Raw genomic sequence first — 1,107,050 nt, 5'->3', positions numbered from 1 at the left:
ATCTCCAAATAAGTTTACAGAATTTCTGTCCTTTCCCAGTACTTGTTGCTGCGTCCCCCATCCTCTTAATATCCTGGGCCTTCATTGTTAAGACATTAAAGTTGAAGAAGGAAAAATAACAGTCTTGCTTATGAGTTTACTCTGAAAAAAAGTCATCTGGGTCATGACATGTCCTTCATAGAATTAAAATTAATCTAAAAAAGTGAAATTCCACCAGAAAATAGACACATCTGCATTATAACTAGCAAATCAATAGTCATTTTTTATTGTAAAAGAGGAATTTAGTTTATTCATCATACCGTGTTCATACTTAAGATTGAGTTTTAATTGCAAATTGACTAAATCCTTTATCTTCAATATGCAAAATAATATTTAAGTCAATTTTTTTCTTTCCTAAGATTATCAAAATATTCCATGATGTTTCCCATTGGAAGATAAAGTCATTTCCAATTCAAAACTAAAAGGTCTCAGCTAAATATATGAAATATTTTGTTTGAATAGTACTTTATAATGAAATATAATAGTATAATACACTAAAGGCTTCTACACATCAGTATAAATAAATGCCAAATAAATAAGGACACATATTAGGATCTGATAAATTCAATTAGGAAAAGGGAAAAACTGACAGCACATCTCAGTTAATATAAAGAAATATATCTAAAGGAAAACCTTCCAAATAATACTTTTAATATGACCACTCTACCAAAATTCATGTTTGTCTCTTCTTGGCCATATGACCTACTTACATTTCTTGATCTTCCTTAAAATTAACACATGGCTGTGTGACTTGAGTTCAACCAATGGGATGTGAGCAGAAGGTGATGTACACTGGTTTCAAGGAGGCTTTTTAAGAAATAACGTTGTGCTCTCCATGCCATCAGTCCCTTTCCACTGAAGACAGAAGGAAATGAAAAACGAGAGATGGCAGAACCACGAGTTGGGAGGATCCTGGGTCACTGACTCACCTCACAGAAAAACGACGACCGGATACATATGGCTTGGAACGTTAGTGTTAGGTAGTTAGAATAGGAAAAAGGGGTCCAAATGGCGGTGGCTAAAAGACAAAGAAGGGAAAAGCCCGCGAAAATAGAACAAAGGAAGGTCCGAGGACCGGAGTGAGAACCGCAGGTAAAACAAACAGCCCTCCTGGCTCGCCCAATTTACTTAGAGCAGGCTCACGGGGGAGGAGACAAATGTATAAAAGGAGGAAGCCTAGAAGGATTGGGACTGCTCTTCTCTTCGTCTTTTGGGTCAGCCCACCTCCTCGAGGGTGTACTGTCCTTTGTTTTTCCTAATGGGACTGAGCTGTGGCACCAATTCCGTCGTTTCAAGTTTTTGCGACAGTGAGACAGAATCGAGGAAATGACACTCTCCCCCGACATTAGCATAAATGAGAAGCAAAACTTCTGTTGTATTTGAGCCATTACACATTTTGGACTCATTTGTGACTGCAAACAATTGAAGCTAAAATATTGGGATCTTCCAGTGGGGTTCTGGGAGGATGAAAACCTACAATATGGTACATTGGTTTAGCAGCCAAGCAGCCAGAAGAGAGGAAATAGATACAAAGGGCTGACAGACTAACTCATGTTATGCCAGGGCAAAACATTTTTACTTGGAAGGGGGTCCCTGTGACTACTGAACTTGTAACGTGGGGGAAATGGATACAGGAGTCAGAGTAAACATGTGCTTGAGATGTTTTTTTGCTAAAAGATACTCCAAGAAGGCAAGAAATAAATGGTCTTTCAGCAGAGATTGAGGGGAATGGAGAGGGCCCAGAGATTAAGTGCTTTAAGCATTTGAAAAGCCCACTGCTTCTGAACCCCAAATATTAAGATTATACTAAAATGGGTTTTGAGTTTAAAAGGCCTATGAAGACTGTGTAAGAAAGCAAAGGGACTCAACTATGTCGCAAAGATAATTTTGAATGTGTTGCCTCTTACTTTAGAGGAACGCAAGGTAAACCTGTGTGCTCATGGAGCAAACTGAGTTGTATAGCTCACAAGAAGGAAATAATTCTCAGCACCTACTTGCAATGAAATCATAGCACATACGGGAAACAGAAAACCTTCCTAGAAGTCAGAGCAGGGAACCATTGAGAATAATGGATAAGGCAGTTTCTCTAAGAGAAGAAATGCAGAGCAAACCAGAACTCCTCTACTAAGAAAGAAGTAGGGGGTTTCACTGCGATGAATCAACTTCTGCTGTATGTTTCTCATTCTCATTTTTTTCAAATGAGAATTCTAATTGCATTTATCCACTTCCTGTTCCACATTGTATATGTGGTGGAGGTCAGGGGTGGATGACTTGTCTTTAAATCCTGAGGTCACTGAATTATCAAAGTCAAACCATCAGGTAAGGAGAGTACATCACCAGAGATAAAACTTTGAAAGGATTGCAGGAGCTGAATGTGACTTGAGGTTGTCTTCCTTAGGGAAAATGTAAGCTATTTAATAAAATCTTTGTTCTCCTTTTCCTAGACACACATGACTACCTTTTCTGCTCTCTTGCAAATATTTGTGGCTACGTGACTGAGTTCTAGCCACCTGGATGTGAGAGGAAGTGACACATGTCATTTCTAGGTCAAATGCCTGCTTCACTGTCTCTTTCCCCATTCATTAGCTGACGGCGGATGCCCAAAGGGATGGTGAGTGCAGGATGAAAGGAGCCTTGGTTTCTGAATCACTGCTTCGAGATCGTCTTACCACCATCTTCCCATGTTACATGAGCAAGAAACAAATATCTGTGTGTTGGGATGTTATACATTTTAGGCTCCTTTTGTTTTCACAGCACCTACCTTACAATAATAGGTAAGTTCACAGATTCCAAGTTAGCAACTGAGAGAAGTCTGATGTCACCATTGTCAAAAAAATAAAACTTTTGTACGATGTGAGGAAGGACAGCCTCTGACCCCTGATTGTTTAGCGGCCAAAACCAAAGAATGAGGTAAGTCTCAGGAAGACTGCCTGAAGCATTACCTCAAGAAGTTATTTTTAGGAGCAGGTTTTAAGGGTATTAGAGCGATTCAAATTGCTTGTCTGTCCAACTTGACCAGAGAAGCAGGTTTGACTGTGACCCAAGAGACGTGATGAGGTGATGGGTGGAAAGCCTAAAACCTAGACATCAAACCCAGAGACAGAACTGAAGCAGTAAGAACGTTGGAGGAATACAGCGTGAAGAGAGGAGGAAACCCAGCTGGAACAGATAATTCAGCAGAAAACATTATGAGAGACAAGGTGACAGATTGTTTAAAAAATAAAAACACCTTGAATCCCGTCCAGAGACTTATGGACTTAGGATTTAGAGCGCATGAGTGAGTTTAAGAAGGGTAGGCTAATAGGGGATCAATTAGGAAGCTATTCTTAAAATCCAGATGTTTTACAAATATGAAGTAACTAGTTATGAAGGGGTACCAGCAGTTTAGCTTAGATGGGTAGAGAAAGTCTTTTAGAAATGAGATTGGTGAGGGGATTTCCTGGTGATCCAGTGGTTAGGACTGTGTGCTTTCACCACCAAGGGTCTGGTTTCAATCCCTGACTGGGAAACTAAGATTCTACAAGGCACAAGGTGTGGTCAAAAAAAACCAAAATGAGACTGGTAAGACACTGTTAAGGGAAAGTTTCTGGAACTTGAGTAGTTGAAAGGGCTGGTGAGGACACTGCATGAGAGAGGATGGGATTGAATAGCATGATTTTTGAGGAGCAGGTAAGTAAGGAGTAGGGCCATTGATAACAGAGTCCGGAAAAGAAGCTGGGTTTAGAAGGGTTGGTTTCAGCTGTGTTGACTTCCAAATGACATTTTGTGGAAAACGTCCATGAATTGGAAATGAAGGACTGGAATTTAGGAAAAAGATACAGGCTAAAATGAGTTTGGGGACTGGTGCAAAGCTGTAAGTCACAGGAGCCAAGAGCCAACCCATCATCTTGCTAGAATGTGAGTCTTCTGATGACAGGAACTGTTTATCTGTTTTGTTCACAATTGCATTCCAGTGCCTAGAACAGAGTCCAGGGCATAACAGATATTGATTAATTTCTGTTTCTGACTGAGTTTGAGATCTTGAGAAGTGTGGGTGAGAGGATTTTTTGGTGGGTCTTTTTTTTGGGGGGGGGCAGGGTTCTTTGGTTTTGGGGTTTTTTTTTGTTTTGGGGTTTTTTTTTTGTAATTATTTATTTCAGTTGAAGAGAATTACCCAGAAAGGCTCTATTTAATGTGCGTTATTTACCAAGGCAAGAAAAATATATGAATACATTTTAGAAACCTAGTACCTGAAATGAAAAAAATTTCTTGTCTAACCATGAAATTTGATTTATGAAGCCCCATGACATATACGATTTCTGGTTCATTTAATTGATAAAAATTCCATTCCTGACATAGTTATAATTGTTAATAGGAAATAGCATTGTTATTAAGCTAATATTAGTGCCTAACAACTAACTAAAGGTTGCTAATATTTTTGTTTTGTTTTGTTTTGCTAATATTTTAACTAAATTTTATTTTAGAACAGTTTTATGAGGGGAGGATAAATTAGTAGTTTGGGATTAATATATACACACCACTATATATATAAAATAATCAACAAGGCCCTACTGTATAGCCCAGTATATTACTCAATATTCTGGGAAACTTGAATATTTTCAAGGAAACTACTCAATATTCTGTAATAACCTATATGGGAAAAGAATCTAAAAAAGAATGGTTATATGTGTGTGTATAACTGAATCAGCTGTACGCCGTAAAACAACACTGTAAATCAACTATACTACAATATAAAAGTTAAAAAAAGAAAAATCGACAACCAAAAAAAATCAGATTTACAGAAAAAGAATAGCAAAATGAGTCCCTGTATATCCTGTACCCTGTTTTTCCTATTATTACCATTTTTTATTTGTTACAATTAATGAACCCGTATTGACACATTCTGATTAACGAGAGTTCATCCTCAGTTTCCACTTAATGGCCTTTTTCTGTTCCAGGACATCACACTACATTTAGCTGTCATGTCTGCTTAGGCTCCTCTTGACTGACAGTTCTCTGACTTTCCTTAATTTTGATGACCTTGACAGTTTCAAGTAGTTACTGGTGAGGTACTTTGTAGAGTGTCCCTCAATTGAGCTTTTGTCTAATGTTTTTCTCGTGAATAGACTGAGGCTAGGGGTTTGGGGAAGAAGACCAGAGAGGTGAAGTGCCGTTTTCAGTACATCTTATTGAAGGTGCATACTATCCACATGCATTATCACAGTTTATGCTAACTTTTGATTGTTAGATTTCTCCACTGCGAAGTTTTCCTTTTTTCTCTTTGTATACCGTACCACTTGGGAGGAAGTCACCCTGCACTGACCTAAGGACTGATGCTCCACCTTCTTGAAGGCAGAGTATCTGTGAAAATTACTTGAGGTTCTACACAGGAGATTTGTCTCTTTTCCCATTCCCTCCTCTCTTTCTTTCATCCTCTCTTTCTAGAGCCTCCTTACTTTCTGGCAATATGAGATGCCCCAGCTCAGATCACCTTGTATATTTCTGGCCCCAGTTCTGAATCAGCCCTTTCTCCAAGAAGTCCTTGTTCCTGCTATTAGGGAAAGGTATCAGAAACCACTATCTGAGCACTAGATATGCTTTTTGCTATTGGGATATCATTGGGCCCAGGCCTTCTCAGCTGAGAGGAAATAGTGTGTATAATAACCTATATATACACATATCTATAAATATGTGTTTTACAGTCTGTGTCTGTATTAAGCTAAACATGAGTTCATACTGTCTTCAGCTCTAACCGTTACCACATGGATCATTCTAGCCTCCTCTCCTCACTTGTCTGTAAAATCCCACTGCGTCAGTGACCTTTCTCCACCCCTTTGCTATAGTGAGAGAGTGAAAGTCGCTCAGTCGTGTCCGACTCTTTGCAACCCCATGGGCTCTTGATGGATCTGTTCAATTCCAGTATACACGTGTAGCATATCACAGCTGTTACCCATACCCCGTGAATAACAACGGTATCGACTAGGGAATGGTGCAGCTTCTTTTCTTTACTCTTCCTTACAAGGTCCTCTCATTTTCAAAGCTACTTAAGTGAGCACCTTCCCCTACTCCCTTCAGTGAGGTTGGCTTATACATTCCTATACGGTTATTTTATCACATCCTGCATCCCACCCTGGGATTCCTTGACCACCTGAATGATTTTTAAATTTTTTCATACATTAAATTTCACTCATCATGTGATAAACTTCTACAGGTTTTAACAGACTCATAGTGTCGTGTATGGGCTTCCCCAGTGACTCAGAGGTAAAGAATCTGCCTGCAATGCAGGAGTTAGTTGCAGGAGATGGGAGTTTGACCCCTGAGTCGAGAAGATCTTCTGGAGGAGGGCATGGCAAGCCTCTCCAGTATTCTTCCCTAGAGAATTCCATGGACAGAGGAGCCCAGTGGGCTACAGTCCCTAGGGTGGCAAAGAGTCAGACACAACTGAAGCGACTTAGCACGCAGTGTCATGTATCTATTATCACAATATATGGAATAGTTTCATCCTGAAAAAAAGAATTCTGTTTAACTATTCAACCCTCTTCTTCTCACCTCAAGCCTCAAGCATTTACTTTTTACTATCATTTTTGGCCTTGTTTAGAAGGCCATATAATTGGAATAATATTGTGTATAGCCTTTTCAAACTGGCTTCTTTCACTTAGCAATATGTATTAAAAAATCACCCATGTATAGTTTATCCATTGTTCATACTCTCACCTACTGAAACACTTCTTGGTTGCTTCCAGTTTTTGTCAACTCTGAATAGGGCTGCTACAAACATTTGTGTGCAGGTTTTTATATAGACATACATTTTCAAACAAAAATTGGGTAAATATCTGCCTGCAATTGCTGGATTGTATGTTAACATTGTGTTTAGCCTTGTAAGAAGCTGCCAAACTCTTCCAAAGTGGCTGCAGCATTTTGCGTTCCCACCAGCATGAATGAGAATTCCTGTTGCTCCACACCCTTGTGAGCAATTGGTAGTTTTTTGGATTTCAGTCACTGTAATAGGTACATATCTCACTGTTGTTTTAATTTGCAGTTCCCTACAGATGGGATATATGGTTTCCATCTGTACATTTTCTTGACTGAAGTATATATTCAGATCGTTGCTCATTTTTAAATTGGTTTGTTTGTTTTCTGAATGCTGAATTTTAAGGGTTTTTTTGTGTATTTCACATTCAAATCCTTTATCAGATAATATGTTGTACAAATATTTTCTCCCAATCTGTGGCTTGTCTTTTCATTCTCTTAACATTGTCTTTCACAGGGCAGAAGTATTTAATTTTAATAAAGTTAATCTTATCTGTGCTTTTCTTCATGGGTTATACTTTTGGTTTTCTATCTAAAAACTTTTGACCGAATCCATGGTTACCTGATTTTCTCCTTTATTTTCTATTAAAATTTTTATTGTTTTTGCATTTGATTGTCCAATTATCCCACCACCATTTGTTGAAAACACTATCTTTTCTCCATTGAATGGCCTTTCTCCTTTTTAAATATGAGTTGACTGTATTTGCATAGGCCTATTTCTGGGCCCTCTGTTCTTTTCCATTGAACTGCAAGTCCATTCTTTGACAAATACCATGCTGTCTTAATTAGTGTAGCCTTACAATAAGTCTTGATAATCGAGTGCTGTACATACTCTTATCTTCGTTCTTCTTCAGGATCATGTTGGTTATTCTAGATCTTTTGCCTTTCTGTACAAACTTTAATATCAGTTTGTCAATACCTACAAAACAGTTCATTGCAATTTTACTTGGAATTGGGTTGGATTTTAAGATCAAGTTGGAAAAAACTGACATCTTCATAACACTGATCTTTTTTTTTGTTGTTGTTGAAATAGGTGTTTTGTTTTTTTTTTTTTCTAATTTTATTTTATTTTTAAAGTTTACATAATTGTATTAGTTTTGCCAAATATCAAAATGAATCCGCCACAGGTATACATGTGTTCCCCATCCCGAACCCTCCTCCCTCCTCCCTCCCCATACCATCCCTCTGGGCCGTCCCAGTGCACCAGCCCCAAGCATCCAGCATCATGCATCGAACCTGGACTGGCAACTCGTTTCCTACATGATATTTTACATGTTTCATTGCCATTCTCCCAAATCTTCCCACCCTCTCCCTCTCCCACAGAGTCCATAAGACTGTTCTATACATCAGTGTCTCTTTTGCTGTCTCGTACACCGGGTTATTGTTACCATCTTTCTAAATTCCATATATATGCGTTAGTATACTGTATTTATGTTTTTCCTTCTGGCTTACTTCACTCTGTATAATAGGCTCCAGTTTCATCCACCTCATTAGAACTGATTCAAATGTATTCTTTTTAATGGTTGAGTAATACTCCATTGTGTATATGTACCACAGCTTTCTTATCCATTCATCTGCTGATGGGCATCTAGGTTGCTTCCATGTCTTGGCTATTATAAACAGTGCTGCGATGAACATTGGGGTACACGTGTCTCTTTCCCTTCTGGTTTCCTCAATGTGTATGCCCAGCAGTGGGGTTGCTGGATCATAAGGCAGTTCTATTTCCAGTTTTTTAAGGAATCTCCACACTGTTCTCCATAGTGGCTGTACTAGTTTGCATTCCCACCAACAGTGTAAGAGGGTTCCCTTTTCTCCACACCCTCTCCAGCATTTATTATTTGTAGACTTTTGGATCGCAGCCATTCTGACTGGTGTGAAATGGTACCTCATAGTGGTTTTGATTTGCATGTCTCTGATAATGAGTGATGTTGAGCATCTTTTCATGTGTTTGTTAGCCATCTGTATGTCTTCTTTGGAGAGATGTCTATTTAGTTCTTTGGCCCATTTTTTGATTGGGTCGTTTATTTTTCTGGAGTTGAGCTGTAGGAGTTGCTTGTATATTTTTGAGATTAGTTGTTTCTCGGTTGCTTCATTTGCTATTATTTTCTCCCATTCTGAAGGCTGTCTTTTCACCTTGCTAATAGTTTCCTTTGATGTGCAGAAGCTTTTAAGGTTAATTAGGTCCCATTTGTTTATTTTTGCTTTTATTTCCAATATTCTGGGAGGTGGGTCATAGAGGATCCTGCTGTGATGTATGTCGGAGAGTGTTTTGCCTATGTTCTCCTCTAGGAGTTTTATAGTTTCTGGTCTTACGTTTAGATCTTTAATCCATTTTGAGTTTATTTTTGTGTATGGTGTTAGAAAGTGGTCCAGTTTCATTCTTTTACAAGTGGTTGACCAGATTTCCCAGCACCACTTGTTAAAGAGATTGTCTTTAATCCATTGTATATTCTTGCCTCCTTTGTCAAAGATAAGGTGTCCATATGTGCGTGGATTTATCTCTGGGCTTTCTATTTTATTCCATTGATCAATATTTCTGTCTTTGTGCCAGTACCATACTGTCTTGATAACTGTGGCTTTGTAGTAGAGCCTGAAGTCAGGTAGGTTGATTCCTCCAGTTCCATTCTTCTTTCTCAAGATCGCTTTGGCTATAAAATCAACACACAGAAATCCCTTGCATTCCTATACACTAATAATGAGAAAACAGAAAGAGAAATTAAGGAAACAATTCCATTCACCATTGCAACGGAAAGAATAAAATACTTAGGAATATATCTACCTAAAGAAACTAAAGACCTATATATAGAAAACTATAAAACACTGGTGAAAGAAATCAAAGAGGACACTAATAGATGGAGAAATATACCATGTTCATGGATTGGAAGAATCAATATAGTGAAAATGAGTATACTACCCAAAGCAATTTATAGATTCAACGCAATCCCTATCAAGCTACCAACAGTATTCTTCACAGAGCTAGAACAAATAATTTCACAATTTGTATGGAAATACAAAAAACACTGATCTTTTAATTCAGGAACACAAAATATTTCTTCTTTTATTTAGATTTTTAGATGATTCTTTCATCAGATCTTTATAATTTTCCACATATAGCTCCTATACATACTTTGGTAGACTCATATCTAATATTTCTTTCTTTTTTGTTTTCTTCATCCACCTTACCACACAGCAGCAAGAATCTTAGTTCTCCAACCAGGGATCGAACCCCTGCCCCCAGCAGTATAGAAGTGTGAATTCTTAACCACTTAACTGCTAGGGACATCCCTAATATTTCTTTTCTTTCAATTGTTGTGTTGTTCAGTCACTAAGTTATATCCGACTCGTTGTGACCCCATGGAGTGTAGCACACCAGGCGCTATCTCCTCAATTCAGCTCAGTTGCTCAGTCATGTCCAACTCTTTACGACCCCATGGACGGCAACATACCAGGCTTCCCTGTCCATCACCAACTCCCAGAGCTTGCTCAAACTCATGTCCATTGCGTTGGTGATGCCATCCAACCTTCTCTTCCTCTGTCGTCCCCTTCTCCTCAGGCCTTCAATCTTTCCCAGCATCAGGGTGTTTTCTAATGAGTCAGTTCTTCCCATCAGATGGCCAAAGTATTGGAGCTTCAGTTTCAGCATCAGCCCTTCCAATGAATATTCAGGACTGATTTCCTGTAGGATGGACTGGTTGGACCTCCTTGAAGTCCAAGAGATTCTCAAAAGTCTTCTCCAATACTATATTCAAAAGTATCAGTTCTTTGGCAGTCAGCTTTCTTTATGGTCCAACTCTCACATCCATACATGACTACTGGAAAAACCACAGCTTTGACTAGATGGACCTTTGTTGGTAAAGTAATGTCTCTGCTTTTTAATATGCTGTCTAGGTTGGTCATAGCTTTTCTTCCAAGGAGCAAGCCTCTTTTAATTTCATGGCTGCAGTTACCATCTTCAGTGATTTTGGAGCCCCCCAAAAATAAGTCTGTCACTGTTTTCATTATTTCCCCATCTATTTGCCATGAAGTGATGGAACTGGATGCCATGATCTTAGTTTTCTGAATGTTGAGTTTTAAGCCAACTTTTTCACTCTCCTCTCACTTTCATCAAAAGGCTCTTTAGTTCTTTACTTTCTGCCATAAGGTTGGTGTCATCTGTTTATCTGAGGTTATTGATATTTCTCCTGGCAATCTTGATTCCAGCTTCTGCTTCATCCAGCCCAGCATTTCGCTGATGTACTCTGCATCTAAGTTAAATAAGCAGGGTGACAATATACAGCCTTGATATACACTCCTTTCCCAATTTGGAATCAGTCTGTTGTTTCATGTCCATTTCTAACTGTTAGCTTCTTGACCTGCATACAGGTTTCTCAGGAGACAGGTAAGGTGGTCTGGTATTCCCATCTCTTGAAGAATTTTCCACAGTTTATTGTGATCCACACAGTCAAACGCTTTGGTGTAGTCAATAAAGCAAAAATAGATGTTTTTCTGGAACTCTCTTGCTTTTTCCATGATCCATTGGATGTTGGCAATTTGATCTCTGGTTCCTCTCCCTTTTCTAAATCCAGCTTGAACATCTGGAAGTTCATGTTCTGTTGAAGCCTGGCTTGGAGAATTTTGAGCATTACTTTGCTAGTGTGTGAGATGAGTGCAATTGTGCGGTAGTTTGAACATTCTTTGTCATTGCCTTTCTTTGGGATTGGAATGAAAACTAATCTTTTCCAGTCCTGTGGCCCCTGCTGATTTGTCCAAATTTGCTGGCATATTGAGTGCAGCACTTTCACAGCATCATCTTTTAGGATTTGAAATAGCTCAACTGGAATTCCACCACCTCCACTAGCTTTGTTTGTAGTGATGCTTCCTAAGGCCCACTTGACTTCACATTCTAGGATATCTGGCTCTAGGTGGATATCTGGCTCTATCCATGGAATTCTCTAGGCCAGGATACTACAGTGGGTAGTCATTCCCTTCTCCAGGGTATCTTCCCAACCCAGGTATTGAACCCAGGTCTCCTGCATTGCAGGCAGATTCTTTACCAGCTGAGCCACTAGCAGGAAGCCCTGCTAACTCCTGGGTTTGCTTAAATTCATGTCCATTGAGTCAGTGTTGCTATCTAACCATCTCATTCTCTGCTGCCCCTCTTCTTTTGCCTTCAATCTTTCTAGCATCAGGTTCTTTCTTTTCTTTTTAGTCCTATTATGAATTGCATTGTCTTTAATTCAATTAATTTCATATTCCAGTTTTCATTATTCATATGTTGGAAAACCACTGATTTGTATATTAATCTTGTGTCCTGTGACCTTTCTACACTCACTTAGTAGTTTAAGAGTATTTATTGTTAGTTCTTTGGGATTTTCTACATAAACAGTCAAGTCATCTGCAAACAAAGATAGTCTTATTTCTCCTTTCTCCTATGTATATCTTATTTCCTTTTCTTTCCATACTGCACTATCTGATACTCCCAGTAAAATATTGAGGGATGGTATGGGGAGGGAGGAGGGAGGAGGGTTCAGGATGGATTTTCTTTTAAAAATTAAAAAAAAAAAAATATTGAAAAGGAGTGTTGACAGAGGACATCACTGCCTTGTTCCCAATCTTGGGGGGAGTTTGTCTAGTCTCTCAGCATAAGGATGTCAGACTGTAGAGTTTTTGTGGATATTCTTTCAGTTTGAGGAAGTTATCCATTGCTACTAGTTTACTGAGAGTTTTTATCATGAATAGGTTTTAAATTTTGTCAAATGCTTTTTCTTCATTAATTGATACTGATCATATGATTCTGCTTTAGCGTACTGAAATAGTAGATTATGTTGGTTAATTTTCTAATGTTGATCCAGCCTTGCATATCTGGAGCAAATATCACTTGGTCATGGTGTATAATTCTTGTTATATATTGTTGTACTCAATTTGCTGATATTTTGTTGAGCATTTTGCGTCTGTGTTATGACAAATATTGGTCCGTAGATTCGTTCTTTGTAATGTCTATCTCGGAGAATGCAATGGCACCCCACTCCAGTACTCTTGCCTGGAAAATCCCATGGACGGAGGAGCCTGGTAGGCTCCAGTCCATGGGGTCGCTAAGAGTCGGGCACGACTGAGTGACTTCACTTTCACTTTTCACTTTCATGCATTGGAGAAGGAAATGGCAACCCACTCCAGTAGTCTTACCTGGAGAATCCCAGGGACAGAGGAGCCTAGTGGGCTGCTGTCTGTGGGGTCGCACAGTCGGACATGACTAAAGCGACTTAGCAGCAATGTCTATCTGGTTTTTGTACTGAGGTAATTCAGCTTCATAAATGTTTGTTAAAGTTCATCTGTAAAACCATCTGGGCATGGTTCTTTATTTTTTTGAAGGTTTTAAGTTACTGGTTCAATTTTTTAATAGGCTAAGCCCTATTCAGATCATCTGTTTCTTTTTGTGTGTTTTGGTACTTTGTGTCTTTCAAGAAATTTGCCCATTTCATCTAAGTTATCACATTTGTGGGCACAGAGTCATTATATTTATATAGCTATATTCCATTATTATCCATTCAATGTACATGGGACTTACAGGGCTGTTCCTTCTTTCATTTCTGATATTAGTATCTTCCTTTTTGTTTTTCCTATGCCTAGAGGTTTATTAATTTCATAAACATTTTTGTGAGCCCATCTTCTGGTTTTGTTGATTTTCTCTATTGATTTCTTATTTTGTTTCATAGGTTTCAGCTCAGTTTTTATTATTTATTTTATTCTTCTTGCTTTACTTTTAAATTGGTCTTTTTTTCCCCCTAGTTTCCTAAGGTGGAAATTTAGATGATTGGTTTTAGAACTTTCTTCTTTTCTAGTATATACATTTAAAGCTGCAAATTTTCCCTTTAAGCACTGCTTTCACTGTACCTCACAAATTTTGATAAGTTGTATTTTGGGGTGTTTTTTAGTTTTTGGCCACCCCAAGCAGCATGTGGGGCCTTGGCTCACTGACCAAGCATTGAACCCTCACCCCCTGTATCGAAGCATGGAGTCTTAACCACTGGACCACCAAGGAAGTTCTGATAAACTGTTATTTTTTATTTTCATTTAGTTTAAATATTTTTTAAAATTCTTTTGAGATGTCTCACCTGTCATATGTATCATTTAGAAGCATGTTATTTAATTTCCAAATCAAGAAAAGTAGTTGATTTCCACTTTGTTCATTTATTTCTTATTTTAAGGATATAAGTGACAGTTTCCAAGCTCTATATTTTGGAACTGAAACCAGAAGTCCTTGGAAAGGTTTTAAACCTTTGAACTTATTTTCTCATCTGGAGATATGACTTAACTGTTGGGCTGCATCACACAGGCTTACGAGGCATGGGCTTGCCCAGCTTCAAGACTGAAGAAAGTGCCTGGAGTCAGCAACAGAGATATCAGTGGTTTAATGAATGGGGTAGCCTGGCGAGGGGCAGGACATGGTGGCAGGCTTTGCTCCTGGGGGGTGGGGGGTGGACAGATTACCAGTTACAGGGGAGTTGTCATTGATGTCAGGTGGGCTTATTAGTTATTAGGGAAAGCTCAGTCAGGTGCTGGTCAGGCAGGGGATGGACAGAGAGCAAGAGAACAGCCATCTTGAGAGGCCTGACCATACCCTTACTCAGCAGAGTTATGAGTTTTAAATGACTTGGCTGAGATTATCTAGCACTTACTTCTTAAATGTTTATGCACTTTCATTTATTTCCATTTATTCAGGCTTAATGGAAGGAAACTCATGAGCTTTAGCATAGTAACTTCATGTGCTTGAGAGACATTATTAAATCAATGATTTTTATTCTAAAACTACTAATACCTTCCAAAAATCCTATTTTACATCTTTTCCATTCTCTAGATCTTTTGGAACTACCTTAATATCATCATAACTTGTGAGATCAAAACCATTACTTAATCATTTATTATGGGTCATAACATGATAAGGGCTTACTTTATGACTCTACATTTTATACCACTCATCTTATTTTCCTTATTTTTGAATCACAAAATGATTATGAGGATTCAATTTTAATTATTTAAGAAATTCTGAGCTAAAGTTTTATTTAAATAAACCAAAAATTTTGAGAATTATTTTTAACCACTGGGCAGTATTTTGCTATAGCTGTCCTTAAACTATGCAGTACAGATGTTCACCCAAATTAGTGTCACATTCTGTTAACTGGAAGTTGCCATATACTGCATACCATACATGCATATAGATATCCAGAGAATTCAAAAGCAAAAAAAACTATGTTAAACTTCAGTGGAGATTTTGTTAATGAATCAGAAACAGTATTCTAGAATATTTATTTTGAATATCAGCTTTATAAGTGATAGGATTTCAGACTACATGCGTGCGTATGTGAGAGAGATTGAAGTGTGCAAAATTTTCTTTGTAGAAACACTCATCCTGTCAAAGGACTTTAACCATTATCTGAATCTATACTGTAGATTCTATGATATCAATTTTTTCTTATTATTTGATAAAAGTGAAATATTTTTAAAAACCCACTTTTTTACTTAGGCCTGAAAACCAACAAGGCAAAAAATTGTTAAGGTGCAAGGCTGTAAGTCTGTAAATGGTATCCAGGCTTACAAAAGCTATAATAGTTGGTTCTTCTTTGGGATTAGGGAGCGGGGACGGCAGGGTAGAGTTTTCAACAAGTATCTAACACGTGAGTACAATCTGGAAAGAGAAGTACATGTTGTCTAGGGATTTGCGATGAAGAAGTAGCAGATTGAACACAGGCATGAAGACATAGGCAGCATGCTTCTTTTTGATTACCACGCGTCCTTGATCATGGCTGGAACATAACATGTGAGGACGTAGGATGAAAGATAATGCTGGAGAGACGGGCCAGGACTGGATCATAGAGGACTGTGTTTGCCTCTCTGAGAGTTTCATTTACCAATGGGCAGAGGAGGGTTCCTGAAGAGTGAAAAATTAGATAGCAATAGGATGAGATTTTCATTTTCTTAAGACCATCCTTGCAGCAATTTGAAGGATGCATTCAAGCAAAGGGAAAAACTAGAAGCAAAACCTCCTATACTTAGGTCATTGTAGTAATCTAGGTAAGAAATGTTTGGACTTGGACTAGGATAATAGCAGGGGAGGGGGAGGAGAAAATATTCAAAAAGACAACAGGCCTTGGTGAGTGACTAGATGTGGAGGATTAGACAGGGAGAGGTAGGGGAAGATACTCCATTTCTGGTTTGGACAGATGGATAGAGGATGTTGCTGACTACTGAAGGAGGGAGAATGGGGTGAGCCTCTCTGAAGGTAAGTTTGTTTCAGATGTCTGTGGGGATAGCCCAGAGATTTCCAACAGATTGTTGCATATGTAGGTCCAAAGTCTGGAAGAAAACTCTGAACTGAAGAAATGAATTTGTGGCTCATCAAATTGCAAATTATCTGAAGTCTAGATAAATGGGGTTTGTTACATGCCAATAGTATATAGGACAAGCAATATATGTTACATGGGTGAACATTTAAAAAACATTTGCTGCTGCTGCTGTTAAGTCGCTTCAGTCGTGTCCATCTCTGTGCGACCCCATAGACGGTGGCCCACCAGGCTCCCCTGTCCCTGGGATTCTCCAGGCAAGAACACTGGAGTGGGTTGCTATTTCCTTCTCCAATGCATGAAAGGGAAAAGTGAAAGTGAAGTCGCTCAGTCGTGTCTGACTCTTCGCAACCCCATGGTCTGCAGCCTACCAGGCTCCTCCGTCCATGGGGTTTTCCAAGCAAGAGTACTGGAGTGGGGTGCCATTGCCTTAGGTAACACTAAACCCAATGGGAAGATGGCGTAGTGTCTAACCAACACTCCTGCGTGCGAGCATGCTTAGTCGCTTCAATCACGTCTGACTCTGTGTGACCCCATGGACTGGAGCCCGCCAGGCTCCTCTGTCCATGGAATTGTCCAGGCAAGAATACTGGAGTGGGTTGTCATGCCCTCCTCCAGTACCAACACTCTTACCACTCACTGAAGAGGACTATTATAAAATAATTAGAAGAGACTTCAAATAAATTAAATGACAACAAAATTTTTGCACTAGAATATAAAGAGCCACCATAATTAATGTTGTGCTTACTTAAACTGCTGTTGTCCTTCTTCCAGTTAACATCATTATCAGGAACTAGTTCTTTTTGTTTATTTTTATTTTGTTTGTGTTTTTAATTCTGTTTGGAACTAGTTTCTACCATTACTGTTCTATAAATGTTTGGTGGATGGACAGTAACTACTAAATAAATAATGAAAATTGTATGGGCTGATTAAAGTAACATGTTGAACAATATAAAATAATAAAACTGATTTTAAAAACAAAAGCATTTACACATTACATCAAGTGTTGTGCTTTGGTAGTCTTGAAACATAGTGTGCTACTCATCCATCTGAATAATACAGCCTTATTCAAAACATTTTAAAAACATATTCTTTCAATATTTTCAGAGCTTCCCTAGCAACCATACAAGAAAAAGACTTCATTGTTTTATAGTCAAATTTCATTGTTTAGAAAAATCAGACTGTTTTTCCTTTTTAAATGTTTTATTATGGGAAATTTAAAACAAATACAAAGTAAACAGGAAAAAAATGAACTTTTATGTACAGATTTACTACTTATCAAAATTTTGTTGTTCTTGTAGCATCTATACATTCATATACATGTCCCACTCTCCCTTAATTTTTATTTATTATTTTTAGTTTTTTAAGGTAAATTTTTGCATACATTGAAATGCATGAGTGTTAGCAGTAATTTAGACAAATAGATGCATCTTTGGAACCCCACACCTCTATCGTGATATAGACAGTTTTCATCCACCAAGAATGTCCCCTGATGTCCCTTAATCAGGTATACCTAAAAGCAACCACTACTGCCATAAATTTCTCTTATACTAATTTTACCTATTCTGGAATCAGTCTGTACTTCATGTCCAGCTTCTGCTGAGCACAAGAGCTATGAGATTCATCTGTGTTGTTACATGTATCAGTGCGTCATTCCTGTTTATGGCTGGATAACATTCCATTGGATGGAGAGCCCACAATCTGTTTATCCATTCTCCTTGTCCCCTATCCTATGGCTGCATAACAAACCACTTAAAATGAAAAGTAGCTTAACAACTGACCACCCTGTATTTCACTCATGAATCTGCACTTTGTGAGTGGCAAGGAAGGGACAGCTTCTCCCTGTTCTACATGGTGTCAACCGGGGTGCCTCAGAGGCTGGAGGTCACTTGAAGGCTAGAGGCTGGAATCCTCTGAAGGCTCATTCCCATGCCTGACGGTGGATGCTGGCTGTCATCTGGGAACTCAGCCAGGCCCTTGGCTTCCCCACAGCCGGGCAGCTGGGCTCTGAGAACAAGCATCCCAAGAGAGCAAGGCAGAAGTGTAGCATTTTTAGGACCTAACCTCAGAAATCACAGAGCATCGCCCTCTTCATGCTCTGTTGGCCATCACAGTCATAAAGTTCTATCTGTTCAGTAGAAAAGCACATAGACTTCATGACTCGGAAGAGTCGATGTCACACTGTAAAATGTGTGAGATACATGTCATGATGGCCTTCTTTGGATAGTGCTATCTGCCACAGTTGCTATTCTGGCCACAAGAGTTTACATCCCTTCCACATACAAAGTACATGCAACCCCTCTTCCACGAGTCCTAAGCCTCTTACCACTACGGTATTCACTGACAGTCTGAGACTCATCATATCATTCAGGTCTAAGCATGGTTGAGGGCTTGGGAGCAGTTCCTCAAATTCAGCTCCTTGAGTAGAGTTCTGAAGAACTATGAACTAAAGAGACAAGTTAGATACTCAGTATAGACTCCCCATATAATGATGGTTCAGGCAGAGGATAACCACTCTAAACCCTGCTGTTCAAAAGAGAGTTCTGCTCTCTGAGTAGTCCTTTCTTTGCCATTTAATGTAGAAGGGCTTTTCTTAAAAGCCCTTCTCGACCTAGGAATCTCTGTGGGGCTGCTATGAGACAAGGCCCTCAAGATCTTTAGAAAGATTTTTTTGTCTATTTGAAAAGGTCCATAAAACACCATCTTGTCTCTCTGAGGTCTTAACAAAGAAATTTCCAGTCATGTCCTTGGTTTCATATTTAGCCCACATTTTTCTGCAGCACCATTGATTTTCCTAGAAGCCATTTCTTAATTTGAGTGTCATTTACCATCTGGAGAGGCTGAAAATGAGAAAGTTCAATTTTTGTACCCAGAAATTGCTGGTTTCTTCTAAGTTTAAACTGTTCTTTCTCTTATCCCTTTTCTAATGCACAGCCAAGCGAGAGGTCAAGTGGCGTGTTCACTACCCTACCTGCAGATCTCCTTAATTAAATTATTGACTACGTTAGGTATATTTCCTACTTTCTGTTACTGCAGGTGACTTTGAGGACAACTCTCCACCACTACAAAACAAAGGACTTTTCCCCCAGCCCCCAATAACATTTTCCTTAATTTCTTTTCAGTTGATAATGAGCTGTCAGCTAGGACGCTTATGCATGAATTTGTCTTGTTTCCCAGTACCATAGTATCTGGGTTCGAAGAGCCAGTGTCCCAGGAGAACTGGCATTTGTATGACCTAGCCTGAGAAGTCACAGAGTGTCACTACCTCCATTTTCTGCATGTTGACACAGTTGCAAAGGTCTATCCAGGTAAGAGCGGAGGGAATATGGGAGGTGTGAAGTGGCAGGCATCTCTGGGAAAGAAAATCTGCCACACTACTATTGAGAGATGTTACTTAGTTTTCCTGATGGCTCAGACAGTGAAGAACCTGCCCACAATGCGGGCGATCCCTGGGTCAGGAAGATCCCCTGGAGGAGGGAATGGCAACCACTTCAGTATTCTTGCCTGGAGAATCCCATGGACAGAGAAAGGAGCCTGGTGGGCTACAGTCCATGGGGTCACAAAGAGTTGGAAACAACTGAATGACTAACATTTTCACTTTTACAGTTTTAACTTGTATCTTATTCACAAGTCTGGGTCCCAAATGATATTTTTATATTTCTGAAGATCAAACCCATTTTCAAGGAACTATAACTAAGGTAGTGGGAAGAATTCAGTGGAGGCTTTCAAATACCAAGAGCTTTTATAAATATTTTGAACAAAGATATTGGAAAGACTGTCTGACTGTCTATAGTTAGACTATATTTAATTCTAACTCAACCCTTTAAAATAGAGTGTTTATCCATGTAATTGACTGCACTGTCTACTTTGACGATAAAGATGAGATTATCACTATCAAGGAGAGAATTAAATTTTCCTGGCAAGGGACAGACTAGTTAATTTCCCAAGCTCCCTTGTGCTGAGTCACTGAGTTGTGTCTGACTCTTTGTGACCCCATGAACAGTAGCCCACCAGGCTCCTCTGTCTATGGGATTCTCCAGGCAAGAATACTGGGGTGGGTTGCCATTTCCTTCTCCAAGCTTCCTCCCTAAAACCTACCAATAATTTTATGAGACCTTTGATATTGTTAATTATTAGCATGCTTGATTTTTCTTTCCCACTAGCATATTTCTACGAGGAAAGTCAACTAATACATACATTCCATGAATAGAGCCCAAGAGTATGTAACAATCTAATTGTATGCTTAATTCTTCCAAGAAGTAGCTTTTTAAAATTTGGTTGTAGGGTCTGTTGCTAAACTCTGTATCCAGAGGAGGATGTAACTGATGCAGACTTTTAGGGCATCCCTGAGAAGTATTTAATATATAATCCTTTCTGCTATATTTGAGACTCTCAATGCATGGAGAATATTCTATAGATATACGGAAGAGGCCTCTCCTCTTGAAAACTTCTAGCTATAAATAAGCTATCATTGGGGAATATATACATTCTTGTCACCCCTCTGTCACCATAGGGAGAAAAGCAAGGGGAAAAATGGAAATGTCAGGTATAATCATTTAGTCTTATTAGTTGGGACCAGTCAGAAAAGAATAATCATACTTACTAAAAGAGTGACAGCCCCTCTGGCTACAAAAGAAAAATAAGCACAGGATATAGATGCTTGGAGTGGCCACAGATATTCTGGATCATTGCAGTCACCCTGAACAGGATTTTTGACTTAAAAGTAAGAGAAACAGAATGAGTAATTAAAAAAAAAGTTTCTTACTCAAAGTTGATTAATGAGGTATATTTTAGTGAAAATTAGCAGGTTTTACTTGGGCGTTTTTCTTTATATACTTGCTCTTAGGTATAACAGTTGAAATCTTGTTAGTAATAGTTACAAGTTCCAACTTTTAAAACACCTGAAACTAACACAGCATTGTAAATCAACTACAATCCAATAATTTAAAAAAACAGATTTTAAAAGAAAAGGTTGCATATTTACAATATCAAATAAGCATGCTTGAAATGACAGCCTTCACTTGGGACCATGTAACTGTTACCAAGACCTCAATGCCATTTACTGTTGCTCTATTCTAATTGCACAAGGAAGGAAACACCTAACCTTTTGAGTATCAGATTTGCAAAGACAGCCATAGAAAGGCTCAGATGGTAATATGATTTTAGAAAATAGTGTAAGTAAGTCTTTAGAGAAACTGACAGATTTTTATCCTAGCTACATTATGTGAGCCATCCTTAGGAGGGTTGCTATGGCTCCTCAGCTTTCTCTTCTAGATTTAAGCATCAACCTATTTTTTCCAAGTCATTTGACCTTCTCTTTCATTGATTCTTCAATTGACTCTACTTTGTCATTGAGAACAAGGAGAGAGAGCCTTATGGAGATGGTGGGAGTTGAAATACTTCTTAAAGGATAAGATGTTTAGAAATATAATTTAAATCAATTTTATTTTGAGTCATTGTAGTATCTTGATTAATGAATTGTTCTATAAGCCAAAGAAGGCTGAGTGCCAAAGAATTGACACTTTCAAACTGTGGTGCTGGAGAAGACTCCCGAGAGCCCCTTGGACCGCAAGGAGATCAAACCAGTCAATCCTGAAGGAAATCAACCCTGAATATTCAGTGAAAGGACTAATGCTGAAGCTGAAGCTCCAATACTTCGGCCGCCTGATGCAAAGTGCTGACTCACTGGAAGAGATCCTGATGCTGGGAAAAATTGAGGGCAAGAGGAGAAGGGGGCGACAAAGGATGAGATGGTTGGATGGCATCACTGACTCAATGGACATGAGTTTGAGCAAACAGGAAGATAGTGATGGACAAAGAAGCCTGGTGTGCTGTGGTCCATGGGGTCGCAAAGAGTCAGACACAACTTAGCGACTGAACAACAACAAAGTAAACTTAAACTAGTCATACTAGTTAGTAATAAATACATACTGATTTTGCTAAAATATACTAGTATATTTAATGGTAATAGACTAGTAATACTAGTATACTAATAGGGTACTATTACTAATAGTAATACTAATAATAGTAAAATATACTAGTATATTTTACTAAAATATACTAAATATATATAAGTATACGATATATTTATATATATAAATATACTAAAATATTACTAAACCAGTAAATCAGTATAATCACTATTATACAGAGCGAAGTAAGTCAGAAAAAGAAAGATAAATACCGTATTCTAACACATATATATGGACTCTAGAAAAATGGTACTGAAGAATTTATTTTCAGGGCAGCAATGGAGAAATAGACATAGAGAATAGACTTATGGACATGGGGAGAGGGGAGGAGAGGGTGAGATGTATGGAGAGAGTAACGTGGAAACTTACACTACCGTATACAAAATAGATAGCCAATGGGAATTCGCTGTATGGCTCAGGAAACTCAAACAGGGCTCTGTATCAGCCTAGAGGGGTGGGATGGGTGGGAGATGGGAGGGAGATTCAAAAGGGAGGGGATATATGTATACCTATGGCTGATGCATGTTGAGGTTTGACAGAAACCAACAAAATTCTGTAAAGCAACTATCCTTCAATAAAAATATAAATAAATTTTAAAAAATTAAAAATCTTTGTTCTTTTGAATCATTATTAAATATAGATAGATAATAGGTAATAAACCTTCTTTAACGTTGTATTGGTAGGGGATAAGGAATCTTAAAATGTAAAAATGAATTTGGTTATTCATATTATTCAAGGTATGTTCAAGATTTTTGAGTCCGTATTTTCTGAAAACTTTTAGTGAGGTTTGTTATTGCCTTCTCAATGCCACTATAAACACAATCACTTTGTTCCCAATAAAGTTATTTCTGATTCTCTCCTTCATTTTGATTTTGATTTTGCTCTAAATGGATCTCTCTTTGACAGCAATGGAGTAAAATTTCTTGAAGGGGAAATTGCTCCGTATGATAGTTTTGAAATAAAATACCTGCCAAATTGGATTGATTGGGGCTCTGAATGCAGCAATATTAAGTGAAGAAGTTATCTTCCATAAAAACCTTTGGGTGAAATAATATGTGAGTTACAGGGTTATATTTCAAGATGTCAAATTGGGGTTCACGGTATGAAAATGAAATGCTAGCTGAAGTAATGCCAAATGCACTAGAAACTAGAGACATGTGCCTAGGGCTTGAGACGTAGAAAAGAAAGAAAAGTCATTTGGATTATTCAAGGCTTTTTAGTCTCTTTTTCTTGAAACCCATTAGTGGATGGTCACCTACCTACTCATTACCACTACAAATCTAATCACTTTGTTCCCAATAAAGGTGTTTCCGATTCTCTCCTTGCTTTTGATTTTGTTCTAAAGGAGTCTCTCTGTGACAGCAACAGAATGAAATGTCTCAAAGGTCATTTGAGACATCAGGTAGTAGATGAGGGGCATACAGAAAAAGAAAAACAGGCATCACAGTTCTTAAATCAGCCGCTCTCCGACTTCCACGTGCTTGAGAATCACCCTGGGTAGGGGGGAGCGGGGAGGAGTGTTAAACATACAGATCCTCCAGCCTCATCCTCGTAGATGCATCCCAAGACACCGCAAAGGTCAATGAGATTTACCTCTAAGGCCGACTGAGTAACTCTTGGCTGTATCTAGGCATCAATTCCTCTCAAGGAAAATTACCTTTCTGGTTCCTTCCTCTGAAAACACTTTATATGTTTCTTCTGACATAGCCTGAATCTGGGGCTGAATCCTGATATCGTCTAGAAAAACTTCAGGTGCAGCATTTACTCTTAAGCATCTTTAGGGTTTGAATGAGTGTGTATACTCTGGAGTTCTAAAAATATTACCTGGCTTAAATGTTGACTGTGAAACTAAAATATACTTATTATACATTAAATATTGTTTTTAATCACTACAGTCCATGTATGTGTTCATTAAATATGTTTGCTCTTAGCAGGCCGCTTTATTTGGGCAGGAGCTTCTCTTTAACTCTTGTCACCACTAGAATATTTTTTGAGCTGAGCCGAGTTCATAGGTACTAAAGTGTAGATTCAGTCAGCTTGACTTCCATTGAATTGCCTCAAATCCATTGATATGCGCATAGGCTGAGGCTCCATTTCACAGGGGAAGGGGCAAGAATGAACTGCCATGCAGTGCAGTTTAAGGATAAAACAACATTTCTGATGAACTGAGGTAGGACCAAACCAGGTCCAGATCACGAAATGGCTATGGGATCCCTGAGAACAAGGGGGGATGTTTTAATTATTGTTAAATAAAAAGCAACCCTCAAATTATATGCCTTGTTGGAAAAAAAAATCACATATTTTGCTCATAAATCTGTAGGTCAGGAATTGAGACAAGGTGCAAAGCTCATGTGTGCTCAGTGATTCTGAAGGTCTTAGCTGGGATGATCCTAAAGTTTGGAGGCCCCACAACCTGCCCCAGCCCTGTCTCTCTCTCTGCACCCAGCCTGTCCCAGCTTGAGCATCCTCAAAGCATCACAGCCTCTGCATTTTCAGACTTTTTACATGGCAGTCAGGGCTCTAAAACAAGTGTCGTCAGAGGCCTGGCAGAAAGCTGCAAGTCTTCTTATGAACTAGCCTCAGAATGTCCCAAAACATCATTTCTACCACCTTCTATTTGTTAAGTAAGTCTCTAAAACCAGGCCAGATTCAAGAAGAAGGAAGTAGACTCCGCCTATCAGTGGTCAGAGTAGCAAGGAATTCACAGCCATCTTCAGTCTTCCATAGTTTGTCCTCTGGCCACATTATTTATATTTATTGAAAGTGCAAAATACGCTTACCCCCTCTTAAGAATCCCAAAAGTCTCATCCTGTTTCAGCACTGACCCAAAGTCCAGCATCTCATCATGTATATCAGAATGAAGTGCTTTAATTCCACTGCTTACATGCAATTGCTACCCATCTGAAGACCTGGGAAATAAAGATACAAGCTATCTGCCGTAAGGTAACTCCAATAAACACTGCCATTCAAAATAAAGAAGTCTGGAAGAAAAGGCTCATAATAGTCACTGGTTCACAATGATCATGAGATCCATCCAGAGCCATATCAAGAGTTCATTTGCTCTGAAGCCATTTCTTACACTGAGAATCTTCTGCTGAAAGAACCTGGGGATAAGACAGTTTTATTTTCAAACCTAAAAAAGTCCTGCTCCTTAACAGGTTTCTCTAGATTCTCAAAAATTAAACAGTTCCTTCTTTAATTTTTTCCCCTCACTCCTCATATTTTGTAACAGGCAACTAGGAAAAGCCAAGTGGCATTTTGAGGATTCTGCTTGGAAATCTATACAGCCAGAGGCTCGAGATCTCTCTCCCACATTACCACAGGCCACAGTTTGGCTACCAGGAGAGAACGTGTGTGCCCTTTCTTCCTGCCTCTGGTAGCAATCCCCCACCATTATTCAAGGCCTTATGAAGAGTCTCCTGAGCCCATTCCAGTTCCCACCTACCACCTCGTCCCAAACCAGCATCCCATTCTTGACACCAAATTCTGTTCAGTTATCCATGCTGTGCAACTACTCAAAATAACGATCATTTGTTCTGCTCATGAATCCGTGGGTTGGAATTCAGACATTAAACAGTGGGGAGGGTTCATTTCTCCTCTGGATGTCTGGGGCTTCAGCAGGTAGAACTTGAAGGGCTGGCTGGAAGCTAAAATAGAGTAGGAGCTGACTTGGGTATCCTTACAGCGTGGTGGCCTCAAGGTAGTCGGACTTAAAATTAGAAGCTCAGGGGTCCAAGAATGAGTGTCCTGGGGCCCAGGAGGAAGCTCCAAGGCTTCTCTTGACACAGCCTCAAAGGTCCCTGAATGTCACTTTTGCCTGATTGTATTTGCCAAGTAAGTCACTGTGGCCAGACCAGGTTTAAGGGGAGTAAAATTAGATTCCACCTGTTAAGGGGAAGAGTAGCGGAGAATTTGCGCCCATATTTGTTTGAAAGAGATCTATTTTTATAATATGATTTCATTACTTGGAACATGAACATTTGTATAAATTGCGATATCAAATGATAGAAAATGGAAGGTAAATAGGTGATTGACCATAATCAAGAAAAATTTAGACCAATGGATTGATGAAGCAGATACTGCTATGCTTCATCATGCTATCCAATCATATTTGGATTCTTTTAACTTTGCAAACTTCTCTCAAATTTATTTAGACACAAGGTGTCAGCACAACCTTGAACCTTTAATTCTCATCAAAATATCTGGGTAACTGAGTAAGGAAGAGTTGGTCTAAAGAAGGCGATGTAGTTTAGTTTCTCTATTTTGTCTGTCATTCTACTTAGTTATTTAGTACTGATAATTTCTAAATGCTATAACATAAACTCAAAGGGGTGCTCAAAAATGATATTAAGAAAAAGCACAAAACTGTAGGATGGCAATAAAATGTATCCAGCAGGATTATAAATCATATGAATTTTACAGAAACAATTTATATGGTATAAACCCTTAATATGATTATGAACAATGTGTAAAGTTTACTTTTGTTTGTTCTGTGACTAATGTCAGAAGTTATGCCTCTCAGACTACTGATAATAGGAAGCTAACTCTACAAATATATGCTTTTACTAACAGGTACCTGCTCTTGTTTAAGCAGAATTCATGCAACTCTTTTTAGTAATAAGTTAAAGAACATATTTGTCCAGGCTTTCACTTGTTATAACAGGAATTGACTTATTTATATCCCTCCACTGATTGACAGAATTTTACTTCATCCACAGCCTTTAGAAATAAAGCTGGACCTTACCTACTGATAAAAGGGTCAATTTAACAACAACAAAAAAGCTAACAATCCCAAATGTATATGCACTAAAACCTGAATGTTTGCATTCATCCTCAGTTATTTTCTTAGGATGAGTTGCCAGATCTAGGTATACACAATTTTTAACCTTCTGATAAATCATGCCCTATTGCTCTCCAGAAAGGTTGTACGAACTTTCACTCTTAGCCAGAATTATATGAAAAATGCCTGCCTCTCTTCATTTTCACCAAAATCAGATGGCCATTCCATCTAAAATAGTTTTAAATGTGGTTTCATTACTCTTAATTTCTCCAATGATAGTGACGGCAAAAGTCTAGGAATATTTTTATAAACAGATTTGTATCTGCTTTCAAAAAACAATGAGAATGGTGTTATTTGTATGTAAACCTAGTCCTTTGAAAATGCTTCAGAGTGGCTCAAAATTTTTCTTTAAAGTTTGATATGGAATGGTCATGTCACATAAACGTGTGTGTGTGTGAGAGAGAGAGAGAGAGAGAGTGAATGCCAAGGTAAGTAAATTCACCCCTCACAGCCTATATATCTATTTCTATCACTAAACTGTTACATCATTTTATATTAATAATAATCAAATTGTATGTTTTGTCTGATAGATTGTGACCTTCTTAAAGTGACAGATTTTTGTTTTATATGTTTTTGAATTGTCTCAAAATTACAGAATCTGGTATGATAACCATTCAATGCATATTTGGAGGAAAAAGGCTGGAATGAAAGAAGAAATGAAGGAGAGAGATGTGAATTTCAACTTGGTCCTTGTCCACAGAATCACAGATTTCATTTAGCACAATCCTACTAAGGAGGTTAACTATATTCTTTTAAAAATTAATGTGTTGAGCTCTAAATTAATCAGTTATAATAAAATCCACAAAGAATGCCTAGAGCCCATCTGAAAGTTCTCTTTTGTCTGATTTTTTTCATAAACACTAGCCAATAATCAGTAATTACACTAGCTAGTAATCCAAGTCTATGCGCCAACCACTAATGCCAAAGAAGCTGAAGTTGAACGGTTCTATGAAGACCTACAAGACCTTCTAGAACTAATACCCAAAAAAGATGACATTTTCATCACAGGGGACTGGAATGCAAAAGTAGGAAGTCAAGAGATACCCGGAGTAACTGGCAAGTTTGGCCTTGGAATACAAAATGAAGCCAAGAAAACACACTGATCATAGCAAACACCCTCTTCAAACAATACAAGAGACGACTCTACACATGGACATTACCAGATGGTCAATACCAAAATCAGATTGATTATATTCTTTGCAGCTGAAGATGGAGAAGCTTTATACAGTCAGCAAAAACAAGACCAGGAACTGACTGTGGCTCAGATCATGAACTCCTTATTGAAAAATTCAGATTTATATTGAATAAAGTAGGGAAACCCACTAGACCATTCAAGTATGACCTAAATTAAATCCCTTATGATTATGCAGTGGAAGTGGCAAATATTCAAGGGATTAGCTCTGATAGACAGAGTGCCTGAAGAACTATGGACAGAAGATCATAACATTGTACATAAGTTTGTGATCAAAACCATTCCCAAGAAATGCAAAAGGCAAAATGGTTGTCTGAGGAGGCCTTACAAATAGCTGAGAAAAGAAGAGAAGTTAAAGGCAAAGGAGAAAAGGAAAGATATATCCATCTGAATGCAGAGTTCCAAAGAATAGCAAGGAGAGATAAAAAAGGCTTCCTCAGTGATCAGTGCAAAGAAAGAGAGGAAAAAAATAGAATGGGAAAGACTAGAGATCTCTTCAAGAAAATTAGAGATACCAAGGAAACATTTCATGCAAAGATGGGCACAATAAAGGGAAGAAACAGTACGGACCTAACAGAAGCAGAAGATATTAAGAAGAGGTGGCAAGAATACACAGGAGAAATATACAAAAAAGATCCTCGTGACCCAGATAATCATGATGGTGTGATCACTCACTTAGAGCCACATATCCTGGAATGTGAAGTCAAGTGGGCCTTAGGAAGCATCACTACAAACAAAGCTAGTGGAGGTGATGGAATTCCAGCTGAGCTATTTCAAATCCTAAAAGATGATGCTATGAAAGTGCTGTACTCAATATGCCAGCAAATTTGGAAAACTCAGCAGTGGCTACAGGACTGGACAAGGTCAGTTTTCATTCCAATTAAAAAGAAAGGCAATGCCAAAGAATGTTCAAACTACTGCACAATTGCACTCATCTCACACAATAGCAAAGCAATGCTCAAAATTCTCCAAGCCAGGCTTTGACAGTACGTGAACCAGAACTTCCAAATGTTCAAGCTGGATTTAGAAAAGGCAGAGGAACAAGAGATCAAATTGCCAACATCCATTGGATCATTGAAAAAGCAAGAGAATTCCAGAAAAACATCTACTTCTGCTTCATTGACTACACTAAAGCCTTTGACTGTGTGGATCACATCAAACTGTGGAAAATTCTTCAAGAGATGGGACTACTAGACCACCTTACCTGCCTCCTGAGAAACCTGTATGCAGGTCAAGAAGCAACAGTTAGAACCAGACATGGAACAATGGACTGGTTCCAAATTGGGAAAGGAGTACGTCAAGGCTGTATATTGTCACCTTGCTTATTCAACTTATGTACAGAGTACATCATGCAAAATGCTGGGCTGGATGAAGCAGAAGCTGGAATCAAGATTTCCAGAAGAAATATCAATAACCTCAGATATGCAGATGACACCACCCTGATGGCAGAGAGTGAAGAGGAGCTAAACAGCCTCTTGATGAAAGTAAAAGAGGAGAGTGAAAAAGTTCAACATTCAAAAAACTAAGATCATGGCATCCAGTCCCATCACTTCATGGCAAGTATATGGGGAAACAATAGAAACAGTGGCAGATTTTATTTTCTTGGGCTCCAAAATCACTGCAGATGGTGACTGTGCCACAAGATTAAAAGAGGCTTGCTCCTTGAAAGAAAAGCTATGACAAACCTAGACAAAGGTTCATATAGTCAAAGCTATGGATTTTCTCTTGAGAGTCCCTTGGACTGCAAGGAGATCCAACCAGTCCATCCTAAAGGAGATCAGTCCTGGGTGTTCATTGGAAGGACTGATGCTGAGGCTGAACCTCCAATACTTTGGCCACCTCATATGAAGAGTTGACTCATTGGAAAAGACCCTGATGCTGGGAGGGATTGGGGGCAGGAGGAGAAAGGGACAACAGAGGATGAGATGGCTGGATGGCATCACCGACTCGATGGACATGAGTTTGAGTGAACTCCGGGAGTTGGTGATGGACAGGGAGGTCTGGCGTGCTGAGATTCATGGGGTCACAAAGAGTCGGACACGACTGAGTGATTGAAATGAACCAAACTGATGGTTTTTCCAGTAGTCATGTATGGATGTGAGAGTTGGACCATAAAGAAAGCTGAGCGCTGAATAATTGATGCTTTTGAACTGTGGTGTTGGAGAAGACTCTTGAGAGTCCCTTGGACTGCAAGGAGATCTAACCAGTCAATCCTAAAGGAAATTAGTCTTGAATATTCATTGGAAAGACTGATGTTGAAGTTGAAGCTCCGATACTTTGGCCACCTGATGCAAAGAACTGACACATTGGAAAAGACCCTGATGTGGCAAAGTTTGAAAGTGGGAGAAGGGGATGACAGAGGATGAGATGGTTGGATGGCATCACCAACTCGATGGACATGAGGTTGAGCAAGCTCCGGGAACTGGTGATGGACAGGGAAGCCTGGCGTGCTACAGTCTATGGGGCTGCGAAAAGTCGGACATGATTGAGAGATGAACTGAACTGAAGCCAATAATCTGCCTTTCACACTAGTGAGAGACTTTGAACTGGAATGTTCGAGTGCTGTTTTTCCTTGTCAGAATGTTATTTGCAAACTTCCTCAACCCACATATAGGGGATTTACACCCCTTTCTTTCCTGGTTAATTTTAAAATTTGGCTTTGTTTTATTGAAATGAGGGTAAATTTCTCATTACAATTAGAATTTTGTGTAAAAACTTGTAAAAGCCAATATAATGAGGATTTCACTAGTCTGAAACCTGTTTAACCAGAATTTTGCTAGGCATTCATAGTGATAACACTGTGCATTGTTTTGAAATGCATTCTGAATTACCAAGGACTTAATTATATTTAATACAGGCTTATACATCATATTCATTTGAAAACTGATGTTGCATGCAGAATCAGGAATAATTTTAGAGCAGTAGTTTATTTTAAAGATTATCAAACTGCATCATTGTACACATGAGAGAACAGAGGCCCCAGATAAGTGAAGTCATTTGTCTAAAGTCACACAGCTTCTCAGGGTCACAGTGGAGCTGGATCCCAAGTCTATTGGATTTGAGTCAATTACTGTATCCATTGATTTTGCTAGGTTGACTAACAGAACTCTTCTCTCTTCAACTGATCATATTCCTTACTTAGAGAATAGTGAGATTTTTCTGTAATAATAATACAGAAGAATTATAGGCCAAATGGCCAAACAAAATATATTAGATCTCCACAATAAAGAAAAGTTAATTGCCTTAGGTCTGAATATTTTTAAATGGAACATCTCAGAATTACTTCTTCAGCCTGCTGCTAAGTCACTTCAGTCGTGTCCAACTCTGTGTGACCCCATAGACGGCAGCCCACCAGGCTCCCCCATCCCTGGGATTCTCCAGGCAAGAACACTGGAGTGGGTTGCCATTTCCTTCTCCATCTTCAGCCTAAATTCCCCCAATTTTTTTTTATAACTATAGTTTGGGCACAATGATAAGCATCTGGTAGCTACTTGTTAGCTAACAATGAAAAATAGTAAGAATTAACAAGAAGTAACTTCATCCTTATTTTTCTTCCCCTTAATGATCAAGCTGAGCATCTTTATCTCTGATGAGAGATATTAATGAATATCTGACTGTGAAATCCCTTGACACCTGAAAAGACTAGCAATTTATTTATTACTGATAGTATATGGTACCTGATTGTGAACCTTTCTGCTGGCAGAGGTTTTTTTTTTTCAAAGATTCATCTTTCTCCTGGAGTAAATATCATATTTTTAATTATTCATAATGTTTTTCCTGTTTTACCACAAGCTTCCTCAGAGGACAGAGTGCATTAAGGCTCTTCTGTTACTATAAGAGTGTGAAGTGTGAATAGGCAATATATATATATATATCTGTATTAGCATTTCATTGTTATTCTGGGCAAACAAAATTAAACATGATTTGCAAATGCTGCAGTCAGAAACAACAAAAGGTGTAAAGCGAAGCAACAAAATTTATACTGCATCCACACCAGAAAAAGTAAATGAAAAATTCTCGTAGCTGAAGTGGAAACTAGGAAGATTTCACATCCTTAACATCTATATTAGGGAAGTAAAAATGTGAGCTTGCCTATAAATATGAACAATATAGCATTATTTAGATTCATGCTACAGACTTACTCTACAATTGTGGGCATCTTCTATTCAAGCTAACTTTGGTAACCTTCTTTTTCTCATATTGAATATTGCTGCTCATATTGAATATTGCTAAGTCATGTCTGACTCTTTGCAACCCCATGGACTACAGCGTGCCAGGCTTCCCTGTCCTTCACATCTCCTAGAGTTTGCTCAAACTCATGTCCATTGAGTCGGTGATGCCATCTAACTGTCTCCTCCTCCTCTGCTGCCCCATTCTCCTCCTGCTCTCAATCTTTCCCAGCATCAGGGTCTTTCGCAATGAGTCAGCTCTTCGCATCAGGTGGCCAAAGTATTGGAGCTTCAGCTTCAGCATTAGTCCTTCCAACGAATATTCAGGGTTGATTTCCTTTAGGACTGATCAGTTTATCTCCTTGCTGTTCAAGGGACTCTCAAGAATCTTCTCCATCACCACAGTTTGAAAGTATCTCTTCTTCAGCACTCAGCTTTCTTTATGGTCCAACTCTCGCATCCATACATGACTACTGGAAAAACTATAGCTCTGACTATACGGACCTTTGTCGGCAAAGTAATGTCTCTACTTTTTAATATACTGTCTAGGTCTGCCATGGCTTTTCTTCTAAGGAGCAAGCATCTTTTAATTTCCTGACTGCAATCACCATCCACAATGATTTTGGAGCCCAAGAAAATAAAATCTGTCGCTGTTTTGATTGTTTCGCCATGTATTTGCCATGAAGTGATGGGATCAAATGCTATGATCTTAGTTTTTTAAATACTGAGTTTCAAGCCAACTTTTTCACTCTCTTCTTTCACCCTCAAAAGGCTCTTTGGTTTCTCTTCACTTTCTCCCATTCTCATTGCCTTTCTTGGCTTATGTCTTTTAGGAAATGGCTTTATTTCATGTTGTGAGGTCCCAGAAAGAAGTGGAGGTAAACATATGTCCTTAATCTGTCATGTAATTTGATCATAAGTCTCTTTTGCTTCTTAAAGTTTCATTCTAAGAGATATGGAATAGGAAAAAGATTCTCCCATTAGGCCTGTAGGGCGGTATCATTTGCATATCTGAGGTTGTTGATATTTCTCTGGGAAATCTTGAATCCAGCTTGTGATTCATCCAGTCCAGCCCATAAAAAAAGCTTTTATAATTACCTGTTATTGTTGTTATTAAAATAGCAGTTTCTGTATAGGAAACCAAGCTGCCAGGAGCCACTCACTTGCAGACGGTGTTCCTTATTTATTCTCAAGTGGGAAGAGATTAAGCTTTATCCTTCATGACCCAGAGTGCAAGCCGAGACATAACCAGAGTCTCCTTCAATCCATCTGAAGTTTCTCTCATCTAGTGTGCACACCCTCACCCTTAAGCCCAGGAGTATGATTGCTGGATCCTGTCTCAGGAATCTCTGGTGTCTCCACGCTCATTTTGCACCTCCTGAATCTTCCTCCTTCCTCTTACTCCATCCTTCAGCTGGAAATGCCATCCACTTCCTCTCCAGGCAAGGAGACATTGCTTCATTTCATATTCCAAGTTCTGTTATGCTGAACTTTATGTTCAGATCTCTGAGCTTTGGTTTTGGTACGTGAAGGGAAGCTTTGACACTTTCTCTCTCAACCACGCCTGGCTTTTAAGATGTTTCTCTCATTCAAATGCAAAAAATGACAGTCAGAACTGAACAATAACTTTGTTTTTCTAGCTATATCTGCCCTCTCCCTAAAACAATGAAATATTGATTTAGTGAGCTCAGACATCATCCAGTGAGCTTCTCATTTGAAGAGAAATTTAAAACTGCATTAAACTCTTCAAAATTATTATATCTATTACAAATGTACCCAAAAAAGCCATTTCAAATACCAAATATCAGGGAATTTAAAACTGTTTTAGATTGTCGATTGTCGATGAGAGTGAGGAGAAGCAGACATTTTCATACACTGTTTTCACACATTTCTGGTGGCCGATGAGTATAAATTTACTAATGAATGAATCTATAGGTCCAAGCAATTGCCTCTACGGTTCGAAACTGGCTCCTCCCTGCTCATCTCTACCTCACCCTTTTCTCTCTTCTCTGAAATTTTAGATAAGTGACAATAGAAAATCTCTAAACATGGAGAATATTAAGGAAGTAATTAATTGGCTAATTTTCTCTTTTATAAATAATTTAGATTGCAAACAGATTTAGATACATGAAGGGCATAACTTTCTGTTTCTAATTATGTTTTGAGATTGGGGACAGATTATCTAGTCCATTCACGTCAAGAAGCATGTTATTTTGAAATGTATAGATTCCTTTTCATTTGGCCATCTTGATTGTATTTTTTAATCTATTAGTTTAGCAAATTTCTAATTTGCTAGAGATGTTGATGCTTAAGGCCTTAAAAGATTACATTCGTGTAGGATATCTTGATTCAAATGTTCTGTTCTCTAAGTAGTAAGCTCTGCATTTCCATCTAGATCCACCCTATAGGCCTAATGGGAGAAATTTTTTTCCTTTTCCATATCTCTTAGAATGAAACTTTAAGAAGCAAAAGGGACTTATGATCAAATTACATGACAGATTAAGCACATATGTTTACCTCCACTTCCTTCCAGAACCTCACAACATGAAACAAAGCCATTTCCTAAAAGACATAAGCCAAGAAAGGCAATGAGAAAGAGATAGGAGATAGCATAACATGTTAGAATTTAGAAAGTAGATAGATGAGTGGCAAATGACTTATTAGATAAAAGAATGCTGAAACTTAAACCAACAGTGAGGCAAAGTAGGGTTCAGTTCATTTCAGTCGCTCGGTCATGTCTGACTCTTTGCGACCCCATAGACACAGCACGCCAGGCTTCCCTGTCCACCACCAACTCCCGGAGCTTACTCAGACTCATGTCCATCGAGTCAGTGATGCCATCCAGCCATCTCATCCTCTGTCGTCCCCTTCTCCTCCTGCCTTCAATCTTTCCCGGCATCAGGGTCTTTTCCAATGAGTCAGTTCTTTGCATCAGATGGCCAAAGTATTGGAGTTTCAGCTTCAGCATCAGTCCTCCTATGAATATTCAGGACTTATTTCTTCTAGGATGGACTGGTTGGATCTCCTTGCAGTCCAAGGGACTCTCAAGAGTCTTCTCCAACACCACAGTTCAAAAGCATCAATTCTTCAGTGCTCAGCTTTCTTTATGGTCCAACCCTCACATCCATACATGACCACTGGGAAACCATAGCTTTGACTATATGAACCATTGTCTAGGTTTGTCACAGCTTTTCTTCCAAGGAGCAAGTGTCTTTTAATCTTGTGGCACAGTCACCATCTGCAGTGATTTTGGAGCCCCCAAAAATAAAGTCTGTCACTGTTTCCATTGTTTCCCTATCTACTTGCCTTGAAGTGATGGGACCAGACACCATGATCTTAGTTTTCTGAATGTTGAGTTTTAAGCCAGCTTTTCCACTCTCCTGTTTCACTTTCATCAAGAGGCTCTTTAGTTCTTCTTCACTTTCTGCCATAAGGGTAGTATCATCTGCATATCTGAGATTATTGATATTTCTCCCAGCAATCTTGATTCCAGCTTGTGTTCCATCCAGTCCAGCATTTTGCATGATGTACTCTGCATTTAAGTTAAATAAGCAGGGTGAAAATATACAGCTTTGACCCAGAAGCAAGACAATGAACTCCACAGAACCTCAAAAATACTCAGAAATTATGGGTATCATATACCTCAAAGTATTGGTTAGGTGGGGCTAAAAACAGGACAGGGTAAATCCATATCAGAAGCAGTTACAGCACTCAGATTCCTTCTTCCCCTCAAATAGTGACTACTTGTGAATCATCCCAGTGGAAGACTGATCTGCTCTCTGAAGGAGGTGCACTAGGTCATTCAGGATATAGGACATTGGGAAGCCAGAGAAGGGATACCCCGCTGGTAATGAAAGTCTATATATGAAAGATGAGAATCTCATTGCCTTTCTTTATTCTGAGGCCCAAGAATGCTGGCATCCAGGCTGATGCCCTGAAGCAGAAGACGGGAAATTTGACCAACCCAAGAGACTTGATACTGATTACAGAGGGCACTTATACTACCGTACACCCTGAGCACCCTGTGTATCCCTGTCTTTGGCTTCCCAATGTCCCATGTCCTGAACCCTAGGATGAAGATCACCATTCTAGAAGTACCACCAGCACTCACACAAAGACTTGAATACAGTCTGGCAGTGCCTCACTATTAAGTACACACAATAACAGAGAAAGATTGAGAGATGGAGTTGGCTTAATGTTGCAGAAGGGGAAAAAAAGGTGAGATGGAAAATGAGAGGGGAAAATTAGAAGAACGATGTGGAATAACAATCCATGTAATAGGAATTCTAGAAGGAATAAGTAGGGAAAATGAAGAGGAGAGTGTTATTACAGAAATAATCCAAGACAATGTCCTAGAGTTCAATGACATGAGTTTTCAGATTATTCCCAACACTTACCCATGCCAGGATACATCATAAAACAGCAGAACCCTGGTAATAAAGAAAAGATCCTAAAAGCTTCCAAAGATTTTAAAAAATATATATACAACAGATGAGGAGCCAGCATAGCATCACATTTCTCCATAATAATAATGGAAAGTAGAAAAATGTAATAGTATTCAAAATCCTAAGGAAAATTACTTTTGACCCTTATTGAAAGTTATTTTCTACCTACCTTGGTTAGATCGAATTCTCTAACTAAACCAAGGATTCAAATAAGAGAATAAAGACATTTTCAGATGTGCAAAGTTGGTATTCTGACTGAGACAAGGAAAATTTATTATGAAGAATTATTTTTTGTAGATGATTAACTATTTAATGTGATTTAAAAAAAAAGAATCCTGGGGAGGAAGGATAAATTAGGAGTTTGGGATTAATATATATACATTCCTATTTAGCATGGGAAACTCTACTCAATATCTCAATATTTTGTAGTAACCAATAAAGGAGAAGAATCTGAAAAAGATTCACATAACTGAATCACTATACTTGAAACTAACACAACATTGTGAACCAACTATACTTCAATTAAAAAAAAATAAAAACAGATCCCTTAAAAAAAAAAAAACTAAAGCACACAGGAATACCAAGTTATTTCTTCTAGGGCTGAGGCACTGTAGCCCAAACCAAGGAAGCAATAAACTCAGAAAAGTCTCCTCTCCCTAAGGCTGAGATTCAGACCTCATCACAGAGGGCGCTGCTGAGGCCCATTTGCTGGTGGCGATGTTCACCAGGGTACCGCAGGGCAAAGCTGGTCCATAGGAAGCTGCCCACTGGGATGTGGTGAACTACAGCCAGCATGTAGGTGGCCACCCACTGGAACAAATTGGAACTGGCTCACTAGATGTCACCTGTTGGAAAACTGAAGGAACTCACTGGAAGTGAGTGGAGAAAATTGTTAGAGGGCTAACTATGAACTATTGAAGGGAAGTTTCTGCTCCGGCAGTGAGTTTGGAGGTGAATTAACAATAGATGGATAAAAAACAAAGCAAAAGAAAGAAAGGAAGGAAAGAAGAAATTGAACCTTGACAATTACTAATATAAAAGGAAAAAAACCTTCTTTTATAAAAAAGGTTCACTACATGGCTACTTGTGGAAAGTTTTTGCATAATCATAAAGATCTAAATAAATATTCAACTAACCAAAAATAATGACATTACTATATTAGGAAGATGAAGAGAGAAAAACGAAGACATATGTGAGCTCTGAAGCCTCATCTTACACAGAAATCAATAATAAATGATATTCAAAGTGAAAAATATGAAGAAGAAACATTATAAAGTGTTATTTAGAAAGAAGATAAATACCAAAAGAAAGACATAAAAGTGTTAAAAAGTGGTTGTTTCTGGGTAGGGAATGGGTGGGATTGGGACTATTGATTTTAATCAATTGGGACTTATAGAATATTGACATTTTGAACCATGTATATGAGTATCCTCATATACATGGGGAAAAACAAGCAGTTAAAGCAAGTTCTTCTTTAAGTTTGCTCAGAGCTTAAGTCTGGGTTAAGCATATTCCTTCAAATTATTTTAATCAAAGACTGATCCCGGGGTCTGTTTCCCTGCTTTGGACACATTCTCAGAAGAATAAAGTCTTTAGGCAGTAAGGACACCCTCCTCCAATTGTGTGATAGTCAAAACCAATATATTCTAGAGGGAATAAGAAACTGCAAGATAAGCAGATCCATCTTTACAGTAGAGAGTCAAGATTACCCAAGTGTAACCCATGGAAAGCTTTGCATGTGTTAGAAAACATACCTATGTTATGGAGGATGGCAGAACATTCATATACGTTTTCAGATAAAACCCCATGAAATGTGTTCATTCTTTGGTGTTACAGATACTGCAGAATAAATATAAAGAACAGCTGCTAGAAGTTACTCTAAGGAAGGATAGAGATTTGTAACACTTCAGCTGCTAAGATATATACATGGTTACACTGTCTTCAGAACTTCTGGGGAGTCTCTCCTTCCATACACATGACCCTCTAGCTCTGCAGATGGTGATTGCAGCCATGAAGTTAAAAGATGCTTACTCCTTGGAAGGAAAGTTATGACCAACCTAGACAGCATACTAAAAAGCAGAGACATTACTTTGTCCACAAAGGTCCATCTAATCAAGGCTATGGTTTTCCCAGTGGTCATGTATGGATGTGAGAATTGGACTACAAAGAAAGCTGAGCACCGAAGAATTGATGCTTTTGAACTGTGGTGTTGGAGAAGACTCTTGAGAGTCCCTTGGACTGCAAGGAGATCCAACCAGTCCATCCTAAAGGAGATCAGTCCTGGGTGTTCATTGGAAGGACTAATGTTGAAGCTGAAACTCCAATACTTTGGCCACCTGATGTGGAGAGCTGACTCATCTGAAAAGACCCTGATGTGGGAAAGATTGAGGGCAGGAGGAAAAGGGGACAACAGAGAATGAGATGGTTGGATGGCATCACCAACTCAATGGACATGGGTTTGGGTAGACTCCGGGAGTTGGTGATGGACAGGGAGGCCTGGCGTGCTGTGGTTCATGGGGTTGCAAAGAGTCGGACATGACTGAGCGACTGAACTGAACTAGCTCTTCAGAAGTACATTACTTTTCAATTCAGTGTGTCAGATGTATACTGAACACTTGATTGTGTGTTACGGGTTGAACTGTGTCCCCTTCGCCACCAACATTCATAGGTCGAAGTTTTAACACCCAGTATCTCAGAATTCAGCCTTATTTGAAAATAAAGTCACTGCTAATGACTAATAAGGTCATTAGTTACCATGAGGTCATTAGAGTAGGCCCTAATCCATATAACTGGTGTCCTTATTAAAAATGGAAATTTGAACATAGAGACACACACAGGGAGAATGCCTTGTGAAGATGAAGGCTGAGATCTTGGTGATGCTTCTACAAGCCAAGGAATGCCAACTATTGCCAGCCAACCATCAGAAGCTAAGGGCCTGGCATGGAACAGATTCTTCCTCACAGACCTCAGATGGAATCAACCCTGCCAACAGCTTGCTTTAGACATCTAGCCTCCAGAACTGTAAGAAAATAAATTTCTGTTGCTTAAGTCACCCAATTGGTGGCAGTTCATTATGGCAGCCCTCATGAACCAACACAGTATGTAATATGCTTTCTCTATTAAGTGAAGGTCTAATTCCCAGATGATCTTTTTGTTGCAAATCTTTTCCAGAGAGTTAATATAGGTATGGTGTATCTTCTCAACATAAATGCATCATCAATTGAGTTAAATTCCTTTTTAGAGTTACATTTGTATAGTTGTGCACGAAAGGTTGGAAGGGAGGGAGGTTGGGAGAAAGCAGAGAAGGAAAATGTAATTACAGATTTCTTTAGACTGAATGAATACATTTATTTTTACACCAGGGAAGGGAGGGATCAGATTCATTAAGACTTTCGATCGCATTCTTTATTTGATTGTCTACCTAATCCAAGCCCTTTCAGTTTACATTTCGTTTGTAAGTTTTCTTCAAAGATGACTGCACATAGTTCTGTGTAGAATGCTTAATATCTATACATTGCAAGGCAAGAGTAAGCCTACCTTTCCATTTAAAATACTCTCTGATACCAAAATAGTGAGCATCCAACTAGACAACACTGTCCTGAGACACTTGTGTTACAAAGAAGTTCAAGTGGCTTAGGGATCTGTGAGAGCAGATGAAGCTGTTGCCTAACAGAAGAATCTCCTAATTAATGACATGTATGTTTCAGGGCTGAGTCAACCACGGATGTCTTTCGAACACATGGTCTATCTCAGTGCACACATCCAGAGCATCTCTGGAATAAAAGGTCTGAAAACACTCATTCCTCTTAGTATGGAAAACTTCACTGCTGGCACTTCAGTCTATGCATTCAAAGTGGAGTTGAGAATTGTGATACAGCTATGCTGATAATTCAAGTCAAAATCACATTTTATTTGATTGTCTGGGTGTTACAGGCAAACATAGGAAACTATTAACATGAATTATTATCCAGAGAATTGATTCAGTTTTTCATTTCACTTTATTCATGTAAGCATGGTCTAAATCATTGAGTGAGAAATATTCCTAGCAATGAACTGCATTGCAAACCTTGGTAAAAAGTCATTTTTTTATCAAATGGTCAAACATAACAATAATAACAGTGATTCCTTACACAAACATGGTTTTGCAATTTACAAGCATCTCCCTGCTGCTGCTGCTGCTAAGCCACTTCAGTCGTGTCCGACTCTGTGCGTCCCATAGACAGCAGCCCACCAGGCCCCCCGTCCCTGGGATTCTCCAGCCAAGAACACTGGAGTGGGTTGCCATTTCCTTCTCCAATGCATGAAAGTGAAAAGTGAAACTGAAGTCGCTCAGTCGTATCCGACTCTTAGCGACCCCATGGACTGCAACCCACCAGGCTCCTCCATCCATGGGATTTTCCAGGCAAGAGTACTGGAGTGGGGTGCCATTGCCTTCTCCGAAGCATCTCCCTATGTGTTACCAAATTTGATCTGTTCAATTTTTCCCCCAAGGTGGGAACTGGTCAGAAAAATGAGGAAACTAGGGGTCAAAGGATTGGATAGAAACTGGTGGCTCAAATGGTAAAGAATCTGCCTGCAATGCAGGAGACCCAGGTTGGATCCCTGGGTTGGGAAGATCCCCTGGAGAAGGTCATGGCTATCTACTCCAGTATTCTTGCCTGGAGAGCCCCATGGACAGAGGAGACTGGCAGGCTACAGTCTATGGGGTCACAAAGAGTCAGATGCAACTGACACTTTCACTTTCCACACAATTTAGGACTTATGAGTGTTTATTCCACTACACCAAGTATTCTAACTTTTTTGTACCACGAGCCTCTTAAGAAATTTGCAGAAGTCTTTAGACCCCCTTCTCATAAAAATGTTTTTAATTGTATATTAGAAGCACCATATGATTACAAAGGAAATCAATTAGATTAAAATACAATTACCAAAATATTTTAAAATGATTCAGTGATATATGTGCTTCTTTATTAATGTATTAAATATCAATTTACAGTAGCCAACCTCATAATTATCAAGATTTCAAAGACATTGGAATTGATATATCTCCAACAACTGCCCTGTGATATGCAAGTACCTGTAACTCCTACTGGTGACCACATAACTGGCACTGCTACATATGAGACCTTGGGAGTCCCAAATAAATAGTAAACCAAACAGGATGTGATATTAGGGTTTTGAATGGAAATAATTATTTGATCAGTTTCTGGAGTGGTTCAGGAACTCTAGCTGGGTTGCGAAGAATATAGTAGCTCTCAGTAGCTTCATGTTAGACCAAGGTGCAGGGTACCATCCCTGGAAATTCTGGAACCCAAACTGAGTTATACGCATCCTAGAGCCAGAAAGTCTCCTTCAGTGTATGTGGTGGTGGCATTTTTTCTTTCAACAAGGATTATTTACTGGGAACCAGGAACTAAGTAGACCCTTCCTCCATATCTCAATCCTATCTTCAGTTATTCAAAAGCCAGTTAAAAATCCAGAGATTAACAGGAAACATTTATCTTGATAATTGGGTTAGACTTTCAAGAGAGGGACATATATTCTACTCAAACCATTGCTTCTTCCAATAATCTTGATCAATTCACCTGAGAGAGGAACATATATTCTACTCATACCATTGTTTCTTCCAATAATCTTGATCAATTTACCTGTGTGCCTGTGTGTGAAAATATTTTTATAGATTTTTTTGTTAGAAGTCATAGATTTACCAAAGGAAATTGAGAAGATAGTACGAAGGGTTCCCATATACCCCATTCTTGGTTTCCTCTATCATTGACATCGTATACTTGTCTGGTTGTTCTTGTTGTTCAGTCGCTAAGTTGTACCTGACTCTTTGCAACCCCATGGACTGCAGCATGCCTCTGTTTTCCACTATCTCCTGGACTCTGCTCAAATGCATGTCCATTAAGTCAGTGAAGCTATGTAACCATCTCATCTTCTGCTCCCCCGACCTTTTGCCTTCAATCTTTCCCAGCATCAGGGTCCTTTCCAATAAGTTGGCTCTTCACATCAGGTGCCCAGAGTATTGGAGCTTCAGCATCAAGCCAAGACACTACGACTACAGGATGTCTGGCTCTAGGTGAGTGACCACACCATCCTGGTTATCCAGGTCATTAAGACCTTTTTTGTATAGTTCTGTGTATTCTTGCCACCTCTTCTTAACCTCCTTCTGATAGGTTCTTACCATTTCTGTCCTTCATTGTGCCTATTCTTGCATGAAATGTTCCCTTGATATCTCCAGTTTTCTTGAAGAGATCTCTAGTCTTTCCCATTCTATTATTTTCCTGTATTTCTTTGTATTGTTTATTTAAGAAGGCCATCTAATCTCTCTTTGCTATTCTCTGGAACTCTGAATTCATTTGGGTATATCTTTCCCTTTCTCCCTTGCCTTTCACTTTTTTTCTTTCCTCAGCTATTTGTAAAGCCTCCACAGATAACCACTATGCCTTTTTGCATTTCTATTTTAGAGGGATGGGTTTGGCCATGTTACAAATCTCTGTCCATAATTCTTCAGGCACTCTGTACCAGATCTAATCCCTTAAATCTATTTGTCACTTCCACTGTATAATCAAAAGGGATTTGATTTAGGTTATACCTGAATGTCCTAGTGGTTTTCCCTACTTTGTTCAATTTAAGCCTGAATTTTGCAACAAGGAGCTCATGATCTGAGCCACAGTCATCTCCAGGTCTTATTTTTACTGACTATATAGAGCTTCTCCATCTTTGGCTACAAAAAACATAATCTGATTTTGTTATTGACCATCTGGTGATGTTCATAGGTAGAGTCGTCTCTAGGGTTGTTGGAAAAGGCTGCTTGCTATGACCAACGTGCTCTCTTGACAAAACTCTGTTAGCTTTTGCTCTGCTTCATTTTGTACTCCAAGGCCACCCCTGCCTGTTATTCAGGGTATCTCTTGACTTCCTACTTTTGCATTCTGACCCCCTATGATGAAAAGGACATCTTTTTTATTATTATTTTAGTTCTAGAAGGTATTGTAGGTGTTCATAGAACTGGTCAACTTCAGCTTTTTCCACATCTGTGGTTGGGTCATAGACTTGGATTACTATGATGTTGAATGGCTTTCCTTGAAAACAAATGGAGATCATTCATTACCATTATCATCATCATTAGTTTGGTACATTTTACAATGAACGAACTTACATTGATACATTAAAATTAATTGAAGTCCATCATTTAATCAGATTTCCTTAGTTTCCGCTTAATGTCTTTTGGGGTTCCACGATACCACACTTCATTTAGTCATTCTATCTCTTTAGGCTCCTCTTGACTGTGATAGTTTTTCAGACTGTCCTTGTTTTTGATGACCTTGACAGTTGAAAGGGATACTGGTGAGGCATTTTTAGTCCCTCTGTTGGGGTTTGTCTGATTTTTTTCATGATTAGATTGTAGCTATGAGTTTGGGGGCGGAAGGCTGCAGAGATAAGGTACTGTCTTCATCACATCATATCAAGAGTATATACTAGCAGTGTGATTTACCACTGTTGACGTTGACCTTGATCGCCTGGCTGAAGTAGTTGTTGTCAGGTTACACTATGGTCATGTTACTTTTTTTTCCTCTTGACAATTCAACTTTTACATTTCTGTAATTAATTAGGAAAGGAAAAATGACTCCAGTACAGCATGTTAATCTAGTCCTTTATAGAAGCATAGACGTAGATGAGATTTGGGGAGATTAGTTAGTTCAGTCTTTGGGCCCAAGCCATCCTGCACAGATGGGTTTCTGGCTGGCCTACTTTTAAAGATAAAAAAGGAAGGGAACTCCACAGCGAAAGAAATCTGAACTCTTGACAGTTGACATTCTACAGCTCAATCAACAAATAAGTAGAATGTCCTCACATGTGCGAGCTGCCTGGATAGGTGAGGAGCTCCAAGGCCTTTATACTATCTTAGATCTTTTCTGGAACAAGTTGGTGTATATGTAAATAAATATATGAGTAGAGAGAGAAATGACTGAATAAAATACAATGCAGTATATAACACAGTGGGAGTCAGGACGAAAAAATTGTACTGAGCAGTTTTAGACTCACAAAATCTAAATTTATGTTCTGGGCCCACCAGATTGAGGTATACAATTGTAGACAAGTCATTTAGCCTTTTTAAACCTCAGTGTCCTTAACTGTAAGATGGAGATAATAATACCTGCTGTTAAAAATCTGTACAAGCCAGATAACGTACGGAAAGCATCAGGTATGAAGGAGGCACTCAGTGCACCATGGCCTTTGTTGCTGCACAAGGAATAAGTTGGTGATCCCACTTTAGAGTCATTCTAAATTAAGTGGAATCTGTTTTAGGGGCATTTTCCTCTACTGAAACATGAGTTTAGGAGATGCACACTGTACATTCTTCTTAGTTCTCGTCCTGATTTCCACTTTTCTCTGCTCCTTTCTTTCTCCCCTCCCCTCTTTTTTTTTCTCTCCCCTCCCTTTTTTGCTGTATTTTATTATCTCCTTGCTGTTCCCTTCGAGTTGCTGATGCCATCAGTGACTCAGTGGACATGAGTTTGAGTAAGCTCTGGGATTTGGTGATGGGCAGGGAAGCCAGGCGTGCTGCAGTCCATGGGGTCACAAAGAGTCAGACACGACTGAGCGACTAAACTGAACTGCTGCTCCTTTAGACTGCTGGAGTCTTCACATCATCTCCCACTGCCAAGCCCCCATCACAGGGGAATCTCTGAAGCAGCAGAGTTTCTTAGTGCCGGGTAGAGAGAGGCAGAGAGCTAGAGGTGGGGGGCGGGGGAGGAGGGGAACGTTTCTGTGCCTTGGATTCCTGTGTGTGTTTGTTTTGTTTGAAGTGGTTGCTTTGCTGATCCTATTACTGTAAAGGGTAATGATATTTGGGAATAAAAGTCTATGAATAAGTAATGATAATAGAAGTAAGAACCAGAACTGTGGGATACAAAGCGTGTGTTAAAAATAGTCTGTCATTTTCAACTCTGCCTACTAAGCCTTTTCCTAGATGGAAAGACACAGAGCTTTTGGGAGAAGAACAGGCTGCCTGGGAGCCAGACCACAACCAAAGGCAACCGCAGCTCCACAGCAAACCAACTTCTCTATTGTGGTCAAACTCTATCTCCACCAACACACTGGGGTTCTCTGATGCAGGCAAGGCAAGTTTTTGTTTGTTTGTTTGTTTTGTCAAAGCTAAGTAACCAGAACAACAAATGTAAAATGTGTTGATTTAAGAATAGCATTGAAACATGTGTATTACCACGTGTGAAACAGATTGCCAATCCAGGTTTGATGTATGAGACAGGGCGCTCAGGGCCGGTGCATCGGGATGACGCTGAGGGATGGGATGGGGAGGGAGGTGGGAGGGGGGGTTCAGGATGGGGGACACATGTACACCCATGGCTGATTCATGTCAATGTATGGCAAAAACACTACAATATTGTAAAGTAATTAGCCTCCAATTAAAATAAGTAAATCTATTTTAAAAAGAAGAATGGAAACTGCAACATGAGAACATTTTAAGGTCCACCTTGAGAACCCGATATTTCTTGGGCACAGTTATTCTTGCAGAGCATCCGTGGTTGTGTACATTGCTGTAACAGGAAGGCCACCCAGGGATCCAATTAAAGTGCAGACATGAGCCAGGCTGAACCATGAGGAAATATGAGGAAAAGAGACTGTGGCTCAGGGTGAGAATTCAAACCCTAGCATATGAGACATCATGCATTTCATTATCCAGAAGACTGGTCAAACCAGAGCCCTGAAACTCAGCACAAAGGGCAGCCAAGTCCCGGTTCCAGTGAACCAAGAAGAAACAGCCAACTGTACAAGAAGCAAGGACTGTGTGCTCAGAACACCCAGCCCATGGTCCACGAAGGCCAGATCCTCAGGCAGCAAGCCAAGACACTACAACCGATGTGAGCAATTGCTCTGGTGCCAATGGTGACCTCAGATTTATTGCTTTAGAGGCTAAGGTCACAGGCTAAGGCATTCTCCAGATTGAGCACAGACATGCCACCCCTCCTGCCTTCCCCCCATCAAACACCGGGAGTCTGTTAGGGCAGAACTGCACAAATGGGAAACACCCATCAAATGCGGCAGGAATATTAACTTCACTGGGAAGCCTTTATATGCCATTACTTTAGAAAGGATTCCTTGTTAGTCCTACCATTAAACAATTAAATTGTCAGAGATGAATTCTGTGCATGTGTGTGCAGAGCGGGCGTGTGTGTGCGGGATGTGTAATTTCCGACTCAGGTGATGTCTGCGGCAGGTCTGTCTCTCTCTCTCCACCTCAATTGTATGCTTTCCCCTTTACATTGTTGAAAATAAATACATCTTCCTGGTGGCATAAGCAGTTTTTGTTATGAACTTTGATATGCCTACGCATTTTATACCACTCAGAAACTAGGAGTACAAAATGAAATGCTCAAAGAGGAATCTGTCTTCAACTAGCCCCCTGCTGAAACATGATTCCTTATTCCCCTTTCCTGACACTAGTTATTGATACAGTCGGTTTACTCCACTGGCATTGTATACACGGATGTTGTATGAGATGATGTAAATCAAACTGATGCCCACAGATGGGCAGAGGGATGACCATGTGCCATAATTCCCTCACACTCTCATCCTCATTAGAGCTGTATGCCCTCACAATACCGATTCCTTTCTCCTTGTCTCTGTTATAAAATGTTTGATCTGTGGAAATCAAACAGGCTTGTGAAAAGCACACACATTCTGCTTAAATCCACTGTTGATTTGTTCAGTAAAGAGAGAGCATATCACAACAAATTGGGTAACATTTAATAAATAGAATTAAGGTCACAGTTTAATCTCTATAGTTTTATATAGCTTAAAAGTTTACTTAATTAGATTATATCCTTGCCTTTATTGGCTACCAAAATGCTTCTTTAAGGCTTTAATATTTTAAAAATGGCAAAAAAAAATAGAATACACCAAGATGAAAAGACCCCTGGAAATAGCACATATATAAGGCAAAAAGGCGGGCCAAGAAAATAAAGCAATTTCTATAAATCCTCAAGCTTCTGAAATAGCCATGTTGGATAATTCTCTATATGCCAATGGAATTATTAGTCACTTAATAAATGCTTCTTGGTATTGATGGCATAGCCAATATCAAAATATATCCTGTTGTTCTAATATTCAGCATCATAAAATGTGTAGCTTATCTGTTTTATAACAATGTGAAAGTCAAAGTGTTAGTTGTTCAGTCATGTTGGACTCTTTGCATCCCCATGGAGCCTGCCAGGTTCCTCTGTCCATGGGATTCTCCAGGAATGAATACTCCAGAAGGGAATACAGCCATTCCCTTCTCCAGGGGATCTTCTCAACCCAGGGATCGAACCTGGGTCTCCTGCATTGGAGGTCAATTCTTTACTGTCTGAGCCACCAGGGAAACCCTTATAACAATGTACTTATTTGGAAATAAGTAAAGGGATTTTGAAACCAAAATATAAATAGCTACACTTTCTCCACAGACTACTCTTCTTTGGGGTCTCATTCCTCCCTGGCTTATGTGGTTTTTTTTTTAAAGGATGACAAAATTATGAATTTTGGATCCTATCCTTGTTTATATGGTGAGATTTCTATTTAGGCTTTAGATGAACTGGAGTCCACTCTGCTGGCCAGCTCTGGATCCCCTCACATGACCCTGCCAGCCTCTCTCTGACCTCACCAAAATCTGTCTTCAAGTTATAGATGGAACATTGCACCTCTTCATTCAGAAATTCAGACTTCTGAACTAGAGCTCTGGCACACGTGGACCTGTGTGTTTAAGTTTTTGGTCAAGAAAAAACATTTTGGTCAAGAAAAAAATCAATATGCCATTGATCCCAAAGGAATGAAAGGAATGAAAGTGAAAGAGATGATAGTTGCTCAGTTGTGTCTGACTCTTTGAGACCCCATGGACTGTAGCCTACCAGGCTCCTCTGTCCATGGACTTCTCCAGGCGAGAATACTGGAGTGGCTTGCCATTCCCTTCTCCAGGGGATCTTCCCAACCCAGGGATCGAAGCTTAGTCTCTTGCACCTCCTGCGTTACAGGAAGATTCTTTTCCATCTGAGCCACCAGGGGAAGGAATATGGGTAGCGAAATCTCTTTGGAAGAAGAAAAAAGAAAACAGAACAGAAAAAAGTGAATACCCAGAAAGTATTCATGTCACCATTTTTCATTTATTTACTATCTCAGTTCAAATGTAAAACATTAAAATCACCCCGCCCCCGACATACACATACTTTGACCATTTCCTGCTCACATAATTCTGCCTTCTGACGATAGCACTGCCGTCTTTCCACATATAAAGATTTAAACCTTAGAGCTAGTTTCAATCAATCCAGTCCCTTATCCCTTGACCACACCATCTAAGCACTTGCTGTTAAACCTCACGGGGGTGGGGAGGGTCCTCCCTCCCTGTCTCTGCTCTCTGGTTATCCAAGTTCCACCCAACTTTCATGCCTCACATGACCCATCTTTTCCCTGAAGACTTGGGAAGAATAGGCGGGGTGATATACACCCAAATACCACACTCTTGTATCTAATATAAGATTAACTGGGGGGCAGTAGATGCTGCTGGTGGCGCGCGGGAGCTGGGCGCAAGCAGAGCGCAGCCGCCAGGGAGGCGCGGGGGTGAAAAAAACTTTAAAAAAAAAAAAAAAGATTAACCGCATTAAAAGTGTTTTAACAGAAAATTTTGAGAGGCAAAAATTATCAAGTTTGTTGAAAAAACATCTCTTTACAAATTCCTACCTATTCACTATTATAGGTACCCATAAAGAGTACCCCGAACAAGGGATCATATATGTTGTGTGATTTCCATTCAGAAATAATACTTATTGGCTTGTATTATATCTGAAATAATGTCATTAATTATTAATTACTTTGATTAAAATTTGTGTGGAGATTTAGGATATTTAGATATTTTTAGATATTTTAGATAAATATGTTTAGATATTTAGGAGATTCCTATTACAGGACAAATATCCCTGAGAGAGAGAACACTCCAAGCTCATTATCAACGATTTACTTCTTTTCAGGGATTTTCTCAGGATTCTTTGATGAAATATCAAATCCCTTTCCACCTGTGATGGCAAACCAGTAGATTCAGTCAACTGAGAAAACACAGCATGTAAGCACTTCTGTACTGGGATATTGGGACAGCGGGAAAGACTGGCTGCTACCCCACATCCACCACCCCCATTCCAAATTTCTTCTTTAAATTTACTCCAAAGGAGACTTAGTACACCATTAAATACAAATATCCCTAAGAGAGGTCACACATTAGGCCAAAACATTATTTTCACCTCTGAATAAATGCACTTATCAAATTCTTCAGGTGTTGACTCAAGCTTTTTAGTCTTAAATTCTCTCTAATGTCTTCAATTACTTCATCAAGTTCTAAGACTTCAACCTCCACAGTTATTGAAATCATCCTAAATTTTTATAATTTCCTCTCAAATTCTATCCTCGGCCACCCCAGAATATTCAGATGTCTGTCTGTCGGATATCTCTGTCTGTTCCATGAACATTTCATACTCAATAGAAGCAAAAGCCACACACTCTATTCCTTTCCAACTTTCCTCTTCTCAATTGCTGTGGGTTCACTGAACTACTTGGTACCTCTAGTAGAAACCTCAGTTACCTTTCACGCTTCCCTTCCCTACAACCAATGAATAATAATATCCTAAAGATTCTAACACTGCAACATCTCATATCTGTCTCCTTCTTCCACCTCAGGAACCACCACTGTAACACAGACCTCCATTTCCCCTCACCTGGACTGCTGAAACACCACTCTGCACTACCCGCTACTCTTTCTAAAGCTGGACTTTGGCTATGTCATTCTCCAATTCAAAATCCTTTATTGTTCCCCATGGCTTTTTAAATTAAAATCAAACTCATCTTGGCTTTCAGTATTTATTATCCTATGACCTCATCTATCTTCTACTTTCACGTGCTTTTTTTACCCCTCCAGTAAAACTGCAATACTCCCTGTTGTCTGAATATGGCTTTTGTTTTCCAACCTATGTGCCTCAAATGGCTTCCTCCATTTGAAATACTTTCATCCATTTTCCATTTCCACTCATTAAGAGCCTATCCTTCAAGATCAACTTCAAATTTTACTTGCTTCAATAAGTCCACCTGAAGCTTCCCACCACTGATCTTCTATGCCCTGAATTACTAAACAACACCATTATTTTATGTCTGCCTTGTGCTATTCATTATGTTGACAACTCCCTAAGTCTGGGAAGTGTCTTTTTCATCTCTACCTCACCTGCAGTACCTAGATCAATGCTCACATATAAAATGCACATAATTATTGAAAGTTTCTGAGCAAGTTTGGATGGAAGATGAGAAAGACAATAGAGAAGTTCCTGGCTTCTGAAAGGGCGGCTATGTGAAGAAGTGACTCTACAGGGTCCTGGAGAACACCTTTACACACAGTTTGTAAGCTGAAGACTATAGCTTAGGACAAATATCTCGGCAATGGGTGGAAATCTGTACTGGGGGGAAAGGTGGGCCGGTCCAGAGCACTGGACCCACTTGGATGAAAACACGGTACTGGGAATTTTCAAGGAAGATGGCAGCATGAAACAGTTTGGGTGCTTGGGGGTCTTGGGAGTGTCTTCAAGTCCTCACATGCTCCAGGGCAGATAAGAGCACTGGATCAGAGAATTCTAGAATAGGCAAAAGAGTTGGTGGTAAAATGAACTGCCTGTTTCACATTCTACATACTCTAAAGTATGTATGTTGTATGTTGTATGTAAACAGTAGCTCTGTTTTAGCCTTGTTTGGGTCTCTGTACACATGTGAAACTGTCAGTCAATTGCTCAATTAATCAGTAAATACTTCCTGAGTGCTTTCAGTATGCCAAGCATCGTGCTAGGTACTGGAGACAGGTGAATAAAACAGACAAAACGCCCTGCCCTCAAGGACCTTTTTAGTGAGAAGTGATAAATAGAAAAAATGCATAAAATATAGAGCTTATTAGAAGGCAATAAATTCTCTGGATAAAAATAAGATGTGGAGATGAAATATTAGAATTTTGAGCAGAGTGGTCAGGCTTTGTTAAGGTGGTATCTGAGCAAAGACCTGGAAAAGGTAGAGCCCTGATCCGTGCATCTCTCTGGGGAAGGATTATCCCAGACAGAGGGGACAGCCAGTGCAAGCGTCCTGAGGTAAGCGCAGGCCTGGCATCATGGAGCCAAAGTGGCTGGAGCAAGTGGGCTCAGAGAAGCAAATGGAGACTTTCAGCCTGTGTAGGTCACCGTAAAGATGTGGTTTTTACATTGAGTGAAATGGAGAGCATTTAGGAAGAGTCTGAGCAAAAACTGACATCATCGGCTATTGGGCTGGGATTGAATATAGAAATGACAAAAGACTAAAGCAGGGAGACCAGGTAGGAAGCTATTGGAATCTCCCAGGCAAGAGTGACGATGGTGGCTTGGCCCGGGATGGTGGCAGCAGAGATAATGAGAAGTCATCAGAGACTGTGTGTGTGTGCTCAGTCACTCAGTCATGTCTGACTCGTTTACGACCCATAGACTGTGGCCCACCAGGCTCCTCTGTGCATGAAATTTTCCAGGCAAAAATACTGGAGTGGGTTGCCATTTCCTACTCCAGAGGATCTTCCCAACCCAGCAAGATCCCAACTCAATATCTCTTGTGTCTCCTGCGTTAGCAGGCAGAGTCTTTACCACTCCGCCACCTGGGAAACCTCTAGAAAAACATTAAAGCTAGAGCCTTAAGAATTTGGGGGTATATCAGATATAGGGTGTGAAGGAGAACAATGTCAAGGATGACTCCAAAGTATAGTATGGTTTATTAACTGGAGTGGAGATTATTAAGGAAGGTGTAATTGGGGGAACAGAGACAATTAGGGATTTTGTTTTGGATTTGTAAATCTTCTGATGTCTTTAAACATCTAAGTGGAGTCTGGAGATCAAGCGAAAGATCTCAACTAGAGATCTAAATTTGTGAGTCATTAGAATGTAGACAGTATTTGAAACCTCGAGACTGAGGGTTTTCCACACAAGAGTGGTTTCAAGAAGAGACAAGGTTCAATGACTGGGCTTTCAGAGGTCACAGAGAATCAGTAAAGGAGACTGAGAAGGAAGAGGTGAGGTGGGAGGAAAACCAGGTGTGTATGTTGTCCTGGAAACAGAACAAAAGTCTTGAAGGAAGACAGAGTGATCAACTTGTTCAAATGCTGTTGACAGGTCAAGAAAGATGAGAACCAAGAAAAGCCCTTTGGATTCAGCAATGTGGAGGTCACTGGTGTCATTGACACTGATAGCTTCAGTGGAGCAATGGGATAAGAAAGCCTAACTAGAAAGGGTTTGAGAATAAGAAAAGAGGAATTGGAGAGATTTAATATTAGATATCTCTTTTTGTAGTTACAAAAAATTGTACTTAAAAAAAATGCCAGTAATTCATACTTCTTATAACCCAAGTGGGCACTGTGTCCATGGTAATCTGAATATGTCAGATTTTACTTGAGAAATTCCCCTTTCAAATGACAAGTTTTTGAGAAATGAATTTCAGCAGTTTTAAGTCTGGCACTCTCTTTGTTCACTGAGAAAAAACAATCACTGTCTTCAGTGAATTTGCAGCTCAAGATATTTTAAGTTTCATAATCAAACTTCTGTCTTGGAACTTCATACACACACACACACACACCCATCCAAGAATGATGACATCATAGCTCTCAGGTTGAATATTTCAACTCATAAATTACATTCACTCATTCCAAATATTTCATTATTGATTTATAGCAAGTCCTTTCCTTGTGCCATAGCCACCACTCACTTGAAATTTTTAAATGATGTTTCTCGTTCCATGGACATTTGACTGCCTCCTCTACTTGTAGACACTAGTTCATGTTGTCAACAGTTGAGCACCAAATCTCGACTAACATTAAGCCTGAGATTGAAAGGAGACCAGGGAAAGCTTTCAGTAAAACGTGCTAACCTAACATATCTGAACAAGACAGGGTCAAGTTCATACTCAGAACCACAAGGGTACTGTGAAGTAAAATGATATCATACTTCTGTTATGACGTCATTTTTTATAACATTAAAGTCAAGAGTCCTCCCCACCCAAGGGCAATGCCAGTTTCCCAGAAGGCTCATTTCTCAGAGCCAAGGCTCCAAAGATGCCAGTGCAACCTGTGCTGATTCTTAGGTCTCGTGTTATTTCTCAATTTTATGCTTAATTTGCTCCTTTTGGTTTTATGCATTTTGACGCAGCCAAGGGTATGTGAGGATTTCCCCATAGTCCTTTAAATGCTATAAAACTTTAATATAGCAAGATAAAAACAATAATAAGCCATGCCTCCAAGCCCTCACATTTAGTTCTTTGAGTTAGACACTGATTTAGATTTTCAAGTACTTGCACTGCTTTAAATGCTCTTGTGTCTTTCCTTACCCTCTATCCCCTCTGAAATGAAAATTATATTTTTACCCATAGAATGTTTACAATTCTTAAATTATCATCATAATGGCCTTTACATGCATCACCCAATGCAATTTAATCTGGTTCAGGATAAAGCCAAGATGGATGCCCAATTCCCAGTTTTAGGCTTGCAACTCTGAAACATCTTTTGGAAAAAAATGAAATAGTGCTCCTGAAAGTCTGTTGAGTTAGTCTGTTTTCAGCATAATTGCCTTCTCTCAGCTTCCTAATACCCTTAAAACCTCTGAGAGTCTTTAATGTACAAAGTTCAACAAAAATACCTTCAAAGCAGATTAGTTCTAATTATGTTTAATATTTGTTTGCTGCTTTATTGAATAAACTACATTTGCTTTAAGAAAAAAAAATTCACTTAACTGCACGTCAGTCACCCAAATTTTAAGCATAGGAATGAAATGGAAAACATTTATTACACAAATTTAATTACAATTCTAAGAAATAAACATGCAAATTAGATAGGGTTCAATTTGCAGATGCTAATCCTCATCCTTGATCTTGTTCCTTTCCTCCCTGATTTTCAGTCTGTGCCTCTTCTTGATTCCTAGGGAGCCAGGCAGCAAGAGGTTTGGTTTTTCACAGTCGGAGGATCACTGTTTTAAAGAAGTGTTATATTTAGCACATCTGGCATAGTAGCAGTAAACAAACATTATAGTCTTTGTAACACTTTTGCGCAGGTGCCTTCCCCCCCATTTTATTAGGTCTCTGCCTTCCAAGCCTCTGCGTTCATTGCACCTGAAATGACCCATCTCGACTATGGAGGGGTCCCTAGACAGAAGTTATGAATTAATGTTTCAAAAAAACAAACTCCAGTGGAGCCCAATATAGAGGAAAATTACTATTTGCAAAATAATGTGATTCCAGGGCTTATTCTCTTGACCAAGAACAACCTCCTTTATTACTTTTTTTAAAAATTTATTTCCTGGAGGTTTTCCCTGGAGGCTCACCCACCCAGTAAGAGTTGCCAATTCCAGTTGCAGTCCGACCAAGGTTGCTTTTTTGATACACTACACACACACAGCTCCAGCGGGGAACGGGCGGGGGCGGGCGGCGAGGGGAGAAGAACTGCTCGGGTCCTGCAAACACAGCTGTTTCTCATCTCCGTTTGCTGTGGCAAAGGAGAAGAAAGTCTTTTGCAAAGGGTGGGAAAGGCGCAGAATCTTTTTTTTTTTTTTAATCACACGCATACACAACAACAACAAAAGTAAACCAAATTTTTTAAAAAGAGAGAAGACGTCTCAGAAGGTTGCAGGGTGAATATATTCTTCGGCTGCAGCCGAACCCCCCAGGGCGAAGGGGCCGGAGCCCGGGAGCGCGTGGGGTCGGGGCTGCGGGCTGGAGCTGGGCCCGCGTGTCCCCGGGCACCGGGAGGGGAGGGGAGGGGAGGGGAGGGGAGGGGAGGGCGGGAAGGAGGGAAGGAGGCAGGGGGCGGGCTGGGGTGGGGGCGAGGGGAGGGCGCCCCGTGTGCTGCCTGAGGAGCAGCGGCGGCGGCGGCGGCGGCGGCGGCGGCGGCGGGAGGGAGGGAAGGAGGGAGGCGAGCGGGCGCGCTTGTCATGTTGCCTCGCTCACCCTGGGGGCATCGTGCAGAACCTCTCCTCGGAAATCCACGGGGAAATGGCAAACAGGATTGACGGGTTTCACACGCTCCTCGCTAGACAGAGCCGCTCATTACCATAACCGTCTGCAGCGACGGCGGCGCGGCGCCCCAGTCGCGGCGGCGGGACCTGCCGGGACCCTCGCCCGCCGCGTACCCGCGGCCGCCACCAGCACCAGCACCCGCACCCGCGCCTCCCTGGACCGGGCCGGGCCCCGCACGCGCGGAGTGTGCACCGGCGGCCGGGCTGGCGCCGAGCCCGGAGCGGGCCAGCAGCAGCTCGAGCGCCGCGGCCGCCGCCGCCTCCCGGCTGACCCCGCGGTAAGAGCCGGGCTGGGCGCGGGCGGCGGGCGGCGGCCGGGGGCGGAGAGGCCGGGCCGGGTTGGAGGGCGACGGCCGGTCCCCTCCGGCGTCTGCGGTCGTGGACCGGCTCCCCCGCGCCCCGCGCCGGCCCGGCGATCGCCGAGTGGGCGCGCACCGGCCGGAGCGGGACCCGGGCGGTCGGTGGAGGGGGTGGAGGGGTGGAAGAAGGGGAGAAGCCGGGGAGCCTCTCCGCGCGGAGGCGGCGCGGGCTTTTCTCCGCGGGGCTGGCGTGCGCCGCGGAGCCTGTACCCGGGCGGGAGCGGCCGCCGCCCGCGCGCGCACCGAGCCGACTCTAGGGGCCGGTGGGGACCGCGCCTCCGATGACACCCTGGGGTCCTCAGTAGCCGCTTAGTCGCCTATCCCCGGGTGCAGAGTCAGTAGGAGGCATGCCCCACCACCACCATCCCCAAGGTCTGGATAACGCCGCGGCGGTTGGCAGGTGGGGAGGGAAGGACGGTGGATGTCAAGAGCGCGCGTTTGCAAAAAAAAGGAAGAGCTGTAAGAGCTGACACCTTCTGTCCCCCCACCCCCCGCCACCTCCGCCCCCGCACCCTCCCCGGCAGCCGGGCCGCGCTGCGGGCGGCGGCGGCGGCTCCTCTGTCCTCAGCTCACCTCCCTGGCGGGCCCGGTTGCTGCCCGCCTGGTCCACGCCTCCGCCTCTCTCCTCCCTTCCTCCCCTCCCGCCTCCGCGGCCCTAGCAACTTTCCGGAGTGTGCCCGGCCGGGACCGCAGAGGCGGCGGGGCGGGAGGAGGAGGGGGGAGAGGCGGCCGCGCGAGCCGAGGGTGGTGCGGGCCGGGCGGGAGGCGCGGGCCGAGTCCCGGCCGCTCGGGTCCCGCGGAGGCGGAGGGCGCTCCCGCAGCCCCGGGGCTCCGGGCGGGTTTGGCCGGCGAGGGAAGGGAGGGCCGGGCAGGCATCTGCTGCGGGCTGGAGCGCGGGCCGGGGCCAGCCTCGTCAGAGCCCTGCCAACCGCCGTGAGTCATTTCCTTGGAATCCTACCTTTGGTGTTTATTTCCCTTAGAAGGAAACTTGGTTTAAAAAAAAAAAAAAAGAAAAGAAGAAAGAGTAATCATAGCTCTTATTCTTCAGGAGAGGCGCACGGCTCCAGCACCGCGGAAAGACAACTTGCCTTTGTTCCCAGACACTTGGGGTGGTGTTTACTTTCTCCCGCGGCCGAGGGCCGGCGGAGCTCTGCCGGCTTTCCCCCGAGGGGGGCTCAGGCTGGGGCCCCCGACCCCCGGGGGTGTGTCACTGTGGGGACTCGGACATCGGCTGCTGCCCGCCTGCAGGGGGTGGGTCTCCAAACCTCAGACCCCAGTCTTGGGAGTGGGATGGGGAGACCTGGCACCCCGGGCTGGGCTTGGACCCCCGGATCCCCCAACCTCATCCCCCTCTGGTTTGGCACCCCATTCCCAGCCGCAGGATCAGACCTAAATCTTTTGGCCTTTCAAAGCAGCAGCTGAAAAATGTATTTCCCAGGGCAGACAGGTGTACTGCAGAGACTGGTAGAAAAGCGACATCTGCCTATTTGGAAGGGTTGAAAGATTTTTATTCCACTCACCCAGACCCTGCCACCACCAACCCAAGCTGTTGATAGCTTGTTAGGGACAATGGCAGATCAAGGGCTTGATTCCACCTGGGCAGGATATCTAAGACTGACAACCTCAAGATGTATTGAAAATATCAGCTCTTTTATTTCTGTGCTTTTCAGTATTGGAGTTAGACCTCTGAACTGCTCTAATGCTCTTAATAAAATGTTTTCCAATGATGGATGAGAGGGATGGGGTGGGCAAAGAATGACTGAGATCCCCTGTTGGATGGCAGGCATCACTGAATCTGCAGCTATCCTGTCCTCTGTGCCAGCCACTCCTATTAGCATCATAATGGCTCCAAGGAGAGAAGAAGCCCAAATCATCTGGAAGAACCATAGTGTGTAAAACCGCCTGGTAACTTTACTGTGAACATTTGCTGGCAAAACTTGACACTTTAGCCCTGGGCCTTTGGGGAATGCTTGAGCTGTCATTCTGCTACCTTGGCTGACAAAGCAGACATGCAGGAGCCTGAGGAGAAAAGATTAAGGGCTTTCTAGTTTTTATTTTTTAAACCCTCTTATAGACAAAACACACTTTAACACCTTTCTTTTGCATCCACTCACCTCTGATGTTAAAAAAAAAAAAAAAAAACTACCATAAATGTGCATCTCTGTGACTTTATCTAGTATTCACAGCTCATACATTTGTGAATTTCAACTTCTGAACTCAGTAGCAGAATTACAATGTAAATCTCACTGAGAAAAAAATGACAGTTCGGATGTGTACACAAAATACAAATAAAACGATCATGTGATATCATGGCTTACTGCCCCATTCTCCCAATTCTTCATGAACATTGAACTTGCCTCCTTAATTTGCTAACATCCCAGTGTAAGTTCTAAATCGACTAGGAAGACTCAATTGCAAAATTTCCTCCCCGCTCCAAATAATTCCAACTCATTTATATTTTATTCAGACTTTAATATAAAGTACTTGTGGAACTCAGCCTCTCCAGTTGAGGATTTTGTGTGTAAAAGTTTCCCATTCAAAAAAAAAAAAAAAAAAAACTTACTGAAACTAGATAGTATAAAAGAAAGAAACAAATAGCCAAGATAAAAACTATTATGCCATGATTCAAGCTCAGATGCATAAGAGTAGAATTTCATGTGCTGGAAACAATACTAACAAATAGAAACACTGAAATCCTTAACCAAAAAACTATACAAGGATAAGTCATTAAAATATAAACACACTCTTACTAACATAAAACAGCACAGGGCCCATATAATGTCCTATTAAACAAAGGTAATTGCTGCTAGGGGCCTGCAAATGTTTCTCTTGTCTTACGGGGTATGGATTTGTCAACCTGCTTTAGTTTATATGTAATAAAATTTCCACATAGGCAAAAAACATGGATCTTATTCCCAGAGTCCAACACAAAAGTAAGTGTAAATTTCAAGCGAGAAAATAACTTGCAGTCAATGAGACAGGGCTATGGACTCTGAGAAAAAGCTCTATAATTGTTGTGCTCCTGGCAGTGGCATTTCCTGATAACAATTGTCTCTTAGAATAAGGTAAGAAATTGGACCATTTCATGAGAGTCTTCCAGGGAACAGATTATCATGAGGCTTGAAACCTTGTTTGGATGCTGAGTTTGAGCATCCATTCTATTGGGTGATAGAATGGCTTAGTTTGTGAAATCAGTGTGATCTAAATTTCTTGATTGATGACTCAAAGAACAGAATAAATGGTGTGTCTGACCATTTCTTTTTATAGAACTTTTTTTTTTTTCTTGAAATAAGGTTTTCCAACAAGTCCTTGCTGCCACTTTTAAAAGAAAAGGTAGGTAGTTCAGACAGGGAGGCCTGGCTTGCTGCAGTCCATGGGTCGAAAAAGTTGGACACGACTTGGCGACTGAACAGCAAAGGTGGTTTAGTGGCCTAAATCAGCTGGGTCCTCTGACCCAGCCACTGACCTGGACATGTCCCCTGTATGTCAGAAGGCCGGGCTTCCTTCTTCACTGAGGTTGGGAAAGAATTTCGGGTCTCAGGGAGAAACCTGGGTGGTGGATGGAGTCACTGCTGCCAAGAGCTTCTCGCGTAGCCAGAAGGACATTTCCACTCAAGCCATTTCCCTTTCGCCTGGTGCCTTTCCTCCTTTACCTGGAAGTGGCCCCTTGTTTTAACATGTAGGTAATAATAGTCTCCTGAAAGACGACAGTAGATTACCCTTAGCCCCCAAACATTACAGGCTGTATAATTTGGAGAAGAAAGCAAGAACTAGACCCTTAGCGTCTTTCAAAGACAAATCAGTCTTCAAGAAAGCAGACTTGACATCACTCTTTGTGACCGTTCTTTAAACGGCACAGTGAGATAGTGGAGGTTTGGGCCTCAAAGGAATCGGGCGGTTAATAAGGCACTGAGGCTGCTGGCTGTCACCACTGATCTATGGCCCCGAGGCCTTTTGGTTTCTTCCGCCTTGCACTCACTCTGGACCCCACCTCAAGCCCTACTTAGGACCAGGTAAAGACACTGAGCCCCCAGGGGAACAGCCCCACCACCCCAGGTGCAGAGCAGCCCAGGGCACGTCTTAAGAGCAGAGAGGTCTCCCAGTCTCCCCGCAGACCCTGGGGAAGGGTGTGAACTGCCCGGGAGGGCAGTGCTGCGCTGCCTCTTGGAAAGTTTCTGCCTTGCATCTGAGCTTTGCGGTGTAGAGTTGTCGGCTGCCTCTGGCCCTGAAGCCCTGGCTCCTGTTTAATATTCCGCCTGCTCCGTTGATGTTGTGCTTGGCTCCTGTGGGACTGCAACTCACGGCTGGAAACTGGAGCCAATTTTCTGTCTTCATCTCTCAGTGTTTTGACTGGAGGCAGATCCAGTTCAGGCCGATCAGGGCTGGTGGAAACAACGACCAAGTGTGTCTCTGTCTGCTTCGCTTTGGGAGAAGAAAGTGGAGGGAGCCCCAACATGTTGTAGAGGAACTGGCCCTGCGGAAACCGAGGAAGAGGGGGCCACGGGCAAGTGGAACAGACCAAACCTGAGAGCATCAGATGGAATTCCGCTGAAGATTCCTGCCTCCCCCAGCCTTTTCTTTTGATTGATTAGTGGATTTCATCAAAGGAGACTCTCGGGGGACTTGACTAGAAAATTGATTTTGCCTTATTAATAGAAAGGAAGCGGCAAGGGTTTTGGCCTTGCCTCTTAGGGGTACATTTTCTGTGGGAAGGTCAGGAGGAAAATGTGTTTAGAAGGCAAGGCAGCTGTCTGGAAGAGGGCTGAGGGGAATCTGAGAACAATAAGAAATGGGGTTTTAAAGATCCGCCCATGAAATGCAGATTGCTGAACACAGAGGCTGAGCTAATAGCTGCAAGAGAGTTTACTGAGATTTTTCTTTGAAAAAAAAAAAAAATGTTTCAGGACAAAGAGGAGGAGCAAGAAGTAAAAGTTTCCCAAAGCAAAGGAAGGAAGATGCCAAGGCCATGCTCTGGCTTGCTCTTGATTAGGGCTCTTTTCTTTTTTTTTCTTTTTTCAGATCTGAGGCTGTCAGAGATGACTCTGGTTCTGTCCATGAATAGATTCTGCGAGCCCATTGTCTCGGAAGGAGCTGCTGAAATTGCTGGGTACCAGACACTATGGGAGGCTGACAGCTACGGAGGCCTGAGCCCCCCGGGGCCGGCTCAGGCTCCCCTGCAGGGAGACCGGGGAGCCGGTCCCCCCCTGGCAGGTACTGCCTTTGACCTTTCCCTGCTGCCCTCTGTGGCCAGACTGGTAGATGAGGGTGGTGTCTGGGGTGCCCTCCTGAGCTGAGAGTGCTCCAGGGACTCCAAGGTCCCAAGGAAAGGACCAGGAGTGATGTTAATTGCATGCAGACCTGAGTTTCCCTGTGCTGCTGCTTCAGGTAAAAGTCAGGCATTTGTATTTTTAAGAGACCCAAAGCAGATCTTGAAACTCTTCAGTCTGAGTTTCAATTTTCTACCCTCTGGAACTGTATGGATCTCTCTGTGCTACACAAGCCCTGGGTGGGCTTGACAATGAAATCTTTATCCCATGAGACATAAAGGAATGTGCCCTTTGGGCCAGCAGCTATGTGGCTCTTCTTTTTATTAAGCACACAATTGCCTTTGGTATTATAGGTAAAAAAATTTGTAAGCCCAGAAAAAAATATGTTCTCCCTGATTCATTATTCCTATGCTCTAAGGTGAGTTCCTTTGGATTTTTGTGTGCTACTAGGTTGGAAAAAAAGCCAAAACCTAAAATGAAAACAAGTACTTGGTGATGTCCGATTTGCTAAAAAGGAGTAAAAGCTTGGTCTTTGAAAATTAGACCCTATTTTTATTCATGGTTGATATGTTGGATTTTTGAGAGCAAAGAGGACTTTTGTTACCCTGAAGTTTAATTTTAAATGAAAAAATTTGAATTTCATATTTTGAAAGAAGGGATATTATAACTCCAGTGTGCAGATAATCATTTGTTTACTTACTGAGAGCCAGTAATATTTAAAAGTTGTTCAGTGATTAGTGCTTACAGTTAAATAATAGATACATACATTTGAAAAATGGTGTTATCATGAATTTAAGTAAATAATCTGAATAAATACCAGTATTATTTAGTTATTACAATACTTCCCTTTTTGAATTTTGCTGTTTGCCTGTGCATAGAATTACGATTCTGAATATTTTGTAAATGCTAAAATATGTCATTTTCCTCTATAATTGTCTAGAAATCCTTTCCTGGCCTGGGTCACAGGATTCCTCATGATAGCAACTATTAAGACTAATGTTTATTTTTAATCACCACATGTACAGACAAATACGTAGCCAAGTTATCTTCTAGAAGGCAAGGAAAGAAAAGCATTTTGTTTGGAGAACCTCTGGCAAACCGCATGTCATTTGTCATATCTGATTTATTACCACAGGATCACATTACAGGGGAATTTCAAATCCTATAACAACATCCAAGATCACATACTTTAAGAGGAAGTATGTGGAAGAAGAGGATTTTCACCCACCACTCAGCAGCTGTAGCCATAAAGTATGTTTTTTTAATAGTCATTATTTTTATTAAGAGTTTAAGATACTTAGTAACAGTTGCTTGATCCATTTCCAGAAATTAAATTGTTCCACCCAAGCAATGAAAATGAGCCACTTCTCAGCAGAGCCAGATTAATCGTTGTCACTTTTTGGGGTCCTGGGTTATTTTTCACAAGTATTTGAAGAAAGAGCCAGCAAGAACTCCTTTGTCCAGAAATAACAGAATTATATAATCCAAGAAATGCCTTTTTTTTTTTTTTCACTAATGATTTCATTTTTCTCAAGTTGCGTTCAGGGTTCATGGTAACTGGCGCTTTCACATGTGCAGAAATGCACTTGTTCTTCCCAGACCTGCTCCCCGTCTCTGAGCTCAGGCTCCCGTGGCCAGGGCCACCTGTGTGCCCACCTGGGGATAGTCACCCAGGGCTTTCCTGACCTCTCAGAGGTGGACTCTCTGTCCTTTGAATGTGTGCATGAAAGTAGAAGTGTCCTTCATGGTACGTTTATTACATATGTTTTGTTTGTGAAAATATATAATTTATTCCCAAGAGAAAAACCAAAGCTAACTTTTTTTGCATGAATAAGAAGGAAATGACAGGATCGGGAAAGCACACAGAAGTCTAAAACTGGCTAAGCTTTTGAAATACCAATGCCTTTTCCTATGGTTACCTTCTTTCAGAAACTATCTGCTAACTTAGTGGAGGAGAGGATAACCCAGGCCATAGTTGTTTGAAATGCAGAGAGGATGTTTAATTTTTTTCTAATTCATCTTCCTGTCTTCTCACTCCATCGCCCCCCCTCCCCCCCAGCCTTTAGACGTTGCTCTGACCCTGCTCATAAAAGGACATCAGCATGCCTTGGCAGGTGCTGGGCTTTTCCGTGTATGTGTAGTTCCTGCCTTTGGTCAGCTTGGGCTGGTTTAATTCACAGCTCCTGAGGTTAGCTTTTTTTTTTTTTAATGACCTGGAAGAGCTGGGCCCCAGGACAGAAGCATTTTATGTCCATTTTGGTTTCTCTGTTGTGGCTGTAGCAGTTTTCCAAACTGCTGCCAGTTTGTGCCAACCATCACACAGTAATGGCATCACACAACCTGGGAGTGAGTCCTCTGAGTTCCGTTCTGCATCTCTCCTGCCCAATTCCAGAAAAAGCCTACTGTGGCCCTGCAACCAGCAGTTCCCTTTAGGGTTTGAGCCTCTTTCATTATTTTCGTCCCTCTATCAGGCAAAGATAATTGCAAGAATGAAACCCAGAAAAACAGCACAGGCAGAGTGAGCTCATTCTCCTTGATGTCTCTCCCAGGGTTTGAAATATACTTAGGATGACCTGCAACTTGGCATCTTCTAAAAAACATTTATTGACATAGAATAAATGAGTATGTGTGTGTGCATGTATATTTGTATACACACACATAAAGGCCCAGAGTTTCCCAGGTGGCGCTAGTAGTAAAGAACCCACTTGCCCATGCAGGAGACATAAGAGACTCAGGTTCGATCCCTGGGTCAGGAAGATCCCCTGGAGGAGGGCATGGCAACCCACCCCAGTATTCTTGCCTGGAGAATCCCATGGACAGAGGAGCCTGGTGGGCTATGATCCAGAGGGTTGCAAAGAGTCCATAGGGATGCCCAGAGTCAGACAGGACTAAAGTGAGTTAGCACGCACATTAAGGCCCAAGTGTCATAAGAGTCCAGCTTGATAAATTTCACAAAGTGTGAAATAGCCATGTAACTGGCATCCAGATTAAGAAACAATGTAATGAGCAACTTAGAGCCTCCCCAGTGTCCCTCTCTAGTCACCATTTCTCAGCTCTCCAAAGAAACTCCTCCTCACTTCTAACAGCATAGGTTAGTTTGGTGCATTTCGCCATCCCCCTCACTGCATCATTAAAGAGCGGACATCCTGACCTGTCCCTGCCGAGGTCTGAGTTGTGGCTGGATTCCCCAGTGCTCAACATCACCAGTCAGTCTGCTGGGAAGGGGAGACGTTAGCAGCCCCCAGGAGAGCATTGCTAAATGAACCCGAGGGAAACCAGACCATAGCATCCCCAGGCCCAGAAACTGCCAAGAGAGAAATGTGCTGGGATGATATTTTAATAAAGCCCACTTCCTAAGCTTTCTCTTCCCTTTTTGATTTTTAGACCATCTCAATCTTTGAGGAGCGAGCCCACATCCTTTATATGTCCTTAGAAAAGCTAAAGTTTATCGATGATCCTGAAGTGTACCTCCGAAGATCTGTCCTTATAAACAATCTGATGAAAAGGATCCATGGAGAAATTATCATGCAGAATAACTGGTGCTTTCCTGCCTGCTCTTTCAATGGCGCCTCTGCCCAGGAGTGGTTTATGGCTCAAGACTGTCCTTACCGGAAACGACCTCGGATGGCCAAAGAGGAGTGTGAAAAGTTTCACGCCTGCTGCTTGTACCAGGAATGTGGTGGTCACTACCTAAATTTACCCCTTTCGGTCAATGCTAATGTCGGAAGTGCCTCCACCACTGCCTCCTCTTCCTCCCCCTCCTCGTCTCCCTCCTCCTCTCCCCCTCTGCCTTTACCGAGCTGTTCCCAGCAGGTGGATTTTGATATAGGCAGCGCACCTGTTTACAAGGGTGATGGCCAGATACCTGCCAGTGAAATCTTTGTTACTAACGTCCGGTCACTTGGTGTTCAGGAAAAGGCCAAATTAAATGATGAGAAAGTAAATGATGATACCAACAGGGATGGTGGTCCTCTGAGCCATGGACCTGTGGGCAACGACCTTGCTTTTGAGGGCAAAGGCCAATTTTATGATTATTTTGAGACTGGATATAACGAAAAAAGCAATGTAAGTGAGTCTTGGAAAAAGTCCTTAAGGAAAAAGGAGCCTTCACCGAGTAACAAACTGTGCTGCAGCAAAGGCAGTAAAATATGAGCCATCTTCTCCCGCAAACTTTGAAGCATGCACAGCATGATCAATTAGCTCTCATAAATTTTATTTTGAATGGATTTTATAGTTTTGTACAACTGACAATTATGCCATGAACATGCCATGTCGTTTAAATGCCTGGAGAGCAGATTGCATAAAACATCTGTATTGTAGGCATCGGCAAGCTACTCATAAATGTGGTGACGTTACCGAGAAGACAGTTGACTTAACACTTAAACGTATATCTTAGTTTTCTTACCGAGAAGATCAGCAGATCAGACTGGGGGACAGTGTGCCCTTGCGCTATTTCCACGACCCGCAAGGAGCCTGTCACTAGCGAGGAGCCTTCCACCTGTTTGCCAGTTAATTAGGTAGTTATTTGGTAAGCAAATCAATATAACCAGCAAAGGATGTCTGCTTCTTCTCTATGATACAGTATTTTTTTCTGAATAAAAGACTGAGGACAGGGAGCTAGAAGAAACGGCTTCCTGGTGCTGTTAAATATTTGGATTCAACCGTCTTGTGTGACAGAGGGAAATAGGATAGGAGGAAATGAAACACCTGACCAGGGGCAACAATCAAGGATATGAGTAGAGGGTGATCCCTGCAAGTTCCTGGCTTGCCTGTGATGGGTGATGAGGCTTTTAGAAAGGTGTTATACAGGGCGATTTTTGGTGCCTTACTTTATCTTAATTTTTGCCAATGTGAAAATTAAGGATAAATCAAGAGTACAGCAGGGATTTAACAAACAGGAAAAAAAATACAAACACAGGGTGGATCAATATTGTTTGGAAATCTTTAACGTCGAACTATTGTGTTCAACTTTTGATTCAACATCTCTATTCTTCCTTTATTTTTTGATGCCCAATTGCTTTTGGATTTGGCCTTTTTAGAAAGGGATGGAGGAAACAATAGAGAGAGCTGTTAGAGACCAGCACTAGCTGCTCAAGCTTTTCTATGGCAACGGTCTGTTGCTGGGGTTTGGGTTTTCTGGGTTTTGGGTTGTTTTGTTTTCTTGTCCAATGAAGTTCATGAACCAGTAGCATGCATCATACTTTAATCTGTTTTGCATCATTTCACTCGTTTAGATTATAAAAGCATGTGGTTTTTTATATATGACTTTTGCTGTTGATTACGAAGCACAATGTTAATACACGATGTGGTGATCAATAAGTTTTAAAGAATGTAAAGGTTTTCGTTTGGGGAAAGTTATTTTGGAGAAATGGGACTCATGTCGGCAAAAGCTCCTATGTAGTTGGCCAACATTTTTCTCAGTCGTTTTTTTTCATGTGTACATTGGCCAGAGTGTTCAGAGGGGCCCCTCTGACCATCCTTCCTTCCATGCCAGCTACTCCTCCTGCTAAACTCTATTTCCATTTCCGAGGTTACTGACTGACTTGGGCCTCCTTACACAATACTTCACGGGAACCAAATTCCAAATGGAGGAAATAAGTTAAGTCCTCCCCGTTTCTCCAAGATAAAGCTTTTTTTATTATTGCTATTAATATTAAATATAGGTCTCATTCATACAGTGTATGAGTAGGATCGTCATTTGGACAATGTCCACAAGGACCAATTTTTAAAACCTGTTCTTGTGTTATGGCTGAATAGTCTAGTGATGTTTTGTCCTTTATTTTCAATATATGATAAACATTTGATGTTGAAAACTTAGATGATAGATGCTTGTATATGAATGTGTTGTAATAAAGTGAGGTTTTCTTGATATATATTTATTAAAATGATCAAAATTCATTCAGATGTTCGTATTTTAATGACTGTTGGCTGTTTCTCTTTTCCGTTGCTCGTTCTCCTTTAAAAGAAAAACTCAAAGTCACTAGAAACGGTCATGGACAGTGGCCACACAGGCATTTTCAGAGTGAGAGAGCGCTTTTTGAGAGGCCCATCCAACAGGTGTTTTAGAATGGTCCTAGTTTGTAGGTTTACATTTCTGTTGATTTAAGAGCATAGTGTTAATATACGACGTGCTTGGTGATGGATAAGGTTTTATCTTAAAGGATCTGAAGACTTTTTGGCTTTTGTGAAGTTTCTGAAAAAAATAGCATAATGTGAAGTCATAAATATTGAATCCTAACGGATTCCTTTTGAATTGTCAGATTGTCAATTGACAGTTGTCATCTATAAGTGGTTCAAACAGCTGTGGAGGTATTCCATTTAATTCTGTATTATTGTTATTCTTAGAGGCCAGTATTGCACTTGATGCAAGAGGCGAGCTTGGAACTTCCCAGGTGGTCCAGTGGTTAAGACTGTGCTTCCATTGCAGGGGTGAGGACTCAGTCCCTGGTGGGGAAACTAAGACCCTGCACGCCACCTGGAGCGGCCAAAAATCTTTTTAAAGGGAGTGGGCAAGCTAGTTGGAAAGTAATTTGCCAAAAGCAGCATTCTTATGAGCATACCACATCTTGGAAATTTGAATATGAAAGAAAGGACTTTGTTTTTAAACTGCGCCCCCGCCTCCAGCGTTACCGGATAATGGTGGCCAAAGCTGTGAAATGATGGAGTTGGTGATTTTCTAGAGAATGCACCAGTGCTTCTCTGAAGGATGAGACCTGCTTTTGAATCCAGTAGCATTAAAATGCATCATAGTTTGTAATCAAGTTCTTGAGTGTAGGACAGTTCCAGCATACTTAAAAGAACACATTTTCTTTAAAGAAAAAAAATCATCCCTAAACATCCATCCAAATATCAAAAATGTTCCTAGTGTTGTTACGAAAGCATTATGGCCTCCTGTGTGATATCTACTCAAGAGATATTAAGTTAGATTTTCCTGAGTGGACAAGGCTCCCCTTCATTGTAAGTTAAGCCTCTGAATTGGGTTCTGTAGTTATATCCTCAGAGATGGGAAAAGTTAAGACCGCGCTCCACACCACACTACTGTCTCTCTATCTGGAAATAATACTCTGCTTTCTTTGCTTTAAGGAAAATCTCATAGGGCCAGAATCCAGACTTTTACAATTTAAATGAGGGGAAATCTTCACTCCAGAAAATGGCCCAGCTCCCCGAAGTTTGCCTTTAATTGCTACTCCCCTAGGCACCCAGGTGCGTGTCTTTAACCAAATCATTAACCTCCGTCTCTGGTCCTTCCTCTCTTCAAGTGGGTGATTTGTAGATGAGAGCCTGGCAAAGGCTCTTTAAAAGGGTAAAGGTATCATCATGTTATGCTTCGATTCTTAAATCCTATTATTCTATAGTTCACCTTGAAGAGGTCCTAGGGATAAGACAGTAAGGACATGAACCTGGGGGGAAAGTAGGAAAAACTTAAGCCAGGTGAAAATAAATGACTAGTTGACAGCAATCAATAATTAGGGTCAAGCATCTTTGGCCTGATATTTGAAGACAATGGAAATGTTGAACATCTTAACTGCTACTTTGTTACATAGATGCTGAAGCAAGTGCATGTAAGGTCTTTGCTTTTAGAGCTCATGGATAACTTCATCAAAGCATGGCTACCCGCCCCTCCAAATGTGAACTTGTATTACAGCTTTCCTTGAGTACTTCCTTTCTGTATCCAGAGCAAAGAACAACTTGCAGAAAACATGGGTGTTAAGAGGTGTCAAACTCACAATAAATATCAGGCAGGGATATGAGGACGTTTGCAATGCAGCTAAGCTTTTATATCCCTCAAACAAACTATGAGCAAAAAACGTTTCTGAAAATAATTAGCTGTTCAAATCCATTTTTATGACAGCCCCTGAAATTTGTAGTCATTGTATTTGTAGTGCAATCACATTGCTGCCAGTTTTACTAGGCCTTTTCAAAAACAAGGATTTGGCATGGCATTAATAATGATGGTTTAAACTAGATGCAGAAATGTCCCGTGAAGATAAGAATGAAATCAATATTTAAATAATAAAAGAGACAATATATGTTTTCTAGGAATTCATTTTAAGATTGTTGTGTTTTGATTCTGTGGTTTAAAATAAATGCATTAAGGATCTTTTAAATGAACTACATGATGCCTTCGGTGCTTTCTTAGAGTTATATAGTATAGCGAATAAGCAAGGTCTAATCTCTTCCCTTGGCTAAAACTTCTCCATTTTATGTGATGTAGCTACATAACCTGAGGTGAAACAGTTACTAGTTTAGAGATTGTTTCCAGCCCTGTGTACTTGCCATATTTTAGCTGGGAGAATTCACTTAGGAAAAGCACTTGCAAAGATGTAAGTTATGAACACTTGAATCTCGCATCCTGCCATAAAGTGCATCAGCAAGTGAGTTTAATAAAACATGCTGTTTAAAATAGTCTGTAATTTCCTGTTTCTGCATTTCCCTTCACTATCTGTGACAGGCTGAAGAGCGATGACTAAACGAAGGGAATTTACACAAGCTAGTCTGGTGGTGTTTGCAAACCATCACCATGAGATTCTTCTTCTTTGGTAAACAATTCTCTGGTGGGCTGTCTATGGCTGTTTTTTTCCCCTTGGTGTTGGTCCAATTTGTTAATTTTTAAAATGCAAACCACTTATTCACAGCCTGGAAACACCTGCTTTTGACCGCAATGAAACTGATGGAACGTACGGAGATGAAATTAGTCATTTCTCATGAAATTTCCCATATTTCTCAACGCCTTTTGAGGCAACTATTGCCTTGATTTGAAATTATGAAACCTTATAAAATGCCGTATCTTGGGGAGAGAACACACACAGAAAAGAACTTGCAGAGATGCAAGTTGCGACCTTGCTTCCTGCTGAGATCCCGAGACAGTGGGTAAATAGCAGAACCCTGGGGACGGGGGCTGGCTTTCAACAGACATTACCACCATCCAGGTCATTCCATGGGAGCAGCTGAGTCCAGGCATCAGGTGTGGTTCTCCATGACACTGTCCGATTGGTCTGCTCGCACTGAAACTCAGCCTGGATATTTCTAGACAGGGTGCTTTTTTTGCAGATGTCTTCTGAGGCAACTGCAATGTGCTAAGCTCAGTTCAGTTCAGATGTGACATAGCCCTTGTATTCTAGCCATCTAGAAGTGAGCAGATCTCTGAAATGCACCTGGCACAGCGCCCTGGCATCTATACCATCCTCAAAACTCATACCACCCGTTGTCTGCATAATAAGGAAAAGATGGAGAATGACAGGCAGCAAGGCAAGGGATTTCAGCAACAGGTTGGGGAGTTGATCTCTGATGGAGTGGAGGGGACGAAGTCTGAGGAGTGCCGCCCTCTGCATGCACTGAGTGTACTTTCTTTAAGGAGCAAGATTAAAAAGGAAAGAAGGCGATTTGGGGGGGAGGGGTCAAACCTGTTTATAAAGACAGGAAAAACCATTTCAGGAACTAAAGGATTTCCTTAATGTTTTTTTCAAGAAGAGAGAAATGGCTTGTCTGTCCTTTCAGGGAGCTGGGAGGGGTTCTCATTGTTGTTCTTCAAGCCTGTAGATGCTGTGCTTTTCAAACAACCCACCAAACTGTCTTTGTGAGTAGGTAAAGGCATTAGCTCATCTCTCCTGTTCCGTTCGGGCACAGGGGTTGTGGGTTTCTCATGAAGCTAGAATGTAGCACAGAGTTAATAGAGTGGGATTTGGAGTCAAACTCCCGAACACAAATTCCAGCTCTGCTAATGTAGTGTGGAAACTTGGCCTTGGCCAGCAAGCCATTTTACTTCCTAGTGCCTCACTTTTCTTGTCTGTAAAATGGGGTGGCATTGCTGTACCCACCTTGTCAGGTTGTCAGGATTCAAGACTTTAATATTAGGGAAGTGACTTGACTTTGCCTGGATGTACACATTATGGATGTAAAATAGTGAGCCTCCATAACTTCTCCACTAATGTGCCTGGATCCTTTGAAGGCTGGAGGTGACAGTACCAGATCCTCTCTTTGGGGAAAGTATTCTGCCTCCTGGATTTGAAATTAAATAGGGGGATGGTGTCAAACCTTCGAACCCAGTCAAACCTGTGAACCCAGGACCCTTAGACAGCTATGAAAATAGTCATTGGTGTTTCTGAGATATTTTTAATATTTCAAAAGCTTATTGGAAATCATAATGTTTCTAATCAATTGTGCAGGAAATAGTCACATTTCTGTACCTGGTCATATTTCTTTACCTTTGGTTAGAATTAAATCATCTCTGAGTTAACACAGATCAGACTAAGAAGAAACTCAAAACATGAAGGCATTATCTTTAATAAATGCAATTTATTTTGAGGATAGACTTTTTTGGAACACTGGCTATGGGAAAGGAGTAAGAGGTATCCTTTACAAATGAAAAGATTAAAAACCACTAACCTCTGACTCAACCCTAGGATTTGCCAAAGATCAAGTTTATCCAATCACTATATTGAATGATTCTCTTAGACCTGATTTTTACTCAGGAAAAAAAATACAGTTTTGAGTAAATAGATTTATTAATCAGATCAGTCGCTCAGTCGTGTCCGACTCTTTGTGACCCCATGAATCGCAGCACGCCAGGCCTCCCTGTCCATCACCAACTCCCGGAGTTCACTCAGACTCAACATCCATCGAGTCAGTGATGCCATCCAGCCATCTCATCCTCTGTCGTCCCCTTCTCCTCTTGCTCCCAATCCCTCCCAGCATCAGTCTTTTCCAATGAGTCAACTCTTCACATGAGGTGGCCAAAGTACTGGAGTTTCAGCTTCAGCATCATTCCCTCCAAGTAAATCCCAGGGCTGATCTCCTTCAGAATGGACTGGTTGGATCTCCTTGCAGTCCAAGGGACTCTCAAGAGTCTTCTCCAACACCACAGTTCAAAAGCATCAATTCTTCAGCGCTCAGCCTTCTTCACAGTCCAACTCTCACATCCATACATGACCACAGGAGAAACTATAGCCTTGACTAGACAGACCTTTGTTGGCAAAGTAATGTCTCTGCTTTTGAATATGCTATCTAGGTTGGTCATAACTTTCCTTCCAAGGAGTAAGCGTCTTTTAATTTCATGGCTGCAGTCACCATCTGCAGTGATTTTGGAGCCCAGAAAAATAAAGTCTGACACTGTTTCCACTGTTTCCCCATCTATTTCCTATGAAGTGATGGGACTGGATGCCATGATCTTCGTTTTCTGAATGTTGAGCTTTAAGCCAACTTTTTCACTCTCCACTTTCACTTTCATCAAGAGGCCTTTTAGTTCCTCTTCACTTTCTGCCATAAGGGTGGTGTCATCTGCATATCTGAGGTTATTGATATTTCTCCTGGCAATCTTGATTCCAGCTTGTGTTTCTTCCAGTCTAGCGTTTCTCATGATGTACTTTGCATATAAGTTAAATAAACAGGGTGACAACATACAGCCTTGACGAACTCCTTTTCCTATTTGGAATCAGTCAGCATTATTCTTCATGGTTCTATATCTAATCATGGAGGCCAAAGCAGAATTTTCTGTATAATTATAACATTGAGGATGTGGCCTCAAAGTAGTTACAAAAAAACTATGAAAGTTTCCACTTACGAGACCTAAGTTTAAAAAGTTCAGCTAAGGAGTGCTTGTCCCTACTTCAAAATCTTGTATTTTCCCTATGTTGTCTATAAACTCAGAGTCTTAACTGATGACTTAAATGCAAATAGGGTTTCATATTAAAAAATTACATTTCTATCTCTCTCAATGTTCCAAGAGTATATATTTTCCCAAAAGGTCAGGTATACCTGTAGTGATGCTCGTTGATTGTTAGGACTGAAATGACCACAAAAACTGAACCATATGGTTTGAGAAACAAATTGGTGCCAGAATGAGAGAAAATGCAGTGTTGTGCTATGATGGCTCCAGAACTTCTCTGGGACAGATTCTTCTACCCAACTGGGCTCTAGGATCTCATGGGTGACACCAGTAACTATCATTTGTGCCAACAAACAGCTGAGAGGGGCATGGGGTGGGGGTGGGAGAGGCAGGACACCTCAACCTGCCCAGGGAGATCCAGGCTGGCCAGCTCCAGACTCTTGTTCTCCACAGCAGCTGGAGTAGATTTTTGGTTTCAGTTAGTAGGATTCCTACCAATAAGGACAGTCAATCAGAATTCTTAACTAGTCCAGCCTTAACCTAGTTGCTTTTAGCCCAGATGACAGCATGCAAGGGACATGAAGCATGGGGTTGGGGGGCATGTATCTTTCTATCTGGAAATGGTACCAGTCCTGCACAGGAAGGACCCACAAGGAAATCTTGGGGCCATAGGTCCACCCGGGTGTTGTAATAGATGGTGAATGAATAGATAAAGGCTTGGAAGAACCCTGGGATGGAATTTGCAAGAATTGATTGATTTCCAGTTCTTACTGTCGTTATAGAGCAGTCAAGGTTTAACTCATTCTAAAATGGTGTAACTTCTTGTTTTCTTACAGTCCCTTGCATTGGTTTCTGATCAAATGACTGCTGTTTCTTAACCATAAAATTATAACCAACTTAATGTTGAGAGCTCTAGATTAGGAGTTAGGGGACAGGTTCTTGCCTGGCTTTAACTACTCCCTCTGCTACCCACTAGCTGTCTAACCATCTATAATACCCTAACTTTTCTGGGTCTTAATTTCCCATCTGTCAAATGATGAGGCTGCCCTCAAAGGACCTCTAAGATGGGTCTCCTCTGGCCTTAACATCAGGGACTCAAAACAACCAGAGAGCTTTCCGAAGATTTTCACTAGAATTTTGTACCGGCTCACTCCATCCTTTCCTTCCCCAGGATGCCCTTATTATTCGCCTCCCCGCCCGGTGAACCCAAGACATTGCTTTGGGATGTTTCTTAAAGAATAAATCTCTTGAGTTTTCCGGTCCAGATGATTGTTTTCTGCATATGGCTGCTAACCAATTGCCTGAAATACATTCCTGCAGATACGCCACGCTCCCCCGCGGTGTCTCAGTACATGTACCCTCCCCCTTCCCGGAGAGGTCTCTCCCCCACCCCAACCTATTAGCTCCACACATTCGCAGCCAGCCAGGCACAGCGCCGCTCCGCCTGATGCAAAGATTGTCCTTCCCTTCAAGCAACCAGCCTGGCTGCACTACGCAGGCAGGAGATCCGAGAACCCTCTTCTCTCTCGTGTTTACGAGTAATAAAATAGCGGACTTGCCCCCTTCTTTTTATGAAGACAGTCCTTGCAGCTGTGACTGTAACTGTTGTTGGGTTGTTGTTTTTTTTTTTTTGCATATGAGCCAAGATTATGGTCCCATAACCCAATTAGTGTCATTTGGTGGTGGTCCAAGTGCTTCCCCTGCTCGAGTTTTAATTTGGGGATCCCCGGAGGCTCCACATCTGTAGCCGGCCTGTTCTTCCTCTCCCCTTATTTGCTCGAGGTTTATGGGTGGATTAGCTGTGTGGTCTGGGAGGCGGCTGCTTCCCTTTCATCCACACGGCTCTCGAGCCGCCGAGGAGCCTTTTACTTTTCATCCAGCCCTGGCACCTGGAGGCGGCAGCCTGGGCGACTGGAATGAATCAGTGGATGCCCGGCAGGCCCCGAGGGGCGCGGCCCTGCAAGCGTGGGGGAGGGGAGGACGCGAGGGAGGGGGGAGCCGCTCAGGAGTCGGGGTGGGGTGGGCGGGGGGCGGCTCACCGCCCCACCAGGCTGGGCCAAGCTGGGATCCAGAGCGCAGGTCGCCGAGCATACGCCCCCCCCCCACCCCCGCCACACACACACACACACACACACACACACAGCACACACACCCCGCCCCCACTCCCTGGCTGGCGAGGACTGGCGAGGGCTCGGGGCGCTCATTGTGCAGGCAGCTGGCACCAGCTGGGAAGGGGAATTAGCATAACAAAGAGCCGGAGCGAGCGCCGCGCGGCCCGGCGGGGGCTCTGCACAGCGCCCCAGGCTCGGAGGAGCCGCGCTGTCACCCAGCAGCCGCGCGCCCCGGGCCGCCGGGGGCCAGAGACCCTCGGGGTTGCGGGGCGGGACCCCACTGCCGGCATCCGCGCCCCCTCGCCAGGTCGGCCAGAGCCCCGGCCGCCAGGGGAGGCAGCGGGGGTGGGTGTGAGTGTCGGCGAACGCGAGAGCAGGCGCGCGCGTTTGTGTGTGTGTTCGCGCGCGCGGGCACGGATGCTGCGGGCCCCCCTGAGTGTGCGTGTGCGCGTGGGCGTGCCTGTGACTCCGTCCGAGACCACCTGCAACCCAGAGGGGACCCACTCGCTCCCTCCCTACCTAGGCCTCTTTGGGTTTTGCTTCCCTGGGGCGGAAAGGAGTCGCTGGTTCCCAACTTTGGCGGACCCGTGGAACCCTCTGGGGACCTTTTACAATCCCACCCACCACCACCACCCCCCGGCCACTGCACCCCAGACTCGCTAATAACAGGCCCTCGGGGCTCTCCAGCGCGGTCTCCCACCCGTCCTAAGGTGAGAGTCGGACAGAAGCCGCGACCTGGCCCCCAGCCAGCGCCCGAGGAGGCGAAGGCCGCCGAGCCCAGCGTTTGGGGCCTCGGAGCTTCGCCCTCGCCGGCTGAGGTCAAGTGCACAGTCCTCCCACACTACCGCTCGGGTCTCCTCAAGCTTCCGACTGGGCAACTTTATCGCCGAGTTTGCATAGCATCCTTAGAGCTGCCCGTGGGAAGAAAAGTATCGGAAACTAGGCCTCTGTTGAGTCACGAAAGGTCAACAAAGCAGCAAATTCGGCCGACCGAACTGGAGCCCAGGACCGGGGGACTCGAGGCCCACGGTCTTGCCACTGTGACATTAGAAACAAACACCGCTGTTTCATGCGCAGCAGACGTCAGACTGAACCAGCCGGGTCGGGTCCCTGGAAGGACCCTGGGAGGACCGTGGGGAAGAGTGGACCCACGGCCCGAGATGGCTGACACAGACCGGAAGGCATCCCTAGAGCATGCCCGCGGCCTCTCCTCCAGGCGGGATGACTGCGCCACCTTTGACCTGACCGCCGCCTCCTCCGCTCGGCCCCGCCCGCAGTCCAGCCCCCTGCAGACCCCGGCTCCCAGCCCACTTCCTACAGGAAGGAAAAAGGACTGCACAAGCCGTTCGCCGCCACCCAGGAGCTGTCGGCAGCTGCGCCGCCGGGGGCGGGGCGAGCGGGGTGGGGTGGGGTGGGATGGGGAGCGCCGCAGCTCCCACCCAGGGACCCCGGAGCTCCATCTCCGCGCCTCGGGGCCAGCTCCTGGGTCGCGCCTCGCTGCCCCGCGCACGCTCCTTGCTTGCGGGCGCCGGGCGTCTTTGAGGTTTCTTACGAGTTCCGTGATTGCAGTCCCTGGCCTAGGCTGTCTGCACAACCCCCCAGGAGAGGGAGAGGAGAACTGTAATGAGCTGCGGGGGGCTGTATCAGTCCCAGGCTCCCTCGCCACCCGGAGGTGTGCGTTTCCAGGAGTGCAGCCTCCATCAGGCGCTTAGCACCAGCATCCTCTGCAGCGGAAGGGACCTCCGTCTCAGGCTTTCACGCGCCCTTCTCGCAGTCCGGGGGACCAAGGTGCAGGGAGGTGAAGGAAATCTCCAGGTTTCACAGCTCTCTGACTGCCCGCTCTTCTTCGCTCAGCTGCACACCAAGGCTCTTTGATAGGCCAACCCGGGTGCTTATTACTAGGCCCCTATTCCACAGTCAGAGCCCCAGCGCCCAGGAAAGGAGCGGCCCTAGGAATGCAGGCGGCAGCTGCCCTTGGAGGTGCCCTGGAGAGGAGCAGTGTAGAAACCCTGGGCCCCTGGCCTGAGCGCCGGCCCTGAGTGTGGCAGGTGAACTGGTGGTCTGAAGGGGCTGGTGGTGTCTGATGTTATTATTATTAAGAGTTTAGAATTCTCCTAGGTTCTAACAACTGCATTCATTCTCAATAAATGGTTTCTTAATAATCATTTTAATTAGCAAAAAGGCTGTCTTATTAAAGCTAATTAAAGGCAATTTGGGAACCTTATTTTCATACAATCATAAAATTAGAGAAACAAGAGGCTGGAGAAAAGGGGAATGTCTCAGTCTTTCTGCAGAGGGGGCAGGGAGGAGCTGGCAAGGGAGACCCTACCCCCAAGCCAGGCCTGCAGGCCTGGAGTGCCCCGGGGGATGGGCAGGGACCCTCAGTCTTGCAGAGGCTCCTGATGTGCTGGGGACAGCTTCTGGGAGCGAACCTGTGTCCACATTCTCCAGCTGGAGTCTGGGTCCCCTAACCCTCTCCCTCTGTCCGGTAATTGGCTAGTTTTCTCCCTCTAGGTATCTCTCAATGGGAATGAACTGCCATTACAGCCCTAACTGACCCCAGACCTCACTCCTTCTCAAAAGCTCCCCTTCTGTTGCCACGCATTCCTTCCGGTCCATTCTGTGTCTGACTGTTCAGAATCACCAGGCTACCAGTTTTCTCCCCTTCTCAGGCCTTTCAATGCCCTCCAGATCTCAGCTCAGGCCGTTTGCCCAACCCCACCTTCTGCCCAGCCACTTTGTCTCCTCAGTATTCTCCCCTGCTGACCTGCTCCTTCTCATCTCACAGCCATCACCCCAGCTTCTCCCTTGGCCTGGGGTAACCTTGCTCCGTATCCTCACTTATGCAAAGAGTAACTTCCCCTCAAGGCCAATTCAAGGTCCGCATTTTGTATGAAATCTTTCCAAGCTATTACAGGCTGGTCCGCGATATATGAAATGTAACATCCCCTCCCCTATCTATAATGACTTTTCAACTAGAATGTTTTTAAATTATAAAGTAGGAATTAAACATGGGTTTTAGCATTAGTGACCTCAGTTAAAATCCTGGCTTTCCATAAATATGGGAAGTGGTTTACAGGCATATCCTCGCTATAAGTACCTTGTGTCTAGTAGATGCCTTGACTTTCCTGAGCTCTGGTTTCCTCGTGAGGAAATGTGTGTATGTGCTAATTCACTTTATTCGTGTCTGACTCCTTGCGACCCTATGGACTGTAGCCCACCGGGCTCCTCTGTCCATGGGATTCTCCAGGCAAGAATCCTGCAGTGGGTTGCCGTGCCCTCCTCCAGCATGAGTAAATGAGGCTGATAGTAATACCTACACAACCAGGTTGCGTGTGTTAGTCGCTCAGTTGTGTACGACTCTTTGCGACCCCATGGACTATATAGCCCACCAGGGTCCTCTGTCCATGGAATTTTCCAGGCAAGGATACTGGAATGGGTTGCCATTTCCTTCTCCAGGGGATCTTCCCGACCAGGGATTGAACCTGGGTCTCCTGCATTGCAGGTGGATGCTTTACCATCTGAGCTACTAGGGAAGTCTGTACCAGTCTGTGGGATATGTAAGTAGATAAGGGTGTAAGTCAGTTTATACAATGTAGGCGTATGATGCTAATAGCTCTGTGATCATTGTCCTTGTTGATGTGGGACACAATTCAGGGGGTATGAACAAGGGATTCCCTGGCTGCCTGAACTCCTGCCAGCCTCGTCTCTAGGGGTTTCAGTGCCTCAGAGCCTCCCTTTCATCCCTTCTCTCCAGGGTTCCTTCCAAACCTTGGAATAGTATTCTTCTCTGGGGACCACAGGACAGCTGTTTGTGGGCACATACTTACTCCCAGCGTCTAGTGTCAGAACTCAGCACAAGAAAGACGCTGGACCAAAGGTCACCTCCTTGCTTTCTTGCTTTAAGTTGCTCAGCCACCATCTTCAGCAATCCTTTCTACAAATGAACTCATTCTGACAGTTAAAAAGAGCTCTCCAGTAAATGCTACTGTAACACAGACAGTTCTTGCCTGTGCTTGAAAACGTAGCTTGGGATATCTGCAGATTTTGCGCAGCAGACCTTGCACTTGTCCTTATCTGTTGCTTAGGCTGCAGGACAGGGAGTGGCTGTGCAGCAGCCAGAGCCTCCCTGGCTGTTCACCCCTGAGCATCCTTTCCATGAAGTCTTAACCGTGGCAGACCTGACCACAGAGGATGGACAATGAGCAGATCACAACGTGCGAGTGTTTAGCCGCCTGTTCTCCAAATAACTGTCTAAGTAGGACCTCTGCCTTGATAATAACTATTATCCCCAGACCTTATGTTTATTAGTGTCTCCTTAACCAGAAGGAAGCACGAACCTATGACACTCTCATTCTGATCAGCTGCACACTTTCACCTACCAGGGTCTGTACTCAAAGCCGCCGAAGCAGCACACAAATTAGCCAGCAGTCCGCAGCATATCAGACACACTATATGTTTTCTTCATCTCAGCCAAGAAAGGGACTCATTTCCCATCCCCGAGCATCAGTGGCTGTGTGAGCCCCACCACAGCTTCCGATGGGGCTGGGACTAGCCTGACATGGATGATTAAAGCTCTGTGTTATACAGCAGTGGCTGTGTTTGCAAGGAGATGGAGGAAACCTCACAGGACCCCTGGGGCAGGACACAACACTGCTCCTCGGAAAATTCCCTTTAAAAAAGTTGTCATGAAATCCAATTAACCAGCTGGAAGGCCGGCATGGGCAGCCCTCCTCAGGGTTAATAAATAATAGAACATGCCCTGCATTGGAAGGGGTATCTCTCTTCTCTGAGCTCAAAGGCTGTGACAAGCCCTCCCAGCAGGAAGAAACGGGTACCACCCCTACCAACACCCCCCTCCCCCAGTCCTTGAAACCCCAATGGGTCCAGCAGGGAGGGTCCCCTAGACAGAGGCCCCAGCATCCCCGGAGTGGGGAGGGGGCATCTCCTTCCTCTCCCTACACGACAAGCTGCAAGTTCATCAATCCAGCCCTGAGAGTGAGGGAATAAGGGCGCTTGTCTTGAGAGGATCCAGCATAGGAATGGGTGTCCCGAGCTCTGGTGCTGGTTCAGGTCGGGCCCATTCTCAGTTCTGAGGAGGCTCCTAACCCCGGCTGAACGTCATAATGAGGCCTGTCAAGGGGCCATACCAGGCCCTTCCTTGCTGGTCCTCTCTGCAAAGCTGACCGCCCTGGATGGGATCTTTGCTTCACTTTGGCTGGACCAACACTCTTCCATAGAAATATAATGCGAACCAGGTGCGTGATGTTAAATTTTCTAGTGGCCACATTAGAAAAATTGTTTTCAAAGAAGTGAGGAAGTGAAGTGAAGTCAGTCAGTCATGTCCGACTCTTTTCAACCCTGTGGACTGTAGCCTACCAGGCTGCTCCATCCATGGGATCCTCCAGGCAAGAATACTTGAGTGGGTCACCATTTCCTTCTCCAGGGGATCTTCCTGACCCAGGAATCGAACCTGGGTCTCCCGCATTGCAGGCAGATGCTTTATCCTCTGAGCCACCAGGGAAGCCCTCAAAGAAATGGGTGACACTAATTTTAATAATATAGTTTATTTAACCCAACATGTACAGTATCACTTCAACATATGCTCTGACTCTTTGCAACCCTGTGGACTGTAGCCCACCAGGCTCCTCTGTCCATGGAGTTTTTCAGGCATGAATACTGGAGTGGGTTGCCATTTCCTTCTTCCTGACCCATGAATCCAACCCCGGTCCCCTGCCTTGTAGGAGGATTCATTACCACTAGCGCCACCTGGGAAGCCCTCAAGATGTAATCATATAAAAATAATAAATGAGATATTGCATATTCTTTTCTGTTGTGTATTAAGTCTTTGAAGTCTGGTGCGTATTTTACACATCACATACCACTTGGGACAAGACACATTTCAGGTGCTCAATATTCACATTTGTCTAGTGGCTACCAGCAGTTCAGTTCAGTCGCTCAGTCGTCTCCAACTCTTTGCGACCCCATGGACTGTAGCACACCAGGCCTCCCTGTCCATCACCAACTCCCAGAGCTTACTCAAACTTATGTCCATTGAGTCGGTGATGCCATCCAACCATCTCATCCTTTGTCATCCCCTTTTCCTCCCACCTTCAATCTTTCCCAGCATCAAGGTCTTTTCAAATGAATCAGTTCTTCACATCAGGTGGCCAAAGTATTGGAGTTTCAGCTTCACCATCAGTCCTTCCAATGAATATTCAGGACTTGATTTCCTTTAGGGTGGACTGGTTGGATCTCCTTGCAGTCCAAGGGACTCTCAAGAGTCTTCTCCAACATCACAGGTCAAAAGCATCAATTCTTCGGCACTCAGCTTTCTTTATGGTCCAAGTCTCACATCCATACATGACTACTGGAAAACCATAGCTTTGACTAGATGGACCTTTGTTGGTGAGGTAATGCCTCTGTTTTTTAATATGCTGTCTAGGTTTGTCATAACTTTTCTTCCAAGGAGGAAGCACCTTTTAATTTCACGCTGCGGTCACCATCTGCAGAGATTTTGGAGCCCACATTGTGACCACCATATTGGACTATAACACTGGTACCCTTGGGCCAAGGCCTAGCTCTGGGTCTAAGCCTGGATTCTGCTGATCTCTTATACAAGGAATTATGAAGCTCCCACCTGGCTCCCATTACATCCCTTTTCCTCCGTGCTGTCCTGGCACCATATTCATGCTTCCTGGGGACCTCCAGCCCCGCTCTCTAGTTCAAGGCCATGGGACCACAAAGTGAACTCTGCCACTCTCAGCAATTTCCAATGAAAACTCCCAGCACTGGAGGGTTAATGTCTTGGGGTAGCCTGGCTCTGCTCCATTCCCTCCTGCCATCATCCTCACTCCCCAGGCTGGGACAAATGGGCCACCCTAGCATGAGTAGAGCCAGGACTGGGCAGGCAAGGGATGGGAAGGGGCTGCAGACAGCTGTGTTCACGGGGTGGCAAGGGCCCCTATCAGGAACCGAGTGGTATTTAATCCTCTGTGCTACCAGAGAGGCAGGATGTGGGTGGCAAGTAAAGTCTTGTCAGGGAAAATACTGGCAGGAAGGTAAGCCACATGCCCGAGTGACTGCCAACTCTACCACACCCCTCCTTTGAAGTCGTGCCTTAGTGCCATGCAGGCCAGGTCAAGCCTGTGACAGACAGCCCTCCCTGGGTGAGTCTAACTGGGTAAGAATGTGTGTATCCTAACTTCTAATCAGGGTGCATGTGCCTGTCTCTGCATCTCCCCCAGACTGTGAAGATCCCAGGGAAACGAGTCCTGGGTTCAGATGTTCTGAGCCCCAAATTTCAACATGAAGTCTGAGAAATAGGAATGTGACGGAGAGGACCACAGGGCTGGGACAGATGGCACTGTACTCACCAAGTCTGCCCTCCCTCCCGACTGCTCTCTGCCACCTTGGGGAACAGAACTGGGTGGGTGACCATGTGACGGACTGTGCCCGTGGTTGATGTGTTGAGTGGAGGGACGTGAGGATTACAAGGAGAAGACAGCTTTGATGGAAATGATATTCACAGGCCTGGACTGTGGGACATGACGCAGCCTCGCTGAAACCCCAGGGGTGGGGAGAGGACCACCGGTCAGTAAGGAACACAGGCAGGGTTCATCTCTCATACCAGGAATTCAGTGAGTTCTGGCTGGAGGTCGCAATCCAGCCCCTAGATGTTAGGAAAGGAAAAAGTAAGCCTGTTAATTGAGCTCTCACATTTATAAAACATTTTATGGTTTATAAAACCTTTTACTTTAATTATGGTATGACTCTCCTAACAATCCTATAAGGTTGCTAGGGCAGGTATTACTATCTTTATTTTACAGATAAGAAAACTGTGGCTCAGTGGAGCAAAGACTCCTTCTAGGGGCAATGCCAAGATAAACAGGCAGACAGGCCTTTCCAGCATCGAATTCTCCAAAATCATCACCCATTGAGATCTTAGAGCAGGGTTCTTAAAATTTGAGGGTTTTAGTTTGGGGCAGGAATCTGGTTAAAACTTTGAATCTCCTCACTGAAAATATGGACTTTAAGTGGTCCACAACCCCCTTGAAATTTTACAGAACATGTTATATGTCTGTTACGGGGCAGGAGGGACTAGAGGCCAGGAGAAACAGGATCAGAGTTTTAACAGAGTCTATGATGTCCAAAAGGTTAAGAATTAGAGAGCTATTCCAATGCCTTTATTTAGCAGATAAGGCAACTGAAGCTCAAAGAGGGTCAGTGAGGTACCTGGGATGACTCCACCTCGGGGCAGAGGTGGAACATCTGAGTCAGGCTGCTCTTTTCACTGTTCACCAAGCTAATGAGGTGTACAGGGACCCTGAGCTGCTCGTGCATCCAGGAAATCCCAGCTTGGGAAGCAATACAAAGGCTAAGAATGCATGTGTCATCCCAGCTCTACCCTGGGCCGCTGCTACACACCCGGGGCCACGACTCTACCTCTCTGGACCTCATTTTCCCTTCTGAACCACAGAGAGAAGGTTCAGAAAGGAGAGCCATCCCTACACTCTTTACTTCTGAGGATCCGTGTGAAGATACAAATGCAGGAAACAAGATGGAGCTCCTGACTTGTGGGATGGCAGAGGGAAGGACAGAGGTAAGCGAGTGGATGTGGACCCCAGTTGAAGAGGCCAGGGCTGGGCCCTGGATAAATGAGGTGGGCTTGCTTTAGAGTCCCACTTCATTCCCTGGCTTCCCTGGTGGCTCAGACGGTAAAGAATCTACCTGCCAGTGCAGGAGACCTGGGTTTGATCCCTGGGTCGGGAACATCCCTGGAGAAGGGAATGGCAACCCACTCCAGGATTCTTGCCTAGATAATCCCATGGACAGAGGAGCCTGGCAGGGCTACAGTCCATGAATTCACAAAGAATTGGACACAACTGAACAACTAACACTTTCATTCCCTGGAGCTAAATTTCCCCCAGGATGAGCCCTTTTCCTCATACTGTGAAGCCACAGTCTCCTCAAACTTTGCCCCTGTATCATCTGAAATAACAGACTCCTTTGTAAAATTAAAAAAAAAAAAAACCTGAAATTTTCTCCATCTGGTTTAAGTATAATGAGATTTATTATGGACATTGGGAGGACTGAAAAAATAGACTCCAGCTGAGTTTCTAGGACAACTCCCAGAGCCACGCTGCAGATCTGGCGGTCACGGGAGCCACTGCCCATGTCAGAAGCAGGCGGGGGCTGACGCCAACCCGCAGTGGGCCTGCCCCAATCTGGTACCAGCAAAAAGGAGGACCCCTGCGACATCCCGTCTTTAGGTAACACTGTCCACAAGAAAAAGTGCATCTGACTGGTGGAACTTAAATCCCTTACCTGCCTTCTCAGAGCAAGGGAAACTGGAAAACAAGAGCAGTTCCATTTTGTTTTGCTTCCCTTGGGAAGGTGGGGTGTATACCCTGAAGAACTGTTAGAATATCGAAAGGGTGTCTTAAAGATCTGAGCAACCACAAATACCATACATCTATGATAGTGCCCCTTGGGAAGCAGAGGACACAGTCCCAAGAGGTTTGTTACAAGAATTACGTTTTTTGAGGTCTCTCATTTTAATTTAAATATTTTTTGAAAATTCATGAAACTTCTGTATTATATGTGTATATATCTCAATCTATCTACTGATACAGACATAAGTACGTATATATGTTGACAGAGCACACATATATACTCCTAAGCATATACACACACACTACCCTTATAGCTCAGTTGGTAAAGAATCTGTCTGCAATGCAGGAGACCCGGGTTCGATTACTGGGTCAGGAAGATCCCCTGGATAAGGAAATGGCACCCCACTTCAGTATTCTTGCCTGGAGAATCCCATGGACAGAGGAGTCTGGTGGGCTACAGTCCATAGGGTTCAGTTCAGTTGCCCAGTCGTGTCTGACTCTTTGCGACCCCATGAACCGCAGCACGCCAGGCCTCCCTGTCCATCACCAACTCCCAGAGTTTACCCAAACTCATGTCCATTGAGTCAGTCATGCCATCCAACCATCTCATCCTCTGTCATCCCCTTCTCCTCCTGCCTTCAATCTCTCCCAACATCAGGGTCTTTTCAAATGAGTCAGCTCTTCACATCAGGTGGCCAAAATATTGGAGTTTCAGCTTCAACATCAGTCCTTCCAATGAACATCTAAGACTGATTTCCTTTAGGATGGACTGGTTGGATCTCCTTGCAGTCCAAGGGACTCTCAAGAGTCTTCTCCAACACCACAGTTCAAAAGCATCAATTCTGCACTCAGCTTTCTTTATAGTCCAGCTCTCACATCCATATATGACTACTGGAAAGAGTCAGACACAACTCGAGTGAGTTAACACACATACACACTATATATCTATATATAGTAATGTTTCTGTAAAAATCGTCGGATAGAATTAAGGTGCTGAGGAGGATATTTGAAACTAATCTGGTTTTCTTAAAACCTCAATTGTGCACACACCTAGAGCCTTAGAGATTTTAGGAAGGGATAGTAGCAAAATGTCCTGATTTATCTGGAACAGGCCTGGTTCATGCTTGTGGGCCCAGCATAACCTTTAGTAACCTCCCTTCCCCTCTCCACAGCGGCCCCATTTCGATGAGCATTGATGAGTCATCTGATTCTTGGGGGACACTGGACAGGTCTCTGGCCTCTAGGATGTGCTCACAGAGACGTACGTCACTGCAGCCTGCCCCCGAGATCCCAGCGGCTGGCTTTGAATCCCTTGGGGAAAGCTTGTCGGTCAGTCAATTCATCTTCTTTCTCAAGCTGTCAGGTATTGGACCCCCAGGCCCTGCCTCACCACCCCGAACCAGTCAACTGGAGACCTCCGGGGATGTGGGCTTCTGACTCCCACTCCCTAAGAACTAAGGCTGCAGCTGGCACTCACACTCAGCCTGTTGTTCTATTGTCCTCGCCAAGCCATGGCCATTCAGCTGCTCAAAACTGCCTTTCTGTAGGAGCCACCCCTAACCCCATCCCACTGTAAGTGTAATTCCTTTACATAGTATTACTAAATGTAATTCCTTTAGCATGGCCTCACTTCGCGCAAAATTCACTGGAGCCTGTTTTCATGCTAGTCTGATATGAGTTTCAAATGTGTTTCATTTGCTACAGTCCTGCCTCCCCAATCAGACTGGAGACTCGGTCAGGAGCTGTCTACTGGGAGATCCCTGCATTCAAGAATTGAGTTTTTTCCAGTGAAACTGAGGTTCCCTGAGGGCAACAAACAGTCTTTTCTATCAGATGGGTGCTCCCAAAGACCCGAATCCTATAATCTGGAAGATAAAGATTTCATCTCCTCCTGGTACAGCCTTCTATGTCTGAAGTTAGCTCCCAAGATTCTGGGGGCAGTTATAGCTCCTTCTCCTAACTCCTCACCCACTTGGGCTGGGTGCAGGGGTGAGATTTGTCCCTGTGACTCGTGCTCAAAGCAGTTCTGATTTTTCCAGCCTGCCTGGGCCTCCAGGCTGCAGAGGGGACTCCTTGCTTAATGAAGCGCATTCTCCATCTGTGGTCTGGCCCTCCTGGCAGCCCCAGCTGCCTGGGGCCTGGCTTTGGGGAAAGCAGTAAAGAAGTCCCCTCATCCCCACCCCACCCCCCACCCCCAAGTACACACCAGGGGATGCACTCCTTCTCAAGCCAGCACTACCCCACCCATTTTAGGCTAATGAGATTCAGAGCCCACACCAGGGCTGCTCTGACTGGTTTGACCTATTTAATGAAAACAGCAGCTTCCAAAAATGGAGGCTATGCTCCAAGGCTCTGCCCAGGGCCACAGAGACAGACTCAGGCGTCTCTGGCCAAGCTTGGACTTTGGCATTCCTTCTCAGTCCCTGACTTTCTTCTCTCCCCTCCCTCCTTCCCTCTCCTCTGTTTTCCAACATCTGTGTCCAGAAAGGAAGAAAAACCCTGTTTGGACTGGCTTCCTTCCATCTGTCATTTTTTTTCCCCTCTTTCAAACGTCTTGTCTAAAGCAGAGTCAGTTACATAAACATTCCACCTCTTTCCATAAATTGGCCGCAGTTTCTGAACAATAGAGTTACTGTGAAGGGGAAGAGAGAGCCCAAGGCCACACCCCACAAGGGCTGGTCCCCCAGCCAAATAGAACCAGAGACTTATTCTTTGAAAGAACCAAAGAGGAAATCCAGAATCTTCAGGCGAGAGCTCTTCTGTTGTGCTTGGAACCGTTTCTTCACCAAACCCCCTCTTGCCCTGCCCCTCCCTCTGCCATCCTTCCATCTCTTTAGCTACAAGCTGTTTGAGCGGCTGCCCGATTTCTGTTTTTTCCCTCAACGGCCTGACAGCGTGTGTCAGTGTGCATCCCTGTCCTTAGGGCAGAGTGTGCGGATGATGGACTTGGTGGCGGTGTGTGTGTGTGTTTTCTGGCATGATTTTTGGAGGCACGCCCTGAAGATTTTGTTGCCTTTTTCTTTAAATAGAAACAGTTGGACCTCACTAATTCAGACCAGTTGGAGAACAGTCTGGAGGGGAAGGAAAAAAAGTCTGACTCCAACATAACACGTTGAAATGTAGGCCTTCTTATTTCTCCCAAGTTCATGGAGTTACTGGAACTGGACTAGCCACACTGGCAGATATGGCCCTGACAGAACTGCTTCATGTATCGATGGAGTTTGTTATCAGCATCCTCTTGAATACGTAATTAAATCTGAGGGTTGCTCAGAGTGTGAAAACACAGTGTTTCGTAATAGGTCAAATATCTTCAACATGAGTAGCACTTCTCATTGGCTTAGAAAACTGTCTTTTTAGCCAGGCTGTGTGCTCTTTAAGGACAAGTTCCATATCTTATCCATTTGATGAAGTCACTCAGTCATGTCCGACTCTTTCCCACCCCATGGACTGTAGCCTACCAGGCTCCTCCGTCTGTGCGATTTTCCAGGCAAGAGAACTGGAGTGGGTTGCCATTTCCTTCTCCAGGAGATCTTCCCAACCCAGGGATTGAACCTGGGTCTCCCGCATTGGAGAAGGCAATGGCAATCCACTCCAACACTCTTGCCTGGAAAATCCCATGGACGGAGGAACCTGATAGGCTACAGTCCATGGGGTCGCAAAGAGTCCGACATGACTGAGCAACTTCACTTTCACTTTTCTCCCGCATTGTAGGCAGATGCTTTACCGTCTGAGCCACCAGGGAAATCCATTTGGTACCTGGGGCCTATTGCAGCTCCCACTAAGTGTGCAAAATATGTATTGAATAGTGGATGGATGAATGGGTGGATGGAGGGGTAGACTGATAAGACGAATGAGGCAGGAATGGGGGCCTTGGTAGGAAGGTCCGTAGGAAACTTAGAGGCCTCACAGATGTGTGGGAGAAGTGGCAGAGATCTATGTCTGAACAAAAGTGAGTAACTGAGAGCCTCCCCATCAGCTCCTGCAGCAAGTGGCAAGAGATGACGAAGGCAGAGATAGTCGGGGACGCAGCTGTGGCCATGAGTGAATTCTGAGAGTTCAGGGGAAGCAGAGGTAAGGAAGGCTAGGATGGAAGGCGATGGGTGGGCACAGTGTAATCACGCGAACTGGATCTGTGATTATAGAGCAGGTCTGGGGCTGGAGGAAGACGTGGGTGGCAAAGGTGAAAAGAGATTAGTCTGTTTTGAGTAAACAAAGTTTGGGGGATGCTGTATCACTTGAGATGCTTTTTGACTACAAGTAGCAGTTAAGCTCAGCTGGCTTACATCAGTGGTTCTCAACAGGGGATGATTTGATCCCCTAGGGAACATTTGGCACTGTTTGGAGACGTCTTTGGTTTTCACAGCTGGGACTGGGGCAGGGTGGGGGCTGCTACTAGAATCTAGAAGGTGGAAGCTGGGGGTGCTGCTCAATATTCTGCAGTGTATAAGGATGGCCACCCACAATGAAGGATTATGTGGCCCAAAATGTCAGTAGTGTCATTGATGAGAAACTCTGGCTTAAACCATTTGTTGTCCCATATCACAAGCAGTTCTAGGTCAGTTATTCTGTTCTCTCCATCCATTGGCTTTGCCTCTGCCACTTATGGGGCCTGTGTTCTCCCTGGACCACAAGAGCCTACAATGACTCCAACGTTACATCTTCACCCAAGAGCATCCTCCTGTCCCCTTTTAAAGCTCACCTTCCCGTCTTGTCTCACAAGCCTTGTACCCCATGCTGACTCCTGTCTCAGTCCTGGGCAAGGGGATGCCCATGATTGGTTTTAAATTAACTGTGATTCGTCACCCCTATCCCCCTCCCCCACACACTGGTGCTGGGGTCTGAAACCCAAAGGCAATTTATCTTTTAGAAAATATTATGTCTTCCAGAGAGGAGAAAGTGTGCTGAATAGTTCATGACAAAATCTCCCTGGTTTACTGGGCTCCTAAAACTGAGAAGGCTGTCCGTGATAGCTCAGTTGGTAAAGAATCCGCCTGTAATGCAAGAGATCCCAGTTCGATTCCTGGGTCGGGAAGATCCCCTGGATAAGGGATAGCCTACCTGCTCCAGTATTCTTGGGCTTCCCTGGTGGCTCAGCTGGTAAAGAATCCACCTGCATTGTGGGAGACCTGACTTCCATCCCTGGATTGGCTGGCCTGGAGAATTCCATGGACTGTATAGTCCATTGGGGTCACAAAGAGTCTGACACAACGAGCGACTTTCACTTTTCTACTTTCACTTTCTAAAACTGAGAAATGTGCTCCTGGCCCTCAAGGCTATAGCTTGCCACTCACCTATCCACTTTGTATCCTCCACTCCCTAAATCATTCATTCCATAAGGGGTAGATGTTACAGAACGCCTTCTCCCTGTGCTAGGGGTGAAACAGATATGGTTGCTACTGGCCCAGGGCCTTTGCTCTTGTAGGGGAGATATTGATCAAGCGATCTCATGGAGGACGTGCAATTACAGCCAGAGATATGCTATGGTTTAAGTCCTTGGAAGGAAAGTTATGACCAACCTAGATAGCATATTCAAGCAGAGACATTACTTTGCCAACAAAGGTCTGTCTAGTCAAGGCTATGGTTTTTCCAGTACTTATGTATGGATGTGAGAGTTGGACTGTGAAGAAAGCTGAATGCTGAAGAATTGATGCTTTTGAACGGTGGTGTTGGAGAAGACTCTTGAGAGTCCCTTGGACTGCAAGGAGATCCAACCAGTCCATTCTGAAGGAGATCAGCCCTGGGATTTCTTTGGAAGGAATGATGCTAAAGCTGAAACTCCAGTACTTTGGCCACCTCATGTGAAGAGTTGACTCATTGGAAAAGACTCTGATGCTGGGAGGGATTGGGGGCAGGAGGAGAAGGGGACAACAGAGGATGAGATGGCTGGATGGCATCACCGACTCTATGGACGTGAGTCTGAGTGAACTCCGGGAGTTGGTGATGGACAGGGAGGCCTGGCGTGCTGCGATTCATGGGGTCGCAAAGAGTCGGACACGACTGAGTGACTGAACTGAACTGAAGAGTATCTGGAGCTGTGACAGCATTTGACAGAAGATCTTACAGGGAGGATGGGGGAGAGTCACATCTGAAGAATGAATAAAAATTGATTAGGTGAAAGATGGGGAACAGAGGAGATTTTCCTGGCAAGATGAGCACATGAGATTTTCCTGGGAAGATGAGTGTATGTCCCTCTGTCGGGAAGAGCACAGCTCAGTCCCAGAACTGACGAATGGCAGCGGGAGAGATCCAGGGGAGGATGGCCCAGATTTTGAGAGGTTAGGCAAGGGCTAGATCTCCTACGGTCTTGTATTACATGCTAAGTATTCTAGTCTTGATCTTAAGGACGTAGAAATGTCATTTGAGTGCTCTACTGTGCTGATGTCAGTCTGAAGAATGAACTGGAGAGAATCAGGTGAGATTTGGGAAGATGGGGAACAGCAGGTCTGAAGGCAGGTGAGGAGTGTTGGTAGCTTGAGCCAGGCTGGTAATGAGGGCGAAGAAAAGTTGTTAGATTAGGGAGATATTTAAGAGCGAAAATTGACAGAATTTGTTGTGGATCGGGGGAGAGAAGAAAGGGTTACAGATGAGTTCTAAGTTTCTGGATTGTGAAAATGGTAAGAAGATGGAGCCATTTGCTGAGAAAGAAAACACTGGAAAAGGAGCACTCTTGTGGGAAAATTAGAGTTCAGCTCTGGACATGGTGGGATGGCAGTTCCCTTGAGACCTCCAAGCGGCGATGATGAGTAGGCATTTGGAATATGGCTCCAGAGATCAAAGGAGAAGACTGGGATGGAAATATACGCGTAGGAGATATCAGCATACAGATGGTGTAGTGGTTGTCTATTAATGAGTAACAAATTACCTCAACTCTTAGTGACTTAGAACAACAACAGTCATCTATTATCTCTTATGGTTTGGGTCTGTTGGGACTTTGGACAGGGTACAGAGGGGATGACTTAACTCTGTTCTACAATGTCTGAGGTCTCAGCTGGAATTCTCCATGGCTGGGAGCTGGGAGCTGGAATTATCTGATGTTGATGTTGGCTCTTGGCTGAGACCTTAGCTTAGCTGTTGGCTGTAACACCCACATGTGGCTTTCTCCATGTGGCCTGGGCTTCCTCACAAGGGGGTGGATTGGTCCTAAAAGCAAAAATCCCAAGAGAGAGAGCCAGGTGGAAACTGTATCATTTACATGACCTAACCTTAGGAGTCACACATACTGTCACTCCCACCATACTTCATTAGCCCAGGAAGGCATAAGCTGCCCCACCTGGATTCAAGGGGAGGGAACTCAGATCCCACTTTTTGGTGAAAGAGTGTCAGTTACATTGTAAGAAGAGTATGTGGGATGGGATAAATATAAAAATGTGTCTATCCTTGGATTATATACGATCTGTCACAGATGAGAACTGAAGGTAATGAATAAGATGTCCCGAGCAAAGAGAATCTACATGAGAAAAGAGCCTAGAATGGAGGCTTAGAGTCATCCCCCCCCATGTCAGTATGCAGGAGATGAGTCTACAAGAGAGACAGAGAAAGAGCAGACAAGGAGGTAGGAGGAGACTATGGCATCACAGAAGCCAGTGGAAGACAGTTCATTCACTCATGCATCAGACTTCATCAAGTATCTTCTATGCCAGCCTGTTCTGGGTGCTGGGACTACAGTAGTGAATGCAGAATTCTCTAACTTCATGATGATTACGGTCTACGAGAGAAATATCCAGTTAATTGAGGACTGAGAAAAATGTGCCTGGATGTAGTGAAGATCAATGGTGACTCTTTTGAATATGATGTTATTTGGAAGCCAGATTGGGAAGGTGAAGGTAGCTCCAGGCTTCTGGAGGTAAATATGGCTGCCGCAAAGCCCCAGCTGGGCATAGCATCCTCCCTATAGCCTGTCCTGCTGTCAGCCTGGGATCTCTATTGGCTCTTTACGCCCAGGGACTCAGAAGGTGGAAGGCATTGAAGCCCCACTGAAACTGGTAAGGAACCTGGATGAATTTTTCCTGGGTTCCACACTGTTGTTTGGGAGGAAACTAAGAGAACGCACTGCCTTCTGCACCCCCTGCCGCCAAACCTTAGCCAGCAGCTCTGTTATCTTGCTTCCTGTCACGGGGTTTTCCCTGGATGCTCTTTGGGTACTGCCTGGCCCCATTCAGAACCCGCAGCCCAGACTCCAGCCCTGCTGGTTTCCTCGAAGGCTATGCCTGGTCATTCCTTTGATGTCTGGACTCCCTTCTTCCCTCCCTCCCTCCTTCCTTCTTTCTACCCCTCCCCCCATGAGGCCCAGTTCAATACTCCTTCTCTATGGAGAGGCACCCGCTCCAGCCTTCAGGGATCCCCTTACCCACTGCCCTGAAGCTTGGCCCTGCACCTGGTGTGGTTCTCAACAGCCCATGTCGTGTGTGTCCTGTTATTTAGTCTCCCCAGACTACATGCAACCTCCTTGAAGAGATGTTCCCCATGTCTTCACAGAGACCCTGAGCAGAGCTCAGCACTGTCATCCGAGGACCAATATGTGTTGCATCCATTGAATCAATCAGTGCAGAGCCCCCCTGTGGCCTCCCACACTTGCCCAGAGTACACATCCTTCGAGCTTGTAGCAATAACTGAATCCAGGAAAGGGATCTGGGTGATTTTTCAGAAATATGCTTCCAGAACTCCTGGGGAATAAGCAGCCAAAGAGACCCTTTTTATACCTATGAAGCTTCTATCTGGGAACAGGGGATGGAGTATGTGGTTCCCCAACCCCCAGAAGTGTTCTTAAATCAGGTGGGCAAAATACGTGAACTCACAGCAACAGCTGAGCAAATCTGTTTAGGTGCAGTGAACAAATACAGACCAAAGGTTCAGCCAAAGCCTTGGACTGTGTGTATCACAATAAACTGTGGGAAATTCTGAAAGAGATGGGAATACCAGACCACGTGACCTGCCTCTTGAGAAACCTATATGCAGGTCAGGAAGCAGCAGTTAGAACTGGACATGGAACAACAGACTGGTTCCAAATAGGATAAGGAATACATCAAGGCTGTATATTGTCATCCTGCTTATTTAACTTATATGCAGAGTACATCATGAGAAACGCTGGGCTGGAAGAAACACAAGCTGGAATCAAGATTGCTGGGAGAAATATCAATAACCTCAGATATGCAGATGACACCACCGTTATGGCAGAAAGTGAAGAGGAACTAAAAAGCCTCTTGATGAAAGTGAACAAGGAGAGTGAAAAGGTTGGTTTAAAGCTCAACATTTAGAAAACTAAGATCATGGAGATGGTGATTGCAGCCATGAAATTAAAAGACGCTTACTCCTTGGAAGGAAAGTTATGACCAACCTAGATAGCATATTCAAAAGCAGAGACATTGCTTTGCCAACAAAGGTCCATCTAGTCAAGGCTATGGTTTTTCCTGTGGTCATGTATGGATGTGAGAGTTGGACTGTGAAGAAGGCTGAGCGCTGAAGAATTGATGCTTTTGAACTGTGGTGTTGGAGAAGACTCTTGAGAGTCCCTTGGACTGCAAGGAGATCTAACCGGTCCATCCTAAAGGAGATCAGTCCTGGGTGTTCATTGGAAGGACTGATGCTGAAGCTGAAACTCCAATACTTTGGCCACCTCATGCTAAGAGCTGAGTCATTGGAAAAGACCCTGATGCTGAGAGGGATTGGGGGCAGGAGGAGAAGGGGACAACAGAGGATGAGATGGCTGGATGGCATCACCGACTCGATGGACATGAGTTTGGGTAGACTCCGGGAGTTGGTGATAGACAGAGAGGCCTGGTGTGCTGCAATTCATGGGGTCGCAAAGAGTCGGACACAACTGAGCGACTGAACTGAACTCAAAGGTTTAGCTGAGGCAGGGTAGTCCTCTCTAGTGGTATTTTTCCCAAGTGACATGTCTTAAATGTGATGTGGGTGAAATACAAAGCGTCACCGGCTAGCTGTATTGCATTGTGCAAATTGCACAACCTTTCTGAGCTTCAGTTTTCCGATCTTTAAAATGGAATAATAATTCCCACCACAAGGGATTGTTAGAAAAAGTGAATGAGATAATGAATGGTCAATTTTCATTATTTGTGTGGTTCTATCTTTGCAAATCCAACCTACTCACTCAAATTTGTAAACCTAAAGTCAATATTTGCTGTGTATTCAAGATCATTCCTGGACATGCATAAAGATGCAGAAATTTTGAGTCAGCTGATATGCACGTATCCAGCTGAGGTCAAATAAGGCACACTCTGCCTTCTTTTTCCTCTCATACTATAAACAAGTGTCTGCTTTGTGGTTTATTTAGTGCCATGTGTTTGGCATTTTTGTGCTTTTTGTTGACAATTTCTCTGTTTAAAATGGCCCCCAAGCACGGCGCTGAAGTGCTGCCTCCAGCACAAGACGGCTGTGACGTGCCTCACGAAGAAAAGACATGGGTTAGACGAACTTCACTCAGGCGTGAGTTATAGCGCTGTTGGCTGTGCGTCCAATGTTAATGAATCAAAAATACATATTAAATAAACATATCAAACAAGGTTGTGTGTTGATTGGTCGATGAAAATGTTGTAGCCAGAGACCCACAGGAACCTACCGCCGTATTTCCCCCAAGAGTGATGGTTCAGTGTTTGCTAATTCGAGGTTCACAGCAGCTTTACAAATGAAATGACCACAACACTGAGAATGGACAATGGAGAAGCTCCGGAACAGCGTCTAGTGTAGACAAACGTTCTGGAAGCGTGGACTCCGAGCCTCAGTAAGAGGAGGGCAGGAAGCACTCCAAGTAGTTCATTGCCAAAGTTGTTCATGCCTTGCCAAGAAGTTGGTTGCTGCTGCTGCTGCTGTTGCTGCTAAGTCGCTTCAGTCGTGTCCGACTCTGTGCGACCCCATAGACGGCAGGCAGCCCACCAGGCTCCCCGGCCCTGGGATTCTCCAGGCAAGACCACTGGAGTGGGTTGCCATGTCCTTCTCCAATGCATGAAAGTGAAAAGGGAAAGTGAAGTTGCTCAGTCGTGTCTGACTCTTAGCGATCCCATGGACTGCAGCCCACCAGGCTCCTCCATCCGTGGGAGTTTCTAAGAGGGTCAAAGAAATGTTTTTGCCTGTCCCTGCCCTTCTCTCCTGGCAGAGGCAGTATTACAACAGTGGGATATAACCAGCCCTTATAGCTCTGTCTGGTGCTACACACTGTGTTCTTGTTCATAGGTTTCTGTCTTATTCCTCTTCTAGCGTTGGATGCCTCATGTTTCTGTCCCCAGACAAGGACCTCTGGGCAAGGGCTATGTAGTCGCAGCCTGGGAGCGTGAGGCTCTTTGGTGTGTTTTTTCTGCTCTCCTTTCCTCTCTGTCCCAACTCTCTTGTATTTTGTTGCTTCCACTTTTGTTGTTCTTCCCAGAGGAAATAAAAAAAGAAACAAAAGCCTTGTCTCCATCCAGGTTTTTCGTGCAGGGCGAGGACCTCTCTAAACTCCAGCCCTGGAGCAGGATGTTGAAGAGTGGGGGAGGGGAGGGACTCCGGCCACCAGGCTTCCCCCAGAGGAAGCCCCCAACCCTGATCGGGCCACTCTTGTCTCCTCCCAGGCCCGGTGGAAGCAGTAAGAACAAGGGGAAGGGACGTGAGGTTTTCTCCACACCTGGATCTCATTAGACTCCCATTCCTGAGACTCTGGGCTTGCACACTTTCTCTCCAGGCAGCCAGTTGCAGAAAATCTGTAAACCTGTGCGGAGGCCAGGCTTCGGGAGGCAGCCCTGGCTGAAATGCGAGGGCTGTGGGTACTTGATCTTTATCAGAGCCTCTCTGCCTTCCCGGCCTCCTGCCAGCTCCCCGTCGCCCCCAGCCAGGATCCTCAAGGAATTCAGAGCCTGGGGATTGTATTACCTTCTGAATTCTATTAGCACAGTCTGGCTGGGGTGGGGATGGGGGGCATCCAGCAGCCTTTGGTGCCAAGCAGGCGCCTTTGGTTGCTTGTCTCTGTTTCTCCAGCTTCCACTCCTCCCTGCCCCCATCTCTCAGGCTCTCTGCAGGGAAGGATGTGGATTATGTATATATAAACTAAGATATGGGTTTTCAGATGTTCACAGTAGAACAGAAACTGACAATGATAGTAATAATAGCAAAACTGTGTGCCAGGCACTAGTTTAATTGCTTTGTATATATTAGCACATTTAATTCCCAAAATATCCCTATTTTACATGAAGAAACAGATAGACCTATATGACCTCCAGGACATCAACAAATCCCTGTTTTGAACTGCAGTTTCGTCATAACTCTAAAGAGGAGTTAGATGAGATAAAGCTAAGGCACCTTTCATCACCAATTTCTCTTTTTTTTTCTTTCTCTTTGTTGGTATCTTAGTAACATAGAGGAGGAAAAGGAAGGAGAAAGAAGAACTGAGTTCTTGCTACAGAGTTCTTGTAACAGAACAGGCAAATACTTTTGTGAAGAGCCAGACAATAAGTATTTCAGACCTTGAAGTCAGTGCCGTCTTTGTCCTCTGTTGTCACAAATACTCGGCTCTTTTCATGGCGTGAAAGCAGCCACTGGCAATATGTGAGTCAGTGAGCATAGCTGTGCGTCAAAAAACTTAACCAAATAGGAAGAGGGCTGGATTTGCCCCTCTGGCCAGGTTGCTCTCTAAGTCTGATTACCCAGGCAGGGGCCCTGCCGGCAGAAAGCTTACACTCTGCTCCAGGCTTCGTCACGGGATGCATGCAGGTAACAGACAGATTCCGTTTGTTAACATGTAAATTACGTAAATGTGTAGCCATACATACACACACACACAGTTCCTCAGGTTTATGTCCATTTACACAAACTAAGCTCCCTTTTACACATTGTTTGGCAGTTTCCATTTTCAGCTGACATTTGAACATGAGTTTGAACTGCCCGAATGCGCTTATACATGGATATTTTTCACTAAGTGCATACTACAGTACCAGGTGACCCGTGGCTGGTTGAAACTGAGGATGCAGAATTGTGGGTACGGAGGGTTGACCGCACAGTCACGGGTGAATCTTCTACTGCTCTGAGGCGGGTGCCTGTAACCCCCTCGTTCTTCAAGGGTCAACGTAGTATGAAGCTGCCAGTTACTGCTCGCTCTGTGTGCCAGCCGCTGCCCTCAGTGCTTTTCATACACTATCTCAGTTCAGCCTCCCGACCGCTCCATCGACAGGAATTAGGATCCCTTGTCAGTTTGCCAGGGCTACCATAACCAAGGACTACAGATAGGCTGACTTCGACAACAGAAATTTATTTACTTTCTCACAGTTCTGGAGGCTAGAAGTCCACGACTAATGTGTTGGCTTCTTCTAAGGCCTCTCCCCTTGGCTTATAGATGGTCATTTTCTCCCTGAGTCTTCACATAGCTGTCATTTTGGGCCTGTCTCTCCTGGTCTCCTCTTCCTTATAAGGATATCGGTCATAACGGATTCAGGCCCACCCATATAACCTCATTTTATCTTAATTACCTCTTTAAGGACTCTTCCCTCATAGTTCAGTCGGTAAAGAATCTGCCTGCAATGAAGGAGACCCAGGTTCGATTCCTGGGTCGGGAAGATCCCCTGGAGAAGGAAATGGCAACTCACTCCAGTATTCTTGCCTGGAGAATACTATGGACGGAGGAGACTGGCAGGCTACATACAGTCCATGGGGTTGCAAGAGTTGGACACAACTTAGTGACTAATCCACCACACCACCACCTCTTTAAGGGCTTCCCTGGTGGCTGAGCTGGTAAAGAATCCACCTGCAGGGTAGGAGACCTAGGTTCGATCCCTGGGTTGGGAAGATCCCCTGGAGAAGGGAATGGCTACCCATTCCAGTATTCTGGCCTGGAGAATTCCATGGACTGTGTAGTCCATGGGGTCGAAAAGAGTCGGACACAACTGAGTGACCACCCTATCTGCAAATACTCACATTCCGAGTACTAGGATCAAGACTCCAAGGTGTGAATTTCAGGGATTAGGGTTTACAGCTCAGCCCTCAACAATCCCTGTCTATAGACAAGGTAATAGATAACCTGGGGGACAGGGTATCTGCCTAAAGGTCACACAGTTACTTGAATACTTTACTCCAAAACCCATATTCTTAATCTCTTGAAGGTCGTCACAGGAAAATCACAGCATTTTTGGAAATCAGAGATTATCGTTGCAGAGAGCTTTATGATTGAAGGCTTCTCTATGAAGAACCCTTAGAGTAATAAACACCAACTTGGCCCTTTCTGATACTAGACATATGGTCACTTTCAAGAGAAAGAAACTATCCCCTCCCCTGACCCCTCACCCATTAGGAATTGGCCTGGAGCCCACCGCATACCCTCCTGTTCCTTTCTCTCCCACTCCCTCCTTGTCCTCCCCCACTCCCCTGACACCCTCCCAGGGGGAGAGATTTCATTCTACAGGCCCAATGAAAGGCACCAGGTCTCAAGAGAAATATCCCTGAGACAGATTAGGGCTTTCCTAGGAACACTTTAACTATAGCCCCACAGGGATGCATCCTGCCATGTGAAGCCCAAGTGACCACCGAGCTGTAGGGCTACAGTGGCCACAGGGCAAATTCAGGGCGATTGTTCACTAAGGTAAATAAACAAGGGCTTGCGTGGGCTAAACATATTTCTTGGATGAGATAGAATCACTCACAACTCCTTGATGCCTAATAAGTTTTCCAGGAGATTCTTTGGGGGTTCTCTATACACCATCCAATCCATACCCTGACCCCTTCTCCTCCTTCCTTGAAAAATAACAGACTTCCTCTTATCATGGTCTTTTCTTTTTTTTTCCTTGTAAGTTCATGTCCTTTCTTTACCTGTTTGTACACATTCATCCTACTGACATGGGTGTCTGTCCTGGTCTGTCTTTTCTGCCATTCTCCATGTCTGACTCAGGATTCCCTGCATTATGTCTTGTGTTTGTGTTTTATTTTTCTAAAGTTGGCATAATTTATATTCAATGAAACACACAAATCTAAAGAATTAAATTTCTCTGAATTCTGACATACACTGGCCTAAGCCACTCCTTTCAAGACACAGAACCTTCCATCACCCTAGAAAGTTCTCTCACATGTCCTTTCCTAGCCAGTCTTTCTTTTCAGCTACACTCCCATCCCCAGGCAACTGCTATCTTGATTTCTTTCACCACTGATTAATTTTGCCTCTTCTAGAACTTCATAGAAAAGGAACATAGAGTATGTATTCGGTTTGTTTGGTTTCTTTGGTTCAGCATAATGTTTTGGGGATTTATCCATGCTTATTGCTTTCTATCCCAGCAGTGTACTCCTTTCTATTCCACTGAATACATATATCACTGTTTTCTTATCCATATTTTTCTCTGATGGGTATTTGTGTTGTTTATAGGCTGTTACAAATAAAGTCACTTTATTTATGAACATTCTTACATAAGTCTTTTTGTGGTGTGGTGGTGTTTAGTCGCTCAGTTGTGTCCGACTCTTTGTGACCCTATGAACTATATAGGCCGCCAGGCTCCTCTGCCCATAGGATTCTCCAGGCAAGAATACTGGAGTGGGTTGCCATTTCCTTCCCCAGGGGATCTTCCTAATCCAGGGATCAAACCTGTGTTGCAGGCAGATTCTTTACCGCTGAGCCACCAGGGAAGCCCCATTAGTCATTAGGGAAGTACTAAACAAGATCAGCCAGTAGGATGCAAGAACCAGAAAGTCACGCCTGTGCGTCTGAACTTTTACCGACAGCCTTCAAATGCTAGGTACTTGTCTTCAGAACACAAGTGATTATGCCTCTGAGAAAGAGTTTGGGCAGATTTTGCAGCAACTTCGACTGCTTTTGGCAAACCTCTTAGCTTAAACAGCCTGAATAGTTGAAACCTGGGTGTGGTTTTTTTTAAGGGAGTTAATAATCTAAACATAGGAAGCAACCAAGGAAGTCTTTCATCTGGGCTCTACAGACCTCCAAAGGAGTCCACGAGTACAGCTCGTTCTTAATATGAGACAGGCTGGGACCTGGGACCTGAGACCCTTTGCTACAGTGCTTGCACCTGGACAAACATCTCCTCTAGTCAACAAAATATTACAAAGACACTATGAAGGACTAAAAATAGCTGTGTGCATGTGCAGTTGGGGCAAATTGTGAGCAACAGGATACAAAAAAAACAAAAACCCAACTGCCACTTCTGAAAAACCAGGAGCAAAAGCAAGCTACATTCATAACCCCTGCACTCACCACCACCAAAGGGGTGAGCAAACTACCTAAGCTGCCCTCCAGCCCGGCCCCTGGACAGCTCCTACCCTCAGCTCATGCAAGGAGCCAGCTTGATCCCACCCACAGGGAGCGAGCCTGCAAGGGAAACTTCTTACTTATTCTCACTCCCCCACACTGCAGCAGGGGCCCCAATAGAGTTTTGCCTCAATCTTGTCTGGCCTCTTATCAATGCCTATTGATTAAGGAGGCCAAGCACCCTGCTCAGTAACAAATCCAGCTGGTTTCCTGGGTAATCCCATGTATTTATCTGACATATTTGAGAACTATTGGCAGAAGGGGTCCCGAGGCTTCACTAGTCTGTCACAGTGGACCATAGTACCAACAAAGATCAAAAGGTTAAGAATCCTGGGGCCTCTCTCCCTCTCGTCTCTCTTTTCTTTTCTCTCCTCTTTCCTTTGTCAGTTTTTCTAGCAGCGCAACCACAGGACAAAAAAATGCCCTTGGACACTAATAGTGATCCCTTCTCAGAGCGTACATTTGATACGTTTGTTTAAAAATGAAACATCCCTATCAGGGGAGAATGGGGAAAAACAAAGGTGCTGATCCCCCTCTCACTATTTAATGGGGAAGAATTTGTATCCCAGGCTTATTTGTAATTGATGGCTTATTTGTATCCCAGCTCCCTCCAGAAAGAACTTGCAGCAAATAAAAATATTTCAACATAAGCAAACCAACGTCTCGGGCATTGGACAGCAGGAGAGAGAATGCAGAACTGATCCTGGAATATGCTGGCACAGACCTGCTCAGCTGTTGAAATCAGCATTAGCATTTGGCTCTGTTCCAAAAAGTTCCTTCCTCATCTTCAGAGCGTATCTCAGAATCTAATAATAATCTATGTGAGTTATTTTTTGCCAAACTTAAAAAGCTTGGCATGTTCTGTCCTTTAATAATCCTTTCTCAGAAAAGGTAAAAGTTGCTTAATAAATCTTAGGAGTAACGGATGGGATCAGTCAAGAGGAAGAAAGTTTACTTAACAGTCATTTGAGTTAATCAGTCTTCAAAATATTTTTCCTGGAGAGAAATTGGACACTTCAAGACATTTTCTATCATAACAGTGAGAAGTGGCTTTGGTACTTAAGTAGTAGTGGGATCATTGTAGGAAGCTTCCAGCTTCCAACTCTGGGTATAGTTTGGCCTTTTGAATGCTAGTCACAAACAACACAGTACAACTTTGCCAGGTATTATCAGAAATCGTCAAGAATAAAAATTCTACTTGGTCCCCCAAATATGCATTAGTCCTCTAGAATATTGGTTTGCCCCCAATATCCATTTCCCTTCCTTTCTATAGTATAGGATCACCCAGATTTATCTGAGATGGGCACTTCCCTGGTGATCCCAGGGTTAGGGTTCTGCACTTCCTTCCACTGCAGGGGGCTCAGATTCAGTCTGTGGTCTTGTGTGTGTACAGTGTCGTGTCTGACTCTTTAAGACCCCATGGACTGTAGCCCACCCGGCTCCTCTGTCCATGGGATTTCCTAGGCAAGAATACTGGAGTGGGTTTCCATTTCCTTCTTCAGGAGATCTTCCCAACTCCGGGATCGAATCTGCATGTCTCTGGTCTCTTGCATTAGCAAGCAGGTACTTTACCACTAGCACCATTTCAGTTTCTGGTCAGGGATCTAAAATCCTACATGCTGCCCCTGCAGCGAGGCAAAAAGAAGAAGAAGGAAGAAAGAAAAAAGAAAAAAAGATTATCTGGACACATTATTACTCAGCTAAAGATCGCATTTCTAGCCTCTTCTGCAGCTCAATAGTTGGTAAAGAATCCACCTGCAATGAGAGAGACCTGGGTTCCATTCCTGGGTTAGGAAGATCCCCTGGAGGAGGGCATGGCAACCCACTCCACTATTCTTGCCTGGAGAATCCCATGGACAGAGGAGCCTTTCGGATACAGTCAATGGGGTCACAGAGTTGGACACAACTGAGCAGCTAAACACAGCGCAGCAGCATGGATGTGTGACTGGGCCTTGGTCAATGAGAAATAAGCAGAAGTGATATATGCATCTTCCATATCATTCTTTTAGGAAAAAGCTGGAGCCATCATTACCTCTTATCACGTTCCCACTGGCTGGAAGATAGAAGTTATGGCAGGAGCTAAAGCAGCCATCTTAGACCAGGAGGTAGCATCATAACCAGCAAGATGGAAGAAACCTGGCTCTCCAGGAAGTAGAAAAAGCCTAATTACCAACAGAAAACCACCCTCCCAGCCCTGAACCATCTACCCTGATCTTTATGTAAGAGAAATATACCTTGTTAGAGACACCATTATTTTGGCCTTTAGCATAGTAGCCAAATCTCTATTCTATCCCATCTTGGCCTCAACCACATTTCTTCCTGCTCCTAGTTACTTTTATGCTCTTCTAGGCTCCATTTCATCTGGGTGGGCAGCATCTGACATGTTGCCACCACGATCCATTACCAGTGTTTCCCCTCCCTCACTCACTGCAGTTTGTATCACTTCCCCATCCGATCAGTTCTCCACCAAGGCCTGTCTCTAGACAATCTGTGATCTCCAACTTCTGAAAAGAATCCATTGATATAAAAGAACAAATGCTGACAATATTTATTCAGCGCTTACCATATGCCAGTTTCTGTTTTAATTACTCATTAAAGTAATATCTAAGCTAATTACATTTTAACCTTTCAACAACCCTTTGAGGTAACCATGTTTCATTCCATTTTGGAAATGAGGAATCTGAGGCACCACATGATGCCACAGATCATACGAGGATCCTGATTCCAGAAATCTGAAACAGAGATACGCAAGGAGAAAGTCCTTGAGGTCACTGGAGAGTATGAGAGCCAGGCTATATAGGACCAGGGAGGTCTTGGAGCAGCTGTAGCTTCTTTGATGGCCCTGAAACCCACCTGCTGAAGGCAGAGTCTTCCTGCCCAAGTCACTGCAGGTGACCAGCAGAGCCTGGAGGAGCTGGCTCTTGTTACTCCAGGCTGTCGAGTTTTGCAGGACAAACTGAAGGGAATCCCCAGGAAGACCTTCCTAAATGTGTAATTCCATATACTGTGCCCCCTTCCCATCCTCCAACACTGTCTCCATAGCTCCTCTCCCTAGATCTAGTTTGCTCATTGACCAAATCAGTCTTCCTCCCTGTGGACCACCGGGCCAGAGTTCCCAAGCAGGTCTTAACCTTAGCAGGGGATTCACCACTAGTACTAGAGATGGTTCTGGGAAGAACCCTAATAGGGATGTAGAGATAAGCTGAGAAATTGTGGGGCCTCCTCCTGCACCTCTGGTTCTCAGGAAGCTGCTCTGCTGCTCTCAGGGTTCTCCCTGCTCTGCCTTCCCCTCCTTGCTCCCCGCACAACTTAGTCCCACGGTTGTTATAAATGGGGTTCTCCCCCAGGGCCCCTAAGAATCCTCCAACTCCTACCCTCAGGCCCTCTCATTATATCTAATTATTTTTTCCTTTGTCAAGCTTTGTGTTTAATTAGAACCACATTCTAGCAGAGAGTAGCTCCCCAAGCCAGACCCCCAGAGGGCCCTAGGAGGAGGAACTGGTTTTCTTCTCTCGGCCTGGGGACAGCTGGGTCCTTTCCCCACCCCATACAATGACCAGCTGAAAGATGCCTGGTACAGGCACGGAGTAATCAATCTGCAGTAAAACATGCCTACTCAAAACGGAGACTCCTTCTCCCTGTCTCATCCTTCCTCTTAACACCTAGAACATCTGTTTCTTGCTCCCCCTTGCAGCTGAGGCAAGGACGGTGTGTGTCCCCAAGTTAACACAGTGTGGTTCCTCCTCTAATTAAAGCGGGGAGTTGTTTGTCCATGGGGGAATTTAATGCTCTCCTACTAGGGGTGCCACAGCTTGTTCCTTCTGCTTTAAACTACCATAGAGTCAATGAGACATGTGGGCTCTATTATTGTCGTTCTGCCAAAATGGCTCAAAGGACGGCAATGACGATGGTCGACGGTTACTCAGCATTTATTCCACCTTTCCAAGTATGACTTCCTGGATTACGGGGTCTGATCAACTAAACTCTGTTTCTCAGACTGCCCTGAAGCAGGGATTCTGGATGAGGATTTGGTTCTGCCAATCTGATGCACCTGATGCAAGAAGGCAAAGGCCCTCTTCCGGCAGCTTTGGCTGTTAAGCATCTACCTGAGAAATCCACCCAAGAACCAGGCATTCCAGCTCGTCCGACCTCATGGTCTTGCCCAGAGTAATCCTGGAACGTGCAGTGAGCGTGGCTATGTAGACACCATGGGTTCTGCAGCAGCCCTCCAGCGTTTTGTCACCAGTCTAGTAGGTATCAAGAGGCAGCAGCTGTGCTGGTGGTGACAGATTCTTGATCCCTGCATCCAGCTATAGCCATGGCCATGTGGGTGTTTTAATTCATCAGCTTCAGATTCAACCACCTGGATGTCATCTCCCCTGCTGGGGCAGTTCTGGGGTGCTGTTCTGGGAACTATTACAGAGACATCATCTAGACCTCCTGCTTCAGCCCTTTCAACAATTTTTTGAGCACCTAACTTCCAACAGAGGATGGCGGAGGATGAGATGGTTGGATAGCATCATCGACTCAACGGACATGAGTTTGAGTAAGCTCTGGGAATTGGTGATGGACAGGGAGGCCTGGTGTGTTGGAGTCCATGGGGTCGCACTGTCGGACATGACTGAGCGACTGAACTGAACTCCCAACAGTAAATCCTATTCCTGTTTAAGTAGTTATAATGGTTTCTGTTACCGATATAACTGAACTCTTTTGAAGTAGGAAGCTTTGAAAGAAAAGAGAATTAAGAACTATGGGGAAAAAAATTTTAAATTTGCCTGTGGAAAGGGGAAGTCATAATACTCTTCTTGCTGAAATGCCCATAAAAAAGCTAGAAAGGTATTTCTTTATGCCATTTTTGGAAAAAGGATTTAGATTTCAAGATTGCCCAAGGAAAGTTTAGTTCATTCATTCAACACTTATTTTATGCCGAGTCTAGTTCATGCCATGGAGTCAAATGAAGAATAAACCATGATCTTCGCCCTCCAAGTACTTGGGGAAAACATCCAAAGTTAGGAAAAAAAAAAAAAGGTAACTTGGAAAGAGGATTCTAATCAAACTTTGGGAATAAGACCAAGCTTAAATTGTGATTGATGACTGTTAAAATTAACTGGTTCTGTATAGCTATTTCCCTGAAATCCTTTTTGGAACTGACATGAGTCAGTAGATAGATGTCCTTGCCTATGTTTTTTTTTTTTTTTTCATTGAAAAGCTTGCTTCCTGAGCATTTTATGTAAATAATTCAAATTCACAGCAAAGAATTATAAATTTCATTTTTAAAGTATCTAGAATTTTTATCATTCCAAGCTAGACCTTAGGTATAACACACACACTGTAGTTTGGAATGTGATGGCAAAGTATGTACCACCAGCTGGGTGCACAGCATTCCAATTCTGGGGAAAACAGAGCATCCTGAGAGCTATATTTGTAAAACTGAAGTTTTAAAGGGACAGCAATAAAGGGCTACTGGTTAATGTTCCATCTACATAGCCAAACATTTTTTTATAATATTGACCAATTAAACCAATTGGTTTATAGCAAGTTCCCACTAGCTAGCTGTTTCACATATGGCAGTATATATATGTCAGTCCTAATCTCCCAGTTCATCCCGCCCTTCCCTTCTCCCAGCCACTTCCACAGATCTGTTCTCTACATCTGCGTCTCTATTCCTCCCCTCGAAATAGGCTCATCTGTACCATGGGTGGGATGGAGGTAGGTGGGAGGGAGGTCCACGAGGGAGGGTGTATATGTATACACACAGCTCATTCACTACATTGTACAGCAGAAACTAACACAACATTGGAAAGAAATTATACTCCAATGGGAAAAAAAAAAAAGCCAATTGCTTTTTGTAATAGGTACAAAAAAAACCCTTCTTCATTTTCTTCTCCAAACTTTTCCCTTCCACAGGGCAGGGACCTTATCTATTGTATTCAGTGCTGAATCCCTAGCAACTAAAATAGACATACGTGTGTGTTAGTTGCTCAGTCGTGTCTGACTCTTTGCAATTCCATGGATTGGGGCCTACCAGGATCCTCCGTCCATGGGATTTTCCAGGCAAAAATACTGGAGTGGGTTGCTGTTCCCTTCTCCAGGGGATCTTCCTGACCCAGGGATCAAACCCAGGTCTCCTGCATGACAGGCAGACTCTACCATCTGAGCCAGTAGACATAGCTGGGCTCAATAAATACTTTTATAAATGGTGAATAAATGTTTTAAAAGGATCCTCCTGGTTACTGGGTGAAGAAGGAAAGGCTGTGAGGAGCAAGATGGGAAGCGAGGTGGCCATTTCGTGGGCTTCAGGCGTGGATGGTGGTGACTTGGGTTAGGGTTGCTGATGGAGATAATAAGTAGTCTGATTGGGGATCTCTTTAGAATGTAAACCTGTCAGGACTTGCTAATGGACTGGCTGTGGAGTGTGGGAAAAGAAAAGGAGTCAGGGATGACTCTTAGACCCACGGGCCGGAGCAACTGTATGAATCATAGGTTCACTGATGAGAACTGCAGGCCTAGGCAGGTGTGCGCTCTGCCTGTTCAAGGAAGAACAAGGAGGCCAGTGAGTGAGCTAAGGGGAGGGTGGTGAGCTGAGGTCACAGAATGGCTGGAACCAGATCCCAGGAAGCTTGGCGGCCAAGGGGGACGCTGAGTGTTGTTCTAAGTGATGGCAAGGTCTTGGAGGATTTTGCAGGTTGTTGTAACATGACCTGATTTACATTTTAAAAGGATCACTCAAGCTGCAAGTGTAGAAAATCAACCATAGAAAACAAGAAACAGAAATTGGGGAGACTAGCTCCAGGTTATGGTAGTGAGCCAGGTGGGAGAGCGGGAGAGCTGGACCAGGCTGGCAGCCTTGGTGGGGGTGAGACAAACGTGACTGGGTCTCCCCTGTGATGAAAACTTGCTTCTTCTCAAGCACACCGAACCCACTCTCTCATTTGGGTCCAGACTGTGCTTCGCTCTCTCATTTCATGCAGGTCTCTGCCCAAATACCACCTCCTTGGAGGTATTCTCTCAATCCTTCTTTTTTTAATTGAAATACAGTTGCTTTACAAGGTTGTATTAATTTCTACTGTACAGAAAAGTGATTCAGTTATGCATATATATTCTTTTTCACATTCTTTTCCATTATGGTAGGATATTGAATATAGTTCCCTGTGCTGTACATTAGGATCTTATTGTTTATCCATCTGCGTTTTGATGCCTTCTTGAATTTGGTGCCAGATACCCTCTTCTCTTTCACTCCCTTTCCCGGCTTTGTTTGTTTGTTGTTGTTGTTGTTTTCTGTTTGTTTCTTTTGTCCATGCGATGTGGCTGGTGGGATCTTAGTTCTGTGACCAGATATTGAACCTGGACCTTTGGCAGTGTAAGTGAGGAGTCCTGACTGCTGGACTGCTAGGGAATTCCCTCCCTGCTTCATTTTTATTCACCCTTGTTCTTATTTCATTTCCTTGCTTTCATCATCTGTCTTCCCCCACTAGAAGGTAAGTTCCATGAGGGCAAGGTCTTGGTTTTTGCCTTTAGGCCAGTAGCTATAAACAGACTCTCCACAGTTCAGTTCAGTTCCTCAGTCGTGTCCAGCTCTTTGCGACCCCATGGACTGCAGCACGCCAGGCCTCCCTGTCCATCGCCAACTCCCGGAGTTTACTCAAACTCATGTCCATTGAGTCGGTGATGCCACCCAACCATCTCACCCTCTGTCGTCCCCTTCTCCTCCTGCCTTCAATCTTTCCCAGCATCAGGGTCTTTTCAAATGAGTCAGCTCTTCGAATCAGGTGGCCAAAGTATTGGAGTTTCAGCTTCTGCACCAGTCCTTCCAATGAGTATTCAGGACTGATTTCCTTTAGTATGGACTGGTTGTATCTCCCAGTAGCTATAAACAGACCCTCCACGGGTCTTTGATAAACAAAATGAAGCACTTGTGTAGGAGCTGGGAGGGTTTTCTTTATATAAGAACAGGGTTTCATATGCAAATGTATAGTGGAAACATGCTTTAAGGGCAGGGGAATATTCAAACCATCTTAGGGAAATTTGTTTTAAATACTTGTTGACACACAGCTAACTTACAATGGGAGCACCAGTTGGTTCTCACAAGCATGTGAGCAATTTCTTGCATCTCAACACAGGTTTAAATGAAAGGATTATTTATTTATTTTAAATAACTTATGACTGATGTATCATCTAAAAAATAGCACATATCCACAATACATATCTTTATATAAATGCACATGTCAAATGTGTACATGCTATTTTATTATTTTTTTTAATGCTGTCTTACTTTTCATTTCCTTTTTGTATGGTCAGCCCTAGCCCCATTTTCTACCCACCTTCCCTGGTGGCTCAGAGGGGTAAAGCACCTGACTACAATGCAGGAGACCTGGGTTCGATCCTGGGTCAGGAAAATCCCCTGGAGGAGGAAATGGCAACCCACTCCAGTACTCTTGCCTGGAAAATCCCATGGACAAAGGAGCCTGGTAGACTACAGTCCATGGGGTTGCAAAGAGTCGGACACAACGGAGTGACTTCACTTTTGCTTTCATAATGCCTTTAAGATAGAGTATGCTTTTCCATGTTTTCTCTAGGCTCAGATATTTTACATAGAAAATATACATATACACATACTGAGGAGAGGCTGTTCCTTGGTTCACAAATGTGGGATCATATATACACCTTTTCTCCCCACACCTTACTTTTCTCCCTCAGTGATATCTCATAGAAATTCCTTTATGTAACCTGGCATAGCTCTGATTTTTCATGTCCATTGGTTACATATGGTTGATATTTCATGGTGTGGATGTACAGTAATTCGTTCAGCTATTCCCTTTTGGAAGGCATTATGTTTTCTGTTTTTGCTCCTTTGAACTATACTACAACACACATCCTTGAAATGTGCGGTTAGTTTCAGAGCCAGAGGTGAAGCTACCTATTCTTTCATTCAATCCCATAGCTTTTTTACAACTGAGGCAATGAAGATCAGAAAGGGAAAGGAACATGCCCAAGATCACACAGCTCTTTAATATTTCACAAAAATTCAAATGACCATTATTTCACAGAATCTTCACAAGCAAGGAAACTATTATCATGTCAACCTTAAAGTTATAAAAACTGAAGCCAAAGAGACTAATTGCTTTGATTTCATGGTCAGTGAGGGCAAAAGCCAGGGCTGATAGCCAGGACTTTTGATTCCTGATTCCCAGTAGATTCTTCCACTTCTAGTTTTATGGATGCCACTAACACAGACTGTCTACTGGGTGGTTTTTGTTAATTTATTCTGGACGTTAACGGGGCACCCTGCCTGCATAAAAGTTTTGCTAAAAGAATGACACAGTTTGCGTTCAGAACACATTTTCCTTAACTATTCAGGTTGAAGTCATGGTTGAAGTTGTTAAAAAACAGACTTTGGAATCAGGCTGATTTCATTTTGAGTGCTGGCTTTGCCACTAACTTTCAGCAGATGAGTCAGCATCCCTAAAACCCAGTTTCCTCATCTGTAAACTAGGGATATGATTGTACAGCTCCCACCTTATCAGACGTTGTTAGGATTAGATAACACAAGATGCTGCTGCTAAGTCACTTCAGTCGTGTCCGACTCTGTGCGACCCCATAGACGGCAGCCCACCAGGCTCCCCAGTCCCTGGGATGCTCCAGGCAAGAACACTGGAGTGGGTTGCCACTTCCTTCTCCAATGCATGAAAGTGAAAAATGAAAGTGAAGTCGCTCAGTTGTGTCCGACTCTTAGCGACCCCATGGACAGCAGCCTACCAAGCTCCTCCATCTATGGGATTTTCCAGGAAGAGTACTGGAGTGGGGTGTCATTTCCTTCTCCAATGCATGAAAGTGAATTTTCCAGGCAAGAGTATTGGAGTAGGATGCCATTGCCTTCTCTGAACACAAGATGTGTGGGCAGATAGGACAGTGCCTGGCCATAATAAGTTCTTGATAAATATGAGCTATTATTTTGGATGTTTGGCGCCACCCAACTGACTGGTAGATATCTATGCTTCCTAACTGTTCTTTATCTGAGGTAGGAAAAGCCTTTCTCATCGCAGGGCTAGGATAGGATGTCTTTGATGGTTGCCCTCTGGCTTCTTCATAGGTAGAAGGTTAGAGAGAAAGACCAGGAAAGAGTTTTCCCTTTTTGCATTGCTCTAACCCTAAAGTGCCATAAAGTGGAGGGGAATCTGTCTCTTAAAAAGGAAAGTAGGAACATTCTGACCTTCCTGAGTGTGCCTGCCTGTGTGAGACACTGCGAGTGCAGACATTCTTTAGCAACAGAGCATTAACTGTCAATGGATGTGTTACAGCTACTTGAGTGCCTTCTCCTTTCCAGGAGAAAAGCCATTTTCAAGCCAGTTGCTTGCAATGCATCAAGTGATGAAATACAGATAACAAATTGTGCATTTGTTTGGCTTCATGCTTATTACACCCCCGCTTCTGGAAAGCATTGCACTTAGCCCCTTAATAATCCCTCTCCGGAGATCAATTACCAGGATTTATCTGGTTCCTCGAGCATAAAAGTGTTTTATTGTTTTTACTTTTGCTCCAAGCGAAGTGTGAGGCGGTAGGCCAGGTTTAAAGGGACTGTCCCAGGCAAGATTGTGAAGCTGGGATGATCGTCCTTGCTTTCCTGTCTACTAAATCCTCAACAGGAAAGTAGGGAACACTTGGAGGCATCTCCCTGAGGAGGGACCAGGCCCAGATGTTCTCATCTCTGATTATTTGCTCACAGATCGTAAGCTTGCAGGTGCCTGGAAAGGTGGGTGCCACTTGAGGGGAGAAGCTGGAAAGTGGAGCTAAGTCACCATTTCAGACCAAATCATTTTTCCTCTAAAGTTTCGCTGTAATCCAAACCAGTTGAGCATTTGAGAAGAAGTAGGTACCATGAAAAGGGGTAATGGAATTAGCTTTCATGTTTTTCCAGGACTCTAAACCATATTTCCTGTCACAACTGTACATTATTAATACAAGGCATCTGTTAGCACAGAACTGCCCGAAAATGTGCACCCAAAACCTTACATCTGGTTTCGATAATTTATTTCTGACATTTGTAGTTGGTGGGGAAGGTGGGGGGAGGATGGGAAAAAGGGGGGGAATTAAACCAAGATGTTGCCTTTAACCCATCAGAAGCTCCTAGTCTGAGCCAAAAGCCTGAGTTCTTAACGTGGTTTTTGCATTAGGTAATATAATTATATTAATTTAGCAGCAAATAGCGTGACTCCAGGCCTGGTGGGTGTGGGTCCACGCTCGCTTTTATCCTGCCTGCTCGGGCTGCAGCAATTAGCTTCCTCTCGCGAAGGGGATTAGCAGGACCACCCCCCGGCGGCGGGGGTGGGAAGGGGGGTCTCGCTCAGAGCCGTCAGGTGTCCCTCGGCCTTCCCCGGCCCCCTCCCCCGCCCCGCCCCTGCAATTAATTCCCTCTCCTGCTTTGCGCGAGACAAAGCGGTCTGATCCCGAGGTGTCCGACCTCCCGCCCCCTCGTCGCGCCCCAGTCCGGGTTCCTCCAGCAGGAATCGCCCCAGGCGCTGGGAGCCCGAGCCGACCGGCCGGGTCTGAGACCCGCCCCAGACTTTCCACGATCAGATTTCAGCTCGACTAACGAGGAGAAAAGAAAGAAAGAACGCGCGACTTCCGCGAGCCGGAGCCGCTGGGGCCCCGGGGAGGGGAGGGAAACGCGGCCGGGGCGGGAGGAGACGCGGGGAGGCCCCGGCCCCGGCGGGAGGATGGGTCGGTCGGGCACAGGTGCCCGAGGCGAGCCGCCCTTGACCCGACGCGGGCGGGCCCTCTGAGCCTCCAGCTCAACCATCGTCTCCCCAGAAATCCCCCCTGCTTCTGCCGGGGCGTCAAGGTCGCTGATGCTCGTGTGCGACGAATGTCCGCTTAAACCTGCGGTCCTCAGTCACCCCGCCGGGGCTGCGGGGCAGCGCCCAGATTGTCCTCAATAGAACACTCACAAAACGGAGGCTTAGTGGCCTTTGCGGGGGGGTGTCTTTTTTAAAGGAAAGAGACTTTCTCTAGATTCTTTAGCCTAGAAAGACAGGTTTTCCATTTGTTTAATATCAGGACCTCAAAGATCAAGTCCAGCGGCCTTCTCCTTTACCAGATGAGGGAACTGGAAACCAAGAGAGAGAGTTTGCGTTCTGCTCAAAATCACATAGGTCAAGTTTGTGGTTGGGCTGAGACCAGAGGAACCAAGTCTGTTGAGCCCAGCTCAGTGCTTTCTGCAACTATGATGAAAAAAAAAAAAAAGCTTGGCTTTGTGGGGAGGAAGGGGGAGACATCCAGGCCTGACTTGGACAGCCAGGACTGAGGCTTAGTCCGGGGTTCAGATTTTCCTGGAGCCAGTCCACCAGCGGTCAGGCCACATGTGAGTAATAAAGGATTGAGTGTTGTATACTTTAGACTGGTTCCCCTCTTCTTGGCCCCCTTCCCCGGCCTTAACTTCCTTTTGGAGTCCCTACTGACTTCTGGGTGTCCACCATGGGCCCTGTTGGAAAATTTTCAGCTCCATCTCAGAATAAAAGGAATGAAAACCTGGGGAAAGCAGCCAAGGAGGAAAGCCACAAATACGCATCTGGCTGCAGCAGACGGAGCAGCTCTGAGTGTGCAGCGATGCACCATGACAGCGCACTGCAGACGTGGAAGCTGCTCCCCCAGGACCGTCCCTGAGACGTGAGAGCCGCCCTGGGCGCAGTCCTCCTGCTGCCCACCCAGGCCCTGCCAAGTTTCGGCAGACCGTGCGGAACAGCAAGAGCCATGGGAGTCAGCCAGCCATGAGCTGGTATTCTGACTCCACAGCCCACTGGCTGGGGCCTTGAGCAAGTTGACTTAGCTTCTCTGAGCCTCAGTTTCTTTACTGTTTACAAGGGTAACAGTAGGACTGCTGTTGTGCAGTCGCTCAGTCGTGTCTGACTCTTTTCGACCCCAAGGACTGCAGCACGCCAGGCTCCTCTGTCCTGTACTATCTCCTGGAGTTTGCTCAAACCCATATCCATTGAGTTGGTGATGCCATCCAACCATCTCATCCTCTGCCGCCCCCTGCTCCTTTTGCTTTCAACCTTTCCCAGCATCAGTCTTTTCCGGTGGGTAGGCTCTTTGCATCGGTGGCAAAGTATTGGAGCTTCAGCTTCAGCAGTCCTTCCAATGAATATTCAGGATTGATTTCCTCTAGGACATAGGACTGTGGGAACCCACGGCCATATTGTGACTTTCATGGGTCCTAGCCACTTTTTTGCCCTTGTGGCTGTGGGCCCGCACTTCGAAGTTTTTATTTTTTAATAAAAATATATTTTATGATTGCATGAGAATAAAGATGAGTGTACTCACGTATTCAAATATTTTTAAAATCTAAAGCTTTACTGTTTCTACAAAGAAAACATTTTCATAGGCCTCCAAAAGTACTGTGGACCTTCTGCATGGATAATCCTAATGGTGAATGGGCCCTGTTTGTACCCGTCAGCTCAGAGTCTGTTTTGGGGGCAGCCCAGACTAAGACATACTAGGTTAGAGGAACTCCAGCAAAGAGGCTGTTGAGAAGGGAGTGTGTGGGGTTGGGGTTGGAGGAAAGAAAGGAGCAGCTTCATAAACTCATCACCCATCTCCCTCTCCCGTCCAGTCTCCACCCCGTAGAGTCTGTCATGCCACTTCGCTGAAGGATGGGTCAGACCATGCTTCCTTTACCCAAGGTGTGCCCTCTGCACATCCACCCCTTCATCTCCACTCCTTCTGCTCATACCAGGCAAACAGTGAGGCCCACCCACTCCTGTAGCCCTATCTCCTCCGTCTCTTTTCAGGGACAGGCCTCTATCCTGCCCCTGCTGCCGGGGGAGATAGGGGCCCTACGTTTCTCAGAAGGCTCCCTCATTGCCTTCCTCCTGAGGCCCAAGTCTGGCGTATCTGGCCATGCCCTCCGCACCCCCCGACCCTTCCTGGAGCAGGCCCCCTCCTCAGCTTCTGAGAGCCTCAGGAAGAGAGTAGACAGGAGGGAAAAAAGCAGCTCTTGTACGAGATTAGCCTTTCGCCTGTCTGAGGCTGGATCCTGCCCTCCCTGGGGGGCTCAAAGCTCTTAGGCTTCTCTTCGAGCTACCAGGCAACTGGCAGGGACTAAAGAGCTTATGTTTCTTAAGTGGGAGTGGCTGGTGTTTATCAAAGACTCATGTGCGGGCTCCAGAGGCCCCTCTAGACGGTGGTGGAGGCCTGTCCCGAGCTCTGTGGAGGCAGGAAGTTCCCGGCTGGGCTAGGGCTTGCTGGCTTTGCTGGAACACTGGCAGGATCTGAGGGAAGCATTCCTCACGAATGTCTCCTTCAGAGGCTGCTGGATTCCTTTAACAGCTAATTAGTGAGAAGTCGCTACTGTGATGGGGGCTGACCCAGGCCTTCCTCCACCTCCTCCTAGGGGTCAAGGCCCCCGGGGAGGCTGGCCATGCTTTACTACGGCCATATTTCCTCCCCGACGTCAGCTGTTTCTTCAGGAGTCATCTCTCCAGCTTTCAGCCTTTTTTTTTTTTTTTTTCCCCCTTCAGAAACAGGCTTTTCCCTGACAAGTTTGCAGCTCAAAAGGAGCCGGCTCCTCTTAACTGTTGAAATCAGGCGCATCTGGAAGCAGTAAACTTTTCAACAGGCTGAGAGGAAGAAAAGACATATTGTAGGGGATGGATTCACCTCTGGGACTAATTATTCTTTATATTTCACCCGTCACATTTACAATCTTCGTCAGAGCAAAGAGACAATAAATGATCTCATTAAAACCCAGAAAGATGCTTCTCCCTGTTGAGAAGAACCTTGTCTCAACGCCCTGATCTCTGACGAGAGGGTCGTGTCAAGGAGGCTGGCGTGGGGCCTGGGGACCAGGGATGGGAGGGGCAGGGCTCTGCCAAATGTTTTCCCTTGTTTGAATACAGTATCTTATTTTTTCCATCACTGGAAATATCCTTGTGAGTCTGAAATCAAAATCTTCTCCAGCCACAATTTTCCCCCAGAGGCAGAATCCTGTTGGGGGTGGAGGGGGGTGGGGAGCACAGTGACCCAGAGAGAGAATGGGATTGTGAGGTTTAAAAAAGTATCTACACCAAGAGAAAAAGCAAGAAAGGGAGGAAGAAAAAAAAAATTATCTCAATCATCTCTCTTCCCTATCAAAAACCCATCCCGGTGGAAAGATTCCCAAGGAGAAAGACACTGCATGAGAGTCTTCCAGGGCTGGGGGGACTCCCACAGAGCCATCTCCCTTTTCCAACTGTATGCAGGGGTGCCCAGAAGGGGCCACCACCCCCTAGAGTCCTCCCAGTCCACAACTCCTTATCCTCCACCAGCCCCAGTGGCTTTAGGGCAACTTAGAAGCGATTCCCCCGCTCCTACTCGAATCCCCAGTCCCGGGGATGTGCGCAGGAGGAGAAATTCTCTCTCCTGGCAATCTTCCCAGGCGTTGGCCCCGAGGTGGCCATGCTGCTGGGAACTCCTGCTGAAGGGGGCTGATGGGGTCCAGGGCCTTGCTATTTAAAGTGTGATCAGAAGCATTAACATCACTTGGGGAGCCCCTTCCACTCCCACGTCTGGGACATTTTAACAAAACCTCCAGGTGATCTGTATGAATACTAGAGCTTGAGAGGTAATGCCCGAGGCCAGAGTTTCTCAATTTTTCTCTTAGCTCAGCTCACCTGGAGGGCTCTTTAAACCTCAGGATGCAGACCCTTAACCGCAGAGATTCTGACTCAGCTGGTTGGAGAGGCTGCAAATTTGTGTTCAGATACATCTGCAGGTGGTATGGTTGCTGCTGGTCCAGGGACCACACCAAGCTGATTCTCAAGCATTCCTAGGTGCCACTTGAAGAAATGCAGATTCAAAGGTCTTGTCATCTAGTAACAGGGTCGATAGAACAACAGGCATCTAACACAGCTGACGGTATTCTACTGACTCTTGGGGAATAAGACACTTCTTCCAAGGGATGAGGCAGTTCCGGCTCTGCGAGCTTGTGTGAATTACCTAATGTTTTTTTAGGCACTGAGTGAATGAGCCAAGATTTGAACCCAGATATGCCAGACCTATGCTTTCTCACCTCATCACAACTTGCCTTAAGAAAATCATTTTCAAGATGGTGAGTCCATTTCAATTATTTTAGCTTCATGATCATAGTTGAGTCAGCTGTTCATAGGGTTTCCCAGAGGTGATTTTATGGGTCTCTGGAGCCTGGTTAATGAAAAGATAAGACTGTTTGGTGCTGAACAGCATCCACCGCCATGCTGGTAATATCCTACTTAGAAGCACACCAAATAAAGTCAGTGTGCTTTCTCTGACCTTGCCTATCCTTTCACTTTACCCTTATGAACAGTTTTGTTTTTGTTTTTTTTTTTAAGAAAAAGCTAAAAGACCCAACCCTTTCTTTGAAGGTCAGAATGATCAGCTTTTGATTTAGCTTGTCTGAATTGATGAGTTCACTGTGTATCCACCTCCAATGCTGATCACTGCTATAATGCCCAGTGAAGCTTTTTTTTTTTAAAGGCATTTGCTTGCTTTGTAAGAACTAGCTGTTGACGGAAAAAACAAACAACCCACACAACATTGTATGCCGAGGGCCATATTTATGGGAAAAAAAAAATCTTCCCCTGAATCTGTCCTCAGATCTTTTTAAAAGTTCAAGTTGAGACGAGGTTTCCAAGCTGGCTCCAAAGGAGAACAATGCCCTCTGGGTGTGGGTGTGGGATTGGGTGCAGCTTGTCTTCCGGCAGCTTTTGAACAGGTGTCCAAAAAAAAGGCCAGTTTGAAATAAAGGCTCTTTTTGCCTCAAAGAGAGCCATGCCTAGGTCAGAAATGTCCAGAGGTGTCTTTGAAGGAAACAGACAAACAAACGAACAAACCAGCTTTTCTGCTCCCTGGTGTCTGGACGGGAGCAGAGCCGGTATTTTCCCATTGCCTTGGCACTTTCTCCCACAGGTGTTTCTGGAAGCGCCAAGATCAAATTACTAAGCCATTTTCTGCCTCACAATTACTTAGTTGAGTTTTTAACTTGTAAAACTTTCTTCTTTCAAAGTCTAGTGTTACATTTATTTTCCCTCTCCGCCCTCGCCCCACAGGGGTGAGAATCAAGGTGTCATTAGCCATCCCCAGAAAGGGAGCCAAGGGTGCCTCTGAGATGTTGTAGCCAGGAAGTATTTTTAGAAATTGAAAAGAAAAAAAAAAAAAAAATCTCCTGGGCAAATGGTGTCGATCTTGTGCTGTTTGGGGAAAGTGGCTCATCAGAGTAAATGCCTCTTTCTCTTATGCCTTAAGTATCCTCCTGCCTCAGATGAGCGGGTTATTAAGGTAATGTTACCCTTTATTGCTGAAAAGCAGTGTAAATAGATACCCAGACTACAGAGATTACCTGCTTTCAAACAGCAGAAATGAGACACTTTCTCTTACAATTTCCTTTTCCACCAAATAGCATACCCTGTTTACTTGGGAGAATAGTCACTTTCTTGTAATGACCACACCCATTCACTCAGACAGCAAAAGCTGGCGAAGTAAGTGTAGCTATTATGTGGGCAAATCTGTGTGTGTCTTCCTCCTCCTGTGTGCTCTGCTGAGTGCTCACTGCCCTCTGTTCACTCATGTACAGAAAGTACTTTGTCTTTTCTGCCGAGCACTCCTCCACAAGGCTCAGAGAACTCCCCGTCCTAGGACAGAGGATGCAGCTTGACTGATGGGGGAAGCAAGCAGCGCATGACCCGGGAAACTCTGAGACTCGGGGAGAGGCACAGCCACCTGCAGTTGGAGAGCCCCTAGTTTGAGGAAGAAGGCACAAACCTGCAATGAGGAAACTCGCATATACACACATATACACCTAGGCACACATATGCATACGTATCCACATCATTGTTTAGTTGCTAACTTGTATCTGACTCTTGTGACCCGATGGACTGTAGCCCAACAGGCTCTTCTGTGCGTGAGATTTCCCAGGTAACAATGCTGGAATGGGTTGCCATTTCCTTCCCCGGGGGATTTTCCGACCCAGGGATTGAACCTGCGTCTCCAGCACTGGCAGGTGGATTCTTTGCCACTGAGCCACCAAGGAAGCCCCATACGTGTATGTGTGGCTTCACATACATATGTGCACAACCGTATATGTTACATATTTCCACTAAACATTATATTTATTAATAAAAATTTTTTTTCCTTAGAATGCATATAGAAAAGTGACACTGATAAATAACGTTGAGACTTGAAAACAAGGACATATTAGTATCAATTGACCTAAACGCTGGAGTTACTGCTAGGGGAATAGGTCTTAAAGGGAGAGAGCAAAGCCTGGGGATGCGCTGAGGGCTTAATCTCAGGCTAGGAAAGAATGGCAGAAACCCCGCCTGCTCCTTCCCAACAGAGATATCTTCATCACCAAAGCACAATAGCTTCACCCAGCCCACTGTAACAGGATAAACAAGTTTGATGTAACTTCCAAATCTATTTTCTATTGTAAGTTCCGTTTATTGAATAAAATAGCAATTCAACATGTTTGCAAATCATGGCACTGTTAGATGCCAACGCTGGCAGAGATTCATGTGTTTACTGTACGGCTCGCCCGGATAGGCTCTGAGACGCAGCAGAGCATTATTGTGGAATTCCAAACAGCTGCAAGGAATAAGTTGAAAGCAATTTCAGCTAATCTTTCAGGGGGCTGTGTGGCATGGTGGAAACTGGTTCCAGATAGCAGATCAGATCAGATCAGTTGCTCAGTCATGTCCAACTCTTTGCGACCCCATGAATCGCAGCACGCCAGGCCTCCCTGTCCATCACCAACTCCCGGAGTTCACTCAGACTCACGTCCATCGAGTCACTGATGTCATCCAGCCATCTCATCCTCTGTCATCCCCTTCTCCTCTTGCCCCCAATCCCTCCCAGCATCAGAGTCTTTTCCAACGAGTCAACTCTTCGCATGAGGTGGCCAAAGTACTGGAGTTTCAGCTTTAGCATCATTCCTTCCAAAGAAATCCCAGGGCTGATCTCCTTCAGAATGGACTGGTTGGATCTCCTTGCAGTCCAAGGGACTCTCAAGAGCCTTCTCCAACACCACAGTTCAAAAGCATCAATTCTTTGGCACTCAGCCTTCTTCACAGTCCAACTCTCACATCCATACATGACCACAGGAAAAACCATAGCCTTGACTAGACGGACCTTTGTTGGCAAAGTAATGTCTCTGCTTTTGAATATGCTATCTAGGTTGGTCATAACTTTCCTTCCAAGGAGTAAGTGTCTTTTAATTTCATGGCTGCAGTCACCATCTGCAGTGATTTTGGAGCCCAGAAAAATAAAGTCTGACACTGTTTCCACTGTTTCCCCGTCTATTTCCCATGAAGTGATGGGACCAGATGCCATGATCTTCGTTTTCTGAATGTTGAGCTTTAAGCCAACTTTTTCACTCTCCACTTTGGTACTTGTTTTTAGTCTTAAGACTCAGAACAGCTTCTGGACACTTGGTTTTTGGACTGATGAAAACAAGAGCGAGACTGTGACATGGTACCTTGCATTTAATATTGTCTAAACGGGAACCTGGAGCTTTCCAGGTGGTGCTAGTGGTAAAGAACCTGCCTGCCAAGGAGGGAGACGTAAGAGACGCAGGTTCCATCCCTGGGTCTGGAAGATTTCCTGGGGGAGTGCATGGCAACCCACTCCAGTATCCTTGCTTGGAGAATCTCATGGACAGATGAGCCTGGTGGGCTATACAGTCCATGGGGTCTCAAAGAGGCGGACACGACTGAAGTGACTTAGCACGCATGCACGCAGACATGAACCAGAGTTTGCTTTATGTTCGAAAACTTCTTTTCAACATTCTTTGGGCCTGGTTCCCAGGCTCTGGGAAAATATATAAAAAGTAAAGATGTGATCCACTGATGGAGGGGAATGGGAAAGCTAACACTACCTCCTCAAGCTTGTCCAAAGGATTCCAGAATTCTGCAGAGACCTTGTCGCAGAGCCAGGTTGAATGTACTCCATAGAGTTTACCTGCACGTATTGGCCAGAGAAAGGTTGATCTTGCTTTCCTGGTCAAAGCACGTTTTCAAGATGGAGACACAGACTTTGGTGGTGTTCCACCAAGAAGTCCAAGTTTGGCCACAGTAAAACCAGGACAGTTACGCCGTCCTGTTACGTAACAGGCCCCCTGTTACGGGCCTGCAGGACTCGGCAGCCCCGATGCTTGAGTACTGTGTTTTGCAATGGTTCCCAGCCCCATCCCGCCACCACGTCTTGCCTATAGCTCATGGAAGCTCAGCCTAGAGGCCGCGTTTCAGTCCCATCGAGACAAGGATGGGACCCTCTGCTGCTGCCTTTTGCCAGTAGCTGGAGCACAGTGAACACAGCCTTGAAACTCACTGTAAAATAGAAAAAAAATAGAAGCACACAAGTAGCCAGGCTGTCTGCCTCTTCCCTTCTGCCCCGGTCTTTGGCATTGAGGTAGGCGTAGCCTGTGTTCCCGCCGCCTGGCTGCTTGCTGCCAGTTCAGTTTCCCAGGACTTGGGTCTGATCCCAGTCTCACGCCTCACATGGAGCTGGCTGGTTCCTGTTAGCGTTTCAGTCTACCCCTAACAGTGAGCATCGAGGCTGCCAGGACCTCATGAAACTGGATTCCCATTTGGCCCCTTCTGATCAGACCCTGCTGGATCACTCTGCCTGCCTAGAAACAGACGGTGGCTGCGCCACGTCTCTTGGACCAGTCTGTTACAGCACAGGGAAGGCTGCATCTGGTCCATATATTCTGATTCAAGTTACCTCCTGTCCCTCAGCTTGTGGTGAACAGGCTCTGACCTGGAACTCTGTGTAATGCTAGCGCCCTTTCAGAATAGTTCCTGAGAGCTATAACCTGTGCTAAACAAAACAATTTCAAGTGAGGAGACTTGCAGGAAACTTTTATCTATTTTTCGAAGTCTTCCACAGAAAGTTCCCAAGAACATTCTAGAAGATAACATGGTTTTATTTGCTCAGCACCTTAGCTCAAGTCAGAGGTGATTTATGACAAGGCCTTTTTCAAACGCGTCGATCTGGTGTTCTGGCTAGCTTTGACCTGCCCTCAAAAGAATGTTCTGCCCTGAAGCAGGCCCATCTGGTCAGACATAGTTACACAAATGTGTAGGTTCTTGCAAATGGTCCATCAGCTTCCAGAGAGAAAAACAACCAGCTGAGTCGTTAGTTGTGTCTCAGAGTGCTGCTATTTTCAAAGCTATTTTCATTGAGACCTTCTGCCTGGAGGAAAACACTTGTTAAATCTGTGTGTTATGAAGTGTTAGGCTAGTGACATTCAAAACTGTTAACACTTAAGACAGTTTTTAATTTATTAATGGACTTTTCATCTTTTTAAACTGGCTTTTTCAAATCAATAATAATCTCTGTTAATCAAAATGCATACAGAAACATAGTTTATGAGTTGGTCATTATTCTTTCTTGCTATGGAAAATTAGCCAACAACTGTTCAACAGACCCACACAAGCAGCAATAACTTTGAAATATAGTTAATAACAAACATATTCATGATTTTTCACTATCTTCCTTGTTCTCAGTGATAAGAATCAATATAAATGTCTTGCATTAAGATTTGTGTTTGTTCATTTCTGGTGTGTACAAAAGAAATAAAACAGTATTCCCAACAGTTAATATTTTAATTGCTTTGTTCTTTTCAGTGTATTTTAGAAATAAATCACTCTGGTCTTATCCATTAATAAAAAGTTATTATGACTTCAAATCCTCTTTTGGCTAGATTGTGCATACAAATAAATATAGAATCCTTTGAAAATCTACTACATACAAGTCATTTAAAACAGAACTGTTTTCAAGACCTTTCTACTAAGCTGTGGAGACCTTTTGGTTAATTTACGAAGCCTTTCCTACTACAGGGAAAGCAGATGAAATAGTGACAATCATGGTTGAACTGGTGGTGAAAGGCCCAGAGCCTGCCAGGAACTACTCCCGGAATCTCAAGGTCTCTCTCAAGGGTCACCTCCAAGTATTCAGGCTACTGTGTAGCACAGTAAAAAGGCTATAGCCTGACAGGCAAAGTGTAATTTCAACCCTAGTTCTTCTTGGGTACCAAGGAGAGGGGGTCACCTTAACAGCATCAAGCCAAATTGTACTGACTCTTCTTGCCACATGTTTAATGAGGACATTGGACCTATTTCAACAGAGTCCTACCCAGACTCCACAGAGATGTCTGACCTGTCCTTATGAAGAGTGACCATGTTATCACAGGCAATAGGCAGAGTCTCCCAGGTACATCCCCTGGCCCTGGCCCTATCCAAGGTCCTCTGGCCACAAAGCCTCTTGAGGGTGCCTCCCCATACCCCAACTTCTGGCAAGCTCAGTCAGAATTTCAACATTCAAGCCAAAGCAACTAAATATAGAGTCCAAAACTGGCAATCCATAAGGGCTAGAAAGGGCTGTGTTCTGGCCCATCTGTCCAGCAGCCTGTGTCATGCTGGTCCCTTGGGGATATAAGAATGATACTCTTGGGACTTGCCCAGGGCAGCGGTTAAGAATCTGCCTTCCAATGCAAGAGGTGTGGGTTCAATCCCTGGTTGGGGAACTAAGATCCTACATGGCTTGGGCACCTAAGCCTGCGTGCCACGACTACTGATCTTGTGGGTGGCAAACTACAGAGCACATGTGCTCTGGAGCCCTCGCACAGCAACAAAAGGGACACGTGCATGCCACGGTGAAGAGCCTGCCTCCAACACAAAAGATCCCACAGGCTACAACCAAGGCCTGACATGGCCAAGATAAAATAAATAAATAAATATTTTTAAAAAATGCTACTTTTCAGACTTCTCTGTCTGTCTTGTGGTTAAGACTTTCTGCTTCCACTGCAAGGGGCACAGGTCTGATCCCCGGTTGGGGAACGAAGATCCCACATGCCACGTGGTGCGGCCAAAAAATAATAAAAGATAAATAAATAGAGTGCTACTCTTGCCTCAGGCCTCACAGCGTCCTTCCTGAAGACCAATCTTACAGCTTTGGCTCAGGCTCTCTTCTACAGGGCTCAAACACCAGGCTCAAACACTAAGGAGGAAACACATCCCATCCTGGCCTTGCCTTTTCACTCCACCCGTCATCACTAAACTTCCTCCCTTCTCTTTCAACCCCATACAACAAAACTATGAACAGACTACTCTCATCCACTCAGCAATCTGGTATATTCTGCAACACGTATGCACCTCGGTTTGGGCTCAAGGTGGAATTCATCTGACTATGTTACTTGGAACCAAGGGTGATATCAGCTGTCCTGCTTTTCTTAGAATGAGACCATTGACTTGTTCAAGCCATGGCTCTGAGCCCAGCCTCCGAGGTGCCATGAGCTCAGACAGGGACAAGTGCTCAGGACAAGAGGCAGTTTCAGCAAACACGTCAATCCCCTTGGACCTCGGAACGAACGTGCAACCCAAAGGGCAGCTACTGTCTTGATTATGTTTCCCGGAAAATTACGAAGAAAAACAAACAAACTAGGCAACCACAAAAGCTATTTCCTGGCTCTCCCAGCAACTCTGACTTAGTCCTGAGTGGTTGTTGTTTTGTTTTTTTATTATCCCTTCCTTTGGGGAACAAATTAAAGTTGTGTGTTTATTTCTACAACACTGAGAAACACAGAGAGAAAGCCTCCCAAAAGAATGATCCCGTTTCCCGTTTCAGAGATTTGCCAACAACACATGAAAAGGAAAAATAAACTTGGAGGTGTTGCCTTATGAAATAGATCTGCCCTTTCATATTCCTTACAAATCCATTTCTATTTTAAATTCACTCAAGTTATGACTGTCACCAACCTCCCCCATTCCCTTCCCTGCAAAAAGACATAGACAATAAAGTGAATGATCACTATATACCTAGTATATGTGTTATGTAGTAGTTCCCATTCTCGGATTCCTCAAAATGTGGCATAAATGTGTTTTTCCTGATGTCTACATGAGTCAGTCCAAACTTTAGGGATTTTTTAAATGACAATTTATATTCCAACAATGTCATGGTCTCACCCATGTCTTCGAGATTAGGTGCGATACAGATCAAACTGAAATATTACCACACGCACTAGACTGTCAGGGAGAGATATCCTTACTGTGGCCTCCTTGGCCGGTCTAGGCTAGTCCTGATCTTTGCGTCCCAATACACAAGTCACATATGTAGACTTACCCCAGTCAGTGGGGGTTTCCTACTCAGTCCCTGCTCCTGAGGTCTAGAGGTTAGATTGCATGAGTGGATAGGAGGCAACAAACCTGGGCTATCAATGCAACAGGTCTTTGAGCCTTTCCTGTGCCACCCAGTTGCAGATTCCTGCCCTATTTTTCCTGGTGGGCGGCCCCTGGGATTTCCAGGGGATAGACCACAGCCCGGATGGTAACAGAAGCCACTTAGCCCACATGTTTCCCCAGACGAAGGGAGATCTGCTCCCAGTGAGGATGCACTGGCTGATCCAAGATCTCCTTGGGAGGAAAGGACGTTCTAAAGAAAGCAGCAAGAGGGCATAGGAGCTTGAAGGTAGCAAGCCCCACCGGCCTGGAAGAACTTAAGTGTCAGTTTCCTAGGGTGGGAGAAAAGTTGGAAGGACCCTGAAAGTTCTCTTCAGGGAGAGACCCCGCTTCTTGAGGACTTGTCTGGGTTGGTTACAGTTAGTGGCTACTTATAGTCCAGCATTTTCAGATTCTTCCAAGAACAACACTCTAAAGCAGTCTTTCTTCCATCAATAGCAGTGGCCTCTCATAATGTGTTAAAAGTTATGAGAAAGTTACATGTTAAAAGTTCTTTTATGGTGGTAAAAGGACTCCTTTCCAAGGTGAGGGAGGGATGGAACAAAGACAGTAGAAGGAATTGAGAGATACACATGTGCTAGGTTGCTATAGCAACTGTAACAAATTATCCTAAACTTGGTAGCTTAAAACAATAGTTTATTCTTTCACAGGTCTGGAGGTCAGAAGTCCAAGGTCAAGGTTCTTTCTGGTAGCCCTGAGGGAAAAAATCTGGTCCACACCTCTGTCCTAGCTTCTGGTGGCTGCTGCAATTCTAGGCATTCCTTGGCCTGCAGAAGCAACACTATAATCTCTTCACAGCACTTTCTTTACTGAGTGTCTTCTCTCCTGTGACAAGACATTTGCCATTGGATTCAGGGTATATGCTAATTAAGATCCTTATTTAATGACATCTGCAAAGCCTGTTTTTCCAAATCAGGTCGCCTTCACAGGATCTAGGTAGACATCTCTTTGGGGGGAGATACAATACATAAAGGAAAAGCAAATAAATTCAAATAAGAAAGGTAACCAACATCGCAATAACAATTGTAGAACAGATAAAACAGATTGGAGTTATGAACTGGGAGTGACAATATTGAGTTATAGTCCTAGTGAAGAGTCATTAATGACCCACTCTAATATTCTTGCCTGGAGAATCCAATGGACAGAGGAGCCCAGTGGGCTACAGTCCATAGGGTTGCAAAGGGTCAGATACAACTGAAGAGACTTAGCAAGCCCGTACACACAGTAGTGATTCTGCGATCTTGGGCAAGATCCTCCCTTTTACAGACTCAATTGCTGCATCTTGAAAATGAGAAAATAGATTAAATGAGCTCTTCCAGCTCTGCTGTCCTACGGTTCCATTTGACAGTCTTCTGTCTCTCACCTGTTCATATATGTGTGTACACATGCACACACACACACATGCATGCAAAGCACACACCTCCCTACTGCAGATCAAGCTAGACACCTTGCAGACATCCAACTGACTCTAGGATTTATACTTTCTTATGTGGGGAGTCTGGAATCTCACTTCCATTGTGTCATGTTTGACTTGGCCAGAGGAATTTATTTGGCAGTGCTTAAAAATGCCACACCTTTACATGCTGAGTTTTTCCACAATCTTCTTGTCCTGGATTTCGGAACACTTCCTTTCCTCTTTTCCATTTAAGGATTTCAGTCTCTGGTCTTCAGCGTGTCCACTGTTCTCTCTGCTCCAGGAGTGGTCACGTCTCAGATGGTGTGTCTTGGCTCTGGCAGATCACTCAAAAAGAGGGTGATGGATAAAGAAGAAAGGCTTGGAAATTCCACAGCTTTGTTTCTTCAGGGAATTCCTGATGGTATAATGATCAAGCACTGGAATTTATATCACAACCCTACTCCAGAAAACATGCATCTAACTGTGGGGAATTAATGTGTCTTACTATCCCACACAGCTACATGTGAGGGCTGGGCAAAGGAAGAGTGTAGTCATGGAACACAGGACAAGAGCTGGAGAAACCGTGTGCAATTGTTTCTATGTGTATGAATGCTTAGAAAATGTAAGTTTTGTGAGAGGACAGGGGTTACTATCTTGCTCACACCTGTACCCTCAGCACTAGCCGGAGGTGTGGCACATAGTAGGCACTCTTTACATTTCTGAGTATGAATGAAAATGAATATACGGCTTTCTGGCCTCGGCCCTCCGTGGGGATGTTCCTTTTGCTAGAGGTTCGGATGGCTCGGGTCGTCCCGCAGCCAGCCCTCTGAGGGCCCAGGTGCTGGGCAGGACCCTGCGGCCTCCCTGAATCTTGAGAGGCTGCTGCCGCAACCGGGCCAGGCAAGATGTTCCCGGCACCTGAACGTGTGGAGGGCAGTGGCCTGCTTTGGCTTCCGCCAATTGTTGAGACCTCAGGAGGCACCAAGCGGCCCCAAGTGGCCCCAAGTCTGCTTTTCCATGCCAGTAGACGGGGCAATGGGGGTGGGGGCTTTTGAGTTCATCGACTGTGTGTCAGGGAATTTCTAATGAGGGGATTTTGTGTGTGTGAAAGGGAAAGGCTTCACTGTGTAACAGCACGTATGCCGACCATGTGGTGGTGTGAAATCAGGTTAACGCGAGAGTGCCATTTCAGGTGTAGATCTTGATAACTATGTCATGGTGCAAAATTTGGTGGAAATGAGTATCACCATCCTTGCAGGTGAAAGATGGACGCTGGAAGCATAGACTGCTGCCAACTGAATACTTAACTATCTGGAAGCGTGAAGATGACCTAAGGCTGTCCTTGGTGAGGAATTTGACAACTTGATCTTCAGGAGCTGCTTAGAGTATTTAAAATTTCCAGGAATGCTTAAAAAAAGAAGTGCTTTTGGACAGCCCATAAATGTACATATAAAACAGTGGGACTGTAAATAAAATAATGTGCTTCTTGGGGAAAAAAAAAGAAAATGAATATACGGATCAGACTCTTAGAGGAGTACAGATCCCATGCAATGCCTTCATTTCTGATTCATTTTCTGTAGATAGAAGGGTTAATAGGCTGACACTTATCTACTAAATAACTGATGATCTCAAAATGATTAAAGGTATTAAGGGAATACCTTCTGTTCCTTATTAGGTCTGGTGGTGGTTGTTTAGTCACTCAGTCGTTGTCCCACTCTTTGCGACCTCATGGACTGTAGCCCACCTCTGCCCACGGGATTCTCCAGGCAAGAATACTGGAGTGAATTGTCATTTCCTCCTCCAGGGGATCTTCCTGACCCAGGGATCAAACCCGGGTTTTTATGTGCTGCAGGCAGTCTCCTGCATTGGAGGCAGATTCTTCATTGACTGAGCCACCAGGGCTCACCATCAGCTCTTGAGTCATTTCAGCTCAGTCGGTCAGTCGTGTCCGGCTCTTTGCGACTCCGTGGACTGCAGCACGCCAGGCTTCCCTGTCCATCACCAACTCCTGGAGCTTGCTCAAACTCATGTCCATAGAGTCGGTGATGCCATTAGCTCTGAGGTCCTTCCATTAATAGGTTATTAAGAAAAATAACCCTCTGTTTTATGCATTTAGGTATTTCGATGTTGATTTTTCTTAAACTTCTATCTTTGCCTCCTCGTCCTCCTCACTGGGCACGCTCCTAAACACACACAAACACACACATCACACACAGTAGTAGCAGCGAAGGGTCGGGTCTCTGCCACCAGCTTGTCCGCAAAAGAAACAAACAGGTGGTCTGTGTGGCCACCTAGTGGAGCCTCTTCATCCCTGCAGTTCCTCAGAGCTTCTGAAGGCTCTGAGGGAAACTGAAGGCGCGAGGTTCTCTGAAGATTCCCCCCGACGTGCTTGGTGGGTGGGGGTGGGGGGATGTTTGCCTGAGGAGAAAGGAGGCTGAGACAGAAGGCGTGCCCGGCTCGGGTGGGGCCGCCCCACTTCCTCAGGGATGGGTGGCCAAAGGCTGCCGCGCGCGCGAGGCTGGGTGAGCCTGACCCAGACGGCGGAAGTGACGTCATGGCCCCCTCAGAGAAACCTTTGAAACGGAGGGTGGGGGTGGGGACCGTGCAATGGGTGCCAGGGTGAGACAGAAAGTCCTTGTTTCCTGGGAAAGGTCAGCCTTTGAGAGACTTTTGAGCAAAGATTACTCGCCTCAATTTTCAACTTTCCATTCTAGTTCCTTTAGAGAACTGTTGTTCGGGGACTGAGAAACCGCAGTGATGGTGGAGGACAGAGAAGGAGCACGAAGTTGTGCTCGGAGAACAAGGCCGGCAAAACTCAGCAGCTGCTGGGAAGTGGAGTTTGAATGAAGAGTTAAGGCCATGAACGAGGCTCCTAGGAGAAGGCGCTCTAGAACCTTCCCACAGAGTCCTCAATTTGCATAGATCCCTGAGTTCTTTGCTGTTTAGTCGCCGAGTCTTGTCCGACTCTTTGTGACCCCAATGGACTGCGCAGCACGCCAGGCTCCCTTTTCCTTCAGTGTCTCCCAGGGTTTGTGCAGATTCATGTTTATTGAGTCGGGGATACTATCTAACCATCTCATCCTCTGTAACCCCCGCTTCTCCTTCTGCCTTCAATCTTTCCCAGCATGAGGGTCTTTTCCAGTAAGTCGGCTGTTATCAGATGGCTGAAGTATTGGACTATAAAGAAAGCTGAATGCTGAAGAATTGATGCTTTTGAAATGTGATGGAGAAGACTCTTGAGAGCCCCTTGGACTGCAAGGAGATCAAACCAGTCCATCCTAAAGGAAATCAGTCCTGAATATTCATTGGAATAACTGATGCTGAAGCTGAAACTCCAGTATTTTGGCCACCTATGCGAAGAACTGACTCCTTGGAAAATACCCTGATGCTGGGAACAATTGAAGGCAGGAGGAGAAGGGGACAACAGAGGATGAGATGGTTGGATGGCATCACCGACTTGATGGACATGAATTTGAGCAAGCTCTGGGAGTTGGTAATGGACAGGGAAATCTGGTGTGCTGCAGTCCATGGGGTTGCAGAGAGTTGGACATGACTTAGCGACTGAACTGAACCCCTTGCCCCTGCCTCTGGCAACCACAATCTGTTCTCTGATTCTATGAGCTTGGTTTTTGGTTTTGTTTTGTTTTTTAGATTCTACATATAAGCAAGATCTTACAGTATTTGTCTTTCTGTGTCTGACTTATTTCATTTAGCATAATGACATCACCAACTCGACGGATGTGAGTTTGAGCAAGCTCCAGGAGTTGGTGATGGACAGGGAAGCCTGGCGTCTGCAGTCCATGGTTGCAAAGCGTCAGACATGACTGAGCAACTGAACTGAACTGAATGGCCTCAAGGTCCATCCGTGTTATTGCAAATGGCAAGATTGCATTTATTTTTTAAAAATTGGTGTATAGTTGATTTTTTATTAGTTTCAGGTGTGCAACATAGTGCTATGATATTTTTATAGATTATACTCCATTTAAGGTTATTATAAAATATTGGTTATACTCCCTGTGCTTATATTACATGTTTGTATCCTATTTATTTTATTATTTTTAAAGATAATTTTATTTTTATATATTTACTTATTTTTGTCTGTGCTGGGTCTTTGCTGCTGCATGGGCTTTTCTCTAGTTGCAGCAAGCAGGGGCTACTCTCTAGTTGCAGTACTTGGGCTTCTCGTTGCGGGGGCTTCTCCTGTTGCAGACCATGGGCTCTAGGGAGCTCGGGCTTAAGTAGTTGTGGGTCCTGGGCTCTAGAGCACAGTCTCAGTAGTTTGGTACCTGGGCTTAGTTACTCCGTGGCATATGGGATCCTCCTGTGTCGGGTTGAACCCGTGTCCCCTGCACTGGCAAACAGATTGCTCACCACTAAGCCACCAAGGCAGAGAAGGCAATGGCACCCCACTCCAGTACTCTTGCCTGGGAAATCCCATGGACGGAGGAGCCTGGTAGGCTGCAGTCCATGGGGTCGCTAGGAGTCGGACACGACTGAGCGACTTCACTTTCACTTTTCACTTTCATGCATTAGAGAAGGAAATGGCAACCCACTCCAGTGTTCTTGCCTGGGGAATCCCAGGGACAGAGGAGCCTGGTGGGCTGCCGTCTATGGGGTCGCACAGACTCGGACACGACTGACGCGACTTAGCAGCAGCAGCAAGCCACCAAGAAAGCCCCTCTATTCATTTTATACCTAATGGTTTGTACTTCTTAATTCCCTTCCCCTATCTTGCCTCTCTCTTTTGTTTTTTATATCTCTGTGTCTGTTTCTGTTTTGTTATGTTCATTTGTTTTATTTTTAAGATTTCACATATAAGTGAAAACATACAGTATTTGTCTTTCTCCATGGGATTTACTTAACTAAGCTTAATACCATCCAGGCCCATCCATGTTGTTAGAAATGGGAAGTTTTCATTCCTTTTTATGGTTGAGTAACGTTCCATTGTACATATATGCCACATCTTCTTTTTCCCTTCGTGTGTTGATGGATACTTAGATTGCTTTCATATCTTGGCTATTGTAAATAATACTGCTGTGAACATTGGGATGCAGGTGTCTTTCTGAATTAGTGTTTTTGTTTTCTTCAGTGTATACCCAGGAGTGGAATTGCTGGATTGCATGATAGTTCTGTTTTTAGTTTTTTGAGGAACCTCCATACTGTTCCCCATAGTAACTATAGCAATTTACATTCCCATCAGCAGTTCACTAGAATTCCCTTTTCTCTACATCCTCACCATCTATTGTCTGTTATTTTTGATAGTAGCCATTCTGACAGATGTAAGGTGGTATCTCTTTGTGGTTTTGATTTACATGTCCTTGGTAATTAATGACGTTGAACATGTTTTCATGTGCCTGTTGGCCATCTGCATGTCTTCTCTGCAAAAATGTTTATTCAAGTCTTCCGCCCATTTTGTAGTGAGGCTGTTTGCTCTTTTCATATTGAGTTGTATGAGCTCTTTATACATATTGATGCAAATGTCTTCTCTCATTCAGTAGGCTGTCTTTTCATTTTACTGATGGTTCCCTTTGCTGTGCAAAAACTTTAAAATTTAATTAGGCCCCCTTTGTTTATTTCTGTTTTTCCCTTGCCTGAGGATACAGATAAAAAAATAATTATCATTAGGACTTATGTCAAAGAGTGTCCTGCCATGTTTTCTTCTAAGAGTTTTTATGGTTTCTAGTGTTACACTGAGGCCTTTAATCTATTTTGAGTTTTTTTGTGTATGGTGTGAGAAAGTGTTGTAATATTTTTTACATGGAGCTGTCCAGTTTTCCTAACACCATTTATTGAATAGCCTCTTTTCCCCATGGTATATTTTTGCCTCCTTTGTTGTAGGTTAATTGACCATATGTGCGTGGGTTTTTCTGGGCTTTCCATTCTTTTCTGTTGCTGTGTGTCTGTTTTTGTGCCAGCACCAAATTGTTTCGATTACTGTAGCTTTGTAGCATAGTCTGAACTTAGGTAGTGTGATACCTTCAGATTTGTTCTTTTTTCTCTAGATAGCTTTGACTATTTGGTGTCTTTTGTGGTTCTAAGGAGAGTTTAGTATTATTTGTTCCAATCCTGTGAAAAATGTCATGGGTATTTTGATAGAAATTGCACTAAATCTGTAGATTGCTTTGGTTAGTATGGGCATTTTAACAATAGTAATTCTTCCAATCCATGAACACAGGGTAACTTTTCATTTATTTGTATTGTCTTTGATTTCCTTCATCAGTGTCTTATAGTTTCCCACGTATAGGTCTTTCGCTTCCTTGGTTAAGGTTATTCATAGATATTTTATTCTTTTTGATGCAATTTTGAATGGTATTGTTTTCTTGCTTTCTCTTTCTGACAGTTTATTACTAGTGTACAGAAAAGCACAGATTTCTGTATAGCAATCTGTATCCTGAAACTTTACTGAAATCGTTTATTAGTACTAATAGTTTTGTGGTGGAGACTTAAGGGGTTTCTATCAATATATATGCTATCATGTCATCTACAAATAGTACAGTTATACTTCTTCCTTTTCAGTTTGATGCCTTGTATTTCTTTTTATTCCTTGATTGTTGTGGCTAGGACTTCCAATACTATGTTAAATAGAAATGGCACAAGTGAGCATCCTTGTCTTGTTCCTGATTTTAGAGGAAAATCTTTTTTTTTTTTTTTAACCACCGAGTATGATGTTAACTGTGGCTTTGTCATAAAAGGTCTTTATTATGTTGAAATATGTTCCCTCTATACCAACTTTGATGTGAAGTTTTAAAATCATGAATGGGTGCTGGATTTTGTCAAATGTTTTTTCTGCATCTATTGAGATTACTATGTGATTTTTATCCTTCATTTTGTTAATGTGGTATCTCACATTGATTGATTTGCAGATATTGAAGCATCTGCATCTCTTGAATAAATCTTACTTGATCATGGTGTATGATCCTTTTTATATATTGTTGAATTTGGTTTGCTAATAATTTGTTGAGGATTTTTGCATATATTTCATTTTGTGATTGAATTTTATATATATATATATATATATATATATATATATATATATATATACACTTAAGTAATTTATATATATATAATGTATTCTTTATCCATTCATCCATAGATGGACACTTTGTTTCCATATCTTCAGTTCATTTCATTTCAGTTGCTCAGTCATGTCCGACTCTTTGTGACCCCATGAACCGCAGCATGCCAGGCCTCCCAATTATCACCAACTGCTGGAGTTTACCCAAATCTATGTCCATTGAGTCGGTGATGGCATCTAACCATCTCATCCTCTGTTATCCCCTTCTCCTCCTGCCCTCAATCATTCCCAGCATCAGGGTCTTTTCAAATGAATCTGCTCTTCGCATGAGGTGGCCAAAGTATTGGAGTTTCAGCTTCAACATCAGTCCTTCCAATGAATACCCAGGACTGATCTCCTTTAGTATGGACTGGTTGGATCTCCTTGCAGTCCAAGTGGCTCTCAAGAGTCTTCTCCAACACCACAGTTCAAAAGCATCAATTCTTCGGTGCTCAGCTTTCTTCACAGTCCAACTCTTACATCCATACTGACCACTGGAAAAACCATAGCCTTGACTAGATGGATTTGTGTTGGCAAAATAATGTCTCTGCTTTTTAATATGCTGTCTAGGTTGGTCATAACTTTCCTTCCAAGGAGTAAGCGTCTTTTAATTTCATGGCTGCAGTCACCATCTGCAGGCTGTTGTAAATGATGTTGCAATGAACATGGGGGTACATATATCTTTTTGAGTTAAACTTTTCATTTTCTTCAGATAAATAGCCAGAAGTGGAATTGCTGAATTATGATACTTCTATTTTTATTTTTTTGAGGTATCTGCATACTGTTTTTTGTTTGTTTGCTTGTTTTGAAGACTTTTCTTTTATTTATTTACTTTTGGCTCCACTGAGTCTTTGTAGCTGCATGGAGGCTTTCTTTAGTTGCGGTGAGCGGGGGCTACTCTTTGTTGTGGTGTGCGGGCTTCTCATTGCAGTGGTTTCTCTCGTGGCCGAGCATGGGCTCTAGAATGTGGGCTCAGTAGTTGTGGTCCCGGACTTAGTTGCCCTTCAGCACGTGGAATCTTCCTGGACCAGCGTTCGAACACGTGTCCCGTGCGTTGGCAGGTGAATTCTTAACCACTGGACCACCAGGGAAGTTCCTTCCATGCTGTTTTCTAATTCTGTTTTAAAACAGGATTAAAACATAATCTCTTTTGGGTAGCTTATTTGGGAGTTTTCTTCTCTTTAGTCCTCCTCCTTCTTTCAGTCTTTGTAGCTGTAGAGGACATCTGTCTGGGGAGTAGAGCTTATGTCTACCCTGTTTGGGGGAGGAAAGCAATGTCTGGCTCACCATGATGCTCTGTCCACTGATGGCAAATCTTCCCACATGGCCCCATTGTTCTGAGCCAGTATCAGTTCCTAAGTCCAAGTTTTCATCATTGCTTCTCCTTGCCTATTTCATCCTAGTCTAGACTCTGGGTTTTTCATGTCTATTTGGCTCACTCAGGGTCTCATATTCCTTTCTCATGGTGGCCACAACAAATTTTCACATCTTTTCCCACCTTGGCAAGATGCCTAGAACTCTGTGTAACCATCTAGGCTACCGTTTTTGTGTTCTCCTAGCACCATTCTGGATGTAGCGGTTCTTCCGGGAGCTGCTGTTCTTCCTGGGACATTCTGGGAGGACAGACACATGTGCCCTCTGCTATGGCACTCCTGGCATGTGCAAACTTCATTGACTATGGCTACAGTAGGGAACACATTTCATATTATGACCGACTACATGCATACAACAGCTTAATGAAACAATATTTACCATTACTCCTTGCAATGTACTCTGGTATTTTCTATTCCATTCCATTCATTCTGGTTTTAGCCCAATACATCAGTTTTATTATCCAAGAGTAGGTCTCAACCCACAGTTTGAAAAACATTGCCCTAACAGTGAGTTTCTCTCAGTCATTAGTCCTGGGATTTGGTTCGTGGGGTGTTCACTGGGCCCCATGCCAAAAATCAGGAAATAGTTTCACACTTGTTTTGTTCTTTCTCAAAACGCACAGCTTTTGGAATAAAAGAATGTCCTGCTTTTCAAGATGTTGACTCTACTACGAGTTTAAAATAAATCCATTCAGACCTTCAACAGACTTTTTATTTTCAGCTTTTTCCACTCCTTGATAGAGAACAGTATGCATAGAATATGACAGAATGATAGAGGAAAGAGAAGAGGAAAGAAGCAGAAAGAAATCAAACCTCAGTTAATATTTCCAAACATCTTACATTCTATTGCTCATGGTAATAATAATAGTTGATAATGATTGAGTGCATATTATCGGTCAGGCACTGTGCTTAGCATTTCACATTTATTATTTCAGTTAATCCTCATACCATCTCAATGATACGGTATGAATATTATCCCCATTTTAAGTATTAAAAAAATGAAGGCCAACCTAAATTTGACTCTGTTTCTTCCCTCAGCATCTAAAGACCATTTCTCATTTCTATTTCCCACTTTAGGCTTATTCCACCTCCATAAGATGAAGGATGGGGACTAGACTGTCTCAGCTAAAAAAGAGCTCAACAACCCTACACAAGGCACAGCTGCTTTCTATGAAGTCTGAAAAGTAATGGTCTGTTGTAAGCTTGCAGTTTGACCTGCACACAATCTCTCCTGTTCTCTCAGCCACTTCCCATCCAGTGCTTCCTATGGTCTAGAACTCAAGGTCATCTACAGTTCCCTCCCAAACTAAGAAGGGAGCCCTTCCTGGTTCTTATCAACCTGGAGGCCCTCATAGGAAATGACTCTTGCAGCTTTTCTTTATCTTTTCTAAAACTCACATCTGTCAAAGGGAGAAAGATGTCTGGATAATGCAAACGAGATAAATCACAAACTGTTAATTCTTGCCCTTCCAAATTAGCTAGTTCACGTATTCATGTTTGTTGACTGTGTCCTACACACTATGCTATGTACTTCTGGAGATTTGGTGGTGAACAGGACAGGTCAAACTCCTGCCCTTCTGGAGTTTATGTTCTAGAGGCAGGGGTCTCCAACCTCTGGGCCGAGGACCCGTACCTCCCTGTCAGATCATCAGCAGCATTAGATTAGAAATAAAGGGCACAAATAATGCAATGCACTTGAATCATCCCCAAACCATCCCCTCCCCTTACTCAGTCTGTGGAAAAACTGTCTTCCATGAAACTGGTACCTGGTGCCAAAAAGGTTGGGGACAACTGCATAGGGGTTGGTTTCAGGGCAGGGTAGACACTGACAGGTCAGGTGCTTTTTGACCTTCTCTCAAATGACACCTCCCAGGAAGAATGCTTTTTGCATAACATAGAAGTTTATTCCTTCTCTTCTCTTTTCCCCACCCAACAAAATAAAAAAGTTTTGTAAAATAACACTTTTACTATGTTAAAAAATGTAAAATTAATATTATCTTATTAATACTTGAATGCAGTATAGAAAAATATGCCCAAATAAGCAATACAAAATCAAAAATTAGGCAAGATTTTATTTAATGCACTTGGTGCTTGTAAGCCTCTCAGTTCATTCCTGTCCAGATTTTTGACACACAATTCTCTGTGTGTCAATGCACAAGCCTGTTTCTCTCCTTTGTTTTAATCAGTTTTAAAGTTTGAAAATCCTGGTTCATACCATAATGGTAATAGTGATGCATTCTTTTTATCTGGCAATGGGGAGTCTTCTTTAATCCCACCCTAAAAGTGGTAACAAAGTTAATGCCTTATGATCATCCTTTAGTAAAAATGAAGAACTAAGCTGCAATAATTCATCTGCCTTTTTGGGGCACCAAGTTTAGGTCAATGATTCAGAATTTTCAAAAAGAAAATAGTTGTTTCATCTGAAGGAATTTTCCTAGTATTTATCATTTCTCTTCTGGAAAGTAATGATTACAAATTTGAAACTGAGACATGGAATGTAACAATACCCCTACCCAGACTGGTTCCAAATCGGGAAAGGAGTACGTCAAGGCTATATATTGTCACCCTGCTTATTTAACTTATATGCAGAGTACATCTTATAAAATGCTGGGCTGGATGAAGCACAAGCTGGAGTCAAGATTGCTAGGAGAAATATGAATAACCTCAGATATGCAGATGACACCACCCTTATGGCAGAAAGCAAAGAGAAACTAAAGAGCCTCTTGATGAAAGTAAAAGAGGAGATTGAAAAAGCTGGCTTAAAACTCAACATTCAAAAAACTAAGATCATTGGCATCCAGTCCCATCACTTCATGGCAAATAGATGGGGAATCAGTGGAAACAGTGAGAGACTTTATTTTCTTGGGCTCCAAAATCACTGCATATGGAGACTGCAAGCCATGAAGTTAGAAGACTCTTGCTCCTTGGAAGAAAAGTTATGACCAACCTGCTGCTGCTGCTGCTAAGTCGCTTCAGTCGTGTCCGACTCCGTGCGACCCCATAGATGGCAGTCCACCAGGCTCCCCCGTCCCTGGGATTCTCCAGGCAAGAACACTGGAGTGGGTTGCCATTTCCTTCTCCAATGCATGAAAGTGAAAAGTGAAAGTGAAGTCGCTCAGTCGTGTCCGACTCCTAGCGACCCCATGGACTGCAGCCTACCAGGCTCCTCCATCCGTGGGATTTTCCAGGCAACAGTACTGGAGTGGGTTGCCATTGCCTTCTCTGATGACCAACCTAGGCAGCATATTAAAAAGCAGAGACATTACTGACAAAGCTATGGCTTTTCCAGTAGTCATGTATGGATGTGAGAATTGGACTATAAAGTAAGCTGAGCACTGAAGAATTGATGCCCTTGAACTGTGTTGTTGGAGAAGACTCTTGAGAGCCCCTTGGATAGCAAGGAGATCAAACCAGTCAATCCTAAAGGAAATCAGTCCTGAATATTCATTGGAAGGACTGATGCTGAAGCTGAAGTTCCAATACTTTGGCCACCTGATGCGAAGAACTGACTCCTTGGAAAGGACCCTGATGCTGGGAAAGATTGAAGGCAGGAGGAGAAGGGGATGACAGAGGATGAGATGGTTGGATGGTATCACTGACTCGATGGATGTGAGTTTGAGCAAGCTCTGGGAGTTGGTGATGGACATGGAAGCCTGGTGTGCTGCAGTCCATAGGGTTGCAAAAAGTCAGACATGACTGAGCAGCTGAACTGAATTTGATTTCAGTCTCTGTCCTTACTGTCCTTTTCAATATGTTGCAACAATACTGGGAACAAAAAGGAGCTAGGGTGATTGCTTTCATGTCTTACTTGCCATAACAACATGTCACTTGGAATCCTGGACATGTTTCGCTTGTTGAATTATCGTGTTGTTTTCTCCCTGAAGTTATAAATTTCAGTTCATTAAAAATATCAATATCAGTTAAATATACTAATTCTGAATCCCAAACATCATCTCTAAAAATGAGATTGCTTGCCAAATGAGATTGCTTTTTCACTAGAAAAATGTGACTGTCATTTCTGAGTTTACTTATTATGCTTAACGCTTCCCTCTGGGCTCCTGTAGGACAATCAATGAACTTTATTCAGTATGCTTCAGCAGGAGGGTCTGGCTAACTCCAATCTGAAGAAAACACATCAATATTTTGGCTAGTCCATGAGCTGTCTTTAATATATATAACAACCTTCATCATGTTTTTTTTTTTTTTAACACTTCCATGAGATCCAGCAGAATAATTTCTAGATATAAGTAGAATTCCTATGATGCTGATTTCTAAGCACAAGTATTATTAGTAGATTTAACAATATTCAAATAACTTTTTGTTTTCTAGCCATTTCTGCTGGTTCTATTTCTCATACTTTCTTTATTATTTTTCCAGTTTAATAGATATTGATCAATGAGGCATTTTTTCCAGTTTTGTTAATATATCTGATCCAATTGAAGGCAATGGCACCCCACTCCAGTACTCTTGCCTGGAAAATCCTATGGATGGAGGAGCCTGGTGGGCTGCCGTCTATGGGGTCGCCCAGAATCGGACACGACTGAAGCGACTTAGCAAAAAAAAAAAAAAAAAAAATGTGTGTGAAGTTAAATTTAAACTCACATAGACACACACACACACACATACATCCCTTGTCATCTTGTATAAACTAGAAGAGCTGAATAACTTACATAACAAAATAGCATCCATGCTATTTTGGGGATGGATCTCAGACTCAATACTGGATTTTAACCGCATGAGGAGCATGGCTTTGGAAGATTCTGCAATAATGTAGACCCAACTAGAAACAGTATTATCCCAAAGAGTTGTAAATTTTAATTTATCAGCTGGTTTAGCATTAAAAAATCACACGCATCATTTCTATTCACGTTAATGTTTTAACATCTATATGAGCCATTTTCTCTTTTGCCAAACCATATGCAACAGAAATCGTATTAACGATCTGTAAAACAACTAAGAAATTGTGCCAATACTTACTTGTCTTTTGTTTTCATTTAAAAGTGTTTGAGAGGCTTGTTGACAAGTTCAGTATGCTGTGCTTCAGAGTCCTCTTAGTTCTGAAGGCGTCATTACAAATCATATATTGGGATTTGTCACTTGTTGGATTTTACTCACCGAAAAAAATACTGTAAATAATCTGCCTCACAAAATCTTCCAATCTTCTTTTCTTTTTAGCATGCATCTTCAACGAAGTTGAAGCTTACAATTAGAGCTGATATTTTTCTCAAGATTGTCTACAGTTCTAGATATTTGGAGGTTGAACTGGCCTCCAATTTTCCCTTCAACATTCTTTTCTCTTATAATGATAGGGAGAAATCCCATTAAAGGAAAATCAGGCTAATTTAATTAAATGTACATTTGGTGCACACCTGAAACATATCCTATTTGATAATGTCCTTTCAGAAAAATGTTTTACAGTGAAGTCTGCATAATATAAAATATATTTTGTTAATTGTCCTGTAATAATGGTCATACTCATATCATATACCAAAAACTCAAATGAGATATTTATTAGTAGAAGACAGAATAACTTGTACTAGTCAACTGAAATTCATCATAACCTTCCATTATTTCTCTTAATTCTGCTCATAGCAACCGGATTCAGTATTTCCGACAAGTTCACAATTCTTAATAAAAACCCAATGATGTATTCCTTCTATTCTACTCTATTCTATTGCACTTTGTTAAAAAAAATTAAGTCTGGTTATAACCCATTAGCTGTATTTTACCATCTACAAATGTATTATGTCTTGCCATTAGTCTGAATAATACTGGCATAGATGATAAACGTGAAAAAAACAAGAGAAGTGAGAGAGTGGTAGTGCTGCAGGAAAATATAAAAGAATGATGTGCTAGAATAGCGAATGACTGGGTAAGGAGGAATTTTGCCAGGATGGTCAGGAAAGGTTTCTTGGAGGAAGTGACATTAAATTATGTTCTGTAGAATTTAGGCTACTGATATGAGCCCATTCTCAGTATTTATGGATAGTTTGAACCCCAGCTACACTACAACCTCCTGCAGGACAAGACTTTTTTCCACTTAAAAAAAAAACCTCCCCCAGCATTCAGTCTGTGCTGTGTGTGAAGTAGATGCTGGACAATTGCTAGGTCAATGCTAACTATTGCAAATCACCATCTAGCGGAGCTGACATCCCTGCACGTGGAGCAGATGAGAGCCTGTGCCAGGTGGTGAGGGTTGAGAAGGCCCTTGAATCTTCCCCATTATGGCCTGTGCCTGAAATTTCATAATTAGAAATTCACTCCTTTGTCTTCAAGCCTTTATCAATTAAGTCTTAACAACCATTTGTGCCTCTGTGGAATCAGTATAATTTCTATGAGTCATAGTTGAATTTACAAAGAAGAGTTGGCTGGTTAATCCCTCCTAAGCACCAGTCCTGCAGGCTGGAGAGTGGCTCCCAGGTGCTCAGGGTTGCCTGTCTAGACAGGAGGCCCCACCAGACTACTCAGGCCCCACTAACTAAGAGGTCCAGAGAGAAACAGACTCAGTGAAGGCACCTGATTAATGACTTCAGGATTAAAATAATGGTATAAAGAGTGACTGACCATTAATTACCCACATTTACATGCTAATTTTGATATTTTTGCTTTAAAGAGACATAATACCAAGTCAGAAATTAGTTTCCTCTTTGAAATCTCAATTATCATCAATTTTGGGCAATTTACTCTAGCCTTGGTTTGCTTCTTAACTCCAGGGAGGAATCTCTCTGGCTTTACTTGAGTGGTCAGAACAGAAGTCTTCCAAGGCAAGGCAGCTCGGGCAATATCTGGGCCCTGGAGTGGCCCTTCAGCTGGGAATCAGGGAGCGCCAGAACCCTGATGCTTTGCTCTGAGACAGGCACAGATCACTGAAGGTCAGATAATCACACCTGTGTATAAAGCATTGCGTGTGTGGGGGGCAGTCCTCTTCTCTTCTCTCAACTTTTCTCCTGGTGCCTAGATCTATCTTACCTCTCACTTCCAACAGGAACTGAATATCCAACCATCCATTCTTTCCCCTCTACATACTCTGGTGTTTCAACAAATGGTGTTGAGAAAACTGGAAATTCACATGCAAAAGAATGAATCTGGACCCTAACTTTACATCATGTACAAAAATTAACACAAAATGGGTCAAACATCTACTCTAAAGACCACAAACTATAAATTATTAGAAGAAAACAGGGAAACATTAGGGGGAAAAGTTTCATAGCATTGGATTTGGCAATAATTTTCTGGGTATGACACCTAAAGAGCTGACAAAGTAAAAAATAGATAAATTGGACTTTATCAAAATTTAAAAGTCATAAAGTTGGGACTTCCCTGGTGGTCTAGTGGCTAAGACTCCTCGCTCTGAAATGCAGGGGGTCTGGATTCGATCCCTGGCCAGGGAACTAGATCTCATATTCTGCAAGTAAAGATCCTGCATGCTACAACTAAGACCCAGTGCAGCCAAGTAAATAAATACAAATACATATATTTTTTAAGCCATAACATTAAAATTTCTGTTGACACAATCAACAGAGGGAAAGGGCAACCCACAAATGGGGAGAAAATAATATATTTGACAAATCATATACTTGCAAATCATGTATCCATCATGTATCCGATATCGAGAATATATAAAGATCTCCTCCAACAGTTCAACAAAAAGACAACCTGATTAAATAATAGGCCAAAGAGTTGAATACACACTTCTCCAAAGAAGACTTGTAAATGGTCAATAAGCCATGAAAAATGGTCAGTATCATCATTGCTATTGTTCAGTCTCTAAGTCCTGTCTGATTGCAGCACAACAGGCTTCCCTGTCCTGTATCTCCCGGAGTTTGCTCACACTTCTATCCATTGAATTGGTGATGCCATCCAACCATCTCATCCTCTGTTACGCCCTACTCCTTTTGCCTTCAATCTTTCCCAGCGTTGAGGTCTTTTCCATTGAGTTGGCTCTTTGCATCAGGTGGCCAAAGTATTGGAGCTTCAGTTTCAGCGTCAGTCCTTCCAATGAATATTCAGGACTGATTTCCTTTAGGATGGACTAGTTGGATCTCCTTGTTGTCAAAGGGACTCTCAAGAGTCTTCTCCAGCACCACAGTTCAAAAGCATCAATTTTTCAGTGCTCAGCCTTCTTTATGGTCCAACTCTCACATCTATACACAACTACTGGAAAAACCATAGCTTTGACTCTACAGATATTTTTCAGTAAAGTGATGTCTCTGCTTTTTAATACGCTGTCTAGATTTGTCATAGCTTTTCTTCCAAGGAGCAACCTTCTTTTAATTTCATGCCTGCAGTCACCACCTGCAGTGATTTTGGAATCCCCCCCGCCCCCCGCCCCAAATAAAGTCTCTCACTGTTTCCATTGTTTCCCCATCTATTTGCCATGAAGTGATGGGACCAGATGCCATGATCTTCATTTTTTGAATGTTGAGTTTTAAGCTAGCCCTTTTCCACTCTCCTTTCACCCTCATCAAGAGGCTTTTTAGTTCCTCTTCACTTTCTGACATTAGAGTGGTGTCATCTGCATATCTGAGGTTGTTGATATTTCTCCCTGTAATCTTGATTCTAGTTTGTGATTCATCCAGCCTGGCATTTCACATGATGTACTCTGCATGTAAGTTAAACAAGCAGGGTGACAATATACAGCCTTGACGTACTCTTTTCCCAATTTTGAACCAGTCTGTTGTTCCATGTCTGGTCTAACTGTTGTTTCTTGTCCTGCATACAGGTTTCTTAGGAGGCAGGTAAGGTGGTCTGGTATTCCCATCTCTTTAAGAATTTTCCATAGTTTATTGTGATCCACACAATCAAAGGCTTTAGTGTAGTCAATGAAGCATTAAGTAAATGTTCGTTGTTTTTTTTTTTTTTGAATCCCCTTGCTTTTTCTATGATCCAATAGATGTTGGCAATTCGATCTCTGGCTCCTCTGCCTTTTCTAAATCCAGCTTGTACATCTGGAAGTTCTCAGTTCATATACATTTAAGCCTAGCTTGAAAGATTTTGAGCATTACCTTGGTAACTTGTGAAATGAGTGCAACTGTACAGTAGTTAGAACATTTTTTGGCATTGCCTTTCTGACTGGAATGAAAACTGACCTTTTCCAGTACTGCGGCCTCTGCTGAGTTTTCCAGATTTGCTAGTATATTGACTATAGAGCTTTAATACTATCATCTTTTAGGATTTTAAATAGCTCAACTGGAATTCCATCACCTCCACCAGCTTTGTTCATAGCAATGCTTCCTAACGCTTTGACGTCACATTCCAGGATGTCTGACTCTAGGTGAGTGACCACACCACCATGGTTATCTAGGCCATTAAGACCTTTTTTGTGTAGTTCTTCTGTGTATTCTTGACATCTCTTCTGGTTCTGTTAGGTCCTTGCTGTTTCTGTCCTTTATTGTGCCCATCTTTGCATGAATTGTTCCCTTAGTATATCCAGTTTTCTTGAAGAGATCTCTAGTCTTTCCTATTCTATTGTTTTCCTTTATTTCTTTACATTGTTCACTTAAGAAGGCTTCTTCCCTTCCTTGATATTCTCTGGAACTCTGCATTCAGTTGGTTATGTCTTTCTCTTTCGCCTTTCAATTTTCTTCTCTTCTCAGCTATTTGTAAGGCCTCCTCAGACAACCACTTTGCCTTCTTGCATTTTTTTTCCTTGGGGATGGTTCATTAATTATTAGAGAAATGTAAATCAGAATCACAATTATGGGATCATCTCATACCCATTAGGATGGTTGCTATCAAAAATCAAAGAAACAAAAAAACCAAATAAATTCCAATAAAACAGCACTGGTGAGGATGCAGAGAACTTGTAATCCTTGTGTACACCGGTGGGAAAATAAAATGTAAAAGAGTGCAGTGGCTGTGGAAAACAGTATGACTGTTCCACAAAAATATGAAAAAAATAGAATTACTGTGTGATCCAGCAATTCCGCTTCTCCCTATAAACCCAGAAGAATTGGAAGCAGAGTCTGGAGGAGGTATTTGTATACCCATGCGCATAGCAGCATTATTCATAATGGCCAAAAGGCAGAAGCAACCCAAGTGTCCACTGACAGAGAATGGATAACAATTGTATATACATACAACGGAGTAGTATCCAGCCTTAAAAAGGAAGGAAATTCTGACACATGCTACAATAAAGCTAAGCCCTGAAGGCATCATGCTAAGTTAAACAAACCACGCCCAGAGGACAAATGCTGTATGATTCCACTTACAAAAGTGACCTAGGTAGTCAAATTCACTGACAGAAAGTAGAATGGCGCATTGCCAGGGACTAGGGTACTGGGGAGTTTAATGGGTACAGAGTTTCAGTGCTGCAAGAGGAAGAGTCTGGAGTGGTATAACAAAGGGTACGTACTTAACATTTCTGGACTGTATGCTTAACAATAGGAGAAGGCAATGGCACCCCACTCCAGTACTCTTGCCTGGAAAATCCTGTGGATGAAGGAGCCTGGTAGGCTGCAGTCCATGGGGTCACCAAGAGTCAAACATGACTGAGCGACTTCACTTTGACTTTTCACTTTCCTGCATTGGAGAAGGAAATAGCAACCCACTCCAGTGTTCTTGCTTGGAGAATCCCAGGGACGGGGGAGCCTGGTGGGCTGCCGTCTATGGGGTCGCACAGAGTCGGACACGACTGAAGCGACTTAGCAACAGCAACAACAGCAACAAAATGATGGTAAACATTGTGGTATTTTACGACACAATTTTTAAAAAGTCCATGCAATTAAGCTTGCCCTCGTTGAGAATGTAATTTGATGGGACAAAAACCCAAGGCTTCATATAATTTGCTAAATTTAAAAAATACTTAAGGCACTTTAATTACTATATGGTTATGTAAATGACTAAGTTGATAAATTAAGCATAGAACAATTTGCTAAAATAGATCCTAGGTTAACAAATAATGTGCAGAATTGGTTAAGGTGTTTCTATGTTTATATTTAGGGAAAATGTTTTTTTTTTTTTTTTTTTTTCACATTTCCAAGTCAACTAGACCTTTATTTTGAAATAAAGAAGGATTTTAGGAAATTTTGATAATGGATTCCTTGTTGAGATATTTTGTACAAATGTTTACAAAGAAAAGAGATAGCATCAAAAGCAAGGTGTGGGAACTTCTCAGTTATTTTTAGTAGGATCTGACATATGAGTGTCATAGAAGAAAACGCATATTTTGGCTTCAGTTTCTGCCATAAAAACTTATGACTGAAATAGTATTTTCTTCTGGAAATCAGTATTTGGTTCTCAGGGCTCAAGCAGTCATTTTGTTTGATCTTTTCATGCTTACAGCGAGGACAGAACTCTGCAAAAGTGCCACACCATGCCAACAAGCACCGATCAAGTTTTTACTGTATTCCCACACTGCTCACATTTGGTAAATTCATATATATAAAACTACCTCCAAAGAGATAACGAGTAAAGGCTTTAAGACATTATCCATGCAACAAATAGTAAACTCTAAAGTTGATCCATCCAAGAATTAAGAAATTTAGCTCAGAGATTTGAATGGTGCTCAAATGTTTTAGAAAGCAATTTGGATGCAAATTAACCCTTAAAATATCCTCAGAATACTCTTTGTTTTTTTTCAGTATTGGAATATTATACTTTATTATTTTTAAAATAAAAATTCAGATTCCTTTTAGAAACCTTCCTTGAGAAATAGGTCAAGTTCAAAAGTATTAAAAGTTTACTGACATGGTTTCAGATTTCACATGACAACTTGTCTTAAACTTTTACTTGTTGAGATTTGATGTAATATTAAAAAGAATATCCAGAACTATCTGGAAAAGTTATTAAAATTGTCCTCCCTTTCCAACTACATATTTGCATGAAGTCAACTTTTCTTCATATATGTCAACTTAAATACTATAATGCAACAAACTGAATGCAGAAGCAGATTGTAAGAGTCCGGCGGTCTATTAAGATATATATTCAAGACGGTTTCCTGAATGTAAAACAGTGTCACTCTTCTCACTACTTCTTGTTGTTCTGAAAAATCTATATTATGTATTTTAACATGTGAAGTGGTTGTTTAGTCGCTGTCATGCCTCTTTTGCCACTTCATGGACTGTAGCCCGTCAGGCTCCTCTGTCCACGGGATTCTCCAGGCAAGAATACTGGAGTGGGTTGCCGTTTCCTTCTCCAGTAGGGAAAATGTTTTAACTATTAGATAGCTTCAGCATTTAATGCATGAGTGTACAAAGGTGAGATTTTAGAGTTTTTAAAACTGATAAGACAAGTCCTTTGTTTTTTAGGTGGCACCACGTTGAGATTTATCTATTATCAAATTAATCTCAACAAAAATGTAAAAAAATAAGAATAAAGTTCTGCCACCCAGATTTAACTTTATTTCCTTTCCAGTCATTTTTTTCCATGCATAGATTTAAAAAGCACTTAGTTACGATCATATTACATATGAATAGTTACCATTATTTTTAAAAGGTTGCAAATATAATAGATCACAGAACATGTAAATTTTTAGTTTCCACTTCTTTATGTCTGGAAAATTACAGAATTTCAGGATATTCCCCCTCTTCTCTAGTATATTTTGGTACATTATAATATTTTCCTTATTATGATAAAATTGAAATGATGTAATTTAAAATTGAGGGACTTCCCTGGAAGTCCAGTGATGAAGACTCTGTGCTGCCACCGCAAGGAGCACAGGTTCGATACCTGGTCAGGGAATTAAGATCCTGAATCCTGCGGCCCAAAAAATAAATAAAATTAAAACTGTAAAGAGCATTTTCTAAGTTATGGATTATTTCCTTAGAATCTATTCCTATAAACAAAGTTCAAAATCAAGATTTAAACATTAAGGGTTTTCATAATTGTAAGGGTTTTGATACTGCCAAGTTGTTTACCAACCTAAAAAATGTCCGACTGCTATCACACAGCACTCTTGCCAGCCTTTAAAATTATTATTTTTTGTTAATTTTTTTGGTGGAAAATTGTTATTTTACTTTGCACTACTTTGAACTTTTTGCAATATGTTTTTTTCCTAATTGTACATCCTATGTTTTTCTTTCTCTCTTTTTTTTTTAGTATTTACTCATGTGTCTTGCTCATCTACAACTGGCTTCTATTTTTTGTGATTGTATTTAATCTATTCTTAGTAAGTAATAACACTTTGTATCATAGCTTCTGCAAATACTTTTCCCAGTCTATTGCTTACTTTTAAAATTTGACTATTTTAATTTAATTGACTTTTTAATTTACCTATGATGAAATCAGCTCTTATTTTCATTTTGTGTTTTCCAGGGAATATGTTGTGTGTGCAGAATGGGGTTAAAGGTAAATGATAATGAACCTACATTACTATCCAATAGTGTCATTTAGAAATAACACAGGAGCTGTTATATCATTCCTGACCCTGAGTCTGACACTTGCTCTGCTGAGTTCTTACTCCATCTCTCAGTCTGCCAAACCCTTTGGGTGAGGGTTGCCATATCAAATACAGGATGCCCAATCAAATCTGAATTTCAGATAAACAACAAATTAAAAAAAAATCAGCATGTCTTAAATATTTCATGGGCTATACTGATATTTTGAAAAATCATTCTTTGTTCATTTGAGATTCAACTGTAATTAGGCAGGCTGAATTTTTGCTATACCTGGCACTCCTACTTGGGCTAGTTTATTAACACTCGTGTCCTTAACATCATCCTGTATTATGGTTGAGGGTGGGGATGGTGGGAGCTTACAGAAGCTAGTATCTGTTCTCAGAGTTTGTACTCTGGTTTCCCACAGAATTTTTGCAGTCAGAAACATAATCTGGACTATTTCAATGACTCCTAGAAGAAAGAGCACTGTGTTTTCCTGCTACCTAATGCAGAGTTTTTTTTTCCTGTGGTCATGTATGGATGTGAGAGTTGGACTGTGAAGAAGGCTGAGCGCCGAAGAATTGATGCTTTTGAACTGTGGTGTTGGAGAAGGCTCTTGAGAGTCCCTTGGACTCCAAGGAGATCCAACCAGTCCATTCTGAAGGAGATCAGCCCTGGGATTTCTTTGGAAGGAATGATGCTAAAGCTGAAACTCCAGTACTTTGTCCACCTCATACGAAGAGTTGACTCATTGGAAAAGACTCTGATGCTGGGAGGGATTGGGGGCAAGAGAAGGGGACGACAGAGGATGAGATGGCTGGATGGCATCACTGACTCGAAGGACGTGAGTCTGAGTGAACTCCGGGAGTTGGTGATGGACAGGGAGGCCTGGCGTGCTGCGATTCATGGGGTCGCAAAGAGTCGGACACGACTGAGCGACTGACCTAATGCAGAGTTATCCACATGTATCTGATCACAGAACCACCTGAGGCTCTCTTCCCCTGGGGAGTCTGATTCTTTCAGCGTGAAGAAGGATCCAAGTGCCAGCAGTTTTCACAAGAGCCCAGGTGGGATTCTCCTGGTCAGATAAGTCTGTGGAACTCTGGCAGCCCTGGCATTGGAGGCCTCTGAGTAACACCTGGCAGGAAGTCACGGTCCAAGACAGATTCAGATCTCCCACTCTTAACAACCTACTCAAAATCACTGACACAACATTCCGCAGTGCTGATCATCCTTGTAAGTTGCTTTGCCGTTCACGAAGTTCATCCCTTTTGGTCTTCATTCTTAATTCTTCAGGAAAGCAGGGAAGCTTATTTCCGCTTTACAGAGGAGGACAGGGAGGCTCACAGGGGCTAAGATCACACGTCAAGTTCTAGAAGCCGCCTGAGCAGCAAAGCCCGCCTTCTTTCCACCCCACCAAGCTACCTCTTTTAGCCTGCAAAACGTCCGTGGGGACCGCTAAAGCCGGATTTCAGGTGACTTCCGTTCTTAAATCTGCTGGCAGCCGCAGGCCTGCAATTAACAAACGAGGTGCAGCTATCGGTGCCTGCAATTATAAACAGAGGTGGAGGAGCGATCGGTGCCTGCAATTAACAAGGGGTGCAGAGATCGGTGTCTGCTATTAACAAACAGGGGTGGAGAGATCTGCGCGCTGCTAAGCGCAGGCACCCGGGCCCGCGGGCGAGCGGGGGCTGGACCCCGGTGGGCCGGCTCCGGGCGCTCCCGGTGCGGAGGGGCGGGCCGCCTTCCCACTGGTCCGCTCCAGCCGCGCGGCCTGCTGGCCACAGTTCCCAGCGGGCACCACCCGCTCGCGAGCCCGGCAGCCCGGAGCGGCGCGCGCCGGCCCGAGGGCGGGGACGTGCTCCGAGGACGCGCGCGGGGCTGGGCCTCCAACCGCCGCTCGCGGGGAAGAGGGCGGCTTCCCGCGAAGCCCGCCGCCGCCGCCGCCGACTCGGAGGTGCCGAGGGTTGTGGGGGAGCTTGGGGCGCGTGGGGGACATCGCCGCCGCCCGGCGCGGCCCGGAGGTTGGTAGCTGGTGACCGTAGAGAGTCCTCGGGAAGTTAGGTGTTGACTTTTTGCTTAAGGTTGGAAGACAAAAAGAAACGCACCAGACGCTTTCCGTTTCCCATTCCCCTGCCTACGTGCGCGCCCGGAGGCGGGGCAGAGGACGCGCCGGCTCCCGCGCTGGAGACAAAGGCGGCGGCGGCGGCGGCGACAGTGGCCGTGCGCCCGGATCAGTGGCCGGCCGAGTCCGTGCGCGCCCCTGCCAGCGCCCCCTCTCCCTGGCCTCGTCCCAAGTTGGCATTGTTGCGGGAAGTGTGGACGCTGAACCCCTTGGCGGTCTTAGAAATGCGCCAGCCTGACTTTCTGCGGCTCCAGGGACAACGCTCCCCCTCACCCCCCCAAAGTTAGAGACTTCTTGCTTTTTACTCTCCGGACTCAAGTTTCCCTCTTTTCTTTTACGCCTGACCTTTAGGTGGCATCAGTCTTTACGTGGGAAGGCCCTCCTCCCCGCAGTTCCTACCAAAGCGGGCGGGAGACGTACTAGGATGGATGGCATTGGCGTTAAGAAATGTACCGCTTGATTGGTTCGTGGCTCTTGGATCAGGGCGGTCAGGCCATTGAGTTGGCACCCCGGGTAGTTTGTATCATATGGGGTGAAACTTATTGTTTCTGTCCTTACTGTTTTGTGTTCCTCCTTCATTCATTCGCAGAGCTAGGTGTTTACTGCCCCGTGGTAAATGCTGTGGGAACACTAGGAGAGGAGGGGGAAAGCTTTCCTGAGGAGGGGGCTTTATACTGGACTTTGAAGAATAAGTATGATTTTTTTTTCCTTCCGGTGTTCATGGTCCATCTTTTCTGTATTTTTTTTTTCCCTCTTGTTCAGTGACAGACCGTAATTGTCATTAAGTGTTGGATCTGAGCTCTGACCTGAAAGATTTAACTAATAGTAACTGGGATGATGTGCTTGTTAGGTGCTTTAAATCCAGTATTTCTAAATCTTGCAGTAACCGGGAAGGATAGTATTAACCCTCGTCACAGCAGAAGAAAGAAAGGCTTAGAGGAGATGCCAGAGCCACAGGGAGTAGGTGTTGGGGTCGGGGTTTGCACTTCTCTTTCTGGATCAAAGCCTATGCTTTATTTATTGTTTATTTTGCCCCTCCTTGGGAAGTAGGTTATATAGACTAAGGGTGAAGGTCAGGTCTCTGGAGATAGCAGTCATTTTTGTGGGTGGCTCTATGTTGGTGTTAACTCTAGGTAATGTCAGGACCTAGCCAGGGTGATGGGCTTCTCTGGTGGCTCAGACAGTAAAGGATCCACCTGCAATCCTGGAGGTCCAGGTTTGATCCATGGGTGGGGTCTCCTCTCTTCCCCGGAGAAGGAAATGGCAACTCACTCCAGTATTCTTGCCTGGAGAATTCCATGGGCAGAGGAGCCTGGCAGGCTACAGTCCATGGGGTCACAAAGAGGTGGACAGAAGACTGAGCGACTAATGCTTTCAGCCAGGGTGAACCTTACTCATCTGGGCTCCTTCCAGGGCAGGGCCTAGCCGAGGGGGGCGCTCCTTAACTGTTGCCTGGGAGCTCCCTGGCATGGGTGAGGTCCTTGATGCCTTGTCGGGTGCTTTACCCTTTTTCTTTGTTGCCATGGACTTCTTTCAAGTCTGGGGAAGCCAATTTTTAAAAGGCGTTTAAAAATACATAGTTACAAATTCTATTGAAACAGCAATCAAAGTAGTACAAAACCCCCACATATAATGTATGTCTTTAAAAAAATCAATCCATTAAGTATCAAAACTCAGTGCTGTATCAGACAAGGTCTCAGGATTTCAAAGCAGGGATGCCTATGTAAATGATATTTTGCAGTATTTGCAACAGCTGCACTGTGGCATGACAGAATCTGTGACTCTCACTGGTGACAGAGTCACTGGAAATGCTCTTGCTCTCTGCATATATAATCCAATGCATTCCTGAATTTCAGAGGTTCGTGAAAATAAAGATGTATGAGAAAAGGCATTGAAGTTCATGGGTGGAATTTAGGAGGCCATGAACACCTTGTGGATAGAGGGCTGGGTGTCTAGGTTACAATTCTGGCTTGGCGGTTTTCTTCCTGCACTGTCTTGCTGGCCACCCTATAGCATTACAGTTTGTTTCCTTCTCCTCCAGTTCCTGTCTCCTTTCCCTCAGGTTCACAGCTGTTTTGATGGTCAAAGCTGTTGAAAGAGAATTGCTGGATTGTTTGTCTGCTCCATCTGCGCTGGTCTTGCTCTGCATAATTCTGCTGGAGAATATTCCCACAACAGTGGTTTTGTTATCTAAAGCATGACTATCTTCCCTTCTTTCCTTCCCTCCAATGATGTATGGTGTTACCAGTGTCAGGAAAGAAGGGAGTTATCACGACATGTCCTACAGATGTTTTAAATCTTCAGATGTTATTGTCAACAATTTGATGGTAGTACATTTAAATATTCAGGTGACATGGACAGGTTTTTTGAATAAAATACCTCATAAGACACAAGAACTAGAAAATTTGTGTAGTTCCGTATCTGTAAAGAAATTAAATTTGTATTTAAAAACCTTTTCAGAGTAGAATTTCCAGGCCCAGATGGCCTCACTAGTGCAACATCACAAACATTTAAAAAAATAAAAAAGAAGAAATACTCCCTGACTGCTTTTATGAGGCCAGCATAGCCTTGTTACTAAAGCTTGATAAGGAGGTTACAAGAAACTCTAGGTCAGACTCTCATGGAAAAGACACAAAAGCCCTAAAAGGAAGTATTGGTAAACCAGATCTAGTGACCTATACCTGTATTTATGGGACCCTGCTTATTTAACCTATATGCAGAGGACATCATGAGAAACGCTGGGCTGGAAGAAGCACAAGCTGGAATCAAGATTGCCGGGAGAAATATCAATAACCTCAGATATGCAGATGACACCACCCTTATGGCAGAAAGTGAAGAGGAACTAAAGAGCCTCTTGATGAAAGTGAAAGAGGAGAGTGAAAAAGTTAGCCTAAAGCTCAACATTCAGAAAACTAAGATCATGGCATTTGGTCCCATCACTTCATGGCAAATAGATGGGGAAACAGTGTCAAACTTTATTTTTTGGGGGCTCCAAAATCACTGCGGATGGTGATTGCAGCCATGAAATTAAAAGACGCTTACTCCTTGGAAGGAAAGTTATGACCAACCTAGATAGCATATTCAAAAGCAGAGACATTACTTTGCCAACAAAGGTCCGTCTAGTCAAGGCTATGGTTTTTCCTGTGGTCATGTATGGATGTGAGAGTTGGACTGTGAAGAAAGCTGAGCGCCAAAGAATTGATGCTTTTGAACTGTGGTGCTGGAGAAGATTCTTGAGAGTCCCTTGGACTGCAAGGAGATCCAACCAGTCCATCCTAAAGGAGATCAGTCCTGGGTGTTCATTGGAAGGACTGATGTTGAAGCTGAAACTCCAATACTTTGGCCACCTCATGCAGAGTTGACTCATTGAAAAAAACCCTGATGCTGGAGGGATTAGGGGCAGGAGGAGAAGGGGACGACAGAGGATGAGATGGCTGGATGGCACCACCAACTCGATGGACATGAGTTTGGGTGAATTCCGGGAGTTGGTGATGGACAGGGAGGCCTGGCGTGCTGCGATTCATGGGGTTGCAAAGAGTCGGACACGACTGAGTGACTGAACTGAACTGGAGCCGTGACCAAGTTGGATTTACTCCGGGAATGTAAACTTTGTCTAACATTAGAAAATCAATAATTGTAATTTAGCCACAGAATAAAGGAGAAAAACTACTTAATAAAATTCACCCATTTGTGATAAAAATTCTTTGTAAGCTAAAACATTAAGAGATTTAAAACACTTAAAATAATAGATGGTAAATCACTGCTCCACAGATAACTCTGTGGTTTCATTATAAGCCCAATTGAAATCCCAACAGATTTTTTTCAAAAATAGCCAATAAGCTAATTTTAAAATATATATGGAAATTCTAGACGATCTTAGTAAAGGAGCAAAGTTGGAAGATTTAAGCTGCTGGATGAGTATGTAGTTTGTCAGTGTGGTGTGGATACAATGCCAGATAGACCATGGAACCGGGTAGAGAATCCATAAACAGGCTCACATATCTGAGATCTCTTGATTTATAACAGAAGTGGCTCTGCAGTGCTCTAGAGAAAGGACAGTCTTTTCAGTCAGTGTTCCTGGGCCAATTGGATATCCAAATGGACAAGGTAAATTTTGATCATCTACCTCACCCTGTATACAAAAATTAATCGATATGTCATACAGCTAAGTGGGAGATCTGAAACAAAAAAGCTTCTGGAAGAAAGCAAAGTAGAACACCTTTATGACAAGGTTTATTGAATAGGACACAAAAAGTGCTAATTATAGAAGAAAATATTGGTAAGAACTACTGTTCATGGCAAGATTCCGTAGAGAGAAAAGGCAACTTGCATGATGGGTGAAGGTATTTGTAAGGGCTATATCCAATAAAGGACTCATACCCAGAATGTAGAAACAGTTTTTCACAAATCATTGAGAAAAAGATAGCCCAGCAGAAAAATGGGCAGGTCACTTCCCAAAAAGGATTTTCAGATACACAATAAACATGAAAAAGGGATTAACCTCATTAGTAATTGCTGCTGCTGCTAAGTCGCTTCAGTCCTGTCCAACTCTGTGCGACCCCATAGACAGCAGCCCACCAGGCTCTGCCGTCCCTGGGATTCTCCAGGCAAGAACACTGGAGTGCATTAGTAATTAGGGAAATACAAATTAAAACTATAATGGGATATCACTCTATACTCACCGGAATGGCTAAAAAACACAAAACCCTGTCAATGCTGAGTACTGGGTAGAATATGGAAAACTGGACCTTTTATACATGATGGTTGATGGGTATGGAAGTTAGTATAACTGTTTTGGAAATTGTTTTGCAGTATTGCAGTATCATTACTAAAACTGGGCAGATGCATCTCCTGTGACTGAGCTACTCTGTTCTTGATAAACTCTGAACAGTAAGGCAGATACATTTGCACCGAAAGACATGTAATAGTATGTGCAGAGCAGTATTATTCCTAATAGCTTGAAGTCGGAAACAACTCACGTGTTCATCAGTAGTAGAATGGACAAAAGTGTAAGCAAATTGCTTATGCAATGGAATTCGCCACAGTAATGAGAATGAACAAATCTGCTTAACACACAACGTGGATGAGCCTTGCAAAGGTAGAACTGAAAAAAGGTGGACACAGCAAGAGTTAGTGCTTTGTGAATCCCTTTTTTTGGGGGAAGTTCAAAAATGGACAAAACTAAATAAACTAGGGTGTTAGGAGTCGTGCTAGTGGTCACCTTTAGTGGAAGTGAAAGGACAGAGAGGGGATTCCGTTTTTTATCTAAGTAGTAATTACTGGAATGAGTTTGCTTTTTTGAAAGCCTTATACTTAAAAAAAAAAAATTAAGCATACTTTAATACAAAATTCACTTAAAATATATTATTAAAATTTTTGATTCATTCAGCTGCCCCTAATCTGGGGAGTGTAAGATGTGGTGAGCATGATTCTGGTGATTAAAAAGGCTTCAAATAGGTTGAGAATTTTCCAGGGAAGGGATACAATATCACATCAGTAACTTTTCTGAACTAGGGGCTTATGCATCTGCCTGCTTTTCTTCCAATCTTTAACAGCAGAGATCTGGCTCAAGGGCAGTTCATATAAAAGGACTTAGAGTTATGTTGGATATTAAGATTGACAGCAGTGTGAGATGGAAGCTGAAAAATGCTAAGTTGAGAACTGAATACAAAATTTTGTTTTCAGGTTTCATTTTCTTGCAGCTTAAGTTTTTAGTTTATAACAATTAGATTAAAATATTCTGATATTTTATATAAACCCTTTTAATGAAGTACTTTCCTCCCACTTGACCATGAACTAATTGAGGATAGGGATGGCATATTAGTTTCCTATTGTTTCTGTAACGAATTATCATAAACTTAGTGGCTTAAAACAGCAGAAATTGGTTATTTTATAGTTTTGGAGATCAGAAGTCCAAACTGGGTTGTCGGGGTAGTGTTCCTTCTAGAGACTCCGTGTGGTGGGGCGGGGGAGGGGGGGCGAGGGGGAGGCGTCTTTTTTTCTTTGCTAATGTTCTCTGTCGCTTACATTCTTTTATTCTTGGCCCCTTCCTCCATCTTCAGAGTGTATCCCTCTGACCTCTGCTTCCATCATCCTCTCTCCTGTCTGTCCCTGACCTGCCTTCTTCCCTCTTAGCAGGACTCTGTGCTTACATCAGGCCCATGTCAATTATCAGGGATAATGTCCCCATCTTGACATTTTTAACTGAATCACATCTGCAGAGTCAATTTGCCATGTAAGGTAACATATTTACATGTTCGGGAATTAGGGCATGGACATTTTTCTAGGGGAGCCATATCTGGCAGATCTTCCAGATAGAATCTTTCTATTTTGTCTTCACGAATAGCACAGTTCCTGATTCTCTGTAGGAGCTCATTGATGTTTGTCGAATGAAGGACTGAGTCCCAGTTTTCACTGTTTGAAGTCTAGTTTCCCAAGAGGAGAAATGATGGTCTTGTCCTACTCTGGCTCTGCACACCTGGAATTTTGTGTTCAGCTCCAGGTACCTGTACTGTAAAGAGACAACTGACAGCTGATAAAGGGTCTGGGAACCCAGCCATGGAAGAAATGATTGAAGGCAGCCTGGGGGTTTGTCCTGGAAGAGGGCTTGGGGTGGAGCGGATAGCATTAATTATCTTTCAGTGTTTATGAGTATGATTGGCAAGAATAATGAACTATTCTTTCAGTATACTTAATAATAGTGGGAATAATACTAAAGACAACAAAAATAAGCATTTTAGAGCCTACTATGGTCAATGTAATGTTCTGTCTCTTTGTAAACGCATTTAGTCGTCATGGCAACTCTCAGAAGATAGTTACCATCTCCATTTTATAAGTAAGGGCATTGAAGCACAGAGAGGTCATGCAACTTGTACTAGGTCACACAGCTAGAAAGTAGCAAAGCTGGGATTCAGCCTTTGGCGTTCTGACTCCAGAGCCATGCTTTAAACTATCACACTATCCTGCCTCTGTGCTTTTAGTTTCTCCAGGTACAGTAAGTCTAGTAGCAGAGTGCTTCTGAGAAATGGAGGGGCAGATTTTGACTCAGTTTAAAAAAAAAGAGCTAACAATAAGAACTTCTTTGAAATAGTTTCCCTGCTTTGCAGTGTTACTGGACATGGTCAGGTAGGGTATTGTACTGAGTTGGCCAAAAAGTTTATTTGGGCTTTTTGTACCATCTTATGGAAAAACCCGAACAAACATATTGGCCAACCCAACAAAAGAAATTCCCAAACTGGCTCCATCAGACCAGGCGACAGTACTGATTTTGAAATTGGTTTGGGAAGGTAATTCTTTAAAATATATGTCTCTCTCAGCCTTTAGGACATTTTACTTAATAAAGATCTCCAGTGAGATGTAGTTTTCCCACTGCCTCTCCAGAGTTTACTTATTAGCAATTCTAACATCCTGGTGAGGTAAGCCATGTCTCTGCCCCTTTTTAAGATACTCCCAGCTGGCGCTAAAGAACCTGCCTGCCTGTGCAGCAGACAAGAGATGTGGGTCAGTCCCTGGGTGGAGAAGATCCCCTGGAGGAGGGCATGGCAGCCCAGTCCAGTATCCTTGCCTGGAGAATCCCATGGACAGAGGACCCTGGTGGGCTACAGTCCATGGGGTCGCAAAGAGTGGGACACAACTGAAGCGGCTTCACATATACACACTCCTCCAGTAAAGAGGTGGAAGCTGTTCCCTCTTCCCCCTTGAGTCTGGACTGAGCTTTTGACCATAAAACGTTCTGTGAATTCTGGAGCCTGGTCCTTAAGAGACCTTGCCCCTCTTGCTTTTGTCTTTTAAGACCCTGGAGCCACCGTGCTATGAAGGCCAGCCTCCTAGAGGACACATGCCCACGTGGAGGAGAAGTGAGGCGTCTAGGTGACGGCTGGCACCAAGTGCCAGCCGTGTGGGTGAGGTCATTGTCCCCTCCAGCTGCCTTGAGCCAGGGCAGTGACAGTCATGTGAGTTGATGCCAGGTGAGATCTGCAGAAGCATTGCCCAGATTGCCACCCCCCAGAATCACAGGAGAGAATACAGCTTGTTATTTTAAGCTTCTGTGTTTTGGAGTGATTTATTGCACAGTGACACATAGCTGATACATAATATTTTGGTGCATATTTGGATGTCGTGATAACGTATTTTTAAATATTCAGTAATTAGACTTTTGCCCAGCCCCGTGGACCTCTCCAATCACAGCTGATCATTCCAATGTATTGGTGAAGCCTTTCTGGGTTTAGGAAAGTGTTTCTCTTTAGAAGGATGTGGGTAGAAGAATGAGACTCTTAAGCAAGGTTGGGAGAACACTGTACTGTGAGAAGACACCATGAATCTGGGCTTGATTTTTCTGGTAGAAGTCATGTAATTTATATTCTGCAAAATAGGTCTCTGTTTCAACAAGTTGGACCTGGAAAAGAGTAAAAGTCTCCTAACATTTTTTTCCAAATGTGCTAGAATATTGCTCTGCTATGGCATTTTCTTTTCTGTAATGCCTTTGTCATTTCAGTGGGCATGAGTTTCTTTTGCTTTATTACTTTGTGGTTTCCAGAGTGCTCATTTGTTCCTAAATGTGGAACTATTTCAAGTTTACTCAACCCTTATCTCTATATAACTGCTGACTTTCCCCTCATATCCGAGGTACATTAGTTTGGTTTAGTTCGTCTTCTTCAGTAAATCTCTTAAGAAATGTGTGAGTTAGATGTTTCCTGTGTATTTGGATTACATCTAGTTGATTTTCTTCCTGGGAGTATCTATACTATACGTAACTTTAAATTCTTTTGCATGTGTATAGCTTGTTATCTTCTAGCTTTCCTGATGAATTGATTTCATCGTAGATGTTGAAAAAAATGAATCGGGTGAACTTGAACAATAGGGAGGTGGGTGAAGGAAGGCTCTGGAATTAGACTTGGTGAGTATGAATCTAAGCTCTGCTCCTTAGATTTGTGTGATTTGGGGCAGATTTCTTGATCCTTCTGGGCTTTGGTGGTCTTTTGTGTTAATGAGGGTACCAGAAGTACCAAGCTCAGAGCTGTTATGGAGATGAAGTGAAAGAATACTTTTAAAGTGCTTTATCAGAGAAGGTAATCTGTCAATACTACTTATTAGAGTACATTTTAGTTCCGTCGCTCAGTCGTGTCCGACTCTTTGTGACCCCATGGACTGCAGCACGCCAGGCTTCCCTGTCCATCACCAACTCCCGGAGCTTGCTCAAACTCATGTCATCAAGTCAGGGATGCCATCCAACCATCTCATCCTCTGTCGTCCTCTTCTCCTCCTGCCTTCAGTCTTTCCTGGCATCATGGTCTTTCCCAATGAGTCAGTATTAGAGTACAGCTGTTACTTAACTCTGGGTAAACTCAGTATCGGACAAGGCAATGGCACCCCACTCCAGTACTCTTGCCTGGAAAATCCCATGGACGGAGGAGCCTGGTAGGCTGCAGTCCATGGGGTCGCTAAGAGTCTGGCACGACTGAGCAACTTCACTTTGACTTTTCACTTTCATGCATTGGAGAAGGAAATGGCAACCCACTCCAGTGTTCTTGCCTCGAGAATCCCAGGGACGGGGTAGCCTGGTGGGCTGCCGTCTGTGGGGTCCCACAGAGTCGGACACGACTGAAGCGACTTAGCAGCAGCAGCAAACTCAGTAGAGAAATATTTCAGTTTAGTTAGTTGGGCATAGTGATGGTGATGGTGCTGGAGATTGTTAGCTTCATGTTGAGGTTGCTGTTTTAAAGTCATCTGGTGCATGGGAATATTTGGCTCCTCTGTCCGTGGAATTCTCCTGGCAAGAACACTGGAATGGGTTGCCAGTCCCTTCTCCAGGGGATGTTCCTGACCCAGGGATTGAATCCAGGTCTCTTGAATTGCAGGTGGATTCTTTGCTGTTTGAGCCACCATGGAAGCCCAGGTGCTATTTAGACCCCATTTAGTGCTAAATACCAAGGGTGAGGAGCAGGAAAGAATTTAAAGAGGAAGTGTTGGAATCCATTTGTTGTACTTAGCAACAGTAAAGATAAAGGACTTTTGAAAAGATGTTGGAAATCGCTGGGGAAAAGCATCTTACAGAAGTTGTGTGCATGTACACTTCAGGCTTTGGCACAGTGAACTGTCCTTTTCTGCCAAGAGTAAGGAACAGGATTTCTGCCTAAGAGAGTGGGCGTTGAGAACTTAGGTTCTGTTTTTTTCTCCTTTGCTGGCTTCTCTGGATCCTTGGGCAGATTGTGTCTTTTCTCTGAGCAGGACTCTGATCCCTGAAAAACGAGCTAACTGTTAGTCCTCCTGGTGGGAATGAGAGTGGATGGCATCTTTGAAAGCAGGTGGAGTGTTAAATTACAACGTGAAAGCAAAGGTACATTGCTTCAGTATAGAAAACCTTCTCTTCGTGGAGGAAGCCTTGCCATTTTCCAGCTAAGGTTTTATTATGTGGGCCCCATGAGTTCTATAGTTCCCAGATAAATATAGTACTTTTTGGAACTACTCAGCCTGGGGCTCTTATACCCAATACAAGGTAGAGAAATCTTGTTCATCCAGTCGGACTTCTTTCCTTTAATCCCAGGAAAACCTTTGCCATGGTTTTCTTCCAAGGCCTAATCTTAAATGCATTTTCTCTCTTAGTCTTCACTTTGTGCCAGTTCCCTACTCTCATCAGTAACACCAACTTTGAGACAATATAGTCTTAACAGCTTTGGAGATGCTGTTTTAGGTCCCTTATTCCCCCTCCACCCCACTGCCTCCTGGACTAGTTTGGTGCCATGTGCAACTTGATTTTTCCTACTGTGTTGCATGGTTCTAGAACTTTCTCTCCACTTGCTACCAAGGGCCTGAATCGCTGACCTCCCTGCCTCTTGACGCTACCACCATGTCAAAGGTCTTCCTGAAGCTTCACACAAAAATTAAAAGTCATATATGTTTAAGACCCTTTGCCACTTGGCTCCTAAACTACCCACATTTTTTCTTATCATCCTGACCAGTATTCCCTCTGAAGTGGAAGTGTTCTCAGACACATCTTTACCATCAGATCTCCCTGTAACCCTCCTTAGCTCTCACATCAGTAATGTAACCTCCTTTATATAGATTTATCAGGTAGATTCCTACTTTAAAACAGGCTGTGTTGTTGTAGGTTGGCTGTTTCCTATAGAAATCATGATGTAAATGGTGATGAGTTTCTAGAGTATTGAATGTGTGAGTGTTAAGTCACTCAGTCATGTCTGATTCTTTGCAACCTCGTGGACTGTAGCCTGCCAGGCTCCTCTGTCCATGGAATTCTCCAGGCAAGAATACTGGAGTAGGTTGCCATTCCCTTCTTCTCCATGAAATCTTCCTGACCCAAGGATTGAACCTGGGTCTCCTGCATTGCAGGTGGATTCTTTACCGTGTGAACCACAGGGGAAGTCCAGGCTGTTGCATGGATGCGCACTTAACTGATAATGTTGCTGCAGCCCTGAATCTATGCATGAAAAACAGAAAAAAGGCATCACTTACACATTTGAGTAAGGATTTCTTTAATTTCATTGTGGTAGCTTGTGCCTAAAGAAGAGCGTAATTGTATTTAGAAGATTGAAACATTAGAAACTTGAGTATTTTCTGAGTCTTTAGGAACATATATGAGTTTGGACATTAAAAAAAAAAATTCTAGTTATATTCCCAAAGGTGCAGCTTTCTTTTCTTTGATACTGTTGTGTCATTAAATCCCTTAAAACATGCCTACCCTGATTGGCTCTCTGCACAGCTGAAATGAACAGAGATGGGGAGAGCACTGGAGAGAGCAATCTTCCTGAGATAAGTGGACAAGAGTTGAAAAGAATTATTAAGGAAGAAAGATCTGTTAAGGACAAGTGGGTGCATGTGTGGTGGTGGTGTTTTGAGGTTACATTCCTGGGATTGTGAATGGTGAGGCAAGAAGAGTGAGTACTGCATATAATTCCTCTTGGGGCTAAGAAAAGAGATGGTGAGAAGAGACACTGTGCAGAAAGCTCTCCAGAGGCCCCCAAGGACACGTTGTTGCTGTCTGGGGTGGCCTTGGGCTGGATGTGGGGACAGGAGGAGGATGAGACATTGGAGAGAGCTCTTGGGGTGCTGATGGGCGGAAGAAGGCCCTGCAGCAGGTGGGATGCTCAGTCCCTCCCCCCATGGAAGGTCAATTAGAGGTCATCAATTCAGAAGGAAACCCAGGGCTCTGGCAAGGTAAGTTCTGTGGCATCCTGGATGGCATGGGGGTTTGGGGGGAGAATGGATACATGTATATGTATGGCTGAGTCCCTTTGCTGTTCACCTGAAACGATCATAATATTGTTTATCAGCTGTTCAGTTCAGTTCAGTCGCTCAGTCGTGTCCGACTCTTTTCGACCCCGTGAATTGCAGCACGCCAGGCCTCCCTGTCCATCACCAACTCGCGGAGTTCACTCAAACTCATGTCCATTGATCTCATCCTCTGTCATCCCCTTTTCCTCCTGCCTCCAATCCTTCCCAGCATCAGAGTCTTTTCCAAGGAGTCAACTCTTCTCATGAGGTGGCCACAGTACTGGAGTTTCAGCTTTAGCATCATTCCTTCCAAAGAACACCCAGGACTGATCTCCTTTAGAATGGACTGGTTGGATCTCCTTGTAGTCCAAGGGACTCTCAAGAGTCTTCTCCAACACCACAGTTCAAAAGCATCAATTCTTCAGCACTCAGCTTTCTTCACAGTCCAACTCTCACATCCATACGTGACTACTGGAAAAACCATAGCCTTGACTAGATGGACCTTTGTTGACAAAGTAATGTCTCTGCTTTTGAATATGCTATCTAGGTTGGTCATAATTTTCCTTCCAAGGAGTAAGCGGTTTTTAATTTCATGGCTGCAATCACCATCTGCAGTGATTTTGGAGCCCCCCAAAATAAAGTGTGACACTGTTTCCACTGTTTCCCCATCTATTTGCCATGAAGTGATGGGACCAGATGCCATGATCTTCGTTTTCTGAATGTTGAGCTTTAGGCTAACTTTTTCACTCTCCTCTTTCACTTTCATCAAGAGGCTCTTTAGTTCCTCTTCACTTTCTGCCATAAGGATGGTGTCATCTGCATATCTGAGGTTATTGATATTTCTCCCGGCAATCTTGATTCCAGCTTGTGCTTCTTCCAGCCCAGAGTTTCTCATGATGTATTCTGCATATAAGTTAAATAAGCAGGGTGACAGTATACAGCCCTGACGTACTCCTTTTCCTATTTGGAACCAGTCTGTTGTTCCATGTCCAGTTCTAACTGTTGCTTCCTGACCTGCATATAGGTTTCTCAAGAGGCAGGTCAGGTGATCTGGTATTCCCATCTCTTTCAGAATTTTCCACAGTTTATTGTGATCCACACAGTCAAAGGCTTTGGCATAGTCAATAAAGCAGAAATAGATGTTTTTCTGGAACTCTCTTGCGTTTTCCATGATGACAAAACAAAAAGTTAAAAAAAAAAAAGCCCAGAGGTTAAAATTTACTTACCACTAAATGGAAAATTGCAATGGCACCCCACTCCAGTACTCTTGCCTGGAAAATCCCATGGGCAGAGGAGCCAGGTAGGCTGTAGTCCATGGGGTCGCAAAGAGTCGGACTCGACTGAACGACTTCACTTTCACTTTTCCCTTTCATGCATTGGAGAAGGAAATGGCAACCCACTCCAGTGTTCTTGCCTGGAGAATCCCAGGGACGGTGGAGCCTGGTGGGCTGCCGTCTATGGGGTCGCACAGAGTCGGACACAACTGAAGCGACTTAGCAGCAGTAGCAGCAAATGGAAAATTACTATATCCTACAAAGTCCCCCAAAGAAATCTTAACATATTCTGGGAGATGCCAGGTATTTAAAAATAAAGGGTTGTTGTTGTTGTTAAGTCATTTCAGTCGTGTCCAACTCTGTGCGATCCCATAGACGGCAGCCCACCAGGCTCCTCTGTCCCTGGGATTCTCCAGGCAAGAACACTGGAGTGGGTTGCCATTTCCTTCTCCAATGCATGAAAGTGAAAAGTGAAAGTGAAGTCGCTCAGTCGTGTCCGACTCTTTGCGACCCCATGGACTGCAGCCCACCAGGCTCCTCCATCCATGGGATTTTCCAGGCAAGAGTACTGGAGTGGGGTGCCATGGCCTTCTCCGAAAACAAAGGGTAGTGGTTCTGAAAAGTACTAGGGGATCCTGCGAAGGTGTTGTTGAAATTCCAGGGCTTAGAGAGATTGGCCGTGGAAGTACTAGTGGCGGATTGTGGGTCTTCTAGGAGCTCTGCGGGAGAAACTCATGTCTCAGCAACTTGTAGGTAATTACCAGGGGACCGTCTGGTTGGAGGACCACTAATTTCTGACCTCATATTTTATGAAAGGGAAAGTTTATATCCATTCTTGCTCTGATTCCCTGAAGAAAGGGGTTTGTGAGTAGTAGGTTCTGAGCTAGACTCTGAAGGCAAGTAACTCCGTGAACTGGTACTAAAGGGGCTCCTTCCCTGAGGGGTGAGGTGGGGGCCCAAGGGTCTCAAAACCTGGATTTGAGCCCTGGCACCATTATTTCTGGTTGAATGACCTCACCATGTTCACATTCATCATCTATAAATGCCTGCCTCCGTTGCTGCACATACTTCACCCAACTCTTGTGAAAATACAGTGAGCTCACGGGTGAGATCTAAGTTTTGGCATTACTGTCACGTATTAGACGTGCTTGCTGGGGGCTTAACTTTTTGCGCTTGTTTTAATTTGACTTTGACATATGTGAGAGGTTTAAGTAAAGCAATGACAGCCATAGAGGGGTTTACATTTAGCTAACTCTATGTCATTTGGGAACTGATCATTTAATTTGCAGAATTTTAGGACTTCCTGTTACCTGCTTTATTAAGAGTATAGACATGGCTGCCGTAACAGAGAGCTTTAGAATGGCACAGCCTTAAACAACCTGGGAATGCGTTTCTCTTTCATGTAACAGTCCAGAGATGTAAGAGGTCCAGGGCAGTTTTGGGGGTGGGGTGGGGTGGGCGGGGTGGTACGTGCGGTCAGGAACTGAGGCGCCTCTGTCTTGCTTTTCTCTGCGGCTTTCCCCTCTTGGTCTAAAGGTGGCTGTTCCAACTCCACCCAACAGGAAGAGGATGACCACAGCCTCAGCGCCAGAACTATTCCAATATCCACCCTTGGAGACACTGTATGTGCTCAGCATCCTTGTGTCCAGATAAAACTTCAGTTCCTGTGCAAGAAGGGAGACTGCATGTGCAGAGTGGGCAGCTCACAGCCTGTCAGTGGGATCGTGCTGTTAGCTTCCCTTTAAGAAGCACCTGGAAGATGGAAGACACGGTGGTTTTGTTAATCAAGTCTTAAAAACCACGGTGGAATGGCATTGGAAGGGGAGAGCGAGGAGGATGAGACTGTTGGGTTAGAGGAGGCTTGGAGATGGTTTGTGCTTTTAATTTTTTAATGTATGTATGTATTCGGCTGCCGGCAGGATCTTTAGTTGCGGCGTGTGAACTCTTAGCTGCAGCGTGTGGAATCCGGTGCTCTGAGCATGGAGTCCTGGCCACTGAACCCCCAGGGAAGTCCCTTGGGGCTCCCTTCTCTTCAGGCTTTTGCACAGTAATCCGCTATTCCTGGAGCCTGTGGTGGTCCCGTCCTGCTGCGCTTGGTGCCCGTGCTGGGTTCTGTGGACTCACATCGTGGTCCCTGCTCTCTAAAGGTCCGCTCTGCGGGGAGACGGGTGTGGCAGGAGTGAGGACAGACGTGGCTGGTGTACACTGTGCTGGAGGCAGGCGGGCGGCGTGGGCTCAAGGGAAAGACCTGCCCACCCTGGGCAGGCAGGGTGTGTGTGTGTGTGTGTGGTGTGGTGTGTGTGATGTGTGTGTGGTGTGTGTGATGTGTGTGTGTATGTGTGTGATGTGCGTGAGTGTGTGATGTATGTGTGTCTGTGATGTGTGTGTGATGTATGTATGATATGTGTGTGATGTATGTGTGTGTGATGTGTGTGAGTGATGTGTGTGTATGTGTGTGATGTGAGTGTGTAATATGTGTATGTGTGTGATGTGTGTGTGTGAGATATGTGTTTGATGTGTGTGTATGTGTGTGATGTGTGGGTGTGATGTGTGTGATGTGTGTGCAGTGTGTGATGTGTTTGAGTGTGATGTGTGTGCAGTGTGTGATGTGTTTGAGTGTGATGTGTGTGTATGTGTGAGATGTGTATGTGTGATATGTGTGTGTGATGTGTGTGTGATATGTGTGTGTATGATATGTGTGTGATATGTGTTTGTATGTGTGTGATGTGTGCGTGTGGATGTGTGATATGTGTATGATGTGTGTGAGTGATGTGTGTGTATGTGTATGATGTGTGTGATGTGTGTGCGGTGTGTGATGTGTTTGAGTGTGATGTGTGTGTATGTGTGAGATGTGTATGTGTGATATGTGTGTGTGATGTGTGTGTGATATGTGTGTGTGTGATGTGTGTGTGTGATGGGTGTGTGATATGTGTGTGTATGATATGTGTGTGATATGTGTTTGTATGTGTGTGATGTGTGCGTGTATATGTGTGATATGTGTATGATGTGTGTGTGGTATGCATGTGTGTGTGTATGTGTGTGATGTGTGTGAGTGTGTGATGTATGTGTGTCTGTGATGTGTGTGTGATGTATGTATGATATGTGTGTGATGTATGTGTGTGTGATGTGTGTGTGATGTGTGTGTGATGTGTGTGTGTGATATGTGTGTGTGTGGTATGAGTGATGTGTGTGTGATGTGTACATGATGTGTGTGTGATTTGTGTGTATGTGCATGTGATAGGTGTGTGATGTTTGTGATGTGTGTGTGTGATGTGTACATGATGTGTGTGTGTGATTTGTGTGTATGTCGTGTGATAGGTGTGTGATGTTTGTGATGTGTGTGTGTGATGTGTGTGAGTGATGTGTGTGTATGTGTGTGATGTGAGTGTGTAATATGTGTATGTGTGTGATGTGTGTGTGTGAGATATGTGTTTGATGTGTGGGTGTGATGTGTGTGATGTGTGTGCAGTGTGTGATGTGTTTGAGTGTGATGTGTGTGATGTGTGTGCAGTGTGTGATGTGTTTGAGTGTGATGTGTGTGTATGTGTGAGATGTGTATGTGTGATATGTGTGTATGATGTGTGTGATATGTGTGTGTATGATATGTGTGTGATATGTGTTTGTATGTGTGTGATGTGTGCGTGTGGATGTGTGATATGTGTATGATGTGTGTGTGTGATATGTGTGTGTGTGGTATGAGTGATGTGTGTGTGATGCGTACGTGATATGTGTGTGTGTGATTTGTGTGTATGTGCGTGTGATAGGTGTGTGATGTTTGTGATGTGTGTGTATGATGTGTGTGTATGTGTGTGATGTGAGTGTGTAATATGTGTATGTGTGTGATGTGTGTGTGATATGTGTTTGATGTGTGTGTGTGTGATGTGTGTGTATGTGTGTGATGTGTGGGTGTGATGTGTGTGATGTGTGTGCGGTGTGTGATGTGTTTGAGTGTGATGTGTGTGTATGTGTGAGATGTGTATGTGTGATACGTGTGTGTGATATGTGTGTGTGTGATGTGTGTGTGTGATGGGTGTGTGATATGTGTGTGTATGATATGTGTGTGATATGTGTTTGTATGTGTGTGATGTGTGCATGTATATGTGTGATATGTGTATGATGTGTGTGTGGTATGCATGTGTGTGTGGTGTGTGTGATGTGTGTGTATGTGATGTGCGTGATGTGTATGTGATATGTGTGTGAGTGATGTGTGTGTATGTGTGTTATGTATGTGTGTGTGTGTGGTGTGTGTGTGATGTGTGTGATACGTGTGTGTATGATATGTGTGTGTGATTGTGTGTAACGTGTGTATGTGTGTGATGTGTATGTGTGTTTGTGTGATGTGTTTGTGTGTGATGTGTATGTGTGATGTGTGTGTGATGTGTATGTGTATGTATGATATATGTGTGTGTGTGATGTGTGTATGTGTGTGTGGGGGGTGTGTGTGAGATGTGACCAGGTGGGTGAGGTCGTGGCACAGGAGGTGTCACTGGGAGGAGGGTTGTGTCTTAAGTGATGGTCCCTGGGGGAACAAGGGAACTAGCTGGCGATGGTGACGAGGCGTTGTCCTCTACTGTACGTTTTTGGCTTATGGTTTTATTTCTGTTTTTCTTCCTAGAAACTCTCAGCTTGGGCCGCAGGACCCTTTGTCACAGGAGCAATGCTGCCCCGGTGGGAACTGTCCTTGTACCTGTTAGCTTCCATAGGCTTCCACTTCTATTCTTTCTATGAAGTCTACAAAGTCTCCAGAGGTAAGGTCCCAATTTTTCTAAATTTGTGTCAGGAAAGCAAGGTGGAGGCGGAAGTGCTCAGAGGTGGAAGGTTCAGGAAGACGGCCTCGTGGGCGCAGGGTGGCTTGAGCTCTGCTTTGCTTTCCCCTTGTCGTGGACAGTTTGAATTGATGACCCGAGTCAGTGGGGGTTTCCACCGTAATCTTGGATCTTCTAGATGACCCCGTGGCTGGTCCTCTGAAGCAGGAAGGTTCGGTTCAGTGGCCACTGAAAGCCGTGGAGGTGCTTTGCATTGATAAGTAGTAGTAACCGCTTAAATTTCTCCCTCGCCACTGGTCCTCTCGGCCACGTGGAGGCTGCCCACGGTGTCAGAGGCCCGGACCACCTTCCTCTTCTTGTCCTGCTGTCTGCCGTGCTTTTGTGCACATGTTGAAGAGGAACTGTTAGCAAGCCCTTGGAAAGGGACGGACCCTCCTTTCCTTTAAGGGCATCTTGGAATAAACATCGCCATGTCACTTCTGCTCACACCAGTTGACCAGTGCCAATTCCCGTGGCCCCAGCTAGTCGGCTGGGAAATACTATGGTTCACTCGGTGGCCGTGTGCCACATAAAACTTTCCATACTGGGGAGGAACGGAAGAGAGAATTTTAACGGGTCCACGAGTGGTCTCTTCCATAGCCAAGGACAGTTTCCTAGAGGTGATGGTGAGCCTTGTCTTAAGGAAGAATAGAAGTCAGCCAAGGAGAGAAGAGGGCAGAGGCTCTGTGGACAGAGGTGGGTTTGCAGGCAAACGGACAAATGTGTGCCATGCCGCTGGGGTGTGAGGAAACACAGCATGACCTGGGAACTCCGCTGGTGCTTGGAGGGGGGCGCCAAGGGTTGAGCTTAGATCAAGGAGTGGGGATAGGTTGTGAAGGACTCTGTGTATTCCTTTGGCTGAGGCTGCTGCTGCTGCTAAGTCACTTCAGTCATGTCCAACTCTCTGCGACCCCATAGATGGCAACCCATCAGGCTCCTCTGTCCCTGGGATTCTCCAGGCAAGAATCCTGGAGTGGGTTGCCATTTCCTTCTCCAATGCATGCATGCAGGCTAAGTCACTTCAGTTGTGTCCAACTCTGTGACCCTATGGACAGCAGCCCACCAGGCTCCTCTGTCCATGGGATTTTTCTAGGCAAGAATACTGGAGTGGGTCACCATTTCCTTCTCCTTTCACTGAGGAGTCTGGACTTTATCTTGAAGGTAGGAGAGTTTGCTGAAAGTAATTGTGCTTACTGAAAATGGCAAAGGTGGGTTTGGGGCAGCATGGTTGGCAGTGCTGAGCTCTGGGTGTCTGCCTCCACATGGATCCCTGGGATTGGTTTGCATCGGCGGGATCAGCCTCGCTCCCATTGTACACGTGTCCCGCTCAGAGCTGTGGGCTTGGTCGCAGAGACTGGCTGTTGAAAGTAGATGAAGATGGTTGGGTCAAGGCCATCCGAATAGCTGCATTCCTCTGCTGGAGGCTCTCAGCTCTCAGGGCCCACATTCACAGAGCTCACCTGCTCTGTGTCAGGCACCCTGTTAGGTTCATTCTGTACCTGTCTTATTCCATCTTTAGGGTGGCCCTGAGATGTGGTGTATTACTTGGGAGACGGGCTTGGCTGCAGAAACACAGCCTCTGCAATGACTGTAGTCAGGGATGGTATGGTGTCTGGAGAGCACCCACGACCTTGGCTCCTTCTGCCACGTTCCCCTGCTGTCCTTGACATATGGTTCCTCTCTCATGACATGAGGTGGCTGCTCCAGCTCAAATGCCATCTTCACTTCTTTTCCCAGCAGGAAGCATGGAAGGGATGGGGAGGACCGATCCTCTTTTCTAGAGCATAACCCTGAAATTTCCCTTTATCGTGTTCATCCAGGTACTGTTCCCTAGATCCCAGCTCTGTGGACACATCAACTGTGAGGGAAGCTAGTAAATGTAATCTTTGGTTGGGAGGCCATTTCCCCCCTCCCCCCGCCCCCCAGTGGAACTGAAGGATTCTATTATAGAAGAGGAAAGAAAGAATGGGTGTTAGCAGTTAGTCATCAGGCTTCTCCATAAATGGGGTGTCTTTGTTATCTGTTGTTACATAACAGATCGCCCTGAAGCTTTGTGATTTAAAACAACCACCGCCGTTTGCTATCACTCACTATTCTGTGAGGTTTTTTCCCCTTTTAAATAGACTGTTTTTTTAGAGCAGTTTTAGGTTCACAGCAAAATTGGGCAGGAAATACAAAGAGCTCCTATGGACTTGGTGTCCCAGACAAGCACAGCCTCCCTAACTACCAGCGTCCTGCACCAGATTTGTTACAGGTAACAACCTGTGTTGATATATCATTATCGCCCGAAGTCTATAGTTTACTGCAGGGTTCATTCTTGGTGTTATTCATTCTGTGAATTTTGAGAAATGTAAGTTACGTGTTTGCATCATTATATCAATAATATACAGAGGAGTTTCACTGCCCTAAAAATCTTCTGTGCTCTGTCTGTTCATCCCTCCCTCCTCTTTAACCACTGGCAACCACTTATCCTTTTACCATCTTCATAGTTTCACCTATTTTCATTTAAAAAAAAAAAACACATTTTTTTTTTTGCCACACCATGCAGCTTGTGGGATCCTAGTTCCCTGACCAGGGATCAGAACCTGGGTCCCCTGCAAAGTCTTAACCACTGGCCTGCCAGGGAATTCCCCAATTTGACCTATTTCAAAACATCATATAGTTGGAATCTGAAATTGTGTCTTTCACTTAATATGCATTTAAGTTCCTCCTTGACTTTTCACAGCTTGAGAGCTTATTTCTTTTTAGTGATGAACAGTATTCCATTGTCTGAGTATAGTTGATGAACAATATTCCATTGTCTGAATACTCATTCACTGATTTAAAGGCATCTTGTGGCCTCCTAATTTTGGCAATTCTGAATAAAGCTGCTGTTAAATCCGTATGAAGGTGTTTGTATGGACATTACAACACCCATTACTCCCTTTGGGTAAATACCGAGGAGCAGTGGCTGAATTGTACGTTAAGAGTATGTTTATTTTTTATAAGAAACTGCCAGTTTTCTTTCAAAGTAGCTATATATCATTTTGCATTCTCACCAAAAACGGGTTCCTGTTGTTCCACATCCTTGTAAGCATTTGGTGTTGTTAATGTTTTAGATTTCGGCCATTGTGGTGTGTGTGTAGTGATATCTCATGATTGTTTTAATTTGCATTTTCCTGACGATGTGTACTGTGGAGCATATCTTCATACGCTTCTGTATAGTCCGTTGGTGAGCTGTCAGGTCAGGACTTCTACCCATTTTAAAATCAAATTGTTCATTTTCTTATTGTTGATTTTCAGCAGTTTTTTTATATCTTTTAGATAATAATCCTTTATCAGATATCTCTTTTGCAGGTATTTTCTCCCAGTCTGTGGCTTATCTTCTCATTCCCTTGACTGTGTCTTTCACAGAGCAAAAGTTTTTAACTTTAATGAGCCCAACTTACCAAGTTTTCCTTTCATGGATTATGGTGTTGTATCTAAAAAGTGTATCTATGGTGTTTTATCTAAAAAGTCATTGCATACTCTGATACTATCCTTTAGGTGTTTGTAATTTTGTGTTTTACATTTAGATCTATGCTATCCATTTGTGATATCCACTTGTGTGTGTCTGGATTCTTTTTTGTACGTGGATGTTCATTTGTTCCAGCACCACTTGCTGAAGAGACACTCCATTGTATTACCTTGGCTCATTTGTCACAAAGACTGCCTGAGCAGACTTATGTGGGTCTGTTTCTGGGCAGTCTATTCTGTTGCGTGGATCTCTCTGTTCTTTTACCAATACCAAACTGTCTTGCGTATCACAGCTTTATAGTAAAGTCTTGAGGTTGGATTCTATTGGTCATTCAATTTTATTTTTCTCTTTCAATATCATGTTGTATATTCTAAGTCTTTTGCCTCTCTGTGTAAACTTTAGAATCTGTACCAAGAAGACACCAAGTTTGCTGGTATCTACAAAATAACTTGCTAGAATTTTGATTTGGATTGCATTGGCTATATGTAGGTCAAGTATGGCAGAACAGACACCTAGACAGTATTGAGTCTTTCTACCCATGAGCATGCAATACATATATCTCTATTTATTTTGTTATTTGACTTCATTTGTCAGAGTTTTGTTATTTTCCTCATCTAAGACACATATTTTGTTACTTAAATATCACATTTTTGAGGGTGCTGTTTTTAATTTCAGATTTTGTTCATTGCTGATATATAGTAAAGCGATTGACTTTTGTGTATTAACCTTGAATCCTACAACCTTGTTACAATTGCTTATTAGTTCCAGAAGTTTTTAGGTGGATTCTTTGTTTTTTCTAGATAGACAATCATGTTAACTGCATACAAAGACAATTTTATTTCTTCTTGACATTCTGCTTACCTTCTATTTCATGTTCTTCTCCTTATTGCATTAGCAAGATTTCCAGTACAGTGGTGAGAAGGAACAGCCTTACCTTTTTCCTGATCTGGGCAGGAAAGCTTCTAGCTACTCACCATTAAGTATGATGTTAGTAGGTTTTTGTAAATTTCTTTACCCAGTTAAGAAGGGTCCTCTCTTAGTTCTAGTTTGCTTGGAGTTTTAAGTCGTAAATGGATATTGCATTTTTTTTCCAGTGCTTTTTGTGCATCTACTGATATGATCATGTGGTTTTTCTTCAGCCTGTTGTGATGGACTGCATAGACTGATTTTCATGTCCTGTGAGACTTTGTTTTTAATAAATCTGGATTGGACCTAGCTGGACAGCTCTTCTGCTTTGTGTGTTGTTTGCTGGGCTGCAGTCATCTGGTGGCTGAGCTAGGCTGAAATGTCCAAGAAGGCTCACTCACATGATTGGGTATCAGTCAAGAGCTCCGCTGGAGGCTGTACAGTTCTCTGTACATGGTTCTCCACATGGCTTTCAAGAAGGAGCATTGCATATGTATAAAACCAGAAGCTGCAGATCTCTTAGAATACAACCTAGAAAGTTGTATATGTCACTTCTGCCTCATTTATTGGTCAAAGGAAATCTTAGGGCCAGTTTGGATTCAAGCAGAAAAAAGAGATGGCTTTTTATGGCTGGAGCCATAGACCGGGAGAGAAGGGATTGATGGTGGTCATCTTTAGGAGCCTCTACCACAACGAGTATTACAGTTCTTTACGCAAACAGGGATACCAAAGTTGAAAAATATCACTTGTCCAAGGCCACACATCTGAAAAATGATGGAACAGGTTTGTCCAACACTAGACCCAATGTTTTATTCTGTTCTGCCACTCATGTTTGTTGATAACTTAATTTCCTAAAGTGGCTTGCATTACAGGGGAAGCTCTTTTATCCATTGTGTGGTAAAACTTCAAACCTTAAGATTTCAACTCACTGGAATAAAACTTTTCCTTTCTCTGTGGTGAAAGGTACTGGGACGGAGGTGGGAGAGGACCCTTCTGTGGAGGGTACAAAACTATTCTGCACCTCGGTTGATCCAGAGGCTGTCATCCTGTTTGACTTCTTACTGACCACACCCTAGCCTGGGGCTTCTTTTATCTTTCATGCTTTTGTCTTTTAATGTCAGTGCCAAAGTGTTTGGCCACTCCCAAGAAACGTCTTCTTCCTCTAATGCCTTTGCCAGAAACCAGATGCCCCTGCCAAAGTGTGTTCAGTGGTGCGATGTTGAGTCTTCTTGGCTCCGTGTCTTACTGTCTAATTCAGGAAAAAGTGCTGCTTAACCCACATTATGGAAATAGGTCCACTGGGAAAACTCGTCTTCTATGAAATTTTTTGCAGTGTTTGTCTCTGAAGCAAATTCAGGGCCTAGAACATATTAAAAGTTCAAAGCTTATTTGTTAAGTGAAATGCCACCAGGGGGCATTTGCATGGCTGACTTCTCTGGGCACAGAGGTGGTGTCTAATTTACTAATTTCTTCCTCATCAGCAGTAGCAGGGTTGTCCAACTATGAGGGACAGCAGACTGATTTTAACAGCCCTAGTCAAATGGGATCTCTTGGTAAATCCACAGCAGGGACTGAGCAGAACACACACATACCTCCTTCCTCCCAACTCTACCAAAAGTCTGCTTAGGGCATCTCAAGGTCAAATGCAAGTGCCTGGGGGTGCTGGTGGTTGGGGAGGTGGTGATGATCTGTGCGGGGTGACCTCTCCCCTGGTATTCTGGAGAATGGGGGCTCGTCCAGACCTGCTGCATTACATTCGTGTCTTATGGTTTAGAATATGTAGAAATTACTTTTATGTCTCTCTGATTGCGCTTAATTTGAGGAAAGCTACAGTGAGCCACGCACTAACCTTGAAAGAATGAATGCCTCTGCCTAAGAGAGGGCCCTGAAGTTTTGCTGTCCGTATCAGCTTAATGCAGTTCTTGAGATGAAAACAGTTGAGTTCTCATCAGAGAAAAACCATTGGTGATAGGAGATCACCTGGAAAGGCATCTGGAAGGGAAAGTCTTAGCCTGCTATTTCAATTTACTACCGATTGGTTTATACTCAAATTTTCTATTTCTTCTTGTGCCCCTTTTTTGACATTTTGTAGCTTTCTAGAGATCTGTGCATTTTATGGAGGTTTTCAACTTGATTAGTATATAGTGGTTCATAACACTCATTAAATTTTTGTTTGTTTCTCTAGTTGGCTTTTATCTCTTTATATATTTTATTTATTTGCATCTTCTCCTTCACTCCATCCCTCCCTTCCTCTCTTGTTCTTCTCCCTCCCTCCTATTTTGTTTTCCTTTGATCACTTGTGTTAGAGATCTTATTAGTCTTTTCAGCTTTGGCTTTGTTAGGTTTGTTAATTCTTTCTTTTTGTTCTCCAGCCCATTGATTTCTGCCCTTATCTGATTATTCCCTTCCTTATTGTTTCTTTGGATTTGCTCTGCTCCTTCTCATTTCAACTTCATGAGTTGAATGCTTGTTTATTTTCTGAGAAATCTGTTTGTACTCTTGTGTCTGATTGTTTTTCTCAGAAGGATTTCCAGAAGAGGAATTATAGAGTCAAACTACATGAAAAAGATTTTAAGGTTCTTGATAGATATACCCAGATTATTCCCCAGGAATTCTTTGTCAGTTAACACTCTTTCTGTTGGAGAATGTCTATCTTATTGTAGTCTCAGCCTTTATTCTTCAGTCCATCTCACATGTATTTGATATATGGTATGAAGTGAAGAGTTGAATTATTTATTTTCCCACCTAGATAACTGAACACTATAAACTACGTCTTTCTTTACTGAATTTTAATGCAATCTTGAGCATGTACTAAATTCTTATATCTATTAAATTCTTTTATGTATACACACACACATATATGCACACACACAATTTGGGGGCTGTCTTTTCCGGGGGCTGTCTCTTCTGTTTCATTGATTTTTCAATCAGTTCTTACATCAGCACTGTGCTGTTTTAATTATTTTTGCTTTTTGAATGTCTGAGTATCTGGTGGAGTAAGTTACCACTCTTTTTTCTTTATTTCCATTCTTTTCTTAGCTATTCTTACTGGTTTATTCTTCGAGATATGTGTTTGAAATGGTCAAGTTTGAAAAAAATGTCATTAGGGTTTTAATTGGATTACAGTAAACCTAGAAATTAATTTTTAAGTAATTAAAAATCTTATAATATTGTGTGTTTTCATCAAGGAGTATGGTATTTTTTTCTCAAGGTTTCTCTTATTTCCCTTAGTAAAAGTTCATGGTGTCTTCATAATAGGGCCTGTTAAAATTCCTGTTAAGATTGTTTCTAAGTCTTTTTTTCCTTTTGTAATTGGGATGTTTTCTAGTTGTATTTTCTGTAATTTCTAGCTGATTATGTCTGGTCTGTAGTAAAGGTGTTTGTTTTGGTTTCTCTATTTTATGTTACAATTATTTAATTCTCTTAGTGTTTGACATTTATCATTTGCTTCTCCTGGTTTTTGTATTTAGATAATATCATCCATACATAATGATAATGGGTCTGCTTCATCTGGGCTTCCCTGATGGCTCAGTTGATAAAGAATCTGCCTGCAATGCAGGAGACCCTGATTTGATTCCTGGGTTGGGAAGATCCACTGGAGAAGGAATAGGCTACCCACTCCAGTATTCTGGCCTGGAGAACTCCATAGTCCATGGGGTCGCAAAGAGTCTGACACCACTGAGCAACTTTCACTTTTTGCTTCATCTGTTATTACTTAACCAGGACTACTAGAACAATGTGGTAGTTGGAAAAGAATGCTATCCTTATTTTAATCCTTGCTTTAATGGAAATCCCTGTATTGCTTTACTGTTAGTGATAACTGAATAAGCTTTGCTCTGGGGGGAAAAATCATGTTAAGGTATACTTCTAGCTCCCTTTTACTAAAATTTTAAGATAAGCAATATATGTTGAATTTTATCCATTTTTTAAAGTATCTATTCAGATGATCACATAGTTTTCCTTTCTCAACCTATTGATATCACTTAAAGATTTTTCCAGTATGGTTTATATGGATTCCTACAACAAACCTACTGTGACTAGGGTATTCTTAAATACACTGCTTGTTTCCTTGTTTAAAAAATATTAATAATTTTGAAATGAGATTAGTTGGCCTACAGTTTTGTTGTTTCATCTGCAGATTTCAATATCAGCATTTTGTTAACTTTCTGAAATGAATGAGGAAGCTCCCCCTCTCATAATATGGGACAGCTTAAACAGTATCAGATTTTGATGTTATTCGCTTGTAAATTTGTCTAGCCATGAAGTCTCTTTTTAAGTAGATTCATTAAAAACTTTTCAGTATCTTTCAGGATTCTTGGTATATTTAGGTTTTCTTCTCAAGTCGGTGGCATTAATATTTTTCAATTTCATTGATGTTTTCAAATGTACTAACATATGATTATATATCATATTCTTAGAATGTTTGGAATCTCACGTGTCTCATTTCTCCTGTTTTAGGAAATTTACTAAGGTTTTGTCTATTTGATAGGTTGATTCTCTTTTTGAAGAACAAGCTCTTGGATTTATTCATAAATTCTACCATTTTTCTGTTATCGGTGATTACTTTCTCATGAATAGCAGCTATCTTAGGTCATTTGGCTTTATAGAGCCCAGGTTCACCTCTCATGGGATAGCTGTCTTCCTGAAAAGCTGCAGTTAGAGACATTTTATAAAAGGAACTGTGCTTTTTATTGAGTTATTTCACAGATATTTTATTTTCATTTCTTTAATCTTCAGGGACAAGCAATTAACGTTTTTCCAGATAAACTCTGTGATACCAGGGAGCCCTGATATTTAAGCAAATATGGAGCAAATTATTTGAATTACTGCCTCCAGTTTCTTTTCTTTCTTTTATATATATGTGGTAGGTGGTCTTAAATTGGGATGCAAATGTAGTCGAGCATATTCATGTTGGGGCTTTAGTTTGTTCCTTTTGCACGCCTGGTCTTATCACTTGTCACTAATCCCAGCTTATGAGAAAAGGATACAGCAGCTCATTTATAGATGAATTTTTTCATGTTGTTCATTTAACACACGGACCTCTCGTGAAGGATGGGCTTTGCCAATCTGGAAGTAATTTTTGCCACTTACTTTTGTGATTAGAGGAGTTTGGTTGCAAGATGGCTGGTTAGTTATCTGGGGCCCAGTTCAGGATGGGGATGAAGGCTACCAATCCTGTGTTTGAACAGGTGGCTTTGCCCTTGGAACCAGGGAGCTCGCTGCTCATGGAGAGGGCTGCTAGGGGCCTTGCAGTTAGTACAGCCTTGTGGAAGGACCCAAGTGCCTAGGCCCTGCAGGAGGCAAGCCTGTCTAGATAGCCAGCAAGGACAGTGGGTGTCATGACACAGCTGAGGCTCCGAATGTGCAGCCTGGTGGGGCTGCATTTATCCTTGATCTTTGTTTTCTATGTGGCTTCCCTGGTGGCTCAGTGGTAAAAGAATCTGCCTGCAATGCAGGAGACCCAGGTTCAATCCCTCGGTTGGGAAGATCTTCTGAAGATCTTGCATGGCAACCCACTCCAATATTCTTGCCTGGAGAATCCCATGGACAGAGGAGCCTGGTGGGCTACAGTCCATGGTGGTCACAAAGAGTCGGACACGACTGGGCAGCTAACATTTTCCTATGTTACTCGTGGCCAGGGTCGTAGCAGATCGCTGACTCCCTGCCTTCCTCCTGGATTCTGGGTCTCCTGGCCCACTCCTTCCTCTCAGGCTTACACCAGTGTTTTCTTCCTAAGCTGATACTGTGGGGAGGGGCTCGTGGGGGCCTGCAGAGAGTCTGCTTTCTTAGTGCCTGAGATAAACCTCTCAGTGATTCTGGACAGGGCGGGGCTGGAGGGCTTTTGAAGGCACCCCTCAGGGTTAGACTCCACAGCGTCTCACTCCTCCGGCCCCCTGCTTCCTCAGCTGTTGCTCCGTGTTGGATCAAACACAAGGACATAGCTTATGCATTGCTCTTTGCTGGAGCGTCTCCATCTCGGGCGGGGGCTTCTGCCTCTCCGGGAAGCCCTACGGATTCCCATGCAAATGGTGTGCCTGGTGCCTGTCTGGATAGACCCCAGAATTCCTCAGGAGCTGTAGATGAGCTGCTCTGTCTGTAATGGAGGTTTGAGGGTCATTTTTGTCCTGTGTTGCTTTGCACTCTATTTACATATATGATACGTGTTTACTTGGGCTATTTTTAAACCACTTGTTTTGTTCCCTGAGCGGGAACTGGAAGAGAGGAGAGGAGGCCCTTGGAGCATCTCATGGGAAAACCAGCACTTCGTCTCTTGCCTGTGGTCACGTCCGTGTGCACATTTGAGAGCTGCTTACTGTTAAATTCTCTTATCTTTAGAAGCCCATCTTTTCTGCTCCCTCTCCACTCTCATTCACTACCACAGTCTTCTAAAGCCACCAGCTTCCTAGAGAAAGAAAGAATCCCTAGGAGCTGATTGGAATTCCTCAAATGCTAGAAGCGTTTGAAGGACAGATAAGCCACAATCGGGTGTGCTAGTCTCTAGCAGTGGCTGGTGTCAGATGAGGGTGTGTATTTCCCTGCCTTTTACAACAATTAGAGAGTGCAGTCTCTAATTACCCCTGCCCCACCCCAGAATTGATTTCCCATCACCCAGTTGACGGTAAAAGGGGTAGTTTAGTTAGAGGCTTTAAGTGAACAGTTTACACTGGCCCTTAAAATGCAGATCTTCTCAGCAGGTGGAATGGGGCTTCCGTGGATCCTTTTGTTGGGGGTGGTTGGTGGCGGAGGGCTGGGGGAGAATCAACAGCAGACTTAATATTGAGCGCTCATCTGTCGAAACTGCTTCATTTCTATGCTCTCAGGCAGTTCTGTACAGCACTGAACTTTGGGAAATGGAACCAGGGCGTCTAGAAGAAAGGGCTGGCTCTGCTCACAGTCAGGCCTGTGTGGTGTGGAGAAAAATTGCTCAGCCAAAGAAAGCTGGTTTCTGTTTGCAGTGTACTTTTGCTTAAAAGTGTGAGAAAGGGTTAGTTGCTCAGTTGTGTCTGACTCTTTGCGACCCCATGGACTGTAACCCGCCAGGCTCCTCTATCCATGGAATTCTCCAGGCAAGAATACTGGAGCAGGTTGCTGTGCCCTCCTCCAGAAGATCTTCCCAACCCAAGGATTGAACCCAGGTCGCCTACATTGCAGGCAGATTCTTTAGCATCTGAGCCACTAGGGAAGCCCTGAAGAGTGTGTGAGTTACGATGAAATCACTTGCCCAGTGCGTGAGGATGTGGAGGTCCCTCACCCAAGAAGGTAGAATCAGAGAAGTTCTAAGGGCCATCACTGTTTTCCAGAAAGAGCTCCAGCTGCAGCTTGTCAGCTTCCATCCTCCTAGGTCAGCTGAATTCTATAGCAATGCATTTCAGCTGAATCAAGACAGTCTGGAGACAGTGATCACCAAAGTATCACGGATGGATTTACGTTGTAAGGTATGTCATACAGTGTTTGTTTCTGTTGAGAAATCAGACAAGGGTGACTATAGGGTAAGGGAGTTAGAGAAGGAGAGGTTCAGAAAAAGAACTAGACCAGTACTTTGTAGGAACTGATCACCTTTAATGAGGCGAGAAGGGGCAGCAGTCAGATTTGTGAATACTAATCAGTATTAGAGCTGCTGCACTAACCCAAGAAAAGAGTGAGTATATATAGGCATATATGAGGAACTCTGCTGTCTTAAGGGGGCCTGTTCTTCTCCAAGGTGGTTTGGAGTAGTTATCTCTTAAACGGCTGGGGCAAGGAATTCTGGAGATGGGCCAGAGGCTGGACCGGCTGGGAGCTGGGCGTAATCAACCTTAATGTCCATTTTTTTCTTCGGGTGAGAGAGTTCTTTGTTTTTCATAGAATGGTGGGGAGGACCCGGAGGGGAGTTTTAACTCCAGGCTATTTTGAGTCTCATTTCCTTCAGTGACTGGTAGGAATTCTCCAAAAGCTGAGGATTTTGGTCTAGGACGATACTGTCGTGGCCTAGCCACAGGAGAGCTCCTGGGATGTGGCTGCTTCAGATTGAGATGTGCTTTAAGGATAATGTGTCCATGGAGTTTTGAAGAATTAGGAAGAAAAAGGAATATGTGTAATTGTTTAGCGTTGATTCCATGTTGAAATAATGTTTGGATATATTGGGATAAATAAGATATATTGAAATTAATTTCACCTTAAATTTTTGTCTTTTTTTTTCTTTTTACGGTGTGGTTACTAAAAACGTTAAAATTATAAATATGTCTCACGTAGTATTTCAGTTGGACAGTGGCAGGACAGGGTTTCATCTTGATTGTCCTGTCCGCATACGATTCCTTTTTTCCCCACTAGAGGGCGATGTGTCCTAACCGGGGGGCGTCTGGTGCTTTGCACGGACACTTCAAGGCTTTGGAATGTACCCTTCAGTTCAGTTCAGTTCAGTCGCTCAGTCGTGCCCGACTCTTTGCGACCCCATGAATCACAGCACGCCAGGCCTCCCTGTCCATCACCAACTCCCAGAGTTCACCCAGACTCACGTCCATCGAGTCAGTGAATGTACCCTTAGGAGATAAGAACTCCAGTTTTTCGCTTTGTTTCAATTCTGCGTAATTCTGATGTTTCTGGAGGTTGCACTTTGTAGGAAAGTGAAACCAAACGAGAAGAGACAAGAAAGCAGAGGGGCTTTCCTCCTTCTTATTGATAGCGTTCAGAGGGATCTGCTGCTGTATTGGGTTGTCGCAGCTTGCTGGCGGATCTGGGTTTTCTTGGGACTTGAGTCTGTGTACACCACCACACACATATATGTACCCAGTGTGGCACGTGTGCAACTGTAACAGAAAGGACCGGGGTAACCACACACTGCCACGCCACCTCCCGCACCTCGCGGAATTCAGTGTGAGTTGTCCTAGAGGCGGGGCCTGTGGGTCCCTGGGCCCAGTGCTCGTGCGCCTCCCTTTTCTGTCTCCCTGGAGGCAGTGTTGCCTGCCGTTGGAGGCTGGAGCTGCTGTTCGCTTCGAGTGTGTGTGCACATCTGCCCTTTGACCCTACTCCTAAACAATCATCATTTCAGGGAAGTCAGGTTTCCCTTGATCTTTCTTGGTTCTCCCTTGTGCTCGTCTGTGTTTTTTGTTTGTTGGTCTGATAAGAACTGGATTTTTCTTTTTTCTTGTCTGTGTAGTCTGTGCCATTTTGGTCGATCTCAGCCATCTCTGGAGGCTTCATCACTGCCCTTATACCGAGGACTTTTCTAAGTCTTTCCCTCCAGCTGAGGCACTCTTTTGAGCTCCTCCATGCCCATCCAGCTGCCTATTAGATATCACGTGTGTGTGTGTGTGTGTGTGTGTGTGGTAGTTGCTCAGTCGTGTCTGATTCTGTGACCCATGGATTGTAGCCCACCAGGCTCCTCTGTCCCTGGGATTCTTCAGTGAAGAGTACTGGAGTGGGTTACCATTCCCTTCTCCAAGGGGATCTTTCAACCCAGGGGTCGAACCCAGGTCTTCTGCCCTGCAGGCAGACCCTTTACCATCTGAGCCACCAGGGAAGCCCACATAGACACCCAGAGAGATCAGTCACTTAGACACCCCACATCCAGCCCCGCAGCTGAATACCCTTACCTCCCATGTCATGGCATTCATCAGCGTCACTGTAATTTCTTACTACTTGTTTGTCTCTCTTACCCAGGATACGGTAAGTCCCAGGAGGGCAATAGCCATGCCGGTCATGTTCTGCTTCCTTCCTACTATTTCACACTGTACCTGGTTATTGTTCATTTTTAAACGTTATTTGAATGAAAGTTTTAAAATATTTTTTGTTTTAAACAAATTGTATTGTTCACTTATAAGCATATGTATTGCTGCTGCTAAGTCACTTCAGTCGTGTCCGATATGTGTTACCATCATATAATTCCATCAGTGATCTTGTTAGCATTATGCGAGGCTGTGATCACCATCATTTTGTGCCGCGGTCTGTTCAAAACCTTTTTTCCACCATTTGTGCAAGTGAGGCGTTTGCTCTCCTCCCTCCTGTGGTCCCCTGTACCGGGAACTTCCACTCTCGATCCCTCTCCTTTTGTGACCCTTACGGCAAGTTAAAGGGCCGTTGCCATCAGCCCCTCGTTTTTCCAGGAACCGAGGTCACAGAAATGAAGGAGTGTGACACGTCTCCATGCCTGTAGCTCAGTCCAGAGGCAGCTTTTCCAGGCTGTATGCCAGTTTCTTTTAGTGCTTCTCCTAATAAACCAACCCAGTTTTATTTAGATTTGTTGACTAACAGACCCTGTTTTTCTTGTCAGAACATGAAGAGGAACTGGACCGAGAATTTGACCTGGAGACTGGCACTTTATTCAGAGGATTAAAGAAGGTACAAAGTGGATCAGTGATAAAACCTTTTGTTTTCAAACCTGATCTCAATATTCTGCATCACTTTTGTATTTGGTGCTGGCCCAGGCATGGTACTCAGCAGCGACTGGAAATTAAATACCTTTCTTGTTGAAAAAGGTATGAGCACACCATGTGGAGTGTGGGCATTCCGCACGCTCTGTCTTTATGTTGTCTCATGTTCTCCCAGAATACTAGACATGTGGATCAGTAACCTTAGCAGTTTGTGCAAATTTCCCTTTTGTAAAGATCAGAAAGTTCCTTTCTGATCTAGGCATACAGTAAGTCCCCTACATATGACCCTTCAAGCTGCAAACTTTGAAGATGCCAGCTTGTGTTGGCATGTCCAATCACGCAAGTTAGTGCACATGTCTGTAAGAATCCTGTAAGATTAAAAAAATGTTTTCTCTATTTGTGTTTGTTTTTTAATATATTATTTGTGTGAAAAGTATTATAAACCTATTATAATGCAGTAGTGTATAGCCAGTTGTGTGTTAGTGCCCAGGCTAGCTTTGTTGGGCTTGTGAACAAATTGTATTCATGTGCACACTCTCGGAATGGAACTTGTTCGCGTGTAGGGGCCTGCACACTCCCTGTGCCAACTGTGGGCAACTACAGACCTGCTTCCTTCCCGCCTCTAGTGGCCCTGGCTATCCTGCAGGGCGTGCTGGGCATCGCCCACCCCTCTGGCCCCTGGTTTCATGGCAGCAGTGGGCTGGCTCACTTCCCCTCCTCTGCAGCTCACTGTGCCTGCTTAGACAGCAGGCAGGGTAGCTGCCGTTGCTTTCCTAGAGGTGACAGGTAGCGCTTCTGCTGGTGGCGAGGCAAGCAAGAGTCAACATCATCAATCTTCTGGTTCCAGCTGGTCTGGGGTCTCTGTGCTTGCGGGCAGCACGCAGTTACCTTCTTCCACCCGGTGGGGGTTTCAGTATCTGCAAAACAGCTAGAAAGATACGGCTCAGACTATCTATAGACTTTGTGAAGAAACAGGAGGTCCTTGACTTTGCCTAGTGGGTAAACTATGATTGTTTTGCTTTGTTTGACTTTCCTTTGTTTTTTTTTTGCATTTTTCTCACGTCTTTGATTAGACTTATTCTCTGGCTAAAGCTTTCCTACATACAAGAGGCAGGTGGAGGACGTGGGATGCAGGGAGGGGTCTGTCCTGGGAAGGCCCCACAGGGTCCTGCTCCGGTTACAGTGGGAGCTAGTCCTCGTGAGCATCTTGAATCCACTCTTTAGAAATATGCTGCTTTTGGGTTTCTTGCAACAGAAAAAAATGGTGACATTTTTTTCTTCCTTAAATTTTAGAGTCATCATTCAGACATTTCAGATAATAACAAATTGTTTGCCGGGGGCACAAATAAGTAAACTCATTTTAGACTAAGAGACTTTTCCTATGAGAAGCTGAAGGAGGATCAGGCCCCACGGATTTCACTGTTGCATGCTCAGCCCCCCTGGGTGTCGCTGTTGGTATCCCTGGACAAAGGGCCCTTGTCTGCACTGACTTCCCAGCTCCCGCCACTCCCACCACTCCGTCACATTCAGCTGCTTGACTTCCTGCCCAGGCTTTAGAGTCCTGGGTGACCTCTTCGTGGATTCTTTGTGACAGGCCCCTGTGATGGGCATGGTCAGTGGGTGTCAGTGTTCAGACCGACTCTGCCTTTGGGGAAATGTGCGCAAGGCACAGAGAAAAGCTTCAAGTTCAGTCCAGCCGCTCAGTCGAGTCCGACTCTCTGTGACCCCATGGACCGCGGCATGCCAGGCCTCCCTGTCCATTGCCAACTCCCGGAGCTTGCTCAAACTCGTGTCCATCAAGTTGGTGATGCCATCCAACCGTCTCATCCTCTATTGTTCCCTTCTCCTCCTGCCCTCAATCTTTTCCAGCATCAGGGTCTTTTCCAATGAGTCGGTTCTTTGCACCAGGTGGCCAAAGTATTGGAGTTCTAGCTTTTCAATGAACCTAAAAAGTTCCAAGGTTCCAAAGTTCTATTCTGAAAGGTCTCTGTCCGGCTGGCCATCCGTCTGTCCGTTCATTTGATGCTGTTGAGCCCCTCTTAGCCTCGTATTTCTGTGTCTCATTACCCTGCATAGGGGGTGGGTAGTTTGGGGTCCTAGAATGTAGAGGGAAAGTGATGAGTCAGGGTGGGTCGCCAACAGACAAAGGAAATTGATTCCATGTGCTTGGTGAAGACCATGAAATAGACCCGGGGTCATATGTAGCAATAGGAGGTCCACTGGTGTCTGCTAAAAGTCTCATTTCAGCTAAAATAAAGGCCCACTTGGCTCTGAGTATTTCCTTTGGAGGTTATGGGAGGGGACAAGCAAATGCTATTCTGATCCAAATTCTAATAAAAAGACAGTAGTAGGTGTGAGTAGAAATGGTGAACTTTGGGAGTTTTCATGTCCTTTAAGTATCGCCAGACCTCAGCACTGCTGGCATCCACTGTTGTAGGTGGTGGTCAGGGCAGGCGCTGGGGAGCTGTTCTGTAACTTGTAGGGTGTTGAGCCGCATCCCTGGATTCTGGATGCCCAGAGTCCCTGCTGCTCCAAGTCATGACAGTTGCTAGTGGCTTCAGGCATTGCCACATGTCCCCTAAGGACAAAACTGCCTTTGTTTGCGAACAGCCAGCCGCGGTAACAGTGAAGGGCTCTGTCATGCTGATTCGGCCCTTTCTTCCCTTTTCTCCTCCTGCTTCCTCCTCTGGCTTGGGCCTCACCTCTTCCCTTTCAGGTCCGCACTCTTGCTTCACATCTGAGCTCCGGTGTCTCCTGTCCTGGAATTTTTACCTGGACCTCTAAACTGGGCTTCATGCTCATAGTTCCTGGCACTTCTCTGCCTCAGTTTGTATCACCTTCCACAAATGCTGCTTTTAATGAATGTGTTTCTGTGCACAAGCCCATACAGAGTGCTGGGGACACAGCAGTGAGCTAGACAGACAAGGCTCCGGTCCCAGGGTCTCCTACTGGGGACAGACCGACCGTAAGTAAAGAAATAACATGACAGCCACAGATTGAGCTAAATGATATGAAGGAAATGAGCAGGGTGATGTGTACTAATGCCTTGGATCGCATCTTGTGCACTATTATGATAAGTATATTTGTACAACTTTTGTCTTGTATTATCTATCCTCTGCCAGACTGTGAGTCCCACAGGGCAGGGCTGGGATTTAATTAGTCCTGTATCTTCAGTACCTGGAACAGAGTTGGTGAGTATTTTACTGAATTTAACTGAAGGAATGAGTGAGGAACACCGTGCCAGAATGCACCCTTGGAGTAAAATGCATCAGTCCTGAGGGCACCTAGACAGACGCGTAGGTAAACGCTAGGTGGGACAGTGTTGACAGTCAGAACAGGGGGGCACCCCTGCGGGCACAGGCGGCCCCCCGCCGCCCCCCGCTTCTGGGAGAGGAGGGCGACCTTCAGCTGAGTGCCTCAGAACTGGTGGGCTTGGCAAGGTCCCCAGTAGCGAAGACGTTCTTCCAGAGGAAGAACTGTGGTTGGAAAGGGGATGAGTGTGTTAGGGTGATGGTGACTCAAAGTGGAGCTTTGGGACAGTGAAATGGTGTTGGGCCTGACCACAGTCCCCCCAGTTGTTGCTTAATGGTGGAGTCTGGAGGATTGATTGTAGCCCAAACCAGGAATACCACTGGGTTTATTCCATCAGAGTAAAGCTGCTTGCTTTCGCCAAGAGGCCAGGGGCAGTGGCTGCAGCTCTCAAGGACTGTTGAGATTCCATATGCTGTGGTGTGTGCCTCCTGTTTTGTGACGTCTCTCCTTCCAGGCTTGGCAGTGCCTGCCTGCACGGGCTCCAGTGGCTTCCTGGAGCGGTCGTACGCAGGAGCCTGTGTGTGGTCAGAGAGGAGTTGAGCTCAACGCCTTTCCAGTTCTGGCCATCTGTCTTGGTGTTTGCTGGTTCCTTTCTCGCCGCCACCGCCACCCCCCCCACACCTAACATTCTTGCTCGATGGCCGAAGAATGTAAAGAAGACGTTTTAGTGGCTGTGTTTCTTGCTTGATATCTCCAGATAGTAGGCTCTGAATCAACTGATCATTCGTGAATGAAGCTCTGTGTTGGACTGTGTTGTCGTGAATTTTTTCCCCTTTATATTTATTTCTGATTCAAGATAGTTGGCATAATGGAAAGAGCACAGGTTTGGGGTTGGATGGACTTGAGTCTAAACTGCAGTTTGCTCCATTTTGGAAAATCATTTACCCCATTTGAGCCTTAGTTTTCTTTTTTGGAATATGGGCATGGGAGGTCTTGTTGTAGAGAAAGATAATGGATATAAAACACCCAGCATGGGGACTTCCCTGGTGGGCTCTAAGACTCTGCTGTCAATGTAGGGGGCCCAGGTTCAATCCCTGGTTGGGGAACTAGATTCCACATGCCACAGTGAAGATCAAATATCCTGAGTGCTACAACTAAGACCTAACAGCCAAATGAAATATATATATATATATAAACCCCATCCAGCATGTATGTGCTTGGTACAGAATGGACCCCAGTCCGTGCTGTGGTCATCATTTTGTCCTTCCATGGTTGATGACACCCTTGCTTTAGAGCTAGGATTTGTTGATTTCCCCCTCTCTGGCAAGGAGATAATGTTCTACAGAGGAACATTTCAGTCTAGAAGGAGTTGGTTGCTACTGAAAGGAGCTCTCCAAAGCCTGATATATTATGAAGAATTTTGCATGTAATCAATTACAATTCTTGCATGTAATCAATTACTTATTTCTTTCCCGAGGACACTCTTCCTGACAGTTCTGAAACTGGGGCCCTCTTGTAAGTCAGTTCTTTCAGAAGTAGAATCAGAGGAATTTTCAGTGCCTGCCAGAAGGTTAGAAATAAAAGACAAATCAGAGAAGGAAGCTTGACCACTAATGTCTTTGAATGTTAAGAGAGAAAAGGTTGTTTCTGAAGTAAAGATACAGTTTTTAGCTACTCAAGTTTTATCCATCAAAATTTTAATATTCAGTTACTTATAAATTATATTTTGATACCAAAAACAAAAAAAAACAAAAAAACCCCAGAAAGCTCTGTGCTGAATCATTTAACAAATATTCCTTGAGTGGCTACTGTGTAAGAGGCTTCCAGGCTGGGTACTGGGAGGCTGTGACCTTCCAGGCTCTGTCTCTGTCCTCACTGGGCCTTAAATTTGGGGGGCAGTGATGCTGAGGCAGTGAGGTAAGTGATGTAACCACCCGCCGGGCATGGAGAAACAGAAGCTGCCTGCCACCCAAACGCACAGGGATCAGAGGTGAGGTATTGGGGAAAGATGGGAAAGAAGGGAATAGCAGGCATACAGACTGGATTTCAGAGAGTCAATCAGCCTGGCTGGGAGGTCACGTGTGAGAGGAAGAGATGATACAAGATAGAGGCTGGAGCATAAAGGCCATCGGGTCCCACATGTGGAGTCTGGACTGTATTCAGAAGCAGAGGATGGTTACTAAAGGGGACGAGGGCATTGGTGTTTCTTCTGAGGCCTCTCTCAGGAGCCTTGTGCGTTCCCTGCCTTGCCTGTCTCTCCTGATCTATCCCACTCAGAGTTTGCATATTCCTGGAGTTAACATTCTGGAATGTAGATCTCAGGCATGTGTGCTAAGCTGCTTCAGTCATGTCTGACTCTTTACGACCCTGTGGTCTTAACCCTCCAGGCTCCTCTGTCCATGGGATTCTTCAGGCAAGAATACTGGAGTGGGTAGCCATACCTTCCTCCAGGGGGATCTTCCTGATCCAGGGATCGAACCTGCCACTCTTAAATCTCCTGTATTGGCAGGCGGGGTCTTTACCACTAGCCCCAATGTTGCTCAGAACCCACGCATGGCTCCCCATTTCTTACCATGTCAAGCCCATGCTCCAAGGCTGACATTCAGCCCCTTTCCATTTGTCCACTGGTCCGGCCTTGTTCCAGCAGCCTCAGCTCCTGTGTGGTCCCTCTGAGCTTCCAAGTAACAGGATCATCTGACATTCCCCAGGGACATCTTGATGTTCCTCCCTGTGATCTTCATGCAGACTGGTGGGCGCCTCCCTCCTGCTCGAGGAGCAGCCCTCGTGGAACCTTTCCTGATGCTGCTTCCTGGCTCATCCCCCTGCTGGCGTGGGTTTCTCCCTCCCACGAGCTCCATTCCTACAACTCCTTCCTGAGCCGGTGTTACATATTTATTTATGTGACTGCACCGGGTCTTCGTTGCGGGGCATGTGGGTCTGTAGTTGCCGCATGTGAACCCTTGCGGGATCCAGCTCCCTGGTGAGGGATTGAACGCAGGCCGCCTGCACTGGGAGTGCAGAGTCTTAGCCGCTGGACCACCAGGGAAGTCCCAGGAGTTACTTCTTTTAGACAAAAGAGGATCTTTCATCTCTGCCTGACACAGAGTAGGTATTCAGGAGTGGCTGTTGGAAGGTGGACATGTCTGGCTGGTTGGAGACTTGGTGTGAAGGAACACTGGTCCCTTGGCAATGCTTGCCAGGTTCCATGTGTCTAACATCTGGCAGGTTTAGACAATGTAGGCCTTCCCTCATTTTTCCTTAAGCTGTAGCTCCTCAAAGACAATTCTGGTGTGCTGGTTATATCTCTGCCTCCCTCCATCTGATGGGGACAGATTAATAAGTGGTTTGGCTGTGTGTGTGAATTTTCAGCCTGTCCTTAGTATCATAAAATTGGATTTTACGCAGCTTTGCCCTTTCACAGAGGGGCTACTCAGCAGAGGCAGAGTCCTGTGTCCTGTGCCAGCCCAGGAAGAGAGAGAGGGGGCTGAGGGGTCTCCAAATGGTGGGGGAAGAAGCCCATGGACTAGTGATGGGAGGAAGGGCCCCGAGCACATGTTGGGCTTGATTCCCCCTCGTCAACACAAAGAGCTCCTGCCCTTAACCTGCCAGTGCATCATTTCTTGTCTAGTCTCACCCCCACCCGCTGCTGGATGTCCTTGATGTGTCAGAGATTTGCAGCCAGGAGGGGGAAAAAGTGAGGCAGCAGCAATTTCCTGGGGAGGACAGGAAAGGGGGCTCTGCCTTGTGTACAAATAGGGTCTGCAGTGCAGACGGAGAAACATCAGGTTTGCGTATTAGCTCAGCTGCTAAGTTCCCTGCTCAGCCCTCCTCTCTTTTTTTATATCTTCTAGCTCATGGAAAATATGATTTATTTCATTCAAAGGTTCTTGAAGGAGCCAGGAGAAGATAAGGTGAAGTTAGAACCAAGGGTTTAGCCCTGCAGAACTAAAAGATCAGATGTGTGTGTGTGTGTGTGTGTGTGTGTGAGAGAGAGAGAGAGAGAGAAAGAGAGAGAGGTTCTCCATGAATTCTTAGTAACATCTTGAGGTGGTGATACAGATTTGGAGTGGTGAGAAATTTCTCAACCACAAACCAGTCAGTTTACGAGTAATTCTTTGCTAAGCAGCTGCTTTGCAGTAGGTTCTATGGGCTGAGGGAAGTGAGAAGCATGGTTCCTCTCCTCAGGAAGCTTATACTCCACCCAAGAATGCTAGGCTGCCGTGTTATTTTTGTAAGGATGATGTTCTGGTTGTTTAACCAAGGGCAGCAGCGTCAGGCAAGCTGCGGAGACGGCAGGTGCACACAGTGAGGATGACTGGCCCTATTTGTCTGTCCTGCCTGAAAATTAGCACTTGCTGTAACTTTACCACAGTGTTTCCATTTGTATGAGGGTCTCCGTTTGGTATGTTCCTGTGTGCTGAGTCGCTTCACTAGTGTCTGACCGTTTGCGACCCTGTGGACCGTAGCTCACCACCCTCCTCTGTCCATGGGATTCTCCAGGCAAGGATACTGGAGTGGGTTGCCCTTCTCCAGGGGACCTTCCTGACCTAGGGGTTGAACCTGTGTCTCTTACGTCTCCTGCATTGGCATATGGGTTCTGTACCACTGGCGCCACCTGGGAAGTGTACTGGTTGGTATAGCCAAAAGTTTCTGGGAGAATTTCTAACCTTGGAATGGCTGGGAGGGTTTCCTGGAGGAGGTGGATCTGACCTGAACCTTGAACAGAAGGATCGTGTGTGTCTCAACCCGAGTCTGTCACGTTCTTTGGTTTGACTCTTTGTAGCTCCTGGTAATTGGAGGTGGGTGAATTAAAATCTCTTCCGCTCCTACAGGCTCGCTGCCAAATGATACATCGGAAGGAAAGAGTCCAGATCTGAATTCTGCCACGTGTGCAAACATTTATTTAGTGGCAGGTAAAAAATCTGCCACTGAACCTGTTCTCTGTCTTAAGGTTCTCCAACAAGTACCTTGTAGGAAGGATTCATCTGAGCTTTGGCAGTTCTACTCTGTGGGCTGGAGCAGACACCCTGCTAGTCTGATGGAGGGACAGAACTTCAAAGTGAAGTGACAGAGAAGCACGGGAGTGTTAGGAGGAGGGTGAGCTAGTAAACTCTCACATGCAGCTTTAGATACCAGTATTGAAATTGTTTGAATTGTGGCCATGTCTGGAACTGAATTTCTGACTGGGACCATTCAGATGCTAGCTCAGACTTTGTGGAATGTGGATTCTGCATTTGGGCACTGTTAGCTTTAAGAACTGGGTGTTGTTTTTCAAATCCTAAAAGATGATGCCAAATGCCTCCTGAGAAATCTGTATACTGGTCAAGAAGCAACAGCTAGAACCTGACATGGAACAACGGACTAGTTCCAAATCGAGAAAGGAGCGTCAAGGTTATATATTGTCACCCTGCTTATTTAACTTATATGCAAAGTACATCATGAGAAATGCCAGGCTGGATGAAGCACAAGCTGGAATCAAGATTGCTGGGAGAAACATCAATAACCTCAGATATGCAGATGACACCACCCTTATGGATGAAAGCAAAGAGGAACTAAAGGGCCTCTTGATGAAAGTAAAAAGAGGAGAGTGAAAAAGCTGGCTTAAAATTCAGTATGCTAAAAACGAAGCTCATGGCATCTGGTCCCATCACTTCATGGCAAATAGATGGGGAAACAATGGAAACAGGGACAGCCTTTATTTTCTTGGGTTCCAGAATCACTGTAGATGGTGACTGCAGCCATGAAATTAAAAGATGCTTGCTCCTTGGAAGAAAAGCTATGAGCAACCTAGATAGCATATTAAAAAGCAGAGACATTACTTTGCTGACAAAGGTCCGTCTAGTCAAGGCTGTGGTTTTTCCAGTAGTCATGTATGGATGTAAGAGTTGGACTATAAAGAAAGCTGAGTGCTGAAAAACTGATGCTTTTGAACTGTGGTGTTGGAGAAGATTCTTGAGAGTCCCTTGAACTGCAAGGAGATCCAACCAGTCCATCCTAAAGGAAATCAGTCCTGAATATTCATTGGAAGGACTGATGCTAAATCTAAAGCTCCAATACTTTGGCTACTAGATGTGAACTGACTCATTGGAAAAGACCCTGATGCTGGAAAAGATTGAAGGCAGGAGGAGAAGGGGACGACAGAGGATGAGATGGTTGGATGGCACCACCGACTCGATGGATGTGAGTTTGAGTAAACTCTGGGAGTTGGTGATGGACAGGGAGGCCTGGCATGCTGCAGTCCATGGGGTCACAAAGAATCACACAACTGAGTGACTGAACTAACTCATCTTTAAGAATAGTCCCTTGGGGTAGGTGAGGTTGTTTACATAACACATCCTATGTAAGTATTCCAACAGATGGGATTCTGAGGGTAGGAGAAGCAGAGTTCAGCGTGGCTTGGAGCTGAAATCTGGGGAGAGATGTGGGGGAGTGGGGAGAAGTGGAAACACTTCTTTCTCCCAGTATATCCCCTAAAAGTGGTACCTGTCACCATTCTTAAGAAGGTTACTACCCTTTAAAATCATGACATGACAGATGATAAGTCTGTTAAAAAAGAAATTAGAACGAGCCTCAGGATAACAGTGAGATCATGGGCCTGTGGGAGATGTGAAGGGTGGCATCTCTGTGTGTGGAACTGACTGAAACTACTTTGAGGATCACAGTGGCTGCTGAAAAATTCAAGATAAGTGAGGATTATTCCATCATAATTTTGCTCCTGGGTTTCAAGAAGGCAGTTCTCCGGCTAAATTCAGTCACACGTGTAGACATTTGTTAGGCAGGCAGTGGAAACCGGTTCATACCTGTCCGTCTCATGGGCCCAATGAAGTCTTTTTAGGGGCTCCTTTTCCTTTAGGAGCCACTACCACGCATGGAGTGTTACTTCCACGGATATTTTTACTGAGTCTAAGCTCAACAGAGGATGAGATGGTTGGATGGCATCACCGACTCAATGGGCATGAGTTTGGGTAAACTCTGGGAGTTAGTGATGAACAGAGAGGCCTGGTGTGCTGCCTTCCATGGGGTTGCAAAGAGTTGGACACAACTGAGCTACTGAACTGAGCTGAAGCTCGCTTTGCTTGCAACACGACAGGCCAATAAATCAGATGAGGTGTTGAGGCAAGGAATACAACTTTATTCAGAAAGCTGGCAGACTGAGAAGAGGGCAGCCTAAGGTCTCCAAGTAACCATCTTATCAGCCGCTGGAGGAGGTGAGGAAGTACAAAGGCCATTAATCCTGTAAATCTCTCGGAATGGCCATCCTGGGGGAGGAAATGTGTTTCTTATTTCTTGCAGCCTTTCATAGGTGTAGAGAGGGCCAGGGTGTTGCCCTGAATAAAAGAAAGGCACTTTGGTTTAACATTCAGGCAGAGGGGCAAGGTCCGGAGGCACAGGCACACCATTTTGTACAGACAGGATGCTTTCAGTAAACAAAAGCAACAGGAAGTAAAGGTTAAAGTAAACACATGAAGTCAGATCTTATTCTTCCTGTAACACCGTGACATGATGGACAGAGAAACGATTTGTTTGATGTCAGGTGCCCTGAAATTCTCCAACTTGTAGATTCATACAGGGCCTTTGAAGGGGTCCTCAGGGCCATCACTGAGAGTGTGTATGTATGTGTGTGTGTGTGTATATATATATATATATATAGAATTATTTTTTAAAATTAATTTCATTTTTAATTTAAAGATAATTGCTTTATAGAATTATGTTGGTTTCTGCCAAACATCAACATGAATCAGCCATAGGTATACATATATCCCCTCCCTCTTGAAACCCCTGGTGTGGGGAGTGTATGATTTCCTCCCTCATGTCTCACTGCAGCTAAGATTTGAAATGTCGGACCAGTGTTACAGCTTGGTTACAGCTCTGTTTTATTGGAAAAAACATAGTACCCTTGAGGTGTGAGGGCAGGCCAACCTCAAAAAAGGAGAGGCTCAGTCTTGGCTCCTCTTTTCATATGTTTTGTCTCCTCCCCCGGAGCCTACCCTGTGTAAATTGGTCTGGCCAGGAGGGCTGTTTGTTTCATCTGAGGTTCTCCTGGGCCAGAATCTTCTTAGGCTTTTTTTTCTTTGTCTTTTGGCCACCGCCATTTTAAACTCCTTTTTCCTATTCTAGCCGGCCCCGCCCCGCCCCGCCAATTTTTAATTGAAAGATAATCACTTTATAGAATTGTGTTCAGTTGCTCAGTCGTGTCCGACTCTTTGTGTTGGTTTCTGCCAAGCAACAACATGAAATCAGCCATAGGTATACATATGTCCCCTATAAAACCCCCTGGGTAGAAGTTCCCTGAGTCATACAGCCAATACCCCTTGGCTGTACATTTTACATATGATAATGTAAGTTTCCATGTTAACCTCTCCATATCCCCCTGTGCTTGCACTTGACTTTGTATAGGGTAGAGAAGTTTTAGTGTGTCTGATAGGAGTCACCAATAACTGGCAAGTCCAGACTTTACCTGGTATAACTTACGTGACTTAAACCTGTGATATTTTTAGTTTTACAGATATTTTTACAGGACTTCCCTGGTGGCTCAGATGGTAAAGCATCTGCCACTGCGGGAGACCCGGGTTTGATCCCTGGGTTGGGAAGATCCTCTGGAGAAGAAAATAGCAACCCATTCCAGTACTCTGCGATTCATGGGGTCGCAGAGTTGGACACGACTGAGTGACTAAACTGAACTGAACCAGTACTCTTGCCTGGAATATCCCACGGACTGAGGAGCCTGGATCATGGGGTTGCCAAGTGTCAGACACGACTGAACGACTTTACTTCACTTCTGCCAAACAAAAAAAAACCCAACGGAGCCTTACCTAGTAAAGTTCACACTTAAAAATGATTAGTTCAGTTGCTCAGTCCTGTCCGACTTTTTGCAACCCCATGAATTGCAGCACGCCCGGCCTCCATGTCCATCACCAAACCCCGGAGTTCACTCACCGAGAAGTGCTTAGCTATTTATATACTCGGCCACCTATCCTTCTCTAGAGTATTTTTCTGGCCCGGTTAGATTGTTATTTCCTTCTTTGGGGGAATCTTTCTGCCCCTGTGCCCCGAGAATTGAACCCGGGTCTTTCCTGCATTGTAGATAGACATTTCACCGTCTGAACCACCAGAAAATCTCCAGCTACACTGACTACAATACAATATTGAAAAACCCAAATCACAATGCTGTGTTTACAAAAGTAAGTCTTTTTTTTGTACCGTCAAAGATCAGCTTTGCCGAAGCAAAGCCTCCAAAAATTAGTTTTGACAACTCAAGGTTGTTTCTCTACACGGAAATCTTTAGTAAAAGCCGAAAGATTGAAGCAATATGAAGAGAAACCAGAGAATGCTGATAGCGGGGAGCGTGCACCTCCCAGTAACTGCAACTCCTACTTCACTGATGGTGGTTCTGTATCCAAGGGTTACTTCCTGCCTAAAGTTTAAACAAGGAATTGTGTAAGCAAACTTCTCATAGTTAGAAATGTTGAGCTGAAAAAATATATTATTTTAAGCCTGAAAAGATTGTACTCTGCAGGGTACGATGGGTATGCAAATGAGAAGTCGGAGTCATCCACTTCCCTGCAGCACCTTCATCTTCATAGCTGTACCGCTGGAGCCGCCACTAGGGGGCGAAGCAGAGGTCCACGTGGCTGGGCTCTCAACCTCGTGGTGGTTCAAGCACGGAAACCGCAGATTTTCTAAATTGTGTATTGTGACTTCGAATGTGCTTCTTTTTCTTTCGCTAACCACAAGCACAGTTAAAATATAGAACCAGGAAGAACTCCCTTGTTGCCTCTTTCTAGTCATACCCATCCTGTTCTCCCTAGCCTTAACCCATGGAAGCCACTGTTTTGTTTTCCATCCCATGATTTTGTCTTTTGAGAATGTTCTATAAAGAGAATCATACGGTATGTCACCTTTTGCGACTGGCTCTCTTCCTGCCCCCCGCCCCCCTGTTTAATGTCCTTGAGATTCATACTTCTTGTGTGTCAAGAGTTTGTTGCTTTTCTTTGCAGAAAAGGGGTGGACTGCAGTTTGTTTAACCATTTGATCCTTGCAGCATATTTTGTTTGTTTCCAGCTTTTGACTATTATAAACCTGATGTGAATATTTGTGTACAGGTCTTTCTGTGGACTTAAGTTGTATTTTCTCAGGGATAAATACCCAGGTATTTGATAGCTGGATTGTATGATAAGTTTATGTTTGATTTTATAAGAAAACTGTACAAACTTTTTTCCAAATGGCTCTGCCATGTTATATTCCCACCAAAAAAATGTATGAGATACTTAGTTTCTCTGCATATTTGCCAGTACCTGGCATTATTAACAATTTAAATTTCAGTTATCCTGATAGGTATGTAGTGATATGTCGTCATGGTTTTAATTTGCATTTCCCTAATGGTTAAAAGAGGTTGAACATATTTTCATGTGCTTATTTGTCATCTCTATATCCTCTTTGGTGAAATTCTATGCATATCTTTTGCCAATTTTAACTTGGATTTGTTTGCTTTATTTTTACTGTTCAGTTCAGAGTTCTCTATGTAGTCTAAATACTAGTCCTTTGTCAGATGAATGGCTTGCAAATATAATTTCTCAGTCATTACTTTGATTTTTTTATTCTCTTAGTAGGTCTTTCACAGATGTCCAATTTATCTTTTTTTTTCTCTTGCAGACTATGCTTCTGGTGGCATGTCTAAGTGTTCTTGGCCTAGTTGTATGACCCAAAGATTTTCTCTTTTTTTCTCAAAAGTTTCCTAGTTTTGCATTTTACCTTTAAATCTCAATCTTTAAATCCTTGAAATCTGTGATCCCTCTTGGATTAATTATTATATTAATTTAGGTAGAGATTTCTGTCCAGTTGCTACTGTACCTTTTATTGAAAAGACAAATTCCTCTATTGAGTTCTTTTGGACCTGTGTCATAAATCAATTGGCCACATTTGTATGGCTGTATTTCTGGGTTCTCATTTCTGTTCCATTGATCTGTGTATCTGTCTTTATACTAACAGCACATTTCCTTAATTACTGGTAAGTCTTAAATAATATAATTTACCTTTATGCTTTTTTCTCAAAGATTTTTTTAGCTCATTTTGTTCCTTTTTGTCTTTCCAAATATGAAATAGAAGAATAAGCTTTTCTGTATCTACAAAACATCTTGCTTGGATTTTGATAGAATTCTGTTAAACTTATAGATATATTTGGAAAACTGATGTCTTCCTTATATTGAATTTTCCAATCTGTGGACACAGTATATTTGTAGATTTATTTACATCTTTTTTAGATTTACTTCATTAGTATTTTGTAGTTTTTAGCATCTAAATTCTATGCATTTTTAGGGGGTTAGATTTATACCCAAGTATTTCTATTTTTTAGTTTTTATAAATGGTTTACATTTTAAATTTCAATTTCCACATGTTCTTTGCTAGTATATAGATGTACAATTGTCTTTTATTGAGTTGGCCAAAAAGTTCGTTTTGGTTTTTTCATAAGATGTTATTAACATGTTGATCTTATATTCTATAAGATCATAACTTTATATTCTGTAAGATGGTAACTGGTCCTTAACTTTTCTGGACTCATTTAGTCCTAATTATTATTATTTTTTATTTCTTTTTGGCACACTTGTTGAGTTTTTCTAAATAAACAATCATGACATCTACAAATCAGGATATTTTCACGTCTTCCTTTTCGATCTATGTAACTCTTATTTTCTTATTGTGCTGGCTAGGACTTCCTGGACAATGTTGAAATACGAGTTATGAGAGTGTATGGCTTTGTTTTTTTCCCCAGTCTTAATCATTCAGTCTTTCCCCATTAAGTATGATGTCTCTAAAGGTTTTTTGGTAGATGTTCATCTATCAAGCTGAGGAAGTTTCCCTTTATTCCTAGTTTTCTGAGAATTTTTATGAATTAGTGTTGAATTTTGTCCAATGTTTTTTCTGCATCAATTGATATGATCATGTGATTTTTCTTCTTTAATTAAGAATATGTTAATATGTTAGATTACTTTGATTGATTTTTGAATATTGAACCAGCTTTGTATCCCTGGGATTAAACTCCACTTGGTCTTGCTGTGGGCTTTCCTAATAGCTCAGTTGATAAAGAATCTGCCTGCAATGCAGGAAACCCCAGTTCGATTCCTGGGTCGGGAAGATCCTCTGGAGAAGGGATAGGCTACCTACTCCAGTATTCTTGGGCTTCCCTTGTGGCTCGACTGCTAAAGAATCCGCCTGCAATGTGGGAGACCTGAGTTCAGTCCCTGGGTTGGGAAAATCCCCTGGAGAAGGGAAAGGCTATTCACAGTCCATGGGGTCGCAAAGAGACAGACATGAGTGAATGACTTTCATTGGTCCTGGTGCATAGTTTTTTAGTATATGTGGCTGGACTACATATATAAAGATCTTTGATTTTTGTTGTGGCATGCGGGGTTTTTAATTGAGGTGTGCAGCACCTTTGCTGGCAGCATGCAAGCTCTTATTTACAGCATAGTTCCCTGACCAGGCATCAAACCTGGCCCCTGCATTGGGAGCTTGGAGTCTTAGCCACTGGGCCACCAGGCAATTCCTGACAATTTTCTTGTCTGTGTTCATGTGTTCAGTGTCTGAATTTGACTGATTATATATGATCTTGTATTTTTGCTTTGAGATTTCATGTGTTTATTGTTATGCTCATAAAAGGAGTTGGGGAGTATTTCCCCTTTTAAAAGAGAGCATCTTTAGATGTCAGGTAGATTTCTTCAGTGAAACCACATTGGACTGGAGTTTTCTTTTTGTGGATTTTAAAACTATGAATTCCGTTTATTTGGTTAAAATAATGTGTTCTTATTGGGTGAGTTTTGTTAGTTTGTGCTTTTTGAGGAATTAGGCCATTTATTCTAGGTGGTCAAATTTATGTATATAGAGGTTTTCTTAGTATGCCTTATCCTCATAAGATCTGTGGAGTTTGTAGTGGTATCCTTTTTATTCCTGATTTTGGTAATTTGGGTCATCTTTTTTATTTTTCGTTTTTTTTTTAGAAGTTTGTGAACTTAACTGACTTTTACAGAGAACCAGCTTTTTGTTTCATGAGGTTTTTCTGTTTTGGATTTCATTGATTTCTGCTCTTTATTTCCTTCTTCTTGCTTGCTCTGTGTTTGTTTTGTTCCTTATTTTCTAGTTTCTTAGAGTTTTGATATTTTTACTCTAATATAACTGTTTAGTGTTTTGTATTTTCTAAGCAGTACTTTAGCTAATATTTTGATAAAGTCTTTTTAGTTTTATTCAGTTCTAATTATTTTTTATTTCCCTCAAGACTTCCTCTCTGACTTGTGTTGTTTAGAAAAGCATTTGGAGATTTTCCTGTTATCTTTTTGATATGGATTTCTAGTTTGATTCCACTGGTGTCAGAGAGTACACTCTGTATGTTGAAATTCTTTTAAATTTGTTGGCCTTTGTTTTTTGGCCCAGAATATCATCTGTTGTGGTTGAATGTTCCATGGGAGCTTGAATAGAATGTGTATTCTGATGTTGTTGAATGGCATATTCTATAAATGTTGATTAGATCCAGTTGGTTGGTAGTGGCAAGTGTCTTTGTATCCTTAATGATTAATGTGGTATGATTAATGGTTAATCTTAATGATCTGTTTGGTAGTTTTATCAGTTGCTGTGAGAGAAATGTTAAAATCTCCAACTATAGTTGTGGATTTCTCTGTTTCTATCTGTTCTATCAGCTTTTGCCTCATATATTTCATAGCTGTGTTATTTGGTGCATACATGTTCAGGGTTGTTATGTCTTCTTGATGGATTGATTCTTTTGTCTTACTTAATGATCCTTTTTGACTCTGGTGGTTTTCTTTCACTGAAATCTACTTCATCTGATATTAATGTAGTCACTACTGCTGTCTTTTGATTAATATTTGTAGTTCAGTTCGGTTCACTCGCTCAGTTGTGTCTGACTCTTGGGGCAGCCACCTAGTGGAAAAGGGGACAGAGTGAAAAGATACATGGGAGACTCCTCCCACCTACTCATTTTCCTGGTCTTTTATGCAGTATGTAAAATTCAAAGAGAGAAATGGTAAGTGAGATTATGAGAAGCTCCCATCCTTCCCGCTGGACAGATGATGGCAATGATGTCAGTTTTTCCTTTTTCTCTCTTTTATTATTCTTATCTTTCTTCATTGATCTGCCCCAGGGCCCTTCAACATTTTGGGATTCCATCTGGAGTTCCAGTTTGTTGGTATTTGCCCACCACAGAGACGTTACATATTAATGAGCTTTCTTGACTGTATGAAGACTCTCTAAAAAGAAAGCAAATTCTTTGAGTGTGGGGGGCGTTTTAGGGGGCATGGCTCCCAAAGGGCTGCGTGCATGCGTGCTCAGTTGTGCCCAACTCTTTACGACTCCATGGACTGTAGCCCACCAGGCTCCTCTGCCCATGGGATTCTCCAGGCAAAAGAATACTGGAGTGGATTGTCATGTCCTCCTCCTGGGATCTTCCACCTCAGGGATCGGACCTGTGTCTCCTGCACTGGCAGGCGATTCTTTACTGCTGTGCCACTTAAGGGCTGGGACCATTTTTTTCTCCATGTTACTGTGACTTTGTCTTTTTGTTATTCTGGAGAAGTGACACTAATGAGATGCACGATTTATTAGCATAGTTTGTAGCTGGGAAATCTTGTGAGCTTATATAATTTGCTGTCTAGTGATTCTATTCTATTGCTTTTTTTTTGGTCTTGATCCCTAACTTATTTATCAGCTTTATTACTTATTTACAACTATTTCTCCACATGCCTTATAGAAAATATGGTGTTTTTCCAGTTTGAGAGACATGGGGAATATAATATAGATTTTGTGTTTTTGATGATTTCATACTAGAATTTAATATTTCTTTAAAAGAAATTGGTTCTTTGTTAGCTTTAGGAAGAAAGGGAGAAATATGGACTAGATAGATAAAGTGGGGAGAGAGAATCTGTAGATGTTTCATCACATATGTTCATGTGTCTTGAATAATCTGGAGCAACTTCTAGAAAGGAGGAAATGGAGGAGTAGCCAGAGTTTGGGTTGGCACCTAGGTTGAAGAGATCCAAATAATACATCCACATTAATTAGGACCCCTTGATGAATGAAGTGTGGAAGACCTTGTGTGGAAGACCTCCCTCCCCCATTACACCCTGGCCCCATGTCCCAGGCTTAGATCCTGAGGGCCAGTTAAGAGACTGGATGGTACCTGGTAAACAGTACAGTTTGTGTTGGTCCTATTGTCCTCACCCTTATGAGCATCTGCATCTCCTGGGCGGATGGTAAAGACATTTAAGCAGAGATTTGTTATTTATAGGAGGAGAAAAAGTTTTGTTAGTGGAAACATTTTATCTTTCAGGAGATGTTGGTTGGGGAAAGAGTGTTGTCTCTGGGAACTGTGGGCAGTAAAATGATTCAGTTCAGATTATTTTAGAAATAGCAAATCATCCTTTGGAAGATAAAGAAAACTCTTCGAATAATTGCTAGATTAATCTCCACCCATGCTCCCTTCAAGACCCCAAAGAGTGGAGAAATCAACGTCAGATGTAACTCTGTTGAGTCAGCGGAAGTAGTTGCACATTTTAGCTAGGCTGCCAGTGTTTCCCTAACCCCGAGGAATTGAATCTTGCAATTCTAGGGTCCTGAAGCCTCCTCCTGTAGGCACTGAGCCAAGACTGGCTGTACCTGGGAGATCTCTGCCAAGTCCTCTCAGTTCTTGATCGCATTTTTGGACGGTAGTCAATCGCCAGTCAGGCCTGATGTCCTCATTAAGTAAATGGCCATGTTGGCCTTGAGTTCAGACAAACTGAAAGAATTACTGAATTAAAAAAAAAGATTCAGATGCAGAGTCCTGCAGACAGGATTAACTTTCCAGAGCACTTTGTATCATAAGATATTTTCCAAGGCTGATTCTCACCCCCTTATTTCTAGCCGTTTCTGATGTTTGCCCCCGGGATGAAATTGGCACGTTACAAGCAGCAGATCTCTAAAGGGTCTGTCTTAGGAGGCAGGCAGACTCAAGGCAGGAAAAGGCCTTGCTGAAACACCCAAGTTCTCTGTGATGCTAGTAACTCCCTGTGGGCAGAGGGTCAGTTTATGAAGCCTTTTGTTTTTGGCCTTCTCAAACTTGGTGTAGATGCTGTGGAAAACATGGAGACATTAAACATAGAATCATGAGATGCCCCAACAGTTCTACTCCTAGGTATATACCCAGAAGAATTGAAAATGGGTATTTAAACCAACACTTGTACACACATGTTCACAGCATTATTCACAGTGGACAAAAGCGGGAAACAGCTGAAGCATCGGTTAATGAATGAGTAAACAGAGTGTGGCATATCCCTACAATGAGATGTGATTCAGCCATAGAAAGGGGTGGTGTACTCACATGAGTCACAATGTGGATCAACCTTAGCAACACTGTGCCAGGTAAAAGAAGCCAAGTCACACACTGTAGAACTCCATTTATATGAAATTCCTAGTGTAGCCAAGTTCACAGGGGCAGAAGGCATATTTGTGATTATCAGAGCCTGCAGAAGAAGGGGGATGGGAGTAACTGATTAATGGGCACAGAGCTTCCTTTTGGGGTGAGGAAAATGTTCTGGAACTAGATAGGGGTGGTTGTTGCATGACGTTGGGAGTGTAAATGCCACTGGGTTGAGTTTAATCTGGTTCATCCTGTTATGTGAATTTTACCTTAAAACAACAATAACAACAAACTGCCCAACTCAAGTGTTTTCAGAACCCCTAGGTTATGGAGTTTCAGTTCGATTAAATCCTGGCAAATAAGCTTCTAATATTTGAGTTAGTTTCAGCTACTGCCAAGAGCAGTGATTTACTGAAAAGCAGGCAAAGTCCTGGGAGAGTCTGGGCTAAAAAGCCACTGGTGGACTTGGAGTAACTGCATTTATCTCTGGGATGATTTTCTCCGCTTCTCTTGGGGTGTCTTGGTAGGCGCCTTGGGGCTTTCCTTGGCACTGGGTGCTTAAACATTTCAGTCCAGTGGCCTGGCCTTATTAGCCATGGGATTGTGTTATGTTCAGCCAGTGTTAATTCAGCATGGTCTGAGGAATGCAAGAAAAAGCACAGAAAGAGAGTTTTGGCCATCCCCCTGTGATAATAGTGCAGGACTTCAGCTAAGAGGCCAGGAGTGAGTCCTGTCATCTGGTGAGCTTCAGGGCTGATGAGAATTTATGGCTAGAATAAGGCAAACTTTGCTCAGTGGTGAGTTGGCAGTATAAGATCTTCATTTGCCAGGTATTTTTCTCTTTTAACTTGTTGTGCTTGAAGTACCAGATGATTTTGAAAGCGACTTGAACTGCCAGATACAAGTACACATGTCAGTTGGCAACATTAGGGAATCACTGAAAATTCAAAACATCAAAGAGTAAACATTTAGTACACCCACATTCATTATCCGTAACTGCCAAGAGGTAGTAGCAACCCAACTGTCCATCGACAGGTGAATGGATAAACAAGATGCGGTGTGCCCACGCGATGGTGGAGAATTACTCAGCCTTGGAAGGGAGGGGAATTCTGCAGTAAGCTACAATGTGGACGAACCTTGAGGACATTATGCATGTGGAACAAGCCAGACACAAAAGGTCAAATACAGTATGATTCTACTTATACGAGGTGCCTAGGGTAGTCACATTCATAGAGGCAGAAAGTAGGATGGTGTGGTCAGGAGCCGGGGTCAGGAGGAATGGGGAGTTACTATTTAATGGGCACAGAGTTCCAGTTTTCAAGACAAAAGGAGTTCTGGTGATGGATGGTGGTGATGGTTGTATAGTAATGCGAATGTTCTTCAGGCCATTAAACTGTACACTTAAAAACGGTTAAGATGGTAAACTTTACGTTATATTTATTTGATCACATGAAACACAGGGTTTGCAGCCTGAGGACCTGGGTCTTTAAAGTTGGGCTCTGTCATAAATTAGCTGTGGGACCTTGGACGTGATATTTAAGCTCTCTGAGGATAGTTTTCCTTTTCTTATGTTATGCAGTATGATTCTGCAGTATGATTCTGCCCACAGCACAGTCAGTCTGTATGCTGTAGTAGTTTCTTCCCAATCTGCAGAAGAGGCTGGACGAGTGGGAACTTTCTGGAGCAGGGCAGGCTGGCAGTGTGGATGTGGAAGTTGGGGGCCTGGATTGGCCCCGTGGGCATGTGAGGGGAAATCACCTCCCCACTCCCGAAGACGGGCACTCAGTCAGGATGCTGTGTGTAGGTGCGTCACGAGCTGTTCTCTTAGCATTTCTTTCCTTTAGCCTGGAAAATAGCTGCTTTTTCCACTCTCTGAAAGCCATCTGAGGCGTCTGTGTGTTCTGCCCTTCATTTTACACACAGAAAAGCTCAGGGTCAGGTAGTTTAAACGTGACTCATTCAAGTCTACAGAGGGGGAGAACAGAGGTCACGTGATTTCACACCCCCACCGTTGCGAAGGCTCATTGAGTGTCGGGCATTCATGGTACAAATTTGTGCTTAAGTCAAGGTTCTTGCTCTCAGGAGCTTACCGTTTTTCTTCCCCTCTAGACAGAAAATACATGAAATAGCTAGAATAAAGAGGGCTAGAATAAATGTGCTGTACTAAAACGTGCTGGGATTGAGATGACAGAGAAGGGGATGCAGCGAGGTCCACCAGGAAGGGCAGAGGAAGCTTCACACCTGAGCTGGCGTGTCTGTGGTTATGGGGCATTAAGGAGGTGACTGACCCTGGTGTTGGGAAGAGTTTGGTCAGATGGCGGGGGGTGTGTGTGTGTGTGTGTGTGTCTGGGTGAGGCAGAGGAATCCAGGTGGAGGGCTTAAGACAAGTAGAGATGCATCGTGGGAAAGGACTGGATTTGAAACCCAGCCCTGCCCTCTCTAGTTGTGGGCAAATAATTTGCCTGCTCTGACCACCAGTTGACTCATCTGTAACATGGATTAAAAAAGCAACAAGAAGCTACCGTAAGCGATACCCAGAATGTTAATTAGGGATTTGCATGAGCGGGAGGTCTCAGTTGTGTCTCTAGGATATGTAGATGGATGACACCACTGGTCCCTGTCTTGCTTTGCAGTGGTTTTCAGAGTGTGGAGAGTTAGTGTTGGTATCATGACCTCCTCAAGGCTGAGGAATTCATATTTCCCCACACCACCTACTGTGGAACTCTGCTCTCTGTAGGAGGAGAGGCTCAGATCCTTTTCCTTGTTGAGTGTAGGAGAGACAGTGTTTCACCAGGAGGTTATAGTCACTATTGAAGAGATGCAGAATCATCACATCTTTGTGCTTAGATTTCTCTGTTCTTGCCTTGTTGCAGATGAAAGCCTCAGAATGAATAACGGTGCTGAATTCACTCAGTGGATTAAATGCTTGAATCTAGGTGCTTTCCATGGTGAGCAGGATGGTGCTTGCTCTGTTTGTGAATATTAGGTGGTCAACTCTAGCATGTCCTTGCCTGGGAATGGTGTGGGGTGGGGTGAGCTGTTAAGGATTCTCTGGGCTTATAAACAACGTAGGGAATCTTTGATGATGTCGATCTCTGCTATTGGAAATGTGGTCCCCGGGCCAGCAGCGTGGCGTCACCTGAGAGCTTGTACCACAGAATCCCAGGCCCCATTCCGGACTTCCTGGACCATAATCCACATTTTAGCAACACCTGTAGGTGGTTTGTATAGCCACTGAGGTTTGGGAAGGACTAATGTTGAAGATTGGACGTGAATCTTAGAGTTCAGGCTCCCCTTTCTCCATGGAGGAGCCTTAATAGTTCTGTCTGGATAGAATTTATCCCTGGTTTATATCTGACTCCCTTACAGACCTGAGGAAGAGGTTTCTTCTTCTTCTTCTTTTTAGTTTTTATTTTATTATTTTGGCCACACAGCATGTGGGATCTTAGTTCCCTGACCAGGGTTTGAACCTGTGCCCCCCTGCTTTGGAAGCATGGGGTCTTAACCACTGGACCACCAGGGACGTCCTAAGAAGAGGTTTCTAATTGACTAAGAACTGTGCGATCGAGATAGGAAATGGGGAAGGAACAGAATATGAAAAAATTGTTCCTGACTTGACACTTTTAAGATTTACCTTAAATTAGTGATTGAGCTCAGGGTCTGTAAGACTTTGCTTATGGAATTGTCAGGCGAGTGTATGTTTCTCGGTTTTTGTCTCATCACAACAAAGACTCGGAGTGACGGACATTAAAGCCCCCTCGGCGTTTCACAGCTCTCGGGTCTCGGACAGACCGTGTTATATGGCTCTTAGACAAATCAGTGTTACAGCTCAGTGTTATAGCTCTATTTTATTTAGAAGATAGCAGGAAAATCCATCTTCAAGGCATGAGGGCACATCGATCCAAAGACGTGAAGAGAAGAGCCCCCCAGCACGTGGGAGAGAGAGCGAGCTTTGGCTCCTCTTTTTATTTGTTTTTCTCTCCCTGGGCCTGTCCTGTGTAAATTGGGCCAGCCAGGAGTGTAGTTTGTTTTACCTGAGGTCCTCACTCTGGTCCTCGGACCTTTTCTCTTCCTTATCGTTTAGCCACTGCCATCCTGGACTCCTTTTCCCTATTGTAACTACCTAATAGAATCAAGTGAGTCAGATTCTTCTTACCTGAATCATTAACTGCTACTTATTGGCCATCTTGTTCTGTTCATTAACTTGGCTTTTCTGTCTCGTTATTTCCTTTAGGTAAATATATTTTAAATAGATGTTAAGAGGACCATTTTTATTTCCTTTAAATGGCCATTTTCTGAAATAACTAATGATGAAAGACTGTGTCATTTTATTGATGGGATTTTACCAGCTCAATGTTTTCAGTAGTCCTGGGCCTTAGGATAAAGCATAAAGAGTTTTTTTTTGTTTGTTTCCTTTCTAAAAATATTTTTAATGTTTTTAAAATTAATTTTTATTGGGATAGAGTTGCTTTACAATGTTTAGTTTCTACTGTCGAGCACAGTGACTCAGCTATATGTATATATGTGCCCCCTCTGTTTTGGATTTGAATGTTGGTTTTTTAGTGTCTTTTTTCCTGCATCCCTGTTACAAAGGGGCATGTTGCTAGCATGGCCTCATCACATGACCTTTGTGCCTTTAATCAGTTGATTGACTCTCCACTGATTTGACATTTTTGAGATGAGGCACTGAGCTGTGGACCAGGGATGAAGCCGGGCTAATGCTTTGAGTTCTTTGCTCTGTGCTGCCTGGGTGGGCAGTGTGGATCTCCCAGGCTCTGATGCAGCCAGTCTTTAAATGGAAGGAATTGGACCGAATTTATGATTTTCATGGGATACGGGCTGAAAGGTTGTTGCTGAGCTGTGAAAGACGCTGGGATTCTCAGCCTCCAGAAGAGAAGAATTCACTCTGGGGCTAGTGACGAGGCTTGATAGCTCAGAGCTTTTGTGTAATAAAGTTTTATTAAAATATAAGAGAGATAGAGAAAGCTTGTGATATAGACATCAGAAGGGGGCAGAAAGAGTGCCCCCCTGCTAGTCTTTAGCCAGATGTTATATAGCTACTAGCAGTCTGTTAATTAGAGAAAGGAAATGTCTCAAAACTCAGAGACTTGCACCAGACCCCTCACCCACAACATGCATTTTGAGATAACACTGGCACAAGGTGAGTTGTCCCAGGCCATAAAATGATTGACATGAATCTTGAAGAAAGGCAGATTTCCAAGCAAGTACAGTCTCATTAACATAGCTGAAGAGAACATTTGCATGAGTAAACCATACTGGTTTGTCAAGTAGGTTCTGAGTCTTAGGCAGAACCACTTGAAGACAGAGATTAGGGTAACATTAACATAGCTCAAGACAAACATTTCCATAAGGAAAATACATTGGTTAGCTCAGGGTTTGAGAAAAGTTCAGTTCAGGTGGAACCAGGTGTTGTCACGGCAACCCAGAATTTTAAAAGAAACCTCTTTTTAAATTTGTATAAAGAAAAGGAAAAAATCTAACACTTGTAGTTTGCTTCCTCCTGCGGCTTAAGAGAGAGATTAAAAAAAAGTCTGACACTGGCAGCCTATTCCTCCGTTTGGAGACCCCTGGCCTTCCTGCCTGTTACTCTCTCAGGGCTGTATGAGCAGGTTGTGTGTGGATCAGGATCTTGGGTGTGGGGAACACATGTTGTTTCAGAAGCACAGTACCGTTGTCTTTATTTGGAAAATAAAAAAAACCTTTTTTTTTTTTTTTTTTAAAACGAGAGGCAGAATGTAAAAGCACGATTCGATGTTAGGGGGTTCACGTGCGATGGAAAGCACGTGGGACCCCCAGTTAGCAGCAAGTAACAACATTTTTAGTGACCACAGAGTGCCAGGTATTGTTTTAAATTATCGATATGCATGTACTTTCACTTAAACCTCACGGGTCCCTAGACTGTCAGTCCTGATAGCATATATACAGGCAGACAGGTGAAGTGTCTTGCTCAAGGTCATCACAGCCAGTGTGTGGGTGGATGTGGGATCCAAACCCAAGCTGAGTCGGCAGCTTGACTGTGTATCTGCTACCTCTGCATCCATAGTCTGATATGAATCAAGATCACTTTAATCTGTGCTTTACCTTCTGAAAAAGAGAGTTTTGTAATGTATGTAACTTGTATGAAATTGCCCCTCAGTCCTCACGTGCAGGAAAGAAAACAAACAAAAATCCTGTTTTCCTCTAAATCCAATTAAAAAATTGGTTCAGGGACTTCCTTGGTTGTTCAGTGGTTATGTTGTAGCCATGCGTTCCGGGAAACAAACTGACTCAGAAGGACAATGTAGATGGTGGAGTGCAATTTATTATACCGGTGGGCCCAAGGCAGAGTCTCCTCTTAGCCAAGGACCCCGAACAGTTTTTGTGAAAACCTTATGTACCCTAAGTGTATGTGCTCAAACCCACCTCCCCCAATTCCCTGAAGCTAGTCTGAACAAAGGAAAAGAAAGATACAATCAAAGTTAACCTGTGATTCGTATACCTTAAGCCTAGATAGGTAACAGTGGATGATTATCAATAGGCCTGTGGTCATACCCCAATAAGCATAATAGAATTTATGATTCTATTCAGTTACATAGATAATTAGGATATTCTTTTAGGTGACGGAGAGTCTAGGTATGAGCCCTGGGGCTCTTCCACCCAGGGGATCTGGTTTTCCAGTTGGTGTGTCATTTCCATAGATATTGGGCATAGCTCAAAGTCCACAGTCCAGCCCAAGATGGAGTCCTGCTTTCAAGATGGAGCCTGTTCTGTTTCCTCCTTCAGTTAAGACTGTACTTCTACTGCAGGGGGCACTGGTTCTATCCCTGGTCAGGGAACTAAGATGCCACACACCCTGTGGCTTGACCAAAAAAAAAAAAAAAGAATTGACTTAAAGTCCCACATCTAGGGAGGTGTTTAGTATCAGTGGATCAATAATCAGTGGAGGATTCCTTCCCCACTGATCCAATTGGCTAGAAATTTCGGAGGGCCTCCAGTCCTCATTCCTGCTCGTGGGCCAAGCCAGCACTGCTCATTTGAGAGTGGCCAGCACAGTGTTTTCTCCCTCCACGCTCAGCTTGGCCGTCATGATCTCCCTGGGGCTCCTGAGGCCAAGGCTCTTGGTTGTGAGTCCCCAGGTATCCACGAGTCCACTCTCACCAGAGGTTTTCAGCTGCCCCTGCCCAGGAGCTGGGAAGACAGAGCCTAGAAATGGGTACAGACATGGGATGCTGGTGGACACAGAGCTTCCTGAGGGGAAGGGAGTGTATCTTTCATTCTTTCCTCATATAAGCTTGTAGGGGATGGGTTAATTTCTTTATAAAATTATCCTCCAGCCTGTAAATGACAGCAAGATTTAACATGACTGATCTTATACAATTTTATTAGTATCCAGTGTGCATTTCTCTTGTTGGTAAAAGCAGCTAAGTGACCAAACTGAGATAACCTCATTAATTATTTGTCCTATCCGCATGACACTGAGGAAATAAAGGGAATTCTTTAAGTCTCTGTTACATCTTTTATAACATAGGGTTAGTAATAGTTTCTGTCCCGCAGAGGGTCCTGGGGTAGGGGTGGGGATCAGCTTTAACAAAGGCCTTTGAGACTAGCCAAGCTGGAGGGAAGCGTACAAGTAGGTGTGTGTGTGTGTGTGTGTGTGTGTGTGTGTGATGGGGTAGAGACTGGAAATGTTGTGTCAATGCCGTTTTATGGTGTTTGAACTCACGTTGTCCTTTTCTTGCAGTTGTTTTATTAATTGGAGTTTGTGTTCTGCTTCAAATATGTCCTAAGACCTCTCTGATAAACTACTGTTTTGGCCTGTTTAGGACCCAACCGACTTTGAGTGGAGCTTCTGGATGGAGTGGGGGAAGGAGCGGCTGGTGTGGTTGTTCCTTGGCCACATGAGCGTGTCTCAAGTCGCCAACCTGATTTCGAGGAAGGTACGGTCATGTGCATCATTTCCATTTCAGCTTCTTTCTTCTTTGCTTTTTGTCAAGAAGGAACCCTGAGCTAGGAAGTCATGGGGCATGGATATTGGCCTTTGAAGCCTGGAAAAGGTGAGAAAGGTTTGTTACTGGTCAATAGAGGAATTACCAGATAAAAAAAAAAAATCAAAACATAAAAATAAAAGATAAAGATGTGATAAATTGTTACTGTTGGATAGATACTGCATAATGACTTACATATGTTGTGAAAAGATTACCACGATAAGCTTAGTTAACACCCATCATATAGGTACAAAAAAAAGAGAAGAAAGAGTGTTTTTTCCTGTGATGAGAACTTTTAGGATCTCCTTGCTCAGTGGCTTTCAAGTATACCTTATTGCAGTAGCCACAGTTGACACGGTGTACACTAGAACTTACTTTTCCAATCATTGAAAGTTTGTAACTTTTTACCACCTTCATCTAACTTTAAAGAAGCTTCCAAGCAAACCTAATAATAAAGAATACATGATTTTGCATTCCTAAACTAATAATGAATATACCTACCTCAACCTTCATTAATGGGTTTCTTTTCTTCCACAAGTTGTTTTGGTGTTTTGTTATGACAACAACCTTTCTAGAAATCTAACATTTTTATTTCTAACACAAAGCTTCTCTGCCCATACATGGGTGACTTACTACCCCTAGGTCTCAGCTTTCCCATTAGTAAAATGAATAGCTCAGTATCTGTATTTTCTTTCCCTTTTGGGGGAAGATGAACTATCTTGGGGAGGATCTGTGAAATGAAGCTGTTATCATTACGGCTGCTGTCGGAAAGGGCCAGCTGTTGTGGAGTGGAAGAGTCCTGGATGATGGATTAGTTCCTGGACTTGCTCACTCGTTAGCTTTCTGACCATGGAGAGGCATTTCACCACTGAATCGTAATTCATCATTTTCTATAAAGTAAGGTTAATGACATAATAATTTTTTTTTTCCTTTTAAAACAACGGTGGGCTTCTCTCTATTCACAATAACCAAGACATGGGAGAAATCTTAATGTCCATTGACAGATGAATGGATATAGATGTGGAAATGGAATATCATGTTAGTCGCTCAATCGTGTTCAACACTTTGCACTCCCATGGCTCCTCTGTCCATTGAATTCTCCAGGCAAGAATACTGGAGTGGGTTGCCACTTCCTTCTCCAACAATAGAATAGTACTCAGCCATAAAAAGAATGAAATAATGCTAGTTGTAGCAACAAAGACGAATCATTCAGTGTCACAGTAATCCAAGTCTGTGCCCTAACCACTGATGCCAAACAAGCTGAGGTTGACCAGTTCTATGAAGACAACACCTAGAACTAACACCAAGAAAGGTGTTCTTTTTACCACAGGGGATTGGAATGCAGAAGTGGAAACTCAAGAGATACCAGGAGTTTAGCCTTGGAGTACAAAATGAAGCAGGGCAAAGGTTAACAGAGTTTTGTCAAAGAGAACAGGCTGGTCATAGCAAACACCCATTTCCAACAACCCAAGATATGACTCTACACATGGACATCACCAGATGGTCAAAACTGAAATCAGATTGATTATGTTCTTTGCAGCTGAAGATGGAAAAGCTCTATACAGTCAGCAAAAACAAGACCTGGAGCTGACTGTGGCTTAGATCATGACCTCCTTATTGCCAAATTCAGGCTTAAATTGAAGAAATTAGGGAAAACCACTAGGCCATTCAGGTATGACCTAAATCAAAGCCCTTATGATTGTACAGTGGAGGTGATGATTAGATTCAAAGGATTAGATGTGGTAGACAGGTGCCTGAAGAACTATGGACTGAGGTTCATAACATTGGACAACAGAGGGTGACTAAAACCATCTCCAAGAAAAAGAAATGCAAGAAGCCTAAATGGTTGTCTGAGGAGGCTTTACAAATAGCTGAGGAACTAAGAAAAGCAAAAGGCAAGGGAGAAAGGGAGAGACATTCTACTGAATGCAGATTTTCAGAGAATAGCAAGGAGAGAGAAGAAGGGCTTCTTCAGTTAACAGTGCAAAGAAATAGAGGAAAACAATAGAATGGGAAAGACTAGTGATCTCTTCAAAGAAATTGGAGATAGGAAGGGAACATTTCATGCAAAAATGGCCACGATAAAGGACAGAAACGGTAAAAACCTAATACAAGCAGAAGAGATTAAGAAGAGGTGGCAGGAATACACAGAAGACCTATGCAAAAAAGGTTTTGATAACCTGGATAACCACAGTGGTGTGGTCACTCACCTAGAGACAGACATCCTGGAATGTGAGGTCAGGTGGGCCTTAGGAAGCATCACTATGAACAAAACTAGTGGAGGTGATGGAATTCCAGCTGAGCTATTTCAAATCCTAAAAGATGATACTGTTGAAGTGCTACATTCATTATGCCAGCAAATTTGGAAAACTCAGCAGTGGCCACAGGACTGGAAAAGGTCAGTTTTCATTCCAATCCGAAAGAAGGACAATGCCAAAGAATGTTTAAACTATAGAACAATTGCAGTCATTTCACACACTAGCAAGGTAATGCCCAAAATCCTTCAAGCTAGGCTTCAACAGTACATAAAGTGAGAATTTCCAGATATACAAGCTATATGTAGAAAAGGTAGAGGAATCAGAGATCAAATTGCCAACAGCTGAAGGATCATAGAGAAAGCAAGGGAATTCCAGGAAAACATCTACTTCTGCTTCATTAACTATGCTTAATCCTTTGACTGTGTGGATAACAGCAAACTGTGGAAAGTTCTTCAAGAGATGAGATTACCAGACCACCTTACCTGTCTCTTGAGAAACCTGTGTGCGGGTCAAGAAGCAACAGTTAGAACAACTGGATGTGAATGGTTTAAATGGTAAACAGCCATTTGACTGGTTCACATGGCTCAGACGGTAAAGACTCTGCCTGCAGTGCAGGAGACCTGGGTTCTATCCCTGAGTTGAAATGATCCCCTGGAGAAGGGAATGGCTACCCACTCCAGTATTCTTGCCTGGAAATTTCCATGGACAGAGGAGCCTGACGGTCGCAGAGTTGGAGACGACTGAGAATTAATACTTTGACTTTTTTTCAGTTCAGACAGCGTGAGATGCAGATGAACCGCCTGTTTGTGGCCGGATCGGCCTCCTCCTCTCCAAATTCGCTCCATTTTCAGCTCCTGTTTTGTACTCACCACCATCAGAAAACTACCTAGTTTAGGATGTAGATGTTCCTCTGGTTAATTTGCTTGTGGCTCTTACTGTTAGGAGGCCCTATTCAGGATGGCTCAGAGCTCCTGGCTGAAACCCAGCTTTGTCACTTTCAAGCAATGCAATCTTAAAAGCCAGTTAGTTAATATCTCGGAGTCTTTCGCCTCATTTTGTGCATCTGGGATGGTACCGCTTGCTTCCTGGGGTAGTGGTGAGGGTCTAATAGGTCTCAAGGTTGTGCTAGCATATGACGACAGGCAGTGAAGAGGTGGCTGCCGCGGGGGCCTGCTGGCGTTCGCTGTGTGCCGTGACTGCGGTCTGCGTGGGCTCCTGGGAGCAGTTCCCTCTGCGGTGTTTAGAAAGGAGGCATCTGTCTGAGATTCTGAAACCCCAGAGGGCAGAGGCTGTCTCTTCAGCCGTACCTGTGTTCCTCTCCCGCGTGGCTTTCTCTGACCCTGTTTCAGGCTTGTGCTGGCTTGTGGGAAAAAGGACAGGGGGACACAGACCAGGAGCTGAGAAGTGACACCGGAGATGCCTCCTGGGAGGAGTGGGCCACATCTACCTGGGGATGTCAGGTGGTGGCTTGAAGAGGGTGGAGCCATCTGCTTAGTTCAGCCTCCTGCATCTCCTTACAGGCCTGGGAGGACAGGTGGGCTTGTCCTTTTATCTGCAGCGCACATCTTAGGCAAACTCAGTAGGCGGTTTTGTTTGCAGTTTTCTTGGAATGAGGCAGAGTTCGCACTGAGTCATCTGTGTGTGTGTATGTGTCTGTCCCATCCCTCTGTGACCACAGGTTTGATTTGTGTGACAGCTGGTGGGCAGGGTTCTGTGAGGCTGGAGGACACTGCTCTCTTTGTCCGTGTCCGCTTGGTCCTTATGTAATATGAACCTCAGCTCTGGCCCCACCACCTGGACTGAGCGTCCCAGATGGCCTTAATTTGCGTGGCTGTTTTTGGTACTTATCCAGGGTGGAAGATTTGGGCTGCACTTATCTTTTGTCTCCTCTTCTCAGGGGCATCATGAACTGTGGATGATGCTATAGAGACAGGCATTACCACTACTCGTGGTTCCGACCCTAAAGGATGCTTCTGGGCTCCGTCTGCTGTCTTGTCCCATCTCTCTTTTTGCTGGCCTCAAAGAAGAGATTATTTTCAAAAGCATGATTTTCTTTTTCTTCTTCTTCTTTTTTTTTTTGCCATGACAAGTAATAAAAACTTTCCACTGAGCTCCCCGGCCAAGGTTAAACGCCTTTTCTCTGGGTCGGGCTCTCTCGTTGGGTTTTGGCAAGACTGGCTCAGGGACAGCGCGCTGGGAGGGGAGGCTGAGAAACGGCTCTGAGCTTTGGCCGTGGGTTTGTTATGCTTGGAGCGTGTGTAGGGTGGGCCAGACAGTGGCCTCCTTTCTTGAACACCCTCACCACCTGAGGCATAGTGTTCTCTGCTCTCAGAGCCAAAAATACCCCTGCATGAGCTTTTGGAGAAGGCTGGGTGCCCTGGCTGACCACAGGGTGCCTTCTCACTCGACCTCTGACCTGCAGAACCCACGTCGTTAGTGCTGGGCCCCGACCAGCTGAGCTCATCAGCTTCAGGCCTGAAGAGCGTGGTCCTGTGCCGTTGGCCTAGATGAGGAAGCTCACCTCTGGAAAGCTGTGGTGCTCCTTTCCAGCATATTGTCAAAACCACACACCTAATAGGAATCTCACACACTAATGGGTTTCTTGGAGCCAGACTGCTCCTCCTCCATCAGGGCCTCTCTTAGGAGGGGTGAGATTGACTTGGTTTGGGCCCACTGGCCTTTGCCCTCAGGAAAAGCAGGCTAGAATGCAGTTATCTGGACTCTGGGATGGCTTTGGGTTTTTTTCCTGTTTGTGTGGGTGTACACACACACACACACACACATATTCATATGAGGATATATCTCATATATTGACATATATATATTGGTAGCATCTGCAGTTGATTATGTAGTGTGTAATAAATTATGCTGTGCATAAGCAATGTTGAGTGACTTCTGTTATTTATTTCTCAAACAATGCCCACTGAGTGGTTTCTGGGCAGATGTACAAAGAGAATTAGTGCACAGCAAAGTCTGGTCCAGTTGCCAACAGGAGTCTTCACCACGGCTTTCCTATTTCGTTCCTCCCCGTGGAGGTGAGCTAATGAGGGAAACCACTCAGGCACACCCTGCCTGAGTGCCCCCAGCTGAGAGCAAGCTAAAGCAGGCAGGAAGGAGAGATGGCATGAGGGGGGCACGGCCAGCCCAGCTCTTTCTGTGGCTGAGTCCTGGCTCCCCACGAGGAAGATTTGGAGACTAGATTTGCAAAGCAAAGGCCACAAGCCCGTGGTCTTTTCTCAGGTGCTGATTTCGGCCTTTGAAATGTGCCAGTTGAATTTGTCTGTCTCTCTGAAGCCTTCCCTGGCGTGCGAGGACTCAGGTTCTATCAACGAGTCTGCATTCATAGGTGGGTGCCTGTGCTCTCTCAGCTGAGCGCTATTTGAGGCTTCCCCCAACACATGATTTGTAAGAGACCTTGGTAAGTGAAAACTGGAAGTAGGCAGCGAGATGTGGAACAACCCCTTTGTACCTTATTTGCAACAGCAAAGTGGTCTTGGTTCATAAGGGGTTAAGTGATACAAGCAGACACTTTGGCAATCAGCCAGTTTTCACATTAGTGACTAAAAAGCCCTCAGCCAGTTTTCACATTAGTGACTAAAAAGCCCCGCAGTTTGGTGCTTATTTCTTGTTCTCAGTCATAACTGCCAGGTTAATTCCCAGTACTTGCAGAAGCATGTCCATCTTTCCATCTACCCATCCATCCATCTACCCACCTATCCAGCTATTCTAACCATTCATTTGTCTAGCATTTCTGAAACACTTGCTGTCAACTAGGTACCCTGTTAGATTCTAGGCTAATACTATAGTATGATGAACAAGACAGGAAATTACTTTGTTAAGGGAACCTATGCAGAGAGAATCACTTGTGCCCCATTTTAAGAAGTGGTTCGGTGTTAACACAAGGAGCGGTAGGAGCAGAGGGCGGGTTTGCTCCCCGATTTCAGTCTGGCCCAGTTCCATCAGAATGTGCCATAGTGGTTAGTCTTGCTTTATCCAAACTGCCACAAAAATAGAGTGCAGTTTCCTTCTTATCGTTTGTTAGACTTCAAAAAAGTTTCTTCTCTTTCTGCCTTCCTTTTGTCTTTTACCAGGAACTGAAGAACCTGGAATAAAGAGTGTTAGAGGGGTCAGGATAGTTCTGGTGGGCTGGCATTCTATGCTCCAGCAAAGTTCACTCAACCCATCTTATTGATGCAAGTTTCAGGTCACTCACACTTTGATCCCCTTTAAAAGAGCATGGTAAATGCAAGTTAAAGCCACTACCAGAATGATTCAGACATAAAACAGTAACACCACCAAATGCTGGTGAGGAAATGGCATAAACTGGATCGCAAGCATGTTGCTGGTTTTTGTTCAGTTGGTCATTCGTGTGTCCGACTCTTTGCAACCCCGTGGACTACAGCACGCCAGACTCCCCTGTTCATCACCAACTCCCTGAGCTTGCTCAAATTCATATCAATTGAGTCAGTGATGCCATCCAACCATCTTGTCCTCTGTCATCCCCTTCTCCTCTGGCTTTCCATCTTTCCCAGCATCAGGGTCTTTTCCAGTGAGTCGGCTCTTCTCATCAAGTGGCCAAAGTATTGGAGGTTCGGCTTCAGCATCAGTCCTTCCAATGAATATTCAGGATTGATTTTCCTTAGGACTGACTGGTTTGATCTCCTTGCAGTCCAAGGGAAACCCAGGATTGAACCAGGGACCTTTAGATTTTCAGTCTAATGTTCTCCCAACTGAGCTATTTCAGCTCTATGTTGCTGGTAGGACTGTAAGATGGCCACTCTTGGAAATTGTTGGACAGTTTCTTACAGGACTAAACTTGTAACAACCATGCAGCCCAGCAAGCTCACTCTTGGGCATTTATCCTGGAGGCATGAACACTTGGTTTTACACCAAACCCTGCACATGTATGTTCATTTCAGTTTTATTCACAATAGCCCCAAACGGGAACACAGCCCAGATGTCCTACCACAGGTGAATGGTTAAAGAAACTATGGTTCATACACCCCATGGAAACTGCACAGCAATAAAAGGGGCAAGCCTTTGATACTCACTGCAACTTGGGTGGATTTCAGGGAATTATGCTGAATGGAAAAAGCTAGTCCCAAAGGTTACATACTGTGACTTGAAATGACAATATTTTAGAAATGGAGACGATATTAGTGGCTTCCAAGGGTTGGGGATGTCGGGGAAAGGGAGCAGGAACAATGTGGGTGTGGTTATAAGGGGGCAGTGCAAGAGATGCTTGAGGGGATGGCATGGTTTGGTGTCTTTCCTATGGTGGATGGTGAATCTATTTGTGATGAAACTGTATGGAATTAAACATACACACTCGAATGAAAGTGAAACTGGGAAAACCAGAATGCTTGTGGGTTATAGCAATGTCAACGTCCTGGTTGTGATATACTTTGGTTTTGCAAAGTGTTACCATAGGGGGAGATTGGGTAAAGTATCCATGGGATCTCTCTGTATTATTTCTTTTAACTGCAGGTGAATCTGCACCTATCTCAGTAAAAATCTCAGTTAAAGAAAAGCATCGTGTATAAGTAATATTTGATTAGAATTTAATCTCTTAGTTAGGAACGTCACATTTCAGTTCAATGCAATTCAGTCGCTCAGTCGACCTTTTGCAACCCCATGGACTGCAGCACGCCAGGCCTCCCTGTCCATCACCAACTCCTGGAGCTTACTCAAACTCATGTCCATTGAGTCAGTGGTGCCATCCAACCATCTCATCCTCTGTTGTCCACTTCTCCTCCTGCCTTCAATCTTTCCCAGCATCGGGGTCTTTTCCAGTGAGTCAGTTCTTCGCATGGGGTGGCCAAAGTATTGGAGTTTCAGCTTCAGCATCTATCCTCCCAATGAATATTCAAGGTTGATTTCCTTTAGGATTGACTAGTTTGATCTCCTTGGAGTCCAAGGGACTCTCAAGAGTCTTAATACCACAGTTCAAAAGCATCAATTCTTGGGCACTCAGCTTTCTTTTGGAGAAGGCAGTGGCACCCCACTCCAGTACTCTTGCCTGGAAAATCCCATGGATGGAGGAGCCTGGTAGGCTGCAGTCCATGGGGTCGCTAAGAGTCGGACACGACTGAGTGACTTCACTTTCACTTTTCACTTTCATGCATTGGAGAAGGAAATGGCAACCCATACCAGTGTTCTTGCCTGGAGAATCCCAGGGACAGGGAAGCCTGATGGGCTGCCGTCTATGCGGTTGCACAGAGTCGGATGCGACTGAAGCGACTTAGCAGCAGCAGCAGCAACAGCTTTCTTTATTGTCCAACTCTCACATCCATATATGACTACTGGAAAAACCATAGCTTTGATTAGATGGACCTTTATTGGCATTAAATTAAGATTGTGTTTTATTTGTACATGTTACTTGATCAGCATGATTCTTTGTGCCTCATTTTAAGTTCTCAATCATAATTGTCATTTGAACCTCTTAAATGGATTGGTTTGTTTTGACTTTTAGGCAGATTTTTAATTAATTAGTTAATTGTTTTGGCTGCACTGCACGACTCATGGGATCTTAGTTTCCTGACCAGGGATTGAACCAGGGCTCTTGTCAGGGAAAGTGTGGGTTCCTAACCTCTGGATTGCCAGGGAATTCTCTAGGCAGACTTTAAAACCTTGAGCTTGACATAAAGTACATGTGTGACCAAACCTGTGTGTACCTGCCCAGATTGCCCTGGGAACCTGGGAAAAATGTCTTTAAAGTCCTTCTAGAAGGAGATGAATCAGAAGTATTGTTTTGGAATAAAACATAGCAGACTTTCTTCTTTAGTTTTAAAGAGTTAGAAGTTTCCTAGTATATTTGATGTCAGAGGCTCAAAATCTAATATTTAAGCATTTTCACTTATGAGGTGGACACAGGTTTGATAAATACGTAAGAACTTTTGGAGTAGAAATAGGTAGGGCAGGGCTGTCTTTAGGCCTTTGAGTATGTACAGGGTCTTCGAAACCCTTGGAAGAAGCCCTCCTCCTCCTCAGAGCAGCAGACCCACCATGCTGCTGCCTCACTGCTGGGCAAGGGTTTGTGTCCATTTCTTGCCCTCTCTGCCCTGCTTCTTGCACGTGTGTGTGTGTGTTGCTGGGGGTGGGGGATAGGGCTGCAGGAAGTGTGCCTTAAGGCAGCAGTCCCCAACCTTTTCGGCACCAGGGACCGGATTCATGGAAGACAGTTTTTCCACAGATGGGAGTGGGAGGAGGGGGGATGGTTTTGGGATGATTCAAGTGCATTATTACTTTACTGTGTACTTTACTTCTACTGTTATTATTGCATTGTGATATATAATGCAATAATTATGCTACTGGCCGTTAACACAGAGTCAGTGGGAGCCCTGAACTTGTTTTCCTGCAGCTCGATGGTCCCATCTGGGGGTGACGGTAGGATCGCCTGCCGCTCACCTCCTGCTGTGTGAGGTGAGCTTTTCAAGTCAGTGCATTCATGGAATTCCTATCTATCTGTGGCCCAGATATCAGTGCATTCATGGAAATCCTATCTATCTGTGGCCCAGTTTCTATCAGGTCACGGACCGGTACTGGCCGGTTGGGGACCCCCACTTTGAGACTGCATTGATGGTGGGGACTGTCCTGCACTGGTGACAGAGAGCAAGGCATGAAAGTCTAGTCATGCTGTATCAGCATTTTAGTGGTGGTTTGGAATTCTCATTGCAGTTGTGTAGATTCCAGTTGCATTCACTTTACAGCGTGAAAAATCAATATTTCCATGAAGTTCTAATTTATGTAAGGGCTTCTCAAGTGGCACAGTGATAAAGAATCTGCCTGCTAATGTGGGAGGCACAGGACGTGTGGGTTCAGTTCCTGGGTTTGGAAGATCCCCTGGAGAAGGGAATGGCAACCCAGTATCTCCAGAATTCTTGCCTAGAGAATCCCATGGACAAAAGAGACTGGCGGGCCACAGTACATGGGGTTGCAAAGAGTTGGACCTATCTGAGTGAGCACACACAATTTATATACATTTGTAAAAAAATATTTTATTTTTTTATTTATTACTTATGGCTGTTGCTGTGTGTGGGCTTTCTCTAGTTGCAGAGGGCGGGGCTACTTTGCACTTGCAGTGCGTGGGCTTCTCATTACAGTGGCATCTGCCTAGAACACAGACTCTAGGCAGGCGGGCTTCCCGGACCAGGGATCGAACCTGTGTCCCCTGCAGTGGCAGACAGATTCTTTACCACTGAGCCACCAGGGAAGCCCTATATAGGTTTTGGCTGGATGGCATCACTGACTCGATGGACGTGAGTCTGAGCGAACTCTGGGAGTTGGTGATGGACAGGGAGGCCTGGTGTGCTGCGATTCATGGGGTCGCAAAGAGTCAGACACGACTGAGCGGCTGAACTGAATTCTTTTTAGATTTTTCACATTGTTCTGTTTCATCACCTGACCACTGTGAATGTATATAGTGGAGTTGCCTTTGCCCATTGGGGTCAATGAGTGGGTAATAGGGGTATCAGAGAAGGTAAAGTTCACATGAGCGCATTTGCTGTGATGTCTTAGAGAGAATGGTGCTGAATGTTGCCTGCCTGTACTCTGACAGGAAGAAGATGGGAATATAGGATGACCTTGTGAGCCCTCAAAGTAGCGTTTGTGAGCTCAGGTGAATTCATCAGACTCTTTGGAGCAGATGGAGTTTGCACAGCCCTGCTAGTAGTTCCTGAAGGTTCCTGCAGCTTTTCCAAGTTGAAACAGCTTAAGTCTGTGGTTAAGTTCCCAAATGAATCCCAACAAACAGGCTTTTTCCAAATGGATCAAATAGCACTTAATAAAACGTAGCTGTGTTACAGGTGTGTGCGAAGCCACGCACTCATGGGAATGGATTCCAAGCGGTGAATGTTGTAGATCCTGATTAAAAAGACACCCCCGCTTTTTCTTAATTTGTTAAAGCTACTTAAAATACAGTTGGCAACCTTATTCCTTATAATTGAACTCTGTCCAGAGCTGAGTTTTTAGGGGAAAGTTGGAAGCAAACTTATGTGCTATTTAATGTGGGTAGTAGGATGGAAAAATAGTAAAAATGAACTGTAGATTTCTCTGATTTTCTTGGAACTTCAAAGTGGCTGACCCAGTTGTTCATTTAAAATGTTCTCTCTTGGGCTGGAGTATAGATTTGGGAGATAATTCTACTTCGGCAATATTTTGGAAGCATTACCATTGAAAGATGGAATTTATAATTTGCAGTCCACATCTGTCTTTCCCTTAAATAAATCATTTTTTCCATAAGAAGACCCAATTTTAAGTAGTCCTCACTTATGCATTCATGGAAATCCTATCTATCTGTGTATGTGTGTGTTTGTGTGTGTGTGTGTGTGTGTATATATATGTATATATATATATAATTTTTAAAGTGTTTATTGAATTTGTTACAATATTGCTTATGTTTGATGTTTTGCTTTTTCGGCTACGAGGCATGTGAGATTTTAGCTCCCCGACCTGGGATCGAACCCACAGCCTCTGCATTGGAAGTCGAAGTCTTAACCACTGGACTACCAGGGAAGTCTCTGGAAATCCTGTTTTCGAATGCCCATCAAACAGACACATCATGTTTCCTATAGGACTAGCTGCTAGCATTTGCAGTGTACGCAGACATTGCTGTGAGCATTTTACACTGTTAACTTAATTCTCACGACAGCCTCATGAAGTGGATGCCATTATTCAAATTTTATATGTGATTTAAAAGAGAGAGATTTAGTAACGTATCTAGGGTCAAACAGCTAGTTAATGGGGACATCAGAATTTATTTAGGCAATTAGACAGCAAAACTTGATAATTCTACTACTAAGATATATTGCCTCTCAAACAATGTTAAAACATTATTGTGGTTTTTTTAAAGTAAGGATTTACCAGCCAGATATGACCAAGAGTATAGTGTAAAAGCAAAGACATGTTAATTTTTTAAAACTTTTTATTTTGTATTGGGATATAGCCAATTACCCACCTGCAATAAAGGAGACCCTGGTTTGATTCCTGGGTTGGGAAGATCCACTGAAGAAGGGATAGGCTACCCCCTCCAGTATTCTGGCCTGGAGAACTATACAGTCCATGGGGTCGCCAAGAGTCGGACACGACTGAGTGACTTTCACTTTCGTAGCCAGTTAAGTGTTAACGATAGTGTCAGGTGAACAGTGAAGGGAGTCAGCCGTACATGTACATGTATCCATTCTCCTCCAAACTCCCCTCCCATCCAGCCTGCCTCATAACACCGAACACAGTACCATTTGCTATACAGTAGGTCCTTGTTGGTTATCTGTTTAAAATACAGCAGTGTGTCCATCCCAAACTCCCCATCTATCCCTTTCCCCATCCTCCCCCTCACCATAAGTTCAATCTCTGAGGGAAAAAAAAAAAAAAAAACCATGTTAATTTATCTAGTTATTCAATGTCAATAACTATAAAACTTGAAATAGAAAAATTCTCTCCTAAGGTAGTAATAGATGTATCAATCAGATTTACTAGACAAAGGCCTCAATCTCACCCACTGAAAGCAGGTACTTTTTCTGTGACCTAAATTTGACTGAATAATATGCTAATGAAAAAAATGTAATTAGATATTTACTTTTAAGTCTGTGGTTTAGACTTTAGGAAACCTTTTGTGGTTTGGATGGCCCAGTTTCTAAATAAGACTCCGAAGAAATGCACACCAGTGCTTCCTCTCACCTTCACTTTCGCAGAATAGTGTGGGTAGTGGCTGGTGTGCCAGGCTGGCAGCTTTTCCGGCTGTCTTCTGGCTTCCATAATATCTGTTGGACTGTCAGCTATGTGTCTTATTGTTGTGGGATCCACTGGCCTGCGGCTGTGGCTGAAGGCAGGAAAGCAGCTCCTTGCTTCTGGGTGAATCTGGTGAAGTTCTGAGGACCTGGGGGTGGGCAGCCATCACTTTGGGGCAGGGGTCCCCAGCCTCCAGGATCTAATGCCTGATGGTCTGTGGTAGAGCTGATGTGATTGACGGAAATAAAGTGTACAATACATGTAACGTGCATGAATCATCCTGAAACCACCCACACACCCCAACTCTGGTCCATGGAAAAATTGTCTCCACTGGTGGCCAAAAGGTTGGGGACTGCTATCTGGGGTTAATGTGGAAGGTCCTTCTGAATCCTCTTCATCCGTGTTAACACTAAATCCCCAGGACAATGAGTTTGGTTAAAGGGTCACAAAACAGAACCTTCAATGGCAAAGGCTGTTAGCTTACTTTCTCTTTTCTCTCTCTCTCTCTCTCTGGGTCCTTCTCTGTCTGCAGCACAAACCCTGGATCCTCGCAGTCTACGGGATGTGGGCCTGCCGCTGTGTGCTGGGGACCCAGGGCACCGCCATGGTTCTTATTCACGCCACTATCTCCTTCTGTGTTGCTCAGTTCCGGTCTCAGTTCCTATCATGGCTGTGTTCTCTCTCTCTGCTCTCTACACTGAGACTGCAAGATGTGGAGGAAGTTAAGGTAAGAGTCTCTGTTTTTTTTTAATACCAATGGGAAGGAGAAAACCTGTTTTGCAATGCCAATATCCAGGTAGATGCCTTTGTTTTCAGATAAGAGTCGATCCAAGAACTGGGATGGGTCTCCCCCTCGTGGCAGCAGAGGGTGTTGCATCCTGCGATCCTTTGTATCTGACTTTGTCTTAGCCCTCCAGACTGAGGGACTAACACACTTCAGCCCTGGGAGGCTGTCCAGGCCCACCCTGTACCTTTTCTCCCAGTTTGGGTCAGCATGGATGGTGCCAGACATCACAGGAACAAAAGCAAAAGAAAGCAATAATCCCCATGTTGTTTAGTTGCTAAGTCACGACCGACTGTTTCTTGACCCCATGGACTGTAGCCCATCAGGCTCCTCTGTCCGTGGGATTTCCCAGGCAAGAATACTGGAGTGGGTTGCCATTTTCTCCTCCAGGAATAATCCCCTATGCTTTTAATAAAAAATCATCTGTAAACTGCTGCACAGTTTATAGGGAATTCTCACATCTTTACTTCATCAGAAGCCCACGGTGGTCCCTGAAACAGATAAGGTTTAAGTATTTTCCTTGCACAGAAAATCTTGGGGAGCTTCTGATATTCTTCCTTTAACCATGTGTTCCTGTGGCATTTTAACTTCTGTCCATTTGTTTACTCATTCACTCATTTATTGATTCATATGATGGCAGTTAGAACTGGTGAGCCCTGCACTGGCACAGACATGGGGAAGGACACACCAGGAAGAATGAGCGGGTGGTTTTCTAATCTCTTCTATTCACTGTGTGTCCTCTTGAAACCGGAGGCAGTATTTAACCTGAGTCTCAATTTCATCGTTTGGAAAATGAAGGTACGAGCTGCTCTGCCTTCCTCATGGAGTTGTTCTGAGGACCTAACAAGATAATGTGTTAAGCAATTTTGTAAAAATGGTAGCATTTTGAAAATTCAAGATGTTTTTTTTTTTTTTGCTGCTGTTGCTGCTACTGCTGCTAAGTCGCTTCAGTCGTGTCCGACTCTGTGCGACCCCACAGACGACAGCCCACCAGGCTCCCCCGTCCCTGGGATTCTCCAGGCAAGAATACTGGAGTGGGTTGGCATTTGCTGTTGTTAGGCTCTCTTAATTTTTTTTCACTCTCACCAGTGGACTGGCGTGAGTAGGTCAGGTGGCAGCTCTCTCCTAACAAAAGATACTTAACTTCCCAGAATGATTAAGCTACCTGATTATTTAAATAAGTGTGCTTAAAATTAGATTTGCAATAAAAATAAAAACAAATCCACATCTAACTTTTGGGGGATCTGGCAAGTATTCAAAACAGTCTCCGATTGTAGTGATCGTTTATTTGGGGCCACTAGCATCAGTTATGGGCGTCAGTGGTGAATAAATTATGTATGTTGGTGATGTGAAAACTGTTGCCAAAGAGGAGGGAGCGAATGACCAGCAACTAGTTGCGCTGGGTTTCCATACTTTCACACGTGCAGTTTTCTTGATTTTTCTTGGTGTCTGCTGAAGTCCTGGACATGGAGTAGAAACTCTGTTCAGTGCTTAATTTTTCTGTGTAAAGCCTTGAAAGGCTCTCATGGGTCAAATGAACTACTCTGTCCTTTGTCCCAATTCTATTTTTTGTATCTATTTTCATCACCTGGTTTTCTCATTAAAAAACAATACGTATATATTTTAGAAAATATGGAAAATGTAGAAAAGTAGATTATAAAATGATCCATAATTTTACTCCCTTAGTAGTATCAAGATTTCATCACAGTTGCTTTTAGTCTTTCGTTCTTCACCTAGTTTTGTACATACTTGTTATTTCATGCTGTCTTGTATACCTGTTTCCTGTGTGAGAATTCAGGTTCATTGAGGGCAGGGACTATTTCTTTTGATGATGTGTCTCTAAAGCTTGTTTGGAAAATAGTCCTCCGCTACATGTGAAGCCAAATTAATGACAGACAGCCAGAGGAAAAATCTGTTGAAGACATAAATCCCACGTGACATTTACAGACACACATCATTTTATTGTGCTTCGTGGGGATTACTCTTCTAACAAATTGATTTCCCGGCACACCATTCTTGTGTACTTTATTCCTGCGCACTCCCCAGCACTGGCGTCACCAGCTCAGCTCCACCTCAGATCATCGGGCGTCAGATTCTCACGAGGAGTGTGCAGCCTCGGACCCTGGCACGCACACTTCGCAGTAGGGCTCGCGCTCCTGTGATTACCTAATGCCGCTGGTCTGACAGCAGGCGGGGCTCAGGTGGTAACAGGAGCCGTGGGAAGTGGCTTTAAATACACGTGAAGCTTCGCTAGCTCACCTGCCCTTCCCCTCCTGCTGTGGGCCCGGTTCCTGCCCACGGACCAACAGTGGGCTGTGGCCTAGGGGTTGGGGACCCCTGTAGTAAGCTGTAATATAGTGTAAACCTAGCTTTTATGTACAAATGGGAAACCAAGCAAACTGTGCGACTCATTTTATAGCAAGGTTCCCTTTATTGCGGGGATCTGGAGCTGAGCCCCCAGAGTCCCAAGATCTGTCTGGATAGGTCTCTCCGTGTCTTCAGAGCTGTGGAGGGGGCCAGAGTACCCCTTGGATGTAGCTAATCTCCGTGCTATGCACTGGTGTGTCCCACGGATGCGTATCTGGGAAAACCCTCGTCCTCTGTTGCATCAGGCTTAACGCGAAGCCGATGGCCGATGTTAGGGACACTCTTCTGCTCGTTGCTCGTTAACTGCTTTCTCTGATGATGCATGACGTTAACCAGCTGCTCGGTGGTTCTCGGCTCCCGGGGTGGGACAGCCGCTCTGCCTGTGGAAGAGATCTCCTCCCCCGGAGATTGAATGGTGTCTGTGCTTGACACTCAAGGGTTGTTCTCTCCTTGTGACTTCGCAGAGAGGGTGGTACAAGACCGAGAACGAGTACTACTTGCTGCAGTTCACGCTGACCGTGCGCTGTCTGTACTACACCAGCTTCAGCCTGGAGCTGTGCTGGCAGCCCCCGCTGGCCGAGCGGCCCTTCTACTCCCTCCCCTGGATGCTCGCCTACGTCTTCTACTACCCAGTCTTCCACAACGGGCCCGTCCTCAGCTTCCCGGAGTTCATCGCGCAGGTAGAGCCTTTCGAGGATTGCATGGGCGTTCCTGCCCGTGATGCTTCTGTCCTTGTTTATGTGATCACTCGTGAGTCTTTTCATACTGTTTTTGTTGAGTCGCTCAGTCGTGTCTGACTCTTTGCAACCCCATGGACGGTAGCCCACCAGGCTCCTCTGTCCGTGGGATTCTCCCGGCAAGAATCCTGGAGTGGGTTGCCATTTCCTTCTCCAGAGGATCTTCTGACCCAGGGATTGAACCCATGTCTTCTGCATTGGCAGGTGGATTCTTTACCGTGGAGCCACCAGGAAGCCCATACTTGGTATTCTGATAAGAAGTGAAATACTGTGCGGAAATAAGCCTTCGAATGAAGGTCACCGTGTCTCTTGTGTATGTGGGCTGTAGGGCCCCCCACCCAGATTCCCAGTGGACTGTGGCAGCCAGAAGTAATTACTGGGCACCGCCAGGAACCTGGGGTGGGCATCCCAGGCAGGCCAGCCCCAGAGAAAGAAAACCGGGTTTTCATGGACTTACTGGGAAAATGGAAGGAGACACTGACTAAGCGGTTGGTTGGCAAATAGTTGGTGCCCTTTTATTTTCACAGACTCCTTATGAAGTAGCTCTTCCGTGGCTGAGGGATTGTTCAGGGGAACCTGGGTGGGATGACAGAGTGGGGTTGAAGGGGGTTTGAAGGCCGTGCAGTGGTGTGTCTTCAGGTCTGGGTGTCTCTTTCTGCCCAGGACCGCGCCTGCCTCCTGGACAGCAGTCTTGTCCGAGGCTCACAGCAAGCTGCCTTCATCATTCCCACCTCATTTCCCCTCCTGCTTTGGATTCCTTCCCTCGTTCCGCAGCCAGCCTCGTGGAAGCTGTGTACTAGGTTAATGCACCCAAAGTATGAGTAATCAGTGATGCCTAAAAACAGGGTTTCTCCAAGAATATTCCTGCCCCCACCCCCCAACGAAAGAATCCTCATGGAGGTGAGAATAGTAAGTGCTTGCACGTGTGTGTGTAGGCACACACATGTGTACACATGCACACACGGGGGGCCTGGACACGTTGAAGAGCAGGGCCAGCAGCACTGTTTCACACTTCTGGAGGGGACACCCTACAAGGTGCCCCCTGCACAAATAGGAGGGTGCTTAGAAATCCCTTATTTTGCCTTAAAAATTTCACATTGTATTCAAAACATTACATTTCTGCATTAAACAATAACTTAATGCTTAAAAATTGCCAGTTAAATCATTAAACTTTTTCCCTCTCCGCAAATGTTTAAGGGAAATTGATATTCTAGGTGGATGTATTGATATGTTTAGCATATGGTTTCTCATACTTCAATTTGGGTTACCTGGGAGCATTCTTTTGCCATGGAGGAATTTAAAATCCATGTTTGAAAATCACGGTTAAAGTTGTTGTGTAAAAGCCAGAGGTGGTTTAGTGATGGCAGCTGATCTTCCAACTCAGTGATTCTTTTTTTTTTCAAACTTTAAACTTTTTATTTTGTTTTGGGGTATAGCTGATTAACAATGCTCTGGTAGTTTTAGGTAGACAGTGAAGAGACTCAGCCATGCACACACATGCCATTCTCCCCACATCCGTCTCCCATCCAGGCTGCCGTGCAACACTGAGCAGCATTTCATGTGCTATGCAACAGGCCCTGGCTGGTTATCCATTTTGAATACAGCAGTGTGTACATGACCTTCCCAAAGTTCCCAACTATTCCTTTTCCCCCAGCAACCGTAAGTTTGTTTTCTAAGTCTGTGAGTCTCTTTCTGTTTTGTAAGTTCATTTGTATCATATCTTTTTAGATTCCACATGGAAGGGATGTCATATGATAATTTTCCTTCTCTGTCTGACTTACTTCACTCTGTGTGACCGTCTCTAGGCCCATCCGTGTCGCTGCACGTGGTCTATTTCACTCTTTTCAATGGCTACCGACTCAGTGACTCTTAAAGTGGGGTCCCTGGACCCGTGGCTGCAGCCTCACGTGGGAACTCATCAGACGTGCAGATTCTCAGGCCCTGCCCCAGACCTACTGAATCAGAACCCTGGGAGTGGGGCTCCAGAGTGTGGTCCTGATGCTGCGAGGTGGAGAATCACTTTCCTAAGTTTTTTCAGAAGAGGAACTTCTTCTCTGGAGGTGGAGACCCTCCTTAGAGGATCGGGGTGGGGTAGGCCCAGTGTAGGGTGGGTTCAGTTCATCCACATTATGTCTCTTTAACAACCTCCTTGTTGGAGAAGGAAACAGCAACCCACTCCAGGATTCTTGCCTGGGAAATCCCACAGACAGAGGAGCCTGGGGGCTGCAGTATATGGGGTCACAGAGAGTCAGAAGCAACTGAGTGCGCATGCACGGCACGGCCATTGTAAGTTTTAAATTTTAACATTGCAGTCAATAGCTTTTGGACTAAATACCCACAGCACACCCCCACCCTTCCTTGAAGACAGATAATCTTTCTCAGAGAAACATAGACTAAACCCATTAAGAGGAAACAAATTATTTTCCAAACCGCCTCTTATCCATTAAGGAGCTTATCCCTGTGGGATCCGTACTTCACTGTTTGGCAGATCACCATTCTTTTTAGTTCTTGTCTCCTCCTTTCTGACTGTCCCCTGTAGAGTCTTGAGGGAATTTGAGAGGTGGGTTGCAGGGTCCTGAATCTGTCACATAGAGACGAGCTCTGAGAGCATCGCTCACCTGAATCCTTAGCCACAGGCTCTCATTCTCTCGAGTTTCTGCCAATAGGGACTCAGGTATGGAGACTCTGGGCTGCACCTCTGTCTATTCTTTCTCTTTTTTTTACCCCTTTCTAAATGCTAGCAGTTGCAGAAAGCAGAAACGAAAGAGGCAAATTGAAGCCTTTCTTTGTAATCTGGGAGGATTCCTGGAAAAGTCAGCTTAGAAATGGCAAGATGTTTAATAAGCTACAGAGCAATAAAAAGACAAGTGATTTCTGTGGTTGCTGGGGGTGTTTATGGGCACTCAACTCCTATGAGAAAAACGGGTCTAAAAGGAGAGCAGTTAAACTACTAAGGAGCTGACCTCATAGAGTGAAGGGATTCCATCAGAGACGCCGGGAGGGGAAAGACTGGGAGGGGATGGAGAAAAGCTGGCCGGCAGAGCTTGTAATCAAGGTATGCTCTGAACAAGTACTCGCGCGAATGAGTGAACGTCACAGGAGACGGTAGAGTTGAAATTTTGGTCCTTAGCCTCTCAGGCCAGCGTGCCCAGACTCTGAAGAACAGGAGGAGACTTGCCACCAGGGGGCAGCAGAGCCTCACTGTGGAAACCCACCCAGCCCAGCAAACCACAGTGGTTAAAATGAGAGCCCTAGGTCCACCCGAGACTTCTTTCGGAGAAGGCGATGACACCCCTCTCCAGTACTCTTCCCTGGAAAATCCCATGGACGGAGGAGCCTGGTAGGCTGCAGTCCATGGGGTCGCTAAGAGTCAGACACGACTGAGCGACTTCACTTTCACTTTTCACTTTCATGCATTGGAGAAGGAAATGGCAACCCACTCCAGTGTTCTGGAGAATCCCAGGGACGGGGGAGCCTGGTGGGCTGCCGTCTATGGGGTCGCACAGAGTCGGACATGACTGAAGCGACTTAGCAGCAGTAGCAGTAGGTCCACCCGAGACTTCTTTCGCTCAGTTTTTTTTTTTTTTTTTTCCTTTAGTGTGTAAATTTACATACCCAAGATGAAGCAAGCATAGAAGAGGAGCCTCTGTAATACATGGCATGTGATATATGTACACATCAATCACCAACAGGGAAAACTGGGCCTGTCAACAGGCCCCAGTGTTAACTCAAAGGTCATCTCTGATGGCGTTTGGAGTTGGAGAAATATGGGCCTCGTTTGTGTTTCTCCCAGGGGTCTGTGGAACTCAGAAAACGAGCCAGGGGTGAGGTGGGGGACAGTGTGGGGGAGGTCTAGGGAAAGGCAGGAAATGCTGTTTATTTGCTGAGCTTGGAGCCTGGGGCCACCCCATCCTACTCTGAGCAGGCTGACTCGTGCTGTGAGGAGCTGCTGTGTGTGTTGGGGGGCCCTGGGGGGGACTTGTGCTCCTGCCCCAAGGGGAAGAAAGTGAAAGTGAAAGTCACTCAGTCGTGTCTGACTCTTTGCGAGCCCGTGGACTATACAGTCCATGGAATTCTCCAGGCAAGAATACTGGAGTGGGTAGCCTTTCCCTTCTCCAGGGGATCTTTCCAACCCAGGGATTGAGCCCAGGTCTCCTACAGTACAGGTGGATTCTTCACTAGCTGAGCTACCAGGGAAGCCCAAGATTACTGGAGTGGGTAGCCTATCCCTTCTCCAGAGGATTGTCCCAACCCAGGAATCGAACCAGGATCTCCTGTGTTGCAGGCGGATTCTTTACCAACTGAGCTATGAGGGAAGCCCTGAGGGGAAGACAGTGCTTAAATAGGGAACGTGGTTGATGGTTAAGAGCAAAACTCCTGAGCCCAGCCCTTTAGTTACAGGGTTTGAATCCCTGCTGTGCTTTGGCTTGAGAGCATTTGGTGAGTTACTCACCTTATTTGTGACTGCATTTCCTTTTATCAGTATGATGGAAAAAATAATAATACCCCCTAGATAGGATTGTTGTAAGGACTAAATGATTTCGTCTAGATAATGTGGCTTGACGTGTTGTACACCCTGTTATTGTCATTACTGTTATCCAAAACTGAGCGTCATTTCTGGAGTATGTTGTTGGAGGAGGTCACTGAAAGGCTGGGATGACTGGTTGACCCTCAGTCTGGACCTGGGCAGTCAGAGGCTCCTCACCCCTCCCCTGCCCTTGGAATGTACTTTCTGCCCACCATTCTCAGGCTGGGAGCCATTTCTGGGGCATAGGTTTGACCTTGAGAGAGGAAGGTGTCATTCAGACCAGCTGAACTCCCTACGTGACTAAACACAGAACAGGCCTCTGTTTCAACTTTAAAATTCTGCTGGTGGATGCAGAGATCTGCTGGTGTTGTGACACCCACTACGAGGCCTGTCTGTCAGCTCCCTGGGTTATTAATCCTGCCCTGCCGGTCCAAGCAGCCCACTTGTTTCTTCGGTCTATCCTTATAAATGCTGGGCTGGAGGAAGCACAAGCTGAAATCAAGATTGCCGGGAGAAAGATCAATAACCTCAGATATGCAGATGACACCACCCTTATGGCAGAAAGTGAAGGGGAACTAAAGAGCCTCTTGATGAAAGTGAAAGAGGAGAGTGAAAAAGTTGGCTTAAAGCTCAACATTCAGAAAACGAAGATCATGGCATCCGATCCCATCACTTTATGGGAAATGAGGTGGGGAAACAGTGGAAACAGTGGCTGACTGTATTTTTCTGGGCTCCCAAATCACTGCAGATGGTGATTGCAGCCATGAAATTAAAAGACACTTACTCCTTGGAAGGAAAGTTATGACCAACCTAGATAGCATATTAAAAAGCAGAGACGTTACTTTGCTGACAAAGGTCCGTCTAGTCAAGGCTTTGATTTTTCCAGTGGTCATGTATGGATGTGAGAGTTGGACTGTAAAGAAAGCTAAGCACCGAAGAATTGAAGCTTTTGACCTGTGGTGTTGGAGAAGACTCTTGAGAGTCCCTTGGACTGCAAGGAGATCCAACCAGTCCATCCTAAAGGAGATCAGTCCTGGGTGCGCATTGGAAGGACTGAAGTTGAAGCTGAAACTGCAATACTTTGGCCACCTGATGCGAAGAGCTGACTTACTGGAAAAGACCCTGATGCTGGCAAAGATTGAGGGCAGGAGAAGGGGACAACAGAGGATGAGATGGCTGGATGGCATCATCAACTCGATGGACGTGAGTTTGAGTGAACTCCGGGAGTTGGTGATGGACAGGGAGGCCTGGCGTGCTGCGGTTCATGGGGTTGCAGGGAGTCGGACACGACCGAGTGACTGAACTGAACTGGACTGTCCTCTGGGAACCAGGGGCCGGTTTCAGGTCTCACCTGGGGAGGCTCCCACGGGTGAGAACTAACATCTGTTTATGTCAGACCCGAGGCCCTGGGGTCCGGGCTGGTAGGTGAGGGCGGCAGTGGGGGCCATTCTGGGCACGATTCTGGGCAGGGGCCATCCCAGGCCTCAGAAGAGGTCAGCGGAGGATAGATGCAGGCCGTGGCTGCAGGGGTGGGCTCAGTCCCTGAGCGACCAGCGCTGGCAGTCACTGTCCCAGTCAGACCACTCAGGGTTTGGGGTAGGCTCCAGAAGGCACCTGCGGTGATGCTGACCCTGAGGAATACTCACTGAGTACTCACCCCAACCAGGCTTTCCATGTTCTAACATGTTTTATCCTAGCAACAGCCCAAGGAGTAAGACATTGTTATTCCCACTTCACAGACAGTAACACGGAGGCAAAGAGAGGCTAATAGAGTGCATGTTGGGGTAGGGGGATGAAGACTGGAGCCTTGTTGCCAGCTCGGTGACCCTCACAGGAATTAGAGTGAGGATGCAGTGTGACATGGTGGACGTGTGGGTCTGGACACTCAGGCTGGCCAGGCCAGGTCCCAGTCCTGCGGCCGCTACTCTGACTTCAGGCTCCATTTGCTGTTCTGGCAGACACCAGTGGGTACCACCTGCCTTGGTCTGGATGCAGTGAGGGTCTGACTAGGGAATCATTTATTGGGGAAGGTGTATGGCCTGAGACTGTGGGCTGGAGAGAAATGCCCTCGTTATAAAGCAACAAGACTTGGGCCGCAGTGCCCTGGAGCCAAGTGCGGAGGCTGGAGCGGAGGTGACTCGGTTGAACAGCTGTGTCTGGGGAAGGCTTCTCTGGTGCTCTCCAATGTGGGTATTATTCACGTGTGAAAGAACCTTTCAGCTTTGAGAACTGTCACCTTGAATCATTAGAATATCTCTGAAAGGCTTTGATATTCCTTTTTATGCAATTTGCATGAAATGAGGTTTTAAAAGATAATGTGTTTTACAATGCACTTTGCAGATGAGTTAATGTGTGTTTTTTCGTGGAGTCTTGACTAAAAATTCCCATTGGCGGCAGTTTCCAGTGGTCTTAAGGTTGGCACTGACCTCGGTTTAAAACATCTCTGGTGAAATGCTTTGCATGCCGAGGTTGAATAATGAGCAGCCCTGCTCGTTAGGCGAGCTGTGTGTGGTGCGTCTTTTCTTCCTGCCGGATCGACAAGGGACAGATGCAGTTTTTTAAATAAAAGGGAGACAACTCGATGGAAGGTATACAGGGATTGTGATAATGACACGACTCTAAAGAAAAGCTGATATCCATTCTTTTTAAAGTAAAAACAAATAGAGTGAAAAACTGGGTTGTTTTCCTTCTGCGTTTGCTGGTGCAATTAAGGAACAGACATTTCTCATACTCTGACTGGTGAGGCACCCAGCATCAAAACGGCAGCACTGCAGAGAAAAGCCCAGCCCTTCTGGTCCTGGGGTGCCGCACAATTATGCCTTTTTCAGCCTGGGGAGGAAGCTGGGCCCTGGGGAACGTAGGTAAGTCATTAGCTGGAAGCCAGTCAGGCACACAACGCACCTTGTGTTTCTTCCTAATTACAGATCTTCGGGTCCCTCTAGATGGTGCCTTGTTTGGGGAAGGAAAGGAGGGCCTCTGGGCTGTCCGTGGCACGTGGTCGCCTGAGCTGCAGGCGATTGGCCAGACTTTCCCGATCGCCTGGCGGGGTCCTTTGTCCTGATCCGGCAGAGGCTCTCCTGTCTCTTCTCTGCTCCCGGGAACAGGGCTGCACAGCCAGTGGTGCCCCGAGACCACAGGTGCAGCTCTGGTCCTCAGGGGGACCTGAGCTGGGGGGTTAGCTGTCTGCTCATGGGCCTGCAGGGCATGTGCACCGTTGCTTATTTAGAAGCCGGAGACAGTTGTGCAAAGATGGTCTTCGGTCAGTTCTGCTTGTGAGTTGTTATCACGTTCAATCAGGGAAGCTGCTTTCCTCCGAAAGTCTGGCACCAAGAAAGGCCCTGCGCACTGGCCTAGAGTGGAGTTAGGGGCCTCTTGGGTCTTGGCTCAGCTGATTGCCTTGGTGTGAACTGTTCTAGCTGCCACAGACTGATGGATACTCTGTTCGTCATTATTTCTTCATTTGCTGACGCTCATTAAGTCCAAATGAATTTGCTTTGTTAGACGGTATTTGTTTTCCTCTTTCTTACTCCACTCTGTATGATAGTCTCTAGGTCCATCTGTATCTCTTCAAAGGACCCAAATTTGTTCTTTTTAATGGCCAAATAATATTCCACTGTGTAATATATGTGCCATATCTTTTTTTATCCATCCATCTGTTGATGGATATCTAGATTGCTTCCATGTCCTGGCTATTGTAGATAGTGCTGCAATGAATATTGGGGTGTATGTGTCTTTTTGAATTTTGAGCTAGAAAAGGATTGATTATGAACAAAGGGGAACTTAGCGTATAGCTAAGAAAATCTCTGAGTGAGGTGGGAAGGTAGTTGTTGTTTTTCACTAAGTTGTATCTGACTCTTTGCAATCCCATGGACAGTAGCCCACCAGGCTCCTCTTTCCGTGGGTTTTTCCAGGCAAGAATACTGGAGTAGGTTGTTATTTCCTTCTGCAGGGGATCTTCCCAACCTAGGGATTGAACCTGAGTCTCCTGAATGGCAAGCGGGTTCTTTACCACTGAGCCGCCAGGGAAGCCCCAAAGTGGGACGGTAAGGAGAAATAAAGATGGGGCTGGCGCAGAAGAGAGAGAGAGGCAGGCCTGCTTGTTGAGGATGCCGTGCTCCCCAAAGCATTTTTGACAAGAAGGGTGCGGAAGCAGAGCGCTTGTCTCTCTAGTGGAGAGGACCAATGCCTTTACGCTATTATAAACTTGCATTACTCCCCCCAGTTACAGAAATAGTAACAGTTTAAAATAACTGAAGACCCTTACCATCCAAAGATTACCATCACTGCTGCCATTTTGGTGTCTCTCTCTCTCTCTCTCCAGCCTTTCATGATTTATGCACATAGGTATCTAACAGTAGTGTTTTGTGACTATGTACGATTGAGGTGCGCTTGTGCACGTAACCAAGCCCCAAGCCCCTCCTGTTGGACCTTTCGTGATTGCCTTTTTCTGCTCAAGTAATGCAGACACGAGGGATCAGGCAGCTCGGGGGTCTCTTAACTGAGGATTTTGCCATTCACTGGCTCACTGATGCTCTGCTGTGGACTTTGTAGGGTCTCGCAGAGCAGGCACGCTTGAGGTAAGGATTCAGATGAAAACCACCCTCAGTTATTCCTGGAGAAGAAAAGCGGCGGGGTATTGCATTGGATGTGGCTGTAATTACAGTGAACTGTGATCCGTGCCAGGCTGCAAGCTGAGGCTTAGCTCCCTGGATAACCTCGCCAGCCAGCACTTCCCTTGGCAAACCTGGTGGCATGGGTCTTTCAAAGCCGTTATTAATACTTTGTTTCCTAACACGTTATCTTTCTCAGGTGAGCTAAGAAAATGAAAGGAAAAAGGAAATTCCTGTAGTTTGATCGTCTTACATTAAAAAAGTTAAACCAGCAGCTCTCCTGGGTGTAGCTAACCCAGTGGATGACAAAAGGGGGAAAGCCATCCACGCAGGTGATTGCAGTTTCACTGTGCCAGCCCGAATTTCTTGGTCTGGCTTCTTGCTGGAAGAGGACAGTTTGAGACCTCAAGCTAGCCCAACGCCGAGGCCCAAGAAGGGATCCTGCACCCTCCACCCCAGCAGCAGCCCTGCAAAAATCCAGGGCAGAGGGCAATTCCTGATGTATCATGTATATGCTCAAGAATGGAATAAAAATGAATTCCTGGGAGTGTAGGTCACCCGTCACCTCTCAGGGCTGTCCCTGCAGCCCCTCCTGGCTGCAGTGGGACCCAGCGCACCCTGATGGTTAGAGGAGAGGAGAAGTCAGAGAAGCACGCCCAGGTCACTTTCCCCAGGGGCACCTCCCTTGTTTCTGCGGTGTCTGGAGCTGTACTTGTCAAAGGCTGAATTGAGTCCATATCCTCTGCCCGCCAATGTGTGCAGCTGCAAGTTCGCAATTAAGGCATCCACGTCCCCTCTGCATTTCAAGGCAGCCTTCAGCCTAATAAAATCATGTCAGTGTAACATCCAGAAAACTTATGTATGCTCCCTTGGTTTTTTGTTTGTTTGCTTTGGCTTGTTTTTTGATTGCACCGGGTCTTCATTGCAGCATGCAGGATCTAAATTCCCTGATTGTGGATCACACTAGGGCCCCCGGCACTGGGAGTGCAGAGTCTTAGCCACTCAACTACCAAGGAAGTCTCTCTGTTGTTTTTGTGTGTTGGTCTAGGATACATCAGGAATTGCCCTCTGCCCTGGATTTTTGCAGGGCTGCTGCTGGGGTGGAGGGTGCAGAATCCCTTCTTGGGCCTTGGCGTTGGTCTAGCTTGCGGCCCCCACAAGCTATATTCTTACTCTGGGATAGAGTATTCTAACTCGGATGTGACTTTTAAAAGACTTTAATTGAAACATAATTTGATTTACAGTGTTTGCAGTAGTTTCAGGTATACAGCAAATGATTCAGTTACATGTGCTCAGTCACTTCAGTCGTGTCTGACTCTTTGCGACCCTGTGGACTGTAGCCTGCCAGGCTCCTCTGTCCGTGGGATTCTCCAGGCAAGAACACTGGAGTGGGTTGCCATTCCCTCCTGCAGGGGGCCTTCCCCCCTTCCAGGGATCAAACCCACGTCTCTATGTCTCCTGTACTGGCAGGTGGGTTCTTTACCACTAGCTGTCTATTTGTTTACTCTTTTTAAGATTCTTTTCCTTTATAGGTTATTACAACATACTGAATATAGTTCTCTGTGCTATACAGTAGGTCCTTGTCTATTATCTATTTTATATATAGTAGTGTGTGTCTGTTAATCCCAAACTGTTAATTTATCCACCACCCCCCGCCCCCCTTTCCCCTTTGGTAACCATGAGCTTGGTTTCTATGTCTGGGAGTCTGTTTCTGTGTTCTAAATAAGTTCATTTGTATCATTTCTTAAGATGCCACGTATATGTGATATCATATGAGATTTATCGGACATAATTCTTTTCATCCAAGAGCACAGAGTGTTTCCAAGGCAAACTAAACCAACCCTCCATTCGGAGATAACAGTGATAATGAGAACTTATAAAAAAAGTTGCCTGGGGGACTCTGAAAGGTTTTAAAAACGGTGGCGCCATCCGATGACTTCTTTCGTTTCCCCTTTAGATGCAGCAGCAGGAGCAGAGCTCGCCGAAGACCAGCCTCTCCATCCTTGCCTTGGGGCTGGGCCGTCTCCTCTTCTACTGGTGGCTGGCAGAGCTGATGGTTCATCTCATGTACATGCACGCCATCTACAGCAGTGCCTCCCTCCTGAGGGCCGTCTCGAGCTGGACCTTAGGTAACTGGAGAGATCGCCGGCGGTAGAACAAGCGTCAGGAGCGAGCTTCACGGGGAAGCTGGTCAGAGAGCAGACAGGGGTGTGGTTGCCTTCAGCAAACCCTGTATTTTTTAACCATATTCCTCTTGTGGCCAAGATGACGCATGCGTGAAGTGGCTGACAGAGGTGAGGGCCAGGTTTGTGGGCTGGGAGCCGAGGATGGTAGCAGCCCCTCTTCCTGATGGAATTCCTGCTAAGCTCAGCTGGGTCTGCATCTTCCTGGTGTGGCCAGCACTGCACTTGACAGGAGTCCCTGCTAAGAGCTGGTGCTGTAAGACCGAGTTCTATAGTCATCCTTGTTTTCGTGCACGATGTAAAGCAGAGTGTAAAGCTTTAGAGTCAGACAGATACAGGCTTTATTTTCACATTGAAGTGTAGTTGATTTACGTTGTATTAGTTTCAGGTGTATAGCAAAGTGATTTGGTTGTACATGTACGTGTGTGTGTGTGTGTGTGTGTGTGTGCACGTGAGCACGTGCGCTCTGTGCTTAGTTGCTCAGTCATGTCCGACTGTTTGTGACCCCATGGACTGCAGCCCTCCAGGCTCCTCTGTCCATGGGGATTCCCCAGGCAAGAATACTCGAGGAGGTTGCCATGCTCTCCTCCAGGGGATCTTCCTGACCCAGGAATCAAACCCAGGTCTCCCGCATTGCAGGCAGATTCTTTAGCCACCAGGGAAGCCCATATGTGTTTCACTTATAGGTTATTACAAATATTGGGTATAGTTCCCAGTAGATTCTTGTTGGTCATCTACTTTATGTGTAGTAGTGTGTGTCTGTTAATCCTAAACCGCTAATTTATTCTTCCCCCCAATTTTCCCCTTGGTAACTGTAAGTTTGTTTTCTTTGTCTGTGAATGTATCCCTATTTTGTCAAAAGTTCATTGGCATCATTTTTTAGACTCCACATATAGGTGATATCGGGCTTCCCTGATAGGTCAGTTGAAAAGGAATCCGCCTGCAATGCAGGAGACCCCAGTTCAGTTCCTGGGTCAGGAAGATCCCCTGGAGAAGGGATAGGCTACCCACTCCAGTATTCTTGGGCTTCCCTGGTGGCTTAGCTGGTAAAGAATCTGCCTGCAATGCGGGAGACCTGGGTTCAGTCCCTGGGTTGGGAAGATCCCCTGGAGAAGGAAAAGGCTACCCACTCCAGTACTCTGGCCTGGAGAATTCCAGGCACTGTATAGTCCATGGGGTTACAAAGAGTCGGACATGACTGAGTGACTTTAACTTCACATAGGTGATATCATATTTGTCTTTCTCAGGCTGACTTCACTTAGTATGATAATCTTTAAGTCCATCCATGTTGCTGCAGATGGCAACATTTCATTCTTTTTTATGGCTGAGTAATATTCCAACTGTGTGTGTGTGTGTGTGTGTGTGTGTGTGTGTGTGAGTGTGTGTATGTATGCATGTGTGTGTGTATGTATGTATTTGTATAAACTATATATACCACATCTTCTTTATCCGTTCACAGTCAGCTGTAGGTTTGAACCTTGGCTCCATCAGCCGCTAGTGGGCAGCCTTTGACAGTTTGCCGCAACTCTCTGCATCTTCACCTGTTCAGTGAGCAGACTCACCTTTGCAGGATTGTCTGGAAGGTTAAGTGAAACCATGTCTGGTAGGTAGAATTAATGATACATGCTCATGTAGGCCCCTCTGTTGGCCCTTATTTCTTATCTACCCATTTCTTTTGGAGGAGGGCATGGCAACCCATTCCAGTATTCTTGCCTGGAGAACCCCCAAGGACAGAGGAGCCTGGCAGGCTACAGTCCATGGGGTTGCAAAGAGTTGGACATGACCGAGCAGCTAAGCACAGCACCCATTTCTTTATATCTGCTCATAGGTGGGGTGGAGGTCTTATTTCCTCAGCAGGACACCCTATTAAGTCTCTAGTATAAGACTTCTCTGTATATGCCACTGTTCTTTATTCCTCTGGCAAAAACAGCAGAGAACATGCTCCTTTCTGAACAAAATCTCCCGTTTCTTTGTTTGTGTTCCTTTCAAGAGCTTCCGTGGTGGCTGAATTCAGCTGTGTGGTCTGACCTCCAGCCTGGGGCTCCGATGGGAAATGGGTGATCTTCCGGTCAGATTAAGCTGCTCTCTGCCGGGGGCAAGAGTAATGGCCTGACTCCTTATCTATTTGGTGATTTATAGATTTTTTTTTTTTTTTAAAGAGAAGTCTTGATTGCCCTTGTTATCACATAGGCTTAATCAGAATGTTTTCAAGGAAGATGCCTTTCAGGATTGGGAGAATGCTGAGTTGTTTTAATGAGAGTCTCTTCTTCCCAAAGAAAATCCTTTTTTTTCATAGTTGAAAGTAACTAATAATCTAAGGCTTTAATGATATACTTAGGCAAACAAAATAGGATTAAATGATGGCTGTGCTAAATCAGATCCTGATTGTACTGCATCCAAATTAGGAGATTATCCATTTGGATGATTTTAACTATGAAAACTGGATAGCAAAACTCGAAATGGTGCTTAAACAGTAAGGAAGAGCTGTTGTCTCAGACAGCTGGTATCTTAAGGTCAACGCTAAGGGTGGTAACTCCAGTGACTAAGAAAAGTCATCAGTGATCCATTTGGGCACCTATCACTCAACTGAAGAACTAACCAGAATCCTAGAAGTCATTAGTTTGTACCCACAATGCCATCACTTTCACCCCCCTCCACAAAGTAACCTGATCTTGGGGTTTATCATTCCCTTTCTTTTTTTTTTTAAATAAAAAAAATTTATTCTTAGAGCCAGTTTAGGGTTAGAGCAAAACTGATAGCTCAGTTCAGGGATTTCCCATCTGTCCCCTGACCCGCACGTGCAGAGCCTCCCGCAGTACCAGTGTTCCCACCAGAGTACACGTTACCGGAGATGAGCGTACCGCGACATGCCATCACCCAGAGCCCCTCTGTGTATTAGAACTGACTCAGTGTCATACAGTCCGCGGGCTGTGCCAGATGTGTGACGACGTGTCCTCCGCTGTGATACACGCAGAGGAGTTTCACAGCCCTGACAGTCCCCAGCGCTCTGTTCATCGCTCCCTCCCCTTTAATCCTGGCAACCACTGGTCTTGTTAATGTCTCCATACTTTTATCTTTTCCAGAATGTTGTGTGGTTGGAATCATAGTATGTAGCTTTTCAGGTTGACATCTCTCACGTAGTAATATGCAACTCAGGGCTCCTCCATGGCTTTTTATGGTTTGATAGCTCATTTAATGTTAGTGCTGAATAATATTGCATTATCTGGATGTAACAGCGTTTATCTGTTTGTCTACTGAAGTATGTCTCAGTTGATTCTAAGCGTCGCGGTTATGAATAAATTTGCTACAAGCATCCACATGCAGGTTTTTATGTGCCTGTACGTTTTCAAGTCCTTTGAGTAAATACCAATAAATAACTGCAATGGCTTGGTTTTATGGTAAGAATATGTTTATTTTTGTAAGAAACTGACAAACTGGCGGTTTTTTCCCCAAACTAGCTTTTTTTTTTTTTTTAGTTTTCCAAAGTGGTTGTATCATTTTGTGTTCTTACCAACAATGCACGAGAGCCGGTTTCACATATTTGTCAGTATTTGGTGTTGTCAGTATTTTGGATTGTGGCCATTCTAATAGCTGTGTAGCAGTATCTCATTGTTGCTTTAATTTGCAATTCTCTAGTAACATAATGTAGAACATCTTCTTGTATGCTTATTTGCTCTCTGCGTATCTTCTTTGGTGGGCTGTCTGTTCAGGTCTTTGCCCATTTTTAAATTGGATTGTTCCTTTTTTAACTGTTGAGTTTTAATGGTTCTTTGTATATTTTAGAGGCCAATCCTTTACCAGATGTCTCTTTTCAAATATTTTCTCCCAGTCTGTGGCTTATCTTCTCATTTTCTTGACAGTGTCTTTAACAGAGCAAAAGTTTTAATTTTTATAAAGTCTAGCTTATCAGTTATCCTTCATCGATCTTGCATTTGGCGTTATATCTTAAAAAGCCACCACCTTGTCTGAGGTCACCTAGGCTTCCTCCTGTGTTATCATCTAAGAGTTTGGTGTTACGTCTTAAAAAGCCGCCGCCATGTCTGCGGTCACCTAGGCTTCCTCCTGTGTTATCGTCTAAGGGTTTTAGAGTTGTGTGCTTTATGTTTAGGTCTATGGGCTATTTCAAGTTAACTTTTGTGAAGGTGTAAGAAATTAGACGTGAATTTCTTCCAGCATCATTTGTTAAAAACACTGTCTTTGCCCCGTTGTATTGTCTTTGCTCCTTTGTCAAAGATCGATCGACTGTGTTTATATTGATGAGTCTATTTCTGGGCTCTCTGTTTGGTTCCATTGATCTTTTTGTTTATTCTTTCACCAGTATCACACTGTCTTGATGAATGTAGCTTTAAAGGAAGTCTTGAAAGTAAAGTAAGTCTTGAAAGTGAGGCAGATAGGGGCAGGCCTTCACCTCTCGTCTTTCCTTCCAGTGCAGGTAGATTATTCTGGGTCTTTTGCCTCTGCATATAAACTTTAGAATCAGTTTGTTGATATCCAGAAAATAACTTGCTAGGATTTTTATTTGGATTGCATTGCATCTATAGATGGAGTATGGAGGAATTAATATCTTGATATCGTGAGCTTTTCCTTCCACAAACTGGCTGTCTATTTATTTAGTTTTTCTTCAATTTCTTTTTCTTCAGACTTCAGTTTTTCTTCAGAATTTTATAGTTTTCCTCATATATAACTTGCATATATTTTCTCATATTTATACCTAAATATTTTTTGGTATTAATGTAAATAGTACTATGTTTTTAGTTTCAAATTCTATTTGTTTATTGTCAGTAAATAGGAAAGTGATTGACTTTAATATATTAACTTTGTCTTCTGTAACCTTTCTACAATTTTTATTCCAGGAGATTTTGTTGTTGTTGTAATTGTTTCTTTGGGATTTTCTACATTGACACTCATGTCATCTTTAAGCAAGAGTAATTTCTTCCTTCCAAAAATATATAGGACTTCCAGTATTATATGGAAAAGGAATGGTGAGAAGGGGCAGCCTTGGCTTCTTCCTTTCACCATCAAGTATGATGTTTTTAATTTAGTCTCAAACTAGAAAGCTTCTATTTTCTTGCCGTTAAGTATTATGTTACCTGTAGGTTTTTTGTAGATGCTTTTTTACTAAGTTGAGGAAGTTCCTTTCTATTCCTAGTTTGCTGAGAGTTTTTCTTTTTTGTCATGAATGGGTGTTGGATTTTGTCAAATGCTTCTTTCTTGCATATATTGATATTAGCCATTTTTTCTTCTCTAGCTTGTTGATGTGATGGATTGCATGAACTGATTTTCAGATGTTGAATCAGTCTTGCATACTTGGATAAATCTCATATTTCATGGTGTTTAATTGTTTTTATATATTGATGGATTGATTTGCTAATATTTTGTTGAATTTTTGTGTGTATGTTCATGAGAGATATCGACATGTAGTTTTCTTGTAATATTCAGTTCAGTTCAGTCGCTCAGTCATGTCCAACTCTTTGAGACCCCAGTGTATCCTTAAGAGTTATCCTAAGTGAAATGAAGGAGACAGGCCTTTAGGCCCACGTGTCCTTTAGTCACTGGATGTGGGCCGTGTCAGAAAGGGGTGTGACCTTGGATGAGGCAGCTTTCTCGAGGAGGCGGTCCCCAAAGCAGCTAACAGCTGAGAGTTTTTCTGGTCACATTTCCGTCGACTGGGATAATAAGCCATTCCTTCCTGGAGGAAGATTTGATTAGGATAGCATGGTTTCCATCACAGCAGTTTTCTGTGGAAGTGTCCCCTTGGTCGCTCAGAGCCTTGCTTTCAATAGCTGCTTCGTTCTAGGTGATTACACACAATTATGATTTGATTAGCAGTTTCAACACGGTGCGTGGAACTTCCAGAGTCTCGCTGATTATTACTAGCTGGATTTTTACTGCCTTAAGGCTCCAGGAATCCAGATAATCAAGATTTCCTAGCTTTCCCCTCTAATATCTGCTTGTTAATCAGTCAGTTTCTTCCTTGGAAGTAGTAAAAAAACAACTTTGGATGATTGATGCAGAAAATCAAATGCCTTCAAAGGAAATTGGGTAGGTAGGTAGTTCACAGAATCACAGGGAGGGCTGGACACCTGAATTCGGGGCAGGCAGCCAGGAATCCAAGCCCAGATTATGCCACTGAGCTCCTCTGCGAGGGGGCCACTGCCCTCAGGACAGCTGCTGCTGGCACCGTTCTCTGTACCCCGAACTGTCCACATCGGCACTGGCCTTGGGGTGCCATTGTTAGTGGCAGTGCCACCAGAGTGTCCCTGTCTAAAGGGCAGAGCCTAAGTGGAGTGGAGGGGAGTCTGGGGAGGCTAGTGTCCAGCAGAGTCTACTTTTCTAGTAGAAGGAAGACTGCACCCATGACAAAGACAAAGATGGGGAATTCCCTGAACACAGCAGGATAGATGCTGGACATCTTTAAGCCTTCCCGGGAGCCTTCTGTCCTGTCTCCATCTGGGTTTGTTGATTTCCAGGCCTGCTTCTTAACTGCTGTCCAGGGAAATTCCTTTCTTCGTTATCCTGGGGATTCCTTTTGCTTCTTGTGTGTGTCGGAGGCTTGTTTCCTGGCATACACTTATTCTTTTAGTTGCTCCCCCCGTTTTGACAAAGTATATCCCCCAGTAACCTTTCTGAAAGAAGATGCAGGGGAGGTCAGTTTGGGATTTCTTACATATCTGAGATGATTTTATTCTGCTCTCTTCATGTTCTTTAAACGGTGATGAGGTGTGGTCCTCATGGTTGGAAATCATTTTCCCTCCCCAGCTTTTTGAGTACATTGCCCTATTATCTTCCGGCTTGTGGTGATGCAGTTGAGTCTGATGTCATTCATTTTCTGGATCTTTTGTATGAATTGACTCTTGAGCCTCCTTTCTGGGAGCTTTTAAAGTCTTCTCTTTGTCCAGGTGTTCTTAGTCACCCAGTTGTGTCCGACTCTCTGCAACCCCATGGACTGTAGCCTGCCAGGCTCCCCTCTCCATGGGATTCTCCAGGCAAGAGTACTGGAGCGGGTTGCCATGTACTCCTCCAGGTTCTTCCCCACCCAGGGATTGAACTCATGTCTCTTGTGTCTGCTGCATTGCACATGAACTCTTTACCTGCTGAGCCATCAGGGTTGCCCTCTGTTTGTCTGGAATGCTCTAAAATTTCATAATGTTATGTCCTGGTTTGGGACTGTTATATTTTCATCATTTGAACTAGATAGAGGTTCTTTTGAAAAAAGAAGGTGATTTTCTTTGATCTGGCTAGTATTCTTGAATTATTTTGCTAAGGCATTCCTTACTTCCATATTTTAATTTTAATTTTTTAGCTCTTTCTTTGATGCCTCTCATTCAGTTACTGGACCATTAATTTTCTAATACTTTTTCTTTTATTGTTTTCATCTTTTTTTTTTTTTACCCCAACTCTGTTCTATGGGCTATTTTCTCAACTGTCTCCTCTTAATCCATCTATTTGTTTTTCTTTCTTTTTTTTTAATTTTTGGTTTTTAGCAGTTTTAATTTTCATGAGCTCTTTTCGTTCTTCCAGTGTTGGTCTTTCCCGCCTTCTGTTTTCATGGATCCTGGCACCTTTTCTTAATTCCCTGATGATGTTACTTATGTGTTTGAAGGGGGCAGTTCTCCTCTGCATTGCTCCTCCTCCCAGGTTCCTGTTTTCTCCTTCGTTTCCTTGGCCTTTCATGTTAATGAATGAGTGGTGACTCTTGGCCCTTTCTTTTTGAGAGTGAGGCTCTTAGAGGTAGGGACAGAGTTTCTTTCTTCAGTTCAGTTCAGTCGCTCAGACGTGTCTGACTCTCTGCAACCCCATGGACTGCAGCATGCCAGGCTTCCCTGTCCATCACCAGCTCCTGGAACTGGTGATGCCATCCGATCATCTCATCCTCTGTCGTCCCCTTCTCCTGCCTTCAGTCTTTCCCAGCATCAGGGTCTGTTCCAGTGAGTCAGTTCTTCGCATGAAGTGGCCGGAGTGTTGGGTCAGATTTCTCTCTAACTGACTGTCGTAACCCCAGTTAGGCTGCACATGATGGAAACCTGACTGCAGCAGTAGCACAACCATGTAGGCAATTGTTTTTCTCACATAACAAGAGGTGGGAGGATGGGCAGGTCAGCGCTGGTGCAGCTTCTCAGTGGGTTGCTGTGCCCTTCTCCAGGGGATCTTCCCAACCCAGGGATCGAACCTGGGTCTCCCGCATTGCAGGCAGATTCTGTACCATCTGAGCCACTAGGGAAGTGTAGCTTCTTTAGGGAGTTACAAGTGACCCAGGCTCCTTCTAGCTCTCTGTAGCTTGTGGTCTCGCAATGTCTTAGGCATTATAAGAAGAAAAAAGTTGGAAGACACAGAGGTTAAAGGTGAGTTTCAAATCATGCTTTACCTTTTATTGGAAAAGCAGTAGTTTTCCCAGAAGCCTGATGGAGTAGAAAGTTGCTTATTACGCACATGCCAAGAAACCAAGACATTTAAAAACGGGCATGTGAGGTTAGCTGTGAGATAACACTGTGAGAGCCGGTCTTTCTGTGACTTTTTATTCTCATTATTCCAAATCGTCATTCCCAGCTATGTGCTTTCTTGCCCATTCTCCACTCCTGAACGTAACTTCTCCATGATTTTATGGTCCTTTGCTTCCTCACAAGTTGAAGAGAGTGTATATGAGTGTGTGTGTGTGCGTGTGTGTGCATTCACGCTGTATTTGTATGAATGTGTGTATGTATGTACTCTTTGAATATCTCATACTTGTATGCTTGTCCCAGTGTATCTGTTTTTAAAATTTTTATTGCAGTGCAGTTACTGTACAATACTGTGTTAATTTGTATTATACAGTGAAGTGAATCAGCTATACACATACCCCCTCTTTTTTGGATTTCCTTCCCATTTAGATCAGTGAGTCTGTTTTGAGTGAACCTGTGAGAAGCTGAGAACACTGCTGCTTTGTCCTGAATGTGGTGCCATGTGAACTGTGCATCTGCCCGAGGCTCCCTGTTGGGGACAGGAGAGAACGGCAGTAAAATAAATTTCCTTTTGTTAGGAAAAGATCTCTTCTCATTTTCTGAGGCGATTTCTTTTTGGCAGCCCCCTTTGCTTGGGGCTTCACTTTCTTTTAGGACCCAGACTTTTGAGAAAAAGGAAAGAAAAAGGCTTTTGAGTGGCTACTGAAACATGGAGGCCAGATGTTCATTGTCAAGTTTTGAGGGGGCTGGGGTGGGGAGCTTATTTTTCTGACAGACACCACCTGAGAACGTTTCCCCAGCGGCAGACACTTCTGTGTACATATTTGTCAGATGTTGATGCCTCTGAAGCCAGAGCAAGATGCAAAGATTAGAGTCGCTTGTTCTGTAAAAATTTCTTATGCAGCCTGGAGGATAGGTAGCTGGGACCACTCAAGCAGCAGACCCCTAGAGCAAGGCATCTGAGACTGTCTCTTGTAGCCTCTGTGGTTATGCTTGCCTCTCTGATTATCCCACCTCCTGTGGCATTCCTTTTAGGTTCTCGGTCATTCTCTGTGGCCAACAGTCCTCCATGGTTATAGTCTGAACTTGGGTTGATATCCCTAGGGGAAAAACGATTAGGTTAGGTGTGTTAACATTTCTAGTCCGCTGCACTGTTTGATTTGTGGGAAGTGAGACCTTACTTCTGGATATTTTTGGGTAGTTAAAATTCACTAAGAAAATGTACTCAGCCTTCAGAAGCGTGGATGATGAATTATTTCCTTCCAGCATTTCTTAGCAGGATCTCAGGCTCACTCAGTGTCCTTACAAATAACTCAAAAAAAAAAAAAAAAAAAAAATCAAGACACGAGATCTTATCATGCTAACAAATCTCTTTCCTGGTCTGCAGACCTATGAACAAGAACATAAATACCATTTACTCTTGTGCTCTTTACCCTTGAGTCTGTCTCCAGCCATGTTCCTGGCAGTTCTGCTGCAAAAATTATGAACATTAGAATCTTAGGGATGGAAACTAGAAATTTCATAGAGCTTCAGTTTAAGACCTTCTTATAGCGTCCATGGCTAAAGGTATAGATCCAAGGCTGAAAGATGGATTGGCCTAATACAGCTAGTCCCAAATTATTGTCCAAGACAGGAGAATAGAAGCCAGGGGTAGAAAGTCCAGTAGGTTTTGAGTTGGGTGACCAGGGTCATGAGAACTAGGAGGCTGTCCTGAATTGCTGAGAAGGAGCTCTGCAGGCGAAGATGGGGTTTTAGAAACAATACTGACTAAACGAGATGATGAGTTTAAAGCTACAGTTACAAAAAAAAAAAAAAAAAAAAGCTACAGTTACAAGACTTATTAGTTATCTAATAATAGCTTATTAGAAGTTATCAAACTGGGACTACATAGAAATTATAAATACACAGAATCCCTCGGATTTCTACCTGTAAGGGGCTCCAGGGGTTCCATAGCTGATCAAGGAAAAAGACTTGGGCCGGAGGTGGAAAGGACTTGGGCAGGAGGTGGAAAGGACTTGGGCAGGAGGTGGAAAAGCCTTGGGCACGGAGGTGGAAAGGACTTGGGCAGGAGGTGGAAAGGACTTGGGCAGGAGGTGGAAAGGACTTGGGCAGGAGGTGGCAGTAGTGTAGCAGCTTTATCTGGGTGATGCTCTGGCAGGTTGAGCTCAGGGGAAATCCCTCACAGTGTGAGGGACTGTATTGTGGAGGTCCAGAGGCTGTATTGTGAGGAGTGTCCCCATTTGGAAAGGGAGGAGGGCAAGGGAGCCTGGGGAGAGTGGAGTCAGGGAGGAGGGGGCGTCTAGGTGATGTGGCTAAATACCATGGCCCCGAGGCTTTGAGTCAGAGCACCGAAGGGCTGCCGTGGCATGCAGTCTTTTGTCGCCCTGAGATGTATCTGTCTGCGGCTAGTAGATCTCAGACGCAGTTTCACAGGGTGTGCAAAGCAGGCACACTGTAGGTGGCAAAAGTGTCTGCTTGTTTGCACTATGTTGAAAATAACTGGATGTATAAAAGTTTGAGTTTGGCGCTAGTGGGGATTTGAACTAATGGGCCTCAGCCAATGTGAAGAAAGAAATGATGTTTAGGAGTCAGTACACAGAAGCCAGTGTCAGCTCACTTATGTAACACTGCCTCCTCTCAAGGTGGTGCTATCGATTTGTTGGCGTTCTGGATAGGTCCAGCGGAGGAGACGGACTGAAAGCAGGTCACAACACACCTTGGGTCAGAGAGTATGGCCAGGAGGTGGAGCCTTGTGTCACAGGAACTGTGCTGTCATTATTCACAAGTGAGCTAAGTGATTCTCACCTTTTTTGGTTACATAACAAGGATGTCAGGGTGAACAAGGCAAGTTCAGCCCCTGTCCTGGCATAATGCATGGTTTAAAGAGTTGTTTTAAAAAATTAAGGGAAAAAACCAAACAATTCAGGGTGATAGGTCCTGTGCTAGCGGGAGTCCAAGGTGCTGTGGAAGCAAAGAGAAGTACATAGCTCAGTCTAGGGGAGTCTGGAAAGGTTTCTCAGAGAAAGTGATGTCTATGAGGAAACCTGTAGGATGATTAGGAATTAAACAGATAATAGAGGAGGGAAGAAGGATTGGGAGAGGGATGCTCTAGGCAGAGGGGCCAGCACATTCAGAAGTCTGAAGATGAAAGATCTAAGGGCGTATTTGAGAGACAGAGAAGGAAGTTCAGCATGGCTAGAAGCTCTTGTGATATGTCCGTGTGTGCATTTTGATGGAAAGCAAGATTGAAGTGAAGGCAGGCAGACAAGAGGTGATGGAAAGTTTCACGGTCTGTGATAATGAATATAAAAGCAAATTTGGGAGATTCATGGGGTAGAATTGACTGGCATTGCTAAACAGTTAGCTATAGGGGGTGAGAGAGACAGGGTGAAGTCAGGGGGAAGGCTGGAATTCTGCCTTGGGCATCTACCATCAACCTTTTAATCCACATATACTGAGACTCTCTACCCGGACACCCTTGCAATTAAACACATCTCCCCAACTCTCCTGGGACCCGCTGATAATTACAAGCAACCACTATCAGCTTCTCTCGGGGTGGTGCACTGCATGGATGTATGTGCTGGTTTTTAAAGACAAGTCTGAAGTTAAACCAGCCGTTGCCTGTGTTGCCTTGAATATGTAGAGAATTTCTGAAAACTCAATGAAGGTACTTAGTTTTCTTTTGTTCCCAGTTCTAAGGTTTCTCAGCATTTGAGATTGGGTGTGAGCGCTCAGTTACTCTGGTTCGTCTGAATTCTAGCTGATTCTAAGGGGTGGGTGGGTACGGTTAATTAATCACAGGCAATAAGACGGCTTCCTTTCTGGCTTCTGGCTTCAGACATTCTTATCCTTTGGTCTTTGAATCTTTTTGAAAATTTCAGGTCAGTTTCATAAATTTTGTTAGTTGCTCTGAAGGGTCACGAGAAAGACACAATGTCTATTGTCTGTGAATTTGCAATGTTTTGGAAGGGACAAGCAGGTGGATATCCTGCTAATACTCATATTTTTCTGTGTTTTTAAGGGTGAAATACTGTTTTAACTTTTATTATAGGTAACCAGAATAGAACCTGTCTGGGAAATATGTTTGTTAAATCCTTTCGCTAATATCTGTTAATGAAGAGCGGATATAGATCGTGACCTCCATGTGACTGGGTCTCTCTTTCATCACTGTTTGCCTGTCATGGAATAAGTGCTCCGTACATATTTGTTAAAAGGATCAGCAGTGAACAAATGGATTCTTTTGTTGACTTTTCTGTTGTCAGCCATATGTTTTGCTTTTTAGTTGATGTCTTCTTCAAGGCATTAATGATGCAGGGAAATTAATGGAGGGTGATGGTTCAATGCTAAAATGAGATTTTTCTTACTCATAATGGCTTTTGTTGAATACTTGCAAAAATTCCTCTGTGTGTGTGTTTTATGGGTTGTAAAAAAACCTTGCCAAACTAAGAGCACCTAATGGGACAGGATGAAGGAAAGCACTTTTAACTAAGGACAAAAGTGTCTTGGAGGCAACTCAAGGAATCCGTTGTTGGTGATCTGCAGATGCTTTTGGTTTGAGCAGCAGTGTGTGTACAAGTCAAAAAAGTGTTATATTTTGTTCTGATGCCGAGTGCAGAGGGTGTCTGGCGGGGCAGGCAAACTGAAAAGAGAGTATGCTGAGAGATAGAATGACCAGCTGACCTGGTTTGTCAGGGACGGTCCTGGGTTTGGCACTGAGAATCTCCTCTTGGAAAACTCCCCAGCCCTGGACAAACTGGAATGATCAGTTTCCCTGTATGAGAACTCAGAGTTGAATAGAGAGCAGATGGAAGTGGTACTTGTGCACACTCAGGCCAATGCGTGTTTAAAGGAGAAGGGTTGTCAAGAATGGCTTCCTCAAGAGGCCCATAGAAGAGGCACCCAAGCTGGTCCTGCAGAGTGCAGTTTTACACAGTGAGAATTACTGTAAAATGGAATGGTTTGCGAAGACCCCCTGGGCGCCTGGTACATTGGGCCATCGTACCCCCGCGGTCCAGGAATTTCTTTGGAGGTGAAATAGTTGGAAGATTTTGACCTCTGAAACTTTAGAGCCTAGTTTGACCTACAGATTGCCTAACACTAATTCAAGAAACTCAGTGGCCTTTTCGGGGTCACCAGGGGTTCGTGGTCAAGCGTAGGTCGGAGCCAAGTCTATTGATTTTCAGGCCTCTGTTCTTTCTGCTCACCAGCGCTTGAGGGTTGCCAGCCAGGGCTGATACAGGTGTCCTCCTGTGAAAGAGGTGAGACTGTGAACCGGTGCTTTCTCTGCCTTTGTGACGAGGATGGATGGTAAGGAATGAGGACTAGGAGGGGGCCTGTGGCCACGTTTTGCGAGTGCAGTGCTGATTTTAGACAACAGCAGCTTGTTGAATGGCCTGAGAATCTTAAGAGCTGCTCCGGGAGGCCCCGGGAGGTAGGGGTTGGTTACTAGGCAATCTCATGACTGCTGGGCCTTCCCAGGCAGGCAGCTCTGTGGCAGTTTTCACAGAAATGCAGGTCCAAAGGTCTTCGCCAAAAGAGGCCTTGCTTGCTTCTCTGGTTGATCTTTCTCTGCACCCTCCTGAGGCCAGTATCTTATGGAAGTGCGTTTCTAACAGCTGCATGCTCACCAGTGAGTCTGCTAGCGGGGCAGAGAGTTCTGCCAGTTGCCTTCCACTTTCCCTATTTCTCTTTTGTTTCTCATCCAGATTATTTGCAGAGATTTGCGTGTTGCCCTGTTTTCCTTCCAGCCTACTTTTTAACTGAATATATTCTGAATTTTTCCACATGTGGTGAAATAGTCTTTTAAATTCTACGCCCTCAGAGGATGACTTTTGCTAGTTTGATCGCACTCCTTCCTACAATTTTACTGTAATCGAGTTGACCAATCCTCTGTTGTGGATCTTTGTGTACTTCTGCGAGCATATTTGCGTAAGCCTTTCTGAGCTCATCCCTCCTGACGGTCCTGAGGGAGGCGTCCTAGGTCAAAGGTTTTGGCTCCTGTTGCCAAACTGGTCTTTGGAAAGAGAGGGCTGTTTTTCTTCCCCCAGGTCAGCAGTGTTTAAGTGTGAGCGTGGAGGGCAGTGATTTTTTTGTGCCATTTGTATGTAGAAGGCGTATATCCTCTCTGCCTTCCCCCCTTCCCTCCTCACGCCCCCCCCCCCTTCCTTTCCCCCTCATCCTCTTTTCTTGACTTCCTCCCCTGCCTTCTTTGTGGCGGCGGGGCAGGGTGGGGGTTGAACATCTCTTTGCCATAGTACAGCTGTTACAGGTTTTATCTTAGAGTTCTGGAAGAAGTAGCTGTCAGGCTGCCATCCGAGCAGTGAACTGTGGCAAAGCAGAATGGCCGTGGGCCTCGGGAAGATGCGTTGTCAGGGGAGGGGAGGAGTCAGACAGTTTCTCCCCGCGTTTCTGAAGTGGGCTCTCCTAAAAGACAGCGCTCGCCTCATGGGAGGTTTGCTGGATATCCTGGAGCTCCACTTACCTGACCGTGGAGGTCATGAACCCATCACTTATCTGTACGGATTTTCATAGATAGGATTCCCACCGAAAATAATCCATAAACAGTCTATAATGGGAAGAGCAAAGAGTTTTATTTGAGCCAAGCCGAGGACTATAACCCAGAAGACAGTCTTTCAGATTACTTGAAACAGCTGCCCCAGAGAAGTGTGGTTTTCAACATAGTTTGATATCTTGTCAGAATAAAGAACATCAAATAAGTCAGGGATACATGTCTTCAAGGTTAAAAAATAAATGAAAGATCATGTACACAGTGAGTCAGCACGGCTTTGGCACCTGGGAACGTAGTCTGATCTTTGAGGGAGGGCCAGTATTAGCATCCCAGGACAGGGATGCATCAGTCTTTATTTTTAACATGATATTCTTTACTACTAGTCAGCATGTCCTTTTCTTTAATAATTAAAGCAGATGGGCAATGTATGTTTGATAGGCTACAAACAGGCTGTTTTAGTTAGCATAAAATTCAAGTTAATACCTGTACAAGCCAGAATGACTTCCCCAGACCTCACTATATGAAAATTTCTTTTATCACAACCAACTTTCCTCCTTCTCCCCAGATAACCTGTGTTCCAGGCTTTTCACATACCTCTTACCTGTTTATGGAAAGCATTGTAAGTTCATCAGAACCTTGAATCGCCGGGCACTAGGAATAGAGAGCGAATTGAGACTTTGAAATTCTGGGGTGTAAAACCTGTTCTAGAACCCTGCGACTTCTGTGAAAAGCGACACCTTTCCATAGTGGAGTGATAGATTTCCACTGTGCTTGAATAAAATCAGACTGATCTCTTCAACAAAGGCCATGTGACTTGGCTCCTCCCCACCTTCCGAGGAGCCTCTTACTACCCTGTGGTTGCCCCCTCTTCCCCACCAGGCTGAGCTCCTTGTTCTTTTTCAGACATCACCAGCATCGTCTGATCTCAGGGCACCATGTTGGGCTCTTCGCTGGCTCTTCCGGTTAGAGCGTTCTTTCCTTTCATCATTGTGTATCTTCTTGTCATTTGTACCTCAGCTTAAACGTCCTTTCCCAGAGAAGCGTTCCTTGGTGACCCAAATGGAAATAGCCAGGCAGCGGTTTACATCACCTGATTTTATTCTCCGCTCGGGGCTTATCGCCGTCTGAATTTTCCCTTGTTTGTCTCTCACCACTGAACGTATGTTCCATGGAATAGAAACCTTATTTAAATTCGTCATCCTTAACCTGTATGAGAAAAGAATCTGAGAAAGAATGCATATTTGTATATGAATAACGGAATCACTTTGCTGTATGCCTGAAACCAACATAGCATTGTAAATCAACTATACTCCAATAAAATTTTTTAAAACGTGAAATATAAATCTTAGATCAAAAGATTCATCCACACTGTAGCATGGAAAAAAAAATTGTCATCCTGGTGTTCCCAGTGCCTACAGCTATAAGTTGCTGATAATTGACATTCTGTGACTAGTTGTTATATAGGAATAGGGCCGTTGGTCAGGCAAAATTCCTTTATGTTTACTGCTAAGAGTTGGCTTCCTTGGTAGACTGACTTTGGGTTCGGAGAGATGAGTTTTAGTCATAACCCTGAATGTGTGACAAGTCCCTTCAGTCATGTCTGACTCTTTGGGACCCCATGGACTATAGCCCACCAGGCTCCTCTGTCCGTGGGATTTTCCAGCCAAGAATACTGGAGTAGGGTGCCATTTCCTCCTCCAGGGGATCTTCCCAACTCAGGGATCAAATCTGCATCTCTTATATCTCCTGCGTTGGCAGGTGGGTTCTTTACTAGTAGTGCCATGTGTAGTCACTAATTCTGCGATCTTAGAAAAACCACTTGCCATCTCTGAATCTCAGTGTCGTTATCTGTAAAGTGAGACTCATAGTATTTACCCAAAGAACCCCAAAGGATGCTTGAGAGGAGGAGCCATGGTAAGGGATGTGCAGACTCCGTGTAAACGTCTAATCATTCAACAAATGGGAAGTATCATCATTTATTTATTGGAAGGACATGGAACTACCATGATGCCTCTAGAAACTTGGGAAAAAGGATGGTGGAGCCTGTTACAAACAGCAGGGCATGGTGTCAGCGCACCGTGGAGAAGAGATGTGGGTCTCGGTCAGCACTGGTCTAATGGGAGCTTCACTGGAGGATTTATCCTCCCCGTGAAAACCTTCTGCCAGCAGAAAGGGAGGTGGTTTGGCCAGAACTGGCCTGGAAAGTATCCAAAGTCTTGATAATACTCATTTAGCAGTTGACTGGGGAGGGATGATCCACCGTTCCAGAGATTCGCGTTGTCCCATCCAGCAGCAGAATATTCCAGTTGTGGGCAGACGATGCCATCTCTCAGAGCCGGATGCATTAAAAGTGCCCTGGTTTCTTCTCACTAAGCAATTCTTAGTGCCTGATAGATTTCCTGTGTGGCTGACCAGAGAGAAAAGTGGCTCTCTTAGGGAGAATAATGAGGGCAAAGTTACCTTGCATGCATGCTATGCATGCTAAGTCGCTTCAGTCATGTCCAACTCTTTGCGACCCTATGGACTGTAGCCCGCCAGCCTCCTCTGTCCATGGGATTCTCCAGGCAAGAGCACCGGAGTGGGCAGGTGATGGTTCTCACCCTACCTTGGTACGCTGGTGTTCGAGTATTAGAGTCTGTCTCTGTGAGCTTGGTGGATATGCATCTGCCCTCAGGGAGCTGACAGATGGGGGTCGTGTGGAACAGCCTGGCTGGGGTGACCTTCTCTGGGTACAGCTGCCTTGTCCAAGGGCACCCACTCGGTATCTCAGCTTTATATTTGCAGTGTGATCTTGGTTTAAACTGATGTTCTTTCTAGCTGGAGATTGCTGAATGTGGTAATAGATTTGTGTGTGTGGCGGGGGGTTACCTGCATCACTAGTTCAGGTGGATGTACTCAAAGGGGCCAGGAGGTGGCAGTAAAAGCTAGGCAGTCATTTGAGCAGTTCCAAGTAGACCGCAGTTTCTTAGCCTAATTTCAGCCTCTCCTGGGCAGATTTACAAGGTCTGGAAGTGGGGGTAGAGTGGTGGTGCCTGGGAAATCCTGTGGACAGAGGAGCCTGGCCGTCTGCAGTCCATGGGGTTGCAAAAGAGTCAGATATAATTTAGCGATTAAACCAGCATGGCAAAAAGGGTGGTGGTGTTGCTGCTGGACCGGAGAGAGGTAGTCTTATCAAAGTGGCCATTCTTATCCCATCATCACAGCGTCCGTGAGTCTTACCGCTCTCAAGTTCTTTTCATGAAACTCTGTAAAATAATAATAAAAAATCTTAACATACTCTAATATTCAGATTTTTTTGTAGAACATGTGTATATAGGGTGTCGATCAGATTTCACTGGATTTTAGCTGTGAGTGTCTCCTAGCCCCTTAGCTTCTAGAGAACATGAACTTGACTTCTCATCTCATGGACTGAGCAGAGCCCAGTGCTCTTCTGAGACTTCCAGTTCATGGCCTCCCCTGTCTCTCGTCTTTTGCTTTGGTGGAGTCTGTTCTGTGTATTGAATTTATTTATTTACTCAATAGTAGTGATCATTATCTACTCTGACAGCCATTTCGTGTATATTATTTTTATATTTATTTTTAATTTCGTGGCTGCACTGCACACCACGTGGGATCTTAGTTCCAGTTCCCCTACCCAGGGGTGGAGTCTGCACCCCCTCACATTGGAAGCGTGGCATCTCAGCTCGTGGACTGCCCGGGAGGTCCCAAGTGTGTTGTTTAGGGATCATCTGCTGTCCCCCTGTGCATTGCCTTCATTATCACTGGGTACTCGGTTCTTTTTCTTAGTTAGTGCATACGTGCGCGTGCAAACACACACAGTCAGACAGATGCACACACAGACACCCCCCCCACACCCCGAACTCAAATCTCTTCAGGTAAAGCATTGGTGCGTATTAGAGGATTTTAGTAACGGTTTGGCAGAGGGTCACATGAACAACTTGAAATGGACAGCTGGAGCTCCCTGGCTCCTCTGCCGGGTCTGGAACTCAGGCTGTGGTCCTGGCCATGCTGCTCCGTCCTTCTCTCTGCCCTCCTCCTCCTCCTCTTTCTGCCCTTCTCCTCTTGGGAACAAAACGAGCTCCCATTCTCGCATAGGCAGATCTTTCTGAAATGAAGCAGACACCTCACTTCCTGCTTGGTTTCTCAGGTCTTTTTACTGTGCAGCTGTGTTTCCTAGCTGACGGATGACCCTCTCTGACCCTGCCTCTCCGGTCCCTGAAGCTGCAGCGCCATTCCTGCCAGTGCTTCTCCTCCTGGCAGATTGGAACATTTAAAAATTTTTATTTTCTTGAAATATAGTTGGTTTGCAGTGTTGTGATAATTTCTACTGTAGAGCACAGTGATTTGGTTATACGTATGTATACATTCTTTTTCATACTCTTTGCCATTATGGTTTATTCCAGGATATTGAATGTAGTTCCGGTGCTATCCAGTAGGACCTAGTTGTTGATCCATCCTGTATGTGATAGTCCGCATCTGCTAACCCCACACTCCCGGTCCATCGCTCATGCACAGCCTTCCCCTCTTGGCAGCCACAGGTCTGATCTCCATGTCTGTGAGTGTGTTTCTGTTTTGTAGATTCATTTCTTGGACCATTACATATCCTCACGCTTTGTGCATGTTGTTTCTTGACATTTCCTTCATCTGACTAACTCCTCTCTCAAAGCAGCTCACTTTCTGGACTACTTCCCCAATGGGTTAGATTCCGATGATGGCTCCTTCCAGCCCCAATGACTGGGATGAATGACTTTTGATTAGGAGAGCGAAGTTGAGTGTTCTGATCCTGAATTGTCACCAACTTTTAACTTTGCGCATATAATGGGAGTTGAGAAGGGCTCACTGATTGTGAAATGTCGTTAAAGTGTGAACCTTCCTCAAATCGGGTTGTGGTCAATGAAAAAGTAATGGTCATTTCATTCAAGTCAGTTCAGCAAGGTTTCATTAAGGCTCCAGAAGGGAATTGCTGCCCCTCATTCATTCTCCAGACCTGCATTAGGCACATATTGGATGCCAGCTACTGTGTAGGGGCCAGAAGTACAGAGATGAAGTAGAGGTGTCCTGGGCCAATTGCATCTATAGTTTTCGAATTCAAGAGAAATATCGGTGTTAGAGTTACGTGTTTGGAGTTCAGAGTGAATGGGTGGCCATTAAAGCTGTGGGAGCAGATGATACCAGGTGCGGAAAATGCAATCCATGTAGATCGCTGGGGTGTTGGGCACAGCCTGCTTTTCAGATATTTTTTTCCAGTGAAAGGAAAGGTGCCCAGAGTGAAACTTTTGTTTTCTGAAAGATTAAAAGAAATCATTTTATATCTTTTATCATTGGTACCTTTTAAATCATGTTCACATACTCTTAAGGACTATCACGATAGCAGAGGGAACATACTGTAATGAATCTATAGGTTAAATAAACACATTGGTAAGATCTATAAACATTTTTTCCTGAATGTTAACAGATTTGATAATTACCTGAGGATTTACTATTTGAAGAGGCTTTGATAATTTGCAGTGACTCCTTACACTATGAAATAGAATGGTGTTAAGTTTTAGTAAGCCATTTGAGCACGACTTAAATTTCTTTGTTATATATTTTTTTTATTGAAGTACAGTTGATTTACAGTGTTGTGTTAGTTTCAGGTATATAGCAAAGTGATTCAGTTATATGCACATATATGTATATATTCTTTTTCAGATTTTTCCATTATATGTTATTTAAAGATTACAAGACATTGATATATAGTTCTCTGTGCTATACAGTAGGTCCTGTTGTTTATCTATTTTACGCGTATGTTCATCCCAAACTCCTAGTTTATCCCTTCACCCATCTGGTCCCATCACTTCATGGCAAATAGTTAGGGAAACAGTGGCTGACTTTATTTTTCTGGGCTCCAAAATCACTGCAGATGGTGATTGCAGCCATGAAATTAAAAGATGCTTACTCCTTGGAAGGAAAGTTATGACCAGCCTAGACAGCATATTGAAAAGTGGAGACATTACTTTCTCAACAAAGGTCTGTCTAGTCAAGGCTATGGTTTTTCCAGTGATCATGTATGGATGTGAGAGTTGGACTATAAAGAAAGCTGAGTGCTGAAGAATCGATGCTTTTGAACTGTGGTGTTGGAAGAGACTCTTGAGAGTCCCTTGGAGACTCAAGGGACTCAAGGAGATCTCAAGGGACGCAAGGAGATCCAACCAGTCCATCCTGAAGGAGATCAGTCCTGGGTGTTCATTGGAAGGACTGATGCTGAAGCTGAAACTCCAATGCTTTGGCCACCTCAAGCGAAGAGCTGACGCATTTGAAAAGACTCTGATGGTGGGACGGATTGAGGGCAGGAGGAGAAGGGGACGACAGAGGATGAGATGGCTGGCTGGCGTCACCGACTCAATGCACGTGAGTTTGGGTGAACTCCGGGAGTTGGTGATGGACCGGGAGGCCTGGCGTGCTGTGGTTCATGGGGTCATAGAGTCAGACATGACTGAGCGACTAAACTGAACTGAACTGAACCATAAGTTTGTTTTCTATGTCTGTGGTCTCTTTCTGTTTTGTGTACAGATTCATTTGTGTCGTTTTTTAAGTATCCACATATAAATAATATCATATGGTATTTGTCTTCTGTCTGACTTAATTCACTTAATATGATAATCTGTAAGTCCATCTACGTTGCTGCAAATGGCATTATTTCATTCTTTTTTATGGCTGAGCAATATTCCATTGTGTATATACACCATATCTTTATCCATTCATCTGTGGATGGCCACTTAGGTTGCACTTCCACGCCTTGGCTACTGTAACTTGGCTATAGAGTAATATAACTTTTTGAGGAGGTGTTTATTTTACTAGAGCTCTTTGCAGAGAAACCTGGGGCTTCCTTTGAAGATGGAAGATGAGAACTTCCATCCTTTGGAACTTCCATTCATGTCCATCGAGTTGGTGATGCCATCCACCCATCTCATCCTCTGTCGTCCACTTCTGCCTTCGATCTTTCCCAGCATCAGGGTCTTTTCCAATGAGTCAGTTCTTTGCATCAGGTGGCCAAAGTGTTGGAGTTTCAGCTTCAGCATCAGTCCTTCCAATAAATATTCAGGACTGATTTCCTTTAGGATTGATTGGTTTGATCTCCTTGATTGTCCAAGGAACTCTCAAGAATCTCCAACACCACAGTTCAAAAGCATCAGTACTTCAGCACTCAGCTTTCTTTATAGTCCAACTTTCATATCCATACATGACTACTGGAAAAACCATAGCTTTGACTAGATGGACCTTTGTCAGTAAATAAATGTCTCTGCTTTTTAATACGCTCTCTAGGTTGGTCATGGCTTTTCTTCCAAGGAGCAAGCGTCTTTTAATTTCATGGCTGCAGTCAACATCTGCAGTGATTTTGAGCCCAAGAAAATAAGGTCTGTCATTATTTCTATTGTTTCCCCATCTATTTGCCATGAAGTGATAGGACCGGATGCCATGAACTTAGTTTTTTGAATGTTGAGTTTTACGCCAGCTTTTTAACTCTCCTCTTTCACCTTCATCAAGAGGCTCTTTAGTTCCTCTTCACTTTCTGCCATAAGGGTAGTGCCATCTGCATATCTGAGGTTATTTGATTTTTCTCCTGGCAGTCTTAATTCTAGCTTGTGCTTCATCCAGCCTGGCATTTCGTATGATGTACTCTGCGTATAAATTAAATAAGCAGGGTGATAATATACAGCCTTGACATACTCCTTTCCCAATTTGGAACCAGTCTGTTGTTCCATGTCTAGTTCTAACTGTTGATTCTTGACCTGCATACAGATTTCTCAGGAGGCAGGTCAGGTGGTCTGGTATTCCCATCTCTTTCAGAATTTTCCACAGTTTATTGTGATCCACTCAGTCAAGGGCTTTGCTGTAGTCAATAAAGTAGAAGTAGATATTTTTCTGGAACTCTCTTGCTTTTTTGATGATCCAATGGATGTTGCCATTTTGATCTCTGGTTCCTTTCTAAATCCAGCTTAAACATCTGAAGTTCATGGTTCATGTACTGTTGGAGCCTGGCTTGGAGAATTTTGAGCATTACTTTGCTAGCGTGTGAGATAAGTGCAGTTGTGCGGTAGTTTGAGCATTCTTTGGCATTGCCTTTCTTTGGGATTGAAATGAAAACTGACCTTTTCCAGTTCTGTGGCCACTGCTGAGTTTTCCAAATTTGCTAGCATATTGGGTGCAACACTTTCACAGCATCATCTTTTAGGATTTGAAATAGCTCAACTGATATTCCATCACCTCCACTAGCTTTGTTTGTAGTGATGCTTCCTAAGGCCCACTTGACTTTGGACTTGATCACACTATCGTGGTTATCTGGGTCATGAAGATCTTTTTTGTATAGTTCTTCTGTGTATTCTTGCCACCTCTTCTCAACATCTTCTGCTTCTGTTAGGTCCATACCATTTCTGTTCTATATTGTGCCTATTTTTGCATGAAATGTTCCCTTGGTATCTCTAATTTTCATGAAGAGATCTCTAGTTTTTCCCATTCTATTGTTTTCTTCTCTTTCTTTACATTGATCACTGAGGAAGGCTTTCTTATCTCTCCTTGCTGTTCTTTGGAACTCTGTATTCAGATAGGTGTATCTTTCCTTTTGTGGCACAAGATTTTCCTTTGAAATTCCCTGCATATTCTCTTCTTGGATAACTTGGCCATGAGTGTGAGAATGAGTCTGGAATGTTACCTTTGAAGTTCTACCTTAGAAACAAGAGATTGAGCAAGAGAGGTGTCTTTTTTCTACACTTGAAAATCAGAAAATAGGAGTGAACAGCAACAGAAAGGTAACCTCACTTTCCCCAGGAAAATTGCTTTTGACTGTTTGATATTTGTTTTTAAACATGGAGAAAAAGAGTAGGAGGTGGATCTTCTGACTTAGAATATCTCAAACTTGATCAGACATAACCTCCCAGGACTTGTTTTGCATTTAGATTTCAGGGCTTTAACCCAAATCTACTGAACCACAATCTGAAAGGAGAGGCCTGGGAATCTCTGGGATTAACAGTTTTCTCACATGATATTTCGGACCAAATAAACTTGATAAATACTGTTATTAATGAAGATAGTGGCAGGGCGTCTTCTTATATGGAGACATACTTCTTAGGCTGCCAGTTCCTAGTGATTCCAGGACCGATAAGCATGTTCATTATTCTGCCTCATGTCATTCTCTCTCTCCTCCTTCTTATAATTGGCTCTCTCGATTTTTCCCCTTTCAGACTTTCTGTGCTCACAGGATAAGAAGGAGTTGGAATTGTGCTGGTGTTAGTCCGTCTTGTTCACTGTGCCCTGCTAATGCATTTGGTTGGTGGGTGAAGAGGAAGTTGAGTATTTCTGGCTAAAATTCAGGGTTCTAATGGGGGCTCTTACTGCCTCTATTTTAAATTAGCTCATACTTTGGAAAAATAAAAAGCATAAACATATAATTAACCCCTATATATTCATCACCCAGGTTCAACAATTATCAACTGGTGGCTATTTTTCTTTAACCTGTCTTCTCTCCCTTACTGTTTTGAAGCAAATCACAGATGTATTATCATTATCCATAAGCGTCTCAGTAGTATCACTAAAAGATAGTAACTCAGCTTCCCTTTTCTTCTGTTGTTTATTAAAAAGACTTTTTTTTTTTTTTTTTTTAAATAGCGTTTTCAGGTATACAGCAAAATTGAGAGGAAAGCACAGAGATTTCCCATATAACCCCTGTTCCTCCAGCCCATCCACTATAAACATCCCCTATCAGAGAGGGTAGCTACACTTGATGAACCTACAGTGATACATCATTATCACCCTAAGTCCATAGTTTTCAATAAGGGTTCATTCTTGGTGTTTTATATTCTAAGGGTTTGCATAAATATATGATGAGATATATCCTCACTTTCTTTTGAACATCAGAATCCCCTAAGAAGACAAAATATGGCAACCTGAGACTATCCCTGAATTTGAGTTTAGGAGTTTAGGATCAAGAAGGGCAAAGTCAGTGACTTATGGCTTTTCTTTGAAAGACCTCAAGAAGATCACATTTCTCGAGTACATTATTGAATTATGGTTCACCATGGTAAATCCAGGTATATGAGGTTATGGGGATAAAAGAGAGCTTTGGCAAGGGGTTTGGGAGTGATTGAAGGGATGGTGTGGTGAAAACAATGGCAAATGAGTTGTTCCTACCTTAAAGGTAAAGATACAATGGAGCTCTGTGAAATGTACATTAGAGTCTTTTTTGAAACCTTAACTCTTCGCTGGTTGGACTTTAGAGACCCGTCTCTTAGGTGCAGGCAGTCAGAAGGTTGTGTAGCTCAGTGTTTAAGCACCAGCTGTTGTTGAAATAATGTCCGTGCACCTATCTAAATGCTAATGAAATGCTAACAAAGCCATCCATCGGCTTTTTCTCTTTCTACAACATCACAATGAGGGAAGAGGGATCAGACAGATGACATCTGATGTCTGGCTTGAAAGTGGGGGACACAAACATGTGTCAAGTAGCCTAAGGATTTCTTCATTTTTTTACCCTTTGGAGGCATGAGATATTCCAAAGTTTGTTAAGATACACCAGAAAAAAAAATAGTTTTTATAAATCCTCTCCTTGGATTAGAACCCTGAAGTTATTTGAAATTAATGCAGTGTGAATCCGAAGCTACACTGGGATTTACTACTGTGGGACTTGGTTCAATTACAGATGCTCCATGTGGTGTGAGGATAATTTCATGGTGCATGCTTGAAGAATGGGTGAGATGCCTGCTCTGTGCGGTATCGTAATGGGTAGCAAGTTGCACCACAGTTACTTAAAACACTAAGTATCCTTTGCTTTCCCTCTCTCCCCAATATTCCTCAGAATACTCTGGTCTTTGCTGATCCCTACCTAGCCCATTATTGTGCCCAGGTAGCTGGATAACTTCTTACATAACGTAAGCATATTTTTCTTTTAAGCAAAGTTGAGGTATGGAAACCTGAACTTGCTTGATACTTTGGGGAGGCAATTATTTGCTTCCTAAAGGGATTTTTTGACTCCTGGAGGGTTTGCAATAGAATAGTTTAAATAGTAGTTAATTTTCAATTCTTTTTGCACGTAGATTTTTGCAGAGCACTTCTTTTGGGCAAAGTGAGTCACATTGAGGTATAAAAATTCAAACAGTAATCTACACCTGGTCTCTACCTGCAAATTTGCTTTTCAGAGTTTTCAGGTCACTCAGCTCCATGAAAATTTCCCTTGTTTTCCCACATGACTTCATTAAATCTTACAGAGCTGTATGTGTGGTTGGACTTTGCTTTTGCTGCATAGGGTCTTCTTCCCTCACAGGTTTTGGATGGAGAAGGGCTTTTGTAGACTTAAATTCTTAATTCAGTATGTCTATTCTGTTACATGACAATGATCATTTTGCAAAGATTTTAAATTCATTTTACCATTTAAAAATGCTTCTGGAACACCTTGATATTTGTTAAAGATTTATTTTGTGATGTTTAAGATTTATTTTGCTTTTGTGCTTTATTGTGGTTTATAGGTTTTCCCCTAAAGATATTAACATTTTACAGTTAAAGAGGACAGGCAGGGACTTCCCTGGTGGTCCAGTGGTTAAGAATGTGCCTTCCAATGTAGGGGGTATGGGTTTGATCCCTGGTCAGGGATCTAAGATCCCACATGCCACGGGGCAACTAAGCCCGTGCGTTGCAAGTACTGAGCCCTCGCACTGCATCCAGAGAGAAAGCCTCATGCCGAGGTGAAGATCTGGCATGCTGCAACTGCGACCCAATGAAGCCAAAACAAAATGAAACAACAGCAAAAGGAGAATGGGCAAATAGGATTTGGTATTCTATCCAGATAACCTTTTTTCCTCTAGCAACAAACCCTTTCTTTGAGGAGAGGCATTGTGGGGGTTTGTACTCTAACAAGAAGAAAGTTTTGAAAACTAGCTTTTGAGTTAACTTATATGCCCAAAGATTAAGCATTTTGGAAGGTAAACTCTCTGAGTTTCTGAGTTAATAACTACTTATTTTGATGCTAAGAGGATCAGGATTCTCAAACCTGTGAACCCAGATCTGCTCAGTGCAGTGCATTTGTTTCTTGCATATCTTTGCTTACAGTGTGCTCCTTGAGGCTGGCTTTTCTGAGGATCTTCAAAGCTCTGTCTCTGCTTGTTTTTGTTTTTTTTTTCCCCCTGCTCAGAATATCTCCTTCAGCTCCTTGTAACTGTGCCCTTGTTATCCTGTCATCTGGTCTGCCTCTAGACTCTGCTCTGGGTCTAGTCTCAGTTGGATGTGAGTCCAGTCCACGTGGTGACTTGGAGGCAGCAGATCCAGGTTCATGTGCTGACTCTGCTCTGACTCGTATTCGTGTGTGCTCTTAGGCGAGTTTTGTAACCTTTTTTGCTGCTCAGTTTCCTATCTATAAAATGTGGGTCATAATAATACCCATGCCCACCGAGAGGTATGTTGTGAGAATTAAAAATGATGTCGCATACTGCTTGACATATAGAAAGAGTGAGTACTTCGTAATCAGTAGCTGCTATTATTATGCCAGAATGTATTTTCAGAAACTAGTTTGTTGGTAAACTTGCCCTGACAGTGAGGCTGTATTTTACATGCATACACACACTCACGTGTGAGCTATTTAAACGGTCATTAAAATACAGTGAATGTGTGTTTACCCACCACTTAGTTGGTAAAGTCTTACCGACAGAGTTGAGGCCCCCATGGAGATCCCTCCTGATTGCCTTTCCCTCCCTCCTTCTAAATGGTAACCGTCGTCCCGAGTTGGGTGATTTTCACGCTCATGTGTTTCCTTACATGCTCACTGCATGTGTGACTTTGTTTTAAAAACAGCTGTTGGTAATGAATACTGCCCCTGGAAGAGACCCTGAGTCGTTTGGGGAGCCACATGTGAAGGGTGCGGGAGGTCCTGTCATCACTGTTGTAGGGGGAGCGAAAAGGGCAGAGCTCTGACTCAGCCCCTGTCAGCAGGGCCCCGATCTTCATCCCCTTGCTTGGCTGCTCCCTATCCTGGAGTGAGGACCAACCTGAAGACTATATCCTGGCCTGTATGTTGCTCAGAAAGAAATTGTGTGGCCAGAATGTTCCATCTTCAAGATGACTCTTGAATGACTTGAGTGTGTTCTTGCTTCATTTGTCACTCACTCTTTTGGCTCATCTCCCTTTGAGGGTTTGGGCACTTTGATAACTGCTCCTCTAGCCTCTCTGACTAACTGCCTTCTTGCCTTCTCCAAGCTCCTTGGTTTGGCATTACTTGCACTGAATACTCAGTATTTGCGTTTCTAAGAAGCAGGATTCTGTGAACTGCTCTTGGGAGAAATGCATTGGGACTACCCTCCTTTTTGAGCCTTGGAGGGTCAGTCGCTGGGTGTGGGTGGCCTTGTCATTCTCAAGCACAGCCCGTTATTTAATGCATATTATCACTGTATGAGCAGGGAATCTCGTTATACAAACCATGCCCAGGTAGGTAAATGAGAAGTGTTAACGTTAGAGATTCTGCTCAGGATGGTGTCGTGGGTGAAGTCTGAACTCATTCAGTTCACTTCAGTCGCTCAGTCGTGTCCGACTCTTTGGAACTCATTACGGGGTTCCAGCTGGTTTCTCCTGTAGCAGCTCAGTTATCCATTGAGCCCAGGAGGTGAGACACTGGCACCTGCCTGGGGGGGGGCTACAGGTTCAACTTGTAATCCTTAGGTTTAGGTTGAAACTATAGAATTAGCTGTAGTCATTTATTCCCGGAGCTCAGTGCCCAGGCATAATCGAAATTTCTTTCCTCTCCTCGGCCTCGGCAAGCTGGGCAAGGCTCGCGAGTACTGTTGGCATCTCTCACCAGCATGCTGTTCTTTCCTTCTTGACTTGAGTGCTTGGTCTTCTGGAGCTCCTGGTAGCAATTCCTCAGTTTTGTTATCTCATCCCTTCCCCATCAGTCACATTTACTGACTTGGTTTCTCAGCCCCAATCCATCCCCCTGACAAAGAACATTATAGAACCACTGCGAGGCAATAGCGATCTTTTTTTTTTTTGACTACATGCTGAATGATCCTATTGACATAAAAGACAAAAACAGGCAAAACTATTGGATACTATGAGAAGCCAGGACGGTAGTTGTCCTTGGACGAGTGGAGTGGCAGCTGCGAGAAGGGGTTTCTCGGGCGCCAGTAATGTGTTTTTCAGAGGTCCTGGGCCACAGGGTGTGTTCAGTTGGGGAAAGTTCACCGAGCTGTACCTTTATGCTTTATGAAATTTGCAATAGCTCTCTCTTCTTCAGTGTCTCTGTGGGGACCTGTGAACATCACAGTAATTCTGACCACTGGTGTTGACCTTCCCAGCATGTGAGCTTCCCTTCCTCCCAATATTCCCAGCGCAGAGGCAAAAATCTTACAGTTCTATATGATTCTACTTCCTCTACGTTGTGGTTCCTGGTCTGTATTCTGGTTGACTTTATCCTTGTACTTCTGATACTTAACCCAGCTTTCATATATGAAAGGTTCTGTTTTGATTATTGTGGTAAGAACACTTAGCATGAGATCTACGCTCTTACCCATTTTTAAGTGTAAAATACAGTACTGTTCACTGTAGGCATGAAACATTCTTATAAAGAACTTTATGTGAGAAGAAACGTTTATAAAATATCTAGGCCTTCTAATCTGAGCAGAATAGTTCACAGAATAGTTGTTCACAGAATAGTTGAACAATCACAGAATAGTTCACAAAATCTAGAATAGGTTAGAGGTGGGCAAGATGAAAGTGACTGGAGTCACTGGCTTTGGAGCAGAAAAGTCTAGGGGGGAGGTCAGGGCATGGACTGACGCAGGAGCCCAGGACAGGTGGGAGTGGTGGGTCAGGGTGGCGCAAGCTGGTTGGGATGGGTACGACTGTGTGTCGGTGCAGAGACCACACGCCTCCTGAAAGGGAGTGAAGCTGGAGCCAGTGCCTTTCACCGATGGTGGGCATCCCAAGGACAAGGGTCAGACAGGCAAAGATGGCCAGCGGAGCCAAAGGGTGTCTCTCTCCAATCCTTGGCAAACCATGGCATAAGACATGACTTGATCCATTCTCTGGTTTGTGAAGGCTTTTCACTAGGCAGATGCTAAATTATTCTTCAGGTGTAAGAGATCTAACAATTCAAAGAGGGATCTAGTACCACTGAGACTCTCTTGTTTACCCCCAGGAAGAACTTCCAATGCTTAGCAACATTCAGTGGATACGTGATTCTGTATCGAGGACCTGCTTCTTAAAGGTCCTCATGGTCAGCCATGTGGGCATGGGCTTTGAGCATCTGGTCTGCTTGCAGACAATATGAGCAAGTTCAGAAATGCCCAGAAGGTAACATGCAATGCACGTGTTAATGCCACTTCTTCATGTATGCTACAGGTGATAGGGTACTAGATAGATAATTATTTCATAACTGCTGCTACTGCTAAGTTGCTTCAGTCATGTCCAACTCTGTGCGACCCCATAGACGGCAGCCCACCAGGCTCCCCATCCCTGGGATTCTCCAGGCAAGAACACTGGAGTGGGTTGCCATTTCCTTCTCCAATATTCTATATATAAGGTATATAGAATACATATATTATTATATATAATATAATTATATATACAATCTATTATATATTATAATAATATATATAATATAACATATAATAATATAATATATAATATATATAATTATACAATAATATATATAATATATATAAGATATATAATTATTGCATAACTAGAAATTGTGAAATATTTAAATGAAATATATTTTTTTAATCTAAGAATTTATATAAAATCATCTTATATATTACAGGAAGAAAAACTTACATGCTTATAATAAAGATGAATAGAGAGAGTTTACTTTGGAAGCATGGCCTTTGGAGTGGGAGAGGTCATTGATTTTAGAAACAAGAGACCTGGGTTTTAAGATCCAGTGTTGATGACCCCTGATACTTGAGGAGGTCGTATGTCTCATAAATGTTTGTGGTTTTACTCTGACATACGGGCGTAGTACTTATGACCCAGGGTTGAGTAAAAATAGCAGTGGGATAATATGTGTGAAAGTGCATGTATTTTTTCAGTCCATTCCTTCACTCAGCCAATAGCCACTGATCCTGTCCACGCGGTGCCAGGCACTGCTTGGGACTAAGGGGCTGGAGGTAGAGAGGACAGCTGTGGCCCCTGCCCCATGGAGCTTATAGTGACCAGACAGAAAGCTGCCCCATGCTATAAACTTGCACGGACGCATGTGACTGTTTTGACTGGAGCTTTTAGGAAAACTTTGTGAAATAACGGCATTAGGTGGGTCCTTGAAGGTTACAGTTTGTGCAGACAAAATGTAGAGAGGAGGACTTCTAGGAAGAGGAATGACTGTGAGCAAAGAGAAAGTAAAGGGTGCAAGTGGGTAAAATGAGTAGTTCCAGGAGGAAAAGTGAGTTGGGCCTGACTCATTTTCCCTTCACACCCTCCCCTGCCCCAATATTAGATTCTTCAGCCTCTTGTTTGAGGACCAGAACTGAGAAAAGGGGAAACCCACATGGGAGACAGTCACCAGCTGCTTTGTATAAATTCAGATTATGGGAGGTCGTATCGCATGCAGAAAGAGTACGGATGGCTGGGTAGGTAGGGTGTCAGTGGAGGAGGGGCTGAGCACGGGAGAACCACCACATTTGGGGCCTTTTCTCAATCTCCTTCTAGAGCTCTTTGTAGAATTAATCTCCTCCTATCTCAAAAGTCTGCTTTCTTTCTAGTTTTGAGGGAGAGAAAACCTCATTCTCTTTTGGTGTGAGTTTTTTTTTTTAATTCCTGATTTTATTATTTATTACTGTTTTCGGCTGTGCCGGATCTTTGTTGCTGCATGGGGTTTGCTCTAGTTGTGGCCAGTGGGGGCTACTCTCCAGCTGTGCTGCACGGGCTTCTCACTGAAGTGGCTTCTCTTGCTGCAGAGCACAGGCTGTAGGCACACAGACTTCAGTAGCTGTGTCTCCCAGGCTTTGGAGCTCAGGCTCAGTAGTTGTGGCCACAGACTTAGTTGCTCTGTGGCATGTGGGATTTTCCTGGACCAGAGATTGAACCCATGTTCCCTGCATTGGCAGGCGGATTCTTTACCACTGAGCCACCAGGGAAGCCCTCTTCATTCTCTTCTGGCCAAGTTGAATTTGAGGCCCTTCCAGTTGGAGGTGGCCCATGGGTGGTAGAATTCACCACACAGTCACTTTGAGGCAGTCACAGGCAGGCAGCTAGGACTTTTCTTTCTTTCTCCCCTTCCCAGCTTTGTTCTTGATGCTGGGAGATCCCATACCTGTGAAAGATTCTTTATTTTTTTAAAAAAATAACCTTGTTTTTTCGTTTTTGGCCTTGCCATGCAGCTTATGGGATCTTAGTTCCTTGACCAGGGATTGAACCTGGGCCCTTGGCAGTGAAAGCATGGAGTCTTAACCACTGGACCACCAAGAAATTCCCATCACAGAAGATTATTTTACTTGGTGGCAGGTCTGAATTTCAGTAGTGACTTAATCCTCAGAATACAGGAAAGGTTTTAGAATATCAGTCTACCTCCCAGAAAAACTCTGATAACAAGGCAAGTTTTCATATGACAGGGTGAATTATCAATTTAGTTACTTTACATGGAAACATTTATTAAGCATTGGTTATAGCGGTGGTTTAGTTCCTAAGTCGTGTCCAACTCTTTGCAACCCCATGGACTATATCCTGCCAGGCTCCTCTGTCCATGGGGTTCTCCAGGCAAGAATACTGGAATGGGTTGCCATTTCCTTCTCCAGGGGATCTTCCTGACCCAGGGATCAACCCTGGGTCTCCTGCATGGCAGGTGGATTCTTTACCCACTGAGCCACCAAGGAAGCAAAAATGAAAGTGAGAGTCACTCAGTCCTGTCCGACTCTTTGCAACCTCATGGACTATAGAGTCCAGGGGGTTCTCCAGGCCAGAATACTGGGGTGGGTAGCATTTTTGCTTCTCCAGTGGATCTTCTCAACTCAGGATTCGATCCAGGGTCTCCTGATTCTTTACCAACTGAGTTATCAGGGGAGCCCCCAAAGTGAAAGTGAATGAAAGTCACTCAGTTGTGTCTGACTCTTTGCAACCCCAAGGACTATGCAGTTCATGGAATTCTCCAGGCCAGAATACTGAAGTGGGGAGCCTTTCCCTTCTCCAGGGGAGCTTCCCACCCCAGGGATCTTAACCCAGGTCTCCCGCATTGCAGGTAGATTCTTTACCAGCTGAGCCATAAGGGAAGGCCAGATATTAATTAGGTGCCGAATACAAGAGGTGTAAGATATAATTCCTGACTTTGAGAAGCTTGTGGTCTCTCAGGACAGGTACAATTGTGGTCTGGTGTGATAATTATATGGGGCTTCCCAGTTGGTTCAGATGGTAGAGAATCTGCCTACAATGCAGGAGACCCGGGTTCAATCCCTGGGTCAGGAAGATCCCTTGGAGAAGGGATAGGCTACCCACTCCAGTATTCTTGGGCTTTCCTGGTGGCTCAGATAGTAGAGAATCTGCCTGCAATGCAGGAGACTTGGGTTCGATCCCTGGGTCGGGAAAATCCCCTGGAAAAGGGAATGGCAACCCACTCCAGAATTCTTGCCTGGAGGATTCCAGGGACAGAGGAGCCTGGCGGGCTACAGTCCATGAGGGCAGCACAGACCATGAGAACATAGTTTGGTGAGAGCCTGGACAGAGCAGAGGCCTGCATGGCTCACCCCCTCATCTTCATGTTTTTGTGTAAATGTCCTCTTTTCGGTGAGGACATTTTAAGGTGTTTTAAGGACATTTTAAGGACATTGTTTAAAGGTGACTCCCCTTTAAACAATAGCAACACTCACCACTTCTGAATTCTGAGTTCCCTTATCCTGTTCTTTTTTTTTTCTTTTTCCATTGCATTTGTCACCCTCTGTCTCAGTTGGCTGTTGCTGAATAACAAAGCATCCTCAAACTTGGTTGAAAACAGTGATTTCCTGTCTCGCTGTTCTGTTGGTTGATGGAAATTGGTTGGGTGGTTCTTGCTTGGGTGGTTGGTGGTTCTTGCTTGGTGGTTCTTTCCTTCTCCTGTGGTTGCTGCCAGATGTCAGCTGATGCTTCAGGCATCTGAAGGTTCTACTGGGCAGGACATCCAAAGTGGCCCCTCACTTCGTTGCAGCTGAGGGTGACTTGATGGGGAGCTCAGCTGGTGCTGTCCTCCATAGCATCTTGACGTGGCCTGGCTACGTGGCTCAGGTATCTTGCAGCCTGGCAACTGGATCCAAGGGTGAGCATTCCAAGGGGCAGGAAGCAGAAGCCACTAGGCCAATGGCAGGCTACATTTGGAATTAGAACAGCATCACTTTTTCTGTCTCTCTGGGTCCTAGGATCTGCCTGGATTTACTTTTGATGGGGGAGTGAAAAGATTACATTATAGAAGGGCATGTGGGAGAGAAAATACCATTGCAGCCACTGTTGGAGAATACATTCTGCCATGCTTTCTTAGTATTCATATAGAATTTGCTTATTTTTATGTCTGCTTTTTGTTGACTCCTGTGAGGGTGGAAGCCCTATGAAGGCTGGAATATCCACTGAATAATATGTACCAAGCATCTACACCCTAACTTGGCACAAGGAATAGTTATTAAATGTTCTAAGAAATGTGTCTAATCCATTGTGTTCAGATTGTCACTTGTTGTAGAGGTGTGGGTTTTTTTTTAACCCTGCTTCTGGTTTACATTCTTTGCTGTCACTTTTAACTGACCCTAATAGAGCCAGACATCCTGGAATGTGAAGTCAAGTGGGCCTTAGAAAGCATCACTATGAACAAAGCTAGTGGAGGTGATGGAATTCCAGTTGAGCTATTTCAAATCCTGAAAGATGATGCTGTAAAAGTACTGCACTCAATATGCCAGCAAATTTGGAAAACTCAGCAGTGGCCACAGGACTGGAAAAGGGCAGTTTTCATTCCAATCCCAAAGAAAGGCAATGCCAAAGAATGCTCAAACTACCGCACAATTGCACTCATCTCACATGCTAGTAAAGTAATGCTCAAAATTCTCCAAGCCAGGCTTCAGCAATATGTGAACCGTGAACTTCCTGATGTTCAAGCTGGTTTTAGAAAAGGCAGAGGAACCGGAGATCAAATTGCCAACATCCACTGGATCATCGAAAAAGCAAGAGAGTTCCAGAAAAACATCTATTTCTGCTTTATTGACTATGCCAAAGCCTTTGACTGTGTGGATCACAATAAACTGTGGAAAATTCTTCAAGAGATGGGAATACCAGACCACCCGATCTGCCTCTTGAGAAATTTGTATGCAGGTCAGGAAGCAACAGTTAGAACTGGACATGGAACAACAGAGTGGTTCCAAATAGGAAAAGGAGTTCGTCAAGGCTGTATATTGTCACCCTGTTTATTTAACTTCTATGAAGAGTACATCATGAGAAACGCTGGACTGGAAGAAACACAAGCTGGAATCAAGATTGCCGGGAGAAATATCAATAACCTCAGATATGCAGATGACACCACCCTTATGGCAGAAAGTGAAGAGGAACTCAAGAGCCTCTTGATGAAACTGGAGAGTGAAAAAGTTGGCTTAAAACTCAACATTCAGAAAACGAAGATCATGGCATCCGGTCCCACCACTTCATGGGAAGTAGATGGGGAAACAGTGGAAACAGTGTCAGACTTTATTTTGCTGGGCTCCGAAATCACTACAGATGGTGACTGCAGCCATGAAATTAAAAGACGCTTACTCCTTGGAAGGAAATTTATGACCAACCTAGATAGCCTATTCAAAAGCAGAGACATTACTTTGCCATCAAGGGTTCGTCTAATCAAGGCTATGGTTTTTCCTGTGGTCATGTATGGATGTGAGAGCTGGACTGTGAAGAAAGCTGAGTGCCGAAGAATTGATGCTTTTGAACTGTGGTGTTGGAGAAGACTCTTGAGAGTCCCTTGGACTGCAAGGAGATCCAACCAGTCCATTCTGAAGGAGATCAGCCCTGGGATTTCTTTGGAAGGAATGATGCTAAAGCTGAAACTCCAGTACTTTGGCCACCTCATGCGAAGAGTTGACTCATTGGAAAAGACTCTGATGCTGGGAGGGATTGAGGGCAGGAGGAGAAGGGGACGATAGAGGATGAGATGGCTGGATGGCATCACTGACTCGATGGACGTGAGTCTGAGTGAACTCTAGGAGTTGGTGATGGACAGGGAGGCCTGGCGTGCTGCGATTCATGGGGTCGCAAAGAGTCAGACATGACTGAGTGACTGATATGATCTGATCTGATAAATCAGGGACCTCATCTCTTTATTCAACACTGTATTGCTCAGTATCTGGTAAGTGGTTGGTGCTCAGTAACTATATATTAAATTAATGCATAAGTTATTGATTCTGCTTGAAACAGAGAAGTTATGAAGAATAAACTATGTTTGAACTGGGATCTGAAGGGTACATGGGATTGTTCCAAGAGAAGGGGGAATAGGGAAGAAAGGGAGAAGAAAACATTGAGAGCCAAAGGGAAGGATAAATGGGACTGTAATGAAACTGACCTGTGAGTCTCCTGAGGCCTGGGTTCTCCACATGATATGGCCCCCAGGCTGCCTTTTATAACATGTAGCTAGTGATTCAGCTGTCAGGCGCTTGGGGCAGGCATGCTTGTTGAATGAATGAGCATAGCATATGAACTCGTCTATAAATTTTTTGACAGAAAGGTGTTAGGTTAGGCAGAAACTAATCTTAACTCCTGGTAGTGAGGGGTCTTTTAAATATAAACTCAGAAAAAAATATTTTAAAGTATTTTAAAATAGCTAAGTTTTGCATTTTTGAATATAACAAAAGTGAGCTCTATTTATAAATGTCAAATAACCTTTCATCAGACTACACTCACTTGTCTTGTTTCTTTTAAAATTTTTATTGGAGTGTAGTTGATTTACAATGTTGTGTTCAGTTCAGTTCAGTCACTCAGTTGTGTCTGACTCTTTGCGACCCCATGAACCACAGCACACCAGGCCTGCCTGTCCATCACCAATTCCCGGAGTTTACCCAAACTCATGTCCATTGAGTCAGTGGTGCCATCCAACCATCTCATCCTCTGTTGTCCCCTTCTCCTCCTGCTCTCAATCTTTCTAGCATCAGGGTCTTTTCCAGTGAGTCAGCTCTTTGCATCATGTGGCCAAATTATTGGAGTTTCAGCTTCAACATCAGTCTTTCCAATGAACACCCAGGACTGATCTCCCTTAGGATGGACTGGTTGGATCTCCTTGCAGTCCAAGGGACTCTCAAGAGTCTTCTCCAACACCACAGTTCAAAAGCATTGATTCTTGGTGCTCAGCTTTCTTCACAGTCCGACTCTCACATCCATACATGACCACTGGAAAAACCATAGCCTTGATTAAATGGACCTTTGTTGGCAAATTAATGTCTCTGCTTTTTAATATGCTGTCTAGGTTGGTCATAACTTTTCTTCCAAGGAGCAAGCATCTTTTTATTTCATGGCTGCAGTCACCATCTGCAGTGATTTTGGAGTTCCCCCAAAAAAGTCAGCCACTGTTTCCACTGTTTGCCCATCTATTTGCCACGAAGTGACAGGACCAGATGCCATGATCTTAGTTTTCTGAATGTTGATCTTTAATCCAACTTTTTCACGCTCCTCTTTCACTTTCATCAAGAGGCTCTTTAGGTCTTCTTCACTTTCTGCCATAGTTAGTTTCAGGTATATAGCAAAGTGAATTGTACTTACACACATATCCACTCTTTTTTAGATTCTTTTCCTATGTACATCATTACAGAGTATTGCGTAAATTTCCCTGTGCCACACAGTAGGTCCTTGTTTGTTATCTATTTTACATACAGTAGTGTGTGTATGTCAATCCCAGTCTCCCAATTTATCCCTCTCCGCTATCCCCCTGGGTAACGATAAGTTTGTTTTTTACATCTGTGATTTTGTTTCTGTTTTGTAAACAAGTTCATTTGTACCATTTTAGGGGCTTCCCGGTAGCTCAGACAGTAAAGAATACACCTATAATGCAGGAGACCAGGTTTGATCCATGGGTTGGGAAGATCCCCTGGAGAAGGGAATGGCTACCCACTCCAGTAATCTTGCTTAGAGAGTTCCATGGACAGAGGAACCTGGCAGGCTACCATCCATGGGGTCTCAAAGAGTCTGACACAACTGATTAGGATTCCACATATAAGCAATATCATAGGATATTTGTCTTTCTTATGTTGCCTTCTAACAGATCATATGCCTAGTGGGAGATTGCTAACCCTTAGGCTTAACCCTGAAACCTTAGACCAAATCGTACACAGGAAAGACTAATCTTTAGGTCAAGGGGAAAGACGAATGAGCCACGCGTCTTTCATATGATGATGCAAATCAATAGCAAGGAGGCAGAATTGTTAAATTCATGAGTATAAACACATTTTTTTCCTGAAAGACTAAACAATGCAGAAATTACAGTTATAATGCTTTTACAACCACTATTCACATTTCTTTTTCTATGAGCTTATGAAGCAGTTACTAAACTGTCAAGAAAAAAAATAAGCCTTTTGTATATTAATCCGTAAAAAATAATCAATATCAGATAAATAGGGCACTTGTTTCATATTGCTAAATATATGATTTCTTATGCTTTCCGTCCGTATTGAGGAAAAAGTCCCCAGTAATCTTATCTTCAATTAGGTCTAGCCATAGAATGCTATTAAACATCTGTACAAAATTAACCCTTCCCTCATAGCCCATTTCCGTATGACGTGAAGTCGCTCAATTGTGTCCGACTCTTCGCAACCCCATGGACTGTAGCCCGCCATGCTCCTCTTCCATGGGGATCCTCCAGGCAAGAATACTGGAGTGGGTTGCCATTTCCTTCTTCAGGGGATCTTCTCCACCCAGGGATGGAACTTGGGCCTCTCGCATTGCAGGCGGTAAAGACTGTTTCCAAATGGTGAAGACTGTTTGCAAATGGTGATCCATAAAAATGTTGATTCAGCTATGGATTGTAATTCATTTGCCTCATGTATAACAACTGTACAAAAATAATGTCAAATTAAAGGCAGTATTTGAGACAAGGAGTAGCCCATTCTCCCTGATCTTTCACCCTGTTAACAAGGAAAAGAGACATCTGATGCTTCATCTATAAAAGACCCCTGGGTGGCCTTAGCCTCCCTGAGCTTCGGTAGATAGAGTCTTCCACAGGCCCTTTGATGTCTTCAGTTCTTCAGGCTGATCGTTGTCAGCTCTGGAAGCTTTGTGCCTTTCAATTAGTCTTTCTCACTCATGTCTTGCCTTTTGGTAGCTCTGGGATTTTTCTGACTAGAGCCTGGGGGTTCATATTGGAATAGTTTATAGTTTCCCTCACTGCCATACTAGACAGTGCAACTGATATCTTCACCATTCAGTATATGCCTGTGGCACTCCCCCTGCCCAGAAGCTTTTAAGATGGTGTTAACACACATCTCCCGTTTCTTGTGTATATATACACACACACACACACATATTCACACACACACACATCAGCTTTTTTCTTATCTCTTATCATACATCCAAGAAGGCTACCATTTTATAGCAGCTCTTGCAACAAATAAGACCATAATCTGGTTTCCAAAAAGAACATTTTTGCCAACTCCTGAATGTGACGGACACGTGGTGATTGCTGGGGTTTCCTCCTTGTGGGACAGGTAGCTCTCGGATTTGAACCACTGTTAACTCCTGAATGTGACTGACACGTGGTGATTCCTGGGGTTTCCTCCTTGTGGGACATGTAGCTCTCGGATTTGAACTGCTGTTAACTCCTGAATGTGACGGACACGTGGTGATTGCTGGGGTTTCCTCCTTGTGGGACAGGTAGCTCTCGGATTTGAACTGCTGTTTACCTTTGCTCAAACTGTTTATTTCGGCTTCCCAGCTGGCACTGATGGCAAGAACCCACTTGCCAGTGCAGGAGACATAAGAGACATGGGTTCAATCTCTGGGTCGGGAAGAGATTACACTCCATTATTCTTGTCTGTAAAATCCCACGGACAGAGGAGCCTGGTGGGCTACAGTCCGCAGGGTTGCGAAGAGTTAGATACAACTGAAGTGACTTAGCATGCAGGCATGCACACTGTGTATTTAGAAAATGGCTAATGTATTTTCTTCTGGCTCAGAGTTACTATTTACAGCCACACGTTTCGTGGCAGTGATTGCCATGTAACATCAAAAGGACCAGGCAGTAGTATCTCCTGCTACTACTAGTTTAAGGCTTAGTTATTTCCTTCAGGTTATCCCATGGATAAGCCGATCAGCCCTGTCACTATGGCTGGCCTGCATCATTTCCCTGCACACCGGGGAAGGTGAGTTTGGAGGCTGGACAACACGTGGTCACAGGGTCATCTACTCCAGGGTTTCCTTGGGCACTTTGCCCTTGTTCTCCTGGCTTCACCTCCTCACCCCGCTACTGAGGCCAGCAGCTTGCCCAGGTTCACGGTTCCCTACAGACCGATAGCTTAGGTTCCCACTTTCCTCCCAGGGTGAAGAGGTGGGGTCAGCTGGCTCAGAAGCCCACAAAGATGTGTCGATCAGGGGAGCATCTTGAGCTCTAGCTGGAGACGTGGGTCCCGCTCTCAGTGGGGCAGGTGGATGCCCGTGGGAGCAGAGCGTGTGTCTCCACCTCAGATCTCACTCTGTGCCCACACTTGGTGTTCCTTTCCTTCCAGAAAGACACGATTCTGGCCAGGAAGATGCTGGTTTTTGAAGCTTGGGGCCCTCATCTTTTTTTTTTTTTTAAGTAGCTTTATTGTGATACAGTTCACGTATCATGCAGTTCATCCATTCAAAGTGTACAACTCACTGGCTTTGTTATATCGTGGATATACTGTCTATCCGTATATGGCAACTATCATCACCATAATTTTTAGAACATTTTCATCACCTCAAAAATAAGCCCTAAGGACTTCTCTGGTGGTCCAGTGGCTACGACTCCGAGCTCCCAATCAATGCAAGAGGCCCAGGTCAGGGAACTAGATCCCACGTGCTGAAATTAAGAGTTGGCATGCTGCAACTAAAGACCCCACCTGCCGCATCTGAGACTGGTGCAGCAGAATAAAAGGAAGCCCTACTGTTTAGCTGCCACCCCCCACAGTCTCATTTCCCAGCCCCTCAGTGGTAAGGAACCAGTAATCACCTTTCTGTCTCTATTTCTGTCTTTTCTTTTCCTCTTCTGGAGTTTCATATGAATGGAATCTTACAATATGTGGTCTTTTATGGCTTACTTCTCTTAGCATGATGTTTTCAACATTCATGTTGCAGTGTGAATCTTCATTTTTTTTTATGGCTGAATAATATTCTCCTGTATGTCTTACTATGTTTTGTTTATCCGTTTGTCCATCAGTGGACATTTGGGTTGTCCAACATTTGGGCTGTTGTGAATTATGCTACTGTGCACGTTTGGGTGCAAGTTGCTGTGTAGACATCTGTTTTCATTTCTCTTGGGTGTATGCCCAAGAGTGGAATTGCTGGGTCAGATGGTAACTGTGGGTTCCCCAGGCAGCACTAATGGTAAAGTTCCCACCTGCCAATCCAGGATATATAAGAGACGCGGGTTCCATCCCTGGCTGGGGAAGATCCCCTGGAGGAGAGCAAGGCAACCCACTCCAGTAATCTTGCCTGGACAATCTATGGAGAGAAGAGCCTGGTGGGCTACAGTCCATAGGGTCGTTAAGAGCTGGACATGACTGATGCGACTTAGCATGCATGCATGGTAACTGTATGTTTAATTATTTAAAGAATTGCCAAATATTTTCTAAAGTGGCTGCATCATTTCACTTTCCTGCCAACACAGTGTATGACGGTTCCAATTTCTCCATATTTTTGCCACCCTTGTTGATCTGACTTTACACTTCTCGCCATCCTAGTGGGTGTGACTTCATGTGAGGTTTTGAAAGGATTGGGGAAGGATTTTTTTTTCCTTTCTAATAGTTTTTAGTGCCCTGTATGTGTGTATACACACAACATATTTATGACTTCAAAGTGTGCCCTTTGCTAGCGTCTGTAAAAGCATAGATGCTAAGGGGTCCTGTTGCCTGTTACAATAATAAAGCAGATTTCAGTGTTTATTAATCCAAAAATCTCACCACCCAGACCATTGTGGGAGACAGTGAAACGTGTGCATTGAGAGGAGGAAGAGGAGTGGTGGGAGACGCGGGAGCAGGTGTTGTGTTTCCTGGAACGAGCATCCTTCCCAGGAGATGGCCCCACTTCTTGTCTGTGTCTCACGGGTCCCTCTGTCTTTCAGGAGGCCTGGCGCTGGCCCAAGTGCTCTTCTTCTATGTGAAGTACTTGGTGCTCTTCGGTGTCCCGGCTCTGCTCATGCGCCTGGATGGACTCAGGCCGCCGCCGCTCCCTCGCTGTGTGAGCACCATGTTCAGCTTCACGGGGATGTGGAGGTCAGTCTGTCAGGGTCCTTCGGGGATGTCCAGTGGGAGGAACCACCATCCTTTCTCTGCCCTTCACTCAAGTTTCCTTTGGCACTTAGGTTTTTTTAATCTAACAGATTGACAATCCATATTTTCTGAACCTCTCAAACATATTGTCAGGCTATGAAAAATTGGGAGATAAAGTTTCTCACCCAGTCTGTGTAAAGATGCACAAAGGGCTGTGCCTAAAGTGGTCTCTTACTAACTTGGGACATAATACATATACTGATGATTTTATTGCTATCTGTTTTTCTTGAAAATGATGTCTTTGTATGTGAGACTATAGATTAAAAAAATAGACTTAATTTTATTTTTCTTAATACCAAAAACGTAAAAAAAAAAAAGAAAAAATATATAGACTTAGTTAATAGTACAGGGCAGGCATTTACTAGCTCTCAGATCCAGAGCAACAGACTTCAAATGTGCGTTTCAGTTTTTTTGTCTTTTACATGGTAATAAAAATGATAATGGTACTGATAATATTCGTCTCTAAAAGTCGTTTGGAAGATTAAAAAAGCTAATACATACATATAAAGCATCTGGCACACAGTAGGTGTCTACGAATGTTAGCTTTTATCCTTCTGTTACTCCTGTACTCACGCACTGTGGATAGGCGGGTGCTTTTTCTGAGTGTTCTTAGTCTTCTTGATTTAGCCCCATGGATGTACAGTCAGCTTGGAGTCTCTGTTCTAAAAGATCCCTCGGCCCCGCTGCCGTTTCTGGCTATTGCTCTCCAGATGGGCTCGCTTGCTGCTGGGTTTTATTATTGCTTCCAGTGTGGAACCAGTGGCAGGCTGGCTCTTGCAATTGCAAGCCTAATGTAAGAACCTGAGGGTGGGAACTCGCACATCTGTGGGAGGCAGTATCTACTTGAATTGTGTTCTTTAGAAGCCTCCATTTGCCACCCTCTTGGTCCTGGCCCTGCTCAGAAAATCCATTCTGGCTCATCCAGTCTTATATTTCATCTCTGAGCTCAGTGAGTATTGCTGTCTCTAATGTTGCTTTTGCAAAAGGCGGGTAGTTAACAGGCAATATCCTAGTTTTCCATCATAATTTATTACAGGGACTGAATTGATCTAAGCCTCCATGAACGCAGTTTATTTTTGCTGCCGTCTGCTTCTTTGGATTGGAAATACCATCTGATTATTGTAAAGAATGTAAGTAATTTCTCTGATTTGTCTTTAATTACTTCATCGAATATCATAGGTTGCCCAGCTGTAATGGCAAATTTAGGAAAAGGAGCTCTCTCTAGCCAGGAGGCCAGGAAGTGGTTTTGTTTGGAAGGTGAGCCTGATGGGAAGGCTTTATTCATTTTGACCTGTTCATGAAAGTAATTTACTGAATAAATGGGTTGGGACCTAAGCATGACCTGGGGGTATGTCACGAGTCCCTTGTGGGCACCCAACATGGTTCCTCGGCCTCCTTGATGTGAATGCTTGCGCTGAAGCATTTCTTGGTAAGCACGTTCTCCTAAAGAGCTTCTCCAGTGTTGGTTGGGGTAATAAATAATCTTGACTCTTGGCAGCCATGCTGGCTCTAGGCTAATTAATTATTTTTTGTCCAAGATCCTCTGTTGTGTACAAACCACTGAGGTGCAGAAAACATGTCTGCTGAGACCTTTGTCATTCTTGTTAGAAACTAGACTTGAATAGTGTGGACCCTGGGTTGTTGAAACCTCTCCTCTGTATCAGTCACCGTGAGCAAGAGAGTGATCATGAAAAGTTTCTCTGAGGTACTCCTTGGAGTGACGTGCGTCTGAAGCGAGCTGGATACAAGGGAATGTGCTGAAATGGCACACACGGTCCTTCCTGGGAGTGACCTCAACGTGTGTCCTGGCTTCTTTCAGCTTGCGTGGGTGTGGATTTCCCCCGTCATGTTTGCTTTAGCTTCTTAAGGGTTTTCTGATTTGCCACTTGTATTTAGAGACACTCAGGGCTTCTCTCTTGGTATACAATAACTATTCCACATGAAGTTGTTGAATTTAGGAAGGGAGATGAACTCTCTCTGAGGAATTCCATGCACAGTGTAAGGCTCAGAAGAAGCAGTTTTTAACTGAGAAAAGAAGGAATAAAACTCAGAGATTCTCCTTTGCACTCTTTCCTCCATTCTTAGTCTACCATGTTCATAGTCAGGATCTGGTCGCATAACCCTCCAGTGGTCCTGGTCCCCATTTTCTCTGACTTTTCTCCTTAAGAAGACATGTCAAGGGAAGATAAAAATTTCAATTTGTAGTTTCTATTTACATCTAATATCTCTGGGCCATCACTGAGGCATTGCTGCAGACTGGGCATTGCTCCAGCCCCTTCCTGGGTTTAGGTTCAAGTCGAATTGAGTCATGAGCAGCTGTGAAAGCTGGTGATGCAAATTATTCTGCTGCATTGTGGCCACCACTCTTACAGTGACACAAAGGGCATGGTGGATGGGAAGTGGAGGGAAGAGGTTTAAAAACCATCTTCAGAGATTGTTTAATGGCTACCTAAGCTACTAGAAAATCCACACTGAATGAGGTTTAGAGCTGAGGATGAGAGATGGATTTTTAGCCCCCCATTTGAAAGGAGCCATACACATCTGGACACCATGCTGATGGACTGCACTATCAGTCCACTTAGCAGTGAGAGAAGACTTGAAGCCGGCAGCCTGCTGTAGCAGAGGAATCTGAGCTCTACATCACACAATGGATGAAATTGGCCATCAGCTGAGAGATAATGTTCCTTGACATGATAGTTCAAATTGATCATGAAAAATTGCTATTTGCAGAGACGGCTCAAACCTGAAAGTTAGGACCTGACTGAAAGATTTATTATATATATATATTTTTCCTATTTGCTCTTCTGTTTTGTGTAATTCTTGCTCAAATATTTTCAGGTAGAACAAACCGCTAAGGGGTCTGTGTTTTCCCACTTGTGTGATTTTTCTGTGGCTGTACAGACATGAGAAATTGAGAATTTTCTGCTTAATTTTGGGGCTTCATGTTTTAATTTAGGTAGGCTGAGGTCTGTAATGAACATCTTTTGCCAGAAGTCATTAAAGATGACACTGCGTGTCTGAGGTTCCAAATTAGAAATCTGATCATCTTCCTCTGATTTGATTTCTGACTGTGGAAGCAAAGTGTGCAAAGTGATAGAATTTCCCGTGGTGGCTGGTGAGTTACAGGTCAATTTCAATTATCCTCGGAATTTCTCACAGCTTGCCCTCTGAATTTCCTGAATTGTGATGCTCTCTGGTCTTCACAGGCACACTCATCACTACTTATTCCAGAGGGATCTGGGCACTGTTGGTGGCTAGTAGGCCTTAATATATGGGGACATCTATGAGCTGGGATGGCAGGAACACAAGTCCCCCTTTTCAGTGGGGCTTTGAGTTGGGGCTTTCAGTGGGTCAGTGGAAGAATTTAAGTCCCGATAGCTCAGTTGTTAAAGAATCTGCCTGCAATGCAGGAGACCATAGTTTGATTCCTGGGTCAGGAAGATCCCCTGGAAAAGGGATAGGCTACCCACTCCAGTATTCTTGGGTTTCCCTTGTGGCTCAGCTGGTAAAGAATCTGCCTGCAATGCGGGAGACCTGGATTTGGTCCCTGGGTTGGGAAGATCCCCTGGAGAAGGGAAAAGCTACCCACTCCGGTATTCTGGCCTGGAGAATTCCATGGACTGTATAGTCCATGGGGTCGCAAAGAGTCAGACACGACTGAGGGAAAGTTCACATCAGCATCAGATAGAGAGTTGGTTCAGGCCGACAGTAGGTGATAAAACCAGCCACACCAACTACTGGCTTTGCTTGAGTCCTGCCTCTGAATCATGTTTAACCTCGGGTTGCAGGGCAGGATGGCAGACATGGACTTTGTGAAACACTATCTACTGTCATGGTTGGGTGGAAAGCAGGGGAAGTGTGAACATAAAGGAGGAAAAGATGCTTATTAACAGGTGCTGTTAAGAGAGGCTCACTTTTTTTTGAAGGTAACATAGTAACTAAGTGCTTGCTATGCCAGGTACTAGCTATGTGATTTGGGCAAATAATTAAAATTCTCCAGGTGAATCTTTGTTTCTAAAATAGAGATAAGAATAGCACTTGCCTCACAGCAGTGAGGTGAGGGGTGATCAAGCCTGGGGTATAGTCAGTCCTCAGGAGGTGGTAGCTTCTTACTGTTTTGCGCTGGAAAATGTAGCAAAGCCAGAGGTGCCTGAGAGATGGGCTGGGCTGGGGAAGCAGCAGGCAGGGATGGGACTGGCTGGGGAGAGGCTCTGGTCCAGCTCCGAGCCTGAGACACAACAGTTCAGAGAGGCAGAGTATGGTGGACAAGAGACAGGCTCTGCCCTCAGTGGGTAGCTTGATCCAATCACTTTTGCCTCGGTTTCCCCAGCTGTTAAATGAGAGCCAGACTCTTTCACTAGGTGATGGCTATGATCCCTTGCAGTTCTGTATTAGCCCCACACTGGATGGATATGGGACCGCTAGTATCCTGGTGCTGAAGTACTCCCAGCCCCCTTCCCCATATGTGGTTGGACTCGTGATTTAACCTCCTTATGCTTGTGTTTTCTGGGGTATTAAAATGGGGCAAACCATAGTGCTTGTCTCATTGGGGAAGTCCGAGGATTAAGTGAGTTCATGTACTAAAGCAGTGAACACAGGCAGTGTAGACACTGACATATGAGCTGATAATCGTAATCGCAGCCGTGAGGGTGATGGTGGCGCTGTTTGTTTTCTAATTTCCGAGAAAACAAAGGCCTGGGAGGCTGAGTGGTTGAGGAGGTGGACGGTGATGGCGGCAGGGTGGTGATAATGTATGGAAGGTGTGGGTTCCAAAATGGAAGCATGGGGTCCCCAGCATCTAGACCATTGCAACCTCCCTCTCACCCTTGAGGAGTTCTCTTTGCAAATAGTTTCCACTACTGGGCATTTGCAGGAGTCTCTGGCGGCTTAGTTGTAAAGCCTCTGCCTGCCAGTGCAGGAGATGTGGGTTTGATTCCTGGGTGGGAAGGATCCCCTGGAGAAGGAAATGGCAACCCCTCCAGTATTCTTGCCTGGAGAACCCCATGGACAGAGGAGCCCAGTGGGCTACAGTCCACAGGGTCGCAAAGAGACACATCTGAGCTATTAACAACAGCTGGGCATTTGTACTACGTCATGCTTTGGGTACCTCTGTTAGTCTACCCTTCTGTCTTCTGAGTCCCATCTCCACAGACTCAGAAGACTTGTTTTCTTTCTTCTTACTTTCATACTTCAATCCCTTCACCTTTTTCTCCAAATACAGACTTCTGTAAATCAAATCAGGAAGGGGACCTCAGGTTGAGGCAGATTTTAGGAACGGTCATTAGGTTTTAATTCCTGGATTTACTTTGACTTCAGAGACAGTTTCTCTGCACTTCGCGCTATTTTCTTCCTGTGTGGGTAGTATTTTCAGTCCACATATTACGGAGCGACCCTCAGACTTTTTAGAGTAAGGAGCACTTTGATGCAGGAAACTCCAGAGCATCTTCAGATAGAAGGCTTTCATTGGTCACTGGTCACCAGAGCCTAGACGTGGAGCCTGGCTGCCTGCATTTGAATCCTGGCTCTGTTCCCTGTTACCCAGTGACCCCTCCGTGCCTTAGCTTCCTTTTCTGGAAAGCGGAGATGTTATAATACTCACCTCTGGGAACGGACACCCCGTGCTTGTCACAGCAGCAGCCATGTTCCACGCAGTAGCTGTCTCTTTACTTGCTCACTTTCCAGCAGACAATGAGCTTTTGAGAGCAATGATCAAATCTTGCTTTGTTTCACATTATGTCCCCAGGTCCCTCCGGGGTATCCAGCCTGTAGTGGGCACTCAGGAAATATGTGCTTGTCTGTAATTTCGGACAGTGGGTCTGAAGAGCCAGATTTTCAGATAGTTTGATCTGAACTCGGGATGGTTGCTCTGTGTTACATGTCCTGCAGGTGTTGCTCTGTGTTACCTGCAGGACATGTCCTTGCTCAGGTGCATACGCGTACCGTGGCCACTGTCGGTACCCCACCTTCTCGATCTCTGTTTTTCTCATAAAATGTGTGTACATGGCATGTCAAAATATTGTGTCTGCTTGCAGTTTTCCTGAGAGTGAATCTGCCGTGTGAGGGATGAGGGACGCATGCCTTTCTTACTTAATTACTATCATTATTTTATCAGAACTTTTGCCACATCCTTGATACCAGGTGACGGGGAAAGGCTGCAAAACTTACAGGAAGAAAAGAGATTCCGTTCAGATGTGGATATGAGAGAGGAGTTTGACAGCTGTTTGTCTTGAGAGATGGGATTCTTCCAAGGCAGGGGCTTACCGTGGCAGATGAGGACTGTGGAAGCAGGACGGGGAGGGAAGTGCTTTGAAAACATGCCCTCCCAGTGAACACGGTTGACCCGTGAACAGTGCAGGGCTTGGGGCACTGGCCCTCCTGATGGTTGGAAGTCCACGTATAATTTATAGTCAGCTGTCTGTGATTCTGCGTCTTTGGAATCAGTCACCCTTGGACCACAGGACTGCAGTATATTCTGCTGAAAGAAATCGAGTGTAAGTGGACCCACACAGTTCAAACCTATGTTGTTCAAGGGTCAGCTATAATAGTAGGAGGAATAATAATGGTATTAATAGCAGTAATGGCAGCTGCAGCAGCAAACTCTTAGTGCATACGTCATGCCAGGCACATTTCTAAGTGCTTTTATGTATTTATTTAATCCTCACAAAACACGTATGGTGTAGGTTCTCTCATCCCCGTCATTCACAAATGATGAAACTGATGGAATCACACAGCTGAAATCCTTGAATGACACCGCTGGTAAGTGGTCGGGCTGGGATTTGAACCTAACCATGTGGCTGTAGCGTCTGTGACCGTGATCTCTGCCTTTCACTGTCCATAGTGAGATGGAGCTGGGGTGGGTCTGGAGTGAAAGGCTTGTGTGGCAGGTTCTGGGACTCAGGGCTACCTGAGGATGATGGTGCTTCTTTACTGACTCCCTGGGAAGGGAAGGACTCCAGATTCCCCAGAGCCCTGCCTGATCTGGCCCCTGCTACTGGCTCTCATTCTCTGTATTTTGAGCGCCTGCCATGGGTCAGTCTAATGAGGACGAGGATGTGAATTTAAAGATGAATAGAATTGCATTGTGACAGATGCTATAAAGATCCCTGGTGCTCTTAGAACCTGTGTAGAGGGATTTGTTCTCATTAGAAAAGCTCCTCTGCTGAGATGTGGATTGACCCGAGATCTGAAGGTTGAGGGGAAGGGGAAAGAGTATTCCAGGAGGAGGGAACGGCACGTCCAAAGGCCCTGTGGTGGGTGGCCATGGCGGTTCTCCAGCCTGAAGAAGGCCATCCCCCTGGACTCTGCAGGGGGTGAGTTGAGGGGGCAGTCGGGCAGTGGCTGACCTCCTTGCACCAAAGGGGAGAGGAGACAGGGAGTCGCCATTTAACCCTGGGAAACTGCCTGAGGGACTGGCGTGGAGTCTCTGGGGCTTCTGCTCGTACGTTCCGTTCCTCGTGTTGCAAAGGGCAATCCCGAAGCAGCTGTCTCAGTGGGAGTTCGGGGGCTTCGCCTGTGGCCTCATAGAGACTGGCTCTGTCTCCCCCATTGTCCCCTCCTGTGTCTCCCGGCCCCTGGCCGCCCTGCCGGCTGTCCTCCGCCTGTGTTTGTTTACCTTACGTCAGGCTGGGTCATGTCCTCTTTGCCGACAAGGATGGAAAATTGCCCCGTATCTGCTGATCTTTAACCTTCTGGGCCCTCAGTATGATCTTATTTCTTTTTCATACCCTCCCTTCAGCTAACTAGTGTTGCTTTTTGCCCCACCTCAGTTCTGAGGATTAAATTCAAAGTGCAATTAAATTCAAAGGGCAACCTACTATTTCTCTGACACGTTTATAGGTATTTTGATATTTCAGTTTTACATTTGTTTGTGGTCAAGTCTCTTACTCTTTTCCTGTATAGTTCCTACCTCTGGTGATAATTGAAGAAAGTCCCGTTGACATTTATTTATTTTTGTGTAAGGCAAGAAGCCTTCATTTGGGGATCCACAAGCTACTGAAAGCGTTTTTCTGTAGATTCTCAGAAACCTGCTGTCTGTAGTCTCTTCATCGTGTAACACTGGACCTTGGCACATAGTAGGCCCTCAACATCTGATATTTCCTAAATGTAAGGTGATCCCCCATGCCCCCCACTCCTTTCAAAGATAAAAGGGAAATTGGCTTACATGTGAAGTGTGGGTCAAATTTCAGTTATTCCCAATGGCTAACCTGCCATCCTGATGGCATTTATGTGCTTTTATATTAATAAAATGCTGTCTATTCCCAGGTAATCTATTGCCTGTGTGGTACCTGAGGTTCTTTTTGGTGTGCCACCCACAGCATATCTTGAAAATGTCAACATTTCTATCTTTTCTGTATCGAATGACTTACCATTAGAATCCAAGAGGGAATTTGTGTTTCTTTATTGGGTCTGGTGCAGAAAAGAAAAGAGGGTGTGAGTAAAGATAACAGCTCTTTCATTCCTCCTCATTAGAAGCTAAAAACCAGCAAACCAATCAGCCACCATCACCACCACCACCACAACACGAAAAGAAAAACTGAAAGGACTTTCGTTATTTCTGGGACAACAGAATTGAGAGAGGCTGTCCTCTTGCTTGCAGTGGGTGGGAAGGAGAGTAAAACTCTTATTGTGAACCGTCAGTGGTGTTTGTGTGAAAGCAAAGGATAAGGCTCGAATTTGGAGCCTCTGAGGACAAGAAAGGGGCTGAGTAGGCATCATCTGGGATGGGAAGATTATGCCCACGGGGGTCTGAGTCACTGAACCTCAGATTCTCATCGCGGGACCCCCTGGAGCTGTCCCTGCATTGCTTCTCCTCTCTGTCCTCACTGCCCATTTTGTACAATATATGCGTCCTGCCTATGGCCTGGGCTTGGGAGGAGTGGGACCAGCTTCCTTAGCTATCAGTTGAGGGGAAACCAGGCTCTTGCTTCTTTGCCTTGAGTGAAGATTGCTCCTGGCATCTCAGATCGCCCCCCGCCCCCCTCCCCCTCCACCCCAGTGCATGTTCCCTGGGAAAATTGGTCTAAACTGCGGTCAGATTCCACATTTCTCTTGCTAGTGGACTGCAGAACAGGCCTCAGATGATCGTGTGTATCAGAATCATTCACAGGGCTTGACAGAGTAGGAGGTCACATCTAGATTCTGTTTGAGTAATTTGGGGTAGGGCCCACAAATCTGAATTTTGTCAAGCAACTAAGGAGCTTGTGTGGTGCCCAGACTATACTTTGAGAAGCAGCCATCACCCTTAGCCTTAGGAAGGAGTCCAGTTTCTTGCAAAGTCCTGCCTGGTCTGGCCCCGGCTACTGTCTCTCATTCTCTATATTTTGACCACTTGCCATGTGACAGTCTAATGGGGAAAAGGGAGGTGAATTTAAAGACAAAGAGCATTGTGCTGTGACATGGTGTGAAGGGGATGTCCGTGGTGCTCTTTAGAACCTCATCACAGAAAGCTCCTCTGCTGAGATGTGGATTGACTTGAGATCTGAAGGTTGAGAAGGAGGGGAAAGAGTATTCCAGGAGGAGGGAACGGCATGTCCAAAGGCCCCATGGTAGGAGAATGTGACAGTTCCCTCGTGTGCATCTGGTCTGCAGACAGCATGTGTGTGGGTATCATTGGAGATGAGGTTGGATACAGGTGGCGCCTCTGACCAAGGATGACCTTGTTGGCTCAGGGAGGAGTTTAGAATTTAAACAAGGACTGAGATTTTAGGACTTCAGCACTTTCAGCCTGGTTGAAGAGGTTTGAGCCTGTAAGGGGATTAAAAAAGGATTGGCTAGAGAAGGTCAACTTATCTTGCTAAAAACTAGAGAGCATATTTTACGAAGAAGAACCAAGAGAACTAGAGAGCATATTTTACAAAGAAGAACCAAGAGAATGTTTTGAGAAAAGAGGAAGTAGTCCCCAGAGCCCAGTGCTTCTGAGAGGCTGAGGTTGATAAAGCCTTTGGGGTTTGTCAACTGGAGATGATTACTAGCTTTATCAAGAAAGCTTGTTTCAGTGGAGTAAAGGGGCTGGAGGCTGGATATGAAGGGTTTCAGTGTGAGTAGGGAGGGAACCCTTGTCTGCTTACAGTCCCTCCCTCAATTCCATGTTCTGGCTCTACTGGACTATTTGCTGCCCTCCAAGGCTGTCTGAATGCAGAGTGCCAAAGAATAGCAAGGTGAGATAAGAAAGCCTTTTAAAGTGAACAGTGCAGAGAAATAGAGGGAAACAGCGTACTGGGAAAGACTAGAGATCTCTTCAAAAAAATTGGAGATACCAAGGGAACATTTCATGCAAAGATGGCCTCAATAAAGGACAGAAACGTAAGGATTTAATGGAAGCAGAAGAGATTAAGAAGAGGTGGCAAGAATACACAGAAGAGCTATATAAAAAAGATCGTAATGACCTGAATAACATGATGGTGTGGTCATTTACCTAGAGCCAGACATCCTGAAATGTGAAGTCCAGTGGGCCTTAGGAAGCATTACTGCAAACAAAGCTAATGGAGGTGATGGAATTCCAGCTGAGCTATTTCAAGTCCTAAAAGATGATGCTGTTCAGGTGCTGCATTCAGTATGCCAGCAAATTTGGAAAACTCAGCAGTGGCCACAGGACTGGAAAAGGTCAGTTTTCATTCCAATCCCAAAGAAGGACAATGCCAAAGAATGCTCAAACTACTGCACAATTGTGCTCTTTTCACATGCTGGCAAGATAATGCTCAAAATCCTTCAAGCTAGGCTTCAACAGTACACAAACCGAGAATTTCCAGGTATACAAGCTATATTTAGAAAAGGTAGAGGAATCACTCCAGTATTCTTGCCTGGAGAATCCCAGGGACAGGGGAGCCTAGTGGGCTGCCATCTATGGAGTCGCACAGAGTCGGACACGACAGAAGCGACTTAGCAGCAGCCAGAGGAATCAGAGATCAAATTGCTAACAGCCGAAGGATCATAGAGAAAGCAAGGAAATTCCAGAAAAACATCTACTTCTCCTTTGTTAACTGTGCTAAATTCTTTGACTGTGTGGATCACAACAAACTGTGGAAATTCTTCAAGAGATAAGAATACCAGACCACCTTACCTGCCTCCTGCGAAACCTGAATGCATGTCAGGAAGCACCAGTTAGAACGAGGCATGGAACAATGGACTGGTTCCAAATTGGGGAAGGAGTATGTCAAGCCTCTATATTGTCACCCTGCTTATTTAACGTATATGCAGAGTAAATCATACTAAATTCTGGGCTGGATGAATCACAGTGTTTGAGCAAACTCCAGGAGATACTGAAGGATAGGGTAACGTGGTGTGTTGTAGTCCATGGGGTTGCAAAGAGTTGGACACAGCTTAGTGACTGAACAACAACAACAATATATATGAGTGTGTGTGTGGTAAGTCACTTCAGTTGTGTCCAGCTCTGTGCGACCCTATGGATTCTAGCCTGCCAGGCTCCTCTGTCCATGGGATTCTCCAGGTAAGAATACTGGAATGGGTTGCCATTCCCTCCTCCAGGGGATCTTGCTGACTTAGGGATCAAACCCGCCTCTCTTCTGTCTAACCTGCATTGGCAGTTAGGTCTTTACTACTGGTGTCACCTGGGAGTGTACGCACATATGTGTATGTGTGTAAATGTGTGTGTCTATATATATAAAATTATGCACATACACGCAATTATAAAATATGTATGTGTGTGTATGTATGTGTATATGTGTCAGCTAGGGCTGTGTAAGCTATTATGCATTTTATCCGAGTCAGATAGCTTACTATTTATGATTCTCCAGAGAAACAGAACCAGTAATATGTGTAGTTGATCCTTGAACGGTGAGGTCTGTTTATATAAATACGGTTTTCAATAGTAAATACTAGAGTTGTAGTAAATACTACACTATCAATAGTAAATAGTACAGTGTCCACAGTCGGTTGAATTCATGGATTTGGAGGGCAGACTTTAAGCTATGTGTGCATTTTTGATGGGGGCAGTGGGCTGGAGCCCCTACCCCCACAGTGTTCAAAGGTCAACTGTATATATGAGGAGATTTATTTTTTTTAGGAACTGGCTCATGTGACTGTGGAGGCTCAGAAGCCTCACCGTCTGCCACCTGCATGCTGGCGGCCCAGGAAAGCTGGTGGTGCGATTTAGTCTGAGTACAAAGGCCTGCTAACCAGGAGAACTAATGGTGTAAGTCCTGGTCCAAAGGCCCGAGAATCCGGGGCTGATGTAAGAAGTTTTGAGAATCCGTAGTATGTCTGTGTCTGAGGGAAAGAGATATATGTCTCAGCTCCAGGAGACAGCGGATTCCCCCTTCCTCTGCACTTTTGTTCTATTCAGAGCCTCCATGGGGAGGAGGAATGGGATCCCCCCATTCCCCTCGCCCACCCTTGGTGGGATTAGCTGCTGTTGAGTTGCTCAGTTGTGTCCGACTCTTTGCGACCCCATGGACTGCAGCATGCCAGGCTCCTCTGTCCTTCACTATTTCCCAAAGCTTGCTCAAGCTCATGTCCATTGAGTTGATGATGCCATCCAACCATCTCATCCTCTGAGGGCGTATCTTCTTTACTCAGCTTACTGATTCAAGTGCTAATCTCTTGGAAACACTCTCAGGAACACACCCAGAAATAACATCTTACCAGTTATCTGGGCATCCTTTAACTCAGCCATGTTGACACAAAGTGAACCATCCCTGATAGGCAGTCATGGAAAGGATTTGAGCTGGAAGTGACACTGTGCTATGTTAGGAGACTAGTCCTTAGGGGTCAGGGCAGGAGCAGTGAGCAGGTAAGAGGGTGTGGTAGTCACTCAGAGCCAGGCCTTGTCATGGTGATGCTCACAGCTTACTTTCCAGCCCCTCCTCTGCCCCTAAACCACTCCCACTTTAGGGAGCGCGGCCTCAGGAGGAACTGAGAGAGAGCTGAACCGCAGGATTGTTGCACCCAGTGCTATGGTGCCCATCTAGATAGAGGTGGGCTCCAGGTTGAAATTGAACTAACTGAAGCTTTAGTTTCTGTGAAACAGTTTGGCAATCTGCACTGTTGGGCTTGCACATTCAAATTACTTTAAATCCAGGGCGCCAAGTAATTAGAAAAGGACTCACTTCATTGTATTTCTTAATGGAAGGTACGTACGTATTCTTACTCTTTTGACTTAACTTTTCACAGCCACGATCACAGCCCTTGAGAACCACATCTCATTCCCCTTGACAGGGAAGGGGAACGTGGCCAGATAGATTGCTTGCGTGGAGGTATTTGCAGCCAGAATAGAGCATAGAAAGAATTCATGTCACGTTGCTGCAACGCTCATGTGAATACAGGGAAGACTTAAGGCATGCGTGGCCTTGTATACAATTTAAGTGTGAACTTATTAGCATTTCAGGTTGATGCCTCTTTTAGATTTAATTAGGTTTCAGGCTTCAATCGATTTATTAAATGAATTTCTCACTGCTTAAAAGGTGTAATATGTTCACAACAGTAGCCTTTCATCACTCTCTCCTCATTTCTTCATGGACTCAAGCATATCTTGACATCCCATCTTGGATTTAGAGCCTGGGGTTATTTTCCAAAGAGACCGTGTTGTTTTGTGGCTCCTCTGCATTGTCAGACATGAATGCACCTCTTCTAGATTTACCACCGGTAAATTTAACTAATGCACAAATAATAGCACTGTTTTCTGTCTCAGTGGCCGTTTGTCACTGTGAGTCTTCCTACTGTTAGGTTGGCACTGAGTCCATGGACCTTTATTTCAACTCCTATGAGAAAAGCATTGAGACTGTTCAAATAGTGGAAAATTAAATGTAATGAATCAAACCATATTAGTGATTCTCAAGATGGGCTGGAGAACTAGACCACACAATGCAGTCATTTACACTGATGGTCCACATTTGTGTGGAAGAGTACAATGAATGCCTCTCTGAGCCTCTGGAGGGTCCTAACCCCATTGGTAGTGTTGCCTGCCTGCCTGAACTTAAGGCAGCTATTGGGCCACTGAGCTGGGACTGCCTCATCTCTGAAGTAGGGCTCCTGATACTTTAGCATCCTACGGCAGGGAGGGGTCTACTTGATTTCTAATGGTTCCTTCCAGCGTTTTGGCTTCCTTGGTGGCTCAGTGGTAAAGAATCCGCCTGCAATGCAGGAGACCTTGGTTTGATCCCTGGGTTGGTAAGATCCCCTAGAGAAGGGAAAGGCTACCCACTCCAGTATTCTAGCCTAGAGAATTCCTGGACTGTATAGTCCATGGGGTCGCAAAGAGTCGGACATGACTGAGCCACATTCACTTTCACTTCCAGCTTTAGGTTTTTTGTGTGTGTGTGTGTGTGTGTATGTACACACCTTAGTATGGGGGCAGGGGAAATGGTATTAAAAATAGGTAAGTTTCTGGTTGTGTTTAATAACCATGATCTAGACAAATAATATCTGTAATACAAAGTAGAAGAAGTAATGTATTTTAGATTTCTAACAAACTAGGACCTCAGCTCCCAGAAGAAAGTTGTTTGTATTACATGTACTCTATATCTTCAAATGTATTGCATTTTGAAAGTTCAGTCGGAAAGCGGATTAAGAGACAGCAACCAAAGTAGGATAAGTATAAATACACATTTCTATAGTATAAATCTCTTTCTGTAGTATAAAGATAAATCCCTTTTTACCACAGAGCAAAAGTCGTGTTCAGAATGCTGTGAATTCACAATACAGGAAAAAAAAAAATGAGTAAAGAAGTAAAGCCCAGAGGCAAAATAGGCTGATAGGCAGGCCCATCTTTGAAGAGAGGGCTTATTTATTTTTTGCAAAACTCAGCATGGGGGATAGGTTATATAAGAGGTCTGTGAATTAAAAAAAATAAACTTCTGATTTTCCACCTGTTTATTGTTCATATAGGAATGATAAACCCTATCATTAACTCCACTCCTGATGTCTTCCAGAGGAGATAGAGAAGTGCTGGGCTGCCCTGGAGCTGTAGTTGTAGGGTTTCCTATGATCTGGAAGATTTCCACAGCCTTTCTATCTTTTATGACTTTAAAGAGTTTGATTCTTCCTTATTTCATAGGACATTCACCATTTAAAATTTGTCTGCTGTTTCCTCGTGAGTAGATTTAGATTGTATCCGATTTGGACATCGCGTATGGAGACAGATCACGTGCAGCTGTGTTACTGGTAACGTTAGTTTCCTTCATCCTGGGAGAGTAGACTGAACACATCAGTAGATAATGATTAATATCCTGTATGTTATTGTTTAGTCGCTAAGTTGTGTCCGACTCTTTTGCGACCCCATGGACTGTAGCCTGCCAGGCTGCCAGGCTTCTCTGTCCATAGGATTTCCCAGGCAAGAATACTGGAGTAGGTAGCCATTTTCTCCTCCAGGAAATCTTCCCAACCCAGGGATCAAACCTGCATCTCCTGCATTGGCAGGAGGGTTCTTTACCCTTAAGCCACCAGGAAAACCGCAATCTACTATGCAGTTACTACTATATGCATGCTAAGTTACTTCAGTTGTGTCCAGCTCTTCCAACCCTATGGACTGTAGCTGGCTTGGCTCCTCTGTCCATGGGATTCTCCCAGCCAGAATACTGGAACGGGTTGCCATGCCCTCTTCCAGGGGATTTCCAGACCCAGGGATTGAACCTCGCTTTGGCAGGCAGGCTCTTTACCACTGGCATCACCTGGGAGATGGAATTACCACTATAGTTACCACACTTTTTGCCCTTGTAACTCATAAACATTCTGTGGGAGACACGTTAGTATCATACCAATATTCCACTCTTCTTCAAGACTTTCCCCCACACTTAGCATTATGTGTGATCCTTGCCCAAGCCAGCCTTTACGTGGTGGTTGTAAAAAGCTGATTTTCCAACTTTGGCACTAATTAGTTAGCACTCGGCCTTCTATCGGAAACAGCAGCCTCTCCCGCATTTGTTTAACTCAGTATTATCTGTATCTGTGTGGTTGCAGCACTTTCTGTTTTCCAGAGGTTTATTACTGTACTTAATTTTTTAGTGCTCACATTGTTGCAGTCTTAGCTGGTGGGGGCCCCATCCTCCTGCCATGGACATGCTCAAATGTTTGGGCACGATACTTCCTGTGTGCAAACCCTGCCTGCCATCACCTCTCCCTCTCTGGTCCCAGAAGTGTCTACTAGAACCTCAGTGTCTTGCCTCAGGTCTGGTGGCTTTGAGAAGAACAGGGAGGGAAGCAGGTATGTGAGGATGTGAGTTAGGAAAGAGAGAGAACGAAGCGGCCGGACCTCCCCCGTGCAAGAGGGGACCCAGGACGTGGAAGAGAGTGGGAATGAGGGACACACCTGTGTGCTTGACCGTTAATGCAGGAACTCCTCCCTGTCGTACACGAGGCACAGCCAGGGTCCCGGAAGATGACCACTCTGAGACTAGTTCTCTGTGGGTTCAGGATCTATAGACTTCACCAGTTGCCTCTGCTCAGAGCTATGGCCTCATCCTTGCGATCACAGATGTTTAAGAACTGGGCCTATTTAATCGCCTCCTTGGGTGCCCCCACCTGAACTGACGTGTGGACGTCTTCCACCAGCCGCTCTTCACGTCCCAGGCCCGCTTGGTCCATGAGATCCAGGGCTGCATGCCGTGTGTTGTTTTGTGTTTCCGGGGCCATCTCATAAACTGTGATGTTGGGCCTTAGTTTCTTTTAATGCTGCGAGAGGGAATAGAATTATGATCTTCAGAATCCCTCCAGCCTTAGAAGTCTCTAATTCTGAAAACCGAGGTAGGAATTTTATATGCTTGAATTGATGTTGTCACATATCTGTCCTTCTCCCTCAGCCCTACAGATTCTGCTCTTGGGTCAAGCGAAATACACACTTCACAAGGTTGCCGCCTTTCGTAATGTCTTATTCTCCAAATTATCCCTGATGATAGAAGCATAATCAGGATGTTAATTAATGCATTTGCAGTCTGTAACGTAGATATGTATAGGCACAAAGTATTCTCGTAAGAAGGGAAATGGATTTCCGTAACAGTCTGTGAAAGGGCACATTTCTGAATTCCTCTGAAGGCTACATTAAGTTAACATTTACCGTAATGAAGCCACTCCAATCAACATCTCATTTCTTCTTCGCTCATTTTGAAGGATTGTTCTGGAGATGCTGAAAGTGCTATTCATGTTACTAATAATCAGAGCTTTTGTCTGGAGATTGGGTGCTCTTCCTGGTTCTCTGACCATCTGCAGCCCTGTGTCCTGATCTGCTAGATGATGGGAGAGCTGGCAGAGGGTGTGTCCATTCAGGGGACAGTCAGGGTCCACCCACAGACCCTCAGTGTGGGACAGGAACAGCAGTATATCAGTGTCATACACCCATATATCACACCTGCTTCTGAGGCAGTTGAAGATAGCAGATTTGTCCCAGCACTCTTTCTGTAGTTTGTGTTCTTAAGAAGTTAGGGACTTCTGCAAACTCAGGAGCCAAGAGTATCCAGCTCAGGAGTCAGTGTCATCTAAGAGCAAGCCTCTTGGTTCTCTTCTTGTTGGCGTCAGTGACAAGACAGCAAGTGTCCCCTCCTCCATGTCATTAAATCCTGCACCGGCTGCTGGCCTAAAGGAAACCTTGATTTACTCTTCATACTGTGGCTTTGAAAACCTCATCAGCTCTTTTTCAAAAGGAGGGGGAAATCTGCCTCTGAAGAAGATGAAAAGGAGCAGTAACAAAGCCCCCCAGTCCCTCTTAACCTAGAGCCATGTAATTATTTTACATTGTTTTCATTGACTGTGCTTCGTGCCTGTGATGGGATCTTTCAGGTTTCACTCCCAAGAAGTCCAGACCTTGGGGCAAAGGGTGGGAGAAATCAGAACAGAATGGAGGCTGCCGTGCATCTGAGTGGCTGTAGGAGAGCCTGAGACTCAGCTAGATGGCAGCGCAGCAGGTATGGATGGCAGGAGGAGCTCAGGACCAAGGACGAGAGACCCAGGCTTTGCAAAACTGGGAGGGTGTGGTGCTGGCTACGTATGCCCAGGATCAGTATAGACTCAAAAATAATGGAAAGCAACCAAGAAGGCTTTTTCCCAAGGTAGACACGGTTTCCTGCAGAGCCACACAACACCTCTTTGAGTTTCTTCCTGGACTTCAAAGGGAGTAATCTGTCGGGCATCCAGGGGAAAGACAGGGATCAGGAGCGTTCTGAAGAAAGGTTTGTGGAGGTCACCCAGAGCACCGTCCTCCTCCATGCTTGTTTTGATGACTGGGAAGGATGGATGTGTTTCATTGTGATGAGCTACAAGGGATGGGTTGTAATCAGTTTGGAACAGGGGTGCAGAGTTGCTAGTGAAGTGGACATTGCAGGAGTTCGTAATCCAGAGGGACACCTGTAAAAGTCACCGGGCTCTTCCTTCCTTTCTTCTGGGCTTCCTCTAAACCTTCTGTATCACACACTGCCTCATCTCCTTCAGGTCTTGACTCAGGGGTCATCTTCAAAGTGAGACTCACCCTGCCTATCCCCACCCATCTCCCTTACCCGCCTTCACTCTTTCTGTTGCTCCAGTGTCCACTAGCCCCTAACATGCTGTAGTTACCTGTAATGTGTGTTGATTATTGTGTCTCTCTCTCCTTGATGGAACAGAAGCTCCATGCTTGTCTGTGTTGTTCACCGATGCCTTCCATGGGCCCAAGCAATGCCTGGCAACTAGTAGGTGTTCATTTATTACTTGTTCAATGGGTGAATGAAATGACTAAGATAGAAAACATTCACAGAGAGCCAAGAAGCTGAATAAGATCCTGGTTTGTGTTGTTGTTTATTTGCTCAGTTGTGTCTGAGTCTTTGCAGCCCTGTGGACTGTAGCCTGCCAGGCTCCTCTGTCCATGGGATTTTCCAGGCAAGAATACTGGAGTGGGTTGCCATTTCCTTTTCCAGGGGATCTTCCTGATGCGGGGATCAAACCTTTGTCTCTTGCATTGGAGGCAGATTATTTACTGCTGAGCCACTTGGGAAGCCCAAGGATCCTCCTGCTGCTGCTGTTAAGTCACTTCAGTCGTGTCCAACTCTGTGCAACCCCATAGACGGCAGCCCACCAGGCTCCCCCGTCCCTGGGATTCTCCAGGCAAGAATACTGGAGTGGGTTGCCTTTTCCTTCTTCAGTGCATGAAAGTGAAAAGTGAAAGTGAAGTCGCTCAGTCATGTCCAACTCGTCGCAACCCCATGGACTGCAGCCTACCAGGCTCCTCCATCCATGGGATTTTCCAGGCAAGAGTACTGGAGGGGGGTGCCATTGCCTTCTCCGCCAAGGATCCTGGAGGAATACTATTATCAAGATTGGTTTAAGACTGGTATAAGAAGGAAAGGGAATTTCCATAAACAAAGATGGACAACAAAAACAATGCTTTCATGAATGGTTTACCATAAATTCTAGCGACTGTTTTCCACCAGTGGGTGCTTGTTCACTCAAGACCCAATCTCTTTGATTTAAAAAAGGCATTACTTTGATTTTATTCATTTCTGGTACAACTGAACTTGAATACGTTATTTCTTTCAAATATGACAGTTTTGCAAAAAGGTTGTGTTACTGCTGGAAATAGTTTTCTGCTGGCCCTAAAAAGGCAAATGGAGGAAGTGGGGAGGTTGGTGAAGCTGGAGGGAAGGTAGTGGAGGAGCAGAGAAGGAGCCCAGGCCTCGGGCTGCGCTGGGATTCTTTAGAAGGAACCACCGAGGAGTTGCTCGGAGGCCCTGTCAATGTACCTGCATAATTGCTCTCCATAATTAAATGCAGACATGCTGTGTAAACACTGATTAAGGGCTTCGTGAGAGGGAAGCAGGCCTGATTTGAGGATCTGATTTTGTGCTCCTTGACTGGTGTTTGTAATTGTCCCCATAACATGATTTCATTTGTTCTCAGCCTCCTCAAGGTTGTTGTTGTTGTTGTTGTTTTTGGCAGTTCTTCTTGGCCAGGGTCTCTTTTTGTAATGTTCTTTGTCTACGCCATCGCAGTTGGTGTTCAGTATAGTCCTGGTGACTGTCAGCTGCTGTGTTTCATTTTTATTTAGAGCTGATAAAGCTGAGGTTATAGATCAGGTGTCCTACATGCTGACTAATCTGGAAAGTCCAGGAAAACTGCCCCTGACCGTACTAATCAGAGCACATACCTCTTGAATGCATGCCTTGAGTTAAAGAGGGGCTCAGTGGAAAGTTCTGGATGCTTATCCCACTTCAGGGGCTTCCCAGGTGGCTATCCCACTCCCAAGGATTTGCCCCCACTGGTCTGTAGTGCTCCCTTTGGGAAGGTCATTATATCACACACTGTTATTTCAAATGAACTGAGTGGGCTTATCTGTAGGAGGCATAGTCCTTAAACATTTTTCCACATCCTAGCATAAAGCTATGAACCACTAACGACTGAGATAAGGAAACAAAGAATCTTTGTTTTTATTTATGAGCCCGTTTTATTTATTTCTTTTTATTTTTGAAATTCGATTGCAGTTGATTTCCAGTGTGGTGTTCCTTTCTGCTGTACAGCAGAGTGGCTCAGTTATGCATGTGTGTGTTCTTTGTCGTGCTGTTTTCCATCGTGGTTTATTACAGGGTGTTGAATATAGTTCCCTGTTCTGCTCAGTGGGACCTTGTTGATTATCCATCCTGTATATTCTAATTTGCATCTGCTAATCCCAAACTCCAAGTCCTTCTCTCCTCCTCCCCATCTTCCCCTTGGCAACCCCAAGTCTGTTCCTTATGAACCTATTTTAGAAAGAACAGTAACTTGACAAAAGTCCATGATGTACCTGAAACACACCATTCTGAGATCTGGTGATCAGTCAAGAGGCCCCTAAATCAGCCCAGGTTTGGCATCTGAGCTTGGAGTCCTGAATTCTGATAAGGAAGTGGACGCTGGGCTCAGAGACTATCAGGCCTTCAAGTTACACTGTGCCTCAATGAAGTGATGAGCCAAGTAATGTTTTAGAAGAAGGGGAGACAAATAGATTTGTTAAATTAGAAGAGAAGTAGGCTTTAACATATTCTAAAGAATGAAAAATGGTAAAGAATCTGCTCACAATGCAGGAAACTTGTATGAGACATGGGTTTGATTCCTTGGTCAGGAAGATCCCCTGGAGGAGGAAATGGCAACCCACTCCAGTACTGTTGCCTGGGAGATCCCATGGACAGAGGAGCCTGGTGGGCTATAGTCCATGGGTGTTAGGTCTTTTAATGGACTGGAACCTGGTGATCTGGAGTCGACCGATAAGAAAGTAAAGGAGAAAGAAAGAGGCTGATATTCCTTGGCTTATGCAGAAAGCCAATAAAGCCCCTGGCATGGGGTTTGCTTTGTTCACGGAGGCCTCAGGAGCCCTCTCAAGGGGGTGAAGGCGCAGAGCACCTTCTCGAGAGGGTCTTAGAAGCCTGGGCAGGAAAGTGAACCAAGAGGACCTCTGTGCTCCAGGGGATCAGCCTGAAAAAGAGAGAGAGAGAGAAAGAGAGAGAGAAAGAGAGAAAGCAAGACACAGGGACCAAAGCTCTGATGGAGCAGAGGTGTTTTACTCAGCATGGTGTAGGTATTTATACTGTCTTACAAGATAGCTATTTTCAGCAGAGATAAAATCAAAACTTACAAGGAAACATGAGGTCATCAATATGAAAGAGAGAGGGTTGTAAATAATCACTTTTACCATAAGATTCATAAAAAAGAAGAGGGTACTTATCACCGTATAGAAAAACTAATGGAGGAAATGCCTGAATCCCTCAGCCCCAGGAGAGGCTTGCCTCTCCTCTTAATTCCTGAATATTCAGGAATTAATAAGGAACAGAGGATTCCGGACAGATCCAAAACAGCACACAGGAAGCCTCCTGTTAAATGCTTCCTGACACATGGGGTTGCAAACAGTCAGACATGACTGAGCAACTAAACAGCAACAATAACAACAGCAAAGAGAGAAAAATGTATCTCTGAGCATCTCAGAGAAATTTCAGTCACCTGCCGATACTCTGCCAGAAGTAAGGACCACAAATTTAAGTGACGAGGATGTGTCTTTACTGATTTTCTCGAGCCACCTTCATTTGGTCTTGAGACACCCTTACTTAGTCTCAGCTCCCAGGAGAATTTGCTAGAAGAGATCCGCTCTGGTCATGAAAAATGAGACTCAAATACCAAATCTGAGAATGTTCATGTTCACCCAAGAGGTGGTATTCTAGCTGAATCAGATGCCTCATAAAAGTTCCCAGGTTTGACATGCCTCTGTGTCCTCAGGCAAAAGTCTGTAATGAGATTATTAGTCAGAACTCGTCTTCTCACAAAAGGGATGAAACAGGACCCTCAGACCTGACGGTGGCATTCTCCTAGAAATTGAAGTTGCGGTCTGTGGCATTTAGCCTGGGCGTCATGTTTTAATTTTTGTCAAGTTCAAGCTCAGAAATAGGCAAAGATGGTGAAGACGTTGATCTCCTAAGAAAAACATTCCACAGGAGAGATTTTTTTTACTTTCAATTTAGAAGAATACTTAAATTTTTTCACACCAGAGACAAAAACAAAACAAAAGCACATTGCAAGGAGCACCAGGCAAAACCCAGAAATTGCCTAAAGAAAAAGTTGAGAAGAGCCAACGTGTGTTTAAGTTTCTCCATTATGTAACCATCTCATGTAACCTGCCCAAAGACACCAGTTTTTTATGAGGTTAAATGAAGCCCTTGGTTGGACGTGGGAAGCGATGGAAGAGGGTGTTTTCTTTATGCGCTGCCAAGCCTGGCCCAGCCCCCTCAGGCCGTTCCCAGCAGGACCACCACCATCCCTCAGAACTGGCCTCCCCACCACCTCTGTTCCCTCATGGAGGCCAGGGTGGGATCTTCATAGAAAGGGAATCACTGGTCGGTCATTCCTTTGCTTAACCATATTTAATGGCTGCCTCACGCCCTTAGGATCAACCGCAAACTCTGATGTGCAGACTTGTTGAGAGGCAGTGTAAAGGTGAGGTTACCGCTGTGGGCTCTGAGCCTCCTGGCCTAGGATTTGCCTCTGTTGCTTCCCAGCTGAGACCCCTCAGGCCAGCTGTTTGTCTCCTGCAGCTTCTACTGCCTCAACTGTAAAATGGAGAAGATAGTAATAATAGAATCCTTCAGGGCTGTAGTGAAGACTAAATTAGTTTTAACACATGCCGATCACACAATAAACAGTATCATGATGCCTGTTTATACTCTATTCTCAGTTTGCCTGTGCCCCTCGTTTGTACCAAGGAAGCAGATTCCTTCCCCACCTCCATTCACCTACTGGGACATATTTCCCTTGGTCTTTTGATTCTGTAAACTGCTTCCTTTTTCTGGAATGTCACCACACGCACACTCTCGTACACATTTATCTACATCCTCTGCGTTCACCTACTACATCCTCTGGCTAACTCTTCAACCTCCAAAGCTCGGCTCTTTTACTCTGATCAGCCCACCTAGATACTGCTTGCATCTTCTTGACTCCACTGCTCCAGGTTTTCCGTTAAATGTACCATTTATCACATAATACAGTGAGGGCCTATTCACAGTGAGGTCTTACTGCTCTTATCTTTGTGAAAGAGGGATTTGTCTTGCTCACGTCTACATACTCACTGTCTGAACACTGTTTGCTCATAAAGGCTGGCTGGCTGGATGGTTGGTTGGAGGTTACCATTGGAATCTGATCTGGTGATAGGAAAGTTCCCAGGGCAGCCCATTTCAGTTCAGTTCAGTTCAGTTGCTCAGTCGTGTCTGACTCTTTGCAACCCCATGAATCGCAGCACGCCAGGCCTCCCTGTCCATCACCAACTCCCAGAGTTTACTTAAATTCATGTCCATCAAGTTGGTGATGCCATCCAGCCATCTCATCCTCTGTCGTCCCCTTCTCCTCCTGCCCCCCGTCCCTCCCACCATCAGAGTCTTTCCAATACATCAACTCTTCACATGAGGTGGCCCAAGTATTGGAGTTTCAGCTTTAGCATGAGTCCTTCCAATGAACACCCAGGACTGATCTCCAGAATGGACTGGTTGGATCTCCTTGCAGTCCAAGGAACTCTCAAGAGTCCTCTCCAACACCACAGTTCAAAAGCATCAATTCTTTGGTGCTCAGCTTCCTTCACAGTCCAACTCTCACATCCATACATGACCACTGGAAAAACCATAGCCTTGACTAGACGGACCTTTGTCAGCAAAGTAATGTCTTTGCTTTTGAATATGCTATCTAGGTTGGTCATAACTTTACTTCCAAGGAGTAAGCATCTTTTAATTTCATGGCTGCAATCACCATCTGCAGTGATTTTGGAGCCCAGCAAAATAAAGTCTGACACTGTTTCCACTGTTTCCCCATCTATTTGCCATGAAGGGATGGGACGGGATGCCATGATCTTAGTTTTCTGAATGTTGAGCTTTAAGCCAACTTTTCCACTCTCCATCCACTTTCATCAAGAGGCTCTTGAGTTCCTCTTCACTTTCTGCCATAAGGGTGGTGTCATCTGCATATCTGAGGTTATTGATCTTTCTCCTGGCAATCTTGATTCCAGCTTGTGTTTCTTCCAGCCCAGCGTTTCTCATGATGTACTCTGCATATAAGTTAAATAAGCTGCTGCTGCTGCTAAGTCACTTCAGTCGTGTCCGACTCTGTGTGACCCCATAGATGGCAGCCCACTAGGCTCCCCCGTCCCTGGGATTCTCTAGGCAAGAACACTGGAGTGGGTTGCCATTTCCTCTCCAATGCATGAAAGTGAAAAGTGAAAGTGAAGTTGCTCAGTTGTGTCCGACTCTTCGCGACCCCTTGGACTGCAGCCTACCAGGCTCCTCCGTCCATGGGATTTTCTAGGCAAGAGTACTGGAGTGGGGTGCCATTGCCTTCTCCGAAGTTAAATAAGCAGGGTGACAATATACAGCCTTGACCTACTCCCTTTCCTATTTGGAACCAGTCTGTTGTTCCATGTCCAATTCTAACTGTTGCTTCCTGAATGTTAGGTCCATGAATCAAGGCAAATTGGAAGTAGTCTAACAGGAGATGGCAAGAGTGAATGTCGACATTCTAGGAGTCAGCGAACTAAAATGGACTGGAATGGGTGAATTTACCTCAGATGACCATTATATCTACTACTATGGGCAGGAATCCCTTAGAAGAAATGGAGTAGCCATCATGGTCAACAAAAGAGTCCAAAATGCAGTACTTGGATGCAATCTCAAAAACGACAGAATGATTTCTGTTCGTTTCCAAGGCAAACCATTCAATATCATAGTAATCCAAGCCTATGCCCCAACCAGTAACACTGAAGAAGCTGAAGTTGAACGGTTCTATGAAGACCTACAAGGCCTTTTAGAACTAACACCCAAAAAAGATGACCTTTTCATTATAAGGGACTGGAATGCAAAAGTAGGAAGTCAAGAAACACCTGGAGTAACAGGAAAATTTGGCCTTGGAATATGGAATGAAGCAGGGCAAAGGCTAATAGAGTTTTGCCAAGAGAATGCACTGGTCATAGCAAACACCCTCTTCCAACAACACAAGAGAAGATCTACACATGGACATCACCAGATGGTCAACACCGAAATCAGATTGATTATATTCTTTGCAGCCAAAGATGGAGAAGCTCTATACAGTCAGCAAAAACAAGACTGGGAGCTGACTGTGGCTCAGATCATGAACTCCTTATTGCCAAATTCAGACTTAAATTGAAGAACATAGGGAAAACCTATGTTTTCCTAGACCATTCAGGTATGACCTAAATTAAATCCCTTATGATTATACAGTGGAAGTGAGAAATAGATTTAAGGGACTAGATCTGATAGATATAGTGCCTGATGAACTATGGATGGAGGTTTATGACATTGTACAGGAGACAGGGATCAAGACCATCCCCACGGAAAAGAAATGCAAAAAAGCAAAATGGCTGTCTGGGGAGGCCTTACAAATAGCTGTGAAAAGAAGAGAAGCGAAAAGCAAAGGAGAAAAGGAAAGATATAAGCATCTGAATGCAGAGTTCCAAAGAATAGCAAGGAGAGATAAGAAAGCCTTCCTCAGCGATCAGTGCAAAGAAATAGAGGAAAACAACAGAATGGGAAAGACTAGGGATCTCTTCAAGAAAATTAAAGATACCAAGGGAACATTTCATGCAAAGATGGGCTCAATAAAGGACAGAAATGGCATGGACCTAACAGAAGCAGTAGATATTAAGAAGAGGTGGCAAGAATACACAGAAGAACTGTACAAAAAAGATCTTCCTGACACAGATAATCATGATGGTGTGATCACTGACCTAGAGCCAGACATCCTGGAATGTGAAGTCAAGTGGGCCTTAGAAAGCATCACTATGAACAAAGCTAGTAGAGGTGATGGAATTCCAGTTGAGCTGTTACTAATCTGTAGTAAACTTACCTGGTTTTCTGTGTCTTCCATCCTCTCATTCTGGCTGGTACCCTCTAAATATGCTCCTCTGTTATCAATCTTTCTTTAAAGTAAGCATTTGAAATTGAGGGTGACCTTCCTGGTGTGGTCTAGTGAGCACAAAGATGCATTATCCGTTCTTTTGTTCTTCTATTAAAGTGGACAAATGCTAGCATTATTATTATTTTTTGCTTCACAACTTTGATGATTATTGAGCTCACTGTTAAGTAAACTCCCCAAATCTTAACGTGCCTCTGTGATACCACTTTGCCTGCATGTAGTACGTGCAGGGCTTTATGGGCCACAGTGAAGACCTGGCTGCTCTTCTGAGTAAAATGGGAAGCCGTTGTTGGGTTTAAGTAGAGAGATGTGTCCTGCGTTTTTAAGAGTTCATTCTGACTGTACTATTGATAATGGCCTTTAGGAGAGCAAAGGGAGCCCATTATAAGGCTATTAATGAAATAGAGGTGAAAAATTTTCAAATTCTGAATTTAATTTAGAAAGTAGAGCTAACGGGATTTGCTGATGGATTGGATGTGGGGATTAGAGGGTCAAGGATGACTGCAAGGATTGTGGCAGTGGCATCTAGAAGGATAAATTACAATCAATCGAGATGGGGAAGTCTAAGGGAGGAGAAGATGCAAAAGGAAGACCAAGAGTTTAGTTTTGGATATGCTAAGTTTCAAACTTCCTTTAGACATCCAAGTAGAGATGTTAAAAAAAGGAGGGAGATATATGGGTGTGGGATGTAGGAAAGAGGTTTGGGTTGGAAATGACAATTTGGGAGTTTCTAGCATATAGGTAGCATTTAAAATTTGGACATAGGGAAAAAAATTGTATATAGGATTGTGAGATTGCCAAGAGAATGAATATATAGGGGAGAGATGAGGACCGAGAACCGGTGAGCTCAAGCTCTCTGATCTGTCAGGTTGGAGTTGGCAAAGACACCTGAGAAGTAGCAGCCAGTGAGTTATGAGGAGTGACTAAATGAAGGTCAGGGAAGATAATTATGTAATAGATTACAAATTTAATATTAGCATGCATCATATATAACAGTTAAGATGAATATGTAATAAACGCTTCATATAAACATATGTTTATATAAGTACAAATATATACTTCCCTGATGGCTCAGTTGGTAAAGAATCCCACTGCAATTCAGGAGACCCTGGTTCGATTCCTGGGTTGGGAAGATCCGCTGGAGACAGGACAGGCTACCCACTCCAGTATTCTTGGGCTTCCCTGGTGGCTTAGCTGGTAAAGAATCTGCCTGCAATGAGGGGGACCTGGGTTCGATCCCCGGGTTGGGAAGATCCCCTGAAGAAGGGAAAGGCTACCCACTCTAGTACTCTAGCCTGGAGAATTCCATGGACTCTATAGTTGATGGGGTCGCAAAGAGCCAGACATGACTGAGTGACTTTCACTTTCACTTTCTTTCATAGGTACAAATAGATTAGAAAGTGTATGTAATGGATTACTTCTGGGGAAATAACCAAGAATCAGAATGCCTGGGTATTGTGCTCAGTTCTGCTGTTCTTAGTACTTAGACTTTAGGCAATTTAAATAACTTTTTTTTAGCAACATTTTTAATTCATCTGGAAAGTGGGGATTTTAATTCTGTTCTTACTATCAGAGTTATTGTGAGAATCTGTTGAAGTAATGGACAAATATATTTTCTAGCACATGCCTCCTCTCTCATCTATTTTGTATGTATCCATATACACACATACATGTATGTATACTTGTATGTGTATATGTGTATTTATGAGTATATGTGTATTTATGAGATTCCACATATTTAGTATATTGTTAATGTGTCATGAATCACTCAGATTATGACCTTTGGGTGGGTTATAATCATTTTAGTAGGTAGAAGACAGTGTTTTGAAAAATACAATAGAGAACATCACTACGAATTGCTCAGAGTAAAGGTAAGTCAGATTTCTGGAAACTGTTTCTGTTACATATCCGTACTCATTATCTATTCCAGACTGTCCCAAAAGTTAGCAGTTTAAAGTAATAAGCACTTATTATTTCTGAGAGTCGGCGACTGCCCAGTTGATGGTGACGCAGATTGAAGGCAAGCTGTCCTCCGGGTCTTCGGTCAGAGACTTGATGAGGTTGGAGGAACCATTTCCAAGCTCGCTCTTGCGCGCATTGGCTGGAGGCTCAGTTCCTGGTCAGGTGGGTCTTTTCTTAGGGCTACTCATAGCTGGCTTCCACCAGAGCACATAATCTGAGTGAGAGAACAAGAGAACATCCCCCAGACAGAAGCTACAGTTGATAACCTACTCTCATTACTTCCGCCATGATTCTCTTCTATTCTGCTAGTCACACAGACCAGTCCTGGCACAGTGGGGACTCCGCAAGGCTGTGATAGCCAGGAGGCAAAGACCATTGAGGACCATGTTGGAGAGGACTACCGCAACCTCTCCGTATATTTGTGAATACTGGGTTGAGATAAAAATTTATTTCTTAATGTGGATCATGTGAAAAAATGTTTTAAGAAACATTGCTCTACAGTGTCTTATACTGTGCGCCATTGAAAGAGGCGTATGTTAGCTGGTAGAAGCCCATTTCAGCAGCTCTGCTTTTGATACTGTTTTATACCCATGGTTAGTTACTAGTGACTCTGATCATGAACCAGTGATTTTTTTTTAACAATGAAACAATGCAAATAAAGTCTAAATGGACTATTTCTCTTTAACCGAAATGAACCTGCGCTTGTGTCGTGTGTCCTCTCCTAGACCCCCTGTCAGATTTCTGTAGTGGTATGTCATTTACCCATCCGGTCATCTGCCATCCTGGGCTGTTTATGGATTCTCACTTCAAATCTTTGGCCATATTTTGTGCAGGCCGTGTGTCTTGTTTCATGTATCTTGTGGAATATGATAGCTGGGTTTGTGATAGTAATTATACTTTCTGCTTTTTTTTTTTTTTCTGTTTACTTATTGGCCTGTGGGTGTGGTTTGAATTATGAGGTTGTAGGAAATTTTACGTGTAGATAAAGGGGTTTCAGCTCAGTTCAGTCGCTCAGTCATGTCCGACTCTGTGACCCCATGGACTGCATGCCAGGCCTCCCTGTCCATCATTAACTCTTGGAGTTTACTCAAACTCATGTCCATTGAGTTGGTAATGCCATCCAACCATCTCATCCTCTGTGGTACCCTTCTCCTCCCGCCTTCAGTCTTTCCCAGCATCAGGGTCTTTTCCAATGAGTTAGTTCTTCGCATCAGGTGGCCAAAGTATTGGAGTTTCAGTTTCAGCATCAGCCATTCCAATGAATCAGTGATTTCCTTTAGGATGGACTGGTTGGATCTCCTTGTAGTCCAAGGGACTCTCCAGAGTCTTCTCCAACACCACAGTTCCAAAGCATCAATTCTTCAGTTCTCAGCTTTCTTTATAGTCCAATTCTCACATCCATACATGACTACTGGAAAAACCATAGCTTTGACTAGATGGACCTTTGTAGGCAAAGGGCACTTGTAGCTAAAGAGAGAAGTTTATACCTAAACTTCTATTTTGTGAAGAAGGCTTATTACATACATAACAATGTGCCTGATTTAAAGGACTCTTATGGAATAATTGTAGCTATGACTTATAATGTAGCCTGCTATGAAAAGCAAATCTGTTTTAGCTTTCTTGGTTGATTAAAAAAAAAAGCGTTAAATGACAGACAAAGAACAACCTTTGAAGCACTAATAGACTGTAAGCAGGCTAGGAAGTCTCTAGGTAAACAGTTCGGAGCCCAGTGGAAGCACAGCACTAAGTAAAAACATACAGCCACTGGCTTTAACTAAAACTGGGGGGGTTTCAAGATGGAGTTGCTTCTTAGTGGGCAAAGGGAGTGCTATCAATTTACTGGAAAGTGGCTGTTTTGCAAGAAGCCTCCTGGTTTGCTCTCTGCTGTGTGTGCTTTGAAATGCTTATGCTGCTTTTCAGCCCTGCAGCCACTGGTCTCTTCTGACTTGCTGAGATCGCATGACTGAGGACTTCTCTCCATCACCAGTCACAGGGGATGGACAGATGAGGACTGTTATTGTCAGCAGGCTCCCAGGGACAGAGGCCCCTTAGTTCTTAAAATTCCCCTAGCATCTTGGGTTTACTGTGATTTTCTACGTATCAGTTGCCTCCCTAAGCTGTAAACTCTCATAAGTGGACATGCTCCCCAGCACCTGCCAGTCATTGGCCAAAGGCGGGGACTAGACACATACTTGTTGAAGAGAGGAAGTTCAATTCTTTATTCTCTTGAATGGGTTTATGTTCAGAAAAAACAGGTTTATGGTGGTAATATGCACATGATGCTGCTTGTTCTCAGTGATCCTGTTAAGTGTAGTAAAATTTAACTTTCCTTGAAATATGTGAACTTAAAAGTGTTGAAGACTATTTATAATACCACCTCTGTTTCTTTTTAAAAGTGTTTATTTCTTGATTTTTGACTACGTTGGGTCTCAGCTGTGGTGCGCGAGATCTTCCTTGTAGGGTAGGTTTCTCTCTAGTTTCAGCCCACGGGCTCCAGAGGGCCTGGGCTCTATAGTTGCAGCACTCGGGCTCTCTAGCTGTGGTTGTGGGTTAGTTGCCCCCATGGCATGTGGGATCTTTGATCAGGGATCGAACCCGCCTCCCCCGCATTAACAGGCAGATTCCTACCCCCTGGACCACCAGGAAAGTCCCTCATTGCTGTTTCTTGAAGTAAGATTTTTTTCCCCCCTTTGAAGCCTATCTCATTTTCAGTAACGTGCAACGGGAGGAGGACTTAATTTTCATAACAAGAGATGTGGCCCACTGACAGCATGAATGAGCCGGTCGAGGACTGCTGAGCTAGAGAACTGAAGATCTCTTGAGGTTAAGAGATCTCTGTGCGCATCCCTCAAGGCCAGAGTCCTTGTAGACCAGGCAGCATCATCGGTCAGCTCTACGAAGTGCCTTCCTCTCCATGTTACAGAACCAAGCTTGGGTCCTCTCACGCACGTGCAGTAAAGCCAGTCTACTGAGGCTGGGTTGTGGTGAAGGGAAGTGCAGTGTTTATTGCAAGGGGCTGACAAGGAGTCCCAGAAAGCCAGTGCTCAGAAAGTCCCGACTCTGCGAAGAGTTCCAGCAAAGCATTTTTTTTTAAATCCAATTCAGTTTTTAAAGCTTATCTATTTATTCACTTTTGGCTGTGCTGGGTCTTCGTTGCTGTGTGGGCTTTCTCTGGTTGCGGAGAGCGAGGGCTCCTCTCTAGTCACAGTGCGCGGGCTTCTCATTGCCGTGGCTTCTCTTGTTGCTGAGCACTCTAGTGGGGTGCGCTCGGGCTTGAGCAGTTGGGGCTCCGGGCCCTAGAGCACAGGCTCAGTAGTTGTGGCGCACAGACTTGGGTGCTCCCCGGCGTGTGGGATCTTTCCTGACCTGGGACTGGAGCCATGTCTCCTGAGTTGGCAGGTGGATTCTTTATCACTGAGCCACCAGGGAAGTCCTTAGCAAAGCATTTTTAAAGGCCAGCTGAGGGTAGGGGAGTTCTAGGTCCTGTGATGAGCTCCTGCACAATTCTCTGATTGGTTAATGGTGAGGTGACAGGGCAGTGTCACAGGGGTTAATAACATTATCAGTCTTGAGGCTCCAGTAGACCTGGAGGCTCTATGCTCATGGTCATCAAGTATTTAGTTTCCGTTCTGTGGGGCTTTTACATGTCTGTAAAACAGCTCAGGAAATGTGCGCCAGATATAGTTACCTAGGTGCTTCAGAGAGGAACTAAAGCAGAGGATATGAGGCAGGGAGGCTCTGTCCCTGGAAGCTTCCATAGGGTCCTGCTTGGTTACCTCCAGAACGCTAAACAAAGGACCGCCAATGAAGTTGCTGTCGGTTTGGCCCATGGACCTGGCTTTGGCATTATAACTTTGGGAAGCAAAAGCAAATGTTTGCATGATGGTCTATGGAAAGTCCAGAGCTTTGGTGTGCATGGGCGCTCTGCCTTGCTGTCTCTTGACTTTTCCTTGCTGGCTCTGCAGGGCTGGTCAGCCCCAGGCAGTGTGTCCTGTCTGGTTTGGGTGAGACATCTGTGTCCCGCTGCTTCAAGCCTCAAGCCTTGCACTGTGATGCAGCCCTGCAACGCGCCCTCCTCGCCTGTGCGTGTCTGCGCTCCGCTCCCCACTGCCTACACAGCACTCCCTCCACCTGTGTCTGCTGGCTTCCCTTTGACAGATGCTGCTTTGTAGCCTCTTTTTTTTTTCCTTCTGAATTTCAATGAAGAGAATTTGTTAGAAAGTTACAGAAGGAAAAATAGCCGTGCTCTCTTTGATTAGTTAGAGCCATGTAGGTAAAAGAGATGCCTAAGGAGAGGCTATGAAATTTGCTAGTCATTAACATGAGAGAGGCTGCAGAGACTTGGGGACCCATTGTTTTAAAACCCTGGTTTTATATTGGACAGTCAAGGAGGAAATAAATGCCAAAGGGGCATTCGTATCCAAGTTCCCATATGTAATTAGTATGAAAATAAGACTGAAGAGGGAAAGGGTACAAAGTAGTGAGAATGACACTAATATCAAATTTATCAAACATCATTTTTAGGTATAATGACCAGTTTCTTTGAAATTCCAATTATGATAATGAATCTTCTGTTTTGGTATAAAGGAGAACCTGTGTCCCTCACCCCACCAAACACACTTGGGTCTTACTTCTTTTCAGACCTATTGGCCTTAGATTACTAAGAGTGGCAGAACCAAATGGGTGACTGTCCCAAGCAGTGAAACGAGATCGTTGACAATCATGTGATGCAGTTTTTCATTATGCAGCCATAATGAACAGCTTCATCAAGCACGTGGCATGAGTAATCACTCATTGTAACGTTGTATCCACAAGAGAAATGCTGTGTGGTGGAAGGAGATTTCAATCAGATGTACACGTACACATACAGAGAAGACTTCAGCTTTTAAGACTGTGTTAACATTTGCTCTGTGTTAAATTCCTGTGTTTTGGTGGCATTTAGGGGATAAGTATTGACTTTTTAAATTGTCTAGTTCCCAATCCCAACCTTCTGAGGCCTGACCTACTTTATCAAGGTTCCTAAAACACTGAGTATCTTGGGTCCAGTTTACTTTACAAATTGGAAGCTGAGGCCCCTGTCTCTGTATAATCTTTCCTAATGGGGAATAAAAGGCAAAGGTCAGAGGTTCTCATTCTCTTTTTGGAGATAATTCAGTAGTTGTGTTGTCAGGGGCAGCCTGGGCAGAAAGATCAGTTGAGCTGTATCAGCAGGGATATTCCATCAGGGATATGATTTCTCTCCTTTATCTTGCTGCTTCTTGTTGCGTTCTGGGCATCATCACTGCATGTGCTGCCTTGCAGAAAGAAGAGTACAATTATCATCATCTCCAGTGGCTCTGGAGCCAGCTCTCTTCTTACTCAGCAATATTTTAGATTCCAATCCATAGTGATATCCTGTGAGGGTTCTAGCAACTGGCTTCCAGGGAGAGGAGTCTAAATACTTTGGAATTGACATGCTCCCTAGAGAGCACTTCCCACCCCTACTAGCCAATTTCTATTTATCCTACAAAACCCAGCTAGAATATTACCTCCTCTGGGAAGCCCTTCCTGGCCTCACCTGCTGTCATAATGTAAACACTTCTTTCCTGAGCTGCTAGACACTGTGTTTTGTTGTTGTTTTTTTTTTTCCACAAGGCCCTGTGCATCCCATCAGTAGGTGCTTTACCCTTATTAATGTGAGGGGACTCCCTCGTCCATAGTCCTGCCTCAGAACTAATATCCGCTATTAAAGCACTCACGCATTACTGTGTTTCAGGTTCCCAAAGCCTATATTGTATTTTTCTTAAGAATAAAAACAAAATTTGTCCTAGTCTAGAAATTACAAACATAATCTTTTGATAGGCGTATCTCATATGATTTACAATATGTGTTACTTAGAAAGCTCTGAGTTTTTAATGAGATCTGAGTTCAAGTTGAAATTGGATCCCTTCCTAATTAAGTCATTGTAAGCAAGTCTTTTAACCTTCATCCTTGTATTTGTTTATTCGTTCACGTATTTATTGAGCCTGTGGCATAGGTCCTGTTAGATACCCTGTGTTGGCTTCCTTAACTAGAAAATGGGCCTAATTTACAAGCTCTACTTTCCTTGCAGTTTGTTAAGAATTGTCTGACAGTGCTTTGTAAATGTAAATCTCTATTGAGACATTATTTATGATTATTTTGATAGACAAGGACTTGTGTGCAAAAAATAGAATAGAACAAAGCAGCAGATATTTGCTTTTTTGACAGAATTTGTTATAGCCACATCAAAAAAGTGTTATGGACATATCAGACAGCACCATCTGGGGTGAATCAGCCTCAATTCTTTTTTCTTTCCTTCTTGCTACCTACATTTGAAATATAATCCTGAAAATAGGAATCCTACTGGCTTAGTTTGGGTGTCCTTCTTATCCTTCTCAGGAAAGTGGGAACAGGGACTAACTGTCTCACTAGCACCGGACACAGTGGGTGAGAGGTGAGTCCCCGAGGGATGTCAGACCTCCCCTCAAAATAAACAGGCAAGCAAACAGAAGCAGCAAACGTCTACCACGTAACTCTTACCCATTTTTTTTCTCAGCAGATGCCTTTGTCTCATACTCTGGTAAAAGGCCTCCCTCTACTAACTCTGCAGGCTTCTGCACACATCACCTGTCACAGTGGAAAATTTACCCCTGGAGAAACAAACAAAACCACCTCATTTGTCTCATCTTTCTAAAGCTACTCTCCTATCTCCTCTCCTTCAGAACCACACTGTGTACACAACATCAGAGTTAATTGTACCCACTGTCCCTGCTTCCTCTCCTTCCCATTCATTCTTCACTCTGGCTTGACTTCCACTTCAGTCACTTAGTGAGACTACACTGGTCCAAGCTGCCGAGGACCTTCACGCTGGCAAATGTGTCTCATAGGTATTTTTACGTGAAGACGTGAAAAGCACGATGAGCTTAGATCCCTACCTCACGCCATGTGCAAAAGTTAACTTTCAGATACCTTAGAGACTAACACTGAAAGCATGATCCGTAAAAGAAACATTGATGAGCTGGACTTTGAAGAAGAATTCAAAACTTTTGGGCTTCAATAGACAATTTTAAGAAAATAAAAAGACAAGCTACAGACTGTGAGAAAATGTTTTCAAGTCACACATTGGATAAAGGCCCTGCTTCTAGTATGTACACTGGGGTAGGAACTTAGCTTTCTTGTTCACTGTTGTATCCTAAGCATCTGTTGCAGTTCATGACATTTGGAACGGGCTCTGTAAATATTTGTGGGATAAATGAATGACTATAGCATTAATGCAGTTCGGGGAAGAGTTTTTAGGAACATAATAAAGTCGGAGGAGGAGAGAAAATAATCTTGAACATTTGTAGGATGTCTGTGAACCACTTGTAACCGCTGGGTTTGTTCCTTTTTGGATCTCCGTGCCACAGGGAAGGAAACTGAGACCTGCAAGGATGATTTATTTTTTTGCCCAAGATCAAATACCACTAAGTGGGAGAACTAGAGTTCACACCTTGGTTTCTAGTTCCACATCTAGTGGGCTATGGTTTCTACTCTAGTTTAGGAAAGGTCTTCACTCCTGAATCATCTTGGCCTGGCACTGTGCCTTCTCTCTTTGTCTTTCTCTACCAGTGTGAGATGTCCAAATCTCCAGGCTTTGGGGCTATTTCCCCAGAATTTGCTCCCTGATAATCTGATGGTGAACACACATGTCTGATGCAATGAAGAGCTGTCGTGTGAAAACCCAGCAGCAGCTTTCACTCTGTTTGTTTTGGAGAATATGTCCTCCCAAGACTACAGTTCTCATGTTCTACCTTGCCATCAAACTGTATTTCAGCAAATATGTTTTGGCTGCCAACTGGGGTCTGACTGGTTCACTTTTACTTTTTCCTGTTTTCCCTGCAACACTTTTTATTCTTGACTGTGCAGGCTCTGAATCTCAGATTGATAGGCAGGCTAGATCCAGATGGGACCAGACTATGGAAAAACATGAGAAAGTCAGGGAATGGCATGCTGCAGACTATATACGTGGCTTTTACAGATGGCGATGGAGATGGCATGACCTGATGCCAGTTATTATATGATGTCAGCAAGAAACCTGTTCTAAGTATTGTGTCCTGGGCATTCTCAGAAAACAAAGACATTGATTGAGGCTGAGAGGAAGGCAGTATTGTGACATTTGGATAAAGAACTGGGTCTCTAGGAGACCTGGACTGTTAGACTCAGCTCTGCTGCTAGTTGTATAGTTGCGGTTCAAATTATTTCATCTTCCTTATCCTGTCTTTCCGAATCTGTCAAGTGAGGAGGTTAGAGCAGATAAACTTTAAGGCCTTTTCCACTCTTTGACATTAAATTAGATAGCCCAGCCAGAACTAACCAGGGCTTCCTGAGCATAGGTATAAACTTTATTCTCCTGGTGATTTGATTTAATGTTTACCTCCAACTCTCTACATCAGTCTTCAGACTTCCCAGATAGGAATGTGACAGCTATATTTTGGCAGTCCACTTAGAGGATAAACAAGTCTGGAGGTGAAAAACCATAAGGGTTGTACATTGAAGAAAACAAGGGAAGGATTGAGATCTGAACATGGTACCTCACCAAATACTGCCCTGCCTGTGTCATGCTAACTGGCCACGACAACAGAGATTCTAAAACATACCTCGCTGATTATGGACAAAGGACATTTGCAGCTTCTGGCCACAGTTCACTGCTTTTTTTTTTTTTTTTTTTTAATTCCTAGATCCTAAACAGTCAGGATCAGCCTGGGAGGAAGGACCAGGCCCCCTCAAGGCAGACAGCCTGTCAGAGTAGAATCGATTCTGGATCTAACTGTGGGCTCTGGCCTGAGTTCTGCCACGGACATGCTGTGAAGGCCCGACGCCTCCTTTCTCAGAGCGGGTGCTCTGTGAGTAAGCGTGAGGGCACCACCACTCTGGCAGGTTGTTGTTGCTGCTGTTCAGTTGCTAAGTCATGTCTGACTACACCATGCCAGCCTCCTCTGTCCTTCACAGTCTCCCGGAGTTTGCTCACATTCATGGCCATTGAGTCAGTGATGTTCTCCAACCATCTCATCCTCTGCTGCCCCCTTCTGCTTTAGCCTTCAGTCTTTCCCAGCATCAGGGTCTTTTCCAGTGAGTCAGCTCTTCACATCAGGTGGCCAAAGTAATGAGGCTTCAGCTTCAGCATCAGTCCTTCCAATGAATATTCAGGGTTGATTTCCTTTAGGATGGACTGGTTGGATCTCCTTGCAGTCCAAGGGACTCTCAGGAGTCTTCTCCAACACCACAGTTCAAAAGCACGAATTCTTGGGTGCTCATCCTTCTTCATGGTCCAACTCTCACATCCGTACTTGACTGATGAAACAACATAGCTTTGACTAGATGGACCTTTGTCAGCAAAGTAATATCTCAGCTTTTTAATATGCTGTCTAGGTTGGTCATACCTTTCCTTCCAAGGAGCAAGTGTCTTTTAATTTCATGGCTGCAGTCACCATCTGCAGTGATTTTGGAGCCCAAGAAAATAAAGTCTCTCACTGTTTCCATTGTTTCCCCATCTATTTCCCATGAAGTGATGGAACCAGATGCCATGATCTTAGTTTTCTGAATGTTCAGTTTTAAGCCAACTTATTCACTCTCCTCTTTTACTTTCATAAGAGGCTCTTTAGTTCTTCACTTTCTGCCATAAGGGTGGTGTCATCTGCATATCTGAGGTTATTGATATTTCTCCCGGCAATCTTGATTCCAGCTTGTGTTTCTTCCAGCCCAGTGTTTCTCATGATGTACTCATGCATATAAGTTAAATAAGCAGGGTGACAATATACGCCTTGATGTACCCTTTCCTGATTTGAAACAGTCTGTTGTTCCATGTCCATTTCTAACTGTTGCTTCCTGACCCGCATACAGATTTCTCAAAAGTCAGGTCATATGGTTTGGTATTCCCGTGTCTTTAAGAATTTTCCACAGTTTGTTGTGATCCACACAGTCAAAGGCTTTGGCATAGCCAATAAAGCAGAAATAGATGTTTTTCTGGAACTCTCTTGCTTTTTCCATGATCCAGTGGATGTTGGCAATTTGATCTCCGGTTCCTCTGCCTTTTCTAAATCCAGCTTGAACATCTGGAAGTTCATGGTTCACGTACTGTTGAAGCCTGGCTTGGAGAATTTTGAGCATTACTTTACTAGTGTGTGAGATGAGTGCAGTTCTGTGGTAGTTTGAGCACTCTTTGGCATTGCCTTTCTTTGGGATTGGAATGAAAATTGACCTTTTCCAGTCCTGTGGCCACTGCTGAGTTTTCCAAATTTGCTGGCATATTGAGTGCAGCACTTTCACAGCATCATCTTTCAGGATTTGAAATAGCTCAACTGGAATTCCATCACCTCCACTAGCTTTGTTCATAGTGATGCTTTCTAAGGCCTATGTGACTTCAAATTCCAGGATGTCTGGCTCTAGGTGAGTGATCACACCATCATGGTTATCTGGGTCATGAGGACCTTTTTGTACAGTTCTTCTGTGTATTCTTGCCACCTCTTCTTAATATCTTCTGTCAGGTCCATACCATTTCTGTCATTTATCGAGCCCATCTTTGCATGAAATGTTCCCTTGGTATCTCTAATTTTCTTGAAGAAGTCTCTAGTCTTTCCCATTCTATTATTCTCCTCTATTTCTTTGCATTGATCACTGAGGAAGGCTTTCTTATCTCTCCTTGCTATTCTTTGAAAGTCTGCTTTCAAATGAGTACATCTTTCCTTTTCTCCTTTGCCTTTCGCTTCTCTTCTTTTCACAGCTATTTGTAAGGCCTCTTCAGACAACGATTTTACCTTTTTGGATTTCTTTTTCTTGGGGATGGTCTTGATCACTGCCTCCTGGAGGCATTAGCCCAAGCTCAGTCTGATTCGCTGATGGTTATCAGACATGAGCTGCTGCTATGGATGTGACTGAATACTTAGAGATGCTTCTTGAAAGTGACTGAAACAAGGAGTCAAAAGCCTGAGGCTAGGTGGCAGCTTTAAGTTCATTCATTCCGGTTTTCTATCTGATGGTTCAGTCTCCTCTGCACACCCTCTGAGTCCATCCTTGAACTCACCTTGTAATGAGGAACTCCCGCCTTGCTAGGATATTGTAGCTTGCTCCACAGTTCCCTTTCCTCTCTCAAGCTGCTCCTGCTGTCCATTGGAGTTCAGACAACAAGAATGTCCACATCGCACACACAGAAGATTTCCTGTTTTTACTTTCCAGAAAGAATCAAGAATAATATGCGCAGGATCACTGCTTCTTATGTACCCTCATAAAGAAGTCTTGGTTTATTGTGAGGAGGTAGCTGTGAGAGATTACTTTCTCCAAAGGAGATCAGAATAATTGTACTACAGTTTGGTAGGTATCTTATTTCAAGAGAGAAGCCCCACTTCTATCCGTGGGTATTTATTTTACGTATTTACAGGTTATACTTGGTGTGTTAAATAATTACTTTTGAGCATCTGCTATCTGCAGTGTCATGTACTAAGAGCCAGGGCAGAGACAGAGGCGTTGGTGCCTTATTACAGCATGTCAGTCACAGGTTGATTTGTTACCCACCCGGATTCTTGGACTCTAATGAATAGAAATTGAAGAGGCCAGATTAGAAATTCGGAAAGGGTGTTGTTTCGACTCCTGCTGCATCATGATGGAAGGAAAACAAGTAACAGGTTCGCTTGCTTACTCCCAAGGAGGGGCCAGCTGGTCCCTTAAATGGAGTGAGCGTTGGGGTGGATCCATGGTTCGGGCTGGAGGAGTGGCTTGGATGGTCTGCCCAGCCCCCTGTGATGCTCTGTGCAGGGGATCATGCACAGGACCCTCCTTTTGCTCCAGGCACCTCAGAAGGGACAATTGGGTTTTGGCCTTTTTCTATCTTTTTCATAATCGGTCCCAACTGGCCATGCACACATTTATTTTAAATCCGTTATAGCATCTTTGTATCCTGTTGCTCAAGGAGACGTTTGTCCAGGTGCAAGCACTGCAGTAAAGGGTCCCAGGTGCCAGCTTGTCTCCGATTCACCAACAGTTATTTGTTGAGAATCTGCTTTGTGGCTGCCTTGGGTTCTTGCCCTTACAGAGTTTGCCATCCGCCGAGGGAGGCGGTGTTTGATGTCGATCACACTGTATTGAATCATTGTTGACTCTGCCACCTCTTCACGAGGCTCCGCTCTCCTTGAAGCAAGGTTATGTGCCGTGCATTACTAAATTTCCACCACCTGGCACACTGTAGGCAGAAGGTAAATATTTGTTAAATGAGTCAGTGGCTGGATACATGAAGGGAAAAACACGCACTTTGGCATCTGGTGCTTTAAGCTAGGTCTCGACTCAGCAGTTTGCCAGCTAGGTGGCTGGGGATAAGGACAGGCAGTTTTACAAAATAGGGACCTCTTTTGCAGTGTGGTTGTAAAGATTAAAAGAGGGAATGCACAGAGTGCTGCTTATGCCTGCATGCTAAGTCGCTTCAGTCATGTCCAACTCTTTGCAACCCCATGGACTGTAGCCTGCCGGGCTCCTCTGTCCATGTGGTTCTCCAGGCAAGAGTACTGGAGGGGGTTGCCATTTCCTTTTATGTCCATTTTTAATTTGACTTCTCCTGCCGAGTTATTGGGAATGGGGCTTCCATTAAAACAACTCTAAAAAATTGGAGGGAAGGAGAGTACTATTCATTGAGTACTCTTGATGCATCAGGCACTGTGCTCAGCCCTGTATCTGTTTTATCACTGAATTCTCATAACCTCCCGATGAGTAAGTGTTAGTTGCTCAGACGTGTCCGACTCTGCGACCCCATGGATTGTAGCCTGCCAGACTCCTCTGTCCATGGGATTCTCCGGGCAAGAATATTGGATTGGGTTGCCACTCCCTTCTCCATCCCTGTGATAAAGGACCTCTGTTCTCCCCAGTGGGGAAGCTGGAGTCTGGAGCATTGACATAACTTTCCAGAGCCTGGCTGACTCTAAGACCCAAGCAGGTAGACAGTGCCTGCAGAGCTAAAGGGAGCAAGGCAGGTGGGCTTACTTGGGGTAGGGCAGCCACGTTGGGAGAAACTGAAATCAGGTGGAGGTGGAAAAGGAGCAGTTACTTCAAATCAACAGCCCTTTTCAATTAGTAATCATGAGAGGCAGCGAGAGCCCGTGATTTTAGTGGGAGGAGCAAGTAACTCCAGGCTTTTAGGGCTCAGTTTGACTCTCAGCTTCATCCTCTCCTAGCTGTGAGCTTTGCACCAGTTACTTAGCCTCTGAACTGTAGTTCCTTCGCCAGAAATAGAGACGCCAGTACCTACCTCCCTGACAACCACATGTGTCTGTGAGCAATGAACACAGTAGTTGCCACCTTCTAGATAAATGATAATTCCTATGAATATTATTAGGTTTTTCATTCCTTCGGGGGCTTCTCCCCTCCCCCAGCTCTGTTCTGGGGGTCTCTGGGATTCCTTCTGTGTCTGTTCCATTCTCTGCTTCCTGCAGCACAGTCCATTGCTTTCTGTAGGTGGTATAATTGAAAAACCAAAATCTTTGTTTTAATGCATACACACTACTACCTCGCAGTTCTGGCAAATTTACAATCACTGTCCATCATGTCAAGATTTTACCTACGTGGCTGAACACCGTAGCCTTGGTTTTGGTTGAGAGGAGGGAGCATTTCTGTTTGTTATTGTTGTTAAATCTATGTTAAATATAATTATAGGAATTGATCTCATCCAGGTCAGTATAAAATCAGCTGAAACAAATCAGCTCTCTCTGCAGGTATATCTCCCTCTAGAGCTCTGTTCAGAGACTTATGAGTAAATGGAATTTAGGTATCTTGACTTTGATTTTCTCTGAATTATAGAAATATTTCCGGTGAGTCACACAGTAACTGAAGTATCTGATCTTTTGGCTTTGTTTCTCTCTCCTCACCTACCCCGTGTCTTTGGTCTGTAAACAGATGCTGGAAAGCATCTTGTCATTTAAAGGTATCCCACAAGAAATTGTATTTAGTATTATATGTCAGGGGGGTGAGCTGAGATGTTTTAGGGTCAGGGCTAGGGTAGACCCGGATGCTAGGGGGACAGTCCCCGGGCCTGCTGGATGCCGGTGTGAGGCCCAAGCACAGTGGCCAGCATGGACACACGTTCTCCCTTCCCTGCTAGAGCAGACCCGGATGGGGCCGGGTGGTGCTCTCCTATGAAGAAGCTCCAGGGACTCGGGCTGGGCGGAGATGGAGGCCTAGAATTGACCATTCCCCACCCCTGTCTTCCCTTTGGCCAGGGGGGGTTTGCTGTTTTTAAACCATAACTTTATTAATTTTTGAGTAAATGAGACAGCTAGTATTATAAAAGAACTCCTTTTTTTTTTTTGGAAAAGTGGTGAAATCCACTCTTCTGGACTCTTAAGAGGAGGAGGTTAGCCCTGTCCTGACCGTTTTGCTATGGTAGAGCAGTGAGCGACTGCATTAGAATCACCTGGCAGGCTCAATAAATCTGATTGCTGGGCCTCATCCCCAGAACTTCACAGTTGGTGTGTGGGGGTGGGCTGAGAATTTGCATTTTCAGCAAGTTCCCAGAGCCTGAGGCCATGGCTGCCCCAGAGGACATACCCTGGGAAGAATCACTATCATGGAGTAACCCGTGTGTTCCCCATGCTGCGAATGTAAATGATGGCTATTTCGTCAACTCCACCACTGCTGTGACTATCTCCTATTGATATGCTTCTCTTTGTCTTCCTTCCACAGGCATTTTGACGTTGGACTACATGATTTCTTGGTTAGGTAAGCCAATAATTTTAATTTTAGATATCATTGGCATAGCCTGTCTATTATGGAATCCTGAGATGAAAATAAAGCCCTTGTTAAATATCTTGGTGAATAATGGCAACTGTGTAGTTGTCAGGAAAACACTGCCAGCACTGTTATTTGTGTGTGTGTGTGTGTGCATGCCTCCCAGAGTCACACAAGAGTAGCCAGCCTCTTTAAACAATCAAAGGGATTTATATCTGAAACGGTAGTTACCTAACTATTGCGCTGCTGCAAAGACAAATAGAAAAGTGAAGAGAGCCAGCCTGCATTCATACATTAAACAACTGTCTTGACCAGTCTTCCCTCCACTGAATTTAAGCTTTTTAAAAACGGAATCTACTGGTTCTTTTGAGCTTCCCAGGTGGCTCAGTGGTAAATAACTCACCCACCAATGCAGGAGATGTGGATTCAGTCCCTGGGTCAGGAAGACCTCGTGGAGGAGGAAATGGCAACTCACTCTAGTTTTCGTGTTTGGAGAATTCCATGGCCAGAGGAGCCTGGCGGGCTACAGTCCATGGGGTTGCCAAGAGTAGGATGTGACCAAACAGCAGCTGGTTCTTCTACAGTCATTAAGACACCAACTTTATTCATAATTCACAGAGATTACACATAGCAGTTTATATCCTAGTATACTGGTGATTTGTTAGCTGAGTTGACTTATGGGGTGTGTTAATTCCAAATAGTTATTAAACAGAGGCTAAGTGGAAACATACCAGAATATTAACAGAGTTGCTAAGAATATGCATCATATTTTTCCTGCTATAAACTTTGTTATACTTTCTAGATTTTCATTATACTGAGCATGTATTTATTATTCTAATAATGCTGGGAAATGATCATTAAATGTACCTATCAAAAATATATGTGGAAAGCAATAATGGTTGCGGAAGGACTATAAGCTGAAGATTACAAGGAAACCAGGAATCATGTAGAGTGATTTCCTTTCTGCAACTGTTTGGCTCTAAATGCTAATTAATTCTTAGAGTCCACTAATAAACAGTCTTGTAAATCACACGTGATTATTTCTGGGTAGATGTTAACAGTGGTTCAGTTCTCTGTGAGGCACGGCCATCTCCTTGTGGGTAAGATGCTCTCTGAGGAGAAATATACATCTTTGGCATCACCTGGATCCTAAAACAGCAGCATTTCCTCTGTGCTAGATTGCATATGGTGGTGTCCCAAGAGGGGCCATGGCTACCTTGTCCTTTCTCTACGTCCTTATCCAAGGCTGTGCAGTGAAATTGCACAGTGAAATTCCTTGGCCTGGGGAATATGGATTATCCTGGCTTTCTCCAGGCTCTCATACATGGAAGGTTGTGTGTAAACGCTTACCCATGATACATCAAGGGTAAATGTGTTTTAGCAGGAGGGATAAAGGGTCAGTGGTCAGGAAAGGCAGGCATGAGAATTCTGCATCTAAACCCATCATAAAAGCTGCCTGAACGAACTTCAGGGAGTAGACTGGATCTTTTGAGTCAATGCCTTTGGTGCTCCGCGTTACTCCCATACTACTGTTCACACGAGTGCTGTGGTGCCTGCAAGTTTGTACTCGGCAACTTTCTTGAGGGCTGGGAACACATCTTAATCCCCTTTTCATAATTCAGTTATATAGAGAATCGACCCTTCAATTTGTGTAGGGGTGACTGAAGGAGTAAATGCATGAAATGAAGCAGAAAGGACTGGAAGGTGAGGATTGCAAGAAGCTGTTTATTTAACGAATAATTATTAAGCCTACCACGTGCCACTTGGTTATTTCTGGGAATACCATGGTGAGAAAGGGAGACATTTGATTTAAAGCTTTCCCTCAGCTCATTGCTTGCCAGCCTTGTGGTTTGAGCAACCCGAAGTGAGGAGGAGGGGTGGTCCGCTTCTGGGACCCCTCCTCTCTGTCCTTTTTCTGGGCGCCAACCATATCTCCCGTGTTAGGGGAGGAGGCAGAGGGAGTGGTTAAGTGACTCTAATGTAATTGGCGTTGGGATCCCCTGACTTTGGCAGAAGGCCCTTTTGTGTGAGTGCTAGTAAGATGCTCAATGAGTCACCTTAATCCGTTGTTCTGAGAACCAAGCAGAACTGGGGCTTCTTTCTGCCCTGCCGTCTTCCTGCAGTTTTCCTTTCCTTTCCTCTGGCCTGGGCAGAACAAACCAACACACCTGTGGTTATCCACTTGGCGAGTAAGAGGTCAGTCTCTCCTTCTGGGAGGCCTGCCCAGTCTCTGGATGAAGTCTCTTCATCACCTCAGCCACCTCCCAGCACGTGTCAGCACTCCCCACTAAGCCAAGAGCCTAAGGATTCTAAATCTCTTCCTGTCTTGCTGTATCTCACGTTCACAGAACCCAGGGTGGCAAGGCTTGAGCTGGGAAGCCGGAAGAAAACTCAAGGGGTGGTAGGAACTGCAGACAAGTTTATTCTCTAATGGTGGTACGGCAGCAAAAGGGCCTTCTCAGATGGGGCTTATACACGTTTACAGAGCAAAAGTGGTCCATGGCCGAGCGGGTACATCGTGAGAGACATGCGTGGTGCTCTAAGTGGTCTCAGCCGTCACGTGACCGTGTATTTACAAAACGTGGAGCGAGAGGCCTTGGGGGTGAGAGAGCCTGACCACCGCCATCTTGGCTCATTTGCTGTTTCCCTGGACTTCCTCTGGCCTCCTCCCAGCTTGGGGATGGGGTGGGACAGGGTGTGGGTGGGGGAGCTGGTTGAGGGAAATAGTCATTTCTCCATCTCCTAGGAATTCCAGGATGGTGTGGGGGGTGTTACCCCTTTATTTCCAGCTGTCTTTAGAAAGTGGATCCTTTCTGCTCCCATGTTGCAGGTGAGGGTGGGGTGCAGATCGCAGACCTGCTGGGGACTTAGAACTTGGGGACTTGGGCCCTTTAGTGAGAACTGTTTCATCAGCATGTCAGTGTGGAAGCTGGGTTGAAGAGATGAAAGCAGGAGGTGGGGGAATGGCAGCCACAACCCTTTTTAAAGGTTAAGCTGTGATGGGGAGGACAGAAAGACCAGGCAGCTGGTGGAGAGGGTGGTTTGCAGGGGGATTTTGTTTTTCCTTTTTAATTGGAAGAACATTTAGCCAGCAGAAGGTCTTAAGTGCCCTTTAGACTTAAGAAAGTGGTTTCAGTTGGGTGGAGAGGAGCAGTACATAATTGCCAGGGCAATGAGGAAGGGAAGCCTTGAATGGTGATTTAGTGACCTCAGAGGGCCTTGGCATATCAATGGAGAGATTGATGTATCAATAGAGAGATCCCTAGAGGATTAGAAGAATAAGGGGGATGGGGGTGGTTAATACTCCAGGAATCCTTCTCAGTCTGTGATGACCAAGAGAAGAAAATATATTTCCATTTCTAAAAAGAGGACATGTTGGAGAAATTGGCATAGACTTTTTTTTTTTTAATTAACTGCAATTATTGACTCCAAGTAACTCTTAACATGTACTCTGGGTTGTCAGGCTGTATTGAATGCTTAGGGTTTGGCAGGAAAGAAACTGCAGCATGCCTGAAATTAATCAGCTTCATCTTTTACGTTGATGGAAGCAATGTCAGCTTCTCTGGAATGACATCAATTTCCACAAAGCCAAGAGCCCTATCTGTGATCTCAACCTAGGCAACTGCAGGGAAGGATATGTTTCCTTTTAAGTTGTTGGCGTGTTTCACTGGGCTGTGGGGCAGGAAGGAGCTGTCACAGTTAATGAAATGTGAGCATTTCTGGTGTTGGCGTTTTATGATGACTGTGGGAAAATTCTGTGCACTCAATCCTTCTGCATCTTATAGAAACCAAAGGGAAGACTTCCTGGAAACAGTAGTCACAAATCACCGAAGAATATTCTCAGAAGAGCATTAGCTAGGGTTCTTAATGTGATGCTACCAAAGAAAAAGGGGAAAAGTGGCCAATCTAGGAAAAGAAACACAGAAGAAAGTTGCTCTTTGATTTTAAATAGGTAACAGGATGACTTGTTTAAATTTAGCTTAGTTAAGTTTTGGCAAGAAAGTAGAATTGATTAGTGATGTTTGGTTTGATTCTTGCTGTTTCATTTTACCCATAACTGTAGCCAGCCCCACCCCTTTTATGAAAGATATACTGTATTTGCTTTGTATCTACCCACCACCCCCCTTCTAAGTACCTCAGATCGGGGAATCATTTTAAGTGACACAAGACACTCTCATGACTTTTAAAGGAAAATCTCAAAACATCCTTCTTACATATTGTCTGAAAGATGAAATTTGTCAGGGGTTTTGTTTTTTAAACAATTACTCCTATGCTTGTGCATGTAAAAAGGAGAAAAATGTTCACCGTGTTTTCTTCTTGCTTTCTGTATTATTTAGCTATTTAACCCATTTTAATACATATTTCAAATAAGAGTCTAACTTAAATACTGGGACTTCCCCGGTGATCCAGTGGTTATGATTTGATGCTTTCACTGCTGTGGGCCCAGGTTCAGTCCCTGTTTGGGGGACTAAGATCCCACAAGCTGTGAGATACAGGCAAAAAAAAAAAAAAAGGCAAAATATGTTTTCTTTACCATCACTTTCCCTTTTTGTTCTAAAGTGCACGTGTGAGCACTTCAGAGCCACTACTTTTGTCCTTAGGAGGATTTTTTTTTCATTGAGTGTATTTTTATTGGAGGATGGTTGCTTTACAATGTTGTGTTAGTTTCTTCTGCTTAGGAGACTGTTTTGATATCCTGTCAGGACCATCAGAAATGCCAAGTGTGGCGGAGATGCCAGGGGTACATGTTAGGCAAATAGAAAAAGGCAGTGGGCCTCAGGCATGGCCCTGAAGCTGCTCGAGAAGCTCTCTGGAGCTGACACAGTCATTGGAAGATAAATTTCTTTACATAAGCAAGCAGATTCTGCTTAGAGATCCTTCAACATAGTGCAGATTCAGTCCTGTACAAGCTCTAATGTTTCTATGAAACAGCTCCGCTGTGCGCTTTTGAAGTGTGATTTTGTTCCGGCAAAATGGGCCAGCCGCTCACTTCTGTAGTGTCCTTTTCCCCTGGAGGTTGATCCTGGGGCCCACTTGTCAGAGGGCAGCACACTTCAGTGATGTGTCAATGAATGGTTCACTGAATTCTGAAATGAGCAAAACTGGTTTGGGTTTTCTCTTGGTGACAACCTCTACCTGACCCAGTCACAAAACCAGCCCCACAGCAGAACAGAAGTGTTGTTTGGGCTGAAAACATTGATGTTTTGAGCTTCATGAATCATAGGGTAGTCTGTAACCTCCTTTATTTTGAGCACCCTGAAGTCCACCGCCACATTTGCTGTAGTTTAACAGTAGCAGTCATAGAGTTGATAAAGAAGTCTGCTCACCATCATTTGAAATTATGTTTTGGGTCATGTGATGCCTGCCTCGCATCTTTAAGAAGCCTAGTAGTCAGATGACTAGTCAGTTCAGTCGCTCAGTCGTGTCTGACTCTTTGCGACCCCATGGACTGCAGCACACCAAGCTTCCCTGTCCATCACCAACTCCCAGAGCTTACTCAAACTCATGTCCATCTCGTCGGTGACGCCATCCACCCATCTCATCCTCTGTCATCCCCTTCTCCTCCCACCTTCAATCTTTCCCAGCATCAGGATCTTTCCCAATGAGTCAGTTCTTCGCATCACGTGGCCATAGTATTGGAGTTTCAGCTTCAGCATCAGTCCTTCCAATGGATACACAGGACTGATTTCCTTTAGGATGGACTGGTTTGATCTCCTTGCAGTCCAAGGGACTCTCAAGAGTCTGGTTGAATCTGATCCCTTGCCATCTCTCACATCACATTTTCCTTTCTGCTTCTGGAGAAGGGATATTCACCTTTGTCTGTACTTTGGGCTTCTTACCTCACAGAGTTGTAGTGGGGTATATAATATATGCCACACAGTCAGCTCATGCCTGGAAACAGTGAGGACTTAGTAGGGCTTAGTTTTTTCCTTCCCCCACCCCCACTTCACCTCTGGAATCAGGGTAACAGGTTTGAGTCCTGGCCCCCCTCCCACCTTGGGGTCACTCACTAACCCTTTCTGAGTTTTTGACAACTTCTCTGACGCTGTCTCTCCCTACTCAGAAGTAGTCAGTGATTCTCTTTTCCCGGGTCAAAACCAGACTAATCCACCCTGTCCGGGGCCCACAGCAGTAGGTCTTCAGGTTCGTTTGTTCCCTGGCCTCCTCCAGGAGATCTTCCAAGCCTAGGGATTGAACCCAGGTCTCTCGCAATGCAGGTGGATTCTTTTACCGTCTGAGCCACTGGGGAAGCCCTTTTCCATCTCATCTCACCTTTAATCTTTCGTGTCACTGCCAAATGGGTCCTCGTGCTATTTTCCATCTTTCTTCCCACTCCTGGCTGCTTTTCCTGGCTCATGTGTTCCCCGTGTGTGAAGTGCCCACCTGGCCCCCATATTCAAGTCCGCTCCTTTCAACTCCGTCTCAAATGCTGCTTCCTCCGTTCTTAGCACGTGTCTCCATCTTGGACCTATTGTCTTTTTTTTTTAACATGTTACACATCAATTATCTCAGCTTTTAAATAATGCAGGGATTGCCAGTTCATTGCTTTACTCTTTTTTAAATGGGAACAAAGTTCATTTGCTTGGTGATAGGGCTGAAACCAGTGTCCCTTGTCTGTAACCCAGGGATGCAGAGCGTAGGGAAGGTGCTGAGCATTTGACACCATGAATTAAAAGAAAAAAAAAGTTTGAATGAATACATCTTATTTTTCAAAAATGGAACAGAACTTAGTTACTGTCTCCTTTTCATTTAATCCATTTATTTATGCAACCAATTAAGTGGTCTAAGCACTATTTCAGAAACTGGGATGAAAGCAGTGATGGGCTAGACAAGGTCTCTGCCCTCCCTTGCCTGCACTGCAGTGGGTGAAGCCAGAGAGTAAATGAGCACGGCATTGCCTGTGATGTGATGGAAGGGCAAGGCGGGGAACCCCCTTCGATGGTGTGGGCAGGAAGGGCCTCTTGGAGGCAGTAGGTGACACCGGTGAGAGGTGGGTGAGCTGAAGGAGGCAGTGGGGGAGATCTGAGGCCAGGCTGCTCCAGGCACCAGGGCCCTGAGACCAGAAGGAGCCCACTGAGAAATGGAAGGAGGGGGAAGCTCGTGGGGCAGGAGGGTGTGGAGCAAGGAGCCAGGAGTCCAAGATGAGTCTGGAGGAAGAGGTGACAGCCAGGCTGTGAAGAAGAATGGGTTCTGTTTTCGATGCAGTTGGTGCCACAGGAGGGTTTTAAGTAGGGGAGTAACAGGATGGATCTGTGACAGGCTGAGCTAGGAATTTAGTGACATTAGCCATTACCATGCTGTTCCCCTGCAAGCTGGAGCTTGGTGACCCAAGAAAAGTCTCTTTGACAGCCAGCTTCTGTGAAAGCCACTCTGTGCTGAGTAACAATAGCCCCAGACGATCCTTTAATTTCTTTGTGCTTTTGTTTGCTTGGTGTGTTGTAAAGGCATCATGATACACATGGCCGAGAAACTGGAGGCAGTGGGATGGTGGTGGAACCCGGCAGTACGCCTTTGGAGAGAGTGGGCTGGCTCTGGAAAGCCCACTGGGATGGGGTTTGCAGCTTTCTCGTGGGCACGCATAGCCATCTTGTCACTTGAGCACCCTCCCTGTGGGGTCTCTGAAGGCCCGGGTCTTAGCCCTCAGCTCCTGTCTCAGGGCTGCTGCTCTTGGATGTCAGCCACCCTCATGACAGGAGACCTCCGTCTAGAGCACCGATCCCCGCTCTGGGCAGCCGGAAGGAGAACACCATCTGGTTTGCACATGAAAGCTGCTGCACAATGAGTCGGGATATTCTTCCCTCATATTCTCTGTTGGTATATTCTCAGTTTTTGTTGAGAACGCAGCCGCTTCCTGGCTTCCCCCATCACGACTCCTGTCAAAGACAGCGTTTCTCTTTCCCTAGACTCGAACACCTGGAAGGATCTGTGGTCCTTTCCTTTGGAGAATTTTAGGGTAGAAGAGCCTTGATGACTGTGCCCCACATTACAATACTTTTCAGTTCTTAGATGATTTCTCAGATCCACTCTTGCTTCCTTCCTACCCCTACCACTTCTGAGGAAAAACTTTGCAGAATTATTCATCTTCATGGCTGTGCTATATCGAGTTGTAATTTAGAAAATCTAGATTAAAAAAGAAACTCTTTATCCTCCAAGAGTTGAAATGCATAATTCACTTCCCACCATACATAGCCTTTATCAATATAGATTTTCCAGTGAATACATGTATCCTTTAAAGAAGTTGAAAAGAGCCCCTGGTGAATTAATTGAAAAAATCTGCAACATCGCCACATAATTTTAAGTGCACAAAGCTCTGGGTCAAGGATGCTGCTGAGCAGGATGGACTGTAAGATCTATGGTCCACACCAGTGAAGGCAGAGTATTTATTCAACAGGACATTTGGTAAGCGGTGGTGGTGGTGTTTTTTGTTGCTGTTTTTTTTTTTAACTCTTTTCCTGATTCCTGGGGATTGTTCTGACTTGTCAGATTTCTGCACTGAATAGAAGCCAGAAACTTGCTTTCCTTTCCAATAAAAGTATCAGATTCCTTCTCCCCTCTATTTATTTTAATTTTACTTATTTTTTAATTGGTGGAAAATTGCTTTACAATTTTATGTTGGTTTCTACCATACAACATTGGAAATCAGTCATAATTATATATATATATATATATATATACACACACACACGCGCACACACACACACCTTCCCTCCAGAGTCTCCCTCGCCTCCCCCATCCCACCCCTCTAAGTCATCACAGAGTGCCAGGCTGGGTTCCCTGTGTTATTTAGCAACTTCCCACTACCTATTTCACACATGGTAGTGTATATACGGTCAGTGCTACTTTCTCAATTCGTCCCACCCTCACCTTCCTCTGCTGTGTCCACAGGTCGGTTCTCCACTAGGTTCTTCAGTATCATTCTTCTAGATTCCATATGTATTTGTTCATATGTGATACTTGTTTTTCTTGTTCTGCTTAGCTTCTGCTGGGAATGACACATAAAGGGAGGGGCATGTGGAATGCGTTCTGGTGAGCCGGGTGGCAGTGCTGTCCAGCAGGTGTCTGGGAGGAGCCGCTCGCCTGAGCCCAGTGGCAGGCACAGCAGAGTCCCCATCAGAGCGGTGGTGGTGGGATTTGTCAACAGTGCCTGACTGCCCAGCCCCAAGCCTGGCTTCCAGACCCTCTCTCAGAGGTTGTGCAAGCTGCTGATCCTTCCTTACAAAGTTCCTTTCCTGTTAAAACTAACTAGAGTGGGTTCTGTTATTTGTGGTGAAATATCTGCTGTAGTTACTTAGCAAGTGATGTTTGGGATGTCTCGCTCAGCAGGGGGAGTCCGTGATCTTCACTTGGCTTTGCCCGCCAGCTTCTTCGATTCCACGCACCAGAATTGAGCAAAATTGCAGCTATTTTTGCATAACAGAAGCAGCCTGTGGAATGGAGAGGGCAGTGGGTCAGATACTGAAGGCTGTGGCTCTCGTCTGCTTTACCACTCTCTGGCTGCAGTGATTCTGTGCAAGTCACGTCTCCCCTTGGGGCCTTAGTTTTCTTATTTGTAAAATGAGAAAATAATATACCAAATGAACTCTAAGGTCCCTTCCAATATCAGCAGCCTCTGAGCAGCTTTGGTGTTTTTATTATTACAGAGCTGCTTCTGTTGTCCTGACCTGCACTATTTAATACAGTAGCTACTAGCCACTTGTGGCTATTTAAGTGTAAATGGTTTAAAATCCAACAAAATTACAAATGTAGTTCCTTAGCTGCACTAGCCACATTTTAAGTGCTCCATAGCCACATGTAGCTACTGACTGTCATCTTGGACAAGGCAGATAATAGAACATTTCCATCATCATAGACATTCTCCTGATGAAACACTGGTCTACATGATAATGACATTTGTCTACTTCCTTTGTAGAGATGCTGGCCGTTCTGTTGTATTTCTGCCTGCTTGCTTGAACAATCAACATCCATTTTACTTGCCATTCATGATTCTTTCCATGGGTGTGCGCGCGTGCTCAGTTGTGTCTGACTCTTTGCCACTCTGTGGGTTGCAAGCCACCAGCCCTCTGTCCCTGGGAATCTCCAGGCAAGAATACTGGGGTGGGTTGCCATTGCCTTCATTCAGATTGCCCCAGATAGAATTCCTTATCTACTCTTCCCCTATCCCAACCCCACACTTTGTCCCATCCCTATTCTCCCCGTCGTCTTAAAGAGTGGCTCCTCACCCATGTTAACTAAGACAGAAACCTTGGGGTTGGGTTGGAAAGGCTCTTCATCATACCCCCATATCCCCCATTTTGGTCCCTAAATTCCATCAGTTCCTCCTGTTAAATATTAACTGACCATGCCTTGTTGTCCCCGTTCATATTGTATGCACTGTGATTGAGCCTCTCCTCGTCTACTTCCCTTCTACTGTGAACCTCATCTTTGCTTTCTTCCTCATTCCAGCCTGTCCCCTCAGCCCACCCCCAAAGGAACTGAATCAAAGTACAGTTTACAGAAAACCCAGAAAAAGGCAGTTTTAATCAGCCATTCTCCTCCCTCCACAGCCATATGTTCAGCTGCCTTTTCCAGACTTAACCATTAGCCTCATGAGCAGCTGTGTTAAACTTCTTTCTGTTCCCTGAACGAGACTCGCTCATTCATTTTCTTCTTGGTATGTGTGTTTGCTTCCTTCTGCCTGTATAGAACTTCTCAGCACCCAGTCTGGAGGTCACCTCTTTTGCAAAGTCCTTGATGACTCCCTGGAGAAGTTAGGTGCTCCCCATGGGGGTGCTCTGCATCTCAAAGGTCATGGTCGGTGGCTTGGGGCTCAGACTGGCATCAGGCTGCCTGAGTTCGAATGCCGGTTGTGTCACTATTGACTCTGACAAATTTGACATCTCTGTGCTTGACTTTCTTCATTGATGTAATGACTGTTCATAATGCCTAATTCATGGGCCTCTATGAGGATTAAGTGACCTAATATGTTTAAAGTGCTTAAAATGGCACTCAGCCTAGAGTAAGCATTTAATAATTGTTCATTGTTGTCCCCATCACTGGACTTCACTTGACTCCTTCATGTACCGGGATGATAGCAGACTGAATGGTGAGTGATCACACCATTGTAGTTATTTGGGTCATGAAGATCTTTTTGTACAGTTCTTCTGTGTATTCTTGCCACTCTTGTTAATCTCTTCTACTTCTGTTAGGTCCATACCATTTCTGTCTTTATTGTGCCCATCGTTGCATGAAATATCCCCTTTATCTCTAATTTTCTTGAAGAGATCTCTAGTCTTTCCCATTCTATTGTTTTCCTCTATTTCTTTACCTTGACTACTGAGGAAGGTTTTCTTATCTCTCCTTGCTATTCTCTGGAATTCTGCATTCAGACACGTATATCTTTCCTTTGCCTTTCACTTCTCTTCTTTTCTCAGTTATTTGTAAGGCCTTCTCGGATAACCATTTTGCCTTTTTGCGTTTCTTTTTCTTGAGGATGATCACTGCCTCCTGTACAATGTTATGAACCTCTGTCCATAGTTCTTGAAGCACTCTATTAAACGTAATTCCTTGAATTTTTTTTTGTCACTTCCACTGTATAATGATAAGGAATTTGATTTAGGTCATACCTGAATGGTCCAGTGGTTTTCCATATTTTATTCAATTTAAGTCTGAATTTTGAAATAAGTAGTTCATGATGTGAGCCATGGTCAGCTCCTGGTTTTGTTTTTGCTGACTCTCTAGAGCTTCTCCGTCTTTGGCTGCAAACAATATAATCAATGTGACTTCAGTATTGACCATCTTTTGACTTCCTACTTTTGCATTCCAGTCCCTTGTGATGAAAAGGACATCTCTTTTGGGTGTTAGTTCTGGAAGGTCTTGTAGGTTATCATAGAACCCTTCAACTTCAGCTTCTTTGGCATTAGTGCTTGGGGCAAAGACTTGGATTATTGTGATGTTGAATGATTTGCCTTGGAAACGAACAGAGATCATTCTGTCATTTTTGAGATTTCACCCAAGTTCTGCATTTTAGACTCTCTGGTTGACTACAAGGGCTATTCCATTTCTTGTAAGGGATTCTTGCCCAAAGTAGAAGATACAATGGTCATCTGAATTAAATTCACTCATTCCTGTCTATTTTAATTCACTGATTCCTAAAATGTAGATGTTCACTCTTGCCATCTCCTGTTTGACCACTTCCAATTTATCTTGATTTATGGACCTAACATTCCGGGTTCCTATGAAATAATGCTCTTTACAGCCTCAGACTTTAGTTTCACCACAAGACAGTCACAGTTGGGCATTGTTTCTGCTTTGTCTCAGCTTCTTCATTCTTTTTATTTTTTTCTTTTTATTTATTTTTTAATTGAAGGATAATTGCTTTACAGAATTATGTTGTTTTCTCTCAAACCTCAACCAGATTCAGCCATAGGTATCCACGTATCCCCTCCCTTTTGAACTTCCTCCCATCTCCCTCCCCATCTCACCCCTCTAGGTTGATACAGAGCCCCTGTTTGAGTGTTTTAGCCATACTGCAATTTCCCGTTGGCTATCTATTTTGCATATGGTAATATAAGTGTCCATGTTACTCTCTCCATACATCTCCCCCTCTCCTCCCCTCCCCCCATGTCCATAAGTCTATTCTCTATGTCTGTTTCTCCATTGCTGCCCTGTAAGTAAATTCTTCAGTACCATTTTTCTAGATTCTGTGTATATGCATTAGAATACGATATTTATCTTTCTCTTTCTGACTTACTTCACTCTGTATAATAGGTTCTAGGTTCATCCACCCATTAGAACTGACTCAAAGGCACTCCTTTTTATGGCTGAGTAATATTCCATTGTGTATATGTACCACAACTTCTTTATCCATTCATCTGTCGATGGGCATCTAGGTTGTTTCCGTGTTCTATTGTAAATAGTGCTGCAGTGAACAATGGGATACTTGTGTCTTTTTAAATTTTGGCTTCCTCGGTATATGCCTAAGAGTGGGATTGCTGGGTCATATGGTGGTTTTATTCCTAGTTTTTTAAGGAATCTCCATAGTGTCTTCCATAGTGACTGTATCAATTTACATTCCCACCGACAGTGCAAGAGTGTTCCCTTTTCTGCACACCCTCTCCATCATTTATTGTTTGTAGACTTTTTGATGATGGCCATTCTGACTGGTGTGAGGTGATATCTTGTCATAGTATTGATTTGCATTTCTCTCATAATGAGCAATATTGAGCATCTTTTCATATGTTTGTTAGCCATCTGTATGTCTTCTTTGGAGAAATGTCTGTTTAGGTCTCTTTCCCACTTTTTGATTGGGTTGTTTGTTTTTCTGGTATTGAGTTGTATGAGCTGCTTATATATTTTGGAAATTAATCCTTTGTCAGTTGTCTCATTTGCTATTATTTTCTCCCACTCTGAGGGCTATCTTTTCACCTTGCCTATAGTTTCCTTTGCTGTGCAGAAACTTTTAAGTTTAATCAGGTCCCACTTGTTTACTGTTGTTTTTATTTCTGTTACTCTAGAAGGTGGGTCATAGAGGATCTTGCTTTGATTTATGTCATCGAGTGTTCTGCCTATGTTTTCCTCTAATAGTTTTTTGGTTTCTGGTCTTGCATTTAGGTCTTTAATCCATTTTGACTTTATCTTTGTGTATGGTGTTAGGAAGTGTTCTAATTGCATTCTGTTACATGTAGCTGTCCAGTTTTCCCAGCACCAGTTATTGAAGAGGCTGTCTTTGCCCCATTGTACATTCTTGCCTCTTTTGTCAAAAGAAGGTACCCATACGTGCATGGGTTTATTTCTGGGATTTCTGTCTTGTTTCATTGGTCTGTGTTTCTGTTTTTGTGCCAGTACCATACTGTCTTGATGACTGCAGCTTTGTAGTATAATCTGAAATCAGGAAGGTTGATTCCTCCAGCTCCATTCTTCTTTTTTAAGACTGCTTTGGCTATTCAGTGTCTTTTATGTTTCCATATGAGTTGTTAAATTTTTTTCTCCTATTTCTGTGAAAAATGTCATTGGTAATTTGATAGGGATCATGTTGAATATGTAGATTGCATTTGGTAGTATAATCATTTTCACAATATTGATTCTTCCTATCCAGGAACATGGAATATCTCTCCATCTGTTTATGTCTTATAAATTTTATAAAAATCTTATAACAGTGTCTTATAATTTTCTGTGTACAGTTCTTTTGTCTCCTCAGGTAAGTTTATTCCTAGATAATTTATTCTTTTTGTTGCAATGGTGAATGGGACTTATTCCTTAATTTCTCTTTCTGATTTTTCATTGCTAGTGTATAGAAATACAAGTGATTTCTGTGTATTGATTTGTATCCTGCAACTTTGCTAAATTCACTGATTAGCTCTAGTAATTTTCTGATACTATCTTTAGGATTTTCTGTGTACACGATCATGTCATCTGCAAACAGAGCTTTACCTCTTTTCTGATCTGGATTCCTTTTATTTCTTTTTCTTCATTGATTGCAGTAGCTAGGACGTCCAGAAGTATCTTGAATAATAGTGGGGAAAGTGGGCACCCTTGTCTTGTTCCTGATCTTAGGGGGAATGCTTTCAGTTTTTCACCATTGAGAATAATGTTTGCTGTAGGCTTATCATATATGGCCTTTACTATGTTGAGGTAGGTTCCTTCTATGCCAATTTTTTGAAGAGGTTTAATCATAAACGGGTACTGAATTTTGTCAAAGGCTTTTTCTGCATCTATTGAGATTATCATATGGTTTTTATCTTTCAGTTTGTTAATATGGTGTATCACCTTGATTGATTTGCATATATTGAAGAATCTTTGCATCCCTGGAATAAACCCAACTTGATCATGGTGTATGAACTTTTTGATGTGTTGCTGAATTCTGTTTGCTAAAATTTTGTTGAGGATTTTTACATCTATGTTTATCAATGATATTGGCTTGTAGATTTTTTGTGTGTGTGTTGTCTTTGTCTGTTTTTGGTATCAGGTTGATGGTGGTCTCATAGAATGTGTTTGGAAGTGTGTTCCTTCCTCTGCAATATTTTGAAAGAGTTTTAGAAGGCCAGGCATTAGCTCTTCTCCAAATGTTTGATAGAATTCTCCTGTGAGGCCATCTGGTCCTGGGCTTTTGTTTTTTGGGGAGATTTTTTATCACAGTTTCAATTTCAGTGCTTGTAATTGGTTTGTTCATAATTTCTATTTCTTCCTGGTTCAGTCTTGGAAGACTGAACTTTTCTAAGAATCTGTCCGTTTCTTCCAGGTTATCCATTTTATTGACATATAGTTGTTTGTAATCTCTTTTTTTTTTTAATTTTTCTACAGATAGTTTTTGCCATTTATTTTAAATCTCTTCATTGTGAGCTATAGCAGTCATAGAGAAAAGTATATAGAACATAATACACAATTTAATTTTTCTGCAAAGTAAATGCATCAGGTCAAGAAGTAAAACACTGCTATCCCAGCCCACCCCCAATCCCTCCTATATATCCCTTCTCCGCTGCAGTTCCCCCTTTCAAAGATCGTCTCTGTCCTGACGTTTATGGTCAGTCACGTCTTTGTTTTCCTTTAAAATTTGACTGTATAAATAGACATCCATGGACAATATTGTTTGAGTTTTTTATGTCAGAGTCTTTAAGTGTGTAGAAGTGGATCCATCAGCATGTGTTCTTTGTGTCTGGCTGCTTTTATCAACACTGTGTGTGTGAGGTTCCTGCACATTGTTGCACACAGCTGTAGTTAATTTTCACTCTAGTCAGTATTTGGGCAATCAACAGGTGTTTACACATCCACCTAGCTTGTTACCTGTTTAGGGATTTGATTATTACATCAGCTCTGAGCATTCTCACCTGTGTCTCTCTGTATTCAAGTTCACACATTTAAGTAGGCTGGATACCTTGGAGTAGAATGACCAAGTCATAGGTTATGTTCCTTTAACTTTACTGGATGATGATAAGTCATAATCTCTTATAATCCTTTGTATTTCTGCATTGTCTGTTGTAATCGTTTTTCATTTCTAATTTTATTGAGTTGATTCTTCACTCTTTTTTTCTTTATTAGTCTGGCCAAAGGTTTGTCAATTTTGTTTAACTTCTCAAAGAACCAACTTTTAGTTTTATTAATCTTTACTAACTGCTGTTTCTTTCATTTCTTTTTATTTCTGCTCAGATCTTTATGATTTCTTTCATTCTATTAATTTTAGGTTTTTTTTTTTTTTTTGGTCTTCTTTTTCCAGTTGTTTTAGGTATAAAGTTATATTGCCTATTCGATGTTTTTCTTGTTTCTTGAGGTGGATTGTATTGCTATAAACTTCCCTTTTAGAATTGCTTTTGCTGCATCCCTTAGGTTTTGAGTTGTCATGTTTTCATTGTCATTTCAGCCTCTTCATTCTTTCTGGGGCTATTTCTCCACTCTTCTCTAGTAGCATATTGGGAACCTACTGACATGGTGGGTTCAGTTTTCAGTGTCATATATTTTTGCTTTTTGGTACTGTTCTTGGGGTTCTCACTGAATCCTGTGGTCGACACTGAAATCAGATTGATTATATTCTTGGCAGCCAAAGATGGAGAAGTTCTATACAGTTAGCAAAAACAAGACTGGGAGCTGACTGTGGCTCAGATCATGAACTCCTTATTGCCAAATTCAGACTGAAATTGAAGAAAGTGGAAAAAACCACTACACCATTCAGGTATGACCTAGATCAAATCCCTTATGAGTATACAGTAGAAGTAAGAAATAGATTTAAGGGACTAGATCTGACAGAGTGCCTGATGAACTGTGGATGGAGGTTTGTGACATTGTACAGGAGACAGGAATCAAGACCATCCCCAAGAAAAAGAAATGCAAAAAAGCAAAATGGCTATCTGAGGAGGCCTTACAAATAGCTGTGAAAAGAAGAGAAGCCAAAAGCAAAGGAGATAAAGGAAGGATATACCCATTTGAATGCAGAGTTCCAAAGAATAGCAAGGAGAGATAAGGAAGCCTTTCTCAGTGATCAAGGAAAAGAAATAGAGGAAAACAACAGAATGGGAAAGACTAGAGATCTCTTCAAGAAAATCAGAGATACCAAAGGAACATTTCATGCAAAGATGGGCTCAATAAAGGACAGAAATGATATGGACCTAACAGACGCAGATGGTATTAAGAAGAGGTGGCAATAGTACACAGAAGAACTGTACAAAAAAAATCTTCATGACAAAGATAATCACAATGGTGTGATCATTCACCTAGAGCCAGACATGCTAGAATGTGAAGTCAAGTGGGCCTTAGGAAGCATCATTACGAACAAAGCTAGTGGAGGTGATGGAATTCCAGTTGAGTTATTTCAAATCCTGAAAGATGATGCTGTGAAAGTGCTGCATTCAATATGTACTCAAATTTGGAAAACTCATCAGTGGCCACAGGACTGGAAAAGGTCAGTTTTCATTCCAATCCCAAAGAAAGGCAATGCCAAAGAAAGTTCAAACTACTGCACAATTGCACTCATCTCACAGGGTAGTAAACTAATGCTCAAAATTCTCCAAGCCAGGCTTCAGCAATACGTGAACCATGAACTTCCAGATGTTCAAGCTAGTTTTAGAAAAGACAGAGGAACCAGAGATCAAATTGCCAACATCCACTGGATCATCAAAAAAGCAAGAGAGTTCCAGAAAAACATCTATTTCTGCTTTATTGACTACACCAAAGTCTTTGACTGTGTGGATCACAATAAACTGTGGAAAATTCTGAAAGAGATGGGAATACCAGACCACATGACCTGCCTCTTGAGAAACCTGTGTGCAGGTCAGGAAGTAACAGTTAGAACTAGACATGGAACAACTGACTGGATCCAAATAGGAAAAGGAGTACGTTAAGTCTGTATACTGTCACCCTGCTTATTTAACTTATATGCAGAGTACATCATGAGAAACGCTGGACTGGAGGAAGCACAAGCTGTATCAAGATTGCCGGGAGAAATATCAATAACCTCACATATGCAGATAACACCACCCTTATGGCAGAAAGTGAAGAAGAACTAAAGAGCCTCTTATGAAAGTGAAAGAGGAGAGTGAAAAAGTTGGCTGAAAGCTCAACATTCAGAAAACTAAAATCATGGCATCTGGTCCCATCACTTCATGGCAAATAGATGGGAAACAGTGGAAACAGTGTCAGACTTTATTCTTCTGGGCTCCATAATCACTGCAGATAGTGATTGCAGCCATGAAATTAAAAGACACTTACTCCTTGGAAGGAAAGTTATGACCAACCTAGATAGCATATTCAAAAGCAGAGACATTACTTTGCCAACAAAGGTCCGTCTAGTCAAGGCTATGATTTTTCCAGTGGTCATGCATGGATGTGAGAGTTGGACTATTAAGAAAGCTGAGCACCGAAGAATGGATGCTTTTGAACTGTGGTGTTGGAGAAGACTCTTGAGAGTCCCTTGGACTGCAAGGAGATCCAACCAGTCCATCCTAAAGGAGATCAGTCCTGGGTATTCATTGGAAGGACTGATGTTGAAGCTGAAACTCCAGTACTTTGGCCACCTGATGCGAAGAGCTGACTTATTGGAAAAGACCCTGATGGTTGAAAAGATTGAGGGCAGGAGGAGAAGGGGACGACAGGGGATGAGATGGTTGGATGGCATCACCGACTCGATGGACATGGGTTTGGGTAGACTCAGGGAGTTGGTGATGGACAGGGAGGCCTGGTGTGCTGCGATTCATGAGGTCGCAAAGAGTTGGACACGACTGAGCAACAGAACTGAACTGATGGGGTTCTCAGCAAGAATGCTGAAATGGTTTGCCATACCCCTCTCCAATGCACCACATTTTGTCAGAACTCTCCACCATGACCCGTCTGTCTCGGATGGCCCTACACGGCATGGCTCATAGTTTCATTGAGTTAGACAAGATTGTGATCCATGTGATCAGTTTGATTAGTTTTCTCTGATTGTGGCTTTCATTCTATCTGCTCTCTGGTGGATGAGGATAAGAGGCTTGTTCAAGCTTCCTGATGGGAGGGACTGACTATTCCGAAAACTGGGTCTTGTTCTGGTTGTCAAGGCCATGCTCAATAAGTCTTTAGTCCATTTTCTGTTGATGGGTGGGGCTTTGTTCCCTTCCTGTAGTTCGGCCTGAGGCCAAACTGTGGGAGGGGTAATGGTGCTAATGGGGACCCCTTCAAAAAGACTTATGCTAGCCTCCCAGGACTGTTGTAGTCAGTGCCTCTGACCCCATGGCAGGCCACTGTTGACCCTTGCCTCTGCCAGAGATTCCCAAGCACAGACAGGCCAGTCTGAATCAGTCTCTTGTGGGGTCACTGGTCCTTTCTCCTGGGTCCTGGTGCACACAAGATTTTGTTGCGCCCTCCAAGAGTCTCTGTTTCCCTAGCCCTGTGGAAGTTCTGTGATTAAATCCCACTGGCCTGCAAAGTCAGTTCCCTGAGGGTTCCCAGTCCCTTTGCCATATCCCTTCGTTGGTAAATCTGTTGTGGGGCCTGAACTTTTCACAGCAGTGCAAGCACTTCTTTGGTATAATTGTTCTTCAGTTTGTGGGTTGTCTGCTAGGTGGCTCTACGGGGCTAATGGTGACCTCCTCCAACAAGACTTAACACCACACGCCGTGCCTCCCAGGACTGCTATAGCTAGAGCCCCTGTCCACGTGCAGGCCACCGCAGACCCATGCCTCCACAAAAGTGAACTGAAGTGAAGTCGCTCAGTCGTGTCCTGCTCTTTACGACCCTGTGGACTGTAGCCCACCAGGCTCCTCCGTCCATAGGATTCTCCCAGGTGAGAACACTGGAGTGGGTTGCCATTTCCTTCTCCAGGGGAGCTTCCCGACCCAGGGATCGAACCCAGGTCTCCCGCATTGCAAGCAGATGCTTTAGCCTCTGAGCCACCAGGGAAGCCCAATGCCTCCACAGGAGACCCTCAAACACTCAATGGCAGATCTGGCTCAGTCTCTTTTGGGTTTCCTGGGTCCTGGTGCACACAGGTTTTGTTTGTGTCCTCCCGGTGTCTCTGGCGGGTATGAGGTTTGATTTTAAACGTGATTGCACCCCTCCTACTGCCTTTTGCAGCTTCTCCTTTGCCCTTGGTCATGGGGTATCTTTTTTTTGGTGGATTCCGACATTCTCCTGTCAGTGGTTGTTCAGTAGCTAGTTGCAATTTTGGTGTTCTCGCGAGAGAAGATGAGCGCACATCTTTATACTCCACTGTCTTGGATTCCGGATTCCTGGGAAAGTATGGCTGTAGTTAAGAATTACTTATGCATGTTACCCTAGCACGTCTGAAATCCTCACTTAGACAGTGGAATTGATGTATTGAAGGGAGAAGACCTTCGGTAGAAAAATGCATAGTGTATCCTATTAATTAATATACTAGAATGGGAGGGTACTTTATCATTGATAAGTCAATAACAGTAATAATGTCAACATTTAAGATGACTACTCTTGTATTAATCAGAGAAGATTCATTTGCAATCAGAAAACCTCTACCCAAATGAGAAAGATGGGTGATCGTACCATCAGTGAACTAGGAGTTTGGCATACCCTGCAGTCTGTAGGAATGAGGATGTGCTGATGTACCAGGGAGTAGGTATGAAGCTTCAAGTCAGTGTAGTTAGTGATTTTCTTCTCCAGCTTTTGTTTTGGGGGATTGTTAAAATCCTGGTGTGCTTGTGGGCATATGTTACTCATTTGAACATTAACAGTTAATAAGTGCCATCTTGGAACCTCGGGATGGTTCCAAATGTTAGTTGCTATATAAGATCAAGGTCTGTTGCAGTGAGGATGATTTCTTCTGTTAAGTTGGTGGACATCACACAGAACATCAAAGCAAGAACAGCTATGAGGAAGGGGGTTGACCTGCTGTGAGGGAGGGACATGGTCTGGCACCGCCTAGTTCCAAAAGATCAATGTTTTCCAAGAGTTGTTAAAAAATTTTTTTTTTTTTTGCTTCCTGAGTGTAGTGGACATATGCTTCATACTCTGGCTGTTCAGTACCTTTTGAATGTCTTCCTGGCTTTGCAAAATGCCTGTCCTTCTGAACTCTACTTCCTCAAAGTACAAGTCAGTAGTCACTTTCTCGGTCTCCTTGGCAGCTAGTGCCAGAATGTATCCCAGGCTCTGTATCTCAGATGCATTAGAAGGATACCTTTGGAAGTGAGTCAGGAGAGGCGTCCCATGGAAGTATTTCTGGCGAGGGTGGCAGTGGCATCTGCAGTAGGGTCTGCCGGAACCGTCTGGTGGATCAGTCATCTCCCAGCCTGAGTCCCTGGCCCACCAGATACCTGATGGGCCAGGACCTAATGCCCTGTAAGAAATCTCTATTCTGCCTCAGTTAGCTAGAGTGGATTCTGTTGTTTACAACTAAAAACTCTGAATGGTGTATCAGACTCTTAAGCATGAACAGACCAGGCTGTAACCAGTTCTGTTCTCACAGCAACTCCCCATGCTGATGAGGGACCATGAGAATCTCAAGGTAATTGGATAAAGTTTCATCCTCTTGATTGTGCTGCCAATTCAAGGCGTTTCTGCTGTAATGTGAGGCATACAAACATGAAAAATATGGTTACATGAAATGGCACACAAAAAGGATAATAGGATTTATGGAAAAATAGAGTTGGATAGGTCACCTCAAATATATGAAACGCCGTCTAGAACACTAAGAAAAACCATAACAATCCTAACAAGACTAGCAGCTCAATTGGAAAGCCACACTGAATTGCTAGGCAACAAATATTCTAGGAAGTATAAGCGTTTGCCTTAAAAGGTGAGGGTACATGGATAGAAGGGGGGATGCAGGCTGCTGAGCTCTGAAGATGAGGGTAGAGGGAGGTGGGGATAAGTACTTGGAGGCTTTACACAAATTTGAGTGGTGACAGAGAAGGCTGCCCCTGGATGCTTGTTTTGTGGTGGCCTTTTACACTGCGTCTTTGAGAACGGTGCGCTCCATGCGTCTGTAAGAGAACACGTGACCCCACTAGGCCAGTGGGAAAACAGAGCAGAACGGGTACCTGGCACAGTGAGGTAGTCGACTTTGTTTGTGAGCTTTGTTTTCAGAGGCTTTTATGTGTATTTTCATGCTAAGGGACTTCTCTGCTGATCCAGTGGTTAGGACTTCAAGCTCCCAACGCAGGGGGCCTAGGTTCAATCCCTGGTGAGGGAACTAGATCCCACAGGCCACAACGAAGAAAGATTCCATGTGCTGCAACTAAGACCAGGCACAGTCAAATAAACAAGTAAATACTAAACATATGCTAAGAACAAATACATGTCAGCTGATACAGTTTATGTTTTATCTGGACACTGTTCTCTTACTATCAATGACAGATATACTGTGGTATTTAGAGAAGTGTGCTGTAGTCGGTGAGTATACTTGAAAGTGTTCTCTAAACCTTAAAAGCTGGAGGACCCTTGGCCTGTAGATAAAGGGACTGTGGGAGAAAGGATTATTTAAAAGGAGGAACCCCAGGAGAAGCGTGGACTGTCTTATTGCTGAAGGCAAGAGCTGTGGCCTCGCATAGCAGTTAGAGACACAGGCTTTGGATAGACCACCTGGGTTTGAGTCCCTCTTCTCCGACATGCTGGGTCTGAGCCCTGGTTTGATCATCTGTAAAACGAAGATAATGAAGATTGTACCTTAGACTTGTTGGTGCATGCGAAGTCCTTGGGGCAGTCCCTTGAATGATGGCTGCTGTTGACTTCTCACCCATCATCTACGTTATAGTTGGCTTCAAGGATAGGAAAGCTTGCATGAAAAACTTGCTGTCAGGGTCTAACCCATAATAGGCATTCCGTCCACATCTGTTGAATTTGAATCCAGTCAGAAAAATCCACAGAGACTGCAACCAGCACTGTTTCCTCCTACCAAGTCAGTGTGGAAACTGTTTTCTTGGCCAGGATGAGATGCTGTGTTGGGGGAACTGATCTGGGAGCACATGCTGGACTGGTGGTCTGTGAGTCCTGGGTGCCTGGGGATAACAGAAAACCCCAGGGAAGGTCAGACCTTCAGAGCAGAGCCTGAGTAGGAAGAACAATCCGCCACCAGCCTGGTTTCCATTGTGACCAGGCCGTTTCAATGAAAAGCGCTTTAGATGCTGGAAGCCCACAGCATCTGTTTCTAGTTGAAAGGTTATTTACAGACAGTATGTTTTTCACAGTGACATTTGTATGTGTTTATTAATACAGAGCCTATTGCAGTAAAACTCATTTTGGAAATGGAAATAGATAATTATTCTTGAAGCTTTTAATCATTTTTTAAGCAAAATAATGAACTGGAAAGCATTTAGCTGAGGAAGAGCATCTGATTACCCAGCCAGATTATTCAGTTGGGATGAGATGCAAATATATATTATCTCCTGCTCTCTGCTCTCCTCTCTCCTGGGGCAGGGAGAGGGGAGGCTCCTCATTTTGTCTCTAGGTTCTGTGATATTTTTCAGTCACAACTGATGCTTCAGAGGCCCATGATTCTTGTCCTGGCTTCTCCATTCATCTCATGGCTTTGGGAAAGTCACTTTGTTTCTGGGCATCAGTTACTCATCTGTAAAATACCTCATGGTCTCTTCTAGCTCTGACCCTATGTCACTGTAGAAATCTGTGCCTTGGTGAAAGTGGAAAAACTCCTGTTAGCACTTGAGCCATCCAAGAACTCTGGTCTTTTTGAAGCCCCAGACTGGAGTAAAGATACTAGATTTTCTGTTTTATTCAGTGCCATGCACAGAGCTCCTACAACATGCAGAGTACGTTAAGACCAGTGAGGGGACAGAAGAATAAGCAACTGCTTAAATTTCCTGTGGTCTAGTTGGAGAGGAAAAACAAACATTTATGACATAATCAGAAGGATTAAGGCAGCTAGAATTGCCAGGGCTCAAGCTTTCTCTGTTGTGAATGTGGAAGGAAGAGAGTCCTCGTGGGCAATCTAGGGCATGGCACAAATCCCTAAGGACAGTATTTACAACTGAACGATGGGACTTGCTTTCCTACTCTCTTTGCTGAGCCAAACCTAGACTGTCTCTTTCTTTCTTTTTTTTATTTTTTAATTGAAGCATGGTTGATTTACCCTGTTGTGTTAACTCTGCTGTACAGCAAGGTGACTCAGTTATACACATATTTTCAGTTATTTTTTAATATTCTTTTCCATTATGGTTTATCACAGGATCTTGAATATAGTTCCTTGTGCTATATGCTAGGACCTTGTTGTTTATCTTAGACTGTTTATTTTCTATAATTTTTTAAAATAAACTTGAGCGGATCTTCTTCCATCCCTCTTTTTTCTCGAGAGTTTGAAAAGCCCATGGTACCTAGTGTGGCACATTGTTTAATGTAAATGTCCTGAATGGTGGAACCCGCCTCCGCACCCCGCCAATCCTCACCTCACCTCACCACTTTTGTTCACTGGCACCTGAACTTGAGCATGACCAGGGCATGAGATGCAGGTGAATGGCAAAGAGGGGCCTGGCCCTCTGATCACACTGCTGTTTGAGCAGTACAGATCCTGGCAGCTGCTTCTAAAGACGGCATTTCTGGTAATGATCACCTTCAGGGAAGTGGGTGTGGTTGGAACAGCTGTCTGCCTGGGAGCTGCCCTTTGGTTTATATCTGGAGATAGCTTTGCAACGTGTGAGTATGTTTGTAATCATATCTGGAATTGATAGACAGCCTGAAGCTTTCACATGCCCGGAGCTTCACTATCCTGTTTCTTGCTGGGGCAGCAACTTTCTTAACCACGTATATATCGTGGGCTCTTAGGAATGTTTTCAAGCCCAAAGAAATCCAGCTTGGCATCATTGCTTTAAATCAGGGGTATTTAAAGGGGTTCTGGAGTCCTGCCAGTGAAGCTCTTGGATAAAATGAGGTTTGGGGATTTTGATATTCCTGCCTTTCTCTAATTTAAAAAAAAAATAAGTTTGATAATTCAGTTTTGCTGAATTTCTGAGAAATCAACCTTGACTCTAAGAAGGGAACAAAACACCCCAGTTTATTTTTTTGTAATTTTTCAAAAATTTTGAAAAATTTTATTTTTAATTGAAAGATAATTGTCTTATGACATTGTGTTGATTTCTGCCATTCTGCAACATAAATTGCCACAAGTGAATATCCCCTCCCCCTGGAACCTCCCTTCCATCCCACATCTCAAGGCCATCACAGGGCATCAGGCTGGGCTCCTGTGTTATACAGCAGTTTCCCATCAGCCGTCTATTCTACTCATGGCAGTGCATATATTTCAATGCTATTCTCTCAATTCATCCCACTCTCCTTTAAAGAAGCCCTAGTTTAAATGAGTCTGTGTTGGTACCTGGCAGGTGGGCATAGTGTCATGATGCAGAAGCCTAATGTCCCTCCGGGAGATGGGATTGAGTCAACAGTCGCAGGAAGCAGGCAGGGGTGGAAACTGTTGCTGCCTGCCAACCCCGAAGACCCTGGGGGGCACTCGGGAGTGTCACACTGTGGTTCACGTGGAAGAGCATCTTTGCACACCTGCTGGCCGCCCAGCGCTGGGCCGACTGCACCTTGATCTGCCGACTGCCCTCCTGGGCGCTGCTTTTGCTGCTGCTGGGCTGGTGCCTGTGGGCCCACAGTGGCATCCAATTCCTTCCTGGCCCCTCCGACCCACACAGAGCCTGATGAATTTTCTTTTTAAATGTCACATTGTGTCACTGCATTAGTGCCCTCGAGGATGTGTGTGCTCCTATTTTCACGTGGTTACCTGAGGTCATGGGGTAATGATTGTTCACACCACAGGGAATAGAGATTTATACATCATTATCATAAGGTCTTGTATTTCATTTATTTTTTATTTTGCTGCATGCTCTTTTTATTAAAAAATCTTCCACCTCACCCCTCCCCACAAGTCTTCTCTTCCCTGGGCATGCAAGTAATAATAGAATTCCTAGAGAAAGCCCAGATATACAGGGTCGGGTTTTCTGATCACATCAGTGCTAAGACAGAACTTTATCCCCCATGTCTGACTTTATGACCATCAACAAGGACTGTCTAGTTTGGGGTGATCTTTACTTTCTATGCACACACTTCCATACAAGTAGGAGGCACTTGTATCCTTTTGGAAGTCATTTTGGTAGAGGCTTGGCTTTGCATCCAAATTTCCATCACTAGTCTCCCTGATCAGGCTTCTGCTTTCTGTAGGATTACCCAGCTCTGTTGAGGTGTCAGGGAGTTGCAGAGCGGCCTCCCTGGGATAGAACCAATGGGCAGATGGCATCCTAGCCCTGATGAGGGCTGTAGCTCTGCATGGAGCATTGGGTTACAGGACTTGGTCTCAGATGCCAGCATCTTTGCAGCCTGGCCATGTGGACATGCCTGTGTAATGATCTCCTCATCTGTCGAGGGAAGACAGTATCCAAATTGCAGGGTTTGGGGAGTTTGGGTTAGGTGATCTATGCTGAAGAACTTGATACCCTTGTAAAGTATCATGAGGTTAATTACCAGCCCACTGTTCTAACCCACTGTGTTGTAATTCTATGGGGGTAGGGGGCTGGTAACATGGTGATCAGTTGACCCTTGCTGTGTTCTAAGGTGAAAAAAAAAATGTGCCTTGCTTTCAAGGATATAAGAGAAACATTTTAGATATATAAAAATAACCTTTTATTGTTGATGAGTCTCTGGACATTGGCTGGAATCCCTGTGGTTAGGGAAGGGAGAATAGTTAGGAGAGGAAGGCCAGTCAGCTTGACATACGCTGGACATCAGACATGGACTGGCCTTTTATAACAGGAGCTACTTTGAGGGCGCTCTTGCTGGGGTGTGTGTGTGTGCACGCATGTATACAGCAAGGGTTTTGATTTTTTTTTTTTTTTTTTTGAGTGGAGGAGAATCCTTGTATATAGCATACCCATGGGTGTATTTCCAAGAGCCAAAACCCAAATAAACAGTGTTCCACATGAAACTAAAATAACAACAGAAAACATGCAAATCTACGAAGACTGTTGCAACCAGTAGCATGACCTCCTCACTCCTGAATTCCAGAGCCTGGTAGAGCATCTTAGAAGGGGGCATGGGGTCTCAAGGCTTTCAGCAATTACTCAGCCAGGTCCTTAACTCAGAGCTGCTCCAGAGGGACCTGGAGCCCAGGCAGTGCCTGGCCCTGTCCGTCACCATCAGAGCGCTAATGGGTAACTGGTCTGATTGTGTTAAAGTGGTAGAATATTTAGAAATATTTTCTTTGTAATTGGGGAAAATACTTTTAGAGCTTTAGTTAGGTAATCACTGAAGCTACCGCTATGCCATATATAAATAACTATCTGAAGGCTCTGAGACATCTGTATAAATTTAGCCCATTCCATCACACAGACTTGCACCATCCCCCACCCATGCAGCCCAGAGGCTCTGACTCCTGTTGGTTCACAGCTGCTGCTGGTATTTTGAGGATGAGCCTCAGAGCATCTTTCCAGTGTTCTTCCAACACCCTTTGTCTGATCAGACAAAATATGCCCAGGTTGTCCCAGGTTCCCTCTGGGGAGCCCAGCTGTCTGCTGGTTTTGTATGTGGCTGCCCCGGTCATTCAGGTTCAGCACCGTGTTACTGCTGGTGGGCTGGGGGCTTCTAGTGACTGTCTCTCCTGCACTGCATCATTAACTCCTTCAGTTCTTTCTGTGCATTGACTGAGAAGGAGTTTGGACTCTTGTTTAGGAAGGCAGAGAACAAAGTGAAAGGCAACAAATTGTTCCTTTTATCTCATCTCCCTTTTTAAAAAATCCTTTTGGAGTATAGTTGCGTTTCAGTGTTGTGTTGCTTTGGTGTTGGTCAGTCGCGTCTGACTCTTTGCGATCCTATGAAATGCAGCACTCCAGGCTTCTCTGTCCTTCACCATCTTCCGGAGTTTGCTCAAACTCGTGTCTATGGAGTCAGTGATGCCATCCAACCATCTTATCCTCTGTCCTCCCCTTCTCCTCCTGCCTTCTATCTTTCCCAGTAGCAGAGGCTTTTCTAATGAGGTGGCCATTCGCATCAGGTGGCCAAAGTATCGGAGCTTCAACTTTAGTCTTTCTAATGAATATTCAGGACTGATTAGGATTTACTGGTTTAATTTCCTTGCTGTCCAGGGGACTCTCAAAAGAGTCTTCTTCAAACCACAGGTCGAAAGCATCAATTCTTCAGTGCTCATCCTTTATGGTCCAACTCTCACATCTGTACATGACTATTGGAAAAACCATAGCTTTAACTATACAGACCTTTGTCAGCAAAGTAATGTCTCTGCTTTTTAATATGCTGTCATAGCTCTTCTTCCAAGGAGCAAGCATCTTTTAATTTCATGGCTACAGTGATTTTGGAGCCCCCCAAAATAAAGTCTCTCACTGTTTCCATTCTTTCCCCATCTATTGTCCATGAAGTGATGGGACCGGATGCCATGATCTTCATTTTTTGAATGTTGAGTTTTAAGCCAGCTTTTTCAATCTCCCCTTTCACCTTCATCAAGAGGCTCTTTAGTTCTTCTTGCTTTCTGCATATCTGAGGTTATTGGTATTTCTCCTGGCAATCTTGATTCCAGCTTGTGCTTCTCCCAGCCTGGCATTTTGCATGATGTACTCTGTATATAAGTTAAATAAGCTAGGTGACAATATACAGCCTTGACATACTCCTTTCCCAATTTTGAACCAGTCTGTTGTTCCACGTCCAGTTCTAACGTGTTTCTACTGTACAGTAAAGTGAATCTACTATACGTATACACATATATCCTCTTTTTTGGATTTTCTTCCCATTTAGGCCACCACAGAGCACTGAGTAGGGTTCCCTGACCTATACAGTAGGTTCTCATTAGTTAACTTTTTCAACTGAAGAATAGTTTTGAGCAACTACAGTCATTTGAAGTCTTCCTATATTATTAATTTTGTAGAAAGTAATTTTGTGGGTCTTTATTTAGGTAATTAAATGCTGTGAAAACTTGTAGTGATTTTCTTTTCTTAATAATTAGACACAGGGATTAGAACATTTTTATATTGCATGTTGGTCTTTCAACAGTTGTTCAGTTCAGTTCAGTCACTCAGTCATGTCCAACTCTTTGTGACCCCATGAACTGCAGCACACCAGGATTCCCTGTCCATCACCAACTCCCGAGTCCACCCAAACCCATGTCCATCGAGTCGGTGATGCCATCCAACCATCTCATCCTCTGTCGTCCCCTTCTCCTCCTGCCCTCAATCTTTCCCAGCATCAGGGTCTTTTCCAATGAGTCAGCTCTTCGCATCAGGTGGCCAAAGTATTCAGTGAACTCCAGTGAACACCCAGGACTGATCTCCTTTAGGATGGACTGGTTGGATTTCCTTGCAGTCCAAGGGACTCTCAAGAGTCTTCTCCAACACCATAGTTCAAAAGCATCAATTCTAAAGTGCTCAGCTTTCTGTGTAGTCCAACTCTCACATCCATACATGACCACTGAAAAAACCATAGCCTTGACTAGACGGACCTTTGTTGGCAAAGTAATGTCTCTGCTTTTTAATATGCTGTCTGAGTTGGTCATAACTTTCCTTCCAAGGAGTAAGCGTCTTTTAATTTCATGGCTGCAATCACCATCTGCAGTGATTTTGGAGCCCAGAAAAATAAAGTCAGCCACGTTTTCCACTGTTTCCCCATCTATTTGCCATGAAGTGATGGGACGGGATGCCATGATCTTAGTTTTCTGAATATTAAGCTTTAAGCCAACTTTTTCACTCTCCTCTTTCACTTTCATCAAGAAGCTCTTTAGTTCTTCTTCCCTTTCTGCCATAAGGGTGGTGTCATCTGCATATCTGAGGTTATTGATATTTCTCCCGGCAATCTTGATTCCAGCTTGTGCTTCCTCCAGCCCAGCATTTCTCATGATGTACTCTGCATAGAAGTTAAATAAGCAGGGTGACAATATACAGCCTTGACATTGGTATTCTTTGCTTTTCTCCATATAGATTTTAATCAGAATGGATTAATTTTTTGCAGTTATCAGCTATTATACTACATCATGAAAATGAGTTATTTCCATCTCGGAAATATAATACTGAATGCAGAGTATAAAAAAAGTAAAATGCAATATACTTTTTGCTAGGTATCAAATTTTTAATAGATACTAGTCTGAATGCATTTTACTTCATCTAGGGGTTTATATATAGAAAAAATAGTATGTAGCCGTTGGAAAACAGCGGCACTATAAAATAAAGGGCACACCACCCCATATCTCAAAGGAAGAGTGCAGACCTGTAAGGTGATCTTAAATATTTCTCCCATTTCTTAAGATAAAATTCTTTACTCGGGATGAAACGGGAAAATGTGGCATGTAAGAGCTAGGAGTGGTAAGCCATAAATAGAGGACAAGAAGGGATAAAAATGGAGTTAAGTGAAATAATAAAGGATTACAGGAAAAGCAAGGGTGCAATCACATAATTAAAATTCACTTGGAGAATGTAAAGATCACAGTTGACTCTTTAGAATCTTGACTCATATGTGGAAGGCAGTCTTGAGATGTTCTTCCACGTTGAAGTAGAAAAAAACAGATGACCATTGTGAGAGAAAATAATAAATATGAAGAATAGGCATCAAATTAGGGAAGTTCCTGAATATGAAGCCAGAGCAATGACAGCAGAAATCATCTGAAAAAGGAAAAAAGAAAACTTTCCTGGGCTTAAAAGGACTAATCATATTATAGACAAAATACACAGAAAAGGAGCCATATGGAGGCACAGTCTGCCATAATTTTTAAAATTTCTGAACCAAGGGAGAAACTATATAAAGATTCAAGCAGAAAATGAGGTTGCTTATGAGGACTAAAAGGAGGTCAGACATCTGTGTGGTAATACTTCATGGCAGACACAGTGAAATGATGTTTCCAAGTCCTGAGAGGACAAGATGGTGATTTGAGAATTCTTTTTATGCACTGGAATTGTTTTCATGTGGGCAGTCAACAGAAGGACTGCTCCAAAGATGCTTTGGGGTGCCTGCTGTGGTCAAGCAGTCTTCTTGTAGAATTGTCTTCGGCCATAAGGACACTGAGGTGTCAAAGGGCACTTTAGCCACCTAATGTATCATCTCCAGCTAACCTGGTTGGACTAGGAGTGGACATCTCTTGGAGGTAACTTAAGAGTTGGCCAGCAGAGATGAGCCGAGCCCATGAGATTCTGCTTCAAGGATTTTAGAGGAGAGAAGATGTTATGGTTGGTTTGATGACTGGGGCTAGAAAGTCACAGGGATGAGAATATTGTTAGCACTGTGGCAAGTCAAACCATGTGCAGACTACCTTCTGGGAGAAGCAGAAGCTACGAGGAGGCAGAGAAGCTGATGTGGGGAGAGAAAGGAAAAGAGAGCAGGGTCAGAGGGAAGCAGAAGCTGTGGAAGGAGAGAGAGGAAAAGGGAGCAGGGTCAGAGGGAAGCAAAGAAGCTGTGGAAGGAGACGGAGTTGCTGCCTCAGGTCCTTTCTTATTCCCACGAAGCCCCTTCCTCCTCTGAGTTTTATCCTGTGTCCTTACAATCAATCCTCTTGGACTTGAGCAAGTATCTGTTCCTTCCAGTCAAGAAAAGTTCTACTTACAAAAGGGCATTTTCAGATTGTCAAGGACTTAAGAAGTATTCTACCTTGCAACCTGGAATTGAAAAGGCTGCTGGAAGTAGAACAAAAATTACAAATCAAATAATAAAAGACTATGAAAAATTTGGATTGCCCTGTGGGCCTGTCACCAGGCTTATTACTCAGTGTATCACTAAAATCTTCAGGCCACTCATGACCTAGAGAACCATCCTGATGGCTCCTAGCCTCTATCACGACATAGAAGATGGCAGAGTATTTGGTGCTCATTTTCATGGTTGGCACCAGGATGAAACTTAAAAGTAAAGACTGTTGTTAGGAATCATTATACCCATTAATAATTTAGGCAATAATCCTGTAATCTGACATAAAAGATGTTCCAGAACAGCTTCTCTCCAGGGTAGCACTTATCATCAGGACTTTCAGCAAATATTTACTGAGAATTAACAGTGTGCAGGCTACTTTGTTAGCTAAAGGTCATCTGTTGATTAGAATGCTGGTTAGAAGAGAAATAATTATCTTACAGATTTTTCATAGGGCGTTATCTTTATAAAGAATTACTTTTTAGAAAATTGAAGTATTGTTGATTTACAGTGTTGTATTAGTTTCTGGTATACAGCAAAGTGATTTAGTCACACATATATGTGCATATATTCTCTTCCATTATGATTTTAAACTGTAAAGCTCAGAGGAAAACAGGCAGTACACTCTTTGACATAAATCACAGCAAGATCCCTTTTGACCCACCTCTTAGAGTAATGGAAATAAAAACAAAAATAAACAAATGGGACCTAATTAAAATTAACTGCACAGTGAAGGGAAGAATAAACAAGATGAAAAGACAACCCTCAGAATGGGAGAAAATAATTGCAAACAAAACAACCGACAATGGGATTGATCTCCAAAATATTTAAGCAGCTTATGTTGCTCAGTGTCAGAAAAACAATGCACAGCCCAATCAAAAAATGGGCAGAAAACCTAAACAGACATTTCTCCAAAGAAGACATACAGATGGCTGATAAACACATGAAAAGGTGTTCAATATCACTCACTATTAGAGAACTGCAAATCAAAACTTCAGTGAGGTATCACTGCACACCAATCAGAATGGCCATCATCAGAAAACCTACACATAATAAATGCTGGAGAGGATGTGGAGAAAAGGGAACCCTCTTGCACTCAACAGGAGTACAAGAGTTGGGAATGTAAATTGATACAACCCGTACAGTATGGAGAAATCTTTAAATAAAAAGTGAAAGTGAAAGTCACTCAGTTGTGTCCGACTCTTTGCAACCCCATGGAAAGTACAGTCCATGGAATTCTCCAGGCCAGAATACTGGAGTGGGTAACCTATCCCTTTTCCAGCAGATCTTCCCTACCCAGGAATTGAACCAGGGTCTCCCTGGTGGCGCAGATGGTAAAGTGTCTGCCTACAATGCGGGAGACCTGGGTTCAATACCTGTGTCAGGAAGAGCTCCTGGAGAAGAAAATGGCAACCCACTCCAGTATTCTTGCCTGGAAAATCCCACGGACAGAGGAATCTGGTAGGCTCTAGTCCATGGGGTCACAAAGAGTCGGACACGACTGAGTGACTTCACTCACTTCTGCATTGCAGGCAGATTCCTTACCAGCTGAGCTATACATGGGAAGCCCAATGAGCCAGCAGACCTATTACTGGGCACATAGCCTAAGAAAACCACAATTGAAAAAGACACATGTACCCCAGTATTCATAGCAGCACTGTTTACAATAGCTAGAACATGGAAACAACCTAGATGTCCATCAAGAGATGAATGGATAAAGGTGTTCTGACAGGCACATTTTTGGGGCTTCCCTGGTAGCTTGGATGGTAAAGCATCTGCCTACAATGTGGGAGACCCAGGTTTGATCCCCAGGTCAGGAAGATCCCCTGGAGAAGGAAATGGCAACCCATTCCAGTATTCATGCCTGGAAAATCCCATGGACCGAGGATCCTGGTGGGCTACAGTCCATGGGGTCGCAAAGAGTCGGACACGACTGAGCGACTTCTCTTTACTTCTTCTTCACATATATACAGTGGAATATTTCTCAGCCATGAAAAGAACTCATTTGAATCAGTTCTGGTGAAATAGATGAACCTGTTACACAGTGAAGTAAGTCAGAGAAAAACAAATATCATATTTTCACACACACACATATAGAATCTAGAAAAAGGGTATTGATGAACCTATTTGCAGGGAAGAACGGAGACTCGGATTAGAGATGGACTTGTGGAGACAGTGTGGGGAGGAGAGACTGGGATCAATGGGGAAAGCACTGGAGCATGGGCGCCTGTAGACTACCAGGTTAAAATAGAGAGCTGGTGAGAAGTTACTGTGTAACACAGGGAGCCCAGCCCGACCCTTGGTGATGACCCAGAGGGATGGGGTGAGGGGAGGGGAGGGAGGCTCGAGAGCATGGTTATATGTGTATAATTATGGCTGATTTGCATTGTTGTTTGGCAGAAATCACCACAATGTGGCAAAGCAAATTTCCCTCAATTAAAAAAAATAAAAATAAATAAATATAACTTCAACAATATAACAGGAATCCACAGTGTAGCCTAGGAAGGAAAGGGAAAAAACATACCAAAATAACACATGATTTTCTTTGGTGGTGGGGCAGGAAGTGTTTTTTTTTCCTTTTCTCTCTCATATAGTTTGTATGTGTATGTTAGCTTCAGTAGTATTGATTTTTAAGTGAAAAGATAAACTTTATATTAAAAGTTAGAAATAATACTGAGAAACATTTCCAAATAAAACCATACTTATGGTTATCATAGTGAAGTCGTGCAGTCGTGTCTGACTCTTTGTGGCCCCATGGACTGTAGCCTACCAAGCTCCTCCGTCCATGGGATTTTTCAGGCAAGAGTAGTGGAGTAGGTTGCCATTTCCTTCTCCAGGGGATCTTCCCAACTCAGGGGTTGAACCCAGGTCTCCCACATTGCAGGCAGACGCTTTGCTGTCTGAGCTACAAGGGAAGCCCCAAAACAATATTAATGACTTACTGAAAACCTACTCCTCATTGGGTACCACGTTTGGGGGTTTTATAGGCATGTCATCCTAAATCTTGTGAATCCAATAGACAGAATGTGGTTATTGCCATTTTCTAGATGAGGAAATGCATGCTGTTAGAGGTCGAAGACTTGACAAGGTCTCACAGACAGTAATTGGCAGATCTGGGGATTTGAGTCCAGATCCATTCTACTCGCCAAGTCCTCTCCCTAGCCCACTGCACTGCTTATTCACTGCTGAATAAGCCAGGGATTGAGATGGGACTTGGCAAGCTTGCAACATGGCACTGGAATTAATCGCTCTGAAGAGGAATAGATGTTGGAGAGAATCCAGGTTTTTGAAGAAAGATTATTTAGAGAAACCACCAGGTATATGATATGGAGCAAGCCACCTTCCTCCGCTCCGCTTGAAGCTTCAGTTTCTTTGTGAAGCTAGGGACTTTGGTCATTCAGTCCCTTAAGCATCTTGTAATTCTTATATTCTTGGGCTCATCTAAGCAAGTACACAGACCAAAACTGGGCTTGTTTCTTTGCCGTTGTTGATGTTTGTTTTTGCTTTAGCAGGGATTTGAGATTGGAAGGAAAAACTGATGGGCAAAGTTGTAAAGCACAGGAGAGCTCAATTAGAGAATACTGAAGTTCAAGTCTGAGAAAGCAGTACTAATCATGCAATACATAATCTGGGGTGAACAGTGATTTAAAAATATGGGATTACTTTTTCTCTTGAGTTGTACATTTTAATGGAAAATTCTGATTTTTCCATTCTAACCAGAATCACAATACACGTTGCAGTACTGTCCTTAATGACACAAATTGCAGACATCAGTTCAGTTCAGTCGCTCAGTCATCTCCGACTCTTTGCATTCCCATGAACTGAAGCACACTAGGCTTCCCTGTCCATCATCAACTCCCGGAGCTTGCTCAAACTCGTGTTCATTGACTTGGTGCTACTATCCAACCATCTCATCCTCTGTCGTTCCCTCTCCTCCCACCTTCAATCTTCAGCATCAGGGTCTTTTCCAGTGAGTCAGTTCTTCGCATCAGGTGGCCAAAGTATTGGAATTTCAGCTTCAGCATCAGTCCTTCCAATGAATGTTCAGGACTGATTTCCTTTAGGATTGACTGGTTGGATCTCCGTGGGACTCTTGAGTCTTCTCCAACACCACAGTGCAAAAGCATCAGTTCTTCAGCGCTCAGCTTTACAGTCCAACTCTCACATTCATACATGACTACTGGAAAAATCATACCCTTGACTAGATGGACCTTTGTCAGCAAAGTAATGTGTCTGCTTTTTATTTATTTATTTATTTATTTTGACTTCAGTTTTAATTTTATTTTTCTTTTTTTAAAATTTTATTTTATTTAACTTTACAATATTGTATTGGTTTTGCTTTTTAATATGCTATCATAGCTTTTCTTCCAAGGAGCAAACGTTTTTTAATTTCATGGCTGCAGTCACCATCTGCAGTGATTTTGGAGCCCAAGAAAGTCTGTCACTGTTTCCATTGTTTCTCCATCTATTTGCCATGAAGTGATGGGACCAGATGCCACAATCTTAGTTTTCTGAATGTTGAGTTTTAAGTCTTTTTCACTCTCCTCTTTCACTTTCATCAAGAGGCTCTTTAGTTCTTCTTTCCTTTCTGCCATAAGGGTGGTGTCATCTGCATATCTGAGGTTATTGATATTTCTTCTGGCAGTCTTGACTCCAGCTTGTGCTTCATCCAGCCCAGAGTTTCACATGGTATACTCTGCATATAAGTTAAATAAACAGGTGACAATATACAGCCTTGACGTACTCCTTTCCCAATTTGGAACCTGCCATGTCTGGTTCTAACTGTTGCCTCTTGACCTGCATACAGATTTCTCAGGAGGCAGGTCAGGTGGTCTGGTATTCCCATATCTTTAAGAATTTTCACAGTTTGTTGTGATCCACAGTCAAATGCTTTGGCATAGTCAATAAAGCAGAAATAGATGTTTTTCTGGAACTCTCTGGCTTTTTCTATGATCCAATAGATGATGGCAATTTGACCTCTGATTCCTCTGCCATTTCTAAACCCAGCTTGGACATCTGGAAGTTCATAGTTCACGTAATGTTGAAGCCTGGCTTGGAGAATTTTGAGCATTAATTTGCTACTGTGTGACATGAGTGCAATTCTGCGGTAGTTTGAACATTCTTTGGCATTGCCTGTCTTTGGGATCGGAATAAAAACTGACCTTTTTGAATCCTGTGGCCACTGCTGTGTTTTCCAAATTTGCTGGCATATTGAGTGCAATACTTTAATAGCATCTTCTTTTAGGATTTGAAATAGCTCAACTGGAATTCCATCACCTCCACTAGCTTTGTTCATAGTGATGATTCCTAAGGCCCAATTGACTTCACATTCCAGGATGTCTGGCTATAGGTAAGTGATCACACCATCATGGTTACCTGGGTCATAAGACCGTTTTTGCATAGTTCTTCTGTGTATTCTTGTCACCTCTTCTGCTTTTGATAGGTCCATTTCTGTCCTTTATTGAGCCCATCTTTTGCATTAAATGTTCCCTTGGTATCTCTAGTTTTCTTGAAGAGATCTCTAGTTTTTCCAATTCTGTTGTTTTCCTCTATTTCTTTGCATTGATTACTAAGGAAGGCTTTCTTATCTCTCCTTGCTATTCTTTGGAACTCGGCATTCAGATGGATATATCTTTCCTTTTCTCCTTTGCCTTTAGCTTTTCTTCTTTTCTCAGCTATTTGTAAGGCCTCCTCATACAAACATTCTGCCGTTTTACATTTCTTTTTCTAGGGATGTCCTTGATCACTGCCTCCTGTACAGTGTCACAAACCTCCATCCATAATTCTTCAGGTACTTTGTCAGATCCAATCCCTTGAATCTATTTGTCACTGACACTGTATAATGGTAAGGAATTTGATTTAGGTCATACCTGAATGGTCTAGTGGTCTCCCCTACTATCTTCAGTTTAAGCCTGAATTTGACAATAAGGAGTTCATGATCTGAGCCACAGTCAGCTCCCGGTCTTGTTTTTGCTGACTGTATAGAGCTTCTCCATCTTTGGATGCAAAGAATATAATCAGTTTGATTTTGGTATTGACTATCTGGTGATGTCCATGTGTGGAATCATCTCTTGTGTAGTTGGAAGAGGGTGTTTGCTATGACCAGTGAGTTCTCTTGGCAAAACTCTGTTAGCCTTTGCCTTGCTTTGTTTTGTATTTCAAGGCCAAACTTGCCTGTTACTCCAGGTATCTTTTGACATCCTATTTTGCATTCTAGTCCCCTATGATGAAAGGGACATCTTTTTTTGGATATTAGTTCTAGAAGGTCTTGTAGGTCTTCATAGAACCATTCCACTTTAGCTTCTTTGGCATTAGTGGTTGGGGCATAGACTTGGATTACTGTGATATTGAATGGTTTGCCTTGGAAATGAACAGAGATCATTCTGTCATTTTTGAGATTGCACCCAAGTACTGCATTTTGGACTCTTGTTGACTATGATGGCTACTCCATTTCTTCTAAGGGATTCTTGCCCACAATAGTAGATATAATGGTCGTTTGAATGAAATTCACCCATTCCAGTCCATTTTAGTTCACTGATTGCTAAAATGGCGATGTTCACTCTTGCCATTTCCTGTTTGACCACTTCCAATTTACCTTGATTCATGGGCCTAACATTCCAGGTTCCTATGCAGTATTGTTCTTTACAGCATCAAATTTCTCGTCACATCCATCATCAGTCACATCCACAACTGGGCATTATTTTCGCTTTGGCTCTTTCTCTTAATTTTTTCTGGGGTTATTTCTCCACTCTTCTCCAGTGTCATGTTGGGCCCCTACCAACCTGGGACGTTCATATTTGAGTGTCATATATTTTTGCCTTTTCATACTGTTCATGGGGTTCTCAAGGCAGAATACTGAAGTGTTTCACCACTCCCTTCTCCGGGGGACTATATTTTGTCAGAACTCTTCACAATGACGCATCCATCTTGGGTGACCCAATATGTCATGGCTTATAGTTTCATTGAGTTAGGCAAGGTTGTGATCCGTGCGATCAGTTTGATTACTTTTCTGTGGTTGTGATTTTCAGTCTGTCTGCCCTCTGACAGATAAGGATAAGAGGCTTATGGAAGCTTCCTGATGGGAGAGACTGACTGTGGGGGAAACTGGGTCTTGTTCTGATGGACGTGGCCATGCTCAGTAAATATTTAATCCACTTTTCTGTTGATGGGCGGGGCTGTGTCCCCTCCCTGTCATTTGACCTGAGAACAAACTATGGTAGGGGTAATGAAGACAATAGCAACCTCTTTCAAAAGATCTTGAGCACGCACGGTTGTATTCAGTGCCGCTGACTGCAGCAGCCCGCTGCCGACCCACACCTCTGCTGGAGACTCCTGGACGCTCATGGGCAAGTCTGGGTCAGTCTCTTGTGGGGTCCCTGCTCCTTTCTCCTGGGTCGTGGTGTGCAGGAGGTTTTGTTTGTGCCCTCCAAGAGTCTGTTAGCCCAGTCCTGTGTAAGCTCTATAATCAAATTCCACTGGCCTCCAAAGTCAAATTCCCTTGAGGTACGCAGTCCCTTTGCCAGATCCCCAGGTTGGGAAATCTGTTGTGGGTCCTAGAACTTTCTTAACAGTGCAAGAATTTATTTGGTATAATTGTTCTGCAGTTTGTGGGTCGTCTGCTCAGCAGTGGCTCTGTGGCGGGGTTAATGGTGACCTCCTCACAGGGGGCTTATGCCACCCGCTGTGTGACCCAGGTCTGCTGTGCCCAGAGCCCCTGCCACTCCCCCCTTTCTAAGTGGGCAACAGCTGGTTTCTGGGACTCTTTGTTGTTGTTCAGTTGCTTAGTCGTGTCTGACTCTTTGAGACCCCATGGACTATAGCATGCCTGACTTCCTTGTCCTTCACCATCTCCCTGAGCTTGCTCAAACTCATGTCTGTTGAGTCGGTGATGCCATCCAACCATCTTGTCTTATGTCATCCCCTTCTCCTGCCTTCAATCTTTGCCAGCTCAGGGTCTTTTCTAATGAGTCAGTCATCTCTGTAATACTGGGGATGGGAGCCTTCATGGCAGGAGCTGTGCTTCTAAATTTTGACAGCCAGTTATTCACCTCTATCCTTGGTGGTCTCTACCTGTTTGCAGTAACTGTTGATGCTTAGGGTCAGGGAGAGGCCTGAAGCACACTCTCCCTATAGACCCATCTTGGCTCCAACTTTAGCTGAGGTTTCTTCAGTTAATTCCAGAGAGCTTTCTGCATTTTCCCCCCAGCATCTCTGCCTTGCCCTGGACTCTCCCAACGTCCTTCCAGCAGCCTGTGACTTGGGCAGGTGAGAGTGATGAGGAAGGTTCACATGAGCGAGGCAGATGGTTGAGAGCCTTGTCCTCCAGAGCCCAAATTGCACCTGCCCACCTCCCCCCTTTCTAAGTGTTTTGTTCGTATTGTTTCAGTTGAATCTCAGGACATCCTTTGGAAGCTGGAAAGTACTCTTGACTCCACTTAAAGTTAGAAAGACTCCACTTAAAGCTCAGATAGCGTCAGTAACTGTGCAAGGCTGAACAACCAAACATTCACTTAAGTAGTTCAACTCCAGGACCTGAGTTCTTGAGCATGTATATCAAGGCCACGCGGAGTCGGTGGAAGGGTCCCTGAATAGCAGTGCGTGTGTGGCTGGGGTAAAGAGCTGCAGGGGTAGGTAGGTCTGTGCCTCTGAAGACGGCTTAGGGTCATCCCGTACAATTGGGATTTATGCAGTGCTTGTGAACCCACACTCTGAAAAAATTACACATTACTCATAAAGATTGACTGTCCTCAAAAAGAATATTCGCATCCACAGGGAACTTCTGAGAGCTTACGTGGAATCATCTGCATCTTGGTCTGAATGAGTCAGCCCAGGGTCCACACAGCGTTCCAGGTCAGCCACGTGACTCCTTAGTGAACACCTTCTTGGCTGGCCAGGGGAGTCTGTCAGGGTTCATTCCGGTGGTTGCCCATAGTGCCCACGTGTCTGAACAGGGCAACTGACCAGTTGGTGGATTCATCTTGCTCTTTCCCCTTCCCACTGTTTTCTGGATGTTTTCTCTGCCTTTAGCCCTGCTTTTTGCATGACAAAGAAAGGTGAAATTCTCAAACTGTTTCCAGAGGGGCAAGAGGAAAAACTCACTATTGATCAACATGATGCCTTTGCATCCCTATAGCCCTTGACTAGTCTGCTTTCCCATCTGCCAGACTGTCCTTCCTGGAGATGGAAAATAAACAGATGGGGGAGACTGGCTTCCACCGCCTAGACTCTTCTTGCTGTCACTGAGCTGTTAGCCCTGGATTACCAGAGTCACGGTTTTCCTGCTGGTGTCATTGTATTTGAAAAACTCACTCTGATACCTCTCCAGTCCAGCAAAAGCTTTCCTTTCTTTTCCTACTTTTGCTGTTTCAGTGTTAGGTTTAGATCAGATCAGATCAGTCGCTCAGTCGTGTCCGACTCTTTGTGACCCCATGAATCGCAGCACGCCAGCCTCCCTGTCCATCATCAACTCCCAGAGTTCACTCAGACTCACGTCCATCACATCAGTGATGCCATCCAGCCATCTCATCCTCTGTCATCCCCTTCTTCTCCTGCCCCCAATCCCTCCCAGCATCAGAGTCTTTTCCAATGAGTCAACTCTTCACATGAGGTGGCCAAAGTACTGGAGTTTCAGCTTTAGCATCATTCCGTCCAAAGAAATTCCAGGGCTGATCTCCTTCAGAATGGACTGGTTGGATCTCCTTGCAGTCCAAGGGACTCTCAAGAGTCTTCTCCAACACCACAGTTCAAAAGCATCAACTCTTCGGCGCTCAGCCTTCTTCACAGTCCAACTCTCACATCCATACATGACCACGGGAAAAACCATAGCCTTGACTAGATGAACCTTTGTTGGCAAAGTAATGTCTCTACTTTTTAATATGCTGTCTAGGTTGGTCATAACTTTCCTTCCAAGGAGTAAGCGTCTTTTAATTTCATGGCTGCAGTCACCATCTGCAGTGATTTTGGAGCCCAGAAAAATAAAGTCTGACACTGTTTCCACTGTTTCCCCATCCATTTCCCATGAAGTGGTGGGACCGGATGCCATGATCTTCGTTTTCTGAATGTTGAGCTTTAAGCCAACTTTTTCACTCTCCTCTTTCACTTTCATCAAGAGGCTTTTGAGTTCCTCTTCACTTTCTGCCATAAGAGTAGGAAATTAATAAAATTCTGGAACTGTTCTTGCTGCTTCAGTGTTTTGTGTAAAAGAATCATATTGTTCTAAATCATACTGAGTATGTATTATATAGATATTGCATACATGTGTGTGTAATTATATATTTTTGATTTTTTTACATTTGCAAAAGGTGTAGGGGCTGTTCTTAGAGCTGGTTGCCAACAGAGGTGGTTTAATATGGCACTGTTCCTCACAGGCAGGCCTTGTGGAGAAAATTATGTTTACCTCACTGTAAAAATTGGAGTTAAGCAGAGGTTTTAATTTTCCTGTTCCAAGGTCTCTATAAAACCTCAGTCCTCCTGAGAAGAGGGAAGGCTCATTTAGTGAGACCCTGATCAGGAAATGACAAAGAAACTTTTTTAAAAAAGCGGATGTGTTTTGAAGGGAAAAAAATTCAGCACATTTCATAAAAGCAGGCTACCTAGAAGGATGGGGGAGAAGGTGAGAAGGAGGGTTAGCCTCATGAGTGGGATGGTTCTGAATGCTTTATCTAAAATACTGAAGGGCTAGCTCGAATAATCTCTCTTAACACTTCTAAACTCATAGTTTATGAATTATTGTATTTTTTGCTTCATTTAATTTGTTGTGAGGCTGTCATCATTTCTTCATAGGATCCTTCCATTAACCTCGCTATGTTCTGTTTATTGCCTGCGTTCTTTTCACTTTCAGTCCATCCTTTCCACTGTCTTATTACCTTCTCAGAACATGGATCAGAGTCTCCTTTGAAAGTTCCCCTGTGCCCACAGGATCAGAGGCCTGCCAGTCAGAAGCTTTCATGTCCAACCTAGCTCCTTTTCAAACTTACTTCTCGATGCCTGCTTTCCCCATCTTGCACTTAACCTTGCAGCTTAAATGCATGTTGGTCCAGAAGACATTGTTGATCGTTCTCCCCTTTGTGCAATTGGGTTGCACAAAACCTGTGAACTGTCTGTAAGATTGAAGATCTGCCTGTTTTGTGGTCCGTGGCTCTCTCGACCACCAGACCTCGATGAAAGGACAGAGGAGGAAGTGGTCTGCATTTCCATCCCCTCTGTTCTCCACCACTGGCCCTAGGGCAGGATCCTTTCAACCTCCAGGTGTCTCCCTGGAGAAGAAGGTAGCTGTGAGTGCACACAGCCTTCATGACTTTTGACCATGTGGATTCCTGTTCAGTGACCTTATCAAGTATCTTTATCTAGGGAAAGTCAGAGCAGTCTGATGGGGCTCCAGGGTGTCTTTCAGAGAAGATTGTGTCAACTATTCACAATCCAGTTTTTACCTGGGTTCGGGTCTCTTAGATGTGGCTCCCTCCTTGTTCATCCAAAACGCATTTGTTAACTACAGCTCATGACATTTCCGCAAGATCTGATCTCTTTAAGAGTTGTTACTGAGTAAATGGTGCCATTGCTTCTCCTGCTCTATGTAGCAGGCTGCAGGGGTCATGTCTTACATCTTGTCCTCACCTCCACAATCCACGTCTGTGGATTGTAAGTACTTAACACCTCCCGGATTTGCCCACTGTCTCCAAATCTCCACTGCTACTCTCACCACTTGTCTGGACAACTGAAATAATTTCCTGTCTGATCAACCTCCATTTATTCCCCCAGTCCATTCTCCATATTGTAATGAGAATACCTTTTTTCATACACAGTTCTGATCTTTGCGTCCTTTGCTTAAACACTCCAGTGGTTTCCTTGCTTTGAGGATGAAGACAAAACTCTTGAACTGACCTGTAAAGATCAAAGAGACTTCTTTGCTTTGGCCTCTCACCTCTCTTACCCCTCCAGTCTGATAAGCTACTGTACATCCCTTGCTGTCTGCCCTTCAGCCTCATCAATTTTCTTCTTGTCCCTGCATGCACGTGTCCCCTTCCTGCCACAGGGCATTTGCACAAGCTATCCCGTTTGCTTAGAACATTATCTCTCTCTCATTTGCTTAATAAACTTTAACTTTGGAACTCAATTTAGGACTTCCTGGTAGTCTAGTAGTTAAGACTCTGTTTCCACTGCACAGAGTTCAATCCCTAGGGAGAATTAAGATGCCGCGTGGTGCAGCTAAAAAATTCAAAAGAAAAATCCTTCAATTTAGTCATTACTTCTTCAGGAGAGCCTTCTCTGATCTTCAGGTCAAATCTTCCTATTATTTCTCTCTAAATAGTATCTTGTACCTCTTTGAGGCCTTATTTCAGTTTTTCATTTATTTGTTAAATGGTTCAGTTGCTTTATTTCCCTGTTGAGCTGTAAGCTCCATTAAGGCAGGGAGCTGTCTGATTTCGCTCATTATTGTATCAGCAATACTTGGCTCAGTACCTGGCACTTAATAGCTTCCTTTAAATATTTGTTGAAGGCTACGAGGAAGGACGTTTACTGTACACTTAGTTCATAGTTTTTTCACTGAAGCTCCTCTTTTTCCTCCTCCTCCTTCAGGTTCAGTCTAGATGCCTGATCCTAGGTTCTACTGTCCTGGTCCCCAGTAGCCTGAATTACTCTGTAATTCACCTGATGAGTTGAGCTAATATCGTCTCAGGGTCTGCTGTACCTGGCAACACGCTGCTCCTTGGGGGTGCAAAGGTAGAAAAGACATGGTCCGTGACACAGAGCTGCCCATTGCTCAGCAGACTGCACTGCGACTGAGCGCTGTTCTGAGTAACAGAGTGACAGTGAGATGCAGAAGAGGGAGCATCAGCTCGGCCTGGGGCAGCCAGGGAGTGGTTCAGAGACCGCCCCAGGGGCTGGATGTGAAGATCTGAGCGTGATCTTGCTGAGCACGGTGGATGCGGGAAGAGGGCATTGTTGGCGAGGAAGGTGTGGGAGCCGATGCGGGAAGTTGCATGTGTGTTTGGACAGAATGGGGGGCAGTGTGGCTATGAGCAGAGGTGTCCGGCCACGTGGGGGCCTGTGTTTGTTACCAGGTTCTTGGCCTCCTTAATCAACAGCGACTGATCAGAGGCCAGACAGGAAGTTCAGGTGAGTCTTTTTTGCATCCCCTGTTGCAGCTGTGGGGAGTGAGAACAGACAGCTTGAGAGTTCCCTTGCTCCCTCCCTTTCCGAGGGGGAGCAAGCGCCTTCTTTCTAAGGGATGAAGGTAGGGCTGTGTCCCCGGGTTGGGCTGAAGGGTGGCTTGGGTGGTTTGCCCACCTCTCTTAGCTGGTGGTGTGTGCAGGGAGCATGCGTGGTACCCTGCATTTGCTCCAGACACCATAATTTTGCTCCCAGACCCTGAGAAGTGGCAGTTGGGTTTTTGGTCTCTGTGAATCTTGTTGTCCACAATCTGCCCCAACTGTGCACCTACAGTTATTTTTAGTCCCTTGTACTTTCTTTGTATTTTGTTGCTCAAGGCGATGTTTGTCCAGGTATAAGCACAGAAGTAAATGATTCCAGGTCCCAGCCTATCTCATGGTGAAAGGGGAGCCTTGAGGGTCAGGACAGGGAGCTGGGACTTAATTCTACCCAAGCAGTGTGGAGCTTCTGCATGGCTTTAAATACAGGGTTAACAGGATCAGATCTGTATTTTATATTGATAGCCTCTATCAGTATGGAGAGTGTGGCATCTGGTGGGAGCAAGGATGGAGGCATGGAGATAGGTGAGTGGGTTGTTGCCGTGATCTGGGCTGTAATGAAAAGGGCTTGAATCTTCGCCATTGAAGCGGGCGCGGGCAGAATGGAATGATATGAGAGACATCGTGAAAGTGGGAGAGACAGGACTGGGTAATGAGTGAGTCTTGATGGGTAATAATGAGGGGAGAGTGGAGTCAAGGATGGCTTGGGGCTTAGTTAAAATTAGGTGATAGGTAACAATGCTTTGAACCAAGCCGGTCAAGCTTCTCTGGACCCTTTCAAATGGTCCTGGGTGGCCTTTGCGGCCTGTAGGTGGCAGGTTGGGTTGAAATACAATACAGGGAGTTAGATTTAATAGATTGCAAGGAAAAACACTTTTTTTTTTGATAATTTGAGTACAGCCTGAGCAGAAGCTTGGACTGGTTTTCTATGAAAAAGTAAGGTGCCTGACTTGTTAATAGTATTAACAGGAAATGGCAGGGGATGATCCTGTTAAGAATCTGGAACTGGGCCCTAAGCTATCCTCTTTCTAGCTGTGATGAGGGCACATCGGTTTTATCCTGTCATTAAGGCAGGTCCCAAGGCCCTCTGTTTAGCAACACTCCAATAACCTGGTTACTATTTTTATTTTCTGAACTTTTAGACCCCCACTGTGTACAGAGCATTGAGTTGGGAGCCGTGAGGAATATGACTGACCTGCAAAAACTTCATTTCTTCTAAAGCCTCTAGTGACTCAGACTCACAGGTGTTCCCCCAGATAGCTTTCTTTTGCCAGTCTGCCCAAGTAGCCCCAGGGACTGCAGAGCCTCCCCGGGGACTCGTTTCCCCTGGCCTGCACTGGACCCGGGCTTTGGGCAGGTGTGTGACCCCGCCCGGGCGCTGGTTCGTGTGTGTGTGGAGAGCTCCGCAGATTGACTCTGAAGTGCCGACGGCTTGAAGAGTCACAATGTGAAGCTGTTCACGTAAAGGGAGTGTCACCAAGAGTGTGGGTGTTCACACGAAGGTTCGGGGGAGACTGGTGGGGCGGCTGCGTTTGTCCTCCTGTTTCGCATCCCGCTCTGCTCACTGTCACCGGAAGTGACGGGCCATCCTCCCGAGTCACGGAGGTCTTACTTGAATGTTTCCATCTGCTCAGCGCCCCCTCGGGAAACGCTCCCACAGACACCACGGAAAGGGACCTGACCCGGTCGCCCAGGCCAAGTGAGCCACCGTGAACTCAGGCCCGACCGTGGCCCGTGTTTGTGTCCCCGACCTAGGTGTGGTGGCAGACAGAGGAGGCGCGGGGCTTCTGGGGGTTCTGTGAGGAAATGTGACGTCAGGCTTAACACAGACAGTGGCTGCTTTGAAAGCCTGTATCCCCACAGCCTTCAACAAGGCCTAGAGAAGAGTAAATCTTTATTACTTATTTGTAAGCTGAATGAGTGGACAAATGAATAAGAACAAACAGTTGAATGGATAAATCAGGGTCCGATCCAAGGACCCAGAGGAGGAGGCGGGGACTTGATGAACCAGTGATGCAGGTGGGTAGAGGAGCCTGGGGCCGGGCTACAGCTTGATGCCCAGGCCATATTTGGGGCTCTGATTGTCCTGGGTGCCCTGGGGAGCAGGTGACAGACCGTCCTAGACCCACTTCCCAGGGCGCGGGTATGCAATGCTTCACCATGGCCCTCTGGTTGGGCGGGGTCTCCCAGATGGTAGACGACCGTGCAGTGCTTAACATGGCCTCTGGCGCCTGGCTCCCAGCTTTCAGTCTTGGCCCTGCCACTTACTGCCCCGAGCAAGTAGGTTCTTAGAATGAAGGGCCAATGTTGAGCCACTGGCAGTGAGACCTTTTAAGGAATGCCTTTTTTTTGGTTTATATACAAAGGATGGGCTGGCAGAGTGCAGTCCTGTGATATTCAGTCTCTGGGAAGTTCATGGTAAGCTGGCAGGGGTCCTGAACTTGTGAAACTGTATGCAGAAGAGTGTGAGGAGGAGAATCCTGGCTCTGGGCAGTCCTCTGTGGCCATTTCATGGGAAGCCATCCCTGCCCCTGCAGAGTGTGGCCTTCAGAAACCCTGAGTCTTAAGTTCTGTATTAACTTGGGGGCAGTTGTGGGCCAATTAGGCCTCATTTTTCTTCTCTTTAAATGGAACAGTGTAATATATGCCCTGTTAACTCTATGGCATTACTACAGCATAAAAGTGAAGAAGGGAATGGTTTGAAAACATTGATGCCTATAGATGCAGTTTTATATTTTTATGAAGTTGGATCCCTCTCCTCACTTCCAATTCTACCTTTTAAAACAGCACAGTTATCATCAATCCTGGGACACATGTACCAAAGGCTCATTAAGGCCAACAAGGAGGTAATTTATTGTCAGTCCGCACTCCCTATTGGCCATCCTTCGCATGCGCCAAGCTGATTCCCAATGCAGACCTTGACACTGGTTCCTGAAGTGCTTTAGTCCCTACCTCTCATGATCTAAATGTGACTTTCTGTTCATGCCCAGCTTACGTCTCATGCTCTGCTCCAAAGCTGTTTGACTCTTCTAGCCACAAGGAGTTCTCTCTTTTCTGAAATCCACAAATCAGCATTGCCGTATGCTTCAGCTGGTGTGGGCTTCTAACCACTTGGGTGTGTGAGCCACGGTTAACATGTGTACATCAAATCAGTCCAGCAGGAAAAGCACTCTCAATCTTGAGATTGGAATCTGCCTTTCACAATCTGTGTGTCCTTGTGAGTAACTTAAGCCCTCTGAACCTCAATTTTCTCAGCTGTGAAATGGTGATACCAATACCTACTTGAGGGTTAACTGATGCAAGCTGAAGAAGGGAATGGTTTGAAAATATTTATCTATAAATGCAGTTTTTTATTGTTAAGTTGGATCCCACTCCTTACTTTCATTCTGCCTTTTAAGATAGCATAAATAGTTATCAATTCTGGAACACGTTTATCAAAGGCTCATTAGGGCCAATGAGGTGCAGCTTAAATGATGGAAAACTGAGCATGGTGACGGGCATGTGGTAGGCATTCAGTAAATGCTGCTTCAGTTCCCTTCTGCCCTGCCTGGAATGGCTTAGGGATTTGGGGGGGAAAGGTGGAAAAGAGATATTTTTTAACCCCACCAAAACCCAACATCTACTTCTCACTGGCTTGTCTCGTCTTCAGAAGTGATGATTCCTCAACAGGAATGAGGATGTCTTCTGAAGACCGACATGTCTCTGATGCCCACAGGTGGACTCAAGAATCCTGCCATTAGCCAGAGGGTGCTTTTCAGCAGAAGTCTTGGGTTCCTTGTATGATGTGACACATACGCTACTGAAGGGCTTCCCTGGTGGCTCAGATGGTAAAGAATCTGCCTGTGGTGCGGGAGACCTGGGTTTGATCCCTGGGTCAGGAAGGTCCCCTGGAGAAAGGCATGGCAACCCACTCCAGTATTCTTGCCTGGAGAACCCCATGGACAGAGGAGTCTGGCAGGCTACAGTCCATGGGGTCGCAAAGAGCTGGACACGAGAGGGACTAACATTATACTCTAGTGAACACATTAAGTGCCTGCAGAGGTTCTTGGTGCCGCCCTCCTACAACCCGCAGTGGAAGTGCCGGCCCTGAAACAAGAGCAGCTTTGCCCTCCCCACCCCTTCCCTGTTCCCATGACCAGATGGAAGGAGGGCACCCAGCCCTCCTCGTCCCCATTCTGATAATTCTGCACCGTTTTAGAGACAGCTCAGCTTTAGTAATTCTGCTGAAAATTCTAACCCTGCTAGAAGATTGGTAGTTTGTTTTTCTGATTGTGTTTCTGAGTAATCCCCCGGGAGAGGCAGCTGGGCTGCTGGCTTCCCAGACTAGCCGCCAGTGACTTTAAAGTGATGAATGCTTTCCCCCTTCATTATTCAAGATAAAACTTTATCATCACAAGGAACAACTTAATCAAAATGCCAGGAATCCTCTCGGTTATAAGAAATGTATTGGAACGATTCTTTTTTTAATCTCAAGTCATAAAACCATTTTAAACTTTAAATGTCATGGCAACGTTAATGAACGATTTATGGAGGGGAAAACAAATTGGTTTATCCGCTCCCGGGCTCCTTGTAACCAAGGTATCTTGAGAAGCCTTTGTCTTTGTAAATAGACATGCAGGCTTTGCAGAACGCCTGAGCTCCTGAAAGTTTTGTAGTGTTGAAGTTTTGGAAAGGCAAGCTAATTGTTTTAATTCACTGTCAAGGCCATTTCAGTTACGCCGGAACTCTGATGTGCTGTGAAGTGGCAGCACCGGACGTCGATAGGGGAACAGGCTGTTCTTATTGTCAGTGGACTGCGATGTGAAGAGTTCAGTTTCCTGTCTTCCTGCTTCATAATCCATGACCGGCCCACATGTGTATTCCTCGTGACAGCGCTCTCATCTTCTTTCTGTGGATAAACAGAGTCCTGAAGAATGAAGGTGGTCCACAGGGAAGCAGATGGTGGGGATAAGTTATGAGAGAGCTCCTCTGGGCGTTAGAACTTTCCGTTTAGATTCCTCTAAACCTCTCATAACTTTGAATGCTTTGGGAGAAAGTTTCATCTTTGACAAATGACTATTTTCCATTTCCACTTTCTAAAATCCTTTAGACAGTGTACTTATCTCCTTCAGAGATGTTTTTCTCCAAAGCCTGCCTGTGTCCTGCACCTGACTGAGACAGTGAGTTATCTGGGAAACAGACTCTCAGGTGGAGATTTGAGTGCAGATTCTTGTTTCCACCACCCCCTCCCCCCCTTTTTTTTAAAGTTGTGCAAGTATAGTTGATTTACAATGTTATGTTAATTTCTTCTATACAGTGAAGTGACTCAGATATATATTCTTTTCCACGTTCTTGTCCATTGTGGTTTTTCACAGGATGGATAAACAGCCGAGTCCTGCTGTACAGCCCAGGGAACTGTACTCAGTATCCTGAGTGCACGTTCTTTCCTGGGAAGTGCTCTTGGGACGAGCACCTTTGAGTCAGGGTTAGGGTTAGAGCGCGGGAAGCGGGTTGCCGCAAAGGGGAGACTGATCTGCTGTCATTTGCACAGAGGCCTCCCACGGTGAGCCCCGCGGGTGGCCCTGGAGCTAGGATGCTCTTCCCACCTGAGACAGAGAGGCTCGACCTTTCCAACCCTCTGCTTCTTGGCCAGTTGCTGGATGCAGCTGCCTCCAGGGAGTGGCTGGGCTCTTGGCAGCTCCCTTTGAGGGCCATTCCTGGTGAGAGAGACTCCACTCCCTACCATCAGCCAGGAAAGCAAGTGGACGTGGCTGTCCTGTGCGGTTGCCTCAGCATCTCTGAGAAGCCTTCCTCCCCTTTCCCCCTCGTGGGGTGATTCTTCTCCTCCCTTGTGCTTGGCCTCTGTGTGACCATGGCTGCCCCTCCCACTCTCCCACCTCTTTGTTGGACCATGAGCTCCCTGAGGGCAGAAATGGGTCTCCTCCTCCGGAACTTACTGCAGTCCCTGGGCTAACTCAGCGCGGGTTGAATGAGGGACTAAATGCAGTTACCCCTAATTGCAGCAACTGTGAACTATCTTTGCTTGTTCTGCAGCATCTTGTTACTGCTACAGCAGATGGTAAGGGCTGAGGAGCAGGGAGGAAGCTAGGTGCAGACCTGTGGGAGCTTTCCTGCCCTTAGCAGCTCCAGGGCTGCCCAGAAAGATGCCATCAAGGCTGGCCTCTTGGCCCACAGCAAGAAGGGTCAAGTCCTGTGATGCTGGATCCCATGCTGAATTTTCTGGCCCCTGCCACCTGTCTTCCTCAGCTCTCAGCTGAGGTCCCCTCTCTGTACTCTGCCTTCGAGGCTCTCAGAGGGGTTGGGGCATAAAGAGGCGGCACAGCTTCCCCTGCCTCAGGAACCATCCAGGAGAGAGATGGGGCATTATTTCTTCCATCGAGGGGTTCTAGGATCATGGAGAAGATAGGCACAACCCCATGCAGGCAGAGGAGACTTTTGACCCAAGAGCGTGAGCAGGGCCATGAGGCCCACACCCCTCAGCATTTTGGAGGGCAGCTTCCTTATCTGTGGGGTTTCACCGCCTCCTCCAGGTTCCGTCCTCTCTGCTACCCACCTGCTACCCACCCACAGAGCATCCTACTGTGCTTTTCTCTGAGGCCAGGGTTAAGCATCTTGGTGTTCAGGACGGGCTTAGTCCCCTGAGGTGTGAACTTCCCAGATCACCTCTCTGTGGGCCTCGGTTTCTCCCTCTGCAAACAGGACTGGGCTCAGAGCTGCTGGGGCCACTGCTTCCCTCTCTCTCTCTCCCTCCCGCCCCGCCTCCCCGCCTCTCTCCCTCTGGTTCACCCTGGGCCCTGGATTCTCTGATGCTGGTGCTTATCCGCCTCGTTACTCCCCAGCTCCCTCCCACTCCTGTCTGGGCTTGACGTGTTGTAAGAGATGGCCCTGAAATTGTTTTCTTCCCTGGGTAAAATATTCATCCTGTAGATCTGTATTTTTATGGAAAGTTTCGAGAGGCGCAGGCTCCGTTTATGTTGTCATATATCACAGGCATGTAGAGCCTTACAGTGAATGCGCGAGTGAAACCGAGGGCTGACAGGGTTTGTGAGCGGTGTGTGTGGGGGGGCAGGTGAGTGCCTGTGAGTGCAGGCAATTCAGTAGTAGTAGTAGTAGTAACATTAGAAGTAAGAGTAGTAGCAGCAGCAGCAGCAGTAGTAGGAGTGATAGAGTAGTAGTGAAAACATAGGTGAATAATTTTAGGATAAGAGTGAAAGTGAAGGTTGCCCAGTCATGTCCGACTCCTTGTGACCTCATGGACTATACAGTCCATGGTATTCTCCAGGCCAGGATACTGGAGTGGGTAGCCTTTCCCTTCTCCAGCGGATCTTCCCAACCCAGGGATTGAACCAAGGTCTCCCACATTGCAGGCAGATTCTTTACCAGCTGAGCCACCAGGGAAGCCCAAGAATACTGGAGTGGGTAGCCTATTCCTTCTCCAGGGCATCTTCCCGACCCAGGAATCGAACTGGGGTCTCCTGCATTGCAGGCGGATTCTTTGCCAGCTGAGCTACCAGGGAAGCCCAAGAATACTGGAGTGGGTAGCCTATTCCTTCTCCAGGGCATCTTCCTGACCCAGGAATCGAACTGGGGTCTCCTGCATTGCAGGCGGATTCTTTACCAGCTGAGCTACCAGGGAAGCCCATAATTTGCACAATTAGAGTTTTGTTTACTGCTGTATCCTCAGTAGCCTCTACAGTGTCTGTGATAATATAAGAGTTTAAAATATTATTGAATGGGGAATTCCCTGGTGGTCCAATGGGTAAGTCTGTGTGCTTCCAATGCAGTGGGTGCAGGTTCAATCCCTGGTCAGGGAACTAAGATCCCACATACTGCATAGACAAAAAGTTTTTAAAATATATTAATGAATGAATGGGTGACTTCCAGGAAAACCATAACTCTAATTCAGAGAAGGATAAAGCCTCAGTTTGCTGCTTTGTCCTCCTGGCTTGGCAGGCAAGCCTTAGTTCCATATTGTGCTTTGATGATGCTGTAACTCTGAGGGTCAAGGGAGTGATTTCACAGTTCAGTGAAGTTTTGGTCAGAGCTTAGTGTATGGTTTGGGCCTTGAAGGTTGAGGTTTGGGTCGGGGGACAAAGGCACCAATCTCTACCCAGAAACCAGGCCACCCTCTCTGAGTCATGGGTCAGTGTGTGTGCGTCTGTGGAGGTGCTATAAGCGTGTGTATCTGTGAAGTGCTGGGGAGGAAGGGGTAGGTTCCAGCTTAAGCCTGTAAAGGTGCTGTGGTTGTTTAAGTGGGAAGATGCCATCCCTAAACCATGGCCTGGAGAGTGAGGTTTCCTGATTTCCTGTCTTTAGGGATGAATTATACTCTGGTCTTCCTCAGAGTGCCCTACGTGATGAGTGGAGGTCTGGGTGAAGGATGGGTGACTGGTGGAACGTGATGCCAAGTGAGGTTTTGCTTTTTATTCTGGAAAGCTGGTGAAGATCCATAGCTGGGACAAGAGGCAGTGACTCCCACCTCTCCCACCCTTCCAAGTTCAGAGTGTGCTGCCAGGGCTTATTGAAAGTCCTGAGTCAGAGAAGCAGCGCTGCGTGCCCCGTCCCACCACCCACCTGCCAACATTAAGGGACTGGAGAGAGGAAGGGGGGTTTAGCGAAGGTGAGGTGTTCATAAATAGAGGCTCTTCATTTCCGCATCCCCACTCCTGCAGGAAGGAGAAGGTATATCTCCCCTCTGTGATGCTAAGAGAGGAGGACCCCAAGAAAATAGCTGATAAAGTTTGAGAGTGCCACCAACTCTTCCCCCTCGGTTAACTTGTGACTAGTGATTACCTCTGAAAGTTGTTGAGCCACCAGGTTTGCAAAAGTCTCAAAGTTTCTGTGGTTTAGAGACAGGCTCAGGGGAGAAATGGAGGGTTTGGAATGGGCGTGCCTTCCCACGGTCAGCTCTGTGGCCACTTGGCAAGGCCAGGATACCTGAGCTTCGTGTCTGTTGGATGGGCCTCCTGGAAGGTGGCTGGTCTTGAGTCATCTTGCTGGCATCTTCTCTTCTGCTCTTCTACTTTTCCTTGCAAAAATAGCTGTTCACCAGATAACGGATCCCAGAAGCAAGAGCATGTGGTCTCTCTCTCTCTCTCTCTGAGAGATCAGAGGATGAATGGGAAGTCGAAGGTGAACCCTGAGTGCACATCTCACACCCAGATGCTGGAGGAGGGGATCCCTGCTAAAAACCAATAAAAGCTGACCACAAAAGACTGGCATTTAGGAACCACTGCCACAGGGAAAAACTAACCACCTGCCAGTTTGGAGAAGCAGGAAAAGCCCACAGAAAGGGGACTGCCTCGTTATTACTGTAATCACTCACCTGAGAAGGACTCGCTCTTTGTCTGTTTCTCCTGTCACCCCGCTCTGACACCGGAAGTGAAGCACACACCAAGGTAGAAGAAACATGTGCCTAAGAACCCACTTCCCCTTCTCTCTGAGCTGGGAGAACACTCAGAAATTCCTGCCTCTGCTGGGGGGACAGGAAGGAGATGAGCTTTAATTCACGTTTGAGAGTGGAGTCGTGGGTCACGTGACCTGGGAGTGGTGCTGAACTGTGGGGGTTCCTGGGAGGGTAGAGATGACAATGAATAGCTGGCTGTTAGGGAATTGTCAAAGAGACCATCGGTAAACCACTGTCAGAACAAGTCCTCTGTTCTTTGTTTTCAGAGGGGAGTTTGTGCTGTTTCACACCAGCCAGTCTTTTTGCGTGTCATCCTTAATAACCATCAGATACCAGGACTCAGCAGCATGGAGTGATCACACATGAGGGTTGAAGCCTTTAGAGGCTCACTGCCAAACCAACTGAACTAATGGCCTGAGCCTCGTGTGTGTTTGACAGTCAGGGACAGAAATGCTCATTGGGTGCTGTGGAAACCTAGTGATAAATTCTGTGCTGGTGGCCTCATTAGCATGCATGTGTGTGGACTCCAATCAGATAAGGGGCCGGGAAGTGTTATTAAATCCGGCAAGGAGAAGTGGGCCAGCTGAGCCTGGTTAGTATTGATTGGAATTTCTTCCCACCAATTAATCTGCTTATTAATGTCGATGTTTGGAGTCTCTGTTTTCATGGGAGCAGCCATCTTTGTTCTTTTTCTCTTTTGCCCTTTCTTCCACCTGATTTTTTTTTTTTTTTGGAGCGACATTTTTCATTTGAAAAAGTAATTTGTGAGTGAGGACTCAGCCCTGTAGTCTGCAGAGAATTTGGTCTTTCAACTCTCTTCTTCCTCTTCTCCCCTACCTTGTCTTCCCCCCCTTATTTTACTGAAGTATAGTTGATTTACAATGTTGTGTTAATTTCTACTGTACAGCAAAGTGATTCAGTTATACACACACACACACACATATTCTTTTCCAGTATGATTGTCACAAGATACTGAATATAGTTCCCTGTACTATACAGTGGGGCCCTGTTGTGTATCCATCCTGTATATGATCGTTTGAATCTGCTAATCCCAATCTGTCTCTCCCCTCCCCTTCCTCTTGGCCCACCTTGGCAAACACAAGTCTGTTCTCTGTGAGTCTGTTTCTCTTCTGTAGAGAAGTTCCTTAGTGTCACAGTTCAGACTCCACATATAAGTGATATCATATGGTATTATCTTTATCTTCCTGACTTCCCTAGAGTATGATAATCTCTAGGTCCATTCCTGCTGCTGCAGATGACATTATTTCATTCTTTCTTTGTTTATGACTGAGCAGTATTCTATTGTAGATATGTACCATATCTTCTTTATCCATTCATCGGTCAGCGGACATGGAGGGTGCTTCCATGTCTTGGCTTTTGTAAATGGTGCTAAACTGAGCACTGGGCTGCCTGCATATTTTCAAATCATAGTTTTCTCTGGGTCGATGCCCAGAATTCCCGCCAGCACCACCCTGTCTTTTCTCCGCTAGTCCGCCGCTCTCAGGAGGGGCGTGGGGACAGAGTGGCCTGGGGAGGGGGCAGCAGCTGCGAGTCACAGTGCCACCAACCACCTCCTCGTGTCACAGCCTGCAGAGAGAGTTTCCTCTGAAGTGGCATCTTTTTTCTAGTTTTCTTAAAATAAGTGACCCCCCCCTAAACTTTCTATAATTTGACTCCATCTTTGCTAAAATGGCCATTCTACTAAGTCAGTGCTGTGTCCTTTCTGTTGATCACTGCATGCCTTATCTGTGGTCATCCCTAGACACTGTTAAGTGCATGGATATGTGGAAGCATCCAGTCCCATCCTGTTTCCCACTTCTCCCCACTGGGATGCTGGGGGCTGCCCCCTGCCGTCTTGCCAATACGTGGTGCCCCTTCCTCTCATCACCTCCCTACCCCTGCGCATCCCACTCCTTTCACTTAGACACGTGTAGACCGTCCCGTGGGCCCAGAAGCAGTCCAGAGCCCGACACGACGGCTCTGCTTTTGTGCCCACGTTACGCGGATTGCTGTTTGGCGATGTTGTTGATTAGCTCTTTGAGTTGGAAACTGGAATTGAAGAGACCAAGACTGTGGGATCTCACTTCATGTTATTTGTCCCCAAATAGCAACTCGTTGACGACAGATTTTACTGCTAAACTGGCCAGTCACTCGCAAATGGGTATAATTTGTTCTAGGAAAGTGAGTATATCAGACTTACCATAATTCAGTACCACCAGAAAAACAGCTCAAAGTCCATGACCTCCTGCAGGCCCAGACAGGTGTGTCATCTTTTTGTGTGAGGAAGGGGGCAGCATCATGGCTGCGGAGGCAGGGGACCCAAATCCTCGTGAGGCTTCCTGTAGACTGTGCTGGTTGTCGTCCACACTCAGTCCTCACCCTTGAGTGTGTTGAAGGAGTGTGGAGAAAGCCCAGTGACACCAAAGACTCGTAGATGACAAAGAGACCTCAGGAAGAGAGGCTATATTTTCTTCAAAGTAGATAGTTCATTGAAGGAATAAAGTACATGGTGTTGTTAACTGACACTTAGCAAATTGCTGGATAAATGATACAGAAAGGTCTTTCTTCTGAGTCAGGGACTGGTTCATTATAGTAAATACCCCTGCAAGGGTCAGTTTACTTGGACGACAGATGAATTCCCAGGTGAGCCAGCTTCCCCACCCTGACTTTTCAACTGCACAATCCCTGGTTCAGAGAGTTGAAAAGTTTTGTAATCTTGCCAGTGTAAAGATCATAACCCAATCACATTTCTGAATGAATGTCTCCTGCTTGGGTGGTAGATAGCAGAGGGCCGGTTATTTGTTGGATGCTGTCAGAGAAGTGGGTGAGGTGTTAGCTGATTATTCTGGTGAACAGGAGCTTGTTGGCAGAGCAGACCAGGTGACACTGTCCACATGAGCTTTCCGACACATTTCCTAGGAGGGCCAGAAGAGGAGTCTTCCCACTTGGCCTTCAGCTGTGTCTTGGGCAAGTGTTTACACTTCACATGGCCCTGGGTCTTCAAAGAATTTTTTCTTCAGCTTAGGCGATGACAGTGGTTGGTTCCCCTTTGAATATGGGAGTAATACTATATCGAGGGCTTCCTTGGTGGCTCAGTCGGTAAAGAATCTGCCTGCAGTGCAGGAGATCTGGGTTCAATCCTGGATCAGGAAGATCCCCTGGAAAAGGAAATGGCAACCCACTCCAGTATTCTTGCCTGGAGAATCCCCATGGACAGAGGAGCCTGGTGGGCTGCAATCCATGGGGTCACAAAGAGTCGGACAGGACTGAGTGACTAGGCACAGAAATATTACAGAAAGAATCAAGGTAATGAGAACTTTAGCTGAAGGCCGATGACTTTGTTTTGCAGAGTGCTATAGTCAAAGTTCTCCTACTTGGATGACCCTGCATTTATTTCTCTTGTTCCTTTACTTGAACACAAAGGATGCATTTGTCTCAAAGGTCAAACATTTGTCTCAAAAGTCAGTGTATACCTGTGGCGGATTCATTTTGATATTTGGCAAAACTAATACAATTTGTAAAGTTTAAAAATAAAATAAAATTAAAAAAAAAAAAGTCAGACATTTGCCCCTGCCAGGACTTGTCTTTGGGTCTGTGTATCTGTCTCTGTTGGCTTGAGTGGTTTGTAATGTATAGTGATTCTGGTGGGAGAATTGCTAGGAAAAAAGAATAGGGAAGGGAGAGAGCTGTCTGGCATTAGGAAAAGGAGTTAGTAATTTTTCTTGCTGCTTCTGGTTAGTTTTGAGGTATTCCTGGTTGAAAGGGCTTACATGTTTTGGCAAAGTGAGGAGGAAAAATACTTTCTTTTCTGTGTGGCTGAACAATATCTGCTCTTTTCTTCATAGCTGCATAACAGCTCTGTAGGTACGAGGTTCTTTGCAGGATTAGATGTCTATAGTTTGGGGTCAGATGGTTGGTATGTGATTTACTAGGATATTCTTAGGAAAGATGGCCAAAGAAATTGAAATGGAAGGCTATGTTCTGTCTTGGCCTCAGATTAGTTGCAAAGATGAGGAGTATATAAGATACTTCCTGGGCTGGAAGTAGTGAGGAGACTGCATCTGTAAAGTTTCTGTTTATTTCATAATGATGTCCAGTAGTAACTCATGAATGGGATAACATCTAACTTGGAAGATTCCTCTTCAGCCAGTTCATTATTAGTCAGTTGATAGAAATCTACCTGCCATGTAGAACACACAATTCGATCCCTGGGCCAGGAAGATCCCCTGAAGAAGGGAATGGCTACCCACTCCAGTATTCTTGCCTGGATAGTTCCATGGACAGAGGAGGCTGGTGGGCTACAGTCCATGGGGTCACAAAGAGTTGGACATGACTGAGCAACTAACAGTTTCAGTTGATAGGAATTTGCTGAGCATTTGCTGTGTGCTTTGCATTCTTAATGCACTTCCTTCATGGTCCAGTGGTTAGGGTTCTGAACTTCCACTGCTGGGGGCTCAGGTTCAATCCTTGGTCAGGGAACTAAGATCCCACAAATTGGGCAGCGTGGCAAAAAAAAAAAAAAAAAGATGGAAAAAAAAAAGATGCCAGGAAAGAGAAGTTCATAACAGTGTGCCATCTGTGCATGCATGCATGCCAAATCACTTTAGTCGTGTCTGACTCTTTGTGACCCCATGGACTGTAGCCTGCTGGGTTCCTTTATCCATGGGATTTTCCAGGCAAGAATAGTGGAGTGGGTTGCTATTGCCTTCTCCAGGGGATTTTCCTGACCTAGGGATTGAACCTATGTCTCCTGCAGCACCTGCATTGCAGGCAGATTCTTTACCTCTGAGCTACCAGGGAAGCCCCATGTCATCTATAGTGAGATTCTGAATTATGTCACCAGACTCAGTCTTGCTTTATTTTTTCACAGAAAGTATTATTAATTTTGTTAATAAAAGTGTAATCAAAATTACTGTGGATCAAAGTATATCACCTATTCATCTATTTACCTTTTTAAGAGTCCCCCACTAGAATCCTTCACGAGAGCAGAGGCCCTGTCTCTTCTGTTCACAGTTTTAGATAAACAATTTAATCTCTGTCTGCTTGTCCATATTCGGCATTCAGTAAATTATCTGTTGAATCAAAGGAGTGGACTCTAAGTGCTAGAGGAGGGGTTTTCCAGAAAAGGTCAATGTGAAGCAGGATTTAGTAATAGGTCTAATCTTTACTTCCCTTGAACACATAGTACTCTGCGTCCACTGTATATAGCTTTTAGCTCACTTCGCAGAGTTAACGCTGATGTTTGGAATAGTAGAGCTGGGGACTTGTATCCAGGCCTCTCTGGCTCCTAAACCCTCATCTTCCTGCTACATGATGCTGCCATCCACAAAAATGACCACGTCTTCCCTCCTGCCCCTGAAAGGTCCGGGAGACCACAGGTCAGAGACAGAGATGTGCTCAACCAGGATTTAAGTTGATTGCCATGCTGTGCTGGATGCTCTGCCGTGACTTTTTTCAACCATTTAGTCATTTTGCTACCCAAGAAAATTAAGGTATTTTTTTTGTGTGTGATAAAGTTGAAACTGTATTGCAGACTCCATAGCTTATTATCTGAGAAATTGTAGCATTTCTCCCCAGAAATATCTCTAATGAGGCCAAGAACCTGATTAGCCTGAAATAGTTTGGGTAGTGGTCAGGAGAGCTAGGGCTTTTGTCCACTATGACATTAGAAGTTCCCACAAGGCTGTTTGCTGGGACCCAATGTTTGTTTCTTTTGGTCTGACCACCTCATAGCTCTGTAAAATGTCCCTGTACTTGTCTGTCTCATGAACCTTAAAATCATGGGAAAATGGGGGTATTGAGTCCTCCAGTTTCTCTCTGGCACCATTCTAAGGACCAAGCCCCACCTTTGAACTGGTATTTAGTTCTTGAAGATTAGAGTTCTTGCTTATTCTCTTTTAGAAATGTGAACAAAGAAGAAAAAGGTGAGAGTGTGTCTGACATCTTGCCTCTCTCATATATTGTATCATATCATAGCTATCTCTTGCGTTTCTCATATTTTATTGGTTTTCCCCAAATGGGATTATTTTGAGACATGTTTGTGGTGCAGAGCACTTAACTATAGTTTAGAAAGAGCCAGTGGCGAGATAGCAGTGGCATCATCAGCTAGCATGAGCAGAGGGCAGCATGATGGATCCCCTTTTTCCTTTTTCTTTTTGGTTTTGAAGGCTTACAGATTAAGAAATGCTACACTGTGAGCTGCCCTGACCGTGGAGGTGGAAGGAAGCTATCTCAGTCCCCTCGAGCTCTTGGGTGGATTGTAAACAGCAGACACCTATTTCTCCCAGTCTGGAGGCTGCAGGTCTGAGATTCAGGGCGTGCCAGCATGGTCAGGTTCAGGAGGGGGCCTCTTCAAATTGCAGATTGCTGACTTCTCACTGTGTCCTCATGGTGGAAGGGGCAAAAGAGCTTCCTTTTATAAGGGCACTAATCCCATTCCTGAGGGCTCCACCCTCATCACCTAATCACCTCCCAAATACCACCTCCTAATATCATCACATTGTGGGGTTAGGATTCAACATATGGATTTAGGGAAGAGAAAAACCAATCCATTGCAGAACTTAATGATTACTGAGGGCAGATTCTCTACAAGATTATTTCATATGGCTTTTCTCAAAGAATTGAGAGCGAGATTGTGACATGGGCACCTTTCCTAGTTTAAATACAGACTCAACTGCCAGCCTCCACTCCTCAGCTGAGGGTTAGGGCAAGCCCTGTGGAACCAGGTAATTTCTTTCCTGGCCTGTGCTCTTTAGAGTTTTGTTATGGCCTCTGGGTGATCATGGGCTACTTTTGGGGGCGGAGAGCAGGGCTATTGGTTTGGTCGTAATGAGTTTATAGGATTAAAAGTAAGACTATTCATGATTTTGAAATACAAGCAAGGCACTTAACCATTCTGTACTCATCTTGCATAAATTTTGTATAAATGAGTTGTAGGTCAAGCAGTTGAGCTATGAGTTAACATGGTACGGTGACAAGATGTCAGTTTCAGAGATAGTTCTGAGTCCAAGTCTAGACTCACTGGGTGGTTTTCCTCATCTGAAAAGTGGGGAGTTTTTAACTAACCTGATAGGCTTAAAAGTGGCAAGTGCCCAGCCAGGTGGCTGGCATATAGAAGGTGATGGATGAATGTTCATTCTTACCCCTCTTTCACAGCTATTCACACTGCCTTACACTGCTGCCTCTTTCAATGTTTGTTTCATCAGTCGGGTTGTCAGTTCCACGGGGGTAGGGATTGTGTCTCTAGCGTGCTTTTATTTCTCATTATGCCCAGTACAGTGCCTGATACCTAAAAGCCATTTAATAAATCCTTAACTAAGATCATGGCATCCAGTCCCATCACTTCATGGGAAATAGATGGGGAAACAGTGGAAACAGTGTCAGACTTTATTTTTGTGGGCTCCAAGATCACTGCAGATGGTGACTGCAGCCATGAAATTAAAAGACACTTACTCCTTGGAAGGAAAGTTATGATCAACCTAGACAGCATATTAAAAAGCAGAGACATTACTTTGCCAACAAAGATCTGTCTAGTCAAGGCTATGGTTTTGCCAGTGGTCATGTATGGATGTGAGAGTTAGACTATAAAAAAAGCTGAGCACCGAAGAATTGATGCTTTTGAACTGTGGTGTTGGAGAAGACTCTTAGATTCCCCTGGACTGCAAGGACATCCAACCAGTCCATCCTAAAGATAAGTCCTGAGTTTTCATTGGAAGGACTGAGGTTGAAGCTGAAACTCCAATACTTTGGCCACCTGATGTGAAGAGCTGACTCATTTGAAAAGACCCCAATGCTGGCAATGATTGAAGGTGGGAGGAGAAGGGGACGACAGAGGATGAGATGGTTGGATGGCATCACTGACTCAATGGACATGAGTTTGGGTGAACTTTAGGGGTTGGTGATGGATGGGGAGGCCTGGCGTGCTGCAGTTCATGGGGTCGAAAAGAGTTGGACACAACTGAGCAACTGAACTGAACTTACAGATAGTGGAATGAGGGCTTTCTGGTGCTGTGACATTTTCATGGAGACACTGTTGAAGTGTGTGTATGTCAAGCACTTAGCCCAGTGCCTGGTGAATAGTGGGTACCCAAAGTAGGGGATGAATGAATGAATGAATGAGGCAGAGATTAACTGAATATGATGAACTTCATCATATTAAACCAGCCACTACAGAGCACAGGCATTGCAGGGACTAATGAAGCCTTAATTACAGGATTACAGCTCACAAATATCATGCAATAAGCCAGTTCAATTTTAGGTAGCTATTGAACGCTTAGGAGATTGGGAATTACTGCTATTTCTAGAATACCCTTTAGTGTAAAATATACTAGCCACACAAATCATGTAAACACTAATTAGGGTACTTGGCAATAATGTGTATTTTTTCTAATCTGAATTGTTGACGTTTGGGACTCCCACTTATCAGCTTATTAAGGAATGTAATGCTCATAAAGAAAAGAGTGCTTTGTAGAAGTTCTTTTGAATCCAATCACAAAGGGTAAAGAGGTGGGGGTAGGTGTAGAATTCTGAACTTGCTGTGGATGTGATGACATTAATTCTTTGGACAAGGAGCAGGCTGCTTTGTTTTCTCTTTGAAGAAAGTGTCTTCTTCTCAGATATGTGCTCCTTGTCACCACGGCCATCAGACATCTGTTGGGTGCTTGCTGTATGCCCAGCACTGTTTGGGGCTCTTTACTGTCCAATTCCAGTTAATCTTTATGACATGTCTACATAAAGTGGGTTTTATTACCTTCGTTCTACCAGTCAGAACCCTGAGACTCAGAGCCTCACAACTATTAAGATTGTTGAAAAAGTTTAAATCATCATAAGTGGACACACATCTTTATTAATCAAAATAGGAACCGTTTCAATCAACACATTTTTGCCAATGAGAAATAAGTTTATTGCTCTAGCATGAAAATCTGTGCCTCGGGATTCAGTGAACTCTTGGAAAGCATTTTCTGCCTCCTGGTCATGGAAGCATTTTGCCTGCCATAAGTGGTTGAGGTGCTTGAAGAAGAGGTAGTTGGTTGGCAGGAGGTCAGGTGATTACAGCAGATGAGGCAAAACTTCATAGACAATTTGTTCAACTTCTGAAGCATTGCTTGTGTGACATGTGGTCGGGTGTTGTCGTGGAAAAGAATTGGGCCTATTCTGTTGACCAGTGCTGGTGGGAGGCATTGCCATTTTTGGTGCATCTCATCAATTTGCTGAGCATACTTCTCAGATGTAATGGTTTGGTCAGGATTCAGAAAGCTGTAGTGGATCAGAGTGGCAGCAGAACACCAAACAGGGACCATCACTTTTTTTGGTGCAAGTTTGGCTTTGGGAAGTACTTTGGAACTTCTTCTTGGTCCAGCCACTCATCTGATCATTACCAGTTGTATACAATCCATTTTTCATCGCACATCGCAATCTGATTGAGACATGGTTTGTTGTTGTTGAGTAGAGTGAGAGAAGACGACAGTTCAGAACAACCTTTTTTTTTTTTTTGATTTGCAGTCACTTTATGAGGCACCCACTTATTGAGCTTTTTCAGTTCAGTTCAGTTGCTCGGTCGTGTCCAACTCTTTGCAACCCCATGAACCGCAGCATGCCAGGCCTCCCTGTCTATCACCAACTCCCGGAGTCCACCCCAACCCATGTCCATCAAGTCAACCATGCCATCCAACCATCTCATCCTCTGTCGTCCCCTTCTCCTCCTGCCCCCAATCCCTCCCAGTATCAGGTCTTTTCCAGTGAATCAGCTCTTCGCATCAGGTGGCCAAAGTATTGGAGTTTCAGCTTCAACCTCAGTCCTTCCAATGAACACCCAGGACTGATCTGCTTTAGGATGGACTGGTTGTATCTCCTTGCAGTCCAAGGGACTCTCCAGAGTCTTCTCCAACACCAGAGTTCAAAAGCATCAATTCTTCGGTGCTCAGCTTTCTTTATAGTCCAACTCTCACATCCATATATGACCACTGGAAAAACCATATCCTTGAATAGACAGACCTTTGTTGGCAAAGTAATGTCTCTGCTTTTTAATATGCTGTCTAGGTTGATCATAACTTTCCTTCCAAGGAGTAAGCATCTTTTAATTTCATGGCTGCAATCACCATCTGCAGTGATCTTGGAGCCCAGAAAAATAAAGTCAGCCACTGTTTCCACTGTTTCCCCATCTATCTGCCATGAAGCGATGGGACCGGATGCCATGATCTTAGTTTTCTGAATGTTAAGCTTTAAGCCAACTTTTTCATTCTTCTCTTTCACTTTCATCAAGAGGCTCTTTAGTTCTTCTTCACTTTGTGCCATAAGGAAAACAATAGAATGTGAGCTTTTTCACCTTTCCAATTTGCTTCAAAGGCCGAACGACCATAGCATGGTCTACATTGACTTCTTTGGCAACTTCTGTAGTTGTAAGAGGATCAACTTCAATGATTACTCTCAATTGGTCATTGTCAACTTCCGATGGCCAACCACTGTGCTCCTCATCTTCAAGGCTCTCATCTCCTTTACAAAACTTCTTGAACCACCACTGCACTGTAGGTTCTTTAGCAGTTCCTGGGGCAAATGTGTTGTTGATGTTGCGAGTTGTCTCTGCTTCTTTGCAATCCATTTTGAACTTGAGTAAGAAAATCACTTGAATTTGCTTTTGTGTAATATCATTTTTGTAATCTAAAATAAATATAAAATACACAGCAACTAATAAGTCATTACTGAAAAGTATAAAGTGATAAATGCACATTAAAATGATGTGCAACATTACCACATTTATTTAAGAGTATATTCCAATAGCAAACAGCAAAGTTCAACAATGTAAAACCGCAATTACTTTTGCACCAACATAATAGTAAGGGAAGGTGGGATTTAGAAGCCAGGGGAGGGGCCATGCTCTCAACCACTGCACTTTAAGGCCTCTCCTTATTTCATTGCCCCTGGATCAGGTGATTCTGCCTGTGGGGAGCATTTAGAGGGAATAAGGATGTCTCCTGGGCTTTTGGGGGTATACATATAAGTAACAGACTGGGTCTCAACACTTTGGCATTCAAGTGTACTAAAGAAAATGAAGCAATCAAAAATTTGCATAATTATAAGCATTTAAGAATAGCAGAAAAATTGTGTGGGAGGTCAGGGGTTGTCCTTTGGGTTTGGCAGCTGAATGATTTAATCTGGGAAGGAGCTGTAAAGTGAAGCTGGGGTGGCTGGGTGAGTGGAAGGCAGTTTCTGAGAGAGTGGGTGGGGAGGGTTCTTGAGCTCTGCAGAGAGGGACATCCAGGGAGTGCTTCTTCAAGGTTGCCTCCCGAGGGTGTCTGTGGCCAGTGATTCTGGAGACTGGTGGGGCAGCTGGGAGCGTCTTCTCGTGCCTTCAGTAGTGCATGGCAGCCGCTGCACGACAGACCCAGCTCTCGGCAAAGGTGTGAAGGAGAGTTTGGTCTTGGTGCTTCTCTGTTGTTTTCCCTTAATCCTTCTTTCTTCTTTTCTTTGCTCTCACGTGGGTCTTCCCCTGTGCAAAGTCATTTCCCCAGCAGTACCCCTCACCAGAGCCCTCCTGTCCATTTCTCTTGCCTGTGACAAGTGTAGCAGAGTATCGTCTGTGTATTATCGTCTCTGTGTACCTGTTCTGTGTGGGGCTGGCTAGCTGACTGTGATAAATGAACCCACAGGCACTGAGAGTTTTGTTGATGAGCCAGTGAAGCCCCTCCCCCAGCTTCACATGAGCGCCTGGAGGTCTGGGGAGAGAGCCCCCTGAGAAGTTGCTGACACTTTGAGAATGAGGCAGAGTGAGAAGCCTGCAAAGGAGACTGAGCAACAATGGCTCTAGGGGTAAAAGGAAAACAGAGAGTGGTTTCATTGGAGCCAAGGGAGGAAAGAATGTGAGTAAGGAAGGTGAAAACATGGAAGGATGCTCGTGATAGATTAGGTCAACTGAGGAGTTTCCTAAAGTGGTCCATGTGAGTATTTATAGAAAGATGTCAGAGAGGACACAGACAAAAAGGTCACTGGTGGTTGTTTCTGGATTTTTTATGTATCTCTTTCCAAATTTTCTATTATGAATATCAGTAAAATTATCAAAAGAGGAAAATGGAAGGCAAAAGCAATGCCAAATGTAACAGACAACTAAGAGAAAGATGTAAATATATCCATCGGCTTTGGCAGTCTGAAGGCTGTTAATGACCTTGACAGAAGTTGTCCCAGTGGAACATGGAGGGACAGAAGTCCGATTGCTACCAGTTCAGGAACAGTTGGGAGGGGCGGGCTTGGAGACTGGGTGTAGACTGTTCTTTCAAGGATTTTGAAATACTTGACTGTGAAAAAAGGAGTTGGGATCAAAGGTGAAGAAGTAGACGTTGTGGGGTAAAAGAAAGGTGTTTATAAAATACAAAGGATTGGAATATGTCTTTGTGCTAAGGAGAGAACCAGTTCCATTAAGCTGATAAGGGTACAGGGTGACTGATGGAGCACGGTACCCTGGGAGGCAAAGGGGTATAGAACCAAAGAGTAGAGTTAGCCTCAGTCATGGAAAGGGCATCTCTTCCACTGTGGATGAACGAATGGATAGGTACCAGCAGAGATCAGAGTGTATGTGGTTAGAATAGGGCACTCTTTTATGATGGTCCTGACTTTCTCAGGGACATGGTACGTTCAGACTTTGGTATGAGATAAGGCTGGCTTGGAATAAATGTCACGATGGGCTTCATCATTACAGTAGGTTAGATGTAAGCTCATGAGGGCAGTTTTCTGTGGCACATTCCTGAATGCCTCTTCTGCTAATCATAGTACCTGGAATATAGTACGTTTTGTTGTTGTTATTTACTAAGTTGTGTCCAACTCTTTTGCAACCCCATGGACTGTAGCCCACCAGGGTCCTCTGTCCCTGGGATTCTCCAGGCCATAATACTAGAGTGGGTAGCTGTTCCCTCCTCCAGGGAATCTTCCCAACCCAGGGATCTAACCCATGTCCTCTGCCTTGCAACTGGATTCTTTACCACTGTACCACCTGGGAAGTCCAATATGGTAAATACTTAGATAAGATTTGTTGATGCTGTGAATATATGGTTAGAAAAAGAATGTGGTATTCCCACTCAAGTTCTTCATGACTCAGGTCATTCCATAAAGGCAGTCTTTTCAGATATCACAGTCCCAGGGGGAACACAGACAAATGGGAAATTGCCTAGAGAAAGGGAAACTACAGTTTGGAACTGGGTGTAAAAGAATGAATAAAGAAGCTGAGGATACATTGTGTCCAAAGTCAAGCCTTTGGAAAGAGATGAGAACCGTCCTCAGGTGTTGTGACAGACTGCCGGCTGAAGACTAGGTGCCCATGTTCCATATTGCTTCCGAGAGGAGAACCATGGTCAACAGTGAGAAGTAGAGAGAAGCACGCTCTCTCTTAAGTTGTCCTAAAAGGGTGGAAAAGACTGTCTCAAAAAGCCATGACTTCTTGGTCACTGAGAATGTTGAGGTGCAGGCTGGATGGTATCCCTCCGGTCTCCAAGGTCCTTTGTGCCAACAGAGGGGAGCATTCTGACCTCTAGACTCTGAGGTGTAATAATACATTTCTACCAGATTTATTGAGTAGGGGTGCATGGGATTTTTGTCATCTCGTGATTTGGACGCTTATCTAGCACCGTTATGCTTTGCAGCTGTGAAGATAATTTAGGTTCACAGAAATGACCCTGAGACACTAAAAAATGCTCAGGTGACGTCTAAATCAAATGAAGTACTGTAGAACACCCCGAACCTAGTGATTGACACCCATTAGGGATTCAGTAGATAGTTAAGAAGTATTAGATTAAATACTATCTATCTTTTAAATGTTAAGCATACAGGTTATTTATACCTCATATCCATAGTTATCGTGGGGAAACTACTTGATCCGTTGAAAAGAGCATGCATTTTGGAAGCACATCTGAATCTCCTTACCGCTCCACCATTAGCTGTGTTTCTTTTCATCTTTCAGACAGCTCAGCGTGATCCCCTGTGCTTCTCACTAGTTGGTCCCTACTTAAGAAGGAGCCTGGGGAGCAAAATCCCATTCTGACTGCCTACATCTTTCTCCTGTGCTTGGGATGTGGCTGTTTCCCGGGATGGATGATCATGTTAATATCCAGTTCCATGGCGGACATCTTTGGATTTTTTAGGATTTTTTTGTATGAATGGTGGCATTTTTAATCTACAGAAGACTCTGGATTTTGTGACACACATTGGGCATCATCCTTAGACTCTCTCTGTAAGATGCCAGCTCTTAAAATCCTAACCTCTCAGTGTGCACCCAAGACTTCCTGCAATTACCATAGCGTCTTTTGAATAAGCAGCATTGTCTGGACGTCATCCGGGCAGCTCTCGCTGCATTAAGGGGAACGTGCTTGTGGGGCATAGTTTCCCGGCCGTGGGATGATATTCTTGTTTTGTTTCCGTAAGTGTTGCACTGGCGTGGCCTTGTTGGATACTGCTGCAGATTTATCATCACTCATGCCTAGACCCAAACATTCTCAGTTTTCCTCCCAGTGGCCAAACTTAAAAGGCATCATGTCTGGTAAGGGATGGTGGGTCATAATCATGATAAATGAGAGGCAGTTGAAACAGTTCTGTCAGAGCTGATTTGTCAGAGTGCTGATTTCAGTCCAGTGAGGGAGCAGCCTCTTTATTACCACCAGCAACCATTTCTCTCTGATTCTTTTTAAAACAGCACTTCGGCTCCTGAGACCTTTATTTTTCTTCCTCCTGGAAACAGTCTCCAGTGGCAGTGTTTTTGATAGGGGTGCCTGTAGACCTGCTGGCATTTTCTCCTGTTTCTCTCCCTTTCTAGGCATTGGATCCCATCTATGGCCACCTCTGCTGAACATTTTTATTACCAATGGCTGCTACTTGTTAAGAAAATCCAGAGTGCATAGGTTCGCATTGACAAAGCAGATACACTGCGGGGTTGGGGGTGGCGGTGGTGGAAATTTGCTCTTAGGAGACGATTTGTCACCTTGAGTCAAGATTCACTGCAGGTTTCCTTCAGATAACGCTCTTCCTGTGCATTTTGCATTAAGTCCTAAGTTAGCATCATGGCAGCAGAGCGGTGGGGAAGTGGCAAATTCAGAGCATAAGTTATTATTTTAGCTCTGCATCCTGAAAATCCATTAGAGAAGACAGATCTTTCTGTTTTAGCAGGGAACAGTAGCAAAATAGCACACTGTCGTAATTGGCTGTAACCTTTTGAGAAGATTTGTGCCTACGTCCCAAATGCTCCAAACTATAATACTCAGACCTCACCCCTAGCGGTCCCCTACCCCTGGAACTTTTACCAGTTGTAAATCAAGGCCTAGATAAGAGACCCTCACCGAAACCTGTGACCCTGGCCTCCCCACCCACCTTCCACCCTCCTCTGTGCTCTGAGGCACTGTGTGTGTTTGAGTGTGCGCACATTCACTCATGTCCAACAGTGACCTCCTCACTATTTTCTTGTGGCCAAAATACACACTGGACTTGGAAGTGATATCCATGGCGGAGGAAGTGATTTTGTTAGCAAAGTTAAACCAAGCAATCTAGCCAAAGCCACGCTCCTGTGGGTCTCATGAACGCCCTTCCCTCCCATGCATCTAGTACTGGTGAGCGCGTCCAGGGTTTCATTTGAGGCTTTTAAAGTTAATATCACAAACCTTAAACCTCTCAATTTGGGTGCTTTGATATTAAAAACATTTAACACGCTGAAGTTTTGCTCTTTGGTTAAATCCCTTTTTTCTTCTGGGTACTTCCAGCAACTTCCTGGGGAAGCTGAAGTTGGTGTGTCCCACCTCTTGCTCCCCTCACTTAGGGGCACCTGTGGTTAGCATCTGTGATTCAGTTAGCATCTGTGACTTTGTAAATATCAACCTGTAAACCCCACAGCACTTTAAAGAAGAAAGTGGCAGAGGCAGACAGTGAACAATGACGTTTACTCTTGAGGCCACACTTTAAGCGGGAGAGTTCTCTTTTGTTTATAGAGAGTGACAAGGAAAAGAAGAAGGAAATGAATGAGTCAGAGAAAGGAGGAGGATGAGGAAAAGAACAAGAAAAGAAGGCAGTTGATCTGGGTTTGTTAAGCACCTCCTGAGTTCACAGTTTAAGTTAGCCTCTGGGGGGAAAATAGAGAAATGCTGCAATTCTCTGATCAGTGTCTTGACTGTGAGATGGGGAGTCCCACGTACCCTCAGACCTGATGAAGCGGCTTAGAATTGGTAAGAAACAGCACATCAACTGGTCTGAAAGGAGTAACTCAGTCCCAGATGAACACCTGAATTTTGCAGAGATGAAGAATCATCGGCCACCCACATTCAGTGGGATCAGCTAGGGAGATTTTCCTTGAAGTGAATGCTGAACCCATTTTGAAAGATCAGATGGTGGAAAGAACAACCAGAGATCTTGTCTGATTGAGGGGTGGACTGGCATGGTTGTGGGGCTCAGACATGGGAAAGAGTGAAGTTCTTTAATTGGAGTGGAGAAGCTATTTTGGAGACACGTAAGATGGAGTTGATGGCATAGGAGGGAGTCAGCTGGAGATTGATGTTTAAAAGCCAGGCTGATGAGATTTAATTTAGGACCTGATGCAGTGGGAATCCACGGTAAGCAGGACCCCTTTGTCAGACTAGATGCTTCTGAGGACAAAGAATTGGCGTCTCCTTTGCCCGAACAGTTCACTTCTGCTTTTGCCTGTTGGCCAACCTGCCGTGTCACCACGGAAATGTAGAGTTTACACCTGTCAAGACTGTGGGCCTGCTTCCGTGGGGCCCTGTCCAGCACGGCTGCCTCAAAATCATCACACCACAAACCCAGAAGAATGGAACGCTTCAGCCTCCAGCCAGGCATTTCTTCAGCGCACTTGTGTTCAGAGCACGTTCTCCTGGAGACCCAAGGGCATTGTACCCGCACAGTCGTTTTTGAGTGGTTCTCGTTTGTTTCATAGTGAACCTCTTCCTAACCACAGTTACAACTGAGTGAGAGGATTAGGACCAGCAGGGGGTGGGGGTGAGAGGCAGGGATCAGAAGGGAGCCTGGGGGAGATGCGGTCCAGTTGCTGATAAGAGGTGGCAATGTGGGCCCTGGGTTTGGGATCCGCTGATGGAGTAAAGGTTGAGAAGGGGGTTAGGAGCAGGGAAGGATGCACGCTCTCCTCTCAGCCCCCTCCCTTGGTGAAACAGGGAAGCACATGTACCTGCGTCCTACAGACATCCGAGTCTGCCCCTCGCAGACCGCTGGCTCATCTGAGTCTGCCCCTCGCAGACCTCTGGCTCTTTGTACCCTCCCTCTTTTAATCCGATAGTTGCTTTCATCATCCTCTCAGGAGGAAGGTGGGAAGACAGGCAGGCAGCCAGGAAATCTTGGTGGTTATTAAACTGAGGCTTTGAGGACCTTTTTATTAGCGATGAGACTCAGCTCCATGGCACTAAAGAGTACAGACTCCCACTCTCTCTCCTCTGCTCAAACCTCCCAAGAATCTGTTTTATATGGTGTTTATTTGTAACCCAAAATAGACGTGGGCCCAGGGGCCCTGGGGATTGCTGAGGCATCAGCATGCTCTCAAGCAAAGAGGGTCAGCAGCCCCAAGGGGGCAAGTAGTGCTCCCCTTCTGTGCTCCCCTCCCCTGGGCCTTCCCGTCCCTCATCTGTGACTAGAAGCTCGTTTTGAAGGATGGCGTCTTAAAGACTTGCTTGGTTTTTCAGTCTCTGACTGTCAGGACTGTGATATTGTGAAGACTCCTGCATCACTGAGACTCTAACTTGGAACATCAGTAAGTGTGTGCGTGCCCACTTAGTTGGTCGTGTCTGACTCTTTGCAACCCCATGGACTGTATGTAGCCTGCCACACTCCTCTGTCCATGGGATTCTCCAGGCAAGAATACTAGAGTAGGTTGCCACTTCCTTCTCCAGGGGATCTTCCCGACCCAGGGATCGAACCCCCATCCTCATCGGCAGGCAGATTCTTTTAACAGTGTGCCGCCTGGACAGCTTTCTGGAACATTAGTAAGCAGCTTTAAATGGGTTGAATGAGTAACCTGCATAGTATTGATACTTTCTGGCCCTGCCCACCCAGCAGTCCCCCGTTATAAGGAAAGGACCTGGTCACCTGACTCTTGCATCTGTAGAAAAGAGGGGACCAGAGTGGAGGGTCTGCAGTGATTGGAAGGTGAGACGTTGGTTAATGGACCAAGTTGCGGTAGAAGCTACTTTACTCTGACCTGCCCGTACAGCCTCTGCAGGCTCATCTGTAGCCGGTATCAGAGGTTTGGAGAACAGCTGGCTGTCCTCCGGGTTAAGCTTAATCAACAGAGCTGCATGCATGTTGAATCCATAACTTTTGAAGGGAAACGGAATATGCCCCCTCCCCCAAAGATGCCACTTTGGCACGTGGATTATTCCGAGCCTAAGGCAATCAAGATCCAGCTGACTCAGGAACAACGTTTCCCTCTAACTTAGCTATCTGAAAGAATTTGGGTAGGGGGCTTATACCAGAAAAAGAGCTATTACCAGAGAGAACGTATTTATCTGAAAGACCATCTGCAGGGCAGGGCAAGGTTCTAATTGCCCTAACATCTGCTCTTCTGGTCCTCCTGTGAATTCCCTTCCTGCACCTGGAAGCCCCAGACCCCATCCCATTCCTCAGATTAGGGCATTCCTTGACTCTGATTGTCTTGTGGACTCCCTGACATATGTAATGAAATTTGTTTTTCTTATTAATCTGCGTTATGTCACTCTTACTGTTAAAGAACATAGACGAGCAGGAGAAAAAATTTTCCTCCCTTAGAGCTTCATCCCCTTAGCACTAAGTGACCTGGTTCTAATGAAGGCATAGTTAAGGCTAATGGTTTTAAGTGAAAAGCATCCCTGAGCAAGCAAGCCCAGGGGTCTTGCTGTCTTCATGTGGTTATGAAGAATATAGGGATGCTAATCATTATGATAATGGCATCTTGTTTTTTCCTGAATGCAAGTGTGCATACTTCCATTTATAGGAGTGTTACAGTCTCCAGATTCCTTCAATTCAGTTCAGTCTCTCAGTCGTGTCTGACACTTTGCAACCCCATGAATCGCAGCACATCAGGCCTCCCTGTCCATCACCAACTCCCGGAGTTCACCCAAATTCATGTGCATCGAATCAGTGATGCCATCCAGCCATCTCATCCTCTGTCATCCCCTTCTCCTCCTGCCCCTAATCCCTCCCAGCATCAGGGTCTTTCCAATAAGTCAACTCTTCACATGAGGTGGCCAAAGTATTGGAGTTTCAGCCTCAGTATCAGTCCTTCCAATGAACACCCAGGATTGGTCTCCTTTAGGATGAACTGGTTGGATCTCCTTGCAGTCCAAGGGACTCTCAAGAGTCTTCTCCAACACCACAGTTCAAAAGCATCAATTCTTTGGTGCTCAGCTTCCTTCACAGTCCAACTCTCACATCCATACATGACCACTGGAAAAACCATAACCTTGACTAGACAGACCTTTGTTGGCAAAGTAATGTCTCTGCTTTTGAATATGCTATCTAGGTTGATCATAACTTTCCTTCCAAGAAGTAAGCATATTTTAATTTCATGGCTGCAATCACCATCTGCAGTGATTTTGGAGCCCAACAAAATAAAGTCTGACACTGTTTCCACTGTTTCCCCATCTATTTCCCATGAAGTGACGGGACCAGATGCCATGATCTTTGTTTTCTGAATGTTGAGTTTTAAGCCAACTTTTTCACTCTCCTCTTTCACTTTCATCAAGAGACTCTTTAGTTCCTCTTCACTTTCTGCCATAAGGGTGGTGTCATCTGCATATCTGAGGTTATTGATATTTCTCCCAGCAGTCTTGATTCCAGCTTGTGCTTCCTCCAGCCCAGCGTTTCTCATGATGTACTCTGCATAGAAGTTAAAGAAGCAGGGTGACAATATACAGCCTTGATGTACTCCTTTTCCTATTTGGAACCAGTCTGTTGTTCCATGTCCAGTTCTAACTGTTGCTTCCTGACCTGCATATAGGTTTCTCAAGAGGCAGGTCAGGTGGTCTTGTATTCCCATCTTTTTCAGAATTTTCCACAGTTTATTGTGATTCACACAGTCAAAGGCTTTGGCATAGTCAATAAAGCAGAAATAGATGTATTTCTGAAACTCTCTTGCTTTTTCCATGATCCAGCAGATGTTGGCAATTTGATCTCTGGTTCCTCTGCCTTTTCTAAAACCAGCTTGAACTTCTGGAAGTTCACGGTTCACGTATTGCTGAAGGCTGGCTTGGAGAACTTTGAGCATTACTTTACTACCCTGTGAGATGAGTGCAATTATGTGGTAGTTTGAGCATTCTTTGGCATTGCCTTTCTTTGGGATTGGAATGAAAACTGACCTTTTCCAGTCTTGTGGCCACTGCTGAGTTTTCCAAATTTGCTGGCATATTGAGTGTAGCACTTTCACAGCATCATCTTTCAGGATTTGAAATAGCTCAACTGGAATTCCATCGCCTCCACTAGCTTTGTTCGAAGTGATACTTCCTAAGGCTCACTTGACTTCACATTCCAGTATGCCTGGCTCTTGGTGAGTGACCACACCATCGTGATTATCTGGGTCTTGCAGATCTTTTTTGTACAGTTCTTCTGTGTGTTCTTGCCATCTCTTCTTAATATCTTCTGCTTCTGTTAGGTCCATACCATTTCTGTCCTTTCTCGAGCCCATCTTTGCCTGAAATGTTCCCTTGGTATCTCTAATTTTATTGAAGAGATCTCTAGTCTTTTGCATTCTGTTGTTTTCCTCTATTTCTTTGCATTGGTCGCTGAGGAGGGCTTTCTTATCTCTCCTTGTTATTCTTTGGAACTCTGCATTCAAATGGAAATATCTTTCCTTTTCTCCTTTGCTTCTGGCTTCTTTTTTTTCACAGCTTTTTGTAAGGCCTCCCCAGACAGAGATTTTGCTTTTTTGCATTGCTTTTCCATGGGCATGATCTTGATCCCTGTCTCCTGTACAGTGTCACGAACCTCAGTCCATATAGTTCATCAGGCACTCTATCAGATCTAGTCCCTTAAATCTATTTCTCACTTCCACTGTATAATCATAAGGGATTTGATTTAGGTCATACCTGAATGGTCTAGTGGTTTTTCCCTACTTTCTTCAATTTAAGTCTGAATTTGGCAATAAGGAGTTCGTGATCTGAGCCACAGTCAGCTTCCGGTCTTATTTTTGCTGACTGTATAGAGCTTCTCCATCTTTGGCTGCAAAGAATATAATCAGTCTGATTTCGGTATTGACCATCTGGTGATGATTCCTTACCCCACATGTATTGTATCAGCTGATCTTTACAGCAGTTCATACTTGAAGGTGATTTTAGCCCTCCCAGTATAAGTTCAATGTACAGACTTAAACAAAGGCTTACTGACCAGGTCACGGGTACAGGGACTGGTAAGTGGCAGAGGAGGACCAAGGCCATGTCTCTGGCTTCCAAGCGCTGCCTTCCTGCTTGTCCGGTGCTTTGCTGCTGTTGCTGCTTGGGCGTGGTCTAGCGGGGTAAGGACAGCAGGGCTGAGGCTTTCATGATCTTTCAGCCTTTTCTGCAGAGGGGAAGATAGAGTTTTGGAGGAGCTAGAGTTTGGGTTTTGGTTTATGAGGGAAGAGTTGAATCTTTCTCTAGGATGGAGGTTATAGGCTTGGGTTCATCAGCACAGTACTTCAATCCCCTGATCTACTGGCTTTGTGGAATGAAAAGGTTAATTTTTTTTTTTTTTAAGGGTGTTGGCATCTAATGACATGAACCTAGAAGTTTAAACGTAGACTGAATATGTTCATGCATTCATGCTCAGTCATGCAGTTATGTCTGACTCTTTGCGACCCCATGGATTGTAACCACCAGGCTCCTCTGTCTATAGGATTCTCCAGGCAAAAATACTGGCGTGGGTTGCCATTTCCTCTTCCAAGGGATCTTCCTGACCCAGGGATTGAACTCACATCTCCTGCATTGGCAGGTGGATTCTTCACCACTGTGCTGACTAAATATAGCTGGACTTTAATCTCTGTTTTATAAATTTCACGGTATTCTGTTGCAAAATAGGACATAGCATTTTTAAATAGGCAGCTTTTCAGAGTTGCATGTGAAACTTTCATCTTTCAATAAAGATGTTGGCAATTAGCTCAGCTCAAATGTGCCCTCTGCTTTGAAAGTGACCTCTCTTTTAGCCTTCTGGAGAGGCTAAGGTTTGCAGTTGCCCGTTAACCAACTGCTGTACTGTGCTTGGTCACTCAGTTGTGTCCGACTCTTTGCGGCCCCATGGACTGTAGCCTGCCAGGCTCCTCTGCCCATGGGGATTCTCCAGGCAAGAATACTGGAGTGGGTTGCTATGCCCTTCTTCAGGGGTAGCAGCTCTAAACAACACAAATTTATTCTCTTGCAGCCCTGGGGGTCAGAAGTCTGAGATGGGTCTATACCAGAGGGCTATAATAAAGATGTGGCTGAGCTGCGTTCCTTGTGGAGTCTTTAGGGAAGAATCTCTGTGTTTCCTTGCCTTTTCTAGTTTTGCTGGCTTTTACTTATTAAAATTCCATTACGACGTTTACTGGGTAGAAAGATATTAAAAGCGGATTATATTTTCTGCATCTATCTTCCTTTGAAAACTTTTAATAGTAAATATATAGCTCCCTTTGTGAAAACTAAACACCAGCCCTTTGTCCACCAGCTAGAGGATGAGGCTTTGACTGGTGGGTCATCACAGGCTTTGGCTGATGGAGAACTCAGATGTAGGCCGAGGCCAAAGCTAGAGACAGGCTCGAGTCACGGGAGCCACTGCCCCTGAGAGCTAGGTTGAGGGCACCTCTGTAGAGAACTCTAATCCGGAACTCGGGGGAAGCCCAAGTGAACCCAGGTGAACCAAAGGCGAGGTCACCTTCCTGCCAATGCAATGCAGCCACACGTCTTGCCCTTCCCAGCTACTGAAGGCTCTGGCCTTTAAAGGGCCAGTCATTGCAGGTTTTTACATCTCTTGAGGTTGGAACAGCTTTGGGGGCTGCGTGACTGTGACTTTAATGGGGGAAGGAGAATTACAGAGTGTGGTGAGACGGCAGGGTCCTCGGGGGTCTGTGTTCCTTAGGAATGGGTGTCTTCTGAAGTCTCTGCCAGTAAGAGGGGCAAGTCCTTATAACCCTTCCGTGCTTGCTAACTGCTCACAGTGTGTCTGTGCGGTGGTGACAGTCTATCAGAAGTGTAAAAAGCTATTGGAGACTGTGGAAAGTGATGAAAATTAGTGTTAGATATATAAATACTGTTGATGGTAGCTAATTATAGCACATGTGGGCATGCACATATATACTCACACACATTGAAAACTGCCTAAACGAAATTTAGTTTAGTTGAAATGACCATCATAATAGAAGAGACATCTTCTGATGAATAACTGTTCAATTCAGTGGTACAAACAGTAGGTTCTCTGGGTTAGAGACTGAGAATATTTAAAAGAGACTTTATAGAGGAGTTGGGAAACCAGAGAGGGTGGAGGGGGTGAAAATGGTGTGCTCAGAGGCACAGAAGTGTGAAGGCCCCATTTGTTCAGGATTTCAGGACTAGTGGGAAATAGGGTGGAAAGATAAAGCAGAGCTGGAATAGAATGTCAGCCACTGCCTGCCCCATCCCAGCCAAGAAATAGATAATTGAAAATGGGAAGTCAGCAAGCCCACCTCGGCTCAGTCCGCAGGGCAGAGAAAACCAAGCTTTTCTGTGTCTTGGGTGCCTCATCCCCTTATCTTGCTGGGGTCTGGAGTTCATGGCAAAGGGTTTGACAATAACTTGGCAAGCTGGGAAGCTGTTGGGTAAGTCCTGGGACAAAAGTGTTGTGATTTTAAGAATAATGCTTTACCATGTGGATTCTCACCACCCCTGTCCCAACTGTCAGACACATTCTTGAGTTTTTCCTAGTGATTATGAAGGAAGCAGCTATTTTGTTTCCCCTTCAGATACATCTACTAGTTAGCAACAATCCCCAGGTATCAACCTCTTATGCCCAACTTCTTACACGGTCAGACTTCTGCAGGAAACCCATCTAGATAGGGTATGGTCTCTGCTTGTGGGGCAGAAGGAAACTGTTTAGTCTATTTAACATTTTATTTGTATTTTGGCTGCCCTGGGTCTTGTGGTGAGCTGGGGCACTCTGCAGTTGCGACGTGCAGGCTGCTCACCACAGTGGTTTCTCTGGTTGCGGAGCAGGCCCCGCAGTTGTGGTACACAGGCTTAGTTGCTCCTCGGCATATGGAATCAAATCCTCGTCCCCTCCTCTGGCAGGCAGATTCCTAACTGCTGGACCACCAGGGAAGTCCCTATTTAGTCTGTTTAAAACTTGAACTGTGTCTTTCTGGCCCAGAGCTCCTTGGCCTACGTGTTAGTCGCTTAGTCGTGTCCAATTCTTTGCAACCCCTTGGACTGTAACCCACCAGGTTCCTCTGTCCAATTCCCTTCGCCAAGGTTTCTTCCCGACCCAGGGATCGAACTTGGGTCTCCTGCATTGCAGGCAGGTTCTTTACCTTCGGAGCCACCAGGGAAGAAGCCCTACTTGGCCTAACTTCTAAGTCACTTCAGTCGTGTCCGACTCTGTGTGACCCCATAGACGGCAGCCCACTAGGCTCCCCCGTCCCTGGGATTCTCAAGGCAAGAACACTGGAATGGGTTGCCATTTCCTTCTCCAATGCATGAAAGTGAAAAGTGAAAGTGAAGTCGCTCAAACGCCTTTGTAATTCATGAGCACCTTCTCCCTAGTAAGATTCCTTTTTGTACAGAAGATGTTTCTTCAGTTAATAAAATACTGGTGGATGTTTCTGTGGAGACTGCTTTGCAGATGTGGTTGAACAAGAGGAACATATCACCAAAAAATGCTCTCACTGTGGTCAACAGCTTCATAGAACACAGACCTGGGGGATTCTGAAACTAGATTTTACCTCTTCTGCATAAAATAGGTCGGTCATCAGTTCTTCACGAAGTTGTTGTAACGATTAGAAACAGGATACATAAAAACACCTGAAACTCAGTAGAGAGTAGACATTGTAAATAACATCTACATTTTATATCAGTTCCTCGTCCTGAGCGGGCTTTTGCTATGTTGCATTGATTCTGTTTGAGATGGTTTTTAATTAGGAAGGTGGCGCAGTTGATGGCAACCACCCCAGGCAACGTTCTCTGCAAGCAGTGACCCCACGAAGCCAGCGGGCAGGGGCAGGGGGCAGGCCTTGTGCAGACTCAATCTCCCACAGTTGCTGACAGAAGAAAAAAAAAAATCTTTTTAGTTTTGCTTTGCTGAGAAGGTGGTGCTGAATGCTCTCTTCCACTGGGAACTCAGTTTCAGTGTGCAGCAGATCTCAGTAAGTGGGGTCACACCGCTGCTTTTCTAAAAGGAGACGCGTTTCTGTTTTTATTAATCATGGAACTGACACGAGCCTGGCGGGATTTGTAAAAGGAAACAGGTTCATGTTCCTTCTTGCGGTATCCATTGCCTTCTAGAAATTAAGAGAGAGGAAGGGAGTTTTTTGTTTTTCTAGTCGGAAGACCATACACTCTTCTGGTTTAAAACAAGCAACCTCATGTCGTTGGAGACCTGCCATTTGTGAGTTTCTGGAATAAAAGGAATTCTCAGATTTTTGTCGGCTGTCATTATTGAAGGAAAGTAGCAAAGCCATGATGCCAAGAGATGCCTAAAATAGCTGTGCATGTAATTACGGGACTAGATGCTTCCTCGTCACAAGCTTGGAATTCAGTTCTTTTTGGAGTTGAATCTAATATTAAAGACCATTGATGTGGATGGACAAGAAGAGGTTTTTATTCTATACTGAGGTTTTCTAATACATATTCAGTTCAGTTGCTCAGTCGTGTCCGACTCTTTGCGAGCCCATGGACTACAGCACGCCAGGCCTCCCTGTCCGTCGCCAACTCCCGGAGTTTACTCAAACTCATGTCCATTGAGTTGGTGATGCCATCCTACCATCTCATCCTCTGTTGTTTCCTTCTTCTCCTGCCCCCAATCCCTCCCAGCATCAGGGTCTTTTCCAATGAGTCAGTTCTTTGCATCAGGTGGCCAAAGTATTGGAGTTTCAGCTTCAACCTCAGTCCTTCCAATGAACACCCAGGATTGATCTGCTTTATGATGGACTGGTTGGATTTCCTTGCAGTCTAAGGGACTCTCAAGAGTCTTCTCCAACACCACAGTTCAAAAGCATCAATTCTTTGGCACTCAGCTTTCTTTACAGTCCAGCTCTCACAGTGCAGCTCATTTTTATATAGTGAGATACAACAATAATCTCAACATAAAACCAGTGTTGGGTGACAGGAGTATTAGGATTGGAATGAACTTGTTTTATAAAAACTATTATCTGCAAAATTTCTGTAAACAGCAGTTACTCCTTATCCTTTTGAACTTGGTTTGACCACTCCATTTTTTTTAACATGCAACCTTCTTACACACACAACTGATTGTATGATGTGAAGGACAGCCCCATAGAGCACCATGATGGAGCAGTGATTATCTTTTTGCAAGTTGGAGGTTGCAGAGGTTTGTGGTCCATTTTTTTTGCCTGTTGAGTGTTCTGCAGCAATAACCAAGTAGCCTCTAGGGGGCAGCGTAAGGCCAGTTAAAACCCTTGTGCCTGGGGCTGTTGGTGGGGTTTTCTGAATCATTGTCCAGCCTTTCTTGGTCCATGATGCAGCATCCCTGCTTCTCCTGGCCAAACTAATTCACTCTCTAGACCTTGCCAAGGTAGGGATCTTTACCATTAGGCCTCTAATACCCTGCTTTCCTCCACTCATCCTGTTCTTTTCCGTACTCTTAAGCTCCCCTGGTCTTCTTTGTACCATATGATACAGCAAACAAGTCCCACGTCAGCTTAATGATAGAATCGGTTTGCTGTCGTTTCACAACCAGCTGTACATGTCCTTTGGGCAGGAGCAACCTGGTATGTCTTTGTGTGTCTCATAATACCAGGAATGCCCTGGAAGGCTAAATAAATCCTTGGCCACAGCTGGATTATTCCTTAGCCTGTAGTGAGTGCTTGGTGCTGACTTGATTGTTGAGATGGTCTTGTTTCTGTGCAAGAGAAAGTATTTTCTTCGCTTCACTTGTTTCTGAAATGCGTGCATTCTCACGTGCTTTCTGGTTTGTTTCAGATTGAGATGCAAGATAGGAGGGCTTTCAAAATAAGCCCAGGGGTGCAATGGAAAACACGGATGCTCGGTGCCAGAGATGCATATTTGCATCTAGGTTCTTCCTATTCTCAGCCCCAGTTTTTCTCACCCCAAAAGTGGGGCTGTCTAAGCTGATAATTTACCATCTGACCTGGAGCACCTTTGAGAGTGAAGGAGGACATTTAAAAATATTGATAGTCACATAGTCGTCGTTGTTCAGTCGCTCCGTCATGTCCGACTCTTTGCAACCCCGTGGACTGCAGCATGCCAGGCTTCCCTGTACTTCACCATCTCCCGGAGCTTGCTCAAACTCATGTCCGTTGAGTCAGTGATGCCATCTGACCATCTCATCCTCTTTCATCCCGTTCTCCTCCTGCCCTCAATCTTTCCCAGCATCAGGGTCATTTCTGATGTCAGAAATGTTTGTATCAGGTGGCCAAAGGATTGGAGCTTCAACTTCAGCATCAGTCCTTCCAATGAATATCCAGGACTTAGTTTCTTTAGGATGGACTGGTTGGATCTCCTTGCAGTCCAAAGGACTCCTAAGAGTCTTCCCAGCACCACAGTTTGAAGGCATCATAGTCCTTGGAAGTATTTATTGACTGGGGAATGCTTTTTATATTGTGTCTTTTGGCTTGCCTATAAAAGTGTTCTATTTAAAAATTATTTTCAAAATAACATTTCCAACAAAATATTAAAATAATGAATAGGACAGCCTGTCAGTGGGTTCAGTGGATTGGCATGCTAGAACAGCATATGGTGTTTCAAAGAATCAGGTCGAGTGATCCATGTAAAGTGCCTAGTGCCATGCTTGGGACGCATGGTGTGTTTAGGAAATGAGAATTTCCTTTTCCTTTATGGAATAAAGTTGGACAAAGAAGCACTGACAGCAATAAACAAAGACCGATAGGCTTTTTAAAGAGGCCCCTGCAAGGAGGGTGTTTTTCTAGCTCTCCAGATCCTGATAACACAATGTGAGTTTTGTCCAGCTCTAGCAGGAAAATACTGATTGAAGAACACGGTTCTGCTTGTATGTGGTCAGACAGCTGTCTCAGCAGTAGAGCACTTACCCTAGCGGGGGCTCTGCCTTTCGGGTGATAATTTGGCTGCCCTGTGAGCACAGAGCTCTTCTCCTCACTTGTGAGTTTGTCACTACTTCTGGGCAACTTGCCTGGAAAGCTGGAGGATCCAGCCTGCCAAGGCTACCCCTCTTCTGCAGAAGCCATCCTGCTGTGTAGGGGCCTGAACTCAGCAATTGTGCTTAAATACTGGGTTTACCTGAAACTTGATAGTTTGAGCTGTAAAATACATACCTACCGTTAAGGTTGGTATCCCCCACTCAGTTGTGTCTGACTCTTTGCAACCCCATGAACTGCAGCCCACCAGGCGCCTCTGTCCGTGGGATTCTCCAGGCAAGAATACTAGAGTGGGTTGCTATGCCCGCCTCCAGGGGATCTTCCCGACCTAGGGATCGAACCCGCGTCTCTTACGTCTCCCTGCATTGGCAGGGGGATTCTTTACCACTAGTGCCACCTGGGAATCCCCCAGAGGCTTCTGTGCTTGCCACCTCCCGTGTGACAGAGCATTCAGGGAGTGCCCTGTGGCCTCCTGGACGTGGGAAAGCGTCTGCACATGGTGAATAACGATGTGTGGCAGGAGTATCAGGCCGGGAGTGGGTGGCGTTGGGGGCCAGCGCTCCGCAGGGCTCCTCATGGCCTCTTCTTTCTCCAGGTACGTGTACATCCCAGCGGGCGGGTCACAGCATGGCCTGCTGGGGGCCCTCTTCTCCACTGCGATGACATTCGCGTTTGTGAGCTTCTGGCACGGCGGGAACGACTACCTGTGGTGCTGGGCCACCCTCAACTGGCTGGGGGTCACCGTGGAGAATGGCGTCCAGAAGCTCGTGCAGAGGCCGCACGTCCAGCACAGCTTGGTGAGCAGGTCCTGGCTTGTGCGGCAGGGGCAGCCAAGCTGGGTGGACTGGGTCTGGGAGGGTAGGCAGTCATCACGTTTACCCACGTTGTGGGCCATTTCTGCCAGATTGGCTCAACATCCAGAGTGTTCCTGGAGACAGGACAGCTGAACAAGAGGTGGTGGCTCAGACAGTAAAGCGTCTACCTGAAATGCAGAAGACCTGGGTTCGATCCCTGGGTCGCAAGATCCCTGGAGAAGGGAAAGGCTACCCACTCAGTACCTTGCCTGGAAAATTCCATGGATGGAGGAGCCTGGTAGGCTACAGTCCATGGGATCGCAAAGAGTCGGACACTACTGAACAACCTCACTGCTTCACTGGCTGTAACTATAAGATAATTCATGTTTATTATGAGAATTAGAAAATTCAAATGAGTATAAGGAAGATGTCTCCTCAAGAGAAACCACTGTTAAATCCCTTCTAAATTATTTTTTTGAACAAAACTTGTTTTAGTTACTGTGTTTTTGACTGCTCTGTGGCGTCTTTGCTGTGTGTGGACTTTCTCTGGTTGTGGCGAGTGGAGGGCTCCTCTCTTGTGCACAGGCTCAGTTGCCCCACTGCATGTGGGGTCTTAATTCCTGGACCAGGGATCGAACCCATGTGCCCTACATTACAAAGTGGCTTCTTTCTTTCATTCTTCAGTGAAGGGTAATTACGGTATTGTGCTGGGTTCTGCCATACATCAGCGTGGATCAGCCATAGGTGCACACATGTCCCTTCCCTGTTGAGCCTCCCTGCCACCTCTCACCCCCCACCCCATCCCGCCCCTCTAGCTTGTCCCAGAGCCACGGTCTGAGCTCCCTGAGTGACAGCAAATCCCCACTGGCTCTCTATCTTTCAGATGTTAGTGTGTGTGTTTCCCTACTATTCTGTATCCATTTGTCCCGCCCTCTCCTTCCTACCCCCACCCCCACTGCGTCCAGAAGTCTATTCTCTGTGCTGCATCTCCATTCCTGCCCTGCAAATAGGTTCATTGGTAGCAAGGTGGATTCCTGACCACTGGGCCACCAGGGAAGTCCCCCTTCTAAATTTTTTCTCTCCTCTCTCTACACACGCACACATGTACATTGCACACACATACATGTATAACATTTTAAACATACCATTATCCTAGAGATACAGTTGTATCAGGACTCTTTTCTATGTCATCAAATACATTTCTAACAACCCTTTTTAATGGCGTTACAGAATTCCATTATGTGGCTATACCATAATTCATTTAATCAGTCTCTTATCAACATATTGTTCTAATTTTTTTTTGCAGTTAGTGGTTGCATTGAGATGACTGTCATAACAAGGGTGAATTCTTGAATGTTTAACATTGCTAAGTTAAAGATTTTTCTTACTTTTAAAGTTTGCATGCCTACTGCTTACCTGTTCCTTAACTGCCCAGTAGACAAAGTTTGCCAGTTTGCATTCCTACCAATGGTGCCTGAGAATGCCCTTGCCAATCCTGAGTAGTACTGGTATTTTTAATCTTTGCTGTTTAAATAGGTTTTAGCAGCATAACAATCAGCTAAGGATTTAAGACACATTCACAACCTTTAGGAAAATAACTTGGGAAATTAAGCATTTTTCTTTACACACATGTTTAGGTGATTTAAAAGTATGAGCAATGTTTCGCCATGTAAATGTGGAAAAGGATGTATTAGATATTAGAATCTTACAGGAATCTTCAATTCTGAATATGTAGCTATATTCCGATAACTCTGAAAAAAGTAGCTAAAAAGATATATGCCATTATCAGTGTTGATGGCAGGCAGTAAAACACAAAAAATTTACTGGGAAATGATTAATGTAAATAAACTCCCCCAGTATTTGCAGCTAAAGCAAATATATTTCAAAAAGTCAACATCACCAAAATAGAATACATTTGAGTGTTTTTCTATAAAGATAGCTCTGTGTGTATGTGTGTGTATGTGTGTGTGTGTGTGTGCATGCGTGCGCACACTCAGTCGTGTCTGACTCTGCGACCTCATGGATTATGCCCACCAGGCTCCTCTGTCCAAGGGATTTAGATTCAATAAAAACTGAATCAAAGCACATAGCAAAAATATCACTCCTAAAGGAATTTAAGTATGTTCATATATGTTTAAAGATAAATATTTTATTCAGTTCTAGTACCCAGAACCAGTGGGAAAGAAATGTCAGTGAATTCCAATAGAAAGTGGAATTTCAATGAGAGTCATGGCTTTGTAACACAAAGAAAAACCATAAAAAGTGGTATAATAAAGGTTACACACTTCACCCTTCAAATCTGAGTAGTCTTCCCCAAAGCGGGAACATCATCAGCCACGAAGGCCAGAAAATTCTTTTCAGCCTAGATTGAAGCCCTGTGACACATTTCTGTGTACCCTCATAAAGGATCTGACATTAACCTTGAACTTAATCTTAAGAGTTCTTTGGACTTTGAGCCATCGATTATATTACTAATAAATCTAAAGAATCTAAAATATTAAAAGAGTAACCCAAACTGTGTGATGCAACCTATGACTTACTAGAAAAAAAAAGTGTTAGTTGCTCAGTCGTGTCCAACTCTTTGTGGCCCCGTGGACTGTAGTCCGCCAGGCTCCTCCGTCCATGGGATTCTCCAGGCAAGAATACTGGAGTGGGTAGCCATTCCCTTTTCCAGGGGACTTCCCGACCCAGGGATCAAACCCAGGTCTCGTTCATTGCAGGCAGATTCTTTACCATCTGAGCCACCAGGGAAAGCCTTACGGCCTATTAGTTTTGGCTAAAAATGGAGGAAGGCGGTAAAAAGACTTGCTCACAGGGTGAAGCACTTGAATGTCTGCTGTGCCACATCACAGCTCATTCCAGGACCTTCACATGTTTACCTCATTTGAGCTTCTGCCCACAGTTCAAGCACCTCAGTGTATAGTAATTTTTGAACATGCAATTTTTTTTGGTGAGATATATGTCTTGTATATTGCAGATGTGGTGTCTAGTTTACATATTTATTGAGCAAGGACACATTTTGTAAAACCTGTTTTTAGCACCTGTCTTGCCTCTTGACAGCCTGGTGATTACTTACGGCTATTTAGACTCAGGAGTTCTTTAAGTTCAAGGTCAAGGCCCTGTTATTATTTGTGTTCTGTATGGTTAGCTGTGTGTCTGAGTTCATTCAGTACGTCAGTACACAATTAAGCCTTCTAAGTTGGGCTTGTTCTTTAGTTCTTTTCCCACCTGTCCACTCAAGGAATTTTCCTCCATTGCTCTGTTTCTTATAGAGTTCAGTACAGGTGCTGTTTTCCTTCCGAAAAACATGGCTGGCCTTCCAGATGTACATAGCCTTCTGAATAAACTGTTTCCCTACTTGGGTTGCCTCCTTCTCGCCCTTTTCATGAATCCATTTCCCATTCTTTTCTTTATTGAGATATAATTGCTGTACAACATTGTATAAGTTGCAGGTACACTAAGTACAACAGTGATTGACAATTTTTAAAGGTTATACTCCACCTAACAGTTGTTATAAAATAGTGGCTATGCATTTACCTTTTGGGGGACCACAGTCCAAATAAGACTTAATGCCTCCTTGGCACTTTATTTCATCTGATTTTAATCTTCCCGATGATCTGACAGTATTTTTGCAATGGGAGCTCACTCCCCATGCCCTTATGCACTCTCCCCAAGGCATTCATCCTTCATCTGTTTTTTTTTTTTTTAAGTGATGGATTGAAAAACATGTGAATAACAAGGATTATCATCCCTTCTTTTTTGTGTCTTCTTTAACCTCAAAGCTTTGCCTGGGGCACAAGAGATATTAAGATAATTTTTTTTTTTTTTTTTTGCCATGCTGAGCAGCTTGTGGAATCTTAATTCCCCAACCAGGGATCAAACCCAGGCCTTTGGCAGTGAGAGTGCAGAGTCCTAACCACTGGACCACCAGGGAATTCCCTGGAGTGGGATTTTATTTCTTGGTGACCGTTGAACACTCAGAGCTGAGTGTTGAAGATCAGAAGCCCTCTGCCACTCCAGGCAGGGCTCTTCCTTTGAACTTTATGCAGGAGTGGAAATGTCCACTGTGTTGTCCAATCCGAGTAGTCATGAGCCACACTGAGTACTTGAAGTACTCACTGAGAAACTAATTTTTAAATTTATTTAACTTTAATTAATTTGAATCTCAGTAGCCCCCACGTGGCCAGTGGTTTCCGTTTGTGGTGGTAGAGTTCTAGAATGTATCCCTTTTCTAGAAAGAAAAAAAATAGAACAATATAGTATTTGACTCTGCGGTAATTTAGGAAGGTTTTTATTGCTGATGGGATGCCTCATATATGCAGCTGACTACTGAACCTCTCTCCTCTTGATCATCTCACAGATGTCTCAGACTTAGCATGCGGAGTACTGACTTGGTGAACCACCCAGTCCCCAATAATTCCAGCTAGCTCCTCTCCCTCCAGCATTCTCTACTTCTGCAAAAGCCACCATCATCTTGCTAGTCACTCATGGCCAGGCCCCTCAAGTTGCCCTTTGTTCCTTCCTCTCTCGAAGTCCTGCCTGTATGTGCTGTACGTTCTACCTCCTAGGTAGGTCTCAATTTCTAAAAACTGTTTCCATCTCCACTGAGTCATCCTAACCCCACTGTTACCATTTCTTGCCCAGTCTACCAAATAGCTGTGAACTGGTCTCCCTGCTTCCACTTCTGCCTTCTTTAGCTCGTTATCCTCGCAGTGCTGAGTGATGCTTGTCAATAAATAACCTAACCAATTAGCCTCCAATTAAAATAAAAAAATAAATACCTAACCACGTTGTCATCCTTAAAAATCTCCAGAGGCATCCCATTTTCTTGGGACTCAGTCCCCAGTATTGAAGATGACCTGTAAGACCTTGGCTGATTCTCGTCTTGCTCCTTCTCCGCATCCTCTCTGGCTCTCTCCTCTCACACCCTGTTCCTCCTTCTGTTCATTTTCATACCTGGCCCCTCCAGCCCCAGCTCCATGGCACAGGCTCTTCCATCTCTAGGATGCTCTTATTCCTTTCCCTCCTTTTCACCCTTCTGACTTCGGCTTGAATGACAGCTTACTTGGGTACCATTTACTGATCCTCCTAAGTCAATCAGGTCCCAACTGGTAACCCCTTTGGGGTACCTTGTATGTGGTCTCTTCAGCTGTACTTATCACAGTTACAGAGAAATGTTCTTTTACAATAGCTTGTTTAATCCTTATCTCCCTCTCTAAACTGGTAAGCCTCCCTACATCAGAAATCTGTATCTGTTGCCAAAAAATCTTGGCTCTGTGTGTACCAATGTCAAACAGAAATACGGAGACAGAGTTATGGAGGAGAAGGAAAGAGTGGTTTTATTACTTTGCCAGGCAAAGGGGGAACACAGTAGGCTGGCACCTCAAGAACTGTGTCCCCCTCCTTGGTGAATTGGGAGAGGTTACATTGTCAGACAGGGTATGTGATAAAAATCAATCTTCACCCCTTCTTCTGCAAAGTTTCAAAAGGATAGCGTTGATGACTAGATTTAAGTGTCATGGAAAGTAGATGGGGGAAAAGTGGAAACAGTGACAGATTTTATTTTCTTGGTCTCTAAAATCACTACGGATGGTGACTGCAGGCATGAAATTAAAAGATGCTTGCTCCTTGGAAGAAAAGCTATGACAAACCTAGACAGCATATTAAAAAGCAGAGACATCACTTTGCTTTCAAAGGTCTGTATAGTCAAAACTGGTTTTTCCAGTAGTCATGTATAGATGCGAAAGTTGGACCATGAAGAAAGCTGAGTGCTGAAGAATTGATGCTTTAGAACTGTGGTGCTAGAGAAGATTCTTGAGCGTCCCTTGGACAGCAAGGAGATCAAACCAGTCTATCTTAAAGGAAATCAGTCCTGAATATTCACTGGAAGGACTGATACTGAAACTCCAATACTTTGGCCACCTGATGCGAAGAGCCAACTCATTGGAAAAGACCCTGATGCTGGGAAAGACTGAAGGCAGGAGAAGGGGACGACAGAGGATGAGATAGTTGGATGGCATCACCGACTCAATGGACATGAATCTGAGCAAACTCCGGGAATTAGTGAAGGACAGGGAAGCCAGCATGCTGTGTAATTCATGGGGTTGCAAAGAGTCAGACACAATTAGCGACTGAACAGGAACAAAGGGTCTTGAATGCTCTGTCTCCTAATCTTGATGAACCTTTCTGGTCCCTTTAATCTTACCTCAGGTGGTTTTATTGCTGCTTCTCCTTTGATTAGCAACTGTTCTACCTGTTGGAACTCAGAGAAGGTCAGGGAGGCTGGAGTCTTCAGGCAAAGGAGGACAAAAAGGCTTCCATGCCCAGGAGCCCCACAGGGCCCTGCTTGGCATCATATCCTTGACACGTATCATGATGCCTGGCGCAGTGTAAGCATGCAGTATATACTTGTTGAATGAATGAAGGAGTGAATATATTTTCTGACTTTACTGAGGGGCTTGTGAGAAGAAATAAGCTTATGCAGCAGCTTGAAGAAGATTGGATACTGGAAGAACTCACTAAGACTGAGGCTTATTGAACATTATACAGGGAGATTCTTATGTAGAGGGATAAATACTAATTGGTCTAGTGATGGTAAAACACTATTTTAATGTTGACTATACGTGTGTGTGTGTGAGAGAGAGAGAGAGAGAGAGAGAAAGGGGTAGGGAGCAATTAACCTTCCTGGTACCCCGCTGCTTTATGAGAGAGGGGGATTACGGGCTGTGATTCACTGAGGCCCAGAGCTGACAAAGGCATTTTGACAAAGTACCAAGCAAGGTGGATGAAGAGGAGTTACTGCTAAAGCAACACGCTTTTCCTCTGTATAAGTACTCTCCCGGGGAACTAGAATTTGTGTTCAGCATGGAAATCTTTTAATAAGTAGAAACATTTTGAAGCATCAGTAGAGACGCACTACTTGCTGATTCTCTATTTGATCTCTGCTTTGAAAGAAGACACCTTCAGGCTGCTTGTTAGTCATTCCTACACAAAGGAGAATCTACATCCCAAGCTGCTCACCCACCCCACCTCTGATTTCCATTTCATTGAATAATTTAAATATGTCCTCCTCCCCCAGCCCTTGTCCCTTCTTCTTTGCTGAACTGATTGATGTTCTTTCTGAAGCAGTAAAATATCTATGTATAGACTTAATTAAGAGAACGTGCCACCAGTGAAAGTCGTGGAGGGTCAGTCTCATGGTTCTCAGAGGGACCTGATGCTTTTGTGTGTCAGAAAGACTGCAAAGCTCTGTAGTGATGTCCATTTCAGTTTATCAACTATATTGATCAGTTTGATTTTGAAGAGGAAATTGAGAGATCAGTCAACTTGAGAGGATAATAGATTGTAAAACTATGACATGATCTACCCAGTGATTTCCTAGTTCGGTGGAATCCTAACTCATCAACTGGCAGTTGGCTTGATTAGAAAATCTTTTCACTGGAAGTCAGTAATCACAGCCCCAACTAACTCACTGAAGAACTACAAAGCACACTGGTCTGAGAAGAGTTATTCTGTTGGACAATGACTCCTGATCTTCGTCCTCCACTTGGATCCATTTCAACAAAGATCAAGTGCTAACTGTCAATAATTACTTTTCTTCAGACCATAACCCTTCTTAGACTGAGCCCATTTAGGCAGAGCCAACCTTATTGCTCATCTAGGAAAAAATTTCCGCACCCTTTGTGGGAGACACATTGCAGCTGGAGAACTCTTCTTAGTGAAAGACATGTCCCGCCCCCTCCACCCCCTTTTTTTTTTTGCATGTTCTTTCAATGTGTCAATGCATACAGTGCACTGGTCTATCCATATATAGTGATGGCGTCTATTAGTCAGTTCCACCCTCTCATGAACAAGGTATCTTGCCTGGTCTCTTGACAGGGTAATCATCTTTGCAGTAGCTGCTTTGGATTAAAGAGACAGTGAAACCATGGGATGAGGAAAACCTTTTCTCTGAGAGGAGCTAAGGGTTTATATTTTTTTAAAAAATGGACTTGTCTTTATAAACATCATAAAATACTGATTGACCTATTCTTCCCAGGCATTGTGCAGAAGAGAGGTCTGAGCTAGAGACAGATGTTTGAGAGCATGTAGTTTATATTTTGGAGCCATGAAAATGTCTGAGACTTTCTAGAGAGAAAGAGTACAGAAAGCGAAGAAAAGGTAACTGCCTAAAAATGAATCCAAGGACACCAACATTTAGAATTTAGATGGAGAAAGAGGGGCCAAGAGGTGGGAGGGAAATACAGAGGATGATCTCATAGACATGAAGAAAAAGAAGGTTTTTCAGAGAGGGAGTGGAGTGGTCCACGGTGTTGATGCTATTAGGGGGAAAAGTTAGGCGAGATTAAAGAAGGATTATGGCTCCATGTCAGAGTGCTAACAGGAAGAGAAAAGAGCAGTGAGTCGTTGTCCTGGCCTGTGAGTTTGTGATTCGGTTGCAGAGGCAAGATGTATGCAAACCAGCTGAGGACCAGTATTAAGACATTATCTGCTGAGACCAGGCTGAGTCCTGGAGGCAGCTGATGTCCCCGAGGTGGCAGAGTGAGCCAGGCTTTTAGGAAGGTTTATTTAAAGAGCTGGGGCTTGAGTAGGACTCGGAAGATGTAAGATGGGATTTGGATAGGTCAGTAGAGAGAAGACAAGCTCGAAGCCCGGGGAATAGCACACACGACCCGAAGTCAGGAGTGGGCACGCCGTGTTCAGGGGAGGAGGCTGCCTTGACAGTCAAGGGGCTGTCACCGGGGAGAATGGAGGAAAAGAGGTTAGAGAGACCAAGTAGTCCCCACTCTAAAGAGATCTGAGTGCCAGATTGAAAGATACAGAAGTGCGAGCCGCTTAACCAAACAGGAGAGCATTAAGTTAACATGTTGATCCCACACGTCCAATTAGCCTGTTGTACCAGCTTGCTCGCCCTCACCAGGACCCCTGGGTCTGAAAAGAGCAATGCCTGTTGTTGGGAACAGTGTGTTCCCTGGTGGATGGTGACATGTTGGCACCCCTCTCATTGTCTTCCACCCTGAAGGATCATTAACGACGTGGGGAACGCTGCGCCGTTCCCTGGCTGTACGTTTTCTTCTCTGGGGGAATACAAACCCATGCTTTAACCCTTCTTGATCTTAGTGGGAGAATTCTGCAAAGCATTCCACCGGTTAGTTCAAACACGTTTAGAAAGACAAAAGCACTTTGAAAGGTTCTCTTAAACTTCCTATTACTGAGTCCGCTGACAGCAGAGCCTTAGAATAGAGTCAGGTTTCAGGGATTCAGACCCTGGGGTCTGGCCGGCTCTGGAGTTTCTGCTGCCTTGCCTGTCCCTCCCAGTTTAGGCTTGAGCTGGGCAGCGGCTGCCGTCTCATCGTTGCTGTGGCCCTGGGACTCCTGTCCGTTCTCCCCTCTTAAGTGCACAGCACAAACCCTTGCCCTGGGGAATTGTAGCCTTGGAAAAGAATACTGAGCCAAAGATGAGATCCATGGCTTGAATGGAAGTAGTTGAAACAGGCCTGTGTAGGTGGTTTGTGAGATGAGGTTCTTTACCTGAGAGACCCTGATTTCTGCTTCTGTAGCACAGATAAGTGGTGGTCCCTCTAATCAGGCTTGCTTCTCTGATAGCTCAGTTGGTAAAAGAATCTGCCTGCAATGCAGGAGACCCTGGTTCGATTCCTGGGTCAAGAAGGTCCCCTGGAGAAGGGAGTGACTCCCCACTCCAGTATTCTGGCCTGGAGAATCCCATGGACTGTATAGTCCACTGGGTCACAAGAGTCGGACAGACTGAGCAGCTCTCACTTCACTCTGACCACAGTGTAGTGCCTAGCAGTTTTCTAGGGATGGACTTAGGAAGAAGCACAATCTTACTATGTACCTGCTGAAGCGTTGGATATGTCTTTCTGAATCTGGGTCTCTCTTTTCCTCCCAGAAAATCCAAATTACTGACTGAAGGTGGCAGAGCTTGAGTTTCCAGTGTTCCTGCTATCAGTGGAGGGGTAAAATAGCCCCTTCTTCCCCAAATAATATGCACATACTTAGCACAATGTGTTTTTACAATGTATATTTATTTACAATGTATATTTATATATTATGTATAATGTATGTTGGGTGTATGTGTTGTGACTGTATATAGCATATATATATACACACACACACATACACTGTGCATTTTTATATGTGCATATGTATTCATTTTTTAAAGCTCTGAGAAGTCAGAAATGTGCAAGACTTCCAAAATATCTCACATTCCTTCCAGGGCCTAGAAATAAAAGCTGCTTAAAAAAGCATATCGAACAGCTGCTGGCCTTGTTTGAGATGAGCTGGATTGGAATAAATGTACTTGTGATCACCAGCATGTATGGAAACACGAATTTAAGGTGGCTCTTGCTTTTTCCTCTGCTGCCAACCCTGAAAGCCACTCAGTGGGCCAGAGTAAGTGTTGGAAGGGTCACTGTGTATCCCCTGAAGGGTGACAGGAAAGAATATGATGTAAGAGGTGCAGGACATCTACCAAGCCAATTATTCAGCTTTTGAAACTGATGATATTAAAATACTTTTTACTGTGAGAAGGTGAAGAATAAGGATAACAGGTATAATAAAAATTCACCTTTTATTTAAAAATACAAACACAGAAGTGTGTGGAGGGTTATACACTGAAATGTCAATGATGGCTAACTATTTACTACTGGTGGGATTATTTGTAATGCATATTTTCTGGTTTTTGCTCACATATTTTCAGCCTTTTCTACAGTGAATAAGTATCATTAACTAATCAAAGGTTATTGAGAGAAAAGGGAAGAGAGGAAACCCGCCGTCAGGAAGCTTTGCTTAGCTGACCCTGGATGCTCAGTTTATGTTAGAAATTGGAGGTTAGTTATTCTCAGGAGTAGATGAGCATGAGACTATTGTAAGTGCCAGCCTATGCCATACAAGGAACTCTGCCAGACTGCACAGAGATCTTTCTCATTCCTTAAGTTATCTACCCATCACAACAACCCTTCAGGGCAAATGTTACTACCTCCAGTTTTACAGATAGGGAAGCTAGAGACCAGGAATGTAAGTAATTTGTTTAAGAACAGATGGTTGGTTTGATTAGAAAGAAGTCAAACTCGGTCACACGTGATCTATTCAAGCTTCTTTGACTTCAGACAAGGAGTCTTCCTTGATGCTCGAGCTGCTCAAGTGACTCATCTACATCCCATCTCCTTGATGCTTGTGCACTTCTGGCATTAGATGAACTGACAACACAGCCCTCAGTTCTTAGACCACTTGTGTTTTGACTGGCTCCACACAGCCTGACTATGGAATAGCTCTAATTTTTTTTTTAATTTTATTTTATTTTTAAACTTTACAATATTGTATTGCCAAATATCAAAATGAATCCGCCACAGGTATACCTGTGTTCCCCATCCTGAACCCACCTCCCTCCTCCCTCCCCATACCCTCCCTCTGGGTCGTCCCAGTGCACCAGCCCCAAGCATCCAGTATCGTGCATCGAACCTGGACTGGCGACTCGTTTCATACATGATATTATACATGTTTCAATGCCATTCTCCCAAGTCTCCCCACCCTCTCCCTCTCCCACAGAGTCCATAAGACTGATCTATACATCAGTGTCTCTTTTGCTGTCTCGTACACAGGGTTATTGTTACCATCTTTCTAAATTCCATATATATGTGTTAGTATACTGTATTGGTGTTTTTCTTTCTGGCTTACTTCACTCTGTATAATAGGTTCCAGTTTCATCCATCTCATTAGAACTGATTCAAATGTATTCTTTTTAATGGCTGAGTAATACTCCATTGTGTATATGTACCACAGCTTTCTTATCCATTCATCTGCTGATGGGCATCTAGGTTGCTTCCATGTCCTGGCTATTATAAACAGTGCTGCGATGAACATTGGGGTACCCGTGTCTCTTTCCCTTCTGGTTTCCTCAGTGTGTGTGCCCAGCAGTGGGATTGCTGTATAACTCTGTGAACAACTCTGAGCGGTCCAGTTGTGGAGTGCACATAAGGAAGAGATTACTGAATAGCCCACTCTCTCCTCTCTTGATTCCACCTCATCTCATTCGGGTCACCTCTAACTCCCTCCTCACTCTTCTCTTCTCCATATAATGCTGTAAACCTCTCTGGCTGACACAAGTTTCAGGGCAAGACATACCAAGCAAATTCTCCAGCAGCAAGAAACACAGCCCTGAGCTCCAAGATACAGGCAGCCCAAAGTCACCCCAAAACCATAGACATCCCATAACTCATTACTGGACATTTCATTGCACTCCAGAGAGAAGAAATACAGCTCCACCCACCAGAACACTTCCACTGCTGGAATAGCTCTTCTGAAAAATCGGCCCAAGAGAAGTGAAAATGTCCCCCAAGCACTTGTACCGCGTTATCTCGTGTGATTTTAATAAGTGTTAGTGTTAGTCGCTCAGTCGTGTCTGGCTCTTTTGCGACCCACCAGGCTCCTCGGTCCATGGGATTTTCCAGGCAAGGATACTGGAGTGGGTTGCCATTTCCTTCTCCAGGGGATCTTCCCAACCCAGGGATCAAACCCGGGTCTCCTGCACTGCAGGCAGATCCTTTACTGACTGAGCTACAAAATAAGTAGCATCATTATCCCTGTTATACAGCGGGAAGAACTGAAACTCAGGAAGTTTAAAAAAATATATGTTTATGATTCAAAACTCAAATATTACACAAGCTTTCATTTAGATAAATAAATAGAAGAGCAGTCTCCATTCCTCCTACTCTTATGTTCTTAACCCATCAGAAGAAACTTTAAGTTCTCTTAATTGTTTCTGGTATTTACCTCTGTCTTTCTAAAGTATATTCTATTACTCTTCATTTATAAATTATAAATAGTAACTACTTTCTACATGAGGTTTTAACCTCTTAGACCTACTCCCCACTTCTCCTCCTAATGCAATAATCTCTATATTTTTTGTTAAATCAGAAGTCATTGTTTACAGTATCATTACTATGTTACATGTGGCTCCCCCATTAGCTTCCAAACCAGCCAGTGTACTATAATTGCATTTCCTTTCTTAGTCAACTGTTTCCCCAACTCAGAGTAAGAATCGCCTTGCCTGTTTTGTTTGAGTAAGTAGTTTACTGTTATCATGTCTTTCCAAACTTTTCAGAATAGTATTCTATTTTGCGTGTGGCCAGGCCTCTCTGGCAGTCTGTCAGCTCTCTTCTTTAGCTGGAGAATCTTTCTCGAAGACCTCCCATCCTCCCTTCCCATTTGGATTATTTATCTTCAGATCTGCTGTACAGCTGTCATCATGACATGTTCCCTCTCCTTTCTGCGAGGTTGTCTTGGCCTCAGATCTCATTGCTTTTTCCCCCCTTCCTTTGATTTTCTGGGTCACATCCTTCAGTAGCTTCCTAAGAAAAGAATCATGGGTGAGATATATAGATATGTGTGTGTGTGTGTGTGTGTGTGTGTGTGTGTATAGAGAGAGAGAGAGAGAGAGAGAGAGAGAGAGAGACCTAGTATTTCTAAAAGTCTCTTTATACTCTCATATTTAATTGATTATCTGAGCACTGAATTTTAGGTTGAAAGGCAATTTATCCTGAAAACTTTTCAAGATACTGTCTTCTAGTTTTTAATGTTACTGTTGAGAAATGCCATTTGATTCTTGATTCTTTGTATGTAATCTGTTTTTCTCTCTAGGGGCTTACTGCAGATATCTTTGGTAATGCTGAAATGTCACTCTACTTACTGTCCTTGACTGGAGAATCTCTCTAATGCAATTTATTTATGGGAAAAAAACCTTCATAATGGGTTGGGGTGGGGAGAAAGACGGACTTTTATCTTTGTGGTCTGTATGCTCATAACCCAGGTTTTTAACCAATCTCTGCTTTTTCCCCACCATGGTTTACTCTGCCATCTGTGGTATATGGTGTCTCTAATGCCTGTTACTTCTAGGGACTGGTGTATGAATGACTTTCTTCTCTTTGGCATCTAGTGTTCAGGTTTCTCAGCTCTGTTAATTTATCCATCTGCTTTCTATCTTATAAGGATGGTATGACTTTGCTCATTTGCTGTTCACTGTTCACTATTTGCTTCCATTCCCTGACTGTGGGAATTATACCTTTAAGAAGATTTATAGCTTCTTAAATGTTTACTCCTCATTTTAATGGGGTTTGTAAAGGGAGCAGAGATGTCTCATCTACTGTGTTTAAGCGAATGTTGCTAAAAGAGTTCTCTGAGATGTCATTTGGTGAATCACTTTCAAATGCTTTACCTATTTGTCAGTTGTAGGTTTTTAAATATCAAATTTGCTTTAAAAGCATGCCTTGCCCTTAAGTGGTTGCTTTTGTGTTTGAACAGGGTATAGCTGCGGCCATAGCTGTGACATCCTAGGCTTATTTAGTTGCCTCCAGGGACCTCAGTGCTGCCTAGAGAGGAAGGCTTCCAGTACCATGAGCAGTCATGACTTGGGTGTGATGGTCATCTCAATTCTATCTTCCCACCCATGTTCTTTGACTTGGTACTCAGGGGACATGGCCAAGCTCTAAGGTCATTCAATGGAAAGATTCCTAGGTTTCCTTTTTTATTCTTTATGAAGTCATTCATGACTATATGATCTTGGAGAAAAACACAGATATGGCTGAAGTTCCTCTAAGATACCCATCACCTTGCTCATTCACTTCCCTGTCATGAAAGGTAGCCATTGTCATCAGGTTGCAGTATAGCCTTGCTCAGCTTTCCTACTTTGTGTATATATATGTGTTTGTGTATGTGTGATTTAGAAATGTATAAATATTTTAACATTTGCACTTTTTTTCCTTCCTCATAGTATGTTTTAAAGATATTTCTATATTACAGAATGCAGAGCTGCATAACTGGACATATTGATATGTCATAAGTTGATTTATTCTATTGTTAAAGTTCTTCTATTGAAAATTTAGGTGGCTTCTATTTTTTTTTTTTTCTTTTGAAAACACAGCTTCAGTAGGATGCCTATCCAGGCCTCCTTTTCATAAAGTGTTTCTTTAGAGTAGATACCAAAAATAGAGCAGAAGTTGGTAAACCATGGTCCAGGGACCAAATCTGGTCAGCCTGTTTTTGTATGCCTTCCAACAGGAATGCTCTTCACATTTTACAATTGTTTTATTCGATGATCTGTACTTCCCTCACTGATTACAGATCACCTTCAATATATTGTAAATATCCATATACACATGGGTTAATGTGGGGGTTCTCTTTTCTGTTGTATTGACCTGTTTGATTATTGCTGTTTTAAGCACTAGAGTTTTGAATGTTAGCAAGGAAAGTGCTATGCTCCTTTTCATTCTGTTTCTGAGTTACATTTGCTGTTTGTGCACATTGCTGCTTCTATAGGAATCTTAGAATTCCTGAAAAGTGAAGTTTCTCAAAATGCCCTTTGGCATTTATATTGGAATTTATTAGATTTGCTTTTAATTGTATCTTTATTTGAGTAGAGTTGACTTATCCATGGTGCTGAATCTTCTCAGCCTTGAATACTTATTCAGGTCGTCCTGTATATTCTCACATAAGGTTTCATCATTTCTTTGAAGACTTGTGCATTACTTTTTGGATTATTGTTGTCCTGTGGGAAAGGTATTGATTTTTGTTTTGAGTTGATCATTTTGCATCTACGTTAGATAATTTTTTTAGCTCTAGTGATTTTTCAGTTGTTCCTATTGAATTTATTAGATTAATGGTCATATCATCTACACATAATGACAATTTTGGTTTTGCCAACAATTTTCGCTTATATTGCATTTAACTGTCTTACTCTATTTGGTCCATTGGTACAGTTTTGAAAGACAGAAGAAAGTATTTCTTTTTCTTGAATCTAGTTGGAATACTTTCTCTGGATTTTTAACATACCTTCTTTATCAACTTAAAAAAGCTTGCTTTACTGGCATTTATTGAGTGATCATGTGATTATTCTCCTTTATTTAATCCCATGAGTTATATGGATTTGTAACGCTTTTAATACTGAATCATCCTTCCATTCTGGGTATAAATCTTACTTGATCAAGAGTTCTTTGAACCATTCCTGTATTTGATTTGCAGCTATTTAATTTAGAATTTTTTAAATTGAAAGATAGTTACTTTATAATGTTGTGTTGGTTTCTGCCGTAAAATACCAGTCAGCCATAAATACACATATATCCCCTCTCTCTTGAGCCTCCCTTCCACCTCCACATCCCACACCTTAGGTCATCACAGAGCATGAACCTAAGCTCTCTGTGCTGTACAGCAACTCCCTACTAGTTATCTGTTTTATCCATAGCAATGTATATGTTTCAGCCTGGCCCTCACGATTCATCCCACCCTCTTCTTTCTCCACTGTGTCCACAAGTCCATTTTCTACATCTGTGTCTGTATTCCTGCCCTGCAAATATGTTCATCAGTACCATTTGTCTAGATTCCACATTCAGTTCAGCTCAGTTGCTCAGTCGTGTCCAACTCTTTGGGACCCCTTGGACTGCAGCACACCAGGCTTCCCTGTCCATCACCTACTCAAACTCACGTCTATCACATCAGTGATGCCATCCAAACATCTCATCCTCTGTCATCCCCTTCTCCTCCCGCTTTCAGTCTTTCCCAGCATCAGGGTCTCTTCCAATGAGTCAGTTCTTCGCATCAGGTGGCCAAAGTATTGGTGTTTTAGCTTTAGCATCAGTCCTTTCAATAAATATTTAGGACTGATCTCCTTTAGGATGGACTAGTTGGATCTCCTTGTAGTCCAAGGGACTCTCGAGAGTCTTCTCCAACACCACAGTTCAAAAACATCAATTCTTTGCTGCTCAGCTTTCATTATAGACCAACTCTCACATCCATACATGACTACTGGAAAAATCATAGCTTTGACTAGACAGACCTTTGTTGGCAAAGTAATGTTCCTGCTTTTTAATATGCTGTCTAGGTTGGTCATAGCTTTTCTTTCAGGGAGCAAGCATCTTTAATTTCATGGCTGCAGTCACCATCTGCAGTGGTTTGGAGCCCCCCAAAATTAAGTCTGTCACTGTTTCCATAATTTCCCCATCTATTTGCCATGAAGTGATAGGACCAGATGCCTTGATCTTAGCTTTCTGAATGTTAAGTTTTAACCAACTTTTTCACTCTCCTCTTTCACTTTCAACAAGAGGCTCTTTAGTTCATCTTTGCTTTCTGCCATAAGAGTGGTGTCATCTGTGTATCTGAGGTTATTGATATTTCTCCTGGCAATCTTGATTCCAGCTTGTGCTTCATCCAGCTCAGCATTTCTCATGATGTATTCTGCATATAAGTTAAAGAAGCAGGGTGACAATATACAGCCTAGATGTATTCCTTTCCCAATTTGGAACCAGTCTGTTGTTCCATGTCCAGTTCTAACTGTTGCTTCCTGACCTGCATACAGATTTCTCAGGAGGCAGGTCAAGTGGTCTGGCATTCCCATCTCTTGAAGAATTTTCCACAGTTTGTTGTAATACACACAGTCAAAGGTTTTGGCGTAGTCAATAAAGCAAAAGTAGATGTTTTTCTGGAACTCTGTTGCTTTTTCGATGATCCAGTGACTGAGTGACTTTCACACACAGTGGACTTGTCCAAGGGCTGGCCATTCCCTTGGAGATTCCATATACATATGATAATATATATTTGTTTTTATCTATCTGACTTACTTCACTCTGTATTATAGGTTCTAAGTTCATCCACCTCAGTTCAACTAACACATCCATTCTTTTTAATGGCTGAGTGATATTCCATTGTATATATGTACCGCTATTTCTTGATGGGCATCTAGGTTGCTTCCATGTTCTGGCTCTTGTAAACAGTGCTGCAGTTAACATTGGGATACATATGTCTTTTTGAATTATGATTTTCTCAGGGATTATGACCAGTGGTGAGATTGCTGGGTCATATGGTGATTTTATTCCTAGTTTTTTTTTTTTTTTAAAGGAATCCCTATACTGTTGTCCATAATGGCTGTATCAATTTACATTCCCAACAACAGCACAAGGTTTCCTTTTCTCCACATTCTCTCCAGCATTTATTGTTTATAGAATTTTTGATGATGGCCATCTGACCAATGTGAGGTGACACCTTATTATAGTTTTGATTTCCATTTCTCTAATAAACAATGTTGAACAATCAGAAAGATAAGTTAAGGAAACAATTTGATTCACTGTTAAAGCAAAAAGAATAAATTCTTAGGAATAATGGCTGGATGGTATCACTGACTCGATGGACGTGAGTCTGAGTGAACTCCGGGAATTGGTGATGGACAGGGAGGCCTGGCATGCTGCGATTCATGGGGTCACAAAGAATTGGACATGACTGAGCGACTAAACTGAACTGAACTGAAGGGAGGACAAAAGACCTGTATGCAGAAATCTGCAAGACACTGATGAAAGATGACACAGAGAGATATATCATGTCCTTGGATTGGAAGAATCAATATTGTAAAACTGACTATACTACCTGAAGCAATCTCAGATTCCATGCAATCTCTTAGATTACCAATGGCATTTTTCATAGAACTGGAACAAAAGATTTCACAATTTGTATGGAAACATAAAAGATCCCAAATAGCCAAAGCAATCTTGAGAGAGGAAAATGGAGCTGGAGGAATCAACCTTTCTGACTTAGACTATACTACAAAGCTATAGTAATCAAGACAGTATGGTACTGGCACAAAAACAAAATGTAGATCAATAGAACAAGATACAAAGCCCAGAGACAAACCCATGCACCTATGGGCAACTTATCTTTGATGAAGGAAGCAAAAATATATAATGGAGAGAAGACAGCCTCTTCAATAAGTGGTGCTAGGAAAACTGGACAGCTACATGTAGAAGAGTCATTTGTTGTGCATGGGACACTCCCAACAAGAATGCTGGAGTGGGTCGCCATGCCCCTCACTAGGGGATCTTCCCAACCCAAGAATCAAACCCATGCCTCTTATATCACTTGTACTGGCAGGCAAAATTTTTACCACTAACACCCCCTGGGAAGCTATGGTTTTTCAGTAATCATGTCCAGATGTGAGAGTTGGACCATAAAGAAGGCTAAATCCTGAAGAATTGATGCTTCCTAAGTGTGGTGCTGGAGAAGACTCTTGAGAGTCCCTTGGACAGCAAGGAGATCAAATCAGTCCGTCCTAAAGGAAATCAACCCTGAATATTCATTGGAAGGACTGATGCTGAAGCTCCAGTACTGGCATCTGATGTGAAGAGCCGACTCATTGGAAAAGACCCTGATGCTGGGGAAAAGGGGTGACAGAGGATGAGATGGTTGGATGGCATCATGAACTCAATGGAAATGAGTCTGAGCAAACTCCAGGAGGCAGAGAAGGACAGGGAAGCTGCAGTCTTGTTGTTCAGTTGTTTAGTTGTGTCCGACTCTGCGACCCCATGAGCTGCTGTAGTCTATGGGGTCTCAGAGTTGGACACAGCTTGGCAACTAAACAACAACAATATCAGAGTTAATGTAGAGCTTTGACCCCTGTTTCAGTTGTTCTCTGTTTATGCTTTCTTTTAGTCTTCCTACTTTTTCTATGAGAATTTTAGATACTTTATATTTTCTAGATAAATTATATTTTATCTAGTTTTCCAAATATTTGCCATTTATTCTCCAGTGATTTAAAATGTCTTATGTGTCATTTCCTGTTCTTTATTTCATCTTATTTTCTTATTTGGTCACACTTGCCAAAGTTTATCCATTTTATTGTTCCCGCAATCAAAGCTTTTAGTTTAAGTACGTCTAATTTAAAGTGATTTACTGGTGCATTAATTTTTGCTAAGCTTTGTTGTTGGTGAGCATACACTTCTTGATAAATGTTTAAAATGTATTTACCTTCCTCTTCTGGCTTAGTACATGTACGGTTTGATGATGGCCCACATGTGTATGAACACTGTGCATATTCACTGTTCAGCAAATCTATTAGACAAGGCCTAATGATTCTTATGATAACCCACAAATAACAGAAAGTTGACCAATTTAATCATTTTTAAGTGTACAATTCGGAGTCATTAAATACATTCACATTGTGCAGCCGTGATCACCATCAATATCCAGAATGCTTTTTACATCCCAAATTGGAACTCAGTGCCTGCTAAACAATTACTCCTGTTACCCCTTTCCTCTCATCCTTGAAACCACTATTTTATTTTCTTTTTCTATGGGTTTGACTATTCTAAGTACTATATATAAGTAGAATTGTGTAATATTTGTCCTTTTGTGTTATGATTATAACTTTCCATGTTGCAGTATCTATCAGAATTTCCTTTCTTTTTAAGACTGAGTAGTATTTCCATTCTACATATATATCCTAAACTGTTTACACATTTAGGCATTGATTGATATTATGATTGTTTCTGACTTATGTCTATTGTGAATAACACTGCTGTGGATACTGATATCCAAATATATGTTCTATCCCTGCTTTCATTTCTTTTGAATATATACCTAGAAGTGAATTGCTAGATTATATGATAATTCTATTTTTAATTTCTAAGAAACTGCCGTACTGTTTTCCTCAATAGCTACACCATTTTGCATTTTCATTAAAAGTGCATAAGGATTTAATTTTTCCATATCCTCATTAACACTTTTTTTTTTATTATAACCATCTTCATGGGTGTGAAGGTGTGCTTCATGTGTCTCATTGTGGTTTTTATTTGCATTTCCATAACAGTGACGTTGAGCATCTTTTCATATGCTTATTGACCTTTTGTATATCTTCTCTGGATAAATGTCTAATCAAGTCCTTTGCTCATTTTTGAATTGGGTTGTTCTTCTGTTGTTGAGTTGTAGGAGTTCTTTATTCTGGATATTAACCCACTATTGATACGCAATTCTGAATATTTTCTCATTCTATGGATTGCCTTTCACTCTGTTGATAGTGTTTGATGCAAAAAATTTTTAATTTTGGTGAAGTGTGTTATTTATCTCTTTTTACTTTAACTTGCCTGTGCTTTTTGGTATCCTATTCAGGAAATCATTGATAAATTCAATATCATGAAAATTTTTTTCCTATGTTTTCTTATACGAGTTTTATGGTTTCAATTCTGATGTTTAGTATTTTGGTTTTGTTTTTTTGGCTGCACCACACAGTGTAAGGGATCTTGCTCCCCAACTAGGATTGGAACCCACACCTCCTGTATTCCAAGAGTGGGTCTTGTACTGGATCACCAGGGAAATCGCTGATGTTTAGATTTTTGATTCTTTGAATTAATTTTTGTATCTGGTATAATGTGAGGGCTCAGATGCAGTGCCTTGCATGTGGATATCCTGTTTTCTTAGCACCATTTGTTGAAGAGTTTAACTACCCCAGCCTTTTTTGGTTTACATTTTCACAAAATATTTTTTTTCATCCTTTCACTATGCATGTCCTTAATGCTGAAGTGGGTCTACTGTAGGCACGATACAGTTGGATCTTGTTTTGTAATCCATTTAGTGAGTCTATTTTTTGATTGGATAATTTAGTTCATTTACATTTAAAGTAATTACTGATGGTTATAAACTTACTATTGTCATTTTATTATTTTCTGTTTGTTTTATAATTCCTTTGTTGTTTGGTTTCTCTTTTGCTCTCTTCCTTTGTGAAATGATTTTCTGTAGTGGTATGCTTTGATTTCTTTATCTTTGTGTATCTACCATAGGTTTTTGCTTTGTGGTTGCCATGATGCTTTCAGAGAACATATTTATAACAATCTATTTTATGCTGATAGCAAGTTAACTTCAAAAGCTCTAGATTTTTCTTTCCACTCCACACATTTTGTTTTTGATGTCACAATTTGCATATTTTACATTGTGTATTCATTAATAAATTATTGTACTTCTAATTATTTTTAAATCTTTTTTGCTTTTAACCTTTATACTAGAGTTATAAGTGATTTATCCACCATTGCAACATCACAATATTTTGAATTTAACTGTATTTTCACCATTACCAGTAGGCTTATACTTTCATGTTTTCCTGTTACTAATTAGCATCCTTTTGTTTCGACTTAAAAAAAATCCCTTTAATATTTCTTGTAAGACTGATCTAATGATAATGAATTCCTTCAACTTTTTTTTTCTGGTTTTGTTTTTGTTCTAGAAAACTCTATCTCTCCTTCAATCCTGAAGGACAACTTTGCCAGGTAGTGCTTTTGTTTTTTCCAATTATTCTAATTGGAGAATAACTACTTTACAATGTTGTGATGGTTTTTGCCATGCATCAGCGTGAATTGGCCACAGGTCAATACACGTGGCCCGCCATCCTGAACCCTCCTCCCCGCCATCCTGAACCCTCCTCCCTCACTGTATCCCTCTGGGTTGTCCCAGAACACTGGCTTTGGGTGCCCTGCTTCACGCATTGAACTTGCACGGTTCATCTGTTTTACATATGGTAATGTACATGTTAAGTGGGGGTGTCTTGAGGCTGAAGCTCCAATACTTTGGCCACCTGATGCAAAGAACTGACTCATTTGAAAAGACCCTGATGCTGGGAGAGAATGAAAGTAGGGGGAGAAGGGGACAACAGAGGATGAGGTGGTTGGATGGCATCACCGACTCGATGGATATGAGTTTGAGTAAACTCTGGGAGTTGGTGATGGACAGGGAAGCCTGGTGTGCTGCAGTCCTTGGGGTTGCAAAAAGCTGGACATGACTGAGTGACTGAACTGACTGAACTGACTGAATGCACATGTTTCACCGGTGTTCTCTCACATCATCCCACTCTCGCCTTCTCTGCTGAGTCCGAAAGTCTGTCTTTGCTGCTCTGCATGTAGGGTCGTTGGTACTGTCTTTCTAAATTTCATATCCATGCAATATACAGTATTTTATTAATTGCTATATATATTAATATACAGTATTTTTCTCTTTCTGATTGAGTTCACTCTGTATAATAGGCTCTAGGTTCATCCACCTGATTAGAACTGACTCAGGTGCATTCCTTTATGTGGCTGAGTAATACTCCACTGTGTACATGTACCACAGCTTCCTTATCCACTCATTTGTCAATGGGCATCTAGGTTGTTTCCATGTCCTGGCTATTGTAAATAGTGCTGCAGTGAACATTGGGGTACATGTGTTTCTTTCAATTCTGGTTTCCTTTGGGTGTGTTTCCAGCAGTGGGATTGCTGTGTCATATGGCAGTTATCATCCCAGTTTTTTAAGACATCTCCACACTCTTCTCCATAGTGGCTGTACTAGTTTGCATTCCCACCAACAGTGTAAGAGGTTCCCTTTTCTCCATACCTTCTCCAGCATTTACTGTTTGTATACTTTTTGATGATGGCCATTCTGACCAGTGTGAGATGACACCTCATTGTGGTTTTGATTTGCATTCCTTTTTTTTTTTTTTTGGCATTTCTTTTTCTGGGTTTGAGCTGCATGAACTGCTTGTGCATTTTGGATGTTAATTCTTTGTTAGTTGTTTTGTATACTGTTATTCTCTACCATTTTGAGAGCTGTCTTTTCACTTTGCTTACAGTTTGCTTCATTGTGCAAAAGCTTTTAAGTTTAATTAGGTTCCATTTGTTTGTTTTTGTTTTTATTTTCATTATTCTGGGAGGTGAGTCATTGCAGTACTTGCTGTGATTTATGTTGGAGAGTGTTCTGCTTATGTTTTCCTCTAAGAGTTTTATAGTTTCTGGTCTTACATTTAGGTCTTTCATCCATTTTGAGTTTATTTTTGTGTACGGTGTTAGAAAGTTTTCTAGTTTCATTCTTTTACATGCAGTTTCCCAGCACCAGTTGTTGAAGAGACTGTCTTTTCTCCATTGTGCATTTTTGCCAACTTTGTCAAAGATAAGCTGTCCATAGGTGTGTGGATTTATCTCTGAACTTTCTATTTTGTTCCATTGATCTATATTTGTCTTTGTGCCAGTACCATACTATCCTGATGACTGTAGCTTTGTAGTATAGTCTGAAGTCAGGAAGGCTGATTCCTCCAGTTCCATTCTTCTTTCTGAAGGTTGCTTTGGCTGTTCAGGGTCTTTTGTATTTCCATACAGATTGTGAATTATTTGTGTCAGGTAGTATATTTCTTGGTTGGCAGGGTTTTCCTTCAGTTATTTGAATATATTGTGATATTGTGCCAGTCTTTCTGGCCTACAAAATTTTTGTTGGAAAATATGCTAAAAGTCTTATGGGAGTTCTCTTGTACATAACAAGTTGCTTTCTTTTTCTGCTTTTAAGATCATCTCCATCTTTAACTTTTCACAGTTTAATTATAGTGTGTCTTTGTGTGGGTCTCTTTAGATTTATCTTACTTGATACTGTTTGGGCTTCTTTGATACAGGTGTCTGTTTATTTCCCCAGGTTATAGAAGTTTATTTTGCCATCATTTCTGTGAATAAGTGCTCTCTCTGCTCCCTTTCTCTCTTTTCCTTCTGGGATCCCTTAGTACTTTAGTCTGCTTGATGGCCTTTGTTAGTCCCTTGAGCTCTCTTCACTCATTTTCATCTTTTTTTTTTTTTGGCTCTTCTGATTGGATGAAGTCTACTGCCATGTCTTTGAGTTTGCTGGTCTTGTATTCCTCTTAATCTAGTCCATTGCTGAGCTGTTGAAACCCATATTCTTCAGCTCTGTGATTTCTATTTGGTACTTTAATATATTTTATGGGTTTCTTTCACCACGAATTGCTCCATGCCTAGCTATACATTTGGTGCCTCCATGGGAGGAGAGGAGTTCAGGACCTTCTCATGCCACCATCTTGATTGACTTTCCTATTCTCTTTCAAGATTGTTTTGGTCATTCAATTCAGTTCAGTTTGGTCATTCGGGGGTCCCTTAAGATTCCATACTTAGCTTAAGATAAATTTTTCTATTTCTGGAAACAAAAAGCATTAGGATTTTGGTAGGGATTTCACTGAATCTGTAGATAGCTTTGGGTGGTAATGTCATCTTGACAATATGGAGTGGGGTGCCATTGCCTTCTCCGAATATTAAGTATTACAACTCATAAATATGGGTGTCATATCTACAGTGTTTTGTAGTGTTCAGTATGCAAGTATTTTTACCTCCTTTGGTAAGTTTATATCTAAGTATTTTATTCTTTTTGATGCTATTGCCAATGGAATTATCAATTTATTTTTCAGATTGTTTATTGATGTATAGACATGTGATTGATTTTTGCCTGTTAATCTTATATACTGCAACTTTGCTGATTTTATTGGTTCTAACTTTTTAAATAGATTCTTTAGTGCCTTCTACATATAAGATCATATCATTTCTGAACACATAATTTTTCATCCTTTAAATTTGGATACTAGCCCTATTCATTTTTATTCATGAATTCTGTATTCCTACTTTTGGTCTCTTAGGTGTCATTTTCTTGGGAGATATGTTAAACCCCCTTATATAATGGTGAATTCCAATTTCTCTTTAAAAATCGAATTGTTGTTGCTAATATTGAGGTCCTAAAATTGGCAGTTGGTGAGTATCAACTGTTGCTAAAGGAACACATGCATGAAGTATTTGTGGAACAAACATTTCTTGGAAATCTACTTTGTATCTGACACTGAAGAGACAAATTTCTTGAAGATTTCAGTCTAAAGAAGACTCACTGTTAAACACAGATGTGAGGTTGTAGCAGGGAGTATGAAGACACTGAGTTAGAGAAGCCCGTGTGAATCCCTGCTCTGTACTTACCAGTGCATGGAACCTGGGGCCAGTTTAGGTAAATTGCCCTTTTACTCCCTTCTTTGTAAAATGGGAATAATTGTACGTACTTTGCAATATAAAAAATTGTGTTATCTAATATCTATAGATCAATGCTACCTATCCCTTAGGTTATATGCTTATTCACTCAGTTGTGTCCGACTCCTTGTGACCCCATGGACTATAGCCCGCCAGGCTCCTCTGTCCACGGGGATTCTCCAGGCAAGAGTACTGGAGTGGGTTGTCATGCCCCCCAGGGGATCTTCCTGACCTAGGGATGGAACCTGGGTCTCCCACATTGGCAGGCAGATTCTTTACCATCTGAGCTACCTTAGATTAGAAACAGAAAATAGATGACCAACTCTGCCAGATTTAGGGTGGCCTAGAGCCCTGCGGGCTACAGTCTATGGGTCACAAAGGGTTGGACATGACTGAGCGACTCATACACACACACATACACACTCACTCACTCACTCACTCACGTAAGTAGCTGTGAACTGGGTAGACGAGAACCTGAACTTGCTCTGGACAGCACAGTTAAAAGGTGGAAAGCGAGAACCTGAACCCAGTTTGGGCTGGTCCAGAGCCGTTGTTCTCCTGACACTGAGCTGAAACTTGAAGAAAGAATAAGAACACATTCTTAATAGAGCAGACAGCTTGTGCAAAGGCACACAGATGTAAAAGTGTCTGGATAGCAGTGACTAGTGATGCTGTGTCACTGATAAAGTATGGTAGGTCTTAAGGTTGGAAAGTGAAATGGGCTGTAATTGTTAAGGGGCTTCCCAGTTTGGATTTTAGTCTGTAAGCAATGAGATCAGATCAGATCAGTCGCTCAGTCGTGTCCAACTTTTTGCGACCCCATGAATTGCAGCACGCCAGGCCTCCCTGTCCATCACCAACTCCCGGAGTTCACTCAGACTCATGTCCATCGAGTCAGTGATGCCATCCAGCCATCTCATTCTCTGTCACCCCCTTCTCCTCTTGCCCCCAATCCCTCCCAGCATCAGAGTCTTTTCCAATGAGTCAACTCTTCACATGAGGTGGCCAAAGTACTGGAGTTTCAGCTTTAGTATCATTCCTTCCAAAGAACACCCAGGGCTGATCTCCTTCAGAATGGACTGGTTGGATCTCCTTGCAGTCCAAGGGACTCTCAAGAGTCTTCTCCAACACCACAGTTCAAAAGCATCAATTCTTCGGTACTCAGACTTCTTCACAGTCCAACTCTCACATCCATACATGACCACAGGAAAAACCATAGCCTTGACTAGACAAACTTTTGTTGGCAAAGTAATGTCTCTGCTTATCAATATGCTATCTAGGTTGGTCATAACTTTCCTTCCAAGGAGTAAGCGGTCTTTTAATTTCATGGCTGCAGTCACCATCTGCAGTGATTTTGGAGCCCCCCAAAATAAAGTGTGACACTGTTTCCACTGTTTCCCCATCTATTTCCCATGAAGTGATGGGACCGGATGCCATGATCTTGGTTTTCTGAATGTTGAGCTTTAAGCCAAGTTTTTCACTCTCCACTTTCACTTTCATCAAGAGGCTTTTGAGTTCCTCTTCACTTTCTGCCATAAGGATGGTGTCATCTGCATATCTGAGGTTATTGATACTTCTCCCGGCAATCTTGATTCCAGCTTGTGTTTCTTCCAGTCCAGCGTTTCTCATGATGTACTCTGCATATAAGTTAAATAAACAGGGTGACAATATACAGCCTTGACGAACTCCTTTTCCCATTTGGAACCAGTCTGTTGTTCCATGTCCAGTTCTAACTGTTGCTCCCTGACCTGCATACAAATTTCTCAAGAGGCAGGTCAGGTGCTCTTGTATTCCCATCTCTTTCAGAATTTTCCACAGTTTATTGTGATCCACACAGTCAAAGGCTTTGGCATAGTCAATAAAGCAGAAATAGATGTTTTTCTGGAACTCTCTTGCTTTTTCCATGATCCAGTGGATGCTGGAAATTTGATCTCTGGTTCCTCTGCCTTTTCTAAAACCAGCTTGAACATCAGGAAGTTCACGGTTCACATATTGCTGAAGCCTGGCTTGGAGAATTTTAAGCATTACTTTACTAGCATGTGAGATGAGTGCAATTGTGTGGTAGCTTGAGCATTCTTTGGCATTGCCTTTCTTTGGGATTGGAATGAAAACTGACCTTTTCCAGTCCTGTGGCCACTGCTGAGTTTTCCAAATTTGCTGGCATATTGAGTGCAGCACTTTCACAGCATCATCTTTCAGGATTTGAAATAGCTCAACTGGAATTCTATCACCTCCACTAGCTTTGTTCATAGTGATGCTTTCTAAGGCCCACTTGACTTCACATTCCAGGATGTCTGGCTCTAGGTCAGTGATCACACCATCATGATTATCTGGGTCGTGAAGATCTTTTTTGTACAGTTCTTCTGTGTATTCTTGCCATCTCTTCTTAATATCTTCTGCTTCTGTTAGGTCCATACCATTTCTGTCCTTTATCGAGCCCATCTTTGCATGAAGTGTTGCTTTGGTATCTCTGATTTTCTTGAAGAGATCTCTAGTCTTTCCCATTCTGTTGTTTTCCTCTATTTCTTTGCATTGATCGCTGAAGAAGGCTTTCTTATCTCTTCTTGCTATTCTTTGGAACTCTGCATTCAGATGCTTATATCTTTGCTTTTCTCCTTTGCTTTTTGCTTCTCTTCTTTTCACAGCTATTTGTAAGGCCTCCCCAGACAGCCATTTTGCTTTTTTGCATTTCTTTTCCATGGGGATGGTCTTGATCCCTGTCTTCTGTACAGTGTCATGAACCTCATTCCATAGCTCATCAGGCACTCTGTCAGATCTAGGCCCTTAAATCTATTTCTCACTTCCACTGTATAATCATAAGGGATTTGATTTAGGTCATACCTGAATGGTCTAGTGGTTTTCCCTACTTTCTTCAATTTAAGTCTGAATTTGGCAATAAGGAATTCATGGTCTGAGCCACAGTCAGCTCCTGGTCTTGTTTTGCTGACTGTATAGAGCTTCTCCATCTTTGGCTGCAAAGAATATAATCAATCTGATTTCGGTGTTGACCATCTGGTGATCTCCGTGTATAGAGTCTTCTCTTGTGTTGTTGGAAGAGGGTGTTTGTTATGACCAGTGCATTTTCTTGGCAAAACTCTATTAGTCTTTGCCCTGCTTCATTCCATATTCCAAGGCCAAATTTGCCTGTTACTCCAGGTGTTTCTTGACTTCCTACTTTTGCATTCCAGTCCCCTATAATGAAAAGGACATCTTTTTTGGGTGTTAGTTCTAAAAGGTCTTGTAGGTCTTCATAGAACCGTTCCACTTCAGCTTCTTCAGCGTTACTGGTTGGGGCATAGACTTGGATTACTGTGATGTTGAATGGTTTGCCTTGGAAACGAACAGAGATCATTCTGTCATTTTTGAGATTGCATCCAAGTACTGCATTTCAGACTCTTGTTGACCATGATGGCTACTCCATTTCTTCTGAGGGATTCCTGCCCGCAGTAGTAGATATAATGGTCATCTGAGTTAAATTCACCCATTCCAGTCCATTTCAGTTCGCTGATTCCTAGAATGTCGACATTCACTCCTACCATCTCTTGTTTGACCACTTCCAATTTGCCTTGATTCATGGACCTGACATTCCAGGTTCCTATGCAATATTGCTCTTTACAGCATCGGACCTTGTTTCTATCACCAGTCACATCCACAGCTGGGTATTGTTTTTGCTTTGGCTCCATCCCTTCATTCTTTCTGGAGTTATTTCTCCACTGATCTCCAGTAGCATATTGGGCACCTACTGACCTGGGGAGTTCCTCTTTCAGTATCCTATCATTTTGCCTTTTCATACTGTTCATGGGGTTCTCAAGGCAAGAATACTGAAGTGGTTTGCCATTCCCTTCTCCAGCGGACCACATTCTGTCAGATCTCTCTACCATGACCCGCCCATCTTGGACTGCCCCACGGGCATGGCTTAGTTTCATTGAGTTAGACAAGGCTGTGGTCCTAGTGTGATTAGATTGACTAGTTTTCTGTGAGTATGGTTTCAGTGTGTTTGCCCTCTGATGCCCTCTTGCAACACCCACCATCTTACTTGGGTTTCTCTTACCTTGGGCGTGGGGTATCTCTTCACAGCTGCTCCAGCAAAGCGCAGCCAATACTCCTTACCTTGGACGAGGGGTATCTCCTCACCTCTACCCTTCCTCATAAGCAATGAAACAACCACCAAAGCACCTTGCATAGTGGAGGGTCAGAGTGCATGTGCTTCATGAAGTAGAGGGAGAAAGGTCAGAGGCCAGTGTGTCAGTTAAGAAAGAGACTTCTACAGAATCCAGAGCAGAGATGAAATACCCTGGATGTGGCCGTGGCTGTGCTCAGTCACGTCTGACTCTTTGTGACCCCATGGACTGTAGCCCACCAGGCTCCTCTGTTCATGGGATTTCCAGGCAAGGATACTGAAATGGATTGCCATTTCCTACTGCAGGGGACCTTCCCGACCCAGGGATTGAACCCACATCTCTTGCGTCTCCTGCATTGGTAGGCAGATTCTTTACTACTGAGTCACCTCGAAGGTGGGTAGTGGAAGAGTAGGAATACAGGGTGAGACAGTTTTGTCAGCCATTCCAGAACTTTTAGCAGGAACCTAGCCACTTAATATACGGCCCAAGCTTTCCGAGTGTGCCAGGAACCAGTTGTTCGCTTAGTTATTTGAGAGTCCTCTGAAATTCCTTCATGTGCTGCATGGATTTGGATCCCGAGTTATAGCCTCTTCTTTTTTTTTTTTTTTTAAACTCAGCTGGACATCCAAACTATGGAACAACTTAAATTGTTCTGTTTAAGCAAAACCGGCTTTGTCTTTACCACTGCAGTGACTCTGTCTCTCTCAGGAGCATCCACTGCTAGTTCGATCTGAATTGAACTAGCAAACAGAGCTTAGAAAATTTAACTTCATTGAGCAGTGAATTTTTGATGCTCTGTACACACATAGGAAGGAAGTGTTACTTTCTGACTGCCTTCATGTTTATTTGGCTTGGCTATAGGATGGAGATGGGATAGTAAGGAAGTCAGGAAATTCTGGAACTTAGGTAAGGCAAAGGGAGAAACAGTTGTAAGATAATTATTGAGCACACACAGAGTCAGAGTGGGCCTTCAGTATACAGATTGAAATATAGGCCACGCTATCCTTCAGGTGTTGTTGGAGAAGGCTTTTGAGAGTCCTTTGGACTGCAAGGAGATCCAACCAGTCCATTCTGAAGATCAGCCCTGGGATTTCTTTGGAAGGAATGATGCTAAAGCTGAAACTCCAGTCCTTTGGCCACCTCATGTGAAGAGTTGACTCATTGGAAAGGACTCTGATGCTGGGAGGGATTGGGGGCAGGAGGAGAAGGGGACAACAGAGGATGAGATGGCTGCATGGCATCACCGACTTGATGGATGTAAGTCTGAGTGAACTCTGGGAGTTGGTGATGGACAGGGAGGCCTGGCGTGCTGCAATTCATGGGGTCGCAAAGAGTCAGACACGACTGAGCGACTGAACTGAACTGATCCTTCAGGAACTTACCATGCTGGTGGGAACATGAGAAAGAGGGGTAACTGGTAAAACACAGACAGTGGAAATGACCCAAGTGCCTTGAGAAAGGAAGCAAGGGGAGCAGTGTCCTGGCAGGTTGTAACAGAGATGGGCAGGAACCCTGGAATGACTTTGGGATTTAGGTCCTCCTAATCCTGAGCGTTTCGCTCTGGCCAGCGTTCTCTTTCACAGGACGCATCATTTTTCTTTTGCTGTCTCCGATCTCCTCTTTCTGGCCTGTGGGATGTCCACCCCTCGTTCGCCCTCCCTGGTGTGCAGTCTCCCCCTCTGCCATGTCCTTGTCCATCCTCTCTTACCCTCTGGTTAGTGTTTTTATTAGAAAATGAAAAACTTCAGTGATGATGTGGAAGAACTGTGTCCAGCTGCTCAAACCCACCCAGTTCCTTTTTTTAGCTTCTCCCCCACTTAAAAATAAATAGCATCAGGTCCCACTTGCCAAGCGTTTGTCACCGTCTCCAGCAGCCATTCCTCCTCCCCATCTGCTCCCCCAGATGCTTAGCCTGCCCCCTCCTCCTGTCTCAGCCCCATGTGTGGTCCCTCTGTGGACAAGTGTGGGGCCCACGGAGCACAGCAGCCCTCAGCCCCGATGCACCATCTGCCTCTCAGCCCCGTGGCCGTCTGAGCATCCATTCTGACCCAGATTCCATGGACTGCAGCCCCCCAGGCCCCAGTTTGTTTGCCTGGCCAGTCCTGTGATTGCCAGGGACAGGATGTTGACTGGAAAAGATAGACGAGTTGCCATGGAGATAAGAATAAACAGGCATGTTGCAGCAGGAACTGCAAACTTGAGTGACAGAAGTTTAGCTGGGCCCTAGGTTTCCTTTATTTGGGTTACATGCCTCACCTTTGGAATCAGTGTTTTAGACGGAAGTTTGGAGCCGCCACTGAACCGTCGTTAGAACGTTTCCGCCTGCCAGCTCTGTTGTTTCTTCTGTCAGAGACAGCGAGCTCGCCCAGAGGAACTGGAGGTCTGTCGTAGGCCTGTTACCCAGGGAAAGTGAAAGTATTAGTCGCTCAGTTGTGTCCGACTCTTTGGGACCCCATGGGCTGTATGTAGCCCACCAGGTTCCTCTGTCCATGGGGCTTTTCTAGGCAAGAATAATGGAGTGGATAGCCATTCCCTTCTCCATGGGATCTTCCTGACCCAGGGATTGAACCCGGGTCTCCCACATTGCAGGCAGATTCTTGACCAGCTGAGCCACAGAGAATGTACTTCTGGATGCCCTGAGGGGTTCACTGTATCCAGGCCCCAAGCCCACTACCCATTTTTGGGTCTGAAGAGTGGGTTGTATTGATGTTAACATGGAAAGAATCTGCCCCAGCCTGTCACCTCGGTCAGAGTCTCTACGGGAGAACTGGTCAACCTCATCGGGGAGCAAAGTGGCACCTTTCCGTGTACTCAGCCTCCAGTTCTTCCTCTGTGCTCCGGGTTTCGGGGCTCTGGGTGCGAGGAGGTTGGAACTAGTGGTACAACTTGTCTGAATGTGACTGAGGGGGCTCAGGAGGCCCCTCCTGTCTCTAATTTGATGCCAGATGGTAGAGAGGATCGGTTAGGGGGGCTGGCACTGGGGTGTTGTGAAGGAATGCTTTTCCTGATCTGGGATGTATTTTTCTAGGCCCCAGGGAAAAGGAGGCACGTTTTTGGCATTGCTCCTAATTAGAGGGCTTCCCCGGTGGCTCAGTGGTAGAGTCCACCTACCAAGCAGGAGATGCAGGTTCGAGCCCTAGGACGGGAAGATCCCCCAGAGAAGGAAATGGCTGCCTCCAGTATTCTTGCCTGGGAAATGCCATGGACCGAGGAGCCTGGTGAGCAACGGTCCGTGGAGTCACAAAGAGTTGGACACAACTTAGCAATTAACAACAACAACCTAATTAGAGAACGGGGAGCTGCTGTGCCCCATGGCCCTCGAGAGAGGTTAGCTCAGTATTGAGTTGGAAGGAAACTTTTAACCCTTTCTCTAGGGGTCACTGTTGTCGCTTAGGTAGAACGATTCTGTGCCACTCGTTGCATTGTGTTTATGATCTTTGGCCCCTGCCTATCAAATGCCACAGTTACCTTTTGGCAATTGTGTTGTCCTTGGGATGACCAAAAATGTCCAGCAATTTCCAAACGTCCCCTGGGGAGCAGTGCCACTCCCAGTTTTATTTTTTTGCTGCCAGAATATTGGATGGACACAATCTCATCTATCCTCTGAGAAGAGACCATGACCAGATGGGGCTCTCTTTTGTCCTGATACATTTACGAAAATGAAACTCTGTTTACTAATCATTGCCTTATCTGATCAAGTTGGCAGTTCTTTACCAACATGATGGATTTTCATTGCACAATGTTTTTTTTCCCCTCCCGATTTAGTTTACAATTCCTCAACCTGAGTTCTCCTACCAAGGGAGTTGACAAGCACCTAAGCCATTCAGAAAACTAAGATTATGGCATCTGGTGCCATTGCTTCATGGCAAATAGATGGGGAAACAATGGAAACAATGACAGACTTAATTTTTTGAGGCTCCAAAATCACTGCAGATGGTGACTGCAGCCATGAAATTAAAAGATGCTTGCTCCTTGGAAGAAAAGTTATGACCAACCTAGACTGTATATTAAAAAGTAGAGACATTACTTTGCTAACAAAGGTCCATCTAGTCTAAAGCTATGTTTTTTCCAATAGTCATGTATGGATGTGAGAGTTGGACTATAATGAAAGCTGAGCACTGAAGAATTGATTTTTGAACTGTGGTGCTGGAAAAGACTCTTGAGAGTCCCTTGGACTGCAGAGAGATCCAACCAGTCCATCCTAAAGGAGATCAGTCCTGGGTGTTCACTGGAAGGACTGATGCTGATGCTGAAACTCTAATACTTTGGCCACCTGATGGGAAGAACTGACTCATTAGAAAAGACCCTGATGCTAGGAAAGATTGAAGGCAGGAGGAGAAGGGGACGACAGAGGATGAGATGGTTGGATGGCATCACTGACTCAATGGACATGAGTTTGAGTAGGCTCCGGCAGTTGGTGATGGACAGGGAAGCCTGGCATGCTGCAGTCCACACGACTGAGCAACTGAACTGAAGCCAGGAGGATGGGTGACTAACCTGTGAGGCTTGACCCTGCACATGGACCTAACATCCCAGAGGATATGAAGGATCACAGGGGTGATGACAGTAGTCACCACAGGACTTCAGGGGAGAGTGTGCAAAAGGAAAGAAGTGCTTAAAGTGGAAACTTTGACCCTGAGGGTCCCAGGGACTCAGAAAGTTGTATTTATTGATGGAGCTGGCTGGGCCAAGGGAGTATACCCTTCCAGCCTTAACCAGATGGCATTTTTGCTTCTGGAAACCTTGAATATGGTACTCAATCCCTAGGGTTCTTGAAAACCAGTGGCAAATGCCAGATGGTGCCCAAGATAGAAAGAAATCCCCGATGTCAAATCTATCACCTTCCCCAGTGTGTCCAGGGAACCTGAAGAGGGAAGACGGGATGCAGCCAAGACTTGCATCCCCTTCGCTGTTAATTATTACCCTCCTGTGGGTCATCCGGACAGGTTCTCTTTTTCCTTCCTTCTGGCCTGTCATTCTGCCCTCCCAGTGATTCACCATGAGGAGATGCAGTGTTCTGTCAAGTGTGCTTCTTGTTGGCAGGGCTAATTTTGTCAGTTCAGAGGATGGGGCTTTTAGTTAAAATTAGGTTTTTGGCTTTTCTGTATCATCATCTATTTTGTCTGCCACCCGCGTGCCCCGGGGGTAATTAAGAATTGCCTGTGAGCATCTTCATTTCTCCTTAAGTCTTTCTAGCTTATTGGTTCCAACAGCCCATGCTTTTAACATTCTTGTTAGTTTTCTAAAATAAATGAACTATTTCTAAAGATTGAATTGTAGTGTGTCACTTCAGATTTTGCATCTTCCCTCTTGTCTCTGAGATCAGAGGCTCCTTTGCATTTGCTATTATTCTGAGTTTTGTTTTTCCTAAGCAGAAAGAGGAACTTACTGAATCATGTAGCTGAGAGAGATACTGGGGTAATCAGAGAATCAAAGGAAGAGCCGTAGGAACCAGGGCCTCAGGTGCTGGAAAGAGGATCCCTGTGTGTCCAGCACTCACTCACCTTGGCACCTCTTCCCTTGCTGTGTCTCCTGTCCCCCCAACTTCTGTCTCCTGCCCCCCAACTGTGCATCTCACCACACCCTGACCCTGGCCAGTACCAGGTAACCTGGCAGGTGACCAGGTAACCTGGTTGCTAAACACAGCCCCGTTTAGCAACCCAAGGCAAGGGGTATTTTCCTCGCTCGTTATCTCTGTGTTGATTATTTAATATTTGTTACCATTTCCCACAAAAGGAGAACCACTTTGAGCTTTAACCAGGCAACTTGTGCCCTTCTGTAATTGACATTAAGAGGGGAAAGATCAGTAGGGTCTTTGAATTCCCATAACAGGATATGAAGTTGGGGAAGCCTGATGGGGTTTAAACAGAAGTTCCTCATGTTCCTTAGACATCAGCTGTGTTATCAATAGTGCCTGTACTGGAATTATTTGGGCACATTTATGTGGATTATAGCCACCCATATTTTCTTGATCTATTTTAGATTTTCCCCCTTTCTCCCCTCTTCCTCTTACCCTGCCTTCTCAGTCACTGCTAACTGAGTCAGTAACACTCAGGAAGTATCTTCCTCTGCTCAGAAATGTGGAAACTGGAAGATTAATGTCTCCTCATTCTCAGAGGTTCTGCTTTCTTTTAAAGAAGAAGTCGTGTCTGACTCTTTGCAACCCCATAGACTATACATGGAATTCTCCAGGCCAGAATATTGGTCTGGGTAGCCTTTCCCTTCCCCAGAGGATCTTCCCAACCCAGGGATTGAACCCAGGTCTCCTGCATTACAGGCAGATTCTTTACCAACTAAGCTATCAGGGAAGCCCTCTCAGAGGTTAAAAGTGCTGAATTACATGCGTCATCTCCATTTCTCCTTCATTACCAGTTTCTATGCTCTGTAGTTATCTCTAATCTGGTCCTGTTTGACAGCATCCACTGTACTTGCTTGTGGCCTCTTAGAGTAGGGGAGAGACTAGAGGTCATCTTGTCTGGTGGCCTCTAACCAGGGGCATGTCAGCACCGCTTGAGAGCTTTCCAGAACAACCAGGGGCAGGCAAACAACTTAGTCAATGCCTGCTGTACAACTTATCTATGGGAATGCCACACCTCTCACATATGGTGGCAGCAAAACCATGCTCCAAAATGATGCTGGAGGAGAGAGCCATGAATGGGGAGCCATAAGGGAGCAGGTATATCTGAGCATGCAGACCAGACCTGTGACTGGCAGGAGAGAAACGGGCAGGGATCAGGAATTCATTTCTCAGCACTTTTCAGAGGATACTGATCGGGGCTTTCAGAATAGCCACAGGTGATCCTCAGCAGGGTCACCAGGAATAAGTGGTTCCTGCTGGAGACTCACGCTCTGGCTTAGTCCTTTTGCCTGCTATAGATTTGGGCAATTTAGAATTTTGTTTGCCACTGGAGCACAGCTGAAATCAAATGCAAGTGACCCCAGAGATGGGCAGGCTTCAGGAATGTGTTCAGGAACAATCTCTGGAACCCTTGCTCCCTCTCTGTGTCTCTGGCTTAGGCTGTGGTATTTGTCAGAAACCCTGGGTTGTGCTCCACCTGGTTCTCATTCTAAATCTGCAGTCCTGAAGGACACTCCCTGTGCACGTGCTGCTGGGGCTCAAACATGCCAGGCACGTCACAGTGATCTCACTCAGTAGGGTACCAGAAAGATGAACCCTGAAGAATAAAGGCTTTGTTTACTTTATGAAATCCCTGAGAAAATATTAAAAGGGGCGGGGGAAGTGCAGTGAAGACCTGGGATGGATGAGCAGAACTCTTTACCATCATTGCTGGAAAACGTCTCTCCAGTTCCTGCGTATTTCCAGTGCTGGCATTAGACACGATTCTCTCATACTCCGACAAGTTCACTGTCAATGGGTCTGGCACCCTGAACTCTGATTCCAGAAATGGGGTTGGCTTGTTCTGATTCTGCTGCATGCTCTTAGTGGGGTTCCTCCTTAATAGTGGGTCAGATTTATGGGGCAGGGGCTTCCCAGGGTCTGGTTAACTCCCTCAGAAGATCGCCCTCATCTTGACTCATCACATGGCATTGTTCTTGTTGTCATGGAGAGCAGTTTAAACAGTTCTTGTACCTATAGATTTAATGTGTAGGAAACGTGTGGAGCCATTTCAGCTGGATCCGAAACAACTAGGTTTGGTGTTTGTGTTACACGTGTCAGGAGGAAGCCCATTTTGGCAGTAGGAAGCAACTCGGGAGTGTGTCACTGCGTTCCTTAGACCAGAATGAGCATCTTGCAGAAATAGTAATTTTTCAAAAAAAAAAAAAAAAGCTGTTTAAATAACAATCTACCTCAGGCTCTAGAAGGAGGCATCCTGAGCTGGTAACAGAAAGACTGCGTGACGTCTCAGCCCGATTTTTTCTACCCTTGTGATGAGATGCCTTCTCGCCTTTTTCCCCCAGGCCCAGTTCCTCTCCCCAGGAGCTCGCCGGCGATTGCATGCTGCTCTTGCCTCTTGTTCCACCTCCATGCTGATTCTGTCCAACCTGGTGTTTCTTGGGGGCAGTCAAGTCGGGGAAATCTACTGGGATAGGATCTTCATACAAGGTAAGTTGCTGTTCTCAGACAGCTTCTTGTTTTCCGCATTTATGCAGTCGGTATCACGTGTGGGGCAGGCGGAGGCATTCCTTGCCTTGTTCACGGTGTGTGACCTGTAAAAACACCAGCCAGGGCAAAGTCCTGGGTTTAGCTGTGGCTTTAGCTGTCCTCTGTTTTGATGTACCTCTTGTCTGCTATGCTGATACTTAACTTCGAGATGGACCATCCAACTCTCTCAAAATCTTTCTCTGCTGCTAGGTCATGTCTCCAATTTAAACATTTTTCCTAATCTTCCCTACTGTCTGTAGATCAGCCTTCATTATACTGAAGAGTTTGACTTTGTTCCACTGACTACTCTGAAAGTCCTACCAGGAGAATGTTCTAGAAGCCCCTTTGTGGTCTCCTGCTGCTGTGGGCACAGTGCCTGGCTGGCCACACCTCTTCGTTGTGGATCTTTTTGTCTGGACACTGGTTTGCCGGCACCAGCAGCCAGCCTCACATTTAATGAACATGTGTTCAGTGTTCATATATGTCTCCATGTCCACAGCACCATCACACCTGCAGCAGGTAAAGTGCTAGTTGGTGGGCATTATTGTGAAAAGATTGCATTAATAGTTGATCATCCTTTATTTGTGTTCACCCTCTCCTTTGGGCTAAAGCCGAGCGTTGCATCACTCCCTGAAAAGACCTGGAAGAATAGGAACAACTCATGGAGCACATTACTCAGCCAGTTCACTGTGTGTTCAGAGCCAAGATCCCTTGTTCTCTTGCCCTGACCAGTGACATGGTTTTGTGCTTTTGGTTTGGCAAGTTTTGCCAAGTGGTGATGACGTGACCCGGTCATGGCTAGGGTGTTATCTCCACATCTGGGTCCCCAGTGAGCCAGTGATGCTTTTCACATCAGAAATAACCAGACACAGCTGCATGGTCCCAGGGTGCCAGGCCATGTGTGTAAACTGTGGCGGGCTTGGGTGAGCCAGGCTCAGAGGGACCAGGAGAGAGCCCTGTTGGGCTTTCATCTTGTTACCTCCGTACCCCTTTGATCTCGCCCTCAGAGAAATGTTTTTGCTGATAGTTCTTGAAAAGACCAGGTAATTTGTATGTGGAAGCCGTCCTTGAATGAAGATGGGAGGTAATGGGGCACAGAGGACCAAAAGATAAAAAACCCTCCTCGAGGTGGGCGACAGAGCTGCTGACTCTTCCTGCCTCCTCCCACCATGCCTAGCACAGTGCAGAGACCACGATGACTCTGAAAATGCTGCCTCGGGCTTTGCTGGTCACCTGAGCCAGAAGGCTCTAATCTTGGCTTCAGTAAATAAACACTCCAAGTGTTTGCTGCTTGCAAGGCTCTGAGGAGACAAGGGTGGAAGAAGCACAAATGTGGGAGCCGGACGTGCAAATAGATACGTGTCCGTAGAGTCAGATCACCGCTGGGCCAAATGCATGAGGGACTGCTGGAGGTTGCAGAGTGGAGGGCTGACCTTCCCGTGGAGATTGAGCCTCACAGAGGAGGGGACATTTGGACTGGAGTTTTGAACAGTAAGTCAGAACTTACCAGATAAAGAAGGCAGGTATGTGGGGGTAATTAACGGTAGGGGCTTTGTCAGATCACCCCAAACTCTCAGTAATTTTTTCCCCATAGAAGTTTATTCCTTCAGCAGTTCAGTGAGGGTCCGGAGACTCTTTCTAAGCAGTGACTTCAGGACCTAGACTGTTTTTATTCTGATTCTTCACCTTCTTGTTCTGGCATCATGGTGGCGATGAGAACACGGAGCGGGTGGTGTCACCAGGTACTAAATACCCCCACCGAAAGTGACACTAGCCATCTCTGCTCACCTTCCTTTGGCCAGAACCAGTCATGTGATGACCCCCCTCCTCCACCGCCAGGTGCAGCAGGAAGACGTGGGGGAGCGCACAGGTATAGTGGACTGTGGCATGGCAGGACAGGGCGCACGAGACAAGCTCTGGAGGTACCCAAGAGGCAGTTAAAAATGTGAGCTGGCGTAGGGGAGGAGGGGGGCACAGAACCACTGCGACGTGGGAGACAGGGCATGAAAGTGGCGGGTGAGGCCATGGGAGTGAATACAGTTTGCCAAGGAGCATGCCCAGAGTGAGAAGAGACTAAGTGGGTGGTAAAACCTGGGAATGCTGGCCTTTGAAGGGACAAAGAGGTAGTAGCGATAAGATGTTTATCCTCTTTCTCAAAGGCATGAAGATCAAAGCACAATTTGTCCTGTCCCCCCAGGAGCTAATACCAGGCACATTGGGGAGCGGGTGTCAGGGCTCTGAAATACCTGGTCTGCTTCTGGTTTGTGGCTCCTATTGTGATCTGCAACTGGATCTCTCTGTGTCCTCCTTGGAGCTGGGCACTAGAGTCCCAGGGGAATGCTTCTCTGAATCTGGAGGGCTCTAGATCCATTCCTGTCTGGGCTTTGAGGCCACGGAAGCTCAGCTCAGAAGGCATCGTCTGTGTCAGAGATTGTTCACATCAGCATGGCCCCATCCCAGCTAGTCTGTCCCATGGGTACCCTCAGTAAGGGTAGGTTTCTTGGAGTTTTGGCAATTACAATCCTTGGTGTCCCACTGTGGATCTTTTGTCCCCAAGTGATTGAATTTAGATATCTCTTGGAGGAATGTGAACCAGATGGTGCCAAACCCACTATCCTTGAGAAGTCTGGATTTCTTTTCATAATGAATCTGATTGACCTGATAGAAGATCAGTATGAATATTCATGTTTTGGTACAACAAAGTATTCATGCGTTTATAGGATGCTTCCTCAGACTCTGCTGGGGATATCATGTTAGTTTTCTTAAAAAAAAAAAATCTGAATTCTGAAACTCATCTGGCCCTAAAGGTTTCAGATGAGGGACTGTCGAGCTGTACCTGAAGCTGCTGATGGATGAGCCAGGACTTCAACATCCTAGTTGTCTTTGGCTGCTTCTTTTGGCCACGTGATCAGGACCTGTTTTTCCAAGACCCATCTCTATACATTGAGGAAAAAGGGACAAAGCGAGTGAGGAGAGGTCTCTTTGTAGAGAATGGAGAGCAGTTAAGCTCAGTCTTTAGATTTCCAGGTTTCATGGGGAGGTAGCCCTTCCGCCAGGGGTAATCACCCTGGGCCCTCTGTGCCTTGATGGGCTGGGACTTGCTGAGACAGAGAGGAACGGTCCTCCACCTCCTCCCAAGGTGCTCAAGGGGCATGGGGATCTTGGAGGAGGTTCCCAGTGTCACTCAGTGAATGGGATGTGGATGCATACGCGTCTTCGAGGACAGCCTCATTCATTCTCAGAAGCCTTTGCCCAGGATCACTGATGTCTCTAGAAGTATCTCATGATTAGCCTGGAGGAGCTGTCTTAAGGTCGGTATCTCCAGCTCCAGTTCACTGCTTTAGACACGGATTTGTTTGCCTTAAGCTACGAAGCTTGTTTTAGTAAATACCTAAATATTTGGCTTACGTAAAGAGCTCTCTCCTGATCTCTACACTGTTGGTGATGTGAGGCTATTAAAAGCAGACCCTTCCCTTTTTGCTGTGCACACTGCCCTGCTGTCCTTAAAAGTGGGCAGTGCCAGCCACGGGATAGAAATGCTGACTGACCCTCTAGGGGTCTCCTGCATGTCACACACAAGCCATCTGTATCAGTGTTATCTGTGGTGTGGAGATTGGAAAAGTGATGTTCAGTTAATTCAGTGGAGAATAAAGATACCATATCTTTGCCTTCAAAGAAAATCCTCCAACCTTTACTGTTGAAATTTACTTCAAGCAGCTTGAGGAATGTGAATATTTAAGCCTATTTTATATGTATTTACAGGGACTTAGCTGTGTTTAGGGTTCTGAAAAACTGTGGCTGAGGATTTGGTCCCTGAGCCTGCTATAGAAGGGACCCTGCCGTGTCATGCTTTGCAGAGGCAAACTTCAGTGGCTCTGAAAAGCATTTGTTGATGGCAGAAGCTTTCCCATGTCTGTCTTAAGTCCTTGATATTGAAGTGTAAGTTGATTTCTTGAACAAGTAGTTGATGACTACTCTGTAACTCAAGGAGAAGGCAATGGCAACCCACTCCAGTGCTCTTGCCTGGCAAATCCCATGGACAGAGGAACCTGGTAGGCTGCAGTCCATGGGGTCACTAGGAGTTGGACACAACTGAGCAACTTCACTTTCACTTTTCACTTTTATGCATTGGAGGAGGAAATGGCAACCCACTCCAGTATTCTTGCCTGGAGAACCCCGGGGACGGCGGAGCCTGGTGGGCTGCCATCTGTGGGGTTGCACAGAGTTGGACACGACTGATGCGACTTAGCAGCAGCAGCTGTAACTCAAAAGTATCATTGTATTACAACTCCAGATCTGTGAGACCATAAACCAACTGTGGTCTTAAGCATCCCAGCAGTGCTTTGTCATCTGGACACAGTGAGGAGGAAAGGCAGCCAATAGGGATGGGTATTTAGAAAAGAGCTGGATTTAGAAAAGGCAGAGGAAGCAGAGATCAAATTGCCAACATTTGTTGGATCATAGAAAAAGCAAGAGAATTCCAGAAAAACATCTACTTCTGCTTTATTGATTACACCAAAGCCTTTGACTCTGTAGATCACAACAAACTGTGGAAAATTCTTCAGGAGATGGGAATACCAGACCACCTGACCTGCCTCCTGAGAAATCAGTATGCAGGTCAAGAAGCAATAGTTAGAACCAGACATGGAACAACAGACTGGTTCCAAATTGGGAAAGGAGTACATCAAGGCTGTATATTGTCACCTTGCTTATTTAACCTCTATGAAGAGTACATCATGAGAAATGCCAGACTGGATGAAGCACAAACTGGTACCAAGATTTCTGGGAGAAATACCAGTAACCTTAGATATGTAGATGACACCACCCTTATGGCAGAAAGTGAAGAAGAACTAAAGAGCCTCTTGATGAAAGTGAAAGAGGAGAGTTAAAAAGCTGGCTTAAAACTCAACATTGAAAAAACTAAGATCATGGCATCCAGTCCCGTCACTTCATGGCAAATAGATGGGGAAACAACGGAAACAGTGAGAGACTTTATTTTCTTGGGCTCCAAAATCACTGCAGATGGTGACTGTAGCCATGAAGTTGAAAGACACTTGCTCCTTGGAAGAAAAGTTATGACCAACCTAGACAGCATATTAAAAAGCAGAGACATTACTTTGTCAACAAAGGTCCGTCTGGTCAAAGCTATGGTTTTTCCAGTAGTCATGTATGGATGTGAGAGTTGGACTATAAAGAAAGCTGAGCACCAAAGAATTGATGTTTTTGAACTGTGGTATTGGAGAAGTCTCTTGAGAGTCCCTTGGACTGCAAGGAGATCCAACCAGTCAATCCTAAAAGAGATCAGTCCTGGGTGTTCATTGGAAGGACTGATGCTGAAGCTGAAACTCCAATACTTTGGCCACCTGACGCGAAGAACTGACTCATTGGAAAAGACCCTGATGCTGGGAAAGATTGAAAGCAGGAGAAGGGGACAACAGAGGATGAGATGGTTGGATGGCATCACTGACTCCATGGACATGAGTTTGAACAAGCTCCAGGAGTTGATGATGGACAAGGAAGCCTGGTGTGCTGCAGTCCTGGGGTTGCAAAGAGTTGAACATGACTGAATGACTGAATTAGAACTAGGGATAGGGATGGTTATGTACTGGCAATCCATCTGGCCTAAGGGCACTGGGAGCTTTATAGTGTCATCTGGGTGCAGAGTTGTTTTCCTTTTGAAAAATCCATCTACTCCTGTCAACAGAAGACATGAATTTTATTTAAAAAAAAAAAGGCAGGGGGGCTAATCATTTCCTAATTGTGGAGCCATGGATTCCGCGTTTGTTGGAGGTGGTAGAGACCTGGCTTCCATCAACCATTCTTCTGCCTAACTACACACACACGTGTCTTACAGTACATATAACACACACACATGTAACGCATATACATACACACATGTAACACACACACACACACACACACTTCCCCTCTTTCTTGTTGTCTGATCTAGGTTGGCAAACTCCATCTCAGCACTTAGCTCCTGAGGGTCCCCTGTACCAAGGCAAGGAAAATTTGGTTGTTTTCCCTCCAGATTGCAATGAGAGATGAGCTAGTAATTTTCTTAGACAGGTCAGAACCTTTACACTCTGCATATATGCTTGCTGTCTCTAGCAGAGAAAAGGGATGGTGTATTTTCTTCATGATTACTAGCTTGTCCAAGGTGTTTATTCATCTCCCAGCTCAAATGGCTCTGGACAGGCATTTCATTTAAAGCCAAGTTGGGATATTGCACTGGAAATTCCAGAAGGTGGTGGTTAAAGAAAAACTCATTCCCCTCACATCTTATTACATTTTTGGGACTGAAATTTCATCTTTGATGTGAGAAGATAGAGGGCACATGTCACTCACTGTCTCAGGCATCTTCTTTGTGTTGACTTATTTCATCCTCTTCACTAGCCCTGCTCTTAGCATGGAGTTTTCATTGCTCTGACTGATTCTGCTTCTGCCCTACTGGATCTTATGCAATTTCCTGAAGAATCTGAGGAACAAGAGCTTCCCACCCATTGTATTGGTGGTGAAGTCAACATGTTGATATAGATTAAGCAGTTTATCCGTGGGTTGCCCACTGGTCCATTACGGGCCCTTGGAATTTGGATTTCAAGACCTTCAGATGCTTTTGTTTCTTCTTTCATCTTTGCCGCGTGGTCACCCAGATGTTGTGGGCATCATCTTTCCTAAAAGCATTTCAGGCCAGGACACTAGGCATAGGGCGTGAGGAATAGAGAGTGGGAGTTCTTATCCAGAAGCGCACCTGGAATTATGGGAAAGCTGAGAGAATTTCTATTAGGATATCTTGAAGGGAGTTTGAATCATTGTTCATCCAAGTCCTACTTTCTGTGAGGTCATGTGACACTTTTTCCTGTTAACTAGGAGTTTTTGTGAATTCATTTGAAAAGAGTTTTATGGAATTTGTGGACATTTTAAAGTGTCTTTAGATAGAATATCAAGTGAAGACTAGTATGGTTAGGCACAGTTCATTGAATAGAAAGAAAATTTTGATTCTTACTGGTTTGAAGCCTCTACCTCTCATTGGCCCCCAGTTATTTATATGCAGTGTGAGATCCACATGCACATTACAGTAAGATCATTATGTATACACTTTCATACAATATTGTATGTCAGTTAAAGCTCAACAATTATATGTCAGTTATTTCTCAATAGAAAAAAGGCACATTACAAACATGGTAGTAGAATTAAACCAAAATAATTTTATAAAAATTTAAGTATGTCCCCTGTGACTTCTAACTAAATCTGATATGTACTTGATATATAAGAGGATATCTGTACCAGGATTCCCAAGTCTGTACTCTAAGGCCCACACCAGGAAGTCATGGGATTGCTGTGCAGGTGTGGTTTCTGAAATGAACACACATCCTGGAATTTATATGATTATTTTGTTTGCTTATTGCGATTACTGGTATACTACCAAAGGGGTGCAGAAATAGCTTAGCACCTGCCCTGCAGGCTGAGGATGGAAGGAGTGCTGCCCTGGCGGTCACAGGCACTGAGACGCTTTCACCTGATTTTCTCCTCAAGTCACCACTGAACAGTTTTTACAGTGTTAGAAATTAAGAATATTTAATTTGGAAATCAGTGACATTTTTGTAACGAAAGGCAGAATGTAGCGAGAGTCATCCTTATCAGGTGTCTCAGCTTCGGGAGCAAATCCTTTTGTGCGATAGAACCCGTCGCTGAATTTGTTTCTGTTTGCCAGTGTACCGGGCACTACCTGCTCTCATTATGCCAACACTCTTGTTCATTTCCTGTGGCCACTGTCACAAATGATTATGAACTTGCTGGCTTCAAAGAGCACAGTTTTATCTTCTTCTGTTCCTGAGGCTTCCCAGGTGGCTCTGGGGGTAAAGAACCCGCCTGCCAAGGCAGGAGACCAAAGACATGCAGGTTCGATCCCTGGGTCGGGAAGATCCCCAGGAGAAGGGCATGGCAATCCACTCCCTGCCTGGAGAATCCCATGGACGGAGGAGCCCCGTGGGCTACAGTCCATGGGGTCGTGAAGAGTCGGACATGACTGAAGTCACTTAGCACACATGCGCATTCTGGAGACCGGAAGTCTGAGATCAGGCTTGCTGTGCTAAAGTCAAGGCGTTGGCAAGACTGGTTCCTCTGGAAGCGCAAGGGGAGAGTTTGATTGCTTGAGTGCTGGAGGCCAGCTGCAACCCTTGCCTCATGTTCTGCTGCTGCTTCACACTCAGGTGTGTAGCGTCTTCAGATCTTCTCTGCATCCTTTCTGCTGCTCTCATCTCAGTGCCTGCCGTCTGACTCCTCCTGTGTCTCTTCCATAAGGACCCTTGTGATTATGAACTCCACCTGGATAATCGAGGATGATTGCCCCATTTCAGGATCCATCACGTGATCACACCTGCAGTGTCCCTGCAAAGCCCGGTAAGCTAACTCACGTGAGTTCCAGGGTTTGAGATGTGGCCTTCCTTGGAGGAGCCGTCCCTTCGCCTGCCACAGCACGATCCAGTAACAGTTGCTATTTCACAGAACGTCCCTTTTGCGGCACCACGGCAGTAGCTTTTTCCTCAGGAAATTTGATTATAAAATAGCAATTTGGATATGCTGCTAGTCTTATTAAAATACGAATCTGCCTGTAGAAAGAAACGATGCTTAATTTCACAGAAGTGCACATGTGAGATTTGTTGTCTTAAGGGCATTTAGAGAGCAGTATAGGGAAAAGCAGTGTAGGGAAAAGTTTTACTTGCTCAGCATTTGCTCCCCCTTCTTTGGGACCAAACCTTTCTCACCTCACTCTCAGTCTGCGTCAATCTGAGATCTAGGGGTTACCACGGGAGCTGGACTGGCCCATCCGTATGGTCCGTCTCCCCATGTGGTGCAGTTGGAGTTTTTGTTGGAAATTGTCAGGAAGGAGAAGCTCTCTTTCTTTTGTTGCAGAGCTGTCAGGATATTGGGCTGGAGCTGTTGGGAGCCCTCTTGCTGCCATCAAGGGAGAGCCAAGTAGAGAAGGAAGCCGACTTTGAGGACAGCAGAACTGATCTTTGGAAACTGTTTCAGAGATCATATTCCGAGACAAGCCACTGCAACATACTCTTAAGCACCCTACAGCCAGGAGTTCTTGAAGCCAACCCATATACCTGCTTTTCAATTTCAAAAGCTGTTGTTTCTTCTTCTTCACTCATTTCATGTTGGGAGACAATTCTCCAAGGCTCTCTTGTGTTTCTGCATGTCTTATGCTCGGATACACTGACTGCTTCTGTTCCAGGCTTTCTTTCCATGAATATTTGTATAGCAAGTATCTTTGGAAAATGGAGAGAGTGTCTTCCTCTAAAGTAGATGGTATTTATTACTGTCCAGTGAATAAAAATAATCTCCCTCTGGGGCAGAGGTCAGGTGAGACTTACTGCCCATTATAAAATATTTAGATTTCTATGGCTGGGGTTAATCTCCTATAATATGACCCTCTGCATATGCAGGTATCACCTGGCCCTCTTGACGTTGCATTGTGGCGTCTGGGGCTCAGGGAAATGGCACAGATGCTCTGGCTACTGTTATTACTGAGGGATAAAGTCTTTCATCTCTGTCCCAGTAGTCTCGTGTCTTCTGCCGACATGCATGAAACTGGGAGGCTAATTTGTTGCAAGTAGAGTTAAATCTCAGATCCTTCACTTATTGACAATTCAGTTTGGTTAGGTTTCTGTAACTTGTAACCAGAAGCATATGACTAATGTAGCTTAATGAGATAATGCAGGTGGCATACACCACTATCACAGGGCTTTGTTATGATTGTTGTTCTGTCCCCAAATTGTGTCCAACTCTTTGCAACCCCATGGACTACAGCACCCCAGGCTTCCCTGTCTCTCACCATCTCCTGGAGTTTTGCCCAACTTCATGTCCATTGAGTCAGTGATGCCATCCAACCATCTCATCCTCTGTCATCCCCTTCTCCTCCTGCCTTCAGTCTTTCCCAACATCACGGTCTTTTCAAATGAGCTGGCTCTTTGCATCAGGTAGCCAAAGTATTGGAGCTCCAGCTTTAACATCAGTCCTTCCAATGAATATTCAGGGTTTATTGCGTTTAAGATTGATTTGTTTGATCTCCTTGCTGTCTGTGGGACTCTTAGACTTCTCCAGCAGCACAGTTGGAAAGCATCAATTCTTTGGTGCTCTGCCTTCTGCATGGTCCAGCTCTCACATCCATGCATGACTACTGCAAAAACCGTAGCTTTGACTATATGGACCTTTGCCAGCAAAGTAATGTCTCTTTTTAACATACTGTCTAGGTTTGTCATAACCTTCCTGCCAAGACGCAATCTTCTTCTAATTTCATGGCTGCAGTCACCATCTGCAGTGACTCCAGAATGCAAGAAGAGGAAATCCGTCCCTGCTTCCACCTTTCCCCCTTCTATTTGCCATGATCTTAGTTTTTTCTTTTTAACATTGAGTTTTAAGCTGGCTTGTTCACTCTTGTCCTTCACCCTCATCACGAGGCTCTTCAGTTCCTCTTTGCTTTCTGCCATTAGAGTGGTATCATCTGCATATCTAAAGTTGTTGCTCTTTGTCCTGACAGTCTTGATTCCAGCTTGTAACTCATGAAGTCTGACATTTAACATGATGTACTCTGCATATAAGTTAAATAAACTGGGTGACAATATACAGCCTCGTTGTACTGCTTTCTCAATGCTGAACCAGTCAGTTGTTCCATACAAGGTTCTAACTGTTGCTTCTTGATGCACATACAGGTTTCTCAGGAGACAGGTAAGATGATCTAGTCTTCCCATCTCTTGAAGAATTTTCCACAGTTTGTTGTGAGCCACACAGTCAAAGGCTTTAGCATAGTCAATGAAACAGGTATATGTTTCTCTGGAATTCCCATGCTTTCTCTATGATCCAGCGAATGTTGACAATTTGTTCTCTGGTTCCTCTGCCTTTTCTAAACCCAGCTTGAACATCTGGAAGTTCTCAGTTCACATAATGCTGAAGCCTAGCTTGAAGGATTTGAGTGTAACCTTACTAGCATGGGAGATGACTCCAATTGTCCAGTGGTTTGAACATTCTTTAGTACTGCCCTTCTTAGGAATTGGGATTAGAGTTGACCTTTTACAGTCCTGTGGCCACTGCTGGGTTTTCCAAATTTGCTGACATATTGAGTGCAGCACTTTAATAGTATTGTCTTTTAGGATTTTAAATAGCCTGCTGGGATTCTGTCACCTCCACTAGCTTTATTGGCCTCAGTGATTCCTAAGGCCCACTTGGATTCACACTCCAGAATGTCTGACTCTGTGTGAGTGATCGCACCATCGTGGTTATTTGGGTCATCAAGATCTTTTTTGTACAGTTCTTCTGTGTATTCTTGCCATCTCTTCTTGATCTCTTCTGCTTCTGTTGTATCTGCACCATTTCTGTCCTTTATTGTGCCCATCTTTGGATGAAACGTTCCTTTGATATTTCCAGTTTTCTTGAGATTTCTGGTCTCTCCCTTTCTGTCATTTTCCCCTGTTTCATTGCATTGTTCATTGAAAAGTCCTTCTGTCTCTCCTTGTTACTCTCTGGGACTCTGCATTTAATTGTGGGTGTACCTTTCCCTCTCTTCCTTGCTTTTCACTTTTCTTCTTTCCTCAGCTATTAGTAAAGCCTCCTCAGACAACCACTTTGCCTTTGTGCATTTCTTTTTTCTTGGGATGATTTTGTTTGCTCCTCCTGTACAATGTTATGAACCTCTGTCCATAGTGTCCAGAGTTCTTCAGGCACTCTGTTTACTAGGTCTGATCCCTTGAATCTATTTATCACCTCCACTGTATATTCATAGGGGATTTGATTTTAGTCGTACCTGACTGGCCTGTTGATTTTCCCTGCTTTCTTTAGTTTAAGCCTGAATTTTGCTATGAGGAGCTCATGATCTGAGCCACAGTCATCTCCAGGTCTTATTTTTGCTGATTGCATACAACTTCTCCATCTTTGGCTACAAAGAATGTCATCAGTCTCATTTCAGTATTAACCATTTGCTATTGTCCATGTGTAAAGTCGTCTCTTGTGTTGTTGGAAGAGGGTGTTTGCTATGACCAGCGTGTTCTCTTGGCAGAATTTTATTAGCCTTTGCTCTGCTTCATTTTGTATTTCAAGGCCAAACTTGCCAGTCACTCCAGGTGTCCCTTGACTTCCTGCTCTTGCATTCCAATCCCCTGTGATGAATAGTTGTTTTTTTTTTTTTTGGTGTTAGTTCTAGGAGGTCTTCTAGGTCTTCATAGAACTGATCAACTTCATCTTCTTTGGCATTAGTGGTTGGGGGATAAACTTGGATTACTATGGTGTTGAATGGTTTGCCTTGAAAATGAACCGAGATCATTCTGTCACTTTTGAGGCTGCACCCAAGTACTGCGTTTTGGACTCATTTGTTGCTTATGAGGGCTATTCCATTTCTTCTAAGGGATTCTTGCCCACGGTAGTAGATATAATGGTCATCTGAATTAAATTCACTCATTCCTGTCCATTTTAGTTCACTGATTCTTATGATGTTGATGTTTACTCTTGCCATCTCCTGCTTAACCATGTCCAGTTTACCTTGATCCATGGAGCTGACATTCCAGGTTCCTATGCAATACTGTTGTTTACAGCATTGGATTTTACTTTCATCACCAGACACATCCACAACCGAACACCGCTCCTGCTTTGACCCAGCTGCTTCCTCCTTTCTGGAGCCATTAGTATCTGTCCTTTGCTCTTCCCCAGCTGCATTTTGGACACCTTCTGATCTGGGGAACTCAGCTTTCGGTGTCACATATTTTTTGCCTCTTTATACAGTTCACGGGGTTCTCAGGGCAAGTAATCTGGACTGGTTTGCCAGTCCCTCCTCTGGTGGATCACATTTTGTCAGAACTCTCCACCATGACCTGCCCATCATCAGTGGCCCTGTGCAGCCTGGGTCACACCTTCACTGAGTTGCACAAGCCCCTTCGCCAGAACAAGGCAGTGGTCCATGAAGGGGTACAGGTCCTTAAGGGAAGGGTATATGGGGAGACTGTTTTATACTGAATCACTTTTTGGTATAATTTTTTTTTTGCTTATATTCATCCTAATAAAGTAACTTTGAGGAGCTACATACCCTGCTGTGACTTTTAAAGTAGGCACCTAACTTTTTCTATTGTAAATTTAAATAATTATAAAAGACCTAATTTTTGTCATATTATAAATGCTGATGTTTAAATGCAAAACTGATAGCTCTAAATAATATAAATTATAAATAACTTAGTGATTTAATACTGACCATCATCCTTTTAAAAATATAAATGAGCAAGCCCTTCTTTCACAGTATTTCCTTGATATCATATTTCTGTTTAATTTCTTTGGTACAATTTTGTCTTGTCTCAGTTATTTTCTTATTCAACTATCATACTTCTCTGCAGCATTGATTTTGTTTGGTTTTCTGTCACCATAAGGCTACAAATAGGAACATTTTTCTCCTGGGTTGAGTTGTCATTACAGTTCTTATTAATATGTAACTTAAAAGTAATACTTTTGATAACTATTAAACATAAAAAGTAAAATTTCTCTTGAAATGGATGAAGTAGGGATTTATGCTTTAGGTTGTTCCACTATTGTAAAGCTTTTGATTTAAAATATAGCCTGCTGCTGCTGCTGCTAAGTCGCTTCAGTCATGTCTGACTCTGTGCGACCCCAGAGATGGCAGCCCACCAGGCTCCCCAGTCCCTGGGATTCTCCAGGCAAGAACACTGGAGTGGCTTGTCATTTCCATATAGCCTAGCAAAGTGCTAATATCTTGAGAATTTTCTCTAGGCAAACACACACGTATATCCAGCGCCTAAAGGATGCTTCTCATGACCCCTGCCAGTTACTGCCTTGCCTTATTCTGACATCTAAATGCATAGCTTTCTTGAGTAGCTGGTTTGTTTGTTCAATGCACATACACATATATTATGTGATTCTACAAGGAGAGGGGATTACATAATATGTATTCTTTTTTGTCTCACTTTTTTTTTTGCTCAATATCATGTTGAGAGATTCATCCATATTTTGGACTGTGGTTATAGATTTTTTCCCCAGCTTGTTACTACTATAAAGTGTTTCATTGTGTGAACATGCTACAATTTATCCATTTTACTGTTGTTGAACATGATAGCGGTAAGGTCCTATGGACTGTCATATGTATGACGTGGTGAAGATCTGTGTGCATTTTTGCTGGGTTTTTACTGGAGAGGGACTGCCATGTCAGTGGGTGTGCATATATTCAGCTTTCGTAGACGTGGTCAAATAGTTTCTCAAAGTGTTGTACTGATTCCCTTAAGGGTTTTACATCCTAGAGCAATATCCTGAAAAAGAAGAATGGGGAAGAGGCTTCTCCTTTGTTTTTTGTGTTTTTTTTTTTTTGTAAAGTGAGATGAAAGCCACGTGTCTGTGTGTGTGAGACTGAGAGGGAGAGGAGGAGAAGGGCAAGGAGAAACTTAGCCTCAGATTAATTTTTAGGATCTGGAAATTCATTCTTCCAAAGTTTTCCATGTTATTGTATGCATTTGCAGTTTGAAGGCTGCTGCTCTAAAGGGAAAGAAGGTCACTTTGTCCTTTGAGTCCCACCTCATCATCTTTATTCAAGCCTAAAGGAAAAGAAGTGTTAATATGAGCTAGACAGTGGTTGAGGTTAGCATGTATCAGTTAGCCACTGCTATGTAACAAAACCACCCCAAAACTTAGTGGCTTAAAAGAACAAGCGTTTATGTAATGCACAGATCTCTTCCAGCTGGAGTCTGGCTTATCTAGGATAGCTGCATGAATCCATCTGTGGGTCAACTGTCGTTGCATTGGGTTTGCTGATCTTAGCTGGGCTGTCATGTCTCTAGGGCCTTCGCTGGGATGAACTGGCTGAGTCAGGTCTTCTCTGTGTTGATTTCTGACCCTTCAGCAGACCTGTCCTGGCCTGTTCATGCGGCAGTCATAGTGGTTCAAGAGAGGGGGCAGACAGCGTGCAGAGCTTTTCAGGCTCAGAACCATAATCAGTCTTGCTGCATCCTTTGGCCAAAGTGTGTGGTATACTAGCCCAGACTCAAGGAGAGAGGAAATAGATTTCATCTCCTCATAGGAAGAACTGCGAAATCAGATTGTGAAGGGTGTTGACACAAGTAGGCGGGAAGGACTGTGACTGACCATGGTTTGCAATCTATCTTAATTGCTTATTAAGCAATTAATAAGAGGCACAGAAAAGCTGCCACAGGAGCATGGTCATTTAAATGATCCCAATTTGTCATCTCTCCCCTGGCCTCTTTCCAGATTCTCTCCCCCTTCTCCCTGCAGAGACTTTTCTGCCTCCTATGTGGTCACTTGGACCCTTTGGTTGTTTTGGTTGGGGAAGGGCAGGAGTGGGCCTGGGAGTTCTGTGTCTTTCTGTGAAATAATCGGTGATGTGTGTGTGTGTGAGACAGATAGGGAGGGGTTCATACTGTTAAAGTCTGGGACATTGAGACATTCAAGCTGATCTGACTTAAAGGAGCTTCCCAGTGGTTCAGTCTGGAGTCCACATAGGGTGTGGGGCCAGAGCCCCAGCTACTAACCAAGTTTTCCTTTGCTTTCCTTTGCATAGATGCCTAGGCTATTTAGAGTTTCCTGAGTTCTCTGACTCAGTATGATTTAATGGTTCTTAGTAGTGTCCATTATTACTATTTTAGTTCTTTACTGTTTGTTAAGTAATTTCCAGGGCACTAGTTCAGTTGGTTTTTCTGCAACCCCCTGGGAGATAGCTTAGGCAGATATCATTCCAGTATTACTAATAACTGAGGCTCAGAGAGGTCCGGAAACTTGGTCATAGTTACGCAGCTCAGAAGCTGAGGAACCAGGTGAGTCAGAAGCCTTTGACTCTAAATCCCATTGCTTTACATTGTACCACTGTGGCCTCTCTGTGAGGCCTAAGCTATAACAGGAGACCCCCGTTTTCATCACAGAACATCCCCGAGTGTCACTGTTGGAGACAAAGTCCCGGGTGCCTGGCTTGTTCTGTTCCTGATAGTTATCAGTGTGGGGGCGGGGGAAGAGACCAGACCTCCAGCTTCTGGAGCTGATAGACCAGCCCCCTGAGCCCTAGATGGGTGGCCCCTAGCTGGTCTGCATCTCTCTGCAAGTAAAGCCGTCCCCCCTTATCCTTGGTTTCACTTTCCTCAGTTGCCTGTTGGCAACTGTGATCTGAAAATATTAAATGGAAAATTCCAGAAATGAGCTATTCTTAAGTTTTACATTGCACGCTGTTTGGAGTTAGTGTGGTGCTGTCTCTTGCCGCCATGCTCCGTCCCACCCGGGACATGAATCATCCCTTGGCAGAACTTGTCCCTACTAATCACTTAGCTGTCCCCAGGTCAGCTCTCTGTGTTACAGGGCTCTGTTCAAGTAACCCTCCTTTTACTTAATACTGGTTCTGAAGCGCAAGAGTAGTGATGCTGGCAATTTAGTTATGCCAAGGAGAAAGCAGTAAGTGCTTTAAGTGAAAAGGTAGACGGTTTTGACTTAATAGGGGAAAAAAAAAATCATATGCTGAGATGCGAAGAGCTACAGTAAGAATGAATTTTCTACATGTGAAATTATGGAGAAGGAACAAGAAATTCATGCTAGTTTTGCTGTTGCACGACAAACTACAGAAGCTATAGCCATGGTACATTACAGATGCTTAATTAAGATGGGGAAAACATTAAATTTTACAATAAGATATTTTGAGAGAGAGAGAGACCATATGCACATAACTTTTATTGCAGTGAGTGAACATGAAAGTCGCTCAGTCGTGTCCAACTCTGCAACCCCATGGACTATACAGTCCATGGAATTCTCCAGGCCAGAATACTGGAGCGGGTAGCCTTTCCCTTCTCCAGGGGATCTTCCCAACCCAGGGATCGAACCCATGTCCTCCACATTGCAGGCTGATTCTTTACCAGCTGAGCCACAAGGGGAAGCTGTTTATTACAGTATACTGTTAACAATTGCTGTATTTTATTATCAGCTGGTATTTATCTCTTACTGTAAATTAAGTGCCTACTTTGTAAATTTAACTTTATCACAGGTGTGTATGCATAGGGGAAAAGAGCATCCACGAGGTTTAGTACTATCTGCAGTTTTGGGCATCCTCCGGGGTCTTGGAACATGTCTCCTGCATGTAAGGAGGGACTGCTGTAGTTTCGCCCTGACCTGCTCGGGTGGTGAAGGCCTCTGGCTCTCCTGGCCCCAGCCCTCAGGGTGTTGGTTTTGCTTCTTTCTGGCTCACTCAGGCATTGCACTAGCTTGCCCTTTGTTTCTCGTCATCCTTGCTCAGACCAAGAAAGCAAGAGGGAGAGGATGGTTTTGTCTGGGCGTGCTGTCTGGATTACCAAAGAAACCAAACAGTCTCGGGAATGGTTGCTGGAAGAGCCTGTGATCATGATGTATTATGTTTTGCGGTGCTGGAAATGCAGCAGAAGGCAGCAGCGTGGGCTGGTTGTGGTTCTTTTCTTTGCAGTAAAGATCAGAAAGTGGAATCTATCCGGGCGAACTTTCCCTGGCCTAAGGAATTCTGTTGGGCACTGCGGTCCTCTCCCTGGAGTGTAAGTAAAGCAGTCAAGTATTCCCCTGAATATTCAGTAAATGAGAATGAAAACTATGAAGAAAACCTTATCACTGTCTTAAAGGTAGAAAAAAAGCAGAATCCTGTTTGGGGAGCAGCTGTGTGGTTCCACACAGGATTGTGTGAGAGTTAGAGCTTCCTGCCGACAGGCATTTGAGTCGTATCTGGACCATTTTTCTCTGCGGTGACCCTGTGACGGATTCCTGCAGCCTCCCAGCTGCCCCTACCCCACCCCACCCCCAGCCATATTTCCTGCTGCTGTAGAGTATTCTTTACAAGGGAACCTACTTAGAAGAGCATGGCAAAGGAGGTGCTATGGATTGAATTGTGCCTCCAAAAAGATATATATATGGAAGTCTGCAACCCATGGCGTTGCTGGTACAGGAAGCAGCAGGTAGAGATAGCCGGTCTGGAAGTCTACATCTCCCTGTACAGGGAGCAGGCGGGCAGGGCCGATGCTCTGCTCAGGAGCTGCCTGGCATCCAGCCAGCCCCAGGCTCGAAGCCTCTGTCCCCCGGTGCCAGCCTAGCAGCATGACCGCAGCGCCTCTCTGCTCCCCGCTGTTCTCCTCTGGGTATTGTCACAGTCCAGCTGCTGCCAGCTCTTGCCCAGAGAAGGAGGCAGCTGCTAATTTTAGCCCTATTTAGGTCTCTCGGCAGCACGTCTCAGGACTTTTATTTATTTTTCTGGTGGCATTTTCATGTGACCTTGGAGGAAAAAAAAAAAAAAAAAAACACTGAGAAGATTATCCGTAAAATAAAAGGGAAATCGAATATTCTGTTTTAAATGGTGATTGTGTTCCTTTGCTGTTAGAAAGGGCTTCCCAGGGTTAGAAAGGGCTTCCCGGGTGGCCCTAATGGTCAAGAACCCACCTGCCAATGCAGGAGATGTAAGAGATGCGGGTTTGATCCCTGGTTTGGGAAGATGCCCTGGAGGAGGGCATGGCAACCCACTCCAGTATTCTCGTCTAGAGGATCCCATGGACAGAGGAGCCTGGCGGGCTACAGTCCATGGGGTCGCCAAGAGTCTGAAGTGACTTAACATACATGCACACTGTTAAAAGACTTCCAGGGCCAAGGGTATATACCAAAGGGAGTTACCTATAACTTTGACTTTTAGGGGGAGCAGAAAGCAAGTAACTGAGGGTTGAGCTAGGGGATATAGCGCTCTTCCCAGAGATTATTAGAAAGATGTCCCTGGCTTGCTTGGAGGAGGCCAAGCCACCCGGTTTATGACGACATGAAAACATGGAATTTTGCTTGATAAACCGGATTTACCTTTCTGCAACGTTTGTCTCCACATTGGGTGAACAGCACCATCCTCATTTGTCTTGGTTCCAAGTTGGGTTTCCTATATGAGAAGGATTTTGAGCCATTTGTTTTTTGTATCCTGAGGGCTGTCAGTCACAGACGACCAAAAAGATGTCAGATGATGTAATGAGTGCTATTACTTGGCTGACTTTCAAATAACAGATACAGTCAAATGGTGGCCACACAGACCTGTCTTTGGAGCCATGTCTTTCCTCAGAAAGTCATTGTTTCCTGAGCTAGAAGAAACCAGATAACTTATAATAAAATGGTTTTCTGCTCCAGTTTTATCATTCTGTTTGTGTCCGCAGTTACCTATCACTTACTTTCTCATCCTTGAAGCTTGCCTCTTGATTACTTTTCTTCATGGCTGCCTCAACAAGGTGGCTGGAGGGGATGGGTCCTACTTTTTGCCTTGCTGTAAAAAAAAAAAATGCTATCCTGGGGCGGATCATACTAAATGAAGCAAAAGTGCACAGCAAGAAAATAAGATGTATAAAAAGAGTCTCTGTCTATTTGATTCAGGAAAAAGAGGCACAGTGGGCAGATGAGTCTGGATAAGGCTAAAATCATTTTTATTTTTTAAATTAATTTTTTTTTAATTTTGGCTGTGCCTGGTCTTTAGTTGCAGCACGTGGGATCTTTCATTGCATCATCCATGCTCTCAGTTGCAGCACCTGGGTTCTAGAGATCGAACCCAGGTCCCCTGCACTGGGAGCATGGAATCTTAACCACTGGACTAGTAGGGAAGTCCCTAGGCTAAGGTTTTTTGTTTTATTTTGTTTTGTTTTTTAACAGAGAAAATTACTTTAAGGAAAGGGCCTTCCTGTATTCCTTCTGGTCTTTGTGCTGGATGCTTGGGATACAGTGAAAACCAACTATGGCAAAATATTTCACAGTGCTTTGGGACATAGTGCTTAGGGAAAGACTGCTTTGGAGACAGAAAGGCGAATGGTTAACTTTATCTTCTGGGTGAGAAATTCACCATGGAGGAGGTGACAGAGTTGGGCTTAACGGGATGAGTAAGTATCAGACTTGGGGGATCGGCACAGCTTACCCAAAGGCATAGAAGCATAATATTGCACATCCGGGAAACTGCAAGCATCTTAGGATCACAGCAGGAGAGGATGAGAAGCTTGATGTCAGGGAATAGGCTGATTGCACCAGGGAACACCAGGAAGGTAGCTGGAAAGCAAGGTAATGAAGGCCATGCCTGCCATGCCGTGGAGCGTGGGCTTCATCCTTAATAGGTTGCAAATAGGGTTGGGTCCCAGGAAGACTTGGGCCAGAGAGTGGCACAGATCTCATTTCTGAAAGATTGTAGAGGTAATGTGGGGACGGATTTGGAGGAAAGCAGTACTAGGATCAGGAGGGCCAGCCACGTGATGAGTGACAAGGGCTCCTGGTGTCAGAGGACAGGAGAGACGGAAGGGACCTTCAGAATTCTCCCACAGAAGATTTTAGGGAGTCACTAAGTTTTCATATTTGTGCAGTTTAATAGTTTTGGCCCCTGAGTCAAGGACAGAAATACTCGAGGTCTATCCACTGTTTTTGTAGTTCCTCCTGGTTGTAAGTGAAAGCCGTTCAGTTGTGTCCGACTCTCTCTGACCCTATGGACTATACAGTCCATGAAATTCTTCAGGCCAGAATACTGGAGTGGGTAGCCTTTCACTTCTCCAGGGGATCTTCCCAACCCAGGAATCGAATCCAGGTCTCCCGAATTGCAGGTGGATTCTGTACCAGCTGAGCCACCAGGAAAGCCCTTTTGTAGCTCACATAGATTCATTTCTGAATTTTGGAGAAAGAATGGCCAGTACACATTTTCCCTCTGTTTCTTTACCTTTGCTCCTGAAGTAATATTGGTAAAATTATTAACATCGTTCTGCTCACATGGCCCCTTATTCTTCTATCAAAAATATTTTGGAGAATATCCACATGCAAAAGAATGTAGTTGGACTCTTACCTCATCCTGTATATAAAAATTAACTCAAAATGCATCAAAGACCTAAATTGTAAGAGCAAAAACTATAAAACTCTTGCAAGAAAGTATAGGGATCAATCTTTGTGACCTTGGATTAGCCAATGGTCTCTTTGATATGACACCAAAAACACAAGCAACAGAAGAAAAAAATAGATCAATTGGACATCATCAAAATAAAAAATTTTCGTGATTGAAAGGACATCAAGAGAGTGAAAATGCAACCAAAATATGAGAAAAATTTGCAAACCATATATCTGATAAAGAATTTATGTCAAGAATATATAAAGAATTATTATAACTCAATAGTAAAATGACATATAGCAATTTAAAAATGACAAAGGTGATTAGACATTTATCCAAAGAAGATATTCAAACACCCAACAAGCACATGACAAGATATTCAAAATCATTAACCATCAGTAAAATGCAAATTAAAACCACACTGAGATACCACTAATATGGCTGTAATAACAGATAAAAAATGGAAAATAAGTGTTGGAGAGGATGTAGAAATATCCAAACCCTCATACACTGCCTGTGGGAATATAAAGCAGAAAACAAATGCTCTGGAGTATAGTCTGGCAGTTCTTCAAAAGGTTCAGCATGGGGACTTCCCTAGCGGTCCAGCAGTTAAGATTCTGTGCTTCTACTGCAGGGGGTGTGGGTTCAGTCCCTAGTTGGGGAGCTAAGAGCCTACGTACCACACAGTGCAGCCAAAAAATAAAAGTAAGTAAAAATTTTAAAAATAATAAGTAGGACTTTAAAAAGTTAAACATAGAATAACCATATGGCTCAGCTATTTAATCCTAGGTATATACCCACACCAAAAACTTTGTACATGAATGCTCATAGCAAATTATTGACAATAGCCAAAAAAGTAAAAACAGCCTGTATGTCTATTGATGAACAGATAAATAAGATGTGGTATATCCATACAGTGGAGGGCTCTCCAGGTGACTCACTGGTAAAGAATCTGGCTGCCAATGCAGGAGACATGGGTTCGATCCCTGGGTCGGGAAGATCCCCTGGAGAAGGGAATGGCAACCCACTCCAGTATTCTTGCCTGGAGAATACCATGGACAGAGGAGCCTGGTGGGCCACAGTCCATAGGGTCACAAAGAGTCAGACATGACTTAGTGATTAAACAACAACAGTATCCATACAGTGGACTATTATTCAGCAATAAAAAGGAAGGGAGTACTGATTCATACTATGACATAGGTGAATCTTGAAAACTTTATTATAAGTGAAAGAAGCCAGTCATTAAGGACCACATATTGTATGATTTCATTTATATGAAATGCTCAGCATAAGCAAATCTACGGAGACAAAAATATGTTAGGGCTAGGAGGATTGGAGTTTGGAGGGTGATGGCTAATGAGCTTGGGGTTCCTTTTGTGGGGTGATGAAATGTTCTGTAATTGATTGTGGTGATTCCTATGAGTATATGAACAACCATTGAATTATTAATATATATATATATATATATATATATATATATATATATATACTTTACATGGGTGAATTGTGTGGTATTTCAGTTCTGTTTCAATAAGCCTGTTAAAAATAGTTTAGAGATAAAAGGTAGTTGATCTGACACGGTTCTCTTATCTTTTCCTCCAGACATCTGTCAGCTCATCCATCTAACCTCTGTCTGTCCATCCATCCTCCCTTTATCAGTTCACGCATTTACCTATCTACCTTTTCTTCCATCCTCTTATCCCACCCTATCTGATTTCTCCTTCCTCGCTCACTCTGTAAATCCAAAAAAATAAAAAAGATTCATTGGTCATCTGCTCAAGTCCAGGAATCATTCTCGTCCCTGACTTTCATGTTAGTTTGGTATTTCTGGTGTCCTTATGCTTTGCAACTGCCTAGCATAAGGTGACTTTTCCAAGCTCTCCAGAGGAAATAACTCTTTATCAATCCATCTGGCAAACAGATGGATGCATGGATATAGGGAAAGTGTAGAGACTGATATGTAGCCAGGGACATGTTGAAATGGTAGGAAACGTGGGTCACATCTCACCTTCTGAAAAGTCCTCAGACTGGTGTGCAGGACATTTTCTGGCTTTGTTTATTTGCTGTGACTACTCGGTGTTAAATAGATACGACATTCTCTCCTGCCTCCTGTCTGTGGCTCAGTGCAGGTTTGACGCCGGTTGCTGCACTTCTCATTATTAACACAATGCGGAGTGATTTCAAGGTTGACCTGGTCTAACACAGCTTTCTTAATGAGATTGCTCCCCTTGTGTCATCGTTATCAGTGTGATGTCAGCCTCTCTCTTGCCCAGCTCTGGCACAGTTGTTTCAGAACATCATTGCCCATCAGAACCACCTGACCAGCTTATTATGCATGACCCCAAGATTTCTGTAAGAGATTCTGATTCAGTAGGTTTAGGGTAGCACCCCAAATATGTATTTTTATCTTAGTGAACACTCCTAATGATTCTAAAGGAAATGCTGTTTATGTCCCCCTTAAAATACTGTCAGCATTTGACCTGTTAATACCCGCATTGGTTAGCAATATGGGAAATTTCTAGTTTCCCTTCCAGTGTCCTCCTCTTCAAGCCTGGAAGAGTTGCACTATGGCTGAGAAGCAGCAAACATTATTCTGTGTGTGACCCTCTCCCACTGAGTTTAGTGGGTAGAATTTATAGTGAGCTTGGAGATTCTGGAAGGAGTTAACAACCCAGCAGCTCTAGGAGACATTCACATATCCAGTGATGTGGACAATCCAAACAAACGTATTCAAATAATCAGCATCTGTATTTAGAGGCATATTTTTTAGATATCAGATTTTTGTACCCTCTTCAATTTGCTTGATTTGATAGGAAAAACAAACTCAAAATTTAGGAGACAGGATGGTGGGGGATGGGCCTTAGGGAGAGGATGAACTGGGGTCAGGGGGAATGGAATGGGGGCAATGTTAGCTGTAATGAAAACTTCTCTCTCTAAACACAGATAAGTGAGTATTGACTCCTACATGGTGGGCGTGAAGCTTTACAATGCCTCTGGATCTGCACATACCTCCAAATGCTGTGTGGACATGTGTTTTCCTGATGAAGACATTAATCCATCAGCGCATGAGATCCCTCATTATCATCACCATCAAAATGCCTTTGTGAAGCCCCTCATTCCATACAGGGCTGTTGTTAAAAACCAAGGCTAATGCCAGCCACCCTTTGTTATTTGGAATTTTGGTGTCGACAACATCGTTGATGTACACCAACAAGGAAAGAGGAGGCTTAAGCTAAATTTCAGTTATATACAAGAGAGAAAATACTGTGTTGAGATCTTATGTATGTATCTCTCTTTACATGTTGCAAAGCACTGCCATTTGCATCCAGTCCTGTAATACAGATTGAATTATTATGCTTATTCAGTGGGTGAGAAAACTAGAACTTAGATGAAGTAACTTGCCAAACCCATTGAGCTAGAAAATGGCAGAGCTGCGACTCGAACCCATGTCATCTAGCTCCTTCTTCAGAGCTAGTTTCACAACATCACATTGCTAAGAAAATGCTGGTGTTTCTGCTCAAGTATCTGTCTGGAGTTGATAATTTAGGAATCCTACTTTGTTATTCTTCACGGTATGCATATAAACCACTGAACACTGCCTGAAAAGAACTATATAAATGTGACATGAGTATCAATGGTTCGTGTACCCTAGTGTGTTTTGTGAGGAGATGGATGTCTATCCAGTGGGGCAGGAAAATTTCAGTACTTACCCTAAAAGCCCAGGAAGCCTTCCTAAAAGTGGTAGATTTTGTCTTTCAATTTATAAAGTTTTCTTGAATGTTTATTTAAAACTATAACATACGTAAATTAAAGTGCATTAATCTTAAGCATACACTAAAGCAGGATGAAATTTTATAAACTGAACATACCTGTTTAGCCAATACCTCGTGTTCTAGAAGTTTTTCCTTGTGACCCCTCCTAGTCACAGGCCGCTCTATGGTAAACAACATCCTGATGTGTGATGTCGCTGATTAATTTTGCTTGTGTTTGACCCTTATTTAAATAGAAGAATAAGATACTATCAGTTCTGCTATAATGCTTGTTTTGGGAATGCAAATTTCCATCCTGACTGATACATTAGGGAACAATTTGAGCATAATGCAATTTAGTGTGCTTATGCACAGCGTTGTCCTCAAGAAACTCGAGGTGAATGCCGAAAACCGCACCCAGCTGAGCTGAGCCCAGTAGGAATATACAACACGCACACACCTTAGCTCTAACAGCCACCTCAGTTTGTCTAGCTTGTTACGAGCCACACCAGCTACCCTGTCTACTATTGCAACACTCCATCCAATGTCAGATGACCCTCCTTCCCCCACTTGGTGATAACTGGCAAGCTGCAACCCCTCTGACACCTGCTTCCATAAGCAAACTTAAGATCTTTGTAAACCCGAAGTACTGTTTGTTTTAACATTTGTGTGTGTATGTGTGTTCGTGTGCGCTCAGTCAGTCAGTTGTGTCTATTTGTGACCCCAGGGACTGTAGCCCACCAGTCTCTGTCCATGGGATTTCCCAGGCTAGAGCACTGGGGTGGGTTGCCATTTCCTACTCCAAGGGATCTTTCCAACCCAGGGATCAACACAGTTCTTAACCATTTTACATACGTAAAACCATGTTACTTTGATTAAATGTCTTTTTCTTTTTGTCTTTTGTGTGTTACTGGCAAGGCTTTTGAGTGTTATGCCCCTTTGTTTTTTTTTCCTTAGGCCCTATGGTGTTAATTGCATGATTTTGCATAGTGTGGTGATTTTTAGGACCACATACATCATGTTTGAACAGATCTGACTGCATTTCTCTTTTTTGTCTTCTTTTAACATTATGTTTGAGAGATTCATTGATATCATTATGTATAGCAATAGTTTTTTCACTTTCATCGATGTATAATATTTCATTGTATGAATATACCACAATTCACGTATCTCCTCATGTAGTATCCTGTTGATGGAGTTTTAAGATTGTTTTTAGTTTGAGGCTATTACAAATAATGTTGCTGTGAAAAATCTTGTACATATCTGTTACTACACATATGTGCATATTTCTGTTGGGTACAAACCCAGGAGAGAAACTGGTGGGTCTTAGGATGATATGTATGTGATCAGTTTCAGTAGAAGTCACCAGTTTTCTAATGTTGTTGTACCAATTTATTCTTTAGCCAATATACACAAGTGATTCTAGTGATTCTATATCCTCTTCAAAACTTGGAGTTGTCCATCTTCTTGATTTTAGCTCTTCTACTGTGTGTGTGTTGTGTGTGTGTGTGTTATTTCATCCTGAATGTACTTGCATTTCCCTGATGACTAAAGTGTAAGTATCTTTGCAAATGTTTACTGACCACTTGTATATTCTCTTTTGTGAAATACCATTAGAAGTCTGGCTATTTTTAAAAAATGGAGTCAGTTTCCTTTTCCCCCTTGATTTGTAAGCATTCTTTAAATGCTCCATGTTGAGAGTCTCTTGTTGGTTTTATGTATTGCAGATATGTTCTCCCCATCTAGAGCTTTCGTATTTTACCCTTTTAATGATGCTTTCTGATGAAGAGAAGTTTTTAATTTTCATTAAGTCCTGTTTACCAGTATTTTCCTTCATTGTTAGTGGTTTCTGTGTCCTCATTTAGAAATGTTTGTTTACCTAAAGATCATTAAGATATCACTTTATATTGTCTTCTAGAACTTGTGCTTTTTTACTTTTCCCATTTAGATCTCCATTTAGAATTTTTGTGTATGATATGAGATAGGGATGCATATTTTTTCTGTGTGAATATCTAATTGACCCAGCAACAGTGATGGAAAAGATCATTTCCCCTCTGATGTGCAGTGCAGTCTTTGTCATAAATCAGATGTCCAGTGGTTTGTTTCTTGGGCCAAGACTGCAGTCTTACTTAACGAAGTTTTCTAAGTCTTGTTGCCGATAATATAATTTTAGTAAGTAGCAGAAGACAGGGCAGTAAGTAAGTTTATGTGGTTATTGCAGAACATCAGTTCTCCATTTACTCTTACTAAATATGTTTGATTTTTGTTGCAAAGACACTTACAAGCAGCTGGACTTGAAGGCTTGTTTGTGAAAACTCCTGAGAATGAGAAGACTATCCATGTTATTATATAAATTCATAAAAGATTACCCTCACACTCTCTGGTCTGAGCCTCTTGTGTTGGCAGAATAAGTTCATTTTTTCCAGTTTCTCAAGGATGTTCCTGCCACTGCATGCCCTAATCCAGTCCTTTCAGGCCTAATCAGCAGGCTATGAACACACCCCCAAGCCCCAGGATTAGAAGTCAAAACAAAAACCCATAAAGACAAGGCACTGAATCTTAACTTTTTTTACTTTTATGAAAATGATAATATCTCTGGGAAGTAAAGTATGTTCCTTTTGGAAATACATTTTTATTACAATGAGGAAATTTTAAAAGTTACAAAAAAAGAAAAATTACCTGTAATCTCGTTGTTGTTGTTGATTTGGCAAGTCGTGTCCAACTCTTTGGGACCCCATGAACTGCAACACACCAGGCTTCCCTGTCCTTCACTATCTCCCTGACTTTGTTCAAACTCATGTCCATTGAGTCAGTGATGCCATCCAACCATCTCATCCTCTGTCATCCCCTTCTCCTCTTTCCCTCAGTCGTTCCCAGCTTCAGGGTCTTTTCCAATGAGTTGGCTCTTCACAGCAGGTGGCCAAAGTATTGGAGCTTCAGCATCAGTCCTTCCAATGAATATTCGGGGTTGATTTCCTTCAGGATTGACTGGTTGGATCTCTTTGCAGTCAAAGAGACTCAGGAGTCTTCTCCAGCACCACAGTTCGAAAGCATCAATTCTTTGGCACTCAGCCTTCTTTATGGTTCAACTCTCACATTCATACATGACTACTGGAAAAACCATAGTTTCGACTAGATGGACCTTTATCAACAAAGTGATGTCTCTGCTTTTTAATATGCTGTCTAGATTTGTTATAGCTTTTCTTCCAAGAAGCAAGCATCTTTTAATTTCATGGCTGCAGTCACCATCCAACAATGATTTTGGAGCCCAAGAAAATGAAATCTGACAGTTTCCACTAGCCCAGAAATAATCATTGTTAACATTTTGTCTTTGCTCACAGATCTTGCAGAAATTCACCATTTATCTTCTATATATGAGTTTTTTATACTATTAACCATGGCATATAAAAATTAGTATAAGCCAAAATCCTAGATACTTTATATAAAACATCTTCTCATTTATATTTAAAATATTTTTGAGGAATTATAGGGTAATTGACACTATATAAAGGTCATTGGGTCATCATTGTGAAAGCATCCCCAGTTGTCCCAATCTTGAGTAAAATTACATGTTCAAATCTTCAAAGAAGGAAAAAAGTGAAAGTAACAGGTGATTTTTTTTCTCTATCGTATTATCAATAGGTCCCTAGAGCTGGTGTAACAGAGTACCACACACAGGTTGGCTTAAACAACAGAATTTATTCTCTCACAGTTCTCGGAGCCAGAAGTCTGAAATGAGGGTGTCAGCTGGGCCATGCTCCTCTGAGACCCTGGGGAGAATCCTTCCTCGTCTGTTTCTGGTGGTGGCTGGCAATCCCTGTTATCTGGCGGTGCCTCACGGTAATCTCTGTGTCTGTCGTCACACGGCAGGCTCCCTGACTGTCCATCTGTCCTGGTGTCTCTTTTTCTTCTTTTTATAAGAACATCAGTCATACTGGATTTAGCACCCACTCCAGTGAACTATGACCTCATCTTGATTACAAATTGACTTGGATTACTCTGCAAAGACTGCGTTTCTAAATAAGGCCATATTCTGAGACAGTGGGGATTAAGACTTAAACGTGTCTTTTGGAGGGCTGCCGTTCAACCTATAGCACCATTTCCTGTCTTCACCCACCCCACCGGGTAAGGTGTACTTTGTCTTACCTAGACGCCTGCCTGTCACTCTGACCAGCAGAGATGCTTAGACAAATGTGTTCTGTGAAACTTCTTGGGGGCATCACCCTCTGCACTGACCCTTTCACCACCACCAACCTTAGAGCCCCTTCTACTCACCTTTTCTCACCTCTTATCCCAGTTTTTTGTTGTTCATTCTCTAAGTCATGTCCAACTCTTTGTGACCCCAGGGACTGAAGCACACTGGCCTTCCCTGTCCTTCACTATCTCTTGGAATTTGCTCAAACTCATGTCTATTGAGTTGGTGATGCCATCCAACCATCTCATCCTCTGTCCCCCCTTTCTCTTCCTGCCTTCAGTCTTTCCCAGCATCAGGGTCTTTGCCATTGAGTCAGTTCTTCCTGTCAGGTGGCCAAAGTATTAGAGCTTCAGCATCAGTCCTTCCAGTGAATATTCAGGATTGATTTCCTTCAGGATTGACTGGTTTGATCTCCTTGCCGTCCAAAGAGTCTGGTAAATAGTTTCAGGAATCCTCACTAGAGCTGGTGGACTCACTCTGGTTTTCATAAGAACACAAACTAAAGGTAGAGATAGTATTCTGTAAAGGAACAGATTTTTCTTCCCTCAAATTTCCAGATTGAGATTCAGAAACAATTATTGAGCATCTGTTATATGCAGGCACTGGGCCAGTTTGCTTTGATATGTGTGACATCATTTATTGTAAATGTTATACAACTTTTACTGATGAGAGAGTTTAAGGAGGTTGAGTCACACAGTAGGTAACTTTCAGAGTAGGGTTTTAAATCCCTAAATGACAGGTCTAGGTAGGAAGATTGTAATAAATACTCTGGCTCCATTTTTGGTGTTTAACTGCTAACACAATTCAAGCCCCACACTTCTTCATCCCCTTGTGTCCCATCTCTGGGCAAACCAACAAGAAAACAGACTCTCCTTCCCTGGGTGCTGGTCGCAAGTTCAAACCCAGCTGCTATCCACCCTAGCCCTGCCCCAGCCATGTGCGTGAGTGCTGAGTCACTTCAGTCGTGTCTGACTCTTTGAGACGCTATGGACTGTAGCCTGCTAGGCTCCTCTGTCCATGGGATTCTCCAGGCAAGAATACTGGAGTGGGCTGCCACGCCCTCCTCCAGGGGAATCTTCCCGACCCAGGGATCGAACCTATGTCTCTTATGTCTCCTGCATTGGCAGCCAAGTTCTTTACTGCTAGCAGCATCTGGGAGGCCCAGTGGAAACCAAAGTCGCCTATCCTTCCCTTTGTTTAGGCAATTGCACAATGGCTAGGGGGCCTGCTCTCCCCCAGAAGTCCTCATAGTGTGAGCAATAAAACTCTTCTTACCTTCTTGGTGCATGTGTGGCATCAAGATTTCTCAGCCCCTGAACCACTGTTGCAGAGGGTTGGTGGTGCTCTGTGGCGCAACCACAGATAAAAACATTCAAGCAAATTGCATGCTGCTGTGCTGATCCTGAGGACTGTCATGAATAGTCAGCATACGTTTGGCTGAGGAGAGTTGAAGCTGTGCATTTATGACTCAGGCCCTTTCTCCCCTGGATGTCTACTTGGTGGGGGTGGGGAAAATGTTCCCCCCATTTGTTTGTTTCCACTGTCATTTCACTCCTCTGGGTTCATTACTCATCGATAAAGGTCTTCAGTTTTGCCCTCAATATCCATTCTGCTTATTCAGTGCTATCGGGTTATTATCCCAAGACCCTAAATCCATATGCATTATGTGTAAAGCCCCGCAAGCTGATTGATATGCATGCCACCAGGAGCATTCATTCTCCAGCAGTTTTTATTTTTTTTCCTCCAAGGGAGAATATGTTTGTTCTATAGAGAAATTAGTGGTTGTATGTATTGCACGTGTCTTAATACAAAATGCAGGATTAATTGTTAAATTGCACAGAGGTCTGAAAGTACATTATGCAAAATGCAAAAACTGGTTGTAATATAAATGTTCGAATTAACATGCCTGCATGCAGAAATGTTCAGGGAATTTGTGGTTCAATTAAAATGACACCAGAATCAAGCCTTTTAAAAACAAGACCATTCCCAGCATAAGGATTTTATAATTTATTCATTCGCAGGCATCTACCACCATTGAATTTTGGGTTAAATAACCCAGTTGGGGTATACGAAAACAGCTTCCAGTAATACAGATCCTTGGAATAAGCCCAACTGTATCATCTTGGCCTCAGCCACGTAAATACTTGAGGAGGGCACAAGGGATATTAGCATATTTTTGGCTGTATATTCAACTCCAGTACATAAGACATGAGGATTATCCTTAGACACCTGGCTGTCTTCAGATAGCATTTGAAACCCATTCTGGGTGCCTTCTCAGCATCCACAGGCATCCCTTTTCCCCCATGACTAAATGGTCTTAGGAACGTAGACTCATTTCCAGGAGTCTAAGCATAGCATGGTTAGAAAGGAGTTCACAAAACAAGCCATGAATACATATCAGATCCCAAAGAGTAACCTAGATAGGTCTGTGTTGGTCAGACCGAGGCAGCTGCAGCACAGTGCCGGCTGCACTGAATCCAGCAGTGATTGGTGTCCCTGGAGGCAGACCCTGCCATGGCCGTGGTAGACTTTTCTGTACAAAGATGACCCTCAGACCGTGGGATGCAGGGAGCGCAGTATTTTTCCATTTATGAAGCTGGGCTGCTTGGAGCCATCCACACGGCCCACCCTGTGCCTGAAATTGTCTCAGGCAGTGGCCGCGTGGAGGTCAGTCACGTGTAGATGTCAGCCAGCTTGTCTGGCTTATGGTAAATGGGAAGGCAGCACGTCAAAATGTTGGGCAGAGGGATCCAGGTTGGTGCTCCAGGAATCAATCGTGCTGTTGACAAACAGCAAGGCTGATGGGATGACAGGTTTAAATAGCAGCAGCAAGTTTGGGATTTGAAACAACAAAATAGCAAAATGTTTATTCAGGCAGAGTACATTCAGGGTTTGTGGCTCCATATCTCTTCAAGCCAGACAGGGGCTTGTTCAATGGCAAGTTTTAGGCATAAGGAAACCTGTTTGAACTTTAGAGTTTTGAGATGTGTTAAGTACATTCTTGCCAGAATTTTGCTGTCTTCAGGCATCCTACTGAATGAATGGAAACTCATCATGATCTTGCGAGTATGATTCTGGTTTTAAAGAATACAGGCGGTGCAGAGAAGTTAGTATATATAGCTAACATGAGGTGGAAGTCAGGATTCCTGAGTCCCAGGGCAGGGCCTTTTTCTGGGGCTGAGAGCATGGCTGTAGGTAATGTTACTCCTCTCTGCTTTGTGGTTTCTCGTCCTAGAGAGGACAGAAGTAGAGAGGCCATTTTAAAATTTGTTTTAAAAGATTCTATTAAACAGGTGCATTCTTGGCTCTAACAGAGAGGAGAGCACAGTCTGATTATTTTTTCTTAAAAGGACAAAGATAATACAAAGGCTTTTTGTTTGTACCTTTGGGATTTAGCCAGGTGTGAACACATGTAAGGGGATTCAGCTACAACTCCTTTTCAGAATGTTTGGAAGTTTTTGGGAAAAGGGCAATTTTGTATTTGAAAATTAGTTGATTTACAGAATTGTGTTAGTTTCAGGTATTCAGAAAAGTGATTCAGTTATGTATATACATATTTTTTACAGATTATCTGTGGTCACCAGTGTGGGTGACTGCAAGCTATTGAATGTAGTTCCCTTTGCTATAGCGTAAATCCTTGTTGCTTGTCCATTTTATGTATGATAGTTTCTTAATCCTCAACTCCTGATTTATTCCCCTTACCTCCCCTTCCACTTTAGTAACCATAAGTTTTCTCCATCTGTGAATCTCTGTTTTGTATATAGATTCATTTGTATTATTTTTTAGATTCCACATCTAAGTGATATTGCTTCCCTTGTGGCTCAGCTGGTAAAGAAGCCACCTGCAGAGCAGGAGACCCAGGTTCAATCCCTGGGTTGGGAACATCCCCTGGAGAAGGGAAAGGCTACCCACTCAGGTATTCTGGCCTGGAGAATTCCATGGACGGTATGGGATCACAAAGGGTTGGACACGACTGAGCGACATGCACTTTCACTTTCTAAATGATATACGATATTTGCTTTTCCTTGTGTGACTTCATTTAGTGTGATAGTCTCTAGGTCCATCCATGTCACTGAAAATGGCAATATTTCATTCTTTTTATGGCTGAGTAATATTCCATTATATATATCACATTATAAAGATATACATACACACACATAAAATGTGGCACACACACATATATATATATGTGAGATATGATATATATATCACATATTCTTAAACTGTGGTTGGGCGCTTGGGTTGTTTCCCTGTGCCAGCTACTGTACACAGTGCTGCTATGAACAGTGGGGTGCACATATCTTTTCAGATTAGAGTTTTTGTCTTTTTCACACATATGCCCAGTAGTGGGATTCCTGATTGCGTGGCAGCTCTATTTTTAGTTTTTGAGGAACCTCCATACTGTTTTCTGTAGTGGCTGCACCAGTTTGCCTTCCCACCAACAGTGTAGGGGAGGGTTCCCTTTCCTCCCCGCCCTCTCCAGCATTTATGATTTGTAGGCATTTTGATGACGGCCATTCCAACAGGTGTGAGGTGATACTTTGTTGTGGTTTTTAAAAAACTTTATTCAAGTATAGGTGATTTACAGTGTTGTTGTTAGTTTCTGGTATATAGCAAACTGGTTCAGTTATTCTTTTTCATATTCTTTTCCATTACGGTTTATTACAGGATAATGAATATAGTTCCTTGTGCTCTACAGTAGAACCTTGTTTATCTATTTTATATATAGGAGTTTGTATCTGCTAATCCCAAACTCCTAATTTATCCCTCACCCATCCGCTTTCCCTTTGGTAACCATAGGTTTGTTTTCTGTACCTGTGAGTCTGTTTCTGTTTTGTAAATAAGTTCATTTGTATCATATTTCTGCTTTATTGACTATGCCAAAGACTTTGACTGTGTGGATCACATAAACTGTGGAAAATTCTGAAAGAGATGGGAATACCAGACCACCTGACCTGCCTTTTGAGAAACCTACATGCAGGTCAGGAAGCAACAGTTAGAAATGAACATGGAACAACAGACTGGTTCCAAATAGGAAAAGGAGTACGTCAAGGCTGTATATTGTCACCCTACTTATTTAACTTCTAGGCAGAGTACATCATGAGAAATGCTGGGCTGGAGAGAGCACAAGCTGGAATCAAGATTGCCGGGAGAAATATCAATAACCTCAGATATGCAGATGACACCACCCTTATGGCAGAAAGTGAAGAAGAACTAAAGAGTCTCTTGATGAAAGTGAAAGAGGAGAGTGAAAAAGTTGGCTTAAAGCTCAACATTCAGAAAACTAAGATCATGGCATCTGGTCCCATCACTTCATGGCAAACAGATGGGGAAACAGTGGAAACCGTGGCTGACTTAATTTTTCTGGGCTCCAGAGTCACTACAGATGGTGATTGCAGCCATGAAATTAAAAATGCTTACTCCTTGGAAGGAAAGTTATGACCAACCTAGACAACATATTAAAAAGCAGAGACATTACTTTGTCAACAAAGGTCCATCTAGTCAAGGCTATGGTTTTGCCAGTAGTCATGTATGGATGTGAGAGTTGGGATGGATGTGAGAGTTGGACTGTAAAGAAAGCTGAGCACAGAAGAATTGATGCTTTTGAACTGTGGTGATGGAGAAGACTCTTGAGAGTCCCTTGGACTGCAAGGAGATCCAACCAGTCCATCCTAAAGCAGATCAGTCCTGGGTGTTCATTGGAAGGGCTGATGTTGAAGCTGAAACTCCAATACTTTGGCCACGTGATGCAAAGAGCTGACTCATTGGAAAAGACTCTGATGCTGGGAGGAATTGGGGGCAGGAGGAGAAGGGGACGACAGAGGATGAGATGGTTGGATGGCATCACCGACTCAATGGAGATGGGTTTGGGTGGACTCCGGGAGTTGGTGATGGACAGGGAGGCCTGGCGTGCTGCGGTTCATGGGGTCGCAAAGAGTCAGACACAACTGAGCAACTGAACTGAACTGACTGAACTGTGTCATATTTTAGGTTCCACATATAAGTGATGTCATATGATAATCACCTTCCTCTGACTTAAATTTCACTTAGAATGATAATCTCTAGGTCCATCCATGTTGCTGTCAGTGGCATTATTTCATTCTTTTCTGTGGCTCAGTAGTATTCCATTGTGTTTGTGTGTGTCCCATCTTTTTTTATGCCTTCATCTGCAGGTGGACATTCAGGTTGCTTCCATGTGTTGGTTATTGAGTAGTGCTGCAGTGAACGTGCGTGCATGCTCAGTCATGTCTGACTCTTTGTGACCGCATGGACTGTAGTCTGCCAGTCTTCTCCAGGGAATCTTCCCAACCCAAGGATCAAACCTGGGTCTCCTGCATTGCAGGCAGATTCTTTACAGTCTGAACCACTGTTCTCCACAGTGGTTGCATTAAGATTTTCACTAACAGTGTAGAAAAGTTCTCTTTTCTCCATACTCTCTCCAGCGTTTATCATGTGTAGACTTTTTAATGATGGCCACTCTGATGGGTGTGAGGGGATAGCTCATGGTAGTTTTGATTTGCATTTCTCTGTGTTGATATTCTTGATGTTGAACAGCCTTTCATGTGCCTATTGACCATCTGTATGCCTTCTTTGAAGAAATGTCTGTTTAGGTCTTCTGTTCATTTTTAGATTGGGTTGCTTAGTTTTTGATATTGAGTTGTATGAAGTGTATGTATATCTTGGATATTATTAAACCCTTGTCTATTGTATCATTTGCAAATATTTCCTCCCATTCCAAAGGTTGTCTTTTCGTTTGGTTGATGGTTTCCTTTGCTGTGAAAAGCTTTTAAGTTTGATTAGTTCCTGTTTGTTTATTTTTGCTTTTATTTCTGGACAAAAGGCATTTTGATCTCTTTCTAGATCAACTGGATATCCCTGTATAGCTACTAATTTAGGCAAGATAAGCCGTCAAATCCTTCTCTTCTTAATAAGGTGATGAAGAAGGTAGGGAGTGAGCTGGAGGTACGTGGTCACTAGGCAGACCAGTGCTTTATTAACTTACTTGCTTCATAGCACTCTCCTTCTCTAGTTCTTCCAGGTGGGCCAAAATTATTGTTTTAAACAACAACAACATATCCTCATATTATAAATACAGAAGGAGAAAGAGAAGAGAATTCACTATAAGAAATATTACTGATTAAATGTTGTGTTGAGAAGCCCTATTTAATTGCTGAGAGCTATACAGTCTCATCTCTGAGGAAAGAGAAGACCTAGCTCAGAATGGAGCCTGGAGCAGTCAGAAAAAGACAAAAACAGATCGAGACTGACTGTGGGAGAAATGGCACTTGGGTGAGAACTCTACAGCTGATTCTCTTTAAAGGGCGAGCCCCCAGAATCCTGGGTCCTCCTCTGTGCATGGCAGTGTACCTCATTCATCTCTCCAGGCTCACACCATTATTCTTTCTCCTTCCCTAGTCTTCCTGCTACACAGGGAGCACTCATCTGCTCGGGACTAAAAGTGGGAGTTAAGTGAGGCACAGCATCAAGGTCTAGTCAGGAAAATAGAGATCATGCCTGATATTTCAAACAGAGGGATTTAATACAGAGAGTTACACAAGTATTAGAAGACTAAAAGAGCCAAAAGGGACCCTGGAATAACCCAGATATTAGCCACCATAGGAAGTGGCTACTAAGCCTCTGGCTGGGGAATTACAAAGGGAGAGGTGGGATCTCTGCACTGTGGGAGCTCAGAGAAGAGGCGCCTGGAGGCCGTTCAGATCTCCGAGGGTTGCCCTCTGGCTTATGCTTGAACCTCAGACCAGGTGATGCTGTGGCTGGTTCTTAGACCTTCAGGGAGACAGATGCTGCTGAGGTGACAGTGTCGGTAGAAGCTGGGGTTTGGAGCCGCGATGGCCTCCTGGTGCTGGAGAGATACGGACAAGAACGGGAAAGAGGAAGGAGTCCATTCATCCTCCCCTCTTCCTCCTCCATTCCAGTAGAAATTGCTCAGAATTGAGGAGTAAACAAGCTTAATGATCCGTCCTGGACCATCTTAGAGAGGAACGAACACACCCAGCTGCCACAGTAATAAAGCAAGCACCCGGACTTGGCCACTTGGTAACCTCTAGGCCAGGGCTTGGTTGGCAGTAAAGGAAACCCAGAGAAGGAGCTGGTGGAGTGAGAAGGAGATGGAAGTCTTACAACAGCCCAGACAGAGTGCTCGCACCAGGACCCATTGCATAGCGTGTATGAGGCTAATTTACATAATCCTGGCTCCCATCCATTGTGACTGGCTCAGGACCGAAGGAAGACCTAACTGTCAAGTGGTGAGGAGGGTTTAAGTAATTGGAATTGACGCTAGATACAGTTTCCCAGGTGGTGCTAGTGGTAAAGAAGCTGCCTGCCATTGCAGGAGACTTAAGAGACACAGGTTCGATCCCCGGGTCAGAAAGACTCCATGGAGGAGGGCATGGCAACCCACTCCAGTATTTTTTTTTTTTTTTCAAATGTTGTGTGTGTGTGTGTGCGTGTTTTGAAGAAGAAACAGTCAATTTTATTGGGCTCAGACTAGGAATCCACAGCTGTAGGTATACATATATCCCCTCCCTTTTGACCCTCCCTCCCATCTCCCTCCCCATCTCACCCCTCTAGGTTGATACAGAGCCCCTGTGTGTGTTTCCTGAGCCATACAGCAAATTCCAGTTGGCTATCTGTTTAAATGGGAGAAGGCAATGGCACCCCACTCCAGTACTGTTGCCTGGAAAATCCCATGGATGGAGGAACCTGGTGGGCTGCAGTCCATGGGGTCGATAAGAGTCAGACACAACTGAGTGACTTCACTTTCACTTTCCGCTTTCATGCATTGGAGAAGGAAATGGCAACCCACTGCAGTGTTCTTGCCTGGAGAATCCCATGGACAGAAAAGCCTGGTAGGCCGCAGTCCATGGGGTTGCATGGAGTCGGACACGACTGAAGCGACTTAGCAGCAGCATCAGCATCTGTTTAAACATGGTTATGTAAGTGTCCACGTTACTCTCTCCATACATCTCCACCTCTCCCCATGTCCATAAGTCTATTCTCTCTTTCTGTTTCTCCATTGCTGCCCTGAAAGTAAATTCTTTAGTACTGTTTTTCTAGATTCTGTATATATGCGTTAGAATACAATATTTATCTTTCTCTTTCTGACTTACTTCACTCTGTATAATAGGTTCTAGGTTCATCCACCTCATTAGAACTGACTCAGATGCATTCCTTTTTATGGCTAGTAATAGTCCACTGTGTATGTGTACCACAACTTCTTCATCCATTCAGCTGTTGATGGACATCTAGATTGCTTCCGTGTTCTAGCTATTGTAAATAGTGTGCTGTAGTGAACAATGGGATGCATGTGTCTTTTTCAGTTTTGGTTTCCTCAGGGTAGATGCCTAGTAGTGGGATTGCTCGCTCATATGGTGATGTTATTCCTAGTTTTTTAAGGAATCTCCACACTGTTCTCCATAGTGGCTGTATCAATTTATGCTCCCACCAACAGTGCAAGGGCATTCCCTTTTCTCCATACCCTCTCCAGCATTTATTGTTTGTAGACTTTTTGATGATGCCCATTCTGACCGGTGTGACGTGATATCTCATTGTAGTTTTGGTTTGCATTTTCTAATAATGAGCAGTGTTGAGCATCTTTTCATGTATTTATTAGCCATCTGTATGTCTTCTTTGGAGAAATGTCTGTCTGGGTCTTTTTCCCACTTTTGGCTTGGGTGGTTTTTCTGATATTGAGTTGTATGAATTGCTTGTATATTTTGGAAATTAATCCATTGTCGGTTGTTTCATTTGCTATTATTTTCTCCCATTCTGAGGGTTGTCTTTTCAGCTTGCTTATAGTTTCCTTTGCTGTGCAGAAGCTTTTAAGTTTGATCAGGTCCCAATTGTTTACTTTTGTTTTTATTTCCATTACTCCAGGTCATAGAGGATCTTACTTTGATTTATGTCATTGAGTGTTCTGCCTATGTTTTCCTCTTAAGAGTTTTATAGTTTCTGGTCTTACATTTAGGTCTTTAATCCATTTTGAGAAAAATTTGGACCGCTTCATGAATTTTCATGTCATCCTTGTGGAAGGGCCATGCTCATCTTCTCTGTATCATTCCAGTTTTAGTATATGTGCTGCCAAAGTAAGCACCCACTTCACTGTTCTGGCCTGGAGAATCCCATGGACAGAGGAGCCTGACGGGCTACAGTCTATAGGGTCGCAAAGAGTTGGACACGACCAAAGCAACTTGGCACACACATATCAGTCGCCCAACTACACTGGGAAATTTGCATGAGACAAGGCTTCAGAGCTAAGCCTTGCCTGCCCCCCAATTCAGTATTAAAGTAGGCAGTAGATGGGATGGATAGAAGGAAAAGAGGGGAGGGGAGGGAGAGAAACGGAGAGAGCAGGGAAGGAAGAAAAGGATGGAGGGAGGGGAAAAGAGAGGGGCAGGCAGGCTAGTCAAGCCTTGCTCCAGTTCCCAGCTGCAGGGCCGAGTGAGAATAGAAACAGCCTTTCCTGCTCGGCTCACTGAGCACTCTCTGCAGAGATGACGATGCTAGTAGTAACAAAGTTTGTCTTGATTTCTTCACTTAGTGAAGATTCAGAAACAGTGGGCACTGAGCTGCTGTAGAAGAGAGAAGCTGGTGCCGGTCGTGTTCTTCTGGCCGTCGTCCCGGCACGGTGGCCCCTGGAGTGCTCAGGGTGGCTGCTCCCATCTTGGCAGCTTGTCCCCTAGCCTGTCCCTGCCTGTGGCTGGCTTCCCACCAACTCAGTGCCCTTGACCTCACACTTGCTGATGGTTGTAGAATACCTGTCAGGCTGGGCAACAGTAATAACCACTCTCACCCTTAAAATCTGGGAGAAAAAGGCACCTACTTAGTAGAAACATAGCAAAAGGACTTGAATAGACAGCTCTCAGAAAGAGGAAACACAGATGGCTCTAAAACAAATGAAAAGATGCTCGCTTTTTTTTATTTAGGTGTCATTGACATATAAAATTATATTAATTTCAGGTATATAAGGAGTCAGTATTTGTATATCAACCTCAACATGGGAAATGTAATTTACAAGCTCTAGATTGCAAAGATCAAAAAATTTAACCTCATATATTTAGCTCATGGTAACTCCTCTGTAGGGAATGGTTTGGAAATATCTACCAAAACTGAGCAGCCATTCTACTTCTAGGTATTTGTCATTCAGATACACTTTTATACATGTGAAATGAAATATTATGCAAAGATATTAATTGCAACATTGTTTATAATAGCAAAAGTTAGAACGGACCTAATGCCCATCAGAGGGAGTCAGGTAAATTATGGTACATAAATTCAGAAATTTCCACAACCATTAAAAAGGATGAAGCAATGTTACACATATATACATGGAACAATCCCCAGTATATAAAACCTTAAAAAATAAGGAAATGAACAGTGCATGTAGTATTTGTGTTCAAGATAATATATATTTCAGAATGAAAAATTTCAAACCATTTAAAATACTTGTGTACATATGTATGTGTTTGTGTGCACATGTATATATGGATATGTATGTTATGCTTCTGTGTGCATAGAATATCCCTGGGAGTAGAAACATGGAACAGAAAACAGATCTTCTAGGAAGAGAGGGGTCAGGTGGACTGGACACGGAGGTTGGAAGATGGAGATTTACTTTTCCCTGCTTACTCTTTGGAACATTTGAATTTTATAATTGTCTGTTACCTGGTCAAAAAACAAACAGATTGAAAGCTGGGGTGAAAATCCATTCTAAGTCTTGCGGGGTAGATGGTCTTTCTGGAGGGCCGGCCTTCTTCCATTGAGGGGGGTTTATCCAGAGGCTGGAAGTTACTGGAAGGCATGTGCTTAGGAGAGTGGATAGCTCGCCATGGCTGCCTTCCAGCGCAGACACGGGTGATGGTCAGAATCCAGGCAGTCCGCGCTCCCTCCACCCTGTCTGCTCCTGCGCCCTTCGGAGCCAGGCTCTCGGTGCTCTGGGTCCGCCTCTCCAGAATGGAGGTCTCTGAGCACAGAGGCCAGTGCCCTGCCATTTTACCCAGCCCTCGCCGTGACGTCCAGCTCACAGAAACATCTTCCACGTTGGGAGACACCTTGTGGTCGTGACATCTTTTCACCCGGATTCCTGCATCTGTAACCGTAGGTCAGCCTTTTAATGTCTCCAGCATCTCTGGCATCAGCCAGCGTGTATGTAGTAAGAGCTCCGTAAGTATCGAATGATGCGTCTCAAGGATGAGTAGTTTATGATCAGATCCTTCCCAGCCCTTACAGTAAGGATGGAGCCAAATCTTCCCAAATGGGACCCAGGGCAGCCCCCTAGGGGAGGGAGGTGGAGGCCCTGCAGTGAAAGATGCCAGCGTTATAGCTCAGACCTCCACCCAGGGGTATCATGGGAGACCCGGAGAGGGGACCGTCACAGTCCCCTCTTGCATCACCAGCTCCGTGGCTGGGACACAAGTTCGGAAGGACTGGATGGATGTGATGGGTCAGATGGAGGGAAGTCCAGATCCACGCCATAGAGCTGACTCTTGCAGACGCCACCCTGTCCCCGTAGAGGAATCCGAGAAAGTGCCTGGCGGGCTGGTTCCACGCCCTGAGCTGACCCACACCGCGGGAGCAGCTGGGAACTCGGCAAGGAGTCCGGAGTGTAATAGTGCGCTCTGAGGTCACAAACAGAACCGCCTCAGAAAGCACGGCAGCTGAGATCTCTTCCCTGGAGGCCAACAACTAATCCCGTGGAAAGACTACCGGGAAGAGTGTAAACAGTGGGGCAGAGTTTCCCCGAAAAAGCCCAGCCTCCCACCCCTCCTCCTGGCTAAGCAGGAAGCCCAGAGGACTCAGCGGGAAGGGTGCACAAATCTAATTAGTGACTGTAGCTGAGTGAAAGCCGCTTAGTCGTGTCTGACTCTTTGTGACCCCATGGACTATACAGTCCATGGAATTCTCCAGGCTAGAATCCTGGAGTGGGTAGCATACCCCTTCTCCAGCCCATTTTCCTGACCCAGGAATCAACCTGGGGTCTCCTGCATTGCAGGCCAGTTCTTTACCAACTGAGCTATCAGGGACTACAGCTAACTACTTGTTAATTCCTAACATCCCTGAGAGATCCAGGCTGCTCTTGCCTTGTTCCTCCTCAGCTCCCCGTCAGCAGAGCCCTGTCCTGTCTTCTCTGCCCCCTAAAACACTGGTTTCAGCTGTGTGATTCTGAGTGGCTGGGCGAGGGGAGGAAGAGAACTTAACCTGTGAGCATCCCCCGTGAGTCTGCTGAAGGTTTGCTCCCTGCCAAGGCTTGCATGGGCTCAGGTACATCCGGGCTGCCCAGGTGAATGGAGTGCCAGAAGAGACCCTTGGCCACGAGGGGCACATCGCAGCCTGGGCTTGGAGCCGGGCAGTGCTGGCCTGTGGTTCTAGGCAGACCCCTGCCTCAGGGCCGTTGGCCAGAGTCAGTAGCCTGAGGGGAACACAGTGTTCTTCCGGAATGGCATCTTTAAGGCACAAAATGTTGTTCTCTGTAATGAAAAGAGTCTGAGTCACTTTATTTTTATTTGTTTATATCAATTATCTCTTTTTTATAAAGTACTGATAGTGGGGTTTAACCTTTGCCATTCATTAAAAAGTTTCGAGCGCAGCTTTCTCAGACTGTGTTCCTCTGCTACTCCTAAAACAAGGACAGCGGATTTGTGTGAGTCGTTTTATATGTCAGGTAAATAAATACCTTCTTAAGCCCCTCACTAAGAATCTGCTGCATCTGGTGATGTTTCCAGAGTTCTGATCCCAGCTCAGGCAGGGTACCCTTCCCTCCCCACTCCTGACTGGGGTGATCTTGCAGTCTAACTTCAGTCTTTGTCTGTACCTTTCCTGGGGCAGGGGGAGGGGAAGAGGATTTGAAGAGTTGAATTTTACAAGGCTGTAATCTCTAAGATTCCTGCCAAGAAGCAATTGTCTTCTGATTTCATGGCTGCAGTCACTGTCTGCAGTGATTTTGGAGCCCCAGAAGAGGAAATCTATCACTGTTTCCATCTTTCCACTTCTATTTGCCATGCAGTAAAATGGGACTGGATGCCATGATCTTAGTTTTTTTTTTTTTTTTTTTAATATTTAGTCTTAAGCTGGCTCTTTCACTTTCCTCCTTCACTGTCATCAAGAGGCTCTTTAGCTGCTCTCCACTTTCCGCCATTAGGTATCATCCGCATGTCTGAGGTTGTTGATGTTTCCCCCACCTATCTTGATTCCAGCTTGTAACTCATCCAGCCCGGCATTGTTCACGATGTGCTCAGCATATAGGTTAAACAAATTGAGTGACAGCAGACAGCCCTGTCGTACTCCTTTCTCGATCTTGAACCAATCAGTTGTTCCATACAGGGTTCAAACTGTTGCTTCTTGACCTGCATACTGGTATCTCAGGAGACAGGTAAGATGGTCGGGTATTCCCATCTCTCTAAGAGCTTTCCAGGGTTTGTCATGATCCACATAGTCAAAGGCTTTAGTGTAGTCAATGAAACAGAGATAGATGTTTTTCTTTCTTTCTTTTTTTTTTTATGAATATAGAGGCAAAATCTTTATTTTATTTTATTTTTTTTGATTTTTTGATTTTTTTAAATTTTATTTTATTTTTAAACTTTACACAATTGTGTTGGTTTGGAGATAGATGTTTTTCTAAAATTCCCTTGCTTTCTCTGTAATCCAACGAATGTTGTCAATTTGATCTCTAGTTCCTCTTCCTTTTTTAAACCCTGCTTGGACATCTGCAAGTTCTTGGTTCGCATAATGCTGAAGCCTATCTAGCATGTAAGATTTTAAGCATGACCTTACTAGCATAGGAGATGAGTGCAATTGTCTGATGGTTTAGCACATTCTTTGATACTACCCTTCTTGGGGATTGGGATGAGGACTGACCTTTTCCAGTCCAGTGGCTGCTGCTGAGTCTTCCAGATTTGCTGACATAATGAATGCAAAACCTTGATGACATCATCCTTTAGGGATTTGAGTAGTTCTGCTGGAATTTCATCTCATCCACTAGCTTTATTAACAGCAGTGCTTCTTAAGGCCCACCTGATTTCATACTCCAGAATGTCTGGATCTGGGTAGCTAATCACACCATTGTAGTAATCTGTTTCATTAAGACCTTTTTCATACAGTTCTTCCATGCGTTCTTACCATCTCTTCTTGATCTCTTCAGCGTCTGCTAGGTCTCTACCATTTTTATCCCTTATTGTGCCCATCTTTGGGTGGAATGCTCCCTTTATGTTTCCAGCTTTCCTGAAGAGATCTCTAGTCATTCCCCTTTCGTTGTTTCCTTCTATTATTAAGCACTGCTCGAAGAAGGCCTTCTTGTCTCTTCTAGCTATTTTTTGGAACTCTGAATTTAATTGGATGTACCTTTCCCTCTCTCTCTCTCTTGCTTTTCACTTCTCCTCATTCTTCCACTATTTGTAAAGCCTCTTCAGACAACCACTCTGCCTTCTTGCTTTTCTTTTTCTTCGGGATGGTTTTGTTCACCGCCTCCTGTCCGGTATTACGGACCTCTGTCCATAGTACTTCAGGCACACTGCTAACTAGATCTAGTCCCATCAATCTGTTCGTTACCTCTACTGCGAAATCATACGGGAATTGATTGAAGTCATACCTGGCCAGCCTATTGTTTTTCCTGGTTTTCTTTAAGCCTGAATTTTGCTAGAAGAAGCTGATGATCTGAGCCACAGTCAGCTCCAGGTCTTGTTTTTGCTGACTGTATACAGCTTCTCCATCTTCACCTACTAAGAATGTAATCAATTCGATTTTGGTATGGACCATTTGGCAGGAGAAAAATGACAAACCTAGGCAGTGTGTTGAAAAGCAGAGACATTACTCTGCTGACAAAGATCTGCATAGTAAAGGCTATGGTCTTCCTAGAGGTCACATATGGTTGTCAGAGCCGGACTGTAAAGAAGGCAGAACGCCAAAGAATTGATGCCCTTGAACTGTGGTACTGGAGAAGACTCCTGAAAGTCCCTTGGACTGCAAGGAAATCAAAGCAGTCAATCTTAAGGGTTGAATATTAACTAAACCCTGAATATAAACTAACCCTGAATATTAACTAAAAGGACTGATGCTGAAGCTGAATCTCCAGTATTTTAGTCATCGATGTGAACAGCTAACTCATTGGAAAAGTCCCTGATGCTGGGAAAGATTGAGGGCAGAAGTGGGTATCAGAGGATGAGATGGTTGGATGGCATCACTGATGCAATGAACATGAACTTGGGCAAACTCCGGGAGATGATGATGGACAGGGACGCCTGGCATGCTGCAGTCCATGGGGTCGCAAAGAGTCGGACATGACTGAGCGACTGAACAGTAACAATCTCTAAGAACTGGAAGGGGCCTTGTGGAGGGGGGGTCATCTGGTTTCATCTCCCGTCCGAGGCACCACCCTCTGAATGCTAGCAGGGATGGGAATCCAGGGAGGGGAGTGTGTAACTGTCACAGGCTCCTTTGGGTCGTAGCCAAAAATCTGCCCCTAACTTCCATCTCTTGGCTCCAGTTCTTTCTTCTGGGGTGACTTAGAATGAATCTAATTAATTCTCTTTCCATGTGGCCCCATGGCCTTTTTCCAGGCTAAACTTTAACTTATTACCGTGCCTACCCTGAGGAGCCCTTCCAGACCCTCCTTGAAGTGGCTTCCGCTTGACAGTATCTTTTGTAAAATAGGGTGCCTAGAATGAGTCCGCCTTGCCTGAGTCAACATTCGCACGTGGGTACTTTCTCTCACTCTCAGGCTGAATGCTCATCTCCCCATCTAGGCCCTGGTGGCCACGTGGCCTGAGGTGACGGCAGCAGTGACCATGGATGCTGCGCTTGCCCTACGCTCCCGCAGGACGTGGCCTTGCGCTCCTGTGGCCTTGCACCCCCATGGCCTTGCCCTCCTGCAAAGGAAGAGCAGCCATGTGTGGCTGGGGCTGCTCGATGCCTCTCTGCCCACCGTCAGCAGCGCCCTGGGTCTCCAGGGTGTGTGGGTTTGATGGGAGGGGCCCTATGGGATCTTTCTGTGTGTCTTCTCCCTCCTTGGAACAGCGACCTAAGAGCTCTTGCCCCATCCCGTGGAACCGCTCCCTGATGCTTCTTTAGCAGAGGGGAGCCCCGGGCTCGCTCAGACCTTAGCCGGCCGTTCCCAGGGCCGCCTTCACTTGCTGTCGGGACTGCCCATGTGCTCTATGTTCCTGCGAGGTGAGCAGGCTGCCACCCACCCCTGCCCCGAGCCGGCTGGCCAGTGTGGAACTGAGGACCCCGCCACCACCAGCGCGGGCCCGAGCTTGGGCGCCCATCTCACCTCTGCTCCTCACAGCCCTCCTCACACCAGCACCCTGGTTGCGACAATGCCTTTCCCAAATACCGTTTATGAATATTGCAGCCGCATCATTTCCAAACTCATCTTGGAGCTATTTCGTGCTTCGGTCTTCTGTCAGTTCCTTTAAAAAAAAAAAAAAATTGGAGTAGAGGTGCTTTACAATGTTATGTTACTTTCTGTTGTACAACCTCGTGAATCATTTGCATGTATACATATATCCGCTCTCTCCTGGGCCTCCCTTCCACCTCCTCCATCCTCCCCTCTTTAGGTCATCACAGAGCACTAAGCTGAGCCCCTAGGCCTTAGAGTAGCTTCCTGCTAGCTATCTGCTTCATCCATAGTAGTGCATATATGTCAGTCCCTTTTGAAGAAGGCAAGAGGCAGTTCCGGTGGTTAAAGTCAGCATTAAAGAGACGATGGCTTAAGTGGTAAAGAATCCGCCTGCAATGCAGGAGATGCAGGTTCGATCCCTGGGTTGGTGAAGATTCCCCTGGAGAAGGAAATGACAACCCAGTCCAGTATTCCTATATGGAAAGTCCCATGGACAGAAGAGCCTGGTGTGGGCTATTGTTTATAGGGTTGCAAAGAGTTGGACACAATTGAGCACGCACACACAATGAGACCGGACCCATGGGCTCAGTACCCATAGAGAGAAACTGCATCCTGGCCACCGACAGCACCCCAGGCAGGGACATGGGGAGCAGGCACGGCCCCGGGATGAGAAGCAGCAGCCACTCAGGACGGTGCGTAGACAAGCTCTTGGCTCCACAGCACCTCCTGCGCTCAGTCGGATCCCTCCCTCAGCGTGGAGATGAGCACAGCCCACAGTGAGTGGGAGCAGTGAGGTGAGAATAAAGCCCGCTCTGCCAGGCAGGAACAGCTCCTCCCCTTCCCCTGGGGTGGCTGGCGTGTCTAACGGGCGGTAGCGTCCGAGAACTCCGGGAGAGACGCTGCTGTCTCTGCCGGGAGCTTGGTTGTATCATTGTGTTCTTTGCTGAGAAATCGAAGTAATTTGGAGTCGTTTACCTAGCAACAGCTTTAGGAAAAGAACATGTCAGAGAGATGTGCTGACATCACCCTTTCAGAGGTGCATGTGGTGTAGGTGCCGTGTCTTCTCTCCCTTTCCAGCTCTCCCGCTACGTTCCTTTCATGGTGACAGGAAGTGGGATGACCAGGGTGGCCTTCCTGACCCACTGTCCTTTGTTAACGTCTAGGTGTTCTCAGCCAGTCCCTGCCAGGCGCCTCTTCTCCTGGGCACACATACAAGTGTCGATGATGCTTCAGCTGTGGGCACTTCTGTCCATTGGCTCCATGGCCCACAGCTGGGGCCAGATGTGCATACCTAGGGTTTCTTGATTGGGGATTTTGCAACAACTGTCATTTTTGATTAGGGATCTGAGAGTCTTGTGACTGAGTACTCAGAAGGACTCATGCATCCATATATGTTTATTCAGTGACCGTTTAACCATGGGCGCCCTGATCCTAGGGGCCTGAGGGGAAAGGAGCCGGTTCATGGTCTCAGACTTGTGCCGCCTCCCGTCCAGAAGAGGCATCTCCTCGCGGCTGTCCTGCCTCTGCTGCCTTCCCGGGACGGGGATGCCCAGAGGGTCCTGAGCCCGTCCCGGGATGAAGGGCTTCAGCTGCTGGCGAGTTTCTCTGCCTGTAGAGTGGCCCTCCCCTGCCCACCCCCCACCCCCATCCTGCTTCCAAAGCTAGCCCGTTCTATATTTGCAGGCGCTTCTCTTCTCTTCTCCAGGGTCTCTGTGATTCCAGAGAAACAGTGCCATCTGCCACCCCGTGCCCCTGTGCCACGGTCCCCAGACTGCCACTGTCCCGTGCATGCACACTTGGATGAGAAGGCAAAGCAAACCCTCTAAGCTCAGCCGCCTCCATCCTAGCACCATGTCAGCTTACTGGCGTCAGCCCATCGTCCCGGTGACCCAGGCGTTGAGACAGTAGCCCGAAATAGGCTGTTTAAAAACAAAAATAGGAAAGGAACACGTTAAGGAAGAGAAGTGGCTGGGGAGTGCGGTCCGACTGGGCAGCCTCTGGCCCTGGCGGCCGGAGTGGAGATCCTGGCAGCGGCGGCAGGGACGGGCTTCTGGCAGGCCGGCCCCCACCCATCTGGTTCTGGAGAGAGAAAATGTGTGTTTTCTTGGCACCTCTTTCCACCTGCATGGTCAGGATAAGAAGAAGCGGCTCCAGTTTGTTCTCCCCACTTTCTCAATTTCACATGAAATGATTCTGCTTTATGGCAGTGAGCACTTCAGTAAGTGCCCGCCCACAGGGCCTGGGGCTGGGAGGTGGGCAGGATGAAAAACAGCGCAGGTTGGCTTCTTCAGGATGTGACATTGAGTGTGAACAGCGTGATTTATTAAAGACCGCTTTTCATGCCAGTTAAAGTGTGCACACAGTGCCCCCAGCAAACGACTCTTGCTCGGGATGGCAGGAAGGCCCCCGGGGCGGTCAGAGTCACCCCTTCCTTCCTCCCTGTCCCCCTGCTGGATGCTCTGTGGAGGCTCAGCCCATGACCAGGATCAAATACCTGCGGCTCTATGTTAACAAAAGCCCATCCAGGCACTGGGAGCACGCGCCTCAGTGGCCCCGGTCTGAATTAACAGTTGCCATGACAAGGCGTGCAAACATGTTCCTCCAGGCTTGTTCCCCCCATTACACAGATGGAGAAACTGGGGAGCCCTGGGAGAGGGGGTGACCAAGCAGCTTAGTGATGATGATGTTTGAAAACAGAAGCCTGCTGCTTCCCGCTCTGTTTCCTTAGCGCCATGAGTAGAGGGGATGAAATGAGATTTGGAGGCAGAAGAGTTAAAGGCACCAGGCAGAGAAGCGGGGCTCCGTGTGAGCCTCCCCTCCACGTGGTCCGAGGCCCAGCACCGCTTCGGAGCGCAGGCGGCCGAGCACACCCAGAGCCACACAGCCCTGGGCTCCAAGCGCGACTTGGTGACCCCTTAGCTTTCAGACCTTGAGAAGGTTGCTCTGCCTCTCTGAGCCTTGGTTTCCCTTTCCGTGAAGTGGGGCTGATGATACCCCTTGAGAGGGTGGTTGTGAGGCTGTGGCATGCCTCCGCAAAGGCCCTGGTGACCCGTAAACGCTCAGTGCTCGTCTGTCCCCTTGCTCAGCGTGTGAACCACTGGTGGGGCCCTCTGCAGAGTCAGCCCTCTGAGAGGCCCCCGGAACAGGGGGCCCAGAGGCTGGCTCTTGGACCAGCAGCGTCCACGTCACCAGGGATCCTGGTAGAAACGCAGATCTCAGGCCTGCCCAGGCGTCCTGGATCACAACCTCTGGGGGACGGGACCGTGCATTCTAACACTGAGAACCAGTTCTAGGATTTCACATGTCAGTTTTGAACAAATTAGAACCATGTAGTTCTTTTTCATGAGAGGGTGTGAAAGAAGCAGTTGATTTTGTTTTGTTTTTGGAAAAATACCGAGGCCTCCAAAGCTGGGTTTGAGGCCCAGGTTTGTAAATTACATGAAGGTAAGAAATGGTTCCTCTAGCCCTAGAGTAGGAAGAGCCTGTTCTTCAGACCTCCTGTCCATATTCCCACGGGTTTGAAAACAGACCTGGCAGCTTACAGGCTCGGAAGCCTGGGCAGCTGTGGTCCTGCTGGGCATCTTTCAATAAGGTAGCCCGTGGACAGGGAAAGGCTCCTGCCCTGTAGATGTATCAGATGAAAGCTCTAAATTGAGCTGTGAAGGAAGGTCTGAAAGTGCAGGACCATTTGATGAACTGCTCCACAATCTCTCTAGGCCGGGGCTACCGAAATAAAACTACCAAAGTCCCTTATTATTTCTCCCCCATCAGATCTGAGTGTTGTTAAACATCAAGTGCTGTCAGGAGCGGGCTGTTTTAATGAAGACAGCACATAAAGTCCTTCTGAATAATTAATGAAATGGGGGTAGCTGAAGCCAGTACATGGTGCAGAGTGCCCTGCTGTTTCTCAGATCCTGAGCCAGCCCCCGGGAACCAGTCTGATGTAGGAGCTCATTCTCAAAGGGAAAAACAGCCCCCACTGTTCTCAGAGTAGAAAATGGCACCAAGGCAGACCCATATATATATGTGTACACACACATAAACACATAGGGTGTGGGGCTGGGGTTCACAGTATCTACTAGATGGAAAGGCACAGGTGCAAGCCAGTCAGCTCAAAGAGATGGTGACCGTATTTGAGGCAGTTGAACTGAGGTGGACGAGCCTGGAGCCTGTTACACAGAGCGAAGTCAGTCAGAGAAAAACCAGTATTGTTTATTAACACATATATATGGAATCTAGGAAAATGGTACCGATGAACCTGTTTGCAGGGCAGAAACAGAGACACAGACGTGAAAAACAGACTTGTGGACACAGTGAGGGAAGCAGAGGGCGGGATGAACTGAGAGAGTCGCACTGAAATACACACACCACCGTGTGTAAAGCAGATAGCCAGTGGGAAGCTGCATTATGACAGGGAGCTCAGCCTGGTGCTCTGTGATGACCCAGAGGGGTGGGATGCGGAGGTGGGAGGGAGGCTCAAGAGCCAGGGCATGTATGTATACTTACGGCTGATTTCACATTGTTGTACGGCGGAAACTAATACAACATTACAAAGAAATTATCCTCCAATTAAAAAAAAAGATGGTGACCAAGTGCTAGAGCAGTTCCTGGTGTCCCCGACAGAACCAGCTTTTCCCCTTTTCAATGTTATAGCCGAGAACAGGTCCTGAGGGGACCCTGGGACCATGGCTTTTACTATTAGGAGTAGCCCTTCTGTCTGTTAACATACGGTACACAGTCTCTGTGACACACACCAACTGGCGTCAGTCCCGAGGGTGCTGTCTGAGGCAGTGGGCAGGGTCAGTGAGAGGGAATATATTCTTTGGCCTCAAAATCCATCAGTCACCACATCCTGTGACTGTTCTGCAGCATCTCTGAAAGTCACCTCTGCATTCCATTTCTCTGTTGGGTATCCTCCAAGCCTGCCCACTCACAAAGGCCCTCTGTGGAGGCAGAAAACCCTCAATCTCACATCCAGGATGGTGATGTGGGATGTTGTATGTGCACCTGCATCCCAGGGATATACGGATGGATATGTTGGTGGTCCTTGCTGATTGGGGCCACCACAGTTGTGTTCTCGGCTCTGGCCAAGGCAAGCTTGTCTGGGAGGTGAGAGCCATCTTCCTTTGTAGCATGACGGCACTCAAGATGGGAAACTCGTCTTTTCCCTGTCTTAGAATGGCTGAGAGTCAGTGGATGACATTGCTGCTTCATGGGGCCAGAAAGTGAGAGTCTATTTGTCCAGCTATAGGGACCCAAGAACCAAGCAGAGAGGGTCACGATGTTCCTCATCCCTCAGGAGAACCAGCAAAGTAATGACTGAGCACTGGATGAGCAGGAGGGGCATCAGACAGCAGGGTGTCAGAGCCTCTGGCTAGAGAACTTGCCTGAGTAGATGAAGGGAGGAAGCTCTGTTCAGTTCTGTTCAGTCGCTCAGTCAGATCCGACTCTTTGCAACCCCATGGACTGCTGCAGGCCAGGCCTCCCTGTCCATCACCAACTCCCAGAGCTTGCTCAAACTCACGTCCATTGAATCAGTAATGCCATCCAACCATCTCTTCCTCTGTCGTCCGTTTCTCCTCCTGCCTTAAATCTTTCCCAGCCTCAGGGTCTTTTCCAATGAGTCAGTTCTTTGCATCAGGTGGCCAAAGTATTGGAGTTTCAGCTTCAACATCAGTCCTTCCAATGAATATTTAGGACTGATTTCCTTTAGGATAGACTGGTTGGATCTCCTTGTAGTCCAAGGGACTCTCAGGAGTCTTCTCCAGCACCACAGTTCAAAAGCATCAATTCTTCTGCACTCAGCTTTCTTTATGGTCCAACTCTCACATCCATACATGACTACTGGAGAAACCATAGCTTTGACTAGACAGACCTTTGTTGGCAGAGTAATGTCTCTGCTTTTTAATATGCTGTCTAGGTTGGTCATAGCTTTTCTTCCAAGGAGCAAGCGTCTTTTAATTTCATGGCTGACTGAACTGAACTGAACTGAAATGATAGATAATTGTAGGTAAAGCTAAAGGACAGACTCAGGTCCTTCAAACTGTTCTCCAAGCAGGATTCAACCAGACCACCTGGGCTTGGGTTGTGGTCTCTGGACCCTTTTGAGGCAATAGAGCTTCAAGCAAGAATATTAGTATAGGTGAGTAATTTCTATCTCATAGTGTTGTGCAAATTCACCAAGTTTGTGTATTCTTTGTAAACTGAATAGCAGATTGCATATTCTTTGTAAACTACTCACGTGTGGACAGAGACTAGGGTTCTGGTTGACTGAAAGGAAGGATGAGAAGAAAGCATCACTGCAGTTTGTTCATATTCTGCTCACCAGCCTTTTTCTTCTAAAAATGGTCAGCAGTGGGGTGGGCTTTGAAAAGACCTCGTTAGAGCCAAGATGGCGGCCACAGGCTCAGCAGTGTTGCCTGACCTGACAGCGGAGCGAACCTTCGATGGGGTAAGTGATAGCTCATTCAGCAGCTCAGCTAACTCCTCTCCCAGTAGGAAGGATTGATTTCTTCCCCCGGATAGGGATAGGGATTTGTGCTGATTCAGCAGCTGAATGAATCTGCATGGATAAGAGAGTTTCTCTGGTCATCTTTCTCAGAGGGTCCGGTAGAAGAAAGAACGACTAGGGCAGCCGGTGTTCAGTCCCACATGTGGCAAGTTCTGCTCCTGGGGGCGGTGAGGGAGTAAAGACTCAGCATCGTGTAAAAATGAACTGCATCTTCCTACTATTTGAATTTCAATACCTTGGGCATAGATAGCCTAGGAGATTGCAGCATAGCACTGCAAGTCTGCGATTTGCTGATGTTCCAAAAACACCTTTAGAATGGCAAAACTTTATTGAGAAATAATCTGTGCACAATAAAATATATCCATTTAATGTATTTTCCAGTTGTATATACACTGAAAAGCAGTCCCATAATCAAGGTGCTCAACATCTTTGTTATCCCCAAAGACTCCTAGAGCCCCTTTGTGGTCTGATTCTCCCTCTGCTCCAGCCCCAGGCCACCACCGACATGCTTTTTGTTACTATAAATCAGTTTGCACTTCACACAAATAGAATAATATCACATGTGTTATTTTGTTGATGTCTTCTTTCACTCAGGATACATTTTTTATTGTGGTAAATAATATATAACATAAAAGTTACCATTGTGATAATTTTTAGTCTACAGTTCAGTGGTGCAGCCACATTGTTATGCAGCCACCATCCATATTCCCCTCGCAAAACTAAAACTCTGTAACCATTTAACACGAACTCCCCTCTCCTCTCAACCCCTGGCAACCACCATTGTGTTGTTTGTCTCTGTCGATTTGACTACTCTAGGTGCTTCAGATCGGTGGAAATCTTGCCGTATTTGTCCCTTTGTGCCTGGCTTATTTCATTTACTGTGTCTTCAGGGTTCATCCATGTCGTAGCCAGTGTCAGAATTCCCTTTTTATAGCTGATTAATATTGAACCATGGATATAGACCGCGTTTTGTGTACCCATTCATCTTGCAGTAGACGCTGGGTTGCTTCTACCTTTGTGCCGCCGTGAACTTGGGTGTAGGAATCTCTCTTCTGGTTCTTGCTTTGAATTCTTTGGGGCATGTGTGTGGTAATTCTACGCTTGACTTTTGGGGGAACCTCCATACTCTTTTTCCATAGTGGCTGCACCATTCTACCATGTTACTTTTTAAACAAAGTTTTGCCTTAGACCTGCACCTTGTTCTGATTATCCCTTTCCATTCCAGAAAACCAATTAGACATATCCTTTGACTTCCTGTAGCCCTGCACGATAATGGTCTTTTCCTTCAGTATCCTGAGCCTCTGCCTTTCCAGTCCTTCATACTGATGTAATTGCTCAGAGAATGGCTCAGCCTTAATAACCTCAAGTGAAATCGCACGGCTCACTTTCTATTAGCTACAGCCATTCCCCTCTGTGTCCTACCTGTCCCTCATTAGCTGCAGTTATTATGCAACCTGCCAGTATCCTGTGAGCAATATCAGGATACAGCCGCCCACATCCTGTTAACTCCTTCTGTTACACCCCTGCCTTGGTCCTCTTCATTGAATCTGTTATGCTATATATACATCCTACTTATGCATGTAGCTGTAACTTAAATAATCTGGCCTGTTCACTATCCCCCAATCTTTTGCAACCATCATCTGACATCCTGTTTGTAACATCTTCACTGCTGACTCACTGTTCCCTTGTTGATAAGTCCAGGTAACAAAAGCCCACCAGGCAGCTGCACACATCGATTCTGGGGGCCCAGCTCTGAATGTACAGTGTGTGCAGGGGGCCTTAGTGTAGGATCTTTTCCTCTGAGCAGTGCGGTACAGCCCACCAGTCATCTTAATGGAGAGAGAGAGATTGAGTGTGTGTGTGTGCATGCATGTGTTTGAGGATGTAGGGATAAGGGAGTTTTCCAGACACACAGGATTGGAAAGCTGGTAAGAAGGGACAACATGGAAGAAGACTACTTACTGGGGAAAGGTGAGGGGGTGAGAGGACTGCGGGATGGTGTCAGTGTTCGCTTGGTGGGACAGAGCCCTTTTTGATGCCACATTTTCCATTCATGGTTGACAAGTCCGGATGACTGTGCGGCACAGCAGCCCTTGGCATGTCACCAAAATGGCCGCCCACCCCAGGTTCTTTTCAGTTTTATGATCCTGTGCTTATCTAAGCTCGGATGAAGGGGGGCTCTGCCCCTAGCACGCCCCCTACACTTGGGCCAGACCTGCTTGGTTAGCAGCTGCTGCAGGTGAAGACCTCGTTCCTTCAGGTGAGCACAGAGGAAGACGTTCACATCTAGAACAGGGCCAGGCCCACAGCAGAGGCCCGTAAAGTGTTGGTTGAATGCGGTGGAAGGGCGACTTGTGCAATCTGTCTTTGCCCTGTCATCACCGATCTTAACTCCTGAGGTCAGGAAAGGAGAATGGGTTCTTGGCAGCCATCTGGCACACACTGGGGTGACTGGCTGTAGGCACATGCATGTGATAAAAAGACTAATGAGCTGTGTGGACATAAGAGAGTTCCCAGGAAATCCTTTGTGTTTCTGAAACACTTTTTTAAAACGCTACCAAATCTGTGACCTTCTTTGATTCCATATGCTTTCCTGTATGTTGGGCCTCCCGTTGTGTGGATGGAGAAGCTGAGATGGTGCTGGGGTCTCCGAGCAGAGTCGGGACTGCGGCCATCTCGCTGCCTCTCTGCCTTGCACACAGTGACGTGAGGGGGGATTTCCAGGGCCCAGCGGTGGTCCAGACTGAACTCACCTCTAGTTAGGGCTCCCTACACTTGTGTAGGCTGGGCAGAAGCTTCCATGCGATGTCCCCTGACAGCCATAGGGCCAAGCACAGCTGTGCATCAGTCGCCACACCCCAGCTTTGTGTAAGTGAAACTGCTTTGTTCTCCCGCCTCTGCAGCCAGTCTCTGGCTCCTGTGTTTACCAAACACCTGCTGATGCCTCTCCCTACACACAGCTGAAGTCCGGGTCTGCCTTCTGTACCTGAAGCTCCCCCCCCACCTCTTCCTGCTCCCTGAGGTTACTGAGGACCAGGTGTAACAGGTCCCCTGACATGTGGGTCTGTGCCACGGCGGTGACAGATCTGAGGGCCTCCAAGCAGGATGGGTCCATCTTGAGGCTGAAAAAAGTACCTGGTTGTCCTGGGCTTCTGTGTGCTTGTGGATGGTGTGCGATTCAATGGTCAACGTATATTTTGCAATTTACTATGGGTCTCGTGGACTTTTCATCTTTTTTGGTTATTAAATGCTTTAGTCTTCTAAATATGTATTCTTCAAAAGCTTGTCCTGTTTCTAAACATCGTTTGTGTGTATGATAGGGCTCCCCTCATTTTATGGTGACCCAAGTGGGCATGTAGGGGTCCACTTGCTGCTGTTCCAGTTTGAACACCATGAGGTGATCTAGGAGACGTGTGTCTTAATGCCTAAACTGAGGCCCATGCTGTTTCTTAGGCAGCCTTCTCTAGTGGGGACGGTTTGCACCAGTCCTACCCCAGGTCCTACCCCAGGCTTGTCTAACCGCTCTCCCGTCTCTGTCGCCCTCCTGCAGGCTGGCCGTGGGTGACCCTGTCTGTCCTGGGATTCCTGTACTGCTACTCGCATGTGGGCATTGCCTGGGCCCACACTTACTCTGGTCACTGACGGCGCCGGGCCCAGGTCTGCCCTTGTCACTGGTTTCCAGGGCACGTGGTGCTCCACCCGCACCTCGAACCTCAAGGTAACCTCCAGGGGACCTGCTCATCTTTTGTTGAAGTTACCTCACTCCAGGACTGGAAACTTGAGCTCTCGTAACTTTGGGAACTTAGAGATCCTCTTCCCAGCCTCCTCCTTTGCCTCTAGAGTAAGCTGGACCCCAAGCAGTAAAACGTCTTGCCTAGCTGTAGACGGTGATGTTGTGGTCCAGACCCCACATTCTTTCTCCTTTACCAAGAATTAAATGCAATAGACGTTTCTTGATCGAGGCATATAAATTCTGATTAGTGATAGGCCTGTCTTCCACTGGGCAGTGTTTCTGAAACGTGTTGGGTCAGCGGCATTTAAGTGACTCCTTCCCTGCTTCCTGCAGTGCACTTTGTAGAGCCAGCACTGAGAGTCGCATCACATTTAGCTCCTCGGCAGGGGCGTGACAAAGCCGCAGCTGTGTTGCCGACTACTGGGTCCAAGGAGATCGAATATAGACGTCAGTACCTAAGGAGGGCTGCTACTTGAGTTCATCATTCATCAGGGTGATCGCCATTTGGTTGCTTGTTCCCTAGATTTGCAGGAAGTATAAACAGAGGAGTTCCTCTACCTGACAGTTAATTATTTCCTAGTAAAGAAGTATAATTAAAAAACAAAGAAAACAAACAGGGAGTGGTGTATGACAGACAGGTGCTATGGGGCAAGTCAAAGAGGGTAAAGAGGACTTCCTGTGGTCTCTCCCTCTCCACGCAAGTCCCGACAGCCCTCTCCCCCTGAGTGGTTCACACTCGGTGGTTTACCGTCAGAGGTTGATGCTGTTTGTTTCCAATAAAATGGAGCCCTTTCTACCATACAGACACTTCATATTTTTGTAAAATTGTCTTGAATATTTTTTGAAGAAAATGTTTAAAGTCGAAACACGCTTACTTAATTCTGAATTATTCACTCTTCTGGAAGGATGCTAATAGGCCGCTAATGGCCTCAAGTGGTAGATAATTCAGAATACTTCCATTTGGCTTTGCTTTTTCCTTTTCTGAGGGGGTAGAGGGCAAGTGAAGCAGCTTTAAAATTTGAATCCATAGTGTACCCAATTATGGGAGAACAGAACAACATCTCAAGCACATGAATTAATTGTCATTGAGTAGAAGGTGCATGCGGACCTGGTCTGTCCCCACCTTCTCCCGTTAGTCATTTGGTATTATCCTTGTGTCCTGGCTGCGGTTATTAGCTCAATGAGATTTAAACTCCCGGAGTGCAGGACCCGTCATTTTGCTGGCGTCCTTTCTTCGTGGCCACTCTGCTTGGAGGCGAGTGGGGAGGGGACCAGATGTGGGTGGCAGAGGGTAGGCACACTCCGTGTTACCTGCAGCAAAGGACAGAGGCTGGAGGGGGGCAGGCAGACCAGGGCAACAGCAGCCTTGGCAGCTGGCCTGATAAAGGAGGAGGAGACACAGGCTGGCAAGTCCTTGTGCTTGGAAGTTTCCAGGAGGAGATGAGGTTGAGGAAGGGTGAGCAGTCAGATGAATACAGTAAAACTTCAGGGACTCTTAACACTAATTCAAGATTTGTCATCAGCCAGAGGGCTTTTAGCTGAAGTTTACAGAGGAACAAAATCGTGTGAAGATAATTGCAGGGAAATGTCTAATGTATGGGGTTCCCAGGTGGTGAAGTGGTAAAGGATCCTTCTGCCAGTGCAGGAGATGCTAAGAGACGTGTGTCCAACCCCTGGGTCGGGAAAGTCTTCTGGAGGAGGGCATGGCAACCCACTCCAGTGTTCTTGCCTGGAGAATCCCATGGACAGAGGAGCCCGGCGGACTGTATTGCCTGGGGTTGCAAAGAGTCAGACACAACTGAGCATGCACACACACATCTAGTATATGTGTGTATATAAATATATAAATAGTATATATTTATATATGTGTTTAGTCGCTCAGTTGTATCCAATTTTTTGTCACCCCACAAACTGTAGCCCGCCAGGCTCCTCTGTTCATGGGATTCTCCAGGCAAGAATACTAGAGTGGATAGCCATTCTCTTCTCCAGGGCATCTTCCTGACCCAGGGATCAAACCTGGGTATCCTGCTTTGCAGGCAGATTCTTTACCATTTGAGCTATAGGGAAGTTCTTATAAGTAATGCAAAATATTTTCAACTCTTTGGAGATGCCATTTTTATAAAAACAAATAGGCTTATTTACTCATTAAACTATACTGGAAGAATAAGTGAATATATTTGAAAGTAATAATCCTGAATTTCTTTTAAGCTATTGTATGATTGAGTGGTTCTCAGGAATGAGTACATGATTATTGTGTTTAGCTATATATTTGAGGCCTAATTAACCAATATGTGAATAACCATCCAGGACCACTGTTATCTTAACCTCTTGCTTTTCTCCCACTGTAATATAAAAATGATAATGTCTGTTTCCATGCATATGAACTCAAATTCTTGGAGCTGCTTTAAATGAAGGACTCCTGAGGTGTCTGAGCAGACAGAGCAGTCCCAGCTGAAGAACATCTGAGGTGTCACTTTCCATACTTATCAGCCCTGGGCAACTTCCAGCACAGGACAGGGACAGTTCCCAAGGTCACTTCTAGCCCCAGGATCCTCTGACTCGCTCCAGGCATGATTGCCATGATGATTTCCAAGGAGGCAAGGAACACATCGGAAGGACAGCCAAATGTTGGTCATCTTGACTAATTCCTGGGACCGTGCAAGAAGACGGAAAAGTATTTGTTTCCTCAGATTAATTTATTTGAAAAGTGACAGCAGAAACCCTTTGTTCTTAATAGTAAAGACTGTAGACTTAGAAAATAAACCAATCATATATACTATGGTACAATCTATATATTGGGAGAATGGTAATTTAGTGGGAGTTTCCCCTTAGAGAAAGAGCCTACTCATTGCTTCTTTATTTAAACTACTGATTGACTAAGGAGTATAAGAAATTAATACAATGAATTTCTTTTCTAGCAAATGTCCCAGAACATATCCATACAAAAGGGCCAACTACTGAGAAGCCAGATTATCTCAATGCTGCTGGCCTTTCTCAGTGCGTGTTGAGATGCCTCTCTGAAGCCTTTCTTCATTGAAATTGTTATATTTTTGGAACAAGCCAGCAAAATTCCTTTTTTTTTTTTAGTCATTGAAACCCATTTGGCATCCAAAATGTAACATCTAGTACTTGGCTCTGTGTTACTTAGTCCTTGTGACTAATTATAAAAACCATATTTACAGAGAAAGATGTACTCTTTAGAGCACCTCAGTGGTGAAAAACAATAGTTAGTGCTTTATTAGGTGAAACTTTTGAAATGAGCATCAGTCATTTGGAACTTTAAAAAAGCCATCACCCTTAGTTTTATTATGCTTTCCTGCAGTGTTAAAAAAAAAGGGGGGGGGGGATGTAGAGAAAGTCACTAAAAATACTAGATTTATACTGCAGCCCAGTGAAATCAAGCAGAGGCCTGAATGTGGCTTGTGGATCACAAATTCCTCATCCCTGAGGTAAGTTCTCCCGTCTATCAATAGAAAAGCGCCGTTTGTGAAGTGCGGTCCATTGGTGTGAAATATGGGCTCCTGTTGGCAGTGTCGTGGAGGATTGTGCTGTGAGCAGGAGGCGATGTCTGTTAAAACCACAGCAGAGCTGCATCGGTGCTGGTGTACAGCACTACCGTAGGGGCAGGCAGCTCTCTACCGTCATCGCTTCTGAGACCGTCAGTGAATAAAGCACAGGTCGGAACTCACATTGTTGGCACTCTTTCCAGAAAGACTCGGTTTTTTGACAGTGTGTTTTAAAAGGCAGCAAAGCCTGAACATACAGATTGCAATCCAAACTGTTCAGGATTAAAGCGTTCAGCTCTAGGTGGGAGGTCAGCTTCAGCTCTGTGTTCAGTACTGTTTGTGCCACAACTGCCCAGCGATGCCAGGTTTGGAAGGCATCTGTGTGTCTCCTAGCATTGATAGCTCTATTTCAAGATCATATGGCAAAGCACCTTCACAGCCATTCCCTCACTGTGCAGAACTCACACAATCTTGGTGTCTCTAGAATTTTAAAATGCTCCAAAAACCACAGTCATAGGTGCTGTCCAAATTAGAGGTCCCAAGGCTTTTGAAAAGGTCTATGAAAGTACCACCTAGTTCTTTTATCTTAGGTAATTCACCTAATTCAGTGCCTGGAAGTTTATACAAGGAAAGGCAAAAGCAATCATGTATGATCATTATAAAATAGTTTATTTACCATAATAAATAAAATTAAACTTTTTTTTTCTTTTTACAAATATCACTTGTGCTTATTTAAAAATGTTGAGAAGGGAATATCATGGTGGGGCCACCCGTTCCTCTTCATGTCCCCGGGTTGCAGTCAGACAGCAGAGTTTTGGCAGCGTCCTCAGTTGACCACAAAGATAGTATCAGCTCATTTGCACTTCTGTTGATTCATGCTCCTTTGGGCTAAATGACAGATACAAAGGAAGAAGAGAAATCCAATGGAGGATTTGGCAGGACTCAATGGCAAGAGTGTTAATACAAGGAGGAGTCCCAAAATGACGAACCGCTCGTGAGCAGACGTGTCCTCAAAGGACTGGCGAAATGTGGGACGGTCTCTGACGGATGCACACACACAGTGTCTGAATAGTGAGAGTGAATTCATTGGGGGGGGAGGGGGTGCATCTTTCTTCATATAAAAGCAGTTCATATCCTGATAACAAGATCCATGAACATCTCCTTGAATGACTAGTGGATCTGTTGGCTGACTCTGAAGTCACAGATAAAAAGATAGTGGCTCCAAGAAACACTTCCTGGTGGGTAGTGGGGGAGGGCACCCACCGGTCTGGTACCTGTGGGGTAGTCAGGTCCAGTTCTAGAGGTTCCAGAATAAGTCCAATAGGCTCACGTGAGAATGAAGTAAGTTTCATTTGAAACTAAGTTAAGCTGGAGGCACAGTCAGTTGAAACATCTCAACATGAACACCCTGGGTGCTGTCTCTGATGGCTGCGGTTCGTGCTGGGGGGACGCTGAGATCTCATCCAGTTAGAGGGCACGAGAGCTGGTGAAGGTCATTTTTATTGACGCGAGCGAGAAGGCAGTGCAGTGACGGAGTGACAGAGGAGAGGCCGTGTAGGGGGCCTGAGCAGGCCCTCGGGGGTCTCCTCTTTAAGCAACACTATGTGAGGAGGGGGGAGAGGGAAGAGTGTTGGCAGCGCCATCACGGTTGGAGTTCCATTCAAGGGTCTTAAGGCTAAACATCTGTAGAGCAAAACACAGTACAGTCTGTTCATCAAACACATGTCAACTCATATGGCCGCTAGGGCTCCAGAAATTTCCCAGAGGGCACCTGTGCCATCTGGTGGTGAATGCAGCAAGGGTTTCTGAGGCTCCTTCCTACACCTGCCTGGGGCTTCTAAGGCATTCGTTTCCTCCCTACCCAGGTTTGGGTGCAAAGTTTAACAGCTAGCTTAACACTTTCACCTTCCACTTACCGATCCAGGAGAGGCCGGTCACTGGATGGAGTGGTGTGATGGAGGGTGTTTTTACTTTGAGCTGGCTGAAAAAGGATTCCAGGAAAGGGCCCTGCTGTTTGGCCACAGGACGCGCTGTGTGTCATAGCACTTAGGATGATCTAGAAGGCTGAAGGTAAAACAAGCCCAGGGATTGGATAACAAGAATTGGAAGCAGCATTGAAACACGTGGGCCCATGTGGCTGGGGCATTTTTGGAAACCACTGGTTTCCGACTACTGGCTACAAACTCGGTGCACACAGGTTTAATCTGAGGTCCGGAATAGAAAGGAAGGTCTCAGAAAGAATCAAGCCCCGGAGGATGTGAAGGTGAGGGAGGGGGATGGGTGACGCTGGAGCTACAATGACTGTGCACCAGACCGGGGCTTCTCAACCAGGTGGCTGCGTCCCGCTGCCTCCTACAGGAATCTGGTCCTACCCGGAGGAGGAGGCTGTGCGGGTATATGGAACAGCAACACTCATTGCTGGAGACGATGCCCTCCGCCAAGAATGCGCATTCCATCTTGCTGACCATCTTAGTCACAGACTCAACCCTCACCCCCACCTCCGTCAGCAGGGAGGGAGGGGTACGGGCAGGGCCTCCTCCTTCAAAGCGTGTCAAGGATACTCCCTATGAATGACATCCAAAGTAAGGAACTGATGATGTAAAAGATCAGGTAACCAGCAATTCCTGGGCAGTGGTATAAAGACACCATGTCGCCTTCCCTCAAAAAGGAGAAAAACAGCTCAGGTTAGTCTACATCCCTCAGCATCACTTTTCTATACTCTAAAGGTTGGGTCCAATACCCAGTTTTTGTTTTCCCTAATCTCTCTTTGGCCACCAGATAATGGTTTATAGTGGAAGGTTGAGTTGGTGGTATCTGAAGCTTGTGGTCCTCGCTTGGGAAGCCAGAGTAGCATCTGGGCAAAGGTAGGTAGTAAGCACAAAGCAGCCTGTGGCCAAGTGCGTGTCAGAAAAGTACAAGTAAAGGTTTGGCTCATTAAAAAAAATTTTTTTTCCAGAGAGAATCATTATAGCAAAAATCCCACAAATCCTTAAATGGAGAAGAGTAAAAGCATACACAGCCCTACCTGTGTTGCTCTGTCACCCCCAGGAGCATGGGTTGTGGGCCCTGTGACCCCCAGACGAGTGGATCCAGGCTTCTCACCATGAGCTCAGTTTGAATCCTAGGAGTTGATCAAGCAATATATTCACGAAGCATTATTTTTCTCTCCAATCAGGTCTGGACTTCAAAGCCTCACACACGAGCATCCTTGCCCCTCAGGCAAAGCTGGAGGGAAGAGCCGACTGGGTCCTGGGCAGGGGCTTCTGAAGCTGGGTGTTGGTGTTGTCAGGGCCCTCATCCTGCCTTCCCTGCTGGCTCAGATGGTAAAAAATCTGCCTGCAATGCAGGAGACCCAGGTTCAATCCCTGGGAGAAGGAAATGGCAACCCACTCCAGTACTCTTGCCTGGAGAATCCCATGGACAGAGGAGCCTGATGGGCTACAGTCCATGCGGTTGCAAAGAGTCGGGCACGACTGAGTGACGAACACTTTCACTTTTCCCCTGCCTTACAAGTGGTAAGTCCTAACCTTGGGGAGCAGGTTGGGAGGCATGTTTAAGGAATGGCAAACTGGAACATTTCAGGGACAGCTGGCAGATGTGATTCCAGGCTCGGCCCCAAGGACTAGTTGGCAGCTTCTCAAAGAGGCTGAAAGCCCCACGGCTTACCCAGAATCATTAACAGTCATGACTCTCGGCCCTGAGGAATTTAACTCCCCCCATCTGTTTGCTGCCATCTGAGGCCAAATCCAGTAATGTCTCAGAAAGCCTGGGGGCACCCATGTAAACCTCCTGAGAGAAGCTGAACAAGTGTGTATGGCCCCTGAGGAAGGACCCTCACCTGGACCTCAGTCTCTGCTCTCCAGGGCAGTCTGTGCCAAGCCAGAAGCCGGGTGAGTACAGCCCCATTCCACAGGGACAACTTAGGTCCGAGTCCTGGGTCAGGCCGTGGCCACTGAGCGGGACTGCAGGGGGAGGTGGGCCCAGACAGGCGGCTTTCAGAAACGCTGGACACCCTTGGGGCGGCAGGTTCCCCTTGGCAAGGAGGGAAATCACCATTGGGACCTAGCCTCTATCTCTGCTGCAAAGCAATGCCAGCAACACACAGGACTGCCCCAGGGCAATGCGTGCAAAAGGTGAGCGCCCTGGATGATCCCATGCCCACTCACAGTCCAGATCACTTGCCCTCCTAACTCTGCTCTCTCCAAGCTGAGTTTTCTGAACTTCCAAACTTGCTTATCAATTTTTAGGGTCCTGATGATCCCTCTTTCCTTTCTCAGATGCCCCTGAAAGGAGCCCAAGCATAGGAACAAACGTGACCCCAGGTGACTGAGGCAGTGCAGTGTTCTCTAAGCATCATAGTTTAGGGACGTGGATAGCCCATAGCTGGCTCCATGATCATCGTTCAAAGCTTGGACCTTCCTCATAGACCACAGCTCCACAGTCACCTCTCTGTCACTTGACAGAGACAATCTGGAAACACCTGCCTCTTTCTCTCTTCTCTCCTGAAGCAAGTACAGTCATAGACCTGCAGTCTCTGGTTTCTTTCCAAGTCCTACTGACTTTCATATGAGATAAAAAGATTAGCTTTAAAATAAGGCCAAGCATGGCTCCCGAGTGTCCTATAAATGAACCCATGCAGTGGACAAAATACAAACTTCTCTAGGGGCAGTCCCAGTGAGAATCATCATATAAACATTGCTCTTGTTACAATCATTTTACTGAGGTTTTGTGTGTGAGTGTCTATGTGTCTATTTTGCTAATAAAGCAAATCCGGGCTCATCACCCTTCCTGCCGATGCCCCGTACCCTGAGGAATGCCACAGGAACACTTAGGAAGAGGTCAAGAAAGAAAAGAAGCAAAGGGCCTGTGTGATGTGGCCAGTGGCATGGAGCCAGGCCAGAGAGTCATCTGGAGCCCACAGGGCCCTCCCCTTCTGCGCTCCCTTAGCAGCTAAGGGCTGCAGATCACAGCCCAGAGAGTCTCTGGCTCCCCACCGCCAGTCTCCAGTTCTTGGCTTATCTCTTTGGGGAAAACAGACCTGAAGATTCCCGGCTCTAAGTGTCTAGAGGAGGCACCCAAAGCCATCTCAGCTGCTTTTCAGCCTTAACTGTTCGAGACAGGAAGTCAAGAGGCTCTGCCCTCCCTCAAGCTCCCCTTGTCCCAAGCTTGTTACAAATGACGACGGTACAAAAATAGACGGTGACATCAGACAGAGGCTGTCCAAGGACAGGGAACGCTGGGAACTCCCTGTGCCCACCGCAGTCTCTGGGGTTCTTGGCAGAGAAGCCCAGTGTGCTAGTACACACGAGGGGTCCTTGCTGCTGTCCCACCCATCCCCAGCAGCTGCTGTTTCTTTCCTGGTAGTTTTCATGTTGTTACAAATATCATGGCAGTAAGAAAAAATTAAAAATGAAGGAAAATACCCTTTAGACGGCATGCCCCCCTCTTCCAAAATTCTGCAGAGAGAGTTCAGACGCAGCTCCCATCTCGCAGGGTCGGGGTGCATGCCTCTCCCCAGAGAGAGCGAGCCGAAGTGACTGGTCCCGCTTGTGTTTTCTGTTGGGAAAAGCCTACTTTGAAGGTTGTTGGTCATGTAGGTGTGTGTGTGGTGGTGTCTAGGGCAGGACGGTAGGTTTTTGTCATCTTGGATTTTTTTTCTTTTTTTTTTACAACAGACCTCTCAGCTTGCGCCAAAAATGTCTCTCTCTGACTCTGGGGACTGGGGCCTCGATATTTCAAATAGCTCCTGAGGCGACTGAGAGGATCTTCTGGAGGTTAATATCCTGAGTATCTCAGAGAGCTGTTTCTCAATGCTCGTCATCTTGGTGCTCAAGGCCTTGATGTCCTCCTTGAGCTCGTGCTTCACCTCCAGGACGGCGGCCTGCAGCGTCTGCTCGGGGATGGGGTAGAAGGAGTGCTTGACCTCCGCCAAGATGGGGCTCCGGTCCTGGGGGCTTCTGGCCTCGCCCACGTTGTCCAGACGCAGGTCGCTCTTGGTGATGCCGCTGTCGCACGAGTCCGTCTTCTTGAGTGTGGCCTCGCCGGCGGCCTTCGTCCTCTCGGGGAGCGTTTCCATGGACTCGGCCTTGGACACCTTGCTCCAGTCCTCAGCCTGCCCGCAGGCATCCTTGAAGCGGGCCCAGCCCTTGCGCTTGGCGCAGTCGGCCCCGCCGGCCTTGGGGCCCAGGCCCTCGGCCCCAGGCGCCTGCAGCCGGGCGTGATCCAGCCCCGCCGGGGCGGCGGCCGCCGGGAAGGCCACGGGCGTGGCAGGGCTCTCTCGGACGGTGACGACGCTGGCCTTCGCCAGGCCGTGGTGGCTGTGCTCGGTGAGGATGCTGCCCTTCTCCACGTCCAGGTCGTCCAAGTCCCGCCCGCCCCTCTCCGCGGCCAGCCTGGCTTCCTTCTGCTGGCGGAACCTCTGGAAGAGCCGCCGGACGGGGTGGTCGGGCGGCAGGATCAGGGGGGCCTCATTCTTCCGCTTCATGCGCTCCTCCTCCTCCCGTTTCACGTCACTGATCTTCCGGAACACGATCTGCGGGGAGACGCAGTACAAGCCATGTTAACCCAGCTGTGGCGCCAGACCACTTGACCTGCCTCTTGAGAAACCTGTATGCGGGTCAGAAAGCAACAGTTAGAACCGGACATGCAACAACTGACTGTTTCCAAATTGGGAAAGGAGTATGTCAATACTGTATATTGTCACCCTGCTTATTTAACTTATATGCAGAGTACATCATGTGAAATGCTGGGCTGGATGAAGCACAAGCTGGAATCAAGATTGCCGGGAGAAATATCAATAACCTCAGATATGTAGATGACACCACCCTATGGCTGAAAGTGAAGAGGAACTAAAGAGTCTCTTGATGAAAGTGAAAGAGGAGTGAAAAAGCTGGCTTAAAATTCAACATTCAAAAAAAACGAAGATCATAGCATCCGGTTCCATCACTTCATGTCAAATAGATGGGGAAACAATGAAAGCAGTGACAGACTTTCTTTTCTTGGGCTCCAAAATCACTGCAGATGGTGACTGCAGCCATGAAATTAAAAGATGCTTGCTCCTTGGAAGAAAAGCTATAACTAACCTAGACAGCATACTAAAAAGCAGAGACATCACTGATGACAAAGGTCCATCTGGCCAAAGCTGTGGTTTTTCTAGCAATCATGTACAGATGTGAGAGTTGGACCATAAAGAAAGCTGAGTGCTGAAGAATTGATGCTTTTGAACTGTGGTGCTGGAGAAGATTCTCAAGAGTCCCTTGAACTGCAAGGAGATCCAACCAGTCCACCCTAAAGGAGATCAGTCCTGGCTGTTCATTGGTAGGACTGATTTTGAAGCTGAAACTCCAATACTTTGGCCACCTGTGAAGTGCTAACTCACTGGAAAAGACCCTGATGCTGGGAAAGATTGAGGGCAGGAGGAGAAGGGGACGACAGAGGATGAGAAGGTTGGATGGCATGACTGACTCAATGGACATGAGTGTGAGCAAGCTCCTAGGAGACAGTGATGGACAGGGAAGCCTGGCGTGCTGCAGTCCATGGCGTCAGAGAGAGACAGGAATGGGCAACTGAACAACAGCACTGGTCCAGGCACCAGTGATGGGGTAAGTCTGGGTCCTCCCTAGCCAGACAGTCCTGCCGGTCCACAGGAATGCCTGACGTGTTGGGCATGGGAGGCCCATGCTGAATCCTGAACAGTGTAGATGGGGAGACAGGATGCCCCAGGACAGAGGTGGCTGCTGTGCCTCACTCATCTCTCTGGAGATCCCTCTGAAGGCTCACTGAGCAGTGGGGAGAGGCCTTAGTAGACAGTCTGGGAGCTGAACTGAATTGACACCCAGTTCTTCAGCTTGCAGGGCTTCCTGAGCAGTTGTTTTCAAGTTTGTCTGAGAAAGTAATCCTGCTGGGAGCTGAGGTGAGTCAGCACCCTTGACTGCCTCTCCTGGGTTGCATTTCAGGAGGGCCCAGCCCCTCTCAAGCCCCGACCAGACCCAGGGAAGCAGGGTCCCCACAGCACAGGGAGGGGAAAGACAGGCCTGGAGGGAGGTGAACCACCCGGAGTCCTGACAGCACAGAGGATGGGAGTCCAGCGGCTTAAAAGGGCTTAGACTGGGGAGTAAAAACATTTATAAAATGTCAGTTCTCAGTGGTTTGAGTAAATGTAGAGACTGAGGTATGAATCATAGCAAACTGTGGATAAACCAAAAGAGATTTTGGTTTTAATTGAATTTAGATATATGTCCCAAATCTGAAATACCCAGAGAAGGGTAGAAAGAAGACTCTGCCACTGACCGGCTGTGTGACCTTGGGCAAGTCACGTCCTTCCTTGGCTGGACCAGATCAACAGTTCTCAAATCTAGCTGCCCTTCAGAACCACGTGAAGGAGGAGGTGGTCTCTACTGAGGGAGACTTCCCCGTGGCAGGGTCAGAAACTGGCATTTGCAGGAAGCTCCCAGGTGATGCTGACCAGGCTCTCAGACTGGTCACGGCTGATGACTGGTGAGGTCACTGTGCTGTCCTCCGTATGTGCACCTGCTTATGCGTGAGTGTGGCCACACACCACCTCTGCACCCTCCTCCCCTCCTCCGTGATGCTGAGACTGAGCTGGGCACAGAGTGGGGTCATGGGAGAAGAGGAAGAATGACCCCAGTGAGGCCAGTGAGCCCCCGGCCCCTGAGGATGACTGAAAGGCGACTGACTGGCAGGCTCTGCAATCACTCATGCCACCTTTTTCCTCTGAAAAGGCTGGTTTGCTGTCTGGGGTGGAGGACACCAAGCCAAGCAAACATGTGCTGAGCACCTACTGTATTCAAGGCACATACCCATAACCATTCCATGACAGAGGAAGGCCAGGCCTTTTTGCCCAAAGCTGGAGTCTATGCTGGCACTGACTCAAGCCACTTAGAGGGACAGAGCAGCGTGGGGTCAGGAGGAAGGCCCACCCGAATGTCCCTAAAGGCCCTGGTGACGCTGTTTTCCTCATAGTTTCCTCAGCCACCAGCCCCCTCCACCAGTAGCCCTGCCTGGTTTTATGACAGAGCATAAAGCATGAAGATTAATGAACTTGACCATTTAAGAAACTGAAAACGCAGAAAAACAAGCTGAAGATGAAGAGATATGACAAGGCTTTTTGAAAAGGCTGCTTCTTAACCCCCTCAAGATGGCCACTTCTGTTTCCTGTGGAATCAAATGCTACATTTTTCTCTAGACAGCATCAGGAGCATATGGTCCATGCAGACGCGGAGTCTCAGAGGGTGCGGGGCTCCCCAGGAGACGGGGCCAGTCCAGGTCAGCAATCACTCCCTGCGCTGTGCCTGTGTGCTGCCGGCGCCTGGAGCTACAAGGGAGGAAAGCACAGCGCTGCCCTCAGAGGCAGACTCGCAGCTGAAGTACAAGGGGCTGAGTTTCCCCGAGCAGGGTCGGGGGGCACGGGGCGGGTGGAGTCACATGGAGTGATGGGCAGCATGAGCACAAGTTTTGGATCCCAGGCAGGCCTAGGACCATGGTCCTCAAGCTTCAGTTTCTTCATCTGTGAAAGCAGATAGCACTACTGGTTCCCTGGTGGCTCAGATGCAGAGAGTCTGCCTGCAATGCAGGAGACTAGGGTCGGGAAGATCCCCTGGAAAAGGAAATAGCATCCCACTCCAGTACTGCTGCCTGGAAATCCCATGGACAGAGGAGCCAGGCGGGCTACAGTCCACGGGGTTGCATAGAATCTGACATGACTGAGCAACTGACACTTAGTATCATGAGGATGAAGTTGGGTAATTGAAGAGTCTTAAAAAGACTTACTGAGTAAATGTATCATGTATCATTCATTGTGGGGGCAACCCTTGAGACGATTCTAGAAGGATGAGTTGGAATTAGGAATAAAAGGTAAAAGACTTGGGCAAAGGTGTTCACACGGGAAACAGCGCGTGTACTGACCCTAAGGTAGAAAGGCCACCCACCTGAGAGCCGTGGCTTTGTGGCAGCAGTCCCAGTGGGAGGAAATGACTGTTCAATGTTTGATGTGCGCTGTCTCACATCATCCTTGCAGCAGCCCCAGCAGGTGGGGACAACCATCCTCATTATTTAAATGAAAAAAACAAGCTTAGAAAGGGTAGATGACCACCTAAGGGCACTCACATAGTGGAGCTAAGACGCAAACCCTGGCCCATCTGAGCCCCCATCCGTACCCCTATTCTGAGTCGTTCAGCTAGGGATGTGCCTTGGTTTTAGGGAAAAGGATGATTTTTCTCTCAGATGTGTTGATTAACTCCACCACCTCTCTAGTAGTTTCTCTTCCTCTCTGTCCATCAGCGAGCTCTCTAAAGAATTCAGGGACAGCACTGTGAAGCCAAGGGGCGGGGAGAGACCATGAAGCTGAGGATCTCAAAGAATCTAAGAAGAGGAGGACTCACTAGGTACATTAGAACCCATTAGTGTGGTCCTTGACTTCACGTGAGAGCCAGGCTTGGAGTGGTTAAGGTGAGAAAGAAGACTCGTGAGGACACAGGAGCTGAGTATTTTGGTTCCTGGGAAAATCTTGCCTCCCTGGAGAGTGGTGAGGCTACCAGTTACCCTCAGGGCATGGCACCAGGTAGGAGGAGCAGGAGTCCCGGTGCATTTTATCCACAGAGAATCTAGAGACCAGCGGTCCTCTGGTTCCGTGGCACCCAGAGTGCAGCTCACAGGCCAGCCCCTCCCATGCACCATCTGCAGTTTCCTCTGGCATCAATCAAGACTGACCTTGTCAGCCCCCTTAGTGACATCCCGTGAGGACTGGCATCATCTCTTTCACTCTTTAAAGGGCCCCCACTGACAGCGAGAGGATCAGCAAAGTCTTCTGTGGACAGACTAGCCTGGGTCTGTTCATCTGTCTTCAGGAAGGCTCAAACCCAAGAGTAATGAGGATCCCTTCTTCCTAACGCCACCAAGTGAAGGAGACGCACCCCTTGTTTGCCGCTCAGAGAAGAGACGCTACTGGTATGTGGATGTCACTGGCTTCAGGTGTTTCACTGAGGCCACATTTCTCATTCTCTTTCTCACTTTGTGAATTACAGGCACCAGAAGACACATCCACCTGAACCTCATGATGTGGTGATGTTCGGGCTTAGGGTCTTTGCAGATGTGATAAGGTAAGGATGTTGAGGTGAGATCACTCTGCATCAGGGTGGGCCCTAAATCCAAGCATGAGCATCCTTCCAAGAGATAGAAAAGAGAAGACATGAAACAGAGCAAAAGCCCGCATGAAGACGAAGGTAGACACTGGAGTTTTGTATTTAGCTACATCACTTTGCCAACAAAGGTCCATCTAGTCAAAGCTATGGTTTTTCCAGTGGTCATGTATGGATATCAGAGTTGAACCCTAAAGAAAGCTGAGCGCCAAAGAACTGATGCTTTTGAACTGCGGTGCTGGAGAAGACTCTTGAGAGTCCCTTGGACTGCAAGGAGATCAACCCTGAATATTCTTTGGTAGGACTGACACTGAAGCTCCAATACTCTGGCCACCTGATGTGAAGAGCTGACTCACTGGAAAAGACCCTGATGCTGGGAAAGCTTGAGAGCAGGAGGAGAAGGGGCGACAGAAGATAAGATGGTTGGATGGCATCATCGACTCAATGAACATGAGTTTGAGCAAGCTCCAGGAGATAGTGTAGGACAGGGAAGCCTGGAGTGCTGCAGTCCGTGGGGTCACAAAGAGTCAGACACGACTGAGCAACAACAATTTAGCTACAAGCCAAGAAATGCCATGGACCGACGATAGCACCAGGAGCTAGGAGAGGCATGGAATGATTCTCACAGCCTCCAGGAGGAGCCGACCCTACAGACACCTTGGTTCAAGTTTCCATCCTCCACGCAGAGAACACATTTCTGTTGTTTTAAGCCACCCAGGTTGAGATAATTTGTAGTCACAGCCCTAAGACTTGGTGCCTATATAGCTGCTGCTTCTTCCCATCCCCTAAGTGTGGTCCTCCCCCAAAGCCCTGCCCTATTCTCTCTGTGCTCCATGAGGTCTTTCTGCCTTAGTTCACACCTCACCTTCGTGCAGCTAAGAGCCAGCAGAGGTGCTGACGACTGGTACAAGCACCCGCCTGCTGGGACCCTGAGGACATTTCTTGTTCTTTCTAGGCTTCAGTTGTCTTATTGACAAAACTTCTTACTTTTAGCCTTGCTGCAGTGATGCAATGAAATGACATTTATGAGAAACCTCTCCCTCCCTTCACATTCAGAAGCAATGCTGTTTTTCGCTCCAGCCCCAGCTCTAAACCTGAATCTTCCCATGCAGAGCATGACTGTATCATTGACCCCTCAACCTCCACTCTCCCGGCCAGACCAGCCTCTCCTCCCACCCATCTTTCCTGTGTGTGAGCCAAGTCACCATCAGGCAGGAGGAAATGGGGAGCTGGTGACAAGCCTCCCCCATCAGAGATGCTCCAGGATTAAGACAAGCGGACCAGTGTTTATCCTCCAGCACTCCCTCAACAGTGCCTTCTGTCTAGGGAAGCACTAATCGTGACCTGTGAAATGAAGTTAACACTACTGTTTCATGATTCCACAGGAAAACTTAAAAGTAGAAGATGCACAGAACTAGGACAAATAATCCTAAAATTTATATGGAAACACAAAAGACCCCAGATTGTCAAAACAATCCTGAGGAAAAAGAACAAAGCTGAAGGCATAACTCTTCAGGCCTTCATTCACACAATGCTATAAAGTCACAGTAATGATAGTATTGGCACAGAAACAGACATATAGATCAATGGAGCATAAGAGCACAGGAACAAACCGACACACCTGTAGTCAGTCAATCCACAAAAAGGAGGCGAGAATATACAACAGAGAAAAGACAGACTCTTCAGCAAGTGGTGTTGGGAAGGCTGGACAGCCACCTTTGAATCAAAGAAATTAGACCACTCCCTCACATCATATACAAAAATAAACTCAAAAAGGTTTAAATATAAGACATGACATCATAAAATTCCTAGAAGAGAACATAGGCAAAACATTCTCAGGATATAAATTTTAGAAATATTTTCTTAGATAAGTCTCCCAAGGAAAAAGAAAGAAAAGCAAAAATAAACAAATGGGACCTAATGAAACTTAAAACCTTTTGCAGATGAAAGGAAACCATCAAAAAAAAAAAAATGAAAAGACAACTTACATAATGGGAGAAAATATTTGGAAATGAGGCACCTGGCAAAAGCACCATCTCACACCTGTCAGAATGGCTTCATCAAAAAGGCTACAAGTAATAAATGCTGGAGAGGCTGTGGGAAAAAGGGAACCCTCCTACACTGTTAGTGGGAATGTAAATTGGTACAGTCACTATTGAAAACAGTATGGAGGTTCCTTTAAAAGTAGAACCACTGTATGATCTAGTAATCCAACTCCTGAACATATATCCAGAGAAGACCATAATTTGAAAAAATACATGCATCCGAGTATTCATAGCAGCACTATTTTCAGCAGCCAATACATGGAAACTACTCAAGAACCCATCAGCAGATGACTGGTTAAAAATACGTGGCATATAATATATACAGTGGAATATTATTCAGCCATAGAAGGGACAAAATATTGATATTTTCAGCAACATAGACGGACTTACAGAATATTATATTCAGTGAAGTCAGTCATAAGCAAATATTATTGATATCATTTATATGTGGAATCTAAAAATTGAAATGAATCTACATACAAAATAGAAAGAGACTCACATAGGAAAGAAACTCATGGTTCCCAAAGGGGAAAGGGAGGTGGGTGAGGGATAAATTAGGAGTTTGGGATCCACAGACACAAAGTATTATATATAAAATAGATAAGCAACAGGGTTTACTGTATATAAATTTACTGTATATATCACAAAGGGCTGGCTATATTCAATATCCTGTAATAAGCAATAATGGAAAATAATCTGAAAATAACTGAATCACTTTGCTGTACATCTGAAGCTAATACAATCTTGTAAATCAACTATATTTTTTTAAAAAAGAAGGCAGAAGATGACTTGTGACTTGCAAAAATCAAACCCACCATATACTTCTCTGCCTAAATGTTTAGCTCACCCCCCACCACTTCCTTCAACCTATACTCCTGCACAAACCTGCTCACCACGGCTTTGGAAAGTTGGGACCACATTTATTTCCACCCTAAGTATAGTCTTCTGAACATTCTTTTTGCCTCTGATCTCAGACAGAGGGAAATGGAAAATAGGGGTATTTATCCTGGAAACAGCAGCAAAGGGAACCCTAAGGCAGGGGAGCCAGTGTGGGCATTGAAGGTTGACTTTTTTTTTTTTTTCCTACTTAAAAAATCTTTATTTTATATTGGAGTATAATTGATTTCCTATGTTGTTAGTTTCAAGTGTATACAACAATGACTCAATTGTGTGTGTGTGTGTGTGTGTGCGCGCATATATATTCTTTTTTTTTTGTATCATTTTTTAACAAGTGATATCATATGTGCTCAGTCACTCAGTTGTGTCCTACTCTGTGACCACATGGACTGTAGCCCACCAGGCTCCTCTGTCCATGGGATTCTCCAGGCGAGAATACTGGAATGGGTTGCCATGCCCTCCTCCAGGGGATCTTCCCAACCCGGGGATCGAACCCAGTTCTCCTGCATTGCAGGAGGATTCTTTACCGTCTGAGCCACCAGGGAAGCCCTGATATCATGTGCTATTTGTCTTTCTCTGTCTGACTCGTGCAGGTTGACATTTCACTGCCACCACTTCACGTCTGATCACTCCACCATGTTTCCACTCCCTTGCTCAGCTGAACCTTCAACACGATTAGCGGCCAATACCAACCAGGCGCTCAGCGAAGCACCAGATATTGGGCTAAGCACTTTGCTTGCATCAGTAACCCACTCCTCACCGCCACCCCGTGACGTGGACAGGGAAGTTACTCACCCAGGCAGGTCTGCACCTGATGTACACTGGATATTCTCTGCAGTTTGTGCTGCTTACCACCAAAAGAGGATAATAATTAAGAAAAGAGACACCCATCTTCTGGTTGGTTGCATTCTCTCAATTTTTTCTGGGTTAAAAAATCTGATACAAAACACATGTTTGTATAGCTGTAATTCCACTCTTAAAAATAGTTGCTTTCTACCACAATGGACAAACGATTGCGAATTCTAACAACTTGTATGTTACTGAAGAGTTGGCTCTGACGTGTCACTGTCCTTTGTGATCTGTGCCACTCCTGGCTTCAGCCAGATGATACCATTCCACGCACAAAGCACTGGAGCAAATAATTTGATTCAAGCAATTGTCTAGTTTTGAAACATGGTGGTTCTAACAGTTTCACTTGTTTATTCTAGGGTTTGACTCCCCCAATCAATAGTTTTATGTTGCACTGTAAAAATCCCCGTTTCTCATAGTAGGATGCTGACTCTAGAGCCATCAAATGCATGAGCCCAAGGGGTCCCTCCCGCTGCTTCAGCAGGGAGCAGCCACTCAGCTGCCAAGGAAACTTGCCAGTCTACACTCCTTGAGAAAGTATCTATTACCGTCCCACTCGCATCTGAATTCCAGACAGATGTGAGTTCAGATCTGGTCTATACAGCAAAGTCTCTCACGCCCTGGAGAGGGGGCGGGTGAGAGCTGGTCTCAGAGACTCAGAATGAGGATCCATTTCTCGTGATGTTGCACTCGGGCACCTGTGCCTTCTCTCGAGCTCTCAGCAGGGCAGTCCCGAGCCAAGCACTGGGCCCCAGCTGGAGAGTTAGTTCCGCTTGCCCTGTCCCTGCAGGGGTGTCTCGGTGATGTGTCAGGATGGGGAGGAACTGGGAGCCCAGTTGGGAGTAATCTTGTATTCCCCAGAGGACCCTGCAGAAGCAAGAGTGCCTGGGTGGGTGTGGGGAGCAGGCGGACTGCGCCAGAGATGGGCCCCTCAGAGGGGAAGATAACCGAGAGGGTTACGGGCTCCTTGAGCTTTTCCTTTGGAGGCCCAAGTCCCCTAACCTGTGGAATAAGGGGCACAGTGTGAGAGGGGTGGCTGGAGGGGTCTCTTCCATTCTTTGCTGTGCTGCTTTGCAGAGGGGTCTCTTCCCAGGAGCTCTACTCCTGACGAATCAGCCAGGGCAGAGCTCTCCCTGCTGAAGTGTGGGTGCCATACCCCAGCTCCAGAGTCACACCGGGCCGCGTACTGGCCACTGAAAATCAGAGCTGAGCCCAGGAGGGGCGCACAGGAGGGAGCAGTCTGGGCTGTGCAGTAAGGTGAGCCCACCTGCCGGCTCAGGCAGCCTTCTCTGCAACACCATCAGCAGTAGGAGAGGCCATCCTCACGTGTGTTTTCCATTCTCTCTCAGAATTCTCTTCCAGCAGTGTACACACAGCCAGCTAACCGTGTTATGAGTCACACGTAGCCACAGCTAGCTGAGAGACAAGCCGATCACCTTTCCTCTCTGAGCCTGGGTTTCCTTGCTTGGAAGCTGAGAATGCTAACACTTGCTTTGGCCCTCAGGCAGCACTGGTATAAGGCAGACTCCTGTACACACGAGCTCCATCACAGTTACCCCATGTAACCTCCCAGCAGGTTCCCTGGTGGCTCAGTGGAAGAGAGTCCACATGCAAAGCAGGAGATGCAGGTTTGAGCCCTGGGTTGGGAAGATCCCCTGGAGAAAAAAATGGCAATTTGCTCTATTATTCTTGTCTGGGAAATCCCATGGACAGAGGCACCTGGTGGGCTACAGTTCATGGGGTCACAAGAGTCGACTTAGCAACTAAACAACAACAAAAACCCTCCCACTCCTTAAGGTCACTCCTTACGCATCTCTGAGCTTTGCCCCAGGGGTCAGAAGAACCTTGCTATTTATGCAAAAAGCACAAAGGACAGCGTGGTTTAAGGACTGTCTGGGGGATGGGGTTGAGCAACTGAAGGGAGGGAGGCCTGGGAGAAAGCTGTGATTCTAGCTAATGACAGGGATGGAGGCAGTGACCCAGGAACGCAGAGGAGACAGGTAAAGTACAACATGGCCTGCTTCCCGACACACATGCCAGGTCATGATATAAGAGAAATGGACATGATCTGAAAACTGAGCTTCCACCTGGAACCTCAGCTGTGCTGGGTTCCCAAGGAACATTTTTCAGCATGGTAGACATCCCCTAGAAACACGCGCACTGACTTTTCTGCTGTCTCCCACCGTGGGAAGCTGTATGGAACCATCTGAATGCCAGGAGGCTACCCTTAGCCCTTCCACAGGCAGTTCTAAGTAGCCTGTCTCTGCGTCCACTCCCAAGGGCCCCCACTCTGGCTCCTTGGCCTTCCAGGAGGAGGGACACAGTGGCCCCATTCTTAGAAAAAAATCATTAGAAGAAATCTTGGGGAGATCAATCTTTAACCTCTTCTCCCTTTTCATAAAGCTCCATCCTGAAGCTAATATCTCAACTGTGAGACTCAGAGCTCCTTCGCTTTGATGGTACATTGTGGGAGAAAGCCTAGAGTCACTGCCCCTCTCCAGCAGAGGTGATTGACCAGGAGAGGGATGGAATCACCTGTCATCTTTTAAAAAATATCTGTCTACGAGAAATGGATAAATTCTTAGATACATACAATCTTCTAAGACTGAATCACACATACAAAGACTGACTCATGAAGAAATATAATCTGAATAGACTGATTATTAGTAAGGAGACCGAATCAGTGATCAACAAATTCACAACAAACAAAAGGCCAGAACCAGAGGACTTCACAGGTGAATTCTACAAATGTTCAAAGAAGATGAAATATCTATCCTTCTCAAACTTTTCCAGAAAGTTTTACTAGGTCATCATTACACTGATAACCAAAAATCAGAGAAGGATGCCACACAACAAAAAAGTTACAGGCCAACATCCCTAATGAACATACATGCAAAAATCCTCAACAAAATATTAGCACACTGAATTCAATAGTACATTAAAAGGATCATACACCATGGTCAAGTGGGATTTATTCCAAAGATGCAAGGATGGTTCAATATCCACAAATGAATCAGTGTGAGACACACATTAAAATGAAGAGTAAAACTCAGATGATGAAAAATTCAATATCCATTTATGATAAAAACTCTCAGCAAAGTTTTACACATGGAATATACTACTACATAATAAAGGCCATATATGACAAGCCCACAGCTAACACTGTGCTCAAAAGTGAAAAGCTGGACGCTTTACCCTTAAGATCAGAAAGAAGACAAGGATGCCCAATCTTGCCATCTCTAGTCAACATAGCATTGGAAGTCATAACCAGAGCAGTTAGGGAGGATAAAAAAGGCATCCATGTTAGAAAAGAAGAGGCAAAACTGTCAGTGTTTGTGAATAACATGGTTTTATATCTAAAAAAAAATACTTCATTAAAAACTGTGAGAAACAATAAATTCAGTAAAGCTGCAGGGTACAAAATCAACATAAAAATCTGTGTGTTTTGGTACTTCCCTAGGGATCTGATGGTTAAGACTCCACGCTTCTAATAGCGGGGACTTGGATTTGATCCCTAGCTGGTCAGGGAACTACGATCCCACATACTATATGGTATGGCCAAACCAAAACAAAAAGACACATCAGTTGTGCTTTAATACACTAAACATGAACTGCCATAAGGAGATACTAAGAAAACAATCTCCTGTCATTAGCTAGAATCACAGCTTTCTCCCAGGCCTCCCTCCCTTCAGTTGCCCAACCCTGTCTCCCAGACAGTCCTTAAACCATGCTGTCCTTTGTGCTTTTTGCATGAATAGCAAGGTTCTTCTGATCCCTGGAGCAAAGCTCAGAGATGCTTAAGGAGTGACCTTAAGGAGTGGGAGGGTTTTTTGATTGTTTTTGTTGTTTAGTTGCTAAGTTGACTCTTGTGACTCCATGAACTGCAGCCCACCAAGTTGGTGCCTCTGTCCATGGGATTTCCCAGGCAAGAATACTGGAGCGAGTTGCCATTTCTTTCTCCAGGGGATCTTCCCAACCCAGGGATCGAACCGGTGTCTCCTGCGTTGCAGGTGGGTTCTTGAGGGAAGGACAGGGTAGGACAAATTGAGACAATAATATTGATATATATACACTACCCTGTGTAAGATAGATAGCTAGTGGGAAGCTTCCTAGATAACACAGGGAGCCCAGCCTGGCACTCTGTGATGACCCAGAGAGGTGAGATAGGGGATGAGAGAGAGGTTCAAGAGGGAGGGGATATATATATATATAATATACACACACATATCACGTGACTGATTCACATTGTTGTACAGGAAAAACCAATACAATATTGTAAAGTAATTATCCTCCAATTAAAAATAAATGAATGGTGTTAGGAAAACTGGACAGCCACATGCAAAATGAAAGTGGACCGCTATGTTACACCACACACAAAAATTAATTCAAAATGAATTAAAGAATGTAAGACCAGAAATCATGAAACTCCTAGAAAACAGAGGCGGTAAGCTCCTTGACATCACACTCAGTTAATAGTTCTTGGACCTGACACCAAAGGCAATGGCTACAAAAGCAACAATAACAAACGGGACTACATCCAACTAAAAAGCTTCTGCACAACAAAAGAAACAACAAAATAAAGAGGCAGCCTACTTAATGGGAGAAGATATTTTCCAATAAGGGGTTAATTTCCAAGATACGTAAAGAACTCTTAACTTGATAACAAAACAATCCAATTAAAAAGTAGGCAGAGTACATATACACAATGGAGTATTACTCAGCCATTAAAAAGAATACATTTGAATCAGTTCTAATGAGGTGATGAAACTGGAGCCTATTATACAGAGTGAAGTAAGCCAGAAAGAAAAACACCAATACAGTACACTAACGCATATATATGGAATTTACAAAGATGGTAAGGATAACCCTGTATGCGAGACAGCAAAAGAGACACAGATGTATAGAACAGTCTTTTGGACTCTGTGGAAGAGGGTTAGGGTGTGATGATTTGGGAGAATGGCATGGAAACATGTATGATAGCATATAAGAAACAAATCGCCAGTCCAGGTTCGATGCATGAGACAGGATGCTCGGGCTGGAGCATTGGGATGACCCAGAGGGATGGTATGGAGAGGGAGCTGAGAGGGGGGTTCAGGATGGGGAATGTGTGTACACCTGTGGCAGATTCATGTTGATGTATGGCAAAACCAATACAATATTGTAAAGTAATTAGCCTCCAATTAAAATCAATACATTTATATTAAATATTATGACCTACAAAAAAAATAAAAATAAAAAATAGGCAGAGGACTTGAATAGACATTTTTTCCAAAGAAGACATACAAATGGCCAAGATGCACAGGGAAAGATGCTCAACATTGCTAATCAACAGAGAGATGCATATCAAAGATACCACCTCACACTTATCAGAATGACTATTATTAAAAAAGACAAGAAATAACAAGTGTTGGGCAGGATGTGGAGAAAAGAGAATCCTTCTGCTCCATTGGTCGGAATGTAAATTGCTGCAGCCACTATGGAAAACAATACTGAGACTCCTCAAAAAATTAAAACAGAACTACCATATGACCTAGCAATTCCATTTCTGGGTATTTATCCAAAGGCAATGAAGACGCTATTTGAAAAGATACATGCACACTAGTGTTGACAGTTCATAGCAGCATTACTTCCAGTGGCCACAATATGGAAGCAGCCTAAGTATCCATTGATGGATGAATGCACAAATAAGATGCGGGACACACACAGTGGAAGGCTACTCAGTCATCAAAAAAATAATGACATCTCGCCATCTTTCAACAACATGGATGGACCGTGAGAGTCTTAGGCTAAATACAATAAGTCAGAGGAAAACAAATAGTGTATGATTTCACCAACATGTGGAATCTAAAAAATAAGATGAATAGTCAAGATAAAACTCACAGATACAGAGAACAGATTTCTGGTTTCCAAGGGGACAATACTGGGGAGTGGGTGAAATAGGTTAAGGGGATACAGATGCTTAGTTAAAAAATAAACTAGTCATGGGGATATAATGTACAGCATGGTGACTATAGTCAGTAATATTATATAGCAAATTTGAAAATTGCTCTCATCACACACACCAAAAAAAGTCTGTAATTTTGTATGGTGACAGATGGTAACTAGACTTATTGTGGTGACAGTTTCCACTGTATACGAATGTCAAATCATTATGTTGTACAGCTGCAACTAATGGGATATTATATGTCAATTATACTTCAATTTTAAAAAGATGATAATTCCACTCAAAGTAATCTATGGATTTTAGTACTATAGTGGTGCTTTTAGACAAAGTAATGTACCCTAAAATTCATATATTCTCAAGGCATTCTGAATAGCCAAAACTATCTTGAAAAAGGAAAGCAAAGTTGGAGGTCTCATGCGTGTGTGCATGCTAAGTCTCTTCAGTCATATCCGACTCTGTGCGACCCCATGGACTGTAGCCCACCAGGCTCTTCTGTCCATGGGATTCTCCAGGCAAGAGTACTAGAGTGGGTTGCCATGCCATCTTCCAGGGGATTTTCCCAACCCAGGTATGGAACCCATGTCTCTTATGTCTCCTGCATTGGTAGGCAAGTTCTTTAGCACTAACATCCCCTGGTTAGGCCTGGAGGTCTCATACTTTAATATAAAGTCTTACTACAGTGCTACAGTAATCAGAATAGTGTGGCACTGGCAGAAGGACAGATTTATAGGACTACAAATAGAATAGAGAATCCAGAAGTAAACCCTCCTCTACAGAGTTAATTATTTTTGACATGCCTGCAAATGCAGGAGATGTAAGAGACATGGGTTTGATTCCTGGGTCAGGAAGATCCCCTGGAGGAGGGCATGGCAACCCACTCCAGTATTCTTGCCCGGAGAATCCCATGGACAGAGGAGTCTGCAGGTTATGGTCCACAGAGTTTCAAAGAGTTGAACATGACTGAATTAATTGAATAGTTAATTATTTTTGACAAAGGTTCCTAGAAAGGACAGTCTTCATCAAGTGATGCTCAGAGAAGTGGATATCCATACGCAAAACAATGAAGTCAAACCCCTCCCTTACACTGCATACAAAAATTAACTCATAGAGGATCACAGATCTAAATGTAAGAGGTAAAGCCATAAGATTGTTTGAATTTTATGTTAGAAAACATATGGAAAAATGTTCACAATATTGATTTGGCAATGATTTTTTAGCCCTGAAACTAAAAGCATATGGAATAGAAGAAAAAATAGGTAAATTTGACTTCATCAAAATTAAATGTTTGTGCCTTAAAGGATACAATTTAGAGAATGAAAAGAGAATTCACAGAATGGGAGAAAATACTCCTAAGTCACATATCTGATAAGGATTTAATATCCAGAATATATAAAGAATTCCTGTCACTCAACAAGAAAATGCAAGCCATCCAATTAAAAAAGATGCAAATGACTTAGATATTTCTCAAAACATACAAATGGCCATGAATATATGAAAAGGTATTTAATAACATATGTCATGGGCAAAGCAAATGAAAATCATGAGATATCACTTCATATCCTTTAGGATATGTTGTGCTGTATTTAGTTGCTCAGTTGTATCTGACTCTTTGCGATCCCATGAGCTGTAACCCACCAGGCTCCTCTGTTCATGGAATTCTCCAGGAATGAATACTGGAGTGGGTTGCCATGCCCTCCTCCAGGGGATCTTCTCAACCCAGGGATCGAACCCAAGTCTCCCACATTGCAGGTGGATTCTTTACTGTCTGAGCCACCAGGGAAGCCCAAGAATACTGGAGTGGGTTGCCATGCCCTTCTCCAGGGAATCTTCCCGACCCAGGAATTGAACCAGGGTCTCCTGCATTGCAGGCGGATTCTTTACCAGCTGAGCTATGAGGGAAGCCCCTCCTTTAGGACTGTTATGTACTTAAAAAACAGAAAATAACTCGTTCTGACAAGGATGTGGAGAGATTCAAACTCTCATACATTGCTTCATCCTCTATGGAAAACCATTCATCAGTTTCTCAAAAAGCGAACACAGAATTACTATGTAACCCAGCAGTTCCACTCCCAGATATTAATATAAACAAGAGGGACTGAAAGCAAGCGCCTGCACAGGCTCACCAGTACTCAAATGCAGTATTATTCACTGGAGCCAAGAGGAGGAAACGACCCAAATGTCAATCAGCAAATTGATGGATAAACAAAATGTGATATATGCATAAAATGGAATGCTATTTAATCATTAAAAAGAATGAAGTTCTGATCCTTCTAAAACATGGCTGAACCATGAAGACACTATGCTAAGTGAGATTAGCTGGACACACACAAAAAAGATAGCATATAATTCCACTTACATGAAGTACCTATCATAAATAAGTTTATAGAGATAAGATATCATATAATTCCACTTACATGAAGTACCTGTCATAAACAAATTTATAGAGACAAAAAGTAGATTAGAGGCTACCAGGGCTGTGGGGAATGGGAGTTATTGCTTAATGGTTACTGAGTTTCTGTTTGGAATAATGAAAAATAATGGAAATAGATAATAGTAATTGTTGCATGTACATGTAATTAATGGCACTGAACTATGTACTTAAAAAATGAAAGATGCTCAGCAAAGGAAACAATAAACAGAATGAAAAGATAGCCCACAGATGGGGAGAAAATATTTCAAGTAATGTGACCAAGGGGTTAGTCTCCAAAATCTACAAACAGCTCATGAAGCACAACATCATCAAAACAAACAACCTAATCAAAAAATGGGCAGAAGACCTAAATAGACATTTCTCCACAGGAGGACATACAGATGGCCAAGAAGCACATGGAAAGATGATTAACATCGCTAATTAATCAAAAGTACCCTGAGATATCACCTCACTTTAGTCCAAATGGCTACTGTCAAAAAAATCCACCAACAATAAATGCTGGAGAAGGTGTGGAGAGAAGGGAACCCTTCCTTCTACACTGTTGGTAGGAATGTATGTTGGTACAGCCACTATGGAGAACAATATGGAAGTTCCTTAAAAAACTAGAGCTACCGTATGACCCTGCAGTCCCACTCCTGAGCAATGTCTGGAGAAAAACATGGTGTGAAAGGATACAGGCACCCCAGTGTTCACTGCCGCACTGTTCACAGTAGCCAAGGCATGGAAGCAACCTGAATGTCCATCCACAGAAGAATGGATAAAGAAGACGTGGTACATGCATACAATGGGGTATTACTCAGTCATCAAAAAGAGTGAAATCATGCCATTTGCAGTAACATGGATGGACCTAGAGAGTGTCACTGAGTGAAGTCAGAAAAGCAGCAACATGACATCCCTTCTATGCAAGATCTAGAGACATGATACAAATGAACTTGTTTTACAAAACAGAGACAGACTCACAGAATTAGAGAGAAGGAACTCATGGTTGCTGGAGCGAAGGATGGGGTGAGGGACAGGGAAGTTGGGATGGACAGGTACACTCTGCTGTATTTAAAATGGAGAACAAACAAGGACCTACTGTGGAGCACAGGGAAATCTGCTCAGTGTTATGTGCTAGTCTGGGTGGGAGGGGAATTCGGGGGAGAATGGACACATGCATATTTATGACTGAGTCCCTTTGCTGTCTACCTGAACCTATCACATGGTTAATCGGCTGTACTCCAAAATAAAAAGTTTTTTAAAAAATGAAAGAAAAAATGTCTACGCATCCCACCCCCACCTTGAATTCCACCTCTCTCTGAGAACCTGTGCCCTAGCCTAGAAATACAGACACACACTGGGAAACACAGCGAGACTGCTCTGGGCACATATTTTACATTGTTGAGAGGTCATGCGCGTGTACATACTTACACACATATCTTCAGGAGATGGGCTACCCCTGCTCAGTGCCTGTATCCCAGCTGCACACACATAGCCCCTCACCCTCCCTGGCTACACCAGTCCTCTGACCCTCTGAGCTTCCCACCTGGGCACCAGGCATCACCATCTCCACATCCCAGTCCTGAGTTCCATCCTGGGCAGAGGCCTGGGGAGCTGGACCTGAAGACAAAAATAGCTCTCCTGGTGATTTCTGTCTGTACTGCCTGAGCCCTGGGCCTGCAGGGCATGTGCAGGTGGGAAAAAGAGCCACACACTATCCCCCAGGTAGGAACTCTCAGCTGGGGGGGTCTGCAGCTGTAGGTACCCTAGCATGCATTCCATCCTGTGGATGGAACAGGGCCTGGGTCATCTATCCCCTTCTGATATCAGGCCCCACTGAATCACCCCTGGAGCTAGGCCACCCCAGCCTCGACCCCAGACCTTGGCAGCAGAGCAGCCCGGGGCCTTCCATGCACAGGACTTCCTTTCCTTCTCCTGAATTCCTCGGCTGCTTTTAAACCTCATGTTCTGTCTTACACAGAGATGACACCTCCCCGCACCGTCCCCAAACCTCATTCCACAAGGAAACAGCTGAGTAGCCATTCAAAAAAGCCTTCGCTGAGTATGTGAGATGGTCAGCCCCACCTTTAAAGAAAGCAGAGAGAGCCTTCCTCTTGGGAGCTGATGGCCCAGGGGCTTTACTGGCCTGAGCGGATCTGAGCTGCATTTTACAGGGAGAATGAGAAAGAGTGGGAGGGGGGCTGGGGGCTTCTCCCCGTGGTCCTGGAGACAGATGAGACCCTATGTGTCTACCCTACTCCCACGATCCAGAGCAGCCCACCTGATTCTCCCCCCCAACTGAGCACCCCCAGGCCAAGCTCCGCCCTAGAGCTCTGGAGACAAGCCCTGGGGTGTCTCCTCCTCAGACGTCCCAGCACCGGGCGTGTAGCATCCTTCCTTGGAGGTCTGGCACCAGCTGCATGAAGCACCCCCTCCAGAAACTGGGCCCTTTTCTGGCCTCCCGGGATTTGACAGTGCCACATTTTCCTGCCCCCATCTCTGGGAAGGGAAGCTGCTGCCTCTGGTTGTTAATCTTTGAGCATCTTCGACATTTCGTTTTTGCTCTTTCACCAATTTCCTCATTCAAATCTTCAAAAAAATGAGTGCAGTTTCAAAAACAACGAACAAAAAACCTAACCCTATGCCGCTTTCAAGAGATGTATTTTGAATATAATGATGCTACATAAAGATGAAGAGGATAGAGATATACTGTGTAAACAATAAAGTTGATGTGGTAATACTAACATCGGACGAAAAGATATAGCAAGCAGCATTGAATCCATGGACAGAGGAGCCTGGCAGGCTACAGTCCATGGGGTCTAATGACTTAGCAACTAAACCACCACCATTATCAAAGATAAATATTTTACCCTTAGCGAAAAAGAAAAGAAAAAAACAGTGTCATTTTAATTTGTTTTCCTGATTTAACCATTACTGATGGGGGTGCGGGGCAGGGGGAAGCCCTGAAGGGAGAAAGCTCGAGGTGAAACCTCACCACATGTGAGACAGAGGAACTTGAACCCCTACCTGGTGACCCACAGCCTCTGTTTTGTTCACCCCAGGCTGCCAGTTGGGGCTGGGGCAGGGACCCTGGGTAATGTCACATTTGTAGCGTCCGTGGCACTTTCATTTCTCTCTCTGGAGCCTGTGAGGGCGACAGTCAAGGCCTTGACTTTCCTGGTTCTCTTGGCTACAACACAGGGTCCCCTCCCTCCCTCGGCACTCAGTCTACCCTCGTCATTGATAGAATCTGCTCTTTCTAGTTTCCGGCGAACAGTGTGCAATGAGGCCTGTGCGGGGAAGGCAGAGGCAGATTTTTACCCAAGTCTGTCATTGGAGGAACCATCCCTTGGCCAGCTGTGTCCCTGAGTGAAGATGTGTGATTCACAGCCTTCTACTGAGCCAAGCCCAGTGCTAAGCCTTTACATGCCTTAACTTTCACCAACAAGCCATGAAGCTGGAACTATTATTGGCCCTCTTTGAAAGGTGAGGGGCTTGGGCTCAGAGAGGGTAAGTCCTCTGCTGACACTTTACTCAGTTAGTCTGCAAACCCAGGACCAGAGCCCAAACTCAGTCACCGAAGCTGGGATCCCTGCAGATTCCAGAGTGAAGGCGCCTTGGAGAGGGCAGAGGTTCGAGCTCCTCTGCTCTGTAACACAGGCTGGGATGGTCTCCAGAGGGCTGAGCACCTGGGGGGCTAGCAGGACTTCCTGATGGACGACATGAGAAACATGGCAGGATACCTACTTGCACCAGGCTTTGAGCATGTTCTGGGCTAAGTACCTAACCCTAACCTCTGAGGATTAATGAGGTCATGATAAAGGAGGACCAACATCAATTACCCACACCCAGAACTGCCAGCTACACTAGGGCCCAGCTCCAGCCCTGGGGGCTGAGAAGCCAGTTCAGCCCTCAGGAGAGTCCCTCTGCCTCTCCATAAGGCCCTTTAGCCTAATGCAGACATAGCATGTGTTTATTTCAATCCCAGAGGACTCCTCATTCCTAGGGAGCAAAGGCAATCATTTGTCTCCTAAACTGCACATTCGCACAAAATTACAGAGCGCACGCTGGTGCTGCAGTTACTCACTGCCATAGGGTAGGGGTCGCCCTCCTTCCGGCCCACGGATCTGTGCAGAGCTCAGGGACCAGCTTCTCACCAAAGAGGCCTGGCCACACAATCTGCTAAATGCCATCTTTTTCAAGGACCTTCATCTTGCTCCCATCCACCACACCCCCACGCCAGGCAAGGCTGTTCCCAGTAGAGTAATGCCCATCAAGGCATCTGGGGAAGTGACGTTTTAATTCTCAGGAAGCAGTTAATTAGGGGGCTTGCAGGGCATGTCAAGAGGTGACATCATTTCCATATCCTTTCCTCTGCATTTTCTTTCCTACGGTATCATTACAAGCCCATGGTGCACGGATACTTTGCAGACTATTTCTCTCCTCTTGATATCCAGACGGCAGGAGCTGGTCCTGAGTCCCACGCAGGGTAGGAAGGCTGCTTCGTTGGGCTGCAGAATCCGGCCTTCAGTTTCTTCAGTTTCGCAACATTGCTCCGATGAAACTTTCACTGTAGGGACAACTTTTGGCACTTGAGCCGACCCAGAAGCTGACTGGACAATTTGTCATTCCCTTCTCACATCTATATCAGCCCACAGGCTTGAAACAAGGATGCCTGTGGTATTCTTGGCTTTCCTTGGGGAAGGTAATTGGGAGTGGAGCGTAAGTGCTGCAAACTGGCCCCACTTTGCTGTGACCACCCAGGGCTGGAGCCTCCCATAACTTAGCCTATGGGAAATCTCCTGAGAGCAAGAAAGGGGCCACGGGGCCTGGAGGAGGTGGGGGAAGTGAGCCTGGAGGATGCCTGCTCCCTCTTAGGAGAAACCGGGCACCCAAGATGGATAGAGGCCCGAAGAGACAGACAGAGGGAACAGAACAGTGCAAGAGGGAGAGAAGAAGAGAAAGACAAGAAGCCTTTGCAGAAGAACCTTGCAGAGAGAACCAAAGAAGAAACAGCTGGAGAAAAGGCAGAGAAGAGAAGGCACCGAGGCATCAAGATGGCAGAGAAATGAGCCTTCATGTAGCCAGTCCACGGAGGCAGAGAGGCAGGAGCTGCACCCCGAGAGGGCACCCAGAATCATTTGATAATGACAGCGGCCAGCAGCCACTGCACCCTCCCTGTGTATCAGCTGTGGGTCTAACACTTTGCACACATGATTTCAATGAATCCAAGTAACGCTACTGTCCGGGGAAGCGCACTGACCTAAACCTACCCCCTCCCACCTCGCACTGGCCAGGCACCACAGTAGCCATTTGCATGAGTTATTTTAGGGCAGGAGGTCCTGGCAGGGAAGACAGAACTAATAAGCCACCACCAACCAGAAGAGTTCGGGAAAGGTCAAAAGGAGACTCCATATGTCCCTCCACCTCCCAGGATCCTCCACGCTGGCGTCCATCTTGGCTGAGCATTGCATATGCCACCAGGAAGCACCCTGAGTCAGAAGGATTGGCCAGAGACAACCCGGAAACTAATCCCATCACCATTAAACCCGGGACTGCGACCCATGTGGCAGAGCAGTTCTGGGTTCCCTTACCCCGCTGTTCTCCACTTTGACGCCCCTTCCCAATAAAGGCTCTTGCTTTGTCCACACACGTGTCTCCTCAGACAACTCATTTCTGAGTGTTAGACAAGAGTCCACTCTCAGGCCCTGGACGGGTCTCTCTTCCTACAAGAGACTGTGGTAGCTGCTATTACCATCCCATTATTCAGATGAGGAAGCTGAGGCTGAGAAAGGGTACACAGTGAGTGAGGGGCAAGCTCAGGCTTGTCTGACCCTGAGGCTGTGGGCTGTAGCATCTGCCAATCTTCCAACTTGAGCCCCCTCCACGAGGCACAGTCAGCTGCTCTGTCCTCCTTGATTCTCACTGGGAGAAGTAAACACCTTTATTTGAAAATGCGACTCACTTTCCTTCTTATCAGTCTTACCCATAGCCTGCTGTGTAACAAATCAATATAGGTAAGCTTAAGTCTTGTCAACAAAAAAAATACTGATTGCCATATCAGCAAACAAAGGATGGTGCAGTCGTCAACTATTACAGCTGCCCCTACGGTGAGCCCTGATGGAACTCTCCATGGAACTCCATGTCCCATGGAGAGAGCATGGGACACTGGCCCAGAGAGCTGAGGTGCAGATCAAAGGGATGATTTCACTGAGCCTAGACTCTTGTGTCTTCCCATACATGTACATAGAAAAGAGCTAAATTTATTCATTTAAGATGTCTGATTTTCTTTAATTAACAGTAAGAGATCAAATTGCCAACATCCACTGGATCATGGAAAAAGCAAGAGAGTTCCAGAAAAACATCTATTTCTGCATTTTATTGACTATGCCAAAGCCTTTGACTGTGTGGATCACAATAAACTGTGGAAAATTCTGAAAGAGATGGGAATACCAGACCACCTGACTTACCCCTTGAGAAACCTATATGCAGGTCAGGAAGCAACAGTTAGAACTGGACATAGAACAACAGATTGGTTCCAAATAAGAAAAGGAGTACATCAAGACTGTATACTGTCACGCTGCTTATTTAACATAAGTATGCAGAGTACATCATGAGAAATGCTGGGCTGGAGGAAGCACAAACTGGAATCAAGATTGCTGGGAGGAATGTCAATAACCTCAGATATACAGATGACACCACCCTTATGGCAGAAAGTGAAGAGGAACTAAAAAGCCTCTAGATGAAAGCGAAAGAGGAGAGTGAAAAAGCTGGCTTAAAGCTCAACATTCAGAAAACTAAGATCATGTCATCTGGTCCCGTCATTTCATGGGAAATAGATGAGAAAACAGTGGAAACACTGTCAGACTTTATTTTGGGGGGCTCCAAAATCACTGCAGATGGTGATTGCAGCCATGAAATTAAAAGACGCTTACTCCTTAGAAGGAAAGTTATGACCAACCTAGATAGCATATTCAAAAGCAGAGACATTACTTTGCCAACAAAAGTCCGTCTAGTCAAGGCTTTGGTTTTTCCCGTGGTCATGTATGGATGTGAGAGTTGGACTGTGAAGAAGGCTGGGCGCCGAAGAATTGATGCTTTTGAAGTGTGGTGTTGGAGAAGACTCTTGAGAGTCCCTTGGACTGCAAGGAGATCCAACCAGTCCATTCTGAAGGAGATCAGCCCTGGGATTTCTTTGGAAGGAATGATGCTAAAGCTGAAACTCCAGTACTTTGGCCACCTCATGTGAAGGGTTGACTCATTGGAAAAGACTCTGATGCTGGGAGGGATTGGGGGCAGGAGGAGAAGGGGACGACAGAGGATGAGATGGCTGGATGGCATCACCGACTCGATGTATGCGAGTTTAAGTGAACTCCGGGAGTTGGTGAGGGACAGGGAGGCCTGGCGTGCTGCGATTCATGGGGTCGCAAAGAGTCGGACACGACTGAGCGACTGAACTGAACTGAATCTTTTGATACCGAGTCTTTGTTGCAAAAACTCTATTATCCTGACTCCTCCTTTGCCTCTTTGGAGCAGTCCCTTAGAGATATCTGAGCTGCATTCCAGGTTTAAGTCCTCAGTTTTGTCTGCAGAATAAAACACTACTGTCAACTTTTTGGTTGTGCATTTTTGTTTTTGTTTTTCAATCAAGATCTCCAGGCCAGAGCTCTACTTGTGCTCTCTGGACCCTCTTCTCCCCAAAGCAGGTCTTGCTGCCATTTTTATACTCAGTATAAAGAGCACAACATGCTTCTTGGGGTGGGCATGTGTATTAAAGGAGATCTAAAGGGGCTTCCCCGATGGCTCAGTGGTGAAGAACTCACCTGCAAGGCAGGAGTTGCAGGAGACACAGGTTCAATCCCTGGGTTGGGAAGATCCCCTGGAGGAGGGCATGGCAACCCACTCCAGTTTTCTGGCCTGGAGAATCCCATGGACAGATGAGCCTGGCAGGCTACAGTCCATGGGGTTGCAGAGAGTCAGACACGACTGAAGCAACTTAGCACACATGCAATGTATACACAGCATTCCCATGCCCAGTAAGTGCAGCTCCCACCCCAGGACACCCTGAATTTGGATGTGTAATAGTCCATTCTTAGGCTAAACCTGTCATCTTGAGCTTGTGCTCCTGGTTTCTCATTTTGCTGTAAACGGTCCCCTCTCCAAAGCAGAAGGGTGCAGGTCAGCAGCTAAGATGAGCCACAGGAACCGGGAGCCAGACAGGGGGCTCACATTCAGAGACAGAGCTCCAGGGCGGCAGTGCAGAGGGTACCCCCATCAGCAGACAGCCCTGTGAGAGATGGGGCCCACTCCACCATTGCCAAGACTGCCAATCACTGATGCCCCACTGTCAGCTTAAGGAGGCAACGCCTGGGCAGGGAGAGGTCCCCTGGACCAGGGCAGACGCCACAAGGCAATTTCCCTGGGTCAAGGGTCAGGGAAGTTTCTGGTGCCACCTGAGAACACGTCTCAGCGACAGGGGCCCTTCCTGACTGCTGCTGGGAAGTCCAAGGGAAGGGAGGGGTGAGAAGCAGAACGATAGGAGAAGTCTTGACTTCCTGGCCATTTCAATGTTTAGATTATCATCCTCCTTTCCCATAACAACGGCTAAACCTCAAAGATTAGCGTCCTCAGACCCGGACACAGCCTTTCCGCCAGACTCACTCCCATCCCTCCTCTTTTGTTTCCCAGTGGCCGGGGCTCCTCTATAACAAAGGCAGAGGAGGCGGAGAGTGATGCTGGAGTCAGAGGGACCTGGCCCTGTCCTTCCGCCTGAGCCCAGGGACCTTCTAAACGAAACCATTCAGGGCAGGCGGCCACCATGCCTGGCATCATTAACAACAGGACAACTGACATTTACTCCCTGTTTATGGTCGACAGAAAGCTGGCACACGCAGCGTCTCCTCGGGGATCACAGTGGCCCTGCAGGGTGCGTGGGGCAAGTATTCTGACTTTGTATAGATGAGGACACAGGCTGAGAGACACAAGGCCCCTGCCTCTTCCAATCCTAAATGCGACTCTTGTTCTTGAAGGACCATAGAGTCAAGTCTGTATTTAATCATCCAACGACCAATTATATATATACACACACAGTTTTGTCTGCTTTTATTTAAATCCAATTCCACTTGCTCATTGCTTCTCAGACCTGGAGAGCAACTGGCCATGGCCCTTTCTTCCTGTGCACATGCTGCAAAGTTGAGGACAGTAAACAATTTATTCAGAAGCCTCCTCCTTGCCAGACTGCAAACTCAAGCTCTCTTTCCCTCCCCAGTGAGCAGAGGTCTGTGGGGGTTGGAAGTAGATTGGGAAGGCCTTCATCTGGGTTCTCCCAGGTGGGAGTGAGGGGAGTGGGGGAGGACGGATGGGGAGGTGGGGCAGCATGTGGTCTGGAGATGAGAATTTATCTCATCCGCATTGATAATTTTGGAGAGAGCCACAGACTTCACCATCCCTCCCCTCTGCCTCCCTGCCAGGTGGAGGGTGCCTGTCAAAAAGGTCCTGGAGTAAGTGAGGCCTGCCAGCCTCTCCATGGAAGGAAGCCGACAGCTCAGGCCCTTGGTGAAAACACCCTTCCTTCGAAGTCCTCTGATCAGAACTCTCCTGTGGCTGGCACACTCTTGCCCAGCCGAGGAGCTGACAGAGCTGGCAGAGAATTACAGACCTCTCAAGTCTCTCTTCCCTGGGGGTTTAACCTTCATCCCGAGGAATGCATGGAGGTCGCTGGGCAGATAGAGAAAATGAACTTCTCGGGCCGTGTGGGTTTTGGCTCACCAAGCAGCATCCATTAGACAACAGTGACAGTCTCGGGGCTGGCATATGGGAGCTGGAAGGCCGAGCTCTAGTCCCACTTAAGTCACAGGTGCTCCTGGGGACCCTGGCCCAGACACAGAGTCCATTTGGCTGCAATTTCCATAACAACAGCAACAAAGCTAAAATCCTCTGACCTGATGGCTCTGAAGGTTTAAGAGAAGGAGTGGGATCAGAAGACAGAACCCAGGACTCTCAACTCCAAGACCTTGTTGTCTCTCCTCTCCCTGGTGGTCCTCCCCGGGGGACCCCCTGGCCCTGTAGTTCTGAGTCAGGACCCTCCTGCCAGCCCACACTCATGCCCTTAAGATTACCTCTCCTCACATCCTTCCTCCCAGGCTACACTGCATCTCTCCTCTATGTTGGAGCCTCCTAATTCCAATTCCATGTCCTTATGCCATGACAATCCCTAAACAATGCTCCCCCCACAATATTCATAATCAGCAGCAGCATTACTGAATGCTTACTGAAAAGCAGGTGAAGTGCCTGCTTTTACTCTTCGCATATTGTATTTTATTTAATCCTTTCAATAATGCTAAGGAGGGTTCTATCACTAGCCCCATTTTACAGATGAAGAAACCGAGACTTGACGAGGTTAGTGTAACAGAGATTCAAATCCAGAGAACTGGGCCCAGTTCCTGTCTTTTTGTCAATTAATTCTACTCGTCACTGTCACTGTTTTCATTCATCCTGAAATCTCCTCTGTTCCAGGAAGCCTTCTGTAGCTAAAGGAAGAGGGGATGCCTCTTCCAGACTCACTTAGCCTTTGCTGCTATCAGCTTCATGAAATTCAGACACCAGTGTTCACAGCCAGGACAGTGTCAGGTGGAGAACATTCCCCAGAGGGCAAGATGTCACCTGTCCTTACTCGAAGTCACTGATGTATTGAGGGGATATAAACAAAACAAACAGCCTTTAGTATTTGCCTGAGCAAAGTGCCATGTAGACAAAGTAAAATCTATCATAAGATAAGCAAAATGTCTGAAAGTCAAATAAAAATGACCTTTGCTTTAGCTTCTACTTGGGATTTGTGAGCCATGGCTGGTGACTCAGAACGTGGGTGGTTGGTGCCTAATGATCTAATTAGAACCACAAACTGTCAGGCCTGGAAAGAACCTCACGTATCACTTTGTTCATGTTCTCTGTGTCACAGATGAGGAAACAGACTCAAATCCAGAGACCTGGGCTCCAGGTGAGGTGGAGCGGTTTCCTCCAGGTCCTGTAGCCAGGAAATAGCAGCCTGAACTGGGGACCACTCAGCTCTCCCACGTCTCAGACCATCCCTGTTATCATGAAGGCAGAAGGCAACAAGGGTGCTTACTAATGACACATGCTACACTACCCAGGTGGTGCGACTGTTTCTATTTCACAGATGAGAAGACTGAGGCTCAAGGACATATCAGCACTAATAGAAGAGTCTGAGCATGGGTGGTGGTGGTGGTGGGGTTCCCTGATGGGTGCTTCCTGCTCCCCCTCTATTACCTCCCATTTGATGAGTAGTCCTTGGAGGGAAACCTATGACAAATCTAGACAACATATTACAAAGCACAGACATCACTTTGCCATCAAAGGTCCATCTAGTTAAAGCTATGGTTTTTCCAGTAGTCATGTACAGATGTGAAAGTCAGATCATAAAGAAGGCTGAGCACCAAAGAATCGATGCTTTCGAGCTGTGTTGTTGGAGAAGACACTTGAGAGTCCCTTGGACAGAAAGATCAAACCTGTCAATCCTAAAGGAAATCAGTCCTGAATATTCATTGGAAGGACTGATGATGAAGCTCCAATACTTTGGCCACCTGATGTGAAGAGCTGACTCATTGGAAAAGACCCTGATGCCGGGAAAGATTAAAGGCAAAAGGAGAAGGGGGCAGCGGAGGATCTGATGGTTGGATAGCATCGGATGGACATGAGTCCGTCCAAACTCAATGGACATTAGTTTGAGAAAACTCCAGGAGATAGGGAGGACAGGGGCCTGGAGTGCTGCTGTCCATGGGTCGCAAAGAGCTGGACTAGACTTAACTACTGAACAACAACCAAACCCAGTGATGTCAGAACCACAGAGAAGGTTGGGTGTGAGGCAGATAGGATAGCCTCTGCTCTCTGGGAATTCAAGGTCATGGAGAACAGCAGTATTGGGGGAGGGGAAAGGGAATACGTGCAGGGATGGGTACCAGAAGACACCGAGGTCCACTTTCCATTGTACACTGTTGATGGACCAACATCCCAGAGGAGTCTGGGAGGCATGGGCAAGGGCAGAGGGGGTAGGGGGGTGCCAGGCAATCAGTGGCCAAGCAGGGCCCCCACCCCAGCTCCAAAGTGAGGTGGCCATCCCTGTGATCCCCGGACTCAGAAGCAAAAGACCTTAACCTCCACCAGGCATGCAGAGAGTCGACTCATAATGAGGTGGTGGGCATCACCCTGGCTTGTCCCAGACTCTGCTCCCAGAGAGAGCATTCACATCAAGAACTGTTCAAGGAGAGGGACAGCACAAGCAATGCCTGGCAGTGAAACCCAAGCCCAGCTCTGTTCCACTCCCCCTCACTGTGCTTTACATGGTCAGTGAAGTGGCCACCCGATCTGAGTTCTTGGCAGAGATCTCAGGTGTGAGTGATCATCCAGGAAGCCACCGGCCATGCAGGGGAAACTGATCATCTTCTCCAGTCAGCTGGGTTCACACCTGGCCCCAGGGGCGGGCTGTGGGATCTAGATGTGGCCTGTCCACACGAGCATCTTCTAATAAAGCCTTCCATGCTAACAAAGGTGAAAACTCCTACAGTCTGGCCATTCTTTCCTCTTCGGAACCTATTAAAGGGCAATCAGTGCATCTGGTCCTGGAGACAGAATAAATAAAAGGGGCCTTCCCTGAGGTCCCTGCAAATGTCAGATGAATCTGTTCAAGCAGACACGATTTTCAGAGTTGCCGCCGAGGCCTTCCTTTTGACCTTGTACCCATCCTGAAGTGTGGTCAGGCTATGGTACAGGTGTGTGATTGGGGCACACGGTGAGAGCAGGCATGATGCACACAGTGAAGACACATGGACACAGCACAATGACTGGGGCAGCATCACGTGTGTTCACTACAGCCCTTACTCTCCAGAGAAGAAGGACTCCCATGCCAAGTGCCCACCATCCGCCCCACTCCAGTTCATACTACCTTCGGACTGTTCTCTCCTTCCCTCAAGCCCATTTCCACTGGTTCAGATCTAACCCCTGCAGCAAAGGCCTGAGGAAAATGCCACTGCCTCCAGGAAGTATGCAACTCTTCTCTGAACACAGCCCTATCTCCACTCTGCTCTAATTATAAACAACACTTCCCACCCTGAATTAGCCTTCTGTGTAGATATCCATGTTCCTCTAATAATTGATCAGGCCCTCGGAGCAGAGTTCATGGCTGATTCATCTCAGCATCTGCCACAGGGTTGAGCATAGTCCCGGGCTCCTGGAAGGAACTCAGCAACTGTCTTTTGAATGAATGAACACAACATTCTTACCCAGATGCACACCAAGAGCACGTGAGGGTAGCAGGAAGTGTTTCTGGTTACCCTCGCCTATTTCACTCCTTTTCCTGTTCACCCTTGTTAAAAAAAATTTTTTTTTTCCAATGAAGCATTGAACTGAATTTCATTTCAAATTTGTGCAGTGAGTAGTAGCAGGCTTCAGCCAAAAAAAAAACAGGTTGCTGTCTAGGAGTCAAGTAGACGCTGTCTCTCAAGACTTGAAAAGTCAGCATCTGCTCCCTTGGAAGAACTGCAAGTCCACTGTGGTTCTCTGAGGAAAGAGCCAGGACTCTTGAGAGTATGCTATAGTTGTTGTTCAGTAGCTCAGTCGTGTGCGACTCTTTGCAACCCCATACTGCTTGCCTGGAAAATCCCATGGACGGAGGAGCCTGGTGGGCTCCAGTCCATGGGGTCTCGAAGAGTTGGACATGACTGAGCGACTTCACTTTCATGCATTGGAGAAGGAAATGGCAACCCACTCCAGTGTTCTTGCCTGGAGAATCCCAGGGACGGGGAAGCCTGGTGGGCTGCCGTCTATGGGGTCGCACAGAGTCAGACACGACTGAAGCGACTTAGCAGTAGCAGTAGCAGCAGTACTGTAGCACACCAGGCTCCCCTGCCCTTCACCATCTCTCAGAGATTGCGCAAACTTATGTGCATTGATGTCATCCAATCCTCTCATCCTCTATCACCCCCTTCTCCTCTTGCCTCAGTCTTTCCCAGCATCAGGGTCTTTTCTAATGAGTTGGCTCTTCTCATCATGTGGACAAGTATTGGAGCTTCAGCATCAGTGCTTCCAATGAATAGTCAAGATTGATTTCCTTTAGGATTGACTGGTTTGATTTCCTTGCAGTGCAAGGGACTCTCCAGAGTCTTCTCTAGAACCATAATTAGAAAGCATCAATTCTTCATCACTCAGCCTTCTTTATGGCCCAACTCTCACACCCGTATATGACTATTAGAAAAACCACAACTTTGACTATATGGACCTTTGTTGGCAAAGTGATGTCTCTGCTTTTTAATATGTGGTCTAGATTTGTCATAGCTTTCCTTCCAAGGAGCAAGTGTCTTTGGAAAAGACCAAGGGGTATTGACAGCCAAGAGAAGGGATTTCCCAACCAGTAGAGTTCTACAGAGGCGAGCTCTGCATGCACAATGATGGGGAGATAGGTAGGAAGGCACTGGACCTCCTGTGAGGTCCCAAGAGTCTGACACTGAGACCACATTAGCCTGAAGCCGATGAAGGCTGCAGAGCTGTGCCCTTGCCTGCAGTGAGGCACAGTGCAGAGGCCCCACACCCCACAGCACCCAGAGCACACATCTCATGTGAGGACCCAGTTTCCTCCACCTACAGAAACTCACTGTCTAGGAGTCCTGAGACTCTAAAGTAAGAGACATCTTTTCTGTTCAGTTCAGTTCAGTCACTCGGTCGTGTCCGACTCTTTACAACCCCATGGACTGCAGCACACCAGGCCTCCCTGATCACCACCAACTCCCGGAGCTTGCTCAAACTCATGTCCATGGAGTCAGTGATTCCATCCAACCATCTCATCCTCTGCCATCCCATTCTCCTCCTGCCTTCGATCTTTCCCAGCATCAGGGTCTTTTCTAATGAGTCAGTTCTTCACATCAGGTGGGCAAAATATTAGAGTTTCAGTTTCAGCATCAGTCCTCCCAAGAATATTCAGGGATGATTTCCTTTAGGATGGCCTGGTTGGATCTCCTTGCTGGCCAAGGGACTCTCAAGAGGCTTCTCCAACACCACAGTTCAAAAGCATCAATTCTTTGGCACTCAGCTTTCTTTATGGTCCAACTCTCACATCCATACATGACTCTTGGAAAAACCATAGCTTTGACTAGATGGACCTTTGTTGGCAAAGTAATGTCTCTGCTTTTTAATATGTTGTCTAGGTTGGTCATGGGCCTCCCTGGTGGCTCAGACGGTAAAGCGTCTGCCCGAAATTCGGGAGACCTGGGTTCGATTCCTGGGTCGGGAAGATCCCCTGGAGAAGGAAATGGCAATCCACTCCAGCACTCTTGCCTGGAAAATCCCATGGACGGAGGAGCCTGATAGGCTACAGTCCATGGGGTCGAAAAGAGTCGGACACGACTGAGTGACTTCACTTTCACTTTCACTAGGTTGGTCGTAGCTTTTCTTCCAAGGAGCAAATGTCTTTTAATTTCATGGTTGCAATCACCATCTGCAGTGATTTTGGAGCCTAAGAAAAGAAAGTCTGTCACTGTTTTCATTGTTTCCCCATCTATTTGCCATGACGTGATGGGACTGGATGCCATGATCTTAGTTTTCTGAATGTTGAGTTTTACTGTGCCTGGATGTTTAATGAAAGAGTAATCATTCCTAGATCTTCCATTGACATAGTTACAATTGATAAACAGCTTTCATATTTACAGGCGTCTCAAATTAACCCTTCATACTTGCTGACCACTCTGATTAGATGGAGTTCCCCTACTCCTGCAGGCTTACTGGACTTCACCGAGGGGAAGGGCCCTCTCACTCATTCCCGCCTGCACTCACCCATTCAGGCACAGCACTGAGGCTGCAGGCAGAAACAAGCAGGGATTTGAATGGGATCAGGCTGCTTTATGCGAAGGTTTCCCATAAGGCCAGAACATTTGGTCTTGTTGCAACATTCAGATTCCCAATTCCAAAATGAAAAGTCTCGGCTTGGTTACTTTACCAGTCTCCAAACTCCTCCCACCAGCACAAATCTCATTTCCTTGGAAGGAAGGACAAGGCCGGGGCAGGGTGGAGGGTGGGATCTGTGTTTGAGAGCCTAGATCAGAGGTTATAGTACCTGGGAGGGGTCTGTGGACTAAGGGTACCCTAGTTCTTCTCTTTCTTTTGCAAATGGGGAGACAGCTATAAATAACTCAAGATGATGCATTCCAAGAGATAGCATTAACCACTTACGTTTTAAGTCCTAGCAAGTCAACGTTGTGGATTCAAGTTCTAGGTCCTCATTTGACTCAAATCCCTCAAACCCCACCTCACTGTGTGGCCATGACCCTACACTGCCAGGTCACAAGTGCGCAGGCAGCTGGATAAGAGAGTGGGAGACTGTTATGGGTTGAATTTTGTCCTCCAAAATGCATCTGTTCAAGTCCTAACACCCAGCACTCAGAATGGAAGTGGAAGTAGTGTCATTGCAGATGTGAGCAGTTAAGATGAGGTCGTACTGGGGGAGGCTGAGCCTCTAATCCAGTATGACAGCTGTCCTGATAAAAAGGGGAAACTTGGGCATAGAGATAGACACGCACACAGGGAGGATGCCCCGTGAATATCACAGTGACACAGCAGAAGCAAGAAATGCCAAAGAATTCCACAAACCACCGGAAGCTAGGGGACAGGCCTGGAGCAACACTCCCTGTGCATGCTTAGTCTCAGTGTCCGACTCGTTGTGACCCCATGGACTGTAGCCTGCCAGGCTCCTCTGTCTATGGGATTCTCCAGGCAAGAATACTGGAGTGGGTTGTCATTTCCTTCTCCAGGGGACCTTCCTGACCCAGGGATTGAACTCCTGCATTGGTGGGTGGATTCTTTACTCTCTGAGCCCCAGGGAAGCTGGAGCAGACACTCCCTCTCAGCGCTCAAAAGGAACCAATCCTGCTGATACCTTAATCTCAGACTTCAAATCCTTGAGACTATGCAACAATAAATGCTTATTGTTTAATTTTTACTTTTTGACCATGCCATGCAGCATGTGAGATCTTAGTTCCCCTGGTTATTGAACCCACACCACCTGAAGTAGAAGCGTAGAGTCTTAACCCCTGGACTACCAGGGAAGTCCCCAGTAAATGCCTGCTCTTTAAGCCACCCTGTCTGCGGTACTTTGTTATGGCAGCTTTAGCGAATTAACAGAGTTTTAAGACTGACCACTGGTGATGATGGTGACATCATGAAGCTAAGGTAACTAAGGATCAGAGCCACAATTCTATTAGTTTAAAATATAGACATACAGATAGAAATATACACACATACTTTAAGGAAGCTAGAGATGGATGGATGGATGGATGGATGGATGGATGGGTGGATCAATCGATCCAACAGCTGTACAGGCCCTCCCCAGCCTAGCAGCTCTCCCACATGGGGCTGGAGAGAGACTGCACAACTGTTCGGCAAAGCATCCCACAGGAAGAAAACGGACTCTATGCTGCACAGTCACTGTGCCAGTTAGTCCTCCTGAACACCCTGTGGCATAAATATGCTTATCCTTATTTTACAGAAGATGAAGCTCAGATTGGTTATGGCTTCTGCCTAACAAAACCAGGTTAGTAAGTGGCAAGGCTGGGATTCATGCTCAGGTCTGCCTGGCCTCCAACACAGGCTCATTCGTCACACCTGCTGCTTTGCACAAACCCTGCCCTCACGTCCCACGTTAAGACAAGGGAGCTCAACAGAGTCGGCCAAGGATCCAGAGTGATCAGGAAAGGGAAAGCTGTATCTTCACTCCCTGTAATCCAGGCCAGCCCATGTTCACTCCTGCAGCAACTGAGGATGAGCACGGTCATCACGAGGCCCCTGCCCTCTGCTCCAGGAGTCCAACCTGCTTCCCTTCAAAGTGCCAGCCCATCTGGCCCCTCCTGGATTCTGCTCTTCTGCAGAGGCACTAGCTCTGTCTCTTCTCTGGTCCCAGAGCCTCCCTTTATTTTGGTAGCTCCAGTTCTTGGCCCATGGAGGTCACCCCTAGTCCACTCCTAGCCAAGCCAGCTAGCCCCTGACCCCTCCAAGTGGGAGGGTGAGGAGGTCAGACACTATGGTTGATACAAATGCCATCATACTGGCAAGTCAGAAATCTTGCTGGGCATCACACTGGAGTTGCTGCCTGGGCCTCTGCTAAGAAGGGCATAAATCTTAAAACCTCGGGGAGCTGGAGGGGGCCCCTTCAGGGCCCAGGCCTGGCTCCCCATTGTCTCCCCAGACTGCACTCCCATTCTCAGGTCTCAGTCTGTAAGGAGTGTTTGCTTTAGTCCTAGCCCTGGCTCATATCTCACCTGGCCCTTCTCATGCTGCTTTTCCTAGCAATCATGCAGGCTTCCAGTAGCCTCTGAGATGACTTATATGCTGTTCCTTTGGCCTGAGTTGCTTTTCTTCCCCCTCTTGAATTTCCCAGCCCCTACCTTCAGGTTCTAGTTCAGATGTCATTTCCTCTGGACTCAGGGCTGTGCTGGGTGTCTCTCTCTTATGCCTCTTTATCATCCAACAGTACTTGTTGGAACACTCCTGAAGCTCTGCGGTCACTTACTGAAGTCCTTGCCAGCTTGTGACTGGGACAGGCTGGGCCTTTGCCTGCCTTGCTTACACCGTGTCCCCTCAGCCCACAAAGAGCACAGACAAGCACCAAGTGGCCACCCAAAAAAGGCTCTACCATTCAAATCATTCAACTTCTGTCTCTAGGATCCAAGAAAGGAGCACAGCTATGCTACTGCAACCACGAGCAAGGTTCATCCAAACTACAGCTCACGAATACAAACAGGACTTCTGAGAGCTACATGTAGAACCAAGGCCAGGGTACTGCCTCCTGACACCTCCTGATACTTGAAAGCAGAAGTCTGGTGGGCTAAGGGCTTAGAGGGAGAATGGAAAGAGAGGGCCCAAACCTCTCACAGCAGAAATGGGGAGGGATGTTTAGGGGGGAGAGAGAGAAAAAGAGAGATGTCTTCCTGCTCTTTCTATATCTGTTTGACCCGGAACCTGTCCTTTGCCATATGGCGAGGGAATTCTTGCTGCAAGACCTACTTGCTGCAAGACCTACTTTGACTTGCCGTCTTCCTCCGCAGCCTTGGATATCCATTCTCCCAAAAACAGTACTGAAGGATGCAGGAGGTGATGTCCAGACTGGCTGCTGCTGCCATAAATAATCCAGCTTCCTTTTTTTTTTTTTTTTCCCCAGAAGACTCATCTTTGCTTTCCTGAAGCATTTGCTCCTAATGCCTGGGGCCCTCATGCTTCTGTCTTAAGTTCACTAAAGGTTCTGGGAGCTGCATATGCACTTGAACAGGAATCTGCAAGCCCTTCAGCTCCAGCCTGTGAGCCCTGCACCTCGGTGCCCAGGCCTTGGAGAAACTGTGAGCAGTCTCCCCAGCCACAGAGCAGGTGGCCTCCCTTCTGCCCCGCTACCCCGACGCCTGTTCAGAGAGCTCACTGCATGCTTCTTGCCCGCCTTCTCCCTCAGGAGTGCTCCTATGCAGGTAGTAATGTTTTACTTAGATTTCCTCCCATGTTAGCCAATTTATTTCATTCACCTTGAAAAATTCTCTCCCCAACTCAGTTCAAAACCAACAGATTCCTAGGTGCATTTTTAGATGTGTAAAACACACGATAAGTGATAACATGAGCAAGAAAATGAGGACAGAAGGGAAACAAAGGTAGCAAATGAGACACAGCGAGAAGCTGAGCACAAGGTTCTAAGATGCCATCGGTCTAGTTCTGAGTCTCCTAGAGGCCAAAGCAAAGATGGCAATAGGACCAGGCACGAGTTTGGAAGTTCCCAGCCCCTATCACAAAGAGGTCAGCAAGGTCCCAGATCATACTTTCAGCACTAAAAATGCAGCTGTGATCTGGCCTTGGGGACGGCAGTCCATTCTCTCTTTCGTCCATAAACATTAAATGAACATCTTCTAACTGCCAAGTCTGTAGACGCTGGGCGTAAAATACATATCCAGATGTGTTCCCTTCCCTGATCTCCTTAAAGAAATATATTTGCCTGCCCAATTATCCTTGGCTTTGGGGGTTTTGCCCAGAGGTGTGGGGGTTAGGGAAGTGGTTTTGAGGAAAGAACAGACTTTCTGTCTTAGCTTTTCTCAGACTGCAATGTCTGGTCCTTCATCCTCTGTCCAGAGAATTCCTTCACGGCCCAACTCAAATGCCACCTCCTCCAAGAAGCCTTCCTATGTATTTCCAAGCTAAATTGTTTCCACATCTCATGACAATTGCTTCGACATATTAGCACTTATTCATTTTTCCTTTTGCATTGACTTTTTAGCTCTTCCCTTTGGCCTGTCTTATCCTTGTCTCTATTTTAAGGACCCAACCCAGGGCCAGACCCATAAGCAATAATCAATAGACCCCTACTTGTGTTGCCTTAAAGATAATCTATTTTCATGAAGTGAAAAGTTCAGAGGTCAAACACACAGAAATTAATTTCATTCAGGACCAAGGTGGCTCTGCCTGGTGCTAGAAGGAATTCAGCAGCAGCAAAGCAGACCTGTGTGCTGGGAGCCTCAGTGATGACCACTCAGGGGGGCGGCTTCCCATGACTGTTCTAAACTAAAGGGTTTGAATACTGATAACTTTCTCCAAGCTACAGACCAATAAGCTGCCTGCAGTGATCCCACTGTGAGAAGGGAAGAGGCTGTCTGGTGTGGGGTGTGGTGGGGAGGCATGGAGGTCACAGGAGCAGCTCTGGGCTGTGGAACTGCATGTGAACTGTGGTGCAGCGGCTCTGTGCAATGACCAATGGCTGTGTGTGCCTAGGGCCCATCACTAAACCTCTCTGAACCTCAGTTTCTCATCTGTCAACAAGAAGAGTAAAATCTACCTCATGGAACATTAAGACAAACATTATAAGGTAGATGGAAGGGGTTTAAATGAGACCTGGTTTGGGACAGGTGCTTTTTAAACATTTTCCTCTGCCTTTTTTTTGCCTTTACCTAGGGTTTGGGTCCTTTGCTACTTATGTAACACATGACTTAGGCAAACTGTTCAACCCCAGACTCAGCAAGCTCATCAGCAGAATGGGCTACTGAGGACTAAACGTGATGATACATGCAGTGAGTTTGCTGCATTGCACAAGAGGTCAAAATCACATGTTTACTATAGGGGTCAATATACATGCATGCCCTAATTCATGAATTATGATCCTAATTCATCCATTCACCCAAATATGTGGCCCCCTGGCTCCAGTGTGCTGGGCTATATTCTGGAGACACAATGAGATCACCGCCCCATCCCTGTACTCAAAGAGGATGTGGTCTCCATCCTTTCTGCCTGCACCTTTTGTGCACTCCAGCTCCTCTCCATGCCATTTGCCTATCTAGGTGTCCCTCCTCTGGTGCAAACAACCCAGAAGGTAGGAAATGACTGCGAGTACTCGAGTGCCTGTGTGTGGCTGATGCATGCTCCCACTTGCTCTGGCATTGCTCCAAGAGGAGACCCTTGGCACGTTCTGGGAGGGATGCTGTCTCCTCAGAGGACTGGTTCCCCCAGGCATGATCCATGGTGATGTCTGACCAGCACAGACTTCTCACTGGAGGCTTGCGTTGGTCCTGGAGGAGGGCATGGAGCAGCCAGACCTCAGAGAAGGAGGGCTTGGGATCAAGTACATGGGGAAGATCCGCCTTCATGGGGAGGCTGGACAGCAGCAAAGACCGGTAATGACTCGGGGAAGGTTCTAGAATAGAACCGCCAAGCTCCCCTCCATTAGGGGCCAAGACGGGCCTCCACCCCCTCTGCCGGGCTCAGGACCATTTCTGGAGGAGAGGATACACCGTCTGCTCCTGCTGACTCAGGCCCAGGCACCGAGCGCCCTCTGGCCACCCCTGCCTGTGAACCGCGAGGGACGCGGAGCCCAGTTTTCTTTTGCTGAGCCGCAACTGTCAACAGCCAGATTTACACAACTCACAGTATAAATCTTCATAGCATTAGTTGGGCTTCTTTCAACTTTGCATCACGAATCTCTCATAGCAACCTCCCCAGGATTTTGCATCATAATCACTAGGGCATAATTTTCCTATAAAGAGCTAATTGTTACAGACAGTCATGAGTCACTGTAATTTTTCAGGGCTGAGAAGGAAAAAAAGGGGCTCAAAGTTCTAATCCAACATCAGCAACGATAATCATAAAACCAGCCTATGTGGGGCCTGGCAGAGAAGCACAGTCTGAGGCATGTAGTCAAACAACACAGCTGTGTATTTGGGGGTGGTGGTGCTGGGATCAGGGTCTTCCTATCATCAGCACAGACTCCAAGAGCTGGGCGGCGGGACAGATCTTCAGACAGAAATTCAGGAGATACTCCAAGGGGCCTGCTGTCCTGGTCTTAGGGCTCCAAAGGGAAGCAGGTCTTGGGACAATGGGAGTATCCTTCAGAGAAGGCCACCAGCAAGGTGACGCACTGCATTTCCTGACATCTGTTTTCTAAGTGCTCCCATCCCTGCTCAAACACATTCCATTTGCATCACTAGGATGGGTCTTGCTTTAAGAAAGTGTGTGACACACACACACACAAAATTCAGATTTTTTTTTTCTGGAAACCCTCAACAACTGTATTATTGAAGGATCTACCTTGCAAATTGATTTGCTACAGGGTTCCTCTAACTGTGGGGTCTCCCTTACAGGCATTTAAGATGGAATTTGACTTCTGAACGCCAACGTGTATGGAACCCTATCTTCCCCAACATGTCTACTACATTCACCAAGGTCTCCATTCCTTGTCTCCAGGCATTTATGTGCTCCACCTCCTGCCATCCAACCAGACTCCCTGAGGACTCCTGTTCTCCCCATTCCAGCTATGGAGATCACTGTGCATGCTCAGTCATGTCTGATTCTTTGCGACCCCGTGGACTGTAGCCTGCCAGGCTCCTCTGTCCATGGAGTTTTCCAGGAAAGAATACTGGAGTAGGTTGTCACTTCCTCCTCCAAATCTTCCTGCCCAGGATCGAACCCTATCTCCTGCATCGGTAGGTGGAATCTTTACCACTGTGCCACTTGGGAAGGCCTAGAGATCATTAGAGGCTCTAAGAGTAGGTGCCTTTACATAGTTGATTGACCAACTTAGAACAACGAAAAGGGTGAGTTTATGTCTTTGGTTTGCATTTTCTCTTCTATTTGACCACACACTGATTCATTTATAAATTGCTTTACAAGTGGCTCCTTTTTGCTTCCCAGGGAGTCTCTGGGATTAGGTGAGACACTGTTCTCACAGACCCAGCTTTAATTCAACAGGCATTCCCAAGAAGATTTTGAAGGGCCAGGCCCTCAGCTCGGTCTGAGATGAGAGAGGGAACGTTTAATTGCAGACCTGGGGACTGAATGCTTTGACTGGGGGTCACAACTAGAGCTGGGCCACGTCGGGGATGTGATGGGATTCATCAGTGAGATTCTTATGGGTCAGGACATGAATGCAGTTCAGTCTCTAGACTGCCCTCAGCAGGCCCCTGCTGCTCCCTGCCCTCAGGGACCCAGCTTTTCAGAGGTGAGACAGGTCCCACCTTAGGCGGAGGCTGGCTGTGCCTCTCCCTCCCTCAGGAACCTCACCCACTCCTGGGCGGCCCTCAGCTTGCAGGGAGGCTCCAGTCCACACTGGAACCCTCTTCTCTTCAGAGTTCATGGGAGAATCCACTTGCTGGGTGGGGAAGTAACATTGCGAAATATGTATTTCCAGTTCTACCTCGCCCCTTTCCCATCCGACGGCCAGACTCCTAGGGAACGGATTTGCATCTCCCTCAGGAGGCTGAGAACAGCACACTGACTCCTTGAGCTGTGCTCCCCAATAGACGTGAGCCACGGATGTGAGTCCCACGTGGGAGTTTTCCAGAACTACATTAGAAAAGTAACTTTATATATTGTATGCATAAAATACAGATGGGCGGGAGAGTGGGGAGGTAGAAACTATGGGGCGTAAGACAGGCTCAAGGATGCATTGCACAACATGGGGAATATAGCCAAGACTTTTGTAATAACTCTAAATGGAAAGTAATCTTCAGAAATGGTATGAAAATGAAAACAATTAAAAACAAATTTAAAAAAGAATAAGGGAGAAATCTAAAAAAGAGCGTATATATGTATATACATAACTGATTCACTTTGCTATACAGCCGCCAAAACTAACACGCCATTGTAAAGGAGTGTATACTCCAATTAAATTTAATAAAGTGAATAAGGGAGAATAAAAACAATTGAAACTAAACAAAAAATAACAATTTTAGTTATATGGTATTTAACTTTCCATGTCCAAAATATGATCATTTTAACATGCAGTCAACATAAAACAAACTATTAATGAGACACGTGTTATTCTCTTTCACACTAAGTCTTCAAAATCTATTGTATTTTTTCTTTTTTAAAAGCTATTTATTTTTTAATTGAAGGATAATTGCTTTACAGAATTTTGTTGCTTTCTGTCAAACCTCAACATGAATGAGCCACAGGTACACATAGATCCCCTCACTCTTGAACCTCCCTCCCACCTCCCTCCCCACCCCACCCCTCTAGGTGGATACAAAGCCCCTGTTTGAGTTTCCTGAGCCATACAGCAAATTCCCATTGGCTATTTATTTTGCATATGGTAATATAAGTGTCCACATTACTCTCTCCACACATCTCACCCTCTCCCCCTCTCCCCATGTACATAAGTCTATTCTCCATGTCTATTTCTCCATTGCTGCCCTGTAAATAAATTCATCAGTACTATTTTTCTAGATTCTGTATATATGCGTTAGAATACGATATTTATCTTTCTCTTTCTGACTTACTTCACTCTGTATAATAGGTTCTAGGTTCATCCACCTCATTAGAACTGACTCAAATGCATTCCTTTTTATGGCTGAGTAATACTCCATTGTGTATATGTACCACAACTTCTGCATCCATTCATCTGTCGATGGACATCTAGGTTGCTTCCATGTTCCAGCTATTGTAAATAGTGCTGCAGTGAACAATGGGATACATGTGTCTTTTTCAGTTTTGTTTTCCTCAGGGTATATGCCTAGAGTGGGATTGCTCAGTCATATGGCGGTTTTATTCCTCTTTTTTTTTTTTTTAAGGAATCTCCATACCATCTTCCATAGTGGCTGTATCAATTTACATTCCCACCAACAGTGCAAGAGCACTCCCGTTTCTCCACATCCTCTCCAGCATTTATTGTTTGTAGACTTTTTGATGATGGCCATTCTGACAGGTGTGAGGTGATATCTCACTGTAGTTTTGATTTTCATTTCTCTAGTAATGAACAATGTTGAGCATCTTTTCATGTGTTTGTTAGCCATCTGTATGTCTTCTTTGGAGAAATGTATGTTTAGGTCTTTTTCCCACTTTTTGATTGGATTGTTTGTTTTTCTGGTACTGAGTTGTATGAGCTGTTTGGAGTTGTATGAGCTAAGTTATGGAAATTAATCCTTTGTCAGTTGTTTCATTTGCTATTATTTTCTCCCATTCTGAGGGTTGTCTTTTCAGCTTGCTTATAGTTTCCTTTGCTGTGCAAAAGCTTATAAGTTTAATCAGGTCCCACTTGTTTACTTTTGCTTTTATTTCCCTTACTCTAGGAGGTGGTTCACAGAGGATCTTGCTTTATGTCATCAAGTGTTTTGCTTATGCTTTCCTCTAAGAGTTTTTTAGTTCCTGGTCTTACATTTAGGTCTTTAATCAATTTTGAGTTTATCTTTGTGTATGGTGTTAGAAAGTGTTCTAATTGCATTCTTTAACATGTAGCTGTCCAGTTTTCCCAGCACCATTTATTTAAGAGGCTGTCTTTGCCCCATGGTATATTCTTGCCTCCTTTGTCAAAAATAAGGTACCTGTAGGTATATGGATTTATTTCTGGGATTTCTGTCTTGTTCAATGGTCTATATTTGTATTTTTTGTGCCAGTATCATACGGTCTTGATGACTGTAGCTTTGTAGTATAACCTGAAGCCAGGAAGCTTGATTCCTCCAGCTCCATTCTTCTTTCTCAAGACTGCTTTGGTTATTTGGGGTCTTTTGTGTTCCCATATGAATTGTGAATTTTTTTGTTCTAGTTCTGGGAAAGATGCCATTGGTAATATGATAGGGATCACATTGAATCTGTGGATTGCATTTGGTAGTATAGTCATTTTCACAATATTGATTCTTCCTATCCAGGAACATGGAATATCTCTCCATCTGTTTATGTCATCTTTGATTTCTTTCAACAGTGTCTTATCATTTTCTGTGTACAGTTCTTTTGTCTCCTCAGGTGAGTTTATTCCTAGATATTTTATTCTTTTTGCTGCAGTGGTAAATGGGATTGATTCCTTAATTTCTCTTTCTGATTTTTCACTGTTAGTATATCGAAATGCAAGTGATTTCTGTGTATTGATTTGGTATCCTGCAACTTTGCTAAATTCACTGACTAGCTCTAGTAATTTTCTGATACTATCTTTAGTGTTTTCTATGTACAGGATCATGTCATCTGCAAACAGTGAGAACTTTACTTCTTCCTTTTTGATCTGGATTCCTTTTATTTCTTTTTCTTCTCTGATGGCTATAGCTAGGACTTCCAAAACTATCTTGAATAATAGTGGTAAAAGAGGACACCCTTGTCTTGTTCCTGATCTTAGGGGGGGTGCTTTCAGTTTTTCACCATTGAGAATAATGTTTGCTGTAGGCTTATCATACATGGTCTTTACTATGTTGAGGTAGGTTCCTTCTATGCCAATTTTTTGAAGAGTTTTAGTCATAAATGGGTGCTGACTTTTGTCAAAGGCTTTTTCTACATCTATTGAGAATATCATATGGTTTTTATCTTTCAATTTGTTAATATGGTGTATCACATTGATTGATTTATGTATATTGAAGAAGTCATGCATCCCTAGAATAAACCCAACTTGATCATGGTGTATGAGCTTTTAGATGTGTTGCTGAATTCTGTTTGCTAAAATTTTGTTGATGATTTCTGCATCTATGTTCATCAGTGATATTGGCCTGTAGTTTTCTTTTCTTGTGTTGTCTTTGTCTGGTTTTGGTATCAGGGTGATGGTGGCCTCATAGAATAAGTTTGGAAGTGTTCCTTGCTCTGCAACATTTTTAAAGAGTTTTAGAAGGATAGGCATTAGTTCTCCTCTAAATGCTTGATAGAATTCTCCTGTGAAGCCATCTGGTCCTGGGCTTTTGTTTTGGGGGAGGTTTTCTTTTTTTATCACAGCTTCAATTTCAGTGCCTGTAACTGGGTTGTTCATAATTTCTGTTTCTTCCTGGTTCAGACTTGGATGACTGAACTTGACTAAGAATCTGTCCACTTCTTCCAGGTTATACAACTTACTGACATATAGTTGTTCATAATAGTGTCTTATAACTCTTTGCATTTCTGCATTGTCTGGGGTAACCTCTCCTTTTTCATTTCTAATTTTGTTGATTTGATTCTTTTCTCTTTCTTTCTTGATGAGTTTGGCTAAAAGGTTTGCCAATTTTGTTTGTCTTCTCAAAGTATCAGTTTTTAGTTTTATTAATCTTTACTACTTACTCTTTCATTTCTTTTTCATTTATTTCTGCCCTGATTTTTATGATTTCTTTCCTTCTACTAATTTTTTTTTGTTCTTCTTTTTCCAGTTATTTTAGGTGTAAAATTAGGTTGTCTATTTGATGTTTTTCTTGTTTCTTGAGGTAGGAGTGTATTGCTATAAACTTACAGCTTAGAACTGCTTTTGCTGCATCCCATAGGTTTTGAGTTGTCGTGTTTTCATTGTCATTTGTTTCTAGAAATTTTATGATTTCCCTTCTGACAAAATCTATTGTATTTTTAATATTTATAAGAGATCTCAATGCTCACTATCTGCATTTCAAGTGCTCAGCTGGTGCACACATCTAGGGATCCCATGTTAGAGAATGTCATCCTCGAGCCAAAGAGGTGTGAAGAGGTGATGAAGAAGGAGCCAGTCCAAAGTGGCCCAGCATTGGGAATGGATGGAGCCCAGGAGCCTACAGGGACCAACGCCTTGGCCATTTCAATGGAAACAGGATCATTATCAAGTTCCCAATGTGGTAAATGGTGGTTTACAGGATAAGCCCTCAGTTAAGACCCACCAAAAAAAAAGCCTTTGTGCCATATGAGTTTGCCCACAACTGCATTGTCCAATATGACAGCCATTAGCCATTGATGGTTAGATAGCATCACTGACTCAACAGACATGAATTTGAGCCAATTCCAGGCAATAGTAAAGGACAGGGGAGTCGGGCGTGCTACAGTCCGTGGAGACGCAAAGAGTCGGACACAACTCAGTGACAACAGCAGCAGCCACACGTGGCTCTTTGAGTTAATTTAATGATACCAAAAAGTCATTAGCTCAGTTACATTAGCCACTTTCCAAATGCCCATTAGACACCTGTGGCTAGGAACTAGTGCTCGGAGCAATACAAATATACTTCTACCATCACAGAAAGTTCTCCTGCAAGCACTGGCCTAAATTTGGATCAATCCCTGAAAAATGTGAGAGTGGCTCCAAATTTCCTGAGATGAAAGTTCTGCCACTTATAGTTGTGGGGACTTGAAATAAAACCCAAATTGTTTTATAAGAAAATAAGGTATTTTTCTTGCATAACTGAATCTGTGGAATGAAATGCTTAATTCTTTTAACTGACACTCTTTTTAACTCTTGGAGCATGTTGCTTCATTTATAAATTTGAAAGGCAATCCATACCACCCCCCAAGATGATACAAAGGATCAAATGAGACAAAGAAGTTAAAATGGCCAACCTGAGTCCTGGTGCACTGGGCTCCCATCCCTGCCTCCCTCTCCTAGAATTCTTTGTGTGTGTGTATGTGTGCCTCCGTGTCCTCTATCTTCCACTGCATCTTTGGGGGCTGTGTCCTGAACCCTGCAGAATCTTATTTCCCCAACCAGGGATCGAACCCTCACACCCTGCTGTGGAAGCCTGGAGTTTTAACCACTGGACCACCAGGGAAGTCCCTCCTCCACTCCTCTTGAATGGGGAAACAATGAGCAGATTTTGGACTCTCTGAAAGCAAGGGCCACATCACTTCCCTACCCTGAAATCCTCATAGCAGCAGGGCAACTCTATGGTCAAACAGGACTCATGAGAAGGCAATTTTCCAGCTAACAAGTGGACAGAATTAACAGGAGAAAATTGCTTTACCAAAGGTAGAAGGAGCATCAGGATTTGTAGAAGCAGTGAAATTAGTATGGTGAGCTAGAACTACTGGAGAGAAAACAGGAAAATAAAGATGTGTGGGAAGGAATGGGAGGTGAGGAGAGAATTAAGGAATTCTTTGCATTCTTTTGGCCAAAATATGAGGTGAACCAAGAGGACAGCTGGGTTTAACCAAATAGAATTTCACAAAGGCTGCCACTGCTCTGGCTTATCTAGGCCATGAAAACCCCATCTTATGGGCAATCATATCAAGGTGAGAATAAGCAGCTGCAGTTAAACAGTGAAGAAGCTGGAGCCATTCAAGGTCAGGTCAGCTGAGGAACAAGTCGGGGGAAGAACACAGAACAATCCATGCCAAAGATAAAGGGAAAAGTCAGAAGGGATAGAATTTTAATTATATCTAAATGGGTTAACTTGAACGTGCTTGCTCAAAAGAACGGGGAACAATACAGGTCTATTGCTTTTTCTCACCAACTCTGGCCAAAAGTGGCATGTTAATGAATCCCGCAGCGGCATCGCCACACTCTCTCACCTGTTCTCCCGGGCTGAGTCCCTGCCTGGAGGGACCCTGGCTGGGAAAAGGTGGCCTGCCAAGGAGAGGAGCAATTACAGCAGCTGAGATGTTCTGTCTGCTACTCACTGTTCAGAAGTCGGGCCTCCTCGGGGACAGTGGGAGAAGAACTGAGTCGACACAAACTGGGTGTCATCATATAAGGATGAGCCGTGACGCTGGTGTCACTGCTCCTCTGCAGCTCCTTCCTTATCTTTCCTGCAGCCATACTACCGTCCCCAGTGCTTTAGAACTAGGACCATGTGAAGGGACCCAAGTTCAGCCTCCTTTTTTTTATAGCTAGGACTCAGTGACCCAGAGAGCAGGAGGCAAGTGCCAGCCCTGCACCGGAGCCTTGACCTTAGTGGGGAACCCAAGCCATGCCTCCTGGCTCAGCTCATAGCTCTCTCCACTGATTCTTGTGGCTTTTCCACCTGGCACTGGATTTGCACACACAATACATACTTGATGTCTGGTAACTAAAAGTACCTAAATTGAACCAGCATGACCCAGGTCCTGCTGCCTTGGCTCTCAGCCACCACTGGCCTGATTATCAGAGTGGTTTTTAATTCTAATGAAAATTCTTCAATACAAGAGCTCAGGCTCACAAAGGCTGCCACAGCTTTATAAGCACTTGGTGGTTCGGGTTAATAAAATGTTTAGCTCTTATAAAATGCCTTTTCTCTTGAGGTATTTTTGTTTGTTTTTAGAATAATGAGATCCCTGATACGACTCTGAGACTTATGCGTGTAGAAATGGATAGCTGGAATACAATTTAGACTCCCTCCATGGATGAACACAATTGCCCCTGGGCAACGAGGCACAGAGTAGATTCTGTCTCAGCAAACTGATTGCTCTCTGAGACATGTCAGAAGCTGCAGATAGAAGCTGCCAGAAGCCAATTCCCTGTGGCTCCAGGAGAGACCGCAAATCTGGCCCAGCTTTTTGTCCTTAGGTTTCTGAGCTGACTCATGGTCTGCTAAAGATCACTGACCCCCCATTTACCCTCACCTTCCCCCCATGCCCATCCACCCATAACCAGGCACTGGGCAAGCTCCAGTGGATTCCAGCCCCGGACTCTGTAAGGAAACCAATGCCCTGAGCTGCAGCCTCACAGGAGACCACAAACGTTTCAAAGACAGAAAATAGAGAATCTGTTCTAAGGCCAAAATATTGGACTTTTTTTTAAGAACACTCATGAAAACTTTATCAGATCTTAGACCCAGGCAGTCCCTGAAGCCCCTACTTCCTGTGTGAATAGGGATAATGACCTAGGCTGTGCTGTTTCTTGGGCTGGAGTGAAGCTCAAAGGTGAAGATGGAAAGACACTTGGAAAAGATGAAGCTGCACAGCTAGAAAGGACTAACAGTTCATCCCCAGAGGGTTCCTGAGGCTCCAAGGGCTGTTTCGGCTTTAGTGTTTGTTGTTATTCGTGCTTGCACACAATTACCATATTCATATTTTACTCTTGCCTTTTGCAGGAGTAAATGCAGGAGTACTCCTCCTGCCCCCTGTTATTCTGGCCATCGTAGACAGACTGCAGGTGTTTTGTTAACCGCTGTATCCTTGGGGCTGACAGCAATGCCTGGCACATAGCAGGGACCCACTGACTAGCTAGGGAATGAAGAAAGCCAGGGCTCCTTGAGAAGGGATCAGTTTTCCTGTGCCCTAGGGGAGTGAGTAGCAGAGGAGTGCCTGGTGATGCTGACTGTTGTTGTTCAGTCGCTCAGTCATGTCTGACTCTGCGACCCCATGGAGGCGATGCTGGTAGCACAGGTGAATTCTGCACTCCATCACCTCTGCCTCTATGTTCAACATGTTCATATATGTTCATCACCCCTGCCCCATATTCATTGCCTTTATTCTTCAGAATTATGAGAGAGGGGTAATACTCCTCTTAGCTACCTGAGTTCCTTGGGATCTGATTCATCTTCCATCCCTTGGCTTGACACCACATATGAACTCAATAAAAGTTGGTGGAATGTCTGACTATCTTCCTTTATGATTATCTGAAATACCCCAGAACTGGGTCTAGTAAAATATAGGGATCTGAAGCCTGAGGGATGGTAGAAGAGAGATTCAGTTTACATGATGAATGGAGGACAGTTTCCCAGAAATTGGATAACTTGTTTTAACCCCATAAGTAGGGGAACCAAGGCATTCCTGGAAAAATCCCACACTAGCCTTACTGGGGTTAGTGTGTTTCCTGTTCCTGACAGGCCTCCAAGGAGACAACTTATCCTGATAGAATCAACACCGATTTATGGAAATGTAAACAAACTTCTGAAGGGCACTCAACTGTAAGGGTAAAATTAATCAGTAAAGACATTCAACCAAAGTACTTAAGTAAGCTGGGCAGATCAGACAGAAACCCAGACAGGAAACCCATCTGGGCCCACCCACATCAGATGTTCTCTGAAAATTCTCTAATCCCTTTCTTTCCTAGAGGGGGAAAAAAAAAATAACCTTACATTTTTAAACTTAAAATCTAAAAACTATGTTACATATAATAAATATCTACTAGAGAGTAGAGACCTCTATTCAATATTCTGTAATGACCTATATGAGAAAAGAACCTAAAAAAGAGTAGATTTATGTATTGGGTTGGCCAGCTCAATACATGTATAAGTGAGTCACTTGGTATAGCTGAAACTAACACAACATTGTAAATTAACCATACACCAATAAAAAGTTTTAAAATAAATATAAAACCTTGCACTTCTCTGTAAAAAAAAAAAAATACCACCATCACCACCAACATTAAAAAAACTGTTACATAGAGTAAAAAAATATCACATCTATGAGCCACCAGGAAAATGTTTTGTTAGGAGGGTCATGGCAGTCAGGGTCAATCATGGCGCTCAGTGCTAACATCTCTGCCCTAGGAGTGACTGTGGCCCCTGGGGAGAGAAGTTCTCCTTCATAGGTCCAGCTACTCCTCTAAAGTGGAGAAGAGGAAGGAAGGAAGGGTCCATCCTGTCCCCACAGGAAGCTCTCTACAAGGAAACACAGAAAACACTCTTTCTTAACACACCTCTCCGTTACAGCAAAGCAGATTGGTAACTTAATGACCTCACAAAAACAAAGACAGGCCTTTTAACGACAGTTTGGGGACTGTCGGCCAGTAGGCTGAGCAACAAAGAGAAAAATAACAGCAAGGTGTTCTGGCTCCCCTGGCTCTTCTGGCTTCAGGTCCTGATTTCTCGAAGATTAAAAAGAAAAGACAAACAAGAAATCAATAATTCCAGAATAAAAAAGACAAGCTAACTATCTGAGTGGAAAGAGCCAGCCCTCAGAAGGTTAACTGAGGGACACCTGTGAGTCAAAGGACAGTTGGTTGGGCATCATCAGACATCCTCGTGTGGCAGGAAGGCCTGTGATCTGTCCTCGCAGTGAGCTGAGCACCCCTAGCGGTACAGCAGACACGGGCTTCATCAAGCCATCCGCAGCCGCTCATGTGGTCCCTGCCATGGCTGGGAAAGAGTGTGGCCTGGGTCACTCACAAGAGAGATGCAAGGTAACCAGCTTCCATGGGCTATCCATGATCCTGTCTTCAGCAATGTGGTAACAGCTGTCAGTAGTCATCACTCATTGAACAGACCTTATCTGATTTCAGCCTCACGATTCTATGAGTTTCATACTATAATCTCCAGTTTGTGCTGTGTTTAGTGGCTCAGTCATGTCCAACTCTTCCCGACCCCATGGACTCTAGCCCGCTCTTCTGTCCCTGGGGATTCTCCAGGCAAGAATACTGGAGCAGGTTGCCATGCTCTCCTCCAGGGGAGCTTCCCAACCCAGGGATTGAACTCAGGTCTCTTGCATTGCAGGCTGATTCTTTTCCATCTGAGCCACCAGGGAAGCCCAGTGTACAGGCAAGAAAAAATAAGACCCAGAAAGGCTGGGTAACTTTTCCAAGGTGATTCTTTGAATATGGTAGTTCTCAACCATGGCTGACCCTTAAAACCCCAAATCACAGTGCCCAGGCTGTATGGTCAGCCAATTAAATTAGAATCTCTGGGGCAGAGTATATTTAAAGCTCCCCAGATGATTCCAGTCCCACTCGCTCTCCGCTTTTTCACCATCCTCCCTTTGTCCTACCAAGTTTTGCATGGTTCTATATATACTTTTCTGGTGGTCAGGAACTCCTGCCCGTTCTCAGCTGTGTTCTGCAAGATCTTCTGTGTCTGGAGGTGTATTCCTGATGTATCCATGGAGAGAGATGTACTCCAAGTCCACCTACTCTTCCGCCCTCCTAGATCTCCCCCAGATGACTACAATGAGCAGCCATGGGTCTAGGATTGGCCAAAAAGTTTGTTCAGGTTTTCCGCCCACTCTTATGGAAAAACCCAAATGAACTTTTTGGTCAACTCTACAAATAGTAGGATTAGGATTTGAATCTGATGCCTGGCCTTTGCTTACTTTTCTCTGCAATACTTCCAACCGTGAAGTAACGATCCGGAATTTTTTTTTTTTTAAGTCATCAAATGGCTTTCATACTGGACATATTGGGAGACCTGGGATTCAGAAAAAGGAAATCTCATTTGACATCATGTTTACTTTCCTTATAAATAGGCTTAAAAACAAAACAAAACAGGTTGAGGGCTAAGAGTCTTTCCTACACAGCAGAGTGCACGGGCTTTGTGAACAGGACTTTCAGACATTCAGAATGTTTTTATTTCACTGTCCAGTTCTGGCCATGTACTTCTGGAAGGCTGAGCTGGAGTTTGACTTTAGGGTCTCAAGCTGCCTTCTGGGGCTCACAGTGAGTGTGTTGACTCACGAAGGTACCCATGGCCAACGTCACGCTCATATCTCATCTGCTCAGACAGATGGGTCCTGTCTGCCAATTCCAATGAATGCCTCAGTTAACAGCGCTCATTTTCTAGGGCAAAATCATCAGGATTTAAACATCCTCTGACGAGTGCCATGTGGAACAGAACATCCCATCTTCGTGACTTTTCCTGTCATAAGGAAATGATGGAAAATACTTTTTCATATTAAAACATTTGCTTTTCTGAGGACGAGAGCCACCATGGCCACTTTAGCTCAGACAGCTAGTTTGGGTTGTATAATAAAGACTTGTATAATCAGAGCCTTCAGCCTGTCACTGCCCTCCAATTAACCCTTTCCTCTTTAACCTATAAGATTATAGCTTATAACTGCCTAAAGCCTAACAGTTCATCTCATGCAACTTCTGTTCTCACTAGCCATAGCCCATAGCTGTACAACACAGATACATTTTGCTGCCGAGTATTTTTTTAATATAAATTTATTTATTTTAACTGGAGGTTAATCACTTTACAATATTGTATTGGTTTTGCCATACATGAACATGAATCCTCCATGGGTATACACGTGTTCCCCATCCTGAACCCCCCTCCCTCCTCCCTCCCCATACCATGCCTCTGGGTCATCCCAGTGCACCATCCCCAAGCAACCAGTATCATGCATCAAACCTGGACTGGCGATTCATTTCATATATGCTATTATACATGTTTCAATGCCATTCTCCCAAATCATCCCACCCTCTCCCTCTCCCACAGAGTCCAAAAGACTGTTCTATACATCTGTGTCTCTTTTGCTGTCTCGCATACAGGTTTATCATTAAACCCCTCAATAATACATGTTACGTTCCATCTTATAGGGGAGTATAAGGCACTCCTTTAGTTTCCATACATTTATCCAAGATACACTTACTGAGTAGCCTTCCTATGCTAGGTATGTCCCAAGGTACTGGGTGAAAAACAACAGTAAGGTCCAGCCTCTGACATGAGCAAGCTTGCAGTCCAGTGGGGAAGCTGGATACATAAAGGGCAAGTAAAACCCAATGTGGTGGCTGCATGGTGGACCCACCGGCACATCACTTAACTCAGCTGGGGAAGAAGGGGTGAAGGGTGACAGAGAAGGGCCCCGGAACAAAAGGAAATGTAAATGAAGGGAATCTTCAAAGAGACATCAAATATGATCAGGAGCTGAACGACCAACTGAAGAAACTCACTTTTGCAGGGCAGTCAGGATAGCATTTGCTTCATTCAAATGTTTTAAGTCATCCTAAAGGCCCTTCACAAAATGTCTTTCAGCCCCTTCTCCCTCCTAGTCCCCTGGGTCGAATCCCACACCACTACTCACTGTTCCCCAACCAGACCATGTGCATTCATTTATACGTTCTGTTCTTGCCGAGCCTGTGTTCTTTGTTGGGAATGGTCATTAGTCCTCTCGGTCCAGTGGGTGCCTATGAACCCTACGAGATCCAGTACAAATGTCACCTCCTCTGTGAAGATGTCCCTACCTCTGGGCAATCATAGTACATGTGACATTATATTACAGTTATCTGATTGCCTCTCTAGGCTGTATGTTTCTAGAGGACAGGGGTGTGTGCGTGCATGCTAAGTCGCTGCAGTCGTGTCCGACTCTCTGAGACCCTGTGGACTGAAGCCTGCCAGGCTCCTCTGTCCACGGGATTCTCCAGGCGAGAATACTGGGGTGGGTTGCCATGCCTCCTCCAGGGGATCTTCCTGACCCAGGGATCGAACCTGCATTTCTTTCGTCTGCCTCCTACACTGGCAGGAGGGTTCACTGGCACCACCCGGGAAGTCCTAGAGGACAGGAGCCGCGTCTTAGTCATTCTCACGTGCCAAGTGTTTGGTAGCCAGGAGACACGTCATGTGCCTTCTTTTTGACAAAAGAATGAAGGAACAAAGCAAAACATTAAAAATTCGCATGAGGGACTTTCCTCTCCTCTCTTTACTCTCCCCATTCCTTCCAGTGTGCAGGTTCCAACACAGACGGCCCTACCCAACCCTCAGTAGAGAGGCGGATATGGAAACCCTCCCCGTGCTTTTCACCATAAACGCAGTGAGAAACCAGAATGAGCTCGGGGAGGCTGAGGCCATGCCTTTCTCATCGCACTCAGTCTGGTCCAGCCACTAGTCAGCACATGTGATAGGGTCAACCAGTGGTCGTCCAGTAGTTAGGACTTGGCCTTCCAATGCAGGGGTATGAGTTCAATCCCTTGTTGGAGAGCTAAGATCCTACATGCAGTGGGGCCAAAAAACAGAAACAGGGTTCTAACAAATTCAATAAAGACTTTAAAAACAGCCCGCATCAAAAAAAAGTTTTAAATAAGATAAATAAACAAACCAAAAATTCACAAGACTAAGACAATTCAAAGGCACAAGCAGTCTCCCTAGCACAGGCTAACATAGGGGTGACTTAACAGGGGGACGCCGCTATCAGCTCCTGGCAAGACAGGTAGAAGCACTAACTTCTGAAAGGCGGCTCATTTGGCGATCAGCACGTGTGCAATTGCGCCAGAAGCAGACAGAGAGTGGGGAGACTGGGAAGCAAACTGATTATTCATGAATCTAATCACAAGTAACAGCTCAAGAAAGGCCCTTCTGAGACGCCTGTAATAATTCATGCCGAGGACGCAGGGAACCCTGCCAAGTTGGCATCTGGGTTGAAGTATCACGGGGCTCAGGCTAGCGTGTGGTGAATCATCAGAGGCAGGCCAGCTCAACTCCTTAGACCCAGTGCTGACAGGACCAAGGTCGGGGTCAGGTCTTCTCAGGCCACAGCAAGGCATACTTTGCTGTGGCCAGAGCCTGCATCCCTTTATCCAAGCCAAGCATTCCAGCATTTCTCTCATTTGAAAGACAGCACCTTCAGAGGCAAGATGAGGTGATTAAGGAGATGGATTTAACAAAACATGTTCCTACTCATACACTGCACTGAGCCTTCAAAGAAGCTGAGTCAAGTGATACAAACGCCCAATGTTTAGGGACCCCAGACAGCGCCCGGGAGGGTTGCAGGGTCAGGCCACTCTCCTCTATTCATTCAAATGTTCAGGTTCCAACACAGACAGCCCTACTCAACCCTCAGTAGAGAGAGAGGTGGATATGGAAACCCTCCCCAGGCTTTTTACCATAAACACAGTGAGAAAACCTCAGCTCAGGGAGGCTGAGGCCATGACTTTGTCATCACACTCTGTCTGGTCCAGCCACTAGTCGGCATGTGTTACAGGGTCAACCATGGTTAATGATGATGAATGATAATTTATGTCTTGATGCTGTGCGGGGTTAGGAGGGGCATAAAGTCTTTTCATGCTCGACTATGAGATGCCTGTACTGAAGAAACTATTCTGGCCACCAGAATAGACAGAGATGGATATTTCAAAGAAGAAAAGACATGTGTCTTTCAATACAGAAGCCCTAGTTTTGATTGGCAAAATCAAGGCAGGTTCCCATAGAGTCTTCTACATGGTAAGTTTGTGACAGTTCCAATGAGCACACAGAGGCTTCCCTTACTCAAGAAGCCCATAGGCACAGAAACCAAGCCTCTAGTTAACTTTCCGTTGTCCAGGAAGAAATGGTGCAAGGGGTGTGTGCAACTATAGGTACGAGAACAAGCTGAGATTGATCATCTTAAAAAAAATCTAGATGCTCTGCCACCAGATATCAGAAATAATCCTGACTTCAAACAAAACAAATTCATTTCGATCAAAGCATGAGAGTCTGATCCTTTGAAAATGACTTGACAAGCCTTCTCTGGAGTCTAGCTTCCGCTGGCCTGCAAGAGCCAGGTGCATTTTCATCCTCCCTCCAGTATTCAAAATAGTCCAAAGATGGTTATGGGACAGGAAGCAGCAAAACACTTAAAAACAAAGCCCCTCGGAAGCCTGTCTCCTGTCGCTAGGGATCTCCAAACAAGCAATTGATTTGAACCGCAAAGCAAATTGAAACAACTGTGGGTAGACCACTCTAAAGGATAACAAAGGAGGCTTGGAGGTTCTAAACTTTATTCTCTATGGTCAGAGACCATGTGCATCATAGTCAGCTGGTACGTGATTTAAATGCGTTAAATGTGTTAAAAATGCACATTCATGGGGAACACCCAATATCTACTGAATCTTAATCTCTAGGGGTTGGCACAAGAGCCTACATTTTAAAATAAGCTCTTCAGGAACTAAAGTTGGCAGACAACTTCTCCAAACCATAATGAACTGAGGTCTAAGGGTCTGAAGACTGTTGGTACCTTTGTCCGAGTTCTGATAAGCTCTGTGTTCCGAGATTGAGTTTGTGCCATTTTTATTGATAATTTCATAGCCTGAGCCCATTTTAAAGAGACTGTGTCTGCTCTTCCCAGTGTCTGGCTGGCACATAAAGAATTATCAGTGAGTGGTGGTGGAATAGGCGACTAGATTATATGAGTAGGTCACATATAGAACAGGTTACTGGATGAATGAAATAATGAACAACGGAGGCTACTAGGGAAATAATAGATTTCAATATAGTAATTACCAAACATGAACCTGGAGTGAATTTTTTGCCTTGATCACATGGAAATCATAGATAAATTTCTCTCTGGTCATTCCATTTCATGCAGTTGAAACAGGAAAAGAAATAGTGCAGACCACCAGTTTGAAGTATGTGCAGGTGTGCGTGTGTGCATGTACACACACTCGCATACACACAGCTGGGGATCTAGCTGCCACGTTCAATATTGATCAGTTCAGGAGGAAGAGCCAGCTGCAAATGTATTTACAAGGTTAAAATTCAGCATTGGGGAAATTCCCTGGTAGCCTAGTGGATAAGAACCTGCCTTGCAATGCAGGGGACACAGGTTTGATCCCTGGTCAGGGAACTAAGATCCCCATGTGTCATGAAGCAACAAGCCCATGTGCTACAACTGCACCACAGTGAAAGATCCTGAGAGCCGCAATTAAGATCCCCCACAACCCAATAAGTAAACATTAAGAAAAGAACAATTCAGCCTTGGATAGACAGCCCTTTAGGTAGGAAGTGCAGCCCTGCATCTTGATGGCTTTACCCTTAACCTGGGGGCAAAAACAGAATTTGCAGGTAATCTGCTAGGCTGGGCTTTGGCTCTTCTCTGGTCCTTAGCCATCTGTATCCCAATCTGCCAAAGGGCCTTCATTGGGAGTTTTTCTGTTCAAGGCATCACCTAGAGCAATTCAGATGTGGTCCCGCCGCACCCCCCCCCCCCCCCGGGACTCACAAGCCAAAACACATACTGCCAGGTAAGAACAAAATGCTACCAAATTGAAAGCAGAGCTCAAAGTAGACAATAATGTGGCTGAGGTTGGATTATAGAGACTGAGAAGCTAGGCTTTGATTTGGGTAAAAAAGGGTTAGGAGACGTATTCACTTCTCTCCAATCACTCTGTATTTTCAAATTCCCCAGCATTCTCAGAGGGGAATGGCATTTAGAACACAAGGTACATTTATAAATCAAGAGATCAAATCATATATAGCATAAGCCAACATAATATTGTAAAGTAATTATCCTCCAATTAAAAATATATTTAAGAAAAGATCAAATCAATCACAATAAGTGGCTTCTTCTTTAGGTTTCCTTTCATTTTGTATTTCCTTATTTATCCTGCTAGTGGTCTGAACTTTAGTTAGGAGAGTCTCAAGAAAAAATTCACCTGTCTTTCCTACACACTTGAAATTCAAAGGGAAACTTCAGGTGGAAATACCTCAAATCTCACATGAACTACTTTGAGCAATAGTACCACCCTAGGCAGCAAGGGATGTTCAAACATACTGGGCGTTGCACGCGCCCAGCCCCAGCCCCTCCACTTGCGAGCTGCGATTCCCCATTTCTCTCCACCACGAAGGAAAGCTGAAACACGAATGAGTGAAATGGCATGACTACAGGCAGAATTCTGAACGCAGTATAATTTTTTAAAGGAAATCATCTGAAAATAATTGTTGTTGACTGTCATTAATGATAAGTTGCTTTCAAAACAGCTCATAACTTATTGGGAAAAAGAAATCGATCTGTCTTACTCGGTAACAGATGGAATACTTGTTTGCCAGGGTGTGGAAAAAAAATGAAAATTCCTAGCAAACTGATAAGACCCTTCCCCCTGTATAAAGATGGGGCTTCCTTCAAAAACGTGTTATCAGTGCTCTACAAATAGCTTTCAAAGTTTACAAGTGCAGAGTTAAGTCAACATCAGTGCATTGTAATGTAGCTTGGCCATATCACCTTCTTTGAGACTTACCCATTAGCTAAAGAATAGCTAAAGAATATCCATTGTCTTCTTGCCCACCCCACCCTCTTTTATGGATACAGACAACTGACCTGGGCCTGGTGAGGCCAGTAAGGAATAGAAATTGGAGAGGAATGGAAATTGGAGAGTCCCTCAGCTTCTGGTCAGGCCCTCCCTATTTATTCCTACAGGCATTTCTCACTGCAGCCAAAAGTCTTACTCTAAAACAAGGGTCCGTCATCTTATTTTCCAGAGCAAATGTGACACGAAGGTAAGATAGATTAAAATGGTTATATCTGCAAAGTGCTGAGGACAGTCTCCGGCCCACAGTAAGAGCTGTGCAAGTGTTTGCTATTTCAGTGATGACTACATCTCAAAGCTACAGCTGAGAAACATCACTGCCTAAGATTAGGCAGGAAAAGAATCCAAATTCTTTTCTTTCCAAAAGGCAGGTGGTACCAGCTCTCAAAGGGACATGGTCAGAGCTAAACTCCTAGTTACCAAAGCATAGCTCATCTAACTCAGAAAGAGCTCTTGATTGAAAAGTGCAAAAATAGGAGTGAAATGGCCTAAGTCATTTACCAGGTGACCTTGGGTACCATGGCAACTTCTTTGCAAGTCATCTATTTAAGGACAGCAAATGGCTTTGAGATGAGAAGCAGCTGAGTGATAACACTATCTCATTCCCTACCTCTGACAGCCTCCAATTTTGAGTGTATCTAGTAATCAGTGATGAAACATGCCAATATTTCCTATGCTTCTCTAACTTGTCCCACTGCATTTCTTTTGGTGTCTTATGACTTTGAAGGAGAGTCACAGGGTGAGTGGGGGCAGGATGGCTTTCTGAGAAGGCAGGAAGTGTGACGTGGCAGGAAATAAAAATGAATTCAAACAGTCTAGATTCCTGGCCTGGCCTCAAGGGCTGCCTGGACCTGCAGAAAGCCTCTTATCCAGGCGTGAGCCCAGCAAACTCTTGTGTTTAATCCTTTTCCAGTGATGCTTAAAACAGTTTGGAAAGCTCATGTTGCCTACTCATGCTCCATCACAATCAAACCAAGTGGCTTCCATTTCAACTGTGATCTGCAATATACTCAGCGGCCATTCTAATCCTCTCCCCTGGACACTATCCAGGCAGGCACCTGGGCATTTCTCTTACTTGTCCTGTCTTTTTTTCATCTTTATTGTGTTAACTTCTCTGTCACAGAATCAACTGTGTTATAAACAACAGAATCCTCATCTTTAATAAAGGAGAATTAAAAACATAGGAGAAATATATATATATGTATATCTGGGTTTTGTTGTTTATAAGACAGTTGAATCTATGACAGAGAAGGGGCCAACTGATTACAGAATAGAGAGAAGATTTGAGAGTTGTCTCTGCCCTGTTATATTCTTGTGTTTTATCTTTCCAACCACACTGCACATTTTTTAAGAGCAGAAATGATGCTGAAGTATCTCTAGCTCTTCCATCACTTTCCCTAACTTCCTATGAAATATTTGTAGTTACAGTAATAATGTGTACATGGCTCTTTGCATTTTATAAAAGGCTCTAACTCTTGGGATAAAACTATTTTCTACCACGTACCCCAGAGATATTAAGAGACCTTCCCATGTCAGTACTGCCCAAAGCAATGTGCACATGACCACGTTATCACATTACCCGACAGGAGGGGCAGAGGCAGCATCTGGACCCAGGTGCTATGGCTTCAGAGCCTGCATACTGAACCATCACTATACAGCCCCTCACGATGGTGGGCCCGCTTCTCTTCTTACTCTCTCACAGGACCTTCTTTCTCCATACACAATTTATTTACAGAGGCTTGAAAGAGTGAGCTCAACAAAGGAGCACGTTACAGTAAGGAGAGGAACTCAAGGTCTTATTTCCAGTTACCAGGGGAAATTTTACGAAAGACGTAGGCTTGTTAAAAAATGCCATAAGCCCTTTGAAAAACAATGGATGGTGTAAATTCACTTTAAAATTACCCTTTTCAAAACATATATGTTGCTGTTCAAATACACAACTGTCCTAGGGAGGCTCGGATGGAATTCTCAGGTAAAGTAACAGAGCTCCAGGTACATGTATTAAACCCACAAATCATCATCTGAGCAAACACTGAGCAAGTGAGAGAACTAATATAGGAAAAGTCAGTCCTGCCTGATCTTGCTCCTGGGTCAGGAGGTGCCTCACCACCCACACCCAGGAGGAGAGAGAGCATACCTTTTATCTCAGCTACTTCTGATTTCCTCTGCAGAGCTGACTTGTGTCAGGTTGTAGCAGATGAACGCTCTCCTGGAGCCCAAGGCCTGGGGTGCCAGAGAAGCAGGCACTGCCTTGGCACCTCAGAATCATCTAGGAGCTCATCAGAGGGAGCTCAGGCCAGGAGTGGCCATAAAAACATTGAAAATAGTGGCAGATGCTCCTTCCACCGTGAGGCCACAGACCTGAGAGGGGCCAGCTAGCTGAGGATAAATTGCCCTCCACTCTCAACAGGTAACCAGGTAACCCTGTGTGGGTTCCTCCTAGTGATGCACCGCTATCAGCCCAGCAGCCTCACATTCAGAAGCCAAGTGGCCCACGGAGAGACCAGGAACATGGCAGGAGCGGTGCCTGGGGAGGTGTGGGTCAGACAAGACAGGGCACATTTTATGCACAAACGCATGTTCTTTCCAACCACTGGAGTCTGCCTTGACCTCTGCCCTTGCAGAACTCCTACAGCAAAGCATCCTTATCTTGTACTCAGCCACAAGCCTGGCCATCTTATCTCTTATGTGTTCAAGGCTCAAGGGAAGAGCTCTTCTAACTGCCTTCAGCCGTCAGCACATAGGAGGCCCCAACACTTTCTGGATCAGGTGATGGGTCATTCAGAGTGTAGGGCGCAGCAGCTCTCTGAGTCCAATCCTTCAGATGCTCAGGGCCCTTCTATCTGTCAGAGTTGAAGAGACAAGCTCTTTTCTACTTGGCTTTTGGTGACAGAAGAACCAGGAGATCAAATTATCAATTAAATGAAGCAAGCTAAATGGAAAACAAAGTATCGTTTGACAGGGCCTAATTTTTCCTTTCTTTCTTGCCTCAAGTTTTTGAGAGAATGTACCTCTTTCCCTTCCAAGAAAGTTGTGCAAATTGTATAAAGATTTTCTGAGTAGGACTCGAGACAAGTGAGTTTATGTTTGGAAAATGTTCTGACTTGGGAAAGAAGAAGCAAAGCTCATGGGAACTTGGCTAAGGGTTGGAATTTACCTGAAGGTTAATCTGGACTACAGGGGATGGCTACAAGGCAGCCCAACACTTGTCAGTTCCATGCAGATGAGGTAGGAGATCTGGGAGCCCCCACGAGGTTCCCGTCACCCTCAATTACTTTCCATACCAACTTGTCAAAAAAGCCTAAAATATCACACTACTTACAAACAATTGATAATGTTCTGCATTAACATTTATGTTTTAATTTGAGCAGATTTAAGATAGGTAGTAAAATGGCATTGCCTCCTGAAATGGGTAAGCCACACCAACCATGGGCATGTACCAGGGCTCTCTTGAAGTTTGTTGCCTAAGGGGAAGACCTCACATGACTCACAGTCAGGGAACAGGACACAGATGCTTCTGAAGACAGCAGATTTAGGCAGGGCTGTGAAGAGAGAGACAGGAGTGGGGGGATCCAAATCTGTTTGAGGTACATAGCAAAGAGGGGACGATCTTGAGAGCAGAATGCAGAAGGACAAGTCTTAGCTACTTCATTGTTCTACCCTGTGCAGGCTCTGGTCATAAACACTCGTTTACCTTTTATCCCCAAAAGGTCAGTGCCTGGAGTACCTTCAACGAATCTATTTCTCACATTTCAGAATTCACACTCAGCTCTCCTAGAGGCAATAACACATCAGTCTTGGCTCAGCCAGCTCTGTGCATGGTGCCCCCGGACCAGGTCTAACATGGATGGGCCTCAAGAGCGTCATACTGAGTGACGTATGTCCGACAAATGTGATATCACTTACATGTGGGATTTTAAAAATGGTACAAATGAACTTATCTGCAAAACAGATATAGAGTTACAGATGTAGAAAACAAACTTATGGTTACCGGGGGTCGTGAGAGTAGGGGTAAATCGGGAGATTGGGATTGATGTATACACACTACTGTATCTAACATAGATTAATAAGAAGAACATAGCATATTTAGCACAGGGAACTCTACTCAATACTCCTCAATGGCCTAGATGGGAAAAGAATCAAAAAGAGAGTGTAAATATATATATATACACATAAGTGTATCTGTGTAAATGCTTCACTTTGCTGTATATTTGAGACTAACAACACTGTAAATCAGCTATACTCCAATAAACATTTTTAAAATAAACAACATGGGGGAAAAGCAAACATAGCCTTAATAAAAACAACCCTTCAAACTTACATTTCTGTCATTATTTATATTGAATTCAATGCCAAAGGATGATGGACTTTCAAAGCTGATGGACTGGGGGAGTCGTGGTAACTGTCCCACTCGTGGTAGCTGATCCCAACTACTCTGAGGCAGTCCCCACCTGCAGAGACCTCACTAGATGTTGTTTCTTTTTTGGGGGTCAGAACAATGGTTTCCTGAGCTTCTTAAACCTTCCTACCAAAATGTTCCAGAAAGGGCAGGAGGTGACAGGGAAAAGAGAGGTCCAGCTCAAGGCCCACCAAAAAAAACATTTTTTTCTTTCATCGTACATTTATCTCATAAGCAGACAAAGTTCGCATCTACTGTAAAAAGCATCTGCTTTTATTCTTACATAATTCTTCCCCCACTCCAAAATTTCTGGGTACAATGGATGCTCCAGGAAGCAGCTGTTTGGAACAGAGGCAGAGACCTCTCTGGGTGACTGAACCTTTTTTGCCATCTGAGCCACATGTGGGCAGAAGCTAAGCCCTGTGACAGCGGGACACCAGTGAAAACTGCAGGCCTTGACTCTGCGATGACCCACCGGCTCATGAGACTGCTTAGGACCTGGAGAGGGTGCCCGTTTAAACACAAAGCCCACAAAGCTGGTTGAAGGATGAAAGGAGATGATACATGTGACATGCTCCATGCTAGGCACTCAAGAAATGTTAACTATTAATATTTCTCCTCCTCCTATCTAGTTAGAAAAGGCCACATCCTCCCCCTATTTGCAGCCCTTTAGAGGCCCCTCAGGCCACAAGGCTCTTCACGATGGGCCACCACCGAACCCTCTGGCCTCATTTTCTGCTTCTTTCCCCCAGTCACTCATGCCTGGACTCCACCATTTAGTCTGGGATGATTTACGGTCCCCATACGTCTGTGTTCTTTCACACCCCAGGGGTCCCGTGGGTTCTGAGTGCTCTCCCTGGAAGGCTTCCATACAGCCCCCCATTCTACCTGTTACTCCCCTCACCTGATCAGACCCAGAGGAGGCAGCACCCCATCTGTGAGCCTTCTCAGCCCCTTGCGCTTCCACGGACCTAGTGTCTGCCTCTGAAGCATCATGCTCGGTCTCTATTGCTATTTGTCCATCTCATCTTTCAAGTGTCCTGCTCATGGGGGAGTAAGACTTCATCACTCCATGCCTTGTCTACACACAGAAGACACTCAACAAACATTTGGTGAATAAATGCATGTACCTGGGCACGTGGGTGGGAGCATGAATAGTGCGGGGGATGGGGTGGTGGGTGCCACAGAAGATGGGGGGATATACCTGCCCAGCACTGGAGCCTGTACATGGACTGTCATGACCCCTCAGCCCAGCACTGCGGGTAAGGGGGCCACCAGAAAGGTTTCTATATCTTGACTGCAGTGGGTAGAGGGTTTTATTTGCCTAAGTCTAACTATACCATCTTCTCCCCACCACCTAAATACCAAGATCCAGGAGATACACATGTGCTCATGCAGGCACAGTTCCTACCGCCAGCTATTTCCTGCCACTTCAGTTTTGCCAAAATGCTTTCCTTACTCCTGCATGGGCATTTTGTTCAAAACTTTGTATTTTTGCATTTTAGTCATTTTCATTATCTTATCCATTTTGCTTCCTGAAAGTTGTGTTTTATCTTACGGTCTTTGTGTTATTTTATCTATTTTTTAACTTTAGATTTTTAAAAATGGGGTTCTTCGGGGAAGGCAGCAACTTCAAGGTTACTTAGGACCAGGACACAGAGGCTCCATACAGTCTGTGCCTTTAGGAATTCCCAGGTTCATAGGAAAGATAAAAAAACAAACCCTAAAACAGACAATATATCAACTCTCAAAAGGCACACAAAAACGGGCCCCAAATAGTCTCCAGCACCTCAACACCCGGGCTGAATGGAGATGAGTGAAGGAGGAGATTGGACAGGCAGAGGTGGTCAGAGTCATCTCTCACATGATCATGACTACCTCCCAGATTGTCTAGGCTGTAATTCTTACAATACGTGCACCCTCTTCCTGGTTTTTTCACACAGCACAGGCAATCACTAGGCAAGATTACAAGAGGTGGGGCTCACCCAAGAGTATTTATCCCCTCCCTCCCAGGCAACATCATCATTTACACTGAATTACATGATTCAGCACTTCCTAAAGGAGGTTGCAGCCATTTCTGATACAGGACCAAAGCAAGGAAAGAAAGGCATCCTGACAGAGCCAAGAGTGGGGTCAGATCTTTTCTTTCCAGCCTTCCCATGCCCTGACACCTGGATTCCTACCAGAGGATGTTCAGTGGGAGGGAAGGAGGGAGAGGAGAAGGGTGCTCACTGGGCAGCCAGCAGCCCCAGCCGCAAGCATCTGCACTCGATGCTGGTGGGAAGTGGTCTCTGCTAACTGGTTCAGTCAGAGAGACAGCAATGACGACGAAGACAACCGTAGGGAAGAGACTGAAGGAAAGAAAGTCATCAGTGCATAATGAGAAGGGGGGCTCTTATAGGCTTGGTGGATGTTTTTATTATTTTTCTCCAGGAACAAAAGCCTCCATAATTGTCTGCTATCTTACCTCTTGGCATTTAGAATTACGGACAGTAATCCTTCGTTCAAGTAGTATTAGGTCAGTTAACATTCATACTCATCTACTCAGGGTGGGGCTAGTGGTAAAGAACCCACCTGCCAATGCAGGAGATGTAAGAGACATAGGTTCGGTCTCTGGGTTGAGAAGACCCCCTGGAGGAGGTCATGGCAATCCACTCCAGTATTCTTGCCTGGAGAATCCCATGGACAGAAGAGCCTGAGGGCTACAGTCCATGGGGTGGCAAAGAGCCTGAAATGACTGCAATGATTCAGCACGTGCTCAGGGTGGAGACCTCTTTTCTATAGGTACTGACTCCCCAAGTCACCTCATACTCATATGTCATCCAGTCTGGTGTTTTTTGATAGATAGATAGGTCTCAAATTTATATAGCCTGTCCAAAATTTCCTTTTGATCTCTGATTCTGAATTCTCAACTCCACCTGCCCTGACACATCCCTCATACTTGATCCTCTAAAAGTCTTTGTCAGCTTAGTATCGACTCCTTCCTTCCATTTAATCAGGCCAAAGGCCTTGCAATCGTCCACCACTCTGTCTCTTCGCCCCACAGGGAATCTGTTACAGCATCCAACCACTTCTCCTCACACCTCTGCTGCTCCCATCCTGTACTAAGTCACCATTATTTCTTATCTGAACTATTACAGTGTTCTCCTCACTGATCTCCCTGCTTCCACTCTTGCCCTACTTTGCTCTTGAAATAGTTATCAGATTGAGGTTTTCATGATCTAAGTCAGAGCACATGACTCTCCTGCTCAAAATCCTCCAACAGTTCCACCTGCCCTAGAGTAAGGGTCACTGTCCACGTACTGCCCTACAGGGGTGAGCCTGCCACTCTCTGATTTCATCTGCAAACTCTCCTCTCACTCATCCCACCCCAACAATCCTGGCCTCTTTGCTTCCTCTTGGATGCCCCAGGGCCTCTGCACTGGCTGTTTCTTCTGTGTGAATCCTCTTCCCCAGATATCTACACAGCCTACTGTCTCATACAATCTGAGTCTTTCCTCAAATGTTTCCCAATCTGTGTGAGGGCTTCTCTGACCACTCTGTATCAAGTGATCCATGAAGGCACAAATTTTGTTCACTGATATATCCCTGACATATCAAAGACACTCATTTCATGCTTCTGAATGATGAGGAAATGGAGCTAAAGATGGTCATGTGATCCAAGCTTGGACAACTGGCCTTTCTCTCCTGGGTCTGTGAATCATGAAGGATGGAGAGGCGGAAACATGTCCTGGAGTGTATCGATCCCAGCAGTGGTGCCCTGACAGTCTTTGCCTGATATGTGGCCTGTCCTGGATCCATCTTTTTCTCAGCCTGATTCTGCATCAATATCTTCAATTCTGTGAGTTACTCTATCTCCTTCCAATAAATTCTCTCCCCTTTTCAAATTAGCCAGTGTCATTTTCCATTGCATGAAACTCAACAACTCTAACTGATGGGCCATTTCATTTCCCAATTCTTGTTTTCTCCTGTTCTGGGTTCTCCGGCCACTCAGTAAAAGTGATACGTGTTCCATGAGCATTCCAGTCAGACTAGTCTTGCTACTGACATTTTATGACCCCGCTAAAATGCCACTATTGTACTAAAAATAATAGTGACAGGTCCCCATATTCCTTTATAGCTCAAAAATAGAAGTTAACTTCTTATTTTACTGAAAAGAAAATGGAAGCCCAAGAAATGAAGTGGTAGACTGTGTGAAAAGAGAGTCTAGAGTTTAATGTTTGGTTGCTAAAGAAAGAAAACAGAATTCAGAGGGAGAGTGGCCAACTTTGTGCTCAAAACTGCTCATTCTCAGTCCTGGAAAATGCTAGAACAGTGCAGTCAGTTATCATCCTGCACAGTGTCCATTCCTCCTAAACCATAGTTGCTGGACTATAATGCACACCCCCCCCCCCCCCCCCCCCACCCAGCAATAGCTGAAGGCCCCCATTAGAGTGCATGGTTTGCTTTCTGCCCTTTTCAAGGCCACATCTGGCCGTGGAAAATCCTCAAAGATGATGCTCACCTGGCAGGACCTAGGCCACCATGAGCCAGGTCTGTTCAGCTGATCCTGTACAATTTCTCTGACATCACCAGGCTTGTTTTCATTGGGAGGAGAGCAGTAGGGGTCAGGGAGAAAGAAATGCTGATAAAAGCTCTTTAACATTCTGGCATGACTGCCCAGGGATAGTGTTTCTCAGCTCTAAGTAAAAATGCTTGTAGTTTTGTTTGGACATTGGCCATAGGGCCTTAGCCAAAGTGAATTTTCAGTCTAAGATGACTGGAGGTTCAGTGTGTGTGTGCGCCTAGTTGCTCAGTTGTATCCTGCTCTTTGTGACCCCATGGACTGTAGCCCAACAGGCTCCTCTGTCCATGGGGATTCTTCAGGCAAGAATACTGGAGTGGGTTGCCATGCCCTCCTCCAGGGGATCTTCCAGACCCAAGGATCGAACTCATGTTTCCCACATTTCAGGTGGATTCTTTACCATCTAGCCACCAGGGAAGCCCATGAATACTGGGGTGGGTAGCCATTCTCTTCTTCAGGGGATCTTTCCAATCCAGGAATTGAACTGGGGTCTCTCACATCACAGGCAGATTCTTTACCAGCTGAGCTACCAGGGAAGCCCAGAAGTTCAGAAGTTATCTTAATCAACTGACAAACAGTTGGTCAGCACCCTGGACAGTGTTCTCCATGCACCCAGGGAGGGTTGGGCTGCAACCTGAAACCAGCTCCAGGACATGGGGTCCTAGGAGCTACAGGGAAGAGACCAGCTATTCCATCTTAGTGCCTGTTCCCAAGATAGCCTCAGGATACCAGGAGGAAAAACAAACACAGGAACACAAACCAAACAAATCTGTAGCAGCTCTGTAAATACTGGACTGCCTAGAGGGATAAGAGCTAAATAAAGATAGTAGAGCTTTCTGGAAGATCAGATCAGATCAGTCGCTCAGTCATGTCCGACTCTTTGCGACCCCATGAATCACAGCACGCCAGGCCTCCCTGTCCATCACCAACTCCCGGAGTTCACTGAGACCCACGTCCATCAAGTCATTGATGCCATCCAGCCATCTCATCCTCTGTCGTCCCCTTCTCCTCCTGCCCCCAATCCCTCCCAGCATCAGAGTCTTTTCCAATGAGTCAACTCTTCGCATGAGGTGGCCAAAGTACTGGAGTTTCAGCTTTAGCATCATTCCTTCCAAAGAAATCCCAGAGCTGATCTCCTTCAGAATGGACTGGTTGGATCTCCTTGCAGTCCAAGGGACTCTCAAGAGTCTTCTCCAACACCACAGTTCAAAAGCATCAATTCTTTGGCACTCAGCCTTCTTCACAGTCCAACTCTCACATTCATACATGACCACAGGAAAAACCATAGCCTTGACTAGACGAACCTTTGTTGGCAAAGTAATGTCTCTGCTTTTGAATATGCTATCTAGGTTGGTCATAACTTTCCTTCCAAGGAGTAAGTGTCTTTTAATTTCATGGCTGCAGTCACCATCTGCAGCGATTTTGGAGCCCAGAAAAATAAAGTCTGACACTGTTTCCACTGTTTCCCCATCTATTTCCCATGAGTGATGGGACCGGATGCCATGATCTTAGTTTTCTGAATGTTGAGCTTTAAGCCAACTTTTTCACTCTCCACTTTCACTTTCATCAAGAGGCTTTTTAGTTCCTCTTCACTTTCTGCCATAAGGGTGGTTTCGTCTGCATATCTGAGGTTATTGATATTTCTCCCGGAAATCTTGATTCCAGCTTGTGTTTCTTCCAGTCCAGCATTTCTCATGATGTACTCTGCATATAAGTTAAGTAAACAGGGTGACAATATACAGCCTTGATGAACTCCTTTTCCTATTTGGAACCAGTCTGTTGTTGCATGTCCAGTTCTAACTGTTGCTTCCTGACCTGCATACAAATTTCTCAACAGGCAGATCAGGTGGTCTGGTATTCCCATCTCCTTCAGAATTTTCCACAGTTTATTGGGATCCACACAGTCAAAGGCTTTGGCATAGTTAATAAAGCAGAAATAGACATTTTTCTGGAACTCTCTTGCTTTTTCCATGATCCAGCAGATGTTGGCAATTTGATCTCTGGTTCCTCTGCCTTTTCTAAAACCAGCTTGAACATCAGGAAGTTCATGGTTCACATATTGCTGAAGCCTGGCTTGGAGAATTTTGAGCATTACTTTACTAGCGTGTGAGATGAGTGCAATTGTGTGGTAGTTTGAGCATTCTTTGGCATTGCCTTTCTTTGGGATTGGAACGAAAACTGACCTTTCCAGTCCTGTGGCCACTGCTGAGTTTTCCAAATTTGCTGTCATATTGAGTGCAGCACTTTCACAGCATCATGTTTCAGGATTTGGAATAGCTCAACTGAAATTCCATCACCTCCACTAGCTTTGTTCGTAGTGATGCTTTCTAAGGCCCACTTGACTTCATGTTCCACGATGTCTGGCTCTAGGTCAGTGATCACACCATCGTGATTATCTGGGTCGTGAAGATCTTTTTTGTACAGTTCTTCTGTGTATTCTTGCCATCTCTTCTTAATATCTTCTGCTTCTGTTAGGTCCATACCATTTCTGTCCTTTATCGAGCCCATCTTTGTATGAAATGTTCCTTTGGTATCTCTGATTTTCTTGAAGAGATCTCTAGTCTTTCCCATTCTGTTGTTTCCCTCTATTTCTTTGCATTGATCGCTGAGGAAGGCTTTCTTATCTCTTCTTGCTATTCTTTGGAACTCTGCATTCAGATGTTTATATCTTTCCCTTTTCTCCTTTGCTTTTCACTTCTCTTCTTTTCACAGCTATTTGTAAGGCCTCCCCAGACAGCCATTTTGCTTTTTTGCATTTCTTTTCCATGGGGATGGTCTTGATCCCTGTCTCCTATACAATGTCACGAACCTCATTCCATAGTTCATCAGGCACTCTATCTATCAGATCTAGGCCCTTAAATCTATTTCTCACTTCCACTGTATAATCATAAGGGATTTGATTTAGGTCATACCTGAATGGTCTAGTGGTTTTCCCTACTTTCTTCAATTTAAGTCTGAATTTGGCAATAAGGAGTTCATGGTCTGAGCCACAGTCAGCTCCTGGTCTTGCTTTTGCTGATCAACCCCACGTCCAAGGAGCCGTGGCTGTGCAGGCGCAGGAGGGCCTAGAGGAGTTATCCCACGTTGAAGGTCAGGAAGGGTGGCAGTGAGGAGATAGCCCTCGTCCAAGGTAAGGAGCAATGGCTGCGCTTTGCTGGAGCAGCCGTGAAGAGATACCCCACGCCCAAGGTAAGAGAAGCCCAAGTAAGACGGTAGGTGTTGCAAGAGGGCATCAGAGGGCAGACACACTGAAACCATACTCACAGAAAACTAGTCAATCTAATCACACTAGGACCACAGCCTTGTCTAACTCAATGAAACTAAGCCATGCCCATGGGGCAACCCAAGATGGGCGGGTCATGGTGGAGAGATCTGACAGAATGTGGTCCACTGGAGAAGGGAATGGCAAACCACTTCAGTATTCTTGCCTTGAGAATCCTATGAACAGTATGAAAAGGCAAAATGATAGCATACTGAAAGAGGAACTCCCCAGGTCAGTAGGTGCCCAATATGCTACTGGAGATCAGTGGAGAAATAACTCTAGAAAGAATGAAGGGATGGAACCAAAGCAAAAACAATACCCAGCGGTGGATGTGACTGGTGATAGAAGCAAGGTCCGATGCTGTAAAGAGCAATATTGCATAGGAACCTGGAATGTCAGGTCCATGAATCAAGGCAAATTGGAAGTGGTCAAACAAGAGATGGCAAGAGTGAATGTTGACATTCTAGGAATCAGTGAACTGAAATGGACTGGAATGGGTGAATTTAACTCAGATGACCATTATATCTACTACTGTGGGCAGGAATCCCTCAGAAGAAATGAAGTAGCCATCATGGTCAACAAAAGAGTCCAAAATGCAGTACTTGGATGCAATCTCAAAAATGACAGAATGATCTCTATTCGTTTCCAAGGCAAACCATTCAACATCACAGTAATCCAAGTCTATGCCCCAACCAGTAATGCTGAAGAAGCTGAAGTTGAACGGTTCTATGAAGACCTACAAGACCTTTTAGAATTAACACCCCAAAAAGATGTCCTTTTCATTATAGGGGACTGGAATGCAAAAGTAGGAAGTCAAGAAACACCTGGAATAACAGGCAAATTTGGCCTTGGAATACGGAATGAAGCAGGGCAAAGACTAATAGAGTTTTGACAAGAAAATGCACTGGTCATAACAAACACCCTCTTCCAACAACACAAGAGAAGACTTTATACATGGACATCACCAGATGGTCAACACTGAGATCAGATTGATTATATTCTTCGCAGCTTTCTGGAAAAAGAGACATAATCAGGATTTTGAAGGAAGGGAGGGACTTCATGTGATAGAGAGAAAAGTATACAAGGCAGGAGGGCGTAGATAGATAAAGACAAACAAGACAAGTCTGACAAACTGATTTCCATCAACACATCTGAAGTGTTCCCCAGCACACCAGGAAATACCATTTCTGAAAAAAATGCCCCACCCTGTCTTCTTCAAATTATATTCAAATATATTCTTCAAATAGTCTCAAAATCAACTCTCTGATAAAGCCCTTTTCATTCTCTATCTTTTTCTAAAAATGGACTTTTACCTTCTAACAATGATGACTATATTTAGACCTGATGAAATGTTAGCCACGGCTATGAGACCTGCGGTTCCTTTCCTGATTACCCAACTCGATTGTTACTGGGTGCATTTTTCCTTCCTTTACTCCTAGATCCTCAGTCCTACACTCTGCCAGAACTGTTCTCTTCTGGAAAGCTTTTAGAATTTTACTTACAGGCTGCCAATGTCTTATTTCTTTGCCCTTTGTTATTTATCTGTTAGGATTTAATTAGGCGAATTAGAAATAGTCATCTCCCTTTCTCCCTCCTTTGAGAAAAAGTCTCTGATTAAATTTTATGATTAGAAAGAATTTTTCTTTATTCAAAAGCCTTTTGAGGAACTAAACTCAGACTAGTTAGAGCCAAAACACACTCAGCATTTCTCTTTCATATAATAATGACAGGCAGTGAGCAGAAGGGAGAGAGGTATGAAGAACATTTCAGCAACAATGGACAAGACAGAAAAATCAAAGTACCATCAGGCAAAGCCAGTTCCAGAAGCTAAAACATGGGCTGTCCTGAAACCAAAACTGAAGCAACACCTTCAATCACTCCGAATCAGAGTGATGAAGGTATCTGCTTTCTCTCCATAAAAATCAAGTCTCTAAAGAGACTAAATAAGTTCCACCTGAGGGGACACATGCTCATTTAAATCGGTCCATTTGGGGCTTTGATCACAGGTCACTGCTGCTGCTGCTGCTGCTGTGGCTAGGACCCTTCAAATGGCTGGGATGCGAACAGGAGAGCTTTCTGAATCTTATCATCAGTGACTCAACAACCATGAAGATATAAAAAGTAATAGAATCTTGCCAAATTTCCTCTTCATTTTGGTTTCTGTAAATGCAGAGCCTACCAACAATGGGACGAATGAATTCATACTACTAAGTCAAAACATGTTGGTACCTACATGTTCCATATAAATGGTGCAAGAAAATCCCCAAGGCAAGAAGGGGCCAGGCCGGATTCCTTCCTAGTGGTCTTGCTCCTCAGGCCTTCCGCTTACACAGGTTGGGGGGTCAAAGGGAGCAGGAAGTACAGGGAAGAAGCAGCGGCTTTAAAAGATGGGGCCAGGCAGAAGCAAAGACTCAGGCCATCTTCCTTCCTGGGGCTTCAAACCCTGGGTCTTGACACTAAGCTGCACCTAAGCAATTGTTCTACCCAAGCCTTGCTGCCCAGCAGCAGACATGAGGAGGCTGAAGGCTCAAGTGCTGAATGGAAGGCCCTCAGAGACAGCCCTACCCCAGACTTTTCTAGGGGTGGTCCTAGAACCACGCCCTAGAGAAACAGGTCTCAACCTGTTTGATCTTAACAAAGGAATGCAGGAACAGAGGATGAGCAGTCAAACTACAGGGCAGATAAAGCAGGGCCCTAGTCCCTCCTCAAGGGCTATACATAGTAATATACCTTTAAGTTCTGCAGGAACTAAGGCCCCCACCCAAGTCAAGGGTGGAATGATGCTGCTGACCCAACTGACTTCAATCAACTAAGACTTGGATTCTGTGGACCTTTGCGCCAATCCTATGCTGAGTTCTCCTCTGCTCAAGCCCCTTCATGATTATGCATGTTCACTTCAGTTGCTCAGTCGTGTCTGACTCTTTGTGACCCCAGGGACTGCAGCACATCAGGCTTCCCTGTCCATCACCAACTCCCAGAGCCTACTCAAACTCATGTCCATCGCTTCAGTGATGCAATCCAACCATCTCATCCTCTGTCACTCCCTTCTCCTCCCGCCTTCAATCTTTCCCAGCATCAGGGTCTTTTCCAATGAGTCAGTTCTTCGCATCACATACCATAGCTTAAAACTTCCCCAGTTTTGCTGTCTGGGGAGACATTGCTTTGGGAACAATCCTTGGTGTTTTTGTTACTTTCTGCAAGTAATAAACCCTTCTCCCAATCTTTGGCTTGGTTGTGCCTTTTGGCTTGACACCCATGAAGAGACAAACATGAAACAGGAGGGAAGGGGGCAGGCCGCAACCTTTAAAAGAATGACAGCCGTTGGCGATAGCATAACATAAACTGGTCAGAACAAACTAGGTCTAAGATTTGACTTCCAGTAGACCATGAGCCTCATTATATGCTCATTGTAACACTTGAGCCTACTAAGCGGCACACTCACTGGCACCATGATAGCTTCAAGGCCAACTATAAAAAGCCAAAATGTCGTGGTGGCCCAGTTCCTGAAAACCCCGGCCCCCTATTCAAAATAGTTGGACTAATCCTCTCACTCATTAGCCCACGGAATTACTGAGCCCATAAAAAGTAACCATTTTTCTAGTCTGGTCTCACTTTCCAAGATGGCCCCATAGCCTGGGACTGCTCTTGCCTTTTGAGACAGACTGCATTCTTTCTATGGAATGTGTCTCTCTCTAAATAAATCCACTTCTTGCCTAACACTTTGCCTCGCCTTGAATGCCTTCTGAGCTGAGATATAAAGAACCTGAGCCTCACTAAGCCTTGACACTGGGTGAATGATTCTAATTATAAGACCATCGGTTCAAGTCCCAGTCTGGGTTTTGGTGGGGTTCAAGTCCCAGCCCACGGTTTTAAGTCCCAATCTGAGGTGTGTGGTTTCTAATCCAATTTTCAGGCAACAAACTGAGTGTACAGCCAAAATTCTGTGTGCCAGATACTGGCCTTAGGTACCAAGTGGCAAGAGTCAATATCCCACCGACCTAAAAGGACAGCCCAAGCACTTGGGGACCTCTGCAGTGAGGGTCTGCATTAAGTAACTGGAAATCAATGCAGAAGTGTTCTAAAGTGAAGTTGCTCGGTCGTGTCCAACTCTTTGCGACCCCATGGACTATAGCCTACCAGGCTCCTCTATCCATGGAATTTTCCAGGCAAGAGTACTGGAGTGGGTTGCCATTCCCTTCTCCAGGGGATCTTCCTGACCCAGGGATCAAACCCGGGTCTCCCGCATTGCAGGCAAATTCTTTACCGTCTGAGCCAAGAAAATTGTTGGGGGTGGGCAAAAAAGCACAGCTAGGATTAAAAGGATTCCTGGCAGGCAAGATTTTATTTAATTTGCCTGAACCAAATTGATTACTGATGGTACTCCCATAACTCCTGGAAGGAAGACAACTCGGTGAGCTGCCAGAGGCTGAGTCAGGAAGTCACCTGCCAGAGACCAGAGCAAGAAGGAATCGCGATGCATGGACATAGGCCTCCTCAGAAGCACCAAGTTAGGGTGCAGGAAGACCGAGAGAACAAAACAATGGAGAAAAAGACAATGGAGCTGACCTAGGTCACCATGAATTCTGAAGGAATTAATCTACTTCTGGGAATTTAGCTGGAACAAATATTATTTTATTTCTGAGAATTCATCTGGAGTAAATCTTAGCAAAAGGGGACCACTGATTCAAGGTGACCTTTGGTCGAAGGGCGTTGTCACAAAAGGATGCCCTTCATTCTGCCAGAAGTCCTAACGCTCTAGTCCCCATGGTTTTATGTCTAAATTCCCAGGCGAATGAGTTGTATTCCAGCAGATGTGAAGTGGGATTTCTGATCTGCGAGTCCCAAACCCTCCACTTCCTAAGGGCTTGAGGAGGCAACACCCAGACTCCCATACCACTCACATTTTTCCTTTCCTAGCACGCAGTGATGCCTGTGGGATGGGGCTGAATTTGAGGGAGGGCATTGTGTTTCAGGTCTTAGTTGGTTTCTGCTGCCTCAGGCACTTTCCCGGTAAAGGAGAGTAAATACAGATCCTCACCAGGCCCCTCGTGCCCCATCCTCCCAACTCTCACCTGTGGACACGGTCATGAGACACTGTCTGGAGGCTGATCACTCCCGGAGCAGATTTAATGACCTGTGAGAGCCTGATACAGAGTGGGAGGAAGAAGGATGTGCCCGAGGGATTCAGGTTATGGAAACAGATCAATGAGGCTCAGTTCATGGTGTGTGGGTGTGTGTGTGTGTGTGTGTGTGTCTGTGTGTATGATTGTCTGTGTCTTTAGGGGTGGAGGATATACAGAAATATTTCAAAAGCTTTGTTGATGCCACTTATTTCTGGGTCCCCAAAATGTACTGCAGCAGGAAGGAAATAAAGAAGACAGAGATTTAAAAGCACTGAGAAGAAATTAAGGGTCAAGGAAGGGAGCCATTGGTATATGTTTCATGTGATAAAGAGATGACTTTACAAAAGATGAAGGAGAAATGTGGACTTCTGGCCAAAGCAAGGGGCGTGGGGAATAATGAGATGAGAGCCTGGGGTTGGGGGCTTGAGACAGCCCCTGCTGTTTCCTCTAGGTGGCAGGGAAGGCACAGTGTAATCAGTTTCCCTCCAGTTGTTCAGAGACTTCTAATTAAGCAATAAAAGTCAACCAGAGTGCCCCAGGAAGTGCCCTAGGAGAGGCTCTTGGGAGAGACAGCGGGATCCAGGCAGCAGCAGCCCTCCCTGGAGGGTCAGCCTGCCTCGTGGAAAGCCTTCGAGGCTCAGGTCTTTAGACAGCCCTTCCGCTGGGGTACAAAGAAACACTCCCAGTCACTGTCTCTACCTGGGCAGTCCCGGGGCAGAGGGACTGGAGCTGCCCACTGGCCTGAGTAGGCCGGGCAGCCTGGGGGTGCCGGTTACAGCCAGGGCGGTGGGACTGAGAACCCTCAAAGCCTCCCAGGAAGCCAGGCTGACAGCGCAGGAGTGAGGAGTCAGAGTCCAACACAAGCGCCTGCTTTCAGGTGCGAGGCTGGGCTGATGCAGCCTCTGGCCTGCCCATCAGGAGAGATCGTTATACTTAGGTCATTGAGTAGCCAGGAGTCTGCTGGTGAGCAGCCCAAACCTCAGAAAAGCAGGATCAGCCTCAGAGTTGGAAGAAACCCTACTTCCTCACCCTGAAGAGCTTGAATGCCTGCTATGTGCCAGAGCTGTGAGCAGAGCTGCCCCAGGGATCTCACTCTGGGCAGCCTGGGCAGTGAACCAGCTGGGACTGGGAGCTTCCCCCTCTCCCTGTGGGCAGGGCTGCACCTAAGCTCAGCTTCCCAGGGGCTGGGGCTTCTGCTCTGTTGAAGTAGCAGGGTCTACAGCTTCTCCTGGGCCCTAGGGCTCTCCAGGTGCATGGCAGCTAGCTTTCCCTTTTATGTGTTATGTTGGTTGTTCAGTCATGTCCAACTCTTTGTGTAGCCCACCAGGCTTTTCTGTTCATAAGGCTTTTCCAGGCAAGAATACTGGAGTGGGTTACCATTCCCTTCTCCAAGGGATCTTCCCAAGCCAGGGATTGAACCCAGGTTTCCTGCATTGCAGGTGGATGCTTTACCATCTGAGCCACCAGGGAAGCTTTCCCAGCCCACTCCTGTAATCCATTAGCTCCCTGGCCTGTCTGTGCCAAGGCCCTTCTATGGCCCTTCATTACCAGCTTGCTCTCTCCCTTGCTGTATAAGAGGGAAGATGCTCAAGGGAATGCGGTCCCTCCACTGGAATGAGCACCCAGAATGTCCCCTCACCTCTCTCTGAGATGTCTCACTTCTCTCACTGACCTTCAGCCCATGTAAGGCTGTTCCTTAACGCATGCTGTGTGACACTGAAGAACTGGTCCCAGACCCCAAGGCAATGGTTCTTCAGATTTAGGGGCATTAGGATAGCTACAGGAGTTAACAATATATGGGTTTCTGGGTCTGGTTCTGGAGATTCTATGTCAATAGATCAAGTGTGGGGCAAGAACTTGCCTTTGCAGCCAGGGACCATACCTTGGGAACCACCGCCTAGTGCCTGAGGGGCCTAGCCTGCAACACACAGGTACCATTAATTACTGGGGATACAGCAGGGGAGAAAACATCTCTCAGAAGCAAGTCTCAAACAAAGATTGTACATTTAAAATTATACACTGCTTGTTATTTGCTTGCAGCATCCCTCCCTCCCTCCCCACAGCGCGACTGAACAAAGAGAAGAAATACAGTTCCACCCATCAGAACACTGACACAAGCTTCCCTAACCAGGAAACCTTGACAAGCCACCTGTACAAACCCACACACAGCGAGGAAAAGCCACAATAAAGAGAACTCCACAAACTGCCAGAATACAGAAAGGACACCCCAAACTCAGCAATTTAAACAAGATGAAGAGACAGAGGAATACCCAGCAGATAAAGGAACAGGATAAATGCCCACCAAACCAAACAAAAGAGGAAGAGATAGGGAATCTACCTGATAAAGAATTCCGAATAATGATAGTGAAATTGATCCAAAATCTTGAAATTAAAATGGAATCACAGATAAATAGCTTGGAGACAAGGATTGAGAAGATGCAAGAAAGGTTTAACAAGGACCTAGAAGAAATAAAAAAGAGTCAATATATAATGAATAATGCAATAAATGAAATTAAAAACACTCTGGAGGCAACAAATAGTAGAATAACAGAGGCAGAAGATAGGATTAGTGAATTAGAAGATAGAATGGTAGAAATAAATGAATCAGAGAGAATAAAAGAAAAACGAATTAAAAGAAATGAGGACAATCTCAGAGACCTCCAGGACAATATTAAACGCTACAACATTAGAATCATAGGGGTTCCAGAAGAAGAAGACAAAAAGAAAGACCATGTGAAAATACTTGAGGAGATAATAGTTGAAAACTTCCCTAAACTGGGGAAGGAAATAATCACCCAAGTCCAAGAAACCCAGAGAATCCCAAACAGGATAAACCCAAGGTGAAACACCCCAAGACACATATTAATCAAATTAACAAAGATCAAACACAAAGAACAAATATTAAAAGCAGCAAGGGAAAAACAACAAATAACACACAAGGGAATTCCCATAAGGATAACAGCTGATCTTTCAATAGAAACTCTTCAAGCCAGGAGGGAATGGCAAGACATACTTAAAATGATGAAAGAAAATAACCTACAGCCCAGATTATTGTACCCAGCAAGGATTTCATTCAAGTATGAAGGAGAAATCAAAAGCTTCTCAGACAAGCAAAAGCTGAGAGAATTCTGCACCACCAAACCAGCTCTCCAACAAATACTAAAGGATATTCTCTAGACAGGAAACACAAAAATGGTGTATAAATTCGAACCCCAAACAATAAAGTAAATGGCAACGGGATCATACTTATCAGTAATTACCTTAAACGTAAATGGGTTGAATGCCCCAACCAAAAGACAAAGACTGGCTGAATGGATACAAAAACAAGACCCCTACATATGTTGTCTACAGGAGACCCACCTCAAAACAGGGGACACATACAGACTGAAAGTGAAGGGCTGGAAAAAGATTTTCCATGCAAATAGGGACCAAAAGAAAGCAGGAGTAGCAATACTCATATCAGATAAAATAGACTTTAAAACAAAGGCTGTGAAAAGAGATAAAGAAGGTCACTACATAATGATCAAAGGATCAATCCAAGAAGAAGATATAACAATTATAAATATATATGCACCCAACACGGGAGCACCGCAGTATGTAAGACAAATGCTAACAAGTATGAAAGGAGAAATTAACAATAACACAATAATAGTGGGAGACTTTAATACCCCACTCACACCTATGGATAGATCAACTAAACAGAAAATTAACAAGGAAACACAAACTTTAAACGATACAATAGACCAGTTAGACCTAATTGATATCTATAGGACATTTCATCCCAAAACAATGAATTTCACCTTTTTCTCAAGCGCACATGGAACCTTCTCCAGGATAGATCACATCCTGGGCCATAAAGCTAGCCTTGGTAAATTCAAAAAAATAGAAATCATTCCAAGCATCTTTTCTGACCACAATGCAGTAAGATTAGATCTCAATTACAGGAGAAAAACTATTAAAAATTCCAACATATGGAGGCTGAACAACACGCTGCTGAATAACCAACAAATCACAGAAGAAATCAAAAAAGAAATCAAAATTTGCATAGAAACGAATGAAAATGAAAACACAACAACCCAAAACCTGTGGGACACGGTAAAAGCAGTCCTAAGGGGAAAGTTCATAGCAATACAGGCACACCTCAAGAAACAAGAAAAAAGTCAAATAAATAACCTAACTCTACACCTAAAGCAACTAGAAAAGGAAGAAATGAAGAACCCCAGGGTTAGTAGAAGGAAAGAAATCTTAAAAATTAGAGCAGAAATAAATGCAAAAGAAACAAAAGAGACCATAGCAAAAATCAACAAAGCCAAAAGCTGGTTCTTTGAAAGGATAAATAAAATTGACAAACCATTAGCCAGACTCATCAAGAAACAAAGGGAGAAAAATCAAATCAATAAAATTAGAAATGACAGTGGAGAGATCACAACAGACAACATAGAAATACAAAGGATCATAAGAGACTATTATCAACAATTATATGCCAATAAAATGGACAACGAGGAAGAAATGGACAAATTCTTAGAAAAGTACAACTTTCCAAAACTCGACCAGGAAGAAATAGAAAACCTTAACAGACCCATCACAAGCACGGAAATTGAAACTGTAATCAAAAATCTTCCAGCAAACAAAAGCCCAGGTCCAGACGGCTTCACAGCTGAATTCTACCAAAAATTTAGAGAAGAGTTAACACCTATCCTGCTCAAACTCTTCCAGAAAATTGCAGAGGAAGGTAAACTTCCAAACTCATTCTATGAGGCCACCATCACCCTAATACCAAAACCTGACAAAGATGCCACAAAAAAAGAAAACTACAGGCCAATATCACTGATGAACATAGATGCAAAAATCCTAAACAAAATTCTAGCAATCAGAATCCAACAACACATTAAAAAGATCATACACCATGACCAAGTGGGCTTTATCCCAGGGATGCAAGGATTCTTCAATATCCGCAAATCAATCAATGTAATACACCACATTAACAAATTGAAAAACAAAAACCATATGATTATCTCAATAGATGCAGAGAAAGCCTTTGACAAAATTCAACACCCATTTATGATAAAAACTCTCCAGAAAGCAGGAATAGAAGGAACATACCTCAACATAATAAAAGCTATATATGACAAACCCACAGCAAACATTATCCTCAATGGTGAAAAATTGAAAGCATTTCCTCTAAAGTCAGGAACAAGACAAGGGTGCCCACTTTCACCATTACTATTCAACATAGTTTTGGAAGTTTTGGCTACAGCAATCAGAGCAGAAAAAGAAATAAAAGGAATCCAAATTGGAAAAGAAGAAGTAAAACTCTCACTATTTGCAGATGACATGATCCTCTACATAGAAAACCCTAAAGACTCCACCAGAAAATTACTAGAACTAATCAATGATTATAGTAAAGTTGCAGGATATAAAATCAACACACAGAAATCCCTTGCATTCCTATACACTAATAATGAGAAAACAGAAAGAGAAATTAAGGAAACAATTCCATTCACCATTGCAACGAAAAGAATAAAATACTTAGGAATATATCTACCTAAAGAAACTAAAGACCTATATATAGAAAACTATAAAACACTGGTGAAAGAAATCAAAGAGGACACTAATAGATGGAGAAATATACCATGTTCATGGATTGGAAGAATCAATATAGTGAAAATGAGTATACTACCCAAAGCAATTTATAGATTCAATGCAATCCCTATCAAGCTACCAACAGTATTCTTCACAGAGCTAGAACAAATAATTTCACAATTTGTATGGAAATACAAAAAACCTCGAATAGCCAAAGCGATCTTGAGAAAGAAAAATGGAACTGGAGGAATCAACCTACCTGACTTCAGGCTCTACTACAAAGCCACAGTTATCAAGACAATATGGTACTGGCACAAAGACAGAAATATAGATCAATGGAACAAAATAGAAAGCCCAGAGATAAATCCACGCACATATGGACACCTTATCTTTGACAAAGGAGGCAAGAATATACAATGGATTAAAGACAATCTCTTTAACAAGTGGTGCTGGGAAATCTGGTCAACCACTTGTAAAAGAATGAAACTAGAACACTTTCTAACACCATATACAAAAATAGACTCAAAATGGATTAAAGATCTCAACGTAAGACCAGAAACTATAAAACTCCTAGAGGAGAACATAGGGAAAACACTCTCTGACATACATCACAGCAGGATCCTCTATGACCCACCTCCCAGAATATTGGAAATAAAAGCAAAAATAAACAAATGGGACCTAATTAAACTTAAAAGCTTCTGCACATCAAAGGAAACTATTAGCAAGGTGAAAAGACAGCCTTCAGAATGGGAGAAAATAATAGCAAATGAAGCAACCGACAAACAACTAATCTCAAAAATATACAAGCAACTCCTACAGCTCAACTCCAGAAAAATAAATGACCCAATCAAAAAATGGGCCAAAGATCTAAATAGACATTTCTCCAAAGAAGACATACAGATGGCTAACAAACACTTGAAAAGATGCTCAACATCACTCATTATCAGAGAAATGCAAATCAAAACCACTATGAGGTACCATTTCACACCAGTCAGAATGGCTGCGATCCAAAAGTCTACAAATAATAAATGCTGGAGAGGGTGTGGAGAAAAGGGAACCCTCTTACACTGTTGGTGGGAATGCAAACTAGTACAGCCACTATGGAGAACACTGTGGAGATTCCTTAAAAAACTGGAAATAGAACTGCCTTATGATCCAGCAATCCCACTACTGGGCATACACACTGAGGAAACCAGAAGGGAAAGAGACACGTGTACCCCAATGTTCATCGCAGCACTGTTTATAATAGCCAGGACATGGAAGCAACCTAGATGTCCATCAGCAGATGAATGGATAAGAAAGCTGTGGTACATATACACAATGGAGTATTACTCAGCCATTAAAAAGAATACATTTGAATCAGTTCTAATGAGGTGGATGAAACTGGAGCCTATTATACAGAGTGAAGTAAGCCAGAAGGAAAAATATAAATACAGTATACTAACGCATATATATGGAATTTAGAAAGATGGTAACGATAACCCTGTATATGAGACAGCAAAAGAGACACTGATGTATAGAACAGTCTTATGGACTCTGTGGGAGAGGGAGAGGGTGGGAAGATTTGGGAGAATGGCATTGAAACATGTGAAATGTCATGTATGAAACGAGATGCCAGTCCAGGTTCAGTGCACGATGCTGGATGCTTGGGGCTGGTGCGCTGGGACGGCCCATGGGGATGGTATGGGGAGGGGGGAGGGAGGAGGGTTCAGGATGGGGAGCATGTGTATACCTGAAATTTAAAAATGTTAAAAATTATTTAAAAAAAATAATAATAAATATGAAAAAAAAAATAGAAAAAAAAAAAAAAAAGAAAGAAAAGCAGAGACATTATTTTGCCAGCAAAGGTCCATCTAGTCAAGGTTATGGTTTTTCCAGTGGTCATGTATGGATGTGAGAGTTGGACTATAAAGAAAGCTGAGTGCCGAAGAATTGATGCTTTTGAACTGTGGTGTTGGAGAAGACTCTTGAGAGTTCTTTGGACTGCAAGGAGATCCAACCAGTCCATTCTAAAGGAGATCAGTCCTGGGTGTTCTTTGGAAGGAATGATGCTAAAGCTGAAACTCCAGTACTTTGGCCACCTCATTCGAAAATTTGACTCATTGGAAAAGACTCTGATGCTGGGAGGGATTGGGGGCAGGAGGAGAAGGGGATGACAGAGGATGAGATGGGATTGTTGGATGGCATCACCAACTCGATGGACATGAGTTTGGGTGAACTCCGGGTGTTGGTGATGGACAGGGAGGCCTGGGGTGCTTCAATTCATGGGGTCGCAAAGAGTCGGACACGACTGAGTGACTGAACTGAACTGAAGGCTATCATGAAACATTTAAAGATCGTATTCTAGGCCTTTTTATATATTTTTTGCTTACGTAGATTTATGCTGTTGGAGCATAATTGGATAAAAGTAGGATCTTTTTTATTCTATGATTTAATGATACAATTTTTAGATCCAAATTAATCTTATTTTTCCTAATTTTCCTTAACTCCTTCTCAGTTTGAGGGCTACAGAAGTGTGTGGTAATAGCCAAAAAGGAAATTTCCCCAAATTTGTAGTGGCTTTTGTTACCCAGATGCAAATTTGTTTTATAATCTTATTGGCAATATACCATATTTGACATTTGTAGTCTTTTTTTTAAGAGTATGAGTTCTTAAGAATGAAATTAATATCCTAGTTATTGAATTTATTTAAATTTCAAAGGATTTAGAGCCATTCAATTCTGTAAGTGAAAATGTAAGAAGCTATATTTACATCTAAGGTGAATACACAAAATTTTATTTCCAAAAAAAAAAAAAATTATACACTGCTTAAGACTATGAAGGGAAAAGAGTGCGCTGAGTAAAAGTTGATAGGAAAACTAACTTGGATTGGGAGCACGAGGGTCACGGAGCGTCTCCTGGAAGAAGTGCTTCAGGCGTGCGTTGTATGTGCATGCTGGGCTGTGTCTGACTCCTTGCGGCCCCATGGACTGTAGCCTGCCAGGTTCCTCTGTCCATGGGATTTTCCGGCAAGAATACCAGAGTGAGTTGCCATTCCCTTCTCCAAGGAATCTTCCTGACCCAGGGATCGAACCCTGGTCTCTTACGTCTCCTGCACGGCAGGCAGATTCTTTACCACTGAGGCACAGGGGCAAAGCCCAGTGGGTGCATTGTATCCCCTCAATTTCCTGGGGCAGCCAAGTTATAAATATTCCCATTTAAAAAAAATATGGAAATTCTGTATTTGGCATATTCAAGCTCTATTTTCAGATGTCCATTTGTTCCCGAAAGTAGCTGAAAAGACCTTTGCTATGTAGGCTGGTTGAGAAACTATGGTCACCAGACTTAAAAGGCATCTACCCAGAATAATGAGATGCAAAGCAGAATTCATGCCAGAGCATGCCTTGGCTCTGCTCCAGGGCAGAGTTGATTTCACTCTGCCAAGGGGCCACAGCTGCAAGGAGGCCAGGCCCTGGGGTGATGTACTGTATATAAGGCACAGGAGGCCAGCAGGACCCACCACGCCAGGTTCCTGAGTCCAGCTGGACTCCAGGGATGGAGTGGGAGGGTGGGTATTTGGGTTTTTTTATTCCATGACCTCCACTACTTCATTCCGCAAAAGCAAAACAAAAGCACCACACTCAATGTGCCTCACTGACAGCCTCTTTTAAAAGATCGGGAGAAAGAAATCCTCGGTTAACGGAGGAGTTATTGAGTGACTGTTACGTACAGATACATATAATCCTCAAAACATAATCCTCACCCTTGAATCCTTAGACTTGTTTTAGAAACACTGCCTAGCACAGGGCTGCATACTAGGAAGAAGCTCGGTACTGGGAAACGGTAATAAGAAGGACCAACAATAACAATATGTTATGGTGTTATATCAATTACATAAGCATAATCGTCACTGTGCCAAAACACATTGCTCCCCTGGGAGGGGAGCTCCCCGGGCCAAGATCAGCAAGCACAGGGCCTTCCAGTGGAGATTCACGCCCTTGTACTGGAGACCCTCCTGGCCCATCCTACGAGTGCTAAGCCACTCAGTCAGGTCTGACTCTTTGCAATCCCATGGACCATAGCCCGCTGGGCTCCTCTGTCCATGGGATTCTCCAGGCAAGAATATTGGAGTGGGTGGCTGTGCCTTGTTTCAGATGGTCTTTCCCACCCAGGGACTGAACCCACGTCTGTTAACACCTATCTGACTCTGGCCCCTGCGGGACCACCTGTCTTCACCATCTGAGCCCTGGGTGACAACCATGAGTGTGTTTCTACACAGGAGCTCGCCCTCTTCACCCCAGGGATCAGTGCCCTTCAGCCTCTCAACAGCCTCGACCACTTGGGGAAGAACAGTGGACTCCCAGGTATAGGCCTGGGAAGACACAGATTTCCCATCCTTCCGCCTCTGCATGTGTCAGCCAGGGCTGCCTACAGTCCTGCCATGCCAGCGTGATCCTCAAAGTGTCGACAGCTGGCTCCACAGGCATCACCACCCGGGCACTTGTTAGGGATGTAATTCTGACCCCTCCCTGAATCTGACCTGCTGAATCAGAATCTGCATCTTAACAAGATCAGAGCTGACTTGTGTGCACCCTGAAGACCAAGAGACTCTAGTTTACAAACCTAGGCTGGGGAAGAAACAGCTCTCCTCGGCTGCCTGTCAGCGCAACGTTCTCAAGGGCCCTTGTACGAGGGAGAAGCAAGGCTGCTCAGCCGCCCTCTGCAGACCCACATGGTTGGGTGGGCTAGTGGAAAGGACTTGGGACTTGGAGTTGGAAGATCTGAGTTCCAGTTCTAGTTTTGCCACATAGGCATCACCGACTTGATGGACATGAGTTTGAGCAAGCTCTGGGAGTTGGTGATGGACAGGAAGCCTGGCGTGCTGCAGCGCATGGGGTCGCAAAGAGTCGGACATGACCTAGTGACTGAACTGAACCCACCTTTCACTCCTCTGAGCCTCAGGTTCTGCATATGGAAAAATAGGAGAAATAACAGCATCAAACTCACAAAGTTATTGCAAGGATCAGATGAGATAAAATATATGAAAGTGAAGTGGGCGTAGACATCCAAAGGGGTGTGTACTCCCACACAGAGATGTGCACACGTGATCGAGCTTGAAGCAGAAGGTAACCCTGTCTGTTGCTTCAGTAGACTCGACTGCATCCCAGGGCAGCAACAAGCAGGTCCTGGCAAACTCATCTGGGGCACAGAGGGGGAAAACCAGACACAGCTTTGGGCCTGGTAGAAACCGAGCCAGGGACAAGGCTCAAGGGTTTGAACGTCTCCTCCTCAATCTCCAGTTTTGTAAGCCAAGTCATGGGAAAAGAATCGTGGTCTTCTAATTGGACTTTAAAATCTCTTAAGCTGTAGGGAGTGGCCTTTTTGTCCCATTCACAGCCAGGCCAGGATGGGATTATGGGGAATCAAAGGATACAGATGAGAATTACAAGTCAAGCAGGGACAGGTGAGGCGGATGTGCCAAGATGGTAGAGGCCTCCTGCCAGTTCTGTAGGCTCAGGACATTGTATCCATGCTCTCCAGAGCAGAGAGGGTAGGCAGATACCCTTAGAACCCAAATTCGATAAGGCTGATTAAAGTATTAGCATTCACCTAACGTTCTCAGTTTACAATGAACAACATCAAGGTTAACAACTTGCCCTAGTGGAAATACATGGGGTAGAACCCAGGTCCCGACAATAGTCCAGGGCACAAGATACTTTCCTCAAGATGCCCTGCTCCACTGAGTCACCCAGGGGCCCCCAGAGCGATGATGGGGGGTGGTGGCGATAAGCTGGCAGGGAGGAGTTTCCTGAGGAGAGCTTTATGGAGGAAGCATCTCTGAATTGTGGCTCCAGAGAGGGGAGGGTTCCGTGTGGGATCCAACCCTCCCAGGCCCTCTTTGATGTGATAAAGGCAGGAAATCGGGAGCTGGGAGAAAGGACGGGTTGTCTGGGAGGGACAGCTACTTGGATTAGGTTAGGATTTGGGCTACGGTGGAGCAGAAGAGACAGCAGGCCCATGAGGAGGCTGCTGAGCGGTTGGAAAGTCCACAGTCACATTTAGGAGACTGCATTTGGGGGAAGCCTTGGGAAGGCTGTGCAGAAAGATACCCTCCTGCATGTGACGAAAGCAGTTTTAGTGGCTATATGACAAAGAGGGAACCACTATGGCTCAGCTGGTAAAGAACTTGCCTGCTAATGCGGGAGACAGGGGTTCGAAGATTAGCAGACACTGAGTGCCAGGCACTAGGTGAAGAAACGCAAGGAATGAAAATACATTCCTCCACATTCAGAGGAAAAATTATATATATTTTCATTATTCTACACGAAACTATGAGTGACAGCTTCTTTAAAGGACAAACAGAACAGCAGAGAAAGACAAATGAGAGGAGAGAGGGATTCTAGCTGGAAGTAGACTGAGAAGTGGGAAAGAGAGTCCAAGCTGGACTTGAGGCTGGCTTGGGTTTGAAGGGAGGTGGCGAGGTAGGGGAGGGACATCCGGAGAGAGAGGACACAGACGAAGTAAACGCACAGCAGGATGTGTGACTGGGGGAGCCGCGAGGGACAACAGCAAGGAGATACAGTCTGTACGGCAGCTGGAACATGGGCTTAGGAGACCCCTGGGTCTGGACTTTATTCTGTACGGCAGCTGGAACATGGGCTTAGAGGAGACCCCTGGGTCTGGACCTTATTCTGTACGGCAGCTGGAACATGGGCTTAGGAGACCCCTGGGTCTGGACTTTATTCTGTACGGCAGCTGGAACATGGGCTTAGAGGAGACCCCTGGGTCTGGACCTTATTCTGAGGCTGCAAGGACCCATCAAAGGTTTAGAACAAGAAAGCGACAGAGATCAGAGCTAGATAACCAACAAAGTGTTGTTCTTAACCATCTGCAGGAAAGGGGAGTCCATCACCCACTTAGGTCTTTTACTTATCGCCTCTCCTCACCTCTCCCAGCAGGAAGCTCTCTCTAATGTCTGACACAAAACTCATCCCTGTGATCTCGATGCTTCCTGTGCCTTGTGAATCTCTATGTCAGAGAATTTCACAGGATTCAAAGGAGACATCACTCAAGAGAAAGCAAAGGAAAATGATATTCTACCCGGAGACTCAAAGGATTAACCAAATAACTTGGACTTTATCCCAAGAACCATCCAGGAGAAGAAACATAACTCACACGAGACTATTACTTATGGGAAAAAAACAATCTTGTGCTGGAAAGGTACTCGAGAGAGAGAAGAAGGGAGAGGAGGAAAGGGGAGCGGAGAGGAAGATGAAGAAGGATGAAGACCAGAAAGAGGAAGAAGAGAAGGCAGATGAAGAAGAGGAAAGGGAGGTGTGCGAGTGAAGCTGCACCCACCCTCCTGCCAATATATCCAAGTGCTAAATCCTAATACTTGTGAATGTGACCTTATTTGGAAATAGGGTCTTGGTGTATGTAATTAACTTAAGGACCTCGAGATGTGACCCTCCAGGATTTAAGGCCCCACATTCAATGACTGGTGTTTTTACAAGTGAGACAAAAGGGAGGTTCGAGATGCAGAGGCAGAAGGCAAAGGCCACACAGAGGCAGAGATGGACGTCAGGCCTCCACCAGCCAGGAATGCCAGGAGCCATCCGAAGCTGGAAAGAAGGATTGTCCCCCAGAGCCATCAGAGGGCGCAGGGCCCTGCTGACATCCTTTCGGACCTTGGGTCTCTAGAAGTTGTGAGAGAATAAATTCCTGTTATTTTAAGTCACCCAGTGTGTGGTCATCTGTACCAGAGCCTCAGCAGGAAACTAACACACTTGGGGATCCCCCATGTGGGTGTGCGTGGGGAGATGGGGGGAGCCACAGTGTACTACCCTCGAGATGCTTCTGGTCTGATGGCATGCTTTACCCCGGGAAAGTCCAGCCAACAAGGGAAATCTGAGTCTGCCAGGCCATGCAGGATGTGTGTGAATAACCGAGAAGACACTCAAAGTGGAATCGAGTAAACAAGTGGAACTTGGCGTCCAAATGCCTCTGGCAGCCTAAGGAAGTGGAGGCCAGGCTTTTCTATGGGGCAGGCCTTGGCTTTGCGGTCCAGTATGTGCCCTGGACACATGCTTCCCTCTGTCTCAATGGAGGAGGGTCTTTTGTCTCCTGAAGCCTCAGGATCATAAATAACCCATAGAAACCCAGTGGGGGGAGGTTTGTAGGCATGAATTATTTGTAACTGTCATGAAAGGCCCCTGCCTAGAAGGCCCTGCACTCAGAGTGCATGACATGCACAGTGGTTCCTATCCTCCCCGGGCTCTTTGCCTCACCTATTCATAGCCTACGAGGGATCTGGGGCTCAAGCAAATGCCCCTAAATGAGGACATTTACCCTCCATAAAGTACACATGTAGATGAACAACAGCTGACCACCACATGGCGTGTGACAGGGTTTCTGAGCTTGCAGATGACAGGTTAGACTTTAATGCAAAGGAAGAAAAAACAAACAAAAACTTCCCTAGCCAAGCAAAGCAGACCCAGCTACTGAAGAAACGAGCTGCTTGGGGTGATCCGATGCCGGAAATGGGTGCTGGATTACCCAGCTCTCTTCTCCCTGGCTGTCTCCTTTAGGACTAGTCATCAATAGGATGCATGTGTGCATGAGAGTATACACACACACACACCCCACAACAGCAACACTGCTGGCAGGCAGCCCGGCCCACGGGGAAGCCTGCAGACTTCCAGCTGAGGCTGTGAGAAGGGTGTGCATGCCCACGGGCAGACAGAGCCTGGCTCCACAGAAGGACACGGTAGTCCAGGCCCATGCGGTGACAAAGGGGCAGCGGCTTGTGCTCCGGCCCCTCCGTGGGCCCTGCACACTCGAGCGGTGGTAGAGGGGGGAGGAGGGAGCACGGAGCACAGGGGGTGTCGCCCCTGCCAGGGAGGCTGCTGCAACAGCAGCTGAGCTGGGGCTGGGGGACATGGAGTGACTGAAGGGACTGATCACAGATTCTGAGGCATTTTGTCTTTGTGACCACATAATGAGAAGCTGCCGCCAACACCAGTCAACAAGCCTTGAGCCAAACGCACCCCGTTTCAGGTTCTAACCTGAGAGGAACGTCAGGGCGGAATTATGAGGTGCTCAAACAGAAAGCCCAGGATGAAAACCCTGGTGGCTTCCCAGCTGCCCCGACACACAGTGAGACACAACAGCGAAACAAAGCCACTCTGCTGCTGGATTCATCTGGCCTTGAGGCGGAAGGATGGGAAAATTGAATTTGGCATGCCCGCTCTGCCCTGGGTTTTTCCTTCCAGCCCAGCTCACAGTTTGGGGTTCGCAAAGGCATCTGCCTCCCTGTGCGAGAGTTCAGCAGGGTGAGGACCAGGTTCCTCTCTTCAATAAATCATACTTATCTGCTCCTGAAACTCCCCAGTCATGGTATGCTTTGCCTTTATTTCTCACTCCCCATTCTTTTCCCCTCAGTTCAATCCTTGCTCCATACCCTCGCTGTCCTAGGGCAGAATAAAGCAGCTTCCACTCGGAGCAAATTTTCTGGAGTCTTCCCAAGTCAAGTGAAAAATCAAACAGAGGATGTCAGAGAAAGCGGCACGCCTCAGACCTCACCCCCACCCCGAGCCTTATATAATCATTTCATCATCTTGCTTATGAAATCAAGATAAATCAAATTCCTGTGGCTAAATTCCTCCAAGTGCTTGAGAACGGGACTTTAGGGAAGGAAAGGTTGGCGATGTACTGCATGGCCTGCTGCTAGCTAGAGCTCTGAGTGGTGTACTTTGTCGGGAGTCTCGGTATTGTTTTAACTGAGATATAATTGACACACGCCATTCTATTAGCTTCAGGTGTGCAGTATGATGATCCAGTATTTGGATCACTGCAAAACGGTCACCACCGTAAGTCCATTTAACATCAGTCACCAAGGATTTTAGTTATTTTATGCCATTTCCTAACTTTGCATGCCTTTTCTTCTTTTTCCATGTCCTTTTCCCACCCTCCATCATCTACTGTAGAATTTGACTTGGGCCCTCTCCCTGTTTGCGTCTCTGGGACCTGCTTCATTTCTCTGAGCATCCAGTTGGTTCGAGTGCAAGGTTAGATGCACTATTACACCTCATCAACAGGAGGCGCCAAATATATGATGTGCTCCAGCGGAAGGAGTGCAGGCTTTTCCCTGAGACAATACAACCAAGTGTCCTCTTTTAAAAATTCATACCCTGTGAACCAGAAGCTATTTTCATGTCTGGCTTAAGTGTTTGTAAGGAGCGTGCTGGGAAATGCAGCAAAATGCAGGAGCTGTCTGCAAATAGATCTCCAAGGGAAAAGGCACCATCCTTGGCATCCTTGCTGCTGGTAGCAAGGGAGTTTTTAAAAACAAAATCTACCACAGAAAATATGCAGGCTCTTGCCACTATAGGCAGCTCAGGGACAGTCAGGTGGATGTAAAAGCCTGGAAAGTAAAAGGTTTGAGGAATTTCTGGGTCCCTGCAACACTGCTGGGTACAGAAGAGATAGCAAGCTCACGCTCCCCAAAGAGAGCATCATTTCCTAGTCCATGGAGTGAGTGAAAGTGAGTGTTAGTTGCTCAGTTGAGTCCAGCTCTTTGCGACCTGACCCCATGGGGTGTGTAGCCCTCCAGGCTCCTCTGTCCATGGAATTCTCCAGGCAAGAATACTGGAGTAGGTAACCATTTCCTTCTCTGGGGCTCTTCCTGACCCAGGAATCAAACCTTGGTCTTCTGCACTGCAGGCAGATTCTTTACTGTCTGAGCCACCAAGGAGGCCTGTCCTAGTCCATGTCGATCCAATTCTTTATGGGGTCTCTAGATACCTCCAAAAAGGTGGAGTAGACTGTAAGTCTGGGACAAACTCCCTTTTGACGTCTTCAAGAAGCCTCCTCATAGGTAAAACCAGGTGGGGAAAGGGCAAGAAAAAAAAAAAAACTTGTGGAGTTAGGAGACTGGCTAGTGCCTCCCTCAGTAGACCCTCTGCTCTCAAGTCTTACTGATTCGATTCACCATTTTCCTGTTATCCGTGCAAGAACACCTTTCTGATTAAGTATCAGCCACTGAACCAGTCATCTCTGAGCCCTGTCCGTGAGGTGTGAAACTGAGCAGGACCCTGTGGGGCTCCTGAGTGTGGAAGCCTTCCTGTGTCCCCCAGTTCTTATTTGTAGGGAATAGACTCCTACCTCCACGACCTTCCCTGAGTCCCAAAGGGCAGATTCAAACAGTTGCTAATCAGGGACAAGAAGGACACAGAGACAAGGGAGGAAGAGTCAAGAAACAATTTTGGTACGGGGAGGGAGGAGGGAGGGGGTTTCGGGATGGGGAACACGTGTATACCTGTGGCGGATTCATGTTGATGTATGGCAAAACCAATACAATATTGTAAAGTAATTAATCTCCAATTAAAATAAATAAATTTAAATTAAAAAAAAAAAGAAACGATAGTGCAACCTTGCGGCGGCAATCTGACTCCTCCTCAAGGATACGCAGAACAGTGTCTTTGACCGCTTTACAGAAGACCCCAAATGGAAGATGTAGCATTCTTCATTCCAGAGAAAGCCAATCAACACCAGATTAAAAGGAAAATAGAGAAGCTCATTAAGAGATCACCTGAGGCCAGATTAAAGGCATGAAGACCCTACACACACCATGATCTTATCAGCAACCCCACCCTTGAACCCTTGCTATCTAAGTCCTCACCAAATCCTCTTGGTTGCAACACATGGTTTTTGGGGCACAAGCCCACTGTGTCCCACTTTGCCTGGCACAGAAATAAAAGTGTTCTTTCCTATTTCACCCAAAATTCTGTCCCTGAGATTTGACTCAACAAACCGTGGAAAATTCTTAAAGAGATGGGAATACCGGACCACCTTACCTGCCTCCTGAGAAATCTGTATGCAGGTCAAGGAGCAAAAGTTAGAACTGGACGTGGAACAACAGACTGGTTCCAAATCAGGAAAGGAGTACATCAAGGCTGTATATTGTCACCCCGCTTATTTAACTTATATGCAGATGCACAGCACATCATGAGAAATGCTGGACTGGATGAAGCACAAGCTGGAATCAAGGTTGCCAGGAGAAATATCAATAACCTCAGATATGCAGATGACACCACCCTTATGGCAGAGAGTGAAGAGGAACTAAAGAGCCTCTTGATGAAAGTGAAAGAGGAGACTGAAAAAGCTGGCTTAAAACTCAACATTCAGAAAACTAAGATCATGGCATCTGGTCCCATCACTTCATGACAAATGGGAAAATAGTGGAAACAGAGACAGACTTTATTTTTCTGGGCTCCAAAATCACTGAGGACAGTGACTGCAGCCATGAAATTAAAAGTCACTTGCTCCTTGGAAGAAAAGCTATGACAAATATAGACAGCATATTAAAAAGCAGAGACATTACTTTGCGACAGGGGTCTGTTTACTCACAGCTATGGTTTTTCCAGTAGTCACGTATGGATGTGAGAGTTAGACCATAAAGAAAGCTGAGCACTGAAGAATAGATGCTTTTGAACTGCGGTGTTGGAGAAGATTCTTGAGAGTCCCTTGGACTGCAAGGAGATCCAACCAGCCCATCCTAAAGGAAATCAGTGCTGAATATTCACTGGGAGCACTGATGCTGAAGCTGAAGCTCCAATACTTTGGCCACCTGATGCAAAGAACAAAGAACTGACTCTTTGGAAAAGCTCCTGATGCTGGGAAAGATTGAAGGCTGGAGGAGAAGGGGAGGACAGAGGATGAGATGGTTGGATGGATCACCAACTCAATGGACATGAGTTTGAGCAAGCTCCAGGAGTTGGTGATGGACAGGGAAGCCTGGCATGCCGCAGTCCATGGGGTCACAAAGAGATGGACATGACAGAGTGACTGAACTGAACTGAGATTTGATTCAGCATTGGTGCACAGAGGTCAAGATTTTGGCATCAGGCATAGGGAAAAGAGAGAGTCAGATGACTATCCCTTAGGCTATGGTGTGGGATTTATGGGCAGAGCTTCTGAGGTATAAAGAAAGGGAGGTGTCTCTATGGATGCCATCTTACAGTCAAGGTTTCAAAAATCTAAACACTAACAAGAGAAAGGCATGTGCCCAATAAGTTGATGGATTTGTAGGTTAATTTGTTGGTTGTCTGGTTGGTCAGCTAATCTGTTCATTCACTCACTCATTCACTTAGTTTTAAATGTTTACCATTTTTTCCTGGTGGCTCAGATGGTAAAGCATCTGCCTACAATGTGGGAAGTCCCGGGTTCAATCCCTGGGTCAGGAAGATCCTCTGGAGAAGGAAATGGCAACCCACTCCAGTATTCTTGCCTGGAAAATCCCATGGATGGAGGAGCCTGGTAGGCTACAGTCCATGAGGTCGCAAAGAGTTGGACACAACTGAGTGACTTCACTTCTTCACTTGTACCAAGCTCTAAGAGAATTGATCAGGACAGAGGTGAGTTAGTCAGACAAGGCCCAGCCCTTAAGGAGCTTCTAGAAAGGCCCACAGCTTAGAGTTACTTGGAAGTATAATGAGAGATATCAGTGAGGTGACCAGTGCTTATTGGATCAAAAGGACAGGGGGCCTCACCAATACCAGAGAGACTGAAGAGAAGACATATGGAGTCCAAGCCCACTGGTGGATTCACCTGAGAAGTTTAAGTTAAGTAAGGGCAGGACAGACCATTAAGTGACCCTGGTAGCAAGTAAATTACAACCAACAAAGTTTGCTGTGAGAAGCATCAAAACTGGATTGCTCCATGCCACACATCACAGTAACAACCATCTGCATGGACATCTGGGCTGGGGTAGACTTGTGTGTGAGCTCCTGATGCAGGCGTCCCAAGGGGTTGAACTAACATTTGTTTCCATAATCTAACATCTTAGAAGGTAGTTAGCATTCTGACAGGCAGCCTAGTTTGAAATCCTGACTCTCCAGTTATAGGGGAACAGGGGCTAGAATAAAGACCTCCATGACTCACTGGCAGATTTTATAAGGATGAGCTCATAGCCAAAGAGACAATTTTAAAGAGTAGGAGGAGCATTTAAATGGGAACTAGGAAGCACAGACATGTGACAGATGAGGTAGGAACATGAAACTTGACCGAGCCAATAAAATAACCAGAAAGTCACTTGCAAGGAAGGCATCAGAAGTCAAGGAGACAATATGTCTCAGCAGCCTCCTAATAGCACATGTGTGTGCTCAGTAGGGTCTACTCTTTGTGACTCCACCGAATACAGCCTGCCAGGCTCCTTTGTCCATGGGATTATACCAGCAAGAATGTGCTGTCAAATGCTCTTTGACAATGTAAGGCTGGCTGCCCTTTAGAAATCAAATGGACTACAGGGCACTTGTAGGGAGTGAGGGAAAGCTGAGTTTAGGAGGATGTTCAGAAAGCAGGGAGACTGCCAGCAATCTCTGCTCAGGATTCACTGAGGACCCAGCAAGCAGCCCCCCACCCCCCCAACACCGCTGAGTGTCTTTGGCTTCTTGATGTTTCACAGACAAGACTCATCTACTCTGCAGGTCACTGACCACTGGAGCCACAAGAGAGATTAAAGATTGTCTAGTTCCCGTTTCCCAAAGATGCTCTGCAAAACGCTCACTCTGGCAGATGTTAGTAGGTGTATTAAAATAGATAACAGATACTAATTGGTACAATTCAGAAAGTGTTCAGGGGCCAAATGAATGTGAGAAATATTGGGCTACACATCTGAGGCTTCACGATGCCAACCTGCTCACCTGGGGATGAGCCCCTAGTCTGGGACTCTTTAGCACCACCCTAGTTATTATCATTAATTACCACATACTTCTAAGAAAATATTAGGAAGGTACATTAATCTCCAAAGGATTGTATTGGCATGTCAGTCCTCTGCAGTAGCCAGATCCTTTCTAACTCCTAGTAAACACGCTGTGTCACTGACATGATGTTGATAAGGGTTAAGATGAATTACAACGCCCCTCCAGCCCCACCTCCCCCACACCGAGCTCTTCCAGTTCCTCCCTCCATTCTGTCCTGGGAGGACATCGGATCTGTGATGAGCCCAGCAGCGCCATTCTTTCCCAAACCTCCCTGACGAATCACCTGGTCCTCTGGTACAACTTGAGGGGCCCAGGGACAGACCTTGGAATCATCTGTCTGGGAGATTTCTACCTGTTCAAATTTAGCCCCTATTCCCCTTTTAAAACTTTCAGCACCTGATAGGATCCCTGCATTTCCAGAAAAGCTAAGCTCACCAATAACAATGATGATAGCAACACATAACGTTGAGAACAGGTCAAAGCACCCTGCTAAGGTATGATCACTGCTTCTATGTTAACAGTGAATGAACTGGGATCCAGAGAAGTTAGGTAACGGGCCCAGGGTCACAAAGGAGAGTCAGGATTTGAAAAGAACTTTTTACTCTAGAGTCTATATGTAGCCACCACTACTTACTGCCCCCATATGAGTGTTCAGTTCAGTTGTTCAGTTGCTCAGTCGCTCAGTCATGTCCAACTCTTTGCGACCCCATGAACCACAGCATGCCAGGCCTCCCTGTCCATCACCAACTCCTGGAGTTCACCCAAATCCATGTCCACTGAGTTGGTGATGCCATCCAACCATCTCATCCTCTGTCGTCCCCTTCTCCTCCTGCCCTCAATCTTTCCCAGCATCAGGGTCTTTTCTTTTTTTTTTTTTAATGCTTTCTCTTTTTATTTTATTTTATTTTTTTCTAATTTTATTTTATTTTTAAACTTTACATAATTGTATTAGTTTTGTCAAATATCATAATGAATCCGCCACAGGTATACATGTGTTCCCCATCCCGAACCCTCCTCCCTCCTCCCTCCCCATACCATCCCTCTGGGCCGTCCAGTGCACCAGCCCCAAGCATCCAGCATCGTGCATCGAACCTGGACTGGCAACTCGTTTCCTACATGATATTTTACATGTTTCAATGCCATTCTCCCAAATCTTCCCACCCTCTCCCTCTCCCACAGAGTCCATAAGACTGTTCTATACATCAGTGTCTCTTTTGCTGTCTCGTATACAGAGTTATTGTTACCATCTTTCTAAATTCCATATACATGCGTTAGTATACTGTATTTATGTTTTTCCTTCTGGCTTACTTCACTCTGTATAATAGGCTCCAGTTTCATCCACCTCATTAGAACTGATTCAAATGTATTCTTTTTAATGGCTGAGTAATACTCCATTGTGTATATGTACCACAGCTTTCTTATCCATTCATCTGCTGATGGACATCTAGGTTGCTTCCATGTCCTGGCTATTATAAACAGTGCTGCGATGAACATTGGGGTACACGTGTCTCTTTCCCTTCTGGTTTCCTCAGTGTGTATGCCTAGCAGAAAACCCTAAAGATTCCACCCTAAAGATTCTACATAGAAAACCCTAAAGGGTCTTTTCAAATGAGCGAAACATTACAGCCACTGCTCTCCTTTGCTCTGCAGCCCCCATGCCTACAGATAATGGGAGGGAATTCACCTGACTGTGTACCTACCACCTGTAAGGGCCTGTGCCTTCCACCTGACCATCCTGCCACAGCCACCCTGTGGGGCAGACAGGATGAACCCACAGAAGAAGAATAGCTGTACTTACTCAAATTCCTCCCTCACTGCTCCCGCCTTCCCAGCTAACAAGTGGCTGAGTCCAGGTATGAGGCTCTAGCTTTAAACCTCATACTTCTTCCAGAACTTTATTGCGTCCTTGGAAATGGCTGCAGATTTATACATAATGAAGCATGGGGTCCTGTCATTATCTCTCACCTTTGTGATCATATGCTTGGGGGTGGGGCACTAGGGAGGATCCCTGAAAATCCACAGAAGGCCTCACAGGTCCCTAAACATCACTCCTGATCCTCTTGAAGAGAAAAGGGACTTGATTTTGATTTATATTTTGTTGTCCTGAAAGAATTATGGTCTTATCACTCACACCCATCTCTTTCCTTCCCCACCCTTAATTTCAACACCCCGATTTTAAAATGATCTTTATAGCTTGACAGTTTAATAGATGATTTTCATTCCACAGAAGCCCTCACTGTGGAAGAATGACAAGGAAAATATGGGCTGTGTAGAGATCATTTTAAAAACTTAGTGATGCAGTGAGGAAGGGGATGTATTTCCAAGCACCTGGCTCTGCAGTCTGTCTTCGCCTCTTACCAACCTTCCATGAGAAATTGTTTGGGGAGGAAACTGCAAGGCTTTCCAATGCCAGCTACAGCCAAAGCTCTGTTCAAGCCTCCAAGCTTTGATCTCCTCTTCTCCAGAATATTAATAAAATGCCCTTTGGTTAAAGTGGGCTAGAAATGTACTTATAGTATTCATCACAATTCACTATGGCAACCTCCATTTTAGAAAACAGGCGTTAGGAGGCTCCTGCTTTGAAACCACCAGTAACTATTGTCCTAGGTCCCTCCCAAACTCACTAGGTTGAGACCTTATCAAGCCAAGGGAAAAAAAAAATCTATCCTGGAACAAATTACTATATGCAAACATGATGCAAACATACTCAAAAGCACAACAATCTTGGCTTTAAAAATAAAGCCTCCCACACAGAAAATGAGCACCACCCTACTAATAACCTACATGCCAATTATCCCATGCGCTGACGGCTGTTAATTACCCAACTGCTTGTCTGCATATGTCAGTTACTTGTGGTCCATTTCTACTACTGTCCAACAATGAGCAGGAGGACCGATCTCCTAGCTCCTGGGAGGTGAGAGCTCCCCTCCGGTCACAAGGAGAGTAGAGCCCAGGTGAAACATCGACTCAAGAAGGGGTCTGGTTATAAAGAGTGGGGCAAAGGGTGAACCCAGAACTTCTCTCCTTTGCTCTGCAGAACTTCTCAGACTGAAGGTGGAGGGAGAGAATGGGTGGTGGGGAAGAGAAGGTTATAGTGAGTAGTTCCTACAGGTGTCAACTATGTGTGTTTTGTTTTAATGTATGTGATCTTCCCATTAAACCTAGTTAGGAGGGAATTCTATTAGACCCTTTTTACAGATGAGAAAACTGAGGCTTAGGCTATTTTAGTAACTTGCACAAGGGCACACAGCTAGTCAGGAGTCACACCAGGGTTCAAACCCAGGTCCTTAACTCTTCTTAGTTACTAACACTGGCCAGGCTGACCTGCTGGTCCATGCCTCCCTGGCACACCCAGCAATGGCGTGGTTGTCACTTTGGGGGGAAACCTTCTCAAGTTTCACAACCTGAGATATGACTGTGATTTACTGTACAATTTTTGGAGTGTGCTGGAGAACAACAAAGGCCATGAGAGGTGTTTCAGAGACAAACTGGGAGAAGGCAATGGCACCCCACTCCAGTACTCTTGCTTGGAAAATCCCATGGATGGAGGAGCCTGGTAGGCTGCAGTCCATGGGGTTGCGAAGAGTCGGACACGACTGAGCGACTTCCCTTTCACTTTTCCCTTTCATGCATTGGAGAAGGAAATGGCAACCCACTCCAGTGTTCTTGCCTGGAGAATCCCAGGGATGGGGGAACCTGATGGGCTGCCGTCTATGGGGTCACACAGAGTCGGACACGACTGAAGCCACTTAGCAGCAGCAGAGACAAACTGTGCCACCTCTGAAGGAAAGTTATGACCAACCTAGATAGCATATTAAAAAGCAGAGACATTACTTTGCCAACAAAGGTCCATCTAGTCAAGGCTATGGTTTTTCCTGTGGTCATGTATGGATGTGAGAGTTGGACTGTGAAGAAGGCTGAGCGCCGAAGAACTGATGCTTTTGAACTGTGATGTTGGAGAAGACTCTTGAGAGTCCCTTGGACTGCAAGGAGATCCAACCAATCCATTCTGAAGGACATCAGCCCTGGGTGTTCTTTGGAAGGACTGATGCTAAAGCTGAGACTCCAGTACTTTGGCCACCTCAGGTGAAGAGTTGACTCATTGGAAAAGACTCTGATGCTGGGAGGGATTGGAGGCAGGAGGAGAAGGGGACGACAGAGGATGAGATGGCTGGATGGCATCACTGACTTGATGGACGTGAGTCTGAGTGAACTCCGGGAGCTGGTGATGGACAGGGAGGCCTGGCGTGCTGCGATTCATGAGGTCACAAAGAGTCGGACACAACTGAGTGACTGAACTGAAGTGTGCCACCTCTGAAAAGTCAACAGATTGAGAGAAAGCAGAGGCCGCAGGAGAATGCTCACGTGGAAAAGCTGAGCGCCACATGTAACCAGGGCCCCACCACAGGATGTGAGCTGCTTACCAGGGAGCAGGGCACGTGCGTAGTTTGCAATCTGCTGCTTACAAGCCAGGTGACCTTGGAAACGTGATTCTGTTCTCCGTGGGGCCCTAGTCTATTCCCTTGAGAAGTGGTGTTGGTACTGGGATATGAAGGCTGTTCTGAAGATTTAATAAGCTGACATAAAACATATACTGACACTGTGACTAACTGGAGTTGGTAACAATGTTACTATTAATAGTGTGCAAAGCTCCAGCTGCCGGTAGGAAGATGTCCAGAGAGCCTGATACCCTAGAAAGCCAAGGGTCTGGGATGGGGACCTTTTATCCCCTTTTTATCGTGGACGACAATATGCCACCTCCCTCAGAAGAAAGGAGGAAGCTGTGCTTTCCTCTTGACAAGACACAGATGCCCTGGTGACTGACTCAACAGGTCAGAACAACTTCAGCTTTCTCTCCATGAATGGAACTGGCCAAAAGACTGGGTGAGGACCAACCCCACCAGTGACCAAAGCAAAGGGACAAGGAGGCCAGAGCAGCTGGCCCCTCGGCTGCAAGAGGTGCAGAGATCCCGGGGGTAATATCCACCCCACAGAACATGCTGCAGAGAGAGTGCCCTGATGTTCTGGAGAATGAGTACCCTCTACACACAAAGGTAGAAGCATAAAACAAGAAAGAAGAGTGTCCAGTGGACACAACAAATAATAGTAACTCACAACTTAATTGAGTATGTACTATGTTCCAAACTCTGTGTGTGGGAGCTTTGCAGTATTATCTTACTTAATCCTCACAATAATCCTACAAGGAGACCTTTCCATAAGCCCCATTTTACAGACGGGGAAGGCAGCATTTAGGGCTTTCAGAAGCACAAAGTGGCACAGCAAGAAGCAGACTGAGGTCTCACTGGGCTCAGAGCCCACAGACAAGGAAAACCCAAGGTCAACAAAACGCTGGACTGGCCTTCAGGTTCTGCCCCCTTCATCACTGCCTATGACTCCTTCCTGAGTTGGATCCCAAGAGCAGTGCCAAAGGCTGAGGGTGCTCATACACATGGACTCAGGGGTGAGAGGGTGAGGCTTGGGATACAGAGGCCAGGGTCAGCCATGAAGCTGTGAGAGGCAGAGAGAAACCTGGCCAGTGAGTCGTTTCTGGCTCCAGTTCTTCCCTTACTCATCCAGCTCTGTGAACTTTCTATACAACGTCACATTTGTGAAATGAGGGTGGTGGGGAAATGGAGGAGAGACTGGATAGGGTTCTTGCCGTGCGCTGGAGGGCGTCCACAAGACCAAACAACTCCCCAAACCCATGTCAAAGGCACCGTGTTCTCAGGCATCTTTGCAGAATAACACACTCGATTTTGCCAAGATAGAAACAGCCACAAGCATACACTTCACTTGGCCAGAAAAAAAATAGCTACAAGAATGATTCATGCATGTAATGTTCTCATCTTCTATGCCCTATGTAACTAGGAATTAATTCTCAGAAGGACACAATGAGAGACTACAATGGATATACCAAAATGACAAGCCTCTTTTTTTTTTTTTCCCCAAGAAAAAGAATGGCTATCTCTTTATAGAAAAGAAATCACTAAAATTCTCTCAGATCCATACCAGATTTATAGGCATTTCAGATTGGAAGGATATTTGAAGGTCAACTGATCTGACTCTCCATCGGATGACTAAGTCTCTTCCACAGTGTTTCTGAGGGGGTCTCCAGAGGATGCCTAAACACCTTCAGGACAAGAAACCGGATACCTACTGCTTTCATTGAGCAGCTCTGATCTTCTCCGAGGTCTCGCTCATACTGTCTACAGCTTTGGTTCTTCCTCTGTGCCCCGTGGCCATACAGACCATGCCAACTTCTTCTCCAAACAGCCTTTCAGAAACACGGCCCCCTGAGCCTCCTCTTCTGCAGAGCTGTCGATCATTCTGCACTTACAAAAACAATCTGACCACTGACATGCTGTTGTTTTGGTTGTCGTCCTTGTTTTTCTAAGATAGATTTATTTGATCCACAATTATTCCAAGATGATTAGTCCTCCAAATAACCCAAACTGTACATTTTTTCCATCCTATATTACCAGCAACACTGAAAGCTGATTATAATCAACTTGCTTTCATAAAAGAAGGAATCAATCAAATAACAGACTTTAAGAGAATCCACTTAGCTAAAAGTATCAGCAGCAGGCATTCCATGTTCACAGATAAACAAGGAGGAACTGTGAATGCACATTTCTCCCCCACTGCCCATTCCCCATTGGAATTTAAATGACCAGTTTTCCAATCACAGGGCCATAAAAATCATCAATCATCTTAGCCACAGCCTCACATTTTATGATGTAGATGCTGAGACCCAGAGCTCCCATCTCTTTCTCCATGCCATCCCCAGATGTTTTTTAAATTCCCTGTTCTAGATTAGGCACTGGGATACCAAGCCCCTGCCCTCCCAGATCTCTGAGCAGAGACTCACAGGGCAATGCAAGTCAAGGAATTTAAAACAAGTGGAAGCACACTGGTGCAATAGCCCAGTGACAAGTGTTTGGAACTTTGTACAAAAAACCTGGAAGGCAAAAGGCTGTTTCCTTTCTTGTGCCTTGACTCAAACTTCCCTTTGTTTAGCAAACTGATCCTTTAAGACTCAGCTCAGGTCTCATCACCCACCCCCAATACTTTCTCTCTGACTCCTTTAGCTGCCTTCCTCCTTTATGAGCTCATAACACCTTGTACAAATCACATTCAGGGTACTTAGCATCATGTATCGTATTTATCCCTCCTGTGTGCATCTTCTCCATTAGACTTGAGGTTCCTGAAGCTAATGGCAACCTACTCCAGTGTGCTCGCCTGGAAAATCCCATGGACAGAGGAGGCTGGCAGGCTACAGTCCATGGGGTCGCAGAGAGTCAAGTATGACTGAACGACTTCACTTTTTTTTTTTTTTCCTTTTCTTTTTATGAAGCTAGGGAGCTGAGTGTTAATTCAGTTTTATACATCTAGTCTAGTTCAGTTGGCATGTATGGGATTTATGAACAAATAAATATTTCAGCATACCCTTAAGATATGAGCATTAAAAAGCAGAGACATTACTTTGCTGACAAAGGTCCATCTAGTGATAGCTATGGTTTTTTCTGTGGTCATGTATGGATGTGAGAGTTGGACTATAAAGAAAGCCGAGTGCCAAAGAATTGATGCTTTTGAACTGTGGTGTTGGAGAAGACTCTGGAGAGTCCCTTGGACTGCAAGGAGATGCAACCAGTCCATCCTAAAGGAAATCAATCCTGAATATTCATTGGAAGGACTGATGCTGAAGCTGAAACTCCAATAGTTTGGCCACCTGATGCGAAGAACTGACTCTGGTGCTGAGAAAGACTCTGATGCTGGGAAAGATTGAGGGCAGGAGGAGAAGGGGATGACAGAGGATGAGATGGTCGGATGGCATCACCAACTCAATGGACATGAATTTGAGCAAGCTCTGGGAGTTGGTGATGGAGGGAAGCCTGGCATGCTGCAGTCCATGGGGTTGCAAAGAGTTGGACACAACTGTATGACTGAACTGAAGGGTTTGGGAGAAAAGAATTCCAGGCCAGGAAGCCCATGCAGAGACATGGTGCTCTGAAGGGGTGCGGCATGTTTACAGAACCATATGGGTCATTTTCCTGGTGAGAGTGGTGGGTGCGGGAAGAATGACTGGGGTTGGGGCTTAGGGGTTAGGTTTGGGCCAGATGTGGAAAGCCACATAAACCGCGCGGGAGTGAGCGGACATCATGCTGTGGTTAGAGTGGGGCAGAAAGTCTTTACAGAGGGGAATGACGTCATCCCAATGGTCACATGAGTGGCCAAGGAGGAAGCACTGCATTGAGGAGACGCACAAGGCGTGAGTGTGTTACTGCTTGGTCCAGGATGGAGGAGATGCTGTATCAGGGGTGCTGTGGTCCAAGAGCTCAGGGAAATTCCTGGGGAGGAGAGCAGTGTGGACTGAGGTTTGAGGGTACAGGTAGAAGCAACGGGATGTGATGAGTAAACGGAGGCATGGGAGGCAGGGAAGAAGCATCGAGGACGATGGCAGCGTTTTCCAACCTGGAGCCCCAGGGCGACACAGACAATAGAGACAGGGACCATGAGAAGAGGAGCAGTTTGAGGGGTGGGGGGAGATCACGAGGTCGTTTCTGGAAAGATTCCTAAGACAGTCCTCCTGGATGAAGTCTATAGGTGGAGAGCTACCTGCTTGACCAAAGGAGATAAATGAAATGCAAGAACATCGGTCATGAAAACCCAAGTACAAGACACATTGTCTAATCCTTGCAGAGACAGATGGAGCAATTCTGATGATTTGAGGGTGAAAGTAACAAGTTCAGATGAGAGATCTTCTGGTTCTTAAAACCACAAATCATCTCTCAGTCAGTTAAACTGACATCTGTATATAAAATAATCTCCAGAGAATCAAATCCCATCTCTTATTTTCTGGACTCAACTGATTCACTTTCCTATCTTTTTTTAAAAAAAAATATTATTACCAGCTGGCTAACAGCCTCACACCATTTAGTGTGCTCTAATCAGCAGGGAGAATTAAGTTGACATTAATTAAGTGATCCCACTCAACCATTTTATTGACTAACAACCTCATTTTTTTTTAAAAACTCATCTTTTCAAAATGCTAGAAGGTGAGGATTTTACTGAGGAAAAGCCCACAGACACACTCAGAAGCAAACCCTTCTGCACCAAAATCAATCCATCTTTTAATCAAGTAACGTCCTTTTCTCTCTCATTTTATAGCAAAAGCTCCAAAGAGCAAGCAACAAGCAGAACCTCTAGAGAATCAGCTACTCCATTTAAATAAACAGCGAAAGGACTTCCTCAGCCCACATGGTTATCCTAAGAGCACAGAGACTGCTCTTGGTAGAAAAGAGACGGAAACTGCACACTCACCCGCTTCCTCAAGTTGTAGGTGAGAATGAGGTTCCGGGAGAAGGAGTGGGAGAAGGCTGTGTAGAATTCCAGCACTTTCTGCAGGGCGTCCCGCTTGATCACATGGAGGTCACAGTAGGTCAAGGCCCTCACATTGGCACAGGACTGGGCAAGGGTGGCTTCCTTCCAGAACACGTCTCCAAACACGTCTCCTTTCCCTGAGGAGAGAAGGCGGTGATGAGCAAAGTGCCCGCCAGAGGAGTCTGGCCGTCGGCGCCAGCTTTCCACCGTCTCCCAGGACTGCTGTGCATTCGGCATTCTAAGGCTTGGGCTCAGAAAAGGCCAGACTGGTTTTAATTTGGACCTTAATGACACGCAACTTCAGAAAACTAAAAAGACCATAGGATACATGTCAAAGTTCAGCCAATAACTTCGGGATCACTTGTGACCTCCCGAACATCCTATGTGAAACTGGAACCGCACGTTATTCTTTGTCAACCCTGGTTTTCCAAAACACTGACCATAATCTGTAATGATGTTACTTGCCTGTCTCCCAGCGTGAGCTCTCCTGTGTCCCATCCCTCCACTAACACAGTATCTGGCAACACAGTAGGAGTTCTCACAATGTCTGCTGGCAAAAGAGAAGGAAGGTAAACTGTAGGTCTACATTAGTGTGACTGAGAGGCACACCCTCGGCTGCAATGCGGAGGGCGTGTACTCTTCATCAGGAGCTGAAAAACAGGAGGTGTCTCCCCTGATTAGCATGACCTATGTGGACGAAATCAGGCAAGAGTGAAGCTCCTCTTCCTCCAAACTCTGTCCACCACCCTGAGGTTTATATGCGCGGTGCCTCATCCTCACTCTCTCTCTCCCCCATCCCTCCTTCCATGGCCCTCACCTTGCCAGATGCCCTCCTGGTGGTATAAAAATATGGGCCCTATATAAGCGGCATCTTGAGGATCCTCTTATGCCTAGCATTCCACAAGACTATATTTAATTTTTTGTTTTTTGTTTTTTTAATTTAAATTTATTTTAATTGGAGGCTAATTACTTTACAATATTGTATTGGTTCCGCCACACATCAACATGAATCCGCCACGGGTGTACACGTGTTCCCCATCCTGAACCCCCCTCCCACCCCCCTCCCCATATCATCCCTCCGGGTCATCCCAGTGCACCAGCCCCAAGCATCCTGTATCAAACCTGGACTGGCGATTCATTTCTTATATGATATTATACATGTTTCCATGACATTCCCCCAAATCATCCCACCCTCTCCCTCTCTCACAGAGTCCAAAAAACTGTTCTGTACATCTGTGTCTCTTTTGCTATCTCACATACAGGGTTATCGTTACCATCTTTCAAAATTCCATATATATGCATTAGTATACTGGAAACAGTGTCAGACTTTATTTTTTGGGGCTCCAAAATTACTGCAGATGGTGACTGCAGCCATGAAATTAAAAGACGCTTACTCCTTGGAAGGAAAGTTATGACAAACCTAGATAGAATATTCAAAAGCAGAGACATTATTTTGCCAACAAAGGTCCATCTAGCCAAGGCTATGGTTTTTCCAGTGGTCATGTATGGATGTGAGAGTTGGATGTGAAGAAGGCTGAGCGCCGAAGAATTGATGCTTTTGAACTGTGGTGTTGGAGAAGACTCTTGAGAGTCCCTTGGACTGCAAGGAGACCCAACCAGTCCATTCTGAAGGAGATCAGCCCTGGGATTTCTTTGGAGGGAATGATTTTGAAGCTGAAACTCCAGTACTTTGGCCACCTCATGCGAAGAGTTGACTCATTGGAAAAAGACTCTGATGCTGGGAGGGATTGGGGGCAGGAGGAGAAGAGGATGACAGAGGATGAGATGGCTGGATGGCATCGCTGACTTGATGGACGTGAGTCTGAGTGAACTCTGGGAGTTGGTGATGGACAGGGAGGCCTGGCGTGCTGTGATTCATGGGGTCGCAAAGAGTCAGAGGCGACTGAACTGAACTGAACTGAACTGATACTGTATTGGTGTTTTTCTTTCTGGCTTACTTCACTCTGTATAATAGGCTCCAGTTTCATCCACCTCATTAGAACTGATTCAAATGTATTCTTTTTAATGGCTGAGTAATACTCCATTGTATATATGTACCACAGCTTTCTTATCCATTCATCTGCTGATGGACATCTAGGTTGCTTCCGTATCCATTTAACAAGTCAACAGAGTACTCATCCCACGTAGTGGTATTCTGGTTCAAACTTCTATCAATCTCTTCTTGCCTAGGGATATTCTTCCAACCTTTCCCAGAGATTGAGGTTTTAACATATGTCTAATGCAGAGCTTAATTCATTCCTGGCACAGCCTCTGGTTATATAACAAATAGCTTGAAACATTGTTTCTCTTGCCTTTAAATTTTCAGCACAGATAAACACAAATCTGAATCTCCAGGGAGCCAGAGAGAGGTGTTTGGGAAGGAAGGAAACAATGCAACCAGGGTGAAAACCAATCTAACAACCCTTGAGGGAGCTGTCAGCCCATGCATTCAGATCAGCCACACTCTACATCTGGAACCCAGGCACCTGCGACTCAGTGTGCTTTACAGGGCAGCTGTTTTCCTAATTCATGCAAAAGGACGCAATTAGGGCTTTAAGCATCTGAACAGAAGTTGACCTTTTCTCAAACACCAGAAAGTGTCCACCCTAAGCACATAAGGTACTCCACGGGTACAGCCTCTCCAAGCACCTCCACGACATGAGCTGAGAAGCAAATGTGCTGGACACGTTATTTCACACACTGTGTTTATGAAATAAAGTGCAGCTTTAATTTGTGAACATAGCTTCATCGACTCATACGAGTAGGATACAAGGTTGGGTAGCTCTTAGGCAGATATGTGCCTATGCTATTTAACCCCTTACCAGGCGTTTTTTCAGCCATCTGTAATATGAGTGTGGTAATGCAAAGCAGGAGCCAGCCGATGGGAATGTCTCTCTCTGTGGGGTACCACCAGGCCTCCATGGAGAGGGGTTCATTCAGTGTGTGCTCCCTAGCATGCATGGAGTCCTCATCGACAAGGCTGGACAATTCATTCATACATATGGAGCATTCTATAACTCCTCTCTACTGCTCTGTCATGCCTCTCATGCCTTTCATAATTATGTATTCCTGTTCCCCTAGACAATGCTCTTTTTCTGACACGCAGTGTGACAGATAGTCAAAACACAGACCCTACTCTCATATTGCAACGTATGTCAATAAAAGTGAAAGTGTCAGTCACCCAGTTGTCTCCAACACTTTTGAGATGCCATGGAGCCCACCAGGCTCCATGGGGATCCTCTAGACAAGAATACTGGAATGGTTTGCCATTCCCTTCTCCAGGGGATCTTCCAAACCCAGGGATCAAATCCAGGTCTCCCACACTGTGGGCAGATTCTTTACCGCCCAAGCCAGTGGAGGTCTCATTCTATGTCAAGAGGTAAAGCCTAATTCCCTTTCCTTAAACCAGAACTCACTTTAATCCCTTGCCTTGGCCAACAGAATGTGGCAGAAGCGATGTTCTGGGATTTTCAGGCAGGGTCATAAGAAGCCTTGTAGCTTCTGCCTGGGTTTCTTGGAACACTGACATCTCAGGATCCTCCCTCTTAGACCCAACCACCATGTTTTGAGAAGAACAAACCACACAGGAGGTCACACAGAAGTGCTCTAACAGTCCAGCTGACAGCCAGGCTCCACTAGTCTCGTAAGCAAGCCATCTTGGTCCTCCAGCTCAGACAAGCCTTCAAATGACTTCAGCCACAGTCAGCACTGGACTGAACCACGTGTGGGAAGTTGAAGGGAGAACCAGCAACTGAGCCAACCAACCACATAATCATGAGAAACAATTAATTTTTTAAGCCACTAAATTTGGGAGTGGTTTGGTCAGCAGAAATAGATAACCAGAACACACAGAATCACGGAGCTCTAGGCTGAAGGGCCCATAAGAAATTACTTAGTGGTTTAAGTCAGAACTATTGAGAATAGATCATTGGTAACCCTGCCTGATTCTTATTAAGAGTACTTCATCTAAGCAGCTTAAGCTTCCATCAACAGATGAATGGATAAAGAAGATGTGGTGTATGAATACGTATAGGTACACACACAACACGGAACAGTACTCAGCCAAAAAAAGAATTAAGTGTTGTCATCTGTAGCAATATGGATGGACTTTGAGGGTATTCAGTTCAGTTCAGTCGCTCAGTTGTGTCTGACTCTTTGCGACCCCATGAATCACAGCACGCCAGGCCTCCCTGTCCATCACCAATTCCCGGAGTTCACCCAAACTCATGTGCATCGAGTCAGTGATGCCATCCAGCCATCTCATCCTCTGTCGTCCTCTTCTCCTCCTGCCCCCAATCCCTCCCAGCATCAGGGTCTTTTCCAATGAGTCAACTCTTCGCATGAGGTGGCCAAAGTACTGGAGTTTCAGCCTCAACATCAGTCCTTCCAATGAACACCCAGGACTGATCTCCTTTAGGATGGACTGGTTGGATCTCCTTGCAGTCCAAGGGACTCTCAAGAGTCTTCTCCAACATCACAGTTCAAAAGCATCAATCCTTCGGCGCTCAGCTTTCTTCACAGTCCAACTCTCACATCCATACATGACCACTGGAAAAACCATAGCCTTGGCTAGATGGACCTTTGTTGGCAAAGTAATGTCTCAGCTTTTGAATATGCTATCTAGGTTGGTCATAACTTTCCTTCCAAGGAGTAAGCAACTTTTAATTTCATGGCTGCAATCACCATCTGCAGTGATTTTGGAGCCCCCCCAAAATAAAGTCTGACACTGTTTCCACTGTTTCCCCATCTATTTCCCATGAAGTGATGGGACCAGACGCCATGATTGAGGGTATTATGCTATGTGAAATAAATCAAAGGAAAAATGAATACTGGATGATATTATTTACATGGAAACTTAAAAAAATTCAACAAATTAGTGAACGAAACAAAAAAGAAGCTGACTCATACATACAGAGAACAAAACAGTAGGTATCAGCGTGAGCAGAGGGAAGCAGGAGGGGCAATACAGAAGTAGAGGAGTAAAAGATACAAACTATTAAGAAAAGCTACAAGGATTATACTGTACAATGTGGCTATTATTAAATATCCAATACTTTATAATAACTATAAATGGGACATAAATTGTGTTAAAAACTGTGTTACTATACTGTATATCTGTAATATTATAATACTGTATATCAACTATACTTCAATTTAAAAAGCAATGGAAAAAAAAAGCTATGGAAAAAGTATGAGGGGAAATTTTTGAAGAAACAAACTGGAGAAATGTGGGTTATTTAGCAATATAGTCATTATACTCCCATGTCATAAAAATAGACATAAAAAATAATCACAGGAAATATATCAAAATATTAAGTGTTATCTCGGGATTGGGAAGTGGATTCACAAATCACGATTTTCCTTGTTTATACTTCTACTCAAAGTATAATATTTTGTAATCAGAAAAAAATATTACTTCATTTAAGCAAAACCCAATATGTGAACATTATATACCTCAAATGAATTAGGAGTAGTCTTTCTAACTATAAAAGAACCCATAAAGTAAAATAATAGCCCCCTCATGTATATTTGACATGAGTTTATTTGTAAAAATTCAGTTTATAAACAACTCTTCAGGGGCATATCTATTGTTACCACAAAGAGCAACCATATTGTGTTTTAAACATAGCAGGAAATAAATCACACATCTTTAGAAATGACAATATTCCCATTGTGAAGAGTTTTCCAATCAAAGGTTTTGACAGCAACAATAAATGGAGACTAGTTCCTACCACACCAAGTATTTCACGGTGAGATAGTCACGATTAATCTGTAGGGTCCAGGAAGTCTCAGTGTTGTCATAACTTGCATCTGATTTTCAGCCCCAACTGAAAATCATACTTTCTTCCTGTCAAGGCAGCCTTTTTTGGTATAAATGATCTGTTAGTGAGATTTAAGAAAGAGGTGTCGGAGGACCTGTCAGATTCAAAACAAACCCAGGACTATTCTGGCAAATGAGAAACGTATTTATGACATGCAAAACTGTCAAAGGGAAGGACACAGAGCATTTGGCAGCTGCCTGTGAACCACACACATTGCTGGAATCATGACTTCCTGGGTCAGGGCTACGCATCAGAGGCCAGGACAAGCTCTATACCCACATTCATCTCTGTTCCCTAGTGTGAAATGATTGTTTGCTGAAGAACAAAAGGTACCCCTGCACACTCAGCAATCAAACTTCTGCAGGCAATCAGCTTATTGATTTATTTATTACACTGAGATGCTGGGTGCAGAATGTTAAAACCTAATGTTCCAGGATTCGAAAAGACATACTAAGTGGATGTTCTCAGCTGGGAGAAAAGAAAAAAGGAAAAACAAAAGAGAGGGGGGGAGTAAGGGAAAGGTAGTCTCATTAAAACTCCAAGAAAACATCCCTGTGGTAATTAATCCTCTTCCTCTCCCACCCCCAGTTATACTCAGCTTTCTTTACTGAACCTCCTCTTTTGCTGTAAACATAAAAAGCCCTCTGGGGTACAAAGGTGGGGCTGAGGAACAGTCACAAAGCAGAGGTGGGAGTTGGACAGGGGGCTCAGGTGGCACTGGGAGAGGGAGGGGAGCCCTCCGCAAGGAGCCCAGCACAGGAGGAGACCAACATCCCATAGAACAGGGTCCCCAGCCCCAGTCCACAGAGCAGAGGGGAGCGGCAGACAAGTGAGTAAAGCGTGGTACTTATAGCCACTCCCCATCGCTGGCATTACCGCCTGTGCTCCACCTCCTGTCAGAACAGCTTAAGATTCACGTTGATGTATGGCAAAACCCATCACAATGTTATAACAGAATTATCCTCCAATTAAAATAAATAAGTTAATTTTAAAAGCAGATTCTCACAGGAGTGCAAACCCTGCGGTGCACTGAGCATGCGAAGCGCCTAGGTTGTGTGCTCCTCATCCCCTGGCCACCATCCATGGAAAACTCATCTTCCATGAAACTGGTCCCTGGTGCCAAAAAGGCTGGGGACTGCGGCTATAGACAATTTGATGTCATGAAGGCAGAGACTGAAGCAGAGAGGACGGTGGGAGCAGGGAGGTTGAGAGGGTTAAGGGGAGTGATCAGGGAAAATTCAAGAGGTGCTGGGACTCAGGGATCTGAAAAGATCCGACAGCCTGATGTCTGAATGCTAAAGAGCTGCAGAAATGGACAACTGAGTTTACAAAACTCCAGAAAAAGCCCTGTTTCTCAGACTGGCTGTGAGTGAGCTTGGAGGGGTCAGAGCAAAAATGAAATTCCAGCTGCTTCTCATCACTATTTCCTATTATGTCCTCTCATAAGGCCCACTCAGACTGGTATCCTGTACTAAGCAAAACATAATTCTGCAGTTAAAGTCATCACATGCTGCTAAAATCATCAGCCATTTCTAGGCCCATACCAATTGGAAAGAACTGATTCAGTTCCTCACGCAGCTCTCAGCAGGCGCTCTTCTGGGTGCTGAGGTCTAGAGTAGCGGGATGGCGGAGGCAGTGGAGGGAGAGAAACAGAGCAGGTGATGCTAACATGCTAGGGGCTATGATGGGAGACAGAGAGGGGTGCTCGGCTCAAGCTCATAGGGCAAGGGAAGGCTTCTGGGGAGATGTGGCATCTGAGCTGAGACCTAAAGGAAGGGATCCAGTGAGCCAGCATGAAGATGACACACACACTGCTCTTACAGTGAACGAGTCAGCCTTCCACAATTCCTCGCTGAAATGTTTGTCTTACTCTTTGGACCTTGATGCCTTCAAACTGTAGTGCTAGAGAAGATGCCTGCAAGTCCCTTGGACAGCAAGGAGATCAAACCAGTCAATCTTAAGGGAGATCAACCCTGAATACTTGTTGGAAAGACTGATGCTGAAGCTGTAGTATTTTGGTCATCTGATGAGAACAGTCGACTCATTGGAAAAGTCCCTGATGCTGGGAAAGATTGAGGGCAGAAGGAAAAGAGGGCATCAGAGGATGAGATGGCTGGATGGCATCACCGATGCAATGGATGTGACTTGGGCAAACTTTGGAAGATGCTGATGGACAGGGAAGCCTGGTGTGCTGCAGTCCATGGGGTCACAAAGACTTGGACACGACTGGGTGATTAAACAGCAGCAGCAAATACCCTGATCGACATGTTTCTTAGGCCCAGAATGAATATATAACTAAGGGGTCAGAGCAGTTTCCCCAGTTGGGCTACTCTTTTCTTTGACATTCCTGCTTCATTCTTGTTTACACTTCCTCCAATTTTGAATTTTCAGTTTTCTCCTAGTCATTTCAGCTCTCTAAGGGGACTATCTTAGGCTTATCAACTTAATGCATATTCTATCTTCACAGCCTAAGCCTCAGGTGGAAAAAATCAAGCACAACTGTTAGCTTTGGCCTCTGTTGAAAAAGTTATAATTATCTAGGCCTTGCTGGAACCCTGAAAGCTAATACTTTGATTTTTTTTAAATGTTTTTGGTAATTCTCTTCACTGCTTAGGTCCTGAGTCACACCCTGTCAAATTAGGTTAATGTTGTTACTATTCTTTTAACATATCAAATCTACATTTGTATTTGACCATCTATGGACTCCAATGATCTCATCTATAAAATGGAAATTGGGGAATGATGCTTGAAGTAGGAAGTACCTACTTCCAAGGTTTGTAGAGAGGATCAAATGAAATGATATATTAAAGTATTAAAATGCTGTACAAACAGGAATAAAAAAAAAAAGACACAGCACAGAGATGATTTCAGGGAGCGGGAGTGGCATGTGCAAAGGCCCTGAGGCACAGGACTGAACCCGAATGCTCTCTGTATTGCCCCATGCTTTGGATCATCTGCTCCCTCACTAGCCTGTAGGGATGAGTGTGGACAGCATATTTTGTGACCCTCTGAGGAAAGTGCCTGGTCTCCTCATTCAGCTGCAAACTCATCTAAGCACCTTCCAGACTCTACAGTGAGCATGTGACACCAACACTGCTGCCCACCCCTCCCCGGGATGCTGAGAGAGACACCAGGAATACAGAGTGCAGTGAGGGCCAGCCCGAGTGCCTTTATTCCTCTTCTCTGGGACATCGGGAAGTCTTACGCCCTCAAGCCATTTGAAAACTAGAGGCACCTTGCCACTCACTGCATCAGGAGGGTGAAATGTGGCAGCAGAGATCCCGGCATAAGCAGAGAGGCTCTGAGGGAGAACCACTCTCTCTCCTGGCCCTTGGGGTAACTGTGCTTAGAGGATGTAACACGGAAGCTGGAACAATGTGTCGAGGCAAGCCCCGAGCAGACTGCGCACACCCACTGAACCGGCTGGCTCAGAAGGATTAGAATGAGGACGCAGAGAGTTCTCAGAACTCCTGGACTCAGGATACACACCAGGCTTGTGCAATCCAGGTCATTGCCGTTGTCCTCAGATTAAGACACGAAGAGAACTGCCCAAAATCTCCTCCCTGGTACTTGCCCTGGGATGTTTTCCAACTACTTTTTCATCCACTCCCTCAACAGAGGCTTCAGGCCAGACAAGCTGACTTCGAGCTCAGGTGCACCCTGCTGGGGGCTGGCAGGACCCGGCTGGCCCCTCCTCCTGACTCTCCACCTCCAGTCACTCGGGTTCTTAGACTTCCTCCAAGTCCGGCTCCCCACTTCCCTCTGGGCCTTCCCAGCACAGCCTTGGACACTCTGCCCTGCTCCCTGGTCTGGATAATTCCTTCTCGCGCCTCGAAATACACCCCACCTCCTCCCCGACCCTTTGACCATATTTGTGCCTTTGGCACTCTGCAAACAATCCCTGCATCACCGCATCCCCAGCCGTGTGTCTGGCACACAGCAGGCGCTCAATGGTTGTTGAATGCATAAACAAACCAAGGCCACTAGGCATCTTACTAAACCTCCCCACTGTCAATTCACTCAGCTTGAAAATGTGGGTAATAAAACCCACCTCCCAGGAATGTCGTGAGACTCACATGAACTAATATGAACAAGGCACTTAGCACTGTGCTTGGAGCACAGTAGGTGCTCAATAAATAGTAACCACAATAAAGATGAATCCTCAACAGTATAAATCAATTATACTCCAATAAAAATAATAATAAAAAAAAACTGAAGCTATCAACCATGTGACAATTAATTTCGCTGTGAAATGACCTATAGTTTCAAGCAATGGCGATCTACAAACCATTCATTTTGAACACTGGCTACCTGACCAGGCCTGAGCTATTTGTTGTTCTCAGATTTATTTCTATTCAAGAAATATGTATTGCATGCCTATCATTGCATTGTGCTAAGTGCTGAGGGATATGATATCAAGAATGAATTAGTTCTTAGCCCCACCCACCAAAGTGTATTGAAGAGTTACGGTAAGATTAAAGATGATAGGAAGCAGAGTGCTATCGGGGAGAGGAGATGCTGGTGGGAATCATTCTCAGAAAGAGTGCCGGGGATAAGAAAGAAAAATTCAAAGCATGCATAATAAATCTTCCTGTTCAATATTTAAAAAAAAAAAGAAGAAGAGTCCTCTGTAAGAGCCCTGTGATGCAAATTCCACAGGGATCGTCAGTCTCATTTTGAAGAGAGGCGTGAGCTCCAGAGAGGTTTGAATGATGGTCCGTGACCCACAGACTTTCCCCTCACCCCGGTGCAGCCTCCACACGGAGAGAGGCTTCCCAGTGATCCCAGTGATCATCCTCTGCAACCCCACCCCCCCGCCCCAAGCAGCTTCCTCTTCAGCCAACACTTAGAGACCTCTACCTGGGGCAGGCACCAAGCTGGGTGACGGGAAAGAGGATAAGTCAGGGGCTGCTTTGATCTTAAGGAGCCACGGCCAAGGAATTCACCTATACCCCAGAACGACTTCTCTGTTACGGAAATGGAATCCACGACCCTTAGCTGGGCACACAGACGACCAGAACCAAGGCCGCACCGCACTTACGTGTGGCCCTCTGCCCGAACTCTGGTTAAGGGGAGGGGTGCGGAGGGACGGGTGCCCCCCGGGGGTCCTGCCCTGCCCTCCTCTCCCCCCGCCTCCTCCCGACCAGAACAGGATGGGAGCTCTCTTGGACCAGGGAGCCCAGGTGCCAACCTAGTTAGGATGAAGCAACAGGCTAGGAGGAGACTGGCTGCCTGACACCATGAAGTTGCCATTTCAGGCCCCTATACCTGGACTGCTGGCTACATGAGACAAAAACAAGCTTCTGTCTTATCTAAGCTTCTATTATTTCAGGGTTTTGCTGGATCAACCGAACCTACCTCCTAGCCAAATCAGAAGTCCACTATCCGGTGGGGCTGGAATGTGTTTGTCTCTATGGTAGTAGGTATAAGTAAGTAAGTAAGTGAACTCTCTCAGTTGTATCCGACTCTGTGACCCCATGGACTGTAGCCTACCAGGCTCCTCTGTCCATGGGATTTTCCAGGCAATAGTACTGGAATGGATTGCCATTTCCTTCTCCAGCAGATCTTCCCAACCCAGGGATCGAACCCGGGTCTCCTGCATTGTAGACAGATGCTTTACCTTCTGAGCCACCAGGCAAATTGAGCCACATAGGTAGTAGGTATGCTGCTGCTACTGCTAAGTCACTTCAGTCATGTCCGACTCTGTGTGACCCCATAGATGGCAGCCCACCAGGCTCCCCCGTCCCTGGGATTCTCCAGGCAAGAACACTGGAGTGGGTTGCCATTTCCTTCTCCAATGCGTGAAAGTGAAAAGTGAAAGTGAAGTCACTCAGTCGTGTCCTACCCTCAGCGACCCCATGGACTGCAGCCTTCCAGGCTCCTCTGTTCATGGGGTTTTCCAGGCAAGAGTACTGGAGTGGGGTGCCATTGCCTTCTCCAGGTAGTAGGTATATACATGCCTATTTCCTTCACCTGTTCCAGGAAAAAGCATGGACTTCCTTATGTCTGAAGGATCAGATAGTAACATGACGGTGGAGGCTCTGACAGCACGTTCAGAGCAAAAGCTCCAGCGACTTGAGCTACACACCTTGGTGGTACCCACTGACCCCGCACCAGCCCTGACTGTGGACGTGGGGCCAGCATCTGCTGAGGAGACCTGGTGCATTAGGCCAGCGGCCAGCCAGGGACCCTGCTTCAGGCATCCACTACGTACCTAAACCCAAAGCTGCTAAGATCCAGGCTTTCAAGCTAATTCTGGAACACAGAACTCTCCCTCATGCATTGATGGCCATTTCCCTTGCATTGTCTGAGCCCATGGAGGAGTGAGGGTAAGCAGAGTTCTGACACCTTGTAAATCTTGCCTCCTGTCTGTAGTGAAACCACAAAGCCCTTGTTCTTACTGGAAAGAAAAAAAAAAAAAGCTGCTGGCAGTCTGTGATCTCTGCTTTGTCTCCTGCAGTTTAGAGACGTAAGAATGTACATCAGAGACAGACAGACACAGTGGAAAGCTCATCCATTTGCCTTCCCCTCCAGGCCATGAAGATCCATTACTAGGAATAAAGCCTTAGCTTTAAGTGTCAGATCCTATCAGATTGTGCTGTGGTGTTGGGTGCTTAGCCTGAATGTTTTATTGGATTTCTTTTGCCAGAAAAGAAATCAGGGAATGGAGAGGCTCAGGAGGTCAAGGCTCCAGGGAGAGGCGTGCAGTTCATCCCAATTCTCATAGGGATGTCTCCTTCTAGAAAGGTTGGTCTCATGTTAGATTTTGTAGGAGAGCTCAGAGATGTTCAAGAAATACTTGTTTTCTTTGGAGGTTGGTACAAAGGAGAATAACTGTTCTCTGAAAACCATCTCTGTACTAGAGATGGGACACTGGTGTAGTTCAGCCATATGTCTGGTTAATGAAAACCACGCAAGACCCATAACATCATGTACCAGGTGCAACGTGAACTGTCTCTGACTCTCCCCGGCGGTTATTAGATTGTCAGTTCCCAAAGGTGGGGTTACATCTCACTACCCTTTTGCACACAGTTCAATCCAGTTCAACAATTTGGCACAACCTATTACAGATCAGGCAGTGTTCCCGGAATTAAGGGAGATAAAACAAAAAGACAGGACATCATTTCTACGTTCAAGGGGCTTACAATGTAAGGAGACAAAACTTACATGTGCAAAACAATGAAGTTGAAACAAACAAAAATATAAAAACAAGATATGTGAGAGGCTGCTCTAGGAAATCAACCTGGAATATTCACTGGGAGGACTGATGCTGAAGCTGAAACTTCAATATTTTGGGAAGAGCCATCTCACTGGAAAAGACCCTGATGCTGGGAAAGATTGAGGGCAGGAGGAAAAGGGGATGACAGAGGATGAGATGGTTGGATGGCATCACCAACTCAGCAGACATGAATTTGAGCAAACTCCAGGAGACAGTGAAGGACAGGGAAGCCTGGCATGCTGCAGTACACGGGGTCACAAAGAGTTGGACATGACTGAGCAACTGATCAACAACAACAAATCTAGGCAGAACTACTGAGATTTCACGGAGAAAAAGAGAATGGAGCTGGCCTTCTACAGGAAGGCAAGGGAATTTAGACACACGAAAGAGATGGATAATCCCCCCAAACAGCAGGGGGGAAAACTGGATGGTTGGGAATGAAGAGAGTCGGTTTGGGCTCTGCTCTCCTTTCTGCAATGGCAGTTTCTTGGCGGTGTTATCTACACCGTCTCCACATTCTCACTGTTGAAGGGGAATGATTGGTGCCTATTCCTGATGGTTCCTGCCTGGAAGGCAGCTCCAGGGGCACCACACTCCTGGCCTCTGTTGTGCCCTCATCTGATTGATGAGTTTGGAAGGAACCCCTGCACGTGTGCAGGCCAGCCCCTTCTCTGTCCTGGGGATCTGCCTGTTGGAACTTATCCTCTCTTGTCTCTCTGGTGGTCCCTTCTGACACCAGAAGAGAGCTACAGCACAGAGCCTCCCAAGTGTAGGCTTGTGCTGGTCAGCAAGACAAGGGTGGGTCTAATCCCGGCTCTTAATATTGGGAAGCCTTCTTGGATGCAAATATAATGCATATTCTCCAATATCAGCTTTATCACAAAAGTGAAAGGTGATATTTTGATTGGTACCCATCGTACTTACTGTCTCTCTCTTGGTTCAGAACTCCAGGAGAGATGAATACAAATTATGAGGCACCCCTGAACCAACACCCACCTCTCTTCATTTCTCAGGCTCCTCTAATCTTGCTTCTGACTATACTCTCAACACTACTCACAGCAGTCAATAACTTCTCCTGGTAACAGCCTAAAAGATATTTTTCAGTCCTCAACACATTACAGCTCTTTGATTCTAAGATATATTTAGGCTGTTTGGCATGCCTTATCTCTGAAATCAGAACATATTTTACAATCAATGATCTGTCACAGTTTAACCGGCAGCATTGTTCCTCGGTGGGCCACAGGATATTGGTGCGTCTTTATCATCCACAGCATCCGCTAGACAATAGAAATGTGCTTCTGAAGCACTTGAAAATGCCCTTTTCTGCCCCTCCTTGGCTTTGGTGACACCCCACTCCCCTGGTCTCTCACCCTCTGCAGGTGGTCCATTTCAGGCTCCTACCTGTGACCCATATTAAACAGTGTCCTTTGGGGCTCTGCTTGAGACCTGGTTGCTTTTTACCTTCCCCCTCTCTCTCCAGGTTTTCTCAGCCTCTCCTCTGGCTTCAGTTGCCATCAGGATCACAATGATCCCCAAGTTTATATATATATATATATATATATATATATATATATTTTAATTTAAATTTATTTATTTTAATTGGAGGCTAATTACTTTACAATATTGTATTGGTTCTGCCACATATCAACATGAATCTGCCATTGGCATACACATGTTCCTCATCCTGAACCCCCCTCCCACTTGCCTCCCCATACCATCCCTCTGGGTCATCCCAGTGCACCAGCCCCAAGGATCCTGTATCGAACCTGGACTGGTGATTCATTTCTTATATGATATTATACATGTTTCCATGACATTCCCCCAAATCATCCCACCCCCTCCCTCTCCCACAGAGTCCAAAAGACTGTTCTATACATCTGTGTCTCTTTTGCTGTCTCGCATACAGGGTTGTCGTTACCATCTTTCTAAATTCCATATATATGCGTTAGTATACTATATTGGTGTTTTTCTTTCTGGCTTACTTCACTCTGTATAACAGGCTCCAGTTTCATCCACCTCATTAGAACTGATTCAAATGTATTCTTTTTAATGGCTGAGTAATACTCCATTGTGTACCTCGAGTTTTGATCTTTCTTCTGAGTCCAGCATCTCCCAGCTAAGTTACTTGAACTTAGCTCAAACCCACAGACCCAAAACTGGAACTCGTCCTGCTCCCTGGAAGACCTGCACATCCTCGAGTGAGTGTCCCCTTCCCTGTGAAAGTGGTCTAAGTCATGCCAGACCCCACCCTCTTGCTTGTCTCCATATTCAATAAATGACCACGCTCTGACCATTTTAATCTATCGTGTATCTCTTGGATCTGTTTACTTTTCTCCATCCTGTGAAGCCAGCTCAGGCCTCTCTCATCTCTCAGCATCCTCCTCACCAGGCTCCTTGTCTGCTTTCCTTTCTCTTCACAGCAGCCAGGATGATCTTTCTAAACACAGATCGATTCTGTCACTCTTCTCCTTTAAAGTCTTTGTGCATGCTGCCCTTCTGCCAGGGAACACTCTTAATCTCCCATCCTAGTCCCCTACCCACTTCTCTGCTGCACCTAGTGGAATTCAGTTTGCCATGGAAGTCTCAGTTCAGATGCCACCTCTGTCAGGAAGCCTTCCTTGATTTCTCCTGGCTGGGCTGAATTAGATGCCTGTCTTATAAGCTCCCATAGCATCCTGTTCTTTGACCTATTATAACTCTTGGCATTCTATTAAATAACAGAAGTGAAACTGCATATTCACTTGTCTATTTTCCTGGTGAGACTTAAGCACTACAGCTGGTTTGTTTATGAAATGAACAAATCAATATAGGAAAAGATGGGTCTGAGTGGAATAGTATACAGTGGGCCAGGATCTGAAAGACTGAGAATGCCCTAGGATGGATGACTTTGAGGACAGGACTGGTCTCCAGTCCAAGTATCCTCAGGTGGCTATGTTGTCAGCCTGACTCTAGAAGGAATTTGCTGACCTGCTCAGAAACACACCCGTAATTCATTCTGATCCAGCTTAATGCTGAGCTGAAAATTTATGGACAGATCTAAAAAGAAGAAATAAAAATGATGGATGTTAGAAATTATCCTATGATATAACTGCTTTCCTTAAAGGAATTAAAATCTCATCCAAATATGGGTCACTGGCCTTTCTGGTGGAGACTCTACTTTTCTCAAACAACATTGGCATCAGTCTCTGAATGAGGGCACCACACACAAACAGTTACATTAAACCAATGGCTTGGAAACACCACGACAGTTCTCCTTCTGTTCTTCACAACTGAAATTAGATAAAAGTAAATTAGCCGAATGTTTCTCCACTAAGTAAACAGATGACAAATCTTCCACTGAAAGCAGGTGATGATTTCCTAAGATTGCTACAGATAACAATTCAAAATTGACTTGATTTCCCTCCTTTTGTTTATACAGTATGTATGCATTGTAGAAAATAATTGAAATATATTGAAAAATAGAAAATATGGGCTCTATGCTTTTGGCCGATAGAAAAGCATGCAGAAAGCTTCAGTTGACATTTTGGTACACGCTCCATCTTTCTTCCATTCATATGCATTTTTATGTAAGTTAAGGTCACTACATATATACTTACATATTCTGTTTTTCCGCCCCCTCCACCCAGTTAACATTATATTTGAAACATTTTGCATTCCAATAAAACTTCTTATATCATCATCATAACAGTTGCCCTTGATTTACCATAATTTTTTTAAACCAATCCTCTCTGTCTGGGCTCTACAGTTATGAGAATTTCCTTTAGAAAGCTCTATTAACTCTCCTAAATATCAGTGTCTTCAATGGGACTACAGGGACTACAAACCAATCTTTTAAATTGCTTAAGCAAAAACAGCATTAGGAGCAAGAACCTGGTTGTCCTCCCCACCCTCACTCAATGCATACATTACCGGATACAAATGGTTCTGCATTTCTGAAGTTCTGTTCACGCTATGGCTCCTGGCTAGGAGTGCAGATTTAATATAATTGCTTCGGCTGATGGAACAGCTATATGAATATTAATGTTGGTTGAAGTGTTTAGAGAGACACTTAAACAAAGCTTCCTCCCTTTGTGCTGAGCACAAGCAAGAGGTATTATTATATGGTTCACAGCAGCAGTGGTCACGCAGCCACTTAGCAAGCTCCCAGGGGAATGTGGAGGAACATCGCAGAAGACGGCGGTGCAGGAAGCGGGGCAGGGTGGGGGGGTCTCCCCTCAATCCCTCAGAAGGGAAACGTCTCTAAAGGATTTAGCTTCTCTGTCTCTAACACAACTAGGATTTACACAAAGTTATTGCTGCTTTTTCAACTTCTGTTAGATAAGCCAGTCTACCGTTGTCGTCTGGTGGTTCTCTTTTCCAAGAACTGTTTGAAGGAGGAGTTGGGAGGACCTACTAAGATTAATGCTATTTTTCTGATTGGATCAGGAGATAACAAAAGAAATGCTGTCAAGATTTCTTTAGAAAAATAAAATGTTATTCTTTTTTCAGGTTGCATCCTAATAACTGAAAGGATATGTGAAACTTGGAGCAATGCTTTCTCAAGATCTACTTAAAATTTTTTTTTTTTAATTTTCCTGATTTTGAAAGTAGCATACATTCTTTTAAAGAATACTTGAAAGACAAATATAAAAAAGAAAATGAAATCCCCTGGCACCTCAAAACCAAAGTCACCAACTATAACATGGTGATGAAGCTGTTGGTAGACTTTTATCTATGAATGTTTCTTCCCACATAGCTGAGGTCACATTACATTAAAGAAGTGTATTTTATTAATTTACTTATCATAGGAGCTTCTAATATCATTTAAAATTCCTTTTGAGCATTTTGAATGACTACACTCTTATTTTGTTTAAAATGCTCTGAAATACTTGGTCATTCAGACAAGCATCCATATATTCTCTCTGCACCTATCTTCCCCTTGATTTCCTATTCCTTCCTCTGAATCCTAAATCTGTCTTGAGCCCCGGTTTCTTTTCCCAGTTCCAGACGCACCTTTCTGAATGGCTGTGGAACACTCCACTTGGATATCCAACTGCCCTTTAAATGCAACAAGTCAAAACCAAGCACCACCCCTTCCCTCCTGATTGGCTACTTCTGTTGCTGGTGCCTCCATCTCCTCACCCACCTGGACATCAGTCACCTCTCTCACCTCCCCGTATCTGCTCCTCACATCTTATCATTTATGGCCCTTCAGACTCTCCTCCCAGAAGGTCTCCACCACCTGTCTCTCACATGCCAAATTCAGCAAATACAGGATACCCAGTTAAATCTGAATTTCAGAAAAATGGATACATTTTTAGCATATATATATATATATCAGCTCAGTTGCTCAGTCATGTCCCACTCTTTGAGACTCCATGAACCACAACACGCCAGGCCTCCCTGTCCATCACCAACTCCTTGAGTTTACCCAAACTCATGTCCATTGAGTCGGTGATGCCATCTAATCATCTCATCCTCTGTCGTCCCCTTCTCCTCCTGCCTTCAATCTTTCCCAACATCAGGGTCTTTTCCAAGGAGTCAGCCCCTCACATCAGGTGGCCAAAATATTGGAGTTTCAGCTTCAACATCAGTCCTTGCAATGAACACCCAGGAGTGATTTCCTTTAGGATGGACTGGTTGGATCTCCTTGCAGTCCAAGGGACTCTCAAGAGTCTTCTCCAACACCACAGTTCAAAAGCATCAGCTCTTCGGTGCTCAGCTTTCTTTATAGTCCAACTCTCACATCCATGGAAAAACCATAGCCTTGACCAGATGGACCTTTGCTGACAAAGTAATGTCTCTGCTTTTTAATATGCTGCTGTTGCTGCTAAGTCGCTTCAATCGTGTCCGACTCTGTGTGACCCCATAGATGGCAGCCCACCGGGCTCCGCCATGCCTGGGATTCTCCAGGCAAGAACACTGGAGTGGGTTGCCATTTCCTTCTCCAATGTATGAAAGTGAAAAGTGAAAGTGAAGTCGCTCAGTCGTGTCTGACTCTATCGACCCCATGGACTGCAGCCTACCAGGTTCCTCCATCCATGGGATTTTCTAGGCAAGAGTACTGGAGTGGGGTGCCATTGCCTTCTCCATTTAATATGCCATATATATATATACACACACACACACACATATCCCACACACACACATATATATACACACACACACACACATATATATGGCCCATTCAAAATTTAGGATATATTTAAGCTAAAAATTATTCTTTGTTTATATGAAATTCAAATTTAACTGGATGTTCCTGTTTTATTCGGTAGCCCAAATCCTGTCTCAGTTTCTCCTGCCCACACCTTAACACCTTTCATCCATACTATAAGCCATAAGTCACTGAATAACCTCCTTGTCTCTATGTCAAATTCATTAAATTTTGCAAATCGCAGCTTTAATGGTATTGCACTTTACTCACCACCCTTGGCGGTTTCCCACTGCCTAGTCCCTCAGACTCCCATTTAGAAACATCAGCAGGCTAGCGCACACCCGCCTCTCCAGCCCACGTCCCACTGCTGCCTCTCAGGTCCAGGGCAAGTGCTGGTCTCCTGGTTACAGATCACCCTACACTCTGCGTTCCCTGGCCTCTCTCACATGGTTCTCTCCATCTACGATACCCTACCTCACATGACCAAATCCTGACTCCACCTTCACAAAGCCACCACCCGAGGCTCAGCCTTCACCTCCTTGTACACAGATTATGAGTAAGCTTATACCATCATTTTGGCAGGTCAGAAATAGTCGAAAATCAGCAATTTCACATGGTTTTGGCTAGTGTAATATAAGATCTCCGCTCTGGTGCTTCCCTGCCTTACCATCTTCCCCATGTTCATTTCTTCAGCCCATTCCACAAAGAAAGAATATCAAGTAGTGACTGCCTACAGCAATGTTTCTCAAGTACAGTCCTCTGTCCACCACAACACGTGACACGGAACCAGTCCATGGAAGTGGGGCAGGGAGGGGGCGGCTGTTAACAATGCAGATGCCAAGGCTCCACCCTGGAGCTGCAGAATCAGAATCTGTAGGAGGGCCTGGGGATCTGCATTGTGATCAAGCTTTCTAACTGAGACATCCGCTTACTAAAGCAGAGAACCACTGCCCTGCACAGAATGCCTTCTCCATCTACTCACACTGGTCCCTGAATATGCCATAGGGTTCCTACCTCTAACGACCCTAGAGACTCTTGAGGATCCTTCCAAGCCCAGGTCAGTTTCTATCTCTTCCATAAACATTTCCCTGTTCACACAAGGAAGTCTAGAGAAAGAAGTACTGTGTCATTTGTCACTAATCATGCGTTTTTCTTCCCAAAGGGAATAGAACATTCATCCACAATAAGGACTTTTCTCTATACCCCCACCCATCCCAAAGAGACCAACACCAAGTTAGGCTGTGACAGCTGCTAAATAAATACATGCTACACTAATGTCCATCCAAGGTCAACAGACCCAAAGAAACCAACTCTCTAAGCAAAGATGAAAGCACCTTCCGAATTGGGAACTGTGAGAAGGGAGTATTTTATTAAGAAAAAGGAAAAAAGAAAAAGAAAGATTTCACCTGTGAACAAGCATTTACAACTTTATGCATACGTTTAAGGAGAATGTCCATGTCAGTCCTAGTTCAACAATGATAGAACTGCAAGGAGAAGGTTCACCCAGACTTACCTGTGCCAGGGCCTGCCCATCCACCTCCCCCGGGCTGCTCCCTTCCTTAGGCAGACTCTGGCCCATCCACAAGTCAGAAGTGCCTCCTCTAGTTGAGAGCCACAGCTAGACCTATTCCAAAAAGACACTGGACTCAACAGAATAAACGCATCATCTTTCCTCCTTCTCCCACTCTGACTCTATTGCTTGTCAGTTGCTGCTGGAAACTACTCTCTCTCCTCACCTCCCCTCTCCTGGAGGTCCTTCCCCTCCTGTTCTTTCTGGCACGTCTTCCCCATCTCCTTTCCATCACTTTACTCAGGTCCTTGTGATTTCTCACCTGAGCCTCCTGACTAGCCTCCATGTCTCTGTATTTGTGGAAACCAAATCTTCACATCTTTCCCATGTTTAAAACCCTCTATGGGTCCATTATCCCTTCAAGATGAAGTCCAGATCCTTATTCTGGACCATAGGGCCCTTCATAGTCCTGCCTTTCAGTTCAGTTCAGCTCAGTTCAGCAAATAGCCCCCAGTGCCCTCCATGTGCTGGGCCAGGCCAGACATCTAAAACCAAAGGACTCCGCTCACAGGTGACAGAGGAGTCAACGTGCAGTTGACGCAGTGTGACGGACTTAGCAGGCCACAGGAGGCCTTGGAGACTCAACCATGCGGTGGCAGCTCCTGCAGGGAGTTAGTGAAGGACCAGGGCTACAGTTACATCTCCAGTTCCACGTCCAGGGCTCCTGCCACTACTCAATGTAGGCTGGCAACCAAGATGTCTGTCCTGCCCAATATGATGAACCAAAACACAACAAAAACAGAAGACAGGAGATGATCCATGACTAAAATATGAATTAAGGACTAAAATGCAAACCCCATAACAGTTACTACAGAGATGCTAAATCACAGTGAAACAGAACACTTAAATATTGCACATATAAGATGGAAACAGAGAGATGGATCACACTCAAGCTTAGACCTGATGAAAGCTCATCACTCACTTATGTTGGTCAAGTAACACAGAACTGAGATAACAACTTACTTGCAGATGCTAAGAGAGCCACTTGGGCAGGAATGACATGAGTAGTTTTTATTCTGGTATCTATTTGAACCATGGTGTTGGAGAAGACTATTTACAGTCCCTCGGACTGCAAGGAGATCCAACCAGTCCATTCTGAAGGAGATCAGCCCTGGGATTTCTTTGGAGGGAATGATTTTGAAGCTGAAACTCCAGTACTTTGGCCACCTCATGCGAAGAGTTGACTCATTGGAAAAGACCCTGATGCTGGGAGGGATTGGGGGCAGGAGGAGAAGGGGACGACAGAAGATGAGATGGCTGGATGGCATCACTGACTCGATGGACGTGAGTTTGAGGGAATTCCGGGAGTTGGTGATGGACAGGGAGGCCTGGTGTGCTGAGATTCATGGGGTCACAAAGAGTCAGACACGACTGAGCAACTGAACTGAACTGAACTGAAGAAAAACTTAAAAGAAGATTACTTTAAAAATCTAATGAATAAAATACACAGGCTAAAGACTTGAATTTATTTCAAAGAGCCAAGAAACTAAATTGGAGAAGCCATGAAGTGATTTCTAAGATAATTCCAAAAGGAGATTAGGAGGATATCATTTCAAAAATCAGGCAGAGAACCTCACAGGGAAAGGAGGACACAAGAGATCATCTAGTATATTCTCTGTCCTTGGGGGACAGCATGGTTTTCAATCCGAGAGAGATACTCTCTATGTCTGCAGGACCATGTTTTTAAACTGCAGGCTGACAGCAGGTCAAGACAGCAATTGAGTGGGTCATGACTGTCAATTTCTTTCTAAATGAAAGAGAATAGAATCTAGTAGAAAATACGAGGTTGCATCTCACACAGCAGCATTAAGTACTGGGATCATGTATAACTGTGTATGTGAACATGGGTAGGTCAGTTCACAGTACAATACACACTGAGTTGCAGCCAAGAAAGCTTGACAAACAGTCTTCTAGAAAACTTCTATCAGAGAGGGTTTTATTTTTAATACATAGGAAACACATTCTATTATGAATCCTGACCCTTTTCCTTGTTCTTGGAGTCTGTGCTAAAATTAAACAGAGAATGGAGGTGGAATATCAGAACTGGAAGGAGGAAGCAAATTAGCAGAGCGTAAATGAAAGAACTGATAACAAGAGGCCAGAGACCAAAGGAACGAGATGGATGAGTTCTGGGTTTTTTCTGAAAGCCTCCTGCTTTACGGCAACTAAGGATTCCTTGGCTATTCTCATTGAAGCACCGGTTACACGGTAGTTTCTCAATAGTTACATATCCCATAACCCTCAAGAAGCACCTGTATTCTGTCTATGGCAACAGTTACCAAGCAGTATGATTGGTGTCTTTTTAATGATGTCCGTCTCCACCATGTGCAGCAGCTCCTTGAAGGCTGGACTGGCATTTGGTCCACTGCTTCATCCCCACCTCTATGACAGTTGACTCAGTAAATTTCAAGTGGACTGAAGTGAAAGGCATCGAAGGACCATAAAGCTCTAGTTCTAATATCTGCTGGATGCCGAACCCTCTTTGCAAGAACAAACTGGTTTCAGTCCATTGGGCTTAGGATATTCTAATTTGAGAAAAACAACAGTAACAACAAGATTCTGAAGTTTCCAGGGAGAAAACTGCTTGGACTCTCGTATCTCTCGGCCCAGAGGCTGAGTTCATGCAAAGGACTTGTGCCATCTTTTTATAGAGTAAGAGTGTCTTGAAATGTCAAAGACTCTTTAGGAGGTCAAGCTAGGACCTACTCTTTGGACTCAGTCTGGCTCCTGAAGATACCTGCTTTTTCCAGTCTGGACAGCCCGAGGGAAACCACCACGTTGAATCTGAAGCTGCTGAGCTATTTCAGAGGTCTTATCCACATTGCCAGCTGGAGCTGGCAGGATGCCCAAGAGGGCCCAAGGCAGAGGGCTGGACCCAGAGAAGCAGTCAGTTGACCAAGGAAGTCAACAATGAACCAAATCTGGTTGTTTGTGTATGCTCAGCTGTGTCTGACTCTTTGTAGCCCCATGGACTGTAGTCCACCAGGCTCCTTTGTCCATGGAATTCTTCAGTGAGAATACTGGAGCGGGCTGCCATTCCCCACTCCAGGGGATCTTCCCAACCCAGGGACTGAATCCATGTGTCTTATGTCTCCTGCATTGGCAGGTAGATTCTTTACCCCTGTGCCATCTGGGAAGCCCAAGCCCTGGTTGCTTCCCCACAAGAGGCCCAGGCTGAGGGGAAATGAGATGGAGCTGGGAAGTAACCTTTTGCCTTCCTCACCCTCTGCAGCTCTTCCTTCCTCCATGCCTAGGTGGCCAAATCCAACCCCTAATAGTGCAGCGGTTTAGCTTGGGGTGGGGGTGGGGGCTGATTAGGAAGCCCTGAGTATGAGTGTATAAGGGGGGGGTGGTGGTACTGGTCTGAGGCTACACTCCTCGGAAATGCATATGGGAAGTTATCAGGGAGGGAAATGGGTGAAAGACACCCTACACCAAATGATCAATTCAAATTCAAATTCAAGAGAGAGCCCACTAGTTGCTAGTTACCCTTCTTCTCAGCTAGGCAAATGTCCAGAGAGTTATCACTGAAGGAAAGTCCTCTTTACTGGGGACACTGATTAGTATTAAAGGTAGAGATAAATGTCTTCCCTGCAGCAATACTAAAGCAATGGTTTAACCCTTTGTGGACTGGTTGGATCTCCAAGGGACTCTCAAGAGTCTTCTCCAACACCACAGTTCAAAAGCATCAATTCTTCGGCACTCAGCTTTCTTCACAGTCCAACTCTCACATCCATACATGACCACTGGAAAAACCATAGCCTTGACTAGATGTATCTTTGTTGGCCAGTCCATTCTGAAGGAGATCAGCCCTGGGACTTCTTTGGAAGGAATGATGCTAAGGCTGAAACTCCAGTACTTTGGCCACCTCATGTGAAGAGTTGACTCATTGGAAAGGACTCTGATGCTGGGAGGGATTGGGGGCAGGAAGAGAAGGGGATGACAGAGGATGAGATGGCTGGATGGCATCACTGACTCAATGGACATGAGTCTGAGTGAACTCTGGGAGTTGGTGATGGACAGGGAGGCCTGGCATGCTGCGATTCATGGGGTCGCAAAGAGTCGGACATGACTGAGTGACTGGACTGAACTGAACTGAACCCTTGGTGTGTGCTGTTCCTTATGCACAATCAAATCTGACATCTCTGTTGATGAGGAAGGTAAGGGACAGAACAACTCTGCAGAGTTCAGTGGGTACTTCTGCTGCTAAGTCGCTTCAGTCGTGTCCGACTCTGTGCGACCCCAGAGACAGCAGCCCACCAGGCTCCTCTGTCCCTGGGATTCTCCAGGCAAGAATACTGGAGTGGGTTGCCATTTCCTTCTCCAATGCATGAAAGTGAAAAGTGAAAGTGAAGTCGCTCAGTCGTGCCCGACTCTTAGTGACCTTATGGACTGCAGCCTACCAGGCTCCTCCGTCCATGGGATTTTCCAGGAAAGAGTACTGGAATGGGTTGCCGTATTAAGAATCCAAAATTTACTTGAACGAAGTTTCAGCCTCCATCCCCTGCTGAATCTCTATCTCAGTCTCCCTCCCACCATCTGCCAGCATATGCTAAAGGAATACCAAGCATCTTTGGGTTACCCTGAGTGGAATGTAATCAAGAGGGCAAGTTGACTCAGAGCCAGGGGAGAAAAGAGGCTGGATAGCATATACTCCCAAATCAAACAGAAACAAAGTTCAGGCTTTAACAAAAAATACTATCTATGTCTGGATACTTAGTTTGAATCTCAACTCTAATTCAGTGTAACAATCTCTCCCTGTCTCAGTTTCCTAAGAAAGCACACCCAAAGATTAAAAAAAAAAAAAAAGTCCACAATGTGTACCAGTGTCTGGCAAGCTGAATGAGCCGGCAAACTACATATGTTCTCATTAGGACTGCAGTATTGTTCAGTGGATCAGAGCCGAGGTTCTAGAGTTTGAGGCACTCCAAGATGCTGATTCCATGGACCTCATCAACCCTGAGGTCCTAGGAAACTTCTCTAACCTGTCTGAGCTTTCATTGTCTCACCTACACAATGGTGATAATAAAACCATTTTGTAGGGTTACTGTAAAGATGAACTGAGGATCTGTATGTGAAACGCCTGGTACAGAATAGATGACCATAAATGGTGGGTATTATTGTGGTGGCTTGCCCCCTCAGAGAGGCAAATATGCCCCCCTAAAGAGGTGTTCTGCAGCTGCCACCAGCAACTGGATGAATCTCTCCAAGGCCACGGATGCTCAAGCACCAAATGCGCACGTGTTCGCCCATGCCCCTGCTCCCCCGCCACACTCCCTACCACAGTGCACGGCACAGCAGTAGTCCTCATCCATCAACTTCCTTCTCCCCCACAGCCAATCCCCCATCAGGAGCTGTGAATTCTGTTTCTTAAATATGTCAGCTCCACTTGCTCCTCTGTATCTGCCCAGCACGAGTAACAGTTTAGGGCACCACCAGTTTGCCCCTAGATAACAAGTCTCCAGCTTCATCTCTCTACCCACCGCCTTCCCTCTTCAATTAACTCGGCAACTACAATCATCTTTCTAAAGTGCAGATCTGATCATGCCTTTCTCTCGCTTGAAGCCCTTCATGGCTCCTCAATGTAACATCCCAGTCCTTAATCTGGCTTTCAGAGCCTGACACAATCTGCTTAGAGCTCAGCTCCCTTCCTGACCTCACCTCTCACCATGCCCCTCCTTGCTGTGTGTGTTCCAAGCCATACTGAGTACTGACAGTTGTACAAATGAATCATGCTTGCTCTCTCTCTGTAGTGATTTCACACATGCCTTCCCCTCTGCTTAGAGTACTCCTGTGTCCCTTCTCTTTTCTGTGCTAACTCATGCTCAATTTTTAGCTTTCAACTTAGGTGTCATTTCTTCCAGGAAGCCACCCCCAATACTTGAATCCTAGGCAGGTATCCCTGCCACTATATTCAAATGTCTGCTTATTGTTCCTCCCCCAGCAGAGCTTCTGGAGGACAAAAAAATCCTTTTGGTCAATGAAGGATCCTGAGTGCTTCAAACATCACCTGACACAAGACAGGCACTCAGACATGTGTTTGTTGGATAGATGCCTGGATGCTAACCACTGGGCCAGCCATGTGAAGCCATCTCTGGTTGAAGGAGGCAGCAAAGCCAAGCCGCCAGGAAGCCTCCACCCAGCAAAGGCAGTACCTACCTAGAATGGCCACCACCTCGTCATCCTGGATCACCTCCAGGGAGCCGGAGACCACGAAGCACAGGCTGTCGACGCTCTCCCCTGCGTGGTAGATGAGGTCCCCAGGGGCGCAGTGCACCGTCTGGAACTCCATGGCCAGTGCCCGCAGGCAGCCGTCGCTGGCCAGCCGGAAGGCCGGGTGCTCCTTGAAGACCTTGCGGTTTAGGTGCACGCAGATGTCCGCTCTCATGTCCTTGGGGCAGATCTGCAGGACCTGGCCGAGCACGGGAAGAAAACGCGTCAGGATCCTTGCTGTGGCCTCCAGCTCGCTGCTCTCTCAGCTCCCCAGGGGCCAAAGCGACACCCACTAGACTAGACCACACTCTTCAAGGCACCAGTGGACAAGACAGCCACAGTCCCTGTGGGAGAGAGACAGGGGCCCCCAAATCTGTGCCAAATGCTCAGGTCAGGGACTTGAGAGTCAAGGGGCCGGGAGTACGTGAGACCCTTTGGAAACCCAGGAAGGGCTCCCTGAGTAGGTGACAAATACGGTGACATCTGCATAACGTGTCAGAGGGAGCCCTATGAAAGAACATTCCAGCGGAGTCGCAAAGGCTGTGAGAGGACCTGAGCAACAGCCCGTGTGAATGAGGGGAAAGCTGGGGGTGCGAGAGGGGGCTACAGGAGGATGACAAGCTTGAAAGGATGTGGAGACTTACATTATGAAAAGACTTTGATTTTGATTCTGAGTGGGACAGGGACACATTGGGAGACTCTGAGCAGGGGAGGGATGGGGAGCCTCTATATTTTAAGAGGATTGTGGCAGCTTCAGAGTGGAATTAGCAGGCCCTGACTGTCGGATGGCAGGAGTGGAGCCCAGGTGTTGGGTTAGCCCACTCCTGCAGGGCTCTGGGGAGTGGGGAGGGGCCTCGGACTGGGATGTTGCCAGGGGAGCCAGGGAGAAGTAATCAAATCCTGAACATATTTTGAAGATACAGCTGCCATGGTCTGCTGATGGACTGAAGGTGGATTGATTCGAAGAGAGATATGAAGTGATATATCTTAGGTGTTACTTAGGTAACTTCCTTAGGTATCTTAGTGCCTTAGGTATCTTAGGCACTTCCTTAGGCGTTACTAAGCACTTTGGAGTCATTCATTCATTCCATACTTAGCTACTGAACACTTTAGTGTATACCAGGGATCATTCCAGGCTCTGAGGATGTAGGCAGCAAACAGAACGCCCGGCCTTTGTGTGACTTACTAGTGGGAGGGGACAAATTAAAAGCAAAAGGAGTAAAATTCAGCAGTAAGTGCTGAGGAGAACGATGGAGAAGGAAAGCAGAAGGAAAGTCAGGAGAGGTGTGATCTTACATTTTCAAGTCTTCCGTGCACCAGCTAATCGAATCCTCACATAAACTCTCTGGTGTAAGTGCTATTGTGGTACCATTTTACAGATGAGAAAACTGAGGCCCAGGGATGATCAATAACTTGCCCAAAATCGCACAACCAGGAAATGGCAGAGCTGGACTCTCTGACTAGGCAGGCTCACTCCAGAGCCCAGTGTAGATACCAAGCACTTCCTACATGATACACCTGCCCAAAACCAAAGGGCTTGCACTTTGGCTCTCAAGGAACTCAAGGCAAACTGGGAACTGTAAGAGGCCATGTGGGTCTCACCTCCCAAATAAATAAAAATGTCTCAGTCTTTCCTACGGGGAGAAACACTTCTCTGGACTAAATTTTTGCGAGAAACCATTCGTGGCCCCTTACGTAGCAAGCGTGAAGTAACGCAAGGGACACCTCCAGGTGGACTCTTCCTGAGAAAGCAGGAGTGTTCCTAAAACAACCCTTTCTCGCATCCTAGCCTGTGAACAAAACTGGGGGCGTAACATCAAATGTGCTCAGTGACGACATCTCCTGGCGGTGCGGGTCACTTCCCCACCCCTGCTCCTCCACCTCAGCACAAACCGTCTGCCCGTGCTCCTGGTGCTCACCTCCACATCGCGAAGTCCCGCAGCCTCTTTCAAACCCAACTTCAACCTCCCCTTGTCCGCTGCTCCACCCACCGGCTCTGCACGCCCTGAGCTCTGCGTTGGAAAGAGGGGGCCCAACACTTGGAATCTCAGTTCCTCCCTCTCTTCACTGCTCTACATTTCAGTTTCTCTTTTTTCCTCTTTATTTTTTTAATTTATTTTTTAACTGGAGGAAAATTGCTTTACAATGTTGAGTTAGTTTCTGCTGCATGTGTGTGTATGTGTGAAGTCACTTCAATCATGTCCAATTCTTTGTGACCCCGTGGACTGTAGCCCACCAGGCTCCTCTGTCCATGGGATTCTCCAGGCCAGAATACTGGAGCGGGTTGCCATACCCTCCTCCAGGGGATTTTCCAAACCCAGGGATCAAACCCACATCTTTTATGTCTCCTGCATTGGCAGCCCTGTTCTTTATCACTAGCGCCACCTGGAAAGCCAGTTTCTTCTGTACAACAATGCAAATCAGCCTAATTGTAAGTACATTCCCTTCCCTACTGAGTCCCCCTCCCCTCCCTGGATCCCACACCTCTAGATCATCACAGAGAGCTAGGCTGGGCTCCCTGTGTTGTTTCTGCTGTTAAAAAAAAAAAAAAAAAAAAGCACACTGCTAACATTGGGCTTCCCTGGTGGCTCAATTGGTAAAGACTGTCTGCAACGCAGGAGACCTGGGTTCGATCCCTGGGTCAGGAGGATCCCCTGGAAAACAGAATGGCAACCCCTTCCAGTATTCTTGCCTGGAGAATTCCATGGACAGAGGAGTCTGGTGGGCTACAGTCCATGGGGTCTTAAAGAGTCGGACATGACTGAGTAACTAACACTTTGATTTTCATCACTGCCTTATGAGGATTAAGGGCTTCCCTCATAGCTCAGTTGGTAAAGAATCCACCTGCAATGCGGGAGACCTGGGTTCAATCCCTGGGCTGGGAAGATCCCCTGGAGAAGGGACTGGCTACCCACTCCAGTATTCAGGCCTGGAGAATCCCATAGACTGTATAGTCCATGGGGTTGCAAAGAGTCGGACACGACTTAGCGACTTTCACTTTCACCGTGAGGATTAAATGAAAGTATATCTACCAGTGCACCTGGTATCTACGCCTCGTGACACCTCACAGCCCCAGCAAGGCACTCAATAAACGCAGGTCCCCTCTGCTGCTCTGCCGTGGCAGGATGCCAAGGAAGCGAGCATGTTCCCTGGGAGTGGGGCTGGAGGACTGACCGAGGCAGGGGAAAATCGGATGGCCAATGCTTAGGCAGAGTGCTCGTTAAGTACTTCCCCTCCTTCAGACTCATTAAAGCAAGACTCCTGGAAAAGGCAGATTTAATTTGGATCCTCTCTCTCTAAGCAGAACACCAGGGAGCGGGGAACACTTGCTTGTCATGTCGAAACTGTGCCCAGCGGTCTGAAACTAAGATTTGCTCTCCAGGTGAATTCACCTTTCGATATTTCCCTTCCCTCAGGTTGAGCTTTGCCAGCAGAGGCATGGAGACAATGTTTTATTCATGGGCCCTGTTCCCAGAGCCCAGGGAAAGCACGTGTGAGGAGGAGAGGGGACTGGAGGGGAGAAATGACAGACCCTCTCAGCCACCAGCACCCCCATCGTCCTTGCCTTGGTCCTACACCAGCAGGGGCTCCTGAACGCCTCTCTCTGAGGGAGGGTACCAGCTTGAGACCCTGTCGTCTTCCTGGGTTACCTGCCCTTCTGCTTGGTTTGAGGAGAGAAAATTCTTGCTGGTCTCTGAGGCCTCAGAAGCCCCGAGGAGATGCCACCATGGAGGTTCATGGAGCCTCCCTGGGGGAAAGCGGTGGTGGGGGCAGGATGGATAAAGCACAGGTGTGGGAACAGGCTTTGGGATGAAGCAGATCTGGACTCCTGGCTTCCACTTGTTCGAGTCATGTGAACTTAAAGCTCTATGTTCCCCAAGTCTTCTTGTTCTAACTTGTGTATAGAATTCTTTGGAAGATTCCATGCGCTGTGGTGTTAAAGACTTGGTTTGATGCCCACATGTGACTGGGCTCAATGCACAAGGGCTCTCATTTCTGATGGTATCATCACAGCAGAGCAGCAGGTCAGCCTGAGGGAGGCTTTTGAAGTTCTGGACGTCAGAGTCCAAAGGATCATAGAGGTCAGCCTTAGCCTTACAAGTCATCTAGTTTTCATGTGTCACAGACAAGGAAACTGAAGCTCAGAGGGACCCATGATGGTCTAAGGTCCAAAGTCGTCAGCTAATTACTGCTAACGTCAGACTTGCCCAGCACTCCCACCCTTCCACTGCACACACATCCCCTAGATGCCCCGGTCATCACTGACCATTCCAGTCTGGAATGGAGGTGGTGGGATGGAGACAGGGCCTTGGGACTGGCTCTATCCCCAGCAATTGCCTGCCAAGGAATAGCAGCCACCCCAGGCCGGGCTGGGTTCTGCCCTGAGCTGCCACAATACTTCCTCTTCAATTTAGATCAGGACCTAGGAAAAATCCCAGAGCCCTCCAGGGAGACAGCAGGCAGGGGAAGGGAGGACCAGAGCTGATGAGTGCTGTCTCCCAGGGGCAGCCGCCCAGCCCAGCCTTGCAGTGAGGGCAGAAGAGGGCTTCTTTCTGGACAATCAGATTTACAAAGGCATCCTGGCCCCTGGGAAAAGGAGCCTCAGGCCTGAGCGATCCGAGTTCCTTTCTGCTCCATCAGCTGCCAGGCACCCACAGAACCTCCAGGGGCCGGGTCGAGACAGCAGAATAGAAACACAGGAGCAGTGGGGCCAGTGGTGAGCAAAGCCAGAGATGATGTCCCTCCCAACCAATGCCTGCCCGTCTGAGAGAGGAGGGCACCCCCATTTGGACTCATCCTTCCCTCCAGTCTGTGTTTTACAGTTGTTGTTTTTTTAAAAGCAGTAGTAGGAAAAAGCACAAGCTTTGAAGTCAGACAAAACTGGGTTCAAATCCAGACTTTGCCATTCTCAACTCTGTGGGGGCAATTAATAAAGTTAACTGGGCTGCTGGGTCCTCATACCCGGGGACAGTTCCCTCTCCAGGGTAGTTGTGAAGCATGTGAAGCAGGAACACAGGGCCAGAAGTGCAGTTAAGTATCTGCTCTTAATACAACTTTAAGACATGCTAGCTGGTATATTCGGAGAAGGCAATGGCACCCCACTCCAGTACTCTTGCCTGGAAAATCCCATGGACAGAGGAGCCTGGTAGGCTGCAGCCCATGGGATCGCAAAGAGTCGGACATGACTAAACGACTTCCCTTTCACTTTTCACTTTCATGCATTGGAGAAGGAAATGGCAACCCACTCCAGTATTCTTGCCTGGAGAATCCCAGGGACGGGGGAGCCTGGTGGGCTGCCGTCTATGGGGTCCCACAGAATCAGACACAACTGAAGCAACTTAGCAGCAGCAGCAGCTGGTATGTGGTATGGTTTCATTATTGCTATTATTACAGCAGATATTCAACAAAATCAAAGTATCCTCCCTTTGAAGTTGGGGTCAGTTAAATTTAGTTAAATTTTTCCATTTAAACTGTCAACTCTCAAGGGACCCTTCTAATGGAGAAAGACCAGAGTGTGAAGAGCGGACTCCCAAGACACTGAGTTTGGCTTTGAAGGTGTCATAAGGTATTTTTCAACAGTAAAATCATTCTGTTTGCCTCACTCTAACAAGGGAAGGAATCAGAATTCCCTGAATACTTAGGGAATGATGATTAAAGAGAGAAAAGCCATTCCAAAGACTGAAGCAGAGAAAAACTAACCTAGGATTACATCTTTGCTGAAAGAAAATATTACAAAGGAGATCATTCACAAATGATCATTCTCAAATATCTTTGTTCTTTCCAGTACCACCAAATTTTCTTCAGTTTATTGGAATGCATGTAGAATAATGCAACTTTTGGAGACTGGTAGGGATCTATTGCCATTTCTATTTCACAGGAACGTCTAGAAAAGAGCCTAAGGGATGCTCTGGTCAAATCAACTACTTATTAAGTAAAAGCCCTTGGTCGGTATCTCCCAGACTTGTCTTATGAATAGGACCCTTGTTCAAAATGCAGATTTTCCATCTCCATCCCACCTCATTCCTCCTCACAAATTTTCTGATTCCAAAGGTCCAGGATGATGACTGGAAACCCGTTTTTAATGACCACATCCTGGGAGTCCCATCAGGGCCAAGACTAGAGTAAAGCAATAGCCTTGGACACAAAATTTAAGGAGATTTAAAAACTCAGCCATCAAGACAAATCATGGGTTAGTCTCTCAGTTGTGTTCAACTCTTTGCCTCCCCACGGACTGTAGTCCGCCAGGCTCCTCTGTCCATGGGATTTCTGAGAAAAGAATACTGGAGTGGGTTGCTGTGCCATTCTCTAGGGCATCTTCCCAACTCAGGGACTGAACTTGGGTCACCTGCATTATAGGCAGATTCTTAACCGTCTGAGCCACCAGGGAAACCCCAAAACAAATTATAGTGTAGCACAATATTCTGAAAATCAAAATTCATGCATGAACAATATATCAAAAATCTGAATCGGAAACTTTGAATCAAAAGTGGATTCGCAGCAGAGATATGTCATCTTGGGGCAAGAGGTGAAAGGAAAATCAGTAATATTGGTCATCTCACCCTGGGTGGCCCTGATTCTTACCAGCATATCAGCTGATAAGGAAATCCTGCCATAGACAGACTTCTAGGCCATCTCCTCTTCAGGAGATACTGATACAATCTGCCTTACCAGTTGGTAATCTCTCTTAATCGCCGGTCCTTCAGAAAGGTTGATGGGCAAGCAATCAAAGTTTCTGGAGGTGGGACCTGGGATTCCAAAACTACATCCAGGTGAGTTCAGATGCACAGCCAGGAGTGAGAACCGTCTGAGGTAAGGCTCAGGAATCCCTGGGAAGGCTGAGGGGTGAGTGGTTTACCTGAGCCCATCACCTCCTTACCTTCTCTGTGTCAATGCCTCGGGACATGGACCAGGTGGACACGATGTAATCCATGACTCGCTCGCTCAGCCCCTTGGGCACCTGGTAGAGCTTCAAGAAGTCCCGGACACTGTTGAGCATCTCATGGTACCTGTTGGTGTTGGCGTACATCTGTTGGAAAATGGTCGTCACGTTCCCAAAGATGGTGGCATAGAGGAGCGCTAGCGGCAAGAGGAAGAGAAAAACACACGTGAGTGGTCCCTGAATAGGACCCAAGAAAGCCAAACTTGCCCAAAGCAGGCCAATGGCCAGAATGGCCTGCTCCAGAGCAGACGGTCCTGACCTTCTCAGGAGAAGCTCAGCCCAGGAGACTCTGGGATTGGACCCAGAGAAAGAGTCTCCAAATATCAGGCCACTAGTTGAGACTTGTGGGAGGCAGAGAGAGGGTGAAGGGAACTGGCATGACTAGGGTCAGAACCAGGATACAGATGGCAGTGCAGGCTGGGGACAGGACGGTTGAACTGCTTCACATATACTCATCACAAAAAGTCTGAGCCATGCCTGAAGCCGCTAGTTGAATGTACTCTTATATGCTCTGTACCGGCCCAAATCCAAGGATTGAAGTCGCTCAGTCGTGTCCGACTCTTTGCAACCACATGGACTGTAGCCTCCCAGGCTCCTCCATCCATGGGGTTTTCCAGGCAAGAATACTGGAGTGGGGTGCCATTTCCTTCTCCAGGGGAACCCAAATCCAAATCCATCAGCAATCATCTTTTAACAACTGTGCTGTCAACTACACTGCCTGCCAGAGACAGGATGGGGATGTGTCACTCAGTCCCGGCTCTCACACGGCAAGAACACGGCAAAAAGAGACTTTAAAGGTGGAATCACAAATAATTGAATAATAGCAAGCCTGCCGAGGGCACTGAAGGATGTTAGATCTTGCATGTTAACCCAGCACTCCTCTGCATTGTGATGCGGCTCCTGGGGGAAAAGCTTGGCCTTGATGTGAACAGAATAGTCAGGTCCCCTCTGAGACGTAACAAGCACATACTACATGCTACTGCTGCTCCCCCTACGTAAGTGTCACGGAGGAGGACCATTATGTCATCAGAAAACCCCACATTCTATGTGTAACCTGTATCTGCCTTTGGATACTAAGCTCAAGTGCTACCTCTTCCAGGAAGCCTCCCCAACACTCCTCCCCTCCATCTGTCCCCACAAGGGTGACTATGAGACTCCCCAAGCATACAAATCTAACTCAACTTTATCATACGTTGCATCCAGATAAACCCATCATAAGTTGGAAATATCTTAAGTTAAAAATGCACTTATACATGTAACCTACCGAGCATCATCAGATCAGATGAGTCGCTCAGTCGTGTCCAACTCTTTGCGACCCCATGAATCGCAGCTCAGCCTAATTACCTTAGACATGCTCAGAACACATACATTAGCTTACAGTTGGGCAATGTAACACAAAGCCTATTTTATAATAAAGTGTAAAATATCTTATGTAATTTATTAAATACTGTACTGAAAGTGAAAAGTAAGATGGTTGTTTCCCTTTATGATCGCATGGCTGACTAGGAGCTGCAGCTCACTGCCACCTGCCCAGCATCCCGAGAGAATCACTCTGTGCATCACTAGCCCAGGAAAAGATCAAAATTCAAACTGGAAGTACTGTTTCTGAAGGCATATCAATTTTGCACCACTGTAAAGCCAAAAAATCCCAAGTCAGAGACTGTGTTTCTGTCGAGCTCAGGTTGTACACACCATTTTGCAATCATATTCGTGCTCGCCTGTGCCCTCACAGGGTAGTCCTGCAGGCTGGACTCAGCTTTTCCTTGCCATGAAACCCTGGGAGCTGGTGCTACACTAGTGCCCAACAAAGTGTTTGTCACATTAGTGAGTTACATATGTGTTTGCTATGGCTTATTTTAAAAAAGAAGTGACTGAAATACAATGGCAGCACATTCAAAAGCAGAGACGTTACTTTGCCAACAAAGGTCCGTCTAGTCAAGGCTATGGTTTTTCCAGTGGTCACGTACAGATGTGAGAGTTGGACTGTGAAGAAAGCTGAGTGCCGAAGAATTGATGCTTTTGAACTGTGGTGTTGGAGAAGACTCTTGAGAGTCCCTTGGACTGCAAGGAGATACAACCAATCCATCCTAAAGGAGATCAGTCCTGGGTGTTCACTGGAAGGACTGATTTTGAAGCTGAAACTCCAATACTTTGGCTACCTGATGCGGAGAGCCAACTCATTGGAAAAGACCCTGATGCTGGGAAAGATTGAGGGCAGGAGAAGAAGGGGACAACAGAGGATGAGATGGTTGGATGGCATCACCGACTCGATGTACATGGGTTTGGGTGGACTCCAGGAGTTGGTGATGGACAGGGAGGCCTGGCGTGCTGCGATTCATGGGGTTGCAAAGAGTCGGACACGACTGAGGGACTGAACTGAAATACAATAAACTGTACATGTTAAAGTACACAACTTCGTGGGTTCTGACACATATACGCCCATGAAACAATTAGCACAATCAAGACAGTAGCATATCCATCACCCCTAAAAATTTGGTCATGTCCATTTATAACCCCCCTGACCCTTCTATCCCCAGGAAACTGCTGATGCTTTCTGTAGACTAGCTTGCATTTTAAAATATTTTATATAAATGGAATCATATGGTATATACTCTCTTTAAACACCATACAATACCTCCATTTAAAGTGTACAGTTCAATGGCTTTTAGTACATTGCTAGAGCTGTGCAATCATTACCACAATCTAAGTTTAGAATATTTTCATGCTTCACCAAAGGAAACCCTGTTCCCATTATTAGTCATTCCTCATTTCCTCCCTGATGCCCTAGCCCTAGGCAACTGAAAATCTACTTTCTGTCCCTATACATTTGCCTATTCTGGACATTTCATACAAATTAAATAATATATGTGGCCTCCTGTAACTAGCTTCTTTCATTTAGAATAATGTTTTCAAGGTTCATCCATGCTGTAGCATGTATCAGTACTTCATTTCTTTTTATTGTTGACTGATTAAATATCACAGTAATCCAAGTCTATGCCCCAACCAGTAACGCTGAAGAAGCTGAAGTTGAACAGTTCTATGAAGACCTATAAGACCTTTTAGAACTAAGACCCAAAAAAGATGTCCTTTTCATTATAGGGGACTGGAATGCAAAAGTAGGAAGTCAAGAAACACCTGGAGTAACAGGTAAATTTGGCCTTGGAATACGGAATGAAGCAGGGCAAAGACTAATAGAGTTTTGCCAAGAAAATGCACTGGTCGTAACAAACACTCTCTTCCAACAACACAAGAGAAGACTCTACACATGGACATCACCAGATGGTCAACACCGAAATCAGATTGATTATATTCTTTGCAGCCAAAGATGGAGAAGCTCTATACAGTCAGCAAAAACAAGACCAGGAGCCGACTGTGGCTCAGACCATGAACTCCTTATTGCCAAATTCAGACTTAAATTGAAGAAAGTAGGGAAAACCACTAGACCATTCAGGTATGACCTAAATCAAATCCCTTATGATTATACAGTGGAAGTGAGAAATAGATTTAAGGGCCTAGATCTGATAGATAGAGTGCCTGATGAACTATGGACTGAGGTTCGTGACACTGTACAGGAGACAGGGATCAAGACCATCCCCATGGAAAAGAAATGCAAAAAAGCAAAATGGCTGTCTGGGGAGGCCTTACAAATAGCTGTGAAAAGAGGAGAAGTGAAAAGCAAAGAAGAAAAGGAAAGATATAAACATCTGAATGCAGAGTTCCAAAGAATAGCAAGAAGAGATAAGAAAGCCTTCTTCAGCGATCAATGCAAAGAAATAGAGGAAAACAACAGAATGGGAAAGACTAGGAATCTCTTCAAGAAAATTAGAGATACCAAAGGAACATTTCATGCAAAGATGGACTCGATAAAGGACAGAAATGGTATGGACCTAACAGAAGCAGAAGATATTAAGAAGAGATGGCAAGAATACACAGAAGAACTGTACAAAAAAGATCTTCACGACCCAGATAATCACGATGGTGTGATCACTCACCTAGAGCCAGACATCCTGGAACGTGAAGTCAAGTGGGCCTTAGGAAGCATCACTATGAACAAAGCAGGTGGAGGTGAGGGAATTTCAGTTGAACTATTCCAAATCCTGAAACATGATGCTGTGAAAGTGCTGCACTCAATATGCCAGCAAATTTGGAAAACTCAGCAGTGGCCACAGGACTGGAAAAGGTTAGTTTTCATTCCAATCCCAAAGAAAGGCAATGCCAAAGAATGCTCAAACTACCACACAATTGCACTCATCTCACACGCTAGTAAAGTAATGCTCAAAATTCTCCAAGCCAGGCTTCAGCAATACGTGAACCGTGAACTTCCTGATGTTCAAGCTGGTTTTAGAAAAGGCAGAGGAACCAGACATCAAATTGCTAACATCCGCTGGATCATAGAAAAAGCAAGAGAGTTCCAGAAAAACATCTATTTCTGCTTTATTGACTATGCCAAAGCCTTTGACTGTGTGGATCACAATAAACTGTGGAAAATTCTGAAAGAGATGGGAATACCAGACCACCTGACCTGCTTCTTGAGAAATCTGTATGCAGGTCAGGAAGCAACAGTTAGAACTGGACATGGAACAACAGACTGGTTCCAAATAGGAAAAGGAGTTCATCAAAGCTGTATATTGTCACCCTGTTTATTTAACTTATATGCAGAGTACATCATGAGAAATGCTGGACTGGAAGAAACACAAACTGGAATCAAGATTGCCGGGAGAAATATCAATAACCTCAGATATGCAGATGACACCACCCTCATGGCAGAAAGTGAAGAGGAACTAAAAAGCCTCTTGATGAAAGTGAAAGTGCAGAGTGAAAAATTTGGCTTAAAGCTCAACATTCAGAAAACTAAGATCATGGCATCTGGTCCCATCACTTCATGGGAAATAGATGGGGAAACAGTGGAAGCAGTGTCAGACTTTATTTTGGGGGGCTCCAAAATCACTGCAGATGGTGACTGCAGCCATGAAATTAAAAGACCCTTACTCCTTGTAAGGAAGGTTATGACCCACCTAGATAGCATATTCAAAAGCAGAGACATTACTTTGCCAACAAAGGTTCGTCTAGTCAAGGCTATGGTTTTTCCTGTGGTCATGTATGGGTGTGAGAGTTGGACTGTGAAGAAGGCTGAGCGCCGAAGAATTGATGCTTTTGAACTGTGGTGTTGGAGAAGACTCTTGAGAGTCCCTTGGACTGCAAGGAGATCCAACCAGTCCATTCTGAAGGAGATCAGCTCTGGGATTTCTTTGGAAGGAATGATGCTAAAGCTGAAACTCCAGTACTTTGGCCACCTCATGTGAAGAGTTGACTCATTGGAAAAGACTCTGATGCTGGGAGGGATTGGGGGCAGGAGGAGAAGGGGGTGACAGAGGATGAGATGGCTGGATGGCATTACTGACTCGATGGACGTGAGTCTGAGTGAACTCCGGGAGTTGGTGATGGACAGGGAGGCCTGGCGTGCTGCGATTCATGGGGTCGCAAAGAGTCAGACACGACTGAGCGACTGATCTGATCATATCTGAGTGTTCTATGGGAAGGATATTCCCTATTTCATTTATCCATTCATCCGTTCACAGGCATTGGGGCCTTTCTACTGATAAATAGTGCTGCTATGAACACTTGTGTCCAACCTTTTGTCTGAACATGTTCTCAATTATTTTGGAGTAAAATTACTGTGTCGTACAGTAATTATGTTTAACACCTTGAACCACTGCCAAACTACCCTCCACAGTAGCTGCACCACTCTACATTCCCACTCGTGGCGTTTGTGGGTTCCACAGGGCTCCATATCCTTATCAACACTTGTTATCACCTGTCTTTTTGATTATTGCCAACCTAGTGAGTGTAAACTGCTCTCTCTCTGAAGCTTTGGTTTGCATTTCTCACATGAGTGATGATGTTAAACATCTTTTAATGTGCTTAATGACCATTGGCATGTTTTCTTCAGAGAATGTCCACTCAAATCCTATGCCCATTTTCAACTGGACTTGTCTTATTATAAGTTATTAATATATTCTAGATATAAATCCTTTATCAGATACGATTTGCAAATACTGTCTCATATCATGTGGGTTGTCTTTTCACTTTCTTGATGGTATGGTTTGCAGCATTAAAGGTTTTAGTTTTGATGTAGTCTAATTATCTGTATTTTCTTCTGTTTCCTTTTTTGCCTGGCTTATTTCATTCAGTCTAATTAGTCTGAGATTGATCCATGTTGTTGCATGTATCAATAATTTATTAAGAAAAAAAGTGTTACCTTAAAAATAATTATAAATTCACAGAAAGCTGTAGACAGTACAGAGAGATCCACGTGCGTACCCTTCGCCTAATTGCCTCACTGGTTACAGCTTATATAAGTGGAGGATAACAGAAAAACTGAGTGATTTACATTGTTACAGAGTAAGCTATAGTTATGCATCATTTGATCACATGTGTACATTCATGTGTACCAAGCACCACAATCAAAATACAGAACTCTTCCATCACCACAGCCACCTCCCTTTTTTACCCCTTTATACTCACTCCCCCAGCAACCACTAATCCCTTCTCCCTTTTGATAATTACATCATCTCAAGAACATCATAGAAATAGCATCATACAGTACATGAGCTTTTGAGACTGGCTTTTTTCACTGAGTAAAACGCCCCTCGGGTCCAGCCACACTCTTGTGTGTATCAACAGTTCATTGCTCTCTACCGATGAATATAACCCATTGTACAGACACACCCCAATCATTTCTTCTGAATAATCTTCCTCGGGTTGACAGACTAAGGGAGGGAAAATAAAAGAAAGGCAGAGATATAGGGGAAGGGAAGGAAATCTTCAGTTAAATCTGGCAGCATTGGACACAGCTGCCTGGAAAACTGAAGACACAAATCTATCCAACAAGAACTGTAAATGAGGATGGGAAAGCATGCTGCCAGCTCTGGACAGGTGCCAGGAGTGGTGCCCATCTGAACAAAAGGAGCCAGATGAAAAGCAGAAGTCATCCAACCTGAAGAACGCAGACGCCAGATCTTCTAAGCTCGTAAATAGCCTCAAACACAAGAGGGGCCATAGCTCCTCCTGTCCAGTGATGGCACCAAGTGTGATCAAGGACAGCTTTGTTCCCAGGGAGTCTGACTCTCACTCAACGAGCCTGCATGGCAGTCCTGCCTCAGCTCGGTTTTCTGCTCCACCATGAACCAGAGGTCATCCATGCCAAGTAGAAGTGCCTTTCTCAGAATGGCTGCCAAAAGTTAATTGAATCTTGAAGCTTAAAAACAAAGTTACAACAAATTAATACAATCAGAATAGCTCTCTTGTCCATGATCTGAGAACCAGGGGCAGGTCTGAGAAACTGGTGTGCTGGTCAGTTAAGGCAGTGATGCCCACTCTTCCCACCCCTGCCTGCTTCTGAGGCATTCTGGAAGGTTAAGGCTCCACAGGAGGATCTTTCAGTTCAGTTCAGTTCAGTCGTTCAGTCGTGTCTGACTCTTTGCGACCCCATGAATCGCAGCATGCCAGGCCTCCCTGTCCATCACCAACTCCTGGAGTTCACTCAGACTCATATCCATCGAGTCAGTGATGCCATCCAGCCATCTCATCCTCTGTCATCCCCTTCTCCTCCTGCCCCCAATCCCTCCCAGCATCAGAGTCTTTTCCAATGAGTCAACTCTTCACATGAGGTGGCCAAAGTACTGGAGTTTCAGCTTCAGCATCATTCCTTCCAAAGAAATCCCAGGGCTGATCTCCTTCAGAATGGACTGGTTGGATCTCCTTGCAGTCCAAGGGACTCTCAAGAGTCTTCTCCAACACCACAGTTCAAAAACATCAATTGTTCGGCACTCAGCTTTCTTCACAGTCCAACTCTCACATCCATACATGACCACTGGAAAAACCATAGCCTTGACTAGACGGACCTTTGTTGGCAAAGTAATGTCTCTGCTTTTGAATATGCTATCTAGGTGTGTCATAACCTTCCTTCCAAGGAGTAAGCGTCTTTTAACTTCATGGCTGCAGTCACCATCTGCAGTGATTTTGGAGCCCAAAAAGTAAAGTCTGACACTGTTTCCACTGTTTCCCCATCTATTTCCCATGAAGTGATGGGACCAGATGCCATGATCTTCATTTTCTGAATGTTGAGCTTTAAGCCAACTTTTTCACTCTCCATTTTCACTTTCATCAAGAGGCTTTTTAGTTCCTCTTCACTTTCTGCCATAAGGGTGGTGTCATCTGCATATCTAAGGTTATTGATATTTTTCCCAGCAATCTTGATTCCAGCTTGTGCTTCTTCCAGCCCAGCGTTTCTCATGATTTACTCTGCATATAAGTTAAATAAGCAGGAGGACCTTATTCAATTATTACTATTATGAAATATCATTATTATTAAAAATGGATACTTCTTCTCTCAATGTCCCTTCTCTAATTTTATGTGAAGTGGGGTTTATTGTTGTTCAGTTGTGTCTGACTCTTTGCAACCCCATGGACTGAAGCGTGCCAGGCTTCCTTGTCCTTCACTCTCTCCTGGAGTTTGCACAAACTCATATCCATTGAGTTGATGCCATCCAACTGTCTCACCCTCTGTTGCCCCCTTTTCCTCTTGGCCTCACTCTTTCCCAGCATCAGGCTTTTCCAATGAGTCGGCTCTTCACATCAGGAGTGGCCAAAGTATTGGAGCTTCAGCATCAGTCCTTCCAGTGAATCAGGACTGATCTCCTTTAGAACTGACTGGTTTGATCTCCTTGCAGTCCAAGGGACTCTCAAGAGTCTTCTCCAGCACCACAGTTCAAAAGCATCAATTCTTTGGTGCTCAGCCTTCTTTATGGTCCAACAGTTATATGTTTTGAACATGTGTATTTTATTTACTGATGTCTATATATGATGTATTATGCCCTTAAATACTCAAAATAGAACTGGAAGACTTGAAGTCGAGCTATGACTTGAACACGTTTGAATGAGATGTGGGGAGGGAGAGAGGGAGACTGTCACGTCACTGTCAGGGCTGAACTCCACAGTGCAGAGCACACCCTGGGTGACTCTCAGTGTGGATCAGTTGCGTCCTCCCAAGAGCTAAAGAAGTAAGAGGGCCTTTCCCAACCCCAACACAAAATGTGGATTTGGATAAGAGCAGGTTAAAAAAAAAGAAAAAAAAAAAACCGTTAACATTCTATCACACCGAAGCTCTGTGTCCCATCCAGAGAAAAATAAAACAATATTCTCTGACCCTTAATTAGAAATCTCTGCATGGACTTTGGGAGAAAAGGCAGCAAAAGTTTTCATCTCTCTTTAGAAAGTTTAGTAATTCTTTTTGTATACATTATACATACACACTGTTTAAAGAGTTAGTGAGTGACTGAGTGAAGTCGCTCAGTCGTGTCTGACTCTTTGCGACCCTATGGACTGTAGCCCACCAGGCCTTTCCGTCCATGGGATTTTCCAGGCAAGAGTACTAGAGTGGGTTGCCATTTCCTTCTCCAGGGAATCTTTCCAATCCAGGGATCGAACCTGGGTCTCCTGCATTGCAGGCAGACGCTTTACCCTCTGAGCCAGGGAAGAGTTAAGTGGCTAAGATTTCATAAAATCCTTAGTCCCCTCGGCCTTCTTCCTTTTCACCCTGTCTCCTCTTCTGCAGAAGCACCCACTCTCAAGTAGCTGATTGCTTCGCTACTGATCTCCACATTTGAATATCACGCTCAGATTGCCTTGTCCAGATGCTTCAGTTTCAGGTGTTAGCCACTGACCTCTGAGAATTTAGCTTCCACTCACTTCCCCTTCCCCTACTTTCAATCTCATACTCAAACCCAATACATTTTCCCATTGTCCCACTCTCCCAAAATATACCATCATTTTGGTTAGACAACTATCTGTTTATATTATAACTAGATGAATGCCAGTCACAGTAAGTCTTGTGGTTACATTTCACATGACGACAGTGGTTACTTTTCCTTTCCTGCAATGTTTTCTAATAATAGACTTTGTCTTTTCATTTGCTTGGTTTAGTTGTCGCTAATTTGACTCCAGACTCTCCCACAGATAAATATGTCTCTTCTTAATATATTAAAACCCATTAGTTCATCTATCCACTTCATTTCCTCAAAGAAGTCCTCCCTGGAGGCTTCTCAACTGTTCCATTGTAGCTGTGTGGACGTGTCCACCCAGGAAGTCACTCCACCTATTGAGTCTGAGCCTTCAATTTCTGCATCTTGTGTCTTCTGCTGTTTTGGCTTATTCCTTTTTGTTGGTCAAAGACATCCTCTAATAGCTTTCTGAGAAGGGCTATAAGGGAGCAACACCTTTGAGACCTAACATGTTGACTCATACTCAGGTAATAATTTGTCTGGGTGCATAATTCTAGATTAGAAATCATTTCTCCCAGAATTTTGGGAGCATTTCCCCACTGTCTTGCTGTTGAGAAGTCAGAAGTATTCATACCCTTCCTCTTTCATACTGAACCTGTTTTCTTTCTCCTCTCTAGAAATTCACTTTTTACAATGTTCTAAAAATGCATGAAGATGTACCATTTGCTCTGGTTCAGGTTCCATCCATTGTGCTAGGCTTTCAATAAGCCCTTTCAACCCAAGAATTTATGCCCTTCATTTTAAGAACATTTTCTTGGGCTATTTCTATACTTTTCTCTCTTTCTTTTTTTTTTTGTTAACTTTCCTCCAGCAGATCAAAGTGACAAGGAAAGGAAAAGAGAAGCGAGCAGAGGAGAGGTGAGAAAAGTAGATGAGCAGGGTGGTGACAGCAATCATGGACGCGCTGATGGAAGGATCAGCATTAATAAGGACACTTTTTAAACTTCTAGTCAGCTTTCTTTTAGCACCTGGATAAAATTCTTTGCAGTTCCTCAAAAGGCAAGGGAGAAGGGAAACTGAGAGTCTGTTCTATGAGCCCCAAATATTAAGAATCCCTAGTTGGACACAATATATTAAAGGCAATGGAAAAGGAAGGAGGAAGCACAACCCCTAGGATCTTTGGCGGGACAGAAAGATGCTCAAGGAGGGAGTCTACTAAGGAGTGTTGAACAGGCCACAGGTCCTAAGCTGCTGACCATTCTCTGCAACATATGACAGACTGTTCTCAGCCACACCCCTCCCCTCTCCTGTCCCCCTTTGGTAGACCTACTCCAGATGCAGCTCACCTACCTGCTACCAAGGGGAAGCCAAGAAGGGAGGAAACTGTCCTGTTGTTAGAAGGGCATCTCTGGAATGCCAGGTGACCAGCTTCTGCAGAGCTGTCAACTCTCACTGGCATATAACAATCTGATTTTTTTTTTGTTTGCTTTGTTACTTATTTTTTGGCACTGCCACGAAGCATGCAGGATCTTAGTTCCCCAATCAGGGACTGAACCTGCACTCCCTGCATTGGAAGCGCGGAGTCTGAGCCATGGGATTGCCAGGGATGTCCCCAGCATACTTCTAATAATCGGTGGGTTAAACAGACTTGTAGGCTTCTCCAGGAAGTTGGTCATTATTCATAAAATTATTTCTGTTGGAAATGCACTCCAGCTTTTAATAAACAAACTTGCACAGCATAACGGACTTCAAAATTCAAGAAGAAAAATAACTGTAAATAATAAGGCGCCACTTCAGCCGGCAAAGCTTATCTCTATCAAAACTTAGAGTAAAGAATATGAATCTTTTTCCTTTTTGTAATCATTTAAAAATCATTGCCCTCTATTGGTTGTTTATGGGTCTATCCACACTGACTTGGTTCAGTGTGGAATTCCACATAATAAACTAGAATATAAAGAAGACTCTACCCTCAAACCTATGTTTGTTTCTGTACTCTTAATACCCAGCAAAAGTTCATCAGGGTTTTTAACAGTATGAGGGGGCCTTAACCCTAATTTCTGATTCAGTAGGTATTCGGCAGGCCCGAAAAACAAAAGAAAGTTGCTCAGTCGTGTCTGACTCTTTGAAACCCCATGGACTGTAGCCCACCACGCTCCTCTGTCCATGGGATTTTCCAGGCAAGCATACTGGAGTGGGTTGCCATTCCCTTCTCCAGGGGATCTTCCTGACCCAGAAATCGAACCCGGGTCTCCTGCACTGCAGGCAGATTCTTTACCATTCGAGCCACCAAGGTGGGCCCTGGAGTGTTTTTATTCTAACAAGCTCCCAGGTGATGCTGCTACTCCTGGGAACTTTGGGAAACATGCTACTAAGTCTATCTTCTATTACAATCCAAGTTTTAATTTACAATATGTTGTCAAACTCTATGGACACAAACATGAGTTTTGATTTCCTCTTCAAATAAGCACATTGGGTATTCACTGATTTTTCTTTTTTTTTTTAAGTGCAAAGGTAGATGGAAAGAGTTGCTTATCTATAAAAAGCCCAGTTTCTGAATATAGACTATAACATTCTCTCTCCCTCTCTCCCCTCCTTGCTTCTTTAATGCTTCTTCTTCTCTGGCTATGCAGCACGCCCAGGTTTCATAGGTACCAACAAGAAAAATTGAGGAAATAGAAGCTCTTTCTAAATTTGCTTTAAACTAGATAGCGCCTGAAATTCAATATCCATTAAGATCATGCCTCACTACAGCTTTTTTTTTTAAATGAGGCTTAATTTCTTCATTTTTTTTTTTTGAAGAAAAAGGAAAAAGACATGTTATATGAGTTTCCCTTAAAACAAAATCACCAGTCTAATGATCCTTAATTCCCCATTAGCCAGCCATCTGATGAGGACGAAATGCTCATTAAGTCGGGTAGCTACGCAGGTGAGTTTGGAGGGAAGGTTATTAACACACCTAACATAGGCACTGAGATTTCCAAGCAGTTCAGAGACATTCTTCCACTTCCACGACATGAATGACATACAGAAAGAAGATTCTAAGAAGGCAGAGAAACAGCTCAGATTTTGAATCTTCTGCTTCCTATGTTAGGTGTAGCCCAGCAAACCCTGCTCAGTGAATGCAGAAACCTGTGCACCCATAATGTTATCTGAAGGAAAGATGTTATCCTCACAGTTACACCCTCCTGGGTTGTAACTTAAGAGCTGTGTGGCCAGAGGCAAATTACTTCGTTCCCCCTTCATTTCTATTCATCTGACAGCAGGAAAAATACCTGTTTACCTCCCTGGATTGTTAGGAAAATGGGATACGGTGTTAAAGTGTCGGGAGTATGAAGCAGGAACATACAGACCCTCAGTGTATCTATCCTCACAGCTCATCGTCCTGTGAAAAAGTGAAAGTGAAGTCGCTCAGTCGTGTTGGACTCTTTGAGACCCCATGGACTGTAGTCTACCAGGCTCCTCTGTCCATGGGATTCTCCAGGCGAGAATACTGGAGTGGGTTGCTATTTCCTTCTCCAGGAGATCTTCCCAACCCAGGGATTGAACCCCGGTCTCCCGCATTGTAGGCAGACGCTTTACCATCTGAGCCACCAGGGAAGTCCTGTAGTCACCTGTAAAGAATACACACACCCAAGAACATTTCCTCAAGACAATAATGAGCAATGGTAGTCTGAACGGAGTCTGTCTTTTATTTGCACGCTGTGCTGTGCTTAGTCTCTCAGTCGTGTCCAACTCTTTGCGATCCCACGGACTGTAGCCCGCCAGGCTCCTTTGTCCATGGGATTCTCCAGGCAAGAATACAGGAGTGGGTTGCCATGCCCTCCTCCAGGGGATCTTCCCAACCCAGGGATTGAACCCAGGTCTCCTGCATTGCGGGCAGATTCTTCACCATCTGAGCCTCAGGTGGACTCAAAATTTATCATTACAGGAAAATATGGCAGTCCAGAAGAGACATGTCTGAAACCAGCACATCATGTACAAACAGATGCTTTCAAAGGAATCTCTAAAATCCAGAAATGTTGAAGAACTTTGACATACCAGCTGACAGAAAGACTACTGAGTGGTTCTGAATGAAGCTGCTTGTGGATTAGGAAGAACTGAAGGGTAAGTGTACGTGGTCAGGTGGGGGGCAGTGGAGACAGGAAGAGAGGGTAGGGAATAGGCCTGGAAACTAGATCTAGTCCTCATTTCATGTCATCTGGCCCACATGACAGCAACACATCTAATTTTGTTACTGTATTTTCGGTCTTTGCTGCTGTTGCTGCTTTTCTTATTCTAATGGGATAATGACAGAGTGGGCGTGAGGACGTTTATATTGGCATGGTGACTGGCAACTCACTTTCAAAACCTTATTTCCTGTGACTTGAAGCCCATAGCTATGAAACTCATTGTCTGGGAAGAAATGCGTAGCAACAAAGGGAAGGAAAAGAAGTAAAGGCTCCTTGCCATGCCAGCAGATCAAACCAGCATAGGAGAATGCAGTTTGCACTTTAGACAAAAAGGTGCAATTTGGAATCCTGGTTCCACCCCCAACCTTGGGATGATGGGTTCACCCTCTCTAAATTTCATCATATATAGTAGACTTTAATAATTACCTTTTGGTTTATTTTTAAATAAGTGGTATAATATATATAAATTGCTTATCACAGTACCTGGTACAAAATAAATGCTCAATATAAAATAACAAGAATTAATCGCAGAATGGTTAAGGACCATTTCCAGGTTATTTCCTGGAAATGTTCCTTCACTAAGTTAATCATCAGATATTTTAATTCAACAAACATTAGCTCAATACTCAAGTGAGTCATGTGCTGGGAAGCAGCATGGTTCAGTGAACACAGCTCAGGCTCCGAAGAGAAGGAACCGAGGGTATAAATTATTGGTCCTGCCACTAACTCAAGTCATAAGAACCTCAGTTTCCTCATTTATGAAAGGGAGAGGGTAATCTCCACCTCTCAGAGTCTCAGTGAAGATTCAATGAGTTAACTCGATAAATGCCAGCCACAATGCTGGCATGGGGTGGATTGGAAATAAATCTTAGTTTCCTCTTTGGAACCACCCACTGTGAACATCCCTCCATCAATCACCCCTGACTCCAGTCTCCTCAGTCCTCGGCTTTGTGTGGGTACCTCCTCCTGCAGTATATAGGTTTGTGCTTGTCCTTAAATAGTGACTTTCCAGATTGCAGGAAGTGGTGGGGTCACTTCAGGGGCATATTCCTTTGCATTCCGTAGGTGCTCAGTAAACGCAGCTGACTAACACTTGAAGACACTATTCCAAAAAGGGGATTTGTCTAGGTTCAATTATACAAGGTACAAAGAGAACTAGAACCTGGGCTTCCCAGGCGGTGCTAGTGGTAAAGAACCTGCCTGCCAACGCAGGAGACAGGGGTTCAATCCCTGGATTGAGAAGATCCCCCAGAGGAGGAAATGGCAACCTACTCCAGTGTTCTTGCCTGGAGAATCCCATGGACAGAGGAGCCTGGAGGGCTAGAGTCCATAGGGTCACGAAGAATCGGACACAACTGACTTTAGCATGCACAAAGAGAGCTCGATCCAAACACAATGTGGGTTCACTTTTCCCACATGCCATCACCAATTCTCTGACACCAACTGGATGTCTTACAATTCAGCTCATTTCTGAGACCATCAGATTCCAATAAGCTGAGGGCTCAATCCCAAGACAGCCCTCTACTTCAGTTCCCAATGCAAGTCTAGGTCGTCACCTGTGCTTCTCATTGTCTGGTTGCACGTCAGAGAGTCCCACTGCATCCTCTTTGTATTACATTCATTTGCTAGAGGGGCTCAGAGAACCCAGGAAATTCACTTACTCACTCAGTTCAGTTCAGTTGCTCAGTCGTGTCCGACTGTTTGTGATCCCATGAACTGCAGCACACCAGGCCTCCCTGTCCATCACCAACTCCCGGAGTTTACTCACTAGATCACTGGTTTATCACAAAGGATATTAAGGGATACAATTCAACAGCCAGATGAAGACACATATAGGGTGAGGCTCCAAACAAAGAGACTTCTGTCCCTGTGGAGTCTGGGGTCTAGCATGGTGGTACATGGAAGCACTCGGGTTCATGAACCTGAAAGTTCTCCAGATCCATCCTTCTGAGTTTTGATGGCAGATTCATTACATAGGCATGCTGGATTGCATCACTGGTGACTGAACTCAGTCTCCAGTTTCTCTCCTTTCCCAGGTCAGGGGTGGGACTGAAAGTTCCAAGTCTCTATCACGTGGCTGGCTCCACTGGCAACCAGCCTCCATCCTTTGGTGGGGTCCACAAGTTGCCTCGTTAACACATCGAGGACACCTTTATTGCTTTCATCACAGAAAATGGCAAGGGTTTTAGCAGCTCTGTGCCAAAGACAGGGACAAAGACTAAACATGCATTCCTTACCATGAATCATAATATCGCACAAGAGTTTCTCAAAGTTTGGTCTTGGGCACAGGCATTTGGTAGAAATGCAAGTTCTCAGGCCCACCCCAGACCTACTGAATCAGAATGTCCGGGGTGAGGTCCAGAAATTTGTGTTTTTTCAAACTCTCCAGGTGCTGTTGACGCCCCCTGAAGTTTGAGAAGCTCTGCTTTACCTCATCCTCATCCTCAGTATTTCCCTAATAAGTTTTAAGCATAAGGCCTTACCCCAAGGGAGGAGAATGGCCAGAGGGGGGAAAAATAGTGGGCCATATTGAGGAAGCACTAGAGGCTATGAAGACAGCTGACCTTATTGGACAGAGCAATGGCAATAAAGCCAGGAGAGAATGAGAGAGTAACCCCACAGGTCAGCGACTTGTGGAAACACTACACTCAGCTCTGATTTCCTGCCAGCACTATGCCCTCTTTGGGCCACCTACTGTGAAGAACTGACTCGTTAGAATAGACCCTGCTGCTGGGAAAGACTGAAGGCGGGAGGAGAGGGGGACAACAGAGGAGACGGTTGGATGGCATCACCAACTCAATGGGCATGAGTTTGGGTGGGCTCTAGGAGTTGGTGTTGGACAGGGAGGCCTGGCAGCTCATGGGGTCGCAAAGAGTTGGGCACGACTGAGCAACTGAACTGAACTATACCCTCATTCCTCAAGTTGGACAGCTATTCCCCCCAAATCAGAGAATATAAAACCCTCCTAACATTCCCTATTTTATAACAAGAAAAGCCTGCAAACTCTCATTTAATATCTTGCTAAGAATAGCACAAATTCCTATACCACGTTAAACCTCTGCCGTGGTGGTGACTGTCACTTAACAAGCAGAATTCTTACAGGGAGACAGAAGGTTATTTTCAGCTATTTCTCATCTGTCGAATAAAAACAACAGCTCCGACCCCATGGTAACCCATTAACAATGCAGTCTGTGCCACCTCATTCCAACCAGTGGTTTAATAGCACCACAGATAAAGGCCCAGCAATTTCCACAGGCAATTACTTCTGCAAATGAATCGAGAAGGTCAGACGCAAGTTGAAAAGGTCTCCTAATAATTTGCTACTTTCACTTATTTTGTGCTTGCTGAGTTCGTGATTGCAAAGAGATGACCATTAAGTACAGTCTTACCTGGCTAACAGTAGGCTGCCTTGCAGGTTTGCAAACCCAGGCCTTGCTTTACTTCACAATGGGAGCCCTATTTCTCCACTATGAGTCATCAAAAAGAATCTAATTAGCAAAGCCATCTAAAAATGACACGTACTTTTTGAAGTCATTTAAACAAGCATGTTAACCTTAACTGGGGTCATTTTCAGTTCTGTCTATTCCTAAAGTTATAAGCTCACACAAAGCTCAAACTTTTTTTTAATACCATCTCAAAATGGAAAAAAGAAACTATTCAGAAGGTACTACTGTCACCATGGTGAACTAAATTGGACCAGCACAAGGACCACAGACAGGGCCTCTTATACCTCCTCCAATGATAAGAACAGAAATTGAAATCACTTTCTCATTGTTGACAACTCTGGTCTCAGCACCTCTAGCATCTGCTGATTTTCCTCACTGAACCACCGTTAGTCTCTTAAGCTTTTCAAAAGCAGAATTGGAGGTATTTAGTTGCCAGGTGACACTGTGGGTCACAGTGCCTCTCTCCACCCTCCCTCCAGAATGTCAGATCCCCCAGCTTCCCACTACCCAGGATGCCAAGAAGTCGGGAGCTGTAAACTATCCCACCGGACAGAACTGTCCTTCTTTCCTGACTCAGTGGTGCTAATCCCAAGTCCACTGTCTCATAGCTATAAGGCAAGTGACCCCACCCGTTTGGGCACTGGGGGCCCAGATAGTTGTTTAATGAATGAATAAATAAGTAATGATGACAGTAAAAATGACAACTAGCATTTACATGGTTTTACTATGTAAGAGTTATTGTTCTAACCATTTGGCATACATGATTTATCTTAATGGTAGCTACTACCATTATCTTCATTTGATTAATAAAGAATCTGAGTCAAGAATGTTTAAGTGACTGGCACAAGGTTGCACAGCTGGTGAGGCAGATGGAAGATTCACACCCTGGCAGGCTGGCTGGGGAATGGCCTCCACCACGGTACCAGATGCCTCTCTAAACACAGGTCTGCCGGATACTATTCCAATGCTTCATATATATTGAATATTTCAGTCTCTTAGCATCACTGACTCGATGGACGTGAGTCAGAGTGAACTCCGGGAGTTGGTGATGGACAGGGAGGCCTGGCGTGCTACGATTCATGGGGTCGCAAAGAGTCAGACACAACTGAGTGAGTGAACTAAACTGAGGCCCTATAAGGTAGGGTCTATCATTAGCCTTTATTACAGATGGGCCAAGATCACCAAGCTAGCTAGTATGGAGCTGGATTCAAACCAAGGCAGATTCTAAGATACTAAGTCCATGCCCCCAAACTTTACACCAGAGTTTTTCAGCCTCTGCGCCATCAGTATGCCGGTCCAGTGAATTCTTTGCTGTGGGAAGTGGTCATGTGTGTCACAGGACGTGTAGCAGAGGCTCTAGCCTCTACCCTCTGATGCCAGGACCACCCCAAATGTGGTCATGAAGAATGTCTCCAGCCATTGCCATGACCTTTGGCAGGCAAATTCACAGCCAGCTGAGGATCACTGCTCTACACTCTACTTCTTTCCCTTCAATCAATAAACCTGCTGAATGATGGAGTCAGACAAGAAACAGGACTGCATGGGATCTGAAGTCCCTGTAATCTCCCCAAAAATGGCTGATTATGAATTGTGGACTATGGGATTGAAAGGAAAAATTGAAGTGGACACTAGTCCTATTCCTAATGACAAAAACTTGGTCTTTCTCATCTTCTTAGATACATAAAGACAATTGTGTCTATAAAAACACATAAAGACACATAATTTACATACTAATGATGATGTCCATAATTGACTCTGAGGACTTCTTATAAGCCTAGATATTTGTCTTCCACAAAGATTTTAATCAGGTAGGAAATAATTCTCTTACCAATACATTCACCTTGAATCTCTGCTGCTTCCTTCTCACTAGGTCTGACACATCTCGCAGTAGAGGCTTGGAGTCACATGATTCAAGGGTTAAATACCAGTTATCTGCTACTCACTTGCTGTGCAACTTTGGGCAAAACACTTAACCTCTCTGACCTCTATTTTCCTCATGTATCAAAAGGGGATAATACTCTCTGCCTTACGGTAGGATTTTGGTGAGGATTAAAGGTCCATCTAGTCAAGGCTATGGTTTTTCCAGTGGTCATGTATGGATGTGATAGTTGGACTATAAAGAAAGCTGAGTGCTGAAGAATTGATGCTTTTGAACTGTGGTGTTGGAGAAGACTCTTGAGAGTCCCTTGGACTGCAAGGAGATCCAACCAGTCCATTCTAAAGGAGATCAGTCCTGAATATTCACTGGAAGGACTGATGCTGAAGCTGAAACTCCAATACGTTGTCCACCTGATGCAAAGAGCTGACTCACTGGAAAAGACCCTGATGCTAGGAAAGATTGAGGGCAGGAGGAGAAGGGGACAAGAGAGGATGAGATGGTTGGATGGCATCACCGACTCAGTGGACATGAGTTTGAGTAGGCTCTGGGAGTTGGTGATGGACAGGGAGGCCTGGCATGTTGCAGCTCATGGGGTTGCAAAGAGTCGGACACGTCTGAGCGACTAAACTGAAATGTGATGTTGTACATGAAGTGCTCCATGTAGCACGTGCCAAATACAAGTCAGTTATTGCTATGTTATTATCATTCAAGGTCCAACTCAAAATGTAAGTCTTCCAGAAGCCTCCCAGATTCACCACATCTAACTTCCCCACTGTGCTTGCTCTCCAGTGTGATTCATATGTGAAATCAATAATAATTCAGATGGGCCCTTCTCACCTGGAACCTCCATGGCCATGATTCTCAACCAGGGCCATATTAGAATCACCAAAAGAGCTCTTTAAGATTTACAGTTTCGCAGGTTTCCTAGAAGTGGGGTAAGAAGAGGGTGAATAAGTAGATGTTTTAAAACTTCCCCTGATTCTTACAGGCATCATTGTCTCACCCCCATCTGTGAGCAACAACTAGATGCATCGTTTTCAGAAAGTCTGGTTATGTCTGACTATTTTTTAGGAAAAGAGTGTGATGTCTTTATGAAACAGATTATAAAACAATATCCTTAGCCAAGAAGTACTTAGTACTACTTGGGTACTGATGATTCAAAAATAAAAGAGGGAAATAGTTAACTGAAGAAATTAGGACTAAGTTGATAAATGAATTTTTCCTAGTTCAGAAGAAATAACCTTATGCTAAATTCAGATTTTACAGAGACTTGGGTTTGATCTCTGCGTTGGGAAGATCCACTGGAGAAAAGAATGTATCCTCTTCTCCAGTATTCTTGTCTGCAGAATTCCATGGACAGAGGAGCCTAGAGGCTACAGTCCATGGGGTCGCAAAGAGTTGGACATGACTGAACGACCAACACTAACTTAAGGAACTTTTAGGCCTTGAAATTAGCAAGGTTATTATGTCTCGTGAAGAGAGATGTTAAGGAGATTTACCAAGTGTTGGGGAAGGAAACAGAACCTTCACCAGGGCTCAGAACAGCCAAGCTTTGAGTATCTGCTATGACATTTAGGACAGGCCAAGGGCCCCGGGCTCCCTGCCCTGAATCATTGGGGCTGCAAGACAGTCAAAGTTACCTGAGGGTAGGGAGAAAGATAAAAAGGAAGCTTAGCAGTGGTGGATATATTGAGCTTAGGGAGGGAAAATATCAACACTCAACTTGTACTTAGCTTATTTACTTCTGTATTTACATACTTTGATAAATCTGTCCCCAAAATAGCAATCAGAGATTACTGGGTTTCATGTGTTTGTGCTAAGTCATTTCAGTCATCTCCAATTCTTTGCGATCCCATGGACTGCAGCCCGCCAGGCTCCTCTGTCTATGGGATTCTTCAAGCCAAGAATACTGCAGTGGGTTGCCATGCCCTTCTCCAGGGGATCTTCCTGACCCAGGGATCAAACCCATGTCTCTCACCTCTCCTGCACTGGCAGGCGGGTTCTTTACCACTAGCACCGCCTGGGAAGCCCTTACTGGATTCCACTGTTCTGTGAATAGTGCTGTTTTTAATGGAACAGGTGTGGCTTCCTCTAGATTTCTTAGTTTCACCACAGCCTCTCCACTGAGCAGTTGACTTGGCAGTAGTTATCAGAGACTGAGAGAACAGTGCTTAGAAAAACACAATTAGCCTTGAGATAAGTAGAAGAAACCACCCTGAGAGAATTCTGCAGGAGGGGCAAGGCAGAGGTGAGAAGGAAGCATGTGGGAAGGAATTCCAGACAACAGAAATGATATCTGCAAAGGAGCTGAGGGCAGGATAGGGAAACGTGACTAGAACACAGGCTATTTAGCTGCGACATTAATACATGAAAAAAGAGACTTCATCTAACTAGTCTAACTGAGCCAAGAAAGACCTCCTGCATGAAGAGACGTCAGAACTGCATTTTGAATTATTCTGGTAAATGCGGGAGTGGGAATACATGGGAAATTCCAGGCAAAGGGAATATGATGGCTAAGACGGGAAGTTTGAGAACAAATTTTGTCTGATGAACTGCACGTCTCTCAGCATGGCTGATGCCTAGAATTCAAGGATGGCAGTAGGGTGATCCTAAGGGGAGAGCTTGGTGTGTGACAAGACCCGCCTCATGTAGGGTGTCCTCGGGTTTTATCTGGACGGCAGTGGAGCTCCTTTTCTATACTTGTTCTCTCCCACCTTGGGATCAGCAAGACAACAGCCACGACCAACTCAACCAGCATCCCAGGATGTGGACGCTGTTCATTCTGCTCGTGGGTTTCAAGAGAGGGTTCAGAGCAGCCACCCACTGGGTGCGCATCCTAATGGTTGGCATAAGGCCAAGGAAGACACTGTCCACCTCCGTGTTTATGAGTGATCGATCCACTTAGCATCACATCTTTCAGACTGATAATTTGGTTTGCCAAGACAAGGCATCAATATACATTATAGAATTAACTTGCCAATCCCAATACAAAATGTTCACTAGTAAAATTTTTCCAATTGCCATCGCTTCTGTAACTTCAAATATTTTCCACCTTTATTCAGCACAAGGGGAGGAGTTTCAGGAAGTTATTTTTGTTGAGGTCTACATGTGCCGGTTAATCAGAAGACAAGCAACAGGCCCGCCTCTCCTCCTTTGGACAGCACTCGCCCATCACTACCCCAGCATACACACAGGGCAGAGGTCCTGGCTCCACGCCAGCCCTCCACCTCTCTTCTAAAATTGAGAATCCAGTTCTACTCAGAGAGGCTCTTCTGAGCCAATCAACTCTCTGGATGGCCCCCTGAATCTGAAAAGGAGGGATGCAAAGAACCCAAGAAATGACAGGGTTGGCCCTGGGAGCATGGCTATGACACTGCCATCAATATGAGGAGGTCAAAGGAAATTCAAAGGGGCCCAGCATTTAGAAAGAGCAGACAGTCCGTATTCTTTCCTGAGAGGCCTGGTCAAAACCTTGTGCTGCCCCCAGTGGGGCTCATTAGCTCGCTCTAGGGGGGCCAGCGGCAACAGCCTCTGAGGGGTGAGCACTCTGTCACTGACACGTTTAGACCTGCCCGCTCAGGGTGCTCATAGAGATAGTCCAACTTTCAGGCAGTATTTTAATATTTTTAAATATTAAAATCCCAGGATGTGGACGCTGCTCTGCTCGTGGACAAATCACTAGTGTGGATGCTCCCGGCCCATCTCTCATTTGGGGCAGCCCTGCTCCTTTCTGATCTCTGGTTACAACAGGAGGGTCTTGCTGTCAGAATGATCAAACTGAATCCCATTTGGCATTTGCTTGCTCTTGTTGCATAGAGATTTCAGATCTCCTGCCCATTCTGGAACTAAAAACAGTACAACTACTTAACTGAAATTGAGTTAGTTTTCAGACAATCACTTCACTCCAATGGAAAAACTGGATCTCTTCATTTATTTACTCCACAAACATTTGCCAGGCATCTCTCTTGGGACGGGTCTGGTGCGAGTGCTCAGATGCAATGTCTGATAAGACTTGGTCCCAAAAGGAACAAATGAGCCATGGTGTGGCCAGGGTGCAATCTAGACTGAGGGCGGCAGAGGCAGGCAGGGCGTGCAGTACACTCAGAGAAGAGTTTTAAAAGATAAATGGGAGCTAGGGTTATGGCAGTGGAGTGGAGAAGGAAGACTCGCTAAAAGGCAACCGGTTCAGCCCTGGAGCACCAGGTATGGATGGGAGATGGTGAAAGAGGACGGGTGGGTCAGGGCCCAGCCAAGACACATGGGTGTTCACTTAATCAAGACTTGCTCACCAAACTACGAGTGTGTGCTATGAACCCGTGGACATTTTCAGAGCTTCATTAAATATAATGAGGGCACAGGGACTGCCCTTTGCTGAAGAATGTACACACACTCAGTTATTTCCAGTTTCATTGCTTTGGTTAAATCCTAGGACAGCAATGAAATCACTGCAGATAATCAGCCAATTGGTCAAGGAACATGGATTGAATGCCTGAACTCCTCACCCACCAACTTTCCTTCAGCTCTTCTCATCAGTCCCATCATGCAGGTATCATTTCTGCATATTCCTTTCCTCACTCTTCTCATTACCTGACGTCTCTACTTCTGCTTAGTCTCTGGTCTCCACTTTCTCCATTCCATCCCCGCTGCTTCTTCTAGTGTTCAGAACCACTCCTTATCAAAGGTCCACATTTCTACTGCTTCCCAAGCAGTTCCCCCCAAACCACCCCAAATCCTGCCTCTACACTGCAGTGGCCATCTATCCAAGGCATTCTTTTCGTCATATCGATCCTGGCTCTGAACTCAGGGATTCCCCATCAAGCACCTATAAAAACTATAAAACTCCTTCTAAGCATGGTGCCCAAGCATGTGGTCCAATTGTAACAGGGAAGAACAAATCTCCCTCTATATTAGATCTATTCCTTTTACTTTAGCCTTTGCATTCTAATGCCTTTGCTTTAAGTTAAGAATGTTGCCCCAGCCTAAAATATACAGGATAGCCTATTCTAAGGCTCTGATCTTTAAGAGAAGAATGGAACTTGGGGAATCAATCTGCCCGACTTCAGGCTCTACTACAAAGCCACAGTCATCAAGACAGTATGGTACTGGCACAAAGACAGTAATACAGATCAATGGAACAAAATAGAAAGCCCAGAGAAAAATCCACGCACATATGGACATCTTATCTTTGACAAAGGAGGCAAGAATATACAATGGAGAAAAGATAATCTCTTTAACAAGTGGTGCTGGGAAAACTGGTCAACCACTTGTAAAAGAATGAAACTAGAACACTTTCTAACACCATACACAAAAATAAACTCAAAATGGATTAAAGATCTAAACTTAAGACCAGAAACTATAAAACTCCTAGAGGAGAACATAGGCAAAACACTCTCTGACATACATCACAGCAGGATCCTCTATGACCCACCTCCCAGCATATTGGGAATAAAAGCAAAAATAAACAAATGGGACCTAATTAAAATTAAAAGCTTCTGCACAACAAAGGAAACTATAAGCAAAGTGAAAAGACAGCCTTCAGAATGGGAGAAAATAATAGCAAATGAAGCAACTGACAAAGGACTAATCTCAAAAGTATACAAGCAACTCCTACAGCTCAATGTCAGAAAAATAAATGACCCAGTCAAAAAATGGGCCAAAGAACTAAACAGACATTTCTCCAAAGAAGACATACAGATGGCTAACAAACACATGAAAATATGCTCAACACCACTCATTATCAGAGAAATGCAAATCAAAACCACTATGAGGTACCATTTCATGCCAGTCAGAATGGCTGCGATCCAAAAGTCTACAAGCAATAAATGCTGGAGAGGGTGTGGAGAAAAGGGAACCCTCTTACACTGTTGGTGGGAATGCAAACTAGTTCAGCCACTATGGAGAACAGCATGGAGATTCCTTAAAAAACTGGAAATAGAACTGGCATACGACCCAGCAATCCCACTGCTGGGCGTACACAGTGAGGAAACCAGAAGGGAAAGAGACACATGTACCCCAATGTTCATCACAGCACTGTTTATAATAGCCAGGACATGGAAGCAACCTAGATGTCCATCAGCAGATGAATGGATAAGAAAGCTGTGGATACAGTTCCAATACACAATGGAGTATTACTCAGCCATTAAAAAGAACACATTTGAATCAGTTCTAAAGAGGTGGATGAAACTGGAGCCTATTATACAGAGAAAGCCAGAAAGAAAAACACCAATACAGTATACTAACGCATATATATGGAGTTTATAAAGATGGTAACAACAACTCTGTATGCAAGACAGCAAAAGAGACACAGATGTATAGAACAGTCTTTTGGACTCTGTGGGAGAGGGAGTGGGGGGATGATTTGGGAGAATAGCATTAAAACATGTATAATATCATATAAGAAACAAATCTCCAGTCCAGGTTTGATGCATGATACAGGATGCTTGGGGCTGGTGCACTGGGATGACCCAGAGGGATGGTATGGGGAGGGAGGTGGGAGGGGGGTTCAGGATGGGAACACGTGTACACCCGTGGTGGATTCATGTTGATGTATGGCAAAACCAATACAATATTGTAAAGTAATTAGCCTCCAATTAAAATAAATAAATTTATATTTAAAAACAAGCTTCAACAAACAATTATGGACAAATAAAAAAAAAAAATAAATCTAAAAAAAAAAAGAGAAAAAGTTGCAGAAATGAGACTAACATTTGTCCTACTGGAAGTTTACAGGAACATTGGGTCCTGACCTATGCAGGCAGCTGCAGGAACCAAGGATTCCTACCTGCACCAAGAAGTTTACAACAACTAACCACACCCCTCCCTCAATTACCTTTACAAATGCTTTGATGAAATCCTTTGGCGAGTTCTGGGTTTTGGGGGGCATGAGCCACCCATCTCTTTACATTTGTCTGCTGCAAACTGACTTTTCAGTTCGTTTGGCCTCACATGAACTTGCATCTGGTAACACAATCTGCCTTTGCACACTTGCTTTCCACCACTCACACAGCGATACTTCAGACAACCCTGAATCCTTCCCTTCCTTGCGTGTGCCCTGCATTCAGGACTAGCTCTGTGGACACACAACTTGTGCAGTCACGTGGCCTCCGCCCTTAGGAGGCCCCACAACTGGTTAAATGCTGTGCTGTCATTGACGTGACATTCTTAATGATGACTGAACAAGAAACACTTTGCACTGAGTCCCACAAATCATGTTGCTGATGCTGCCTGCTTTAAATATTTTTTGTCCAATGCCAAATGTGAGCACTTTTAGATCCTCAACTAAGGATCGAACCTGCACCCTCTGCATTGGAAGTACAGAGTCTTAACCACTCGACCTCCAGGGAAGTCAAATGCTGCAGGTTTTTTATCCCTACCTTTAACCCCATGTTATTCTCTCCATAGAAAGACCTTTATGTGTCCTTTCCTACCTGCTAGAAGCTGACCCCACTTTCAAGCCTCAGCTCAAATGCCATCAGGTCTTTGTCAGACTCCTCAAGCCTGAAGAAGGCTCTCCACTGGGCTCCCCAAACACTTTGCTTTTACTTCTGTTTTAGCACTTGTCACACAGCTCACAATATAGTTATCTGCCAACAAACCTCAGCCTCCTTACCAAAAGGACAGGCAAAGTTCTCTAAGATGGGCTGAGAAGTACGCTCTTTAACCTGCTTTCTCGGGACCTGGCACAGAGTAAACTTTCAGCGCGTTGCTGATGAATTGAACTTCACTCTCTGTAATAACCCAGTGATTTCTAGGCCCCCAGTGCTCTTTGCCCCATGGCTACTCCCCGCCCAGCCCAGTTCTGCAGACTGTGCCCATGGTAGCGTTCAGTCATCTCAGAAACTATGGTAATGCAAAAACAGGCACCAGGCAGCCAATTACTTGAGGGGAGTGAAATGATTTTGTAACTAGTAAAGCACATGAAGAGCTCTTTGAGTGAAAAGAAGGAAACAAAATCAACCCATATTTGAAAGTTAATAGGCCAGCAAGATTTTCCACAGAAGAGAACTCATTCCTGGGTGTATATAAAATCACTCCTAGACTGAGTGATGCGCTGGGATGCCAGGAGGTTTTGTGAGGTTGAGGACTTCCATCCCAAATATACCCCGTGAAACTCAGATGTGTTTTCCTCTGAGGACCATATCACATTAAGAAAAGTCAAAACGACAACACGAGCCCTCCATATATTTTATCTACAGAACATCTTACCCCAGTCATGTCTTTTTCTTGCTAAAAACCCTCTCAGTACTCTCCTTTCTAGAGAATAGAGTCCAAACACCACGGTATAGCCAACATTTACGGAGATCTTTCTTTGTGCCAAATACCACACTGAGTACTTCACAGAGATTGTGTCATTAAATCCTCATAGACACTAGCTGCTGAGACAGGCTGGGACCTGGGGCCCTTTGCCGTCCAGCGCTTATACCTGGACAAACGTCTCCTTGAGCAGCAAAGTACAAAGAAACTACAAGGGACCAAATATAACTGCACGCGTGCACAGTTAGGGCAAATTACGAGCAACAGGATACAAAAGACCAAAAATCCAACTGCCACTTCTGAAGAGCTGGGAGCAAAAAGCAGGCTACTATGCATGCCGCCTGCTCTCAGTACCAAAGGGCTGGGAAAACCACCTAAGCCACCCCTTTGGCCTAACTCCGGTACCCACCCCTACCCTCATCGAAGGAACCAGCTGGTCGCCCCTCTCACCCCTCTCAGGGAGCGAGTGAGCAAGCAAAGGAGCTTGTTCTTGCTCCCCCCTGCCAGGGCTGGAGCCTCAGTAAAGCCTTGCCTAAATTTCTTGTCTGGCCCCTTATCAGTTTCTTTTGATTAAGGGGGTCCCTGGTTGGTAACAAGGCTATGATTACCCCTGTTTGAACACTAGGATACTGAGAGGCTAAGTAATTTGCCCCATATCACATGGGAACCAAGTGGTCAAACAAGATTCGAAGCAGGCCATCAGAGGCCTCAGCACTTTATCACAGCTGCCCCCTGCCCACCGACCTGCCTCCCCTCTCTCTGCCCCATCTTCTACCCTGCTCTGGTGCCCATCTGAACGTGCACAGTCTTCCGAACTGCCCAGTGCTCTCTCTGGAACTGCTAAGACTTTGTTCCCAGCAAGTTCATTATCCTGGTGAATGCGATCGCCTGAAACCTGGGCTTCACATGTGGGTCTCAGGTCTCCTTTTTACCCTCAAAAGATTGTGCGCCACAGACAGCGTTCGTTTGTGTGCTATGTCTATCGCTATTTACCACGGTAGAAACGAAATCCAGGGAAATTAAAAATATTTGCCGATCCACTTTAAAATAATAAACTCATTATATATTAACATAGGTAATACATTTTATGAAAATAGCAATATCGTCCAAAACATTAAATGTTACTGCCTCACATTTCTGTAAATCTTTCTAAGGTCTGACTTCAGAGGTGACAGACTTTTATACCTGCTCCTGCATTCTGAAGCAGTACGTTGTTTTAGTTGAAGTATTTAAGGAAAATTCAATTTCACAGAAATATGTAGATAGAAAAGAAAACTGCTTTTTGGATAACTGAGAACACTGTTTTTGATACCATCCTAAAATTCAACACGTGGTCGTGTCTTACCAGTGAAGTCTTCATACTCCGTACATTAACCTGTTGGTCTTTCTCAACGCTTTGAATGGATCTTCTTATGCGTGATTTTGAACACTGTGCATTGGTCATGTGGAAAATATGGATTCACTGAGTTATAAAGCTCTTCCAAAAATTGCATTTCTTTGTGCCAAACCAACACATTTCATTAAAAAAGATCAATTTGCTAATCATATCAATTGCATCAAACCATTCTTTGGAAACCATTAAATTCATGGTGGCAGATATAAGTTTTTCACAATACTAATGTTTGCTTGAAAGCTTTAATTTGATAATTGGCAACAAATATTGTCAGTTGTTTTCCTTGAAGTGACAGGCTCACCTCATTGATTTTCAAGAAAATGTCTGCCAAATACCCAAGCTTGAATAACCCTAGTTTGTCTGTCAGTTGTTCTCTCAAGTAAAAAATGGTACTGAAAACAGCAGCTACTTCAGCTAGGAATTCAACTGCACAAAATCTTTTCCTTGAAACAGTCATAATATTTTAGTATGCAAATGCTTTATGCATAATTCTCATTTTGAACATGGGATATTAAAATATGTACTCAGGAATTGAAATTTAATAAATTTAATTATTCTGGCTTCATCGTGGACATTCTTGAGTGAAACTAAATTTTTTGTTGATGAGTGAGCCTGATGGGCTGCCGTCTATGGGGTCGCACAGAGTTGGACACGACTGAAGCGACTTAGCAGCAGCAGCACAGCAGTGAAGAATACGAAGGCTACGAATCCAGTTCAACACTGCCTCGTCTGTGCTATGGGGCTAACTCTCTCACACACCACTGCTTTTGTAAACATCACCAGTGGACACACTTACACAGCCAGACAGACCATGTCTGAGTATTATTACATCCATAGTTTTGACCTCACAAACTCCCTGAAAAAGTCCAGGGGACACCCATGGACACACAGATCATGCTTTGAGAACTACTGCCCTACATACCCTTTGAGAGTCATCGCACGTGTAACTTCCCCGAGAAGTTTTACCCCTTCTCCTTTGTGCCACCATTTAATTTGTATAAACTTCGGTTTAGTACTTATTTTCTTACATATAGTTCATATTATTATCTTTCTCTCCTAAAACTGATAGTTCCTTTAGGGCAGAAACCATCTCTGATTTATCTTTGAATGCTCAGTCCTTAACAGACCAGGCACATAGTAAGTGCCTAGTGAATATCTGTTGAATGAATAAACAAATGACTTGTATGGCAGACTGTATTTTCTAAAGATGGTTACAACAATATGTCCCATCACTCTTCTATAATCTTGCCATATACCCATCAATAGGTTTGTTCCCTTCTCTTTTAAATTGGCAGGTTTTTGTGATTGTCTATAAAGGCGGTCTTTATACAACTTCTAAAGCTGACAGAAGACATGTTATGTGACTTCTGAGGTCATGTCTTAAAAGTGCCATGCCTTTCTGCCTTGACCTCTTGAAACACTCACACTTGGAACCCAGCCATCACACTGTGAGGAAGTCCAAGCATCCTATGCAGAAGCCTGCATGGAAAGGACCTGAGTCCCTGGCTCAAAGCCCCAGCTAAGTTCCCAGGCTACATCCAAGGACCAATTTGCTGCCCATGTGAGTGAGCCATTTTGAAAGAGGAGCATCCAGTCCCCATTTAAGCTGAGCCTACTGACAACCTATGAAACAGAAGTGAGACACCTGATGAACCACTGTCCAGATGCAGATATATGAGCTAAATAAAAAAATATTTACAGTTTGAAATCACTAAGCTTTGAGTGGGCTTCCCTGGTGGCTCAGATGGTGAAAAATCTGCCTGCAATGCAGAAGACCCAAGTTTGATCTGGGTTGGAAAGATCCCCTGCAGAAGGAAATGGCCACCCACTCCAGTATTCTTGCCTGGAGAATCCCATGGATAGAGGGGCCTGGTGGGCTATAGTCTATGCGGTTGCAAAGAGTCGGACATACTGAGAGACTAACACTTTCACTTTAAAGCTTTGAGTAATTTGTTATGCAGCAACAGATAATCAATACACGTTATATTTGTCAGGTCATAGATGACAGATGCTATGATTGACTTACTCTAGTATTCTCTACTACATCTATCACAGTGCCTGGAAGCCATCACATTTTTTGATACCAGTTAAACATAATCAATATAATCATGGATCTTACACCTGGGATGGTGAAAATGTCTCATTTCTCCAAGACGCGATTAGATACTATCATACTCCTTAAGAAATAACATGAACATAAAAGACATGAAATCCTGGTTTCCCTACTTTTTCCATGAATTAGGCTATAGAGGGATTTAAACAATTACTAGAGAAACATCTTCCTACCCAACTCCTTGACAGCTGAGATGAGAAGTGTCCATTAGGAAGTCAGATGTGAGAATCCATAGAAGACAAGGAAGATACAAAAAATGTTGGAATCGATTTACTTTTCTAACTTGTTACACTCATGATCATTTCAACTTTTAATCAAACTTGCTTAATTTGTAGCTTAACATTAGCTTAATTAAAAAAGGAAAAATTGTATTATATCTTTTTATTTCTAATTTCAAACAGTAGAAGAAATTCCACTTTACTCTTTTGTTTGTTTCAGTAAAAGATATACTTTATCTGAATGCATCAGTAGAAGGAAACCATATAATAGCAAAGGAAGTGATTCCAAATAGAGACTAAAGACTTTGTGCTAGTTTTATTCAGGAGGATCACTCCTCATATACTAAGTTTGAGTTGAGTTTGCAGCCGTGTTTGAGGGTAGCATGCTAATCCTAAAGTGTGCTATTGGCAGAGATGTTCCAACTAATGATTCCTTCAAATCTTCTTGGGCAACAGTTTCCTCATAAAAGGCTGGGAAAAAAAAAAAAGCTCAAAACTAAAAGAATTATTTGAAATTAAAAAGTCTTGCATTAGAAAGCCACAGAAGCAAATGTTCAATATTTTACATGTTAGTGCTAATGCACTTCTACTAAAACAGCACTTTGGGTTGCTAAGGAAAAAAAAGAATAACCTGTGCAATCGATGAGGCATTAGTGAAAATCTGCAACAGAGGTGTTTATTTGGAAACATGAATCTGTGGCAAAGAAGGGAAGTCCACTACCACTTTCAAATGACATCACAGATGAGCACATCAGGGAAACGATAAGATCAACTCATTGCCCAAATGAAGCAAGAGAAGTGTTTTTCATCGCACATTAATATGTGCACTGCTAATTCGGCAATCTTGCCGTACGGATGTGATTCGGGCATGGTGGTGATACAAAGGAAGGAACATTTTTTTTTCATGCTCACTGCCAAAAGATACCACTAGCTTTCAAATGTATTAAGCTAAAAAGAATTAGCACTGTCAACAGATGTGGTTTGGAGTTTAAGTTCTATGTACAAGTATGTTCTGATAGCACAGCTGCAATGATAGGAAAACATTCTGGAGTGACTACCCAGATTAGTAAATTTATACCAGAAGGTAAATGAATGCACTGCTGCCTTTGTTGAGAATGGCTGGCTTCAAAAACAAGTCAGCTAAACTAAACATCATATTTAGTGACATAGCAAAAATCGTGAAATACATAAAGGTAAATGAGTTAAATTCATGGTGACTCTGAATGAACAATGGAGAAGGCAGCTAATCATAAACAACAATATTTTATGTTGATGGTTATTGAGAGGAAAACCGCCTCCTCTGATCCTACCCATCTAGGTCATCACAGCGCATCAAGCCAAGCTTCCTGTGCTCAGTTCCCACTAGCTATTTTTTTTTTGTCCTTGCTATTTTAATGATCTTAATACTGTCATGCTAAGGGGAAACATTTTTTCAATGGCAGATAAGATGGAAGACTGAAAATGAAAGCTAGATGCTTAAAAGAACAGTTTCCATGTTTACATCACATTCTAAACTTTAACAATTATCAGTGAAAGAGGTAATGATATCGATACAGAACATCTGCCAAAAATTATTGCCAAGTATTTCCTGAATTTGATAGAATATTTTGAATCCTTTTTCCTAGGTTTTTGCATAAAAATTCTACAGATTCATTTTTCATCAAAAAAATAATTTAAAGTTTACTAATATATCTGGAACTGGCTAGTGATGAGGACCTGAAAGTGAATTTTGAAAACACAGCATTACCTGCCTCATTAAATCAATAAAAGACAACTGAAAATCCCAGAAAGATCACCCTGATCATCAACAATCTACCTCATTCAGCATGCTTTAGCTGCGTGTCAGCTACACGGCGTGTTCCAAGGGCAGACCCCATGGCTATGTCTTTGGTGCACTTATTCTCTGACTCTGTGGTCTCCATCAGTATTTCTATGGTAACTAAGTTTTAGGTAAAATACTGAAACTTCCCTGGAGTTCATAATCTGCTGGGGAGAGGTGAGGGAAGGGTGGCCACAGACCCTATTAATCACAGCATGTTCCACACATGCTCTGAGATCTGGATGTTACCATGGGAACACTGAGGCGGTGTCCTCGTCAGTGCCCGATTGGTCACTTTCACTTTATTGCGTTACCTCCTTTGTCTCCTTCTCCCTGTACTGTATCGTGAGTTCCTGTGTTTATGTTATCTTCCAGAGTGCAGTGTAAGTGGGAGCTTAATAAAGTATTCTTGATAAAGTACTGATACCCACCATCACTTACTAAGCTCCTGCCACCTCCACATTTTCTCAATTAATCTTACAATAGCCTATGAGGCAGATGTCGTCTCCATCTTATAGATAAAGAAGGCAGAGGCACAAACAGGCTGCTATGTCCAAAATAACGAGACAAAGTGATGACTCCTGGAGCTGGTTGTGAATCCAGATTCAGCTGACACCAAAGTTATGCTTCTAGCCAGCACTATGTTCTGGATCTTCCATTTGTGGTGTGAATGTAAGATGATGATTTAATACATCCTATTCTCCAGTTCCTCTTTGGAAAAATGGCAATAACGCGTCCTTGCCTAGTTCACTGGGATGAGGGCAGCTGTGATGCTCAAATGTAAACTGTAATGTACAAATAAGAGGTATTTAAATAATTACTTATTTGCCCTATAACAAACACTCCTTTAGGTTGGATACCTTCATCTTTGATCTTTCCAGTTCTCCACCTAGATCCTTGAAACAGAGGTATTTGTTAATGTTTACTATATGATAAATATGGAGTTAAGGAAAGAATACATCTTCATGAAGGGTTTTGCCAGCTGATATTTTTAAAAGGTTAGAACTGCATTTATGAAATTGAAAAAGTACATGTATAATCCATCCTGGTTTAAGAACCTAGCTCTTTGATGGTGAATGTGTTTCCCACCAGACTTTGAGTAGCCAGATGCCAACTTGGCAGGGACACCACCCAGGTTCTGTGCCTACACAGCTTGGTCAGGAGGACTAGTTAGCTGCTCACTGGGCTCTGCACACAAAGGCACATTTTGCAAAGCTGCTTTTTGCACGTTGCCAGTTGGGAATGTTAACTCTCAGAGTGTACGTCATTTTAGTTTGTATGTATTCAGAGTGACTGCAGAATTGCTTTAGCAGATAATTTCATGGTGAGAAGAAAAATACTTCTTAGATATTCTCAACTGAAATCCTGAAAGCTGAACTGGAGGTTGTCAGCTTTCTTTTGATGGCTATGCTCCCTTTAGAAAGAAAGTAAAAGGAAAATAACCTTTAAGTTTGCCTTCCCGTGAAGGGTAAGGTGCTCTGCCTCCCACATGGCTTGACCTTTTGGATTGACTTTTATAGTTGGTTTTATTGTCTAAAATGAGTTGGGTGATGGGAGGTTCTATCTTTATTATTTTCACTGTATTCTTTGTGGGCAGCATTACTGACTCCATAGGGAACCACCTTGCGTAGCCATGGGCATAGAGACAGGAGAATGGGTGCAGACAGCACCCCATAAACCCATCGTTGTGAGTGGAAAACAACTCGGAGCACCCCTACTGCTGATCGGTCTGGATAGTCTCCACAAATAAGAAATAAAAATGTAGTATATTCCCTCTTCTTAGTTTTCTAGTTCAGTGCTTTTCAAGCTACCTCTAGTAAAGAATTCATTTTTTAAAAACATCCAACCTATCTCAGATTAATACTTGGGTTGAAATAAGTCAAATTTAGAAAAGTTACATTTCAAAAAGATGAATAAAATACAAGCTTCAATTTTTAAATTAGATTCAGCAGACAAAAATGTGTATTTCAGTAAATGTATTCAGAATAGGCACCAAGAAAAAGGAAAGAATTACAGACACTGTGCACATTTTTTCACATATATACACAGGTAATTAATACAGAAAACGCCTATTACACCTGTACTTTCATCATTCCAGAATAATTAAACAGTTACAAGCAAAATAGTATTTCTTCATATTAAACAACTATATGCACACTTTGAATGAATAGCATGCATATATGAGCTTGCTTCTTGTTTGCTAACTGGTGTAATCTAGGTAGGACTGACAAGTTCTCAGGGGACAGATGATAGAGCCGGAAGTGAGTCCATCAAGGACACAAGTCATGGTTCAGGCACTCAACACAAGTGTGCTGTATTAAAGCAGGTTGTTGGTAACCAGATAGTACTTTCTGAACTGCAGTTCTGAGAACTGCTCACCCATGTCAACGATCCCTAGGGCTCCACTCCAAGGGGCCAAATCTTTAGGGCAGCGGCAGCTAACCCACCCATATCAACAATCCCTAGGACTCCACTCCAAGGGGCCAAATCTTTAGGGCAGTAGCAGCTAACCCTCAGCCATCCTCAGCTAAACCCCACTGTTCAAGGGCAGACACCTTCAAAAATGATTTGCAGTGTCTTTTTGAGTAACAGTGAATCATTATTACTGAAGAGTGGAATAAAACTGCCCCCAGGATGAAGGAATAGAACATTCTCCTTCCCTAGGGTCTGAAGATGGGAAAAGGTGGCCATCACGGAAATGTGTGGCTTACGTAACCAGGTATTTTGTGAAGGGTATTCAAGGTCATTCAGGATCTGGTCCTGTATTTCCTCTTAGAGCAGTGGGACTGAAGCTCGGCTCTCTGGATGGTCTGATTCAATAAGAACCCTAGTCTATGGAGGGACTGAACTCCAAGTGGAGGGAATCCTCTCTTTCATAATTCTCATAATTCAGCTCTGGCCCCACACTGTAGTTCCTACTCATCAAAACAAAGAGTCCACAGTTCACTAGCCTCATGGTCCTCAGAACGCACTCAGTGGATATCTCTGTTACCCAGCCAATCATGTTCTTAATTGAGGGCAAGTTCTTAGATTTAATTTTCTTTTCTTTAAAAAAGAAATTTAAGTTCTTGATTAAATTTCACTGATATCAACTGTACCTTCCCTGAGGTGAGTTCTAGTAGGAACAATCTCTTCTTAAAAAAGGGCAATTTCAGTGCCCTTTACAGGTTAGTATCCTGAGTAGCTGTTCAGCTTGCTGCCTTTTCATGTGGCTATTAGTGCTACCCCCTAAAGTCTATTCTCAGTAGAGCAACCAGACTGACCTCTTCAAATCTAAGCCAGACTTCACAGCCATTCAATTTTCTCAGAATGAAAGCTGAAGTCCTTATGATGACCTTCCATCTGCCCCCTCCGTCTCCCCAACCTCATTCTCCAACCCTTGCATCCTTACTATTTCCTGAAGACAATCTCCAGTCTTATGGTCTTTGCACTGATTGTTACCTGCACAGAAAGGTGCTTTATCAAAATAACTGTACTGCTAACCCTTGCAAATCTTTGTTCCATGGTGCTTTTGCAAAAAGGCTTCTCAAAGGCATTATGACATTACTACCTACTCCCTTTGGCATTTTCAATTTTCTTTACCAAACTCTATAATCCCCACCTCCACCCTAGACAACACTTATTGCCTTCTAACAAACACAAAAAATTATTCAGTATATCAAACACTTCAGTTCAGTTGCTCAGTCGTATCCAACTTTTTGCAACCCCATGAACTGCAGCATGCCAGGCTTCCCTGTCTATCACCAACTCCCAGAGCTTGCTGAAACTCATGTCCATCGAGTCAATGATGCCATCCAACCATCTCATCCTCTGCTGTCCCCTTCTCCTCCCGCCTTCAATCTTTCCCAGCATCAGGGTCTTTTCCAATGAATCACTTCTTCGCATCAGGTGGCCAAAGGATTGGAGTTTCAGCTTCAGCATCAGTCCCTCCAATGAATATTCCAAGGGACTCTCAAGAGTCTTCTCCAACACCACAGTTCAAAAGCATCAATTCTTCGGTGCTCAGCTTTCTTTATAGTCCAACTCTCACATCCATACATGACTACTGTAAAAACCATAGTTTTGACTAGAGAGCTTTGCTGGCAAAGTAATGTCTCTGCTTTTTAATATGCTGTCTAGGTTGATCATCAGAGAAGGCAATGGCAACCCACTCCAGTACTCTTGCCTGGAAAGTCCCATGGGTGGAGGAACCTGGTAGGCTGCAGTCCATGGGGTCGCTAAGAGTCGGACATGACTGAGCGACTTCACTTTCACTTTTCACTTTCATGCATTGGAGAAGGAAATGGCAACCCATTCCAGTGTTCTTGCCTGGAGAATCCCAGGGATGGGGGAGCCTGGTGGGCTGCCGTCTATGGGGTCGCAGAGTAGGACACGACTGAGGCGACTTAGCAGCAGCAGCAGGTTGATCATAGCTTTTCTTCCAAGGAACAAGTGTCTTTTAATTTCATGGCTGCAGTCACCATCTGCAGTGATTTGGGACCCCCTCCCCCCCAAAAAAGTTTCTCACTATATAGCCTTTATTATATTCCAAGAATTGTTCCAAGCAATTTAGAAAGGACTAACTTAATACTTGAATTATATATATCAAATGTTTTCTGTATCCTCCCTCCAGCATATCAGTTCCATAAGGGCAGGAATATTTTCTTACTTTACTAAGGTATTTCTGGTGCTTAGAACAGAGCTGAGCAAATCATGAGTACTTAATAAATATTTGTTTATAAATAAACAATTCTCCCACTAGTTCTTTTCACAGAACTATCCTTGAGTTTCCTTCAGACATCTCAAGTCTGGGGCTTCCCTGTGTACATACCATCCCTACTCCCTCATCCATGCCACAAACTCCTGCTCATCTTCTAACTTCATTTAAGCATCACTGCTCAAGAGAACTTTCTCTTGACTGTATACAGACATAGATAAGAGTGCCTTCCTCCATGTACCCAGCTCAAACCAAAGATGCTTTCCTGAAGAAACATAGTTCTAGCAAATCATCTGTGTTTGCCTGAAGGAGACATTTTCTGAGAGGGTCAGGGCACAGAAGTGATACCTGAGTTTCAAGCACAGGGTGGGTTGGAGAATATCAATGATAAAGCACTTGCCTAAAGTATGTTTGACCTCCACCAACTGGATAGAAGTAAACCAGAGTCTGTGAATAGGAGAGGAGAGAGAAGAGAAAACAGCTGCTTATCCCATCCACCATCCAAAAGAGCAAACTAAAAGACATTTAAAATAAACAAATAAGGTTAAAAAAAAAAAACAGCAGACAGTGACTTGCCATGGAGAGTTTGGAAAATGGCAAGGTCAGTCCGAGACAGCTGTCAGTCTAGACCACAAGCTGCCTCCAGTGACTCTACAGAACTGCAATTCATTTTCTCTCTTCACCTCTTACAGACAATCCTAATGTATTTAATGAGTGTCATTTTCCTTCTCTGGTACTCTTGGGCAGTTTGAGAGTGTCATTTCAGAACTCCAAAAGACCAATAAAATTGCCCAGGCTTGACCAGAATTGAGATTCTTAAGCAAGGCAATACATCAAGCTTAATTAAGGAATGTGCTCAGGTAACTCCTCCTGGTTTCAGATTTCCAGAAATAATTATTTGAGTTCTCAGGCAGTCTCTTCAAAAGCTACTAAAGAGCTTTATATATATATATAATACCTACTCATTATGGTCCCTTCTTTCTATATGAATTTGACCAAGTATTTGAGAAATCATGGCTTTGCCATTAAGATACCCTGCAAACACAGATCTCTCCAGATACAGATCAACTATTTACTTTGTGTTGTATCCAAGGAAAAACTGTTGCCAACTGCTAATTGATATTTTATTCTGATTAAATTCAAGTGTTTTAATATATAGGGTCTTAGATAACTCAAGCCTACACAGGGTTAGAAAACAAGGTCTTTTCATTATCCTCATTCCTTATCCACCTGAATTTAAATTCAGAAAATATATCCCCATTTTGGGATTTCCGGAAATAATTCCTTTCTAGGCATAATTCCATTGAAAGGTTTTCATGAGCTTTGTAAATTACCAACCTCCCAAGGAGGGTTTAAATCGGATTAAAACAGAATGGAGAGAGGGAGCTGAATCTGGGGTACTCTCCATCACACGTGATGGTGGGGCTGCAGAGAGTCTAAACAGACGGCTGAGTGGGCTGGCTGGGCTGGGCCTGGGGGCCTGATGTGGACAAGCAAAGTTGGACAGCAGGATGCTGCAGGAGCCATCTACACGTACTTCCTCTACAGCATCCTTGAAAAGGGTCACCAAGAGGGGATATTCCCCCTCTTAGAGAACTCCGACTCTGCTTCTTCTGTTACTGGACTACCTCTAGTGCTGGAAAATTTCCCCTCTAGTTCTTCTCCATTGGGCAAAACTGTGCCTTCTGGAGATATACAATTTGAATTTGTTCTTTTAATAAACATGAAATCCCTCAAGTATTCAGTGCAGTTATATCTAACAGAACTTTTTGCAGTGATGGAAATCTGTGTGTTGTCCAAAATGGTAGCTGCTTGTTCATGTGGCCACTGAGCCCCTGAAATGTACAGGTGTAAGTGAAGAACTAATTTTTAAATTTTTATTTAATCTTAATTACTTTAGTCACGTATGGTCAGCAACTATCTTATAAAGACTGAGATATTTTTCATGATCTCTTTACCAAAAATCTTCTTTTCCAGGTAAGTAGTCCTTGTTTCTTCAACAGTTCCTCAAACAAAATGGCTTCCAGAACCTTCTCCCTGTAGTCCGCCCTCTCTGGATATGTCCTGATTTGCCAAATTCCTACAAAGTACTAAAACAGAGACCTCTTGGTGCTGCTGCTGCTAAGTCGCTTCAGTCGTGTCCGACTCTGCGACCCCATAGACGGCAGCCCACCAGGCTCCCCCATCCCTGGGATTCTCCAGGCAAGAACACTGGAGTGGGCTGCCATTTCCTTCTCCCATACATGAAAGTGAAAAGTGAAAGGCAAGTCGCTCAGTCATGTCCGACTCTTCGCAACCCCGTGGACTGCAGTCTACTAGGCTCCTCCGTCCATGGGATTTGCCAAGGTCTGCTCAAAAAGATCATGACCTCTTACTTGATTCTGCTCAGATGTTTAATAATCTTCTCCTTGAACCTTACCTAGTTAGTACATTTTTGGCATATACTGAGCACTCAGTAAATATTTGAAGCTCAAATGAATATTCCAGGTATCTTGGTGTAATCTGATAAGCCCATTTTCACAGTTCTTCAGTCTTATCAGATCATCTACCTTTTTTGTTTGTTTCTCCATTATGATCTATCTAATAGATCTATCTATTCTGTTGGCTTTGAGGATTTGTAACTCTTAAGAACATTAGATATTCTTATATTTAAATTGTGTAGAAACATGAAAAATGAATATAAATATGTTCAAGGATACCCAGGGTTATTTGGTTTCTTTCCCTCTAGGAGTCAATAGCAAAAAGCAACCTTCTTGAAAGAAAGTAATTGTTACTGGGGGGTGAATGAAACTTCGAGATAAGCACCTCCCTTCAGAGATTATAAGCAACACTCAACAAAGTGAGAGAAAGTTAAATTCTCTATCTCTGGTTTCTCACTGAGCCCTGCAAGTCACTGAGAAGGGGAGGCAGATGTCCTTCTGTCCTTCTATTCACTGAATTGTATTATACATTACACAGCAAATCAAATGTCAGTATATTACAATTGCTATATTCTTTAGACAAATCATTAAATGAGCGTTGGATTCCTTAAAAAAAAATAGATATGTATAAACTGAATCTGAGAAACTTAAATTATTTCAGACTCTTAACCACCTTTGTGGATTGTTCTGCAAAGAGTCAGCAGATCCCTAGACATCTTAGCTCTCTGTGTTTCTCTTTTCATTCATCTAGATTGTACATGATCTGTAAACAGTCCCCAGGAAGCATTCAGAGAGGGCTATTTTCAGGAGTTAGGATAAATACACTTACTTGCAAAACCCTCTTTCAAAGTAAATAATCACCCTTAATAGAGCTGAGAATTACAGAATATAAAGTGTTTATGAATCAGGTTTCTAACGTGGGGCACAACCTTAGCATTACTGGACAGTAGGAATTCATTACGTAGCCACCAAACAGGGCTGACAGAGAGCCCTCACCCCAACCCCTGGTGGGCTTCTGAACATGACTGGTAAAGCTTTCTAAAAACAGATGGGGAGAATTGGACTGAGACAGAAGGCAGAATTGGGCAGATCACCTTTAACAAAGTGCCTAAAAACTCACACCCATAGATTGCCTTTCATTTCTTCTAAAAAGTAATCCTTTACCAATTTTTATGTACACAAATCCTTTCTCTGTGCTCAAGAATAATAAATGACTACATTTTCATACCTTGGCACAAACAAGCTGAGGTCTCTTTGATCTCTTTAGCCTCTTGGTAATCCTGAAAAATCTTTAGGCCCAGAGTTCAGCCTCTTTTTCTGTAAGGCCAAGTATTAATTTTAACACATTCGATAGAAGCACAATGGCCTTTAAATGTAGCTGCGTGTGCCAGAGCTCCATGGGGTATAATTAAATTTCAACAAGAACAATAAACTGCGTGAATTCAAGGAAAATGTTACCTTAACATTTATCCTTTCAAGGAAGTCTTTTATCTAAACGATGATTATCTCTGAGTTAAGGCTTTGGTAAGCATCTACTGCAAGGTGTAAGCTTGTCTTCCAGTCATTGCTGGAGAAGGGCATATGAGAACCCAGGAGGAAGGCAGAGGCGAAGCCAAATCCCCCTTTGACTGGTTGGAAGACACCAGGATCCAGAAGTGCTGGAACATAAAAACAAATCCACTAAGTGGCTGTGAAAAGCTCCAGGTAATAATAGTGTGAAATTTAGGAGAAACTGGATCAAAATGAACAGTTAAGAGGGAAATGTGGATGGTCTTAGTTAGTGCTTTCCACAATCCCTTTACTTAGGGGTGAGGAGCAGGTGGAGAAGACAGTTGGACACGGCTTCTGGTTCCCCAAAGTGGCTCTGGCTTCAGCAAGAACAGTTCCTTATAAAAATCTGATTTCTCTGACTCCCATGGAGGCTTTCACATTTAAAAACATGAAGAAATTCTGCAAGCTCCTTAGCTAAATGGACATCCCTCACACAACTTACAGGGAGGAGAGCAGGGTTTCACTTACAGGTTAGAGGGTGAGTTCATACTCCGGGATACAGGTGCTAGAACCATGTTTCTGCTTCCGTCTTTTTTTTTTTTTTTTTGGCTATTCCCGTCTTTAATTATTTGTGTTGAAGCTTAATTTGTTTTTAATAGATGGCACAGGAGTTGTGTAAACATTACTAAGAATAAACATTAGACCTGCCAGGAAATTACCTTAAATCCCAGAAGAATGCTGATGCATTCTGGCAGAGTCCGAGTAAAGTCATAGGCAATTCTCATCTGTCAACATCGTTCAATTTTTCTGTAAAGCAAAATACATCTCCGCCCTCATCCTTCCTTTCCAACAGCCTTTTTAATCCTTGGCAAAAAAGACCCTAGACTATGGCCATACTAAACTGATCTCCATCATGAACTTGAAAAACACGTACAAGACACCGTACTTGTACAGTGAAAATAAAGATTAAAAAGATACCCTGGCCGCCTCTTAGGAGCTAAAAGGAGAGACAGGTACACAAATTGCAGTTCAGGAAGACAAAGAAAGGGATGAAGGTTCAGTGGCTGAATGGACAGCCAGGCAGACGTGCTGGCTGCTAAAGGCAACAGAAGAATCAATTAAGTGTATCCTGGAGAGACAGAAAAAGCCTGACTCACTGCCTCTGCCTTAGGTCAGGACCCCATCGTTTCTTATCTAGACAATTCCAATAGCCTCCTAAATGGTCCTCCTTGCCTCTAAACCTCTTCGTCTATTCTATACCATTCTCTACACCACCTGCTTAAAATTCTTCAATGACACAGCCAATCACAGAGCCAATCCTGCTCACAATGACTTATAGTGTTCATGATCAAAGACTGGGATAGTGCTCCATTCCCAGTGTTCCCAGAAAACATGTACTTAACCCTAGTAGAACGTTATTCACACTGATTGCATCTGTCACTGTGTTTTATCTAATTCCCCAGACTCAGGTTGTAAAATTTTTAAGGGCGGGAAGTTCATTATCTTTGTACCACGAAATGTCATACAGCACCCGGTACATAATGGGGAGTCAATGGATGGTTTGAGCTCAATGAAATATTGACCTAGACGCCCATGACATAGAGTGGGGGAAATCAGTAAAAAGAAAAGGAAAAACGTCAAATCTTTCTCTGTCACTTCTGGTTGAAACACCAGAATTAAGTCACTTAATTGCTCTGAAACAGCATTCTTGCTTGACGCCGATGATTAAGAGAGAACATGGGATGGTGGGAAGGACAAAAACCTGGGTGTCAACCATAACTTTAGCCGAATCTGTTACCTGCCACTTACTGGTTGTGTGACTTAGAGTCATGTAGCCCTCTGATGCTTCGGTTTACACATCTGGAAATGGTGATAATGACAGCCCATACACATAAGGTTACTGAGAGGATTAAATGAGCCTGGAAAGCACTACAAGCAGTGTCTGTCACACAGTCAGCAATGGGTAAACACCATTGTTATTGTCATTGGTATTACTTTGTGAGAATACTCTGTAAAGAGCTAAACAAATGCCTGTCATTTTAAAAATAAAATTTTCATGAAGTCTTTCCAAGTTTACAGTAAAGAAAGTCCTCAATTTTATTGGAAATATTCTGTGTATCTTTTAAAAGAAGAAGACTGAGTAAAAATTTGTATTTATAGCAGAAGGAATCGACTTAGCACTCAGGCTGGATTCTGTCTTCTCTGAAACAAATGAAGGATCTCTTCACTATCCATCTAAAAAGGGATCTGGCTGGAATAAGGGAGTGGTTCTGGGACTCAAGAGCAAACTCACCAAGGCTGGGAGAGTGAGGAGTGTGTGTGTATGCGTATGTGCAGGCACACACACTGTTTTTAAAAGGTTTCTCCAAGAAATATCTGATCACATACTAATTTTTATCAGTCTATGACAACGTGGACCCTAGAATAAATGTCTCTCACAGCATTGGCTGAATTAGGGCACTTTTCTTTCAGGAAAGGCAAGTGAAAAGTGAAAGTGTTATTCAGTCTTGTGGACTCTTTGAGACCCCATGAACTGTGGCCCACCAGGCTCCTCTGTCCATGGAGTTCTCCAGGCCAAAATACTGGAGTGGGTTATCATTTCCTCCTCCAGGGGACCGAACCCACATCTCCTGCATTTGTAGGCAGACTCTTTACCACTGTGCTACCAGGAAGCCCATTCATTTCACATTAGCTATCTCTTTCCTCTTCCTTACCAGGAATGATTAACACTTCCTTTTTTTAATGGGTATACAAAGTCACCTCAAGAATGTTTGCTGTTGTTTAATGGCAGAATCGTGTCTGACTCCTTGCAACCCTGTGGACTGTATTCTGCCAGACTCCTCTGTCCATGAGATTCTCCAGGCAAGAATATCTGAGTGGGTTGCCGTGCTCTACTGCAAGGGATCTTCCCTATCCAGAGACCAAACCCAGGTTTCCTGCATGGCAGGCAGAGTCTTCACCTTCTGAGCCACAGGGAAGCTTCCAGTAAAGGCAAAGTATACATATAATGGCTGTGGGGTTATTTTTCTTTCAAAAAAAGCAGCCTAGATCAGGAAAAAACAATACATAGCTGCTGTTCTCTTGAGTGTTTCCAGGCTTTGAGAGGGTTAAATGAAAGACCAGGAAAAGAAAATATAACACAAGGGGGGAAAACACGAAAAGCAGAACTGGCTGGAGCAACCCCTCATGGTTCCAGCACACATGCCCAAGGCAAGGCCAAAGATGCACTTAGCTGTGCCAAAGCTCTCCTCCGTACCCTGTCAGCTGAGATGGAAAGGATAACATCACACCAGGTGGGCCTGGGATGAGAGTTCCGCAAGTACTCGCTTCTAGCTGTTTGCGAACTGGAGTTGCAAAAGCAAGTCTGAAGTCTTCTCTAGAGACACTGAAGAAAGTTATAGTCTGTTTTCAAAGGATGGTCTAAAGGCAAGTGGATGGTCAGAGTCAGTATTCAACGTGTTCTGTAGAGGCGTCATTACAGACACAAAGGAGTTATCTCCCCTGCGGCGGCCTGTCTGCTACTGTTGAAATAGCAAAACTCAAACAAGTTCCAAAATCACCCAAACCAGCAGGAAGAATGATGCCATGGTTTACACCACTAGTAACCACACTTCTCATGAGGTCAGACTTGAGGTTTGCAATCTTCTGTTGGCCTATTACCTTTCTCCCCATAAATGGACACCAGGCCAGACGTCCTGCAATGTGGGTCAGTAAACAGAAAGATGATCAAGCAATACAGAGCCTCAGCATCTGCAAAAATCCGTCCCTGCCACTTAAAAAAATGATTAAAGGGACTTCCCTGACAGTCTAGTCATTAAGAATCTGCCTTGCAATGCAGGGGACATGGGTTCAATCCCTGGTTGGGGGACCAAGATCCCACAGGTCTCAGAGGAACTAAGCCTACGTGCAACAACTACTGAGCCTGTGTGCCACTAGAGAGTCCGTGTATGCTGGGTGCTGAGTCCTCGAACCCCAATTAAAGACTCACAGGATACAACAAAGGTCTCATGTGCTGCAGCTAAGACCTGATGCAGACAAGCAAATAAACGCTTTTTAAAAAAATGATTCAAAGCCATAGTTCCCAAATGGTCAGTCATCACAAACGGAGCTGTTTCCTATCTAATATCATTCAAGAATTTGAGAGACTCATTAGCTTAGGCTTCACCCGCCTCCCAGATAACTCTTGTTTCAGTTAAATGTATTTATACCTATCTTCTAAAAGGGAGCCATGGGGGGTTAATACCATTAATACTGTAACAGATCAGCCTCCAAGGTCTACTGTAAGACCCAGAGACTATAAGCTGGTACCTAGTGCCTTCCAGCCCTAAGCCTCTGGGATCCTCTGTAATGTAAAAAGAGCCATCAGGGAATGGGAAATTTACTCCCCTCACAGTAAAGGCTGAATTTTACAATATAAGTCAGGCTGGGAAAAATCATAATTGTGAGATGGTGACTTTTACATCCCTATAAAGCTGGATTAAATGTAGGTGCTCTTAAGACCACTTAAGAAATTTGTGTTTCTCTCCACCACCCACTGTGACAACTTAACCAATCTTCTGGGATAGAATGAAGAGGTAACTAGGCCAGGAAGGTCCGGATTTTTGAATCTTTGTTGAAATAATAGAGGCTAACATAGTATACCCTCAAGGCTTCCACAATCTCTTATTTTAACACAGGAAAACCGTCCACTAATAGACGTTTCCCCCTTTGCATATTAAGAGGCTGGTCTTTTCCCCTAAGAGCCAGCGGATCTGCAGGAGCACGTGACCCTCGTGGACTGTCACCACGGCTTGCACAAGCACAAGCGGGGAGACCCAGGAGTGCAGGGGCGGAGACCGGGTATCTTCAAACCCCATTTGCACTCTGTTGGGGATTAGGAAATGCATGTGGAAAACAGTGAGAGAATCCTGGAAACTTCCGAAAAACAGGTTTTAAATTGGACACAGCATGAGCTCTTTCTTTAACAAACTCTTGCAAAGAAATACCCCAATGAGTGACCTAATTCCACATGCCCTTACACAGTAAATCTAACATGTGTGCAAATCTGGTTTTGTATCCATCAGGTTTGGATTTTCAATAGCTCCATTAGCCAAAAATAACATGAAGGCACACAGTTTCTCCCCTACTACGAGCAAGTTCATCTATGGACAACACAGTGTCCTAATTATCTTGATAAGACACTAAACAATACTATTCTACAGCACTCCACCTTACTAAAATCCCAAATATAAAAGTGTTGTCTAAAAAGCTGAACTCTTCATTTAGAAATATGAAGAAGGTTTTCCCAGGTTGGCAGATGGACAAGGAACACAGATGGTGAGGACTGAGCTAACAAATGGACATGATGAAAATACCTATTATATGTCAGTCAAAAGTACAACGCCTTTAATGAGGTGATGCTCCAGGGATGATGGGGAAATTTAACCAGTATTTACTGAGTGGCTACTAGGTGTCAGGCACAGAGCTAGTTCCTTTAATCATGACATTTATTTGTCAAAATCCTTGTGTGATGTCACTATTTTCAGATTCAGGTGACAAAACAGCTGGAGTTTAAGTAAGGCAGGCTGAAAAAAATCCCTAACGATGGTGGAGGTGGCAACCCTGATAGACTGCAAGAACTCTAAGGAGCTGTTGTTTCCCAGCAGGGGATGGGTGCCCCACTGCCCACATCCCCTCATTCACTGCGTCTGGTAACAAGCCAACAAGCCAGAGTTAAGGAAAAGTAGTTTTTCCTCTAAAATGTCTTGAGTGAAACAAATAAGGAATGTGCCTGCCTACAAAATATTCAAAATCATCCAAGATGGACCCATCACCAGGTCTGCAGAAGGTAAGGAGAGCTCTCTTAGAAGAAATGGGGGCGGGGTAGGGGGAGATGATACTTCAGTGCATCCACTGAGTGGTGCATAGCGCTGTTCCTTCTCAGGTTGAATTAATGTGCTTTCAAGAAATACAGAAGTGGCATTTCTAGACCACTGGGCAATTCTGATGGACCATTAATGGTGCTAACTGTGCTCCATGAGGCCGAGCAACCACCTTCAGGAAATGGACCCCCTGGAACAGCCTGTTGTATAATTTATTAGGAAACCAACCACTAATATGCTCACCTCCTTAGAAGGCGGAAGGACCAAGTGGACCGTGTGACCAATGTTTATGCTCCCCCGAGTCAGGCCGAACACTGATGTCTTGTAAATCTACTCTGGTGTCTTTTCTCAGCAGGTCTTTAGGTTGGAATTCTTTTGTCTCCACAATAAAATCTTCCAGCACCCAACATAGTGGAGATGAATTGCTCTTAAGTGGACATTGGCTCCTACGTGTTCTTATATCTTGGCCTGAACCAATGTAGGCCTGGGGAGGCCAAGGCAGATTAAAACCAACCAAACGACTGACAGTATTTACCAGAGACTCACAGGATCATGTTCATTTAATGTATGTCTGTGTGTGAAATATTAATATTCCATTAATATATATTACTATATCAATTAACATAATTGCTAACAATATTATATTAATATATTGATACCTAATAATATATTAGTATAGTATTCAACATATCATTTTGAGTCAATATACTATAAATATATTATATTATTACAAATCATATTAACTATTACCCATTAATATTCACATTTATTGTCAGGAATGAAATGTGGCTCTTTGCTATTTGTAATCACATTTTGTTCTGGAAGCATATGTGCCATGGTGTCACCTATTTCATCCTCTTTAAAGCACAGACATACTAAGGAGGCAACTTGTCTCCTGTCTCTACCTCACAGATAATCCTGTTTTAGAAACAGCTGCCTCGTCTAGGTGAATAGCAATTGACTCTTGAGTAAATAAGAAATAATAAGGATTGGGTAGATCAATAGGGCTTATGGTCAGTTTATCATTCAGCAGGCCCCAACCCTCTTGGCACCAGGGAACGGTTTTGTGGAAGACAATTTTTCCACAGGCCAGGGGTGGAGGGAATGGTTTCGGGATGATTCAAGTGCGTTGCATTTGTTGTGCACTTTATTTCTATTATAATTACATCAGCTCCACCTCAGATCATCAGGCATTGGACCCCAGAGGTTGGGGACCCCTGATCCAGATAACTGTTTTCCCAAGAGGTAATAACTTAATGATGAGCCCACAGAGAAGGGCTTCTGCTAAACTTGTTTTCATCAATCCCCTTCAGCAGCATTGGGCCCCTTCAGGGGTTTCCAGCAAGCCAAGCTGCAACTTCCTTCTGGCTTCAGCTGGCTTTGGCTGAAAACAACGTGCTAGGGCCAGGGAAAAGCACTTTGGTAATAATATGAGACAGCGCATGTGAGAGCTCCCAACATTGTGTCACATGTAAAACTTCCACTGAAATAATGTCCTTTTTCCCACCTCGCACCTTGCTGGTAGATTGTTGTTTTATGTATTTGCTAATGAGAAGACTTCCAAATCATTTGTATGGGCTAGCAATTTTAGGTATTTGTTTTGCAAGGAGAATACATTTAGAAGCCACTGGAGTTACCATCATGGCTTTTCCAAGCTATGTCCCTACCTGTTTGACTCAATTCAAGAAACATTTACAAGCACTTAGGATACATCACAACTATGCTGGGGGTATGAGGATGAACAAGCATGGCCCCCGCTCCATGTGCTCTGAGAACCATAGGGAGGCAGCTTCAAGATGCACACGTGCAGAGATGCAGGAAAGAAAAAAAATTAGTGAGTGACTACTCTCCAGGACAAGAGTTTAATTAAGATAATCAAAGCATAATGAGACTAATTGTAGCTTGCAAACATTGCCAATTAACCCCAAATCTCCAGCTTTCCCACAAATTTAAAAATTATAGCCTTTTCCAAGATTGAAGGCAGGCAAAGGGAGTGTCAACAAGAAAGACAAGTTCTTTCCATATTTTTGTGGGGAAGTCAAAAGGCATCCCCACCCCTCAAAATCTGCCTGCAAGATTTTCAAACATTTCAAAGAAAAGTGGCAAAATCTCTTCATTACGTGCAGAGCAACACCTAGTTCAAAAGTGAAAATGGCCCCTTGTTCAATGTCATGGCTAAAGAGCAAAATGTGGGCACCAATGATTGCCTCCACTCATTAGGGTCAAGTTACTCCCACTACAAATCCTTATCACCGGTTAATTTCATTATGATCATTAGTGCCTATGAAAAAATTACACATTAAAAAAAATTTTCATCTTCTAACATCTCCCACAGGGACCAAAATTAAGTCAATCTCTCATGCAGTAATTCTTGTAACATATGAACCTAGCACTTTTTCACCAATGTTTAGAAAATTTCTGCCATCTTTCTGTGACAAAGATGACCAGGAATAAAGTTAGGTAAAACATAGCCAGTCCCAAAACTCTAAGAGTATAGGTCAGGGGTGAAGAGTAGAAAACTGAAAGACAGGACTTCCCCGGTGGTCCAGTGGTTAAGAAGTCACCTGCCAACACAGGGGATCTAGGTTCGATCCCTGAAATGGGAAAATTCACATGCTGCAGGGCAGCTAAGCCTGTGTGCCACAACTGCTGAACCTGCAGGCAGCAACGACGGAGCCCATGTGCCACAACCACTGACGCCCGCGAGCCATGGAGCCTGTGCTCTGCAACAAGAGAAGTCACTGCAATGAGAAGTCTGTGCATGACAGCTAGAGTTGCCCATGCTCATCGCAACTAGAGAAAGCCTACGCACAGCAGTGAAGATCCAGCTCAGCCAAAAATGAATAATTAAAAATAAAAGAATGACAGATTGGGCCAGGTCCTGGAAGGCAACTGTCCTTGAAGATGAATATGAGTTATAATCACTGGGTAATCTCAACCTGGAGGACATTAGAGGTTGATACGGTCCACCTATATGGTTAAGAATTGTTGACTCAGGAAGGCCACAAAGTTATAGGTTCTGGGAAGGTAGAGGCCACATCTTCTGAATCTTAATACATTCTAACCAGGCTTAGAAATGTATCTCCTAAACAGTAGTTGTTGTTGTTGAGTTGCTAGGTCATGTCTGACCCTTTTGCGACACCATGGACTATAGTCCATCAGATTTCTCTGTCCTTGGGATTTCCCAGGCAAGCATACTGGAGTGGGTTGCCATTTCCTTCTCCAGGGCATCTTCCCAACCCAGGGATAGAACTCATGTCTCCTGCATGGTCAGGTGGGTTCTTTATCCATGAGCCACTAGGGAAGCCCATAAATAGTTGACATTCAACAACAGTTTACTGAATTACATTAAACAATATACAATTTCTCCTATGATTTAACACCCAGAAGATGTAAAGAATTTGGGGCATGAACAATAGAAAGCTTCCAAGGCTCATGTCTCTCTCATTGGTCATAGCCTGCTTTCTCCTAAACCTTGTCTTATAAATTCAATTTAATGCAAGAAGCATTTGAGTTGGGTTCTGTCAAGATTCAACAGTCCTTATTAACCACCTATTAGTACAAAAATAAATGACATTTAGTACCAAGAGTGATCTCCAGCAACCCAATGTATTGGTCAGCTTGGGCTGCCAAAACAAATATCAAAAACCGGGTGGCTTAAAGAACAGAAATTTATTTTCTCATAGTTCTGGAGGTTGGAAAGTTCAAGATCAAGGTCCAGCCAAGTTCAGTTTCTGGTGAGGGCTCTCTTCCTAGCTTGCAAATGGCCATCTTCTTGCTATATGGTCCCATGGCCTTTCCTCAGTGCAATCATATGGAGAAATAAAATGATCTCTTGTTCCCTTTTTATAAAACCACCAATTCTATCAGATTAGAGTTCTACCCTTATGAATTCATATACCTCTAATTACCGCCAAAGAGGTATATCTACAAATAGCCACATTGGGGGATAAGGTTTCAGCATATGAATTTTAGGGGTACATAAAGGGATACATTCAGTCATGATCATTCCACCTTTGGTCCTACAAAATTCATGTTCTTCTTCCAAGGAAAATATATTAATTCCATTCCAACAGCCCCTAAAAGTCTTAGCTCATTCCAATATCAATTCTAAGGTTTAAAGTCCAAAGTCTCATCAAAATATCATCTAAATCAGGTATGAGTGGGGGTTGAGACACAGTTCATCCTGAGGAACAATATCTGTCCAGCTCTGAACCTGTGCAACCAGGCAAGTCATCTGCTTCCCAAACACTGTGGTGGGATGGGCCATAGCACAGGCATTCCCACTCCAAAAGGGGGAAATTAGAAAAAAGAAAGGAGGTGATAGATCCCAAGCAAGTCCAACACCTAGTTATCAAACTTTACCAGCTCTTAAAGCCCAAGAATAATCCTCTTTGGTTTGATACTCTGCCCTTCAGGCCCACTGGGGTGGCAGCCCCTCAGCTCTAGATGGGGGTCCTACCTCTGGTGCTCTGTTAAGCCAGGTCCTGCCCCCAAGTTTCTGCCCCATGGTTCTGCAGGACAATCCCACCTCTTTCCCTTTCTGATCATTATTGCCTTCTTGGAGGATTTGAACTAGACCAGAGATCATTAGATCATGTTTTCAAGCCAGGAGCCTTTTAATCAAGCAGTATCTTAGATGGAAGTTCATTATGTAAGCAAGTAAAGAATGGCAGTGTAGACAGGAAGGGAAAGGAGTCCCATCTTCCCTCAGCCTTCCTCTCATTTGTCAGAGCCCCTTGGGCTCCACAGACTCCAAGGTGGAGGCTCCATGAGATGATCATCGAATCCCTTCCTCAAGTCACTGTCTGTGATTCGAGTCTCTCTCTGGAGAGACACTAGAGGTCTAGAAGTCTGGTCTAGAAGGAATGGCATGTCGTGTGAGGCTTGGAATCCTCCCAGGGAGCCTCCCCTGTATTGGAGAAGGAAGCCAGACATATGTGAGCAGGAGGAAAGCAAAGTATTCATGCAAGGACCCGTCCCAGGAAGAAAGGCTTTCAGAAAAGGAAGCCGATAAGAAATCCGAGAAGACGTCAGCAGCAAGAGGGTAAAGCAAGCCATGTGTTTTTATCTAAAAGCATTTTGATTAGGATTGAATGCAGAATCCAGAGATCAACTGCTGAACTGAAAGTGGGCGCCCAAGACAGCAGGCATATCACCCTTCCTGCAGCTCTGCTGGCTCAGCCTGGGCAAAGCAGGGACTCCTGAGGGGCTTCGGGGCACCCGTTCAGGTCTGACGCAGCAAGCCAAGAGGCAGAACAATGCCACTCTAGTATCAGTGATTTGCACTGAGTCAAAACCACAGTAACAGCCTTTCATGGGAGATAAAGGGAACATGGGCTCTTCCGTCAGCATCCAGGAGCAGAGCAAAAACCCACTTTCTAGAGCTTGTTCCAGATGTCCCTTCCATCTCTTTAGAGCCCACTGGCCTCCAACCGCCCATGTTCAGTGTCGCCTTTCATGCACAAATAAGTCATTTCAAATCCAGCAAATGAGATGCAGTTCTTTGCCCACCAAATTGCCTTCTTGCTCACCAACAGGGCTGTTCAAAATCAGTCTTCCCGGCACACAGACTCTCAGAAGACAAAGCCATGTGCTGTCTGCTCTGGGACAGAGAAGGAAGTCAACCCTGGCCTCTCTCTGGTCATGGCACTGCCAGCCTTTGGACAGCTCTGCCTCTTGAGCCCAGGGAGCTCCCAGTTACAGAGGACATGCTCTCTCCTCCTGCTAAGTGTTCTCAGTCTGAGGTGTCCAGGTGCCTCATTTGGTACTCTCCAACCCTGTGCTAAATATCACTATATCACCTAACAGAATCTGCTTCCATTAGCCCATCAGTGAGGCAAAAAAAAACCCCTACATTCTCTAAATAAAAGTCATCAGCACTGGAAAGCAAAGTGAGCGCTGGATTAACTCTCATTTGCCGGATGCGTGACTTTGAGAAGGCACATTACCTCTCTGACCTTAAGGAGCATCAACCTGAGATCACAATACACACTCCCAAATTAGTAAATATTTATCGAGTGCCTGCCTCCTGTGGGTCAGGAGTCATGCTAATTGCTAAGGATGTTCTGGTGAACCAATCAGACCTGGCCTTTGCCCTCACATAGCTTAAAGTCTAGTGGGGGAGAAAGAAACCAAATCAGCAAAAAATACATTAATTGCCAATGTGATGTGTTCAGAGGATAGAAAAGTATTTAGAAAGAAAGTAAGATGGGGTTGGGAATGGACTTTCTTCCTGTTGGAGAATGAAAAAAAAAGCATCTCTGAGGGGAGAGATAAGAAAAGCCAGCTAAGGAAAATAGCAGAGGAAGAGGATTCCAGGCCAAAGGAACATCACTGGCAAAGGTTCAGAGGGAAGGAAGGGCTTGGTATGCTCAGAACTTGAAACAGCTCACGTGTTTGGAGCAGGGAGCTTGGGAATAGGAAAGGCTGTGAGACAGAAGACTGGGGATGTGGTTGGCCAAGTGAGGGTACTTCTGGAAGATCCAGCATATTGTGCCTCACACAGAGCAGACCCTCAGTTAACATGGGCTCCATATAAAGGCTTTGCTTGGCTGGTAGACGACATTTTAATTTATAATCCAAGTGATTTCTAAGACTCCTTCTATTTTAATGATTCTAGTCCACAATTTGCTGATGAAAACATTTAAAAGAGTCCCTTGTTCTTTGTAAACCACAAAACCAGCAGAACAATGGTGGAAAGGGAATTCCACCCTTAGAGCCATTCTCCCATCCACCCAAAGGAACGATGCACTATATAAATGCTGTTTAGGCCAACATGCTTGATCCAAGGGAAGCAAGAAATGCTTCTGTATCTACAGACATTCTGCAAGGTTAACATCATTTCATAGTTCCCATTCTTTCATGAAGATCTAGTTGCTTCACACACCAAGAAAAAAGGTTGGAATTGCTTCAGGTCAGCTCAGTTCAGTCGCTCAGTCGTGTTCCATTCTTTGTGACCCCCATGGACTGCAGCAAGCCAGGCCTCCCTGTCCATCACCAACTCCCGGAGTTTACTCAAACTCATGTCGGTGATGCCATCCAGCCATCTCATCCTCTGTCATCCCCTTCTCCTCCCGCCTTCAATGTTTCCCAGCATCAAGGTCTTTTCCAAAGAGTCAGTTCTTCAAATCAGGTGGCCACATTACTGGAGTTTCAGTTTCAGCATCAGTCCTTCCAATGAATAATCAGGACTGATTTCCTTTAGGATGGACTGGTTGGATCTCCTTGCTGTCCAAGAGACTCTCAAGAGTTTTCTCTAACACCACAGTTCAAAAGCATCGAGTCTTTGGCACTCAGCTTTCTTTATAGTCTGGAATTGCTTAGGTATCCCATTAAAAAGATTCAGACAGTCAAAAGCAATTTAGAAGATTCTAGGCACAGCTATAGCATTTGCTTATGCTCGAAAGCATTAGTTTTCACAACTACATCTTATCTGAGTGCCATGTCCTCTTCTGATGACTCATGTCTTCTTTCTCTAGTCCCAACATTTCTATCATTCAGTGGCAATCAAGCATGAATACAGGGCCACTGAAAAGGCAGGATTAAACCACAAAAAAGTTCATTTTCCTAGGGTTAACATCTGTTACTTGTGATAGAAAGAGCAAGGGATTTGCAGTGAGACAGAGTTGGATGCAACCCGCAGCTTTGCCATACAACTGGCCATACAAACTTCTGTTCTTTTCTGAGCCTCAATTTCCTTTTCTGGCAAACAGAGATAACACCTAACTGGCAGAGCCTTTCTGGCTTGAAAAAAGATCACATCTAAAATGCCCTAGCCCTGCGTATAACACACAACAGGCACAAAGTAACAAAAGCCCAGGGTTGGAAGGTGGCCCATGCTGGGGACGCAGCAAAGCCCTTCCTGGCAGGGTTGCTCCCCAGAGGCCTGGCCACCAACACAGATGATGCACAGAGAGAGCTAGGGCTCGCCAGGAGACACCAATGCCATTGAGCTCACCACACCCCACCCCCCAGGGACTCTGTCCTACAGGAAAATAAGAAAACCAAGGGCTCCTGGGTGGGCAAGGGCACCAGGGACACCCACAGAGCCCAGACTCAGCCTCACTGGGTAGAGCCAACCAGACAAGAATCCGCCGTTAAAGACCTAACAAAACTACAACTGTTCCTAGTTCTATGCTAGAGAAACACAATTTCAGGGAGATTTCTCAGGTTTTGCCACCACCCTGGCTCACATCTTTTTTGCCAGATAGATCCTTGTTTGTTATTCCTGTCTTTCTGATCAATACCCTTGTTAAATTCTGCCTATAGACTCAAACCTGGTTAAAATTAGCCCAATTCTCCTTTGCCTCTTGTGAATTCTTGGTTTAGCATTTCATTTCTTCCTCTAGGAGACTGATGAGTCTCAATCTGAAACATTTTAATTTCCTAAGAAAGCGGTTTGAATAGTTAAAAATGAGACCGAAGTCTTATCAAGTGGCGTAATGTGCTTGATCTTCTTGATAAAATAACCGAGGATCAAAAATCACATTATTCCAGCAATGTGCCACTCTCATTTATATGACTATGTTAAGTAGGAAAACATCAGCAAAAGAAGAAAGGAGCCTTTATATTTGGCATTCACACGTTAACCTGAAATCCACAAAGCCGAGTTTTATATAACACAATAATGGAGTCTCTTCCCAATCTCCATTTATTACCAAGTCATAATGAGAAAGCTTTTACTTCATTTCACAGAATAACAAAAACAGAGGGAAGAGCCCTTCAGTTTACAAATGAGGATATCAAGGCTCGGCTAATTCATCTGGTGCAGGAGGAGGGGAGAGTGAACAGGGCTGGACTCCAGTATGGCCAACAAGAACGAACAAGAAAGAGACCAGGAAAATCCACAACCATGGCAGGACAAGCAGGGCAATGGCAGAGCTTGTCCAGAAGGCCTTAAGACGGGACTGGCAGCCGGTGGGTATCCACCAGTCACAATCAGTGACAACAGAGTGTATCACCAACCTGGCGCCAGTCCATCCGGGTACAAGCTGCACCTTGTATCAGCCTGCATGAGTACAGGGAATCAAGCACTTAACCTCAGCCCTGGCTTTAGTATTATGACAACCTCAGGAAGAGAAAGTCTAACTCAATAAATATTTAGCTAATGCTAGAAATGCCTGATGATCACCCCTAGCCTACCTACTGCAATGTTCTTTTGAAAAGACTGCCCTCCTTATTCATTTTGACCTTACTACACTTGGATACAAATGCTTAGTGACGAACGAGAAAGAGGGCACAGGTGCCAAATGTGGGGAAATTCAGAAAGCTGACTCTCAAAAGCATCACCCAAAGAACTATCCACCTCCAAACCGGTCCACGGCTCAGCCCTGGGCAAAGGCGCCTACTGAGACCAGGGGAAGGAAGCACAGTGAGGAGGGGTGGAGACTGCAGCAAGGCGACCAAGACTGAGTCGCTCAGTCAATGTTCTAACCAAAGATCTTAAAAGAAGAGAGATGTGAAGCCACACTTTCTCAAACCTCTCATTATCGATGTGAGCTTCCTCCCTCTGCCCAAATAACACTTCCCCCGTGTTGGCCAAAGGCTCCGCCAAAGGTGTGAGCACAGAGGCTGTGGCTGTAGGCAGCACCTGGGGAGAAGAGGGAAATCCAGGCCCTAGTGGCACCCCACTCCAGTCCTCTTGCCTGGAAAATTCATGGATGGAGGAGCCTGGTAGGCTGCAGTCCATGGGGTTGCAAAGAGTCAGACACAACTGAGCGACTTCACTTTCACTTTTCTCTTTCATGCATTGGAGAAGGAAATGGCAACCCACTCCAGTGTTCTTGCCTGGAGACTCCCAGGGACAGGGGAGCCTGGTGGGCTGCTGTCTATGGGGTCGCACAGAGTCGGACACGACTGAAGCGACTTAGCAGCAGCAGCGGGAGCAGACATCTGTTAATTTTTAAGGATGGGAGATCGACCATATTCTCCGTGTTCAGGCTGGGAACGAAACATGAGAGACAGAGCAGATGAGCGGAACAATACTGCTTAGCCAGAGGCGGAAGCTGCTCCATTAACAACATGGAGAGCAGGCCCAGTCTCAGTAAGACTCATTGTATGTTCAGGGTCCCCAGCTTGCCTCACCTACCTGCTGATTTTCTAGGGCAGAGCCTCATGGCTCAGCTGGAAATGCTGGCGAGGTTTCCACACACAGTACAGGTGGCTGAGTTCTGCTGTAATTTACTTTTTTTCTCTGTACTTTCTCCCTCAGTGACTCATTTCACCTGCCAGTATTTGAACTGTAGTTGGATAGCTCTATTTCAAAGAATGATTTCACAGGCTTTTTCTTTAAAAAGAAAAAAAAAGTCAAGGAATTACCTTACCCTCATCTACGAGCCCTTGGCTGGCAGGCGGCCTTGGTCCCAGGCAGTGGTGCTGATATCCTGGAGTCAGCCTTGCCTCTGTCCACTGTACGTCACTTTACCTTCAACATCAAGACACTCCAAATTCCTCCTGAGTCTTGCTCCGTTTGCTATAGAAACTCAGTGGGCAGCTGCCATCTAAAACCCCTAGTTTCCATATTCAGCTAGAGTCAAAAATTTTCATTAAACTCATGCTTAGCATGAGTATCAACCACTCTTTAGAGACACCTGAGGGGCATTTCATACAGTTTTCATAAACCAGAGCCTAGCTGGAATAATCCCCATTATTCCCCCAGGAGAGCCAGAAACACGTCCTCAAAGGAACTGAATATCTTCTGCTTCCTTGCTCTTTGGATGGATGTTCAGAGACGCGTCTTCCACCCAGTCTCCAACCCACACCTGCTTTCCCCACTGCCCTCTGAGGCAGCCTACCTGGCAGACTACTTGGAGCTCAGGGTGGGGGTGGCAGTGAAAAGGTGAGGAAGATGAAATACTAAAGCCCCTGAATGCAGATGGAGGCAGGGATGTTTGCCTGGCTTCACCCTTCTTCCTTTTCTGTGAGCCATGAGGACAAATCACCCATTTGGGCACATTCTTGCTGTAGAATTCTAATTTCTTTTTGTTTAAGCTTTTGCAGTGATCACCACATAGTCACCCCTCATCCCATCCCCTGCTAGAAATTCCAGTAACAGAAAGTGTTTTTTGGGATGGTTTATACTCAGGCCTGGTGTGTACTCTAGAGAGGCTCACCTAGTAGCTCTAATAATGAAAGTCTTCAATCTAAGCTTTGTATAGCATCATAGGAAATCTGGATACAATCTCAGTTGAGATGCCCCAGCTTAGAGCCTATATTAGTTTACTAGGGCAGCCATAACAAAGTACCACAGGCTGAGTGGCCTAAACACAAACATTTATTTCTTCACAGTTCGCGAGGATAGAAGTCTGAGATCAAGGTGTTGAAAGAGTTAGTTTCTTCTGAGGCTCTTTTCCTTGGTTTATAGATGGATCAACCTTTACTGCTATTCGTCTGTGTAAGCCTGTGTCCTAATTTCCTCTTCTTACAAGGAAGCCTGGCATACTAGATTAGGCTCCATCCTAATACAGAACAAATCAGTCAACCCTGAATAGTCATTGAAAGGACTGATGCTGAAGCTCCAATACTTTGGCTACGAAGAGCTGATGCAAAGAGCTGACTCACCAGAAAAGACCCTGATGCTGGGAAAGATCGAAGGCAAAAGGAGTAGGGGGCAGCAGAGGATGAGATGGTTAGATGACATCATCAACTCAACAGACATGAATCTGAGCAAACTCCAGGTGATAGTGAAGGACAAGCAAGCCTGGCGTGAAGGCAAAAGGAGTAGGGGGCAGCAGAGGATGAGATGGTTAGATGACATCATCAACTCAACAGACATGAATCTGAGCAAACTCCAGGTGATACTGAAGGACAAGCAAGCCTGGCGTGTTGCAGTCCATGGGGTCACAAAGGGTCGACTTAATGACTGAACAACAACAACAATGATCTCATTTTAATTTAATTACTTCCTTAAAGACCCTATCTCCAAATAGAGTCACACTTTGAGATATTGGGGGTTAGGACTCAACATAGGAACTTTCAGGGGACACAAGTCAGCCCATAACAAAACCTTTCATTCATTCAAAGTATGGTCCACAGGCCAGGAGCAGCAGCATCGCCTGGGAGCACTGTAGAATGGCAGAGCCGTGAACTTCATGCCAGACCTACCTCATTCGAATCTGCACAGTAACAAGATCCCCAGGTGATCTGGATATACATTAACATGTGAGAAGCATCGACTTAGCGCACATTTGGGTCAACAGATTGTTGTGCACACCAATAACTTCATTTAATATCTTTTAATGAAAGGCTTTACCCCCCTGTTAAAAATTTTCTAGCATGTAGAACCAGAGAGAGGAAATACATCTCAAAAAAATGAAAACACAAATTTGAAAGGATACATGCACCCCAATGTCCACAGCAGAATTAGTTACAATGACCAAAATATGGAAGCAACCTAAGTGCTCACCAACAGAGGAATGGGTAAAGAAGAGGTGGGGTACATACACAAATACACACAGAGTGGAATATCAGTTCAGTTCAGTCGCTCAGTCGTGTCCGACTCTTTGTGACCCCATGGATCACAGCATACCAGGCCTCCCTGTCCATCACCAACTCCCGGAGTTCACTCAGACTCATGTTCATTGAGTCGGTGATGCCATCCAACCATCTCATCCTCTGGCATCCCCTTCTCCTCCTGCCTTCGATCTTTCCCAGCATCAGGGTCTTTTCAAATGAGTCACTCAGTCATAATAAAAGAATGAAATTTCACCATTTGCAACAACAGAGATGGACCTAGAGAGTGTTACGCTCCGTAAAGTCAGAGAAAGACAAATACAGTATGTTTTCACTTCTATGTGGAATCTAAAAAAGTAAAACAACAAACAAACATAACAAAAGAGATACAGACTCACAGATCAAGAGAACAAACTAAAGGTTACCTGTTGGGATAGGAGAGGGAGGAGTATGTTGAGGAAGGGAGTTAAGGGGCACAGTTGACTAGGTATAAAATAAGATACAAGGTTGTAACGTACAGCACAGGGAATGCAACCTATATTCTTAAATAACTTTAAATGAAGTATGATCTATAAAAATGCTGGATCACTATATTGTGCGTCTAAAACTAACATAACAGTGTTAATCAATGATATTTCATTTTTTAAAAAAGGCATAAATGAGGGTCCCAAAACACTCTAGAAATCACACCGTGAGAATGGATGCCTATTTTGTTTATGCATGAGGCCAGACCCTTGGATGAAACCAAGTCGTACCACCCAGGGATCTGAGTCTAAGAGCAAGAAGGTTTACCTGGATATTTTCAATAGTTAGAGATAGGACTGGTAAGTATTCCTTCACACTTTACCTAAAACATCCACGAACATCCACTTAAGTGATGGGTATACTGTGCCAGGCACTGGGCATACAAACAAAATAAAATCCAGTCCCTGACCTTGTGCGAAGGGCAACATTAAAGAAACACTTAGGGAACACGGAGTAGAGGTTCTTATCCCAATCTGGGGACACCTCAGCTCCCCACTTATTGGGAACCTCTAAACGTATAACCTGATAGGAGTGTCCCCTTCCTCCACTCAGATGCCCTGGAGCCAATAGGCTGTCTGGCAAGAAAACCAAATGCTGACGGAAGCTGTCCTGTCCTAGAAGGTAAGAGGAAGGATGTTCAGGGCATGCATGTTGAGTTCGGCTGTGATGACTTCCACTGGAAGGTTAAAAGGGAGCAGTCAACTAAGTTCCCAGGAAAGTAAAGAATAGCCAAGGGAACTTGCTCGAACCCATGGAGAGCTTCCCAAAGTGGAAGTTCTAAGTTCAGATCTGCCAAGGGACACAGACACCTGATCGGATGTACCTGGTGAGCCTATCAGTGCACCCACCAAGCTCATGCTCTTTACCCAGCAGAGTCCTGGGCACATATTTCTCCCAGTGCAGAGGGCGCCAGGTCTGGACCAGGTACTTTCATATGACAGCTCATTAATTCAGTCCTCACAATAATACTGCAAGGTAGTTTATCATTATCCCATTTTATAATTGAAATGGAAAGGGTTTCTATAATTGAACTCAAAGGGTTTAGATAACTTGCTCAAGTCATGCAGTTTTTAAGCACAGAAACAGTATCAAATCCAGATCTAAATCTGTTAACAACTTGCTCGAGCTCAAAGCTTGTAATCTTTCCAGAACATTATGCTGCAAACAAAATGATCAGGTTCTAGGGTAGTGCGAACAAGGTTTGTTTTGTTTTTTTTTTAAAAAGGCAGCCTGTTATTCATCAGAAATTGTCCATTTGATGCCTAAATGTTCACAGTGTACACACAAGGCCACAGTTAAGCCTTGCAACTCATACATGCTATTTTTCTTGCTAATAAATGCATTTTGTGTAATAAATAAGGACTCTGGAAAGCAGTCCCACTCCTTGCAGATGGGATGGAAGCCAGGTGTGTGGGGTGCCCTGCTGGTCCCTCCCCAGCTTCCTCCATTCTCGTCGCATTTCCCAGAGTGAGGAGAAGGGCACAGCTCAGAATTTCTGTTCTTTAAAGCAGAACAAAGGCCGTCTCTTACTTTTCCCCAACCCCTTAAGATAGATACTTTTATTTAGAAATTTAGCCTGTGGGAAAAACCGCAATCAAATAAGATGGGGGAATTCCCATTTTGATCCTTATTGTTACTCTCCTTCACAGGCAGCTGATGGATGTATAAGCTAAATAAGAATCCAAAAGTATGTTAAAGACCAGATTTAGGTTGTTTGTTTTTTTTTAATGAACATAGTATACCAATAAAATTCAATGGGGAAAGAATAGTTTCTTAACAAATAGTGCTGGGACCATTGGATTATAACATACAAAAGAATGAAGTTGGATCCCTTTCTCATACCATACAGAAAAATTAACCAAAATGAATCATAGATCCAAAAATAAGAACTAAAACTATTAAACTCTTAGAAAAAAAATATAAGTGTATATGTTTATGACCATAAGTTAGGCTGCTGCTGCTGCTAAGTCGCTTCAATCGTGTCCAACTCTGTGCGACCCATAGACAGCAGCCCACCAGGCTACCCTGTCCCTGGGATTTTCCAGGCAAGAACACTGGAATGGGTTGCCATTTCCTTCTCCAGTGCATGAAAGTGAAAAATGTCGCTCGGTCATGTCTGACTCTTAGCAACCCCATGGACTGCAGCCTACCAGGCTCCTCCATCCATGGGATTTTCCAGGCAAGAGTACTGGAGTGGGGTGCCATTGCCTTCTCCATAAGTTAGGCAAATCCTTCTTAATTATGACACCTAATGCACAAGAAAAAATAAACTGGATTATATGAAAACTAAAATCTTTGTGTTGCAAAAAATACCATCAAACAAGTGAAAACACAACCCACAGATTAGAAGAAAATATGTATGAACTGTATATCTGATAAGAGATTTGTATCCAGAATACATAAAGAACTGTTACAACTCAATAATTTTAAAGATAACTTAATTACAAAATATGCAAATGAACTGAGTAGATGTTCCTCCTGAAAAAGATACACAAATCGTCAATAGACACATGAAAAGTTGCTCAACATCATTAATCATCAAGGAAATGGAAATCCAAACCACAATGAGATACCACTTCACACCACTGGAAGGGTGATACTCAAAAAAGCAAGTGCTGAGCAGAGTTCCAAGCGCTATACAATAGGTTTTTGTTGGTTATCCCTTTTAAATACAGCAGTGTGTACATGACCTTCCCAAAGTCCTTAACTATCCCTTCCCCCCAGCAACCTTGCTTAGTGTTACGTGCCAGCCTAAATGGGAGTGGGCTTTGGGGGAGAATGGAAACATGTATATGTACGGCTGAGTCCCTTCACTGTTCACCTGAAACTGTCACATTGTTAACTGGATATACCCCAATACGAAATGCTTTTGGTGTTAAAAAAAATCAAAATTAAAACAAACAAAAAGGCAAGTGTTGGTGATGATGCAGAGAACAGTGGACCCCAGTAACCTGCTGGCAGGAATGTAAACAGTTGCAAGTGCTTTGGGAAGCGGTGCAGCAGTCCCCCCCCATCAATTTTCCTCCTCGGTATACACCCCAGAGAAACAGAAACGTGCACCTGTTCCAAAGCTTGCACACGGATGTGCATAGCAGCACTGTTCATAGTAGCCAAGTAATGTGTGAACAGCTTGTATGTCATCAGCTGATTAAAGGGGGAATAAGCTGTGGAATACATCCACACAATGTAATGTTATTCAGCAATAAAAAGAAATGAAGTCCTAATACATGCTACAACATAGATGAACTCTGAGAATATTCTAAGGAAATAACCTAGTCAGAAAAGCCCCATATTGTAATGGTGTAATTCATAGGAAGTGACTGCAAATGGGTAAGGGGTTTCTTTTGAGGGTTATCAAAGTATTTTAAAATCATCAGTAGAGATGCTTTCGCCACTCAGTGAACTTTGTAAAAACTGTGGAATTGTACACTTTAAATGTGTGAATGATATGGTATGTGAGCTTTATTTCAGTAAAGCATATGAACATATGTGCATGTATATATATATAACACATACATACAAATATATGTATTAAAATGCCGTATAAAACCTAGGCAATATTAAGAATGGAATGAAGCACCTCCGGGCACTCCAGTTCAACCTGGTGAATGGGGCTGTGTGCCAGACGGAGAATGAAAAGCAACTAGATAATGTTGCTTTCTAAACAACTTTATTGAGGTGTAATTTATATGAGACAAAAAGTCCCCATTTGAAGCTTCCAGTTTGATAAATTTTGACAAATGTAACCACCAACATCATCAAGATAGAGAATATTTTTATTACCCCCAAAGTTCCCTTGTGCCTATTTATGCCCAAAGCCTAGCTCCAGGCAACTACTGATCTGCTGTAGGTCCTTACAGGACGGTTCTGCCTTTTCCATAATTCCATAATTTATGGAATTCCATAATTCCATATAAATTAAACCGTACAGTGTGTACACTTTGGATCTGGGTTTTAAACAAACTCAGCCTAATATATGTGATATTCAACTGTGTTGTCATGGGTATCTCTAGTTCATTGATTTTTAAAAACGTTGATAGTACTACCCCATATGAATATATTACGATTTGTTTATCCATTCATCTGCTTATGAACATTTGGGATTTTTCTGATTTGGGTTTTTATGATCATTAAGGTACAAGTTTTAGTGTGGCCATAAGTTCTCAATGCTCTTTGGTAACTACATAGAAATGGGATACATAGGATTTTCTGGTAAGTATATGTTTAACTTTATAAGAAACCATCAAGTGAAGTGAAAGTCACTCAGTCGTGTCCAACTCTTTGCGACTCCATGGACTATACAAGCCCATGGAATTCTCCAGGCCAGAATACTGGAGTGGGTAGCTGTTTCCTTCTCCAGGGGATCTTCCCAACCCAGGGACTGAACCCAGGTCTCCTGCATTACAGGCGGATTCTTTACCAACTGAGCCACAAGGGAAGCCCTGATTCCCAAAATATTCAATATCATTTTGTATCAGTTCAGTCGCTCAGTCATGTCCGACTCTTTGTGACCCCATGAATCACAGCACGCCAGGTCTCCCTGTCCATCACCATCTCCCAGAGTTCACTCAAACTCACATCCATCGAGTCAGTGACGCCATCCAGCCATCTCATCCTCTGTCATCCCCTTCTCCTCCTGCCCCCAATCCCTCTCAGAATCAGAGTCTTTTCATAATCACCAGCAATAAATTAATTTTAGTCATCCTAAAGTGGGTATCTCAATGATTTTAAGTTGCATTTCCTTGATGGCTAAAGTAAATGGAGCATCTTTTCGTGTGATTTTTGGCCACTCACATATCTTCTCTTGTGAAGTGGCTGTCTAAGTCTTTTGCCTATTTAAAAAATTGAATTGACTTTTTATTACTGAGTTGTATGAGCTCTTCATATATTCTGGATTCAAATCCTTTACCAGCTAAGTTATTTTCATCTATGGCTAGACATTTCATTTTCTTAATGGTGTCTTTTTAAATAATGTTTTTGATGAAGTCCAATGCATCCATTTTCTTTAATGTTTTGAATTTTATGTGCCCTAAGAAATTGTTGCCTTACCCCATAACTGCAAAGACTTCCTATGATTCCTGTAAGTTTTATAGTTTTGTAATTTTATATATATTTCAAGTTAATTTTTGTGTCTAGTGTGAATCAAGGAGAAGGCAATGGCACCCCACTCCAGTACTGTTGCCCGGAAAATCCCATGGATGGAGGAGCCTGGTAGGCTGCAGTCCACGGGGTCGCTAAGAGTCAGACATGACTGAGCGATTTCACTTTCAATTTCCACTTTCATGCATTGGAGAAGGAAATGGCAACCCACTCCAGTGTTCTTGCCTGGAGAATCCCATGGATGGAGAAGCCTGGTAGGCTGCAGTCCATGGGGTCGCACAGAGTTGGACATGACTGAAGAGACTTAGCAGCAGCAGCAGCAGTGTGAATCAAAGGTTGAGGTTCACTTTTGAGTATGAATAACAAGTTTTAGCACCATCTGTTGAAAAGATTATTTCTCCATTGAAGTACTGTCTTAGCACCTTCTCCAAAACTACAAGGATTCCTCAAGTTTTCCTCGCACAGCCACACACACACTGCCCTCCCACTTTCCTCCCATGCCCTCTTACTTAACCAGAGCAACCACCAATCTGTTCTCCATTTTGACAATTTCATTGTTTCAAGAACATTATATGAATGAAATTAAAAAGTATATCACCTTCTGAGGTTGCTTTTTACTCTGCTGTTCTGTATTTACCCACACACAATGCTCTGCCCTCACCTGTGGGGATCTAAGTTTCATTGATATTAGTCACCTTGCATCTTAAGAATTTGCATTTCAGGTCTACTGGTGAAGGATTTTGCCAGCTTTGTTTCTCTGAAGAAGTGTTCATCTTTGTTCCTGAAGGCTATTTTTTTACTGTCTATAGAGGTCTAGGTTAACAGTTTATTTGTGGTTTAGGTTAACAGCTTATCTGGGCTTCCCTTGCGGCTCAGCTGGTAAAGACTCCACCTGCAATGCGGGAGACCTGGGTTTGATCACTGGGATGGGAAGATCCCCTGGAGAAGGGAAAGGCTACCCACTCCAGTATTCTGGCCTGGAGAATTCCATGGACTGTATAGTCCAAGGAGTCGAAAAGAGTTGGACACGACTGAGCAACTTTCACTTATTTGATGGTTGCTTTTGTTTCAGCATTTTAAAGATAACATTTCATTTTCTTCCATCTAAAAAAGTTTCTAACAAGAAGTATCTGGACATTGTTATCTTTATTCCCCTGTAAGTAATGCTTTATGTCTGTATATACTATTTTTCTATCTGTTCTTAAAATTTTATATTTATAAACTGTTTTCAGTAATTTGACCGATAATTCTTTTGATGTAATTTTCTTTTGTTGTTGAGCTGCTTGGATATGTGAACTTACAATTTTCATAAAACTTAGATTTTAGCCATTATTCCTTTTTTAACTCTCCTCCCTTTCAGAGACTACAATTACATGCATATTTATAGTAGCTCTTTTAATGGGCTTATCTGCTCATTATATCTTAACTGTCATTTTGAGACTCTTTCTATTAACTGATCTTTCTCTTAATTATGGATTTTTTTTTCCTCTAATGCATGTCTAATAATTTTGGACTGGGTACTGGAAATTGTGTCTTTTATGCTATTGAATGTTGGATTTTATTGTCTTTAACGAGTGCTGGGCTATGTTGTCTAAGGCAATTAATTTACTTGCACATCAACTTGATCTTTTAAGTTTTATTAGAACCTTAATAAGCAGGGTTTGGGCTTCCCTGATGGCTCAGATGGTAAAAGCATCCGCCTGCAAAGCAGGAGACACGGGTTTGATTCCTGACTTGGGAAGATCCCCTGGAGAAGTGAATGGCAACCCACTCCAGTATTCTCGCCTGGAGAATTCCACGGACAGAGGAGCCTGGCGAGCTACAGTCCATGGGGTCACAGAGTCAGACACGACAGAGTGACGCACGAGCAGAGTTTACCCTAGGACTCATTTAATGCTATGACTAAGCCTTGACTCTTCGGGGTTTTGGATTGCACTCAGTCTTCACCAAGAAGCCTCCGCTCTGGCTGATTAGAACTTACACTTCTACTAACCCTGTATTACCTCTAGGAATTATTCAACTTACAGGCACTCAGTCATTCTTTGCCCGCCTCACGTGCTTTTGCCCTACAGTTAGTACTCAGAGTAGATGCAAGAGGACCTCTATGCAAATCCTGAGGATTTCCTACATAGCACACTCCAGCCACCTCAGCCCCTCCAAATTCTCATTTCTATCTCCTGAATTCAGTGATGCCACCATGCTAAGCTTGAGTCTGTACTGTGGTCCAGAAAGTGCCTCCAGACAGAAAGCTAGTATTCCCATAGGGCTCACCTCACTTGTTTCCCTTCTCAGAGGGGTCAGAAAACTGCACTGCCTGTTGTCTGGTATCTGGAAAGAGTCGTTATATAGACTCTGCCTGGCTGTTCTGGCTTTTTCAGGAGAACAAGTCCAGTCCAATTATTCCCTCATGTATGGAAGTAGAAGCAACTGACGCCATGAAATGGCCTAGGGCTGTCCCTCCCTCCCACCCCACCCCTAAACCGTTTCTGGTGGTATTCAACACCCAAGACGTGGTTTAGGTTTGATGGTTTCCTCTGAATCCAGAACACTGTGGGCTTCCCCAGCACAAGAGTTGGGATGAAAAAGCATAGGGTACTCTCCCAGCAAAGATTTTCAGCTCCCTTTTCCCATTGTGAGCAGTGTTCATCCGACGCCCTCCCAAACCCCTATTCTAAATGTACTTACACCTCTGCTAACAGCTGCAGCCTCTATTAGTCAGCTAGCTTCCCCCAGTCTTCTCATCCTGGTCCCAGCATTATCATACCTCATCAGTGGCATGTCAAGTCTCCCATCTTAGGTCCTTTCTTTCTTAATACCCATTGTCAAGGCGAAGATCTCTGACAGAGGGGGATGAGAAGTGGCCCACTACAGAGTGAACCTTTCTGATATCACTATGGTCCTCGGCGGTATTAATACATTCTTCCTACACTAGTTGCCTGTTTCTCTCCCTTTACAGCACCAACAAGCTTCATAGTTGTGAGATCCTTAGGCTTGAGGGTACATAAATCATCATCACTTCAACTCCTCACTCCTCCACACCATCCTTCCTTAGGATGACTAACACTGCCTTTGGATGCTGGTACCAGCTCTGACACTTATTAGCTGGGTAGCCCTAGGCTATTTACTTACTCCCTTTGAACTTGTGTTCATACTTTGGTATACAGATCATACATTCTGTATACTTTTACAGTTATTTAAGGCTTAAGCAAGATAATCCATAGTAAAGTACCATACCTGGGCCATAGCAAATGTTTAATAGTGTTAGATGTGGTGGTGATGATTCAAGGTAGCTTTTCATCTAGTCTACATACCATCCCTCTGCCCAACCTATTACAATTACTACTTAACTTCGGTTATGCATGTTCAGAATCATTTCATGTCTACTCAGATTTTCCATTTTATTAAAAAAAAAAAAAAAAAAAAAGGAGTATGTTCTTTCCTTCCCTTTTCCAGCTCTTCATAAAAATGGCTTGTCAACTCTTGAGTTTTATACTATCTCATTCTTAACTCCTTCTAATCTAGCTTCTATCCGCCAACACTTTTTATCTCTTTTAAAAATCACCAGTGGCCTCTAGGCTGTATTAAATAGACTTTAAAAAAGCCTACTAGTCCATGGCCTTTCTACAGCCTTTGACAGAATTGCCATTCTCTTCTTCTTTGGCTGTGAGAACCACTACAGTGTCCTTTTCACTTCCTGCCTGGGGGAGACTGAATTGCTGGCCTCACTCCTTCATTCTCCTGTGCAATATCATTACCCTCACCCCAACAACGTCCTTATGGTAGGTGTGAATTCATCTGAAAAATGAGATCTGAGAAAGTTGACCATGCACTCGGGCTTGAAATGTGCTTGCATAGTTCAGATTTCCCTCTTGTGACCCTGCCTTGTGCCATGAGAGGAGCACGCCACTGATTCAAAGGCACAAAAAGAAAAGAGAAGACAAAAGAAACACAGGAAGTAGTTGAGGAGAAATTAGTCCTGATATAGCTGACAGTAAATAATCGCAGAGACTAGTGGTCATAGAAGATACAAACCAAAGAATTTAAAAATTCAGACCAACAACCCAAACGACACTGAGAAGGGAGTAAGAAATTTAAATAAAATATTAATAAATACAGTTCAGATAAGCAGAATTGATAGCCTCTGATTTATTTTTTAAAGCTCCAAGTGATTCTAATATGCAGCCAGGTTTAAGAGTTATTCATCAAAACCACTTGGGATAGCTGTTTCCCTTGGCATGTAATATAATTATGCCCAATGAGGCACAGAAGAGTCTGCTGAGGGTGGAGGTGGAGTTTTGGGGAAATGCTTCCTTATTTTTAAACAGAGTCAAAGGGAGCAAGTTGTTTTCTACTTCTGCTGGGCACTGCAGTACCTGCATGTGAACCCTGGAACTCTGGCCAAGGCTAATGCCATTGTGGAAGACACCAGAGAAGAAAGACAGAAGGAACCTGATAACTGCTGTTGAGCCACCAGATTAAACAGTGTGCAGAAGCTCTATGCTATGGCATCTTATACTGGAAGAGAATAAAGTTTCCCAATGTTTAAGTCGATTAAAAGATGCTTACTCCTTGGAAGGAAAGTTATGACCTAGATAGCATATTGAAAAGCAGAGACATTACTTTGCCAACTAAGGTCCACCTAGTCAAGGCTATGGTTTTTCCAGTAGTCATGTATGGATATGAGAGTTTGACTGTGAAGAAAGCTGAGCGCTGAAGAATTGATGCTTTTGAACTGTGGTGTTGGAGAAGACTCTTGAGAGTCCCTTGGACTGCAAGGAGATCCAAACAGTCCATTCTGAAGGAGATCAGCCCTGGGATTTCTTTGGAAGCAATGATGCTAAAGCTGAAACTCCAGTACTTTGGCCACCTCACGTGAGGAGTTGACTCATTGGAAAAGACTCTGACGCTGGGAGGGATTGGGGGCAGGAGGAGAAGGGGACGACAGAGGATGAGATGGCTGGATGGCATCACTGACTCAATAGACGTGAGTCTGGGTGAACTCCGGGAGTTGGTGATGGACAGGGAGGCCTGGTGTACTGCGATTCATGGGGTCGCAGAGTCAGACACAACTGAGCGACTGAACTGAACTGACTGAATGTTTAAGCCAATAGGAGTCAGAAATTTCTGTCTATAGCTGAAAGCATTTTAACTTATGATCAAGTAGGACTGTTCATAGAAATGTAAGAATTGGCTAATATTAGAAAACCTAGCAAACATGCCATACTTTCATCTATATATATTATATATTCCAAAGCTCCTATGGAAACATGAACAAGGATATTCATCAGAGCACTGTTTATGGTACCAAACCATGGGAAGTAACCTAAGTCCATCATTAGAGGACTGGATAAGTAAAATGTAGTTTTTTGTAACACTGAATTCTCTGCATAACCACACCAGGAGTAATATAATAGATTTCTATCATATTACTAAAGGCAACTAATTTTAAAATTATGTCTATGTATATGTCATAGTATAGATATAATAACGCTAAAGACCACAGTGTTGAATGAAACAAAAAAACCATGATGATAGCACAATAACTTTCATGTGAATTAAACACGAACACCCAACATATGACACCTGCTGTTTCTCAAGGATATGTGTATCTCTAGATATACAAATAGAAGGTAAAATGGTTGTTACGGTGAAAAGAATAGTTAAAAAAAGGACCTTGACAGATCAAGGCTAGGAGCGTCCCATACTTTGGGGAGTATAAGTAACTTAATTTTCTCTACCTGAGATAAGGGGAAGAAGAGAGGAGGAGAGGGAAGAGAAAGGAAGAAGAGAATGAAAGAAAGAAGAGGAACAAATACCTGTAAATGTAATTCACATTAATAGAATGAAATAAAACACAGATGGTTCCCAAGAGATACAGAAGCAGCTTTCAATAAAACTTACCATGAATTATTCTTAAGAAGACAAGATTAGAAAAGCACTGCTTTAACCTGAAAAGGGCATCTATCCAAAACCTAGAGTCAACATTATTCTTAACAGTAGAACCTTCAAAGCTTTGCTTTTAAAGTCAACAAAAGAAGAAAGGCTAAAATGACTACTACTGTTCACTATTATATGGAATATGCCCCCAAATTTAATAAGAACAAAGAGTGATGATGATTAGAGCATGAATTAAAATTATATACATAGATTATATATTTATCTACATAGAAAACACAAGAAAATCACCAGAAAACACTAGAACTAATAGAAGGGTGCTAGATATAAAATCTACACGCAGAAATAAGTAGCATTATTTTGAGAAACAATATCAATTAGAAATTTTAATAAGGAAAAAAGAGAACATTCATGATAGAAATAAACACTGTAAAACATCTAGGAATAAACTAATGAGAATGTGTAGAACATTTATGGAGAAAATGATCACATCTATATAAGAAATTTTATATTTAATATAAGATTTAATATATTAATTATATTGATATATTAATGTATAATATATTAATATATTTAATATAAGAATTTACGTTTAAATTCTTGAATAAATGGAGAAAGAAGACATCATGGTAAGACTCAGTGTTATTAAAAAATTAAGCAAACTCCCAAGAATTTTTAGGGCACTGTTACTTACTTTAAAATTTCAATACAAGAATAACAGTACATGGATATTGTAAAGTAATTAACCTCCAATTAAAATAAATAAATTTATATTTTAAAAAATAAATTAATTAAAAAAAGATAATTTTTTAAAGAATGGCAAAGAAGAAAACTGGTCAAAATACATTGAACATCTGCATTAAAGTAGATGCTTATGCCATGATACACAAATAAATTGGTAGATCAGATTAAACAACCTGGGCACAATTCTCTTTGACATCTCAAATTTAACAAATACAAAGCTGAACCCCTCATCTATCCCTCCCTGCCCCTAATCCTAAACCCATCTTCCCCCATCTCCCCCTTTTCCACTGACACTCTTTGGAATTTGTTTACCACAGGAGGAAGAGTGGTTTCGCCCATTTCCCTAAGATTCAATTTTTCGCTCCTCCATAGACGGGGATGCACCAAGACTTATTCCCTGAAATCGTACTAAAATAGCCAGGAGTAAATAGGCCTATGGGAAAAACTAAAATCTCTTTCTTGCCCTTCTCCTTACAATGACGGAGGTCCCTTGAGTCCCGATCTCTATGGGGCCTTTGATTTTATGGGCTTCTCTTGAGAGGCAAGAAAATGCAGCAGCATTTAACATCCATAAACAAAAGAAATCAACTCCATCCCTGTTTTTTCAAGAAGCACTAAAGCAGTAAGCAACACAAACTACTGGGCCCTGTGTGGGGCGGCGAAGGGCATCCAGTTTCCTCACGGAATCCCTTAGCGCCCTTCATGTAACTTAGCACCCCTATACTCCTCTAAGTGCTGGTCAAACTCAGGCGTATTAGCTCTGCCTCCGGCAGGTCACAGTAAAAATCAACTCAAAGTGGATTAAGTGGCTTGCCCTCTCCACCCATCCTTCCCTAACCCTAGCTCTCAGCTAGAGTTAACCAGTTCTCAAATAATTTGGTGATTCGTCTTTCTCCAGGGAAATTATAAGTCAATTTAGGGTGCAGCTTTCCCCCAGACTGAAAAAAAAAAAAAAAAAAAGGCTAATACCACCAAGCCTGACTTCCACAGCTCACCAGTCAGAATAAATGACTTGCTCCAGGACTTGCTACTGGAGGCAGAAAGATGCTTTTCAGAATTTCAGCTATGCCATTCCTAATTAAAGGTGTAAGTGACCTGCTCATTTGTGTGAAAAAGAAGAGAGAAGGGAGCAAGCGCAGGTGCACAGCAGGAGGAAAAAGATGGGGCCGCAAAATCTGAAGCAGGGCACTGAGTGCAGTGACACAGAACGCCTCATCTGTTCCTAAATCAAAGGGAAAAAGTGGTTCTGAAGCCCAGCTCCCATGGGGCTGTGGATGAAACTGCAACCTCAGGAAGTGAACAGGCTGTCAAAATCTGTAGCTAGCAGGATGCAAGATGTCCAGTTTTCCACACCTGCATCAACATCCACCAGCTTCACTGGCAACAGTGACTGACAACGACAGCACCCCATCAACATCCAGAAGTTTCTCCTCAGTCTGTGCCCATTTGCCACAGTATTTTTATAAATTATAAATCCCCTGGAGGAGGGCATGGCAACTCCACATCCACTGCACTATTGCATGCATGTTATTTATTTGTTCTGCAAATAAACAAACAACTTCTACATACCTATTGCTATACTGCCTTCTGAGAAACATAGACAAGGTATCAGACTTCCCCAGTAGCTCAAGTGATAAAGAATCTGCCTGCCAATGTAGGAGATGTGGATCCAATCCCTGGGTCGGGAAGTTCCTGTGAAGGAAATGGCAACCCACTCCCGTATTCTTACCTGGGAAATTCCAAGGACAGAGGAGCCTGTGGGGCTACGGTCCCTGGTGTCGCAATGAGTTGGACACGACTGAGCACACAAGCATTTTCTAGTTGATTTAAGTATTATTTAGTTCCGGGTATAAATCCTGGTAGCTCAGCTGGTAAAGAATCTGCCTGCAATACAGGAGACCTCACGGGGTTTGATTCCTGGTTGGGAAGATCCGCTAGAGAAGGAATAGGCTACCTACTCCAGTATTTTTGGGCTTCCCTGGTGGCTCACATGGTAAAGAATCTGCCTGTAATGCAAGAGACCTGGGTTCAATCCCTGGGTTGGGAAAATCCCCTGGAGGAGGGCATGGCAACCCACTCCAATATTCTTGCCTGGAGAATCCCCATGGACAGAGGAGCCTGGTGGGCTCTAGTCCATGGGGTCAAGAGTCAGATGCGACTGAGCGACTAAGCATAGCACACATACAACAGTGATTCTTCAGTATTTTTATAGATTATCCACATAAAGTTATTACAAACAGTGTATCAGTTCAGTTCAGTCGCTCAGTCGTGTCCGACTCTTTGCAAGCCCATGAATCACAGCAGGCCAGGCCTCCCTGTCCATCACCAACTCCCAGAGTTCACTCAAACTCACATCCATCGAGTCGGTGACGCGTGCTATACGAAATACTAAACAGTGTATACGCTCTACAAAACGTTCTTGTTGCTTATCTGTTTTATTCATAGTAGTTTGTACCTCTTAATCTAATGCCCCTATCTTGCCTCTCCCTGCTTCCCTCTCCCCACTGATGACCAGTGTATCTGTGAGGCTGTTTCTATTTTACTTTAAATACATTCATTTATTTTTTAGACTCCACATATGAGGGATAACCTACAGTATTTGTCTTTCTCTGTCTGACTTATTTCACTTAGCATGATATCCTATAGGTTCACCCACAGGAACCTAATGTTGCAAATGCATTTCATTTTTAGGGCTAAATAATATTCCACTGCATATACCACAACTTCTTTATCCATTTATCTGTTGACAGACGTTGGCAATTGTAAATAATGCTGCTCTTAACACTTGAGTGCATGTATCATTTTAAAATAATGCAATAATGTTTTCATTTTCTTCAGATAAATACTCAAGAGTAGAACTGTTAGATCATATAGTACTTCTAGCACAAGTTTTTTAGGAACTTCCATATATTTTTCCATAGTGACTATACCAATTTCCAATCCAACCAACAGTGTAAAAGGATCCCCCTTTCCACACCCTTGCCAACATTTGTTATTTGTGGTCTTTTGATGATAGCAATTCTATCTTTTCAGGTGCCTGTGGGCCATCTGTGTGTCTTCTTTGGAAAAATGTCCATTTGGTCTTCTGAGTGTTTTTAATTGAGTGTTTTATTTGGTATTGAATTGTATGAGCCATTTATGTACTCTGGGTATTAACCTCTTATTGATCGTGTCATTGCAAATATTTTCTTTCAATCTGTATATTGTCTTTCATTTTGTTGATGGTTTCTTTGGCTGCACAAAAGCTTTTAAGTTTAATTAGGTCTTATTTGGGTTTTTTGTTGTTTCTCTTTGTTTTTTGCTTTTATTTTCCTGAGGAGATAGATTAAAAAAAAAAACTGTTACAATTTACATTAAAGAGCAGTATGCCTATGCATATGGCACCCCACTCCAGTACTCTTGCCTGGAAAATCCCATGGACAGAGGAGCCTGATGGGCTGCAGTCCACGGGGTCGCTATGAGTCGGACACAACTGAGCAACTTCACTTTCACTTTTCATTTTCACACATTGGAGAAGGAAATGGCAACCCACTCCAGTGTTCTTGCCTGGAGAATCCCAGGGACGGGGGAGCCTGATGGGCTGCCGTCTATGGGGTTGCACAGAGTCAGACACGACTGAATTGACTTAGCAGCAGCAGTATGCCTATGCTCTCTTCTGGGAGGTTCATGATTTCTGATCTTATATTTAGGTCTTTTATTTTCTTCTTGTATTGATCCCTTTATCATAATATAATGCTCTTCTTTTTTTGTTTTGTTATAGATTTTGTTTAAAAGTTCATTTTTTCTATATGAGTATTACTACCTCAATTACTTATCATTTGTTTGTGTGAAACATCTTTTCCCATCCCTTCACTTTTAGTCTGTGTGTCTCTAGCTCCAAAATAAGTGTCTCACAAGCAGTGAATAGATGTGTCCCATTTTTAATCCACTCAATCACCTTGCATCTTTTGATTGGAGCATTTAGTCCACGGACACTCAAAGTACTGGCTGAGCTCTCCCCTTGGCCACTGCCACCCCTGCCCTGGTTTGGAGCTGTGCCGCAGGGCAGGCTAGGTGCCCACTATGTGGCTAGAACCACTCACTCCATGTAACCTCCTTTTCTCTGAGTCCCCTCCTAGGGACAGCGGTCCCAACATAATCCCATCTCTTCCCTTCCTATTTGATTCTGTGGATCTTTTCTATAGTCTTGGTTGTACAGGAATGCCTCTGTCAGCTTCCAGTTAATTTTCAGGGAGAGTTTTTCCACATATAGATGTGTTTCCGATGTGTTCATAGAGGGAAGGTGAGACCCACATTCTCCTATTCTGCCAACCTGACCTCTTCCCTCCAGTTACTACTTACTTCATCCTGTTTCTCCAGCAGGATGACAGGGACCTCATCTACCTTGCTCATCACTGTATTCCTGATAAGAGACTGCCTGGAAGACAGGTGGTACCAAATGAATAAGTGAATGCATAGTCCCTCTCCTCCTGTCATTGACAATATAAGCCAAACATACAAATGTAACCGAAAATTACTTAAATGCATGAATATTGAAGTCACTTAGTTCTGATTCTGAATTATAAATTTGGTATATGAATTCAATATTGTATTCAGTTATTTCTGTATGTTGGCATCTTTGGACATTATAGAATCTCTAGATAAAAGAACTCCTTTAGATGATTTTATTTAAAAGAAAACGCAGTGCCCCAAAGGGTGGTTTTCCTGCCATGTGTAATCGTGGACGCACATTATCAAGCAAGTAAGCGATCTTCTAACAAAACAGTAATTGGGCAAAGCCCATCCTCATGCGAATATGAAAGAAAGAAGTCAAATTCTAATCAGGAAGACCTCGCGATACATTCAGAGAGTTCTGGAAGGAATCATCTGATGCCACCACCCAAGAACACACCTGACCTAATTCCTCAGACTGCAAGATCAAACTCACCCTCAAAAACCCTGAGTGACGAGACCTGGGCTTGCAGAGACTGGGCTCACATGGTAAACCCAGTGGCCTCTCCGTTACTCCAAAGTATGAAGCAAGGTTAGCAGGGGAACATGTTGTCTCCTTTGCTATGTCAGAGACACTTTCGGTGTACTTGTGAGCAGGGAAGATGGGGAAGAAAACACAAACATGAGGATGAGGAGTAGGAGGGGAAATCAGCCCCATTTCAGGCTGCATGTACTTGCTGGGGAATTGCTGAGGTGTTTCTCTTTGTTTGGAAGGAAGAAATCGATGCTTGTATCTAAACTCTAGCCTAATTAGAAGCCACAACGGACAGAATCTCTAAAGCTTTTCAGCCCTGAAAAGAAAAACCATCACCACATTATCACTCTGCAGAATGGAGTCATTAATACCCAGTAAAACACAGAAGCTGTGAAAAAGACTGTGAAGCGTGAAGCCACCAACATTTAGCAGGAATGAGTAATAGACCCAGGTAGCAGTGGCGAGGGGTTAAAACGAATAATTCTGCCCTAAAAAAACAGAGTCACCTAATTTTCTCCCTAAATTACAAATCCAACAGACCAGAAACAAGTGCTAGGTATGAAGTAGCTGGGGAAGGAACATTTAGAAAAACTTTGAATCAGAGTCTAGACCTTTACAGAGAAATGAATGTAAATTAATTCAGTCATAGGTGGTAAGTTCAGCGCTTTAGTGCAGTGAATGTGTGCTAATGAAGAAAAAAGATGCCATCAGGGATTTGCTTCTTTGCTTTGTACAGAGAAAAGCTCTGCTTTCCTGGCTGATATGTGGGAGGCTAACCAAGTCAGCCTGTCTCCTGCATGTTGGCACTTGACCACCAGAGAGACGAGACCAGATCTAAGAATGAAGGAGTTTCTGTACAAACCCACTTGTGACCTTAGAACAACACAAAGCACACACCCTACCAGTCTTTGGCTTTCCTCGTAGATAAGGTGGGGCTTCCCTGGTGCCTCAGATGGACAAGAATCTGCCTGCAATGCAGGAGACCGAGACCCGGGTTCAATCCCTGGGTCAGGAAGATTCCCTGTAGACGGGAATGGTCACCTACTTCAAGTATTCTTGGGCTTCCCTTGTGGCTCAGCTGGTAAAGAATCCACCTGGAATGCAGGAGACTTAGGTTCAATCCCTGGGTTGGGAAGATCCCCTGAATAAGATCCCACATAATCCATGGGGTCGCAAAGAGTTGGACATGACTGAGTGACTTTCACTCTCACCAGGATTCTTGCTTGGAGAATTCCATGAACAGAGGAGCCTGGCGGGCTACCATACATGGGGTCACAAAGAATCAGACAAAATGAGCTACTGACTGAGCGACCAACAACCTAACAGATGAGATACAATGTACCCTGTTATGAATGGCACTAGGAGTCTAGAATCGGAAGGCAGGATTGAATCCATAGCCCATCTCTTACTGGCTGCACAACCTTGAGCAAGCTGCTTAATCTCCTTTCATTCCAGCCAGCCTGTCTTCAAAGTGCACATAAATTACATTGCATACTTCATGTGTCATTGAGAGTATTAAAGGCAGCCATGAGAAAGCATTATAGTGTATAAAGAAAGAGCTATAAAAATTCATAGGCTTATCATAATTCTGTCTTGGCCATCCAAGTTTCATCAATTCCAAGCAAATCTGGTAAAATTTGGACAATTCAGAAAAAGGAAACACAATCTAGTACAGAATCTAAAATAAAGAAATGCAAGAGAACTTTACTGCACTGATGAATGATTACTGGACAAGGTTCAAAGCTTTAAACATCTTCATCCCAGCCCAGGCTCTGGACAACGATCCATCAGTCTCTTCAGTTCTACAGCCACTAACAGCTCTAAGCTGTGCCCTTGGATGCCTACATCACATCTAGGGAGGGTTATGGACAGAAAAAAACCAATGACAACTGGGCAGCAACAAAGAAAGGACAGAGAAACTGTGGCCCCCACAGCACACGCACACACTGAGCCAGAGCCATTACCCTTCGCAAAGAAAGAAACCTTGCTCTAATGCCAGGTAAGGCCCACACCTGGCCATCTTCAGCTTTGACAGCAAGTCCAACAACATGGTACCTATGGCAAAGGCAAAACTTCTCTTCCTTGGCCCCAGATTGTTACTGAAATCTCTGAAGGGCAACTTCTCAGTTTAAGTATCTGAAGCCAACCTTATTTCCTTTTTGCCTTCAGGAGGCACTATTGACCACAGACCAAGACTGACGTCAAGGATCAATGCTCATCATTAGCCCCTGTCCCCTTGTCCCACTCACACTTGATCATTCCCTGATGCCTGGAACTCATCGGCAAACCAGACTCACTGCTTCTGCAAATGCAGTTCCCTCTGCCAGGTACGGGCTTCCCTGCTGGCTCAGTCAGTAAACAAATCCGCCTGCAGTGCAAAAGACCTGGGTTAGATCCCTGGGTCAGGAAGATCCCCTGGAGAAGGAAATGGCAACCTACTCTAGTATTCTTGCCTGGAAAATCCCAGACACAGGAGTCTAGCAGGCTACAGTCACAAGACTGGACACAAGACTGGACATGACTGAGGGACTAAATCACCACCCACCTGCCAGGGACAGACTTTCTCCCCTTTCTGCCTATTCAGGCCCAGAGGCAATCATTTCCAGTGCTCTTCATTCCTTTATGTAGACCCATATTTCCACCCAGTACCATTTTCTTTCTTTTTTTTTTTTTTTTTGGTCTGAAGGGCTTCTGTTTACACTTTTCATAGTGCTGGTCTACAGGTAATGATTTTCTTTCAGATTTGATGTACCTTAAATGTCTTCATTTCACCTTTAGTTCTGAAAGCCACTTTTGCTGGATACAGAATTCTAGGCTGGTAGGACTTGCTTCCTTCCCCTCTCCTTTCCAACCCTCCTTTTTACTACTTTATAGTGGTGTTGGCTGTATGCCTCTCTATTGTCTTCCACTTGTATTGTTTCCAGTGAGAAATCTGATCGTCATTCCTTGGTATGCACCGTGTTTTTCTCTATGGCTGAATTTGATTTCCTTTATAAGTGATTTTGAGCAATTTGATTGTGCCTTGGTATAGGTCATTTCCCCTCATATTTCTGGTACTTGGGGACTTCCTGGGCTCTTGGATCTGTGAATTCACAGTTTTCATCAAGTCTGGAAATTTTTAAGCCATTATTTCTTCAAACATTGCCTCTGTCCCTTCCTTTCAAGGACTCCAATTATGTGCATATTAGCCCCTTGATGTCGTGCCATAGCTCATTGCTGTTTTGTTCATTTTTTTAAGCTCCGAATTGGATAGCTTTTGTTGCCATGTCTTAAAGTTCATTCATCTTTTCTTCCATAAATTCTAGCGTCTACTTGTACCATTAATCTGATACACTGCATTTTTAAACATCAGATATTGCACTTTTCAATTCTAGAAGCTTGATCCAGATCAAAAAAAGAAAATCTTCCATGTCTCAACTTTTGTAACTTATGTGATATAATTAGAATAGCTAATTTAGTGTCTTTGTCTACCAATTCTAACATCTCTATCAGATCTGGGTCAGGTTTGATTGATTTTTATTCTCATCATGAATTCTACTTTCTTCCTTCTTTGCCCAATTTTTTATTCAATACCAGGCTTTATGAAAAAGCAGGAGAATTCCAGAAAAACATCTACTTCTGCTTCATTGACTATGCTAAAGCCTTTCACTGCGTAGATCACAACAAACTGTGGAGAATTCTTTGAGAGATGGGAAATACCAGACCACTTTATCTACACCTCATTGAGAAACCTATATCCAGGTCAAGAGGCAACAGCTAGAACCAGGCACAGAACAATGGACTTATTCACGATTGGGAAAGGAGTTATGTCAAGACTATATATTGTCACCCTGCTTATTTAACTTACATGCAGAATTCAGTTCAGTCACTCAGTCGTGTCCAACACTTTGCAACCCCATGGACTGCAGCATGCCAGGCCTCCCTGTTCATTACCAACTCCTGGAGTCTACTCAAACTCATGTCCATTGAGTCAGTGAGGCCATCCAACCATCTCATCCTCTGCCGTCCCTTCTCCTCCTGCCTTCAAACTTTCCCAGCATCAGGGTCTTTTCCAATGAGTCAGTTCTTTGTATCAGGTGGCCAAAGTGTTGGAGTTTCAGCTTCAGCATCAGTCCTTCCAATGAATATTCAGGACTAATTTCCTTTAGGATGGACTGGTTGGAGCTCCTTGCCAGCCAAGGGACTTTCAAGAGCCTTCTCCAACACCACAGTTCAAAAACATCAATTTTTCAGCGCTCAGCTTTCTTTATAGTCCAACTCTCACATCCATACATGACTACTGTAAAAAGCATAACTTTGACTATATGGACCTTTGCCAGCGAAGTAATGTCTCTGCTTTTTAATACACTGTCTAGGTTGGTCATAGCTTTTCTTCCAAGAAGCAAGCATCTTTTAATTTCATGGCCGCAGTCACATCTGTAGTGATTTTGGAGCACCCCAAAATAAAGTCTGTCACCATTTCTACTGTCTCCCCATCTATTTGCCATGAAGTGATGGGACTGCATGCCATGATCTTCATTTTCTGAATGTTGAGTTTTAAGCCAGCTTTTTTACTCTCCTCTTTCACTTTCATCAAGAGGCTCTTTAGTTCTTCTTTGCTTTCTGCCATAAGGGTGGTGTCATCTGCATATCTGAGGTTATAAATATTTCTCCCGGCAATCTTGATTCCAGCTTCTGCTTCATCCAGTTCAGTATTTCTCATTATATACTCTGCATATAAGTTAAATAAGCAGGGTGACAATATACAGCCTTGACGTACTCCTTTCCCAATTTGGAACCAGTCTGTCGTTCCATGTCAAGTTCTAACTGTCGCTTCTTGACCTGCAAACAGATTTCTCAGGAGCCAGGTCAGGTGGTCTGCTATTTCAATCTCTTTAAGAATTTTCCACAGTTTGTTGTGATCCACATAGTCAATGGCTTTGGCATAGTCAATAAAGCAGAAGTAGATGTTTTGACACCACCCTCATGGGAGAAAGTGAAGAGGAACTAAAGAGCCTCTTGAGAAAGGTGAAAGAAGAGAGTGAAAAAGCTGGCTTAAAACTCAACATTCAAAAAACAAAGCTTATGAGATCCAGTCCCATCACTTACAGTGACAGAATTTCTTTTCTTGGGCTCCAAAATCACTGCAGATGGTGACTTCAGCCACCAAATTAAAAGACACTTGCTCCTTAGAAGAAAAGTTATGACCAACCTAGACAGTGTATTAAAAAGCAGAGACATTACTTTGCTGACAAAGGTCCATATAGTCAAAGTTATGGTTTTTCTACTTTGCTGACAAAGGTCCATATAGTCAAAGTTATGGTTTTTCCAGTGGTCATGTACAGATGTGAGAGTTGGACCATAAAGAAAGCTGAGCGCTAAAGAATTGATGCTTTTGAACTGTGGTGTTGGAGTAGACTCTTGAGAGTCCCATGGACTACAAGGAGATCCAGCCAGTCAATCCTAAAAGAAATCAAGCCTAAATATTCACTGGAAGCATTGATGCTGAAGTCAAAGCTCCAATACTTTGGCTACCTGATGCAAAGAACTGACTCATTCGAAAAGACCCTGATGCTGGGAAAGCTTGAAGCCAGGAGAAGAGGAGGAGGACAAGAAGGTTGGATGGCATCACTGACTCAATGGACATGAGTTTGAGCAAACTCTGGGAGGTGGCCAAGGACAGGGAAGCCTATCCTTTCAAGCCTATCCTTGAGGACTGGTGTGCTGCAGTCTATGGGGTCACAACGAGTCAGACACGACCGAGTGACTGAGTAACAAAACTTTATGAATTTGAGCTGTTTGGATGCAGGATATTTTTGTATTCCTAGAACATACTCTTGAGACTTGTTTGGGGACTTAGTTTAGTTACCAGGAGACAGTTTGATTCCTACAGGTCTTGCTTTTGAGATTTGCTAGATTGGACCAGAGCAGTATTTAGTCTAAAGCTAATTATTCCTCATCACTGTGGAGAACCCTCCTGCAAACTCAACTCAATGCCATGAATTCAGTCTGCCTGATGAGGATAGTCACTATTCCTAGCCCTGTTGTGAGCACCAAGCACTGTTTTCTTTATGTTTTTGGGTAGTCATTTCCCTAGTCTTGAGTCGTTATTTCATTGACATGGTCTACTGAAGATTAGAGAGAGACACTGCAAATCTCCAGAGTTCTCCTCTGTGCAGTCTTCTTCTGTTTGATACTCTATTCTGTGAGATCTCACTGTCTTGGTTTACCCCAGACTCTCAGCTCCAACTCTCAGGCTCTGCCTCTACCTGGGTTTCCTCTGCCTGTACCCACAGCCCAGAAATTTCCCCTAAGGCAGTAAGCTGGGAGAATCACAGAGTTAACCCCATTCATTGTTTAGGTCTCAAGGATCACTGTCCTCCATTGCGTGATGCCCAGTATCTTGAAAAGTATTGCTTTATATGTTTTGCCTGGATTTTGCTTTTGTTTTATTTATTTTTTTCAGGAAAGAAGGTCAATCCAGCCTGTTACTCAATCTTGGCCCAGTCAATCACACTGTATAGTAACACTCGATTTATATGTCCATTATCCCACTGGAGTCTGAGCTCCTTAGAGATAGGGCCTGTGCTTTATTCATCTTCATATCTTCACACATATCAGGCCCAATAATTTGCAAAGGTTCATGCAGTGTCAGACGTGGACTGCCTTTGCCATTGCTTTGACTACAATATGGGGTGGCAAGGGTGATGCATAGGACACTTACAGCATCTCAGGGTTGAAAGAAATTACAGGTCCTCTGCTTTATATGACACCTGGAGTCTTCTAATACATCCCTAACAAGGCATCGGAAACTGATACGGTATTTAGGTGGGGAAGGAAGATGAGAGATAAGGTTCATGTCTCATCTGCATGTAGAGTGCAACAGAAGGCCTCTCTGGCTTATAATCATCTCCCCACACACTCATTACCAAAAGAGATCTGGAGTCAAAGACACCAGGACCACCAAACATAGGGAAGGGATAAAAGTTGAGAGCAGAAGACAGGGTATTGATGGTATCAGAGAAGAGTTATGGTCCAAACCAAAGAAATAGGCTGTTTGGGGTAGGCTGCTAAAAGGAAGAGGGTAGGGGCTCCTCATTGCTTGGCTTCATATTCCTCCCTGGTTCTCACACTGCTCTAACTTAGCAGGACTGTCTGTGCTTTATTTCTCCAAGAGAGCCAAATCACATGCAGGCTCACGCATGCATGCACACACCCTTCCTAAACTTCATTGTTCAACTGAGATTAATATAGACAGATCACCAGACAAGAAATCCTGTGGTAATACTGCAGACAGCTACCAGATATCCAGGTAATACAGCATGTCAACAACTGTTACTGGTTCCACTTATCATGAGTAGGGTGTGTGAGAAGAAACTTAATGTGAGCTACGCAAGGAGCTTTTATACTAATGATCTCCATGAGTCCGCCCCATTCCTGACCTTAGTTAAGACAGGACCACACTCCCTCATTTTACATATAGGAACAACAATCCAAAATGATTAAACGACACAGTCTACAAGTAGTTGCCCCAGTCCTTAGTTCTAAGATCTTAGACTCAACTACCCCCTATCATGGGGCTTCGCCAGTGGCTTAGCAGTAAAAGAACCCACCTACAATGCAGGAGACACAGGAGACTCAGATTTGATCCCTAGGTTGAGAAGATCCCTTGGAGGAGGGCATGGCAACCCACTCCAGTATTCTTGCCTGGAGAATCCCATGGACAGAGGAACCTGGTGGGGCACAGTCCATAGGGTCACAAAGAGTTGGAAACAGCTGAAGTGAAAGAGCACACACCCCCTGTCATAGGTACCTGATGAAATTGGTGTCATTAATGTATGGGAAGTTTTTAAAATGTTGACAAACTCCTGCCATCAAAATCAGAGGCTACAGAGAAAACCTAACCAGTAACCAGACTGCTGGCAGTTGCCTTCAAATCCTTAAGCAGTTCAAGGGTAAAAGTTGTGATAGACATAAGCTCACAGCCTTCCTCCTAAAAGACCAGATTTTTTTTCTTTCAATTTACCTGTCTCCACCTTGGATAGACTGGCTGAGGAGCAGAATTTGGTCAGCAAGAAGATAGAATAAGGGAAGAATAGAGTCCTGGGTCCTAGAACCTCAGGTAAATCTCTGAAGAACAGAGTTTATTTTATATATGAACCAAAGATCTATGGATAAAAATGAGCACCTCTTGCAGAAAGCTCAGCTGAACCTGCCTAGCAACCTGATATGAAGACATTTCAGGTTCCTGCTTCCAGTATCCCAGGCTCAAGTTCAGCTTTCTCTAGGAGAATTCATGCTGATCTGATACACAAAGAAAGAAGGTAAGAAGGAAGAATGGAATGGAATGACAAATCAGGGAAGTAGGGAGGAGGAAATAACATGAACAAAAGAGGAAGAGAAAGGAAAAGAAGAAAAGGAAGAAGACAGACTTTTCTTTACTATTCCTATTTCTCCATGGAGGGGGTTGTGGATAAACAGCACAAAAGTAAAATCACATCTTTTTCTGGGTTCTTCTAACAAACAAGTAGTAGAACGGTATTCCCCTGCGTGCACGTTCCTGCAGTATTTTCAAACAAGCGTATCTGGTTTTGGCAAACACAGCCTTGCTCATAACCAGTCCACACCTTTCAATGCAATGATCTTCTTCAGGAAGAAGCATTCCATGCCTCAGGGTTTGTACCATCACAATCAAATCAGAAATGAGCTCTGGCCAAGCCAGTACCATGATGACTAACACCTAGATGATTCAAAGGCAACTTGACCACAGAGATCAAGAGGACAGACAGGGGTTGGTCTTCAAGACAGTGAAGGTCCAGTAAGAGAAAGAGATCAGCAAGTTGTGCTTTCTTCAACAGAAAAGAGAAGTAGAGTCCTCTTATCTGGCAGCAGAGGAAGCTATGTGAACTGAACACAAAATTGGGCAGGCGAGAAGATGGTAGAGTGGCTTAAAAATCTTTAGTGAAAGTGGCTCAGTCATGTGTGATTCTTTGCGAACCCCCATGGACCGTAGCCCGCCAGACTCCTCTGCCCATGGAATTCTCCAGGCAAGAATACTGGAGTGGGTAGCCATTTCCTTTTTCAGAGGATCTTCCCCCACCAGGGATCAAAACCGGGTCTCCTGCATTGCAGGCAGATTCTTTACCATCTGAGCCACCAGGGAAGCCTAAAAATCTTTAAACCCAAGACAAATAATTACCCATTCTGTCTGGGTTTGTTATAATCTTATCAGGACACAGGAGATTGGAGGGGGTCCATTTTAGGAACTGCCTCCATCTCAAACACTCTCGGTGCCCTGCATGGGGAACCAAGGAGATCAACTGTCCTCTCCCAGACGAGCGATGATGGTCTCCATCCAGGACTCCTGCAGACTCCCATGGAATAGGAAATCAGAGAAGAACCCGTCTGTGATCCTCTAACAAGACAGGGTCAGTTACTGAACTATTAATTTGGACACTGCATGGCTCCGGTTTTCTCTTGCTTGCTCCAAGCAGGCACAGGCTTTGCAGGCGCACCTGCCTTTGCAGACATGCGGCAGGAAGGGTGGTGCATTTAGACGAGCAAGAAGCAAATCCTACCTCCCAATACCTTTCCTGGGCTTTTGTTTTCTGTCATTCTGAGGACTTTCAGGGGATCAAGTCACAGAGTGAGGAGCAGGCAGAAGCAGAAAGCCCCTGCTCCAAGACTGGAAGGGGATACCAGACTGCAGCTCAAAGAAGAGAGGGTTTCCTTAAAGACCTGGGGTGATGAGGATGCCCATGGTGGGAGTGGATGCTTAGTGAGTGGCCAGGCCCACCTTTCAGATGCCTCTTCCAGTAACACCTGGCTTAGTCTAACACCTTTCTAAATAACCAAGCCACTGCATTCTTTTCTTCCTCTCTGAGAATTGTCCTATTTTTAAAAATACTCGGACTATGTCCACCATTGGCAAAGGCTTAGAAATTTCCTTTGTTAAACAGATGTGTTTGCACAAGCCATCTTTTGTCCATGGATCTGACCTGCCTGCTGATTGTCACTTGTTGATAATACCACTTTCTAAGGACAATATTTCCTTGTACAAATGGAATATGTCATCCACTGAACTGTTCATCTGGCAAGGTCAGAAGATGCACAAAACACCACATATTTATAAGCTTCAGCCCCATGGAAGGTACAGAAACATTAAGAGGCATGGTTTTGCCTCCTGCGTCTTACCATCTTGAGAAACTTACTAAGAAACAACACAGGGGCTTCCCTGCTGGTCCAGTGGCTGAGACTCCGTGCTCCCAATGCAGAGGGCCTGGGTTTGATCGCCGGTCAAGGAACTAGATTCCACATGCTGCAACTAAGACCTGGCACAGCCAAGTACATAAATAAATATTTAAAACAGAAGAAGAAATAACACAGCCTGCAGGAAAGCAGTAGATACAAATGGTATTGACTTTAGGTACCATAGGGGTTCAGAGGAGGGGTGTTCAGTGATGCCCAGGAGTGAGCTGGTAGAATTCAGAGGATATACCTCTGGATGTACCAGGTGTGTGGCTTTGATCTCATTAGAACTACAAGAGCCCTGAAGAGAGTCCCAGCAACCCCCTTTCACAGGTGGGCAACCAACGCCTCATGGAAAATGAAGCTAGACTGTGTAGCCAGGTCTGGATGACTCCAGAGTTCATGCTTGTTCTCCTACGTCACAGTGTCATACTCCAAAGAGACTCTGGGAAAGGTCAGGAGGTGGGAAATTAGAGTCTGGACTCAGATGGAGACAGAAATAATGGAGAAAATAAAGGGGATAGAAGACTCTTTAGAGAGCTACCGAACTGACCGGATGCCCAGAGGAGGAGGAAAGACTGACTCGAAGATGCTTAGGCTTTGAGATTCATGCAGTGCCTTACAGGGCTCAGCATGCAAGGCATTTCTATCAGTCTCATTGATTTCCTCACTCAGATTAGCCCCAAAGATCCAACTATGATTCTAGTTTTGGAAACCCAATACTTAGAATAGCCATTCTCAAAAATGTGACCAGGCAGAATGGCCATCATTAAAAAACTACAAATAACAAATGCTGGAGAGGGTGTGGAGAAAAGCAAACACTCTCTCACTGTTGGTAGAAATGTAAATTGGTGCAGCCACTATGGGGAAAAAGGTCACTGCTGATGGTGACTGCAGCCATGAAATTAAAAGATGCTTGCTTCTTGGAAGAAAAGTATGACCAACCTAGACAGCATATTGAAAAGCAGAGACATTACTTTGCTGACAAAGGTCCATACAGTCAAAGCTATGGTTTTCCCAGTAATCATGTATGGATGTGCGAGTTGGACTATAAAGAAGGTTGAGCACCAAAGAACTGATGCTTTTGAACTGTGGTGTTGGAGAAGACTCTTGAGAGTCCCTGGGGCTGAAAGGAGATCCAACCAGTCAATCCTAAAAGAAATCAAGCCTGATTGTTCATTGGAAGGACTGATGCTGAAACTCCAATACTTTGGCCACCTGATGTGAAGAGCCAACTCATTGGAAAAGACCCTGGGAACGGTTGAAGGCAAGAAGGAGAAGGGGGCAACAGAAGATGAGATGGTTGGATGGCATCACTGACCCAATGGACATGAGTTTGAGAAAGCTCTGGGAGATGGCTAAGGACAGGGAAGCCTGGCATGCTGCAGTCACTGGGGTCACAAAGAGTCAGACATGACTGAGGGACTGAACAACTATGGAAAACAGTATGGTCATTACTCAACAAACTAAAAATAAAGTGATATGATCCAGCAATCCCTCTTGGGCATATATCTGGACAAAACTATCATTCAGAAAGATACATGCATCCCTATGTTCATTTCAGCACTATTCACCATAACCAAGACATGGAAACAACTTATATGTCCATCGACAGATGAATGGACAAAGAGGTGTCACACACACAGTGGATTATTACTCAGCCTTAAAGAAGAATGGAATAACACCATTTGCAGAAACATGGATGGACCGGGAGATTATCATACTAAGTGAAGTAAGTCAGACAGAGAAAGATAACATCATACAATATCACTTATGCGTGGAAAGTAAAACAGGCCGCAAATGAACTTATGTATGAAACAGAAACAGAGGCACAGAGAGAACAGACTTGTGCTTGCCGAGGGGGAGGGAGGGGGAGGGAGGGACAGACTGGGAGCTTGGGATTAGCAGATGCAAACTGTTAAACACAGAACGATAAACAACAAAGTCCTACTGTATAGCACAGGGAACTATGTTCAATATCCTGTAGCAAACCACAATGGAGAGGAACATGAAAAGGAAAGTCTATATATGTGCAACTGAATCACTTTGCTGTATAGCAGAAATTAACCCAAAATTGTAAACCAGCTCTACTTCAGTAATATGAATTTTTTTAAAAATATGATCAGGGATCCCTGAGAGTCTCCAAGACCCTTTCAGACAGTCCTTAAGTTCAAAATTATTTTCAGAGTAACACTAAGACATGTCTTTCCTTTTCCACTCTCATTCTCTCTCAAGCGCACAGTGAGTGGAGTTTCCGGAGGCTGCATGGTGACAGAACTATGGACGGAACACAGAGGCAGAGCTGAGACTTCAGCTGCCGTCTATTAAGGCAGGATCAAAGCAATACCACTCTTGATACTATATCTTTTTGCTTTGGAAAATATAGCTATGGTCAAATGCAATGGCCTTATTATTCTTATTTTTAACTTCCAAAACAGTAATTATTCATAGCTATAACTCATACAAACAAAAGCTCCTTGAGATTCTGGGATTGTTAAGATTATAAATGGGTCTTGAAACCAAAATGTTGGAGAATCACTAATCTAAATAAAACAATGGTAAAGACACACTCAAAATGTATTTGTGTTTAACTACCACCATTTGGTGGGCCAGGCCTGTACTAGGCATTGTATATTTGAAATCTCATTTGATCATTGCAGTAACACTTTAAGGTATGAACCTGTCCTCACTTTGCAGATGAGGAAAAGGAAACACAGAGGTTGAGCAGCTTGCCCAAGGTCATACAGCTATTAGGTGAGCAGAATAGGATTCAAGCTCATCCCTATCAAATGCTAAGGCCCAGGCTGTTAACCACTATCTTCCTATTTAAAAAATCAATCCTGCATAAAGTGAAAGTTGCTCAGTTGTGTCTGACTCTTTGTGACCCCATGGACTATACAGTCCACCGAAGTCTCCAGGTCAGAATGCTGGACTGGGTAGGATTGATTTTTTTTAAACCCTGCAGTGGCAAACATACTAAAGTCAGATTTTTAAAAAGCCAAACCTGTAACGGTGTTAAGTAGAGAAGATCCACTGTGAAGGAAGGCGCTTAGGATAAAGTGGTAGTAAATTAGTATAATTCTTTAACCCTTAATACCTGTTACCTGCCAGGCACTGTCTTATGCCCAGAGGGTGTTAGTGTCAGTCATGTTAGTCGCTCAGTCGTGTCCGTCTTTGCCACCCCAAGGACTGCAGCACACCAGGCTCCTCCATCTGTGGGATTTCCAAGGCAAGAATCCTGGAGTGGGTTGCCATTCCCTTCTCCAGGGGATCTTCCTGACCCAGGGATCGAACCTGAGTCTCCTGCATTGGGAGGCGGATTGTTTACTGTGTGAGCCATGAGGAAAGCTTCCTAAATTCATCAGTAAACAAGACAAGACCTTTTTCCTTTCTTTTAAGGAGCTTACAGAGGGGAAGACAGGCCTTAAACAGATAATTAGCTGGTTGGTTAGTCGCTTAGTCTTGTCCAACTCTGTGACCCCACGGACTGTAGCCCACCAGGCTCCTCTGTCTATGGGATTCTCCAGGCAAGAATACTGGAGTGGGTTGCCATTTCCTTCTCCAGGGGACCTTTCTGACCCAGGGATCAAACCCGGGTCCCCTGCATTGGCAGGCAGATTCTTCATCATCTGAGCCACTAGGGAAGCCCAAACAGATAATTACACAAACATAAAGCAGTTCAAAAAGAGCAACGTCTAGATGGGACTGGCGTTTGCTCAGCACAGTCCCTGCCAGTGTACTGAGAGCTGGAGGACAGAGTCACACGGCACAAACCCTCCCTGAGCTCCTGTCAGACCCGAGCTGGGGCTGTTCACACAGTGTGCCTGAGCAGAAACGCATTTCAAAGCTCCTTGATGGTTTTTCAGCCACAGCCACCCCTGGACTACTGCCTCCAGATCAGCCAAGCTTCCTGTTTGCTCTGAAAGGACAAATATGTTTTGTGAAGCCTGGTGGGCTTGGAAAGGCCGGGGGAGGTGTGAAGCACGTGGGCATGTTTGCTCTGAAGAGAGAATTTCTGGAACAAGGCTCCAGGCAGAAGCAGGAATAATACCCAGGCCGGTGGGTGGCACTGAGGTGGGTTGCTGCAATTAGCCGCACTCCTCGCCACGGTGTGCAAACACTGGGCAGAGGTCACGACGGGGCGAGAAGAGGGTGTGAACGGCTCACAAAAACGGCCTCTCCACGGGGCTGACAGAAGGGCCACGGTCTCTGTCACAGATGTTGATTAAAGGAACAACAGAGTTCCCTCAATGATGGGCTTTTTCTTTTTAAACCACAGATGGTTCTTTGTTCTCCATTATCCACCCTCCTCCTCAACCTAGCCAGACAGAAAGAGGCCAGCTTCATACCGTTACAGTCACGCAGCGCTCACACTACCTGAGTAAAAATAAAACCCACACACCGCCTCCAAGGCCTTCAGGAGGGAAGCTGCATTTAACAGCACATTCCCTGTTAACATCCTGATCCAACTGGGAAGCCATGTGCTCGTGACGCCCAGATTTCCATCTCTGGGTCAAACGTTTCTCCATAGCCCAGCCCCACAAGTCAGTGTTCTACTGACACCCCTCGGGTAACTCAAACTCCACATATCCAGACCCAAGCTCACAATCCACCCCTGAAAAGGGCTCCCACTCCCATGCCCACACCCGGACCACCTCCACTGACCCAGTCAACCACTAGTCTCACAACCGGATCCCCCAACCCTTTCACAGAGGACAATCCATTTTCCAATCCAGGAATCGAACCGGGGTCTCCTGCATTGCAGTCAGATTCTTTACCAACTGAGCCATCAGGGAAGCCCAGGCAATCCATTACCTGGTCCTGTTGGTTCCACCATGAACACCTACCCAGGCTCTTCCCACTTCTCCCCATGTCCATTGCCACCAACAGAGCCCATCAGCCTCTCACCCAGAACTGCACTCCCCACCTTTCAGGACTCTGCCTATTCTACCCCCAGTCTCTAGTGCAACGTCCAATTGGCAGAGGGGAGTCAGGTGGAGTGACTACGTTTGGGATGGTTGGAAGAGGAAAAAAGCAAAAAGCGGGGCTCAAATCAGGAGGCTCTTGAGGTACTCCCATGACGGGGCCAGGATCAGGGTGCAGAGTTGGTGGACACCAAGTCCTACAGAGGTGACTCGATAGGCTTTCCAGGGAGGAGATGACACAGGAAGGGAGGGGAAAGGCCAGGGGTGGAGGTGGGGGCTTGGAAGCTGGGAGTACTGCTGCTATTAGCTGAAACAGTCAGAAGAAGAGTGGCTTTCAGGTTGCAGACTCAGGTCAACCCTGTGGGCCCTGAGACGGTAGAGAATAGCTTCACGCAGTACCCATTGCCCCGTGCATGTGTTTTATGTCAGGAGCTAATAGTCACTCGGATGATGAGCCACGTGGGGCCAGGACCCCATCTCCTAAGACTCGGCATCCGTAACATCGCTTCTTTTCAAAGTGTTGAGTTGGCCAAAAAGTTAGTCTGGGTTTTTCTGTAGGACAGTAACAAAAACCATAACTAACTTTTCGGCCAACCCAATAAGAAACTAAAAGGCCTCTCCCTGCTGGTTCTGCAGCTTCATACATGACACCACTGCAGCCCAGGCCGGACCCACGTGTCCCTCACACTGGCATTCCTTGGCTGTGAGTGACCCATATATGCTGGTTGTTCTGCTTAAATGTCTTCTAAGCCCACTACATGGGCTTCCCCAAGAAGGCAGGACCCCTGACTCTGCCCCTTCTGGCTGCTTAAAGGGTAGTGTTCATCCAGATGGATAGAGAAGTGCCCACCCCCCATCCAAATTATATGGAACCTTCTTCAATGCCCACATCAACACTATACGTGCACAACACAACCAACCCTGCTTCTCCAGTAATGACAATACCAAGCCTCTGAAAAGCTCCTTTCCATCAACACAGCACTCTCCCAGGCCTGCTCTCGCAGCTGCAGAAGGCATTTCTTCCTCAAAGTCGTTTCTCAGTTTCTAAGCTCCTGTAGCCCTTTCTCCAAAGACCTTTTCACGGCATTTATCGCACCCACTTTGAGAATGATTTGCTGACCACTGGATGATGGGTTCCTTGAGGGCCACTTCTGAGAGTGATTCATCCCCAGGATCCCTACAGCCTGACTCAGCCCTGGCATGCAGGACTCCACACACATGTGCTCTGTGAGGATTTTAAAACCTGAGTGAGGGACTTCCCTGGCGGTCCAGTGGTTAAGAATCTGCCTTCCAAAGAGAGGACGCAGGTTGATCCCTAATCTGGGGCTTCCCAGGTGGCGCTAGTGGTAAAGAACCCACCTGCCAATGCAGGAGACCTACGAGATGTGGGTTCTATCCCTGGGTCAGAGAAGATCCTCTGAAGGACACAGCAACCCACTCCAGTATGCTTGCCTGGAGAATCCCGTGGACAGAGGAGCCTGGTGAGCTACAGTCCATAGAGTCTCAAAGAGCTGGACAGGACTGAAGCAACTTAGCATGCACACACAGAGGCAACTAAGATCCCACATGCCTCTGGGCAACTGAACTCGAGCGCTGCGACAAAGATCCTGTGTGCTGCAACTAAGACTTGACCCAGCCAAAAATAAATAAGTATTTCTAAAAAAATAATAAAACCTGAGTAATGGCAGTGTGGAGACAATGCCACCAGATGAAGACAAACGACAGCATTATGCAAATAGAGACAGTGGGAAGGAGCACATCGCAGGGTGATGAGTCATGTTCGTGTCGCCCCTGCTGATGACACCGGCAGCTGGGTGGATGCACGGAGCAGGAGTGAAGTGCTCAGAGCCAGGGTCCTCTCCCCACACCCCACCCAATCCCAGTCCTCATAGAGAACGGTGCTCATCTTCCTATGCATGGGGGTGGAACCAACTCCAAGACAAACATCAACGAGCACATGGAAAGAAGAAACGCCAAGAAAGGCAGAGAGCAGAATGTCTCCAGCCTGAGGGCCAGGGGGCCATACTGGGTCTTCTGGGGCTACAGTTCCCACCTCTAGGAGTGCACGGTCAGGCCAGAGGGCGCCTCCGCTCCTGCCTGGCTGTTGCAACGGAGTCTCAGCAGCATGGACACCACACGGACAGACCTAAGCGGCCCTTCCCAACCACTGCGGGTTCCCAGGTCTTGAAGTGCTGCAAAGGCAGCCAAGCTTAACAGGAGCAGCAGTGACGCAGCGGTCGCTTCTCCTGACGCTAGAAGGGACAATCCTGCATCAGACCCAACCTCTCCGTTCCTAGGGACTTCAAGGAGGCCAGCTGGGGGCATCACGGCTGAGGTGGGGTAGGTGGAGGGCACGTGAGTTTTAGGAAGACTGCGTCCATGGTGCTTCTCTCCACGTCAGCAGCAGTCAGCCCTGCATCGGATAAAGGAGATAGGAAGCAGGAGTCTTATTCCACAACTAACGAAGGCTCAAGGGCCCTGGCTGGTTTCAGAGGCCGGGATCTGGACGCTGCTGGGACAGGGTCCCCAGTGAGAGGCTGAGACCTCACCGGGGACCCTGTGAGGCTGAGACCCTGGCAGGGTCTCTGACTTCACAGGCAACTACCCCAGTGCCACCTTCAGCACAGAGCAAAGCACAGGCCCAAAGTCTGGCTGACGGGAGCAAGAATCTCTCCTTCACAACCCAGCCAAGTTGCTGGAAACACTTCTGCAGCTCAGAGCTGAAGGCCCAGAGAGCAGTGGGAAAGAAGGCAGAGCGCCAGCAGGAAGGGATGCAGAGCTTGGAGACCGGCGGGTTCTGAGAGTGCTGACTCCCACAGGCGCGAGGAGGGGCCTGGGGTCAGTGAGCAACACAAGCGTGGGTGAGCCCGGATCCCGGGGCTGCGGCCTTGCGACAAAGTCCCAGGCCCCAAATGAGGAAATCAGAAGAACACACACCTCCCGATCCAGCCCACCCACCTCCTTCCCCCCTTGGCTTTCATTTGTTTGTTCTCTATGTCGGTATCTCTCTTTCTGCTTGTACACCACTATGAATAAGACAGATAACTAATGAGAACCCGCTGTAGAGCACATGAGACTCGAGTCAAGGCTCTCTGGCCACCTAGAATGGGAAGGAAATCCAAAACAGAGTAGACATATGTATGTGTCGGATTCACTGCGCTGTGCGACAGAAACTAACACAACATTGTAAAGCAACTATACTCCAATTAAAAAAAACAACAACAAACATCTCAGACATCCCAGCCTCCGGCATCCGGAGGACAGAGGGGCGCCGTCCCTCTCCCAGCTACCACCTCTCAGCTGGAGCTGAGGGCTGGTGACCCCACAGGGGCTGGGCACCTTCCAAGGTGCACAGGTGAGTGGCCCAGAGGTGTGTGGGGCCCTGGGGGAGACCGTGATGAACGGAGCTTGAGGAAACATCAACTGTGAGCACAGGAGCTGGCAAGGGGAGGGCACAGCGGGGAGAGGGCGCCCACCCCACCCACCGGCCCCCACCAGGAACAAAGATCTACATGTGGTGCTGGGCTGGGGAGTGAGTCTTAGGATCTGACCAATGATTCCTTTAGTCAAACAATCCCATAAAGACAGAGCATTTCTTCAGTTTTGCCCAGAGAAGCTCAAGCAAAGGGTGCTGCTGAAGAAAGAATAAATAAATATGCTGTTGTGCTGTTGACGGCAGTGTCTCTCTACACCCCGCGTGACCCCCGGGCCCGTGCACATGGGGGCCGTGGGCTGAGAGGGAAGTCTTGGCTTCAGAAGCGCACTCATCCACCCTTGCTGCCCGCCAGCCGCCGGCTGTTCCCCTTTGTCACTGCCCGGCCACCCACAGACCCTCCATATGGCTGAAAGAGACTTCCAGTGAAGCCAAGTGAAAGTCACTCAGTCGTGTCCAACTCTTTGCGATCCTATGGACCATACAGTCCATGGAATTCTTCAGGCCAGAATACTAGAGTGGGTAGCTGTTCCCTTCTCCAGGGGATCTTCCCAACCCAGGGATCGAACCCAGGTCTCCTGCACTGCAGGCAGATTCTTTACCAGCTGAGCCACCAGGAAGAGACTTCCGGGCACTGTGAAAATGTGCTCCCACCTGCCTGGCTGGGAAGGAAGCCCGCAGAAAGGAGCAGGGCAGCAGCACATTCTGTCCCCAGCCCCAGACAGGGACACGGCCAAGAGCTGTCCAGCTACTTTCTTAAAATTTTGGAAACTCTCCGCCTCCCCCCATCCTCACTACCACTGCCCTAGCTCAGATCATCCACATTTCTCCACTGAAATAGTACAAAAACACCCTGCTGCTTCTGCCTCTAGTACTGTTGCCTTCCATTTGATTCTCTGACGGGAAGATTCCCGGTGAATGTCTTTGGATAGTCCCTCCTGCCTGCAGCCCATAGTGCAAACTCTTTAGCACTTAAAGCCCTTTCTACTGACCCCTACTTTCTGCGGGAGCCTTGGGGTTTGCTAGTTGAGTTCTTTCCCACCACATTTCAGCTATGTGAACTCACTTCATTCTCTGCAAATCCTCTCCTTTGGACTGCCTCCATCGCTTCTTTTTTTCACCTAGTTAAGTCAGGTTGGCCTGTAGCTGACAGTAAATCCATTGCTCCGTGAGCCCTAAGACTGGCTTAGGTAATCTCTACCCATACCTTCCCTTAAAACCCCAATCATACGACTTCTCACCTGCATTTAAATTGTCTGTTCCCCCTTCTACTGTCACCACTTTGCAATTTTATTTATTTACTCTCAGCTTCTAGCTATTTTTGATTAAGCAATCAAATGAATGAAATATTCTCATCAGTCACAGGCAGTAAATGGGCAGTATCCCTGGGAGGATGTAGCAAGGACTGATGGCACCATGAGACCATGTCAAGCCTCCAGAAGCACAACTTAGGCAAATGGATTTGTCTTTACTTGGGTGGCTCAGCAATATTCCCACCATCCAGCCTAAGCACGGGGCATAGACACACTAAGTATTTCATTACATCAGCAAATAGCAAAAAAACTGTCGTTGATAAGCAGGCTGAGAGAGAAAAAAGGTCTGTTTGGTACCTGGAAATACCTATCATGTGTCTTTGCACACAGTAGGCTTTCAATACAAGTTTAGAAACAATGTAATGCCATAACCAAGAGATTAAGCTCCTGTTTACCTCCTGTTTAGAGGAACATACACAAGTCAACCCTTGAGCCTTTTCCCACTGAAGACCTTGCTGGGAAGTTCTGGATCAAAGTGACAGAGCAGATCTCAAATTCACCCCAAGTATTTGCCTCTCTCAGGAAAGGAGAAATGGGGTGATTTTTCCTGTCTCCAGGTGGTGAATGAATCAGAGAGGCATAGACAAGCAGAACTCCTTGGGGGCAGACAGAGAAGTGGCCCCACCACAAACACAGCTCTCTTCTCATCTCTACCCCTAAGAGGGAGACAGCTGAGCCAAGATGCCCAGCCTGAGGACAGCGAGCTGCGGTCAGCTTGGAGAAGCCTGTAGCACCCCAGCACATCTCCTGTTCTCTGATCTCTTTCCATACGTGGAAACACGCACCCATAAAGCCAACTCACAGCCTCTAAGGAACCTGGGAATGTTAGCAGGCAACGGCAAAGCAATGCCAAGTACTTTTCTCACTAATATGTATAATTAAGGTCATTAAGTTATGAATGTGAGAACATTCGACTGGAGGTTATTTAAATAATGAGATAACTGCTCTGCAAGAAGCCTGATTTAAAAGGGGAGAGGTGCAGCTGAGTAAGCCCTGCAGGGTGGTGACCTCACAGAAGCCTCCAGGCAGGGCAGAAGGAGAGCATCCTTCTCAGGCTCTGTCCCTGCTGGCCCCATGACCCTCCCTCGGGCCTCCTGTCTCTCCATCCCCACCATTCATGGCCTCCATCTCTACTGAACGTGTAGCCAGGGAGGGAGGGGTGATAAACTCAGAGGAAGGTACGGAGAAACTCTCTTTGGGGGCACTGTTATATATCTCAAAGGCCAATGGTATGAATAAGTGAACAATGCCTGCCATTTCATAACAAGAGGAGAAGGCTGTGGAGTCGGGCTGCCTAGGGCCAGGCCACTGCTCGTACTTCATGGGTGCTGCATTTCTCTTTGAAAGAGAGCATGAGGTCAGACAACTTTTTGCTCAGTGATCATTAACTCCAGCCCTATTTATTTCGTTCATTACTCTGTGTCTGGCCCCCTCTCAGGGTTTCACAGACATAACATCTAAGTCTCACAACCACCCTGCCAAGGAGGCAGCATCACCTCCATTTTGCAGATGAGGAAACTGAAGCTCAGAAGTTAATGGGTGCTTGGAAGTTCCCAAAGTCACAGGGAGAGTGAGCAGCTAAGACAACGGTGAAAAGCACATCTCTCTTGCCTGTTTTCACCAGAGGGTCTCCATCACTGTGCCCTCACTCACAGCTCCCTACATCTTCAGCCCCTTGAGGAGGCAGAAACAGGAGCAGAGAGTCAGTTCAGAGGGAAGAAAGAGCCAAGCCCTGAAAACTGCCTATACCCCAGGTTCTGGCATAGGGTGGGTCTGAATACCTGCAGTTGGAGTCTATGAATTCAAGCTCCATCACCTGCTAGTTGATTTGAAGGAAACAACTTACCACTGTTTTATATCTCCATCTTCGTTTCTGTAAAATGGGAATGATGATGATAGTCCCATCTCAGAGTGCTGTAAGGTTTAAATGAGCCATTAGGAGTTCCCTGGTGTTTAATAAGTGTTCAATAAAGCTTAGCTCTTAATAGCATCGTCAACGATGTCATTATTCTGACTGTTCCAAACACAGCAAAACAAGACATACTGGTACTGCTGAGCTTCCAGACAGAGCACCAGGGCACTATGGTCAATTCTCCTCCCTTAGATTGGCCACGGTGCAAGTGGCCAGTGTAGACATCTCCCCAAAGCAGAGACCTGGTCCTCCTCTAGGGTTAATCGGCCTTCAGTTCCCGACATGTGGCTCTGAGGTCAGTGAACTCAGACTACTGCTAACAATAAGAGTTTTGAGCAAGAGAGCTCTTTGTAAGACTCACGTCTTTCATCTTAGTGAAGAAAGAGCTGAGATAAAAAAGGTGGAACTGGCCCAGCTGCTCCTTGTTCTCAGTGGGGTTCCCAAAGGGGCAGCTGTGGGGTGCTGAGGGGACACCTCGTAAGACTTGGATGTAAGCTCAGTAGCTATGTCATGTGAGAAAGTCGGCCGTTCTGAGCCTCATTTAAGCTCTGTTAGTACAAGCATTAGTGGCATAATGCGTACAACACCCTGTTAGCCACAAAGCGGCACACCAGTGTGGGAGATTGGGACGGATATGTATCCACCACCGCGTGTAGAGCAGATCGCCGGTGGGAAGCTGCTGTGTAACACGGGGCGCTCAGCTCAGTGCCCTGCGATGACCTAAGGAGCAGGATAGGGGGTGGGGCGGGGAGGCCCAAAAGGGAGGGGACATATGTATACATATAGCTGATCCACTTCCTTGTACAGCAGAAACTAACATCGTAAGGCAATTATATTCCAGTAAAAAAATAGGGAAAAAAGTATGGGGAACTAGAATTTGTTTTCATTCTCCCTGAATCTATCCCATTAATTCCAGAGTATGTATGTACTTCCCGCCAATCAGGCCTGACCTGCACACTCCTCTGTTTCCCTGTCTCAGCTGGTTTCGGGGTCTCGAGGAAGCAGCCAGCCGAAGGGGCAACGTGGGATGATGATGCACAGTCAGGCCTGATCTCCTGGAGACCGAAGTTCTTCCTGGGTGCTATTTTCAGCCTAGCTGGCTGTGGAAAGGTCAGCCTGTGACCTCATGGGAGTCCCTTCCCTGCCCCAAGCTTCATGCTCAGCTTCTAAGCCTGGAGATTAGAAACAGCCAAGTCTCTAGGGCCAAGCTGACTGTGAGCATCAGGTCTGTGACTGAACACGGGATGAGCAGCAGCTCTGGGCTGCCAGAGCATCATTGTAGATGTGGTGTCAGGGGAGCGGATGACAAGATGCTGCCAGGTCAGGTAGCCCCTGCTCAACACCATGGGCCACCCGACCCCCATCCCAGGCTTGGGTAACACTTGGGAGCCTCTCCTGGAGAGCAATGCTGACTGTCACTCCACCCAGGGACCATCTTGGCTCCAGCTCACAGCAGTACCCCAGAAAAGTTAAGAGATTTTCATAACCGTTTCCCACGTCTCCTTCTGCTCATGGGAATAAGAAGCATTCAGTGGGTGAAATTCACACAACAGTGTTTCCAAGTACCCTATCCATAATAAAGTTGTGATTTTATGAGCTACACGTCTTGCTCTTAATTCAGCACTTTCAGCACATTTGCTCTGATTCTAGCAGATTCAGGAAGCTTCCCTGTAAGTTTCTGAAGTGGTGGAAGGAGGGAGTTTTTACCAGAGCGTGTACTGCTATTACATGATAAAACGTGAAGGAATGATTCAATGGGTCAGAACACCCTCAAATTGATGACATGTTGATCAAATGCATGCATGACTTCAGGCAAAGGAGGTAATAACTATAATAACCATAACCAATCAATGGGTAAAAATCACCATCCTTAAATATGGCAAAAGTGCAAGCAGCAAAAGAAAAAAAAAATCAGAAACACTGGATTTCATCAAAATGAAAAACTCTGTGCAAAGGACACCATTAAGAAAACACAAAGGCAACCCACAGAGTGGAAGGAAATATTTGCAAATCACATATCTGACAATCAAATAACCAAAAATAAATCTAAGAGTGTAATTTGGTCAAAACTGTATCCAAGCAGATGAAAGCATAAACGCTGACATTTATGTATAAGGCCACAGGAGCTGCCCAGGTGAGAACGGATCAGAGACGTGCAGTGCTTTCCAGGGTCAAGGTCGCCAAGGAGTCAGGGAACAATGGCCTCCTTAAGGATCAAGAAGCTGCATCCCAGTGTTTGCCCTACTGTTAGTCATGGAGTAGGGTCCCAAACGCCAATTGTAAAAGCAAAGAATGGTAGAAATATAGTTTCTCCATATACAGTTGCTTGCCAAGCACAAGTTTTGTCTAGGAACTTTAGGATAGGGTGAGATTCTGTGAGAAAGCGAGAAGAGTACAGCATATGGGGTATCTTCTAGCCTAAACTAAGAGCACCAAGATTTAAGAAAAGAAACTGGAATTTAAAAAAAAAAAAAAAAAGAATTTAAAAAGCAAGCCAAATGAAAATGCTCTGTTACTGGCAACATGATGTGATCCTGTTCTGCCCGGTGACAGGGTGCAGTGCAGGTGGGAGTCGGGCACTTTGCTCACACTGGAGCCAAGTCCAGAGCTCCCGCCCGCCACTGTCGGCATCGTGGACTGAGTAGCACCGGCGCTTTGGCAGAGAAGAAGGTCCACAGCTCAGCAGGGTGGGGGTCCCAACTGGGGAACCACATGGTCAGTGACAGCAGGGACCCAGGAGGGAACATGGGTACTACCTACCAGGTGGGAGCAGAGGGCATGTGCAGTCACTCCGGAGTGATCACGCAACATCATTCACACCTCTTACACCACAAGCTAGGTTCTAATTTGCTGAAAAGTGAGAGGAAAAGGACTCGTTGTTTTGTTCCTACTGCTATGACTTTGTCCCATGACTATATCCCCAGATGGGTGCACCCGAGGAAAACAGGGAGACACATCTGTGTAAGTGTCAGATCATGGATCTGGATCCAAAAAGCCAACTGGAAGAGTAAAAGATTATAGAAACAGAGTTCGTAGTAGAACCTCTGGAATAACTGTGGACTTCTGGCTGGTGCTAGTGAACCTTAACAGCACATGTAGCAGTCAAAAATACAAACTTGAATTAAGAGCAGGCTAAAGAGATGTCTGGATGTGGTGGAGAGCGATGGAAAGTGCTCAAACCTTGGAGAATTGGGGGTTTGGGAGACCTAAGCCTTTTTCTTGCACTGCCACTAATTGAGCACCTCCTCTCTGTGCCTTTTCAACTGCTCGATGGTGTTGTTGGAGGACAGTCTCTAAGACCCCTTCTAGTTCTGATGCTCTTTCAATCTATAAATGTAGTTTCACAAGAGGAAAGCAATGGTCCCAGTCAGTTCTGTTCTAGTCAAACTACAGGGAGACAATTGAGTTTAGTCCTGGGACCCTCATAAGAGAGACACACAAAAATATCATTATTATCTAAATAGAGAAAGTTCTCAGAACCACATAGAAGAACTTGGTTTTATCCACCTAAAAGAGGCGATGCCTCAAGGAAGACATAGTATTTCTCAAATATGTTGTATAAAAGAAAAGTTACATTTCGCTGGCAAAGTCCCAGGAGTCCAGTCGAGAACAAGGGGGTGAAATCCACGGGGAGGGAATTTTAGCTTTACGTAAAGGGAAATTCTCATCCTTTAGCTTATTTGAAGCAGAAAGGCCCCATCCTGGGGACATTCAAACTTTAGGCAAGAGATTCACAGATCTACCTGCCGGTGACCTTGATGACATCCGAGTCCTGATCAATTCCAGAATTCCGTAAGTACCCACAAGGGAACTGGAGATTCGGTTCCTCATCACAGGAAAGGGATGACTGGTTATCCATGTGTCCTCACCATTTCTGAAGGCTTGGCAGGCAACAGGGGGTTCACTAATATTTGTGGCAGGGAGGGAGGGAAGCTAAGATCGAAGGCCCGGATCACACATTCCGCTGTGCGCTCAGAAGCTGTTGCTCAGAACTCAGCCTCCGTCTACTTGTGAAGGCACTGGATTCCAACCAAGGTCTCCAGAGTCTGCCTGTGAGCGCTGCTCAGTGTAATTAAACACCTGAGTCTCCCGGAAGGGATAGAATCAAAAGGAAACAAGCAAGCAGGGGACAATCTACAGCTGGCACCTCTTCCCTGCCTTCCTGCTTGTTTCGTGGGGAGGCTGGGCCTGACAGGTAGTCCCGCAGCCCCGGAGCCCCTCTCGCTTCGTGCTGTCTCTGCAGTGTGGTCAGCCTGCTGTCCTCTGTCAGGCTGTGCGTTTGTGCCTCGCCTTGCAGGCAACCCTTTAAAGTTTTGTGGTTCCTTTCTCCAATGCGTGCACTTTGCTTCCCTCATCCCTAATCCTAGGAGCTCTGAGGAGAGGGCCTGGTCCTCAGCTCTGTAGCTATGATCAGGAAGGGGGACCCCTCCCCTGCTCTAGCTCTCCACCCCCATTCCAGCTCAGCTCAGCCCCTCTTCCCATCCCCGCGGAGGAACAGGGTCCCCTGCTGCAGAGGGTTGATGCTACAAGGAGGGCACAGTGCTTCTGCAGAACTCCCCAGCGGCTTTTCACAGATGTGATTTTCTCAGCCTCCTGCTCTTTCATTTTGCTGTTCCTACCAAGACCTCTCTCCTTGCCAAGCTTTCTTGAGGCGACAGTGGCTTTTTATCACCACGTAGCTATGATTCAGAGCCAGACCTCTAGCTGACAAGAACTAAAATTATTCTCTCTCACACACGCAGAGGACCACAATCGGGAAAAGTGAAAATGGAAATGTTTTTTAAGTTTGCAAAGTCACTATCAGGTGAGGATTTATGGAGTCGGCCCTGACAGCTCCTTGCTTTGCAGCATCTTCACCAGAAGATTTTTGTCTTGGTGTCTAGTTCCACCAACAAACCCCTGTCAAGCTCTTCCATGTGCAAAGCATTGTGCTACCCTATTCCAAGACCACCTTTGCACACAAAACCTCCTCCTCCTCCTCTAAACCCCCTGCCAACGCCCTCCGATGTCTCTGACTCAACTGCTGAGCAAAACATGCAGACCAAGGGTGCTGGGAGAATGGCATCACCATCCACCAGCTCACCATCTGGGGCTCCAGACTGGGCACCAGGCACAAACACGCTGAAAGCGAAGACCCTTTACTTCCACTTATACCACCGAAGGGGCATCATCTCTATTCTGCAAATGAAAAAACGGGCTCAGGAATCAAGCAACCTGTTCACTGGAGCATTCAGTCATGGAATCAGGATTCGTACCTGTGCTTATCTCTTTTGGCCCTGTGGATGGCCTCTCTTATGATTTTAGAAATTAAAATCATGTTCTTGACCCAATTCATTTGCATGTGCAGCTTGACAGATTCTGACGGCAGTGAAGATTAGCTTTCAGAAGCCATCCTCCTTATCTAGTCTCCTCGCTGGCAGCATCATTTCAGAAGCAGGCTATCCAGGACTAGGGGACAGTCTTTGATGGGGACAAGCTGATTAATACTGTGGCTGTAGCAACTTTAGTCTAACAAACTGAGTGACAGAGTCCAGAAATCAGTGGTGGTATCCTCCAAGTAAAAAAATAAATCTGCACGCAGGTGGCCTCTTTCTAAATGACACACTAAAAGACTGAGATCTGGATGTTCAAACAACTCAGCAGCTCAGCTGGATGGCTTGGCATGCGACGGACTGTCAGAGGTGCTCACTAAGCACTACCTAACCTCTTGTAAGAAGGAATCTAAGATGTTGACAAGCCAGGAGGCTCAGTGTGGCCACTCAGCCCCTCTCAGACCAGCACACCTTTCCTTCCTGCCTTTCTTCCCCTCTCTTCACTCTCCCACTCGGCAGGAAGGGGCGGTGCTGTTTTCCCTGCAGCTTTCTGCTTCACGGCCAGGATCCTGGGGTGGCAGTGCAAACTGGTGAACAGAAAATGAACCTGGAGTCAGGGATCTAGGTTTCAATTCTGACTCTACCGGTCATATTAAGGTTGACCCAGAGAAATCTAATTGAACTCTCCAAGCTTCAGTTCCCTCACCTGGAAGACTAGGGTAATAATACCTGTGACAGAGCATTGTCAGGAGACTTAAGGAAGAATACGTATAACGTGTCCTTCACAGTGTATGCTAACATCATTGTCAGTACCGTTCTTATCTCTCTGTCTGAATGCCACACAGACCCCACCCATCATCCACTGGCCAAGCAAAATCTCCTTAATGCTGCTCTTACCTCCACTTTACAGAAATGATCCGCTCCCAGGAGTCTGAGAGCACAGATGGGCTCTACTACTTATTCCACGAACATTCACTGCTTTCCAGCTTCACATGGTTTCTCCTGTTTGCATTAACCCTTCCCAAACTAGATTGTAAGCAGACTGAGGAAGGAGTGATGCCTTATTTTAACCCCCTTACTGCATTTATTCGCTATTGACTGAGCCCTCCGTGGACCACATAATGGCTCACACAGCCCCAAACCTAAGGCAACTGGAAGTCTGACTGGAGAGAGATCTGCAGAAAAGACGCAATGAGAAAAATCTGAGGAGCCTGACCCAGAGCTCTTCCCAAATAAACAGAGTATGTATCCCCTGACCCTCTACTTGATCCCTGACTGGCTGAGGAGCCCTAGAACATGTTCCCATAACCACCTGTCCTTAGTACAGACTCATCTCACTTCACAGCCATTTCTTATTTACTGATCTAGTCCCCCCAGCAGACCATCAGCCATGAGAGGGCAGAGCTACATATCCCATTCAATGCTCCATCCTCAGCACCGATGGTATCTGGGACACAGTGAAAGTGAAAATTGCTCAGTCGTGTCTGACTCTTTGCGACCCCATGGACTATACAGTTCATGGAATTCTCCAGGTCAGAATACTGGAGTGGGTACCCTTTCTCTTCTCCAGGGGAGCTTCCCCACCCAGGGACTGAACCCAGGTCTCCCGCATTGCAGGAGGATTCTTTACCAGCTAAGCCACAAGGGAAGCCCAAGAATGCTGGAGTGGGGGATGATGCTGAGCTATCAGGGAAGCCCTACACCGTCCACAGTAGACACCCAAAAATGTCTCTTAAACAAGACTTGACTGATCGAGGTTCTAGGGAATTGGCAGGGAAATCTAATGTTTGTCTTCTCAGGGACCATACTTGTTCACGTATTTTTTAGAAAACATCTCCCTGGTGAGCTTTCCTCCTGACTAATTTTAAAGAAGGAACATGATCTCCTCCCCTGTGTGATTTCGCTCGAGCTGTCTGTAGTTGTCAGCCTCGCATTTGAGAGCCACAACAAAGGCTGGATAAAAAGCAGCTGAAGAGGTGTGAAACTTGATTAGTCGGGTTCCTAGGCTGAAAATAGAATAGAGGTAAAGCACCCTTCACCCACCCTCACCTCTTCTCATCAAGCTCTGAGGACATACCACGAAGGAAGCAGCTGCCACAGTCTACTGGCATAACTTGGTATCCGGGCGACCAGCACCAGCCGCTACCATGGTGATCAGAAGTGCAGGAAAGCGCTGAGCTGGGGGTGATGATGCGGGCCTGAGCCCAACCTTGCTTCTAACCAGCTGTGTGATCTTCAACAGGTTACGCCACAATTTCCTTATCCAGAAAAATACAAACATGGAGAGAATACTACCTGTCCCATGGGGTACTGAGAATCTCAAAGAAGACAAGAGTCACAGAAGCAAAACAGGAACAAAAGCCTTGACTACAGCAACATCTCCATGGGATAGCTCCCACTTGGATGGAAATATTTGAAAAGAGAAAGAAAAGGATTTTGCAAATGACACGGGCAGCCACAAGGTCAGAGACAATACCCCTCATCCATTTGGCTTCCCACTGGCAGTTTCCTCAGATCTAAGACCTCTGTTGCACACGCTTCCCCCAGTGCGGCAATCCAGTGACGAACAAGGGTCATGTCGTCCCAGAACACACATCAGATATTTTGTCACCGTAATTATCATTCAAAATTACAGACAAGGTTTCCAGAAAAGCGGGCTTTCCAGGTGGAGCTAGGGGTAAAGAACCCACTTGCCAATGCAGGAGATATGAGAGACATGGGTTCAACCCCTGAGTCAAGAACCCCTGGAGGAGAGCATGGCAACCCACTCCAGTATTCTTGCCTGGAGAATCCCATGGACATAGAAGCCTGGCGGGCTACAGTCCATAGGATCACAAAGAGTCAGATGTGACTGAAGCAACTTAGCACGCAGGCACCAGAAAAAGCACCCCCTCTCTGCAATTCTTCTACAGCCCCTTTCTCTTGACAACTTTTCCCCCTGCCCTCAACAACATACACCCTGAAGAGAACATTTCCCCCCATTGACATCCCAAAATAAATCAGCAACAGAAGCAAAAAAATGAAACTGTGATGTTGGATAAAACTTGGTTCAAAACCCAGTTAAACAACCTCTTAAATTGCGACCTCAGATAACTTAATACTTTGTGTTTCTGAACCTTGGTTTTCTTATCTACAAAACAGGAATAAGAGAGCCAGCGTATGAGGCTGTTGAGTGAAGTTCCCAGCAAGACGTTGGCAGGTCTTGGTGTTCGGTGCATGAGTGTTTCCAGGCCCTTCTCTCCTCCGGGGAGAACACCAACACTCCATGTGGCACCACTTCCTGGCCAGTGAAAATCCTGCCAGTCGGCTCTGGAAGGTGATGCTTCCTGATCACACAAATGACTCTCTCCTCCTTTAAGAGCTTCCCCTAACTTGCTCTGCAGTCAGGCCATTTTTTTTTTTTTTAAGAGAAGCTTTATATTTAGGAAACTCACATCCAGATACACATATTTTAATGGCCTGTACTTTAAATACAGCAATGCACCTGATATTTTATACAAGTTCAAATTTGTATAAAGCAGAGCACACCCAAAGGATTAACAAAGGATTGAGAAGCATCATAGTTGGATGAGTGCTGGAAATGCGCTGCAGGAGTGGAAACGGAGGGCCAGGGAGAGAAACGACCACTGTTAGAACACCCAGGTGTGAAGCACCGTGCTAGGTGCATGGCATCATTTTATGTTTTTCCGTCCTGAAAATATGATCAAGGAGAGGCTGGTATGTCCATTTTCAACAGAGGAAACTGCCATTAATCAAGAGTTCTATGCAACTAGACATTATTAATCCAGAGTATGCAAGTAGATATTATCATACTAAGTGAAGTAAGTCTGAAAGACAAATATCATATGATATCACTTACATGTGGAATTTAAAATACAGTATAAATGAACCTACCTAGGAAACAGACTCAGACATAGAGAATAGGCCTGTGGTTGCCAAGGGGCAGGGCGGTAGGGAGAGGGATGGATGGAAACTAGTATAATGTAGGATGGATAAACAGGAACTAATGGGAACCATACTGAATATCCTGTGATAAACCATAATGGAAAAGAATTTTTTTTAAGTATGTGTTTATCGGAGTCACTTTGCTGTACAGTAGAGATTAGGCTTTCCAGGGGGCACTAATGGTAAAGAACTCACTTGCCAATGCAGGAGATGAAAGAGATGCAGTTTCAATCCCTGGGTTGGGAAGATCCCCTGGAGGAGGGGATGGCAACCCACTCTGTATTCTTGCCTGGAGAAGCCCATGGACAGAGGAGCCTGGCGGGCTATAATCTTTTGGGTCGCAGAGTCGAACACAACGGAAGTGACTTAGCATGCACATGTGTGTATGTGTATAACTGTCACTTTGCTATATGGCAGAGATTGGCACATTGTAAATCAACTATAGTTAAATTAAAAAAAATTGTTTTTTAAATAGTACAGGTCTAAAGAACTGGTTGGTTCCAAAGCTTGTGCTTTTTCTCACATTTCAACAGCATGTGCCCAGACACAGAGAAGTGAAAGGGCAGAGACACCCAGAGGTCCTGCCCTCTGGGAGCCTAGAGTGTCATGGGAGCTGGACAAAAATATACTGAAGACAACAAAGATAACTCTCAAGTCGTAAGAATGTTACAGAGCAGTGTGATTCTAAGTGCAAGCAAGTAAACCCAAAGCAGGGCCCATCAGCTTTAAAATATGACAACAATGAGGGGCTGAGAACCGGCAGGTAATAAGCAGAGATGGTCTCCTGGAGAAGAACAGGCAGGGATGCAGACGACAGAAAGCTCAAGGTTGTGTTAAAGATGGAGATGTCCAACTGGAACGCAGAATGGTAGATAGAGCTTTTTAAATCATCAGGGTCTAGAGAAGAAAAAAAACACTGATTTGCTAGCTAAGAAAAAAAAAATCTCTAAGAATAAATGTGAAATGAACAGTTATTTCTGCCATAGCACTCTGGCCACTGCCCCATTTCCCAAAATGAGCATAAACCTAAAATGAAATTAAACAGCAGTCCCATGTTCCTGAGAAGGGAGCAGCGATTATTATTTTCTTTTTTTCTAAGAACAGGAAGGAAAATAACTGGGACGGGCAAGAAACAATTGCTGTTATTAACAAGAAAACCATGACATCTGAATGTAGATTTTCAGCTTTTCAAAGAGCTATGCTATGCTAAGTCACTTCAGTCGTGTCTGACTCTGTGTGACCCCATAGACGGCAGCCCACCAGGCTTCCCCATTCCTGGGATTCTCCAGGCAAGAACACTGGAGTGGGTTGCCATTTTCTTCTCCAATGCATGAAAGTGAAGAGAGAAAGTGAATTTACTCAGTCGTGTCTGACTCTTAGCAACCCCATGGACTGCAGCCTACCAGGCTCCTCCGACCATGGGATTTTCCAGGCAAGAGTACTGGAGTGGGGTGCCATTGCCTTCTCCGTTCAAAGAGCTACCCTATGTCATTATCTCATTTAGTTCTCACTTCAACCAAATGAGATGGTCAGGAGAGCTTCTTACCTCTAATCCACAGGAAATGAAAGGTACAGACTAAAGCAGAGAGGTAGAAACCACCGAGGACTTGAACCCAAACCTCTCAACTAGCAATTCAGGGACAAAGTTCCAGAGATGCCCACCTGTCACAGAGGGCTAATGTTTGCTGGCATCAGTTGAGGGGAGAAGAGGAGAGGGAGACAGGCTGAGGTAGACACACACCGCTGGCCATCCCTCACTAACTGTGTTCCTTATCCTGCATTCCTACCTGATGCATGACCACCCAGAAGACTACATTTCCCAGCCTCCTTTGCAGCTAGGCATGTGGCCAGGTTACCAAGTGCCAGCGAAAGTGATATGAACAAAGGTAACATGCACAACTTCCTAGTCTTGTCCTCAAAAGGAGAACAGTTCAGGGAGCTCAGGAAGAGTTCAGTTCCACCCCCGTCCCACCCCACCCGCCTCTTTTCTGGAGAAAGAACATACGGCCAAAGCTGGAACGGCCATATGGGATCCCAGTATGGAAGTCATGTATTTAAGACAGCAGAGAAACCTGGGCTTTGATGACTGCAGCAGTCAGTCCAGCCCTACACATTTAGGAAACATATGTCCCATCTCTGTCCAGCAACTAAACCTATATCCTAACTAATAAAGAAGTTTTGCCAGTAGCACTGAACACCATTTCTAAAACTCCAGAACTTTCTCAACAGTTCAGATTCAACAAGACCATAAATATTTTATGAAGAGTCTGGTATGTGTTTGAAGTCTCTTAAGAGCATCTTACAGCCTTCAGGGAGATGGGCCCAATCCTTTTTGAAAAACCAGTATAATGGCATAGAGTGCAAAAAGGCATATTCCACAAAGGTGAATAAAAAGAAATAAGAATGCTTAAATAAAATCCTGAAGGAGCCAGGGTAAAGTCCCTATTTGCTTGCAAATAACAATCTAAGCTGAAAGGGGGTCATAAAGCATCCCGCATGGGTGGTGGTGGTCGGCTCAAACCGTGCAGGGTGCAGGTCACTCGGGGAAGGCACTGGCACCCCACTCCAGTACTCTTGCCTGGAAAGTCCCATGGAGGGAGGAGCCTGGTGGGCTGCAGTCCATGGGGTTGCTAGGAGTCGGACACGACTGAGCGACTTCCCTTTCACTTTTCACTTTCACGCATTGGAGAAGGAAATGGCAACCCACTCCAGTGTTCTTGCCTGGAGAATCCCAGGGGCAGGGGAGCCTGGTGGGCTGCCGTCTACAGGGTCGCACAGAGTCGGACACAACTGAAGTGACTTAGCAGCAGCAGCAGGTTACTCGTGTCCCTTCCTGCCAAGAAAGAAGGTGATGTAAGGAAACGCTATGGTTGAGTCCAATAACTCTCTTGGAGCTCTCAGGCCCCACCCCGGGGAGGGAGTGGGCAGAGGTTGACTAAAGCCCTGAACAGGATGAGATCCAGCCCAGCAGAAGGAGGAGGCACTGCTGTGGACTCAAGGGATGCTCACAAGAGTCCCCTCAGCACTCACATTCTGCTCTGGGTTTAAGGAGCTGAGGCAGAGGAGGACAGGGGGGAAATATGCAGAGACAGAACAGCAAGGGCTGGGCTTGTAGGGTGGAGGGTGGAGGCCGCCTGGAGGAGGAGTATGATGTCTAGACCCCCTGCCATCATCAGAGAGACAGGAAATGAATGTGGCTTAATTACAATGACAGGATGACAGCAATGACATTATGAGGAGAGAATCAGAAAAGTGCAAAGCCCATATTAAGAAAACGAGAACTGTCACTTAACCGTCAAATTCTCCCTGGAAGAGATCCCCCCAGACACAGTCATGCCCCTAACTGAGACTGAGACCCCAAGATAGAGGGACTCTCCCCTCATCCCTGACAATCCCACCTTTGAGGGGTCCCCCCGAAGGGCTCAGCCCACAGTGAAGTCTCCATCTCCAGGCCCAACCCCCAGTGTCCACCCCCCAGACCTCAGACTCCTGGGAGTGCCACCCACAGAGACACCTCCATCCTCAGAGGTCTATCGAGGGAGGCACTCGGTACGTGGCTGCTAAATGAGGTCACCTCTCCCAAATGTCACCCTGAGGGGCCTTGTGCTTCTCTCAGCACCAACACACAGGCAAACCACACATGCAAAAGAGGGGGTCCACCCATCACCCCACAGGGTCAGCCTTGCAGGAGACCACTGAAAACCTATTCAAGGATGGCAAGGGGATCAGGGCAGGGCTGACTTGTCAACACCTACAAGTTAGACATAAAATCCAGAAGATGGACACACTGTAGATCACCAACATCCAGAGATGATCTCAAATGCCCATTTTAGCCAAGTCTTCTCCTCTTCCTATTGCAATTTTTTAAAATCAGAATTGAGAAACGTGAGCAAACTTGAAAATAGTTTTCCTGCTTCCTGGCAGCCTCTGGGGAATTAGCTAAGTTACCATAAGATATTCAGTGACAGAGAACAAAGAGGAGAAGCAACGGAAGGCTTCTGGATAATCTATATTATGGTTAATACGTGGCAACAGAATAACCAAGAAATACTATTTCCGATGCCTATAAAATTCAAAGCAAAAAGGAGAAAATCACAATGTTACCAGTACCTCAAAGCTCGTTGGCTTTATTTCCCTCTACTCCCCTTGAAGAATGCTAGTCTGATCCGAGGGGGACTGGGGAGGGAGATGCATTGACCCCGGAGCATAAACACGGGGTGTGGTCAGTGTTCCCTGTCACCCAAGATCCCAATTCTGGGGTCACCCAGCCCCGTGAGCCACGCAGTAAGGACGCAAGTGCGCACGTGTGCACACAGGCAAAGCAAGATAAAAGAGAGCCCCGTAAATCAAGTAAGACTTCAGCAGCTGTCCTGAACAAAGGTTGTCTGGAATGTGAGTTTACAAGGTAATTACCAGCGCATTACACAGAGAGCAATAACTTTGTTGTTAGCACAAGAATTTGTCAGACTTGTCACACAGAAAGGGGAACAGCTGTAACTGTAAGTGACAGGTTGCTGAAAAAATGGCTGGTGTCTGAAGCACCTGGTCCCCCGAGTTTCTACCGTAAATTTGTTTTTAAATTAAAACAACAGGCAAGTGTACAAAAACTTCCCACTGTAGAAACTGCTGGCTTGTTCAAGTTTATGGAGAGAATTTTCAAAGTGTGAGTGGTGTGCCAGAGAGGACAGGCTGATGAGGTCCGTGTTCTCAGTCCACACCATCGCAGACGGGCACAGGGGAAAGAGCTGGGCTTTTAATTCAGAGTCCCAGACACAAATCCTGTCTTTCTGACATACTAGCCATGCATTCTTGGCAAAGGAGTTAACTTCTTCCAGCTTCCATTTCCTTGTAAAATGTACTTAATAATCTCTAAGGCATAGAGTTGTTGCAAACAGGGGGATTTGCATATAGAATATTTAGCACAGCACCTGGCAAACAGCAAGTGATCAGGAAACAAAGTAACAATTAAGCAGACTTGCCTACCTAAATATCATTCTTGGGGCATATTGCAGAGGTGACTGCCTGTGTATTACACTTAAAAAAAAAAAGAAATGGAAACATTATAAAGCTTTGAAAAGGTGGGGAGAGAAAAGAGGTGATGATAATTGTTTGGGTTTTCCTTTAGAGACTATACCCAGGAAATTACTTTCTCTGGAGAAGAATGGCTTTGGAGAAACAGTTTACCCTCATATGCCACCAGAGCTGTTTTCTTATCTCTTCTTCCAGGTAAAAAGTTGCAAGGAAGTCTCCTCATATTTGAAAGCCTTTAGGGAGCTCATGAAATGGAGCCTATTTTCTAACTGACCACTCTCAGCACATTTTCTGTAATGCATATAATGAAGTATTTCGATTGACGGAGCATCTCATCTTCCCCCTAAGAGACAGAAATTGTGCCCGGAGCACGGTGCATCTGGTTGTTTACTGGTGCCCCAAGGCTCACAAAATGCTGCAAGCACTGCCTAGAAAACTAGGAGATGTTAAGGCTGAAATAGTTCTAGAAGAGCAAAGATCCTTTTACACGACATGAGAAAGCACCTCGAGTTCTAATTAAGCTAAAGCAATTAGCCACCCACAGATACTTTATGCTGCTCCCCATGGTCAGGCAATCATCTCTATTAAAACCCATTTTAAAAAAAGAGCAGACCCAAAAGTTCCCCGCACACACTTCCCACAAACCAGTTAAGCCTTAGACGCATCTGGTAAACACACAGCGCCGGGCTCTGGGTGTGGCAGAGGGGCTTTCAGGAAAGGAGTACCTCAGACATGATGAGGTGATGGCAAATAAAACGGAGGCGAGCTGCAAACGGAACAAAAGGGGTAACAAAACCCACTTGCCAAGGGGTCCCTGGATTATGGATGGGCTGGACAAAGCCAGACAAGCTGAAGCCTCCGTTTCCCTGGTCTTAGAATCCCCTGGTTGGTGTAACAAGATGTCAACTCCACCCTGAGGAAGCACATCAAGCAGAAGGGTTTCTGCCAGCTGGAACTAGCGCCCAGCTTCATCACCTGTGACCAGACTACCGTCCAAACCCATGCTTCACGGGAGGTCTGTCCTCTCTCACACCACAGTGCGTCATGGAAGCACCAACAGGGTGCATTTGGCAGGTTCACAATGAGTCCAATCCACTCAAGTTCACGTGCTTTCCCCAGCCCAGTTAGGCCTAATCTTCCCCAAGACTCCCTTTAGTGAGGGGAGTTCATTGTTGTTTACAACCCAAGGCTGTTTCCAGACTTGGTAGTAGTGGCAACAGCTACAAAATGGTCAATGGTCAAGCATTTAAAAATTAAGGGCTTCCCTGGTAAAGAATCCACCTGCAAAGCAGGAGACCCTGGTTCAGTTCCTGGGTGGGGAATATCCCCTGGAGAAGGGAACGGCTACCCACTCCAGTATTTGGGCCTGGAGAATTCCATGGACTATGTAGTCCATGGGGTCTCAAAGAGTTGGACACTACTGAGTCACTTTCGGATCTTCCCTGGTGGCTCAGACGGAAAAGCGTCTGCCTACAACGCGGAAGACCTGGGTTCAATCCCTGGGTCAGGAAGATCTCCTGGAGAAGGAAATGGCAACCCACTCTAGTATTCTTGCCTGGAAAATTCCATTGACTGAGGCACCTGGTTAGGCTACAGTCCATGCATTCATTTTCACCCCCTGTCCATAGGGAATTGGTTCTAGGACCAATTGATTAGAAGATATGAAAACCAACAGATTTTTAAGTCCCTTATATAAAATGGCATAGTATTTGCCTATAACCCACATACACCCTCCCATATACTTTAAATGATCCCTAGATACTTATAGTACCTAGTACAATATAAATGCTATGTAAATAATTGCCTGTATGTGGCAAATTTAAGGTTCATGAACTTTCTGAAAGTTTCTCTTTTTAATATTTTCAGTCCATGGTTGGTTGAATGCGAGGATGCAGAATCCATGGATACAGAGGGCCAAGTGTACTTTCCTCAAGAACTAGGGTTATTTCTGTTTTTCAGTCCAGTGAAGTTAATCCAAAGCCCCATTACTTCTCAACTGAATAAGAGCTGTTTATTCCTGTAGGTTTTTACCTTTTGGATTTAGAAAACCTCTCAATCACCAAACAGACATCAAAAATATTGATCTAGATCAGCACTGTTCAATAGAAATAAGATTTTAAATTTTCCTAGGATTTGCATTAAAGAGTAAAAATATATACAAAACTATTGTACTAGAATATTTTACTTAACCCACTCTAGCAAAACCATTACTATTTCTAGATATAATACAAAAGATTGAGATACTTCTGATTTTGTTTTCATGCATCCTTTCTCTAGTACCACACTGAACTATGCAATCTAGAGCTATTTTTAAATTGCCGTGGAAAAACTTCCACAATTCACTGTCCTATGAACAAGAAGTATACCAAAATGTATAGCATGGTCTCATTTTAACTATTAAAACGTGTTATCTGTGTGTTCAGGTATGGACAGACAAAAATCTCTAAGGGAAACACCAAACGTTAACAGCAATTTTAAGAAACAGAATTATGTATGGTTAGTCATTAGTTTCTACTTTGTGCTCTTTTGTTATTTTCTGAATTTCTGTGCAGTAAATATATACTGTTTAAATTAATAGGAAAACTCTAAAGCTAGTCTTTAAAAACAAAAACCCTCCCTTATTTTAAGCCGTAACACCCCAATCCTATGGCACTGTAGCCACTGCCCTACTTCCGGCTAACCAAAAGGATGGACAAACTTGATGCCCCACCCCTTGCCCAGTCACTGTGATACTTACAGCCAATCATCATGATGGCCACGGCAAAGATCTTCTCAATGTCTGTGGACGGGGCGATGTTCCCAAAGCCCACGCTGGTGAGGCTGGTCATGGTGAAATACAACGAGGAGATGTAGACGGAATTCTTGCTGGGACCCCCTTCCCACTTCCCTGAGCCAGACCCGTTAAACTGGTAAGGGGTGCCAATGTCCATGGCCAGCTGGTAGAGCCAGCTGTTGTTGCGGATGGTCTTGGTGTCCTCGTCGAAGATCTCATAGTCCCCGATGCTGTACCAAATGCAGGCCATCCAGTGAGCGGCCAGCCCGAACACACACACCAGCAGGACCAGCACGGCAGCTCCATACTCGATGTAGTGGTCCAGCTTCCGGGCCACGCGTCCCAGGCGGAGCAGCCGGACAACTTTCAGAGAGCTGAACAGGCTGCTGATGCCCTGGGAGGAAAGGGGCACAGGGTCAGGGCTGAGAACAGAGAGAGCACCAACTCCGTCCCGCCACCTCCCAAGAGGCTCCCTTCAGCACGCGTATCCCATGAGACGCTAGAGTATGCAACCCTTAAAACATTGCTTCAAAATAAGTCATGACATAGAGAAATGCCCATATATACTTTTATGCTTAGATACAATAAGAATTTTAGTCCACCATATACAGAAGGGAGATTTCCATTAGCTTTTCCCTACATCCTTTAAAAAGCAAATAAAAAGCTAAAATAAAAATAAGACAAATAAAAGTTGAATTTCATTCTCATATTATATATATGTATACAAATACAAATACGAGCATTTTTCCATACTATTCATTTTAAAACAATGTTAAGGGTTGTGTAATATTTCATATTAAGTAATATGAAATATTTTTAGAGTTGCATATTTATTTCATATTGAAAAATGGTCAGGAAACACACATGGAAAGACATAGAAAACATTAACAGGGGTAATTGCTACACTGTCAAATTATAGAATTACAGGCAATTTTTATTATATTTCATATATATTTTTGTTACATTTGCATATATTTACTTCTGCAATTAAAAATTGTTACCTTTACTATTACAAAAATACATATTTAAAGAACAAATAATTTTTTAAGGTAAAAATAAAGGAACAACTGAAAAGAATAAAGAACTGAGATTCTGTTTTCCCAGGAAAGTTACAAACTCTTGGAAGGTTACAACACTTCAGTCAGGTCAGGGATACAGCCAGACAAAATGTACTTAATCTCAATCAATCAAGGAATCTCAAAACCAGAAGGAGCCTTCTGATTTCACCTGCTTTAAGTCTCCTCCTTCAAATCCCACTGGGACAGGGTATTCTCCAGACAGTTCTCTAGGGAACAGCACTGTGGTAGGGCAGGAACACCAGTGTAGAAATCTTTAAAATGGGGTCTACCCCTCAGGTGGGTCACTAACTTGCTGTGTCAATTTGGACCATGCAGTTACCTCTCAGTTCACCAGTCTAGACAATGCGGGAGGTGGACGGGAAGAGCTCTACAACTCCTGCATAGGCCAACTTACTCTTCCTTATCTCCTAAGGGAGCTGAAATATATCACGGAAGCTATACCATTCAAATCTCAAACTCACATTCCAAAATGATTCCAAGGTGCACGGAAAGGAGATTTCCATTAAAATCTCCCAAATTCTATTAAAAAGCAAATAAACATCATAAAGACATTTCTTTGAATGAAGACTTTGGTCTCCCTTACACAGCAAAAACCTAACAGCAGAATGACGCCCTTCGCCAGGCAGAGTGAAGGACTTGCCACTCCTCTAAGCTCTGGACAGGTTCCAGCTCACTGTTTCCTCTTTGGTCCTCCATACCATTAATGACAACACTCAAGGGTCAGGTTATGTCACAGACAGAAGGAAAAAATGTAGAAGTTTCCTGGTGAGTCTGTGTCACCTCCTCCTGGACACACAGCTAATCACATTTCCCAGCCTCTTTCTATCCGGGTAGGTCTCTGGAACCAGGTCCAGCCAATGGAATTCGAGGTGGACGAAGTGTCACTTCCAAGCCAAGGAGATAAATGTAAGAATACTTTCTCTACAAGTTCTCTCTTCCCCAGGGCATGCCTTCTTTGAGGTCAGGTACTCAACATTCAAAAATCTAAGATATCTGGTATCTGGTCCTATCACTTCATGACAAACAGGTAAAAAGTGGAAACAGTGACAGATTTTATTTTCTTGGGCTCTAAAATTGCTGTGGATGGTGACTGCAGCCATGAAATTAAAAGATGCTTGCTCCTTGGAAGAAAAGCTATGATAAACCTAGAAAGTGAAAGTGAAGTCGCTCAGTCGTGTCTGACTGTTTGCGACTCCGTGGACTGTAGCATACCAGGCTCCTCCATCCATTGGATTCTCCAGGCAAGAATACTGGAGTGGGCTGCCATTTCCTTCTCCAGGGGATCTTCCCGACCCAGGGATTGAACCTGGGTCTCCTGCATCGCAGGCAGACGCTTTAACCTCTGAGCCACCAGGGAAGCCCATGATAAACCTAGACAGTGTATTAAAAAGCAGTGACATCACTTTGCTGACAAATGTCTATCTAGTCAAAGCTATGGTTTTTCCAGTGGTCATGTACGAATGTGAGAGTTGGATCATTAAGTAGACTGAGTGTCAAAGAATTGATGCTTTCAAATTGTGGTGCTGGAGAAGAGTCTTGAGAGTCCCCTGGACTGCAAGGAGACCAAAGAAGTCAATCCTAAAGGAAATCAACCCTGAATATTCATTGGAAGGACTGATGCTGAAGTTCCAATACTTCAGCTACCTGATGCAAGGAGCCAATTCATTGGAAAAGACCCTAATGCTGGGAAAGATTGAGGGCTGGAGGAGAAGGGGGTGAGAGAGGATGAGATGGCTGGATGGCATCACAGACACAGTGTACATGAGTCTGAGCAAACTCCAGGAGATAGTGAAGGACAGGGAAGCCTGCTGCAGTTCATGGGGTCGCAAAGAGCTGGACACAACTTAGCAACTGAACAAAAACTGAAGATGATAGACATACAGCATGGAGGGGGCCTGAGTCCCTTGGAGGTTATGTGGAATATAGCATCCCCCAAATCAGCTTGAATCCTATTGTGATGTCAATGAAAAAAGGAACCTCTTATATAAGCCACTGAAACTCTGGGGGTATTTGTGACAGCAGCTATCATTAGCCTTCTCTGGAAAATGAACACACAAACCATATGGAGCATAGCCTTGGCAATAAAAACCAAACAGGTTACCACACAAATTATTTCACTGAAGTATGGGTGGAAAAAAAGTGAAACTGAAAGTTTTAGTCACTTGGTTGTGTCCAACTCTATAACACCATGGACTGTAGCCTGACCAGGCTCCTCTGTCCATAGGAGAGGAGGAGTGGGTAGCCATTCCCTTCTCCAGGGAATCTTTCCGACCTAGGGATTATTCTTTACCACTAGCACCACCTGGGAAGCCCTTAAAAAAAAAAAAAAAAGGTTTTGTAACCATGAAATTCCCAACAGAAATAATCATTTCTGGCCCAGCATACACCTGCCAATACATAATAATGTATCTTACTAGGCAAAAGGGACTACAGAGCCAGGCGGTTCATCCAAACTGCTGACTTTGACAGCTTAGCTTTGCCATGTCCAGTATTCATCCCCTGGATCCCCTTTCCCTCCATGTGCTTTTCTCAAAAATCTTCCATGAAAAATGGTTGAGAAAACCCTCATATTAAGGTGCAATAGACTGATGATGGTAAATGGATATCCTCTCCCCCTAGGGTATTTGCATTTTAACAGAGGGAAACCAGCTTCCAATCGTGGAATTAAAAGTACCCACAGCCTGGATGAAGGAGATATTTTGGGAGGCAAAGAAGCCTTTTTGATGACTCAGAAATCAAACACATGTAAGCAGCCACCTACTCGCCACCTCCTCATAAGGAGGTTCCTGAAATCATCTTTCAAAGCAGCTCTACTCTGAAGCAGAACTCATTACCCTGGGCAAAATTGCCTTGTCATTTTTCCCTTACATTCAACCCAAAGCAACATTTATGGGGAACTGACTCTGTACTCCTTGTGCTAATGCTACAGGGAAGAGAGGAAAATGGTGCTTTGTCTTCTTGCTCACTATTGGGTCTACAGTGGCTGGCATGTGGAGGATGCTCGAGAGAAAGAAAGGGAAGAGGAAGCAAAAACCTGATTACTAATGAGAGGCAAAATAGTTAGTGAAGAGATATTTCTACTTAATAGTCCCAGAACTTGGAGCTGAGCAGCAGCACAGAAGTCGTCTCAGCACCTCTGAGTCCAGCAGTGTCCTCTAGAGCTCCCTTAGGAATGGTCCTTCAGCCTGTCCTTGAACCCTCCTCTGAACCACTGCCTCTTGAAGATCTAATTCTGTGGCAGGCATTCATGGAGATGAACTACCAGGCTCCCACCACTTTTCATACTTTCTGTGTGCTCCACCTGCACTTCCTCCTTCCGCTCCACTCCATCCCTCCCCAGTGGCCACCACGTCACATGCAAGCCCTACCCACAGGCCATGCTATCCTCTGGCCGTAAGCTCCAGGCAGCACGAGCATCCCACACATTGGACACACGCTTGCATCTCTGAACCTGCTCAGACAGGTCCCTCAGCTCAGAAGGCCCAGTTTCCCAATTTCTGCCAGCTGGTACACTAGTTACCCTTCAGGTCTGCCACGATCCCCACCCTACAGCCTTCTCAGAGCCCCTGGAAGTCACAACCAGCCAGTCACCCTTCGGTGTGTTCACAGTATTCTGTATCCATCACTTTGCATTAAAGTTTCCTACAGCCAGTTCCCTTCCCCAGCTACGCTGGGAACTACATCTTCCTGAAGATAGAGGCCACTTGTTACTCATTTTCGAAACTTCTTACATTGGGTTCAATAATGTTCCTCCCTAAATTCAAGTCTTTCCCAGAATCCTCAGAATGTAACCTTACGTGGAAATAGGGCTACCCTTGCAGGTACAGTTAGCTAAAATGAGGTCATATTGGAAAATGGCAAACCCTGAATCCAGTATGACTAGTGTCCTCATCAGACACAGAGAGACACACGTGACTACGAATGCAGAGATTGGAGTGATAGGTCTTCAAGCCAAGGGATGTCAAGGATGACTGGCAACACCAGAAATGAAGAGAAGGGCATGAAAGAGATTCTTTTCTAGAGCCTCAAAAAGAGCATGGCTCTGCTGACACCTTGATTTTAGATTTCTAGCCTTCAGAACTGAGAGAGAATGAATTTCTGCTGTATTGAGTCACCCAGTTCTTGGTAATTTGTCACAGCAGCCCTAGAAAACTAATGTATCTATACAAGCTTTAAAGCCAGCACCTTCTCAGAGAGGGTCTCAAATATTGTCTAAACTGAATTGAAGAGTTTGGCTTATGAGAGAATTTCTTATTTTCAGGAGCCTCTGGAACTATATAAAGCAAGCCTTTCCTCATTGTGTTATCTGTGTGCGCACGGATGCCCAGTTACCCAGTTTTGCATTAGTTCCCTACTGCCCTAACAGCTGGAACTGTAGCTGTTTAAAAGCATTTCAAGCTACTAATTTGTTCTTTTTTCTTATTTGCCCGAAGCTTAGTGGGTTAGCTAGAGAGAATATTCCAAACTTAAAAACAAAAAACATTAGTATGCGAAAAACACAACAGCACCATTTGGGAGCGAGTCACACCTCCCCAGGGACTTCTCCCCCCGCGCCCCGCCTGCCCCAGGGACTCACATTCCAAATAGTTCCAGACAGTTCATCAAAATTTTAAGGTTGTGAAGACCCAAGAATTTCAGGTTGAATCCACATGGCCAAAGGCCACTGAGAAAGAACCTAGGCTGGTAAGCCTCATCACTGAAGGCCAACACATGCGACTGGACGGAAGGCTTATGAAATCTCAGGAACCTCAGCTGTAGTGATTTTGGTGCAACTCAGATTGCAGCAGACATTTGGCAATTATCAGGTTCACTTGCGCATGAGCAAGCTTTGCCTATTCGCCAGGACTAAAGAAACCATTCTGCTAATTCCAGCTCCACTTTGCTTCCTCAGCTAGCCAAATTCACCAGTTTTTGGTTCTTTCATCTTTTTTTTTCCTCTGTCATACACACAAAAAGTAACACTCTCACAGACTGATGACATTGTGTTACTAAAAAGAACAACTCTGTCTCACATTCTTGAAAAGTTTCCCCAGGCTTCCAAGTCTATGTGGTGAGCAAATTCCAGAGCAAATTCTGCAGTTACACTTTTTTTTTTTTTAATTGTTTTCAACCCCACATTACCCATCATTACTCTTGTCCCACACCTTCCTCCAGCTAAAGGTCTCATTCACATGCTTCCTCTGAGTCATCCGGGAACCTGTCATCATGCGTAGAAAATTCCCAGCCTCAGCATCTTCATGGACTGTTCCCACCACCTTCCTCCTTTAGTTGAAACTGGCTCTTACAAGCACCTTCCTTTTTCCCATCCTGGAGTTTGGAGTAGGGAGTTTCAAACTCCACATTTCATCTTCCAAATAAGAGTTGTTTGACACTCAAAAAAATAGAAAAAGAAGCCCCCCTTCTTTAAGATTCATGTACCAAAAAACAAAACAAAACAAAAAAACACTTAATAAAGATGCCCTGAAACTACCACACCTCCATAAAAAAAAAATGCATGCCCTTCAGCAATACCATTACCGTTATCTGATTACTGATAGGTAACATCTATCGAATGCTTACAAATACGCCAGAACTTGGGCTTAGTCTTTCATTTACTCTCCCATTTATCAAAGTCTCAGTCGCTCCTTTTCATTACCTGGTCACAGCCCACCTCCTGCTATCAGCAAGGGAAACTTAATGTTCAAGGGGAAAAATCATTCAACAGTCCAGCCTCTCTATTCCAGTGACTCTCACTTCCTCTCCATACCCCGCGCCTGGTTATCACTGGGAACTGCTTCATCTCTGAAAGCTTACACACCAGCACTCGACACAAGGACTACATATATTTCCATTCCTCCCATCCTTTCCTTTATCCCATCCAGCCTGCTCTTAGGCTTTTCTTTGATCTCTCTATCCCCATCTTCTTTTCCCCCAACCATCAACTCTCCAGATTTTACTTCCTTTCCCATTTCACTAGACCCTGTGACATCATTTCACGTACCCCCTCCCACAACGCTCACCATCTCTCTCTCCCCTTGCCTTCCTATCACACTTGCCCTATGAAATGCAGCACCATATAGATTCAACAGCAGACACTGGGCTACTATCTCCATTCTCAGCTGGGACCTGTCCTTTTCCTCTTCCTCTAACAACACTCTCGTTCCCATCAACAGCTATTCCAAATCTTCACTACCCTTTTCAAGATCCCACCTAACCCGTGCCTTCTTATTCTCAGCCAACATCACCTCCCCATTTACAGACAGAGCAGGGGTCGTAAGTATCAATTCTCATCCACATTCCACCTTCACAAACATGAGCATATGCAGTAGCACCATCCTTCCACACCGAATCAAAAGTCACTCCTCACCTATTCAGGAACCCCACCGCATCAACTACTTATTCTTCTCTTTATTCCCTTTCTTCATCTTCAAAACTCCCTTTCATAGACTCATTTCTGTTAAAAAAAAATCATACTAGTGTCTCAAGTGCTATACACTTCTCCACTCTTTCTCTCCTGAAACCATAATCAACACACAATGGCTCAGATTCCTCATTTCCTAGTAATTTCTAACCCACTGTACTCAAAAGTCCACTCACTCTACCCAGAAACTGTCTCAACAGTCACCAATCACCTTCTAATTGTCATAACTTCAGTGTTTGTCACCTGTAATGGGCATGTGACATTCTTCATGGCCACACAGGGTCCACACTGTCTTCCTATGTTTAGGGAATCACGACCTTACAAAGTAGACCTAGAAGCTGACAACACCATAAACCTTCCTTCTGCAGCTTCTTCTGCAGCTAATTTGTGAGCACATGACTGACAACCTGCCCATCAGAGACACCCATCCCAGTCACTGGATGGCATCCCATGGAGGAACTGTGCAGGGCCCCTTTTGCAAGAGTGTGGCAGCATCACCCAGGTCCCAGAGGCAGCAGAAACAGTTCTGGAATTGATACCCATGGTCCACTGATGGCCAGGTCAACACTGCATGTTTTGAACCCACATCCAATAGCAACAGCAGCGATACTCTCACAGAACCAGCTCTGCCACAAAGCCAAGTGTCCTCCTAGTTGTCCCCAAACTCTGAGTACACAACATCCTTGAACCCTCACTCCTACCACAATATGAGATGGACTCCCCTCTCTCGGTTCTCTCAATACCTCTCTTTCTAATGATTAACAGAGGCACTGCTCTTGGTCTTCTTCTCTTCCCAATATACTCCTTTCTCTGGGTCCATCAGTGTAGCTTTAACCACTATTTATACACTGCTGCTGCTGCTAAGTCACTCCAGTCGCGTCCGACTCTGCGTGACCCCATGAACGGCAGCACCAGGCTCCCCTGTCCCTGGGATTCTCCAGGCAAGAATAACATGCTGTAAATCCATCTTTCCAAACCACACATTTCTCCTGACCCTAAGATCCTCTATGGGCATGTCACTGGGATATCCCACCGCTTCCTCAGCCTGCCACGTCTAACCCTCAGCCCAGCTCCTATTTCCCAACTTGGAGAATGCGCCTAACATACAGTCTCCCAAGTGAAAAACTAAACATCATCATCTTTGCTGCCTATGCAAACTTTTCTTAACTGGAACATTCTTTTTAGAAGGGTGATGTTAAGGTGTATCAGTATTCCAAGCATAATTTACTGCCACTTGGATAATAGAAAAATATTTTCTTGTTTATTCATATAGCATCAATAAGATACTGGAATGAACATAGGTACTAGAATATACATAAGATATTAGAAACATGGATGATCCCAAGAACGGAGATTCTTCATTGTAATATCCTTTTGAATGCTATTCCATATGAATTTTTGTTTACCATAAATTTTTAAAGATTAAATAAAAATTAAAATTTAAAATATGACCCAACACTGCTTAGACCCATTCAATGGCTTTCACCGCCTTTTGAATAAAATTCCATTAGTTTAGCAAACAAAGGCCTTCGTAAAAATGTCATCTCGGACAGCTTCATCACTCACTGCTTCCCTCCCAGGCACCCTCTGCTTTCATCATATCAGATTATTTGTGGTTCCACAAACACTCTATCCCCTCACATCTTCACACATGCCGTTCCTTCTGCCTCAAGCATTGTTCTCCTGCTTGTCTGCCTGGCAGATCCCTACCCATCCTTGAGGACACTTTTCAACACCCATGTGGCAGGATGAGTCACACACATATTACTAAAATTCTGACTTATCAAGTGTAAAAGTAGTTTATCTTTTAAAATAATTAGAGTTCAAATCTATCCCAATAACATCACTGTCATCTGAATTCCAATTTTCTTTCTTGACCTGTGGGAAAAAGAATATAGACATGGCAACAACCTAGAAACTATGGATCTGAAGTCAACACAGGAGCCTAATCCACTCATTGTGTACATTTTCTGTGTCTACTGGTGAATTTTCTGTGTCCACTTGACTGGGACACAGGGTGCCCCGATATTTGGTTAAACATTATTCTGGGTGTGTCTGTGAGGGTGTTTCTGGAGTGAGATTAACATTTGAATCAACAGATTGAGTAGAGCAGATCACCCTCCCTAGTGTGGGTAGGCCTCACCCAGTCCACTGAAGGCCTGAATTGAACAGAACGTTGGATAAGGGCGAATTCGTGCTGACTGCTTTCAAGCTGCGACACCAGTCTTCCACACTCAGACTGGAACGTAACCACTGCCTCTCCTGGGTCTCCATCTTGCTGAGGGTGGATGTAGGGCTTCTCAGCCTCCATAATTACCATAATGCTAACTATATAGATAATATTTATTTATAACATATATAAACCCTACTGATTCTGCTTCTCTGTAGGACCTTGACCCATACAGGGTCTTAACAGGAGAAAGGTTGAGAACTGCCAATCTAAGACATAACACAAATCCATCTCTCCCCTGATGCCTTTCCTAACACCCATAGGCAGAGCTCAACATGCCCTGCACTAGACTCCCATGACTGTTCCTTGATTCACTCTTCCAATAAATACTTACTGAGCATCTACCATAAAGCAAACGTGGTTTCAAACACTGAAAATAGATCACAGATGGACCAGACCAACATCTTTACCCCTGTGGAACTGAGATAATAAGCAAAAAGAAATAGTACGTTATATGACAGTAAGATGAAAAGCAGGAAGTAACTTACTTACTTACTTAAGCAGGAAGTAACTAAGGAGTGCAAGGAAGTGAGGGTGGCAGAGTGTTAAATAGGACCGTGGAGAAAACTTCACTGAAATCTTGGCCTTTAAGTAATGATCAGTGGAGGCGAGAATGTGAGCCACCAGGGCATCTAAGAGAAGCGCGCTCCAGACAGGCATCTGTTCAGTTCAGTTCAGTCACTCAGTCGTGTCCGACTCTTTGCGACCCTATGAATCGCAGCACGCCAGGCCTCCCTGTCCATCACCAACTCCCAGAGTTCACTCAGACTCATGTCCATCGAGTCGGTGATGCCATCCAGCCATCTCAACCTCTGTCATCCCCTTCTCCTCCTGCCCCCAATCCCTCCCAGAGGGTCAGCAAGTACCAAATATCCCTGGTATGAAGGTCACATGGTCTTTATATTAGGCTGTCAGGCCCTTGGGATCAAGAAGCACACCTTCCATGGAAGTAATAGTTATTTTAATAAAAATAGCAATTTTATTGAGTACTTACTAAATGCCAGACACAATAAAGACTTTACAAGCATTATCACACTTAATCCTCATCATTTTGAGAGGTAGGTATATTATACACCCAGTTTACAGATGAAGAAACTGATAGAATCATTTGTCTAGAACGACACAGAAAGTAGCAGAGCTAGAATCTGCACCCTGATCAACCAACTCCTAAGATTATGCTTTTATCCCTCTGCTTTACAGACTCCACCTTTAATTTCCCATTTTTAGAGTTCTGGTTCCTCACAGATGGTCGATAAATGTTTATCAGATGGAAACTCACAATGAGACTTACTTGAAGGAGGAGGCCTAGCAGTCTGTTTTAAGGATTTACTACTTTATTAACAGAGCTTGGTTTGTCTGTTGTCTTTAAAACAGAGATGACTTCAAGAATAAATGTTTCAAGATAGTCCCACCACTCTGCAGATTCATTTCAACTGCATAATGGAATCAACTGGTTTCCCAGATCTCATCGGAAGCTACTCCCTGAAGCTTAAATGTAATTTGCTTCCCTTTCATTGCTTCAACATTTTACTTTCATCTCAATTGACTCAGCAGACACTTCCTGAAAACCTAGTATAGAAAGACACAGCCCAGAATGACCAGTGATACAAAACCAGAGAACACACCATCACCTGCCCTCACGTTGTCCACAATCAGACCACAGAGAAAAGCAGCCTGCATGACCGCAGTGCAGCAAACATAAGCTAGCTGCCCCTATGAAGACTGAGTAAGCACAAGTCTGGTGGCCACACATAAAAGGACTTTTTTCCTAGTTCACTTAACAGCTGTGTTGACCATACTCGGGGGAAGGCTGTGGTTACCAAGTGTAGGGGAGCTTTTAGCCCGAAATGGGAGAGCTTGAAACCTTTCATTGGTTTAATCCAAGAATGCACCCAAAAGACACAGCTGCAGTCTCCTTAGAAAACAAAGGAAGTATAAAAATTCCACTTAAAACTATCCACTTTCCTTTTGTTTACAATTCAAACTCTAAAATAAACTGTGTATTTAATTGTGATATTATACCATCAGGCTCTTTTCCTCTCTAGAGGCCTTGAAAATTGAACTCTATCACTGGCCAAATAAAATCCAAAGGATATAGTGTACAGAATTTGGTTTTATCAAGCCATGTCTCTTTCTCAGAATAGTAATCTCAGGTTTTCCTCTACCAGGGAAGTGAAATGAACCCAAGTAGCCCAGATAGCCTAGACTGTACCTTCTGTCCTATGAAGCAGGCAAAAAGAATCATGTGTCTGCAACTCTGACACTGATGCAGAACTAGCCAAGCCTTCAATCTGCTTTAGGCTGATTTAAACTATCAGAGAGTTTAAGTCAAATCAATGGTGCAGGTGAAAATCCCAGTGGCTTACAGAAGGCTCATGTCTGTAGGAGTTTTCAGCACTGGGGCCTGAATAGGACACCAGTTCACTTATCACTGCCTGGCCAGAGCTCTTAACGCGAAACAGGGCCGATACTGTGAAAGCATCACCTTAACTAGAAACACGTGAGGGCTCGGTTGGGGCCTCCTGACCACGGGTAACAACACTCTAATTCACGCAGAGGAGAGGTGCAGACAATTTCTTGAGGAGTCTAATTCGGCTTAAAAGACACCCTCCCTCCCCAAACATGACCCATGTCATTTTCATTCTCACTCCAAACCAAGCTTCAGATAAGAAGGTGGAAGCCCCCAGAAGCTATGAAGTAGCCCCCAACTGCATAGCCTCATGTCAAGCACTGGGAATGTGGGTACAGCCTGGAGAGACCTGCACCAGGGTGGCGAGGATAAAAGACTCATGTGGCTGGTCTGGAGGTGGGCAAGGTTCCCCAGGTTTGGGGGCTGGCAGAGAAAACTGCAGACCAGCAGCCCACACGCCCGGGCTGAATCTGTGAGAACTGGGGCAGAAGTCTTCCCAGCGCTCAGGATCGAGCTCACCTGCCCTGGGCAGCAAAAGCCCCAGGGTCAGAGCATCCTCTGTGGAGCTACATGAGCTGCTGGGCGCACTGCTGGAGAACCACAAGGGGAACTCAGAGCAGGGTCCCTGGGGTGGGCTACGAGGCGGGCTTAGCCTCAGGACACTTCTCAGTGTGACTAATACACGGACACAGAGAAAGGGATGGGGGAAACAGACTCTAGGGAAGATAGTGTGGCCCTAACTTCAGGGATTCCTAGGTTGAAAGTAAGAATTCCCTTTTGGCTAGAAGGAGGGTCCGTATTTCCCTTTCAATATTGTTCATGATTTTAACTCTATCACAAATAGATTGAAAACCCTCAAGGGCTATTCCACCTTGCAGCCTCAGCAGTGAGTGGTGACAGGATCATTCTAGACTTTTCCATCCTGGGAAGCAACTGCCATACACAGAGCTTCCCTCGACTACCTTCTGGCCCTCTGAGAGGAAGTCTCCATAGGAATAATGTAAGGAAAAGTTATGGCTCCTTTTAAGAGGCTTCTGGTAAATTCAGAGTTCCAAACTTTCTGGAAGCAGGTGGAGGTAAGTAATCAGCATTCTGTGTGGTTACACTAATCAGTAACTACAACTTTGGGGAATAACAGGCCATAGAGAAAAGAAATTGTCTTCTCATTACAGGAAAATAAAACTACGTAGAGGAGTCTCATAAACACCCAGAGCCACATGTAAGACTTGGGCTTGGACCCACGTCCTGCTTCTGGCACACTCCTACTAAATATGACCCGGGTGGTCTACCCAACCTCTCTGAGCTTCATTTATTCACCTGTAAAGCATAGGAAATGCATTTGGCACCTCACTCTAGTACTCTTGCCTGGAAAATCCCATGGATGGAGAAGGCTGGTAGGCTTCAGTCCATGGGGTCGCTAAGAGTCTGGCATGACTGAGCGACTTCACTTTCATTTTTCACTTTCATGCATTGGAGAAGGAAATGGCAACCCATTCCAGTGTTCTTGCCTGGAGAATCCCAGGGACAGGGGAGCCTGGTGGGCTGCCGTCTCTGGGGTCGCACAGAGTCTGACATGACTGAAGTGATGCAGCAGCAGCAATGCTCACAGAAAGTTTTAGTTGTTGGGACTTCCCTGGCGATTCAGGGGTTAAAAATCCACCTGCCAGTGTAGGGGAACCCATAGTATGATCCCTGGCCCCAAAACTAAGATCCTACATGTTGCAACACAGCTAACCCCGCGTGCCACAACTACAGAGCCCACACACCCAGAGCCCACACCCCACAACAAGAGACACCACTGCAGTGAAGCCCACACACCACAACCAAAGGGTAGCCCCTGCTCGCCGAACTAGAGAAAGCCCACGCGCAGCAACAAGACCCAACGCAGCCAAAAAAAAAAAAAAAGTAAAGAAAAAGTATTAGTTGTTGTTACTCAAGAAATGGTCACCTTGCTCTCCTTCAGCTGTAAAAATTCAGCCAAAAAAACAAGAGAACCACAAAGGGGAGAAACTATTTGCCCTGGGCAAAAAGGAAAGGATATGGAAATGTCAGAAAGAAGTCACCACTAGATGGGAATTAATAAAGAGGGAAAGCAATACTCCCTCTCTGAAAAGTTGCAAACAAGCAGTCAAGTATATTAAACAGTCGAGGGTATAAGATTAAGGAAAGAGGCAGGGGGTCCCGGCCTTGTGCTCCTGGACTTGCAGAGCTACAGGGGTAAGTGAAAGTCAGCCTCACCTGATATTGGGCTGCAACCCACAGGCCGGCAAGCCTTGTAACTGCCCAGCGTCAAGAACAAAGCAGCAGCCCAGAGACCGCAACAGAGACATCAGTGGATTATTGGACAAGGGGCTCTTACACAGCTGAAGCAAAAGATCCTGGAGGGACACCCCACCACACCCAGCAGGCAGTCCGCAGAACATGGTGGCACCTTAGGCTACTATTTACAGGGGGAAGTGACATCAGGCTGGCTCATCAGTTACCAGGGAAACCATCTGGGGCACGTCCCTCACAGCCCCTCAGGTTAATAACCATCACAAGGGCAAATGTTTCCCTTTAATAAACTAGCAGGTGGAGCTGTTTGGGCCCAAGGATGAGAACAATCACTAGCTGGGCCAGGGGCAAGCACGTTTGTGTGAGTAGGGTACAGGTGAAGTGGGGACTGGTCAGGCAGGGGCTGTAAAAACAGCAAGAGAACAGCCATGTTGAGGTGCCTGGCCACACACCTGATAAGAATATGAAAGCCCAGGGATATCTGGAAAACTACTAGAATTGTTATTTACACCTAGGTATTTGTATTCTAAATGCTCTTTACAGATCTGGTACTGTGACTACAATGATTAGAAATCATTAAAATAACAAATATGCCACTTAGAAGTTTATTTTAATGAAAAAGTAGTGTATAGACCCCAACCTGCCAACCCCATCCTGCTAAGTCATAGCAAATAATAACCACAATAATTTATGAAGCATTTGCAGTATGCCAAGCAGTTCTAATTCTTAGTCTTACATGTATTATAACTCACTTGACTCCTGTAACGATCCTATAGGATAAACAGTATAATTTTCCCTGTTACATATAAAGGTATGGATTTTTCAAAATGAATTAACTGATGGGCAAGCAGCCAGGAGGGTGATGAGTTACAAGCAGATTTCAAAAACAAGCAATGAAATCAACCTCTTCTGCGGCTGTTCCAAAGACGCAACCAGCATACTCCTTTCCTCTTTTTACTCAGGAAGTCCTCCGGCAAAGCCAACCCGGCCACAGTAGGAGTAGCCTGTAGACCGTCATCTTCTCTACTAGCAGTGAGAAGGCTGTGGGTACACATAGCAAGTAGCAGAATGAAGAAATAAAAACAAAAGCAGTGGTAGAATAAAAAGATGATGTTCCTTCCTTAAGACCAATGACACGAAAAAGCTTAGGATTGAGATGGGCTGCTTTTGTACGGACTGAGGACTCGGCTCATAAAAGATGACCTGCAGACAGACACGATGGCATCTCAGGACTACCCAGGGTAGTACCTTATGCACGATCCTTAAGTGAAAGTCGCTCAGTCATGTCTGACTCTTTGCGATCCCACAGACTACAGCCTGCCAGGCTCCTCTGTCCATGGAATTCTCCAGACCAGAATACTGGAGTGGGTAGCTGTTCCCTTCTCCAGGGGATCTTCCCAACCTAGGGATCGAACCCAGGTCTCCCACATTGCAGATGGATTCTTTACCGTCTGAGCCACCAGAGAATCCCACGATCCCTGGAGACTCCTTGAATAAGGGCTCCCCATACATCACAGGCCCAGGGACAGGAAGCTGGCTTCCATTCTTTAGATGCAGTTTATTATTCAAATCACTTCACCAAGGCCACTGATGCCCAGAGAGGGGAGAAGACTTACCCAAAGCCCAGGGGACAAGCTGGGGCCACTTTGCAGGTCTCCTAGGGTTTCCAGGTGGCACTAGTGGTAAAGAACCCACCTGCCAATGCAGAAGACATAAGAGACATGGGTTCGACCCCTGGGTCAGGAAGATCCCCTAGAGGAGGGCATGGCAACCCAGGAACCCACTCCAGTATGCTTGCCTGCAGGATGCCATGGACAGAGGAGCCTGGAGGACTGCAGTCCATAGGGTCTCAAAGAATCGGACACGAAACATGTATGCACACAGCTCAGCTGGTTCACAGAGCTATACTGAGGCTACAGCAAAACAATTCACAGGGACAGCTCTACAAGTGAGTGCTGGTGGCACTGGTAATATTTAGAGACGATTTTTAAAGTCGCGAGGCATTTACAGACAATAACTTGAATCCCTCTGGTGATAGGACACAGTGCCATATTTATACAGAACAGAGTTTCAGCTGCAAAAGCCTCCAGGCAAGCGAGCAGAGCCATGGTTCTCCAGCCCAGAAAGCAGGTGGCCAAACGAAGCTGCCAAAGGGTGGGGCCACTAAATGGCCCATATCTAAATGCGGGATACAAGCCTTGCTCCAGAGTGCTGGGATAACAGATCTGTGGATCAGGAGGGGATCCCAAGGATCACAGCTCACACCCAGCATCTTACGGGCAAGAAAACAAAGGTGCAGGGAGTGCTCACTGCACGGTGTCTGTGAAGCAAGGACTCCCCAGTCTCCCCTCCCCAGACCCCGGAAACCTCAGACCTACCTCTGTCTCTAACGCATACTACCTCCTTCCCTGTTTCATGTTTCTCCAAAGCATTTATAGCAGTTCCTCCTTATCTGTGAGGATACACTCCAAGACCCCTGGTGAATGCCTAAAACTGCAGACAGTACCAAACCCTATTCAGTCAACCCTTAAACAACACAGGGGTTGGGGGTGCTAATCCCCCAAACAGTCAGAAATCTGTGTGTATCTTTATGGTTGGCCTTCCACACCCACAGTTCCACATTGGTGGGTCCAACCAGCTGCAGATTAGGTGTTGTGTTATTCGCTTTATCATGTCTGACTCTTTGTGACCCCATGGACTGTAGCCCACTAGGCTCCTCTAGTCCATGGAATTTTCCAGGCAGGAATACTGGAGTGGGTTGCTATTCCCTGCTGCAGAGGCTCTTCCTGACCCAGGGATGAAACCAGGGTCTCCCGCAATGAAAGTGGATTCTTTACCATCTGAGCCACCAGGGAAGCCCGTAGATTGGGTAGTACCGTAGTACTTATTTTTCAAAATCTGCATGTAAGTAGACCCATGGAGTATGTAGGGGAGAGCAAATGAGTCAAGATGGGACTGTCAGGCTCTCTCGCCCACGGCCTCTCACTCTCACCCCACGTGCTGTAAATCCACGGTGACGTGACAGCTGAGAGCACTCAGAGCACTGCGCATGCACGTCACGATGTACTCTTTGGCCACGGGCCACTTTTGTTCTGAAAACATATATAAGCTCCACCTGGAAAGCCCTTGAGGCTGCATTATGGCTGTGTCCGCCGGGTCAGCTATAAGAGAATACAGCGTGTCTGTGGCTACTAAGGCTGCAAGTGCCAGTGAGGCGAGAATAAACATGTCTGCAGTCTCTGCAGCCCCTTGAGTTTTCTTCCAGCTTCCCACTCACTCCTTGTCTACCCTGAGTTCAGCAAGCAGTGAGATGCAGCAAGACAATTGGTGTCATTGGCAGGATGATACAGCAAGACACAGTTCAAATCCGTGTTGATCAAGGGTCAACTGTATATGTACTATATTTTTTCCTATACATAGATATCTATGATGAAGTTTAATCAGGCAGTTTAGCAATTAACCAAAATGCCAGCATCGCTGCTCTTGCGCTTTGGGCCAACATTATGTAAAATAAGGGTTACGTGAACACAAACACTAGGGTACCATGATGCTATGACAATCTGTCTCCTAACTGAGACGGCTACTAAGTGAGTAGCAGGTAGGATATTCTGGACCAAGGGATGACTCATGTTCTGGGTGAGACATAGCAGGATGGCATGAGATTTCATCACACTCCTCAGAATGGTGCACAATTCAGAACTTAAGAAGCACCGTTACTGGAATTTTCCATTTAATATTTTTGGACCACAGTTGACCAAGGGCATCTGAAAATATGGAAAAGAAAACCACAGATACGGAGTAGGAATAGAGTAGTACTTTATAGGCTTTGCATTTAATATACTCTAGGCTTTACATTTATTTATTGGCTGCCTCCTTCTCCACTCCCTGTACTAGAAGGTAAACACAATGCTAAGGGCTCTGCTATATCATTAGCATGAGGAACACAGCAGCAGGCTCTCAGTAATGATTGGTTGAATGGATGAATACTCTGCATCCACTGAGCACTTAAGAATTTATAAAGTATTTCCACAAACATTATCCTTTGTGGTTTTCATTTAATCACTGGAAATGTCTTAGAAGAATCGCACCACGAAGGTCAGACTTTATATCTCCCCGTGGTGTGGGAGCAGGTCCTGGTGGCTTGAGGCAGGGCTTGTACTTTCCTGGAGGAATTAGGAAGCACTGGGCCAGAAAGCAGCCCAGGATACCTGCTGATCCTAGAGGCCTGGGTGCAGAGTAGTCTGCCCGAGGGAGGCAAGGTGACCTGCCCCTCCCTGGTGAAAACCTGGAGGCAAAACTACATTTCAGATTTGTAAATCCTTTTCCATTTGCTTCACTGAGGAGCAAAATAGGACACTAGTTTGGGAAGCAGAACAGCCACTGGGCCACTCCTGGCTTTAATGACTCCTGATTACTCAGCCAGCTTGAGCTGCAGGATACAGAGCACTGCCTTCTCTGGGGCATCCACTCCAACCCAGCAGGCAGATCGCAGAATAAACAAAGGAGTATCAGGTCCCCACACTTGTGTTTTATTCCCCACATGGACTATTCTCAACCGGTGGCTAAAACTTTCACCCTTTCTCAATAAAAACCAGCTCAAACAGCACCTCTTGAAGGAAGCCTGGTCTGAATCTACCCCTTTCCCCACCCCATCACCACCCACTCTCTATAATCAATCTTTTCTCATTGAATTCCCACAGCATTTGGTACCATTATTACTACATTCATCATGCCCTAATGTTTTGCTATCTATCTTGACCTCCTCTTACATATATAAACTCTTCCTTAGCTACAGAATGTATCACCTAGATGTATCTCTGAGGCATCCAGCACAGTCCCAGCACATGGCAGACACACAGTGATTGATCCCTGAATGAATAAGCAAACAATCAGCTATTGAGGAGGATGATAAGTTGTGCTTCCCACGTGGCACAGTGGCAAAGAATCCACCTGCCAATGCAGGAGAAGTAGGTTTGATTCCTGGGTCGGGAAGATCCCCTAGATTAGGAAATGGCAAGTCAGTCCAGTATTCTTGCCTGGAAAATTCCATAGGCAGAAGAGCTTGGCGGGCTACAGTCCATGGGCCGCAAAGGGTCAGACACAACTGAGTGCCTCAGCAAGCACGCACATGCCAAGTTTTGGCTAAAACCCTACCATATCCTCAGCCTGCATCCATCCAAGGCTCTCTGACTAAATCTGACCCACCCGTTTCTACCACCTTACACTATTTTTATCAAATCATCCTGTTGCACAAATATCCATGTATTGGTATTCTAAACTGACTGCCTCTTTGAGAATGCACTACCCTCAAAATATGTCAAGAGTCTACAAAGATTACTTACCAATAATGGACATTAACAGATGGAAAAAAATCTAAAATGCAAAAATCCCTCATTTTGGAATGCTGGATGTTACCTTTGTTTGGATCCTCCTCGTCTCTCATTCCCCATGTATGAGCAATTGTACAGTTCTACTGACTGTGCCTCTACCTGTCCTGGAACCAGTCCAACCTTCTCCATCCTTACCCACATGGCATCTGTCACCTGGATTGCTGCCCCAGCTGCCCTAACTGGTCCCGTGCCTCCAAGCTCACCCCGATGTAATTCCTCCTCCATGCTGCAACTCCCCTGTTCTCTCTGAAAGGCAATTCTGGTCACACATCTCTCCAGCTCAGGGTTTTTAACACCCCTACTCCAGTACTCTTGCCTGGAAAATCCATGGACAGAGGAGCCTGGTGGGCTGCAGTCCATGGGGTCGCTAAGAGTCGGACACGACTGAGCGACTTCACTTTCACTTTTTTCTTTCATGCACTGGAGAAGGAAATGGCAACCCACTCCAGTATTCTTGCCTCGAGAATCCCAGGGACGGCGGAGCCTGGTGGGCTGCCGTCTATGGGGTCACACAGAGTCGGACACGACTGAAGTGACTTAGCATTAGCATGCTATATAGTCTGTGCTCCCCAATGGGGCACACAAGGCCTTGGCCATCTGTGCCTTACCTGCCCCTCCTGCCTTCTCTCTCCCCACCTTCTCACACACCTACACTCCAGCCACGCTGTGTGCATGCCTGCTAAGTCGCGTCAGTCATGTCCAATTCTTTGTGACCGCATGGATGGTAGCCCGCCAGGCTCTTCTGTCCACGGGATCTCCGGGCAAGAATACTGGAGTGGGTTACCATGGCCTCCTCCAGGGGATCTCCCCCACCCGGAAATCGCACCCGCGTCTCTCCTGTCTCCTCACTGGCAGGCGGGTTCTTTACCACTAGTCCAGCCACCCTGAACGACTGGCAGGCAGGTTCTTTACCACTAGTCCAGCCACCCTGAACAACTTGAATTCGTCAGGTGTGCCAGGTCTGTCTCACCACCTCCCTGTCACGTAGACCGGTCCCCTTGCCTGAAATGACGTGTTCTCCCACTGTCCTCTTCACATGCCTCTTCACCTGGTCAACTCCCAACTCGTCCTTCATCATAAGACTCTTCCCTGAGCTCCCAGCCAAGGCGGCCTACTGCCAAGCGTCCAGATGGCACCCCCACCGACTCACCGTGTGACTATCACAGCCAACTTACCTGTCCCCTTGCCTCCCATACGTGGCTTAGCTTCCTGACGGCAAGTGCCCTGGCAGTTTCAGAATCCACCTGGCCCTGTGCCTGGTGCTAACAGGAACCCCACAAATAACCATGGAAGGACTTTGGAAATTAGATCAGCCTCCGAGGAGGCAGCTGCTGAACGAGGGTGAGAACACCAGTGTGTACATGTGTGTGAGTCCTCAGTCATTCAGTCGCGTCCAACTCTTTGCGACCCCATGGACTGTAGCCCGCCAGGTTCCTCTGTCCATGGAATTTTCCAGGCAAGAATATTGGAGGGGGTTGCCATTCCCTTCTGCAGAGGATCTTCCCAATCCAGGGATCAAACCTATGTCTCCTGCATTGGGAAGCAGATTTTTTAACCACTGTACCACTTATTATGCTCCCTACCTACAGTTCAATCCCTACCCCATTCATACACTGGAGTTCTGAAATCAAATTTAAAACAAATCTAAATTCTCCCCCTTAAAATAAATAAAAGACAAAACAAGTCATATAATTGACAGTACTGGTCAAAGGGAAGAAATGGGGCAACCGATATATGCAACAATGGAATAAGTAAAAGAATAAAAATAATTTACATTAACTTTGGAAAATTATACAATTATCAGTACAACAACTGTAAAATAAAATGAATAAGGGATTTGGGATCAGAAATCCTGACTTGTGATATCTGTATAACCTTGAACTTGTCACTCAATCACCAAGTCTCCCTCTGCTCACATGGGTTGTTGTGATAAAACAATGGATATAAGGCACTTCTACATTTTTAAAGCACTATACAAATACAAGTATAGTGTATTTGTATAAATACACTATTGTATAATGAATAAATACACTATTGTATAATGAATAAAGCACTCATTCAAATTATAATTATGATGACTATTGCAGAAAAATGTTTATGACACAGTAAGAAAAGTTGTATACAAATATGTGTACAACTGTGTAAATTATGTGTGAAAGTGTTAGTTACTCAGTTGTGTCTGACTCTTTGTGGCCCTATGGACTATAGTCTGCCAGGCTCCTCTGTCCATGGAATTCTCCAGGCAAGAATACTGGAGTGGGTTGCCATTCCCTTCTCCAGGGGATCTTCCTGACCCAGGGATCGAACCCAGGTCTCCTGCATTCAGGCAGATTCTTTACCACCTTGCTGCTGCTAAGTCACTTCAGTCATGTCCGACTCTGTGCAACCCCATAGATGGCAGCCCACCAGGCCCCTCCGTCCATGGGATTCTCCAGGCAAGAGTACTGGAGTGGGTTGCCATTTCTTTCTCCAATGCATGAAAGTGAAAAGTGAAAGTGAAGTCACTCAGTTGTGTCCAACTCCGAGTGACCCCATGGACTGCAGCCCACCAGGCCCCTCCGTCCATGGGATTCTCCAGGCAAGAACACTGGAGTGGGTTGCCATTCCTTTCTCCAATGCATGAAAGTGAAAACTGAAAGTGAAGTCGCTCAGTTGTGTCCAACTCCAAGTGACCCCATGGACTGCAGCCCACCAGGCCCCTCCGTCCACGGGATTTTCCAGGCAAGAGTACTGGAGTGGGGTGCCATTGCCTTCTCCGCTTTACCACCTTAGCCCCCCCAAAATGGAGGACATTAGCATTCTTCAACCCAGAGAAGACCACCCGAGGCTGGGTTAAAGGAACCAGAGAGGCTCATTAGGAGACCACCTGAGGTCAAATGAAAGGAATGCAGGCCCTACACACACCCCGATCCGTGCAGCAGCCCTGCCCTTGAACCAATGCTATAAAATTCCTCATCAAATACCCTGGGGTTGGGCACGAGCTCACTGTGTTACCCTTTGCCTGGCAAAGCAATAAAACTATTCTTTTCTACTTTACCCAAAACTCAGTCTCCAAGATTCGATTCAGTACTGGTGCACAAAGGCTACTGTCAGCATCATGACCAATTTCTTCAAGACCAAGCTCTAGGCTCACCTTCTCCTAGGAGTCTTCCCTGTGTGACCACAATCCAAATAGATCACTCTTTTGCTTTGTTATGTAGTTTGACTATAGTTTAAAAGACAAACAAAAAAACACTGTTCCCAATTGCTACATCCCAGTGGGTTCTCTCCCCCAACAGGACAGCAAGACCGAGGGCAGGACCCACGCTTTCTGCTACCTTTCCACCTGCCACAGTGCCTCCTTGAAGCCTTCACAAACGCTAGTTGAATAAGTGGTGAGAAGAGCATCCGACCAATGAATGCGGTGCTCCAGGTTTCTGCTGTTGATTTCAGTAACGATACGATTAGCACTATCTGAAGATCTGCCACAATGAGCCATATCATCCATTGTAATTGTTCATCTGGTCATTATTTTGGCACATTCCAAGCTGCAGTATAAGTAATTACATTCTGTGCACAGAGCCACTCACCTCAATTACAGGCCTTGGCAACTACATTACGAGATAACATTATACAGAGAGGCTATGAATCAGTCGGCTGGGTACAGGGAGGATTTTTAAAAGAAAGAACAGTGAACCAACCATGTAAAGCCTGCTTTAATCAAATACAGTATTCTTCTGAAATCAGAAGTCAGAGAGGAAAAGATTATCAAGCTACACAGACACAGAACAAGAATGAAAACAGATGTGATGAAATAAAGCTTGTATTTTAAGGCAAGATGAGAAAAATTTAAACATAAAATTTTTCTCTGCTCCCTTGGGCCCCCACCTTCCCTCCCAGTGTGCATTAATTAGCATTTGCATTATGCATTAACCAGACCTTCCCAACAGCAGGAATACCTGTTCAACCATAAGGATCAACTCTTATTCTGGTGCCAACCACATAACTCCTGAGAAGATAACATTCCTGTCTTAATCCTGTAAGGGGTCATGATGACCCACCACTCACCTTGTATGTGTAGACGCCTTTGGTAAGCTTTATACATAACGCCTATATATCATTTCCCTTAAAGATAGCAATGGGTGCAGAGCAGGCTGAGTCAGATGACTTACGGAAATACAGCACTGTATCTAACGGAAGTTCTTAGCTTAAATACTTACAGCTTCATTAATGTTACTAGCTATATTTCTTCTACTCTGCCTCTTTTACAAGATTATCGGTTCTTGCATTGCCAAATGTGTGACTGAGCCTCCAATAAAAATAAGGATGACTAGGCAACTTGAAATGATCAACCAAATATATAGTTCTATAAGTTCAGTGATTATAATAACTTGACTCTGGATAAGGGAAGAAGCAACAAGAGGGAGCCACTTCCCAGACCATAACAGACCAGTAAAACCAGCAGTACAAAAGCTGTTGGCTGCTGTTAACAGGGCCTTGTCCAATAATAGCACATTGAGGGACCTATCAACAAAATCCTTGTCTGATCTAGAAATGCACATTCCTAGCACTGAGGGGCAAACAGGTCATGAAATGCCTCCCAAACCCTGGTCAAAATTATGGCCAAAAAGGAAAGGATTGTAAAAATAATGAATGTTGGCCATCCGCCAGCTCTATAAGAATCAAGTCGCTGACCACTGCAGTCACTGACCTATAACACACCCTGAAGGGAATTAAGGGTGAAGATCAGAATAAGACATGGGAAAACTGGAAGAACTCGTCCTCAGAGAGTTAGATATTTTCAGAAGAAAATTTTATGAATCCAGTTTCTCGCATCTTCCAATACTCAAAGTGGACGTGTTAGTCGCTCACTTGTGTCTGACTCTTTGCAACTCCATGGACTACAGCCTGCCTGGCTCCTCTATCCATGGGGTTCTCCAGGCAAGAATACTGGAGTAGATTGCCATTCCCTTCTCCAGGGGATCTTCCCGACCCAGGAATTGAACCCAGGTCTCCTGCACTGTGGGAGGATGCTTTACCATCTGAGCCACCAGGGAAGTCCTGCCACACTCAGAAAAGCACTAAAACCATTAACCAAAATGTCTGTTCCTCACAAACAGTAGGAATCTTCTACCAAGATGTCTCCTTGACTGTGTGCATCCCCCTCATCAAACTCACATATAACGGCCTCCCCCACTACTTCTTTGGAACAGTTCTCAGAGCCCGCTGAGAGACTGTCTTCCAAGTTAAAATCCTCCAGTTGGCTTGAATAAAATTTGCCGTTCCTTTCTTAGATTGACCATTGACGAATTTTTCTGTCAACAAGTGTGTAAGGAGGGCCGTTTCTTCCCCTTGTGTGTGCCCCTGTGAGTTTTGTGCTTAGTCGCTCAGTCGCATCTGACTCTTTGCGCCCCATGGACTGTAGCCCTCCAGGCTCCTCTGTCCATAGGGATTCTTCAGGATATACTTCTTCAAGAATACTGGAGTGGGTTGCCACACCCTCCGCCAACGGTCTCCCCCATCCAGGGATCGAACCTGGGTCTCCCTCATTTCAGGCAGATTCTTTACCATCTGAGCCATCAGGGAAGCCCAAGAATACTGGAGTAGGTAGTCTGTTCCTTAGGGGATCTTCCCGACCCAGGAATTGAACCAGGGTCTCCTGCATTGCAGGTGGATTCTTTACCAGCTGAGCCACCCGGGAAGCCCCGTGTGTACCCCTAGCTCCAGGTAATAGAACTCCTAGAGAGCGCCACCTACTGCTCAGCATGGGGAGTGCGAGCAGGAAGCTGACAGCTGCTATTTCTCACTTTCCAGTCTCGAGTTGCTGTTTGGTTGCTAAGTCGTCTCCGGCTCTTTGCAACCCTGTGAGCTGCAGCATGCCAGGCTTCCCTGTCCACTGTCTCCCAGAGTTTGCTCAAATTCATGTCTGTAGAGTCAGTGATGCCATCCAACCATCTCATCCTGTAGCCCCCTTCTCCTCCTGCCTTCAATATTTCCTAGCATCAGGGTCTTTTCCAATGAGTTGGATGTCTGAAGGGCAGGTTCTAAACAAGTACCAGAATGTTGATACTACATACTGAGGCTAATAACTAATTTGCCAAATACTGTGCTAAGTGCTTTATATGCATCATCTCATTTTACCTTCATAGTGATTCCATGAAATTGGTTCTTTATTCCATTTCAATAAAGATGCAGGAACAACTGGTTTGAAACATCTACTTACTCAGTGGACCCAATTTGCTAGGAACTGTGCAAGGCCCTGGGGACCCAATGTTAAGCAAATAAAACCAGCTCTACCTTCATGGAGCTTACCTTCTAGTGGGAGAGGCAAAAAATGAGGGGTGGAAAAGAAGTTTAACAAAGTAATAGCTAAATGTGTAAAGTTCTATAAAGCACATAAATTGGTTACATGGGGAAAGGACCATTTTCAATGAAAAGGGAAGAGGAGTTTCCTCAGATACCCTCACACACAAAGCGAGAATCTCCGTAGACTCCAACAGGACACTCAGAAGGGCTGGGAACAAGACCGAGCCTCTCTGTTAGCAGGACTGTTACAGAAGAGCCCCTTATAGGTGTGCAGTGTACAAAAGGGAGAGACCTATGCCTGGGGAAATCCAGAAAACTGGGGAAACACACAAAGGGAAATACAGATAGGGTTTGGAAAGCACAGGATCCGTTGGAAAAAGTGAAACGGAGACCCTTATGTTAACCTACAACAGAACATTCTTGACGATTTTACCATTTGAACCTGGTACGCGTAATTTATGTACCAGGGCAGGACTGCCGTGATGATGCTGCCAGATGCTGTGACACCTGCTTGTGGGATTAAGCTGTCTGGCAGAAGCAGTTTCTTTCATACATTCTGCTGGTCACAGTTCTAGGGTTAATGGGATAAGCCTTCCTCAGACATAGAAATGGAATAAAATGGGATATTGGTCATGGGATAAAGACCAGCAGATTATGCTTTTTCTATAATGGTGTAATTTTATTAAAATATCAAAGCAGCATTATAACTTTTGACTAGTTATTGTATAGGCTGTTCAGGGTAAGGGAAAAAGCAACAGAGCCACCTTGATACAAGCAGAATAGCTCCCCAACGGACTCAGGCTCCCTCCCCCACACTCTCTTAAAATGAAATCAGCTATATGTCATACACTGTATATGCTGTATGTACACTACATGTGCATGTATGTATACACACACACACACACACACTATATATAGAAAGTCCCCTACATACGAAACTTCCAGTTGTGAACTTTCAAAGTTGGGCACGCGCATGCCATCAGCATCAGGCGCTATGACACTGCAGCCCGGCCTCCGTCCCCCCCTGCTGACGCTCCTTCTGCCCTACCGTCTCCCACCTCCTCTCCCTTCTCCAGTCAGTAACTGTTCTTGCCCACTGCCAGCCCCTGGATGCCAGCTGTTGGACTGTCCTGCTATACTTTTCAAGGTACTATACTGTAAGATTTAAAATCTGTCTTTTGTTTGTTTTTTATATATTATTCAAGTAAAGAGTATCATAAGACTATTACAGTACAGTACCATACAGCCGATTGTATTAGTTGGGTGCCCAGGATAACTTTGCTGGACTTTGCTTACAAACAAATTGGACTTAACGAATGTGCTCTCAGAATGCAACTTGTTAGTATGTAAGGGGACTTGCTGTATACACACACACTTAAAATATATATATATATATATATATATATACACACACACACACCCACTGTACGCCTTGGTCTTCCTCCTCTTCCTCTTACCACCTCCCCTCTCCCTGAGCCATACCTGAGGCTTTTCTACTTCACAGGGTTACACTCATTTCTAAGACCTCAAACAATGCCATGCTCACCTCTGGCCACAAACCCTTTCCACCTCCTTCAGACCTTTATTCCTACTTCACCAGTCCTTGAAACACCAGTCCTTGAAACATCAAATGCACTCTGTATCTTTCTTTTCACTGTGGTCCATAACGCTTTGATGATGTAACTTCCTTCCCCATGTAGCCTTGACCTCATTTATCCATCAGTCCATCCAGGAGGTATCTTTGGAGTGCTTACTACATGCATGTGTTACCTGCATATGGGACTATGAGGGACATTAAAATTGGCCATTTCTTTTTGGAGCTTACAACTTTTTGGAGGAGTATATGTGCTGGTCATTCAGTCGTGTCTGCCTCTTTGCGACCCCCATGGGATATCGCCCACCAGGCTCCTCTGTCTGTGGATTATCCAAGCAAGAATACTGGAGTGGGTTGCCATTTCCTTCTCCAGGGGATCTTCCCGACCCAGGGAACGAACCCAGGTCTCCTGCACTGTCTAAGCCTCCAGGGAAGGAGAGAGACAAACCAAGACTCATAGTACAGGGAGGAGACGAGACCAGATATCTGACCTGGAACAGAAAGGCAAGTTCAGCATTCTCATTGCCCTCAGTCATCTTTAATATCCAGTCCTTTGTCCTTCTACTCCATGCTCCCAAAAGTCCGCTAACCTTGGATATTTGGGATCAATCCAAAAATTCACTCTTAAGAGAAAAACCCCACAAACATGCTGATGGTTCTCACTATAAATTTACAGTTTCTAATCTCAATCTAGCCTGAAGCCAAGACGGCCAGGTACAGTTGTTCAGGTTGCATACTTCACAACCCTCTAGGGTACCATTCACACAGACTATTATAAGAATATTGGTGCTTCTAATCTTGTGCTGTTTGTAACCAACTATATGCAATAGCCCTAACCACAGCAGTCATGTTATGTTCATTTGTCTTTTCATTGGTCAGCTCCTTCTCTAATATGTTATTACAAGTATTCTCAACTTCCAAAATTAATTTCAAAAGCTAACTCAACTCTTATCTGAACCAGATAATCAAAATTGTCAAATACCAACTCCCTCAAATTTCCTCTACTACACCTCAATTATATCTATACCTGAAGCCACATTTGCCTCTTTATTAGAGGCTTAGAGAAAGTCTTTCTTTCCATCCAGGCACAGAATGGTTTTTAGAAATAGAAGTTCTCCCCCAGGTCTCTACTTCCTCACCACTTAAGCTGAATCCAAGCAAGCTGGCACTCACCTTTATGACCCCAGCTGGACCCACCATATGACTTCTTTCAGATCTACTGATAGCTTTTTCAGTCCTGTATGTCTGATCTCCCTGTAGCATGAATCATTGTTGACAATCATATCTTTTCTTGAAATTCTCTCCTCGCTGGCTTCTATGACATTCCCCTTTAGTTTTTCTTGTACTTTTCTGGAAACATCTTGTGTGTATTCATCCCTTTCTCTCCATTCCCACAGCCCTCATCTTCTCTTGCATGGGTTATTCCAACAGCATCTCAGCTGATCCCCTGGCTCTCCTTCAGTCTGGCCTCCATAAGGTGAAATTTTACATTCTTTCTAAACTCTAACCTAATCCTATCTCCTCCGTGCATGAAACCCTTCAGTGGCTTTCCAGTTTCTACAAGTAAAGTTCAAGTCCCTCAGTATTGGATTCAAGGCCCTCTCTAACCTGGTACCTATCAACCACCTATATCTTCTCTCTTCTTAATTGACCTCTTCTGCCCTCATCTCCAGATATATTGAACTACTTGAAGTTATCTGTATGAGCCATGCTTTCTCTTGCCTTCATAACAACATAAAATGCTTTCTCTACCAAAAATGTTCTTCACAGCAACACCATGTTAAATTTATTATTTAATTTTCACATACATAAAAATAACTTTATAAATATACATGTTACATAAAAACAACAAACCACTACCCATTCCAAGAACTAGAACATGACCAATTCCATCACATCTGCCTATGTGGTTCCTCCCAATCTTTTTTAAGAGGTAACCACTACCATAAATTTTAGGTGATTTATTCTCTTCCTTTACACAAAAATTACTGAGGTAAAATTAATTTTTGCATGTTCATCAAACCATCACCACAATCAAGATAATAAACACATTCATCACCCCAAAAGTTTCCTTTTGTAATCTCCCATCCCACAGCCTGCATTCTCCACTCATATGCTTTCTCCCAGTATAACTTAGTTCACATTTTCTAGAATTTCTATACAACTGGACTCACACAGTATATATTCTGGCTTCTTTCACTCAGCAAAAATATTCTGCGATCCATCTATGTTGCTGTGTATCCACAGTTCACTCCTCTATGTTGGTAAGTAGTATTCTATTGCACGAATACGCCACAATTTGTTTATGCATGACCTATTGATGAGCTTTTAGAATGTCCAATTAAGTACAACTTAGGCTACCAAAAAGATTTGTGTTCAAACCTTTATGTGGTCATATGCTGTCTTTACTTCTTGGCAGATGACAGGTGAATAACTAGGTCATATAACTGGTGTATTGTTTAACTTTTAAAGAAACTTCCAAAATGACTGCTCTATTTTACTTTCCTCGCAGTAGTCCGAAGGGCTTCCCTGGTGGCTCAGCTGGTAAAGAATCCACCTGCAATGTGGGAGACCTGGGTTCGATCCCTGGGTTGGGAAGATCTCCTGGAGGAGGGCATGGCCACTCACTCCAGTATTCTTGCCTGGAGAATCCCATGGAGAGAGGAGCCTGGTGAATGCAAAGAGTTGGACAGGACTGAGTAGCAGCAGTCGTCTTTGGGAGTTCCAAGTCCCCCACACCCTCATCAACACTTGGTGTGATCAGTCTTTACAGGTGTGTAATGATACTTTTTTTTACTTCAGATAAAGTAGTTTTCATCTGTAGAAATTCAGTGTGGGTCTTTATATTTTTCACGACTCCACTAACTCTTCAGTCTTTATTCATTTCTTAAACATATGGAATACAACTATAATAATTACTTTCAACACTTTATCTGCTAATTTTACCATCTATGTAATTTCTGGGTCAGTTTTGATTAACTGAATTTTCTCCTCACTGTGCATCATATTTTACTATTTCTTTGCATGACTGTTAATTTTTTATTTGATGCCAGATATTGTGAATTTACCTCATTTGATGCTGGATATTTTTGTATTCCTATAAACATTACTGAGCTTTGTCCTGGGAAACCATTAAGTTACCTGGATATACTTTGGATTCTTCAGGTCCTGCTTTTAAGGTTTGTTAAGAATGGCCAGAGTACTGTTTATGCTAGGGCTACTATTTTCCCTCTATTTTCTTTCCTTCCTTCCCTTCCCCCTCCCTCCTTCCTTCCCTAAGTAATAAGTTATTTAGCTTTGCTCGTTCTTGAGCATTATAAGTATAATAAGTGGAATTTATGCATTCTCCTGAGTTTTGATTTGATTTTGGTTAACATTATATTTCTAACATAATTGCAAATAACTGAAATTAATTCACTCTTACCAGTGCGTAACATTCCACTGGGTGAATATACCACCGTGTATTCTCTGCTTTCCCACTGATGGGGACTTGGGTTGTTTTCAGGTTTTTACTCTTAGAAACAATGCTGCTAAGAACATCCTTGAACATGTCCCTTGGTGCATAAGATTGCAGGGATTCTAGGATTCTAGTAGTAGGACTACTGAATATTATACTCACCCATCACATTATCGTCACTTGATGTTGTAAACTTTCTTGAATTCTGTGAGCCATCGAGTATATGAGTATCTCCCTATAGACTTACTTCTATTTCTCTAGTTATCTATGAGGTAAAACATCGTTTTCTATACTGTTGACCATCTGTGTTTCCTCTTCCAACATGTATTCATGCGTTTTGCTTTTCTCTCATCGTGTGTTGAACTTTTAAAAATAGATATTCCGAGTATCTATTACTCAGTAAATAATTACAAGTTTTGCATAGATCTCTCAACTGGTAACTTATCTTTTCATTTTCCTCATGCTGTCTTAGAGAAGGCAATGGCACCCCACTCCAGTACTCTTGCCTGGAAAATTCCATGGACGGAGGAGCCTGGTGGGCTGCGGTCCGTGGGGTTGCTAAGAGTCAGACACGACTGAACGTCTTCACTTTCACTTTTCACTTTCATGCATTGGAGAAGGAAATGGCAACCCACTCCAGTGTTCTTGCCTGGAGAATCCCAGGGACGGGGGAGCCTGGTGGGCTGCCATCTATGGGGTTGGAAATGCACAGAGTTGGACGTGACTGAAGTGACTTAGCAGCAGCAGCAGAATGCTGTCTTTGCTGAATAGAAATTCTCAATTTTAATGTGGTCAACACATAAAATTTTTATGGTTACCATTTTTTTTAATATATAAAACTTTTATGGTTAACTTGGCTTTCCTGGTGGCTCAGATGGGAAAGAATCTGCCTGCAATCAGGAGAACCAGGTTCAATCCCTGAATCAGGAAGATCCCCTGGAGAAGGAAATGGCTACCCACTCCAGTATTCTTGCCTGGAGAATCCCATGGAGAGAGAGGCCTGAGGGGCTACAGTCCATGGGGTCCCAAAGAGTCTGACATGACTGAGGGACTCATTCTTTTTAAAAAGAAACTCCTCGCTATCCAAAGTACACAGGGGCTTTCTATATTTTGTTGTAAAAATTTTTAAGTTTTGCATTTTACATTTAATTCAACCATTTATCTGGCATTTATTTTTATGTGTGGGATGAAAGAAAAGGACCAATATCATTTTTCACATACAAGTAATCAAATGTCCTGGAACTATTTATTTCCACAGTGGCTTGTAATGGTACCTCTGTTCATTATCAAACTTCTGCCTGGTGGGCCTAAGTTCCATCAGCCAATGTGTCAATCTTGCAACAATATTACACTGTCCCAATTACTACATTGTTATAAGAAAGCCTGAGTATCTGTTAGAGATAACCCTCCCATTTAATTTTCCTTCTTTTGTTTCTTTCCAATTCTTATACCATTTCTTCTTTTGCTCTTTCCCCTACAATGTTAACTTGAAGCTATGATGGTGAGGATCATTGTCCTGATTTTGTAAAGAATGCTTTGTAAATGTCCCCATTAGAATGATGTTTTCAGAGGTTTTCAGTACATATTCTCTACCTGATTAAGAATGTTCTCTTCTATTTCTAATATGCTAAGAGTTTTGATCATTAATGGGTGTTGGCTTTTAATAAATTGCCTTTTCTGCATCTTTCAGATAATTGCACTGCTTATCTCCATTTATCTATTAGTGTAATGAATTAGGCATAAAATTTCTAATATTAATCCGCCAATGCATTCTAGGAACAAAACTGAGTTATGAAATAATAACTTTTCTGTATAGTACAACATTATATTTACTTTTTAGGTCACAAATTTTACATTCACATTCATGAATGAGTTTGGCTATAATTTTACCTTCCCACACCACCCTTGCATGTTTTGGTATTGATTTAACTGGCCTTACAGAATAAATTAGGAGGATTCTCCTTTCTCTGTTCTCTGAAAAACTTTGAAATAAGACTGAAATAAGTCTGAAGACTATCATGATATATATCTTAAAATTTTAATATCTAAAAAATTATAAAATCACAAGGTATGGGTGTTTTTCTCTATGAGAAGTTTATTAAATAACACTCAAATTATTAAAGTTTATAAAACAATTGAGCTTTTCTATATTTTTTATTGAATCAATTTTAAATCCCCCTCCCCTAGAATTTTATTATTTTTTTCTCAAATTTTCAAACATATTGTTGTTAAGTCCTCAATTTCCCCCTACTCTTCATATCTCTGTTACATCTGTATAAATGCCTTATTTTTTACTGTTTTGTTTGGGAATTCTCTTATTTTCTGGATTAATCTCAGCAAAGTTTTGTTAATTTTGTGAGTTGCCTCAAAGAACCAACTTTTGACATTGATGATCTTACCTTTGCATTTGTTTTCATCTATATCATCTTTCTTCTACTTTTTAAAGGTTTATTCACTTGTTTTTCACTATCTTGAGTGCCTTTTTCCATTATTTTTTAATCTTTCTTCTTTACTAAAAGAAGCATTTTACATTTCAAATTACCATGTAAGTAAGAGCTTTGTCTCAAAAGTTTGGATACATAGTAGGTTTATAATTTTATAGGCCTAAATATTTTCTGATCTCCATATTGGTTCATCTGTAACCAATAGGTTATTTAGAGCACTGTGCATTTGAACCAGCTCACATGGGCTCAACTGAGCAACTGTCTGACTTTCAGAAGTCTGAGAGCTAGTTGTTAAAACACAGTATGAAAAATAAAATTTTATTAAATAATATGCATGTAATAAATACTCACAAGTCATTACTTTTGATGTTGTTCCACTTCACTACTGTCCATGCTCTCAAGGTTCTTTACTTTTACCGTGTCAAGATCATGAAAATATTACATAATGATGCCCTACCCTGCATTTCTTCCCAGATGACACTCAGTGCTCTTGTGTTTATAACTGCAAATCGGCTATGGAGGAAATATTTATACATGGATATTACTAAACAAATTAGGATATTTTTTCTTTTGGATAATGAAATGTTAATAAATTAAACATTTTTATATTTATTTTCTAATATTTTATAGCCTAAGGAAACTTTAAATATGCTATATACTCTCCTACTAAAGCCCTCCCTCCTCCAAAGTGGGGAAATGTAACAGAACTGTTAGGTACATAGAAATAAAAACAGCAAATTAGACAAAATGAGGTGACAGAAGAACCTCCAAGAACCTCCAACCTCCAAATACAAAGAATGTTCCAAAAGAAGGAACAAGATAAAGCCCCAGAAGTAGAATTAAGTGGAGTGGGAATAGGCGATCTATCTTAGAAAATGTTCAAGGTACTGATTATAAAAATGATCAAAGAAATGGGGAGAAGAATGAATGAAAACAGAAATTTAACAATAAAAGATCAGGAAAAACCAACGAGAGGTGAGGAATACATTAACTGAAATGAAAAATACACAAGAAGGAATCAACAGTAAATTAAATGATACAGAGGAATTATCAGTGAGTTGGAAGACAGAGTACTAGAAAACACTAAGCTGAACAGACAAAAAAGGTTTTTAAAAATGGGGACAGTTTAAGAGACCTCTGGGACAACATCAGGCATACTAGCATTCACATTATAGGGGTCCCAGTAGGACAAGAGAGAGAGAAAGGGGCAAAGAGCATTTTTGAAGACATAACAGCTAAAAATTTTACGAATCTAAGAAAGGAAACAGACATTCAGGACCAGGAAGCATAGAAAGTCCCAAACAGGATCAACCAAAAAATGACCTCACCAAGATACACTGTAATTAAAATGGGGAAAATTAAAGAGAAAATAAGAAGGAGCAAGGGGAAAGCAACAAATTTTGTACAAGAGGACTTCCATAAGGCTACAGGCTGACTTAGTAAAAATTCTGCCAGTCAGAAGGGAGTGGCTTGATATATTTAAAGTGGCAAGGATATGAAGAAAAGGAAACTCTAGTACAATGCTGGTGGGAATGTAAATTGGTGCAGCCTCTGTGGAAAACAGTATAGAGCTTCCTTAAAAAAAACTAAAAATAGAACTACTATATGATGCAGCAATTCCACTCATGGGTGTACCTGTGAAGAAAACAAACTTTTAAAAATGCTATATACTGAGAGAAATGGTGGGGTTAGTGTCCATCCAATCTATTACTGGTTTAACAAACAGATGTGATAAGCAGCATGAAGTAGTTCACATTCAGGGTCAAGGGAAGGCACAGATAAAACCTGCTGCTGCTGCTGCTGCTGAGTCGCTTCAGTCGTGTCCGACTCTGTGCGACCCCATAGACGGCAGCCCAACAGGCTCCACCGTCCCAGGGGGTCTCTACAAATCCACCCAGGTGCAAAGTCAAACGACCTTACATAGGCTAAGTTCTATGTATGCACCACGGGTGCATGCTCCCCACCCAATCATAAAGCATTTTTTTCCCGCTATTTTTTCCAAAACACCACCTACCAAATTCTAATAGTATCATACATGTGAATAGTGGTTGACTGATAACCAAGTATTTTTATATACAGTGTCTCTTAATACTAGCAAAGACCCCATGAGGTAGGTATTATCAGCTAGAAGACTACCTCTGGTACTGTGTCTAAGATGTGCAGGCCGGATTGTTTCCTTGTAGCTTTCGTCAATTTAGACTCAATTCTAACCCACCCACCACTGTAACTTCAGACTAAGGAGTTTTAATCTTTTTGTTGGTCCTCATCTAGAAACCTCTCCATCTCTTTAATGATTTTCAGTTGCCCTAAAGTTATTTTTTTAAAGGCTTATCTATACACTGGGAGAAAAGAAAAGATAAAACCCTGTTTTTAACAAAGAAGCCGTCAAAATTGGCATGCTAGTTTGTTTTGTGATGAAGACTCATTGTAAGAGGCAGTAAAATGAGAAATTGATTTTTAAAATTCTTTTCTCGCTGCAGTAGAAAATTATTGTTAGGGTAACAATCATTTCAGTTACAGAACACAATGAAAGTGAGTTTGCTTCATCGGGAGAGGTCTACATCTGCTGGGCAAATGTGCATTAAAGTCAGAGGGCCAAGTGCAAGTGTATTCACAGCAGTCATGAAGCCAGGTGGTTCTTCAAGCAACAATAAATTTCAGCCTAAAATCTTAAAGAAAATCTCTAGGGCAAACCCCTTCTACAGTCTTGCTACTGACTTTTGTCTCATCTTTCTCCTTCTGTGGGTGTGTGCATGCTCAGTCACTTCCGTCATGTCTGACTCTGTATGACCCCATGGACTGTAGTCCGCTGGGTTCCTGAGTTCATGGGATTCTCCAGGCAAGAATACTGGAGTGGGTTGCCTCTCTCACTGCTAAATATCTCAAAATAACATTTAAACAAGCCGCCTGCCTCCCATCTACTTAGTCCTTTACCCTTTGACATCTGGCCTCCATCAGCGACTTGATCTTCCCTCTTACATGTCACAGTGATGCCTAATCTTCAACTTTAGTGACTTTTCCTCATGTTCTAGCATCCACATGCATATGGTTCCCATCTCTCTCCTTTTAGCCCAACTTTTCTCCAAGCTTACATGTATTCATTTCATCCTGACCTTTGGACAGCTCCACCTGGAATTGATTTCAGGTGGCACTTCACACTCAATATATACAAAAGAGAAATAACGTTAACTGAATATATTTATTTCATGTGCATGCTCAATAACATAACAAAAAATGGAATTATTTTCTTTACCTGTGGCTCTTGGACCTAGTATCTGTACTCCTTTTCTGTTAACCACTATCTCCTGAGACAGAGATTCATTGTCAACAGAGATTCTCTTCTCTCTCTCAACCCCATACCCTAATCAACCACCAAACCATCTCCATTGAACGTATAAAACAAAACTCCTATCCATTCATTTATCCCTTCTTTTCTATTCAAATTTAAATATCTCCAATACTGTTAGGTCATTACTTTTCCTCACAGTGCCATATTTGTTTGACAATTTTATTTCAACAATTCAATAGCAAGAGTAATGAAATTTTTAAGCTAAAACAAAGTTAACTTCCCTTCCACATAGGTCCAGGATACATAATTTTGTACAATTTTAACTATAGCCAAAATTTAATTTTAAAGCCTGTTTTGATTACAAGAATACCACTCATATTATCCATGTCAGTCTTTGTAGCTATCTTTAAATGAAAATATTCATCCAAATGACATATTAAACATTTCACTATCCTGGGACTCTTCTGTTGTTTCCAGTGTTACATGTTATAAATAATGCTGCAAAGAATATTCCCCACATATGGCGTTTTTTTCCTTCCTTTGAATTATTTTCAGTGAATATTTTTAAGACAAAATTAAGTCCAAAAATTGACATTAATATTATGTTTCCTAGCCATCTATTACTATATTATTTTCTCAAAGGTTCATAACCATTTTCAAAGTATGAGTTTGTCAGTTTAACCACGACCTCTCAAGAAGGAGTGCTATTTTGGGTTAAGTGTGTCAGCTGATGACTAGTAAATGGATAAGGTTGTGCACCCATCATCACAATGCCACTTTAGTACATTTCTGAAAAGTGAAAGTCATTCAATCATGTCTGACTCTTTGCAACCCCATGGACTGTGGCCCACCAGGCTCCTCTGTCCATGGAACTCTCCAGGCCAGAATACTGGAGTGGGGAGAGTTCCCTTCTCCAGGGGATCTTCCCAGCTAAGGGATCAAACCCAAGTCTCCCAAATTGCAGGCAGATTCTTTACTAGTCTATACTAGTCTATGCTTTACTAGTACATTTCTAGTATCATCCAAATTCTTTTTAATTCATCAGCTGAACATTTGGGTTGTTTCCAGGTTTTCAGTCATTATTAAAAATGTTGTTAGGAACACTTGCAAATATGTCTTTGTGTGAACATAAGCTTTCACATACCATAGGTAGATATCTAGAAGTGAAATTTCTCAGTGTGTGGCAAATTTATATTTAATTTTTTAGAAATTGCCCCAATACTTAACTTATTCTAAAAAAATATTCACTGAAAATAATTCAAAGGAAGGAAAAAACACCAAGTGTGGGGAATATTCTTTGCAGCATTATCTCTAACATAACACTGGAAACAACAGGAGACTCAATTTTGAGTCAGTGCTAATGAGGTGGATGAAACTAGAGCCTAATATACAGAGTGAACTAAGACAGAAAGAGAAAGCAAATATCATATTTTAATGCATGTATAAGGAATCTACAAAGATGGTACTAATGAGCCTATTTGCAGGGCAGCAATGGAGATGCAGACAGAGAACAGACTTGTGGGCACAGTGGGGGAAGGAGAGGGTGGGGAGAGTTGAGAGAGCAGCAGGAAACATATACACTGTTACGTCGCTAAGTCGTGTCTGACTCCTTGCAACCCCATGGACTGCAGCACGCCAGGCTTCCCTGTCTTTCACTGTCTCCCAAAGTTTGCTCAAACTCAGGTCTATTGAGTCAGTGATGCCATCCAACCCTCTCATCCTCTGTCGCCCCCTTTTCCTCCAGCCCTCAATCATTCCCATCATCAGGGTCTTACCATATGTAAAATAGACAGCCAGTGAGAAATTGCTGTGTGATGCAAGGAGCTCAAACCAGTGTTCTGTGACAACCTAGACAGGTGGGAAGGGGTGGGAGGTGGGAGGGAAGTTTAAGTGGGAGGAGACATATGTATACCTATGGCTGATTCATGCGGATATATGGCAGAAACCAATACAATATTGTAAAGCAATTATCCTCTGATTAAAAATAAATAAAGTTTTAAAAAATCTTTTGCCAATTTTTAACCAGATTGTTTAATTGACTGTTTAACTGAATTTTAAGAGTTCTTTATATATCCTAGGTACAAGTACTTTTTTGGTTATGTGATCTTCAAATATTTCTTTAAGTATATGACTTGTAGTTTCACTTTCTTAATGGTGTCTTTTGAAACACAAATATTTTTAAGTTTGATAAATTTATCTGTTTTTTCCTATGCATTGTATTTTTGATATTGTATCTAAGAATTCTTTGCCTAACTCAAGGTGGCAAAGATTTTATCCCATGTTTTCTTCTAGAACTTGTATACCTTTAGCTCTTACATTTAGAGCTATGATTTATTTTGAGTTAATTTTGGTGTATGATGTGAGGAAAGGATAAGGATACCTGATTGCTTCAGCAACATCTGGGGAAAAGATTACCCTTTTCCCCAGTGAATTGTTTCAGCATCTTTGTTGAAAAACAGGTAAACATAAATGTAAAGGTTTATTTCTAGATTCCCAGTTCTATTCCATTAATCCATATGTTTAAGTGATGTGAAAGTGAAAGTCACTCAGTCATGTCTGACTCTTTGTGACCCCATGGACTGTATAGTCCATGGAATTCTCCAGGCCAGAATACTGGAGTGGGTACCCTTTCCCTTTTCCAGGGGATCTTCCCAACCCAGGGATCGAAGCCAGGTCTCCTGCATTGCAGGAGGATTCTTTACCAGCTGAGCCACAAGGGAAGCCCAAGAATACTGGAGTGGGTAGCCTATCCCTTCTTCAGCAGTTATTCCCAAGCCAGGGATCGAACCAGGGTCTCCTGTATTGCAGGCAAATTCTTTACCAACTGAGCTATGAGGGAAGCCTATATTTCTATCCTTGTGCTAATTCCATGCTTTGTTGATGACCATGGCATTATAGTAAATTCTTAAATATATTAGTGTAAGTCATCCAACTTTTATTCTTTTTGATATTATTGTAAATAAAGTTGTTTTCCTAATTTCATTTTTTGGATTTTTTGTTGTTAATATATAAGAATGGAATTGATTTTTATATATTCATTTTGTTATCTTGTTAAATCTGTTTATTAGTTTTGGTAATTTGTTGATTCTTTGCTGTTCTACAAAATCAATCATTTCATCTACAGATAAAGATAACTACTTCTTTATCTCCAATCTGAATGCCTTTCACTTCCTTCCTTCAACCCTCTCTCTCCTTTCCTTTCTTCGCTTTCTTTCTGCCTTCCTGTCTTTGTTCCTTTCTATCCTCCTTCCTTCCTCTGTTTGCTTCTTCCACATCTTAGGGATAAAGCATCGAGTTTCTCACCATATGGTGCTAACTGAGCATTTCACAGATGCTCTTTGTCTTGTTGAGGGAGTACCTTTCTACGGCTGGTGTGTTGAGAGTTTTATCATGGGTGGGTGTTGGATTTCTTTAATGCTTTCTTTACATCCATTAAGATGATCATGTTGCCTCTGTACATTATTCTATTAATGTGGTATATTACAATAATTACATTAATGCTTGGATGTCAAAACAGCCATGCATTCCTGGGTTAAGTTCCTTTTGGTCATGGTGAATAATTATTTTTACATGTGGCCAGATTTGGTGTGCTAGTGTTTTACTGAGGAATTTTTATTTATGTTCATAAGAGATATTGGTCTGTTGTTTTCTTATATCTTCCATTGTCTTTTTTATTATTAAAGTGCTACTAGTTTCATAGATAAAATGGTCTCTATTCCGTTTGGAGTGTTTGCCTGTTCTATTTTTAAGGGTTTTCTGCTGTTATTGTCATACATATCACATCTATATATGTTATACATATAGTCAACGATACATAATTATAAGGGCTTCCCTGGTGGCTCAGATGGTAAGGAATCTGCCTGCAATGCAGAAGACCTGAGTTAGATCGCTAGATTGAGAGGATCCCCTGAAGAAGGGAAGGGCAACCCATTCCAGTATTCTTGCCTGGGGAATCCCACGGACAGAAGAGCCTGTGGGCTACAGTCCATGAGGTTGCAAAAAGTCAGACATGACTGAGCGACTGACACACACACAAACACATGATTATAATTTTCAATATTATGTCTTTTAAAGAAGTTAGAAGAAATAATAAAGAGATGCCTTTAATAGTCTTTTGAATACATATATTTACCATTCTTACATCCTTCTTTTCTTCCTAGGAGTTCAAGTTAAATCTAATGCCATTTCCTTTCATTCTGAAGGATTTCATTTAATATATCTTATAAAACATGTCTGCTAGCAAGCAATTCTTCCATTCTTTGTTTACTGAAAATGTTTTCATTTCACTTTCATTTGCAAAGGATAGTTTCGATGTATATAGGATTCTTGGTTGAATTTGGTTCAATAGAATTTTGCTTTTGTTTTTAATTTTATCACTTTGAATATATCATTTCATTGTTTTCTGGCCTCCATTGTTTCAGATGAGAAGTAGGCCTTTAATTGTATCAAGAAGCCCATTAGCAACTTTTTCTTGCAGCCTTCATGATTTCCATTTGTCTTTTACTACATAAATTTTTCATCATTCTTTTTTCTCTCTGTTCAGATTAAATCATTTCTATCAACCTATCTTCAAATTCACTTATTGTTTCTTCTTAAATCTGTTGTTTATTCCCTGGAGTGAATTTTTTATTTCAATTACTATATATTTTAACTCCAGAATTCTAATTTAGTTCTGTTTTATAGCTTCTGGCTCCTATTTTGTTGAATTATTTCTTTCATATTCTCCTTGAATTCTTTAAATAGTTTCATTTAGCTCTTTGAATTTGCATGTAACTTCTTTGAGGTCTTGGTTTGCTAAACCCATATCTGAGGACGCTGAGAGGCCGTTTCTATTGACAACTTTTATTTCCTGAGTATGGGTCACATTTTACTGTTTCTTTGTGTGCTTCATCATATTTTGTTGAAAACTGCACATTATAGAAAATAAAACCATGAAGTCATAGCAACTCTGGATACTGCTTTTCCTCCCTTGAAGGTTACTGTTGCTTGCTTGTACCTTGCCTTACGGAAACCTGCGAATTCTGTCCCCCCTCATGGTGTGTGGTCATGTTGCCTCTGCTGAGTTGTATATTTTTTAACTTTTATTATTATCATTTTTATTTTTAAGACTGGATTCTTAGGAATCACTCCTGCATCTACATAGCTTGGCAGTCAGTCAGTGATCAGATAGAGGATGTGATCAAGCACCTGAAGCCCGTATGGTTTCCATCCTCTGCCAATGAGTATACAGCTAGGAGGGAAGTCCATTCGAAGTTCAAGCTATTGCAAATCTGCCTACTGTTTTGCTTGCCGTTAGACCTTTATTGTCTCCTCTGCACGCGCAGACAACCTCAAGATTATCCAGGAGTATATGGATAGTTTGGGCACTCTCTGGTCTTTCTTCTACGCTTATCACAAGTGCAACCTCAAACTACCAGAGAGAGCGGCCTTTCCCATTCACCCTACCTCTGAGATTGTCACTTCCATGACAATCCTGGAAGGTGTGGGCATCGACAGTTAATCCAAATCAAGGGAATCCCCTTTGACTGTGGCAGCACAGTTGTGGGTCCTCAAAACCCTGCCTCGCCCTGGCAGAAGCACGACACCAGCAGAGCTGTAGGGGGACAGGACATTAGAGCAGCCCCAGGCAAAAAGGCCATGAACTGCCACTGCTTTTACCCGAAGTTCTGTGGGATTTAATTATAAATGTTTCTCAGATTATTGTATAACTTAGCCCAATTTCTAGAGCACTGAAATTGTTATTTTTGCAAATTTTGTCAATTTTAGAGTTACTTTTTAGGAAGAGGATTTGCCAACCTCCTCATTCAGCCTTGCTGTTGTGCTCTGTCATGTCCAACTCTTGGCGACCCCATGGACTGCAGTCCGCCAGGCTCCCCTGTCCCTGGGATTCTCCAGGCAAGAATACCGGAGTGGGTTGCCATGCCCTCCTCCAGGGGATCTTCCCAACCCAGGGATCAAACCCAGGTCTCCTGCATTGCAGGCGGATTCTTTACCGTATGAGCCACCAGAGAAGCCCAATTCAGCCTTACGTAGCCCATATTTTTAATTTCTCATTATTGTTTAATTTAGCATTTTTAATTATTATAAAGGTTGAACTTTTTTATTTATTTGCATTTCCCACTTATCTTTCTCATCTCTATAAACTATTATTATAGCTCTTAAATCTTTGCTTATATATTTGATGCATTAACCTCAATTATTTTTCTCATATTATCTTTATAAGTTTTCCTCAGAAGCTTTTTATTTCAAACTTCAGAGTGTTTGCTGGTGCTTTAAACCTGAGGATGTTCCCCAGTTACACTCTACTAAAACCAGTTTTAGTGCCTTCTCAATTAATCCTTTACTCTCTCACCTCCAGTCACAAGTCTATACAGTACTTTTATTATACAAACAAGACATTCATTAAGTGTTTAATGAATTAAATTTTTGCAACAGGAAATTAAAACTAATGGGGGCAAAATTAATTAGTGAAATCCAAATTAAAGCATATAATTCAGTTTTGTTATATTTATTATGCTTATTGCACTATCCTTAGCATCTCAAAAATAATATCAAGAGATTCTGGCAGAATAATAAATGAAGACATCTGTAATTTGGCAACATCATTAACATATCAAAAAATGTTAAATTATTTCAGGAATTTGGGGCCAAATATGCTCTGTCCATCTCTTCCATCTCAGTTTCCCTTGAAATGGCTTCTTCCGTGGTTGGCAAGCTTTAGTCCAGGCTTCATCTGAAATAGCTGCTGAGTGAATACAACCTGAAACTGGTAGCTGTTCAAGGAATATGGGCTCAAATGGAAACTTGATCACCAGATGCAGGTCAAGGCAGCCATAGCAGAGAGGACCAGTGGGGCCTGTCAGCCAGGGAAGACCACCTTTGATGATGGGTGCTGAAAAGGATCTTCACACTGATAACAGGGCTTGCTGCCTGAAGTAATCATCCCATAATTAACTTACCCTATCATTGGATTTCCAGACAGCATGCCGCTGACAGCCTGATATCCCTACCCTCTAATGCTCTATCAGGAATCTACCCACCCAGGAGGCTGTTGGGGTAAATGTCTCATAAACTAAGAAACTATAACATTACAAATGCATACTGGTGAAAGACGGCATAGACATGGCATACGCTAACAAACAGGTGGGTCAGCAGAAAGCCCACAGAAAAGAAAGAGAAATGTACAGTTTTATGGTATTATCTTGGCTGAAAGAGATTCTGTTTCAGCTGAACTAACTGATTATGAAAAAAGTATAAGCAAGAATAGGGAGAAAGAGTCCATCCACTTCTCTACTCTGATGCTAGGCTCTCCATCGGGAGATGGCACCCAACATTCACTGAGAAGCAACAAAGTAAGAGAATAGAGAAGAGGCATCATGATGTATTAGGCAACAGGCATGTGTGTGTGTATAGGCATGTGTCATCTATATATCTTGTCATCTTGTCATCTATATGTGTGTGTGTGTGTGTGTGTGTGTGTGTGTGTGTGTGTGTACAGGCTTCCCTTGTGGCTCAGACAGTAAAGAATCTGCCTGCAATGCAGGAGACCCAGATTTGATCCCTGGGATGGGAAGATCCCCTGGAGAAAGAAATGGCAATCCACTCCAGTATTCTTGCCTGGAGAATTCCATGGACAGAGGAGTCTGGTTAGCTACAGTCCATGGGGTTGCAAAGACTTGGACACAACTGAGCAACTATGCTTACTTTTATACATATATATATACACACACACATGTATATATAGATGACAAGGCATATATTGCCAATTGAATTTTACATATAAAGACAAAGAGGCTTAGTTATAACTGTTATTCTAGTCATCCTGCTCCAAGGCCTATATATTTCCACTATGACAGTTTTTGTAAATCTTTATGAGGTATTTTTAAAATGCAAAAAGGGTTTCATTAATGTGCCATTGTTGGAACTTTTCTATCTCTCTCTCTAATCCTTTGGCATTCAGGAACTAATTTTTCATGAATGGGGTAACATGTGCTACAGTCATTCAGATAAGGCCACTCAAGACCTTTCCCAGTCCAGGCAGACAGTGTTCATAGCATAGTTAGGCCAGATGGAACAGGCAGAGAATCTAACCCAGGTCTTAATCTACACACCGACCATGCTGGACTGATACGTGGGGAACTGATTGCTGAAAAGAAAGCTGAACGTGAGGTGTGATTGCTACAGGAACTACGTCTAGTCCAAGGGACTCCTCAGCCCATGAATGAGTCATGAGAGAAACCGATAAAATGAATCATCCATTATCACACCATGGCTATATAAAGAAAATCACCACCCTGAAAAAAGAAGAGCCACTGTTTGTTTGGCTTTCTTAATGATTCGAGTGAATCTGTGGCTATTTCAGGAGAAGGGGACGACAGAGGATGAGATGGTTGGATGGCATCACCGACGCTATGGACATGAGTTTGAGCAAGCTCTGGAAGTTGGTGATGGACAGGGAAGCCTGGCATGCTACAGTCCATGGGGTTGCAAAGAGTCAGACACGACTGAGCAACTGAACTGAATGAACTGAACTGTGGCTGTTTCAAGTGATTTAGGTTATTAACATAGGGGAAATTTTTCAATATAAAAATCTCTTGGTTGGCTAGTTATAAATCCTATCTCAACAAGGAGTGACATAATCTGAAATCAGGTTCTCCTTCTTTGTAAATACATTCAAATTGCCCAAAGTCCATCAACACTGTAAAGTGAAGCAGAAATGGGGCCAGAATCTCAGTGACTCAGGCAGAATTTCCGGAGAAATGTCCTAAGATTTTTTTTTTTTTTTTTTTTGCCCAAATCAGAATCATTTCCTTTATTCCAACTGCCTTCATTTCCTACTTTGTTCTAGATGGGAAGACTGGGGACAGAGCAAGAAGCTAAAATTTTCAAGGTTTGATGAGGAGCGAGGGCAAAGGTTAAACCCATACAAGTGAACACACGCTTGTATGAATGTGGTATGTAGTTTGGGGAGAAATGGTAGTCTGAAAGAAGATGTCAAAAACTACATACCATATCAATCACAAGACGAAGCTCAAGAACCAGTCAGGCAAGAATCAGAAAACTGGTCTAAAAGTCAAGAAATCTGATCCTTAGTCCCATCAGCAACAAGGCTTTTGAACAAGTCAATCACTCCTGACCTCTGCCTTCCTTTTTCATAAAATTTTCAACATCCACAAAAGGATGTTAAAAATAAAATTAAATACCAGATAGGAAAAGGATGTGAAAAGTAATAAAAGCTTCATTACTGCAAGAGAGGTTGAGAATTGTTTGAAAATTCAGAAGAACCTAAAATAAACTAAGCACCGTAACACAAGCCAGCGCCATTGCAATAAGCCAGCACCTGGGAAATTCATCTCTTGATAGTGGGATAAATATTTAGAAATAACACATTTGAAAGTGTTGCCCCAAGACATAATAAATGGTCATGATGATTAATTTGGGGAATGAGAACTGTGAATTGGATTCTGTGAGAACAGAGACTTAATAAGCACTTGATACAAATATTTCTGTTTAATAGATGAGGCTCAGCAGGGGAGCGATGCCCATGCTCTAGCAGAGTGAAAAACCAGAATCTTACTCTAGGATAAAAACAAAATAAAATAGGAGCTATGCTTTATGTTGCGCTGCCTGCTTGAGATTAGACTTGACAACATTCAATAAAGCAAGTAGATTTCCTTCCTGGAACGGCAGTGCTCCCCCACTGGCTGTGTGAGTCTCTGCCCTGCCTTGGAGAGGGACGTGCTTAGTAGGATGAACAAAAAAGGTGGTCAATGTATCTCCTCAGGTTTTTCCAACAACCAGGCAAAATGCAGAATAAATGTAGCAAGGTGTCCGACAGAAAATAGAACCAGGGAGCTCTGTTCTGTTTTCTTTTTTCTTTTTGACAAAAAGAGTGCTGCTGTCGTGCATGTTAGATTGCTTTCCCAGGAAAGGAGTCAGCCAAATGGCGGCATTTTCACACCCTCTTTACGTGTTCCTGGGATCCTGGACCAGCCCACCCGTGGTAAAAGAAAGCACAGAGGGGAAAAGCTTTGAGTTTTTTCAATGCATCCTCCCCGAATGAGGGTTACACTCTGTTACCATGTTCAGGATTCTTAGTGCTGTGAACTTGTGTTGCGACTGAAATCTATGGCAGACTTCCAATGTATTTATGAAGCAAAAAACAAAGGTAAAAGACAGCAAACACTAATTTTATAACAGTAACGGATGTCACTGAGCGACTGAACTGAACTGAACGGATGTCAAAACGAAATTGTGAACTTCACTATAGCCATGAGCTGACATTTGCTCCCCAGCTGCATATATACAAACAAACCCAATATTAGAGTCTATCCATTTAGATACTTAAATATTGGGTTGACTCTGACATCTATGTAGCCAGCCACCACAAGGGCATGTCCTCCAAAATACCGAGTGAACAGAGCCACATACTTCATGTGCCCTGGTGCCTACTGAAATCAGGCTATTAATAAACGTTCACTTTGATAGTAAAGAACAACAATGAAAAAAAAATGCAAGGCAATTGTGATCTAGAGCATCTTACATGTAGCACTTCTGGAAATTGGAAACAGTCAAACTTATCAAATGCTATGAAAACCATCAGGTTACTAGAATAATCTACAGATGTCAGATACCTATGCCTGGACCAAACTCCACCCTTCCTGAAAAATCTTTGGTAATTACCCGAAGAGTCACTTGCATTGTTTTCCACTCTTATGTTTCAGCTGTTTGGCTTTTATAAGGGACCCTTTGTAACTAACTTATGTTTAAAGTTTCTAAGCGCTTTCTCTTCCAGGTCCCTACTATTTCTTCTGTGCGCTGTGGAAAGCTGCTATGTTATGAACACATGGCCCTGCTCTGTCTATCCAGCTTCCTGGGAAAATACTCAGCTCATCTATATTTAATGTGTTTTTCCTGCTGATCCTTCAGGGTGCAAATCTCACCTACCACATCTAATAAGCATGATGGATTATATTCAATTTAGCTAATGCCAGCCTATAACTAATTACAGCACCATCCTCAAAGCAGGCTGGAGTTAGAGCCTTGTCAAAGTGCCCTTTATAAACAGCCTGTTTCTGGGGATTTACACAGCAAGTATGGGTGATTTCAACTGTAAATATGAAAAGAGAGTATAATGACTACACGCCAACACTAGGAGCTTTGAGTCCTAACTAGTAAGGGAGGCAGGACCATGGATCCTTGGAGAAAATGAAGAATGAATATTGCAACATCCAGAGGGATCAGCTGGCCATTTACTCCTGTCATGCTAAGTGTTATGCCAGGGAAATCTAGAAGCCAGAAGGCTGCTCACAGGTGGGGGAAAAAAAACACTCACAAGAATATCGACAAGCTACCATTTCACCATTTCAAGTGTGACCCGGGGCAAGGTTCCCTCTCTGGACATTAGGTACCCCATTAGGAAGATGGGGTGGCAGCAGAGTTTGCTGGAAAGAACACTGACTCAGTAGTCAAGACAAATATGGTTTCCAAACCCGGCTCCACTCCTAGGGGCTCTATGAGAGAGTAAGTTACTTAGCCTTTATAAGCCTTGGTTTCTTCAATAGCAAAACAGAAATAACGACAACCACCCTGTACAACTGGAAGGATTCAGAGTGATAAAGTTTATGCAGCACTGGCACAGCACCCAACACACTAGGAACTCAATAACTGATAACTGTTAATGGTTCCAAGATCAATATTCCATCCATTTCAATAAAAAGAATCAAAACTGAGATTTCATATGGGAAAAAGCTATGTCATGATACGGTAAAAGAATCTTTAAATCCTCAAGCAGTTATAACCCCACAGTAACCTGGAAAACCTATATTTTGTTATACCAACATGGATTATGGGAAAACAGCAAGATAACTATGTGAGATGCCCCCCAAAGGCCTTTACTCTGGCCCCTACTAGGACTTCTCTGGTTTCTCAGACAGTAAATCATCTGCCTTCAATGCGGGAGACCCAGGTTTGATCCCTGGGTTGGTAAGATCCTCTGGAGAAGGAAATGGCAACCCACTCCAGTATTCTTGCCTGGAAAATCCCATGGACGGATGAGCGTGGTAGGCTACAGTCCATGGGGTAGCAAAGAGTCGGACACGACTGAGCGACTTCACTTCACTTCTTTCTGGCCCCTACTATTGGGCGGGAGAGAGCTCTCTGCACGAGACACACCCCTGTCTTATGACTAATCCTAAATCAGGCCCCCCATGTTCTACGCATCTCCAGCCTTAGCACACCTTTCAAATCCTTTGCTCACACAATACCTTGCCTAACCTGTTGGTTCTTTCCATAGATCAAAGAAGTAGAAGTGAAGAATAAGTAAGAGATGACCAGATCTCTTCCCCAGCTTCCCCTCCAGTAATCTCCCAAATAAACTGTGTGAATAAACGGTGAGAACAAGAGAGCAGCTACAAGTCTGCGTGACAAGCCTGCACACGGGGGCATAGCAACAACCCTGACCCCATCTCAGTGATTAGCTGAGGTTCCGTCCCCTTTTCTCCTCAAAACCTTTCATGGCCAAGCAGAATCTTGGGAGGTGGTTGTGGGGGACACTGAGTTCACCATCTCCCCCCAGACTACCAGCATTTTGATTAAAACCAGCTTTGTTTTCTACTAACATTTGCCTCTCTTGAGTGTTGATTTTTGAGTGGTGAGCAGCCAGATCTGAGTCTGTAACACTACTGGACAAGATGATATAAAACCAATGTCCGTCGCTGGAGTTTAAGACAAACACCGTGTGTACCACTGTCAAAGGGGTACCCTGAATTCAGAGCCCTCTTTGATCCAGCACCACCCCACCACTGAAGCCTCGTCTCCCACTTTCTTCCTCACACACTGTGCTCTCGTCCTCAACAAGGCAGCTCCCTGTGCACTGTTCACACCGTGCTGTTTATGCTCCAGGCTGTGGCCGAACTCTTTGCTCAGCCTAGGAGGTCCCTCTTCACTCCTGCCTCCTGCTACTACTTTTTTAGTTAAACTTCATCTTCGGCATTCCTGACCCCTCTCCGAGAGGGACCAGCCTCAAGACATGCTTCCCCAGATGGTCTCTAACACACACAGGCTGTCTTTTACACTGGGACACCTGTTTCCTCTGAAAGGTTTTAAAAATCTAAATAGTTCTATATGATTTCCACATTTGAAGCTCCATTTAATAAACCATGGCTCAAGGATGTCTTCCATCAATATTAGCTAAATCATATCAATAGATACCAAAGGTAAGCTAAGCCCCACCCTGATATGTTATGACATTAAAAGTCCTTAGTGGATTGTTGGTGTCACAATTCAGAATCATCCTCATTGCAGCAGGGGAGGAAAGGAAATCTGCCTGGTTACAGTGTCATCCAACAAAACAAGACTTCTCCCTCAAGGCACTGACCACTTATCACCTCCACTATGAAATCCCCAGAGTGTCCATCTAACAGATGCCTTCCTCTGTGCTCTCAGAGGAAGCACTTTGTAACAACCTCGGCATCCATTTCTTCACTTTCCCTACACTGAAGGGTGCATTTAGCTTATACAAGGGGTTCTAGGGCAACTATATGTTCAAGTCCCCCTGATCTATCAGCACAGATTGATACAAATATCAACCACTGGATCAACAAACTGGTGAAGAGCAGGAAATTGAAGTCCAACAGTGAGAATGTCAGCTTCACTCCTCAGCCAACTGTCACTGTAAGCCTCCATCCCCTCTCCTCTAAAATGGAAATAAGAGGACGTCACCAGCAGTCCAGTGGTGGGACTCTGTGCTTCCACGGTGCGGGTCTTGGGTTTGATCCCTGGTCAGGGAACTAGGATCCCTTATGTTATATGGAATGCCCTAAATAAATTAAATAAGAGTAAGACTCCTTATTCAGAAAACTAAGATCATGGCATCCAGTATCACTTCATGGCAAATGGATGGGGAAACAATGGAAACAGTGAGAGACTTTATTTTGGGGGGCTCCAAAATCACTGCAGATGATGACTACAGCCATGAAATTAAAAGATGCTTGCTCCTTGGAAGAAAAATTATGACCAACCTAAATAGCATATTAAAAAGCAGAGACATTACTTTGCCAACAAAGGTCCATCTCATCAAAGCTATGGTTTTTCCAGTGGTCATATATGGATATGAGAGCTGGACTATAAGGAAGGCTGAACACCGAAGAATTGATGCTTTTGAACTGTGGTGCTGGAGAAGCCTCTTGAGAGTCCCTTGGAATGCAAGGAGATCCAACCAGTCCATCCTAAGGGAAATCAGTCCTGAATATTCATTGGAAGGACTGATGTTGAATCTGGAAGTCCAATAGTGTGGTCACTAGATGCGAAGAGCTGACTTGTTGGGAAAGACCCTTATGCTGGGAAAGATTGAAGGCAGGAGGAGAAGGGGACAACAGAGGATAAGATAGTTGGATGGCATCACTGACTCTATGGGCATGAGTTTGAGTAAACTCCAGGAATTGGTGATGGACAGGGAAGCCTGGTGTGCGGCAGTCCATGGGGTCGCAAAGAGTTGTACACGACAGAGTGACTGAACTGAACTGAAGACTCCTTCATTGAGTTGTGAGGGTAAAACAAAATTAGATGATGAGCATAAATCAGTTAGACCAGTACACACTTGGCACATGTTAAGTGCCCAAGAAACAGCAGCTATTTTATAGTTTTTATTGTCATCACAAGACAAAGGGGTGTCTGCAACAGAGCAAAGGCAGCAAGAACTCATTTTCCTTTGTTTGCTCACCTTGCCTCTCTCAAGTTCAGCAAGTGTTGATTCAAGTTCGGAGGGCTGGTAAAGGACTCAGAGAAGGCAAGGCTGTGAGACTGAAGGGGAGCCAAGGTAGCCGGAAGATCAATGTTCAAAGATGTTCCAAGATTGAGGAAAACGGGAGAAGCGGATAAAGCCTGGAAGATAAGTGAGGAAACTTTCCCGCCTGACAGGAAAATTTCCAAATGGTCTGAGGTGACTCCAAATGCTAGTCAGGAGCCAGGCTGGCTGCACACAAACTGAGGAGAGTGTTAAAACTGATTTTCAAAACTCAGATTCAGATAGACTGGGATAAAACCTGAGAATATGTATTTTCAACAAGCAACCTAGGTGATTTTTAAAAAATTTTATTACAGTTGATTTACAATGTTGTGTTGTATTAATTTCAAGTATACAGCAAAGTGATTCAGCTGTATATAACTATTCTCTTTCAGATTCTTTTCCATTAGAGGTCATTACAAGATATTGAGTATACAGTTCCCTGTGTTATACAGTAGGTCCCGTGGGTTATCTATTTTATATATAGGAATGTGTATATATTAATCCCAAGCTCCTAATTTATTCCTCCCTCCCCCTTTCCCCTTTGATAACCATAAATTTGTTTTCTGTGTCTGCGAGCCACCTTCTGTTTTGGAAATAAGTTCACTGCATCATTTTTTTCAGATCCCACATAAGCACTATCCTGTGATATTTGTCTTTCTCTTTCTGGCTTTCTTCACTTGTTACGATAATCTCTAGGCCCATCCACATTGCTACAAATGGCAATATTTCATTATTTCATTCTTTTATATGTCTGAGTAACATTCTGTTGTGGGACTTCTCTGGTGGCTCAGTGGGAAAGAATCCGCCTGAGGATGAGGGTTCTGCGAGAGATGGAGGTTCAGTCCCTGGGTCAGGATGATCCCCTGAGAAGGAAATAACAACCCAGGAATACTGGGTTCTTGCCTGGAAATTCCCTGGACAGAGGAGCCTGGTTGGCTATGGTCCAGAGAGTCCCAGAGAGTCTGATGCAATTTAGCAACGAAACAACACCACCACAATACTCCACTGTATATATATACCACATTTTCTTTTCCATTCATCTGTCAGTAACATTTAGAACAAGCAGCCTAGGTGATTTTCATGTGCAGTCAGGTGATACCCTGCACCAAGAAGCAGAACGAGCCCTCAGCATAGCCATTCTGGCCTTTAGAACTGGCTCTGGGTAGGATCTCTCCTGCAGCTGGGGCCTCTCACTTTAGCCAAGGCTCCATAAGGGACTGAGTGTGAACGAGCATCAGGTGGTTCAAGTTGGTAACCACAAGAATAAAGATGAGCTTCCCAATAGCAATATTTCCAAAAGCTCAGCATCTTTGTGGGGTTAGATCTGGTTTTAGATCAGGGGTCCCCAACCTCCGGGGTCTAATGCCTGATGATCTGAAGGTGGAGCTGACGTAACAATAACAGAAATAAAGCGCACAGTGAATGCAGTGTGCTTGAACCACCCTGAAATCACTCTCCCAACCCCAGTCTGTAGAAAAATTGGAAAAAATTGTCTTCCCTGAAACTGGTGCCAAAAAGGTTGAGAACCGCTGTTTTAGATCATTTCCGAGGCTACCAACAACGACAGAAATAATAATAGCGATGCTAGTTAACAAGTGCCAACAGTGTGCCAGGCAGTGCACTAGTCTACAGGTTATCCAACATAATCTCCCCAACATCCTGCAAGATACACACTGCCCTCGCTAAATGTAGGAAATCAAGGTTCAGAGAGGATACTTAATGTGCCCAACATGAGACAGAGAGTAAAAGACAGAATCAAGCAGGCAGTCAGTTAGTTTGTGATGAACGGGCTGCTGTTTGACTGAACAGCAATTCTCTCTGACGTCTCACGTGTGCATGCTCAGTCAGTCATGTCTAACTCTCTGTAACCCATGGACTGTAGGTTGCCAGGCTCCTTTATCCTTGACATTCTCCAGGCAAGAATACTGGCGTAGGTTGCCATTTCCTATTCTAGGAGATCTTTCCCACCCAGGGACTGAATCCGCATCTCCCGTGTCTTCTGCCTTGGCAGGTGGATTCTTTACCACTGAGCCACCTGGGATCCCTGCCAATCTCAGGCTATCCCTTTTTTGCAGACCTGGCTCAAAACTGTCCACCTGAAGAAATTATATTTTTTCTAAAATTCCCAAAGCACTAAACACAGAGCTCTATTTCTGGTGCTATTCAATCGATAACCAGCGAATAAATAGAAGTGAGGTAATACATTTCTGTCATACCTTTTCCCAAAGAGCACAAAACACATTTATATTTACTATCTCATCTGTTCTAGTAGTTGCTTTAAAAAAAAACCACTTTTATTGGATTGAGACATAAATAAGGGGTTCTGTAAAACATTTAAAATGACATCTTTTACAAGGTCCCATTCTTTCCTCTAAGTGTTACCATACTGTTAGTTGCTTTCTCTATTCAAATAGAATCTTTTCATTTTTACAAATCCATTTCAAAGAAGTCTGGTTATATAAAAATGCAACTAGAAAAGGAACTCTCCTCTACTGTTTAGCATTCGTTATCTTCTATTTTTCCATTATGCTTCCCTTTAATGTGGTCTCAGCCCTCTTTCCTAAACAGCCCCAAGTGACCTGTCAGTCTGTTTACAACACACGCAGATCTACACTCACCATCCGCACTGCTCTCACGGGGCCATCTTTGGACCACTGGAACCATCCATGTCTCTGAGGTAGGTCATACTTTCAAACGCTCCAGGCTGGGCCCTCGCCCCTCATGACTGGGGTCTGACCATGGAGCACACATTCTTCTTCCCTGCTCCCTGAAGTTTATGAGAGACCAGGCCCCTACCACTACCCTCACAATTATAATGATTGCAAATTCGTGCAACATTTTAAGTTAACTGGGTCTGACCATAATTAATCATGTAAGAAAATGATATGACTATATCATAAAAATACTTTGTATCTTTTGTATGGGCATAGATATTTTGTATCTTTTGTATGGGCATAGAATAGTGTAGAAATGTAAACAAGGAAGAGACCCTATCAGCACAGGAAGGATCTCCGTGGAGAAGGTGATATCTCTGCAGGGTCTTAAAGAATGGGCCTTGTGTGTAAAATAGATACCTAGTGAGAACCTGCTATAACACACAGGGAGCTCAGCTCCGTGCTCTATGATGACCTACATGGGTGGAATGGGGTAGGGGGAGGCCCCAGCCGAAGGGGAAATATGTATACTTACACCCAATTCAATAGTTAGAACTGGACATGGAGCAACAGACTGGTTCCCAATGGAAGTACATCAAGGCTGTATATTGTCACCCTGCTTATTTAATTTATATGCAGAGCACATCATGAGAAATGCTGGGCTGGAAGAAGCACAAGCTGGAATCAAGATTGCGGGAGAACTATCAATAACCTCAGATATGCAGATGACACCACCCTTATGGCAGAGAGCAAAGAGGAACTAAAGAGCCTTTTGATGAAAGTGAAAGAGGAGAGTGAAAAAACTGGCTTAAAACTCAACTAAGATCTCTAAGATCTCAGAAAACTAAATCATGGCATCTGGTCCCATCATTTCATGGCATATAGATGGGGAAACAATGGAAACAGTGGGAGACTTTACCTTTTGGGGCTCCAAAATCACTGCAGATGGTGATTGCAGCCATGAAATTAAAAGATGCTTGCTCCTTGGAAGAAAAGTTATGACCAACCTAGACAGCATATTAAAAAGCAGAGACATTACTTTGCCAACAGAGGTCCGTCTAGTCAAGGCTATGGTTTTTCCAGTAGTCATGTATGGATGTGAGAGTTGGACTATAAAGAAAGCTGAGAGCCAAAGAATTGATGCTTTTAAACTGTGGTGCTGGAGGAGACTCTTGAGAGTCTCTTGGACTGCAAGGAGACCCAGCCAGTCCATCCTAAAGAAAATCAGTCCTGAATATTCATTGGAAGGACTGATGTTGAGGCTGAAATGCCAATATTTTGGCCACCTGATGTGAGAACTGATTCATTGGAAAAGACCCTGATGCTGGGAAAGATTGAAGGTGGAAAGAGAAGGAGACGACAGAGGATGAGATGGTTGGATTGTATCACCGACTCAATGAACATGAGTTTGAGTAAACTCCGGGAGTTGGTGGTGGACAGGGAGGCCTGGCGTGCTGCAGTTCATGGGGTTGCAAAGAGCCGGACATGACTGAGCGACTGAACTGAACTGAACAGCTGATTCACATTGTTGTACAGCAGAAACCAACACAATATCGTAAAATAATTATCCTCCGATTAAAATAAATTTCATAAAAGGAATGGGCTCCTTTCCAAGGTCTTGCTAAGGAAAAGCCCAAGGATCAACAAAGGGAGAAGAAACCCATAGCATGAAGTCAGTGGATCTGTCTAGCCAGACACATAAACTAAACCACTCAGAAATAATGTGGCAGGCCCAGGGAAGTCTAGACTCTTATTTTTTTACAATCAAAGTGCTTCACAATCTGGCTTTTGTCTAACATTTCAATGTTATACCCTAGCAGATGCATAGCAGACTGGTTGACATGTATACCTGTGGCAGATTCATTTTGATATTTGGCAAAACTAATACAATTATGTAAAATTTAAAAATAAAATAAAATTAAAAAAAATTTAAAAAAAGAAAGTGTATTCTTGACTCATACAAGCCAGTATTCAAATTCCACTCTAAGTCTCAGCACTGCTTTGGACAGATGACCAAACTCCCCATGCCTCATTTTCCTCATATACAAGATGGGGTGCTGATGTGCAAGTTCATACGATTCTTATGATAAGGTGTCTCACTTACTAAACATTTATTAAATTCTCAAAAGATATTTCTTACTATAGTTAGGACTGCTAATTGTCTCCTCAGTACGCATTTCCCCTTTCTATCACTCGGGACTCTCTATTTTACTGAGGCACAATGTACCAAGCTAAAAACTATACTTCTTTCATTCCTTCATGCTGCTGCTGCTGCTAAGTCGCTTCAGTCGTGTCCGACTCTGTGCGACCCCATAGACGGCAGCCCATCAGGCTCCCCCATCCCTGGGATTCTCCAGGCAAGAACACTGGAGTGGGTTGCCATTTCCTTCTCCAATGCATGAAAGGGAAAAGTGAAAGTGAAGTCGCTCAGTCATTCCTTCATAGAGAGGGGTAAAAATACAACACAATTCTGACCAATGAGATATAAGCAGAAGTCATTGAATAGACTTCCAAAAATCTTCTTAAAGGGGAGCAGGTTCCTTTTTCCTGCTTGTTACATGACCGTCCATGATGGCTAGAGCTATAGCAGCAATTGTGTGATCACGTGGGAAGAGCAAGAGAATCAGAGAAATATCAGCCCAGACAAAGTTACATCACTAAATCAATATTAGCAATTGTCCACCAATATGTTTGTAATGGTGACAGAATAAATAAAGCCCTAATTCCAGGCCTGTTGTTTGAGTTTTCTATCACTGTTAGCCAAATTAAATATATGTGTATGTATATATTAATTTAAAACACCTTCTAAGAAAAAGAAACTGAACTTAGTACTATAGACATGCTTCCTGCACTTAAAATACATACAACTACCTAGACAGGTCCCAGATGCCTTACCCACACACTCAGATGGGTTTCGGAATTCAGATAGGTAATAAAGTCCATATACTGCTGCTGCTGCTGCTGAGTCACTTCAGTCGTGTCCGACTCTGTGTGACCCCTTAGACGGCAGCCCACCAGGCTCCCCTGTCCCTGGGATTCTCCAGGCAAGAACACTGGAGTGGGTTGCCATTTCCTTCTCCAATTCATGAAAAGTGAAAAGTGAAAGTGAAGTCGCTTGCAAGAGTACTGGAGTGGAGTGCCACTGCCTTCTCTGAGTCCATATACCATATATGACCAAATACCCCTGCAGAGCAGAGTTGGGTAGCACCCTATTTTCATGCACATAAATATTTTTGCAGAAAGACATGTGAGCATTTATACTAAGTAAGATACCTGAAAACTAGAAGTATATAGTCCACATCAGTTCAGGTCAGGTTTATCTAAGTACATTCAGGTCAGTGGAGGTTTTGCAATGAAACGGGTTATGAAAATTCAGTTTTCACAGCTTTACGGATTTTGGAATTGTGGATAATGCACAATGGATCTATAGTACAAGACAGAATTTAGCTATAATCTAAGTCTGAATAATATTCTATGAGGGTTGCATAGTGTCAGTTTGGGCTGCTATAACCAAGTACCATGGACTGGGTGGCTTATCAACAACAGAAATTTATTTCTCATAGTTCTAGAGGTTGGAAGTCCAAGTTCAGGTTGCCAGCATGGTGGACTTCTGGTACTGACTTCTCATTTGAATCTTTGCATGGCAGAAAGAGAACTACCTAGGTCTCTGGAGCCTCTTCTTATAAGGGTTCTGCTTTGGGCAAATGGCCAACCTCTCCTCGCTTTCCTCATATAAAAGAAGGAAATTCTCTTGGTTGGAGAATTCCATGGACAGAGGGGTCTGGTGGGCTATAGTCCATGGAGTTGCAAAGAGTGGGACACAACTGGTATCCTATAGCCCACCAGGCTCCTCTGTCCACGGGATTTCTCAGGCAAGAATACTGGAAAGGGTTGACATTGCTTTTTGCAGGGGATCTTCCTGATCCAGGGATTGAACCCAGTGTCCTGCATTGCAGGCAGATTCTTTACCATCTGAACAAGCAAGCAAGTATAACTAAAAGAACTATAAAAGTAACATTCACTCAGATATTTTTTATCCCAAGCAATACTCTACTCTCTTTATCTAGACTGACACATTTAAACCTCACTTCCACCCCATGAGGGGGGTATAATCTTTATTCCAATATTCCAGATGAGAAACTGAGCACAGAGAAGTTAAATATAACTGCTACAGATCACATGGCTACTAAAAGGCAAAAGCTGGATTCAAACCTAGACAGCATAAATGACAGTCCTAATAAAATCTCAATGGAATTCTAATTTAGACCTATCTAATTAGCAATTTAAATAATACCTGATGTTGGTGAGATATGAGAAAACTAGCCCAAATTTTTGTCAACTTGTACAATCTTATTGGTTGACAAGCTGGTGGTGTTTATCAACAGCTTTTAAAATGTGCATTCCCACTATCCTAATAACTCTATTTTTAATAATTTTCCCAAAGAAATAATCAGGGCCTCTGGTAACAGTGGAATAAGAAATTCAGACAAATTCTTCCATTGAAAACAACTATAAATCCTAGACAAACTTAAAAAAAAAAAATCAGCTTGTATACATCAGTAAGCTAGCAAGGCAATGAAGAACTATGGACGCAAATTTAGGTGATAGAAACCCAAACAACGAGTCCAGTATTTGAAATGACTTTCCTCTAGAGCAGCGATCCCCAACCTTTTTCGTACCAGAGACCAGTTTCGTGGAGAACAATTTTGCGTGGACTGAAGTTGGGGGTTGTTTCGGGATGAATCAAGCACACTACTTTTACTGTGCCCTTTATTTCCACTATTATTACATCATCTCCACCTCAGATCATCAGGCATTAGACACGGGAGGCTGGGGATTCCTGCCACAGAGTATCTGCCAGTTCTGTAGAGGCAGCTAAGAGGCTAAAAGTGAAAAAGTGAAAGTGTTAGTCACTCAGTTGTGTCACAGTCTTTGCCAGCTCCTCTGTCCATGGAATTCTTGAGCCAAGAATCCTAGAGCGGGTTGCCATTCTCCTCTCCAGGGGATCTTCCTGACCCAGGGACTGAACCTGGGGCTCCTGCATTGCAGGCTGATTCTTTACCATCTGGGCCACCAGGGAAGCCCCAAAAGGCTAAATATCTGAGCATTGATTTTGACAGCCTCTCGGATTTAAGAGAACAAAAATAAAATATGGAGACTACCAAAGAAAAGGGTCCTGGTAATCCTGCTTTTGGCTGAAGTCACAGTGGCAATTCTTAAGAGTAAAGTAAACTAGGAAATGTATTGAAGAACAGCCTCAAATCACTTCAATCCTTAAATTTGTATTCAGGGAAGTCTGGCTGCTCGTGCTCTGATAAGTTACTGTAAGAAGCGTGACTGGGTGACTGAACAACAACAAAGGACTATGTTAATATCCTCTAGAGGAAAAGAATACCATCCTGAGACCCTCACTACTTTATAGTTTTTGACATATAATGTCCACTACACAATCAAAAATGACCAGGCATGTGAAGAGCTGGAACAGTATCTAAATAAATTAACAGAAACAATAGAATACAACAGGACAAGACTTACAGAGACTCCAGATTATATAGCCACTGGATACAGACATTAAAATAGTTATTTGACAGAATAAAAGGCAGGATCAAGGACTTCAGCAGAGAATCCGAAAGTATAAAATAAGGTAATGACAAGTCTAACACTAAAAAATACAAATATGCGAAACAAAAATTAATCAAAATAATGAATGCAATAGAATGTTTTAAAAGTAATTAGGCAAAACTAGAGAGTGAGTGGGAAATGGGAGAGTAATCAGAAAAAATATGCCAATACAACATGGAAAGACCAAGGGTCAAAAAAATACAAGAGGCAAGTAGGAAACACGGAGACTCAGTGAGGAGAGTTGGCACGTGCCCTGGGAATCCCAGGAGAGAGGAAGGAGAAACAGAAATAAAGCTATAGAGCACGATTTACAGTAGCCAGGACATGGAAACAACCTAAATGTCCATCGATAGAGGAACGGATAAAGAAGATGCGGTGCATACACACAATGGAATACGACTCAGCATAAAAAGGCCATTGGGCCACTTGTAGAGACGTGGATGGACCTAGAGACTGGCATACAGAGTGAAGTCAGAAAGAGAAAAACAAATACTGTATGTTCATGCATATATGTGGAGTCTAGAAAAATGGTACAGATGTTCTTACGTGTGAAGCAGAAATAGACACAGATGTAGAGACTGAATATATGGATACCAAGGGGTAAAGAAGGGTGGGTGGGAGGATCTGGGAGATTGGGATTTACATATAGACACTACTGACACTATATATAAAATAGATAACTAATGAGAACCGACGTATAGCAGGGAGCTCTACTTCAGGCACTGTGGTGACCTGAATGCGAAGGAAGTCCAAAAGAGAGGGGATAGACAGTCAGTCCACGGGACTGCAGAGTCAGACATGACCCAGCACACGCGTGTACATATATGGCTGATTCACTTTGCTGTACAGTGGAAACTAACACGACATTGTGAACCAACTATACTGCAATAAAAATCAACTTAAAAAATAAAGTTAGAAAGAGGTGACAGCTGAGAATTCCTCAATATTGACACCCCTTCCGAAAAAAAAAAAAAAGAAACCCTCTCAACCCATAACAGGGGTCAGCAAAATTTGATGAGTCACCTATTTCTATATGGCCTATGACTTAAGAACAGTTTTTATATTTTTAAAGAGTCATGAAAGAAGGAGAGGAAGAGCAGAGACTGTATGTGGCCCACACAGCCTAAAATTTGTTTTTGCTCCTCCACATAAAATGTTGTGACACATCTGGGCCACAGATTCAAAAATCCCTATGAACCCCATCATTGTCGTCATCTAGTCACTAAGCCATGTCCAACTCTTGCGACCCCGTGGACTGTAGCCCACCAGGCTCTCCTGTCCATGGAATTCTCCAGGCAAGAATACTGGAGTGGGTTGTCATTTCCTTCTCCAGGGGATCTTCCTGACCCAGGAACTGAACCTGGGTCTCTTGCACCACAGGCAGATTTTTTTACTGACTGAGCTACGAGGGAAACCCCAAATGTACCTATAAATCTACTCTCATGCTTAGTAGCCCAGGCTGTCATAAGGAGACTGGAGGGTGAAAAAAGGAAAAGGGAGATCAGGCATTTATTTCCCCAGCTGACTCCTAGGTCACCATAGGTTGCTTGCATCCCTTGCCCATAAGTGACAGTTCCTACAAAGTGGTTTTCTCCATATCGTCTCTCAGCTTCAGCTTTTAGTAAAAGCTCATCTTACTCCTTCATGCTAGGAAGACTCCTAACTCTAATCTTAATCTAGCCTCATTCTATTACTAGGCCCAAATCTACACTATCTCCCACTGTTCCGCAGTATATTGTCCAATGCCTTTGTCAATCATCTCTTCATTAATTATCTCTTGTCCACAAGGTCCTCGACAGATGCTGGTCATCCTCAGGTATATCATTGTAAAAGTACTAGGAGGAGGAGGAGAAGGGGGTAGGAAGAAGGAAAAGGGAAAGGAGTGGGAGAAGAAGAACAAAAAAGAAAACAGAAAGTATCTTAAAAGCAACCACATGAAAAAAGACAGAATTCCTACAATGAAACAACAATTAGTCCAAGAGCTGAATTCTCAAAAAATAATAGAAGTCAGATGATTAAGAAAGTACATCCAAATAACCAAAAGAAAGTAATTTCCAACCTTGAATATCCAGTGCCAACATCTTTCAAGAATTAAAGCAATATAAAGATATTTTCAGACAAACAAAACTCAGGAGAATTCGTCACCAGCAGACTAAATTAAATATTAAAGGGTATTCTCTGGCTAGAAGGAAAAATTTATCAGATGTAAACCAGGAGATAGTGGAAGGGATAAGGAACAATGAAAGAGAATATAGATACAAATGAATATTGGCGTCATAAAATAACAATGAAAATACATACAGAACTTATATACACTTGACGATAAGAGTTCATAAGTGAAAAAGATAGCAAAAAAATTTAAAGTCTTTAAAAATCCTTGCAACATCTGTGAAGAGGCTGCTGCTGCTACTGCTGCTAAGTCGCTTCAGTCGTGTCCGACTCTGTGCGACACCATAGACAGCAGCCCACCAGGCTCCCCCGTCCCTGGGATTTTCCAGGCGAGAACACTGGAGTGGGTTGCCATTTCCTTCTCCAATGCATGAAAGTGAAAGTGAAGTTAAGCATTAGGTTATAATAATTGGAAAAACCATACTGTATTTTTCAGAGTACACATTAAAAGAATAGTAAGAGAAAATAAAAGGTTAATAGAGGGCTGGAATGACACAAAATTATCAATACCAAAATAAGGCAATAAATGAGATGAAAAAAAGAAAGAAACAAAGAACAGATGGGACAAAAAAGAGCAAAATAAGATAGAATACATAGACGAAAATATCACATTAATTAAATACTTCAAATTAAAGGCAAATGTGCCAGACTGTATCAAAAATAAGCTGCTTAGAAGATGCATGTCTAAATGTAAAATATAGCAGGGTTTCTATTAAACAATGGAAAATACAATATGTAAATACTAAAAACAACTGAAAAAGCTGGTATAGCTCTTGTATCTTAAGTCACTTCAGTCATGTCCAACTCAGTGCGAACCTATGGACTGTAAACCGCCAGGCCCCTCTGTCCATGGGATTCTCCAGGCAGGAATACATGGATTGCCATGCTCTCCTCCAGGGGATCTTCCCGACCCAGGGATCAAACTCACATCTCTTATGTCTCCTGCGTTGGCAGGCAGGTTCTCTACCACTAACGCCACCTGGGAAGCCTTCTAGAGTTAATTTTGTAAACCATATTTATGATACATTTTCTAATAGGTTTCAATTTATAAAATTTATTACCATACAGTCGACAAATAATATCCTCATATCTTTTAATGCTTGTAGGACATTATAATTGTGTCTCTTTTTTCATTTTTAATTCCTGATATTGGTTATATCCTCTCATTTTCATTTCTTTGCTTTCTCTCTTTCTTCCTAATTGGTATTTCCAGGGGTTATTAACTTTATTACTAAGTGTTTTCAAAGAAACAGCTTTGTTTCAGAATTTTGAAAAATTTATATATTTCTGGTGATTGAATTTTAAAATTATGAAATCTCTATGTCTTATAATAATTTTCCTTTGAAGTTCTTTTTGTGTAATATTAATAGAGCTGTTAATATTAATAGAGGAATAAAGAAACCTAAAAACAGGTATGAGAAATAGAAAGCAAATAGCAAGATGGTAAAATAAAACCAATGATAACAATGGGACTAAAATGGACTAAAGATTCCAATTATCTGGCAAATATTGATGGACTATATTTTCAAAAAATAAAAAGACTATTTGCTATTTAGTTACAAAAAATATCCCTTAAAAATAAGGACACAAGAAATTTAAAGGAAAGAGATAGAAAATGGCATGTCATACAAACACTATCTAAAAGAAAGCTGATGTCTATATGAACATTAGACAAGTTAAAATAAAAGCAATTGTTGTTCAGTCACTCAGTCGTGTCTGGCTCTTTGCAACCCCATGGACTACAGCACTCCAGGCTTCCCTGTCCATCACCATCTCCCAAAGCTTGCTCAGACTCATGTCCATTGAGTCCGTGATGCCATCTAACCATCTGGTCGTCTGTCATCCCCTTCTCCTCCTTCCTTCAATCTTTCCCAGCATCAGGGTCTCTTCCAGTGAGTCAGTTGTTTGCATCAGGTGGCCAAAGGATTGGAGTTTTAGCTTCAACATCAGTCCTTCCAATGAATATTCAGGGTTGATTTCCTTTAGGATTGACTGGTTTGATCTCCTTGCTGTCCAAGGGATTCTCAAGAGTCTTCTCTAACACCATAGTTCAAAAGCATCAATTCTTCAGTTCTCAGCTTTCTTAATAGTCCAGCTCTCACATCCATACATGACTACTGTAAAAATCATAGCTTTGATGAGATGGACCTTTGTTGGCAAAGTAATGTTTCTGCTTTTTAATATGCTGTCTAGGTTGGTCATACTTTTCTTCCAAGGAACAATTGTCTTTAAAGTTCATGGCTGCAGTCACCATCTGTAGTGATGTTGGAGCCCCAAAAAATAAAGTCTGTCACTGTTTCCATTGCTTCCCCATCTATTTGCTATGAAGTGATGGGACCAGATGCCACGGTCTCAGTTTTCTGAATGTTGAGTTTTAAGTCAACTTTTTCACCGTCCTCTTTCACTTTCATCAAGAGGCTCTTTAGTTCCAAAGAAATCCCAGGGCTGATCTCCTTCAGAATGGACTGGTTGGATCTCCTTGCAGTCCAAGGGACTCTCAAGAGTCTTCTCCAACACCACAGTTCAAAAGCATCAATTCTTTGGCGCTCAGCCTTCTTCACAGTCCCACTCTCACATCCATACATGACCACTGGAAAAACCATAGCCTTGACTAGATGGACCTTTGTTGGCAAAGTAATGTCTCTGCTTTTGAATATGCTATCTAGGTTGGTCATAACTTTCTTCCAAGGAGTAAGCGTCTTTTAATTTTACAGCCGCAGTCACCATCTGCAGTGATTTTGGAGCCCAAAAAAATAAAGTCTGACACTGTCTCCACTGTTTCCCCATCTATTTCCATGAAGGGATGGGACCAGATGCCATGATCTTCGTTTTCTGAATGTTGAGTTTTAAGCCAACTTTTTCACTCTCCTATCAAGAGGCTTTTTAGTTCCTCTTCACTTTCTGCCATAAGGGTGATGTCATCTGCATATCTGAGGTTATTGATATTTCTCCCGGCAATCTTGATTCCAGCTTGTGCTTCTTCCAGCCCAGCATTTCTCATGATGTACTCTGCATATAAATTAAATAAGCAGGGTGACAAAATACAGCCTTGACATAGTCCCTTCCCAATTTTGAACCAGTCTGTTGTTCCATGTCCAGTTCTAACTGTTGGTTCCTGACCTGCATACAGATTTCGCAGAAGGCAGGTAAGGTGGTCTGGCACTTCCATAAATGTAATAAGTATTAAGTAAAATGGTAATATTTCATGACAAAAAGACTCATTCACAGGAAGACATAACAATCGTACATGTGTATTCATCTAACAACAAAGCTCTAAAAATACACAAAGCAAAAATTAACTGAACTAACAGGAGAAATAAACAATTCCACAATCACAGTTGAAGATTTTACAAACCTCGCTCAGTATGTGATGGAACAGACAGACAAAATTCAATAATAATATAGAGAATTTTTAAAATTATTAATCTACTTGACCTATTTATCATATAGAGAATATAACACTCAACTGCAAAATACACATTTTTTGTAAATTCATATAAAATATTTACCAAAATAGACCAGATATTTAGCCATAAAGCAAATCTCAATAAAACTCAAAGAATTAAAATCATATAGTATATTTTCTTACCACTAAAGAAATAATCTAGAAATCAATAATGATTAGAAAATTATCAAATGTTTAGAAATTAGGCAACACTCTTTCAAATAAAAGAAATCACAATAGAAATAAAGTAAAAGAAAGTGAAAATCACTCAGTCGTGTCCAACTCTTACGACCCCATGGATTATTACAGTCCATGGAATTCTCCAGGCCACAATACTGGAGAGGGTAGCCTTTCCCTTCTCCAGGGGATCTTTCCAATCCAGGGATGGAAAGCAGGTCTCCCGCATTGCAGGAGGATTCTTTACCAGCTGAGCCACAAGGGAAGCCCAAGAATACTGGAGTGGGAAGCCTATCCCTTCTCCAGGGGATCTTCCTGACCCAGGAATCAAACCAAGGTCTCCCACACTGCAGGCAGATTCTTTACCAACTGAGATATCAGGGAAGCCCTAGTAAGTAAGTGAAAGTCGCTCAGTCATATCTGATTCTGCGACCCCATGGACTATACAGTTCATGGAATTCTCTAGTCCAGAATACTGAGTGGGGAGCCTTTCCCTTCTCCAAGGGATCTTCCCAACCCAGGGATTGAACCAGGGTCTCCCTCATTGCAGGCAAATTCTTTACCAGCTGAGCCACAATGGAAGCCCAGTGTATTGAACTGAAATAATAGGATTTTAACTTTAAAATTTGGGGGATGTTTTTAAAAAGTCTTTAGAGGATAAAATAGCTTTAAATTCATACATTAAATCTTTTCTCAAATGATCAAAGATTCTATCCCATTAAGCTGGGTGGGAAATAGACTAATTATTTTTAAGTACAAGAAAGGAAAATACAAATAAGGACAAAAATCAATGAAATAGAAAAGACAATTAGCTAAGTCAAAATTGGTTCCTTTAAAAGATTAATAAAATTGACAAAACACTACCACAATTGACCAAAATGAACAGAGAGAAGATTCAAATGACCAGTGAAGAATAAACAGATATAATTCAAAAAGACACATGCATCCCTATGTGCACAACAGCATCATACACAAGAGCCAAAGCATGGAAACAACCTAAATGTCTACTGATAGAGCAAGGGATAAATAAGGTGTGGCGCATACACACACTGGAACACTACTCGGCCACTGGCAGCAACGTGGATGCAACTAGAGATCACTATGCTAAATGAAGTGAATCAGAAAGAGAAAGACAAACCATGTGACATCACTTATACATGGAACCTAAAATATGGCACAAATGAACCTATTTATGAGACAGAAACAAGCTCATACGCAGAGAGAACAGACTTGGGTTGCCAATGCAGAGGGGAGTGGGAGAGGGAAAGACTGGGAGTGTGGGGTTAGCAGATGTAAATGATCGTATTCAGGACAGATAAACAAGGTCCTACTGTGCAGCATAGCAACTACACTCAGTATCCTGTGATAAACCATGATGGAAAATATAAACAAAAAAATGTCTGTATGTTCAGAATTGAGTCACTCTGCTGTACAGCACTCTAAACTCAACTATACATCAATAAAAAAAATAATTCATGTTGAGGTTTGACAGAAAACAAAACTCTGTTAAGCAATTATCCTTCAATTAAAAAATAAGTTAAAAAACAAAATTAAAAAAGAATAAATGGAGAAAATCACTTTAGATTTAACAGACATTTAAAAATAACAACTGTATATTATATGTAACTTCTTGCCAATAAATTTGGCACACTAGATGAAAAGGCTAACCCTTCAATGATGTAAAACTGGCACAAATGAAAAAAACAACATCTGTATAGTCCTATACTTCCTAAAGGAATGGAAATCCTAATTTTAAATCTTCCCACAAAGAAAATTTCGGAGCCAGGCAACTTCATTGATGAAATATTTAAGGAATAAATAATATCAATGTTACATAAATTGTTTCAAAGGGTACACTTCCCTGTGTATCCTTAACAAGGACATCACAAGGAAAAAAAATGAAAGGCCAATATCTCTCATGAACAGAGATGCAAAATGCCTAAATATTAATATTAGAAAATCATATACAATTATATAAAAGAGTACAATATATCATGACCAATTAGGAGTTACTCCAGGAATGCAGGGTTAATTAACATTCAAAAGTCAATCAACATAACTCATCACATTAACAAAAGTAAGGAGAAAAAAACGTTATTTCAATAAATGTATAAAGCAATCTGGTAAAATTAAATACTTCTTCATGATGAAAATTCACATAAAACCAAGATTATGAGAGACCTTTCTTAACCTAAAAAGGAGTATGTATTTGTAAACTAAAATCAATTAAAGTCAACACAAACTGAAGGTGAAATAGTGAACATATCCCCCGATGGTTAACAATAAGACAAAATTGTCCATTATCTCCATTTCCACTCATTTCCTTAGAGATCCTATCTAGTACTAATTCAAGAAAAAGAAGTAAAAGGCATAGATTTTGGAAATAAATTCACAGAAACATCACTGTGTATATAAAAATACAGAAGAACCTACAAAATACTCAAATTAATAAGCAAAGTTGCCAACTTTGCTGCAAAATCAGTAAACAATTTTAGTACATGTGTTACCAAAGCAAGCATCAAAGTCAGTAGATAAAATAGTTTATACCAGCAATAAACAATTAAAAACAATTTAAATCCTACTGACAATACACGCACTGAAAACATCAGATATCTAGGAATAAGTTTAACAACAGCATTTTAAGAAATGTGTAAGACACTGATGCTGAAAACCACTAGATACTAAGAGAAATTTAAGGAAGACCCAAACATATGACTGGTTGATGGTCATAAATTAGAAAACACAATTTTAAGATTTTCATTCTCTCCAAATTGGTTTTTGTATTCAGTATCATCCCATTCAAAACCCCTACAAGATTTTGGTTTGGGGTGTTTTTTTGAGGGGGGGTGGAGATTAACAAGTTAACTCTCAAATTTTAGTGCATGTACAAAGACAGTAGAATTGACAGGGCAGTCTTGAAGAGAAAAAACAGAGGCAGTAACTGATTAATAATTACTATTATGCTATCACAATTAACAGTGTAGTACTGCACTGGCACCCACTCCAGTACTCTTGCCTGGAGAATCCCATGGACGGAGGAGCCTGGTGGGCTGCAGTCCATGGGGTCGCTAAGAGTCGGGCACGACTGAGCAACTTGACTTTCACTTTTCTCTTTCATGCATTGGAGAAAGAAATGGCAACCCACTCCAGTGTTCTTGCCTGGAGAATCCCAGGGACAGAGGAGCCTAGTGGGCTGCCGTCTATGGTGTCGCACAGAGTCAGACACCGTTGTCCGACTGTACTATTCTTACAGTACTGCTGTAAGAATAGACAAATAAGCCAGTGGAACATCACAGAGTCTAAAAATAAACTCTGGACAGTTACTTGATTTATGACCACAGCTCAGTGCCATGGTGGAGGTAACAGCTTGATGGCAGCCAGTTCATTAGAACAGGAGGAGTGGAAGTGGAGACCCTTTCCCTCTCATTCTCACCACTGCTGTCTGGGAACACTTTCAAAAATCAAAATCAGATCGTGTCACACACATAATGGAAACTCGGGGTGGCTTCTTTTTGTCTGTGTGACAACATGTAAACTCCTTGGCAAGACCCTGTGTCACTATCTTGCTCCTGCTCTCAACCTTCCTCCCTTCCCCAGGGCTGACTTTCTGCTTTGGATGTAATGAATACCTTGCTAGTCCCTGACAGCTCACCCCTCTGCTCCTGATTGCTCCTCTTACAAGACTCTCCTCCTTACTCCTCATCAGACTAACCCCGATCATCTCCTCCAGGAAGCCTTCCAGCTTCTCTCAACAGGCTACATGCTCCTCAACAGCAAGAAACAACACCCTGAGCTGACCCTTCTCACATCCTCTGCTGGCGTTTGTCATCCATGGTCCCCACTAGACTGCGAGCAGACTGAAGAGCTGCATCCCTGTCCCCTACCACCTCAGTCAGTAAGTTTTCTTTAAAGAAAGATCACCCTCAACAGGGGCTTCCCCGATAGCTCAGCTGGTAAAGAATCTGCCTGCAATGGCAGGAGACCCTGGTTCAATTCCTGGGTTGGGAAGATCCCCTGGAGAAGGGAAAGGCTACCCACTCAGTATTCCTGGGTTATCAGATCTACTGTTGTGGTATCACAATGCTTGTGTTCAAATAACCTTTACTGGGCTTCCCTGGTGGCTCAGACAGTAAAGAATCCACCTGTAGTACAGCAGACCGAAGTTTGATCCCTGGGTTGGGAAGATCTCCTAGAGGAGGGCATGGCAACCCACTCCAGTATTCTTGCCTGGAAAATCTCCATGGATGGAAGAGCCTGGTGGGATACAGTCCATGGGGTCACAAAGAGTCAGACACAACCGGGTGACTAAGCGCAGGACAGGACCCTAAACAAGATTCGAAGAAATGTTGGTAGAGAATTAAAAGTAGAACTGGGGTTGGCCAAAAAAGAGACTGGGGGGCGAGGGGGAAGAAAGGACAATGTGTGAGCAGAGGTGAGTCAGGCACATCTGTCGAGTCTGTTTTGCTCCAATGTACAATGCTCTCAGAGCATCACTAAGTTTTTATGCTATTTAAAGCTCTGGAATCACAGTTTCATAGTAAATCACCGCTTCCAGGAAGCCATCCAGGATTAACTTGTTCCCTTTAAAATGCTCCCCCTAGCCACTGCCCTGGTCCCCCATGCATGCCCCAAGGGGTGAGGATGATTCAGTTGTCTGTGTAGGATAAAACACCTATAGCCTGCCCTTCTGTTTGGAGCCTCTGCTTGATCAACAGCCACGGAACCTCCATAATCCTTGACATACTGTGAACACAAGTCAGGAAGAAGACTGATCTTTTTAATTAAAATAAGAGGAAACATTCTATGCTGACTTGCCCTCACAGGTGAGAGGGGAGAAATGGCAATATTCCAGCATGACAACAGTAGTAACTGATATCGTCACTGAAGGCGACCCCAGCCACTGGCCACTGCTGGCAAGTCCCCATCATCAGAAGAGAAACACACCCCACAACAGCACTTCCTGCCACAAACAAAACACTTAGATGAAACTACAAGGTGTCTGGTTTTGTCTTCCTTTTGCCAAAATAAATGGATGGTAGAAATGGGGGGTTACTCAGCACAAACACAAAAGATAGAAATGCCAAGGAAAAGTGTATGAAATATGAGGGTACTATCATACAATTTCGGGTTTGTCTGTTGTATTAATAGACACAATTTTGTTGTTGCTATTGTTTAGTCGCTAAGTCGTGTCTGATTCTTTTGCAATCCCACAGATTGTGGCCCACCAGGCTCCTCTGTCCATGGGATTTTTCAGGCAAGAATAACGGAGTGAGTTGCCATTTCCTCCTCCAGGGATCTTCCTGACCCAGGCAGCAAAACCACATCTCCTGTGTCTCCTGCTTTGAGAAGGCAGATTCTTTACCACTTGAGCCACCTGGGAAGCCCATTAGACATAATAGCTTGAGTTAAATATTTTCAGTTTTTATCCAGGAGACACCATAGGCTGCTGAGATGGGCTGGTCTGCATGCCAGTGTCTCAGCTCTTCCATACTCTCCATGTTCCAGGGATCCACAGGAGGAGGAAAGCCCAGGAGCAGGCCTGTGTTGATCAGGCCTAAATAACCAATGCTATCAATAACAGAGTTTTTTAATAGCTATTTTGTTGTTGTTGTGAAATACATAAATTATACTACATCCATACAATGGAATATTATTCAGAAATAAAAAGAAATAAGCTATCTGAAGTCCCCAAAATACATGGAGGAAACTTAAGGCCTTATTTCTAAGTGAAAGAAGCCCATCTGAAAAGGCTACATATTACATGATCCCAAGATTATGACACTGTGGAAAAGGTAAAACGATAGAGACAGTAGAAAGCAGTTGCCAATAGTTAGAGAGAAGGATGGGATGAACAGGTGGAACACAGAGATGTTTAGGGCAGTGAAACTGTTGTATGATACACAATGGTGGACACATGTATTATCCATCTGTTAAAACCCAGAAAATGTACACTGCAAAGAGTGACCCCTAATGGAAACTCTGGACTTCAGCTGATAACGATGCATCGTATTGGCCATAATGGGGCTTCCCCAATGGCAGATAAAGAATCTGCATGCAATGCAGGAGACACAGGAAGTGCAGCTTTGATCCTTGGGTCGGGAAGATCCCCTGGAGTAGGAAGTGGCAACCTAGTCCAGTATTCTTGCCTGGAGAATCCCATGGACAGAGGAGCCTGGTGGGCTACAATCCATAAGGTCGCAGAGTCAGACACAACAATGTGACTGAGCACACTGGCCGTAACCAGTGTACTACACGCATGCGAGGTGTTAATAACAGGGCATCTGCCGGTGGTGAAGGTAGTCTTTCTACTTCTATAAACCTAAACTCCTCTGAAAAATAGTCTATTAATAAAAAAATAATTGCTATGGTAAACCACAGGGAAATACATAAACAAATTATAGTACATCCACACAGTGTATTGCTGAACGTCTAGGATAGAAAACTCTCAGTCATTTCATGACATTCAGCCAACAGCTTCCTCTGAGGTTTCAGCTGGACAAGAGGTGTCACCTATATGGGAATTGAACCAGTGTCCATCCACCTAAATAGAAACCACAGGTAAGGCCTGAAAACTACAAATCAACAGGATGATCTGTGTACATAGATCCAATTTGATTTCAGCTTCAGTGATAAGGAAATCACAGAAAAGCTAGGAATAGTGATCCTAGAAGAACCTTGGCCCATCCGCCAAGGAGAGAGAAGGAGGACAGGCAACCAGCCCTTTAGAGTTACTTCCGACCCCACGCTCACCGCCCAGCCCTACGCATATGCACTAGGGATCTCAGTTTAGGGTCACCCAGGCTGACCACTCGGACCTCTCACCCCTTGGAGGTGGGGTGGGGGGCAGGCAGAAGGGGCCAAGTTGGGAATGATTCACGGAAGGACTTGAGAATAGCACACACTGCTTGGCTCATTCTGTCTCCAGATCTCTGATAAGGCAGCATGACTTGCAGGGAAAAGCACAGACCTAGGAGTTATGAGACCAGAGTCCAGTTTTACTCTCTGGACAACCTGGCCCTTTCCCCTCATCTGCAAAGCAGGGATAATCTTCCCTAGAGCCACAGAAGGTTCAAGTTGAAATGGACCCATCTTACAGGTGAGGTAAGTGAAGTCCAAGGAGATGAAATGACTTCTGTAAGTTTGCACAGCTGGAAGCCGACAAGTCAACTTCCCCTCAGTTAAGTGCAGTTTCTTTACCACCACAGAGCTGAAACAAAGACCCTCTGCACAACAAAGAATATGGTCAATAATATAAAAACTTTGTACGAGGACAGACAGTTACTAGATTTAGCACAGTGAACATTTTATAATGTTTGCAAATGTCAAACTACTATGGACTACACCTGAAACTAACATAATATGGTAGGTCACCTATATTTCAATAATAAAAAAGGCGATCTGTGTGAAAGCGTTTTGGAAAGGTAGATGCTCTAGATGAAGGGGAGTCGCTATCAGTGCCGTTATCTTTCCATCAGCATGCCTCGGTCCTCCTCTGCTCTGGGTGAACATCATCCATGTGCTCTCGGCAAGTGTCATCTGTGACCGGCCCTAGCTGGTGGTGCTTCTGTCTGAGGTTGCAGGGCCAGGGACAGAAGGAAGCTCTTGGCCCCAGGCCTCAGGGCACCAGAATTGTAACCCGGGTGGGAGCACAATTGGCTCCATCGGCTGTTTGCACTTCTGCACTCCACTGGCAGTAAAATTAGGATTCCTTATGTTTTGTGAATAATAATTCTATCTTTAACCCATGACACATACCAGGGCAATAATCCACTAAGTTAAGGGTCCCCAACCATGGACGAGGTAGCAGTCAGTGGCCAATGAGGAACCTGGCCACATAGCAGGAGGTGAACAGCGGCAGGCCAGCCAGCGAAGCTTCACCTGTATTTACAACCGCTCCCCATTACTCGCATTACCCGCTGAGCCCCAGCTCCTGTCTGATCAGCAGTGGCGTTAGATTCTTATAGAAGCGTGAACCCTCCTGTGACCTGTCCACGAGAGGGATCTAGACTGCTCACTCCTTATAAGGACCATCCCCAAACCAGCCCCCCTGCCCTGCAACACTGGTCCATGGAAAGAGTGTCTTCCAGGAAACCAGTCCCTGGTGCTCGAAAGGTCGGGGTCCACTGCACTACGTGCTTGAAAGAGACCCACCGGGCTTTCGCTCTAGCACACCCATTCCGAGCTTCCACTTACTCCGTTTCCAGACCTCCTGTCCTCTCACCAGTTTAACTAATGCGCAAACATTTTCCCAAACGGCCTCCAAAACAGATGATTACCAACAGACTGGAGAATGACGCAAACATAGGCCATCTACATAAGTGAACCAAGCTGGAGCAAAATGCTTGTGTGGCTTAAACCATGAGGTGGGCTCCATCCAAACACGGCTGAATTCACAATTGCTGGCTTTTTAACCTAATTTCTTGACCCAAGGTTTGGGAAGGCCCAATCCTTTCACTTTAAGAGCCCTCTCCCCAGTACCCACATCTATACCCTAACCCCTACACACACAGATGGCAAAGCCCCCACTGCCCATCTGCTGCTTCCCTGGTGGTCTCCACTGCAACACAATTCCATTGGCATAATTAAGAGGACACGAGAGAGAGGTCTGTTCCATTATTGTTTATGAGAAATGAATCAATAATTCCCTATTTCTCCCCACTCTCTAGTCTTAGATGAGCAACCCCACAGCAGAGCCTGGGGAAGAAGACAACGTATAGTGAATTACTCAGAACTCTTCTAGTGAAGCCATTTCCCCCACCTAACCCAGGTTCCAGCTGAGCTATTCCAAATCCTGAAAGATGACGCTGTGAAAGTGCTGCACTCAATATGCCAGCAAATTTGGAAAACTCAGCAGTGGCCACAGGACTGGAAAAGGTCAGTTTTCATTCCAATCCCAAAGAAAGGCAATGCCAAAGAATGCTCAAACTACTGCACAATTGCACTCATCTCATACGCTAGTAAATAATGCTCAAAATTCTCCAAGCCAGGCTTCACCAATACGTGAACCATCAACTTCCAGATGTTCAAGTTGGTTTTAGAAAAGGCAGAGGAACCAGAGATCAAATTGCCAACATCCACTGGATCATCGAAAACGTAAGAGAGTTCCAGAAAAACATCTATTTCTGTTTTATTGACTATGCCAAAGTCTTTGACTGTGTGGATCACAATAAACTGTGGAAAATTCTGAAAGAGAACGGAATACCAGACCACCTGATCTGCCTCTTGAGAAACCTGTATGCAGGTCAGGAAGCAACAGTTAGAACTGGACATGGAACAAAAGACTGGTTCCAGATAGGAAAAGGAGTACGTCAAGGATGTATATTGTCACCCTGCTTATTTAACTTACATGCAGAGTACATCATGAGAAACGCTGGGCTGGAGGAAGCACAAGCTGTAATCAAGATTGCTGCGAGAAATATCAATAACCTCAGATATGCAGATGATACCACCCTTATGGCAGAAAGTGAAAAGGAACTCAAAAGCCTCTTGATGAAAGTGAAAGAGGAGAGTGAAAAAGTTGGCTTAAAGCTCAACATTCAGAAAACAAAGATCATGACATCTGGTCCCATCACTTCATGGGAAATAATTGGGGGAACAGTGGAAACAGTGGCTGACTTTATTTTGGGGGGCTCCAAAATCATGGCAGATGGTGACTGCACCCATAAAATTAAAAGACGCTTACTCCTTGGAAGGAAAGTTATGACCAACCTAGATAGCATATTCAAAAGCAGAGACATTACTTTGCCAACAAAGGTCCGTCTAGTCAAGGCTATGGTTTTTCCAGTGGTCATGTATGGATGTGAGAGTTGGACTGTGAAGAAAGCTGAGCACCGAAGAATTGATGCTTTTGAACTGGGGTGTTGGAGAAGACTCTTGAGAGTCCCTTGGACTGCAAGGAGATCCAATCAGTCCATTCTAAAGGAGATCAGTCCTGGGTGTTCATTGGAAGGACTGATGCTGAAACTTAAACTCCAATACTTTGGCCACCTCATCCTGATGCTGGGAGGGATTGGGGGCAGGAGGAGAAGGGGACAACGGAGGATGAGATGGCTGGATGGCATCACCAACTTGATGGACATGAGTTTGAGTGAACTCCAGGAGTTGGTGATGGACAGGGAGGCCTGGCATGCTGAGATTCATGGGGTCGCAAAGAGTCGGACATGACTCAGTGACTGAACTGAACTGAACCGAACCCAGGTTCAACAGGTGGGGTGCCCTTCATGGCCTCTCCAACCCGAGCGCCAGCAGCCCTTCGTGCCCACTGATTTAATGGTGCCTTTTAAGACAAAGGCCTGTGCCTGGAAAATGGTGCTATCCCTTGGTGAGCATCTTAAACTGCCCATCTCATCACCAACCCACCTGCCTCAGGGAAACTGCAGCTTCCCATCTCTTGGTACCCAATACCCAGCCTCCCCATGACAACAACCAAGCCAAGGGTGAACCACACACATCAGGAACTTCTCGGTCAGTTCTGACTCAATAATATCCTTCTGTGTTTTCTCCCTATTTTACCAAAACTGTCACGGAACAGACCCAGGGAATATGACTCATTCAAGATGGTGCAGCAAATCATATGGTCACAGTAATAATGAGTCCCCTTGTGATTCTTCTCTGTTCTGTTTGTGAGTTAAGAAGGTTAAACCATATGACAGTTCTACTGGGCTCTGACCTCCAGTAGGTCTACTTATCATGAAAAGAAAGGGATGTTGCTCAGTTGTGTCCGACTCTGCAACCCCATGGACTGTAGTCCACCAGGCTCCTCCATCCATAGAATTTTCCAGGCAAGAGTACTGGAGTGGGTTGCCATTTCCTTCTCCAGGGGATCTTCCCGACCCAGGGATCAAACCCAGGTCTCCCACATTGCAGGCAGACACTTTACTGTCTGAGCAACCTGCTAAATATCCTCTTCCCACCCTACCTTCCTCCAGCTTCCACCAAAGATAGGAAGTCAGTGCTGAGTCTCTCATTTTTACAGAAAGTCTGGAGGTGAGACTAACACCAGGGATTCTGAACTCACCAGGTTTTGCAACTGACAGGGAACTCAAATCCACAGCCCAAATGCCATGCATTCAGGCAGTTGAGGGGGTATCATCCCCTAGCTGCAGCTAGGAAAACTGGAATCCAGAAAGGCTAAATGACGTGCACAAGGTTCCCAGCTGTCCTTATAGGGGAGACTAAGAGGGCCAGCAGCCAAATCTTCAGTATTCTTGTGTTTCCCCGACTCTACCGTAACTATTTATTACAGAAAGGTTTTATTTCAGGTGTGAGCCAAAGCTCTGAAAGGAGTTATCAAATATAGAGTCAAGTCTTTACAGAAGCAAATCATAACTATAACCTCTTAATGTTCATGTTATTGTCCATGATCAAGACACAGTTGTAAGAACTTTAATGCTAAAACCCTTTGCCAACTATTAATAAAAAGCTATAAAGAAATTATGGCTTCCCAGGTGGCTCATTGGTAAAGAATTCACCCACCAATGCAGGAGCCACAAGAGATGTGGGTTCGATCCCTGGGTCAGGAAGATCCCCTGGAGTAGGAAATTGCAACCAGCTCCAGTATTCTTGCCTAGAAGATCCCATGAACCGAGAAGCCTAGAGGGCTATAGTCCATGGGGTTGCAAAGAGTCGGACAAGACTGAGGGACTGATCACAGAGAAATTATAATTTCCCTATCTACAACAGATTTCACGAATCTGGACACCAGAAACCATGTCAAGGGTACTCACAACTAATGGCAAAGGAATTCTAACCCAACATACACCGTGCATGGGAAGAAGCTCTATGCTCTGCTCACCTACAAGGTAATCTCGACACGTTTACATATGTGTTTACAGCTCTGCCAGTGTTTAGTAAGAGACTACAGAAGCCAAAAACTGTTCTATTTATCTGCAAAATTTCAATGCCATTGCTGTAAATAGCAAATGGTTTATTTTTAAAACTCAACCAGTATTTTTAAAGTTAAAACTCATTTCCCATATGTGCATAAGAAGCTCTTTTAGGTTGAAATAATCAGTTAAATCATCTAAGCCAAAATGATCATATTTTCCTCGCTAACTAACATAAAATTTGCTAGAAATGTACTCACAGAGAAAAATAGCACTCCCAACGTGTACTAAAATTCACATTTAAGAATCCCAACATTCACTTTAGGGATGATTTCACTCTTCTAAATGATCAGCCTCAACTCATTTAATCCCCCTACAAAATCCACACAAAGCATTATTTCTCAGGATTTTAAAGTCTATTAAAAGACACCACACAGATGAAAACAGGGACTGTTCTGAGTCTGGAGCATCTGAACACCAGTTCCCCTTCACTGGAGAGCAAACAGTAGGAAGTTGGATTCTCAGGCAGGGGCTGGAATCCTCGCCCACTGCTGGTACTGATGTGAAGGTGAAGGTATGCCACCACCAAGACGTTGGGTCACTGGCAGGCCCCGTTATCCTGGCAGGGAACTGGCTGTCCCTTCCCACTATGTCAAGGCTGAGTCCTACTAGCCCTTTAGCCCTGAGAGCATATCTCGCCTCGCTTCAGCCTCCCAATGACTTCCTGATGACCCATCCAGACAGCAGCACAGCCACACTGAGACCTCTGGGACCCTCCGCAATCTGAGGCAGTGAGGGCCACTGCTATCTGAGGCTGAAGACTGACTTACCAGGTGTACTGCCATAAAGTGTCAACTGAAGGGTAGGGAAAAAATATATCAATTCTCACAGAACACTCAAACTAGATAAGAATCTGACATTTTCCTTTGCCGTGATGTGACACCGTTGCTTTTTTTAATGGAGAAAATCACTTTAGCCGGCCGAGCGGCCCCTTCCTGCTGCAACATGTCCTAGCACCCATTCACTGACTCTTTAAGCATGTCCTGATTTTAGCCTGTTTCAGAGCATTTATCTTCTTTTAATTCCTCCCATAACAACCCAAAGCAGTGTAGTCCAGTAACACTCTCCTCTTGCCTGACTTAACCACAAGAGTCCGATGTAACCACAGCCTGACTACCTCAGCAAATTTAGGCAAGGGACAGCATGGACAATTGAATGCCATTGGTCACCTGCAAAAGTCATTTTAGAGAGGAATCAACTCATGGTTTCCCAACATTTACCAGAGAAAAAGGAAAAATAAAGGCAAGCAATCTTAGGGGAGAGTAGCATCTCTGATTTCAAGAGTTAATTAGTTTTGAAACAGCCAAAGGTCAGCAGCAGAAAACAGAAAAGTCCCCATGATGAGAATAATCAGTAGATAGGCATTCAGCGATTGCATACCAAGTGTAAGAGTCAGCAGTGCAGCGGCAATGCATGCCTGCTTCCGCAGCCCCACCTCCCAAACCAGCAGCTTGCACTCCACATGGAGTGAGTGAGAAGCCTCTGGTCTCCTCCACACCCATCCACTGACATGCAGGGTTCTCCACACGTCCAAAGGACAAGAGCAGCAGGCAGGGATACTGACCAAGCATCATGCTCCCTCTGTTTCAGACACCAATCGTACTAATTCCCACCCATTCAAGTACTCTTCTGTTGAGCATCCACAATTAACTTAAAGACACGACAACAAGGTCTGAGATTTGAGGGATGTACCTGACTCTCTCTCCCCTCCAGGGGTGGTGGAATCTGATCAGCAAAACCAATCTTCCCTGGATCACCCATAAAGGCACTAACCTCATCCACGTTCTCAAAAGCGTTGATGACGTCATAGGGCAAACAGGACAGAAGGTCAATCACAAACCACGTCTTCAGGTAGTTCATGCGAATGAGTTTGGGGTCAGAAATCACCTCCCCAGCGGGTCCAACAAAAGTGGTGTGAAAATTCAGCACAATGTCCACCAAAAAAATGACATCCACGATGCTGTCCACAACCAGCCAGGCCACGTTGTTCTGCCTGGTTTTAAAGGAGACGTTGTAAGGAACCAGGATGGCTGTGTAGAAGGTTAGGATCAGGATGATCCAGTCCCACGTGGTCTTAAAAACGCAGTAGTGTAAGATGATGTGCGGGGGAGTCTTTGGTGCCTCTTGCTTGTACTGGGGAAGGATGTCTGAGCCCAGCTGCAGAACCTGTGAGGAAAAACACAGCCAAGAGAGAACTAAGTGAGGATTTCATTGCGAGCGTCAGACCAGCCAGCCTCTGTCATGGACAAACACTCATGACGTTCCAGACGGATCAGGAGGTACAAAAACAGGAACTGGAGGACTATGGGAGAATAGAGTGAGCGCTGTAATATAAACGATCATAATGAAACAATAAATATACTAAGTACCTCACATACAGTGATTACCTCACAATTCTAAATACAACCTTGTTTGATTAGCTAGCTATTATTCCATGTCACAAGAGAGAGACTGGGACACAAGAGAATTAAGCAACTTTACTCAACAAATATTGATTACTTTGTCACCAGAATTGTTCTAGACACTGGGCAAATAGCAGTGAAGGAAACAGCATGATTCTTGTTCTTGGAGAGGTCAGTCTAGTAGACAAATCAAGACAATATCAAATTGTAAGAAGAGATAAATAGAGTGGATATATGTTTACATATAACTGAATCACTTTGCTGTACAGAAGAAATTAACACAACATTGTAAATCAACTATACACCAATAAAAATTAATTTAAAAAAAAGAAAATGTGGACAACAATAGTACCTACCTCATGGGGTTGCTGCAATGATTAAATATGTTAATATATGCATAGAGCTTAAAATTGCTGCTGTTATTTTTGTTTAATTGCTAAGTTGTGTCCGACTCTTTTGCAACCCCATGGTCTGTAGCCCACCAGGCTCCTCTGTCCATGGGATTCTCCAGGCAAGAATACTGAACTGAGTTGCCATTTCCTTCTCCAGGGGATATTCCTGACCCAGGGATCAAAAGCTCGTCTCCTGCATTGCAGGTGGATTCTTTACCACTGAGCCAGTAGGGATACCCACAGAGCTTAAAATAGTGGCTAATAAAGAATAAGTGTTTTATAATAATGATGATAACAATAACTTCATCACAGGTTGCTGTCAGGTATAAATTAGACAACATATATAAAATACCTAGAAAATAAATCGGAGTACTTGTAAAAAAAAATTTAAAGTATCATTAAATTTCTCTACTGACAAATTTTAATCAAATGATTGTGACTGTATTCCAATAAAACTATGTACAATGAAATTTTACTTTCAAAAAGTTAGAGGCTGCGGGACACACAGTGTTTTGATAGAATGTGACTTGAGGACCAGGACAAAGAGAGCGTTTGGACTAAAACCTGAAGGAAAGCAAGACACCAGTCATTCGAACTTTGAATGAAAAGTATCCAAGATAGAGAAGATAACTGGTGTAATGGCCTCAGGGTAGGACAAGTGAGATATTTTAAGGAAAGGAAGAAAGTCTGGTATGACTAACGCATACTAAACGAGAGGGAAAGGGATGCTAGCCAACTCGACGGGGAAGCAGAAACCAGACCACGCAGGCCCTAGAGGGCCACAGGGAGGTGTTGGATTTTATTCTCAGTATGTCTGAGTGTAACTGGAGGGTCCTGAGTAAGAAAGTAATAATCAGATGCGTGTTTATGAAAGAATAAATTGAGGCAGAGGATTAGAGGGAAGAAGAGAATCAGAGAATTTACTATTATAGTCTGGGGGAAAGATAGGGTGATGGAGAAAAGTAATCTAATTTTGGATATATTTTTGAAGTAAAACCAACTGGACTTGCTATTGGCTGGAAAGTAAAGAAAAGGGAGAAGGGGTACTCACTACTTTATTCCCAAAACACAGCACAGTGACTGGCCCACAGTGGGCAGTACAGGACGATTTTTAAGTGAATGACTGAGCTTCACGGTCATACAGCTAGCAAAAGATGGGACCAGGATCCCAAAGGAGATCCAGCTGGATTAAAAACATGTGCTGCTCCACAGCAAGATTATATTTCCCTAAATAACAGGCTTTTGAGGAATCAGATTCAGTAAACAATGAAGTATAGAGAAGCCTGGCTCCAAGAAAGTATTGAGCATGGTTCTCACCCTCAATAATCAAAGGCAAGAAGCTCTGCTTTTAGAAGCCAGGCCAAGTTGGAAGGGACCCACCATACACGTCCCCCAGCTGCTCCTCTGTGGCACTTACGTGGTTCTTAGAAACACCTAGGTGAAACTTCCCCTTGTGTCATGGGAACGTCTTTGTACCTCTAGAGGATAAAGATCCCTTGTGCTGTGCTGTGCTTAGTCACTCAGTCGTGTCTGACTGTGACCCCATGGACTGTAGCCCACCAGGCTCCTCTATCCATGGGGATTCTCCAGGTAAGAATACTGGAGTGGATTGCCATGTCCTCCTCCAGGGGATCTTCCCAACCTAGGGATCGAACCCAGGTCTTCCACATTGTAGGCAGATTCTTTACCATCTGAGCCACCAGGGAAGCCCTGGAATACTGGAGTGGGTAGCCTATCCCTTCTCCAGGGGATCTTCCCGACCCAGGAATCCCGACCTATTGCAGGTGGATTCTTTACAGAGCTGAGCTACCAGGGAAGCTCAAAAGATCCCTTAATGAATGTGAAATAATATGAATATCTCTGGTCCCCCTCTGGTTGGCCCCAAGCCTTAAAGGTGAGAAAAAGAAAGCTATAAATTCACAGAGGGCCCAGTGTGTAGTTGGGGTATGAAAACTGTTTCTACCCGTCCCACCAATGCACAGAGCTCTTTGGGATTTTAACTTTCCTTCCCCATGGGAAGCAACTTACATAAGTTTGATTAAGGATACTCAGACCTGAGACCTCAGGTAGGAAAAGTGATTGGCCTGTTAGAATAAAACAAGTAAAAGCAAACTGAATGAGCCTTCTGCTTTCAGAAATATGGAGTAGACATACTTTTCCCTATTCCTCACTCTGATCAGCATGGTCAGTCACTCAGTCTTGTCCGACCCTTTGCAATCCTATCAGCTGTAGCCCACCAGGCTCCTCTGTCCATGGAATTCTCCAGGCAAGAATACTGGAGCAGGTTGCCATTTCCTACTCCAGAGGATCATCCTGACCCAGGGACCCAATCCACGTTCCCTGCATCTCCTGAATTGGGAGGCGGATTCTTTACCACTGAGCCACCTGGAAAGCCTGATTCCTTACTCTAAGTACCTTGAAAAGTTCTAGACATTGAAAAAACTAAAAACATTACATTAAACAAACATTAAACTATTCTGAATGGTGGAGAAAGGAAAGCAAACTGGCTAGGAATAACAGTGGTGAATTCTCAGGCTTTATTTTCTGCCTCATAAATTCCTAGACTTAGAGCTGAAGAAGGCAGCAACATGGAAATATCAGTGGGTGTAGACAAAAAGAGTCCCAATAAAAGCCCAGTCTCTCTAGCAGAAAAACTGGGAAGGGGGCCTCAACAGACAGAAAACTTTAGATGATAATCGCTCTACCTGTCAAAACACAACAGAAAACCTGTGGCCCCACTCCCATCTAGGCCAGCAAGGGCTACTAGGAAGCCGAGATTTCCCCCTTCTTGAGTCTGTAGTGAAGCATGCAGCCTCCACTTCGTTCCTACTTGAGTATTACCAGAGAAGGCCCTGCAGGGAGCACGGACTTCCTTTCACTTCCCCCAGCAGCAGTGAGGCCCACCACCACTACAATGCAGAGAGGGCTCAATGTGAGCTTAGCAGGGAACTCTTACTCTTATGCTAACAAGGAGCCCTAACAAGTGTCAGTGGAGGCTGAGTTGGAAACTCAGACTTCTACCCCAACCTGGTAGAAATGAGAGGATGCCTACTCCTTCCTCTATCTGTATCTGTGTCAAAAGTAGCCACCTAAAACCAAAGGTTTAAGTAAGATCCAGAGTCTCACAATATAATATTCAAAATGGCCATTTCAACAAAAAAAATCAGTCACTATATCAAGAATCAAGAAAACACCAAACTGACTGAAAAACAGAAAATCAGTTGATGCCAAGAGTCAAGATGATAAAGATGTCAGAAATATCTGACAAAGATTTTCAAACATCCGTCATAAAAAAAATGCTTGAATGGGCAATTACAGACACAAACAAATTAAAAAACATAAAGTCTCAGAAATAGCAAATAAATAGAAAAGAAACAGCAAAGAAACAGAAAGTCTCAACCAAAAAGAGAATACATAAACCAAACAGAAATTTTAATACCAAAAACTATGACAACTAATTTTCAAAATTCAATGGATGGGATCAACAGCAGAATGGAGGGGACAGAGGAAAGAATCAGTGAATTTAAAGACAAAACAATAGAAATTACCCAGTCTAAACAACAGACACAGAAAGGCACACCACATGATGATAAAAGGTAAACTCTCCAACAAGATTTAGAAATCCTAATGCGTGTGCACCAAACAAAAATGTTCCAAGCATATGTGAAGCGAAAACTGATTGAAAGATGAAACAGACAAACCTACACACCTCTTTCTCAACCTCTGATAGAACAACCAGACAGAAAGTAAGCAAGGATATAGAAGAACTCAATGACGATCTCAGCCAACAGAACATAATCAACATTTATAAAACGCTCCACCCAAGAAGAATTTGCAGAATACACGTTCTATTCGAGTGCACATGGAACATTATTCAAGACAGACCATACACTGGTCCACAAAACAAACCTTGACAAATTTAACAGAATTTAAATCACACAAGGTGTATTCTCTGACTATAATAGAATCAAACTAGAAATCAATAACAGAAAGATAAGAGGAAAATATCCAAATACTTGGAACTAAATATCCAACACTTGGAAACAATACAATGCTAAATAATCTATGATCTAAAGAAGAAGTCTCAAGGGAAATTTAAAAATATATTGAACTCAGTGAAAATGAGAACATAACATATAAAAATTTGTGTGATACTGCTAAAGCAGTACCAAAAGGAGAATATATAGCACTTAAATATATGCGTAAGAAAAAAGAAAAAGTCTCAGATCAATAATGTGCATTCTCACCTCAAGAACTTATAAAAGAGCAAAATAAAACTAAATCAGCAAGCAGAAGGAAGGAAATAACGAGTAGAAATCAATGAAATTGACAATAGGAAAACAATAGAAAAAAATCAGGGATTTTTAAAAATAAATAAAACCTATAGCAAGACTGAAAAAAAAAAAAAGAAAAGCCACAAATTACCAATATCAGAAATGAAACAGGAAATACAAGTATAAACTGTGGACACGCAAAATATAATAGGGAATGCCACGAACAACTCTACACATAAACATTTACTACTTAAATGAAATGGTCCTTGAAAAATACAAACTACCACAATTCATATCCCTATAAACTATGAGAAAATTGAATTCATAATTTTAAAACTTCTAAAAGAAATCTCCAGGCCCAGATGGTTTTAATGATATCAAAATTTAACCAAGAATTAATGACAATTCTTCCAGAAAACAAAAGTAAAAGGAATACTTCTCAATTCATTTTGTGAAGCTAGTATTACTCTGATTCCAAACCCAGACAAAGACAGTATCAAAAAAGACAACTACAGACTAATATCACTCATAAATAGAGCTGCAAAAATCCTTAACAAACAGTAACAAATAGAATTCAGCAATATATAAAAAGAATGACCAAATGGGAAAATTCCAAGGCTGGAAAGCAAATTCAATATTGAAAAATGAATCAGTGTAATAAAAAAAAATTTGACAATATTCAACATTTATTCATGATAAAAACTCAGAAAGAAATAGGAATAGAGGAAATTTTCTTCAACTTGATAAATAGCATCTATAAAAACCTAGAGCTAACATCATATTTAATGGTCAAAAACTGAAACCTTTCCCCCTAACATTAAGAACAAGGGAAAATATCAGCTTTCACTACTCTTATTCAATATAGTGCTGCCTCTGCAATAGGCAAAAAAGAGAGAGAGAAAGAGAGCAAAAAGAAAAAGAAAAGGAATAAAAGGCATTCAGATTTGGTAGAAGGAAATAAAAATATTCCTATTTGCAAATGACATAATGGGATACATAGAATATCCCAAGGAATCTACATTCAAACTCCTCAAGGAATCTACATTCAAACTCCTAGAGTTAGTGAGTGAGTTCAGCAAGGTCACATAAGATAAGCATACAAAACTCATCATATTTCTTACACTAGAAATGAAGACCAGTGTTATACAATATCATTTATAATCACTCAAAAAAACACTTAAGTACAGGTATAATAAGCTTCCCAGGTGGCTCAGTGGTAAAGAATCCACCTGCCAATGCAGGAGATGTAGGAGACCCAGGTTGGATCCCTGAGTTGGGAAGATCCCCTGGAGTAGGAAATGCAACCTGTTCCACCATTCTTGCCTGGAAAATTCCATGGACACAGGAGTCTGGCAGGCTACAGTCCGTGGGGTCACAAAGAGTCAGACATGATTGAGTGATTGAGCACACAGGTATAATAAAACATACAGAACTTTATGCCAAAACAAAAACAAAAGCAAAACATCTGACTAAAGAGATTAGAGAAGATATAAATAAATGGAGACACATGTAAATTAGAAGTCTTCAACATCTAAAGATTTCCATTCTCTCCAAATGTATACCGGTTTAGTATAATTTCTATCTAAATGCCAACAAGAGTTGTAAATATCCACAAAATTATTCTAAAAGTTATATGGAAAGGCAAAGGAATGGGAATAGATAGAACAATTTTAAATAAGAAGAATAAAGTGGGAGGAATCAGCCTAGTCAATTTCAGGACTTATTATATAGCAAAGTAATTAAGACAGTGTGATACTGATAGAAAAATAGACTCACAGATTAATGGAACAGATAGAGAACCCAGAAGGAGACCCACACAAATACTCAACTGATTTTTTACAGTGGTGCAGAAAGCAATTCAGTGGAGGAAAGACAGCCTTTTCCATAAGTGATGTTGGAGCAAAGGACATTCACATGCAGGAAAAAAAAAATGAGACTCAATATATCTTACACCTTACATAAAAAAATGGGCTTCCTTTGTGGCTCAGATGGTAAAGAATCACCTACAATGCAAGAGACCTAGGTTTAATCTCTGGGTCAGCAAGATACCCTGGATAAAGAAATGGCAACCCACTCCAGTGTTCTTGCCTGGAGAATTCTAGGGACAGAGGAGGCCGGTGGGTTACATACAGTCCCAGGGGTCACAAAGAGACAGACACAGATGAGTGACCAACACTTACATAAAAGTTATCTCAAAACGGATTGTAGGTTTAAATGTAAAATTATAGAAATTTCAGAGAAAAACATTTAAGAAAATCTTTAGGACCCAGGGTAGGAAAGTATTTTTAGACTTGAACCCAAAGCACAATACATGAAAGAAAAAAAATGAATAAATTGGACACTACCAAAAGTTAACAGTTTTGCCTTGCAGAAGACTCTGTTAGAAGTATAGAAACACAAGCTATGTACAACTTGGAGAAAAGATTTGCAAATCACATATTCAACAAAGAAATAGGATCCATGATATACATAATTTACAATATAAAAATCTCAAAGTGAAGTTGCTCAGTCATGTCCGACTCTTTGCAACCCCATGGAGTGTAGCCTACCAGGCTTCTCTGTCCATGGGATTTTCCAGGCAAGAGTACTGGAGTGGGTTGCCATTTCCTTCTCCAGGGGATCTTCCCAACCCAGGGATCAAACCCAGGTCTCCCGCGTTGCAGGCAGACGCTTTACCCTCTGAGCCACCAGGGAAGCCTCTATCCACTGATATTCAGAAGGAGATGATATTATGCGGGTTTTGGGGAGAGGCCAGCAGGCTAAGACTCTTCGTGACCCCATGGACTGTAGCCCTCCAGGCTCCTATGTCCATGGGATTCTTTAGGCAAGAATACTGGAGTGGGTTACCATGCCCTCCTCCATGGGATCTTCCTATTACCCAGGGATTGAACCCACATCTCCTGCATTGTAGGTGGATTCTTTACTGCTGAGCCACCTAAGAAGCCCATTTATAGGAGTATACAGGGCTAAAAAGCAAACACCTGCTTAGAAGGGGCGTTCAGTACAACTTAGCACATAGTAACACAAGCCTCGACCCACAGCAACAGGAAGAGGAGAGGGTTTAGACTAGGGAAGTTCCCACAGAGTCTGTCAGTGTCTCAAACGCCCATATCAGGTGTTTTTTCTGTCCTTCAGGACAGAAATCTCAAAACTCAACAATAAAAAACAATCCAGTCAGTTCACTTAAGTTCAGTTGCTCAGTCATATCCAACTCTTTGCGACCCCATGGGCTGTAGCACGCCAGCCTCCCTTTCCATCACTAATTCCTGGTGTTCACTCAAACTCATGTCCATTGAGTCAGTGAGGCCATCCAACCATCTCATCCTCTGTCGTCCCCTTCTCCCGCCTTCAATCTTTTCCAGCATCAGGGTCTTTTCAAATAAGTCAGTTCTTGGCATCAGGTGGCCAAAGTATTGGAGTTTCAGCTTCAGCATCAGTCCTTCCAATGAATATTCAGGACTGATTTTCTTTAGGATGGACTGGTTGGATCTCCTTGCAGTCCAAGGGACTCTCAAGAGTCTTCTCCAACACCACAGTTCAAAAGCATCAATTCTTCAGCGTTCAGCTTTCTTTATAGTCCAACTCTAACATCCATCCATGACTACTGGAAAAACCATAGCTTTGACTAGACAGACCTTTGTTAGCAAAGGAATGTCTCTGCTTTTTAATATGCTGTCTAGGTTGGTCATAACTTTCCTTCCAAGAAGTAATCCTCTTTTAATTTCATGGCTGCAGTCACCATATGCACTGATTTTGGAGCCCCCCAAAAATAAAGTCTGCCACTGTTTCCACTGTTTCCCCCTATCTATTTGCCATGAAGTGATGGGACTAGATGCCTTGATCTTAGTTTTCTAAATGTTGAGCTTTAAGCCAACTTTTTCACTCGCCTCTTTCACTTTCATCTAGAGTCTCTTTAGTTCTTCACTTTCTGCCATAAAGGTGGTATCATCTGCATATCTGAGGTTATTGATATTTCTCCCAGCAATCTTGATTCCAGCTTGTGTTTCATCCAGCCCAGTATGTTTCATGATGTACTCTGCATATAAGTTAAATAAGCAGGGTGACAATATACAGCCTTGACGTACTCCTTTCCCAGTTTGGAACCAGTCTGTTGTTCCATGTCCAGTTCTAACTGTTGCTTCCTAACCTGCACATAGGTTTCTCAAGAGACAGGTCAGGTGGTCTGGTATTCCCATCTCTTTCTGAATTTTCCACAGTTTGTGGTGGTCCACACAGTCAAAGGCTTTGGCATAGTCAATAAAGCAGAAATAGATGTTTTTCTGGAACTCTATTGCTTTTTTGAAGATCCAACGGAATTTGGCAATTTGATCTCTGGTTCCTCTGCCTTTTCTAAAACCAGATTGAACATCAGGAAGTTCACGGTTCACGTATTGCTGAAGCCTGGCTTGGAGAATTTTGAGCATTACTTTACTAGCATGTGAGATGAGTGCAATTGTGCGGTAGTTTGAGCATTCTTTGGCATTGCCTTTCTTTGGGATTGGAATGAAAACTGACCTTTCCCAGTCCTGTGGCCACTGCTGAGTTGTCCAGATTTGCTGGCATATTGAGTGCAGCACTTTCACAGCATCATCTTTCAGGATTTGAAATAGCTCAACTGGAGTGCCATCACCTCCACTAGCTTTGTTCATAGTGATGCTTTCTAAGGCCCACTTGACTTCACATTCCAGGATGTCTGGCTCTAGGTGAGTGATCACACCATCGTGATTATCTGGGTCGTGAAGATCTTTTTTGTACAGTTCTTCTGTGTATTCTTGCCACCTCTTCTTAATATCTTCTGCTTCTGTTAGGTCCATACCATTTCTGTCCTTTATCGAGCCCATTTTTGCATGAGATGTTCCCTTGGTATCTCTGATTTTCTTGAAGAGATCTCTAGTCTTACCCATTCTATTGTTTTCCTCTATTTCTTTGTATTGATCGCTGAGGAAGGCTCTCTTATCTTTCCTTGCTAGTCTTTGGAACTCTGCATTCAAATGGGTATATCTTTACTTTTCAATTCTCTTCTTTTCACAGCTATTTGTAAGGCATTTTGCTTTTTTGTATTTCTTTTTGTTGGGGATAGTCTTGCTCCCTGTCTCCTGTACAATGTCACGTACCTCCGTCCATAGTTCATCAGGCACTCTATCTATCACATCTAGTCCCTTAAATCTATTTCTCACTTCCACTGTATAATCATAAAGGATTTGATTTAGGTCATACCTGAATGGTCTAGTGGTTTTCCCTACTTTCTTCAATTTAAGTCTGAATTTGGCAATAAGGAGTTCATGATCTGAGTCACAGTCAGCTCCTGGTCTTGTTTTTGCTGACTGTATAGAACTTCTCCACCTTTGGTTGCAAAGAATATAATCAATCTGATTTTGGTATTGACCGTCTTGTAAAGTCCATGTGTAGAGTCTTCTCTTGTGTTGTTCGAAGAGGGTGTTTGCTATGACCAGTATGTTCTCTTGACAAAACTCTATTAGCCTTTGCCCTGCTTCATTCTGTACTCCAAGGCAGAATTTGCCTGTTACTCCAGGTGTTTCATGACTTCCTATTTTTGCATTCCAGTCCCCAATAATGAAAAGGACATCTTTTTGGGGTATTAGCTCTAGAAGTTCTTGTAGGTCTTCATAGAAGCATTCAACTCCAGCTTCATCAGCATTACTGGTTGGGGCATAGACCAGTCAGAAGCATAAAGCTCCTAGAGGCTAACATAGGCAGTGCACTCCCTAACATAAATCACAGCAAGATTTCTATGATTCACCTCCTAGAATAATGGAAATAAAAACAAAAATAAACAAATGGGACCTAATTAAACTTAAAAGCTTTTTCACAGCAAAGGAAACTATAAATGAGGTGAAAAGACAACCCTCAGAATGGGAGAAAATAATAGCAAATGAACCTTCTGACAAAGGATCAATAACCAAAATATACATGCAGCTCATACCAGACAACAACCTGATCAAAAAGTGGGAAGAAGACCTAACTAGGCATTTCTCCAAAGAAGACAAGCACTTGGCTGATAAACACATAAAAAGATATTAAACATTGTTCATTATTAGGGAAATATGAATGAAAACCATATAAGGTGTCACCTCATGGCCATCATCAAGAAACCTACAAATAATAAATGTAGGAGAGGGTGTGGAGAAAAGGGAATGCTGTTGCACTCTTGGTGGGAATGTAAATTGATACAGGCACTATGGAGAACAGTGTGGAGATTCCTTTAAAAAACTAGGAATAAAACTACCAGAGGACCCAAAAATCCCACTACTGAGGATATACTCTGAAGAAACCATAATTGAAAAAGACACCTGTAGCCCAATGTTCACTGCAGCATTGTTTACAATAGTTAGGACACGGAATCAACCTAGATGTCCATCAACAGATAAATGGATAACGAAGCTGTGGTACATATGTACAAGGGAGTATTACTCAGCGATAAAAAGGAATGCATTTGAGTCAGTTCTAATGAGGTGGACAGCCTATGATACAGAGTCAGAAGGAGAAAAACAAACATCATGTATTAACGCCTGTGTATGGAGTCCAGAAAGATGGCACTGACGAACCTAATGGCAGGGCAGCAGTGGGGACACGGACAGAACAGACGTGTAGACACAACAGGGGAAGGACAGGGAGGGACACATTGAAACAGTGACTTGAAACGTCTACATCGTGTGTGTGTGTGTGTGTGTGTGTGTGTGTGTGTGTGTGTGTGTGTGTGTGACATTACCATATGTAAAATAGATAACAGTGGGAATTTGCTATATGATTCAGAGAGCTCAAACCTGGTGTTCTGTAACAACCTAGAGGGGTGGGAGGGGGTGGGAGGTGGGAGTGAGGTTCAGGAGGAAGGGGATATACATGTACCTATGGCTGATTCATGTGATGTATGGCAGAAACCAACAAATATTGTAAAGCAATTTTGCTCCAATGAAATGTATTTTTAATGAGATTAAAAAAAGAAGAAAATAGCATTTGCATTAAAAAAATAAAGTACAAAATATGACTTTGAAAAAAAGAAAGAAATGAGCAAAAATTATGAAAGGACATGTTACCCAAGAGGATACACAGATGGCAAATACATGAAAAGATGTTCACATCATTAGCCATCGGAGAAATGCAATGAGATATCACTATGTACATATCACAACAGCTAAAATAAAAAATAGCATTTGGCAACATCAAATGCTGGTGAGACTGCAGAGAAGCTGGGTTTCTCATATATCACTGATGGAAATGTGAAATGACACAGCCACTCCAGAAAAGAGTCTGGCAGTTTATTAAACCACAAAATATGCAACAGTAATTATACTCCTGGGCATTTATTCCAAAAAAACAAAAATTTACATTCAAACAAAAACCTGTACATGAATGCTCACAGTAAGTTTATTTGTAATACCAAAAAACAGAATTGGCCCAGACGTCCTTCAAGAGATGAATAGTTAAACTGTGGCACATCCATACCACAAACTATCACTAGTAATAAAAAGGTGCCATTACTGATACACTCAACAAGCTGGATTAAATCCAGAGATTTCAAAGCCTATCTCAGATAACACACTACATGATTCCATTTATATAACATCCTTGAAATGACAAAATCATAGAAATATTGAACAAATCAGTGTTTCCCAAGGGTTTAAGGAGGAGGTGAGGGCAGGAAGAGTGTGGCCATAAAAAGGCAACATGAGTTATTACGCTGATGAAACCATGCTATATCTTGACTGCACCAATGTCAGTATCCTGGCCATGATACTGAACTACAGTTTGCAGGAAGTTACCATCAGGGAAACTGAGTAAAGAGCACATGGGATCTCTGTATGATTTCTTAAAACAGCACATCAATCTACAATCATCTCAAATTAAGTCCAATTTTTTAAACAATTAACTCACTAGAGATGAATCACAAGCATTGTACGGAAGGAGTCCTGGGCACGGAGCTAAGTGAAAGGCAGGGGAAAGGGAGATGAGTTAGTTAGGAGTTTCCTGTATGTTTGCAAGACACAATATGGGCAAAAAGACCATTCAGCAAGATCTCAAAAAAACCCACAAGTACGCAGCCACTTGCCGACTGCACACCAGAGTGGCCTGGAGTTCCACGGAGGAAATGTCCTCTTACAAAAACACGGCTGTTCCTGAGACAGTCTGATAAAATCCATAATTCTTCCCAAATAAGATTTCCCATTCCGAAGCTTTCGGGACACTATTAGGCTCTGCTTGAGTGAGGCCTGAGTCAATAGTGTCCTCAGACCTCTCAACAGTGCTGCTGACCACAGACTCGCCCCTCTGAGGCTACTCCAACAACATGTGTTCAAAGGGTACAGACAGAGCTGCAAGACCAGACAGGCAGGGATGGTGGGCCTTGTGTTCAGTTTGCTCTTCCCATCTCTGGGGTGCAGCCTTCCACACTGAAATCACTCGACATCTGCATTCTACAAGAAGGCTGCAAGGCAGGACATTTGATCAGGTTAAATGTGACACATTCTTTTTCCAAATCTTTAAGTTAAAGGCTGCAAATTGTTCCCCTCAGGCCAAGTTTTTAGTCTGACTTGCGATCTCTGTGTTTCACTCTAATATGAACTCTTTAGCAAATACATGGAAAACAAAAGATGGAAATTCCAAGGAGAGAGTTCTTCATTACAAAAAAATCAAGATTCTTAAGAAAATTTCCCAGACCAAAAGAGTACTTTGCATCCAGTAAACGGACAGTCTTTTCAGGGTGCAATGACAAATGACTAATGATTCATGTTTATCAGAAAGATTCCCAGGAGACTGACCCACCGTCCCCCTCACAAGTGTTCCGGGAATGGATTCAGACCAGAACAAGTAGTAACAGAATGGCTCTGATGAGCTCCATGGCTGCCACTGTCAAAAGAAAAAGCATTCCAGGGATCGTGCACATTATTTCTCCACTGGGAAAGCGGTCAGCGTCTACCAAAGGGAGAAGTCTCTGGGTGCAGAATCAAAACAGATGGGACACCAACCTTGTGTCCAGTCACAACAATTGGGCCCAATGTTAGATGCTCAGTGATGCTTCAAAACTTTGCAGAGAAACAGCTTCAGCAGACATGGAGGCAGAAGAATGGCCTGCTCTGGGGGTCTCGGTGGCCACCCCTTGGTTAGTCCTCTCCCCTGCCTCTTTTCTACGATTATCGGCATGAGCATATGCTTCTAGTTTCTTCCATTGGATAAGTTTTGTACCATGGAAGCTTCCAAAGGCAGAGAGTTTACAGCCCTTCCAGAAGGTCCTTCCTAAGAGTGCAACTGCGCCTGCCCCACGTGCCCAATCAGACAGGAGTTCCCCCAAATGCAGACACACTATTCAAGTGTGATGTTGTTCGTTCACACTTTCCCTGACTTCTCCCTACAACACTCAGGCTCTGCCCACACAAAAGCTCATTGTAAGCCATTATTGATGAAGTTAAAGAATGCTCATGAACACAGACGAATTCTGAAGGACAATAAGTTAGGTCTTTCCCCTAAATGAAGAATAAGGAAGTAAGACTGATTATCACATTTCTCTAGCACTTTCACCTCCAAAGTCCTCTACTGTGCTTCTGAATCCTTACATTCACCCTGAGAGGGTGTTCTACAGATGGGAAAATGTAGGTTCAGAGCCGTGAAGTGACTCACACTGAGTCACATCAGGGCTGAGTAAGCAGCGAGTTGGGAGTACAAGCCAGGTCGCCAGCTCCAAGCCTCCAAGTCTTTTCACAAATCTATTTGTACAGCCTGAAATGCCTTTCATAGAACACTGACATATGCCGTCACATCTCACGCCACCTCATGAAACGGGAAGGCTGGTATTTTTTTTCTTTTACAGACTGGGAAAATAAACCCAGACAGTAAATGATTTGCTCATAGTCACATAACAGATGACAAAACAGGACCACAAGCTCAAGTCCAGTTTCCTCAGCTCAGCTCAGTCACTCAGTCTTGTCCAGCTCTTTGCAATCCCTTGGACTGCAGCATGCCAGGCCTCCCTGTCCATCACCAACTCCTGGAGCTTACTCAAAATCATGTCCATAGAGTCGGTGATGCTCTCCAACCTCTGTTGTCCCCTTCTCCTCCCGTCTTCAATCTTTCCCAGCATCAGGGTCTTTTCAAATGAGTCAATTCTTCACATCAGGTGGCCAAAGTATTGGAGTTTCAGCTTCAGCATCAGTCCTTCCAATGAATATTCAGGACTGATTTCCTTTCGGAGAAGGCAATGGCACCCCACTCCAGTACTCTTGCCTGGAAAATCCCATGGATGGAGGAGCCTGGTAGGCTGCAGTCCATGGGGTCACTAAGTCCGGCACAACTGAGCAACTTTACTTTCACTTTTCACTTTCTTGCATTGGAGGAGGAAATGGCAACCCACTCCAGTATTCTTGCCTGGAGAATCCCAGGGACAGAGGAGCCTAGTGGGCTCCCTCTATGGGGTCACACAGAGTCTGACACGACTGAGGCGACTTAGCAGCAGCAGCAGATTTCCTTTAGAATGGATTGGTTGGATCTCCTTGCAGTCCAAGGGACTCTCAAGAGTCTTCTCCAACACCACAGCTCAAAAGCATCAATTCTTCGGCGTTCAGCTTTCTTTACAGTACAACTCTCACATCCATACATGACTACTGGAAAAACCATAGCTTTGATGAGATGGACCTTTGTTGGCAAAGTAATGTCTCTGCTTTCGAATATGCTGTCTAGGTTGGTCATAGCTTTCCTTCCAAGAAGTAAGCATCTTTTAATTTCATGGCTGCAGTCACCATCTGCAGTAATTTTGGAGCCCAAAAATATAAAGTCTGTCAGTGTTTTCATTGTTTCCCCATCTATTTGCTGGATGCCATGATTTTAGTTTATACTTACCTTGAAACCCTTCAGTGTCAAATGAATGTTACCATGCAAAGTGATTTTTGCTGATGTGGATGAGAGATTACAACATCTCACTAGAAGCTCTTAGGTGCTTCTCTGCTTCACCTCACTCTTAGCTCATGTTTTTTACCTAATGAATCACTGAAAAAAAAATAAATAAATAAAACCATTCTTCCAATGGTCATAGATCTATAAATCAGTCTCTATCCTTACCCACTTGCCTCCTGTTTCAGCAGAGGAAGTGCCTTCTTTCTATCAAAGACCTATTTCTCTCATGTGTTTTGAATCTTATCCTGCTCCCCCTCCTCAAGTTCTTTACAACCCCATGATTCCCCTTCTTTTGTTCCCATAAACCTTTCCTTGGACACAGGATCATTCCATCAGCATCTTTAAACATCAATCAACTCCCTTTTCTTGCTCGATTCCTTTTGCTGCTCCCCTTTATAGCCAGACTTTTTGAAAGAATAATCCAAACACAACGTCTCCACATTCTCCCCTCCAATCACCTTCAGCACATCCCAATCTGACCACTGCCTCCACTCTCTAATCCAATAGGTATGGTCAAGGTCACCGACAATCTCAGTGGTGCTAAATCCAATGGATGCTTCCATCCTGATCTAACTCATGCTCTCAGGAGCTGTTTACAGAGCTTCACACCTCTTTCTTCTTGAAACACTCTCCTTGCTTGGCTTTCTTGATGCCACTCTCTCCTGCTGTGGTACCTCAAGGCATGCAGCTGACATATGCCTTCAAGAAAAGTCCAAAACTAAACCACCAGGAAGTTCTGTTGCTTCTGCCACCAAATACCTATGACTCGGGATCCATTCACCATTTTCCAACTCACTTCTACCACTACCCATATAGGAGATTATCAGTGAGACGTTTTACATTCCTTTTCTCATAATGATTTAAATACAGTAAGTACTACTACACCTCTCAGTTCATATGAACCACATCCCAGCTGCTCCACAGTCACACACAGCCACAACACTGGACAGCGGCAGTCTAACCGACATGACACTGCCCTGGAGGAATGTCCCAAACCAGCTGAAAGACATGGAGGCATGGAGCTCAAAAGCAGACCTGGAGTGGATAACCACACGACCAAAACACTGATTAAGAAACACGAATCACAGACGTGTATACATGGAGCTGTGTGTGAAGTTGGGGGGTGGTGAGAAGGCAGGATGTTAGACAGCAGACAGGGCTGGGGAAACCGTTAGGGACACGGTGGCAGACAGCAAGTCAACCAAGACACAGTTCCAGCAGGCTGAACTTGGCCGATTCCAGTCTTGATTTCATAGTTGATCAGCTTTTTTTAAAATGTTACTTTATTGATGTGTAGTTGATTTACAATGTTGTGCTAATTTCTGCTGTATAGCAAAGTGAGTCTGTTTTATAATTTTTCATATTATTTTCCCTTACGGTTTATCTTAGGATATGAATATAGTTCCCTATGCTATATGGCAGGACCCTGTTGAGTATCAATCCTGTATATAATAGTTTGCTGACCCCAAACCCCTAACTCCCCTCTCCCTCACGCCCTCCTCCTTGGCACCCACAGGTCTGTTCTCTGTGTCTGCAGGTCCGTTTCTGTTTGGTAGAGAAGTTCATTTGTGCTCTAATTTAGACTGCACATGTAAGTGGTACAGCTGATCAACCCTGAGCAAGGCGAAGTCCCCATGCCTCAGTTTTCCCACCTGAAAAACGAAGTTGACACTACTTATGTGTGTGCGTGTGTGCTAAGTTGCTTCAATCATGTCTGACTCTTTGTAACCCTATGGACCGTGGCCCTCTGTCCATTGGATCCTCTGGGCAAGACTACTGGAGTGGGTTGCCATGCCCTCCTCCAGATCTTCCTGGCGCAGGGATTGAACCCATGTCTCTTACATCTCCTGCATTGGCAGGCAGGTTCTTTTCCACTATACCCACCTGGGAAGCTCAATACCAGGCAGATATTGTGAAGGGCAGACAAGACTATAGATATAAATGTGTGTATGCATATGTAAATTATTCTTGCAAAGAGTTAAGTAGTATTCAAACACTAGTATTTTTGTACAAATAAAGAAAGGATTGGTTCAGGAGAGTCTCAGTGAGAATCAGGAAGGCTCAGCTCCTACAGTATATCCTTTTTACCTAAAGGCTTGGACTTCCTCAAAGATTGGGGACCAAGAAGGACAAAACTAATATGGCCTGAAAAGAAAAGTAGACTGATAAAATTAATTTATTGGGGGGAAAAAAGGACAAAATAGCTTCAGAGACCCCATCAAGGCTATTCAGTTCTGTTCAGTTAAGTTGCTCAGTCGTGTCCAACTCTTCGCGACCCCATTAATCGCAGTATGGCAGGCCTCCCTGTCCATCACCAACTCCTGGAGTTTACCCAAACTCATGTCCATCGAGTCAGTGATGCCATCCAGCCATCTCATCCTCTGTCGTCCCCTTCTCCTCCTGCCCTCAATCCCTCCCAGCATCAGAGTCTTTTCCAATGAGTCAACTCTTCGCATGAGGTGGCCAAAGTACTGGAGTTTCAGCTTCAGCATCATTCCCTCCAAAGAAATCCCAGGGCTGATCTCCTTCAGAATGGACTGGTTGGATCTCCTTGCAGTCCAAGGGACTCTCAAGAGGCTTCTCCAACACCACAGTTCAAAAGCATCAATTCTTCGGCACTCAGCCTTCTTCACAGTCCAACTCTTACATCCATACATGACCACTGGAAAAACCATAGCCTTGACTAGACGGACCTTTGTTGGCAAAGTAATGTCTCTGGTTTTGATATGCTGTCTAGGTTGGTCATAACTTTCCTTCCAAGGAGTAAGCATCTTTTCATTTCATGGCTGCAGTCACCATCTGCAGTAATTTTGGAGCCCAAAAATATAAAGGCTAACACTGTTTCCCCATCTATTTCCCGTGAACTGATGGGACCGGATGCCATGATCTTTGTTTTCTGAATGTTGAGCTTTAAGCCAACTTTTTTGGACCTGTTCTAATAAAAAGACCCATGGGCCCTTGGACACCAGCAGTTACCCACATGTATCCAAAGATCCCATAGTTTAGAGCAGAAAAGAGATGTGCAAACAAACTGTGAAAATAAAGTACTTAACATAGTGAGAGACTCAATGGCTAGAAGTACCTTAAGAGGAAAAGAGACAGCAAATTGACTTCAGTCATCAGAAAAGCTTGGAGGCGAGGTGACTGTCCCCATCTCCAGACAGACAAAATTCTGGACGTTTCCAGCACGCTGTATGTACAAGCTGAGACAGGTAACAGAAGTGGTGTAAGAGCTCAGTGCGGGAGAAGCCTGCTGTGCTGAGGCAGAGGAAGTCTCTGCTTTCTGTCATGGCTGTTCTCATGTGGTGGTGGCAGGGGTGGGAAGGAGAGGGGATATAGAGAGGGTAATATTGAGAAATTAAGCTAAATATAAGGGAGAGGTCAAGCCTTGATGTGCTGTTTATGCAAAGGTAAGAACTTTAAGTAAGGGAGGTACATAATCAAATCGCTCTCTTCGAGGATAATCAGGCATCAGCAGGGAAGAAGGATCAGAAGAGGCAAGTCTAGAAGCGCAGGGAGACCTGCTACACAATGCTGAAGAACTCCAGGAAGGAGAGGATGTCGGTTTGAACCAGAGAGCAGCACAGGACAGAGTAGCGTGCAGAGTCTCCCTGGGAGCCTGAAAAACGGGCCAAACCAACAGAGCCAGGAGGAACCCCAAAAAGAGTCAGAGGAGCCAGCCACCTCAAGCCCACCATCTCACTGGGGATGTCAGCGTCATCTCCCTGGATGATGGCAGAAGAAACCAGAGTCAAACACAGAAAATGAGAAGTTCCTCTTTCAGGGAAGCCCTGGGGAACTCACCACTTCACCTTCCAAACTGGCTTCGTATATCAATCAAGGCCACAGACAGAGCCCGTTCCACGAACTCCGCCATCACCCTCATCCCTCACAGCTGCCTCAGACATCCTCCCACTGTGAGTGAAGTGAAACCCCGCTTTCCTTAAAGCCCTTATTCCAGGCACAACCCCGCCCTCAGCACCTATACCTGCATCTCTTTCCCTTTCCCCAAGTACAGCTCCAAAAACCTCCCCTGCTTAGAAACAACATGGGTTTTTTATGACCACAGAGTGAGGACAGGGTCTGTTCCCACCAGAAAAAGCGTATTCCAATAAAACAGGGCACGCTGGATGCTAGTGAGGCCCTGGCCACAGAAGAAAGCCTGATTCGGGGCTTAAGACATGTGAGCTAAATGCGTGCTTAATTCCCGTCATAAACACCCTTCTCCATAAACCAGGCAGGCTCTATTTTTAGAACTTTTTCCATGATGCACTTGTTCTTTAATGGGAGAGATAAAGGCAGTCGGAGGCAATTAAAAGTATTAACCAATATACTTTATGTCACAATAGAGCACCAGCCCATGACACCTCCACAAATATAAGCCCATAGTGAAATGCAACTGGGCAACATTTTTGTTCTCTATTTAGCTGAGGAGTACTTCAGTGGTATTCTTTTAACTTTTTATTTTGAATTCTTCAGCTACATTTTTAAAACTCAAGTTTTTGAGTATTAGTGATGAGGTGGAATCATGGAAACACTGCCATTGTTATCAAAATCAGATACAAATAGTTGTCCATTGTCCACGATCGAGGCAGACAACTTTCAGGTGGGGAGGAAGAGGCTAAAAGTGAAAGGGAATCAATATTTACTGAGGGCCTACCAAGTGTCAGGCCTGAATTAAGTGTTTGCATCCTTCTTCATTCATTCATTCCTTTAATGAACACTTATCAAGCACTTACTGGGTGTTGGTACTATGTTCAGTGGTAGAGATGTAGAATAAACAAGAGAGATACTGTCTTCATGGACCTTTCATCTATTGGAGGAGGCAAATATTAAACAGCAGCATTCTCAGGGCAAGAGAGCTCAAAAAGGAAACTGCCCATGGCAAGGAGAGCCTCTGAAAGTGAGGCTTACCTGCCCTGGGACAGGGCAGTTGGGAAGGCCTCACAGGGGAGGTCTGAAGTCCACCTTGGGACTTGAAGCATGGGTAGGAACTAGGCCAGCAGAGAGACACAGCAAGAGTTGCAGGCAGAAGAAGGGCATTTCCAAGGCTGCAGGGACAGTCTGACAAGTGTGCATGCCACTGGCTGACACCGAGTGTGAGCATAGAGCTGGGTCAGGCTAGACAGGGGAGTTAGGTCTTGTAAGTCACAATGTAAATTTTTAAATTATCCAAAGAAATAACAAGACGATGTTAAAGGAGTTTTAAGCAGGGAGTGATAGGATTGGATGTGTCTTTGGAAGCGTCACGAATCCTCATGATGGTCTTTCAGGGTAGGTAGCATCTTTAGTTCATGAGTATGAGGAAAGATGAGTGAGCTTAAGCAACTTTTATAAAATCACACAGCTGGAATACAGTGGAATTTTGGACAGAACTCGGGTCAGTCTGACTCTAAATCCCTTCCTTTTTCCACTACATCATCCTGTCTCTAAGGGGAAAAAACCAACAAAAAATCCTTAAACCTCAATTAAGCTGTTCATTGACAAGTTTTTTTTTTAATCAAAATCAAGTGTAGAGTTGATCCCTGGCATCACTGAACATGTGAGTTTTTCCCTACCTGCTTGAATAAACAATATGGCCCTCCTAGGAAAAATGCAAACAGTCCCCCCTATAAGATCTCAGCCCTGAGTGCAGAGTGCTGACTGGAAGAACTCTGTGGCCCTGAGGGCTGGTGGAGCCACCAGGTAGAGGCTACCCTTCAGGGCCGGATGGTAACCAGAGGCCATTAGTCCAGCCACACTTCAAAACTCACCGTCCATGTGCCATCAAACGGTCACCCAACACACCTCCAGAAATGATAAGCTCACTACCCAGGCACAACTTGTGGCATATTGAGATAGTGTGAGTATTCAAAAAAGACTCTCTATGAGACACAAAATGAGCTCCAAACCCAGATAATTGCGGCAGAAGTTCCTGTTGCCAGTTATTAACATATTCAAGTACAAAACATCAGAACATGATGTTGCACGGTGACACCCCTGAGTGTTGTCACTTTCCCCTGACTCTGAAGAGTCAGATGACATCAACACTCCCCATTCCCCCCAAAGAAATAGCAGAGTGGGAAATGTCAAGTTCAAGGCACATACAGCCTATTTCTCAGAAAAAACACCTTTGCTCACATACAACCTGGCAGCCTCTACCAATGATTCTGGCTTGAGGGACCCAAAAACTAGGGGCCCTAATACTGGCTCCCTGGTGGCTCAGTCAGTAAAGAATTCACCTACAATGCAGGAGACCACCTGCAATGCAGGAGACCTAGGTTTGATCCCTGGGTCGGGAAGATTCCCTGAAGAAGGAAATAGCAACCTGCTCCAGTATTCTTGCCTGGGAAGCCCCACGGACAGAGGAGTCTGGCAGGCTACAGAGTCCATGGGGTCGTAAAGAGTGGGACATGCCTGAGTACACACACTACTGGCTTGGCCTCCACAAACCCACCTTCCACTCTCTCTCAGCCGAGGACAGTGCACCTGCTCATCAGCGGGGAATGTGGACAGTAAGCCCAGCTGTGCGGGTGCCCAGTAAGTAAAGTTCTGGTCTCTGCGTCTCTGTCCAGCTGCCGCGAGATGGCTGGCGCAGGGCCATCTTGTGCTCCTCATGTGGGCGGCCATGACACCACTTCCGTGTACATAAGGAAAGCAGCTTCTATACTGATTAGACCAAACCCGTGCACAGTCGTTGAAAAGTAAGTGTTCTTCCTTTAAGACTTAACTGAAGTGCTAAAACTTAAGACGGAGTAAAAACCGACAGCAATTATGGTGAGAGAAGAAACTGGCAAACTGGCATAACCTTGTTTGAACTTGGCAGTTTCCGTCCCAGTTTGAAATGTTTCTACCCTCTGTCTCCGTAATTCCACGCCTAGTAATCCATCATTTTTATTCTAGCACAGGTATTTAGAGAGCTAACAATCAGTAGAAGGGACTAAGCAAGAATGGTAACCCATCCATTTATACCCAACACACTGAGACACTGTTTAAAAATTCAAACAAACGTTTCAAAAGAAATAATAAAGTTCAAAATCTTAGGCACCGGAACAGTAAAAGAAATGCGAAACCAAAGCTGCCAGCAGGAGCTGAAACAAAACAGTCCAGGAGTTTTTCAGAAACAGGGCTTCTCAGAGCTGGGTATGCACTGCATGGGACTGGAAGGGAGACCACATGCTCTTGCTGGGGCGGCAGAGCGCTGCCCTGACAAAGAGGCATGGAGCAGAAAACCATTAACCGTGCCTCAGAGATGTAAAAAAGACCCTGGTCATCTGTCTGGCCTTTTGGATAGAAGAGGATTATATGTAAGCGATCAGAACCCCAAGTACCTGCCATATATGAGTGTGGGTCCAAACTCCTGCTGTTCACATGGTTGGGAGCCCAGGGCTAAAACCATGTACAGGAAAGTTGGTCTGAACCAGGTGAAAATTTATTAATCTGGCAGGCAAATTCAACCACCACATCCAGATGCCTCATCGAGTGGGGACCCAACAGACTCCCACCAACAATCTCAGGTCAGGCACAAGCTCACTACAAGAGGAAAGTAAACACCAAACCAGAGGATTTAAAGTAAGCTGACGTCTCTACATAGAGCTGATTGACTTTGTTGTACAGCAAAAACTAACATGATAAAGCAATTATACTCCAATAATAAAAAAATAAATTAAGCTAACATTTCTAAAGCAATAAAAAAGGAAGAAATATTAACAGAACTCAGAAAATGGGCAAGAGACATGATCTGACATTTCACTAGGTTGGAAATATGGTTGGAAAACAAGCTCATGAAAAGACATTCAATATCTTTAGCCATTTAAAATGCAAATTACGATCACAATGAGCTATCTCTACACACTTAGTAACATGGTTAAAATAAAAAGTAGTGGCAATGTCAAATGCTGGCAAGGACAGAAGCTGGACGTTTCATACGTAAAACAGTACAGCCACCTGCAACTGCAAATAGTTTGGAAGCTTCTTCTGAAACTAAACACATACTCACATGTATATATTGTGCAAAGGCGCACACACACACAAATGAGGACATGGAAAGACTGATGAAATCTGAATATGATCTTTAATTGACAATATTCTACATATGTTGATTTTGAGCATGCTCAAAATTCTTCAAGCCAGGCTTCAGCAATATGTGAACCATGAACTTCCAGATATTCAAGCTGGTTTTAGAAAAGGTAGAGGAATCAGAGATCAAATTGCCAACATCCGCTGGATCGTCAAAAAAGCAAGAGAGTTCCAGAAAAACATCTATTTCTGCTTTATTGACTATGCCAAAGCATTTGACTACGTGGATCACAGTAAACTGTGGAAAATTCTGTAAGACATGGAAATACCAGACCTGACCTGCCTCTTGAGAAATCTGTATTCAGGTCAGGAAGCAACAGTTAGAACTGGACATGGAACAACAGACTGGTTCTAAATAGGAAAAGGAGTATGTCAAGGCTGTATATTGTCACCCTGTTCATTTAACTTATATGCAGAGTACATCATGAGAAATGCTGGGCTGGAAGAAGCACAAGCTGGAATCAAGATTGCTGGGAGAAATATCAATAACTTATGGCAGAAAGTGAAGAAGAACTAAAGAGCCTCTTGATGAAAGTGAAAGAGGAGAGTGAAAAACTTGGCTTAAAGCTCAACATTCAGAAAATGAAGATCATGGCATCCAGTCCCATCACCTCATGGCAAATAGATGGGGAAACAGTGGAAACAGAGACAGACTTTATTTTGGGGGGCTCCAAAATCACTGCAGATGGTGACTACAGCCATGAAATTAAAAGATGCTTACTCCTTGGAAGGAAAGTTATGACCAACCTAAAGAGCATATTAAGAAGCAGAGACATTACTTTGCCAACAAAGGTCCATCTAGTCAAGGCTATGGTTTTTCCAGTGATCATGTATGGATGTGAGAGTTGGACTATAAAGAAAGCTGAGTGCCAAAGAATCGATGCTTTTGAACTGTGGTGTTGGAGAAGACTCTTGAGAGTCCCTTGGACTGCAAGAAGATGCAATCAGTCCATCCTAAGGGAAATCAGTCCTGAATGTTCATTGGAAGGACTGATGTTGAAGCTGAAAGTCCAATACTGTGGCCACCTGATGTGAAGAGCTGACTTATTTGAAAAGACCCTGATGCTGGGAAAGATTGAAGGTGGGAGGAGAAGGGGACAAAAGAGGATGAGATGGTTGGATGGCATCACCGACTCAAGGGACGTGGGTTTGAGTAAACCCCAGGAGTTGGTAATGGACAGGGAGGCCGGGCGTGCTGCAGACAATGGGGTCACAAAGAGTCGGACAGGACTGAGCGACTGAACTGAACACAGGCTGATCTCCTATAGTTATATGTCACACTGTTTACCATTAGACTAGTTTATAAGGTGCTGCCCCTGAGGGAAGCTGAGCGGAGGGTACAGAGCACCCTGTGTACTAGTTCTGGAACTTATTGTTTAGTTGCTCAATTGTGTCTGACTCTTGGCGACTCCATGGACTGCAGCCTGCCAGGCTCCTCTGTCCATGGGATTTGCCAGGCAAGAATACTGGAAGAGGTTGCTGCTTCCTTTTCCAGGAGACCTTCCTGACCCAGGGATTGAACCCACATCTCCTACATTGGCAGGTGGATTCTTTACCTCTGAGCCACCAGCGAAGCCCTGCAACTTACTGTGAGTCTGTAATAATTTTAAAATAAAAAGCTTTCAAAAATTAATGTTAAGTATAAAATACTTAAAATATTTTACATATGATATGATATCATAAAATATCATATGATATCATTTGTGAAAATACATTTTTAAAACCACAAATCAGAGTATATATGTTTATGAATAAAAATATAAGTAATAAAAATATCAAAACACCAACAGCAAGGAGACATACAGCTTTAGGGCAATGTTACCTCTAGGAATAAATTCTAAGAGGATCTCAACTTTACCTGTAATATTTTAATTTGTTTTTTTACCTGTAATAAATTTTTTTTTTTTTTTTGGGCTGTTTGGCCACCTGATGCGGAGAGTTGACGCATTTGAAAAGACCCTGATGCTGGGAAAGATTGAGGGCTGGAGGAGAAGGGGATGACAGAGGATGAGATGGCTGGATGGCATCACTGACACGATGGACATGGGTTTGGGTGGACTCCAGGAGGTGGTGATAGGGAGCCTGGCATGCTGTAGTTCATGGGGTCGCAAAGAGTCGGACACAACTGAGCGACTGAATTGAACTGAACTGATGCAGCTTACAGGACCTTAGTTCCCTAACCAGGGATCAAACCCAAGCTCACAGCAGTGAAATTGCTGAGTTCTAACCACTAGCCAACCAGGGGATTTCCATGTAATATTTTAATTTTTAAAAAAGAATTTGGAGTGAGAAATTGTCAGCATGTACTATATAAACAAATTAGTTAAATGAAAACTTGTTAAATTACGCTTTACTACTCTGAATGTCTTAAGGTTTTCTAAATTAAAACAAAAATATACATACAAATAGGTTCATTGAAGTATTATGATCTGTAATAACCAAAGGCTGGTAACAATCTAATTATGTATCAACAAGGGGACAGCTAACTAAATAGCTTTAGACATAGTCATGCAATGAATACAAAGCAACCATTAAAAAGAATGAAAGGGATATGTGCTCTTAGAAAATGTCCCAAATACACTAGGAAGTGGGGGGAAAAGCACACTGGAAAATAACACATACAGTATTATGACAACATTTTGTTTTTTAAAAAATCAATATAAATATATATGAACACTATATATATGAAATATATATGTATATATGAATCCAACAAAAAACTTGTTTTACTTCTGAAAATTGAAATTTTTTTCTTACTGAGAAATGTAGGATTGCATGTAACATCCTATTTCCTGTTTATTAGATACCCAAGAAAGAATACTGGAGTGGGTAGACATGCCCTCCTCCAGGGGATCTTCCCGACCCATGGACTGAACCCAGGTCTACTGCATTGCAGGCAGATTCCTCACCATCTTTGTCATCAGGGAAACATCCTGTTAGTTTCAGGTGTATAGCATAATGATTCGTTATTGATATACAACGCAAAATGACGTCCACAATGTCAAATTAACACAAATTGCCACGCGTAGCTACAAATTTTTTTCTTGTAGTAAGAATGTTTAACTGCTCTTTTGAATATACAATACAGTATTACAAACAATAGGCACCATGCTTCATTACGTCACCAGAACTCACTTACTTTATAACTGGTAGTCTGTACCTTTTGACCTACTTCATCAATTTCATTTGCCCTTACCCCTGCGTCTGGCAGCCACCAACCTGTTGTCTGTTATCTATGGAGATCAGGAGGTTTTTGTCTTGCTTTGTTTTAGTTCAACATAAAAATAAGATCATACAGTATTTGTCTTTCTCTGTCTGACATATTTCATTTAGCACAATGCCCCCAAGGTCCATTCAGTTCAGTTCAGTCACTCAGTTGTGGCCGACTGTTTGAGACCCCATGAACTGCAGCACGCCAGGCCTCCCTGACCATCACCAACTCCCGGAGTTTACCCAAACCCACATCCATTGAGTCCGTGATGCCATCCAACAATCTCATCTTCTGTTGTCCCCTTCTCCTCCCACCTTCAATCTTTCCCAGCATCAGGGTCTTTTCAAATGAGTCAGCTCTTCGCATCAGGTGGCCAAAGTACTGGACTTTGAGCTTCAACATCAGTCCTTCCAATGAACACCCAGGACTGATCTCCCTTAGGATGGACTGGTTGGATCTCCTTGCAGTCCAAGGGACTCTCAAGAGTCTTCTCCAACACCACAGTTCAAAAGCATCAATTCTTCGGTGCTCAGCTTTCTTTATAGTCCAACTCTCACATCCATACATGACCACAGGAAAAACCATAGCCTTGACTAGACAGACCTTTGTGGACAAAGTACTGTCTCTGCTTTTGAATATGCTGTCTAAGTTGGCCATAACTTTCCTTCCAAGGAGTAAGCATCTTAATTTCATGGCTGTAGTCACCATCTGCAGTGATTTTGGAGCCCCCCAAAATAAAGTCTGTCTCTGTTTCCACTGTTTCCCCATCTATTTGCCATGAAGTGATGGGACCAGATGCCATGATCTTAGTTTTCTGAATGTTGAGCTTTAAGCCAACTTTTTCACTCTCCTCTTTCACTTTCATCAAGAGGCTCTTTAGTTCTTCACTTTCTGCCATAGGGTGGTATCATCTGTGTATCTGAAGTTATTGATATTTCTCCCGGCAATCTTGATTCCAGCTTGTGTTTCATGCAGCCCTGCGTTTCTCATGATGTACCCTGCATAGAAGTTAAATAAGCAGGGTGACAATATACAGCCTTGACATACTCCTTTTCCTATTTGGAACCAGTCTTTTGTTCCATGTCCAGTTCTAACTGTTGCTTCCTGACCTGCATACAGATTTCTCAAGAGGCAGGTCGGGTGGTCTGCTATTTCTATGTCTTTCAGAATTTTCCACAATTTATTGTGATCCACATAGGCAAACGCTTTGGCATAATCAATAAAGCAGAAATAGATGTTTTTCTGGAACTCTCTTGCTTTTTTGACGATCCAGCAGATGTTGGCAATTTGATCTCTGATTCCTCTACCTTTTCTAAAACCAGCTTGAACATCTGGAAGTTCACAGTTCACGTATTGCTAAAGCCTGGCTTGGAGAATTTTGAGCATTACTTTACTAGCATGTGAGATGAGTGCAATTGTGCGGTAGTTTGAGCATTCTTTGGTATTGCCTTTCTTTGGGATTGGAATGAAAACTGACCTTTTCCAGCCCTATGGCCACTGCTGAGTTTTCCAAATTTGCTGACATATTGAGCTCAATAAAGGACAGAAATGGTATGGACCTAACAGAAGCAGAAGATATTAAGAAGAGGTGGCAAGAATACACAGAAGAACTGTACAAAAAAGATCTTCACGACCCAGATAATCACGATGGTGTGATCACTCACCTAGAGCCAGACATCCTGGAATGTGAAATCAAGTGGGCCTTAGGAAGCATCAGTACAAATAAAGCTAGTGGAGGTGATGGAATTCCAGTTGAGCTATATCAAGGTCCATTAATGCCATTGCAAATGGCAAGATTTCCTTCTCTTCAGAGTATTTTTAAAAGCCAGATAAAGAACGAAAAATCAAAACAATATTAAACTAACATTGTGAACATTTACTGTATACCAAAGTGTTCATTCACATTCATAACCTGCCTTACTCTTCACAAATCAGTGAATACATATTATTTTCAATTGAACTCATTCCCTCCGTTTGAAGAGAAGAAAGAGAAAGAAATGGAAATTCTTAGATGTGAAATGACTGGCACCAGATCACACAAGAAGTGGTCAAGTGGGCTGTAATGTTTAATGCTGTTTCAGCCCACGAAGCCTGTCACCCACAGGAAAGCCAGCAGCACATACGGCATTTACCTGATCTCCTTATAGTGAGAGGGTGTCAGGAGCTGTGGGCTGTGATGTGACTGAAGGACTGTGCCTGCGCTCTAGCCATCACGAATAGCCCAGATTTTATCCTGACCTGGGTCCCTCATAGGGAAGAGTGAGGAGATGTGACAGGAAGAGATGGTTCCCCTCCATATATTCCCCCAAACCACTTCATGAAGACAGAAGCTGGCAGCAAGGAGTGGTCCCAGCCAGACCAGACTCCAGCAGGTCACTCCTGCATGAAGACCATAGGCTGAATCCTGCTGAGCAAGATGGCTGCTCATACACCGACCATGACTTCCCTTTCTATACAGGCAGAGAGAGTTAGAGCAGCAAGGTGGTAGTAGACTCAGATCCTGCTCCAAGAAAGGGTTCTCTGCGCAGCTGTGGAGTGTGCCTCCTAAGGGGCAGAAACTTGAGCTTCCCAAGGAGGCACCCACCAATAACTGAGCAAGAAGGTGGTGGAGGGGCCTGGCCCTTCCTGCTCCGTGTGGGGCTCCTCCAGCTGCTGTCTCTGCTGCAGAGCTCCCTGTTGGGCTGGCAGGGCCTCTAGCAGATCTGCACTGTGTCTGCTGCTTGCCCTGCCCAGTGCTGCTTCCTCCTCCCTTTCTTTCATAGATGTTACTCAGCATCTGCCTCCCGGAGAACTCAACCTGTGAAAAGGGTCTTCAGCCTGATCTACATACATTATATCTACTAATCCCAAACTCCTGCTTTATCCCTCCCCCTCCTTCCCCTTTGGGAACTGTAACTTCTGCTTCTAGAAGGAGAAGGATAAAAGTAACTGTTTTAAAACACACCAACTCAACAGACATGAGTTTGAACAAACTGGGAGAGAGTAAAGGACAGGGAAGCCTTGTGTGCCGCAGTTCATGAGGTCGCAAAGAGTCAGACATGACCTAGCGACGGAACGAGAACAAATCATGGGATTATGAATGATTCCTCTCCCCCCGATATCTTGTGTGCATGCTAAGTTGCTTCAGTCATGTCCAACTCTTTGCGACCCTATGGATTGTAGCCCACCAGGGATTCTCCAGGCAAAAATACTGGAGTAGGTTGCCATGCCCTCCTCCAGGGGATCTTCCCGAATCAGGGAACAAATGCCCCTCTCCTTACATCTCCTTCATCGGCAGGCATTACCACTAGCGCCCCTAGGAAACACCGGAGCCCTGCCCCGATATCTCACACCACACTAAAGCCCTACTTACCTGAGTTCCTTTTACCCAGAACATTATGTCTGGATTTTAACAAAAAGTGGCAAGACATACTGAAAGCCAGAAAACACAGTCTAAAGAGACAGAGACAGGCCTAGATATGGCAGGGATATTGGAATTATCAGACCATACATTTTTATAAATATGATTCATATGCTAAGGGTTCTAATGGATAAAATAGACAGCATGCAAGAACAGACAGGAAATGTAAGCAGAGATGGAAATTCTTAGAACCAAAAAGAAATGCTGCTGCTGCTGCTAAGTCGCTTCAGTCGTGTCCGACTCTGTGCGACCCCAGATGGCAGCCAACCAGGCTCCCCCGTCCCTGGGATTCTCCAGGAAAGAACACTGGAGTGGGTTTCCATTTCATTCTCCAATAAAAAGAAATGATATAGATCAAAAATACTGTAACTGAAATAAAAAATGCCTTTGATGGGCTCCGTAGTGGACAGGACATGGCAGAGGAAAGCATTTCTGAGCTTGGGAACATGTTAATAGACACCTTCAAAACTGAAAAGCAAAGAGAAAAAGACCAAAAATTTAAGTAAAACAGGATGTCTAAGGACTGTGTGACAACTACAAAAGGTGTAACAAATATGAAATGGGAATACAGAAGGAAAAGAAGGGAAACATGGAAGAAATATTTGAAGCACTAAGGACAGATAATTTCCCCCAAATTCATGTCAGACACCGAACCACAGAGAGTGGAAACTCAGTAAACACAAAGCAAGATAATGAAAAGAAATGAAAACAAAAAACAAAAAACCCACTTAGGCATAGCATCGGAGAAGGCAATGGCACCCCACTCCAGCACTCTTGCCTGGGAAATCCCATGGATGGAGGAGCCTGGTAGGCTACAGTCCATGGGGTCGCTAAGAGTCAGACACGACTGAGTGACTTTACTTTCACTTTTCACTTTCATGCATTGGAGAAGGAAATGGCAACCCACTCCAGTGTTCTTGCCTGGAGAATCCCAGGGACAGAGGAGCCTGGTGCACTGCCATCTATGGGGTCGCACAGAGTCGGACACGACTGATGCAACTTAGCAGCAGCGGCAGCAGCAGCAGGCATAGCATATTCAAACTGCAGAAAATCAAACAAAAATTCCTCAAAGAATATGGGGGAGGGGTGAGGGGGGGTGGTGTGTAGCTGGTGGGGGTGAGGGGAAATCATAACCTATTACGAGGAAAGATAAGAATTACACCATAATTCCACTCAGAGACCACACAAGCAAGAAGAGAGTAGACTGAAATATTTAAAGTGTTGAAAAAGCAAACACCAAACTAGAACTCTATAGCTTGGAATATTATCTTTCAAAAGTGAAAGGATAAATAGACTTCCTCAGATAAAAATTGAGGGAATTTGTTGCCAGCAGAAATGCTTTGCAAGAAGCGTATAAAGAAGATATTCAGAGAGAAAGAAAGTAGTATCAGTCATAAAGTTGGATCTACTTAATTAAAAAGAATACTGCACACTGCAGAAGGAATAAGGGAAGGTAAAAGAAAACTCTTCTTATTCTTAATTGATCTGACAGGTAACAGCTTGTTCAAAGTAACAGCACCAATGTGTGATACTGTGTGTGTGTGTGTGTGTGTGTGTGTGTATAAGTGCTTATGTACACTTATGGATAAGTGAATCACAAGAATAATACAAGGGACACGACAGAACAATTAGAGGAGCACTGCTCATGAAGCAGTGTGTTACTGCAGGGTATGCATGCTCAGTCGCTTCAGTCATGTCCAGCTCTCTGCGACCCCACACACTGTAGCCTGCCAGACTCCTCTGTGCAAGGGATTTCCCAGGCAAGAATACTGAAGTGGGTTACCATTTCTCCCTCCAAAGGATTTTCCCAACCCACAGTTTACAGTGGGCCCTCTAAATCCATGATTTTCATGCCTGTGGACTCAACCAAGTGCAGATCAAAATACTCAGAAAAAGAATTCCAGAAAGTGCCAAAAAGCAAACTTGAATTTGTTGCTCCACCAGCAACTATCTTCACAACAGTTACATTATATTTACAACTATTTACAGAGCATTTACATTGTATTAGGTATTATAAGTAATCTCCAGATGATTTAAAGTATATAAGAGGATATGCTTAGGTTATATACAAACACATGTCATTTTATATAAAAGACTTGAGCATCCATGGATTTTGGTATTTGTGAGGGGTCCTGGAAAAAAATCCCTTGTGGATATCTAGGGATGACTGTATTTGAAAGTGGACTTGGATTACCTGTAAATGTCTACTGCAAACTCTAGGGCAACCACAAAAAAAAAGTAAAAAAGGAAGTATAATTGATATCCTAAGGAAAGAGGAAAAAATAGAATCATATAACATGCTCAGTTAAAACCATAAAAGGCAAAAAAAGTAGAAGACAAAATAGGAACACAGAACCAAGGACAACAAATAAAAACCAGCAACAAATTCTGTAGATATTAATCCAACTTTAAGCCGATTTTAAAGTGATTATCTGACAATAAACACTTTAAATGTCAATGATTTAAATAGGCCAATTAACACAGGGATTATCAAAGTGGATCAAGAAATAAGACCCAATTATATGCTGTCAATAAGAAACCCACTTTATTTTTTTTTTTAACTTTACAATATTGTATTAGTTTTGCCAAATATCGAAATGAATCCGCCGCAGGTATACCTGTGTTCCCCATCCTGAACCCTCCTCCCTCTTCCCTCCCCATACCCTCCCTCTGGGTCGTCCCAGTGCACCAGCCCCAAGCATCCAGTATCGTGCATCGAACCTGGACTGGTGACTCAAGAAACCCACTTTAAATACAAAGACACAAGTAGATTAAAAAAAAAAGGGTAAAGAAAGATTTACCATACTAATGCTAAGCAAAAGAAAGTGGGAGTTGCAATATTCATTTCCGACAGACCAGAAACTTTACGGCAAGAAAAGTTATCAGGGATAAAGAATGGCATTACAACACATGTGTCTTTTTCAACGATGATTTTCTCAGGGTATATATGCAGTAGTGGGGTTGCTGGGTCATATGGTAGTATTATTCCTAGTTTTTTAAGGAACCTCCATACTGTTCTCCATAGTGGCTGTATCAACTTACATTCCCACCAACAGTGCAGAGGATTCTGTCTTCTCCACATCCTCTCCAGCATTTATCATATGTAGATTTTTTAATGTTGGCCGTTCTCATTGGTGTCATTATAATTTTGATTTGCATTCTCTAATAATGAGCAATGTTGAACATCTTTTCATGTATTTATTGGCCATCTGTATGTCTTATTTGGAGAAATATCTATTTAGGTCTTCTGCCCATTTTTTGATTGGGCTATCATGTGTAAAATAGATAGCTAGTGGGAAGCTGCTGTATAACACGGGGAGCCCAGCCTGACGCTCTGTGATGACCTAGAGGAGTGGGATGGGGGAGGGGAGGAAGGCTCGACAGGGAGGGGATATATATATAATTATGGCTGATTCATGTTGTTGTATGGCAGAAACCAATACAACATTGTAAAGCAATTATCCTCCAATTAAAAAATAAATTAAAAAAAAAGAATGGCATTAGATAATGATAAAGGAGTTGGTTTTTCAAGAAGACATAACAATCCTTAATACATAGGCACCAAGCAACAGAGCATCAAAATATTAAATACCTGAGGCAAAAACTGAAAGAACTGAATACCTGAGGCAAAAACTGATAGAATTGAATACACGAGGCAAAAACTAAAAGAATTGTAAGGAGAAATAGATGAATCCATTATGATAGTTAGAGACTTTAACAGCCCCTAACAGAAACATGCAGATCCAGCAGGCAAAAATCAGTAAATGCATTGTTGAACTCAACACCGCCATCAATCAAGTGGCTAAAAAGGACATCTATAGGCTATTTCCTCTAATAGTAGCTGAATATACATTCTTCTCAAGCCCACACGCAACATTTGCCAAGATAGACCACACACTGGGCCATAAAACACAACAAATTTAAAAGAATAGAAATCAAACAATGTCTGCCCTCAGATCACAATGGAATTAAGCCAGGAATCAGTAACAGAAAGACAGTTGGAAAATCACCAAATACTTGGCGATTAAACAACACTTCTAAATAATACATGGGATCAAAGAAAAAAATCTCAATAGAAAGTTTTAAATATTTTGAACAAACTGAAAATGAAAACACAACCTATCAAAATTTGTGGGATGCAGTGAAAGCAGTGTTTAAAAGGAAATTTATAGGATTAATATATTAATAAAGAAGAAAGATCAAAAATCAATAAACTGAGCTTCCCTCTTAGGAAGCTAGAAAAAGAAGAGTAAATTCAATCCAAACTAAACAGAAGGAAAAAAAAAAAATTAGAACAGAAATCAGTGAACTTTAAAACAGGAAACCATTAGAGAAAATCCAGAAAACCAAAAGTTGGTTCTTTGAAAAGATCAATAAAATCCATAAGCCTCTAGCCAGGCTAATTAAAATTTACTAGCCCCTGGGAGAGGACCCAGATGTTTGCCTCATATTGCCAGTCAATCAGCACTTACTCATGCCAGATAGGTAGACAAAAACACCAACATCATTTCCTTTCTTTTATCCATTTGATCAATTAAGAAAAAAAAAAAAAAACACTTATGAGCATCTACTATGTGCCAAACACTGTTTTAAATGCTTGGGACATATCAGTGAACAGTAAGTACAATAAATAAGTAAACTGTATAACTGCCCTAGTAGCTCACAGGGTAAAGAATCTGCCTGAAATGCAGGAGATCTGAGTTCAATCCCTGAGTTGGGAAGACCCTTAGAGAAGGGAATGGCAACGCATTCCAGTACTCTTCCCTGGGAAATCCCATGAACAGAGGAGCCAGCCAGGTTACAGTCCATGGGTTCACAAAGAGTTGGTTGGACACGACTAAGTGACTAACAATTTCAATTTCAGAGTATATCGGGAGATGTTAAGTGGAGAATAACAGAGCAGGTTAAGGAGAGGATTAAGAGTTATGAGTATTTCTTATTTTGTTATGAATGTTTGCATGTGTGTGTGTGTGTGTATATATAGGCAATTTACTTTATTTTATTTATTACTTTTATTTTCTTCCCTCTTATTCCTTTATCATCTAACACAAGACATACTGATAGGAATTAGGTTTATATCACACTGTTTAAATTACAGGATGTCAAGGATCTCATCCAAGGACTTTGCATCCTCCTCTGGGGGAGGGTTGGTATGTTTTGATTATATGCTAGAGAATGGATACAGGTATATGTATGGCTGAGCCCCTTTGCTGTCCACCTGAAACTATTAATATCACAACATTGTGAATCAGCTATATTCCAATACAAAATTAAAAGTTTAATTTAAAAAGATAAGAGGATCATATTAGGTGGAAGTGTGACTTTGTTATTGTCTTTCAGTCAGTTCAGTCGCTCAGTTGTGTCTGATTCTTTGTGACCCCATGGATTGCAACACGCTAGGCTTCCCTGCCCATCACCAATTCCCAGAGTTTACTCAAACTCATGTCCATCGAGTTGGTGATGCCATCCAACCATCTCATCCTCTGTCATCCCCTTCTCCTCCTGCCTTCAATCCTTCCCAGCATCAGGGTCTTTTCCAATGAGTCAGTTCTTCCCATCAAGTGGCCAAAGTATTGGCGTTTCAGCTTCAGCATCAGTCCTTCCAATGAATATTCAGGACTGATTTCCTTTAGGATTGACTGGTTGGATCTCCTTGCAGTCCAAGGGACTCTCAAGAGTCTTCTCCATTACCACAGTTCAAAAGCATCAATTCTTCGGTGCTCAACTTTTCTCTTTATTTGGAGATTAAACATGGTTTAAGGAAATGTGTACAGGTGCCAAATTGACAAGGAATAAAGCATAGTGGTTAGTTCATGTGTCAGCTTGGCTAGGCCATGGTACCCAGTTGTTTAATCAAACACTAAGTGCTTCTGTGAAGGTACTTTGTAGATGTGATTGACACCTACAATCAGCTGACTTTTAGGAAAGGAGATTACACTCTATAATCTAGGTGGTCCTCATCTAATCAGTTGAAAGGCCTTAAGAGCAGAACTGAGGTTTCCCTGAGAAAGAAGAAATTCCATCCATGGACCTCAGCATCAGCTCCTCGCAAGAGTTTTCAGCTGGCCAACCTGCCCTGTGAATTCTGTACCTGTCCAGCCAGCCCCCACTGCCACATAAACCAACTCCTTGCAATCAATCTCTTCAGATATAAATATCCTACTAGTTCTTGTAACTCTTACCGACACAGATAGCCACAAAAAGAAAATAACATTTGAGCAAAGACTTGCCATCGGTGAAGGAGCTGCACACAGATAGCTACAGGCAGAGCAAGCCTGTGCTGTAAGAGGAACAGCTGGAACGTGGCTGGATGGGAGTGAGCCAGGTGGAGAGCAGCGTGAGAAGAGGGAACTTTATTAACCAAGAGCAGCATCAGGGACAGACAGAGTGCAGGCTGTGAGCTGAATGGTCTCCTTTTTTTTATCATAAGATGAGCCTATGTCATGATAAAAATGACGCTACCATCATCCAGGGTCTCACCTGCTCTAACATGACACAAGTGAATGTCCCCCATTCCCACTATGGGCAGAAGCTTTTGGCTGCTATACATATACGGACATCTTCTGTAGTCAACTCGTTAGACATTCGGTGCACATGTGCAGAGCACCCACTGTCAGCTGCACCACGCTGGGAGCGTCTCCCTCAGGGGTATGGGAGCCAAGAGGCAAGTCAGGAAGCACCCTGCCTTCTGCGCACAGATTAAGAACTGATGGGCCACCACCAGGCAGAGAGACAGCCAAGACGTGTCATCTTTGGGTATGATGGAAATGTGCTGTGTGGAAGGTGTAATCTCTTAATTGGTCTTACTAATTAACTAGACCTTACTTGGTCTAGTTGGGAAAAATACCAGGCACCACCAAAGGGAGATGAGAGTGGTTTGCATGCAAAACCACCAAAGACAGACAGTAATCATGGGGGTGCACTGAGCCTGATCAAATATCTTGTCCAGGCTTCCCAGACTCTCACTTATCCCAGCAAAAGGAGGACCACCACCACCATGAGTTTTCCTTACTACAAAGGTTATGGAAACAACAGTAATATTAAGTATATTTATTATCCAGGAAAACTTTCATAATCCAGCTTCCCTGGTGGCTCAGATGGTAAAAGAATCTGCCTACAACGCAGGAGACTTGGGTTTGATCCCTTGATCAGGAAGATTCCCTTAAGAAGTAAATGGCTACCCACTCCAGTATCCTTGCCCGGAGAATTCCATGGACAGAGGAGCCTGGTGGGCTACAGTCCATGGGGTCACAAAGAATCAGACATGACTGAGCGACTAATGCTTTCACTTTTTTTTTTTCCACATGTTGATAATTATATAAAATGAAGAAAAGGCAATATAAGCCACCTTAAATGCACATATTGATTCTTAGATACATCTCAACTCCATTAAAGTAAAAAAATACATTGCTTAGGCTTGAGGAAATAGAATATTTCTTAAATACAAAGAAGAGTTAAGGCAAGCCCACAAAAATTATAACAATGTTACATGGTTAGTGGGATTCTAAGTGATTTTTATTTTCTTTCTTTTTGTTTCCTATATCTTCTTTTCCTATAACAGTATTCATTGCCCAAACAGCAAAGGTTTATAAGTAAAGAAAGCCCCCTTCATATATATGGCACTACTATCTCCTTCCTGAGAGTCAATTGACATCTTTTATCTCAAGCAATTTCAAATGGAATTTGCAGTTCCCTTTTACATACGGGAAAGTACAAAGCTCACAAGAGTTAATTCACTTACCCAGAGTCACACACTGTGGTGTGCAGCTCAGCCAAGACAAGAGTCCGGAGTCCTGCAGGTCCCGTCCAAGCCAGCACCCTCCCTGTGGACCATTATCTCAGCCCAGGGACCCTCTGAAGTGAGGGGAGGGTTAAGCTGAGCTAAGCCCTTGCCCTTACCTCGGCCAGACGGGAGTGCTTGTGGACGTTCTCGCCTTTCTGCACGCTGGGAGCCAGCTGCTGCAGGACACCCCGGCTGCTCGTCAGTGCTCTGGTCAGCCGAGCGAACTTCCCCCAGCCTGGAGCATGCGGAAGACAGGAGAGACAGGTTCACTTGGGTCCTGGAGGCACTTGGACATTTACACCACGAGTTACGCTATCAGATGCAGATTTCCACCCTCTTGTGCACCCATGAGTCACTCGGCCATCCTCGCCATCAAAACTTGCTGCTCAGAGAAGCCCCTGGACATGCTGAAATCTGGGCAGCGGTGGGCTTTTCCTTTGTACTTTCACTTGATCCTAATCATAGCTCTGTGGTGTAGGGAAGGCAGGCTTTAATAGTAGCATTGTTTTACAAATAGGGAAACCGAGGCACAGAGTGTCTAGGCAGTTAAAGGGTCTAAAACCCAGATCACTCTACTCTGGCCCAAGGCTTTTCTGCCAGATAATACCAGGCAATCGAGATGTTTCTCTGAATCTATGGCTCAGGCTGTCCGCAAGCCCCATGGCGTCTGATCCTAGCAGAGACCAAGCTGGTTCTAGGTTTTAAATAACTAGACAAGCTAGACAAATGGTCATTCCATGTACTACATTCTCCAAAGCCAGGGGGAATAAGAAATGAATTTAACCCCTGGAGAGGTGGGGAGATAATAGTGGTTGATTTTAGTCTGCTCTGGGATTAGGGAAGGATAGTTGATGGCATGTAGGTCCCCTTAAAACTAGAAATTCAATGAGCCTAGCACTGAACTTGGAGTAAAGAAATACGGATATAAGTCCCAAATCTGCTTGCTTGTGACCACCAACAAATTGCTTAAGTCACCTGGGCCTCAGTTATCTCATCTGTAAAGTGGAACTTAAAACACTCAACCTGCACGCTCTAAGTGCAGGGTGCATTTTCCTGGTAAAGCAAACTAAGTTCAGCACTCCGAGTAGTAGTGGACTAAACAGTCTTGAGGCCTCCTTGGCCCTTTGGACTAGCTCCTCCAGGGGAAGTAAAACATTGGTCTTTTTCTAATCCTCCCACTCCATACTCCAAAATCAAAAATGAACAAGTGATCTTTACTAAGAATTTAAGATGCATGAGGGATGTTTTAAAGGTCCCCAGAGACAACTGTCCATTCCAACATCCAACAAGCCTTCTGCATCAAGCTTATGACCACGGCAATTGTCTCATGAGACCCCTGAAAGCCTGCAGGGGTTCTCCAAACCAGGCGTGGGCTAGGAAGCGCCAAAGACCTGGATGGGGGTGTACATTAAATAAACAGAGCATGCAACTATTTCTAGATGACAGTGAAAAGCAAGACTAGGCAATATTATATTTTATCCTTTAGAGGTTATAAGTAGTCTGCCTAGTAGCAGAAATCTCATTTACCACATTTTACCCTGGAGCACCTTTCCAAGACAGACTGAGAATTCAGAGGACAATGGAGTCAACCAGAATGATGGCTCTTTTTTTTTTTTTCTGCACAACCTTTAAGGATCATAATCTGTACAAATTTTTGTCAATATAGCAAGAATAGCAAATCAGGTCTTTTTATCTCTTCCAGAAGTGTTGGGCTATAAAAAAGGTAGTGGCATTTTCATCCATCCCAATGCCATTAAGAAATGGGACTTGCTGGGGTCAGTGTGAAAAGAGGCTCACGGTGGTCGGGCTGCGGGGCGTCCTGCTGGTGTTGACAGGAGGGGACAGCCCAGACTCTCCAGGGGTCTTTGACATCTTCCCCCAAATCAGCCATTTATGAAAGTGCTCATTGGAATTCGCTTGTGTGAACCATGGGCTAGAATATTTTAAAGTCTCTTTCGGAGTCAGGCTCACCTTCAGCTCAAAACAAAGCGGGAAATGAATTCTGCAAAGCTCTTCAAGAGAAAAAGAAAGTATATTTTCCAGGTGGGGGGAAAATAGTTGTGCATGTAAACATCAGCAAGGGCTCTGCACACCCCCTACTCAGTCCTACCCATCCACCAGCACCACCACCTCCACCATGATCTGCACTCTGGGACCAATGATAAGAGGGACTTGGCAAGGCAGATATCCCAGACCCTGCCTGGCAGGGCTTGGGATCCTGGTCCATCCGATAGCATGGCACAAAACATTAAAAGAAAGATTCCTGGACTTTTGGGCATTTCCCCAGGCCCAAGCTAGTCCCTCACTCTAGCCCTGATTCTCTGCTCTCGACTGACTGTGAAGGGCACAGGAAGGCGAGTGGGTGTTGGATGGGGAAACGGACAGGCAGCATGAAACCCTCCATCGCATCTCTACTGGGACGGGCAGACTCTGCCTCTTCTGAAGGGAGGCAATAAGTCCTTTCCCAAGTTCCACCCCCAAGTTGTTCTTTCTGGGCCCCAAAAACTTTATAATAGGAATCATGCCGAGCCAGATGGAAGAACATCATTCATTCACATATTAATTCCAAACATAACGACTATGTACCATCAAAGTGCCAAGTACCAGGGATGCTAAGATGAGTAAGGTACAGATTCTGGCCTCAAAGGGCTTGTATTCTAGTATAGAAAGCTGATAAGTAAATTAAAAACCATGATATAGTAAGCTAAATTCTGCAACACATGAGTACAGGATGCTATGGCCAAAACTGTCCAGAGAAGGCATAACAAATCCAGGCTGGGCTATCAGGGAGGCTTCCCACAGGAAGCGATACTAGAGCAAACTTTGCAAAGATGAGTAGGAGCCAGCTGAACTCAGGAAAGAAAAGACAGACAATTCAACACAGAAGGAACAGCACCCACGAAGGCAGAAAAATCACAAAGCAGAGTAACATGTCAGTGACAAGGAAGAGCTTCTAAATAGCTAGATGAATGGTGCATGGCATGCAGAGGGGAGGAGAATGCAGGCAGTGGCCTGAAGTGATGCTAAAGAGGTCGTCAAGGGTCAGACCAAGAAGAACTTAAGTGCGAGAACCTAGATGGCAAGTAAAGGAGTTTAAATATGGTGGGGCCATTTTAGGAGAGAATGGCAGTGTGGGAGTGGTTAACAGATAGAAGACCAATCAGAATCCCAGACGCCATGAGGGCCTGGACCAGTGCTGTGGCCTGAGCCAGGAGACAAGGGGAGATTTGAGAACAGCTGCAGAGGCAGAAGCAATGACTGCAGAAGGAGAGAGGAGGCGATCCAAGTGGGCCCTGGGTCCCCGGTTAGGGTGACTGGGGTGATAGCCATACAGTAAGATTGCAAACATGGGAGAAGGTGAGTTAGACTGAGACAGACAAGGATATGACATCACTTGTCACTTATGTGATGTCATATCTAAAAAAAAAGATACAAATGAACTTATTTACAAAACAGAAACAGACTCACAGGCATAGAAAACGAATTTATGGTTGCCAAAGGGGACAGCGGAGAGGAGTTAGGAGTATGGGATCAACAGACACACATCACCATACACAAAACAGATAAACAACAAGGATTTACTGTACAGCACAGGGAAATATATTCACTTGTGATAACCTATAAAGGAAAAGTATCTGAAAAGAGTATGTATGCATATACATTCATATGTTAATATACCTGAATCACTTTGCTGTACACCTGAAACTTACATACTACTGTAATTATACGTCAATAAAAATTTTAAGAAAACACAGAAGAGAAGAAAATGGGTTTGGTAGAAGATAAATGTACAATTTGAACCAACAATGTCCCTTACAGCAGAGCGTCAGGAAAAACACTGCTGGAAAATGTCAATTTCCTATTGTCCGAGGGGCCAGCTGGGAGAGAATAACTCAATGAGAATTGAGCTTAAAGTGATCTTGTTAAGGGAAGTCACTTCCACAAGGAAAATAAGGCAGCTGGAAGACCCTCTGCCTTCAAGGAAGCCTTTCCCTGACACCACCTACCCCCAGCCAAATCACCGGCTCCCGCCCATGTACCTATTTGCCTTAGGCAGACTCCCATTAGATTATTGGTTAGACTTCATTGTTCTTATTTGCTTACCTGTCTGCCCATCTCCCAAATAGACTATAAGGAGCAGGGTCTCTGTCTTACATTTCCTTAGGGTCAGCGTCGATCATAAAGCTAAACATCCCCAAAGACACCCAGTAAATGTGTATGCTGAATAAACGTGGATGACGAACAAATTGTTTTCTCCCATTGTCCTATTTCTATTTGGGTTTCCAATAGACATAAAGTCCCAAAGGAAAAGTAGCCTGTTTTACAAACTCTGTTCAGTTTTAGGAGGTATTTCTGCACCCACCCTTCCAATTATATCCCATTTGGGAGTTCAACAGGGAACTGAGCTCAGATGAAGAAATCCCCAGCTCAGGGTTCTTCTAGCTCTGTCTTAAAGGTCACCACATGGCAGGTAGGGCTGGGTGTGTCAGGGGGTGATCAAAGCATCACACGATCAGGCAAGATGAGAAGGGTGAACAGGAGGCGGGGGGAAGCATGAATGGAGAAGGACAGGAGAAGGGGAACGCAGTTTACAATCTAACAAGCAGCTAGAAAGTATTCACCGAGTCCTTTCTCCATTCTCAGTAAGGACAACCCTCTCTCCCTTACTTGAACACACACTGGCTACTGGCTTCAGCTGGGGTGAGTCCCCCACTAGGCTGCTTTAGCCCATACATCCCTGTATCCTCCCTAGGCCAGAAGAGATGGTTCTAAGAGGAGCTGAAATTCCAGCTCCTCCCAGGGCAAGTCCAGAGATACTAGAAAACACAGACCTAGAGGCCCCTCCCTGGGAAAGCACGTGGGGGCGCTTGGAACAGAAGCTGCAGAGGCTCCTGAAAGCACCCTGGGGGACGGAGGCCAGGACGCAGGCGCATCCTGATCTGAAGAGCCACGGGGTCCTTGAGAGGAGCTGGCGCCATAACCCAACACCCAGCAAGGAACAAAGGACACAGCAGACTACCAGACAGCGCGGACACTGCCGAGGGGTCCTCAAGTCTTCCTGCCCCCAGATCGTTCTCCTATCGATGTACCAACACCCAAAACTCTAGGATGGCTTCTTCAAGCAGAAGTCACTACATCATCACCTTCCCGTCATCCGAAGTGCAGAGAGAGAAAATGTGACTATTGAAGGGGGAGGGGGTCCTGCGCTTTGTATCTATTACCCTCTCTCTTCCCTGAGAGCACCTCATATGTACCCCACGTGAAGACTCGTGGAGAAGGGTCAGCCTTCTCCCTGAATATTCTATATCTTTGGCCTTTAAAAATCTCCTTCAGAGTTTTACATTCATTTTGTTGTCCACTCTTGGCTCAATTTTAACCCTGAATTTAGAAGTAAATGTGTAGATCTTTGAAAATGAATTCGCTCCTTTAATGTGAGATTATTCCGTGAGGTAAGAGAGCAAACAAGAGGGGTGACTCATTGTGGGGTGAACAATGTGGAAAAAACCTCTGAGCCCTACACTCTAATTCTTCTCTACCCACTTGCCTGGTTTACAAGGGCGGATTCAACAGAGAAAAACACCCTGCAGCCCACTCCCAATTACCCACAGTAACAGAAAAGCAAGAGATGGGGAACAAATGAAACCCCAGCGTGTCCCTGAGTCTCATTTCAACCAAGAATTCCCACCTACTCTCTCCTTCAGCCTTTAAACACACACACATGCACACACACTAGAGCTGTTACCAAACAGCAAACCTAGCTTGGCTCTCATCCCCTTGCTCCATGCCATTTGTGGGCACTTTTTTTTATCAGAGAACAAGGGAAACAGCCAAAAGGTAAACAGGAAAGAAAGAGATGAGGCAATCAGGGGTCTAGATAATTCATGAAAAGGGTCATGAGAACTGATACACTAAATAAAGGAGGGGGCTTAGAGCGGAACCAGGGCCCATCACGTGATTGGAGCTTAGGCGCAAAGGGGAGTTACTTTGTGTCAGATGCTAAAACAGTCTATCACCAATGATCCTATGTGTTCTCCCCTTTGTGGGCTGTTCATGGGAAAATGTCAGGCACCAACTGGCTTCTCGAATTACTGTAGGATACACCCATCCCACTCCTAAGCCCCAAAATTAGGCACAAAGCCATCAGAAAAAATGAAGTCATTTTAAAGACAATTTAAGCATAGCTGACTTTAATGGGAAAACATCTCATATTGCTATGCTAAGGAGCAAATACCTGGGGATTTTCTGGGGGTTTCAATTATCCGTCCTTCCATTACAGCTCAAAAGTGAATTCTATGGGCTTCCGTGGTGGCTGAGTGGTAAAGAATCTGCCTGCCAATGCGGGGTACATGGGCTTGAGCCCTAGTCCAGGAAGATCCCACATGCCATGAAGCAGCCAAGACCATGTGCTGCAACTATTGAGCCTACGATGTGGAGCCCGGAAAACGCAACGATGGAGCCCACCTGCTACCACCACCGAGGCCCACACGCAGCAGAGCCCGTGCTCCGCAGCGAGAGAAGCCATCACAACGAGCTCACACCACAACTAGAGAGACGTTCCGCTCAGCGCAGTTAGAGAAACGCCCGTGCAGCAACAAAGACTCAGCGTGGCCAAAAATAAATACATCTTTTTTTTTTAAAGATGCATTCTATGCAAGCCTGGGTCACCAACACTCAGACTTTTTATGCTAATTGAGGTGTTGCACTGAAAGCGCAGCTGGACCGGCTGGAATCTCGCAACGTGAGAACACTTCCAAGGACAAATGTCAAGTCAGGAGAATCACCCAGTCCCATGGCAGTGTATTTTCCATCTACAAAATGTTTTCCCACCGTTATATTGGACCCTTGCAGCCAGAACTGCAGTTTATAGACTTACAACGAACAAGGCCTGGAGAATTATCATGTTCTTCCATCATCAACAGACTAGTATAAAATCTGACCTCGTCCTGAACAGACCACCAAATCCATGTGGGTCAGGGGCATGGTGACATGACGAGCGGGAAAGTCTAAACATATCTGCCATAGCATTTGAAGTGGACAGGCTTATAAAGTCCTGTCTTGGAGGAAACATTAAACATGATCCACTATCTGCATTCTTATATTGAGGGACAAAGAGTGTGTACTTGTGTGTCTGTGCATACATGTGTATATTTTAAATTTTTAGGAAGCAAGCTGCGTATTACTCCTATGTATTTCATGGACAAAGAGAATTAATATCTGGTTCCCTTGGCTAACAGGGAATAGGGTGTGCGTGTGTGTACACAAACTTGTATGCACAAGGGAAAGGCATGAATGAGGCAGGACAAATGAAGTGGAGCATTTTATGCCTGAAAAATAAACCTCAGTGAGTCTCCCTGCATCAGTCTGATTTATCTCTTCTTTCAGGCTCCCCGAGAATGCCATGTGGACCCCCGCCCCGTGGGGGGTGCTCTAAGTTGACTCAGCCCTTCCTGCTAAACAATCCCTTCACATCACCTGAAAATGTTCCAGTGGTGATGATAAGAAAACATTCTGACTCGACTGCATCCCCTAGTTCACATTTTTCTGAGAAAACTTGCAAAAATAAGTGTCAAAATATCAGATTATCTTTAAAATGCTATTTATGTGTTTACCCAGTTAAAAAAGCGAACAGCCTTTCTAGATGGTAACAGGATGACACTCATCACGAGTGAGCCTGTCACCCGGTGATGGCTACTGCACTGAGAAATCTTCAAGTCAGAAACCAGAAATCAGGGAGTCACAAATCTGCAGGAAGAAAGGAGACTGCGGGAGGCTGAGACAAGTGGAGAGATTTTATTTACATCTGCTCTGGTCTTGAAACCAAAGGCAGGCTGTTGTTGATTTATTGAGCTATAGATAGTAAAAAAAAAAAAAAAAAAAAAAGGATGCAGTGGCATGCACAGCACTGTGCTCTGAACTCTATAAAAAGGAGCGTCCAAACGTGGTAGGACTTTATATGCCCTCAGAGGACACAGCCCCAGAGGAGCAGCCATGGAAAGCTTTTTATTTCTTCCTTTCTTGCCACTTAACAATCACAGTTTTGTCATGTCAAGGATAACATGCTCCAGTTTTACTCTCCCTTGAACTTCACACCTATCTCTCTGCTGCATCTCAGAAAATGCAAGGAGCAGGGTCTCAGGTAGAGCTGGAAAATCAGCCACCCAGCCAGGAAATACTGCCACGAGAAAGAGCTCCTGGCCTCTTGGCTATCTTGGAAAAGAGTGCTCTGACACCTCCTAATTCCAGACTTCTGGGTTTGACAGCCTGATGGGCTGGACCACTTCAGGAGTATCACTGTTCTAGAAATCCTGAGCTGTCTCCTCTCCTAGGTCCCCAGTGTTATTCAAACAATACGTGTATGTGATACGGCTGAGGTGAGTGCTAAAATCTGTGGTTCCCGAGCTGATTAAATGACCCATATGGGAATGTTACCGAAGACCCTGGCCTCATTAATGTCGTGTTTCCAATGAATTAACCAGCCACAGACTTAATCAACCACAGAGGTAGCGATGTGCTAAAATCTGCTTTAACACTCTGAAAATGCTAGAACTCAAATTTAAAGAAGCGTATATAGAAGTAAGATGAATGTGGTCATGAGCTGCTCATTTGGGTAACTGACATCTGCCACGTGAAAACCTGCAAAGGTTCCAAAGATACCAGAGGTGCCCAATTACCTTCTTCTGTCTACTTGGAAAGGGTTAATCTACAGAGGTATGAAACTGATTAAAATGCCTTCCTAACCAAAGCTGTTTTTCCTCACTTTCTTTCCCCTCAATGCATTCAAGAATGATACAATGCTTTACCCAACACAAATTAAAGTTTAAATCTTGGTCCTTGTTCAGAGACTGCTGTGGCAACCTCAAATTCTCCGTAACAAAGAGTCACACTATAGGAAAAAAAAAAAAAAAAGGTTTAAAAGTATTTGTACAAATCAGAATTACAAACCTTTACATGAATCATCTTCAATCGGCTGTTTGAAAGCGGTTATGTCACTGAAAGTGCAAAGAAATAAAACCACTTTATCCTGTTCGTTTCGAATTGGAGCAATTTTCACAAAGAACCACACAGGTGTCCCTGAAAGAAATACCAAAAGGTTGGTCAGTAATTTGCACTCTCATTAGAGGGACTAACATAAGGACTTGGGAACAAATCAGTACAAACATCAATTCATTTTTTGAATGGCTTCGTTCCTTCAGGTTCTGGGGTTTTATACCACTAATTTTTCTTCTTGCTGGAATAAAAGTTTCATAGTAACTACTCAGTGGAGGAGGTTCTCCTGTTCAAATAATTCTGTAAGTACAGATTTCTTAACCCTTGTCAAATGGTTAGAAAATGGGTTGGAAATCCCTCCTGATCTTACGGAAGTAACTAAGGCACAGAGACCTAAAGACTTACCTTAGAGCATATAGAGACGAAGCCAGGAGTGGGGGCCAGTTGGGTAGAGCCATCCATGGTCAGCAGACCACAAAACTCAAATTTCCATTACTAAAGACTCCGGTGCCAAAATTTGGTTTGGGAACCCATATGACTCAAATGCTTAATTCACCGTAGGCCAGAAACTGTGTTTCTAAGTCTTTCTTCCCAGAATAAAAATCTCAAAGGTTCAACACGATGGCAAAAGAGGACAGACTGAGAAAGGAGGAAAATCACCACAATGATTCTCCCAGCCAAGGCTTCCCCAGAAAGGGAGGTCTCCAGAGGGAGGAATAAATGAGCTCTCTCAAAGCACTGCCCTAAACCCCAGAAGGAGAAGATGAGCAGAGTTCATGTGACTGACCTCTCAGAGAGGTCACCTACTCAGAAATCTATGGACAAATACCTGCACAAAATTAGTCTCTGGCTCCCTCCCCCAAAAAAATAAGGAAAAGAAATAGATGTTTTCTATCTATTGAGGACATCAGAGCAAGATGCACCAGTCTCTCCTGTGTAACAAAACCAAATGCAGCACAAAGCAACGGTAGCTTCACCCCACCCAGTTCTTGTACCCAGCTCCTAAAACAGCATCTGGCTTAACAGAACTAAACAACTATTTGGCTGGGATATTGCTTTACATACCATTTTATAACCTCTTTTAAACTGAAATACAGTAGATATTTCTCCACGTTAAGTCTTCGGGACGCTTCCTTTGCACAAGGCACTGGGCTCAGCATTTGACCTTTATTGTTTTATTTTAGGAGACAGCAGGCAGGTGGAAAACATTCTCAATTGGTCACCGAGATCTCTCTGCCTATAGTCGTAACAAACTCTACTATATGACACGGACAGACAGACATCTCTGATTAACACTTGGATTAATCAATTTAACTTAATGGCAACAAGCTCATATATCTGCTACTTGTTCATATGTAAGTATGAATAACCCCACCATGTATGGTCAAACAGGCAGCAAATGGATCAGACAGGACTACGTTCTTCTTAAATTTTGACTGTCTATATATTCATCCACAGTTCATTTTAAATCTCTATTGTCCCTTCCCTTTATACCTACCAGTTTCTGGGTATTCTTAGAATACACCATAATGTCACCCTAAGAAAAATGTGTTTTGAAAGAAAAAAAGTCCACCTTACAAAAATTAGGAGTTTTTGGCAGTCCAGTCATTAGGACTCCATGCTTTCACTGCCAAGGCCCAGGGTTGGATCCCTGGTTGGGGAACTAAGATCCTACAAGTTGCATGGCACAACCAGAAAAGAAAAAAAAAAAAAATCACAGAGTAATTCCAAAATTAAGAAATATATGGTCTCTGAATTATCCATGGTTTTTGGAAGGCCTGTGTTACTATTCCTCCCAGGATGCTCCTTAGAACCTAAAGTGGATTTTAACCCACTTTCAATTAAACAGAAAACTCAAGAAAAATTGAGCCTATGTACACACAACTCTCAGTTGCATACTAGCTGATATAACAAAGAGAAAAACAAAAACAAAACACTTTTCTTTTTGCTCTAGAGAAAACTAAGCTAAAAGCTATATTCTTTCAGCTGGGTAAATGAGAAAGCACACCCGATTTATCAAACCAGTAATAAGTCAGAAGAGAGGCCCTGCACTCACGCTGTCTCACGCCAGGAGCCTGGTCTCGCTGGAATCCCCAGAACCACTCCCTTCACAGCTGCCACCGTGGGCCGTCCACGGGGCTGTGCCATCTAATCTTTATGACCACTTAGACTGCTGACACTAATTCACATCTCCCAGGTCACACGAGAGCCACTGTATTTGTCATGTTGGGAGGCCTTTTTCATTTTACCATAGTTCAAGCTCCTCAAGAACTTTCCCCCATTTCTTTATCTTTAAAGCTATGCGCCCATCTCTCTACCAAATGGCCCATTGCTTCCTTCCAGAAATGTTCCCTGACTAAACATGTGCTATTCTGATCATTCCTTTTCAATATCTAAATTTGTTTCTTGTGCCAAAAATTCATATAGTCAGTATCTATTACTTTAAGAGTTCCTCTCCAGCTGATCACCTGGGCTTGTTGAAGGCGGGAACCTGGTCCAAGGGATTTCCCAGGCAAGAATACTGGAGTGGGTAGCCGTCCTCTACTCCAGGGGATCTTCCCAACTCACGGATAAAACTCAGGTCTCCTGCGTTGCAGGCAGATCCTTTACCATCTGAGCCATCAGGGAAGCCCTCCTTTTCCCATACCTGGTGTTTTTTGTGGAGGGACATCTTTCACTGTAACACTCCAGACCTTTCCCCTGGGTTGGCAATATGGGGGATAAGAACTGGACATGTGTAACCTGGCCACTTTTTCTCCTCTGCTGTCTTAAGAGATTAGGGAGCATTCTACTCTATTTCCCCATTCTATAAATGTTAGGGGAGAGGTCAGAGGGCAGGGGGATAGCTGGCAGGAGAAGACTGTGGTTCTCTCGTGTTACCTGTGTGAAACGAAATATTTCCTGCCATATCGGTGGGCAAGAAATGTCACAGCCATCAACGTTTCCAAGCCACCATATGTGAATGAAAGTGTTAGTCACTCAACCGTGTCTGAATCTTTGTGACCCCGTGGACTGTAGCCCGCCAGTCTCCTCTGCCCACGGGATTTCTCAGGCAAGAATACTGGAGTGAGTAGCTATTCCTTTTCCCAGGAGATCTTCCCAACCCAGGGACTGAACCTGGGTCTCCTGCATTGGCAGGAGAATTCTTTGTCATCTGAGTAGATGAAGGCTCCCAAAAGGGTCTGCAATCTAGCAAATGCCGTCACCCCTAATAGTGATTGCTGAAGAGCTGAAGAGCTTAGTGGAGGCAGGATGTGAGAAATCAAAAAAAATAAAAATAAAAAAACAGGGTTTGGCCCTCGATAGCTTAGGTACATATGAACGGAATGAACTCAGTGAGCCCAGAGCTTGCATCTTCTCTTACATAGAAGAACGCTAAATCCCTTAGCTTGATATTTGGTTTTCCTTACAATTTAGCAGTAATCTTTGATGGTCAGACTCCTTGCCCTCTTTGTTGTGAATTTATATATAACCTGACTCCCACTCCCACCTCCTCGGACCAATTTTCTCAGGACTACTGAGATTCTGCCTCCTGGACTTGGAGTCCCTAACATTCCCACCAAATAAAATAACTCTCTACTTTCAGACTGTGACTAATTTTTTTTAGTCAGCAGCTGTGTTGGGTGGATAAGTCTGTCTGATTCTAGTATTCACTTTTTAAAACTCACCTTCCCATAGATATAAAATACATCCTCTAGGATCAGATTTACCAGTCATAAAGGTGATATTTGAACTTTCCTGATGTGATTCATGGGGTCGCAAAGAGTTGGACACGACTGAGCGACTGAACTGAACTGAACTGAGGCCTGAATTTCTCTCAATTGCTTCTGATCACGGGCAGGGGAAGACAATGCTGTGCACTGACCCCCATCAAACCTTAACAGTTAAGGACCATTTCTTTAGGGCTCCCTGATAGCTCATGGGTAAGAATCCGCCTGCCAATGCAGGAGACATGGGTTCGATCTCTGGGTTGGGAAGATCCCCTGGAGAAGGAAATGGCAAGCTGCTCCAGTACTCTTGCCTGGGAAACCCCATGGACAGAGGAGCCTGGTGGGCTACAGTCCATGGAGTCGCAAAAGAGTCAGACACGACTTAGCAATGAACAACAACAACAACGGGCTCCAAGGGCAGGAGGCCTGATCTCTTCCTGTCTCATGGTCTTACATCCCCAGTCCAGTGCCATCCAGAGCAGTGTTACCCGCGGGGTCACATGAGGCGACTATGCTGCTCAGCTCCAGGAGGTGCCAGCCTGGAGCTGTGAAAGCCCAACAAGCTCCAGGAATTCCTGCTGAATTTCAAAGAAAGACATCCTACTTCCAGTTACTCAGACCTGCCTCTCTCTCTCTCCCCCAGATTATCACTAGCCAAAAAATCTAGGAAAGCAAGAAGAATGGGTTCAAATTTTTCATTTCTGAAATTTTTCCAAAAGAGAATATATGAGTCCCTCCTAGGTAGCACAGACCAGTCATTTCAACCTTTCACTTCATAGGAGTGAAGCATTTTTAGCTAATGAAATGTTACTCAAAGTCTCAATATGGGAAACAGCTCTTTCAAGCAAACATGAAATATCCAGAGCCTAGAGCCCCACCCACTCAGGTTCCCTTACACCCTCCAGATGCACCCAGGGTATATTCAGAAATGTTTTGTCTCCATTCAGATGAAGACCTGTCTGGGGGCAGAGGCCTGAGCAGTTGGCCTCTGGGGATCTCTTCTAGAGCCCAGATTCTAGAGCAGGATTTATTCCCTCAAGATACAAGAGAGACAATGTGTGCACAAATACATACACACACACACACACACAAAATCAGCAAGAGGTTAAAATTCTGCCTCCTCACCCAAGTGGCTACCATGGGAAAACCAAAAAAAGCAAGTACTTAATGTTTTTTTCTGTGAAAAGAACCAAGGGTCAATAATAAACTTTCTATTAAAGGAAGATCAATACACAAATCCAGGAGAAACACATCCCACTGATGGCAAAGGCTGCAGCTCTTTCCTGGCTGAGGACGCGCAGTGGAAGGGCCGTTCCAGGTTAGGCTCCTCCTTCTGGCCACTCTGTGACGGTCACCCCTTATGTGGCTCCTTTGCGTTGTGCACTAATGAACCTGACAACCTAATCTCACTATAGAGCCTCTCAACCACAACAGTCAGATAACAAAACAGCAAGGTGCAGGTGTATGACAGGATTTTTGGCCTCCATCAGTCTCCCTCCAACCCTGGACATCCTTCCAGGCACTTTCCATAGCCAGACATCCAGGCCACATTCAAATTTAGATGACATGTGTGCGTGCTAAGTCACTTAGTCATGTCTGACTCTTTGAGACCCTGTGGACCGTAGCCTGCCAGGCTCTTCTGTCCATGGGATTCTCCGGGCAAGAATACTGGAGTGGGTAGCCATTCGCTTCTCCAGGGGATCTTCCTGACCCAGGGATCGAACACACGTCTCTTATGTCTCCTGTCCTAGCAGGTGGGTTCTCTACCACTAGCACCATCTGTGAAGCCCCCAGTCACATTTGAACGCAACAGAACCCACCAAGCCACTGTGACTGGCTCTTGGGAAGGGCTGCACGCGCTGGGCCACTGGGACGAGTCCAGAAACTAGAGAAGAGCAGTCTGCCCCGGGAAACAGACCAGCAAGGTTTTGGTCAACTTTCCTGAGACAAATGACAAGTGTGAGAAGATGAGACAGGGTAGGGGAAGTAGTGACCACTAGTCTTTAGGACATCTCATTCAGAATCCCAAACCCTCTGTTTGAGCCCCACCTTGACTTATTGTATGCTTTGGCCATGTCACTTGAACTTCTCTCAGAACCAGTTTCCTTATTTGTAAAACGGGGATAATGGACCTACTTCAGCGTGTTAGTCTACTTTAGTGTAGCAGACCTACTACTTTGGTGTAACACAGTAGATGTATGTTAGATCTACTTTAGTGTGTCAGAGTCCTGTCCGACTCTTTGCGATCCTATGGACTGTAGCCTGCCAGGCTCCTCTGTCCATGGGATTCTCCAAACAAGAATACTGGAGTGGCTTGCCATTTCCTTCTCCAAGGGATCTTCCCGACCCAGGGATAAAACCCAGGTCTCTGGCATTGCATGCAGATTCTTTACTGTCTGAGCCACCGATTGACTTTAGATTAAGTTGAAATGCCTGATACATGGATATATAAAACTATTACTTTCCTTCCTTCTTTCCTCATCTATAGGTTTGAAATGTTCAATCTCACCTCCCAGGGGTGTTTATATGACTGTAAAAGAGAATCTATCTTAAGGAGTTTAATGAAAATCCAAAGCTGCCTTCACCTGTTCCTAAGGAAAAGGGCCAGTCTCAAGCATAACAAGGGAAAAGCTAGAAAATGCAATGCTTAAGACTCAATGTAATTTAAATTTGATTAAAGAGCAAAAAACAAAACCTCAATAAAGGAGAGAGTTACACTGTTTATAGAGGAGAAGATTCAGTTCTGTAAGATGTCAAACCTCTTCTTTTAATATATAAATTGAATGCAATTTCAATCAGAATCTCAGTTGTTTCTTTTTTCATTTGTTTTTCTCAGAGCTTGATGAATTGACATTCAATTCAAATAGAAAAATAAAGGTGGAAGAACAGCCAAGAAATTTTTGAAGAGAAAACTAATGACAAGGATTACTTACTATAGTAATTAGAAGCCAATGGCTTGACCCTAAAATAAGCAAAAATGAAAACAATAATATAATTTACTGAGTGCTTACCATGGGGCCAAACCCTGACACATCATGGTTTACTTTTCACAACTCTGTGAGGTGGAACTGTTACTGTGACATTATCTTTCACTTAAATATGGAGACCCCAAGTGGGAAGGCACTTTAACCAAACTCACAAAGCTCATAAGTTACAAAAAGATTCCTAAAAAAAAAAGAGGACAGACACAAACACATGAATGTGAGCATTTAGCGTTTTAAAAAAGAGCATTTCAAATTGGAAAGAAAGAGATTGATGATAACAAATAGTGCTATAAAAGTACCAGAAGGGAAAATGGAAGAATATTTTATTATTTAGGCAAGGAGAAGAGCTTCCTGAGTGTCATATAAAGGTTAGAACCGTAAAGAAAAGGAGTGACAAACATTTTGAACTTACATATGGTATTTAAAAGTCTTTAATCAAAAAGAAAAAAATTTAAAGGTGGTATCAGAGAAGACTCCAGAGTCCCTTGGACTGCAAGGAGATCCAACCAGTCCATCCTAAAGAAAATCAGTCCTGATTATTCATTGGAAGGACAGATGCTGAAGCTGAAACTCCAGTACTTCGGTCACCTGATGGGAAGAACTGACTCATTGGAAAAGACCCTGATTCTGGGAAAGATTGAAGGCATGAGAAGGGGACGACAGAGGATGAGATGGTTGGATGGCATCACTGACTCAAAGGACATGAATTTGAGCCAACTCTGGGAGACAGTGAAGGACAGGGAAGCCTGGCATGCTGCAGTCCATAGGGTTGCAAAGAGTCGGAAATGACTGAACAAATGAACAACAACAGATATGGTATTTTAAAAGTCTTTAATTAAAGAGAAAAAATTTAATAGGCAAAATAGCTTTCAATATGTGTGTGATTTAGGATCAATATCCCTTATATATAAACAGCTTCTCATTTCAGTTCACTTCAGTCGCTCAGTCGTGTCCAACTCTTTGCAAGCCCATGATGCACAGCACACCAGGCCTCCCTGTCCATCACCAACTCCCAGAGTTCACTCAGACTCATGTCCATCGAGTCAGTGATGCCATCCAGCCATCTCATCCTCTGTCGTCCCCTTCTCCTCCTGCCCCCAATCCCTCCCAGCATCAGAGTCTTTTCCAATGAGTCAACTCTTTGCATGAGGTGGCCAAAGTACTGGAGTTTCAGCTTTTAGCATCATTCCTTCCAAAGAAATCCCAGGGCTGGTCTCCTTCAGAATGGACTGGTTGGATCTCCTTGCAGTCCAAGGGACTCTCAAGAGTCTTCTCCAACACCACAGTTCAAAAGCATCAATTCTTCGGCACTCAGCTTTCTTCACAGTCCAACTCTCACATCCATACATGACCACTGGAAAAACCATAGCCTTGACTAGACAGACCTTTGTTGACAAAGTAATGTCTCTGCTTCTGAATATGCTGTCTAGGTTGGTCATAACTTTCCTTCCAAGGAGTAAGCGTCTTTTAATTTCATGGCTGCAATCACCATCTGCAGTGATTTTGGAGCCCATAAAAATAAAGTCTGACACTGTTTCCACTGTTTCCCCATCTATTTCCCATGAAGTGATGGGACCAGATGCCATGATCTTCGTTTTCTGAATGTTGAGCTTTAAGCCAACTTTTTCACTCTCCTCTTTCACCTTCAACAAGAGGCTTTTGAGTTCCTCTTCACTTTCTGCCATAAGGGTGGTGTCATCTGCATATCTGAGGTTATTGATATTTCTCCTGGCAATCTTGATTCCAGCTTGTGTTTTTTCCAGTCCAGCGTTTCTCATGATGTACTCTGCATATAAGTTAAATAAACAGGGTGACAATATACAGCCTTGACGTACTCCTTTTCCTACTTGGAACCAGTCTGTTGTTCCATGTCCAGTTCTAACTGTTGCTTCCTGACCTGCATACAAATTTCTCAAGAGGCAGGTCAGGTGGTCTGGTATTCCCATCTCTTTCAGAATTTTCCACAGTTTATTGTGATCCACACAGTCAAAGGCTCTGGTATAGTCAATAAAGCAGAAATAGATGTTTTTCTGGAACTCTCTTGCTTTTTTGATGATCCAGTGGATATTGGCAATTTGGTCTCTGGTTCCTCTACCTTTTCTAAAACCAGCTTGAACATCAGGAAGTTCACGGTTCATGTATTGCTGAAGCCTGCTTGGAGAATTTTGAAGTGTGAGATGACTGCAATTGTCCGGTAGGTGAAGAAGGGGTGGTGGTGAGGAGATACCCCTTATCCAAGGTAAGGAGCAGCAGCTGCGCTTTGCTGGAGCAGCCATGAAGAGATACCCCACATCCAAGGTAAGAGAAATCCAAGTAAGACAGTAGGTGTTGCAAGAGGGCATCAGAGGGCAGACACACTGAAACCATACTCACAGAAAACTAACCAATCTAATCACATTAGGACTACAGCCTTGTCTAACTCAATGAAACTAAGCCATGCCCGTGGGGCCACCCAAGATGGGCGGGTCATGGTGGACAGGTCTGACAGAATGTGGTCCACTGGAGAAGGGAATGGCAAACCACTTCAGTATTCTTGCCTTGAGAACCCCATGAACAGTATGAAAAGGCAAAATGATAGGATACTGAAAGAGGAACTCCCCAGGTCAGTAGGTGCCCAATATACTACTGGAGATCAGTGGAGAAATAACTCCAGAAAGAATGAAGGGATGGAGCCAAAGCAAAAAAAAACACCCAGTTGTGGATGTGACTGGTGATAGAAGCAAAGTCCGATGCTGTAAAGAGCAATATTGCATAGGAACCTGGAATGTCAGGTCCATGAATCAAGGCAAATTGGAAGTGGTCAAACAAGAGATGGCAAGAGTGAATGTCGACATTCTAGGAATCAGCGAACTGAAATGGACTGGAATGGGTGAATTTAACTCAGATGACCATTATATCTACTACTGTGGGCAGGAATCCCTCAGAAGAAATGGAGTAGCCATCATGGTCAACAAAAGAGTCCGAAATGCAGTACTTGGATGCAGTCTCAAAAACGACAGAATGATCTCTGTTTGTTTCCAAGGCAAACCATTCAATATCACAGTAATCCAAGTCTATGCCCCAACCAGTAACGCTGAAGAAGCTGAAGTTGAATGGTTCTATGAAGACCTACAAGACCTTTTAGAACTAACACCCAAAAAAGATGTCCTTTTCATTATAGGGGACTGGAATGCAAAAGTAGGAAGTCAAGAAACACCTGGAGTAATAGGCAAATTTGGCCTTGGAATACGGAATGAAGCAGGGCAAAGACTAATAGAGTTTTGCCAAGAAAATGCACTGGTCATAACAAACACCCTCTTCCAACAACACAAGAGAAGACTCTATACATGGACATCACCAGATGGTCAACACCGAAATCAGACTGATTATATTCTTTGCAGCCAAAGATGGAGAAGCTCTATACAGTCAACAAAAACAAGACCAGGAGCTGACTGTGACTCAGATCATAAACTCCTTATTGCCAAATTCAGACTGAAATTGAAGAAAGTAGGGAAAACCACTAGAACATACAGGTATGACCTAAATAAAATCCCTTATGATTATACAGTGGAAGTGAGAAATAGATTTAAGAGACTAGATCTGATAGATAGAGTGCCTGATGAACTATGGAATGAGGTTCGTGACATTGTACAGGAGACAGGGATCAAGACCATCCCCATGGAAAAGAAATGCAAAAAAGCAAAATGGCTGTCTGGGGAGGCCTTATAAATAGCTGTGAAAAGAAGAGAAGTGAAAAAAAGGAGAAAAGGAAAGATAAAAGCATCTGAATGCAGAGTTCCAAAGAATAGCAAACAGAGAAAGCCTTCCTCAGTGATCAATGCAAAGAAATAGAGGAAAACAACAGAATGGGAAAGACTAGAGATCTCTTCAAGAAAATTAGAGATACCAAGGGAATATTTCATGCAAAGATGGGCTCAATAAAGGACAGAAATGGTATGGACCTAACAGAAGCAGAAGATATTAAGAAGAGGTGGCAAGAATACACAGAAGAACTGTACAAAAAAGATCTTCATGACCGAGATAATCACGATGGGGTGATCACTGACCTACAGCCAGACATCCTGGAATGTGAAGTCAAGTGGGCCTTAGAAAGCATCACTACGAACAGAGCTAGTGGAGGTGATGGAATTCCAGTTGAGCTATTTCAAATCCTGAAAGATGATGATGCTGTGAAAGTGCTGCACTCAATATGCCAACAAATTTGGAAAACTCAGCAGTGGCCACAGGACTGGAAAAGGTCAGTTTTCATTCCAATCCCAAAGAAAGGCAATGCCAAAGAATGCTCAAACAACTTCTAGTACTGAATAAATAAACGAACGGTCTGTTGGTGGTAGTCACAGTGGTAACCACCGTGGAGGTCCAGTGGTAAAGGATCTGCCTACCAATGCAGGGGACACAGGTTCGATTCCTGGTCCAGGAAGACTCTACATGCCTCAGGGCAACTAAGCCTGTGCGCTACAACTACTGAGCCCACGAGCCCAGGAGCCACAGCTACCGAAACGTGTGCATACCCTTGAGTGCTCAGCAGCAAGAGAAGCCGCCACAATGAGAAGCCTGCGCACCGTGACTCGGGAGCAGCCCGAGCGCAGCGATGAAGACCCGGAGCAGTCAAAAATGAATTGGAAAAAAAAAAAAAAATGACAATCTGTTGGCAAACTAGGCAAGCGATGATTTGTCTTCACAACTAGACTGCCACCCCCTCAAGGCAGAGTTGGTTTCTCACATGTGGATCTCTTTGGTTCAAACCCACAGGCCTGCGGTAGGTAATCAAGAAGGACTGGCCGGCAGCTTCTCCTGGCTCTAAGCTGCCTTTTCCTGCGCTTCTCTGCTGGAGAAGCTGATCCAAGGCTTCCAAACCCAGGCTTCCAGTCACACCATGAGTTGCAGAGTTAGTCACGTGCTGGGGAGTGTTGTCCTGAGGGTGGAGTACTTTCACTCATGGCTAATACTTCTTAACTTTCTTCCTTGAAAAATGAAGAAACTAACTGACCAGCACAAAAATGACCACCTAATTATTTGCTAAATGAGTTCATGAATGATGACTGTCACTAATGTAAGAAACTCATCCAGCATACTGAGAATGAGTTAAGGAATGATACAAAATGTATAGCAATACCAAAAGGCCCAGGTTTACTGGATAGACTGCCCAATAGATAGAAAGAAACCTTTCAAATAAGCCAGTCTCCAAGATACATAATAGTATTCCACACACTCATTCCAAAACACGCCATGAAGCCTTCTGCTAATTATTCCCAACTCCCCCAAAGGTAACAAGAACATGAACGCCTGTCAATAGTAGATCTCTTCTACAAAGTTGTCCTTGCAAATACTAATGGGGGGTGGGAGGTGGAGGGGGGGACACAAACCAATTTATTAAAAGTTTATGAGGAAAACCAATGAGAAAATCATAAGAATTAAGTAGAACATATGGCAAAGAATCTGAACAATTAATATAAAAAGTAATTTTAAATGGATATTAAATAAGAAAAAATGCTTCAATCGTACTTGCATTAAAAATACTTGTTAAAAAAAAAAACTGTAATTGTAGGCAATTTGATCTTTTGAAATGATTCAATGCTGGAGCAGTTCAATGAGTCAGACACAGTCTGCAAGTGAACTTGGAAATAGGTTCAATTCTGAAACACTATTTGGCAAAATGTCTCAGGAACCTTGGTTCACATTCTTTGACACAGTAATTTTCAACTTCTAGGAAATATTTCAGAATGTCAAATAATACCTTTGCACAAAGATTTTCATGCCAGCACTTTGTTTAATCAAGAAAATCTAGAGTTCATAAATATGCAACAATAAAGGAAGTATTAATAAAATTCCTTCTAAATTATATTTATGGGGTATTTTTATAAGGATATTTTTATGATGTTTTCATGATAAAAGATTACAGGTATGGTTTCATATTGCATACATGTAAAAAGTTTCAATTATGTAACATCTGCAAGACAAAACACCAAAAAGTGTAAGGTATAGTAGCATTTCTTGGAGTCTTTGAGTCTTTGGGGTGATTGATTTTCTTCTTTAAGCCTTCGTATGTGTTTTCCAGCTTCCCTGGTGTCTGTAAAGAATCTGCCTCCAATGCAGGAAACCTGAGTTTGATCCCTGGATCAGGAAGATCCCCTGGAAAAGGAAATGGCAACCACTCCAGTATTCTTACCTGGGAAACTCCACAGACAGAAGAGCCTGGTGGGTTGCAGTCCATAGGGTTTCAAAGAGTCAGACGTGACTTAGAGACTAACCCATCACAAATTTAAATTTCAGAGAAAAAACATTCCTTTAAATAATGACATTTCACATTTTAAAATCTCAAAGGAATGACTTTTTCTTCAGGGGACTCTGAACAGCTTTACAATGCTGACGGTTTCGAGCTACTGAACTACAAATTGTCAAAGAAGCCACAAGCTGGGCCTCCTCCTTCCCCTCCTCCCACCCATCTCTGTTCAATCTGTTCCTCCCAGGCCACTGCTGGTCAGTTCAGCCTCACACAGCTTGCTCCTTGGCTCTGAAGTGCTTGCTCTGAGTCACTCATTGGTCACCCATTCGTTTCTTGGTAAATATCAGGTTCCTTTAAAGTCACTCAGTAAACACGTGCCAAGTACCTCCTCCAAGAGGACTGCGTGCTAGATACTCGCCCATCAGAAGGCAGCACCAGCAAAGTCCCTGCACTCAGCATCCTCCCATTTTCCCAGACACCTCTCCATCTCAATTGCCTCTTCCCCATCCCTCCCTCAGCAGCCCGCAACCATCTTGTCACTGGGGTGATTCTTAAGTCCCCCACCTCCTGTCTCCTGTGTTGTATTCCATCTTCACTCTCTGATGGAGTTGTCTTTCTGAAATGAAAATCTGATTAATACACAATTAACCCTGCAAAGACATCACTTTGCCAACAAAGGTCTGTATAGTCAAAGCTATGGTTTTTCCAGTAGTCATGTATGGATGTGAGAGTTGGACCAGAAAGAAGGATGAGCACCAAAGAGTTGATGCTTTCAAACTGTGGTGCTAGAGGTGACTCTTGAGAGTCCCTTGGACCACAAGGAGATCAAACCAGTCAATCCTAAAGGAAATCAACCTTGAATATTCATTGGAAGAACTGATGCTGAAGCTGAAGCTCCAATACTTGGGCCACCTGATGTGAAGAACTGACTCAGTGGAAAAGACCCTGATGCTGGGAAAGCTTGAAGGCAGGAGAAGGGGACAACAGAGGATGAGATGGTTGGATGGCATTACTGACTCAATGGACATGAGTTTGAGCCAACTCTTGGAGAAGGACAGGGAAGCCTGGCATGCTGCAGTCCATGGGGTTGCAAAGAGTTGGACACAACTTAGTGACTGAACAAAAAACAAACCCTGCTTAAAACCCCTCAATGCCCCTCACCCCACTCTCTGGTCCCACCACCTCTACCCTTAAGATAAATTCTAAACTCTTAAATGTGGCTGCATGACTGGCCCCTCCCAACCTCTCCAGCTTCACTGATGACACCTCATTTATTCAAGAGATTGCTCCATCAGTTCAGGTGGAGCACCGTCTGTGTCAGGCACTGCATTGGGTGCCGAAAAGAGAAAGGCATGGAAGTCAGCTTTCACTGAAGCTGTTTTCTGTCCTTGCTACTCAGAATGTGATAGTTGGGCCAGCGGCACTGCAGCACGTGGAGCAGAATCTCAGGCCCTTTGGTAGACCTATCTGAATAGAAATGTACAGATTTCGATCTGTAGGTGATTTCATATACACACCAAAGTCTGAGGAGCGCTCCTCTGTGTCTCTTCAAACTTCAGTGCTCCCTCACTGCTGTTGTTGTCTACACATTCCTTTCATCAGCCTGGGATATTCCCTGCCCTTCTTTCTGCCTAACTCAGCACTACCCTTTGGGTTCTGCATGAATTTCCCACCTGTTAGGAAGACTTCCCTCCCTGACCTTCTATGTTGGGAGTGAAGAGACAAGCCCCAGGTGTGCCACTATCAAAACACTTACGGCTCTAAACTATGGATGCTGCCCCTGACTACTGCAAACACTGTCAGAGCCTAGGCTGGGTCTGTCTTTTCATAACTGCATTCCTAGGAACAAGCCCAGGGTCTAAAAGACTACAGGCAGACCTCACTTTATTTTGCTTCACAGACACTGCATTTTTTTTGAACAAGTTAAAGGTTTGTGACAACCTACATTGAGCAAGTCTATAGTTGCCATTTTTTCAACAGCATTTGCTCACTTTATGTCTCTGTGTCATATTTTGGTAATTTTTTGGCAGTATTTCAAACCCTCTACCAGCGAAAAGATTACAACTCACTGAAGGCTCAGATGATGGTTAGCAATTTTTAGCAATAAATTAATTAGTTAATTTTAATGAAGGTATATGAACTTTTTTAGACATAACGCTACTGTACACTTAATAAACAGTTATGTTTACAGTTATAGTGTAAACATAACTTTTACATGCACTGGGAAATCAAAATTTGTGGAATGGAACCTACAATATCTCTGAGGTATATTTTAGTTGGTTATTAAGAAGCTGTTGGAAAAAAAGCACAGAATTTGGTGCAACTGTAAAATTCCCAAGCTTAAAAAATAATTTAAAGTTTCTAAATTCCTCAAGAGAGGGTAGGATTTGGAGGAGTTGCAGCAAAGAACAGAATGCTAGGAAGAAGCCAACACTATCTGTGTCCATTTCTGTCCCATGTTGAATGCAGAGTTCCAAAGAATAGCAAACAGAGATAAGAAAGCCTTCCTCAGTGATCAATGCAAAGAAACAGAGAAAAGCAATAGAATGGGAAAGACTAGAAATCTCTTCAAGAAAAGTAGAGATACCAAGGGGACATTTCATGCAAAGATCGGCACAATAAAGGACAGAAATTGTATGGACTAACAGAAGCAGAAGATATTAAGAAGAGGTGGCAAGAATATCCAGAAGAACTATACAAAAAGATCTTCATGACCCAGATAACCATGACGATGTGATCACTCACCTAGAGCCAGACATCCTGGAATATGAAGTCAAGTGGGCCTTATGAAGCATCGCTATGAACAAAGCTGGTGGAGGTGATGGAATTCCAGTTGAGCTATTTCAAATCCTGAAAGATGATGCTGTGAAAGTGCTGCACTCAATATGCCAGCAAATCTGGACAACTCAGCAGTGGCCACAGGACTGGAAAAGGTCAGTTTTCATTCCAATCCCAAAGAAAGGCAATGCCAAAGAATGTTCAAACTACGGCACAATTGCACTCATCTCACACGCTAGCAAAGTAATGCTCAAAATTCACAAAGCCAGGCTTCAACAGTACATGAACCATGAACTTCCAGATGTTCAAGCTGGATTTAGAAAAGGCAGAGGAACCAGAGATCAAATTGCCAACATCTGCTGGATCATAGAAAAATCAATAGAGTTCCAGAAAAAACATCTACTTTGCTTTATTAACTATGCCAAAGCCTTTGACTGTGTGGATCACAACAAACTGTGGAAAATTCAGAAAGAGATGGGAATACCAGACCATCTGACTTGCCTCCTGAGAAATCTGTATGCAGGTCAGGAAGCAACAGTTAGAACTGGACATAGAACAACAGACTGGTTCCAAATTGAGAAAGGAGTACATCAAAGCTATATATTGTCACCCTTATTTAACTTATATACAGAATACATTATGCAAAATGCCAGGCTGGATGAAGCACAAGCTGGAATCAAGATTGCCAGGAGAAATACCAATAACCTCAGATATGCAGATGACACCACCCTTATGGCAGAAAGTGAAGAAGAACTAAAAAGCCTCTTGATGAAAGTGAAAGAGGAGAGTGAAAAGGTTAGCTTGAAACTCAACATTCAGAAAACTAAGATCATGGTATTTGGTCCCATCACTTCATGGAAAATAGATGTGGAAACAGTGACAGATGTTATTTTGGGGGGCTCCAAAATCATTGCAGATCATGTCTGCAGCCATGAAATTAAAAGACACTTTCTCCTTGGAAGAAAAGCTATGACCAACAGCATATTTAAAAGCAGAGACATTACTTTACCAACAAAGGTCCATCTAGTTCAAGCTATGGTTTTTTCAGTAGTCATGTATGGATATGAGAGTTGGACTATAAAGAAAGCTGAGCACTGAAGAATTGATGCTTTTGAACTGTGGTGTTGGAGAAGACTCTTCAGAGTCCCGTGGACTGCAAGGAGATCCAACCAGTCAATCCTAAAGGAAATCACTCCTGAATGTTCATTGGATGGACTGATGCTAAAGCTGAAACTCCAATACTTTGGCCACCCGATGCAAAGAACTGACTCCTTGGAAAAGACCCTGATTCTGGGAAAGATTGAATGTGGGAAGAGAAGGGGAAGACAGAAGATAAGATGGTTGGATGGCATCACTGACGTGATGGACATGAGTTTGAGTAGGCTCTGGGAGTTGGTGATGGACAGGGAAGACTGGCATGTTGCAGTCCAAAGAGTCGGACATGACTGAGCGACTGAACTAAACTGAGCCTTGAACGAAACCCCTGCAAGTGCACTGGACATCCTTGTGTAAATTAGAAAGAGAAGTTCACCCCTCAGCACAGGTGCAGTTTTAGGTCAGGGTGCGCTGAGGACTCAGCAAACTGGTTTCCAGTTGTCCCCTTTGCAGTGTTGCATCATCATATGTGGTGGTCCTGCCCTGTGCCCCAACTAAATCTAACCCAGTCTGGAGTGAATGGCCGTAGGGAAGCACTGGAAACCAGGTCCTGGCTGTGCATGACCTTGGGTGAGGAATTTTCCTTCTTATACAATGGAGATGACATCCGCCATGCCTACCTCACTGGGCTTAGAGAATCAACATTTTTAAATAGAGTGGAGTCAAACCTTCCACTGAGTATATTTTCTAAAATCAAAGAGTAAGGTAAAAGTTTCATAGGACCTCAATCACCCTTGAGAATGCCTGCATAGCATCCATGAAGTAGAGTCCATGCCCAGGCTGACATGCCACTCCAGGGACTGGCATGTCTCTCTCAGTAAGCCCAGCACAACCTCCAGAGAGGGGAGAGATGCTAGTAATTTGGTAAAAACATAAGCTGCACTGACCTGCTTCCATGCATAGCCCAGGTCTACCTAAGGTACAGAAACAGAGATATCAGAATCACCTTTAGTGCAATGAGATACAATAGGATTGGGGTATGTGTCCACTGAAGACAACAGCACGTGGAATCACTAACTTGGTTTTAATTTTGTATCCCTCTCTTTCTCTTTAGTGCCCAACATGTATAGTGGACTTTGAGCAAGTTAAATGCATGGTCTAATGAAGCGAGAAAACTCTGAAGCAAAATATAAACGCATCGTCTTCGTGCTCTATGCTATGTATATCTATGCTTGGTTGTTCACTCATATCCAACTCTTTGTGACCCCATGGAAGTAGCCTGCCAGGCTTCTCTGTCCATGGGATTCTCCAGGCAAGAATACTGGAGTGGGTTGCCATTTCCTACTCCAAGGGGTCGTCCCAACCCAGAGATCAAACCTACGTCTGTTGTATCTCCTGCACTGGCAGGTGGGTTCTTTACCCCCAGCACCACATGGGATCCCAATTTAGTATCCTGTGTGTGAGGAAATCTATGCTGTTCAGGACAGAAAGCTGCCAGCGTGGGAAACCTTTAAGTCACTCCCGTATTTCGGGGCACACAGGCAGAGTCCCCTCTCCCATGAGAAGGCACTGCTGGCGTGCTCCTGGGAAGAGCTGTGGCTTTGAGTTGTGTTCCCGTAGAGGAAAGGCTGGCATAGAGCCGGTCACCATCTTTCACTTCATTCCTCTCAGCCCTGTTTGGCAAAATGTCTCAAGACGGGAACTAGGGGAGGTAGCAGGGGAGGAACTAGATCTACTGGCTGAGGGGGTGAAATGAGCAAGGTAGCAGCTCGAGAGAGAAATCACGGGGCCAGCCCTCGCAGAGTCGCTGATGCTCAAAGATAATCTCTCGGCTCAGCATCTGCACCAGCCACCCAGAAAAAGGTTCTCTCACTTGTCTGCTCCAGCACTCCAGACTGAAAAAAAAAGCCCCAGGTCCTTCTGGATAAAAGCCACGTGTGCCCTTTGCTTTCCAGAGTGAAACACATCATCCTGAATGCCACCAAAATAAACACGTTTCCTCCCGCACCACCTAGGCCACTCCGGACATTTTCTAGTGAACCAACGACCTACCTAGTTCAATCCTATATATAAAGAATAGGATTCTTTACAAACCAAATAGTGTTTTTAAAAACAGAAATCACCCTTCAACACGTCTGCACCCTGTTACTGCCATGTTTCCATATGGCCCGCTTTCCATACTTCTAATATAATTAATCTCCACTCAATAGGAAACCTCCAAGAGAAAAGTAAGTTTTATACTTGTGTATGGCTATTGACCTAGATTCTTCATTACTATACTTTTAGAAGTGATTATAGAGAAAACAAATATAAATTAACAATACAAACACTATGACTATTAATACTGTCTCTTACAGAAAACTGGGGTCCCCAGGGAAACGAAGTTTTATTCCGAAATTCTTAATTGGGCAATCAACTGATAAGACCTGCTGTGCTAAGCGCTGTACGGAGACAGATATGAAGGTGAACTGGACAGAGAACCTGACCTACCTCCCCTCTCCCAGCAAAATAGCCTTTAAGTCTACAAGTATCTTAAGCCAGCAACTCATCATAAGAAAATCAATAGGAAAAACACTAACTCCTGGCAGAAAAGACATCAAGAAGTCTTAACTGGTTAGTGAGAAGTACAAATGCTCCTGTACAGAACTGGAACTCATCAATCCATACCACTTAGTCCAGTGTACACAATGGCTTCAAGCCACAACATTTAGCTGATGAGAGAAAAGAAAACCCAAGACAGCAATAGAGAAAGAGTAGATATGCTCTTCCAAGCACATCAAGGTATGATTCAGAATGTTCTGAATACTCACTGTTCTTCTTGTACATCAGAATTTCAAAGGAATTCATCTCATAGTTCTCAAAGGTTTGCCGCACTTTTTCAATGGTATCTTTATCGGTCAGCTCCCCATACATAAAACTGCAAAGCAACCAAAAAGCCCGAGTTAGATGAGCAAGTGTTTGTTATTCTACAAGCATCTGCTGCCTACCTGCTATACACCCAGCGCTGTGCTCTGCACTGTGAAACACGCATACACACACACTGAAAACATGCGTGCCATCAGAGAAGATTCACTAACGGGAATGGGATAACACTCCGTCACCATCTCCCCCAGAAACTAACGTCTAATGGGACAGACACACTGGAGAACAGCGATCCAAACAGCAGATTAGGAAACAGTATGACCCTACACAGGAATTACAATACACACAGTAGACATGGAGCACTGAGTGTCAGACAGGCGTCCCAGAGGCAAGGAGAAATGAGATCTAAAGAGCAGGTGGAAATTAGCTGAGAAAGGGAGTGAAAAGAACGTTCAAGGCAAAAAAAGGAGCATTGCAAAGGCACAGGGGTGAGAGGGAGGTTAATTCTGGAACCTGAATACGGTTCAGGTCAGTATACCTGGGATGTAGATACTGAAGGGAAAATTTGCAACTGATAATATACAGAAGTAAGCAGGAGTCAGACCATAGAAGAGACCATGGCATTACAGATCAGGTGAAGTAATTTAAACTTTATCCCAAAAACAAGGCAGAGAGAGCCACTGGAGGGTTTCAAGCAAAGGAGTTGCATAATCAAATCTGCATTTTAGAAATACAACTCTGGGAGACTTCCTGAGAAGGACAGCAGAATAAATTTGGATTACAGATTTTTTTCCTCTCCTAATTCCCAACAAAATAAACAAGTGAATAGGAAAAAAAAAATCACAAAAAGTCATCAATCGAACAAGAAAAAGGGTGCAATTTGATGCTCTAACCAAGATATAGGTAAGGAAAGAACAGAAGGTTCAGCAAGTCAGCCACTGTATTTGTAGCTCCTTTTCCTGCCCACTCCCACTATAAAAGAAAACAGAGAACTGGGTTGAAAAAAATCAAGATGATAAAATTCTACAAATTCTTTCTAATTTCCATAGTCCTCGCACTTGGAAAAAAATAAACCAAAAGGGTTAATAAGTTTAAAAAAGGTTAGTAAGGGCTACCTTGGTGGCTCAGATGGTGAAGAATCTCCCTGCAATGTAGGAGACCCAAGTTCGATCCCTGGGTCAGGAAAACCCCCTGGAAAAGGGAACGACAACCCACTCCAAGTATTCTTGCCTGGAGAATTCCATGGATAGAGGAGTCTGCAGGTTACAGTCCATGGGTCACAAAGAATTGGACATGACTGAGCAACAAAGACTTTCACTTTTCATTCTTCACATTTGGAGAAAAGTAAACTAACAGAGTTAATAAACAGCATGAAAAAAAATTAGGAAAAAACTCGGTAGTAGAAGCTCCTGTCTAGTAATACTCTCTGCGAGGCAGTAACTGCCAAGACCATCCACTTTCTTGGGCCTCACACCGAATACGGTCTGAAGACTAAGGTTTATTCCTCTAGGAATGGGTTATGCCCCACCCCCAACAACTTGGTAGAGTGAACACGCACAGGACATTAACAGAATGCAAGAGAAGAAAAGCCATCCCTCGATGGGGCTGCAAAGGCCAGTCCTCCAACAAGGCTGCCAGTGGACCCTGTGAGCATGCCCCCTCTCCAGGCCTTCAGGTGACACCAAGGAAGAATGGCCACACTCAGCCCACAAGGCTTAGGTGATGTAGAAGCAGCGGCACAGGCTCCCCAACACTACACAACCCATCTCCTAAAATTGTGCACACCTGGCTGTGCAACCTAGCTTTTTCTTGATGACTTGAATCATAGAATCAAAGAATTTCAGAGCTAACAAGAACCTCAGAAATTAGGAAGCACAGTTCCTAAACCACTAAGTCGATCATCGGTAGTTCCCCGTGTGCCCATCTCAGGTAATGCGCTGCTCTGGGGCTGTGTTCTTCAACTATAAATCAGGAAAAGAGACAACCACGCTTGGTGAATTACCTTTAAAAAGAAGGATAGATCAAAACTGAATCAGCTGTGCCTGGGAACAAGAGGATTTCTTTCTCTTCGGAAGTAAAAACTTATGCTCTATTACCATTTCACTTAGCCAGTTGCTCAAAGGCCTTTTTAGCTTCCTCCCAGTTTCCCTTTCTGAATGGATTTGCTAGATAAGTGACCTCCATTTAAGTGATGTGATGGTATACAGGCTGGCAATTTCCTTCACAAGGTAAAATCAACCCCTGCTAAATGGAGTCTTCAGACAAATGAAGTGCCATCATTACATCCAGCTTTTCCTATTCTGTGTGCTTTTTCAAGCTGAAGTTCAGTGCTAGGTACAAGTTTCCTTTCTCTGGACATTAGATTTCAGATGCCTGCGATGCAGGAAATAAGCCAAAGGCCCCTGAGCTATTAGGGATGTAGCTAACACAGGGCGTGCTATCTTTCCTGATAGAAAAGGAACACCTTCAGAGAAACAAGTTTCTTAGTTAGAAACTTACTAAGTTCTCTTATCTGCATAAAGATTATCTAGTACTCTTATCTGATTTTCTTCCAGTGTTTGATGATAGTAAGAAGCAAGACAGGTTAAGGAAAGACTGCTCAAGCCACACTAGAAAGCAAAGCTCACTCTCCCAAAGCGTTCAGATTATGTTTGTACACATACAGATGAACACATAGATGCAGACACACAGATTCCTCAGAGGATAAGAGCACACCAAAAACATAAGAGAATTCTACTGTAATACTTGAGCCAGAATTTCTAAAACTTTGAGGGAAGCTTAAACTTGCCATTTCCCAGTCCCCAAAACCTAAGATTTAAGAAAATGATAATATTTTCAAAACATTTAATACTTTTCAACAAATGAGTTACTTGGCTGATTTAATACAAAGAATATGCGACTTCTGAGAATCAAAGACTATGCCTGGGTTGAACGGGTTTTTCCACCCTTCGGAGATGAGTTCATTTTGGGATCTAGCAGGTTTAGGAAGAGCTTCCTGGGTGGCTCAGCAGTAAAGAATCCACCTGCCAATGCAGGAGATGTGGGTTCGATCCCTGTGTCAGGAAGATCCCCTGAAGAAGGGCACGGCAACCCGCTCTAGTATTCTTGTCTGGAGAATCCCATGGACAGAGGAGCCTAGTGGGCTATGGTCCATGGGGTGGCAATGAGTCAGAGATGACCGAAGCAACTAAGCACAGCACACAGGTTTAGGAAGATGACTCCACTGCGTGCCAACACCACTGAAGACAGACGACTTGAAGAAGGCAGAGTGAGAAGAGCAAGACCTTGCTGAGACAGCACAGGGCCTGGGCCACAGGCTCCACTTAGCACCTAGAAGATGCCCCAAAAGAGCTTTTCTAGTGACACAGCCCAAGGGCACTACTTGGCTAGTAACCCTGTCAAATACCCAAGCTGCACAGCACCCTTCACTTGTGTCTTTGAATCAGTGATCAAAGACAGATGTGACAGCAGCAAGGCAATAAAACCTGGTCTCTTCACTTTTTCTGATGAAAAGCCCTATGAGCGTGGCCCATGTCTCCAAAACGGTATTTACCCTTCAAAAATGGCTAGACAGGCGCTTCCCTGGTGGTCCAGTGGTTAAAGCTCCACACTTAAAATGCAGGGGGTACAGGGTCGATCCCTGGTCAGGGAACTAGGATCCCGTATGCCACTCGATGTGGCCAAAGAATAAAAAAAATTTTTTAAATGACCATATATTTTTAAAATTAATTTAATGACCTAAATTTTTATTTCATCTTCATTTAACTTTGTTTAATCTTCTAATTTTCACGTAATTTCCATCTAAAACCTCAAACTTTTGAGTTTACGTTTTACTGATAAAATGATTTTCCTGAGTTTTTCTAGGTTTTCCCTCATCCCACTGACTGTAAATTCATTAGTTGTAGAGACCACGTTATAGGCCTTCTTTTGTTTTCCTAGTACAGGCTGTGAACTAGAGATGACAGTGTGATAAGCATTCCTGAATGCGCTTAGTCGCTTAGTCGTGTTTGACTCTTTGCAACCCTTTAGATTGTAGCCCTCCAGGTTCCTCTGTCCATTGGATTTTTTAGGGAAGAATACTGGAGTGGGTTGCCATTTCCTCCTCCAGAGGATCTTCCTGACCCAGGGATCAAACCTGCATCTCCTGTGTCTTCTGCATTGGCAGGCAGATTCTTTACCACTTGTGCCACCTGGGAAGTCCATTCCTGAATGAAACTGCTTGAAAGGAAATTCCCAAGCTGAGTATGCCATTTTCTTTTTCCAAAAAGATACCACGAAAGAGTGTTCAACAGAACAAGCCCAAACATAAATACCTGCATGTACTGCTTTTTTGCATCACTTCCGCCCTGTGATAGCCAGACAGCTTGCAAAATCCATCATTGCTGTACACGATAGGCCAGTCCACTATCTGGGCATTCCCCAACACAAAGTTAGTATCTGTTGAAAAGAAAAAAAGAAGAAAAAGAGGGCACATGAGGCAAGACATTATTGAGATTCAATGAGGACATAAATAATAACCAATCCAGGTATTTTTTGTTTCCCCCCAAAATAATCTCTTGAATAGGAACTGGCCCTCTGAGGATCACAGAAAAACAGAGCTCTAAGACCGAATATTTGGAAAGCATATGCTGAGGTTCAGTTTAGTTCAGTTCAGTTGCTCAGTCATGTCTGACTCTTTATGACCCCATGAACTGCAGCATGCCAGGCCTCCCTGTCCATCACCAACTCCCAGAGCTTGCTCAAACTCATGTCCATTGAGTTGGTGATGCCATCCAACCATCTCATCCTCTGCCATCCCCTTCTCCTCCTGCCTTCAATCTTTCCCAGCATCACGGTCTTTTCCATTGAGTCACTTCTTTGCATCAGGTGGCCAAAGTATTGGAGTTTCAGCTTCAGCATCAGCCCTTCCAATGACTATTCAGGACTGATTTCCTTTATGATGGACTGGTTGGATCTCCTTGCAGTCCAAGGGACTCTCAGGAGTCTACTCCAACACCACAGTTCAAAAGCATCAATTCTTCGGTGCTCAGCTTTCTTTCCAGTCCAACACTCACATCCATACATGACTACTGGAAAAACCATAGCTTTGACTAGACAGACCTTTGTTGGCAAAGTAATGTACTCCAAAGGAAGCATGCTTAACCAATCAACCAACATTTCCTGCAGAAATCCACTGATTTCCATAAGACATATTCAAGTCCTAATTTTTCATCTCAGTGAGAGTATGCTAATGTGGAGCTAGCGAGAAACTGAAAGTAATTTCTTCTGAGTTCCATCCAGCATTTTAGCTTGTCAGTCTTTGGGGCAGAAGCAACAAATTGGCCTTACTCACCCTGATTAGCAATTGCCAGTCCATGGAGGAGAAGGCCTCCTTAGAGAGGCAAAGGGGACAACAGCAGAATGCCTCCTGGAACACACATAGCAGAGACCCTTCTTCTTGGTGAGGAAGTGACTAGATCCCTAATACTGGGGCTCTGTGGAACCTGATCAAGATGCCAGGCAATGACAAACCTTACTGATTCGAAATCCTGGAGCCATAGAAGGCACAGTTCAGACCTTTCATGGAGCACTAGACCACCATTCACTCAAGATGCAGGGATTAAGTAAGCCAGATATGTTTGGTTGTCGGGCATGTTCTCAACACTTTCTATATTTTTAAAGATCAAAAGTTTTCAATACCTTTTGTGCTCAGGAAATTAAGTATTCCTTTTCTCTTTTCAAGACCTTAAGCAAATAACATCCAGAACTTAAATATAATCATTATTTTGGCTTGACGCTTTCCTTTCCACAGAATAATCACCCCTTCCCCACCTCCCCCTACCCAAAAGGAAGCAAATAACACCCATACAGACCCTTCCTTTGTTGGACACCAGAGAGGCTGTTTATACATGTACTCTATGTGGAGTGGCATAGTGGTGACATGCAACGTCTTCATTTAATTGGGAGGTTGATTTGGCTCTAGTATATCACAGATTATTCGCAGTATAGGTAATCATCCTTTCCTGTCCATGTGAGCAGGAACAGAGGAAGGAGACACAGGAGGAATAGCTAAATACAGTAAGCTACTCTTTTTGTGTGACATTTGGTTTGTTTACTAACACTTGCAAACATTTGAGCACTTTTAGATTCAAGTGGGCAGTTTAGCTGCCACCAGCTTTGAGAAGCCTCTCTGCAGTGCTCCAGCCACACAGACAGTGTACCTGGATACCTGTTCCTCTCTGGTGGTCCAAAAGGTAGTGGTGGCCCACTGTGCCCTCAGTATCTGCTGCAGCCCCTCCTGGTGAAAGGTGATGTCTCTGCTGGGTGGTCTCCACCACCAGGAGAGCTGAAAGCTAAAGGGTCTGTAGCATGGCTTCCTTCCCCAAGAGAGACCTTACCTCAGCCAGATGGGCCCCACACACCTGAGCCTCTGCCAGTGGACACAAGCGGGAATGGCAGATGGTCAGCTGGTGAATGCTCATCCACCCCTTCCTGCTGTGAGAGCAGGGCTGCGTCCCTTACCCTGCCTACAGATGCTTTCAAGGGCCACCTGGGGTCCTAAGCCTGACTCCTCAGTCTAGGGCAGGTGCCATGGCTCCTTCATTTCTTACTTGAAATTTCCATTTGCTCCAAGTAATCAGAGATCACCTCTGTATTGGAAGTAAGACTTCTCAATGAGAACCTCTGGGTGTGGTGATGTGGGCACACTGCTAACCCCATGGGCTATTGCACTTGCAGCCAACCGGAGTCTCAGAGGGTCCGAGATTCAGCATCAGATAAAACAATATTGGTCCGATGGTCAGAAGCAGCAGAATTAAAATGAAAGAGCTTATTTACTTAGTTATTAGCAATGGAAGCGATGCTTACTGTCAGCCTGAGCGAGCATTTCAACTCAGGGAGGGATTCATTTTATGAACATTCAAAGCTTCAAAGTTCTAACCCCTGACTGAATTTAGAGAGTGTCTATTACTTCTTATTTGTTCAGTTTCTTTCTCTTTGCTGAAAATACATGTCTATGTACACATCTGTTGTGATACTCACATTCATATGAGGTACACAGTAATCTACTCAATCTACTCTTGAGAATGCCTTGATATATTGAAAGTGAACAGAAAATAGCACCTTCATAAACTTTATCTACAAATCCGCTAGCCTTATAAATACACCTTTAATAAAAATCGATGGCTGGTCTTTTCTTCTATCCCTCCCAGACATACATAAATACTTCCGATTCCCACTAGGTACAACACACAATGCAAAACCCTGGGATATCCAGCTTGACAAGACATGGTACATGTCCTCCAGGAACTCACCAGGATAAACAGGCATGCATACAACTAACTAAAGAAACAGGGAATAAAATGATTAACCTGTTTAAGGGAGGTAAAGGATTATGTCTCAGAGTAGTCATGAATGAACTTGCTTTAGTCTGGAAGGATGAGTAAAATTTGGTTAAACATTTTCAATGCCTAAGATATAACTACCACAGATTATACAAAAAACAATAGATATAAAAATGAAAATATGATGCCTGCCTTCAGTGAACTCAAGAAGATGTGGGAGGAAGGGAACATTCCAGGCAGAGGACCCAGCATGAGCAAAGGTCTGGAGGCAGGGGACACAAAGCAGACTAATGTAGACAGACAGGGCAGCCAGGAAGACGGACAGGAGAGGAGCCTGGAGACCAGATTGGGACAGTCTTGAGTGTCAAGTGCTTCTGACTTTATTCTGGAGACGGGTCATCCCTTTATGTTGGTCTTCTCTCCCTGAAAAAAAAACCCTCACATTTCTTGAACTGAGCCACTAAGCCTTAAAATAAGTACAAAATTCACTGAATTACCCGAGTGTTTGTGAAGTCGAGTGGGTTTAACTCTCTTGCTAATGCCTAAAACTGTAATAATCTCAGAAGACTTAGGTAGGAGGGTAAAACTGAGTGAACTTTTCATGGGTAAAGTCCCAGTAAGACTATGTGCTGAGAGGAGGAATAAATAATAGTTTAACTACATATGTTTACATTTCTTTCCTATCTTAGGCCACCCTAAAAGCAAATTAATTAAAAGGTAAACACACATACCAAAAAAATAAAGTGAAAGGAGAAGGAAAATAACTAGGAAATAGAGAAGAATTTAAAAAAAAACACATAATTAATAGACTCAGAAAGACTCAAGAGATAATATATCCATAAAACAAAAATAAGATGTGGGGGGTGAGTGAGGAAGATTCATTAGAGAACAAATGAACAAGTAAATAAGAGTTACCGTAAATTAGAACTGAGTAACAATTTAAAATTCAACAGAGAGAGACATAGGAAACATAAGAAAAAAAATAAGACAAACAGATCAATCAAGAAGAACAGCATGCATCCTAATAAGAACAGCAGAAAGAACAGCACAGAATAGGATAGAAGACATTTTAAAAAAATTAAACTACCAAATGTGAGGATAGAATAACAATATTTCCAGATGCGATCTTCAGATAAGAGCTGGGAAATTTATGTCCCATATATCCTTTCTGAGGAAGTTAACTTGATGTGTATCAGCAAAAAGAGGGTGTAAAGCAAGAAAGAAGACAACATGGGAACTAGGGGAAGTGAAGTCGCTCAGTCATGTCTGACTCTTTGCGACCCCATGGACTGCAGCCTGCCAGGCTACTCCATCCATGGGACTTCCAGGCAAGACTACTGGAGTGGAGTGCCATTTCCTTCTCCAGGGGATCTTCCTGAATCAGGGATCAAACCCTGGTCTCCTGCACTGCAGGCAGACTATTTACCATCTGAGCTACCAGGGAAGAATGAACTAGGGGGAAAGTGGCTCCAAATATAGAAAGCAGGGAAGGAAGCTGCTATGAAGTATTCAATACAGAATGGTTACGAGAAAAGAAGTTCCAAAAGAGACTTATCTAGAGATAAAGGGAGTCAGGATCTAATGATATTCTTGATAATTTGGAATAACATAAAAATTTTAGTAAAGGTATATAATTCGGGGGGCAGGAAAGGAAATTAGAAACAAAGAAAACAAAAGCTGTGCAAGAAGGGAAGCCAAATCATACTATATCACATCACAGTCATCATGCAAACATCTTATTAAATTCCAGTTTTTAAAACCAACATAGTCAAAGTATGCATGGAATATTTGACTGTAAGTATCTCAATAATCTCATCAATTCTAACCTCATCAGTTCTGTAAAAATACAAACGATAAGCTGAGAAAGAGGAGAACAATCATCAGATGGTGTCTAGAGCTGATTTAATTTTTAAAAAGGTATAAGTATTTCACTGAAAGCTGCAAAGATAACGAATAAGGGAGTAATATAATTATATTAGGAGGAGGGATAGGAAATAGATAACGTGAGCTAAAAGCTCAAATAAATTAACAGAACTCAACAGATAATATCTAAAATTGGTAAACCTGAAAATAGCTACAACGCGTGTTATTTTAGAGACACGGGAGAAACTACAAGAAGTAACAGCTGTAATTAGAAAATGTGGCCTCCAGTGAGCAGGATGGGTGAAAAGACAGGCATAGGACAACTGTTTTCTTCATAAGCTCTTCAGCTTGGTATTTTACTCATGAACATATACTACTTTGATAAAAATAAGTATATTCTTAATTTTTAATGAATTTAATCAGAAGAGGTTAACTTATTGATTAAAATTTTCAATTACTAAAAAAATGAGAATGGAATATAGTTCAAGCTCCAGATATCACTGTAATTTCTCATAAAAGTAGTCTGGTCATCTTTTAAAGGTATTCATTATTCTCAAGCACTCCAAGTGTTCCTGGGGTGCATATTACAGCCTTCTCTGGGAAAAATCATGTACACTAGCATCTTCTCTGACTTTAGAAAGGAAACATCTGTCCACTGACAGATGAATGGATAAAGAAGATGTGGTATACACATACACACATGCGCACAGTGGAATATTAGCCGTAAAAAGGAATGGAACAAGCCATTTGCAGCAACACAGATGAACCTATGTTCATCTAGATTATCATACTAAGTGAAGTCAAGTCAGAGAAAGACAAATATCAGATGATATTACTTATATGTAGAATCTCAAATATGATACAAATGAACTTATTTATAAAGCAGAAAAAGACTCAGAAAACAAACTTACAGGAACCAAAGGGGAAACGTAGGAGGAAGGGATAAATTAGGAATTTGGCATTAGCACATATAAACTACTATGTACAAGACAGATAAATAACAAGGTCCTACTGTATAGCACAAGGAACTATATTCAATATCTTGCAATAAACTATAATGGAAAAGAACATGAAAAATTATAAATATATGTATAACTGAATATCTTTGAGTACACCAGAAACTAACACAATATTGTAAATTAACTATTCAATTAAATAAACAAGCAAATAAATAAGTAAAACAATACGCCTTGGGAGAAAGAGAACTCCCTCTTATCCACAGACTTGGAATGAGTGAAAGAATTTTAGTTCCAGTCACAAAGCCATTTGCTTCTAACACCAGAGAATCCAAGCATTTAGAAATTCTTTCCTCTTCCCCACTGCATCCATAGCACACATGTGTACCCTGCTATGGTTGGCTAAAAAAGAGCATATTCAATTTATAAGAAACATATGTGTACCAGCATGCTAAGTCACTTCAGTCGTGTCTGATTCTTTGTGACCCTACAGAATGTAGCCCACCAGGCTCCTCTGTCCATGGGATTCCTCAGGCAAGAATACTGGAGTGGGTTGGCATTTCCTCCTCCAGGGGATCTTCCCAACCCAGGGATCGAACCTGCCTCTCTTACATCTCCTGCACTGGCAGGCGGGTTCTTTACCACTAATACCACCTGGGAAACCCATAAGATACAAATAAATAACCTACAAACTACCTTCCAGAGTACAATCTCTGAATTTGTAAATTGGGGAATTACCCACACAAATAACAGCTTCCTAGGTGGCGCCGATGGTAAAGAACCCACCTGCCAATGCAGGAGATGTAAGAGACACGGTTTGTTTGTTTGTTTGTTTTTCTTCAATTTAAAAAGAGATTTTTATTGAAGTGAATACATTACATAGGTATAAGCTTACTGATATTTAAAATTAAAATTAATAACATGTTAGTTCTCTTATTGTTTTTTTTTCCATACAAGTCTTTTTTTTTAAATTTTATTTAACTTTACAATATTGTATTGGTTTTGCCATATATCAAAATGAATCTGCCACAGGTATACATGTGTTCCCCATCCTGAATCCTCCTCCCTCCTCCCTCCCCATACCATCCCTCTGGGTCGTCCCAGTGCACCAGCCCCAAGCATCCAGTATCGTGCATCGAACCTGGACTGGCGACTCGTTTCATATATGATATTATACATATTTCAATGCCATTCTCCTAAATCATCCCACCCTCTCTCTCTCCCACAGAGTCCAAAAGACTGTTCTATACATCAGTGTCTCTTTTGCTGTCTCATATACCTGGGTTGGGAAGATCCCCTGGAGGAGGAAATGGCAACCCACTCCAGTACTACTGCCTGGGAAATCCCATGGACAGATGAGTCTGTCGGGCTACAGTTAATGGGGTCGCAAAGTGTCAGACATGACTTAGTACCTAACAACAACAACAACATTACTTTATTGAAAGAAGTGTCATGGACTTTATCATTTTACTCAAGAAAAACTAAGTCTCTAAGGACCCACTCAGTTATAGCAGGGTAGAGTTGGGGTTTGAACCTGCTCTGCTGCTGCTGCTGCTAAGTCGCCTCAGTCATGTCCGACTCTGTTCGACCCCATAGACGGCAGCCCACCAGGCTCCTGGATCCCTGGGATTCTCCAGGCAAGAACACTGGAGTGGGTTGCCATTTCCTTCTCCAATGCATGAAAGTGAAAAGTCAAAGTGAAGTCACTCAGTCGTGTCTGACTCTTAGTGACCCCATGGACTGGCAGCCCACCAGGCTCCTCCGTCCATGGGATTTTCCAGGCAAGAGTACTGGAGTGGGGTGCCATTGCCTTCTTCGTGAACCTGCTCTATCTGACTTCAAGATCCATGTTTTTAATCATTACATTACATAGTCTCCTCCTTATTCCACTAAGTACTAAGATCAGACAATTTCTATGAAAAATCTTTGTAACACATTAGATTTATGTACCTTTCTGCTAAAATACTAAGTATAATGAGACATTTAATTGATGAGTTAACTATCATTACTGCCATCATATATTATGATTCTTCCTTGTGATACACAATGATGCCCACAGGAAATATTGACGTGGGTAGAACTAATTGCTCTTCTACTAAATGCTTCAGTTCTCCTGTCTATCTATTCAATGTTTTTCTCTTTCCTCACTTGCAAACTATCACTTCTTACTTTTTAATACTTAGTGTGCCATCCTATTTCTAGAACAGTCTTCTTTCCACACAATGATAGGAGAGGGAAGACGTTGTGCCCGGATCCCTTTTGAGACTCAGTGATGGGAGAGAATTCTACACTGGTGACTCAAAGGTGCTGATCCTGCCAGCACCTAGAAGGTTCCAGCTGCTCCACTTCTGCTGTAGTTGCCTAAGCAGATGGTTGTCACCGTGATGTCAGTGATGACCATGGAGATAAAGACCACACCTCATACTGTCCAAGCCTAAGATCAACCTGAGGGCTCAGCAAACTATCAGGGGTGAGCTACAGAGCCAGTGAGAGCCTCGATTAGATCAAGTTTTATACACACACACACACAGAGCATGCAGGGTTGGGGCAGAGCACCAAGTTCTATTCCATCAAAGACAGAACATAAGTCCTATGGGTAGAATGAGCGTCTAAACACTAATCAACTGAGTTACCTCCAAAAATGAAGTTGCTCGGTCGTGTCTAATTCTTTGCGACCCCATGGACTGTAGTCTGCCAGGCTTCTCTGTCCTTGGGATTTCCCAGGCAAGAAAACTGGAGTGGGTTGCTATTTCCTTCTCCAGGGGATCTTCCTGACCCAAGGATAGAACATGGGTCTCCCGCATTGCAGGCAGACTCTTTACAATCTGAGGCACCAGGGAAGCTCAAGTTACCCCAAAAGACCACCTAAACTGGAAGAGTTTGAGATGCTAACTGGAAACTTCAGAGTCCTCCCAGAACTGATTTCCCCTTGCCAGTCAGTGTGGTGGGAGCCTGTGAGGGAACTAGAATCTGTTAAAATACAGAAGTGAACCTAGGTATGTCTGAGTAAATTTGCCATTGTGCCTCTAAAAGTATATCTGTCATAAGAATAGACAGGCTCAGAAACTTAGAATCTCCTGAAAAAACAAACATGCATAAATTCTGGTGCAAGGACTCCATGATAGCACTTTGCTAAGCCAAGTTTCCTTAATCCCTCTAGGAGGCTGGCTGTATTCCCACTGGTTAAGATGCCAAATAAGTGGGCTCTAAGGAAGTGATACAGGTCTTGTAGCCAAATGCAGAGATGTGCAATCCACATCCAACCATAAATGACTCTGGGATTACTTACCATTTTCCAAGCTCAATAAATGAAAATTTATTTTGAAGCCAAGCAAAACTTAATTGGGAAAGTAAGCCACTGCATGGAGAAAATATTAAAAATATATAATCTCCTGAGACTGCATCAGAATTGACCAGACCTGAGAAATTCCCTTGGCGGTCCACCAGTTAGGATGCTAGGCTCTCACTGTCGAGGGTCCAGGTTCAGGCCCTGGTGGGGGAACTAAGATCCCACAAGCTGCATGACATGGACAATCTCTCTCTCTCTCTTCTCTCTCTCTCTCTCTCTCTCTCTCTCTTCTCTCTCTCTCTCTCTCTCTCTCTCTCTCTCACACACACACACACACACACACACACACACACACATACACACACACAGAACTGACCAGATCTGGATCTAAGAGATTTGGAGATTTTAAACTGAGAAATGTTAGGATATCTGACATTCTATATCTATGAAGACAGCATCATCACCATCAAGACCACATGTATTAATACTCACCCATGAGGTGCGCAGGGCACAAGTATTAACCAATTTTTATAGATCTTATGAAAGAGCTTAGGGGCTTCCCTGGTGGCTCAGCAGAAAAAAATTTGCCTGCCAATGCAGGATATGCAGGTTTGATGCCTGGGTCAGGAAGATCCCCTGGAGAAGGAAATGGCAATCCACTCCAGTATTTGTGCCTGGGAAATCCCATGGACAGAGGAGCCTGGCAGGCTACAGCCCTTGGGGTTGCAAAAGAGTCAGACACAACTTAGAGACTAAACAATAACATCAACAAAGAGAACTTAGCAAATCAAAGGAACTCTTCCTGTGTCACACGTCTAAGAGAGTAGGTGCTGTCTCATATCCAATACTCTAGTAGTCAAGGCTACCCAGAGAAACAGGAGCAATAGGAGATAGCAATAGGAGAGAGAGAGAGACAGAAAGACAGAGATTTATTACAAGGAACTGGCCCATGTGATTATGGATGCTGACAAGTTCCAAGGTCTATAGTTGGCAAGCTAGAGACCCATGAGAGCCAATGGTATAATTCCATTTCAAGTCTAAAGGCCTGAGAAGTAAGAGAATTGATGGTGTAAGTTCCAATCTGAAGGCTGCCAGGAGCAAGACCACAGAAGAGCCAATGTTTCTATTCAAACCCAAAGGCAAGGGGAAAAAAAACAATCTCCCAGCTCAAAATCAGTAAGGCATTCCCTCTTATTCAGGGGTGGGTCAGTCTTTTGCTCTATTCAAACCTTTAACTGATTGGATAAGGCCCACCCACATTAGGGAGAACAACCTGCTTTACTCGGTCTACTGACTTAAATGCTAAACTCACCTAAAAACACCTTCAAAGAAACATCCACAATAATGTTTAACCATATATTTGGGCATCCCATCACCCAGTTGACACATAAAATTTACAGTCACAAGCACCAAAGCCAATGTTCTTCACTGTATACCATTCTGCAACAATCTTTAACAGAATCAGCAGAACCAGAGCTTACAAATTCTGAGACTTCCTCAGAGTCCTTGGAGGTACTCTGGGACTCTAGGTCTGGCAGAATACAGTGACTCTATAAAGCTCTATTTTAATAAAAGGCTTTTATAAAGGCAACACTTCTCCTTTTACACCTAGGCTTTCACTGAGGTGTCCACTCACCCCCAGAAAGAAATGTTGTAATGAATAATTTTGCCTCCTTTCTCCATCTCCCTCACTTATATCTCCCTAAGTAGATTCATCAAGCTATCAGTAGGCATCTCAAGAGCAAGAGGCATCCACTGTGTGTCTTGGCCCCTCAAACTAGCCTGAGCCCAGTATGTAGGGAGAAGACAGAGGTTGAGTTAGAGCTACTTGTCTCCTCATAAGACACACATCCCACCTGTGATGGGTCCTGCCAGCCCCCTGCTCTATCAGCTCCAGATTTGTGACCTAGGAGAAGGTCAGTAACTCACAGCCTAGAAGCCAAAGCCTAGGCTTGAGGAGGCAGACAGATGGCACAGCCATGTTCTCCAATCTAGTTTAACAATAAAAAAGCTGATATTGTATTTTGACCTTCATCTGGCTCCTTCAGCCAGTCTCCAATGAGGATAAAATGGTCTCTGGTGGCTCAGACAGTAAAGAATCTGCCTGCAATGCGGAAGACCTGGGTTAAATCCCTGGGTAAGGAAGATCCCCTGGAGGAGGCATGGCAACCCACTCCAGTATTCTTGCCTGGAGAATCCCATGGGCAGAGGAGCTGACGGGCTACAGTCCATGGGGTCGCAAAGAGTCAGATACAACTGAGCGACTAAGCCACATACAACATACGAAAGGGATCAAACCCCTAATATCCCAAAGGGCACTGAGAGGTCATTTGCTTTCCTGCCTCCTGGCACTACTGAATCACACTGCTAAGAGTCTTTACAAACTCCCTACAAAGCAAGAGACAACACAGTCCCTTCCAGAACACCAACAGTGCCTTGCCGGACCTTTTCACTTTCTCTCTTCTTAAAAAAAAAATGATTTTTAGAAAGACCAGTCCTTTACCTGTGTCAGACTCTCAATTCTATGGTAGCTGGTACAGTCAAAGCATCACTATAAACAGCTGAGATTCTACTGGTGGCCCCTGATAAACCATGGCTCCTTGCACTCATGCTTTTCGTGTATGTGGAGGTATGTTTGTGTGTGTGTGTGTGTGTGTGTGTGTGTGTGTGTGTGTGTGTTGTCATCGAATGCAACAACATGAATGAATCTCAAAAGCATGCTAAGAGAAAGAATCCAGCCTTTAAGGGTACACTCTGTATGATTCATATATATGACATGAGGGGTGAGGGCAAGGGAGAGTTGCAAGAGTACAGGGACCAAAATCAGATTCAGAGTTATCAGGGCCCTTGAGTTCATGCTTTTGTTTTGTCCCCTTGAATCTAGGCGAGTCTGTGACATGCTCTAACCAACACATTGCAATAGAATGGATGTCACTCCACTTCCATAAGCATTAAGGTCCAGCAGTTTCTGCTTCCATGCTCTTGGGAGCTCTGAGCTGCTATGGGAGAAGTCCAGCTACACTAGTGGAGAGGTCATATGGAGACCCTACAAGCAGAGGTCCCCTAGTGAGAAAGAAGCCCTGAAATGACATGTAGAAGCACCAAGGAGCCCAATCAACCCAATCAACAAACCCAATCAACAAAGAAAGCCAGTGGGAAGATGAGGGGTAAGTGCCCTTATTAATTCACCCTCCCCAGCAATCCCTAGGTGCCCAGAGCACCATCTGCAAGACTAACACTGGAGACAACAACAAGTTGGGCTCAAATGGAAGTGTTGTCCCTGATGAGCTGTGTGGGTCAGTCACTTCAGCTCTCTGAGTCTCTGTGTGGGCAAGCTACAAGACTGCCATGCTTCTGGCAGCAATCAAATCTGATGCTCTAAGTCAGGGGTCCCCAGCCTCTGGGATCTACTAGCTGATGATCTGCAGTACAGCTGATATAAAAACAGAAATAAAGTGCACAATAAATGTGATGCGCTTGAATCATTCCAAAACCATCCCCCCTTCCCTGGTCCATGAAAGACTGTCTTCTGTGAAACCAGCCCCTGGTGCCTAAAAGGTTGGGGGCCGCTGCTCTACATGACTGGATTCATAACAAAGAATGAGTCAGGTGACACCTCGGCCACCTGCAGGTCTCACACCCACGTGGAGTAATCAACCAGCCATCACCTTGAAATATCACTTCTCCAAATGATGGACTCTGTAGAGCCTGGGTCATTTTAAAAATAGTAGCAACCCCTCCCAAACCTGACTCAGTGGAAAGTGACACTCACATTTAGGTGAACCGTGTTGTACCGGCTTTTGTGAGTGGAATTGTCTGGATGTGAAGATAGGATATGACGTGCAGTGGGCTTCCCCGGTGACGCTAGCGGTAAAGAAACTGCGTGTCAGGGCAGGAGCTGTAAAAGACGCGGGTTTGATCTCTAGGTCAGGAAGATCCCCTGGAGGCGGGCATGGCAACCCACTCCAGTATTCTTGCTAAGGAATCCCATGGACAGAGGAACCTAGTGGGCTATAGTCCACGGGGTCACAAAGAGTTGGACATGACTGAGCAATTTAGCATACATGCATGATGTGCAGTATTAATGTAAAAACATCCTGTCAGGGGATTTTACAGTAGCAATAAATCACATATCGGTGTTTCCATTTATATATACAGAAAATGCCTAAATGTGCCTGTGGAGTCAATAAAATCCAGATAAGACATATGCTTTTGACATATACATATGTATCTTGTGTGTCTGTGTGTACACACACACACATAGAGGTTTTTCAGGTAGAATGTGTAACTCCCCATCAGCCAGCCAGTGGCCCAGCTGAAGCCCCAAGCCTGCCTCCAAATTCCTATTTTCTGAACTGAGTCCCTCCCACATTGTTCGGTAAAACGTGGAGGTTCAGCCTGGCTGCCCTTGCCATGATTTATTCATTGCCTCTCATCTGAAATTTCCCAGTGTCTCCAGGTCTTTGATGCAAATCAACCCGGTTCTACAGCCTCCCTCAGATGCCTTTTTACTCCCTGAGGGTCTTTAGCTGGAAGACTGCATGCAATTAAATGTAAGGCTTCCTAAATTCAACCTTTCTCAGCCCACACACAGTTTTCCTCCAGTTGGTGGAATAAAACATCCTCTCAACATTGGAAAGCTCTCCTCCCCCAAGCATCAAGGCTTCTTCAGGGGATGGGTGATGAGCCAAGCCACGCTGCAGTCGTCAGGTGTGTCAAAAGCATCCCGAACCTACCATTTGCCCATAAAGCATAACACAGAGACACTCGAAAAGGAAATTATTAGAAAATTGCTTTTCATCATAATTACCACAAATAACAAAGGAGAAACCAACTAAAGCAATGACTTAGAAAAGTGACTCAGTTTGGGCAATTACACAGATAAAAGCTGCATTCAGCGAGCCACTCATACAAATTTATTGTTCTCCGCCAACACTGATTATTTAGAGAGCTACAGTAAATATTTCACCATATGCTTCTAATAACTCAGAATATTTTTCTTAGAAGAGAACACATCTTCAGGACACTCTTAACATTGTAGATTACTAAGGGTATCAGCACTCTTAGAGAAAGCAGGTTTGAGTAAAAATATTAATACATTTTTCTTCCTTTTAGAACAATAGAAGACTGAGATACATGATGAGGACAAAAGGCATGAAGCACTAGACAAAGACTGGGAAACAATGATTTTATTTGCCTGAACCTAAATAAAATCTATACCAGAAATTAATTTTTATAAAAACAAAAAACACCTAGTCAAATGTAGGACTCAGGCTATCTGGGAGCTTCCCAAGTGGCTCAGTGATAAAGAATCTGCTTGCCAATGCACAGGACATGTGGGTTGGATCCCTGGGTCAGGAAGATCTCCTAGAGTGGGAAATGGTAACCCACTTGTAGTATTCTTGCCTGGAGAATCCCATGGACAGCGGAGCCTGGCGGGCTACCGTTCATGGGGCTGCAGAGTTGGACACCACTGAGCATGCATGCAGGATATTTGCCGATCGTAGTTCCTTTCCTACAGATATCCAATCAATCGATTAATTTAAAAGAAAACCAACTTCACCTGACAATACCCATTTCCTTTTCTCTTACTTTCTCCAAGCACTTGACATCATTGACATGTTAGGCGCCTAGATGTTTGCTCATTATCTGCCTCCCCAGTAGAATGCAAGCTTCATGAGAGCAAGAGCCTGTTCTTCCTTTCCCACTGAATCTCCAACATCTAGAACATCACCTTAACACATAGGAGATAGTACAGAATGATTGTTTGATGAATGAATGAATGAATGCACTTAGACCAGTACCAGACATAGCCTGATGTTACCCATTTCATTGTATTCACCACCTTATTAACTCACATGAATTGCAATTTTCCCTAGATTGTCTATGAAATATCAGTAGCCCAAAAAAGTTCTCGACTCAATTAGAAATGACAAGTGATCTTTATACTCTCTTTGGGCACTAGTCATCTTTTACCTACAGCTAGTAGATGATTTTGCTGCTTGTATATTATGATATGTCAACAACAATGTTCATAATATAGTTAAGGCCTGGCTTAAGCAACATTGTGAAGCAGATTAAGTTTGGGATACTTCATCCCCTCTTTCTGTACTTTTCTCTCTTTTCTGAGCTTTCTGTTACTTAAGTCAATTTATTTCTCCTATTGTGGAAAAAGAGTTGTCTTATAAACAAATTCAGAGTTCCCTGTTAGTTATTTAAAGTACTGTCTCTCTCAGTATGTTTGAATTTAAGACAGGACAATAGAGATAGAATAATTCTTAACCTGATGCTCAGAATCTGTAACTTTTGGAAACTGTTACCCTGTGGTGGGTAGGGGAGGCAGACAGGGATGGGTCTTTCCATCGCACCTGAAGTAACATTAATGGGGGGACTTTGGCCCACGATAGTTAGTTACAAAGAGCTGGACACGATTTAGCAGCGGAACAACAACAGCAAGTTAGTGGCTTAGACTGCCTCGTCTTCACTTACAGGCGCACTCCTTCTGAACCGAGCATGAGAGGGCAGAGGACGCTGATAGGCCCCAATAACTCCAAAGTGCTTTCCAATGAGTGCTTTCACTCTTTCATATAAAACTCATGCAGTGAAAACAGCATGGGATTGTGAGTTAGAAAGGCCCTGCCTCCCATTAAGAAACACTAATATTTCAGTGCACAGGGCCTCAGTCACACACGCATGGGATATGATTGCTAAATAAATAAATTGATAAAATTTTAAAATAAAACAGACAGATCAAAAGATTTGGTAATATTTACGAGAAAGGAGTACTCTTGCCTGGCAAATCCCATGGATGGAGGAGCCTGGTGGGCTGCAGTCCATGGGGTCGCTAAGAGTCGGGCACGACTGAGCGACTTCACTTTCACTTTTCACTTTCATGCATTGGAGAAGGAAATGGCAACCCACTCCAGTGTTCTTGCCTGGAGAATCCTAGGGACAGGGGAGCCTGGTGGGCTGCCGTCTACAGGGTCGCACAGAGTCAGACATGACTGAAACGACTTAGCAGCAGCAGCAGGAGAAAGGAGAGGAAGGGATTCGAAGAAGCAAAGTCAGTATGTACAGTTAAAGCCTTAATATCAGCAAAAGTCATTCTGTGGCTGTATTGCAGTTTCTCAGCAATAAAATTCCATGAAAATGACTCTTCTAAATTGTCAAGGGCCCAATCTTTGCACTACACGAACCAAACTCCTAAGAGATTCAATAGTTGTTTGTTTTGTCTCTGGTTTTAATATCCTACAGTAATACATTTTGATTAAGTCAGTAAATTACAATGGGGAAAGAGATATCAATTTCAAAAGCAAACTCAGACACTTCATACTGGATGGTTACGCCTAAGCACATGGTTTCCAAAGTCTGACTTCCATCTTCACTCAGCATCAAATTAAAGGGTTTTAAAACAATAAAAAATACATGAATCCCTTTCACAAGCAGGATGGAAGTGAATGAGGATATACATGAAATAGTTTCAGAAACACAGACTTTTTCATTACTCAATGATATTTTTTACTTAATAAATAAGAGGTCAATGATATGTTGAATAACTGCTAAGAAATATTTATCTGTGTGATTAATTGCTTAAAAAATGGTGCAATAAATTAATCAGTCAGGTGCTTTATTCTCATTTTTATAGTCATAATAATTTCTTAATGCACATCTGAACATAATATATGCACTTTAAACAAAACAACTAGACCATCACTGAGTAACACAAAAATTTGATTTCCAGAACTAAAAAAAAAAAAAAACTGTCTCAAAGTAAGCAATATAAAAATATTGAATGGCACAGAAAAAGACTTTTTTTTAATTTTAGAAAAAGATTTTTTGAGTTAGTTTTACATTTGCCTCCTGTGTTATTTTACTACTTTCATGGCAAATGGTTCAGCGTGGACAGAGTATAGCATCAGGGTGAATGGAAGAAATCTCAGAGCAGCTAACTTTTTTTTTTTTTTTGCATTTTTTTTAATTTTATTTTATTTTTAAACTTTACAATATTGTGTTAGTTTTGCCAAATATCGAAATGAATCCGCCACAGGCATACACGTGTTCCCCATCCTGAACCCTCCTCCCTCCTCCCTCCCCATACCATCCCTCTGGGTCGTCCCAGTGCACCAGCCCCAAGCATCCAGTATCATGCATTGAACCTGGACTGGCGACTTGTTTCATACATGATATTATACATGTTTCAATGCCATTATCCCAAATCTTCCCACCCTCTCCCTCTGAGTATCCACTTTGTCCTAGGCATGATAGGAGTACAGGGGACACTTCTGTACACTGGAAAGCTCTGCTCAACTTCCCTGCTTAATCTGTATCTGTAATATCACATAACTCTACATCCTGCTCCTCTATCCAAGACCCAGACACAGCAGACTATGCTAGCAGAGAACAACCGGCTGAACAACCCACAGGCAGGGCTGGACCAACAGATTCTCCCTCCAGAACAAAAACCAAGACACTGAAGCTGAGAGGTCGGCAGAGCTGACCACACGTATGCTGGCGAGTGGGCAGAGAAAGGCCGTCCTGGGAGAGAAATGGGAACCTCAGCCAGGTACACGGAAGGCAGTCAGTGAGGCAACACGAGGGGAGAACTGCACACACAGACAGACTGGGTAGAGACGGATAAATTGAGGCAGAGACTACAGACAAAGACGGACAGCAACAGGGAGAGATGGAGAGAGATGACAGAGACTGATCAAGACAGGTGGCGGCAACAGAGTCGGACAACAGAGACGATCAGTGGCAGGCAGCAACTCACAGAGACGATCAGGGAGAGAGATGGGGAAAGGAGAGAAGACAGGGTGCGAACAGAGGGGCATGGAGCAGGGGTGAGGGGCAAGGGGAGCCAACACAGAATGAGCCGGAACTGAAGAGCAAGCAGCCCCAAGCTAGAGACCCACAGACACATCTAGAGAGACAGTGAGGAGAGAGCTCAAAGCCCTCAGAGTTGGTACGGGAAAGATAGATTAAGGGCCAGAGAGAGATACAGAGAAGAAAACCAGAACATTCCAAGAGAAGGCACTGCTGGAGACAAGTGAGAGGCAGGCATTGAGAAGCTAGGAGAGAGAATGACAAAGTTAATTCCTGTATTGGGACCCAGGGAACAGGGGCCACCCCAGCGGCCCATGTCACAGATCTCAACCTAAGTCAGCCTCCAGTGATGGAAACAGCTCACTGTGACACTGGCCACAGTTCTCCAACTCGGCCAGAGCTGGCTCACCTGACCCTAGAAAATAGGACCAGCCAGCCTTAAAAGGAAATCTCCAACCCGCCAGCCAAACATGCTCTGGGTCTGAGATGCCTCTCCTAATGCTCTATAAAATTCACTCCTGGACTTCCCTGGTGGCTCAGTGGTAAAGAATCCACCTGCCAGTGCAGGGGACATGGGTTCCATCCCTGGTCTGGGATGATCCCACATGCAAAGCAGCTAAACCCATTCACCACAACTATTGAGCCTGTGCTCTAGAGCACGAGAATTGCAACTGCTGAAGCCCACGTGTGCCCTGGAGGGCTCAGCAACAAGAGAAGCCACCGCAATGAGAAGCCTGCACACCGCAAGTACAGAGTAGCCCCTGCTCCCCACAACTCGAGAAAAGCCTGCACGGCAATGAAGACCCCGTGTGTCAGTCGCTCAGTCACGTCTGACTCTGCGAATCCATGGACTGTAGCCCACCAGGTTCCTCTATCCATGGGATTTTTCAGGCAAGAAGACCAGAGTGGGTTGCCATTCCCTTCTCCAGGTGAGGACCCAGTACAGCCAATAAATAAAATCAATAAAAAAAGAAAAACCTCGCTCCTGCCCCAAATCCCTTGGAAAGCATATTCTTCCACCACAGGTGAGCCCTGCACTCCCACAGTCCATGGATTGTTTTCCCTTAAAGGACATCAACATCATTACTAACTTGCTTTAGCTTCATCATTTGACAAGAGTAACAGAGAAAAGCGGCACAGTGAATGAAGTCAGGCAGGAGCACAACCCCTGAATGACCTAGCCAGGTGGGAAAAGTATCAAAGGGGATTTTAGCTGACAGAAGAATGACTAAAAATTAGAACCTCCTCCATCTTTAAAAACTATCAGCTATCATTTCAAAGTGGCAGATCAAGAACATGTATTTACTTCCTCATCCTTGAATGATGGCTGGAAAATTCAAAGGGATATTCCCACAACATCAACGGGAAGGGTCACCAGTAGGCAAGAGCTAAGTTTCTGGAAGATGAAGGACAAGTGGAGGATGAAATGCAGCAGAGGAAGCCATGATTTTAAGATTCCAAAGGGATTTGGACAAGGAAGGGGCTAATGAGAACTGTTAGCTACTATCTAAGGCAGGAATGGGATTTGAGCAAAAACTGGGAAACCAATAGAAAGTCAATAGAGAAAAAGTCCACTCACCCTCCGACACATACCTCCATCCAAACACCCTGGCAGCCATGCCTCTACCTCTCAAGTAAAGAAACACATGGGGCTGGCTCAGAAGCAGTAGTCTGCCAACTGCAACATCCATCAGAAGTGCCTGGAGAACTCAGTAAAACACAGATAACAAGCCCCCATCCCCTGAGTTTTTGATTCACTACATATAAGGTTGTTGTTATAATTGCTAAGTCATGTCCAACTCCTTTGTGACTGCATGAAGCGCAGCCCACTAGGCTCCCCTGTCCATGGGATTCTCCCGACAAGAACACTGGAGTGGGTTGCCATTTCCTTCTCCAGGGGATCTTCCCAACCCAGGAATCAAACCCAAGTGTCTTGCATTGGCAGGCAGATTCTTCACCACTGAGCCATCAGAAATAAGATTTGCCCCAAGAATTTGCATTCCTATCAAGTTCCTAGAGGTTCTACCACTAGAAATTAAATGAAGGCAATTTTACTTAATCTCTTTTTTAAACCTCAGTTTCTGCAGTAGTAAAACGGAATAGTGAGAGTGCTCACAGGACAGTCTTAGTGAGATCAGAGATGATACGTGTGCAATCTTTGGCACACTGCCAGACACACATATGAGAAAGGTTTTTTAATTTGCCCAAGTCATGGTTATAACCAGTGATTATAATTGATGCTTTTAACAAGTATTTGCTTGCTTCTAATGTTTTTTGAATTCTGAGAATTTGAAAAGTGGAAAAAGATGGAAAAAGAACATGAAAATACCTCATTAAGCCTGTAGGTGACCAAGTTGTTGAGCTGCAAAGCAAGGACAGGTGCATGCTACCTTCACCAGGCAGAACACAGGTATTTTTCGTTCTGTTGAAGAGAAGAACCTGAATTCATACCTTCTCACCAAGGTCATGCCCACGACTGATACTGGTCTGGACAACAGGCTACTGAGAAGGTACTTGTCCAGGGAATGGGTAACAGGTCCTATGGTCAGAGTCCTGGCAGGTAAATAATGACACATTTAAGCGTGTAATTAGAAGATGATTTAATCAATGAACTATTAAGAAAAGCATGGGTCAGGTGGTAAACCAACTCTCTTGAGAAGAAAAAGCTCTGATTTATATCATTTGACAATTTCTGAGGGGTAAATATTCCCACATGGCAGAGTTCAAGCTACCAAGTTCCCTGAACTAGGAATACAGAAAAGATGAGCATAACCACATCTTGAAAGATAGTATTGATACCAGCCAGCTGCACCTGCCCCAGCATACCATGGGGGAAAAACTCAGGGACAGTGCAGGACCCCCAGCTAAACTGCAAGGTTTAGCCAAACCCAAAGAGAGTGATGGAGAAGGCAATGGTACCCCACTCCAGTACTCTTGCCTAGAAACTCCCATGGACAGAGGAGCCTGGTAGGCTGCAGTCCATGGGGTCGCTAAGAGTTGGACACGACTGAACAACTTCACTTTCACTTTTCACTTTCCTGCATTGGAGAAGGAAATGGCAACCCACTCCAGTGTTCTTGCCTGGAGAATCCCAGGGACAGGGGAGCCTGTTGGGCTGCCATCTCTGGGGTCGCACAGAGTCGGACACGACTGAAGCGACTTAGCAGTAGCAGCAAAGAGAGTGAGCTGCAGATGTAACCTTTAATCAAAGTAAAACAGATAGGCTACAATGATGACCTTGCAGGGAGGAAACTAGAGAATAAATACTACAATCTCCCCCTCCTCCTTCCCCATCTCACGGTGATATGAAGCCAGCCAGGAGTCAGGAAGCAAGGGAGCCTACAGACATAATCCACATAGGTCACCCTCCCAGGATGCAGAGCAGGTTACAGAAGAAAAAAGACTGGCCCAGCGATAAAGAATCTGCTTGCCAATGCAGGAGATGCGACAAACGCAGGTGTGATCCCTGGGTTGGGAAGATCCCCTGGAGTAGGAAATGGCAACCCACTCCAGTATGCTTGCCTGGAAAATCCCATGGACAGAGGAGCCTGGTGGCTACAGTCCTTGGGGTTGCAAAGAGTCAAACACGACTGAGCACAACAGAAGATAAAGCAGTACACTGGCCCTTGTAGGTGGTCAAAGCACAACCTTAAAGATTGCAGCATAGAATGCTAATCAATTCGGTCCCAATAATGCTGAGAGGAAACAAAAATAAAGAAAATCAAAACATAAAAATCCATGTAGATGAAGTAAATATATTTTCTTCGCCAGTTATAAAGCTCTAGTCTAAATACGCTTTCCAAATTCATTCTTAATAGAATCTGAAGTTAAGTGGTAGATAAATATTGGTAAAATTTGTCCAAATAGTATCATCTTTCAGATGCTAATTCCAGCACTCTGAGAACGCTGGTGGCGGGTTCCTACATCACTGCTGTAAGGAAAGAAGGAAGTAACTAGAGGCCATTTCTCTTCTTTATAAAAGTTCCTGAACTGTGGTGCTGGAGAAGACTCTTGAGAGTCCCTTGGACTGCAAGGAGATCACACCAGTCAATCCTAAAGGAAATCAGTCCTGACTATTCATTGGAAGGACTGATGCTGAAACTCCAATACTTTGGCCACCTGATTCAAAGAATTGACTCATTGGAAAAGACCCTAATACCGGGAAAGACTGAAGGCAGGAGAAGGGGATGACAGAGGATGGGATGGTTTGATCATCTACTCAAATAGACATGAGTTTGAGCAAGTTCCAGGAGTTGGTGAAGAACAGGGAAGCCTGGTGTGCTGACCATGGGGTCACAAACAGTAGGACACGACTGAGGAAATGAACTGAACTGATGTCACCAAGACCCTTTAAAAAGCTATGAGGAATGGGAGCCTTGAGGCACTCTCATTTAATAATTAACATTAATAATTACAAGATTAACTCAATTTCAGAACATCAGTTTTATGCAACATAAGACTAATAGAAAGAGCTGTCATTTTAATTGATAGAATGAACAATCTTAGGATGAGTAAGCAAACAGATTCTGATTAGTGGCATAATTCTCTAGTACCTAATCAAAAGAGCTGTAAGTAGTTTTTTTCCTCAGCAGCCACACAGGACTGTTAGAATAGAGACCATGAGAACTGAGGGAGACCCAAATTTGGCCAGACTGCAATCTGTTCAGCAAGACTGTACTTGCACAGAGAGCAGCTGGGGCATCAGACAAAGCCCAACATCTAAGACAGGCTGGAATCGCACAGCAGCGGGTGAGCAACCCGAGACCACGTGCCAAAGAGGACAGTGCAATGGGACATCCCAGAGGAGGGAGAGGCTATTAAGAAAACTTCCACCACATCAAAACCAAGCTTCATACATCCTGCAGTTGTCCCCTTTAAATTGACGTAAGGGACCTGGGCATCCCATATCCAATCTCACAAAAAAAGAATGAGCTATAAAATCTAAGAATAAGTTTGGGTGAGACGTTTATAATGGAAAAAATGTGTGGTAAGTACTGAGTCGGCATAGCATCTCTTAAATCTTTGCTGAGGTTTGCAACGCATGTTGGTCTTCATCCCTCTGCAATGAGCTGCAGCGTCACAAACATCACGCACATTTTGGGAGTCCCAGGCTCAAGCACAGCATCACGCACAGAGGGGGCCCACCACGTCTATGAAGCTGAGCTGGAGGCTAGTCTTAGCTTTTCAGTCTGTCTTTGAGTTTTGATTCCTCCATGATAGCACTGCCCCCACTTCAGTCACTTTCTTTCTTTCCCTAAAATAAACATGTCATTCACCTCCTAGTCCCTTCTCACTTTCAGCCTGAATTCTTACATATGTCCCCGGAGTTTTTCCATTTGAGAAAATGAGTCTCTCACACACACACACTTGCATGTGTCCTTTGCACACAATTCTCACTGTGCGAGTCTTTCCTATCATTTACCATCATGGTGCGGGAGTTCACACTACAGGAATATTTAAACAGAGTAGATAGCGAGAGCTGGACAATGAAAAGAAGGCTGAGTACTGAAGGACTGACACTTTTGAACTGTGGTATTAGAGAAGACTCTTGAGAGTCCGTTGGACTGCAAGGAGATCAAACCAGTCAAGCCTAAAGAAAATCAACCCTGAATATTCATTGGAAGGACTGATGCTGAAGCTGAAACTCCAATACTTGGCCACCTGATGCGAAGAACTAACTCATTGGAAAAGACTCTGATGCTGGGAAAGACTGATGGCTGGAGGAGAAGGGGACAACAGAGGATGAGATGGTTGGATGGCATCACTGACTCAATGGACATGAGTTTAAGTAAGCTTCAAGAGAGGGTGAGGGACAGGGAGGCCTGGCGTGCTGCAGTCCATGGGGTCACAAAGAGTCAGACACGACTGAACAACTGAACAAGAAGATAGTGAAACCTCCCAAAGGACAAGGGCAAGTTTTGTTTTCATTTCATTTTGATCACGTGCTCACCATTAACATGACCCTGAGTGACCCTGCTTTATTGGTTACTAGATTGGGCAGTGCCATTATTAAAGGATAAAATAGCATGTGTCGACAAGGGTGTGCTGTGGAGTGCTGAAAACTCTCATACACTGCTGGAGGGAGTGAAAAATGATACAAGCCCTTTGGAAAACTGTTTAGCAGCATCTGCCACAGTTAAACAGAGGCATCCTATGTACACACTCAATATACGCCCAAAGACATGAAAAATATTTGTAGCAGCATTAACAGCAAAAGTCTGCAAACAACTCACACGTGGTTGGAGGAGGTCAGTGAGAGGATGTGACCGCTAGCTGACCATTGAGCTGGACCCAAACAATCAGAGGCGCCTCACCCCTCCCCTGTCCTTGGGATGTACATTCTGCCCACTGCTCCCACAGTAGGAGCCATCCCAAGGAGAGAGGAGGGTGTTGTTGAGACCATCTAGACCAGCAGTCCCCAACCTTTTCGGCACCAGGGACTGATTTCGTAGAAGACAATTTTTCTACAGGTGGAGGGGGATGGTTTCAGGATGATTTAAGCGTATTACATTTATTGTGCACTTTATTTCAATTACTACATCAGCTCCACCTCAGATCATCAGGCATCAGATCCCAAAGGTTCGGGACCCCTGATCTGAGTGAATATGTGACTGAATCCAGTAAAGGCCTCTTTTTAACGTTTAAGTTTTGGCAGGTGGGTGTGGAGATCTACTCACACTGCAGTGCCCAAGACAAACCCAATGAGTTCCCTCACTTATTAAAGCTGCCACCTACCAGTCGAGAGTGGGCTGTCTCTTTCTCCCACCTCTCCTTGCCCTCCCTATAAGGGGGGTGTCCATCAAAGTAGAATGGATAAATACAATGCATAGTGTGGTCATTCCATAAAGTGCTATATAGCAGTGAAAAATGAACAATGAAAGCACATGCAACAGCAGCACGGAGGAGTCATCAGCTGATGAAGGATCCACGCTGCACGTCCCATGCATATAAAGCTCAAAACAGACAAAGTGAACTAGTGTTCGGGAACGCAAAACAAGTGAAATTATGGGGCAGAATATGAAGAAATTATGGTCACCGTGAACTCAGGAGATATCTCCCTTTGGGAAGTAATGAACATGGGAACAGGAAGGTCCCAGGAGTCCTGGAGTGCTGGCAAGATCTCACTAAGGTGGTGACAGAACATTATAGAAATGTATTAATCTACACACGGTGATTTCATGTGCATTTTTATTATTTTAAAACAAACCAAAAAAAAGTTTTAAAAAAACAAGGAAGAGGGGAACTTCCCTGGTGGCACAGTGGATGAGAATTTGCCTGCCAATGCAGGGGACCCAGGTTCAATCCCTTGTCCAGGAAGATCCCACATGCCACAGAGCAACTAAAGCCCGTGAGCCACAACTACTGAGCCCGCGTGCATAGAGCCCGCGCTCCACAAGAGAGGCCGCTGGAATGAGAAGCCCACACACTGCAGCTTCTTTGAACAAATAACTAAAGTATATTTTAAACGTTTATTTACAAGCCATTAACTATCTAACCAAAAATAAAGAGGCAGGAAAGAAACAGGGAGCTTCAAGGTAATGTCGAAGAAACCACTGCCAAATGGAGTCCAATCATCAGTGAAGAGTTAGTGTTGGAAAGAACGAAGCCAAAGAGTCCATTTATCACAATGTTCCTCAAAGGCTTCTATTCTTTTATGATAGATTATTAAAATATATGGATTTCATAAAAGTCAGGGAGTTTGGAAAACGTGTTGCCTTACATTAAATCAGAGGCTCCGTCTTCTGAATCTCCCAGCTACTGTCAGCCAATAGATTAAACCTGTGAGTCTTTCAGAGAAAGTGAACTGAGCCAAGGTTGAGGATTATCTTCGAACATATTACAAGGGAAAAAAAAAAACAACAACAGTTCTGTTGAACTGGTAATAATTCAGATTACCACCTACTCTGTGTTCAGAGCAATATGGGACTTTAATCAGTTTTCTGTTTCATAAATATTCCCAGGGCTCAACACTTTCTGAGGAGACGCAACATTACCCATGGCTCTCATCCTGTTTGCTAAGTACCTACATCAACAACCTGAACCAACTTAACGCCGTACAAAAACACAGCTGATTTAGCAATCTGTAAATTATACATGTACATAAATCTGTACCCAAATGTGTCATGTTTCACTCCTCCTAACATGCATGGGTTCTTAACTGGCACCTACAATTGTTTGATATAGGTTTACGAACACTAAAACATATGTTCTGCCTAGAATGGGACCATTTAGGGTAATATTTTTGTAGTTTCCTGGCACCGAGATCTGACAGCCTCCCTAAGACAGATCTATTTGCTTCAGCAAGGATTCTGACAGTAAGTGCTACAGATTTAAGCAACCATCAAAAAATATTCTGGAACAACACTTTTCAAGCATGAATATCAAGAGAAACAGGCTGGCTTTGCCTAAGTGGCCACAAAGTCAGTAGAAGGATCTGAAATGATGATAGTCAAAATCAAATCCGATCCGGGGCGCTAATTATGCCCTCTGACTACTTACAGCTAAGCAAAAAAAAAAAAAAACAGGTAATTTCTTTCAAATGGTTTCAGGATATATAAAAGAAAATTAAACTAGATTTAAGTCCCACCAAGACCAGGAATCTTTTAAACTTTTTTAGAAATAAAATGTCAGATCTAAATAAGAGTTGTAGCCAGGAAACACTGTGGAATTAGAGCCGGGTCCTGGGACCCAGACTCACTAGAATGTAACTTACTGAAGGTAAAGAGGATCTCCTGCTTTCTACTATATCCCCAGCATTCAATAAATATGCTCAATAAATCTTTGTTGAATGAACAAACCAGTAACAACTGCTGACTAGTCCCTGAGCTGCCTCTTACTAACTAAATGTAGGTAAATGACTTAACCTGAAGATCCTTAATCCCTGAATTTCTAAAATGGAGACTCTGCACCTCCTTTGCTGGCTTATGAGAATCAAAGGTGATATTCCATGGAAAGTGACTTAATACTTTACAAAAGGCACAGAGAGAGAGAGAGAGAGAGAGAGAGTGTGTGTGTGTGTTACCCCACCTGTGACTCCAACTAAACCACTGACAAAGGTGAAAACACTGCCCTTCCTTGAAACAGAATTAGCTTGTCCTTTGCCCTATGATTCTGCTTGGATGTGGCAGCATGGCTGTTAGCCAAAATAGATGCTGTTCTTGTTGTTGTAACATTTTATTTAATCTCCACTGGGAAATTGTGCTTCTCTGGAGAATGGTAATACAAGGAAGGTCATTTCAAGGTAGAGTATAAGCATGACATGGGGGTCAAAGGGCTTAGGGGTTTCATCAGTTCTGCCCTTAAATCTTTGAGAAAATCCACTTGCTTTTGTTTCTTTATACCACGTTAGGGAAGGAAAGGTAGACAACAAAGCATCTAAGGCCTGTCTGGGTTCTATTTCCCAGATACCAGATATTCAAATACCCCAGAACAAAGCCAGTTCTATTATCCATTAGCACATAATGAGAGATTTTTTTAAAGGATGATGAAAACAGTTCTACAAGCTAAGTCACAATGGCTGGAGAAACAATGATGCTATAAGAAAGATGAATGATTCCTTCTAGAGCTGCCTCAGGCACTGTCTGCCTGCCACTTCCAATAAGTCACTTAACATTCCTGGGACTCAGTGTTTTGATCTGTAAAAGAGGAACAATAATACTGCATAGGACCACTGGGCGAAAACACCTAAGAAAATTATCAAAAAGTACTATTTTAAGGTAAATGCTATTTAAACAATTTCATGCCCCCCTCCCAAAAAGGCTGGTGGATTCTAGAAGGAGACAATCAATATTTTTAAATAGATTTTTTCCATCACAGTAAAATAACATGATGCTGGTAGATACTGTGATACTTCCAAGAGTCCAGATTGTTTTTCCTATTTGGGCTCAGGAAATACGAAGACAGGGGTCACTAAAAACTGAAATCTCACAACCTTGAAACAGTAGATCATTTTAAATGTTCATCCGTCTTTCCTCCCAAGATGTTTTGGTTTCGTTGTTGATGTTGTTTTGGTTGGTTGGTTAATTGAAGTCAAGCTGTTGGAATTGGAGCTGAAATTAAAGCGCCAACGCTGACAACATTGCCTGCTACTTATTCTATTAACATTCCATGTCTGCTTACAGAGGGGAGGAAGCGCCAAGAAGATCAACTAAATCAGAAAGTGTCCTGCCTTCTCAGTTCCAGGAGTTTTTGTAATCGTGTCAACTCCAGAATTCGTATCTTTTTTGTCATTTTACTGTGGTTATTAGCTCCATGATTCTTCATTTCCTCCTATAAGCCTAAGGAACCTTGTGATTGTCACTTTTAAGATTCTCTTACCACTCTCTCCACTCAAAAACATGATAAGGTATATATTAGATATAGTTTTCCCTCATATTTAAAGGGTGCTACCTCTTCACCAAAAAAATGCAGTTGTCATTGATTCTTATGAGAAAGTTGATGTCACTGTCAATGGGATCCTCAAATAGCACGACTCCCTTGATAACCCACAACAGGCCAATAACAACAGCAATCACAGCAAATTAACTCTTAAACAGCGATTTTACTTAAAGAGCCATGATCATCTGCAGCTTTTTCACAGCCGAAGAGTTCATTGTGGCTGTTCACATAGTAATTAGCATTCCCTTCTCTCCTCAGGTAATGGCTGGGACTCTGTTAGAAAGCCACCTTAGTTTGAGGAAGCCCTTGAAAGGAAAAGGGCTTCCCTTGTCGCTCAGCTGGTAAAGAATCCACCTGCAATGCAGGAGACCTGGGTTCGATCCCTGGGTTGGGAAGATCCCCTGGCGAAGGGAAAGGCTACCCACTCCAGTATACTGGCCCGGAGAATTCCATAGACTGTGTAGACCACGGGGTAGCAAAGAGTCGGACAGGACGGAGGAACTTTCACTTTCACTTTTGAAAGGAAAGGTGATTGACCAGAAATTCTTCAAGAGGCACATTTCTAAAAAGTGCCTGAATAATACATGATGATTTGCTATCCCAGTTGATAAGTTATTTATTAGAAGATAAATTTAAATCTGTTTTTAATTATAAAGAGTATTTTCTAGTAGCATAAGTCACTTTCATGCCCTTCCCCTGAATCCCAAACTAAATCCTAATAGAAGTGCAGAGTTTTAACACAATTTCCTGCAGGCTCGGCAACAGTGATATTTACACATTTTAAAAACCCATTTCCTGAGTTGGCTCTTCACCTCCTCCCAACAGAATGTCATTTGTCTCTGGAAGGAGAGGGGACCAGGAGCCTGTATAGAACGTCTCTAGGCTTGTCCTCTGTCATTTTAGCCTGTTTGATGAAAGGCTGTGCACTGCATCTTCCAACTGCTGAGCTATTCCAACTGCCCTGTAAGCGCTTTACCCTGGAAGCTCTGCTGTGAGTACTAAAGGCGTTTGAAATTATTGCATTCTATCCCTGCTCCTAGGACTTTCCACCACCTCATGTCATCTTAATGCCACTGGGAAAGAGAGGGGCTTGAGCTCTGGTTTATCGATACATTTACAGTTTGGGTGAGTTTGAGAATGTACAGGGGAGCAAGAGTTATAAAACACTGCTGTGGTTTGGAAGAGAGAAATGATGACAGGTTTATACGTGCGCCCCTCCACTTTGCACTCGAGTTCAGGAAACTCTGCCCTTCATGAGCCTTAACTTCGAAGGGTGTGGGTGGGTGAGGAGGTGGAATCCGGCAGCCTGCAGCACGTCCCTAGGTTCCCACGTCCCTACCCCTCGGACTTTTCAGCTGCCTGGGTGGGAGGTAGAAGCAGCAGCATCCTCCTATCCCTCGGGACCGGGACTCGGAGGTGCCGGTCTCTCCTGGGGCTCTCTCCGGGGGGAGGCGACGCCGCAGGCAGCGGCCAGAGAACCCAGAGAGCCTTAACGGAGGGGCGAACAGTACCTATGGGGAAGGCGCTGCCGTTTCTGCCGCGATCAGCTTCCCATCACTTTTCCCGGGACTTTGCTCGTCAGCTGTCACACTCCCGGGAGAGGAGACTGAGAAGGCGCGCGAAAGGCCCCCAAAAGCGACCCCAGGAGAGCTCTCCTCTTGGGATGGAGACCCATTAGACCCCACCCCACTCTACCCACCCTTCCCATCCCCCGGGAGTCAGCCCCGAACCGCGGCTCCCAGCAGAGCCCCGGGGTTCTGCTGCGTCTGCTGGTGCCGAGCGGCGGGAGGCGTCTGCAATAAAGGCACGGATAAAAAGCCGGGGTGTCAAATCCGAATGCACCTCTTACCATTGGACCGCCGGACAATATTCTCCAGAAACGTGTTTTGCGGGGCCACCAGTCCCTTCCTGCCCCCAGCCATGGTCATCCTCCCGGCAGCTCGGGGTCTGGGGGGCGTCCCGGCACGGCGACTCACGGCAGCCTCAAGCTGGGCGCGGGGCCCGCGAGCGATCCCGGCTGGAAGCGCCCCATGCGCTCCACGCGGACCCGGGCGGGCAGGGGCGGCGGCTCCCTCCTGCTGCCACCCTCGCGCCCTCTTCGCGCCTCCCTCCCCTCTGCCCGCCTCGCTGTGTACTCGCGCGGGGCTCGCCGCGCCGCAGCCGCCTCCGGGTGGGCGGGGGGGAGCCGCCGCAACCGGGCCCGCGGCGCCCCCTACAGGGCCTGTGTCCCCCGCCGGCCTGCGGGAGACCGAGCGGGGCGCTCCCGCAGCGGCTGGGAAGCCGAGCGCCGCGGCGGGCTAAGGCTGGACGGGCAGCGCCGCGCTCTGGCACAGGCCGGGAAACGTGCTCAAGGCGCGCCTTGGGTTGGGTGGCGAGGGGAACGTTGGAGCTGCTGTCTCTCGGAGGGTTCACTCCCAACGAGGTCGCAGGGAATCTTGGAGGAACGTGGCACTGTACCTCTCTTCCCTTGCTCCGTTCCAGGCCGGAACCCTTGGGACCTCTAAAACTCTTGAAACCCTTTCCTGCTGGCCCCCTAGGGTCTCTTAGCCTCGTTTGTGAAAGTTACCCCACCTGCATTCTGAAGCCAGTGTTTGACCATTAATTAATGAAGTACTTAAGGGCTCAGGCTTGCAGAGTGACTGGTTGGATTTCAGAACAGCTGTCTTGGGTTGCTTTTAAAGATAACCTAAAGTCAAAAACGCACGCTCCAGACATTTGACAAGTTTGCGGGCTGACTGTCTCCATTTCCACTCTTATCCAGTGAATATTTTAGCAAAGACCAAGAAAATACATGTATATTTACAGAAAGGTGTTCTGTTTGTTTGTTAGCAGAATCACAACCTGTTATGATCAGTGTGTAAGATTAGGAAACAACCAAGCTGTCTGACAAACATCTAAACAGGCGGGATGGGGCTTGTCCCTGAGGGCAAATGCTTGGAGGTTGGGGTTGGGGTGGGCAGCTTCCCCAGGCATTTGACATCAATTAAAAACCGCAGAGGACTTCCCAGGTGGAGCTAGTAGTAAACAACTCGCCTGCCAATGCAAGAGACATGGGTTTGATCCCCTGGCCAGGGAGATCTCCTGGAGGAGGGCATGGCAAACCACTCCGGTATTCTTGCCTGGAGAATCCTATGGACAGAGGAGCCTGGTGGGCTACAGTCCATGGGGTCACAAAGAGTTGAACACTATTAAGTGACTTAGCACACAAAAACGCAAAAACTGCAGCCTTGACAGGCACACTGCTATATTTAAAATGGATAACCCACAAGGACCTACTGTACAGCACAGGAAACTCTGATGGATGTTACGTGGTGCACCGAATGGGAGAGGAATTTGGAGGAGAATGGATACATGTATATGTATGGCTGAGGCCCTTAGCTGTCCACCTGGAACCGTCACAACATTGTTAATTAGGCACACTCCAATACAAAATTAAAATTTCAATAAAAAATGAATTAATTTTTGAAAAGCACAGCCTTGACTTGATGGATGGGCCACCGTGTTCAGGATGCTGTGTTGATCTTCACACCTGCCTCCTGGTATAAGAAGAATTACATCAACTCAAGATTTCTGGGCAGGAGCTCAGACTGTTTTAGGAGATTTTTACCGGCACATGGGCTTTATCTGTTTTTTCACTGTCTCCAGAGAGTGTATGACCAGAGACTAAAGAACTGCCCCATAAAAAGAATGAGTTGATTGTTTCTTAATCAGTTTCATGCTGGGACAAGCAACAGTTAACACAAGAATGTAAGAGGCAAAAAACTGACTGTGCAACCTCAGCTGTCCAGGTTAACCATCCTGACGCATCCTAATATTTTGTAGATACCTTCTCAGTTTATTCATCTCTCAAATAGAGGAACTAATTCTTGTCCAGCAATCTCTCAGAGATGCCTTGAAGATCAAATGTGATTGATTAGGGGCTGCTGCTGCTGCTGCTGCTAAGTCGCTTCAGTCGTGTCCGACTCTGTGCCACCCCATAGACGGCAGCCCACCAGGCTCCCCTGTCCCTGGGATTCTCCAGGCAAGAACACTGGAGTGGGTTGCTGGGTTGCCATTTCCTTCTCCAATGCATGAAAGTGAAAAGTGAAAGTGAAGTCGCTCAGTCATGTCCGACTCTTAGCGACCCCATGGACTGTGGCCCACCAGGGTCCTCCGTCCATGGGATTTTCCAGGCAAGAGTACTGGAGTGTGGTGCCATTGCCTTCTCCTATTGATTGGGGAGAGCCCCCTAAATTGTAGAGTAGTATACCACAGTCAGATGTCATCATTAGAGTGACCAAATAAATCAGGCCGTTACAGACATCATCCTGTGTCTCACCTTGTGGAGACACAAAGTGGATGGATGGTAGCTTTTGGCAGTTAGGGAAGGCTTGCTTGGGCCTTGGAACCAGTAATGATATACTTCTTCCACAAGGTAAGATTCTACCAGGCACATCCATCACCCAGCTCAGAGCAGTGATTTCTTAAACCCTAGCTCCGTCTAGTGGTTCTTTGCTCTATTACAAATGAGATAACAAGCAGTGCGGATGAGAACTTGGAGATGTATTGATGCTGAGTTGGTTCGGAGGTGTCTGCCTACTTCATTTGAATCAATTCGTTTGAATAAGGCTCTTAAGGTTATGTAATCTACTGCAGGCCCAAGGGGAGATTTTTCATAATGATATTAAATCTGTCAAGCAACCTCATAATCCTGCTTGTGAAAGGAAGATAAAGAAAAGAATGGGTGGGACGGGGGAGCTATCAGAGAGAGTTAATAAAATTTCTCAGATTTTAATGAGCTCTCGTGTTCCAGGGCTCGGGTATAAAGGAAACAGATGATGTTCATTTAAGGTGAGGGATGTTAAAGCTGTGGCAGGCTACCTGATAAGAAAAAGGGGCAGAGATATCTTCCATTTTTAATTTCAGACGTACTACTACTACTACTGTGGTTCTCAGCACGCACTGTGTGTGTGTGTGTGTGTGTGTGTGTGTGCGTGTGTGTGTATTGGCACCAATTTGAATACTGTCACTTTTAGTGGCACCCTTGAAAAGATTAAAAGACCTAAAACATCATTTAAACAGTCAGAAATCTTTAACCATTATCTCTACTCAGCGTGAGGATATCTCATGGCATCTACAAAAACAAACACATCCTCTGCCCCGCATTCCCTTGGCACTCAACACTGCCTGACTGTAGGAATAAAGCTGTGTTCCGCCTTGCCCAGGTTCTCTTTGCTATTCGCAGGCCTAGGTTGCATGTGTTCAGTAAACACACCCTCTTTGTTGGGACTGGCTAGACAGTACAGTATATTACGCTCCTTGCCTCTTACTTCCCACCTTTTGTCCCCTACTCTGTATTCACTTCCAGGAGCTGCTCAGCTTAAAGTTCTGTCTGAGATCTAGCACTATAATGTAGGAAAGTCAGCTAGAACAAACTTTAATCTTACAAATTTGTCAACACTGCTAACACCTTTGTAAAAGAGTCACAGTACAGCAATGTACCTCTGTATTCTTATATAACAGGCAAAGCCACTTTTTATTCAAAGGAACAACTTTAAATAACTGGGACCAGAGCTCCAATTAGACTGCCTCTGTCCCTCTCTGCAGGAAGTGGGCTACCTCTGTCTAGAGGGTCTACCAAGAACAATACAGAGTCCGAAATGAAAACTTCTAAAATTGTATACCACTGTCTTTAACCAGTGTCTCAGTGGTCTTCCTTCCCTATGCCCTCAGTATTGTGGTTTCCCCTGGATTATAACACGTGCTTTGTCTGTATCATACAATAGATGGTGAGCTGAAACACAGATGAACTTCACCAATCTTTGTTTTCATATATATAATTGAGCCATGGTATAATTGATGAATTCACAAAAGTAGTTCACAGTGATGGAGACACTACAGAGAGAGCATGGAGATAGAGCTCTACAGAATGGCTGGGAAAAGAGTTTGGGAGAGGACAGAAAAATCTCAAAGCCAAACAAAAAATATGTATCAAATGAAGAGGAAGACAGTACCACGCACCAGGAGTAGGGTGAGGGGGGAAGATGGCATCATGCAAAGACAAGAATTACATTTTTTCCTTTCAATAAGACCATGAAGTATAAGAAACAGATTTCAAAAGCCCAGAACCTCTCAAACATAGGAGAGTCGCCCATGAGCCCTGGAAGTTCTCAGAGGAAGAATGGGCAAACAAGGGTGTTTCCTCTGCAGAAAAGAATAAGCATCAACAGGAGAAACTGAACCCAGAAGGGACTTCACCTACCTGGCCACCATGAGTGAAATATCTAAAAGAGGGGGAATATGCAGCATGCATGGGAAATTTCAGCTTCTATGACCCAGTGACTGATTTATTATATGTAATTTCTGTTCGCAAAACATATTGTCCAATAGATGTACAGGAAATGTGTTGGGGAGGCCATATCCATTGGAAAGATCTGTTCTGTATTATGGGGCTTCCCAGGTGGCTCAGTGGTAAAGAATCCTCCTGCCCATGCAGGAGACATAGGAGATGTGGATTTGATCCCTGGGTCAGGAAAATCCCCTGGAGGAGTAAATGGAGGAGTACACCCTCTCCAGTATTCTTGCCTGGAAAATTCCATGGACAGAGGAGCCTGGTGGGCTACAGTCCATGGGTCACAAAGAGTTGGACTCGACTGAGCACATACACAGGCATATTCTGTATTATGGACACCTACCTCCACCAAGTGCTGGGAAAAAGGAGAAAACCTGCCTCCATAAGAATTGTAGCCTATGAATCTAATTGACTGGAGGGTGTCACACTGATGTAGGTGCTACGCTCAACTCTGGCTAACCCAATAGGCATTTTTAAACATTTGCAGAACTGGATTATATCTTTCTAAATGCCCAAAGCCTATTATCCTTCTTTCTCATTTCCTCCTATCAAAAAAGAACAAGGTATTTTATCACATCCCTCTCATGGAAAATAATGAAAAGCATTTACAACTGTCTCATTTTATTGTGCAAACATTCGCTCAGAGTCTAGCATACACCAGATGCTGGAATAGGTTCTAAGGGTGAAAAGAGGGTTGTGAACCTGCCCCCATGAAGCTCAGGAATCAGTGAGTACTTAGCTTCTTTATGATTTCTCTCCTTTCTGCTACTTTCCTCTCTCAGTTGTGTCCTCCAAACCCTGCTGTCTTTGTCCACAAACTACATTTCAGCTTGATCTTCGCACCGAAGACTTTCCTTCTCTTCACTGAGACTTGTCTCTCCCCAAAAGTCTTGGAGTCCCACAGATCACACTCCTTTAGAAGATATTCATCTGCCATGGCCCCTGCTCCTAGAAGCCAGAAGTGAAGTGGGAATTCATCAAGAGTAGGCAGTTGGACGCACAAGCGCAGAGCCCAAGAGAAACATCTAGGCAGAGCCAGAGATTGAAAATCACTAGCTTATAGCCTTCAAAAGAGAGTGAGAAGGAGCAACCTAGAAAGTAGGGATAAGCCATGAGAGAAGTCTTTAACTGGGAAGAGTAATGAACACCATCATATGCATATGTATGTACGTACTAAGCTGCTTCAGTCGTGCCTGACTCTTGGCAACCCTATGGACTGTAGCCCGCCAGGCTCTGTGGTCCATGGAATTCTCCAGGCAAGAATATTGGGTTGCCATTCCCTTCTCCAGGGGATCTTCCTGACCCAGGGATCAAGCCCATGTCTCCTGAGGCTCCTGCATTGCAGGCAGGTTCTTTATCATGAAGCCACCAGGGAAGCCCAGATTTATTTATTTATTCTTGTGTGACATCTGGGATCTTAGTTCCCCAACCAGGGATTGAACTCGGTGTGTTGCTGTAAAAACTGGAGAATGTCCCTGGGACAGAATGATCAGTTGGTCTTTTGAGACCTTAGTGGAAATATTTTCAATGGAATAGTGGGGACAAAGCCATATTACAATGGTTTTAAAGAACAATTAGAAAGTTACAATCCAGATAGCAGACTGAGCTAGTAAAAACTGCCCTTCTACCTCAAACATAGAGAAATGCCAAATAAATGGTTTTTAAGCTTATCTTCAATATACTGCCAAGATCAAAACAAGTCAAAAATAGGCAGGAATCCATTGCAGTTGTGGGAATACATGGGGAGCAGCAGGGGAGTGTAACCTCCAAAGAAATGCTCCTTAGGGTGTCCAGTTTTGGTATTGGTGTGACGGTTCTGAGGACAGAGGCCCCATTCATGGTGGGGAAACTGGAGCTGAGTCTCCACTGGACCCAGGAACCTGGAAAAATAGAACCTACAAGCCTGAGCTCTCAGCTGGTCCAGAACATGGGTGGAAACAGTAAACCTTCACAAATCGGAACTCCTAGACCACTCAGTCTTCCACATTAATGGGACAGGATTCTCCCAGCTACCCTCACAGTGTGGAATCTTGTGCTAAGAAATTTATACAGAAATGTCACATAGCCCCATCAGAAACCAGTAAGAAACTGCCACTGCAGGAAAAACATATACCAACCAATATACCTTAAGATCCAACTGATAAAAATTACCCCCAATAGAAAGCATACAGACATAATTATAAATCATACCAAAAATAATTCTACATCATAAATGAAGTCAAATAAAAAATTGGAGAAAACAGCAACTGAGAAACAAGGCAGGTTGCAGCAAGTTGAGACTTTAAAATGTGTATTTTATATATTCAGAGAATAAGAAAGAAATATAAACCTTAGGGTGAAAATAAGACACTATGACAAAAAAACAGGCAGATTTTGATCAAAATTAAACAAAATTTAAAACAGTCATGGAAACAAAAACTCCCCGGAGTATATTATTCAGTAGTCTAGACCCAATTAGCTGGAAAGGAAATTACACAGAACATAGCCTAGAGAAATAAACAAATAGGGAATGTAAATGATAAGTGGATGGAGTGAAAGGCTCAAACATACATCTAAAAAGAATCCTCTAAGGAATAAAAACATATATGGAGAAGAAGCAATATTCAAAGGGACAATGAGAATAAATTTTCCAGAATTAAAGAAATCAAATATCTCCCAATTAAACTCTCAGATTGAAAAGGCAGGATAAATGAAAACAAATCCAAACCTAGACATATAGAAGTGACACTCCAGAGCGTAAAAGGAAAAGAGGAAATCTTGAAAATTATCATAGGAAAAAATAGATCATCTACAACAATGTGAAGATGATATTGACATCTCAATCTAACAAGAGAGTTAAAAATGATGGAATACGCCAGTGGTTCCCAACACGATGGCTAAACTTCAAAAGACTGACAGGGCAAAATGTTGACAAGGATGTGGAGCAAACAGAACTCTCAAACATTGCTGTGAGAGTCTGAAATGATTTTTAAAAATCACTTTGGAAATAGCCTGGCAGTTTCTTACAAAACTATCGATAACCATTAACCCATCCCACACCCCAGAAATTCCACATACATTCAAAAAAGATTTGTTTGTATCTGCTTCATTCATAACAGTCAAAGACTAAAAGCAGCATGTGTCCGTCACCAGCAGAATAAATAAACAAACCATGGTATACCAATATGATAGAATACTGCAGAGTAACAAAATGAAACAAACTACAGTTAAAGGCAAACAACGCAGAAGAATCTCAACACATTACATTGAGTGAAAAAGCCTTAGACTAAAGAGTATATGGTATGTTATTTCATTCATACAGAGTTCTAGAACAAGCACATGAGGTGAAAAAGAAATCAGAACAGTATTTGTCTCTCAGGGGGGATACTGAGCATTGCCTAGGGAGGGACATGATGAAATTTTCGGGAGTAATAGCAACATTCTATATCTTCATGAAAGTGTGGGTTATGTGTGTATATGATTTGTCAAAACTCAAAAAATGATACATTTGAGTTTTATGCATTCTGCATATTTTATTTCAAAAAAGAAACTCTACATATTGAACCCTAGCTAGTTATATTCAGGCTAATCATTTAGGAGTAAAGTATATGGATGTCTACAACTTATTGTGAAATGCATCAAAAAATAAGATAAATAGACACGATAAAACAAAAACATCACAACGTAATGACAGTAGAATCTGTATGGTTGCTATGTAAGTGTTCACTGTACAAGTCTTTCAAATTTTCTGTGTTTTTGAATTTTTTTCATATCCATCTGAACCATTTTAAAGGGGGGATAAAGTAAAGACATTAACAGAGACAGGCTAAAACTTATGGACATTTGCTGAAAGAACTAGCTAAGAATTAGGAAAAAAAGAACTAGAAGAAAAAAAGTGGATTACATGATGCAATAATGACAGAGAAACTGGTAAAAACATGGTAGTAGACACAAATAAATATTGACTTCTAGAAATAGTGAAGGCGATGGCACCCCACTCCAGTGCTCTTGCCTGGAAAATCCCATAAACAGAGGAGCCTGGAAGGCTGCAGTCCATGGCGTCACTGAGGGTCAGACACGACTGAGCGACTTCATTTTCACTTTTCACTTTCATGCTTTGGAGAAGGAAATGGCAACCCACTCCAGTGTCCTTGCCTGGAGAATCCCAGGGATGGGGGAGCCTGGTGGGCTGCCGTCTATGGGGTCACATAGAGTCGGACACGACTGAAGGACTTAGCAGCAGCAGAAATAGTGAGGACGATAACAGATAAATTAGAGAAGTGTTAAAAATACGGTGACAGTAAAATACTTGATAACAGTGGAATGAATAATGGAAACTGAAATGTTTCAAAATCTTTGTCTTCTAAAGCAAGACTGCTAAATTTTAGACTCTGTTAGAAAATTTAAAACTTTCAGACCAGTGAGGGGAAATAAGAATGGGCATAAAGAAAATATAATCAAATCAAAATATGCCACGTAAAGAGCAAAAAGATGTAAAGAATTAATATGGTAGATTAAAATATACATTAAAAGTGGCAGAAATGCCCCAAAATATGTCAGTAATCGCAATGCGTGTGTGTGTGTGTGTGCGCACCTGCAGACGTGCACACGTAATTGCTTCAGTTGTGTCCGACTCTTTGCAACCCCATCAGCTGTATGTAGCCCACCAGGCTCCTCTGTCCATGGAATTTTCCAGGCAAGAATAATGGAGTGTGTTTCCATGCCCTCCTGTAGGGGATCTTCCCAACCCAGGGATCAAACCCATATCTATTAAGTTTCCTGCATTGGCAGGTGGGTTCTTTACCACTGCTACTGCTAAGTCACTTCAGTCGTGTCTGACTCTGTGTGACCCCATAGACGGCAGCCCACCAGGCTCCCCGGTCCCTGGGATTCTCTAGGCAAGAATACTGGAGTGGGTTGCCATTTCCTTCTCCAATGCATGAAAGTGAAAAGTGAAAGTGAAGTTGCTCAGTCATGTCTGACTCTTAGCGACCCCATGGACTGCAGCCCACCAGGCTCCTCCATCCATGGGATTTTCCAGGCAAGAGTACTGGAGTGGGGTGCCATTGCCTTCTCCTTCTTTACCACTAGCACCACCTAAATTTTCTTATTAAAATAAACACTTATATCAGATAAAAACAAAACAGAATCGATCTTGTGATGGTTTAAAAAAGTCTCACTTGGAACACAGAAATGTTTACAACAGAGGGAGATGGAAAAGGACATAGTAAGACTTCGGATTTGGGGAATACTGCAAAACCATCCTATCACAAATGTCAAAAAATTCTGAATAAAATTAATAAATGATGAAGTTTTGTATATATTATATATATGCACAACATACTACGTGTATATATATATTTACATTTTCTTAATTTTTAGTTTATATTGGAGCATAGTTGATTAACAACATTGTGTTAGTTTTAGGTATACAGCAAAGTGATTCAGTTATACGTATACATATATATATATATGTGTGTGTGTGTGTATATATATATATATGTGTGTGTGTGTGTATATATATGCTTTTAATTGACTAACTTTCACATGAAATGAAAAGAATTCCCCGAGGACCAAAATACAAACAGAAGTAAAACCAAAGCAATGAGCACAAAGATGTGACAGTGTTGCTGCCCAAGCAAGGTAGGGAGGAAAGGGTCGAAAACCAGATCAAGGCCAGGTCAGGAAAAGCTTTGTTGTCATGCTAAGTCTAGCATTTAGAACTTTAAAGTTCACTTTATCGTGTGAACAGTCTGCAGGAATCAAAGTTTAAGCAGGTGCATGAATAGCTCTAGGTTCTGGAGATACAACAGTGAAGAAAAGAAATATTCTGCTATCAAGGAGCTAAATCTAGTTGGGTGAGACTGGCAAAAATAATAAACACATTATTTTGTATCTTAAAACATAGATAATTTTCACTTGCCTTTATTTACTTGGTGCTATAAGGGAATGATTTAGAGTAGGTTCATATCACAGGAAACATGAACTATCAATATTACTTTCCATCATGGGACCCTGGCGATGGGTTCTTTATGCTAAGTTGAGGGGCTGTCTTCATTGTTCTCAGCCTTCTCAAAAGATCCTTTGATATTTCCTCTTCCAGTTGACTTCCTCTGTTCATTGGTAGAATTGGAGCCTATAAAAAGTTGCTGTTGTTTAGTCTCTAAGTCATGTCAGACCCTTTTGCAACCTCATGAACCTCAGCCTGCCAGGCTCCTCTGTCCATGCGATTTACTGGAGTGGGTTGCTAGTAAATACTGGAGTAGATTGCCGTTTCCTTCTCCCCAAAAAAATTGTTTGAAAGAATCCTAAAAAAAATTAAGTCTAATATCAACTTTAATCAACCAAATATCTTCATCAAATATGACACACAAAGCCATCAGAGGATCTGCTATGTGGTTATACTGCTGGTAAAGATCATGAATAGATCAACGAGTAAGAAACAGATCAAGATGTGTGACATGACCTATAGGGGGCTCGAAGATTCAGTGTGATTTCCATAGTACTGAAACTCAGTCTAGTATCAAATGCTAAATCAGTATTTCTGGGTATGACCACTTGCAGAAAAACATGGCTAGTCTTCACACATGGAATTTATTCTTTCAGGATTAAAAAAGGAAATGGGGTGGGGATGGATGCTTTGGACTCAGTCATTTCGGTCTCTCAGTCGTGTCCGACTCTTTGTGACCCCATGGACTGCAGCGCCCCAATAAGGAAGAAAGTGAAGAGGAACATAAACCAAACCATCTAAGGTTCTCCAAGTAGTTCACATTTAGAAAGACATAAACACAGAAATGACAAAAGTTAAATGCCAGAGAGTTGTTTCAACCTGTGAACCAAATGTCAGAGAATGACTTCTTTAGTATTCTGAGAATTATGGAAAATTCAACCAAAATCTTATTCTTAGAGCAATTAAATGAATATATAAGGCAGAGGAGAACCATTTGGAGAATATGCATCCATATAAATGTAACATGACAGAGAAAATGGGATCTCTCAAGGTTTCTTTTGCTGTTACCTTCTTTGTTAAAGAGAGTACTATTTAAACTGGAAATGGCAACCCACTCCACTACTCTTGCCTGGAAAATCCCATGGACGGAGAAGCCTGGTAGGCTACAGTCCATGGGGTCGAGAAGAGTCAGACATCACTGAGCAACTTCACTTTCACTTTTCACTTTCATGCATTGGAGAAGGAAATGGAAACCCACTCCAGTGTTCTTGCCTGGAGAATCCCAGGGACGGGGGAGCCTGGTGGGCTGCCGTCTATGGTATCACACAGAGCTGGACACGACTGAATCGACTTAGCAGCAGCAGCAGCAACTTTCCAAAGTCACAAAGAAGAAATTGAAATCTAAGACCTGGGAATATATATTAAGAAACTGTACAAGTAGTTAAAGAGAAGGAGCCACCTGCCGAGGTCCAGCCCCGGCTGATCCAGGGAGTTTGAAGCGGGGACAATGTCGGCGAGGATCAGGATACAATAACTTCAATTAGATATTAATTAGAGATATAAAGAGTAATAGAATGAGGATAGCTCAGCAGGAAAATTCAGTGGAGAAAAGAGGCTGAGTAGCTTGGTTTACTCGGAAACCAATAAAACTTCAAGACAAGAAGCTTGCACCACTTACATAGGCCACAGGAGTCCTTCCGTTCTCCTGAAGGAGAGGAGACACTGAGGCCTCCCCGGTCGGATCTTAGAAGCCCAGGCATAATTAGTAAGCATGGCGGGCTCCGCGCTCCAGATGGAAACTCAGCCAGAGTTTGAGAGAGAGCGCGACATGGGGAGACCAGTATTTCGAGAAACTGATCCCAATTCTTTATTTTCCATGGTCTACTTTTATACACTGAGATGTTATGCAAAAGTCATGCAGGGTCAGCAGTCCTGACTTTTATCAAAGTCAGGTGCTTCATACAAATGTATACAGAGGTCTTAGGGGTGTTACATCATCTTCTGGCCAGGGGGCCTGCTGACAATTTATGACCCTCTCCTTGTGACAGCAGTCAGTCAACCAGGACACTTATTTCTCCAGGGGTGATTATTCTTAAAAAAGACTTCACCTTCCGAAAGTACCAGATAAAGTTACATTCCTATAGGGTGAGGGTGTAGTGGGTTTTAATTAAGGAAAGAATTTACTTAGCCTAAGGTCTAACGTGATTAATATCAAAGGTTAATACTTATTTCTTCTATATATTCATTAATGTGTGTAAGGGCAGGGAATGTGGAGACTTAGCAACAAACATTGGCTCAACAAATGAAAAACCCTTCACCAATACAATTTCTAATCAGCCCACTATACTTATACTAATGGTTTTCTAACTTTTCTAAGGAACCTGTTTTTAGAAAGTTTAAAGCATCTCGTGCCTCTCACGGTTGGGAGGCTGTGAGCAATCATATGTGGCCAGACAAGCCTGTCAGGCAGGCTAGAGAACCTTAAGAGGAGTTTGTAGGTTAAAACACTCTTGTCACGCCCAGGAGTTTTTATTAACTGGAGCTCTAGGTTAACTCCTTCTCCGAAAGAGGTGGTGGGGAACAGCCCCCCGTAAAGTCAGAGGTGTAGGTGAGAGGACAAAGTAGTAAAGTAGGCAGACTCTGGTTTTGGGGGTAGATGCTCAAGAATTTCCAGGGGGACTCCTGAGGCTCGATCCCGCCTTTGTATATGTCGAGCCTCCTTCCTCATGACCTTTGCCATGGGTGGAGGTCCTCACACCGGCTCCCCGAATCAACCCACTCCAGTATTCTTGCCTGGAGAATCCCAGGGACAGCAGAGCCTGGTGGGCTGCCATCTATGGGGTCGCACAGAGTCAGACACGACTGAAGCAACTTAGCAGGACTTTGGAGAAGGAAATGGCAACCCACTCCAGTACTCCTGCCTGGAAAATCCCATGGACGGAGGAGCCTGGTAGGTTGCAGTCCATGGGGTCGCTGAGGGTCGGACACAACTGAGCAACTTCACTTTCCCTTTTCACTTTCATGCATTGGAGAAGGAAATGGCAACCCACTCCAGCGTTCTTGCCTGGAGAATCCCAGGGACGGGGGAGCCTGGTGGGCTGCCGTCTATGGGGTCGCACAGAGTCGGACACAACTGAAGCGACTTAGCAGCAGCAGCAGCAGTTAAAGAAGGAGAAGGGGATGACAGAGGACGAGATGGTTGGATGACATCACTGACTTAATGGACATGAGTTTGAGCAAGCTCTGGGAGGTGGTGATGGAGAGTGTTGCCTGGAGTGTTGCAGTCCATGGGGTCATAGTCAGACACAACTGAGCGACTGAACAACAAGTTAAAGTTAGTTCAAGTCTCCATGCCCAGCTGCATGAAACATTACAGGCACCAGAAGCCTAAGCACAAGAAAATATTTTCCTGATTTTATTCAAAAGGAGAAAGAAATTAATCATTTTGCAAACCATTGCTTAGCTTATAGTTATTCTGAAAAAATTGTTGATGGGCTATTAAACATGGGTTGGGAGTGTCTGGAAAGAAATGAATTAACCACTGGGAGCCAACATGGATCAACCAAATGGGGGAAAAGAGGAGCAGAAGATGGTAGAAAGACAATATAAAGAAAAATTATGAAAGCCTTAGAAATGAACCCAAAAGACTGCAGAATGTCTTCAATGAAAACCAGGTAATGTCTAGCACATCCATCCAAGGTGTCTGGTTTATGGGGTCTTTGTGTCTTTCATGATCTTTGAGCTATTTACAACTCTGTAATTTGTAGACAACTATAGCAATGCAAATGATTCTTGTCCAGAGATGTACAAAAGGATTCTTTTCTGATGGAAATTCAATTGATTCTCTTCCTCCAATGTGGAATAAGCCAGTTTAACATTTTTGAAGGAAATTTAGTTAACTATTCCTAATGAGCTAGGTATGTTTCTACTCTTTAGATTCTCCTTTGAACTAGTTCTAGTATCTTACTAGCTCCTTCATTAACTGAGCTACATAAAATCTTTGATGTGCTTTAATTTTATATTTGTGTAAGAAGCATAAATTCATATATATATAATCTTTTTATGGGAGACTGGAAAGAGGCTTTCAGAAAAAGTAGTAACATGTTCTTAAAATAGGAGAATGAGGAAGGACGTGGTGTGTTGATACGGGAAACAGCACATGGCATGGTAGGGAGATGAGACTGGACAGATAAGCAAAATTAGCTCAAAAGGGATTTGTGATATAATGGAATTGAAAAATTCTCTTTGAGTCAGATAATTCTAAGGCCAAATCTATGGGCTTCCTTAAGTGTTTGTAGAACTTAGCAAGCAGAATTACATATCTGAGTTGCCACAGAAGCACTATCCACTAATACCCAAGCCGAGAAATAAGAGTATTCATGTGAAAGATTCAGAGACATGGAAATCTTGAAGAGGAACTTGGCTTCCTGGGGTTTGGGGTGAACTTTTTAGGTGTCAATGGGTAACAGATCTACAACTGACATGTGGGTTACATACATTAAACCAAGAATAAAGTTTCTACTTGATCTTGGAGATGATAGGGAGCCACTGAGGTTGCTAGCATGGCAAGACAGGCATGCCTAGAGCAGGAAATGATGTGAAAATAGGTGATCAAGTGCTCAGTTGGGGTTGGGAAGGCGAAAGAGGAAGAATTGCAGATTACAGGCATCTTAGTTTGTGAATGGGGAAAATGATTTTACATGTGGCCATTGGAAATAAAGTCATAAAACCCAGGACAGAGAGCAATGCTGTGATCGACAGAGTGATGCAGAGAAGGTAAGACAGCTGTTCAAATCACCAATTCATGGTTTCATACTTCTAGTTCCTAACAGAGAGGGAATGACTAAAATTAGCTTTTCACATATTGTCAGCATTTAAGCAATCATTTTAGCATTAGTGCAGGGGGAAGTGGGAAATGATGTGTGAATTGTTTCCTGAGGAGCATCAGCATTTTTCTCCTATGATTCATGGGAGGACCATCTTTCTTATTAACCACATTTTTTGAGAATCAACTTATACTGACCCTCTTGAAACAGAGCAGAACCCTGTGGTCCTTGCCCTGCTCCCCCCCCACCACCAATCATGTCTTTTGCCTGCCTTTCACCTGTGGAAAGCTTCAGTCAAAGAATAAGTGTAATTAGAGAAGTGAAAAATACGAAAACAAACAGAAACAATCAAAGGAGACCAACTAATAGTAATGTAGTCATTAAGCATAGTCAAGGACTTGTAGTTCCTTCTCAGGGACTATGGATAATATTCCAAGCCATACCCTGTGATCTGTCTTACAGATACAAACCCCAAGTGGGAGAGGTTAACTACATGATGACCAGACTGTACCCAGGACATGAACTGCCACAATTCCGAGACCTGGATGCAGAGAAATAGGAACAAATGGATCCTGGAACTGAAGATGAACTGTACCTAAAACAACCAAGATAATGCTGGTCAGATCACTGATGATCAATTTGAAGATGACTGTTAGAAGCGACTGTGCTGTTTAGGCATGTAGCCCCCCCACCAATTCTGTCTATAAACACTCTCACCTCCTGCTTGTGGGGAGGGGGTGGTAGTGGGCCTTTGGACAGATGTCCACCACCCTCCCCATCTGCAATTGCCAGCATCTGAAATAAAGCAAACTTTCCTTATCGCCAGTCTGGCCTGTTTATTGCCTTTTGAGAGGTGAGCAGCCAGACCCCACTACGCACTCTTTCGGTAACACTCTGACAGATACAGTTGATTTAAAGCTAACTCAGCACTGAAGAGGTTTCCCAGGTAGCACAGTGGTTCAGTCCGTGGGTCAGGAAGATCCCCTGGAGTAGGAAGTAGCAACCCACTCCATTATTCTTGCCTGGAAAATCCCATGGACAGAGGAGCCTAGCGGGCTGCAGTCCATGTGGTCGCAGAGGAGCACACGACTGAGCACAGCACAGCACGCTGTACTGAAGAGCAAAAAAGAAAAGTAACCTCTGACTGGAGTCACATCAGCCTTGTGGTTGAAAAGAGAAGCTTTAGAGTCAAGTAGAACCAATTTAAGGGTAATTTTAAATCTCACATATTTACCCAAAAATAAGTTAATTAATATTAGATTCGCTGGGGATTTTGTCAAAATGCAGATTCTGAATAGTACCTAAGTTTCTTCATTTCCAATAAGATCCCTACTTTTTAAAAAAAAATATGTTAAGGAAAAAAGTAACAAGAAAAGATAAGAGTAATTACTCAACGCAATTGGAATGAGCCTTCCAGCACGGTACAGGAACATGAGGCTGTTGTGCTACTGTCACTGCTAAATCTGAATGACCATGTCTAAAACATATATTAAAGCTTGAGTTTAGACATCTATTATTATAGCTTGCTTTTTAGAGGACCAGTATGATGGAGAAATAAATGTGTTTTAATTTATGCATGATGTACATTGCTGATTAATATGATAATGTGTGGATTCTTATGTTTCAGGTATATAGAGAGTGAAACAATGTCTGTTTCACACTCTATCTTACAGTCTCTTATCCCAGCCACATTTCATGCTGGATTCATTCACACACTACAGAACTATGGACATTCAGAAGAAACTTTTCCAAAACAATGGAAACTGAAAAATTCTGTTAACAATAGAAATGTACATTGACATACAACCAGTTATAATGAAATTTAAAATCAATAGTATTAACAGCAAATATTTTATGGCACAGGTCAAATGCTGTAGATTAAGATAGTCTTGTTGATAGTAACTTGAACATTCAAATAAAGTGCTCTTTACCAGGAAATGATAGATTAACAGTATGCCAGAGTGTAAGTCACTTAACATTTCAGATGAGAACATTAACCAGTACTATGAATTCTTGATAAATGTGAGGTGAGTAATAATGATGTTAGTATGTGGAAAATGAAAAGGCATTACAATATTTTACAAATAAAAATAAGAGAATAAACTGAAACCTGAAGGAATTACCCACTTCAAGGATCAGTTGGTGGGGAGAGCATTACAAGACTGAGGAAATAGAAGGTCAAGAGATGGTACAGCCTAAGAGTGTGAGAGGAGGTGTGGGTAGAGATATATTTGGAGAGATTGAGGGGGTGATCCTCTCAGTCCTTGTTAGCCTGTTAAGGATTTACTCTCTCAAAGAACAACAGAAAGCCGGTGAAGGATTTTAAAGAGAGGAGTCACAGGATTTGATCTGCATTTTCGAAAGATCATTTCAGCTTCAATGTAGAAAATACATTGCCAACACGGGCTAAGCCTGGAGACAGTGACTAGTTGGCAGTTATTTGGCAGCAATGAAAAATTAAGGAAGTTACGGGAAGTTTACCACTTTGCAGGAAGTGGCGAGACAGCAGCTGAATCAGGCAGAGGCAAATTTCATGTAGGCATTGAAAAGTCACTTGACTACCTGGGAGCTTAATTTTCTCATCTTAGAAAACTGCATCATACCTGGCCCTGCAGAGTCCCCCTCTCTTATCATAATGATACCAAGCTTATTATGTGAAAGGTACTCAGGGTAGAGTTCAGTTCAATTCAGTTCAGTCTCTCAGTCGTGTCCGACTCTTTGCAACCCCATGAATCGCAGCACACCAGGCCTCCCTGTCCATCACCAACTCCCAGAGTTCACTCAGACTCATGTCCATCAAGTCAGTGATGCCATCCAGCCATCTCATCCTCTGTTGTCCCCATCTCCTCTTGCCGCCAATCCCCCCCAGCATCAGAGTCTTTTCCAATGAGTCAACTCTTTGCATGAGGTGGCCAAAGTACTGGAGTTTCAGCTTTAGCATCATTCCTTCCAAAGAAATCCCAGGGCTGATCTCCTTCAGAATGGACTGTTTGGATCTCCTTGCAGTCCAAGGGACTCTCAAGAGTCTTCTCCAACACCACAGTTCAAAAGCATCAATTCTTTGGCGCTCAGGCTTCTTCACAGTCCAACTCTCACATCCATACATGACCACTGGAAAAACCATAGCCTTGACTAGACGGACCTTAGTTGGCAAAGTAATGTCTCTGCTTTTGAATATGCTATCTAGGTTGGTCATAACTTTCTTCCAAGGAGTAAGCGTTTTTTAATTTCATGGCTGCAGTCACCATCTGCAGTGATTTTGGAGACAAAAAAAAATAAAGTCTGACACTGTTTCCACTGTTTCCCCATCTATTTCCCATGAAGTGATGGGACCAGATGCCATGATCCTCGTTTTCAGGGTAGAGTAGACTTTTAATATTCCCTCCAAAATTTAAATTGTTAAAGATATACTCCTTTCATTTTTGTGAAATGCCTCTTTTCTAAGGAACCAAACACACTTTATTAACATTGTCTTATAAGCCTAAAATTCCCTGTGAAGCTGGAATAATCAATAAGCACAGTCAACTGGCTCAATAACAGGGTTGAGCATTCTCTGATTTATTGGTAAACTTTTCAGAGGGGGAGGTGGTTCTCTTCTTTGAGGATTTTCTACACCATCAACACTGATAAACCAAATGCATTCTCCAGGCCACCTCAAAAGATTAGGATACATGTTTGGGAGCTCCAAGGATTTATAAATCAAAAGGATAGTGAATAACTATGATTTATATTTTATTTATAAAAGGTATATATGTTTTTCAGCTTATTAGAATAATCAACATTGGTATCATGTTATATATACATTCCCTAAATGTTTTTAGTTGAGAATAACTTGATGCCAATTTTTAAGCATAGTTTAATCATAATTGGAAAAGGAAAACTGAGCAGTAGCCACAGGACTGGAAAAGGTCAGTTTTCATTCCAGTCCCAAAGACAGGCAATGCACTCAACTGCACTGAGTGCTCTCATTGCACTCATCTCACAACTGCACTCATCTCACACGCTAGCAAAGTAATACTCAAAATTCTCCAAGCCAGGCTTTGACAGTACATGAACCTAGAACTTCCAGATGTTCAAGCTGGATTTAGAAAAGGCAGAGGAACCAGAAATCAAATTGCCAACATCCGCTGGATCATAGAAAAAGCAAGAGAGTTCCAGAAAAATATCTACTTCTGCTTTATTGACTATGCCAAAGCCTTTGACTGTGTGGATCACAACAAACTGTGGAAAATTCTTAAAGAGATGGGAATACCAGACCATCTTATCTGTCTCCTGAGAAATCTGTATGCAGGTCAAGAAGCAACATTTAGAACTGGACATGGAACAACAGACTGGTTCCAAATTGGGAAAGGAGCACATCAAGGCTGTATATTGTCACCCTGCTTACTTAACTTATATGAAGAGTACATCATGTGAAATGCTGGGCTGGATGAAACACAAGCTGGAATCAAGATTGCCAGGAGAAATATCAATAACCTCAGATATGCAGATGACATCACCCTTACGGCAGAAAGGGAAGAAGAACTAAAGAGCCTCTTGATGAAAGTGAAAGAGGAGAGTGAAAAAACTGGCTTAAAATTCAACATTCAAAAAACTAAAATTATGGCATCCAGTCCCATCACTTCATGGCAAATAGATGGGGAAACAGTGAAAACAGTGAGAGACTTTATTTTCTTGGGCAGATGGTGACTGCAGCCATGAAATCAAAAGACGCTTGCTCCTTGGAAGAAAAGCTATAATAAACCTAGACAGCATACTAAAAAGCAGAGAGATTACTTTGCCAACAAAGGTCCATCTAGTGAAAGTTCTGGTTTTTCCAGTAGTCATGTATGAAAGTGAGAGTTTGACCATAAAGAAAGCTGAGCACCGAAGAATTGCTGCTTTTGAACTGTGGTGTTGGAAAAGACGCTTGAAAGCCCCTTGAACTGCAAGGAGATTCAACCAGTCAATTCTAAAGAAAATCAATCCTAAATATTCATTGCAAGGACTAACACTGAAACTCCAATACTTTGGCCACCTGGTGCAAAGAACTGACTCATTAGAAAAGACCCTGATGCTGGGAAAGATTAGAGGCAGGAGGAGAAGGGGACAACAAAGGATGTGATGGTTGGATGGCATCACCGACTCCATGCACATGAGTTTGAGCAAGCTCTGGGAGTTGGTGATGGACAGGAAAGCCTGGCGTGCTGCAGTCCATGGGGTCTCAAATAGTTGGACACGACTGAGTGACTGAACTGAATGAATCATAATTATCACATATAAAATTACAAGGAAATAGATTGGTTTGTTGTTAAAATTATGTCTTTGTTAGTTCTAACTTTTCCTAGAAGAGCTATACCTAGACTCTTGAATCTTTTATGCACTCATAAAAAGTGGTTCTGTTTTGAGAATATATAGTGTCCATATATTTTAATTAAATATCTACAGAATTCATAAGGAAACAGAAAAACAAAAGGATAGTGAAAAGTGAAAGTGTTAGTCATTCAGTCGTGTCCGACCCTTTGTAACCCATGGACTATAGTCCACCAGGCTCCTCTGTCCATGGGGATTCTCCAGGCAAGAATACTGGAGTGGATTGCCATTCCCTTCTTCAGGGGATCTTCCAAACCCAGGAATCGAACCTGGGTCTCCTGCATTGCAGGTAGATCCTTTACTATCCGAGCCAGCAGGAAAGCCCCTAACTCTTTTATATGCACATATATATTATATGTAAACACTATTCTAGGAAAAGAAATTAACTTTGGTTGAATACTTGTTATTCATCCCTTAAAACATTAAAAGGTTATTTGAAATCTAGAATCTGTATCAGATTGTGAAGTTAAGCTATTGATAGACTCTCTGATGTGAAAGGGGGTTAACATACCAGAAAGAATAGCTTTGAGATTCAATGTCAACCGTAGGGTCATGAACTTATGATCACTGTGATGATTAAACAGCTGAAATTCATTGCAGTATAGTCCAAGTAGCAAACCTAACTATAGAGGGATAGGAGGTAGGTATTATAGGAAAAGTGCCCAAATGTTAGAATCAGCTAAGAGGAGCCCAAAACACAGTAGACAGTAAAGGAGGGGGACCTCTAGAAAAGCAAATGTACTATTTCCCTATCATACCAAATAAGATCTATAATTGAAATGCTCTCACACCATTGAATGTTGAATGGCTCCTTGCAATTGAGCTGTCCAGGTTTCAGTTCTGTAGCTCTGTCCATTTGTTTTTTCAGCAGATACTGAGCATCTTAGCATTCTATTCTCTGTACTAAGGCCAGAGATAATGAGTTAAAAGATGCTTAAGGGGTATTGGGCTAAAATGGGAGCAAGCCAAGGAAAAAGAAACAGGGAGTATGCTTGAGCAAAATTTCACAGAGTCCTCAGGGTTGGAAGACAGTACAGAAAGAGCAGTAAAAGTAGCTGTGTTTACACTTACATGCCAGGCACTATCCTAAACATTTTATGTGCATCAATTCATGATATCTTCACAACAACCTAAGAAGCAAGTACAATTATCATCCCCATTTTATAGAGGAGGAAGCATAATTTCACAGAATTTACGTGATCTGCCCAAGGTCACACTCAATATCCTGCCAAAAGTTCAGGCTGCTTCCAGAAAAATGTTTGGATGACTTCCAAGAAAGCAATACAGATAATGACTATAATGATAATAACAATAAACATTTATGCAGTACTCACAATGTGGTAGGCATTTGTTCTGTTTTATTTATAATAACTTATCAAATCCTCCCAATAACTTGCTCTCATTTTTTTTTTGATGTCAACTTTCCTTTTTAACAAGTAGATTTTCTTTTTTAGAGCAGTTTGAGGTTCACAGGAAATTGTGTGAAAAGTACAGCATCCCCTCATACGTCTTTCCCTCTTCCACATTCACCCTACCATGCACACAGTTTTGTTTATTATTAATATTTTGCATTAGCATAGTACTTTTATTACAATTGATGAGATGATATTGATATATTATTATTAGCTATAGTCCCTAGTTTACATTAGGGTTGATTCTTTCTGTTGTACATTCTGTGGGTTTTAACAAACGTGTAACGACATGTATCCACCATTTCAGGGTGACACAGAAGACTTTCACTGCCCTAAAACTCCCCTGCGCTCCCCCTACTCTTCCCTCTCTTCCTAACTCTGCCCCCTTGGAGTCACCACCGTTGCCACTTTCTTCATATGTTGCCTTTTTCAGAAATATCATATGGTCAAAACCCTGTCATGTGTAACCTTCTCCTAGTGGCTTCTTTCTTTCACATCTTTCATGGCTTGATGCTGAATAATACTCCATCATATGGATGTCCCAATTTGTCTGTCCATCTACCCCTTGAAGGGCATCTTGGTCGCTTCCAAGTTTTTTACATTATGCATAAAGCTCCTATAAACATTCATGTGCAAGTTCCTGTATAGGTACAAGTTTCAGCTCCTTTGGGTAAATGTCAAAAAAGGATGGTTGCTAGATCAGAATGTAAGAGTAGCTTTGAACTGTCTTCCAAAGTGCCTGTATCAGTTTGCATATCCCCAGCAACAATGAGAGCTCCTGTCGCTCCACACCCTCCCCAGCATTTGGTGTGGTGAGTGTTCTAGATTCTGGCCATTCTAATAGGTGTTTGGTGGTATAGCTCATTGTTGTTTTTATTTGAAATTCCCTAATAACATTTGATTCTGAGCATCTTTTTATATACTTACTTGCCATTTTTTTCCAGATATTTTGCCCATGTATTAGCTGGGTTAAGAATCCCATTTTCAGGTAGGAAGTTGAGGCACAGAGGGGCTCAACAAATTGCCCAAGGTTACACAGCCAGGAAAGGGGAAAATATACCCAACTGAATGCAGAGTTTCAGAGAATAGCAAGAAGAGATAAGAAGTCCTGAAATGAACAATGCAAACAAATAGAGGAAAACAATAGAATGGGAAAGACTAGAGCTCTCTTCAAGAAAACTGGTGGTATCAAGGGAACATGCCATGCAGGGATGGGTATGACAAAGGACAAAAACGATAAGGACCTAACAGAAGCAAAAGAGATTAAGAAGAGGTGGCAAGAATGCACAGAACTATATAATGACCCAAACAACCACGATGGTGTGGTCACTCACCTAGAGCTAGACATCCTGGAGTGTGAAGTCAAGTGGGCCTTAGGAAGCATTACTACAAACAAAGCTACTAGAGGTGACAGAACTCCAGCTGAGCTATTTCAAATCCTAAAAGATGATGCTGTAAAAGTGCTGCACTCAATATGCCAGCAAATTTGGAGAATTTGGCAGTGGCCACAGGACTGGAAAAGGTCAGTTTTCTTTCCAGTCTCAAAGAAGGATAATGCCAAAGAATGTTCAAACTACTGTACAATTGCACTCATTTCACATGTTAGCAAAGTTATGCTCAAAATCCTTCAAGCTAGGCTTCAGCAGTACCTTAACCAAGAATTTTCAGATGTACAAGCTGGGTTTCAAAGAGCCAGAGGAATAAGAGATCAAATTGCCAACATTCATTGGATCATGGCAAAAAGCAAGGGAGTTCCAGAAAAACATCTACTTCTGCTTCATTGACTATGCTAAAGCCTTTTACTGTGTGGATCACAACAAACTGTGGAAAATTTTTAAAGAGATGGGAAAATTCTTAAAGAAATGGAGTACCAGACCACCTTACCTGTTGCCTGAGAAACCTGTATGTATGTAGGTCAAGAAGAAACAGTTAGAACCGGACATGGAACAACTGACTGGTTCAAAATTGGGAAAGGAGTATGACACGGCTGTATATTGTCACCCTGCTTATTTAACTTCTTTGTAGAGTACATCATGTTAAATGCCAAGCTGGTGGAATCAAGATTACTGAGAGAAATATCAACAACCTCAGATATGCAGATGATACCACTCTAGTGGCAGAAAGTAAAAAAGAAGTAAAGAGCTTCTTGATGAGAGTGAAAGAGAATAGTGAAAAAGTTGGCTTAAAACTCAACATTCAAAAAACTAAGATCATGGTACCCAGTCCCATACTTTGCAGCAAATAGAAGGGGAAAAATTAGAAGCAGTGACAGATTTTATTTTCTTGGGCTTCAAAATCACTGCAGACAGCCACTGCAGCCATGAAATTAGAAGACACTTGCTCCTTGGAAGGAAAGCTATGACAAAACTAGACAGCATATTAAACAGTAGAGACATCACTTATATAGTCAAAGCTATGGGCTTTCCTGCTAGCTCAACTGGTAAAGAGTCTGCCAGCAACGCAGGAGACTCCAGTTCAGTTCCTGGGTCAGGAAGATCCCCTGGAGGAGGATATGGCAACCCACTCCAGTATTCTTGCCTGGAGAATATCCGTGAACAGAGAAGCCTGGTGGGCTATGGTCCATGACTGGGGGTCGCAAAGTTGAACACAACTGAGTGACTAAGCAATGCACATAGTTTTTCCTGTAGTCATGTACAGAAGTGACAGTTGGACCATAAAAAAAAAAAGAAAACTAAGCACTGAAGAATTGATGCTTTCAAACTGTGGTGCTGGAGAAGACTCTTGAGAGTCCCTTGGACAGCAAGGAGATCAAACCAGTTAATCTTAAAGGAAATCAATCCCTAATATTAATTGGAGGACTGTTGCTGAAGCGGAAGCTCTAATACTTTAGCCATATAATAGGAAGAGTTGCCTCATTGGAAAAGACCCTGATGCTGGAAAGATTGAAGGCAACAGGAGAAGAGGGCGGCAGAGGATGAGAAGGTGGGATGGCATCACTAATTCAATGGACATGAATTTGAGCAAACCCCAGGAGATAGTGGAGGACAAAGGAGCCTGATATGTTACAGTCCATGAGTTTGCAGAGTCGGACATGACTTAGCAACTAAACAACGACAACACAGTCTGGGCTGAACCAGGCAGGCGGACTCAAAGCCAATAGTCCTAACTTCTAATCTGTGAATCCTTGAGGACTCAGGTCTTAGAGGTTAAAAAAAAAACAAACAACCTGGGTCTCAGTGCTGGTTATGCAGTTTACATGTTGTCTAACCTGGGATGTTATTTAATCTCTCCAAGCCTCAGTTTCTTCTTATGTAATATAAGAATAACAGGTCTCATTGTTTTCATGAGGATGAGAGACAAAGTACAGAAAGTGCTTAACTTGTTGTCAGAACATAGCAGCTGCCAATAAATGGTAACTATTATTAGTCCAATGTCACAGGAGACAGTGAAAGAGGCCTGCAGTAGCCACAAAAATTAACACCTGCCTTGAAACTAAAATAGATTAGTCTGGGGCTTTAAATTCTACAGAAACCCAGACATTTCTTGGTGAGGTTTTCATAATCTGTTGTCAGCTGACACCTCCACTCATATCTAGTGCCCATGAATGAATAAAGGTGGTTACAATTCTTAAAAGAGCAGCATTGTACTGTATTCAATTTCCTTTTCCTGTTCCTCTCACCCTCCTGCTGTCCCTGAAAAAAGAAAAAGCCGCAGTTGTATTATCCTCGTAGCTAACGAAGCATTTGTGTAACCAGATGTGCCCTGCTTGCCTCCACTGAAACTGGGATGCTGGTAGAAAAGAAAAACATCCGAGCAAATGCACCTGATGTGTGGGAATGATTCTCAGAGGACACTGGGCTCTTCTAAAATCGTAGGAGTCCTGGGTTGCACATGCACTTAAGACCTTTATCTTCAGAGGGTGATTCTCAAACCTGGTTGATAGCCTCAGTATTTCCTGAGGAGTTTCTTAAAAGAACAGATTCCTAAATGCTTGGTTTAGACTGAACTGAATCAGGATCTAGTGGTTGGTGAGGAGAGAATGGGACTCTGATAGGTGTACTCTTAAAGTTCTGAGAGGCTCTAATGATCAGGGAACGGCAGATCTAATGTCATTCTCATCTAATGGTTGGATCCTCCTTTTGTGTCGGGGTGGGGTGGAGGAGAAAGCAGATGAGTGCTGTGGGAAAGTAGAACATGTTGGGATGTGAGAGACCTGATCAGTGAAAGTAGATGTAAAGTGAATGAGCAGTTACCGAAATGGTTTTCTAATGAGAGGGATCAAAAACAGACTACATTCAAAGAGAGAAGAAACTGCTTAAGAAAGAACCTGATCGTCAGACCTCCCACTTTATTCTCATGCTGTAGCATCTGGTTTTGGTTTAGTTTAGTCACTAAGTCATGTTCAACTCTGCTACCCTATGGACTGTAGCCTTCCAGGCTCCTCAGTCCATGGGATTTCCCAGGCAAGAATGCTGGAGTGGGTTGCCATTTCCTTCTCCAGGGGATCTTCCCAACCCAGAGACCCAACACAGGTCTCCTGCATTGCAGGCAGACTCTTTACTGACTAAGCCACCAGGGAAATAATGACTCAACTAATTTGGATAATTTTTTTTTTTCCAGAAGAGTTAACAAAGTTGAAATAATTTACCTAAATATTTGGGATCAAAGTTTAAGCTCTTTCCCTTAGGTTTTCAAGTATTCAGAACTTTGGTACATTAGTGAGAAAATTACATTTGGTAAGATAATAAATTAACTATGTTTGGAAAAACCAAGTCTCATGGACTTAAATTAGTATTAAAATGCTACAAAGTACTTTGCATTTGATTTTCTTAATTTTATCTTTTGATTTTCATTTACTTATTCAACATACTTTTTGAGTATCAATACTTGGGATACCACTGATTTAGATGTTATTAATATGAACATGAGACCCTCATGTAAGCAGAGAGGAGCAGCTGGGGTTAGAGAGAGAAAAACTAATTTTTTAATGAGCACTTAGTGCCAGCTTCATTTATATACAGTTCAGTTCAGTTCAGTCGCTCAGTAGTGTCTGACTCTTTGCGACCCCATGAATCGCAGCACACCGGGCCTCCCTGTCCATCACCAACTCCTGGAGTTCACTCAAACTCACGTCCATTGAGTCGGTGATCCCATCCAGCCATCTCATCCTCTGTCGTCCCCTTCTCCTCCTGCCCCCAATCCCTCCCAGCATCAGAGTCTTTTCCAATGAGTCAACTCTTCGCATGAGATGGCCAAAGTACTGGAGTTTCAGCTTTAGCACCAGTCCTTCCAAAGAACACCCAGGACTGATCTCCTTTAGAATGGACTGGTTGGATCTCCTTGCAGTCCAAGGGACTCTCAAGAGTCTTCTCCAACACCACAGTTCAAAAGCATCAATTCTTCGGTTCTCAGCTTTCTTCACAGTCCAACTCTCACATCCATACATGACTACCGGAAAAACCATAGCCTGGACTAGACGGACCTTTGTTGGCAAAGTACTGTCTCTGCTTTTGAATATGCTATCTAGGTTGGACATAACTTTCCTTCCAAGGAGTAAGCATCTTTTAATTTCATGGCTGCAATAACCATCTGCAGTGATTTTGGAGCCCTAAAAAATAAAGTCTGACACTGTTTCCACTGTTTCCCCATCTATTTCCCATGAAGTGATGGGACCAGATGCCATGATCTTCATTTTCTTAATGTTGAGCTTTAAGCCAACTTTTTCACTCTCCTCTTTCACTTTCATCTAGAGGCTTTTGAGTTCCTCTTCACTTTCTGCCATAAGGGTGGTGTCATCTGCATATCTGAGGTTATTGATATTTCTCCCGGCATTTCACCCTCCTCTTTCACTTTCATCAAGAGGCTTTTTAGTTCCTCTTCACTTTCTGCCATAAGGGTGGTGTCATCTGCATATCTGAGGTTATTGATATTTCTCCCGGCAATCTTGATTCCAGCTTGTGCTTCTTGCAGCCCAGCATTTCTCATGATGTACTCTGCCTAGAAGTTAAATAAGCAGGGTGACAATATACAGCCTTGACATACTCCTTTTCCTATTTAGAATCAGTCTGTTGTTGCATGTCCAGTTCTAACTGTTGCTTCCTGACCTGCATATAGGTTTCTCAAGAGTATTCCTATTTAATACAACAATCCAATGACATAATTTGATCACTGAGAACATTTCCTAAACCCATATTAAACAGCCCTGAAACTAGACATCTTCCAGTCCCCATGATAGCCAGTACAGAAAAGAGGAAAAAACAGCCTAACTACTTGCTTCAGGAAAATAAGACTATGAACTAACTAAAGTAGGTTAATTCCAAGATGAAAAATGCCTGCCCCACTGGGGCCACAATTCAAAGCTATTATGTCATAATTTCTGCCCATCCTCAACCAATTCTCCACCTTAAAAATCATCCAGCCTAACTCTAAATCCTTTAAATATCCTTCCTGGACCTCTCCCCTCTGAGATATTGCTAAGTCTCTGTCAAGGTGATGTTCACCCTTACCACAGTAAATCCAATATGCATAGATTTGTTTTGATCCATAGTTGTTTGTTTTTCCTAGTGGACTTCTGGAGAGTCAACAGTCAATATTACTGTTCTTTGATGAAGACATTTGCTCAAACTCGAGCAGCTATTATGAACTTTCTCCAAGAGCCAGGTAGTAAACACAGCTGTGACTGCTGGTTAAGTTCATATTCTATCCATGGGTGTATACGTTTAGGCGTAAGTGCTTAGATGAGATAAGGGACACAGATTTTTACTGTATAATCTCAGATGTTTATAAGCAAGCAACTTTCAAAGAGAAGGCAGCATTAAAAATGGCAATCCATAAACGCAAGAGAAATTCAAGTCCTTAAATCAAGTCAAAATGTATTTTCTGCCATCTGCTCTTCACAGTGACACAGCATTAAATGAATAAATAAGTGACGTACAGACCATAAAAGAATTGCCTGAACAAGTCCCATTAAACAGATGCAAACAAAAAGAACTGAAATCTAGCTACTGACTGATAACAGTAATTAAAGCTCAGAATTTTGCATAGGATCCCAAGAAAATGACATAGGCCCTCCTCTGTCAGTGTTCCATGTGCTCATAATCCTAGACTTTTGAGGCATAAGTCTTTGAATGGGTATTGGAAAATATAAAATGTCAAAGAAAAATGCAAAAGTATTTAAGTTTCAGGCTTCCCAGGTAGCTCAGTGGTAAAGAACCCGCCTGCCAATGAAGGAGACATGGGTTCTGTCCCTGAGTTGGAAAGATCCCCTGGAGAAGGAAATGGCAAACCACTCCAGTATTCTTGCCTGAAAAAATTCCATGGACAGAGGAACCTGGTGGGTTACAAATCCATAGGGTCGGAAAAAAAAAAAAAAAAAAAAGTCAGACACCACTTAGCGACTAAACGACAACGAATTTAAGTTTCAAATGTATTGAAGACAAAATGGAGTAAGGTAAGCTGATGCTGAGGCTGAAACTCCAGTACTTTGGCCACCTCATGCGAAGAGTTGAGTCATTGGAAAATGGAGTTTTCCAGTGCTGGGAGGGATTGGGGGCAGGAGGAGAAGGAGACGACAGAGGATGAGATGGCTGGATGGCATCACGAACTTGATGCAAATGAGTTTGGGTGAACTCCAGGAGTTGTGATGGACAGGGAGGCCTGGTGTGCTGCGATTCATGGGGTCAAAAAGAGTTGGACACGACTGAGCGACTGAACTGAACTGAACTGAACTGAAGCTAACAAGTTTTCTGGGACATAGGAGGTGGAGTTTGGGCAGTAGTCCCAGACAGCTTGATTAGCTCTAAAAGGAGGTAAAGGGACTTCCTTGGGGGTCCAGTGACGAAGACTGCACTCCTAATGCAGGAGACCCAGGTTTGATCCCTGGTCAGGAAACTAGATCCCATATGATGCACTAAAAGTTCCCTTGCTGCAACTCAAGACCCCACACACCACAGTGAAGATCGAAGGGCCCAAGCGCCATAGCTAAAACCTGGTGCAATCAAATAAATCAATAAATGTTAAAAAAATTTTTAACTTTTTAAAAAATAAAAAGAGGTAAAGAAGAGGCCAACATCCTAAAGGCAGAGTCAAATGAAGAAAAAACAATGAGCCATTTGCCAGAAAATATCAGATACATCCCCATTATGCTGGCCAAGGGCTCCCTGCTCAGCCAGTGGGGTCTAGGACCAGAACTAAAAGCGGGGGTCAGGCCATGTTGGGTACTGACGCTCTGCCATTAAGGAGGGACCTGAGGGACACAGGCTAAAGTGAAAGAGAAAGTCTCTCAGTCGTGTCTGATTCTTTGCGACTCCATGGACTACACAGTCCATGGACTTCTCCGGGCCAGAATACTGGAGTGAACACAGGCTAAGGGATGGGATAAGCAATTTCCAGGGTAGGGAAAGTGTCTCTCAGCTCCTGGGAGTGAGCTGCACCATGCAGGCATTGTTATTAATGTGGAAGGCTGCACACTGTACTGTTGATGAATGAGTTAATAACAATAACAACAGTTGATACTTGAATGTCACACTTGTTTTGTACCAGGCACTGTTCTAAGCATTGTACACACACTAACTCATACAAGGTTCATTCTGTGAGGACCTATAAGGTAAGCACTGTTCTTATCCTTATTTTGCATAGGAAGACACTGAGGTGCAGAGAGAGTAAGTGACTCATTGAGGGCTCACAGCTAGTAAACGGCAATGCCAGGATGAATCAATCAGTTAATTAACAATGAAGCCACTTGTGATGCTCCCAGTGGTAAAGAATCTATCTGCCAAGGCAGGAGACACAAGAGACACCAGCTTGAACCCTATGTCAGGAAGATCCCCTGGAGGAGGGCATGCAGCCCACTCCAGTATTCTTCCTAGGAGAATCCCACAGACAGAGGATTGATTGCCCTGGCAGGCTACAGTCCATAGGGTTGCAAAGAGTCAGACACGACTGAAGTGACTTAGCACATCTTAGCAGACAGGAACACATGCTATTTTCTACTCTACCAGTGTAGAAGTGTGCTCTACATTCAGCTGTCTACTTTAGACCCTGATAATGAGTACTCAGTTTTCCTATGAAATGTAGGCGTCTCTTCCTGCTATGTAGCATTTTGTGATTATTTATCACTTAGGAGGTACACAAGTTTCTTGCATTTTATCTCCCATTTCATTAGAACAACCTGAACTGTCCCACTCTAACTGTGCTCTTAAAATGTCTTTAGGTTAGTTGGCTAAAACTGATCTGTTTTATTCCATTCATCTTCTGAATAATATTAACGAATTTGAAGGATTAGTTCTATTTTTGAATATAAATTTTCTGTCTTGGAACAAAAAAAGGCCTTTTCTCCCTGAACCATTTGAGAATAAGTTGCCCATCTGCTGCCACATCACCCCCCACCCAATACTTCAGTGTTTATTTCCTACAAACAAGAACAGTCTCCTACAGACCCACAATATATCTGTCACAGAAAGTTAACAGACATTACACTCCCATTTAATCTCCAGACCCCAACAGTCCAATTTATGTCCTTCGTAGGTGTAGTTCACCGTTAGGTACTGCATTTAGCTGTCTCTTCTCTAATCTCCTTCGGCCTAGAACAGTGCTTCAGCCTTTTCTTTCACGGCCTTGACATGCATGAAGGTTACAGGCCAGTTATTCTACAGAATGTCTCCCAACTACAGTTGTCTGGTGTTTGCTCATGATTAAACTCTGGTAATGCCTCTGTGGCAGCAATATCACGAAACAATGCTGTGGTCTTCTGACTGCATTCTATCAGGGGGTACAATCTTTACTTTTACTGAGAAAGTCAGTCTTAACCATTTGATTGTGATGTCTGCCAGACTTCTCTGCTGTAAACTTACTCTTCTCTTTCTAATCAATGAAGAGTTCCCATAGAGGCATTGTTTCTCTTCAAATTTTATCAAAAGTTTTTATTTCATTAAACCTGCTTTTTTAAATTAAGCTGAACTTTTATTTCTAAGCTCTTCAAAGATTATAACACAAAAAGTACCCTTTAAAAAGTGCCCCAAATTAAATCAAAGTTTCATCATCAAACACCTGTGACATTAAGAATTCATTTAGGCTATAATAGTTTCACATTACTTTCTAAAAATCATTTGCAATGTTCTATAGATCACATTGTTTTAAAGACATGAAGTAACTTAGTATTTTTTTATATTTATTTTGTATTATAGTTGATTAACAATGTTGTATTAGTTTTAGGTGTATAGCAGAGTGATTCAGTTATATATATACCTGTATCTATTCTTTTTCAAATTCTTTTCTCATTTAGGTTATTGCAGAGTATTGAGCAGAGTCCCCTGTACTATACAGTAAGTCCTTGTTAGTTATCTATTTTAAATATGGAAGTGTGTACAAGTCAATTCCAAACTCCCGATCTACCCCCCAGGAACCATAAGTTCATTCTCTAAGCCTATGAGTCTGTTTCTGTTTTGTAAATAAGTTTGCTTATGTCATTATTTTTATATTCTACATATAAGTGATATCATATTTGTCTTTCTCTGTCTGACTTTCTTCATTTAATATGATAATCTTCAAGTCTATCCATGTTGCTGCAAGTGGCATTATTTCATTCTTTTTAAAGGCTGAGGAATATTCCATCTGTCAATGGACATTTGCAAATATCCCATTCTTCATCAGACTTTCCATTTAGGAATTTACATTAGCATGGGCTCATGACTACCTATTATATTCAGTGGGTACGTAGAGAAGAGATGTCATTATCTTTTTGATGGTCAAATTAATCAGTGGGATCTCCTTTAAGCTGGCTTCTGTGTTCTTTTGACATGGTCCCATCATTCCAGGACCTCTTACTCTCTGGCTTAATAGGATGTCCCATAATTTTTGACAGGGCCCTGAAATCAGTCACCTCCAAGAAGTCTTGAACTTTTACAGTAGAAAAGGGTATTTAGAAACCTGGGTGAAAAGGGTGTTCAACACTGGGGACAAAAGGAAGCAGGTACAACTACAAGGTGAACACACAATACTTATATCTACATTTAATTATATATTTATTTAATAAATTTATTATATCTATTGAAATCCATGAGTTCACACATATACAACCATAGCCATTCAATCTAGTTTTCTCCCTTCCCATTAAACACTGAAAATCCTGACTCCTGTGTTTTCCAGATATCTTTACTTTTTTGATCAGTCCCACTGTTTTAATGGGCTTCCCTGGTAGCTCAGTGGGTAAAGAATCCACCTGCAATGCAAGAGATCCTGGCTTGGTTCCATTGCTGGGTGGGAAGATCTCCTAAAGAAGGGATAGGCTACCCACTCCTGTATTCTAGGGCTTCCCTGGTGGCTCAGATGGTAAAGAATCTGCCTGCAATGAGGGAGACCTGCAGGCAGATTCTTTACCATCTGAACCACCAGGGAAGCCCTAGAATACAGGAGTGGGTAGCCTATCCCTTCTCTAGGAGATGCCTGCAATGAGGGAGACCTAGGAGAAGGAAATGGCAACCCACTCCAGTGTTCTTGCCTTGAGAATCCCAGGGACGGGGGAGTCTGGTGGGCTGCCATCTATGGGTCACACAGAGTCGGACACGACTGAAGCAACTTAGCAGCAGCAGCAGGTTCGATCCATGGGTTGAGATGAGTCCCTGGAGGAAGGCATGGCAACCCACTCCAGTATTCTTGCCTGGACAATCCCCATTGAAGTTAGGGTTGCAAAGAGTCGGCCAGGACTGAACGACTAAGCACAGCACACAGCACCTGTTTGTAATACATCCCCCATTTCTGCGGCCCAGTCTCCCCTGCCTAACACCCTCTTTATTCTGCTCAGGCTCTGGAACGTCTTGCCAGGCTGCCCTACACTGGGCCCTTCTCACCCCGCCCGACTCCCACACTCCCCTCTGGGATGCCCTGCACGTGAATGCCCCCCTCACCCAGATCAGCTGTAACACAGCGTGGCTCCCAAACATAAAGAGCTCTTAAGGCGCTCTAGATCCCTTGGGGATCAAGTCCAGAGCTGCTAAATGGGCTCTGGTTCCACCCTCCCACCCACGCCCTGCGCCTCTTCTTTCTGCAGCACCTCATGGTTTTACAGCCGATCTCTTCAGCGAACAGAAGGGAAACCAATTGATACATTTTCAAATGCTATTTAAATACACGGAAATTGTTCAGAAGAAAAGGAAATCACTAGAAATGTTTGTTTAAAACTGGTATGAAAAGATATTAAGCAATTCAAAGCAATGTTTTTTTTAATGAAAAGAGTTATAACCGTAAAGAAAATGTTAATTTCCTGTGAATATTTTATGTCAACCAATGTTTTAAAAATGTATCAGTCACATATGATTGATATTTGCATGATCCCTGGGAAGAGTACTCAAAAGTATTAGCAGGAGTTCCACAAAATCATGTATGATTGATACATTTTTAAAACATTGGTTGACATAAAATCTTGATGCAAAATAAACAGTTTTTTCATGGTTATAACTGTTTTCATTAAAAAACAAACAACAAACATTGCTTTGAATTGCTAGTATCTTTCTAGCAACTGCCATCTCTGGGGTCGCACAGAGTCGGATATGACTGAAGCGATTTAGCAGCAGCAGCAGATTAAGAGGAGTCCCTGCAAGTGTACAGGGGCTTTCCAGGTGGCGTTAGTGCTGAAGAACCCTCTTGCCAATGCAGGAGACCTGAGAGATGTGTGTTTGATCCCTGGGTCCAGAAGATCCCCTGGAGGAAGAAATGGCAACCCACTCCAGTATTCTTGCCTGGAGAATCCCATGGACATAGTAGCCTGGCCAGGCTGCAGTCCATAGGGTCACAAAGAGTCAGACAGGACTGAAGTGACTTAGCACAATAGAACAATGGGAAGAGTACAAATGGAGACTCACATATCAATAGAGAAAACATTTGAAAGTTATAAACCACATTAACAAACTTTCGGCTAAAATATGTTCTATCCTCTCAACTTGACAAATTACCTTTCATAATAACAAAAAAATGCTTAATGTCTAAAACTATGTTTTCATATGATCAAAAGTCAGCTAAATATCTAAAGCAACTGAATTTACTGCTGGACATGTCTGGGTGTTGATGAGCCAGTGATTACCAATGAAACAAAGCAAAGGCATACACAATTCATTAATTACATTGTTGTATGAAATTTACTTTTCTAGTTTTTATGCTAGCAAAATCACTAATTATGGGGTTATGACCAAGATTTTCACATAATTTGTTTCTATTCTACATTATTCCAAATTATATGATCTCTCTTGAACAACAGAAATTCTTGTATAAGTTTTGGGTTTTGTTTCTTTTTTACTAATTCCAATTTGGAGAAACTTTGCTGAGGTAACAGCACCTGAAATAAAATCTCTAAAGCATTATTTAGATTCAGAAACAAATCAGGAACTTTATATATCAAGTTCAAACATGACAAACTTTTAATATAGATATAAATAAATGTATTAAAAATTTATAGGACAAATTATTATAATTCTAAATATTATAAGGTAATTTAATTTCATCATATAAATTATCATATAATATTTTACCATCTCTTAAAAATCAATATCTATATCCAAGCCTTTATGCAAAGATATGTTATATCATATCTAGACTTACATATATATCAGTTTAAGAATAATATGGATCATTTTAAAAATTTTTATTATTTATCTGGCTGTGCCAGGTCTTAGCTGTGGCACACAGGATCTTTAGTCTTCATTGTCGCATGTGAGAGCTAGTTCCCTGATCAGGCATCAAACCCAGGCCCCCTGTGTTAGGAGCGTGGAGTCAGCCACTGGGCCACCAGGGAAGTCTCATTATGTGAATCATTAATATTACAAAATGTTTCTCAGGTGCCATGTTCAATTGTTGTGAGCAAGAAAGTGGATGATAGGCAGTATTGGGATATGACAATTTATTGTACAAAATTGTATTGTATTCCTATTATCTGAGAGTTGATTTTTTTTTCCTCTTAGCTCCTACTTTTACTGTTCAAATCATTCCCTCAGAAATAGTGTTTGATGCTGATATCAGCAGTAGCACCATCTGTCACCTTTACCACTCTCAGATATGATCACCTTTTATTTTAAGGACATTAAGCAAGTTAGTCTTGCGTGGGGGAGGGGGGCAGGTGCTGTTTCCGTTATAGGTCATGCTCTGCCACAGCTCAGAACAAATCACAATACATACTTCCCATGGGTTATTTAACGCATGTATATTTGTGTGTGTGTGGTAACTGGAACCCTTTGAAGCAGAGGGTCCGTGGCAGAGTCTCCTTTGCAGGAGTCTAAGGACAGTGATGCTATACTCCCTACCGTGCATTAAGTGCTGTGTAAAATAAAAAATGAAATTGTAAGACATGACATATGTCTTCTTAAGAGTCTGAAATCTAACTATGGAGGAGGAGAGTAGTAGGATTCATAATGAACAAACAGAGTAAGACAGAAGTTGCCCCCATGTCCAGAAGGATGAAGCACTTTGTACCTACACACCTGCAGTATCCCCATGAGTCCAAGGCTACCCCCACGGGCAGAGGCTGTCTCATGAGGCCTGGAGTCTTGTAGAGCATCTGGTACAAAATCAGTACACAAAAAAACACCAGGAATTCCCTGGCAGTCCAGTGGTTAGGACTTAGCACTGCCTAGGGACTGGGTTCAATCCCTGATTGCGGAACTAAGATTCCACAAGTCACATGATGTGGCCAAAAGCAAAAACAAACCTATTGAAGATGAAAGAAAGGAGCATACAGCCCCTAAAATAATGAGCTCAAGCCTCTGACACCTTAGAAATAAATCCTTCTCACCCTGATTTCCCCCTCCACTTCTATCTCTTTCTATCTGCCCTCTTAATTCATCTTGTCCCCATAAAGGCATATTCTTAGAAGTTAACCTTATCTGCTTCCTTAGGTTTGACTCCAATGCACACTTGATATTTTTTCTCCCATTTGATGTTCTTTTAATTAATATTTACTTCGAGAGTATTGTATATACTTATGTACAAATTTAACTATTAAACTGACATAAGGTAATTTTTCCTCTGCATCCTATGTGATTTCTTTTCCTGATTTCACTTATGTTCATGAAGTTTCTGACAAAGAAATAAGTCATAATAATCCTTAACTTTGTTAAGATGCTTTTACAACAAAGTAACATTCTTCCCTGGTGACTCAGCGGTAAAGAATCCACCTGCTAATGCAGGACACCCAGGTTCAATCCCTGGGTGGGGAAGATCCCCTGGAGAAGGGCATGGCACCCCACTCCAGTACTGCCCGGGAAATCTCATGGACAGAGGAGCCTGGTGGGCTACAGTCCTTGGGTCGCAAAAGAGTTGGGCATGACTTAGTGACTAAACAACAACAAGGACAATGAACACTCTTGAGGTGACTTTGTAGACCCATTAAAAAAGGGAAGTGTTAATCACGCCTAGTAAGGAAGAGAAAATAAATAGCTATACACAGAAGAACTGTACAAAAAAGATCTTCACAACCCAGATAATCACGATGATATGATCACTCATCTAGAGCCAGACATCCTGAAATGTGAAGTCAAGTGGGCCTTAGAAAGCATCACTACGAACAAAGCTAGTGGAGGGGATGGAATTCCAGTTGAGCTATTCCAAATCCTGAAAGATGATGCTGTGAAAGTGCTGCACTCAATATGCCAGCAAATTTGGAAAACTCAGCAGTGGCCACAGGACTGGAAAAGGTCAGTTTTCATTCCAATCCCAAAGAAAGGCAATGCCAAAGAATGCTCAAACTACCGCACAATTGCACTCATCTCACATGCTAGTAAAGTAATGCTCAAAATTCTCCAAGCCAGGCTTCAGCAATATGTGAACCATGAACTTCCTGATGTTCAATCTGGTTTTAGAAAAGGCAGAGGAACCAGAGACCAAATTGCCAACATCCGCTGGATCATGGAAAAAGCAAGAGAGTTCCAGAAAAACATCTATTTCTGCTTTATTGACCATGCCAAAGCCTTTGACTGTGTGGATCACAATAAACTGTGGAAAATTCAGAAAGAGATGGGAATACCAGACCACCTGACCTGTCTCTTGAGAAATTTGTATGCAGGTCAGGAAGCAACAGTTAGAACTGGACATGGAACAACAGACTGGTTCCAAATAGGAAAAGGAGTATGTCAAGGCTGTATATTATCACCCTGCTTGTTTAACTTATATGCAGAGTACATCATGAAAAACGCTGGACTGGAAGAAACACAAGCTGGAATCAAGATTGCTGGGAGAAATATCAATAACCTCAGATATGCAGATGACACCACCCTTATGGCAGAAAGTGAAACGGAACTAAAAAGCCTCTTGATGAAAGTGAAAGTGGAGAGTGAAAAAGTTGGCTTAAAGCTCAACATTCAGAAAATGAAGATCAAGGCATCCGGTCCCATCACTTCATGGGAAATAGATGGGGAAACAGTGGAAACAGTGTCAGACTTTACTTTTTTGGGCTCCAAAATCACTGCAGATGGTGACTGCAGCCATGAAATTAAAAGATGCTTACTCCTTGGAAGGAAAGTTATGTCCAACCTAGATAGCATATTCAGAAGCAGAGACATTACTTTGCCAACAAAGGTCCGTCTAATCAAGGCTATGGTTTTTCCTGTGGTCATGTATGGATGTGAGAGTTGGACTGTGAAAAAAGCTGAGCGCCAAAGAATTGATGCTTTTGAACTGTGGTGTTGGAGAAGACTCTTGAGAGTCCCTTGGACTGCAAGGAGATCCAACCAGTCCATTCTAAATGAGATCAGCCCTGGGATTTCTTTGAAGGGAATGATGCTGAAGCTGAAACTCTAGTACTTTGGCCACCTCATGCAAAGAGTTGACTCATTGGAAAAGACTCTGATGCTGGGAGGGATTGGGGGCAGGAGAAGGGGATGACAGAGGATGAGATGGCTGGATGGCATCACTGACTCGATGGACGTGAGTCTGACTGAACTCCGGAATTTGATGATGGACAGGAAGGCCTGGCGTGCTGCGATTCATGGGGTCTCGAAGAGTCGGACACGACTGAGCGACTGAACTGGACTGAACTGAATGTGAAATGAATTCAATTTGTTGTTCATCTGTTTTGGAACAGAGAACTATATATGCACAAATGCTCACATAAACACTTGCAGCTATGCTCTAATTCACCCTCTTAAATACCTGATATTTGACCCTATCTTGGTTTAGCTCTGCTTGCTTTAATTATGATCAAAAGCTGAGAGTCAAGAAATAATTCAGATATTTGTCAAGCACCCACAAAGTTCATGGTACCATATGAGGTCCTTGGAACATGGTGTACAGAGAAGGCATATAATCTTCCTTATAATCTAGGAAGAAAGGAAATAAGAACATACAATTATAGTAACTACAAAATGAATAGGTCAAAGACTGCATCTTCAAGTTAAAGAGTTGGGTGGACAAATTCAAGTGTTACCTAAACCCGGGTTTGTACAGAAGTATACACAAAAGGAGTTCTTCCCTGACTGGTGGCTCAGATGGTGAAGAATCTGCCTGCAATGTGGGAGATCTGGGTTCAATCGCTGGGTCAGAGAAGATCCCCTGGAGAAGGAACTGGCACCCCACTCCAGTGTTCTTGCCTGGAGAATCCCATGGATAGAGGAGCCTGGCTGGCTACAGCCCATGGAGTCACAAAGACTCAGAAACAAACTGACGACTAAGCACACTCACACATACACAGAAGAAAAGAAAGAAGGAAATTGAAAGCATGATACATTAAATTCAATTTTTTAATGCACGGTAAAACTTACGGTGAAACGTGCACACTGTGTAACAAAAATAACAATAATTATACCCCAGATAGTTCATGAACATGTAGAATCTACATAGTGATAGGCCCTCTTCCATTCCTGATTTTAGAAGTTTGGTTTCTTTCTTTTTGTCAGTCAATTTTATTACTTCTTTCAAAAAACCAACTTTCAACTATCAATTATTCTCTATTGCTTGCACTTTTTATATTTTATTGATTTCTACTCTTTACTGTATTTTTCTCTTGTACTTTTTTTTTGCTTTAATTTGTTCTTGATGTTTTAGCTTCCTAAGGTAGAAAATGTGATCATCGACTTGAGAAAGAGTCTTTTCGACCCCCTGGACTGTAGTCCACCAGGCTCCTCTGTCCTTGGAATTCTCCAGGCAAGAATACTGGAGTGGGTTGTCTTTCCCTTCTCCAGAGGATCTGCCCGGCCCAGGGACTGAACCCTGGTATCCTGTATTGCAGGCAGTTCCTTTACCGTCTGAGCCACCAGGGAAGGTCTATTGACTTGAGAACTTTGCCATTTTCTAGCAAAAGCATTAAAAAAATAAACTACCATTTAAACGTTTTTTGTAACTTTAAAGCATTATTTTTTATTATTGTTCAGTTTGAAGTGTTTTCTAGTTCCCTCTTGATTATTTTCTTTGAAACAAGGGTTAGAGAAAAGTGTGCTAATTTCTAAATATCTGGAGTTTCTTTAGATATTTTATTTGTAATTAATTTTTAATTCAATTCCATAATGTTCTGAGAATATACTCTGTAATATTTCAACCTTTTGAATATGCTGAGAATTCTTTTATGATCCAACATATAGTTCAACATGGCAACCATTCCATATTCACTTAGAAGAAATTCATATTCTGCAGTCATTGGGTGAAACGATCTATAAAAAATTTCAATCAAGTTGGTTCATTTGTCTTCTATGTCCTTACGGACTTTTGTCTTCTTGCTTTATCCACTTTATCCACTTACTTACAGAGAGAGGGGTGTTAAAAATTGTGGATTCACATATTTCTCTCTTTTCTTCTGCCAGTTTTGCTTTTCATATTTGGAAGTTCTGTTATTAGGTTGATAGATACTTAAGATAGATATGTCTTACTAATGAACGGATCCTTTTATCATTCTAAAATGTTTCTTCTTTACCATATGATGCAGAAATCCCAGAAAAGAAGAAAACTCTAATTTGAAAAGATACATGTACCCCAATGTTCATAACAGCACTGTTTACAATAGCCAAGACATAGACAAAACCTATGTGCCCATCAACAGATATGGATAATGTAATGGAGGATTATTCAGCCATTAAAAAAATAAAATAATGACATTTGCAGTAACATGGATAGACCTAGAGCATATCATATAAATGAAGTGAGTCAAAGAAATACAAATATCATATGATATCACTTATATATGGGAGCTAAAAAAATGATACAAATGAAATTTATGCTTATAAAACAAAAACATACTCACAGACATAGAAAATAAACTTATGGTTAACAAAGGGGAAAGAGGAAGGGAGACAAATTAGGAGCTTGGGGTTAATAGATACACATGTCTACATATAAAAATAGATAAATGACAAGGGTGTATATTATAGCACAGGGAATATTATATATTCAATATCTTGTAATAACCTATAACAGAAAAGAATCTGAAAAAGTTTTTTATATATGTATATAAAATTAAATCACTTTATTGTGCATCAGAAACTAATACAACATTGGAAATCAACTACAATTAAAAAAATGTTTCTCTTTATCTACCGTGATATTCCTTATCTTTAAGTCTACTTTGATATTAGTATAAACACAACTGTTTTATTATACTTATTGTTTACATGGTGTAACTTTTCTCATTCTTTTACTCTGAACTTATCTGTATGTTCGTATATGGGCTTCTCTGGTGGCACAGTGGTAAAGAATCTGCCTGCAAAGTAGGAGACGTGGGTTTGATCCCTGGTCAGGAAGGTCCTCTGAAGAAGGAAATGGCAACCCATTCCAGTATTCTTGCCTGAAGAATCCCATGGACAGAGGATACTGGCAGGCTACAGTCCATGGAGTTGCAAAGAGTTGGGTGTGTTTATATTTACAGTAAATTCCCTTGTATACAGATGCGTCTTTTTAAATCCATTGTGACAATCTTTTCCTTTTAATTGAAGTGCTTAATCCACTTATAATAATTGATATGACAGTTGGGATTGAGTTAAACATCTTGCTTTTAGTTTTCTATATGGCCCATCTATTATTTCATGTCTCCATCCTTTTTTTTCATCTTACTCCAGCCACTTGACGCAAAAAGCCGACTCAAAGGAAAAGACCCTGATGCTGGGAAAGATTGAGGGCAGGAGGTAAAGGGGATGACAGAGGATGAGATTGTTAGATGGCTTCATTGACTCAATGGACATGGGTTTGAGCAAACTCCAGGACATGGTGAAGGACAAGGAAGCCTGGCATACTGCAGTCCATGGGGTTGCAAAGAGTCAGACACGACTGAGTGACTGAACAATATTAACACTCAAGTATTTTTAATATTATATTTCAATTATTCAATTTTTTTGTTTCTTTGATTTTAGGTACATATCTTTGAGTTATTTTCAGTCATTATTCTAGGAATTACACTGTATAACTTTAACTTACTACAGCCTCATTAAGGTCAACATTATACATATAAGAAGAGTATACAGTATGATTTCTTTCTTATCCCTCCATATTTTGTGCCATTTTGTGATGTTTTTTATTGCTATATGTTATAAATTCCAGTCCTTTTCATTATAGGGGACTGGAATGCAAAAGTAGGAAGTCAAGAAACACCTGGAGTAACAGGTAAATTTGACCTTGGAATACAGAATGAAGCAGGGCAAAGACTAATAGAGTTTTGCCAAGTAAATGCACTGGTCATAACACCCTCTTCCAACAACACAAGAGAAGACTCTATACATGGACATCACCAGATGGTCAACACCGAAATCAGATTGATTATATTCTTTGCAGCCAAAGATGAAGAAGCTCTATACAGTCAGCAAAAACAAGACCAGGAGCTGACTGTGGCTCAGACCATGAACTCCTTATTGCCAAATTCAGACTTAAATTGAAGAAAGTAGGGAAAACCACTAGACCATTCAAGTATGACCTAAATCAAATCCCTTATGATTATACAGTGGAAGTGAGAAATAGATTTAAGGGCCTAGATCTGATACATAGAGTGCCTGATGAACTATGGAGTGAGGTTCGTGACATTGTACAGGAGACAAGGATCAAGACCATTCCCATAGAAAAGAAATGCAAAAAAGCAAAATGGTTGTCTGGGGAGGCCTTATAAATAGCTGTGAAAAGAAGAGAAGTGAAAAGCAAAGGAGAAAAGGAAAGATATAAACATCTGAAAGCAGAGTTCCAAAGAATAGCAAGAAGAGATAAGAAAGCCTTCTTCAGTGATCAATGCAAAGAAATAGAGGAAAACAACAGAATGGGAAAGACTAGGGATCTCTTCAAGAAAATCAGAGATACCAAAGGAATATTTCATGCAAAGATGAGCTCGATAAAGGACAGAAATGGTATGGACCTAACAGAAGCAGAAGATATTAAGAAGAGGTGGCAAGAATACACAGAAGAACTGTACAAAAAAGATCTTCATGACCCAGATAATCACAATGGTGTGATCACTGACCTAGAGCCAGACATCCTGGAATGTGAAGTCAAGTGGGCCTTAGAAAGCATCACTACAAACAAAGCTAATGGAGGTGATGGAATTCCAGTTGAACTATTCCAAGTCCTGAAAGATGATGCTGTGAAAGTGCTGCACTCAATATGCCAGCAAACTTGGAAAACTCAGCAGTGGCCACAGGACTGGAAAAGGTCAGTTTTCATTCCAATCCCAAAGAAAGGCAATGCCAAAGAATGCTCAAACTACCGCACAATTGCACTCATCTCACATGCTAGTAAAGTAATGCTCAAAATTCTCCAAGCCAGGCTTCAGCAATATGTGAACCGTGAACTTCCTGATGTTCAAGCTGGTTTTAGAAAAGGCAGAGGAACCAGAGATCAAATTGCCAACATCCGCTGGATCATCGAAAAAGCAAGAGAGTTCCAGAAAAACATCTATTTCTGCTTTATTGACTATGCCAAAGCCTTTGACTATGTGGACCACAATAAACTGTGGAAAATTCTGAAAGAGATGGGAATACCAGACCACCTGATCTGCCTCTTGAGAAATCTGTATGCAGGTCAGGAAGCAACAGTTAGAACTGGACATGGAACAACAGACTGGTTCCAAATAGGAAAAGGAGTATGTCAAGGCTGTATATTGTCACCCTGTTTATTTAACTTATATGCAGAGTACATCATGAGAAACACTGGACTGGAAGAAATACAAGCTGGAATCAAGATTGCTGGGAGAAATATCAATAACCTCAGATATGCAGATGACACCACCCTTATGGCAGAAAGTGAAGAGGAACTAAAAAGCCTCTTGATGAAAGTGAAAGTGGAGAGTGAAAAAGTTGGCTTAAAGCTCAACATTCAGAAAACGAAGATCATGGCATCCGGTCCCACCACTTCATGGGAAATAGATGGGCAAACAGTGGAAACAGTGTCAGACTTTATTTTTCTGGGCTCCAAAATCACTGCAGATGGTGACTGCAGCCATGAAATTAAAAGACGCTTACTCCTTGGAAGGAAAGTTATGTCCAACCTAGATAGCATATTCAGAAGCAGAGACATTACTTTGCCAACAAAGGTTTGTCTAGTCAAGGCTATGGTTTTTCCTGTGGCCATGTATGGATGTGAGAGTTGGACTGTGAAGAAGGCTGAGCGCCGAAGAATTGATGCTTTTGAACTGTGATGTTGGAGAAGACTCTTGAGAGTCCCTTGGACTGCAAGGAGATCCAAACAGTCCATTCTGAAGGAGATCAGCCCTGGAATTTCTTTGGAAGGAATGATGCTAAAGCTGAAACTCCAGTACTTTGGCCACCTCATGCGAAGAGTTGATTCACTGGAAAAGACTCTGATGCTGGGAGGGATTGGGGGCAGGAGGAGAAGGGGCAGAGGATGAGATGGCTGGATGGCATCACTGACTCGATGGACGTGGGTCTCAGTGAACTCCGGGAGTTGGTGATGAACAGGGAGGCCTGGCATGCTGCGATTCATGGGGTCGCAAAGAGTTGGACATGACTGAGTGACTGATCTGATCTGATAAATTCCAGTATGCAATGTTACTATTTTTGCTTTAAATAATATGCTTTTTAAAATAAAGTAAGCAGCCTAATGTGTGTAATTGGAATCCCAGAAGAAGACAATGAATGAGGCAGAAAATACATTTGAAGAAATAATGGCTACAAAGTCCACAAATTCTGTGAAAAAAAACATGTTTTGAGACACATATTTACCTAAGGAGCTTACTTAACCCCAAGTTAGACAAATTCAACATACACACACACACATCTAGTTGGAGAAAAAGAGATACATTACATAAAGGGGAATAATAACAAGAACCATCAAATCACCTAAATTCTTATTAGAAACAGTGAAGGCCAGAAGACAGTTAACACATCTTAAAGTGCTGAAAAGAAACAAGAAAATATGGAATTTAGAAAGATGGTAACCATAACCCTGTATGCGAGACAGCAAAAGAGACACAGATGTATAGAACAGCCTTTTGGACTCTGTGGGAGAGGGCGAGGGTGGGATGATTTGGGAGAATGGCATTGAAACATGTATAATATCATATGTGAAACGAATTGCCAGTCCAGGTTTGATGCAGGATACAGGATGCTCGGGGCTAGTGCACTGGGATGACCCAGAAGGATGGTATGGGGAGGGAGGTGGGAGGGGAGTTCAGGATGGGGAACACGGGTACACCCGTGGCAGATTCATGTTGATGTATGGCAAAACCAATACGATATTGTAAAGTAATTAGCCTGCAATTAAAATAAATTTATATTTAAAAAAAAAGAAACAAGAAAATCTGTTAGTAAAGAATTCTAAGTGCAGCAAGAATACTTTTAAAAAATAAGAGTGAAACTCTGGTTTCTCGTATTTATGGGATGACGTGTTCAAGCAAATTCTTCCACATATAATAATTATGAAGTCTGGATGAAATGTTTTTTAAAAGCTATTATTTAAAGACATTCAAAAGAAAGCAGATGAGAATTTATACTTGAAAATCCACAAGTGAAATGAGTAAGAAAATGAGTTTCTGGTGTTTTTGCCTTAAAATATTCCCCTAAACTCTATCGTTTCAGAAGCAGAAAACTGAAGCATTACTCATTCAGTGTGACAGAGGATAGAGTTCAAGGATGAAAGAACAGCTAGAAGTTTAGGAACACAATCCTAAAAGTACAAAAGTGTCAAAATAGGAATGTAAATCTGCCCATGTTCCTGGCCACCCACTAACGCAGGAGTGCACAGAAGATACCAACAGGACGATAACTGTTTTGGCCCAGTCAAGTTAACTGCCTGTTACAACAAAACCCCAACAATCCTTAGAAAACTGTAAGAGTATCCAGTTTTAAAAACAAAATAAAAACTAAAATAAACAAAAAGAGTAGTGTTGCTACAATGTATTATCTATAATATTCAGTTTTCAACCAAAAATTACTAGCTGTACAAAGAAACAGGAAAGGAGGACCCACTCAGGAGAAGTCATTTAGACAATGATCCCAAGTGGGGCTGAATGTTATATATAAAAGTCAAAGATACCAAAGCAAATACTGTAAAGAATTAAAATAATATGTGTTCAAAGAATTAAAGGAAAATGTGGTCTTGATATGTGAACAGATAGAGAACCTCAACAGACATGTGGAATTTTTTTTTTAAAGAACAAATAGAAATAAAGAGTAGACTGATAGAAATGGAAAGTTTACTAGATGGATTCAACATCACATCTGAGATGGCAGAAGAAAGAATCAGTACACTCTAAAAAGATTAAAAGAAATTATCCAATATGAAAAACAAATAGTAAAAAAGATTGAACCATTTCAAAAACCCATGGGACAATGTACTTGGCGTCCTAGAATAAGAGATGAGAGAGGATGGGATAGGAAAAATATTTGATGAATAATAGTTGAAAATTTCCCAAATTTGGTGGAAAATATTAACTTGCAGATCCAGTAAACTCAGCAAACCTCATCAGGATAAATACAGTGAAAACCACAGCTAGTTAGAATATCAGGGTCAAACTACTGAAAACCAAAAATAAAGAAATATCTTTCAAATGTATGTTTTGTCCGGTTTTCTTATTGTAGGTGGAAATTCAAGAACAATTATTGCAGTGATGATTGGAAGTCAAAGTTTTATGCATTCCTTTTAAGTCTGGTTTTCACAAGACCAGCTGATCAACTTGTACCATTTCTACCTTTATTTCTCTATGCTCTTGCTACCTGTCCCATCATGTACTTTTAAAATTGTCTTGTACATCCCATGACTACTACTCTCTTGAACCTATCTGTATTAATCAGCTCAGGCTGTTATAACCAAATACCATGGATTTACTTGGTGGCTTAAACAACAGGCATTTTTTTTTTATCAGAGTTCCAGAGGCTGGGAAGTCCAAGATCAAGGTGCTGGCAGATTCAGTTACTGGTGAGGACCCTCTTCCTGCTTGTAGATGGTTATCTTCCTGCTCTGATGGTGGAGAGAAAAAGAACTCTAGTGTCTCTCCCTCTTCTTATAAAGACACTAATCCCACCACACTAGATTTTGCATGATCTAATCTAAAACCACATGGCTCTAGTGGTAAAGAACCCGCCTGCCAATGCAGGAGACATAGGAGACACAGGTTCCATCCCGGTGTTGGGAAGATCCCCTGGAGAAGGGCATAGCAACCCACTCTAGTATTCTTGCCTGGAGAATCCCATGGACAAAGGAGCTTGGCGGGCTATAGTCCATAGCATCACAAAGAGTCGGGCATGACTGAAGTGACTGAACACACACCATCTAAAACCAATTACCTCTCAAAGACCCCACCTCCAAATACCATCACGTTAGGTATTTTGGAGGGACAGGCATTCATGTCCTAATACTCTCACTGGTCTCCTTAAAACAATGAAAACTATCTGAATTGTTCTGCTACTTTGGTCAGAGTTTTGGTTAAGTTCTCAATGTTTAAAAAATAAACTTGGAATTCCCTTAAGGCAAAATAAACCTTGTTGGGGTTTTTTTTTTTTTTTTTTTTTGAGAAACAAGATGCATTTGAGGACTTGATTTTAGGAAGAGCAATGGGAGGGATGTTGTCATCTAACTTAGTTGTCAAACATTCTCAAATAGTTATTTGGCTGAATCTTTCCTTTCCTTCTTTTCTCTTTCTGGGTCACTATCTTGGAAACAGGAATAAGAATATGGTTTAACACATTGTTAAGATAAACACCTAAAGCATTCTGCTTCCTTTTCCCACCCCCATTTCAAAGCCTCAGATAATAGACTGTGGTAACATCTTTTCAAGCATGTTCATAAGTAACATCTTCTTAAGCATCATCGATATGGTACTTTCCAACCTGCTCTTACTTTATCAGAAGAAAAAAATTCTTCTCTCAGTGAGACCAAATATAACACAAAAATATTTATTTAGCTGGATTCATCCTTTTATTTCTAAGACTGTTTTAATTGTGGCAACCTTGCCTGACACTGGAACAAAACAGAAACAATTGAAATCTGAAAACAAATTGCACACAACTACTGAATTTGAGTACTGTGTTTAATTTCACTTCAAATAAATTTAAAGGATTTTAAAAGTACTTCATTAGTTCAAATTGGAAGTCTGTAGCTGTTTGTATAAAACTGAGTCAATTTGGTCTACAAAAATACTCTCAGTACAACCTAAGTGAAAGTCACTCAGTCATGTCCAACTCTATAGTCCATGGAAGTCTCTAGGCCAGAATACTGGAGTGGGTAGCCTTTCCCTTTTCCACAGGATCTTCCCAACCCAGGGATCAAACCCAGGTCTCCCACATTGCAGGTGGATTCTTTCCCAGCTGAGCCACAAGGGAAGCCCCAGTACAACCTAAAGAGAAGTGATATTCATGTGGTTAAGTTTCTGCCCCTTGATAAGGGAAGGTACCACTTTTACCTTGAGTATTTTACAGAATGTCTCCAGCAGGACTGGAAGTTTTGTTTCGCTTTTGTTTTCTTTTAAAGACATTACCATCTTTACTAGAGTGCTGAATGTCATGCTGTTAGGGAAGAATAATGGATGGAAAAGTTGATGGAGAGACGGGGCAATGTTGGAACTCCCGGGCTCTAGCTGCAGCACAGTGGCATTCCCCCAGACCAGAGTCAGCACATTTCAATAGAACCAGACTCTAGTCTGAGTTTGGGAACTTGTGTTTTCAGTTGTAACCCTAATCACATTTTTTATTTGCTCTGCACTTTCTTCTTGGCACTCAATTATTGACACTAGGGACAAATTGGTCACATTTGTGGCTAAAAATTGGGATGCCTTGTACCTGACAGGACTCTGTGTTTATCTTTTATAGCCTGGAGTTTAAGACTCCATCCAAAATTGAGCAAGTGAGACGTTTAAGATGAAATGGGTAGAATGTAATTTTCCAGCCCTTAAGAAGTGCAAGAGGACAAGAAATAACGTATTTTGGTACTTTTAGTTTAAGTTTACTTTTCTCAGCACATTTTACCCATGTGAAATACGAGAAGAAAATTACTTTATGGCTGTAAATTTCAAGTTCCTTTGGCTGTAATACAGAGAAATTTTGAAAACTGGTCCAGATTGTTAAATGTCTATCAGTTTGGTATATTGACAAATTTGACAATCTTGTTAGAGGGGCTGTGTTTCTTTGGTTTTCCTCTACTTTTCTCTCTCATGGAGTTCCCTTCTTGCATATCCAAGCATTCTCAACCTTTTCCGTCTTCCCTATCCCCCCAAATTCTGGACATTAGTTTCTTCCTTGTTTTTTCCATCTGTGTGAAAGAGGGAATGCAGGAAAACCACTATAAAACTAGCTTTATCCAAGGGCTTTAAAATGTGGTAACCATTAGAATTAGTTGGGAGCTTGGTGAAAGTGCTGATTTCTAAACTCCATGTCATGAACTTGAGTTAGCAACAAGGCTTTGAAATTTATATAATTTGAAAAGCTTTCTGAGGGATTAGAGATCTGTTAGATTCTGGGGATCCACTGCTTGAGTGTATTTTCTTATGGTGGTGGTGGTTTAGTCACTAAACTAAACCACTCAGTAAGTTCAACTTTTGCGAGCTCATGGACTGTAGTCTGCTAGGCGTCTCTGTCCATGGGATTCTCCAGGCAAAAATACTGGAGTGGGTTGCCATTTCCTTCTCCAGCGCATCTTTCCCCCCAGAAACGAACCTGGGTCTCCTGCATTGTAGGCAGATTCTTTACCGACTGAGCTATAAGGGAATAAAATAATCATTAAATTAAGTTAGAATGATAATATATCAAGTTCTGGCTGAGTATCTACATGACTCAACTCAGTGGTTTTGCAAGATGACAGAAACTATTTTGCTTAAGTTATTTATAATTCAAGACTGTGCGTCAAGCTGGCCTGACTTCAGAGGGCCTTCTCTGCTTACACTGATCTTCCTTCTCCTCACCAGCCCCTCAACTGAAAAAAAATTAGTTTTACTCCTCAATAAAATATCTTCTTTTTTAGAGTTTATTTTCAATTGGAGGATAATTGCTTTACAATATTGTACTGGTTTCTGCCATACATCAACATGCATCAGCCATAGGTACAGACATGTCTCCTCCCTCCTGAGCCTCCCTCCCACCTCCCAACTCATCCCACCCCTCTAGGTTGTCACAGAGCACCTGATTTTTGCTCTCTGAGTCATACAGCAAATTTACACTGACTGTCTAATTTTACATATGGTAATGTATATGTTTCAATGCTACACTCTCAATAATCTTATTTTTATTTTAAGGTTATACAAAGCAATGGTATACAGGGCAAAAATTTAAACAATACATAAGTAAAAAGGACAAAAAATAAAAACAATTTCAAAATCGACCCTGTTCACAAAAATCCTATTAATTTGGGGTCTATCCTTTCATAAAACTCTTTATGTACACATAAAAATGTGTAACTCTAAGTGTATATTAACATTTGTAAATTAGATCAGAATGATTAACTCAGAGAGAGCCACACTGAGTAATGCCTTTCCTCCAAGCCCAGTCAAGCCACAGATAAGAAAGGTAAATGAATGCCTATTGCCCAGTATCAATAAGAGTTTGCAATTCTTTGTCCATACAACCGGAGATAGGCAATGAAAACAATTTTAATACTAAATTGTATAATGTTATCCATGCATACATGGACATCGTATTTTTTCAGGTTCTTATTGTTGATTTGGGGATTTGCTTGTTTGCTTGCTTGCTTACTATATCTCTCCCACTCTTCTTACTGGATCATCCCTTCCAGTCCCCATGTAGCCAATGTTACCAGTCTAAATTGTATCTTTCTACACCTTTCTCCATTTTCATACTGTTACACACAAATATACAAACATTTATATAAGGGAGGATATAATGGTTTGTTTTATAAAAATAAGATAATATTACAAGTGTGATATGTCATGAGGAAGTATGAAGTGAAATGAAGTGAAGTCGCTCAGTCGTGTCCGGCTCTTTGTGACCCCATAGACTGTGGCCTATCAGGCTCTTCCGTCCATGGAATTTTCCAAGCAAGAATACTGGAGTGGGTTGCCATTTCCTTCTCCAGGAGATCTTCCCAACCCCGGGAAGAATGAGGAAGTATAGGAATACATACACACACATATATGCATGCTAAGTCGCTTCTGTCACATCCCACTCTTTGTGACCTCATGGACTGTAGCCCACCAGGCTCCTCTGTCCATGGGAATCTCCAGGCAAGAATACTGGAGTGGGTTGCCATGCCCTCCTCCAGGGGATCTTCCCAACCCAGAATCAAAACCACATTTCTTATGTCGCCTGCATTGGCAGGCAGGTTCTTGACCACTAGTGCCATCTAGGAAGCCATATAGATAGCTAGGTCAGTTCAGTTCAGTTCAGTTCAGTCTCTCAGTTGTGTCCGACTCTTTGCGACCCCATGAACTGCAGCACGCCAGGCCTCCCTGTCCATCACCAACTCCCGGAGTTCATCCAAACTCATGTCCATTGAGTCGGTGATGCCATCCAGCCATCTCATCCTCTGTTGTCCCCTTCTCCTCCTGCCCCCAATCCCTCCCAGCATCAGAGTCTTTTCCAATGAGTCAACTTTTCGCATGAGGTGGCCAAAGTATTGGAATTTCAGCTTTAGCACCAGTCCTTCCAAAGAACACCCAGGACTGATCTCCTTTAGAATGGACTGGTTGGATCTCCTTGCAGTCCAAGGGACTCTCAAGAGTCTTCTCCAACACCACAGATGCAAACCTCTCTCAGAATCAGGAAATGCTTCCCTGAAGAAGTGCTATTTAAGCTGAGCGGACGGAACTGTGTCTCCTCCCCAAAATTCATGTGTGGAAGTCCCAACCTTCAATACCTCAGAATGTGCCTACATTTGGAGATAGGGTCTTTATTAAAGGGATAATTTAGTTAAAATGAGGTCACTGGAGTGGCCCTAATCCAGTGTAACTGGTATCCTTACATGAAGGGGAAACTTGGGTATAAACACAGAGTAAAGACCATGTGATGACACAGGAGAAAGACAGTCCTCCACCCGCCAAGGAGAGAGGCCTCAGAAGAGGGCAATCCTGTCAAGAACTTGATCTCAGACTTCTAATCTCCAGAAATGTAAGAAAATAAAAGTCAGCTGTTAAGCCCTCCAGTCTCTGGTACTTTGTTATGACAGCCCTAGCAAACTAAAAGAGATTTATAGGAATAATTCATTACAGGGACATAGGAAAAAGAATACTTACACATTGGTGTGGAAATGTGTAAGTAGTCTTTTTGGAGAGTAATTTACCAATAGCTATTAAACATTTGTTTCTATGGACAAATTCCCAAGAGTGGAATTTCTGACACCAGATCATCATCAAAAAAAAAAAAAAAAAAATGCTTTTCTTGTGGGTTCCCCAGAGTTCTATCATTGCTGCAATTACATTATAAAATTTCTGCTTCCAAAATATTTCATTTTTGAAGACTCAAGCAGCATATTAAGTATGAAAATCCCTTAGGAAACTCAGCATCAACAAAATAAAAAGTAGCAAAATTCTGTAACAATGTAGTGTTCATTTTCTATTGCTACCTAATAGATTACCACAAACTGAGCAGCTTATTGGAGTTTATAAATGGCTTAGCTGGGTCCTCTGCAAGGCAGCAATCAAGGTGTTAGCTGGACTGTGTTCTCATCGGAAGCTCAATTCAGGGAAAATCTGCTTTAAAGGTCATTGGAACTGCTGGCAGAATTCAGGGTATTGTGGGGACCTTCCTGGTGTCCAGTGGCTAAGACTTCTCACTCCCAGTGCAGAGGTGGGTTCAACCCCTGGTCTTGGAACTAAGATCCCACATGCTGCAACTAAGACTTTGCATACTGCAACTACAGTTCCATGCTGCAACTGAGAGCCAGTGCAGCCAAATAAACAAAAGCAAGCATTAAAAAAAAGAATGCAGTGTGTTGTGGCTGTAAGACTAAAAGCCCAGATTCTTACTAGCTGGAGGCTACCTGTAGTTTCTTGCCAAGTAGGTTTCCCCAACATTGCCATTTACTTCATCAAGCCAGCAAAAAGAGCCTGCTAGCACAGTTATAGGAGTAGTCACAGGTGTAGCATCTCATGACCACTGTCATATTTTATTTGTTAGAAGCAAGTCATAACTACTGTCTACACCCAAGGGGAAGGGATTACACAAAGGTGCGAATGGAGACAGAAGTCAAGGAGTGACCTTACAGTCTGTCTACCACACATATTTAAAACCTTCTTTGTCTATGAGTTAAGATGTACACTCTTTTTTTCATACTCCATTAATAAAACTTATCAGTGTACCTGACTTACCAAAACAAGTCAATAATGTTATCTTGTGTTTCTTGCTTTCTTCCTGGACTTTCTATGGCTTGATGTTGCTTTCACTTGCTTTGTTATAATTAAATTCAAATCAGCAAACATTTGTTGAGTATCTTCTAAACGGCAATCTTTCCGGAGGTTGTGGAGGTCTGACAACTTCCATCTTTTGAGGCTACTATTAAATGAAGGAATGCCTAGTAAGGGTTGCAGCACTGTTGCACATTTTGGGGGGAATTTTAGAACTGAAAAATATCTGAAATTTTAAAATTCACTGGGTGAGCTTAATAGCAGAACAAACATGAGAATAGAAAGAGTTGGCTAATTTCAAGTTAGATCAATAGAAAATATCCAATCTGGAAATGGAAGGAAAAATTACCAAAAAAAAAAAAAAATTAGCAGAGCCTTAGAACCTGAGGGGCAAAACCAAAAGATCTAACACATAGGCAACTGGAATTTCAAAAAGAGGGAGACTTGGGTAGGAAAAACAGGTGAAGAAGTAATGACAACAAACTTTCCAAATTTGGTCAAAACATACTTTTACAGATTCTGCTGCTACTGCTAAGTCGCTTCAGTCATGTCCAACTCTTAGCGACCCCATGGACTGTAGCCCACCAGGCTCCTCAATCCATGGGATTTTCCAGGCAAGAGTACTGGAGTGGGTTGCCATTTCCATCTCCAATGCATGAAAGTGAAAAGTGAAAGTGAAGTCGCTCAGTCGTGTCCGACTCTTAGCAACCCCGTGGACTGCAGCCCACCAGGCTCCACAGATTCTAGAAGCTGGCAAACCCAGTCAGGATAATGATACACAGTTTCCATCAGGGTTCCCAATGACCAAAACGTCCTAGTATTTATTCTTCTGTGTAATCCCTCCCCTTGAATGTGAGCTGAATCTTAGGACTTGCTTTTGATGGACAGAAAACAAAAAAGCTATGGGATGTCACTTCTGCAATTAGGTAACAAAAACTGGGGCCCTTGGCAGTCCTCTCTCTGTCTCTCTCTGCACCACCCTCACCAACCGCTTGTTTGCTTTCATGAGACAAAATGCCATGTTGTGAGATGTTCTATGAGATGATCATGTGACATGTGAAAGGATCATGTGACAAAGAACTGAGGGAAGCCTGTGGTCGATAGTTTACGAGAAACCAAGACATCTGGCTAACAGCTGATAGGGAACAGAATGGTGGCGACTATCACATGAGTGAAGTATGTTCAGGGTCCTCACAGTCAAACCTGAGAAGACTGAAGTGTGTCTTCTAAGACTGAGAGACTTAGAAAGTTGTGCCCAAATTCTGGGTTCCTGATCCATAGAAACTATGTGATAATAGATCTGTATCATTTTAACTGGTAAGTTATGAAATGATTTGCTACAGGGCAAATCATAGATAACCAATATGCTGCTGAAATCAAAGATAGAGAGGAAATTGTAGAAGCAACCAGAAAACAAACAAACAAACAAAAAACAAATACATTACACACAGGAAGAAAAGTATTCAATAACTCTGGACTTTTTCAGAAAGCATGGGGATCAGAAAACAGTGAGCAGTATTTTTCAAGTACTTAAAGAATGAATATCAATTTATCACGCTGCATCTAGCAAAAATCTCATATGAGAATTGTGCCATGCTTAGTCACTCAGTCATGTCTGACTCTTTGTGACCCCGTGGACTGTAGCCCTCCAGCTCTTCTGTCCGTGGAGATTCTCCAGGCAAGAATACTGGAGTGGGTTGCCATGCCATCCTCCAGGGGATCTTCCCAACCCAGGGATTGAACCTGCAAAGGTCTCCTGCATTGCAGGTGGATTCTTTACCATCTGAGCCACCAGGGAAGCCCATATGAGAATTAAAGAAAACTAAAAACAAAAACAAAAAAATTCAAATAAAAAAACTAAGATATTTCACTACCACTGGAGGTATACTAGAAGAAATACTAAAGGGAAATCATCAGATTAAACAGAAATGACACCAAAGTAAAGCTTAGATCTTCAGAAATGAATTATCCCCAGCAGGAATGGTAAATACCTGATAAATTTATATGACAATTTTCCCTATATTTTACTGAAAATGAATATGATTGTTTAAAGCAAAAACTATAGCATTATCTTTGGGGGGTTTTAATGTATATAGATGTAATACATATAATAACCAGTGTTGAGGCAGTTGATCGTGGGTTGGAAAAGAATTTCCAGACGCAGAGCACTTCAAAGGAAGTGAATTTGAAATATGAAAAGGAACAAAACATTCATAGTTCTTGCCCTTAAGAAGCAGTCCAGTGGGATAAATAAACATTTTAAAATTTCTCAGATAATTATGTAATAACACATTATGATAAGTGCTAAGCCTGAGTTACCGTGAAAGCCAGAGCTGCAGGGGACTTCAGCTGAGTTCCCACGCTTCATCCATTTGGAGTGTTCCCTTATCTTCAAGTACCAAAAATGAAAGCTCAAGGAGTTGTAACAAACCTCATTCCCCATGCTAGCATCAGTTTTGGGCATTGGGCTGAATTTATTACGAGAAATTTTCGTCCTTTACAATTCAGAAGGGACGTCCCTAGTGTTCCAGTGGTTAAGAATCTGCCTGCCAATGCAGATGGGGACATGAGGGTTTGATCCCTGGTCCAGGAAGATCCCTGATGCTGTGGGGCAACTAAACCCATGTATCACAACTGCTGAAGCTTGTGCCCCCAGAGCCTGTGCTCTGCAACAAGAGGCGCCACCACAATGAGAAACCCACGCAACCACAACTACAGCTAGTAGCCCCAGCTCTCTGCAACTAGAGAAAGCCCACAAACAGTGACAAAGACCCAGCAGAGCCAAATACATAAACAAATTAAAAAAACAACTTAAAAAAAAAGAAACCAGTGATTATATACTACCTTGCTCCTGTTTGAACAGGGAAGCCTTATGTTGCAGCACGTGCTCCTCACCTGGGATCCAGGAGGTTTGGAGCCCCACTGATATCACTAGCAGCCATCCTCTGTATACTTCTAGTGTGAGGTAAACCTTGGTGCTGCTTATGGAAGAAATAAGATGGCACACAATGCATCAATGAGGGTCCAATTCAAAAGAGAGAAACTACACAAACTATTCAATGGAGACAACGTAACTTAAATAGTTGTTAGTCATTTGTAGGAAACTGAAAAGGCAAATATGGAAGCTAGGGTTTTACAAAGATAATAGTTAAGGGAAGCAAGTACTACTCTTGGGATGAGGAAACAAAAAGAAGACACTGGAATACAGAGGTTTAGATGAAGAGCCCCACAGAGCTGGGACTTAGTCCTTTGAGGAAGGACATTGTCAGCTGATTAGTATCTCTGAGTTTGCAGTAAGGCTGGTACTGGTATTACGGAAAAACTGCAAATGGAAACCAAATAGTACTACACCAAATCAACTGTCACTTTTAAGGTGAAGAATCACTGCTTGGAGACAATGATAGTTAACAGGAAGGGGCAAGTTTCTTTTTCCTCCAGACGTCTAGCGTCCCTCTAGCATCCCGGGTTATCAAAGCCTAGAGTGGACTGAGTCAGCTGGTAAAGGAAAAACTGCAGGAAAACAAAACAGAGAACAGAATGGTGGGCCTGGAGAGTCAACTAGTTAATAACTGTCACAAGGTGAGAGAGCCAATCACAACTACGGAACTAAGGTCAGTGGGAGTTTAGGAAGCTGAAGGTGGACTGATCAGCTCATTGAAAAGTTGAACAGCATGAACTCTGCTGACTTTATCCAGTGATTGGTATTCCTTTCCCACTTGTTCTTTATTATTTGGGAACTAAAAGCAGAAACTGCGAAGAATGAGTTGAAAAATACTCTTAGGTTTGTCCTTATTCATTTGTATTACAGTATTTTTTTAGTTAAGGCCATCTAAAATATACCAAAGTGCTTATCCTCCCCCTAGGTTCCCCAGCAACATTGTCTGGACTTCCTCTATATAGATATCACCCTGTTTATCCAGTACTTAGACTACTAGGAACCCCCACTCTGGAACACCTGTAAGCCTGATAAAAGGCTTAAAGTAAGTGCAGAAAGTGCCTGAAGCTAGTTTGAAATAGATGTCATAAAAGTCATGCACCCATATACTTTATCTCTAGCCAGATATTTAAATTAATATTACACTTAATACTTACTTATCTGGTTTCCATTAGCAGCTGTGAAGAAGTGGCTGAACAAAAAAGAAGAGAAAAAAAGTTATATTGTTCTGGCAACTTCGAGAGGTTACCATAGAGAAGACAGATGCAATAAGAAAGGAAAAAAACATTATCACTAACAAAAAGAGAATAACAGCATGCAGTGTGGAAAAAACCCTACAAACCACACGATTTCAAAAACATCAGTGAGAGAGAAGACAGGCCAACTCAAGACAGTGCAGCAGTCTGCTAGTATTCAGGGAAAAGAATGGTTCGGTTCTGCCTGCCTCATCCCCATGAGGCATGTTGTTTTCATCACAAACTAGAACAGCCACGTGTCTGTTTACCATTGTATGCCCAATGCCTGAAACAAGATAGGCACTCAATCAAGGAATCATCGATAACCATATGGATGCCAAATCACAAAAAGATTTTTAAATTATGGTGAATATATTCCAGTGGCAAATGAAAAGAGGTATCAGTTGCATTTTTGAAAAGTCACTATTATGGTAAGCCACTATCTGAGGGCTATAGAAAGTAGAACCAGAGAAAGTTATTTACTTCAAGAATGAAAATGCACTACTGTAGGCCACTGCCCTGATTCTAAATGGGAAAAAGCAAGACTTTGATTCAGCATAATTTACTTAATAAAGCACTGTATTTCTCTCTCTCTACTAATTTGGTAGCTTTCACTTTATTGCTATTCAAAGACTCTTCTACTGGGACAGACGCAATAGAAGAGATAGATATATAATATGATGAAATATGAGGAAAGGGAAACAAAATGGAATAAATAAGATGTTCTCCACCAATTTCTCCTCTGAGGGCATTTTCCATTTTATAGCTAGGAGATGGAGGTACAGCAAATGGCAGTGGCCAAGAGCTTTTAGCAATCTCATGGGGATGGAAAGACCAAAGTTGGAATTTGGACAAGTAGAGCCGCCAAGACTTGAACAGCCAGGATCCCAGAGAGAAGATAACCATTGAGAAATGTGTATGACATTCTGCAAGGATTTTACCTCAATGAATGTTCGGAATCCTAAGTCTCTGAGAATGAGAGAAGAAAGAGGAATAGTTGCAGTAAAAAACAATAACAAACACGTGGAACTGCTCAGTGTTATGTGGTAGCCTGGATGGGAGGGGAGTTTACAGAAGAATGGGTATAGGTATATGTATGGCTGAGTCCCTTTGCAGCTCATCTGAAACTATCACAACATTGGTAATCAGTTATACCCCAATACAAAGTAAACTTAAAAAAAAAAAAAAAAAACTCACAGTTATTTTAAGATGTTTAAAAGATCAATAGAGGTTTGGGCAGTCTCTTGAAGCTCAACATACAAAAGCAGGAGTTCAGAGCCTGAAGTGGAGTGGGAATCCTAGACAATAGGCCAGTTTTCAAACCAAGACCTTTGAATAACTATTCCCTAGGTTAAAGGCTACAACAGTAATATGTAATCCCACACAAAGTTTTAAACAGTCTCCAATTATCTCAAAGCCTAATGGGAATTAACATAAATTGTGTCTAGTCTTCTTTGGAGGAAGATAACATCATCCAGTGTCTTTAAATAATTTCATACACAATGTCCTGCATTCAACCAAAAATGTAGTGGGCTGAATGACTGAAAAACAAAATAAAGACAGACAGTAAAACCAGATACTCAGAACACCCAAATTTCACAGTTATTAGAAATATAATTTAAAATAACTTGATTAATATGCTCAATAATATAAAGGGAGTAATACAGAAAATAGATGGAAATATGGAGAATTTTATTTGAGATCTGAGATATATAAAAGTAAATCAAATAGCAATCTTAGAAATTAAGAATAAAATTCAAAATAAATACTCAATGAATAAAATTAACAACAAATTATAAAAAACAGAGATGATTAGTGAGCTGGATAATATGACATAAGAAATTATACAGATTATAACAGAGATAAAAAGATTGGAAAACAAAATAAAAAATTATAAGACTCGTAAAATATCATAAAAATATCAACATATGTAGTCCCAAAGGGAGAGGAGAAAGAAAATGAGCAAAAATTCAGTTTGAAGAGATGTCTGAGAATTTTCCAAAATTGGTGAAAGACAGTAAGTCACAGATTTGAAGAGCTCTAAAAACTTCAAGCAAAACAACTACAAAGAAAACTATAACCAGACATATCATAATAAAACTGTTAAAAGTCAAAGAAAAAAGGAAAGAAGTCATAAAAGCAGCACAGGAAGAGAGAGAAACGTAATTTTTGTTGTTGCTATTTAGTCGCTAAGTTGTGCTGACTCTTTGCAACCTTATGGACTATATGTAACCCACCAGGCTCCTCTGTCCGTGGGATTTCCCAGCAAGAATACTGGAATGGGTTGCCATTTCCTTCTCCTGAGGATCTTCCTGACCCAGGGATCAAACCCACATCTCCTGCTTGGCAGGTGGATTCTTTACCACTGAGCCACCTGGGAAGTCCAGCATTTCTCTTACTAGATTATCAGTTTATTATAAAAGGACATAATTCAGTAACAGCCAGATGAAAGAGATACATAAGGCAAGGTATGTGGAAAGGGGAACAGAGCTTCCATGCTTTCTCGACATACCACTCTGCTCCCATTGCCAAGTGTTTACCAGCCCAAAACCTCAACTCTTTTTGTTGAAGAGTTTTGATAGAGCTTAATTTAGAGCTGCCCTTCTCTTCCTCTTCCCAGAGCTTAACAGGTGGCTCTAAAAATTTCAGCCATCTAATCACTTATCTTTCTGGTGACCAGTCCTATCTCAAACCTCTCTAGGGACCCCACCCTAAGTCATCCCATTAGCATAAACTCAGGCACACTCAAAAGAAATAGTTAATAAATGACAAAAGACACTTCTATTGGTCAGGAAATTCCTAATGTTTTTGCTGGGGACAAAAAACACATATATTTCTTATACCACTTTAGTATAAGCTACCTCTTATTTATCAGATGAGGCTATTATTTGACCTTGCCAGAGGAAAAACAATGTCCTTCATGCCTATCTTATATATATATATCTCTCAATGCTTCAGTTTCATAACCAGACCTGACCCACAACTAATACATTCAGAGAAGTTATACTGGTTGCTCACACTGGAATCTATTTTGATTAGCTTAGCATTTCCTCTGATTGAATGGTGACCATATCTAAATAGTCATCAACAACTACAGAGTTAGACCATAGTCTATCTATCAGCCTATAGTCAGGAAAAAGAAATCTCTCTAGGCATTTCAGGCAGGAGAGCATTTAGTAAAAGGAATTAGGTGTTTACAAAACTTTTGAAAGCACCAAGGAGGACAACAGACGATGAAAGTCATCAGTTATCTTCAGAAATCAGAAAATTGCAGGAATCACAGGAAACAGCCACTAATGATCTCAATAGCCTATTGCACCAAAGCAGATGGTGCTCAGCAGAAAGCCTAGAAGTCACTGCAAAATCTCACATCTGATGTCTATTGAAGACCACATGCCTGCTTGCTGAGGTTGAACAATAATGATTTCTGTTGTCTTCCACCTTACAAAAGCTAACATGAATAACTCTTATTGGAAGAATCAAAACCACAACCCTGCTGGTAAGAGATTCTGGGTAATATAGTTTCCAGATTGTGGCCACTATAATGTAAGGGAGCTCTTAGAAGGACAGGGATGATACTGAGTTAGCATCAGACAATATCTGGCAATGCCAGAAATCCCAAGAGATAATTACAATTTTTTAACTGAAATATACTTAATTTACCATGTTGCATTAATTACTGTGACACAACAGTGACTCAGTCATACATATATATATATTTATTTTTTAATATTCTTTTCATTATGGTTTATCTCAGGATATTGAATATAGTTCTTTATGCTATATGCTTGGAAATTGTTGTTTGATAATCACAAATTTAAAACAAGAAGAGAAGGATAACTATTCTTAACAATTTCAGTATTTTGCTAATTTATGCTAGCAAAAAGCTGGAGAGTAAATGTGAAAATGAATTCTGAAGATATTAGAACAAGACAGGAAGCGTATAATCTTAGACGCTCAATGAATTTACTAGTCAACCTAAATAAAGAAGTAAACTAAGATAATTTCAAAGAAATGAGTCTATTTGGGAATAGCAGAGGAGTTGCAATTCAGGACACACAAACTATAGCAAGCTACAGATGATGAGTCTGCTGAGGGCTTGGGATAGGCTGTATTTATGGGAAGGGAATGCAAAGAGGGGAGAGTTCTGTTGGAGTTTGTTAAAATCAAAACAGACAGAGACCAGCTTTGCAAATTCCTCGAGCAGACAAAACCAGTTCAGTCATACAAACAAAGCTCAATTCAGCTCACTTGGCAAGACCAACTCAACCTGAGTCATTTCCCATTCATGCCTCTGGAAATCATAAGCAAAAACTTTCCAAAGTTGATATGAGGCAAACCCTGTTTAACTCCCTATCATTTAAGAAAATTCCAATATAAATCAGTTTTCTATAAATTAGGAAATCAGTTTTTCATTCCTTAAGTTTTGTTTTTCTGAGCACACATGAATGAGACTTTGCATTTTATATCCACTGGTTCTATTTTTAGATTGATATTCTTGCATATATTGATATTGATAGCAAATACACAGGATACAAATACATACTGGAGTGGCTATGGAGAAAAGGGAACTCTTCCAACTTATCCACGAAACATAGAGAATAGACGTGTGGTTGCCAAGAGGTAAGGGGGTAGGGGAAGGGTGGATTGGGAATTTCAGGTTAGCAGACACAAAGTATTATATATATAATGGATAAGCAACAAGGCTCTACTGTACAGTACAGGAAACTATAGTCAATATCCTGCGATACACCATAATGGACAAGAATACAGAAAAGAATGTATACATACATATATCTAATTGCTTTGCCATACAGTAGAAATTACCACAACATTGTAGGTCAACTATACTTGAATAAAATAAAATTTTTAAAAATAGGCAGGTTGGTTTATGCTGTGGCAACAAACAACTGACAATCCTGATTGTTTGCTTTGTGTTCACAATACATATCCACTGTAGATCATTAAGGAAAACTTTCTCATTGTAGACACTCAAGGACTCAGACTGATGCAGGTCATCTTTATACACGATTCCATGACAGGTGAAGTGAGGAAAAGATGTTGTGGTGAATCACATGCAGCTCTCAAAATTCCTGCTGAGGGGCACATGTTACTTTATTTAACTCATAGTGCATTGGCAAAGCAAGTCATTTGGTATGGAGGCGAATACAAATATTATGTTGGATTTATCCTTCTCAGTGTGCTCTCCAAACTCCTAAATTATGTTCCTTGACATAATTGATAAGAGCAGCATAAACATTTCTTAAAAGCATGTTTTCGTTAAGTTTGTGATGCTAATTGGAGACACTACAGTTGGACTGAACTATCCTATACATGGAAAGGTAGGAGGATCCTGGATTGAGAGAGGCCAGGTAGATACACTTTACCACCTGAAGTGGGAGTCAGTCTATGGGAGGAAGTTCCAAAGAGTCATAAGATGATAGGGTTTGCAGAGTAGACTCTAAATCCACTTTTCTAATCAGCCCCATGGATTAGGACTTCAGTCTTACCCGACCCATCCAGGTACAGATGGACCCAAGAATCGTGGGCACCCATTATCTTTCAAGGCAACGACTTCATCCAAAAGTAAATGTCAGTGTGCTGCTTCCTGCTGCTGCTGCTGCTAAGTCTCTTCAGTCATGTCTGACTCTGTGCGACCCCATAGACGACAGCCCACCAGGCTCCCCTGTCCCTGGGACTCTCCAGGCAAGAACACTGGAGTGGGTTGCCATTTCCTTCTCCAATGGAGGAAAGTGAAAAATGAAAGTGAAGTCACTCAGTTGTGTTCAACTCTTAGTGACCCCATGGACTGCAGCCTACCAGGCTCCTCCGTCCATGGGATTTTCCAGGCAGGAGTACTGGAGTGGGTTGCCATTGCCTTCTCCAGGTGCTGCTTCCTAGAGTTGCCAAAAATAAGCTATCACAAACTTGGTGGCTTTAACAACAGATATCTATTATTCAGCCAAAAAAAGGAGGAAACCCTGCCATTTTTGACAACATGGATGAACCCAGAAGGCAATATGGTAAGAGACATGAGTCAGACAAAGACAAATACTATATGATCTCACTTGTATATGGATTCATAAAAAAGAAAGAAAAGTCAGACTCACAGGAAAAGAGATTAGATTTGTGGTTACTTCCCTGGTGGTTCAGATGGTAAAGAATCTGCCTGCAATACAGGAGACCTGGGTTTGATCCCTGAGTTGGGAAGATCCCCTGGAGAAGAGAATGGCCACCCACTCCAGTACTCTTGCCTGGAGACGTCTGGCAGGCTACACTCCATGGGGCTGCAAAGAGTCAGACATGACCGAGTGACTAACACTTTCACTACTCTCACTTCACACTTACAACGCTGCATATCAATTATATCTTAAAAAAAAAAAACTGGAAAATCCCTTTTAAAATTAGAACAAACAACAACAATAACATAAATCTATTCTCTCACAGACCTGGAGGCCAGAAATCTGAAGTCAGTGTGCCAAGATCTCTAGAGGACAATTCTTCTTCACGGCTTCCAGCTTCTGGCAGCTCCTAGCAGTCATTGGCTATACACCCATCATTCTCATCTGTCTCCATTTTTACATTATCTTCTCTACTGTGTCTCTGTGTGTCCAAATCTCCCTTCCCTCTCTTTTATAAAAACACTAGTCATTGGATTTAGAATCCACTCTATATTCAGGAAGATTTCATTTCAAGATCTCTAACTAATAACCCAACATTCAAACAAATTCACATTCTGAGGTTACAGGTGGACACAAATCTAGGGGAGGGATGCTAATCAACCCACTGTTAATGCTAATCAACTCTCAATTATATGAGCTACTCTGAGGGAGTTTCCCCTGAGGGAGTAATAGAAAGGTGATATATGTTTGTCCTCTCTGACCCAAAATGAGAATGTGGGGAGAGAAGATGCTTCGTGTTCCCATTACCTAGTGCTACATAACAAGATACTTCTCCAAACTGGAGACTTAAAACAGGAACAAATTATTATTTCTCACAATCTATGGGTTGACTAGATGGTTATTCCACTTAATTTGTGTCTCCTGTAGTGCTGGGTGCTGAAAGGTCCAAATAGGTCACATGACTGGCAATTTGGTGCTACCTGTTAGCTCAGCTGGGGCTCTTTCCCAGGGCCTTGATCCTGCTCCATATGGCCTGTCCAAGAGGGTGGCTTGGGCTACTTACAGGATGGCATATGAACTACACCAGGAGTGCAAAAGTAGAATCTTCCAGTACATCGTAAGCTTCAGGACTGGAACTGAGAGCATCTGTTCCACGCAGGTCACATGGTCAGTTCAGATTTGAGGCAAGGAGATATACAAGGGTGTGAACAGCAGCACGGTTCACAGAGGCCCACCAAAGTTCCAGTCTACTAACTTTCCTTCTCCCCTAGAACTGTGAATAATGTGGACCATTTCAAGTGGCAAGGAATTTGCAAAAATAAAATGTAGGGGTGGGTTAATGGGGCTAAAGAGCTTTAGGCTTTGATGTTGGATAGAGTACCTGGGATGTTGGCAGACTTTGGAGTGAAAAGGCTGTGAGGCAGAAGTCAAAGTCTTCATTGAAAGAGGAGCTGATGCTGCTGCTAAGTTGCTTCAGTCATGTCCAACTCTGTGTGACCCCATAGATGGCAGCCCACCATGCTCCGCCATCCCTGGGATTCACCAGGCAAGAACACTGGAGTGGGTTGCCATTTCCTTCTCCAATGCATGAAAGTGAAAAGTGAAAGTGAAGTCACTCAGTCATGTCCAACTCTTAGCGACCCCATAGACTGCAGCCTACCAGGCTCCTCCGTGTGTGGGATTTTCCAGGAAAGAGTACTGGAGTGGGTTGCCATTGCCTTCTCCTGAAAGAGGAGAGTAACCTGATAGAAAGGTCAGTGATAAAGGAAGTCAGACGGTAAGAATTCCAAAGAAAGAAGTATTATCACATAACAATAAGAAAAGTAATGGTCTGCAACATGGCAGTAGCAGAATGTTGACTGCCCCAAGATCCTTCCCTATGGAAATGTTGAGGATAGCTTCCAATCGAGTAATCTTCCAAAAATATTAGAAACAATACATGCCGTGGCTGCCTAAGGAAATAGAACGCTTTTACCAGGTTTCAGAAAAAGCCATTGATCGGAATCCCTCCAAGCACTTGAGAATGCTTTTCTAAGTAACTGTCACATCAGCATGGTAGTGTGACAACTCAAGGGGATCAAGATTGATTTAGGGAGCAAAACTTAGAAAAGATAGTCTAAATCAACCCAATAAATGTATTTGGCTTCACTGAATAGTACTTGAGAAAGTAGTTAAATTAACTCCAGGTGAAAAATATAGTCCTCCTCTGCTGCTGCTGCTGCTAAGTCGCTTCAGTCGTGTCTGACTCTGTGCGACCCCAGAGACGGCAGCCCACCAGGCTCCCCCGTCCCTGGGATTTTCCAGGCAAGAGTACTGGAGTGGGGTGCCATTGCCTTCTCCGATAGTCCTCCCCGACTCCCTGCAAATCCTTAAGGTAGTTGATTAGCATACAAAAAGGCAAAATTTGTAATTGGTTGCTTTCTTCTATGTACTCAGAAGTTTAATGTAAAGAAGAAATTTTTATTTTCAAAAGTGAAATGTGGCGTGGAAATCAAAATATGAACTTTTATTATTAAACTCACTATAAACTGCCTATTAAATGTGCCCACCAAGGACGTGTGCCTCTTGTTGTTGTGTCAGTCGCTAAGTCATGTCCGACTCTTTGTGACTCCATGGACTGCAGCGCACCAGGCTTCCCTGACTATTCCCTGGAGTTTGCACAAATTTATGTACATGTAGTCCGTGATGGCATCTAACCGTCTCATCCTCTGCCTCCCTCTTTTTCATTTGCCTTCAATTTTTCCCAGGATCAGGGGCTTTTCCAATGATTTGGCTCTTCATATCAGGTTGCCAAAATACTGGAGCTCCAGATTCAGCACCAGTCCTTCCAATGAATCATCAGGACTCATTTCCTTTAGGATTGACTGGTTTGACCTCCTTGCAGTCCAAGGAACTCTGAAGAGTCTTCTTCAGCACCACAATTCAAAAGTATCAATTGTCCAGTGCTCAGCCTTCATTATGGACCGATCAACTCTCACAACTGTACATAATCCCTGGAAAAACCACAGCTTGAATGATATGGACCTTTGTCGGCAAAGTGATGTCTTTGCTTTTTAATACTCTGTCTGCTGCTGCTGCTGCTAAGTCGCTTCAGTCGTGTCCGACTCTGTGCGACCCCAGAGACAGCAGCCCAGCAGGCTCCCCTGTCCCTGGGATTCTCCAGGCAAGAACACTGGAGTGGGTTGCCATTTCCTTCTCCAATGCATGAAAGTGAAAAGTGAAAGTGAAGTCGCTCAGTCATGTCTGACTCCTAGCGACCCCATGGACTGCAGCCTACCAGGCTCCTCCGTCCATGGGATTTTCCAGGCAAGAGTACTGGAGTGGGGTGCCATTTCCTTCTCCAATACTCTGTCTAGTATTGATCAAAAAGTAATGCTCAAAATTCTGCAAGCCAGGCTTCAGCAGTACATGAACTGTGAACTTCCAGATGTTCAAGCTGGTTTTAGAAAAGGCAGAGGAACCAGAGATCAAATTGCCAACATCCGCTGGATCATGGAAAAAGCAAGAGAGTTCCAGAAAAACATCTATTTCTGCTTTATTGACTATGCCAAAGCCTTTGACTGTGTGGACCACAATAAACTGTGGAAAATTCTGAAAGAGATGGGAATACCAGATCACCTGACCTGCCTCTTGAGAAACCTATATGCAGGTCAGGAAGCAACAGTTAGAACTGGACATGGAACAACAGACTGGTTCCAAATAGGAAAAGGAGTACATCAAGGCTGTATATTGTCACCCTGCTTATTTAACTTATATGCAGAGTACATCATGAGAAACGCTGGTCTGGAAGAAGCACAAGCTGGAATCAAGATTGCCAGGAGAAATATCAATAACCTCAGATATGCAGATGACACCACCCTTATGGCAGAAAGTGAAGAGGAACTAAAAAGCCTCTTGATGAAAGTGAAAGAGGAGAGTGAAAAAGTTGGCTTAAAGTTCAACATTCAGAAAACGAAGATCATGGCATCTGGTCTTATCACTTCATGGCAGATAGATGGGGAAACAATGGAAACAGTGTCAGGCTTTATTTTGGGGGGCTCCAAAATCACTGCAGATGGTGATTGCAGCCATGAAATTAAAACACCCTTACTCCTTGGAAGGAAAGTTATGACCAACCTAGATAGCATATTGAAAAGCAGAAATATTACTTTGCCAACAAAGGTCCATCTAGTCAAGGCTATGGTTTTTCCAGTAGTCATGTATGGATGTGAGAGTTGGACTGTGAAGAAAGCTGAGCGCCAAAGAATTGATGCTTTTGAACTGTGGTGTCGGAGAAGACTCTTGAGAGTCCCTTGGACTGCAAGGAGATCCAACCAGTCCGTCCTAAAGGAAATCACTCCTGAATATTCACTGGATGGACTGATGCTAAAGCTGAAACTCCAGACTTTGGCCACCTCATGCGAAGAGTTGACTCATTGGAAAAGACCCTGATGGGGATTGGGGGCAGGAGGAGAAGGGGACGACAGAGGATGAGATGGCTGGATGGCATCACCGAGTCGATGGACATGAGTTTGAGTGAACGCTGGGAGATGGTGATGGACAGGGAGGCCTGACATGCTGCGATTCATGGGGTTGCAAAGAGTCAGACACGACTGAGGGACTGAACTGAACTGAACTCTGTCTAGGTTTGTCATAGCTTTCCTTCCAAGGAACAAGCATCTTTTAATTTCATGGCGGCAGTCACCATCCCCAGTGATTTTGGAGCCCAGGAAAATAAAATCTTTCACTGTTTCCACCTTTTCCCCACCCATTTGCAGTGAGGTGATTGGGACCAGATGCCATGATCTAAGTTTTTTGAATGTTGAGTTTTAAGCCAGCTTTCCGACCCTCCTCTTTTACCTTCATCAAGAGGCTCTTTAGTTCCTCTTCACTTTCTGCCATTAGATTGGTATCATCTGCTTATCTAAGGTTGTTGATATTTCTCCCAGCAATCTTGATTCCACTTTGTGATTCATGCAGCCTGGCATTTCACATGATGTAGTCTGCATGTAAGTTAAACAAACAAAGTGACAATATACAACCTTGTCATACACTTTCCCTAATTTTGAACCAGTTGTTCCATGTAAGGTTCTAACTGTTGCTTCTTGACTTGCCTAACAGATTTTTCAAAAGACAGGTAAGGTGGTCTGGTATTCCCATCTCTTTTAAGAATTTTTCCAGTTTGTTGTGATCCACACAGCAAAGGCTTTAGCGTGTTCAATGAAGCAGATGTTTTTCTGAAATTCTCTTGCTTTCTCTGTGATCCTGGTAGTCAAAAGAAAAAGAAGAGAACGTGCCCTCTGGTGGACTGGCAGAGCCTAAGATGGTGCTGAGCAGGGTCAGGTTATGCATGCTAAGAGAAGCACAGCAGGAAGAGGAGACCTGCAAATACCTACAAGAAGGTGGAGGTATCATGTACGGGCTGATAAAATGTTTTCCTCTACAGCTGGGTCTAAGAAGAGCCACTACTAGAAATGTCCACTATATAGAGAAAGGAGAATATATATCTCCAGGGGACAGCCAGGTTTTAGTTAAGGCAAGACTTAGAGATAAGATCCCAGTCGTAGTGTGAGGTAATCATGGTTTGTTTAATTGGTGGACTAGGAGTTCCTAAAGATGCAGTAAAATGATTTGGGGAGAAGAAGGAAGTAGTATTTAAGATTGTGCCAAGGACAAGTTAGGCATTGATTAATGAGAACAGGGATGAGCAGGAAGGTGAATTTAATTCTAAGTTTCTTTTAGGATGACAGACATCTGGTTTACTTGGCTAGAGGGTGGCGCCCTCTAGCACCCCAGGCTTTAGGCGCCCCTCATAGCAGCAGCAGCAGCAGCAGCAGCGGGAGCTCCTCACTCCCAGCAGCAGTTCTCATATCTGTTTACTCAGATTTTTCATCATAATGATCAGTCTCAGCCCTTTAGAAAAAGACATTTGGATGTATAGCTTACAGTTCTTATATTCTAGACTGATTATCTCTAAGAATTAATCATGCATTCCTCATGGTGCTTAAAAATCCATATAGAAGAATTTCTCTATGGATTCATGATAATTAGCAAAGAAGTCACTGAAGGTGACAGACGAGAGATAACTTGGTCTGGATGTTGTAGAGGTCCTTTGCAGAATTTCCCTTGCTTTTTGAAGTGTAAATTTCTTCTATCTATAAAGGCAAATTCTATTCTCAATGCAAAAATAGAATTATTTCTATGCGTAAACTTATCTCTCTGATGCCCCCTACTGTGGTTTCCTGTTAACCACAGAAATATATCAAAACCTGAAAGTCAGCAAAGCTTACAATTTCTGGAAGAGTACTTTTTCAAAGACTGGGTCATTATTTAAAATAAAATAAAACAAAAGCCTTACTTAACTCCCTGGGTTATAAATTTGTTTTTATGAAAAACTCTGCAAAAGAGTTTTAATCAAAGTAAATCTTTTTCTCCTTAGTCTTAGCACACAGTACATTAAAACGCATAAGAACAGGCAACAGGTGAAGCTTAGTTCTTGAACAACTCCCTGTCTGCCTGCAGATCTAATACTGAAAATTATATTAAGTTCAAGGCTGGGAAGAATTTTCTTCTTGTTTCAAAGCTCTTCCATATCATCCTCTTACCAACACTTCTTGAGATAATTAATACGATGACACATGCAACAGAAACTAAGAAAGAGGGTATAATCAGTATTTCAAAAGCAATTACTCTTTTTAAGGAATCTAACATTTTTAATAAAATTATTTTAAGACAAATTATCAGGGTCTTATAAGCACTTAATTCTTGTTCAAAATAGTTATTTGCCCCTTCCCCCAACACCAAACTGGGAAAACTTCAGAACATCCTTTTCTGATTTCATTTAAAATGTATTATTATTTTATATGCCCCAAACCTACCAAATGAATTTGCTTATACAACAGTGAGTACAGGAATGTGTTCTACTTTGGAGGAGTTTTTACAAATGTGGAATAGGCCCAACGTCTGTTGCCATGTAACATAAAGAAATTGTTTTCAATGATCACAATTTTGTGATTCGTAGTACTGCCTCAATGGTTTTGCCTGTGTGTGTGCTCAGTCACTCAGTCATGTCCAACTCTTTGCAAGCCCATGGACTGTAGCCCACCAGATTCCTCTGTCCATGGAATTTTCCAGGCAAGAATACCGGAGTGGGTTGCCATTTCCTCCTCCAGAGGATCTTCCAGATTGAACCCACATCTCCTGAGTCTCCTGCTTTGGCAGGTGGATTCTTTACCACTGAGCCACCTGAGAAGCCCGCTGCTGCTGCTGCTGCTAAGTCGCTTCAGTCGTGTCTGACTCTGTGCGACCCCATAGACGGCAGCCCACCGGGCTCCCCTGTCCCTGGGATTCTCCAAGCAAGAACACTGGAGTGGGTTGCCATTTCCTTCTCCAATGCATGAAAGTAAAATTGCAAGTGAAGTCGCTCAGTCGTTTCCGACTCTTAGCGACCCCATGGACTGCAGCCTACCAGGCTCCTCTGTCCATGGAATTTTCCAGGCAAGAATACTGGAGTGGGTTGCCATTTCCTCCTCCAGAGGATCTTCCAGATTGAACCCACATCTCCTGAGTCTCCTGCTTTGGCAGGCAGATTCTTTACCACTGAGCCACCTGAGAAGACTAGCTTATTAAAAAAAAAATAATAATAATATGTATTGTTGCTGAAAGTTTTTAAGTTGCTAAATCCAGTGATGCGCTCCCTGTCCTCATGTCATTCAACTGTCCAGCAGCATTTAATGCAGCTGGTCACCCCCTCCTCATCTGCTCTCTTGGCTTCTAGGACAGGACACACCCAGGCTCTCCTCCTACCTCTCAGTTTCCTTGGCTGGCTCCTCTTCGTCTCTTGAATCTCTTCATTTCAGGATGCCCCAGGAGTCAGTGTCTGGTCCTCTTCTCCATCATGTTCCTTTGATGATCTCATCCAACCTCATGGCTTTAATTATCATGTATATATGCCCATGATGCCCAAACAAGGCCAGTTCTATGGACTTGCAGCCTGTGCCCCCCTCAGGAGGACGCCATACTCAGCTAATGCTCTGTTGTCACAATTTTGAAAATTCTTAGTAATTATTTAACAAAAGGCTCACCCTTTCATTTTGCCTTGAGCCCTGTAAATTAAATGTATGTCCTCCTCTCAAATGTATATATCCCAACCCACTCCAGTGTTCTTGCCTGGAGAATCCCAGGGACGGGGGAGCCTGGTGGGCTGCCGTCTATGGGGTCGCACAGAGTTGGACACAACTGAAGCGACTTAGCAGCAGCAGCAGCAGCCATCTCTCTAGACTTGTACACCTAACATCTCAACCTGAGTATCTAATAGATAGTCACACTTAGTAAGAACAAAACTGAACACTTGAATTTTCTTCCTCAAACCTGCATCACCTCTAGCCTCTCCAGACTGTTAGAAACATCTTCATGTTTTCATTTGCTCAGATAAACACTTTGGAATTATTTTTGACTCTGCTGCCTCTGTCATGTTCCACAATCAATCCATCAGCCAATCATGTTGTCTCTGTCAAGACATTTTCAGCATCTAACCATTATTCACCACCTCCACTGCTGCCATCCTGATCTGAGCCACAACCAGCTTTTCCTTGGATCACTGCAGGACCTTCCTACAGGCCTAGAGTCTATGCTCAACACAGAAACCACTACAGCCTTTTTAAATAGAGGCCTGCTCACATCCCTCCTTCAATCAAAATCCTCCAGTGCTTCCCTATTTCAACCAGAGTAAAAAGGACAAAGTCTTTATCAAACCACCTCCCCCGCCCACCCCACATATACACATTTCTCCAGGATCTCGTTCCACTGCCAGCACTATTCCTTACCTATTCTTTGACCTCCTCCCCTATTATCTGCTTCTCACTCTCCACTCAAGCCATTTTGGATCTCTTGCTCTCCCTTGAAAATGCCATCATCTTCAGTTCAGTTCAGTTACTCAGTCATGTCCGACTCCTTGTGACCCCATGAATCGCAGCACGCCAGGCCTCCCTGTCCATCACCAACTCCCGGAGTTTACTCAAACTCATGTCCATCGAGTCAGTGATACCATCCAGCCATCTCATCCTCTGTCGTCCCCTTCTCCTCCTGCCCCCAATCCCCATCAGGGTCTTTTCCAATGACTCAACTCTTTGCATGAGGTGGCCAAAGTATTGGAGTTTCAGCTTCAGCATCAATCCTTCCAAAGAACACCCAGGACTGATAGCCCTTAGGATGGACTGGTTGGATCTCCTCGCAGTCCAAGGGACTCTCAAGAGTTTTCTCCGACACCACAGTTCAAAAGCATCAATTCTTCAGCACTCAGCTTTCTTCACAGTCCAACTCTCACATCCATACATGACTACTGGAAAAACCGTAGCCTTGACTAGATGGACCTTTGTTGGCAAAGTAATATCTCTGCTTTTTAATATGCTATCTAGGTTGGTCATAACTTTCCTTCCAAGGAGTAAGGGTGTTTTAATTTCATGGCTGCAATCACCATCTGCAGTGATTTTGGAGCCCCCCAAAATAAAGCCTGACACTGTTTCCATTGTTTCCCCATCTATCTGCCATGAAGTGATAAGACCAGATGCCATGATCTTCGTTTTCTGAATGTTGAACTTTAAGCCAACTTTTTCACTCTCCTCTTTCACTTTCATCAAGAGGCTTTTTAGTTCCTCTTCACTTTCTGCCATAAGGGTGGTGTCATCTGCATATCTGAGGTTATTGATATTTCTCCTGGCAATCTTGATTCCAGCTTGTGCTTCTTCCAGACCAGCGTTTCTCATGATGTACTCTGCATATAAGTTAAATAAGCAGGGTGACAATATACAGCCTTGATGTACTCCTTTTCCTATTTGGAACCAGTCTGTTGTTCCATGTCCAGTTCTAACTGTTGCTTCCTGACCTGCATATAGGTTTCTCAAGAGGCAGGTCAGGTGATCTGGTATTCCCATCTCTTTCAGAATCTTCCACAGTTTATTTTTTCTAAAGGCTGTTTCCTCTGCTAGAAATGTTCTTTCTTGGCTCACTCCTTTAGATTTTCTAAAATTCAATGAATTCTCTAGACCCACTGTGAATATCCTACTTAAAACTGCAAACTACTCACTTCTAGAACTCTCAACGCCCCTTATCATGGCCATACTTTAAAAATGTCTTCTACAGCACTTATCACCGTCTAATGCAATATAAAACAACACTATGTTTTGCAACATAATACACTATAATGTGTATACATATGCATATAACATATATGTATATACCATATGCAGTATTTTGCACATATTTATTAATTTGTTTATTGTTCATTGTATCTCCTTTCTAAAATGTAAGCTCCACTAGAACAGGGATGTATACTAAGAACCGTATCTTGCACACAGTAAGCATTCAATACATATTTGCTATTAAATGAATAGCCTATAATACAATCCAAATTTATCATGGAAAAACTTTAAGCAAGGGATTTCATCAACATGAATTTGAATTAGTCATTTATATAGAGCTCAAGTGATCAGCATAAACTCCCTCCCAAATATTTAGCATGATGCAAAAATAAAAACTCCCCTTCAGTTGTTCTTTATTCAGTTATTATTCACACAAATGCTACTCCCCTCAACTGTTCATTATTCAGAAAAAATGTTATTATTCTCCAAGATGGTGTAGTGAGAGTGAGTGGAACAAGAATACAGTAAATCACTATTAAGTGGGATGCTCCAAGATTGGATGCAATAATGGTGCCAATTTAGTAGCATCTGCTACAGGAAAGAAATTTTGAAGTAACTAAGTATAACAACCTCTTTAACGTCCTAATACAAATAAGCTAATTACAAATCTGTAGATAGTAGACTTCTCTGAGAACTAATTATTCCTGCTGAGTAGTAAGGCAATCATTCATATGAAGGAAATATAGCTTTTCTTAACTTTAAAACTTTCCAAGTTTCTTTTGGTGGTGAGAGGAAAGGGCTAGATAAGCCACTATTATTTAAACAACTTTGAAGCTAACTTTTTGGTGATTTCAGAGAAAAGTTACAGAGAAAGTTGCAAGCTTGAGCCTAATGCTACAATGTGGAAAATGCAAATGAGCAAAAGAATGCTCCACCTCTCTAAAGACTAGTCAGGCACAAGGCAGTCTGAAGCAGGCCTCCGCAGTGTGTCCTGTCTGGTATGAGGACAAGTGTTATCTAAAGGGTCAGTTCAGTTCCGTTCAGTTCAGTCTCTCAGTCGTGTCCAACTCTTTGCGACCCCATGAATTGCAGCACGCCAGGCCTCCCCCAGTAGTCATGTATGGGTGTGAGAGTTGGACTGTGAAGAAAGCTGAGCGCCGAAGAATTGATGCTTTTGAACTGTGGTACTGGAGAAGACTCTTGAGAGTCCCTTAGACTGCAAGGAGATCCAACCAGCCATTCTAAAGGAGATCAGTCCTGGGTGTTCTTTGGAAGGAATGATGCTAAAGCTGAAACTCCAGTACTTTGGCCACCTCATGCAAAGGGTTGAGTCATTGGAAAAGACCTTGATGCTGGGAGGGATTGGGGGCAGGAGGAGAAGGGGACAACAGTGGATGAGATGGCTGGATGGTATCACCGACTGGATGGACATGAGTTTGAGTAAACTCCGGGAGTTGGTGATGGACAGGGAGGCCTGGCATGCTGCGATTCATGGGGTTGCAAAGAGTCGGACACAACTGAGCGACTGAACTGAACTGAGGCCTCCCTGTCCATCACCAACTCCCGGAGTTCACTCAAACTCACATCCGTCAAGTCGGTGATGCCATCCAGCCATCTCATCCTCTGTCGTCCCCTTCTCTTCCTGCCCCCAATCCCTCCCAGCATCAGGGTCTTTTCTAATGAGTCAACTCTTCGCATGAGATGGCCAAAGTACTGGAGTTTCAGCTTTAGCATCAGTCCATCCAATGAAGATTCAGGAGTGATTTCCTTTAGGATGGACTGGTTGGATCTCCTTGCAGTCCAAGGGACTCTCAAGAGTCTTCTCCAACATCACAGTTCAAAAGCATCAATTCTTCGGTGCTCAGCTTTCTTCACAGTCCAACTCTCGCATCCATACGTGACTACTGTAAAAACCATAGCCTTGACTAGATGGACCTTTGTTGGCAAAGTAATGTCTCTGCTTTTTAATATGCTATCTAGGTTGGTCATAAAGGGTCAGTGTAGGGCTATATTTCCGCCTGCAGTTTAATGGGATTTCAAAAAACAGTATAAAGAATTTATGTGGTTGGAAATGAAAACCTATCAAGAAAGGTTCACAAATTTAGGATGATCCCCTCTGAGGAAGAGAAGAGGACATTTCTTGTCTTTAACTCTAGCTCTTAAGATTATTTTGTGCAGCATCCTACAATTTACATTTTGTTTCCAGATACATCATCTTGTTTGTGACTAAGCTGGTTAACAAGTTAGATAATAAGAAAATAATCAAAATGAGTTTTTCCATTTTAAATGAGTTTTAAACATAATTTTAAATAATTTTTATAAGTATAGACTTCAGATATATTAAATTTCAAAATTATTATCAAGGCATAAAGACTTTAGCTTTTTATTACAAAGCACAGATGGTCCTCAGTTTTAGACATGGTTACAGTTAAGGGGAAATACAGCAGAGCTAGCTGACTGGCTGTGCCTTCAGGAAGCACAATCTGTCCCTGGAAGTGTCCACAACTCAATTTCATTGTAACAAACCCCTTGGCAAGCCTGAAAGGAGTATTCTTCCATTATAGTTAATAAAATTGCTTCCTGTTTTATAAATATTCAAGGATTTTGTGACACAATAAAAGGAGAGAGACAAATACATCATTACAGTAAAATGTTCTGATTATTATCACCAAGTCTGCACAGTCTACTCTGGGAATAAACTCAATTTCCCTGCGGTGGAATCAGAGATGGTCTTATGAGAGAACTGCATCTTAAAGAAAAAATAATCACAACACCAGAGGACAGGAATAACAGGAGAATTGGAATATTTGATTCAAATTGTAACTAAAGTACTAGTATTTTCTATTTTGAAACTTTTTAATCCATAAAATTAAAATGTAAGACTAGGTATTTGATGCATTTTAAATTTTAAAATCATACATTAAGGAAAATGAAAAATTACAAAAATTTAAATATAAATCATTACCAATATCAGTTGCTGGCAGGTAAAACAAAGTGTTACAAACTAACATAAACACTATATGAAATAAAGAAAATGTAACTAATGATGATAAATAGAAGATGACATGTAATTTAAAAGAAAGATGTCTCTTTACGTGTGTCAATTGGTCTTTATTAGATAGTGAACTGATTTTTGTGTACATTTTTTCAGCTGCTGAAAAAGCTCTGATTCTAAACTAGTTGGAAGATGATATCATTGCTATTAGCTAACTTCAAACATTTCCTTTTTACTCCATCTTCAAACGATCTCTGTCTCTGTCTCTCACTTACTTTGAGGAAACATTTTTAATAACTATTTCCTCCATGGGTTGCAATCTTTTTATTGACATCAAGCTGTGTTCTCATTCTTTCAGGAGAGGTATCACACGTCTCTTTTGGCTTCTTTAGTCTCATGGGGAGCTTCCACACAGTTTCCTGCAGTAGTTTCAGCACTGGCATTTTCATATTCTATTGGTTCAGAAGTGCCTGGAACTCAAGCATTATTCTTCCAGCAGAAGCTTCTCCTTTCAATTCTCATTAATTCTTCCTCTTAAGAATTATGGAGACAGAGAAGAAGTTCATCTAAGCAAGTAAAACAGTTTGATTAGAAACTGTAATGCAATATAATATGTAAATAACTCAAATCATAGAAATTTTTAGAATAATGATTTTATTCCAACAAAAAATACTGATCTTCTGGACCTTAAAATATCATAGTATATGAAACACTAAAATTTAAAAAAAAAGAAACTGATATTGCATTTACTAGCTTAAAAGTGAAATGTCATCCACAGAATACAAGGCAGACATGCAGTTCAGTCCTGGCATTAAAAGAATCACAAATCCAGCAACCTGAAGTAGTTCAAATAGAGATCCAGATCTTTACTATACTCTCTGAAAAAATCCCCAAGGTGAAATACTTATTTAAAAACTTCATCAAAATCCACTTTCTTTATCCCAAATGCCTGGAACACATCAAAAGTCTTCTTTGTTCATTACCAAAGCTCTCAGAACTTCCATTTGAACCCATATGGGGTGAATTTGTGTGTTCCCATTATCCTTTACCTTCCAGAATTACCATGTTATTTTTTCACTTGTAACCCCTTTCCCATGAAGGTCCCCTGGGTCCTCAGCTTAAGGATGGAATGGGAGGTCGAGGGACTTGTTGTTCAGTTGCTAAGTCCAACTATTTGCGACCCCTTGGACTGCAGCATACCAAGCTCCTCTGTCCTCCACTAACTCCCAGAGTTTGCTCAAATTCATGTCTATTGAGTTGGTGATGTTATCTAACCATCTCATCCTCTGCCTCCCTCTTCTTTTTGCTTTCAATCTTTCCCAGCATGAGTCTTTTCCAGTGAATCAGGTCTTCACATCTGGTGGCCAAAGTACTGGAGCTTCAGCTTCAGCATCAGTCCTTCCAATGAATATTCAGGGGTAATTTTCTTTAGGATTGACTGGTTTGATCTCCTTGCTGTCCAAAGGTCTCTCAAGCATCTTCTCCAGCACAATTCAAAAACATCAATTCTTTGGCACTCAGCCTTCCTTATGGTCCAACTCTCACATCTGTACATGACTACTGGAAAAATCATAGCTTTGACCACATAGATCTTTGTTGGCAAAATGATGCCTCTGCTTTTTAATATGCTAAGTTTATCATAGCTTTCCTTTCAAGGAGCAAGTGGCTTTTAATTTCATGGCTGCAGTCACCATCCACAGTGGTTTTAGAGCCCAAGAAAATAAAATCTGTCACTGCTTCTATTTGCCATGGTGATGGGACTGGATGCCATGGTCTTGGTTTTTTGAAAGCTGAGTTTTAAGCCAGCTTTTTCATTCTCCTTTTTTACCCTCATCAAGAGGCTCTTTAGTTCCTCTTTACTTTCTGATATTAGAGTGTTTGCATATCTGAAGTTGTTGGTATTTGTCCCGGAAATCTTGATTCCAGCTTGTGGTTCATCTAGCCTGGTATTTCAGGACTTGATGTAGGTCCTATATTCTCTCAAGGAGCAAAACTACATTGAGAAGGAGGAAGACAGAGGAGTAGCCTGAGGACACAATGCTGAGGGAGGTATTATTTTTTGCATTGTTCTTTTTTTTTTTCTTTTTTTTTTAATTTTATTTTTAAACTTTACAAATTGTATTAGTTTTGCCAAATATCAAAATGAATCCGCCACAGGTATACATGTGTTCCCCATCCTGAACCCTCCTCCCTCCCCCCCCCCCCCCCGCCCCCCATACCATCCCTCTGGGTCGTCCCAGTGCACTAGCCCCAAGCATCCAGTATCATGCATCGAACCTGGACTGGCAACTCGTTTCATACATGATATTATACGTTTCAATGCCATTCTCCCAAATCTTCCCACCCTCTCCCTCTGCAACAGAGTCTAAGAAACAGTAGGTGTTTATAGAAGGGGCCAAATGGAAAAAGAGACATTAAAAACAGACATTAAAAACACAGAAAAGATGAACTAGAATAACCCACAGATGGAGGTCCTGGGCCTGGGCACATGCTGTTCCTCTCTTGCCCAGGACTCCCTATTTATGCCATCTGGGTGTGTACTGCTTGTTCTTCAGGACTCAATTCAGAAATCAGGTCCTACAGAAAGTCTTACAGGATCCCCCTCCCTGTTTCCATAGCTACTGAGACACATCCTAGGGTGGCCTGTATTTAATGGCTTTGGGCACTCACAGATACTAAGGACCAGGTCTAGTTGATCCTTGTAACGTCAATCTCAGGCAGAGGATATAATGCACACAGTAGCAGGTTCTCATTTAACAATTGTTAAGTAAATGAATGAATATTTTAAGGAGAGGAAGAGGTGATCACACAACCATAAAAAAAACAGGATAAGTCTTCTTTGAAAGAAACTACTTAAAACCATCATTTTTGTGGTCTCTGTTTAACTAAGATAGGAACTCTGCATGCTCCCAAAGAGAAAGTATAAAAGGAACTAAATATTCTACAATTTAAAATGACTGATTCCTAGAAGGGTGGGTTATGGAAGGTAGCCCACTTCAAATCCTAGGTAGCCTACCTCAAATCTTAAATTATGCCCTTTTTCTTTAAGGCTTTAAGATTTACTGTTCCAGAGAGTTAATGTTTTTCAGCAATAGATTATTTCAGATAATATGTATTATCACACAGTTCACATGGGTTAGGAATCAGAGAGTGGCTTAGCTGGGCCCTCTGGGTCAGGGTCTCTCACAAGGCTGCTGTTACAGTATTGGCTAAAGTGAAGTGAAGTGAAGTGAATTTGCTCAGTCGTGTCCGACTCTTTGCGACCCCATGGACTGTAGCCTATCAGGCTCCTCCGTTCATGGGATTTTCCAGGCAAGAATACTGGAGTGAGTTGCCATTTCCTTTCTCCAGGGGAACTTCCTGACCCAGGGATCAAACCTGGGTCTCCCACATTGTAGTCAGACGCTTTACTGTCTGAGCCACGATGAGCTGAGGATGTGGGTGCAGAGGTGATCCTAAGAAGCACAGATGAGGAAATGTGAAAGGTGAGACAGGGGATGGAGAAAAGTCAGGAAGTGTGCTTTACCGAGCAGGGTTAATAAGTAGGTTAGTAATGAGTGGGTTCCCCTGTTAATAGCCTCATTGAGGGTTCAACCCCACTGAGAATCCTCTGAGAAACCATGTGGAACACATCTAAATATTGTCCCTCTGGTGGTGAGGAGGCTGGGGCATTAATTCACCCACTCTATCCACAACTGGTTAAAGATTGTGACCAGGGGTAACTCCCCCTCCACACTTGCGTGCTGCACCTGCCTATAACAGAACAAGCTCCCATGGGGCCAAAGAGAGATTTCAGGCAAAGAAGAGAGACATGGAGCTGGAAGTAAGAAACTCTTAGTGTGTGGAAACCATATTTGTGCTGCACTGAGGACAGCCAAGGGGTTGTGAGGTAGGATACTAACAATGTTTGCTACAAGTAGTTTTCCTTTGGATTCATGGAGAGTCTTATACAGTGCAGGGCTTTTGGTCTTTACTCTCCAATGTTGTCCTGTGGCTCAGCTGGTGAAGAATCTGCCTGCAATGTGGGAGACCTGGGTTCGATCCCTGGGTTGGGAAGATCCCCTGGAGAAGGAAATGGCAACCCACTCCAGTATTCTAGCCTGGAGAATTCCATGAACTGTATAGTCCATGGAGTCGCAAAGAGGTGGACACAACTGAGCGACTTTCACACTCCAGTGTCGTAATTCCACTTTTAAAATCAGTTCAACCCATCAGTAAAGAGATTCACATATCTTCAGTCTGTGATCTTGGGCAAACTGCAGTGGTAGTCTACTTCAATCCCTCTTCTCTATAGGACACAGTGTCCTGGATACTCTCCCAGTGATCAGCAGTGCAAAGAACAGTTACACACAGCTGAGCAGAGGAAAGGATGGGAGCCTAGGAGATACTGAGTGGGCAGCTTAGGGGAAGACAGAATCTTCCCCACGATCCCTACACTGACCTCTGCCAAAGAAGGGGTGATGGAGGCTTGGGTTACAACTGGTGGCAGTGTGTTTGATGGCTTGTGGCTAAGGATGGGTTGAGGTCAAGAGAAAGGTCATCTATGAAGAATAAAAAGAGCCTAGTAATGGAGTTGGAGAAGTGAAGATGATGGAGAAAATTTGAAATAGCTCTTATTGAAAATGAGAAGACTTTAAAAAACAGGGTTGTTATAGGAGTGGTGCCAGTCAATCTCTAGGGTAGCAGTTTGCCCAGTGGCATAATTATCTGGAACTGGGCTCAGACCCAGGTAGAGATTCACAAGGATGAGTGTCACCTTTGTGGGTTTTTTTCTTACTGGTTACACCATTTATTACAATTTGTCCAACTGGTTACGGATTTTTGTGTCTACTTCTCCAATGGAGAGGCAAAGGGGTGTGTGACTAGACAGAGACCTTCTAACCCCTGACATTCCAGAATTATGTTTTTGGTTAAGTCTCTTTCTCTTACAAGATTACGAGCCTCTTAAGACCATAGATTATGCATTATTCATCTTTGTGTTTCAAATAGCTCAAAATTATGATCATAAATGTTTGTGGAATTATGACGGAATACATTTTAAAGCCTCCAAATTTATTGAACGTACTCTGTGACTTACTTGCTAGTTCAAACTAAGAAACCGAAAAAGTAGAAAAAAAATTTAAGAACCAGGAAAGCCATCTGCTTTACTAATAAATAGGAAGAAAAATATGAAGACTGAGTTAGTCTGAAAACCTAACAACTTAAGACCTTAAAACACAACTTTTGACTTATAAGAAAGTTAAAAATTTAAAACATTTGGCTGGTTAATATAATTGTATGTATATTTAGTTTATTCTCTTCCATAGAAATTAGGAATAGTTTTATGTATGTATATAGAAATAAAGTATACAATTACATAAAACTGTTGTTTAAAATAGTATTATTCACAGTGAGGTGTTAAACTCCTAAGGCTATTCAGTGGTGAGTTCACAAAACTTACAAAGCAAATATGCCATATGGTCCAGAAATGCGAGTGCTACAATGATTTTTCTTCAGGGAGTGTGGGAAAGGAGCAACCTGAGAAGTAGGTTGGGGTTGATTACGGTTCTCTTAGGAATACACAGCATAGAGAGACGGTGAGGATTTTTCATGTGTCGACTGGTCCAGAGGGTACCCAGATACTTGGTCAACCATTATTTGGGTGTTACTGTGAAGGTGTTTTTGGATGAGATTAACACTTAAACCCTTAGCCTGAGTAGGTTGTTCTCCCTAATGTGAGGGGGTCTCACCCAACCTGCTGAAGACCTGAATACAACAAAAATGTTGAACCTCTCCCAAGTGAGAGAATTCCTCCTGCCTGATGGTCTTTGAAATGGGACATTAGCCTTTTCCCTGCCTTCAGACTTGAGCTGAATCATTGGTTCTTTGGACTAGAACTAGACCACTTACCCTCCTGGGTCTCCAGCTTGCCAACTCACCCTCCAGATCTTGGGACTTTGCAGCTTCTATTATCACAGGAGCCTATGTAGATAGATAGATGGTGGTATGGTCACTAAGTTGTGTCCAACTCTTGTGATGCCATGGACTGTAGTGCACTAGGCTCCTCTGTCCATGGGATTTCCCAGGAAAGAATACTGGAGTGGGTTGCCATTTCCTTCTCCAGGGGGTCTTCCTGACCCGGGATTGAACCTGGGTCTCCTGCATTGCAGGTGGAATCCTGCACTGAAGGCAGATTCTTTACAAACTGAGCCACCAGGGAAGCCTAGATAGATAAATTGATCCATCTGTTTCTTCTTGGAAGAATCCTGATTAAAACAGAAGCCAAGAACATATATACCTGATCTGTTGAATTTGAAATGATTCTCTTCCTAAGTCTTCACGAGTATTTATTAATACTAACTTCAGTAATCAAAATAATAACTATACCATTTCCAGACTGGCCTCAAACTGAAATTGACATGACATAAAAATAAATTGTAGAATCCAAGAGGTAGGTAAATTAATTCTCCTTGTATAATTCTTTCCACTTCTCTGTATGCTTGATAATTTTCATAACAAAACATTGATGAAAATAATTTAAAATGCATAGGTTGTGGAAAGTAGAATGTTTATAAAGTAAATAGAATAAAGTAGAACAAAATTCTTACTAGGGTTTTAAATAAACTGAGTTTAATTCAAATACCTCAATTCCAAAACAGCAGTAACAAGATGCCATCTCAGCAGATGACCTTGACCCTTACTTCACAGGTAAGAATACCTTTATGAAATACCCCAAATGTCCAACCACCACTCCTGCAAACTTGCTGTATAAGTATCTCCATTTTAGCTTTCTCTAGCCTCAGAGGATGAGGAGTACCACCTCTTGGTCAAGACCAATCCAGCCATCTTGTCCTTGTTGCTCCATCTCCAAAGTCTTGCTCCATCAGTTAATCCCTCTCTGCTTTTGTTTCTTCTGCTCCTTTCTCATTAATGGTTTCTTCTCCTACAATATGTATGAAATGCTTAAGAAATCTACTTCTCCAAAACATCCCCTTTGTCTCAGATACATAAGATGACTATTAATATTTTACAGAGATTCCTATTTAGAAGAATATTGGGCTTCCCTTGTGAGTCAGCTGGTAAAGAATCTGCCTGCACTGTGGGAGACCTGGGTTCAATTCCTGAGTTGGGAAGATCCACTGGAGAAGGGAAAGGCTACCCACTCCAGTATTCTGGCCTGGAGAATTCCATGGACTGTATAGTCCATGGGGTCACAGAGTCAGACACGACTGAGTGACTTTCACTTCACTTCCGTTTAGAAGATGCTAGGTCTTCCTTGGGTGATGCTGGTCTGTGAAATGCTTGTTACTGATCAGAGACTGAGATAAGGAACTTCCATCATAGTGTAAAGCAACTACTGGGTTGGCCAAAACGTTGAGGTTCTTCCACAAGATCTTGCAGAAAAACCTGAATGAACTTTTTGGCCAACCCAACACCTTAATAAGCATGCAGTTTCATTCAGCTGACTTCTTTTATTTTTTAAGTAAGACTTTCTCAATGAACGAAACAGTGTGTTCGTGTATATTCTAGCACCTTACCTTACTATAGTTATGATCTGGTAATGAACAGTGTGTGGACTGGCACCAGTCAGGAGACTAGTTTGTTTGTGGACTACACATCAAGTAACACGGATTGGAGTGACAGTAATGCAAATCTCTCCACTGAGGCTGGAGAGAGAACTGTCAGAATTAGCTCAGTTTGGTGTTCAGATTATGCTTCTAAGACATAGGTCATGTATGCTTGAATCAATATCTGTCTAGAGCAGTGGCCCCAACCTTTTTGGCACCAGTGACCAATTTTGTGGAAGACAGTTTTTCCACAGACCCTGGGGGGGGGGGGGGGAGGCAGGGATGGTTTGGGGATGATTCAATTGCATTACATTTATTGTGCACTATACTTCTATTACTAAATCAGCTCCACCTTAGATCATCAGGCATTAGATCCCGGAGGCTGAGGATCCTTGGTCTGGTCTAGAACAATGTTTATCAAACTACAGATCTTGACCCAAACTTCTAAGTAAGAATTGTTTTGTGGAACTTTTTAAATTTTTTAAATTGAGGCATAGTTTCTTACAAAGTTGTGTTAGTTTCTGCTGTACACTGAAGTGAATCAGCTTTATGTATACATACATCCCTCCTGAACCTCCCCTCACTGCCCCATCCCATCTCACCCATCTGGGTCATCACAGAGCACCGAGCTCAGCCCCCTGCACTATACAATAGTTCACACATGGTAGCATATATATGTCAAACCTAATCTCCCAGTACACTTGATCTTAGCCAAAAGGCCGAGAAGTGACCTTAGCCAAAAGGCCAAGAAGCGAAAAGTAAGAGGTCAAGAGATACATGGAGTAATAGGCAAATTTGGCCTTGGAGTACAAAACAAAGCAGGACAAAGGCTAACAGAGTTTTGCCAAGAGAACGCACTGGTCATAGCAAATACCCTCTTCCAACAACACAACACTCTACACATGGACATCACCAGATGGTCAACACCGAAATCAGATTGACTGTATTCTTTGCAGCCAAAGATGGAGATGAAGCTCTCTACAGTTAGCAAAAACAAGACCGGGAGCTGACTGTGGCTCATACCATGAACTCCTCATTGCAAAATGCAGACTTAAATTGAAGAAAGTAGGGAAAACCAATAGACCATTCAGGTATGACCTAAATCAAATCCCTTATAATTATACAGTGGAAGTGAGAAATAGATTCCAGGTATTAGAACTGATAGAGTGCCTGAAGAACTATGGATGGAGGTTTGTGAAATTGTACAGGAGGCAGGGATCAAGATGATCCCCAAGAAAAAGAAATGCAAAAAGGCAAAATGGTTGTCTAAGGAGGCCTTACAAATAGTTGAGAAAAGAAGAGAGTCTAAAGGCATAGTAGAAAAGGAAAGATATACCCATTTGAATGCAGAGTTCCAAAGAACAGCAAGAAGAGATAAGAAAGCCTTCCTCAGTGATCAATGCAAAGAGAGAAAAACAACAGAATGTGAAAGACTAGACACCTCTTCAAGAAAATCAGAGATACAGAGGGAACATTTCATGCAAAGATGGGCACAATAAAGGACAGAAATGGTATGGACCTAACAGAAGCAGAAGATATTGAGAAGAGGTGGCAAGAAAACACAGAAGAACTGTACAAAAAAGGTCTTCATGATCCAGATAACCACGATGGTGTGATCACTCACCTAAAGCCAGACATCCTGGAATGCGAAATCAAGTGGACCTTAGGAAGTATCACTACAAAGCTAGTGGAGGTGATGGAATTCCAGCTGAGCTATTTAAAATCCTAAAAGATGATACTGTTAAAGTGCTGCGTTCAGTATGCCAACAAATTTGGAAAACTCAGCCATGGCCACAGGATTGGAAAAGGTTAGTTTTCATTCCAATCCCAAAGATGGGCAATGCCTCAAAGAATGTTCAAACTACTACACTACTGCACTCATATCACACGGTGGCAAAGTAATGCTCAAAACTCTTAAAGCAAGGCTTTAACAGTACGTGAACCGTGAACTTCCAGATGTTCAAGCTGGATTTAGAAAAGGCAAAGGAACCAGAGATCAAATTGCCAACATCCCTTGGATCACTGAAAAAGCAAAAGAATTCCAGAAAAACATCTACTTCTGCTTTCTGATTACAGCTTTCGACTATATAGATCACAATAAACTGTGGAAAATTCTCAAAGAGATGGAAATACCAGACCACCTGACCTGCCTCTTGAGAAATCTGTATGCAGGTCAAGAAGCAACAGTGAGAACTCGACATGAAACAATAGACTGGTTCAGTCTAGGCTGTATATTGTCAATATACAGCGTCAAGGCTGTATATTGTCACCCTGCTAATTTAACTCATATGCAGAGTACATCATGCGAAATGCCAGGCTGGATGAAGCACAAGCTGGAATCAAGATTGCTGGGAGAAATATCAATAATCTCAGATATGCAGATGACACCACCCTTATGGCAGAAAGCGAAGAGGAACTAAAGAGCCTCTTGATGAAAGTGAAAGAGGAGAGTGAAAAATCTGGCTTAAACTCAACATTCAAACAACTAAGATCATGGCATCTGGTCCCACCACTTCATGGCAAATAGATGGGGAAACAATGGAAACAGTGAGAGACTTTTATTTTCTCGGGCTCCAAAATCACCGCAGATGGTGACTACAGCCATGAAATCAAAAAACGCTTGCTCCTTAGAAGAAAAGCTATGACCAATCTAGACAGCATATTAAAAAGCAGAGACATTACTTTGCCAACAAAGGTTTGCCTAGTCAAAGTTCTGGTTTTTCCAGTAGTCATTTAAGGATGTTGAGAGTTAAGAGCATCAAGAAAGCTAAGCGCTGAAGAATTGATGCTTTTAAATTGTGGAGAAGACTCTTGAGAGTTCCTTGGATTGCAAGATCAAAGACTCTTGAGAGTTCCTTGGACTGCAAGATTTCCTAAAGAAAATCAGTCCTGAATATTCATTGGAAGGACTGATGCTGAAGTTTTACTTTGGCCACCTGATGCGAATAACTGACTCACTGGAAAAGACCCTGATGTGGGGAAAGAGTGAAGGCAGGAGAAGGGGGTGACAGAAGATGAGATGGTCAGATGGCATTACTGACCCGATGGACAAAGTTTGACCAAGCTCCGGGAGTTGGTGATGGACAGGGAAGCCTGGAGCACTGCAGTCCATGGGGTTGCAGACATGACTGGGTGACTGAACTGAATCTCCCAGTTTATTCAACCCCTTCTTTTCCCCCTACCACCCATGTCCACATCCAATCTGTGTTTCTATTCGTATCATGCAAATAGGTTCATCTACATTATTCTTCTAGATTACACGTATGTGCATGTTATATTTGCATATTTCTGGTAATTATTCAAAACTATTACCTTATCTCTGTGAGTATACTTTTCTTTGACTTGGGACTTGCCATTGACTTGCTCTAGCCAATGGACTGTTAAATGTGACATGAACAAAGGTTTGAAGAATTTTTGTGCAACTGGGCTTACTATTTTGTATCTCTGCCATTTTCCTAAGAAAAATATGCTCAGGCAGGTCCACAAGTATCAATAATAGGAGAGACACATGGGGCAGAGTCACCCAAGCTAGATCCCCCCAGCCAGCATCAGTCTGTATCAGCTAACCACCAACCAACTCACAGACCCACGGGCAAGCCCTGCCAAGACCAGCCATCACACCCAGCTGAGTCCAGCATAGATCAGCTGACCCTAACCAACACACAAAAATCGAGTGAGAGAAATGCTTGCCTTTATATTCCTAAGATGTTCTGGCTGTTTTATTATAAAGAAACAGCTGACTGATACACATTTATATGTCTGTATTGGGTTAACAACATAATGTATATTGCAGTGGGTAACAAAAGGTGTGAAAGCCACTGGTCTAGAAAAGCACGATGTTTCTCTTGTATTCCTTGCTATTTTCTGTCTGGGAGTGGCTGCTTGCAGTAATAAAAAATGAAGGTAAACAGAAAATAGAGCTGAGAGATAAGAAATTAAGTGTGTGTGGTGGGTGTGGGGAGAGACAGAGGCTTAATAGCAACAAGCCTTTATTTTATATTGAGTTTTCAATACAAAATTGGCTGTTTCCTGTTGCTTTTTCTTTTGAGCAACTTTTCTCAAGTTCTAATCAATACAGTGTATGTGTTACTCATTCAGTTGTGTCTCTTTGTGACCCCATGGACTGCGGCCCACCAGGCTCCTCTGTCAGTAGAATTCTCCAGGCAAAGATATTGGAGTGGGTTGCCATTCCCTTCCCCAGGGGATCTTCCCAACCCAAGGATCGAACCCAGGTCTCCTGTATTGCAGGTAGATTCTTTACTGTCTGAACCATTTATTAATACTATGAAGCCCTGGTTTCCACACTGGCATATATCCATTCTGTTTACAATCCATCGCTTTGTAGTGTTCTTAGTTTAAATCACATATAAAATTAAATACTGGAAACAAAGATAGATGTTTCTTCACAATTTAATTCAACCTAGAGTGCCTTCCTGTCCTACCCATTATCATTACATCTCAATCTAGAAAATCATAAAGGCTTCACAGAGGCTTCAAATGTTTTATAATTAGTACACTTTAGTTTCAAAACACAATTCATGGCCCAGAAGTAATGAGAATAATTTCTAATAACTGTCTCAGCTCCCATTATTATAAATTTTATACTTAACATGTTTTCAGTACTCCACATTAAGGTGGCTACCTACCAGATGAGGGTTACATGAGTAAGAACTATGGGGTGAATCACCCACAGTCAGGGACAGTAGAGGAGGTAAAGAAGGACCTCTTGAAGACCAACAGAAACATCCCCAGCATTTGGAGCTGGTATAACCAGCAAGTGTTATAGAAGCTACAGTAACAAAAGAGTGAAGGTTATCACCCTAAGAAGTGAAGTAAGAAGACAATCTGCCTTCCTTCTTCTTCTTTCTCCCTGGACTCACTTCAAAGGTCTGGGGAAGGAGGAGGGGAGAGTCCCATACCTATTGCAAACCCCACAATTTCAGCCTACACTAAATAGAATCAAATTACTCTATAACAGTAATAGAGTTAGATTAAGATGTATCAATAGGGGGAAAAAAACATGTACGCAGAAGGGAGACTTTTTTACAGCTACCTTTTAAAAATCTTGTTTACATCCTAATAAATTAAAATTCTTTGGGGAACCTGTTTCTTTGTAGTTTGTACTGAAACATTTTCAAGTTACTTTCTACATTTCCACAAATCAGTCTAGTGTTAGTTTGTATCCATTTCAGAGGTTGACACTTTTAATCTAATCTGTGGATCCACAGATTACCTCACAACTTGGATCCTAGTGTTCCCTATAGACTGATTTTAATGAGTGTTCTTTCAAACACCTTTTTTAAATAAGAAAAATTGATTTGTGAATTCTCTTTTATAATTTGTGAAACCAAGAGAAAATGAATGGCTTAGTAAAGGATACTCTGTATCAGTGAAGTGTGTCAGTCACTGAGTCGGCCCTACTCTTTGTGATTCCTTGGACTGCAGCCCACCAGGCTCTCTGTCCATGGGATTTTCCAGGCAAGGATACTGGAGTGGGTTGCCATTTCCTTCTCCAGGGGATCTTCCCAACCCAGGGATAGAACCCGGGTCTCCTGCACTGCAGGCAGATTCTTTTCTGAGTGAGTTACATGGGACAGAGTTAAAATGTAAACTTTAAATTGTCTAGTATTTTCTTCTTATTTAAATTTAGCCAAACAAATCATTAAAAATGTTTGTATGATTTAGACATTTGGCAAAACTGTTTAAATCACCTACTTTTAAAGACTATATACACATTTAAATGTAATTTTCCTAGACAGACAGCAATCTATTTTTAAAGACATGGAAATTTCATAGTCTCCTTCCATAAACAATTCCAGAACTAAAATATTCTTCTAGAAAATGCTCACTATAGCTAACTGCAAAATTCATTCATTAAACAAACATGCACTGTGCACAGGTATTGTACCCAATGCTGAGAATATAAATTAAGACATTGTTACTGCCCTTAAAGAGAAATTCCACTTAACAAAGGTACAAATGTCCACAGTCAAGTCATATGTTAGGTAAAAAAGTGAGAACTTAGAAAGCTCTCCAAAGGTTCAGGTAAACTAAAACAAGTCAGGTGAAATTAAATGGCAATAGAGTCAAATTCATTTGCTGAAGGGGGGGTGGGCGGTGGGGAGGAGAGGGGAAAAAAGGAAAATAAAAAATCTACATGAGTCTAAGTAGGGAGAGACCAGGCTAAACAATAACAAATGTGAAAGCCACGAGAATGCATTTGATTCCAGATTTAGTAACCATGTTCCCAAGAAAGCTAATTTTAGGATGGATTCATAAAAATAAGGTGCAAAGGGGTCCAAGTGTTTCCAATTGACTTTGCAGCAAGTAGCCCTCACAGTGTCGCAGGTGTCCTAAGTACAAACTAGAGCATGTGAACAGGACAATGGAAAAGGTGAAGAATCTGGAAACATACCACTGAAGACTTGTTACAGGATGATGATGTTTACCCTAAAAGAAAAGCCAAAGTGGGACATGATTGTTTTCAAATATTTAAAGGACCTGTGTGACAGAAATTGCTAGCTACCCTTTCAACACTCATTTTTTCCTTCATCCTTATCTATAGAGCCCTGATTTTTAGCAGAGCATTTTGATGGTCCCCAGCCTCCTTGAGGTTAGTGGCCACGTAACTAAATTCTGACTTGATAAATCAGCAAAAGTGGTACGTGGTACTTTCAGAAAATCTCCTTCAAGAGAAGGGGTATGTCCTTCTGCCTTTCCTCCTGTCCTGCTGTGAGGAGTGTCATCCTGATGACTGGCCACCCAGCAGCTACTTTGGATCATAAGGGCAAAAGTGACAAACCAGAGCAGTGAAGCCACGGGAAAGGAGCCTGGGCGCCGGACAACTTCATGGCAGTTGTCACTTCAGCCCAGGACTTTCTACTTCTGGATATTTTTACATGAAAAGAAATAATTTTTCATTTTGTTTAAGACACTGTTATTTGGGGTTTGTATGTAGTTGAACTTTGGGTACCAAAAAAAAGGATATTTTCTAAGACTCAGACATCTTTAAAAAATGAAATGATCCGCTTTGTGATGCAGTTACCTATCTCTGTACCTGTTTAAATGGAGGCTGTAAGACAAACATCAGAGGTGGTAAACATTCCAGGGGGTAAAGAAAAAGTGGGTTACCAGACCTCTAAAATTCCTGTCAGCTCTTAAGATTATATGATTTCTCCCCAACTTCTCACTTGGGGATGATCAGTGGCTCTAAAAAACAAAAGCAAAAAAACACACCTCCTTTTTCCTGTTGAAAACATGCCTGGACTATGCCCACTAGACTCAGCCCGACACCAAGTAGCACAGTGGTGGGCAGTCTTCTGGCTATGCTGTCTGACTCTACCTTGGAGTTAAATTTACTCCAAGACAGGTACCTCTAAAGTAAAAATAAAGAAGTGTGAAGTGTTGTCACTCAGTCATGTCCGACTCTTTAAGACCCCATGGACCATAGCCTGCCAGGCTCCTCTGTCCATGGGAGTTTCCAGGCAAGAATACTGGAGTGGGTTGCCATTTCCTTCTCCAAAAAATAAAGAACCAAAGAGCAAATCAATAAACTCTTCAGCAAAATTGTTGTCATAAAGACAATCATGAGCCTGGAAATGAATAAACCAGGATCTCTGTGGAGATCCTTCCTGTGTGCCTAGTGTAGCTGGTTAATCAAGATGGAGCTCACAACCACCACCCTACTTCTTTTCCTTTTATGAAATGAGGGTAACACCCTTATCCCCTTTCCATCTTTCCTCTTCCATTCTGTTCTCCAACTTCTAACAGCTGTAACTTTACTTCATTTCCCTCGTTACACTGTCTTCAAATTACTGTTCTGTAATTATAATTACCTGTGCTTTGTCTATTAAGTGATTTTTCATACATTTATTTCCTTGAAACAGTAATACACACATATGGCAGGAGTCCAATTTTGCACAGAACACACAAGAGATAAAGTCTCCCTTTCATCTCAGAGTCTGACACCCCCATCTCTTGAGATAAACAGTTCTCAAGCACTCTTGAGAAATAAGCTGAACGTGCACGTTGTTGTTAAGTTGGCTAAGTTGGGTCCAACTCTCTTGTGATGCCGTGGACTGTAGCCTGCCAGGCTCCTCTGTCCATGGGATTTCCCAGCCAAGAACACTAGAGTGGGTTGCCATTTCCTTCTCCAGAGGCTCTTCCCAACCAGGGATTGAACCCACATCTCCTGTATTACACATTGCAGGCGGATTCTTTACCGCTGGGCCCTAGGAAAGCGAACATGTAAAGGCAGCTATGTATATATTCCTAAGTATTTTCTAGAAGCACTATTATCTTTTATTTAGATCCACAAGCTATTTTGTTGTTCAGTTGCTAAGTTGTGTCCGACTCTGCATGGACTGCAGCACGCCAGGCTTCTTATGCTTCACCATTTCCTAGAGTTTGCTCAAACCCATGTTCACTGAGTTGGTGATGCCATCCAACCATCTCGTTACCCCTTCTCCTGCCCTCAACCTTTCCCAGCATCAGGGTCTTTTCCAATGAGTTGGCTCTTTGCATCAGGTGGCCAAAGTATTGGAGCTTCAGCATCAGTCCTTCCAATGAATATTCAGAGTTGAGTAGGCACCAAGTATATTCAAATGACCCAGCATCATTTATTCAAACATCCGTTTTTTTTTCTCATCACTACAGCATCACCTTTGCAAAATTAAAATGTTGACATAATCATCTGTTTGGGAATCCTATTCAGTTCCATTGGTCTACTTTCTAATATCTGATAGTATAAATCCCCCAACTTCATTCTTGTTCCAGATTGTCTTGGCTGTTTTTGATCTTTAGAATTTCCATATACATTTAAGGCTCAGTTGTCAATTAACTCACACACACCATCTGCTGGGATTCTAGAAGGGATTAGACTAAATCTATATAGATCATTTGGGGAGAACTGACACCTTTACACAATTAAGTCTTCTGATCCATGAGCACAGTATCTGTCCAGCTATTAACACTTGGGTCTTCTCTAATTTCTATCAACAACACAATTTTCAGCACAGACTTCTTATACCTCTCTCATTAGAATTTATTCCTAGATGCAGTGGGCTGGATGGTGCCCCAAAGACATTAGGGCCTAATCCTTGGAAACTGTAAAATGTTTATTTGGAAAAAGCATCTTTGTAGATGTGATTAAGGATCTTGAGAGAGCAGATAATTCTGGATTATTCAGGTGGGCGATACATGCTAGTGGTCTCTATATAACAGCGTGCCTGCATGCTAAATCACTTCAGTCATGTCTGACTCTTTGCACCCTTTAGACTGTAGCCCGCCAGGGTCCTCTGTCCATGGAATTCTCCAGGTAAGATTACTGAAGTGGGTTGTCATTCCCTTCTCCAGGGGGATCTTCCCAACCCAGTGATCTAACCCACATCTCTTTGTCTTCTCACTTGCAGGTGGGCTCTTTCCCACTAGCTCCACCTAGGAAGCCCCCTATACAACAGACAAGAGGAAAATTCCAGACACGCAGAGAAGGCAACGTGAAGATGGACACAGAGGTTAGAATGACTGTGGCTTCAAGCCTAGGAATGCCAGCAAACAGAAACTGGAAAAGGCAAGGAACAGATTCTCCCCTCAAACCGCTTGAGGGAGCTCAGCCTGCCGACACATCAATTTCAGACTTTTTGTTTCTAGAACTGTGAGAGGATGGACGCGTTTTAAGCTACCATGCTTGTGGTAATTTGTCACAGCTGCCACTGGAAACTAACATACTAGTTATTCAATATTTTTTGTGCATTCATATATGGTAAAACTTAAAAAATTTAATTTCCTAATTGTTTAACGGTGGTATATAAAATTAACCTTTATATACTGACTTATAAACTTGCTAAATTCATTAATACTAACAGTTTATAAATTTTATATAGACTATCGTGCTTTTTTCCAAACAACAGGTTTATGTATTTCTTTCTAATCCTTATATTACCTTGCCTTTTTACAGTCACTGGGATGCCAGTACAACAGTGAATTATATCTCTTTTGACGTTTTGAATTTGTAACTATGAAAATGTAATGTCTGTTCCAAGGTTAAAATATAATGTATATAATATTAAAAAATTTTAATATAGTAAAAAAAAACAGTCAAAATAATCAATAGCCTTCTAGTTAACAAATCCAAAAGCCTTTTCTTAAACCCCTCTCGTGACTCTGCATTCTTTGACACTGTTGATGATCCCTTCTTAATGCTTATTTCTTCCTTGCCCAGATTCTTTTTTTCTGCCTCTAACCCCCTTTATAGACATTCCTCAAATTTTCTTAGGCCTTTTCTCTGTCTATACTGTCTTTGTTAACTGTTGGGATATCATTTTAAGGCCTATGATTATTCTTCAGAACTCTTCTCTTCAGGGGCAAAACAGAAACTTGTTTTTCCTTCTTTTAAATGCCATACTCAAACACCCATTCTTCTCCCCAGAGAAATGCAGTATTCCTTGCTGCACTTGAAGAAATTGTGAAATCTTCCCACTTTAAGGGTTTTAATAAATAGAAGTGAGTTACAGAAGTTCCCAAATCTTCACAATATTTTAGTCCTTGATCTACAGACAGAAACTCCTTTCTGAAGAAAAGTGGCTGAAAGGTATTGGAATGCTGGGGTGTTAGAAAGCTGGCTGGCCAAGCAGCTTCAGAGTGATATTTATCTTTGTGAATTCACTCAGTTTAGGGTCTGGCCTTTGTGTTACAGGACCAGAGATGCTGAATCATGATCATTACAACTTGTGTATGAAAACCAAAATACCAATGTGCTAATTCACAATGAAAAAATATAACTGTCAAGGGAAATGATATTCATTTCATTTGGCCAAAATGTTCTCTCCCTGCAGAAAAAATTATATGGGAATTAAAATAACATTTACAACTGTATTTGTTAAGAAAGGAACTAGAATAAAAGGTTTAGTTGTAAGCTTCAAATATTTAATGGAATCTTATCAGGTTTTGATAAGGGAGATGAAACTACCTCTACCTCCAGAACCAGACAGGTTTTTGTATCTGCTCAGGAGACTTTCCCCTTTAGACTGGGGACCCTGACAAATATTTACCTCCCATGCTTTTCTTGGCTCAATTCCTGATTTACACGTTCCTCCTTTAAGGATGTTATTTCTTCTTTTTCTGGCCAGAGAGGCTTCTTTCCGATTTGATCCATTCAGTATTGATCTAGAAAAGAAATCTTCCAGGACAATTTTAAGTGTTTGACAAATACCTTACTGTGGACCCCAAACACCGATCTGCATACATCTGCGTAGTAAATGTTCACAAGAAATCCTCATTTCTACTTACTGGTGAGCACCCCCCCCCCCAAAAAAAAAACCACCCAATTTTTTAAAATGAAGAAAATCCTAAATAGCCTCCCAAGGCCAGGCAACCTGGCACACAGCAGATGTCCTCAAATCTGGTGAACGAAAAATGCAGTTCCTATTCCTCATGCGTAACGCAATTCAGGAAAGCATTACAGAGCAAATCGCCTGCCAGGCTGGAAACCCCGCTAGACTGCAGCTCTCCGCTCACCTCCGCTTGGGGCCTCTGCCCTCTCCAGAGGTCGGCTCCAAGCCTCGACCACAGGTCAGCGCGCTGAGAAAGCGCCAACTGGGCGAAGATCCCTTCCCAGTTTTTATTTCACCACGGACAACGCCCACTCCCCTAAGTAATGAAACAGAAAAAAAACGAACAAAAGAAAGGAAAAGGTGAGACAAGGCCGACTGAGGAAAAGGGTTTTTAAAAACACAACACTGTTTGGTGATATACAGCTGCATTGCTCGGTACTGGAAACTCATCTCGGCAGCCTCAGCCTCTCCAGGAAATCAGGCCCCAGTTCTGAGGCGCAGACCACACAAACTGCCGCGTCCAGATGGTTAGGACCGGGCCCACTCCTTCGGCCGTCCGGGCCTCGGATCCCCAAGGCCGCCCGGCTCCTCCGCCCGACTCCACCGCGAGCAAGCGCGCTTCCCCACCTCGACGCAGGCGGGGAAGCCCTGAAACCCGGCGGCCGACCCTCCGCGGCATCTCAAAAGGGCTGCGCTGCCGCGACGCCCCGCTCAGAAAAGATTAAAGGGGCGGGGGCCGCTCCCGGGCCGCTGAGGCCTCGGATAGGCAAGGACCCTTCCCGCTGGCCGACAGCGTTCCTTCCGCCCTGAGAGGGCAAAAGAGTCCCGAGGCCTGGCGCGCGCGCCTGCGCGCGCGCCTCCGCCCGCGCTCCGCAGCGCCCCCTAGGAAGGAAGCCCGCGAGGCGGCCGCGCCTCTGCGGCGATTTTATTAGCGCTCGGTTGGGGTTGCCCGGCCCGTCGGCGAGCGGGGCTTCCCCGCCCCTCCCCCTCTCTCCAGCGCATCCCCCCTCAGCCCTCCCCCGCCCGGCGGCCGGAACCTCCCTGCGGGGCGGAGTGATACCGGCGGCGGCGTAGAGCGCGGCGCGGCCGAGAGGGGCGGCAGGCGGAGGAGGAGGGGAGAGAGGCGGGGCCCGGGCGGGTTGTTGTGAGGCGACTGCGCTACTGCCGGACCGGGGCGGTTATGGCGGCTCCATATTAACACCCTCCTCCTCCTCCTCCTCCTCCTCCGCCGGCGCCGCCGTCTCCTCCTCCTCCTCCTCTCCACTCCCGCCCGCTCTCGGAAGCCATCTCCCCCTTCTCCCCCTTCCCCCTGACGCCTACCACTTCCCCCCTCACCTTTCCCCCTCCCCTCTTCTACCATGCCCGGCATGATGGAGAAAGGGCCCGAGTTACTGGGGAAGAACCGATCGGCCAACGGCAGCACCAAGAGCCCGGTGGGCGGCGGCGGCGGCGGCGGCGCCTCGTCCACGAACGGCGGGCTGCACTTCTCGGAGCCCGAGAGCGGCTGCAGCAGCGACGACGAGCACGGTGGTAGCCTCGAACTCCTCCCCGCCGTCCCGCCTGCCCCCCCCCCCCCCGCCCCGTCCCTCTCTCCTCCCCTCCCCCAGCCCCCTCCCCTCCCTTCGCCGAGCTCCCGCCCCCCCTCCCCCTCGGAGCCCGGGCGCTGCGGTAGCCTCGAACTCCCGGTGCAGTGCAGCAGCACCCCCGCCCCGCACCCCCGCGACCCCCGCCCCTCCGCCCTCCACCAATCCTCCGCCCTCGCCCGCACCCCCCCGCCCCACCGCACCTCCAGCTCCCCGCCCCCATCCGCTGCCATCTCCCGGAGTGCCCGGAGTTAATATCTTCCCATCCACCCGCCGCTTCTTTTCCTCCCCTCCTGCAATTTTCATATTTTATTAAGTATCTCTTCCTTTCTCTCTTTTTTTCCTTTGCTTTTTCTTTTTTTCCCCCCTCCCCGTCTTTCTCTCTTTTTCTCTTTTTTCCCTTCTTGACATTGCTTTGCAGATGTTGGGATGAGAGTCGGAGCTGAATATCAAGCTCGGATCCCCGAATTTGATCCAGGTAAATCTGTTTGCTTAAGCAAAATCCTGTCTTCTCCCCCCCCCCCCCCAATCTCCTTTTCTGGGACTGGTTTAGGGTGGAAAGGGGTAGAGGGCGGACGGGCGGGGTTGGGGTCCGGGTGTGCGGTTGGGAGGAGATGCGGGACTGGGATGGGCAGGCATCTCTGGCGGGAGGCTGTCATGTCACGCTTGGCAGGGCTGTGACACAGGGCGTGTGGGCAGATGCGTGCCTTGCAAGGTTAATATGGTTCCCCTGGAGGCCACTTGCCCGCTGGTGGCATTCACCTTTCCACTCGCCTTGATCCTGGAGTGAGCGGAGGGAGACGGCCCTCGGGGAAATCGGGGGGTCGGAGGCCGGGGGTGGAGCGGCTGCGGGCCCCAGAGCTGGAGGAGAGGGTGTGCGGGCTGTGCGTTGAAGAACCGTGCAGATGTCAGTGGCCACCCGACCCAGCCCCCGGGAGCCCAGGGCCGCGCTCCGCCCTGGCTGCGATCCCCGGGCGGCTGTCACCGGCCGAAGCCGAGGGCGAGCCCTGCCTGACCCGCGGGCGCACACACGGGATTTTCTTTTTTTTTTTTTCCCTTTTCTTTTTTGGCTAGGTGGTGTAGCTTTGGTGGCGACCGCTTTGCGGAGTAGGAGCCGCGGAGGGAAAGGGATTGGGGGAAGAGGGTGGGGAGAAGCCAGAGGCACACCTCGCTCCAGAGCCAGCCCCGGGGAATTGAGACCACAGGACAAGTGACCGCAGCTGCCAAGGAGACATTTTCTCCCCGAGCAGCCAGGTTCCAGCGTCCTCTGCCAGCCCGGCTTGCGGGCTCCCTGTCTACTTTTCTCCAAACAGGCTCCCTGGCGGTCACGGGATCTGAGCCTGGTCGGGGATTGGGCGAGAGTTCCGCATATGGAAGCGCCCTTGTTGGAGCCTCTCGGAGTGGAGCGTGTCTCCTCCTCCCCACCCCACCCCAGACCCTCTTCAGTTCAGGCTTTGGGCAGACTTGGAAGGGTTTTGTTCCCCCTACCCCCTGCCCCTTGCACTTGGTCAGTTCCTTGCCCATTGCCCACTTATAGTAATGTGTCTGTGTCGAACTCTTGAATTCTGTATTAGATATTAATGGGGCTTACTTGTATTTTCTCAGGGAAGATAGCATGTTTCTTTGCTTATAGTTTATCCGTGGGTATTTTCATCCTTCTGCCCATTGCTGCGATGCAGAGTGATATTTACCAACCGTTTAAAGAAGTTTAGGGTTTAGGCAGCTCTTCTAAAGGAAAGGGTAAAATAATGAGAGGGTAAAATAGGATTGTCAGTGCAGGTTATTTTTCAGTAGGTAAAAACAATGATTCAGGAGTGCTTACTAGTCAAGAGTTGCCTTCTGAATGACATGACTTAATAAATTTTATTCAAAAGCTATCAGTGTGTGTGCTGGAGGGCTTCAAATAATTTTAAATGTTGCGAAACAAATTTTGTTTATTAATGTAGCTAGTAGGTGAATAGCACTTCCACATGACTTCTGCCTCGGGTTTTAGCTTGACATTTGGAAGCTTACTCTGGCTTAAGACAGACTGAATTAATCACTCAGGTCTTATTTTTGTGCTCTGAGCAAGTCACTGGCCCTCCCTAAGCCTCAGTTTCCCTAGCTGTAAAATGGAAATAAAAATAGGGAATTCTTGCTAAGGTTATATGAGTGGGCAAATGGCAGTTACTCTTTGGAGGTTAAATTTAAATTATCATTATTAAATTATCATTCCTCATAATCGTGAGGAATGCTTCTGCATATCTTTATATCTTTCTGATTTGGGGCTTTCCTTGGCTTACTGCTTTTTTAGGAATTGATAAACTTATTTCCCAGTTAGAACTCAGCAGCATAATAAACATGCCTTTTTGTCCCAGCATAATATACATGCCTTTTTGTCCCATTAGGTAGGTTTATATTTCATAAACAACAAATAGACACAAGGTGATGAGGGGTCTTGTGTTAAAGAGCTGGACTTCATGCTAAAACAGATGTGTGCAGGCCATGACCTGATCCCTATAGCAATTTTGGGAACAGATTTCAAGCAAAGGAATACTAGAGCCAATTTTAAAGTTAGAAAAATAGCTTATTTAAAGTGCAGAGTACTTTTTATGTGGTTTCACATGGCCACTACTTGTATTACCCAATTTCCTTGACCATCATATTTTTGCATATTTTGCCTAAGTGGAATATTTGAGGGAAAAATCACAAATATTGCAATTTTTAAAGTTACATTTTCATTAAGTTTACTCAGACTATCACTGATGCTTTTTATTAGAATAAGGATAGATGTCATATTCTTTAAATTCATCTATAGACATGCCTCAGAGATAATTGCGAGTTTGATTCTAGACTACTGCAATAAAGCGAATGTCACAAGTAAAGCAAGTTACATGAATCTTTTGTTTTCCCAGTGCGTATAGAAGCGTACAATGATGTTAGGTCCAGAAATGCAATGTACATGCCTAAATTAAGAAATGCTTTATTGCTAAAATATGCTAGCCATCATCTGAGCTTCTAGGGAGTTGTAGTTTTTTTTGCAGTAATAGCATCCAAGATCACATATCATCATAACAGTATAATAATAATGAAAAAGTTTGAAATATTGTAAGAATTACCAAAATGTGACACAGACAAGAAATGAGCAAATGCTATTGGAAAATGGTGCTGATAAACTTGATTGACACCGGCTTGCTGTAAACCTTCAATTTGTTAAAAAAAAAAAATTCACAATAGCTGTGAAGCACAATAAAATGAGGTATGCTTGTATTCATTTTATCCTCAATAATCTGCAGAATATTGAACCCAAGGGTACAACTAAAACCACTTATCTAAACTTAGGTGGGCTTTTCTGTGGTTACAGGCAAATTTTGTCAAGCAAATGTAGACTGTCATTATTAAAATACTTTTTACAAGGAAATTTTGAGTCTCTGTGCTGTTCAACGTAGAACACTGCTTTATCTTATTCTAAGTGTTGTGCTGTCGTGTGAAGTTTTTACTCCATATCAAATCAATACCATTGGGTCATAACTTCAACATATTTCTTTGGAAGAGAAGAAAAAAGAAAAGATGTTTATTAATGATAGAAATTGAGAAATGGTCAGCTCCTCTCCTTTTCTCTTTTACATACTATTGTCTTTAGTCTTATAAACCACTCAGTCTGTCTTCATGATTGTTCACCCATAGCCATCCAAGTCATTTGGAAGAAAAATTTCTTCGGTATCAAGATTAGTATGATCAGAATATAGGAAAATTAAAAAGGTTTTTTTTTCGTGGAGGATATTTTTACTGGAGGAGATGATAGTGATAATGATAGAAATTAAGCACAGAAAGAATTACTAAAATGAGTGTTTTAGAAAACATGAGTGAACTGAAACTTAAATTGGAATTATTGTTGTTAGGTTAGAAACAGTTTATGTTAGTTAACGGACCATTGCTAACTGCCTTTATAAAAATTTACTAAGCAGATTTTTGACTCTTTTTTTGTGACTCTCTTCCTTTTGGTTCGTTGCTAGGCCAGCCCAACTTTTCTGTAGTGCCTTCTGACTACACTTACATCATGAGGAGCAGTTTTGCATGGTGATTAAGAGTCTTAGCTCTTATCATATGCCTTTTAGCCACCATGGCATTGTGACCTTGGATGAACTGAATGTGTCCAGGCCTTAGCTTTCTTATTTGTAAAAGGGAGATGATATTAACTATATGATAAGATTAAGTAAAAATTAGTGTGTATCACCAACTTGATGGACATGAATTTGAGTGGGATTTGGTGATGGACAGGTAAGCCTGGCGTGCTGTAGTCCATGGGGTCACAAAGAGTCAGACACAACTGAGCTGAACTCAATATGTATAAGGCAGTGGCCTTCAAAATATTTTGTTGCTTACTCATAAAAGAAATTTGAAAACCAGATTCACGTATTTTTAAGTTGATATCTGTTATTTGTCATTGAGTTTATTAGTTGAAAGATATAATTTCCAGTGTATTGAAAATGTTAACACTTTGAAATAGAGTTGTTATAAACTTATTTTAAACACATCCAATTAAATGTAAATACTTAGCAATGTGGTAGTATCTGTTTTATAAAATGTATAAATTTTTGTAATTGCCATACATGTTCCTCACAGAATTTTATAAAACATTCTTTTCTTGAAAGTGTTTTATTCATCACCTGTCCAGTTTCTGTACTATCATAATATGTACTCTTGTGAACATGAGGTTCTAAATGTTTAATTCTTCTGTCTGGAGTTATTACAATTAATGCATAATTAATTAAGATTGTAATAGTCATGGTACCTTGAGTAAAGGAGAGCTTTACTGATATTTGTTTGGCATCATAGTGGTTTTTAAATTTTAGGCAATGTACTCTTGTAAGATTTGGGTTGTATGAAAGACCTGCCATTTTTCTTTTTCTTTTTTGAGTGAGGGAAGGAAATTTGTGAAGAAGGTCAGAAGTAGCTTAAGTGTATAGCTTAGACTGCAGGTGACTTCTCAGGCAGATTGTCTTGGAAAAGAAAACAGGGAAGTTGATGTTCTGAAAATTGGTTCTCAGAAAACTTATTCTTGATTGTGTACCCCTTGGAAAGTTGTTTATCTCAGTTTGAAATCGATGAATTAAGTATAGTTCAGAGCGTAGTTTATAAATAGAATTTAAAAATTTTGGAGTGTCTTACTGATCTCTGTATTTAAGTTTTTTATATGGAATATTTGTTCCATGATTTCCATCAAAATCCTTAGTTTGACTGTGTTAAAGAAAATCTGAAAAGAAATAGATTTATATTTTTGTACTTTCTTTGAAACGTGCTATTGGTATAGAAATCCTAATCAAAATGGTTTTTGTTGTTGGTTTTCCCCAAATTGGTCTCATACATGTACTTTACCAACTGTAGTTAAGGGGCTCTGAAAGATTTCAGGAGAATTGAACTTCTTTGGTTATTCAGTCACTCATCTGTGGCAACGCCATGGACTGCAGCACTCCAGGCTTCCCTGTCCATCACCAACTCCCGGAGCTTACTCAGACTCACGTCCATAGAGTCGGTGATGCCATCCAACCATCTCATCCTCTGTCGTCCCCTTCTCCTCCTGCCCCCAATCCCTCCCAGCATCAGAGTCTTTTCCAGTGAGTCAACTCTTCTCATGAGGTGGCCAAAGTACTGGAGTTTCAGCTTTAGCATCATTCCTTCCAAAGAAATCCCAGGGCTGATCTCCTTCAGAATGGACTGGTTGGATCTCCTTGCAGTCCAAGGGACTCTCAAGAGTCTTCTCCCAACACCACAGTTTGAAAGCATCAATTCTTCTGTGCTCAGCTTTCTTTATAATCCAACTATAATACAATCCAACTATCTCACATCCATCTATTGACTACTGGAAAAACTATAGCTTTGAATAGATGGACCTTTGTTGGCCCTTGAGGTATAATCATAAACATTTTTACAGATAAAAGCAAAATAAACATTTGGCTTATGTCCTTTAAAAAGTATTTTGGTTTACTTCAACTTTTATGATGAAAAGGGTAAAGCTTTACTGAATGCAAGTCATCCTGAGAGGTAAATTGTTTTTAGTCATGCAAGTTACTTTCTGTTACTCTTTATAGGAGAGGAATCAGGCTGAGTTGTCAATAAAATAAGTCATTTTAGCTATTCAGTCTCATTTTCAAAGGGTTGGTAAGAGAGGTCATCGGCTGTTTGAGTTAGAGCCCCATGAGATTTTATTCATTTATATTTTTGATTGATAAGAAGAAGCCTTTCCAGCATAGACTAAGAATGGAACTTAAAGAACTATCTTCAGTAAGTATATCGTAGTAATGACAATAAGTCTTAGGTAGTGCTTACCATATGCCAAGTCCTTTACGCATACGAATTCACTTCATTTTTTAACTACTCTGTGAAGAAGGTGCTCTCGTTATCCCTATTTTTAAAGATAGGTTAAACTGAGGCACACAAAGTTAAGTAAATTTGTTCAAGATGTCAAAGCTAGGAAGTGGCAGAGCTGAGATTCACACCTGGAGTTTGACTCTATAGTGATTACTCGGTTAACCATTGTGCTAAAATATATCTGGTTTCCTATAGAAATCAGTCATCTTTTGGTCCTACTTGGGCACATATATGATTGGCTAGGGCAAAAACATTATGAAATGCCTAAGTAACCATTCTGGAGAAGGCAATGGCAGCCCACTCCAGTACTCTTGCCTGGAAAATCCCATGGATGGAGGGGCCTGGTAGGCTGCAGTCCATGGGGTCGATAGGAGTCGGATACGACTGAGCAACTTCACTTTCACTTTTCACTTTCATGCATTGGAGAAGGAAATGGCAACCCACTCCAGTGTTCTTGCCAGCAGAATCCCAGGGGCAGGAGAGCCCGGTGGGCTGCCATCTATGGGGTCGCACAGAATCGGACACAACTGAAGCGACTTAGCAGCAGCAGCAAGTAAGCATTCTCTGCCACCAGACGAGATTGCCACACACACACCATACACCCACATTAGAAGAGCTATTAGTCCCCACAGTTGGATGCCAGTTTCTGTCAGAGGATCAGGCTCTTAATTACAGTGAAAAGAATTTATGAGGAAACTTAACTGTTCTTCATGAGCAAGAGTACAAAAAATAGTTCATATCAGCTTAAGAAGAGATATTTAATGAAAATACTTTAATTCAAGCTTTTTGTAATACAAGGATCAGATGCAAGGAAATATGTCTAAATATTAAACATGTATGCTGGTTAGACTCAAGACTTAATGGAAACCTTCCTTTGTTGCATTCCATGTTCTATTAAGTGGTATTTAAATTAGCATCACAATCCATTGTGAAAAAGAATCAGTCCCATATTAAAGAACTGAAATTTAGGATACTCACTAGAAATAGCAGTAAGTGTTAGTTGCTCAGTTGTGTCCAACTCTTTGCGATCCCATGGACTGTAGTCTGCCAGGCCCCTTTGTCCATGGAATTCTCTAGGCAAGAATACTGAAATGGGTTGTCATTCCCTTCTCCAGGGGATCTTCCCAACCCAGGGATCAAACCCAGGTCTCCTGCATTGCATGCAGATTCTTTACCCACTGAGCCACCAGGGAGGCCCAGAAATAGCAATAAGGTTTTATTAAATAAGGACTTCTGACCAACTTAGACAAGTTGTCTGTTTCTCCTGAGTGGTTTAACTATTCTGCTTTTGTGTTTTTGTTTTATGAGGTTAAAAATTAAATATATATCTTAATATTAGAATTTTAAAAAGATAGCTTAAAATTTATTTTCAGTGAATATAAATTTTAGATAATATCCCTCAAACTTGATTTCCTTAAATTCTCAATTCCTGTTTTCATCCTTTCATTAAAGATACTTACGACAAAATGCAGTAGGTTTTCTTTTAGATTTATATTGTAATTATGATTTTTTTAATACTTAATGGCACCCCACTCCAGTACTCTTGCCTGGAAAATCCCATGGGCGGAGGAGCCTGGTAGGCTGCAGTCCATGGGGTCACTAAGAGTCGGATACGACTGAGCAACTTCACTTTGACTTTTCACTTTCATGCTTTGGAGAAGGAAATGGCACCCCACTCCAGTGTTCTTGCCTGCAGAATCCCAGGGGCAGGAGAGCCTGGTGGGCTGCCGTCTATGGGGTCGCACAGAGTCGGACACGACTGAAGTGACTTAGCAGTTACAGTATTCTCTCATTTCTTTTTTCTCTGTCCCTAATTTTTCTTTATAGTAAACATACATAACAATGTTTAGCTTAAATAAAGAACTACTGAATGATCTTATTGCTTGATAGATGAAGTCTGTAGTTGGGAGTATAGTAATAGTTACATTTACCCTTGGAAATGAATGGTTTTTATTCTGAATTATTTGTAACTTCATAAATGATTACAGTTTAACTTCAGATTTCTATTAATGTTTTCTGTGAGTAATTTTGAAATTCTAGTCATTAATTACTGATGGCTATCAACAGCTCATACTGTTTAATTAACTTGAATGCACCAAAGAATTAGGAAGAAGCCAGAAAAAGACCACCAAGAATTTAAAGACAGAACCTACTGGCATAGACTTGGCTCGGGGATAACTGTGTTAGGCCTTTTGTTCATTCTGTCTTTTCTTAATTTACATGCAGTTTCAATAGTGTTTGATTTTCCTGACTCTTTAGATTATAACAAATAAATTATAAATAGCAGTAGTATGCTTCTGGGTTAGGTAGCGGTAGACTCTCAGATTACATTAAGAAGAAATAGCATTATTACCTTTACATGTTTTGACTTTGTTTTTCTCTTACACAGAGTACAAATGTTTGTAAATATAAGAAGTAATTAACTCTAAAAAGGAGTAACTGGCAGACTCCTAGCAAGGGAGTAAGATTAAATAGAAACCATAAAAAGTAGATACAAGTGTTCAAAAATTATAATGATCTTGGCCCATTTAGATATGGGGCAAAACAATTATCCCCTGAAGTATGTGCTTTTAAGTCAAGAGTTTTTAATAACTCCTAAGTAAGATATGGGCTTCTCTGGAATTTTTAATAATTCTTAAGTAACATAGGCTTCTCTGGTGGCTCAGCAGTAAAGAATCCTGCAAATGTACGAGATGTGGATTCAATCCCTGGGTCAGGAAGATCTCCTGGAAAAGGAAATGGCAACCCATTCCAGTATTCTTGCCTGGAGAATCCCATGGACAGAGGAGCCTGGTGGGCTACAGTCCATGGGGTCACAAAAGAGTTGGACATGACGTAGCAACTAAACAACAAGTAACATATAAAAGTTAAATCAGATTTATTACCTGTCGAGAAATAGGGATATAAAATATACTTTATAATAAAGTCTTTTTTTTTTTTTTAATTTAAAGAGGGTAAGCTTCAGTGTTTCTAAAATTTTGTTCATATCCACAAATGATATATTTACTATATTTAGTGTAAATCTGTTTTTATTCTTTGTTTTCCTGTACTTTGTTTCTTTGTCGTCTTTTGCAGGTACTGTACTAAAATAGAAATAAAGCTTATTTTGCTTATACTTATTTTGAATGTGAATAAAGTTCATCGTATTCAAAATAATTTTTTCCCCAGGTGCTACAAAGTACACAGATAAAGACAATGGAGGAATGCTTGTGTGGTCTCCATATCACAGTATCCCAGATGCCAAATGTAAGTTTTCTGAAACTGGATGTCTATGTCAGTAGGGAATCAATCAACCAATTCAGAATGCAACTTATATTTGTTTTTGGATCTCTTAGATCTCCTAAGAAATAGTTTGCCTTTGTTTTATTTTGTTTTTTTGATGGAGCTTGCTATGTTAGAATGTTTTTCCTTTTGAAAGATAGTGGGTTGATCATTCCAATTTGTGTCAGGCCCAGGAAGACTGAAAAAACCTAGGATCTGATGGCATTGCTGCTTAAATCCTGAAGCAGGGGAGGGAGTTACAATGTAGACATCTGCACAGGCTATTCCTCAGTGTATGAAGCTGTAAAGAAATGCCTTCAAACTTCCAAGAGCCCACTATCATTACCATTTTAAAGAGGAAAGGGGAAAGAACTGACTTCAGCAGCCATCGATCAGGTCATCTTTGTGCTCTCCATTTCTGGACGGAGACCTTCTGGATCATTGACCATGCACTTCTTGAATCATGGTGTGGCTTTAGACTTCAGTGTGATGTAGCGGACCTGATCCTTTGCGGCACATCAGATATAGGAAACGTGCAGGTAACAAAACTAAGATCCCCACCCCTCCACTCAATTATCATTTGATTTATTAAAACAAAAATCACTGAACAGCTATTTTAGCAGCTGTAAAATAAGTTTGTCTTTTTAAAATATTTACCAAATATCAAAAGATGTCCCATGCTGGTTTATTTAGTCCCATGAAAATTAACGATGTCATGTATATCATGTGCACAGTATGTCTAGTCATACTTATTAATGCAGTAAGAGAACTAAAAATTGAAAACTGAGTGTTATTTTGCATACCTGATAATTCTTCCTATTTACAAGCTTCAGAATACCAGGAAAAAGTCTAGCTGGTAATCTAGGAATTAATGCCCTTGAGGTATTTTTAACTGAAAACACAAAATTGTACATTTTGTGTACTGAGGAACCTGAAAGAGATTGTCAGGTTTTTTCAGGTTAGTCTTCCTTATAGGCAGTTTCATTCATAAACTGACCATCAGTGTGTCATTGGTTTTTGCCTTTTTAGCACTGTTTTATATAATGATGTATTTCTTAGCAAAGTGGAAAACAAAATTCAGAAAGCCAACATGTCCTGCAGTGGTGTGTCCACCTGGAATATCCCAGTGAAGGTCTAGGGCAGTGGTTTTCATCCCTGGCTGTGCTTTGGACTTGCTTAGGGGAACTAAAAAAAACTTCTATTGATGACTGGCCTCCACCTCAAACTAATTAAATCAGAAAGTTTAGAGGGTGGAGCCAGGACTTGCTATTTTAGAACTCTTCTGCTGATCCTAATGCATAACCAAGGCTGGGAACCACAGGTTGATTGGTTTTATTTAGCCTTCTCTATTTATAGGACTACAAGACATTTTTGTTAATCAGCATGTATGTAGATCTGTCATATGTTTAAATACTATGAGTTCTAAATAGAAAATAGTATTTGGATTTTCTCCAAAGCTTGCAATCTTAGGGAGATACAGTAACATCCATAAAAATTAGTTGTTAATACAACAGCATTATTGTTATAATAGCATATTTATATATTAAACTGTACTGTACTGTTAATAACAGCAAACTCTTAGGAAGTACTTAAAATGGGCCAGATGCTTCAAGCACTTAACATATACTAGCTCATTTAATCCTAGGAAGAATAGTACTGAAAATAGTAGTATTTTTATCACTATAGTGAAGAAACTAAGATACAAAAAGGTCAAGTTAATTGCTTAAAGTCCAAAAACAAGTGACAGGGCTGGGAATCAAGTCTTGGTAGATGAGCTAGCTGTTCTCGGATCAGAATTCTTAACCACTGCTTCTCAAAAATGTGCTTAAAGAATTTATATATTTATATTGTATAGGATTTAGAAAGACTTTGCATAAAAATGAGTCCTAAATGTGAAATGCAGGTTTCTCAGCAATAAGGCCTTGAAATAGCCTGTATATTTATGTCATAATAGAAGCTGTGCTTATTTAAACAACTATTTGCTTGATTATAATAATTGAGGATGAAAGAAAATGGAATATATAAGTACCTTTTGTATAGCTAGCATGAGGAGCTGAAGAAAATTTTAGGCATACTAAAACATGTTTAAATTGTTACTATACTGGCAAAACTATAAACCATCCTTTATACAGTAATCAAATATGGGAAGGTAAAAGCTTTGGGAAAACTCTTAACATGAGATGAGGTCTTAAATAGCTAAGTCTCGCTAAATAAATATTGCAATAGAAGCTACCTAATATTTTACACTATAATTAGGCTCTGTTGACTGACCACAGATTGATCTTTTTATAATACAAAAATAATTAGTCATGTCAGTAAATTTAATAAGTATATGCTGTATGGTCATGGAGATAAGGCATACTAAGTAAAATTTTAAACCAAGTGAGCTTCTGATCCTGTATGTAGAAGTGAAGGTCTTTTTTATGATGTTTTATGGAAAATGACTTTGGCTTTTTTTTAATCCCTAGAGTATAATTGTTTTTAAATTTTGCTTTGTTAAAAAAGCAAAGTCAACCTGGGCAGAAGAAGTAAATGAGAATAATTAATTATATAACACTGTTTCGTTACAGTGGATGAATATATTGCAATTGCAAAGGAGAAACATGGCTACAATGTGGAACAGGTATGTACAGAAACATTTTAATATTGAGGTTTGCCTCAGTAATTATCAGATCCAAAGAACATCTCATGATAGTTTCTGTCTTAAGAAAGTGCTTAAGTTCAACCAACTTTATGAAAGTGAAAATGTTAGTTGCTCAGTCGTGTCTGACTCTTTGTGACCCCATGGACTGTAGCCCATCTGGCTTTTCTGTGGGATTCTCCAGGCAGGAGTGGGTTGCTATTTTCTTCTCCAGGGGATCTTCCCAACCCAGGGACTGAATGCAGGTCTCCTGAATTGCGGGCAGTTTCTTTACTGTTTGAGCTACCTGGGAGGTTGTAGCAAAGTCTGACCTTTCATCATTAAAGATTTTGCTTTTATAAGCATTATTTATCTCAAGGGCTTTTGAGAACATTTTTTGAACATTTGTCTCTCAGTACCTCTGGTTTGTTTTTTTTGTTTTTGTTTTTGTTTTTTGAGTTCTTAAAGGTCTGAAAGCCTTAGGATTACTCTAGCAAATACTTACCAAAAGGGAAAATTTTTTTAAGTAGAGACAATTCTCTGACTTTTTAACCTAAAAGACCTAGAAACTAAACTTTTTATTTAAAGAAATATTTTAAGATTTTTAAATTTTGAAGGAAATAATTCACAAAGGGCTTAAAAAAAATAGATAACTTTAAAAGGAGATATATGTGGTATGGGACTGCCCAGGTGGTGCAGTGGTAAAGAATCCACCTGCCAGTGCAAGAGACAAAGCTTTGATCCCTGGGTCAGGAAGATCCCCTGGAGGACGAAATGGCAACCCATTCCAGTATTCTTGCCTGGAAAATTCCATGGACAGAGGAGCCTGACAGGCTATATAGTCCTTGGCGTCGCAAACAGGACTGAGCAAATGAGCATGCACACACGCATATATGACATATGGTCCATTATCCCTGGTAAAATGGGAATGTAGAACATGGAAAGTGAAAGTAAAGTGGACATTCTTAAATTTCATTTCAACTAAGTATAATATCAACCTCTGTCAGAATTAATAGTAAAATAAGTGAACTTTCAGTTACCTGCATTATTAAGAGCTAATTTTATAGTTAGCAACATGGTTAAACTATAGAAAATCATTTTGGTGAGATTGAGATGTTAATCTAAATATAGTTAACTTTTCTGTGGGTTTTGAAGACTTTGCTTATGTATTTTGTTTTTAAGACTTGACTTTCTTTTTACTATTTGATAAGGTTAATTCTTTGAAATGTGACTGTATATGTGTTCATTTTCATGTTCATTTTCAAGGAGTACTACCAGAGTACCAAAGTATTACCAAAGTGAGAAGTTAATGCTATTTAAAAAGTTGCTATCTCTCCTCTTAAAAAATAAACCTTTATCCCCTAAATGATACTCAGTCAGTCAGTTCAGTTGCTCAGTCATGTCCGACTCTTTGTGACCCCATGAATCACAGCACGCCAGGCCTCCCTGTCCATCACCAATTCCTGGAGTCCACCCAAAGCCATGTCCATTGAGTCGGTGATGCCATCCAACCATCTCATCCTCTGTCCTCCCCTTCTCCTCCTGCCCTCAATCTTTCCCAGCATCAGGGTCTTTTCCAATGAGTCAGCTCTTCGCATCAGGTGGCCAAAGTATCAGTACCTTACAGTAAAGATTACAACAGAAGGAAAAGTTGTTAAATTGTCTAAAATTATCCATTTCAGGTTTTCCTATGATTTGGTAATAAAGTCATTGAAATTATTAATATGCCTTATAGTAATTCTTTGTGTACATTATGATAATAAAGAACTTTAGAAATACATGTGGTAAAGTAGTGTTAAAGTTGCATTTGAGGTACTCTTACTTCTTAGAAGTGTTTAGCCCAGGATACTTCTAACAGATTAAAACATAAATATTTCTCTACTGAGTCTTGTCTGAGCACTTCTAGTTTTGTGTTATAATTGATAGTTTCATTCAAGTATTGACTTACAGGTTATTTTTCCTTTTAGCATATTTTTCCCTACACTTGACAAATGAATAAATGTGAGTGAAAGTCTTGATATGAGCCTACAGACCTGCTTTAGTAATTATAGCCACTCTCCTCAGCTCACTTTTTCCTAGATTCTACAGCAGATGTGGTATGTAAAAACATTTACTTTCTGAGGCCCTGATTTGAAAGAAAGAAATGAGCTCTGTTACCTGGGCACCCTGATTAAAAGCCCCAAACTGAATGTATCTTCAGTTGAAGTCATAGGCTTAAGACTTTAACCTGATTTGTGTTTAACTCTCTCAAGTGTGATGGAACATAAGTCCATTAAAACCAAAGGGGAATGATTTCTCTTCAAAGGCACTTGGCATGTTGTTCTGGCATAAACATAACATTGAGAAGTCCCTTGCTGATCTCCCTAATTTCACTCCCTTTCCGGATGAGTGGACAGTGGAAGATAAAGTCCTATTTGAACAAGCCTTTAGTTTTCATGGGAAGAGCTTTCACAGGATTCAGCAAATGGTATGGTAATTTTGCTTTTACTGTGGTTCATACCTGAGTGATACCTAATTCTGTTGTTAAACACTTCCTAATTATTAAATACAAAAAGTTTTCCAATCTAATTGTTAAAAATATTTTGAAATAGGTAATTTGCATATAGTCTTACTTTCTACAACTACTCTTAATATGTGATCATTATGTTCCATTTCATTGTAATAAATTAAGATTGTGATAAGTATATGTTTAATAGACTTACTAAATAAGTTTATCATTTCAGGAAAAATCATAATTTCAGTTTTATTAAATGTTTCATTTTTAACATGAATATTTTATTTTCAAATTTATATTCCTTTGGATATGAAAACTGTTGATAGAAATTCTGTATCATTTCAACGTTGTTCAGGGGCTGTTCCTTTTTTTTTTTTTTTTTGAAAGAAAAACTGCTCTTTATTTCTAGTTCTTAAATTTTTTGTGTTTCTAGTCAAAATTGTATAACTCTGAGAAGTTGTTGCATTAAACTCTTTTAAGTTGAATTTTGGAAATTAGAAATGTTTGCAAATATATCTAAGTGTCTTCCATAATCAAAACCAACATTTTTAATTGGAAGAGTGTATCCTTATTTGTCAATATATGACAAAGTAGTGCATGATCGTTAGTCCTTTTAATATCCAAGTCTGTTTGCATTATTTATCATCTTAAAGCCTGGATTTAAAACAAAATGGTATTGAATTGCTTTTCTTTAAAACATTATGCTAAGCAACAGTATGATTGCACTTATACGAAATATCCAGAATAGGCAAATCTGAAGAGAAAAAAGTAGATTAGTAGTTGCCAGGGTCTGGGTTAAAGGGAGAATAGGGAGTGACTGTTAATAAGTTTAAGGTTTCTTCTTGAGGTTATGAAAATATCTGAAATTAAATAGTGGTAGTTGCACAACTTAGTGGGTAAGCTAAAAACCTCTGAATTGTACACTTTAAATTGGTAAATTTTATGATATATGAATTATTAATCAGTTTATAAAAATCCAGTTTACAGAGGGGGTGGAAAGAGTGGAGTAACTCTAAGAAAACAAATGTGGAATATTACCATTTTGCTGTGGACTTCTGGGGCCATTCACATCATATTAGTTTGTGACATCCTTCTCTTCTTTCTCTGCTCAGAATAAATAGGAATATTTATTTACAAATATCAGTGACATAGGTATGGTGGGGTTCTATGACTGTAGCTGCACTTTTTAATGCTATAATTCATAAAGGTACCTGGGAAAATTTTGTCTATGCTTTTGTTTGCTAAGTATCAAAGAATAATATCAGAGATGTTATTCATTCTGTTAATCAGAGTTTATGAAAAAACTTGCTGATATTAACATGATTTTTTTTTCAAGCTTCCAGATAAGACAATTGCTAGCCTTGTGAAATATTACTATTCCTGGAAAAAAACTCGATCTAGGACAAGCTTAATGGATCGCCAGGCTCGTAAACTAGCCAATAGACATAATCAGGGTGACAGGTAGGTTGGATGCCTTTATAGAGTTACAGGTATTGCTTGTATTTCCTAAGGTAGAACAGTGATCACAGTACATTGTAAATGCTTCTTATCCTTATATTCCTATTTCTGCTCTGACAGGAAGAACTGAGTGATCAGAAATTTTCATAGTAAGAACTTTCTTCAACTCTTTAACTGTTAATCATAGTCAGCAAACCTTTGTACTGAGTTATATTTGAATTGTATTTAATTACAAATGCTTCCCTTTAGTATTGATATATTCAGTACATATATTTAGACTATATTAACAAATATATTCGGGACTTTCCCTGGTGGTTCAGTGGCTAAGTCTCCCTGCTTCCACTGCAGGGAGCATGGTTTGATCCATGGTTGGGGAACTAAGATCCCACATGCCAAGCTGTGCAATGAAAAAGTAAGGGAAAAAAAAAAAAGAAATACATTCTCTGGAAGGTGGTCTTTCCACAATTATCTGAATAACTGAAGTCCACATTATTATAGCTGTGTCTTTCTGATAGTATAAAAGATCATTTTTCTTTCTGGTTTTTGTCTGTTTTTATCCTCCAATTGGAGAACTGAAATAATAAATATTACATCAAATTAATATATATGTTCTTTCTCCCAAATGATATTTCTTTCTAAATATCTTTCCTATTAAGTCTCTGTTTTTTAGCTGGAAATGTTTGCTTAAATGATTCTATATACCTAAAAGGATAAATGTTTCTAAACACTAGAGGAATCTAAATTATGAAAACTTGTGTTCCTAAGGATAACTCCTGGGGAATATTTAGTAAAATTACTAGGTAGCTATATTACAGTTTGATAAGAACACTGGAATAGAATAAAAAGTGAATTAAATTTATTAATCTTTGTTTCTTTTCAGTGATGATGACGTGGAAGAAACACACCCAGTGGATGGAAACGATAGTGATTATGATCCCAAAAAAGAAGCCAAGAAAGAGGTAATGATGATCATTAGAGTGCTTGTAATTGTTCTACAAATTCACTCCAAAAAAATGAGCAGTACTTCATATTAAGAAAAGCATTTTTATATAATGGATTAGAAGGTAGTAAATGTCAATGTTAATTGAAGTTTTTTGGAAAAGCAGAAACATCAAGAATTCCAATTAGCCAGTAGTTTAAGTAATTTGGGGATTATCTCATCCATTCAGAGGTATAAAAGCCCTCCCATGATGCCTGTTCTTTTTTTTTTCTGGCCACTCTGCACGACTTGTAGGATCTCAGTTCCCTGACCAGGGATTGGACCTGGGCCACAGCAGTGAGAACTGGGAACCCTACCCACTGAGCCCCCAGGAGACGACCCACAACACCTGTTCTTTAATCCATAGAAAAGAAGTAAAATCACCCTTAGATGAGACAATATTAAGTGTAGAATATTTTTTTGGAGAACATTTAGTTTATTCCATTTTATAACAAATTAGAAATTAGTACCAGGTATGGCGATGGCACCCCACTCCAGTATTCTTGCCTGGAAAATCCCATGGATGGGGGAGCCTGGTAGGCTGCAGTCTATGGGGTCTCGAAGAGTCGGACACAACTGAGCGACTTCACTTTCACTTTTCCCTTTCATGCGTTGGAGAAGGAAATAGCAACCCACTCCAGTGTTCTTGCCTGGAGAATCCCAGGGACGGGAGAGCCTGGTGGGCTGCGGTCTATGGGTTCACACAGAGTCGGACACGACTGAAGCGACTTAGCAGCAGCAGCAGTAGCAGCATACTGACACCAGTGAAAATTGAAAGCTACCTCAAAGGAAGAGATGAAGGATTCCCAACTAGAAATGCAGTTATACTCCTCAATTTAATGACAATGGTGATGACTTAAAATCTTGAAAAGTTTTAAATTGATATACATGCTCATTTATTAAGGCAAGGAATTACATAATTGTAAAAAATATATAGACCAGATGTCAGTGGGTAAAGGCTTGTGATGTATAGGCAACTTGTGAAAATAACATTGAAGATTGGAGACACAAATGTGACCATCCGGTTTAATGACCCGCATTCCTCCTCTTAAGGAACTCAAATGCCATGGCCCATTCTGGCACTTGTCATCTTTCGTCAGTGAAATTTGAAAACTTCTACTCAGCTTGATACTTTACTGATTTTCTTACTACTGCTAAATGTTCTCAGATTCCCTGAATCCTTCATTTTTCCCCAAGCCTCCTTGTCTCCCTGAACCTTAGACCAAATGGCCATTTCCTTAAGTTGCTCTCTTCCTAGTGTCTGTAACTCCGCATTTCTCCCACTCTTCTGCTATTCCTTCTCTAACCCTGTAAACCCACAGTGCTGGATAAATTGCTATTCTTGGTCTGGGGTTACAAGAGAAGATTACACAATTATGGACATTGTTGCTACTTGCAAAAAATAGTTTTCAATCTCAGTGTAACCCTTAGCATCTCTCAATTTTTAACCTGTAATTTTCAGTTTTTTCCATTGGTAAAATTAAAATAATAGGTTTGTTCTGACAATCAACTAGGTAATATATATAAAAGCATTTATTATAGTACCCAGTACATAATAAATCTCGAATAGAATTTATTGTGTAAGCAAGTATTTGAACAGTCATCCTTTTCTACACATCACCTACCACCTCCCCTCTCCCCTGAAAAACTCAGCAGATAACTTCACTTTCTACTTCAAGAAGAAAATATCAAGCAGGAATACCCTTAAATTCCAGCCTCTCCCCTAACCTCTGTGCTACCACACTACCCTTTTTATCTGAGTATATTTACACTTAGGACATTATATTAAAATTACTGTTTTTTGCCCGTTAATGTGAACTCTTTGAAGTCAGGGCTTCCTGTAACCCTGGAACGTCTGGTACCGCCCCCAGTATTTTACACAGTACTCATTTCCCACTTCCTTGCTGGTGCTTGATAGGATCAGACTTTTAAAATGTCACAAATGCAGTAATATGAAGTAATGAGCAGTCTGTGCTGCATGCCTCTCTTTGACAGTAAGAAAGGTCCCTCCCCTTGTTCTGTATAGTTTCATTGCTAGTTTCATCCTACCTGTCCCTGCATATTGCCTTTAGGACCTTTTCCATCAGTTTCTTTGCCATACTTTCAGCCTTTTGTCTGCAGCCCAGAAGTATGCTCGTCTTTCATTTACAAGCATCACTATCTATCTTGGCATTACTTCACTCTTGGAGTTTGCTTCATTCAGCTTGCTGCCCCTTTACTTCTCTCAAACTGCTGACAGGTCAGCAGTGACCTCCTTCCTAACTGCCACATCCAGCGACTGGTTACTCAGTGCATTCTCCTTGTGCTTCCTGTATTATTTCAAGTTATTGACCCCTCCCTTGTTCTGAAAATCTGGTTTTGACTTTTATAACACCATTCTCTGATTCCCATCTACCTTTTTAATGTGTTATTTAGTTGCTCAGTTGTGCCCAACTCTTTGCGACCGCAAGGACTGTAGCCTACCAGGCTCCTCTGTCCATGTAATTCTGCAGGCAAGAAGATGGGAGAGTTTCCTTCTCCCGGGGATGATCTTGACCCAGAGATCAAACCTGTGTCTTTTGCATTGGCAGGCAGATTCTTTACCCCTGAGCCGGCGTGGAAGCCACTTTTAACCATCATGTCTCGGTTTTAGTGACTTCTTTTTCTCTTTCTCAATTACTCTGTTCATTGTGTGATTACTGTTTCTAATTTTCTCTCTCAGATAACTGTAAATTTTATTCTTTTGTCTTTGGTCTTCTAGGTGACTGCCTTATTTTTAGGTTCTCATCTCTTCTCTGAATTACTGACATTTTCTATCTTAATTTACCTTATCTCCAAACATTGCACCACACCTTCCAAGACCATTCTCTACACTGCTGCCAAGACAACCTTTTAAAACCAAATGTACTGCTTGCAGTTCCTCCATGGCTTTGTCTGTAGGATAAAACACAACCTTTCTAGTTAGACATTCTCCACCCCACCCTGTTATTTCACACTGCTAAGAGAGTTTCAGGTAAGTGTTTTCATGCCCTGGCTTTTGCTCTTTGTTGGTCTGTTCTTTCTAGCGTTCCCTTTCTTCCCAAATATGCCTGGCAAATTCCTCATAACTCTGCAATATGTAGCTTGTCTATGAACTCCCCTTGCCTTATGTTGAATTGATTGCTTCCTTGTTTTTCTTTAAATCCACTGCAGTCCTCACTGAGCTGAGTGGAACTTGTGTACATCTGATCTCCCCTCACCTGCCTGCCTTTCTTGAGTGGTATAAGCTCTTAAGGAGCAAGAAATGAGTCTCAACTGCAGGGCCTGGTACATAGTAGGCAGTCAGTCAAATATATTAACAGATAAGAATATACACTATAAACTCTTAATTGCTGTACCAGTATGAGAGATGGGGATTTGGGTTTAGTTACCTAGGAAATGTGTGTATGTGGAATACTGTTTTGTCCAACCATGTGAGGTGATACTTAAACATTTGGTCTTTTGTTTGCCAGTGATCTCATTCCGTTAGCAAAAGACAGTGAGGGGGGTAAAATTTTAAAAGTGCTAAAAACACACTGCAGGGCCGTGGTCCAGGGCTGGCCTGTGTGTCAGCAGTTTCGTTCAGTTCCCTGCTCTTTCCCAGATGGTAGGGGCACCGGGCAGGGAATGGTGCTGTAACATTGCCTTTAACACAGGCCTGCTTCTGCAAGTTAATGACGCGTTATATGGAAAGGTTTTTATTTTTAACTTTTAAAAATTATGAAACTGTACATACCATAGACTATGTACAATCTGAAGAATAGTAATAAATACCAGTGTGTCCATCACTGAGCTTAAGAAGAAACAGAAGTCCTTTGTTTTCTTTATTGCAGCCCACTCCTTTCTTTGCAGTGGGAACCTGGAAGGAAATCGTAAACATCCATTGTATGCATGTGCCACCACTTACCTACTCCAATTAATGGACATTCTTTCTAGCTGCTTCTTATTATGAACAATACTGATAAGAGCATATCCTGGATACATACATATACAACAACTCCTGTGCGATAGCAGTTCTCAGCAAGATTTAGTATTACCTGCATAAGGGACATGTAAAAATTATGGAGGTGTTTCTGGTTGATGGACACTCTTAGCATATAGTGGGAAACGGATGCCAGCTCTCCTGAAGTATGCAGTGCAGATTATTCCACCAAAATGCCAACCACGACTTAGTGAGTAGTAATACCCTACAATTGTTTGGAGTGGCATTACTCTATTTAGACTGTAACCATGTTTAACTTTTCTTGGGTGTGTGCGAGCTAAATCACTCCTGTCGTGTCTGACGCTTTGTGACCCTGTGAGCTGTAGCCCACTAGGCTCCTCTGTTCATGGGATTCTCCAGGCAAGAATACTGGAGTGGGTTCCATCCCCTCCTCCAGGGGATCTTCCTGACCCTGGGATCAAACCCACATCTCCTACATTGCAGGCGGATTCTTTATCATTAGCCCCAGTCTATTTTAGACTATAACTGTGTTTGACTTGCCTAAATAATGGCAAATCATTTTCTACATTTGATGTACTTCCATTGGCTATGAGAGTACTCATTACCCAACTTCCTTGCCAATACTTCAGGACTTCCCAGGTGGCTCAGAGGTAAAGAATCCGTGTGCCAATGCAGGAGACATAGGTTCAGTCCCTGGATCAAGAAGATTCCCTGGAGAAGGAAATGGCAACCCACTCCAGTATTCCTGGCTGGAGAATTCAAGGACAAAGGAAACTGGCGGGCTACACTCCATGGGGTCGCAAAGAGTCAGACACGACTGAGTATGCAGCATTCACTGCCAGTACTTTATATGATAAGACTTGCAAGATGTTAGCAATCTGATAATCTGAAATGGTATCTCATTGTGTTCTCAGTTCGTTCATCAGATTACTAATGAGGCTGATTATTTTTCCATCTGTTTATTATATATTATTATGTCTTTTTTAAAGTGCTTATTTGTGTTTGTTTTTTATCTTTTGGTTTGGTTTTGTCTTTTTCTTAAAGAGAATGTATGAATTTTTTTCTTACTGAATTCCTTGTATATTCTAGATACTAATTTTTTGGTTAAGTGTGTTGCAGAGATCTTTTAGCAGTTCTTGGTTTATCTTTTTTTACTCTCTTTACATGCTTTGATGAACAGCTATTTCATCAAAAGTACGTAAATATTCAAATTTCAATATTCTATATTTTTTTCCGTAAATTTAAAAATTTTGCTTTTTACACTTATGTCCTTTATCTGTCAGTAATTAGGTTTGGTTTATGTTGTCAGATAAAGATCCATTTGTTTTTTTGTTTTGTTTTCTAATACGAAAATGAGTTCATCTCTTTCCACTGGTCTGCCATATCAGCTTTATCATGGATGAGGTTTCTATATAAGTATGGCTCTCTAGGGGCTTCCCTGCTGGCTCAGATGTTAAGGAATCCACCTGCAGTGCAGGAGACCCGAGTTCAATCCCTGGGTTGGGAAGATCCCTTGGAGAAGGGAATGACAACCCACTCCAATATTCTTGCCTGGAAAATTCCATGGACAGAGGAGCCTGGCAGGCTACTGTCTATGGGGTTGCAGAGACTCAAGTTAACATTTGCACTTTCACTGGCTTTCTAGTCTGCTTCTCCTGTCAGTCGCATGTCTTAACTAGTATAACTTTATAATAAACCTTGATAGCTGCTGGGATAATTCCCCTTACTTGGTAGTGCTTCTTAAGGCTTCCTTGGCTATTTTTGGATCTTTATCTCAAACTTCAAAGTAGGAGAGCCCTACTTGATATTCCATTAAATCTATATGTAAACTGGAGAGAAATGAAATCTTTGTTACCTGTTTGTAGATTAGTTCGCATTTCCTATATAGAGGTTTATATTATCTGAAAATAATAGCAGTTTTATTTCTTTTCAATCCTTATAATACTTTTTATTTCTGCCCTTACTGAACTGGTTAGAATCACCAGTATAATGTTGGAGAGAAGTTATAATAGCAAATATTTTTATTTTATTCCTGACTTTAGAAAGAATAATTTTAGGTTTCAGCATCAAGTGGGATGTTTTTGAAGGTTTTGGACTTGCTTACCTGACTGTCAGCTAGCATTCCTCTATAACCTGGTGGTCCCCTAGTAATCTGGCTTCTTACCATGGCTGGTTTCCTCCAAAGTAATCATCCCCAAAGCAGAGAGAGAAGGTACCTAGCCATTTCTGGCCTAGCCTTGCAAGTTACTCAGTGTCACACGTGTTACTTTCTGTTGGTTGTAAGTGAGCTACTGAACTTGGTCCAGAATCAAGGAGGATAGGATAGAGAGTCTCTCTTCTCTGTGGTTGGAATGCTGAGGAATTTGGGGATATGTTTTAAAACCTCCAAATCTAGAATGTTGAATTTTCATGAATGTTTTTCCATGTGTGCTTGAGAGTAATATATACTTTTAGTTATTGGTTATAGGGTTTTTTTAATGTGTCTTAATTGAAGCTTGTCAGTTAATACGATTGAAATCGATATTCTGTTACTGCTTGCCTACTTGCTAGTATTGGTTTTGTAGGTGTTTATGTGCTTTTCTGATGGATTATTGAGAAATAACTGTATTTTGAAGCTATTATTTATTAAATGTGTAGAAACTGTTTTGTTGAATTTGAAACCTTTATCTTCTACTTTTAAAGATTATTTGTCTGGTATAGCTCTATCTGCCTCCTGAGAAATCTGTATGCAGGTCAAGAAGCAACAGTTAGAACCAGACATGGAACAATGGACTGGTTCCAAAGTGGGAAAGGAGTATGTCAAGGCTGTTGTATATTGTCACCCTGCTTATTTAACTTATATGCAGAGTACATCACGTGAAATGCTGGGCTGGATGAAGCACAAGCTGGAATCAAAATTGGCGGGAGAAATATGAATAACCTCAGACATGCAGATGACCCCACCCTTATGGCAGAAGGCGACAAAGAACTAAAGAGCCTCTTTATGAAAGTGAAAGAGAACCTAAAGCTGACTTAAAACTCAGCATTCGAAAAATGAAGATCTTGGCATCCGGTTCCATCACTTAATGGCAAATAGATGAGAAAACAATGGAAACAGTGACAGACTTTATTTTCTTGGGTTCCAGAATCATTGCAGATGGTGATAGTAATTGCAACCGTGAAATTAAAAGACACTTGCTCCTTGGAAGAAAAGCTATGACCAGCCTAGGTGGTGGTTTAGTCACAAGTTGTGACCAACCTAGACAACATATTAAAAAGCAGAGACATTACTTTGCCAACAAAGGTCCATCTAGTCAAAGCTATGGTTTTTCCAGTAGTCATGTATGAAAGTAAGAGTTGGACCATAAAGAAAGCTGAGCACCAAAGAATTGATGTTTTTGAACTATGGTGCTGGAGAAGACTCTTGAGAGTCCCTTGGACTGCAAGATCAAACTAGTCAATCCTAAAGGAAATCAGTCCTGAATATCCATTGGAAGGACAAATGCTGAAGCTGAAGCTCCAGTACTTTGGCCACCTGATGCGAAGAACTGACTCATTAGAAAAGACCTTGATGCTGGGAAAGATTGAAGGCAGGAGGAGAAGGGGATGACAGAGGATGAGGTGGTTGGATGACATCACCGACTCAATGGACATGAGTTTGAGCAAGCTCCAGGAGTAGTTGGTGGTGGACAGGGAAGCCTGGCCTGTTGCAGTCCGTGGGGTTGCAAAGAGTTGGACACGACTGAGTGACTAAGCTGAACTGATAGCTCTGTCATCTTTCTTTTGTTGTGTTTGACTGGTATCGTTATTCCTTACTTTCAACATTTCTGTGTCCTCGTATTTTAAGTACATGTCTTACAGGAACAGATACGTGCTATTTTTTATTTTATCTATAGAATTTAGCCCCTTTATACCAGTTATGATTGATATTTGTATCTTTGTTATTTCTTATTTTTATCTTCTATTTGACTTACTTTCTTTTTGGATCAAGAATTCATCTCTTGTTTGATTTTTTTATTTTACTCTCTACTAGTTAGGAATGTTTCTATATTTCTATTCTTACTGTATACTCTGGAAGTTTTATCCTGCATATTTAACTTTTAAAGTCTAATTTTGGTGCTTTTAATGAGTTTCTGGTTAATTTAAGTCCAAGATGCTTTGACTTCAGCCACTACCTTCTTGTTTTATATGCTATTTTTTTTCCAGTTTTAGTTACATCTTATTTTTTAATATATCACATTAGACATATAGTCAGTGTTAGATTTACTAAGCTAACAAATTTACCAATTTTTAATACTTAAAATACTTAATTTTGCTTACCTTTCGTTCTTGAATCTTAGAACTTCCTTTGAAAATAATTTTTCTTTTTTCCTAAGTGTATCTTTTACAGATTAATTTAATGAGACTCTATTGATTATGAACACAGTCAGTTTTGGAATGTCCAAAATGCCTATTTCTTAAAACCTTAGTTTTGCTGGGGTTAGACTCCTAGGTTGACCGATATTATTTGAAGATATTCTGCTGCTTTCTGATTTCTATCATTGCTTTAGAGAAGTCTGTTGTCAGGCAGTCTGCTATCATTCCTTTGGAGGTAATTTTTAAATTTTTTTTTATTGCTTTACAATATTGTGTTGGTTTCTGCCATACATCAACATGAATCAGCCATAGGTATACGTATGTCTCCTCCCCCTTGGACCTCCGTCCCACCTCCCACCCCATCCCCGCCCTCTAGGTTGTCACAGAGCACCTGATTTGAGCTCCTTGTGTCATACAGCAAATTTCCTCTGGCTGTCTGTTTTACATATGGTAATTTATATGTTTCCATGCTGCTCTCTCAATTGGCCCCACCCTCTCCTTCCCCAACTGTGTCCACAAGTCTGTTCTCTCTGTCTGCATCTCCATTGCTGCCCTGCAAACAGGCTCATCAGTACCATCTTTCTAGATTTTACATATATATATGTGTGTGTGTGTGTGTATGTATATATATATATACATATATATGCTAACTGCTACTGCTAAATCACTTCAGTCATGTCCGACTCTGTGTGACCCCATAGACGGCAGCCCACCAGGTTCCCCTGTCCCTGGGATTCTCCAGGCAAGAACCCTGGCGTGGGTTGCCATTGCCTTCTCAAATGCATGAAAGTGAAAAGTGAAAGTGAAGTCGCTCAGTCATGTCCAGCTCTTAGCGACCCCACGGACTGTAGCCCACCAGGCTCCTCCATCCATGGGATTTTCCAGGCAAGAGTACTGGAGTGGGGTGCCATTGCCTTCTCATATATATATATATATGTTAGTGTACGATATTTGTTTTTCTCTTTCTGACTTACTTCACTCTGTGTAACAGGCTTTGGGTTCATCTACCTCATTAGGGCTGACTCAAATGGGTTTTTTTTTTTTTATGGCCAAGTAATATTCATTGTATGTATGTACCACAGCTTCTTTATCCATTCATCTGTCGATGGACATCTGGATTGCCTCCTAGTTATTTTCAATAGTGCTGCAACATCTCTTTTCAGTTATGGTTTTCTTAGGTTACATGCCGATTAGTGGGATTGTTGGGTCATATGGTGGTTCTGTTCCTAGTTTTTTAAGGAATCTCCATAATGTCTACCAAGAGTACAAGAGGGTGCTCTTCTCCACACCCTTCTTTGGAGGTAATTTAACTTTTCTCTTTGTCTGCTTTTATGATCTCTTCTTTGTCTTTAGTGTTCATAGTTTCATTTTGAAGTATATGGCTATGGATTTCTTTTTTTTGAAACTTGTTTTGGACTCCTTTGTATTTTCTAAATCCTATCTTAAGTTCTGTAAAATTCTCATTTGTTGAATCTTTGAATCTAAGTCTCCTTCATTCTCTCTCTGCTGTCTTTTGAGAATTCTTTTAGAAATGTAATGGACTTTTCACATGTCTCAATCACTCATGCATTCCATGTCTTTCCATACTTCCATGGTATGTTTTGGGCATTTTTCTCATAGGTGATTTCAGAGTCACTAATTTTCTTTTGAGCTCTGTCTAGTCTGCTGAGTAACCCATCCATTGAATTTCTAATCTGATTTATAATATTTTTTATTTCCAGATGTTCTGTTTGGTTTTTTTGCCTGTCTGCTTGGTCAGTTTTGATGGACTCATTTCTTATAAGAATATTCCATATTTTCAATTCTTTCTTTCTTTTACATGTATAACATCTTTATTGTATTCTCTTTATCCAGTAATTATAATAGTTGTGATCTCTACAGATACAATTCTGTTGTTTGCCTTCTGCAGTGTTTTACTCAGGAGGCTTGTTTGGCAGTTTGTAGTTGTGAGCTCATTTTCCTTGGAACATGTTTGTTGAAAATTTTCAAGACCTGCATTTACAGTGCATTCTTCTAAAGACAGCTTGCATTTACTTCTGCTAACTGAAAGCCCTACCAACCTGAGACACTCTAAAGTAAATTTTTGATTTCAGGTTTTTCAGGCCAGACAGTTCATATAAATTTTGTCTCCAAACCTGTCTGAATATAAGCCTGTGGCTAGGGATTCTCAGGAAAGACTCTTTTTGGTTTCTTTGCTTTCCTTTGAGCCAAGGTTGAAGTAGTCTTGACTTTCTTTAAATCATCCTCCCTTTGCAGGGCAGGGTCATTTTTCCTACTTTGCACGATGTTGGAGCCCCCTCCCCTTCCAGAGTTCTGGCTTTGACTCTTGTGCTCTTCACCTGTTGTCCATTGTTCTTTAGGCACGTGTCAGCTCCTGCATCCTTGCTTATCTCTCTAGATTCCTGCTTTCTCATTATTTCTGGTCTCTGAGGGATTTCTTCACCTCTCTGCCAGCTCAGAAATGAATTTTAAAAGATTTTTTAAAATACTTGATCTAGCAATTTTAGGAGTGCTATACTGGGAGGATTTTCCCTGATCATCAAATCTGTCATGTGTTGCTTTGAATTGAGTTTTAAGGAACAGAGTGAATTACAGTACTGGGTACTATATAATTATATTATGACTTTTACGCAGAGTTCCTTCTTTAATGAATTATTAAATCTATTCAGTATATTGTCTTCAGCCTAATGGGACACAGTTTCTAATGGATTCCTATCTTAGAAGCACAGAATAACATTGTATTTTTACATCACACTTTTTAAGAATATTGCAAATATAATAATGAAATCCTACTTAAGAGTTCATGGTGGTCATTATTAGAGCTTTTTAAACCTCTTCCAAAGTGAAAATTTCAGTGTTACTTTATTCACAGGTAAATAGACTTGGAGTTTAGAAATGTTGTTAGTATTAAAATAATCTTGTGCTCTTTTTAATTTTTAGAGGCATAGTTCTCTTTCAACAACTCGGAAGTGAGAATAAAATGTTATCTCTTTTTTACCAGTTGTCTGAGCTACTAATTGTCATGATTCCTAATTTGTCCCTTTTTTTACTTTCTTTAAAACTTTTCACTTAGTAAGTTGTAGCTTACCACCCCCTCTTATTGCTGAAAGTATATCCCATCTTGAAATCGTGAAGCAAACTAAAATAATGTAAAATCCACCTTATTTTTTCATTTGTTCAGAGTCTTCTGGGCATAGAAACCTAACATTTTATTGAGTGGATTAATGAAACATATGTTGTATGCTCATCTCCCCCTAATTACTAGTTCTGTGTGTGTGTGTTTGGACTCATATGTAATATAATTGGTTAGAAGTATTTAGTAGGTGCACTTAATGTAACAGATACTTCTATTAGTAATCTATTAGTAATAGACTGTTTTCAACTTATACCTGTATACAAGCCCAGATGGCCTATTATAATTTTTTCTTCCAGGGTAATACTGACCAGCCTGTCCAAACTAGCAAGATTGGACTTGGGAGGAGAGAATATCAGAGTTTACAACACCGCCATCATTCTCAGCGTTCTAAGTGCCGTCCACCTAAGGGCATGTATTTAACCCAAGAAGACGTGGTAGCTGTTTCCTGTAGCCCCAATGCAGCCAACACCATCCTGAGGCAACTGGACATGGAGTTGATCTCTTTAAAACGTCAGGTATTTTATAAAAATCATTATTTTTGATGATTCTGTCCATTTTGCTTATTTACTTTATCCCTGTAAACTCAGTTTTATTACAGATTTTCTCCACCACTCAGTTACATAATCTTTATCTTTCTTATTTACCTTGTTTTCAAATTATAAGGTGCCACTGAGTATTTTAGATTTGAATCCCAGCATTGCTACTGTTAGCTCTATGATGTTGGGAAATTATAGAATCTAAGCTTCCATTTTTTATTTATAAAATTGGAGATAATAATCTTACTTCTCTTGCAGATTGTTGAGAATTGAGATAATACATCTGGATTGTCATCATTAGCACCAGTAGTAGTAGCAGCAGTATTATTTAAAAGTTTCTTTAGCATAATCAGGTAGTGGATAAGGTTTTAGAGTCAGTGATCCTAAGTTCTAAACCTAGCTACACTGTCTACTTCCTGCACAACCCTAGGGGAGCTGTTTAACTTCTCTCAACTTCAGTTTCTCTGTCTTAAAATGAGGATAATGATATTTTGGTTGGGAGGAATTAAACAAGGTAATATAGGGTAAATGCTTAAAAGATTAGTACCTTGCACATAATACGTACTCATTAACGGTTGTTATTAGTTCTCCAGTCTTTCTCTGGTTTTTCCTTTATTTATTTATTTCTGTTGTTGTTTTAAGTTTTAAGTCTGGGCTTTCTTGGTATAAATTAACCAACCTTGCCAGTGACTTCTGAGTTTACTTCCTAAGCTGTGGCTTTTCTCCTAAGCTCTATAGCTATATTTCCAACTAACTGTTAGACATTTCAAGTGAAGTGAAGTGAAGTCGCTCAGTCGTGTCCGACTCTTAGCGACCCCATGGACTGCAGCCTACCAGGCTCCTCCATCCATGGGGTTTTCCAGGCAAGAGTACTGGAGTGGGGTGCCATTGCCTTCTCCATGACATCTCATCTAACTCCCAAAAGATTTTTTTTTTCTGTTCCTTGTTTGTTGAAACATCTGAATTTATCTTTTATTCATCCCTTGCCTGTATTACATCTGTCAACACACACAAACTCAAGTGGTAGATTATTTTATCTTTGAAATTGCCTTTAAATCAATCCCCAGCTTTTTAATCTCATTCCTACTACCCTTGTTATGGCCCTTATCACCTCTTTTCTGACTATAACTATCATGTTGATTCTCCTTGCTATCTACCTCTTCTCAGTCCCATGTTACACATTTTATCAGTGTTATTCTTTTAAAATACTGGTGTAATCAACGTCACTCATCTTAAAATGCTTCATTAATTCCTACTTGGCCTTTAGCAGGTTATTTGCAGAGCTAGACAGAAATGTATAGGAAGAGCATGTTAAATTTAAAATTCATCATGAGTGAGGAAACTACTGAAGGATTTAAAAGAGGTGTAACATGGTCATATTTATATTTTTCAGCTATATCTCTCTCTTTTTTTTTTTTTTGTAGTTGCTTTAGGGATTACAACATGCATCCTTAGCTTACAGTGCATCCTTGTTTAGATATCACAGTATGCACTGTTAGAGTTAATATTATTACCACTTCCATATAATGTAAGAACTTTGCAACAGGGTAGTATGGGACCAAGATGGTTTTTCTCTATCTTAAACATTCAGATTTCTCTACCCCTTGACCCTGGTTACTTACCTAAACTGCTTTTATATTTCTGTTTTCTTCTCCAGCAAAGTTCCAGAATAAATATCAAAATCTACCACATTAGCTTCCTCTGCTTTCTTACCACTTATTTTCAGAGGCTTCCCAATCTAGTTTCTGTCCCACACCCCATCCCAGTTCTGCCACTGAATAAGCTGTCTTAAGATTGTTTATAAACAAGTTGCCCAGTCGAGTGCCCTCTTCTTGGTTCTTATCTCTTTTGAAAGCCACCTCCTCCTCCTCAGAATTCCTTTCTTTTGACTTATAGTGCTGGATTCTCAAGTATATATAGTATATATTTGATTTGAATGCTTTACCTTTAGTCAAACCATAAATGTGTGTAAGACTCCCATCTTCAACCCACAGCACCGCTTCTCTTTAGAGAACTTCTAAAACACATTGCCTGTGATATTTTTAAAGTGCTCAGAGTTTTTTTTAAATAATGAATAAAATGTTCTCAGCCACCTGTAAATCATACTTAGTCATCAATACTACTACTCCACTATTACTTCACTTACAAGCTATTTTTATTGATTTTTTAAAAAATTATTTATTTATTTTTGGCTGTGTTGAGTCTCTGGGCTGCATGAGGGCCTTCTCTGGTTGCTGTGAGCAGGGGCTACTCTTCGTTCTGGCACGCGGACTTCTTACTGTAGTGGTTTCCCTCCTTGCCAAGCACAGGCTTCAGTAGTTGTGGCTCACAGGCTTAGTTGCTCTATGGCACATGGAATCTTCCTGGACCAGGGATTGAACCTGTGTCCTCTGTGGATTCTTCGCCACTGGACCACCAGGAAGGTCCTTTGTTGATTCTTGGGAAAGAACTCTTTTAAAGCTTTAAGTCCCTTTCTTGGATATTCATTTGATGTGTAACATAGTGAAGATTTGCAGTCTTAGATTTACAGATTCTGCCATTTATTATCCCAAGCATCTCATAAGCAGTGTCCAGACTGATTTCTTCCATGTCCACGAGTAATCTGGTCCCCTTTTTGCAGTCCCTGTCTGGTTGAATAACACCATGTATACTCAGTTACTCCAGCCAGTGACGAAAGAGTTATCCTTGATTCCTCCTTCTCCCTAATTCTCCACAATCAGTTGTTTACAAAGATGTCTTAATTTTGTTTCCAAGTTATTTATTTGACCCGTCTTGTGTACCACCACCACTCCTTCATTTCTACTGTTTAAATCGAAGTCCAGTTTTGCTCTAGTGCTTGTTTTGAAATCATGAATCTGTTCCAACATCATTGATATACATGGGGACAATTTGAACATAGTGTGACTTTTGCATTTGCTTACATGTGATTTTTGTTAGTGAAAAACTACAGCTAGCTGAGTATATGCCCACATAGTTCCCATTTGAACTGTGTGGGCATATACTGTGTTACTTGCCATACACACCCACATCTGGTGTTAAAACTTTACATCTGATTTCAAATAACTCTTCTACGACTTCCCAACAATTCACAAGTTGTAGTTATTTTGGCACCCACTTATGTAAGCAACCTTTTAAGGTAAAGCATCATCTTTATTGCATCACTTGTGAATTTCTTTACTGTTTAGAACTGTGCTGTGTGTCATTGATGAAGTTTTTGAGTGTTGTGTCTCAAACTCTTTTTCCCCATAAGCCCTGTGGTTTTTACTGTGCAGTTTGCATAGTACTGTGGCTTTTGAGAATGCATATGTCAGGTTATAACAGAACTGATTATACTTACTTCACAGCGTAGTTGTGAGAATTAAATGAGTTTTTATGAACTGTGTCAGTCTGTTAGGTATGTATATAGTTGATGTGTATGCTACTTGAATGAGGGGTATATTCCACCCTAAGTGTGATAAGTGTTCTATCCCCCTGGGGTAACAGGGTTTTTAATATATATCCTTTTCACTTACTAATACTCAAAAATTCACCTAAGTACATGATCTGATTCATATTTTTGGCTATTTTGTTGAAGGTTCAGAATGCTAAGCAAGTAAACAGTGCACTTAAACAGAAAATGGAAGGTGGAATTGAAGAATTCAAACCTCCTGAGGTATGTTATTGAAGAGTATATGTGACTATGGTGAAACCTTGTTCTTTGAGTTATTCAGTGTTCAACTACTATATTTTGGTTACATGTGTGCTTTGAAGGTTTTATTATATAGATAATTTATTATGTCTCTATTTTGTTATTTAGATAGGTAGTCTCTTGAGACTTGGCTAATGTTTTAAGTTAAATCATTCCATTACTGTCTTTAGCACTTGCTATCAAGCACAGAAAATAGCTATAATTGTAGGCCCAGTGCATGTGAAACTGGAAGGTCATTGATGAAGAAGTGCATTTGGGGGTCTATAACAATGTTTGTTCAAAGCTGTTTCCTACCTGTGTAAATTGGTAACAGGAAGAAAAAGATCACAAGGAGCTCATTTTAACAGTTTTAACAAATTTTACTTTAGTTTTGGGTATTTGTTTATTGGTTCAGGTTTCCAGTTAGGATTTTAGTGTATGTATTTATATCCTGGAAAATACAAAATCCAAATACGAGATATAGATTGGCCGTTTTCTCAAGTCTTACTTGTACTTCTGTTAAACTTAATATGTTTTTTTATATTGGTGATGTCTAAGGGTGTACTTAAATGCCTATTGTCCAATCATACCTTTTTACGGAAGCTTCTATTACAAAATCTTTTCTCTTTCTCTTTTTTTTAAGACTCCTATGTTATGCTTCATATCCTGGCCTTACTTGTCTATGTATGTAATAATCAAATGATCCTATTTGGTCCTAATGGGATTTTTTTTTCCCTCCAGATAGCAGATTGACTGAAATATCTACAAATGAATTATGTATGGGCGGGGTGGGGGGTGGGGTGCAGGCAGAAAAGTAGTACTTCATATGCCATCTTACTCTCTAGAATCTTCTAGAAAGGAAGAATCATTATGAAGGAAGATGTTTTGTTTGTTTTGAATAGTCTCTTTCAAGAAGGTTAGGCAATGGAAAAGAATGAAATATATGTAGACTAGTATCTCATTGCAAACCCAGAAGTAAACTGACAGTCTAGTGATATTTAAATAAAGATAGTGTAATACAAAGAGTCCTGCTTTATTTTATGTTAAATTATTACATCAAAAAATTCATTTTAAATTTTGTATTGAATTAATTTAATATTTAATTAATTACATTGTTGTTGTTCTCTTTTCAACCCTGTGAACTGCAGCATGCCAGGCTTCCCTGTCCTTCACTATCTCCCTGAGTTTGCTCAAACTCTTGGCCATTGAGTCAGTGATGGCATCCAACCATTATAAAATGCATAAAAGCAAAAAACTTAAAATGTTTGTATATTACTATGAGTTTATAATTTAAAAATTAAAGAATATAGCAGATATTGAAAACCTTATTGGAATAGCTTAAAGAACTTTATGCCAATAAGTTTGAAAGTTTACACAAAACTTAGAAATTCCTAGGAATATATGGTTTACCAAAATTGTCTTAAAAAGAATGAAAACTGAATAATGTATAACCAAAACAGCAGGCCAAGACAACTTTATAGACAAAGGCTACCAAATTTTCAAGGAAATAAAATTCTAATTTCAAATTTTTCAGAAAATTGCAGAATAGTCTCATTCATTAACATTATATAAAGTAAGATGTGAAGGTGTAATAGCATTTATAACTTTCCTATGTGCTGCCTCTTTTGATGCTCACTTAAGTCCAGAGAAGTAGATGAAGTAAATGCTGTTACTTTGCATGAGGGAGCTGGACCTCAGAATAAGTGACTTGATCAAGATCACACATCATAGTAAATAGTGATCCTTTGGCTGTGTTTTAGATTCTTAGAGTCTAGTTGGAGTCCTGGATTAATGTGATGCTGTCTCTTTTGGAAGTTTTCATATAATAGTAAAAGTGTATATTAGATTCCCACATACAAATGTAGTTATTGGTTAGAAGTTACCATTTATTACATCTCTTGGTTTATTGTAAAAATAATGATCAAAATGAAACAACCAAAACCTTAATGCACTGTGGTCCATACATTGAAGTTTGTATAATACTTTAAGGTTGATTTTGAACTCACATGAACTTCAAAAATGTATATATGTTTTATCATCTAGAAAATGCCCAGGATATATTTGTAGGTATCATATTGTTCCTATTGCTTTATAGGGGAGAACAACCTGAATAGATATATTTCAAAACACTAGATTAACAGTTATAGTAAAAATCTTGAAAAATCATGTACCTTATCCTCTTACCTTTAGGTTAGCCGATACCCAACCTAAAAAAGTTCTCTGTAATACCTAATAAAAGAATTTTATTAACCTTTTAAACAACAAGCTACTAAATGATGTAACTCAGCTGGAACTAAACAGTTACTAAGATGCTTTACTTATTCATTTGGTTGTATTTGTTATTTTCATTTAGGGAAAAATTGGTGAAGAAAGTTAATTCACTTGCCTAAGTATTTGTCAATCAATTGTTTTTTATAAGACACTGCATTAGGCTCTGTGTGTGGGGTGGGGGCGGGGGGCAGGGGCGACACCTAAAAAAGAGGAAGGATAGATTTTTCCATCTACTTTTTAAAAAAGAATTTATAGTCTAGATTTTAGAAGACAAACATTAAATTTATAGATTTATAAATGAAGATATTAATAAAACAAGTGGCTATTGTTCAAGTAGGGTAGTCAGAGAGCATTTCCTAAAGGGGGACGTTTCAGCTGAAGTTTCCTAGAGCGGGGAGTTTCAACTGAAGGGTGAGTAGGATTTTTGCATATACTAAAAGGGCAGATGGAAGGAATAATGTGAACAGTGGTTTGATGTTGAGCAGTGCATTCAAAATATAAATCCAGAGGGGAAAATCAGAAACACTGGATATTCCCTAAGCATGTATTATGTGCTCATTATTGTGCTAATCACTACTGAGAGTTCAGTGGAAGTATAAAAACTGTTTTCTGAGGAAGCATGTTGTCTACTTGGGAAGGCACACTTGGTTGCAGAGGATGAATGCACAGGATGTATGAGAGGTATTAATAAGGTTGAGTTTAACAGGGACTTCTTTGTTTTATAAATCAGTGGGCAAGACCACTGTGAAAGCTAGGAAAAGCTTTTGTGAAAGCTAAGAAAAGAAGTTTGCCTTTTAAATTAAAGGCAAATGAAAAGATCCTACAGTTTTTTCAATTTAGGAAGGATATAATGAGAAATTTGTGTTTTAGGAGAGTTATCCTGGCCATGTTATACAAGATAAATTAGAAACTTTAGAGCTGCTGAAATACCAGGTATGTGAGAGATAAAATAAGTGGTAAAGAGGTATTGGGTAGTGTCAGGTATTAGTTGTAGGAATGGAGAGCAAGTGATAAACCTAGAGAACATTTGCAAAGTAGATGTTTATGTATCTCCTTGAAAGTATATGAGGGTGTTGCAAGGAGTGGTGTTACGTTTGATTATGCTTTGATTTGTTTTGGGTGGAGTTTAGGTAAGGGGCAAGGAGATCGGTGAATCCAAAAGGAAGAGTCTGAGAAAGGGATGCTTTTTGAAGCTAGAAGTTTGCAAATCTGGATATTTTCATGCATAGGTGTGTGACATCCTTTCTTTATGGGTGTTGGGTTGACTTTTCAGCACTGGGTAGCCTGGTAACCTTTTTTAACTCTTCCAAGTCAGAGGTAGTATGAAACTACCACTGACAAAAATGGGAAAGCTGTGAAGCAGTTGCGCCAGGGGAAGGATGTGGTAAGCATGCTGAACTCGCTCAGGCGGCCAGACTGTTCTAGACGGCTCATGGGGTCTTTTACATTATTGTTGCTCTTATATACTGGATTGTTTCACATTGCTGTTCTATTATTTTTAAGGAAAAGAATGTTCTCTGTGGTACCTCATAGCTAGCTATAACTACCACAGAATTTTAGATTCCTGGATATAGTCTAGTTGTCCTTTCCTTAAGTTAAACACATCTCTACCAAACTTTCTTAGCTCTAAAATATAAAATCAGTAACTTAAAGGAATTCTATATGTTTTTAAAATGTTGACCCTCTTACTCCTACAGTCTTTCCTCTCTTCCACTGTTCCCATTTTGTAGCACATAGACTGTTTAATTCCAACAGTTTCAAGTTCTCCTCTGCATTTTTCCACTGAAGTGTCTTCTTAAACCTTAACATTGGTCTTAATGGCCAAATTCCACAACTCTAACTCATTTCCCTTGCCTATTTCTGAGCCTTTCACATAATGATGACCTCCTTCTTACTTTAACTTTTATGTTTATAACTATTATTTTCCCTTCTCAGCTATAATTTTTCTTACTCTATGTAAATAAAGATATTCTCCAAGTTTTTATCCTCAGGATGCATTTCTCTTCTGTTTTGGAAATCTGATACAACCTCATCACTTTGCTGTATTAAAGTCATATCATATATACGTTTAAATGACATAAATTCAACCAAATAAAAAAGAGAGAGTATGTTTAGTAACAGCGAGTGCAGCAGCGCTGGCGTCTCTGCCTGAACGCCACTTACGGAGTGTGTGACCCAGAGTGAGTGGTTACAAGCTAGGAACGGTGTATCCAGCATTCCTTTAGTCAGTTTTAGCTTTCACATCCCCTGAGCATTTCTTCGAACTGAACGATGTTCTAGTATTTACATAAGTATTTATATTTTTCATTTACTACTGTTCTAAATTCGAGCCAAAGGCTTCATCTGGGGTATAACTGAGAAACTAGTGGCCCTTTCCAGTACTGGAGAAATAACTGCCAGTGTGGACTTTCTGCGAGACTGCCTATCTCCATGGCTACCTTTGTAAGAACATTTCAAGGGTAATTTTGGAAGAAAAAGAACTTTTAAAAATTCACAGTCTGATTTTAGAACCTCTCATCTGAGTAAGCTGATTCCATTGTTTTCCCTCATAAGCATTTTCCAAACACCTTTAAAAAAATGTATTTGAATAGATGAATCTTTTAGCCTCCTGCCTAATACCTTATTTTCAGTGTATCCCAAGTTAAATTCCTCCTCTTAGCCTTGCCTTCCCACATCTCCCAAATCCTAAGTCCTTAAAAGCACCACCCTCTTCCAGCTTTCTAGGCTTAAAAGTCTTATTCTGCTCATAATCCTACCCTTCTCTCTTTGCTCCCAGCTTCCCCCAGATTGCTCATTATATCTAGTATGAACTCGTCAGCCTTGGTGTTTTCAGCCCTTGCAGAACTGGACCTCACCATATTTTGGTTTAGTTAAGTATCACCAACCTTCCAGGCTTATTTGTCACTGCTTTCTAACAAAAATCCTCTTGTTTCCTGAACATGGTATGCCTTCTCCTCATTTTTGCCTTTTAGGAACTTATGTTCTTAAATCCATCTCTGGCTTCAGTCCCTTCAACTTTCCTTTTTCCCCAGTGTAGTCATTTTGAGTTTTCCCTCTCATCTTTGAATCCCCAGTATACTGTTTTCAATAATAGTTACTTGTGTTTATCCCATCTCCTGATTTGCTTGTAAGCCAAAAATAAATCTTCATAGGGCTTGTTATTCCTTTTTCACTTTTTGTTCCCTTTTCATTAATGATACCTTTTCTTCCATTTTCTGCCTTTCAGGTTTAACAAACATTGATTGATCAGCTTTAATTTATGTTTGCTCAGGCACCATGCTTGATGTTTTTGTTATTGTTTATTGTTGTCGTTTAGTCACTTAGTCACGTCCAAGTCTTTGCTACCTCATAGACTGTAGCTTGCCAGTCTCCTCTGTCCATGGGATTTCCTAGGCAAGAATATTGGACGGGTTGCCATTTCCTTCTCCAGGGGATCTTCCTGACCCAGGAATCGAACCTGCATTTCCTACATTGGCAGGTGGATTCTTTACTAGAGCCACCAGGTTACATATGTCCTTATATATATTCCACATATATGCTAACTTTAATCTTAAGAACCACTTGCAAAGTAGTATCACAAGAGATGTTCAGTATCCAAATGCTCATTAATCTAAGAGATAGATGGAGAAGCAAAGGTTGCCAAACAACAAACTATTCACTAGTGAATTGAGCACTTACAAAGTTAGGCTCTCTTCACTAATTCTTCCTAATTAACTCCAGCTCTTACCCTTCCCATCCATGACAGCAACATCTTCCTCTGTTATTCTCTTGCTAATACAGAGCAAATACAAAATGAAATTGTAAGCCTTGCAAAAGATGTGAAACTTCATGAAGTCTGTGAAGGTACAGAATGGCTTTCATCACTTGCAAAATTGTTGACAGAGCGGTATGTAACAGAACTAATGATGGAAAAAAAAAGGATAGTGACTCAGGCATTTAAAAGAAGAATAATTTGAGTAACAATAAAGAGAAGAGAAATTTGGGAAAATCATTGACGTCTTCAAAACAAAAATGACCCATATTCTGCACTCATGTTGTAAATTTCAAAGCTAGAGAGTGTTATACCACTGTATAATCACAAAAGGTATGCCAAGAAATAAAATTAAAGCTTGTAAGCGGAATCAGTAACTATCTTTTAATGAACTAATTTTCCTAAGTTTTAGTTTCATATTTCAGATTAAGTTACATTCAGCCTTTTATTTTTTTAACCATTTACCATGAAATATCTGGACCTGTTTTAAATAGGTTCCAATACCAGTTATCCTTGGGTACTAAGGACCTCTTCTGTTTACCTTTCATGGCCAAGGTAGCAGCATCACATTGCCTGGGTATTAATTCAGATATTACCTCCTACTCCATTCTTACTATTCCTCTTGGGAGACCATATGTTTAAAATTGCTGGTTTTCCCTGTCTTCTCTCTTTTTTTCTTTGCACTCTTTTAGCCTTGGTTCACCCTTACTACTCCTGTATGTCCTGTTTCCCCTCTTTCTCTTTGCCTGTTTCCTGTTATTCCTTTGCCTCCTCACAAGTATCCTAACCTGGAGGCTTGTCCACATTGCCTGGCCTGCCTTGCTGTTCTTTTTAAAATCTTATCATTTGGAGCTCAGTGCTTTGTATTTTTAATTTTTCCCTCCTTTACTCAAGGTCTTTTTTTTTTTTTTTTTTTTTTTACTTTTTTCTTTCTTCTTGCATAACTTTTTTTTGCATTTATGTTTCATTCTTTCTTCCAAATGCTTGCTTATATGTCTTCACTCGTGGTGAGAAACTTGATATTACCCAGCACCTCTGTACGGTGGAGATTCTTATTGCTAAGACTACAAATGAGATAAGACCTCAACACCCCTTCTTAGAGGAACCCTACTTTCTGTTTTGCCCAGCATGTGTGTGTATTACAGTGGCCATTATATCTGGGCAGTTTCTACTATAAACCTGTAGGCTGGAATGCTTATTTCTGTCCGTCCATCTACTGCCAAAGGTTCTTGATTACTAAGAAGTGGGTGTATACTAGTGAAATTTGGTTAGATGTTTAATACTGTAATACTGCCATAGTCAAAATCTTAAACTGAGAAATTTTTTAAACAAAAATACTGGGATGAATGTAGGAAGTGTTGGGAGAAAATCTATTCATATACTCCGTCACTCTCTGCTTTAGAAATTTAAAGAAATATTAATTTAGGGCACAGGCCTTATCTACAGTTGTACCTTAATTTATACAACACTGTTTTTGATGGAGTAAGAAGAGGTTTAGTCTAAATATGAAGAAAAGAAATTTGAGAGTCACCCTTCTGTAAAGACAACAAAGTCTCTTAAATGTTAAAACTAGGCTAAAATTAACATGTGCAGTGTATCATAGGAACATTGTAGTTGGAAAATGAGTGATTAATAGATTTTTCTCAGTTTTGATATCTCTGACTAGGGTATAAGTGTGAATGTTTTTCTTTCTCCCAAATTGGTACATTTCCCTTTCATTATTTTTTTGTGTTGGTAAAAGGTAATTCAAAATATATTTTTTAAGTCTTATAAAAATGAAATCCTCATGAATCAGAGTTTTAGTAATCTCTTATCTATGATTTGGTGAAAAGTTTTTAAAAAATAAGCACTTTGGAAAAATGTCTGTCTTCATATCCTCATTAGGAAACTTCTCTTTAATTTTGTAGTCAAATCAGAAAATTAATGCCCGTTGGACCACAGAGGAGCAGCTTCTAGCAGTGCAAGGTATATTAAAGATAAGCAGTTATTGTTGTTAATAATTATTTAATTTGTCATGAAAGGTGACTACCATAGTTCTCCCCTTCCTTTAGAAGTGGACCAAGAAAGGGGTCTTGTGTTTTCCACACAGTGTTGCTGACCATGAACTCTGGTCTGTACTTGTGGATGTGATACACTGAGCCTGTGTGCATTTTGGGTCCTGAACAGCATGTGATGCCTTCCCAGCACTAAATGAATGATGGTGATGACAGGCTTGACCAAGTCAGATGGTCTCTGGGTGCCTCTGCTTCAGTATTCCTGCTCTTGGGTTCATTCTTACTGTATCAGTCAATAACTCTTTATCACAAACATAAACTACTGTGTTTCTGGTTTCCCTGATTACTCTGTAGTTGATAATTGTCAGGTACTGAAAATATTCATGATATGCTTAACTTTCAGTGTACCGTAACTTACTTAAGAGATATGCCACTGAATGCTACAAAACCTGACTTTAAATATATCTATTTATACAAAAGAGAGACTTTATATATAGATATATATACATGTGCAGTTTTAAATGCAATTATTTGTAAGAATGCTTGGTTGAATTGTATGGCAGAAAACTTTTTGTACTATGAATACCCACGGGCAAATTGGAAGCACTATAAACTTGGATTTTCTTGTGTTTGAATTACTTAAGGGCAAATTGTATGTTGCAATTCAGTATTGTAGGTTTGTTTTCCTTTTAAGATGAACTGTCTACAGGACTGATAGTATAGTTTAAGTTTGGTCTACAATTTGTTTCTTCTTGGCTGAGCCCTCTATGTTGAGTATCCATGGCTTTTTAATCTAAGTTAACTACTGTAAGAGAGTTGGGCCCCAGTGAAACATACATCTTTAAAAACAGTTCGGAGTATTCAAACATAGAGAACATATTTAACTCAAAAAATGTGCAGGTATCATTCAGATATGAGAATAATATAGTTAAAGATTGATTAAGACTTTGCAGTTTGAATTAAAGTAAGGATTACGCCCCCATTGTGATTTGCAGATGTACAGCAGGGTGCCAGTAGGATAATGTCAGCCTTCCCTTTGGCTTGTACAGCACGGCACAGTCATTTCATAAACAGAAATACTGGATCCTGTACAGGCAGAGTGCTGGCCATGCAGTTAGCACATCTGTAATCGTAGAACTAAGTTTCTGAACGAGTCAGAACAAAAGTTGAGTTAGTTTATAATGTTCAGTAATAGCTCTTTGCAATGGACAATTTAAAAGTTTTTATTAAAAATTATTTTCAACAATTGTCTCATATTTATTTAGAATTATGACTTATAGTTCTAACATAGTTTTTTGAGTAGGTATTCCTTTGACTGATGTTAAAGCCTGTTTCCCTTCATGATGGTAGCCTATGGAATTTAACTCCATTTTCCAGTATTTATTTTCTTAAAGGTTAGTATACTAATCCTATACTCTCATATAAGAAATGATCACAGTGAAAGCATTTTCTGAAGAGAATCGCCTAGGAAGTCTGGATTAATCTTTCTCTAGGTACAGAGAAAAGATTTGATACTGTTCTACAGTACTACTTTAAGTGGTAGGATCCATCAAATCTTATGACTGGGTTGGATACTGGATATTATGAAAAGCTGTATTCAAGAGAAAGACGATAGCAAGATTTACTTAGAGAGTTGAGCTGTATATGCAGACATTATTTCAGCTTATAAACATTAAAAGAATAGAGTATTTCTAGAAATAATCAAACATATCCTCTCTCCTGAGGATATTCAGTGTTATTGTTATGTTCATTTAAAAAGTAATCCTTAAATAAATTATACTCATGCAGCAATTTGTATGGAAAGATTCATGTTCTTAAGATTTTGAAAGCACTCTCGTAGTATGTTTATGTCTGTTTTTTATTTATTTATTTTGACTGTGAAGTTTTTACTTTGAGTTTAGGTTTTTTGGTTTTGTCTTGTGTTTTTTGTTTGGTTTTGTTTTTGTTACATAAAGTAAAGCAACTTAAAGGTATTTGTGTCTGACATAGTTACTTTGCTGCTGCTAAGTCGCTTCAGTCGTGTCCGACTCTGTGCGACCCCATAGACGGCAGCCCACCAGGCTCCGCTGTCCCTGGGATTCTCCAGGCAAGAACACTGGAGTGGGCTGCCATTTCCTTCTCCAATGCATGAAAGTAAAAAGTGAAAGTGAAGTCACTGAGTCATGTCCAACTCTCAGCGACCCCGTGGACTGCAGCCTACCAGTCTCCTCCGTCCATGGGATTTTCCAGGCAAGAGTACTGGAGTGGGGTGCCATTGCCTTCTCTTTAGGGAGGGTTAAAAAGTGCCATTTTTGCCTCATGTGCCCGTATATTTATATAATGCTCAAAAGTGTGTCTTATAATCGTATAGTAATATCCCCTGTACCTGAGTCTTGGTGTGGGTAAAGTACATAACTGCAGTTCTTATTTTAACATCTGTAATCCAGAAGTACTTGCCTTAGCAGGCAAATGTTTTTAGTTTTTTCTTCTTCTTTTTAATCTTTATTTATGCTAAACCTTTATATGATATTATTCCTATGGCCACTTCAGTGTTTTGATATTAACATAATTTATATAGAACTTTTTATTCAAGACATTTTACATACAGATTCTGATTTAACTTTGATTTGTTAAATGCTTTATTTTATCTTGCTCATACTTGACTATTAAAGTGACCTAGAGAGAGAAATGTTGACTCTTTTGTCACTAGTGAGCTCCACTATTAAATAAACTTTGTGTTGTAATTCTTAAAATCAAAGAAGTGTATTAAGTTCATTTCCTAGAGCTTAAATACATATTTCCTGTTTTACTTCCCACCTGCTCATGTTGTTGTTAACTAAGTACTAATCATTTAAATAGTAAATAAATATTTAAATAAATGTTTTTTTAACAGTAAATATTTAAATAAATAAATAAGCTGTTTTCCCTTCTTTCTCCCTTATTTGGAAGGGGAAAAATCATGCTTAGACCAGATAGGAATGTCTGCCTTTACTTGTGTATCTGTCACTTTATTATGTTAATTTTAGTCCTAGCTATGTTATGACTTCAGTAACATTCTTCAGGAGTCCCCAAATGGGATATTATAAATGCTGCTTTAATTTAATCCTCTTAAAATACTTACCAAGAATGGTATTTCTACAATTTATGTAATCTGTTTCAGCTTTGAGTATCTAAATTTTCTATTATAACAAATCAGTTAACAGTAAGACCAATTACAGTCTTCACATGTTTGTTTTAATAGGGAAATATCCCTGTTTGTAGCTTGTGCCATATTTTTCCTAATCTGTGGTGCTTTAGAAATTATCCTAAGATGAATCTTGATATTCATATAATAAACATTCCTTATTAAACAAGAATTAAGAAAGGAATTTGATTCTGGTCGTATTTTTTTTTCATATAAAATAAAACATTTATTAGCTGTTTTCAAAAAATAGCAATGATAGTGCAAAACATCTACTCTTTAAAGTATATAGGAGCAGAAGCATAGGATACAATATTTGACATGTTTCTTTTAGGTTTCCTCTTAAATATATTCATTTCATAGTCATTAGTGGTTAAAAAAAAAAAATGCTCCCAAACTAAAATATTGTGCTATATTAGGATAAATAGCGTAACATTTTTTTTCTCTAATTTTATCAAGAAGTCAAATTTAATTTTTAGTGTTTCTTTTTTTCTCGTATTTCCTGCTTTCTCATTTGAAACAGGAAATGACAGAACTATGTTCAAATGAGTTATGCCTACGGTTAAATGTTACCTTCTCTCCCTATAGTTTATATATTCATTCCTTTTTAGGAGAAATGATGTTGCAAGTTTAGAAATTGTCTTCATTCTAATTTTATCTCCTACTTAAAAAAAAAAAAAAAAGCTAGAATGGTCCCTAAAGTGCTAAGGGGGTGGGGGAGATTCAGTCTTTGATTAAGACGTAAGGGTTGTAATGATCCTTACATGATGCTTAGCATTTGAATGATCAACAGGAGGTGGAGATAGATTCATATTTTTCCTCTAAAAGATACCTGTTTGTACTAGAGTTTCTTCTGTTATAGATGATATCACAAGAATGGAGGCTCAGAAGTGTAATTGTCAGTCCTCTGATGCGCTTGCATCAGATAGTTAATGATTCCCAATTGCCAGCATTTTGGGATGGAGTTTAAACTTGTAGCAAGAAAGGTGGGAAGATTCAAAAGAGAATGTATGATTTTGACTTTTAGCTGTTGCCCAGATGCACCAGTCACTGTCTCAGTGCTGTTGATACATTTTTTACCTTTTTTAATAGGAATTCTTGACGAGATTTACAGATGAAAAGAAATGCATGTTCTTGAATGGTTTAAGTTTAAAATTAATCTCTTATTGATAAGAAAGACCTCACATCTCTGGAGTTTCTAAATGTAACTGTTATTTCAAAAAATAGATTTTTGAAAAATTAATATTTCCTAATTATACTAAGTACATGCTCACTTTAAGAAACGGAAAAATATCCCCCAAATTTTCATTACCTAGACCTAAAAATAGCTTATTGTAATGTTGGTGCTTTTTTTTTTTTAAGTCCTAAAGATTTTAAAAATAACTTTTTAAACACACTGAAAGCAGATTTATGATATCCTTTCTATCTAAGAAAAAAAAGTCTAAATACCATGTCCAGATTTGGGAAACAGCATATTTCAAATGCTCCTAACTCCTAAAGTTACTGTCTTGCTAGTCAAAGCTCTAAATATGTACATTTTTTTTTCTTGGTTGGATAATATAGAAGAACATTGGTTGGAAAATGAAATGTCATGATAACACAGTATCCTAATGAGTTATATTTTTATGTTAATTCCCAAACAAAACTTTAAAAGTTTGTATTATAAAGATTATATAATATCATCTGGCAGTGTAGGAGCCATGTTGTTTCACTGTAACTTTCCAATCAAATTTAGAAATTTGAAAACAATTTTCTCCTCTCCTTGGGAAATACTTAATTTCCCTCTTCCAGGGTTCTCTCAAGTTTTTTTCCCCACTAAATTTTGGAAACTGACCTCTTGCCCTAAAAAGTAAAAGTGAAAGTTGCTCAGTGATGTCTGAGTCTTTGCCACCCCATGGACTATACAGTCCATTCTCCAGGCTAGAATACTGGAGTGGGTAGCCGTTTGCTTCTCCAGGGGATCTTCCAACCCAGGGATCAAACCCAGGTCTCCCACGTTACAGGCGGATTCTTTACCAGCTGAGCCACAAGGGAAGCCCAAAGGTCACAGGTTTAGTTTAAAAAATGGTTCAGATAGACCTGAGCCTTTTACATCTTAAGGAGGAGAGGGAGATTTAATCTCTTTTTCCTTTTTTTAGAGATTTGAAAAATACTCTATATTTACTTGTGAATTCATAATGAGTTCCTAGATGATTTTGACTTTTTTACTTTTTGATACCTGTAGTGAATTGTCACTTAAAAGTAATAGAGACAGTACTTCACATAAGGAAATAGAGTTACTAATTAGGAATAGATGTATTGTCATATTGTCTCACAGTTTTACTTTCTTTATTCAGCCTGTGATGCGGGATATAATTCAGATCATAAAAATCTGTTTATTGAAGAAATCTACAAGTTGATCCATCGTTAGCATACTAAGATCAGGGTTTTCAGGTCATTAATAGCGTTCACATTCTGTGTGTTTCTTTTGCCTAGAATTTTTATCAAGTTGAACATTTTTTAAAGCATAGCAAAATTCTCATACCTGTAGTATTTATTGGTGAAAATGAAGGAGAAATTTAAAATTTTTTAGTAAGAACTTCCCAAGTCGTTTCAGCACTAATTCATATATATATATATACATATATATATGAAGGACCTTGTTTTTAATAAACTGAAAAAAGAATGGACCACCCTCCTCCCAGGTCCAAGTTGTAACTAAAGCAGCTCTGAACTCATAGATTGTTAAAGTAGTTGCTCAGCACTGCTACCTTGCTAGGTTGACTTCCGAAAGCCTAGTTGGGGATTCATCTGAAGGTGGAGTCAGTCCATTAAGTCTGCAGTTGGTGTTTCACTAGAGTTTGACTTGTTAATCAGCCACAGTACAGAGCTTAAGAATTCCACCTTCTCACCAAAATACGCTGTTGGTGACATCACTAGGAACATAAAAATGATAAAGAAGTCAGCCAGGTGTGACTCTTGTAGCTTGGGGAAGAATAATAGAATGAAGCTCCATGGAGAAAAAAAATCAACCATATTTCCTAAGTACTTCCTCTGTACTCAGCATTGTAGTAATGCTGGTGGTAATTTGTATTCCATAGGAAGGTACTTTCCAACCTGGTTCAATCATGGCATACAGAGAAAATGATGAAGGTTTTCATGGCACACTGAGACAGACAGATGAGGCTGCTGTCTGTCCAGAGGAGTCTGCCAAGGAGCTCTAGCTCTTCCACATATGGCGCAAGCATCCTGCAGATTAAGGGCACTAATATCCAGGCCCGCTTATTCTCAGGACGTGATCGAGATCCTTAGCCAGACTGCAGAAGTCTGCACTATGGTCTGAACCTTAAGACTTCACAGAGTAGTTGATATGGGACAAGCATACACGAGTTAATAATGAACTTACCTAGGTGACTCAGAACCTAGGTGAGTTGAGGAAAATCCAAAGTGTCCGAGTAAACTAAAGTTCCTATAGGAAGTAGTTTTGGTTTGGGACATGTAATTCTGGAAATGCAACAATATTAGTGACAAGGTGAAGTCCCCTGAGCAAGGGAAAATAAAGTGGAAGACCAAAAAAAAAAATAGAGTCAGAAGAGGGGACAGTTAGATAATGGAGCTAGACATGGGGGCAACTAAGTGGTATGTTTTGGAGTATATTTTGCTGAACAAGTGAGTGTTTGGAGGGTTGTAATATTGGCAGACTTAGAGTCAGAGTTACTCTTAATATGACTTCTTGTTAAGAATATAGAAGATCTAATCCTAGATTTAAGTTTTCATTTCTAAATTCATGTATTTAGTAGCTTTGGTCGTTTCAGAATGTAAATTAAATCTGTTACGAAAATTAGTACATTGACAGAACACTGTGTGTGATTTCCAATTAGTATTTGCTTCTCAATGCAACTGTCTCGAGTTGCGGTTTTCTAAAGTACAAATAGTAGAGAAGTACTTGAATATGTAGCTTTTGTATATATGTACTTTTAATATGAAATGACCTTGGGTTCTTATTGTCAGATAAACCCTCACTGGAGCCTAGTCACCATTAGAATTTATACTCAGTTATGAAGTTCTAACTGGAAATCAGCTCATGGATTTAAGAGAATATAAATTCATTTATGTTTTAAATGAATATAAAATAAAATATTGTAAACAAAGTTTAAGTATCATTATTACTCTGTTGTCATGCACGTGTCTTTGTTTTTGAGAACGGAGCAAATGAGCATAGTTTACAAATCCTGAATTCTTTATTAACAATGGGATTATAGTTTAATATGTCAGGCCTCCTACCCAGAATGTTCTAAGAGGAAGAAACTCCCCATAGAGTCAAGTCTAGCAAATTGAATGCAACAAGAGATACTTATTCCCAAGTTTTCAATATAAAATAAGTGCAGAATTTAAAAACATGAATTGTATTTATGCTGGTTCTTTAAGATAATAGGTATAGCATCCAAATAGGTATCAGTAAGAATATGTCTTGCATTTCTGCCGGTGTATTAATGTGCCCTTATGTTATCCTCTTATATGTGATTGTATACATGTTAAGTTTATCTAAATCCCTCTATTTCTGGCTGCTTCAATTATCATAGACATCAGTATTTTTATTCTCCTTTCTCATCTCTAATTAATGAGTTACTGTTTTCTGGTATTTTAAAAAGCAGTTATCAAATTGTAAAATCAAAATTTTGACAGCTCCTATATTTTAAGCTAGGTATATCTCTTTCTAGAATGAGTAGGATGGATTTCCTTTAAAACTCCCTAAGAGCAAATTATTATCCATCTGATTATGTAAAGTCACTTTAAATTCTGTAGCATAATTGACTGTCTCGAGTTCATAAATCAAATATTATCCTACATTTAAAGAAACTTCCATAATTTTATGTTAGGTCTTTTTATATAACTGAATGTACAGTCCTTCTTAAATTTAAGGTAGCAGTGATAAACACAGTATCTACAAGTAGTCACCACTATAATTCTTTAGGCTACCGAGCATAGCTAGGAATCTGTCATATATACAGACCTTAGAACTATTAGATGAGTTAAAATCCAACAAATTCTGAAAAATAGCTTTCCTTTTTTTGTCCATCAGATTGTGGTAATTCTCCTGTTTTTTATGTTTAATTTCTTATCTCGGTTCTGTTTGTTGGTACCTGGTACGGATAGGCAAATAACTATGTAGAAGTTGGTATTAAGATCAAAATCACAATGCTTTTCTTAACGGGGGAACCCTAAGACGACTCACCCAGTCCATTGAGGGGATAAAAGAGATGGCTCATTCCCATCCAGTTTTGTTTACAAACGATGTTGCTCAAATTTAGGTGACTGGCTACTAGGGAAATAAATGAATGTGGAATTGAGGATGGAACAAAGAATTCAATGCTTTACAATAAATGGACTGTATTTGAGAGTTCAAGAGAGGATTGGAGAAAATAACTGAGTATGTAAAAAATGGTAAGTTTCTGATTGTTCAGTTGAAGGCAAGTGGCTGGCTCGATGAAATGACATAATTGATAGTTTCCATCTGTGACCCTGATATCTTAGTCTCTATCTCAGAATTGAGACGTGAGCAGAGTTTATCGGAAAGGATTTTCATTGCTGGTATGTTGTGTGTGTGCGTGATGTGTAGTACACACAGCTCTCCTTACTGATCCTTCACAGGTGTATTATTTACTTTGCCTTCCAGGTGTCCGCAAATATGGTAAAGATTTTCAAGCTATTGCAGATGTAATTGGCAACAAGACTGTTGGCCAAGTGAAGAACTTCTTTGTAAACTACAGGCGTCGGTTTAACTTAGAGGAGGTATTGCAGGAGTGGGAAGCAGAACAAGGAACCCAGGCTTCTAATGGTGATGCTTCTACTTTAGGGGAGGAGACAAAAAGTGCTTCTAATGTGCCATCAGGGAAGAGCACTGATGAAGAAGAGGAGGTGTGTTTGCGTATGGAATTTGAGCTAATATGAGCCGAGGAATCACCATTTCATGTGGTGTTCTGTAAGGCTAATTTGTCAGAGGACTAGCTAAACGAGCATGAAAGGTTGACAATACACTTACTCAATGGTGCCTCTCTCGTGACTCTTAAGTCATAATGACACGCTAAGTTCTGATCCTAGAAGAGTGGAGAGTGTATTGTTCTTTCTTAAATTTATTTTTATTTCCAGTGTTAAGCTGTTTACTAATAAAGATGCCTGTTTGGTAGCTTCGTTGCTTTTTTTGGTTTGTTTTGTTTAAAATAAAAGAAGCTTGTGCTTCCAAAAAACACTGGTGTTATGTTTTTGTTTTGTTTTGATTTGTTTTGTTTTTCCTGTGACAGCCCAAACTATATTGTACTAACGTCCATTAGGAACTGTCATCTCATATGTTTGTTTTTGTTTCCTCACCTCTAGGCACAGACCCCACAGGCTTCTCGGACTCTGGGTCCATCACCTCCTGCCCCGTCATCCACTCCAACGCCAGCAGCCCCCATGGCCGCTCTGAACCAGCCACCACCACTTCTTCGTCCAACACTGCCTGCGGCCCCGGCTCTTCACCGGCAGCCTCCTCCACTCCAGCAGCAGGCTCGGTTCATCCAGCCCCGGCCAACTTTAAATCAGCCTCCGCCACCTCTCATTCGCCCCGCTAATTCCATGCCGCCCCGTCTAAATCCAAGACCAGTGTTGTCCGCGGTTGGTGGCCAACAGCCACCATCACTTATCGGAATTCAGACAGATTCACAGTCGTCACTGCACTAAAGTTAACTTGGACAGAGCTGCAGTAACTTTTCACCCCATCATCACACCAGTGCTCCTCTGACTGTTGATGCAAAAGAGGGAAGAATAATTCTTCTCGATACTGAGGCTGCAAACTAGTTCTGTGGCCAGTGGGCTCTCATAAGTGGATGTCTAAGGAATTTTTTAGTTCACACAACTAAAATGTTACACAACAGAAGGCCTACAGTTAGCCTCCTTTCTAGAGTATACATTCAGCGACATGATCTCGTTAAAGGAAAAGAGATTAAGTATTCTATATACTGAGGTTTTTTTGTTTTGTTTTTACTGTATTTATTTTATTAAGAATCTTTATATTCCTGCCTCTTCATAGTTAAGGCTCTTAGTACAGGAATATTGACTTAGGAATTGTGAAGACTCCTTAAGTTTCATAAGTTAAGGATGTTCAACTATTTCTCTCTTTTTCTTTAATTTAATTTTTAACAACATTTTCCTATGTTAGGAGTGCAAGAATAGATAACCTGCATTTCAGATTTTGACGTATGTTCATTTAATGCATATTTAAGAAATTATAGCTGCATATCCCTTTTTTCAAAGACTTGCTTTTTTTTCTAAAGGAATTTAAATATATTCCTTTAAAAGAAAGCAATTTTATCAATTGCAAAGCAATTATATGAAACCACAAAGAATGTACTGAACCTGCTAACCCTTTAACATACAGTTTAGGGTCCTAGTGCAAAGTCCTTGCTTAAAGGTCATTGACTTGCCATCTTTCAGTAGTAAGAGGATGGGAATAATTACAATGAGGACTTCATTTGTTAAAGTACAGTGTCTTTAAGTTCCTTAAAAATGGAGTTAATGTTTTTTTTTTTTTAATGTTTCTAAATGCTATCAGCTTTTAACTAGTAGTTGCCTCCATTTGGGGACTTTAGAAGAGAATTATATTTTGTCAGTTATGTGGAAATAGTGGTTCTGGAAGCATTTATTTACAATACCCTTTTTGTGTTTATGTTATGAACTTTAAATTGCCCTCATACTTATTAATATGGTCTGCATTTAATATAAAAGATGTTTTCTTGATCAATCTCTATTGTACTATTTGGATACATTTGTGTATTCCTTGCAGCCAACCTGTACTCATGGGTTTGGTTTAGGGTTAAATCATCATTATTTCATAAAATAAATTTAAGGATTTGTTCTGTGTTATCCAAAGATACATCAGTATATTGTCACAATTGTGCTGTTAAAGTGCTGAGACCCTTTTTATAAAGAAACAAAAATTTCAAGTCTTCTCAATTCAACACATAATCATTAAGCACCTACAAAGAATATTTTACAAGTGATAGTATTTCAACAATGTATTACTAATATTTTTGATACAATGATTTCATATTGGAATCATGACCTGCCTGTGCAAAGGGACAGATTGCTTAGATTGCTATACTAGTGGAACTAAAGATAAATGTTTGCACATTCACAGTCTCACATTTAGAGCTGTTTCACAAAATGATCAACATTGGAGGCCCTAGTTTATATTTTGAGATGTCATATATTCTCCAGATGTTAGAAAAATAGTCCCTACCTTTGGCTGTAAAGCGTTAAAGAACTATTGACTTACATCCCTTAATTGGTTTTCCTTTTGAAGGAAAGGAAATGGTCCTTCAGACCATTTATTTCCATAAGTACCTTAAGTTCTAACATAATCTAAAAACTTTTTTCAGGATGTGTTCTTTCTCACTGGATCATCTTGATTTAAAATTCTTAATATTCAAGAATTTATACTTATTTTTACTTTAATAGCCATGGGGACAGTTATATATCTTAAAATATCTAAAGCGTTTTTAGAAGTATTTAGATTGTCTTGCACATGTGCATACTCTACAGCCTCTGTCGTCTTGTCTCTTGTCAGTAGACCTTCAGTATACGGTGTGTGGGGTATGTGAGTCAAGCTGGTCAGCACCAGCATCTGTCCAGCTGTTGAGTATATTGTGGTTCATTTAAAATCCGTTCTATCCCAGCCATGAGCAAAGGTGCTGTATCTGAGGGCTGTGCTGTGATTTTATTTCCGTACACTAGAGCACACAGTAGAAAATTCTTAGCTTCATTAGTAATATGACACATGTATATAGTGAGATGTCTTTATTGTGTGCTTTGCATATTTTGTAAATATTTTGCACGTCATTATTTTTCTTTTTTGTTTAAGCAGTGTTTGGCCTGGAAGAGTGATATGCTTGCTGCTTAATCAAAGGATTAAAGAGTTAAAGATGTCTATGTCTTCTATTTTTATATAATTTCATGTTGTATGAGAAATTTAGGACCTCTTCACTGTGAAATTCTAAATACTGATTTTTATAAAAAAAAAAAAAAGCAAAACCTAAAAATCTTTTAATGACCATTAATTTCAAGTTTTATCAGTTTAAAAAAATCTACACCCAAGTATTTTTTTCATTACCTACTAAAAATAAATCATGCTGTTGACACATCTGTTAATATTCATGAAAAAATATTTTTTCTATATGAGTTAATTCCAGTGTAATATTGATGGAGGTAAAGATAGGTTACTATCGAAACGTTTTCTGAATAATCTTACAATAAAGTGAGTAAAATATAATGTAAAATAAAAATGAAAGAATGTCAAATTTTGTCTTAATATAGGCCTACATTCTTTTTAGGAATAGATGCAGAGAACAAGCGAAAAAAAAAAACCCTGACCATAGTGATCTTCAGCTGTATGAAGAATCTCGCAAGTATTTTGGTTAAAGTACCAGGTTTAGTTATTAAACACATTGTATTCTTTTAATGTTTCTTCCTGCTATGAAAAGAATGTTATCCATGAATATTACTAACTGCTGATCACTTTAACACCGGGGTGGCAGCGTCTTCTCAAAAAGAATAATCTTAGAACTCAAAGGAAGATCTCTCCCTTTTTGCTTTCCCAAAATAAACGACAAATACATTCTGATTCTAGGAAACACAATTAAATGTGTATTTTTTAACTTTGACATTCATTATAGATACATCATTCATAAGATTACAGAGTAAGTGAATACAGAAAGAAAAGTTTGTGAAACCATGCTATATTATATAATGTCTACAAGAAACTACCTCATTTTTTTATGTGTTTGTGGTAGTACATCACTGCTCTCGGGGAAAAAGTAGGTCCATGTAACTCCTACCAGCTTAAATCTTGATTAGCTGCCTTAGTGAGGGGATGTTGAGCAACAATAAATTTTAGTAACTGGTTTGGGGGTAAACATTACGAGGAGTGCTTCTGTACGTATGCATGCTAAGTCACTTCAGTCGTGTCTTAACTCTTGGCAACCCTGTGGATTGTAGCCCGCCAGGCTCCTCTGTCCATAGGATTCTCCAGGCAAGAATACTGGAGTGGGTTGCTGTGCCCTCCTTCAGGGGATCTTCCCAACCCAGGGGTCAAACCCATGTCTCCTGTGGCTCCTCCTGCATTGCATTGCAGGTGGACTCTACCACTGAGCCACTGGGTCTGTGTCTAAAAGGCCATGTGGCATTATCTTCCCTTTTGATGTTTTCAGAAGAACATTTAAGGGAGAAACAATGAAGACCAGAAATTAGTGTTGGATTGAGATGTTTACAAATTGTCGTTGGATTTAAAGTAAGATAGTGATAGGGAATGGATCTTTGCTGAGTGATGATCGGAATTTTACAATCCTAAAGCTGGAATTTGAATGAGTAGGCTCAGGAAAAGATGTTGGAAAGTAAAGTGAAGATACCTAGGAGTGGTCTTCACACTGTAAATGGCAAAAAGGGTAATCTTCAGAATGCTTTATATAATGTCTTTTTTTTTTCTGAGTCATTTTAAGAAAGGTTTAAAGTCTAACTTAGTCTTACTTAAATAGATAAGGTACAACTACCAGTAACTAAGACAATCCTGAATAATACAATACAAGGTATCTATCACTGTCCAGAGCAGTTTTCATAATTGGCAGAATTTGACTTAAAAAGGCCATTATTCTCAAGACTGTTTCAGTTCACATGCTGTGCCTTTCCAAAAGAGAATTTGAAAACAATCAGAATTGTTGAGGGATTTGTCACTTACATAATAAAAAGAGTTCTCCCTCTACCGTGGTGACATTTTTTCCAGCTCCACTGAAAGTTACTTCACCTCTGTGCCTCAGTTTAGTTATTTTCTTCCCTAAATTTTGGTGAAATGACCAGTGCCAGGAAGCAAGAGAAGGTGCCAACAGCAGATGGAGACCAAAATCTCAGAATCAAAGAACCTCTCAGCTCCACAAAGGCAAAAGAGCAGGAAAACACTGACATTCCCAAAAGGATCCATAAATACCCAAGTTCAAGGCAGATATACAGAGCAGACTCCAAGGATTCATACTTGCTGGTGTTCATGTCCCTGTGACAGGCCTGGACTCAGTGTGGACCAGGCTTAGTGACTTAACTTCCGACCGACAGAATACAACAAAAGTGATGGTTAGGCTAAAAAACAGGGCTTCTCTGTTAGACTTCTCTGCCTGCATGCCTCGATGGATCAAGCTTCCATGTCGGAGAAGCCCTTGGGGCAAGGATCTGAGGCAAGCCTGGTGCCAATAGATGGCACAAAACAGACTTTCAGAATAACAATCTGCCAGGAACTGAACCCTGCCAACAATTATGTCTACTTAAAAGTGGATCCTTCCCCAGTTGGACCTTGGGATGACTAGAGTTCAGCCAACACTTTGTTGCAGTCTGAGAGGCCTTGAAGCAGAGAACTCAGCTAAGCTGTGTCTAAATTTCTTAACAGAAACTGTGACAACACTGTAAAGTGTTGTGAGCTGCTAACTTTGGGGGTAATTTTTTATGCAGCTGTGTGGGGCGGGGGGGCTAAGTCACTTCAGTTGTGTCCGACTCTTTTCTATCCCCTGGTCTGTAGCCTGTCAGGCTCCTCTGTCTATGGAATTCTCCAGGCAAGAATACTGGAGTGGGTTGCCATGTCCTTCTCCAGGGGATCTTTCCAACCCAGAGATCGAACCTGGGTCTCCCGCATTGCAGGCAGATTCTTCACCATCTGAGCTACCAGACAAACTCTGTTTCTATGCAGCAATAGAAACTAATACAATGGACAAAGATACACCATCTTAACGATGAAAAGAAAATTGGAGTAACTAAATGTCAGACTTCAAAGCAAAGAACATTGTCAAAGATAGAGATATTCACTGAATAATGATAAAGATGCCAATTCATCAGGAGGATCCCTGATAGAACTGCAAGAAGAAAAAGGCAAATCCATTAGTCAATGGATTTGACTTTAATACCCATCTCTTAAGAGATGATTGAACATGAAAACCAAAAATGAGTAAGAATATAGACGATTTGAACAACACTATCAACCACTTTTACAAAATTGAAATTTATAGAATATTCCACCCAACAGCAGCAGAATAAACATTCTGTTCATGTACACATGAAATATTTCCAAGAACAGACCATATTGTGTGCCATAAATAAGTTTTAATAAATGAAAAAGTGTTCAAATTATCCAGAATATGTTCTCTAGGTACCATGGAACTGGAAATGACCAACAGAAATCTGGAAAATCTTAAATCTTTGGAAATTAACTCATTTTTAAATAAGTTATGGGTCAGAAAATAAGTTACAAGAGAAATTAGGAGGTATCTTGAATATGAGTAAAAACTATATAAAAATCATTGGCTATAGCAAAGTTGTACCTAGAAGGAAGTTGATAACTTTAAATGTTTATATTATACAGGAAGAAAAAGTCAATCGTCTACAGTTTCTTTTAAAGCTAGAAAGAAAAGAGTATATATAACACAAAAGAGGAAATAAAAATCATAGTTAAATGAAATAGATACCAGGAAAATAATAGAAAAAAAATCCCTGAAACCAGTACTTGCTTCTTGAAAAGATCAACAAACTAAAAAAATCCTTCAGACAGAAAATGCATTAGATCAAGAAGAAAATTGTGGTAAGGCAGAAAACATCACAATGCTCCTGCTCAGTCACTTCAGTCGTGTCCGACTCTGTGCGACCCCATAGACAGCAGCCTACCAGGCTCTGCCATCCTTGGGATTCCCCAGGCAAGAACACTGGAGTGGGTTGCCATTTCTTTCTCTAATGCATGAAGTGAAAAGTGAAAATGAAGTTGCTCAGTCGTGTCCAACTCTTCGTGACCCCATGGACTGCAGCCTACCAGGCTCCTCCGTCCATGGGATTCTCCAGGCATGAGTACTGGAGTGGGTTGCCATTGCCTTCTCCGACCTGTAGATGACATACTAATAAACCTCTAAAGCACTTAAAGAATAATGAATTCAAGAAGGTCACAAGATACAAGATTAACATAAAATCAGTTATGTTTTTATGTACTAGCAATGAATGATCTGAAAATAGAATTAAGAAAACAATTTTATTTACAATGGTATTAAAAACAGGGAGACCTGGCATGCTGCAGTCCATGGGGTCACAAAGAGTCACACACGACTGAGCAACTGAACTGAACTGATGAAAAAGAATAAAATATCTAAGAATAAATTTTACCACAAATGGGAACAACCTGTTCACTAAAGTACATTAAGTAGTCCTGAGTCAAATTAGTGAGGATCTAAATAAATGGGAGGGGGAACCACATACCATATTCATGAATCGGAAGACTTAATATTGTTAAGGTGGCCGTTCTTCTCAAATTGACTTATATCTTCAACCCAATCCCTATCAAAATTGTAGTAGACTTGTGTACAAATTAATAAGCTAATTCCAAAATTTATATAGTAACACAAGGAGCTAAGCCAGGAGCCAGGAAACTTTTTCTCTAAATGGCCAGACAGTAAATAGGCTTTTCACTCTCCACTGTCCTTGTTGCAACTATTCACCTTTACCAATGTAGTTCAAAAACAGTCATAGAAAATTCACAATGGACAGGTATTGCCCTATGTCAATAAAACTTTATTTACAAGACGAAGTGGCAACCTGGAACTTAGACTAGCCAAAAAATTTTTGAAAAAGAAGGAAAAAACGGAGTGACTTAACCCTAAGTGATTTCCATACTTGTTATAAAGTTATAGTAACGAAGACAATGTGAAATTGGTATAACGATGGAAACATAGATCAATGGAACAGAATAGAGTCCAGAAATCACTCACAAATGTTTGATCAGTTGATTTTCAGTGAAAGTGCCAGGGTAATTCAATGGCAGGAAGGGTAGAATATCTGTATGGGAAGAAAAAAAAAGTTGTGCATAAAAATTAACTTGAAACTGATTATATGCCAGAGTGTATAGCCTAAAACTATAAACTTTTAGGAGAAAATATATAACCAAAAGCATGATCTATAATAGAAAAAAAACTGACAAACTGGATTCTTCAAGATTTTAAAAGATCTTTTCAAAGGATGCAACTAAGAAATTAAAAAGGGAAGTCATTTGACCACGAGAAAATACTTACAAAACATAAAGTTTAAAAGATTTGTACCTAGAATACATATGAACTCGGAACTAAACAATAATAACTCTTACAAGTCAATAATAAGAGAACAAAAAATAGAGGCAGAAGATTTGAATAGACATTTGCCAAAGAAGATACGCAAATGGCAAATGAACACCTGCAAAGATGTTGTTCGTCACAAGGGAAATGCAAAGTAAAGCCACCAGGTACGAATAACACCCACGGGAATGGCTCATTAAAAAGACATGATACCAACTGTTGTCACGGATGTGGAGAAACTGGAACCCCTCACATAGCTGGTAGAAATGTAATACGCTGCAGTGATAAGCCACTTTGCAAAACTGTTTGGCAATTTCCCACAGATTAAATGTTCAAGTACAATGCAACCCAGTAATTTTATTCCTAGGTCTGCCTAAAGAGAAAGAAAATTTATGTCCACCCAAAAACTAGTATTCAAATATTCATGGTGGCATTCTTTTTTTTTTCTTTTATTCGTAGCAGCATTATAGCTGAAAATAATCCAAATATCAATCAGTTGGTGAATGGATAAACAAAATGCAGTGTATCTCTCAACGGCATACTATGCAGCAATTAAAATGAAGAAACTACTGATAAATGCAACAAAATGATGAACCTCAGAAACACGATGCCAGCTGGCACAAAGTGCAATCTGTTTATTTGCAGAAAATTTCCGGAAAATACAAACCTATAGAAACAGGAAGCAGATTTCTCTTGCCTTAGTCCAAGGCTGGGAGCAGGGACTGACGGATTTGTTCTAAAATTTCATGATGGTTATGATTGCATAACTGTATACATCTAATGAAATTCATTGACTGGGTGAATGGTATTGAAAATATAACAGTAAAGTTGTTTAAAACTGGGAAAAGTACAAAACAAAAATATGTGCAGGAATCCCAGTGCTTCCATAGTGAGAGGCCCCATCGGGCCCACAGAAGATCGCATGGGATTTCTCAGGACAGAGGGGCAGGTCACAGAATACTGAGGTGTGGCTGGAATCAAAGATATTTGAACTTTGTCAAATTTTCCCAGGGTAACCCCCTTCCTCAGCTTCTGCCTTTCCTTATTAATTCTTCTGTCCTATTTTCTATAAAACAGAGGATATGGTCAACAAAGTTTGCACGAGTGTTGTTTAAAATCTCTTCACATAGAGTAGCCACAATTCTCAGAAAGAAGAAATATTTTTTTAAAAAGTCTTCCTTGTTACTAACTTATTACAAAGTCTAACAAAACCAAATCATGCCAATCAAACCCCTGATCTTACTTCATACTTCCTAAGTGTTATATAATAACCTTAAAACCTATAGTTTAATGTCTTACAGGGATTAGGCAGAATTAATACATTAAAATGTCTTTCTAAGCACTGATGGGAATTTGTATGTATGAATCTTATTAAAGGAACTGTCAAAATGGACAGAATCCACATTTAGCCAAGCATATGATGAAGACTGGAGAAGGGAATGGCAACCTGCTCCAGTATGCTTGCCTGGGAAATCCCACGGACAGAGAAGCCTGGCGAACTGCAGTCCTGGCGTTGCAAAGAGTCAGACACGACTGAGCAACTAACCAGCAAACAACAACGATGAAGACAGCAGGCCTAATTTTAAAATAATAAAAATCTCATTTCTTCTACAGAACAGAGAGGGGAGTGGGTCAGTGTGTGTACTGAGTGGAGACCCCCTGGAACAAAGACAGAACATACAGGTACAGTATAAGTCTGTTTTCCTTCAGTTGGTAGTGAACCTAGATGAGAACTGAGTGAAGCAAGCAGAACAAAAGAAGTATGGGCCTTTCTTGAGCTACTAAAGCTAAAAGAGCAGCTGCTGGATACATGTATTCAGGAGATGTGTGTTCATACCAAACCTGCACGTGAATTATTATAGCAGCTTTTATTCATAATTGCCCAAACCTGGGAGCAACCATCAGGACTGGGAAATCAAATCATTTCTGGGGGGATCTTCCCAATCCAGGGATCGAACCCAGGTCTCCTGCATGGTGGGCGGATTCTTTACCAGCTGAGCCACAAGAAAAGCCCAAGAATACTGTTGTGGGTAGCCTGTCTTCTACTGTCTTCTCCAGCAGATCTTCCTGACCCAGGAATTGAACTGGGGTCTCCTGCATTGCAGGCAGATACTTTACCAACTGAGATATCAGGGAGCAACCAAGATGTTCTTTCAGTAAGTGAATGAATAAACAAACTGTGATACATCCAGACAACGGATGTACATTTGGGAAAGGAGTTTTTTAAAACAATTACGCTGGTCCTGGTTGAAGCCCCCACCCCCAGCACTCCCTCCCTCTCTCCCTGCGGTGCTCAGCACACTGACAAGCAGAGTCAGTGGGTAAAGGTTATTTGATGAAAGCAACTGCTGCTGCTAAGTCGCTTCAGTCGTGTCCAACTCTGTGCAACCCCAGAGATGGCAGCCCACCAGCCTCCCATGTCCCTGGGATTCTCCAGGCAAGAACACTGGAGTGGGTTGCCATTTCCTTCTCCAATTCATGAAAGTGAAAAAATAAAGTGAAGTCGCTCATTCGTGTCTGACTCCTAGTGACCCCATGGACTGCAGCCCACCAGGCCCCTCCATCCATGGGATTTTCCAGGCAAGAGTACTGGAGTGGGTTGCCATTGCCTTCTCCAGATGAAAGCAAAGGGACCACGTATCACTGGATCAAGAAATTAAACACAGAAAATCCACAGGCATGCATTCACTTATTGTCTCAAGGCAGGACTTGTTTAAAGAGCAGGGAAGCATTCTATGTGCTTAGGACCCTGCGGTTTTGCTTTTTGCCTGGGAGGTGTTTTGCTGCTGTATCACGCTTTCCACATGTGGTTCAGTTGTGGGTAAGAACTTTCCATTGTAACTTGCAAATGATGTCAGATGTGCAATCTATGGCCCAAGGAGAGGATTTTTCCTCCTTATCTTATCTTACCGATCTCTCCGTGATAGAAGAGAGGACATTTTACCCTACTCTAACTAACCCAACCCCACGTCCAAGGAGCTGTGGCTGCGCAGGCACCACAGAGGAGGAGCTATCCCACGTTGAAGGTCAGGAAGGGCGGCTGTGAGGAGACACCCCTCGTCCAAGGTAAGGAGCAGCGGCTGCGCTTTGCTGGAGCAGCCGTGAAGAGATACCCCACACCCAAGGTAAGAGAAACCCAAGTAAGACGGTAGGTGTTGCAAGAGGGCATCAGAGGGCAGACACACTGAAACCATACTCACAGAAAACTAGTCAATCTAATCATACTAGGACCAGAGCCTTGTCTAACTCAATGAAACTAAGCCATGCCCATGGGGCAATCCAAGATGGGCGGGTCATGGTGGAGAGATCTGACAGAATGTGGTCCACTGGAGAAGGGAATGGCAAACCACTTCAGTATTCTTGCCTTGAGAACCCCATGAACAGTATGAAAAGGCAAAATGATAGGATACTGAAAGAGGAACTCCCCAGGTCAGTAGGTGCCCAATATGCTACTGGAGATCAGTGGAGAAATAACTCCAGAAAGAATGAAGGGATGGAGCCAAAGCAAAAAGAATACCCAGCTGTGGATGTGACTGGTGATAGAAGCAAGGTCCGATGCTGTAAGGAGC

General features: G+C 43.4%; 4 protein-coding genes, 3 long non-coding RNA genes and 4 other non-coding genes across 32 annotated transcripts; 4 read left to right on the top strand and 7 right to left on the bottom strand.

The window, feature by feature from the left end:
• Nucleotides 1-54,611: 54,611 nt before the first annotated feature.
• LOC109570225 (uncharacterized) lies at nt 54,612-57,115 on the bottom strand. Of its 5 annotated transcripts, none has more exons than XR_011560942.1 (4): nt 56,787-57,115; nt 55,787-55,868; nt 55,169-55,325; nt 54,612-54,810 (listed from the first exon to the last, which is right to left on the bottom strand). It is a non-coding gene; the product is annotated as an uncharacterized lncRNA (long non-coding RNA). The 5 variants fall into 5 exon arrangements; XR_011560944.1 differs by having other exon boundaries at nt 55,169-55,293; nt 56,787-57,114; XR_011560945.1 differs by lacking the exon at nt 55,787-55,868 and having other exon boundaries at nt 56,787-57,110.
• On the top strand, nt 56,001-67,378 carry SERTAD4 (SERTA domain containing 4). Of its 3 annotated transcripts, none has more exons than XM_070768652.1 (4): nt 56,001-56,132; nt 61,233-61,424; nt 62,616-62,731; nt 64,865-67,378. In XM_070768652.1, exons 2-4 carry the CDS (start codon nt 61,250-61,252, stop codon nt 65,630-65,632), a joined length of 1,059 nt encoding a protein of 352 aa, XP_070624753.1. In that variant the 5' UTR covers nt 56,001-56,132; nt 61,233-61,249; the 3' UTR covers nt 65,633-67,378. The 3 variants fall into 3 exon arrangements, with proteins under 3 accessions (XP_070624753.1, XP_070624754.1, XP_019832462.2); XM_070768653.1 differs by lacking the exon at nt 56,001-56,132 and adding an exon at nt 57,128-57,146; XM_019976903.2 differs by lacking the exon at nt 56,001-56,132 and having other exon boundaries at nt 57,165-61,424.
• Nucleotides 67,379-150,039: 82,661 nt separating this feature from the next.
• HHAT (hedgehog acyltransferase) lies at nt 150,040-502,894 on the top strand. Of its 6 annotated transcripts, none has more exons than XM_070768646.1 (12): nt 150,040-150,151; nt 168,437-168,569; nt 183,278-183,345; nt 210,855-210,968; nt 224,532-224,726; nt 227,615-227,830; nt 238,983-239,154; nt 281,381-281,531; nt 324,588-324,623; nt 407,609-407,810; nt 445,483-445,627; nt 501,900-502,894. In XM_070768646.1, the coding sequence occupies exons 2-12, from the start codon at nt 168,479-168,481 to the stop codon at nt 501,989-501,991; spliced, it is 1,482 nt and encodes a 493-aa protein (XP_070624747.1). In that variant the 5' UTR covers nt 150,040-150,151; nt 168,437-168,478; the 3' UTR covers nt 501,992-502,894. The 6 variants fall into 6 exon arrangements, with proteins under 6 accessions (XP_070624747.1, XP_070624751.1, XP_070624752.1 ...); XM_070768645.1 differs by having other exon boundaries at nt 150,068-150,218; XM_070768647.1 differs by lacking the exon at nt 150,040-150,151 and adding an exon at nt 165,378-165,968.
• Nucleotides 195,842-195,959, bottom strand: LOC139176579 (U5 spliceosomal RNA). The gene has a single exon (XR_011561036.1). It is a non-coding gene; the product is annotated as a U5 spliceosomal RNA (small nuclear RNA).
• Nucleotides 206,481-206,554, bottom strand: TRNAW-CCA (transfer RNA tryptophan (anticodon CCA)). Its single transcript has one exon. It is a non-coding gene; the product is annotated as a tRNA-Trp (tRNA).
• On the bottom strand, nt 484,493-484,599 carry LOC139176589 (U6 spliceosomal RNA). Its single transcript, XR_011561045.1, has one exon. It is a non-coding gene; the product is annotated as a U6 spliceosomal RNA (small nuclear RNA).
• Nucleotides 502,895-506,238: 3,344 nt separating the features above from the next.
• On the bottom strand, nt 506,239-948,116 carry KCNH1 (potassium voltage-gated channel subfamily H member 1). The gene is made up of 11 exons (XM_070768644.1): nt 947,883-948,116; nt 917,717-917,840; nt 913,352-913,458; nt 893,704-893,832; nt 884,877-884,995; nt 846,112-846,504; nt 766,711-767,140; nt 650,590-650,789; nt 643,659-643,911; nt 616,696-616,892; nt 506,239-512,120 (listed from the first exon to the last, which is right to left on the bottom strand). Exons 1-11 carry the CDS (start codon nt 947,959-947,961, stop codon nt 511,269-511,271), a joined length of 2,883 nt encoding a protein of 960 aa, XP_070624745.1. The 5' UTR covers nt 947,962-948,116; the 3' UTR covers nt 506,239-511,268.
• TRNAR-GCG (transfer RNA arginine (anticodon GCG)) lies at nt 769,111-769,182 on the bottom strand. Its single transcript has one exon. It is a non-coding gene; the product is annotated as a tRNA-Arg (tRNA).
• Nucleotides 946,625-963,944, top strand: LOC139176448 (uncharacterized). Its single transcript, XR_011560940.1, has 2 exons — nt 946,625-947,024; nt 963,582-963,944. It is a non-coding gene; the product is annotated as an uncharacterized lncRNA (long non-coding RNA).
• A 61,084-nt stretch (nt 963,945-1,025,028) lies between these two features.
• Nucleotides 1,025,029-1,045,300, bottom strand: LOC139176447 (uncharacterized). 7 transcript variants are annotated; one of them, XR_011560939.1, is made up of 5 exons: nt 1,043,995-1,044,778; nt 1,043,529-1,043,656; nt 1,031,733-1,031,855; nt 1,030,823-1,030,894; nt 1,025,029-1,025,499 (listed from the first exon to the last, which is right to left on the bottom strand). It is a non-coding gene; the product is annotated as an uncharacterized lncRNA (long non-coding RNA). The 7 variants fall into 7 exon arrangements; XR_011560938.1 differs by lacking the exon at nt 1,031,733-1,031,855 and having other exon boundaries at nt 1,043,995-1,044,767; XR_011560936.1 differs by lacking the exons at nt 1,025,029-1,025,499; nt 1,030,823-1,030,894; nt 1,031,733-1,031,855 and adding exons at nt 1,040,335-1,040,711; nt 1,045,168-1,045,300 and having other exon boundaries at nt 1,043,995-1,044,126.
• On the top strand, nt 1,045,009-1,098,288 carry RCOR3 (REST corepressor 3). Of its 5 annotated transcripts, none has more exons than XM_070768638.1 (12): nt 1,045,014-1,045,340; nt 1,045,815-1,045,871; nt 1,054,913-1,054,990; nt 1,057,576-1,057,628; nt 1,059,931-1,060,092; nt 1,061,456-1,061,580; nt 1,062,458-1,062,536; nt 1,074,264-1,074,482; nt 1,078,078-1,078,155; nt 1,086,100-1,086,157; nt 1,095,003-1,095,244; nt 1,095,701-1,098,288. In XM_070768638.1, exons 1-12 carry the CDS (start codon nt 1,045,169-1,045,171, stop codon nt 1,096,043-1,096,045), a joined length of 1,668 nt encoding a protein of 555 aa, XP_070624739.1. In that variant the 5' UTR covers nt 1,045,014-1,045,168; the 3' UTR covers nt 1,096,046-1,098,288. The 5 variants fall into 5 exon arrangements, with proteins under 5 accessions (XP_070624741.1, XP_070624742.1, XP_070624739.1 ...); XM_070768639.1 differs by having other exon boundaries at nt 1,045,015-1,045,337; XM_070768641.1 differs by lacking the exon at nt 1,095,003-1,095,244 and having other exon boundaries at nt 1,045,011-1,045,337.
• The last annotated feature ends 8,762 nt before the right edge of the window (nt 1,098,289-1,107,050 follow it).

Source organism: Bos indicus, chromosome 16 (assembly GCF_029378745.1).
Source record: "Bos indicus isolate NIAB-ARS_2022 breed Sahiwal x Tharparkar chromosome 16, NIAB-ARS_B.indTharparkar_mat_pri_1.0, whole genome shotgun sequence".
Taxonomy (NCBI): domain Eukaryota; kingdom Metazoa; phylum Chordata; class Mammalia; order Artiodactyla; family Bovidae; genus Bos; species Bos indicus.
Note: the sequence above shows the minus strand (reverse complement) of the source record. Positions and strands in the feature narration are given on the sequence as shown.

Bases quoted from the DNA above. Each gene is read 5' to 3' on its own strand.
- SERTAD4 (XM_019976903.2), top strand. From the start codon at position 61,109: ATGTTTCAGGACAAAGAGGAGGAGCAAGAAGTAAAAGTTTCCCAAAGC. The intron at 61,425-62,615 runs GTACTGCCTTTG...TTATTACCACAG, and splicing joins AGCCGGTCCCCCCCTGGCAG to GATCACATTACAGGGGAATT. The intron at 62,732-64,864 runs GTATGTTTTTTT...TTTGATTTTTAG, and splicing joins TCAGCAGCTGTAGCCATAAA to ACCATCTCAATCTTTGAGGA.
- HHAT (XM_070768646.1), top strand. From the start codon at position 168,479: ATGCTGCCCCGGTGGGAACTGTCCTTGTACCTGTTAGCTTCCATAGGC. The intron at 210,969-224,531 runs GTACGGTCATGT...CTCTGTCTGCAG, and splicing joins CCAACCTGATTTCGAGGAAG to CACAAACCCTGGATCCTCGC. The intron at 407,811-445,482 runs GTGAGCAGGTCC...TTTTTCCCCCAG, and splicing joins CGCACGTCCAGCACAGCTTG to GCCCAGTTCCTCTCCCCAGG.
- KCNH1 (XM_070768644.1), bottom strand. From the start codon at position 947,961: ATGACCATGGCTGGGGGCAGGAAGGGACTGGTGGCCCCGCAAAACACG. The intron at 616,893-643,658 runs GTAGGTACTGCC...TTCTCTCCTCAG, and splicing joins CGAGGTGGTGGCCATTCTAG to GGAAAGGAGACGTGTTTGGA. The intron at 512,121-616,695 runs GTGAGTGTGCAG...GTCTCCCCGCAG, and splicing joins CCTACAACTTGAGGAAGCGG to ATCGTGTTCCGGAAGATCAG.
- RCOR3 (XM_070768638.1), top strand. From the start codon at position 1,045,169: ATGCCCGGCATGATGGAGAAAGGGCCCGAGTTACTGGGGAAGAACCGA. The intron at 1,057,629-1,059,930 runs GTATGTACAGAA...TTCTCTTCAAAG, and splicing joins ATGGCTACAATGTGGAACAG to GCACTTGGCATGTTGTTCTG. The intron at 1,062,537-1,074,263 runs GTAATGATGATC...TTTTTCTTCCAG, and splicing joins AAAAAGAAGCCAAGAAAGAG to GGTAATACTGACCAGCCTGT.